Here is a 1,153,433-nt window from a genome sequence, read left to right as displayed (position 1 = left end):
GGTGGTCCAGGCCGTGCCACTTTTTACACCTCTCTGCAACGCAGCTCTGTGGTGCTTACTGGAGGTACCTAGTGGTCTAGTTGGACCCTAGGGACCCTCAGGATTCACGGGGACTTAATCTCCCAACTTAAAACGGCCACAGGGCGTGTTTACACAGTGGGGAAGTGAGGGGACGGGGCCTGAGGTGACGTGTGCAAACACGCCCTGTGGCGCTTTTTAAGAGGTAGTTTTAATCCCCTGCCCTATTATATACTAGGGGCTTACAGAGGAGGTCATGCTGATCACAGGGGGACCCCAACGCATAGTGTTCCCTAGTGCATGTAGGTGTTTTCACTGTATTCTGAGTGTCTTTTACATAGCACTGGCTCTAGGACTGGTTAGTCCGACTCAGTTACCACCAGTATCCGTCTGAAAAAGTTGAGGGTACAGGATGATTTTGCAAAAAGGCTTCTTTCTGCTCTTCTGTTTGTTCTTTCTGCACGTTATCCTTCTTCCTGCACTTTTCTTCGTCTTTGAGGACTTCTGTTGCTTCTTTCTGCATTTCTTTTTTTTCTTTCTGTGCGTTTTTTCTTCTTTCTTCACATGTCCTATCTCTGTAGGCATTGTTAGAAATTAGCCTTTAAAAAACCTTTGAAATTCACTGAAAAAACCATAGGTTTCAGGCACGTTATAGTTAGGAATTAGCATTTAAAAAACCTTAGAAATTCACTGAAAAAACCATAGGTTTCAGGGGCGTTATAGTTAGCTGGACTTTTCACTCGTACAAAACCATTGAAATTCCCCCGTTATAGTTAGTTCAGCTAACTATAACTCGCGCGCCCGCAATGCACAGCTGATGACGTCACATACTACATCACCCATGACATGGTCAGTGACATCACTCATGACATCACTGATGACATCTCAAATGACATCACTAATGACATCACTGATGACATCGTCCTTGTGATAGAGTGGCAGACCTCCTCTTCCCCTAATATAACCTTTGATACACACATTAAAAAATAGAAACTACAATGTTCAAAACAATGGACATACCAATACCAGTTACAACAACCTATTCAGTAATTCTAAGATCCACATACACATCCACTCATTCCCCAACAGTCCTATACAGTCACTCATACATGTACTCACTCATCATATGTGCTCACACAACTATACATCCTGTTACACAACGCCACTCATCCATAGAGTTACTCACACACATAGTCACTCATGCTAATAAAGAATCAAACATCCATTTACTTGCATATACAGTTATACACACACCACCACACTTACTTCTACAGAAACTTACACATACTTAGTCTTTTAAACAATCACTTATAGAAACACATACTTATTCATACAGGAACTCTTTCAATCTCTCACTCTCACATATACTCACTTATATACACCAAGAGTCACATATACTAGTTTAAAACATATGTAGTTACTCATAAAGACACTATTGAGACAGTCTATCACTCACTAACACACCCATGCACACACTCATCCACCCATACAATCCTGCACACATGCTGTCTTCAACACATACAAACAGTGAGTCACTCATTCATGCACCTATGCACTACGCAATACCCCCCCACCGAACCATACAGACACTCATACTGATACTCAAAAAACCAACTAATAACCTATATAGACACTCATGTAGCTACTCACCAACCCATGCAGCCACTTACACACAAAGTGAGAGACTGATACAGATATTTACACATTTAAACATTACTCACTAAGCCATGTATTCTCTAAGATACACTTAATCAGTCAGTTATACAATCAATTTTTCAAAAACAAATCATCCATTTAGACACTTATATACCCATTTATTCTTCCATCGACCTTGAGATATACATATATAAAACATATGTAATTTTCAGAAAAACACATTCACTGGATGATGTCATCATTTATTTATTTATTTAAAACACTTGTAGAGCGCAACTGTCACCTGACAGGTATCCTGGCGCTGAAGCTCACTCCTTAGGAAGGAAAGAGACGGGAGGCTAAATTAGGGAGTTAGCAGTGAACGGGATTGGGGAAGAGCCAGGTTTTGATTCGCTTTCTGAAAGGCAGGAGTTTTGGAATTTGGCGAATGTCGACCGGCAAACTGTTCCAAAGTTTGGCGGCGGCCACTTTGAAGGATCTTCCCCCGGTCCTTACATCAGTGATGTCATGAGGGATGTCACTGACCATGTCATGAGTGATGTAATATGTGACGTCATCAGCAGTGCATTGCGGGCGCGCGAGTTATAGTTAGCTGAACTAACTATAACGGGGGAATTTCAATGGTTTTGTACGAGTGAAAAGTCCAGCTAACTATAACGCCCCTGAAACCTATGGTTTTTTCAGTGAATATATATATACATGCATTTATATTTGTATTTATATAGCTATGCAGATTATATATATGTTTATACATGTATGTATATATATTATCTACTGGCGGTCGCCAGTAGATAGTTATAATTAGGACCGAGTTTCCATAGGAAATCTGAAAATTCTATTTTGAATAACTTTGGCGCAGGTTGACGAATCCTCGCGAAATTTTCAAAACTAATGGGGCGCTCCGCTCAGCTCCTACCCTGAAAGTCTCGGGGTGATTCGTCAAGCGGGGGCTGAGAAAAAAGGGGGGTCCCAAAATGCGTTTTCCCCATGCATTTTCCCATAGGACCTTTAGTCGAAGGTACAGCCCGAACGGCTGAACAGAATTACTTGAAATTTGGCAAAGAGGTAGTCCTCAGGTCAGGGATGTGCCTTTTGCATATATGGTGTCAATCTGTTCAGTAGTTCCTGAGAAAATTGCAGTTAAATGTACATTAATATCAATAAGCGCGCACCGTGCGCGCACCGTGCGCGCACTGGGCGCGCACCATAACGTGCGCGAGCGTAATTCTGATTGGTGGTTACATGTCAGTCAACATTCGAATCAGTCGAAATCAGGAAGTGTCGGCCGCCATTTTGTGTGTTTTGTGTGTGACAGTGAAAAAGAAAGGTGGAGAACGTGAAAAGGGGGCAGGGTAGAGAGTTCCTGACCCCCTAGCCTTTGTCAGGGGGTCCCTGAAGGACCCCGAAAGGTGAAAAAAACATTTTTTTTTTTTTTCCAAAAATCGCGGGGTGCGCGCACGATGAAAAACCTTAAAAAAACAAAACATTTTAAACGAGCCCTTCCATATTACAGGATACAGTCAATCTATAACTATATACATAGGTAGCTTATTGTAAAATAAATATATAAAAAATATAATAAAACATACATAACTTAGCATTTAAAAAACCTTACAAATTCACTTAAAAAACCATAGGTTTCACACACGTTATAGTTAGGAATTAGCATTTAAAAAACCTTGCAAATTCACTTAAAAAACCATAGGTTTCACACATGTTATAGTTAGCTGGACATTTCACTCGTAAAAAACCATTGAAATTCCCCCGTTATAGTTAGTTCAGATAACTATAACTCGCGCGACCGCCACTCTATCACAAGGATGATGTCATCAGTGATGTCATGAGTGATGCCACTGACCATGTCATGAGTGATGTAATATGTGACGTCATGAGCAGTGGATTGCGGGCGCGCGAGTTATAGTTATCTGAACTAACTATAACGGGGGAATTTCAATGGTTTTTTGCGAGTGAAATGTCCAGCTAACTATAACATGTGTGAAACCTATGGTTTTTTAAGTGAATATATATATATATATATACACATACATATATATAAATGCATATGCATATATATGCATATATGTTAGAAGGTGGTTCTGACACTATGGGCCGCCCAGATTTTTCACTTTTTGAGCACTTAATTTTTGAGCTTTTACTGTGGGGAAGCCTCATAAGTTGGGACTCACCCACAGTGAACTCAGGATGTAAGAGACTGCATGGGGATTTTACTGGTGTTCCCCTGGCTTGACCAGGCCACTGCGCAGCAGCTGGAGTAAGGGACAACGGGCTGGTTACATGCAGACACATGTGTACATGCGTGTGCACACGTGTACGGGCTGCGCAGGGGAGATTCCTAGGCTGCGCAGTCCAGGAGCAGCTACAAAGTGAATGGTGTGGCAGGACTTATGCAGTATAGGGTGGTGACATGGAATAGGCTTTTTACACCGAAAAGAAACATGCCAGGGAAAGTCAGTGTGTTTTACTGTGTTTTCACTTCATTATTCCCCTATAGGGATGTGGGGCCCATGGCTAGATTAACTTCCGTTAGGCCTACAGATTCCAGACACGCACTTAAGTCCAATGTAGCGAATGTGAAAATAAGTATTCTGCAGAGTCCTAAGCGTATTTGTACTGCTTTTGGGTCATCCAGAACTGTCATATTTCTCTGAGCCAGCCATGACCAGACCCAATCTGAGGGCTGACCTCAGCTGGATGGATTGATAACCTTTCTTCCACAAGCGAGGGCCTCCTCTCCATGAAGAGATGATGGGTGGGGCTACAGACTCATCCATCACTAGGTGCCAGGCACCAGGCTGCACCAAGGAGGGAAGGAGTTGGGTTTCAGAGGCCATGTGGCCAGAGATACTGGACGACACCATTTTTAACAAACCCAGAAGTTGGACAAGAAGGAGGGAGCAGGGGCAGGAAAGTGATGTGTCGCTGTTTGATAGGACCAACAGGGACTTCCTGCCAGCCCCCTACTCAACTTTTAAAAAGTGCTTGCACAGGAAGAGAAGCTCTCTCTGGGGTGTGGTCTGCTAAGGCTGAAGGTGCTGGAGCCTGGCGCAATGGGCAGTTGGAAGGAGAGACCCCCTGACTGCCCCCAGGACCCTAACAGCACCAGAAGAAGAGCCCAGGACCGATGCGCAGGAGCAGTGGCCTCTGCGCAGGGAGAAGAGAGGCCATTGAGGAGAGCCAGGCGAAAGGCTGGCGCAGGGAGCCAGTGAAGACAGCACCCTGCTGAGTCAGAGACCCCGAGGGCAGAGGAGAGTGTTCCCAGTGGCTGGGGCTGGTAAAGAGGAGCATGAAGCGCCCCATAATGCCTCGCCAGGCATTTGGAAATCTGCCGTTTTGGTGCTTTGTGGCCCCCAGAGGAGGGGGGTCACCCTAATTTGTGAAAAGGTGCTGGGGAGCTGCTGGAGAAGCTCAGTCTTTCCCCCTCAGCACGAAGAAATCTGCTGTTTTGGCGCCTGGTGGCCCCAGAGGAGGGGGTCACCCTCATGTGTGAAAAGGGGTGCAGGGGGGCTGCAGGAGCACCGCAGTCTCCCCCAGCATAAAGAAGAACAGTCTACCCATAAGTTTCACGGGGCATCTGAAAGAATAACCCCTCAAGGGCTCAGCCAGCCTTTAACACCTTCTAGGCTGTAACTTATGTTCTACAGCGGAGGGTGTACTATGAAGTGCATCATGGAGTGAAGGGCTGAGTTGGGGATGTCTGGAGAAGGGCATCCCCTGGAGGTGAAGTGGTGTAATTGCACCGAAATGCATTTACTATTGGTTATTTATTTTTAGGTGGACTGGAAGTCACATGTGTAAAGTGAAGTACCTGTGTAAGGTGATGTTAAGCTAAATGGAGTTATGTTGCTGGACTTTCCTGCTAGGGGGTCTGGCTGTATTTACGTAATCCCATGCTTTTACCTGTGATTCCTTTTAAAGTGAAGAGGTGCACTACAGGAGAAGTGTAGTTGCCAGGAGTACTTCTTTTGAAGGGACTGTAAGTCACATGTGTAGGAGATGTCATAAGCCAAGTAGGGCTATGTTGCCAGACAGTCCTGCTAGGGTGTCTGGCTGTATATGCGCAATCCTGTGATTTCATCTGTGATGCCTTTAGGGGCTGTAATTGCAATGCATTCAACTGGTCAACCAAGGTGATGAGTACTGTCATTCACATCTCCTGAGGCGGAAAGCCGGGAGACGCTCTTTTTAGATTGTGTATTTTGTGTATTTTAAACTTCACCTGCTGCTATTTGCTTGGTTGCACCTCGAGGGCTCCGTGTAGCGGATCAAGCGCTCACGTGACGCCCTCCTGCCGGCTGGCCACGCCCACCTTCAGGCCACGCCCCCTTCCCGCCCTTCTTAAGCGCCAGTTCTCGAGCGCTCACTGGGTTCACATCTCCTGAGGCGGAAAGCCGGGAGACGCTCTTTTTAGATTGTGTATTTTGTGTATTTTAAACTTTACCTGCTGCTATTTGCTTGGTTGCACCTCGAGGGCTCCGTGTAGCGGATCAAGCGCTCACGTGACGCCCTCCTGCCGGCTGGCCACGCCCACCTTCAGGCCACGCCCCCTTCCCGCCCTTCTTAAGCGCCAGTTCTCGAGCGCTCACTGGGTTCACATCTCCTGAGGCGGAAAGCCGGGAGACGCTCTTTTTAGATTGTGTATTTTGTGTATTTTAAACTTTACCTGCTGCTATTTGCTTGGTTGCACCTCGAGGGCTCCGTGTAGCGGATCAAGCGCTCACGTGACGCCCTCCTGCCGGCTGGCCACGCCCACCTTCAGGCCACGCCCCCTTCCCGCCCTTCTTAAGCGCCAGTTCTCGAGCGCTCACTGGGTTCACATCTCCTGAGGCGGAAAGCCGGGAGACGCTCTTTTTAGATTGTGTATTTTGTGTATTTTAAACTTTACCTGCTGCTATTTGCTTGGTTGCACCTCGAGGGCTCCGTGTAGCGGATCAAGCGCTCACGTGACGCCCTCCTGCCGGCTGGCCACGCCCACCTTCAGGCCACGCCCCCTTCCCACCCTTACGGCCACCTATAACAATGTGCCATTTTAGAACGCGCAGCGGACGAGCGCAGCGGGAGCGCCGACTTCGCGCCGAAGTCGCGCATAAGTCAAGCCCGTCTGCGCCCGTCCGCGGCCGATCGGGGCCAGGGGCACGACACCATGCCAAAATCCTGTCCTATTCGCCCAAGGACCTCATCGCCCTTCAAGGCCCTTGGCCACTCCCGGATTCCGTCCATAGACTCGTCTCTTCACTAGGTCTTGCCCCTACCCTCCCCACACCTCCGCTACCCCCGCTATGCACCCCCCTGTTACCCTGCCCCCCCCTCGCCGATCCCTGTCCCACGACCCCAGCACTGTCTGTCATCCTACTTAATACCAGGTCAGCGGTCAAGCACCACCACGAGTTGTACGCCCTACTCGACACCGAGAAACCGGACTTACTGCTCCTGACCGAAACCTGGTACTGTGACTCCTCCCTCCCCGCCCTCCTGGCTACCCTTCCGCCTTCCTTCGTGGCCCTACGTGCCGATCGTCCGGCGGGCAGGGCTGGCGGAGGGGTCGCCTTAATCGCCAGGTCAGATTTGCATTTTCTATCACTTCCTTTTCCCCCTATGCTCCCTGCTGACTTCTTAGTAGTCCGCTCCCTCTTATCCTCCCCTCCCATCACTTGTCTTCTCGTGTACCGCCCTCCTCAGCCCTCACCTTCATTTTTACCTGCTTTTCAAGACCTACTGGCCAATCTGGTGGTCAATTATGCCTCGGTTCTGGTGCTGGGGGATTTTAATTACTGGCCCTCAGACCCACACGAGTGCCCTGCCTCAAAGGAATTTACAGAATCCTTACTATCTTTCAACTTCGTGTCACATATAACTGTCCCCACTCACTCTCACGGGCACACACTCGACCAGGTCTGGTCTCTCAACCTTCCATTGGCCTCGGTGGCTGTCTCTCCATGCCCCTGGTCTGATCATGCCCTCATCTCCTTCTCCATCCTCCACAACCCACTTTCCAAAACCCCGCGTGCCAAAAACACCTGGGCGCGGAACTGGAACAGGCTGGATCTCCCCTCCTTGACCTCCCTGCTCCGCAATTCCATTCCCTCCTTCTCTGGCCTATCATCTGCCTCTCAAGCCAAGGCCATTAACACCTGGCTGGCTGGAGGTTGCGACTTAGTGGCTCCCCTACGTCGCATTTCCATTCGCCGACTCAAGGACTCCAATAGATGGTTTAACGACCACCTAAAAGAACTCAAACTGAGCGCCCGACGGGCGGAGAGGCAGTGGAGGAAAGATTATAGCCTTTCATCTAAAACCCACTTCCTGGCATCACTGGCTAAATATAAATCAGCAATCCTGGCTGCAAAAACCGACTACTTCTCCACGAAAATAACGTCTGCCGACAACAAACCCAGGGTAATCTTTGGCATTGTGAATGACCTGGCATTCTCTGACCGAACTTCGTCCCAAATCCCTCCCTCCCAGCCCCTCTGTGATCAACTCAATCACTACTTCTCGGACAAAATCACAACTATCAAGGCTAATATCCCATTACCCTCGTCTGCTTTTGTTGATCCCTCCCCCCCCACCGTCCAGAACCCTCTCACCCTCATCCCTCCCCTCACTCAGGAATCTTTTCTGGCAATACTTCCCAAAGTAAAGTCGGGGTCTCCGGCGGACGTCTGCCCCGCACGCATCTTACAGCAAATCTACTCTAGCTGCCCTGATCCCCCTATCGCCTTTCTTAACAGCTCCTTGGCTCAGGGTGTTGTGACCCCTGCACTAAAGGCCGCCACCATAGTGCCTCTGCTGAAGAAACCCGGCGCGGACCCTTCCATCTCGGCTAACTTTCGCCCCATCTCCCTGCTGCCCTTCCTGGGCAAGGTGATGGAACGCCATGTCACCGCGGTACTGAGCGCTCACATCGAGGCGAATGGGGGGCTGGCCTCTCGCCAGGCAGGATTCCGCCCCAGGCATTCGACCGAATCGGTCGTAGTCTCAGTCCTAGACAACCTCAGAAAGGGTATGGATGACAACAACCACCAGGCACTGGTCCTCCTTGATCTCTCCGCCGCCTTTGACACGGTGGACCATACCATCTTACTTGCCCGTGTCAAGGCGGCCGGCATCGGGGGATCAGCTCTGGTCTGGCTCTCCTCCTTTCTGAGGGACCGCACTCAGGCGGTCCGACTAGGCGATTTCACCTCCACCCCTCTCTCTGTCACCTGCGGTGTTCCCCAGGGCTCCTCTCTCTCTCCCTTACTCTTTAATCTCTATATCTTTCCTCTTATCTATGCACTCCAGCAGCTGGAGGTCACTGTTTACAACTACGCGGATGACCTCCAGCTCATCTTTGATCTGTCCCTCTCTCCTCTCTCGGTCTCTAATTTCCAGTCAACTATGACATTCATCAGGGACTGGATGAACCACAACCATCTTAAACTGAACCCTGACAAGACCGAGCTGGTTCTCACTGGTGGTTCATCCAGCCCCTGGAACTCTCTTTTCTGGCCCCCCTCTCTTGGCCCGGCACCATCCCCCTCCACCGTGGTCAAAACACTGGGTGTTAAAATGAATAATCAGCTCACTCTTCACTCACAAATCAGTTCCGTGGTTTCCTCCTGTTTCCTCACTCTCCGAACTATCCGCTCTGTCTCCCGCTTCTTCTCTCCCCAGGCACTTAAGATCATCATAGCCGCCCTGGTAATCTCACGATTGGACTACGCCAACGCCCTCTATCATGGCATTCCAGCGTACAGCCTGCGTAGACTCCAAACCATCCAGAACCAGGCGGCCAGGCTGATATACAGCCTTCCACGCTACCACCACTCCACCCCCCTTCTAAAAAAGCTTCACTGGCTCCCCGTGAAACAACGCTCCCTTTTCAAGATCGGATGCATGGTTTTTCAGGCCCGCCAGGGCACTGCCCCCGCTTTCATCGCCTCACTAATTAAACCCTATGTCCCCGCTAGAAATCTCCGGTCTTCCTCCAAGTCCCTTCTCCAGACCCCCCGCTTCTCACGCAAAAAGTGGGGCGGTTCTAACTTCTCAACTCTGGCCCCTACTTTCTGGAACTCACTTCCAGACAATCTCCGTTCTGCAACTCAGTATCTCTCCTTCCGTAGAGACCTGAAAACTTTCCTTTTCAGCCAGGCTTTCCCCGCCTAATACTTACTCCACCCTTCCATGGTCCTTTTTCCTCAGTTACTGAACCTCCAGCGCCAAGAAACCGCAAGGTGTACGCCGCGCTCTACAAGTGTTTTAAATTAGAAATTAGAAATTAGTGTGCGTAAACATGGATTCTTGCTGCTGTGCTTAGGTGAAGTCTCCAGACTGCTAGCCCTTAAGATATAGAGGTGCATACTTTATAGTCAGTAGGAGATGCTCAGTCAGGGTCATGTGTCACCAAGGCAGGTTTACCCCTTTTTAATGCTTGTTGAGGTAATGGGGTGGGTCGCCACTGGGATGGTGCCAGTGCGCAGGGCCCTCGCTCCAGGTTATGTTCAACTCTCTGCATTGGGAGCAAGTTGATGTGCATACATGGGAGTGGTGGTACTAGACCCCACCCCCCCTTTGCGGGAGGGGTGGAGATGTTATGCAATGTCACAAAGTAATTCCAACAGCTTATGTATATTTGTAAATTGGTGCATAGTATTGAGTAGTGTGTGTGTTTAATAAATGTACTCTTACTTTTATAAAGCAAAGTACAGACTGGACAATCAATTATTGAGTGTTATTTTTGTGCACCTGTAAATGGCGATTACTAGCCCACACCACCTCCCTTGAGTAAGCCTCAGACTGCTCTGCAACGCTACCCTCTGAGAGTCAGGAGCTACAATTGGGTGTTTGGTTCCCAGTGAAGAACAAATGTAGTCATGTTATTTGTGCAGGCCTCACAGATGCTGCCTCGTTTTCCAACAATATATATGTGCATATGTGTGCGTGTAGAGAGAGGTAGAGAGGTAGAGGTGTAGAAGGGGACAGGTAGAGGTAGAGAGGTAGAGGTAGAGAGGTAGAGAGTAGTAGAGATAGCGGTAGGTAGAGGTAGAGAGTAGAGGATGAGTAATAGAGAGTAGAGAGTGAGTAGTAGAGAGTAGTAGAGAGAGTAGCAGAGAGTGAGTAGTAGAGAGTAATAGAGTGAGTAGTAGAGAGTAGTAGAGAGTGGGTAGTAGAGAGTGAGTAGTAGAGAGGAGTAGAGAGTAGTAGAGAGTGAGTAGTAGAGTGAGTAGTAGAGAGTAGCAGAGAGTGAGTAGTAGAGAGTGAGTAGTAGAGAGTGAGTAGCAGAGAGTAGTAGAGAGTGAGTAGTAGAGTGAGTAGCAGAGAGTAGTAGAGAGTGAGTAGTAGAGAGTGAGTAGTAGAGAGTAGTAGAGAGAGAGTAGTAGAAAGTGAGTAGTAGAGAGAGAGTAGTAGGGAGTAGTGGAGAATGAGTAGTAGAGAGTGAGTAGTAGAGGGTAGTGGAGTAGTGGAGAGTGAGTAGTAGAGAGTAGTAGAGAGTAGTAGAGAGTGAGTAGTAGAAAGAGAGTAGTAGAGAGTGAGTAGTAGAGAGTGAGTAGTAGAGAGAGAGTAGTAGGGAGTAGTGGAGAATGAGTAGTAGAGAGTGAGTAGTAGAGGGTAGTGGAGTAGTGGAGAGTGAGTAGTAGAGAGTAGTAGAGAGTAGTAGAGAGTGAGTAGTAGAGTGAGTAGTAGGGAGTAGTAGCGAGTGAGTAGTAGAGAGTGAGTAGCAGAGAGTAGTAGCGAGTGAGTAGTAGAGAGTCAGTAGTTAATTTAAAAGGAACACAATGAGGGGGTTCATTTTGCCATAGAAAGTATGATTAGTGCTGCAGAAAGAAAAATTAGGGCACATTTTGAGTGACTTCTCAAATCCTCTTCTATTTCATTAAACAATTCTGACATGCAGATTGAAACATGAACTTTCAATACCAGCAGCAGACTTCCCTGGTGAGCAGTAGCTTTACTACAGTGATCTAATAAGGAACTAGAGTGCTAACATTCCGAATTTATGGCAAATGTGTGACACATCTGAATGCCTTCTTGATGGAATCAAAGTAAAAAACTGAAAGTATTTCCTACTGAGGAGACTGTAGTAAACGAGTAAATTAGGAAACTTCATAACAAATAAGTCTCCCAAGGAGGCCACCAGAGACAAAAGAACCCAAATGTAGCACAAATGTCACCCAGATGTAGCCCAAGTGTAGACCAATGACAAAATGTCCCAGAGTGGTCTAAATAAACAACTAGAGCGCTAACAGTCTTACTTATGACAAAAGCCATCTTGATTGGAATAAAGTGGTAACACTTAAAACATTTAATTTGCAAAGGAACAAAATGAGGGCGTTCATTTTGCCATAGAAATTATGATTAATGCTGCGGAAAGAAAAATTAGTGCACATTTTGACTTCTCAAATCCTCTTCTATTTCATGAAAAAATTCTGACATGCAGACTGAAACATGCACTTTGAATACCAGCAGTAGGCTTCCCTGGTGAGCAGTAGCTTTACTACAGTGATCTAATGAGCAGCTAGAGTGCTAACATTCAGAATGTATGGCAAACGTGTGACACATCTGAATGCCTTCTTGATGGAACCAAAGTAAACAAGCATTGAAAATGCAATAGGTCTCGCCCTCGTTTAAGTTAAAGCAATTCTGTTTGCAATTAGGTGGCTTTTTATCTTTGCTTGTATTAGTGTTTTTCAAACTTTCATGCACATAACATGCATATGTATGCATATATGTATATGTATGCATGCATTTATATTCGTATTTATATAGATATGCAGATTATATATATGTTTATATACGTATGTATATATACACATACATATACAAATGTATATGCATATATCTGCATATATATATGTGCACATGTGTGCGTGTAGAGAGAGGTAGAGAGGTAGAGGTGTAGAGGTAGAGAGGTAGAGGCAGAGAGGTAGAGGTAGAGAAGTAGAGATAGAGAGGTAGAGAGTAGTAGAGAGAGAGGTAGAGTGAGGTAGTGAGGTAGAGAGTGGAGAGTGAATAATAGAGAGTATAGAGTGAGTAGTAGAGAGTAGTAGAGAGAGTAGCAGATAGTGAGTAGTAGAGCGTAGTAGAGTGAGTAGTAGAGAGTAATAGAGAGTAGTAGAGAGTGAGTAGTAGAGAGTGAGTAGTAGAGAGTGAGTAGGAGCGAGTAGGAGAGAGTGAGTAGTAGAGAGTGAGTAGCAGAGAGAGAGTCGTAATGAGTAGTAGAGAGTTAGTAGTAGAGTGAGTAGTAGAGAGTAGTAGAGAGAGAGTAGTAGAGAGTGAGTAGCAGAGAGTAGTAGAGAGGGAGTAGTAGAGAGTGAGTAGTAGAGTGAGTAGTAGAGTGAGTAGTAGAGAGGGAGTAGTAGAGATTAGAAGAGAGTAGTAGTGGAGAGAGTAGTAGATAGTGAGTAGAGAGAGTAGTAGAGAGTGAGTAGTAGAGAGTAGTAGAGAGTGAGTAGTAGAGAGAGTAGTAGAGAGTGAGTAGTAGAGAGTAGTAGAGAGTGAGTAGTAGAGAGTGAGTAGTAGAGAGAGAGTAGTAGAGAGTAGTAGAGTAGTGGAGAGTGAGTAGTAGAGAGTGAGTAGTAGAGGGTAGTAGAGCAGTAGAGAGTGAGTAGTAGAGAGTAGTAGAGAGTGAGTAGTAGAGTGAGTATTAGAGAGTAATAGAGAGCGAGTAGTAGAGAGCAAGTAGTAGAGAGTGTGTAGTAGATAGTAAGTAGTAGAGAGTAGTGGAGAGCGAGTAGTAGAGAGCAAGTAGTAGAGAGTGTGTAGTAGATAGTGAGTAGTAGAGTGAGTAGTAGGGAGTGAGTAGTAGAGAGTAGTAGAGAGTGAATAGTAGAGAGAGTTGTAGTGAGTAGTAGAGAGTAGTAGAGTGAGTAGTAGAGAGTGAGTAGTAGAGAGAGAGTAGTAGAGAGTGAGTAGTAGAGTCGTAGAGAGTGAGTGTTTAAGAGTAATAGAGAGTAGTAGAGTGAGTAGTAGAGAGTAGTAGAGAGTGAGTAGTAGAGTGAGTAGTAGAGAAAGTAGTAGAGAGTAGTAGAGAGCAGTAGAGTAGTAGAGTGTGAGTAGTAGAGAGTGAGCAGTAGAGAGTAGTAGAGAGTGAGTAGTAGAGAGTGATTAGTAGAGAGTAGTAGAGAGCGAGTGGTAGAGTGAGTAGTAGAGAGTGAATAGTAGAGAGTGAGTAGTAGAGAGTGAGTAGTAGAGAGTAGTAGAGTGAGTAGTAGAGAGTGAGTAGTAGAGAGAGAGTAGTAGAGAGTAGTAGAGAGCGAGTAGTAGAGAGTGATTACTAGAGAGTGAAGAGTAGAGAGTGAGTAGTAGAAAGTGAGTAGTAGAGAGTAGTAGAGTGAGTAGTAGAGAGTGAGTAGTAGAGAGAGAGTAGTAGAGAGTAGTAGAGAGCGAGTAGTAGAGAGTGAGTAGTAGAGAGTGAAGAGTAGAGAGTGAGTAGTAGAGAGTGAGTGGTAGAGAGTAGTAGAGTGAGTAGTAGAGAGTATTAGAGAGTGAGTATTAGAGAGTAATAGTAGAGAGTAGTAGTGAGTAGTAGAGAGTAGTAGAGAGTGAGTAGTAGAGAGTAGTAGCGAGTGAGTAGTAGAGAGTGAGTAGTAGAGAGAAGAAACGACCCCTACAACGTGGCCGTTTCCACGTCTAACCATAACCACGCATACAACAAAAAGCCTTTACCACACATACCTTTACTACGAAATATGTAGTAAAGGCATTTGTGCTAAAGTTAAAAGAAAAAAAAGAGGGGGTTGGGGGTCTCCCCCCCCCCCCAAAAAAAGAGTGGGATTAAAAAAAGAGGGCTTGGTGGGACAAAAGATAAAATATAAAAAACCGCACCTGATTCCGTCATTTAAAAAGGGATGTGGAGGCAATCCACGTCGTTTGAGGAAATGGAAGGACACTTCCGCTTCCTCTTAACGACTGGAACGTCACCAAGGAAGATCGAGGAGAGGAGACGTAAGGGGGAATGAGTGGGTGGTGTCACGCAGGGGTAAATTTAAAGGGGAGATTTTTAGTGCGATATCCTTTAACAAGAAAATGCCATTAACATGCATAATTTAGCAACGAAAATCGTTGAAAAAATATGCGTGTTAAAGGCATTTTAGTGGTAAAGAATATGCGTGGTGATGGCATTCACGTTGTAACGCATGCGTGGTAAAGGCATGCGTTACAACGGAATGCGTTGTAAAGTCATACATTCAGTAGAGAGAGAGTAGTAGAGAGTAGTAGAGAGTGAGTAGTAGAGTGTGAATAGTAGAGAGTAGTAGAGAGTGAGTAGTAGAGAGTGAGTAGCAAAGTAGTAGAGAGTAGGCAGTGTCAGTCAGTCAGTGTCAGTCAGTGTCAGTCAGTCAGTGTCAGTCAGTCAGTGTCAGTCAGTCAGTCAGTGTCAGTCAATCAGTGTCAGTGTCACTCAGTGTCAGTCAGTCAGTGTCAGTCAATCAGTGTTGGTCAGTGTCAGCCAGTCTGCCAGTCAGTGTCAGTCAGTCAGTCAGCCGGTGTCAGTCAGTCAGTGTCAGTCAATCCGTATCAGTCATTGTCAGTCAGTCAGTGTCAGTCAATCAGTGTCAGTCAATCAGTATCAGTCAGTGTCAGTCAGTGTCAGTGTCAGTCAATCAGTGTCAGTCAGTGTCAATCTGTCAGTGTCAGTCAGTCAGTGTCAGCTAGAGCAGCTCTGCTGAACTGGTTCTCTGACTCTAAAGCAGCTGTGCTGACCTTGTTCTCTCCCTCTAAAGAATCTCTGCTGACCTGGTTTCTCTGGCTCTACAGCAGGTCTGCTGACCTGGTTCTCTGGCTCTAGAGCAGCTCTGCTGATCTAGTTCTTAGGCTACAGAGAATCTCTGCTGATCTGGTTCTCTGGTTCTACAACAGCTCTGCTGACCTGGTTCTCTGGCTCTAAAGCAGCTCTGCTGACCCGGTTCTATGGTTCTAAATCAGTTCTGCTGACATGGTTCTCTGGCTCTAGAGCAGCTCTGCTGACCTGGTTCACTCCCTCTGGAGCAGCTCTGCTGACCTGGTTCTCTCCCTCTAAAGCAGATCTACTGACCTGGTTTCTCTGGCTCTACAGCGGCTCTGATGACCTGGTTCTCTGGCTTAAGAGCAGCTCTGCTGACCTGGTTCTTAGGCTCTAGAGCAGCTCTGCTGACCTGTTTCTCTGGCTCTAAAGCAGCTCTGCTGACATGGTTCTACGACTCTAAAGCAGCTCTGCTGACTTGGTTCTCTGGCTCTAGAGCAGCTCTGCTGACCTGGTTCTCTGGCTCTAAAGCAGCTCTGCTGACCTGGTTCTCTGGCTCTAAAGCAGCTCTGCTGGCCTAGTTCTCTGGCTCTAAAGCAGCTCTGCTGACCTGGTTCACTCCCTCTAAAGCAGCTCTGCTGACCTGGTTTCTCTGGCTCTACAGCAGTTCTGCTGACCTGGTTCTCTGGGTCTAGAGCAGCTCTGCTGACCTAGTTCTTAGGCTCTAGAGCAGCTCTGCTGACCTGGTTCACTCCCTCTAGAGCAGCTCTGCTGACCTGGTTTCTCTGGCTCTAAAGCAGCTCTGCTGGCCCGGTTCTATGGCTCTAAAGCAGTTCTGCTGACCTGGTTCTCTGGTTCTAGAGCAGCTCTGCTGACCTGGTCCATTGGCTCTAAAGCAGACCTGCTGACCTGGTTCTCTCCCTCTAAAGCAGCTCTGCTGGCCTGGTTCTCTCGCTCTAAAGCAGCTCTACTGACCTGGTTTCTCTGGCTCTAAAGCAGCTCTGCTGACCTGGTTCACTCCCTCTAGAGCAGCTCTGCTGACCTGGTTTCTCTGGCTCTACAGCAGCTCTGCTGACCTGGTTCTCTGGCTCTAGAGCAGCTCTGCTGACCTAGTTCTTAGGCTCTAGAGCAGCTCTGCTGACCTGGTTCTCTGGCTCTACAACAGCTCTGCTGACCTGGTTCTCTGGCTCTAAAGCAGATCTGCTGGCCCGGTTCTATGGCTCTAAAGCAGCTCTGCTGACCTGGTTTCTCTGGCTCTACAGCAGCTCTGCTGACCTGGTTTCTCTGGCTCTACAGCAGCTCTGCTGACCTGGGTCTCGGCCTCTAGAGCAGCTCTGCTGACCTGGGTCTCTGGCTCTAAAGCAGCTCTGCTGACTTGGTTCTCTGGCTCTAGAGCAGCTCTGCTGACCTTGTTCTCTGGCTCTAAAGCAGCTCTGCTGACCTGGTTCTCTGGCTCTAGAGCAGATCTGATGACCTAGTTCTTAGGCTCTAGAGCAGCTCTGCTGACCTGGTTCTCTGGCTCTACAACAGCTCTGCTGACCTGGTTCTCTAGCTCTAAAGCAGATCTGCTGGCCCGGTTCTATGGCTCTAAAGCAGTTCTGCTGACCTGGTTCTCTGGCTCTAGAGCAGCTCTGCTGACCTGGTCCCTTGGCTTTAAAGCAGACCTGCTGACCTGGTTCTCTCCCTCTAAAGCAGCTCTGCTGACCTGGTTCTCTCGCTCTAAAGCAGCTCTACTTACCTGGTTTCTCTGGCTCTACAGCAGCTCTGCTGACCTGGCTCTCGGCCTCTAGAGCAGCTCTGCTGACCTGGGTCTCTGGCTCTAAAGCAGCTCTGCTGAGCTGGTTCTCTGGCTCTAGAGCAGCTCTGCTGACCTGGTTCTCTGGCTCTAAAGCAGCTCTGCTGACCTGGTTCTCTGGCTCTAGAGCAGATCTGATGACCTGGTTCTCTGGCTCTAGAGCAGCTCTGCTGACCTGGTTCTCTGGCTTTAAAGCAGCTCTGCTGACCTGGTTCTCTCCCTCTAAAGAGCTCTGCTGACCTGGTTCTCTGGCTCTAAAGCAGTTCTGCTGACCTGGTTCTCTGGCTCTAAAGCAGCTCTGCTGACCTGGTTCTCTGGCTCTAGAGCAGATCTGATGACCTGGTTCTATGGCTCTAAAGCAGCTCTGCTTCCTGGTTCTCTGGCTCTAGAGCAGCTCTGCTGACCTGGTTCTCTGGCTTTAAAGCAGCTCTGCTGACCTGGTTCTCTCCCTCTAAAGAGCTCTGCTGACCTGGTTCTCTGGCTCTAAAGCATTTCTGCTGACTTGGTTCTCTGCCTCTAGAGCAGCTCTGCTGACCTGGTTCTATGGCTCTAAAGCAGTTCTGCTGACCTGGTTCTCTCCCTCTAAAGCACCTCTGCTGACCTGGTTTCTCTGGCTCTACAGCAGCTCTGCTGACCTGGTTCTCGACCTCTAGAGCAGCTCTGCTGACCTGGGTCTCTGGCTCTAGAGCAGCATTGCTGACCTGGGTCTCTGGTTCTAGAGCAGCTCTGCTGACCTGCTTCTTAGGCTCTAGAGCAGCTCTGCTGACCTGGTTCTCTGGCTCCACAACGGCTCTGCTGACCTGGTTTCTCTGGTTCTACAGCACCTCTGATGACCTGGTTCTCTGCACTCACGATGCACGCACTCGAATTCGCGAAAATATATAAAAAAATAATATAAGTTTATTTTAAGTACAAATATGTTATTTTTATGACTATCTTAGATAATCTCTTGCCCTAATATGTATATTAAAGACACATGCATATCATTTTGTAACATACATTTTTTTTGCGGGAGTTGCCCACCCAGCGTGCCCCTGCACGTATATGACATCATGCGGGACCCGCCACTGCGCAAGCATCTCGTATCGTAATGTGTCGCGAATGCGCGGGAGCAGGAGTCGAAGACAGGTCGCATACCAATCGCGCACATCACGTAATATTAAATGTATATGATGTAACTGAAAAACACGCAGCCATCGCACACCGTACGCGGATCCTTCACGACTTTTCTAAAATAGCGGCTAGAATCCGCACACCCACCGTGATGTCTACGCTTTGAGTGCGTGACTCGAATAAACAATTGGAAAAAACATTTTTTTTAAAGGAAATAATATAAATATATTAAAATAAAAAATGAAAACAAAAAAATTCATCAATATTTCAGTTTGAATTTTTTTTTAATGTATTTTTGCAATTTTCAGAAAAATATATAATTTTATTTAATGAATAAAATATTTATAAATGAACAGTTTAAAAACTGTAGAAAATCCGTACAAAAAAATAGGTATAACTACTATCACACTTAAAAACTAGCATTTAAAAAACCTTTGAAATTCACTGAAACAAACCATAGGTTTCAGTGATGTTATAGATAGAAATTAGCATTTAAAAAAGCTTTGAAATTCACTGAAAGAACCATAGGTTTCAGAGATGTTATAGTTAGATTTTAGCATTTAAAAAACCTTAGAAATTCACAGAAAAAAACATAGGTTTCAGGGGTGTTATAGTTAGCTGGCCATTTCACTCGTACAAAACCATAGAAATTCCTCCGTTATAGTTAGTTCCGCTAACTATAACTCACGCGCCCGCAATGCACTGCTGATAATGTCACATATTGCATCATTCATGACATGGTCAGTGACATCACTGATGACATCACTGATGACACCTCAAATGACATCACTGATGACATCACTGATGGCATCATCCATGTGACAATCTGATACACCTCATCATACACTAGTATAACCTTTCATCACTCACTGTAAAATACAGAGTACCATATTTGAAACCATTGACACACCAATACCAGTTACTACATACCCACTCACTGATTCCTAAGTCTACACACACAACTACCCATTCAACAGCAGAATCATTTATACATGCAGTCACTAATTAATAGAACACTATCAAATGCCCTTATACACATATATAGACATTGACACATCAGCAGTCATCTTAGTCGGTTATGCAGTCACCTACTCACTCATGAAACAAATTAATCACACTTAAATTTACTCACTTACACAATTATCCAACAACACCTCAATTATTCAAACACATAGTAACTCATAGTTAATATGTTAGAAAATCACGATTACAATTATACACTCATTCATATAGTTACTCTCACAATCACTGACTCTTACACATACTTATTTATATACACCAACTCTCACATACAATGGCTTTTATGTTTTTACTTTGTTGAAGATGTACAACTAAAACATATATTCGCTAACCAACACACAAATAAATACACTCAGTCACCCAAACAACTGTTTCCACATGCACTCTTAAACCTATACACCTAGTCAATCAACCATTCACACATCTATGCATAGAGTTACACACACCCCATCCAACCACACACAAACTCAGTGTCCCATACAAAAACTCACCCAACTAATCAATAACTAATATACACACTCATGTAGTTAGTGACCAACTGATGCAGCATGTTGTACAACAACAGAGACAGTGATGCACACATTCACATAGTTTTGTTACTAATCCATGTATTAAGTGAGACACTTTTAATTACTCCCTTAAACAGACAGTCAGACAGCTACTAAACCCTCCATCCAGACAGTTATATATCCACGCAATCTTCAATACAGATTGGTATATATATATATATATAATACATATTCAAATTTCAAACTAAACTACATTCACTGGATGATGTCATCAGTGATGTCATCAGTGATATCATTTGAGATGTCATCAGTGATGTCATCAGTGATGTCACTAACCATGTCATGAATGATGCAATATGTGACATCATCAGCAGTGCATTGCAGGCACACGAGTTATAGTTAGCAGAACTAACTATAACGGAGGAATTTCTATGGTTTTGTACAAGTGAAATGGCCAGCTAACTATAACACCCCTGAAACCTATGTTTTTTTCTGTGAATATATATATATACACATACATAAATATAAATGCATATGCATATATATGCATATATACATGTGCATATGTGTGTGTGTAGAGAGAGGTAGAGAGAGGTAGAGGTGTAGAGGTAGAGAGGTAGAGGTAGAGAGGTAGAGGAAGAGAGGTAGAGGTAGAGAGGTAGAAAGTGGAGAGTGAGTAATAGAGAGTAGAGAGTGAGTAGTAGAGAGTAGTAGTAGTAGAGAGAGTAGCAGAGAGTGAGTAGTAGAGAGTAGTAGAGTGAGTAGTAGAGAGTGAGTAGTAGAGAGTAATAGAGAGTAGTAGAGAGTGAGTACTAGAGAGTAGTAGAGAGTGAGTAGTAGAGAGTAGGAGAGAGTGAGTAGTAGAGAGTGAGTAGCAGAGAGAGAGTAGTAAAGAGCAGTAGAGAGTGAGTAGTACAGTGAGTAGTAGAGAGAAGTAGAGAGAGAGTAGTAGAGAGTGAGTAGTAGAGAGTAGTAGAGAGGGAGTAGTAGAGAGTGAGTAGTAGAGTGAGTAGTAGAGAGGGAGTAGTAGAGATTAGTAGAGAGTAGTAGTAGAGATAGTGGTAGAGAGTAAGTAGTAGAGAGTGAGTATTAGAGAGTGAGTAGTAGAGAGAGAGTAGTAGAGAGTCAGTAGTAGAGAGTGAGTAGTAGAGAGGGAGTAGTAGAGTAGTGGAGAGTGAGTAGTAGAGAATAAGTAGTGGAGTAGTCGAGAGTGAGTAGTAGAGAGTAGTAGAGAGCGAGTAGTAGAGAGCAAGTAGTAGAGAGTGTGTAGTGGATAGTGAGTAGTAGAGAGTAGTAGAGAGTGAGTAGTAGAGAGAGTAGTGGAGCGTGAGAAGTAGAGAGAGTAGTACAGAGTAGTAGAGTAGTAGAGAGTGAGTAATAGAGTGAGTAGTAGAGAGTAGTTGAGAGCGAGTAGTAGAGAGTGAGTAGTGGAGAGTGAGAAGTAAAGAGTAGCACAGAGCGAGTAGTAGAGAGTGAGTAGTAGAGAGTTAGTAGTAGAGAGTAGTAGAGAGTGAATAGTAGAGAGAGAGTAGTGGAGAGTGAGTAGTAGAGAGTAGTAGAGTGAGTAGTAGAGAGTGAGTAGTAGAGAGAGAGTAGTAGAGAGTGAGTAGTAGAGTAGAGAGTGAGTGGCAAAGAGTAATAGAGAGTAGTAGAGTGAGTAGTAGAGAGTAGTAGAGAGTGAGTAGCAGAGTGAGTAGTAGAGAGAGTAGTAGAGAGTAGTAGAGCAGTAGAGAGTGAGTAGCAGAGAGTGAGTAGTAGAGGGTAGTAGAGAGTGAGTAGTAGAGAGTAGTAGAGAGCGAGTAGTAGAGAGTGAGTAGTAGAGAGTAGTAGATTGAGTAGTACAGAGTGAGAAGTAGAGAGAGTAGTAGAGAGTAGCTCTGGTTCTAGAGCAGTAGAACACTATCAAATGCACTTATACACATATATAGACATTGACACATCAGCAGTCATCTTAGTTGGTTATTTAGTCATCCTACTCACTCATGAAAAAAATTAATCAACTTACATTTACTCACTTACACATTTCTCCAACAACACCTCATTTATTCAAACACATAGTAACTCATCGTTAATATGTTACAAAATCACCATTACAATTACACACTCATTCATATAGTTACTCTCACAATCACTGACTCTTACACATACTTATTTATATACACCAACTCTCACATACAATGCCTTTTATTTTTTACTTTGTTGAAGATGTACAACTGAAACATATATTCGCTAACCAACACACAAATAGATACACTCAGTCACCCAAACAACTGTTTCCACATGCACTCTTGAACCTATACACCTAGTCAACCAACCATTCACACATCTATGCATCCAGTTACACCCCATCCAACCACACACAAACTCAGTGTCCCATACAAATACTCACCCAACTAATCAATAACTAATATACACACTCATGTAGTTAGTGACCAACTGATGCAGCATGTTATACAACAACAGAGACAGTGATGCACACATTCACATAGTTTAGTTACTAATCCATTTATTAAGTGAGACACTTTTAATTACTCACTTAAACAGACAGTCAGACAGCTACTAAATCCTCCATCCAGATAGTTATATATCAACTCAATCTTCAATACAGATTGGTATATATATAATACATATTTAAATTTCAAACTAAACTACATTCACTGGATGATGTCAGCAGTGATGTCATCAGTGATATCATTTGAGATGTCATTAGTGATGTCATCAGTGATGTCACTGACCATGCCATGAATGATGCAATATGTGACATCATCAGCAGTGCATTGCGGTCGCGCGAGTTATAGTTAGCAGAACTAACTATAACGGAGGAATTTCTATGGTTTTATACGAGTGAAATGGCCAGCTAACAATAACACCCCTGAAACCTATGGTTTTTTCTGTGAATTTCCAAGGTTTTTTAAATGCTAATTTCTAACTATAACGTCTCTGAAACCTATGGTTTTTTCAGGGAATATATATATATATATATATATATGCGAAAAACAACACCGCCCCTCTCCGTTGCTCTCAGCAGTGCGGGTGCGCCACTTGCGCGGGCGATAGCGCAATCTATTACTGCCAAACACCACGTCTCTGGAAAGAACGTGCGGCGCACTCGTGCTCAATTCAAAGAAATTGATTTTATTCGTTCTTCTCCGTGAAGACTAACAAACACACGCGTTCCGGGACCCTGCCCTTCGTCAGTGTTAGTTTGTCAAGTTCAAAGTTTACATTTAAATAACAAATACAATCATTGGTCGATTGGACTAGCAAGTGACATCGATATAGGACTTTCCAGCTGGTCAACCACATTTCATCGTAACCATGGCGGCCATACTTGAATGACCCAGCCAACATGTAAATCATGTATTATTTCTCGTGACACGTCATTGGATCACAATTTACCACAAAGTGTGAATAGTGTCATGCTAATGATAAGCTAAACAATAAATTCAACATAGGCAATTCATTTTTCAAAATTTCAAGAAAGGTATTCCAGTGACCAGACAATGACATGACCACTAAGTCAAAGACCGAGAGCATCTTGCTGGATCGTAAAATTGCGCCCTCCAATGGGCGTGGCCACAGCTCAAATGCTCGCGGTAAAAATTAAATTAATCAACCAGCGGTCCTGTCGATATTGATGTTACAGACTCAATTCTGATTTTTGCAAAAAGATAAGGACGAAAAAGTGAAAGGGGCATACACTCACACTTATATACAATATGTACAAAAAATGTATCGATCATTTTCAGAACGCAAAATTAAGCCCTCAAATGGGCATATTCGCTAAACACAATTGATAAATAAACAGGTTGCAGAAGGAAAACACTCAATTTACAGAAATTTCTCAATGGTGTAATGGTGTAATGCAGAAGTTGGGAAAAATGGAAATTGTGCAAGGACAAGCTCAGCCAATGAAGGACCATAATTCTTCCTCCATATTAAGGCCCCCAGGGGTGCGAGTTTGTAATTCAATAATAAAACGCGCCTCTAACTGGCGTAGCTCTCTTACTCTGTCTCCTCCTCTTTCAGTCATGGGGACCTGGTCCAAGCAAAAGTAGCTAAGTTTGTCACTACGGGATTCATGTTTGTCTGCAAAGTGCCTGGCAACAGGGTAATTTGTGTCACGGTTCGTGATTGCCCGTGTGTGCTCCAAAACACGTTTCTTAGCAGGGTGTATAGTACTCCCGATGTATTGGAGACCACACGGGCAAACCAGGCAATAAACAACAAAACTGGTATTACAGTTCAAAAATGTGTTGATACTACGTGTTCCTATTCTGCCTGGAACACTGTATTCCTTTACTTTTTTGCTGTTTTTGCAGGCTTTGCAAGAGGCACATGGATAGAAGCCTAACGGAGTTTTCTTGGGGACCTTGTCGGAAAAGTGGCTATGTACCAACAAGTCTTTCAATGACTTGCTTTTACGATAGGTCACCCCCGGCTTACAAGGTGTATCCTGACCAATGATATTGTCGGTCTGTAGTATGCTCCAATTCTTTTCTACTAGCTTTCTTATCACTCCAGCCTTGGTTGAGTAGCCCAAAATGAGACGGGGACCGCCCGGATCATCTTTTGCTTTGTTCAATTCGGGTTGTTCCATGCCAAGGAGGGAGTGTCTCTCAATGGACTGTACCTTAAGGGCTGTTTCGCTCAGGAGGGTATCGGTGTAACCTCTTTGTCTGAACCTTCTGAGTGATTCGCTTGCTGCCTGAGTGTAATCTATGGGGAGTGTGCAATTCCTTTTAAGACGCAACAACTCCCCATAAGGAATGCTGTTGATGAGAGACCGTGGATGTTGACTAGTAAAGTGTAAAACTGAATTCCCTGCGGTGGGTTTGCGATAGAGTTTCGTGCAAATCAGCCCATCTGCTACATAAACCGAGAGGTCTAGGAAGGGTACCTCAGTCTTGCTCATCAAGCTGGTGAAATGCAGATTCAAAGAATTAGTATTAAGGATGTTAATATATTCTGTGGCTTCATCAGGAGTACCCTTCCACACGATGAATAAATCATCAATGTAGCGTGCCCATAGGGCAATTTTGTCAACCCATCCCTCGTTACCCTCCGCCCAGGCCACGTGCTTCTCCCACCAGCCCACGAACAAGTTCGCGTAACTGGGGGCGAAGCACGTGCCCATCGCGGTACCTTGGGTCTGCAGATACAGCTGCCCACCGAACAAAAAAATATTGTTGTGCAGACAGAATTCAGCAAATTCAAAAAGCATGGTGTTATGCATTTGGTATTTCAGGGGTCTTGCTTTAAGAAAATATTGGAGTGCCCCTAAACCGTCAGTGTGTGCTATGCAAGTGTATAAACTGGTTATGTCCATAGTGATAAGCACAAAGTCCGGTTCCCACTGTATTTCCTGGATACGTTTGATGAAATCTGTCGTATCTTGGATGTACGAGCTTAAGTCCTTGACCAGAGGGAACAGGAAATGATCAACATAGATGGAGACTTTTTCAAGCAAACTCTCCTTGCTGGAAACAATGGGACGTCCTGGAGGTCTCAGGATGTCCTTGTGGATTTTAGGTAGATGGTAAAATGTAGGTAAAACCGGACTGTCCACTTTGAGAAACTGAAATTCATCTTCCTCCAGGATGCCACTGTTCCTCCATTTATCCAGCAAATTGTAGAGTGCTAACACACTGGTGTTGTATCTGTCTCTTTGGATTTTTAAATAACTTGAAGAATCACCTAGAAGGCGTAGGGCTTCACCTCGATAAAAATCCTTGGACATAACGACAACGTTGCCGCCCTTGTCGGATTGCTTAATAACAATACCAGTGTCTTCTTTAAGGGTCTTGACTGCTGTCCATTGAGCTTTCGACAAATTAAATAGACATTTATTCGCATGCTCTTGTGGTTTATCTTGCAAGCGTAGCCTATTCAAATCCTTGATCATAGAGTCGTGGAAGCAGTCAATTGCATCAAAGGGCATTTTGGGGATAAACCTCGATTTCTTTTTGAATTGGCTTTTACCACTGGTTTGTCCAATCCCAAGATGCGGGAGTTCCTCCGGCTCATTTGTTGTCACTTCCATTTGTAAATCGTGCAAGGCTTGAAGTGCCTCCGAGTCATGTCCTGTAAGTTCGTCCGTTGATAGGCCTGCTGAAGTTGGGGAGGGCAGGGTTGGATGCAATTTAAAAGTTTTCTGCAATTTTAATTTGCGTATGAAACAGTATAAATCAATTCGTGTTTGTACATAGTCCCATTCTGAGGTTGGACAGAACGTGAGACCTTTCTCGAGAACTGAGATTTCATCCCGGGTCAGTGTTCTCGTCGAAAGATTAATTACTGTTTGCTTGTTTATTTCCTGTTGCTCCCCCGCTTGCCTCTCGTTGTTCGGGGTGCTCCCCCCCCTCTTCCGTTTCTTGCCCCCTCTCCTGGTTTTCCGATGTTTCGGTCTGGGGGTTTCACTCGTTGCGGATATCTTCTCCATGATTCTTTCATGATTTCGTACTCCCTGGGAAAATCCGGTTCCCTACCGCCACTCGCACCTTGATCCGACGGAGTGACTTCAATCTCTGCTTGTTCGATTTCAACCTCAGACTCGGATGTGTCTCTCTGATCCGCTGCTCTGTTCCTAGAGGTTGCCGTCTGTAGGGTGTTCCTCGGTAAATCATACTTTCTGGCAAACGTCAGAACTCTCCCCGATTCATAGTCGTGTTGGTCTCTCGCATGATCGTCTTACCTGAAAATGGGCAGGAATTAATGGCGCAGCTGTCTCTTCATGGCGAAGCAGGAACTCAACCCCGGGGCCCACTGGAGGGTGAAAAGCAGTCCATCAATATATTGTCAGCTCACAGCCACTGGAGGCAACAAGCGGTTAATAAAATACAACTCCCAGCGTGCACTGTAAATATGGCACACCTGAGGCCTTTTAATTGGTGCGGCAGCGCAGGGTATTGTGGGAACCTTGATTCGGATGTGCTGACAATTTGCCTCTGAGGAAGGAGCGCGCCGCGTGCCCACGAACGCGCACCGCGTGCCCACGTTACGCTGGATGGGCCATGTACGCACGATGCGCTTCGCGCACCGTGCGCACATGGAGGACATATTATGCGCTTCGTTGTGAAAGGTTATCTTTTACATTGTTAATTTATGTATATGCCATGCACTAATGATGCCCTTCGGGCACCGTTTGCACACGGGGTGGGGAGAGTGTGGATGATTTTTTTTTTTTTAATTATTTTTAACGTACGCGTACGGTAAGCGTAATCGGCGATTTGGGGGTTCTTTGGGGACACCATCATCAAGGCTAGGTGGTTAGGAGCTGTCCAAACAGCCCCTTTACATGTTTTTTGACTTTGTTTTTCCTCCCCCCCTCAGAGTGCGAGAGAGAAAATGGCGGCCACCGCTTCCTGGTTTCGACCGATTCGAATGTTTACTAAGATCTAACAGCCAATCAGAATCGCGCTCGCGCACGTCACCGTACGCGTACGGTAAGCTTACCGTAAGCGCACGGTAAGCGCACCGTAAGCTGGCTCAGATATATATATTGATTTAAATGCTATTTTCTCAGGATCTACTGAACAGATTTACACCAGGCCTACAAAAGGCACTTCCTTGACCTGAGGACTACCTCTCTGCCAAATTTCAAGTAACTCTGTTCGGCCGTTCGGGCTGTAGCTGTGTCTAAAGGTCCTATGGAAAAATGCATGTGAAAAACGCGTTTTGTGACCCCCCTTTTTTCTCAGCCCCCGCTTGACGAATCCCCCCGAGACTTTCAGGGTAGGAGCGGAGCGTAGCGCCCCACCTATTTTGAAAATTTCGCGAGGATTCGTTGACCGGCGCCAAAGTTATTCCAAATAGAATGTTGCGGATTTCCTATGGAAACAGGGTCCTAACTATAACTATCTACTGGCGACCGCCATGTGATCAAGGCTCAGGCGAGCCGAAACGCGTTATGGCGACATCTGGAATAAAGACGGAATAATTTTGCACACAGTTTTGGGTTTGTGTCCATCCTTGGGGATTGCCGGTGAACAACGGGCAGCGGAGACGTATTCAAGATATATATATATATATATATATATATATATATATACATATATATATATATATATATACACACACACATATAGATATGTATATATTATCTACTGGCAGTCGCCAGTAGATAGTTATAGTTAGGACCTATTTTCCATAGGAAATCCGCAACATTCTATTCCCAATACGTCTGGCGCCGGTTGATGAATCTTCGCGAAATTGTCCAAACTTTTGCCCAGCTCCGCTCCTACCCTGAAAGTTTCGTGGTGATTCGACAAGCGGGGGCCGAGAAAAAAGGGGTGTCCCAAAACGCATTTTCCCCATGCAATTTCCCATAGGATCTGTTGTCGCAGCTACAGCCCGAACTGCTGAACGGAATTACACCAAATTTGGCAAAGAGGTAGTCCTCAGTTCAGACTCGTGCCTTTTGCATAAATAGTGTGAATCTGTTTAGTAGTTCCTAGAAAATTAGGGTAAAAAAAGTGATACCTATGGCCGGGGAGGATCCGCGCACCCTACCCGCACCGTAAGCGCACCCTCCCCGAACCAAGCGCGCACCCTGACGATCACGCGCTGAATGCTAATTGGCCGTCTACATTCGAAACCAGGAACTGTTGGCGGCCATTTTCTGCCTCGGTTGAAGCGAGGCTGAAGAAGCAAGGGGAATAAGTGTGTAAAACATATAAAGGGGGCAGAGTGGAAATACTCTGACCCTCTAGATCTGCTTAGGGGGTCCCAGAAGGACCCCCTGGGGCCCCCTTTAAAAAACAAAAAAAACGGTGAAATGCGCGCAGGGTGCGCGCATCCTATCGCGTTGGGTGCACGGATTCTCTCGCGTTGGGTGAGTGGTTCCTAACGCGTTGGGTGCGCGGATCCAAGGAAAAAAAAATTGACATTTTTGGGAGATAAACATCAAGCTTAAGTGTTTTGTTCTTGAGTGGCTCTAAAAAGAGCCGTTGTGTTCATTGAGAGTTTTTGGTACTTATAAGTAAGTACCTATACAGAGTCTAAAGTTGTTGAGGAAGACTCTGTTTCCTTCATCAGTAAAGTGTACTCCATCTCTCCTATACATCTCTTGCATATGAAAGCGCAGATTGTTATTGAAAAGGGACCCCATTCTATAGTCTCGGAGAAAAGCAGAAACAGATTTATTCACATGTTTCCTAGCTTTCTCAATATGTGGACAAAAATGATCGGACCAGTTCCATTTCGGCCTTTGGCATATGTTAGAATACACAAAGGCAGTTTTGGGGAAAAGTGAAATCAGTTCTGCAAAGGTGTCCTTCATGAGCATTTCCAGACCTACCCCAGTCAAAGTGCCTACGTCATTGCCACCACAGTGCACTATTATGAGGTCAGGGTGTTGGATATGCATGAAGGATTTCACCAATGGCATCAATTGGTGCCCCTTTAACCCTCTCTGTCCAATCCATTTAATGTCTACATTTGGCAAACCTAGGTCTTTGTGAATGCCTTTGTTTTCTGCATACCTTTGGCTCCAGAAAATATAGCTGTGTCCCACAATCCACACTCTAAGCATCTTGAAAGGAAGTCTGGATGCACTCAGATGGTCTCTGTAAATGAAATGGCAGTTTGGAGAGTAAGATTTTTCTAAAATGGTGGCTAAGATGCAGTTTTGAAAAAAGACAAGAAATCGTTGGTTGTTTGACAACCTTCTACACTGAAAAGTAGGATGTATGTTTCTGTTTTTTAAACGCATGATTCTTATTGGTTAACAAAAAGTGCGTGAAAGGAACATTATATATGATAAGCTGATATGTTGAAAAGTCAAGCACACTTGCTGTTTTGATTAGCAACATTGTGTGCTGAACTTGTGACCTGTGTGCTCAGTTAAGTGTTCCATGACCTGTTTCTATGGTAACAGGCAGAAGGCAGATTGGGGGAAGGGTTTAAATGTATGTCATTTGGAAAGGGTTGAAATGTTTAACCAATAGAAATGTGTGTTTGCTTTTGAATTTATGTGGGAAGGAATGTGATTTGATGTTTATATATATATGTGTGGAAAATGAGAGGGAAACTTTGCCATTCTTTGGTTTTGCTGAGAGGTGCACAGTGCAGAGATTCTGTATAAGAAAATCTGGTGTGTGACTGATATCTGGTGTGTGACTGATATACTTCTTAATCTACAAAACAACTTGAAAGGTGAGTTATTTAATTGTGAGGGGATGTATGTGGTCTATTTTGATTTTAATCTGACTAATGTATTTCTCATGCTAAAGTGTAGGGAGTACTTTTTTTGTCTACAATCTTATTGGCAGTGTGTGTGCATGTAGAAACCATTCTGTGATAAGCATTTGTGTTTTTCATGTGTTTGCAGACAGATAACTGTGCTGTTTTTATATTTTGGTACAATTAGAAATCAGTCATTGTTTATGAATTTGTGAAATGAGTTATGTTTCTACACTAAAATGTAGTACTCCTTCTAGATAAAGAAATGTGTATTGGTATAGTGCAAGGGATAGTGTTGTTTGTCTAGAATCACACAGTGAGTCTGTGTGCATTTGGGAACCACTGTGAGAGAAGCATTTGGTAACATCGTGTATTTGCTGACAGATAACTGTTTTAAAACCTGGCTTGTTGTTTAGAAGCCAGTCTTTGCTTATGCATTGATAAAATGAGTCATGCTTTGACACTAATGTGCTGTACTTTAATATGTAGATTGTGTGTAGTCCCCTTACCCCTTGCACAGTAGTGAATGAGTTTTGGTAAGCTGCTAGGGATAGTGTTGCTTGTCTAGAATCACACTGTGAGTCTGGGTCCATTTGGGTAAGTATTGTGAGAGAACCATTTGGTAACATTGTGTATTTGCTGACAGATTACTGTTTTAAAATCTGTCTTGTTGTGAAGTTTTAGTAGCATTAGAAGGCAGTTTTTGCTTATGCTTGGATTAAATGAGTCAGGCTTTGATACTAAAGTGCAGTTCTGAAATATGGAAATTGTGTGCAGTTCCCTTACCACTTCCACAGTAGGGAATGAGTTTTGGTAAACTCCTAGGGATAGTGGTTGTTGTCTAGAATCACACTGTGAGTCTGTGTGCATTTGGGAACCGCTGTGAGAGAAGCATTTGGTAACATTATGTATTTGCTGACAGATAACTGTTTTTAAACCTGTCTTGTTGTCAAGTTTCAGTAGCATTAGAAGGCAGTTTTTTCTTATGCTTTGATTAAATGAGTCAGGCTTTGACACTAAAGTGCAGTTCTGAAATATGTAGTTTGTGTGCAGTCCCCTTACCTCTTCCACTGTAGTGAATGAGTTTTGGTAAACTCCTTGGGATAGTGGTGCTTTTCTAGAATCACACTGTGAGTGTGTGTGCATTTGGGAACCACTGTGAGAGAAGCATTTGGTAACATCGTGTATTTGCTGACAGATAACTGTCTTAAAACCTGTCTTATTGTCAAGTTTTAGTAGCATTATAAGGCAGTTTTTGCTTATGCTTTGATTAAATGAGTCAGGGTTTGACACAAAAGTGCAGTCCTGAAATATGTAGATTGTGTGCAGTTCTCTTACAACTTCCACAGTAGTGAATGAGTTTTGATAAACTCCTAGGGATAGTGGTTGTTGTCTAGAATCACACTGTGAGTCTGTGTGCATTTGAGTAACCACTGTGAGAGAAGCATTTGAGTAGTTCATTTCTTTGAATATGCATAACTGCTTAAAAAATTTCCTGTTCTCAAGTTTAGGTAGAATTAAACGGTAGTCATTCCTTATGTATTCACCGAGGAATTGTCCTTGCAATACTGTAAACATTCAGTTAATTTTCAAGTAGTAATGGAGTGAGGCAGGCTTTTGTACATGCATTGATTCAAATGCTTATCTACTATGTATGCAGTTCTCTAACCATCTACATAGTTCTCTTTCATACCTTTAATTCCACAGTCAGTATCCATACACTTCAAGCAAACACCCTGTCACTCCCCATGTACTCCTCTAGTGACCCGTTCAGCACCATGTACTAATCCATTCACGGCGCAAAAACCCAAACACTTATAAATTCTCCCAGGCACTCTCTTTGCAGTACTTTAATCATTCAGTCAGTGTCTAAGTACTCATGGTGTGAGCCAGGCCTTTCAACATGGACTGCTTTAAACCCTATACAGTATGCATACAGGCTTCTAGTCACCTACACACTTGTCTTTCACTTCTTTAATTAACTAGTCACTATCTATATATTTCAATAAACATCTTGTCAGTCATCTTGCACTCATCCAGTGACTGATTCAGTACCATGTACTATTCTCTTCACTGCGCCAGAACTGACAATTTAAAAGTTTTACTCAGGCACTGTCCTAGCAGCAGTCTGCACAGCACAGCAGCACATAGACTGCTTCAAATGTCTGTGCATTATGCACGCAGTCTTGTAACATACTATACACTTGTCTTTAACAGCTTCAATTCCCCAGTCAGTATCCATGTACTTCCAGCAAACATTCTGTCACTCCCTTTGCACTGTTCCAGTGACCCATTCTGCGCCATGTAGTAATGCATTCAGTGCGCCAAAACTGAAATACTTATAAATTCACCCAGGCACGCTTCTTGCAATAGTATACTCATTCAGTCAGTACCCAAGTATTAATGGAGTGAGACAGGCCTTTGCACATAGATTGATTCAAAGATGTTTCCACTATGCATGGAGGCCTCTAACTACCAACACAATTGTCTTTCACACCTTCAATTCCCCAGTCAGTATATATACACTCCAGCAAACACCCTGTCACTCCACTTGCACTTCTCTAGTGACCCATTTCAGTACCATGTACTAATCCATTCACTGCGCCAAAACCCAAACACTTATAAATTCACCCATGCACTCTCCTTGCAGTACTGTAATCATTCAGTCACTACCCAAGTACTCATTCAGCGACCCAGGCCTTAGCACATGGACTGCTTCAAACCCTATCCACTATGCATGCAGTCCTCTAACCACTTACACACTTGTCTTTCACACCTTCAATTCCCTAGTCAGTATCCATACAGTCCAGCAAACATCCTGTCACTCCCTTTGCACTCCTCTAGTGACCCATTCAGTACCAAGTACTAATCCATTCACTGTGCCAAAAGCCAACCACTTATAAATTCACTCAGGCACTCTCCTTGCAGTACTCTAATCATTCAGTCAGTATCCAAATAGTCAGGCAGCGACACAGGCCTTAGCACATAGACTGCTTCAAACGCCTATTCACTATGCATGCAGTCCTTTAACCACCTACACAGTTGTTTTTCACACCTTCAATTCCCTAGTCAGTATCCATACAGTCCAGCAAACATCCTGTCACTCCCTTTGCACTCCTCTAGTGACCCATTCAGCACCATGTACTAATCCATTCACTGTGCCAAAACCCAAACACTTATAAATTCACCAAGGCACTCTCCTTGCAGTACTCTAATCATTCAGTCAGTGCCCAAGTATTCATGCACTGAGCCAGGTCTTAGCACGTGAACTGCTTCAAATGGCTATCCAGTATGCATGCAGTCTTCTAACCACCTACATACTTGTCTTTCACACCTTTAATTCCCCAGTCAGTATATATTCACTCCAGAAAACACCCTGTCACTCCCCTTGCACTTCTCTAGTGACCCATTCAGTACCATGTACTAATCCATTCACTGCGCAAAAACCCAAACACTTATAAATTCACCCATGCACTCTCCTTGCAGTACTGTAATCATTCAGTCAGTACCCAAGTACTCATTCAGCGACCCAGGCCTTAGCACATGGACTGCTTCAAAACCCTATCCACTATGCATGCAGTCCTCTAACCACCTAAACACTTGTCTTTCACACCTTCAATTTCCTAGTCAGTATCCATACAGTCCAGCAAACATCCTGTCACTCCCTTTCCACTCCTCTAGTGACCCATTGAGTACCAAGTGCTAATCCATTCACTGCGCCAAAAGCCAACCACTTATAAATTCATCCAGGCACTCTCCTTGCTGTACTCTAATCATTCAGTCAGTACCCAAGTACTAAGCAGTGAGCCAGGCCTTAGCACATGGACTGCTTCAAACGCCTATCCACTATGCATGCAGTCCTCTAATCACCTACACACTTGTGTTTCACACCTTCAATTCCCCAGTCAGTATTCATACCCTTCTAGCAAACACCCTGTCACTCACCCAGTGTGTCACTATAGTATCATTATAGTACTGTAATCATTCAGTCAGTTAGCATGTAGTCTTTTAGTGAGGTAGGCTTTAGGGCATGAACTGCTTCAAAGTAGTATGCACTATGCATGTAGTGTTTTAACCATTGTCACACTTGTGCTTCAGGGCTATAGTTTCTTAGTCAGTTTTTATATAAAATCTGTTTATACAGTAATAGAATTGTATACATTTGAAAGTTATTAATATACATTTATTTGTGATTCATTTTTACAGATACTGTTTTTCAATGTTAAAATAGAGAAATCATGCCAGAAAAAAAAGAAAAAGAAAAGAACAGAGATAGGAGGATTACTTGAAGAAACATCAACCACAAGTATTGAATGTACAAGATAATGTGGCTAAAAGGAAAAAATCTTCTGGTAAGATCACAAAGAAATTTATTAAAAATGTTTGTAGAACCAAACAGAATGTACATAATGCTGGAACTACTGAGAATTATTCAAGTAAGGAAAAAATTCAAAATAAGAGGAAAAGCAAAAAAGCAAATGGTCAGTCAAAGGAGATAAAGTATAGTAAAAGGAGGCAAAATCAGTATAAGGAATTACGCAAAAAAATATTTTACAAGAGAGTAGTGCATAATTTTCTGAAAGATGTGAAGAAATATAAAAAGAGAGCTTTATTTTATAAAAAGAAGAAGCATATTGAAAACATTGTGGAAAAGGCTTTTGAAGTAAAAAGGAAACTATTCATTTTAGTGTTAAACAGAATTCGATCACTAGATAAACCAATCCATGTAATGAAGGCCAAAAGTAGGAGGAAAAGAGTTATTAATAAAAAATAAAATTGTGATGGTTTTTTGGGAGAATGGTAACACAGTTCCAGTTCAGAGCCTTTTTTTAACGAAGAGAGTTATTCACAGAGCGAAAAATTCTTGTATGCAGTTGACACCAGTGGTAGAGGTTATGAGGTTAGAGACGGTTGTCCAATTGAGAAAGAGAAAATGGGTGAAAGAAATGCAGAAGAAGTGATAGCTGATGAAGTTTTAGGGAGACGTGCTAAAAACCCTGTGTACACTTGGGATTGCAGTAGTATTTGCAGTGTACGACAGGAATCTATTGAAAAATTATGCAGTTTTTTACGAGCCTATACTAAAAAAAGTGTAAAACAAAAGATTAAGCTGTTGCAAGGACTAGACCCTTGCAGAGTGAGAAAACATACTGGTTTGCAAGGTCATTCTCTGGCTTGTCTTTCTAGGAAAGTTTGTCAAAGTGTTTTTCACCATTTCAGAATGCTGGCAGTACATCATACTCAAATGCGGAAGTTAGTGAGAAGGTTGTATTATGCAAAAAGTCCAGCACTAAAGTTAAGTGAGTTGAACAGTGCTCTTTTGCGTGGGTCAGTATCAGATGTGAAGCAGGTCTGTGATGATATTGAGTTTTGTTACTTTGGTCCTCAGCAAGAGAGTGAAGAAACTGACACATTAGTAGAACAAAATGTTGAAGACAATGTACAACCCGTAATTACAGAAAAATTTGAGGATGAAATCACAAAGTTTAAGGTAATTTCAGGTGAAAGACCAAATGTTTCTTGTATTTGTTGTCGGCGAAGTCAGTATAAAAATCAGACTAGGGGTGTCAATCTGTATTTAAAAAGTGAAATAGAAGATAATGATAAGTGGATGGAATTTGCAACTTATTTGTTGGTAGAGGATTGTTTTGATGTGGGATCTGAGCAGCGTGTTTGCAAATATTGTTATAACAAATTAGATGAGAATAAAATGCCTGCTAGAGCTGTTCATAATAATCTAGAGTTGGTTGCTATTCCACCAGAGCTGATAGATTTAAATAAGTATGAGTCTATTCTCATACAATGTGTTCACCCGTTTCAGGCTATTGTTGGTATGGAGCCCAAAACAGGTAAATTACCTCCATCAGAGTTGCAAAGAGGATTGAAAGGAAGAGTTGTGTATTTACCGTTAGATTTAAGGAAAAATATTGAAACTATTGGTGTAGACCATGCAGAAAATGAGCCACTAGTCATTCTAGTTAATGGTGTTCCTACTAAGAATATGAAAATTTGGCAAGAGTTAGTGGATGTTAGAAAAGTGCAAAAGGTATCATTGTATCTGTTAAAAAATAATGAGTTCTATAGAAATGTGTTTGTAGGAGAAGAAGAAATAGATTTAGCAGAAGATACTGAAACATTAAGTGGACAAATAGAAAAAGTGGACATGTCCAGATGTGAAGAAATCTATGTCCAGAGTATCAGTGTACATCCACTTCATTCCAAAGAGGTGATGGGGAATACAATTGAGTTGTTTCAAATTAAAAAAGCAACAGGAAGTCCCATGAGTGTATGGGAAGAGTGCTTGGAAGCTCGTTGTTTCCCGCAGTTGTTTCCAACAGGAAAAGGTGGACGATATGATGAACATCCTGTGCAGATTCCTGCATCTGAATATCGGACGACAAGATTATATGCAGAAGATCCAAGATTTCGACAATGTATCCCTTATATGTTTCATCTTCTGTTTGAAAGTGACTTGTCTGGACTTTCATATGCAGTAAATCACATTTTAAAAACTGGAATGCATCTTCAAAATGTAACTGCAAAGGATTTTATGGATAAAGTGCATCAGAGAGATGATCATTTAGAATCTCAGTTGATTAATCTGATGGCATGTCAGCGTGGGACTAATGAATATTGGTACCGTCGACATGGAGAACTGAAATGTATGCTACGGAACTTGGGAACTCCTACATGGTTTGTTACACTAAGCTGTGCTGAGTATGCTTGGGATGATTTACTTGAATTTCTTCGAGAGGCAAATTCCAATATAAAAAATATTGAATACAAGACACCTGGAGAATTGTGCTCTTTGGATCCTGTCAATGTATACAGATATTTCAATCATAGATTTGAAGCTATGATGTCTTTCATCTGCAATAAAAGAATCCTCCTCTTGGAGAAGTTGTGGATTTCTTTTGGAGAAAGGAGTATCAAGCAAGAGGTGCTCCTCATATGTTGTTATGGATCAAGGACGCCCCCAAATTTGGAACAGATTCAGATGAAACTGTTTTGTCTTTCATTGAAGATTATGCTACATGTGCTCTTCCCAATAGCAGAGAAGATAAAAACTTAAAACAACAAGTCTTACGATTTCAAAGTCACAGGTGTGGAAAACACTGTCGACGAAAGTACAAGTCAAAGGATAAGTTCTATACCAAATGTCGTTTTGGATTTCCACGTCCTGTATTATCCAAAGGAAGAGTGAACAGTTTTATGTCAGCTATGCGACATACCATCACAAGAAAGTCTCCGAAAAACACCTACAACTTAAGAAGAAGCGAAGAATCGAAATACATAAATGACTACAATCCAGTTATTTTATCCATGTGGAATGCTAACATGGATATTCAGTATGTTGCGGACAATTCCATTGCTGTTGCTGGATATGTAACGTCTTACATTACTAAATCAGAAAAGACTGAATTGAAAGAAATGTGGGAAGACATTTCTCACGAGAAGACTCTAAGTAAGAAATTATTCAGCTTCAGTTTGAAGATGTTATCGCATCGTGAAATTGGAGCATATGAATGTTCAGATCGGTTATCATCTGCAAGTCTATATTCCAAAAGTAGAAGAATCATTTGGGTGAGTATAGGTCTTTCAGGAATGCGAAATCAGGTACTGAAATCTGTTCAAGAAATTGAATATTTAGCAGAAAATTAACCAGAAAGTACAGATATTTTGAAAACGAATATGTTGGACACATACTACCCAAATAGAAGTCATCATCTTGAGAACATATGTCTCTATGAAGTGCTGCAAAACTACATTTTTAAACGGAATACTACAGAGAACATCAACGATGGAATATATATTGCAGTGATTGGTTCCGAAGGATGTCTGGTGAAACAAAGGAAAGGAAATTTAATTAATCACAGGAAACTGAGTTGCGACACTGCTGACAAAAGGGAATTTTACTATTTAGCCCTTTGGCAAATGTTCAAACCATGGCGTTCAGAACTGGAATTACCTGGAGATTTTCCCAGCTATGAAGATTCATTTAATACTTCTAAAGATGGTATACAATGCGGTGCTTTCGCAAATTATGTCAAAATGTTGAATGATGAAATTGATCAAGAAGCTACAATTGCAGCTGAGATTGCTAGAAACAGTTCTCAAGACAGTCAAAGTTCTGCTGCACTGAGTCAAGATCCACTAGGACAACCAATTGTTGAAAATGAAGCAGCGATTGCAATGAATGAGGTGGAAACAGCAATGTATTAAGCTCAAGAAGATGCAATACAGATAGGAAACTTGGAAGAAAAACTAAATGTTGAACAGAAACAAATATATCAGCAAGTGAAAGAGCAGATTGACCATGGATTACTTCATGAAAAGAGAGGGTGCTCATGTACATCATATCAACCTATCCGAATGTATGTGAGTGGTCAAGCTGGAACAGGAAAAAGTTTCTTAATTAAAGTAATTACAAGTTATCTGCAGAAAACAACTGATTCGCATTTGTCTTGTGTTGTCACTGCTCCAACTGGGTTGGCAGCACATAACATTAAAGGAATTACTTTACATCGTTTACTAATGCTGCCAGTAGAGCATGAGAACAAATTGGAATACCACAAGCTATCTGGAGAAGCTTGTTGTGAAGTATCAAGAGTCCTGAAGAAAATGAATCTTCTCATTATTGATGAGGTGAGCATGGTCTCAAAATTGATGCTTGCCTTTGTGCATATAAGAATGCAGCAAATTCTTAAAACAGAGTATGACGTGTTATTTGGAGGAAAACACGTCATAGTTTTTGGAGATCTATTGCAACTGACTCCGGGAAAAGGATAACCGGTATTTAAAACACTAGCCCATGAAGATAGCAGTAAGTCTCTTGGCAGTGTTGGTAATGTGAACATTTGGACTTATTTTGAATACAAAGAACTGACAACAAATATGCGACAGGCAAATGATGCTGAATATGGAAGTATTCTTCAAGATATAAGAATTGGAATTCTTTCAAAACAAGGCAAACAAGCTTTGGAGAGTCGATTACTTTGCAATGTCTTTCCAAATGAAAATGCAGTTCCTGCAAAAGTGCACGTGGAAATTGATAAAAATAAATCAGTGATTTGCTTAATGCCAACACTGCGCGAGTTTTCCATATTCAACGAAGAACTATTGAAACTGGAAAATGAAGAAATTGTAAAAATGGAAGCCATCGATAAAATACAGCATGAAGGAATCACTATTATTTTGATGGGAAAGTTGAGATCAAAACTGGATTGTTTAGAAAAAAAATATCTAAAACTGCTGGTTTAGAAAAGACGCTAGATGCGTGTGTAAACTGTCGGGTAATTTTAAGGCGTAGTTTGGATGTAGAGAAAGGTTTAGTTAATGGTGCAATGGGTAAAGTGGTGGATTTTGTAAATTATCAGAAAAAAGAAGGAATTGAATTTTTAAAAATTAAATTTGATCAGATTGATGAAGTTAAAGAAATTGGTCGTTGTTCAGTTCATTTTTTGCTTGTTAAAGATGTATATGTCCGTAGGAAACAATTTCCATTTTCTCTGGCATACGCAGTGACTATTCATAAATCTCAAGGATTAAGTGTAGACAGTGCATTGGTGAACATTGGATCTACCGTATTTAAAGAGGGTATGGCATATGTTGCTTTGTCACGAGTCAGAACATTATCTGGTTTGTTTTTGATTGATTTTGATGAGACGAAGGTTATTGCAGATGCAAACTGTGTAAAAGAGTATAATAGGTTAAGAAGGGTGTATGCTCCCTATTTAGGTCAATATCCTGTATTTGAAAAGCGTGTGGTTGGTCGAAAAAGAAGGTTTGAGAATATCTGTACTGAAGATGTCAAGAAGGGAAAAGAACAAGATAATGTTGTGATTGCAGGTAAAAAGAAATTGGACACTGTTGAAGAGATTGTTGGTTATCAGTTTGAAAATAGTTCAGGACTCAACTGCTATGCTAATGTAGTGGTCAATGTTGTTTTTTATCTGGAAGGTTTGCGAGGACAAATTATGCAGAATCGGCAAAAAAGATTTTGTTCTCCCGTTGCATTCTGTTTATGAAAAATTGACAACATATACAAGTAAAATACAATCTGTTTCAGATGTTCGTAGTGTTTTGGATGTGTGTCTGGTTCTACACAATTTTCACAAAATATCCAACAAGATGCTCAGGAATTTTTTATGTATATGCTTACCATTTTTGAAAATGAAGGTGTAGAAATAGAAAATATTTTTGGCCTTTCTTACAAATGGGAACATGTGTGAAAATTGCATGTATACATGTAGCACCAATGTAGACACTGAGAGATTTCTGTATTTAACATTACCAGACTGTAAATCAGTGTCTTTCAATAAATTAGTTAAAGGTGCAAATCAAAACATGGAGTGTAGCCAATGTAAATCAGAAATGTTATCCACATTCTTCTTAACAAAATATGGAAAATACATAATTTTAATGATGCAACGTTGTACAGCTGACGGACGAAAATTGGATACTTTAATAAAGCAATTTGTAGCAGCACAACTAACAATATCAGGAAGGACTTTTGAAGCAATTGCTATAATTTTCCATGATGGTCCTTCCACCACATCTGGACATTACACTGCCTATCTAAAATGTGACAAAGGCTGGACTCTTTGTAATGATTCTCAGTTGGTTTTTAAACAAAGTTTGCCTAGGGAATTACAAAATTCCTACCTAATATTTTTAAAGTCAAAGTTTTAGGAAGATAATTCATTCTCTGAGGAATTTATTATTATAATTTAATAGGACTACCATTGGACAATTTACATAAAGAAGGAGTGCAAAAATACCATTTGGCCTCAAGGAAAGGTATGTTTTTGAATTATGGACTTTTTGGTAGTCATTGATTCGGTGAATATTTTAAAGCGGCAACATTTACAGTTTTTATAAGTTAAAGTTATAAAATTGTGTAAGCCGTAAGCATTTCATATATGTGTGATTTGTATTTTCTGGTATTTTACTGAGAATAGCATGTTGTTGTTTTTTTAACAATCTTTCTGATAGTTTTTTTTTGCCCGCTGTTAAGTGATGAGTACGATTGAAATCACTTTTTCTAGTGAAATTCAATATATTCTGAGAACAGCAAAAAAGGCAAACAAATTACTTTGTGGAGATTATGCTGTGTTGTAAAAAATGTATTATTACATGTTATAATTTTTTTTTCTTTTCTTTCACAGATCCAATTTTTAAAATGAGCAATTTATATCAATTTAGATTGCAATGAAAATCTGGAAAAAATGTATACCATTTTTTATTCCTATTACTGTGAAGGTAAATTTAACTAAGTATCAATATGCAGACTGGGGATGTCTGCAAGAAGCTACAAAGTTGAAACACGTTTCTAAAAACACTTTGTTTATACCTATGTAGCTTTAAAATCTGACCATAATCAGATATCATGTGACCTGCAAAAAAAGAGATTTGAGGGGTTCATAATATTTCCCATTGTACCTATTGAAGGACCGCAATTATTTCAATCATTCTTCTTTGAACATCTTTGCAGACAAAACTCTGTGCTTACCTTCTATCATTCGCAAGCAATTTTAAAAACAGAAATATGTCACTTTTGTAACATAGTTATTGCTCAAGACAGTCTTTCATATTTACAAAGAAAGGAAAAGGCACTCTGTGCACTTTTTCTACTCCATGTAAATACAACGTCATCATACACACCACTTTGCATTGAAAGGGTGTTCTATAAGTGTTGTTGTGCATGATTGCACTGAATACTCATAGAACAAGACACATCTCTAGATTTATCAGAAATCATAAATCTCAATATGTGTGTGAATGCTGCACCATTCTAAAATTGGTATAGGAAAGCACAACAAGGAGAATTATTTTCATTTCTCCACATTTTTACATCTTTAATGCATGCTAAAATGTTCAGCATACATTGAAGGAGAAAAATGCATTTTCTCATTGTTTTTGTGCAGGAAGGTGTGTCTTCCTGCAGACAAACAAACAGCACATGACACAGATATCCTTGCACTATGGTGCAAGGGTGCCTGTGTCACCACATGGCTGCAGTTTAAGCAGCCGTGCAGAGAGAAGCATAGATTTGCAACATATTTATGTACATATGTTGCATCCCTGTGCTTCGGAAGTACTACAGCACACTGCAGTTAAAGAGGTTACTGTGTGATGCTGCAGCACTTCCTCATAGTTCTGCAGTTATACAGTCACCATACGCTACTAATGCATTCATTCAGTCAATTGCGTACTACACATACAGTCATCTAAACTTTCACACACTAACAAAGAAATGTAGCTCTTTTTTTAAACCAGGAAAGTTAGTTCTTAGAAGAACTTTTTTTTCTTCTTCTTTTATATTTTTTTTGGTTTTTCCAACAATTTTGTGATTTTTTTGATTTTTCTGGAAAAAAAACAAAAAGCAAAACAGGAGGAACCAAACAATGAACTGCAGGGAACAAAAAAAAAACCTAGCAATTGTGACTTTCTTGCCGGCGGCAGATCAGATCGATCGACTGCTCACCATAGCACAAAGTCGCATTGCACTTAGTACAGAGCCCTTTTAAAAATTGACATTGAGGACGGATGTTCAAGTTTTGGCCTGACGGATGCACTCTTGAAATGCTCGGCTGCGATGAGGTGGAAGGCGCAGGAGCAGGAGTGTCTCTCATCCGTCGGCATTCTTCACATGCAAGATTGTTAGGATGAAGGGTCCTTAGGTGCTTCATCATACTAGCCATCCCGCACGAGTATTTCTTGTTAGGATCCCCTCGAGACAGCACTCTTTTGCAAATCTTGCACGTGACCAAGGTGGCATTGGTCTTCGTTTGCCCCTCGGGAAAAGTAAAAAATGTCCACACCACTGAAGAAAAACGTGGTGTGCGTTGTGTCTCCTCCAAAAATTCATCCTCAGATGTATGAGGAGATGCAGGTGATGCCTGCTGCCCTGAAGCCATTTTTAGTAGAAAAAAGTTAGAGCTAAGTGTAAACTTAGTCTAAAAAATCTTCTTCTCTGCAAAGAGATGCTCCTCCAAAGAAGGTCAAAGAAGAATGATTGAATTGGGTGGGGTCTTTCAATAGTTAGAACAGGAAGTGTAATGAACCAATCAAATCTCTTTTTTTGCGGAAGCGCGTAAACGTCGCGTTACGTACATCGTACGTGTCGCGAATAGGCTTGGAGTCACGTACCGGTCGCATTGGAATCGCGCATCAAACACGTACCCAACGCATACCATGCACGGATGCTATCGCGTAGGGATCGAGAATGGTGCGCATAGGGTGCGCGGATCCCAAAAAAATGGAAAAAATATATATAATAAAGTTGGAACATATAGTTAAAAAAATATTTTTAAAAATATATATAAATATGTTTGAAAAACCCAATAAAAACAAATGATATTTTTTAATTTTGAAAAGATTTAAATGAAAAAATAGGTTAAAAAGATAGTGTTAAAAAAGAATTTCAAAAAACATAATTAATGAAATTGACACACTGAAATTGAAAAATATAGAAATCCAATGAAAATCATTAAACATGATATCTTTAGAGATAAGTTATAGATAGGAATTAGCATTTAAAAAACCTTTGAAATTCACTGAAAAAACCAAAGGTTTCAGGGGCGTTATAGTTAGGAATTGGCATTTAAAAAACCTTAGAAATTCACTGAAAAAAACATAGGTTTCAGGGGCGTTATAGTTAGCTGGACATTTCCCTCGTACAAAACCCTAGAAATTCCCCCGTTATAGTTAGTTCAGCTAACTATAACTCGCGTCCCCGCAATGCACTGCTGATGATGTCACATATTACATCACTCATGACATGGTCAGTGACATCACTCAGGACATCACTGATGACATCTGAAATGACATCACTGATAACATCACTGATTACGTCATCCAGTGAGTGTGTGTTTCTGTAAATTTTAAATATGTTTAATATATATATAGGGAAAAACCTATGGAAGAATGAGTGGGTGTATAAGTGTGTGAATGGATGATTTAGTAGGTGCGTGACTGACTCTATAAGTGAGTCATTAAACGTATTTTACTGCAGACTAGTGACTAAACTGTGTGAATGTCTGTATCTGTCTGTCTGTTGGTGTATAAGCGGCTGCATGGTTTTGTGAATAGCTATATGAGTGTCTCTATGGGTTATTGATTGGTTTTCTGAGTATCTGTATGGGTGCCTGAGTGTTTGTGTGGGTGGGGTGTGTGTGACTGTGCATACATGTGTGAGTGGGTAATTCTATGGGTGCATGGTTTTAAAGAGTGCATCTGTGATGGACTGTATGGTTGGGTGAGTGTATGTATGGGTGTGTTAGGGTTTGAATATATATCTCAGTGGTACATGTGTGACTAACTACATATGTGAAAGGCAGTATATATTTGTGTAAGAGTATATAAGTGGGTATATGTGAAAGTGTGTGATTGTGAGAGTGGCTGTATGGATGAGTGTGTGCTTGTATCAATGATTGTATTAGTGCGTAAGAATGTGGTACTATTGTTATGAGTAAGTGAACTTGTGTGTGTGTATAACTGCATAGGTGAGTAATGGGAGTGTGATTCATTATTTGCATGACTGACTAGGTGTGAGAGTACCTCTATGGATGATTGGTGGTGTGTGAGTGTCTATGTAGGTGTATAAATGCATATGATAGTCCTGTACTGAGTGACTGTAAGTATGAGTGACTGTGCAGGTGAGTGAGTGGATGTGTGTGTAGATCTAAGAGTCAATGAGTGGGTATGTAGTTAATGGTATTGGAGTATCTATGGTTTTGAGAATGGATGTCTGAAATTTTGATTGAGTATATCAAAGGGTGTGAGAGGATGTACTAATTTATCACATGGATGAAGTCATCAGTGATGTCATCAGTGATGTCATTTCAGATGTCATCAGTAATGTCATCAGTGATGTCAGTGACCATGTCATGAGTGATGTAATATGTGACGTCATCAGCAGTGAATTGCGGGGGCGCGAGTTATAGTTAGCTGAACTAACTATAACGGGGGAATTTCTAGGGTTTTATACGAGGGAAATGTCCAGCTAACTATAACGCCCCTGAAACCTATGGTTTTTTCAGTGAATTTCTAAGGTTTTTTAAATGCCAATTCCTAACTATAACGTCCCTGAAACCTTTGGTTTTTTCAGTGAATATATATATATATATATATATATATATATATATATATATATATATATATATATATATAAATACACACACAAATTAATAAAGTACAGAACAGCACTCGAGCGGTGTTGTTGTTCTTTAATTAGCATTGCAGAGAAAAATGCAGCGTCAAACGAGTTTTGGCTTTCCCAGCCTTTGTCACGACGCTTGCGCACACAAGAGCTTCCTATTTACACTCTTTAGCTGTCGACACTGAAAACAGGCTAATGCTAATACAGTGATAGCGGCCATATTGGAATGTGTTCTGCATACTCAATTAAATTAATTGAAAGTCCAATTTACGCTCATTCCAAAACTACAACTGCAACTTTGAAAATACCAATAAAAATTGAAATTGAAATTAAAATCCCTGTATCAAGAGAGCATACTGGGCAAGTGACCAAATACTGAAATGCCGTAATTCATAAATAAGTACTGTGAAAATGATAAACACACTTGGCAAGTGCCCAAATACTGTACTAACTGGATACACATTTTAAATTCATAATGCAGCCACAGTGTCACAATCCATGTCATGTTTGCATGAGTAACATAAACAAAAACAAAAAATTTAACACAAATAATCTCACGAGTCACTGCCCAATTGGACCTGATTGCTCAAAAAGATTTTTGTATATCTTAGCTCTTTTGCGTTCCGTGTGTCTCTCAATTGGATTGATACAGGTTCATGTATCAGTGCCTACAACAAAATATAAAATCAGTGTCATTGATGTTATGAAGCTCAAAGACTCTTCTTAAGCGGATAAACAGACTTAAAAATATACAGACTAAGGGGCATATTTACAAGCAGGCGATAAGAAATTATCGCCGCATTTGCGGCCGTTTTTGGCCGAAAAGCGGCGATAATTTTATCGCCTAATTAGCAAGGCCACGCTAACGCGTGAAACCTTGCTTTAGCGTCATGATTCCTAACGCCCAGCTTTGCATCTCTAATGAGATGCAAAGTGGGCGTTCCTGACCTATCATGACAGGAGAAATGTCGCTAAGCGACATTTCTCCTATCATCAAGCCCCACGCTATGAAGCATAGCGTCAGGAAAAGTAGCGATAACCCCTGTTATCGCTACTTTCCTTATGTCTGCTTCAGGACTGACTTAGCTATGATATCCTATGGAGGGTGGATATCATGGCTAAGTTTGTGAGTCCCTATCAGCAAGCTAACGCCACATTGCGTGAGATTATCGCTGGGTTTCCAGCGATCATCTCACGTTAGGCAGTTAGCGTGAGGATTTTTATTGCTGAGGAGATAAGCGTTGCTAAAAGCACGCTATCTCAGTGATAAAAATCCACGTTACCCGGCGATAATTATCCTCACGCTAAGAGCGCTGAGCGATAATTATCGCCGGGTGTTGCTGATATGCACCCAGGATTGCATAATTATTAATACAGATATATATATATTTCCTTGTAAGGCAAATGAATGACTCAAAAATTCAAGAATGCCGGTTTTGTCTGAATAAAGAATTGTTGTAATTCGTCTTTTGTAGAGTGTGTTTTCAACCAGGAACAATTTGTTGAGAAATGTGTAACAGCAGTTCAGCGGTGAAAACAGCACCACCCCTAGAATAAAAAGGGAGCCATGAGAGCCTGGGACTGTCTCGAGTTTTCCTATGGAACAAAAGAGAAGCGTCATTTGGCTGGCAATTGCAATTTTGAAGGCCCACTGAGGGTAACTAAAATGAATGTGATTTTTTTTTTTCTCACTGATCCTACTTAAGGAATCAATTCGAGGCAAAGGTACTACATTCTCCAGCATGGAACACGAGTTGGTTATACTGAGAAAGCCCACTGGAGACAATATAATCGTCGTGCAAGGAGCACTACTTTTTCTTCAGTACTGTGGACTAACAAGCATGCCTGTGATCAAGGAGCTGGAGCTCCGAAACGCGTAAGGTGAAGGAATTACTCCAAAATGCAAGAATGACGTTTTTTTCTGAAATAGAGAATTCATGTGATTCGTTTTTTGTGGAGTGCATTTTCAACCAGGGACAATTTGAGGAGAAATATATATCATAAACAGTGCCCATGCTGGCATGCCAAGATCATTGTCAGGCCGTAATTGTTTAGATTAGTTAGATAGCGTTGTCGCCTACTAGGAAATCTTAAGTCGTAACATTTGTGCTGTGAACTCTATACCTCTTACTGAATGTTTAAGGTGTCATGATAGTGTGCCCACCGAGTCGAAATGTAAGCAAATGCAGTTTCGGAGAATCCTATCCTGCACAAATGTATGTCAAAAGTGACTGTGTTGCAGAAAGAGGGCAACCTAAGAAACACGACAATAAAGATGCCGCTGTTTCTGGTCTGGCCACGTGACAGCTGAATAGGTTGTGTATGAACAAAAATTACTCTTTAAAAATACAAATTATAAGAAGGACGGAACACGGAGTCTGCCTTCCCGAGATTTATACTCATAATCAGAAGATTACTAACGGGTTGAGTGTCCAACTCACTGAGCCACTCTTAGGTTTTTAAAAAAGCATTTAATTACGTGAAATGTAATCGGTCGTGAAGTTCAGCCAGCATATAAAAACTTTACCTACCACTGTTTAGCCAGGGTTACTTTGCAGCTCAGGAAGAGAAAGAAAAAACAGCTGAAGAGGAAAGCATTCTTAACGATTATATATTGATAACGATATTTGACCCAAAATTTTAATTTGAACATGAAATGTTTTCTGCGCAGGCAGCCTTGCTTACTGGAATCAAACTGGAACTTGGTGTCTTATGCAAGGAGGGGCCTAGGGTATGGGGTTCTCCTACTAACAAAGAGAGAGGAGGATGAAACTCTCAAACAGTGAAATAGAAGAAGGCCAATTCCAGGGTAAAGTAAATGCACAGAAAATAAGGCATCAGCAGCTAAAGTGAGTGCCCCTAAAGTGTGCACCCTAAATATCGACCTCAGAATATGGATGAGACACAAAATTAAGGTCAAAATGTCAAAATAAATACTGACGGTTAAGTAAGTTTAGATTTTCTATACCTAACTTCACATGTATGTACCTACTCTGTACAACATCTTCAAGGAACGTAGATGTGGAGTTAGGAACAGTAAATCTATACTTACCTATATGCACTTACCTTTCCAAATGTTGCCCCTCAATAGTCTGTCCTCAATATTTTTGAATTACGATATTCTAGGGTAGTAAAATCTGCCCACATACATCTAAAAAGAATAGTCTATATGAAAAACCAACATTATATATATATATATATATATATATATATATATATATATATATATATATATTCCAAATGAGAAGCATCCAAAATTGGAGACCAACGCACATCGTGCCTTCAACGCTTTTTTCATCAAGCAGCGCAGCAAACAACCTCGTAGACACAGGTCCATTTCTGCCATGAATTCCCCTACATGTTTCTGGCTGTCTTCGGCCCTTGTTCACAGGGATGGCTGGTTGGGAAAGGCAGCACACCAGTAGCTTATAATGAATCACAAGCCCCGCCTCCCGGGCGTGTCACTGCTTTGCTTTGTGGTAATGGTAGTTTCAGGATGTAAGTATCGATATACCGGTGCCGCTGCCACTTCTCCTTAAGTTTAAAATTCACAGTGGGTTGCTGTGTGACACATGGATTGCCACTGCACTGTCTTTTCGCTGACGAAAGAACGCACACGTTGTTCAATCAGCGCTGTTTGTATGAAGTGCGGGTCCAGCGGTGTTACTACAAACAGCGCTGATTGAACAACGTGTGCGTTCTTTCGTCAGCGAAAAGATAGTGCAGTGGCAATCCATGTGTCACACAGCAACCCACTGTGGATTCTTAAACTTAAGGAGAAGTGGCACCGGTATATCGATACTTACATCCTGAAACTACCAGTACCACAAAGCAAAGCAGTGACACGCCCGGGAGGCGGGGCTTGTGATTCATTATAAGCTACTGGTGTGCTGCCTTTCCCAACCAGCCATCCCTGTGAACAAGGGCCGAAGACAGCCAGAAACATGTAGGGGAATTCATGGCAGAAATGGACCTGTGTCTACGAGGTTGTTTGCTGCGCTGCTTGATGAAATAAAGCGTTGAAGGCACGATGTGCGTTGGTCTCCAATTTTGGATGCTTCTCATTTGGAATATATATATATATATATATATATATATATATATATATATATATATATATATATATATATATATATATATATATATATATATTCACTGAAAAAACCATAGGTTTCAGACATGTTATAGTTAGCGGAAATTTTACTGATAAAAAACCAATGAAATTCCCCCGTTATAGTTAGTGCAGGCAACTATAACTCACGCGACCGCAATCCTCTGCTGATGCTAATACTGTATTTAGACACTTATTTGCCCATGTCTTCTTCCATAAATTTTTAGCTATACATATATTACAAATATTTTTTTTTCATAAAGACACATATGTCATCAGCAGAAGATTGCGGTCGCGTGAGTTATAGTTGCCTGCACTAACTATAACGGGGGAATTTCATTGGTTTTTTATCAGTAAAATTTCCGCTAACTATAACATGTCTGAAACCTATAGTTTTTTCAGTGAATTTGCAAGGTTTTTTAAATGCTAATTCCTAACTATAACGTGTGTGAAACCTATGGTTTTTTCAGTGAATTTGTACGGTTTTTTAAATGCTAAGTTACTTTACGCCATTCGTGGCGTGCACGCCCACTTAACGCAGTTCGTTCCGTGCGCGCACGGTGCGCTTCGCGCACCGTGCGCGCACAGTGAGCACGCGGTGCGCTTCGCGCACCGCGCGCCCACTTTACGCAGTTAGTGCCGTACACGCAAGGTGGGCACGCAGTGCGCTACGCGCACCGCGTGCCCACGTTACGCACCGTGCGCACATGGAGGACATATTATGCGCTTCCTTGTGATAGGTAATCTGTTAAATTTAATTTGTAAGTGATGACAATAATATGCCATGCACAGAGAGTGTTTTTTTTTTTTATTAAAATTTTTAGCGTAAGCGCACCGTACGCGTACGGTAAGCGTAATCGGCGAAATTTTCAAAAAATAAAAATTTACCGTTTTTGGCCTTGGGGGATCTTGGAGGACTCAACTAACATGGCTATGTGCATGGGCGCTGTCTAAACAGCCCCTTTATATGTTTTTTGCCTTTGTTTACATCCCCCCCCCTAAGAGTGCGAGAGAGAAAATGGCGGCCGCCGCTTCCTGGTTTCGACCGATTCGAATGTTTACTTAGATGTAACAGCCAATCAGAATCGCGCTCGCGCACGCCACCGTACGCGTACGGTAAGCTTACGGTAAGCGTACCGTAAGCTGGCTCAGATATATATTGATTTAAAGGCTATTTTCTCAGAATCTACTGAACAGATTTACACCAAACCTACAAAAGGCACTTCCTTGACCTGAGGACTACCTCTCTGCCAAATTTCTAGTAATTCTGTTCAGCCGTTCGGGCTGTAGCCCTGTCTAAAGGTCCTATGGAAAAATGCATGGGAAAAACGCGTTTTGGGACCCCCCTTTTATCTCAGCCCCCGCTTGACGAATCCCCCCGAGACTTTCAGGGTAGGAGCGGAGCGTAGCGCCCCACCTATTTTGAGAAATTCGCGAGGATTCGTCGACCGGCGCCAAAGTTATTCAAAATAGAATGTTGAGGATTTCCTATGGAAACAGGGTCCTAACTATAACTACCTACTGGCGACCGCCAGTAGGTATATATATATATATATATATATATATATATATATATATATATATATATATATATATATATATATATAAATAATACACTAAGAAAACAGCTTTGTATGGCACGTTGTTTGAAAGACTAAACATCCTTTCTTCTACGTTAATAAGTTTCAGAAGCAGTCCTGAGAAAAGGTGTCATTTCAAAACACAAAGTGGATTGTGTTGTCTGCTGCTTATGAAGACCTAAAGGTACCTGAGCACTGGTACTAGTTAACAGGGAGAAGAATGCTACCGTCCTAGAAAAAATGGAAGATGCACACTGCCGGGTAAAGTAAACAGAAAGAAACACAGAGAAAGCACTGCTTTTTGAAAATGAAGTCAGTGCACATAAACACCTCTAAAGAATAATTAAAATCGAACTGTGGAGGAATTGGGTGACACTTTTAAATTCTGTTACACATTTCTTGTATGTGAATGGTTTTCTGATGCAGCCCTTAGAAAAAGCATTGTTTGTTGCTTCTAATAAGGTAAACCTCCTTTCCAAAATGAGTTCTGTGTTCACCAAATTCTCACTGTCTGCTAATCGTGAAAACAATGTACTTTATGCATTGCAATGGAAGTACTCTATAGGAGGTAGAATGATAAAACTTATAGCTAAGCCTCCTGCTCTCCCCGCTACTACCACTGCCCTGGGCCGCTCCTGTCCTAGGAGCTTTCCCATTGGCAGCGCAGCCTGCAGACCTCGTGCCAGCAGTCCTCTGTATATCTCCACCAGGCTTCCTGACTCCAGGCCCCTCTCCCCGCGCCCTTCTCGTCTGGTCTCCCACACTACACTCTTCTTGCTGTGCCCCGCTACCACCTCCCCAGCACCCCTCCCTGAGGCCTATTTAATGAAGGCTACTGAGCGGCCGTTATTGAGCAGGCCTCCTGCTCTCCCTGCTGCCACCACTGCCCTGGGCCAGATGTGTCCTAGGAGCCTGCCCATTGCCAGCAGCAGCCAGCAGAACTTGTACCAGCAGTCCTCTGGTAGCAGACCCCTGTGCCTGCTTCCAGCACACCTCCCCCAGGCTTCCTGCCCTCAGGCCCATCTCCCCGTGCCCTCCTCTTGCCGCCTTCCACACTGCCCTTTTCCGTCTCTGTCCCACTCTGGCCTTCCCAGCGCCCCTCCCTGAGGCCTATTTAATGAAGGCCACAGTGCAGCCGCACCATCAGCGTGCCAAAGGCTAACCTGTCAGCGCCTGTTCACACCTGGACAATGCCCCACTCCAGGACCCTTGGTGCTCCTACAATCCGCCGCAACTCCACAGACGAACTCCTGGACCTCAACATCGGATGCCAGGACTCCCACTCCCCCTCCCTGCACTCCATCGAAGGACCTTTCGCCTGTCAACAGTGCTGCTATTCCTGCCTTACATGACCACCTACCCACACAGGACCCAACAACACTACCTCCCAAAAGACCAACAACAACCCGGAAGCACTACACTGCATCCTGCTAATGCCATTCCCTCAGGAAACACTCCACGGAAATCTGGGACACCATCACCACCCTCACCCCAGACATCGCCTTTATCACCGAAACATGGCTGAACCCCGCCTCCACCCTGACATCTCCACTGCCATGCCCAACGGATACAAGATGACACACCGGGACGGCCTCAACAAGTTCGGCGAAGGCTTTGCCATGATAGTTAAGGAAACCATCCAATGCTCCGCCACAAATGACGACCCAATGCATTTCATGGAGCACCTCAACTTTCCACTACACACCGACGCCAAGGCAACCATAAGAGGCACCCTCGCATAAAGATCACCAGGTCCCTGACCACCATTCTGCAACACAATCAGCAACATCACCCCCCTCTCCTACGTCCTGATAGGCGACCTCAACTTCCACATTGAGGAACCCAAGGATGCCAACTCCACATCCCTACTGGAGAACCTCAACATCATCGGACTCACTCAACTAGTCTCTGAACCCACCCACAAAGTTACACCCTTGACACCATGGTCACCTGCAGAGACAGAATCATATTCACCCACACCACAGAGCTCTCCTGGACCGACCACACAATCATTCATTTTAGTATCTCGAAGGCCCAACACACCACCACCAAGCACCAAAGTGCCACCCACCGTCACTGGAGAAACGTAACTGAGAGCTAGTGAATGCAGACTCTAAGCACCACACTACCCGACACGTCAGCCAACCTCTATCAGGCCATCCACTACTTCTCTAACTGGATCAGCAGATGCCTTGACAAAGTCACCCCCTTGAAACCGGCAATAACCAACAGGTAGCCAAGACAAGCCAGCTGGTACAACCCGGAGTTCAGAACCCCGGAACTGCTTCTACTCGAGAAATGATGGCACATAACCAAGGACACCCTCCCAGACAGAGCTGCATGCAAAGCAGCACTCAACGACTACTACCGGCACATCAAGGAGTCCAAAAGAGCAGCCTCACAGGCCGCATCGACACCGCAGCCAATCACACAAAGGAACTTTTCAAAATCATCAAGGAATTCTCCAAACCAACTGCCACAGAAAACACAGTACATCCCTCCCAACAACTCTGCAACTGACTATCCGACTACTTCCACAGCAAGATTGCCAACATCTACAACAACTTTAACCCCCAAACCACCTCGCTCAGCTTCGAAATCCTCATCCAACCAGCAAACCCCAGCCAAGCCATAACTACCTGGCACCCACTCGACGTCCAGACCACCATGACCATCATGTCCTCCATCCACCCTATTGCACCCACCCACCTCTGTCCCCACCATCTCTTCAACCTTGAATCCAACCTCATCAGCCCTGAAATCACCAACCTCCTCAATGCTTCCATCTCCACAACATCCTTCCTAGACGGATGGAAGCACACAGACATCATACCAATCATAAAGAAGCCCTCAGCTAATCACAGCAACTTCAAAAACCACCGGCCAATCTCCCTGCTTCCTTACCCAGCCAAAGTACTCGAGAAGGCTATCAACCGACAGCTCACTGACCTGTTCTCAGGACACCCCTGCGCCGCACGGCTACCAGCTGTGTGTGTTCCCCTCGCCTCGCTGCTGCCCGCAGCCTCGTTGTGCCTGCCTCGCTGATCCCTGCCCCTCCGCCGTATTTGCGTGTGTGTTATTAATCGTTTTGTTTCCTTTTTGTTTTTATTTGCCTTTTGACTGTTGTCCCCTTGCACGCTGTTGTATTAGCTTTGTTTATTGTTAATCAGTCCCCCTGTGCCTGCCCGCCCCGCTCCCCGCTTCCCGCCGCCGTCCAAGCAGCCACGCCCCCTTTTCGTTTTGTGCCCTCCCCGCTCCCGCCTCCCAGCTGCTCCTCCCTCCCTCCCACTTGGCCATAAATGGCGACCGCGCGGCACAGGTGAGTGTGACCTGTTCTCAGGACACCCCCGCGCCGCACGGCCACCAGCTGTGTGTGTGCCCCTCGCCTCGCTGCTGCCCGCAGCCTCGTTGTGCCTGCCTCGCTGATCCCTGCCCCTCCGCCGTATTTGCGTGTGTGTTATTAATCGTTTTGTTTCCTTTTTGTTTTTATTTGCCTTTTGACTGTTGTCCCCTTGCACGCTGTTGTATTAGCTTTGTTTATTGTTAATCAGTCCCCCTGTGCCTGCCCGCCCCGCTCCCCGCTTCCTGCCGCCGTCCAAGCGGCCACGCCCCCTTTTCGTTTTGTGCCCTCCCCGCTCCCGCCTCCCAGCTGCTCCTCCCTCCCTCCCACTTCGCCATAAATGGCCACCGCGTGTCCGCGCAGCGGGCGCGCCAATTGTGCGCCGAAGGCGCGCCAAAGGCAAGCCCGTCTGCGCCCGTCCGGCCTGGACCGCGCCCAGTGCCAGGACCCCTGGTCCCCACCGATGCAAGTCGACCCGACAGAACTACGACGCCGCGGCCCTCAACGCACTCAATGCCGGCCGAAACCCCACCTGCTGCCGAGCCGCCCCAAGACGCATTCACGGACCCTTCACCTGCACAACCTGCAAGTTCTCCTGCTTCCGAACCTGCACCACGCCCGCCAAGCCAAACTCCAGCAGCGACCTCAAGTGCATCCTGCTCAACACCCGCTCCGTCCACAGACACGCCGTGGAACTCTGGAACCTCCTCGACACAACATCACCAGACATCGCCTTCCTCACTGAAACATGGATGAACGCCTCCTCAGCCCCCGACATCGCCATCACCATCCCGGATGGATACAAGATCATCAGGAGGGACCGCGTCAACCAGACCGGAGGAGGCATCGCCATCGTCCACAAGAACACCATCCGCATCACGACCGACGCCGACGACACCCTCGCCACCGCCGAACACCTCCACTTCCAGATTCACACCGACCCAAAGACGACCCTCAGAGGCACGTTCATCCACCGACCCCCGGGACCACGCACGTAATTCAGCGAAGACATCACGGACTTCATCAGCCCACACGCCCTCCCCTCCGCCGACTACATCCTCCTAGGGGACCTCAACTTCCACCTGGAGAACAACAAGGACCGCAACACCGCCACCCTGCTGGACAACCTCGCCAACCTCAGCCTCAAGCAACTGGTCAACACCCCCACCCACTACGCCGGCCACACGCTTGATCCCGTCTTCTCATCCAGCAAGCACATCAGCTTCAGCCACTCCACCGGACTCCACTGGACCGACCACAGCTGCGTCCACTTCAGATTCAGAAAAACCACAACCCACCACCACCCGCAACAGGTTCCTCACAAGAGCTGGAGCAAGATCACCGCCAACCAGCTCACCACCTCCCTCAGCCAGAACCCACCTGCCAGCACATCAGACGCCAACGAAGCAGCCCGTAACTTCACGCAGTGGCTGACCGCCTGCGCCGATTACCTCGCACCATTGAAGAACCCTCCCAGCAGACCCGGAAGCAAGAAAGCCCCCTGGTTCACCGACGAACTCAAGGACTCCAAGAAGACCTGCCGCACCCTCGAGAAAGCCTGGCTCCTCGACCGGACCACTGACAACATGACCGCCCTCAAACACGCCACCCGCAAGCACCACCAGCTCATCCGCACCACCAAGAAGAAATCACTGAAGGAGCGACTGGACAACAACGCCCACGACAGCAAGGAACTCTTCAGCATCGTCAAGGAGTTCTCCAACCCCAGCACCGGCAACAACGACATCACCCCTTCACAAGATCTCTGCGACTCCCTCGCCTCGTTCTTCCACCGCAAGATTGCCGACATCCACAACAGTTTCGGCGCACCATCCACGCACCCTACCACCGAACCAACGAACCCCACCGCCACCCTCCGCACCTGGACCACGGTGACCACCGAAGACACAGCCCGCACGATGAACACCATCCACTCCGGCTCTCCAACCGACCCCTGCCCCCACCACGTCTTCAACAAGGCCGACTCCACCATCGCACCCCAACTCCGGGACATCATCAACACCTCCTTCAAAACCGCCACCTTCCCGGAGAGCTGGAAGCATGCCGAGCTCAGCGCCCTACTGAAGAAACCAACAGCGGACCCCACCGACCTCAAACACTTCCGACCCATCTCGCTCCTCCCTTTTCCCGCCAAAGTCATCAAGAAGATCGTCAACAAACAGCTTGCCGCCTTCCTCGAGACGAACGGATCCCTCGACCCCTCGCAGTCCGGTTTCAGAGCCAACCACAGCACCGAGACCGCCCTCATCGCAGCCACCGACGACATCTGAGCCCTGCTCGACAACGGGGAAACAGCGGCACTCATCCTCCTGGACCTCTCCGCAGCATTCGACACTGTCTGCCACCGCACCCTAGTCCAACGCCTCGACAACACCGGCATCCAAGAGAAGGCACTGAAGTGGATCATCTCATTCCTCGCCGGAACAACACAGAGAGTCCGCCTCCCCCCGTTTCGATCCGAGGCCACCGAAGTCATCTGTGGCGTCCCGCAAGGATCATCACTCAGCCCCACCCTCTTCAACATCTACATGAGACCTCTAGCTGCCATCGCACGCCAACACAACCTCAACATCATCTCCTACGCCGACGACACCCAGCTGATCCTCTCCCTCACCAGAGACCCCGACACCGCCAGAACCAGCCTACACGAGGGGATGAAAGACGTCGCCGAGTGGATGAAGAACAGCGGCCTGAAACTGAACTCAGACAAGACGGAAGTCCTCATCCTGGGACCATCACCCTCCGCCTGGGACGACTCCTGGTGGCCCCCAGCCCTGGGCACCGCCCCCAAGCCAACAGACCACGTACGCAACCTGGGCTTCATCCTGGACTCCTCCCTCTCGATGACCAGACAAGTCAACGCCGTATCCTCATCATGCTTTCACACCCTTCGCATGCTTCGCAAGATATTCCGATGGATCCCGACCGAAACCAGGAAGACGGTCACCCAGGCCCTCGTCACCAGCTGACTGGACTACGGAAACACCCTCTACGCCGGAACCACAGCCAAGCTACAGAAAAGACTCCAACGCATCCAGAACGCCTCCGCCCGACTCATTCTGGACATCCCCCGACGCAGCCACATCTCCGGCCACCTAAGGGACCTGCACTGGCTCCCCGTCGACAAGAGGATCACGTTCAGGCTCCTCACCCACGCACACAAGTCTCTCCACGACCTGGGCCCCAAGTACCTCAACGACCGCCTGACCTTCTACACGCCCACCCGCCAGCTACGGTCTACCAGCCTCGCCCTCGCCCTCGCAACCGTACCACGCATCCGAAGAGCCACCGCCGGAGGCAGATCCTTCTCCTACCTTGCGGCCAAGACATGGAACTCCCTCCCCATCCACCTCCGGCTGACCCAGGACCACCTCGCCTTCAGGAGACAACTCAAGACCTGGCTGTTCGAGCAGTAGCGGACCCCTTCCCCCAAGCGCCTTGAGACCCTTCCGGGTGAGTAGCGCGCTATACAAATGCTGTGATTGATTGATTGATTGATTAGAATAAAACCCCCTACTTGACTCATCACAGTCAGGTTTACGGGCCAACCATAGCACCCAGACAGCACTCATCACAGCAACTGACATCAGAACCCTCCTCGACCAGGGAGAAACAGTGACTTTGATTTTTCTCGACCTGTTTGCAGCATTTGACACTGTTGCGTACCACATCCTCTTCAACAGACTCCACAACATAGGCATTCAACAACACGCCCCAAATGGATCATCTCATTCCTCTCAGGAGGCACCCAGAGCATCCATCTACCTCCTTTCACCTCCACTCCCAAGAACATCATATGCGACGTGTCCCAATGATCATCCCTCGGCCCCACTCTGTTCAACATCTACATGACATCTCTTGCGGACATCGTCAGATCCCACGGACTGCACATCATCTCTTACGCCGACGACACTCAGCTCATTCTCTTGCTCACCAAGGACCCCTCTAACACCAAAACCAACCTCTGCAATGCCATGAATGATTAAGCCGACTGGATGAGAAACAGCTGCTTCAAACTGAACTCCGACAAAACTGTGGTGCTGATCAGAAAGAACACCCCTGCCTGGGACTACAGCTGGCGGCTGTAAGAACTCAGACTCACACCAACTGACCACGTGCGCAACCTTGGCATAATCCTGGACAGCCAACTGAGCATAAAACAACAAGTCAGCACAGTTGCCTCTTCCTGATTCCACACCCTCCACATGCTCTGCAAAATGTTTAGATGGATCCCAGTAAACACCAGAAAGATCATCCCACAAGCCCTCATCACTAGCTGCATCGACCTTGGCAACACGCTCTACACTGGAATCCTCACCCAACTCCTCAGAAGAACCCAGATCATACAGAACACAGCAGCCAGACTCGTTCTGGACCTTTCAACGTGTACTCACATCTCTCCCCACCTCAGGAACCTCAACTGGCTCCGTGTCCAGAAAAGAGGCTAGTTCAAGATGCTCACACACTCCTACAAGGCCCTCCACAAACATGGATATTCCTACATCAACTTCTATCTTCCCTCGAGGCACTTGCACTCCACTTCACTTGCCTTCGCACATGTCCCCACATCCATTGCATCCATAGGGGGCCGTGCATTCTCCCACATCACCGCCAAAGCCTGGAATGACATACCCCCCTACACCTCCGAGCAGCACCCTCCCTGGCAGTCTTCAGAAAGCAATTACAGATCTGGCTTTTCAATGCAGATGTAGCAACCTCAGCGCTCAGATACGCCTTGGGGTGATAGTGCTGCACTTTATAAATGATTGATTGATTGATAATGTTGAGAAAATAATACTCCCATTAAGCACATGTGACCTATATTACTTTTAAAAGTGTTACGAGAAAAGCTCTGCCAATCTAGCTCTGAAGCCAGACCTACAGAGGAAGAGGACAGGGTGTGAAGGGAGAAAAATGAACCTGTGCACCAGGGTAGGGTGACAGTGAAATGATAACTAAAGGTAGATTAGATACAAGGATCTGCCAGTTACAGAATGCTTCCTGGGCATGGACAATATTGAAAATGAAGAAACACAAATGATCCTCACATTCTACCCCAGGTTTTAATGAAAGATATATAATGAACTAGCAGAAGATGGCTTCAGTGTTTCCCTCCTTTTACCAACATCAGCTGCTTGTAACCTACAGTTAAAAGCAAAAATGACAGGCATGTGTAAAACATGACAGACCTGTCTGTGAACATGCACACATATTCTTACTCATGCAACCAGTGTGGCTGCAGTGTAGGGAGGTGGGAGCTGTCCTAGATCTAAACACATAGTTTGGAAGAATACAAAGACTCAAACCCCCACCTGAGGTTGAAAAATGTGGTAATGTTTGGTTATGTTATATTATGCAGATTTGTAGAGTGCACTATCAGCCGGGAGAGTATCCTGGCGGTGTAAAGGACTGAGTTTAGACAAACATAGGGCCTAGTGGAACTACTCGAAAAGCCAGGTCTGCAGCTTCATGCGGAATTCAAGAAGTGAGAAGGAGACTCTTCTCTGTAGCGATGTCAGAGAAGGCTAAAACGCTGGATCTGGTTTTCCACATGCAAGGAATGTGTGCAAGTAGGAGTCCAGTTTAGCGTAGTTGCCTGGAAGGTATGTGAAAGCAGATGTGCTTGTTGAAGTACAGGGCCGCTCTAGGCTGTTGTGACTGGTGCAGCTGCACACCATACTGACCTCAGGGGAGGAGCACTGTGTTTAGAAATAACACAAGTTTCAAAAGCAGCTGCTGCAGAGTTCCTTGTGTGTCCAGCAGTTTACAGGCAACAATAAAAATGTCAAGATAACTCTGGTGATTAATGTTCTTGCTAGTGAGAGATCAGAGTTTTGTCTCATTCGTAGCAGTATGCACTCCTGATAAAGTAGTGCAGAGTGTTAATATGCACACCACAAAGAAAGTGTACTAAGCAAATCACCAAACTATATTTTATGTGAATCACTCAGTAGGTTACTGCTTTTGTCACAGAGATCCTTTTGTTATTTGTAGTTCATTAGTTACAACCCTGGTATAGAAAAGTGAACAATGGACTATCATCAAAGAGCTGCATATCAAATGTATGGTATAGGTTAGAACGTTATGTTTTCCTCCATTCTTATGTTATCCTAATGTTGCTAAAAATGGTTAATTTGGGTAAAACTACATTCTTATTAGTAAAGCTAATTTGCTCTTTTCCATACCAAACACTCTTAAGATATACTGCCTACCAGTATGGATGACATATGATTCCTACACCTTGTAAACCTCATTGTCTTATGTAACATTTTCTATAGACTGATTTACACATGCATCATTCATTGACTCCATATAATGTGTTTGTTGTGTTGTAAAGTGCTCTTACACACTACAATGGTATGAGTGGCGCTATGGAACAAATGAAATGCATGTGAGAGAGGAGCTATGGAGAGATGAGGGGCACTGGTGGAAGGAGTTAGTAAGAAGATTTGTGGAGGTGGAGGTTTTTTGGGGGCACCAACAAAAGATTGTCACACTCTGCACAACTGGCACTAAATGCTGAGGTATTCTGGGCCAGTGTTATGTAGTGCCTTGAATGTGTGAATGAGGAGTTTGAATTGTGTGTGTTTGTGTATGGGGAGCCAGTGGAGCTCTTTCACGTGTGGTGTGATGTGAGGTTGAGAGTGACTCTGGCTACCAAGCTCTGGATGCTCAGCAGCCGATCTCTTAAAAGTACAATAGAAACACATGGCGGTTAGAAATAGTAGGAGTGGGACCGTTGCTCTGAGGGCATTGTTAAAGGGGCCGTTTGGAGCTTTGTGGATAGTGTACATAGATTGATTTTACTCCAAAGGAGGACTCCAGCAGATTTATTACACGAAAATGTGATGGAGGGATATAAAGACAGTGCTGTGCCATCATGATGCCTACATTTTTCCTCAAATAGAAAACATAGAATAGAAGGTAGAGCTTGAAAAGTTCACAAAGAATAATAAAAACCACGGGCCTGATTCACAAAACTAACTTAAGACAAAATCCTAAACTTACTACCATTTTGGTATTCACAGAAGGCACTTACTCATTTTGGTATTCACAGAAGGCACTTACTCATTTCGATATTCACAGAAGTTAGGAGTCCTAACTTTAGGACTCCTAAATGCCTTCTGTGAATACCGAAAGTCTTAAAGTTAGGATTTTTCTTAGTTTAGGAGTAGTAATGTTAGGAGTCCTAACTTTACTACTCCTAAACTGAGAAAAATCCTAACTTTAAGACTTTTGGTATTCACAGAAGACATTTAGGAGTCCTAAAGTTATGACTACTAACTTTACTACTCTTAAAATGAGAAAAATCCCAACTTTAAGACTTTTGGTATTCACAGAAGGCATTTAGGAGTCCTAAAGTTAGGAGTCCTAACTTTACTACTCCTAAACTGAGAAAAATCCTAACTTTAAGACTTTCGGTATTCACAGAAGGCATTTAGGAGTCCTAAAGTTAGGACTACTAACTTCTGTTAATACCGAAATGAGGAAGTGCCTTCTGTGAATACCAAAATGAGTAAGTGCCTTCTGTGAATACCAAAATGGTAGTAAGTTTAGAATTTTGTCTTAAGTTAGTTCTGTGAATCGGGCCCCACAACAGCACTTCCAGAAATTTCAATTAACATTTAATTTAGGTGTTTTATCTGTTCCCAAGACCTCCTAAATTTGGCAGATAAAGGACCTGGGGCACAGAAAGATCACATGATTTCAAGAAATGTTTTACGAATTTATCATATGAGAAATGTGTGTTAGAAACAGTGGGAAATGTATAGGCAGCATTAATGCAAAAGCTTTCGGCGCAACAGGCAAAATTACATTTTGCTGCTAGGGTACTCTCCGTCTCCAGCAACAATGTCTTTTTGAATCAGTTTTTTGCATCCTGGCTTCCTCCTGTGGCCATCTGTGGTGCTTCCTGTAGTGCCCTTAATCTACTAGCAGCCCATTGTATGGGGCCACCTATCAACAGGACTTGAGAGCTAATTCAGTAACAAAATTAAAGCTCCATGGAAGAAACACAGAGGAAGAATCCCACTGTGGGTCCAGGATAGAGCTGGTGACATTTTCGGATCAAGCTTTGAGACCTGTTGGATATAGTTTGTGGGCTTGAAGTCCACAATTGCTTTTCATTTGTTTGTTTCGGTGTCCTATAAAATTTCTTGTTTCCAAGTGGTTGATCTTACTTATTTTTCCCTCCTTTTCGTGGTTGCTCCCATGGAGCAGTGCCGCATTACTTGTAGCCTTCCACTTGTCTCAATATTAGCATCTGTTAAGGGACTACATTTCCCTGTCTTTAAGAGCATTTCACAAGAGCACTCGATGCATTGAGTGGCTCTGAGCTCCGAGTTCTGTAAACAGGCTGGTAATTCTAGTTCTTATACCCTCACAAAGAATGGCAGATTAATTTATTTTCTCTGACCCCAAAGTGAGAGGATTTGCCCCATCCCACATCTCCCTTCTGCCGCCTTCCTCCCACCATCCCCATTTCCGTGTACGGTAAATAAGTGCTTGGATAATGGTGTAAAGAGGCCCCTGTAAATATTGTTCTTTTCTCTTCACATTTGTACGCTGTTTTCCGAGGCTCCAGTGGGGCCATAAATAAGAACTTTAAGCAGAGCTCACCTGTGCCCACACGCCTTCCTCTGCTCTTTGCCAGTCTTGTGTGATTTTCTTGTTTTTTTCGCTATGCCATCAACCAGCTACAGGGCGATCAGCTGCTTTCTGCCAGTGCAGACAGCACTGCGAATGCAGAATTTTGCATAGCACCATCATGGCAAAAGGTCCCCCCCCTTAGCATGAATGCCCGCAAATAAATACACACCACACAAGTTTATACTTGGGAAAAACTGCTGCAGGTTTATTACATACAACTTTATGTAATCTGGTGGGTTAGCTTACGGGCGATCCAAGGGCAGGCAGCCTTCTCGCCACCTGCCCGCCTGATGAGCCTAGCAGCACCGTGGCGAAACACTTTTGTACTGCACCTTCTGATGATCCCCTACCAGGATCACCTGACCCTTGGTCCATTATACTCACGCCCCTTTCAGGGCGTAGCGTAGCTAGGCAAGCCCCCGGTTGGTCAGGCCCACAACCGCCCAAAGGACTAACAGGGCACCGACATAGATTCCATGAACCTCCCATGAGGCACCTGGGGTTCTGCTCTGGCACCCCTACGTGCCTTGCAGAGGTACCGTTCTGTACTCATTTGCTTCCAGATCGCCCTGTAACTCCGCCTGCAACGAAAAAGTATAACATTACAAAGTCCTAGCCATGCCTCCTTCTGCCACCACGCCGGGTAAGCGGTAGGGTGGGAGACAGCGTGTCCAGAATCGTGGTGTCCGCGGCACGTCCGGTGCACAAGAGGCAGAAAACATGGTGAGGGGACTTATGTACCCCTCACCCTGCCCAGCGCACCGGACATGACGCGGCACGCCCACGACCCTGGTGGAGACTCCTCCCCAAGCCAAACCCCCCCCCGGGGAAAGGGGGGGAGAAAGGTGGGGGGAAGCCCGATGCCACTATCGGGCCGCCCTCCTGAGTGGCCCCCTGTGGTGCCCTCGGGCAGCGGCATATCACCATCATGGCAAAAGGTCCCCCCCCCTTAGCATGAATGCATGCAAATAAATACACACCACACAAGTTTATACTTGGGAAAAACTGCTGCAGGTTTATTACATACGTTATGTAATCTGGTGGGTTAGCTTACGGGCGATCCAAGGGCAGGCAGCCTTCTCGCCACCTGCCCGCCTGATGAGCCTAGCAGCACCGTGGCGAACCACTTTTGTACTGCACCTTCTGGTGATCCCCTTCCCGGATCACCTGACCCTTGGTCCATTATACTCATGCCCCTTTCAGGGCGGAGCGTAGCTGGGCAAGCCCCCGGTTGCTCGGGCCCACAACCGCCCGAAGGACTAATGGGGCGCCGACATAAATTCCATGAACCTCCCATGAGGCTCCTGGGGTTCGGCTCTGGCACCCCTATGTGCCGCGCAGAGGTACCGTTCTGTACCCATTTGCTTCCAGATCGCCCTGTAACTCCGCCACAGCCCTGGAGGTGGCCAACCGTCACCGCCAGGGTCCCCCACCAACTGCTCTTGTCTTTACCTGCAACCCTTTTGTGCCAGCGCCTCCTGCAAGTATAACAAGAACAAGTCCATCCCCACTGGAGTGAGGTGTACCCCGTCTGCCTCAAAGTATCCCTTGACCCTCTCCTGAATCCTTTCGTGACTAATGAATCCCAGGCCCCTCTGCTGAGTGAACTTGCACATGGAGCTGTTCACCCGTCTCCTGGACCGCTCCACCGCCTCACAAGACTTCACCCCTTGCCATACTCTCTGTGGCACAATCTCTGACCACCAGAGCTCGCATTGACCCAAGCGCTTTCTAAGTTCCCCCAAGTCAGTTTTCATGGCGTGCAGGAGCAAAGTCCTCCCAGAGGTAGTAAGGTCATTGCCCCCCAGGTGGATCACCAAACAATTGGGCGGGGCACCCAGCGCTGCTAGCGAGTGCTCCAGTCTGTTCATGAGGCTGCTCCATCTCATTCCTGGAAAACCCAACCACTCAAACTTTGTCCGCGAGAATCCACGCATCCAGTTCCTGATCGATGCCCAACGGGCCAACCGGGAGATGGCCAATGACCCATGCTTGAGACCCTGATAAAACAAAGGACAAGTTTCAACTCAATTTGTTTATTATTTACAGACCATATGCCATTGCACTTAAAAACTACAAAACACATCAAACCATGTGGCACACAACACTGCAAACTACAGCACTATTTTACACTAAACAGGCGCCCTCAAGGGCGTATATCGCGTTTGTAACACTGGGACTCCCAGCGTCTCACTTTTTTCACACGTTCAGGTTCCATGCCTGATGTAAATGCAGTGGTGGATGCCCCAATCCTGAAAGAGTGGCTGGAATATTTTCTATCTGCCTGGAGGAGGCCGGCCCTGAACAAGCAAGCCCCCATTACACGCTCCACCTGGTATTTGGTTAGAGGCACCAGGTCGGTATGTATCAATAAATAGCCAGGTGCTACTGGGTGAAGTGATACGTACTTCCTGACCTTGGAAACCGGGCAGTATCTGGGGTTTCCCAATGGCATTAACTCCACCTCCACCCCCTTCCCTTTCTGGTGTATTTTCGACCTCCTGAGGTGGATAGTCAACTTACCCTCCAACCCAATATCCAATATGCCCAATGCGTCTCCTGACCTATCTGTTTTGGACCGGGCCACTAACTCACTAATGCGGAACGCTCCATAAAATGCCAAGCAGAAAGCAGCGGCAAAGAGGGAAGCCTCATAGGGCGAGTGGGTAACTCCTCCTAGGACATAGCCTGCAGGATGGGGAAGTTGATGGGGGACCTGCTGTCTGGAACCCTGGGCTTGTCTCTGGCCCACCCTATCAGTGCCGCCCTAATGACAAAGGACTTAGCTGGGTCCTGGCCTCCCCTCAGCTTAACATCATGACTGACAGCCGCTAAATGACCACAAACCCATGAGTGGCTCTTCCCCTGTTTTTTAGCCCATAACACAAACGCCTGTACCTTGCCCTCCATGAGTTGCTCGGACAGTCCCAAGGCATCCGCCACTTTGTTGAAGGAGGTCATATGGGCCAGGTATCATTTCCTAGTACCTGGGGCCAAGGACCGTTCCCCCAGGGCTCTCAACTGTTGTTCCACACCAAGATCCTCCAGAGGATTGCCGAGAAGGGGGTCATCTCCGCTCTCGCCTGCGGCCAGGCCTCCCGGAAACGGAGCCACTGGAAACGGAGCCACTGAAAACGAGAGAGAGCGTCAGCTGCCACATTCTTGATCCCCTCGATATGTCTAGCCCTACACTCCAAGTTACAGCGCAGGCTCCCTCTGGCTAGTTCCCTGAGCAAGCAGAGCACCAGCAGGCACTTGGCTGTCTGCCCCTTGATGACCTGCACCACAACCATGTTGTTCGACCAGAATAGGACCTTTTTGTCTGACAGGATCTCTGGCCACAGGTGGAGTGCAATGACAATGGGGAACAGCTCCAAAACTGTGATCTTGGCAGTGATGCCACGCTTGCGCCAGGCGTTGGGCCATTCCTGTGCGCACCACTCCTCGCCCAGGATTGCCCCAAAGCCCTCCCTCCCAGATGCATCCGTGAAAAGGCTGAGCTCGGGACTGTCCACCCAGGGAGCCCTCCAGATAACCGTCCCATTGAAGTGAGACAGGAACTCCCACCACATGGCCATGTCCTTCTTCAAGCCTGCAGCCAACTTAACCAGGTGGTGTTTCTTAGACACTTTTGCTGTGGCCCTGGCTAATCTTCTGGCGAACACTCTCCCCACCGGAATGACTCTGGCTGCAAAGTTGAGCTTGCCCAAGATGCTTTGGATGACACCCAAAGGAGCCTTGTCTTTCCCCAGCAGTGACTGGATGTCCTGTCGCAAAGCCTGCACCTTCTCAGCAGGGAGTCTAGACACGCCCATCACCGTGTCCAGCTCAATGCCCCAAAAAGTGAGAACCTGCGCAGGACCCTCCATCTTACCAGGTGCTAACGGCACCCCAAGGTGTCGGGCCAAGTCCTGAAAGCATTGTAGCCCCCTGCTGCACTCCTGCGTACCAGCACCCCCAATTAACAAGAAATCATCAAGGTCGTGGGTCACCCCTTCTACGTTAAATCTCCCTGAGAGTGCCCACTGCAGGAATGAGCTGAAGGCCTGCACACCCCATTGGCATGCACTTGTCGTAGAAGAATTCCCCTTTCCACTTGAACCCAAGAAGATGCTGACTCTCTGGGTGGACTGGTAGTAGGCGGAATGCTGACTCGATGTCAGCCTTGGCCAACCACGCTCTCCTGCCCGCCCTCCTGACCATGTCCGCTGCCATGTTGAGCGAACATTATGAGACCGAGCAAGAACCCTCCTCCAGCCAGTGGTTCACTGAATCCCCATCCGGGTACGACAGGTGTTGGATCAACCTGAAAGCCCCTGGCTCCTTCTTAGGAACCATTCCCAAGGGAGAGACCACAAAGTTCGGGAGAGGGGGATGCAGAAAGGGGCCCGCCACCCTCCCCAGGGCCGCTTTCTACTTAATCTTTGCCCCTATGACTTCGGGATGATCCCTGGAGGACCTAAGGTTCTCAGAATCCTTGCTAACCAGGGGCCCCTGATAAGGAATTCTGAAGCCTTCCAAAAACCCGTGGGCTAGTGACATTCTATCCTAAGCATTAGGATAATCCCTTAATAGAGGTAGCAGGTTGGAAATGACAATGGGGGACGGACTTTTGTCCCGGCACTCCCCGGTAGGGGCACCCGAGGGGGGACATGCTGGGCTGTCCAGGGAGGAAGGGGGAGGGAAGGGCCTGGCCAAGGAAGGCCGGGCCGGAGGCCTACTTGTCGTGTCGGGCCAGCACTGAGGCGTGCTCACGCTTGTCGCAAGAGGTGGCCGAGTGTGAGGAGCCGCACTTGCTGCAGGTGTGGGAGAATCGACAGGCCTTGCCCCAGGAGCATGCCCCGCGTTAAACAGCCTGCACGTCCCACTGAAGACTCTTCTGGGCCCCTGCTTCTGCCCCCCACCACGGCCTCCCCAAAAGGGCTGCCTAAACTGACCCTTCCTGTCCTGCCTCTGGCCCTTGCTCGTCTCCCCCTTCTTCACGTTAGTGTTAGACTTCTCGCCGGCTTCAACCCTGCCCTTGCCTATGTGCTGTACCCAAAGACGCACCTCCAACTGGTCCCACCCCAGTTCCGGGCATATGGTCATCTTTTTTCTGAACTCACAGTCGTACTTGTACCAGCCCATCCCGCCGTTAGTCTCTGCCTCATCAGTAATGATGCTGGCATATTGAAACAAACCAGGCCCTTGTTCGGGGTATCGCTCCATCACTACCGCTGCCAGGATTGCGAAGGCCTGCCCCCATCTGTTAATTGTTTTCTCCGGCCATGCCTGGAAGCGAACCTTCTTGTCCTCTTCCTTGCCACCCATTCTCCTGGTGTCCACCCCCTCTGCCCCGTGCATCAGCAGCGTAAAAATATTGATGAACTCCCTCCTCCATAATCCTTCTTTAGCCGCAAGTGGCACCTCCCATGATAAGGAGCACCGGCCTGACATCAGGGGGGCCAATGTGACTAGTGGCACAGGAGCAGAAAGCGCGGGGGTGTCGCAGCGGGGGGGTTGAGAGTACCTGCTGCTGGGGACGTGGGCGGCGGGGTCGCAGCGAAGGCATTTACCACGGGGGGAGCATATTGCTGTGGATGGAAGGACTGGCTCTGACCTCCGCCATGAAGTTCGATAACTTGTCCGTGAGCTTACCCAGGTCGTCACATGTGGAAAAGCTCGACGAAGGCGTTGCGTTGACCAGGGGTACCCCCGGTCCGGCTGCGGGGGGCAGTGGTGCATCAGCCACCAGCAAGGCCACAGTCCGCGCATTGCCCGTGGTCCGGCTCTTAGCTTGCAGCGGGTCTGCTGGGAAGTCCTTAACTGTGGGCCTGCGAACCCTCTTAGATCTGGTGGGACCGTTCTCCTCGGCGGGCTCCTGCCCCGTGTGTGGGGCAGGCATGGCGATACCAGAGTCGTCCGGACTGTGCGCCATCAATAGCTCAGTGGCCCAAGCCACTCCTTTAGCCCTGACCATCTCCATAACGGCTGACAACTGCGCATTTTGGGAAGTTCCTGGCTGGGAATCCTCCACCTGGGACATCTGCGAGAAAAGCAGAGGGGATCCCTGGCTATTCATCCGGACCGTTCAGAGACAGCCCACCTGGAAAAGAAATAGAACTGTAAGCCATTGACCTAGCTGGTGGTGCCGGTTCGACATTCCTGTCCTGGCCCTCGAACGCTCGGTCCCCATCCCTTGACCCCTTACTCACTCCCTGTTAGTTGCTACGCTCTTATCCTGACGATGCTGGTGTTGTCGTTGGGGTTGGGGAGGATCTTGATGAACCCTGCGTGCGGATGATGAAGAAAATTATTATCCATTCGACACCCACCACCTACCGGGCGCTGGCACAGCTCCAATTCCCTGTCTGCCCATCCTGTCACCCTTTCTCCCCTTCACTGGTGAGGCTCTTGCATCCCACCCCACCTTGCACCATCGGCCGTGCTCCCCCGCGTGCGTTACCTCAGAAAACGCCTCTAGCAAAAGGGCTTGTGCTGCACCCTGCACATCGATGAGCATCTGAAAGTGCGAGTCGTGGCTGAAAAACAAAACAGCGCGACGTAAGATAAAAGGTTAAACATATTCCACATCATGACGTGCGTCCTCCAAGATGTGGTGACAACTGGCCAGGTGTAACATGCCAAACCCTATCCACCTTCTCCCGAACCAGTATCACTACCCCACCTAACATGTCACCTCTAAAGCCTGGAGGCACCAGTGAGACCCAACATCGGGTCGGGCCAAACACTAAACCTGTTGAGGGGACACACACAGCCTGCGCCGCACTGGGTGGCATCTAAATGCCCTTCGCGATACCTTGCCCCTCGCGGCTCTTACCCTTTACCTGCTAGTGCGTTTCCTAGCGAATCCTTATGAAGTGGGGGGGAATTGCCATCTGTCCCTTGCCTGCATAGACAAACAAATCAACATTAATACATTCGCACCACACCTGTGCTGTCGCCTTTGAGTCATTAGGGCAACATCATCAGCAAGGGCCCCTGTAATTCCCCCTTAACAAGCTCTCAGCATGTCCCGCATACTCCCACGCGTTGGTGTATGAACTTAATTGTCTGGCGTGTCTAGCTGGGGCTCCCAAGTCGGCACGAATTTCGTCATATTATTGAACCTGGGGGGGTCTTGGACAGACCTATTGGGACCCGAACACCCATGCCAACATCGGTTACAAAAGCCCACTCTGGTAATTATGAAGTCGGGACGTGTAAGGCCCCACCGGGTGAAGCTGGGGTCCAACATGGCGCCTCCAGAAGAGGGAAGAACCTGACGACGGATGAGCCTGAAGGCGGTAAAATCAGCTCATGAAAACTACGCCCCACCCCGTTGTGGACAGGGACCTGTAAGGGAGGGTACGAGTGAGGACCCAGACACAGGATGCGATCCCCAATCCACCGCGAGGTACAACCGACCCCACCCCAGACCCAGCGGAGCGAAGTGTTCGACCCGGCTGGTGTCGCACTGGAATTGACATGCGCGCTAACGAAGCCGCAGCTGTGGCAGCAGGTGTGACTCACCGCATGCAGGACCAGCTAGGTGGGTGCTAATCTGATAGGGGGGTTCCAGGACACAACAAAACATAGCGCCAGTAGCAGCCGAGCATCGGAGTCGGCGTGTTCAAACATAAGAGAGAGAGGTTAATAGGCACAGAAACACCGGGAATTGGACGCGTAACCTTGAGCGTACGAGACTCAACCCTTGACCATTTAGGCCACAGGGACTCTCCTGCCCACCGGAGAGGATGCTGAACGACGTGCGGCCTCTCACCCGGAACCGCTGCGCGCCCGCTGCCCTAGGCTTGATGAGCAATGAGGCCCTGCGGGAGCGGGATGCAGGACCGAAAGCGACCGCCGCCCCCTACCAGGCCGCCGCGGGCAAAAGGGTAGCTGCTACAGTCTCCCAATGGGGATCGACACCGATATTTCATGTATTGGGTGAAAGTCACTCTACAAAAGCAACAGTAAACATGCGACAGCCACCCGGGCTGTGCCATGCCACGCATGCGCCGCTCTTGTCCAGGGGCACCACGGCAACAGAGACCTGCTGCATGGGCAACCGACGGCGTGCCAAGCAGAGCCACCCCGCGCCCACCCTTGAGCCGCCCCACACTCCCCCCGTCGCAGGCGGCCCGCAACCTCGGCTGGGTCGCCCTGCCCAGGATCCAACCCTACATGGGGCGATCGGGCTTTTAGGGGGGGGGGGCATTGCATGCACTCACCGTGCAAGTATACTCGAGCAGCTCCCGTAGGAACGACCAAACTGCGACGACCGAGACCGCGTGAGACAGTGTGTCCAGAATCGTGGTGTCCGTGGCGAGTCCGGTGCACAAGAGGGAGAAAACATGGTGGGGGGACTTATGTACCCCTCACTCTGCCCAGCGCACCGGACATGACGTGGCACACCCGCGACCCTGGTGGAGACTCCTCCCCTCGCCAACCCCCCCTCTGGGGAAAGGGGGGGTAGAAAGGTGGGGGGAGCCCGATGCCACTTTAGGGCCGCCCTTCTGTGTGGCCCCCTGCGGTGGCCTCGAGCAGCCGCATTAAGTTAGGGAGTACCGTCGCTTGTAACTGCGTGATACACAAAGGTGATGCGACTCCTGTCACACTGTTGCTGCAGCTTGAGGTGGACGATGTAGAGATCAGACACGTTTGACCTCAGCCCAGTGGGCTATAGAAGTGGCGAAAGGACTAGCGGCTGAGGTTGTGTCATTATACGAAGCAGCTCCAGCTCTGCAGCTGAAGCCTTGCTGGCCTGACTTGATTTCACGCACCACTTTGCTCTCTTATCTAGTTCCCTTTGTTCTCATCATGGGTGCTTTGTGACTTCAGTTCATGGTGTTCAGCTGACTTTAACGAAGCCAATTGATTTTAGCTGAGTGTAAACCATCCTAAGATGCACCACTCCCTGGTTGATAGTATTTTTGTCTCTGCCCTCCCCACCCCAGCTCATGGCTGCATAGAGGGACTGTGCGACTGACATTTACACACTACATTCCTAAATTATTTTATTTTACCTTTAGCAATGTTTTAAAATGGTAATTAAAGGGATGACATATTGTTTTTGTTCTAGGCAGACGTGTATATCCATCCCTCTATTTGTAGTTGGAGTAGGGTGCTAAAGTGCAAAAAAAAGTCTGAAAGAACACTTACCATGAATATAAATCCCAAGCATAGCTCAATGCCAGTGGTACATACTTATTCCCATGAGCGCATGGCGCTCTCTCAAGGTGTGATGCTCGGCAGACGCCCGCTCTGCATTGCCATGCCTGCAGCTCATGGGGTGCGTGATCCCCATGCTGGGGGTCTGCAGTCAGAGCAGCTCCTTATCGACATGGGCTGGCTGCTATGATACACCCACCACTCGCTCTGCTGACCAGCAGTTCATGTACGCTATCATTGTGAGCCCGAGGAAGACCCCTCACAGTCTCCAGGGGCTGGTGAGCAGAAAGGGAAGTGGCTGAATAATCCTGCGGGCGAAGGGGTCCCCGCCCGTCCTACAAGTCACCGCTATCGGCACACGCAAGACAACTCAGTCTGTTAATGTGCCTGCTGGGGCGTGTGTAATCTGCAGGTCACATATACCAGTCTAAGGAAAATAACTGTGGTCGCTGATCCTACCTTGGATATGTATGTGGCCAGGAAGTTACCAGTTCCAATCTGGGCAAGACAGATTAGACTGTTAATGCACCTGCTGGAGAGAGACAGTGTGCACCCTGCATATAACGTGTGCCAATCTCAGGACAATAATTAGGAATTCACTGGTCCTACTGGATTCGTATGCAAACTAGACTATGTTCAGGCTGTAACTGGGCCTGCTGAGGAAAATGGGAACTCCGTCCTGCAATAGGTCATAAGTACAAACCCTACCCAGACAGCTATGCAGTACTCGTATGTGACCTGGAGTCAGTCACAAGTTCCAATCCAAGCAATGCGGCTCTGGATAAAGCGTGCAAACTGCATTTCAAGAGTCCCATCCCCGTCAGACAGCTCTGCATTCACAGCTCCTCCTGCAGAACTGCATAAGCCCGTAAAACACTTGCCCAGCCCATGTAAAATAACTTGGAACGTTTGTGCAGTTGCTGGAGAGATGCATGTTTGTTTGTAGCCCAAAGTGAGGTAGTAAGCATCAATTTAGGCTACATAGGTCTGTGGTTACTGCTCCTCTGCGGATATGTGTAGCCCAATACCATGTATGCATCACTGATCACTCCATTAATACGCCTCTTGCAGAGATCTTTGAGCAAGAATCAGGTCAAAATGTAAGAGAGCTCAGGAGGTTACTGTGCCTGCTGCAGAGCTCTACGTGTATTCTCCAAGTCATTGATCCCAGTAAAATGGTTGCGAATGTGAAAGCACTTATCACAAAGAGCTGTATGCATTCTGCAAGTCACTGGCTCCAATCTATGTTCTGCGGGTTGGATTAATTTGCCCGCTGGACAGTTTTACACGTAATTTCCAGTTTATATATTACAATCCACGTAAAATAGTTCAATACGTTAACTCAATTGCTGCAGCGATGTGTAGGTTATGTTGCAATTGATGATAAACAGCGTTGTGTGTTGATTTGCCGAATGCAGAGAGCAGCGAAATCAGTACGTCACTAGTTCCTGTGCCAGTAAAATAAGTGGGTGCATTAATGTATCAGCTGCAGAGATCCACTCGCTCCAATCTGTGCAAAGGTACCTCAGGGTGTTAATGCAGGTGCTGAAAAAACGTACCGTTGGTCGATGTCCCTCCTGCAAAGATCTTCATTAAAAAATGATGTCAAGGCAGGTTCGGAATAGTCTTTCATTCATATGGGTTCATCTGTTGGGCAACACTAACACCTATCACATTAGGGTCTAAACAGGTGTGCTCTGTTAATCGCCACAGCTGCAGTGGACACAACTTTCTGGATGGGAGTTGAGGCCTGGCTCCTGGCCCCGGCTTTTCACTGTCCAGGTGCCAGCTCCGATGCGGCTTCACAGGTTTCTCCAAGGTGGGAACTTTATTTCTGTCTGTGATCCCACTCAACTCCGGGCTGTCTCTTAATCTCCCAATCCTGGATTAATCTGCTTTGTTGACCTGCGCACCTTTACCACCTATGCGGTGCCTGAGCATGCAGGGTAGCCAAGTGACACACGAAACAACAGACACGCGCACACTTACACTCTTCGTGGGTGTAAATGGGCCTTTAAACCTCTTAGTATAAGGTCTTTGTCAACATTATGTGAGGGTTCAATCCAACTGTAAATTCATTCCAGCAAACATCTGATTGTGGCTGCTGCACAATGTGACGTTTAGAGACATTTTAGGTTGAGCATAAGAGACAGCACAGCTGTCTGGTTGTGAAAGACCTCACCAAGAACATACTGGGACTTGCAGCCCGCCAATCGCTTACCATTGGTTGACTTTACTATCTTTCTCATTTGCCTCCTTCTTATTTGATAGTTTCTGTTGTCCATCCTGCGTCCTCTGCAGCAGATCCAATGTACTTGTGCCCTTCCGCTACTCACTTTTAGGGAACTAGTTTTATCTTTAGTCTTAAGCACTCCAAGTGAACGAATGTGTTTTCCAGCTGTCTCAGTAGTGTGATTCTCCTCCACTGTGCTCCATGTTGCTCTCTTTCACCCCTGTGCTTCTACCCTTTCCGCCTGATGCTCTCTCCTTTTTAGGTCTCGCCTGGCGTTAGCAGCGCGCATGCGTTGCTCTCACCATGCGAGGGCCTTTTGGAATCAATTTGATTCCGATGTGCACGCGGTGGGACAGAAGGGACAGAAGATGTGCATGCGCAGACTGGAGGCTTCACTGGCGGCGTGACACTAGGCACTTTTTTTGGGGAGAAAGCACGGCGTTTCTTGTTTTCAATGCACTGAACATCTAGAATTTTCGTCAAACAGTCCTTCTGGCTTTTGGCCTCTGGGTGGCGCCAAAAAATTCTTTACAGACATTCGCATGCTGTAAGTAACTAGTACTTTTCAACCATAGTGGAGGTATGTAAGAGTTTCAGCATCTCCTGGCTAATGATAATGCAGCATACATACAAATATGAAACACAGAGAGCGTGCACAATTCAAAGTTCTCCCTCACAAAATAGTGACAGGTCTTTGATTTCTTCACATCTAAAGCCAACACCCCTTTCGTGCTGTGCACAACAAGCCGCATAGATTTTTATTTGACAAAAGAATTCATGGCTTGCAGTTTCATTACAGCATTACATTATTAAGAACCAGACATTTCCCACTGTGCATCATATGTCAGAAAACTATGAATATAGATTAATTGTATTTATTTTATGTAATGTTTTATAAAGCAGTGAATAGCAACTTGAGGTAACCTCGGACCCCTTTCTGATTGCACACAGCAAGGAAGTATGAATCAATACCCGTGAAGTTAATTTGTTGAGGGTTGGTCTGTTCACAAAAGAAACTCTTTTTGTGCAAGTTGTATTAGATAAACGGATATTGATACAAAAGTTACATCTAATAAAAAATATCAGGCAAACTGGTCGTCGGATAGTAGCTTATCTACTTGTCTAAACCCCCAGGCAAACCCAGTGCCTCAGTGTTCTCTAACCCTGTGGCGCAGCGAGAAAGCCATGGGCCACCGTGCTGACGAGCAAACGAGGCTCTGTCTGTTCGTTGGGTAGTAAAATACAGTCATGACGGAAGTTCAGTGGCCCCCTAACTCTTCTGGGCCCCAGAGCTGCTTCGCTATTGATGACTACACCCCTTCTGTGGCAATGCTACATATATTACCACATTTTAAGCACCCCCTTTTCCCTAATGTTTACATGGAGATATATTACAGTAGACCTACATAATTTAAGAATATTTTTCATGGGTTTAGCACAAACTGTGAATGAGACTGCTAACCTGTTACTTTAGTGCGATCGATTCTAGCAACCGGAAGTGTCACGAAAGTCTGAATGTTTGTGTTGCAGATTTTAGTGAGCCAAGTCTTTAATGTTCCGTAACTGACTTCAAAGTATTTAGAAACAAGCATTAAAAATGCAATAGGTCTCGCCTTTTATTAAGTTAAAGCCCTTTGCTTTGCTATACAATACCATTAGCAAAGCAAATGGCTTTACCTTAATCAAAGACGAGACCTATTGCATTTTCATTGCTTGTTGCTTTTCTCGCCCCCACATTCCTTTTCCACCCACGTGCTTATCAACCCAGCTCTACTTAGCTCTCTCATCTGTTTGTTTTTCACCCCCGTGTTCCACATTGCGGTCTTTCACCCATTTGCTTTTTCTGTGCCTCCCATCTACGGATCCCATGTTGCTTTTACCCATCTGCAGAGCCGAGTTGCTTCTAGTCCTCGCACCTGGCCCCTGTGTTCCTTCTGCTCCTCCCACACAGCCCAATATATTGTTTCTGCTCCCCAGAAGTTGCGTCCCCCAAACCGCTTAAAAAAAAACAATGCTGCACAGCATCAGAATGCTGTACAGAATCGCTAAAAATTACTGGCAAAACCCATAGGTCCCAATTGCGAGACATAATGGCTTTGCCAATGCTTGTTTTAATAGGCGTACAATAGGCAACCTGTAAAACCGTTAGACTAGAAGGGCTGGCCAGTGCATATTTGGAAACTTTGAAGAATACCTTTGTCAGGTGGGCAGCGTGTCTGTTTTTTATGTGATGTTCTTCATTATCATTAGTATATGCCCTGGCTCAATGTAGATCTGGTGTGCTTCCTGCTCTCACTTTGCATGTACAATGCAGATGAGCATGCTGTGTGTGAAAGGATAAAGAGATGTGTTATCTTAAGTATGGTGAATGATTGCCAGAAGTATGTCCTGAATGCTAGCATTGACGCCTCTCAGTCTACAGTAGGGGTCTGCCCCTTACGGGGGCTGCAAGTGATTCCAGGGGGGGCCAGGCTCTGGCCAAAAGAAGCATTATTCTGATAACTGTGCTTTGTTTCAAGCAGAAGAAAACGGGCCTCAGTAAGCCGTTCTGTAATGGGCCACAATTAACATATTTTGTCATTTATATCCTACCTGGGAGTGTATGTCAAAAGGGAAGGGACTCCAAATATTCTTCAAAACCCCCATCCCCATGTCTAATAATCACAAGGTTGATACTGTTACATGCTAGTAAGGCCTGCCTGGCCAGAATAGCATGTTTGCCAATCATATATGTGAGGGCATTTTTAAAAACAGCTGCATCACTTAACAGCAATGTTTAAATACGTCTAGACATATTTAAACATCGCCAATTCAACAGAATAATTGTGAAAAATTCTGAGAGAGGCCCAGATGCGTCTTTTTTCTACAGGGGAGGGGGTTGCTGCATTAAAAAGATTAAGGACCACCGGTCTAGGCTCTTGACCCACACCTCATAAGTAGTTCTTCACCAATGGACAATTCCACACTGTCCGCTCCGTGCGCCCCTTAACTGCACGCGGACAGTTACAAGCATTTGATTTCCGGGTCAGTGAGGGGCCTTGAGACAGACGGCCTGCTCCAGATTATGGAGAATACGCATTCTTCTAAGTCACGAGCAAAGAATGAGCTGCCGATAGTACCTTTGTGTCACTGGAGGAGGGGAAAGGCACGCGCTTTAAGAAGACATCAGTGAGAATCAATGGACACTGATTGGACTCCATCAGCCTCCTCTCCAAGCTCGCATTTTAAATGCAATCAGCGTCCGCTCTGCTCTGGATTGTCAGGAGCTTTTGTGCGTCGGAGACGTGATTGTGAACAGTCTCGCACTTGTGGATGTATCTACCTGTCTGTCCGAGTGCACCTCGTCGCCGCTGCTGAATGCCAAGCCTATCTAATCCATTCCACCTTTTGCCTCTTTCGTCCACCAGTTTTCTCTACCTGTCCCTATATTGCACTCTCGTAGGTTCCTTTTTATGTAATAATTCTGCATGAATGAATATGGTACTTTTAAAAGCGCTCAATCACTCAAACAAGAGCATTCATCAACAAAAAAAGTACACGAAAAGTACAAAACAAAGAGGAAAGGGGAATATAGGAGGGAATGAAAGAAGCATGAAGGTCTGTACTCAACTAAATAAAGGAGTGGCACAGAGAATCTATTCTATTACAGGACCGGAGGCTTCCTATTATGCTTCTCTTTCTTATTTATTGCTACTCACAGCAGCCAATGAATACTTTTCTTATGCAAAACAAACTACATTTCCCATGATGCATGCACCACATCACTTCCTGCAGAGCCCCATAAGAGCCAGGAATACCGGAACCAGTCCTCTTTCTTTGCTGCTCACGCAGACAGATAAGTTGAGCTCTCGATTATTACCATATTAAATGTTTGAGTTTAGCGTTTCATGCGTTATTTGCTGCAGCGGCGCTTTGTTACTGTTAAAGCTTCACTAACACCGCTTTGCCTTTTCTGAATTATCAGCCCGATTTGCGGGACGAGTGGGATTTCGCGCCTTTGGCGCTACGGAGCTCCCGCTGGGAGCGGTGACATTTCAGGGTAGCAGGCATTCTGGCAGGCGCGTCTGGTAGACCTCATATCAGCGCGTTGAGCGCTTCAATATTAAATACAGCACGGTACCGCCCCGCCGTCGGTGGGTGTAGATCATTGCTAAACATAGCGCGAAGGCTCCCCTAATAAGCCGGTGCGCTGGGAGCCAGTCACTTTCGCTTTTTGTTTATGTTTCCACGTGTGTAGCCCAATTGGGCTATTTTGGTAGGATTTGGGCTACACACGTCGTAACTGCCCGTTTTTTGTCGTTTTTCTTTAGTTTTTGGCCATTCCAGGCTGACTTCCATACAGAGAGCACCCATTACGCCTGGCTGGCTGCAAAAACGACCTGGGCCTGGAGGGAGCACACCTCCTTGGACTTTTTCTTGCTCTTTTGGCTCCACCACGCCCTGTGGGCTGTAATAATTGAAATACAGCTTTGGCTGAGGAGCTAGGTACCGGTGCTGTTGTGCTGTGGGTTGGCTCCCTCCTCCGGACTGCTGCCTTATGATTAAAAAAGTACGTTTATAAATTCGGCTCCACCATGGAAAAGTGGGTGCATTATGAGGAGGATGACACCTTGTACGAGGAGGAGGTGGGCACACCTTCCATCAAGGAAAATATTGTTGAGGCCCTGGACGCTTCCGTGCAGGAGTCAGTCAACAAGGCCCTGGAGAAGGCAGTTCCGGGAACTGTGCAGCAGGCATTAGCGACTGCATTGAAGCCTATTACTAGGCAATTGGAGAGGTTCGCGAAGCATCATGGCTTCACTACCCCAGATGAAGCTCCGGCAGAGGAGCCACGACCTAAGCCCTGGCCTCATTCTGTTTCTTACTCATCACTCCCACGCCCTGCGACGGAGAGGGAGAGGGTTCAGGATACTGACTCGGAACCTGGTTCCACCGCGTCTGACACCCCTGATGATTCCCCTCCCAAGAAGAAATCTCGGAAGGTTAAGAATGTGGAGACTCCACTGACGGCTACTACGCCTTTCACCTTCAGCCCCTCGGATATTGTTCACCCTATATCCTCGGATTGGTTGCCTGCCCCGGAGGTGGCAGCGTACCTACATGAGAATTTGCGCAAGAGCTTTGACAAGGAAGTGTGCAACAGGCTGCGGTCTGAATGTCCCTGACCGGATCTTTCGGACAAGGTGGCGGAAACGCCAGAAATTGACTCTAGCCTACTAACTTTCCTTAAGAAGTTTGCCAAGGACCCCAAGAAGGGTATCGATCGCGCCTGGTGAGGGTGCCAGGACAAGCTTCTTGATGTGGTCGGTCCCCTGGCCAAGATTTTGGAGATGGCTCTAGAGGCGCAGGAATCGGGAACCGCTATTGATTCCCATGTATTGGCGGGCTGGACCAAGCGGGCTATCTGCCTTTTAGGTAATGCCAACTGCGCAATCTCCACGGAGCGCAGGAAGTCCATCCTGATGCGTATGGACTCTAACCTTATGGAGTTGGCGGCGGCGGAGCCTGGCCCGTTGGCGGACGGAAACCTCTTCGGCAACCGTTTCGTCAAAGATGTGGCGAAATACGTGGGCACCTTCACGACCCTGGACAAAGCTCAGTCAGGAATCAAACGAGTATTCCAGGCAGGGGTTTTCAACAGGGCCGGACGAGGCCGGGGACGCTAGTTTGAGTGTCAATTCTCCCAAGATCCTCAGCGAGGAGATTTCGGACGTGGCAGGGGAGAGTGGGACTCTACCCGCGGTGGCACCTTCTACCCCACCAGGCAGCGCTTCAACAAGCGACGCTTTAACAAGGGATCCTATCGGGGAGGATTCCAGAACACCGAATCTTCAGTTGAGCGCTCCAGACTTATTTCCTTTCCCATTGGGGGGACGTATTCAGCAGTTTTATCACAATTGGGTTCAACTATCACAAGACGCCTGGGTTTTGCAGACAGTTCAGGGGTTCCATCTAGAGTTCTTTCAGACACCTTGTCAGGTTCATCAGCCCAGACAGCTTTCTTTTTCCCAACTAGAGTGCGATTTCATAGATTCAGAAGTAGAATGATTGCTGCAGAAACGCGCGATAGCTCCTTGCGACGAGGGCCCTCGCGGTTTCTGCAGCAATATTTTTCTGGTGCAGAAGAAAGGCGGTGGTTACAGGTTGGTACTCAATTTGAAGGATTTCAACCACTATATGACTTACAAGCACTTCAAGATGGAGGGCATCCATCTGCTGGCAGACCTATTGAAGCAGGGGGACTGGTTGGTCCGTCTGGACCTGAAGGACGCCTATTTGTCCGTTCCCATATATCGTCCCCATCGCAGATTCCTTCAATTTCAATGGCGGAACCGGTGGTACGAATATTTGGTCCTTCCTTTCGGACTTTCCTCAGCACCGTGGTGCTTCACCAAGGTTCTGAAACCTGTCGTAGCCTACCTCAGGGAACAAGGGGTTTGCATGATTGTCTACCTAGACGACATGCTCATCATGGCGCAGTCTCAGGCGTTGGCGTGATCAACTAACCAAAATCGGTTCTGTGCCCCACGCAGACGATAGGTTTTCTGGGGTTCGTCATAAATTCTCAGACGGCCCAGCTCAGTCTTCCAAATTCCAAGCTTCGGGATATCAAGAAAGAGCTTCGCTCCTTCCTGACCAAACAAATGGTTTCTCTCAGGGGGATTGCCCGGATAGTGGGACTTCTTCCGTCGTCCATTCAAGCAATATTTCCGGGACACCTACACTACAGGGTCCTTCAACGACTCAAAATTCAGCACTTGCAGAAGGGTCTTTCATACACGGACGTAGTCCCTCTTTCCCAAGAAGTGAGGGAGGAGATGCAGTGGTGGTTGGCCAACGTCGAGGCGTGGAACGGCAGAGCAATTTTCGGCTCTCTACCGGAGGTGGTCATAGAATCCGATGCCAGCCGTTGGGGATGGGGAGCGCGCTGCGGAAATATTTCCACAGGGGGACGTTGGTCCCTAGAAGAGTTAAATCTTCAAATAAATTGTCTAGAACTCCTCGCAGGATCATTTGCGATCCGGACACTATCTCCCAGGCAGGTCTCATGTTGCATCCTTCTTCGGATGGACAACATATCGGCGGTGCGGTACATCAACAAACTGGGGGGCACGAGGTCCTCAATGTTGGTGGAGATAGCGAAGGCCTTTTGGCACTATTGCCTGAGTCATCAGATTTCAGTCATAGCAGAATACATTCCGGGTCAGTCCAATGTGGTGGCGGATTGGAACTCACGCCACCTCAGGGACTACAGCGACTGGCAACTTCTCCCACGGGTGGTCCGGTGGTTGCAGGAGATATAGGGGTTTTGCGAGATCGACCTGTTTGCCTCCAGGCTGAACCGTCAAATGACGAAGTTTTTCAGCTGGATGCTGGACCCATTGGCGCTGGCGACGGATGCCTTTGCACAGGAGTGGACTCAGAAGTTGAATTATGCGTTTCCACCCTACATTCTCATTCCTCGCGTGTTCACTCAGGTGATGCGCCAGAAAGCAGAAGTGATATTAGTGACTCCCTTGTGGAAGTCGCAGCCTTGGTTCCCGTTGTTGCTGGAGGCGCGTTGCGACTTCCCCAGGAGGATCCCATGGTCCTCGACCATGCTCCAGGGCCCTCATCGAGAGAAGCACCCGATGGTTCTATCGGGGCATCTGTCTCTGATGGCCTGGAGACTTTCAGGCAGCGTTGGCAAATGCCAGGATTTTCGGAACAAGCTTCAGGCTTTATCAACCAAGCGTGGGCCCCCTCTACCAGGAAGCGATATTCTTCAGCCTGGGGATGCTGGGTTCGTTGGTGTATGGGACAGCATGTGAATCCCGTGGGGGCAGGATTACCCTTTATTGTAAACTTTCTGTCCAAAAAAGCATCGGAAGGTTTAGCGTATCTTCTGTTAATAATTTCCGTTCCGCCATATCGGCTGGCCACTCTCAAATCGAGGGCAAACCTGTCGGAATGCATCCTTTAATATGCAAATTGCTAAAGGGTATCAGAGTGGCTAATCCGCCCAAACCAAAGTATTCTTCCTTGTGGGATGTCTCGCTGGTTCTATCACTGTTTAACAGATGGCCCGACAACAATATGTTGTCCAGGAAACAATTGTCGACCAAACTGGCCATGTTGCTCTGCCTTGCGGCTTGTAGACGTTCCTCGGATGTTAAAGCTCTTGATATTACAGGTAGAGTATTTACTCCGGAGGGAGTTTCGTTTAATATTACATCTAGAACTAAAACCATGTCACGCAGTGTGGATTATCATGCTTTTCCCGACAATGATAAACTTTGTGTGGTCCAATGCCTTAAGGCTTATGAAGAATGTACCAGGCCTACCAGGCCTGATGGTGTGGTACAATTGTTGATTGCTCTGCAAAAACCGTACAAACCTGTGACTGCGGCTACTATAGCCAGATGGCTAAAAAATGTTATGCAGGAAGCGGGTGTAGATACTCAGGTCTTTGGTGCACATTTTGTTCGAGGCGCTATGGCCTCTAAGACCTTCATGTTGGGTTCTACTGTACAGGCTATCATGTATTCTGCAGATGGGTCATCTTAGTCAACGTTTAAACAGTTTTATTATAAACCGGTGGGTGACATATCCTCTGTTGTTTTTAATCAGCGTTAAACTAGCATAATACGAAGTCTCCGGTCCTGTGATAGAATAAAAAATTAGCTAGCATTCGCGCCAAGAATTTTCAATTCTATTAAGGACACGAAGGCGAGGATTATCCCACCCGGTTAAATTACAGTATTGTAATTATTGCCCACCCGTTTTGCATATATACTCTGATTTTACAGAAGTTACGGGTTGTTCTATCTCTGTTTTTTCAGGATCCGAAAAGAAGATGGATTAGTCGTAATCCTGCTTGAAGTTGACGTTCTTCCCAGCTGGTCTGGTTTCTTCCACGTTGGAAGCTGTTGTTGAACTTTGTTATAATTATTGGACTTATTGTTCGGAGCAAAGAAAGAGGACTGGTTCCGGTATTACTGGCTCTTATGGGGCTCTGCAGGAAGTGATGTGGTGCATGCATCATGGGAAATGTAGTTTGTTTTGCATAAGAAAAGTTTTCATTGGCTGCTGTGAGTAGCAATAAATAAGAAAGAGAAGCATAATCCTCGCCTCCGTGTCCTTAATAGAATTGAAAATTCTTGGCGCGAATGCTAGCTAATTTTTAATTCTTCTTAAAACTGGATTCGTTCTCAATGAACCGAAGCATCCTGGAAGTTGGTTCCAGGATTTTGACCCTCGGACCATAAATGATTTGCCTCCTACGGGTTTAAGCCTCAAAAAGGAGGTTTTAACAGATTAGCATTAGAAGATCTAAGAAACCTCGGAGTCGTGTAATGGCAGAACCTATCAGATAGGTATCTAGGGCCTGTAGCATGAAAAGCTCTGAAGACCAGAACAAGAATTTTAAATAAGACCCTCATACTAATCGGTAGCCAATGCACCTCCCTGAGTGCTTTAGATCGAGGACTATATCTAGGGAGTTTGGGCAACAGTCTGGTGGCCGAATTATGAACCATCAGCAGTTGCTTTGCACTCCCTGCATACAAGGTTGTTGCAATAGTCCAGGCTCGAAGGTATAAGAGCAAAGGTCACTGTTTCCATAACAGTTAGGGAGAAGAAGTCAAAGAATAAAAAAAAACATTAATCAATTAAAAGCACATACCAGACACTGATAGTGCCAGAAAGAAAGTACATTATCAAATTTGACTACTAGAGTTGTTGCCACTTCAACTGTGGAGGGAGCAGGAGTCTCAGAATTCAGCCAACAACTTTGTAGGGGAAAACAGATTCCACTTCCCAAAGAAAAGAAATTTCAGTTTTGTCTGTGTTACATTTAAAATTATTCTTTTCCAGTGCTTGCAAAACATTTATTAAAATGAAGTTCAGATTCACTGGAATTCTTATCCAGGGATAGATTCAATTGTGTGTTGTCTGCATAAGAGGTGGTTGAAATTGCATAGGCGGTAATCAGTGATATCAAAGGGGATATATTAATGTTAAATAGCGAAGGGCTAAGTGATGAGCAATGTGGAACACCAAAGTCTAAAGATCTCTCTTCCAATTAATACTGTCCGATGGACACCGATTGTTTCCTGTCAACCAAGAACGAGCTGAACCAAGTCCAGGCCTTACCGGTGATGCCAATATCAAGAAGACGCGGAAGAACTATGGGATGAGAAATCGCATCAAACACTGCTGATAGATCCAATAGGATCATAACATTATTATCGATATGCAGTGCCATCTTGACAGTCTCAGAGACTTCTAACAAGGCATACTCTGTAGAGTGTCTAGGTCTAAAGACAGATTAACAGAAATGTAATGCTTTAGAATTTTCCAAATAGTTGGTCAGTTGAGCATTCGCAATCTTCTCCAAGATTTTAACTAGTACAGGGAGCAACAAAATAGGCCTAATATTAGCCAAAATCGAGGGGTCCTCCAAAGGTTTTTTAAGAGTAGTTTGACCACTGCCTCTTTTCAAGGAACTGGGACATCTGCCATAGAGTAAAGTATTTAGTGTCTGGTTTATTACCGGGTCCACAATATCAATGGCTCAGTGTAGGATGACAGACGGGCATGGGTCCCGAGGAGAGACGTACTTACAGGAGAGGATAGCTTGCTGCAAGGAAACTGACTGAAAAGTGGATAGGGCAAAATGAGATTGTGAGCCATTCAATGCCTTTACATGTGACTGTCTTAACTCGGGACAAGAGGCATGAAAGCCCTGTTGAATTTTTAAGATTTGTTTCTTTGAAGAAGGTAGTCAACCCGTCACACAAGGCCTGTGAAGGGAGAACATCCCTTTATAAAGCTTTAGGTTGCAAAACAGACTTGAAGGTCTGAAAAACAAAATTGGGTCAAAATTGGCTTGTTCCACTTGGGTGGTAAAATAATTTTTTGGGGCTTACCTAATCGATTTGTGGTATATTTTCTGGGTCAGCCTAAGCCTATTTAAATTCTCCCTTTGCATTGCTTTTCATCTTTCTCTTCCTCTGTCTATTCTCCCCTTTATGGCTTTTCTTTCTCTTGTTGTGGGTCAAAGTTTGAATATTAGAAATAATATGTTTCCCAAAAAAGAGTGTCAGTGGCCAGATGGCCCCATTGGCAATCTATCTATCTATCTATCTATCTATCTATCTATCTATCTATCTATCTATCTATCTATCTATCTATCTATCTATCTATCTATCTATCTATCTATCTATCTATCACACTATATGTCTTCCTTAGGAGGTGCAACTGCATGTCTTCCTGCGGAGGTGTGACTGCATGTCTTCCTGCGGTGATGCTTCTGTGTGTCTTCCTGCAGAAGTGTGACTGTATGTCTTCCTGCAGAGGTGCATCTGCATGTCTTCCTGCGGAGGTGCGACTGCATGTATTACTGTAGAGGTGTGACTGCAAGCCTTCCTGCAGAGGCGGGACTGCATGTCTTCCTGTGGAGGTGTGACTGCAAGTCTTCTTGCGGAGGTGTGATTGCATGTCTTCCTGCAGGGGTGTGATTTTATGTCTTCCTGCGGAGGTGTTACTGCATGTCTTCCTGCGGAGGTGTGACTGCATGTCTTCCTGCAGAGTTGTGACTGTATGTCTTCCTGCGGAGGTGCAACTGTGAGTCTTCCTGTAGAGGTGCGACTGCATGTCTTCCTGGAGAGGTGTGACTGTATGCGTTTCTGTGGAGGTGTGACTGCATATCTTCCTGTAGAGGTGTGTCTGCATGTCTTTCTATAGAGGTGTAACTGTATGCCTTTCTGCAGAGGTGTGACTGCATGTCTTCTTGTAGAGGTGTGACTGCATGTATTTCTGTAGAGGTGTGACTGCATGTGATCTTGTAGAGGTGTGACTGTATGTCTTCCAGCAGAGGTGTGACTGCATGCTTTCTTGTAGAGGTGTGACTGTATGCCTTTCTGTAGAGGTGTGACCTCATGCCTTTCTGCAGAGATGTGACTGTCTGTCTTCTTGTAGATGTGTGACTGTCTGTCTTTCTGCAGAGGTGTGACTGTCTGCCTTTCTGTAGAGGTGTGACTGCATGTCTTCTTATAGAGGCGTGACTGTCTGTCTTTCTGCAGAGGTGTGACTGTAAGCCTTTCTGTAGAGGTGTGACGGCATTCCTTTCTGTAGAGGTGGGACCTCATGCCTTTCTGTAGAGGTGTGACGGCATGCATTTCTGTAGAGGTGTGTCTGCATGCCTTTCTGTAGAGGTGGGATCTCATGCCTTTCTGTAGAGGTGTTACCGCATGCATTTCTGTAGATGGGTGACCTCATGCCTTTCTGTAGAGGTGTGACTGCATGCCTTTCTGTAGAGGTGTGAATGCATGTCTTCTTGTAGAGGTGTGACTGCATGTATTTCTGTAGAGGTGTGACTGCATGTCTTCCTGCAGAGGTGTGACTTCATGTCTTCTTGTAGAGGTGTGACTGCATGCCTTTCTGTAGAGGTGTGGCTGCATGCCTTTCTGTGAGATGTGACTGTCTGTCTTCTTGTAGAGGTGTGACTGTCTGCCTTTCTGTAGAGGTGTGACTGCATGTCTTCTTGTAGAGGTGTGACTGCATGCCTTTCTGTAGAGGTGTGACCACATGCCTTTCTGTAGAAGTGTGACCGCATGTCTTCCTGTAGAGGTGTGACCTCATGCCTTTCTGTAGAGGTGTGGCTGCATGCCTTCCTGTAGAGGTGTGCCTGCATGTCGTTCTGTAGAGGTGTAACTGCATGCCTTTCTGTAGAGGTGTGACCGCATGCCTTTCTGTAGAGGTGTGACCGCATGCTTTTCTGCAGAGGTGTGACTGTCTAACTTTCTGTAGAAGTGTGACTGTATGTCTTCCTGTAGAGGTGTGACCTCATGCCTTTCTGTAGAGGTGTGACTGTCTGTCTTCTTGTAGATGTGTGACTGTCTGCCTTTCTGTAGAGGTGTGGCTGCATGCCTTTCTGTAGAAGTGTGACTGCATGTCTTCCTGTAGAGGTGTGACCTCATGCCTTTCTGTAGAGGTGTGACTGTCTGTCTTCTTGTAGATGTGTGACTGCCTGCCTTTCTGTAGAGGTGTGGTTGAATGCCTTTCTGTAGAGGTGTGACCGCATGCTTTTCTGCAGAGATGTGACTGTCTGCCTTTCTGTAGAAGTGTGACTGTATGTCTTCCTGTAGAGGTGTGACCTCATGCCTTTCTGTAGAGGTGTGACTGTCTGTCTTCTTGTAGATGTGTGACTGTCTGCCTTTCTATAGATGTGTGGCTGCATGTCTTCCTGTAGAGGTGTGACGGCATGCCTTTCTGTAGAAGTGTGACTGCATGTCTTCCTTTAGAGGTGTGACCTCATGCCTTTCTGTAGAGGTGTGACTGTCTGTCTTCTTGTAGATGTGTGACTGTCTGCCTTTCTGTAGAGGTGTGGCTGCATGCCTTTCTGTAGAAGTGTGACTGCATGTCTTCCTGTAGAGGTGTGACCTCATGCCTTTCTGTAGAGGTGTGACTGTCTGTCTTCTTGTAGATGTGTGACTGTCTGCCTTTCTGTAGAGGTGTGGTTGAATGCCTTTCTGTAGAGGTGTGACCGCATGCTTTTCTGCAGAGATGTGACTGTCTGCCTTTCTGTAGAAGTGTGACTGTATGTCTTCCTGTAGAGGTGTGACCTCATGCCTTTCTGTAGAGGTGTGACTGTCTGTCTTCTTGTAGATGTGTGACTGTCTGCCTTTCTATAGATGTGTGGCTGCATGTCTTCCTGTAGAGGTGTGACGGCATGCCTTTCTGTAGAAGTGTGACTGCATGTCTTCCTGTAGAGGTGTGACCTCATGCCTTTCTGTAGAGGTGTGACTGTCTGTCTTCTTGTAGATGTGTGACTGTCTGCCTTTCTGTAGAGGTGTGGCTGCATGTCTTCCTGTAGAGGTGTGACAGCATGCCTTTCTGTAGAAGTGTGACTGCATGTCTTCCTGTAGAGGTGTGACCTCATGCCTTTCTGTAGCGGTGTGACTCAGTGGCGGCTGGTGACATTTGAAAGTGGCAGGGCGTAAAAGTTGGGTATGAGTCTTACATCGCGAGCTTGCGAAGCGCGCAAAGATGACCAACAGAAAGGGTGTTTGGGGTTTCTCCCCCAGAGAAAATTTTGAGGAATACAGTGGCAAATGGTGCATTTTAAAGTAAATTTGAAAAAGGAAGGGGGTTTATAAAGCAATTGTGAACGTGTGGTCTTGAACTATTTAAACGCATTAAAAACTGTCCCAAATGTTACTGTATTTAATATGTTAAACAGTTACTGTAGTGTCCAAATTTTACAGTACTCTGAAACTATGGAAATGTCGCCCCTAAGCAATCTGCAAACCCACAGAAGGCAAATTCAATTGCTTCACATGTGAACATCGCCATCAACAGTGGACATAACTGTCAATTAACAAATAAAAAAACACAGAAGGCAAATTCAATTGCTTCAAATGTGAACATCGCCATCAACAGTGGACATAACTGTCAATTAACAAATAAAAAAACACAGAAGGCAAATTCAATTGCTTCAAATGTGAATGTCACGGTCTACAATTCTGACCAGCTTTCCCTACTTCAAATCAAATTACAACAAAAGCGCGGAAAATGTTGAGTTATACACGGAAGGCTCCATAGGCAAAATGCAAGTTTCCTTTCAAATCTTTGCATCGTTATTGGAATGTGTAACACAATTCACTCCCCTGGCGGGGGCCTCCCCACAAGATATGGAGAGGAGATGAGGGGGCCCTAATACTCCTACAGCAAGCAGCTTTCCAAGAACCCGCAGTGAGCTGGCACATTGCCTAAGGGGGCTTACATTACCCCACAGGTGCGTTAATTTACTTTAAGCTGTACCAAGAATCAGTATGATACTAGATCTGTTATCTTCTATTATACAACACAGAGATACATTATTCCTGTAGCTACACTGCAACTAAATCAACATATGCACAGCACCAGTCCAGATAACACTGAATCTTACTGCACAGCACACATAAAGAACAATGCTTATTTTATTATGTATAATGCTGCACATACATACTAGCTCACATACCCTCCATTACCCTGTCTTTTAACAAGGTGCTGCCACTTAAATATCAAACCAGACATTCACACTGAGAAAGGAAAAGTGTTTTGTTTTGCAGCTAAAAAAGGGTAACGCTGTAGGAAGCACACAACTGAACACAGCTACAAAGTTCTAGTGCAGCAAAAAGCCCTAAACCTATAATGACCTCCGTACCTTTACAACGCAAGACACAGCCACGCCGCGCAAGTAGGCTCGCCACACTGGGCACAACTACGCTGACGGATACTCACAAAGGCTGCCGAGACCCCCTTATCTTCAACTCACCCATATATATATGGTCCTATAAGTGTTGCTGGAGATTCTGCTACAGATCACAGGGTGCCAGCCAGCGGCGGCCGGCATGCTCGAGGGAGGGGGTGGGGGCCGCGGGTGGGGATTAAAACTATTAAAAATAAAACATACGTAATGTACCTGAGTGTTGGGTACCTCACTGCCTCAGCTCCTGGCCGGTCACGCTGTACTGGTGCAGCGGCGGTTGGGTCCACGTGTTCCTGCTGCAGGAACAGGAAGTAGCCAGCAGGCAGCTTCCTCCTCATCGCAAGTCAATCGCTGCGCAGGCGCAGGCGCAGCAGGAGAGCGCCCCAGCCCAGACATTTTCTCTGCATAGAGAAATAGTGTGTGTGGGCGGTCCTATGCGAGGGCAGGGGGGAGTGGCTTACCCACACTGTTGTGGGTACTGACTGTTTGGTCGGCTCAGGGCCGACGGCCAAACAGTCAGTATCTACAACAGTGGGTAAGCCACTCCCCCCCTGCCCTCGAGCACGACCGCCCACCCTCCCGCCCCCAACCAAGCACAGAGGCACTTCTGCTTTCTCGCAATGCGAGAAGGCAGAAACATAAATGGCCGTTTTTTTACCATTTATGTTTCTGCCTTCTCGCACCGCGAGAAAGCAGTGGGGCAACGCCCCAACGCCCTAATGGGGGAGCCGCCACTGGTGTGACTCATGCCTTTCTGTAGAGGTGTGACTGCATGCCTTTCTGTAGAGGTGTGACCTCATGCCTTTCTGTAGAGGTGTGCCTGTCTGTCTCTCTGTATCGCTTTGACGGTAGGTCTACCTGCAGGGAAGTGACAGTGAGAAAGAGTTGAACGTGTTAGAAATTTACATTTGCCTTATTCTTAGAGCCAGTGTGAACATCTACACTTAGCTACTAACACGGCGGTCCTGCTATTAACAGCCCTGCTGCGACCCAGCATGTAAGCTTGGTGGAAAGAATAGTTCCTCTGGGATGTCCCAATCATGCACAGGTCTCTCCGGTAGTCGGACAGGGCTCTCTCATGCATCCACAAGCTAGAGGAGGTATCAGCAGGCTAGGCCTCACTCACCTGGGATGGAGCCAGATACTCCTGGACCACTTTGACCTGTCGATCATCTTGAGGAGGCACTGAGCAGTGGCGGCCATTAGGAGTTGCAGCAGTGCTGGATGCAACAAGTGGGCAGGTGCACTATGGGCCAATACATGACAGGGCTGCCACTTCGATGGGTGAGTTATGGCACCAGGTGGCACCCCTCTTCTGAGACTACACTTGCCACACATTCTGTATACCCTGAGGGACTTTAGTGGGAAGGGCCCTTTCACCAGCTCACATGTCCCAATTAACCTTACATCTATTTGTTCGCTACCCACAGGGAAGGTGAGAGACACTCAAAGGTCGCCTTAGTGCCTTGATAATTAAACGTAAGTGTAAAATCTGTAAAAGACCTGAGTGTGTGAGAGAGCCAGGTATTAGAATGAGCAACAGTGGTAGCATGCGTTCTCTCACAGACTTGCCTTTCAGCAGCGGCCCGTGCAGGTGAGAGTGGTGGGGCGGTGGGGCCGGGTGGGGGGAAATTCGACAGACGGCGAGGGGAAATTAATTGTTTACTTATTTATATAATGAGACCCTTCTTTCCGGGTGAACTATTGTGTGCATCCTATATAGATTGGATCAGCCTGTCCTATAGACCGCAGCTGACACATGAGGCCACCATGTGCCAGGGTACCCTCTAATGTTTGTGAGAATCACGCAAAACTGTTGTGAGGGAGAATATACACAGGGTAGGGAGTTGATGAATAAAAGAAGAAAACCTAGAATGTGCTGATTGGATAACCAGGTAAAGGCAAGAATATATGATGAATAATTCAGGCACATAAGAGAGGCCTTTGAACATATAACATGATGCCATTTTGTGGTATTGGGTGTAGGCGAGCGTGCATATGAATGAGTAAGAGTCCAGGGAATGGTTGTGTGTGATTAGAATATGAATGTTGTTGCTGGTGGTTTGGTGGAGGAGGGGGAGATTGAAATATGAAGTTGGGATAAGACGATGGAGTAGGCGCTGGCTGCATTTTTGGTAAGAACCTACTTATACCTGGAATAAGTGTTTCCTGAATTGATCACCATGTGTTATCATGTGTTCATTTTTGGTTTCCTACACCGGCAAAGGCGGGATGTCTGTAGCAAGGTCTGAAGCAAGGTCCAGTCCTGGAGTTCAAGATGTCTTCGCCACAGTTTTGTACAGGAACAAGCTGTGATTGGTGGGCAGAAGGATCCAGCGAACCTTTGGTTTCCAATAATGAAGTCCAGTGTCGGATACATCAGGCAGTGCCACTCACTGGTTGCTGGTTTAAAGGTCATTTTATTTCAGATTTCTTTGTCGGTGCCTGGCAGTGTCCTTATTTTGTTTGGCACATGCCTGATTTGCATCACCGACTGACTTCAGAACTGAAGAAACTACACCCACTATGGGGCCGATTCCGATCCTGGTCGGAAGGGCACCGAACGTTATCCGGCCGGAAAAACTACGAGCCGTACGCGTGTTTTCCGGCGACTCGTACAGCTGTACGAGCGAGCAAGTACGATGTGAGCTACATGAAATTCACCGACCAAGTCGTTTCCGGGTCCGAACCGCTCCGTACGTGTCGGTCGGAAGCTAACCGTGGCGTGCAATGGATGCGATTTACAACCCAACCAGTACGATGCACGCGTCGGACAGCCTGTGCGAGCCGGAGTGTCCGGCTCGCAAAAGCTCCTGGAGTCGGACTACGGGGGTCTGCGTCGGACCCCCAACACCCGCAGCCCTACGACTCGGACACAGGGGGAGACCTATGGGTCTCCCCAACACAGGCATGTATGGTGCGGATGGCACCGACGCGTACCTACTGTAGGGGGCGCACTTGTTCAAGACGTATCCATTCAGTCAATGGGAGCCCATGTACGCATCATACGACCGGCTCCCATTGACTTCTATGGGAGTCCGACCGAACCTAGTCAGACAGCATACGTACGCATCGTACTCGCTCGGTCGGACTGTAGGGGTCCGGCTCGGTCGGAAAACACTCCGGATCCGACTCGGACGGAGTGCTTTCCAACCCGGATCGGAATCGGCCCCTACGTGTTGAATCTTAGTTCTCCATGCAGCGTCTTCATGTTGGACCCATATTTAATGTTTGCTGCTATCGATGATTTACAACTAACAGTTACTGTCAGCTATTAGGTTGTTTAAGCAGCATCTGCTCTTCGGCAGCCATATTGGATATTTGCAGAACTTTGCAAACATGTGAGAACTAATGTCTTTTTGCCATGTTTTACATGTGTACTGGATACATTTTTCGTTTTTAAAAATCAGTAAGTTGCTTATTTTTAAAAAGGGACATTGATACGCACCGCAACAGTTCAGCAGCTGAAGTAAATATCAGGGAATAAATATAAAAGAAAAAACACAAAGAAAGAGACAAAAGAAGAAAATGGGGCAATTCAAAGTAATCACAAACAATACAAGAGTGGCTCTGGGACAGGAGGACGGGAACAAGTTGGTCAATTGTACTTCAATTGTTAAGTTGAATTTCATCAAATGACCTCCAAACAGATGAGTGTGATGGGTCATCTGAAGAAAAAGAAAAAAATCAAATAATACATACCACAAAAAACGCAACATAAATTCAGAAGTAGAATCTTCTGAAATGAAGTGCTTTTGTGGCTCCCACGTATGTTTTTGTTTCCCGTTCACATGTTGAGTGCACTCTGGACCCGAGTGAAGATAGGGCCCCATCTCCAGCACAGCATGCAGTGGGCGATGCCCTCAACAGTAAAGTGAAGCCATCAGAGCACGCCATGAAAAAGTATTAGCAATAATTTCATACAGAACGTTTCCCCTTTCTTTTCACAAAATAGTTTCCTCTGAGTTGACTGATCTACTGTACAATAGCAAATGACTAAGTCCTATCCGGCCTGCCAGCGTATGCTAGGGGAAACCTCACAAAACTGCCCAATAATAAACACGAGTTTCAATTTCAATTGCAATTTCAAAAGTCTTTATTTCGATCGCTTGAGATCACAAAAGACAAAAAACAATACACACACCAGTTCAAAAAAATAACCCATATGACTCTAAAATGTGATCATTAAAACTACTACTTTCCACCTATTAAAGCAAAACCAGTTGTATAACTATTTATCATATAAATAGTGAAAAAGTACTGTGATTAAAATATCAGTAGAACCTAAAAGGTTATAAAAACATAATACAGTCTTCAAAGTTTTAAACACATTGTGCGATTAGGGCCGAGCAGTTTGTAACCTCTATTTGCATTTACTTAAGGGAACAGTTAGAGCACCAACTAAGGGGCATATTATCAATTCCAATTGAAGCCCATGTTAGAAATCCTTCACATTTAACATGGGCTTCAATTGGAATTCCATAGAGCATATTATCAAGCCCATTATCGCCGTTTTAGCGGCAGCGGCGATAATTTTATCGCCTGGCTTGATAATATGCCCCAATGTTCTGGATTTTGTTGCAAACAATAGGCTAACCCGCCCGGTCCAACATTTTGCTTGTTCTTGAGCTTGTAGGAGGGTTCGCTGTATTTTCTCAAAACAGATGTTTTTAGTTAGTTAGCACAGTGGTCGCCCAAAGTAGCGTTAAGCAGCGGCAAGGTAAAGTCGAGCAAAAGATGTATATATTTAGGTTAATCTATGAAGCCTCTAAATGTATAAATGTCGAAGCTTCATGCAGCCCGTGACATGCCAGCTATGCTGGTTCAGTGATTAGTTTTTAAAAAATATGAATATGATCAGGAACCATGAACGGGTGTGTGCAGCCCCAATATCTAATTAACTGGAAGTTATGTTGTTAACTTTCATTTCTGAAAGTTGTAACGCTTGTAACGGGCTGTAAAAAAATAAAAATAAAAAACAAGGGAAAACAGCGCTATCGAGGGTGCAGCCGGCATGGTGGAAGGGGAGGGAGGAGTAGGACATAGTACCACAATCAGGAGCAGTGGACAGGCACTGATTAGGTTGAATTAATCTGCGTTTGGTCCCTGCTCCCCATAAAGGATCAGAAGTGGCATTTGGCATGCACTGGCCAATTAACAAAGCTGCAAAGAAGAGTGTCACTGTAGCCAGCAAATGGTAAGCAATGGGCAGGCTCCAAGCCCTTTTTGTGTACAAGAGTGTCTAGCAAGCATGATGCCTGTGCTAGCACATGCTCTCGTAGGCTCAACCCTAATAAAATCACATTAGTAACAACTTTGTTTTCACTGTGGCAGCCATATTCTATTGGTTGGATCTGGCAAATGTAAAAGAACAAACATGAATTTTGCACATCAGAAACCATTGGTAGCCATAAAGGAAGTTGTGGACAAGGCCTGACTGGACTGGGCACTGGCCATTTCCCCGTGAGGTTGGAGGAGTCGGTGGGCAATTTTGTTACTGGATGCCGGTTTTGTAGCATTGCAAGAGTTTTAAAAGCTCCTGCTGCAGCGCTCCTTGTATATTTAGCAGCTTTCAGGCAGCAATAAAAGTATAAAGATAACTCTGGTGATTAATATAATATATTATATATGCTTTTGCGGACGGTGTCTTCTTTGGGTGTAGTGTTTCTACACACCTTACGCCAATAGCCTCTGCCCGGGATGATGTGACCGTTGCTACGAACATCGCCACTTGCACCAGCGCCTTTGCACTTACCTGTTGTGCCCTGTGGTTACTGGGGCAGTCTTCCCTGCTTGGCCTTTGCTTCTCTTCCTCCCGCCGTCGCCGGACAACGCGACCGCCGTGTGGGGGGAGAGCCTTCGGACCACATTTCCCAGCTCACCTTGCATCCCGGAAGCGCTGAACTTTCGCGCCCGAAGGCGCTACAAAACAGACTACGCCCCCCGCGTCGCGGGACCGCGCGCGGGCTAAGCCCGGGCAAAGGGCGGGCCGTCTGTGGCCGTCAGGGGCCGGAAGAGGCCGGGCTGGGCCACATCTCTTGGTCCACAACTTCAAGACTAAAAGTAGGACTTTCATTTCTCTGACCCGGACACATTAAGTATTCTGATTACCCCATAGCATTAGCATACTATTGTTTCCCAAATGGCTGTGTGGCCAAAATGTCTGAAACGTCGTCCACACGACCAACCAAAGGCAAGAACACACTGGTGGGAGGTCATCGCAAAGGGACGTTAGATCACTTTCTGGCTAAAGCTGTTTCGAAGTTAGACCATGAGATAGCGAACACTGAACGTCGCCTGTCTTCGGGTCTACATTCTCACAAACGCTCATCCCTGGGCTCTATTCAAACAATTCCTTCTCCTACACTACAACCTACGGAAAATACCTCTATCAGTGAGCCGCTGATAGCGGATACTCTAAGGGGACCTGACATTACCATTCCCAATTTGGACCCTTCTCTAGACTCTATCTTGGAAGGGGTCCCACTAAATATGTCATCTAAACCCAAACTAAGGACTAAGAAAAATAGTAATCTTAATAAAATTTCAAGACCTGGGGTTACATTAAAGAGAAAGCGGGGTGGTGAGGGCACGAAAGGCAGTCGTACTAAAACACCTAGATTACACTCAAGCCCTCTACAAGATAAAAATGTCCAATTACCACTTGTGTCTGATTCGACTCATGGACTAATAGAGAGAATAGAACATCTTGTTAAATCTCTATTACTGCCTCTCTCTGAGAGAATTAAGAGGCTAAGTGAACAATTAGATTCCCTAGCAGACGCATCCTCATTGAACAGTAAATTACTGAAGGACTTGGCCACTTCTCAAACTTCTGGAGGCCAGAAATCCTCTAATACTATCACTATAGGGGATGCTCTATTGCCACCTAAAGCTAATTTACAGCCCCCGGTTAATGCCGTAAGCGTGCCTATTTCAACAGGCGCGGGGAGTAAATCAGCCCCCTCCAACATATTAGGACGCAAAAATACTAATACCATCAGGGCACCCTCCTTGAATAAGCCTACGAAAGGAATGGATGAGCATATTGACCTGCCACCTGAGGCGGCACCATATGTTGTCATACTTACAGGAGTACCAGAACTGACACCGGGAAAGAAAGAGGGGTCCATAGAACTAAAAAATAAAGCAATTTATTGGCTAAGTAAGAATAGACCCCTGCCCCCTAATATTAATGGTGAGATCCTATTTGTGAGAAGATTGGCCTGGCTAGGGTGCAGGCCCAAAGACATAGAGGGTGACATTCTAATTATAAACTTCAAAGATCGAAGGGTAGTTACTCATATAGCGGATTGGTACCTCGAGAGAGGAGGGGCAGGAATATCAACCCGCATCTTGAGTTATTTCTACCCCCAATCTTTCTTCACGCCTTGTCACAACAGATCTACCTGCGAGATACCTAGAAATATTAGACATGTCCTACCGATTCAACACTCTAGAAAAATCAGTCGTCGTATGGACTTCCTTTCTTTTCCATCCCATTTAGACAGGCCTTATCCCCACGAACAGCAGCATACATATAATACTCTCCAGTATCCATTATGGTCTGTTCCTCTTACCAATCACTTTGAGATACTGACAGACCTAGATGACCTGGATTGACAGATGGAAATCAACCCGGGAGTTCATTCCCTTGGAACTCCTACCGTGGTACCCAATGTTCATCCTAGAACTGTATGTCTTGGTAGGGATGCCTACAAATATTGTGACGAGGGAATTTTAATTCAAGAGGTAGTTAATGACCAGGATCATATCAATCCCGATAAATCATACACGGTCTCTACCTCTCAATTTGACTGTCTAATTAATTCTAACTCCCCTTCTCCCCAAATTGTTACACTTAGAGACAGAATTACAAATGACCCCCCGCCGAGGAGGACATTGGCTGCCCAAAGTATGATATCATGGAACGTTGCAGGCCTTTTAAACAAAGTATCGCATCAACCTTGGCTAGATATAGCCACCAGCTATAGCATCATCTGTCTCCAGGAAACGTGGGCTGCAGATGAACTGCATATACTAGGATATCAGACCTTTCATGCACCCGCACTAATCAGCCCACAGGGGAGAAACAAAGGAGGTTTGTCGATATATCTTTCCATTACGCAGGGCATAAAAGTCATAATACATTTATTCACTGAGTATTATCAGATTTTAATAATTAGCTGGGGTCATGTAAAATTTCAGACCCTTATAAATTTCTATAATAATATTCCAATAAATAGTTTAGAAAGCGAGATCGATAAACTCATGCATAGTGTTAACACTATTAAGATCCAGAAAGAAGATGAGATGGCCCTGATTTTGTTGGGTGATTTTAATTGCACTGTTTGCCCACATGGTTCTAAGGGCATTTGCGGCCTCGGCGAACATAAGGACGATAATCCAACCCACTTCATCCATTCGAAATTGGGAAATACTCTTAACAACATGCTTTTTCATTTTAACTTGTTTTATATTAATGAACTATGCATTCCAAACATTCCTTTCCAGCCAACTTTTCATGGGCGGGGATGCAGCTCAATTATTGATTTTACCCTTATATCCTCAACTTATGCAGGGTTAGTACTCGCATGGGAAACACACGATGTCACTTTCAGCGATCACTACCCAATTTCTTTTAATTTAAAAATCACAGAGACTCATCAGACCTCCGTAGACAAGTTTACGTATCAACCTATTATTAACCTAGCTACAAAAAATGGTTACTCTATAAAATGGGACAGGGTAAACCCTGTAGATTTCCTACACAACTTAATGGGAATTTCTCAACCAGATATACTTACCTGTCTGACAGAAACAGAGGAGTCATCAGAAATTATGACCTCCTTCCTAAAAATTCAATTTGAACTTAAAAAACTGTTAACTAGAGAGCACCGACCTAATACCAATAATAGTCATGGTTGGTTTGATAAAAGCTGCACTAAAGCACTCAAAGCTCTCAAAAGGGCATTGCACGAAACAATAAAATCCCCTGCTGAGATTCGCAAATCCAGAAAATTGTATAACTCGGCTGTAAAAATGAGGAAACAAGCATTAAGGAAAGAGGCCTGGTTGGTCCTTCTCGAAGCTTCTAAATCTAAGGATAATACAGCCTTCTGGAAAGCGGTAAATGCCCCTTACCCACAGAATAAACAGACAGATATTATAGACATGGCTATTAACGGGGAAACCCGGGTAAACCACTTTAAACAATTATATGATAAAGTTGAAAATTTTGATTATGGTAATTCCTTAACCGATGGGATAGATACTCAACAATCTACAACTCTATTGAATCCATTCCCACTAGGTATAATTTTTACTTGCCCGGAGGTCACTAACGCAATCAAAGACAGCCCTTCAGGCAAAGCACCGGGCCCCGATGGAGTCCCGACAGACGTCTACAAAGCTGAGATTGATCTTTGGGCTCCCCTGTTAACAAATGTTTTAAATCACTCTAATCGACATGGGTTTTTACCGTCCTGGTCTGAAGCCATAGTCATTCCAATTTTTAAAAAAGGAGACAGAAATGACCCCACTTGCTACCGGCCAATATCACTTTTAGACGCATTAATGAAGGTAGCTGCCCGGGCAATTTTAAATAGGATACAACTTTGGGCAGAAGAAAATAAGGTAGTCTCAAATTTACAGTATGGATTCAGCTCAGGCAAAGGCACTATAGAGCAGAGTCTAAACTTGGCCTTAGTTTTATCAAAATATACCCAGGCAAAAAAGGGAAATCTTTTTGTTACTTTTGTGGACCTGAGTTCCGCCTTTGATTGTGTGAACCATGAGATATTATGGTCCACATTATCTGAAATGGGCATAGATTTTAACATTCTCCAATTTATAAAAGCATTGTATAGGGATGCAGGTGCCAAGGTACGTTTTGGAAACAAGGGTGAGTGTTCTGATAAATTCCCTATTAAGAGAGGGGTGCGACAGGGGTGCATCTTAGCGCCCCTTCTTTTCACCCTATACATAAACTCCATCGGTCAACATCTAACGGAGTCACAGTATGACTACCCAACGATTTTGGGAACCTCGGCACCACTATTCCTTTATGCTGATGATGCTGCTATCATGTCCCGAACCAGGATTGGCCTTCAGAGGGCTGTCCTGAAATTTGCAAATTACATGAAACAAAGAGGGCTAAAAATTAATATCTCAAAAACATACACGATGGCCTGCGGTCCCGGAACAAAGAAAGCGCCTTGTTCAATCTTTCTAGATGACAAGAGGATCGAGACCACAGATCAATTTTCCTACCTTGGAATAAACTTCGACAGGAAGGGAAACTGGCACGTAGCTATCAACGCCAGAAATCTAGCCTTCACTTGAGCAATAGGCGCCCTGAAAAACTAGGTAGAAGACCTGTGAAAGAGTTGATTGCAATTTACAAAGCTAAATGCATCTCCACTGCCACTTATGGAGCTGGCCTCTGGGGCATTGAAAACCCACAACTGATACAAAAAACAGAAAATCAGTTTCTACGCTATTTATTAGGAGTTTCTAATTCAACAGCAACTTATTTTATACATATTGAGCTGGGTCTATTGTACATTTCAGATGTTATTAAAATTGCGCCTATACTATTGTGGCATAAAATTTGTGTTACCCCCGACACTTCATTAAACAGAGACTTAATTACAGACTGTCTTAAACTTGATGGAATAAGCAACATTAAATAGCTCACCTACGTAAAAAACATGTTAACGGACCTTGGACACCCCAAATTTTTTGCGAGGCCATCAAGTATGGAAATGGTGTCCAGAAAATCGTTAAGAGAGTTGGCTCTCAACCATCTAACAATTAACAGATGGAATTTGGAAAAAATTAAAAAGACAGTCACTGACTTCCAACAAATAACTATATATGAAGGGCTTCAAGGGTACTTGTCGATCCAGCCAAATTGTTATGCTCGAATGTTATTGACCCGTCTCAGATTTGGTAATTTTTTTCGTATGATTACTTTCCCTGTCTGTAATATTTGGTCAAATGAAATTTTACCATGCCCCTGCGACGATATCTCTGCTCAATCAAATATCCACTGTGTTTTATTCTGTAAATTTTATCAGTTGCCTAGGGGGGCTTTCCTGAAACCAATTTTAAAGGCTTGGGGCATCCGCACTTGTAGACCAGCCATGATTAGGTTATTACAGCTAGAAAACGAACTTATTATCTTTGCAGTAACTAGCTTCCTAAAACTGGCCATCAAGTTTCGGAATTCAATGCAATCACCCTAAAATGCACTTTATGATCTTTTACATTGATAATATTTTTATCTGGGGTGATAGTTCTGATTGTCTTTGATTGTTTTAACCTTGTCTTAACTTTTTTAACTGTTTTTATTTGCATCAAATTTTTACTGTATTTCCTAATGTATGCTTTTATGATTTTGATCTGAAAATCGAATAAAGCTTTCTTGACTGACTGACTGACTGATTAATATACCTGCTGGAGAGAGATCTAGTTTTGTCTAGGGGCAGTTTTGACTCATCTAAGGTAGCGCTGAGGGTTAATATGCCTGCTGCAAAGAAAGTGTATACTGCAGATCACAGAACTGTATGTTTAGTGCATAGCTCAGTGGGTTACTGCTTTTGTCACAGAGATCCTATTATTACTGTGCAGTTCATAAGGTACATTTGTAAACTAGCAGTGAGCTATGAACTGCCATCAAAGAGCGGCATGCAAACTGCATGATACAGATTATAATGTTATGTTTTTTCCCAGCCTTTCACTATCCTAAAGTTGGTAAAAAGGGTTTGTTTGAGTAGAGATAAATTATTATTCATAAATACAAACCTAACCACTGTTTTAGGTTTTGAATCCTGAGTTTGTGCTTCTCCAGACAAAGCACTCTCAAAAATGCCTACCAATATGAATGACATGTGACTCCTACAACATGTAGTCCCCTTTGTCTTATATATCATTCTCTATTCACTGATATGCACATGCATGCTTCATTATCACTGTATGTGTGTGATGTAAAGTGCTCCGACACCCTACACTCATATGAGAGGTGCAATAAATAAATGAAACACATGTAAGAGAGAGTCTATGGAGAGATGAGAGGCACTGTTGGAGGTTGATAGTGAGGGAGTCATCGAAGAGCCCCAAAAAAGATTGTCGTGTACTTTCTGCAATGTAAGGTCATCATTAACTATGCTTTAAAAGCTAATGCAATTTAATATATAATGGAAAATGTGTTGTAGCATGCACCATTTTTGCCATTTTCCCCATATTTTCTGGGGGGGGCAGAACTCCTCCAAGCACCCCTTCTAGTGGTCAGGCTCGCCCGCTGTGCTCACTATGTACCGTACAGGGGCTGGCTGACAAAATTACTACTATGGGGTCGATTCCGATCTCGGTCGGACTGCTCACGGAGAGCTGTCCTTAGCTTCACCCTTACGACCGAATCGTCCCAGGAGCCGGACCGTCTGGACGAAGAAGTACGATTCGGAAATGTGCCAAATTCCCGACCAACACGTACGCTCCGACTCCATTCACAATTTCCGTACAAGCCGGATCCGGAAACGCCCAATCGAGTCGCATGGAACCATTTTCACTGCATTTACCGGGCGGTCAAGTACGATGCGTATTTCCTATGCGCCGAAGGGGTCGCCAAGTACAGCACGTCAGAGCATACGGTAAAGCAGCATATCAGGTACGATTCGCGCCAGAACACAATCCACGGCTACGAGACGGACCAGCTAGCAACGGGTATCAGACAGAGCAAGAAGCAGCGTGTACGAGACAAACAAATCATGAATCCCATTGCACAAGTCATACCAGTACTGTACATCTATGACCGGATCAGGAACAGACGCGGATGGCGCAGATGGTAAGTCAGATACCCACCACACAAACAAACAACACGCACCCGCCAAATGTCACACACACCCAGGGGGTCCATATCCTGTCCCCTAGCAACAGGCCACCATAGGGGTTTGATGGCTATCACCACTACCAGCCCCACTCATAGGGGGTATGTTGCTCATCACTACTGCCACCCCCACTCATAAGGGGTATGTTACCTATCACTACTACCCCCACTCATAGGGGGTATGTTGCCCATCACTACTGCCACCCCCGGTAAACGACCAAAATATAGAATCCAAAATATAGACAGGACAGAATATCGACTCCAAAATATAGATAGCACAGAATATCGAATTACCAAAATATAGATAGGACAGAATATCGAACTTGGGGTATGAAATATCCATTTCCATAATATCGAATTTAAAATATAGATTTCCATAATATCGATTTCTTTTTTGTGTTATGTATGGTAGTATATCTGTTAAAATTATGTATTATTTTTGTAATGTATGTTTAATTTTTTTAAAGTAATGAATATTATGTAATTTAATTTTTGCGTAATTTAATTCAGTAGCGGGTTGTGTGTTTATAGGGGAATAGGGTGGGAAGTTATTTAATTATAGTAAATTAAATATTAATTTATTTTTATTTATATGTATTGGTAATTAATTGATTGATAATTATTAATTGGTAATTAATTTGTATTAATTGGTAATTATTTTTATTAATTGATTAATTGATAATTATGTTAATTGTATTTTTAATTATTAGGAGCGGGTTGTGGGTTTATAGGGGAATTGGGTGGGAAGTAATTTAATTGTAAACAAGTAAATATAAATTTTTATTTATGTGTATTGATAGTTAATTGACAATTATTAATTGGTAATTAATTTTTATTAATTGCTAATTAATTGTTAGTTGATTAATTGATAATAATGTTAATTGTATTTTTTATTATTGGGAGTGGGTTGTGGGTTTATAGGGGAATTGGGTGGGAAGTAATTTAATTGTAATAAAGTAAATAATAATTTTTATTTATATGTATTAATAATTAATTAATAATTAATTATTAATTGGTAATTAATTTTTTTAATTGGTAATTAATTTTTTCAATGGTAATTAATTTTTATTAATTGGTAATTATTTTTAATACATTTTTTATTGGTATTGATAAATAATTTAGTCTTATTTTAATATTAAATCATTACTTTCCCTACTGTTGCACTCTCAGGAGTGGGAATAGTAATTTTTACCCTCCCGCTATCCAACGCTTTCCCTATTGTTGCACTCTTTGGAGTGGGAATAGTAATTTATCCCCTCCCGCTATCCAACGCTTTCCCTACTGTTGCACTCACTGGTGTGGGAATAGTAATTTTTACGCTCTCACTTTCCAACAAAATCTCGACTTTTTTTTACAATACATTTATTGTTTTTACATTTTAAGCTTTTTTATATTATTTTAAGTATGTTTTATCTAATTGTTTTTAATAATTAATTACTTTTATATTATTTTTAATACATTTAAAAAATTCAAAATTTTAGCTAACTATATTTTAACATTCTATATTTTGGAATCGATATTTTAGTACTTACCTGTTTGTAGATAGGGAGTCGATATTTTGGGCATTCTATATTATGTCCCTCGATATTTAGTCACTGAACCGCCACCCCCACTCATAGGGGGTATGTTGCCTATCACTACTGCCACCCCCACTCATAGGGGGTATGTTGCCTATAACTACTGCCACCCCCACTCATAGGGGGTATGTTGCCTATCACTACTGGCCCCCCACTCATAGGGGGTATGTTGCCCATCACTACTGCCCCCCACTCATAGGGGGTATGTTGCCTATCACTACTGCCACCCCCACTCATAGGGGGTATGTTGCCTATCACTACTGCCACCCCCACTCATAGGGGGTATGTTGCCCATCACTACTGCCACCCCCACTCATAGGGTGCTGTGTGACTATCAGTATCAACACCCACACCCATAGGATGGGTGATGCGCCACACATCCATCATACACCAACATTAGGTATGTCAGCCAAATACATCCCCCCAACATCATGGCGAGAGTGTGTAGTCTGTGTCAAATGCCCAGAACAGTGAATATGACTTTGAACATACAATGTAACTCCCATCACATGTGTGACCAAAAACTGAGTGTGGGCCACACAAGTCAAGCATCACAATAGCACTGTGTCAATGTGCACTAACCCCTCCTCACTGTGTAGAACAAAAGATAAGTGTGGGGTTCCAAACTGCAGCAAATGTTGAGCAATGTGGTAATGGGGTCTAAACCCCCCATCATCACAGTGACCAAAAGGTAAGTGGCATCATGGTCAAAGCTGCAAATGCTAAACAGCATGTATGATTCCTGGTCCCAACGCATGAAACACTTTTGTGTCAAAGTAGTGGTTGCATTATAACAGCAAGGTCATGGAAAACATCATCAACATAATGTACAGCTAAATCAAATTCACAAGGATAACAACAAATGCTTTATTCAGCAAATTGGAAAATCAAATGCAAAGTCCATAAAAAACAAAGGTCAGTCCATAGCTAAAGTCCAAATAGGGTGTGAGTGACAACTGTCACACGTTGCTTGCCTGCACTGCTAAGGACAGGGGACATCCACTCGGAGGGGCATGCATGGGGGCAGGCCAGGCACCGCAGGGACAGGATCAGGGCTCAGCAGAAGGAGGCAGTGAAGGGGTGGTGGCTGCAAGAGAGTCACTGGCAACTGCAGTGGGGGTGTCTGACATAGTGGGTGCAGTCACAACTGTGGGGCACAAGTCAGATGGGGTGGGTGCCAGTACAACTGCAGTGGGCAGGTCAGATGGAGTGGACTGGGTCCCCACTGCAGTGTCCAAGTCAGACAGGGTGGTCCTGGACTCCACTGCAGTGCCTAACTCCATGGGAGCGGAATGGGGTTCAGGTGAGGTCGGCAGGACAGAGGGGGGGCCACGGTCCCCACACCAGTGACACAAACAGGCTGACCGGGGAGTGGGGGTGGAAGAGCAAGTGTTGGGGGGGAGGGCCTGAGCATTTTGGGGATGGTGTATCTGTGGGTGGGGGAACCTGGGGCAGGGTGTGGTGGGGGAACCTGTGGAGTGGTGGCCTGGGGGATGGAGGACGGAGACTGTGTCGTGGAGCTGCGGGGGTGGGGTCTTGCTCTTCCGGGTCCGAGGGAGACTTGCGGGTGGGGGCCTCAGTCTGCCTGTGCCTGGGGGAGGGTGTCTGGGTGTGAGGGGCACTCCCCTCTGTGTGTGGGGACTTCCTCTTCCCCTTGTACGCTGGATCTGCTGGATCGGTGGGGAAGAGGCCAAGGTCACAGAGGAAGAGCTTCTTGGGAGATGGGGTTGCAGGTGAGGCAAGGGAAGGGGTCTTGGAGGGAGAGGTATCGGAGGACTGCGAAGTGTTGGGTTGTGGATGCCTGTGTGTGTGTTTGCAAACCATCCCCTGTGAGTGTGGTATCAGTCCCCTGAGGTTGCTTGCATGCACGTTTAGACATTGGTTTGGGTGTTTGTGTGCTGCTCGTGTCTGTGGGTTTAGGTGAATGTGCTGGTGTGTGTGTGCTTGGACAGGTAGGGTGCTAGGAATTGTGGATGGGGCAGAGGTAGGAGAGGTGAGGGACTGTTGGAGGAGGGACACTGCTGCCATCAGGGAGGAGGCCATGGACTGATTGGTCCTCTGAAGGGCAGACATGCCCGATGACATGCCCTCCATGAACGACACCAGTTGTGCCAACAGACTGGTGTGTGCATGGAGGACACTCAGCATTGATGTCTGCCCTACATGGATCTGTTAAAGCAAGTCTGCATACTCTACACTCAGGGCAGCAGGGGACACAGGGGCAGGGGGTGCAGTGCCTGTCACAAAGGAGACATGCTCCCGAACAGTTGAGCCTCCATGGACCTCTGGGATGGGAGCCCATGGGAGGGTGGTGATGGTGGTGGTGTTGGTGGTGGCGGGGACAGCCTCACTAGCTGGGGTTTGGTGGCTGCTGACACCCGCCTCCACAAGGTAGTCATCCTCCGAGCTGCTGTGGTCCTCAGCTGAGGTGGATGGTGCTGAGAACTCCTCGGTGTGGCTCCACTCACCCCCCGTGCCACTGGGTCCCTCCAACTCCTCGCTTGCTGTCCCAGTCTGGTTTTGCGGCTCTTCCTGGTCCGTGGCGCTGTCCCCTCCTGTGGCCGTGGATGTATCTGGATAGAATTAGGAAAACCAGACCAACATTAGTCACCTGCACTGACCGCACACACCACAGTGAGTACAGCACATCACAGGGCAAGCCCTGGCATCATCAGCTGAATACTGCTCAAAGTGCTCACACTGTTTAGAATAAGCCAATTGTCAGTCTGACCATCAACCATGGCACTCATATCCCTCCTGGACTTGCAACCATATGTCTGTTGCATGTTGGATGCTAATACCCCAATGTGCAGACATGCACCACCTACACAGTTGTTGGACATGCAAGTGAACATGTAGAAGTTTGTCACTATACACACATCACATCTCTTGCCACTAAGTCAGTACAGGTGTCAGGAAGAAGGGATGGCCAGAGTCTCATTTCACATGCTTGTGATGCATACCAGCACCACACACAATGATGTTCTCATGTCCTGATAGTCAATGCCACAATGGGGTGCATGGAGCACATTTGACTCAACTGCAGGATCCCTCATAGCAAGTTCAATGCCATGGCACAGGAATGCCTGGAAAGTCAGTCATCACTGTCTCCTGTCACAGGGGCAGGGCATCCAGACAACAACAGTCTGCACTGTGTCACAATCATAGGTCATGGGTAAAGCAAACTCTGCAGCTGACAAGTGCACTTGTCCATCCCCAGCAAACAACATATTCCGGACTCTGATGACCCCACATCATACAAATCAGACATATGAGTGACTTCGAACACAACTCCCTGAACATGAGCACCTCACAGTCTGCTGTGAATGAAACACAGCTGCCTGAACTTCACAGTTGCATACACCATTGTGCACTGTCAAGTGATCACACACCTATATGTCACACAGGTCTCATCTCCTATAGTCACATCTCAGATGTCCTGCTGACCCTAAAACTCATGAACACCCCAGTTGTCCTAAAAAGGAAGCCACACCACAATGACACAGAGGCAGACACCTGGGGGCACATTTCACTAAGCACAATCTTTAAGTTGATACACGGGAGTGGGAGTACAGAGTGTTTTAATGCCCTGGAGTAGGCATGATTGCCCAGGTCTATGTGAAACAGTGACTAGCCCTGGAGAGTAGGCAGGTAGCTAAGCAAGTGTGACACACTTGATATACATACTCCTGAGGCCCCAAAAGTGGAGTCACCTGCTGCATGGGTGTGTTTTAAATACCCCAGGCACATGTGGCGAGTCAGACCAGCAATTGGAACACTTATCAAAGGCACACACAGATCACATGTCAGATCTCAGGCATTGTGTAAACAATTGACCCACCCACGAAGCACACAACAGAGTCCCGGTTACAGATGCTGTCCGGAACCTTAAGCATAGCTGACTGCAGGGACACAGTGCCCAAGTGAAACAAGTCACAGACTGTAGGGAGAATCCATGGAATTGTACGACTTGTACATGTCTTCCGCATCGTTCAAAATTTCACCTTCATGACACCCTAGGAATTGCAACATTGTTGTAGGCAGCCAACTGAATTTACAGCGCACGACTCGTACAAGTTTTGAATTCGCGTCCGTCTCCATGACAGTCCATTGCCAAGAAGTGCGCACGGCTCGGTCAACTAACTGTACAACACGTAGTTTGAAAATCCACACGCACCCATCTCCATACGATTCAATGGGCTATGCGTGCGCACGGCTCAGTCCATGCCTGCACGACGCATATGCAAAAAAGTCACCCGCTTTGGTTAACATTGCAGTCACTGGCTAAGGCATGCGCACGGCTCAGTCCACAACTGTGCGATGCATCTCTGAAGAAAGTCACCCGCGTCAGTTAACATTGCAGTCACTGGCCAAGGCATGCGCACGGCTCGGTCCACAACTGTGCGATGCGTCTCTGTAGAAGTCACCCGCGTCGGTTGACATTGGTGTGATTTGTTAACGGATTCCACACACAATTACTTGCACACCTACCACACCACAGCATGTGCCACACTGTATCCCATGGCATGTAAGGCTGCCTTACCTGTGTGTGTAGGGGGGGCAACATTTGGTTTGTTGTGTGGCACTTTGGTGCAGCCACTCCCAGGCTGTGCACGGGTTCATGGGGACAGAATCCTTTGTGTGTTGTGCACATTACCACTGTGATGTGCAACTGTACAGTTATGGGCATGAGTCATGGACACAGTTGCAGGTTGGATATGTGTATGACATGTCACATACACCCTGAGTCCTGGGTGGGATGGTATGTACGTCACAGTGAGACCCATAGCCACAATTCTGATGTACACCCACAGTCTGTGTGCATGTTGTGTCTCAGATGTGTCTGATTCTATATGCCCAATGGGAGACAGTCTCCACATCCATGTGGTTTGTGCATCAACATTTATGTGTGTGTGTCTCAGAGACATCCATGTATGGCCTGCAGAGACAACAGGGGCCACTACCTGTGGGACGCATGGTTGTTTTGTGGCGTGTACATGATACGCCATGTCATGCCAGTGTCCATGTGGCAATACAGGGACACTGAGTGTCTGCCTGTCAAAGAGCTGTGATGCCTGGGAGCCCTCAGTCCTCACTTGTCACTGTGGTGTGTGTTTGGAATGTGACAGCAGTACATAGGTACTGTGACACAGCCTAATGATTTGCCATTGCACTACATGGAACTTATATAGACATGTTGACTTGAGATGTGAGATGATGGGCATGTAGGTGACATATGTGTCCATACCCAACAGCACACACCTCAGTTCATTGTGTATTGTCATGATGTATCTTGTGATATTTTGCTTGGTCATAGCCACATGGATGGATGAATGGACAATCTTCCGTTGTTCATCTCTGTACTGCAGGGCACCAGCTGTCCATAGACCGTTCCCAGACCTTGAAACCATGCTAGAACGCGACTGTATCTGACGGAACCGCATCACCAGGCCACTGATTGAGGAGTTGGCGGAGCAGTTGGCACCACATCTGCTACCTGGCCAGACATACCCTACAACACTGACCCCGAAGGTGATGGCAGCCCTGCACTTTTTTGCTACTGGTACCTTCCAGTACACTGTGGCTACAGCTGGTGGTATGTCGCAAACTATGTTGTGTGCTTCGCAATGTCTTGGAGGGGATGTTGCATTTCCTTGACCTGTAAATCAAGTTTCCTAGCCCAGGTCAACTCACTGACATAAAGGCTGCTTCTTATACACTGGGGAGGATGCCGTACGTCATTGGATCTATTGATGGTACACATGTTGCCCTGGTACCACCACGGGCACATGAGCAGACATACCAGAACAGGAAACATTTCCACTCCATCAATGCTCTGGTGGTATGTCTAGCGGACATGTGTATCACACATGTGAGTGCACGTTTCCCCGGTTCTGCGCACAATGCCTACATCATGAGGAGTAGTCGCATTGCAATGATGTTGTCACAGATGCCAAACCAGCGTGCCTGGCTTGTCGGTGTGTACTGACTGTTTACCATTGTGTGTGTTTGGCAATGTTGTGTTCCACCCTCTTTCAAAACTCAGCTAATGTGCAATTGTTTGTATGTAGGTGACTCCGGATACCCCAACATGCAATGGTTGCTGACACCCCTCAGGAACCCTGTGACACCAGCTGAGATGCGCTACAATGAGGCACATGGTCGGACCAGGAGGGTGATCGAGCGGACATTTGGTCTCCTGAAAAGCCGCTTCCGCTGCCTGGACAAGACCGGAGGGCCCCTCCCATATGACCCTGAAAATGTGTGCAAAATTTTCATTGTATGCTGCATGCTACACAACATGGCAGTGCGGAAGAAGTTGCCTCTCATCCAGGATGACGATGACCTACATCCGCCACCTGTGGAGGATCCTGGCCTGGACCACGATGCCAGTGATGATGATGATGAGGGTGACGTCCGCAAACAGATTATCAACAACTTCTTCACCTGAATGTGAGTTTACAGGGTTGTTATGTCAATGTATTGAGTTAGCCTGAAATGTGTTGGTGCTGTTCTGTTGCTGTTTGAGTGTGTCTGTGTGCTACTTGACTGGATGCATGCAGTGATGTGTCCTTTCAGGTAGTCTGTACTCCACAATAGTGTTGACATGCTAACTTGTTTCTGTGTAGGTTTCTTGTGACATGTTTTGTGCATGTGTATTGCATTTCTATCCTGTTCTGCTGTGCTTTTGACTGTGTCTTATGTCTGTCCTTCCCAGGGTACTTTGCCTGTTGTTTGGTCAACTCTGACCCCCAACACCCAGAATCCAATCCCAGGTTGGAGGTTGTCGATTCCCATCAAGTGATGTACCACACACCCCTGGACATCAGTTTTTGGCGACCGTGTGTCCACTGTCACATAGAATTACCTTGCAACTGTTGTGGAATAAACATGTTGCTGATGTGTAATGAACCTGTGCTTCACTTTGGTATGTGCGTTGCCTGTCTTCCCACATCTGACTGACATTTGCTTACCTCACCTGTGGGCTTGTTACCACTGACTGTGGATAGGTGTGGTGTCTGTGCATTCCACTGTATTTCTGGTCAACATCATTGTAGGCGATGGGTTACATGGCCATGGTGAGTATGTGTTGTGGTGCGCTAGTGGTGTGTCCTCCTCACATGTGTCAAATCACCATGACTCACATAACTGTGATCACATTCCTGTAGTAGTTAGCATGCACTGTGTTCTTTAGCAGCCCATCATCTCCATGACACATACCAAGTTGGAATCACAACAGAGGCAAGTATAGTGTAATAGTGAGTTTATTTACAAACATGTGTGAGGATAGTGCACAGGATGGTGGGTGCTGTACATTGGGTTTGGAATCCAAAGTTCACAGATGAGCTGGAAGTGTTGGTAGCTGAAATGTCCAGAGTAAAGTCCACAGTCATCTGCTACATTAGACCAACATAAACCCTCCATGTCATGTTGGCGAGTTGGGTTTATACAACAAGGTGAATGGTTTGCACACAAAGAACATTTTCCAGAACGGGTTTTGTGTCCCTGGGGGATGTGCATGGCCATCTGCGTCTCACTTGTCCTTCTTCGGATGACTCCTCTTCTTCCTCCGGGGGGGATCCTCAGGTGCAGGTGTCTGCGGTGCAGAGGACTCTCCACCAGAGTCATCCTCCCTCCCTGTGGCATTTGCAGACCTAGCGGCAAAAGAAGTTGTGTGCACAGAGGGAGGTGTCAACATGTTGGTGCTTATCTGGCGGAGGCATGTCAGTATGTCCCTATGCACCGCAGTAAGTTCATCCCACTTGGACTCCATGCGAGCATGATGGGGAGCCTGCTCCTGTTGAATGTGCTTGAGGATCCCCACTACCTGGCCGAATCCTCCGGTGCTATCCTGGTACCCATCTATGATGCGTGCCAGTTGATTATCATCATGCAGTCCAGACCCCTCTGCAAGCCGTGACCTCTGCCTACCACCCCTCCCACCACCCCTAGCCACACAGGCAGGACCTGCGGTGGCAAGCACAGGTGACCCTGGGCCCCCTTGGGTGTTGTTACTTGTGGTGTTGTCCGTAGCTTCCTGGGTAGCCTGTGTCCCTGTGCTGTCGGAATTCTGTGTCCTTGGACTGTCCGTGTTGGTGGGGGTGCTCTGTCTGTTGCCAGATGTTGGAGGCGTGGGTGCAGGGGGTGCAGATGTTTGTACTGCTGGTGCTGCATGATGACTCACACCGGAGGTGTCAGGTTGTTCTTCGTCATCTGAAGAGGACAGAGACTGATCCACACCAGAGAGCTCAGGGTCCACCGGAGTCTAGGAGAGGGACTCCTCTTCATTTGCTGCTGTGTCCCCAGCACCACCTTTGTTTGGAAGAAACACCCAATGTAAGTTATGTTTCTACATTCATCAATGGTTCACATACATGACATTTGCAACTGAACGTCAGGATGCTTGCCTGTACACTGCATTGTCCAAAGTTGTCACGGCCAGAGATTGATATTGTTGTAGCACATTGTCCAGCCAACATGAAGCATTTCAATGTGCATGGCGAAGTGTTTGTATGACCAGCTCATGTATAGGTTTGACTGTACATGGCCATTGCTACTCAAGGGCCATCACGTGGCTGACACAGGTGTGTCATCCCTGTACACATTTGACCTTTAACGAGGACATACGTGCAATTCCACTTAGGATATATTGTAAGATTGGGGCATGTGTGGTAGCAGTTTTTGCTAGTCTTTGTGCGTCACATTGGTGTGCTGGTACAACATGGTCACAGTCCGGTATGCCTGTGAGCTCTTGGGAGAATCTTTTTTTTTTCTGTGTTCCTAATTCCCATCTCATTTCATACAAGGGATGATGTCACCGTAGCTAATGAGGCTGGTGCTGAGTTTTGTACGTGCTGAAGTGATTTATCTTGTCAATGTTCTCCATGGTGATATGGATTGAGCACGGCAGCTCTCTGGCTTTTCCATGCTCATGACAGTGATAGCCAGTGTTGTGCGTGTTGCCGTTTTGCTGCTGTGAGTAGCATGTCTCCTTCAATGCAGTCCAGGTTAGACCTTGTGTCTACAGTGTCTATGACAGTGAGTGGTGCGTTGTGTGAAGGATGCATATGTTGCAGAACGATGTAGGAGTGGAATGCAGCTCACAACAGCACCTAGTGTGAATGAGACCATGCTACAGTGTCAGCTAAATTGGTGTGTCCATTCCATTCACTGTCAGGTGTCCCCTGTCAATGATGTATATGTGACTTCCTGTGTGTTTTGTGCTATGTACTATATATGGATCTCCACACTTGTCATCTGCAAGACACACCTTCACAGCCAGGCCAGGAGGCACCCCTGGACACCGCATCCCCAGACAGTGAGTTTGAACATACGGTTGCAATGGCTGTGAGTGCGGACATGTTTGGGTTGGCCAGTGCATATGTGTGATTTGCAGCCACATCATTTATCAGGCCCATGTGTCAGCCATTTTGCCCGGGCATTTACTTTGTGAGTGACTGGTACCACGTGTGCAATGTGTTTTAGCAGAGAAGGTGTGTGTATGGCCAGCATCGGTGATATTTGTTTTTAAGTCAGGACCTCCTTCTCCCCCAGGCCAGTTATCCCATCATGAAGCGTGCCACCATTGCAGTGGGTGCAGGTTAACTTTCAGGATGTCAGTCAGTGTTGTCCTGGTATTTTTTGGTGCCCAGTTCCCAGCAGGGCCTTGTGCTCCCCACACAGAGCCCAGTGTCAGACATCTTGTCAGTCCATTTTCACTCCCTGTGAGGTGAGCATGGTTCAATGTGAGCTTGCTGGCCCATGTAGGTGGGTGAGGATTGTCTGTGACTGCAACTCCCATCATGCTCTTGGCTACACCCCCCTTCCCAGCATGTCCATACTTCCTTCCTTTTGACTCTGCTTCCCTGTGAGGGAGTGTGACAGCAATGGCAAGATGGCGAACAGTGCAGTCCTGGTGTTTGTTTGGCTACAAGTCAAGAAAGAGTCCCTGTGCTTCACACAGCAGAACCCAGTGTGGTGTATCTTTGGGTGAGATTTCAATAGAGTGTGAGGCAATGCATTATCTTAGGTGAGTTGTGTGGAGTTTCTGTTGTGGGGTGTGTGTGACGAAACATGCTGGTAAGTATGGTCAGAGCTGTCAGTCCTCCTTCCCACCCGGACAGACATCCCACCATGGAACGTGCTTCCGTTGCAGGGCGTGCAAGTTGGCTTTCAGGATGTCAGGCAGTGGTGTCCTGCTTCTGATTTGAGCACAACCCCTACCAGGGCCTTGTGCTCCCCACAGCAGAACCCAATGTCAGCCATCTTCTCAGTTATTTTCCACTCCCTGTGATGTGATCATGGTTCAGAGAGGTCTTGATGGGCCAATTGGGAGGGGGGGCATTATCTGTGACTACAAACCCCATCATGCTTTTGGATACACTCACTTCACCTGCATACCCACTATTCCTTCCTATCAGTCAGCTTCACTGTGAGGTAGTGTGTTTGTGGTGGCAAAATGTCTGACAGTGTTTATTTAGGTTTGTGCCACTGCCTTGCTCTATTTGTTGGTAGGTTTGTACATGTCATGACACAGTTACAAGTCACTATGAGATGGCAGGTATTGTGTTTGTCTGACTAGCATACACATCTTGGGATGATTATCTATTGGTTACTGTGGCTTTGCTAACGGTGCATGGTTTCACTGTCCCCTTGACAGTGATGTGTGTGTATTGCCACACAATATTGAGTATATTGGTTGTGTACTCACCAGGCTCTGGTATGTCCGATAGACCATGGACGCTCTCTGGTGGTAGGATGTCCCGCACCTTCTCCTCTCAGGACCTGAAGTATACTGATTTGGCAGGAGGGCCACCACCAGTGCGCTGACTCAAGGCGTGATCCTTCTTGAGGAGCTTCTTGACCCCCCTGCGCACATCAAACCACCTGTTCTGGATGTCATCCTTTGTGCGCAACATTGGTGCTTGTGCATTGACCTTGTCCACAATCCTTGCCCACATCTTTGTTTTCTGTGACATGGGGGTCCTTTGGACCAATGTACCAAACAAATGTGGCTCTACTCTGAGGATTTCATCATCCAGGACTTCTAACTCACTATCTGTGAACTTTGGATTCTTCTTTGGGGGCATGGTGATGGGTGGTGGTGGGAGTGATGTGTGTGAGGGTGCAAGTGAGGGTGGGTGAGTGTCAGTTTTGCTGGGTGTATGTGTGAGTGCTTTTAGAGAGGTGCTAATGGTGTGAAGGATGTGTGATGGGTGAGTTGTGAGTGTGTCTGTGGTTGCTGTCTGATGGTGTTCTCTGCTGGCTGATCTCTTGAATTTGCAAAGGATCATGGTAGTGATTTGTGGCCTTTATATAGGTGGAGTCTTTGTTCCAAGTTTTTTTAAAAAATATTTATTGACTTTGTCATTGCTTGTTTGGTCCTTTTTTTGTATTTTTTCCTTTGGGTTTTTTAGGCATGAAGGAGACGTTCTTCTGACCGAGACGGACGCTGATGTTGGCTCGTGCGCACTTCTCCAAGTCTTTCACACTGACTTTCTTATGTGTTTCATACGCGTCGGTCGCGGAGATCTTTATTGCTTTAAGTCCCTGTTTTCTGTGCGTGTCGGTCATGCGGCTTGAGCTCCGTACGAGTCGGTCTGGTTTTACACACATTGCATGGTACTGCACGGGTCGGACATTGCGGGTATGTGTCGGTCGGGTTCATTCCTGGTGCGTGTCGGTTGGTGAGGATTGCGTCCCCTTTCCGAGCGAATCACTGGTTTCCAGTACGGCTCGGTCGTACGGCTTGTATACCGCACAAGTCGGTTGTACATCACGGGCGTTGCATCGCACTACACGGGCCGTACGGCGCCTGTATGTGTCGGTCGGACTCCGTTCCGGGTCCGTGTTGGTCGGTTCGATTTCCAAACGGAATCGGAATCGACCTCTTTATGTTCCCAGTTCAGCCCCAGCTCTCTATCTGTGATTTGCTTTGTTGTTTCTGAATCAAAGATCTTATAGAGCTTTCAAAGTGAAACGCTCACTATTCACTCCAGTACTTTTACCAATTTGCGGTTAGTTCTGAAGAAAACTTTAGCATCTACTTGAGTTTTCCCTTTCATAGGCACATCCCTACTTGTACAGACTTGCAATCTATTTATCAATTACATACTGCAACTCATTTTACTATTAGTAAACACTGTAAGTAAGTAAGTTCTGGTATTGTATCTTTTGATGCTAAACTTTTGCTTGGAAATGGTACAACATATTATCCATATGTTGCAATCTACATTATATAACAGATATTGAATGTAATTCATAGATATTTAGGTTAAACTATCTGTGCTATTTAGATTTAATGTGTTTCGACAGACTCTCAGTATGATATTACTTTTGTATATGAAATGAAATTTATAAAGCGCACTAAACCTGTGTGTATCAATGCGCTAGTGCATACTGGAGTACAGCCAATAGCAATCTGCACAGGTAAAGTATTACACAATTTAGCCGCCGCCCCAGAGAAGGAGTGGCCACCCAATCACATTTTGCAGAATCTGGGACAATCACCTTCCTGTGAGCGGATGATCTGAGCAGTGTTTTAAGCATATACCACTAGAAGGATGTTCTAAGGGGTGCAGGTCCTTGATGGTGGAGCGACAAAAAGACCATACACAGGGCTTAATATACTACCTGCGCTCTTCACAAGAGTGGCCCGTGCAGGTAAGAGCGGTGGGGTGGGGCGGGGTGGGGAGGGACTCAACAGTCGATGAGGGAAAATTAAATAAATAAATATTTTTTCCTTGTTGTCGTCTATTGTGTCCCTACCCACCGCTCTCACCTGCACGGGCCATTCCTGGCTCTTACTGGCAGCCAGTGTAGGGAGCGAAGGCCATCCCTCACCGAGAGAAGTTCAGGCTCATTTATAACAAGGTGGGCTTCCGCATTCTTAGTAACATGAAGCCTACTCAGTGAGGACATGTTGATATTCAGATGTGAAGCATTGCAATAGTCTAAGAAAGATGCTATCAAGCACTGCAACTCGGAGTTCAGGAGGGATTAAAGAGACATTTTTCTTCAAGGTCCTGATGATGAAGAAACAGGAGCTGGCAGTCTGACTGACCTAAGAGTCAAAGTGAAATAGTTTATCAAAAATAGTTTTTTTGCAGATTCAAACGGAGATGGTAAAGGGCCACATGCTTCCAGCCACCAAACCTTGGACCACACCAAGTGCTGAGCCCTATAAACCAGGATCTCTCTTTTTTCAGCATTCAAATTTAAACAGTTCTCCTTTATCCAAACGGTGATGCCGTTCATACACTGTTTAAAACTTATCTGCTACCAGTGGCAGATTGTCCGACATGGAAACAATAATGAGTGTCGTTCACATAGGATAATACTTGGAAACCAAACAAGTGCACCAACTCAGCAAAGAGGGAGATATGAAATTTAATTTTATATCAAGTTTATAAAATGTCAATCATTGTTGCTCCACCTGCATTTATTTAAATTGCCGGCGAACGACCCATGGATTGGGATACATAGCTAAATGTGTTTTTAGCTTATGTAGAAGTACTTGAAGGTGAAGACTGTTTTGTGCCACCCAAATTATCACTTGTAAAATGTTGTTTGAGGGGTAGGGGCGTATTGATTTCAAAATGATACCTCCTTTTGTAAAACGTTCAGACATTTTTGCCTATGCAGTAAAGCAAGTTGGCATGAGATAGAGAGAAATGGTCAACACAGTAAGGGAAATATTTAAATTCTATTCTAGGAAGCAAGGGAAAGAGGAAAACATAGGGGACTAGTAGCAGTTTTAAGAATGTTGGTTGCAGCCTACGCTTTTGTGCACATAACATGTAATCTGCTCAGCGCACTGATTCCAAGAGAAAGACTTTGGGTGGATGAGAATTTGAATTGAATTGGCATTATTGAGATTGCCAAAGGAAGTGAACAATCCTAACATTTTATCCAAGAGACAAGACGAGATAGTTCAACCAATTCTATCTTTGTGAGTGTGATGAGTAAGAATTCAGATGAGGGAAAATTGGCAAATAACAAGTTTAAGGGCAATTTTGCAAGAACAGAAAATATAATGGGAATTGTTACCAGTGTAGAAGTTCAGCACATTTGGTCAATTTTAAGGGTTGTTTTGCTAAAGGATAAGAACTGTCTGAAATGTTAGAAAAAGGAGCATTTTAGTTATGTTCGCAAGACATGCCATAAACATGATGAAAGATTCTTGAGCATAGGACACAATTGTGGGAAAATCTGTTTTTTTATCAATTGTGGAAAGACAATGACTCGCCCGCTCCTGATGTGGCACCAAATGGATATACGGGGCATAGCAATAAGGGCATCTTTAAGAATTTGAAGGACTGTGCACTCTGGGTAAAGTGTATGTATCTGACAAAGGTGTGGCCTTGTTAGGATGGCTACATTAGTACAAATTAAAAATCAACCTTGATCCTAGTGCCAGTCAGTCAGTGTTTACTGTAAATTACACTGCATGTTTATACAATGGAGAAGGTACTGTGCAGTTTACTGAGAATCTGAAGAAGTCTTTCCAGAATGTCTTTTTGGACGTTTTTGGAAAGCAAAAGGTTTTAAGCACTGTATCATTTTAAAACAGAAAGCACTTCCACTGAAGCATGAAGTCAGGAATGTTCCTGTAAATTAATCAAGGAAACAAAGAAATGTTGAAGTACTTATGCCCCCAAAAAATTTACGAACCTATAGAATCATCTGAGTGTTTGTCTCCAATTGTTATTTCACTGAAAAGCCTTGGATTTTGAGAAGTTTTAATGAATGTATTTGGGTCGATTCACACCTTCTCCCATATTTACATGAAATGGTCTCAACACTAGCTGGTACTCAAAATTTGGAACTTTAGACCAGCACGTATCATCAAGTGGTTTCAGCAGATGAATCGAAGAACCTAACAGCTTTTATAACTCCTGAAGGTGTGTTTCAATTCTTCAGGAAGCTCTTTGGTTGGCTAGTGCAGATTTAGTTTTTTATTGATAGATGAAGGAGACTTTGGAAGGGTTACCTGGAGCAGTAGCCACTCAGGATGACCATTTAATGTTTGGTTCCAACCAGGAGAAGCACAATAACAAACCTGAAAGTGTTTTGCATTCATTAGATCAGGTTAATTTTTATTAGATGGGTTAATTTTCCAGATTTCTTGATGCAAATTCAATAGACAGAAGTTTGATCATTTAAGTCACAGCATTGGAAAGAGTAGAATCAAACCCAAAGAGAATTTGGTAAAGCCCACAACAGAAGCACCAGCATCCGATTCCAAAGAACAATTACTTTAACAATAGGAGCAGATTCTATTGCCAGCTCCACATTGTTGCTACAGTTGCACTGGTCCTCCAGACAGTGCTCTGCTCTTGTGCCTTTCCATTGTCTCCACTGTATAGACTCTCCAACTGTGTTTTACCCTGATTATTCTTGTCATTTCTGTTGCGGTACCTTCGACACTATCACTGCTTAACCTACCTTGTCCTCATTTGTCTTTGTCTGTACTGCTCATTCTTGTGTTTCCACCTTTGTAAGAACTCTGTAATCTGCGATTGTTGTTTTTTCCCACATTTCCCACTGTCTACTTGCTTTTACCACCATTTTTGTTCCTGCTCCTCGCCACCCGCTTACCAACCCCACCCACCATCTTCCAGTGCCCCTCCCTCCTCCCAGGGCCTACTTATGGAGGCTGCAGTGCAGCTTCTGCACCGTCGCACCAAAGGCACACAAAGGGCAAGTCCATCTGCGCCCATTTGCACATGGACTGTGCCCAGCACCAGGAACCCTGGATCTCCCGTCACCCACATCTACACCAATGCCGATCATAGAACCCTGGACCCCAGACTCAGCAACAACAGCTGCTGCTACAACTCTCCGCAGTCAATAGTGGGACTTTTCGTATGACCCGACTGCCTCCTCTCTTACAACACCAAAGGACCTGCATATGCCACCACCCCCACGTCGACCACAACTGTGTCTGGGCAACTCCACTTCCTCCTGTTTAATGCCCAATTGCTCTGCAATCACACCACCGAGATCTGAGACACCATCACCTCCCTCACCCCGACATCGTCTTCTTCACCGAGACCTGGCTCAACCCTGTATCCTCACCAGACATCGCCATGGCCACACCCATCTGCTACAAGATTGCACATCGGGACCGCATCAACAAACACGGAGCCGGGATCACCATCATCCACAAAGTATCCATCCACTGCACCACTGCCATGGATGACACCACTCCGATCATGGTACCCCTCAAACTTTAAACTCAGAACAGACAGCAATACCACCCTCAGAGACACCCTCGCCTACAGGCCTCCAGGACCATGCCCAAGCTTCTGCGATGCTATCCTTTAATTCAAAGCTTCTCGAGCCATAAACACTGAACACTTCATCTTCCTCTGAGACCTCAACTTTCACCTCAATGCCCTCAACAATGCCAACACAGCCAAACTCCTCAAAAGCATGAACAACATCGTCCTCACCCAACTAGTCATCGATTCCACACACATCGCCGGGCACATGCTGGACCCTATCTTCACAGCCAACAACAGAGTCAAGTACAGCCATGTCATCAAGCTCACCTCAACAGACTACTCAATCGTACACTTCACACAGCCTCCAACACTGCCACAAGAATTTCCAGCACCTCACACTGTAGCTGAAACAAAGTATTCAAATTTGTAATGGCCCAACGCCCTGAACACCTCCCACCCTGACACCACCACCAACCTTGAACAGGCTGTCAAGAACTTCACCACCTGGATTTCCAACTGAGCAACAGAGTCACCCCCATCAATCCCACCAAACATGCCAGCTGGTACACCTTGGAACGGATAACCGCGAAACGCAACTGCAAGCAACTGGAAAGGAAATTGCGCACAGGAAAGGAGCCCACCGACCAGACCACCTTCAAGACATCACTCAACCAATACCAGAAACTCCAAAAAAGAGATGAAAAGAAATGACATAGCTGACCGCATCGAAGCCAGCTCCAACCAAAGCAAAGAACTCTTCAGCATCATCAAGGAGTTTTCCAACCACTCAGCAACTGAAAACATCATCACCCCCTCCCAAGAACTCTGTGACACCCTCATGGATTTCTTGCATGACAAGATCTCCACCATCCACAAACACTTCAAACCCTAGCCCGCCGCTGCCAACATCCTCGGCCTCCTCGCTCCCACATCGCAATCTCTGACCACCGGATCACCGCTTGGGACCAGCTTACCACGCAGAGCATCACATACTTCATGCACCTCATCCATTCAGGAGCACCCACGGATTTCTGTCCCCACTACATGTTCAACCTTAGCAACAGGATCATCAGCAACAGTCTCACAGCCATTTTCAACACATCCATCACCTCTGCCACCTTCCCAGATGACTGAAAACACGCCAAAGAAAAACCCCTCCTCAAGAATATGTCCGCCAATCCCTAACGAGCTCAATAGCTACCGACCCTTCTCCTTGATCGCCTTTCCCACCAAAGTCCTCAAAAAGGCCAAAAACGATCTTCAGGATGCATACGAATCCTGATTCCGCATGAACCACAGCACCAAAACCACCCTGATCGCAGCCCCTGATGACACCAGATCGCTCCTGAATTGGGGACAAGCAGCAGCTCTGATCCTTCTTGACCTCTCAGCTGCCTACGACACTGTGTTCCACCACACCCTGATCAAAAGGCTCCATCAGATCAGAATCCTAGAGTATGCTCTAAAATGGATTGCATCCTTCCTCACTGGAAGAACACAGAGAACCCGCTTTCCACCGTTCACCTCAGAGCCCAAGAACATAATCTGAGATATCCCTCAAGGTTCTTCCCTCAGCCCCACTCTGTTCAATGACCTACATGACCCCCCTGACCAACATCATCTGAAACCAAGGACTGACCATCATCTCCTACGCAGACAGCACCCAGCTCATCCTCTCTTTATCTGAAGACCCATCCACCACAAGGGCCAACTTCCACTAGTGCATGACCAACATCTCCAACTGGATGTAAAATAATTGCCTCAAGCTCAACACAGACAAGACAGAAGTGCTGATCTTCAGGAACAACACCTCCCTGTGGAATGGCTCTAGTTGGCTTGCTGAAATGGAACTCCTGTGCCTCCCTCTCTCTCGCTCACACCCCCGCACCTACCAAAGCAACAGTGAGGACAATTCTTCTGCTACCTCACCGCAAAGTCCCGGAACCCCGTCCCTCTCCATCTCCAGATCTCAGTCTCTATTCAGAAATTCAGAAGGGGACTCAAGACCTGGCTATTCAACTGATGCCACATGAGCAGCCTGGCTCTTAGCGCCTGGTACCCTCGGGGGTGATTAGCTGCACTTTATAAATCCTGTTTCATTGATCGATTTGATGCCTAGGACTTACAGACTTTTAGGCTAAACTTTGGATCATTATTATGCAACTAAAGTTAAACCATTAAGGCCAATTTTGCAGACACATGTTAAATGTGAGTGGGACAAACAAGAGAAAGAGTAATTGAAATGGCTTAAGAAAAAGGTACTTTTATAGAACCTTTTGTAGTTTGGAAACAGTTCAGAAATTGCTTGGATGCAAGTATTTGTGGTTTTGCATCAGTGTTAATCCAGAGAGATGCTTGCAAGTAATGGGTTGCTGCATATGCATCTAGAACTGTGAGAGATTCTGAATGGAATTATTCCATAATAAAGAAGGAGATGCTTTCTTGTACTTGGGCTGAGGAGCAATGTAGAAAGTTCATTTGGGTGACAAATTTCACTTCATGTAGTGAGCACCAACTATTGGTTAATATATTGTCTTCAGTTGTTTGGCTTCAAAATTACAAGCTTTCCAATAAAAGGGGCAGTATGTACCCAGCATGGAGAAGTTCCAAGTGAACTGCATGTCCAGATTGCCTGTAAAAGGTGACAACAGAGTTTTGTTAGATCCTGAGGAAGAATGTGAAGAGGAAAATACCTTTGGTGATGTGTGCAATGTTACAGGTATTGTAGTGGTTACTTGGTCAGAGGATGAATGGAAGGTTGAAATGAAGGAGGACAGAGTGATGTGTAAGGTGATACTATTAGGCAATCGCAAATGGCCAGAAGAATGTAATGTAAAGGGTGAGCAGTCAGCTTTTTGGAAAGTGTGTGATGTGTCATCGTTTGACAATGGAATGCTAGTAAGAGGGGACAAAACTATTCCTCAGGCAGGATTACAGAATAGATTGTTCAATTTTCTTCATGAGGGTCACCCCAGTATGTCAATTATGAAGAATAAGGCACATGAATTTTAATAATGTACTGCGATGGATTCAGTGACGGATGCCTGTGTTCGTTTATATCTTGCATGAGCGCACAGAGACCAATCTGCTAAAGCGCTGTTGGTAGAAGTGCATCCTGAGGAGTTGCCAGATAGTCCATGGAATAAGCTAGGCATTGATATTATTGGACCTTTTGCAGTTTTACCTAGGCAAGAGGCTTCTGCCATTGTACTGTTTTATTATTTTTCTAAATTACCTGAGATTAGAATGGTAAAGTGATGACAGAGAATATAGTTCAACTCTTAAATGACATTTTTCATATAGAGGATATTCCAAGGAAATTAGTATAAGACAATTGTACACAATTTATGAGTAATACCTTACAATTATCTTTATTCAAATGTGCTGGTATATCACTAAGAAGCAAACAGTCAAGTTGAGAGGTTGAATAGAGTGGTAAAAGAATGTATTTAGGTGGTGATTAAGAGTGGTCTAGAGTGGAGGAATGCTCTTAATGCCACTTGCTGTCTTATTGAATCACTTCCAAGAAGGGTACAATGGTTTCTCCTTTGGAACTATTGCATGTGAGGAAGCCTGGTTTTAAGTTAATGCCATGGTGGTGAAGGAAGAGGAAAGGGGTGACCTCACAGCGGATTTTGAAAGAATAAAAGAACCTGTCAGTAACTATAACATATGAATGGCCAAGCATATGAAAGGCAGGAGTTACAGGAATGTATTAGAGGTGGGAGATTGTGTGTGTTTGAAATTGCCTATGAATGCTGTTAAAGGGACAGCTAATGGGTCTTATCCCGTTAACATTGTTGATGTTTTCAAGAATGTTCTGAGAGTGGAAGAGGGGAAAGTATGTAACATGCCAAGAGTGTCCCTTTATAGAGGAAAAGTACTTGGGAAAATCTGATATGATAGACTCTGAAGAGGAAGATGCAGGTCCTCCATATTTTGTTGCTGCTTTTGGAGAATCTCAAGAAGGAGGTGGTGTAAAGCATAGAAAAGAATAGAAAAGAACGGGGCACAAGTTCTTCCAAGAAACCATGAAGTTCTGTTGTTTTCACTTGTTTTTCATCTCTGAAAAAGATGAAGGGCAGAAAAGTTACTTAGAGTGAAAGATTCAAAAATACTTTGATTAGCAGTCCCAGATGAATCCTGCCTTACTTCTAAGCAGCCTTGCTGATCTGTGAGACAATTTGACTCCCTTCGTCCTGCTGGTTGACACCGCACTTCGCTTACGAAAATCAGATAGTAATCCTAAATATGTATTTTGCTTCAAGCTTTTATGATTTTTTTATACGTTTTAGTTATTAAAGTATGACTTTTTCATATCATTTTTGTCTTTGAGCACTCTTTCTACTGTATTACATTTTGAATGTTGATTTCTGAATTCGCAAACCACTCTGCCAGATATAGGTAATCAGTTTAGGTCTTGCAATCTAACGGTGAATAGAGGAATCATGTGGACAGCAATGGCCAGCTCACATGCTTACAAGGGGAAGAGACACTTCCACCAACAACAGGAACAAAGGCCTGATATAGAGTTGACGGACGGAGCACTGCTTCACAAATGCCATGGAATACCTTATCTGCCAAACTCTTGGTCTACCAGCTCAATTTTGAGTGAGGTAGACCGCCAGGTTTACTCCGTCCTCGGCCGGCCGGAGGGAGTACAGGCTGTTAGAGATAAGCAAACCAACCTTCTGCTCTATTTAAAGTGGTCAGTGAAATTGCCTTTTTTTTTTTTTACTGTTAGTCACTGCCAGGAATATACCGGTGGTGAGGGGAGAAAAAAAATTATCCTCACTCTTTCGGAGAAAACTCTCATGGTGTTGCAGCCAATAATTTTGACTTTTCCAAAAACAAATTCTTGCTTTGGGAGTTTGTTTTGTGAAAGTAAAAACTTTAAAAAGTTGGGTGTATGCTTCAGTCGCCTATGACAGATGCACGCCACACTTTTAAATGGCTGTGCATGAACCGCAGTGTTGGCAGTTCATACAAACCCATTGAGTTTACCTTGGAGCAAGCAATTAACTCTAAGGGGCATATTATCAAGAATCGGCGTTAAAATTATCGCCGCTTTAGCGGCAGAAAACTACCACTAAAGCGGCGATAATGGGCTTGATAATATGCCCTTGAGAATTCCCATAGAAGTCCGTGTTCTGGTGTCAACATGGGCTTCTATTGGAATTCTCTGCGGCATATTATCAAGTCCATTATCGCCGCTTTAGCGGCAGTTTTCAGCCGCTAAAGCGGCAATAATTTTAACGCGGTGCTTGATAATATGCCCCCAAGTTTGGTGGGCAGGGTAAAGGCAGTGTGGCAATCGAAAAGTCCTCCGCCACCCTGACTGCCTTTACTCCATCTTTCAGCTCTAAATTTGACCCTGGGTTTGTCAGGCTCTTAGATTCTGCCCTGTAATTCTCCTGACACTCAATTTTTGAAAACCAGTATGAGGTCTGATCTAAACAAATAGAAGTCCTGGGTGCAGATTTACGAGCCCCTTGCGCCACTTTTGCGTCACTTTTAACAAGGGAAAAGTGACGCAAAAGTGGCGCTAGGGGCTTGTAAATCTGCCCCCTGGACTTCAGAGTGCAAGAAAGTCAACATCAACTATCACAAAAGGAACAAACAATCACTTCTCTATCCATCTTCAACTCTGACTTCCATCAGAGCATCCACTCTCATATCCAACTTTGAAATTATTTATTCTAAAAAATTAACAAAATAAGATCCATGCTGCCACGCCTTTGCCCCTTTACTCCCTCGTGCACCTCTTTTAACATCTTTTTCCTTCAAATTGTTTCACTGACTCCTGCGCCCTTATCACATCTCTCTCACTTTTCCACCCTCTCTGTCACAACTAAATAGGGTGCACCCTGTTGCTTCGAGTAAGCCTTGAAACTGCCACTTCCAACAAACTGCTAACCCCTCTTCTTGTTTTCACTACTGAGCCATCTTCCAGGTGCTCTCTTCTTTCACCTGCTCCCATCACTGAGCATAGTTTTCTAAGGCGTCCATGCTGTTCACTGTGCTGAAACAACCCTACTCACATCTCTGCATCTAACCAAAACCCTCTTCAGTTGTCACCCCCCTTCCCCTCGCTGCTTCTAGGGATGCAGTCGAGCGCTCGACCCTGCTTACATACTTGCCTCCCTTTATATTATAGGGCTTACTTTTGATTGGGTTACCGTCCACATCTCCAACACTCATTCTCAGACTGCTGCTTCTCTAATCCGTCTACGCCCACCAGCCTCCCCCTCGGCACCCTCCGTGCCTCAGTGCGTGGATCAGGGACATCTCAAGGATTTTGGGGGCCCTCGGCCAAACGTATTTTGGCTGCTCCTGTTCGGAACAGCTTTGAATTTAGGAGCCAACTTCAACTCTTTCATTCCCTCTTTGACAGTGCACAGGCACACTCGACCAAATTCTGAATGGTTATATCTAATATTCAGGACTAGTGATGTCGTTTTTTAATATTGTAACACTGCAGCAGTTTACTGATATTACTGTAAATAATCTATGTGACACCCTCCCACTTCTCATATCTGAGGTCCTGCTTGGAGCTAAAAGGAACTTTTTTGTGGATGTAGCATGAAACATGAATACAACATTTCTCTGCAAAATGTCTTCATTAGGCTCTCACACAATCACCCACATTAAAAATAAATTTACCGAAAACTGTTGTTAAATCAATCTTTTAAAAATTATGTGAGGTCATCAGGGTAAGACTCTGCAGAACGGAGCTGACTCTTTGGGGGAGGGGGGCATGAAAGGCTGGGGTCTTGGGCTAGTGGCCTCTTTACCCATGTCTTAAAACTTCTCTGACTTGGATTCCTGATATTCTCACTCGGTACCACTTTCCTGGCTCTATTCATCAGCTCTGTTCTCTTTTTCTATCACTTATATGTTGATGGCCCCCAAATCCTATTCTTGTTCTCTTCTTGTACTTCTTGCAAACCTAGAATTCTATCTTATAATTCTGCATCAAAGGACAGCACTGCAGTGTCTGATGCTCAACTCCTTTAAAACTGAAAACCTCTACCTTTCACTGTTGACATTGGAGGGCAGGCAAGAAGGCTGGGAGAGCAAGCTGACAATGGGGGGGGGGCTGATGGGAGGGGCTGGGAGAGCACGCTACAATGGAGGGCAGCAAGAGGGGCTGGGGCCACAAGCTGACAAAGGAGGGCAGAAGGAGGGCTGGGGAAGTAAGCTGACAATGGACAGAGGGCGAGATGGTCTAGGTGATATGAAATCTGAGGAGGTTCCCTAAGGGGTTAGATTTTTAACCCTCTGAATGAAGCAAGTCTAAGTTCAATGCACCAACATTAAATTCGAAAGCCAGTTGGACTGCAGACCTAGCATAAGCCCACTGTGCAGTCTTGTGCAAGTTGTGTTTTCAGGTTAAAATCAATTCCTCTAGATCAATTCAGGGACGCAGTAGCAATCCAAGACGTTTTCTGTTTAAATATAACACACTAAGAAACGGGGACATGTATTTTAAAATGTTCATAAAATTCACCGTGTAGTTCATAAAATATACACCGTAACCGTGCAGAATGCAAAAAGAAAAGCATTTAAGAATGTAAGGGCAGTGAAAAAAAATGTATGTACACATTTTTGTGAGTTTAGTACCCTAAAACTATAGGTGCTATGCTAATTCTTTAGCTAAAACATTAAGTAGCAAAACCTTCCTTATGAGTTTCTCAAAATGGATTGCCCAGCCTACCTTTAATAGCTGGCAGAAGATATTCCTTGTTAGATCTGTGCCACGGAAGTATGGCGTGCTCTTTTTGAAGGACACCTTCTACACAGCTTCTGGAATCAACTTTCTGAACGAGAGTGGCTCAGCAATCTGGCGTGATCTCTGGAAATAACTCTGGTGAAAATATCTCTCCTCATCGATGGTCAGGTCCTGGGTTTTAGACACTGTTTGACCACTGATTTGATCTCATATTTATCACATAAATCATGGTTTGGAGACAGTAAAGCTTCTTTAAAACTAAACTAACATGGTACAAAATTTATCACCACTATCCACACGTTGACTTTAAGCCTTCAGCTTTGTAAACAATAAGCTTGCACTGTAAGGGGCCATATTGTAATGGCTGCTTGCATTACCATAAACAAAAAAAATGTCAGCCATAATTATATCAGCGTTTTTGGGTGTGCTCGAAGAACTTCAAATTTCTAGTACAGATAAAGAAAAGGCTAACTATAATCAAGAATGCTGAAACAAAACTGCAAAATAACATTCTTTCCCGAATTCACTCAACATGTACAGAAGCAGCAAGGCAGTTTCCTTGAAGTTAAGAAAGTACTCAGGGACAAAGGACTCAAATATGCAATGTTTTTCCCTGGTAAGAAGAGAGTGGAAGCGGAGGGGAAGACTCTGTTCCTCTCCAGCCCTGAAGATACATGGGAATGGTTGGGGGTGGTGGGGCTCAGTCGCAGGTACAGGTCCCTCACACAAATAAGTTGTGGTCGCTGTCCGCAACACATACCGGGTCCTTCTTGCCGGCTCTGTCCACAGTGGCAAGAGGAGTCATCAACTAAGAATTGGACTGGACTCAGTATATCTGGAGTAGAAGTATACAAGCTACGGATTACTCCCGGTAGAAATGGTAACAAATAACATAAAGGGGAAAAGGGAGGCTTGGGGGGACTTCCGGAGACCTAGAAACCCTCAGTTTTTCTTTGTTTGGCGAGGTGACTGGCACTCTGCAAGTTGGGGAGGCGAGTAGTTGTAACCTTCATGCAGGGAGGCAGGGGGGGCAGAATTACCTGGGTTTCATTAGACAACACACAAGGCAAGACGACACACATTGGCAAAAGTTTCGAGCTCTTCACCTCATAATAGGGGAACACAATATACGATCGCCATTACACAATGAACTCAAACAACTGATCAGAGCTATGCACCACCTCATACTCTGCATCTATTTCGAATACTCCACATCTCTCACAAACAATTATAACAACATCCAACACACAAACCCCACTGACACCTAACACTTCATCACCCGCTCTCCGACTGCTCTCATGGAATGTCAACAGCTTGGAGCATAAACTGAAGAGAGGTATTGTCCCCCAATTTATCAAAAGATACGCACTAGATGTAGTCCTATTGCAAGAGACCCACCTAATAGGTAATAATTGCAAATCACTTAACAGATGGGGTTATACACTACTAGTAGTGCATGCAGGCTTCACAACAGGATTAAGAGGGACAGGCATTCTTATATGCAACACTTTTCCCTTTATACTGGAACACTCATACACCGAACCACTAGGTGCCATCGCGGCCATCGCTTGTACATGGGAGGGTAAATCATTCAACGTGCTCTCCGTCTACATCCCTCCGGGTCTACAGAAAGCTACCTTTCGGGTATTAAGAAAAACCATTCTAGATCTTCCCGACGGAGGTATGATACTGGGACGCGATTTAAATCGGGTTCTTTGTGGTCAAAATACAGCACACCACCGAGACACACACCCGGCAATAACTCCACACTAGCAGATTATCTAGAGGCCATGGACCTCACTGATGTTTGGAGGACACATAACCCTGATACTTCACAATTCACTTTTCATTCAGGTGTTGAAATAGCCAATCACGTATTGACCATATCCTAACTATCACTGACCTTGTTCCCAACTTCGGAGATGTCCGCCACATCGCACAGAGAATATCGGATCATTCACCAATATTAGCCACATACACGACTAACACAACTACAATCCTGAAAAAAATAACCCTACAAACCAGATAGCTCAGTATTCCCCACGTACGCGACAATCTAATCCGCACTACAGAATATTACTTTAATCAAAATGTGGGCTTCGTACAATCTCCACTGATCTTATGGGAAGCATATAAGATGATCATTAAAGGACAGGCAGTGTCCCTAACAGCCGGACACAAAAAAGACAAATGACCACTCTTTTTTTAATTCTTTTAAAAAACTTGCAGATGCATTACACACATCATTAATCAACTGTAGCAGTCATAACATATATCGATTCAAAAAGCATTCTCCATCCTTCATCCCCTTCAGTTCTTATAGCACTTATCCCCCACCTCCCCCTCTAATTTTCTGGCCAAATGTTTCAGGTCATACAAGTTTGGGCTGGCACTTTGCTGCATGCCTTACTTTTTTAATGTAGTGTAAAATTTCCGATCCCCCTGTATTTCGTTCACTTACTCCATATTTTACCCCATTTCTCTGAGCATCCACTCTTGATACATTAGAAAAAGAAATCCTGGAGTTGGAGAGGGGTCTTACTGGGGATGAGCAGGAGATGCTAAACCACGCACTAGACCGTAAAAGCCAAGAATACAAGAATCTTGTCACAGTAGTTGCCAAGAGCAGCCATCTCGCCACACTTCATTAAATATATGAAACAGGAGACAGCGACGGGAAACTACTAGCATGTCTCGATAAACGCAAAAAAAAAGAAAAAGTGGGTAACCCTACTTAAGACCAAGAGCAAAGACACAGTAAGAGATCCACAAGCTATTGCTAACACATTAACTCAATACTACACTCATCTATACTCACCCTCGGTCACCACAACTCCTAATGACTCCAAAGACTTACTGAAAGTCATGCACCTCCCTTTGTTAACCACCACAGAGGCAGCCACACTTGACAGCGACATCACCGGTGGTGAAATCATACACACGATAAATAGCATACAGTCAAGAAAAGCGAAGAGCCGAAGCTGTCTAACAATAGAATTATATAAACTCGGCCTCGAAGGTGGCTCCGCACCTGCGACAAATGTTTGAACATAGTAGACAACAAGGGAAACTTCCAGTTGACCAGAGATTGTCTACAATTGTAGCTATCCATAAACAAAGGAAACCATCAGAACGATGAGACTGAAATCGTCCCATATCACTTCTCAACCCAGAAGTTAAGATACTGGCCACTTTACTAGTTAATAGACTACTACCAATCATAACAAAGCTGGTACACCGGGATCAATCCGGATTCATGCCAGGGAGGAATACAGCCTCCTACGACGCATGCATGGCGTACTGGGCAGAATGGACATTATTAAAGAAGAGGCAGCGATTCTATCACTAGACGTGAGTATGGCCTTCGACACCATCGAAAGGCCATATCCATATGCTTTGCTGGAATGATTCGGGTTTGGCCCAGAATTCATCAATTGGATCAAACTGCTGTATACGGAACCTTTGGCACAAGTAGTAGTAAATGAGCACACCTCACACAGTTTTTCCCTAAAAAGAGGTACACTGCAAGGATGTCCCCTATCTCCATTAATTTTTGCACTAACGCTGGAGCCACTGGCCACCTGGATAAGAGGCGACCCCCTGATCAGGGGATTGCGCTGGACTTGGGGATGGGAAGATAGAATTTCGCTCTATGCGGATAATATCCTTCTCTATATGGCGTCACCGAATACTACTCTCAATAGACTTATGCAGATATTTACTAACTTTAAGAAATATGCAGGATATACCATAAACTGGTCCAAATCAGTATTGTTCACTTTACAAGGGCAGACACCTAAGCTACCACATGGAAGCACATTAGCAACGACCACAGACGGCTCTCGCTTCTTTGACATTCATATTACAAGTGACTCCGCCCTGTTCTACTCTCCTAACGCCTTTACAGCTGGGATGACACACAGTACAAGATAATTTATAGGGCGAATAGCCAAGTTTTCAGGAGTTTTTTAAAAACAGTGAGGTCTGAGCATGCACTGAGCGACAAAGGAAGCCGATTCCAGTGATAGGGGGCGAGGTAGGAAAAAGAGCGACTCTCAAACCTAGTTGTTCGAATACGTTCGGGACGTAGGAGTAACAGATCACTGGATCTAAGCTGGCGGACTGGGATTTAAGGCATAAGTTTGTTGCTAAGGTAAAGGGGGCCGTTTCCTTGGAGAGTTTTACAGACCAGACAAAGAAGTTTGAAGAGGATGCATTTTTTAATCAAAGCCAATGGAGAGAACAGAGGGTGGGCTCCGAATGAGACCGATGGGAAGGGTCAAGACCAGGCATGCAGCTGAGTTCTGCACTATTTAGAGCCTAGTTAGGAGGTTTTCATTAATTCCTACCATTAAGGCATTGCCATAGTCAATGCAACTCATTTTTTTTTCTGAGTTCCAAACAGATTTCATCAACATAAATATTCCACCAACATGTTCCAGCCATTGCATCCTTGATCACGGTGACAAGTCTGTTGTCCATTGCGATGTTAATTTTTATTTTTTTTAACTCTTTATAAGTTTTTGTTCCGAACAAATATGAGACTTGTGCAAGCGTTATGACAATCACGGTGACACACTTCAATTCAATAACATGCAATATAAGTCCGATAAAATCAGGTAGGACATATTCGATTGGCGTCTCGTACCCTTACAACATCTCCAACCTCCCCCTTGCAAACAACCTGGCTCAGCACCTGCTTGTCAATATTCTACAGGGCCCTCCAACCCTCAGAGTTCACACAGCCTTGTCATAGAGCCCTCCCATCGTGTTGTGTAAAACATGTCAAGCCTCACTACACAATTAAGCGTCATCTATCCAGCTCACAGTGCCCAGTGTCAGCTACCATCTCCTCATTTACTCTGGTGGCTATATACGCATGGTACAACGCCTAGAAATTCTTAGGCCTACTGCGTGGTGGAAGAAGGTCACTAAAGCTTTCTGTTTGTGTACTGCAATGCAACAAATCGCTTGCCCATTGTTTTGTCGTAGAGGTCGGGCCTCGCAATCAACTCATCGCTAGTCTGCGCTTAGCAAGCATCAATCCCATATCGACTAGCCTGCGGATCTCCTTCGGTATTGTTTTAGAATAACCCAGCAATGCCAGGGCAGGTTCCGGCGGGAGCGCCTGGTCTGTCATTCGTGCCAGTTCCTTAAAAACTAGGTCCCAGAATTTAGCAATCCCAGGGCAAAGCCAGGCTAAGTGAAAAAATCTGCCGTCTGTTCGCTGCAGCGTTCGCAACTTGTCTCGTCTCTTAGGCCATACCTATGTACTCTCTCCAGGGTGAAGTAAACCCTATTTAGGTATTTAAAATGGACCAATCTATGTCTACCATTTAATGAAATGCGCTTTATACTTTAACAGCAGTATTTCCACATCGCATCATCTATGTCCCTACCCAAGTCCCTCTGCCAAGCCAGACGAGCTTTAGTGTAGTGGTTTTCACTATAGGCCATGGACAGTGGGTAGATCTTAGAAACTATACGAATTGACGACTCCGTTTTGATAACATAGGATAAAGAGGAGAATTCCGGTGGTTCTGACAGATCACTACCCAATATGTGTAGCAGTGCTTTCCGCGTTCTATGAAAATGAAATTTGGTAAGGGGAGTTACCACAGAACCGTCAATCTCCAGTTCTCCCAGATTTTTGCCGTGCCACTCACAAATAAATCACCAATCGTACGCACCCCTAGAGAATTAAGCGCTCGCGTGACCCCTTTTACTCTGCACGGTGGCAGCCAGTGACACCAAGCTAGCAGCGTGTGCGGGGAATACAGTATGACACCAGCTTGCAACTTCAAGGGGTTGGTGCCAAGCATGTGTTGTAGCATTCACTGAGTCAAGGATGCCAGTCCTACGATCAGCCAGAGCAAACAGAGTTGGCATCGGAAGCGGTAACGCCACCACCATATCTATACGTAGGTGTGCGGTGTCCGGTGAGCCGTGCATCCAGTGGAATGCATGGGCACTCTGTGCTGCCCTATAGTTTAGGTCAGGTGCACCTAGCCCTCCCATGGGATTTGGTAATGTAAGTATGTCCCACCTGACCCGCGCCTGCTGGCCGGACCAGGCTAACTTGATCATTAGAGTTTTAAGCCACCGCAAAAATGAGCCAGGGAGAACCAAAGGGATGTTGGTGAAAAGGAACAAAAAACGGAGAAGTATCACCATTTTCATTAATGACACTCTGCCCAACAAGGACAATGGCAATCTAATCCAGCCTTCTATATCATCTTCTAATTTACTGATTGCCCTCCCATAGTTTTCCCTGAACACTGTGTCCGAGTCTGTGTGAATTTGTATCCCAAGATATCTCACCGCATCCGTTGACCACTGTAGTGGATAATCCGGTTTGAACGGGGTCGTAACCTGTGTAAGAGGAAATATTATAGATTTCTGCCAATTAACGCGAAGTCCAGATATTGCCCCGAATCTAACCACCTCACAAAGTACTGAGGAGAGGTGACGCTCGGGATCCCGAACATACAATAGCGTGTCGTCCGCATAGGTGGAAACAATCAACTCATAACCTGGAAACCTCATACCTTTATATCTGTGATATTCCTGGAGCGCGCAGGCCAAGGGCTCAGCCACTAAGGCGTAAAAGATCAAGGACAATGGACAGCCTTGTCGCGGGCCCCTAGTAACTTTTATAGCATCCGTCACCAGATTGCCAATTTTGATTCTGGCGGTGGGCACCCTATATAATATCCCTATCAGCTGCAAGAACACGGCTCCCAACCCCATCCTCATCAGGAACAGTCTCATGAAGTGCCATTCAACGGAGTCAAAGGCATTCTCCATGTCTAGAAATATCGCTACCGCCTGTATCTCTGGCTTAGTGTGTTGTATCACCCCGAACAGCGGTCATATATTATAAGTTAAATTCCTGTTGGGCACAAAACCGGCCTGCTCCGGCGCGACTAAGAGTTGGACTAGGGGGACCAGCCAATTAGCAAAGATCTTTGAAATTGTTTTCATGTCCACGTTAATCAATGAGAGAGGGCGATAGGAGGCACACTCGCCAGGTGGCTTGCCTGGCTTAAAAATAGCCACAATATTTGCCTCTCTCATCAAGGGTGGCATATATCCCGACACACACTTATCATCAAAGAGTGTAGTTAAGTGCGGGATCAAAAAGTCAGGAAACGCTTTATAAAAAGTAATTGTCAACCCATCTACTCCCGGTGCGCTCCCCGGCTTCATTCCTGACAGTGCAAGTATAAGTTTGTCTCTCTCAAGGGGCTACAAAATGAATTCGCGATGAGATTCTGTTAGCCATGGGAGTTTTATGTGCATTAAACAGTCCAATATTTTCCGTATCGCCACTCCGCGTGGAGTAAAGCTCTGTGTAGTATTGCCTAAACCTGCTCGCTATGGCAGTGTCTTCCGTTAGGACATCCCCCTCCTCCGTCTTGACCTTCGCCACCAATGCAGCTCATTATCAAGGCTTGAACAAGAGTTTTCCTGGTTTGTAATAGGGTCCATTGAAATACTTTTTTAAGCATTCGCGTTAGACCAAAATAGGTTCCTGAGATGACTTCGACATGCTCATTCATGGAGAGATTATCATCTATAAAAACTCTCAAATTCTTAGCCATTTTTTTGGATAGGTGGTGGGCCCAGCTCCGATTGCCACCAGTCAGCTAACCAGACTGAGTGAGCTTTTCTGAACAAGAGGATCTCCATTTTGTTCGTATTAAGCTGCAAAAATGTATCAGTCATCCACCTGGAGATTCTTTGTAAACAGTTCTTAAATTTGACTTTGGTCAGCATTGGATTATGGTCCATAGTGATGACCAATTGTGTGTCATCAGCATAAGAGATGGTTTCAAACCCACATGACCGGATGAGTATTGCCAGGGGGTGCCATAAAGACATTAAAAAAAGTGGGGCTCAGAATTGATCCCTGCGGGCGCCCCTTTATCCAGGACCCTGGATACCGAAGAACGGTCACCCAACTGAACCAAATAAGTACGTTCAGACAGGAAATTCTTCATCCATTCCAAAGCTTTGCCCATGACACCAATCTCCACTAGTCTTTGGAGTAAGATTTGATGGAAGATGGTGTCAAAAGCTGCTGACAGATCCAAGAGAACCAGCATCGCTGAGGAACCCTGGTCTAAAGCCAGTTTGATGTTATCTATAACCTCTACTAAGGCTGATTCTGTGCTATGGGATGCACGGCAACCTGACTGAGAAGCATCCAGCAGGTGGTTTGTTTCGAGGTAGGACACCAATTGTTGATTAACTAAAGACTCAAGTATTTTGGATATAAAAGAAAGTAAGGATATGGGTCTGTAATTTACCAAATGTAGAGGGTCTGCAGTAGCCTTTTTAAGAAGAGGGTTAATGCATGCTGTCTTCCATTTGGAAGGAATAGTAGCTGATTGTAAGGAGAGATTACATAGATCTGTACTGGAGATAAGCAGAATAGAGGTCAGGGTGGTAATCACATAAGGGGGGACAAAATCTAATGGGGATCCGCATTTTATGGTTTTAATTTTGGAATGGCCCATCAGGGTGTGGAAGCGAAAAAGCAGCTTCCGTGACCTAGGTTACGGTGCTTCTGATGAACTGAGACTCATTGAGCCCTATTGATCCTTCTTCACTGTTGTTATTCGGGTGCATGTTCTGAGATTAAGTGCTCTCTGCTTTTGGCTGGACTAGATCTTTCATAATCTCTAGCATGGCCAGTTCATTTTTTGCCATGCATCAAACGTCATATGCAGTATGCTTGGTAGCGGTGCAAATTTCTCTATTATATTTCCACAGTGGTTTGATAGCTCTGGCTTTCCTCATATCAGAACTAAAAATCAGGCATGGAAAGCTTTTTATCAATTGTTTTCAGTTGGATTGCAATATTTACTAAAATTTCATTTGATTCTCTATTTTCATGAGCTGGAAACTGAATAATGCTATAGTTGTAAATCACTAGGACTGTCATTAAATTCAGGGCACATTTTAAAAGGTCATTGTGATCTTGTTTATGTTATGCCTCATGAGTATCTGAGCCAATTTGATCCCTGGGTTGTAAATTTACTAGCTGATCTAAAACTATATAGCTAGTTTCATAGTCATGCAGACTCTATAACTCTCATACATTCGGTTGGCTGCTTTTTTCTGGAAGTGATTGTGTATTATTCCAGATTTCGCTACCTTTCAAGTTTATATAGTGAATATTGTCACTGGTTTTATTGGGTCTGTTCTCTTTGCGTTTTTCTATAATTACCTCTATGTCACAATTTCCTTGACTCACTGCTGGATTTGATTTGTTTCTTATCCTTTTCTCGACACTGGGGACATTTCCCTGGATCTTTTTCCAGTTGATTTTTATCTGAGACCTTCTCTATTCTTTGTCAAAGGCAAGCCTTCTGTCAATTATGTTGTTCATGTGTACCTCAATGGTGATCTTGAATTTTCATGGAGCCCTTTTCTAAGCGATCCTTTGGACACAGGTTGTGTGACGCTGTTGTGAAGCTGTGAGGAGATTGCTTTGTCAAAGTCTGTATATTTAGAGCCCAAATCTCTTCTAATACGTCTGGCTTTTCTAAAAGGTTTTTTGGCATTTTGTTTTCCATATTGCTCTCTCTTTTCCTTTGTGAAACATGTAAATACTTTGACTGTCTTCACTTCGCTGTGACCTACCTGCAAAAATGCCTTCTTTGAGTTTTCTAAATCTCCTGTCAGGGTAACAGAGCTCAATGGTTCATCCATGCAGTTGTTGATTTTGTTTGTCGTCTTATCACTTTCAAAAACAGAAGTAACACAAGCGGAGGTGTCTATAAAAGGGAATAGTTACAACCTACAGCTTTGTGGAAGTATTCAGTGCCTACCTTGTCCTTAAATGGAAAACAGCCTGTATAAGGCCCATCCTAAAAAAGCCAACTCTGGACCCCATAGAGCCGAAAAATTATCGGCCAATCTCTGGGCTACCCCTGGCAGACAAAATATTGGAAAAAGCAATGAACAAAGAGCTGATTCATTATTTAGAAGCGAATGTATTGCTGTACCCCACTCAACACGGGTTCAGACGTGTCACTCTACGGAGACAGCCCTGGTGCTAGCTACAGAGGGGATTCAGAGAATTGTAGATGGAGGGGGCAGAGCGATCCTGATCCTATTGGATCTCTCGGCTGCTTTTGATACCGTGAACCATACAGTGCTGGTACAGTGGCTGAGAGACGTAGGGGTGGAGGATACTGCTCTGGCCCTCCTTTCCTCCTTCCTAGAAAATAGGGAACAAAGCATTTACTGGGAGAATCTCCAGTCTGACACCTTTCAACTTCCATGTGGTGTGCCGCAAGGATCTGCCTTGTCACCCACTCTTTTCAACATCTACGTGTTCTCATTGGCTACATTAATCAGAAAACATGGCTTTTCTTTGATTGTGTATGCTGACGACTCGCAACTTACAATCTCGGTTTCTCAACCAGCCGAAGTAGTGGCCAACAGCTTCTATGTATGTCTGAAGGACATTATGAATTGGATGAGCTCAAATTTCCTAAAAATAAATACAGATAAAACTGAGGTACTTGAATTTGGTAGGGGACCCACAGTATGGAACAATAACTGGTGGCCTACGGAGGCAGGAACCTGTCCTAGTCCAGGTGCCAAGGTAAAGAGCTTGGGGTGATTCTAGATGAGCAGCTAAATCTGTCAGCCCAAGTTAATCAACTAACTTCCTCCTGTTTCTTTCTCCTAAAATCATTGAGAAAAATCTTCCCTTTTATCACACACAAACTTCAGATAACCGTAGTGGTATCACTTTTTTTAATCTAAAATTGACTACTGCAACGCGCTCTTTGTGGGCATTGATAAAGCCCAGGTAAGGAAGCTGCAATCACTTCAAAATGCTGCTGCCAGACTACTCATGAACATCCCTAAGGGACGTTCAACATCAGAGGCTATTAGAGACCTACACTGGCTGCCTGTCCAGCAAAGAACAAAGTTTAAGGCTTTGTGTACGGTACATAACGCCTTCTATGGAGGAATATCTGGGGAGATGCGTAAGCTTTTCACAAGGTACTCCCCGGCTAGACCTCTCAGATCCTCAATGAAGGGCTTTGCATGTATCCCAAAAATACGTAAGGTGAGATGGGGTGGCCGCATGCTGTCATTCTGTGCGCCCAAACTTTGGATTCAGATGTCACCTACTTTGCGACTCCAACCAAACCGGAGGATGTTTAGGAAGGAGTTGAAAACTTGGTTGTTCTCTCAAACCTAAGGCATCACAATCCTCACGCTAGTAACTCATGTATCACAGTCAGCGCCAAGACGCCACGGCATTTGTGCGCTTAACAAGTAATATTTCAAATCAAATCAAATGCCATTGCTTGTCTACAGGCGCACTTTAAAAAGTGTTCTTGGCACTTCTTTGACCCTGACTGGGAGCCGGACTTGGCCTTTGCCTCATACACCTTTGTTCTGAGCTGTCTGTCATATCCTCAAGAAATTCTGCTTTCTGTGTTTTAAGTGTGTAGTATCTCAAATTAGCTTGGATCCTGGTAGCAGTTGATTGTGTTGTGGTCATAATAGCTAAACTGTCCAAAATTGCCTCAATGTAAGTAAAGAGTGAAAGACTGGCCACGGCAGATGAACAAACAGGTGGAGCCATCGCATTGAGACACACCAAATGGACAGTGGATGGTTGCTCACATACTTCTTCCCCTTCTCTGTTGCTTGCCCCTGCTGCCGCCACCACCCAAACTGTACGGTGCATCTAAATTCTCCTGCTGATTTATAGGTGTTGTAGGTCCCTAAAACAAGATGTAAAAGTTCAGGATACGTAGCAGACTCAGGTAGTGCAACAGGCTGCCTTTGGGAAATTCTCCTTGCCATACTGGTATTCACTTCTGTCATGTTATAAGAAAACTTAAACCATGCATAAATACAACACTTCTGGAATAAGCAACACTGCATGTTTTCTTTGTACAAATCAACAGTAGAGCGATATAGGAGTAATGTACACAACTCAGTCTAAATAAAGCAGAAGGGGGATAGGCAGGAGGCAAATGTATAGCACCAATGAACAAAATCACCCACTGTACAGGATCCTTCCAAGATTCCACACCAGTATCAGACCCATGACATTTTTCAGATGCCATGTGGAGACCCATGCACAGTAAAAAAAATAGAGATGAAAAATACCATCCTTCGACTCTGACAGAAGTCATGGATCTGGTATTCTGTACAAGGTAGCAGGAAGACGGTAGTGGGTGTATTGTACCACTCCCTATATAACAAGCCAATAGGTCTCGCCTATGCAAGAGCTATTGGCTTTGCCAATGTGTTTTAGGTATATAAGCATGTTCCGAGTTGCAATATTATGCAAATAGATTTAAAAAACACACTCACAAATCTAGACTATTCGCTAGCTACCCAAACTCAGGTCTATTTAAAGTGAAAAATGGTGAGGAGTAAAAAGCAAAAACTGCTTGTGTTTTTTTAAATTTAAGAGTTAAAACAGGTACAGATGCACGGATATAAATGTATTTTTCTGGAGTTTTTTGCGTGAGCAGATCTTTTGCCCAACCAATAACATCACACGGATAGGAGATGAAGAGAGGAGTTGGCCTATCGGCTAGGGCGCTCGACATCGGACCTGGGGAACTGGGTTCGAGTCTCGGTAATGACGCTGAACATCCTGTGATTCTGGGCAAATCACTTAACAAAAAAATGAATGTGTGTCCCCATTGAACGTAACTGGTGCTATGTAAAGCGCTCTGATACCTGATTGGATTCGGGTCAAGTTTGCGCTATATAAAACTCTGCAAAAAATAAAAAATAAAAAACACACCTTGAAAGGTGAAAGACCTTGTCCAGCTTTGTTTAGACATTAGTGGCCTTGCCGATCCTGGAGAGCTCATGTTAGTTGGTGTCAGTTTATAACAAACCCAAAGCCCAGCTTTGCAGTGTCGACAAACATTTCCAAAGCCATGCGATCTTGACATAGCTGAGAAGGTTTAGTATCAGCCCTGAATTGTTGACTTAATCATTCAACAGCAGACCTTGAGCTGTGGGAGAAGAGACTGGGGCAAAGACCTGCAGTCATTTGCAGAAAGGCAGTGGACAGTTTGCCAAATTGCACAAGCGAACAATATGAAAAAAATATTTTTTAAAACACACATAGTAAATCTGGGCTGCCTGACCGTGACTGTATGGCCCTGCAAAGGTGGCACTCTCCAAATGAGGTCTCTTTAAGGCACGGAGCAGCGATGTGAGCTTTGACTCAAGTATAGTGTTGCAAAGTTAAGAACAAGCGGTAGAATAGCTAAAAACAGGAACAGTAAGCTAAAAGGAAAGCTGGATATTCTTTGTAAACATACAAGTAAAGAATTGATCCACACGACACAGGAAAACTGCTAACCTTCGCGCTACAAAGTAGCCTTAGAGCAATACAAGCTGCTGGGCAAGACGCCTGCATAACATAATATCCAGGGAATTAACTTTGTCCATTGAACTCTGCTGTGCTGCTATTTGCAACAGGAAAGAGCTACCAGTTTGATGCATTCAGAGAAAGAGCATGTGAGACAATAAAGTGACACAAGCTTGGTGCATGCAGCAGCCGTCAAAGCCTGCGTTTTTAATTCTATCTTACATTTACCAGGTCTCTCATGACTTATGCTGTTTATCGCTATAAAGCAGGACTGCGTAGAGCCCAAAAAAACCACACACTAACAAAATTCAGCAATTACACTCCACACACGGAAGTAGTTCACAGTGAAATGAACAAAAATGGCGCTCGCAGCGTAGATGTGCCGTGGGAATAAAAAATCCATGTGCATGATTATTACGTCATATCTAAATCTGCATACATTAACAGTTGACATTTTATGAAAATGACATATCTGGAACAAACACTTCACATTGTTCTATTTTAGTAGTACAATACTTTATGGGCTGTTGGCCATTAAACTAGTACAATAAAACAATTAAAAACACAATACATTGATTTCACACAAAAATACAACAAATAGCCTTAAAATATTGAATAGGAATATTCCTCAGTCGGCCTCATTGCCCAAAAGATAATCCACACGCACCAGCTATAGATAAAAACCTAAATGGCCAGCCATGCCCAAGAGCAGGGTTCATGCATATCATATTATGAGTGATAGCTTAAGTTAAGTGCAATCTCAGACCAGTAAACAGTTGACAGGAAAAGGAAATATACGAAAAAATCATAAATAATATACTGTGCAAGGGTAAAAATTCATGTATTGTTTAGCTAAAATATAAATACATACTCAAAACATAAGCTGGCGGTTAGCGACAATGATGCAGATGGGAACCATGCACAGTCCCGCAGGGCAAGCGCAATAGATAAAGTGCATGTGCTCTGTTACTCAGGTGATAGGTCTAGTTGCATCCTGAACCCACCCGCTGCCAGGATAACTATGTTATGTTATGTTATGTTATAGGAATTTATAGAGCGCGACTGTTACGCGTAGGTGTCCTGGCGCAATAGTAGGAAGTAACTCCTTAAATTGAGTTGGATATGAATAGGACCATTAGAGCGCGAATAGCCTTTTTCAAACATGGAATTAATCATGGATGTTAAAATTGCTGTGACTGGTTCCTGAGCTAGTTTCAGTACTGAAATGGGGCAGGGGTCCAAAGGTGATCCTGATCTGATTTTATCCAACAGTTTTCCAACTTCGGAGACTTTAATTGGTGTAAAATTGAGTAATTGATCCACCGAATTATTTAAACATTTCTGATCTGTCAGCCTAGACGGGGATATTTTAGGAAAATGTGAGAAAGTGGAAAAGATAGCTTCAACCTTATCAAAAAGGTGATTAGCTATCTTATCACAGAGATCTTGAGCAGTTTTTATAGGGGGGGGGGGGGAACTGGGTGAGCCAGCGTCGTTACTGTTTTAAACAATTATTTGGAGGAGTTTTTTGCGTCATTGATATTGAGAGCAAAAAACTCTTGTTTAGTTTTAAAAAGAAGTTGCTTATATTCATTCAGACAGTCTTTGTGTAGTTTGTTTTCTTTTTCATCATAGTTCCTTCGCCAGGTTCTTTCGAGGAGTTTACAACAGAGGTTTTTCCCTCTGAGTTCAGGAGAATACCAGGGAGATGTTGGTTGCTTTCTAGGGTTACAGAATGGTTTTTTGGGGGCCAGTTTATTGCTAGCTGCTTCTAGCCAATTGGAATAGCACATAGCGGTGTCGTCTAAATCAATAGGAAGAGTGGGAAAGGTATCAGCTAGTAGATTATTTAAGTCTTTTGCCCTCACCTTTTTCCAGGGTCGGCTGACCAGATGTTTAGTCATGCCTTTTTTAAGATTCGGTGAGGGGGAAATGACCGTGAATATCACTGCATTATGATCCGACCAGGTTACTGGGTAAGTATCAATAAAGGTAACCTGTTCGTTATTAGAAAATATTCCATCCAGGGTATGGCCCGCATTGTGAGTGGCACCCGAGACCAATTGATTCAGGTCAATAGTTTTCATGAGATCTACTAACTTTCTGGTATCAGGATCTCCCTCTACTTCTAAATGAAAGTTAAAATCCCCTAGTATTGTATATGAACTTGTCCCTAATTCGTTCTCGACCCAACTACCGGCTTGGATTATGAACCGAGATTTAGGACCCGGAGGCCAATACACCAGAGTACCTTTAAACGTATATTGATGCGAGAGATAGAAACAAAAATCTAATGCTTCGCATTCCGGCCTTGATAAGCCCTTGAACATGCCCTTTAAAGATTCATGATAGATTATTGCTAACCCACCTCCTTTCCTATTCAATCTGTGCACTGTATGGCAAATAAACCCCGAAGGTGTTGCTTTTACCAGATCTGGGCCAGAAGATTCATCCATCCAAGTCTCGGTGATAAAAGCGATCATAATCCCTTCATTCTCCAAAAAATGGGTGCATTCAATGCTATGTTTGACTAAAGCTCTTGTATTTAATAGAAGGCATTTAAATGAATTCTTTTCTTTCCCCCCTATATTTCCTTTGGACCAGGACTGTGTGCTTAATGACGCGTGTGGGCGATGTAATGGTATTCTGGAACTGCAGTTAGGACACGTTGTCTGGTCTATGCAAGGAAGTGTATCAGGAAATAGACCAATACAGCCGGAATTGTGTATCTTGCTGTTTAATTCATGCAACGAATTGCTATAGTAGGTCCGACGTTTAGTTTCTTTCGCTGTTAAACCGTCATAAGAGCTGGGGCTGGTCGCGGACCGTGCACGGACGGGTGCAGACGGGCTTGCCTTGGGCGAGCCTTCGGCGCGCCGGCGGCGCGCCCCCCTGCGCGCTTGCGCTGACATTCAGCTTAAATAGCCTGGAGGTGCAGCAGCTAGACCGTCAACCTGCCTACCTCTAAAGATGGCGGTCGCGTCTAATGGCATGAGGACCCCAGAGGGACTGAAGGTTTGTTGCCATGTTAAATCTATGTGTGTAACTGTTCACCGCTAGAGTGCCAACCCTGAATTTGATGAAAAGCGTCTTTGCCCACTGCAGAACAACCCCACCAAGTTAGGTTTCAAACCGAGGAGTGGATTTTATAGACAAACTCCTCCAAGTCAGGCTATCACTATTAGCTTTCCTTGTGCACTCACTTCTTATGTGCCCCCAAAATGCTTTCTTCACAAGATCCTTTTGAGAGGAGTTGATGACAGAGGGATTGTTCCAAAGGACTTCCAAACCGAACTTGAGGAGCCATTTTGTAAAGGGAGCTAGCCAAGGAACCATTGTGTCCTTATCCAAACTTTTTCTATATTTTTTGCTGTACCTGTCCTCGATATTCATCTACCATTGTATGGGGACGGAGGAGAAACTCCACGCAGGGAACAAATCAAGAGATATAATGTTAGCGAACATCAGAAAGCAAAAAGAAGGTCATGCTGTGTCTTATAGAGCGCCGGTGTGAAATCAAATTCGAAATGCATATGAGAAACCAATTTTCGAAAAATGAAAAGACAGCGCACCTTGAAAATATACATTAATTTGTGGAAAAGAACCAGATGCAATTCTTATGTGCATCTATTTACAAACACAATTATATACTCACACACATGGGCTGCAATGAGTTGTGCAGTGGGACCAAGGTGTCTGCTGTTCATAGTTAATAAACTGCTACTGCCCAGATGTGAGCTGAACTTTGTGATCCCTCACAGATGTGAGCCACTCATCTCCTTTCAACCCCCCCCCCCCAAAGGAGAACTAATATACAGCCCTGAATGCTCCAATTTCTAAGACAGGTGCAGGCACTCACGCAGAGTCCATCTTGGTCAGGCGAAACATTTAATTGAACTTTGCTAGCAAAGTTTGAAAAAGGAATAATTACTCTCCCCGCCTGACCACAACATGGTCGCTGTTGATTGTGCATGCCAATTACTGCAGAAGAAGTGCCCGGTAGAAAAAAAGAGATTCTACTCATGGCACAGACACAGAAGTTGCAATTCTTTCCGAAACAGGCGACAGAGTGTGCAGAAAAGCAGTGGCAGCTGCCGCAAATGTAAAGTGGTAGCGCGGCGTGGGAGGGAGGAGGGGTTGGGGAATATTTTTTTTTTAAAACTTACCTGCTGCTCATGCTGACGCTGCCTGCTGCCTCAGTGCTCCAATCATCCCGACAGTCCATGGACCACAAAGCCTCCCCACCCAATCCAGACACTGTTCTCATGTTATAGTTAGCCTAAGAGAAGCGCCGGGATAGGCCTGAGCGGGCTGGTCTTATGCTCACTTAGGCACAGGGAGCCTGTGTCTTTTCTCTACCCGGCTGTGCAACACAGCTGTGTTGGAGAAACATAAGTGCGCATGTCGGTTTGGCCGTCCTAAGACGGCTGTCTAAACCGGCATGCGCTCTTACAGAGTCCACACTCCTCCTCCCTGCCATGGCCCTGCCCCACCCCAGGCACCATCTTTCGGCTCAGTCAGACAGTGAAAGATAAAATGATAATAACATTGTTTTATTATCATTTTATTTATCATCTGCTGGCTCTGAGCAGTGGGGTGACGCTCCTCCGCCAATATGGAGGAGCCGCCCCTGCAGAAAAAATGAAAGTTAAAGAGAGGTAAAAAATCTATTAAAAATCATGGGTGACAGAGCAATACACACTGAAGAGGGGAGAGAAGCACACAAGGGAATCAGCTGGAGAACACATGCACTTGTGGACAACTTAGCTGCCGGTGCAAGCAGCAATGTATGTGGGGGGCAATAACACAGAGAAAATGATGGAGTAACACGGTAGGTAAAGAATTAGTACCTCAATGACAGCACGAGCAGTGGACTGACATTATTCAATCTATACTTTGTCCATGTGCCAGAATCGAAACAGGAAGTTACACATGGCATATGCTGGTCAATCAGGAGCTAGCAAAGAAGAGTTATAATGGACCAATGAATTGAAAGCAAAGGTGGACTCTAAGCACTATATTGTAAACAATACTCCTCGCAAGCACAGTGCATGCACTGTGTAGCCGATACCTAAAAAGCAATAATACATGCGGATGCTGCCTCAAACAGTGGCCTTTTCAAATGAACTGTTTGCATATTTTCTTTATTCAAGGTAATGGGGAAGACATAAGGTCCTCGCTGTGTTGTCATCAGAGAACACACATCAGCAAAACCAACAGTTTTGCCTAGGCAAGCATGCAACGTTTTTATTATTTATTTTGCAAACATATGCAATACTAAATACCAATGTGTCAACCTATACAAAAATCTAAAAATAAAGAAATGGCTTAACAGCTCAAGGGCACCAGCCTTGAGTCTAAAGTGCTCTCCATTTTATGTGACTCTGAACATGTGATCTGAGGCAAAATATCATCACTCCTAGTGCAAGACAGCCAATGGATGTAGTGGCTGACTCACTGCCACGTGTTGAATGCTTGGCTGCGTGGAAGCAAAATGTGAATGACACATGAAATGGACGAAGAGAAGTGACTGAAGGCCTCTTTTTCTATGTATATAAGAATGTATTTTTAATGATTTTTTTTAGGGGAGAAGTATGGAGCTGGCAAGTTTATGTTGTCTCTAGGCCAGACCTAAAAAAAAAAAAGAAAACGAATACAACCTAAACATGGCTGCCACATACTCGCTATCAAAAGTAGACATAAAAACATTCAGTGATGTGCCCATTTTACCAGTGTTGTTTTTAAATAACAATCCTTTCAGTTGTCGTCGGCGTTGGCATCCCATGTGGCCAAGCTGAACCTGATGGACTATGTCATAAGAGGTGATCTGTCATCCATTCCTTAACATCACCATTGCATGGTAAATTGCGGGCATCTTTAGAACTGAACGCTTGATCAATCGTTGGGTATACCTGTTGTACTCACTTCTGGCAATATCTGATGAAAGCCCTGTACGGTTTGTCATACTGGTTACCCATGCTGCTGTACCATACCATGTACCTATTCATTTGATCGCTACTAACTATGCTGATTGTTGAAAAATGGAAAAATAACAAACTGTCAATAAAGATATTAAAACAAAACAATCCTTTCAGTTGTGATATACATTCTGTTATTAATCGTTATTTATGAAGGAGACAAGAATACATCATCATATAACCAAGTACTAAATTGCAGGTAGTTCTTTATAACTTTAAATAGGAGAGAGAAACTAAATAACCATCCAACATGGCTCCCAAAGTGCAGGCAAAATAAATGCATGGTATTTAAATTTAATATCAAATGTTTATAAAATAAGCAAAGAAAACTTTAAACGAGCTTTGTCTCTGAGGAGAAATAAACTGTTCGTAGGTGAAAGGGAAAAATGTGCACAGGCTTTGTGCCAGTCGCAGCTGGCGAACTTTGAAAGTGATGGATGTAACCATCGATCTGAAATAGGTTTGAACAACTACCTCCTAAGAGATTTGGAACTGTTCCCTAGACTGAGAACTTACAAAAAACATGGTCAAATAGTACATTTTACTAAACAATATTCACATAAAGGATCCTAAAAATCCAGAGGTTCTTAAAGAGCTGTTCAATACTTTAGTATCATGCTTGCAAGCCTTACCCACTTTGGGAATTTTAGGTTCTCACCTGGTTGCAAAATCATGTTTTATTTTAACACAGATTCAAAACAGATCTTACTAGCTCACACAGTTAAGCTATTGTCCAAATACAATCTTACAAACTCAGGGCCTGATTAGCAAGAAACTGCGATAAACAACGCAGAGCGCGCCTAGCGCGAAAATAATTATCGCCTGCTATCGCTGGAATATATTGCCGCGCTAACGCTGTATTAGCAACAATTAGCGCCATGGCGATAAATAATCCAGCGATAGCAGGAGAAATGGGCCAACATCTCTACAAAACCAGCGATGTTGCATGGGGGACGGGGGAAACCTTGCTGATGCGACCCTGTGGTCGTATCAGCATAATCCCCAGCGGTTAGCGATAGCTTGCTGATAGGGCGATGATAATATCGCCGCTTTAGCGGCAAAAAGTGCCGCTAAAGCGGCGATATTGCCCTTGCTAATATGCCCCCGAGTTAAAAAAATTCTGCCTCAAACAGTTGATGGGTAAATGTCTTACAGGGGAGAAATGCTACAGAATGGATTTAGCGGAAATGAAGAAAAGAAGGTAAGGCTGGAGAAACCAAACAGCAAAAGGAGTTAAAGAAGAAGAGGGATAAAAATGCACTGAGAAAGAGAGGGATGTAAAAGGGCGATGGAAAGATAAGTCAAATTTAGTGTGAAATTAGGAAAAGAAGCTAGCAAGATTGAGCAGGAGACAGTCAAGTAAGAATGAGGTCAGAGAAGGAAGAAAAGATGCCAAAGGATAAGGAAGAGAGCCAATGTGTGAGGGGTAAAGAGGAAAACTGGGTAGAGTATGCGGTGAGAGGAAAAGGAGCCTAAGATGCTTGGGAGAGATGCCATGGAGGGAAAGAAAATGCATAAGGCAGAAGAGAAGTCAAATAAAGTGACCCTAAGAGAAGCAAGTGAAGAATATGGGGTAGAGACCAGAGAAGGTGCAGGAGTTAGAAGCTACATAGCAATGAAGGAAAAAAGGCAAAATCCAAAAAGAATGGGGAGAAAAGAAAGAGGACAAAGTGAAACAACATTGAGGGAAAGAGGAAAAACCAGAAGAGGTGAGGAAAGAAAACATGTAAAAGTGAGAGATAAGGCAAAGAGCAGCCAGAGAGGGTGAGAGGCAGTGAATGCAAAAAGAACTATTGATGGACAGAATGCTGAACAATGTCATACATTAACCCCAGTACAGAGATCTGGGCCTAAAGCCATCGTTTTTTTGCTCACCATGCCATTCAAGTTTAGACCCAGCCCTCTGCAAATCAGTCTTGACCCTGTGCCCATTGGGAACAGTCTAGCCCGAACTGCCAGGCAAGGTCCTCCCTGGACTGGAAACAAGCATCCTAGGACCGGTTTCGGGGTTTCACCCCTCTTCAGCCAGGATAGCTTGATTTCAGTGGCATGGAGAGCACGGGACTCATGTCTGAGCATACCCGTCCCACTCGGGGTGACAAATGCAAAAAGAACTATTGATGGACAGAATGCAGAGCAATGTCATACATTCACCCCAGTACAGAGATCTGAGCCTAAATCCATCGTTTTTTTGCTCACCATGCCATTCCAGTTTGGACCCAGCCATATGCAAATCAGTCTTGACCCTGTGCCCAATGGGAACAGTCCAGCCCAAACTGCCAGGCCAGGTCCTCCCTGGACTGGAAACAAGCATTCTAGGACCGGTTTCAGGGTTTCACCCCCCTTCAGCCAGGATAGCTTGATTCCAGTGGCATGGAGAGTACTGGACTCACGTCTGAGCATACCCGTCCCACTCGGGGTGACAAATGCAAAAGGAACTATTGATGGACAGAATGCAGAACAATGTCATACATTCACCCCAGTACAGAGATCTGGGCCTAAATCCATCGTTTTTTTGCTCACCATGCCATTCCAGTTTGGACCCAGCCAAATACAATTCAGTCTTGACCCTGTGCCCAATGGGAACAGTCCAACCCGAGCTGCCAGGCCAGGTCCTCCCTGGACTGGAAACAAGCATCCTAGGACCGGATTCGGGGTTTCACCCCTCTTCAGCCAGGATAGCTTGATTCCAGTGGCATGGAGAGCACGGGACTCACGTCTGAGCATACCCGTCCCACTCGGGGTGACAAATGCAAAAAGAGCTATTGATGGACAGAATGCAGAACAATGTCATACATTCACCCAAGTACAGAGATCTGGGCCTAAATCCATCGTTTTTTTGCTCACCATGCCATTCCAGTTTGGACCCAGCCATATGCAAATCAGTCATGACCCTGTGCCCGAGGGTGAATGTTTCGTCAATGTGCAACATTCCGTCCATCATCTTGTGTGTTTTGCTGTTCGCCCTGTGTGGGAAGGGTATGCCCAGACGTGGGTCCCGTGCTCACTACTCCACTGGAGTCAAGCTATTCTGGCTGAAGAGGGGTGAAACCCCGAAACCGGTCCTAGGATGCTTGATTCCGGTCCAGGGAAGACATGGCTTGGCAGTTCGGGCTGGACTGTTCCCATGAGGCACAGGGTCAAGACTGATTTGCATATTGCCATGTCTGAACTGGGGTGGTGTGGTGAGCAAAATAACGATGGCTTAAACCCAGATCTGTGACTGGGGGTGAATGTTTTGCCAATGTGCAACATTCCGTCCATCATCTTGTGTGTTGTGCTGAGAGGCAATGAAGCCAGAGTATGAGAGGCGAGAGAGTGAGAGAACCCAGAGTAGAAGATCCAGAGTGAAGCCAGAGAGGAGGGATAGAAGTCAGTGGAGAAGGGCAGAGATGCCTGCGAGGGAGAGAACGAAAAGGTGGAAAGCTGATGAGCAATCAGAAGTGAAATCACATAGGGCAAATTGAAGAAGAAACAAGGATGGAGAATCCAGAAAGTGTGAGAAGCCAGACGGAATGAAGAATCCATAAATGAAGCAGAGTAGAGAAGCGGGCGCGCCTGAGTGGAGCAAAGTAACAAGCAAAATGGATTGAGGAGGAAATATCTGTCTTCTGAAACAGCCACCGAGTGAACAATGTGGAAGAAGAAGCATTGCAGAGCTGCTGATTTCAGTCTGTGTCTTTGTCACCAAATGGAAGCCAATGCGGAGAGAGGCCTGGAGCTAGGGAAAGCCTGTATGAGCCAGGAGGAAACTCTTGCAGCGGATTACTACGTAGCACAGTATAAGGCAGTCTGCTGAGGCACTGAGGAGCCCATGGAGCTGCATACAGACTGCAGTAAGCAAGGAAAGGCTCTTTCAAGGGCCAGGTACAGGTCACAAGAACCAGGGAGAGTCTCCTGGGGCGGGAGGAGACTCTGGAATTACTAGAAACAAAATGCAAGCGGGCGGTTGCCTTCATTCTATGACTAAAAAGATAAATTATTACTAGGATTTCAATATTATGAATGATTTTAAAGGCAACAGCAAATTGTGTTATATTAAGTTTGATATGATGATGGTATCACAGGAAATGACAATACATTATATGGGGCACTGGAAGGTGCAAATTTACCAACCTTTACAAATAGTCCAGCATCATTCCCCGTGTGCTCCACTCACACACTGGGTACCTCTCCTATCCCTGTGTTCATTGATCTTGCCTATGTGCAGAACTCTACTCTGCATGTACTACTCCACTTCTAATCAGCCACAGCCGCTGCAGGTATGAGCGGTGGGGCCGTAAACCACCAATCTACTTCTGTCCTTGCAGAGGATTCTAAAGGCCTTCCTGTACTGATCAGTGCCTAATTTTCTACAGAGAGGGGCTCTCCCCTTTGTTCTCAGGTACTAGTATGCTGAGAAAAAAAGTAAGATGTGCGGTAATGATTCTGTGCCCTCTACACAGGCAAGGCAAAAATCACCCCAGGTACGGCTCTCGACCAATTGCTACAGAATTCTTTTGTCGGGAGTGTCCTATACCAAAACTGTATAAACAGTTTATGTGCCGGGGGGGGTGGGGGGGTGATTTAATCTATTGTAGACTCATAGCATGGGAACAGTTGTACATCCAGGAACTCTGATGTCAAGGTACCTCTCCAATCTGTTATTGTATGAATGCTTACATATTCCTAGCATGTTTTTTTAACCCAACTTTGGAGATTGAGCACATATCTTCAGGTGAAGCCCAGCCTTACTCCATATCCAACTTCACCAGTAACAGTCTTACAAATTCAGCCACGGAATTTTGTTAAGACATTCGGGAGACATAAGATCTTTTTAGATTGACCCGCTATGGGCTTAAAGCTACTGTGGTCCACAGTTGGTACCAGTAGATCAGGAGTCTACACTCAGCTTTCTGAAAAATTCGTCTTTGTGCCAGATCTAAGCATATTGGAGTCATGGATCTAATACATTTATTTTCCACTGTTGTTAAGACCTCTGACCTCCTGGTCAGAGTCACTGCCCTCCCCCTGCGCAGCTCCACCGTTAAGGCACTGCCCTTAGCGCCAACTTGTGCATCAGGTAGGTGTTCAAGACCCTCCTGTATCCTCAGGCTCCTGCCTGCGCCGCATCCCTGGTGGTCTAGTGGGAGAGCCTGCTCTTCTGCTAGTCTGCTCTGTGTGTGTCATACTTGTCTGTTCTGCCTTTTTCTGTCTTCTTCTGTTTTGTTCCTGCTCCCACTTACCAGCTGCTCACCCTCCCCTCGACCACTACTTAATGGCGGCCACTGCGAGCCAAGGAGAGCAAGACCTCTGACCTCCTGGTCAGAGTCACTGCTCTTCCCTCACGCAGCTCCACTGTTAAGGCACTGACCTTAGCACCAACTTGAGCTTCAGGTAGGTGTTCGGCTCCTGCCTGCACCTTATCCCTGGTGGTCTAGTGGAAGAGTCGGCTCTTCTGCTAGTCCGCTCTGTATATGTCATCCTTTTCTGTTCTGCCCTTTTTTATCTTTTTCTGTCTTCTTCTGTTTTGCCTTTTTCTGTTATGCCTTGTTCTGTCTTTTTCTGTTTTTGCCTTTTCTTGTTTTTCCTTTCTGGCTGCCTTTTCCTTACCGCTGCTGCCCTGCGGCCCCTCCCCCGTGTGTTCCTGATTCTGCCACCCAGCTGTTCACCCTCCTTCCAACCCCTACTTAGTGGTGGCCGCTGTGCCGCTGTGCCGCTGTGCCGCTGTGCCGCTGGCACGCTGCTGGAACGCCAAAGGCAAGCCCGTCCACGAACCGACTGCGACCAGCGCCAGGGAGCCTGGACCCCCAACCACCCGCCGCTACAACCTCAGCATTCTCCACGCACTCAACACTGGATGCAACAACAACTGCCATCTCTCAACGCGAGCAACACCCAGGGCCCAGTCTCCTCCCGACACTGCCGCCACACCTTCACCCACCTTCGGACCCAGGCAGCCACCCCCAACCCACTGGACATCACCACACACAAGCCGCTGAGCTGCATCCTCCTCAACGTGCGCTCCCTGCACAGACACGCCGTAGAAATCTGGGACCTCCTAAACACTCACTCGCCCGATGTTGCCCTCCTCACAGAAACCTGGACCAACGCCAGCTATGCACCCCACATCACAACCGCCATCCCCAATGAATACAAGATCCTTAGGAAGGACCGCCCCAACCGCAACGGAGAAGACGTCGCTATCGTTCACAAAAGCTCCCTCCAACTAACAACCACTAGCTCAGATGATACCTCGCCCCTCATGGAACACATCCACTTCCAGATCCAGCCCAACCCTAGAACGACACTCCGAGGGAACACTCGCCTACAGACCTCCCGGACCCCGCACCCCCTTGACCAATGTCATCACAGACCACATCATTACCCACGTCCTCGCCTCCACGGACTACATACTGCTCGGAGACCTGAACTTCCACCTAGACAACCACAGTGATCCCAACACCACCGCCCTCCTGGAGAACCTCACCAAAATATGACTGAAGCAACTTGTCTCCACTCCCACTCACACAGCAGGACACACACTCAACCCTATCTTCACCAGAGGAAACAACATTCACTTCAGCCACACCACAGAACCACTCTGGACAGACTAGCACTGCATCCATTTCTCCTTCTCAAAACCCACCGCACTCAAGCGCATGCCCTGCCCCCCACGCAGAAGCTGGAACAATGTCTCTGAAGAACACCTCACCTTCGCCCTCAAGCGCAATCCTCCCCCAACTACGACAGACAGCAACAAAGGGGGGAGCAACCTCTACCAATGGATCGCCAACTGTGCCAACACTCCCGCCCCCCTCCAGAACACCACGAGATGACACAGCAGGAAATCCACCTGCTTTACCATGGACCTCTGAAAATCCAAGTGCTCTTGTCAATGACTGGAGAAAACGTGGAGATACAGCAAAACCCCTGAAGCACGCTCCACCTACAAGGCAGCCACCACGGCACACAACTAACTCATCAAATTAACAAAGAGAAACTTCATCCAAGACAGAATCCTCTCCAACTCCCACAACTCCAAGGAAATCTTCGCCATCATTCAAGAATTCACCAGACCCAACAGCAAAACAACCGACGTCTCTCCCTCCCAAGACCTCTGCAACAAACTCAGCTCCATCTTCCACCTCAAGATCAAGACACTCTACGACAACTTCGATGACCAAGACCATGGCACCGCCTCAACACTCACCCCCAATGACACCATCCAACAGACCCTCCTCAACTGGACCCCTCTCATCATAGAAGACACCGTAAAGACAATGAAAAGCATCCACTCTGGAGCACCTACTGACCCCTGCCTGCCCCACATCTTCCACAGGGCCACCCCTGCCATTGCACCCGATCTACGCTGAACTATCAACTGCCCCCTTTAGACCCCCGCATACCTCAATGACTGGAAACGTGCTGAAGTCACCCCCTACTAAAGAAGCCCTCCAAAGATCCGACGGATCTCAAGAACTTCAGGACCATCTCACTGCTCCCTTTGGCCACCAAAGTCATCGAGAATGCCGTCAACATCCAGCTAGTACACATCATAGAAACCAACATCCTAAACTCCGCTCAATCCGGATTCCGCATCAACCACAGCACCGAGACCGCCCTTATGGCACCATCCGCGTCCTCCTCGACCAAGGCCACATGGCAGCCCTCATCCTCCTGGACCTTTCAGCAGCCTTCGACAACATCTCCCACTGCACACTAGCCTCCAGGCTCCACGATGCTGTCATTCAAGGAACATCCTTAGACTGGATCCAATCTTTCTTTTCAGGCAGAACACAAAGAATAAGACTCCCGCCCTTCCTCTCCGAACCAACAGAAATCAGATGTGGAGTACCCTAAGGATCCTCCCTCAGCCCCACCCTCTTCAACATCTACATGGCCCCCCTCGCAGCCATCGCCAGAAAACACAGACTCAACATAGTCTCATATGCTGATGACACCCAGCTCATCCTCTCACTCACAAAGGAACCTGACATCACCAGTCGCAATTTCCAAGAAAGGATGAAAGACGTTGCAACATGGATGAGCAACAGCTGCCTGAAGCTCAACTCAGAGAAAACAGAAGTCCTCATCCATGGCTCCAACCCCTCTGCATGGGACAACACTTGGTTTATCCCCGCTCTCAGAAACCTCTCACCCCAACGGTCAACTAATGCACCCTGGGCATCATACCCGACTCCTCACTCACCATGAACCGCCAGATCAAAGCCGTGTCCTCCACTTTCTTCAACACCCTCTGCATACTTCGCAAGACTTTCAAATGGATCCCCCTGACTCCAGGAAGACCGTCACCCACGCACTCATTACCAGCGAACTGGACTACGGAAACGCTCTCTACGCCGGAATCAACAAAAAACTCCTCCGCGGTCTCCAGACCATCCAGAACGCTGCATTCAGACTCATTCTCGACATCCCACAACATGACCACATCACCCAACACCTTCATGACATCCACTGACTCCCCGCCAAAAAGAGATTAACCTTCAAACTGCTCACACACTTACAATGCCCTCCAGAACACCAGACCCCAATACCTCAACAAACGACTCTCATTCCACGTCCCCAAGAGAAACCTCCGCTCCTCCGACCTCGCCCTAGCCATGGTCCCCCGCATCCACAGGGTCAGAGCAGGTGGCAGATCCTTCTCCTACCTCTCGGCCAAGACCTGGATTGAACTCCCCCACCGCATCTGACGAAGCCTGGCACTGCACCAATTCAGAAAGGACCTCAAGACCTTGCTCTTCGAATGACCAACAGAGCTGCGCGCACCTCACCCTCCCCAGCGCCTTAAGACCCTCACGGGTGAGTAGTGCGCTTTAAAACCCCTGATTGATTGATTGATTGATGGATGGACTGATTTTGATGTTCATAAATCCCCAAATTTCAGAACCATACAAAGCCGCACCTAGATCCTTTAGGTTATAAATCTCTAGGGACAGTGCAACTCTCCTAGAAAATGTTCATCTGTGGATTTTTGCTATACTCTCTTTGTGCTGTATAATTACTGTATGCATTTTCTGGAGTTGGTGAGCCCAGTTTAAATTTGGTGTTAACCTCACACCATGGTAATCAAAGTTGGTCACCTGATCAATTGAATTACTGCCCACTGATATATTCCTCTTACAGCTCTATTGCCCTGCCGGGCTGAATACTATAAATTGTGTTTTGAGCTGTTCAATTCCAAACCCTTTCAACACAAAATATGTTGAAATTATTTAGCAGCCGTTGAAGCCCCTGAGGAGATTTAGAGAGTAACAGGCTGTCATCCACAAAAGTAAGGCTAGCACCCTCTAACCACCCACCTCTTGGGACTCACACCCATCTTTACTCAGACAATCCACTACCCCATTAATGGACAGTGAGAACAGGGTCAGGGCTAGAACACAGCCCTGTCTAACTCTGCGTTTTAACCTAATCAATCTTCACAGCCAGAAACAGAGTCAAGTACAACCAGGTCAGCGTTCTCATCTGGACAGATGACGCCATCATTCACTTCACCATCACAGGTCCCTCCAGCACCACCACCAAACCACCAAGAACCCCTCTCCAAAGCTGGAACAAAGTATCAGAGAGCCTTTGGACCAACATTCTCAAGTCCTCCCCTCAAGACATCTCAACCAAACTAGAAGAAGCTGTAAAGAACTTCTCCGCCTGGACTGCTACAACAGAGTCACGCCCATCAAACCCTCAAGACCCTCAAGACCTTCCAAACAGGCCCGCTGGTATGCCACAAAAGTAATAACTACAAAACACAACTGGAAAGAAGATGGCACAACAGCAAGGACACCACAAACTGAGCATCCTACAAAACATCCCTCAACTAATACCACCAACTCCTGAAAAGGACAAAAATGATCACCCTTTCCAAACACATTGAGGCCAGTGTCAACCACAATAAAGAGCTATTCAACATCGTCAGAGAGTTCTCCAACCCACCAGCCTCCGAAAGCATCATCACCCCCTCCCAGGAATGCTGCAACTCCCTTGCATACTTCTTCCACAATAAGATCACCGACATCTACAAAAACGTCAAGCCCTATCATTCCGCCACCAACATCCTCAGCCTCATCCCTCCCACTGAGGCAAACCCTGACCACCTGCTAACCATCTGAGACCAGTTCGCTACTCAAAACACCACTGCCATCATGAACTCTGTCCACTCAGGAGCACCGAAGGACACCTGCCCCCACTACATCTTCAACCTCAGAAGCAAGGCGATCAGCAACAAACTCACCACCATTCTCAATGCATCCAACGCCATGATCACCTTTCCCAATGAATGGAAATACGCTGAAGTCAAACCCCTCCTCAAGAAACCATCTGTCAACCCCAGCGAACTCAAGAACTTCTGTCTCATCTCTCTGCTCCATTTCCCGACCAAGATCCTCGAGAAAGCCATCAACCGCCAATTCATGGAATACCTGGAGAACAGCAACCTTTTGAACGTATCCCAGGCTGGATTCCTCATGAACGACAGCAATGAAACCACCCTTATTGCCGCCACTGATGACATCAGAGCCCTCCCTGACTGAGGAGAAACAACAGCCCTGATCCTTCTCAACTTTTCAGCAGCATTTGACACCGTATGTCACCACACCCTTATCAAGAGACTCCACCACGTCAGAATCCGAGAAGATGCCCTAAGATGGAGCGCCTCCTTCCTCACTGGAAGAACCCAAGAATCCCCCTGTCTCCCTACACCTTCTAACACAGACGCATCACCTGCAGCCTCCCCCAAGGCTCATCTCTCAGCCCCACCATGTTCAACATCTACATAACCTACCTGGCCAACATCATCAGAACCCATGGACTAAACATCATATCCTACACCGATGACACCAAGCTCATCCTCTCACTATCTGAAAAGCCTTTACCACTAGGTCCAACTTCCAGTGGTGCATGACGAGCATCGCAAACTGGATAAAAGACTACTGCCTGAAACTCAACACAGAAAAAACAGAAGTACTGATCTTGGGAACACATCCCCATGGAACGACTCCTGGTGGCCATGCAAACTGACTCCCTCACCCACGCCAGCAGACCATGCCCACAATCTTGGTATCATCATACACCGCAAACTTACCATGAACAAACAGATCAACGCAGTCTCTTCCGCCTACTTCTTCACTCTTATCATTCTGTGCAAGATCTTCAAGGGCTCCCAGTCAACACCAGACAAATCTTTACCCAAGCCGGCTGTTTGACTGATCCTGTGCATCAAGATCCCCAGCACCTGGATACCCTCACAAGTGAGTAGCTGGCTCTGCAAATCAAGATTGGTTGATTGATTTATAATGGGCTCTGTCAATTGCCCATTTTTGCCCCACCTCACTTTGGCATACTTTTCTGAGTGCACCAGGATGTTCAGTAAATTTGCAGGGATACCCATTTCATCAAGGACTTTTCATAGCTTAGATCTAGGAAGCAGGTCAAAGACGGCTCACAAATAGGCAAAGACAACATACAGCTTTGCCCTTGCTGATTACTGACATCTTCCAAAAAATACAGGTAAAAGAGAAGACCTGGTCTATGGTGCTAACGTTGCTCCTAAAACCCGCTGGAACTCGGATAACACATTGTGTGCTTGGATCCACAGCTGCAAATGGGCAAGAACACTTCTGGCCAGCATTAACAGTACTAACACTCAGTGGCCGACACATAAGAGATATATGCTAGGGGCCTTGTCCATCACCCAGTATCAGCGATAAAACAGCCATCAGGCATGGAATAACTAAAGAGATCTGTCACATACAGATGGCCAACCCAAGGACTCTTATCTAGTCCAACACAGCAGGTCCCAACTAGCTTCACACTATGACTGCTACTTTACATCTCAAAATGACATTCAGACATGGGATGACAGTAACAAAGCCCATTCCAGCAGATCTCTGTCACTATTTCTCACTCCAACCATGGCTACTAAGGACCAAAATCTTTAAATGAAATACGAGTTTGAACAACCCAGTGCAGTAACCATCTAAGTAGACTATGATCATAGCAAATATCATAATGGGGCTGCTGAAAGCTGCCAGCCTGCTGTAAACCAAAAACTGCACGTCTCTCTCACAGTATACTGATAAGCACTGTATCCCATAACATGGTGTACTGCTCGATTTTTCCGGTCTTGTTGTGTTGAAGGGTGATTTAGGTGACTTCAGTCTCTTTCCATTCAAGTCTAAGGGTTAGAGTAGTGTATAGAGCCTATTTATTAGGCACTTCGACATGATCCTGTGTTATGTATAATAGACTGAAGTCAAGGGTGAAATGTACTGCTATTAATGTGACTTCAGTCTCTTTTCATTCAAGTCTAAGGGTTAGAGTAGTGTATAGAGCCTATTTATTAGGCACTTCGACATGATCCTGTGTTCTTCCCCATAGATCAGGGTTTGCATACATATCCTAGGGGATAGATTCGTTAGCATTAGGGGTAATCTGTTCTGTAGTGAGGGTATTTCATGGAGCCGTGCTGAATTCAGGCCTGGTAGGCCTTAAACGGGAGAGACTCCATCTTTCCTCCTGCTCTGGCAGCTTGGGATGTTTCTAGGTCATAGGCAGTGTTTTAGTTAGGAGGTGTTATTCGCTTGGAGAGAACCGGTTCAGGCCGGCCCTTATCGAAGGATTGTATTTTTCTTCATGCCGAAGACACTACATCAGGCCGGCCGGCTGGGAACGTGTCCTTGGCACGGGGAGGTACAAGAATTTGGTGGGCGGCAGGTTACGGGCTGGAATTTTCCATGAGGAAATGCACATCTATATTAGTGAAAGTTTGAGGCAGATACTGGCACTTGCTTCTTGTCCATGGGCGGCACCTGGCCGTTAGTAGTAAAGCTGCTACTTATTCCAGGGAAGACAGATGACAAACTTGGAGGTGGAGAAAAACCGAGAGATAGATATTCCAAAGAGAAGAGAGTAGCCGATGAGGAAGAGGTCCCAGTGACTCGGAGAGGGAGACGGGAGTAAACCCGTGATTGCGGAGGTGTGACTTCCAGGCGAAGCCGAGGCGCAGACGAGAAGGGAACCTAGATGACCATTGAGTGCAGGCTACATACGACCAAGGTGATGTCAACCCCTTACTATTAGAGTGTACAACTTAATCTTCCACTTTGCTTTGCAGGTTATGTGATAGGTATTATGTTCCGTGAGTGTGCATGTAATAACTAAATAAAGTATTCAGTTTGTAGTAAAGCAATATGTGCTACGTGTTCTTGTATAAGAGGGTAGCCTATTCTTCTAGTCAGCTGTGACTTGACATGAACAGATGTTAATCCTGATCAGGTAGGTGGTAACTGAGTAAGGGAGAAAGGAGCCCCTCGAACTGGGGAACAGGTTGTGCTCAGCTAGATGTAATTATAGTGAATCAACATGTACTGCGTGTTCTTGTATAAGAGGGTAGCCTATTCTTCTAGTCAGCTGTGACTTGACATGAACAGATGTTAATCCTGATCAGGTAAGTGGTAACTGAGTAAGGGAGAAAGGAGCCCCTCGAACTGGGGAACAGGTTGTGCTCAACTAGCAGTCTTTGTGTGCCCTTGTGGTATGTCCTGGTAATTATAGTGAATCAACATGTACTGCGTGTTCTTGTATAAGAGGGTAGCCTATTCTTCTAGTCAGCTGTGACTTGACATGAACAGATGTTAATCCTGATCAGGTAGGTGGTAACTGAGTGAGGGAGAAAGGAGCCCCTCGAACTGGGGAACAGGTTGTGCTCAACTAGCAGTCTTTGAGTGCCCTTGTTGTATGTCCTGGTAAGTATAGTGAATCAACATGTACTGCGTGTTCTTGTATAAGAGGGTAGCCTATTCTTCTAGTCAGCTGTGACTTGACATGAACAGATGTTAATCCTGATCAGGTAAGTGGTAACTGAGTAAGGGAGAAAGGAGCCCCTCGAACTGGGGAACAGGTTGTGCTCAACTAGCAGTCTTTGTGTGCCCTTGTTGTATGTCCTGGTCTTGTATAAGAGGGTAGCCTATTCTTCTAGTCCTGATCAGGGAGGTGGTAACTGAATAAGGGAGAAAGGAGCCCCTCGAACTGGGGAACAAGTTGTGCTCAACTAGCTGTCTTTGTGTGATCTGATATATAGTAACACTGATGTCGTGGTAATTATAGGATGAACTCGTGCTAAGGCTGCCGTCTGGGCAGGAAGTCCTGGGTCCATTTGGGACCGCGAGGCTGTGACTGCCGTCTGGGCAGGAAGTCTGTGGCTGCCGTCTGGGCAGGAAGTCCTGGGTCCGTTTGGGACCGCGAGGCTGTGACTTGTCTAAGGCTGCCGTCTGGGCAGGAAGTCCTGGGTCCGTTTGGGACCGCGAGGCTGTGGCTGCCGTCTGGGCAGGAAGTCTGTGGCTGCCGTCTGGGCAGGAAGTCCTGGGTCCGTTTGGGACCGCGAGGCTGTGACTTGTCTAAGGCTGCCGTCTGGGCAGGAAGTCCTGGGTCCGTTTGGGACCGCGAGGCTGTGGATGCCGTCTGGGCAGGAAGTCCTGGGTCCGTTTGGGACCGCGAGGCTGTGGCTGCCGTCTGGGCAGGAAGTCCTGGGTCCGTTTGGGACCGCGAGGCTGTGGCTGCCGTCTGGGCAGGAAGTCCTGGGTCCGTTTGGGACCGCGAGGCTGTGGCTGCCGTCTGGGCAGGAAGTCCTGGGTCCATTTGGGACCGCGAGGCTGTGACTGCCGTCTGGGCAGGAAGTCTGTGGCTGCCGTCTGGGCAGGAAGTCCTGGGTCCATTTGGGACCGCGAGGCTGTGACTTGTAGGTCTTGGTATATATAGTAGGAATTCCCTGTCCTTAGGTGGTACATATATGTGGTTATTTAGGTGTAAATAGGCCCTAGGGAGGGGGTAATGTTCTGGTTTGGGTTAGAGAGGCTCTGCTGAGCGGGTTCTATCTGATCCGAAAACCCAAGCAGAACACATGGTAATAGCACCTCCGTTGTTTTCATGCACAACATAAAAACAATTCTCACATAGGATCAGAAACAAAGACAACATCCTTCCACCCACACATACTACATGGCTTAACTTGCTGTCCTTGTAGTCAAGTGCTTCAGTGCCCCACATGGGGTAAATACGCGCTATAGAAATGCTGCAATACAATCAATACAGTACATGTGCAATTGGTTTTGCCCTACTAATCCCACTGTGGTTGCCCCTTGAGTGGCACTCTCCCGTATGCAAGTCTAACATGGACTAGTCACCGCCCGAACTGTAGAAGGTATGCTTTCTGGCCCAGTGTCATGCAGGCCAATGGGACATGACATAATCCGTGAAATTTCAAGTTCATCCATCTATTTATTTATTTAGGCGTTGTAAGGGTAAATCTGAAGTATTTTCTGTTTGTTCAGAGAATTAGTGAGGCAAAACAATATGGAGTGTTCAGTTGGTCAATACTCAATACAGCCTATCTGAATGATTGGAAAACAGTCGGCCAGCATCCTTTGATCGCGAAATTCAGAATGGAGTCCGGAAAAGTCTTTCTTAAAGAGTTCAGCTTTAAGATTGCTTATAGAATCGGAGGTAGTTTGATTAAGCTCTGATTTGGAGGTCAGGGCATTCCACAGTTTAAGGCCCACATTTTGGTGTGCAAGCCCAGAAATGCCCCTGAATACGTCTGGGTGCCAAACTCAGTAGTTTATTTACAGTGTGCTTTGTCACATCAGGGAAAAAGAAAAAAGAACACAGGCATAACTCTTTGGGGAGCTGGGTACCTACACTCACACAGGACACTTATATGGAATCACACTACTCCTTAGGCCCCCTTGTCCTAATGGATCACTGACATTAATGAGGTATCAACAATCTTTTATCCATTCTCTGCGGGGACACCGCCACCGGCCGGAATCCCGATTGTCCTAAATGTGTCCTAAACCTCCTATTGATATGGTAATAGAAAGCAGAGATGCACACATTATCATGCAAGTAGGGGTTGAAATATTTTGCCAATCCCCCTCTCGAATCCATCTAAGGGTAACCTACATTTTAATGGTATTTAGCTGGGAAAAGTAAATGTATGTGGTATTGGCTGAGGGCCAATTTCTACAGAAAAGAGCGACCCATGGAACTCTTCTTCCTCCGTCCACCCGGTGACCAGCAACTTTCCATGGGATTGGTAGCCCTTAGGGGTGTTCCCTGGAAATCTCCCACTGAAGTATGTGTCTGTCAACATTTCTCCCTCTTCTGTGCTTCCTGCCTGTGGAACAGGGTCTCCTTGACATGAGTGGCCTTGAAGAATCTGCCCATGAATGATATGATGAGGCCTAGCACCATATCTGAAGGAATGGGGCAAACCAGTAACCTGGGCCGGACAATTATTTTCAAAAAGGGGGTCTCCACGGGGGAAGTGTAGCCCTGCACTTCCACGGCAATAGTATTGTGAAGGAGAACTTTTTAAATAGGTTTTCTTAGTTTGTTCAACCCATACATTTATTTATGACAATAGAATAGTTACACCTTATTTACATTCTTCTAAAAGAACAAGGTGCTGTAAAATGGTGACAGGGAAGTGAAAGTGACTCGCGTGATAAAACAAGTGCACTTGTGCTAAATACACACATTATATATATATATATATATATATTTTTTTTTTTTTATTGTTGAATAAGCTTTGTTTGGAGATATTTAATATTTGTGACGCTAAATATTGTCATACAATAAGACAACGCATTGGTATTTACACCAGTGATTTGAAAACGAGTGAGAAGTTAAAAAAGTTAGAAAAGAGAAAAAAAGCCTACATGTATAGTATGTTGTCACTTTCCATTGTCACATGGTGCAAACGTAAAAAAACGTAAAAAAACACTAAAAAAGAAAAAAAGAAAGAGTATTTATACCTGAATTGTACCGCCATTTCATTATGTGATCAAGGGCACTAGATGCTCGAAACGCGTCGTGAGGAACGATAGGCGATGTTATGAGAAAATAAATCACCTGTGATTGACGAGCTTTCGTGTGGGACGTTGCATTTCTTGTTCGCCGTTTGGAGGTACAGGAAGGTGTGTGATATATATATAGGTTTTCTTAGTTTGTTCAACCCATACATTTATTTATGACAATAGAATAGTGACACCTTATTTACATTCTTCTAAAAGAACAAGGTGCTGTAAAATGGTGACAGGGAAGTGAAAGTGACTCGCGTGATAAAACAAGTGCACTTGTGCTAAATACACACATTATATATATATATATATATATATATATATATATATATATATATATATATATATATATATTCACTGAAAAAACCATAGGTTTCAAGTGCGTTATAGTTAGTTGGACATTTCTCTCATACAAAACCATTGAAATTCCCCCGTTATAGTTAGTTCAGTTAAACTATAACTCGCGGGTCCGCAATGCACTGCTGATGACGTCACATATTACATGACTCATGACATGGTCAGTGACATCACTCGTGACATCACTCATGACATCTCAAATGACATCACTGATGATGACATCATCCACTGAATGTGTGTTTTTTTGAAAATGAAATATGTGTTATATATGTATATCTCAAGGTCGATGGAAGAATAAATGGGTATACAAGTTTCTTAATGGATGAATTTTTGGGGGGAAAATTGATTCAATAACTGACTGATTAAGTGTATCTTAGTGAATACATGGGTTAGTAAGTAATCTTTAAATATGTAAATATCTGTATCAGTCTCTCACTTTGTGTATAAGTGGCTGCATGGGTTGTTGAGTAGCTACATGAGTGTGTATCTAGGTTATTAGTTGGTTTTTTGAGTATCAGTATGAGTGTCTGTATGGTTCGGTGGGGGGTATTACAAAGTGCATAGATGCATGAATGAGTGACTCACTGTTTGTATGTGTTGAAGACAGCATGTGTGCAGCACTGTATGGGTGGATGAGTGTGTGTATGGGTGTGTTAATGTGTGAATGACTGTCTCAATAGTGTCTTTATGAGTAACTACATATGTTTTAAACTAGTATCTGTGAGTATTGGTGTATATAAGTGAGTATATGTGAGAGTGAGAGTTTGGAAGAGCGAGATCCTGTATAAATTAGTCTGTGTTTCTATAAGTGATTGTTTAAGAGAGTAAGTATGTGTAAGTTTATGTAGCAGTAAGTGTGGTGGTGTGTGTATAACTGTATATATGCAAGTTAATGGATGTTTGATACTTTGTTTGCATGTGTGACTATGTGTCTGAGTAACTCTATTGATGAGTGTCACTGTGTAACAGGATGTATAGGTGTATAAGTACAGATGATGAGTGAGTACATGTATGAGTGACTGTATAGGACTGTTGGTGAATGAGTGGATATGTGTGTAGATCTTGAAATTACTGAATTGGTCTGTTGTAAGTGGTATTGCTATGTCCATTCATTTGAAAATGTTAGTTTCTATTTTTGAGTGTGTGTATCAAAGGTTCTATTATGGTGAGAGGAGGTCTGCCACTCTATCACAAGGATGATGTCATCAGTGATGTCATTTGAGATGTCATCAGTGATGTCATGAGTGATGTCACTGACCATGTCATGAGTGATGTAATATGTGATGTCATCAGCAGTGCATTGCGGGCGCGCGAGTTATAGTTAGCTGAACTAACTATAACGTGGGAATTTCAATGGTTTTGTACGAGAGAAATGTCCAACTAACTATAACGCTCTTGAAACCTATGATTTTTCAGTGAATTTCTAAGGTTTTTTAAATGCTAATTCCTAACTATAACGTGCCTGAAAGCTATGGTTTTTTCAGTGAATTTCAAAGGTTTTGTAAATGACAATTTTTAAAGGTATTAATGCTTATATTGATTTTTTTGATACTGATTTCCTACATTTTTTTATTCTATTTATGTTTAGATATTTTATTTTTTAAATTACATTATAATTACATTATACATTACATTACAAAATATACTTTCTCAGAATGAATTACTTTAGTTTAAATACTTTGCAAATAGACAATAGACTTTTAAGTACAGTAGTTACAGTTCTTGCAACGGGCAACACAATTTCAAACACAATGCACCATTGAGCTCAATGTGAATTTCTAGTTAAATGCAATTAGTTACTTTATGGATTACTTTTTTAACCACAGGACTGGATCCTAGATTCAGTCCTTGGACATCTCCTGTAAACAGTTGAGTAAAAGCGTTTTGGTTACAGTAGTGATTTTTAAGGAATATTATTCTATTTTAAAAGTTGACACTTGGAAATTTTTTCGCATAAAATCACCAATGTTATCCTATGGCAGGAAATTCACTTAGCAGGCAAGTAGTGTTATCGTCACTTTTTCTTACTCAGTGGTGGATCCTGGATCCAACACTGGTGCCTCTCCTGTAAACAGTTGAAAGAATGCGTTTAAGTCATACAGGCGTTTTTTAAGGAATATTTTTAGTTTGTGAAAATAGACACTTAGAAACTTTTGAAGGAAATACAAGTTACTGGTAAGTACGGTTAGAATTACTTTTCAGGGTCAGTGCTTGGTTATAAGATGCAGCACTGAGGTCTCTCCTGATAACAGGTGAGTAAATCAGAATTCGTAGTTCTGCTGATTTTATAGGAATATTTTAAAGTTCCCAAACTCCACACTTAGAAGAATTTTCAAGTGAAACCAGTCAATGTTACCCTATGGAAGGAAATTCACTTAGCAGGTAAGTAGTGTGATCGTCACTTTTTCTTACTCAGTGGTGGATCCTGGATCCAGCACTGGTGCATCTCCTGTAAACAGTTGAAAGAATGCGTTCAAGTCATACACGCGATTTTTAAGGAATATTTTAAGTTTGTGAAAATAGACACAGAGAAACTTTTCTGCTGAAAACCAGACAATGGATTCCTATGGAAGAAAATACAAGTTACTGGTAAGTATGGTTAGAATTACTATTCAGGGTCAGTGCTGGGCTAAAAGATGCAGCACTGGGTTCTCTCCTGATAACAGGTGAGTAAATCGGAATTCGTTCTTCGGAGGATTTTAGGTGAATATTTTAAAGTTCCAAAACTCCACACTTAAAAGAATTTCCAAGTGAAACCAGTCAATGTTAGCCTATGGAAGGAAATTCAAGTTACTGGTAAGTATGGTTAGAATTACTTTTCAGGATCAGTACTGGACTCAAAGATGCAGCACTGAGGTCTCTCCTGATAACAGGTGAGTAAATCGGAATTTGTAGTACATCCAGGAAGCGCCACAGAGCTGGGTAGCAGAGAGATGTCAAAAGGGGCACGGCCTGCACCACCTCTCTGCAACACAGCGCAGTGGTGCTTCCTGGAAGCACCTGGTGGGCTACTTGGCCCCCATGGTCCCTCAGGTTTGAAGTGGAATTTTTTCCCTAACTTAAAAAACGCGCCACAGGGCTTGTTTGCACACATAATGCAAGGCCCCGTCCCTTCACCACTGTGTAAATGCGCCCTGTCACCATTCTAAGTTGAGAGATTAAGTCCCCTTAAATCCTAAGGGTCCCTAGGGTCAAACTAGCCCACTAGGTATCTCCAGTAAGCGCCACAGAGCTGTGTTGCAGAGAGGTGTAAAAAGGGGCGTGGCCTCTGAACACCTGTCTGCAACACAGCTCCCTGGCGCATACTGGAGGTAGCTGGTGGGCTAGTTGGCCCCCAGGGACCCCTCAAGATTGAACAGGAATTAATTACTCAACTTAAAATGCACCACAGGGCACGTTTGCACAAAGGTAAAGGAAGGGGGCAGGGCCTGAAGTGACATGTTATGCAAACACGCCCTGTGGCGCGTTTTAAAATGGGGAATTAATTCCTCTTCAATCCTGAGGTGCCCTGGGGGCCAACTAGCCCAGCAGGTACCTCCAGTATGCGCCAGGGAGCTGCGTTGCAGAGAGGTGTAAAAAGGGGCGTGGCCTCTGAACACCTGTCTGCAACGCATCTCCCTGGCGCATACTGGAGATACCTGTTGGGCTATTTGGCCCTCAGGGACCCTCAGTATTGAAATAGTATTAATTACCCAACTTAAAATGCGCCATGGGGTGCGTTTGCACAGGTGTGAAGGGAGGGGGTGGGGCCTGAGTTCACATGTGTGCAAACACGCCCTCTGGCGCGTTTTAAATTAGAGAATTAATTCCTCCTCAATCCTGTGGGTCCCTGGTGACCAACTAGCCCACCAGGTACCTTCAGTACGCGCCAAGAGGCTGCGTTGCAGACAGGTGTTCAGAGGCCACGTCCCATTTTTACAATACTCTGCAACTCAGCTCCGTGATGCTTACTGGAGGTACCTGGTGGGCTAGTTGGCCCCCAGGGACCCTCAGTATTGACAAGGAATTAATTCCCCAACTTAAACCGCGCCACAGGGCGTGTTTGCACACATGTGAACTCAGGCCCGCACCCTCCATTCACCACTGTGCAAACGCGCCCCGTGGCGCATTTTAAGTTGGGGGATTAACTCCCCTTGAATACTGAGGGTCCCTGGGGAGCAACTAGCCCACCGGCTACCGCCAGTAAACGTAACAGAGCTGCGTTGCAGAGAGGTGTAAAAAGGAGCGTGGCCTCAGAACACCTCTCTGCAACGCAGCTCCCTGGCGCATACTGGAGGTACCTGGTGGGCTACTTGGCCCCCAGGGACCCCCAGTATTCAAGGGGAATATGTTCCCCCTCTCCAAACGCGCCAGGGGGCGCGTTTGCAGAGTGGTGCAATAAGGGGGCATGGCCACCGTCCGCGATCCCGTTTTTTTTAATTCTTTTTTTTTTTTTTTTTTTTTTTTTTAAGAAGGGTGGCTGTGTAGCCCCCCTTCTTTTTCAAATTTTTTGGCCCTGGGGACCCCATCTCCCAGGGCCTGCCCCCTAATTTTTTTTTTAAACAAAAAAAAAAAAAAAAAAAAAAAAAACGAGAAGGGGCCGTGTGGCCCCCCCCTCCCGAGACCATGGTCTGCCCCGGGGACCCCATCCCCCGGGGTATGGGCCTTTTTTTTTTTTGAGGGGGCAGCCTTGCCCCCCTCCTGTGTCCACTTATAGCCCCGGGGACCCCATCCCCTGGGGCTGGCCCTTTTGTATTCATTTTTTTTAAAAAAATCATTTTGGGGAGGGGGGCGGCCTTGCCCTCCTCCTGTGGCCACTTATGGCCCCGGGGACCCCATTCCCTGGGGCTGGCCCTTTTTTATTTATTTAAAAAAACAAAAACATTTTGGGGAGGGGGGCTGCCTTGCCCCCCCTCCTGTGGCCACTTATGGCCCTGGGGACGCCATCCCCCGGCGCTGGCCCCCTCCGTTGGGGACCGTGGGGGTCCCCAATCCCCCCACGGTCCCAGCCGGCTCCCCGCATCCTGCGGGAGCCTACATTGCTTTTCCACATGGGGAGCAGCTAACATGCTGCTCCACATGTGGAAAAGCAATCTGCTTTGCTATTTGGAAGAGAGAGCAGGTTTCCTGCTCTCTCTTCCAAATAGCAAAGCAGTTTGCAATGACAGGGTGGGAGCCGCGAGGCTCCCGCCCTGTCATTGCAAACGGCAGTGTCCCGGGGGTGGGCACCCTGGGACACTGCAGGAGCTGGCCCTGGGGGGTGGCGGTCCCCAGGGCCTGTACAAGGCTCCAGGAGGCCCCCCTCCCACATTTGTAACAAGCCCCGGGGGTGGCAGTCCCCGGGGCTGGAGGGCCTCAGAGCCCCCCCACACCCAATTTTCAGTAGCCCCGGGGGGTGGCGGTCCCCGGGGCTGGGGGGGCCTGAGAGCCCCCCCACCCAATTTTAATAAGCCCGGGGGGATGGCGGTCCTGAGAGCTCCCCTGTACATAATTTAAAAAAGCCCCAGGGGGTGGCAGTCCCCGGGGCTGGGGGGCCCCTCTGGGCCCCCCTTTACATAATTACGCGCTTAGTTGTTTTTTTTCCGGCAGGATGCGCGCATCCAGCGCGCATCCTCCTGTATTTTTAAAGAAAAAAAAATTGGGGGCCTTGGGGGTCCTTGTGGGACCCCCTGAGCAGGCCTAGGGGGTCAGGGTCTTTCTACCCTGCCCCCTTTTCGTGTTTTGCGATTTTTTGGGGGGCTTTCTTGTGCCTCGGTTCTACCGAGGCACAAGATGGCTGCCAACACTTCCTGATTTGGAGTGTTGACAGCCAATTAGAAAGCAGCTTGTGCATGGCAGGGTGCGCGCTGGGTGCACATAGGGTGCGCAGATCCTCCGAGGCCATAGATATATATGTACTTTTAAATGTCATTTTCTCAGAAACTACTGAACGGATTTACACCATTTAAGCAAAAGGCACGAGTCTGAACTGAGGACTAACTCTGTGCCAAATTTGGTGTAATTCCGTTCAGCAGTTCGGGCTGTAGCTGCGGCTAAAGGTCCTATGGGAAATTGCATGGGGAAAACACGTTTTGGGACCCCCCTTTTTTCTCAGCCCCCGCTTGACGAACCACCCCGAGACTGTCAGGATAGGAGCGGACCGGAGCTGGCCAAAAGTTTTGAAAATTTCGCAAAGATTCGTCAATGGGCGCCAAAGTTATTCCAAATAGAATGTTGCGGATTTCCTATGGAAAATAGGTCATAACTATAACTACCTACTGGCAAGCGCCAGTAGGTTATATATATATATATATATATATATATATATATAGACACACACACACACACACACGTGTTTGATTGGGATACTATGGTGTTGCTCATGACACTCTTCCTGTGAATGTCAAGACCTCAATCAGAGTTTAGAATCAGTCCACATATATTGTTTGTAGACTTTTTGACCCTTTCGCACAATGACTTATAGCAGGGCCATCATCAGGACTGAGAGGAGACACCAACGGATTGGGGTTAGAGGACCCTCCACTGGCGATGTATCAGTCATACGCACAGGGGCACTCCTGCTAAATATAAGCAGGGAGACAGATTGTGGGTACATGGACCCTCTGCAGGGGCTGTGTCAATTAAGATACATCAGAAAATCAGAAGGACTCCGCAGGTAGAGAGGGAGTGTCAGAAAAGTGGAGTGCAGGTACCCACACACAATGGTTTATATCGATCCTGGTCCCTTAGGAACACCACAGAGGACTAGAGCCACATAATACTATGTATAGTGGAGTGGCGGCGATGGATCCTCCATAGCCGGTTTTTCTCTGAATTCCAGACTAGAAAAAAGATTCAGGTCAAGTCAAAAGCCCAGTAAGTCCCCACTTTCTTAGAAATGGAGACACATCTGCGTGGAGTAGGAGGTACTCACTATGTCGAACCTCTTCATGTATATATCATGTGTCTAGAGGCATAACCCGACTTAGTTCCAAATAAAATGGACTTCCTACTGTTCAGTGCTAAACTGCACAGACCCGTCTACTCCTAGCACCAGGCTGGCCAGGTTTTGGGTCTCACAGAGAGTCTGTTCCGTCCTGTCAGGTAGGAAGTTTTTGAGTACCAGGGCCGCCCACCCTGCCACCCATACTGCTCATGGCAGGGCAAAGACCCCACAGAGCATCTTAACGGGCAGCACCCCCACCGAAGCTCCTCTCTCCTCAGCTACCAGTTTTCAACTCAACTGACTATAAGCTCCTAGAATGCTCTACATTAACCAATCATGCAATAGTTCACCCTGATGCTTGTGGCACTACACCGGCGCATCTGAGTTGCTCCCATAAATGTTTGTTCTTCAACCTATTCGTCTTCAGTAGTTGATATTAGATCGGTGCGCCTCTATTTAAGTAAATATTTTAAATGACCAAAGTGTCAAAGTGCAATCACTCTACCTACCGGTCAAAAGCCCTTGGCATTACAGTCTAACTGGTACTAATCCATGATTGCCCCAGCACCTGCTCGATTCATCGTTATGCCATGGGCTTGCTTTTCAGACTGGTCCACGCATATGATTATGTTTGGAGTCGTAGACACAATGGCATTGCCTTGAAAAAGTTGCTTTGCAAAACACGTTGGCAATTTTTGGATGTAAAGATACATGTTGTATTTCTAATAAATAACAGTTTTATAAAGAGATTAAAAATGAATTTTGAATACACAAACTCTTGATTACACTTTGGTACTTTAGTGATATAAAGTATTTACTTAAATAGAGGTGCGCTATCTAATAAGGACGCAATCAAAACGTTCATTCAGACAAGCACATCACAGTAGATCACCCTGGCATGAGAAGCTATTAATTCTTACAGGAGCCTTCCTATTGGAAAGACTGTCAGCAGTGCTTAGTTTGAGCCGGTGTTTGCCGAGGGCAAGCAGCACTTATTTTTGGGGACCCGCACTTATTTTTCGGCATCAAATATCACCAATTGCAAGAGAGGGAGCAAGACCCAGATCAGAAAGAAGGAGGGAGAAAAAGATGGCAAAACCGTCACAAAGGGATAAAGTAGAGACCCGCAAGAGAGGGAAAAATTGGCAGGGAGTGTCTGGTAGTGTATTGTAGACTACCAGCCTTAGTATTTGGCGCACCGACGTTTAAAAACCGGCCTCCAGCTTCTGAAAAGAGCTTCAGACACCGGCAACCTTTTTTTCACAATTAAACACATGGGGCCAGATGCAGGTAAAATCAGTTTTGCAAGTCCTTATTAGCGATTTTTAGCGAATCGCTATTAAGGACTTGCAAAATGGAATGTATGTAGGAATCGCAATAATAATTGCGATTCCTTAATATTCCTTAATTGCGCATAGGAAATTGCGATTCGCAATCAAGGAATACCTTCCCATTCATTCCTACGGGCCTAGAGACCCATAGGATTGAATGGGAATGGCGCACGCCATTTGCGAGTACCCAATAGGTACTCGCAAATTGCGTGCGCAATTTCAAGGGTGCAAGGGTTCCAAAAGGACACCCTGTTGCACCCCTAAAATGTGCATATGTGCACATGTGGCACACATACATGCCCTAAGGGCATGTATGTGTGCCACATGGCACTTTAAAAAAAAGCAAAAAAGTGCTTTTTTCAAGGAAATCGCAAATTACCACCAACTTGAAGTTGGTGGTAATTTGCGATTCCTTAAGGCAATATCGCAATTTGCGATGCCTACTAGCATAGCATTTAGGGAATCACAAATTGCGATTCTCTAAATGCTTGCGCAAAATAAGGAATCGCAATTTTTGTGATTCCTTATTTTGCGAGTAGGTATTTGCCTTCCTACATTGCACACAGCTAAATTGCGATCGCAAATGCTGAAATTCTGCAAATTTGGCTTGCTACATCTGGCCCTAAGACTCTTGGGGCCAGATGTACATAGGTTTGACTTTGCGATTACCAAATGGCAAATTTTTGCGATTCGCTATTTGGTAATTGCAAATACGCATGTACTAATGTGTCTTTGACACATTTTGCGATTCCCAGTGGGTCGCAAATAGACCTACCTCATTATTATTCATGAGGTAGGTCTGATTTGAGACCCATTGGGAATTACTAAAATACCTGGGATGGTGGCCTGCTTGGGTCAGCAGACCACCATATCTGTGATTGCCTTTAACTAAAGCAATGCTTCTTGTTTTTTAAATGTAGCCTGTTTTTCTTAAAGGAAAATGGAATGCGTTTGAAAAAGAAAAATTTAAAGTTTTTTTTTTCATTTTTTAGGATTAGGCAGTGGTCCACTGGACCACTCCTGGCTCTTACGGACATTTTTACAAACATTCACAAAGGGGAAGGGGGCCCTTTGGACCCCTTGCTGTTTGCAAATGGTTTACCACCTACATTAAGTAGGCAGTAAAATGCGAATGTTTTGCGACCGCATTTTAGCCACAAAGATTCCCACATACCATTGTGAATCGATATTAGGAAGGTACACCCTTAACAAGCCCCTTCCTAATACCGAATCACAAACTATAGGGCTTTGTACATTAAAAAAAAAATTTTTTGCTGGCAGGCTGTTTGAGAAGTAAAAAAAAGCTTTGCACATCAGGCCCGTAGATCCTGTACAGATAGACTGGGAAGGAGTGGCTGAAGCACAAAAGCCATCCTGCACAACAGGTTAAAAAAAATATTCACTATTAGAGATGACCAGATGCAGTGAAGGGTCCCTGAAACAATAGGGAACAGATCTCAAAATCTATAATGCAGCCCACAATAGTTAATGAGGCAGGCTGACTTAATGCCAGTCTATCTGTGAGATCACTTGTGAAACAGAGTAATTCGTTTCACAAATTTAACTGCAGGGAAAAGGAAAATACTACTTTGTGACTTCAAGAATGAATGCAATTCCACTGCTCTGGGATGTGTCTAGAATTTTTATATTTTGGCACATCTTTATTATAATCATAATCACGGTGTAAGAGCAAAGACCGAATTTGAAAATAAATAGCGTGCTATTGTGCTTCTTCGAGCTGGTGTGGTAAGTTGCCATTATTCATCAACTACCCCAGTTTAGCCATAAAAATACCATAACATCATAATCAGTGTGAATGATCTCCACACTGGAGGCCTTGTTTTGTGAATGAGGTGCTAATTTCCTGTGTTAAGCCTGTTTCAAACTTCCCACATAATTGCAACTACGGTGCCATAGAGAGAACTTGATCTTTTGAAGAAAACATCATTTGGTAGGGTAGAATAAATGAGACTGAAACACAGGACTTCTTGCTCCAAACAGGGTCAGCTTAAGGATTTTGGGTGTCTGGGGCCAAACATACGTTGGGGGCCCTTGTTTGGAACAACATTCAATTTATTGTCCATTTTCAGCTCATTCACACTTATATTAAATTTAATGTTAAAATGTCAGAAATCATACAAGAAAGGAGATAAATGAAATGCGATTACTTACATAAATTCTTGAATAAAATGCTGCACCGGTTATATTTGTTTAACACACAGCTTGTTGGAAGATCAGAATAAAGCCTGCACCTCAAGTTACAAAGATGGTTGTTCTTTTGTACTATTGAGTTCCTGGAACCTAGAGATAACCTCAACCAGAGACACTACACTACACTACAGCACAATAGACAGAAGACCGTCAAAGGTTTTTAGGGGCAAACAATACCAGGGCTCATAAGCACTAAACGTGGCAGCACTCTCAGACTCTACACATTCCAGCATCCTTTGCTACTAAATAGCAGCAATCTCAGGTACTAAACATGGCTCAAATCTTATCCACTACTGATGCAGAACTACTAAAAACTGCATTCTTAGACACTACAGAAAGCTACTCTCTCAGGCACCATAGATGGCAGCGCTGTCTATTACTAGAGATGGTTGCGCTCACAGGCACTGAAGAGACTGCATCTAAGGCAGTCAAGGAGTTAATTTTTTTAATATATATTTTATTGTGTTTTACAGCAAATACAATATGTATCTCAACTGTTCCCCCCTTCCCCACTCTACCCAAGAAGGAGTGAGCTACAATATCAATCTGTAAATGTCCAAAACTTCCAGCAGTATTACAGTAAAGCAAATACCAGAGATCATCAGAAATATAGGTGACATGGCAAATAGGTTAACAATAGGATGAACTTATGGTTCAACCTCGATAGTATTTGGTTCCGTTGTTGAATCATCTATGATTTGCTGCAATTGTATCTCCGCCATTTCCCATACCATCCTACCATCCAGACCCTGCCAAGTACAAACCAATTTACGTCTCACACCACATTCAGGACGCATCCATCGTACGTACTCCTGCAACCAGTGATTACTAGTGTATAGTCTGGGTGTAATCCAACATCTCACTACACTTCTTTGTGACCATTAGCCCCAATTCAGTGATTTTTTGTGCATGTTTGGTAAATTTACTGCGAGGTACCAAGCCTAGTATACATATCTGAATAGACCATTGCAGATGTAAGGCAGTCAAATCTTTAAGTGTCTTTACAACTCCATTCCAGAAGTATCATATCCCTGGACATTCCCACAACATATGTATATATGTCCCTGTAGCTTACTTACATTTGGGACAGCTATCTGGTTTAGATGAGTCTACTCTATGCAACCAACTTGGTGTAGCATAATCCCTATGTATACATTTATAGTATATCCAGTTTAAATCTTACAATGTGTGACACTTTCCCGCAATTACCAAGGACGTAGGTCCAGTTTCTATCCAGCAATGCTTCACCAATATTTGTTTCCACAGTAGCCTCAATGCAAAAATATGAGGCGCGTAATTTGGCAGAAGCAGCGTGTATAATCTAGTAATTAATTTACCTTCTTCTCCCATGTGGTCAAGGTGTTAGCTTTAATATCATCAACTGTTTCTACCTTAACAGAATTCAAAGACTAGATCATATGTTGATAGGATTCTGCAAAATTAATATCAGACCTAAACACTAGCATACAATCAGTGGTGTGATTTCATCTGAAATACTGTGAGGTCAGGTTCACAGTGATTCCAGCACCCAGTCAGCAATCCACACAAAAAACAGCAGTATTAATGACTGGCAAATAGTTTATATTTCTAAATATTAATATTGGATGTATAATGAAGTCTATAGAAAGCACATCAGACTAACAACTTGAGGGTCAAACTGGCACCACTTGTAGGGATGGGGCAAAAATGCACTGCAATACTTTGGGAGTGTGTGTCAGACACTTTATACAAGGTAAAGGGTTGCCTCTGTACCAAAAAGGTTCACTTTGTCCCAAGTCCTAGTTTCTCATTTGATGAACCATGAGAGCTCACTCTCAAGGTGCTAAATCCTTAGCTGACTAAGGGCCTGATTACGAGTAGGTTGTTCATTTTCGACCCCTGAATAAACCCTGTTTACGCAGAAGTCAGAATCACAAGTTAAGTGTTATTTACTGTATCTGATAGTTATCAGATGTGTTAAATACTTCAACCTTTCTTAAATTTCAGCAGGTCCAACCTGCCAAAATTTAACAGGCAAAAGCATTCTGTATTCACCATATCATGTGGAATTTGGTGCATTAAACACCAAAATCTGTATGTTATTCCCCACAAACTCATAATAGGTGGTATTTATCGTACATGATAAATAGCATACCCTGTGGTATCGTTATTTCTCAGGTGCGATAAATAACGCCTATATTCCTAATCAGGCCCATAGTGTTTTCTGGAAGTAAATGCACCAACCTAATCTTAGTAGGCTTTACTTGCAGCAGACGCTACAGAACAGTGATATTGTTTTTAGGAAAAAGGGCGCCACTTAGGAGAATTGCACACATATTGGAATACAAGTCTCTATCTTTGTCTCGGTGCTGTTAGGTGAGGAGAACCACCGATCTCCCCAAAACTAGTGGACAGCGCCAACTTAACATACAAATGAAAATCCTCAGCACACAAAAATAATGTCACAATAATGATCAAAGTGCAGAGTGTGAGCACAAAATTCAACACAGGAAAGTTAATTCTTGTTCTTTTCCTTTATTCCTTGGATCTTCCAACAGCCAACACGTGTTTCGTCACTTACAAGGGAAATCGCCCGCGACTTTATCAAGGCTGCACAGAAACAAATGGGATAAGTGATATATCACCTGATACACTATTAGGTGTACATATTGTTTCTATAATCTCACCCAGTGATAGGTGAAAAAGGAACTTTCGGTAAATCTGTTCTGACATGCACAAGGTGTTGGAACAAGATGTTTTTATGAAATGTCCCGTTTGTAGCAAAGGATACAAATTTATACCCAACTTACCAAAAACAAAGATGGAGTGAGAAGCGCATCAGAAAATCGGTACTAGTCCCCAAGTCTCTGTTGTTGCCGACCTACAGTTGCCGACCGTTGCTGCCGTTGCCACGCCCTTTCGCGTAACGCCGCATCGCCACGGGTTGTTTACTGCCGTGGTTGTCGGTGAGCCGGTAAGCCGGGATTGCCCGAAACGGATTGGAGAGCTGTTCTTTGAGCGAGGCCCCGGGGGAGCAGAGCAGTGCCGAGCAGTGTGTTGACTGTGGACTGCGGATGCACCCGTGAGAGACCACTAGCCACTGTCTCCCAGCCGAGTGAAAGGCTGCGAGGCAGTTCACGTTGATATTTTAAAGCATTTAAAGTATTTAAATGGCTGGGAAGGAGGTTAAGGGCAAAACCCAACAAAGGTTTCAGAACAAGCAGCAAGAAGGATCTTGTGGGGCAAAGTAGTGCATGTCATAAGTCAAGGTCACGCAGGTCGGCACAACAGAGTTAAGTGACTACTTCTGTTTATATTTTAGTCCCTTTAATGATGGCAAATCGTTCAAATTAATTATATAGTAGTAGCAGGCTGGTAATACCGGCAATAAAGATCAATAGACCCTTTGGTGGAACAGAGCTAATCCACACTTAAGTATTGTATCTGTGACACGTAACTAAGGAATCGAGAGCACGCGCAAACAAAAGATGGCCCCGAAGAAGAACAAAGCTTGTAAGGAGAACACTGGGTCGGGGAACATGGCAAAAGAGCATAATATGGAAAGTAGGACACATGAAGCAAGCAGGGAAAGTCCTAGAGTAAAGAAAAATATGGCCCCGGTAAGAGAAGAAACAAAGGATGTTACTAACGGTGCTGTTCAGGAAATAAAAGGGGGCATGGTAGCGTCCAGGACAATAAAAGACTTTGTGAGTAAACACTTTAAAAGGATCCACTCACCCCTGAAGTCCCCGGATGTAGAGATAAACCGGATGTATGTCGTTACAACGCACACTTTTACAACGCATGCACTTACAACGCATTTTTTACAACGCAACATCCACTACAACGCATTCCAAGGACTTTTAGAAGTCACAATGTTAAATAATGAGATTCTAAAAAATCAAAAACAACTACATATGATCATGGGTGAGTTACAGGGCATTAGGGGACAAATGCCAACATTAATTAGACCAGTCTCTGACCAACAGCCCCCGAATGTGGCGAGGGACGTAGAGTCACCCGAAGTTACCCATGATGTGTATATCCCAAGATGGCCAATGTTGACAAAGAGACAGGGTGATTATCCCGGGAACAGGTCTATTAATTATACAAAACGAGTAGTAGGAGGAAGGAAGATACGAAAACAGGGAGTGGTAAAAGCACAAATTAAAGAGAGGGAAGAAAATGGCCGCTCAGAAATTGGGGCTCAAGGGAAGAAAATATCAAACCAGCCAAGGAATGCTGGAAAGAGGAAGGGTGATGAAATAGAAAGGAAGGAGAATGAAGTAGATGTACAAAGAAAGGTACAACAAGCTTTATCTCAGAAAACTACTAGGGAGATCCAGAAAGTACTAAATCCAGGGCAAAACAATGGTACAAACGTCAACCCAGGGGAAATAAGAGCACATAGAAGTATGGCTAAGGCAAGCACGAAGATGAAAACCTACCAGGGAAGCTGAATTTCCATAAGTTAAGATTAGAGGTTGAAGGCAATAAGTGGATATACTTTGAGCCAGTATAAGTAGGAAAGGGGGGGAAGCAAAAGGAAGATCATTCCCCTAAATAGGTTCCGACTTTTACATTCATTTTGCAAAATACCCTTGAGAGGAATTGGATCTAAAGACCTGCGTCAAGTGGGTTTTAGAGATAATTATAAAGCTAAGGAAATAACCAAGGTCTTAGTATACTTGGATCTGGTAAAGTTGGCAATTGTGAGAGCAGAACAAGAAGTATAGAAGGAGGGGATAAGGATAATCCCAGAGAGAGAATTAGAGGAGAGTAGTCAACAAGGTGGTGAGCTCTTAAATTGCCACTCAGGGTTAGGTAAAAAACAGGTAAGGTGGATCGAGGAAGAGGGGGAAGTTAACGGAAAACTAAATATAGTGGTTAACAACACAGATATTAGTAATCAATTGGAGCCTTAGAAGCAGTCTTGCAGGCCCCTCCCAGTGGTACAATGGGGATAACGACTGTTTAAGTGACATAGAATAGAATATAGGGGTGTCGCCGAGCCTGAAGATTATATCATGGAATATAATTGGTCTGGGAGAACATGTAAAACATGAAATTGTCTGTGAATTAGCTCTAAGCGCCGAGATCATTTGTTTACAAGAAACATGGTTAAGCGACAAAACCCCAAAAATGTATGGCTTTGTTCAACTACACAAACCCGTGAAGAAAAAAAGATATGGGCGCCAGGCAGGAGGGATCATGACTCTATTATCAACCAAAATTGTGAAGGATGTTAAGTCTCAAAGAGTGAAATGTAAATGGTTGCTTGCTTGTAGAATAACTATGATTGGGTCAGACAGAGAATGTGAACATTTGGTTCTTATAAATGTTTATATGAAATGGGAGAGCCAAGTGAGATATGGAATAGAGATGGGGTTTTTCAAAGAAGATATTGATCTGTTATGTGAAAAATATAATAATGATAGGTTCTTAATACTGGGAGATTTCAATCAAACTGAACCCAAGCAAGATAGATCCTTGGTTTAAGGAGGTATCGAAAGCCTATAACATAATGATGGCATCATTCGCAGATAGTACCCCTACAAGACAAGACATAAATCTAGGGAAGTATCTGGGATCAAAAGGTCTATTTTGCCTAAACGGTAGGATGGAAACAGATTGCCCCGCAAAGAAAACCTTTAAAATAGGTTCACAGGTTTGCCCAATTGACTATGCTTTTACACATGCTTGGTACTTTGAATCAATTAAGGGGTTCCACGTATGTCGAAGGGAAGGAAGCGACCATAAATATCTGCAGATCGAGATCGCAAATGAGCCTCCAAGTGCACAAGATATAGTAATCCCCCAAGAAGTAGTATACCCTAGGCGGGCCACAACAAGACTAATCGAAGAATATATTGCAAAACTGGCAACCTTACAACAGGGTATAGATCTGGGAAATACTAGAGGGCAAAACTTGGAATGGTTTGAGGAATTAATCGTTCAGGTAGTGCAGTGCCTTAGAGTCAAACTAAAAAATAATAATATAGGAGCAAAGACCCATCAATTAACCCCAGTTAGACAAGTCAAGTGGTACACTAAGGAATGCACTAAGAAGAAAAGGGAGATAAGGAGAGAAGGAGAGTAGCACGATCACTCAGAGTCAAATATGAATTGGCTAGGTTTATTAATCTTAGAAATCTGAGAAATGAATATAAAAGGCTAGTGAGAAGCCTGAAAAGGTTGTATAAAGAGAAATGCTGGGAAAACCTGTGGGAAGCCATTGAATCAAAAAATGAAACGGAAGTTCTTGAGGCAGCATCCGGACAACCAGTCGGGACCATGAACTGCACGGTTGAAGAAAACGCATGAGAAAAATACCTGAAGAAATTGTATGGGACAAGTAGTACATCAGAAATAGGAGAACCACAGCATTGGGGGGTTAGTGGAAGATCTAAAGCTAGACTTCACAGTAGAGAAGGTGAAGAACATGATACAGGAGCTACAGCTAACCAGGGCAGCAGGACCTGATAACTTGCCCGCTATTATGATAAAGACTCAGACACATTGGTGGGCTGAATTCCTATCATGTATGTTCATGACCACTTTGGACTCTGAAAAAATCCCAAAAAATTGGAAGGGAGCCATAATTAGACCAGTGCATAAGAAGGGAGACATGAATTCCCCCAAAAACTATACATTGATAAACATGCTGGACATAGGGGAGAAAGTCTTTGCTAAAATACTACTAGCCAGATTGAAAGATTGGGTGGAGCAAGGCTCGATTGTGCCAGTAGAACAGGGTGGCTTCGAGGAGGGACACTCCACAATTGACCACTGCTTCGCACTATGGGCAGTGGCATGGAAGTCAATCGAATAAGTAGGCAAGCTTTTCTGCTGGTTTGTGGACTTCCGGGCCGCTTTTAAGCTAGTGGATTGGCAATGTTTATGGGAGACCCTAGAAAAATATAACATCCCGAAAGGCCTGCTGTGCATAATTCAAGAGTTACATAGAGGAAACTGGGCGCAGGTAATCAAGGACACGGCCGGGTCCTTGACGTTGAAAATAGCTATTGAAAATGGACTTAGACAAGGCTGTGTGTTGGCGCCCTTACTAGTTGCCATTTACCTAGCAGATCGACCCGTAGCTCTAGAGGTAGAGAGAAGTGCCAGCCTGAAAATGAATGGCAGACACCTATCATGCTTACGGTACGCAGATGACCTCGTGATTTTCTATCAGACTGAGATAGGGCTTCAAAGAAAGCTCAATGCATTTAATGAATACTGTGTCTGAAAGCATTTAACAGTAAATCTGGATATAAGTAAAATATTTTGCTTTGGGAAAAGAGACCTTAGGAGCAGATGGTTACTAGGCACACTAAAACTCGAAACGGTGACGGAATACAAGTACCTAGGGGTCTGTTTTGATAATTCTTTAAAGTGGCATACACACATAGAAGCCCAGAAAGCTAAGGCCCTCACATTGGTATGTGGTCTGAAAATATTTAACCGGGTTTATGGGGAGATGTCTCACAGACCACTAATAAAGGCATATAGTGCGATCATACCCCCCCAAGTATTGTATGGTGCAGAAGTGCTTTATTTAAGTGATAAACATGGGTGGGAGCTCGAAAAAGGGAAGTGCCTAAATACGTTATTGTCTCTACCAGGATCAGCAATGATCCAGGCCATTAGAGCAAGGCTAGGTACAATATCATGGGGCATACAAGTTCAAATGGTACTGATAAGATTCTGGAAACGTCAGGACCCGGGTGCTGTACAAAAGGTTTCCCAATGGTGCAGAAATGAAATCCGGTTTAGTAGCTTAAAATGGACAAGAAGGCAATTGCACAAGGTGTGTGAGAATCTGAATGTGAGAATCTGTCCACAGTCACTCCAGGGAGAAACAAATAAGAGTATACTAAGGACCCTAAGGCAGGTAGTAGCTAGGAGGGTTGATGCCGAGTACCTGAGCAAGAAAAAAAATCGGTACAATTTATTAGTATGACTTGGCAGAATGATGCTTGGTACCCGTACCTTGATATGTTACCTAATTACTGGCTCAGGTGCGAAATCTTAAGATTAAGAATTGGAATCAAACCATGGAGAACAAATGGTCAAATACGGTTAGTAACGATGCAGCCCGATGGCAATTGCAGATGTATGCTAGGAAATAAATGTGATATCCCGTATATATTAGTTGATTGTAGAACAGTCTTAGCCCAGCGGAAACTATTTCTGCAACCTATGTTTTTAAAGTATGGTATTAGATCACAAGCCCAAGCTATAGAGCTTCTCACCGGTATGCCTGATCTTGATATTGCTATTGCGATTGGTAGCTATATGAAGGCGGTGAAAAACTGTTTTATGGAAAATTATCCCGTGAATTAAGATATAAATTGAATTAGCCTTATAGCAAAGTTAAAGCATGACTTTTACCTTTGGAGGTTTTTTTTATATACATGCTGGAATCATTTTAAATTTTATTTCACTTTTAGGAACGTACTGGAAATATTTACACTATGAAATAACTTCTTATGAAATCCAATCGCATGAGAAATTGTGGCGCTTTTTATATAAACATAAGGCATCGACTGATTGGAAATATTGATGGTATTATGAAGATTTTTAGACTATTTATGAATGTTTCTATATTATTTTATGCTGTTTAAAGACCAATGGTCTAAATAAACGTTGTCTTTTGACTTGACTTGACTTGATAAGATACAAATCTGTGAGAAAAACTCATCCAAAAGTTTGTGAGAAATAGACAGGTCTGGGAACTGTGAATAACAATCTCTTAGGTGAGGATGTGAGTGGTGGCTTGGGGGTAGTGTTCAACCCTATATAGCCCAATGGAGAGCACAATAAATACCTTTGTTCTCTTTAAGTATATCCCTGTAAAAAACATAAACGAAGGCCCACTAGTGAGTATAACTTTTCGCTAGTCAACAGACTGACTACTGTCAGAAAATGTAAAAGAAATCTCATCCATCACCTACTTATTTTGTGGTGATAATTCCAACCCACAAAGGGGGTTCTGTTTCTTGCGACGTCCACTATAACAGTGCATATATCCAAAAGGTCCTAGTTTGTCACACAGTCTCAGATTCTATAACAAAATAATGCCAGAGAAGTCTCAAAACGTGTTCTGTAAAAGTCAGTTATATTCACTGAATAACCTCTAGCTTCTCAAAATAACCCGGTTTTTAGAACATAACAAAATCTCCAAATGTTGCAATGCTTGCCATTCACTTTAAAGATAGAGTATCAATCTACAAATCGAGCCCTATGCTTAAATAGAGGCTCAAGCGCCATATTAGTATCACAAGCCCCCAGAACCACTTATTTCCTTAATGGCATTTGTCAAAAGATATTTCATAGCGAGCGGTATAGACAACAGTATTTAAAGAGTCCCGATTCACGTCTCTCACACCGAATACAACATTCTCTGTTTACCCCAGTACCAGATGTCACAGCATGGTGAACTTGGGAAAGCCTCCAGCAGTGCACAGAACAGGTGTCACTAGCAGCAGGAGCTTAAGCACAGTGACTGCTGGTGCACAAGCATGTCAGGTATATTGTGCTATAGCCATAATTAAATAACATACTGGATATATATAAAAGACATGTTAATGACCTGGTGCTGAATGATATATGTTTATCCCTACCTAACTCAATACTGTTCATCTCATCAATCTCAGAAGGAGCAAGGGCTAAATGGCCTCATAGGATTTGAACCTGTGACCAAGATGGATTCATGGTGTGTGAGGGTTAGTTCACTGAGTCTCCAGGTCATTTGGAGTCTCTTAGTGTGAGAGCTGTTTGTTCTATGCCAGCTAGTGTTACATACGAAACAAAGTGAAAGAACCTCGCTATGAAGTTTTTTAACTTAATGTCCTTAGTCCTGGGAGGGCTTCCCTATTTGTACTGCTTTTGAACCTATCAGCACTCTTCTTGTATAATGGAATCAGCTTAAAAGCACCTACTACTGATTTGTTATTGTATCACCCAATTTATGAATCTCTGTGTCAACCTTTGCCATTTTTGGGATCTAAAACATATCCAATTTCGGAGAAAAACCTGTTTACAGTGTTTCATTAATTGGGCAATCTATTTCTGATACTTATCATGTTAAGTCCATCAAAAAACCTCAAGCAACTTCTTTATGCATCTATTTTGGGGTATTCTCTAGAGAATGTGTGACTCTATAAGGGAAATTTCGGAAAACTTTGGTTTGCTTTGGTAAAACATTTAGGGCCTCATGTAGGAAGCCAAATACCGGTCGGTAACGGCCGATTTTCGGTAATTATACCGTTACCGACCGGTATTTTGGCTTTTGAGATGTAGGGGGAGACTTTCATGATTAGGTATTTACCGAATCGGTAAAATTACCGAATCGGTAATATTACCGATTCGGTAAATTTACCGATTCGGTAAATACCGAATCATGAAATGAAATGTAGGGGGAGTGTGTGGTGGGTGTGGGGATTCGTTATTTACCACCAACTAAAGGTTGGTGGTAAATGACGAAAAGGTGAAAAAAAGCATTTTTGTGCACGTTTAAGTGTGCAATGTGGCAGACATACATGCCCTTAGGGCATGTATGTGCGCCACATGTGCACACATGGCCGAATCAGGGGTGCAACAGGGTGTCAATGTGACACCCTGCCACCCTTGCATGTGCTCCCCCATTACCGAATCGGTATTTACCGATTCGGTAATGAGGCATACCTTCCCATCAATGGGAAGGTATGCCTCATTACCGAATCGGTAAATACCGATTCGGTAATTACCGAATTTTTCCGAATCGGTAATTGTTACCGACTCATTACTTACATTGCATTTACCACTTCATAAATACCGAATCGGTATGATTCGGTATTTATGAAGTGGTAAATGCCAGCCCACCTACATAAGGCCCTTAATATCTTATACCTTCATATCAGCTTCTAGCAAACCAAGGATCTGAAGTCCTGCATGGTATTTCATATTCTATGTTAATGGAGAAGTGCTTTGATGGACAAGAGTGTTAGTTACTTACATACCTGTGTGTCTCACACATGTAGTGGGATGGACAAGTTTTGTGCAGTTGCCAGGGAACAGCTGAAAACACTGACTACAGAGGTGTACTGTCTCACTTCAATAGGTGATTTGCCTACAAACCTGGTTCTCTGCAAAGGCTGATAGGAATGGTGAACAGTGAGTAGTTGCATATTAGCAAAGCAAGATATACAGATGACTTTAACTCAGCGAAAGAAATATTCCTATATACCTCCTAAGGCCCCAGATAGACTGGCCCAAATTGTAAAAGAGATTTGAAAAAAGGATATATGGTCCGTGTAGAGGCATATGAACAGAATAAATGAGACACACATTTTATTCCCCAACAGTGACTCAAAAGCGAGAATCAGTGAGGGTGGAGACTAGCCATAACAATCACTCAAGAAATAAACCTCCATCATGCAGCTGTGTGTATAATGCTGCTTCTAAGAGCATACTTTAATGTGGCTTGAAAACATTAAGAGTCAAGTGCCTGTTAACTCTGTACACCAATCACGAGTTTGTTCTTTTGTATAGTGCCAAACAGATCTACTCATAGATGCTTCAGAGCACTCCAAGATACCAAACATAGAGGACATAAGATGTCATACATCTCAGTGTAGGCTTAGAGTGGTGCATTCACAATGCAACCTTTTTCAGCTAACGACATCCGCCTCTGCACTCACCCACCTAGACTGAGCACAGAAAATAAAATCCTTCTCAGTTTGGGAATCTTGGGCGGCAGCATTAGAAAATTGCATCCTAAAAGGGCATCTGGCTAAGCAGCATTCACTCTCAACTGCTTTGGAGTGGATGTTCATTTATAATACAAGAGAAACTATTTGTGTTTTTGTAAATGTCTTGAAAATATTTTTTAAACTGTTTATAAGAAGCTCACTTTTCAATATTTCTAATCTGACATTTGGTCCTTATTTTAAATAGTTTGAGGGATCAATAAACAGACATTTTGCACGATGGCTACAACCGGTGCATGGTGAAAAAACTGCAGAAAGTTGACAGCCCTGTGCCTGCCAGCCTGCTGCCCATGAACTGTCTCATGTTTTGGGGTTTAAATGTATGTACCACTTGAGAGACTGTGATTGCACTGGCATGGTGAGGGACATACAAGACACCACTCAGCAATGTAATAGTCCTCCCCGTCAATAGCTGTTTAAGGTGTCTTCAGATTGAGTAGGAAAATGTGGTTGGTCTGGGCATGGACACTCATGCAAACCCATGCTGTACAGGTTTGCATGGATATGTGAGGCATGGGCTGATGAGCTGGATCACAGGCAAATAAAATGATATAAAGCAAGACGTAAATTGTTTTTAAATGAAGGGTAAGCCTTTATCCATCACTAGAAGAGGTCGCCCCCATGAAAGATGGGTACCTGGGCCAGAGCCCACTTTGCCCATGCCTTGAAACGTCTCACAATAGTACCTTTTGGTGGGTACAATGTGAGACTAGTGCGGTCTCACTGGAGTATTTTGATTTGAGACCAATTTTCATATCACGCATCTTGCCAAGAAAGGGGTGCAGAGGAATAAGATCAAAACATGATTTTTTTCAAAAGCACACAACTTGATCATGTAGGGAAGGCAGTATTGAAAACCACGTCCGTTGGTTTCAGTTTCCAACTTACCTACTAGACCAAACTGGAGTGATTCTGATTGCAAACGCCAGCGACAGCCTTACAGAAAAAAATACCACTTCATTGGGAACCCATACCAGAGTTATAATACAATGTTTATTACCAGAATATTATGGTGAAGTGGAAAAATCCAGGATTAGATGATAAATCTACTAGTTCCATTCAAAGATATATCAACTGTACAATCTATAGTCATGGAGTTGGTCCAGTCTGACCACTCCACTTAATTGCCAAATTTATGGGGTATGACGGTCCTATCAAAAGTTTTTGTATAGACCTCACTTCCTCAGTTGAACCTGCTTATAAGCACTCCCAATATTTGCAAATAAGAGAATATAAGCAGGCGACTGTGAGATTTTTTCTTTGTACTGTACAAGGAGGACACATGTTGAAAATTGTTGTGCCAGGGCGTGAAACTCAATATCTGTTCAACACTATATTTGCTATGTAGACTATGGGCCTGTTTTAGTGAAGTATAATGTGGAATTAAACCCCCAAAATGCATCCTAGTGTCTCCTGGTCCCCACTGTTATATGTTAGGCAGATTTGTGGAGCGCCCTATTAGCCAGGAGGATATCCTGGCACTGAACACATAGCTGCCGAGGTTTTAGATTGCTATGTGTGACATTTTCATAATTTCTGTGTAATTATGAGTGACATTACAACCACTATGAGTGACACTTTTCTCGCCAGAAAAATCAACCAATAAAAGATGAGGGAAACATAAATCTCAGAAATTTCACCCATTTGTGCAATGAGAAACTCTAAGATCTTAAAACTGCTGGAAATGCATGCAGTGGCTGAGTCATAATTACAATGAAATTATCAAAATATCATACATAGCGATCTGAAACCTTGGCAGTTATGAAAGAGGGCGAGCATCACATCACATGACATAGCGTAGAAGACCGTGCCCATACTTCTGTTCTTGACACCGAGTCTTGTTTACTCAAATCTTTCATAAAAGTGATAGGAAGTATATGTTTGGTTCTATTGCAATTTTATTGCTTCTCTTGTACAATGCTGATCATAATATAATAAACTTGTGAATTTTGGATGGCATAATGTATTGACTAATAAGAATAAAAAGGCTGAAACAATGCCAATTAGGCAAAAATAAACAATAAGGAGCATGGTAAAACAAGGAGAATAAAACAAATCAATTTTACCAGGTGGTGTTTGTTGTCGAAAACAAGGCCATGCAAAAAACTTTGTGATGGGAAAAGGTTTTTCACTTGGAGTGGGGTGAACTAAGTCGGTAAAGCTGTCACTGCAGGGACCACCTTACTCATAAGTGAATGCTGTAAGCAGGAAAGACTTGTGAAGTAACTACTAAAATTAACCTCAGATGTCATCACTAGAAAAAAACAAGCACTGGCATAGCCAATAGGTCTCGCCTTTGGGACCTTATAAGTGTTTAGCGATGCAGCACATTATCCTGGGAGTTGTGCTGCCACGGATTGAATAGTTATATAATTACTACACACTGGGTCATGCAGTCTGATTCAGGAATATATGCTTGCCTCTGCCGTGCGCTTCTTCCTGGGTGGCATTATGATAACCAACACTTGGAAGGCTTGTGTGAGGTCAGATGCCAAGGGGCACCAGAAACCAGTCTATACAACATGCATATCTCTTTTCCTGTGTGATCTTTGAATATCCAATGGCTCAAGCAACAGAGAGTTACTGGTGATGTAGGGGAGGATACGTAACCATGAGGGAAAGGAGGGGTGGTACACTGACTCCGGACATGTCTAGAGGACGGTTGGTCACTAGTCAATCAAGGGTCAATTGTAGGAACGGGTGGGTCTTTTGAGGGAGGCTAAAGCATATGCTTTACAAAACAAAGTAATCAAACTGAAGCAAAATAGTGTTACACGCTGGTTGCCTTTTCCCTGGGAGGGGAGGAGATCTTGTAACAGTCCCCTGAAGTCTGGACGAAATGGGCCTTAATCAGTGTAAATTCCCCAAAATCACCACATGTTAGGGTGACTCTAGGACTGTAATGTGATTTTATCCTTTGAAATATCCCAGCTGTAACCGTGGTAATTATGTAAAAGTTGTATTCGGTATGAGCTACACAGTTACCAATATTATAACAGCTGATGCCAGCAAAGATATTACGGTGTGAGGTGTACGGGTGCGTTTTAAAGTAAGGACAAGGAGAGAAAATAAAATGATCACTAGGTCAGCAGCATAGACCGGATGCAGCACTTGTGTGAAGTGATCTTAAGGAAACAGTATCTATATCTGTTTATTGTTATAAGTTTGTATTTGCGATGTGCTTTTATGCGCAATCAAACAGCACCCTGTTCTTTTATTTGTAGTATGCTTGTATGGCATTTTAAAGACACATGGTTTTGAATTTATTTCTATGTATTTATATTGATAATGTTGCATTCTGTTGAGATGGTTTGATATATCTACATGGAACTGTGCATCCTATTTGTTTCTAATATGAAGGCTTTTTTGAGGTTGGAAAACGAGTGTGTAGGCACATTGTTTGCGTAAATTTTTTCTGATCAGGGAAGAGAGACACTGCCAGCATGCAAGCTGCTCGGAAAGGCTGAGTGAGATCTTATTGCATTGGAAGTGAGAAGGGTGAGACAAGGGGGGTGGGAGGGGGGCTGGATGAGGGCTAAATAGTTTCAGGTTGTGTTGTGAAACCACATGCATAGCTATAAAGATTGCTATCGCTCTTGTGAGCCGCATTTGGCTCTTGTTTTGGAATGTATCTCTTCAGTGAATTGTCTGAAATTACTGGATGGGAAGCTTCCTGTCGAGATATGACCCTAGTTTACCAGCTGCAAATAAGTTTGATGTAGCTACAAAACCACGTCTGGTGTGTTTTATGGATATTTTAGTTTCTATAGAGTAAATAGTCATGTTTTGGTGGGAAATGTGCGTTTAGGGCATCTAAAAGGCAGCGTGTATTTTAGTTCTTATCTATGTTTTTTAATTGCAAACGTTGGATACATAGACAAGCACATTATTTGAACAGTATACCTATAAACGCAGCATTTTCAATTTCAAAACATAAATTTGAAGGAAAAGACACAACTTTTCAGATGCCCCTAAAAACAATTGGAAAAGACACAGCCTTTTAATTCGCATATATTCAGCGATAAATATCAAAGTTTGAATAATTAAGTACATACTTTTTAATAAACCACAAACACGATGTAGAATAAAATACTGTAGCAGTTTAGCAAACTGGAGAAAGAGGCGCTGTTTTTCGATTTGCACGCGCTTTGTGGCGCATAAAAAGGCAGCGTGTCTCTCGTGTGCTAAACCTTTACAGTATTTTAAGCTAGGTCGCATTTAATCATAATGAAAAGTATCAGTTTTTTTTGTTGTGACTTTGGACACATTGAAAGGGAATGGGAGGCAGGTGCAGTTCAGGGCTGTTTAAAAGTACGATGGAATGTCTGAGAGAAAATGGTCTACCCAAAATTGGGCTCCTGAGGAAAAAATACGAGCGACACGCAAATAGAGTTCAAAATACTGAGCACAACTCTGAGCATAAGAAGGAAGGAGGCGGGGAAATGTGCAGGGAGATGTGGGGAGCACGACAGAAGGCCTGAATGGAGGAAAGAGGCGCAGATAGCTAAGAAGGCACAGAAACCGGCAGAACAACTGGTGAAAGCGGAGATGCAGAAGGGTGAAAAAGAAAACGAAAGGCAAGAGTGAAAAAAGCTAAAAGGCTCAGAGGGGACAGAAAAATGTAGAAAAGGAGTAGATGAGAGGCAAGAGTAAAAAGAGGAGCAAAGGTGTCAAAGCAAGAGTGAAAAGAGGCACGAGATGGAGTAGTTACATGCAAGAGAGAAGGAGCAGAAGGAACAAGCGTGCGCGGCCACGCTAATTGCAAACAGATGGCCCCTGCGTGCAGCTGTTCGCTCCCGCAAGGTGGATGCCAGCACAAGCATGAGTGCTTGAAAAGGGCAGATCAATTCCCAAAGGTCATCTCCTAGAGCATGGCATGCACCCTGCCTAGGCGAGACCTAAAAAGCGGACAGCTATAAAGTAGGTCAAACGGCTCCGCTAAGAATTAACACTAAAAAGAGCAAGGACTTGCGTTTATACTGCAGACCACCTAACAGGATGCGAGAGGCTCTAACACAGAGCCCAGCTGCCTCTGGGCCTATACCGCACATGAATTAGAGTCAGCTGACACGCGGACTCTGGCCGGCGCAGTTTTTAAAAACATTTTTTTTATGTTTTATATAGCGCGAACTTGACCCGAATCCAATGAGATATCAGAGCGCTTTACATAGCACCAGTTACGTTACATGAGGACACACATTCATTAGGTCTCGCTGAGTCAGTGCGCATGCGCTGCTCGGAGAGACATTTAGTAGATGAGTTTTCAAAGTGCTGCTGGCTGGCCTAGCGCTTGCGTTAACGCGAGCAGCCGGCTGCCAGCAGTCTTTCACGGGTCATTAGAACCGTGATGACTTTCACTTTCGCAAAAGTAAAGAAATAGAAAAAAACATCTATTTCTTTACTTTTGCTATAATCGCGGCACCCGCGCTTTACTTTTAATGTTCAAAGTAAAGTGCTGGTGCCGCGATGCTTGATCTCGCGTGCGTGGCCAATGCTTGTTATTCTCCTTACCTGTGCACCAGAGCATTCAAGTTTCCTAGGTCCATGCATGAATAACTCTTCCACACCATGCATTTTCTTTGCATTCTGGTACTTTTAGTCCGGTTATCACAATAGCATAATCAGGGTGAAAAGCTACTGAATGCAAAGTGAAACAAGCGCATGCGCTGGTCTGGCGAGACTTATTGAGAGGGCTCCAAAAAGTGCTACCAGGCCAGCCTAGAGCTACAGTGCATGTGCGCGGTCGCGCGCGCCGTGCTTTACCACGATTACTTTCACTTTTGCGGCCGCACAGCCGCTTGGCATAGCCAATAGGTCTCACCATTGGGACCTTATAAGTGTTTAGCCATGCAACAGTTGCATAACTAAATACTTATAAGGTCCCAAAAGCGAGACCTATTGGCTATGCCAAGCGGCTGTGCGGCTGCAAAAGTGAAAGCAATCGCGGTAAAGCGCGGCGCGCGCGACCGCGCACATGCACTGTAGCTCTAGGCTGGCCTGGTAGCACTTTTTGGAGCCCTCTCAATAAGTCTCGCCAGACCAGCGCATGCGCTGGGTCAGGCGAGACCTAAAAAACTTGCACTAGGTGAGCTCCTCATGCAAAGATCTGGTAAACCCGAGACTTTGAAATCACAGTGTTGGGTGGACTTAATTTTTATTTTATGTTTACATAGCGGTCTAACGTCGACTCTCAAATAAATCAAATTGAAAATGCAAGGTGCAAACATTACTTAGTAAAACAGCGCACAAAGACAGAGGCACACATAGGAGCTTTGTCATTGTTTAGTTTACTATTTATTACTTCTCATACTCACTGGTGAGAGGTGGGGGGGTGGTCAGTTCTGTAGCCATTGCTTCTCGTTAAGCCTTCTCTATTGAACTATGGGATTTCTGTTTTTCAAGAAAGGCTGCATGTCTGCAATGTTACTCTGGCCCTAAAGTTGAAAAAAACACAAAGGGGCCTTCATATTTCTAAATGATTGGAAATCTATATTTCAGCGGGGATAGTTGCCCTCTCTGGCTCCTATTACCCAACAGTCTCAGTGTGCTACAGAAGGCCAGCATCTTCAAACGAATGGTGGGCGTCCAAACAGCTGTGTGTTTTCTAATTAATCTTGATAAACCCGCTAAAGGCAATTGTAAACCCCCAGCAGAAGGTCGGGTGCAACTGCGACTACATCTCTCCCCTTGAGCTCTGACGTGTGAGGCTTCCTTTGATCTCCCACTAATCAGCGCTAATAAATTGGCCGTCCAGGCCTCTTCCTGTGGGAGGAGTGTTGATGGAGTAGTGAGATCCGGCTTCTTAAAGCACCGGTAAATCTCCAGCAAAGATGTAAGTTTGCGGAGACATGCTCCATGGTTTTGGATTCCACGTTTAGGAGGATAAATTGTGATTTACAACAGGCTAAAGCAGCATTTGAGTGAGAGGCAAGCTTGAAAGCCAAAAGCAAAATTTGCATTGAAAATAGATTTTCGTACACTAACATAGCAAAGGAATGAAAACAAGTTAGCTGTCCTTTGAAGAATAAAGAATTGCAAAACCACTTAATTGTTTTTTGTTGATGTAGATGAGTTTTCAAAGTGCTGCTGGCTGGCCTAGCGGTAGCAGGATGTGACGTCCCCCAGCATAATTGTAGCAAAAACCTGACTGGTCATTGGACACTACCTCGGAACATGACTTCAGGCTGCAGGCGGTCAGCCGCGCCGAATCTGATCACATAGGAAGTTGAATCCTTTATACTTCTGGCACAACAGTTCAGTTGTCACTGAGCGTGAGACTGCCAAAGCCTGCTGTGGGAGCACAGCGCACGCCACAGGCATCGCGCTGCTGCTGCCTGCCCTTGAAGCTTTCAATGATAGGTGAGACACATTACAGATATGCGCGACAATGCATTTGAGTGCGGTAATGCGGATTACCACACTGAAATGCATTAGTCTGACGCCTGATGGGTGATACTTGGCAGGACTGTGAACAGGTGTATGTCTAGCCACACCTAGGGCCTCATGAGACCACTCAAAAATCCAGGTCTTTAGCTTCTTGTGGAATTCAAGAATTGAGTAGGAGGCTCTTATGTGTAGTGGCAGATCGTTCCATGCTTTAGGAGCGATGTAGCAGAAGGTTCACCCGCTATGCGTGGGATTTGTGCAAGTAGGAGTCCGGATAAGCGGAGGTGTTTGGAAGGTTTGTGAAAGCAGATGCAATTGTTGAGGCATGCTGGGCCAGTGTTATGTAAAGCCTTGAAAGTGTGGATGAGAGGTCATTTGGGACTGGGGAGCCAGTGTAGCTCCTTCTGGTATGGTGTGATGTGAGTGTGGCATGGGAGGATTAGAGTGTTTCTGGCTTCCAAGTTCTGAATGGTCGGCAGGCTTTGGGTGAGTTTTTTGTTGATCCCAGCAGAGAGGGTGTGCCCATAGTCCAGATTGCTTGTAACCATGGCATGCACGATGGGTTTAGGAGCCATTTGTAAAATCTTCCTCAGAATCTTCAGAGTTTGGAAACATGAGGCGGTGACGGCATTGACTTGAGTGGTCATGTCGAGTTTGCTCTTGATGATGATCCTGAGGTTCTTGCTGTGGGTGGTGGGTGTCGATCCTAGCTCTGTTGGCCACCAGGAGGAGTTTCATGGTGATGTGCTCTTCCCAAAGATCACAATTTTGTTCTTGTCAGTGTTCAGCTTTAGACAATAGATCTTCATACAGTGGACTATTTTAGTCATGACGGCATTGAACTTGATCTTGGTATACTGGGCGTCTGGTCTGTGAGGGAGATTAGGAGTTGCATGTCATCAGTGTAGGAGAGGACTGATATCGTGAGAGCGAATTATGCTGGGTAGAGGGATCATCTCTGCGTGGAAGAGTGTTGGGCTCTGGGTGGATCCTTGTGGAACTCCGCAGATGAGGTCTTCGGCATCCGAGGTGCATGGTGCCAGGATGACTGACTGGGTCCTTCCAGTAAGGAAGGAGCAGATCTAATAAAGTGTGTGGCCTTTGATTCTGATGTCATGTAGGCGTTGGATGAGGATGGGATGTGAGACTGTCAAATGCTTGCAAAGAGGTCCAGGAGGATTAGGGCTCCTGTGTCTCCTCTGTCCAGAGACATGCAGACGCAGTAACAAGGCCAGTTTCCATGCTGTGGTTGGGTTTGAAAACAGACTGAGTGGTGTTGAGGAGATGGTGATCATTGAGGTATTCGGTGAGGTGTCTATTGATGATTTTCTCCGAGAACTTGGCCGGTAATGGTAGCATGGAGATCAGACTGTAGTTGACAAACAATGAAGGGTCTGCAGGGGTGTTCTTCAGCAATAGGGTGACAGTTGCTTGTTTCTAAGTATCTGTGAAAGTCAAAAAGAGGTGGAGGCATTCAGAATGGGTGTGAGCATGGCGCTGATGGGTTGCAGTCCTCTGGAGTAGGTGTGATGGGGAAAGGGGTGTGATGGGTCCTCTGAGTGGATGGACTTTATTGTGGCAGAGGATTCTTCTGGGGTGAGGATAGGCCATGCAGTTAGCATTGGTTCTTTGGGTAAGATCGGGAGGCATTTGGAAAGGTCAGTCGGGTCCGGTTGTAGGCTGAAGTTGATATAAATGGCTGTGAATTTGTTGCTGGAGAATGGAGAGAGATCGCTACAGAGGTACCGTGAAGGAGTGATCGAGTTGGAGGTGGCCTATAGTGAAGTGAAGTTTTTCACAACGGTGAAGATTTCTTTGCTTCTGTTGGTTTTGCCATCCATGCAGGCCACCAGACTGGCACGTTTGGTGGTCTAGATAATTTGATGGTAGTGTCTCGGTCAGGGACTGTCTGAGACTGTGTCAGGAACACAGTCAGGGACTTGGGCAAGGACTGGGAACAGGGTAGAAAACGCACACAGAGAGGAGTACAGCGCTGCCTAGGATCACACAGGAAGTAAGAGAAGGAAAAAGGATCCAAAGGGGAAGCCTGTACAAGTGAACAAGATGGCTAAGACTCAGAAAGGAAGGGCACTCACAAGGCAATTCAGCATTCAGACTAACTACACCCAGGACGTACATGCAAGAAATATATATAATGCAACATTAACAATAAAGGGGAGTGTGGGGTAAAGCATTCAGGAGCTCCACACGGTAAGACTGAAGCTCATTAAGTTTCTCACCCACAAATGCTGTTATGCATATATCCACATATAGGATACACATGCAAAGGCAGGGTCTGTGGAGCTTATACCTATGGTGATGTTATAAATTCAACTCAAAGACAATACTCACAGTGAACAAGAAACACCACCTAGGTAGTCAGCTGTGCCCACGGATCCTGGCGATCAAACAGGAACACACAAGGCTGAAACAGCAAGGGGGTAGAACTAAACACTAGCACAATAGACAAGGAGCTAGCAAGGAGGAGTGCTTAACAGGAAAGGAGAGAAATCACAGGGCACACTTGGCAGAAAGCAGGTAACAAACATACAAGGTAACAGAAGCAATACAGCAGAATGGAAAGACAGCAAACTAGAACTGAAACAAAGAAAATGGGAAGAAAGGCAGGGACTGTAAAAGGCTGTACATAAAGGGAGGCTACAAGGGTATACTAGAATAGTTCAGGTTCAGGAATCAAGAAAACAAAGTAGCATAGAAAGCAGTCCCGGAGCAAGAACAAGAATTGAGCTAAGGCTCTGGAGTCAAGGTAGCAGTGCAGGAAGTGCTGGTTCAGGAACAGGGAATTACTAAAGCTTCAGGAGTCAAGGTAGCACTGCAGGCAGTGCTAGTTTTGGAACAGGGAATTACTAAAGCCCAGCAGTCAAGGTAGCACTGCAGGCAGTGCAAGTTCAGGAACAGGGAAACTGCTGCAGTTCAGGAACAAGGAATGCTAAGGCTCAGAAGTCAAGGTAGCACAGCAGGTAGTACTAATTCAGGAATAAGGAAAACAGCAGGAGCTCAGGAACAAGGAATAACTAAATCTCAGTAAACACTGGAAACCAGGATATCAAAGGCTCAGGAAACACTGGAACAAGCATCGGTCTCACCGGTATACAGCTACAATGACCAACCTTGGCCTGAAGGGAGCTGGGGCTTAAAAGAGCTCACAGTAATCACATGCATCAGGTGTGAGCAGGCTAACAGCAGCCATCCACAAGTGAGCTGAATTCCACCCCCATCCTTGGCCTGCAGGGGTGGAGACAAAGCAGTGAGCAGGGAATTCTAGGTAGTGCAGTTCCAAACATAAGCAGCCTGGCTTCAAGTATGAGCAGGCTGGCTTTCACAAAACCCGGCATGGATTGGGAATGGATGTCAATTCCCAATAAGTGTCCAAATGGCTGGAAGTCAGGATATGCATGCAGGGGAGTGTCTGGAAGCATATTAGTCCAAATGGCTGGAAGTCAGGTTATGCATGCAGGGGAGTGTCTGGAAGCATATTAGAACACTGGAAAGCCCCACAATTCGGCCCCCTGGTGGTGGGCACGAGAGCACAGGGAGTAAATCGTGACAGTCTCAGGGTGGATTTGAATGTGATCCTGCTGTATTTTCCTGGATCATTCTCTATTTTTGCTCCAGTTGGTGTTTCATCAGTCTGAGTTCCTACATGTACCAACTTCCCTAAGGTCTGGATCTTGTTGTATTGTTGTCTTTGAGGCGGTGGTGGCTAGTGACATTTGAAAGTGGTGAGGCGTACGGGCAGACAGCAAACAACTTTGACTGATTGTTTAGATTCCCTTTTAGATTTCCAGCAATAGCCAATTTGCCAACAAGTACAAAGCCAGAAGAACGTAAAAATTCATATGCTGATATTTAGTTGTTTATTTCTTGCTGTATTGTGAAGCACTCTGATGTCTTTGGGCCAAGACAATGATATATAAAATTGCAAACGTAAATTAACAGGTGTCAGTAGCTTTCAGTCTGCCCATTGACAGGCATGAGCAGCTTGTCCATTTCAAAGCTCAGAATCTGTCCGCTGTTGGGTGTGATGAACTTACTCCATCCTGTTTTTTCTTTGCATTCTGCTAGTTGTAGTTTGTTTTCCCACCATAAACGCAAGACTGAAAGTCCCAGAATGCAAACAAAATGTGTTCGGTGGATGGTGAGCACCTCATCCTAGCATGGGTTAGAATAAAATCTCTTTTCCACCCAACTAGATTGCACCAGGCAAACACTTAATGTATCCTACCATAGCATCCTCACACAGAGCGAGGCACAGGCTGGCACTGGCCAGGCAGATAGCCAGTCCCGCCAGCACCAGCCCCATCCTGAGGGCCTTCCACCACCTTCACTACCTGCGGCGCCATGTCCTGCACCCCATTTTCGCTGGAGCTCCAAGGACCGCATCCTGTAAAGAGAGTTGCAGTTTAGATGTCCAGAGGCTCCTAATCTGTGGGACTGTGAGAGAACTGAGGTTTTAAATAGCACTGATTCCAGAGCTCTAAAGAGGGCATCTCAGCTGATCCAATCCCCCAGACAGTTTGTTGTACGTTCCCATACTTCCAAACTCCTGGTTTACAAGGAGGCTCAAGGTTCTTTGGTATTACACAAGGTTCAAGGTGGATATCAATTCCATGTTCCTTCTGAGGAGAGCATTATTGACTAGTTCCGTCAATGAAGATGCATTCAGCCCAAACTTTAAAGTTTGCTACTAAGTGGCGACGGCGAATGCGATGCCGAAAAAATGTGCAGTATTGTCGGTCAGTAGCCTGATCATGTTGCATCGACTGACTTTCCTTCGAAAAGCTAATGAACCTAACCAGTTCTGGATCTGCTCTCATGCTGTTTTCAGGATGGGAAAAGCACCAGGATTGGTAGGAGCAGGCTCGCCCAGTGCTCCTTTTCAGTCTAGGGGCCTGTGTCTACAGTCTGTCTGGCTGTAAAACAGCTCAGATTGGTGTCGTTTGAAATGTGCATGTTGGGATGGCTGTCGCAACACAGCTGGCCAATCCAACATGAGCACTCCACATTTATTTTTACTGATCATCTCTGCTGCCAGCCTGCCAATCATCAGGAATCATCCCTGACCCCTTCCTTGAGCTCGAGCTAAAACAGCGCATGCACTGTGCTTCATTACAAAATGGTAATAACCATTTTATTAATTTACATTTGCTGCTGTGTGCTGCTCACAGCTGGCGGGGCGATGCTCCTCTGCCCTGAAGGAGTAACCACTGCTGCTTTGAGGGGTGCTAGGGAGTCGGCACAGGAGGTGATCCACTTTTTGAAATTCTTGATGGCTTTGGGGAGGCTGTTGCTGTGTTCGGTTTAGTAGGAGCTGAGAGCTGTGTTCCAGTCCTTCACAGTAATGCTGTTCCATTTTTGGTGGGCTCGTCTGGCGGTGGTATGTGTTCGTTGGACCACGATGGGGATGCTGAACTTGACGAGGTCATGGTCTGTCCAGGGAACTGGTGTGGGTTCATGGATTTGATGTTTCCGAAGTGTGTCAAAATAGGGTCCAGGAGGTGTCTGTGGGTTGGTCCCTTTACTTGCTGGGTGAGGCCCAGGCTTCCAAAGTCTTCAATGAGGGCTCTTGAGTTAGGGTCGGCTTGGTCTTCAGGTCTCCGAGTAGGCTATAATTGCTTGCATGGAGGACAAATTGTTTGACGAAGTCCGTGATGGTGTTGGTGTCACTTGGAGGGATGTTGGCTATGACATCGAACTTGAACAACAGGTGTTCCATGTTGCATGATGTTGTGTCCATGGATGTGGTGTATCTGTTGGCATTCTTGTGGGTGATGGTGATTCCGCCTCCGGGCTTCTAAAGTCTGTCTTGCCTGCCAACCTTGTATCCCGTGGGAGGTGGCTGTGGCGGTCAGGTGACGATGCAGGGTTCAGGCATTTATCCGAGAGAGAAAAAATAGGTCGGGATCATTGTCATGCAGCAGGTCTCAAATCTCTGTGGCGAGTTTGGTGAATGAGCGGGTGTCGAAGAACATGCATATGAGTGTGGTGTGTTGTGTGGGTGGTTAGAGGATTGTGTGAGTGTCAGAGAGTGTGGTGTTGGGTGTTCTAATTAATGTTTTCTGAAAGCACCTGTAACGTTTCCACATGCACAAAGTGTGTCCATGTGAGCAAAGAGGCATGCAAAGTGATAAAATAAAGTTGGTCATACGGCGCTACAAGTATCAGAAAGTAAACAAACATCCCTGGCCTGGATGTCTGAGCCACTCAATCATGAAATAAGTTAACAGCTCGCATTGAATTGCAATTTGACATTAATTAGGTGACGGGCATTAACCAATAGGAACGGACCACAACTGAATCCTTACTAGCTAATGGAAGTTACACTCATTCAATCATGTTTAAATTGCATTTAACAAGTCTAATGTTTGTTTCCGAAAAGGCCACCGCCGTGTGTGCGACAGAACTGTCAAACACCCACTCCCTATAATAGGGAGCCTTTAGTGGTAAAGATAAAAGAACATGCCCAAGTGAGTGATTGCCAGTGGTAACAGTTGCCAATAGTAACTGTCAATCGGTCATACGTATTCTTTGACCCTAAATGCCTGCACGCCAGCAGTAAAGATGGCGGCATTCGCGCGTGAGTCCTGCTGCGCATGCTCGAATTTAGGGACGTTCTTTCATTTCTTACAGCTGATGATGCGTGCGCAGTAGAACCCGGAACAGTCGCAGCACCCTAGGTGTCAGTGTGCCGGGTATCAAGTACCATGCAGCTCCCCTATGCTGTCAACGTGAAGCTGTCAGCGCGAACTCTGAGCGGAGCCCTCAGTCCACAGAACCGGGGGGCGGCCGACTGGTGAGCGGGTACTCTCCTTATGCATGGGGAAACGAAAGACTACCCGAATAAGAGAATAGGGAGGATCCAGCACCCTCTCCCACGACCTCGGGTGGCTTGTACACTCAGTAATATTATCCTAAATAGGAATTAGGGTTACACTCCCGCGGGGAGAGTTGTAAGGAATTACTCCTTCTGGGTAATGAGAAATGATATCACGAATGTCCGGAAAGGGCGAGAGGGGTAACAGACACACTATGGAGCAGTAAAATTGCACACCTGCCATGTGGCTACATGTCGTTTCTGATAGGTTCAGTAAATCCTGATGTTTTAGCCATTATTCTATTTGTATAGGTTTCAATGCCTGACCCATAATAGTAAAGTGGTACCGCATTAAAAGTCCAAAAGCAAACGGCGCTGTCATCTGAAAATCTACAGGCTGTAGGTGTCTCACACGTTGACACTTTATGAAAGCATTAGAGGTTACATTACAGGTGTATGGGGTCTTAGGTAGCCTATAGATACTAAGAGAGAGGACCCTGCTGTGGAGGTTGACCCTGCTGTGGAGGGAGAAAAGTTGGGATCGCACCTTCTGGACAATATAAGTGAGGTCACAGATCCTGTGAAGAGGATATTATGGGATACCATTACTTTGAGAGCGGTAGGGTCTCTACACTGTAAGGGACAGACCGCACACATTTCTGGCAAGGGAGAATTGGAAGCCAGATCCCCTAAGGATAGATGTTATGTTGATAGAATACAAAAAGTACCACAGGCAGGTATTACAAAAGTAAAGCACTGTAGAAATTATGATAGCCTCATTGTAGTTTCCGGTCTGATTTTGTATTCTTGATCTTCTTGTGACGTGTACCCACATACTCAATTGCACAGCTCCATCTTTGGTTATTAGTAAACTAGTTATTAGAATATCAATGCCCCCCAACAAGACTCGTTTCCTCTTCTCTTTGTTTATTTGGAAGCATTGTAACTGCATCTTCATCCCCATGTGAATACTTGCAAGCAGTTATTTAAGTTGGATAAACATTAAGAAAATCCAGATTTAAGGAAGTCGGAGTCCACTCTGATCAGACGCGGATCGATTATTTGTCATTATGCATATGCTTCCCTGGCCCATTCCTTCGGACTGAATAATTGTCTGACAAGTCTATTTTCATAAGTTTATTAAATGCCATGTAGTTGTGTTCTGCTTTTGGGTGAGGGCCAAATGCGTACCAGAGACTTGGAGCCTTTACCCTAAATCAACAGCTGTCATGGGAATGATGGCGCATCTTTTTAGTTTTAAATGTTTACATGTTTTCATTACTAGTTTGATATGATCTTGTTTATACAAGTAAAGGCACATCCCGAGTATGGTTCCTGTATATATGATGATCTTTGGAACCCCTTTATAAATGACGTTAGAGTAATCCAGGTGTGCTACTAGCAGTCTTAATTTTAGCTCAGCCATGCAATGTGGGAAAGTTAGATGATTTCCTGCAGAATGGATACTTCCATATTGATGCCAGAAACCACACTGTTGATTTGGGGTACTGATGAGAGGTCTGTGTTGAAGGCATTTCCCATATTTATAACTTTCTGGGTGTCTCCAGGTGCCTATCCATGTATGGGGACGAGCTGAACATAAGTGTACTGATGTCAACTTAAAATATACGAGTCCTGGATTTAGTTTTGTTTAGGCAAGTGGTCTGCAAGCTTTATTTACGGTGAGCCCCCCCTAAGTGAATACATTTCGATCCATGTCTCAGATTGGATAACAGCTAATATTTTTGAATTATTTATATGTGATCACTTAGCTATTGTGATAAGAGAAAAAGATTGCAGTGGCATCTCCATAATATTGACTCTACATCTGTGTTTCCCAAACTTTTTAGAACCATAGACCAATTTTTAGAACAACAAACTTTCGCAACCCACCTAGACATGAGGCGGGGATTTTTTTTCATTGTACCTAAAGAATCGTGTGGTAGCGCTCAGTCATTTATAGACAGCACATTTTCCATTCAAATGGTCACTAAATTTGCACAGACATACTGTTTTACTGATAACACTACATTACACTCAAAATGTAGCGCGTGGTAACGGGGTTTCAGTGAATATGTATCATTTGTGCATCACCAAGTATAGTGCCATGATTTGTTTTGCTCCTATTAAAATCTTTGTTTCCGTTACTTTTCAGTATTACAAAAAATGTGCTTCATTTTTGCTTTGCTATTTCCTGAATGTATACAGTTCATTTACAGATATTTACATGTTTTGTGTGTTATGAAAATGACAGCCTTCCCTTTTACACTCTGTATCCCCTAGCAAGATTTTCACCTAATTCACTTTACTTTTCTTTCTCTGACTGCAAAGTGATAGGAGTTTGTAAACACCAATCCCAATGTTAAAAACAATAAAAAACATAAAGATAAATTTGTCAGAAGACATAGCCTGCCATTTCTCTCTGTCTTTGAAGTGCAGCACATGGGACAAGATAAATACAGAATTTAAAGGGATCTTTATTTATTGCTTCGACTTTCCCGACTCACCAAAAATCGGCTTTTCTACTCGAGCAGCAACTTTCTCAACGCGAAAGGTAGTGGCCTGCCGCGACTGCCCTCTTTGAGAAATTGCACTGGGACTCGTCCTGGTGCTCAATTTTTCTTGCTCGTGCTTGTGAACTTAACGTTGGTGAGCCACGTGTGAGAAAAACTCCGCCACGCCGTAGTTCACGGAGTTTGTCCGGAAAACCGCGCTCAATGCGGAGTTTTCCGATCACCCCTTGTCCTCGTGAAGTTTGATGGGAATGTACTCTGTAATTCTAGCCCAGATAGATTATGCCTCTCATTGGCCTCAACCCTTAGTGTCTGTCGAGGAGCCATAGCTTTAGCTTCTTATATTGTTGCAGCATATTGCTGGTTAAAAGAGGTCGTTGATAGATCACTGATCGATTATAATCGAAAGCTCTGATGCAATGGTTTTTCAAGAGTTGAGAAAGTATTATTTATTTAAACTGACTTGGAAATAACTCCTTTGATACAGACGATAGTATCAGGTCACTCATGTCAGGAGCAAGTGCAGGAATGTGACATCTATGGGAGTAGCAAGACAAGGTTCCACTGGCGGATCTGGAGCTATGATTTTTAAGGCAAGATTGGTGATCGATGTCCTCTTCAACGGTTTGAAGCTGGTAAAGGAAGTCCTCAGCAGGGTAGGTAGGATAGTGGCACTTTGATTGCTAGGTTTTATTCACAATGGTATGGCTGTGGTAATTTTTGAGTCAAGAACCATAGCAGGGTTTCACGATATTGTTGAATGGCACAGATGATGTTTGTGTTATGGTGTTTCCCACAGCATGCTGATACATGCCTATGCAGCAATGACCACGTGGTCCTTTACTACTTTACCTCCAAGACTGTTTATTGTAACTTACAGTGTTGACACCCAGGGGAGAAATATCAAAATACATACTTTGACCCGAGGAGCTTTTTTGGTACCTGTATCGAGGTGGGAAGAGTTATTAGTAATGAGGATCTAGACTTTTGAAGCAGTAAGTAACACAGTACAGTGCATATTTGTAGGAGAGTAGGGTCTGCTATCCTATGGTCACCCCAAATTTTTGCTTTTTGCTTCACTGGTTTTTGACATATTGAGGCTGTGGGCCTGCCAATCAGACCCCCAGCCTGCTGTTCTCTCTACTAAATTTACACTATGCACCCTAGGTGCATAACCAATTGGAAGTGGATCACCCTGTGAGCCCCTGTACCAGTGTACACTAGGTACCCAGGGCATTGGTGTATCTAAGGCCTACCAGGGGATGAAGCATGTATTGTGCCACCCCTGGCCTGGCCTAACAAATTTGACACAACTGGCTGATCACTCAGCTGGGGTAAGTTGGTGTAACCACCTCTTACTTAGGTGTAGTATACCTATACCTAACCTTAAATGGGACACCTGTTAACCTATAAGTCACTCCTATGGCAGGCCTTAACAATCCTGAAGGCAGAGTGCTTGGTTCCATGTGAGATGGTGCTCTGGCATGAGCTGAGCCTGTCTGCAGTGGTCGGAACAACTTCCTTCTACTGTTTCCAGATATCGTCATACCATATACTCTTAAGTGCATTATGAACCTCGCGGTTAAATGCTATCTTTGGTTTGGCTTTATCAAAACATGTCGAGTAAGGTGTCATACGAATTGGAATACTAACCCCTCGCCAATTCTGGCGACGGGGTTAGCATTCCACCCTTCTAGAGGGACACGACATGTACAGTACCTGAAACCCGGGTAAAATCAGACATAGCCTCAGCTCCACAAAATGGATGCTGCCACCACAGACACAAGTCTGCCCTCCTGCTGCTGGGAGTCCTTCCAGCTTGGGAGGTGTGGACAAAGGGTTTCCTGCCAGGGGAGGTGCGTGCACCACCCCAGACAGGATTTTGTGTATTGGTCAGGTAGGGCTTGAAAGGAACCAGACATGCCTGAGGCTCACAAGGAGCCTCGGTGCATATGCCAGTTCAAACCGGTCCTGGGGCACACCAGCCCTGGACCTGGGGCGAGCTGGACAAAGGATTGGGGGTGCAACCACCCCCCTTCCTGGTCCCACCCTTAGGGAGGGACCTAGCAGGTAGTCCGGCCCCTAGAATCCGAATAAAGGTAGGAGCTGTGTCCTAAGACTTTAGACATCCTGGAATCAACTTAACTACAAGAAGAAGACGGGAACTTCGACGCTCTGCCGCACAGAGGACTGAAGCCAATCTCCCCTGTGGTCAGGGAGTGACCACCTTGCTAACGCAAGCACCATCCAGCGAATCAACGTCTGCTTTGCCGCCGCCTCCCGCCGGAGCCCGAGCCCAGAGACTGACAAGACCTGGACCTCCAGACCTCTCACCGCCCGATCCACAGTCCCTGAAAAAGAGGAACACGTGGAGGCACCGAGACACGTGGAGCCAGCCATCTTGAAAAGACGACGACAAGCTGCAAGCGCGACAACCGAGGCTCCCTCCAAGTTGTGCTTTGGGATCTGAGAAGCCCAACACCCGAGCAGCATCTGCACCAAAGGTGAGCCCTCCAGCATCTCCACGATCTGCGTGGGGCCCTTCTGCATTTTGCCACTCGACGCGCTAACCGGTTGCTGGCCCGCTGGCTAGTGGCCATCTTGGCGACGAACTTCAAGAACTACACCGCTGGTCTGGTTGCTCCAGACTGGCCCTTGCTCCCCTCCAAAGGAGCAGTCCCTCTGACCTTGCTGGTCAGAACCATCAGCTTATTTCGTTTTCCACAACAATTGCTTTTGCCAAGGCTTGTTTGCTTCGATCAAGTCGCCGACAGCGAGAGCCTGCGTGGGACAGCTCGTGAACCGACTCCTGGACGTCGTCGACCTTCAGGGACCACGTGGCTGCAGAGACAAGCTACACCTTTCCTCCTGTTTGCACCCGACATCGCCTGGTACCCACTTGGTGCCACGCTGGTCACTGGCTAGTGACTGTGAACACTGTCCCCTCTGCTTACAGGTCTTCTACAACTCCGATCCACCCTTGGATCCACCGCATCCCTTCCGGGCCAACCGCCTGCAGCATCTTTGTCTTCAGGCTCCATTGAACAGATAGAAGAAACCTGACGCACTTCGAGACCTATGCACCCGCTTCTTGTGGGTGAGGTAAAGCTGGCACTCCGGTGCCCAAGTGTAGAGTATCATCTCTAGTGTCTGTGTTTCCAATCTTGAGTTCATAGTCCATCCGGAAGATCCTTTTTGCAGTAACTTTGTAACTTTTACGCACCCATTGAAAACCTATGGGAGCACGCGTGTGACTATTTGCTCTGCACACGCAACCCGTGGACCTCCTGGTCACTAACTAAAGTTAGCTCCTTGTAGGCCCAGCGATTCTAGAGGCCCTAGGCCTTTTCCCTTTTCTGTTCGTGGTACTTATACCACTATTTTAGTATATGGTTCGAGTCGCCACCAGGGCCTATCCATATAAAGTGCAACTTCTGTGTATTCTAACGTATTCTTGTTTTAACGATTTGTGCTCCTGTGCTCATAAAGAGTCTAGGGGATACTTTGAGAAATAAATACATATATATTTTCAATATATATCTGTGTGGTGTCCTTTCATTGGTATAAAGGGGGGTTACATTTGGTAAAACAGCCTGCTTAACACGTTTCACGAGTTTAGCCTCAAAGACTGCTTAGCCTACGCTACCACTAGGGCAGCTGGTCCGAAAAGGTTGACTTACAACCACACCATAAGGGTTGCTTGGCATGGTACAAGGTGGTCACTTTAACTAGTGAACATCATATACCAGGCCAACTTCTCACATTGGTGAGCAGCGGTTGGATTTGAGCTTGCTGTGTTTTACCATTTTAATCTCTTGGTTACCAATTGAAAGATCACATAGGTACCTTTAGGTACATATAAAACAAGATTAGATATACTTAAGTTCTACTGAACTTAGTTGTTGTAGAGCAAAGGGAGTAGCACACCCTGACTACAACTACTAGATAGGTTTAGTAGGTAAACCCAAGTGTAGGTAGATTGCAACACATCCACCCACACTTAAGAGCAATGGAGGGGGCAGAGGGGTCCAAGGTACCCATCTCTGTCGAGAGTGACCCCCAGAGGGCACCAACTCTCTTTGCTACCCTAAATCAAAATGAGCTCAGGCAGTTGGCAAATATCAGGGGCCTTAAACAGCCCAAGAATCCTACTTCTGCTGAACTCAGAGAGCTTTTACAGGCTGATGAAGATCAGAAAGCTCTCAGGAAAGCCTCCCAGTTAGGCCCCTTAGGGACTGGAACAGGAGGCCCCCCTTCTGAAAATGCTACTGAGGTACCCCTTTCCAATAGTCACCCCTTAGATGAGATTCATACTACAGAGGATGAAAGTGAGAAGGGTACTGATACAGAAGGTAGTGAGGATGAAGGGAGAAATAGCCCAGTGCCAAGTGTTATACGTGGCCCAGCTAACCTAAGGCTATAGGGGACTGACAATGGGATCATCCCATTAGATCTCCCCAGTGGACTTAACCAGGGGCTTGGGAGGCAAAGGAATCACTCAGGTGAATCTAATGCTTCTCATGCCTCTAGAGGCTCTCAAGGTCACTCCAGGAGAAGGATGACCACCCCTCAGAGGAGGGAACATGAGGCCAGAATGCAGGAAGCTCAGCTGTGAATCAGGAAACAGGAGCTAGAAGTAGCTCTGATGGAAGAGAAACTGAGTAAGGCTAGGCGACCTAAAGAGAGTGGGTCTGTACCCACTGGTGGCAGCATTGTCCCTAAGGACAAGGATAGGGTCTTTGACAATAGGAACCTGTCCAAGGTTGTGCCCCCCTACAAAAGTGGGGATGATATCCACAAGTGGATGACTGCTCTTGAGAGAGCCTGCAAAGTGCAGCAGGTTCCTGAAGACCAGTGGGCAGCAATCCTCTGGCTCTCTTTTGAAGGAAGAGGCAGAGATAGACTCCTCACTGTTAGAGAAGAGGATGTCAGAAATTACAGAGCCCTGAAGAGTTTCCTAGTTGATGGGTTAGGCTTAACCACTGAACAGTACAGGTTATTGTTCAGAGACACCCAGAAGACACAGACTCAGGACTGGTCTGAATACATTGAATGTGCCACTAAGGCTTTGGAGGGTTGGTTGCTGGGAAGTAAGGTATCTGATTATACAGGATTGTACAATTTGATGATGAGAGAACAGATTTTAAATAACTGTCAAAACCAGCAACTGCATCAACACTTGGTTGACTCTGATCTGACATCTCCTCAAGAATTGGGAAAGAAGGCAGACAAATGGGTCAGAACCAGGGTTAAGCAAAAGAACCAGAACCAGGGCCAAGGGGGTGATCAGAAGAAAACAGACCAAAAGGTTGGAGATCAGAAATCTAAAGACCAGAAGTCTTCAACAGGGCCCCAAACTACTGCTAAGGAGGGTGGGTCCCAACAACAATCTAAGGGAAAGAAGAAAGAAGGTCAAAAGAAACCCTGGTGCAATCATTGCAAGAATACAACTCACTGGACTAGTGATTGTAGGAAGGGTGGAGCCCCCAACACTGTTGCCCCTAAGGCACCTGCTCCCAGTACTACTGTTAGCAGTGTTGGTCCCCAGACAAAGGGTGTAGTGGGAATCACTATGGGAACTGAAGGAGATTCTGACTTAGACAGAACCCTGACACAGGCAGTCCTGATCTGTGATGGGGACATAGATTTGTCCCTGACTATGAGCCCCAGTAACCTGGGCAAGTACAGACAGACTCCTTTAATTAATGAAAAAGTGGCTCAAGCCTACAGGGACACATGTGCCAGTGTCACCATGGTGACACCAGGCTTTGTGGACCCTGGACAGTACATACCAGGTGAGAATTACCTGGTGACCAATGCCAGCAATGCCACTACTTCACATAGTGTGGCAGTTGTTCACTTCTCATGGGGAGGGGTAACTGGCCTCAAAAGGGTTGTGGTTAGTGCAGACCTCCCAGTAGAATGTTTGTTGGGCAATGACCTAGAGAGTTCTCTATGGTCTGAAGTGGAGTACAGGACACATGCAGAGATGTTAGGTATATCACCACATGTCCTTGCTGTGACCAGGTCACAGGCCAAAAAGTGCCTTACTGAACCTCAGGTCTTGGATCCTGGAACAATGGACCAAGCACCTACCAAGAAGAAGAACAGGAGGGTCAAGGCTGTGCCTTCCCCCCTGCCTCAGAGTGATGATCAACCTTCCCAGGAAGCTGATCTAGAGAACCCTGAAGGAACTGTCCCTGAAGAGCTTGAACCTGATCAGGTTGAGTTTCTGGGGACAGGGGGACCTTTAAGGGCTGACTTGAGGCAGGCTCAGTTATCCTGTCCCTCTCTTGAACCCCTCAGACAGCTGGCTGCTGCTGAGGCTGCTGGGAATGCTCAAGGTACCCATAAAGTGTATTGGGATGAAGGGCTCCTTTATTCAGAGGCTAGAGACCCCAAGCCTGGTGCAACCAGGAGGTTGGTTATACCTCTGCAATTTAGGGGCTTCCTTCTTACCTTGGCCCATGATATTCCTTTAGCAGGACACTTAGGCCAGAACAAGACTTGGGACAGGCTTGTCCCTCACTTTCACTGGCCTCACATGAATGAAGATACCAAGGGGTTTTGTCGCTCCTGTGTGACCTGCCAAGCCAGTGGCAAATCAGGTGGCACAACAAAGGCCCCCCTGATACCACTACCTGTGGTGGGGGTCCCCTTTGAAAGAGTGGGGATAGATATAGTGGGTCCCATGGATCCTCCCACTGCATCTGGGCACAGATTTATACTGGTGGTAGTGGATCATGCCACAAGGTATCCAGAGGCAATTCCCCTTAGGACCACTACAGCACCTGTTGTGGCCAGGGCCCTGCTGGGAGTATTCTCCTGAGTGGGGTTTCCTAAGGAGGTGGTTTCTGCCAGAGGTACCAACTTCATGTCAGGATACTTGACAGCTATGTGGAAGGAATGTGGTGTCAACTACAAGTTCACCACCCCTTATCACCCACAATGCAATGGGCTTGTTGAGAGATTCAACAAGACCCTAAAGGGTATGATCAAAGGATTACCTGAAAAGCTCAGGCGAAGATGGGACATCCTTCTACCCTGCCTTCTGTTTGCTTACAGAGAGGTCCCACAAAAAGGAGTTGGTTACAGCCCCTTTGAATTGTTGTTTGGGCACCCTGTAAGAGGCCCACTGTGTTTGGTGAAGGAAGGATGGGAGTTACCTCTCAAAAAGCCTAAGCAAGACATAGTGGACTATGTACTTGGTCTCCGCTCCAGGATGGCTGAGTATATGGAGAAGGCATCCAAAAACCTTGAGGCAAGCCAGGCCTTACAGAAAGCTTGGCATGACCAAAAGGCTGTCTTGGTTGAGTTTCAGCCAGGACAGAAGGTATGGGTGTTGGAGCCAGTGGCCCCAGCAGCACTCCAAGACAAATGGTCTGGACCCCATACAATCCTGGAAAAGAAGGGAGAGGTCACCTACTTGGTGGACCTAGGAACTCCCAGGAGTCCCCACAGGGTACTCCATGTTAACAGGTTAAAAGCATATGTTGACAGGGCAGACATGGGCTTGCTCATGGCTACAGATGAGGGACAGGAGGAAGAGAGTGACCCTCTCCCAGACCTGTTGTCTCAGAACCCTGAGGATGGTTCAGTTGAAGGAGTGACCCTTGGAGGCAACCTCACTGATCATCAGCAGACTGAATGTAGACAAGTTCTACAATCATTTCAACACATGTTTTCCTTGATACCTAGCCAAACTGACTGGTGTACCCATGTGGTGGACACTGGTGACAGTCTGCCTGTAAAGAACAAGCTTTACAGACAACCTGACCACGTCAGGGACTGTATAAAGGCTGAGGTACACAAAATGCTGGAATTGGGTGTCATTGAACCCTCAGAGAGCCCCTGGGCTAGCCCAGTGGTTCTGGTCCCCAAACCTCACACCAAAGATGGCAAGAGAGAGATGAGGTTCTGTGTGGATTACAGAGGACTCAATGCTGTCACCAGGACAGATGCACATCCTATTCCAAGGGCAGATGAGCTCATAGACAAACTAGCTTCTGCTAAGTTTTTGAGCACATTTGACTTGACAGCTGGCTATTGGCAAATCAGATTAGCTGAGGAGTCTAAGGCCAAAACAGCATTCTCAACCCCAGGTGGGCACTACCAATTTGTGGTGATGCCCTTTGGTCTGAAGAATGCACCTGCCACCTTCCAAAGGTTGGTGAATCAAGTCCTTACTGGGTTGAATGACTTTTGCGCAGCTTATCTTGACGACATTGCTGTCTTTAGCTCCACCTGGGAGGATCACCTGATCCACCTGAAGAAGGCTCTTGAGGCTCTGCAAAGAGCAGGCCTCACTATCAAGGCTACTAAGTGCCAGATAGGGCAGAGTAAGGTTGTGTATTTGGGCCACCTTGTAGGTGGAGGCCAAGTTCAACCACTGGAGAGTAAGATACAATCCATCAAGGACTGGTCTCCTCCAACCACCTAGACTCAAGTTCGAGCTTTCTTGGGCTTGACTGGGTACTACAGGAAGTTTGTTAAGAACTATGGGTCCATTGTGACTCCTCTTAATGATCTGACATCCAAGAAGATGCCCAAAAAGGTTCAGTGGACAGTAAGCTGTCAAAAGGCATTTGATGACCTGAAGGAGGCCATGTGCTCTGCACCTATCCTGAAAAGTCCTGACTACTCCAAAGAGTTTATTGTCCAAACAGATGCTTCTGAGTTGGGTGTGGGAGCTGTGCTGTCACAACTTAATGTAGATGGTCAAGACCAACCCATTGCTTTTATTAGCAGAAGGTTGACCCCCAGAGAGAAGAATTGGTCAGCTATTGAGAGGGAGGCCTTTGCTGTGGTGTGGGCCCTGAAGAAGCTGAGGCCATACTTGTTTGGCACTCACTTCAAGATTCAGACCGACCATAAGCCCCTCTTGTGGCTAAATCAGATGAAGGGTGAAAACCCCAAACTGCTTAGGTGGTCCATTTCCCTACAGGGGATGGACTTTACAGTGGAGCACCGGCCAGGTACTGACCATGGGAATGCAGATGGTCTCTCCAGGTACTTCCACTTAGGACATGAAGACGAGACTGGTCAAGGCTAGTTTAATGTCCCTGCGTTTGGGGGGGGGGGGTTGTGTAGGAGAGTAGGGTCTGCTATCCTATGGTCACCCCAAATTTTTGCTTTTTGCTTCACTGGTTTTTGACATATTGAGGCTGTGGGCCTGCCAATCAGACCCCCAGCCTGCTGTTCTCTCTACTAAATTTACACTATGCACCCTAGGTGCATAACCAATTGGAAGTGGATCACCCTGTGAGCCCCTGTACCAGTGTACACTAGGTACCCAGGGCATTGGTGTATCTAAGGCCTACCAGGGGCTGAAGCATGTATTGTGCCACCCCTGGCCTGGCCTAACAAATTTGACACAACTGGCTGATCACTCAGCTGGGGTAAGTTGGTGTAACCACCTCTTACTTAGGTGTAGTATACCTATACCTAACCTTAAATGGGACACCTGTTAACCTATAAGTCACTCCTATGGCAGGCCTTAACAATCCTGAAGGCAGAGTGCTTGGTTCCATGTGAGATGGTGCTCTGGCATGAGCTGAGCCCGTCTGCAGTGGTCGGAACAACTTCCTTCTACTGTTTCCAGATATCGTCATACCATATACTCTTAAGTGCATTATGAACCTCGCGGTTAAATGCTATCTTTGGTTTGGCTTTATCAAAACATGTCGAGTAAGGTGTCATACGAATTGGAATACTAACCCCTCCCCAATTCTGGCGACTGGGTTAGCATTCCACCCTTCTAGAGGGACACGACATGTACAGTACCTGAAACCCGGGTAAAATCAGACATAGCCTCAGCTCCACAAAATGGATGCTGCCACCACAGACACAAGTCTGCCCTCCTGCTGCTGGGAGTCCTTCCAGCTTGGGAGGTGTGGACAAAGGGTTTCCTGCCAGGGGAGGTGCGTGCACCACCCCAGACAGGATTTTGTGTATTGGTCAGGTAGGGCTTGAAAGGAACCAGACATGCCTGAGGCTCACAAGGAGCCTCGGTGCATATGCCAGTTCAAACCGGTCCTGGGGCACACCAGCCCTGGACCTGGGGCGAGCTGGACAAAGGATTGGGGGTGTAACCACCCCCCTTCCTGGTCCCACCCTTAGGGAGGGACCTAGCAGGTAGTCCGGCCCCTAGAATCCGAATAAAGGTAGGAGCTGTGTCCTAAGACTTTAGACATCCTGGAATCAACTTAACTACAAGAAGAAGACGGGAACATCAACGCTCTGCCGCACAGAGGACTGAAGCCAATCTCCCCTGTGGTCAGGGAGTGACCACCTTGCTAACGCAAGCACCATCCAGCGAATCAACGTCTGCTTTGCCGCCGCCTCCCGCCGGAGCCCGAGCCCAGAGACTGACAAGACCTGGACCTCCAGACCTCTCACCGCCCGATCCACAGTCCCTGAAAAAGAGGAACCCGTGGAGGCACCGAGACACGTGGAGCCAGCCATCTTGAAAAGACCACGACAAGCTGCAAGCGCGACAACCGAGGCTCCCTCCAAGTTGTGCTTTGGGATCTGAGAAGCCCAACACCCGAGCAGCATCTGCACCAAAGGTGAGCCCTCCAGCATCTCCACGATCTGCGTGGGGCCCTTCTGCATTTTGCCACTCGACGCGCCTAACCGGTTGCTGGCCCGCTGGCTAGTGGCCATCTTGGCGACGAACTTCAAGAACTACACCGCTGGTCTGGTTGCTCCAGACTGGCCCTTGCTCCCCTCCAAAGGAGCAGTCCCTCTGACCTTGCTGGTCAGAACCATCAGCTTATTTCGTTTTCCACAACAATTGCTTTTGCCAAGGCTTGTTTGCTTCGATCAAGTCGCCGACAGCGAGAGCCTGCGTGGGACAGCTCGTGAACCGACTCCTGGACGTCGTCGACCTTCAGGGACCACGTGGCTGCAGAGACAAGCTACACCTTTCCTCCTGTTTGCACCCGACATCGCCTGGTACCCACTTGGTGCCACGCTGGTCACTGGCTAGTGACTGTGAACACTGTCCCCTCTGCTTACAGGTCTTCTACAACTCCGATCCACCCTTGGATCCACCGCATCCCTTCCGGACCGACCGCCTGCAGCATCTTTGTCTTCAGGCTCCATTGAACAGATAGAAGAAACCCGACGCACTTCGAGACCTATGCACCCGCTTCCTGTGGGTGAGGTAAAGCTGGCACTCCGGTGCCCAAGTGTAGAGTATCATCTCTAGTGTCTGTGTTTCCAATATTGAGTTCATAGTCCATCCGGAAGATCCTTTTTGCAGTAACTTTGTAACTTTTACGCACCCATTGAAAACCTATGGGAGCACGCGTGTGACTATTTGCTCTGCACACGCAACCCGTGGACCTCCTGGTCACTAACTAAAGTTAGCTCCTTGTAGGCCCAGCGATTCTAGAGGCCCTAGGCCTTTTCCCTTTTCTGTTCGTGGTACTTATACCACTATTTTAGTATATGGTTCGAGTGGCCACCAGGGCCTATCCATATAAAGTGCAACTTCTGTGTATTCTAACGTATTCTTGTTTAACGATTTGTGCTCCTGTGCTCATAAAGAGTCTAGGGGATACTTTGAGAAATAAATACATATATATTTTCAATATATATCTGTGTGGTGTCCTTTCATTGGTATAAAGGGGGGTTACATTTGGTAAAACAGCCTGCTTAACACGTTTCACGAGTTTAACCTCAAAGACTGCTTAGCCTACGCTACCACTAGGGCAGCTGGTCCGAAAAGGTTGACTTACAACCACACCATAAGGGTTGCTTGGCATGGTACAAGGTGGTCACTTTAACTAGTGAACATCATATACCAGGCCAAACTTCTCACAATATTATATATAGCACCATTAATCTATGCTTATGCTTGTATCTAAAAATGAAACCAGTAACCCAGAAAGGAGATAAGAAACTGAACCGACACTGGTTGATTTATCAGTTTAACAAGCTTCCTCTGAAAATTGATAAAGATAACAAGGACAAGACCCTACAGTCCTGCTCCAATACCCAGGATTTGGTATAGAATGTTGACAGGCTGTACACCACTTTCTGCATTATATCAACCAACAAGACCCAAGTAAGGTCCTACCCACTTGTACAAGACTTTAAATTACTGCAGGCGCATAAAATAATCTCATTCATACAATTAATAGAATAAGCAAAACAAACACGGAGGAATGGCTTTCTAAACATACGTCTGTATCTAAGACTAACTGAATACCTTGAAATAATTGCAGATGTTTCACATAACGGAGGAACTATAGGAGACATCCTCTGTCTACTGTCTACAGAGGATAGAAATGTATTTATTTAGACATTTGAATAGCTCACCTGGGCATCAATGTTATTAGGATGTTTTACAAAGCAACATTCGAAATTAACAGGGTTACACTGCTACTAACAAGTATAGAACTTTGGAGACCCTTAGAGTGAAATCAACAGTTTGTTGTGAAACATTATATGAAGTATTAGGTCTTTAGATGTTTTCAGAAGGTAGTGTATGGTGTCAAATATCTAAACGCTAGGGTAAGACAGTTCCAGTTTGAAGGGGCAAACCAAATAAAGTTTGTCTTTAAGCAGCAGAGATTGTCACCTTAGGGGTTTTGATTAGGAAACATTTGTGACTTCTTAGACCTCTTTGGCCTCCAGAAATCTTAGATAATGACTGTTACAGAGATGCAACAATGGGACTGCGCGACCAGCACTGAAATCCCCACAAAAAGCGGTCAGTTCATCGCTGTGCTACAACAGACAACACCTCTGCAGCAGAGAGATGTAATAATGGAGAATCTCCTAGGGCAATACCAAACAATACTATATACACTTGTTTGGAGCACAAAATAAACTACAAAGTTGTATAATTCCACGAAACTCCAATCTTTCAAAATATATTATTAGCATGTAAAATGTATTAAACATTCATACAATATAAGCAGTACACATTGTAAAATTATGAGAGATGTCTCAATATGATATGTACACAGCCAGTATGGTTTATGAACAGCCAACACGTTTTTCATCTTAAAAAAAATACTACCTCTTGGCTTAAGATATGCACAGAGCTATATGGTTTGATGCATCCCAAAGGGGACGATCAAAACAACGGTGGGCGTTCTTAATAACCATAACTGGTAACTTCTAAATAGTTGCACAAAGAGGATGAAATGTCGAGTTGTTCAATGGATCACTAGATAAATTGAGCTGTGCCAAAGCAATAATTATAGAACAACAACCTGATAAGAGATAAATAACTGTAAGCAATTGTATAATTGATGGCTAAGTATTCAGTGCGCCAAGCAGGTGAAAGATGACAAGAACTCTCAGACGTTTTGAGCAAGTGGAGTAGTAACAGGATAATGTTCCTAGAATGGCCCCCTAATAAGGGACGAGTGTCTCTGATGTCTGGATCAACATGCTGAGTGTATCGCAGGTCAAGCCAAAGTTTGGTTGATTGAAGATTGTGGAATTATACAACTTCTTAGTTTATTTTATGCTCCAAGTGTATATAGAAAACTTAGGGAAGTCTGCAAGGTAAGGAGGAGTGTCAGCACATAGAGACTCAAGGAGAAGGCAACAGATTCTGACTAATCCTGGTTAAAACGGACCACCAATGTAATTTATGAAGGTCTGGGGAGATGTGGTCATATTTATCTTCAGAATGGACTAGTTCTAGCTGTCAAATAGAATGCCATTTTGATTGGGGCCAAGGCTGATTGTGGAACCAGCCGGGAGAGAGTTGTCAAAATCAAGCTGTGAAGTGATGCATAGACTGCTGTTTTTAGCAGATAAGGAGGAATGAGCGAATGTATTTTTTTTTTTAGTGCATGGAGGTAAAAGTTGCCATCATACGGATATAAGAGGAAATTTTGAAGGCCAGATTGAGTTTGAAGCCAAGCACTCTACCTGACGAAATTTGTATGGACAGAAAGCCATCCAGATTTAGAATTGAGAAACTTGTGGTCAGATCTGCTTTTTAGTAGAAGTTGAGAGGATGAGAAATTCAGTTTTATGTGGATTAAAAAGCCGGTCCAGATTCACCCTAGTTTGAAGTTAGAATATCTACTAATGGGGAGATTTTTAGATAAACCTCTGTGTCATCAGCATATCGGTGAAGGGCAACACCTGAGTTTTGGGAGATCAGAATTTGTGGCTCCATGTATAGAAAAAAAACCAGGGGACACTAGGTTGGAGCCATGTGAGACTACATAGCAGAAATTGGAGGTGGAGGAGTAGTGGTCCCCGAAATGTACCCGTCTCTCAGTTAGAAATGCCTCAAACCATCTTTAAACTGTTTCATAGAATCACATGCAGTGTTCAAGTATTTGAATGAGTGTTTTACAATTAGTGGAATTGAAAGCAGCTGAGAGGTCAAGAAGAACAACTAGGCAGGCATCACCCTTGTTGAGAATATGATGGACGTCATCTAGCACTTTCAGTGTTGTCTTATCGATTGTGCAGCCAGGTCGAAAGCCAAATAGATAGCTGTCTAGCAGATGATTGCCAGAGAGGAAAATGTTGAGTTGGTTAGCAACAAACCATTTAGTGACCATGCTGAGCCATGGTAGATTAGAAACTGGCCTGTAGTTTGAGGACTTCATTTGATTTAGGATGTAGGTAGATTTGGCTGACAAGGTGAGTAGCTTATTTTGTTTTCTAGGAGCTCTCTATCTAGATTGCCGTTGCAGCTGATGGTGGCATGTTCATTCCTCCGTTCACTCTCTATTTTCCTAAGGATGCTTCTTCGCTGGTCGGTCAAGCCTGTCAACCATGGTGGGATGGGTTGATGGCAAGCATGCACAGGTTATGTATTCAAGGCAGGAAGACTGTATGGAGTTCTGACAAATCATGGCGAGGCTGAAGATGGATGCAGGGCTAGATTACCTAATGTCAAACTAGTTTAGATGCCTATCTTTTGTATTTTCAGTTCTAGTCAGAGAACAGAGAACCCCACAATACCGTAGTGTTACTCCATTATTTTTTATAGAAATAAACATTTTTCTTTGAAATGCTTGGGATCTCTTAATTTCTTTGGCTAAGTAGCTGTTGGAAATGGCCCTTTCTGCATGGTCACCACCAAACCGTTTGCCTTCCTTCTTCCCTTTATGCTGAATTTGTTTTTCTTGGCTTTAGGGCTATGGGCACTTTACCACTGCAAGCCAGTGCTAAAGTGCATGTGCTCTCTGCTTAAAGCATGGTAACATTGACTTGTACACAATTGGCATACTTAATTTACTTATAGGTCCCTAGTAATGTGCACTACATGTGCCCATGGCATGTAAATTAAATGCTACTAGTGGGCCTGCAGCAGAGATTGTGCCACCCACCTAAGTAGCCCTTTAAACAAGTCTCAGGCCTGCCACTGCAGAGCCCGTGTTGGCAGTTTACACTGCCATGTCAACTTGCCATATAAAACCCCTTGCTAACCCTTTATTACGTATGTCACCTCTAAGGTAGGCCTTAGGTAGCCCATAGGGCAGGGTGCTGTGTAAGTAAAAGGCAGGACATATTCTTTTAAGTTTTACATGTCCTGGTAATGAAAAACTCTCAAATTCGTTTTTCAGTACCGTGAGGCCTACCCCCTCATAGGTTAACATTGGAGATTCCTTGTTACATCTGATAAGTGTAATTCCCAATTTGAAGGAGGTAGAGCTGTCATGTTTAGTACCTATGTAATGATAAATATCCTTTGTAATGATGAACTTGAATTTATCGTTAACTTTTTTTTTTTTTTAATTCCACTTTTAGAAGATGCAAAAAGAAAAAAAGAACTATTGATGGACAGAATGCAGAACAATGTCATACATTCAACCCAGTACAGAGATCTGGGCCTAAATCCATTGTTTTTTTGCTCACCATGCCATTCCAGTTTGGACCCAGCCATATGCAAATCAGTCTTGACCCTGTGCCAATGGGAACAGTCCAGCCCGAACTGCCAGGCCAGGTCTTCCCTGGACTGGAAACAAGCATCCTAGGACCGGTTTCGGGGTTTCACCCCTCTTCAGCCAGGATAGCTTGATTCCAGTGGCATGGAGAGCACGGGACTCACGTCTGAGCATACCCGTCCCAATCGAGGTGACAAATGCAAAAAGATCTATTGATGGACAGAATGTACAACAATGTCATACATTCACCCCAGTCAAACAATCTGGGTTAAATCCATCATTCTTTTGCTGACCATGCCATTCCAGTTTGGACCCAGCCATATGCAAATCAGTCTTGACTCTGTGCCCAATGGGAACAGTCCAGCCCGAACTGCCAGGCCAGGTCCTCCCTGGACTGGAAACAAGCATCCTAGGACCGGTTTCGGGGTTTCACCCCTCTTCAGCCAGGATAGCTTGATTCCAGTGGCATAGAGAGCACGGGACTCGCGTCTGAGCAAACCCGTCCCACTCGGGGTGACAAATGCAAAAAGAACTATTGATGGACAGAATACAGAACAATGTCATACATTCACCCCAGTACAGAGATTTGGGCCTAAATCCATCGTTTTTTTGCTCACCATGCCATTCCAGTTTGGACCCAGCCATATGCAAATCAGTCTTGACCCTGTGCCCAATGGGAACAGTCCAGCCCGAACGTGGGTCCAGGTCTCACTGTGCCACTGGAACCAAGCTATCCTGGCTGAAGAGGGGTGAAACCCCGAAACCGGTCCTAGGATGCTTGTTTTCGGTCCAGGGAGGACCTGGCTTGGCAGTTTGGGCTGGACTGTTCCCAGTTGACTGGGGTGAATGTTTTGATTTGTTCTGTATTTCGTCCATCAATTGTGTGTCCTTTACTTTTAGAAAGATGGCATTTTTCTGCTCTTAGCCCTGTGTTCCTACTGCCTGTCTCCAATACTCATCTGGGGTGGGTGACAGCTGGGCCTTGTGCATCCCCTCTAGACAGCCACACACAAAGGGATCTTAGGTGTGACTGATGGGCAATACACATCCTGCTGGGCCATCCTGGGCAGGATGTGAGGGAGGAGCTGGGCACAGCCTCACACTTGCACCTTAATAGGCGATGTCCTGTCCCCACAGAATGGACTACTTAGCCCCCTGTAGGGAGTCTGGACAAATTCTGTACAAATTCATAACTCTGGCTATACTTATTGGATTTTTGTTGTTTTGCTCTTGTTGTGTTGATTAAATTAAGCTCTATTTTTCTAATCAGGTATGGTATCTTTTTGTGTGGTGTTTTTCCTGTTTTACTCTTTGAAGTGTTGCACAAATACTTTACATATTGCCTCTTAAGTTAAATCTTACTGCTCTGTGCCAGGCTACCAGGGGTGGGCACAGGTGAATTTAAGGTGTGTATTCGTCTTACCCTGACTATGACTGTGGTTCCTGAGTGCATACCTCTGCCAACCAAAAACCCAATTTTGAACAGCAGCCTTTTAGCCCTCTTTCATGTTTTGTGGTGGCCCCTAAGTTTCTTTCATTTGGCCTTAGTTTTTAGGTCTCACCTAGCGTTGCAGCGCGCATGCGCTGTTCGTTCAGGTGAGATTGGCTGCTGTCACCGTTTATGCTAAACGGTGGCCTGCCATTAAAATGAGCTTTTGGGGTTGCCGCCCTTTCACCTTTTTGTCCGGCCCATCCGGTCTGGCTCGTCTGCTTTGCGGCGGTCGCAAATGCATTTCTTATCTTTAGGAGGCGTCACGTGTGCTGCACGCTCTGGGCTTCCTGCAACCACGCTGCCTTCACGCCTGGAGCACGCGCCAGTCGGCTCTCTCATTGGTTAGCGACTGGAAGATAAGCACCCTCATTCGTGGACCATCTCCGACCGGTCTATGCAGTGATGTGTGTTTTGTTTTCGTACTCCGCACACTTTCTCCTCCTCTCCGTGCCTTAGCCTCACCTCCTCGGGTTTCTTGGTACAGGGAGGAGGTCCAACCCTGCATGCTGAGGGCACGGTTGTTATTGCTGATGTTCAGCCTAGCTGGGGCGGGCAACTCCTTTGTTTCTTTGTGCTGTGTGCAACCCCCTCTGCAGCCATGGACGATTCGCCTTCTGTGAGTACCAAGCCTCCATTTTTAAGTTGTTCGTTTTGTGCAAGCGTGCGTTTCTTACACTATACGCATGCGCACCAAAGAGCATATGCATGAGCACGGAGGACAGAAGAACTATCGGACGAAAAGCAGCATCTGTCGGACCACTGATCAGCTGTCTGTCTGCCGGCATCCCAAGGGCTGCACTGAAGCCCTTCTCTGCACGGTGTAACTGCGCACAGGGTGCCCCGGCACCGCCCCTGTCCTGGGCCTGAAACCCCCTGAGCATCAGCTGGAGCTGTGCAGAGCCGAGTTACAGGAAGTGTCACACTGCTGTTAAGTTCAGAGGGTACTATGTCTACCTTGGGGAGTGAGGGAGGCAGCTCCGGTGACAGAGGTTTGTGCAGTGGCGCTGAGTGGGGGTGAGCATGTCTGTGTGTACATAGCTAGCCTGAGGCATGTGTGGGCTGGTCGGTTGCAAGGCTCCAAGGCACAGGGGAGCACGAGGAACTGCCGACGCTGCAGGCTGAGCCCAGCTTCCAGAGAGAGTCTATTTTCCCCATTGATTTCACCACCAGCCAGGCTCTATTACTTCTGTCCACTCTCCTCCACCCCTTCACATTGTCCATTTTCTCTATGTGACATCGCTGGGTAACCTCAAAGGGCAGGGCTTTCACTTCGCGGTGGCCATTGCATATTTTAACAAGCATTTGCAATGCAATAGGTCTCGCATTTAGGTGAGTTTAAGCTATTGGCATTGTAAATGACAATGCCTTTTATTTATGTTTTAAAAACGAAAACAAAAAAGGCATTGTCATTTGCAATGTTAATAGCTCAAACTTACGTAAATGCAAGACCTATTGCATTGCAAATGCTTGTTTTAATGGTGATGTATGTCACGATGAATACCAATTTTGCCATAACCCTTTCATCCCTGTCAAGCCCCTATTAAACACTTTTTGTATTATTTAGCTGTTGGACCTTGACTGAGTATGTTAGCAGGACTCGCTCCTATGTACAGTGCATCAAAGTCTTCCACATTAGTTAGTTAGGTGTGTGAGCAGAATAGCATGTTTGAGATATATATATATATCTCTCTATCAATCAGTCAAAATGTAGATCTGCTCCTGCCGGAAACCTTTGACCCGCGGGAGTTGGCGTGCACGCCGGCGGAGCCAGCCGGTAATGAAAGTAAATCCACAAGAAAGTAAAGCGCGTTCTAAGACGGGAATGGTAAATTGCAAATAAAGATTTGTTCCTTCATAAATCTGTATGTACGTATAGCTGGAATCTACCACCTGTATCTTTTTCATTTAGTATACATAGTGTATATTATTGTTTGTTAGTTCCTGTTACTCTTCTTCCACACTTGATTATGACTTGTTGATTACTTTTAGGATAATGGTGCTCAGGTCACTTTTAAGTATTCAGTCCTTCAGGAGTGCACTGACAGAAATATATAAAAGGACACAGGAGCGGAGTAGTATAGGAATGGTCATCACACCATGAGTTGGGTTTCTTGGGAATGTTTTTTATTTTTTAAATCAAATCTCTTGTTTTATTTTTGCTTTTTAAATAAATGTACCAGACTTATTCGTGATCTCTTGTAACTGATGTAAGACAAAACGTTTAGGTTTCTCCAGAATTTTTTTCATTGTGCTAAGAATCCTGGGCACAAAAGAGAGGATAGATTAGAGTTTATTTTTTTTGTAAAATGTTTCAAAAACAGTTTGTGGCGGTGTTGTTGACCCTTGCTGTTTTCGAGTCCCATGTTTGGTAGCTGCTCCTTACTTTGTATTAATCATGCTCTTTACAAGTTTAAGTGATGGAGACATGGAGCCTCGCTTGCTTTGGGTTAAGCCATGCACTTTTGTAGCATGTTGCTCTGTTAGGGTGCTTGCTTTTCATTTATCTTCTTAGTTTGATAGTAAACCTTTGTGCCAGCAATGTTGTCCGTTTTTCACCATTGCTCTAACTTCCCTGCTGGATTCGTTGTGCATTTGTTTTTTTGGTAGCATTACCCGAGAGGCCATTACAATTACCTCATTGGTATTATCTTTTTAAAGGAAATCTCTCCTGCTACTTGTGCTGTGTGGCCACAAGTAGTGTTTGTGTGTTTTTTTTGGCTGCCATTTTTGAATTACTGACTTTTTGTCCAGGAAGTTGGCCCCATTGTGGCTTTATCACCGAAGCTTGGTACTTAACAACAACCATATGTTAATTTTGTCTTTGTGCCGTAGATAAAATACTCTTGAACAGAGACTTTATTTGTGCAAAAAGTGTTTCTCCAAAGAGAATTATATGGACATTAGGAAAGATATAAGAGCAAGGCTGGAAGAGCAGATACAGGCCTGAGTGTTTGTCTGCCAACCTAATGGTCTACCACTTGCTTTTAGGTTTGATATGGCACAATAGGTTTGCAGTCTAGCTTGGGTATTGGATAGGACCGGTCTATGCTTGTTCGTCTGACTATTGCCTCCTTTGAGAACCTTCAGAGTCATGAGTGGCTTGTGGTACGAAACCCTGCTCAAAATTGGTCTCTCGTTGTCAAGGTACAGGAAGAATAAACTGGACCTTTTAAAATGTTGAGTGATTCTGGTTTTGTTACCAACTTGTATCACAGTGTGAATAGTTAGTCCACTCTTTTTGTAGCTAATATAACGCCCTCCGTTGACCGTATGGTTTTCTCTCTACAATATGTATAATAAAAATATTTGCAGACTGCTTTGCTAAGCATTCTGATTTCCTGTTGCCATGACAGTATCGAAGGGAAAATATTACAGAGTATATGTCATTTGAAAAAAATCCAATCCATTAAAGGCACTTCTTCTGGAATTTAGATTAACCGGTGCTAATATAAAGTTTTAGATGCAATAATCCGGTGCGGATATCACATACAGTTTGCTAAGAACAACAGGTTATGAGGATTGCTTGAGAACGAATTGTACTTCTTCTCTTTGAATGGTTTTAGGTTCACTCAGAATTTACTATCATTCCTACGAGTTCAAGTACCAAATGGAATGCAGGTCTAGCATGGGGATCCATTCAAGAGGTGAAACGAGAACAACAAGCCAGGATTATTGTAGTTTTGTAGCAGATTGTGCTCGTTGTAGAGATCTCGCTCTATATAATCGACTCTGGATTATATTTAAACACAGATTAACATAAAATGTGACGTTTTTTATTTCTTTTACATATGGGAGCAGTGTGGGGTTCCTTTGAAATTCCCAATGGGAAGATGGTCTGGTCTAAGTCGAGAACTATATGTATGCCCAGTGTGCAAAGAACGAAGCTTGGATTTAACACCTGTAATGAAGTATTCTCCGGTCTTCAAAATGGCACAAAGTACATTTCTTCACTCTACCTTCATTTTAAAGAAAATATGTTCCACTACAGGTGCTTTGTCATACATCTAAGCTACAAAAATGTTAGAGGTTGTGATCGTCTTTTTAACTTTTCAAAATTTATGTTAATGCATTTTGAAAGGTTTCCTTTTTGACTCTAACAAAGTTGTTTTTACATTTTAATCAATCGTGGGAATAGATTAATATTTAAGTATATGTTTTATGACCTAAGTTTGAGGTTTTGAAACAACCAATAACATTGAATTTGGCTTGATGCTGCTTCCTCTGAAACTTAGTGTTATTTATAGGAGTTCCCCAGTTTTGTCTTTAACTGGATCTGTGACCGCGCAGGCAGCTACCAGTAGCTTCTGGTCTTGTGATCCGTAGATGCAGGATGATTGTTATCTGATACTGAAGAGAAGCATTAAGCATCCAAAATATTCCAGATTTTGTGTCGGACAGGTAGACTTGTGAAACCAGACGCTCCTTGTGTTTGAAAGAGACTCTGACTATTGTAAAGCGTTGCTTTACTGCTGGTAAATATCTATTTGTCTCATTTGTAACTAGATTTTATCTCACTGCAATAACCCAAGGGATCATCTCACCTGAAGCTCTGCATGTATCCACCATAGCGGCGATAACTAAGAATTACTATCACAAAATAATTTGAGTCCTAGTTTTGTCTAATACTATAGTAGAGATGTAATGTCATGTACATGGGGAAAGATATGTGTTGCTCACCCTACAGCTACTCCCAGGTAAGAGAAGCATTTCATTGATGGAAATGGTTGGATGTAGTGGTGTGCTGGCATGATATGCTTCAGACAGTAACTGTAGGGTGTAAGGTTGTATTTTTGGGAAATGATTGAAAAGGTAGTGCCTTATTGGGAGTAGGACATCGCCCGGGCTTGAGATTTGAGTAGAGAAGAGTAATACAAGTTCCGGTGTTTGCGAGTGGATGTAGGTGTAAGAGAATTCAGTCTTACATTTAATGTAGTGTGACAAACATGAAGAGACACTAAGGTGGCTTTTGAACGCTTTATTAAAAATACGAACTTTTGAGAGAAACTAGTGTTTGGACCAACTGCCCTTGCTATCACTTGCCCCCTCAGTTGTTCTTGCTTTGTAGTTCAATGGAAAACATTCCAAAACAACACAAGACAGCAAGACCAGGCATGAACAGTACGAGACTGAGCAGTGTAAAGGTAAATGTGGTACTAGGTAAGACCGTAGGCTGAGGGTGGTATAGTGTTGTAGACAGCATAGGTTGAGAACGAGTTTAGACCAAAAATGATATGATTAACCACTATCAGAAGATAGTAAGATTTGGTGCAGGGTGGGAAGGCGAGGGGAAAGAAGGGTATATGGAAGGGCATGAAGTGTTAGCTCTTCAAGTATTTACATGAGAGACATGCCTGACAACTGATGGTCCCATTTCTCTTTCCTGTTAGGGGTTGGCAGGGATTGGTTGCATATGGCTGTCACTCACTTGTCCTGGTGGTAGATTCCAACTCAGCACAGACTCTGCAAGTCCTGGAACGACACAAAGCCAATGTAGTCAAGGTAAGCTATTTTGGTTTCTGTTGACTGTGGTGTCAGGCAGGGTGTCTCCATGTTTGCACATCTTAATTTAGTTACTTAATGAAAAAACTTTTTTTGTTGAGTTGGTAATTTTTTGGATTTTTAAGCAAAACATATTGTAAACTATCTTGTTTATACATTGTCTTTATTAAAAATTAAAAGGAGAGTGAATGATAGGATGGAAAGATCAAAAGACACACGTTTATAGTGAGTGGTGAGGGAGGCTCAGTGGGCCAGCAGTATTAATGTCCTCATTGATTTAAGGCTATTAAGTGTGATAAATACCATTGAACGTGTGCCATGCCTTAGGAAATGTGTCTGTGTTACCACCAACACCTTAAGTTGCTTTCTATTGTTTCTACTTTACTACTCCACTCTGTTTCAACTCTAACCATGTCTGAAGCAATGGACTTTTAATAGGCTTAGGGTTCTGTAGAATGTCTCTCTTGGTAAACATTACCACTGGAAGTTCAACTCCTAAGTACATCTGAAGCTTGTTATCTACCTTTTCTGTACGTTCCAGCCCATCTGTTCTTTGTAAAGCCTCCTTCCGGAACTTGGTAACAATTAGACAAGACTATATTGTGTACATTAAGTTCCCCTTGTCAGAATTGCACTTCCAACAGCGTTCCACATAAGTCAATCTCATGTTTTTTTCAGTGGTGACCAAATTAGTTCTGCATGATTCTCATGGTGACTGTAATATACTCCTAACCAGAGCTTCCTGAGAATAGATATGCATGACACTCATCATGATCTTCCAGGAGAAAAAACTTCCGGGAAAGCTGCTGTGCTGTTATATTCCTATCAGCAGGACAAATAGACCATAATTACAGGGCACCCTGCATCCATAAACTATCTGATTCACTTATAAGATGAATGTGATGGGAGGAGTGTTAAGTTGAGACAGTCACACACAAATGGTTAAGCCAAGGTTTCAGTATGTCTTCTGTTTACGTTAAGCAGAGATATGTTGTGAGTGAGCCTTTAAGTTGGCCTTTCCTTTGACATGTGGACTTATTGCACAGAGTGTGATACCTAAGGAACAGGACCATTTTGAGTAGTTTTTTTAGTGGTCTGGAGAGGGAAGTACCTTATTGACATAGAAAAGGGCATTGGCAGACTTGGGCAATTCAAGCAGCTGAGAAAGGCTTATACCATCTTGAAAACGCCTAGCCTAGTCATTTATTTTCAGTCATAAGTCAAAAGACTTACGGAAAAGTTGGGAAATATTTTGTGTGGAAGCTTAGTGCGGATATGTTTTTTGGCCCGGCTCCACCAACCACTGCTAAAGCTATGGGGCACCACCTGCAAATAGGAGAAGACAAGAATAGGGTGAAGGAGTCTGATTGTTTTCTGTTGTCGACTGAAACCTTGGAACCAAATACATACTGAACCTAAGCTCTGGAGGAGATTTTTGATCATCATCCCCACTAGCCTCAAACATCGACTTAAAGATAAAGGACGCCTTCGGATACGAACCAGTAGATGTGGGGAAACCGGGACTTGTTTTGGAGCTCTGGCTGAAGTGACTGGTTGATCCTATCTCTTACTACTACTTGTTTGCTGGTATCCTAGAAACTGGCCCTACCTATCTGTGAGATTTGGAAGTGAGTAGGAGAAAGATGTTCAGCATTCTGCAAAATGGAGACAGAAAATTTGGTGGCAGGCCTGGAGGAGAGAGAAATCAGTCTTCCCATGATCTGGGGCCTGCAGACCCATGATCTGGGGCCTGCAGCAGAGTTCCTGAACTTTTAGGAGTACTTGGAGCATCCACTAAAATGCAGAACTGCTCACTACAGGGTCCTAAAGCATGATCTTTACTTTCAAAAGCCCTTGGACACATACAAATTTGCTGCGGCAAATTAACAACACAGTGTTTATGGACTGAAGATAGTTTTCTAACAATTGAACTGTATACAAAACCACGCTCTGGGGGCCTTTTGCTTGTTTCAGTGCTAAAAATGAATGCACGGCTGCTCCATAACGGTTTTTCGAAAGGCACAGCTTTATAGGATTGTAATTGACTTTTGAAGATCTGTGTTCCTTTCTCTTGAAGCTTTTTGTCTTTTCTTTGAGAAAAAAAAAAAAGTTTGTTGCAATTTCTAATTATCTATTCCAAGACTTTAATATTTATTAGTGCAATGCATCAAGGTAGATTTTGCCCCTAAAGTGATTTTTGTACCAAAAGTGGTTTTATACATAAATTTACTTTGTTTTCCTAAGCCTTTTCCATACAAATGTTGATGTTGTACCAAGGGCGATTTTGCTCCTCACTGTGTTGTGGACCATATGTGATGGCATGCTCATCTTATACACGTTATGTCACGTCTTAGTACTATATATTTTCTCTTATATTTGGTAATTTTGCACCTAAATGTAATGGCACACTCTAGATAACTTTGCAAATAAGGCGATATCGCATCTATATTTGTTTATGCACCGAGTGTGATTCTTTCTCTTAAATTTGTTTTCCCAATTAAAAGTGTCTCTACACTCCTGATGATGTTACACCAACGGCAGTTTTGCACCAGATCTGTTTTGCACTTAAAAGCGTTTCCATGCTCATGCTGAAGTTGTGCCTAAATATTTAAATTTGCAGCACATCTCTCGAGACGGAAGCCCCAGACTTGGTCTAGGATATGCCACGTGAGCTCCAGACTTTGTTTGGGATATACGACTAAATGAGCATTCCATAGATCCTTTTTTCCGTAATATACAGTAGTGTGAATACACAGCTGCCTACTAATTTACAAATGGCATCTGATGTACAAATACAAAACGAGGGGCCATATGTACAAAACCTTTTTGAGGTCGCAAATGGCCGAATTCACAGAATATGGCCGTTTGCGACTGCATAAAATATTTTAAAAATTTACAAAATCCAAATTGCGATTGGGTAACCTGTTACCGAGCCATAATTTGCATTTGCGATTCAGTATTTGGAATGGGGCGTATTTAGGGCGTCCCTTCCTAATATCGAATTGCAGTGGTACGTATGAATGTTTTGCGCCCTTATTATGGTTGCAAAACATTCCTTTTTTTACCGACACCGCAAGGGTGGTGGTAACTGTATGCAAATGGAAACTTTTGAATGTTGAAGCAAATATTTTTTAGGAGCAGGCAGTGGTCCAAGGGACCACTGCCTGCTCTTAAAAATTAAACTTAAAAGTTTCAATTTTTTTTTTTCATCGACCTCGTTTTCTTTTGAGGAAAACTGGCTGCATTAAAGAAAAAAAAAAGGTCTGCTTTATTAAAAAACAATCACAGACATGGTGGTCTGCTGACTACAGCATGCCACCATCCCTGTGATGGCTGCAATTCCTAATAGGCCACAAATTGCGAGGTACCTAATTTATACTCAGAAGGTAGGTCTATAACAACCGCATTAGGAATCGCTATTACTATCTTGTGCATTTTTGTACATTAGGAAGTGCGATTTCCTAATTGCGATTCACAAAGGATAGCAATAAGGAACTTGCAATCCCTAAATTATGTACATATGGCCCCTTATGCTAAACAACTACTAAAAATGGCATTTTGGGATTATTTTAGTTTCTGAATAAAACGTGCCCGTATTAAATTCCTAGAAGTATTGTATGAGCTTTGAGTGGGATTCTCACCACAGTAGTCGTACTACACCAGAAGGCTTTCCATTTGCCTATGCAGGGGTTGAGTGTTTGCACTCCCCTATCTTAGTTGCTGTTGTGCTTAAATTTAAGACCTTGGAAACTAAAACAATGCATGTGTCAAAACACAAACGCTGGCTCAGGTTGGGGCAGCGAAGTAGAATGCACTACTTTTCCTTTGATTTGTGTTGCTTATTTTGTGGTCCAGTGAGCAGGCGTCTGCCATGTCGTACTAGTGAAGAAACTCACTCATTTTCTGGATTTCTGCAGGTGAAATGGGCGAGAGAGAACTACCACCATAACTTGGGCTCTCCATACTCCCTGCGGCTGGCGTCGGCCGATGCCAGCGGGAAGATCATCGTCTGGGATGTGGTGACTGGCACAGCTCGCTGCGAAATACAGGAGCACTCCAAACCAATCCAAGGTAAAGAAAGTATACCCCTTCCCCACTACTGCCATGCCAGGTCTAGCTGAATGTGTTAAAAAGGAGAGGAATCTGGATTAACTTCTCGGCTGACATCTTGGAATAATATGGGCATTTTACTGAGCTTTTGGTCACAGCCACCTGTAGGAATGTATAACACTAAGACGGGCAGAAAGACACACACACACACACACACACACACACACACACACACACACACACACACACACACACACACACACACACACACACACACACACACACACACACACACACACACACACACACACACACACACACACACACACACACACACACACACACACACACACACACACACACACACACACACACACACACACACACACACACACACACACACACACACACACACACACACACACACACACACACACACACACACACACACACACACACACACACACACACACACACACACACACACACACACACACACACACACACACACACACACACACACACACACACACACACACACACACACACACACACACACACACACACACACACACACGTTACCATCCTTGTGGGGACTATGTGTGAACACCTGCCTTGTGGGGACTAACCTTTCCCAATCTTTTAAAAACATACCAATGACAGAAAAATGTTAAGAAAAAATTCATTATATAGGATCCTGCTTCAAATCTGCAAATATATTGCTATTTAATCGCGTGCACAGAACCATCTTTGTGGGGACTTGAACATGTGTTACCATCCTTGTGGGGACTTACTCAATAATTATCATTTCTGAATGAATATATTCACAAACAAATGGCTAAATGTTGTTTTTCTTTGCTTCATGATAGTGTCAACATATGTGAATGCTTCTTTGTGTTCAAGGAGCATCCAGCAAATGATTTTAATGATAATGCATTTCTCAGTAGAAAAATATAGTGTATAAAGTCCACGTAAAGGGATTTACAGATATCTAGTCTTTTGCTGAGTTCTCACAAGCATTGAGGGATAAGAAAACAATGAATAGTTAAATTCCAGTAAAGGCCAAAAAGCATGCAGTGTGGTCAGATGGGAACACCAAGTTGAGATTACCCTTTTGTTTTTGCATCTACTTCATCATTACCTTGGAATAGCTGTACAATAATAGTCCCCCAAGATATGGTGTGCAAAATGTTCTAGAGCTGACAGAGGTAGTGTGTTATAGTCATTTTCAAGCCCCCACAGAGATAGTGCATGATTATATTGATGCCCTGGTCTCTCTCATTATAGTCATGCTCGAATCATCCAAAAGATAGTGTCTGAATATTATAGTCATGTCCAGGTTCCTAGAGATATAGTATTTACTTATAATCGGTCTCAAATTCCCATAGAGAAAGAGTGTGATTATATTCATATTCAAGTTCCCCTCAGTGATAGTGTATAGTTGTAGTTATGTTCAAGTCTTCAGAGAGTGGGTGGTTACAATCATATTCAAGTCCCCATATAAAAAGTGTTATGATAGTCATGTTCAACTCACTAAATAAAGCGAGTTGTGATAGAAAGATTCAGGTTCCTGGAGAAATTGTGTATTATATTAGTCATGCTCAGATTCCATCACAAATGGTGATTATAGTGATGATGAGGTGGAGTCACAGATATACGTGTGATTATAGTAATGCTCAAGTCCTGCAGAGGTATTGTGGGATTGTAGTGAAGCACAGGTCCCCACAGAGATAGTGTGTGATAGCACTCATGCTTATTTCCCCACAATGAATAGTGTGCCAAGGATTATATTTGATGTCCAGGTCGCCACAGAGATAGTGTGTGATTATAGCATTACCACTGTCCCTAAAGAGATAGTGTGTGATTTCCAGGTCCCCACAGAGGTAGTGTGTGATTATAGGGATGTCCAGGTCCCCACAGAGATAGTGTGTGATTATACTATTATCATGGTCATTAAAGAGAATGTGTGTTATTATAGACATGCCCAGGTTCTTGCAGAGATGGTGTGTGAATAAAGACATTCCCAGGTCTCCACGGAGATAGTGTGTGATTAAAGATATACCCAGGTCCTCACAGAGACAGTGTGTGAATATAGGGATGTCCAGGTCCCCACAGAGATAGTGTGTGATTATTGACATGTCCAGGTCCCCACAGAGATAGTGTGTTATTATAGATATGTCCATGTCCCCAAAGAGATGGTGTTTAACTATAGTATTACTATGGTCGTCAAAGAGAAGGTGTGTGATTATAGACATGCCCAGGTTCCCGCAGAGATAGTGTGTGATTAAAGACTTGCCCAGGTTCCCGCAGAGCTAGTGTGTGATTAAAGACTTCCCCCAGATCCCAACGGAGATAGAGTGTGATCAAAGATAGACCCAGGACCTCACACAGATAGTGTGTGGTTACAATCATTTTCAGGTCCCCATATAAAAAGTATTATGATAGTCATGCTCAACTCACTTGATAAAGCGGGTTATGATAGAAAGATTCAGGTTTCTGGAGAAATTGTGTATTATATTAGTCATGCTCAGATTCCTGCAAAAATGGTCTGCGATTATAGTGATGCTGAGGTGGAGTCACAGATGTGTGTGATTATAGTCATGCTCATGTCCTGCAGAGGTATTGTGGGATTATAGTGAAGCACAGGTCCCCACAGAGATAGTGTGTGATAGCACTCATGTTTATTTCCCCACAATGAATAGTGTGCCATGGATTATATTTGATGTCCAGGTCCCCGTAGAGGTAGTGTGTGATTATAGCATTACCACTGTCCCTAAAGAGATAGTGTGTGATTATAGGGATGTCCAGGTCCCCACAGAGATAGTGTGTGATTACAGACATGCCGCGGTCCCCACAGAGATAGTGTGTGATTATACACATGCCCAGGTCCCCACAGAGATGGTGTGTGACTATACTATTATCATGGTCATTAAAGAGAATGTGTGTGATGATAGACATGCCAGGGTTCTTGCAGAGATGGTGTGTGATTTAAGATATACCCAGGTCCTCACAGAGACAGTGTGTGATTATAGACATGCCCTGGTCCCCACAAGATATTGTGTGATTATACACATGCCCAGGCAGTAGTGGCCCATCGTGGGAGTGCTAACGGGTGCTGACGTGGGGCGGGGAGGGGCAAGGTGGGGGTAGTAAAGTATGGATTACGGACGTTTAGAGGTAAGTAAACATATAAATAAATAAAACGAATTTTGTTGCACGTGCTGCATCGCCAAATGCGATGCGGCGCGTGCAACAAAATTTGTTTTATTTTTTATGTTTACTTACCTCTAAAAGTCCGTACTCCATACTTACCGCCCACCCTGCCCCTCCCCCGCCCCATATCAGCGCCCGATAGCACTCCCACAACGGGCCCCTACTGTGCCCAGGTTCCCACAGAGATAGTGTGTGATTATATGTCCATGTCCCCACAGAGATGGTGTTTAACTATAGTATTACCATGGTCGTCAAAGAGAAGGTGTGTGCTTATAGACATGCCCAGGTTCCCGCAGAGATAGTGTGCGATTAAAGACATGCCCCGGTCCCATGGAGATAGAGTGTGATCAAAGATATACCCAGGTCCTCTCAGAGATAGTGTGTGGTTACAATCATTTTCAGGTCCCCATATAAAAAGTGTTATTATAGTCATGCTCAACTCCCTATATAAAGAGGGTTATGATAGATATATTCAGGTTCCTCGAGAAATGGTGTTTTATATAAGTCATGCTCAGATCCCTGCAAAAATGATCTGTGATTATAGTGAGTCACAGATAGTGTGTGATTATAGTCATGCTCAAGTCCTGCAGAGATATTGTGGGATTATAGCGAAGCACAGGTCCCCACAGAGATAGTGTGTGATAGCACTCATATTTAATTTCCCACAAAGACAGTGTGTAATGGATTATAATGATGTCCTGGTCCCCAGAGATAGTGTGTGCTTATAGCATTACCACTGTCCCCAAAGAGATAGTGCGTGATTATTAACATGCTCAGGTCCCCACAGAGATAGTGTGTGATTATAGAGATGTCCAGGTCCCCACAGAGATGGTGTGTGACTATAGTATTACCATGGTCGTCAAAGAGAATGTGTGTGAATATAGATATGTCCAAGATCCCACAGAAATAGTGTGTGATTATAAACATGCCCCGGTCCCCACAGAGATAGTGTGTGATTATACACATGCCTAGGTTCCCACAGATATAGTGTGTGATTATAGGGATGTACAAGCCCCCACAGAGATAGAATGTGATTATAGACATGTCAAGGTCCCCACAGAGAAAGTGTGTTATTATGGACAACCCCAGGTCCCCACAGAGATAGTGTGTGATTATAGGGATGCACAGATCCCCGCAGAGATAGTGTGTGATTGTAGGTGTGCACAGAGAGATTACACAGACAGTGTGCAATTATAGTTATGCTCAAGTCTCCACAGTGATGTGTGTAATGATAGGGATGTTGAAGAACCCACACGGATCATATTGGTCTGGCGGCTTATTAAACGAATGAATCTTTCTGACTGATACGTACGTGTTTGACCTCTCTCTTAGGATTCTCGTGTTTCCACTTAGCCTTTCATACTTGCAAGGTTCATACAATAAGTACCATTTACTTGAATATCAATAAACATATGGTAGTCAGCACCAAGATATCCATAGGTGTGATTGTGTACTTTATATATACACATGAGATGATGTGATGTGATAATAGTGGTACTTAAGCAACCACCAGAGATAGACTGGAACTATCCCATATCTATCAATGCCAATTCAAGCACAGCATTTACTGATTTAAACTGTGTACCTCCAGGAAGGTCCACACTTCCTTAAAACTCAAAGTATCTGAATTCTCATTCTCTTTTCTAGCTGCCATATTATGAAATCTAGTCTCCATCAGGACGATAAAACTGTATTTCTGATTGCAATAAACTCCCCATCCTGATTCATTCCGACCCTTTAAGGATTATTCCAATTGAGAAATAGATTTAAGAACTACCACATCTTTATAATTTCTGTCTCTATAATTCAAGAATGTGATGGTCCTCTCCTCGTGAAGCTCTTGTTTCTCTCAAAGAATTTCTTCTAACTGCTCTTGGGGCTCTTTCTAGCTACCCAGACTCACACTCAACAAGTATGTATATATGTTCATAAACCTTGTTTAACAAACTTAAAATATTTAATGTGTTTGGAACCATGAAATCTGTAAGTGGGTTTCCAGAATGGGGTGCCCTGTCCTTTGTGCAAGAGTAGAAAAACGTCACATTGGCAGTGCTACATCCGCCTTTTTATGGTAAAAGACACATTCTCAAAATGTGCCCCGGTGAAACATGGGAAACTTTCACAAAGTTGAAACATCCATTTGAGAACCAACCTTTTATATTTGGAGTGTAGAATAGAAATTATCAAACCAGGCTTGTGCTTTTTGTACCAGAGTAGAGAAAGGTAGTTTGGCCGCGTGGTGCAACAGACTTCTTCATGGAAAAAGGCACCTTCTCAGAAGTGCCCAAGTCAACTACAACAGACATTCTCAGTGTGTAAGGTCTTGTTTGAAGGGCAAATCATATACAAGAGTCTTACAAATTGTTTTCCTAAACTGAACTTGTATGCTCCTTGTGTAAGTGTACAGAAAGTTACTTTGGCTGATGTACAGCTGTCTTTTTCATTGGAATATAAACCTCAGAATACACCTACTTTAGTTATAGGAGTCTTTTGCAATGTTAACAAAAACATTTTTGAGGGGTGAGGCCAAATGTTGTACATCGGGGTGTGTGGGGTATACAACTAGTTTTCCTAAAAGTGGCTGGTAAATCCTTTGTTCAGGAAAAGAGAAACATGATTTGATAGTCATGCACTAGCTGTTTTTGTGCAAAAAGAATCCTTAAAATGTGCCCATGTTAAAGATAGGAGTCCTTCACAAAGTTGAAAAACATGTTTTCAGCAGTGTGTATTTTGTACATAGTCTTAAACACACATTTTTCAGTTAGGTTTGTGATTTCTTTTTACCGGAGTAGAGAAATTCACTTATAGTTGTATAACTATACTTTTTATGTGAAAAGGGACATTTTCAAAATGGGCGCATGTTAAATCTGGTCAATGAAACACATATTGATTCCAAAATATGTGACATAAACATGCTGTCAAAAATATCACCTCTGTAAAAATATAGTGGGACAGAATATCAAAAGTAAGAATACAGGTTTTATCATACCATTATACAATACTGTTATGAAGAAAGTTGTAATTAATATTATATTTGTAATAAACACTGATTTTAATTGAATATGTATATACTAATAATATTAGTATAACTGTTTTTTTTTAATATCGTTTGTAATTTTCGTTGAGTAATGTAAGTTTTTAATGTAATTAGTAGTTTGTAATTTAGTAGCGGTTATTTAGTTTGTAGGGTAATCTGGTGGTAAGTTAAATACATTTTAAATAATTGCTTTTTAATGTTAAGTAATATAAGGTAAATTAAATACTTAATTGGTTCTTATGTAAATGTTTACATTTTTTAATTGTTCTTTCATATATTTGGGTTTAATTTTGGATTTATAATTTACATTTTGTATAGTAGGATTAGTCATCCATAATTTAGTAGAATGTTGTATGGTTTCGTAGGGGAATAGAGTGAGATATTATTTAAATTAAAATAGTTTTCTTTGTTTTATGTTATATAAATATTTAATTTATAAATCATTATATAATTATTTCCTTGATTATTTAATATGTAAAATTGTCGTTTTACTTTATAAGAAATATGTAATAATATTAATAAACAAGTCCATATTGTATCTATCATTTATTATTTTTATATCTTTCTTTTATGTTAATTGTATTCTTGTTTTATTTATATTTCAATTTATCTTTTTGGTGTTTGCTGTATTTGTTCAGTGGTGGCAAAATAAGTGAATTCTATGTATGTTTATTTCAATATTTCATTTATTTATACATTTATTTTGTATATTTATAATACATTTTGCATCTTATTTAAATTTGACAAATATATATTTTTTAGTTTAAATATGGTTAATCATGTTATGTTTTTAAATATATATTTCCCCTCCCTAAATCCAAAACCTTCCCTACGTTTGCCTAGACCAGAGTGGGAATAGTAATTCCAACCCTTCTGAAGTCCAATACTTTCCGTACTGTTGCTTAGATTGGAGTGGTAAACGTAGCCTCTCTGAAGTCCAAAATATTTTCTTGGGTTGCTTAAATATGAGTGGGAATACTAAATTCAACCTCTCCGAAATCCACACATTTCTTTACTGTTGCTTAGATCGGAGTTCGAAGTCCAATATTTTCAATGGGTTTGTTTATGTTGAGTAGGAATAATAAATGTAACACCTTTCAAGCGAAACACTTTTCATACTTTTATTTGAATTTGAGTTGGCTAATTTATTTTTGCTGTTTCTTTGACTTGCTGTTACATGTTTTACATTATATATCTCTTTCTATGTTTGTTATTGTTTAAATAATCTATTTTTGTATGAAATGTATATTTGTGTTATTTTTATTTATGTACCTAATTCTGTTACGTTTTTAATGTTTTCTACAATTATTTTCATTAGTGTTAATATTATTCATGTACCTGAAAAATTTTGCACTACTTAAAAAAACGTTCAGTTCACCCTAAACTTCTATAGAATATATAGAAATGTCTAAAGAAATCTCCATCTATTACCAGTTAAATAAAGTGGTAATAGATAGTGAACATGAATAAAACCTAATACTTACATATAAGTAACACCCTAACCTAGAATGCAGTGAAACACAGACTGCAGAAACCAGCAAAACTATAATAAAAACTACATGACTGCTTTTTACCTTTGGTAAACACAGAAATTAGCAAATCACATATGCACTTCAAAGCCCCTGTACTGTTGTATTCCGTGAACATACCACGGTATAACGCGGCACAATATATAAGTAAATTTTTTTAAAGTTATAAGCTTAGCGCTATATACACAATTTACACTATTCCAATTTGTCAGTCTATTATACACCACTACACTGTATGCTAATCCTCTATACACCACTCCACTGTACTCCACCACACTCCACTCTAGGCCGCTACCAAAAATGAACATTTACACATTAAAATGTATATTCCTGCCACGTGACATTTACATTCATTCACACACTTTCACACTACGTCTGTTCCAATTAACACACTCCACTCTGACACCTCACTTTACACCACTCCACTCTACACTATTCCACTCTACACCATTCCACTTTATATCAGATCATTATACACCACTACACTGTACGCTAATCCTCTGTATGCCACTCTTCTAAACTCCACCTCACTCCACTCTAGGCCACTCCATGCTACTCTGCTCTTTATGCTATTATACTATACACCCCATTATTCTATTATACTCCAATCTATGCCACTTTACTGTACCCCCTCCACTGGACACCTCTCCATTGTCTGCCATTCCCCTGTATGCTACTCCACTCTGACAGTACATTCTATCATGCTACTCTATGCCATTCCACACTGTGCTACTTCATGGTACATCACTCTACGCTATTCTACTAGATGCCACGGCACTCAACTATACTCAACAGCACTATACCCCCCTCCACTATGCCACAATCCACTGTATACTACTACACTGTACAACACTACATTGTACGCCACCTCACTGTATGTCACTACACTCTAAGCTACTACAGTCTAAGCTATTCCACTGTATGAACCTGTACTCTATGCTATTCCACTATATGCCACTCCACTGTACATCACTGGACTTAATGCCTCTAAGCAAAACACTACTCCACTGTACGGCACTCCACTCTATGCTACTTCACTATACTCAACAGTAGTCTACGCTATTCCACTCTTCCACACTCCAGTGTATACTATTCTGCTGTATGCCATTCCACTGCACGCCACTCTATGCTACTCGACTTTATGCCACTACACTGTACCTCACCCCACTCTATGCAAGTCCACTCTACACTACTCGACTGTACGCCTTGCCACTCTATGCCACTCCACTCTACGCTATTCCAGTCTACGCCACTACACTGTATGTGGGTCTACTCAATCATACTTCAGTGTACGCTAATGCACTGTATGGCATTCCAATATATGCTATTTCAATGTATGCCACTACACTGTACAACACTCCAATCTATGGCACTCCACTGTACGCAAACCCACTCTACACTATTCCACTGTATGCAACTCCACTGTACCACTCTCCACTGTATGCCATCCCACCCTATACCACTCCACTCCACTATATGCCACTCTACATATACGCTGTTCCTTTGTACATCAGTCCACTATATGCCACTCTGCTGTCTGCCACTCTACCCCACTTCACTGTTTGCCACTCCACGCCACTATGCTCTATGCCACTTTAGTGTACCTCATTCCACTCTACTCCACTCTACGACACTATACTGTACAAAAGTATACTTTACAACACTATCCTCCACTGTTCTGTACCACACTCCATTTAATGAAACACAGGTTAAAGATAAGATATAGTTAGGAGAACTTGATTTTTTTGCACACAAACCAAACAAACTACACAAACATTAGAAATTCTAAAGTTAGAGTTATAACTTCAATTTGTAATTTGCGCACCACGTTCCAATTACTATACATCATAGTTATAACTCGCATTTATACTTACGCACCAACTTCAAATTTCTAGAAGTCATGCACTCTGTCTTGTCACCTCATTCAGACTAATGCACAAAAAAAGCCCTGAACACCACATGCATACTCAATGCCAGTACCATGTACTGGACTTTACAATGGAACTTTACATGATAGGGATTAGTAAACTGAGCGCTCTCTGAATCAAAAAAAGGTCTGGATACACTATAGTGAAAAATATGGCATGTGCCACCACTGCTTTATGTGATGCACCCATGACAGGGACAGTAGTCCGCTGTTTATGAGGCCAAGCGCCTCTTCAGAGGGCAGAATATGTTACTCATATTATCAGGCACAGGCCTAAGCCTCTGCCATGACACCAGGACCAGAAGACAAGTCAGGATACCAGTTTCTTCTTCAACTGGGCACTCAGGCAGGAGATATCACCTGTGCACGATTCAAGGGGCCTTCTCATCCCAGCACCCACACTCAGAACCAACTCACACTGGAACACTTGTCTATCTCAGTAGAAAGCCTAGAAGTGAATGAGAGACCACCAGATGTCACTGCCTCCTTCCAGACCAGGTTTTATGTGCAATGTTGGTAGCATAACACCCCACGCCTTCCATCCCCTCAAGTTCTAGGACATTCATTATGACTGCTTTGATTCCTTTCAACAACTTCACATTGGTAAAAGTGGTAAGAGCCATTCACTTTCACAATGCATACTTTATATTAAAAAAATGCCATATCTCTTGTCATGTGTTATGATGCCTGCAGTAATGTAGTAATGTTAACCCTGGGTGTAGTTGGCGTAGCAGGGCTATGCGGAGGTCCACGGAGTTGCGAACAAACTCTGTGGAACTCCGCTCAGCTCTACCACCCGCCCCCACCCCCCCCACAATTAACAATGAATTCTATATTAATTAAAAGTAAATTAAAAACCATTTACCTGTACTGTGGTGTCCCCGGCCTGCCCTCCTCCTCTTCCTCGCCATCTCTGGTGATCCTTGAGAAAACTGTGCATGCTCGTGCACCCGCGCATTTCTTGCGAGAAATGCGCAAGAGTGGGCGTGTGCGCATGTGCAGTTTTTGTAAGGATTACCAGAGACGGCGAGGAAGAGGAGGAGGGCAGCCTGGGGACGCTGCAGTACAGGTAAGTGGTTTTAAATTTACTTTTAATTAATTTAGAATTAATTGTTAATAGGTGGGGTGGAGGCGGGGGCTAGCCAACTCCGCTCCGCTGCCGAGTGTGCAGAGATGTGCCTTCTCCGTGGAACGCGGAGTAGGCAAATCTCGGCACACTCCGCTAGCTAAGGTGACATGGGCCCTAGTGCAAAGAAGAAAATAGATCCACAGGATGCTACTTGAATGATAAAGTAGCACAAAAATCAAGGTTATAGATCTGACTGCTAGATTAAAATACCGATGGTCGGAGCAATTTGGGCAGGGAGGAAGTCCCCCACATCCGACAGGCTGGAGGAGCACGTCGGGGCCACGGCAGTCAGATCTTAATCCTTACAATGAAGGCATGCCTGCAGAGGCACCGCCGTAGCAATTGAGATGTCAGTTTCCGACAGCCTTTTCATGGACTTTCTACTGGCATACAAAGGCTGTCAGAAATGGATTCTGGCGGCACCTAGCACAGCCTCAGTGTGCCTCCGCTATGTGGGCAGACTGGTACAGTTGATGCCCCCTGAAACATCCATGCACCGTGCATGGATGTTTTAAAAAAATCCTTTTACTACTTTGGCTTGTGCTGCAGCCCTTTTCCAGGCCTCAGCACATGCCACAATAGTAAAAGTCATGTTTCTTACCCCTACATGATGGTCGTATCGCAATTGGGCTTTTGAAGCTGATGACTCCTTGTCGGACGGTCTCTTGCTAGAAAGGATGGCAGTCAAATGCTTGCCCGACTGCCATCGTAATGAGTCCCATAATTATTAATCAAATATATATTTATTTTATAGTAAAAAAAATATTCAACATAAAAATTAAATTAATTATAATTTAACTAACAGCCCACTACTATAGTATTAATTACTAACATCAATGTAAAAATTAAAATATCCATTAAATTTAACAAATGAAACTTAAATAAAATAACAATTAAACAACATACACAATTAATGATGCATTAAATATTACATAAACATTTTATTAAAATTAAAGTAATTACAAGTGAATTTACTTCCCACCCTATTTATCTGTACCACGATATTTTTGCCCATTATTTATGGTACATGATAATTTTAATCTGATGTTTGTGTAATTTACCCAGCAGAATTTAAGATACACTAGGACTACCGTGCTGAGAATACCTTCAGCGATATGAAGCCAGAGAGAAGCTACTAAATTAGCTTGGCAACATTTCATTGCTGCGATGTGGAGACATACACTGAAAAGAAACTCTAAACTGTGATGCACGGTACTTGGTAGGGCTAATTGTTTCATTTTAAAAATATTTTCTCTTAATAAAAAATATCATGTTAAAAAGGCAAACATGCAAAACGTCCTTAACTGCCTGGCTTTGGAGTCAACCTCGGTGGTCCTCGGAAAAAGCTCTTGTCAAAGGAAGATCTGAAAAACTGCAAAAATAAAAAAGAGAAACGGCTGCTCTGTGATTTACACACTCACATCAAAGACCATCTCCTCCTGCTAAAAAGAAACAGCAAAATTGATCTCCATCTGAACTCCGAGTAGACTGCGCCTGCCATCGCTGAGTGCTCTTTTTACACAGGGCGTCCTCGTACCTTTTCCATGTCAGGCCTTCTAATAAGCCCTCAGACTCTAGAAACATTCTTGCTCCAATGACCTACAGAGTAGAAGAAGAAGCAGTACCGACCAGCAAGGCATCAAGCCACTGACTTAGATCAATGTCAGCCCGTGGACCACCTGAATGAAGTATTGTCTGCAGGACCTACTAGAAGGAGGCGGGCGGAATGGAAAAGAATACCATCCTGGCCTATCAACTCTGCTATAATTCCTGGCATCAGGTTATGAGGTAGAGGTGGTTAAGGCCATGCCTTTTGTTTGCATACAAAGAGGAACTGCAGAAAGGTGTTAAACATCTGTATGGGCACACTGGGAGAGAGCTTCTCGGTTTGGTAAATGAGGGCTGGGAGCAAGCTCCTGGGAGAGTCCCCCAGGATGTGGTCAGCTACATCCTACCCCTTTGCAACCTAATAGACTGGTTCCGTAAACTTGTCCAGGAAAATCTGAAAACTAGCCAGGAGACATGAAACACTGGAATGGCCATAATGCGACTGGTTGGAGCCAAGTTCATTCGGCTTTCGGAGGCGAAAATGAAAGGGGTGGCGATATAAGGGGTAGAGAATTGCCAAGAATCGCCGTCTGAAGTGCGAACTGTGACTTGATGAGGAATTGAAACCTCCCTTTTCCACAGGTGGAACACGCGCTAGTTGCAGCGCATTATAAAGAATCGGAAAATGGAAAAGTAACTATAATTCCGATTGGCTTTGTGAAGGCTGGTATGAACGTCCTCGGCCTTTACATGGTAAATATATGCATGGGAACCAGCAGTTTGGTATATTCTTTGAATGGTTGGTCCAATTTTTATTGAAGTATAAATAGAAAATAGTTAATCTATTTGTCTTCCTGTCTGCTTTTTATACAGCCCTTCTGTAAACAGTAAAGTGGATGTCCAGTGAAACGAGTGCAAAAAACCTCGATGCCCTGATGAAATTGCCGAAAGATTAGTGTCAATGAAACATGTTGGCCTTCTTTAAAAAGGTTAGCGACATTTAGTGCTTTTACTTTGAGTGAACTCACTGGTTGAGAGTAAAGGTTTTGATCTAACAGTGAGTTTTTACCTCAATTTTACTTTTGCTCTGAACATCTTGTTCTTAGCAATCTACTGGGTTTCTTCACTTTCACTCTTTGCTTATGGGGACAGCAAAGTTTTTCTGCTAAAACTATCTTTGTTCTCCACCTTTCGTTTTTACTGGACACTCCCTTCTTCTTTTATTGAGTTGGCAACCGATGATGACAAAACGTGGGCATACCAGCGAGAACCAGCTGGCAGCCTTCCTGGTGTTGCATACGTGAGGTGCCCTCTCATTTTCTCACATTTTTCTATTGTTATTCTTCACGAGTTACACCACTTCTGGGTGAGCTGTGGCGATACACTTTCTGCTAGGTTTTGAAGGGTTGTATTGCAGATTATCTTAATCAACAAACTTAAGAGGTTCTAGGCCGGGCCAACTTTGTGGACATATTGCCAGTGGTTGGAACAAAGTCGCTCCTGCTATCAGTGGCTGGCCTAGGAATTGATATATGAATCCTCTTGATGCCATGCTATTTGTTGTTGTCTATCGGTTTCAGACTAGCCAAAAGTGTGGGTAATGGAGACTGCGGAGCCCTGTGCTCTGCAAGACCACTGGTCTGGGCCCTGTGAGGTGAAGGAGCGCATGAGCGATGTCACCTACTTGGGTGACCTTAAAACTCCTAGGAACCCCTTTAGGTTCCTGAATGTTAATTGCCTCAAGACCCACTTTGAGAGGTCTGAGATCACCATGCTCTTGGTAACGGATGATGGAGCAAGATGGGCCAGTGGAGGGTGTCAGCCTCTCCCCAACACTGACCCTAGATTAACAGGAAGACTTCCGCCAGCTGCTGGGGCAGTTTGCCTCATTTGTTCTCCCTTACCCCAAGACTCACTTAATGGCGTCCCCATGATATTGATCCTGGGGACAGCACACATGTACAGAACAAACTTTACAGGTTGTCTGATAAGGTGAGAGTGAGCATTAAGGAGTAAGTCTACAAGATGCTGGCATTAGAGGCAATTGAGCCCTCAAAGAGCCCATGGTCCAGCCCAGTGGTGTTGGTTCCTAAGGCTGCCCCTCCAGGTGTCACACCTGAACTTAGGCTCTGTGTGGACTACCATGGGCTCAATGTGTTCACTAAGACTGATGCACTCCACATCCCCAGAGCTGATCTCATAGATCGGCTTGAAGATGCCAAGTTCCTCAGCACATTTTATCTGAAATTGGGGTATTGGCAGATTGCCTTGACCAATGGGGCTAAAGAGAGATCTGCATTCTTTACACCAGAAGGTATCTTCCAGTTCGGGGTCATGCCCCTCTGGTTGTAGAATGCCCCTGCCACCTTTCAGAGGTTGGTGAATCAGGTCCTGGCTGGTTTGGAGAACGTCTATGCCGCTATCCAGATGACATTGTGGTCTTCAGCTCTAGCTGAGAGAAACACCTGTGCAACCTCAGAGAAGTGCTTCATGCTCTGCAGAGTCCAGGCCTGACTATGAGGGTCAGAAAGCACTAGATTTGACAGGGTTCTATGGTCCACTTGGGTCACAAAGTGGGAGATGGCAAGATTGGGCCATTCTCGCTTGGGAACCACCCCAAGAGCCAGACGGAAGTGAGAGCCTTCGTAGGCCTCACTGGTTAGTACAGGAGATTCATCAGGGGTATGGCACCATTGTAAACCCCCCTTGACAGAGCTGACTTCTAGGAAGCAGCCACATCATGTGATCTGGAAAGAGTCATGCCAGAACGCTTTTCACACCCTGAAGGAGGTCATGTGCATGGCACCTGTGCTCAAGGCTCCAGACTTCTCCAAAGAATTAATTGTTAAGACAGACACCCCACAGAATGGTGTAGGGGGCGTGCTCTCACAGCTAAATGAAGAGGGCTGGAACAGCCTGTAGCCTTCATTAGTAGGAGGCTACTTCCCAGGGAACAGAGGTGGAGCGCAATAGAAAGGGAAGCCTTTGCTTTGGTCTGGACGATAAAGAAGTTAAGACCATACCTGTTTGACACTCACTTCTGGGTTCAGACAGACCACAGTGCCCTCAGAATGTTAGTGCAGTTGAGGGGTGAGAATCCCAACTATGGAGGTGGTCCATTTCTCTACAGGGAATGGACTTTATGGTGGAACATCATTCTGGAACAGACCATGCCATTGCTGATGGACTCTCTGGGTTCTTTGCCCTTAGTGAATAGAACTCCCAAGGGGTGAAGTAGCTCTCCCACATTCAGCTGAGAGAACACGTGTTAGACCTGGCATCCTTAGGAAAGGTTTCTTCAGACTCTTTTGCCCTCTGACCTCCTGTTTTATTAATTTCATTTTTTGCTGGCCTTAGTGCGCTCAGATTACAAAAAGAAATTATGACACAGGAAAGGTCACTTGGATTTGAACATAATACCTACTTTATCACATCTCTTTGAAAGGATTTACGGTTTCACTGTCATGGTGCCTCCTAGCGAAACACCTAAATATGTAATAGTAATATTTCGTAATGGAAAAAGGTGCATCCAACGGCTGTATAACATGAACACAGGATAAACTCGAGACACATTTTTAAACAGAAATAAGCGCACATTTTATCACCGGTATGTATGTTCACGTAGGCATGTTTCCATGTGCAACATAAATGTTTTACAGAAACTATTGTAATCTAAGAGGTAGAAAGAACAGCATTAATAAAATGGTGTGCATGTATTAAACGGTGTTTGTGTATCACATATAAGAACATCCATTATTGTGAACAGAATTGGCTGAGTATCCTGTGGATTTTCTATATACACTGTATTGTGAGTCTCAATGTCAAAATTGCTCAATAAGTTGCTGCATAGTTTGCTTTGATTTGCATAAGATGCCTCATTTTTTTTGCTGCATTATTAGTCTATTCATGGTGCAAAATTTGGTGAACCCTGACGGGAATCTTTCCTCCACAGTTCCTTTCCTTCGGTGGCCCCGTTTATATGCTCTTTACACTGTGTTTATTAGTTCAGCATGCAGTTCTGTCTAATGCTGCTCTGATAGATGAGCTCCTTATTGGACACGTGGAGCATCACATCAGGCCTTCTACACATCTTATTAATTATAAGGCAGAATATATAACAAGTCCTGACTGCCCCACATCTAGCGACTAGCTAATATTGTGTGATTGTACTGTAAATACAGCACAAAATAAAAATGCAATGTTTTTTTCATTTTAATGAACATTTTATTGGCTAGGAATTGGTAGAGAGGGACCCGAGAAGCAAAAGCACAAGAGAAGGCTACAACTAATCCAGCAAATATCCTGCAATTATTTTTGTCATAAGCAACAGAAAATGTTCTTTGCGACAATTTCACATCACATGATGCCCTGACCAATATTGGGTACGTTAGGACTTCTGACAATACTACGGGCGTGTCCCAAGAGTTCTCCCAGTGATAAGAAGAGTATGTAACTCAGAAATGTGTCAATGTCTGCAGTAAAGAAATACAAATTTTAAAGCAAAGAGGCTTACAAGCTGGAAAAATAAGAAGACATTCTGGCTTCTGAAGAATCTGAGGTAACAAGGGACTTCTTGACAAGTGTCACTGGGCTTGTGAGAAGCTGCACCAGGAACTGGAGAACCTGAGCTTAGGGGGACTGACAGTCAGCCAGAAGAGCACTGAAAGTCTGAAACAGACTGATGCTCTGGTTTGGCATCTGAGACTTTGCCTTCCCTGGAGCATGAGTTTGATTTCAGATTACCCAGAAGGACCTGCTACTTTTTAGGTCTCGCCTGACCCAGCGCATGCGCTGGTCTGGCGAGACTTATTGAGAGGGCTCCAAAAAGTGCTACCAGGCCAGCCTAGAGCTACAGTGCATGTGCACGGGCGCGCGCGCGCCGCACTTTACCGCGATTACTTTCACTTTCGCGGCCGCACGGCCAATTTGATGTTTGATCGCGATCACTTTCACAGGGTCTCATTGCATTGCCAATATGTCTCGCTTTTGGGACCTTATAAGTATTTAGTTATGCAACTGTTGCATGGCTAAACACTTATAAGGTCCCAAAGGCGAGACCTATTGGCTATGCCAATGCTTGTTACAATTGCAACACATTTGCAATAAGTCTACTGTGCCTTCCATCACACTCCTTAAATAGTCTTTTCCTCTTGCCTCAGCCCAACTATTGAATGAAAATTGTAACTGAAGTTTGCACTGGTTATGAAATTCTTCTGCACCTGTTATTGAGTGTCGCACATTCCTTTGTTCTGCTGGTGGGGAAATATGACTTTGCTAAGTTTTCTGATTTCAATAGCTTTGAGAAAAAGGAGAATATTTCCTCAAAACATTTGTAGAGACATATTTATCTTGGGAATCATTTTTCCCCATGAGAAGGCTTACATAAAAACAATTTTGGCGTCAACTTCTCCAGCTAAAGTAGGTTTCTAATGGATACTGCTCAGTAGATCCCTTAAGTGAACACCCCCAGACACCAGAGTGGATTTCTATTTTTTTTGTTGCGGTTCAGAGACACCAATATCAGTTAGGGCACTCGGTGTTCCAAACAAAGTCTTGTGACCCAATGGAAAGTGACATATTGGGTATGAAAGGCACTCGGCCGTTGGTGACAATAGGCCTTTTTTCCATGTCTCCATTGACTTAGGTTCCAATGGAACCAATATTTCTTCATTCCTATTTTTTGTCTTTACTTCAAATTTGGGGAAATGTCCAATTTGATGTCTTTGGACTTCAAGGCCTGTGCAGCCGCTCCTCATTTATGGATTCGCAGTAGGGGGGAGATTCATCATTTTTTCAATTTACACAATGGAGCAAGACACCTTGCTGCGCTGCACTGTGTGAAAGGCAGAGGGCAGGAATGTGCCATATCTATCAGGATATGGTGCATTCCTGTCCTCTTCTTGCACTGGTGCACTCAGTGGTGCCTATCACTAAAGTAGGAACCCTTGCACCATAGTGCAAGGGTTCCTGCTTTATAGGCAGGGTTGTTTTTGTGTAGGAAAGGACACCTTCTTGCACAAAAAGAAATCCTTAGAGACCATTTCCTCTTCCTAAGTGTGCTGCAGAACACTTAGAAAGAGGAAACAATGAGGAGAAAAAATTATATTTCTCCTTTTTACGCCTCTGGTGGGAAGGCGTACAATTCTGATGCATTCCTAGGTCTACCTGAGAATTCATCAGCATGAATCGTGGATGCATGCGAATACCCACGACCCACTCATGTAATGCCTCCACTACACAGTGTAAAACAAGGCAGGGTGCCCTAGCATGGCTTTGAATTTAGGTTTTGTGTTGCCCTGTGTCACCACGCTGGGGCAAAGCAAAACATTTATATATCTGGATCAAGGAGTGGATTCGACATCTTGAGTACTGTTATTATTGCCTCAACTGTTCTTTCAGATCAGATCAAATTTAACTTTATTTATTTGGGGTTGCAACCCAAGCCTAGCAACACCATATATTCTCTATAAAATCAAATTCAATCAAAATGGAATTAAAAGCAGTTGTTTACATGACATTCTGATAGGCTTTGATTTCCGAAGTGAAAAAGATTATTAATCGCCATTGATAATTAAAAATATACAAAATTCATTAATAATGTAAAAGCAAAAATATGTTTTTGCTGCCAGCCATGCTAGTAAAATATGACATACATACTGATTTTAAATAGGGGTGGGCCTAGATGGCATAACCCAGCATAATTACCCGTAATTACCACAAAACTACTCATAATTATGAGTAAATATGCAAGAAGCATAATCCAGCACTAAATGCTACTTGACACAAACAGCAGTAGCCACTCACTCTGTCTTAGTTTGCTATTCCTGTGCTCCTGGGGTAGACGTGTTGCCCAAAATTACGCAAGCTAACATAATGGCGTGATTTTGCATCACAAGAATAATGCACAATTACTGAAATTACTCTGGCGTAATTAAAATTTTGCTCAGGCCTAATTTGAAACAGAAACCTTTATACAGAACAATCCATTTCTTTCCTTTTTAACTGCTAAATTCATACATTGCAGAATATATGTTAGTATCCGTGGATGTAGGAACAGAAACAGTGCATACAGTGGGAAGGAAATCCTAGTAAATGAAGAAAACATATTCTTAAAGCTGGCAGAACACACACACCTACAATTTGGGGTTAGCCAGGTTACACTCTTCCAGGTTCTATGTCCACAACCTTGGTGAAGAGAAGGCAGTAACAATAGTTATTAGGATTACGTAACGTCTAGCGGATTCGCTTTTGCTTGATAGTCCTCATAGGCCTCTGACTTACTTTGAGGGACATTGAACGAAAGTCTGCTTCTTGTGTGAGTCAAAGCAGGCAATAAACCTCCCAAATGGAAGAGGACAGAAGGAAGCCTAATTTTAGGAATAATCAAAGCGAACAATAACTTGAAATGGGGAACAATCCAAAGTGTAAAACATTGGGTTATTTAGTTTTTGCTTTTGCAATTTTTCTTGCTATGAAGACTTTAGCAATGTTTAATTTGGTAGGTAGTGTACGGGACCAAAAACATAAGGAAGATCACTATGTTTGTGACACGCAGTGGCAAATGACTGAATATTGATCAGGGGGCTAAACTCACTAACCACACACCAAAAATGTTGGCACTAATTAAGAAACACAATATAGACATGAGATTCCTAGAAGAAACCCATTTGGGGGACCCAACATGGATGCCCCTGTCTCCATTCTTTTTTAGTTTTATAAATAGAGCCTCTAGCATCTGTGATAAAGCAGAACACATATATAGTAGGCATTCCTTTCGAGTGTGAACATAAGATTAGCTTATTCTCAGATGACATGCAAATTAACTCTGAGGCAGACCAAAAGAGGATGAAGTACAGAGACTGTCCTTCTCAATTATAATCCTCGAATGCATCCAAGACAACAAACGTAGCAATAATGGCCAAACCTACCTTTTTTTACGGCAGGCACCTGGAAGGTAAGTAAACGCTCAGCATATATGCTGATAATATAGGACAGAACCCATTCATAAATCGTCCCCCCACTACACCACTTGTTAGGGAAGAGGTGTGGTGCAGCGGCCAGGGCGACTGACACCGGACGCTGGGGATCACGGTTCAATCCCTGGCACCGGCGGCAGGTCAGCCCAGCACCATGTGACTCTGGGCGATAGCTCGCTTAATCTTCCCGACGGCCCCAGCACTGGGATGTCTATGGGTAGCTGTGCACTTTACAAATACTGGATTTATATTTTCGTTACACCATTCCCCTCCCCTGTGTTGCTTTGCCATTTCCCCGCACTCCCCAGTGTTGCTTCTGTTCATCCTGCCCGCCTGCTTTAAAAAAAATACTTTTGGGTGTTTTATTGTCTATTTAGTTACCGATTCAACTTGGATTGTTAACTAAAAAGACAGAAAATTGTCGGAATCATTTTATAGGCTAGTGCATGCGTCGTGCATCGCACATGATCTTCAGTTCAGCTACAAACCACTGGAAAAGTCAATAGGTTACAAATGTGAGACCTATTGACTTTGCCAATGCTTGTTATACAGTGCCACCATACCACCTTACAGAACACTCAGAGGACATAGACACGTCTGTCTACAGGACGCAGTCAGTACAATGTTATATGGAGCACTTACACTCACTTGAAAACACAGCTTTCCCAGTGTTCGGACATGGCTCACTTTAAAATGTACTAGTGATGTTTAAAAGTTTGATTACAATAGAAATTCTATCTGCGTTGAAGAAAAATATAAGCCTGCATTTTAAAAGAAAGTGCCTCTATTGATTCAAACCTTATAGATGCAGCTGGTAAAGACACATTCTTTAATTCTAAAATAACTTCTGCTACAGCAATAACGTCTTCGGAAGCGTTTGCTACTTGCACTTCTAAACAGATATATTGTTTTATTTGGGAAATAATTCTGACCAGAAGCCTTGGATCAGAGAAAGCCCCTGCTTGGGCGCTTCAGCCTTCAGGCCGCTCCTCTGCAGAAAGGTGAGCTCTTTGATGAGGGGCCCATCCCCCAGGTTGAAAGAGGAATGAACTCCAGCAGCCGTCAGCGCGCAGGTCTCTTGTCCTGCTAATGCGCCTTTTGTTATGCGTAATTGCGCATTTGCAAGTCTGTGGCCCATCCTGAAGCCTTGCCTTGAGTTTGTTTGCAGGCAAGCAAGTGTATTCGTCCCCTCTCCAGACACAGAGGAAAGGGCGAGGTAAAAAAGAGACGATTCATTTCCTGTCATGGAATTGTTTCTTCGTCTTTGCAGAGTCGTGTTTACACTTACACCACCTGTTCTCAAAGGATTAGCTATTAACAGGCCCGAATTTCAAAGCAAGGATTTCAAGTTCGAAAGAATCCTGAACATCATGCATCTCCTTTTAATGACCGGTGTGAATGTTAAAATGTTTTTTAATCAGACTCGCATAGATATCACACGCACATTGAAGTAAAGTGTGCAATAATGTTCTGCAGGGTTGTTTAGAAAAGATGGAGGTGCTTCCAGAGGCCCTACAGTACAGACACTCGGAAATTCATAGACTGGTTGATTTTGATGGCAAGGTTACACAACTAGGATGCGCATGTACTGTATTATATTGTAATTGCATTTATGTGGCGCTTACTACCCCTAACGAGGCGTCGAAGCGCTAGGTGCACTTACAATCATGTTCATTACCTTCTTTTTAATTCAGCATAGATTGCAGTAGATTCACACAAGCTGCAGGTGCATTAAAAAAAACACATGGGAGAGTTATATCACAGATGTTTAATGAGAGTGTGTGCATTTGCCAATCCTAGTAGAAACATAGCACAACACTACAATCCCACCACTGTAAAAATTAAATGTTATAGTGTTTGCTTGAAAGACGTTTCTGTGCTCAAATACCTATATTTACATATGTCTAAAAAGGACATCACTTATGTATTTGCTTTGTTTTCAGCTCATGGCCTACTCTCTAAATATAAAGACAAATGGTAGTCAAGTGCACTTTTAGCAGGCTCATTCTTATAGAATTTTGATGGGGTAATAATTTATTTGCTATGGCGTAGCAAAGTTGTCCTGAGCCCTGATGCAGGCAAGAAAAACATCCTTCACTTATCAATGGTTGGGTTGGAAAACAGCCATAATCTGAGCCGCTGGAATTATGTGGCAGGGAGCACCAAATTATGCAGCAGGGTTGGTTAAATTATGCTGCCAGAAAAGGCAACGTATGTGGTAAAGTGCCACATTTTTAATAGCACTACTTCATTATTTTGTAATTTTTACACATGGTAATGCTGATTCAGCAAGGATTTCACCACATTAGTACCAGTTTAACAACCAAATACATTAATAAGAAACTGAAAGATGACCAATTAACCTTTGTGAAGGGTTTTGCAAGATGTGCAGATAGTAAATTTGGATCCGTCTGTGCTAGAAATAAATTGGTTTGTTAAAATATGCACAATATGCAGCTGATGATGGATTGTGTGGCAAATGCAGCAGATCCTTAATTATGCGGGGAAAAAAGCCGAAGCTGAGGAATTGCATAATTTTCGTGTCCTTTGCCATAGTTGACAAACAGTGAATATTTCACACCACAGGGCCTTGGTACCATAGCATGTGCTGCACTAATAGTAGCTCCGCCCTTGTTTATTTGGTTATGTGGATTATGTTAAAGTTCTGCCATGTACAGTTTATTTAATATGTTGCTTTCACATTGGCCTCTATAAATGTACCATACTTTAATTTCACAAGATGGTCTCTGGCAATGTTAAGTCTTGAACCCATGCTTACACAGAAGCCGTGTTACATTCGGCCTGTGCAGTGATTTGCATCATGAGATGATGCCACTCGGAGCACCCATCAGGCATCACTGCTTATTACTGCCTCCCCCTGGAGTCATTTAGTAGAGTGCAGATGGTCACAGGTGAGCCAGTTAGCCACTGCAGGTTTTAACCTCACAGGTCCAGCAAACACACTGCACAAATGAAGAGACCAGCCCCCACTCACATGTTCTTGCAGCCAGTAACAGAAATCTATTTTAAGATTAACATTGGTTTTAGAATTTGGGCTTGTGTATCCACGGCAAACACAACAGCGAGGGTCTGATATGACAGGTGCACTTGCAAGTGCGAAGTGCAGTTCAGTCCCAGAATAGAACTGCAGGATGTGGGTTAGTGTTTCTTGGTGTAGCAATCCTTAGGGCTCAGATAGGACCTGCAACAGGTGAAGAACAAACCATACATTCTAGGTCCAGTGCAGTTCCTGCAAGCATCCCCACAGATCACTCCAATGTCAAGAAGGGGAACGAGGATCACCTAAAAGCTCAGGAGAGACAACCAGGCATGCACACTCATAGACAGAGGCACAGGGTTAAGCCCAGAGTCCTGCAGGTCTGCTCCTTCCAAAGGCGTTGCTGAGCAATCATAGCTGCTAGGCTAACTTAGTCCATTTCTTTCTGGGCAGCAACTCCACAGGGCTAGAGCTAGATTCTCCTCTGGGCAGACTCCTCTGGCAGAGACACCTTCAATGTGTCTCTCATCCAACAGGGTGACTCCCCATACAAATAGGTCCTCAGTTTCTCCAGAAGCAGATCTCAGGATGTTGCCTTATATGACGGGGAAGCTGGTTAACAGTGTCACCAGCTGTGGTCTTCAACAATTCCTCCAGTGTTTTGTGGGGAAACGCTTCCACTTGTCAGCAAGACGTCCTGGAATGCATGCTTCCGTTCTCTTCTTACACTCATACTTCAGATGGATATTGTGCAAGGGCAGGCAAGAAAAGTAAGAGAACAAGGGCAAGCAAGAGAAGGAAGAGTGCAAGGGCAGGCGAGAGAAGGAAGAGTGCAAAGGCAGGCGAGAGAAGGAAGAGTGCAAGGGCAGGCGAGAGAAGGAAGAGTGCAAGGGCCGGCGAGAGAAGGAAGAGTGCAAGGGCCGGCGAGAGAAGGAAGAGTGAAAGGGCAGGCGAGAGAAGGAAGAGTGCAAAGGCAGGCAAAAGAAGGAAGAGTGCAAGGGCAGGCGAGAGAAGGAAGAGTGCAAGGGCAGGCGAGAGAAGGAAGAGTGCAAGGGCAGGCGAGAGAAGGAAGAGTGCAAGGGCAGGCGAGAGAAGGAAGAGTGCAAGGGCAGGCGCGAGAAGGAAGAGTGCAAGGGCAGGCGCGAGAAGGAAGAGTGCAAGGGCAGGCGCGAGAAGGAAGAGTGCAAGGGCAGGCGCGAGAAGGAAGAGTGCAAGGGCCGGCGAGAGAAGGAAGAGTGCAAGGGCCGGCGAGAGAAGGAAGAGTGCAAGGGCCGGCGAGAGAAGGAAGAGTGCAAGGGCCGGCGAGAGAAGGAAGAGTGCAAGGGCCGGCGAGAGAAGGAAGAGTGCAAGGGCCGGCGAGAGAAGGAAGAGTGCAAGGGCCGGCGAGAGAAGGAAGAGTGCAAGGGCAGGCGAGAGAAGGAAGAGTGCAAAGGCAGGCGAGAGAAGGAAGAGTGCAAAGGCAGGCGAGAGAAGGAAGAGTGCAAGGGCAGGCAAGAGAAGGAAGAGTGCAAGGGCAGGCACGAGAAGGAAGAGTGCAAGGGCAGGCGCGAGAAGGAAGAGTGCAAGGGCGTGGGAAAGAAGGAATAGTGTAAAAGTAAAGTAAAGAACGAAGTGTGTTAGCATGGACACTAGGTAGAAAGCAAGTGTGGGGCGGAAGATAGCAATTGTGAAGTAGTACGAGTTCGAGGGAGGTGGAAAGAAGACCGAGATGGTAAAAGAATAAAATAGGTGTGTTAAATGATTGAAGGCATGGGGAAATATGCAAGAAGTAGGGCAGTGGGAAGGTGTAGAATAGGATGAACCTTAAGGGACAAAGTGGGCCAGCAGTACTAGAAGAATGTATAAATAGCATGATCTTTGATACACAGTACTAGAGCTGCCCTCACCTCATCTTAGGAAGGTCGACATGGAGCTTAATCAAGAGGGGATTCTGAAGCATTCCCAGATTCACCATTACTGGTAGACCTGAGAATGCATCACAATGCATCAGAATGATACACCTTCCCAAGAGAGGCGTAACGAGGAGAAAAATATTTGTTTCTCCTCACTACTTCCTCTTTCTATGTGTGCTGCATTCTCCAGCACACACAGACAGAGGAATATGCCTCAGGGAACTGTTTTTGAACAGGAAGGTGTCCCAATCAATAATATAGCGCAGGCACTCTTGCATCATGGTGCAAGGGCGACTGCGTTGGTGCTAGGCAGCCTGTTGGGCGTCAGCACTAAGAAAAGAAAGGAATACGCAGTATTATGTTTAATACGGTGCATTCCTGCCCTAGCCATGCAGCGCAGCATGGTGACTTGCTGTGCTGCGTGACGTTTTGGTAAATATGCCCCTATATCTGTATGTTGGGGGCAATAGGTAGAATGCTATAATAAAACCTAGAAAGTAAAACTGGGGATTGCATGCGACCTATGTTTTTATAAGTTGTCCATGTTTTCTTTCTTTTTCCTCTCAATGGTGCTGGCATTTTCATTCAAGGAGAATGTGCGTAATTATAAAGATTACGAATATTTTCATTTTTTAAACAGTTTAGGGGTTAGACATAGATTTGAATTAAAACCGAAGTAGCTTTTGTGTATTACAATAATTTGAAACGCAGTGGCTTGCAATATATATTCTTAGCTGGCATGTTAACGTATTTCTGATTGCACCATCAATTAAACAAATATTTGCCTACAGTTACAAAATCATTGCGACTTTGTTCAGAGCAGTAATATTAGTTGAAACATACTGAAGAGGTCACTGTTTTAAAATTGAAATTTTCGTCACACTGCAGTAGCAAAATGCATTTTTAACTGCTTGTTAGGCTAAAATACAAATAGTAATGTTTCCAAACATGTGGCCGTGTACCTGAAAATTATCTGCCTACAGCCCTTATTTCCGACAGGATATATACACCTGCCAGACTTCTCTGTGGAGCTCGCTTTACACCGCTCCAGAGAGGCCAAAGGCACAGTGCATCTTCCTGTCAATGCTTGGAGATTCTGGTGGGGCCTGGGGGATGGGAGCAGTTGCTCAGCAACTATAGATATGTTAATGAAATCGATTACATTTTGTTTTGTGCTACTGCTGAAGGAATGGTGTGCCTCACAGCTCAGGACAGGTGAAGGAATGTGCTAGTTGCCTTTGTTGAGTGTAGCTGTCTCGTGCTGTGCACTGGGGTGCTCAGTCATAATGGGGTCGCTTTCAAACCAATTGCAATTTCAAGGAATCCTAGCATTTTAAAAGTCACATACTCCCAGAAAGGCCAGCCCCATTCAGAAACATACCTGGAACATTTAAAATATGTTAACCATATATCTTTCTGCATTATATTTCCTTTAAGGTATTAGAGCATCTCAATAGCAAATTATTAAAATAATTCCGGTTTATTGACATAATATGTGTAAACACTTGCAGAATGTTTAAGGGCACCTTATGAGGGGAGTCCATTATAATTGTAAGATTTTATGCTGTCTTCCTACATGCAAGAAATCCCGCCATTATAAAGTGGGGAGTACCCAGATGAAGGGAGATAGCATAATTATATGACAGATAATTAAAAAAGTCAGCCCATTTTTGCCAGTTAAAAATAGTGTGTACAGTACCCTGTTGCACTCGTATGGGTGTATGGACACCCACTGAACGGCTGCAGAGAACATTTGCTTTGATTTCATTTGTGTCTTGCAACTGATCGACATCTAAATCTAGTTTATTTTATAAACTGACAATCTAGCTAAACTAAGCTTAATTTTTTTTTTTTCTAAAAGCAATAAGCTGTGTTTGCTTCCCTGTTTTGCTGCCCTGTTTTGGTCTGACGTTGATGTGTCCGTTGAATGTGAAGCAAGCTGATGAAGATAGGGATATTGTTGACCCAGTTCAGTGGTAACCGTTGGTTTGTACTGAATGGTCGGCAATGTTGAGAGGGCAACATTGAGGATGTGGCCTTTGGAATAGCATTGCTCGGTGAAAACTGAATAACCATGAATTTCCCAAAGCGGTTCACAATGGTGTCAAATGCTTTCTTTGTGCTTTGACTGGGAGTTTGAAGTCACTGAAGAGGATGGCACAGTGTGTTGACTGGATGAAGTAGTGAGAAGGTCATGTTTTTTCCTCTATCGGAGAGATCTTTGGGTGAGATAAAAGGTGCTGAATTGGGTTGTGTACACTGGGAAGTGGTGTGTTAAGAGCATTCATTATTTCATTTTGGTTTTTAGGTCTCGCCTGACCCAGCGCATGCGCTGGTCTGGCAAGACTTATTGAGAGGGCTCCAAAAAGTGCTGCCAGGCCAGCCTAGAGCTACAGTGCATGTGCGCGGGCACGTGCGCCGCGCTTTACCGCAATTACTTTCACTTTCACGGCCGCTTTGATGTTTGATCGTAATCCCGATCACGATCACTGCGGCCGCTTTGCATAGCCAATAGGTCTCGCTTTTGGGACCTTATAAGTATTTAGTTATGCAACTGTTGCATGGCTAAACACTTCTAAGGTCCCAAAGGCGAGACCTATTGGCTATGCCAATGCTTGTTTACTAAGTGGCAGGGCCAGGCAGGGTTTGTTGATGTCCTCAAGGCTTCCTCCTTTGTAATGTGCATGATGGGTATGTTGAATATTTTAATCTCTAAGTAAGAGGATGCATAGGATGTGTGAGAATGGGGCCAGGTTTCAAGGTTGAAGAATGTACCGAAAATGTGGCCTGTGATAAGGTCTGCAATGTCTGGAGCTTGGTGGGCAACATAATGTGCTTTAATGAGCATGAGTTGAGATATGTGTTTGGTCATTTGTGGGTGTGTGGTGTTTAGTAAGACGTATATCTGGTTGGAATTAAGTGCTATGTCTATGATGTCTTGATCTGGATGTGATAGAGGGGATGAGTAGTGTACATCAGGTAGGCGCTTGCCGTTGTTGAGTTTGGGGCAGTGACTATGGCCCAGGAAGCCTGGTTGAAGGGAGACTGGGAAGTGTTTATGGTTTCAGTGTTCCTATGAATGGCATTCTAATGGCAAACATATGACACATTGAATGATAACACTTCATAGTGAATAAAACAAAGCAATGAAGTGCATGTAAAGAGATACATATCAGAAATGAGCCACTTTTGAGCATTGAAAAGCTCTAAAAGGACGTTGCAATTAGTGAACCTCTGCCCCAAAAAAGAAGGTTATTAACCCACTTCCCCTTTCTAAGATGATAATACTGAAAACAATTTGCCATGTTGCCAATGAACACTGAGAATTTTACACAAATTCTTTCTCACCTACAGCTTTTGACCTTGCAGAATGGCAAAACAAATGGCTGCTTTTTTTCTGCTAAACCTGGGTGGCAGTGAACCCTAGAGTTGACCACAGGTGTATTTCAGCATTTCACAAGTCAGTGACAGGGCCCTAGCTGGATGCACTAAAAGAACTTTACTTCTTGTCTGTTTTATAAAATCTGTGCATGATTCAGTTAGCTGTGAGTATGAGAACACCTCGGTACATGGGTCTCTGGGGGATATATCTGGATGTCAGTGTCCTTACTGCTACAGGTGACCACCTCTGTCATCTCTAGTGATACTGTGTGTACTTGTAAGTGTCTGGCTTGCCTGGTAGTGCTGATTTTAATTGAACTGGCCTCTGCAGAGCATGAAAGTCGCTGCCTGAGTGCTTCTGAAATTGCTATTGAGAAGTTGTTCAGGCTGCAGCTTTATAAAACCACAGCTGGCCTAGATAGCCCTAGGCCGGTCATAGTAACTGGGAAAGATACTTACATGTCTGGATGAAGAGATGAAGGCCACACACAATCTCACTGTCAGGCCACCAGTAAGAAATATGTAACACAAATATACTGCACGTCGTGACTGCCCTGACTGCATGATCAAGTGTTCTGCAGCAGGGGGATATGGCTGTCTGTATGGAGTTACTGCCACAATGTTTGTTATTATGATCCAATGGCTGTGTCACAACATCCTATGGGTGGCAAAAATGCTGTACTGCCCTCCGTTGCATGACACGAAAGGAGCAGGAGAGCACCATATCTACAGCAAAATGGCTCTCTCCTCCACTCTACCTAGCGCCGGCACAGAATTTTGCTGTTGTGCGTCACCTTTGCACCAAAATGCAAGGGTGCATAGAGAGTCTAGCATAAGCTTTGTACTGGAAGGATTCCCTTCCAGTACAAAATACTATACTCAGACCAGTTTTTAAACTTTTACTTCCTTGTATGTGTGCTGTACAGTGCAGCACACATGAAAAGTCGGAAAAGAGAATTGAAAGGAAAATATTTCTCCTTTTAACACCTGCTTTCAAACAATATTAATTTTTGATGCATAATACTGTCTCACATTTTTGGTGAATAGGGTTTTTGTCAAAAAGCATGGGTGATTCCATGTAATGCCCCTTTACGCTAAGTAATGCAATGCAGTGCATGACATTACTTTTAGGCAATTTCGAACACAAAACTTGAAAGTAAATATTAATAAAAACTTTGTGCTGGTTTGCGTCACTTTTGTGATGAAAACAAATTGTTAAATGTTGGTAAATATGCTCCTAAATGTGCACAGTAGCAAGTGCAAGAAATTAAGGCCCTTATTTATGGGGATTTGGTGTACGGCAGCAAAGCAAGTCAGCTTGCTGCACTGCTCTACGTCAAAGCGAAAGGGTAGGAATGTACCGTATGTATGCAATACAGTGCATTCCCGTCCTTCCCACCTGCACTGGCACCATTTTGGCAGTCTATCTCCAATGCATGCGTCCTTGCACCATGGTGTAAGGGTGCTTGTGTTGTAAGCAGAATTGTTTTTCTGCCGGAAGGGGCACAATTTTGCACAGAAATAATCCTAAGTGGAGGAAAAAATCAGGAGCAATAAAGTTATTTCTCCTTGTTACGTCTCACCTCAGGAGGCGTAAGGTTTTGGCACTTCCCCAGGTTTACGTGCTCTCGTAAATCTGGGAAAATTCTGCAAAACCGATGGAATGCCTCCTGAGTGCAGAGTAAGACAACTCAACGATTTGTGCTGCCTTGCCTTACTCCATAGCTATGAGGCCATTCAAAGCCACACATTGTGGGTTTGTGTGGCCTCATAAATATGATATTGTTATTTGCACCACTAGAGAGTCACAAAAAAGTGACAGTCCGGTGACACAAGGGGCTTGTAAATATCCCCCTAAGTAAACAAGTCCAGGCCTATGCTGACAGGGCTGTACCCATAGCAACCAGTCAAATCTCCTCCAACTGGGCCCGTCTCAGACATTTAACGTTTACCATGATTTTCTTTTTACCCGGCATGACAATTACCTATCACTATTTACCACACAAATAAGTAATACGCAGGTAAATGATGCTAATAGATGTTTACTCTTACCATGAATCCTTTACCACTCAGTACTTTACTTCACAGGTAAGTATATTTTTTTTAAATAGCGTTATGTTATTTTAAAGAACGAAACAGGGTCAAGGTGTAAGTAGAGGTAAAGGGGTTATGAGTGATTTTAGGGTTACAAGGTGCATAGTGGAAAAGGAGGCTAAAGGTGTTTTTAGGGTTACTGAGTAGGTATAGATATTGAGGGTAAAGGTGATTTTAGGGTTAATGTGTCATTGGAGGTAAGGGTGATTTTAGAGTTAATGTGTAAGTGTAGTGTGAAGAGGTTGGAAGCGGTATAGAGAGGTGAGTGATTTTAGGGTTAGGGCTGGTAGAAGTAATTGGAGGTTAGGGTAAGGTTAAGCTTAGGGTGAATGGGTTGGAAGAGGTAAAGCAAGGTAAGGAGGATTTTAGGGTTAAGGGATAAGGGATAAGGTCTAGGGAGGTAAAGGTGATTTTAGGATCAAGGGATGGATAGAGGTGAAGGAAGATAAGGGTGATTTTAGTATTCGGGCGCAGTTAGGGATAAAGGTAGGTTTTGTCTTAAAAAGGGAGACTTGGTATTACCCCCAGAACATACCAAAAAAGGAAAGAGGGCTAGGGCCTAACCTCCCAAAAAACAGCAAAATTTGATAGATATAGATATATACATCTAGATATAAATTTCAGAGTGCCAGTGGCCACTTTGTAGTTCCAGTTAGGAATCCCAGAGATAGGAATTCCTTGGAGTTTTGCTTTCTAATAACTTTGCTCCCATTTGATGAATCTCCACAATACTTTCCTAGCCTATAGCTAAATTGACTATTGATGGCAAGTTTTGTGGTAATTCATTAAGAGGGTGCAGAAAAAAAACAGGGTCCCAAAACAGGTTTTTCCACCAATGTAATTTCCATAGACTTTGGTGTTGCATGTAGCACAAAATCGTCTGCACTGATGTGGCTGGAGTAAAGATTATGGTGTTTAGATGATCCTTTTGGGTAGTACAAATAAGTAGGGTAACTATTTCTCAAATTTATAAGGCATTTTAACTTTGTGATAACAGTGGCTGTTGTAGTTACGCAAAAGTTTGTGAAAGTACTGTGGTGAATGCTAATGTCTGCCTTTACAAAATTTAAAGGCAACCATGTTGTTTTTACGTACACTTCAGCTTTTCTGATTTATGCCTTAGATATAGGTAAGTATTAGGTTTTATATATTTTCCCTACCTATTACCACTTTAACAAAGTGGTAATAGGTAGGAAAAATTATTTATAAGTTACTCAATATTTAAAAAAATATCACAGCACCGCAGTCCTACCTAGGCATACCTGCAGTAATTTTTTTTCTTTTATTAAATATGTAACAAACTTTACAATACACTGTAGTATACTATATTTTGCAAATATGGTGTACTACAGTGCACTTTAACATGCTACTTAAAAATAAAAGATTTGGTAGTAAATTTTAAACACACTGTACTGCATTATATTTCACCAATATAGTGTACTACATTGTATTTTTTTTTTAATGTTGTAATTTTTTTCCTGAACTACCGTGGTACTTTGTTTGTTCTAGCATAGTTCTCTATAAACTGTTTTAAAAATATAGCAAAAAATATAAATTAATTTTCACTACCTTTTACTACTCAAATACATTGGTAATAGGTAGGGTACAACAATAAAAAACACTACTTATCTATATCTAAGGCCCTAACCCAGAATGGAACAAAAGTGGGCTAAAAACTACAGAGCTGCCTGTTATGTTTTGTAAACACAGTTGCTAGCCAGTCATATGCTACCTTGTTATTGGTATTTAACGCATTATACTGCAATGTTACCATAGTATACCAAGGCACAGTATATAAGTAAGTATTGTCAGATCCATAACTTTAACACTACTTAAACTATTTACATCTACTACCAAAAATTACCATTTACACTGCCACATATCTACATCCATTCACACACTTTCACGCTACGTTTAAAGTAACGTGCCGTACTCTCTGCCACTCCACTGCATGCTATTCCACTCTACTCTAATGCACTGTACATCAGTCCACTCTACCCCATTTCACTGTACTTCACTCCACACTATTACAATCGAACCCATTCCATTCTATGACACTCTAGTCTATGTCACTCCGCTGTACCCCCCTCCACTCTACGCTATTACACTTTACCCAATTCCACTGCATGCCACTCCCCTCTATGCCACTTCAGTATATGCCATCCCACTCTACACTATTCCACTGTACGCTATTCCACTGTATGCTAGTACAGTGTATGCCGCTCCACTGTATGCCACTAAACTGTATGCCACTACACTATATGCTATACCTCCCCAAGCAATTCCACTCCATGCTACTCCACTCTACAGCACTCCACTCTATGCTATTATACTCAACGCATTCCATTCCATTTCACTCCACTATATGATACTCTACTCTGCGCTAATCCACTGTATGCTATTAAACTCTATTCTATGACACTCCACTGTATGCCAGTTCACTCTATACTCCTCCACTCTACGCCTATCCACTCTACGCTATTACACTATAACCAGCAGCTCCACTCTAAGGCACTCAACTCTGTGCTATTCTACTCTGTCGCTACACTCAATGCCACTCTACTCTAAGCCACTCCAGTTTATGCCACTCCACTGTACGCTGTTCCACAGTATGCCACTCCACAATAAGCCACACCACTGTACCATAAACATACGTACATTTAGACAATGAAGTTTAAATGATTTTATTTGAGAAGACTGCAAAAGTTGAAAATCGGTCATCAGAATTACATCTGTCGTGCTATACCTATGATGATGAAAACTGTTGTAATCTTCCTTTTGAAAAGTATATATATATATATATATATATATATATATATTACCTACTGGCGGTCGCCAGTAGGTAGTTATAGTTAGGACCCCTTTTCCATAGGAAATCCGCAACATTCTATTTTGAATAACTTTGGCGCCGGTCGATGAATCCTCGCGAATTTCTCAAAATAGGTGGGGCGCTACGCTCCGCTCCTACCCTGAAAGTCTCGGGGGGATTCGTCAAGCGGGGGCTGAGATAAAAGGGGGGTCCCAAAACGCGTTTTTCCCATGCATGTTTCCATAGGACCTTTAGAACGAGCTACAGCCCGAACGGCTGAACAGAATTACTAGAAATTTGGCAGAGAGGTAGTCCGTAGGTCAAGGAAGTGCCTTTTGTAGGTTTGGTGTAAATCTGTTCAGTAGATTCTGAGAAAATAGCCTTTAAATCAATATATATATCTGAGCCCGCTTACGGTACGCTTACCGTACGCTTACGGTAAGCTTACGGTACGCGTACGGTGGCGTGCGCGAGCGCGATTCTGATTGGCTGTTAGATCTTAGTAAACATTCGAATCGGCCGAAACCAGGAAGCAGCGTCCGCCATTTTGTCTCTCGCACTGAGTGTTATTTATCAAACATGATGCCCAAAAACATGTTACGGGGATGTTTTGACAACTCCCTCCCACATAGTCATGTTGAGGGAGTCCCCAAACATCCCCCAAGTGCAAAAACGTTTTTTTTTTTTTTTCGGCAATTTCGCCGAGTACGCTTACCGTACGCTTACTGTAAGCGTACGGTAAAAAATAGAAATAAAAAAAACACTATCCACACTTACCCCACTCCCTGTGCTTTTGGTGGCCGTAGGCCACCAAATGTACAGGGCTTATTACTACAGTAAAAAACCTATATTTTGGCAACATGAAATTATAAAATCGAAATAAAAAAAACACTATCCACATTGACCCCACCCCCTGTGCTTTTGGTGGCCGAAGGCCACCAAATGTACCGGGCTTATTAAAGTTGATAAAAACCGTGCACGGAACGCACTGCGTTAAGTGGGCGCGCACGCCTCGAATGGCGTAAAGTAACTTAGCATTTAAAAAACCGTACAAATTCACTGAAAAAACCATAGGTTTCACACACGTTATAGTTAGGAATTAGCATTTAAAAAACCTTGCAAATTCACTGAAAAAACCATAGGTTTCACACATGTTATAGTTAGCGGAAATTTTACTGATAAAAAACCAATGAAATTGCCCCGTTATAGTTAGTGCTGGCAACTATAACTCACGCGACCGCAATCTTCTGCTGATGACATATGTGTCTTTATAAAAAAAAATATTTGTAATATATGTATAGCTAAAAATGTATGGAAGAAGACATGGGCAAATAAGTGTCTAAATACAGTATTAGCATCAGCAGAGGATTGCGGTCGCGTGAGTTATAGTTGCCAGCACTAACTATAACGGGGCAATTTCATTGGTTTTTTATCAGTAAAATTTCCGCTAACTATAACATGTGTGAAACCTATGGTTTTTTCAGTGAATATATATATATATATATATATCTTTCTCTTTCTTGTATATAGTTATTTTGCCTTTTTTTACTCATTATATACATTGGTATGTTCCACCCCTGTATTGCTGGGACAAGGGTTCCTCTTTGGAACTCTTGGGAGTGAACTGTAGAATGCTGGGGAGTGAGCTGATGTAAGTTGGACTTGGCAGTTGGGAAACTTCTTCATTGAAATAAACCCACGTTACTTTAACTTCACTTTGGTCTCCTGGATTTACTTACTTCAAAAACTCTCTACAGTCAAATAATGCTCTAATCAAAAGCATATCACTTGCACCACAACGTGTAGTATTTTCCAGTACTGCTCTGCTTAAAAAATCTACTTATCTCTTCGGGACATTAAAAGAAGTATAACATTGAAAATAAAGGTTTGATTTAGAGTTGGGTCATAATGGAAAATGTTTCAATGTTTGGAGGAGGCGCTGAACCTGGATGAGATTCTACTATAGAATGCTATCCACTAAATCGTATATATGTTTGAGGATCTACCAATGGTGAAGTCTCCTCCACATTTAGTGCTTTCTCTACTGCAAGTGCTCTTTGTATCTGAAAGAAACACGTTAGTTAGATTCCTCACCTTAGAATATCCCCAGGCGTCAGACTGGATCCGGAAGATTTTTCGTCAGCAATACCCCTTGCGCGTCGCTAGGCGTCGTCTGCGGCTCCGCGTCCGTCGTCGGCGTCGTGCGCCGGGATGACGTCGTCGGAGTACTTAGACGCCGCCCTCGCGCGCTGACGTCAGTTCTTCTTTTTTCCGCGCCAGTAAGCGCAGATCCGGGAGAGCTACCCCTTTAGTCAATTTTTGACTAACTTTTTTGATCCTTTTTGATCGTGTCTCTACACCGGTGCCGGTAGGATGCCTGGGTTTAAAGCCTGTACGGACTGTAACCGATTGATGTCGGTTACGGACCATCACCGCCGGTGCCTTTACTGCTTGGGCCTCGATCACGACGCGGAGTCGTGTTCGGACTGCAAGGCCCTGACCTCGAAGGCTAGATGGGAGCGGTCCCGTAAGCTCCTCGAGATTCGCCACTCGGCTCCGCGCGCCTCTCGATCCCGGTCCAGGAGGAGGTCCAAGGATCGGTCGCGGAGCCGCAGCCGACGTCACCATCGGTCGTCGGGATCCAAGTCTTCGGGTAAGTCGAAGCATTCCAAGAAGTCCAAGAGGCGACATCGCTCTTCGGACTCCCCTCGCCGGTCGCGCGACTCGGCCGAGGGTCAGGGTGGTTCCACCCCCGCGGCTCCGGCGGAGCCGCAGGCGCCGCGCCCGTCCCCATACCCTCCGGTCCCTGGGACTAACGCGACGCCGGCGTAAGTCAGTGCCTTCCTCTCGGCCATGAGGAACCTGGCTCCGCCGTCGGCGCCCGCTGGTGCGCCTTCGGGCCCCGCGGACCCGACTGGGCTGCCTTGCCTGCCGGTGGCTCCGGCCCCGGCGCCGTTGACGGCTCCGGCCTCGACGCCGCAAGCGCCCGAGGGACCCGTTCTCGAGTCCCCGTCGATGCCGGTCAACCTCGTCACGCCTCCTCCGCCGGCGTCGACACCGGTACCACCCCCGACGCCGACGTCGACTCCGCTCGACGTCATACCCCAGTTCAGTCCCGCTCCGGGCCCGGCGCCGGTCCGGCGTCGATGGACGCCGAGATCGGCGCCGCTAGAGACACATTATGTCTACAGCCCGGCTCCGTTACTTTCTCCTCTATACCAGGAGTCGGATGATGGGGACAACTGGGAGGGATCCGAGGATCCTATGGCCGCTCAGGCTCAACTGTCCCAGGACTGGGCAGATGAACTGGGGGAGGCCAGTGGCCTGGATACCTCTCCAGACACTGGATTTGTCTCTCCTCCGACTGTGGCTTCGGAGGAGGGCGCTGCTTTCTCTGTGGTGCTGCGCAAGGCGGCCGCAGCCCTTGGGCTCGAGCTGCCTGCCGTGGCTGTGAGGACTGACGTCCTTACTGAGGTGCTTCAGTCTGCAGCAAGCTCCACTGAGCCTCTGCTGCAATTCAATGAGGCCCTCATTGACGTTCTGCAGGGCACCTGGTCCAAGCCCTCCACAGTTCCCCCTGTGGACAGGAACGTCGCCAGGCGCCACCGCCCTGCTCCGGGCGACCCCAGTTTTCTGTCCCAACACCCTACCCCTGAGAGCCTGGTTATCCAGGCCTCCACCTCCCAATCCTCTTTCCCGACCGCCCCGCCGGACCGGGATTCCAAGAGACTAGAACAGTTTGGCAAGAAGCTGTTCTCTTCCCTTAGTTTGGGACTGCGGTCTTTGAACACCGCTTGTCTCTTGGACCGTTATTCCCACTCTCTGTGGGATGCGGTGGAGGACGCGCTGCCCCTGTGTCCGGAGGAGGTCCGGACACGACTTACCCAGGCTATGGCCGATGGGAGGGATGCCGCGCGACATGCTATACGTTGTGGGCTTGACACCACGGACTCGCTGGGTAGGGCCATTTCTACCACAGTGGCGCTTAGACGTCACGCCTGGCTGCGGTCCACGTCATTTTCGGGCGATGTCCAGAGCACTCTCATGGACATGCCATTTGATGGCACTCGCCTGTTTGGCGAGAAAGCGGACAGTGCGCTGAACCGCTTTAAGGACTCCCGGGCTACGGCCAAGTCCTTGGGCCTCTCGGCCCCGCGGTCGCAATCTTCCGCTTTTCGCCCCTTTCGTGGCCAAGGAAGGGGTGCCTCCTCACGTGCGCCTAGCCACCAGCCGCAGAACCAACCTGCGCGCGGTCGCGGACGTGGTTTCCGACGAGGCGGTTATGGAGGACGACGAGGTCAGCCCACATCCACCCCGGCAGCATACGCCTCAAAGCCTTCCTAGTCCGAGCTTTCAGGCCCATTCCACGCCAGTGGGCGGCAGAGTTCGCCATCACCTGCTCCACTGGCGGTCCATCACATCGGACAGGTGGGTGCTGCAAATCGTCCGAAGGGGCTACTCCCTCCCCTTCGAGACGACCCCTCCAGCCATGCCACCGCAGCACCACCGTATCTCGGGGGATCATTTGAATCTTCTCCACGAGGAAGTTTCGGCCCTCTTGGCCAAGGGGGCCGTCGAGTGCGTTCCGAGTCCAGAAGTAGGTCGTGGTTGTTATTCCCACTACTTTCTGGTTCCCAAGAAGGGCAAAGGGGGCCTACGCCCTATCTTGGACCTCTGGAACGTCAATGCCTTCCTCCGGAAGGAAAGGTTCAAGATGTTGACTTTGGCTCAGGTTCTAGCTGCCCTAGACCCCGGAGACTGGATGGTAGCGTTGGACTTGCAGGACGCATATTTCCACATCCCCGTCCTGCCGGCCCTCCGGCGTTACCTGCGGTTCACGGTGGGCCAAGAGCACTTTCAGTTTACCGTGCTCCCCTTCGGCCTCACCAGTGCCCCTCGGGTGTTCACGAAAGTGATGGCGGTGGTCGCAGCTCATCTGCGCAGATCAGGGGTTCCAGTCTTCCCCTATCTCGACGACTGGTTGTTGAAGGCGGGCTCGCCCCAGGCAGTCGTCTCCCACCTCCAGACTACGGCGGATCTCCTGCATTTGCTGGGGTTTTCCATCAACGTGCCGAAGTCACACCTGAGTCCCTCTCAGAAGCTCCTTTTCATCGGAGCGGTTCTCGATTCGGCGCAGTTCCGGGTCTATCCACCGGAACAGCGGGTCCGGGATATACAGGCCCTGATTCCCATCTTTCGGCCTCTATCCTGGGTTTCGGTCAGGCTAGTGTTGCGGATTCTGGGGCTGATGGCCTCCTGCATCCTACTAGTGCATCACGCCAGGCGGCGCATGCGGGCTCTGCAGTGGGACCTGAAGTTTCAGTGGGCCCAGCATCACGGCAACCTGTCCGACCATGTCTTGATCTCGGAGGGCACTGCACAGCAGTTGCAGTGGTGGCTCACGGACCGCGATTGGGTCATGGGCAGAAGCCTCTCCCTTCCCCAACCGGAGCATGTCGTAGTGACGGATGCATCCCTCCTGGGATGGGGTGGCCATATGGGAGAGGCGGAGATCAGAGGCCTCTGGTCTCCGGCGAAGTCTCGTCTCCACATCAACCTGTTGGAGTTGAGAGCGATCCGACTTGCACTGAAAGCCTTCCTTCCCTCTGTCAGGGGAAGTGTCGTGCAGGTGTTCACGGACAACACCACCGCCATGTGGTATTGCAACAAACAGGGCGGGGTGGGGTCGTGGACCCTTTGTCAGGAGGCCCTGCGCCTCTGGACGTGGCTGGAACACCAGGGCGTCACCCTAGTGGTTCAACATCTGGCGGGCTCTCTGAACGCCAGAGCAGACGAACTCAGCCGCCGGTGCATGATGGATCACGAATGGCGTCTGAACTCCGAAGTGGCGCAAGGTCTCTTTCAGCAGTGGGGAGAGCCTTGATTAGATCTATTCGCCACCGAAGAGAACGCGCAATGTCAGCAGTTCTGCGCGTTGGAATTTCCAAGGCGGCACTCGCTCGGCGACGTTTTTCGTCACGAGTGGAGTTGCGGTCTGTTGTACGCCTTTCCGCCTATACCACTTCTGCCCAGAGTGGTGAAGAAGATCAGGCACGACCGGGCCCAAGTCATCTTGGTGGCTCCGGATTGGGCACGAAGGTACTGGTATCCCGAGCTACTCAGTATGTTGACCGATCCTCCGATACGTCTGCCCCTTCGGGAGGATCTTCTGTCGCAGCAGCAGGGGACGGTCCTCCACCCAAACCTGTCCAGCCTCCACCTCCATGCGTGGAGATTGAGCGGCGGCAGTTGATGCCATTTGACTTGCCTCCTGAAGTCTGTGATATCATTCTGGCAGCCAGGCGTCCCTCCACAAAGACGGTATACGCCTGCCGGTGGAACAAATTTGTGGCATGGTGCACAGCAAAGGCTGTGGATCCCCTTTCCGACCCTCTTTCTGAGGTCCTCCTCTTTCTTCTTTCTTTGGCCCGGCAGGGCTCTGCCCTGGGCACCCTGAAAGGTTATCTTGCTGCCATCTCTGCCTTCTTGCAGCTTCCTGATCAGCCTTCTCTTTTCAAGTCCCCTGTAGTTACACGCTTTCTAAAGGGCATTACTCACACGTTCCCTCCTGTCCCTTTTGTAATGCCTCAGTGGGACTTGAATCTTGTTCTCACATTTCTCATGTGTGCTCCCTTTGAGCCTCTTCATAATTGTCCTCTTCGTCTGCTGACGCTTAAGACTGCTTTTCTGGTAGCCATCACCTCGGCTAGACGGGTGAGTGAGCTCCAGGCTTTATCTTCAAAACCTCCTTTTCTCTCTGTTCATCCGGACAAGGTTGTCCTTCGGCCTCGTCCCTCCTTTCTTCCGAAAGTGGTGACTCCATTTCATCTTGGGCAGTCTGTCACCTTGCCCACCTTCTTTCCGCCTCCGCATCCTTCCAAAGAGGAAGAGAGGCTCCACCGTCTGGACCCAAAACGTGCGCTCTCCTTTTATTTGGATCGCACAAAACAGTTCCGGGTGGACGACCAACTTTTCGTTGGATACGTGGGTGCTAAGAAGGGGAAAGCTGTGCACAAACAGACCATCTCTCGGTGGGTCGTTTTGTGCATCAAAATTTGTTACTCCTTGGCAAAAAAGGACCCTCCTGTTGGGCTGCGCGCCCATTCTACTCGGGCCACAGCGGCTACTACTGCTTTTGGACGGGGTGTCCCTTTGCAGGACATCTGTCAGGCGGCAACGTGGGCTTCGCTACACACGTTTGCCAGGCATTATTGCCTAGACAGCCAAGTCCGGAGGGATGGCTTCTTTGGCCGTTCTGTCCTCCAGGACTTTCTGGTGTGATCTTGGTTCGCAGACCCACCACCGGGGATGGTATTGCTTGGGTATCTATTCTAAGGTGAGGAATCTAACTAACGTGTTTCTTTCAGATGAACAAGTTACTTACCTTCGGTAACGATGTATCTGTAAGAAACATTAGTTAGTTAGATTCCTCACCGACCCACCCATCCTCCCCGTTCTGCGAACTGACATCTAGGGTTAAGGTTATCCTTTTCAGGCCCCTAGATTTTATTTTTGGCACCAGTGTCGGTCTTTGCATGGCTCTGCGTTCCTGGCGCGGAAGGCTATGTACAAGAACTGACGTCAGCGCGCGAGGGCGGCGTCTAAGTACTCCGACGACGTCATCCCGGCGCACGACGACGTACGCGGAGCCGCAGACGACGCCTAGCGACGCGCAAGGGGTATTGCTGACGAAAAATCTTCCGGATCCAGTCTGACGCCTGGGGATATTCTAAGGTGATAATTGTTCATTGGCAAACAATCCACCAAAGGGAAGACTTGCCCTGTTACTGTTACTGTAGCACCCATCGTTAAATCAGCTTGCACCAAAATCTCACAATGGCTAATACATCTCCTTAACCACACCAGTCCACGAGAGTGAATACTGCTACCAGGAAACCAAATATTATCCCAGAAAAACAAACTTCTGTTGAATCGTAAAACCAATAATATGAAATAAACAATTTGCTGGAAAATGAGACCACTAGCTGACTCTGAACCCAGACATCCTGATGGTATAGGACCGGAATTCCCTCCAGCACACAACACAATTCAACACATTTCACTTTTGCTGGAACCCTCTGTATCCTTCCCTGGAGCCATAATATACACATGGCACACTGTCTCACTCTGCATCATGGTGCACCTTTAACAGGTCAGAATTCATTCTTATAGAGTCAGTGAAGGGTTAAGAGTGCAGCCACATATACACTGTTAACAGCGCCCCCACAGCGCAAAGGATGCCCAGCTTTCACCTTGGGGTGCCCAGGAGTGGACATCTCATAGGAAAAACCAGGAAGGGTTCCACAGCCGTATGAGTACAAGCGCCGGGATGCCTCCGGGTAGCTGCGCGCTATACAAATACATCACATTTACATTTACATTTACATTTAGTGAAAGTCAGGCCAGCTTTTTGAAGCCATCACTTTGCCATCATCTGCAGGAAGAGATCTAGCCTGAGTTTAAAAGGGGGCAAGGATTTTCCCTGTTGGAGACAGGAGTGTCTGACTGCACCCAGCTGTAGGATGTATGCCTTGAGGTTCCCTAGCACCTCCATACCTCGTTACAAAGGGCATCACCAGGGTGCACTGTACACTACATCTATGGACAATTCCTAAGCTAGACAGACACCTTTGCATTATGATGTGTATGGCTCAAGGCAGCCTGATTGTGCATCAGTGCTAGGGAGAAAGCTGGAGAGTGCCATGTCTTAGTAAATATGGCAACTTTTTGCTTTCTTCCTCTAATGCAATGCAGTGCAATGCAGCAACTTTGGTTGCTGTGCTGCCTTGCATTACATTTTCACAAATCTGGGCCCAGGTCTGCCATCCTTCCTACTTCAGTAAATTGAGTATCATGAACTGGGTAATAAATATTAACAGCATTTATTTTTGCCTTTACACGTGTTATGAACTGTTCTAAATGCTTTTATTGCCACTAGTTAATACAAATTGATTATAGTAACATCCAATTATGGGAAATACAATGATTTCTGAATATGATTACATTAATACAGTATCAGGGATAATGTCTTTGATTTTTGCACGCACCAATAGAGCCTTTCATTTTGCTTGCATATTTTGTTTCTAACAAGGGGAATGTCAATTTAGTTAGTAACAAGGGCCTGATTTAGATCTTGGCAGATGGGTTACTTCATCACAACGGTGACGGACGTAACGTCCGCCGAAAAATAAATCCCAATATATCCTATGGGATTTATATTTGAGCCATTGTGATATCTGTCACTCTTGGGATAGAGTAACCCATCTGCCAAGAACTAAGGGGGTTATTAGGATGGCGGGTGGACTTTAGTCTGCCCGCCACCCTGGCGGTGCTGGGACTGGCTGCCAGACTTGCGGCGGTCCGCACCGTTAATTATGATGCATAGCATGACATGACATGACATAGTGGTGGGTGCTGCTGTAAGTAACACCCGCTGCAATGCCAAAGTGCCATGTTGTGCATTGCCATGCAGTGCCTGCCACCTTGTGCATGTCAATGTAGGGGGGTACCATAGGTACCCCCGAAGTGCATCCCCCCACCGCCCCCAGGGGCCAGCAATGGGCCCCCAGAGCAATTCCCCACCAGCCTTTCCATGGTAGCATTCTCTGACACAAAATGCATGTGCTGAGTGTGCAGTTGATATGTTTGTGTATTGGGTATCCCACGCAACATGTATGTATATAATCTGGGAGTATTCTTTTGAAAGATAACACGCTCATCCAGTAAAATCCGCCTTCCATACAGTCTCCGCTGAAATTTAGGCTTCACCGTGCCATGACGCATCTGCCTTTCATCTCGCTGTAGTCCCACTGAGCTGCAGTGGGGCCCGCTATTGCTTCCTCCCATCATTACTCGGCTAACGATCGGAAGTTAATGTGGCAGGTGGAGCCGGTGCGCTCGAGGCTTGACGGCATTCAACGTGCGCCACTGACCGTTCCTTGGCGCGAGTGCAATTTCAGGAGTCTCAGGACAGCGCACAGCAGCAGAACGAACGGCGCGCGCCACAAACCAAGCACCAGGGCATGTTGGGCCCAACTACGCGTGGCAACAACGAATGTTCGAGAGTGAGGAACACAGGTCACCGAGAGCCCGGCTGGAGAACTCGGGACCTGATCTCACTGCAATAAAATAAGCAACAAACCCAGCAAATGAACACACTCACACCGAAGACACACGTCGAGGGGGATAAGCGTGGGAGGCAGACAATTTAGAAAATTGATAAGACTCGAAACGAATAGAAGTAGGCAGGATTGCCTTCTTAGCTAGGACTGGAAGTGCAGCAAGGGTAAGAGATGCACGAGGTCGGTGGCTGTACAGCTGGCACTAGGAACGGAATCACCTCTGTGCTCTTCAGTGAATTTAAGGGGCATCCATGTTGCCCATGATCAGCTAAGACCGACACAACAGTGCAAACCTGCCTGCCCGGTTTACATTTCCATCTCAAAAGAAATTAAGGTGACTCTGACATTATGGAACCTGGGCGTATCAAACATGCTCAAGCAGTAAGAAATAGGTTGGATTGTGTACTCTATCAATGTTAGTAACGCCAACAAGGGAGACAAAGTACCAGTTGTTATGGAGATTTTGATGACGCATTAAATAAAGGGCACATGACATCGAGGCAAATTCAAGAGCCGTCTGAGAACAGTCACCACTGGGGCCCATACAGCAGAATCCAGGTTAGTCCACGTGGAAACCTAGAAACATGAGATGTGATGGCAGGTGACGAAATACTGAATATCCAGCATTATCCAAGAGATGCATTACAGCGGAGACACCACCAACTGACACCCACAGCCCACACAGATTACAAAGAGCACTAGCAGAAAAGTCAGGCAGGAAAAATACATTAACAAGACAAGCCCGGCGGAGAGTGGCGCGCGCGCGCTTGGCGGGGGCGGGGGAGCGCATTCCAGGCGGGGGAGCGGACCCTTTGAAGTGCGATGCCAAATGCATTGCATGGCGGCACGATGCGCGTGATTGTGTGCGTGCTTGCCATGCAATCCGCTTTTGGGAGCACTTTTGGGAGCCCCTTACAATAGTCTCGCTTTGCGATCGTTTACGCGATAGCAAGGCGAGACCGAAAAACAACAGTTGATGGACAGAATGCAGAACAATGTCATACATTCACCCCAGTACAGAGATCTGGGCCTAAATCCATCGTTTTTTTGCTCACCATGCCGTTCCAGTTTGAACCCAGCCATATGCAAATCAGTCTTGACCCTGTGTCTCATGGGAACAGTCCAGCCCGCACTGCCAAGCCAGGTCCTCCCTGGACTAGAAACAAGCATCCTAGGACCGGTTTCGGGGTTTCACCCCTCTTCAGCCAGGATAGCTTGATTCCAGTGGCATGGAAAGCAAGGGACCCACGTCTGGGCATACCCTTCCCACTCGGGGTGACAAATGCAAAAACAACAGTTGATGGACAGAATGCAGAACAATGTCATACATTCACCCCAGTACAGAGATCTGGGCCTAAATCCATAGTTTTTGGTTGCTCAGACGTGAGTCCCTTGCTCACGTTGCCACTGGATTCAAGCAAGCCTGGCTGAAGACGGCTGAAATGCCAGAAACCGGTCCTAGGAAGCTTGTTTCCGGTCCAGGGAAGGCATGGCTTGGCAGTTTGGGCTGGACTGTTCCCATGAGGCACAGGGTCAGACTGATTTGCATATGGCCATGTCTGAACTGGAGTGGCAGAGTGGGCTAAAGAACGGTGATGGATCAAACCCAGATCTGTTGACTGGGTGTGAGTGTTTGATTGGTTCTGATGCTCCGTCCATCACCACCCCATTTTGTACCATCATTCTTTTATTGCAGATACAGATCAAAAGACAATTGTGAAGTATCCTGGAGCTAGAAACTGACCCTAATTGCCTTTAGCAATATTTATAAAACCAAAAACAATTTTCAGACACAAAAAGTCTAAATTAAATTGCTTCATGTAAATAAAAAATGTATTTTATTAAATAGAAAAATTGTTAATTTTCATTAAAATATTTGAATAATCACATGGCTATGCAGCTTTCCCTTTGAAATATCTGCCCTTTCTGCTGCTAGCATGAGATTCTGGTGAGCAAAGTGTGTTTAAATGCAAAGTGTGTTTAAGACTGCAGTACCATCTCCAGTCTATGGGGGCAGAGCTGAGCACAAATATAAACACACTTGATGAAACACAGGTCCCCACAAGGCAATTTTTTCAAAAGTTGTAAAAATCGACACAGATGTTCCTGAAGCCATTTTTTATCATTTAGAAGACATTGCCTTGTGGGGACCTGGGTTCAGGTCCCCACAGTGCACTCAAGTCCCCACAGCGTGAGTGTGTTATCACACCCAAGTCCCCACAAGGATAGTAACACAAACCCACACACACACACACACACACACACACACACACACGATAGTGACTGCAATGGTAAAGTTTTATGCTATTCTTTGAAAGTTCATTTTTTCATGTAGATATATATGTGTACACACACATGTGATTGTATGTACGCATTCTCATCTAAAAAAAAAGTTATTTTTTTAGAAGGGACTTTCGATTACGATCCAAAACTGAAACCTCCCTGAAATCTGCCATTTATCGTTGACTGCGTAACTTTAGCTCCCTTCATGGCACACTGCTGATGCCCTCACACATAATGCTACAGCTAGCACGGTAATGACCTAACAACCTATTTTGTGATATTTGTAAAAAAAACTGTGACATGTTACACACAGGGTTGGCTCCTCTGCTAAGGCGGAGGACCGTCGCCCCACTGCTTTTCAGCACTGCAAAAAAAGGAAAAATAAAATGCTAACGTATTTTATTTTTCCATACTGAGGCAGTTTTGCGGGGCTGGGCTGGGCTGGGGGGGAGGAGTGGTGTCTGCACCTTAAGTGCACATGACTGTTTAGACGGCGTCTTGGGCCGGCCAAACAGTCATGCCCACTTTGGATGTTCTCCATTGGCTGAATTATACAGCCTGGGTGTGGAAAATGCTCAGCCTCCTAGTTCCCGCTTGAGTGCCGAACCACGGCGCTCAGACCAATCACTGGCTTAGGGGAGGCTGGGTGCTTCCGGCTTCCGGTTCACACAAGGAAGAGGACGGAGGAGAGGTGCCGACAGGCCAGTGATTTAAAAAAAAATAATCCTGGTACCCACCCCACTACTGCTGCCTGGGAGCACCCGCCACTGCTTACACATGAAAATAGAATTAATTTGGTAGCACGTTTGTTACATTTTCTAGTTTTGCTTATTGCTTTATTTGTATTAGTTACAGCTTGAACCACACAAGCAAAAAACACAATGTTAATACTGCTGTTTTTTTGTTTTCTATCCATGTTTTGTTGATGGACCTTTAATAATAACGTGTTTAAGAATTCAGTCAATAAAAGCTGAATGCTCAGGATACCGAATTAGACAAGTGAAATCTAGTAGGCCTAAAGTTAAACTGAAAATATATGGTATTCATGTGCGTTTTGCTTTGTATCTGGGCTCCTCATTATAGTCAGGCAAATTGTAAATGCAATTATTGTCATCAATTCTTAATTTTCTATTCATTATTTGTGCATTTTTTCAATATAATAAGGTTAACTTGTTTTTCATATAGCACCTAGTAAATCAGTTTTGCTGTATGTAAAATAAGAAATAATAATACAGCATTGAGAAAAACAAGAATAGGCATTGCACTGACGTCCTCTCACAATAATAACACAAAGAAATGGGGTGATGGCTGTAGGTTAATTTACCAGCATATCAATCAATCAATCAATCAATCAATATGAGCTTTATTTCGATAAAAAAATATCTTAAAAGCAATACAGTCCCAAATAGACAGTTACAATTCTCCAAGATACATTTTTTAGGAACAATGTACATTAAAAAGAGTTGGTTAAAAGAGACATTTAAGAACAGGATCATTAAAAGGAATTAAAATTTGTACATACATTGTGCCTATAAGGGGGAAAGTGCTTGTGCTAAAAAACAAGCGCCACTTTGGCACTTAAGTTGTTTAGGGATTAATGCTCATGTTTCTCACTCTAATGTTCCATGCCCATCTAAGAAATTTGGCTGTTACACAGGCATGGAGGTCAGATCTTAAAATGCGTAGTGCTGCTTGGTAACTACGTGTACCTAGCTCCCTGCAAAGTGGTTTCAGCCAACACCCCCTTGGTACTTTGTAGGCAGGACAGACAAACATAAAGTGTGGGATTGACTCTATTGCAGCCGCACAGCTTGGACAGGAGGGGGGAGTTTGGTAAGGTGGCTTCCACTGCGCAGTAGATTCTCGCAAGGGGAGGATACCTACCCTGAACTTAAAATACAAAGCTCGGTCATATGGATTTTGTATTAATTCCACGTAGGGTTCAAAATACATTGTATGCTTGTGCTGCATAAATTCCTCTGTTAGTCTTCCAACTCTAGGGTTGAGAAGGTCATTCATGGTAACCCACCGCCAGTACGCTTTCTTGATTTCTGCCTTTGGTGGGGAGGTTCTATTAATCCAAGCCTCTTTGAGCCCGAGATCATATAGAAGCTTTTTCACACCTTTTAACCAGTCAATCTTGTACCACCCATCCATGTCCATTACCTCTCTAAGCCCTGCAGCGTAGTTGGCTAGTTCGGTTGTCTGCCACAAGCGAGCCCACAGCAAGAGAGGACGTAATCTTGCTATGTCTCCATGTGAGTGGCAACCAAGATCATATAGAAGGGGCTTAGTGGGTGTCCTCTGGGGGAGCATCAATAGATCCTTCAGGAATTTGTTCTCTGATCTGCAGATTTGGTCTGTATTGGATAGACCCCATAGTTCGGCACCATAAAGTGCCGAACTTAGGGCTCTAGCCTTATAGATTGTTAGTGCGGGGGCAATTGGTTTAGTTAATGAAGAACGATGTTCTTTGAGAATTGCCCCCACCACCCTTTTATGGCTCAAGAGCATTCTCTGCACATGTGATCTCCAGAGCATGGAATCAGAAATACGAATTCCCAAGTAATCAAATGTAGCAACCCTCTCCAGCGGTACACTGTTAAGTAAAGGAGGGTTCCTAAATGTTTTAGATGGATTTAGAATTAGGAACTTTGTTTTCTGGACATTTATGGACAGCCCTCTGATGTTACAAAGCTGGTCAAAGCTGTTTAAAAGAGTCTGCAAGCCCTTAGGGGTTTTTGAGATGAGGAGGGTGTCGTCCGCGAACAGGAGAGTAGGGATATTTTCTCCTGCCAGGGCTGGCGCATCTGATGGTGTTTGCGTAGGTGCTCAACCACCCCGTTAACATACAGGGAGAATAGGGTGGGAGCTAACACACAGCCCTGGCGGACTCCCCTATTCACCGGTATCCGTGCTGTTGTTTGCCCTTGTGAGCCCCATCTTATTTGGGCATAATTGTCCTCATGCAGACAAATGAGCATATTAAGAATGTACCTAGGCACCCCCTGCTCTGACAGGACTTGCCACAGGCGCTCGCGAGGAACCAGGTCAAAGGCAGTCTTTAAGTCAATGAATGCGAGGTAAAGACTGCCTTTGGCTAGCTTAACCACTTTCCAATATAGGAGTAATAACCTGAACCCTGTTCAGTTGTTCCTGTACCCGCTCTGAAGCCAGCTTGATAATCGGAAAGGATCCTATTTTCGTCAGCCCATGCAAGGATCCTCTCTAGTAATACCCGGCCAACTACTTTCTGGATTGAGTCAATCAGACTTATCGGGCGGTAGTTGGCAGGGTCTTCCCTACCCCCCTTTTTAAAAATGGGCACAACTTCTGCTCCCTTCCAAGAGTCTGGGATGGAACAACCACGATCAATAGCATTAATTAGGCATGCAATAAATTTTGCCCAATTCGCCTAGTCTGCTCGGAGTAGGTCCCCTGGCAGGCCATCGGGTCCAGCTGCCTTGGCCAGAACTATTCGCTGGATAGCAGCTTCAACCTCCTGCTCAGAAAAAGGTTCTATATTTGGTTCCTGGCCCGGGGCCCGAGGATCGATAATTGGGCCAGCTAAGATGGTTTCCTGTGGACCAGAGTATAAGTTCAGAAAGTGATCATACCATCTCTTGCTCGGGATGTTATTCGTTATTAGTTCACTGTCAGGGCGGACCTTTCTCCTGACCAGATTCCAGAAAAGGCTAGCATCCTTCCCTATGCTGGCTGCTTTTAATGCTTGCCAATGCTGTTCCTCCCACTCTCTCTTTGCTTTAAGGACCGTCGTATTGTAGTCCTTTCTAGCAGTCTGGATCCTGCCAGGGGACTTGCCTTTAACGGCCATAATTAGGGCAGTTTTTTTCCGTCTGCAGGTCCTCGTGTATCATGGGTTGGTGGTACACCTACTCAAAGTACATGGTTTGCTGCCCGTAGTTGTACAAAACAAGGATCCCAAAGTACTTACAAGGCCCTTGTAGATTAAAAATACCTTCTGTGTACTATTTAGATCTGTGGTGATCTCTTGTAGATCACTCAGGGCCTCTGTCAGGGTCTCCTTTATAACAGATAATTTTCCCTCGTCCATTGCTACCTTTTGCCATTTAATGCGCCTTCCGCAATTCGAGGGAGTGACGTCCCTTGATGTCATATGGACCTCCCTACTCATATTTTCAGGGTTGCGGAGCCATAAGGGATTTAACGTCAGGGACAGCAAATTATGGTCGCTATCGGTAGTAGGTACAACCTCCATGTCTATTAGATGCCTCCAAAGATTTTGATTTAACAAAATATAATCAATACGTGAGGAGAAGCCCACCCTATTATATGTATGTGCTCCTAAGGGGTCAGAAGGTGATCTTCCGTTAGTGGCCCTAAGACCAAACTCAAATGTTATAGAATTTAGCTGGATGGCTAGCTGAGTCCACCTTTTTATCGGGGGTAGACACAGCAGGGGGAATCCCTGCTTTACGTCGTCCTCCTCCGAACCCAACATATCCTCGGTGGCAAGAGGTTTGAATGTACAATTGAAGTCTCCCGCCACCAGGATGCCGTATTCGGGGTGGCAGCGAGAAAGTTCTGCTTCCAAACAGCTAATTATTGGAGATTGGGCTCCACCTTTTGTACCACGTACATAGATGTTAAAAATTTCTAGGGTCCTCCCTTCTTTGTTGTCCCTAAGGGTCAGTCTTAGAAGACCTGGACAATTGCACTCAGTTGTTTGTATCGTGCAATTCAGTGTAATGCTAACCCAAATAAGGAGGCCACCAGATGGCCGCCCCTTTCCTGATACTGGTAACACTGCAGGAATAAAGTAGGAGGTAAAGCCAACTTTATGGTGGGGAATCGTGCTCCAGGTCTCTTGGAAAATACAAATGGAATAGTTGTCAATGAGTTTATTCCAATCAGGTATAGCTAGATTCTTGAAGAGACCGGCTATGTTCCAAGAGATAACTTTAAGATTGAAGATACTATCTCTGGGACACCCTTGTTCACCAATACTTGTGTCTGTATGCAAGGAATGTTGTTTGCTAATAGATGTATAAGGCGGTTCAATAACAGATGGTAACGCCTGGTTAGATAAGCTAGACCATACAATAGACACGTTAGAATGTTTGGCCAAGGTAGCACACTCCTGAACTGCAATGTGCCAAAGAGGGCTTTGCGCAACTGGAAGTAGTCAGTCATTTTCATCTAGTTGCGACCCCCTAGTTGATTTAGATTTCGGAGCTGTGGCCCTCGTGTTTGTATTAGAATCAAATGGAGTAGTTCTAAATTGGATATTGGATGGATCAGGGGCAGAGGTCCTATATTCTAAAGCTAATAGGTCCTCGGCCAGCTGGGATGTAGTCAGAGTGATTTCCAAAGTGTCTAGTCGGAGGACATGAGAGGAGTGCCTTGTAACCTTAGCAATATCCTCTCTTATCAACGACCGGCACCCTCTAACGTGACGAATCCAATGGATGACCTTGTTTTTGAGGGAATCCTCGGATTCATGGCCCAGGTCTTTTGCGACATTAACCATAAACACTGTCTGTCTCTTACATGTGGTGGCAGGTCCAGGAAAGTGCGGGCCAGATGCAATTGGAGTCAGCAATAGAGGTCTGGCTCTTAGAGTTGCGAGATGGATATCGCTATTGTTCTATGTGGCTCCAACTTGCCTTCTGGCTTTGGCCAGCAGGGACATCGCGTTTTGTCCTGCCGGTGAATGGGGAGAAACAGTAGGTGTGAGACTAACATGTACGGAGGTAGGTTTCTCTGCAGTAATAGTATTATCTTGTGTCGGCACAGGTTGGGGAGGGACTTCTCGAGGTATATGAGCTATTTGTTGAAGAGATAGTGTCCTGACGGTGGCTGTTAAGTCTAGAACCAAAGATTTAAGATCCCTGACCTGAGCTACCAGTAAGTTTATAGTTGACATCAAGATCCGGTCACTTGCATTAAGGTCAATTTCGTTATTTATTTGGGAGGGAGAATGTACTTCTAATGGAACCTGGATAACCAGATCATCAGGTGGGGTTATTATATCCTCAGCCAGGGCAGCAAAACGATTAGTGCAAACTATAACAGAAGGCTCTAAATGACTCATTTCTGTCTGTGCCAAAGAGGGAAGGGGTAGTTGATCAGGCGGGATAATGGTCAACCCTGGACTAGACTGGCTAGATGTTATGTTGTTATTTCCAACAGCCGAATTTATACTTAGCGTTTTACAAAACATCTTGGGTATACGAACTAGCGGTGGTCGTTTGTTATCTTTGTTAGCTTCTAGACTTTGGATGGAATCTACCGCTAGTATACCCTCACACTCATCAACTTGTGTTTCAATTCGATCCATAACCTGATCATTAGGCATTCTCTTACTTTTCCTAGCTTTCTTGGATTTTCTGGCCCCCTGGCCTACATTAGCAGCATTCGGTCCACCAACCCCCCCTATTCCCTCCATAAGTTTCCTCTTGCCCATTATGAGGCCGCGAAGGGAATGTTAGTGGAGAATATAAACAGTACCTTTGTGGGCAGTCCAGTGGTAGCACAGTCAATTTGGATCGATCGATGGCACGCAGCAGATGTCAGGGGGATGGCCCTGCCCTGGCTCTTCCTGGCTGAGACGGGCGCGGACGGGCCCGCCCTTGGCCCGAGCTTTTCCCGGGCGCTGCCTGCGCGCGTCCCGCGCTGCGGGGCAACAGCGGCGCTTAAATGCCTCCCAGGCGCTGCCTGATGACTTCAGCGGCAGGCGCCTGGGCTAAGGGCTGCTGGGAGTTGTAGTTCTGTCGCTGGCCGTTTCCCTCCCGGCGGCGCAGCTGAAGGTAGTTGGACTGAGGAAAGTTTAGTGCCCCCACGCTGGCCGTTTCCCTCACGGCGGGCTCGCAGGTGAGTGGTGTGTCACAGAATGATTTTAGCGCGTCCCGCGCTGCGGGGCAACAGCGGCGCTTAAATGCCTCCCAGGCGCTGCCTTATGAATTCAGCGGCAGGCGCCTGGGCTAAGGGCTGCTGGGAGTTGTAGTTCTGTCGCTGGCCGTTCCCCTCACGGCGGCGCTGCTGAAGGTAGTTGGACTGAGGAAAGTTTAGTGCCCCCATGCTGGCCGTTTCCCTCACGGCGGGCTCGCAGGTGAGTTTAATTTATTTTATTGCACAGTTAATTAAAACTTACAATTTAAGATACACAGCTTTAAAAGAGATGCATGTCAAAGGTAAAAAATAATTATCAGGAGTTAAAATTATGAAGTTCGTGTTAATAGTTTATATTTTTGTTATTGTTCGTTAGAGCTGTGGCTCATAAATTACGCTCAAGGCAATGTCAGTCTGTTGCTCAGTTGCCTCATTTTGTGTCTCCTTAATTCTCTCCGCCACTGTGTCAAAGTATTTTGTAAGTCTGCAGTTTAATTGGGTCTCCTGCGGATTAAAACATAATTTGACTGCATGTCTACAGGTTCTGATGCCCTTCTGGTTCCATATTGCGCGTAATAAGGATCTCCTTTTGTCCATTAAGATTGGGCAGATACATATTATGTGGATTAGATCTTCAGGTCCTGCACTGCAGAGACAACAAGTTTTATCTTCCTGATTCCTTTTCCATGGGACCAGGTGAGGGAGAATTGGTAGTATACCAAGTCGCAGTTTTAAAAATTTCTCTTTAATCTTCTGTTTGAATCCGTGGTCCATATACGCTTGGGTCTTTAATGTTTTATAGTCGTTTAGGACTGTCCATCCGTGTGCCCTTTTTGCTAGGGTTTCTTTATCCTCTAATAACGATGTTATTTTTGTAACCTTTGTTACTAGTTTTTAAAAACTTTTGTGATCTACTGGGGAGTTCCAGAGGTCAGACAGTTCGAGTACTTCTAATGATTCCATCAAATACTTCCTTGCGTGTGATCGTTCTCGTCGCTGCAGCTCAATCCAAAGGTGGGCATTTAAGGTGCCTTGCTCTGCATTTCTAATCTTATGCCAGCATTTTATAAAGCTGCCCCTTCTTTCCACTGTCAGGTGAGTGGTGTGTCACAGAATGATTTTAGCGCATCCCCTCTTTTTCATCTTCCTCTACCTTGGTTCCCAAGTTTCACCAGGCACGGAAGGTGTCCTCCCTTCTCTCTGTCCAAGTTCTTCAAAGGCATTACTCCCATGTATCTTCTTAAATCTAAAATAACGAGGTCAGATTCCTGCACCGCAAAATTGCAGATTGTCCCAAATACATAGCTCTTAGAGAGTTGGCCAAACCCCGCCTCCTTCGGTCTCGGACAGGCACTGAGGGAGCCCTGTTGTCTCTTTAAGTCCCTCTTGGTGCTTGCTTGTGACGTGGGCGGCGTTCGTGCCGCGGGGCTGCTGGGGCTTGAAGTGATATACCGGCCTCCCTCACGAGACCAGGAAAGCCCGCAAATGACTCCGGTGGTGGCAAGAAGAACAGAGACCTAAGGCAGGTAAAGGTTAAAAAGAGCATATGGATCACTAAGGATCAGAAAATCAAAGAACTTTATTACTTGTCAATTTATCTAATTGCTTCTATTGGCCTTGAGAAAGCTCAGATTAGGATTAGAACATTGGTTGGTGAATAGGAACAGATGGGAAAAACTAGATAAATTCTAATTACAATAAGAAACAACATGCTTTGGCAAAGCCAGAAGGTCTGGTGGTGGCCGCCAGCCTTTTAGCTTTGCCAGTGCTTGTTTTGTCGTGGTTTTTCCAAAACCTTTATTGTTGGGAAAGCCACCTGGCCTTTATCAATCTAAAAAATCTCTGGATAACAGCAAAAATATATTTTGGTCTCAAAATGTACACATCGCTAAAGAAGTCCCTCACGCTCTAGGGAACTACTTTGTATGTGGATGTGCTGCTTGTCAAATTATAGCATGCTGCCACTCACATTGACGTTAGCCATTGAAGTGGGCTAACCCATTGAACTATGCTGTATGCTGGAGTGGGCAGAAAAAAAATTAAATGGCACAATAACATACCAGAGAATAAAGAGGGCTTGCTGAAAGCCCCTAAAAGTAGGTATGCTATACACACACTCTTGATAAAATGTAAAGGACTTGGCTGACGCCAGCCCTTAATAAAATTAAGGAGGATAAAAGAGAAAGTGTTTGTGCATATCTTTGGAAATAGTGACACCAAATTCGAAACCTAGTTTGAATTGAAGCAATGGAGAGCGCATTCTTCACTCCTGGATTAACGCCATCTCACTCCAGGTATATATATTTTGAAACGTTTTGCCTGATATCACCACTTTTGTGTTGGAGAGAAGGATAATTTCCATTGTTTTGATGATCACTCTGCCTGCCCCTACCATGGGAAATCTATTTCCAAAACAAGGCCTCTTGATTTACCACAAAGTGGCGAACGGAGCACGGTATTCAGTTCTGAACAATAAATTTGGTTCTAAAAACTTGCTGCCGTTTTATGTCCATGAACTGTTTGCTAACCTAATATTATCACTTCGAAGCCCATCCAACACCTTTTTGGATTTGGGATATCTAAAAAAAAAAAAAAAGTAACCGGTTTACTGCAAACTTAAAAGACATCTTTTCTGGGTAAAAGTTTTCATTTATGCCACATTAGTTGTAGATCTGTTCAGCTGGTTTTGCTGTATTAGTGAACAAAACTTCTTGTGAAACTTAAAAATGGAATTTCTACTTTAGGATCACCCCAATCACTGTCCCATTGACAAGTCTGGAAAAAATGTAACAGGCAAATATAGGGAGAGACGAAGTCCCTGCCAAATGTTGCGAGGATATGTCAAATTGAGCAAAGATATGTAGTGGAATTATTAAATGTAATTTACATTGAAAAAAGCATTTTGACCATAGGTGCAGGATTGTTATTAACACATGAATAGATATGTGACTAATCTTTTAACATTATTAGCAGCAGTGAGGCTTCACCATTGTTTAGCTTGTCTTGTATGAAATGGTATTTCGTCTTGCATGAAATGGTATTTTATTAAACAAATTCTGATTACCTGATGCAAAATGAAAGAAATATTCAATATTTTTCTTATGCAGCCTTTTGTACAATTGTGGCATGAGCCGTTTATCTACTCTCATCCCATAGATTTGCACTGGCTGTGGAATCAGGATGCTTCCCGAGATCTCTTGCTTGCCGTCCACCCTCCAAACTACATTGTTCTTTGGAATGCAGACACAGGCACGAAACTGTGGAAGAAAAGTTATGCAGAGAACATCCTTTCCTTCTCCTTTGATCCATTTGACTCCTCCAATCTCACGCGTGAGTCCCTGCCTGCTTCTGTCTTTCTTGATTTAGAATTAATGTATCTGACTAACAGAAATGCATGCCACAGACAAGGAACAACCGGAGAGTTATATCTGCAGCATTGAGGACCAGGGGGAGCAAGGATTGAATAGTGACTGCACTTGGTTTATTAAATGACCTCTAAAAGTATGCAGGTCCTGTACTCATCAATGCAGATGGTTGTAGTATACAATTATTCGCGGTGTCTACAAATTCAAACAAACAGTTTTGTGATATAAAAATGTGCACATTCAGTTGTATTTAACCATTTAGATTATGCTTGAGCTCCGTGAACAAAAAGGGGATTTCAAGAAATTAAGGATTTTGTACTAGAATATTTAGATACGCCTAAAATCTACAAAGTAAGGACACTTGCAGATAAAATATTTCTGAGTATGTTATTAAGCAATGCTATAGTTAGCCACATTTAGTTTCTTGATTTCAAAATATTAAATCACATAACTATACATGCAAAGTTAAAATTTAGCATACTTCATTTTACATAATTCTGTTGCAGCTTTTTCTGAATTGATTTAAGAAAAGCGATCATTTTGATAAAGATTCTATTTTTCTACTTTTACAAAAAAGATAAAGCCTCCCTCACAGTCCAAATTGTGGTCCTTTGCCTACTTGTGACACTGTATCTCTTACTTCTATTATCAAGCCTATAACATTCATACCAGGTGCAACTATTTAGTGACCTCGACATAGCTACTTATCTCGGGGGCTATTATCCCATGTATGTTTTACTACCTTTACAAGGATGTTCACAATTCTAGCGTTTTTAAAAATATTGACCTAATTGATAGAGAATGAGGCAAGCAATTAAAATATTGAGCTGTACATATTGTAAAATCACTTGAACCATAATTCACTTTTTTTAAAGTTCTCAAGACTTGATTGAGAGAAGGAAGAAAACTTTGTGCCTTAAATCACAAAACTATAATCAAGAGAATTACATTAGATAATGAAGTCTGAAATATCAGTGAATATATATTTATTTCTATTTTGTATATTTTTATGCAATCAAGTTTTTGCCATAGATAAAATATGTCATTTTTGTCATTATGAAATTCTTTATAGCAGGCAGGTTCCTCGTTATAGTCGGGCAAATTGTAAGTGCAAATATTGTGAAGAATTCTTAAATTTTGTATTCATTATTGGTGCATTTTTTCATTATAATAAGGTTAACTTGTTTTTCATATAGCACCTAGTAACACACCTTTGCTCTCTGTAAACGGAGCGAATAACGGATGTTTCTATTACCTAATTTAATTATACTTCATTTACAGTTCTCAATTATGGTAGTATATATTTCCAAATAGAGTTGACTTGCCGGAAGCTTTTTACTGTTATATTATAAAGACTTACAAAGCACATAGCCACCCCAGAAACAGGGCTTCCCAACTCTAACCTACCAATAAGGCAATACAACACAGTGCCAACACAGAAAAGACCTGTGCTGAAAACTGACAACACAAATACTTTTTAGCATTTTGTCTGGGCTATCAGTCTCCTCCTAATCTATTTTAAACCTTGCCCTAATAAAGTCATTACTTATTAATTCCCATATTTCCTATGATATATATATATATGCCCTATTTCCTCCCTTGGATAATCTAAGTGAATTTAGAAGCAGAACAATTATCTTTGATGACACAAAATTTTAGAAGGATATTAACTGTTTTGCAAGTCACACCAGCTTTCATATGTCACAATAAACTGGGTCTTTCTTATATTGAGGATATAATCCTATCAAGATTCATGTTGCTTTAGCATTCTATCTGTTCTAAAACTTTAAATAGAGCCCTAATCGTCAATTGTCTTTCTGTTGATTTCTGCTACAAGATTGCCTTGCTAGAGATTATTAGAACTAGCCACTATATTCTAGGATTAGGTTTGGGTAACTCTGAAGATAGCATTCTTGATACCTTCATAAAATCAACAAAACAATAGTTAAAGATAAAAATGAGAGGACTCACTTGCAAGGCAAGGAAAAATCGAGAAATGTCAAAGACCACAGTAGCAGCCTACTCAGTAATCCATTTGCACTAATGTTGTAAGTAGTCATCACTGTTCTATTTTAGCCCGTTTCTGGTTTAGTAAATTTATATCATGGTGACACAGTCTTCTGGGGTGATGGTATATAGAAGATGTAGTCCTTCCATCCGATGCAGTCTCTGCACAAAGCACATTACATTCAGTTTTTTCTGTAAATTGTACCAATACCCAGTGCACGTTTTGTACTTAGTTTTAAACCGTGTTGACCGGCTCTTGTATATCTTCAATCCTTACATTCTTAACCTATTTGTTCATCTGTATTAAGTTTTATTAAAAGTGCGGAGATGATCCGAAAACAATGCATGCTATTTGATTGGTCAATTTCTCTTTGTAACATATTTGTTGTATCTATTATTTTATGTAATCATTTGTGGTTTTAAAATGTTAACCGAATAAAGATTTCTTTGACTTGACACTAGATCTAAATCATACCAACTTTTCTCAGATTGCATCTTAAATCTATAACCTTCACAGGTCCCCTTATATTTAGCTTGCTTTACTTTAATTGTATGGAGTTCAACCAGTGGGCTCAAAATAAGCCCACCATCATTTCTACTGAGTCCAAGCTGCTCTTCTGGTGCATGCCTTTACGTATGCCCCCGTGTTAGCTTATTAACCAAAACTATATCCAACTTTTTACATTTGTCAGATGGCAAATGGGTGGGTGAAGGAAGAATGAGTTTAAAAAAAATAAACTTTGTATTGGTATTTTTAGAAACAGCACTGATTATACCATTATAGAATTAATTGGTTTCATAAAACTCTCTTCATTAATTGTTTTTTCTAGTATACAACAAGTATCTACGCTGGCTTTCCCTTTATTACCACTGGGAGAGTAAAGCTATCCCCCGTTTTGGGTGATCTTTCTTTTATGATAGGTTCACCCAGTCACAAGACTATCTTTTTAGCAGTTATAAAGCCGTCCTTGTCAACTAAATTCAATAATGCCATTTTTGTAGTCAAGTTACAATGGTGGCTCAGAACAGTGCATATTGTGTCTTTTATGGCACTCCAAAAAGTATGAATGGTTTTACATGTGTATGTCGTGTATAAAATCTCCCTTTTCTGTCTTGCTCCTCAAATACAATGGAAGGGCCCTTTTTAAGGTCTCGCCTGGCGTAGGCTGCGTGCATGCCCAGTCTCGCTGGCGAGATTTAATGAGATGTGGTATTTTCTGTAAGGGGCATTAAGCCCCGCCCTCTTTTCCATTTGCTGGCGTCACCGTTTATGGTAAACGGTGGCCAGCCATTGGAAAAGAGGTGTCGTGACATATTTGCTTGGCTATCTGAGCCGTCCCATTTGAACGGCCTCGCCTGCTTTGCGTTCGTCGCAAAAGGTTTCTTCTCTTTATGGGGCCAAACACATGGCCCCATAAAGATCAGAAGGAAAGCAGGCCGTCCAAGTGAGACGGCAGAAAAAGAGCCGAGCGCTTACAGACTTGTTTTCATTTGCAGCGCTGTCCACACGCTTGTTTTTCTTTTTTTGTTTAGCTTTTTTTCTGTCACCCCCAAAGCTGAAGCTGGACATGTGCAGGGCCGACAGCATTCTCTTCTGACAGGCCACACCAGGTAATAAGCAGGGCGAAACATGTTCTGCAGTGCGAATTTTGACAACGAAACTTTCGCAAACTTTTAGTTCTCACACACGTGCATGGCAGCGGCGGTGGAGGACTTGGAGAAGGGGAACACACACTTGGAAGGGATGAAGGGGGGTGGGGTGGGAGAAGAAAACTTGTCACCACTTTGACTTGCCATCCCCCAGGTCCTCCCCAACATGTCATAACAGAGCTGCCATTTTATGGAGCTGTCCGCAGCTTTCCCAGCCATGGCGCTGCCGGCGACCTTCATCTGAAGCCACCGGGCCAAGATCAGACACCTAGTCAAGGGCCCCCCGCCGCTGCCTTGCAGGCCGTTTGCCTGTCAAGCCGCATCAGGGGGTGAGCGCCGCCGGGAGCACGGACCCATCCCCTCGGGCGCTTGTCCACAGGGCCGGTGGTGCACTGTGTGCACGGTGGGGGCCAGAGTTAAGGATCTCGCAAGTGGGCGGCAAACGGCTTCCCAGGCTGTGCGGGATCAAAGTTTATTTGCACGGTTCTCGTCCGTTGTGTGTTGTGTGATGTTTCAGCCGATCAGGGATGGGGAGGGGAGGGGTGTACTCGCACAGAATTAATATCTCCCTCTCCCTCATCCCACTCCCTCCCCAAATCTAAGACATAACAGTTTCAATGACACGGCGGGGGCACGGTTCAGATGTCACTGCATGCACACACAGGAGGAACACACAGGTAGTGGCTGCAGCTGGAGCCGAGGAGCTGAGTGCTCCTCACTGAAGGCCCGCAGCAGCACATGGAGGCGCTTGCACTCTCCCTCCGTGGCACACAACCCGAGGACAGGCCAGCCGCAGCCGGGAGGCGATCACGCAGGTGGTTGTGCAAGGACACCAGCCCTCCTTCTATCTGTCTGTCTTTTGTGTCCATTTATGTTGCTGTGTGTCTGTCAGTTTATACCTGCTCTCATACTTCTCAGCCTGTTTGTGTATCATTATGCCTGTTTGCTCTGTCTGTCTGTCGGCAGTCTCCATCACTCTACACTTGCCATTGGCGTGTTTTGATTCGTTATATGTGTAGCCTGCTTTTACAAGAGTCCGTTCTCTTTGTAAACACATGCACATGGTCCACAGACAGGTGTAATCCCGGGCGATGTTCACCACGGTGCTGGTTTGCACAACTCTCTTAGAAACTAAAGTACCGTATTGTGTTTCACATCTACCAATCCGACTCTACATCAAATTGTAAAACCGTTATTTTGCCAAACTGTTTTTCTCACGAGAAGCCTTTCTCAATAAGACACATTTCTCTTCTGCTTGGATCGTGAAAAGATTGTGCTTAAATCACCATTCGAGCTTCTGTGTGGTATATCACACGTACTGTTATTCCCACCAGAATATTTCAGAAGGACCCTGTCCTGCTAATACATTTATTACAGATGACGGTCCCCCTGGTGCTTAGCCCGGACAGCTGTTTGTTTAGTGCGCTTCGCTTTGATGCACGTACGTGCATGCAAGGCACCCGCAGCAGGCTAGTGCAATGCATGCACAGCGAGCTGGTCAGTAGAGTTTGCATTTTAAATAGAGATCGATTCAACATGGCTTTTGATGTTATTAAAGCTTCGCTCGAGGCAGACCTGGAGCAACACTGGCAGACCGATCTAATGACACAGTCGGGCTGGGGCTACTAACGTCAGACTAACAGAACATGAATGGAAACTCTAGAAAGTGTTACCATTGATAATGGCCTTTTCATTGGTTATGCAGCATTGGGAAATTATCTCATGACAATGTCTACTAGATCACCCCTTACTGCTGTTTGGGTTAATATTGTAAAACATTGTAAAACATTCAGAAGTAGAATTGGTACATTCGTTGCTTAGAATTGGAGTGAGCTAATAGTGAATAATTAAATCTCCACCTACCAACATTTTGCCCAACTACATCACATTATGCACTGGTGATAAATGGGGCGAGGTTGGAGACGTTGGATAGTACCGATTTTAGATTTAATCAAATTATCAATTAGAATTAAAAGAAAAGTAATCAAAGCTGGTCTGAAATCCATGAACAGGCAAGACGAACATGTATTTCCTTACTCCCAGATTACTAAATCTCTGCGAGTGAGAGCGTTTTCTGCTTTCAACTGCACACCTGAAAGCTTTGGTCATGACTATATTTACATTTAGAATTACAGTCTAAAAGGGGGCCTACGTTTGATTGTAGTCTCCTGCTAAAATCAGATAATCTGAGGTGCAAAATTAGGAATTTAATTGAACTGCATCATGTACTTACGAGACGATGGATGCAATTTGAAGGTGAGTAAAAACATATACCCCGGGCCACTGGAACTGTGCAGCGATTTCCGCATAATTATATTAATCATTAATGGATCAAGAGCTGGTAAAAACCCGGCAACATGTGTTGGTGCACAGTGGAAGGCCCTTCGCAAAGGATGACTAGTCACCTTTCTGTTGTTTATTGCTATATTTGTTTTAAACTATGCCCAGAGAGAGTTAAGAAGTGTAAAAATGACAAAATAATGGAGTAATACCTTCAGATCAAGTTTGTTTTCATGGTTAAATGGTTAGTTAAAAGCATTGCATACCACTGAAACCAAAATCAAGTACATTCAGAATGTTAAAACTGCTCAAAACAGTAAAAAAAACTATTGACATTTTTAACATTAAACAGTGCATTCTAGGTTTGTGCAAAATATCCTGCAATTAAAATACTATTACATAAAAAGTAATTTCAAATTAAGCAAGAATTTGTTTTCATCCTGACCGAGGGGCCAGAGTGATCATGGTCTATAGTCGTATCGTAACTTAAGGTGCAAGTCTGTGGTGCAGCTAAAGGCATAAATCTAGCTACCTTGAAGTACCTGATCATGTGTTTTGACCTATAGAAATGTTACATTTTACTCCGGGCCCTAAATATTTTTTAGTAATTTCTTTAAATAGCGGCATTAAAAACTTTATCCCCTTGCAAGCTGCAAACTAGGGGTACAGACGTGCCACTTAACCAAGTAGGTACCGCTTCCCTGCATGAGCCTATTTCCAGGTTTCTGAGGATTAGTTTTAGGAGAATTTTCCTTTTTTTGCCAAGGGTACTGGAGAAATAGAAGATGTGGGCTAGTGACTCTTGATTATATCCACAAAGTCGCGAAGTTGGATTTTGTGACTGATGTTTCCAGAAGATCTTTTGTCTCCATGTTGCCAAAATGAAATAACTAATAACATGAACTGGTGCTTTAATACCATCGAAAAATGTGCTGCCAGGTACTCCTGGGGGTGTAAGTTGTTATAAGAGTTTCACTGGCCAGGCGTGTCACCTTCACACAAATATGTTCTTATCTATTTGGCGAGATGAGATCCGAGTTGACATATCTAGTGCTTAATTAAATGCAGATTTTCAAATGCTTGCTGCCCAGGCTTCTTGCATACCTAGATCATAAACGGCCTGATTTAGATGATTTCCCCAAAAGCCTTTTAAGTTGCTGTTACTCAATTTCCAGCCAACATAGGATGTTAATGGATCGCCTTTCAGAAGCTTGTAGTCTCCAGCACAGTTTGATAAACGCGCTCTTACACTGGCATGCTTGATTGCTCACGCCAAACTCAAGGCGTACTTGGGCTGATTAAGCTCACTTTGGGATATTAAACACAGATTTATTAACTTTTGTTTGGATCTTGTTAAGAGTGGCTATTTCCCGACCCTGCATAATTCCATACCGTAGGACAACATTGGCGCTACCTGAGCAGACATAACCGTGAGCAGATGGGTGAATGATGGACAGTTCAGTTTCTATTATAATGTTTTGAACCTATAAATTAGCGACTGTGCTTTTGCCTAGATAGCATCTAGTTAGCATTACTCCATATGACCTGCAAATACTATCAGAAAATGTGCTGTATTATGCAGCATACCTTGCCTTTTCTTGCTGCATAATTTAGTCAACCCTGTTGTATAATTTGGTCCTCGACTGCCACATAATTCCAGTGGGCCTGCAAATACTTCTAGCTGGCTATGTGGCACCATAGGATGAATGCCACTGCTGAGATATGCAGCGATGTGTAGGCTAGGACTTGGAAGCCTCAAAATGTTGACTTGGCTTTACATATGGGATATAGTACCCCTTAACATGTATTATATGGATATTGCAAGTCATCAAGGAGTTCCATTACCATATTGAGGAACGAAGCTGAAGGCTGAGTTCCTTTATAAGGTTATGGAACTCTGAGGTGACTTACAATATCCTTATCCGGTACGACCGGGAGTTCTTTTTTCCTTAAAATACATGGTCACAACTTCACCTTTACCACAAACCACTTAAATCCTTGGTGCGTAGTGTGAGAAGTTGGCCTGGTATATGCTGTCCACTAATTAAAGTGGGCACCTTGCGCCAGTCCAAACAACCCTTATAGTGGTTTAAGAGGTCAAAGATAACCTTAGAAAGCTACCCAAGTGGTAGCTGTGGAGAGCAGCCTTCAGGCTTAGCCTTGAAGGAATGTTAAGCAACTTGTTTTACCAGAATGCAATCTTGTTGGATTGGTTAAATGAAAGGAGAACCACACAGTAGTTATAACAAGCATTTGCAATGCAATTGGTCTCGCATTTACACAAGTTTAAGCTGTTGGCAATGTCAATGACTATGCCTTTTATTTATGTTTTAAAAACGAAAACAAAAATAAAAGGCATTGTTATTTGCAATGTCAGTTGCTCAAACTCGCGTAACTGCGAGACCTATTGCATTGCAAATGCTTGTTTCATATGCCAGAGATGCCACAGAGATCGATGTAATGTAAGTATTAATATTGAATCATGTGTTAGGGAGTAGATATTTCTGATCCAAATGTGCCATCAGCACGAGGTTCCATTCCACATCCTTGATAGGCCCATCATCTTTGTCCCATTTCGCTTTTAACTTTTGAAATGTATCAGGTGTGTTGATAATTAGAGATTTATATATAGTTGATCTTCAAACACACAAGGGCAATTGGGATATAGTTCGGCTTCCAATGGACTGTATTTTACTATATCAATATCATACTTTATGTATGGCATAATCGTGTGTTGTAACTGCAAGTATTTAAAGAATTGTGAATGTTCTAGGTGAAAGTCTTCTTGCATACCCTCAAAGGATTTCATTGTGTTAGAATTGTTTAGATTTCCCACGGTTGATATGACTAGGTAGTCCAATTCCTTGAATCCATTTAATGTATGTACTTGTGGGAACCAAGTGACATTATACAGATGGGTCTCACCTGTTTTAATCTTGTCCCATTTTATTTAAGTGAAGCCTTCCATAAATTCACAACATCGTTGCTGCAAGAGCACCCTGAGGTAGATTTCTTCCATATAGATAGTGTTGGAGAAGTTGCTATCTGTTGCCCGCTGTTCCACTCTATATGCTGGATCTTCCGCCTAACCACATATCCAGTCATTGATCACCAGCAAATGAGCAGCCCTGTACTATGACTCCAGGGCCATCATGAGTACTGATAGTCCATCGTATGTCGATTTTGAAGCATTTGAAAAAGGCCACTCTGGGGTGACCTCCCTATCACCTAAATGCTCTTTGCTGTCTTATTAAGAATGCAAGAATAGTATTCTACAGGTGGAAGGGGTAGTTTTGGAGTATGTATATAATTTTGGGAAAGAGAATCATGCGTAATGTGTCCCATTACTATACAACTTTATCAAAAATATGCTCAGTTAAGTCGGTGGCAGGAAGCAATAGTTGTTTCGAGTCTAAGATAGAAAGAAGCCCCAGCAAGGAAGTGACTTTAGGCCTGAATGGGGTGTGGACCAAAAAGAAAACATGGTAGTATTAATTGGCTTTAGCTGTCTTACATTTGTTTTTCTACGTATGTGTTTCTAGGTTTTGACTGCCATTTTCCACTGTGCCGTACATTCAGGCTTATACTTACTCCATCAACAGCGTTCACCATTTTTACACAGATGATTAGCAGAAGCCATGTTGTTATTCTACCAGGGAGCTCGCAGGTGGGTTCAACTCCTTGCCACCTTCAGCAGATCCAGTGAATTAAGCACAGCTATGATCCACATGTTAGTTGTTTGGACTATTGAAGCCAATGTTTGATAATATTGGGTTAGCCAATAATTTGCAGTTAAATTCTGAGCTGGAACGTTTTGATCAAGCTCTGTTTGTAGTAACAGCGGTTCTCCAAAAGTCTCTAGATTGGATACATGTGAAAGGTTGGACTGAAGGGCAAGATGATCTGATCATTCTAAAGCTATCGCCTGTCTCCCCTGAATATCCTCAGAACTTCTCAAGATGGGGTCTAACATGTAGACTGTTTTTATAGTACTAAGATTAAAAAAAAATCAAAAAGATTATTCACCTGAACATGTTCAGGTAACTTTATCAGATATTGAAATCACCCAGAATATTTTTAGTGGCTTGCAAATCAGAAGGGTAGCTGGGTTCCACACAGGCAGGTCCAAATGTAGTAGCAAAGGCATACTAGGAGACCAATTAGGAGTACAAGAAATATTGGTTGAAAGTGTCTCATCTAATTAATATCTAGTAGAGGAATGCGACTGACTAAAACATATTTAGTACTTCTATCGGTCTTTCCAGTACCCCTTTTATTGTCATGATTTAGATACATTATGTCTCAGTACTAACTGCAGTGCTATAGTCCTTTCTTTCGACTTCCTAAATTGTGTTCTAATTTCTGGGGGCAGAATTTATCATCTTTGGCTTTTAACACTATTGCACTCTATGGACACATGCAATTAGCACCATTAGAATTTCTCTCACCTGTGTTTCCAACCACTAAAATGTACCACTGGTGGTAAATATCACAATTCATGTTGCTATTTCCGCAGGATTGAAAAATGTGTACTGTTGGTTATGCTTGGTTGTAATATTATTTTGCAGTATTGGACAGTTACCTACATCTGGATGAGGAGTAAGCCTGATGTAGACAAAAATGTATATCTCCTCTTGGCTCTCCATTGGTAGCATTGGTTGAGTGGTAAAGGTCGAGCTCATGGAACATTGCCGAAGATTGGTACCAGATATACAATGACAGGTGTGTTACCAAAGTTAATAAAGATAATTTTTCATTCAGAGGTATTAAGTTTAAAAAGGAATTTATATTTTGAGAAATGTAATTTGAATAATGTAGTAAAGGTTAGCCGCAATGAAGAACACCAGCAGGTCTTGGCTCTAAATGTTTCTGATATTTTACCCAAATCACATTGACACAAAGATAGTGGCTCAGCACCTGCAGAAAGGGTTTACTGGCCTTTTGTTAGGTCTTTGAGCCAGTATTTTTGTGCGGTCATTTCAGCCTAATAGATAGCGCCAGCATTGTCACTAAGGCTGAAATGTTTTTAATCGAGTTTTTGGTGAAAAGTGTAGAAGATAGCTTCTTGTTGGTCTTTCCACGTTCAATCAATCAAGAGTTTATAAAGCGCACTATTCACCCGTGACGGTCTCAAGGCGCGGGGGGGGGAGCAGCTCCAGATCAATCAAAGAGCCAGGTCTTGAGGTCCTTCCTGAAAGTGTGCAGGGTTGGGGAGCGTCTGATGTTCACGGGGAGCTCATTCCACGTCTTGGCTCCAATGTAGGAGAAGGCTCTCGTGCCTGTTCTGCATCTGCAGATGCCGGGGACCTCTGCCAGGGCGAGGTCGACAGAGTGGAGGTTCCTTTTGGATACATGGAAGGATACTCTCTCGTTGAGGTTTATGGGTCCGATGTTGTTGAGAGCTTTGTAGGCGTGGGTGAGGAGCTTGAAGGTGACCCTCTTCTCGACAGGGAGCCAGCGGAGGTCTCGCAGGTGTTGGGTCATGTGTTCGTGACGAGGAGTACTGAGGACGAGTCTGGCGGTGGCGTTTTGGTTGGTCTGGAGTCTGTGTGAAGTAGAGCTCTGTTGATTCCGGCATATAAGGCTTTGCCGTAGTCCAGTCTGCTGGTTATGAGCGCGTGGGTGATGGTCTTTCTGAAGTCGTGGGGGATCCATTTAAAGGTCTTGCGGAGGATTCGCAGGCAGTTGAAGCTGGTGGAGGCAATGGCGTTGATCTGGCGGTTCATGGAGAGGGAGGAGTCGAGGATGATGCCGAGGTTTGATGTGTGGTCTGTAGGAATGGATGGATTCCCGAGGGCAGGGGGCCACCAGGCTTTGTCCCAGGCGGAGGTGCAGGGTCCGAGGATGAGGATTTCGGTCTTCTCTCAGTTGAGCTGCAGACAGCGGTCTTTCATCCAGGCTGCTACATTCTTCATTCCTTCCTGGATACAGAGTCTGGTGTCTTCGGGGTTCTTCGTGAGTGAGAGGATGAGCTGGGTGTCGTCGGCATAGGAAACAATGCTGAGCCCATGCTGTCTCATGATGGCGGCGAGGGGGGACATGTAAATGTTGAAGAGCATTGGGATGAGTGATGATCCTTGGCCTGGACTTTTTCTCTTATGAAGGTCCGTTTGGTGTCTCTTAAGCACTGGTGGTAGTCCTTGAGGGCGCTCCTGTGGTTGTTCCGTGCTTCCGTGGTTTTCTGGTTTCGCCAGGTTTTCTCTAGGCGTCTGCACGTGCGTCTGGCTTCATATAGTTCTGTGGTGAACCAGGCAGCCTTCAGAGGGCGTTGTTTGGCGGGGTGGCGGAGAGGTGCGAGTTTGTCGGCACAGCGGGAGATCCAGCGGTGAAGTTCTGTGGCTGCGGAGTTGGTGTCAGGCGCGGGGGGGATCTTGGAGGAGGCTGGTGATGAGGAGATCCTCTGTGACCTTGTTCCAGCTCCTTCGTGGGGGTTGCGAGGCAGGCTTGGGTGCGGTGGTAGTATTGAAGGGGAAGTGGACGCAGTGGTGGTCCGTCCAGAGGGGCTGGGTGGTGTCGCTGAAACTGATGTTTGTTCCTCCCGCGTAGATTGGGTCGAGGTGTGGTAAATATTTCGTTACCGGTACTATTTTTTATGCGGTAAAGTCTTAGTGAGAATAACTCAGTAAAAATAAGAGGCAGAATCCGTGGTATTAGAGGTTTTAAAAGGCTTTATTCCTATACAAAGGAATACAATTCGAATTGTAGGCATTCTATTCCATCACCACGAAAGTTCAGGAAGGAAGGGCATATATTATTGACAGATAAGCAGTTTTATAGAAAATGTTTTACAGTGAAGCAGATGCAAGAGGCGTAACAGCTGATGATACAGATAAACTGTGCATACGTAACCAATAGAGGCGTATACATGGGTGTAACTAAAATACGTCATTAAACATGATGTCACAAGTGGGTGGATCCATAGAAGAATCCTGCAATGTCAGCAGAAATATTCGGCAGAGATGTGCGCGCAGCCGCATGACGTGTGATTGACGTGCAACTAGAGGGTGAAGGGGACTTGACATTTAGCTCTACATGTGGAGACAGAAGTCTGGGGGTCATGTCAACCTAATCCCAAATCATATCTAATATCCTATGTTTAAAGAACTGTGTTATCCAAAAGGAAAGGTCTCTAGGATAGAATCTATTCTATACTGACTGTTAGTGCGTGTACAAGCGTCTAAGTGTCTACATGAGATGCGAGGGGGGTAGGAATATTCCATGGTAACTGGGCTATGAATTACTTGCATGAGGACAGCGAGGCCTGGCCCCTTTGCACGGTAGCTGGAGGAATGTTTACCTAAACTACTAGACAGGAATGCATCGGATGAGGAGGGAGGAGATAATCTTGAAGGTGAAATACAGTCTTTGGCAGGCGATAGGCTGGATCAGGCACCGTTAGCCGCGCAGGGAGTAGGACAAAGTTTATGGATACAGATGCAGGCTCAGACTGGAGCTTTCAGAGGCAGAAGACAGGAAAAGGCTTGATGACAGAATTCAGGGCCTACTCGCCTGAATCTGTAAAATGTGGAAAGTGAACCACATAAAGTCGGTGGCCTTTCATACTTAGGAATGGAATATCTGACCCATTCATGGCGGATCTGAAAGAGGACATGTTGACGGTGGACGCACATATATTTGCGTCTTCAAAACTGGAGCAGGAGGGAACATACATGTACTTATAGCATGTACATGGAGCCGTTGGGGTCTACGATAGGGGACATAACTGATCACAAAATTCATATTTCCTCAGAGGGTGTGTCCAGCTCTGTGAGTGGGTGTGTTGACCAGCTGCTTCATTCCGAGGTTGTCGAGGAGCGTGATGGATTTGGGGTCGTTGTCGAGGTGGAAGTTCAAGTCCCCGAGTAGAATGTAGTCTGTGGAGGTGATTGCGTGGGGTGCTGCGAGCTCGGTGATGGTGGTTGCAGCCTGGGTGCGAGGTCCTGGCGGTCTGTAGATGAGGGTGCTGCGTAGCGTGGTCCTGGGGCTGGTCTGGATCTGGAAGTGGAGGTGTTCTGTGTTGGAGTGGGGGTCACTCGTGCTGGATGTTGAGAGTCGAAGGGGGGTCTTGTGTGCGATGGCGAGTCCTCCCCTGGGCGGTCCTTTCTCTGGATCTTGTAGCCGTCGGGAATGGCAGTGGCGATGTTGGGGCCGGGGGTGGCATTGGTCCAGGTTTCCGTGAGGAAGGCGACATCGGGCGAGAGGGTGTCGATCAGGTCCCAGAACTCTAAGGCATGTCGGTGCAGGGAGCGCACGTTGAGGAGGATACATGTCAGGGTGTTGGTGGGCCGTGCGTCCGGCGGGCCTTCGGGGGTAGTGGGGGTCCTGTCGATGGCGAAGGATCTGCAGAAGGGTCTGCACGAGAACTGTCCATGGGTGGTGTTTGGTGAGGACCCTTTTGCTGTGTCTTCCGGGATTGAGAGCGTGGAGAGTGGTAGAGTCGTAGCGGAGGGGCCTGGGAGAGCCAGGGTTCCTGGCACTAGTAGCGGTCTGGGCGACCGCGCATCGGCCGCCATTAAGTAGGGGAGGGGGACGGGACTGTAGGTAGGAAGGCGGGAGCGTGGGCTGTGACGGTGCGAGGGGCCGCGGGGCTACAGCGGCGGGAAATGAACGCGGAGCAAAGTGCAGAGCAAAATGTTAAGGAAAACAGTAAACAACACAGGAATTAAATGCCGAAAATGCAGAAGAAGTGAATAATGAGACCATGAAACGCTGAGGCGGTCACGTGGGCACAACAAGTGAAATACCGGGGCAGTAAGAGCAGGGGCTGCCGGCGCCAACCCTGGAATCAGCAGGAGGGCTCAGGATGCGGCGCAAGTGGTTCACATTTTCAGGGCCATCTTAGGCTTTGTTGATGCTTGAACCTCAAGGTTGGAGAATCAAGCTTCAGTAAGCAATTCATTATTTTTGACTCACTTGTATATGCTTTTTCAATTAAGGGTTCGTGTGGAAGGGGTATATTTGTTAGACCTCTACATACTCGGGAGAATATCAAAGTGTGCCACAGTACATGCTCATGTGTATCAGGGAAGGTAGTGTGAGGGATGGACACAGACCTAGTTTAATGTTAGTCAGGGAAAGAAGCTCATTCTGATCAACGTGCTTAGACGTGGCAGGGGGGCAAGGAGCTCAGATAAGATAATTTGAAGAGGGACATATGCTGGGAACATTTGGTCTAAAGTTCCTGATGACTTGGAGATAACAGACCTAATGCTTTGTTCTTTAGTTAAGGGGTGGTGTGGCCTCGAAGCTGAGTCAGCACTTGGATGTCATCTCCAAAGATTTCTGAGGGTGAGACAGTCCTGGGCTTCTGCTGATGTCTGAATTCTTTAGGTGTTTCTCGCAGGTCAATTACTGAGCATCATTTCCATCGTGACCCTCACCAGAAAAAGTAATAGATATCATGAAGGTTGGCAGTCTCCTTTTGTCCCGTAGACGATTCAAAGTACTGGCAAGTACTTAGCCAGAATTGAGCAGCTGTTGAGGGCTCCGATCTCTGTCGAATGTTGTTGTTTGAACTTGAAGGTCTCTGACCTCCCAGTGACTTGTATATTGGTAAACTGCAGAGCTAAGTGTTCATCACTGGCTCAGAGGCCACACTTGTGTATTCCATCCAGTAAGCTTCGGACAGAAAAAACAACTTCTTATTTAAGCATTGTCAGTTTCAGAAGGAACTAGGAGGAGAGTATCATGTGCAAAAGAGTCTGCTGGATTTGTGTTTCCCTCTTTTTCTGTAATTTCAGACATTTTCGGCTTCCCACTCAGAATATCTGTTTATTCGTTGGCTACCATGATGCCTGCCCTTCATCTCTTCTGAGTCCTCCAATTCCATGCTCCTACTTTTCGTACTGACCTTCCCCTACATCTCCATTTCATGTTCTATTGTTCCATTATCATCCTCATCTTGCTGTCTTAGCTATCCACCCCATTGCTGTTGTGCCAACTACTATTCTCGCTCTTTTTCTGTTGCACTTCCCCCATCTTGCCACTTAATGAAAACGTTTCATACTTATCTAAATGCTCAATGGTGCAATGTGAGAAAGTGAATTATTTATTGGGGTGGGTGCTAGTCAACCACAAGTAATAACGTAACTATTCTTGTTAGTTCTCGTAAAGGTTTCAGTAATTTAAACTAGAGCTCAACTTTTGGTAGTTATGGCACATAGCAGACAGATTTAACGCAAGTAAATGTGTGGAGCATTTATAAGTACCAAAACGGGTAAAAAGTCAAAATCACAACTCAATAAAAATCCCACTCCCATTTATGAAAATAGAGAGTATTTTTAATTAACAAAATTACACCAAAATATCAAAACTCTTATAAGAGGAATAAGGGGAACCAGCGTGTCGGACATCGGACCTTGTGAACCATAATAAAGCACTACCTCATGTAGCCGATCGTCTTTCTCCCCCACAGCCACCGGACATGGACTGTGTTTCGGAGGAGCAGCGGTTTCCAGCACTGCCGTATAGCTGGCCCTTTAAGGAGGACGAGCTGGAGGACCTCTGTTCCGTAACTGTGGGGGTGGAGCCTGGCTGCGTCATCGCCGGATAAAGCACCCGCAGCCAGTAATATGGAGGGCAACCACCGGAAGGAGGAAGACGGCGTTCGTGGTGATCCAGAGAACCGGAGGAAATTGGAAGGAGCAGAAGTACCGGAGCCCATCCCGATACAGGAAGGAGGAGAGCCAGGGGGCCAACGCATCTATAAATCGCCCTGCCGCGTTCCTGGAGGAACGTGGCTGGAACAGGTGCGTCTCCGTCCCTGGGGTGTTGGGAGGAAGGCGGATATAGCGTCCCTGGGAGGGTTTGGACAGTCTGCCTTGAAATCTCCCTAGCTTGTGGGGAAATCCACTCCCAACCCTCCCTTTGCTGGTGACGGAGCCCTCTTCCTACATGACCCAACCGCATAACTACGGTGCCATCTCCACTCACGAACCCCTCCCTTGATGTCGATTTGTGCATGGCACTAATCCATGTTTTCTTTCTTTGCTTTTCTTGAAATCCTCCCGCCTTCGGAACCCCCTACCCGACACCGCTGTGAGGGAGATACCAAGCGACGTCAAGGAGGAGAGAATATCCCACTGCAGACGACGTCTACCGAAACTTGAGCACACTACTTCCCCATGTTCTTTTGTGTTGTAAAAGAAGAATAAAGCCTTTCACTACCCTATACGTGTTTCGCGCTTGCCTGCACGCTAACAAGTGGTGGAGAATGCGGGCAGCCTGACGTCCATTGACTGGAAATGGAGACCCTCATACAGCACTTAGTGAAAGGCCAAAGGAAGTTGGAATGGGCGGTGGAGCGACAGCTAACGTCTGCCCAGGCCGACCGGGACGCTTTCAAGGACCTTATGAAAGCCCAACTAGACACCCTTTTGAAAGTTGCAGAGGATCCCGCCCCGACCGGTGCCGGCCGAAAGATTAGTCGAGGACTCAGTGCCACCCCCACTGTTTCCCTGCAGAAATATGTAGCGGGCGAGGACCCCGATGCCTTCCTCTTGAATTTCGAAAGGGCGGCCAGGGTCTCTGGTTGACCTATTGGCAAATGGCCCTTCTTGCTGGCCCCCCTGTTAACCGGCGAGGCTACTAGGTCGCCAACGCCGGCGGAGTCACCCCTTATGAGGAGGTCAAGACTGTCATTCTGGACCATCTAGGCATGGATTCGGAGACCTACAGGCTCCGTTTCCGGAAAGAGAAGGGGACACCCGGGGATAGTCCTAAAACCCTCTATTATAAACTGAAACTTGCAGCCGAGAAGTGGTTGAAGCCAACCGAGCGTTCCAAAGAAGAGATGCTGGGGTCCATCATCCTCGAGCAGTTCCTGGATGCCCTACCTTACGCCACCCAACGGTGGCTAAGACAACATTCCAACTTAACAGCAGAGCAAGCCGTGGAGATGGCAACCTCTTTCTTCCGTGCTCAACCCAGGACGTCGCCCTGGGAACCTGAGAAGACCTCCCGAACAGCGCCAACCCCTCGAAAGGTGCTTAGACCAATCAAGGAACCCGAAAGAGCCCGTATACCACGACCAGAGGGCCCCGTGAACAAAGGACCCCAGTGCTTTGACTGTGGCGAATGGGGTCATATCGCCAGAGTCTGTCCCCGAAAGAGAGTGGAAGAACCGATGGACATAAGCTATGCCCCCAGGAGCCTCATGTATACAGAAGAAATAGGGACTTGTTTCTACGTAAGTCTGCTGTTAAACAGCTCTTCCGTTACTGGCCTTCTGGACTCAGGATGCAAAGACTCGGTAATATGGGGTGCTTTAGTCAAGCCCAGACATATAATCCCAGGAAGACAGGTCCTCATTCGATGTGTCCATGGGGACGTCCGTTCGTATCCCATTGCCAGGGTTCCCCTCAAAAACTCAGAAGGGACCCTTTCTATAGTAACAGTGGGAGTGTTAGAGTCACTGCCAGAAGAAGTGATTTGGGACTAGACAACCGACTTCCTCTCCATGTTCCTTCATAAAATAAGGGACAATACGTCAGCACCTTCCTGGGGAAATATAAAGAAACCCAGAAACCACAGGATGCAACAGCCCCTTCCTACCCCTGTTTTCAGTTTGCCAACGGCCTCTTATACAGGGTGGCGGGACCTGGAGAAAACCCCCAGTTGTTGGTACCCCAGGAATTCAGGGAGCAAATAATGTTCTTTGCCCATTCTCATCTGCTGGCCGGTCATTTGGGGGCTGAGAAAACGACTCTGAGCCTATTGCGGCTCTTTTATTGGCCCGGAATCTATGCCCAAACACTGAAATACTGTAAGGAATGCCAGGTTTGTCAACAAAAAAACCCCTATTGCCCCCCTCCAGTACCCCTACTGCCCCTACCAATAATAGGGAAACCATGTGAGAGAGTGGGTATGGATATCATTGGGCCTCTGCCTCGCTCTACTAAAGGGTTCCAATATGTACTGGTTCTGGTCGTCTATTGTACCAGATTCCCTGCCACTCCCAACATCGCTGACAAACTGGTAGAATACTTCTCCCGGGTTGGGTTTCCGCTCCAGATACTAACAGACCAGGGCACCCTCTTTGTCTCAAAGCTGATGGCGCAGGTTTGTAGGATGTTGGATGTAAAGCATATAAAGACATCTGTCTATCATCCACAAACCGATGGCCTGGTGGAGAGGTATAACTGGACCCTGAAGTTGACCCTAAGAAAGATGTTGTCAGGGGAAGGAAAGAACTGGGATCGTTTACTTCCCCTTGCCCTCTTTGTCATTCGAGGACAGGTACAGAGCAGTCTCGGTTGTTCTTCTTTTGAGATGCTCTACGGACGCCAGCCCCGAAGCCTGTTAGAAATTACAAGAGAGACCTGGGAGAAGGACCACAATGACACCAGTGATCGCCTCGAATATACACAACAGCTCCGCTCCAGGATAGGTAAATTAAGGGATTTAGCCCATGCCAACCTGGAAAGAAAGCAAGTGCTCCAAAAGCAGGTCTATGATAAGGGGAAAAAGTGGTGAACCCTACAGGAGAACGATTGGGTACTCGTTCTCCTGCCCTCTTTTTCATCCAAACACAAGAACAAGTGAAAGGGACCCTATAAAGTTGTTGGAGTAGTCGGTAAAACGACCTATCGGATACAGGTGGGCCCTAATAAAAGACAGACCTATCATATCAACCTGCTTAAAAAATGGATAGGACCACCTCCTGCTAACAATCATTTGACGCTGTCCCCTACCACTGACCACAGCACTCTTGAGCACTTGGTGGTTAATGAGGCACTAACCCCGGACCAACAGAGCGGCTTATTGGAGGTCTTAGGAGAGTATGCTCCCCTGTTTTCTGATGTGCCGGGTAGAACCCCTTTAGTAGAACACCGCATAGAGACCGAAACAGGTGCAGTGGTAAAACAAAGACCATACAGGATACCGGCATCCCGACGGGAGAACGTCTCAAATGAAATCCACAAGATGCTCCGGATGGGGGTCATTAAACCCTCCCAGAGCGACTGGTCCTCTGCCATAGTCTTGGTCCCAAAGCCTGATGGCTCTATCAGGTGGCTCTATCAGGTTTTGTGTAGATTTTCGCCAGGTAAACGCCATATCCAAACTGGATGCCTACCCCTTGCCTAGGGTAGATGAGTTCGTTGAGAAACTGGGGGACGCTCGTTTCATCACCACGCTAGATCTTACAAATGGATATTGGCAGGTACCTCTGCGTAAATCTGACCAAGAAATAACTGCGTTCTCCACACCTGACGGTCTTTTTGAGTTTACAGTGCTACCCTTCGGTCTGCACGGAGCCCCAGCGACTTTCCAAAGACTGATGAATAAAATCCTACAACCCCCCCAATCCTTCTCCTCTGCCTAACTTGATGACATAGTCATATATAGCTCCACCTGGGAGGGACACCTGGGGCATTGTCGCAAGATGATGCAGGAATTGCATAAAGCTGGGTTGCACATCAATGCAAGAAAATCCGGTGCAGGCTTCCAAAAAGTAAGGTACTTGAGGTATCTTTTGGGGAACGGGTGCATTGAACCTCAAGAAGAAAAGATAAACGCCATCACCAGAACCCCTAAGACAAAGAGGTTAGCGCCTTTTTTGGGTTGCTTGGGTACTATCGCCGATTCATTCTCCAATATTCGGAGATAGTAGCCCCCCTTATGGACATCTTGCAGAAAAACACCCCCAAAAGTGCCCTTCAAGCCCCTTCTGCCGCTGTCCTGTTAGCCATCCATCGGTTAAAGGAAGTTATCACCAGCCACCCTGTCTTGATATCCCCTAATCATTCTTATCTGTTCATCCTCCAGACTGACGCCTCCGACATAGGGATCGGTGCTGTCCTTTCCCAGATCACGGAGGATGGGACCGAGAGACCTGTCTTGTTTGTCAGTAGGAAGCTCTTCCCCCGTCTTCTACCCTGTCATAGAAAAGGAATGCTTCTCAATCAGGTGGGCCGTTGAGAAGCTCAGATACTATCTTGAGGGTAGACGCTTTGTCTTGTATACCGATCACGCCCCCTTGGTCTGGATGAGCAGAAACAAGGGGAATAATCCCAGGGTGATGCGGTGGTTTCTGTACTTACAGCCTTATGCCTTTGAGGTACGACATCGTAAGAGAATCCATAACTCCAATGCCGACTTTCTATCCCGTATTCCCTTCATCCCCGACCGGGAAGACTCGAGGGGAGGGGTGTGTCGGACATTGGACCTTGTGAACCATAATAAAGCCCTACCTCATGTAGCCGATCGTCTTTCTCTCTCTCACAGCCACCGGACATGGACTGTGTTTTGGAGGAGCAGCGGTTTCCAGCACTGCCGTATAGCTGGCCCTTTAAGGAGGACGAGCTGGAGGACCTCTGTTCCGTCCCTGTGGGGGTGGAGCCTGGCTGCGTCATCGCCGGATAAAGCACCCGCAGCCAGTAATATGGAGGGCAACCACCGGAAGGAGGAAGACGGCGTTCGTGGTGATCCAGAGAACCGGAGGAAATTGGAAGGAGCAGAAGTACCGGAGCCCATCCCGATCCAGGAAGGAGGAGAGCCAGGAGGCCAACACATCTACGAATTGCCCTGCCGCGTTCCTAGAGGATCGTGGCTGGAACAGGTGCGTCTACGTCTCTGGGGTGTTGGGAGGAGGGCGGGTATAGCATCCTCGGGAGGGTCTGGGCAGGTCTGCCTTGAAATCTCCCTAGCTTGTGGGGAAATCCACTCCCAACCCTCCCTTTGCTGGTGATGGAGCCCTCTTCCTACACAACCCGACCCCATAACTACGGTGCCATCTCCACTCACGAACTCCTCCCTTGATGTCGATTTGTGCAAGGCACTAATCGCTGTGTTCTTTCTTTGCTTTTCTTGAAACCCTCCCGCCTTCGAACCCCCCGTACCCGACACTGCTGTGAGGGAGGCACCCAGCGACGCCAAGGAGGAGAGAATATCCCCCTGCAGACGACGTCTACCGAAACTTGAGCACACTACTTCCCCTTGTTCTTTTGTGTTGTTAAAAAAAAGAATAAAGCCTTTCACTACCCTATACGTGTGTCGCGCTTGCCTGCCCGCTAACACAGCTATGTAAATGTTTAAATAAAAATAGCACCTAAAAGCGATAAACGTGGTCATATGGTTGCGCTTCACTCGTACCTAGGCGCAAGTTAACGCTGTCCACGATGCAGGAAGGGTCTGATACAGAAACCAGGTTTTTTCCAGTTGGAAGTTTTACATTCTGATGTAGTCTCTGAAATGGAAGTTAAAATCCCTCAACGTAGCAAGACAGCATGCTGTGGCCAAGATGGGTTCCACAAGACAAGATAGTAATCGGACGAAGTCCCAGTGAAGCCATTGATTTTTGGTCGCAAAGCTTCGAGCAGGAGAAATTCAAATTCCTCCCCAGAGAAGGTCCTTCGGCAGCCAGATACTCTTTGCGACATCGCCCTAGGAAGCTTTTTACTTTTAGACCTAGTAATTTTTTTTTAGCTTGGATTCCTCCAGTGGGTCAAGTCTGAAAGCTGTATCCGTAGAGGGCTCCACATGGCTGATACCGTCTGTGCGTCATCTTGGTAAAACGATTTGCTGCTGTGGAAAAGCTCATAGCGGGAGCAACCTAAATCTTTGGCCCAGCAGCAATGCACCATCATTGAATTGCCTTGACCAGGTTTTCTAAGTCTTCTGTCGGTTCTCGAAGCAAATCGTCATAAAAAGGTTTTTAAATTCCTATGTTTTAGGGTTAGGTAGGAGGCGTATATTATGACACCTACCAGTGGCCCCAGAGCCTTCTGACCAGCACTTCGGAGTCAGGGCTCTCTCCAGTAGAAGCCACCAACAGGGTGCAGGACAGGTCCAGTTGGAACTGGTCATCTGGGCTCTTCTAGGAAAGTCGGCTTCTTGCAGCCTTTGTGTCAGTGTAACTTTACAGAATATCCACCAACTGTCCTTTGGAGTCCAATTCCTAGTCCTGGCTATTTGTGGGAGTAGGTCCAGACCTTAGGATTCTCCTCACAGGTCACAACAGAAGATGCTGTCCTTCTGCTGTCTTCCACAGGTCCAGTAATATTTTGAAGAGGTGGCCAGGGGTGCCATATTTATTTGGCACCGGCCTGTCCGTAGGGGTGACTCCTGGCACCGCCCTGGCCAATAGGGAAAAGGTCCCAGGGGTAACCCTCTCACTTTTTCAACAGATCCTCTGTGCTGTACTGCAGACAATCCCATAATTCCCCTCTCTATCTAAATCCAATGTGGCAGAACCTTTCTTCCTTTATACAGAGCTCCTGTGCTCACCCTAGACGTATGGCTAGGTAAATGAGAAAACCCTCTCCTCTGGGCATTCAAACCAGTTCTGAGGACAGCTCCTCTCTCACTGGGACTGGTTCCTGGCTGGCTAGGAGGATAATACAGGAGGTAGGGCCACTTGTGAGTTACATCTGCCGGTGACAGGGAAGGCCCTTTACAGATAATTATGTCCCTGGGCACTGGCCAAATGGTAATCCTGTAATAGGAGCAGGACACATACCCACACTCAGACTCATTGTTTCAGCTCTGAGAGCCAGTTAACACATATTGAATAAGATATTCAGCTCCTGGGTGATCGTTTTGAGCTCAACCAATTGGCTTCTAGAGACTTTAGACAGGCTAAAGGTAACTTTTGAAAAGTACATTTTGTAAAATATTTGCCACAAATCTTACTTCACTAATAAATTGGATTTCTAATAAATATTTTTAAAAGTCCAAGAATTAGCTTCTTGCGGATATAACATTATTAACTTTAATAAAGTATTGCAATGCTTTCCTATGGAGTATGGAGTTCCTGTGGAGAAGTGTGGCTCAATGATTAGAGCGGCAGACCCTGATGCAGAGGTCTAGCCCGGGACCAGGGTTCAATTCCCCCGCCTCGGCGGGTCTTGGGCTCAAAAATTCCATGGACCTGATAATTCTCGCCTCGGTGCCATTCCAATCATGGAGTCCCACTCTGCAACTCTGGGCAATAGCTTGCTTAATCTCCACAACGGCCCCCACAACGCTAAGGATGCCTGGCCTCCACCTTGGGGGTGCCCAGGAGTGGACGCCTCACAGGGAAAGCCAGGATGGGTTCCACAGCGGTATTCGTACAAGCGCCTTGAGACCCTTGTGGGTGAGTAGTGCGCTATACAAGTATCAATTTACATTTACAATTTACAAACCTGCTAATGTGAAAATAGTTTTTAGTCCTTTTCACTGTTAAGACATGTTTAACATTAAACTTTTACATGTCCTCCTTTTAAATACCATGCGCTTTGACTTATGTGCATCTAAAGCTTCTTAGTGGTGACTTATTGTTGGGATGGAAAAGTCATCTTCATGGTGATGGACGTGCACCCCTGCCCTGGGTGCCCAACTGTACTGATCGCTAATGCTTATTTTTGTTGTCATAGGCAAAATTGGATAATACTGGCTCACCATTACATAGGCTTATCTCAGGGATTGCGGTCTTGTTGGACCGGGAGGGGTGCCCAAAGTGTTACCCTCATAGTGGTGGAAGGCTACTGCCTTCACCAGAAGTTAACCCCTTCGGTGTGCGCACCAGTGCTCATGTGTGTCAGACAGATCCTGGCTGTCCGCTCACATGGCACTTGAAATCCCTCTGGTGCAGGCCCTAACCAGCCTCGGGAGCTGGGGAAGGGCTTCCCCAATTCCCCAATTCCCAAGGCTGTTCTGCTGGTTTCAGGGAAATGACGATCAGCGAGCGCTTCGCATTGACGTAATTTCTCTGAAACCGAATCTGAACACTTTCTATGTACTCAGGGGGCTATCTCTGCCTCCTGAGCACGTAGAAAGACAGGAGAGATATCATGGGAAAGGGGAGAATCTCCCCTTTCCTCTGGAGGGCGATCCCCAAGCAGGGATCCACCCACTGGACACCAGGGAGGGGTTAGCGGCCCCTTGGGCAAGGGCCTTTGATCAACCAATTGTTCTTGGGGATATTCAGTCTTTCTGGCCACCTGGAGGGCAGAAAGCCCAGTAGATGCCAGGGATTTTTTTAAATTGTATTTAGGTGTGGGGGCTGCCCGAAATGGGCATGCCAATGCCCTCACCCCCGCAAAATTCTACAGTCTTTCTGCCGTGCCCGGGAGGCAGATGGGGTCGATAGCCCCTGTTCTGCCCCCCCCCCCCCCCCCACCGAGGCAGCAGAAAGACAACTTGATGCCAGGGATTATATTTTTATTGTATTTCGCTGTGAGGGTTGTCCAAGATGGGCCTGCCAATCCCCCCACCCACAAAGAAATCATTCTGCCCCCCTACCCCCCCCCCCCTCCTCCGGAAGGCAGATGGGGGCAATAGTTCCCGATCATTCCCCCCCCCCCCCCCCCCCCGGAGGGGCAGAAAGCCAACTAGGCCCCAGGGATTGTTTTTTTAAAGTATATGTAGGGTTGGAGGCTGCCCAAAATGGGCATGCAAATGCCCCCACCCCCCAAAAAAAATTGCCAGTGCCTTTCTGCCACCCAGGCAGATGGGGGCAATAGCCCCTGATCTACTAGGCACCAGCGATTGTTTTTTTTTTTTGTGTGGCTATTTCAGTGATATTTTTCGTCTCATCTCCTCCCAAGCGGGGTCAGATAACCTCTAGAAACCAGGGAGAGTTTGTATGTGTGTGTAAACTAGAGTGTGGCTGACAGTCTGTGTGTACGGACCTTTGGCTGGCATTTTGCTGGAGGTATGTGTGGACCTGCGCTTGGCTAATGGTGTGGGTGGACTTGCGCTTGATGATGATGATGGTGATGATTAGAGCTTGCCTGGTGGTGTGCGTGGAGTGGCACTTGGCTGGTGGTGTACGTGAACTGGTGCTTAACTGGCTGTGTGCATGGATGGTGCTTGGCTGCAGGGCTGACCTGGCCATAGCAGGCACCGGGTGTTTCCCCGGTGGGCCGGAGGGGGTGGCTTTCTGGCCGTGGGGGGTGGTTTTGTCACTGGGGGCCGGTTTTGCAGCAGTGCTGCAATATCCGGCCCCAGTAACAAAGGCGGGAGTGGTGCTTTTTACTAGCAGGCTATCCTCCCCCCGGGCCGGTCTGGCAGCAATCTGCCAGGACTGGTTGCTGTTCCCAGTCCTGCCCTGCTTGGCTTGAGGTGTGTGGGGATGGTGCTTGGCTGGCGGAGTGCGTGGGTGGTGCTTGGCTGGCAGTGGGCGTGGATATTGCGTGATTGACTGTGTGCATGGATAGCATTTGGCTGGCGGTGTACGTGGATGGCGCTTGGCTGGCGGTGTGCATGGATAGCACTTGGCTGCCGGTGTGTGTGGATGGCGCTTGGCTAGCGGTGTGTGTGGATGGCGATTGGCTGTCAGTGTGCGTGGATGGCGCTTGGATGGTGGTGTGCGTGTACTGACTCTTGGCTGGTGGTGTGGCTTGCATGGATCCCCAGCTTTTTCTTACCCAGAATACCCTGCAAACCTCAAATTTACTTACAAAGTTACATTTTCCTCACATTTCCTTGTGGGTAAGTTGTAGGATTACCGCGCAGGCACAAATTTCTTTCTACCTAGCATCCCCCTTGGTCTCCCGAGAAAATGATACCTCACTTGTGTGGGTGCCCAAAGTAGCGTCAGCCTAAAAATGTGTAAACAAAGTGCCCTTTGGACCCGCTTTGGGCCCCCCTCAATCCCTACACATTTTTGGCCCTTCCATGTCATAGGCACTTGGCCCATCCAAACAAGTATGGTATCATTTTTATCAGGAGACTGAGGGGAACGCTGAGTGGAGGAAATTTGTGCCGTGTGGTGATCCCACAACTTTCCAACACAGAAATTTGAGAACAATTTGATTTTTTTAGCTTAATTTGAGTTTTGCAGGAGATTCTGGGTAGGAAAATGTTAGAGGGTCCATGCAAGCCATACCTCCCTAGACTCCCCCGGGTGTCTAGTTTTCAGAGATGTGTGAGTTTGGTAGGTTTCCCTAGATGGCCGCCAAGCCCGGGACCAAAAACCCAGGTGCCCCACGTTGCAAAACCAGGTAGTTTTGTGATAGGTAGTTTTGATGTCTCCACAATGAGTTTTGGGCCCTTCCTGTCGTGGGTACTTGGCCCACCCACACGAGTGAGGTACCATTTTTATCGGGAAGGTTTGGAGAATGCAGGGTGGGTGAGAGTGTGGATCCACGCAGATTCCAGAACTTTTCATCACAAAGTTTGAGATTTGCAAGGGATTCTAGGTATTAGAACCTGGTGTCCCCTCCAGGGGAATCCTCAAACCCTGGGTACCTTTAGAATCCCCAGGGTGTTGGAAAAAAAGGGTGCAAATTTGATGTGGATACCTTATGTGAACAAAATGTTACAGGGGACTAAGCGCGAACTACCCCAAATAGCCAAGAAAAGGCTTAGCACAGGGGGAGGAGGGGAAAGGCATAGCAGCGAAAGGGTTAAGCAGCATCAACGTGGTAGCATATTGTGTAGGAATCAGTAGATGTGCATAGGTATTTTTTAACCTGTGCCACGGGAGTGAGGCCTCCAGGCTCACTCAGTTAAAGCTCTGCTGCTGTGTGCTTAACTCACTCTTTGCCTGCATTAGTTCGGTGTGTAGTACTGCGTTGTATGTGTGCCTGGGAAAGGTACAATACAAAGATAATTCAGTACTATGCAGTGCATGCATGTTAAACGTGTGTGATGGATGTATGTGGGCCTGTGAGTGATTTAGTACAGGAAAGATACAGTGTTTATGCTATATACATGCATTGGGTATATGTGTGCCTGTGAATGGTACAATACATAGAGGACCCTGGATTGTATTTTGAGAGACCCAGGCCTGCACGGTGAAACATGAGGAGAGGAGGTAGAGGAATCCCCTGCCCCCCCCAGTCCCAGACAGATGTGTGTATTGCTGCATTCCTGTAAGCTGGGTGGGAAACATACTGGAGAAGGGGACTTAGGGATTTAGACTCAGACTCTGCCAAGCAGCTGGATGTGCTGTGTAAGAAGGAGAAGCGCTGCAAGACTTCTGCCTGTGGCCAGGACTAGGGGCCAAAGCATGGTAGAATTCCTGCTAGATGGCGGAACATCACCCAGGGAATTCAAGACCACTTGCCCTGGAGCACCACCGCTTCCCTGCTTGCCAAGACCCTTGTGCTCTGTGAGGAAGAGGTTAGTGTTGGAGGGAGCAGGGTTTACTGGGGCATCCTGTAGAGTGTACTCCTGTTGCGAGATGTGGGGAAACTTTTGTTCCACCTATCGGCTAGTTGCCTCTGTGAAGTACAAAGTCAGCCACCCCTGTATGCCAAGAGAGAGTCCCCATGAAGTGAACCATGATGAATGCTGTGCTGATTGGGCCGGAGCCCGTCTAAGCTAAGGATCTCCAACCTTGTATGTCAGTAGGGGCTGCTGCACGTGAACTTTGCTGAACACTGTGCTGATCAGGCAGGAGCCCATGTGCAGCTAAGAATCGGTATACCTGAACATTGTTGGAGGTGTAGGCTGCGCTGGAACCCCCCCACACATCTACCCCTGAATGAGGGATCAGCACCGGGAACATATAATCATTTTCCCCCTGTCGTGGGGTAGACCAAAAAACCTACCTGCGATGAGAAGCCATGAGGAACCTCTTATTGCCACAGGAGCTTGTACGTGTATGCAGTCAACTCTCCTAAATTAGCCACTCCCGTTCCGATGCCTGCAGAGGGGGCGCCCACAGGAACTTCAGACCCTCCAAGCTTGCAGGTACTGGTAGGACTGAATTTGGGCTTGTCGGCCCCAGGGAAACTTGCTGGCTAGAAAAAGCATGAGTGCTGGAACACATTTGACTTTAGAACAGAGTCAGAGTGTTCTCTTGAGACTGGGACTATTAGTAGGGCATACTCTGGGTGTTGCCAATAGTGAATTGGAATAACCACTATCGCTAGCGCGAGGAGGAAGTGGGACAGGGAACCACCAGGAAAACACTAGAGCCCCGACCTCAGGGGGATTGCGTAGTTGTTTCCAAATGTCATATTTTTCTGTTGTGTTAGTTAGTGGTAGAAATAAAATACTTATTGAGTATTTGGCTTGACAATGGTTTATTGCTGCTGCGTGTAGTTTTAGTTGTGAGCCCGCGCTCACTACCCTGCTCGACCACGTTACTCCTGAGAGTCAACTGTAGGATGGTTACTTGACCCAGTTGTTAAGGATCCATAGTAGGTTGGGCCCGGGGACATCAGAAGTAAAAGGCCTCACCTCCCACGGTTGGGTCCAGTAGACCCTGTGTGCCCTGTGACCCTCTGAACAGGGTTCTGATACTTATTAATAGGAGTGTTTAAACCTGTAAAAAAGTCGTTATTTTGACAGGTTGAATGTGTAGTTTAAATCTGCGCAGCCAGGCTATTGATGTCAGGCTTGCAGTCATGTTTACATTGTCACTTTCGTGATGGCACAATATGTGCTGTAGTCTGCTAGTAACATTTAACTTTCAGGCGCTGGGTACACTTTGTACCATATATCCTGTTTTAGGTTTTAACCTTTATTAACGTCCCTGGGTACACTTTCTTCCATATATCCTGTTTTAGGTTAAAGTCACGTTTATTTCTTTCTGAAGGTGGCAACATAGAGAACCTTTCTTATACAAGGTTGCAGCAGGAAGACTGGTCTAAGATTATACTGCTTGAGTTTTGTTGTTTAGGACTGTAACTAAAATATTGTTTCTTTCTTTTGTTTCTTCCAGTTTTGTGTACTTGGATTAAAGGTTAAGGGTTTAGAAACATGTTTAAGGTCTGGTTTAATTATTTTATACTCTATAAAGAATCTGGTAATACTAAAATCGTATATTTTCTTTTGGTAGAGTTTGATTCTTTCACTGATTGGTGAAATGACCCGATCTTAAGAATCTTGGCCAATGTGTACTATCATGTTTATCAAAAGGCACAGAATGCGTAAAACTCTTTGATACGTCCGCCCCCTTTTCTAACATGTCAGTATTGATAGCATGTCACCTGCCAAACACCCCAAGCTTTAAACATTTAATTCAAGTTGTACTGACGGGTAGCTATGAAAAGAGTGCTGTCAACATGCTCAGGAGGTAGTGGTGAAAACATGCAACAAGACTTTTCACTTACCAGCAAACTTCATAGTCTAAAAACCAGTAATAAAATCTAGCCAAAAGTGGGGATGACCACAGAAAAAGGAAGGTAATTTGCCTACAACCGACTATTTTACATTTGCTATACTTTGATCAACTTTCTTTGCTAATACCCACTCTTCTTTCTGACATCCTTCTTCATCATGCCTATTCTCTTTTCCTTGTTCCCTCTCTGTAACTATAATTGTGATTTCCTTCTTCACACACCTTATGTCTGCCCTGTTGTACTATTTACATATTCCATTTAGTCTTTTTCCTCTCTGAAAACTCATCATCTGCTTTATTGAATGTACCCTTTTCCTTGTTCATTTTTTATACCCTCTCCACTTTGTCTGATGCCGTTTTTTGCCATAGGAATGTTCACTTACCTCCCCTATTTTTCAATTCCCTTCTGCCTCTTGCAAATGTACTGGTTGATTGAGCGGGAGGTATAATTAGGGCCCAATGTTCCTACAGCTGTTGCAAAGCTACTGGGTCATTTGGGCCCTGAATGATGGTTGCGCGGGGACGATAAGCTAGACTTACCTTTTGTGGCCAGCTCTCCTACATCGTGGCTAAACTATCGGGCTGCTTTTGGGAGGCAGGTGGTGTTGGAGCTATGTCTTTTAGACTGACCCTAATCTTGTTCTGTATTACTTCTAACACAACATAGAGGTGTCTGTTAGTATTAAAGAGTTCTCAGTTTTTCATATCTTGTATGGACCTTAACATTCTATACTCCCCATTGACTATTATCGTATGTGATACTGTTCCTTTTCTGAACATCCTTTCATTCTGTAATCACTTGCTCACAGTAAGCCTTAGACTATGAGATAGGCTGCCAAAAAGGGGGGAAAAGGACGTTTGTGAGTCCTTCCTCATCTGTGTGTCTTTGGATTCTGAACCAAAACACAATCCTCCATTCTTTCGCATCTTCCATCTGCCAGGGCACTATCTTAATCTTTAAGTGATTTCTGCCTTTAATTGAGGCGCATCCTTCTACAATTTCATGGGTTGTCCTTTACTACTGCCATTCCTGATCACTTCCTGGCCAACACTGTCACCTTTTTCTCCTAATAGCTCACCCAGATCTTAATAAATGAACTGTTTTGTAGGTGTCATTATTTAGGCAGGTGTTTCACATAATAGTGACTACAATGTCACGGGTTAAGCAACTTGGCTATACCAACGCATGTCCTCCCACTGTGCTGACAGTTACACCTTCTAGCCCCTGTTAATTTTTTTCTGGTAGACCCAATGTTTTTTGCTAGTGGACTGAAGGTGTTGAGTGTTTTTTTTTTTTTTTAATAATCCCTGGGAGAACACCAGGCTCTACTGGACCACCAGTCCACACTTCTACTTATTACCATATGTCTATGGGAAAGCTGGGAGTTGGAGATGCAAAGATTAGTTTGCACTGCCGCTGACCTCTTCCTATGTTCTTGTAAGCGAGGAGCTACCCACCCCCTACTGGAAAATCTATTCAGCCCACCATAATGGAATTATTCCCTGAATGCATGCAGTAGTTTTGCTTGTATGTACACCAGGGCATTCTAAATGAACTGAGATTGGTGTCCTCTACGAGGACACAGTGTTTGAAGCTCAAGGTGCTCAGGGGGACGACAGTCTGCATGTAACTGCTGCCAGTTTGAGATCAGTCCTAGCCCTCCAGTACCATCTGTTTGTTTGCCTTGACTTCTGTTTGAAACATTGCAGCACCAGCTGAAAGGATGTCAAGCTAAATCCTCTTGTTTTGCCCCTTCCATCTCCCACCTCCAAAATTCAGGAAATAGAGTAGAAGCCTACATCTAGATTTCCCCAGGGCTTACAGAGGCATGGCAGACAGTTCTAGGAGTGAGCTGACCCAGGCGCACCAAGGCAGCTGAGCTACCCTGGTTTGAAACTGAGGCAACGCTGTAGCATCTGCATCATGTATTTAGTCTGACTATTCATAAAGTGGTACTTGCCACCTCACACCCTGATTGGGTGAGAAATCACACAGAGGGAATGGTCAGAAGGTCAGGTTGTACCTTAACACTAAACATGAGTGCTTGCTATCCCCTCTGACTCCAAACCAGTCCTTTGGGTGCTCCTTTATTGAAAAATCTTGACCACGTGAAGGAATTATAGATGTATGCCTCTGAAGTTGTGATGCCCATTGGCTACTCACTTTTAGCCATCTCACAGAACCTCTCTGCTCCTTGAAACCTATCTGGGACTATTTTGAGAATTTACTGGCACCCGTAACTGTGTGAGGAAACACTTGTTGCCAGCGCCGAAGCTTGGAGTCCCAGGACCCTTTCTTGTTTTGTTACCAAATAGTAGCATGTGCTGCCAGTGGGTTAGGAATCAGTTTACTTTTGGATGGTGGGCTATTGGGTTGTAGGCAGGATGACCACAACCCAATGACTTATCCCTCTTGAATCCTGAATTGCAGATCAAAATAGTATGAAGGGCAGAAAATATTGCTCCTAGGATGCTTTGTAATAATTAGTTAACAGGAATGTAAGGGATACACCTGAGAGTACTCCATACGTTTATAGAGGACAGCGAACTGAACTGTTAAAGCCCATGTTAATGAAAATCTGTGTAGCTTAAATGTTACTCTGCATTTGGTCTACCACAACAATTTTTTGTGTGTTAGAATTACATCTGTGCACCGTATCTAGAGTATAGAAGGCGCGACCACAGCCTTCTTTACCTGCACTGCACCTTTCTTCGATGAAATGAAAGACCTATCATTCATAGATGTTCTAGTTCTGACTAGAGATTGATTTTGTCGTACGGCATTGTTTATCTGAATAGCAGACCTACTGCTACCTCCTGGAGTATGCTTTAAGTGCTGGCCCAAGCTACTGTTGGAAAGTCCATCATACAACAGGAACACTTGGCTATCCAATGTTGGGATTCTGGAGGATAACCAATTGGAGAGTACAATCTCTACCCCAGTCTACCTCCCTCCACTCCAATCTACTGCAGTTTACCCCCCAACAATCTACCCCACTCCACCCCAGTCTACTCCACTCCACCGTATCTCAGTTTACCCCCCTCTCAACCACCGGTGGATTCTTAGTCACATTTAGATCCTTATTATGAGTATGGCGGTGTGGGAGTGGCCGCATTGCCAGCTCCCCGTTTGTCCACACCGCCTACCCCTTAATGAGACTGCCTGCTGGATTCCAATAGGAATACAGGTTGGACAGTCCTTCTGCGGCTGGCCCACAGTGGTCCAATGCTAAGACTCATAAGTGAGCCTTAGCAAGGCACCACAATGGGAACGCCATTGCACATTCTTGCAGGGCATGAACTGTCTAGTCCCTGCCTTGAAGGAACTGGGGGAGTTTGCATACAGGGAGCACACCATGTGCCCATCTGCATGTATCCCCTGGCACAGAGGCAGCAAGGGGCCCTGTAGGGCCCACTTTGTTTTCTCACCGCTACACTTTTTATTGCGGGCTCACTGCCATGAAATCTATGGCGGTGTGGACACTCCTAATATACTTGGCAGTGTTGCAGTGGCACCAGCAGCATATTAGGGACCTCAGACTGCTGCAACACCGACAGGGAACGCGGATCCCCGGCGGTCTGACTGCCCAACTTGTAATAGGACAGACAGACCACCGGTGTGGCGGTGGCCGCACCGCCACCATTGGTCCATCGGACCACCAAACTCAGAATAAGGCCCTTAGCATTTCTTTTCCTATCCAACTACACATTGAGCCCAGAGGCCATGGGAAACCAGTAGAAAATGGTGTACCCTCTACAAATACTAATGAGCAGCCACAGACTGGAAACCTAGCTCTCTATGGGGCTCTCTCTGGGTTTCATGCATGATCGACTTCTGAAGTTTTTGCAGAATTGTGAAGAAGTTTGTTTTTGAATTATGAGAGCCAATTTCCTGTGAATGCAGGTGATAACTGCTTCATTCTGCCGCTTGCCTCTAAGGTTTATGGTTCAGTCTTATCGCTAGAACAGATTTGCAAACCTGGAGGCCCAGGACCCAGCGCTTTCTGGATATTTGGCACTGCGCCCATCCTGATAACGGAGCAATACAATGTCAAAGAGACTGCTCTGCGTGTAACAATGTGCCTTGGCATCTCTGGGACTATTGTAATCTGAGGTGCTTTACTGCCTCGTATTGTACGGTGAGGGCGTTTGGCGCCAAGGTCAGACCGGCAGTGAGATCGGGCCAGGTGAGCCTGCATGAGCCCTTATCACTCATCTAAAGGACGTGAATGAGCACTGGGTTTCACCGTGGATATCGGTCTCATTAGAGGGAGGCTATGGTCCGCACTGCCATATGGCCTAGTACTTGCCTAAGCCCCTTTTACCGAAAAAAAAAAACCAAGTACGCCCTTGGATGGATGAGTACTCCCTCCCTCCCCCAGGGCAAGCATTTACAAACCACACTGTTTTTGGATTAGGGGAAGTGACCCCCCGGCCGTATTTATTACATATTAAAATTTTGGTTATTATTTTACATTATGTACACTTTACGCAGAATGTCCAGATACATTGATAGATACATGACACTTGTCTAACCTTAACAAATTCTAATACAAATTCCACTCCTACCGTAATCTAACAATGTATATACTTTACTTTCTGCATGTCCACTCTAGAGCCTACGGCAAGGTCAATGACTGGCAACCCCAGATCCCGGTAAACTAGAAATACTACTCCACCGGAGTAAGCCTGCGTAGAGGGTACAGCTTATCGGACGGATACTTTCCCCCGGCCCCCCCCTACATCCTGAGCCTTAAACTCCATAACGGGGGCTGCAATTCTGCATACTTGCGCCCTGATGCGTATGCGTGGGTGGCCACCGGCCTACTGGAAAGAGTGACTCCCCTGGCCCCCGCACCCCGACAGCCTACTGACCGGCTGTCACTGCCCCTGGAGTTACATGGTGCTGGCCGCTAAAGGCCGACGACTGTGCTTACCAATCATGACCTTACCGCCACAGGCCAGCATAGTTGCCTGACTATCTGGCCTTCCCCTGCACTTGCTAGGAGGTCATGACCTGTGTCTCGTGCCCTCCAACCATGCTAAGATGTCTTCCATAAATGCCTGATTCCCTTTGGATGATAAGTGAACCCCGTCTTGCAAAAAGAACTGATCACCCCGGATGTACCCATGTCCTATTGACTTTAGTCTCGGGGTCCTGAACAGCCTATCAAACTCATTGTTGATGTGCTTTACCATGTGCTTCAACTCTCGCACTGACTCACCCGCTCTCCACTGGGACCTTGGGATCATGTGAGACCAGATGATTACAGCATCGGGGCACCTCTTTGCCAACCAACCCACCTCAGAGAGGAGCTCCTCCACTAGTACCCTCCGTCCCAGGCGAGTCAAGTCATTACCCCCTAGGTGCAGGATCCAGATTGCTGGTGGTCCCTTACTTTTTTCTAAATCGCGGTTCACCAGCTCCCTGAATTGCCCCACGCACAGTCCTCCTTGTCCATAAAACACTAATTTTGCTCCCAACTTACGCGCCCTGGCCTCGTGCGCCCCTGAAAAGAAATCTTTTAAACGACGTATATATGAATGACCAACTATCCAGATTTCCTGCTGCTCCGGGGCCCAGGAGTGAACTTGGGCCATAACCTAAGCTGTTCTTTCTTGGACCGTTGACCGTCGTTCATCTGCGCGACGAGGTGACTTCCCCCTGTTGCGATGATGGGCCGATGCAGACTTCTCCCCTGAGTCACGGATGAAGAAACTGCAGGCAAACGGGAAAAGAACAATAGTCAGTGCACTGCCCTACTGTCAGGCTAAACACATACGCAACAGCACATACCAATATGTAACCGTGTACCTGCGCAAGCTCCTCTCTGAGTCCCAGAATGAGGCACTTGCAATTAATGTGAAACGGAACCGACTGGCTAAAGCATGTGCAGCCGCACGTATCGCTTATAGCAGTTAGAGGACCACCTGCCGATCCTCTTGACCTGCTCCTCCCTAAGACCCATGGCTACTGCCTCCGTGGCTGCCCCGATTCTAAAGGAGTGGGTCCCAAAGCTAGATGAGTCTAAACCAGCACAGTGCATGGCCAGGCCCATGACTCTTTTGAACTGAAAGATAGTGAGGGGTGACCCGTCACCATGTACCTGCTGTGGCCCTCGTTCGCTGTGCCATAAAGGCCTCCAAACTGGCCACGGGGCAACATGCATTACCTCTTGCCCTGTGAAGCACTATGCTCTCTCCCCTTCCTCCCTGATCAGTCTTGGACCTATGTAAGGAGATTAGCATGGAGTCTCCTTTTATTGTCACATATTCCATCTGTAGGCCCCCCTGCCAATCCTTTTTAGGTCTCGCCTGACCCAGCGCATGCGCTGGTCTGGCGAGACTTATTGAGAGGGCTCCAAAAAGTGCTACCAGGCCAGCCTAGAGCTACAGTGCATGTGCGCGCGCGCCGCGCTTTGCCGCGCTTTACCGCGATTAATTTCACTTTAGCGGCCGCACGGCCGCTTTGATGTTTGATTGTGATCGCGATCACTTTCACTTGAGCGGCCACATGGCCGCTTTGCATAGCCAATAGGTCTCGCTTTTGGGACCGTATAAGTATTTAGTTATGCAATTGTTGCATGGCTAAACACTTATAAGGTCCCAAAGGCGAGACCTATTGGCTATGCCAATGCTTGTTGTTCCTTGGTACCAGTTCTCCTACCCTAAAAGCGCCATAGAATGCGAGACAGAATGCTGCTTGAAACAGAGTAACCTCCCTTGGTGAGTTACAAACCTGCGGTAAAGCTACCAACAACCAGTGTTTCCAACTCGATCGGTCTCCTGTCTTCGGGTGGCACCCCTTGCAAGCGTTGGCAGCCCTTCAAAGCCCGGTGTACCACAAAATTCCTCGTTGGATCCCCTTTTCCTTTTGCTTTAGCAAAAAAGGAGATGGCCGTAATGTGAGGCCTAGCTCCCGCCACTGTGCGCCCCTTATCCTTCATTAACCCAAGATAAGCGTCCACCGACCCTGGGGCGTGCCACTTTTCCTCCCACCTATCAACTAAGAACTGACAAAAAGACCAAAACGCCCCTTAATAAGCTTTCCTGGTCCTGGGTGCTAGGCTAGCCGCCACGAGGTCCGATAACTGGGGGCACCAAGCTGCCAAAGTTGTTCTGGGAAAAGTGTTGGGTGCACCGCTGCTTCTGGGAGGTGGGACCTGAATGCCTGCATTTTAAAATGAGACGATGCATCAGCAGCATGATTTAATATACCTCGCACGTGCTTTGCTTTAAAAAGTACATTTAATTTCATGCACTGTAACACGATCTCTTTTAACAGTTGCAGGATCATGCGGCACTTTGCCGCTTGACTATTAATGCATTCCACCACTGCCATGTTATCTGACCAAAATATCACAGACTGGTCCCTCAAAAGCACGGGCCAAACGGACAATGCCACTAGGATGGGGAAGAGCTCAAGGAAGCTTATGTTACTTGTGAGTCCAGAATCCCTCCACCAACCCGGCCAACGCTGTGCTTTCCATTCAGACCCTAAAATGGCACCGAAACCCTCGCTCCCCGCTGCGTCGGTCATCAGGCCCAACTCGGGACTGGACCTGGGCGGGCTAGGCCATACCACCTTACCATTGAAATCCCGCAGGAATGCCTTCAAATGAGCATGTCGTGCTTGACTTCACTGGATAGTCTAGTGTGATGGTGTTTCTCTCTGAGCCCGGATATAGCCTGTGCAATGGTGCGGAAAAACGAGCGTGCCATTGGGATTATGCGTAGTGTGAAATTCAACTGACCCACTGCTTGCTGCAACTGATGCAGAGTCACTTTGTCTTTAGCCAAGCTGTGCTGCAAAGCTGCCCTGAAGTCATCTACCTTCTCTGCTGGTAACCTAGACACCCCTTGGACAGAAGCCAGCTCGATACCAAGGAATTCGATCTTTGTGCTAGGACCCACTGTCTTCCCGGGTGCCAATGGCACCCCGAACTCCTGCATGAGGGCGCAGAACTTTGTTAAAGCTGACCTGCACTCCCCCGATCCTGGTGCCCCCAAGAAGAGGAAGTCATCGAGGTAATGCAACACCCATTGGTGCCCTGTGTCCCGCCTGAAAACCCACTCCAAGAAAGAGCTAAACTTCTCAAAGTAGGCACAGTACACTGAAATACCCATCGGCATGCATTTGTCCACATAATACTTCCCCTGAAATTGGAAACCCGGAAGATGAAAAGTCAGAGGGTGTACTGGCAATAGTCGGAAAGCCGATTCAATGTTGGACTTTGCCAATAATGCTCCTTGCCCCAAGCTCCTCAACATGTCCACTGCTTGGTCAAAAGATGCATACTTCACACTACACAATGTGTCTGAAATTGCCTCGGTCACAGAATTTCCCAGTGACACTGAGAGATGGTAAAACCCTGCACCCAATGGGCCAAATTCTCTTCCACCCTGTATTTCAAGGTTATGTTCGCCCATTCCCTAGGGAGGCTCCACTCTTTGCTTTTCCTAGCCTCTTCCCTTTCTGCCTCATCTATCAACAGTGAAAAAATGTTAACGTATGCCCCCTTCCAGATCTTTTCTTTTGTCTCTTGTGACAAATGTCGCCCCACCTGTGATCTGGATGAGCGCAATTCCCCCAAACCCAGAGGTGCCAGTGTTTTATTTATACCTGCTGATGCTGCTGTGTCAGCCGCCTTCGGTGCTCCTGGATCCGCTGGGGTGCATGCCGCCACTGGATCTCCACCACCAACTATAGGCAATGCGCCCATAGGCGTTGCCTCTTCCGCTGGAACTTTTGGCATTGCCCCTTCAGCCGGTACTGCCGGCTCCCCATTTGGCTTTGCTTTCCCCAGCTGTGCCATTATTTGTTTTGCCTTCTCCATGGCATCGCCCCCGCTGCCCGACACCCCAGCTGCTGGGGACCAGTTTCCCACTGTCTCAAGCCATGGAGGTACCGTTGCCAGATTGGCCAAAATGTCTGGCTGAATAGGGGTAGCCCCCCCCCCCCCACCCTCCGCTGGGGGTACTTCTGGAGCCTGTGGCTGATCTCCTGCCGGTGCCGTGATTATTGGGGTAGTGGGTTTGCTGTTGTCTAGCGGGACCGGCGTAGGAACCACAGGTTGCGATATCACTTCTCTAGGGGCTGGCCCCGTGGCTCCCTTTGGCCTGTTTCCACTCCCCCTGGACTTACTTCTTTTAGATAAGGGCGGGGAGTAGGGTCTAGGAGGTACTATGGGTCGCCTAGGCCTCCCTTCCCCCTCAGGACCATCAACCTTCTCCTGTAAACGAGTCAACGCCTGCCCCATAACCTGTACTTGTTGCATCAAGGCCTCCAACAAAACGTCTGTGCGGGACCGTTTCTCATTACGTCTCACCTTAGGGGCCATTGCGTTTAACTAGAACTGTTGGGGCTGGCACAAAATTCACCCCTGAGCACCGGCCTAAGACAAAGCCCAAGCCCTTACCTGACAGTAGTAGTAGCAGTCACCAGCTGACCACAGCACCCACACAACCAGAGCCACGCCCACCAGCTAGTCCAGTGGGTCAGGTGATTATTCAAACCCTCGTGGCTCCCGGAGGCGATGAAAGTGCAGGCCTGTCGATGCTGCCGTCAACGATTACCCCCCCCCCCCCCACCTCCCCCGTGGACAGTCTTGTCATGGTGGACCACCGATTGCTCGTCCGCTATGGCGAATGGGACTGTCCTGGTCGTACCCCACATGGGACGTGCCTAAAAATAGAGGAAAAAATTACCAGTACCTGGCAACACCAAGCGTTTTTGCTGTTGATCAGACAAACCATGCTCCTCTCAGTATTTGTTACAACAAACAAATGATGGACGGAATGCTGACAATGCAGACATTCTCCCCCAGTCAAGAGATCTGGGTTAAATCCATCGTTCTTTTGCCCACTACGCCACCCCAGTTCAGACATGGCCATATGCAAATCAGTCTTGACCCTGTGCCTCTTGGGAACAGTCCAGCCCGAACTGCCAAGCCATGTCTTCCCTGGACCGGAATCAAGCATCCTAGGACCGGTTTCTGGCTATCAGCCGTCATCAGCCAGGATAGCTTGACTCCAGTGGCGTAGTGAGCACGGGTCCCACGTCTGGGAATACCCATCCCACTTAGGGCGAAAAGCGTTACAACAAACAAATGATGGACGGAATGCTGACAATGCAGACATTCTCCCCCAGTCAAGAGATCTGGGTTAAATCCATCGTTCTTTTGCCCACTACGCCACCCCAGTTCAGACATGGCCATATGCAAATCAGTCTTGACCCTGTGCCTCTTGGGAACAGTCCAGCCCGAACTGCCAAGCCATGTCTTCCCTGGACCGGAATCAAGCATCCTAGGACCGGTTTCTGGCTATCAGCCGTCATCAGCCAGGATAGCTTGACTCCAGTGGCGTAGTGAGCACGGGTCCCACGTCTGGGAATACCCATCCCACTTAGGGCGAAAAGCGTTACAACAAACAAATGATGGACGGAATGCTGACAATGCAGACATTCTCCCCCAGTCAAGAGATCTGGGTTAAATCCATCGTTCTTTTGCCCACTACGCCACCCCAGTTCAGACATGGCCATATGCAAATCAGTCTTGACCCTGTGCCTCTTGGGAACAGTCCAGCCCGAACTGCCAAGCCATGTCTTCCCTGGACCGGAATCAAGCATCCTAGGACCGGTTTCTGGCTATCAGCCGTCATCAGCCAGGATAGCTTGACTCCAGTGGCGTAGTGAGCACGGGTCCCACGTCTGGGAATACCCATCCCACTTAGGGCGAAAAGCGTTACAACAAACAAATGATGGACGGAATGCTGACAATGCAGACATTCTCCCCCAGTCAAGAGATCTGGGTTAAATCCATCGTTCTTTTGCCCACTACGCCACCCCAGTTCAGACATGGCCATATGCAAATCAGTCTTGACCCTGTGCCTCTTGGGAACAGTCCAGCCCGAACTGCCAAGCCATGTCTTCCCTGGACCGGAATCAAGCATCCTAGGACCGGTTTCTGGCTATCAGCCGTCATCAGCCAGGATAGCTTGACTCCAGTGGCGTAGTGAGCACGGGTCCCACGTCTGGGAATACCCATCCCACTTAGGGCGAAAAGCGTTACAACAAACAAATGATGGACGGAATGCTGACAATGCAGACATTCTCCCCCAGTCAAGAGATCTGGGTTAAATCCATCGTTCTTTTGCCCACTACGCCACCCCAGTTCAGACATGGCCATATGCAAATCAGTCTTGACCCTGTGCCTCTTGGGAACAGTCCAGCCCGAACTGCCAAGCCATGTCTTCCCTGGACCGGAATCAAGCATCCTAGGACCGGTTTCTGGCTATCAGCCGTCATCAGCCAGGATAGCTTGACTCCAGTATTTGAACAATAGCCTGGATGCACGAAACCAGCCTGTTCATAACCCCCTCTCGCTCCCTTGTAACCCACTCGCCCAACAAACCTGCAGTCTAAACGAAATGATGTCCAACAAATGCCCACTGTACCAGCACCTACTGCTTTTATGCACATTTCAACTGGCCCGTGATTGTCTATTAAATTGCAGCAGATTTTCATCTTAAAAGCAGGATTAGACGATGTGGCAGAGACACGTTAAATAATCTGGTGAAGTACGCACCTCACACGCTTGCCAGCACGCACCTTCCCAAAATACAGCTACACCCCACACGACTCGCCTGCGGTACCAGATTCGAACTCACCCGGCTATAGGATCCCAGCCGCTCGCATGTCCTCCCCACCACTCACGAGCACTCTTCACAGCTGATCCCTGCCGCCGCAATCCACACAGCTTATCCCTGCCGCCGCACTCCTCGAAGCACCGCCGCCGCCCGTGTTGCCGTTGCCCACTTCCGGCTCACAGCAGCTTCTCGTCTTCCAACACTGTCTCCAGCAAGGATGCTTCAGTCTGCCGCCCGGTGACTCCAACAACGTGCCTGTAATGAAAAAAAGAAAAGAAGTTACGGGCCACCGATGGCACGGGTGCCGTTCCTGGTGGGGAGCAAGAAGAACAAGAGACTGTTCCCGCTCCCACTGCCCCCTTTTAAAAGGGGGCAGTGTGCCCACTGGGCAGGCTGGTCTAAACCAGTCCACCCCAAACGTCCGGTGTTCGTATGAACCGGAAGCACTTAGAGTGCTTCCGGTTCGTGGCCCTGCTGACGCCTCCATTGGATGGTCGTTGGGTGGGGAGTGCCACATCATCAGATGGCGCGCGCGGCACCCCCCGCCTCTTGAGCTTACCGTGGCCTGGCGCGACCGCCATAATGGCGGCGCGCGCTAGGTAGCGCTCTGCCTTGCCCATACTAAGCCACCTTTAAAAGAAGCGTGACTCAGGTACTCGTGTGAGTTTGTATTGGGGTGAATCCTACCACCAAAACTGTCCATGTCCCAACCTGAGCCATATCTCTGCTGGAGGACACCCCCATTGTCTCTTCCAATGAGCTACACCGGTCAGAGATCCCACATCACATCCGGTAAAACTCTACCCACGACCTATACCTGCGCAGTATTTCACTGACAAGCAGGAGCTGTTCAGTAGCCGAAGAGTGACCGCAGTTTTGCAGATCTCTTTCAATGAAATGAAAGAAAGCAGAGGGCCGGCTTAGCAGTGGGCGCTGCATTGTAGTCGGGTTGAGGTGAACCAACAGAGCTGTGCTGTACCTAAGTACTGGAATGTCGAGGGGTGGAGATGGGCTGGTCTATTCGTTTTTGTAGCCTGCGGGTGTAAAATATCTGATTGTTTTCCTTGCCAGTCCATGCATAGACACAGTTGTGCATACCCCTCAGTACTGGACGAGGAGGGGTTGATGCTGCAGGTGTGCACTGAGGTCCCCTGTCAGAGCTGTGTGTGCCTACCAATACTGGAGTGAGTGAGTGAGTGGGAGGGAGGGAGGGAGGGAGAGAGAGAGAGGGAGAGAGAATGAATGAATTAATGTGTGTACCCCTTTACTTAATGAGCTTGGTTTGCTGTGGGTAAGCACTGGCAGAGCAGTGTGATGGGGACAGTGCTGTAGGGTGCACTAACACAGCTGTGTGCATGTTGGAGTATAAGTATTGCTGATGATCAGTATTGGGGGGCCCTGACAAAGTGTGCATGCGCCCCCCCGTTCTCGATGAAGGATGGTTTGCTGCAGGTAAGCATTGGAGTCTACTGGCTGGGAGTCTCAGTGCGGCGAGATGGATTGGGGTGCACTGGCAGAGCTGTTTGTTCGCTGTGTGTAGGCCACAGTGGTAGACTGCCGGTGCAGCAGGTCAGGACTGGGTGATGTTAAAAAAACAGCATTAAAATATCCGGTGCTACAATTTAGCATTTAGGGCAGTTTTAGATTCAATGGCAGCTCTAGGCAACACTTTTGCATTTAAAAGTTGGGGAGAATTGTTCTTATGCTCAAGAGTGAGGTGTCCTCACTCTTGAGCCTCCAGACAGTGCAGCTGCCTGCTTTGCAAACAACAACTTGTGAACGTTCTAAAAGCTTCCCTGGAAATGCATTCTTCCCATTGCTTACCATTGGCTTTGACGTTTGTAGCTCACAGTTGCTTGCTTTCTATTAGGCTGCCCAGCTTGAGTATGTTCCTCTGGGCAGCATACCCTGTTTACTGTATTCTTCCACAGTGCTTGCTGTATATATAGTTGTTTAAATATTGTTGTTATTTTGTCACATCTGCTGCATATTCAAAAACAGAGGTCAGATGTCAGCCTCTGCCTTCCGAGGGAGCTTTGTGTTTACTTTTCCTTCTCCGACTTCAAAATGGGAGAATTTATGTGACAATCTTGCTATAAAAGGAAAGGCTTTTTCTAGCATACAATGGCATTTAAATGTCTGTAAATAAACTATACTAATATTTCAGAATATATTTTTTGTAAATCTGTAGTGTGGTGGGAACAAATATTTGAAAACGTTCAAAACACATCAATACAGTATGTGATGACATTTCCACACATCATTTCTGCACAGTAAAACTGTATGTCTGTGCAAATGTAATGGTCATTTCAATTGAAAATGTGTTGTCTGTAATGGGAGTGCGCTACCACACTATGCATACTCCCCACTGTGCTGCTCCACTCTACTCTGTCCTCCTCCACTGTAAGCAACTCTATTCCATTCTAGACATGCCACTTCAATCTGCGACACTCCACAACACGCCTCTCCCGGACACAACACTACACTCGACAAGCCACCCCACGACTTGCCACTCCACACCTCTCCAGTCTAATACACTCTGGGACACACACAACTCTACATCCCGCCACTTCACTCTATGCCTCTCTACTCCACGCCACTCTACTCAGCGCCCCTTCACTCCACACCACTCTCCACTCTAATCTACCCCTCTCCACTCTAACCTACCCCACTCCCACTCCATTTTACCCCACTCCACTCCAGTCTACCCCACTCCACCCCAATCTACCCCACTTCAATCTACCCCACTCCAATCTACCTCACTCCACTCAAATTCTACCATTCTATCTCACTCTACTGTACTCCACTTCAATCCATCTCACTCCACTTCAGTTCATGCCACTGCACTTCAGTCCATCCCACTGCACTCCAATCCATCCCACCCCACCCCAATCCACCCCACTCCACTTCAATCCATCCACTCCACTTCAATCCATCCACTCCAGTCCAATCTACCCAACTGCAATGTATCCCCAATCCATCTCAGCCTACTCTACCCCAATACTCCCGATTCCAATCCACCTATTCTGCCACACTTCACTCTACCCCAGTCTACCTCACTCCACTCCAATCTATCTCACTCACCCCAATCCTCCAAAATCGACTTCACTCCAATCTACCCCCAACAATCTACCCCACTCTACCATATCCCAGTTTACCCCCCACTCAACTCTACCCCAATCTACCCCACTCCACTCCAGTCTACTCCACTCCACCCCACCCCACTCCACTCAGTCTAACCCAATCTATCTCACTCTACCTCCTCCAGTCTACTACAATCTACTCCACTCAAATCTACCCCTCTCCAGTCTACTCCACTCAATCTACCCCAATCTATCTCACTCCAATCTACCCCAATCCACTTCAATTTACCACAATGTACCCCACAACTATCGACCCAGTCTACCCCACTCCAATCCATTCTTCACTAAACTGCCACATTCCGCCACACTCCACTCTTCCCCAATTTGACATAGTCCATGCTACCCCAATTTACCCCACTCCACCCCAGTCTACCCCACTCCACTCCAATCTGCCCCACTCCACTCTGCCCCACTCAACTCCAATCTACCCCACTCTACCCCAAGCTACCCCACTCCGATGTACCCCAATCTACTCCACTCTACCCTTCTCCAATCTATCCCAGTCTACTCCACTTCACTCCATTCCGATCTACCCCCCCACCACCCTACTTTACACCAGTCAACTCCAATCCACCCCACCCTACTCTTCTCTACCCAGGTTCCCCTCTCCAGTCTACCACACTCTACCCCAATCCACTCCAATCTAGCCCACTCTAATTTGTATTGATATTTGTGGCCCGTTTGAATCAAAAGAACTGGTATGCCATTGTGTTGACTGATTATTTTTCTAAGTGGTCAGAAGTAGCTTTCCTATGGAGTAGCTTTCCAATGGGAAATTAAAGCAAGTAATGTTGTAGGAAGACATTTTAGAAGAGAAGGTTGCCAGAAGTTTTGGTGTCAGATAACGGCCCACAATTCGTTTTCATGGAATTTTAGTATTTCCTTAGAAAGGAGGGAATCAAACAATACAAAACTGCTTTTATCAGTCATGAGAATGGTTTGGTAAAGAAGTTCAATCGTGTGTTTGGTGACTGTCTACAGGTAGCTGTGAGTTGTGGATTAGATTGGAAACAGGAGGAAAAAATATGTTGTTGAGTTATAGTACTACTCCACACTCTGTAACGGGGAAAACTCCTTTTTAGGTCTTGTCTGGCGAAAGCAGCGCATGCGCTGCTCTCGCCATTGCAGGTACCTTTTGCAATCAATTCGTCCAAAGCTCCTCCGGCTGGACAAAGATGTCTGCCCTCGCTATTCACCCAAAGGTAAACATGCACGCGTACGTGCACGTGTACCTCCGGCCAGTGGACAGTCCGACGCCATCTTGGTTTTTTTTGTTTTGCTTGTGCCATTGTCATGGCAACCAGTGCATGCCGAAGGACAAGTCACAGATCCATCTAGCAAGCAGCTAGGAAGACGATGACAGTGCTGATTGTGCTCCCCGATTGGCGGAAGGGGGAGCCTTGTTCCCAGCTGTGTATCATTAAATACCAGTTAGTTGACTGTTTGTGATTGTATATCAGCAGTACACATGTAATTACCAAAAGTAGCCCGAGTCAGTCAGTTTTGGCTCCACAATAACCCCTTTCTTGGCCGGCCAGTTCTGGCTTCTATCCCTCCCCCGTCTGCCTGTTAGTTCGACCGAGGGGTGCGCACGAGAGAGGAGTGTGATGTCACCTCTTGTTTTGTACCTTGCACGGAACCCCTGCAGCTCGAGGGGCCCTGCTCTTCTGTAGGTCGAGTGTTGCCATGGCAAGGATTCAGTTTAAAAATACATTGTATTCAACCACAGTTCTGGAGTTTTACCGATTTCAACCCATTTTATTTCGATGCTCTTACTGTGAGGCGACACTTGTGGGGTGATTACCTGTAGTCTGTTGGTATTCCTTCCTTTCCGCTTGAATGTTTACATTTCTTTCATAACCGGAGTTAATCCGTTAGATATGTTTGGGTGACTGTGTGGGCGCGCTTTATTAAAACTACTATGTTTAGAGTTATTTTACGATTGCACCTGTGTGCTCTCTGAGGCAGCATTCAGCAGCAGGCGTCGCCACATGAAACTTTATTATTTTTTTTTTTTTATAAAACCTTTATTTCTTCAAGAATCTGGACACAGCTATTCAGCCGACAACCCGGAGGTTCGGCAGCTTCGGTAGGAGAGGACAAAGAAGCGTCCACAGTGCATTGAAGGAGCAGTGAAAAGGTTCCATTTTTAAATAATTACAAACCCACAACAAACCCCAGCAAGGCAACAAAACTGAATACCCACGGTGTTAGCCCCTCAGGGGGGAGCCGGACCCCAATCGTCTAACAGTTACAGTACTGTGAAAAGAGGAAAACGGGGGGAACGCAGAGGCCCAAGAAGTCAATTAACCATCACATCTGCATTCTAAGCTGGAAAGAAGATCAAGAAGAAAGCTGTTCCTCGGGGGGATCCAGATCAGGGGCAAGACATATTCCCCCCCTGTATTGATTCCACCTCCCCCAGATGGCATGCCACTTCCGAGGGCGGCCTCTAGCGCAATAGACTGTCTTCTCCCTGAGCATGCTCCAGTCCATATTTTCTTTCCACGCGGTTAACGTGGGGGGCCCCGCGGAACCCCACAAGCGCGCGATGTCCCTCTTAGCAACCATGTTACCCAGAGTCACCCACTGGGTTTGCGCCTCATCATGATCAGTGGGCCCCCAGACATTCAGGAGACAACACCGCGCTTCCGGCTGCATAGCAATGCCCGTCACCTCCCCCATCACCGCATGGACTCGCCTCCAAAATTCCGTGATGACACCACATTCCCAAATGATATGGAGGAAAGTACCCACCATACCACATCCCCTCCTGCATAGGCCTTCCTCAGAGAATCCCATATGAACCAGTCGCGGCCCCGTCACATACACTCAATGCAATATCTTGAGCTGCACCAGCCTCAGACGCGACGGGATCGCAACCTCCTTAGGAGAGGAAACAGCAGACTGCCAGTCCTCATCATCCAACTCGAGTCCGTCCCTGGTCCACTGGTCCCGCAGCCCCAGAAGCATATCAGCCCGAACATTTATCAGTTTCTTGTAGATGAGCGAGATCGTGCTCTCTGGCATATGGCCATCAAGGATCCGGTCCTCCAAAGGAGAGGACTCAGGCACCCTCTCACCCTCCACAAGGACTGACCGCAGGGCATGACGCACCTGAGCATATCGGAAAAACTCGGATGCCCCCAACTCATACTCTTTCTGCAACTCTTCAAAGGACTTCACCCTCCCCTTAATCAGCACATCTCCAACCCTGGAGATGCCGATCAAGTCCCATTTATCAAACCCTTTCGTACGCCAAAGCCTACCCAGCCTTTCAGATTCAAACAACGGGGTAGCTAGGGTGAGCCTATCCTTCCAGCCCAGAGAGTCAGTCGCCATCCTCCATACACGCACCGCCACCCCAGTGGGCCCCGTGAGGGACGAGTCGAGGGACCGCGAATACAATGCCCTAAGATAGTTCCCACCACGCAGCAACCATCTGTCCATGGCATAGCCAGGGCTGATAGCCGGGCCATAAAGACAATGGTTAATCGCGGACAACTGGGTGGCCCAATAATAGCGTCGGATGTCTGGAAGAGCGATGCCCCCGTCATACCATGGAAGCGTCAATTTAGCAATCGCTATCCGCGGCCGCCCATCCCACAACAACATTCGTTGGAGGCTTTCGACCTCCCGAAAGTACCTGGCCGGCACCCAATCCAGAGTATTCTGCAATGCGTAGAGGAACCGGGGAAGGGACATCATTTTGAACAAGGCAGCGCGCCCGACGAGGGAGAGCGGCAACCTCCGCCAGCCCTCAACATCCCGCCGCAGGCGCGCCAGGGGGGGGAGCAGGTTTCTCTCATACCGCAAAGCGGGGTCCATGGAGATAAAGATCCCCAGATACATGAAGCCCTGCTGAGCAATCTGGATCGAACAAGTTCGCGGGACCGGTGGAACCTCACCACTAAGGACGTATAAATACGATTTACTCCAGTTGATGACGAGACCCGAGTTCCTACCGAAAGATGTAAGAACGTCACAAACCACTATGAATGAATTCTTGGGCGAGGCAAGATACAACAGGATGTCGTCAGCATATAGCGAAATGCGATCCTCGTGTTCGGGCGACCAGCGAAGGCCACGTATGTCCGGATGCCATCGTATCCACGCCGCCAGCGGTTCAAGGGCGAACAGCAGAGGCGACAGGGGGCAGCCCTGCCGAGTCCCCCTCCCAAGACGGAACGGAGTCGATGCTCGGCCATTTACCACCACACTCGCAAGGGGTCCCTCATACAGCAACCTCACCCAACTCACAAAACCAGGGCCAAAGCCGAACTTGGCTAGCACAGCCCACAAATACTCCCATTCCACCGTATCAAAGGCCATCGTGGCATCAAGAGATGCCACAATAGCCGGTTCTCGCAGCGTGCCAGCCCTGGCGATCACACCATGAAGGCGCCGAAGGTTTAACGCGGTGTTGCGATGCGGAATAAAACCGGATTGATCCGGGTGAATCAAGTCTCCAAGTACCCTGACCAATCGGCCCGCCAGGATTTTAGCCAGAATCTTCGGCTCGGCGTTGAGGAGTGAGATGGGCCTATATGAGGCACACTTATCTCGGGGTTTACCATCTTTGTGTATCACAACAATTGTCGCCAGCCTCTGGTCCAACGGGAGGGTCCCACTCCCCCGCGCCTCCACGAACATGGCGCGCTGGTGAGGGGCTACCCTATCCGGGAACAGCTTATACAGGTCAATCGGCAAGCCATTCGGGCCCGAGGCCTTGCCCGGGTTCAGCGCGCGAATAGCTCCCGCCACCTCATCGACCGTTATGTCTCCATCAAGATCATCTCTATCTACATCAGAGAGACAGGGCAGAGCGATATCCCTCAAGAGGTCACGCGAGTCCTCGGGCGGCCTATCCGACACTGAGGCATAAACCTTACAGAAATAGTCCGAGAAAGACTGTACAATCCCCTCAGCTTCCACAATCACCTCTCCCCCCTCTCCCGTCAACTCCGGCACTACTCTATTAACCCTTTCTTTTTTATCCAGCCAAGCTAGAAGCTTCCCGGCCTTGTCACCAACATCATACAGGCGGCCCTGCTGTTCCCTACTGAGGGTCTTAGCGGCATTTGTCACAAGGTCCTTATACTCGGCTTGCTTCAAGCTCAGCTCATGCAGTGAGGCCGCTGTTACCTCCTCCTCTAACGCTCCCTCCAAAGCCCCGATCTCCTCCTCCACTTGCATAACCTCGCCATCTCTCCGCCGCTTGGCCGCCACTACAAGTGAGAGGGCCTCCCCTCGCAGCACGGTCTTAAATGCTTCCCACAACGACACAGCCGAGTCCACGGACCCATGATTGTCCTTGAAGAAATTATCCACTGTCTTCACCAGTGCGCTGCGCATCTTAGAATCTCGAAAGTACCAGGGGTTAATAGGAGCCACCCTTCCCCCTCCCTCGCGGCTTATGTCCAGCCTGACCCACACTGGCGAATGGTCCGATATGCCACGCGCCATGTGCCTGACCTCAGACACCAGTGGGGCGTGCGCAGCCAAAGTGAGCAGGTAGTCAATCCTAGAGAGGCTACCATGCGCCCCGGAGTGGAAGGTGTATTGACGCTGTGTAGGGTGCCGGAGCCTCCAGCAATCTATCAGGCCGAGTGTGTCTAGTAAGTCTGGGAGCCACTTCTGAGCCCCCCCAGTGTCTCTGGGCGGGTACCTATCCAGCAGCCCAGAGCCGACAGCATTGAAATCCCCCCCCACCACTAGCATACCTCCCGGGAGATCCAGCAAGGCCCTACCCAGATCTGTAAACATGGAGGCCTGCAGGGCTGGAGGGACATAAACCGAAACCAAAACCAAAGTTCTACCTTCCCACCTCCCCGCCACCGCCACAAACCTCCCCCTATCGTCAACAATTGTGGAGTCCACCTCAAATGGTAGCGAGGCCCTGACTAGGATGCCCACACCCCTGGACCCGGAGGAAAATCCCGAATGAGCTATGAATTTATAACCCTTCCTATTAAGAGCATAACACGTATTACCTATGAGGTGTGTCTCCTGCAGTAGGGCAACATCTGGCATTGACCGTTTCAAGTGTTGCAAAACTATCCCGCGCTTAATGCGATCTCCCAAACCATTAACATTCCAGCTAATAACACTTAAACCTCTACCCCCCATCCCCAAACACAAAGAGGCCCACCCCCCACCCGAAGAGCCACCATGGAACAATCCCGAGAATGATCATTACGCCTTGCAGAAACAAACCCCCCAACAACAAACCCAAAGTCCCAACCATCCCCCCCACCCTGCACCCCTGCTGCAGCTTACAAAGCCCCCCCAACTTGCAGTGTGCCTGTCGCCCTACCAAACCCAAATCTACAAAAAGTACCCTAAGGGAGGAAAGAGCTCCCCTCGTCCTCCCGCAACCCTCCGCATTTACTGCACTCTATTCAAGTCATTAGATGAAGTCAAATCGAGTCAGACCAGCTCTGAAAACATCACCCTTGCCCATCCCGGCCACTGTCCCCATCCGCGGCAGTGTCCTCTCCCGTCCGTCGTCGGGGCAAAGCGTCCAGCCATTCATCGGCCATGGCGGGAGACTCAAAAAAGAATGTCCGGTCTTCGTACACCACACGTAATCTGGCAGGGAAGAGCATGGCATACTTCAGATCCCTCTCCCGAAGGCGCCTCTTCACCCCCAGAAAGCCCTGTCTCTGCCTCTGCACCTGCTGGGTGAAATCAGGATAGAAATTCACCGACGCGTTCTGGAAGGGGACCGGGCCCGTTACCCTCGATGCTTGCAGGATAGCGTCCCGATCTCGAAAATGAAAAAGCCGGGCGACGATCGGCCTCGGCGGGGCTCCCACCCTGGGCTTCCCACCCGGCACTCTGTGGGCCCTTTCAACCGCGAAGAACTTCCCAAGACCCTTAGTGAAACTTTCATTTTGATAGTTCCGCAGCATTGCTGTCCTTCAAATGGTAAAGCAATTTACTTAGAAAAGGTGACTGTTCCTCACAGTTCAGGAGGCGACTGTGGAACACAGTGAACTGTCCAGAATGTGTGATCTTTGGCAGATCATTTACTCTCCTCTCAACCTTTCACATGATAACATTAGAAACAAGCGAAACGGGCTGATGACGAGCACTAAGGGCCTTAGAACCGAATAAGTGTGCAGACGGGTGTCTTTCCATTGCACCCGTAGTTTATGATTTTTCATTAATATGATATTGTATCAATCGGCGTTTTGATATCGGAAAGAGTGTATGGTGGGGGGTAGTTAAGGTGGAACATGTCATTGAGGGTGGAGCAAAGTTTAAAGTCTTACCGTAACTTTAGAATTCCAAGTCTTTTTAGTTTTGTGTTGTAGACACTATTGCATCCTCGCCTACCATAACTGTATTTTCAGAGACAGTAGATCTAAGTGAAATAAGGGAGATACTATTCTCTTTAGTGCGGGAGTACCCAGGTGCAGTTGTTTAGGATTGAACTCTCTGAAAGCCGTGTCTTGGTGCAGGGTGGGGCCCAAAATTTGTCAAGAATGGGCGCCTATTTACTCATATGGATGGCTCTTGTAGATTTGCTGAAAACCGAAAATGTGAACGATGCTAAGGAAGTTTTTTAAGGCTGGGTGGGCAGAACAAACATTGGTGTAACCGGTACTGTGGCACTGGGGCCCAGGGTGTGAGAGGCCAATTGCATCCCAATTCAGTTTTTTTTTTTAAACTAAGCATAAATGTCCCATTTTCCATCTACATTGTGGCTCATGGTACACTTGCTATTGAAGACGACGCTTTGATAGGGTGATCAGAATTTGAAAAACAAAAACCAGGCTATGTCACAAACATAAAAGCAGGACTACAAATATGCAGCCACATTATAAAATGCCTGCACTTTTTCACTCACGCTCCTGGTTACTGACAGCACTTGCATGTCTTAACATTTAAGTCATCTCTTAAGCTGTGCCACTGTGAAGGTGATCACATTAATGCGAAGTAAAAAGAGGTTACAGACTAGACTAGAGCCGCTGCGAATACTTAACCTTTAAACTTCAGCAGGTAGCACCTCTTCGTATCCAATAACAGGAAATGTGACATGCCCATCACACGAGCTGCTGTAACATGAGACGTTGTGAAATCGGGAATAAATTAAATAAGTGGAATTAGGCAAATGCATTAGTAGCACGTTTTATAGTTAGCTCAGTACATTAATGTACCCCCTGCGTCGATCTGTGTACAAAGCAATACATGCTATTTCGCGATCCTCCTTTATGTGGAGAGAAATGTGCACTCACCGTTTTTAGGTCGAGCCTGGGCAGAGCATGAGCTGCTCTGAGGCATGCTTTATTGGTGTATGGAATAGAAGCCTGTCCACTCTCTGCCCATATTTGTCATTGGCTTGTGTCATTGTCCTTTGAAAATGCTGAATTCTGATTTGTTAAAAGGCTTGTTATTCTCACCTTAGTCCCGCCTTGTCTTCATTTTTAACCTCCCACGAGGACTGGCCCTTTTACTTCGGTTGTTACACGGTATGTCTGTTTTAGTCTGTAAGCACTATTTTCTTTAATGAGTTTCTCCTACTGCAGGCACGACATGCTTTCCTGCAACATTAAACGCACCATGCGCGCTTTCACTTTCCGAGCACCCCGGGACAATGAAATGAAATGAAATCCAGTATTTGTAAAGCGCACAATTACCCAAGGGTGTCAAGGCACTGGGGGCTGTCGGGAAGATTAGGCGAGCTATTGCCCAGAGTCACATGGTGTAGTGGAGGCAGCGTTTTAGATACATACATTGCTATGTTAGCATAAGCGCGTCAGATGTTAGAAACGCCATCTTGCCACTTCTTGCTGTTTTTGCACACGACACTGCAGAGACATGTTATTATTTGGAAACTGCTTGCTTGCCTTTTCTTCACATGAGAACTGTCTGTTGTTCACATCCCTAGACATGCACTGTGACCTTGGTCTGAACATTGTGTGCAGAAACACTCTGAGCTGCCAAACAATGTATGTTTTCGAGTTCAGGTTGATCGGCCCACTCTCTAGCCATAATACGCACACAGCTGCAAATACCTGAAAGTCGAGAGCCTTTAATATTGCAGTTTGCATGCATTACACACACATTCTGGAGAAGAACTTTTCCAGGCGCAGAGCAAAGCTGATCCTGTGATGTGATTCACCTAAGCTGATCTTTACGGTATGGGGTTCCCCATTCAAACCTAGAGACCTTCTATTAGTATAATAATACTAGCCTATTAGCGAAGGGAAGGTGGTTGTATTCCACTGTCATTTGTAACATGATTTCTCCCTTCATTTTCTATGGTATTGCAACAATGCTGATGGTTTTAATCTTAATCATTTGTCTGCTTATGTTAGCCAAAGTACTGCATCTTAGGGCACGTAGTTTATAAAATAAACATTTTAAACTTTACAGTGTCTCTGATTACTCTTGTTGTGGACTGATATGAGAATAATAACGAACAGGTATTTCTGATTCCCACCATTCCTGAGAATACTCTAAGTCGCTTGTTCTGGGTTGTCTATACATTGGGAGCTCCGAGAGAATACGGATAACGAATGGGACACTGATGCTAGTCGGATTGGGGTTCTGGGTACTGAGGTGAGTTTTTGGTACACCACAATTCACTGAGGTCCTGGTTTCCTGCGCATAGTTCTGTGCATGAGCAGACTAATCTGCTGCTGGCACTGGGGATCGAACCGTGAACCCGGTGGTCCATAATCAGGTGCCCTGGCCGCTGTGCCACTCCTCTTCCACAATGGTGGGCGCTTCTTTAAATAGGTCTTGCAGAGGCCCGCCGTTCCTCCCCGGAGGGGGGGAGAGGCTCAGGGGCCGGCGCCATAACCCGCGCCGCGCCGAAGGGTGACAGGAAGGAACCGGTTTTGGGCGCCCTTGGCGACCAAAGGCGGCGGGTAGTAGCCCCTCCTGCCCACGCGCTGGCCTCGCGGCTACCACCCCCCCGCAGCCAATGGGGGGGCAAGACATGAGGCAAACCCCCCAATGGGGGGGCAGGCCTGTTCGGCGGGAAAAAGGAGATGGGAGATATAAGGGGCCGCTCTCCCGAGGAGCTCCTAACTTCGGGGAGCAGGGAGAGCGGCGCACCAACGTTTTTTCTGCAAAGAGGACGAAGATGGACGAAGTGCTGCCCGGACGGAATACGGCGCAAGAAGACCGGCGAAAGAAGGACGGCGTCGACCAGGGCAGCCAGCGGCTGAGTGGCGAGACTACCAAGGGCTGACCCGCATTCCCGGAGCGGAGAACGTTGGAGAGCAACCCCTGCACCACCGCCGGGCGAGGAGCCTACCGGAACCCCCAGGGAACGAGACCGGACAGGACGGCGGAGGACGGGCGCACAGCCCCGAAGTTTGACTAATTGTTGGCACCGCTCTCAGAAAGAGCCTCCGGGACACCTGGCTGAACGGGAAGTGAGTGCAACGCTAAGGGGAGTTACCTTGCGACGCACCGAGGCTGCGGAGAACGGCATTTTCATCCCGACAGTCTGTCCCGTTGCAAGTATCGGCTCCGCCTCTGCAGCAGCAGCGCAGGCGCGTTGGGTGCCGGTGCGTCCAGCGGGACGCGAGAACGCAGCGAAACAGGACAAGGGCCTCCTGAGCAACCGGGAAAAGAGGGGAGGAGCTCAACGGAGTCATCGGCAGCAACGGGCGGAGCAGCTCGTTTTGTACTGCTTACATCACAACTAGCGCGCCGGGTCACGGGTGCACCCAGCGGCTGAACGAGCACGCCGGAAAGGGGTCATAAGTCACGGACGGCGACAGGCCTGATTTACATCGCGCGCACCACGCGCCCCTCCCCCTTTCAGAGCGCGAGCAGCACGAAAGGAGCGATACCCTGCTAGGAAGGCTTGGTGAAAGGCAGCCTGAGATACCACATCAATTTGGTGCATAAGTGAGCGGCAGCACCCCGCTAGCAGTAATGGCAGAAGGGCAGCCGGAAGAGCTTGCCGACCTCCTCAAGCGCATCAAGGAAGCGGCGGAGGTACACGGCAGGGAGTGGCTGAAGCCTCATCTGGGCCTCGAAGGAGAGGAGAGTGCGGAGTCGCGGGTGTCGGAGGACGTTGACCCACCATCGCCAAAAAAGCTGAGGACGGCAGCGCCGGCGTCTGCCACAACGGGGCTGGCTCAGAGGAAGGTGCCCAGAAGGAAGCCGCAAAAGAGGAACCCACCGGCAGGGTGCGCGCAAAAAGGCGACAGCGAAGGAGAGCCCAGCAAAACGACAAGTGGTGAGCATATTGCAACTATTGTGCAGGAATGCGTTAAATCAATGGCGCCTTTATTACTGAAGGGTCTTGGGCAGGGGGTCGGGGAAGCCCGGACACAGCGCGCAGAAGACATGACCGGCTTGCCATGGCACCTGATAGATCCCGGGTGGGCACAGCAGGCGAGACTGCAGGGACAAAGTGGGCAGAGTAGCCAGGGCGATGCAGGGTCACCCGTGGCAGCATGGGGGTACGCTGGCGGCGTAAGCACCCCAGCAAGCGAGGCGCAGGCCACTGAAGGGTACAGCAGGCCATCTCCTGGTCCTGCGTCCTTGACCACAAGGGCTACGGGCTTAGCAAGTCTTATCCCGGTAGCGGTTAAAGAAAGGATATGGCGGAAAGAATTCATAGATATTTTTTCCTTGCTGGAGGTTCAAATGGAGGGGTTGGATCTCACTGCCTGTGATAGGAAGGAGGAAGACAGGAGGGAGAGGCGCGGCGCCAGGAAAGAGCGAAACTTTGATAATTGGTTGGATGCATTCCGAATTATGGCATGCATCATTGTAGAGAAATTCCCGCGCTGCGCAGCGGATTTATGGCTATACGAAGCTAATATTCATTGGACCCAAAGGCAATTCCCAGGTGATGCATGGTTAGAATATGATAAAGGGTTTAGGTTGAAGATGCAGAGGCATCCAGAGATGGAATGGAACGAGGAGGATGTCTCTGGATTCATACATAAGATGCTAGTGGCCAAAGAGGTAAAAGCCTGGGCAGGAAAGAGTGACCAGTCCTTTCGGACCTCCTACAGAGGGAAGGGGAAGTCGTTCCACAGGCCCAAGTTTGGCGGGGGGAAACCGAACCCATCTAATGGCCCGGCGGCAATTTGCTGGAGATTTGATGCCGGAGATTGCACGTGGGGCGCAGCATGTAAGTTCCTGCACGCATGTTCCAAATGCGGGGGTGGGCACCCGTCAGCTAACTGCCGAGGCAAGCAAGACCAGAAGAGGGACAAAAAGGACAAGAAAAGTAAACAGTGATGGGGAGCAGCGGGGTCTGGAGGATTGCCAGTTAGCCAGGTCCCCAATTCACATACATCAGCTGCGTAAACTGGCAAACAAGTACCACAATAGAGCAGACGCAGCAACATTAGTCAAGGGTTTTGAAGAGGGTTTTGTTATACCGTTCAGTGGCACACCTCCCCTGGGGGGGGCAGAGAACTTGAAATCCACTAAACAGCACCCAGAGGTAGTCACCAAGAAATTGGCGAAGGAGAAGTCCTTGCGCAGGATAGAGGGTCCCCTACCACTGCACCTCCAAAAGGGCCTGGTGATCTCCCCCCTGGGGGTCGTGCCCAAAAGGGAGCCAGGACAATTCCGGCTCATTCACCACCTCTCTTTCCCAGAGGGGTCTTCAGTGAACGATGGCCTAAGCCCGGATGCATGCTCGGTGAACTATGCATCCGTAGACGATGCTATTGATATGGTAAAAATGGCAGGGCGGGGGGCATTAATGGCCAAAGCAGACATAGAGTCCGCCTTTCGTCTGTTACCTGTCCACCGCTCCAGATTTCATCTGTTGGGTTTCCGGTGGGAAGGGAACCTGTATATTGACAAAGCCATGCCCATGGGCTGTGCCATATCATGCGCATACTTTGAGATGTTTGCCACATTTGTAGAATGGGCACTGCACGATAGACACCCAAAAGGGGGGAAGCTCCATTACCTGGACGACTTCATGTTCACGGGTCCCGCCCAGTCACCAATCTGTGGGAGCACGTTGGCAGCGTTTGTGGAGCTTGTGGAGGCGCTAGGGATTCCCCTGGCCCCAAACAAAACAGTGGGTCCTTCCACACAACTCACATTCCTGGGCATAGAGCTGGACTCCGAGGCCGGAACGGCTAGGCTCCCCCAAGACAAGGTAGAGGATTTTAGGGCGGAAGTGAGAGGCTTGTGCGGTAAGAACAAAGCGACGCTAAGGGAGCTGCAAAGGCTGATTGGGAAGCTTAATTTCGCCGCCAGGGTTATACCTGTGGGTAGGGTGTTCGCAAGGCGACTCATGCAGTTGACAGCAGGCCTCACACATCAGCACCATCACGTAAGGCTGGGAGCGGGGGTCAAACAAGACCTATGTATGTGGGATAAATTTCTCGCGGACTTCAATGGCGTCCTCATATGGAGGGAAGGCTGGGTGACAGCCAAGCAGATAGCCCTGTTTACCGATGCAGCGGGCAGTGCAGGATTTGGGGCAATTCTTGGCCGGAAGTGGTGTGCTAGGCAGTGGCCGGAGAGATGGCACAGAATAGGTCTCACGAGCAACATAACATTTTTGGAGCTGTTCCCCATTGTGGTGGCCATGACAATATGGAAACAGGAGTTAAAGAACATGAAACTAACACTCTGGTCTGACAACAAGGGGGTGGTGCAAGCCATTAACAGGGGGGCTGCCAGGTGCCCCGATATCTTAAGGCTAATGCGTCAGTTGGTTCAATTGCAGCTGGAAGGAAATTTGGAGGTGAAGGCCCGCCATGTCCCAGGGGTGGACAACGCGGTGGCAGACGCCCTGTCCAGGTCACAGATGGACCGTTTCAGGGAGCTGGCGCCAGGGGCAGACGAACATATGACACCTTTCCCAGCGCAACTGTGGGACCTGGGGGGGTAGACCTCTCGATCCTGGTTAACCAGTCCCTTACCCCCGAAGCGGCTAGGCGCTACAGAAAGTACGCTGCAACAGTCATGGAGATAGGTGGGGTCCAGTCCCTGTCCGACAGGGAGGGGACGAGAACGGCGGCGGAGCGCTTTATACAGTGGGCATTTACCAACAAAAAGTCAAGGTCCTGGGCACAGGCACATCTTGCAGCTATGGCTCATTTTGCAAAAATCCATACGGGGGAGGACCCGACAGCATCCTTGTACCTCAAAGCGGCCATGAAAGGGTGGAGGCGGGTCGAAGGAAAAAGGGTGGACGGCAGGAGGCCCATAGATTTTGAAAAATTGGGCAGTTTGTTGGAGGCATTAGCGGGGTGCACGAAGAATGACTTTGAGCTACTCCTTTTCCAAGCAGCATTCTCGGTGGCGTTCTTTGGTGCCTTTCGCATTGGCGAGCTAGTGGCCCCCAGGAGGCAGGGGCCGGCTGGGCGCTGCATCCAAGCGGAGGACGTCACGCCCGGGCTAGCCTCAGTGCAAATAAAGCTGCGAAGGTCAAAAACCGACCAAGAGGGAAAGGGCGCGGTAGTGCAGCTGAGGTGCATCCAGAACAACAGATCATGCGCAGTATGCTGCCTGCAGAAATACATGGTGGCGCGCCCCACTGGCGGGGGAGCATTGTTCAAGCATCAGGACAGTAGTAACCTGAGCAGGTTTCAATTTACTACATTAATGCGCCAAGCCCTGGATAAGGCAGGGCTGCCCTCGCGAGCATTCGCTCCCCACTCATTCAGGATCGGCGCGGCAACGGCAGCATCACAACACGGCATGCCGGAGGCAAGAATCCAGGAAATGGGCCGATGGCGGTCCAGGGCCTACAAAACCTATATCAGGCCGCAGCTGCTTTGAGCTGCGGATGGGGTCGCGCCACTCACCTTGGGATGCCGCACGGCAGGGTCAGTGGCGCGCAGCATGCCACCTTGGGATGCCGCACGGCAGGGTGGCACGCAACAGGAAGGCCAAGCAAAAAAAAAAAAAAAAAAAAAAAAAAAATGAGAAAGGGGTCTGTATGATGATCTGATATGCACCCCATTGTTCAACAGGAAAACGAAAACGCCCCCGGCTAGTGTGGGTTGTGGGCCACTCGTTCGTCGCCAGGATGGGTACTTGGTGGCGGCAGACGGGCCACAGGCTGGCAGAAAGGCCCAGAGACACGTGTATCCGGTGGCTGGGACAACCAGGGATGAGCTGGAGCAAGCTGACAACGACGCTCGAGCATCTCCTGGCGGACGCAGCGTGGCACCCGGACATACTGATCATCCATCTCGGGGGAAATGACTTGACATGCATGGGCAGGAGAGTTTTAAGCCACACGATGCAGGGCGACCTCGTAAGGGCAGCGGCGGCGTTCGGGGGAACGACCATCATCTGGTCAGAAATAGTAAGCAGGGGTCACTGGAGGGGCGCAGAGTCCCATAAAGCAGTAGATAACAGCAGGAGGAAACTGAACATTGCTATGCACAAATTTTGCTGTGCCAACGGCATGGAGTCAGTCAGACACGGCTTGATCCACTTGGGGCGCCAGGAGCTGTATGGCAAAGATGGGGTGCATCTATCAGAGGAAGGGATGAAGATTTTCTGGGGCAACCTTTGGGGCGCGATGGCCTTGGCAGGTTGCAGATAAAAAAAAAAAAAAAAAAAAAAAAAAAAAAGCGTGGGGGGGGGGGAGCCGCAAGAAGACGGGAGCCTCCCTGCGGCGTGGCGGAATAACGGTACGAGGGTCGGCTAACGAGACACACCGACAGGGCGGTGTGTAGGAGGAGGGCCGCTCACCTTGGGATGCCGCACGGCAGGGTGATGTGGCCTGGCCAACGGAAGAGGGGTAGCAAACGGAGACGGCGCTCGTGGCCCAGACCCGGCCTATCGGCAGGGCACAAAAGGTAGCGAGTTGGGGCCTAACTCCGGGGGGAGAGGAAGCTACCCCTCCCTACACGCAGAAAAGCTTGGGTGACCAACCAAATGGTGGTCCCAGTGGTAATTGGACCAGAGGAGAAATACTAACGAACAACAACAGACCTGGTTGGTGGGTCGGGTCCTTTACGAACTGGAGGGACAACGAACTACGAATGGGGGCACGGCTTTGTGTCCAAAGAGATGGCAGTTCGCAAATAACCCAATATGACCGATGTCATGCCAGATGTATGTAACCAGAATAAAACTGCGGCCAACAACGACCACAACTGTACCATTCTTGTTGGCTAAGTTTTTTGGGGATCGCCGGGGGGGCAGCGGGGGGAGCAGGGGTAGAGGTCACACCGGGTAGGCGCAGTGCGAGGGTTATTGCATTTACAAGAATTTGAGCTATTGGCATTGTAAATGACAATGCCTTTTATCTATGTGTTAATTAGCAAAACAGATAAATAAAAGGCATTGTCATTTACAATGCCAATAGCTTAAACTCTCGCAAATGCGAGACCTATTGCATTGCAAATGCTTGTTTTGTTTCTGGGAGGGAGAACAGCATGCACAATTGCCGTACCGGCTTGGGGTAAAAGAACCACTTTTGTAAAGGTGGTCAACTAAGTTCTGCATGACAAAGTTAAGAAGTATCAAGATCGGACTGTTAGGAGGCACTATGATCAGGCCAGGGAAAGGTTTGAGATCAGTGATTGGGTGAGAACAAGCATGGGAGCAAGTCATAAGAAAGATGATTCAAGATGGTCAGGTCCAAAGCGTGTATATGCAGCAAATGAAAGTATGATGTGTTTGGAAGATGTAAAGAGGTTGAATATAAGAAAAATTACAAAGTGCCATGAGTAAGACCCAAAGAACTCCATGAAGGAGGGTGCAGTTGTAGTTTCCTTAAAAGAAAAACCCAGTGAACTATGTCTCGGATGATGAATGAGTCAATGCCTGCAGACTAAGGCAGTGTTGTGAGAGTCCTGGAAAACTGGAAGACTATTTCTGTACATAGTCTTATATCACATATATATTTCCTTTTCTTGCATTCACATACGGTTCTGTTCTCCTGTTGTGCTTAAACTAGTTATAAGCTATATATACAGGGCTTTAAGTGGGCCGGGTCTGAGCACCGGCAGTTTTTTTTGGGGGCCCTCGAAACGGGTCTCTATCGGGCTCTATTTTCGTGGCTACTAAAGGTAGTCCGTTCTTTATTTTTTTTTTTTTTTCGGACCCGTTTTGAGGGCCCCAAAAAAAACTGCCGGTGCTCAGACTCTGCCCAACGCATAGGATTGGATTTTATAACCAGCGATCACAAACTGCGATCAAATCACCATCTTTGTGTGTTCCCTCGGGACTATGCAGAATAGCTCAGCTCGAGAATCTGGGCATGCTTCCGGCAGCGCCTTACTGTTCCGGCTTTTGGAGCAACCAGTGAAGAGATTAACAATTGTAAATTGACCAACAATCACGAGCAGGCGCGCAACACCCATTGGGCTCACCGGGCTTCAGCCCCCCCCCCCCCCCCCCCCCCCTCATGTTTGTCAGCCTGGCTGAGACAGCCTCGCGGGCTGGCATCCGTCTCATTGAAGCCGCACCCGAGTACTTCACAGGTCTTTAAAGACCATTTACTCGTTAATTAGGCTTTTGTTGTGTTTTCACCCCTTCTTACAGCCACTCCGCCTATGGCTGGAAGACTTAGCCCCCCCCGAAATCTTTTTCAGCCCCGCCCCGAAATTTGGCTCTTGTTGCCCGCCTGATCACGAGGGTCTTAACTGGCGATCTTCCAGTAGGTCTCATGCAGGTTCTACATTTAGGTCACTTTAAAATCAGTTATTTCGTAGATTTCTTCTGCTCAGTTTGGTGTATCAGTAGTTGGTTTTCCGCCTGCCAGAGATGGCATGCATATGCTGATTACTGGAATAAACATCTTTACTTCTTTAAATTGTGGCGTGCCTTACTCATTAAAAGTGTTCAGGGTGTGGGGGTTGGCATCACTAATATGCCACAATATAACACAAGCACCTGCGGACCAGAGGCGCAACTAGAGCCAAATTTCGGGGGGGGGCTGAGCAAAAATTTCGGGGGGGGGGGCTGAACTTTAAGAAATAGGCGGAGTGGAGCTGCAGGGGCTCTTAAAAGGGGTGAAGCAACAGCAAGGCCTCGTTAACATGCAAATGGTCTTTTAAAGACCTGTGAAGTGCTCGGGTGCGGCTGCTTTTTTGCCGGGGAAGGTGTCTCATCCCGGGCTGCCACACACGACGGGGGGGGGGGGCTGAAGCCCTTTGAGTCCAATGGGTGTTGCGCGCCTGCTGCGGACCCTGGGTCCCAGAAAATGAAGGAGGCCCCCAACCCTTCAGGGACACCCCAGTCCTTCAGGGAGGCCCCATTTCTCTTCAAGGTCAATAAATATCTGTGAGATACATATGGGAGACTCAGGGGCTCCTCTTTACTTTCTGCGGGGTTTTGGAGGGTGGGGGTCGTGGGGGGGGGGAGGGGGGAGCTCGTAGCTTTACGTTATGCCCCTGGTTGGCGCCAGCTTTGATTTGAAGAGTATGCTATTGATACAGATCAGGGTACCTAAAATATGCCCACTACCACAGTTAGAGTAATTTCACAGTTGCACGCACATACGTTCATCATACGCTAGGGCCCATTTCACTAACATACGCTCCAATACTCTACCAGCAGCAAACCTGTGGGAAGAAAACTCCTAGAGCACCCTGCATCTATATCTAGGCGATAGGACCAGTTTAGTGGTTGCCTAACATAATATAAACAATCTATAAACAATAATCATAAAGTCTTTAATAAATGACAAGGAAAGAAACAACCAACACCATGTTTAAAAGTTATATTGCTTTATCTAAAATTAGTCAGAGTAAATCAGAATAAATCATTTCTCATAGTTACCTATTCTAACTAGTGTCAGAACGGGTCAGGACCAGTCTCTCAAAAGTCTTTTCAGGATAAGGTCCTCAGCATCAGTCCTCAGCAACGCAAGTTCATGCAGCAAGGCGACGAAAGAAAGTGTGGGGAGAGCCCTCCCTAAGCTAACATTTTATAATGCAAAATACAATGAATACCCACATGAATTAATCAAGCAAAAATTGTATCACTGAGCAGAACGAAAAGGAAGAGATGTAACTCTGCAACATCTTGAAATCTCCGCTCAGGAAAAGTCACAATACGCAAATCACGGAACAGGAACCAAGAACTAGAAACTATTAAAGTATCCATCTCGCTCATTTCCCTCGGCAAACCGGCTTTAGCACAATGTTCTTTCTGAGGCTCATTGTTCACCAAGGACACATCATTTCTTTTGGAGATCCTCCAAGCTTGCTGATGTCCTCCCGGAAATTTCCATATAAGGACTACCGTCAGTTTTTCTGTTAACTGAACTCCAGCAGGGGTCTCCCTTGTCACATCACAGATTTTGCCGGCACCACAGCTCAGCCAGGCTTCAAATTATTCTCAGTTATTTCATGAAGGCCTCCATAGGCCACAATTGACCATCTCTAATTAAAGAGACAAAATAAAGATTACTACATCATAATGATTAAACAGTGTTAACCCCACTAACACCCTTATGTGTATGCATTTATCTAGCTTTGCGACATATAAAGCATTAATTCAGACAGCGTTTTGTGCTCAAAATAAATAGCACACAGCAACGTTTAAACATGAAAACTTGCACGTTATTGTGAATACATAAATAGCACACGCATGCTAACCCTCATGTAACCTTCTCTTGTGTTAGGACAAACAGGTTGATTAGTAGAACGCACTCGCACAAGACAAATAATTAGTTGTTAATTATTAATAAATTAATAAAACGCATAGACATGCCAGAGCTTCAAAAGCCCCAGAATTTTCTAACAGAAAACTCTGCTCCAGCAATCCCCCCTTTGGTGATTTTATCACCAAATAAACCCAAAAAAAAAAATTAGTGAAAATTTAGTCCCATTTTAGGAGAAATCAGAAATGTCTTTTCCCCTTAGACAACATTACACACCAGTCACTCTTTCATCATCTCTCTTTGTCTCTAAATAAACACTCTCCCTCAATTCTTCTAATTCAATCTCTTCTGGTTCTCTTTTCGAATTTTTCGAATTCTTATTTTTCTTTTCATTTTTAAATTTCTCTTTCCCTCTCCTGTTTTTACAACACACACACATTAATCTCAGTATCAGCAAAGCAACAATTATACAAGACAAGGGAAACAATATTCTACCTACGATAGTACTACCTATTTTTGCAATAAAATCCTTAACAGCTATCATCTTATTAGCTAGTTTAGTCCATAAACTCCCAGTTTCAAGTGGTACTAAATCTTCATGCAAATCAGTAATATTTTTGATATAGACCTTCAGGTCTTTACTTTCATCAGGAATGTAAGTGCAACAATGTTGAATTTTCAAAATTCCACAAACTCCACCCTCCTTAGCCAAAAGAATATCAAGGGCAAGTCGATTTTGCATAGACATGGCACGTACGGCACTTAACTCCGTATTCACCAAAAGAAATCCTCCTGCGGTATTTGTCGATAAACGATCAACCACTGTGGACAATTTCCGAATTCCATAAGCATTTAAAGAAATTCCCACTGCTGGAATTAAAACTCCAAAAATGTCACCCACAATTTCAGACCAAGTTTCTCTTTTAAAACGTTTTAATAGGTTAATATCTTCTACATCACTTATTTTATCTGTATGAAAAATCTTAGGAAAAACCAAACCCACATAACATGTGCCATACCAATGGTCAGGCAACTTGTAATAAGCCTTGTTCCCACACACATAGTACACTCCTGGAAAAATAGTATCTTCTCCACCTCTGAAACCCCAACCAGTCGCAACGAAGTATGTATCATGGCACTCACTAGTCCCCACAAAATATGTATCATATTGGGATTCCCTTCTGGTAATGCATAGTTTACCCTTCTGCGGTGCATCTAGAGCCAAAGTTGGACTAGCCCCATTTCTCAACTCTTTTCCCATTTCAATATCCCAAATAGTCTCACTCACTTCATATTTCCCTGCTTTCTCATGCATGTTCACTCTCCTTTCCTCTACCATATCCAGGAAAGCTTTCTCCTCTTCTTTCAAACTGCAAGTTAAATTATTCTTAAAAATGTAATCTAATGTTAGTCCTTTTTCTTCAATAAAAATCTCACCAAAAGTGTTAGCTTCTTTAGCTGGATTCAGTTCTTTATTCATTGGCAAATGCCCAAAAATACTATCTCTGTTAGACATCTTATAATCTATTTTCCCTAGCAAATAAAAAACACTACTTAAAATACTACAAGAAATACCATATGTAGCTGGTAAATGGTGATAAGTAACACCCTCTGAAACGGATGCAGGTAACTGCATGCAGACATAGCAATCTCTCACTTCCATTGTCTTCACATATTCATATAACAGTCTAGAAAAAACATTACTAGAAAAATTGTTAATTGACCTATCTTTGTGTATGTAACTATTTCTAATTGGAATTTCTTTTTGTGAATTCTTCTCTATATTAGTCATATTCTCTGTGTCCATCCCAAATTCAACCTTAAAAGTAACTAATAAAACTAAAACACCCCATAGAAGCATTAATATTCCAGTACAACAGCAGCACATCTTGCACCATTTTTTTAAGAAGGCACATCTATTTTGATTATTCTCTATGTTAGCCATTCTGCTTTAACTTCTACTACTCCACTACTGAAATTAGAACTCTTCAAATCTCCAACGTTTATTCCAAACTTCTTCAAAGATCTTTCTGTTCACTCAGTCCAAGTGAATCCTTCTTTTACTCAGTTTGGATACTCATCGTTTTTCACTCCAATTTCTTCAACATCAAATTGTATCAGATCTCCAACGTCAGAATCTTCAGTATCTGACTTTTCTCTGATGTCAGTCAAGAGTACTTTCAGAATTTCACCAGTATTTTCCTCAACCACTTCTCTCAAGACCACTTCCGGATTATCTTGAGTCACTGTTTCTTCTTTTCCTTCTTCAGACAGTGTCACATAAGACCATTCCGGTGATCTGTACTTTTGGTTGGGTCTTTTAACTCTTTTTATTTCTACTGGTTCTTTTGTTCTTCTTGATTCTTCTTCTTCAGCCTTTGAAGTTTGACTGGATACCTCATTCACTTGTTCAGCTCCCGATGTATTTGCTCTTATTATCCTGTATCTCAGTCTTTTCACTCTGTTGTTAGGCCAACGATCTCCTTTCACAACCTTTTTCGGTTTTTCCTTAACACTTCTTTCTTCAATCGAAGTTCTCTTTCTCAGAACTCGACCTTCTGTTTGTTCATCCTCATCATCCGATTCTGTTTCAATTGCCCTTTGCTTTCGTTTCTTAGCAGTTTTCTTTTCTTTCACATATTCTTTCACCACTATTTGAGACTTCCCTACTTCTGTCCCTCCTCGGGTCTCCGACACGCAATCTTCTTGCTGTCTATTTATCCCTTTACCTAACTCCTCATCAATGTTCCCTACACCTCCTCGGGGGTCTTCCGCAATCTGTCCCTCTCTATCTTCTTCTGACCCTGTTCCTTCAAGAATAATCTCAAGTGGCTCTTCAATCTCCTCCTCTTCTGATTCAGGAGTAGTCTCAATGTGTTTTCTCTTTTCTTTTCTTTTTCCTCCACTGCTACTCGAAACTTCAGGCTCTTTCACAGAATCAGAATCTGATCTTCCTTCTGATACTCGCAGTGAATCTCTTGAAGCTCTCTCTGCTTCTTTTCTCACTGATTCTGTATCTTCAGGATCTTCACCATCACTGGAATCTGACTCTTCATAATACTCTTCACCAGTTCCCTCTCTCGGACTTGGAATTCTCAGAGTATGACTTGCATGTACCCAGTGTCTCACTCCAGCACACTTTACTGCAGTCGTTGTAGTCAGAATAACTTGTCTTGGCCTTCCCCACCTTGGAATCAAGCAATTTCTTCTTCTGTGCACCTTAATCCTCACCCAGTCACCTGGACTCAGATCATGGGCTTGCTTCTTCTCAAGTGTGGTAGCTTCTTCTCCAACCTGGTGAAACACAGAATGAACTGCGTCAGCCAGGCCTTTACAGTAATCCAAAATCATGTCATCAGTTATTGTCATCAACTTATTCACAGGCACGAATGCATGGCGCATTGCACGTCCCATAATGATTTCATGCGGACTCAATCCTGTAGTTCTGTCTGGAGTAGATCTCATAGTCATCAAGACTAGAGGCAGAACATCTGGCCATTTCATGCCAGTGGCTAAGCACATTTTTCCAATTCTGTTTTTGATTGTGCCATTAATCTGCTCAACCACACCAGAAGCCTCTGGTCGGTATGCACAATGTAGCTTCTGCTGTATTTTTAATGCTTCACAAATCAAACTAATGAGTTCATTTTGAAAGTGTCTACCTCTGTCAGATTCAACTGTAACTGGAAACCCAAACCTAGGAATCAACTCCCTCAACAGTAATTTTGCCACTGTTAATCCATCAATTCTTCTTGTCGGGTAAGCTTCCACCCACCTTGAAAACAAACAGACTACCACTAAGACATACCTCAGTCTGTTCACTTGGGGCATTTCAATGAAATCAATCTGCATTCTTGTGAAAGGACCTCCTTCTCTGCCAATTGTCCCTAAACTCACCACTGTCTTTTTCCCAGTGTTAAACTGCTGACAAATTAAACACCTTTGACAGATGCTTTCCGCAATCGTCCTAAACTTTGCATTGTACCAGGTCTGTTTAAAGGACCTAATCATCGCATCCCTCCCCAGATGTCCCTGGCCATGATACATCCTTGCCATTGACGACAAAATTGAGTTTGGCATCACTGGTCTGCCATCTCTGTAAACCCAAACATGGTCTGTTTCTCTTGGAGCACATCCTGCCTTAACCCAATCTCGTTTCTCTTCTTCTCCTGCCTCATCTTGTAACTGTTTCACTTCATCCCACGTTTCTAGGACATTAGTAAACATCACAGAAGAAAAAGACATTTCCTCCTTCTCTCTTTCCCTGTTAATTGATTGGTTTGTTTTAGCACAATACTGCGCCACATCGTTAGCATACCTGTTGCCAACAGTGATAAAATCCTCTCCTGAAACATGTGCTGCACATTTTACAACCGCTAACTCCTTAGGCAGCTGTATCGCCTCAAGCAATTTTCCAATCAGCTCAGCATTCTTTATCGGAGTTCCACCCGATGTCAAGAAACCTCTTTGTAGCCACAGTTGGCCAAAATCATGCACCACTCCAAATCCATACTGACTATCAGTCAACACAGTTGTTCTCAAATCTTTCCCAATCTCACAAGCTCTTGTCAATGCCACTAATTCAGCAACTTGCGCAGATTTTACTCCTTTCAATGGTGATGCTTCCATAACTTCTGAAACTTTGCACACTGCATATGCTGCACAAAGCACACCATTATCATTTCTCAGGCATGATCCATCCACAAACAACACATGATCATTCTCAGGCAAGGGAACATCCTTGATATCTGGTCTTGGTTTCGTACAGTACTCAAGCACATCCAAACAATCATGATCATTTTCCATCTTTATACCCACATTCTCAATATCCGGCAAAAGTGTCGCTGGATTCACATTCATACATCTTTCAAGAGTCACATTTGATGCTCCCAAAATCACTTTCTCATACTTAGTCAACCGACTATTTGACATATGCTGAGTTCTGCTTCTTGTCAAAAGAATTGCCACATTGTGAGGTACGAATACCCTTACAGGATACCCCATTATTATTCCCTCACTCTGTTCCAGGCTTCTGCATGTTGCAGCCACAGATTTTAGACAACCTGGTAAACCCACAGCTACAGGATCAAGTGTCGATGAGAAGTACGCAATAGGCCTTCTCAATTGTCCATGTTTCTGGATTAACACTGAAAGTGCACATCCATTTCTCTCACTGCAGTACAGTTCAAACTCTTTTTCATAGTCTGGCATACCCAGAGCTGGAGCTTCACACATTTTTGTTTTAAGCTCTTCAAATGCTGCCAATTGTTCTGCATCTAGATCCAATGGATCTGTCATGTCACTTTTTGTCAATTTAATCAATGGCTTTGCTATCAGGGAAAAATTAATTATCCACTGACGACAATATCCCACCATACCCAGGAACATTCTCACTTCTCTCTGGGTTTTTGGAGCTTTCATTTCTCTGATTATTTTAATCCTGTCAGTAGTCACTTTTCTCAGACCTTTCTCAATATTATGTCCTAGATAATGCACCTCTTTCTTGCAAAATTGTAATTTGGCTGGGGATACCTTTAACCCTCCATCTGCCAGATGATTCAGTAAAGCTATGGTATCCACTTCACAAGCTTCACGTGTCTTTGATGCCACCAGTAGGTCATCAATGTATTGTACTAGCACTGAGCTTTCAGGCATGATCAGACTTTCCAACGATCTTTTCAATAACTGATTGAATATCGAAGGACTCTCCGTATACCCCTGTGGGATACGACACCATGCTAAAATACGCTGGCCAAACCTAAATGCAAAAATCGGCTGGCTGTCATGATGCAATGGAATTGAAAAGAATGCATGACACAAATCAATCACTGTATACCACTCAGCATCATGTGGAATTTGATACAGAATCACCGATGGATTTGGCACGATGGGACAACATGCCACCACAATCTGATTAACCTTTCTCAGGTCCTGCACGATCCTGAACTTGCCATTAGGCTTTTTCAGTCCCATTATCGGTGAATTACACGGACTACTCAGTAGTTCTCTTAGGACTCCTTGCTGAATCATTTTTTCAATTATAGGAGTTATCCCTTCAATTATCTCTGGTGTCATTTTGTACTGAGGAATGTTAGGATATGCAATTCCTTCTTTTACTGCAATTTTCACTGGATCTACATTATTCATCAATCCCACATCTTCTCCTGTAAAATCCCAAACTGCTCCTTTCACTGTGTCTCTCAGCACTTGAGGCAGATCCTCCGGATTGAACACTGGAAATGTACCAATTAATTCACTTTCTCTATTTTCTAAAGTCATCCGGTAGAAAACATCATCATCTGGTGTCTCAAAAGCTATTCCATCTGGTGTACAGAAAATTGTGCAGTTCATCTTGCATAATAAGTCTCTACCTAACAGGTTCACTGGGCTTGTGTCACAGACAATAAATCTGTGCATGTCTGAAAATTTCCCTATCTGTACTTTCACTGGTTCAGTAAAACGTGTTCTGATTTGTGTATTGGCTACACCAACTACTTGGATTGCTTCATCCGAGAGAGGAAGATTTTTAACATCTGTTGACCTGACAGTTGATCTTGTCGCACCTGTGTCTACTAAAAAAGTAACACCTTCTTCATTTATTTTCCCATCCACAAATGGTCCTGCCTGGTCTATTTCTAGAGTTGCACCAAGTATGCACTCTTCTTCCTCTCCTCGGCACCGTCAATAATCACCTTCAGACTCACTCCCTTCACTCTTTAACAAGTACTGTTGTACTTTGTTAGTACGTCTTGGTTTGTTTACCTGCTCATCATTGAAGAATCCCGAATCCTGACTGTACTTTTGTACCCCTCTATTCTGCGGTAAAGGTGGTTTTGGCTCTTGACTCTGCTGCTGTCTCACAACTTTCTGCTGTTGTTGCTGCTGGTTATTCCCATCATTCTGCACCTGTTGATTTAAGGATTTACCCTCATTTAATGGTGGATTAGGACATTCAGATCTCCAGTGTCCCAGTTGGCCACAGTTGTGACACGGGAACTTTTTCTTTGCTTCCTCAAGACTTCCCCTTCCTTTACCTGCAAATCTTGGTCTATTTCCTGTATTATTTCCTGGATTATTTGCCTGTTCCACTAACTGTGCTTCCTGTCTTTCTGCAACTTTCACCTGTGCCCACATTGCTTTTTCCTTCAGCTTTCTTTGTTTTGCTTCAATTTCATCACTGAAATATTTTGCATGTCTCAGAATCTCATCTACTTTCTTACTCTGCCAATCCACTGTGTGTTCACGAATTCTCTCACTAATTTCAGGTCTAAGACCATATACAAATCTGTATACAAAATGACTCAAATCTTTGTCACCCAGGTGTTCATCTCCACTGAATTGTTTAAAAGCCAGTATTAGCCTTTCGTAAAAAGCATGAACTGATTCTTTTGCTTCCTGTTGTGTTCGATCTATTTTAACCCAGTCTGTCTCTTTTGGAGGAACTTTACTCTTCAGGTATACCATTACCTGATCGTACTTCCTCATCACTTCTGGATCTGGTGCCCCTGTTCTCGAATCTCTTGGATATTCCTCACTAGGCCAACTCACAACTATTTTACACTCAGTCCACAAGTCTGCTGGAACAATTATATCAAACAGACTATTCAGGTCAACCCACAGCACTTTTGACAATTTCACAAACCTGTCTACCTGCCTATACCACTCGACGGGCTTTTCTCTCAATCGAGGGAAATCATTCGTAAATGATAAAATATCCTGTCTGGTCCATGGAACATGTACATATCCTCCTCCAGGTATTTCTCTCATGGGAAACTGCTCCACTGGTTTCTCTTTTTCTCTCACTGGAAATGCTGAGTAAGTTGTTCTATCTTCGGGTTCATCCCTTTTCTTATACCACCTATCCTTCCACTTTTCCACATCACCCCATCTACGCAATAATGCCACCATTTCTTTAATCTGTCCTGTTCTACCAGAATTATTCAAATTCTCTATGTCCTTCTCTGTGAAATCCATCCTGTACGTTTTCTGTAAAGCCTTTACTTTATCAATGTCAACTCCTTGCTCATTTGCTATCGCTCTCAGTCTATCATGTGTATTTCTTGCCCTCCATGTTATGCTCTTGCACATGAACAATAATTCACCATCATGATGACTTTTCAGGATTTCTGTCGGAACTGTTCCTGTCACAAGCTCTTCTAATTCTATACGTAATTTAACCACATCAACAACTTGTGAATCTTTATCCTTTTTCTGAAGAACCTTCATCCAGTCATTTAGGTCATCAACTGTTATTTCCGCAGTTTTTCTCGCTGAAACTATTTTTCTCTGCGGTTCTAAAATTGGCATCCCTAAACTACTAGAATCACTAACATTCATGAATTCATTACCTGTGTCATGTCTTGTTTGTCTCAGGTCATTTCTCCCTGTTCCTTTACCTGAATCTCCTGAAGGACCAGCTGAATTGTTTGCAATATATGGAACTACCAGCCCATTTTCACTTACTCTCTGTCCGTCAAACATAGGAATTACCGGACCTATAGTAACAGGCACTGTAACAGCTTCCATATTCATCGTTAACTCTCTAATTTTCTCAGTCAGTTCTGTTGTCGTTTTTGCTAATTGTCTGGCATTCCTGGCATTTTCCTCTCTGAAAGAACTATTATTTCTTGATTCAGATGTCATTTTTTCTTTCTCAACTGTATCTCTTATCGGAGAAACAACTGGTGTACTCTCTTCCGATTCTGATCTATATGGAGGTGGTCTCTTGTACATCATATCATTCAAGACCTCATCTTCAAACTCTCCATATCTTCTCCTATCTGTCTCAGAAACCCCCTCTTCTGAAGGAGCCGAAGCTTCAACTGTTCTCATAGGATATAATCCTTCTGACATGGTAGCATCTCGCCATCTTTTCATTCTATCTTGATGTGTCTCACGATCATGTCTCCTCCCAAACATGTACCTGTACTGACCTCCAGTTCTCTGTCTTTCTCGATTTAATACTTCTTCTTCCCATTCCACTAAAGCCTCGAACTGTGTAGGTCTCGGCTTCGGGTCCAAGCATAACATCTTTTCCCGTAAATTTCTCAACACGGCCAAATTAAATGAACCATATTCTGGAAATGCTAAAACACCATCTTCTTTAGTATAACCAACCCAATTCTGCAACCATATACAGGTATGTAATCCATATTTCGCAACCATGAAGGATGCAGGTGTTTTCGCTGGAGGTAGCAACTCACCCTCTCTTGTCTTAACCTCTTTATCCTTGCTAAACCACTTCTTAACCTTTCCAAAGAAAGTTTTCTTCTTTTTCTCTTCCTGATAATACATCTTAACTAATACTTATTAAAACTCTCTATTTTTAAGTCAAAAACTCAATTCTCGTTAACGCACCAGTCCTGGAGCGTCTACGTCACTAAGCAGCTCTTCCAATCCCTGCGCGACTCACACTAACGCACCAATCCTAGCGCGAACCCTATTCTGAATCACTATCCAATCAGTGCGCGAACCTTCTGACGTCAGTAACCGCTGCAGTCTCTGTCTCTTGTCTCTGTCACTCGTCTACCCCTCCTTTACAAAAACTCTCAGTAGACTTCGTGTGTCAAAATTTCTACAAAATCTATTAGTTACAACATGAAAACATCTCCATTGTCTGCTTCGCTAACCACAGAATAGTAAAAAAGTGTCTATTTCTCAAGAGTCAACAACTTTACATACATCTCATAACTGTTTCCTCTAGGACGTATCCAAAAGAGTCTTACAATCAATAAATGTATATGCATTCACGCACATTCATACCAGAAAATATAGTACATGCACACAGAATCCTGCTTCTCGAGAACAGCACAACCTGTCTCTGTACAGAATTATAACTCACAACAACTAAGCAGCCTACCTCTGCCCAGTTCTGCTAACAAGCTCAGAGAATACCTACTACTCCTCCCGCAATAAGCTTTAACGGCAATCCTTACGGATCCCTGGGACTTAAGACCAGAGTTTCACAGATAACCTTCACTACGATACACATTCCTTATATACCAGAAATGTTTTCTAATAGTAACATACAATGTCACTGATTCCGAACCCAGACAATGTGAACGCGCAACTTCTATTGTCACACGTAATTCCTTACAATCCCGTCTTTCCCGAGAGCAGCATATACACCTTCCTCTGCCCTACTACGGAACTGCTTCCAGCTTCCAAGTTCCAGAAGCACTACATATAACTCAACATTACGACTCCAACATTTAGTATTAGTACATATACCAAAAACATAAAAATAAATCAATAATCAATAAGCTAATTTACAAGCAATCTTATCTTATCAGATCAAGACAACCATCTAAACCATCCTCTGCTACCAGAGAAATTGATACAGATCAGGGTACCTAAAATATGCCCACTACCACAGTTAGAGTAATTTCACAGTTGCACGCACATACGTTCATCATACGCTAGGGCCCATTTCACTAACATACGCTCCAATACTCTACCAGCAGCAAACCTGTGGGAAGAAAACTCCTAGAGCACCCTGCATCTATATCTAGGCGATAGGACCAGTTTAGTGGTTGCCTAACATAATATAAACAATCTATAAACAATAATCATAAAGTCTTTAATAAATGACAAGGAAAGAAACAACCAACACCATGTTTAAAAGTTATATTGCTTTATCTAAAATTAGTCAGAGTAAATCAGAATAAATCATTTCTCATAGTTACCTATTCTAACTAGTGTCAGAACGGGTCAGGACCAGTCTCTCAAAAGTCTTTTCAGGATAAGGTCCTCAGCATCAGTCCTCAGCAACGCAAGTTCATGCAGCAAGGCGACGAAAGAAAGTGTGGGGAGAGCCCTCCCTAAGCTAACATTTTATAATGCAAAATACAATGAATACCCACATGAATTAATCAAGCAAAAATTGTATCACTGAGCAGAACGAAAAGGAAGAGATGTAACTCTGCAACATCTTGAAATCTCCGCTCAGGAAAAGTCACAATACGCAAATCACGGAACAGGAACCAAGAACTAGAAACTATTAAAGTATCCATCTCGCTCATTTCCCTCGGCAAACCGGCTTTAGCACAATGTTCTTTCTGAGGCTCATTGTTCACCAAGGACACATCATTTCTTTTGGAGATCCTCCAAGCTTGCTGATGTCCTCCCGGAAATTTCCATATAAGGACTACCGTCAGTTTTTCTGTTAACTGAACTCCAGCAGGGGTCTCCCTTGTCACATCACAGATTTTGCCGGCACCACAGCTCAGCCAGGCTTCAAATTATTCTCAGTTATTTCATGAAGGCCTCCATAGGCCACAATTGACCATCTCTAATTAAAGAGACAAAATAAAGATTACTACATCATAATGATTAAACAGTGTTAACCCCACTAACACCCTTATGTGTATGCATTTATCTAGCTTTGCGACATATAAAGCATTAATTCAGACAGCGTTTTGTGCTCAAAATAAATAGCACACAGCAACGTTTAAACATGAAAACTTGCACGTTATTGTGAATACATAAATAGCACACGCATGCTAACCCTCATGTAACCTTCTCTTGTGTTAGGACAAACAGGTTGATTAGTAGAACGCACTCGCACAAGACAAATAATTAGTTGTTAATTATTAATAAATTAATAAAACGCATAGACATGCCAGAGCTTCAAAAGCCCCAGAATTTTCTAACAGAAAACTCTGCTCCAGCACTATAAATGAGACAGGTGTAAGTTGCAGGACACTGGCTTCATGCTTGATTCACTCAATGCGACCTATCACGAGCAGTTGTTCCTCTCCACGGAATGTGAGCAGCCTTCAGCCTCCCTCTGGCCCAATTACTGTGCGACCTATCACGGACGGACACGGGTCGATACTTCAGCTGCACATTAACTGCCTCGGCCAGACAGCCTAGCCGGTGGCACTGGTCCCATCCGCAGAGGGAGACCGCGGTCAGGGACGGGGAAACAAATGATGAAAAATGATGCTCTCCACTCCCATGACGTGTCTCTCCTTTGGGAACGAGACAGACTTTAGCCTAGTTTACTTCTAATGTGGTTGTCGCTTTAGCTCATCCAGAGCCCCTAGAGGAGGTGGAAACATTGTCTATCTTCTCAAAGTGAAAATCAGTGAACTTGCAGGCATGTAAATAGTTTTTCTAACTTTAGTGGAACATGTATTGTACACACGATGCAATCATTGCATACATTTTCACTATAGGTACATATCTATCCCACATTTGTCTTTGTGATTGTCAATACATTTAAAGAGACTCAACAGCTTTGTAACACATACATTCATTTTACAATTTCATGTTTTTGCTTAACGCAATTGGTTCTTCTGAGAATTAATGAATACCACTGCTGGAATAAAAAAAATACTCTGGTAACCCATATATTGGGGTCAGTAGCGTCTCCTCTGCTAAGGCGGGGCGTCGTCCACTGCTTTGCAGCAGTGAAATAAAGGAAACATAAAATGATAATAACTCGTATTATCATTTTCTGTTACCCTGTGTAGCAGCTTTGCGGGCGGGTGGGGCTGCTTCTCTGCTTGCAGGGCAGGGCAGGGGAGGAGTGGTTTGCACACTCTACCTGCGCTTGAATGTTTGGCTGGCTTTCTCGGACAGGCCAAACAATCATGCACACATTGCATGTTCACCATGCACGCTGCATTGCCAGGCCCCTATTTCCTGGCTGAGCACCGAACCACGACGCGCAGACCAATCACAACGCATCATTGAAGCGTTGTGATTGGCTATGGGGAGCCGGGTGCTTCCTGCTTTCCGGTTCCGACCTGGACATACGACAGAGGCACAGCAGGGGAGAGACCCGACCATCTGGTACGTTTTTTGTCTTTATTTTTAACCCCCTCACCCCACCTCTCCTACCCCCGATCGGTGCTGGCCGTCACTGATTGTGGGTCAAGATATAGCATTGGAAAGGAGATGGTGTCATAAGGGGCAGAGCTTGAATAGCAGAGTCTGACAGTCAACTTCTACATTTATTTTTAAAAAAATCTGCTGTAAAGAAATTGGCATTAAGGTGACAGTAAGGCCTAATTGGTCAAAAAGAGGCTGTATTTTAAGATATTTTACTGGGTTAAGTAAGACACCTGCTGCAGAGATCTTTGTGTGCCCAGCAATTTTAAGGGGATTATAACTGCAGTAACAAAACTCTGGTGGCTAATGCAGTTCTTGGAATGTTCTATGTTTTATCCAATCACAGTTTTGACTCGTAAAATAGCATAGCGAGTCAATGTGCCAGTTGCAAAGCACAATTTGTAACACGTATATGACATATTTGTGTTTTATGTAAATAGGTAGTGGGCTACTGTTTTTGACACTGAGACCATTTAGTTACTTTCAGCTCATTAGTTGTAATACTTCTAATATAGCACAGTGATCTATTTACCCATATCAAGGAGCTGCATGCAAACTGTAAGTCATGAGCTAGAACCTTATTGTGTTTTTCTAAATATGTTGTATATTCTAAGATTGCAAAGAAAGTCTGCTCTGGGAATCAATAAAGTATTTTTAGAACAGACTACTTACTCTATGCACTGCATTTCATTTTAAATCCTGACTTTCTGTTTTTCCCGACAGTTCACTCTTAACGTATAATGTCTACAAGTATGGACGATATATGATTTCTACACCTTATAACTCTTGTTGACGTAAACATTTCCTGTACATTGATTTATTGAGTTTCTGTGTGTGATGTAAAGCACCGTGACACCCTGCACTGGGATGAGTAGCGCTATAAAAAAAATGAAATACAAAATAAATAAGGTGTATTAAATTATTGTTAGTGTAATTACTCATACACAGAGACAAATCTTGCATTTTTACAGTGCCTGCACATCTCTTACATAGCGGGTTTAACAAAGTAAAAAATCTGCCTCTAGGACATAGTTTCTTTAAAGTACTTGTGAAGTGATAAGCTGAGTGCCTTTGTTTTCTTTCATTGCATTGGTGTCTAGGTGTTCGGCGTAGGGCTCCCAGCCATGATGATATCTGATCACAAGAGGGCCTTACTAGAAGGTAGAATAAGAAAGGCACCACGCTGCCTGCAGGTTGCTGCATGAAACAGAATTGCTAAATTATGTCCCGGTGTTGGATAATGACACCAGGACACATTCAGCATATTCGGCCCCAGAAATAGCTCCTTGAATCGAGATTGGACGTGATCTCCCAACTTTCAAGCACTGATGATCAACTATTAAAGTGCACATTAACTGCAGCCCATCTTTTGTAAACATCACCGCCTCTCAGACTGGAATAAATTCAGCCAGAGCAATGCTAATACACACGTATTATCGGCATGAGGACATTGTAACTAGGGGGCATATATACAAAACCATTTTTGCAGTCGAATCGGGCCGTTACCAACCGCAAAAATGCTTTTTCATATGTGCAGAGCGCAACTTGTGATTCTGTAACATGTTACCGAATCGCAGTTTGTCTTTATGTATTCGATATTTTGAAATGGCAAGTTTAGGGCGCCCTCTGCTAATACCTATTGTCAGTGGTATGTATGAATGTTTTATGACCAAATTACAGTCACAAAACATTTATTTTTTACCGACACCTCAAGGGTGGAGGTAACCATTTTCAAATGGGAAAGGGCCTCCATGAGACCCATTCACTTTTCATTTTTTTCTTTTTAAACGCATCACGTTTTCTTTTAAGGAAAATGGTCTGCATTAAAAAAAAAAATCCTTTTTAAGTCTCGCCTGGGCATGCACTGTCTCTTCAAGAATGCTGTATTCAGGTATGAGCTTGAAGCTCCACCCACTCTCCGCCCATGTTTTTAATTGCTGCTGTCACTGTTCACTGTAAATGTTGGTTTTTGATTTGTTAATATGCTTATTAGTCCCTCCTTAGTACCTCCCTCTCTTCTTTTGTTACCTTCCATGAAGACTGGCCCTTTTACATGGGTTGTTACTCATTATGCTTTATTTACAGTCTGTTAGCACTATTTTCGTACATAGTGCACAAAGCATGCTTGGGCTTTAACAATGGTGGCTGCGCAACTTTTGATTTGTTGTACGTGGCTTGCCCAACTCTATTTTCGCACTATTGTATTTTTTTTTACCCAACGCTTTCTTTTGTATTAGCAATAGCGGCGCACAAGATTTTTTCAACATGGGCGGATTGCCTGCGTTGCAAGTTTTCATTTATAGAGTATGTCTTTTCGTTTTTTTTGGCAGCGCGGCATGCTTTAACAACAGCGGCCGCGCGCCTTTCTTTTCGTCTCCGTAAGCAGCCAATGGCAGCCTCGAGCCTTTATTTTTAAAAGCACGTGCCTCTCCCCACTGCAGCGAAAGGCGCGGCTCGCCAAACTGTATTTTTTCAATATTTTATGCTTTTTGCAAGCAGCGCTGCTCAGGTGTGCTGCACTACTTAATAAAAGCATAACATATCTCCCAAGTATTCCCCATTTGCTCTTCAAAGGCGGCTTCACCTTTGAAGCTTGCCTTTTGGGCCAACATCCTTGTTGAGTCCTGCCAAGGAGAGGCAACACTCTCTCGCACTGCCTGCTATAGTCCTCTTTCCTGGGAATCGTTTGACTATCTCCCCAGAAGGGCAGAAAGTTTTCTCAAAGAGAAACCCAGTGTGCAGTTGTGGATGGGCGCAAGGGTTTAAGGGCAACAAAGTGGCAACTTTGTAAAAGTAACACGGGGAGCCCGTGTTTGTTTGCTTTTCTGCCACCCGCATCACAAGCCTGCAATTTTCACCATGGGACTCCAATCCCCATCGACCCACGCGCTGGGGAGGCGCCAACGTTTCACTCTCATGCCAGGAGGCGCTTAAAAGGGGGCCTGGGCTCCCCCAGCGTGGGACGTGCGCGGGCATACCTGGGCGATGCCTGGGCCAAGGTCGTGCCCGTCTGTGCCCGGATGAGGCCTATTCTCTGAAATGTGGACTGAGGTTTTAGGATTCTTCCACTCAAGGTACTGGCTTTTTACTCCTGTTACAATTTGAGTCACCCAAGGGCCCCCCTGAAAATATGGGTTAGCGTAAAGACACTTGCGCTAACCCAGGGGGTGGAATAGCGGGGACATTAGATGCTTTTTTAACTAGGGCAGAGTCGGTTCTGACCCATCAAATACAGTTCACCGAAAGGCGACTCTCCCTGGACACCCTTTGCTATCCAGAAGCGCTCCTCGATAGGACGCATAAGTACGGTTAAGTCCCCCGTGCCCTCTTCATCCAACTATGAGCACTTTCATGTCGTACCCACAGGATCGATCAGGAGTACCTGCGCTATCAGCTTCCGACTCAGATATCAAGGAAGAACTCACTGGATCTGATCCTGCCCTTAAGGGATGCAATGTAACATCAATGTCAATGTCAAAAACTCCCCCTTTACTCGCAGCTATGGTCACTGAATCGCTCGCAATTTCTGCTCCCCTCATGGCTCCAGCAGTATGTGATCCTGGCACTAGTGAGGTCTCTACCAGGTAAAAAAATATCATTCAGGGGTAGTCTTGCAAGGCCGCCACCAGTTGTTAACAACGAACCTCCTGCCAAACGGAGAAGGGGTGGTACTCTCCAAAAGCCTAAATCTAAGCAGCAAACCACCAAGCAAAACATTTCTGAAGTCAAGGTTCCAGATATTTAACAAGGACCAATTCCGCAACCCATGGCTAACAGCAGAATTTACACCCCATTTGACCTAGGTAGCGATGTCGACCAGTGTAAAAAGACTTGAGACATTGGTTACTGTTCTCCTGAATCCTCTACTAAACAAACTATCGATAATTGAGGAGAAACTGTTGTATATTGAAGGGTTAAATAGATCATCGCCCAAACCAGGGGTATGCTCTTGTAAACGCCTAGACTCAAAAGTAGTTGCAGCCTCCCGGGTCCCCCGAGAATCCGCAGTGAGAGGGCCTCCGCCAAGGATCCACACCAAAGAGAGGATAACTCCACTGTAATGGGAAATAATGAAACCATGGTTGGAAATCCAAATTCAACCCCCCGTCACGCTCCTCTGTCACTGCAACAGGGCAGGCTGCTAATGTAGGACTGCCAATACAGGGGGCTGTTGAGAGGGAGTCTTGTTCTATGCAGCGAGGTGTGGACCCACGGCGACCCCATATTGTATGCCAGTCTTTACACCTCCCTAAGGACTCATCCCCACTTGTGCTGATACTGGGAAATGTCCCACCCTTGAGGGAGGATCAGTCTGAAATTACTGTACAACTCTTGAACAAATCCCTGCATTGGTTGACTCACCAAATAACCAAAAAGGGGATCAGGGGCGATTCATTGGCAAACCAAGTAATAATGGCCAGAAGGCTAGAGTGGTTAGGACCGGCCCAAAAAGCACTGGAGGGAGATTGCGTGGTTTTAAACTTTAACAACTGTTCTACGCCAAGACTTCAAATAAGAGCACTACCTTATGCATTTCTTTACAGGTCACATCACTCGATGGGTGGTGGAACTAGTGCTTTTACAGGGGAGGGATTCCCAAAGTACGGGCACAATGCAACATGGGTAACATGGGAGTAACCTTAGAGAATAGATTTGCCCCCTTAGTGGATTAGATCAATGTGAATGACTAATGCCCAGAGAGCACCAAACATCACCGAGCAATAACGGTCAATTGTGCATCAAATCCCATACCTGGATAAGGAAAGAAAGAACGATATACCATGTGACCAAATCAGCGGCTTAGTTACGTTAAAACCATCCAAACCTGCACAGTTATCTTATATTTCCTGGAATATCGCGGGACTACAGTCCAAACTAGAGTCCCGGGATTGGTTAGAATTAATAGATCACCATGACATTTGTGTATTTCAGGAGATGTGGTCTATTAAACCATTGCATCGACTAGTCAAGTCAAGTTCAGTCAGAGAATCTTATATAGGGCGCATATCACCGGTAGGTCTCGTGGTGCTTGCAGAGATTCCAGAGGCTGAAGGTCATATCCAATTGCGTTATTTCTGGTCAAACAGCCATGTTTTCAATTCTTTGCGGAAACGTTGGTTATCTGCAATAGAGAGAAGATGAAACAGCAGCTTGTTCTAGAGATGTGGGGGGGGGGCGTGAAAAGAAAAGGATCGACCCCCATTACGTATGGTGCGGACTCGCAGTGGGGTAAGAAGAGATTTTGAACTGGACCTTAATGTTCTTCCTGGCTGGTATCTTCTAAGTTTTTTCACTAAGTGATTGGGCCCAGTGCCATAGATAGTTTTATGAGTTAGGCACAGGATTTTAAAGTGACCTCTTTTTAGGTCTCGCCTGAGCCAGCACTTAGCGCTGCTCTGTCGAGAGCTTTAGTAAGCGGGGATTTGGAAGTGCAGACAAGTGCTTTTCAGGCCTCCAAATACAGTGCATGTGCGCCGGGTGCGCACACCATTTGTCAGCCTGCCTGATCACTTTTGCGGCTGCTTTGATGTACTCAGTGAGACGCACGGCCACTGAGAACATCAAAGCGGCCGCGAAAGTGCTCACCATTTGCCACCCCCTCCCTTATCCCACTTCCTGCTTGTTTTTTTTGGCATACACTCTCCATGCCCTCTGGCTCCTTCGTGCTGCTTTACCCTTCCCTCTGCTTGTGCTTCCTATCTCCTCCCACTCCTGCTGTTCTTACTTTTTTTTAAAAGTCATTTTACTAAGCGCCAACGCGAACTGAAGGTATCGGAGCGCTTTACATGAGCACCAGTTGCATTACAGACGGACGCATTCATTTTCATCGATGTACAGCCAGTAGGTGTGCAGGGGTGGGGATCTCATAGCAGAGGTTCTCAGAATACTGTACAGTCAGTACAGTGAGGCTCAGTTCTGCAAGCCTCTCGCCTTGTTGCTCATCTTGCTGCCAGCCTTTCTTGGAGGGTGGCCTTCAGGCTCACACACCTCGCACCTAGCCACAAACCACAGAGGTCGAGCATCCTTTGAACTGGCCTCTAATGAAAGAAATTACCTAGAAACCAAAGGCATTTCACAAGTCATCGTGCCGCAGACCATGCGCACGTAGAGTACTGTAAGCACACGGCTCCCAAGCCAGGAACTTTGTTATGAGATCCGCCTTATATTAGAATGATTCAATTCAGACCTCTCAGTTTCGGACCGGGTGAATGTTTTAGCGATTTAGCAGACAGACATTTGCATTTCTTCAATAAAACAAGAGCGAAATGGGCTTTGACTCATTAAACTAGGGAGGTCCGCCCCTTAACAAGAAAATCCATGCTTTAAATGGACAGTTATTAGGTAGCTGCACTTTTTAATTTGAAAGGCACAGTTCCGTATTTTTAACTAGCAAACTTTTAATGATAGCGTATCTGCGCTTCTACGTTACAACCAGGTATCCTGGGAGTCAGAGTACCTGCACTTTAATACTCAATTTTCAATCTATAACTGAATTGATGACGTGTATGCCCAGGCGTGCCACACTTGTTGTGTTGACACCAAAAGCTCCGGGGGGACAATGCAAACCGTATTCAAGCACTAAAAAAATGAAATGCATAAAATGTTAGACAAGTAGCAGGAGACAAAATATGCAAAAAGGCCGTGATGCAAACAAAATGAAAACGTGAGAATGACATCTATCCAGGAAATGATGCATGGCTGTAGAGGGAGTTTTGTTATGATTTGACTGATTTATACTTTTTTCAACGCACAATACATATAAGGGTCTCTTGGCGGGGGCTTCGTACTTCCTGGAAATAACATTTCAAAGGAGCCAGAATTACCGGGTTTTCTCTAAAACATATCAAACCAGTCAGGTTCGAGGTTTAGTGCTTAAGTGAAATCTGAACCTCATTTGCCAGATAATCACCGATTGCGAGTAACCCTTCTAAGAAAGGGAAATTACAGGATCCTATTGCACAAGCCATCAGTGTTGTCAGGTTTCGCCGGCACAGCGCTTGCGCAGTACCCATGGCAAAACAGCCGGTTTATGTGTGCAGGTCCGTCATGCTCCTTTTCCGAGAAGGACATAAATAAGCAAATTTGTGTACATGCATGTTAGTCTGTGTATGTCCGAAGCACATATACGTTTATTAAATAGTTTATTCCTCTGAAAAACTCCTTTTAAAAACAGAGCTCCTTGCAGGGGGAGGTCCTTGGACTGTCAGATCCAATCTGCACTCTAAAGGATCCTTTGTTACACCCCCTCATCCCCTCTCCCTGTCACCGAGCCACCTTTCACACTCCTGGGCGACATGAAACTTTAGCAGACACCGTGGACCGCACAACATCCCAAAAATGTACAAGCATTGGCATAGCCAATAGGTCTCGTATTTGGGACCTTATAAGTATTTAGTTATGCAGCACAATATCCTTGGTGCAACAACATGAACTGTTGCATGGCTAAACACTTATAAGGTCCCAAAGGCAAAACCTATTGGCTATGCCAATGCTTGTTCTAACTGGAAGCTAGTGGAGGGACCTCAGACTTGGGACTGAGGGGGGTCTTGGCGGTAAATTTAAGATCAATCTGGCCGCAGTATTCTGCAGGATTTGCAGTTTAGAAAAGAGGTCTTCATTTAGGGAGGCTAACAAGGCATTCCCATAATCCATGCAGCTTACAATTAAGCCCTGGGCTAGAGGCTTCCTGCCTTCAATAGGTAGCCATTTAAAGATTTTGCGTAGTTTCTGCAAGATCCCGTAACAAGTAACCAGCACAAGATTGACATGATTTTTCATGGCTAGCTTGTTGTCAATCATTATTCCGAGGTTACAGACTGCTAGTTTTGGGGACGGGCATGGGCCCAATGCCTGAGGCCACCAGCTGTTTGACCAGTACTCTTCGGCCCTGCTGAACAGAATGATCTCGGTTTTACTGCCGTTTAGCTGTAATTTGTTATTGCCCATCCAGTTGTTGATGTGGGTCAGACAACCGGATCATTGTGTCTGTAGGGTCAGGACCAAATGTGATCAACAGCTGAGTGTCATCAGCATATGACACAACCTCAAACCCATAGGACCTGATTATCCTGGCCAGAGGTGTTACATAAAGTTTAAAAAACATAGGGCTCAGGATTGACCCCTGGGGAACTCCAATGCTTACTGGCCTGCTGCATGAGGCCAGGGTATCTATATGCACAGTAGTGGAACGGTCCTTTAGATAGTTTTTAAACCAGTCCAGAGCTTTCCCTCGGACCCCCACCTCCCAGAGCTGTTGTTCTATAATGTCATGGGAGATGGTGTCGAAGGCGGATGACAGGTCCAAAAGAACCAGCATAGCTGATTCTTTTTTATCCAAAGCCAGTCTGATGTCATCAACTTTTACAAACCGGCAATCCAAGTGCAGAGGGCCAGACCATCAGGTGGGCTAGCAATTTGGGTTGGGCAGAATTTTATTTTTAGTGCGCGTGTAGTCCCAATTGACATCCCAGATATTATGGCTATTTGTCTACAGGTTAATCCTAACACCTCGATAATAGTCATTAATGTTTATGCAAGGGGCCTTACAAGTGGAAGACAGTCTAGTACAGTCGACACCCTAAAGGACTTCCTGGGGAGAACGACTGGAATCTCTGACCTAGTAATTGCAGGGGATTTTAATACTACTTTTGAGCCCCTTGACAACAAAGACTTTAAACTGACCAAAGAAGAAGATGTGCTATAGAGTGTTCCCACTCCAGAAATGCCCCCCATTAAGGGATGGTCTGAGCCAGCATTGCAACTTAAGGCCCTGTGTATGGAGAGGGGGCTCAGGGCAGTTAATGGTCGCTCACCTTCTGATAAACAGGGCGCCAATACTTACAACAATGGTGTGAGCTCAAGTTGAATAGACTATATACTAGTTAATTTGGAACATCGGTCCTCATTTAGGGACATGGAGGTTTTGGAGAGAGTTCAAAGTGATCATAATCCTCTCCTATTAAAGATTAATATCATGGGCCCAACCCAGCTACCAACTCCGTCCCTGTTATGTTCTATTAATGAGGTCCAGCTCTGTAACAGCATGAGTAGGGTAAAATGGGATAAGGTAGTGAATAACGAACAAACACTTACAGGAATAAGGGTCACTGTCTCTAATACTTTGGGAGAGCTACGAGCTATTACTACGCAGTCCGAGCTAAATAAAAGAATCATGAAGTCACATGAGGACCTGTTTTGTAAAATTAGAACCTTCTTTCTTAAACCAGTCAGCAGTACGACGAACCAGAAGGGTAAAGAAGCCAAATGGTATAATAAGGATTGTAGGGCTGCCTATAAAACACTGGCGGCTGCCATAAAACAGAACGATCACGCTACTGTTAAGCTTGCCCACCAGAAATATAAACCTGTATTACCTAAAGCTAAAAAGGATTGGGACGAGCAGGATAGTTAGACCTTTACCAGGCCAGCCAAGTGAGGAATGTACAGCTCTTTTGGCAGCAGGTAAAATGGGAGAGAGGGGGACAAGCCCCAGCGCCCCACAATCACGTAGCTCCGGAGGTGTGGGTTTCCCATTTTGCTAAACAATTTGCTTTGTAGGTAGAGGCGGAAAATGAGGAACCATATCGAATTCCGCCTTGCGACACCGTATTGAGTTTTGATATAAGAGAAGTTGAAATAGCGTTGGGTTCAGTCACTAGCGGAAGAGCCCATGGCCTCGATGGCGTTCCAGCTGATTTGTTCCAAAAAGATAGTGTTATCTGGCAAGAGTATATACTCTTGATAGTGAATGCAACAGCCAGTGTAGTGCCCACCCTTGATACTTGGAAGGATGCTGAGATTTTACCAATTTAAAAAAAAGGTGATCGTTTGTGCCCAGGTATTTATAGGCCAATCAGTCTTATAGATGCCATGCAAAAAGTAATAGCTAGAATGGTACTAAACAGAATACAAGATTGGATTGTTGATAAGGACATACTGACCCCATTGCAGGCAGGATTCCGCACCAATGTGAGTACGATAGACCAGGTCTTTCGGTTTGCCTTAATTTATTGGCGTGTTGTTGTGTTGGCGGGAGGCACCATTTATACCGCCTTTGTGGATTTAAAATCCGCCTTTGACTGGTGTCCCGTAACAAACTTTGGAGGGTTCTCAAGGACTTGGGTATTGCAGCTGAATTATTAACTGTTGTGGATCTCCTGCATGCAGGGAATTATGTCCAAGTCCGTTGCAGCACTCACTGTAATATTACTAACCAATTCCCAGTATCTAAAGGGGTTCGTCAAGGGTGCGTCTTGGCACCGACACTCTTTTCACTGTTTATCAATGGGGTTGTTGACTATTTTCCCACATTCCCGACAGATGCTCCATCCCTTGTGCTGGTCTAAAAATACCCATTCTTATGTTTGCAGATAATACTCTCATCATCTCAAAAACGCAGAGTGGTTTGCAGAGGGCTCTAACTAGGTTTGATGGTTTTTGCAAAGATCGCGGTCTGGTGATAAATGCAGACAAAACCAAGTATATGGTCCTCCACAAACATCGGGCCATTAAGGGAAGGGTGTGTCTCAATGATGAACTTTTGGACTAAACAGATGTTTTTAATTATCTGGGATTACGCTTGGGAACAAACTTAATTGGAAACCTCAGATAGAAACTATGGCCCTAAAACACCGCCACCTAGCTGGCGTTTTGCTGAAAGAACGTAAGACATCATTTACCTAGCCTATTTATCCATTACTTAAGATATACAATACCAAAGTTATTGCCTCTGTAATTTACGGTGCTGAACTCTGGGGTTTCGATAACCTAACGCCACCAGTTTTAGCTCAAAAACAAATTTGTGAGAAACGTTATTGGTCTCCCACAGAGCACTCCACTGAAGCCAGTTTTTTACGACTTAGGTTGCAGTAGACTGGACGAGGTTGCTAAATTTCATCCAATAGCGTATTGGCGTAGATTATGGACTACCTCCGAGCTATTGCACCATGCCACTGCCCTAAAAGACGTACGGGAATATGACACCTCATGTAAAATTAAGTGGTTACAAAATGTTAAAAAGACACTGGTTAGTATGGAAGTGCGACACTTATGGGATGACCCAGAGGGCCAACAATTTCCTTCAAAAAAGATATGAAAGGGCTAAATTGGTCCATGGTGGGGAAGAATAGTATACTAACCTCAGAGTCTAAATCACTGACGGGCAAATATTTAGAGTTTAACACCTATCCTCAATATGAGCACTTTTGGGATGTCATCCCCAAACCAAGGGACAGACGTCTTTACTTTCAATTCCGGGTGGGCTCGCTACCTGCGCTGCTCTGCGAGGCATTTAGTAAGGGCTTTTAAACCCTGAAAACACACTCGTGCCTGTGTTTTTGTTTTTTATCACCGGCAATTGGCCTTTGCGTGCGTCTTTCTAAGAAAGACAGCACACAATTGGTCCAAGGCGGGTGCATATCCCGCCTTCTCTGTCCCCTAGCCTAGGGTGCTCTGGAACGAGCAGCAGCGCCATCTGTTTCCGGTTATCTAATTGGAAACAGATGGCGGTCAGCGCTGGTCATCTTGTTTTTTTGGGTTACTTGAAGGTATGGCAGGCGTTCAACCTCTTCTCTGAGGTGCCGTCTGTTGCTGCGCACATATTCTGCACAAATTGATTTTATCACTTTCTTACTGCCAGAGCCTTTCTTCTCGGTATGTGGCAGGAGGCCGCCCACACAATACCATACAGTGCCACATAATTATATGCTACATAATTACACTGCACTCAATGCAACATACACTCCAAATACCACGCAGTGCCACATAATTACAAGCCACATAATTACTCTACTGAATACAACATACACTCCCCATAATACCACTCAATACCACATAATTACATGCCACATGATTACACTCTACTCAATGCAACCTAAATACACTCCACATAATACCACACAGTGCCACATAATTATATGCTACATAATTACACTGCAATCAATGCAACATACACTCCAAATACCGCTCAGTGCCACATAATTACACGCCACACCTACTGAATGCAACATACACTCCACAAAATACCACTCAGTGCCACATAATTAGATGCTACATAATTACACTGCACTCAATGCAACATACACTCCGAATAATACCACTCAGTGCACAAGATTACACGTCACATACACTCTACTGCAGTGGTTCCCAAACTTTTTCGACCCGTAGCTCCCTTGACCATTTGGCCATTGCCCGTGGCTCCCCACTGTTATTTTTTGGGGAGAGTGGGCAGGATGTAAGCCAGGCCTCTGGAGTACTTGCATTTTTCTCCCTGAAAATAATTGGGATAAAGCTGATGAAGGTATTAAATTCATATATATACGCAGGGTGTTTCGTATTACTAAGGAGGCGCCTCCAATAAAATATTCCTAGTTACACTTCTTTGCCCATGCCTTTTTTAGAGTACCTTCTCAAACTTTTTTTTCTCCCACTTACAGTGCTAGATAGCACCCCTATGCATGTGGGCCCCATTGCCAAAGTGTATCTGCGCTTGAAAAATATTTGCATGCACTTCCAATTCTACCCATGCAATACCTGCCAACAGACCTCTCTCAGCAGGGTGACTCACGATTTTGTAAACTCCATACACCTTTATTTTTGCTGTCTCCTCCCTAAAATTGCCTCCAAATTAATGCAAGTAAAATAAATTCCTCAGATTTTTTTTATATGTCCCTCTTTCTTGCTTCCAAATGTTGGCATTATGCTGTATATGGTGATTTACTTCCCTGTGCTCAAGGAGAGAGCAGGCCTGTCTGGAAATGTGTGTGTACTGAAAGAAATGTGTACTAGAAGTACCTTTGATTCAAGTACAAATGTCAATACTTAATAATAATTAGTTTGTTTAATAGGCTGGACAATTGTACTTTCCTGATTACTTGCATTGGTGTAAAATGCACTTGGAAAAAGACAAAACTATTAACTAATGTAAGAAAAAAAATCAGGCATCTTCCGCCTACATTGAGAGTGTTGGAACGTGGGCATCCAGTGAAATATGGAGGTCATCTCCCTCAACGTGCCATCAATTAAGCACTAGGTTTACAGCTGTAGGCATGTCACTTACAAATCATCAACATCATGATTCTAATTCTAATTAGTTTAACTGAAGCCAACAGACCCTTCAACATCTAATGCCTTAAGGTGCTTGGTGCGCGGCTCCCCAGGGAGCTACGGTGCAGTTTGGGAATCACTGCTCTACTGAATGCAACATACACTCCAAATAATACCACTCAGTGCCACATAATTACACGTCATATAATTACACTCTACTGAATGCAACATACACTCCACACAATACCACTCAGTGCCACATAATTATATGCTACATAATTACACTGTACTCAATGCACCATACGCTCCAAATACCACTCAGTGCCACATAATTACCCACCACATAATTACACTATACTGAATGCAACATAGACTCCACACAATACCATTCAGTGCCACATAATTATTTGCTACTTAATTACACTGCACTCAATGCAACACACACTCCACATAATACCACTCAGTGCCACATAATTACGCGCCACATAATTACTGAATACAACATACACTCTCCATAATACCACTCAGTGCCACATAATTACACACCACATAATTACACTCTACTCAATGCAACATAAATACACTCCACATAATACCACACGGTGCCACATAATTATATGCTACTTAATTACACTGCACTCAATGCAACATACACTTCAAATACCACTCAGTGCAGCATAATTACACACCACATAATTACACTCTACTAAATGCAACATACACTCCCCATAATACCTCTCAGTGCCACATAATTACAAACCACATAATTACACTCTACTCAATGCAACATAAATGCACTCCACATAATACCACTCAGTACCACATAATCACACATCACAATTACTCTATTCAATAATTATCCACATTTGTAAAGTGCGAACAATCACCTGTAAGGGTCTCTAGGCGCTGGGGGCTGTCGGGAAGATTAAGCAAGCTATTGCCCAGAGTCACATGGTGCTGGGCTAATCTGCCGCCGGTGCTGGGGATCGAACCCTGATCCCCAGATTCCGGAGTCAGTCGCCCTGGCCGTGGCGCCACACCTCTTCCACATATTAGCACTCAGTGCCACATATTTACAGGCCACATATTGACACTCTACTCAATGCAACATAAATACACTCCATATAATACCAATCAGTGCCACATAATTACATGCCACATATTGACACTCTACTCAATGCAACATAAATAGACTCAACATAGTACCACTCAGTACCACATAATTACACGTCACATAATTACACTCTATTCAATGCAACATAAATACACTCCACAAAATACCACTCAGTGTGACATAGTTACACGCCACATAATTACTATCTACTCCATGCAACATAAATACACTCCACATAATAGCACTCAGTGCCATATAATTACACGCCACATAATTGTACTCTACTCAATGCAACATAAATACACTCCACATAAATGCACTCTATACCACATACCACCAATCCACATAAATGCACTCCACACCATGACACAATTTCATTAAACATAATTTCACTCGACACCACAGTTCCAGGCCACACAATCCAACTCCACACATTTCCAATACACATCACATAATTACACACCAAACAACATAATACAACTCCACAACGTAGCTCCAATCCACACCATATAGTGTCACCACCTGAGCACCAAACATCATTCACCACCACCATTTTGCATCAACGCACCACCTAAGCATCACGTCAGTCTGCCCTTGGACTCTGGCATCTGTTGATTCTCCCCTAGTGTCCGTCCGCTGCTCGTGTTCTAATTAAATTACTGTTTTCCAACCTCCACTCCCACGTTATTTATGTCCCGCTCCCCCTTAACAAAAAAAATTATAACAAACAAGCATGAGAATAGACAGGAAGAAGTTGCCAGCAGTGCAAGTACAAAAAAACTAGAAAACATTATTTATGTTAAAATCTTTTTTTAATCAGGTTTTTCAGTTGTATATAACTTTGTCTTCGTTTGTATAAAGGTAACAAAAATGCTTAACACTTTTTATTATAACTTTTCAATGCACAGCAGCCACAATGCTCTACAACATAGCCAAAAGTTCTGGCTAAACACATAAGGTCCCAAAGGCGAGACCTATTGGCTATGCCAATGCTTGTAAGCTGGATGTGGCTAATTCGTGAAAAAATGACCAAAATTGCCAAGCCCATCCAATTTAATGATCTATAAAAGTAAAAAGATGTGGAAACAGATAGACCGGTATTACGCCGGCAGTCCAATATTCTAACTCTTGTTTGGCATAACCCCAACTATAAGTGGAGATTGAATCATTTCCTTACAGTATATATATATATATATATATATATATATATATATATCGTTAAACTGGCGTTTATTTGTTAAACCCCAATCCTGATTATTTATGCTTATTACGGTCGCTTATTTTCAGGGCTTTCAATTGATTAGCTCTATGAAATGTGTAGTAGATTTGTGCCATGTTTTTTAAAGAATTTTTAATTCCCTTGTGTGGTTGTAATAATATGAATTTTAATGTTTTAGTATATTTCCTGAAATGTATATGTTTTTAAACTTTTGATCAGTAATCACACTCAAAAAATATCTTTATATATTATCATGAATATTGTCCATTTTATCCCTTTTAATGGTGGGCTTGTGTGTTTCATTGTTAATTGTCTTTTGTGGTCTTAAGTGATCGAAATAAAGATATTGGTTGATTGAATAAAAAAGTAACATTAAATTTGACTTGGGCATCAAGTCGGACTTAATGTAACTAGTTGTTTGATACCCCACAGTATTAACTTTAGTAATCTCAGTCAGACGTTAGCAGGGATGCTGTGGCTGGGTCAGAACTGGGGTGGCGAATTGAGCTAAAGAATGATGATGGATTCAACCCAGATCTAATGGTGGCTGGGGGTGAGTGTCTGAAACGTTTCAGCTCTCCTTCCTTGTGTTCGCTTAGCCTGCCACTCTACACTCGCCATTGGGGCTACTAGCCTTTACCACAGTAAAATTGACAATTGCAGATTTTTGTGTTGGAACATGTACAAATGCATGTTCCACATTAGAATATTCCGCACCCTGCCTTTGGGCTCGTTATGCCTGCCTTAGGGGTGACTTGTGTATGTTACAAAGGGAAAACTTGACTTAGCCATGAGTTAAAATGGTTAAAACTGCCCTTCTACTCTGCAGTGGAAGACTAGAAGCCATATTTTACTCATGTCACACCCAGAGTGACACAATCAGCGCTGCAGTCCCTGGGGAAACCCTCTAACATACAGGCTCTAATACCAGAGTACTAGGGACTTAGAATAAGTTTGCTTATGCAAATTAGGTTTAAACCAATAAGTGCTCAGTTTACGGTCAGGACACGGGCACCAATGTCTTGTAAAGTAGGCTTCAGTGCACTTTCAGATTTGAAAAACCAGCAGCATTAGCCTAAAACTTAGGGCTGATCATACAAAAAGAAGCATCTCCTTGCAATCTGGTTTCCATGAAAGGCATTTTACTGAAGCTGCCCTCTGCAAAGAATCACACTTGGTTACCTCAGTTCACCACAGTCCCACCCCCTCCTTCCGTATACTTTTTTAACATCAATATTCTTGTTCTCAGCCTTCCATTTTCAATTGTTCCCTCCCAAATATTCTCTATTTTCTTGCCAGGCAGGACCTACAAACCCCGTGAACGCTTATTTTAGAGCTTGCTTTCATAGCAAATGGTGTTCAGTTTCAGTGCTTCAATATCGACAAGCTGAGGCCCCACCAGCTCATTCACTCAGACAAGCCCCTTTTAAGCCATTACACTTAGTAACCTTAAATGCATGTTTGAACTCTCCAAGAAGGCCAACATCGTTCGAGCCACTCTTGCATCCTGCAGCACAAATCTGGTGTTCCTAAGTGCAAACACACCTTTTTAGGTTTCGCCTGAGACCACTGTCGGTAAAAAAAATTGTTTACAAAAAAGAGAGGCTTAAATCCGGCTTCGAGCCTGCCCATTACTTACTGTTGGTTGACTGTCAGTCACCATTGCTTGCTTGCTTCTTATTAATCATTGCCTCCTGCTGCCTCATTACGCTTCAGTTTTGTCTCTGCTGTACAGCATGGGCCTAGTACAGCATCTTGATTGCAGCCAGTGTCCTTCCACTGGCTGCGTGCTCCTAAAGTACTTTTTTTTTTTTACATTGTGCCATGCACTTTATAACATGCATGCTATAGGAGCACATGGCACTCTACAGTCCGTCTCCCTCCCTTGTGTTACTTCTCTTCTCAGTTCTTGTCCAGCTGTATGTTATTGCTCTTTTTGCAGCCTCCCTCATCCCCCGCACATCTTGTGTTGCTCCTTGACTCCCTCCTTCCATTGTCTGTTGCTGCTCCCTCCCCCTGCACCTCCATTGTTTTGCTTTCCCCCTGCCTAGCTCTTGCTGTCCTTTGTTGCTCCCTCCTCCCCAAACCTCCCTCTTGTTGGTTCACCCCACCCTCCTCCTGTCTGTTGCTGCTCTCCCCCTCCTCCACCGTAAGTCCCTTGTGTTGCTTTCCCCACACCCTCCTGCTGCTGTCTGTTGCTGCTCCCTCCTCTGTTGCACTTACCTTAGGTTGCTTCCCCCACGCTCACCTACCAATGTCTGTTTCTGTGTTACGATGTGTTTTACATAAGTCGTGCCATGTATTGACCTATATGTTGCCAATGGTATGTCCCCAAACCACCCCTACTGTAATTGGTTTGTCCCAGGTCCCTGGAGGTGACATTAGAATGTTGGTGAGTGATACTGACTGGTGGAGAGAGGAGTCAGGAATAAAGGACAGCACTTTTACCTTCTTGGAGTTGTCATCTTCATTATATCACTGGCGACGATCTGTGTAAGGGGACAGATGTAGCCTGCTCCTCCCCTTTTGGTTATCGTTCCACCAGCTATTTCTTGAGGATCTTTATTCTTGTCAGCTGGACTTCCTTGGTGTTGAATTTCATCTTCATCGGTCAGCAACGCCAGCGTTGGTGGGGTACACTTCAACTATTACATCCATCGGTGAGACGTGCTCATCCCGCAGTTTGGCAAGTCCTGTGTTTTATGACCTCTGGAGACTGTGATCGGGCTCCTAGTTGGTGTCCTTGATCGTCATTTAAATTCTTCAGAGCCTTGGTTTCATCGACGCTGAGACTCTTCGAGGACAGCCTGCGTTTTTCCTGTGGTTTCGCCTCAGCTGTTTAATCGCGTCACCCTCACAGAGCGACGTCGGCTCTGGAACGCCTCTGAGGAGTTCACTTCCCGCGTCTGTTGCCAGGCTACCACGCAGTGATTCCGGAGCACCAGGACGCCTCTCACGCCCTGCGCACCAGCTCTGGTCCGGACATCGAGAGGGATGCCGTCGGAGACACGCACTCCATAGCGTGTCCAGGTACCTCGTCATTGAACTTCCCCTGAGGTGTCCAGACGACATAATTTTGAGAGGTATTTACTTATCTAAGCTGCGACGCGCACTCTTGCGTATAACCTTTTGTTCTTCAGTCGGAAGGGGTGACCTCTCTAGGGGTAACTTGGAGGAGGCTATACACTCGCAAGGGAGCTGGGACAGTGCGTTTACCTCGTTTGTGGAACTCCTGTGTTTCCTGCGTGTCAGCATTTCGGAGACACGCACGCCTCTGATTACCTACACAACTCCTAAGCAGTCGCTCCTCAGAACTATGTTACGTAGACTTTTCATCTTTGAGGGGAACTTTGGAATTCGGCAAATTTTACTTCTTGCATCGTGCCAGTGATCGGTGGCACGCACACCTCTAGCTGTGATACTCTACCTTATCTAAAGCCATCTGTTAAGTGTAGCTCACAGTTTTGGTGTTTCCGTTATATAGTGAGACTACAGCAAGCTTCATAAATTCAGCCATTTTTATGCTAAGTGTTCCCTTTCTTGCTCTATTGGGATTATATTGTGTGTCATTTTGCCAACATACATATGCCGTTCCTGCTTAGTAATTTGTGGGGGTGGCTTTTAGGCATTAGTCATTAAGCGTCTTTAGATTTCCATATATTTCTAGTCTTGTTCTGCCGTGTCCACTTAGGTACTGTGTATCCTGCCTTACTACATCATTCAGGTGCACACCTTAATCTTGACACAGTGTCTTGTTTCTCTCACGATGGCAGCCGCAAGCATGCTACAACCGACACCATTTTTGAATGAGATGGGGGAACCAACTATTCCATGGGAAGATTGGGAGAAAGTGTTTGAATCCTACCTAGTGGCAATAGGAGGGGAAAAATTCAGCGCCTTCAGGAAACAGCATATTTTACTACATAATTTGGGTTCAAATGGTAGGAAAATTTTTGAATCATTACCGGAGCCTGAGGGATAGGAAGAAGATGACGATGCCTATGACACAACGTTATCTAAATTGCGGAATCATTTTGGGGACAAAATAAACGTAGTCATGGAGAGACACAAATTTTTCAGTCGTACACAGGGCAAGCAGGAAAATGTTTCCACGTACGTTGCGGTTCTCAGAGGTTTGAGCAGATTGTGTGCTTTCAATGATCTCAATTATTCACTGATCAGAGATCAATTGGTATGCTGTACTAACAGCAAAGAAATACAAAGGAAGCTGTTGGAGAAGCAACCGGATCTCATAGAAGCTATTAAAATTGCTAAGTCGATCGAGCATACAGCAATCTGTATGAAAGAAATAAATTCGACGGAGTCCAGTGAGCAGGTTTCAGAGATAATTAATACGGAGGAAGAAGCTGATGTGTACAAAATCAGACATGATTCGGCAAAGAAGAATGAAAGTTGGCGTGGCCAGACGGCGAGCCCTGAGAATGGAAAATTCAAATGCTACCGTTGTGGAAGCAACAACCATTTGGCAAATGATCTCAACTGCCAGGCCAGGCATGCTTGGTGTAAGAAGTGCAACAAGAAAGGGCATCTTGCGAGAGTGTGTGGGTGCTTCCCGAAGACATTGGGGGGAAACCAAGTCACCACGACGCCGACACAAGTAAAGAAAATAATACTACAAGTGAATGAGAACGCGGTTCAAGAGCACCAGAGCTACCCGGTATGCGAGGTGTCTCTCGATGGGAAAAGCGTGAAGATGTTCGCTGATTCATGCTCGCCTTTCACACTAGTGAACTTTGCAGATTTTGAAGCTATCCTACAGAAAGGACAGGGTAAGCTGGATAAAGCCGATATAGCTCCCAGCGGCTAGAATAGAGATCCCATACCCACGAAGGGGATGTTTAAGTCGCTCATTTCCTTCAAAGGCAGACGAACGGTAGGAAAGGTTTACGTTGTAGAGAACGGGTCGAACCTACTGGGGTGGCAGCATCAAAGAGAGCTAGGGATCAAATTGGACCCGAATAACCCAGAACAGGTAATGGTAATAGATCTCTCAGGTCAGAGCGGGAACATTGCTAGTGAGTTTCCAGAGGTGTTTTCTGAGGACTTAGAATTGCTTAGAAACTTCCAGCACAAAATTCAGCTGAAAAAGAATGCCAAACCAGTGATCCACAAAACAAGGCCCATTCCACATCTTATGTGAGAACCGTTGAGGAAAGAACTAGATAGGTTGGAAAAACTTAACATCATTCAGCCGGTGGATTGCTCTGAATGGGTTGCCCCGATTGTGATCGCGAAAAAGGGTCGTAGTCAGGACATTTGGGTGTGCATTGATCTTCGAGATCTAAACAATAGCATATTAGTGGAAAAACATCCTTTACCCCGCATCCACGAGATGTTAAGCACCATGGGGAAGGCAAGTTACTTCACTGTCCTGGACCTCTCCATGGCATACCACCAAGTGGAGCTACATCCAGACTCCAAAAAGCTCACTGCATTCACCACACCCATGGGCACCTTCATGTTCTGTCGCATGCCGTTTGGATTGGCCTCCGCGGCATGGGTCTTTCAAAGAATTATGCAACATATTTTGAAAGGGGTACCGAAAATGCTTTGTTTCCAAGATGATGTCCTGATATATGGTGCGAGTGTGGAAGAACATGACAATGTGTTAAGACAAGTTCTGTCTAGATTCAGAAATGCAGGGCTTACACTAAAAAGAGAAAAATGTCAGTTTGGGGTGGAATCGGTGGAGTACTTAGGACATTGCATTTCAAAGGAAGGTTTCAAACCCAAACACTGCCTAGTGGAAGCTGTAAGAGACGCACCTGCACCTACAAACAAAGACGAGCTAAGGTCATTCTTAGGGTTGGCCGAGTATATGGCAAAGTATGTAGACCACTTCTCGGATCTAACGGCCAACCTGAGGGACCTCACAAAAAATAACACGCAATTTAGGTGGGCAGAGGAACATGAAACATCATTTTCAAGAGTGAAAGAAGGCATTCTGTCTGCTCCATTTTTGTGTAACTTCGAGCACAACCGCAAGACTTTCCTCACAACGGATGCTAGTGGGAAAGGGTTAGGTGCAACGCTTTCGCAAATTATTGAGGGCAAGGAGAGAATTGTCGCGTTTGCGTCAAGGTCACTTACCAAAGCGGAAAATAACCATTCTGTGGTGGAGAGAGAAGCGTTGGCTTGTTTTTGGGGTGTGAAACATTTCAGATTCTTTCTGTGGGGCATCCAATTTTGCTTGCGTACTGATCATAAACCCTTGATTTTCATGTTTAATCCTAAGAATAATTCATGTAACACTCCCCGCATAGCAAAGTGGTTGCTAGGCTTGGAAGGTTTCTGCTTCACACTCAAATATGTACCGGGGGTTCAAAATGTGGCAGCTGACTTCTTGTCTAGAAGTCCCATTGACAAAGAGGAACAATTTGAAACTCCTGAATACCCAGTTTTCCAGCTCAATTTAGACACCATAACCACGCAAGAGTGGCTAGAATGCATGAACTCTGATACCAACATGACACAGATCATTAATTACACAATACAGGGTTGGCCCGAGTCTTCAGATCAGATTAGTGCAGAGTTAAAAGCGTTCTGGGAGATCCTGTTCAGAAAGGACAAGATAGTTCCACCAGAACCCATGAGGGGTAAGATAATCGATCTTGTACATGAGGGCCACTTGGGCAGAAGCTTGACGAAGGCAAGGTTACGGGAGAGGTATTGGTTCCCCAGGATGGACTCCTTAGTAGAGGCAAAGGTGAGGAGTTGTATCACATGCTCCAACAGTGACAAATCTAGGGTAACCAGGAAGCCACCTTTGTCACCCATAGCTGTACCAGATAAACCGTGGGAGAAAGTCGCGTTAGACATCATTGGTCCTCTCAACTCCAAGGGGGACGGGAAACAGTTTGCGCTGGTTCTAATTGACTTTCACTCCCACTGGACTGTGGTCAGAATGGTCCACCAGATAACGACAGCGTCAGTAATTCAATTTTTAAAAGACACATTTGCACAAGAGGGCATACCATCCTTCATGGTGACTGATAATGGGGTTCAGTTTACGTCCCATGCCATGACGGAGTTCTTAAGTAATCTTAACATAGCGCACTTGAGAACAGCACTATACTGTCCTAGGGCGAATGGATTAGTGGAGAGGAACCGCGTGCTTAAGGGGTGCATTCAGTTGGCGGTGGTGAATAGAATGCCAGTTGAGCAAGCAATACAGGAAATGTTGTGGGCGTATCATACCACTCCTAATTCGGTCACGGGGGTTTCACCTTTTTCAGCTCTCAGAGGCAGGAAACCGGGTACCAAATTCTTCCCGTATTGGTTAGGAGGGGGATCCCACATCACAGTAGACAAACATGCTTTCAGGGACAAAGTTGATGCACATCAAAGCAAGTACAAAGCTCAGTATGACACAAAACATGGAACCAAAGTTCCGCAATGGAAAGTGGGGGACTGGGTATGCATAAGGGTACCAGAGAGGCGCGAAGGTGAAACCAAGTCTTCAAGACCTATGCGCATCAAAGTGGTGAGGAACAACACAGCCATATTAGACAATGACCAAGTGTGGAGCATGGACAGGTTAGTGAAACTGCAAGGCTCACACAGCTGGTCCGACGATCAAGTTGCAATGCCACAAAACCCGGACACCATTGGGTTACCTGTCACTCGCAGAACTCACAGAGCTCCTGGGTGGCATGAAGACTTTATTAAGTACAAGTAGAGATTGTAACTAGTCATGTTATTTTACTTTGTTGATTTTCCTTTAGGGGGAAGATGTGTTACGATGTGTTTTACATAAGTCGTGCCATGTATTGACCTATATGTTGCCAATGGTATGTCCCCAAACCACCCCTACTGTAATTGGTTTGTCCCAGGTCCCTGGAGGCGACATTAGAATGTTGGTGAGTGATACTGACTGGTGGAGAGAGGAGTCAGGAATAAAGGACAGCACTTTTACCTTCTTGGAGTTGTCATCTTCATTATATCATTCTGCTTCCTCCCTCCTCCCCCTCACCTCCCCCCACACCCTCCTGCTGCTGTCTGTTGCAGCTCCCTCCTCTGTTGCACTTCCCTTATGTTGCTTCCCCCACGCTCACCTACCTATATGTCTGTTTCTGCTTCCTTCCTCCTCCCCCGCATCTCCCTCGTGTTGCTAATCCCCTACCTTCCGGCTGCTGTCTGTTGCTGCTCCCTCCTCTGTTGCACTTCCCTTATGTTGCTTTCCCCACGCTCACCTACCAATGTCTGTTTCTGCTTCTTCCCCCGCACCTCCCTCATGTTTCTTGCCCCTCCTGCTTTTCAGGTATATTGCACAGAAGCGGTCTGCTGTGCAACATGGCTTTAAGTAAAGAAAAGAAAGCACTATGACGTGATTAACATTGGCCGGGCAATAGGTTTTAAAAAAAAATCTTTTCTTTAAGCCATGTTGCACAGCAACCCATGCTGCTGTGCATCATGCCTAAAAGAAATTGACAGAGCCAATAGAACTTGCATAGGCGAAACCTATTGGCTTTGCTGATGGTTGTTCTAACTTTCTACCATTGCATTGAAACTAATTTATTGTCTTGCCCTTCCGTCTTTTACCTTCCCTTCCAAACACCATTGTATACAGTCTTGCTTTGCTCAACCAGCAATGCCTCCCTACCCTTTGATATTCCAGTGCCATGCCCCTGGTTCCAGTCATTTGATCTCTTCACTGGTACTTCTTTTCCTAGATGCGTTTGAGTTTCACCTTCAATATTGCAGGTCTCAGATGTAACCACTGCTGGTCTCTCTGAATCTCTAGGTGCCTGCTTCTTCCGTAACCGTTTAGCACAGCCATTGTCCGTAGCTTTGTATTGTTTCTGTGCCCTTTGCAAAGAGCTTTTTGTTGATATGGTGCTGTCAGCAAAAAGATAATTGTATTCATGATTTTCTTTTTTGTGTCTAATGGATTAATGTTTGGTGATTTTGGTTTATCTTAATTGCGTGACTGAATAAGATAAGGCCCATCTGACGAGGGTTCAGCCGGTATTTGATGTGCTAAAAGGACATGAGGAGACGTGTAACGTGGGCGTTTTATTTTGTAAGGCGATCTTGCTGGAAAAGGCATGGAACTGCTTGCAGGTCTCTGCCTTGACATTTACTTTTAAAAAGTTTTAGTCAAACAGTGCCTTTTCTTCAAATTGTCAACTTCACTTCTGTGGTCAATCCTCTTTATAGGGCACATGGAATACGCTTTTGTGATCAAAATACATTTACAAAAATAACAAACACTATAGACTTATAGACTCGTGGTGGGTGATTAAGTGAGTCTGATTTTTGCAACAAAGGGATCCTGCACAATCAAGGATCATAATATAGTCATTGTCATGCTACAGAAGGTAAATTGGAGAGTGATCATCAGAGTGGGACGTTATGAGAAGGGGTTGATTTCTTTTTTCTTTAGTTAATATTTTAATAGCTACCTCTGACTCTCTCTCTCTCTCTCTCTCTATATATATATATATATATATATATATATATATATATATATATATTACCTACTGGCAGTCGCCAGTAGGTAGTTATAGTTAGGACCTATTATCCATAGGAAATCCGCAACATTCTATTCACAATAAGTCTGGCGCCAGTTGACGAATCTTCGTGAAATTTTCCAAACTTTTGGCCAGCTCTGTTCCGCTCCTTTCCTGAAAGTTTCGTGGTGATTCGTCAAGCGGGGGCTGAGAAAAAAGGGGGGTCCCAAAACGCGTTTTCCCCATGCAATTTCCCATAGGACCGGTTGACGCAGCTACAGCCCATACTACTGAACGGAATTACAGCAAATTTGGCAAAGAGGTAGTCCTCAGTTCAGACTCGTGGTGTAAATCCGTTCAGTAGTTCCTGAGAAAATTAGAGTAAAAAAGATAGATATATCTATGGCCTCGGAGGATCCGCGCACCCTAAGCGCACCTTCCCCGAACCGAGCGCGCACCCTCCCGATCACGTGCTGAATGCTAATTGGCTGTCAAGTGTCTGTCTACATTCGAAACCAGGAACTGTTGGCAGCCATTATGTGCCTCGGTAGAAGCGAGGCTGATTAAGTAAGGTAAATAAGTGTGTGAAAGATGTAAAGGGGGCAGGGTAGAAATACTCTGACCCTCTAGTGTTGCTTAGGGGGTCCCAGAAGGACCTCCTGGTGCCCCCCCTTTTTTTAACAGCGAAATGCGCGCAATGTGCGCGGTTCCTAGCGCGTTGGGTGCGCGGATCCACAAAAAATGGGGAAAAAAATTAAAAAATAAAGTTTTGAAAATATAGTTTAAAAAATATTTAAAAAAATAATATAAAACTATCTTTTAAAACATTAACAATTTTTTTTAAACCCAATAAAAACAAATATTTTTTAATTTTTAAAAAAATTAATTGAAAAAATAAGTTAAAAAAAGGTGATAAAGTATTTTTAAAAACATAATTAAATGAATTGGCACACTGAAATTGAAAAATTTAGACATTCAATGAAAATCATTAAACATCATAGCTTTAGAGATAAATTATAGATCGGAATTAGCATTTAAAAAACCTTTGAAATTCACTGAAAAAAACCATAGGTTTCATGCACGTTATAGTTAGGAATTGGCATGTAAAAAACCTTGGAAATTCACTGAAAAAACCATTGGTTTCAGGGGTGTTATAGTTAGCTGGACATTTCCCTCGTACAAAACCCTAGAAATTCCCCCGTTATAGTTAGTTCAGCTAACTATAACTCGCGCGCCCCCGCAATGCACTGCTGATGATGTCACATATTACATCACTCATAACATGGTCAGTGACATCACTGATGACATCACTGATGACAACTCACCACACTGGATTGCGGACTGCCTGTCATGGAGGTGCCTTGTACTCAAGGGGAACCAGGGGATGTGCGGCCACCAAGGACACAGTGAGGACATCTACCACATAGGTATGGGCACTGTGCCCGCAGTGCTGAGCCCTCCACCGCCCGTGTCTGCAGCCTAAAGTGAATGTAAAGGAATCAGGTGGGGAGGTCACCAGGGCTGCACGTCTGAGAGCTACCGGCACTTGGTGGCCAGCAGCAGCTATTTTTTTTTTTTTTTTTTGAAACCGTTTATTGCAATCTCAAATAGTTACAGGTATGGGCCTACAATCATCTGGCCGGCCGCTAGAGTGGCAGAAGCATATGACATACATACAGAAAAATCTCTTGGTGGTGCAAAAAGGGTAAATCAGGAGATGTCAGCAGTGCAGGCCACATAACTCCAAACCCACAATACGGTTTCCTTTTGTCGAAACACAACAACACAAAAAACCACACCCGCAAGGCAACCCGCAATCCCAAGTGACAGCACGCGCTCCTTAAGTGGGGGACCCCAACCAATCGCCAAACTCTGAAGAGGGGAATGAGAACAGATCAGGGACTGGGGAACCACGTGCCCATGGCTGGGGGAGGGGGTCGGCTAGGGGGACGGAGCTGGTGAGGCAGCCGGCAGCAGTGGCGGCTCGCAGATATCCCCGCGATAGGCGTTCCAGGGGCCCCAGATTTTCACCCACGCCCCAGGCTTACCCCTCGCAACATACACCACCTTTTCACGAAACATACACCAATCCATGTGTTCTTTCCAGGCCGACACCGCCGGGGGCCTCTGGGATCCCCACAATTGAGCAATGTCACGCTTAGCTATCATGTATCCCAGAGTCACCCACCGCGTCTGCGGAACCGAGTAGTCGGTTGGCTCCCACACATTCAGCAAGCATCTCCTCGCTTCAGGCAACAGCGCGACACGCGTAACCACTCGCAGGACCTCGTGCACACCACGCCAGAATCGCTCCACCTTTGGGCATTCCCACAGAATATGCAAGAAAGTTGCCAAAGCACCACAGCCACGCTTACACAGTCCATCCTCAGCAAAGCCCATACGTAAAAGCCTTGGCCCCGTCACGTAAACCCGGTGGAGGATCTTAAGCTGGACAAAGCGAAGGCGAGCCGGGATGGCCACCTCCTTCGGAGAGGCCACCGCGGAAATCCAGTCCTCGTCATCCAATTCCAGCCCATCAGCAACCCAGGCCTCGCGGAGGCCAGTCAGCAGGCCCGATCGGTCGTTGATCAGTTTTTTATATATAAGGGAGATCGTGCTGTCTGGGACATGGCCATCCAGCACTCTGTCCTCTAGGGGGGAAGACTCCGGAATGGACGCGACATCCGGGAAGACGGAGCCCAGCGCGTGGCGGACTTGTAAGTACCGAAAGTACTCACTGCCTTGCAGCTGAAACTCCGTCTGCAGCGTCTCGAAAGTTTTGAATCCCCCCCTCGTCCAGAGATCTCCCACGGTGCTGATACCGATCGTGTCCCACTTCTCGAAGCCCTTCGAGGTCCACAGGGAGCCCAACCTCGCAGACGCATAGAGCGGTGACGCCCGGGTCAAACGGTCCTTCCACCCCATAGCTGCGTTAGCCGCGTGCCATACACGCACCATGACACGCGTCGGTCCCGTCAGGCGAGGGTCCGGCGCGCCAGAATAGAGCGCTCGATTGTAGTCGCCACCGGGCAGGAGCATCTTGTCCATTTCAAATGCCGGGTTCAGGGCGGGCCCGTAAAGGCCATGATTAATCGCAGCTAGCTGGGAGGCCCAGTAATACCGTTTAATATCCGGGAGGGCGACCCCCCCATCGTACCACGGAAGCGTCAATTTAGCCAAGGCAATACGTGGCCTCCCATCCCAGAACAGGCGACGCTGCAAACTCTCCACCTCTCGGAAGTAGCGCGCCGGGACCAAGTCCATAGTGTTCTGGAGAGCGTACAGAAAGCGCGGCAACGACATCATCTTAAACAAGGCCGCTCGGCCGAGCGGCGAAAGCGGCAGACGCCGCCAACGCACCACGTCCTCCCTCAAGCGCTGGAGGGGGGGTAGCAAATTCCGCTCGTAGCGGGCCTCCGGGTCCAGAGTAATATATATACCCAGGTACCGAAACCCCTGGGAAGCAATCTGGATCGGACAGTCCCGTGGTAGGACCGGAGCCTCCCCGGCAAGCACATATACACAGGATTTCCCCCAGTTGATGACGAGGCCTGAGTTGCGACCGAATGAGCGCAAAACATCAACTAGGACGATCAGTGATTTACGCGGGGAGGCGAGATATAGAAGGATATCATCAGCGTAGAGAGACACACGGTCCTCATGCTCGGGGGTCCAGCGGAGACCACGGATGGAAGGGTGCCACCGCAGCCACTCCGCCAGGGGCTCCAGGGCCAGTGCAAACAGGAGAGGCGACAGGGGGCAACCCTGTCGCGTGCCCCGTCCCAGTGCGAATGGAGCCGAGACTCGTCCATTCACCACCACCTGCGCCAATGGGCCGGAATACAACAACTTGACCCAGCCGATGAAGCCCGGTCCGAAGCCAAACTTCGCCAGCATCGCCCAAATGTATGGCCACTCGAGCGTATCAAACGCCATGGTGGCGTCCAAGGACGCCAAGATGGCCGGCTCCCGCACGAACGGGACACGCGCGAGCACCCCGTGCAAGCGTCGCAGATTAAGGGCCGTGTTACGATGGGGTATGAAGCCGGACTGGTCTTGGTGGACCAAATCGCCCACCACGCCGACCAGCCGATTGGCCAGCACCTTGGCGAGGATTTTGGGCTCCGCGTTCAAGAGCGAGATGGGCCTATAGGATGTGACCCGCTCACGGGGTCTCCCCTCCTTGTGGATCACCACGATCGTGGCCAGACGCTGGTCCGGCGGAAGGGAACCCCGCGAGCGGGCCGCGAGGAACATCGCGCGCAGGTGGGGCGCCAGTACATCCGGTCGCAGCTTATACAGCTCGATAGGGATGCCATTGGGGCCCATGGCCTTGCCAGATGCGACCGAGCGGATAGCAAGGGCAATTTCGTCCGAGGTGGGAGGAGCGTCCAGCGAATCCCTGTCCTCCACCGAAAGGGAGGGCAGCGCGATGTCCCGAAGCAGGGCATGGGAATCCTCCTCCGAGCAGGGAGAAACCGGGGAATACACCTCGCGGAAATAATCCGCGAAGCAGGAGACAATGGCGTCCGGCTCGGTGACACACACACCATCCATCCTCTCGATCAACGGAACCACACGACTCGCTCTCTCCTTTTTGTCCAACCACGCAATCAATTTACCAGCCTTATCACCCACATCATACAGTCGCCCCTGTTGCTCCCTACTGAGGCCCCTGGCCGCCTCCGTGACGAGGGCCCTATAGGCCGCCTGCTTGAGGTGTAGAACATGCAATGTGGCATCCGTCACCCCGCTCCCCAGGTCACCCTCTAGTTCAGTAATTTCGGCCTCCACCCGGGTTACCTCCTCCCGCTCGCGCCTCCGGGCATGGGAGATAAGTGAGAGGGCCTCCCCCCTGAGAACTATCTTAAAAGCCTCCCAAAGGGAGATAGCCGAAGGGACAGACCCCACATTCTCCTCAAAGTACCGCTGCAAGGATTTGATCAATTCTGCTCGAATCGTGGGGTCGCGCAGGTACCAGGCATTGATTGGGGCTACCCTGCCCTCCCCCCTCGGGAAGACATCAAAGTGCAACAGTAATGGGGAGTGATCTGAAATACCCCGCGCCAAATGGCGCACCTCTCCCACTCTCCCAGCATAGGCCGCAGGGACAAGGACATAATCAAGCCGCGAGAGGCTACCATGGGCACCCGAGTGGAAGGTGTATTGCAGCTGCGCGGGATGCTTTAGTCGCCAGCAATCCACCAATCCTAGTGTATCTAATAGGCCGGACAGCCACGCCTGTGCCCGGGGGAGGTCCCTGGGGTGATGACGATCCATAGACCCAGAAGCCACCGCATTGAAGTCTCCCCCAACTACCAGAAGCCCACCCGGGAGGTCAAGGAGGAGGCGCCCCAGGTCCGCAAACGTGGTAGATTGCAACCCCGGCGGAACGTACACTGATACAAAAACGACCACTTTGCCCTCCATTCTACCCACCAAGACAGTGTAACGTCCCCTCTCATCATGGCGCACCTCATCAATCTCCAATGGGAGCGAGTTCTTAATCATGATGCCCACCCCCCGCGAGCCCGAGGTGAAGCCCGAATGGGCCGCCAAGCGATAGCCTCGCCGATTCATGGCATGAAAGGAATTACCGATAAGGTGTGTCTCCTGCAGGAAGACCACATCTGGTGAAATCCGTTTCAGATACTGCAGGACCACACCACGCTTAATCCTATCCCCCAGTCCGTTAACGTTCCATGATAACACAGTCAAATCCCTACCCCCCATCATACATGGAAGCCATCAGTCGTCCCCCAAAGAGCATCTCAAAAACAACAATACAGTAAAGGGTTCGCCTTGCGGTGCAAACAAACAACACTCCACCCCCGCCCACCCATCCCAACAGAACTCCCCCCTCCCTGCACCCCTGCATGAGCCCAGACAGCCCCCCCAAAGTGCAGTGTGCCTGTCGCCCCATAGATGAAAAACTAACTAGTCCCCCAGAGGAGGAGGGAAAGCCCCCAATGGACCCCGCACGACCTCCATAGGAGGGGAACATACACGGTCAGTGAATGGTAACAGGAATGTTGTCCAGAGCAAGGCCTACTATTCACCCCTCAGTTCTGATCCGGCGAGCCCTCCCCGCCAACCGCACCCCCCCCACCCCCCCGGCCCCGATCCCCAGGCAGAGTATCCAACCAGTCCCCAGCCGCCTCGGGACGGTCAAAAAAGTGCGTGCGACCATCCACCTCCACCCTCAGCTTAGCTGGAAAAAGCATTGAGTACTTAAGGTTCAGGTCCCGTAGGCGACGTTTAACTCCGAGGAAACTCAGTCTCTGCTTTTGGACTGTCGGAGTAAAGTCAGGGTAGAAATTCACGTCCATATTATCGAGCTTGACCGGTCCCTGTAGCCTGGAAGTCTGCAGGATAGCGTCTCTGTCCCGAAAGTTAAAAATCCGGGCAATGAGAGGCCGCGGCGGGGCTCCGGCCTTAGGTCTTCCTCCGGGGACCCTGTGAGCACGTTCCACCGCAAAAAGTTTACTCAGCCCCCGGGGCTGGAGACGGGTGAGGATCAGGTCTTCCACAAACAAATCTGCCGCCTCCTCCTCCCGTCCCTCCGGCACCCCGACAATGCGAACGTTGTTCCTCCGGGCCCGACCCTCGGCGTCCTCCAATCGACGGTCCATCAGGGCGCTCGCCTGGCCAAGCCGGTGCACCTCCTTTTGAAGGGCCGCCACGTCTGTAGTGAGACTCGAGGTGGTGTGGGCCAGGGAATCGACCCGGTCATTTGTTTTAGACAAGTCGGCTCTCACCAGGCCCACATCCACCAGGGCCGAGTCTATCTTCTGCGCCAGAGTATCAAAGCGCTGGTCCACCGAGGCCTTCATCTCGGCAATGGCGCCCATGACGTCCCGGAGGGTCAGATCCGCGGGCTGAGCAGACGCCTCAGCCGGGCCCGCGGGGGATGTACGCTGTGCCTCTGGGGATCCCTTCTGGAGGGTGTAGCGGTCCATACTGTTTGACTGAAGTGCCGGGCCACGGCGGGTCGATTTCACCTTTGCCCGGTCGCCATCTTGCTTTGTGGACATGTCGCACTCCCAAAGTCGTGCCAATCTCCTCAAAAGGGCCGATAAACCAGTTCACGGGTTCCGGGGGGGGGTGACCACTGGACCGCAGGACAACTCACAGCCGGCGGGTCAGCCGGGCACCGGGACAAGGCCACACCACCGCACCCCGCTCCGCAACCCTACCTCGCTTGAGGGCAAGGAGGGCGCAAAAGCGAAAGTGAAAGCGCGGGGTACGCGAGTCGCCCAGCCCTGCCCGCCGCTGTTGTTCGCTTTGTCCCCGGATCGCCCCACAACTCCAATCTGGGGGGCCGGCGCGGAGAAGGCCGCAATCTTCGAGCGGTGCTCCCACCAGTATCCGGGGTCCGATTCGAAAACGGAAAACGGGTGCCGCCTCAGCTCGGGTACACAGACACAGTCCCCTCGTCAAAGAAAGGATATAATCAGGATTAATTCAGGAGGTCGCGGAGGTCCTCGGGAGCTTCGCACCTACGCGGCCATCTTGGTTGCGCGCTAGGCTCCTCCTCCAGCAGCAGCTATTTTGGCAGTAAAGGGACACTTTGCTGGGAATGTGAACACTCTGCGTTATAACAAATATTTTAACATTTGACGGTGGTAAAGCTGTTCATATTTTATTGGACTGTGGTGATTTGCTAAAGCTATATTAAGGTTTTTAGTTTGGAATTTGGTGAGACAAAGAACAAGCAGAAAGCATTTCTGGTATTTTACTGACCTCTTCTTTTCATTTTCTATCAAGACAGTAAATCGAGGCATTTGAACAGAAAAAAAGTCCCTAAGCGAAAGCAGACAAGTCCTAGGGCTGATCTCCAGAGCCCATAAAGTACATACACATATAAGTATATACTAAATTATATACAAGAGGTCTCGAATGCTCAACCTAAAAAGGCGCTGCTGATGCGTATAACAAGATTGTTAGGCCAGAGAAGTTGTGTTTCAGTTTCTGAGATGGCTGCACCACACGCAGGATGACGTGTTCAATGCCATACCCAGTATGTGTTGGGCATACATCCAGAAAGCACCAGGCCCTCATAAGAGACGGTGTCCCAACCATCTCTGCCTTCTTGGCTTAGGTGCTGCCCCAGAGTAGTAGCTAGAGCTTTCTGGGCCAACGCCGTTCCAAGGTGACACTATTGTTTTGTGACCCACCACGCCTCTTCAAGGCTGAGCCCTCACAAATACCAAGGTGACAGGGCTAACACTTGGCTGTCATCTTTCTCAGCGCGGACAGTCTCTGGGCTGGGTGGTGTATGTATAGTTTTGCAGTAAATTGATCTGATGACACTCGTGTAATCAGCAACCTCCGCATGTTTTCTTTTGTTTGCATATAGTGCTCACCAGCGAAGGGATCGTATTTGTCTCAGACTTCTCTCCGTCCAAAGCCCCGGCGAACTCCGGGAGGAAGGTCTACATCTCCAGCCCACACTGCAGCCCGGCTCACAGCAAACAGGTGGTGGCCACGGGGCCCAAGAAGGCCCTCCACAAGGTCAAGATCCTCATCACCAACGAGAAGCCCAGGTAAAGAGGGGCATGCTGTGTGGGTGCTTGTGTTTAATAAACAAGTGAAAAGGTGCCACAAAAGTGTGCTTTGTAAACTGCAGAATGCTTTTCTGGTATATTTAAAATATGTTGGTGTGGTTGGAGAGTTGCTTCTTCTTTTACTGACACATGCAAAGGCGCAGGCTTTGTTCAGCCGGGTCTGGTGGTTTAGTGGACTAATGCGGCCACTGTAGGTGCCTGTGTTTGACCTCATGGTCACAGGTTCATATTCCACTGGGTCCATCCTTCTGAGGTCAAGTTTCAAGTTTAACTTTATTGTTATTAGTTAATAAAACCATCACAATATTTTACAAGTAATACAAATTAAGTGAGCCTGTTTAAAATTGAAATCCTTTTTGTTTAAAAATTATCAGTTTTCTTAAAAGCATTGATTAATATTGCCACAAAACAGGAAAATATATTGGTCTTCTGTGCAGTGTGTTATTCTAAAATTCTTTCACTTCATAAACATTAATACTCTTCTCAGTTATTATAAAGTGGCATGTGCATCAGTATGAAATTAGCTACTAATTTTGTTTATAAAAATTATCCGCAGCTCCAAATGTCGACACCTCACAGTTGTGTCAATATCATATCAATGTATTTTGCTCACAATATAGGCCGAGTTCCTTAAACTGATGTAAGCTGCTTGGAATTCTGTTTAACTGCTTTATCATGTAATTGTAGAAACTTAAAAAGTTAGCAGTTTAGCTGAGGGTCTGTTGGTCCAGGCTTCTCATGATGGCTGTTCTACATGTGCAAATCCAGCTCTCACATTTAAGAGTATACGGCGTACATTATTTAGTATGGGACATATGCAGACCAAATGCAAGAAATCCTGTTTTAGGGCACCACATAATCTGCATGTTTTTGGGCCTTTATATCTTCATGGCGGTTTATCTGCTAAGGATGGCAGTTCTCCTAAGCGTATAGCCAATAATTTTTTCTTGAGATAAGCCGGATAGGTTAGATGTAAATATGTTGCAGGATGCAATGTGACATATGTTTGAATTGTCATGCAGGCATGGGATCCCCGCGAGAATGTGTTTTTATCATCAACTAGCGAATACATTTTTGCTGCTTTATTTATCGCTTGGCAAAAAGTGGAATTCGTCAGATTCAAGTCCCATTAGTCACCCGTATTAGATATTTGTAATGATGAGCGCAAATATTTGTTGTAACTTGAATTCACATGGTTAATCCGGGATTCTCATAAAGCGCTGATTAAAGGGCTGGACTGATTGTTTCGAATTCTGTGCATAGATTTAATAAAATGATATCTTCTTGCTATATTTTGCTGGGTCAATCCAAATTCCAAACGGATTGGAGCAGGAGAAGCATTACAGGGGAGGTCAAAGACCTGTTTGCATGTTTTAATTTGTAGTCTATCCAACATTTTAGAATCCTTACCGCGCATCACCATACTTGTATTAGTTCGCGATGGAAGCAATTTTGCTTTGATAACAGAGAGCAGTGGTGTATAGGAGGGGCCGTTTAGCTTTTTTTTACAGGTAAACAGAATGAGTGTATTAGAGTATTGTTTTTTCTAACCATGTACTGCTGGTGTGTATGAAAGATAACATTTTTTATCACAATTGAAGCCCAAGTATTTATAAGTGCTGACTTCTTCTATCATTGCATTACCCAGCTTGATCTTTAGTGAGGGATAGGGATTGTTTCCTGTAGACATGATTTTAGTCTTAGCAATATTAATTTACCATTTATTGAGTTTGGTATATGCCGCAGTTTCTTTAATCAATCTTTGTAGTCCAACTTCTGTGTGACCCAGCTGCACTTGATCATCGGCGTATGACAGATGAGATATCATTAATGGGCCTAGCCTTGCAGCGTGTGAATTTACTTGATCCAGGTGGGTAGATAAATCAGCACTAAAGAGGTTAAACAAATGTGGTGCTAGCACGCACCCTTGCTTAAGGCCCTTTGTGGTTGGTACTTTCCTTGATATTCTTGTCCCATCTCAATTTGAATCTATGTCTCTGTATATAGCGTTTTAATTGCTTTTAAGATTTTTTCTTGGATACCCCACCGTCTTAGTCTAGCCCATAGGAGTGGTCGATCCGCCCGATCGAAAGCTGCTTTCAGATCAATAAAGCAGAGTTGTAGTTTTTTCTTTAGGCGTTTCCTTTTTTACGCAATTAGAGCAACTGTTGTCATATTAATTGAGGTATCATACCCTTTCCGAAATCCTGTTTGTTAGGGTGGAATCAAATTCTTGGCATTTGACCACTCTATTAATTCTTCCAATATTAATGATGCATAATATTTTGCTTCTGAATCAATAAGAGCTATTAATCTGTAATTCGCTGGCTTTGTCTTGTTACCCCCCCTTAAAAATTGGGTTTATTATTGATCCCCTCCAACTATCTGGAATCATACCTGTGTTTTCCACCTCTTTAAGCAATGCCATTATCTGGTTAGCCCAATATTTTAGGTCCAATTTAAATAGCGCCCAGGTCCAAACGGCATTCCACTGCAATGTCACCTCTGCCAGCTTTAATCACGCTTTCAACTCTTGAGAGCGTCCAAGATGTATTATCTGAAGCGGTTAAATACTCAAGGCAAGGCAATGTTTTGATCCTGGTTATCTGAGTCTCGATGGCTTTGTTGGTTTTGTTTAATTGTAACTGATCTTCGTTAGTGAAGAATTTTGTCAGATAAACTATCCAATCTTGTTCCGTAACATTTGATGATACTGTTACATTGTTTACGTTGTTTAGGCCATTTATTGTTTTCCAAAAAGCTTTGGTATTTGACTGTTTGCAATCATGAAGCAGTTTTGCCCAGAACTCTTCTGTCCTTTTTCTTTTTTCTTGCCAGACATGTTTCTTAAATTTCTTCTTCAATTGCTTTAATTTTTCCCATGCAACTGCTTGAGTACCTAGTTTTTTTACCTTCCTCATTTCTCTTCTCAATTCTTTTTTAAATTCTTTAATTTTTTGAGATGATGGGTGAGTATGACTTTTAGTCCGTCTCGATATTGAATTTGGGTTTTGGGTTGTCAATTCTGTCAAGAATTTGATCCAGGCGTTTAGTGCCGTTGGAGAGAACGCTATACTAGTCTCTAAGATCGTTTTAGCTTTGTCTGCGAGTTTTGGTCGATGCGATGAAAAATGTAGTAGTTTTTGGGTAGTTACTACACTGTCCTCGTCGATTGTTGGAGCGAACTGATATCTGTCTGGATTTATATTTATAGCTATTTGCTGGATTGAATGGTCGCTGTCTGTAGGTCGATACAATGAGTTGGATGAGAATAACCATCTGTTATTCAGTGCCAGGAGGCCCTTCTGGGTGAACCTGCGCTTTACAAATACACATGCTATGTTCTCAGCCAAGATTGGTTCCTGTGGTTAAAAGAACAATCGAGTTAATAATTGCCAAAGTGCAGGTTGAGCTCGTTAGTCTGCAGCCATCTCCATCCTCCGCTGGCCAAAAAAACAGTCATGCAGTGTAGTACATTTTTCTTAAAGTAGCCATTAAAAGTCAGAAAAGTAATGTTACACGGCTGTTGATAAGCCATACAGCCTTAATGACCACACCGTTACATGTGAGGTGTGGTTTAGTGAGTCCACCAGTCGGTTTGCGAACAGGAAGTCATATATTCAAGGACTTTTTTGAGTTTGAACAGATATTTCTCTTATTCGGCATTTCAGGTATCTTTTGTGCTTCAGAGGCATAGAAGCCACTGGATGAAAAGAATCAAGTGGTGGTCGAGCTCTGGGTCACTCGTCTGAGAATGGTCCATGCTGGCAGTGGCCAAAAGTTATTCCAGGAGCTTCATTTTCTCAGGCTCGTTCTCGGTGGGACTCGTACTGGAAGGCTCTGTCATGATTCACCATTCATTTGATTGGCACATTTTTGTGGATGGTTACACCCGAGAGGCTTTCCAGTAACAATGAAGGTGATTTTATTTGCCCACTTCCTTCCATAAACCCGCTGGGTTTGGTCACTAAAACATGGTAGGAGATTGTGGACATGACTGTAGTAATACTATCTGTGTTGTGGCCTGGTGGTGAATTTGCACTGATATGCGAACATTCACAGCTGATGCCTTTTGACATTCCTACTGAAATTGTTAGATAAAGACTCTGGGAGTGCTACCGCCCTATATTCTTTATGATAGAGTGGACAGGTAATCTTTCATTTAAGGAAGTCGTTTCTGGAGCAGCTATCCATAAATTCAGACGGAATGCCAAAAGGGTACCTGCAAGGTAATGGCAGCAAGATACTCATGTGTGAAGGACGCTTTCAGTCTGGAGCAGAGACCGGTGGGATGCCAAGTTTAAGGCTTGATTTAAAGAATCATTTACAATTTTGTTGAACTGACATTCTGAAATTCTGATGTCTATTCTCCTGAAGAATGGCCCGTTTTGGCTTGAAATCATTGAGATATATATCCGGATGTTGGTGAAATAACTCAATGAATTGGAAAGCACTTCTGATACAATATATGGATGCAAGTTCATTCCATTCAACATTTAAAGTCAACTTCTGACATTTTATGTGTGATTTAATCCGTTGGGTTAAAACAATTCTAGTATCGTACTTAAAAGTATCAAATGTGAGGTACACAAATTTTAGACTGTGTTTAATAATTGCAAGAATACCTGTTTAAGACATGAAATGGGAAAGCGTCCTCACCAAATTCACTACTGCCGCAGACACGTTTTGTTTGTTGTTTTGCAGCACAGAGTCTGTCACACTCAATGACTGCCTCCAGCTCTCCTACCTGCCCTCCCGGAGAAACCACATGCTCCTCCTGTACCCAAGAGAGATCCTCATCCTGGACCTGGAGGTGAACCAGACGGTGGGCGTGGTAGCGATCGAGAGGACAGGCGTGCCATTTATACAGGTAGCAACCCTTATTTTTCTTATTCATATCTATCGGGTTTTTGTGCCTTGTCAGTTTTTATGTATAATGTTCACCATTTACAACTAGTATCAAAGTATCAGAGTGCACAGAGGCCTGATATGCACCAGCTTAGAGCATAGCGAAGTAACGTGTTCTCCAGTCATGCTGAGCCTTTCAGAGCCTCTTAACCCAAGATACCTGCCTGTACTGGAGTGCACAACATGGTTTGACATTGTAGCTGGTTTCAGTTACTGTTACTGATGTCTCTGTGTATTAAGTGGTAGGCTCAGCCTTGGTTATTAGACTTGGCTCTGGAGTTAATATTGAAGGGGTAATCACAAATTCCTTAAAACTTTAACGGTACTGTGGTTTTATATAGAAGGTACCCCATGATGCGATCAGGGTGCGTGCTATTCATTGCATGGATGCTTCTTATGTGATGGGCAGCTCTTTCCAGTAATAACTTTGTTTGATCGTTATTTCTACTTGCAAATTCCTTCAACCTGAATCTCCTCCAGGTGCCAGACTGGATGCAGAAAACTTTAGAAGAGCTCACCTGTGTTGATGGATAGCACCATGACTCCAAATTTACTCTTGCTTCTTCCTGAATGTGACATAACAGGGCCATATATGGCACTACCTGGCACTCTGATGTCAATTCCCTTTTTTTCCCCCCACCCTTTGACGTGCATTTGTTGTATTGTCTTGAGAAGTTCACTCAGGATTTGCTAATTAGCTTCTTTTTCACCATCAGCACCACTTACATCCCGGCGGCTGTTGTCACTCACCCAATCTTCCAAGTGTCCACTGTTTCTTCAGTCGAAATCGACTGACCATTTATGGTTGCTCCTGATGCTCGGTCTCCTCACCCCTCAGATCTCAACCCAGCGAGTCCTAGTACATGGCTTGTTCTTTTGGGACCTCTGCTCACTCCATTATAGTGTCAGGAAAGACTTGTTAGTATGTAGCATTTTGCATCTTCTCTTCCTGGCAGACTCAGTTAGATTTCTATCATGCCTCTCTTAAAGCAAGCAGATGGGAGTCTCAGGTTGCTCTTGATTAGGCCCCATGTCATCCTCAGAAAGAAACGTTCTCACTTAATGTGACTGTGCAGCGCTGTGGTGGTGTTAGATTTTTTTTCTACCCAGGACAGAAGTTCAAACTCATTTCTGATGGATACTCATAACTACAGATTCCTCACCTTTAGAATATGCCTCATGTGCCAGACTAGATTTAAAAACTTTTCATATCGGTGCTCTCGCTCACAGCAAGGTGACGCTTTGTGGATCCGTGTAGGCTTTGTTCCACCCAGGCTTCTTTCCACGTCGAAAGTGATGGAGCAAAGGCACATATGAGTGCCACCCTTGTGTGCCGACGGCCGTTTCTTTCTTCCTGTGCCTTCCAACATGGCTCTGGAGCTCCGTTCCCACTTTAATTTGATTTTCAACTACCACAAAATGAAATGCGCTATGCAAGAGAATGATCCCCCTCCTAAAACTAGAAACGTCAAACTATGTCATAACTGCAGAAAGCTTGTCAGTCATAGACCTTCATTAGGTGGATCTTTGGTGCTTTGGGTCAGGCTTATCTCCAAGGTTGTGCGATGAGTGCTTCCTCAAGCACCCGAAGGCGGTCTGGGACTGCAAAGAACTCTTGTATGCCGTAGAAAACAGGAAGAATTTGCATGCCTTGTGTAAGACCTTCTCTCACTAAGTCATCTTGGTGGTCAAAATCCTCTGGTAAGTTGAAAGCATAGAAACGTTAAACAAGACTTGTCCCCATCCCACTGTTCTCTGTCAAAAGAGAAGTTGTGAGGGCCATCTGCGAAGCCTCAGCAGGCCAAAGCCTTTATGAAGGCTTTATTGCCTATCTTTGGACCTCCTCCAGCACCGACTCAGATGCAGACTTCCAGCCCTTCCAACTCCGACACCAGAGGAGAACCCAGTATCCACTCTGGTCGCGCACCGTTACAGCTCACCTGATCACTATACTGCCAGGATATGATCCTATGCTACTACAACTGCAGAGGTGCCCTCAGTTGCTTCACCATCTTCCTGGTTCGGACTTCCATCAGAGCTTGCCACCACTCCGAGATGAGGATGATGGTGGAAGCTTTACTATGCATTTACAGAAGGCCAGTGGATTTGATACTTCTACTGATACAGAGTTGAATTAGCCTCTTGGGGCCCCCAAGTGGAAAAGGGTGCTTTTATTTGCTGTAATAATTAGATGAGCAACTAAGGTCCTGGGCCTACAACTGCCTTCAGTCGAAGTCAAGACCAGCGTCCTAACTCAGATTTTGCAACCTGGGGCAGTCAAGTTTGAGCCCTAGCTTCCGTTCAATGAAGCCCTTACTGATACCTTATTGGACACTCAGTCAAAACTCTGCTTGTGCCTGTCTGTGAATAGGCAGGTGGCCAGATACTATAGGCCAGGACAGGCCCTGCATCTGTTGAACCCTGGACCCCAGAGTGACTTCAAGGGCTAGTTGGCTGGCCTGACTAGAGCCTCAGGCACAGACGTCTCCAACTACCTTGAACCAGGAACTGGACTCTGCCATCTGTGAGTCCTACCCTGCCAAGTGGTGCCACTCCAGTTCTGGACCCTTGGAAGTGGGCCTGAAGGTGCTCTGTCAGCCCATCTATAGATCCAGCAGAACCAACGCATCTCCTCTGCTGTGCGGCGCAACTAAGAGCAGAACTGACGCCTTGCCTCAGCGACATGGACTTCCTGGTGCAAGGGCTTTGCATCGGAGCCTGCAGCCCCATCAGAATCGCTGCTGTGCACTGCATCCCCGATGCAGGCCCTTACATCACAAGCCTCTCTTTGACAGCAGCCTTGATGACAACAATGCAGGACTCGGTATCGCAAGCCCTGCAACTTCTTCAGAACCGACTCCTCAGTGCAGGACTCCACAACTCTTCGCAAACAGGATTTGAGGTATTGTTGTTCAGCAGGCCGAGCTGGATCCTTGTGGTCTGCTTGCGCTCCATTGTGGATGGCCTGAACTTGTCACTTTGCCCCGTTTTAGCGCGACCAGGTATCTTCAGTTGGAGCTTTGCGCTTTTTGGCACTATATTCACTGAAATCTTTAAAATGGCATTTCTAAGATCCTACTGATTGGATTTTGGTCATTTTGGTCTCGAATTATTCATTAAATTTGACCCTATTTTTTTTAATTAGTATGTGATTTTTCATGTGCTGTGTTTTCACTTTATACCTGTTTGAAGTGCAGCATACATGCTTTACACATTTCCTCAAAGTTAAGCCTTACTGCTCTGTGCCAAGCTACCAAAGGACTGAGCACAGGTTAATTTGGTGTTTGCTTGTGCCTCACCCTGACAAGGAGTGTGCTTCCTGCTTGAGTACGGTTTCACCCCCCTCAACTAGTAACCCAATGTCTTACACCTTCAAAGTATGATCCATTCCTGTTTGTAGTTAAGTGGAAGGTCCTATTGGTGCGTGAGAGAATGCCCATGTTAGCTTGTTGCTTGTCTTCTTCACCACTGTGTAGCATTGCCTCCACTCTAAAATGGAAGCGTAGTTCGGGCTGCGTTTGGCTGCTTGGGCACGACGGTGAGAACGTAGTTTCAAATTCAGTGCTCTTGTGTTCTGTTTTCACTTCAACGGATGGCTGTCCACCACTGTCCTTGATAGTCCGGCTCTCTGAGGTTCTATTGGCATGTGTCCACTTGGTATCTGTTGACGTTTTCTGAAAGTTATAGCTGTCTTCTCATTTTTCTGTGTGGTTTGCAGTCAGTTTGGCTTAGTGCATCTTTCTTTCATCATTATTGGATCCCAATAGATGCCCCTACTTGGGAGAGCCATAGGGGGTGGTTATCTTGTTCCCAGTTGGTGCTGTGCTGCATAGTTCAGTTTCTAGCACCTTGCTTACTTTCCTGGAAGTGTGTACGTTTTCCTTATGGGTCTTACTTTCACTTGTACTGGTATATTTTCTTTGTTTCCGAATTTTGGTAGATAGCTAGGACTTGTATGATGGATGGCTGCTGCTTTCTGTGGGTATTACAGGGTGCCCTTCAGATGTTCTTTTGTTTCTGGAGGTAGTGACTGTGTTTAGATGACTTAGTTTTTAGTGTGGATCCTTCTTAGGTTTTTGGGGTCTGAGACAAGAATCCTTCCTCTCCTCTATAGTAGCTTTCATTCTTTGTTGTGTTGGTGCTGCCTGATTATTATCTGACGGACCCGTTCTTTTACGAAGCCATCGCAACCAGCACCCCTGCTGATATTGCAGACAAGTTCGCCATCTATAGTTGTTTTCGATACACCTGCAGTCAGGGCACCAACAGACTGCAGACAAAGAAGTGTAACTAGGCCCCCCCCGTCCCCCCAGTCATCGGGGGCACCTCAGCACTGCTCCGGTTTAGGAAAGAGTTGAAGTCTCGCCACTTTCAAGGACATTGCACACAGCACATTAACAGTCCACAACCCAGCTACCACTCCTAACACTGGTTGGTGTTGTGCAGGACTTCAGTTCCTGCTATTGAAATACCACCTGCATACATACCCGCTGGGTCTGTGGTACTGGCTTTACTCCTTTCCCCTGGGCATTTTTTTGGGAATGTTGTAAGGTAGTGTCCAGGGGTGTGAACGGACATGCCGCATGGTTTAAGCTTTCCCCTTGTTTTGGTGAAACCTCTGTTTGGGACGCTACCAATATATCATGAGTTTTGTTGTGTGTCTTAGGATGCACTTCCTGTTTGCCAGTTCCCCGGATTGATTGGTTTACTCCTGGTATACTAGCTGTGAATGATATTCTCCAAATGACACGCCATCTTAAACTGGATACTGGGGTGTACGATGATGACTGTTTACTATGAACGCCCAAACTAGCTGTGGTTTTGTTTGAGAACGACTTCTTTGTGAACGATCATCTTAAACCACCTCCAGGAGATGAGTTGCCCCTCCCCCCTCACCTGCCTCCAAACCAAACTGCGTCCATATTAACCCTTAAATCACACCACTGACAACGTGCTTTGGTGCCTTAAAAGGTCGCAGTTTATTCAACATCACGTTAATACATTTATTTTCAAAATTCATGGTCATATCAACTGTTCACTTAATGTCCATGCTACACATTTCCTGATCTTTGCAATCCTTTTTGCGCGCTGTATGGACCCAGCCTCCTCAATTTCCAGGGCAGGGAGAGGCCCCTTGCATGGGCTTCCGATTCACGGGTCCAGGCTTCAACCTGCTATCGACTTGGAGGGTGTCCGTCAGGACCTGCCCGGGCTGCAAGTGCCGTCCCGCTCGCCCTAGACCCTTTCATGGGCCCTCCCTGCTCCCATGGGTCCCTGCCGTGTGGCATCCCAAGGACCTTCCTTGAGCATCTACTCTATCCTTCCTGAGTCCTTGCATTCCGCTTCCTCGGTACCCCTGCCGTGAGGCATCCCAAGGGTCCTGCGGGAGCATCACATCTATTCTTTCTATGGCGGCATGCTGCCCTTGGCTCCGTGCCCCTGCCATGAGGCATCCCAAGGACACTGTGTGAGCCTTCCATCTACCTTTTAGTAAGTTCTCTCTTATTTCACCTTCCTTGTGTTCCTTCCGCTTCACCTCTACCCTTGCAGGTGCGACACCTGTTTCTTTTGGTGTGGGTGGGATTCTTATCTCCTTCTGCGAGTGGGGGATGTTTTTGATTCTCCTGGGCCTGTTGCCCTTATTTATCCCCCCCTCGCTTTCAGACAACATTTGTCCTGGGCCCCCATCGGGTCCAGCTTCGCCTTCCCGGCCCAGGTTACAACCCCCTCCAGGAGGCGAGTTGCCCCTCCCCTCTCACCTTCTTCTAAACCAAACTGCGTCCATATTAACCCTTAAATCACACCACTGACAATGTGCTTTGGTGCCTTAAAAGGTCGCAGTTTATTCAACATCACATGTTTATACATTTTTACAAAATTGATGGTCATATCAACTGTTCACTTAATGTCCATGCTACACATTTCCTGATCTTTGCAATCATTTTTGCTCGCTGTATGGACCCAGCCTCCTCAATTTCCAGGGCAGGGAGGGGGTCCTTGCATGGGCTTCCGATTCACGGGTCTAGGCTTCAACTTTCTACCTACTTGGAGGGTGTCCGTCAGAATCTGCCCAGGCTGCAAGTGCCGCCCGCTCACCCTAGACCCTTTCATGGACCCTCCCTGCTCCCTCTGTGCCCCTGCCGTGAGGCTTCCCAAGGGTCCTGCGGGTGCATCACATCTCTTTTTTCTATGGCGACGGCCGCCCTTGGCCCCCTCAGTGCCCCTGCCGTGAGGCATCCCAAGGACACTGTGTGAGCCTTCCATCTACCTTTTAGTAAGTTCTCTCTTTTCTCTCTTTTCTCTACCTTCCTTGTGTTCCTTCTCCCACGCCACCTATCGTTTCCCGATCGGAGGGAGCTCACCCTACCCTAACCTTTCCTTTGCTCTTACTTGAATCCCATCTGTTCCAGCCCCCCTATAATGTTCCGTAGGAACATGTCAATCCCTACCCTGGTAAGGTGTATCCTGTCCTCCAAGTGATACTTCGTAGACCTCAAGTTTATGAAACCGTGTCTGACTAAACCCCATCCATTGGCCCTACATACCTTCGCCATGGAGATATTGAGTTTCCGTCTGGATTTCTCCACCGCCCACAGGGCCATGGCCCCCCGCCAAACCTTCCGCACTATTATTTCTGAAAAAAATAATTCTGCTGGGCATATCAGCCGGGCCCAGGCCGTGAGGCTTTCCCGCATATTTTCTAGCCCCAAAGAATGCTAGTGTGAATGCTGCTCCAAAGAGCACGGTCTCTTGTCCCGAGGAGAATACTCCTGCCAGGACTTCCAACATCCTCTGGAGTATGCTAAAGTGGATAGGGCGCCTTGGATCCTTCTTTGCTGGCTGCAACCTGCCGCAGCCTCTCATCGCCATCCTGCATTGGAAAGTCCTAGTCTGGTCCTCCCCTGCTGCCATTTTTATGTAATATGCTACTGCGTTCAAGTGTGTCTGGGCCAAAGTTTTAGTCTTGCCTGACACGAAGGCCCTCTCAATGAAGTCTAAGACTTTCTCCTGACTTGCCCGCCGGCCCCCTTCTTGTCCTGTCCTGGCCATATAAGTCCCCCAACACTTACGGTAATGGTTTCCCATTTTTTGGGCCAGTGCATTGTCCAGCAATTTCTTCAACCCAGGTCCACCCATGCCCACGCCTCTTCTGGCACTGGGGTCATCCCTTGGTCCGCGTCCGGGGCAAGCTCTCGGAATTTCGCCCACTGAAAACGAGAAAAGACATCGGCAACCAAGTTGTCTACCCCTGGGATGTGTCTCGCCCTAAGCGTGAAGTTTGCTTTCAGCTGGCAGCCAACAAGTTTTCACAGCAGGTTGACCACTGCCGGGCATTTTGCTGACCCTGTGTTTATTGCTTGCACCTCTGCGTGGTTGTCAGACCATAGCGTTATCTGCCTATTAGCTAACCGCTGGGCCTAAATGTGGAAAACCACCACAATTGGGAACAATTCCAACAAGGATATGTTGGGGGTTAGCCCTGCGCTCTGCCAGGCTACAGGCCAGGCCCCAGCCGCCCATGCGGTCCCCAGGATTGCCCCAAATCCGTACCCCCCGGCCTCGTCCGTGTATCCGTTTAGAGCTCCAGTTCGTTTGCTTGCACCCAGGGTTCTCGCCACATGAGGGTGCCGTTGAATTCTGTCAGGAAATTCTCCCTTTGCCCTAGGTCCTCCCTTACCCCTTGCGTGATGCGAACCCTGTGGTGCTTCTGTGTCATTCCCCTGGTCATCCAGGCCAGGCGTCTTGCAAAGGCGCGCCCCGTGGGGATTACCCATGTGGCAAAGTTCAACTTCTCCAGCAGCTGCTGCACTTGGCCCAGCGTTGCCTTTCTTTGCTGCCTCAGTCTCCCAATGGTTTCCTTTAGCTCGGACACTGTCACAGGCGGCAATTTGCACGTCCCGGCCACTGAGTCCAGCTCTATCCCGAGGAAGGACAGTTTTCTGGTTGGGCCTTCTGTGTTGTCCTGAGCTAGCGGGATACCTAACTCTTGAGCTAGTACTATGAAACTTTGCAGGAGGCTGGCGCAGTCCCCCGTGTGTGCTCTGCCGATAAAAAGGAAGTCATCTAGATATTGGACTCGTCACCCTTTTGGAGTGCGTGATCCTAGTTGCCACTCCAGGAAACTACTGAACGCCTCGAAGTGCGCGCATGATATTGAGCAACCCATTGGTAAACATTTGTGATAGTAGTAATGACCATCTAATTTGAAACCTAACAGTTGGTAGCTGTCTGGGTGCACCGGCAATAAACGCAACGCTGACACTATGTCTGTCTTCGCCAGCAGGGCGCCCATCCCTTCCTGCCTTATCAGGTCCACTGCATCGTCCACTGATGCGTAGGCCAATATGCATGCTCCTTGTTCCAACCAGTCATTTATGGATTTCCCTTCGGGGTGGGATAGATGATGTATCAGCCGGAATTTGCCTGCCTCTTTTTTGGGCACAAGTCCGAGCGGTGATACCACCAGGTCTTTTAGTGAGGGGGGGGGCGAAAGGGCCCCCACCCGCCTCAGTTGTACTTCTTTCTCAACCTTCTGTTTTTCCACCCCCGGGTTGTGTCTCACCGATTTCAGGTTAAGGCTCTCCCGGGTGCCCCTGGGTCCTTTGTAAGGGATGGGGAAACCTTGTGTGCAACCCTCTGCTAGCAGCTGTCTGTCTGTCGCCTTGTGATAGTTTTTTAGGTCTCGCCTAGCGAACTCCGCGCATGCGCTGCTTCGCCTTGGCGAGACTATTGTTGTCGGTTTGCTGCACGAAGGGAGACAAACCATGTGCGCGCACGGACAGGCGATGTGCACGCGCATGACATCTCCTCTCTGCCTCACACACTCCCACCGCACGCTCACACGCCCCCACCGCGTGCTGCAACTATACAAGGCAGACGCGCTTGTTTGCTAATACAGCGATAATAGCGAAACCACAACTCCCAGAATGCAACTGGCGGTTGGCTAAGCACCAGGAGTCGCTGAATGTCACTGAGGACACATAGATACTTGGCAGCTATGCCTCCAGCGCTTAAAGGGGCACGAGACGATAAGGGCAAGTTGTGTGGAAAGACGATCCACATCTTAAAGGGCAACACCACATATACAAAGTAAGGAGAGGAGCCCGTTTCACGTCTCTACGGACTCGCACGGTGCTATCCCTTTGCCCAGTGCTCGCTCTCCTGACACCTTACTCCCTTGGGTATATTGCCCTTTAAGACAAGTAGTTTCCGAGGGAGTGACAGGACCGCACTGGGACTGGCGGTGACGTTCCAGGAAGTCACGTGGCTGCCGATAGCTTCTGCCCGGTTCCAAGGGGAGCAGATCAGGCAATGCGTCGCCGGTTCCAGGAGGCAGGAGCGCGTGTCTGGCCCGGTGCGGCAAGATCTGGAAGTGTGGAGGAGTGCTGAGCCCGAGCGACATCTGTGCACCTGGAGACCTAAGGAGATGCACCTGTGCCAGGTACTGACCACTTCCATCAGACACCTTCCCCTACTAGGGCCAGCGCCACCTGAAACTAAAACCCACCTCATGTGAGGCTCACAGGGTCCACACCTCACCTGAGACGGACACCCGACCACAATCCCCTTACACCCAACTCCATCATCTCACACCCAACCCCTCACACCCAACCCCCTGAGACAATCACCTCAAATCCAACCTACTGAGACATTCACCCCTACAGAGCACGCACCTCACCAGAGACTGACACTCAACCACCTGAGACATTCGCCTCACACCCAACCACCTGGGACAATCACCTCTCCTCCAGCCACCTGGGACAATCACCTCATATTGTCCCGACGCTCATCTTTGAGTAGCATCTACCACTTCATGTGGTACCAGCACACCTCACAGCATAGGACTGGACCAGCGGACAGGCTACTTTTACCAGACCTATCTGGTTCTATATTCTCTTCATTCCATCCACCTCACGTGAGGCCAGCTCTCATGTCCAGCTGGCAGCTTATCCTTGCACAGCACTCACCTGGGTCTGTCACCCCACTCCTTGGTGCTATCACCCACCTAAGAACAACATCCACTCCATCTAGGGACATATTAGTCATCAGCACCCACCCCACGTGAGGCCAGCAGCAATCTTTGTTTGAATCGGCACCACCCAACCGGAGAACAGCGCCCACCTGTGACCAGTGAAGACCATCTCACCAGGGACCAGTACCCAGCTAGAGGTAACAGCCAGCCTATCTGCAACCATCACCCTGGTCAAGCAGTCCCAGCCGGCACCCAAACTGAGGCTAGCACCCATTTGCGACCAGCACCTTCCGCCTTGTGTGGCAACTCCCACACATCACAGTTGGGCACTGGCACCCTAACTTATGAATATTTGTAAAGCTTGTGTGGGCTTACCAGCCTCTCTGCTTGGACGTGGCATCCACCTCTGACTAGCACCTACCGCCTTATCTGGAGACTCCCACACATCACCGCTGGCAACTTTACACATCATCATTTGTAATCCCCATGTGGCCTCAGTAGTGTCACTACTTGGAGGCAGCATCTACCTCCGACCACCACCCTCACCACAGTGGCTGCTGCCTTCAACATCAGGAGTGAATGCTCACCTGGATTGAGGGCTACACAACACGTTAGCAATCACCACCCTCAGGCTTGGGCTGTCTCACAAATGGCAGGCATCTGCCTTAATAGAGGCAAGGTGTGTTTTTTGTTTTCTCAACAAGACCAGTTTCAGTCTTTTCTGACAAACAGTTTGTGGAGGGGTTGCGGTCAGTTTGGGACTGCTACACTTCTGACATCAGAGCTTTAAGTGGGATGTTATAACCGCGGGATCTTTCAAAGGGGCGTGTCTGATGTAATTAAGGGCGTGGCTTAAAAACACCTATGCTAAAAACCTGTACTGTGCATAGTGTGCCGCCTGATTGGTATTTTGATGCTTCTGTCATTGCATCCAGATCTAAGATACAACAAGTAACATTACACCTACAACAAACCAGGACTATTGGTTTTATCAGTAGTTGTCGGTTGCATAAGATAAATAAGCAAGAACTATAGCTTCCTTGTATATATTATTGAAAATACTTCAGTTCTCAAATGGAGAGACTGTGAAAGAACTAGAACGAGTCGTTTTTGAAGTTACATCAAAGGAAGGGAAGGGTTGTACTGTTGCAGAATTGAGATTTGTTTTTCACCCTGAGAGAGAGGGCAAAAACAGAAAGTCAGATGGAGACCCATCTCAGCACCTAATTTTTAGAACTGGCGGTGCTGAGCACCAGCAGGACCCGTCCCACTTAAAGCCCTGCCTGACATGCACAACCATCCAGTTCACTTGGTTCCAGTGTGCACCTAACTCCACGGCCACTCACTCATTCCCCCCACCCTGATCTGGTTCTTGCTCATAATGCTCCCTCTGGAAAGGCTTTTTAGGTGGCAGACGTCCTCAAATTGGAACTGTTCATGTATACCCCCTAACCCTGGACCAACGTCCAACCCATTTACGTTGAATTTACTCACGCATGGCATTCGGGGGTGGAGTTCTCCCCAATTTTCTGTCTGGCCCTCAGTCACCAATAACCCACCTGGCATTTAACACAAAACTGAACACAGGCTGGTAATGACTCGTACTTACCTGATCTGTGGCTGGTCATATACACCTTTATATAGCTTTATCTTAAAAAAGAACGTGAAAGCACCTGGTCTGTAAGCAATATTTTCTTTAATGAGTTTCTACCACTGGAGGCACGACATGCTTTCCTGCAATATTCAGCGCGCCATGCACGCTTTCACTTTCCAAGCAATAGGTCTCGCATTTACAAGGGTTTGAGGTATTGGCATTGTAAATGACAATGCCTTTTATTTATGTGTTAATTATCAAAACAGGTAAATAAAAGGCATTGTCATTTACAATGCGAGACCTATTGCATTGAAAAGGCTTGTTAACAAATGTAACAGCCTGCTTGCTTTTACGGGTGTTGGTAGCAGCTGTCCCCCGCCCCTGTGTCCGCTGCCCCCATCTGGGAGCGCCTGTACCTCACTTTTTTGTGCCTGTTTTATCCTTGTGGGCCCCCGCCCCCGGGGCCCGCTTACAGTGTATGGTGGGGTGGTTTCCCCGAATGACCCGCAAGCGTGCTTAAACCGGCATGCCGCCCCCCATTTACAATCGTCTTTGTCGAACTTCCAACATGTTTTACTTGATTTTGTACTGCCCTGGTTCTTCCCTTTGAACCCTTGCCCTTCATATTTGCCTTTACTCCCTTGGGGACAAAAATTGCTCTCTTTTGTGCTGACCCCCTCCCTGGCTGCCACCATGTGTGTCGTGCACCCTTCCATGTCCTGACAGTCCCACCCCATTATCGGCCATACGTGCATCCTCTCCCGGAAATCCTCATCGTATTTCAGCCATGCATCGCCCTGATATTGCTGCTGCGCCTCGTGTACCTTTTGCTCGTACCAAATCAGTGCTGCTGCGCTCTGGGGGAATTTCTCAATGAAAAGGCATGCCAATGTTCTGAATGCTTTCAGCCAATTTTCTACTGATCTTTCTACTCTGGGCTTACGGCGGTCCCTCCTGTCATCGTCCTTTTTGTCTTGTGTTGCTAGGTCTACCCCTGCTTTGCGCACTTCCAGCAGTGAGGAAATGTCTATGAACTCCTTTCTCCATATCCTCTCCTTAACTGCTAGTGGAATGAGATTAGCCAGCCCTAAGAACTTCGTGGTAGTGGGGGGGGGGTCGCTCGGGGAGGGGAGCAAGTACTCACTGGCCAGCTTCCCATTAGGGTCTTGCTTGTACTCGTACTATCAACCCCAGGGGCCACTGTGCCTTCCTGTGTGTTCCCTTGGTTCCTGTTTCCTCCCCCTGCTGCGCCTGGCTGGAGACCCCTTTTTCCTTGCTTGCAGACCCTTCTGTGTAGCCCCTCCGGTCCTCCCTGTGGTCTGGCGTCTGTCTACCCACTTGCCCCCCTGTGCCCCACTGGATGCCACCCTGGAAGGGAGCTCCTGCCCCCGGCCATTGCAACCAGGGCATCCAAGCCGCTGGGTGTGCAGCCCCTGTACCCCATGACTCCCCTTGGAAATCCTTCTGCCCTTGGCCTAGCCCTGCCTGCCATGGGGGTTGTATGGGCCATGGCCCCTGCATTGCTACATTGGAACATGCAGGCCTTGGCTTGGAATTCTACCTACCCCGACTAGGCCTTTTATCCTTCCGAAGTCGATAAAATGCCTACTGCTGCGTTGAGGAGTTAATGTCCAATTGAAACCAAGAGAAAATGTAATGTCTCTGCTTTATAAGATATATCAACAGAATTACACACATCACAGTAACTCAAGAGAAAGGTTTTTTCCTGGTCTCACCAATTCAGACACTCAAAACACATTATTCTAAGTCGGGGCAGCCAAGGCTTTAAAACCTATAGTTTAGACTGGCTGACTTATTTACAGTGTAAGCTGCTGCAAGGATAACACGTGCCTGACCTACTCTGCAGTGAAAACACATATGTCATATCACTTGGATATCGTGACACAAGTTATACAGAGCCGCAGACTAGTGCACATTTACTTGTAGGACAACCCTGGACAAGAAAACAAGAGACAGAAGCACCCCTACCTGCTGGCTCTCGTGCGAATGCGTGCTTCCTTCCTGATTCAAGTGTGACCTTGTGCCCATGGGGCCTCGAACACAAATCTACAGGCCAGTCCAGTAACTTCACCAAAAACACGAGTGATAGGCACAAGATCACAGCGCGTAAGGAAGACGAGCCAGGCATCACACGAGACTGTAACTAACCCTGGGCGTTGTTCGCGAAGTAGTGCTACGCGTAGCTAAGCAAAGTGCACTTCGCACTACGCGAGCTACGCGTAGCAATTCGCGAACTGCGTAGTACCCTGTTTGCTCTGTGCAAGATGCAGTTTTCAATGATTGCACAGTGCGGACAAGCATCCGGCACTGTGCAATTATTGAAAATGGCATCTTGCACAGTGCGAGCTGTAGTTTTCTGCCGCTCGAGTAGATTTTTACTCGAGCAGCAGCTTTCTCAATGCGGACTGGCAGTTTCTCATCGCGAGCAGTCGCGAGCATACGCGACCACTCGCAATGAGAAACCTGACCTCCCCGCGTTGAGAATCTTGCCAGGAGGTTTATTTTCCACGCTTGCGATCGGCAACTTGATGTTGCTGATCACGAACGAGGAAAAAGTCTCGCCGGGATGTCATTTTGCTTGCTCGCGGTCACCAACTTGACGTTGAGGACCGTGAGCAAGTAAAAAATGACTGCTGCACTACGCTACGCGTGTTTGCACTGTGCTATGTGCAATTCGCGTAGTGCGAAGTAGTACAAACTACGCAAGCCTAGCGTAGTGCTTTGCCCAGGCTTAACTGTAACGCTGTACACGTTTCCGAGCGTGCATATCATCCCTGGGGGTATGCTGCCACCAGTGAAGGAAGTAGCACTGAATCTGTCTGAGGAGGGCCTATTGATAGTCAGGTTTACATATTCCCAACCACGCACTTCGTACCACCTCGCCAGCCAGCTCTGCATGCACAGATTATTCGTAGATATAAATACAACCCCTTTTGTGATGTTGCTCCTAAAGAAGTGTATAAAACATCCATACATAGCAATGTAAACTCTGAAATGCTTGTGTGCAAATCCGACCTTGAAGGCTGGTTTATTCTTTAGGCACTAATGGGTCCCTAGTGCGCTCTTCCATGGAGCACTGGCCACTTCTCAGGGAGCTTGGGACTGGCCGCCGCACAGCTGACAAATGCAGCCGAAAGCCGTTTTCATGAACAATTAATCAACTATGAAATGCATGCTGAAAACAGATCCCAGCTACTTACGCAATACACCTAATGCAGTGTTATCCAGTGAGAAAACTGCGCGGTTGTACCAGAGGGGGGTCAGGAAAGAGTCCAGAAAACGGGACTTTAGTCTTTCTCTGGGGGCTTAGAGCAAAACAGTGCTTCTGAAAATATGAAATGTACACGTTCATTTTGTGTGTTGTGCTTAATCAATTTCTTGGTAATAAGAGGAAAACGACAAATTGAAATGAACTGTAGAAGCAGAGACTGGCATGTTGAGCCTCCTTCTGCTGTCATCGTAGGTGCCCCTAATTCGGATCGCACTTTAACATCTCCTCTGCTTCAAGAATGACCGGCGCCCCCCGCGCCTAGAGGCGGGGCGCCCTTAGTAGCGCCACGGGACTGGACCTTCCCCCAGGGCAGGAAAAGGGGGCTGAACGAAGTGACGTCGTCAGGGCGCGCTGGAATGCTTATTTGAATCTGCGCCCTGCGATCCTCAACCTCTTTGTCCCTTCGAACCTCTGGCAAGCTGCAGGGGCACATCATCGACCACCCACCCACCCGGCAAGAGAGCGAGGGCGGAACGGTGACAGCTAACAAGCAAGCGCAACAATGGCGGTAAAACAACTGGATGGCCCCCAGAAAGGGGTAGGAGCCACATGTGCAGAGGGTAGGCGGAAGGGGGGATTGGCCTGCTGGTGGTCCCTGACTCTTCTGCCCTAACCCACAACCTATGGACTGAGGTGAACCCTGGGGAGGCTGCCTGGGTGCAGGTACCCCGGTGGGCATGCCAGTGTGCCATGAGGGGCCCTGGTTTACAAGAAGTGCAACTGTTTGCTGTAGCGCGTTGGGGCCTCCTGGCACAATGTGCACAGCGGAGTGGGGGCTTGGTGGGCCGAGATGGCCAAGTTCAAGTGTATGGCCAAGTTCAAGAGTTCAAATGTAATCTGGTGCATATCTTCTTTACTGCCTTTGACAGGCCAAGGCCACTAAAGTGTACGGCCAAGCTCAAGTTCAAGTGTAACGGCCAAGCTCAAGTTCAAGTGTAATGTTGTGCCTAATTGCCCGGCAGCCTTCGTCAAGTTAATACCACTAAAGAGTGATGCTTTGATAATTCTATATCCAAAGAGATCAAGTAAAAAATGACTGCTGCACTACGCTACGCGTGTTTGCACTGTGCTATGTGCAATTCGCGTAGTGCGAAGTAGTACAAACTACGCAAGCCTAGCGTAGTGCTTTGCCCAGGCTTAACTGTAACGCTGTACACGTTTCCGAGCGTGCATATCATCCCTGGGGGTATGCTGCCACCAGTGAAGGAAGTAGCACTGAATCTGTCTGAGGAGGGCCTATTGATAGTCAGGTTTACATATTCCCAACCACGCACTTCGTACCACCTCGCCAGCCAGCTCTGCATGCACAGATTATTCGTAGATATAAATACAACCCCTTTTGTGATGTTGCTCCTAAAGAAGTGTATAAAACATCCATACATAGCAATGTAAACTCTGAAATGCTTGTGTGCAAATCCGACCTTGAAGGCTGGTTTATTCTTTAGGCACTAATGGGTCCCTAGTGCGCTCTTCCATGGAGCACTGGCCACTTCTCAGGGAGCTTGGGACTGGCCGCCGCACAGCTGACAAATGCAGCCGAAAGCCGTTTTCATGAACAATTAATCAACTATGAAATGCATGCTGAAAACAGATCCCAGCTACTTACGCAATACACCTAATGCAGTGTTATCCAGTGAGAAAACTGCGCGGTTGTACCAGAGGGGGGTCAGGAAAGAGTCCAGAAAACGGGACTTTAGTCTTTCTCTGGGGGCTTAGAGCAAAACAGTGCTTCTGAAAATATGAAATGTACACGTTCATTTTGTGTGTTGTGCTTAATCAATTTCTTGGTAATAAGAGGAAAACGACAAATTGAAATGAACTGTAGAAGCAGAGACTGGCATGTTGAGCCTCCTTCTGCTGTCATCGTAGGTGCCCCTAATTCGGATCGCACTTTAACATCTCCTCTGCTTCAAGAATGTTATTTCTTTAAAGGAGCCATCCACTGAATGATGTTACAATATCTCCCTAAACGCAATCTGCCATCACCAGAGAAAGGATCGTGTAGTAAAGAAACAAGACCAGATGTTCTGCTCTAGATCCAAGTTTATTAGTTGCACGGGCCAAAATGACTGTTGTTGGTGATAGTTACCTATGCAGTTCCTGGTAACCAAAAACGTTTATTTTCTCTACACCTTCTCATATACAGTCTGAGCCTGCCACTCCCACTTTAACTGAATGGATGTTGGGGGCATACAGAATACCTCGAGTATTGTATTTTATTGTGATTGAATTTATATAGTGCTTACTACCCCTGACTTGGCGTTGAAGCGCTTTTTCGGCAACTAGGCCTATTCATCCATCCCGAGTTGTCGGGGTATAGCTAAGCAACTTTTCATACAACAGAATACGGCGACGGAAAATACCTTTCTGAACAGGTATTTGTTAAATAGTTTACTTGTACAGTTAATTAAAATTATTGCAAAAGATAAAGTAAATACATAAAAAGCAAACTCCTATCTAGTGATGTTTGAGAGAGTTATCAGCTTAGTACAGTGATACAAAGATTAGTGCTCTAACAGTACAAATATTGGTAATTTATTTTGTGCTGATTGTCTGCGGAAGTGCTCAGCTTCTTATAGAGACACAGTATGTATAGTGGCAGAGCCCTGGCGACCAGAGTCCATCTAGGCTGGGTCAGGTAGGACCCTTTGGTCCAAACCACAGAGGGGACCTCTGACCCATACACATATTTTTAGGTCTCGCCTGCACAGCGCATGTGCTGTGCTTGCGAGGGTGTTGGTTTACAGCGAAGGGCTTGGAGCCTGCTCATTCCCTACCATTCATTGGCATCATTGTCACTCTACTATGGTGCCTCGTAATTGTCTGGCATATGCTGGACGTCACTTAAATTTCATTCTGCGGTGCACAGACCAAGCACAGATTGATTCGATTTAATTAGGCTGCGTCCGCCGATTGTGATGTGACTGAGGTATTATTTCTTCCCTGCCGCCACCTTGCTCCTTCTTCTTTATCCCCAACTCTACAATATATGTTGCTCTTCTCGACCACTTGCCCCCCCGTGTCTAAAACACAATTATTTGTGAAGCAGTCTTTGCAGTAGCGTTGTACATACTAACAAGCTCCTCTATCGGATAACAGGCATCAGATGCTTGCGTAGATCAAAGGTGGAGATAATTGGTGAGACATTGTATTGGATTTGATTTGAATTCATACAGCACTTACTTACCCTGATGAGGCTTTGAAGTTCTAAAGGACAATTAATCGGCAACTCAGACACATTTTCATACCACCCAATTTCACACCACGCCATACAATGCCTCTCCAGTCAACACCACACAATACCATTCCACACCACTCTACTTTACACCACACCACTCCGAGTCCACTCTATGCCAGTCCACTCTGTCAGTTCACTCTACTCAACTCTACCCCACACCTCTCTAAACGTAATGCGCACCACAGCACTCCACTCTACACCGTTCCATACCACTCTACTCTATGCCACTCTGCTCTACCCACTCCACTCTACCCTACCCACTCCACACCATTCTACTCTACCCTACACCACTATGTTCTTCCCTACACCACTCTACACAGCTCCATCCCAATCTGCGCCTCGCCATGCCATTCCACTCCACTTTATGCCACCCTACGCTTCTCAATGCCAGTCCACTCTACACTACTCCATTTCTATCTACACCACTGTACTTTAAGCCACTTCACTGTACACTACTTTGTGCCTACCCACTCCATCCTGACCCATTCCACGTCACTAACTTTTAGCCATGCTGCTGTACAAATTAGCTAAACGACATTGGTAAAATAAATAGCTCTTGCATAGGCGAGATCTGTTGGCGTTGCCAATGCTTGTTTCGAATGGTAATTCAGTTTATTTTTAAACAATCTGATCAAATCTCTCCCCCCCCCCCCCTCCCATTTTCCTTTCGTCAGTTGTGTGAATATTACCATGTAGGTGTTTGTAGTTAGAAGTTTCTTCATTCCACTGTTCTGATTGGTTGCCTGGACTCCTCCTTGACATAGTGCTTTCGTTGCCTGTTTTGCTTTTCTGCTGAGTTGTGCGTGTGCTCCAGAGACACCTGACAGCTCTTTATTGCTCTTCTCTTCAGGTGATGCCATGCTTCCAGCGAGACGCCATGTTCTGCTTGCACGAGAATGGCTGCATTACTTTCCGTGTCTCCAGATCGAGCGGAGGCATGGCGGGACCTACCAGTGAAGACCCCGGTAAGCTAATACCATCAGTCCCTAAGTTTAATGCGCCATTCAGAAAGGGCAGAAATGCCGCTGTGATATCGGTCGCCCTCCGCCAAGAGATGGAATGATTTTCACGGCGGGGGCCTAATTCAGAGCTTTCGTCTGTAAGCAGGTGTGACTTGCTGTGAAATTTCCAGCAATAGATCCCATGGTCTTGTGGTGCGCCACACATTGAAACAGCGTTGTGAATTTTGCTCCACATATTTCAGGATTAATCTCCGCGTTCAAGTTAATCCTTTTTTTGGATTACTTGTAACAGATCAATAAAGAAATCCTCAACGCATTGTACAAAGCGTCAGTTCTGCCTATAGCGTTTTTGTGCATGATACATTCCCGTTGGCTATTTAAATTAAGACTCGCCAATATTTAGTGAAAATGTCATTTTCTTGTCACACCAATATGTTGGAGTTGCTTACTCTTTACATATGCAAGGCATCCCTTGTGTTTGTAAACCGTCCCTCTTTCAGGCTGTTCTTCATCCGTCTGCTCTCCCTTAGTCGGCTTGCCTGACCAGCCCTCATTAATCGAATCATCAGCTCAGGTGCACTTTTTGAAAGGACTTTCACATATGTTCCCACTGATCCCTTCATTATACCACATGTGGACTTTGTCAGAGCCTCTTTAAGAGAGCCACAGGACAAGCACGAGCTGCTGGGCCCAACTGAGGTGGTTGATGCCTTTTACTCCCAGTCTACTATGTGTCCTGAGCAACTGGAACAGGCACCCCATCAGTGATTGACTCTCGGTAGTAGCGTCGGTCCACCAGCCCAAGGCTTCTTGGGGGGCGGTAGATGCAGGGTGTGAACACAAGCTCAAAATACATTCCATAGCAACAATAAATGATTGTCCAGTCAAATACTTGCTTTTATGAAAAAATAAGTTTTTATATACAAACTCAGAGTAAAAACGGCATACACCAATAATGCACACTGTTCGCCTGCGGTCAGTACTCTAGTGTTAAATAGGCAGGTCCATGATTCCCACTTCCTTCTTCCTGTGGGCAGTGGTTATTCCCCATTCACGTTAGACAACATTCAATATAAGTCCTACTAGAGGTTTGAGTCTTAGGAGTTCATCTCCGACTCTTCTAAAATCACAAGTGTTACAATGCCCAAGGTGCTGCGAGGAAGGACAAGTTCGCCTGGGCCTTTCAGCCCTGTGATCAGTCTTACCCGCTCCAGCTGACATGCTGGACTTGTCCGTCCTATCAGTGGAGTCTAGGCTAACTTTCTGAAAGCAACGAGAGTCCCTGGAAGTGTTCCACGCTCAGACGTCATAGAGGTCTGCATCGCCTGGCGGTGGTGAGTAGCACCCTCAGTTTTGCGAGGGAAGCAGCTAGTCGTCCTCAGCCCTCCTTCTGATGACGCAGTATGTTCTTCTGATCTCTCTCACATGTAGGGGTACACTCTGGTTCCGATGCTTCAGTCGAGGCTCAGGTACCCGCAGGTCTTGGTGGCGGCCTTCTCTCTCGCAATCAGTGAAACCAGGTGATGACCCTTGTTCTTCATGGCTGCCCTCCCTCTGTCATACGAGGTCGCTGACTTACCCTGCAGACTGGCTATGGCCGGATTGGCATAACAGTAAAGCACTCTTCAGGCCAGCCTCCTTGGCAAAACAGTGTCACCAACTTTACTCCGCATATGGGCTACTTCCCTATTGGCATGGCAGTAATGCACTGTTTGTGGCGGCACCCTTTGGCATACGGAGTCACAGACTTTAACCTGCAACTGGGCATGGCCAGATCGGTGCAGCAGTGGCTAACTTCATGGCAACTCCCCTCTGGCACCTGGGTGGCTGACTTGAGTCGATGGCCTGATCGGTGCAACAGACGCTTCCTCGCACCTCGCTACTGGGATCCATTCTTCAGGATCCCCCACTGAACCTCGCTACTTCTGAATGCTTTCTTTTTCCACACAGGGAATACTTGGCAAGCAGGTAAACATTGGTGTGCTGGGCTCCAGGGCAGGTATTTTGGATTTCCAAGCTGGGAAACTGGCAGACTTTAACTCCCAGTCCTGGTCACAGTTAAAAGCCTTGCAGAGCTTCTACTCCTCGATATACTGCCTGATTGTCTGTTTGGCATTTGACAATGTTGTGGGTCTCGAGCTCCCCTTCCTATAGTTCATTTGCAGACATAGATTGTGATTTAGTGCCTGAGTTTTTAAAGTTTGTGCTGGGGGTCATCTTCTTTTTGAAGTGCCGTCTTTGTCCTTCCCTACCTACAGAAAGCAGTCTTTCACAGCAGGAGCGACTCCAAATTTGATATTCCCCCCCCAAACACAGGCCACAGGAGTGACTCGAGCGACACATCTGCATGTCAGCCACAGTGATAGGTGCATCGAAGGGTTATCAAAGAGCCCCATGTCTGCTCTTTATGATTATCCTATCAGGGCCATCTCCTCCCTAAGATATGCCCAGGCTCCTTTTCAATGACCCCTCGCAGAATCAAAGAGCACCATTTGAAGTGTACTGAAGAGCCTCGTTTTTCCTTCCTTTGGTGTGTGTTCTGCCAAGCTCTCAGGAATGCAGCAATTCACAAATCTGTCAGGGGGGATTCTATACCTTCCCATACTCCTCCAGTCAGCCCTGGGTTTTCCAAATTGGAACCAAGAGTCTTCCATGGATTGCATCACTCGCAAGAAAACATACACCCATCTCATGCATGCAGCCACATGTGTGCTGCACAGCACTACATGCTAACTTGATGAAGGCCATGGGTCAGTTAAGTACACAGCAGGTGAAGTTTGCATGAATGGGACTGGGGGCCTCACTCCAGTGACACAGGTAAAAAGGCCTGTTCACTGCTGCTGATAACTACACGGCATGCTGCCACCCTACTGCTTGTGGTACTTAACTCCTGGTAAAGTCAGTAGCCTTTCACCACTATGACGGTAGTGCTTTGAGTCCCCCCCTCCCGGTCCAGCAAGACCGCATTCTGTGAGACAGGCCTATGGCATGGCGCATTCACATGATTAGTGTTCGCCCAGGACTAAAACAAAATCAGCGCCAGGGTTCCAGAAATCATTGCACTTGGGGCATTCAGGGCAGGGTGCACATCCGTCACCATGTGAGGGACTTTTCCATAACAACAGACCTAAATATGGTCTTGACTGTTTTGATGTGTGCTTCATTTGAGCATCTCTACAGCTGTCCTCTGAAGCCTTCACCCTGAAAACTACGCTTCTTAATGCCATCACTTCTATACATTGTGTTAGCGAGCTACAGGCCTTGTCAGTTCATCCTCCCAATACTACCTTTTCCCCTGAAAAGCTGGTAGTTAGAACCTATGCATCCTTTCTTGTGAAAGCAGTGCCACAGTTTCCATATGGTGAAGTCCATCCCCTGTGTTCTGTTCTCCACCTCATCCATCTACAATGGTTGAATCCACAGCATGTCCTTTGCTTCTGTATTGACATGACTAAGGAGTACCATGTTGCTGATCAACTGTTTGTTGTCTTTGCTGGTGAAAGGAAAAGTGGTCCAAAAACAGACCATACCACAATGATTTGTCCTCTGCACCAAAGGGTGTTATGCAATGGCCAACAAGGATCCTTATGGAGTCTTTAGGGCTTATTCCACTAGGATGAAAGCTGCTACTACAGTCCTGGCTTGGGCTGTTCCTGTCTTTTGGTTGTTCGGTGTTTCAGGATTTCCTGATGCAAGTCCATTCCTCACTCCCATTATTTTGGAGGGGCCATTTCTTTGGTCTTGATTCACAAGGTGAAGGATCTGCTGATATAAGCCTCAATTAGAAGAATAAGTTACTTACCTTCTGTAATGCTCTTTCTAATGGATAGCTCTACCTGCAGTTGTGCTCACCTTTTGAATATTCCCAGGTACCAGAAACTTTTCTGCGCTGGTAGAGAGCGATGTACCCATTTTGACGCCAGAAGCGACACCTCATTCACATCACTGAAGCTATATAGTGCACACCCATGTCTGTCCCTTGTGTTTCAGCACCCTTCAATGCAGATCTGGAGCTACTCTCCTCAGTTTTCTAAATTTTATGGGATTTATTTAAAATACCATTTTATGTTTCCGCCTCTCACACTGCAAGAAAGCAGTGGTGCGACACTCCTCCGCCCCTGCTTGGCAACCTTATTTTAGATTTCACAGCTCATTAGTCACACATAAATGTACAGCTCAACAAGTTATGTTTGTATAATTTATTTCACATTTTATTTAGTCATTCACTAAATTTTGCTCTGTGCATATAACTTATTCATATCAGCATAGGCCTTTATCTTCTGTATTCAGAATACTGCTCATACTGTTTTAAAACCTTACATTCAGTCTAAATTCATTCCACAACCTTTATGCATATATACCACTATTCATCTATACAGACACCCACTGATTATCTCAAAGCTATAATAGCAGAGGTCTTTAGGATTTACAACATCTTTATACAGTGTTCCAGCATTTAACATTTGTTCTTTTATCTAAATTTCGATATAATGGAAAAAAACATAAATTTTTACATCCTATCATAGCTTATTTACAATCAATGCCACAATTGTAGACCCCACTCTATTTCACTTGACCTGCAAAACAACAACATAGTCCCTACTGAGCTGCACATATAAAATCATTTTCATATTTCCATCGCCTCTGTATAGTGTACTAGAGAACCACCACCTTCAATCATTCCTTCACCCGAGCATGATTTGTTCTTTAGTATGGGCAAATTAAGGTGCCACTTTATGTCCCAAACATAAGCACCCGTGTTCACCACTAAAACATATCTCATTATGAGTGAAGTCCCACAAGGATCCTCCCTCAGCCCGACTCTGTTCAACGTCTACAAGGCACCACTAGCACGCATCGTCCGACAGCACGACCTCAACATAATCTCCTACGCCGACGACATGCAGCTGATCCTCTCCCTCACCAAGGACCCTCTCACCGCCAAATCCAACCTCCACCAAAGAATGAAGGCTGCCGCCGACTGGATGAAGGAAAGCCGTCTTAAGCTGAACTCAGACAAGACGGAGCTCCTCATCCTCGGGCCCAACCCCTCAGCGTGGGACGACTCCTGGTGGCCCGCATCACTGGGGACACCCCGACCCCTACCAACCACGCACGCAACCTGGGTGTCATCCTCGACTCAAAACTCACCATGACCAAACTAGTCAATGCAGTCTCCTTCACCTGCTCCAACATCCTCCGCATGCTCCGCAAGATCTACAGATGGATCCCGACAAACACGAGGAAAACAGTCACACAGGCCCTAGTCAGCAGCAGACTCGACTACAGAAACGCCCTCTACGCCTAACCTCGTCCAAGCTCATCAACAGACTACAAAGAATTGAGAACGCATCTGCACGCCTAATCCTCGACATCCCGCGCCGCAAACACATCACCCCCCTCCTGAGGAATCTGCACTGGCTCCCTGTCGACAGAAGAATCTCCTTCAAGCTCATAGTCCACGCTCAGAAGGCACTCCACAAAACTGGCCCAGCCTATCTCAACAGTCGACTCTCCTTCTACGTACCCAACAGTAAACTCCGCTCCGCTGACCTCGGTCCCGCGCATCCGCAGAAACACATCCGGAGGCAGGTCCTTCTCCCACCTCGCCGCCAAGACCTGGAACACCCTCCCCCTCAACCTGCGACATACCGAAGACCTGCTGACCTTCAGAAGTCGACTCAAGACCTGGCTGTTCGACCAGTAGCAGCAGCATCCCCCCCTCCCTCAGCGCCTTGAAACCCTCACGGGTAAGTAGTGCGCTTTACAAATGGTGTGATTGATTGATTGATTGATTGAAGCCCCATTCAGTGTTGTGGCTTCAGTCACATCCTTCTGACATGCTTCTTCAAACGTGTTGGTTACTATTGACCTATCATAGGAGGTACAGAATATAAGTAAATGGATGGCCAGCGCAAGGTTCATAAAAGGGCTCCACAGCATGATATAAATACTGGGGACCAGCAAGAAGTAAGAGCTGCAAAAATAATATAATGCTGAATCAGTCATGTAAACTGCTAATTATCCTTTAACAGCCAAGGCAATATATTATCCCTAGGTAGCATAATACCTGTGGAGATTATCCCATTATTAATCAAACTTCATTTCCCAAATTCTTTCTCACAAGAGTCATTCATCTCCAACGGATGTTAGGTGATTAATTAGTGCATCCTCGCGTTGTGACAAGTTGTGAAGTGATAAAGTTATAAGGTGCTGAGCCCCAAACTAAACTTTCCAACTTAGAGTAATGCTATGTTCATTAGTATTGTGCGCAAAACAGCGTCCAGCGGAATTCAGTTATGCTCAGGTATGCCTTACCTCTGTGCATATGCTCACATGTCTGCTCTGACCTGGGAATGGACTAGTTTGAATGACTGTCCCAGAAAAATGCCCTTCCTGCAATACTAAAACTAATGAGTCTTTATCTGTCCTCTCACGTTCCATCTTACTTAGGCAGTAAAGAAAGGGCTTATTAAGGTGGCTGTCATAGGAAAGTTCCCTATATACTAAACTTAAAATAGTATGTATTCTATTGCTATTTTGCACTTCTTGCAGGCTTTTATGGCTGTTCTCAGCCGAATAAAGACAATTCTGATTCTGAGTGACAGTTGCTGCACCCCAACCTCCTGAACCTCCACCTCAATGTCAGATTGAGTGGGGACATCTAAGTTCCATCAAGCTGTCTCGGGAGGTGGTTGATGTGATGCTGTCAGCCCATTACCCTTCCTCCAAGTTGGTCAATTCTGGAAGGTGGACTAACTTCAAAGTCTGTTGTGAGGTGTAGAACGTGAACCCCTTGAAGGCACACCAGTTAGAGGTTCTTCCTTTCATTCGTTCGCTGGCCCAGCAAGGGATTTGTTGCCGCCTTATCGGTATTTTTCTGCCTTCAAGGCCAACCATCTCTTTTCAAATCACCCATCATGTTCAGTTTTTTTGAAGGGACTGACCCACAGTTTCCCACCGATGCCCTTTGTGACGCCCTAACCGGATTTAAATCGTATTTTGACTTTTCTCATGGGTGCTCCTTCTGAGCCACTTCACAGCTGCACCTGTTGATATTCAAGTCAATTTTTCCACTTGCTGTTACTTTGAGGTGTGTCAGTGAGTTGTAAGCACAGAGCATTCTCCTTCCTTTAACATGTTTCTTCCTGAACTAGTTAGTCTCAGAATTAAAGTTTCTTTCCTGCCAAAGGTGGTGACCCTTTTGATATTTTATTATCTGTTGCTTTTCTTAAATTTTACCCTGCTCTTCATCCCACCAATGAGGAAGAGAGATGGGTGGACCCCAGAAGGGCAGTCACTTATTACATTGACCATAACAAATAGATCAGGTGTGATGACCAGCTCTTAATGGGATATTCAATTAGCAAGAAAGGCAAACAGTCCAGAAAAATGCTTTTTCCACTGAATAATACTATGTAGAAAGATGTGCTACTATGCCCTTGCCAAGAAGGATCCACCGTGGGAAATCCTTGCTCAAGCCACAATGGCAAAGTCTTCTATCTCCGCACTCTCCATGGATATTACCACTGCTGAGGTTTGTCGCACAGTGAAATAGGCTTCCCTCCACACTTTTGCTAAGTATTCGTGCTCAGGCTGAGAGATGAGGAGGGACGCTCATTTTGCATGGGTCTAGCTCCAGGATTCAAACTGACCCACTGCCTAGGAGGGGCTACTGCCATGGAATCTATTTAACTGGTGGGGAATTTGAAGGTAGACGTATCCATCAGAAGAACAAGTTACTTACCTTTGTTAACAATGTTCCTTGTGGGTACTCTGTCTGCCTTGAGACTCCTCATTAGTCCTGCGCACATCCCTTTTTTGAAGGCTGGCCAGAGGCTACATTAAAATGGTTTCAAATTAGATTACTGCATTGCAGTACCTCACATTCGTTGTCATTTCATCTCTGTGCCTTTAACTGTAGGGAAATATATTTTTTTGATAATTGTTTTTATTAAAACGAAAATAAACACCAGTCCTATATAAGGCAGCAATCATTACATAGTCGGACAAATGTTGTCTGCAAAGCATATCAAACAAAAGTTCATTGTCACTCAGCCATTCGTAACCTTCCTGTTCCATCGTTTTTCTGTCATTTCCATTTCTGTGGCAGGTGAGACGCACAACTCCCCCCTGTATACATTCCACTTTCCCCATTTCCTCTAGATCTGAACGCCTCTTTTTCTGCGATCATACATTTATCTAGGTCCCTCGACCATTTTCGTGATGACGGGATGTCAGCTGCTCCCCACTTCATAGCTATGTTACGTTTTACCATTGTACCATTGTATATACCAGGGTAACCCACTGTTGTTCCACCCCGTGAGGTCTGTCGCTCCCCATATGTTAAGGAGCCCTAATTGTGGTGTAATTGTGGTGTCTTTCCCTAGTGCTCGCTGCATGTGCTGTGTATCCTTTGCAACGACGGAGACACAGAGAATCTTGTCCGCTCCCGATCTTTGCAAGGGTAACACCCGTGAGGTACGTTCTATGTAGGTCTTTTAGTTGGATAAAGCGGAGTCTGAGAGGGATGGCTTCCTCCTTTGGGGACATCAATGCTGTGTGCCAGTCGTTCTCCTCAAAATGTCCCAGATCCGTTTGCTACTTGTCTTGGAGGGATTGAAATGGGTCGGGTAGATTATTACAAAGCTTTCGATATGTGAGCGAAACAGCTTTCTTTGGCAACGGTTCAGTGAGAGGACGATCCTCGAGGGGGGTGACTCTGGTATATCCTCGTTACCCAGGAGAGCTGGTGTGAGAGCGTGAGGCATCTGGAGATAGCAAAAGACCTCTTCTTGAGCTAGTTTATACTCTTCCTTCAATTCTGCAAACTGCAATATTCTTCCTTTTTTCCACAGATGACCTATCGTCGAGATACCTATAGTGTCCCATCTGTCGAACCCTTGTTGGTTGCAGAGTGTACCCAGTTTTTGAGCTGACTCAACGGGGTGGCTCGAGTTAGCACATCTAGCCAGCCGAGTCTTCGATTGGTCTTCGATTGGTCTTCGATTGGCCTGATGCAAGCCCTCCACGGTATGGGCCAGTGGGCCCAGATATAAGCCTCTCTTAGCCTTCGAATAGATGGACCCCCAGGTAACCCTCTCGACCCATTCACTATCCAGGAGAAAGCCGGGGTCCGTCGGGGGACAATACAGCCTTTGGTTCACCATCTGTGAGGCCCAGTAGTACAGATGCATATCTTGGAGTGCTATACCCCCATCGTACCGTCTTTTGGTCAATTTATTAAGGGCGATGCAGGCGCCTTTCCGTCCAATAGCAAAGTCCTAATTTCTCTCTCGATGTTTTAAAAATATGAGTCGGGGACCATGTACGGGCAGTTCTGGCGAATATACAGGAAACGGGGGAGAGCCAACATCTTGTATAGCGCGGTTCGGCCCAACAGGGAAAGGGGTAGTGTTCTCCAATGTTTGACAACGTTGCATAGTCTGCGCAGCTAAATTTTTAGTGTAAAACAGCGTGGGATCGGGGGTGACATATATCCTGAGGTATCCAAAGCCCTCGACGTCCCTCTCTACGTCGTAGCCTGACGGGAGTGTAGGGATCGGTCTGTGGAGGGCGAAAATCAGTGATTTGGACCAGTTGATTGAGTATCCCAAATATTTACCAAAGTTAGTGAAGATATTTAAAGGTCTATGTACTGATCTTGCTGGCGACGCCAGATATAGTAGAATATCATCAGCGTAGAGGGATATTCTGTCTTCCCTCCCCTCCACCCATTTCAGCCCCCTCAACACTGGATCTCCTCTGACCCACGACGCCAGTGGCTCTAATATCAGTGAGAAAATCTTTGGGGGCAGGGGGCAACCCTGTCTTGTGCCCCTTCTTAATGAGAACATTCTGGATAGGCGGTTGTTGACCTTGACTTGGCCTTTGAGGTACGTGTAGGGTAACTTAACCCACCCTAGGAATTTCGGGCCAAACCCTAGGCTCCGCAGCACTTCGAAGAGATATGGCCATTCAATGGAATCAAACGCCGTTCTGGCGTCCAGGGACAACACAACAACGTCCTCCTCTATGACGTGTTGATGGCCCAGGACATTGTGGAGGCGACGGATATTCAGTGCTGTGGTGTGGTTCAGCATAAAGCCAGACTGGTCTGCATGGACCAGTGATGTGAGAACAGGGGTGTGGCGAACAGCCAGGAGTTTCGCAAGGATTTTTGCCTCGGCGTTGATCAGTGAGATCGTCTATAGGAGTTACAACTATCGTTGGGTTTCCCTGGTTTACGGATAACCACGATAGAGGCCAATCGTTGATCCTCTGTCAGGATCCCCTTTTCATAGCTTTTATTATACTTGTCCCTCAGATGAGGCACGCCGAGCGAGGCGGTGGATTTGAGAAATTCAATGGGGACTCCGTTATGCCCCATTACCTTCCCCGATTGCATGCTGCTAATTGCAGAGCCAATTTTCTCGTCAGTGAGATCGACCTCCAACGCGTCCCTCTCCTCCGAGTACAGGCAGACGCATATCTGCCAGTAATTGGCGAGAGTCATCCGCCGTGGTGTCGATCGAGGGTGTGTATATCCGTTCCAGGTGATCCGTGAAAGCATCTGCGATTGCTTGTGGGTCCGTTATCGTCTGCCTGCTATTAGTTTGAAGTCTGGGGACCCAGCGTGCTGATTGTTCCCTTTTTTCCAACCATGCGAACAGCTTGCCCGCTCTATCCCCCAGTTCGTAAAGCCTGTGGCGAGTGGCCAGTAGTCTTACACTGGCTCACTCCCGAGCTAGGGTTCTGTATTCAGGTTGCTTAATGGTTAAGCTATGTTCGTGATCTCGCTAGGGGAGTGAGAGTGTGCCACCTCAAGTTGCAGAAGCTCTCCTTCAAGCTGTTCTATTTGTAGCTTTTGTTTCCTATTATACCCAACGTTGAGAGCCAGTGCCTGTCCCTTCACCACTGTTTTAAAGGCCTCCCTTATTATCTGCACAGAGTCCACCGAACCAACATTTTCCCTGAAATAGTTCTCGGACTGTGATATTAGGCTCTCTTTTATTTCTGGGATCCTGAGCAGCCAGGATCAGGGGGCCTCCGCCAGGGAGCCCCCTGATCTTCTCCGGTTTTGGACCATGCAAATTTATCGAGTTTGGTTTGCAGCAACGTTTTAGTGCCTCTCCGCCCTGCCATGGTCAATCATCTCATGGTGGGTGATAACTGGCGTAGTGTGGATCAAGTCCAGTAGTCTCTGCCGCCGACCCGGGGAACTCACGCCCCCGTCCGTGCCCACCTCACACCACTGTCCTTCGTGGCAGGGGGAACACGTGACCCTCAGGAAACGTGGTGCACCGAGGAGCCTTCACTTTGCAGCTGTGATGGAGGCACCACCACTGACCACGGGAATAGCGTGTCACCGCGGTCACCCACTAATGACCCGAATTGTGAGGCTGCCAAGCAGGCTGTTGCAGGGATTCGGCTCATGCACAGAACTATGCGCAGGAAACCAGGACCTCAGTGAATTGTGGTGTACCAAAAAACTCACCTCAGTACCCAGAAACCCTATCCGACCAGCATCGGTGTCCCATTCGTTATCCGTTTTATCGCGGAGGTCCCAATGTATAGACAACCCAGAACAAGCGACTTCTCAGGAATGGTGGGACTCAGAAATACCTGTTCGCTATTATTCATATATCCATCCACAACAAAGTAATCAGGCACACAGTAAAGTTTAAAAGGTTTATTTTATAAACTACGTGTCCTAAGATGCAGTACTTTGGCTAACATAAGCAGACAAATGATTATAATTAAAACCATCAGCATTGTTACAATACCATAGAAAATGAAAGGAGAAATCATAGTATAAATGACAGTGGAATGCAGCCACCTTCCTTTCGCTAGTAAACTAATATTATTAGGCTAATAGAAGGTCTCTAGGCTTGAATGGGGAACCCCATACTGTAAAGATCAGCTTTAGATGAATCGCATCACAGGATCAGCTTTGCTCTGCGCCTGGAAATGTTCTTCTCCAGAATGTGTTTCAAACGCATGCAAACTGTAATGTTAAAGGCTCTTGACATTCAGGTATTTGCAGCTGTGTGCATATTATGACTAGAGAGTGGGCCGATCAACCTGGACTCAAAAACATACATTGTCTGGCGGCTCAGAGTGTTTTGCACACAATGTTCAGACCAAGGTCGCAGTGCACGTCTAGGGATGTGAACAACAGACAGTTCTCATTTGAAGAAAAGGCAAGCAAGCAGTTCTCAAATAATAACATGTTTCAGCAGTGTCGTGTGCAAAAGCAGCAAAAGTGACAAGATGGCTTTCTAAAAGCTAATGCGCTTATGCTAACATAGCAATGTATGCATCTAAATCGCTACCTTCACTACACCCCCCCCCCTTGAGCGGACCACGAACAAATAGGGATACAAAAAGGAACGCAGAGTTCAAGTTCGACAGAGCGGAACTAAGTGCATGTATTGGAAATCCAAATAAAGAGCAGTGAAAGTTCGAAAAAACCGTAATAAAAAAAAAAAATGGTGGAGAGGAGGAAAAAAAAATGGGAAGTCAATACATCATGCAAAAGCTCAACGAGCCCAGATGTAGGAACACACACACAATATGTGTGGCTTGTACAACTGAAGCTGGATGATAATGAAGTTAATCCATAAACGTGTAAGCACAGTACGTAGCAACAGCTTCCAAAAGGAAGTCATTGGAACGAGTTGCAAAAGTGTCCGCCATCCAGTCTAACAAGGTAAACGAACATACATGTTCTTCGACCACTGGAGCCTCTAGCTAGTTCAGAGGACAACTGGCGTGTTCTTCTAAATAACTTCGTACCAAGAAGTCATACGCTGCCATTCCGATGTCCCAATTCCCAAGGACTCCATGTGCCGCTCCACAGGCCATAATCCTAACACCAGAACAGTCCAACTCATGAGCCACTAATGGACTCATTAGTCGATCATAATCCGGGGCAGGAGACACCGAGTTTGACAAGCACAAATCCAGAGCCCATTCGAAAGGACAATCTAGGCAATGAAAAACAGGTTGTACGCATGCAAAGTAGGCAAACCGGAAGGATAATCCATAGGCTATGCTCAGGGTATCCAGTGGTAAAGTTCCATAGTATTCAAGCATCCGGTTACGAAGATGAAGCAGCCGGGACAGGCTGTTGTGTGACACACAGTGTGCAGCCATTGCGCAGTACGCAGACCAACAGCAGCACGCCAGCCGCGAGGGTGAGAATCAATGGGAGCCCTCCAAAGACGCTGGAAAAATAGAATGAAAAAAGGCCGGTATCACACCAAAAATAGTTTGGAAGGAGGTCACGAGGCCGGAGCCCACAATTTTGAAAATATGTACCAAGCAAGTTGTTGACGAGGCGTTAAATATAGTTTGAACCAGGGCACCAAAATGAAGTGGGAGATCAGTATTTAAAAGTGCTTGCACCTCGGTACGGGTGTTAGCTACGTGAAGGACAAATGTTTCACGGGACGAAGTCAGAGCGACCTCTTTTTGAGACAATAGAGCCCCTATTCTGCTCATCTTGTTGAACTCTGCTTTCAAGATTGAAATGGAAGGCCAGATGGATACATCCAGCCGCCCATGCAGGGGTGGGAAAAGGACTTTTTTACAGCAGACTACTCTCTGTGATACAGTCACAATGTAGGGAATTCCCACTAGCATTCCGCAGCAAGCCTCGTTATTCAATAGCAAATAACTACCGTTAGCTAGCAACGTAAAATAAGGTGTAATAGCTGGCACTGGTATCCCTTTCAGGACGCATGCTAAATTAGGCGCTTGCACATTGCACGCCCCATGCAATTGGATGTGCCTACAGACTACAGAGTGATCAGGTGTGGAAGAACATTCCTCACCCTTCAAATAAACTTCTTTACCTTCTCTCATGCACCTGTATGTAAATGGGAGTGACCATACTTCATGCAGGAAAGCAGTACCCAATGGTTCGTATCTGCCTAGGGCATAATGTTTCATGCACGAACTGAATTTAAACAATGGAAATGGCAATGTGATTAACCCGTGGAAAAGCCACACAGCTGAGTTCAATTCGGCAACTGAGAAAGGCAAATGTTCTAACTTTTCAATGTGCAGTAATGAGTATGATGCATCTTTCATGGACATGAATTGTTGTTTCGCAGTTAGATTAGAAGGAAGGAATAATGATGAAGTATTCATATAGTCCCAGGGGACTTTCCCAGCTTTTAACGTTTGCAATGTCCATGCACACTGCATTATAGAACGCAATTGATTCTGACCATGATATAAAACTACCGGAATCTGAAGCGCAGCATCAGATGTGGACGGTAAGTGTTCCTTCGCAAGACTATCTCTAGTCTCTTGTAGACTCTGTAACACAGCACAATGATCATATACGTCAAAGGGTGCGGCAGACGCTGCCATGTCTAGACCATCAAGGTCCGGCACAAACATTTTTATGCCAAAGAGCATCATGTATGGGGTCCGCCCACCCAGAGACCTTCTAGGGAGATTATTAAGTGCACGTTGGACATTATACAAATGGGCTAACCAGTTCCGTCCAGTGCCTAAAACCCTAGCTGTCAAGGATTGCTTTAAGTCACGGTTCATCCGCTCCACTACACTATGACCCTCAGGTAGGTATGGAGACGAAAATTTGACTTGGACCCCAACATTTTTCATGGCTTCTTTGTACACCTTAGAGGCGAACGCAGGGCCCTGATCAGAATGAAAGGTACCACACGCAAAACTTCCCACAAAGACACGCAAATCCCTGATGACAGTACGGGCATCAGCACTCCTTTGTGGCCATACCCATAGAAAACGTGTGCACGAATCCACTGCAACTAAGATATACTTGTACGCAGTATCAGAGGAGAATGGACCGCAGTGATCCAGATAAACACACCCAAGTGGTTTATTGGATATGTACAACTGAGTTTGTGGTGGACGCGCAGCAGTTGAAGGTTTAATCTGCTGGCAAATGTCACAATCAAGAACATACGTGCAAGCTTGTTTATATAACCCGTGCCACCAGTAACGTTGTTGTAACAGAGAAACAGTTGCTGCAACGCCGGCAAGGGCAGACGCCATACCCTCGTGAGCCGCTGATATCAGAGATGGTCTGCAGTCCGTGTTGGGAATCAATCTGTCACCAACGTCGTTAATTCTCACTAATGGGACTTTATCAGGACTTAAGTGATAATGGTAACGAGAAGGGAAACCCCTCGGGTAAATACTTCCCTTCTCTGTAGCAGCAATAGCTGCCAAGATGTCATCATCGATCTTACTTTTTGATCTTGTAACTGCTGCTACTAAATATGTCGCCACTGCTGTTTTCGCCGCTTCGTCAGCTAAGCTGTTACTGACAGCGTGGACACCAACTCGCTGGTGCCCAAGAGTGTGAATTACATTCATGAGAGGCAGATATTCTTTAAGTTCTGCCACTCGAACCCAAAGCATTTTTTGCTTAATTGTGCTACCTTTGGAATCACGATATTCATTTTGAGACCAAAAGAATAGATTGTCGTTGAAGGACTGAACACAGTAAAATGAGTCACTTACTATAGGAGTAGTGACTCGAGGATCAGCAAACTCCAGTGCAAGCACCAGAGCACGTAGCTCCGCCAACTGTGCGGCACAATCACCCAATGACTGCGTATTCACGACATCAGATTGGAAGTCACCATTTACGAAAGTACCTGCCACAATTGCACAAGTTGCTGAATAGGCGTGCTTCGATCCCGTCGCCGGTTGCGCCGAACCGTCAGTATAAATGACACAATGGTAATCTTCGAGCGGGCGCAAAGACCGAGGAGCCGGATGAATGAATTGATATTGCAAGTACTCCTGCGTCTGTAATGAGGCATCAAAGATATAAGTGATATCTGGCGATGTCAGTGAAGTGGCCCATTGTATGGATGCAAAGCTTTTGAATTGGGTATACTGGCTTTCGTCATTGCCTCTAGGGCAGGATATGGTGTGACCACCAACATGCGTTTTCCTTGCGACAGCGCTCGTTCTTTAAGAATCGCCATCTGCACCGCAGTCAAAACCTTTTCGACAGAGGAAAAGCGCAGTTCAGCCGAAGTGTACAGGTGTGATTTGTATGCAATGGGGACGGTGTCGCCCTCATTGAACGTTAAGTTCGTGAAACCCACCGCGCCTGGCACAATTCTTATTACCAGGTTTGTGTGGTTATCACGTGTCAGTAAGTATTTTGAAGCAAGAAGATCAGCCTGCTATGACTGCAAAATAGCTGAATGTTCTGGCAGCCAGCTCGATTTGGAAAAAGTTGGTTGTACCAAGGCATATAGCGTTTGATACGCTGGGCATAATCTGGAATGTACGTACGACCGAAATTCAGGAAGCCCAGTAACGATTGTAATTTCTTCAGTGTTGTCAGAGCACGCAAGCATGCACACTTTTCCAGAAAGTGAGGAGCTAATCCTCGACCCTCATTGTTGAGCTCGTAGCCCAAAAACAACACTGTATACTCTGCAATGTGAGACTTCGCAAAGTTGAATTTGTAACCGAAGTCTGCAAACATTACAATAATGCGATCAACGCGACACAGATGTGGCCACAACTCGTCGTCCGTGAGATAGATATCATCAACATACGAGTATGCATCTGGGTCAATGCTCTCTAACAGAGAGACTACAAAGATGCCAGGGCTGTTTTTATAGCCCATGGCCAATCTTTTAAATTGTTTTTGCTTGCCGCCAGAAGTAAACGCTGTCCACTGACTACTAATAGAGGACAGGTTATGGCTGTAAAAGCCATTTGATATGTCAAGTGTGGTTTTAAACCTTTTACGCACAAGACTATCAACTAGGGCAGAACTGTGGGTATTCTGTACCGCACATGTCCGGCAATGAGAGTTTAGGTGCCGGTAATCGAAAACTAGGCGGTACGACCCATCGGGTTTCGTTACAGTGAATAAAGGATTATTCATTGGTGACACACATGTTTCAATAACACCCTGATATTCCGATTGCTCAAGGATTTCCGCGACGTGAGATCTAGCTTCGCGGCGCATGGGATATTGGGGTTGTGGTTGAGGCATAGTCCGTAAGGGAATGTCATGGCTGGGGGACAATTTATCCCAGCCTACCTGAGTACGATACAAAGCCGGTGCAAGCACCTGAGCCCACTCTCCGGCAAACCTTTCAGCATGCTCCTTTGGCACAGTATGTGCAAAGGACGGGAGGATTACCTCCTCCCCTCTAGGAGCATCTAGAATGAAAGTCGGGGGCCAGTCCGCCTCCGCCAAGAGAATGTCATAGGAAGAGGTCAGATTATCCCAAAAAATCCCTTGTATTGTGCGTTGTATGTCACCTTCAATTAAGAGGACTATGTCATATAGTCTGTCAGGGGGAGCCACTCTAGTGTCCGCAGTTTCTACAGTAATGAACGTGTCAGTTGCTGTCGCCTCCAGAAATGGACGTAGTGCTTGCCGCACTACTGTAACCTCCGCTGCGCTGTTGAGCAGCGTTATCGCCCATGTCAGGTTCCGAAGCTGCGTCCGCACTATCTGTGGCATACCTCGCTGTTAGCGCAGCAACCTTCTTCTTCTGAAACGGGGGACGTTGAAGTGCAAACTCGTCTTGCTTTCCTTTACCGTTAGCCTAACGGGGTTGCTCATGTCCTTGTTGGGCACCCCGACCTTTGCCACGTTCTCCTCCACCGGACTGCGAGGCCGATGTTTCCTGTGAAGAACGAGGAGAACGTTCAGTAACCTGAAATCTATCAGGTGACTTAATACTAGTGCGATCGCGCAAATCGTATGTGCGCTCACTAGTCGGCTGTGTGGGAGACACAGGACGAGACCCCCGTTTCTGTTGCTGCTTTCCCTGTTTCTTTTGTCGCCAATTTTGCTTTGGAAAAGTTGGACGATAGTCTTAAACAGACGAGCTCACCTTAGTTTGTTGTATCAGGTCAGGAATGACTATAGTTGGTTTAACCCCTAAACTATTGCGGCCAATTGTTCTATACGCCTCCACAATAATTTTAGGCAACTCTTTCGGCTTATCGAGTTCATCGACGCGGGCTAACCCATTAGTCACTTGGAATTGTACCGCATCTCCCTTGAGGTTACCAAGGACGAGAGAGGCAACTACGTCGAATACTCCGACAAGTCGCATTCCCAACTCAACAGCCGCCTCCGGACCGTGGTTATCTTGAACACGTTTAATTACGGAGGGAAGTACAGCCATAGACGGAGTGCCAAAGCACTTCGAGTAGACTACGGCAAAAACCTTACCCCAGTTGTCACAATCGGACACTTCTGGAACTAAGTCTTTCGGCAAACTAATGGTGAGTATTCTGTGTTTCTCCACTATTGTAGAGTGTGGAAACACTGCTTCCAGTTGGTAAAATTTCTCGGCAAGCCAATAAGGCAAATTGTCCTTATTCTGGGGGCGCTTGCCCATCACCGAATTAACTATGACTGGGCTAATAACAACTGCAGGATGACCAGCTGGTAGACCCGCAACAGCAGGTGCCCCCACCTGCACGTTGCGTGAACGTATTGCACCAAAGCCCTATAAACTGTAATTAGGGCAGTATCGAGTGTACGCAGTTCATCCACCGCAATAGTCAAATAGTGGGGGTGAGGCGTAAATCCGGCCAGCACCGGCCACGTGGCCCCTGGAATTGACAAAGGGCCGAGTCTAGCTGGTGCAACCGCATGGGGAAGGGCGCCATTAAACCAAATGCTTTGCTGCCAGGCTGAAAGGGGAATCTCCAGCGTCCTGTATGGCGTATAATTTGCTGGGACCCGTGTGTGAGTATACGAGTGAAACGTCTTATCATTCGCATTCACTTCCGGCAGCGTCACCCAAGAGTAAAACAAATCGTAAGGGTGAGACGCGTCCGCACTCACCACAAAAATTACGGCCATCCCATCGTCCGGTACCCCATACTGCGTCAAATGATGCCGCAACGGAGTACGACTATGCGCTGCAGTTTCAACCACCATAAGGACACAGAGAAGAACAACAACGGATTTTAAAGTAGCACAAGGTTTCAGAAATATAAAAACACCTTTTTAATTAACAAGCTTGTATGAACCTATTAGGTTACTAACAGGTAGGTGAAATCCGTCACTTCCGCTATCTGGAAACAAGAGTGAGGGTGTTGTGGACTAATATAAGCACTACTAAGGCGTTTCAAATCAAAAGACCAAACGTTAGGTGCGCCATGTTGCAGGGATTCTGCTCATGCACAGAACTATGCGCAGGAAACCAGGAGCTCAGTGAATTGTGGTGTACCAAAAAACTCACCTCAGTACCCAGAACCCCTATCCGACCAGCATCCATGTCCCATTCGTTATCTGGATTATCGCGGAGGTCCCAATGTATAGACAACCCAGAACAAGCGACTTAGAGTATTCTCAGGAATGGTGGGAATCAGAAATACCTGTTCGCTATTATTCATATATCAATCCACAACAAAGTAATCAGGGACACGGTAAAGTTTAAAAGGTTTATTTTATAAACTACGTGTCCTAAGATGCAGTACTTTGGCTAACATAAGCAGACAAATGATTATAATTAAAACCATCAGCATTGTTACAATACCATAGAAAATGAAAGGAGAAATCATAGTATAAATGACAGTGGAATGCAGCCACCTTCCTTTCGCTAGTAAACTAATATTATTAGGCTAATAGAAGGTCTCTAGGCTAGAATGGGGAACCCCATACCGTAAAGATCAGCTTTAGATGAATCACATCACAGGATCAGCTTTGCTCTGCGCCTGGAAATGTTCTTCTCCAGAATGTGTTTCAAACGCATGCAAACAGTAATATTAAAGGCTCTCGACATTCAGGTATTTGCAGCTGTGTGCATATTATGACTAGAGAGTGGGCCGATCAGCCTGGACTCATAAACATACATTGTCTGGCGGCTCAGTGTTTTGCACATAATGTTCAGACCAAGGTCGCAGTGCACGTCTAGGGATGTGAAGAACAGACAGTTCTCATGTGAAGAAAAGGCAATCAAGCAGTTCTCAAATAACAACATGTCTCAGCAGTGTCGTGTGCAAAAGCAGCAAAAGTGGCAAGATGGCTTTCTAAAAGCTAACGCGCTTATGCTAACATAGCAATGTATGCATCTAAATCGCTACCTTCACTACAAGGCCACATAGGCACTGTCCAGGGGCCCCCTCAAATGCCAGGCCAGAAGAGTGCCCCACTCATCCACCGATATGGGGATCAACACGGGAGCTCTCATCTCCCCTGTCACACAGCAGGTAGTCTCTGCGGTGTTGAGCGCCTCTGCGCTGGGTTCACCGTACTTCACTGGGTCGCGGCACCCTGCTGCCCACAGGCCCCGCGGGAGTGCTCCTGCAGCCTTTTGTGCGCGCGCTTCCTGGTGCCGCGACCTCGGGTCTGGCGGGGCCTCCTCCCGCCTTCTTGGGCACAGATCCAGCCACAGAGTATCACCGCACCTGTGTCGGAGCGTTGTCCACGCCTGGGACACCTCCGATATCATTGTGCCCACGTGGTCTCCTCGCGAGCCGGCGCACTGACGCCAGTTGCAGGATGAATGCGGAGCAAACCGGCGCGGACCACACACCCATGGCAGAGGATATCCCACCGCGGGCAGCCCCTGACCTCCAAGCATCCTCGAGCCTCGCGGCAGGCAGCCAAGGTAAGCGTAGAGCACCGCCACCTCAGAGCTTACCTAATTGCAGCAGTGTCACCGCAGCCGCTGTGCCGCCATTTTGTGCCGTCTCTGCATCGGCAGACCCGCAGCCTCTTTCTCTCGACTCCGCACCTCCAGGCACCGGAACTACAGACAGCAGGCGCCCGCTGCAACCAGGGCTGGGTGTGCACCTGAATTGGGGTTCGTATTCGAGTTTTTGAGCAGGATTTATGACGGATGACGGGCGAGGGCTCCGGAGCCTTGCTAGTGCGCGGCCATTCCTGTCGGCTGCTGGCCACGCCCCCCCCCCCAACTGTAGGGGAATATTGAGGGGGGAACTGACGGTGCACTATGTGGTTCCAGGGATGTCACAGTGGCCTCTCTTCATATATCGAAATTGCATTTCCTAGAGACCTAAGGAAATATTTTCAGATCCCGTTTGGCACTTGGGTATATTCAGCAGTTGAGGAATCTGCAAATAGATAGAGTATCCACACAAAAAATCGTTATCGAAGGTAAGTAACTCCTTCTTAGTGAATAATCTAACAGCAGATTCTCATTGCCCACCCACTTACCTGTTCTGTGGTGAGGAATTTCAAATTCAATATGTAATAAGGTTCCAATTTAACTGTCACACACCACCATTACAAATCTAGTTTGCATATAAGGGTGTGAAAGTAAAAAGAAGACAACTGTCTTCAGCATACAGTCATTGCTGCTATATGTGGTTCTGTGTCACAACCTCACCTGCTTGCATACCAGAGCCTATTGCAAGGGTTTTCGGATCCAATCTGGTGCTTGGTGTGCTTACAAGATGAGGAGTTTGCAGTTTAATATAAAATCCATGACAATGATCGTTATGGAAGGTTTGTAACTGATTTATTACTGAACGTCCACATTGATGATGCTTCCATCTCACTTATTTTTCTAATTTTCCCATCTACTACTTCTACATTGGTTCAGATAATCAGCATTCTCATTTTAGTTTGGTCAACCACAAAGATTTTTCAAGGAAATGCCAGTGAATATCTACTAGCACCTCTGTTCATTCACATTTGAGTCCGTGGTTTAGATATGGCTTCAGAGTGTCTTTGACAAGGTGTTTATTGTCTGTAACTGTCGTTTAGTATTTGAATCTGACTTTGTTTCGATGACTTGAAATGAAAATCTGGAGAGCTTATTAGATGACGAATGGAGAAGGATTTGAGCCAGCAGAGTGATCAGAAAGAATGGTATAGAGAGTTTCAATCTGGTCTATTACTTGTCCTCGCAACTATGCATTTGGGCCAAAAAAAACAACACAGTGGTATCCCATCTCTCCTGCTTCAAGGTGTGCAAGAGAGGACGTATGAGAGGCTGTCTTTCATCTGGCTCTTCACTTACTCTGTCGGCTGTACAGTGGACAGTCCACTATGTTAAAGTCAATCTCAAGGTAGTAAATGTCAATATATGGTGGCATACTTCACACACTGGAAAGTTTATCTTTCCTAAAGCATGAAAGATCAATGATAGGTCTGTGTGGATTATTTTTTTCACGCTCTGAGTTGCCCATATTTGCAAGTGAATCAAAATTATTATGGCCTCCCAAACCTTTTGATCTGCATTTGTTTGTGGAGCAGCAGGCATTACAGTGTAGTATTAAGCCTGTCAACTGAGTCTTTTCTTCTGTACTTATCTAAGAACAGAAGTCTGTAGGAAGCCTGTGAACAGACTGTAGGGTGACGAGTGCTGTCAGTGTGCCAATGTGTCAGGCACACTTTCCAGTGTAATGTTGAACATACGTCTTGTGAGTTAGTGGTCTTTTTTCCAAGCCCACCCTTCTCTGCTCTTTTGTTTGAAGCTGAACAAAACTTAGAATATCCCTGTATCACATTAGTACAAACCAGCAGCATGCGTCCAGCAGGTTTGCTCCAATTAGTTTGGGTACAAGCTACATAGAACATCAAAACCATGCCAAAGCCTTGGCACTAACGGGACTCACCCCAAATGTACATTATATTAATTAGCTAACTGGATCACCAAGGAGGGTGCGTACGTTAGAAGGGACATCCAAAGTGTGCCTCAGTGGACAGTTTCCTGCTCAGAAGTCTCTGTAGCCAAGCAGGGTGTGGCTCTGAAGAGAGTGCCCTGGACATTACCACTTCAATAGGACTCAGCATCCTGTGTTGTGATCATACATTCTGTAGATGTCTGTCCTCAATGAGAATAGTTGAAAAGACTCCTTGTCAAATGCTTCAATGCAAACCCAATGTAGGAGAGCTGTATTTACAGGTTAGTAACTTTGTCCAATGCAGTGTGCAAGCCATTACAGTAGCATTACATAATTTGATAAAGGTACTCAGTATCATCGCCAAATATTACACCTGAAATGGCCTAGACAACAGATTTATAATGAGTAGTTAAAGCCTACTTGATCCCACTCTGCAGAGCAGAGTGCTAGACTTTTTCTGGTACTGTGACCAGGGAAATTTATGTCATAAGTACGCTTTCCAAAGAAGTCTAACTAAACTTCACCTACATATTATCCCCCCTCGAAGAGAAAATGTTGGTCTGCTCAGTGATCACAATATGGTTCACCCTGTTTTTGCTGAGAATTAACCTCTTGTGTGCTTCCAAAGGCTGAGCTGTGTGTGCACATCTCTCGGCCATTGGTGACTTGACATAGGGGTTAATGAATGCATTTCTGCAGCACCCCAGGCATTTTCCTCTATATATGTGACTCGAACTGTAGGAAAAATTCGAAATTTAGCTTATCCTGCCCCTTAGGATATGACAAGTGTGCAGAAATGGGGTTTATTACATGGCGCGGTTGTGCAAACTCACTGAGTAATACACTCAGCAAACCCCTTTAGGACTAATGGGCTTCGTTTGGCAAACCTTCAGCTCAGTCCTGGGTAGGTGTGGCTCTGAGCAGCAAGGCTTATGCAAAGGAACAAGTGTAAAGCATTTAAACCGCACCAAAACAATTGTAGAAGAAATTGTCATGACACTCGAGAAATCCGACACCGACACCAATTTATAAAAATAGACTGTATTTGTAGAAACCGCAATGAAAAAGATCTACCGGAGATATAAATTTTACAAGGTATAGTAAATCAAAGCATGTGACTCACCCGCAAACTCCTGCAAGTCGGCGGATGGCGGTGGTCTGAAGATTCTGGGCTATCAACTTGCCCCAGCAGGCTTCTCAGCTGTTGTGGTCCTGTGCTGTGAACGGGGGGGGGGGGGTCTTCCAACTGACCCTTGGTGTATTTACTTTGGATGGGCTCTAGAGATGACTGCTCCTTGAGCAGGACATAGCAGACACAGTCCCTCTACTTTGCTAGCCACCAGATTAAGGAGGTGTAGTCCACACCGGTGCAGCCCCTCTTTGCTGGTTCAACGGTGCATCAGGGCAGTCCTTCTTGTCCAGTTGGGATCTGTGTACCACAGGTGCCCTATTTATGCTCAGAACGTGCCCTCAGAGTAGACGCAGTCAGTAGCTAATGCACTACTACATTCCCTCCTTCCTGACGACTACTTCCTAGGAAGTGTGGCAACCAACTATCTCAAGTTTCACCATTCTGCGCACTCCCAACATAGTAGAATCCCTCTCTCTGATTCCAGAGCTGTCTATCCCAACCCAGAGGTGTGGCTCTCAAGGGGGTTACAGGCCCATGGAAAACCAGTTTGGCAACTGGTTTCCCCTTCCCTACCCCAAGTGCCAGCCAGTCTACTTAGACAATGAAACAGTATATGTCCCAAGTGTTACTCATTTGCCATTCACAGGCAGCTTCTCCTTTTAAGCTTGCCTTTTGGGCCAACACGTGTGGCTTCCTGCATGAGGGAGGTAACACCTCTCTTTGGTGCAGGCTTCTATTTTCTCCTTTTCTGGGAGTTATTATCATGTCTCTCCAGGAGGGCAGGGAGCTGTCTGGGGGCAGACCCCGGGGACAACTGTAAATGGGCGACTGAAGTGGCAACTTCTAAAATTGCACTTTGCTCACCATAGACGTTAAAATCTATTTAACCATTATATCATATTTAATGTACTGATTGTTTTGATACTTTACCGCACCAACTTAAGTAGTCCCATTCAGACGTTAGCAGGACTGAGGTGTCAAACAGTAACTCTGCACTTGCCAATAGGGCTACTAGCCTTTCCAAAGTAAAAACGACAATTGAGAGTTTTTACTGCTGGAGCATGTAAAAGTAGTTGTTTTACTTTTTACATACAGCACCCTGCCTTAGGGCTCATTAGGCCTACCTAAGGGGTGACTTACATATATTAAAAATGAAGCTTTGGGTTTTTGCCATTACTTTAAATGGCAAGTCGAGTTAGCAGTTTTAAACTGCACTTCTGGTTTGCAGTGGCAGACTGGAGCTATGTTTTGCCTTGTTGTACTCCTGGTCGTGCACTGGTGCTGCAGTCTACGAGATACACCTCCACATACAGGCCCTAGGTGCCCCTGGTACTATTTGCTAGGGACTTAAGTTAAGTGTGGCTATGCCAATTGGGGACAACTAACCAAATATACACCATTTTAAGGGTCAGAGCACATGCACAGAGTCCTGTTTAGAAGGGCTCAGGGTGTTTTAGAGCCATTATACCAATACCTAGCAGTCACAGTGGGGGCAAAAAGGGGAGGGGTGAACCTACAAAAACCCTGCTCAGCCAACACGCCGCATAAGATGATAAGCGGTAGACCTGCAAACCAGCACACACATTTTGCAGTGAGGCCAATAAGGAGAGAGACAGGTCAAAAAGTCCAGGTGAAATACAAAGACACTTTTAACACAAGTACTGGCAAGGTTGCTGAGAGGCTTTATGAAGGTTGCTCTGGTGCAAGATCATTCCAAATAGCCACTAAAACACATGTAGCTTGTGACACCGGGAGCCAAGCCCAGCTCAGTGATTCTTTAACAGACTACAGGAGAGTGGGCTTTTTTTCATGGTGGGCCAGTGTAGGGGTTAGAACAGAATTTGGGGTAGGACAGTTCTTAGGCAGTGTTCTGGCAGCCAAGCAGAAAAGCTTCTTTTGGGACCACCAGTAAAAGCATACTGAAATTGATATAGCCTTTGGAGTCAGGCGCCACTTGCAAGACTGCAGCAGGCTGCAGTAGCTCTCTCCTGCAGTGGTGAATGGTTTTCAGGTAGTCATACAGCAACAGACATTAGAAGACCAAAGACATCAATACAACACCAGCTTGACAATTGCTTCCACCCACAAGAGGAATTGGTTGTGTCTGGGTACATTAGAGAACAGCTCAAATTAGAGGAAAGCTCAGCTGTCTATTGTTAGACTCTCCAAGTCCCCACCATGTTACTTAAAATCCATCAAGGATCATCTAAAATATGTTATCAAGAATTCCAATGTTTTCCTCACTCATGTTCACTTGTTAAAAAGGGAAATGACATAAAGGTGATCTTGCTCCTTAAATGTATTTATATTGCAGAACCCGATCCCATTCAGGAACTTACCTATGATCTTCGCTGCCAGTGTGATGCCATCAGGGTGACTAAGACGGTGCGCCCTTTCAGTTTGGCTTGCTGTCCTGTGAGTGAGAACTCTGTGGCGCTGATCATCAGTGATGGACGGGTCATGATTTGGGAGCTGAAGTCCTCCATCATGGGTCGGAACAACAGGACGGGGTAATTCTATCATGTCTATTTTGGATCTGAAATTTCTTTTGCCCATTTATATCCATCATCTTGTATTTTGATTATTAAATATTTGGTCGCACCTTTAGAAGTTGTGGAATAGGTTCTGGGAGAGTGCATGATACCTTGCACACTGAAAGCATATTGATTTCAGATTGTATGATTTCCTTCCATAAAAGTTGATTACAGCCTTCATTGTGCAAAGTATAGAAATAGGAGTTGATAGTTATTTGATGCCTCATTACCTCGTCCCCAGACTTTTGCCTGGTACCCCCACCCCCACACCACTCTCACCCAGTCTTCTCTCAGAAGTGAATAATTATGAGGGGATTCATGAATACCACAGCTAATCCCTCAGTAATTCTTCATTTGCCCATATAGTTTCACACTGAGGTGTAGGTTAATTTGAACAGTTAGTGCACCCAAGTCAAAAGCATATGGCCTACGGTGTTATATTTGGAATTTTAACTCCCATTACTAGCCTTCTCTGATTATGAATGGGTTCTTGGGACTGTCTGAGAATGGTCACAGTCAACTCTCTAGCCAAAAAGTGCTTTTTGTTTTGGGTAGATCATTTACACATAAAGATATATGTCAACATCGATCTAGCTGGCCAAGTGTTTGTACTATGATTAGAATTAAAAAAAATTAGAAAAAAGTGTGAAAAAAATAAATGTGTGTGTATATATATATTGTAGATAGTTATAGTTAGGACCGTGTTTCCATAGGAAATCTCAAAATTCTATTTTGAATAACTTTGGCGCCGGTTGACGAATCCTCGCGAAATTTTCAAATCTAATGGGGCGCTCCGCTCAGCTCCTACCCTGAAAGTCTCGGGGGGATTCGTCAAGCGGGGGCCGAGAAAAAAGGGGGGTCCCAAAACGCGTTTTCCCCATGCATTTTCCCATAGGACCTTTAGTCGAAAGTACAGCCCGAACGGCTGAACAGAATTACTTGAAATTTGGCAGAGAAGTAGTTCTCAGGTCAGGGATGTGCCTTTTGCATATATGGAGTCAATCTGTTCAGTAGTTCCTGAGAAAATTGCAGTTAAAGTACATAAATATCTATAGCCGCGCACCGTGCGCGCACCCTGACGTGCGCAATCGTAATTCTGATTGGTGGTTACATGTCAGTCAAATCGGTAACTATGTGGTATTAGCGAAAGGTGTACTGGCGCCTCATCTGATTGGCACTTGTGTTTCGTACGCTATTCTATGACGGTGCTACTGGGTGTAGAGGAACCACAAACTCTACAAAGAAAACCAACAATAATTCTTTTGAATCCCTAGCACACGTGAGTAAGTATTTATAACATAATTCATAAATTAAGAAGTATGAACATTTAGTAAGTAATTGCAGAGGACATGAGTCAGATCTTCATTCTTTCTTTAATATAGACGTGTTCTTTAGAAACTCCACAGCCAACACGTGTTTCGTCGTTACGGGAAGAATGGTCCCACGACTTTCTCAAGGCTATTCTTTCTCGTTTCTCGTTTTCGAAGCGTGGTACAAATTCTGGACCACACGGGGTTCAGTTCGTGGACGATGTAATGAAATAATTTCATGCAGATCCCTCCTTCGTTACGAGGTCTATTGATCGTGCTTCGAGTGCAGATAATTTCTCGTTTTCCAATTACACCGTCCCTTCGACAAATTCCGTAAAGCGAACGAGCTGAGTGCAGCTACCTCTTCCCGAGTGTCGACGGCAAGTGTGTGTTACATGTCAGTCAACGTTCGAATCGGTCGAAATCTGGAAGTGTCGGCCGCCATTTTGTTTGTTTTGAGTGCGAGAGTGAAAAAGGAAGGTGGCGAACGTGAAAAGGGGGCAGGGTAGAGAGTTCCTGACCCCCTAGCCTTTGTCAGGGGGTCCCTGAAGGACCCAGAAGGCAGAAAAAAAACATTTTAATTTTTTTTTAAAAAATCGCGGGGTGCGCGCACTGTGCGCGCACCGTGCGCGCACGGTGAAAAACCATTAAAAAAATAAATACATTTTTTAAAACGTACTTTATTGTAAAATATATATATAAAAAATATAATAATAAATACATAACTTAGCATTTAAAAAAACTTACAAATTCACTTAAAAAACCATAGGTTTCACACAGGTTATAGTTAGGTGGATATTTCTCTCGTAAAAACCAATGAAATTCCCCCGTTATAGTTAGTTCAGATAACTATAACTCGCGCGCCCGCAATCCACTGCTGATGACGTCACATATTACATCACTCAAGACATGGTCAGTGGCATCACTCATGACATCATCCTTGTGATAGAGTGGCGGTCGCGCGAGTTATAGTTATCTGAACTAACTATAACGGGCGCTGCATCTGGTTTGGTTTCGGATGCAGGCACAGGTACTGACAGGAGGCCAGAGAATTTGAAAGGGTGGTTCACGAAGTTGGAACGCACCTATGAAAAAGAAATCAGGAAGTGGTGGGAGGCGACCTCCCTACAGAGGTATCTGGATGTGGGCCGTATACCTCGGGGACTCCGGATTTATACCATCCCTTCATATGAAAATCCGGACCCTAATTTACTAAAAGACTGGGCAGAGCATACGGTGGCATCTTCCAAAGGAATGGTACAAATATTGATTAGATACGCCAAAAGCGACAGAACTAAACTCCTGGATGAAATCAATGAGATTGAGCAGCATATCTCTACTCTGGGGGAACACTCGGAGGTAGAAAATCTGAGAAGTCAAATGAAAAGTAGATTGATTTCATACGAAAATGACATTAAAAGGCGCAAACAAAGCAAGTTTGCGAGAGACCAACACGATTATGAATCGGGGAGAGTTCTGACGTTTGCCAGGAAGTATGATGCACCGAGGAAAACCCTACAGTCGGCAACCTCTAGGAACAGAGTAGTGGACCAAAGGGATACATCTGAGTCTGAGGTTGAAATCGAACAAGCAGAAATCGAAGTCACTCCGTCGGACCAAGGTGCGAGTGGCGGCAGGGAACCGGATTTTCCCAGGGAATACGAAATCATGAAAGAATCATGGAGAAGGTATCCGCAACGAGTGAAACCCCCAGACCGAAGCGTCGGAAAACCAGGAGAGGGGGCAAGAAACGGAAGAGGGGGCGGAGCACCCCGAATGACGAGAGGCAAGCGGGGGATCAACAGGAAATAAATAAGCAAACAGTAATTAATCTTTCCACGAGAACACTGACCCAGGATGAAATCTCAGTTCTCGAGAAAGGTCTCACATTCTGTCCAACTTCAGAATGGGATTATGTACAAACACGAATTGATTTATACTGTTTCATACGTAAATTAAAGTTACAGAAAACTTTCAAATTGCATCCAACCTTGCCCTCTCCAACCTCAGCAGGTCTATCAACGGACGAGCTCACAGGACATGACTCGGAGGCACTTCAAGCCTTGCATGATTTACAAATAGAAATGACAACAAATGAGCCGGAGGGACTCCCGCATCTTGGGATTGGACAAACCAGTGGCAAAAGCAAATTCAAAAAGAAATCAAGGTTTATCCCGAAAATGCCTTTTGATGCAATTGATTGCTTTCACGATTCTATGATCAAGGATCTGAACACTCTACGCATGCAAGATAAACCTCAACAACACACTAAAAAACGCCTTTTCAACCTGTCGAAAGCCCAATGGACAGCAGTTAAGACCCTTAGAGAAGACACTGGCATTGTTATCAAACAATCCGACAAGGGCGGTAATGTTGTCGTTATGTCCAAAGATTTCTACCGAGGCGAAGCCCTACGTCTTTTGGGTGACTCTTCAAGCTATTTACAAATCCAAAGGGAGAGGTACAACACCAGTGTGTTAGCACTTTACAATCTGCTGGATAAATGGAGGAACAGTGGCATCCTGGAGGAAGATGAATTTCAGTTCCTCAAAGTGGACAGTCCGGTTCTACCTACATTTTACCATTTACCTAAAATCCATAAGGACACCCTGAGACCTCCAGGACGTCCCATTGTTTCCAGCAAGGAGAGTCTACTCGAGAAAGTTTCTATCTATGTCGATCATTTCTTGTTCCCTCTGGTCAAGGATTTAAGTTCTTACATCCAGGATACTACAGATTTCATTAAACGCATTCAGGAAATACAGTGGGAACCGGACTTTGTGCTTATCACTATGGACATAACCAGTTTATACACTTGTATAGCACACACTGACGGTTTAGGGGCACTCCAATATTTTCTTAAAGCAAGACCCCTGAAATATCAGATGCACAACACTATGCTTTTTGAATTTGCTGAATTCTGTCTGCACAACAATATTTTTCTGTTTGGTGGGCAGCTGTACCTGCAGACCCAAGGTACCGCGATGGGCACGTGCTTCGCCCCCAGCTACGCGAACTTGTTCGTGGGCTGGTGGGAGAAGCACGTGGCCTGGTCGGAGGGCAATGAGGCATGGGTTGACAAAATTGCCCTATGGGCACGCTACATTGATGACCTGTTCATCGTGTGGAAGGGTACTCCTGATGAAGCTATAGAATATATCAATATCCTTAATACTAACTCTTTGAATCTTCATTTCACCAGCTTGATGAGCAAGACTGAGGTACCCTTCCTCGACCTCTCAGTATTCGTAGCAGATGGGAAAATTTGCACCAAGCTCTACCGCAAACCCACCGCAGGGAATTCAGTCTTACATTTTACTAGCCAACATCCACGGTCTCTCATTAACAGCATTCCTTATGGGGAGTTGTTGCGTCTTAAAAGGAATTGCACACTCCCCATAGATTACACCCAGGCAGCAAGTGAATCGCTCAGAAGGTTTAGACAAAGAGGTTACACCGACACTCTTCTGAGCGAAACGGCCCTTAAGGTGCAATCTATTGAGAGATTCTCCCTCCTTGGTATGGAACAACCCAAATTGAACCAAGCAAAAGATGATCCGGGTGGTCCCCGTCTTATTTTGGGCTACTCAACCAAGGCTGGGGTCATAAGAAAACTAGTAGAAAAGAATTGGAGTATACTACAGACCGATAACATCATCGGTCAAGATACATCTTGTAAGCCTGAGGTGACTTATCGTAAAAGCAAGTCATTAAAAGACTTGTTGGTACGTAGCCACTTTACTGATAAGGTTCCCAAAAACACTCCGTTAGGTTTCTATCCATGTGCCTCTTGCAAGGCTTGTAAAAACAGCAAAAAAGTGAAAGAATACAGTGTTCCAGGCAGAATAGGAACACGCAGTATTAATAAATTCCTCAACTGCAATACCAGTTTTGTTGTTTATTGCCTGGTTTGCCCGTGTGGTCTCCGATACATTGGGAGTACGATTCACCCTGCTAAGAAACGTGTTTTGGAGCACACACGGGCAATCACAAACCATGACACAGCATACCCTGTAGCCAGGCACTTTGCAGACAAGCATGAATCCCGTAGTGATAAACTTAGCTATTTTTGTTTGGACCAGATCCCCATTACTGAGAGAGGAGGAGATAGAGTAAGGGAGCTACGCCAGTTAGAGGCGCGTTTCATCATTGAATTACAGACTCGCACCCCTGGGGGTCTTAACATGGAGGAAGAATTATGGTCCTTCATTGGCTGAGTTTTCCTTGCACAATTTTCAGTTTCCATCCTTCTGTATAGCACTATCATGTCATTGAGTAATGCCTGTAAACTGAGTGTTCTCCTCCCATTACCCGTTTGTTTATTGATTGTCTTTATTGAGTATGCCCATTGGAGGGCTCAATTTTGCGTTCTTTGAATTACCGATGCATTTTTGTATATACTTTGCATAGTTTGAGTGAATGCCCTTTATCTTTTCGTCCTTCTCTTTTCTTAACATTTAATTTGATATAGCACCATCGACAGGACCGGTAGTCAATTAATTAGATATGTACCACGAGCATTTGAGCTGTGGCTACGCCCACTGGAGGGCGCAATTATACATTCCAAGATTTTGGGAGCAAGATGCTTTTAGCCTCAGATACAGTTAGCATGTCATTGGTTGGTCACTCGAATACTTTCTTTGAAAACTTAGTACATGAATTGCACATGTTTAATTAATTCTTTAGATAATTATCGGCATGACATTGTATACACATTGATGTTAATTGTGATCCAATGACGTACTAAGAGGTACAATACATGATTTACATGTCTGTGCGGCAATTCAAATATGGCCGCTGTGGTTACGATGAATTGTTGTCAGCCAACTGTGAAGTCCTTTGTCGATGTTACTCGCTAGTCCCATTGACCAATGATTGTATTTGTTATTTAAATGTGTGTTTTGAACTTGACAAACTAACACTGACGAAGGGCAGGGTCCCGGAACGCGTGTGTTAGTCTTCACGGAGAAGAACGAATAAAGTTAATTTCTTTGGATTGAGCCCGAGTGCGCCGCACGTTCTTTCTAGAGACGTGGTGTTTGGCAGGAATTAATTGCGCTATCGCCCGCGCAATTGGCGCACCCGCACTGCAGAGAGCAACGGAGTGGGGCGGTGTTGTTTTTTACATATACATATATATATACATATCCATATCCATAACAAAGTTTGCCTGTTCAAGAGGAAGCCGCACTACAGGTAAGTGTTTCGCCAAACCATCATTTATTGAAGGATGCTGCGAGGAAATCGGCTAGAGCAGCACAGGAATAATTGTCCAAAGCCTGACGCGTTTCGTGTATTAACACTTCCTCATAGGCGTGGACTTGCAAACTCAAAGGCACAGCAATTTTGGCAAAGTAAATCTTCTTTTCCCTCCCAAAGTGGGCGTAGCCACCCCCGTGGCTTTCTGGTCTTGGTAGTGCCGTTTCTTGCTTCAGTGAGCTGACATGCCGTTGGTGCAAAATAAATAAAAAAATGATGCCACAGTGGGTTGTGGTGTCAGCCTCAAGTCCCCGCTGCATTCATTGCCCTTCAAACAGGCACCTGCTCCCAAAGCAGCGGCGTTGATTTGCGTCGCTGCAGGAATGCAAACTGCATCGGAGCCTTTGAGGAAGTGTTAATACACGAAACGCGTCAGGCTTTGGACAATTATTCCTGTGCTGCTCTAGCCGATTTCCTCGCAGCATCCTTCAATAAATGATGGTTTGGCGAAAAACTTACCTGTAGTGCGGCTTTCTCTTGAACAGGCAAACTTTGTTCTGGATGTTAGTGGCCCCGCCTGAGCCACGGGGAAGGCTCCGATGCAGTTTGCATTCCTGCAGCGACGCAAATCAACGCCGCTGCTTTGGGAGCAGGTGCCTGTTGTTGAAGGGCAATGAATGCAGCGGGGACTTGAGGCTGACACCACAACCCACTGTGGCATCATTTTTTTATTTATTTTGCACCAACGGCATGTCAGCTCACTGAAGCAAGAAACGGCACTACCAAGACCAGAAAGCCACGGGGGTGGCTACGCCCACTTTGGGCGGGGAAAGAAGATTTGCATTGCCAAAATTGCCGTGCCTTTGAGTTTGCAAGTCCACGCCTCTGAGGAAGCGTTAATACACGAAACGCGTCAGGCTTTGGACAATTATTCCTGTGCTGCTCTAGCCGATTTCCTCGCAGCATCCTTCAATAAATGATGGTTTGGCGAAAAACTTACCTGTAGTGCGGCTTCCTCTTGAACAGGCAAACTTTGTTCTGGATGTTAGTGGCCCCGCCTGAGCCACGGGGAAGGCTCCGATGCAGTTTGCATTCCTGCAGCGACGCAAATCAACGCCGCTGCTTTGGGAGCAGGTGCCTGTTGTTGAAGGGCAATGAATGCAGCGGGGACTTGAGGCTGACACCACAACCCACTGTGGCATCATTTTTTAATTTTGCACCAACGGCATGTCAGCTCACTGAAGCAAGAAACGGCACTACCAAGACCAGAAAGCCACGGGGGTGGCTACGCCCACTTTGGGCGGGGAAAGAAGATTTACATTGCCAAAATTGCCGTGCCTTTGAGTTTGCAAGTCCACGCCTCTGAGGAAGTGTTAATACACGAAACGCGTCAGGCTTTGGACAATTATTCCTGTGCTGCTCTAGCCGATTTCCTCGCAGCATCCTTCAATAAATGATGGTTTGGCGAAAAACTTACCTGTAGTGCGGCTTTCTCTTGAACAGGCAAACTTTGTTCTGGATGTTTGTAGCCCCGCCTGAGCCACGGGGAAGGCTCCGATGCAGTTTGCATTCCTGCAGCGATGCAAATCAACGCCGCTGCTTTGGGAGCAGGTGCCTGTTGTTGAAGGGCAATGAATGCAACGGGGACTTGAGGCTGACACCACAACCCACTGTGGCATCATTTTTTAATTTATTTTGCACCAACGGCATGTCAGCTCACTGAAGCAAGAAACGGCACTACCAAGACCAGAAAGCCACGGGGGTGGCTACGCCCACTTTGGGCGGGGAAAGAAGATTTACATTGCCAAAATTGCCGTGCCTTTGAGTTTGCAAGTCCACGACTCTGAGGAAGTGTTAATACACGAAACGCGTCAGGCTTTGGACAATTATTCCTGTGCTGCTCTAGCCGATTTCCTCGCAGCATCCTTCAATAAATGATGGTTTGGCGAAAAACTTACCTGTAGTGCGGCTTTCTCTTGAACAGGCAAACTTTGTTCTGGATATATATGATATGTGATCAAGGCTCTGCTGAGCCGAAACGTTATGACGGCAAACCTAACGAAATAAAATACGCACTTTAACGAAGGTCCGTGTCCGCTTGTGATTTTGGAATTGTGACGCCCATCGTCTCCCTTGTGCACCAGCGGTAATTGTGTATATATATATATACATATATATATATATATATATATATATATATATATATATATATATATTACCTACTGGCGGTCGCCAGTAGGTAGTTATAGTTAGGACCACGTTTCCATAGGAAATCCGCAACATTCTATTTTGAATAACTTTGGCGCCGGTCGACGAATCCTCGCGAATTTTTCAAAATAGGTGGGGCGCTACGCTCCGCTCCTACCCTGAAAGTCTCGGGGGGATTCGTCAAGCGGGGGCTGAGATAAAAGGGGGGTCCCAAAACGCGTTTTTCCCATGCATTTTTCCATAGGACCTTTAGACAGGGCTACAGCCCGAACGGCTGAACAGAATTACTTGAAATTTGGCAGAGAGGTAGTCCTCAGGTCAAGGAAGTGCCTTTTGTAGGTTTGGTGTAAATCTGTTCAGTAGATTCTGAGAAAATAGCCTTTAAATCAATATATATATCTGAGCCAGCTTACGGTGTGCTTACGGTACGCTTACCGTACGCGTACGGTGGCGTGCGCGAGCGCGATTCTGATTGGCTCTTAGATCTTAGTAAACATTCGAATCGGGCGAAACCAGGAAGCGGCGGCCGCCATTTTCTCTCTTGCACTGAGAGTGATGATGAAAAAACAAAGCTCAAAAACATGTAAAGGGGCTGTTTAGACAGCTCCCACACACATAGCCAAGGTGGGGGGGGTCCCCAAAGATCCCCCAAGGCCAAAAACGGATTTTTTTTTTTTTCGTTAATTTCGCCGATTACGCTTACCGTACGCGAAACATACGAAAAATTAAAATATTACCTTTCAAAACGAAGTGCATCATATGTCCTCCATGTGCGCACGGTGCGCGAAGCGCATCGTGCGTACATGGCCCATCTAGTGTAACGTGGGCACGCGGTGCGCTACGCGCACCGCGTGCCCACCGTGCGTGCACGGCACTAACTGCGTAAAGTGGGCGCGCGGTGCGCGAAGCGCACCGCGTGCTTACTGTGCGCGCACGGTGCGCGAAGCGCACCGTGCGCGCACGGAACGAACTGCGTTAAGTGGGCGCGCACGCCACGAATGGCGTAAAGTAACTTAGCATTTAAAAAAACGTACAAATTCACTGAAAAAACCATAGGTTTCACACACGTTATAGTTAGGAATTAGCATTTAAAAAACCTTGCAAATTCACTGAAAAAACCATAGGTTTCACACATGTTATAGTTAGCGGAAATTTTACTGATAAAAAACCAATGAAATTCCCCCGTTATAGTTAGTGCAGGCAACTATAACTCACGCGACCGCAATCTTCTGCTGATGACATATGTGTCTTTATGAAAAAAAAATATTTGTAATATATGTATAGCTAAAAATGTATGGAAGAAGACATGGGCAAATAAGTGTCTAAATACAGTATTAGCATCAGCAGAGGATTGCGGTCGCGTGAGTTATAGTTGCCTGCACTAACTATAACGGGGGAATTTCATTGGTTTTTTATCAGTAAAATTTCCGCTAAGTAACATGTGTGAAACCTATGGTTTTTTCAGTGAATATATATATATATCCACTCTCCAGATTGCTCCTTCTGACTGCTGGGACCCGAGGGAGCAGGCGCACACGCCGGCGGAGCACGCCGGAAATCCAGTATTCAGCAAATATCCAATATCGTGCGCTCTCATCTCAAAGAATCCACAAGGCAATGCGGTAAAGGGGTGTTTATTCACAACGCGTTTCAACTACAAGAGTCTTGATCACGTGAATATTGGTGCTCGTGTTACTGACTGAATAAGTACTAATGGGCTATAGACATGAACAAGGGACCACTGCAAATCGTGCCTAGAGACTATGGCAGACATCTTTGAATGGTCTGAAACGTTACTGAAATACAGTGCTGTACATCTGAGTCTAAACGCATTAACGAAAATATCGCAAATATGTGGCAGATGGTATCATGGTCACCTACTAAAATATGAAACGATGTACATTGCAACATAAATACATTGTCAGAATGTTGATAATGATCTCAACAAATCCACAAATTAAATGTAATAAACATGAAAAAACGGCTAGTGCCAGTAATCACAGTCGTGCAATATGTCAATCCAAACAAAATTGTTGTCTCCAAGACATGATCGTGGTGGATACGTGTCAAGTGTCCATGTCAAATACATCTGATACCACACGATCCACAACAATACAGATATCCACAAAAATACGTGACCCCCAAGTAATAGTCTGGGCATTCTAAAAGGTGACAGGGTCGCCTTAAATAAGATCTCAACCATGCAGAATAAACGGGCAAGTGCCCATACACCCTGGTTCTCCTCTCTCCAAGCAAGGAATAATAACCGATGAACCTCAGTGAGCAATACAAATGTTTAAAGTGGAGATGGAACAGAGTATGTGTTCCCCAAGTAGGGCTGATCTTGTTGGTAGACAGTTGGTGGTCCAAAGTTCTTATATGCCCATTCTCACAGTACTAGTGATGATGACAGTGATGATGAGGGGAAAAGGGTAGGATGCCCGCGCAAAGTGAGTGCCGGTGTTGGGGCCCCTTCCTTTCCTCCTGTAATAGAAATATACAAAAAGATTATATATATATATGTATGTATATATATGTGTGTGTGTATATATAAGTATTACGAGTGTTCCTCCGCTGACTTTCCCCAGACGGCTCTCCCGAAGGATGGACACAGACCCAAAATATGTGCAAAGTATTCCTTTATTCCATTGTCGCCATAACTCGTTTCGGCTCACCCGAGCCTTGATCACATGACAGTGGCATAATGGAGGTAACTCCCTTTTAAAGTGCAAATGCAAGTGAGCAAATGACCACGTGACAGGCATGACGTGTATATTTCGAATGGACATAGACAAAAGCTTGACCTTGTATGCATTGTGTGAAGCTTGTATAATATCTAAATGATATTTAAACATTTAATGCAATTTCACTATCAAAGGTGCACTTTAATGCCCTTTTACTTGCTTTAGATTTCACTTGGTCATATTAATCCAATTCAGTACATCTAGGTAAAATACCGTCATTTTGTTCATAATATCCATTATTTGCCAATGCTTGTCTGAGTATAAAAGCTTCTTATAAATGTATATGTTTTTTTATAATACTCTAATACATAATTCGTGGTACATGAATTAAAAACAAAAACAATAAAAACATATGATAATTGTTTTTGTAAAAGTGCAAAGTGTAAAGTGCAAAATGTGTGCAAATATAGCCTAATAAATAAACCGGGTTTCAGTAGTTTATAGGACCATATGAATAGATTTCAGGAGTTCTTATAGATAATACATTATCATTTGGACTTAATTGTACTGTTTTAAGAGCTGATTTGTCAACTGTATATGTGGCGGGATTCAGAAAATGCCTCAAGATGTTACAATATCGTTTAGAATAAAAAATATAAAGATGTAAAATATATATAAGTATATATATTATTTTTTTGTTGGAAAAGTAAATGACTGGTAGCTTTCTATACATGGCCAGAATTCCTTATTTATAATTGATGACTATTTCTCTAGTATGACTATCTTTATATAAATCTCCATGTGCATTTAATAACGTAGCACACATTTCTTCTTGATTTTGTGTGTGTGTGACCTTGTCCAAATAAAAAATAAAAACACAGCTCCCTCAGCCCGCTGTTAATTTTTCAGCATAATCGTTTCGCAGATATAAGTATAGGTCATTAATCCACTGTTGAAATATGTTCTTTTAAAAACATGTATTTGTCTAATTTTCTGAACAGAAATACAAGTGCAAGTCCCTTATTTTCTCCGGTATCATTTTGTGGCATTCCAATTGGCTCCTCGCAAAATAGACTCCCAGATCTGTCGCTGGATAGCATGATTGGTAAGTGCATGCCACAATCTGCCTACTATAATGCACAGTTCGGGGGAGGGGGGTGTCTGTGTCTGTCTGTGTGTGTATCTGTGTCTGAAGAGTTCTGTAGTTTCTATGTCCCATGCCACAGATGTACTTTTATTTCAAGACGTTATGACAAAGGCAACAGAACTGTCTTGCGCTCTGTTTAAGGTTTTATATAGATATTGTTTTACACAAAATCACACAGTAGGCAATGGTTTTCCTGTTGATTATCCCACTCACAAGCCCTACGGGGTAGAAAATTTGCACTCCGAGAATCCTTTTATATTGTTTTGCCAACACAAAATGTATATATTGTCAATGCCTAATGGCTTGTGGGAAAGCCTATGCTCATGTGTTGGTGATTGTAGCAACACAATAGTAATAACTATGGGCTTTATTGGTTCAGTGGGAAAAGTTAAGTCAACTTTCATAAGTCTGAGCTGTCTATAATGACAATGCCTGACATGGGTAGCAAGTCTGACCTTTTAATTATGAAAATAATGTTAAATCACAGCCAGGGCACATGTCCTATAAAAAGAAGTGGGGGGACTGACAACATGACGTCACTTGCTGAACGTGTCCCGGTGTCTGAAAATTACACCGGGACACGTTCAGCTTATTTCTGTAGGGCCCAGCTTCTTGGTGGGCAGGCGAGCCATATCTGGCCTTCGAGCCTTCCCGCCTCATGATTGGTGGGTGACCGGAAGTGCGTCATCGCTGGGCGCCACCGCCGAGATGGCCAGGGTGGGGTATTATAAAGACCCCGTGCCCCTTGGCCTTGGCCTTTCTCACCTGGCCATCCCGGCGGCTTTGCGGATTGGCCCTGCATCTTCTGCTTAAGTGTCATTCACATTCTGCTTCTGTCTGAAATTGAGCGTGCCTCAGGGCCAGGGCTGGTGGGCCAGTCATTTTGTTTTTCATTTTCTCCTCTAATAGCACCCCCTTCTGTTTTTTCTTCTTCTTTTTTTGAGTGCCTAGCAGTTACCAGATTTCCTCGGACAATGCTACCAGCCCGCTTGCTTGCTGCTAATTTGATCTGCAATGTGCGTCATCCCATGAGCCCACTGCTTCTAAAGTGGGTGGCAATCTTGGAATATTAATGCCCATATTGTATCATTTCTTTACCATTTCAAGTTGGCCAACACATCTCTTCTAAAAGTACTGACCACGTTAGAACTTTAAAGCAATGATACCCTGCACACAGAACCATCCCAAGATGGTTGCCTATGGCTATGTACAATTGTTTTATTTATTTTTAGGGCAAGCATATGCCCGACATGTTTAGGTGTCATTGTTTTTTTTTCCTACTTTTTCCCGTTTAATTTATCTTGCACCTGAACCCTTTTCTGACAAATCCTCCAGATAGAGAGTAGAAAATGGTTGACACATTCAGAAAGAAAACATTCTCCTCAACCAGCTGTGCCCTCAGATCTCTTAACACAGTATATCATTTAGGTAGGCACACTCCTACTTTGTGGGAGTAGGCCAACAAAATTGTCCCTGGAGACCTCTGGACCTTATTGGCCCGGACAATTTAAGATGGTCTGGAGGCAGCCAAGTATGTCCTTCATGTCGGCTTGGACTCTACAGACTGCGTAAGTATTGCCACCAGCATTGTGCTTACAATGCACGCCTGAATGAGATCAGTCAGGTTTTCAGCAGACGTGCAAACATCTCAAATGGACAGTCGTCGCCTAGAAGACCATGTGTAGTCTATCCATCCCAAGGTGGCACAAGGCATCTTCGAGGAATGGGGTGTGCCCCAGCTACATCTGATCGCCACTGTCAGAAATGTGCAGTGTAAAACCTTTTGCATGTTTGAGTTTCCTCCACTGCTCTTGCTAGGAGACAAAATTCTGACTGAGATGGAATAAAGGGCCCCAGTATGTGTTTCCTCCGCTACATCTTCTGCCTTGAATTCTGAGGAAAATCAGGATGAACAGCGTTCAAGTCATCTTAATTGCTCCAGATTGGGACTGGGAAATATGGGATTCAGAGCTCCTGAACATTTGCTGTCTAATCCAGCTGCCAGTTTGGGAGGACCTCCTATCTCAGCAATAGGGCTAAGTCCTGAACCCAAATCACCACAACTAGACCTCTGTGTGCGGAGATTGAGCGGTGGCAATTAAATGCTGTCAGCTTGTCGACCAAGGAGGTTGATGTTATCCTTCATACTAGACATCCCTCTATGAAGTCCATCTATGAAGGGTGCTGGGAGAAATCTGTGGCCTTGTATAGTGCCAGGCAACACTGATTCTCCACAAGCCAAACTTTTATACGTTTTGTTTTAGTTCTCATGTTAACCCAGCAAGGCCTTGTGGTGGGCACAGTGAGAGGTTACTTGTCGGCCTGTTCTGCATTTTTGTGTTTACCTCACCAACCACAATGGGATTTTAATTCTATTTTGCCTTTCATCGTGTGGACTAGGTGCCTGTGCACAGCTGCTCTCTAACACACTCGAGAATGAAACCTATGTTCCTCATAGCTATCACGTCAGAGCGCTATGTCAGAGAGCTGCAGGTGCTTTCGGTGCAACTATCTTAGACCTCCTCCTTCACGGATAATTTGTTGCTCAGGCCCTGGAGGACCTTTCTACCAAAGGTTGTCACTCCCTTTCATGTCATCCAATCCATCACTTTGTCAGTGTTTTTCACTCTGCCTCAAACCTTGGGGGAAGAGAGTCTCCATTGGCTCGACATTAAAAGAGTACTGAGTTTTTATGACAACCGCAGAAAAGACCGTCATATGGATGGCCAGCTCTTTCTTAGGTTTTCTAGGACAAAGAAGTACAGAAGAGGACACTGTAAAGATGGATAGAATTCTGAATTACAATATGCCAATCACTGTCCAAGAAGGAACTATAGGTGCCAAGGCTACCACGACAGCATTGACAAAGGGGGCACCTGTTCTGGACATCTGGCAGGCTGCAAAAACCAAAGGAAATGATGGACGGAGTGTTGAACATTGCAAGCACTCCCCCCCCCAGTCAACTGATCTGGGTTTAATCCATCAATGTTCGATAGCCCACTCTGCCACCCCAGTTCAGACATGGCCATATGCAAATCAGTCTGACCCTGTGCCTCATGGGAACAGTCCAGCCCGAACTACCAAGCCATGTCTTCCCTGGACCGGAAACAAGCTTCCTAGGACCGGTTTCTGGCATTTCAGCCGTCTTCAGCCAGGCTTGCTTGAATCCAGTGGCAAAGTGAGCAAGGGACAACCGCAGAAAAGACCGTCATATGGATGGCCAGCTCTTTCTTAGGTTTTCTAGGACAAAGAAGTACAGAAGAGGACACTGTAAAGATGGATAGAATTCTGAATTACAATCTGCCAATCACTGTCCAAGAAGGAACTATCAGTGCCAAGGCTACCACGACAGCATTGGCAAAGGGGGCACCTGTTCTGGACATCTGGCAGGCTGCGCCATGGTCGTTGGTGCACATGATTAGGAAATACTACTGTCTTGACAGTAAGGTCCACTATGTATAACAAGAGCTGCCCTTACACAAGTGGTAACCTGAGCATTTGACATATAATCAGAGCAATGGTTTACCTGGATTTCATTGATTCTTCTTCATTGATAGGCAAAAAATCTATTCTGAGCATGCATTAAAGGTAATATAGTCATCGGTACAATCTAGCCTTATGGGTGGTTTAGTTAAGACGCAAGATAACCACAATTGTAGCGTAGATGCTCCTAAATCATATAATATGTACAGAACACATCAAAAACATGATAGACAAACATGGAGACGAATGTGCACTGTGTAACAATGTAAAACAAGCATTGAAAATGCAATAGGTCTCGCCTTTGATTAAGTTAAAGCCATTTGCTTTGCTAATGGTATTGTATAGGAAAGCAAATGGCTTTAACTTAATGAAAGGCGAGACTATTGCATTTTTAATGCTTGTTCAGTTTTGTTGCGTCACTTCAACACCCTAACCATTCCAAAATAACCTTTTCCTATTTTTGGAAAAACATATTACTGATTAATGCTACATACCGTATGCTCAGTCCTAAGTCGGCTGATGGACAGTTGTTAATGTGCAAAGGGGTCAAATTGATGGAGTGCCAGAAAACCAATGGCGCATGTTAATAATAGTTGTCTCACATCAAATGGCTCGATCTGCCTGACCAAACCCCGTTTTCCCAAACCTTTGAAAAAAGGTTTATGTAATGTCAGTTGGATAGCATGGAACACGATGACATCGGCAGCTCTTGTGATGTAAGTGTTCCATGCCTCCCAAGCGACAGTTACACTCTGTGCCCCTTAGCATAAGACGTTACTCGTGTTCATGTTAATAAACACGTTTATTTCACATTAAGAGTGCAGAGCTCGTCATTGCAGTATTGGCGACATGGCGAAAATGGAAGGTATTTCAGGAAGAAACGCTGTAAGTAGTGTTTTTCTAGTTGTATTTCTGCATCATTAGTGGATTTTTGAGAAGTGAGGTGCACAGAGACAGTTTCAAACGCAGTGTGCCATTCGGTTAACATGCTGTAACTTGTAGTTGAACTCTCCTTTAGTAGCGTGGCACTGCGTGTGCCAATATGGGCATTGGTATTGGCTGATAAAGAGGCACAAGCGAGCCTAAAGGAAAGGAAGGCGGGAGTCCAGGTGGCCAAGGGACCCCACAGAGCTTAAACCTTTTCGGAGGACCTGATCCAGGAAGCACCTGGCGACAAAGCGTCTCACTCTTTCCTCTGAAGGGAGGAGTTAGTCTGAGGCAACGGACAGGTGTGAGGGTGAGAGGTAAAGGAGGTGAGGGCTAGAGTGTGCAATGAGGAAAGAAGAGCAATGAAGATGGAGGGACGAGAGCAAGATGGTCAGGTGTTGGCAAGAGCAGGAGAAAGGAGAGACAGACATGAGAGGTAGAGAAGGGACAGAATGATGGTTACCAGAGAGAACGAGAAAAAGAAAGTGAGAGGCCGGGATGAGGGGATGAAAATGAGAGACGATTGGGAGCCCAGCGTGATGAAAGGAAAAAGGGAAGACAAGGAGAGGGGAGAGCAAGAATGGAAAGCTGGAGTACAGCGGGTTTGGAGTGAAGGAGGTAGATAATTAAAGGAGAAAATAAAGACGAAGCAATGAGAAGCTAGAGGATGGAGAGAGGTAGGGGAATACGGAGGGGAGAAGAAACAGACTGGATTAAAGTGTGGAGAGAAGGTTAGCAGGAGAGAGAGAGAGAGAGAGAGGATGAAAGATAAGGAGAGAGAAATGGGAGGCAGAAAGAGAGGGCGAGAGAGTAACGAGGTCCAATGAAGGAACGTGAAGGAGCGGTGGAAAATTAAGAGGTACCACTGATTAAGACCACTTCATATTCTAATGTTCACCACCTCCTGTATGCACCGCATGGTAAGGTCTGTGCCAGGTGACCCTTCATTACTTGCCTGGCCCTTCTCAAGATTTACCATAACCCGGAGGTCAAACGCCCCTTCAAACACCCCCTTCTCAAATCTTTGCCCCCATCCTTAACACAGACCCTCTGAGGACCCCCAGCAGTCACAGCTTCTAAAAAGCATCCTCCTCCTTCTTCCTTCCCACCGAAAACCCATCCTTTGCTGAACTGTTGTATTGTAATACATAAAACCGAAATGAGATGTGAGGAATAAACACCCCTGGCCCAGCTGACAGGGCGATAAATTTCTGCCTCAGACACTCTGCTCCCTGCGGAGGTGCCGCTTGCACTACCCGCTCTCGCGCACTTTATGCATTGGGCTAGGCAAGGCCACAGCGGCGTGCATTGGACTTCAATGAGCGGGGGCCAGAGGGTGCAGCTGCTCTACATGGCTTGTCCTGTGGCACCTCCGGGGCATCCCGCCTTGCCGCTGGCATGATTGCAGGGCCATTTAGGACTAGCAAAGTGCCCCCTTCGTTGTCAGTTTTCAACGTATTGTCCTTCTCCTAACCTCTCGGTTAGGAGAAGTACCATATAACGGCATTGAAGTCACAAAGATGTGGCACGGGGTGAAACCCTGTGATGTCATGTTGGTTCAAAGTGACCATACTCTTACTTTTGCCACTGTCATGAGTCGTATCTGTACATCACCTCCGGTCTTTACTCATAGACCGTCCTGGGGTACCGACGGAGAGAGCGGGGCCCCCTTCCTTGAGTAGAAACCAGGTTGAGGTGAGGGTATCACCCAGAACTCTGGGGTATCCGGTTTTGATATCCACAGAGTTCAACCGGTGGTAGGAATGTCTTTAATATTGTTATACTTTCACACTTTTTACATAGTAGCAGCAAATTAGGTCCTGATGAATGCCCTTGATACTATTCAGATCCCAGTGGGCAGAAACATGTCGACCAGATACTATGGACAATGAGCATAATGACAATGTATTTATGCTAAGTTGCCATTTTGCTTTTTAATTCTGGCAGAGGTACTCTACCAATTAAAGCACTTTTGAGTTCCCCTAGCCATTTTTATTCACTTTTTATGATTTAGTGCTGCACTTTTAGAACCCCTCTCACGCGAATGAGAGTTCACCTTATGGTTTTTGTCATCTCTGGTGGAGATCTGACTGCAACCCTTGTATGCCACTTCTCTTTACTCGCGATCAGGTCGCTCCACCTAGACCTGGTGCGGTGTATCAAGAGAGACAGACCCAGATGATGACAACACACTGACTCCTCGGTGATTGATGGGTTCTGTTCCCAGAAGGGTTTTTTTCTAACTAGAGATGTCGGAACCAGTAGATATGCTTATTGTTTATCTTTGTTGACTCAGCACCAGACCCGGGTTGTCCAGTGTTATAGTGTATCTGTACATCGGCCTCATTAAAATGTTGAGTTCGAGCTCACTGCTTAAGCGCGCCTCAGAGTCTCCTCGCGCATAGAGGTGTGTGTGGCGCAGCTTTAATTGCCTTTGCGTGTGGTAACAAGAGGATTTCACAGTGTTTCCTCTTTCCGTTGTCAGCCATTCTGCACGAAAGATTATTTGAGGAAACCAATGTGAATCGCATAAATGTGCACTCTTACAAAATATTCAAGCTTATCTACATTGGCATGTGTTTAAAGCATAGTGCAGCATTCAATGACCTGCAAGTAAAGAAATATTTAAATAACCCGAGCGTGGTGTCCGTGAAGCGGCGCCGCGCTCAAAATGGCGTCGGGCTGTCCACATCTGATCTGTTTGTCCATGCGTGTGCATACAGCGAACTCCAGCAAGCTGCATACACGAAGCAGCATTTTCGTTGTCATGACAATGAAAGCTTTGCAAGATGGCGTCGGACTGTCCACTGTCCGTACGTACACGTGCATGCTGTTAGCTTTGGACAAATGGCGAGGGCAGCCATCTTTGTCCATCCCTACGCGTGCATGTAAGCCTTTGAGAGAATTGATTGCAAAAGGCCCTCGCATGGCGTGTGCAGCGCATGCGCTGCTATCGTCAGGCGAGACCTAAGAAAAACAATAGAAGTGATCAGGTAGTGATTTTTATACACAGGCAACAGCTTTTAGTATGTGGTTATAGCATAACAATCTGTATAATGGCAGCTTACTCTTGGCCAGCAGTGAATAGTATGCTTTGGTGTCAACAGCGTTTCAAACTCTTTTGCTATGTCGAGTTCTCTTCAGGGCAATGAGATATCAGGGATACCTGAATGTAGGGGGGGCCACTGGGTCGCTAAATAGATCAGTGATACCTAATCATGTGGAAGTATCAGCGACACCTATATGTGAATTAATGAAATTATACACTCACTTGTTATGGAAACCCACCAAGCAATTCAAAACTAAGTATATAGCTGAGCACTACACTCTTCTAACCCATGGGGCGGGTAGAACCCGGGTTGATGTCCTCTGGACAGAGTCAGTTAACTCAGTGGAGCTGGTAATCAATCCAGGCTTATGCTGGCTGAACCAGCCCAGAGCAGAATATTGTAAAACAGCACCATCACTGTCTACGCTGATGAAACCTCTAGCAGTCAGGGCTAGCAAGAAGGCCACTTTGCCCTCTCAGTCCTGCTGGACTTTCTGGTGTAAATTCCTTCCCCAGACCTCCACCTTTGGGAGCTACTGCTATGGTATCTATTTTAAAGGTGAGGCATCTGTGGTTATTTATATCCTTAAAAAAAAAGTAAGTTACTTTTGTTATTACTCTTTCTGGTGGGTACTCTAGCTGTAGATCCCTCACTGCCCTCCCTCCTTCCCTTTGTGTAGAGTCAATCAAGTCCCAGGGCTCGGAAGGAGACAGCTGAAAGAAAGTGAAGGCATCCGTGTGTCTTGTTTTCGTCTGTCAGATTCCATCTGACAGTGGTGAGTTTTTGGATACCGCATTCATTTGGAGTTTTTTAGTCGCTGTTTAGGTTGTCTTATTGATGTGTGACGCTTTGTCACAGTTGAGGTTGGATCACAAGGTCAGCGCTGTGAAAGGAAGAAAGTGAGGGCAGTGTGCAGCAGTGGCAGTTATATGGCGCCGCTTCATTACGCCTGCGTCGGGTCAGAGTCACCGTGGAACCATGTGATGCCACCTACTGGCAGGCAGGTGCATTGCTTGAAAACTCCCGAGCCAAGTTAGGAGTAGTCGGTGCACCAAGCCAGTGTGCTGTGACTCGTGAAGGTTTAAAGAGAGCTCTACGTGCAGTTGCTACAGTTTCAAAAGCAAATCAGATTTTTAACTTCGTTGGTTTTGTTGAAAGGCAGCCAAAGATTAATGACAGAGGCGAGCACCCTGTCCCATTATATACAGATTAAAACCAAATATTCAAATCTAGCCACTGTATATTAGTCAAGAGGAAGGTGTGTCATCAAACGGGAGGTCGTGAATGTTAATTACATCTGTTCAGTCTCGCATGTAGGCTGTAATTAGTGAAAGAAAGGACTGGATGACGAAGGCCGTGTATAGACACAATGCCTGACTTGTGGCTGGAGCCACACACGGATACAGATGGTCGTCCAGGGCGTTTCGTCAGCTCTTCTTTGCGTGTTTTTGGTGAAGTGCGAGTTCCTGGAGTGCAAGGGTGCAGCTGGCTGGGGGATGCATGTCTGTTCTTCCCATGACCCTGAGCGTCATCAGTGAGCACAGTCATTCGATGACGTGTTTCTGTTGTCATTATATTGGTCTTGTATAGCCAGCAGCCATAGGACCTCATTATTGGGAGAGCTATGAAAGGACCCTGCCGCAGCGCGCTGCTGTACATCAGCAGGATTTACGGTCATTTTATGGAGAGATTTGTAAAGTAAAGACCTTTACCCCCGATAATAACTGAGCCAATTTTGGGTTTTTCTTTGGCTGCGATCGGATTTTATTTTGCCGCGCTATTTGATTGTCCAATTCCTAAATGATTAGAACCGCACTTTTTCTTTGAAATATTAAGTTCTCGATAGCTCCTGGGCTGCCCGGAAACGCATAAGACGAGGCTTTGGCCTGCGTCCTCTGGGAGTTACTGCCACTACCCACTTATTGGACCAGCCAGCGGTGTAATTAATGACGCCGCTGGAGGACTGTGCTAATGTAATTCTCATCACTGTGTTGTTGCTCACTTGTCTTCATCATCTGTTCTCATTTGAAGGGCTGCTTTGTGGATTTTCGCACACGATTGCTGTTGCTCCTAATCACAGAGGATTGATGCGATACTCACCTCCCCCCCCCTCCCCCCGACTGTCACTCAAGCTGGAATGGAAAGTGTTTGCCTAGTTCAGGCTACTCTCCTCTCACAGCACACGGCGCACGCGTAGTCTGAAGGTGTTACTCCTCTCTCCGTTGTTTTCAAGGCCACTGTCTGCCCGGAGCGCTCTGGGTTAATCTGTATGCAAATGAACTCACATTAGCACCCCCCGGTTCTAGTTCATTGAGCCAGTCCTGCTGCAAGCTGTAGCTCTAATGTCTGAGGCGGGCAATTCAGGCTGTATCCATTGGAAATAACTCTTAGACTGCAGCTTGGTTTCCTTTCCATTGAAGGAGCCACGACATTGTGGACCTCCAAAAGTAGCCATGGCATAACGAACTGCTCCTTGAGGGAGTTCAACCAGGTCCTCACAGCAAGAGGCTACACATCAGGACCGCCCAAAGCTGCCCCACTTTAGGGAAGAACTGAAGACTCGCCTCTGTACAGAACGCAACATCACAATGTATTAATGGCCACAACTCAGATTCTTCTATTGCTTGCCGACTTTAAGCTTGCATTTCACCATGTACACTGCTCCACTGCCTTTTGACTAGATTTGCTCAATGAAACTGCCATTACAGGGTTTTGGCCACGTAGGGAGTGTTGCAAACTAATGTCGGTGCTGATTCCCATCTGGTATTTCTTTGGTGCTTGAGGTTGAAACTCAATTCGAAGGCCTGCTGTGACTGCACCCAGGTGAACCAGAAGGCCATACAGGAGCGTGGGACAAAGCTTTATGTCGCCAAACACAGAAACACTCCACGCCATGACCGTTTGAGAGGAATGTCATGTTCCTGCTTTCTTCGATCCTCAAATCGTTACCGCAACAGATCTTTGTTGCTGTTAAAGCTATTGTGTAAGGGGTGGAAAAAGCACCAGAAGCCTAAGCTGGACATAGCCCCTTCCTGCCACTCTCGAACTCAATGTCCTTTGGAGCAGATTCCTTCTCTTGTCCTGAGGCAACCCAAACTCTGGGTCCATTGGACATACTGCAGCAGATAGAGGACATTCACAAGACCATGGTGCGTCACTTTGGCACCCTACCGGCTCCCTCCGGCACGCCTTTAGTTCCCAAGGAACTGTAAAGGTCTCCAACTTGAATCCCACGTGTGGGTCTGTTCTTGGCCCCATTGGGAACCTCCAAACCTGCTACTGGTTTTCCACTGTCTGTCCCTGCGCCATGTTCTATGCTGGATTCCCCTACATTGACATCAATAGTGACGCAGTTGACAACAGGGTAATGACAAGCGATAGTGCTCTCCCACTCCAAGCCGATCTCATCTCTACCTTAGCTGAGGCCATGCCCTGAATTTGTTTCCGAGAAGCAGCCTTTTAGCAACCCATCGGACTTTGACATGTCACCTTTGCCTCGAGGGAGAGCTAATTTTCTCCATAAACCGTTTGGGAAGGATTCAGACAATTGCTAATAGGATTATGGGGCAACCTAGTACCTCACTATTATGACAATAACTGGTATGAGGAACTACAAGATGCCAGCACTCTAGACATTTCTCCAGATACTGGCTTGGTCTCACCCCCTGGGCTTGTCACTGAGTAAAGTGCCTCCATTACTGATGATGAGGGTGTATGAGGTACTTGATCTCCAGCTACCCAACATATAGGTGAAAATAAATGTTTTCACTGAGGTCCCACAACCTGGGCTCCTGCCTTTCAATGTGTCCCTGAGCTGATACTTCGCTTGGGGCATGGACAACACCATGATCCTTTGGTAAACAGCCAAATAGCTTGGCGCTATCACCCTCCTCCAAGCGACCCAGCCTTTTTGACACAGCATCATCGGCCACAAAGTCTGGTGGTTCACTCATCCTCCAGCAGGATAGATCGAATGATATCCCCACTACTCCTCTGGACCTTGAATCTGAATGCATCAAAACCATTGGCAAATGCATGTTCTCATCTATTAACCTTGACCTGCTCTCGGTCAATGCCAGCTGTTCACTTAGCTGCTTCTCACAAGCGCTTTGGGACTCCGTTGCACAGGTGCCTCCTGCTATTCCTGAAGACGTGCCCCTTCTCTCATACAGGCCATCCAAGATGACAGCAACATTTGTCAATAAAAATGGGCTGGATACTTCTGGCAGTCTAGGTTGAACATAAGACACTAGTGTGCCACTTAAATAACATGACTCGATGAGGTCTATGGGATTCTCCGGGGACATCCAATCTTCTCTCATGGGCATGCCCTTTGAATGATCTGCCTTTTTGGTGAAAAAACAGATTCAGTTCTTATGTGATTTAAAGATAGCAGGGCCACAGCTCGCTCTTTGAGCCTCACTGCTCCAACCTCACAATTCCACTAACAGTTTCACCCCTTCCATGGCTATAGTAGGGTTTATCAATACCGTTGGCACCAGCTTATGCAACCTGTCCAGCAGGCTCAACAGCCATTTCGAAGTCTGAGGCCATGGATCACACAGACAATGTGGACAGTAGGGGAAGCATGCAGCCCAGTCTCCTGCCTCACCAGTTGCAAAACCACTTTAGTGTGTCCTTCAGACACAAAACTACCCTGTCGGAGGCAGGATCTAGCATTTCCTCCCTGGGTGACTAGCAATTGCTTCTGACAAGTTGATCTGGTGTATAGCTCATTGGAGCTACACTCTACCATTTACTTCTAACCAGTTGCAATTTCCACCACCCAAAAGTCTAGTGACAGAGGACCATCTAGTTTACAGTACGTAATGCAAGCCCTTTTGGCCAAAGGAGCTATAGAGAAGGCCCCGGCTTCAGAAATTGGCATTGGCTGCTACTCACTGTATTTTCTTGTGCTGAAGAAATACACCAGCATCTGTCCCTAGTCTCGATCTGCACCCTCTTTATTCCTTCTTGTGATGAGACAAATTAAAGATGGCAAAAGGTAGCTAACTTATTCATTGTATACCTCATAAGGAAGACCTCCACTCTTAGAGACCACTTGCTTTTCACAGAGATCCAAAACCGTACCAATGAGGTTGCCCTCTTCGCATCCTCCTGTTGATAATTGGAATTTCCCTCAGACCTCCAGCTAGAGTTCATTGTCACCTCCATTCTCTTTTGTCTTCAGGAAATGATGGACAACCTACTTAATATCTGGCCTGTCCTCCAGCCTGGGTAACTCCAGGAGTCACAGACGTGAGGTCCTTGGAAAATTGTTACAAACTTCAGCCTCCTTTCCTAGTCGGCCCATGACAGAGATGATACATTTTCTGAAGTTTTCTCAACTCTCAGTCAACTAAATTTACCCTCCAGCAGTCTTCTCGGTTTTCACCTGGCACTGCTCTATTCCCCCAAGTCATACCTTGTGTTGATCATCTGTGGCCTTCAGATCTTCCAGGCTGGCCTCTTTTACAGTGACTTTTTTGGTCAGTCCTCATGGTGCTTTTTAATCATTTTGGTGTGAAATTATTGTAACTTAGGTTTCGGTTTTCCTAGTGGGTGAATCAGACAGAGGGTTGTGTCTTGTAGCATTCAGTTTTCAGTAGGATTTGCATTTCACTTCTAGTATGTGTGCCTTGCCCTTAGTGTAGGTAATATGTGGGGGTATGTGGTTGATTGTTTGTGTACGTGTGAGTGCATATGTGCTTTTTTATACATGAGCAGGGGACCAGCTCCATTAACTTTCAAGAGTTCCACCTTCTGCATATTGTTTCTTCCTTTCAACACATGGAGCACTCCATTTGCATTTTCAACTTTTATGCAGAAGCTATTTCTAGAGCGCTGCTTTTACCTAAAAGGCATCCTGGTGCTGAGAATCGCTTACAGAAACTTCTTGCCCAGTACAAATATTTTTGGGCACAAAAGGCTTTTTGGAAAGGTAGCAGTTCCTTGATTGCCATAATCTCCTGAGTAGGCTGTTCCAAATTTTAGCTCCCACTACAAAAAAGGTTCTGCCTTCCATCTAGATGATGGTTCCAACCACTTTGGGCTTAAATCCATCAGTTGCTCTCTGCTAGACCAGGAGGTGCAATTTAAATGTATGTAGTCCTAGATCTGGCAGGATAATGGTTTACCCACAGTCATACGTTTGATTCCTAAGCCCAGTGGGGTGTTTCTGATATTCAAGAGAAGCTGTATTCAAAATTATATTTCCAACTTCCTTGGGCTTAAATGCATCAGTTGGTCTCTTCTAGGCTAGGAAATGTGCTTTAAATCTATGTAGTATATCTGGTGGCAGCCGCCCATTTGATTCTTGAGCCCAGCGTGGTAGCAATAAGGAGTGAGATACTTGAAACTGTTGCCAGCAAAGTGCCACCAGTGCGGGCATTTTCACGATTCTCAGATCTCTTTTCCCTGCACAAGTCAGATCAGATAATATATACGATTGGACTTAGTGCTAGTATCAAGTATGCTAAGAAGACCACAAGAGTTACATCAGCAGAAAATAAGTTTCTGAGAGGCATGCTCCATTTGGGAAGGGAACCCCAAACGCTGCCATTAAGCTGATTCTATTCTGTGAAAGTCAATGCTCCATTCCCAATCGTGGCACCTTCAAGTTTTACCTATCAGAAATTCTCTGTTTTTAACGAATTTCTGCATTAACTTAGTTACAGTATGTTGAGTGCCAGATATGGGAATTGCACCTGTCTATGCATGGGATAGCCCATTTCAAATGATCAGTAGAAACTTTAAGACCTTGAAGGCTGTCCTTTGGCAGCCAACAGTTATCATTTGTGCCTGAGAGCATATGCTGTCTTGCAGTAGAACAACTGAGTTTTTACTTGATGACTGAAGTCAGATACTATTGCAAACTATAATTGGACTTAATGCCTCCCCCACTCTTGTGTTTAGTTTGGGAGTCGACCAACTTGCAGTCCTGACAACATGCTGGGGCCACAAAAAGGTTGCTTTTCATCATCTTCCTGTAGGTGTCTTGGCCCGTTAATAGTATGTGGTGCATTTCGCATAGTTTTTCCTAAAGTATTCTATGGTAAGGCTGTAACAACTTGTTTTAAAAACATCAGAAAGGTTCCATGGGTCCTTTTTTCATGGTCCACAGACATCTCATTGTTTATTCACAATGGAAAAATTGTTGTGGTTAACTTGCATATTTAATGTGGTATATTTTTCTCTACTTAAGCTAATAAAAGTAGAGTGCAATTTTATTGGAACACTATTTGCCGTTCTGTGCATTATCATATCATCAGAATTTGGCTTGAAACCTGGCCTGGCAGGTATGGATGAACCCAGTCACTTTGTAATGGCTGCTACAATTTCACACAAGATGAGAACCACTTACATTAATGGATCCTGTCTATCGCTGCAAAGTTAATTGAATATCGCAGAGAGGCACGTTTGAAGAGGGCACCGGAGGCTTGGTCTCAGAATGGCATCTCATAAGTGTTCTACTACCACCACTGCTACCACCACCCATTGACTAGCTCATTGTTTTGCTCAAACATTATGTCCCCGCTGTAGGCTCGCATTAGAATGGAGTATCTTCTCTGCTGTTATTATTCATCAAAGAAAGTTGGGACTGGGTTACTAAAAAGTCCTTGGATGTTTATGGGGTACGGGCTGATGACTTAGTAACCCATCAGGTACCTACAAGATACCTCAAGAATCTCCACAAGCTACGCTTACATATCCATGGAATAACCACTAATACTTGTTACATACGAACAGGATACCCAGAGGCTAGGCATGACACATGTCATACCCAACAAATGTCACTGGGATAGCATGATGATGATGACAGAAAAGTACTAAGATCCACCCCGGATGACTACAGTTAACACTCTATTTATCTTTGAATATTCTTAAGATCTGATTGACTTATGTTCACATAATAATGAGTGGAGACCATCAAAAGCCCCATAAGTTAACCACAAGATAGCCAGAGGTTACTCTCAGGATTCTCACCGATCATCCACACAGAATTAGGATGACAAGACCTTAGGATATAAATACTTATGCTAATGCCTACAACTAGAACTGGGAATAGTGTCTGATTGACTGCAGCAGAAATGTGCACATCAAGTTTTACATGTACTTGTTTAAGACCCTATGTCTTTTTTATCAGCTTGCAACGCATTTACATCTTTATTGCTGCATTCTTTTTTCTCGAAGCTGCTTAAACAAGTGCTTTACCTGAGATAATATGAAGGTTGTCTAGCGTGAAAAAAGAGCTCTCTGTCAAGATTGCTGTCTTTCTCAGAAAGCTGCATATACCCACAAGGTCCATTACAGCAGAGATAGAGGGTTTAGTATCAGCAAGAATGGAGTGATATGATTGTGGTTTCTGTATTAACAGAGGCAGTTAATTGTATGTGTCACAAATGATGTAAACCCTTTCAAAATAATTGTTCCCTCTTCTGTTTTTCCAGCCGGGCAGAGCATGCAGGCAGGCAATGAGCACCAGAAGCTTCCTCTCATGCCAGAAGTGCACCTCAAGTTTCTTCTAACTGGTCTTCTGTCTGGGCTACCTTTACCGAACTTTGTTGTGCGGATGTGCCCTCCACTAACCACAAAGAATCTCAAACAGTACCAGCCTCTGGTGGCTATTGGTAAGTCTGCAAGGCAGAAGAATGGAAGGCTACATGTGAAAGTATTGTAAAAAGAGAGAGCAACTGGTAGGTAAGAGGAACTTATTGGATAATCCACATAGACCAGTCCTAGCAAAGGGCATTGGTTAATGGTGAGTTGATGAATTTCTGTCCACTTTATGCACCTGGTCATAGTTTAGGGCATGTTTCTAAGCGCCATAGGGAGTCAAGCGCGGATTGTAAGGACAGTGCACTATGCTTAAGGACTCAGTGACCTCAAAAGACAAACCTACCATGTAATGTAACACACCTACCATGTAATGTAACACACCTACCATGTAATGGAATCTTGGTAATGGAATCAACTTCAGCTTTTCAGTTGGTGTGAATATGATGCTATTATGCCGTCCCTGTATCTCTGCACCCTGAAGAGGAATCCTAAAAGAAAAAAAAAAGAACTCCCTCTCTGCTTAGCTAGAAAATGTGTTGTCTGTAGGATATTGTTTTTATCTGGCCAGGATTTCTATTCCTGTAGATGAAAAAGAAGTTTACAGGTTCCGGTTTGTTCAGCCTGATGTTTGTTGGATAGTACAAAAACATGACATTGTTACTCAGATAGATTTTGTGGCTAGATAGTTTGTGCTGTTAAAATAGTAATGGTTGGTGTGTTAGTACACATCTTGTGGTGCTATCCTGCCACACCCTACTGACATTCACCACCATCTACTGACTCTAGAGTATAGATACTATCGTAATTGGGAAATCAAGAATGTTGATAATGACTGAACTCTTTACCTATATACTTTGTTCATACTCCTGTTGTAATATCTAGTTGAAATGCAAGAATAGCCGTGGTATTGAACAAATTGAAAGGTGTTAAATGTTGAGGGCAGGGCATGGGTGGTTAAATGTTATTTTTTTCCGGCTGCCCTAGAACTGAATACTAAAGTATGCAAAAAAGAATAGATGGAATGCTTGAATTAATCTCAGTCACTGGTAATTTTCCTGGCCGCATCCCAGTCCATCGTTCTTTTGCAGACCATGACCCAGCCATATGTACATCAGTCAGGACCCTGCTCCAGTGAGAACAAACCAGCCTGGACTGCAAGGTCAGGTCCTCCCTGAACCGGAACACAAGGAAACTGAGATAGCATGGTGTGCAAAATAAGGATGGACTGGGATGCTGTCTGAGTAATTTCCAGTGGCTGAGATTAATGTAAGGATTCTCCCCATCATTTATTTGAATACCTAGTACTGAATGCGGCATGACAGCCAAGCAAATAACTAAATGAATGTTTCTCAAGCTGCGGTATGACTAGTATTGAAAACTTCAATTCATTTTCAGTATTTAGCATGGATGGTTTCACTTAGTGCATACTCTAGCATTTAGCAAGAGGTGTCTTAAGGTCTCACGAGAGCTAGGAAGACATGGGCGAGATGCTATTATATGGTGTCACTTTTGTGTAACTGCTGTCACAAGTGCGATCCAACGTGGGAGTTCTTCGCACTGCTGTCCTGTGCATGCACGGGACAGCTGATGATAAGATGAGAGTTCTTACTAACCCACACCCAAACTTTTAATATATTGTGTGTCTTTGATAGCTTTAATCCTGGGATGGTGTGCGTGGGGGAGGAGTGTTTGTCTCCACTGTGCTGTCCTTAGTAGAAAGTGGTGTCCAATGTCTGGGATCTTTATCCATGCCAGGGCCCTAGTGCCCTCTGCCACTGTTTATTCTTAGCAAGTTGTTGAAAATCATGTCCGCCTTCTTATAACCATTCACATTTAATCAACTTTGTTGTCTTTTAAATAAGGATATCATGTGTTTCTGAATCGAAATTGATATTGAAAGTACATAAGAACTTTGAGGACTCAGTTCCTCCTCATTTCCTTCTGCATTGACATATATTTGATGTAGTCTCCGATTTATATACAGTTTACTCCATGCGATATAGACACTGAATGTAGAAATTGAACACCAGGTCCAACAGTCTGACTCACAGCTGTTGCAATACCATACCCATTGTAGTGTATAAGTTGTGTGACTTCTAGAAGTCTTTAGACTTTTTGTATGGTCCATCAGACTCACCTCGATGGTCAGGATGCATTCATGAGATGGGATATGCAACTCCAGTAAACTTCTGTCGTAAATGTGCTATAAAAGGGGTGCTTCTTTTTGTGTCTCTGAAATAGCACGCCTTAAAATGTGCCTTAGGTGTCAACCTCTTAAAGACCAGGATAGAATTAAAACCCTCCAAATAGGGTTTGCTGTTATGTTTTCATTTGTTCTCCTTTGTCCTTATCAAAGGATTTGATTCTGATAAACAAAGCAGTGTTATTTCATAGGGCATGGATTTCTTGAATTCCTTCAAGACGCCCAAGGGCAAAGGTGGATTTGTCTTCATAGACCGGGTATATAAAAGAGCCCTAAGGTTACAACAACTGACTGATCAGCACTATGTGTATACAAATGGAGTGTAGATATTCGGATCCCCTTGACAGCAAATCATCCTCCTAAAACACAGACAATAAAATGAGAAAAGCAGGCATACATCTGTTGGAGAATGCCTTAATGTATGGAGGGCACTATGATGATGTTCCCCCATGATCCTTTACTACATTCAGATGCCACTTAGTGATAAGCAAGAAATATATTTCGGAAATCACAAATAGATTGTCACTAGAATCAGTTGTTTTTCTCAACAGTGGTGTGTGGTGGGCCTAGGGTTGAATTAGATATGTTTAAATAAAGTATAAGCTAAAGGCAGGTAGGTGAAGTTGGAAAACATTTCCTCAACGTCCATGTTACATAAAATAAACAAAACCCTTGCTCAAAGATCAGTTGTGATCTTTCTTAGTTTGAGATTAAGAGACTCAAATTCAGATCACTTAAAATGATTTAATTCTTTTTACTTCTAATTAATTTTGTTTTTTAAACTTGCAACACCCCCACCCTAAAGTCCATATTGGTGATCAGTACAGTTACATAGGCATATCATGTATCCTGTGTTCCCACTACAGTATGTTTTTATCCCACAACCATCTGTCTGTGGGATCTCCAATATTGCAAGATCACCCCCTTCTTCCTAATCATTCCATAGTGTTTCTTCCCTATTGTTGCTTGACCTTGGTCATTGTCTTTCCTCTCTTGGACCATACTCATTTCTGAACCTTCTTACACCTTTTCGAACTTCTAAGGGCAAACTCTTCTTCTGTAGATTACATTTTTGGTCTCCATACACCGGTGCATTCCTGCTCATCATTTGAGAGGTGCCTCTGTTGGATCTCATTCAATTCCAGCACCTCTTTTAAACTGTTTACACACAATGCAGTGATTTTATATTTTAGTCCTAAATGATTGTTGGCCCTGTCCTAGGTTGCTAATGTCGTGTCGATAACATGAGTTCTCTTCCAGGGGATCCTCATCAATAGTCATAAGCACTGAATATTCCCGCCCACGTGCGGGGACCCCGGAAATAATAAAATTATATATGAAAAACACATATATATACAGCTCTGTATATGTATAAACATATATTATTTTTTCCAAGCAAATGCAGCCCCCATAGTAGGCTAGACAATGTAGATATAAATATCCAATAACACACCATAGGTATAATAATACACCTAAATCTCCTTTTTTTTTTTTTAATGAGGTAAAAACTCATGAGAAAGAAAAGAAAACACTGTGCAAAACACAGATCCATAAAATATTGTTAGCCTGCAGGCTGCATTGCAATACAATACCATAGAGACTGAAAAGCCTTGTACAGGTAAAAACTGGCACCGTGCCTTTAAGGCAGCCCTGATTCCAATATCCCATCATGCCTCAGGGGTGACAGTTGGGTCAGTTGTTCTTTCCGGCTCCTTCAGTCAGGACCCTGGAATTCAGCTCTCTTCATTTTTGACTTTCTAGTCAAGAATTGTTACTTTTCTAGTGACTTTTTTGCTTCCTCTTAATATATCCTGTTGGGGAAGCAGATTTCCTGTGTTTTCTGACAAGATTTAAGAACTTTTTTTCTGTCAGAAAAATGCCTTCTTTGTTCATGCCCTGTCCATCCTGTGGCAAAAAGAAGGCTTCTTCAGACACACACGATGTGTATATCGTCTGTCTACCGGATTCACACTCTCCTGCGTCCTGTCGTCACTGCAAGGATCTTTCAAAGAGGACTTTGAAAGAGAGAGAGAGAATTAGGCTTTATGGCCTTTCTGAACGGTCGACGTCGAAGCAGCTGATCCCTGTGTTTTCTCCATCGGCGTCAGGCTCGGCGTCGAAGACTCCAGCAGCGGGATCGTCGTTGAGAGGTGAGAAGTCCAGGGAGAGTCATGCTTCAAAGAGAAAATCTACATCGACACTCGATCCGGCGGGGAAGCGCATTCGTTCGTCGTCGGCAACTTCGACGTCAAGAAAACATCGATCGGCGTAGAAGGGGAGACATCATCGTTCAACGTCAAGAAAACATCGATCGACGTCAAAGGATAGACATCGTCGATCGACGTCGAAATCCACATCAAGGCAAAAGTCGACATCGCAAGAAGAACGCAGGCGTTCTGCGTCGAAATCTACAGCGACGTTGAGGCAAAGATCGTTGTCAAAAGATCAGGGAAGATCTTCGACATCAAGACCTGAATCGCCGTCGAAAGCATTACCGACGTCGAGACGAGGATCATCGTCGGAACACTCGACGTCGAGGCGGGTGCCTCCGTCGGGATCGACGTCGAGGCAGGTGCCTCCGTCGGGATTGACGTCGAGGCAGGTGCCTTCGTCGTCAAAGGCCTCCAAAACGTCAGAGAAGATACTGACGTCGAGGCGAAGTTCCCCGTTGGGTTCTAGGCCTCCGTCCAGGACAAGTCCTCCGTCGACGACAATGCTATCTACGTCGAGGCAGGACACATCGCCGGTTATCCACTCGGCGTCGAAGTCCAGATCTCCGGTGATAGGCGTATCACCGTCGAGACGGTCCTCCACGGGGGAGTACCGCGAAACGTCACAAATTCGATCGACGTTCAAACCAGTGTCGAGACGCAAATCTCCACATAGACTGATTTATACCACATCGGAACATGGTTCATCTCAACCTATTTCAATTTCACCTTCAGCCTCAGAGGGTCAGGATCTCCTTTGTCTATTTCAATATCCGGATTGCCAGAGGTGAGGAGTTTCTCTCCAGCTCTTCCAGTAGAAAAGAGCCCTCAAGTGAGAACGCCAACAAGACCATTAAGAGAGGAGGAGGGTCATACTCTGAGTCACAGCCCCACCAGAGTACTGCCTCAGGAAACTTCTATGGCACAGGCGGTTAGTATTTCCTTAGCAAGGTTGAGGAATCTGGCTCAACCGTTAAGACCAGCAAGTTCCCATTCTCGAGGAAGAGAATATCAACGGCGCTCACGTTCGCCCAGGAGACGATCCAGGTCCACCTCTCGCAGGAGAGAGTCGGTGGGATCGGAGAGAAGACGACGTAGGTCTCCTACATCCTCTTCGTCAAGCCAGTCGTCCAGAAGAGATTATTTACCCACACTCTCAGATACGCCACCATCTAGAGTTTCGCCAGTGGATGACATTAGCACCTTCCAAGATGTTTTGTGCAGAGGAGCGGCAAAATTGAACATTCCAATGCCTGTTCAGGAAACCACTTCCTCTGTCATCTTTGAGACCCTTCACGAACGAGCGGCGTCTCGTCCACTGTTGCCTCTGGTCCCTGGGTTGCTTAAACCAGTCATGAATATCTTCTTCACGCCGGCTACTATCAAATCAGCTCCGGCACGAATACTTAAAAAATATCGTCCAGCCCCGGAGGATCCTCTTTTTCTCAAGGCGGACCCTCCACCGGACTCTGTGATCACTGCTGCAGCCAGAAAAACTCACTCAGTGGCTTTGTCATCCACAGTGCCGCCGGATAAGGAAAGTAAGACACAAGACTCTTGGGGGAGAAGAGTATGTGGGTCGGCGGCCTCCAGCATAAAAGTGGTCAGTGCCTCAGCGCTTCTGGGGCGCTACGACAGATCACTCTGGGATTCTCTTCAAAGATTTATAGAAAAAGTTCATCCTGAAGATAGAAAGGACTTTGAGGAGATATTGCAAGAGGTCAGTCTAGTCTCAAATCAGGTGATAAGTGCAGCAGCGGATGGAGCAATGCTGGCAGCGCACTCTTATGCTCATGGGATTTCCACCAGAAGATCATCTTGGCTAAGGCTAACGGCTCTGAAGCCTGAAGCACAAGCAAGAATTTTGAATCTGCCTTTCTCTGGGAGCTCGCTTTTCGGTTCACATACGGATGACAAGATGGCTCGCATGAAATCAGAACTCGAGACCATGAAAACCGTGGGGCTAGAGAAACAAAAAGAATTCCGTCGTCGTAGGGGAACCGACAGGCGTAGCTACCAACAGAGGGTTCAAACCCCTCACTGGCAGAAAAATCAAGACCAGCAAGGGCAGAAAAAGCAGCAATTACAGTCCCGCAGATCATCTAGGGGACGTGGAAATAACCGCCAGTCTAGCGGCGGAAACAAAGCTCAAGGAAAGCAATGAGCGATCGCTTTCTCCAATGCCGTCCACCGCTCCGGTGGGAGGAAGTATTGCACAACATCTTCGAGAGTGGCAATCCATCACCAAAGACAAGTGGGTTCTAAATATTCTGCGACATGGATACTCGCTTCGTTTCCGGAGTCCCCCTCCCTCGATCCACCCTGTACATTCATCTCATCAACTCAAGATGCTAAGAGAAGAAGTGGCGACCCTTCTGCTCAAATCAGCAATAGAGAGTTCCCAGGGCGCAGAGAGGGAAAGGAGTCTACTCCAGATATTTTCTAATTAAAAAAAGAAATACAAAAGCAGAGTTCCGGCCCATCTTGGACTTACGAATACTCAACAAGCATATCAGAAGGGAAAAGTTTCGCATGCTTGCGCTTCACCAAATATATCCACATCTCGGTCGAGGCGATTGGATGTGCTCGCTGGACCTGCAAGACGCGTACTTTCATGTTCCCATCTTCCAGAGTCATCGGAAATTTCTAAGATTCGTAGTGAGGACCTCTCACTACCAATTCAAGGTTCTACAATTTGGCCTGAAATCAGCTCCTCGAGTGTTTGCAAAATGCATGGCGGTAGTACTGGCTGCACTGAGGCGCGCAGGAGTCTTCGTCTATCCCTATCTAGACGATTGGTTACTCAAAGGTCCATCGCCTCAGAGTGTAAACTCACAGCTGACACGCTGCCTGAATTTGGGCCACCGATTGGGACTCAGGGTAAACTACAAGAAATCCACCTTCACACCAACGCAGAGGATTCACTACCTAGGAGCAATTATAGACTCCGCAGTAGGAAAAGTCTTTCCTTCGGAGGAGAGACGGTTATCCCTTGCCCAAAAAGGCAGGCAGATTATAGCCAACAGTCTGTCTACAGCGCGGCAGATATCATCTCTGCTAGGGGCCATGGCATCTTGCATATTCCTAGTGCCCAACGCCAGATTGCGGATGCGTCCTCTCCAACAAGATCTGGAGGACAAATGGAACCAAAAGAATTCCCTGTGGGAGGAAAAAGTCTGTCTTTCATCAGCGGCCAGGCAGTCAATCAAGTGGTGGTTAAAACCACTCAATCTTCAGGTGGGGATTCCTTTTCATCAAGAACCCCCATCACAGACGTTGATCACCGATGCATCACTGCAGGGTTGGGGTGCACACTTGGGATCCCTGCAGACTCAGGGGCTTTGGTCCAGCAGCGAACAGCTGTATCACATCAACATGCTGGAGCTCAGGGCAGTCCACCTAGCCCTCAAAGCGTTCCTGCCCTCAATCAGGACGAGTTCCATTCTAGTACAAACGGACAATACCACCACAATGTACTACCTGAACAAGCAGGGAGGTACTCGTTCCAGGACGCTCTCGCTGGAGGCTCAATCCCTGTGGCAATGGATCCTGGCAAGGAACATTTCCATAACGGCGGTGCACCTGCCAGGCGAGATCAACGTTCAAGCGGACTCACTCAGTCGACATTTTCAAGACCAAGAGGACTGGGTCCTCAACGACGAAGTGCTAGAGGACAGTTTCGAGGAGTGGGGCCGTCCGCAGGTAGACCTCTTCGCGGACGAAAACAACACAAAATGCCGAGGCTTCGCCTCAAGGTACTATCGACCAGGGTCTCTGGGGAATGCCCTTTTGAACGACTGGTCAATGACATTTGTGTACGCCTTTCCTCCTCTCCCGCTAATCCCGAAAGTGGTGACCAAGCTGCAATGCTCGACCACCAAGATGATCCTAGTAGCACCGGACTGGCCGAGGCAGTGGTGGTACCCAGATCTCCTTCACCTATCGATCCGGCCGCACAAGCGTCTGCCGTGCAGGCCGGACTTGCTAACCAAGATGCAGGGGAAGATTTACCATCCCAACCTTCCCTCGCTGAGCTTAACAGCATGGCTCCTGAAGTCCTCCAGTATGGCCATTTAAACCTTCCCCAGGAATGTATGACCATATTGAAGGAAGCTAGGAGGCCTTCTACGAGACACTCATACTTCTGTAAGTGGAAGAGATTTTATTTTTGGTGTATTCAAAATCATCATAATCCTACTAAATGTCAAGAAGAAGTGATATTACCCTATCTGCTTCACTTAGCCAGGGTGGGGTTAAAATTCTCCTCAATCAAAGTGCACCTGGCAGCCATTACGGCCTATAGGCGCTCTCCATCTCAACAATCATTCTTTAAGATTCAAGTGGTAAAAGATTTTTTGAAGGGACTCAAGAAGGTTTACCCCCCAGTGAGGCCTCCCTCACCTCCTTGGGAGCTGAATCTGGTTCTTTCAAAGCTTATGAGTCCACCTTTCGAACCCATACATAAGGCTACATTACAGCACCTTACGTGGAAAGCAGCCTTCTTGGTAGCTATCACCTCAGCACGTAGGGTGAGTGAAATACAGGCCCTCTGCTCAAAAGAACCCTATACGGTTTTTCACCTTAATAGGGTGGTGACGAGAACTCATCCTTCATTTTTACCTAAGGTGGTGTCCGATTTTCATGTGAATCAGTCTATCTCACTACCAACTTTCTTTCCGAATCCCTCCTCGCCAGCTGAGAAGGCGTTGCATTCTTTGGATGTTAAACGAGTTCTCAAATTTTACTTAGATAGAACTAAGGCTGTCAGAAAGTCTGGCCAACTGTTTGTGAACTATGGTGCTGTCCGTACAGGTTTTGCAGCATCTAAATGTTCTATTGCCAGATGGATTGTGTCAAGCATTAAATTAGCTTACCAATTAGCTCAGAAACCGTTGTGGCCTCTACCTAAGGCACATTCCACACGAGGGAAAGCGGCTACTGCTGCGTTTCTCAATAATGTCCCACTCTCCGAGATCTGTAAAGCAGCTACTTGGAGATCTGTCCATACATTCACGAGACATTATTGTCTGGACTCGGACACCAGAGCAGACACTCAAGTAGGGCAAGCCTCCTTGAGGAATCTGTTCAACAACTGATTATTTTGGTTGTTATCTTCAATGTATAGTGCAGTTCTCATTTGCCTGCGGTGGAAGATGGGCTTGCTATTCTATTCAGTGCTTATGACTATTGATGAGGATCCCCTGGAAGAGAAGGATAAGTTACTTACCTGTAATCCTAGTTCACTTCCATGGGTATCCTCATCAAAGTCATAAGCAACCCACCCGCCTCCCCAGGCAAATGAGAGGACTGTATTATTAAATATGGAAGAAGTATATCTTTGTGTTTAGGACTACGGTCCCGCAAAGAACAACTGACCCAACTGTCACCCCTGAGGCATGATGGGATATTGGAATCAGGGCTGCCTGAAAGGCACGGTGCCAGTTTTTACCTGTACAAGGCTTTTCAGTCTCTATGGTATTGTATTGCAATGCAGCCTGCAGGCTAACAATGTTTTATGGATCTGTGTTTTGCACAGTGTTTTCTTTTCTTTCTCATAAGTTTTTACCTCATTAAAAAAAAAAAAAAAAAAAAGAAAGATTTAGGTGTATTATTATACCTATGGTGTGTTATTGGATATTTATATCTACATTGTCTAGCCTACTATGGGGGATGCATTTGCTTGGAAAAAATAATATATGTTTATACATATACAGAGCTGTATATATATGTGTTTTTCATATATAATTTTATTATTTCCGGGGTCCCCGCTTGTGGGCGGGAATATTCAGTGCTTATGACTTTGATGAGGATACCCCTGGAAGAGAACTAGGATTACAGGTAAGTAACTTATCCCTCTCTCCTATCCCTTCCCCCATATATATATATATAATATTCATATGTGTGCGTATCTATGAAATGGAAGGTGCAAACATTTATTACTTGAAACTGAGCAGCCTAGGAGTATGTGCTCATTACTGGCAATGGTATTCTTCTAATGTACAATGGTCTGCACAATGATTTTTACGGTATCATGAGGACAACCCCGTTCCAGAGAAAATCCTAATTCTCTGTCAAGTTGGACCAAAAAGGTTTCAAGTATTATAAATGGCGTAGAGCAACTTTGTCAGAGAAAACATTTTAGTTGCTGCTTTGCCCAGTAGTGTCAGGGGGAATGTTATTCATCTAAGCACATTGGACAGAAACTCTTTTAGGAGGTTCTATGTTCCTTGCAAAAAATAGTTCTTTATTGAATGTGGCATATATACTTGGGTATTGTGGAAATATGGATTTTTCTGGTCAGTTATGTCCCCTATCTTGGACCCCAACGGTTCTATGTGCATATCACAAGTACATGTATGTTCCCTCCAGTTCCAGTTATGAAGACGCAAATACATGTGCGTCCAACGTCAACATGTCCTCTGTCAGATCCGCCATGAATAGGCCGGATATTCCATTCCTAAATATGAAAGGCCACCGGCTTTATATGGTTCACTTATGCCATTTTACAGTCCAGGCAAGCAGGCCCTGATTCTGTCATCAAAACTCTTCTTGCTTTCTGCCTCTGAAAGCTCCAGTCTGAGCCTGCATCTGTGACCATGAACTTTGTCTCATTCTCTGCGCGGCTCACGAAGCCTGACATCAGCCTATTCTCTGCCAAGAACTGTATTTCACCTTCGAATTATCTGCTTCCCCCTCAGCCGATGCATTCCTGCCTAGTAGTTTAAGTAAACATTCTTCCAGTTACCGAGCAAAAGGCCCGGCTTCTCTGCCCTTATGCAAGTAATTCATAGCCCTGTCACCATGGAATATTCCTACCCCCTCGCATTCAGTGTAGACACTTAGACGCTTGTACACGCACGCACAGTCAGTATAGAATAGATTCTGTCCGAGAGTCCTTCTTTCTTGGATAACATAGTTCTTTAAACATAGGATGTTAGATATGATTTGGGATTAGGTTGACTTGACCCCCCAGACTTTTTGTCTCCACATGTAGAGCTAAATGTCAAGTCCCCTTCACCCCCTAGTTACACGTCAATTACACGTCATACTGCTGCGCGCGCATCTAGGCCAAGTATTATCTTATAGATCCACCTATATATGACATCATAACCAATTATGTTCCTTTTTACGCCTTATTACACCCATTTCTGGTTACGCAGAACAAATCGTCATTTTCCTTATCAATTGTTACGCCTACTGCATTCGCTTCATTGTCATGTATGTACTATAAAAGTCATTTCTTGTCAATAAAGTATGTACTTCACTTCCTGAACCCCCGTGGTGATGGAACTTGGAGCAACCGATTATAATCGATCACTGGAATAAAGCCCATTCCGAAACTCTAATATCACGGATTCTGCCTCTCATTTTACTGAGCTATTTTATAATGTTTCTGTATCAAATTCAGTCCCGGTAAAGGAATTTTATTTACCACATGATGGCGCCCGAACAGGGACACTTTCTCATCTCACGCGCCGGCGGTGAGTTGCAGGCCCGGTCTCCTGCTACAGCTGGACGGACAATAACGCGTACCAGCAGGATTTCCTGTATCTCCCTCCGGTCAAGCGGGGGCAACTGAGACTGCGATCAACACCCAGACGAGGCGGTGAGAAGTGCGAAGTATCCCGACCAGAGCCTAGCTGAGAGAGCAAGATCCGAGGTATACAGAGACCCACCAGTTCGAAGTCAAGCCCAGTGTCCGACGAGTCAAGTCGAGTCCAGTCCGGTTCAAGTTCAAGTTACCGAGGCCTTCCGTTTCCGAAGCTACCCGGTGAGTACCATTACTGGGGAGGCATTTCTGACGTGCACATAGGTTGTGCCGGTCAAGACGGGTTTGGGTACACAAATCCGGTCTGCACTGTTTTAGCAGTGTATCTGTACTGTTTAGCAGTATATCAAGTATTCCGAAGTATCTAGTTAGTGTCAAGAGTTATGCTTGGTGATTAGTTATGCAGACGATCATCATTGTTGTTTATTTTAAAGGTAAAAAATGTTTAATGTTTAATGTTTAATGTGTTAAACGTCCTGCATATTGTGGTATGAATGGTTGTTCATTATTGTGCTTTTGTATTAAGTGTGTTCAAGATTAAGTATCGGATCAGTTGTCAATATGCCGCTCTTTTCGAAATTAAGACAGATCACTACTAGAAAAGGGGTACTCGAAGAAGCCGTCCCTATTCCTCCTAGGGATACTCCAGGGCACTTCATGTATCACAAACATGGCTTAGACGCTATATTATTTCTTGATTTATGGGTAGACTATACCAAGGGATTACCAGAAAGTCAGAGGTGGCCCGCAGCGGGGACCTGGGATGCAGAGTGCATCATGAAAGTCGAGGAAGAGTTATGGAAAAGGAAAGTCAGACAGTCACAGAAGGACGCCGTTGAGTTATGGCGTAAAGAATCTCATAGACGTACAGAAAAAGCACGTAGACAGGAAGAAAGGAATAAAGAAAGTTCAAATAAAGTTCAAGGAAATCTATTAATTGAGGAAGGTATCCGAGTGAAATCAGAACAAGTAGACAGACAAAGAAATGCCCTTATGAATGGTATGTATCCCCTTCTGGCCGAAGGATTACCTAAGGCTACTCCAGAGATACCGAAAGACTTGCCACCCCCATTATTCCCAATCAAGGTACATCCTAAGGGGCATCCTAGAACCGCAGAAGATGTTTTTCTTTCCTCATATTTAGATGACGCAGCTCCCGAGTATGCTAATTCCGCCCCACATAGACCGCATATCAGGGAGGTCCTACGCCAAGATCCAGTACCCGTATCCCTACAGCAACAAATCGAGTCACAAGTTCCGGCAAGCACATCTGTTTCTGTATCTGTTCCTACAGCTACTTCTATAGCTGTGTCCACACCTATAGTTGCTGTCACGTTCAACGAATCCTTTCACACCCGACGCCCCAGATGGCGCCACGGGAGGTGCTACCAATATCTTTTCTACGCCACCCAGAATAAATAAACTTACTTTTCAAGAGTCAGCGCATTCACGTACACCCAAATTCGTAAGTGCCCGTGCACTTAAAGAGCTTCTCGTAGATTGTAGATATGATCCGGTGCCCGGTATAGAGGACGAAATGACCCTGGCCTCATTGCGTATCAGACGAGCCGCAGTGTATTTAGCGAAGTTACCAGGAATGACTGCGCATCTAGACGAAATATATCATTTTGTCCAAACAGGACGAGATCCAGAATGTATTAACAGAGCTATGGAGTACCAGAAAGTAGAGATACAGGGGGAACTGTTACGTTTCCTCATAAACTGTGTGATCAGAAATGTAGACCGACCGGGGGTAGACCCGGAAGCAATGCAAATTCTTACCAGATGGAGTCAGAATATATCAGAAGGGAGACATGACAAGCAAAATTGTATAATAGCCATGTGCCGAAAGATCCGTAAAGAAATAGAACGCCTACACGAAGAGAGATTAGAGGCAGACGAGTTCGAACAAAGCGAGGAAGAAGGGTCAGGACTGCCCGCAGGACAGTCGGACACCATAGCCTATGTAGGTAGAGGAAGATCTTGTAATAGGAATCAGACTAGATGTCATACTGACTCAATACATCCGATATGTCCAGATAATAACAGGAATTTTCAAATACCTATAATTAATATAAGGTCTAACGAGCATTCGTTCCAAACCGCCGACAAACTACTCCGAGAACGAAGGGGTTATCATTTTCTCGATTCTATGGACGAACAAGATTTAGCCAGGGCAGCTGTTCATTGGGTGGACAGTCCCGGAAAATATAGTGATGATACAGTAGTACGCACATTTTTGAATCTCACCCCAGATGAACAGAGGTTAGCTGGGATTTATATGATTCAACAACTCATTATACTATATCGGAGTCAGCATTCGGACCCTGGTCCCTTACCTGACATACTGACTGAATTGCTTATGAATAAATGGAGAGGTCCAGGTACTAAATTAATTAAAGAAATTCTAGAATCAAGAAAGCAGTATATTCTTTTTGTATGCTCAGAGCAGGTCTCAGTGCCCGTCAAGGAAAGAACCACGTATCACATGGATAGACAGAATCCGTTACGAGAAGTGCACCCAATAAAAGGCGAGGACAACGAGTTTAAGCGCGTATTTGTATATACGCCCATATCAAAAATAGAATTGTTACAAATGAAGAAAGTGGTACCCAGTCATGACAAAGATCCAGCGGGTTTTCACCGAGAAATTAAAGACATGTTACTCATGGGAGAGTATACCTATCCCGACATTATGACAATATTAAAGGTATTGATGCCTGCTGGCATTTATGAAAAACTCAAGGAAAAAGAGTGGGAGGTAGGAGACCAAAAGATAGAGTGGTCAGTGTTAGAAGCGGAAGAAAAGGCCCGAACTGCAGGAGCAGGACTTGGGGATAAAACTAAAGCATTACCAGGTTTACTAGTACAGGTACTGCCACGTTTATTAACTACGAAAAAGGAAGATTGGGGAACGATTTCAGCCTGTAAGCAGAAGCAAGATGAAGACACTAGTGATTACTATGCCCGATTTGAAAAATGTTTTGGTATAAATAGTGGCATAAAAGCCAGTAGCGAATCATACCCGCATCTGTTTGTAACAAAATTAGTAGAAAATGCCCTGCCCCCAGTAAGGAATAGAGTATTAAAATTCGAGAGTACCTGGCAAGGTAACACTCCATCACAAATGTTACAAATGCTACAGTACCATCACAATAGAATTAGAGAGGAACAAGAACATGAACACAGACGCATGAAAGACACGAAAATGAAAATGCTAGTTTCCCAGACAGTTCCAGCGGAAGGACATAAAAAGGGTATGACACATTCCGATTCAGCAGGACCTGTAAAAGGGACATGCAATTATTGTAAAAAGCCAGGTCATTACGTACACGATTGTCCAGTTTTAAAACATAATATCGCCATAGGTAAAACACAAGAAAGATCACGGCCACTCAGACAAGATCAGAATGAACAAGGAGCTATGCAGCATGCCCAGGCCATGCCAGCCGCACAACAGCCAATACAGTTTGTGCCAGCTGCACCACCGTTGCCTGTTACTGCCACACAGACAACAACACGACAAATGTATCAGACCGCACAGTATGAATATCCCGAGTATCAGCGTTACGCATGAACAAGCCTAGAGAGGGAAGTTGATTTACCCCTTATCGAGATTCCTGTAGATCAAGAAGGACCTTATGTACATAGTGAATTATTAGGCCAAGATAGGAAGTTTTTACTCGATACAGGGGCAAGTCGAACAACTATAAAACGTAGTGAAGTTCCAGGGGCACCCCTCTCAGGCTCTCAGAATATTTCCCTTGGTTTTTCAGGAAAACCTATTGTTAATGAAGTGTCACAACCACTGCCACTTACGATAGGACCTCTGACCCGAACTACAGATTTATTGCTTACTAAATCATGTCCAGAAAATCTGTTAGGAATTAAAACCCTGAAAGCTCTAGGAGCCATAATATGTTGTTCTCCGGAAGGTGTAAGGTTGTTTTTGCGTGATTTTAAAGGTCACTATGTGTCTAGAGACATGGATCCCCGACTGCAGATTTTACCTACACATCTATGGGCACAAGGCCCTACTGATGTTGGTTGCATGAATATTACACCATATCGAGTCACATTAAAGGCAGGAGTGGTGCTACCACGAATGCGACAATACAAGTTACCACCAGATGCTGTAGTGGCTTTACTACAAATCATTGACGAGCTCATTGCCCAAGGAGTAGTTGTGGAAACAGACTCCAATGTATGTAATTCACCGATAATTCCGATTCTTAAACGAACGGATCCAAAGGCCCCGCCAGTATATCGATTGGTTATTGATCTGCGCGAATTAAACAAGTGCATTGTGCCACAATTTCCTGTGGTCCCAGATATCTCGTCATTACTGACAGCCATTGATTCCGAAGCAACATTCTTTACTGTAATTGATCTCAAGAATGCCTTTTTCAGCGTCCCAATAGATCCGGAAAGCCAATATTTGTTCGGATTTAGTTTAAATGGACGTAGCTTTAAATTCTCACGCGCACCTCAAGGATTTACAGAAAGCCCCAGCATCTATAGCCAAGCACTGAAACGAGAACTTGACAGTATCCACATGCCAGTTAACACTGCACTGCTTCAATACGTCGATGATCTGCTGATCACCGCAAGAAGCGAACCGGAATGTGAAAAAGCATCACTGACAGTTTTACAATTTCTAGCCGAAAAGGGGCACAAGGTGTCCCCTTCTAAGCTGCAATTCTGTGTCCAGCGAGTTGTTTATCTTGGACACTCGCTGTCCAAGGAGGGAAGGCAGCTTACACCCGACCGCATTCAGTTAATAGCTAACATGCCTATACCTAAGACACAAAAGGAGGTACGAGCTTTCATAGGCCTCACTTCATATTGTAGGCAGTGGATCCCTCAGTATGCATTTCTAGCAAAACCACTCATTCAGTTAACCACACAGGAGGCAGCCACATCGACTGTTCTCCCTTGGACTCAAGAACATACACAAGTTTTTGAAAGCCTAAAGAAAGCTTTATGTCAAGCACCTGTTTTAGCAACACCATGTTACAGAAAACAGTTTACACTCTTTGTTACAGAACGCGAAGGTACTGCCTTGTCAGTACTCACACAGGATCAAGCAGGAGCACACAAACCATGTGCTTATTTTTCTAGTACATTAGATCCCGTAGCTCAGGCTTTGCCTGCATGCCTGAAATCAGTGGCAGCGACAGCTTTAGCAATCAGACAAAGCGATGCCATAGTGTTAGGACACCCATTGACAGTTCAAGTACCACACGCAGTAGAGGTTCTTGTAAATAGAACACAAACACAACACTTGACTATAGCGCGACTTACAGGGTACGAACTTACATTGTTTCAGCCACATATAGAAATCAGACGCTGTAACACATTGAATCCTGCCACACTTTTGCCAGTAACCGGAACAGACCCACTAGCTCATGACTGTATTGAAGTTATTACTATAACGACAAAACCCAGACAAGACCTGACAGATGTTCCATTGTCCGATCCAGACCTGACGTTGTATGTAGATGGTTCATGTATGAGAACAAGTGCAGGAGAATTAGTGGCCGCTTACGCAGTCACAACAGATACTGAAGTCATTGAAACTAATCGTATAAATACTTTGTCAGCTCAAGCCGCAGAGCTCATCGCTCTGACACAAGCCTGTATTCAAGCCACGAATAAAAAAGTCAACATATACACTGATTCACGTTATGCATTCGGAGTTGTACATGACTTCGGCGTGCTGTGGCGAGAAAGAGGTTATTTAACTTCCCACGGTGCCCACATTCAGAACGGACCCCTCATTCATGCCTTATTAGATGCGATACATCTACCCACTGCAATATCAATTATGAAATGTAAGGCTCATACGAAGATTACTGATATCATTTCCCAAGGCAATGATCTAGCCGACAGAACAGCTAAACAGACGGCTCAAACTCAAACCCCCGACATGACAAAGACAATAGTCCCGACACCGACACATTGTATGACAGTTAAAGATCCTACTCTTGACGTGATTGACATACAGACACATGCTACACCAGACGAAATAAAGAAATGGACTGAATTAGGAGGGATCCAAACGGACCAAGGATGGATGATGAAGGAAAAGTCTGTATGGTTCCTTCCTGATTCAATGGTCCAAGTTATAATTAACACTATACATAGTCCAGCACATCTAGGAGAAAAAGCTATGCTAGACAGCATTCAACACATTTGGTTCAATAAACATTTACGAGCAGCAGCCAAACAAAAGGTCCGTACCTGTATGATCTGTTGCCAGTTTAACCCAGGAAAAAGCGTTCCCGTAGAACAGGGTGGATTTCATCCTCCTAATAATCCTTTTGAAGTACTCCAGATGGACTATATCCAGATGGAACGATGTCGAGGATTCAAATATGTTCTCGTAGTTGTCTGCGCTCTGTCCCGTTGGACAGAGGCGTACCCGGTTTCAGATTACACTGCCCCGACTACTGCCAAACAGTTGGTTCGAGAATTCTTCCCACGATACGGTTTACCACGTGTTGTTCACTCAGATAACGGCCAGCCGTTCTCATCCGAATTAATGAAACACGTTTCACTTCTGTTAGGTTATCAGTGGAAATTCCACTGTGTTCGACACCCCGAGGCAGCAGGTCTCGTAGAAAGACATAACCAGATACTGAAAATCAGATTGTCCAAAATATGCAGAGAGAAAGGTATCGACTGGATAGTAGCGTTACCAGTTGCACTCTTTTACATGAGAATGGTAGCACACTCTCGAACAGGGCTATCCCCGTATGAGGTGATCTTCGGTAGACCACCAAATATGTGGGGGACGCCCGTACCACGCAAAATAACTGATATTGACTGTAATATGCTGACAGATTACTTGGCTTCCTTGATGTCTGCACTACAATCTTGTCGTTCACAGGTAGCTGCAGCCTTTCCCGACAACACCGAGGTGAAACCCCATGACGTGGTTCCGGGGGATCTGGTCTTTGTGAGGAATTTCGACCGAAAGACTCAGCTGGAGCCCAGGTGGAAAACACCCAAGTTGGTCCTGCTGACCACAAGGACAGCCGTGAAGATCGAGGGCCGCAAGGGCTGGATTCATTCAAGTCATATCAAGAAATTTCATGGACTATCCTCGGATATAGACATTGTGCCCTGCACTCCCTCACAGACTGATTCAAAACTTCCTTTGGTTGAAAAGACTGAAACCGAACTTTACAAACTAAAGCTTAGGCCCAACAAGTCGAGCAATTTGATTGTTTAAGTCCTCTCCAAGGTGAAGCGGTTGAATTGTCTCTGACATGTATCCCTTGGACCTGAGTAGAGAAAATACCCGGAAAATGTTGAAACGACAGGCGTATTGTAAATCACTGCGTAGCCACTGCATAGTGACATTATTAATTCTGTTTTTATTAAGTCTTTTAATAATTATTACAAGTATGTTGTTGCACATATATTACCCTATTTCTAGACATGTTTATAATATTGCTGCTGAACATTCTTTTAGTGACTTACCTCCACATGAATTGTCTTATAGACTTGCGCTGCGCAATAACACTTTCATTAGTATGTTACATCATTCCCATCAGACTAGTAATGCTACTAATTGTTGGGTGTGTGGTCGGCTCCCTCCCTATCAGAATTATGAAGGAATCCTGCCATTCTTTCCACACCCATTTACACACAATGGCTCCTGTGGAGCATGGTTTAGTTTAATCAATTCCATAGACTCAGACACAGCAGTTTACCAAGATCATTGGGTATGGGGAAACCTGAACCTAGTTTTACTCAAGGTCTGTTACCGCGACAAGGAGGGTCGCCCCAAAAGAACAGGAACTGATCTAGAAAATGAAGTATATGGATTAGGTAATTTTACACCTAATCTCATGATTCTAAATGTCGTATCCGAAATTGAACTAGTCTTGCCCACCATGTCAGTATTCCCAGCGAAGGGTGAATTATGTGTAAGAAAAGTTGGTTCCATACATATGGGCCATAGTAAATGCACCACTACAGTAGAATTCAGTGATCAAGGCAAATCTTTATTTAGAGCTTCTCGCCATTCCTACTTTGTATGTGGTCAGACTGCATATATGCGTTTACCTCTAGATTGGGATGGTACCTGCTACATTGCATTCCTTTTGCCACCTGTTTTCCTAGCTCCTCCTGATTATTACAGAAATATTCATTTAGTACACAACAGGGAGCGGAGAGATCTCCCCATTGTCGATTACACTGAGACGGCATGGGACAAGTATGTAGATTTTAATAAAGGCATCTTTCCCTACATAGGTACCGTTACTAATAGTAAGCTGATACGTAGATTAACTAGAACCCTTGAAGCAGTAGTGAATGAGACTATTTCCGCCTTAGGCAATTTAACAGAAGAGCAGTCTGCTATGCGGATTGTTGTGCTTCAAAATCGTCTTGTCCTTGACGTCATCCTGGCTGATAGGGGCGGAGCTTGTAGGGTCATCGGATCAAGCTGCTGCGTATTCATACCAGAAAATTCGCCATCTGTATATAAAGCCATCACTCGCCTTCATAAGATTGTAAGCCAGATACACCAGAACCCAGGGACTTGGACTTGGTCCAGTTGGTTTTGGAGTGTGATGTCAGCCTGGGGATGGAGAGTTTTATCCTTCCTAGGTATTGGCCTTCTCATACTATTCAGTTGCTGTCTATGTCTACAATGTGGACCAGCGATCTGTGGTCTGTGTGCCACATTGTGTATTCCACCACCAAGATTTCATTCGTCACGGAAGAAGAAAGAAGAACAAATGATGCTATATGAACAGATCAATGGATTAATGAAGATTGATATCTCTTGAAGGGCAAGTAGGGGACAAGGAGGGAATGTGGAAATATGGATTTTTCTGGTCAGTTATGTCCCCTATCTTGGACCCCAACGGTTCTATGTGCATATCACAAGTACATGTATGTTACCTCCAGTTCCAGTTATGAAGACGCAAATACATGTGCGTCCAACGTCAACATGTCCTCTGTCAGATCCGCCATGAATAGGCCGGATATTCCATTCCTAAATATGAAAGGCCACCGGCTTTATATGGTTCACTTATGCCATTTTACAGTCCAGGCAAGCAGGCCCTGATTCTGTCATCAAAACTCTTCTTGCTTTCTGCCTCTGAAAGCTCCAGTCTGAGCCTGCATCTGTGACCATGAACTTTGTCTCATTCTCTGCGCGGCTCACGAAGCCTGACATCAGCCTATTCTCTGCCAAGAACTGTATTTCACCTTCGAATTATCTGCTTCCCCCTCAGCCGATGCATTCCTGCCTAGTAGTTTAAGTAAACATTCTTCCAGTTACCGAGCAAAAGGCCCGGCTTCTCTGCCCTTATGCAAGTAATTCATAGCCCTGTCACCATGGAATATTCCTACCCCCTCGCATTCAGTGTAGACACTTAGACGCTTGTACACGCACGCACAGTCAGTATAGAATAGATTCTGTCCGAGAGTCCTTCTTTCTTGGATAACATAGTTCTTTAAACATAGGATGTTAGATATGATTTGGGATTAGGTTGACTTGACCCCCCAGACTTTTTGTCTCCACATGTAGAGCTAAATGTCAAGTCCCCTTCACCCCCTAGTTACACGTCAATTACACGTCATACTGCTGCGCGCGCATCTAGGCCAAGTATTATCTTATAGATCCACCTATATATGACATCATAACCAATTATGTTCCTTTTTACGCCTTATTACACCCATTTCTGGTTACGCAGAACAAATCGTCATTTTCCTTATCAATTGTTACGCCTACTGCATTCGCTTCATTGTCATGTATGTACTATAAAAGTCATTTCTTGTCAATAAAGTATGTACTTCACTTCCTGAACCCCCGTGGTGATGGAACTTGGAGCAACCGATTATAATCGATCACTGGAATAAAGCCCATTCCGAAACTCTAATATCACGGATTCTGCCTCTCATTTTACTGAGCTATTTTATAATGTTTCTGTATCAAATTCAGTCCCGGTAAAGGAATTTTATTTACCACAGTATTAAACCCCACATCTGTCATTTTAATGCCATGGAGCTGTTACTTTCCTATTTGTCATGTAGCATTCCTAAATATGATGGATATTCCCCAATTAATTTTATACCCTGAATATGTTTTGAACTTCTCAATCAGAGTGAATCATTTGGGTTTTGTCAGAGTTGGCTTAGCAGTGTAGAGAAGTATGTCATATGAGTACAGTGATATCTTTTCTCTTGATGTTAACCACAATAAGCTACTCCTAGTGTAGTGACCCCTTTGGGGTTTGGGTTATATTGTGAGTGAATGCATCTCACAAAATGTGACGGACTGGTCTCACACACCACCTGGTGTCATGCTTCATCATTGACCAGTCCTCGCCCTCTAATACCTTGGTTTGATAGTGGGCGGGCATACACCTGACGACAGGGATGCACTTCTAAACTAAGTGGGGGACCGTGAGGAAGTGAGTGTGAATAAAAATCATTATAGTTATCTAATTATGTTTTAATGTGATAGGTAACTATATGATTTTAAAATCAATTGACGGTGTGTGGGGAAATTATTGTTCCCTAACCGTATTGTAAGTGGTCAACATGTTTCTGCCATGTTGGCCCAGGTGGGTCCAGGGCATTCATCAGGACCTAAATGTAAAAAGGGGGGGGTCTCCGTTCTTACCAACTGGTGGCAAGAAAATACCACTGTGTGGGTGTGACCTGTGTCACTCTCCACAATTGGATGGCTTCTGAGTTCAAGCCCTAAGTACCAAAGCTACCTGCCCCAAGGGGCAAGTAGCTTTGGTACTTAGGTGTTTGACAACAGGGGTTTCCCCTCCCCTCCTCCCGTGAGGCAAGTAGCTTTGGTACTTAGGGCTTGAACTTAGATGCCATCCAATTGTGGAGAGTGACAGCTGGAAGCTTTCCGACCGCCGCTGTCGGTTTACAATCCAGTCACCCGATTATGATGATTGCGGTCGAAACGTAAACTGTCCGGTAATTCCTACTTGCTTCCAACCAACTCGCAGAGTATTCCTGTGTGTCGGAACCACATTGTAACCCCTCATGGACAGCGTTTCCGCTGGTGGAATTACGATATCGCTTTCCAACAGCCTTTCACGCTGGCCTTTCCTACATGGAAGGGCTGTCGGTAAGTGACTTTGGGGACCCCTGGCAGGGCCCGCTAGCCCCCGCGGCCTACGGTTGGCAGCCGAGGGGGGACCTAGGGTACCCCCCTGTTAAACCCTGCACTGTGTGGCACGCATCATGGGGTGCCTGCGACAGGGTGCAGGGTTTTCCACACACACACCATTTCCCCATAGGAGCCTCTGTTACGGCCAGTTATCAGGCTTAACACGAGCTCTCATAGGAAACAATAGGAATCCATCCGAATAGTGTTCGGTCTCATCGTAATCTGGCGGTCGGAACCGCCGACCGCGAGTTGGTCGGTCCCGGGTCCGAGACTGTGTTGGGCAGAGGATTTCCGCCTGAAATCGTAATGAGCCCCTATGTAAGAAGATTGGATTGTTGAAGTGCAATCTCCTTTTGGTTTGTCTTTTTTGTTTATTACTGTAATAGTCGCATGTTTTAAGTCTCAGGCCTTCTTCAACATTTTTATTAAGTGAGGTCCGACTAGTGTGAAGAGCCTTTTGTAGAGCTCTGCAGTGAAAACTTTGAGGCCTGGAATTTTACCACTATATTTGATGAATGTTTTCTGTTAATTCTTCCAAATATAAGTCACTTTATAGTACCCTCTTCTCATCTTCCCCAGGTTGTGGATGTCCAGTGTTCTTGTAAGCTTTTAATGTTTTCTTCTCGCATCTAATATGTGGCTTTGTAGATGTCTTAAGGATGTTTTGTAAATGTTTTAACTGTTGCCAGGTCCACTGTAATTTTTCTTCCTTTCGTTTTCCACTTCCCCTACCATCTAGCCTCTTCTTTCCTTCAACTAAGCCATGCCAAGAGGCGTCCCGCCTTGTCTCTCACTTTGTACAATTTTTGCTCTGTTACCGGATACTGTTGCTTTGCTTTCTTTTATGTTTGCATTCTTACTATTTGTCTAAGACGCTCATCCGTTGTTGGGCTGTCAGACAAAGTGGCCTCAATTGTTAGTATCTTGTTTTCCATGGAGTTTATATTCTCCATGTGGGCATACCTTTTCTGTTTCCATCCCTCATCGGCACTAATCGGGTCAGCGATCCAAAATCCCTTTTGGCAGATACTCAACTTCGACTATTGTAGGGACTTCTTCTGTAGGAACCAATGTGTGTTCCTTTCTTGAAAGAGTTAAATATGCTCCTTAAAGATATGAATATTGCTTCTCTGTGAGATGTTTAAATCTCCATAAGTCGGTCAGTCCCAATGCTTTAGTGTAATGGGATAGATGCATCTTGCGGAATTTGCTGGTCTGTTAAAATCGGAGGTTATCATGTCATTGACTCCAATTTTGATTTGAGGCAATCCTGCCCGAAGCCTACAAGATTGTACACCTCCCACAACCTCCACAGAGAAAGGATGTATTGGCTATCATTTATAAATCTCATCTCAAACAAAAAGTTTTACAACGGAAGGACTTTGAACAGGCCAAATTAATAGGGTTCTCCCAGAGCATTTCAGTTTTCTGCTTGCTGGCCGTATTAGTATGTTATAATCTTCCAGGTCCTTCCACAGACTTTGTACAAGCCTTTGCAGATTCCTTATTATTTGTCAACCATCTTCTTTTGCACTTGGGGACTTTATTAGATGGGCAGAAACCTCCAGCATTTTAGTATCTTCAATTCTGCTGAATTGCTTGGCAGCAATCGGGCTCCATCAATTGGTCACGCGCCTCATACAAGTCGATGGACACACTTTGGATCTAACTTTTTCCACTCCAGGCCCGATTTAACCTAAATGGGGTATGGCCTCAAGTTTGGACTGATCACTCATTAATTACATTTTATTTACATCTACCTGATAACGTTAAATTCAGGGGACCAAATACGGAAAATGGCCCCTCTAGGCCCTACAAGGTCTTGGTTTAAATTATCACTTGACAAATTGGGGCAACGTTTTCTATCTTCTCCCCCTCCTACCGCCACCAACTTGTTTCAAAGGCATATGATAATTACCAGGTCTGGATCACTACAGCTCTAGATATCACATTACTCTTAAAGAAGAGAACTCCATGGCCTAATCCTTCGATGACTTGCTTTAACGATTATCTGGAAGCAGCAAGATGCCATTGTAAGGATCTCAAAAGAGTGTGGTGTGTATGATAGTTGTGTACTCTACCAATAACATGAATGATTAATAATAATAATTTACCTAAAAATGGACTCTGGATGGCTAATAAGTAGGTTTCTTGAAGTGGGACTAAGAGCCTGATTTTGAATTTGGCGTACAGGCACTCCATCACAAACAGGATATCTCATCTGCCTTATTACAAATGCCATAGGATTGCATGCACTAGTAAAAAGGTGGACAGAATTTCTGTGATGTTTGTGGCAGAGTAACCCTTCTGCCAAACTCTAAATGAGGCCTTAAGTCTGAGTCCTAGTTAATATGCTGCTGTCTACTATTCCTTTCAATGTGCTGTTTACCCAAGTAAACTTTCAAGCTCAATGGAAACCCCCAATTCCGTTTTCCCTATCCCATCCCCACATTTCCACAGTGCAGGTTTTGAAGGTCTTGGTTCCTTAACTCTGGAAAGGTTGCATCACCCAACCCCATCTACCTTTACACTTTCTTGGAATAAAAAAACGAACTGAACTTATATTGTTTTAGATTGTATTTCCCTGTTAAACTGTTACTGTCGTCTGACAGAACTCCTTATACCAAACAGGGTGACATACTTCCTTTGGCATGTTGTTCCCTATTCTTTCAAATTCTACCAAAGAATCTTAAGTCTCTCACCTTTTCCTATAGCCTATGTGGAGTTGTGTTGTTGGGCAATATAGGAAAGCCCTAGTTAATATGCTGCTGTCTACTATTCCTTTCAATGTGCTGTGTTGGAGAGGTTGTATCACCCAACCCCCGCCTACCTTTACACTTTCTTAGGGTAAAAAAACCCCTAACCAATCTTACATTGTTTTAGATTGTATTTCCCTGTTAAACTATTACCGTCGTCTGACAGTACTACTTTTACCAAACGGAGTGACACACTTCTTTGGCATGTTGTTCCCTATCAAGAGGATTTGTTCATGGTTGACCAACCTAATAAAAGGGTACTGGCATTCCTGAAGTGGTTTTAACTGTACATACGTCTTGCTTTGTGCCCATAATCAAATAATACAGTTCTCCAATGTATACCCTAATTTGGCAGTCCCATTCTAATAAGACTTTCCCTCCACACATACATCGGTATAGGGAATATTTCATGGGATGCAAGCTGTCTTCCCTCCTCGGCCGTTATCTTCTTCCGACTCATTTTCTGATGGAGTATATGGAGGTCTTGTTCATATTGTTCTGATTCTGATGAGCCTCCATTTGAAATACCCTGGCCACTTTTGATTGTAGGAAATGCTCTCCCCTCCCCTTTGTATGCCGTTTTCTTAACTTACACCGGCTTCTAGATTGTATTTCTAAGGGATGGGTTTCCCAGTTTGCGGTTACAGTATTTACCTCTATGCAGTGCCTCTTCTTCCGTGTGGGCTGTAGTGTTCCTCTACTCATTTCATGACCTTTTCATAGGTTTCAAACACATGTTTTTTTTTTTCTACGTGCATGACTTTAATTTTTGTTGAGTACAAAAGCATGTACTTTAACCCCATGGATCGAAGCTTTTGTTTGACATGGTCAAAGGATTGTTTTTGCCCCTTTTCGGTGTAATCTGGTAATACAAGAATTCACTGTTCCCCAAATCTGACCTCTTTTTTTCTTTCTCTAGCTACATGTAGTAGCAAATCTATGTCCATATATAGTGCTCCAGGTGGAAGTTTGGGACTGAGCGAGTAGTGGGCTCTTTTTCTAAGGACACACAAGTTGCCCGCAAGCTGCTCCCTCATCCATGTCCACAGAAACTCTTCTGGATTGGGGCCTTCATATCGGCCAGGAAATCCTATGACTCAGGTTATTTTATCTGGATTGCCCCGCTGAATCTTCAGCACACTCCTCCAGTTCGCTTTATGTCATCTTAGGTTTCTGGACTGCTGATATGAGCTCCTTCATAGTGTCAGTTTGCTTCTAGTACTCTGTCCTGTTATGCGGTAATAGAGAGACTTCTAGACTTGCCTGAAGCCGGAGTCACTGCCTTGGTAAATGTATCCAGCTTCCTTTACTTAGAGGCAGGCCTAGGTTTGACCTTCGCTATAAGGGAGTGGAAGCCAAGGGCAATACTTTTAAAAGGGTTCTTTCCTTGAAGAGTTTTATAGCGTGATACCCACTGGAGCGTTCTAGCCACCTTACATCAGTTTTGGTCATAGTCTGGTTTCAGTGACCCCTGTCCACAGAGGTATTTTCTAATATGTTGTAACAACAGCTTCTACCTCATCTCTGTGAGCGGCACAATAAGTCAGCTGGGAACAATGTTGTTCCTGGGTGGTGGCCAGAGAGTGGTCTTGTGCTAGCTCGATGTTTCTCACCAGCTCACTCTTTGTCTCTCTCTCAGGCCCACTTATCACATCTATTCCCACAAGGATGGCCATGGTATCTAGCCTCAGCCCGGGAGTCTGTTACACTGTGGCACGGTCCGCTTCTGCTCCACATGTCCTGATCCTGAGGGCCTTCAGCCCTCTGTTTTCAGTGAGCCCCTCCAGAGCATGGTAATAAACACCCTGTCTCCAAAGGCAGGTCTCACTAATCCTCAAGCTAGTGAGGGGCTAAGCTTTCGACTTCCCCAGTCAGTCCTCACCCGGTGACTCATGCACAACCTCCTGATGTGCCTTCTCCAACCTAAAGTGTTTCCCAGGCACGTTCTTTCACCTTTTTCTCGCACCACTTGTGTCCCAGAGAGGGGGTAGGAAGCGCCTCAACTCCAGGCCACTACTGCATTGATTAAATACCAGGTGGCACCCCACATGACCACTCCACTCTAGGCCTCCTTTCCCCCACTGTGACCAGTTCCTCTTTCACAGAGGTACCAGGACCGAGGTAAAGGGTGGCTGCAAAAACCCCTTCTGTCATGGCGACACGTCTTGGAGGTGGTGGGTCTGTCTCCAATTCACTCAGCTTCTTCTAGTACAGGTTGATTCTCCTGTTGCCACGCTAGTCGCCCCCAGTTCCTTACAGCCTATCTTTATGAGAAAGTGAACCTCGGGTCTGCTGATTAAATTCTCGTTCCCTGTCTGGGCTTTCAGCAACATAGAACTTTTCCCCTCCCTCCATCTAGCTCCCCCACAGGAATAGGAATATTGCATTGGCGGCTTGTTAGATGCATTTGCAGAGCAGGATGCTGTAGGATTTGTGGTGTGTCTGTAAGATCGCTGACAAATGGCACACTCCATTTTGAGCTGCTGACCACGTCACCAAATGTTTTAATTCTTGATTCACTCCATAGGTATCTCACTTTTACGACCGATCCGGTTAAATAGGCATATATGACACTAGAGCAGGACTTCTGGAATTAAATGGCATATTGATGTCTGACATCAGTGTATGGATTGGGTCTCAAGTAGGATAATGAATCTACTTGAGAATGTAATGCCATGTAAAAAAATTTTTTTTTATAAATGTCTGTAGGGGACTAAGCCTGCTCTTAAATTATAGGATTAGTAATACGTACTTTTTAACTAAGATGAGAGCACAACAGTCCTTCATAGTCAAATAAAATGCTTGATGACAGCGATTCAGTGACTCTGTTTGCTAAAACGTATTCTTTGCACTTGGATAGACCAGAGGATACCGACAGTCAAGGATTGGTATCTGACTGATCCAGAGTAGCCTGTTTGGAAATAACTTTACTCCGAAGAAGAGGCTCTTTATACACATTTGGAGTCATTTGGAAGAATTTTCATCTGCTGTATGAGTTTTAGTACCAGAATAGTATTTTTTGTTAGCACGACTCCCTCATATTTTCAGTGTATGGAAGTCAGGTAAGTGAGTGTGTGGCTGTGTAGTATATTTTGTCTTTGTTTGTCCCTTTTCATCCTGTTGTTTTGTGTTCTTGTTTTACCTTCACACCACCACTTACTTTTGTATTTGGCAAAGTCTTAATCGCAAAAAAAAAAAGAATTGCGGGTTTCGCAGAACCTCTCTTCCTTCTAGTAAGTGAGAGGATCAGACTAGAAGTTGCCTGAGGAAGTCTAGAAATGTCAATGATCAAAAATGTATAATCCGACAAGTCATAGCAATCAACGCATATATTTGTTCTCATCAGCAAACTCTTTTCATCTTCTGTTTTAGTAGGGTGTAAACTTAAGACGGAAACATAACTTTTCTTTAATTTTCCTGTTTTTAAGTAAAATGTTTGTAAAATTTTCAATGTCTATTTTTATTTGAGTAACCCATTTATTACCACAACTTTTATGCAAACCCTGAAGGAATTTATAGTGATTGAAATTCTAAAACGTTACTTTTACATGACCACCCAGTGACGTTCAAACCTGCCTACATTCCCTTTCCTTCTGATGATGTCACCTGACTTACTCGTGTCAGAGCACATATCGTCCGTAGTCGCCAGAATATAATAGCCAACACCGTTCACAGCAAATTGACATTAATCAAATACCAACAAAAATTATCAATGATTACATATATCCTTTGTATATATCCACTCGCCTTCTCCTCCATCGTCCTTCCTCAGAACCCCCTTTCTTTTGAGTCTGAGCTTTGTATGCTTTGTAATGTAATTGCAATGCATGAGTAAAAACTGAGCTGAAGACCAAGTAGAGTTGTGTATTATATTGCAGTAGTCATGAGAATGGGCTGACCCGACACATCCGGTGTTCCTTAATTGCCAAGAGTATGTATTTAGCTACAACACACTGGATACCAAATTATAATGGAAGCTTCAGCACCAAGCTGAACGTTCAGTGCTGCAGCATTAGTGGAGGTATACAAGAGCTGTCATTGTTAATATCTACTTGGTTTGAGATGTATATGAAATCAAGGTAAAGCGAACTTCAAACTTATGGAAGGAAGACCTACCAGATGCAAACATGGGTTAATAACAAACATAATGAAGCAAAAATGTTTTACTTTACAAAGAAATTACCATTTGCAGATACTCAGTTTAGTACTGTGTGTGAACAGACAGTTACCATCAGCACTTGTCACAGTGGTATGAGTCACTGACAGCTCAAGGCCTGGCTCTTTGACTAAACCCAGATGGATCAGCAGTCCCCCCGTCCCCCCAACGCCTTGAGACCCTCAGGGGTGAGTAGCTGCGCTATACAAAACCCTGATTGATGGATTGCTTGACATCAGTAGAACCTCTCTGTCTCTCTCACTCCAAATTAAACTACGGTATTTTCACGAAATGCCAAACCCATACAAAACAAATTCCTCACATAAATTCCATATAACTACTTGTGCTGAATGCAAGTGGATGCAATCTACTTGCATATATAAAAATAGAAAAGACACTTTTATTGATTTATTTTTTCCTTCAATGGAGTAAAGGGCCATTAAAGTGTCATCTGTAAATATTCGCATTTGGTAGACAATCTCTGCCAACACCTGATGGCTGGGCTCGGAGTCAGAAGGACAAAATCATTAGCTTGAGATTTATTGTAAGCCTGTTGGGTGAAATTCCTGCCTGTTTGGCCATGTCTTTGTTATGGTCTGGCTTGACATTGCAGCTGTCCCCTGACTAAATTATGTATCACCAGGAGAGGGGTCTTGGTCCACCCACATGTTGGGAGACGAGAGTACCTGTTTTGACTGGGCAGGAGTTGTTAGCTTCCACAAAAAAGTGCTTGTCCTCCACACAGCTGTGATCATTTTGTTTATTTATCCAGCTCCCTGAGCTTGAACATTTCGGGGCGCACACATGTCTCTGCAATGCTATTATCCTGTCTGAGACAACTAGATAACGTGCACAATTCTGTCTGCAGCAGAGCAGATGGAAGGAGGGCAGTCTTTAATGTACATGCATGTTTAGGTCTAGTTTGATAGAGGATTCATAAGCCAAACATATCCGCATTGCCAATGCTTCTTTCACCTATTTGGCTTGTACTTCCTTTGAATCATCGCAGAAGCATGAAAAGTACATTGAAAGAATGTTTACGTAGATTTATTGTTGTAGTTTTGTGTGCTGTTCTGAAAATAAAATCTGAAATAACATTTGACAAGACTTGAAAGGTTTCTGCTGTGCTTAAACTTTATTTTTATTTTTTACAATTGTACGTGTACCAGGTACAAGCAACGGGTCAGTGCTAATCTACCATCTCACGACAGGCCTGCTGCACAAAGAGTTAAACGTCCACTCGTGTGAGGTCAGGTGAGTGCCACGCGCGGCTGTAGTTCTTTTTCTTGTGGTATGTGGGTGTGCTGTGAGCTATGTCGAGTCACTGTATTCACCATGTTTGGACCCATTGTCGAACGTGGCAGAGAGACATTAGGTTCATCTCGTGTGGATGCCTGTGAAAACTGTCATGTGGCCGGATCCACAAAGCCCAGGTTGAATAACTGAACATGTATTCCCCTGTCTATTCTTCTATGAATTTTATGAGAACTTCACATTTCTTTCAGGGGCGGTTTCTCCATTAGAATCCTGGGGTTGCGCCTCCTGAAATTCCTATGCATTTCTGTACAAATATTTAATAGATCGATTTATTTAGAGAAGGAATAATATCGCGAAATAAATTGATGTATTTAAATCTGGGCTGTCTGCTCCAGGTTGCCTACTTTACCTCGCTCTGAAGCAGGAGACTGAAGCCAAGCAGTATATCAACTTCCAGAACTGTGACACACGGCCAACGGCTTACTATTCTATAGCCCTTCATTATATTTGTGGTCTATAGCAGTATCCACTGTAGGCTAGGGCCTCTTTCAGGTTCATGGTTTCGGGCCCCGGAGTCTCCGTCCGTGCACGTAGAAGCAGCCGTCCATCATTCACAGGCATAGATCTCACCCTTTCCCATTCGTCACATGTAGGAGGAGAGATGCAAACACGTATGTTTTTGTGCCTTATTCTCAGTAATGGTAAGTGTTAGAATGCTAATCTTCTGTTCTGTACATTGTGATGAGACCCCTCATCACGCTAGCCTCTCCCACTGTAAGGGCTCTGGCTGCACGTCGCTAGCCCCGTTTGAAGTGGAGCTTCTTGGTTCCCCCACAAAATTGATCCAAAAGCCGAGCAGGCCAGGGTTGTTGTTCCCTTGGAAAGTTGATCCAAATATCCGAGTCGAGCGCAAAGCGAGAGATATGTGCTTACAATAGACTGTTATCTGCTGCATGACAATAAAACTGGCCCTACCTTCTTGCCTTTAACAATATTAATGCCAAAAACATAGATTGATTTATGAACATTGAGCGTTAAAAACATAAAGGCAATACATGTCAGCAAATTAATTCCCCTCTTATTTCACGTTTTACTTAATCTTGCCTTCCTCAAGAATTAGCTATTTGAACATGTTGTGTTTCTGAATTTCTTTTCTCTGCATACTTTGAGCTGCCAGGTGTTTATGAGGGGCTTTGATTGAGAGCTCTGATGCTGAAGCCAAAGCAAAGTGCTTGTCAGTGGGTTGACCTCTCTGCAGAGCAAACAGAACAATGGTCATGTATTCCAGGTATAATTGCAGTTCTGTGGAAATGTGGGTGAAGGGGGTGCACAGATGACAAAATATTTACAGGGCAAGAAACAAAAGGAAATAAATTGCTTGAATGTAAGTGACTGCAGTGTGAGTTTGGAAGGAGCGAAGTTAGGGAGATGTGCGGAAGTGCATTCGGGGAAGACTGAAAAGAGGGTGCTGAAGAGGAAAAGGAGTTGGTTGAAGATGTGCAGATGGACAATGTGCAGAAAAGGCCTCGTTTTTTCTGGGCAAATTTAGGTGGGTGAGGCTTACAGCAATAGATTGACAATGCTCGGAGCTCTTGATGCTTTGTAAGCCCTCTGAAAAGCTTTGATGCCTCTCTGTGGTGCCTTTGAGCAGCCAAAACAGCATGTGTGGTCTAGGGCTGTGGTTTTTAACCTTCTTATTTCTGTGGACCCCCACTTAATCATTACTGGAGCCCCTAGTGAATCATTATTGGAATCCGGGGAATGCCACTGACTCATTACTGGAAGCCTGGGACCCCGTCCTAAGATGATTTAAACGGCAAAACAATACACAAAAGCATTCATCAAACAAATATGCAAATGATGAAATATTTAATTTAATTCACAAATACATATGATATAAACAAATAAATTTAATTTTAAAGTGAAGGATGGAGCGCTTCTAAATCCAATTGAGGCCACCTATCATCCATACTATATTCTGTTTGAAGTACTTACACTGCTCCCACAAACCAATCTGAAGATATCAAATTAATTTTCAGCCTCAAATTTCAAATTCCTTCACATGTACAGAATGTTTTAAAATTTTCTAAGCAGTTGTGGACCCCCTGAGTAAGCTTCGTGTGCCCCAGGGTCACAGGTTAAAAAACACTGGTCTAAGGCAGTGAAACCGAAAGATGATGGTGTGTCGGTATGTGCAAACGGGGACTGGCCAACGAACTCCTGTGGGGACTATCTGGCCTGAAAGTACGGTTTAGCACATTTCTCTTTAGTGTTTCTTATCTGTTTGAGTATTGCCCTGATGCCAGCGGAATCCATACAGAATTTAAACCTACGTGTAATCTTTGATTTTTTTTCTCAATACTCCACTCTACATCTATGTTCAAGGACGGTTATTAGAATACCCGCTAGTCTCTACGCTTTCCTCTCTATTAAGACATATGGATGCACCATTTTTTTTTCAACTTATTCCTCTGGTTTCAGGTTTATTTTTCTCATTGTTACGAATAACGCATATTGTAAAATCAAGTAGAATCCTCAAATTGATGAATAAAGTTTAGTTTATTCATAAGTAGGAAATGTCCCATCCATCTACGTGGTTCAGTCAGGTGCAACTGACTTACTGACCACACATACACATTCCATTGCCATGGTTTTCCTTGAACAATAACTACAGCTCTTTACAGCTCTTAAAGGAACAAGTAACAGAATATAATTAAATAAGCACAATGTTACACATTTTACTTCATTGAATGCATTATTGTTTAAAACCATCCTGTCAGCAGCTCTTCATATAACAAGCTCCCTTTGACCTCATGAATTTTTCCCTCCCAACTAAAACAAATACTGATTTTAAAACTAAATTCTTTTTTAGTTGTAAACTGCAAGTCTCAGATGGAAAATCGATTGTGACTTTCTCTTCCATATCTGAAGATTCAAAATGTCTCTCACAAAACTGCATTATCACTAACTTCTATTATGGATTCCGTTAGGATGCTTTATATTTATTACTAGGGGCTACTCACAGAGAGTGCAGATGTGGAGGGGCCATAATACTGTAGTATATGGAAACTGGTACACCCTAAGAAATGTGCAGCAACAGAATTGGTACCACCAATGTTGCCCTTTGAAGGAGGTGCCCACTAATTAAATTGGTCATGGAAAAATGGAGCAGACGTTCTGCACTTCGTAAGGGGTGTGAAAAATGGATTTAAAGTTAAATAGATGGTAAACATGAGGAATAAACCACAGTGACACGAGAAGGTTGAATAGAACGCCACTGCTTGATTTCAACTGTGTGTTACTTCTCCTTTCAGGGACAGACTTTGGATTTCTAAAATTCCCTAGAATCATTATATACAAAAGTGTTGTTTATGCTTAAAGGACCAGTGATCCAGTTTTCTACTCATCTTAAACATCATGACGTTAAATTCCGATGAATGTACAAGTATAGTTTCATTCTAGAGGAATGATGGCGTTCCTTCCAAGTTAATACCGTATGTGGGGCGCGGCCTGATGAATCATCCTTAGAATGCTGTCATGTGGTCTGGGACTTGAGGCTTTCTGTCACTAGTGCTCAGCACGGAGGCAAGCAAGAAAGTCCCACATCGTGAAATGTCTACTATGAGGTGCTCAAATGGGCTCTGCGTGGTGTGCCCTGTTTCTGTAGGGCTTGAGGCCTCTAGACACAAACGGCTTAGAATGATCATTTACAAATTTTAGATGCGTAGACACTAGCATAGCAAGGATGGCATGGACTCTGGTGCAAGCAAGAAAAAGACCCCTGGTGCCTACTGTTGGGGAAGTAAAATACAGCATTTATCAGGGATCAACAACCCCCCCCACCCCTAAGGGCTCTGGTTCCAATTTCCTTATGTTTGCTCCAATACCACTGCACCTGCTGCAACAATGGTAGCTGCGCCCCTTTGCTTAGACAGGAGGGGCATGTAGCTTCCACGAGACTAGGGTCAGAGGTTCTCCTTCTCCCTGTACGCTCGGACTGGCGTTCGTAGACTGCGAGGCTTCCTTGCACAATGACACATGCTCTGGAAGGACCTGTACCTTAAAGGGGCGTGCAGCTTTTGCACGTGAGTGTTTGCTGCTCACTGGGGCTTTATGGGAAGAGGAAGTCTGCATCATTTTACGTTTTCTCTTCTTATGAACAGAAGCGCCACAGAGGAGCACAACTAGGTTCAGCTACTTTGTGCATCTCACAGAAAAAAAACTGTGCCCTGTATTACACTGTTTGCTGTAATTAAGACAAATTAGTTGCTGTTCACTTGACCCAGCGATTGTGCTCCGTGTTAAAGTTCCATCATTTTTCAAGCTGAGAAAAATAACCAGCGGAGTAGGCAAGTTAGAGCACAGGTACTGAGCTCTCGAAAGCGTGTGCGTATGTGTGTGTGTACATACACACCCCTGAACACCCAGCCCCAGTGGCTGTCGCCTCCGGGTAGCTATAGTTATGATTGTGTTTCCATAGGAAAAGCATTTTTTCGTTTGCTAATAACTGTGATGCTGTTTGATGAATCTTCACAAACCTTTGCAAAAAAGTGCTCATCCACCTCATGTCCTTCCTGGAATGCTTCAAGGTGATCTGTCAAGCAGGGGCAGAGAAGAAGGGAGGGTCCCAAAACACATTTCCCCCATTAAGTTTTCCATAGGAAAATGTATCCGGAATACTGCAAAAACTGCTGATTTACACCAAATTTGGCAGAAAACTAGATCTTGGTACAGGTAGCATGCTTTTTAGGTCTCACCTGGCAAAAGCAGCGCATGCGCTACCCTCGCCATGCGAGTGCCTTTTGCAATCAATTCTCCCGAGGGCTTACATGCAAGCGTCTGCATGGACAAAGATGGCTGCTCTCGCCATTTGTCCAAAGCAAACAGCATGCGTGTGTCCGTACGGACCACAGTCCGTACGGACACACGCATGCTGTTTGCTTTGGACAAATGGCGAGAGCAGCCATCTTTGTCCATGCAGACGCTTGCATGTAAGCCCTCGGGAGAATTGATTGCAAAAGGCACTCGCATGGCGAGGGTAGCGCATGCGCTGCTTTTGCCTGGGGCTCTTAAATAGAGAATGGGAAATATCCTAGCTACACTCACTGTCTGTGTCCTTTAGGAGGCTTGCGGTCCCCGGCATGTAGGTCATAGTGGGGTGCTGCGCACGAGAGGGTCTCTGTCACAGAGGGACCCACAGCAACTCTCGGAGTACTACATCAAACTGTCGGCTTCCACTACGTCCGGAAACAGTGCCATCTTCCGTCAAACATACTTCCGGTCTAATGCACCCAGTCCATCATCGAAGTAGAAAGGATACAATGTGACGAGAATGGAAACAAGCTGCATACGCAAAGCGGCATTTTCGTTGCTATGACAACGAAAGCTACGCAAGATGGCGTCGGACTGACAGTCCGACGCCATCTTGCGTAGCTTTCGTTGTCATAGCAACGAAAATGCCGCTTTGCGTATGCAGCTTGTTTCCATTCTCGTCACATTGTATCCTTTCTACTTCGATGATGGACTGGGTGCATTAGACCGGAAGTATGTTTGACGGAAGATGGCACTGTTTCCGGACGTAGTGGAAGCCGACAGTTTGATGTAGTACTCCGAGAGTTGCTGTGGGTCCCTCTGTGACAGAGACCCTCTCGTGCGCAGCACCCCACTATGACCTACATGCCGGGGACCGCAAGCCTCCTAAAGGACACAGACAGTGAGTGTAGCTAGGATATTTCCCATTCTCTATTTAAGAGCGAGAGTTTCTTTGTCGCCAGATTTAATTTCTCCCAACTTCTTTTTCTAGCGCTCTTCTTCCTTTCAGTTTTGAACTATCTCTTTCTGTCTGTTTTCATCTCTTGCTCCCTCTTGTCTTTCCCTCTCCGCCTCTGTCTTTTTCTGTCTTTCGCGTACTTTCTTTTGCTGTCTCTTTATATCCCTTGCACTCTCTTTTCTCCTGTTCTATGTGTCTCCCACTTTTCTCTTCACTTTCTTTGATCCATTATTCCCTCCAGAGTTCAGAGACTCTCTCTGAAAGCCGCACGGCTGTGACTTTGTCATGCGATGCTCTCCAGGTGTGGCTGGCACGGTGCCATTACAGTCAGAGGAAAGCCCCAACACGGTACTGTAGCAAAGCAGGCTGGACTTTGGTAAGGGAGATTATGTGGGCACAAAGCCAACAGTCACACCTCATGGTAGACTTTCGTTGGACGCATGTGTAGGAAATAATTTAAAAGTCTTGAGATAAGCAGCAGGAAGAGGCCGCAGGCATAGAGCTACAAATGAGTCATTAACGAATGTGAATGACAGAAGCTGTCGTTCATTCTAGTGCGGCTGTGAAATGTGTCAAAATAAAAGGCCTAGAAAAAAAATCAGATGCGTCACAATCCCTAGAAACACAGCAGAAAGATACTCCCAGGTAAGTGTGTGTGAGAAGTGGACATTTTCTAGGTTTCTCAGTGACGCTGAAGGATGCATTCTACAAGTACAGGAAGCCAAACCTCCCTAATCTCTACAATACAAGGATGGTCACATTTATCGTGGCAATGAGGTACCACCCGCAATACACCTACCTAGCCACACCCGCATGTTGTAGGGCAGCTAAAGCTTCGCCAACAAAACTCTGTGAACATTTCATCCTTAGAGACAGCGGTATCTCACAAGCCATCTCACATGAACACACATTCTGCACACTTCTTCGGCAACGTGAAGCTGGCTAGGAAGCCACTATGGCCCTCTTTTACCGTGGATATCCTGAAAGCACCATCCAAAATACCCTTCTTCCCTCAGACCCTCACTTCATAAAACCTGACACACTTGACAGTTCCTAGATATCTCCCCCTCATGAAAATGTCCCTTTACACCTGCATCCATGTAAATGTCCCTTTACACCTGTACCCAATGAAGGTGTTGCTATACAACATGGTTGTGAAGTATAACTGACCATCTACCAAACAGGTCGGTGATGTCGTCAACCATCTGAGAATCAAGAAGGAACATTTGTCTCAAAGAAGGGCCAGTGACTCTTTTTTTTCCACAACACAGTTTATTGAGATTTAATTCAACGCAAATCCAGAGCATCCGGCACGGTAGAAAATTCACCTCGGGTATATAACTGTATCTAAGTCATACATGTGCCCACCGGGCCCAATTGCATTTTACATTGAGTTGATATGAGACAAACAAGAAAAGAAAAAGGTAAGCCACAATGAAACACAAACTGCTACAAACAACATGAATCTGTGCACCCCGCTGTCCCCCCGCCACCCTCTGTAACAATATGTCGTATTCAGGCCTATATCTACTGATATTTGTACTTACGGCAACATCATATTGTCTGAGCGTAAGCAGGGATTGTTAGATGATTCCAGTGACAAGCCTCTATAGTCGGCCCATCGTTGCCACTTTTAAGGATGTTTCTGGGGGCATTCGCATGCTTTAAAAACTGGGCCTTCTTATCCCATCGTGAAGTCCATGCCTCGCTTCCAGGTTCCAACACGGGGTGGTGTATCTCATTTCCACTGTTTGGCTATATCTAGCTTAGCTAGTGTAAGCCCTAAGAATAACCAGCATTGGCATAGCCAATAGGTCTCGCCTTTGGAACCTTATTAGTGTTTAGCCATGCAACAGTAGATGTTGTTGCACCAAGGATATTGTGCTGGATAACTAAACACTCATAAGGTTCCAAAGGCGAGACCTATTGGCTATGCCAATGCTTTTTTAATTTGGTGTACATCCAGTCAAATTTTTTGAGCAATGAAGGTTCAAAAACCTACTATATTTCACTCCGCATAAAGTCCGCAGATTCAGCAGATCTATATCTGACTGGCTGTCACCACATCAGGGTGACAGCCATTTTAGGACTCAGGACTCCATCCCAAGTACTGGAAAAAAGGAAAAAACATGATATAAGGGGGCATGGCAGGGTTATCCTGCCTGCGTAGGCCTGGTGGTGGTGGTTCCGTTCCCAGAAGGACTCCCTCTGGTGCATAAGTGTTTTTTCACCTCAAATTCGCTGTGGATCTGCTATTCTGCAGTTAAAAAAAAAGTCACTGGCTCCCGTACTACAATATATATATATCCACAAAAAAACCCAAAGGTGATAGTTAATTAAGGTAACTATAACTCGTGCTCTAAGGTAACTATAACTCGCTCCCGCATTCACACAGTTTGTCATCAATGATGTCATTCAAAATGTTGCAGTGATGTTATCAATGATGTCATAGAATATGTAATGAGTGATACATCTTTGGGGTAATCAGCAGTGCATGGCGAGGGTGTAAGTTATAGTTTCTTTAGGGCAAGAGTTATAGTTACTTGAGATAACTATAATTCAAAGTTATAGTTTTGAGTTCTGTATTTTAGGCAACGTCAATCTCCCACCAAGCCAATAGTGCAATCACCTTAGTCTTTTTGAAGCGGGGGACTTGAATCTGGCAGGCAATATGTAGACCGACAAAGCCTTCAGTCGCCCCAGTCCTATTCCCCAGTGGCAACAGCCCCAAGCCTTTTAGCTTGTCAGTAGTGACACTTAACCATCCTGTCGGAGGCAGATTTCAAAATTTTCACTCAGGATGGTGATCCATCACGTCCGACAGATTGGTTATTCAAATCATTCAGCATGGCTAAGCGCTACCCATTCTTTCTGCCCTGCCAACCCTTCCCCCCCACATCAGATCGAATCTCAGGAGAACAGCAGTCCATTCTGTTGCCAGAGGTCCAAGTTTTCCTTTCCAAAGTAGCTATCGAGAGGGTTCCTACTTTACTGGCCTCTCACTTGTCTTTAAAGACCTTCCTACTGTCCATCAAAGAGAGGCTGGTGCAGGTTCTAACAAACCACACCATTGCCAAATAGTAACACAAACAAGCTGAGTGGAGTGGGGTCATGGGCCCTGTGCAGGAGGCTCTGTGCCCTGTGCAGGAGGCTCTGTGCCCCTGGAGTTGGTTTATGCATCAGGGCATCTTCCTGACCATGAATCACCTGGCACGGTCTTTGAATGCCAGAGTGGACGAGCTCAGTAAATGGCGTCTGGCAGACTATGAACGGTGAGTACATCCTGGGATCATATAGGGTATTTTCTGGCGGTAGGGAGATCCCTGGCTAGATTTTCTTGCCACTGTTGTGGTTGCAGTGTAAACAATTTTGTTTGTTGAAGTTTCTGCATGAACACTCAGGGATGCGTTTTTGGCTGGACTCAAACTCAGGAAAAACCTGATTAGGAACAACCAGAACCAAGTAATTCTAGTGGCTCTGGATTGAGCTGTGAGATTGTGGTCCCCAAGCTTCTAGGCATAACCCATCCTCCAATTAACCTGCCACTTTGGGAGGAACTCCTCTCTCATCAACAGGACGGGGTCCACCCAAACCTACATAGTCAACACCTCCATTAGTAAAGATTAAGCAGTGGTAGCTGCCACTGGAAGTGGTGGTCATCCTCGCCACCAGACACCCTTCCGCGAAGTCCATTTATGCTAAGTGATGGAACAAGTTTGTGGGTTGGTGCGATAACCACTAGATTGACTCGTTACAATCTAAGCTGTCTAATGTTCTTTTGTTTGTTTTGTCATTAGCTCAGCAAGGCTTTGCAATGGGCACTAGTAAAGATTATTTGTTGATTTATTTAGCCTCCTTACAGTTGTCGCACCAACTATCCTTGTTTAAATCGCCCATTATGATGAGGTTTATTAGAGGCTTAACACATTTCCTCCTAAACCGTTTGTGTTGCTACAGTGGGACCTTAATTTGGTCTTGGCGTTTCTCATGTGCACGTCCTGCGAGCTGATGCATAGCTGCTTTCTGCTTCTCATGACTTTTAAGTCTATCTTCCTTATTGCAATTCTGCTCCTCATGTGAGTGAGCTTCATGAGCGTCAAGCTCTGTCTGAGCAGCCACCTTACACCAACTTTTTTCTAGACAAACTGGTGTTCAGATCTTACTGTCTCGTAGTTTTTTACCCTGCCTACATTCTTTGCCCCTCTTCCCCTCTCAAAAGTGGAGCAGAAGCTTCATTGTCTAGATCCCAAAAAGGCTTAAAGCTTTTACATTGATCATACCAGGGACCAACGTGTGGATTATCAATTTTGTCTGAGGTTTTCTGGAGGGGTAAGGCTGTGCAAAAGGAGACCCGTTCAAAGGGGATAGTCCTCTGCATTAAGATCTGCTATGCTCTGACCAAGAAGCAGCCACTGAGATTGAGTCTATGCCACTAGAACTAAAGCTGATACTACTTTATCCATTGACCTTGACCTTTCTATTTCACAAAGAGTGTCTGTCTTTGACTTCTACCTGGCTCTGACATGGGTGTTGGTGCATAAGTACACTAAGCACTACTACCTTGACAATCCAGTCCAGCGGGATGGATATTTCGCCCGATTGGTCCTGCTAGTCTTTTTGATCTGAGCCCACTCCACAGACCCTCCAATAGGGCAGGCACTGCTATTGCATCTCCTCTAAGGTGAGGAATATGCAGTTAGATGTATCCATCAGAAGAACAAGTTATTTACCTTCTGTAACTTTCTATGTAACCACAGATTTCTTAATGCTTTACCACCACCCCATTGTGTGGAGTGTCCTTTTTTATAATATTAAAAGCTCTGAAGTTGGGAATATGCACACTGGCACTACCAATTGTTTTGTGCTCAGTGTCCGAGGGCGTGGAAAGAGACAAGCAAGAAAACGATATCAGTATGGCGCTGTGCGGTCACTTTTTTTGACCACCTGCCAATCTGCCCTTCCTTACTCATAAGGACAATGCCAGCAATAAGAGAGAACCCCACTGGTGATGAAGAATGCCAGCAATAATCTGTGACCCAACAAGTATTCTTTTTTCAGTTGCACTAATTTGATTGTTTTATGTGGATTGCCCAGAGATTATTTCTGAAGAATGGACTTGACTCTATTGGGGTAGCTAGTAGGCTCAAAAACATATTGACTCATTGACATGTTCGGTGATTAGTGATACCTTCTTCATTATAACTGTGAAGATAGAGGATCCTAATGAACATGTTTACCTATCCTCACACAATTGTAATTGGTATTTTAGTGGGGAGCATGGAATAATAATATATTGAGATTGTTCTGTACTGCAGATATGTGGCAATCTCAACTCTGAGAAGCATTAACAATATGGTGAAATCAATTTAGTTAAACTCTCAGGAGATTCCCTCTAAATGAGACAACATCCCTAACACAGGCACGAAAAGGTTTCCTGAAGTGGATAAACCTAAGTGAGGAATTAGATAGATGAGGGATTTACATGTTTTTGTATGGGAACGCAGGCTCACTTAGGGCCACTCCTGGACTAAAACATCCAAAGTGAAATGAGGCTGCAGTACTGTATGGCCCAGCCCAGGTGGTTAAATATAGCAGCCCTGTAGAGGATTTGGATAACTTAGCTATGTGAAGGAAGGTTTGGGTGTTGATGAGAAGGTTGCCTTTGGAGGTGGATGTATCTTTGCTGTATTGAATGTTTCTCCATAGACGGCATGGATATATCTGTGCGATAAGTTTACAAATAATGAGTTTATATGTGATTGGATTGAGCGCCAGCTGAGTCTCCTTAGGATAAATTGTACATTTTAGACATTAGCTGAGAAGACAGCAGTCACGGATGTTTTTTTTACTTCTTCATTGTTGCACATCTCCATTATGTGTCATGGCATACACCCTTTTGCTTCACAGAGTCCGTCTCTCCACGTGTAAATAGAACAGGACTCCCTTGCAAAGATCACAAGAAGTCAGCAGAGGAATACTTGGGCATTCTAAAGTACACTCTAAAAATCACCACCAAAAATCCCACACAGACTTGTCTCCTTGGCCTGCCTCTATCCCTTCTTCTTTGCTCACACCGGGGTGATGCATTATCTTTGATGTCACCTGCATTTCGCAGCCTTACTAGACTGTCCCTGTGTCCTGTTCTCTTATTGCTAGGCTGTATTCCCATAGTGGACTTTCTTCATTGATTCTCTTCGTAGTAAATACTTTTTTATTTTTTATTAGTGTTTTATGTAGCGCGAACTAGACCCGAAGATATTATGTATCGGGAGCGCTTTACATAGCACCAGTTTCGTTACACAAGGCCACATTCATTTATGTTTGGCACGGGGGATTAAGTGATTTGCCCAGAATCACAGGATGTTGAGAGTCGTTGCAGATACTCTAACCCTGTTCCCCAGCTTCGACATTGACTGCTCTAGCCATAAGGGTACATCCTCTCCCCGAATTCAAACACATTTGACCATATGCCTAATGCCATCCATCCTGATCTTGTTGACGCTTATCTCTATACCACACCATTGGATAGTTAGAGCTATATTAGCTGCACGGATGAGGCGTAACACAGAGCTGTGATGACTCTCACAGAGCAAGATTACGTCCAGTGGTGGCATTGTCCTGTCCATTTCACGCATGTTGCTATGAATTGAGAACCGTCCGTTTGATCATCATGCCTTTTCACTAAACTGTGGGCCTCATGACAACAGTGGCGGGCAGCACGGATCAGGGGTGGCGGGGTGGGGGAGGGGGTTAAGGAGGTGTAAAAAAGAAAACAAACATACCTCCTCTCCGCATCTCTCCTCCGTCATCTCTCTGAGGTCTCTCCTGGCTGGAATGGAACAGGAAGCACCAAGGCTCCCCTAAGCCAATGACAACACTTCAAAGCAGCGTTGTGATTGGTCTGTGGCCATGGCCCAATGCTCAGACAGGCAAGCAGTGGGAGCTAGGGGATGTTCTCCGCCCAGGCTGTAATACAGCCCCGGGCGGAGAACATGCAAAGTGTGCATGACTTTTTGTCTGGTTCCAGACAGCCGGCCAAACAGTCAGGCACACTTACAATGTGCACCATTCCTCCCTCCTGCTCCGTCAGCAGAGCAGCCCACCCAGCCCGCAAAGTTGCCGCAGCAGGAAAAAATAAAATGATAAATTATAACCTGGAGTTATAATTTTATTTTTTTCCTTTAATTCACTGCTGCAAAGAAGTGGGGCGACGCTCCTCCCCCTTAGCAGAGGAGCCGCCAATGCTTGACAATTTCTATTTGTTATTTATTTACATTGAATAACATGAACTCATGAACAATGCTTCGGACACTAGGCATTTCTAATAAAACAACATTCAGGCTAAAAGGCATTAACATATTCTGCAATGAAGATCTGTGGTTACTGCTGCACAGTGATCCTACTGTCTCACCATTCAGTTTGTCAGTATGTATCTCAAAATGTGCTTGATGTTTTATCGCATTGCCCTTTACAAGCATTGCGTTCAAATATAAATCAACTTGTGAAATTGCAAGATTTTATAATGCTTTAAATAAATGTCATTCATAATTAATGAAGCTCATGCTTATGGCACTGTTGTTTTAATGTGTCTCAGTTCATCATCTGGTACATTTATCAGTTTAAGTAGAACAATCGAATGTTGAAAGCTCCATTGAAAGCAGTGAAGTGGCTCCGGGCTTAATGGTGGTATAAGCCTTCTGCTCCAACATTACAATGTTTGTATTTCTGATTCTACCTTTTTTATTTAGAACATTCTACCCTTAGTGAGTGGAATGTTCTAATAGCCTTATAGCCCTTCTGCCTTGGACTATACCGTTTGTTGAAGGCCCTCACCCTTGTTATAGGCTCTCGCCTGTAGATTGGGCCTTTAACCCTGATTCAGGGTCTTTAGGTGAAGGACCGTAGCCAAGTTTTACTTTAATCTCCTGGAACATGAACTTGTTGTCCATGTTTGTCTTCATTTCATGGAAATAGCATCTGTGCACTATTTTATTCAAGACATTCTAACATGTGATACATTTCTTGTAGTACTAATAGCCTTTATGCCTTAGGCTATACCTGTCGTTATAGGTCCTCTCTCGTTATAGGTCCTCGCCTGCGTCTTGAGCCTTTGACTCAGGTTCAGGGTCTTAAACAACTGGTATGGCCTTCGGTAGTGGGCTATAAGGCTATATTAGAACATTGGAATGTTGGCAGCTCCAAGGAAGACAATGGAGTGCTCCATGCTTTTACGTGCCGGTAAAGGCCCGCAAAGCACCATTCCAAAGTTGTTTTCAAAGGCCTCTCAGAGCCCGAGGGAATTTAAACCCCTGGAACTCCGAGATGCATTTGTTTTATTTGTTGGAACATTCTGCCCTCTAGTGGCAGAATGTTCTAATGGCCTTATTACCCTTCGTAGCTGGGCTATACTGGCTATTGAAGTCCTGCACCCTTGTTAAAAGTCCCTCACCTTCAGCTCAGGCCTTTACCGCTGGAGTGGGCCTTTAATAGCCGGTATAGCCCTCTACGGTGGGCTTTAAGGCTATATTAGAACATTGGAATGTTAAACACAATGGAGAAGTAGAAGGCTATGAACAGTGGCACAGGACTGTTGCGGTCTGCTTTTCAGTTTCTTTTATAGCCTTCGAGTCTTTCTGTCCCTGCTTCTCTGTGTTATGAGCACTGCATAGGGAGATTAGATAGGTGTGGAGGTGTAGAAGATGGAAAACAGTGACCTCCCCCCTTCCATTGCCCTTGGTTAACAGCTTCACTGAAGCCACAGAATGAGGGAGGGGGGTGTTCTCCTTGATTCCAGTGTCTCCATCAGCTCTGCCAAATAAATAAAAACAGTTTGTCAGAGCCAAAGAAGCTCAGGGTTGATGGTTAATGCTATGGCCCTCTGTGTGAAAATAATTGTCAAACATCCACAGTTGAAGCTGTAAAATAAAGGCCAGAAGCTTCAGAGCCGTGGGTGGGGCATGGTGGGGGGCGGGGGGAGTGGTTAAAACATCTGTGTCTCCCCGAGGCTTTTGTTTTTGTTTAGCACATTCGACCCACTTAAGGCAGAATGTTTTATAAAGTCCCCTTCAGCTCAGGATATGAAGCGGAGTGGACTTATAATGGCCAGTATAGCCTGCTATGGCAGCCAATAAGGTTATGCCTCACTGTAACCACAATTTTCTCTTCTGCCTGACGTATGGGTAGCCTTTTTAGGTCTCGTCTGCGAACACAGCGCGAAGCGCTGCTCTCCGCCTGCGAGATATATTGTTGCTGACTTGCCTCGGAAGTGGGACAGGAGATGGGCATGCGCAAGGCTTTTGGCGGATTTGAGCCGGTGTACGCGCACGTGAACACGCACGTGCACACACGCGATGTGCACATCTCCTGTCCCGCTTCCGATAACATGCCAGCCCTGTTGGAGGCTCCGTGTGGGCTATTGTTGGCGCAAAGTGTACTTTTGCAATTCTGAGCAACAATAGCCCACACGGAGCCCCCCCAGCCCTTCTTTACTCACCGGGCTGCTCTTCTGGGGGGGGGCTCCTCCTCGCGGCTGCAGCACTTCTGTTGCGGGGCTTCCCTGCACTCCTGGGAGCCCCACGCTGCTGTGGTCATCCTCGGCCGCCGCATTCTTCACCCGGGCCCCCTCCTGGGACCCGGGGCTTCTCTTCTCTCCGGCCGCCACCGCGGGGCTCGCCCTCCAACATGGGAAGCCCGCGTTAGCACGGCACGCCGGTTTCTGTTTTAGCCGGAGCAGGCCCCGCCCACGTCCCGGGCAAGGGCGCCTGACTTCCGGCTTGAAGACTAGAAGTTAACAAGCAATTGCAATGCCATAGTTCTCGCATTGACGCGAGTTTGAACTATTGACATTTGCAAATAATAATGCCTTTTATTTTTGTTTTCTTTTTAAAAACCTAAATAAAAGGCATTGTTATTTACAATGTCAATAGCTCAAACTCGCATCAATGCGAGACCTATTGCATTGCAAATGCTTGTTATTTTTGTTTTGGCATGGTGTTTTCAGCTGTCATCCACAAAAATCACAACAAAATGTCAATCAAAAAACATTAACAATTGCCTCAACTTATATCACATTTAAAGGAAAATGCCAGCTTAATCTTAGTAATGTTTCAGTCGGGCAAAGAATAAGACGTTCTTACTTACCCGCACTAAGAAGGTCCAACCTATGTTGAACATGAAGTACTTGGGGAAAGTAATGTCTGTAGCTTCTGTCCTGCATTGATTTGCTTAAGTATGTATGTAATACATTTGACTGAACTTAGTGCAGAAACACCACCAAAGACTGCTTTTCTAATGAGATCTTCAGTGAGATAATTTGTGTATGTAAAGGGCTAGGAACTATACTTGGAAATCAAAAGTAACTCTTCTGGACTGGTCGATTAGTATAAAACTCATTGCGACCTACTTGAATGTATCTGTCTTTAAAAACCAACATGTTTCCTTTTTGCCCACTTGCTCCTTATCTGACATGACCGCCCTATCTGGTCCTGTTTTACTGGATGATCCTAATGATTCCTAAAAATCGTAATGTTCATTCCTGGTGGGATTGTGCTGAGTTGGGCTCACAAGCGCTGTTTGCTAATGGATCGATGATATTACTGAATGTTGTCAATTATTATTTATTTATTAGTTACCAGTTTTGTATAGCTTAGATAAGACATGAGGGAGAACAAGTGCTTTAAATAGGATCAGGAAGTTTACAATAGTTTCAAGAGATATATATATAAACAATAAAGTTTCAGAAGTGGCAATTGTAGAGTGTGCTGGTGTTGATTTGGGACTTCACATAGATAAGAGTCCCATAAAATAAATTGTAGGAAACAAGGTGCCTCTCTAACCTCCATATTTGTTCATTTGGTTAAGATGGCATGGTATGTATATGTCCTTACCTAATTTCATGTGCCAGGGTTACAACTCCATAGAATGTATAGCTAGAAGAAAACCTATTTGTTGACAATACTGTCTGCTAGGTTGCTGAAATGAGGAGAAGCCACAAACCTTTGAATTTGTATGTGGAGGTGGTGTTTGAGTAACTGGTTCTTCAGGTAATTCTTGAGTAGTTCATAGGATGGAATTACTTTTCTATCTGAGGGATGGGGATCCAAATTCTGAGAGCAGCGCAGAGAAGGATTGTTTCAGCATGTTAGATTTATTCAAAGCTGGAGTCTGCAGAATTCCTGATGGCAAGCTCTTAAAAAGTAGCTGGCCTCGGATTCATAGTGTTCCTATTGACATAGTTCAGTGTGCCTTCGTGCAATGCCCTATGAATAATATGCGCGCTAGTTTAAATTATTTCCTCACTTAGATGGCAAATCAATTCAACAAGATCAGAGCAAGAGTTTTATGCGTACATTTTCTTGCTTGTGAGACCAGAAAGGATGCAGTGTTAGTGCTTTTTTGAGAAAGTCAGAAGAATTTTGGGAGTACCTCCTATTAGGGAGTTTCCATAATCAGGTCTTTATAAAACTAGGCCAGAATTATGTTTCAAGTTGAAAGTGTGCTTCTTCTGTAATATTATTGACATGTGCTTGTAGAATCAGATGTTTGTTCAAGAAGTCCAGATTCTTTTTTCTTGTTTCTGAAACGTTGCTGTTGAGGGGTCTGATGAGGATGAAATCTGTTTTTATCTGGTTAACTTTCAGATGATATGAGGACATCCAGGATTTAATCTTATTGAGAACTTGAGCCAACGCCTCTACATCTTCTGAAGAAAAGATTGCTAAATATGTTGTGTTTGATCCGCATAAAACTATATTTGATGTTTGACTGTTTTAGGATGGAGGCTCAAAGCTCCGTGTAGATGTTGAATAGTGTGGGTCAAGGTATTAAGTCATGTAGAGCACATTGGTGAAGTCTTGCTGTATTAGACATTGTATTGAACAGAGACGATTTAGTTAGCCACATACACTATACATTTATCTATGCCTTTGTAAGCCGATAAATAAGTGTTAATCAGCTATGTACAAATATAGCTCTTAAACCTAGGAAGGGTTAAAGTCGAAGTTACTTGTCTCAAGACTGAGTGGTATTTCTTAGAGATCCCAATGCAGATATATCAACTAGATAAAAAATGTCTTGAGGTATCAAAGTGGCTAGCTTGAACATACTAAAGATCTAGTCGATTTGTGTCCTGGCAGCATGTGTGGCTTACTTGCACCAATGATTTCAGTGGGCTATATTTAGTGAGTTGGAGGTGGTACAGCTGCATTTCATAACATAAAAGTAATTTCTTGAGGATCATTGTGCAGTGGCATTTGCCATCCCCTCCTGTAGCCAGCAAGCAACACTGTACTTAAGAAGCCACTTCATCTCTAGCTGTTTGCTTTGTGTTCTATGAGCTAAAAAGTTGGTTGGGTACCAGGCATGCCTTCTGTTCTGAAGCCCAGTCCTGTTCAGAGGAGGGAACAGCCCAAAGGTTTCCATTCTTTTTAGGCTGCCCAAAGCAGATTTTGCTGTTTTCCCTGTCACCCTTCCATTTTTTCAGGTTGAGTAGCTTATACTGACTGCTCTGCTGCAGCTTTTAGCCCTCTGCTTTGTTGTTGACCATTTTCAGCAGTTGACACAGGGAGTACAGTGTAGCTCCTTCTGTGGGTGTTCACCATTGGAGTCATGGCCTACCTATTTAGTCCAATGTTTATTTATATATTTAAAATTGCTACTCAATACGAACTTTCACCTTTGCCTGAATGTCAGAACAATTGACATTTACAAAACTAAAGGAACGTTGTCCATGTGTCTGAAACACATGTTGGTTATTGACCCACAGGACGTCTGCCTATGGTGCCTCGGCACCAAACATGACTCCTTTGAGATATGCGCCTTGATACATATTAAATCCATCAGGTACCAGGAAGCCAAGCTTTTCATCACCGAGTACAAAAAACGGGGTTGATCCTGCTCAGGATCAGGAGGCCAGTCCCAGTCTTTATCAGGTATCTCAAAGACAAAGTTGAATGGCAATTCAAAGAAGAAACATAGGCAGAGCAAACTAGACTCTTCAATGTTCAGATGTACCCACTGTAGGCCGAGTTCACACAGCTGGTGTTTGTGACACCTGGCTCTAGCTTTGCCATCTTCCTCGAACCAGATAGTGAATCTAGAACTGATGAGCCACAGTTTGTCCATGCCATCGCTAAGTCTGCAGCAAGTTTTAGCCTTCAAAGAAGCCATGCTTCATATATTCAGATTCTTCCTAGCTCCCTCTGGCATGCCGTTTGGCTCCACGGACCTAGCTGTGCCCCCAGTAGAACTTCAACCAGCAGGCTCTTATGTCACACCAATTGACCCTGGATAAAATCAGTGTGTTCTGCCTCTGACGCTGTGAATCTGGTCCTTGGGTTACGTCTTACTAGTTACTGTGTCCTGATGTACTGGTAGGGCGCAAGGCCCTAACATGAGGCATACTGTGTTTGTGCCTAAAGGTGATGCCTAATGCTAATGCATAATGAGGTTGTGCAAAATGTCATGCTAGTATGTTTATGCTTAGTATGATGCCTAATGTGATGCAGACATAATGTGTTTATGTTCCTGATGCTGAGTACAGTTTTTGGCCAGTAGTTACTGGTTCCGTTTTATTACTTGTGCTTTCTGATGGTTCTGACAGTGGCCCGATTGGCCCTGTCATGTATATAATCCCCTGTAAATTACTACCTGGTGCCAGTTGGCACAGTGTAAATGTGTGATTATGATTCTAATGTGTTTTGGATAATACAAAGGCTATTTTTGATATAACCTTATGTGGAGCTTTGTAGTGTGCCTAGTGTGTTGCTGCTGTGTGTGTGTTTGTGTTGCGCAAACGCTTTACAAATTGCTCTGGGATAAGCCTGACTGCTCGTGCCAAGCTACCAAGGGGGTGAGCTTTGGCGTATACCTTAGCCAACCAGAAATCCCATTTCTAACAAGGCCTCACTTAGGGATCCATGTACCCCCTGGGAACTGATCATCATAGTAGTAAAAGTAGCTGACGACCACCTTCAGCTCCCAAAGAAAAACATCCTCCTGGACATTCACACCTCCACCTAGTTCAATCCTCTATTATATTTGCTTCCTCCTTTTCCCTATACAAAACGTTATCCTCGCAGATGGAAAAAAAAGTCAGGATGTTTTGAAATTTAGGCAAAGAAGACGTATTAATCGGGCAGGCTGTTACAGGCTATTATTATTAAAGCAGCTTTTTAAGTGGTTTCTGGCCCGCCATTATGTGTCCACAAATTAGGTATTGGGAAGATCATATATACTTTGAGTAGCAAGAATTTCCATTGAAAATAATTTGACTACTCAGAGTATTAACTCCAGCTCTTTCTGTTACTCTTACTGGTAGGAAGCATGGTCTTATTCCAAACTGAGGCTTAACATGCATGCACATCTACGGTATAAGGTGAGGAAATATGAATTTTGTGATCAGTTATGTCCCCTCTTGTAGACCCCAACGGCTCCATGTGCATGCTATTAGTACATGTATGTTCCCTCCAGTTCCAGTTTTGAAGACGCAAATACATGTGCGTCCACCGTCAACATGTCCTCTTTCAGATCCACCATGAATGGGTCAGATATTCCATTCCTAAGTATGAAAGGCCACCGACTTTATGTGGTTCACTTTCCACATTTTACAGATTCAGGCGAGTAGGCCCTGAATTCTGCCATCAAGCCTTTCCTGCTTTCTGCCTCTGGAAGCTCCAGCCCGAGCCTGCATCTGTATCCATGAACTTTGTCCTACTCTCTGCGCGGCTAACGGTGCCTGATCCAGCCTGTTGCCTGCCAAAAAAACTGTATTTCACCTTCAAGATTATCTGCTCCGCTCCTCATCTGATGCATTCCTGTCTAGTAGTTTAGGTAAACATTCCTCCAGCTACCGTGCAAGAGGCCAGGTCTCACTGTCCTCGTGCAAGTAATTCATAGCCCTGTTACCATGGAAGATTCCTGCCCCCCTCGCATCTCATGTAGACACTTAGACGCTCGTACACGCACTAACAGTCAGTATAGAATAGATTCCGTCCGAGAGACCTTTCCTTTTGGATAATACAGTTCTTTAAACATAAGATATTAGATATGATTTGGGATTAGGTTGACATGACCCCTCAGACTTCTGTCTCCACATGTAGAGCTAAATGTCAAGTCCCCTTCACCCTCTAGTTGCACGTCAATCACACGTCATGCGGCTGCGCGCGCATCTCTGCCAAATATTTCTGCTGACATTGCAGGATTCTCTTATGGATCCACCCACTTGTGACATCATGTATAATGACGTTTTCTAAGTTACGCCAATATGTCCGCCTTTTTGGTTACGTATGCATATTTTATCTCTCTTATCAACTGTTACGCCTCCTGCATCTGTTACACTATAATGCATTTCTTATAAAAGTGATTACCTGTCAATAATGTATTGCCTTCCTTCCTGAACCCTCATGGTGATGGAGTGTGAAGCCTGCAATTCGAATTGTATTTCCTTTGTAGAGGAATAAAGCCTTTCAGAAACTCTAATACCACGGATTCTGCCTCTTATATTTACTGAGTTATTCTTACTAGACTTTACCGCATAAAAAATAGTAACGGTAATGAAATATTTACCACATAAATTGGCGCCCGAATAGGGACACTTTCTCATCTCACGCGCCGGAGGTGCGTTGCAGGCCCGGTCTCCTGCCACAGCTGAACGGACAAAAACGCGTACCTGCAGGATTTCCTGTATCTCCCTCCGGCCAAGCGGGGGTGACTGAGGCTGCGATCAACACCCAGACGAGGCGGTGAGAAGTGCGAAGTATCCCGACCAGAGCCTAGCTGAGAGAGCAAGATCCGAGGTATACAGAGGCCCACCAGGTTCCGAAGTTCCGAGTCCAGAGGAGTCGAGTCCAGTCCGGTCCAGTTTCAGTTCAGTTCCGAGGCCTTCCGTTCCGCGCTACCCGGTGAGTACCATTGCCGGGGAGGCATTTAACGTGCACATAGTCTGTGCCGGTCAAGACGGGTTTGGGTACACAAATCCGGTCTGCACTGTTTCAGCAGTGTATCTGTACTGTTTAGCAGTATATCTAGTATGTCTTGCAAATAATTAAGTATTATTTAGTGTTAGTATTATGTCAGTAACTAGTTTCCTATTAGTCATCATTACTCGTTAAAATGTTAAATGTTAAATGTTTTAATACGTTCTATACATTGTGGTGTGAATGATTGTTCATTATTATGTTTATTGTATTAAGTGTGTTTAAAATTAAGTAACCAGATCAAAAATGCCGTTCTTTTCAAAACTAAGACAGATCAAAACTAGAAAAGGGGTACTCGAAGAAGCTGTTCCCATTCCACCTAGGGATACTCCAGGATACTTTATGTATCATAAACATGGCTTAGATGCCGTGTTATTTCTTGATTTATGGGTGGACTACACCAAAGATTTACCAGAGAGTCAAAGATGGCCCGCAGCGGGGACCTGGGATGCAGATTGCATCATGAGAGTAGAAGAAGAATTATGGAAAAAGAAAGCCAGACAGTCACAGAAAGATGCCATTGAATTATGGCGTAAAGAATCATATAGACGTACAGAAAAAGCGCTCAGACAGGAAGAGAAAGGTAGGGAGAATTCAAATAAAACCCGAGAAAATCTATTAATTGAGGAAGGTACCCGAGTAAAATCAGAACAAGTAGATAGACAAAGAAACACTCTTATGAATGGTATGTATCCTCTTCTGGCCGAAGGATTACCTAAGGCTACCCCGGAAATACCAAAAGACTTAACTCCTCCATTGCTCCCGATAAAAGCACATCCCAAAACACATCCCAAAACGGCAAAGGACGTTTTCCTTTCCTCTTATTTAGATGACGTAGCTCCCGAGTATGCTAATCCCATACCACACACACCGCTTGCCGATGGTGTTCAACACCAAGAGCATCCGTCTGTATCTCCGCAGCAACAAACTCCTGCACTAGCTCCAACAGGTCCGTCCGTTTCTACTGTTTTTCCCGCATCTACAATTTCTATCTTACGCCCAACGAATCCTTTCTTGCCCAGCACCTCAGATGGTGCTACAGGAGGTACGACAGACATGCTTGCCACCCCACCGCGAAATAAACAGACCCTTAGAGATTTAGCACTCCAACGTACACCCCAACTAGTGACATCCGACATGTTTAAGGAACATCTTGTGGATTGTAGATACGATCCAGTGCCAGGTAAACAGGACAGATTGCTAATATCATCACTACGTATACGACGAGCTACATTATATCTAATGACGATACCAGGAATGGTTGAACACCTAGACAATATATATCACTTTGTCCAAACAGGGCGAGGTCCAGAGAGTATTAACGAAGCTATGGAATATCAGAAAGTGGATGTACAAAGACAACTATTACGTTTTTTCATAAATTGTGTGATTAGGAACCAAGACAGACCTGGGGCAGATCATGATACCATGCAAAAACTTGCCAAATGGGGTCAGAACATATCAGAAGAGAAACATGATAAACAGGCGTGTATAATCGCCATGTATCGAAAAATCCGCAAGGAAGTAGAACGAATACATAAAGAAAGACGAGAAGCAGACAGAATTGAATCAGAGGGAGAGGAGGAGCAAGAATCAGAACAAATAGAAACGATAGCTTACGTAGGTAGAGGACGACCCCATAATAATACTAGAGGCTTCAATGATCCGATATGTCCGATACGTCCAGAATGTAACAGACATTTTCATACCCCTATGTTAAATACAAGGTCCCCTGAACACCTATTCCAAGCCGCTGATAAATTACTCCGAGATCGAAGGGGGTACCATATGCTCGATTCTATGGACGAACAAGAATTAGCCAGGTCAGCAGTACAATGGGCTGACAGTCCTAGTAAATACAGTGATGATGCACTAGCACACACGTTTCTGAATCTTACCCCATACGAACAGCGTTTAGCTAGTATATACATGATTCAACACCTCCTTATATTATATAAAAACCAACACTCCGATCCAGGACCCTTACCTGACATATTGATAGAACTACTCACGAATAAATGGAGAGGGTCAGGTACTGATTTGATTAAAGAAATTCTAGAATTTCGAAACCAGTATATAACTTTCGTGTGCCCAGAACACGTTCCAGTTCCCATAATGGGAAGAAAAATGTATCACATAGATAGACAGAATCCGTTACGCGAAGTACACCCAATCAGAGGTGAAGGTAATAACTTTACACGCGTGTTTGTGTACACGCCTATAACTAAAATCGAATTATTAGAAATGAAGAAAGTGGTACCCAGTCATGACAAGGATCCAGCAGGTTTCCACCGTGAGATAAAAGACATGTTACTCATGGGAGAGTATACCTACCCCGATATTATGAAAATACTGAAAGTGTTAATGCCTGCCGGTGTTTACGAGAAACTCAAAGAAAAGGAATGGGAGGTGGGAGACCAAAAGATAGATTGGACAGCATTAGAAAACGAAGAAAAGGCCCGAGCTGCAGGAGCAGGGCTTGGGGAAAGGACTACAGCACTACCAGGATTACTAGTGCAGGTACTGCCACGTTTATTAACTACGAAAAAGGAGGACTGGGGTGCAATCTCAGCGTGTAAACAAAAGCAAGATGAAGACACTAGTGATTTCTATTCCCGATTTGAAAAATGTTTTGGTATCAATAGTGGCATAAAAGCAAGTAGCGAGTCATATCCACATCTGTTTGTGACAAAATTAGTTGAAAATTCCCTACCGCAAGTTAAGAATAGAGTATTGAAATTTGAGAGTACCTGGCAAGGTAACACCCCGTCACAGATGTTACAGATGTTACAATATCACCACAATAGAATTAGAGAAGAACAAGAACATGAACAAAGACGTATGAAAGATACAAAAATGAAAATGCTTGTTGCTCAGTCAGTTCCAGCTGATGGTCATCAAAAGGGTGATTCCGCAGGTCCAACGAAAGGGACATGTAACTATTGTAAACAACAAGGTCATTATATACACGATTGTCCAGTACTGAAACATAATATTGCCACAGGTAGAACACAGGAAAGACCACGTCCACCTAGACAGGATCAGAATCAACAACAAATTCCTCAGCATGTACAACCTAGGTCAGCTCCGCAACAACTAGCTCCGCAACAGGCACCTCCACAACAGACCTTAGCACCACCACAAGCGCAGCCTATTGCTGCAACACAAGCAACAACGCAACAGATGTACCAGTATGCACAAGCAGATTATCCCGATTATCAACGATACACATGAAATAGCCTAGAGAGGGAAGTTGGCTTACCCCTTATTGAGGTTCCTGTAGATCAAGAGGGACCTTATGTACATAGTGAACTATTAGGGGAAGACAGAAAGTTTTTACTTGATACAGGGGCAAGCAGAACAACTATACGACGCAGTGAAGTTCCAGGGGCACCCCTCTCAGGCTCACAGAATATTTCCCTTGGATTCTCAGGAAAGCCTATCATTAATGAAGTTACGCAACCTCTTCCACTCACGGTTGGTCCATTGACACGTACTACAGATTTATTGCTTACTAAATCATGCCCAGAAAACTTGTTAGGTATAAAAACATTGAAAGCTCTAGGAGCTATAATATGTTGTTCTCCGGAAGGAGTACGATTATTTTTACGTGATTTTAAAGGTCACTACGTGTCCAGAGACATGGATCACCGGCTGCAGAGTTTACCTACGCATTTATGGGCACAAGGCCCCACTGATGTTGGTTGCATGAACATTACACCATATCGAGTCACACTAAAAACAGGAGTAGTACTACCACGAATGCGACAATATAGGTTACCACCAGATGCTGTTGCGGCTTTGCTGCAAATCATTGACGAGCTCATTGCACAAGGAGTGGTTGTAGAAACCGACTCCAATGTATGCAATTCCCCGATAATCCCGATTCTTAAAAGAACGGATCCAAAAGCACCACCAGTATATCGATTAGTTATTGATCTGCGCGAATTAAATAAATGCATTGTACCACAATATCCTGTAGTCCCAGATATCTCTTCATTGCTAACAGCTATTGACTCAGAAGCAACGTTCTTCACTGTAATTGATCTCAAGAATGCTTTCTTTAGCGTCCCAATAGATCCGGAAAGTCAATATCTGTTCGGATTCAGTTTAAATGGACGAAGTTTTAAATTCACACGCGCACCTCAAGGATTTACAGAAAGTCCCAGCATCTATAGCCAAGCACTAAAACGAGAACTTGACAGTATCCACATGCCAGTCAACACTGCCTTGCTTCAATATGTCGATGATCTGTTGATCACCGCCCGAAGCGAACCTGAATGTGAAACAGCGTCACTGACGGTTTTAAAATTTCTGGCCGACAAGGGGCACAAGGTGTCCCCTTCTAAGCTGCAATTCTGTGTCCCGCGAGTTGTCTACCTTGGGCACTCGCTGTCCAAGGAGGGAAGACAGCTTACACCCGACCGCATCCAGTTAATTGCTAACATGCCACCACCCAAGACACAAAAGGGGGTGCGGGCTTTTATAGGCCTCACTTCATACTGTAGGCAGTGGATCCCTCAATATGCATTTCTAGCAAAACCACTCATCCAGTTGACAACACATGAGGCAGCCACATCGACTGTCCTCCCTTGGACTCAAGAACACACATATGCCTTTGAAAGCTTAAAGAAAGCTTTATGCCAAGCACCTGTTTTAGCAACACCATGTTACAATAAACAGTTTACACTATTTGTTACAGAACGCGAAGGTACTGCCTTGTCAGTACTCACTCAGGAACAAGCAGGATCACACAAACCATGTGCTTATTTCTCTAGTACATTAGATCCAGTAGCTCAGGCTCTTCCTGCGTGCCTGAAATCAGTGGCAGCAACAGCTTTAGCAATCAGACAAAGCGATGCCATAGTGTTAGGACATCAATTGACAGTACAAGTACCACACGCAGTAGAGGTTCTCTTGAACCGCACACAAACACAACACTTGACTATAGCGAGACTCACCGGTTATGAATTAACATTGTTTCAGCCACACATAGAAATCAGACGTTGTAATACGTTAAATCCTGCCACAGTTTTGCCAGTAAATGGAACAGATCCATTAGCACATGATTGTATTGAAGTCATCACCATCACGACGAAACCCAGACAAGACTTGACAGATATCCCTTTATCAGATCCAGACTTGACATTGTATGTAGATGGCTCATGTATGAGAACAAATACAGGAGAGTTAGTGTCCGCTTACGCAGTCACAACAGACACTGAAGTCATTGAAACAAATTGTATTAACACTTTGTCAGCTCAAGCAGCAGAGCTCATCGCTCTGACACAAGCCTGTATTCAAGCTAAAAATAAGAAAGTCAACATATACACAGATTCACGTTATGCATTCGGAGTCGTCCATGACTTCGGCGTACTGTGGCGAGAGAGAGGTTATTTAACTTCTCACGGTGCCCACATCCAACACGGACCCCTCATTCAAGCCCTATTAGACGCGATTCATTTACCTACTGCAATATCGATTATGAAATGCAAAGCTCATACAAAAGTTACCGATATCATTTCTCAGGGTAATGACCTAGCTGACAGAACAGCTAAACAGACTGCTCAGAACCAGACTCATACAACTGACGCGACAAGGACAATAGTTCTGACACCAACACATTGCATGACAGTTAAGGATCCCGCCCTTGATATAATTGACATACAGACACATGCTACACCAGAAGAAATAAAGAAATGGACTGAATTAGGAGGGATCCAAACGGATCAAGGATGGATGACGAAGGAAAAATCTATATGGTTTCTTCCCGACTCCATGGTTCAAGTCATCATTAACACAATACATAGTCCAGCGCACCTAGGAGAAAAAGCTATGCTAGACAGTATTCAACACATTTGGTTCAACAAACACTTGCGAGCAGCAGCCAAACAGAAAGTACGTACCTGTATGATATGTTGTCAGTTTAATCCAGGTAAAAGCATCCCCGTAGAGCAGGGTGGATTTCAACCTCCCGATCATGCTTTTGAAGTCCTCCAGATGGATTATATCCAGATGGAACGATGTCGAGGATTCAAATATGTTCTCGTAGTTGTCTGTGCTCTTTCCCGTTGGACAGAAGCCTACCCGGTTTCAGATTACACTGCCCCGACTACTGCCAAACAGTTAGTTCGAGAATTCTTCCCACGGTATGGTTTGCCACGTGTTGTCTACTCAGATAACGGCCAGCCATTCTCATCCGAACTAATGAAACACGTTTCACTTTTGTTAGGCTACCAATGGAAATTCCACTGTGTCCGACATCCTGAGGCAGCAGGCCTCGTGGAACGCCATAATCAAACTCTGAAAATTAGATTGTCCAAAATATGTAGAGAAAAAGGTGTTGATTGGATAGTAGCCTTACCAGTTGCACTCTTTTACATGAGAATGGTAGCATATTCTCGAACAGGGCTATCCCCGTACGAGGTGATCTTTGGTAGACCACCAAATATGTGGGGGACGCCTATACCTCGCAAAATCACTGATGTTGACTGTAATATGCTGACAGATTACCTGGCTTCCTTGATGTCTGCACTACAATCTTGTCGTTCACAGGTAGCTGCAGCTTTTCCCGATAACACTGAGGTGAAGCCCCATGACGTGGTTCCAGGTGATCTGGTCTTAGTACGGAATTTCGACCGGAAGACCCAACTGGAGCCTAGGTGGAAATCGCCAAAACTTGTTCTACTAGTAACAAGGACAGCCGTGAAGATCGAGGGACGTAAAGGGTGGTTGCACTCGAGTCATATCAAGAAATTTTATGGACTACCGACCGATGTGAACAATCAGCCTTGTATCCCTTCACAGACTGATTCAAAGCTCCCCTTGGTTGAACCCATGAAAACTGAACTTTATAAACTAAAATTAAGGTCTAGTAAGTCAGACAATTTGATTGTTTAAGTCCTCTCCAAGGTGAATCGGTTGAATTTGTCTCTGACATGTATCCTCTAGACCGGAATAGAGAAAGAAATCAACAGATGCAGCTTAAAAAGCATGCGTATTGTAAATCACTTCGTAGTCACTGCACAGTAACATTATTAATTTTGTTTTTTCTAAGTCTTCTGATCATCATTTCTAGTATATTGTTGCATATGTATTACCCTATTTCTAAACGTGCTTACAATGTTACTGCTGAACATTCTTTTAGCGAATTACCTCCACATGAGTTGTCCTATAGATTTGCGCTGCGCAACAACACATTCATTAGTATGTTACATCATTCCCATCAGACCAGCAATGCTACAAATTGTTGGATATGTGGCCGACTCCCTCCCTATCAGAACTATAAGGGAGTTTTGCCCCTCTTTCCGTATCCGTTCACACACAATGGCTCCTGTGGAGCATGGTTTAGTTTGATTAATTCCCTAGATTCAAATTCCGCAGTTTATCAAGACAACTGGGTATGGGGAAACCTGAACCTGGTTTTGCTTAAAGTCTGCTACCCTAACAAGGAGGGACTTCCCAAAAGAACAGGAACTGATCTAGAAAATGAAGTATATGGATTAGGTAATCTTACACTTAACCTCATGATCCGAAGCTACATCAATCTTGCCCGCTATGTCAGTATTCCCAGTTAAAGGGGAATTATGTGTAAGAAAGAATGGTTCCATACACATGGGCCATAGTAAATGCACCACTGTAATAAAATTCAGTGATCAAGGCAAGTCCACGTTTAGAGCTTCCCGTCATTCCTACTTCATATGTGGCCAAACCGCATATATACGTCTACCTCTAGATTGGGATGGTACCTGTTACATAGCATTCCTTCTGCCACCTGTTTTCCTAGCTCCTCCTGATTATCACAGAAATACCCATTTAGTACACAATAGACAGCAGAGAGATCTCCCGATTGTCGATTACACTGAAACAGCATGGGAGCAATACACAGATTTCAATAAAGGTTTCTTTCCTTATATAGGAACAGTCACTAATAGTAAACTGATACGTAGATTAACTAGAACCCTTGAAGCAGTAGTAAACGAGACTACTTCCGCCTTAGGCAATTTAACAGAAGAGCAGTCTGCTATGCGGATTGTTGTGCTTCAAAATCGTCTTGTCCTTGACGTCATCTTGGCCGATAGGGGCGGAGCTTGTAGGGTCATTGGATCAAGTTGCTGCATTTTTATACCAGAAAATTCACCGTCAGTATATAAAGCCATAACCCGCCTTCATAAGATTATAAGCCAGATACACCAGAGTCCAGGCACCTGGACTTGGTCCGGTTGGTTCTGGAGCGTGTTGTCCACCTGGGGATGGAGGATCCTATCCTTCCTATTTATTGTCTTTCTCATACTATTCAGTTGCTGCTTATGTCTACAATGTGGGCCAGCGATTTGTGGCCTGTGTGCCACATCGTGTATCCCACCTCCAAGTTTTCGTTCAAAATCCCGGAAGAAGAAAGAAGAACAAATGATGCTATATGAACAGATCGATGGATTGATGAAGATCGATATCTCCTGAGGGTCCGTAGGGGACAAGGAGGGAATGAGGAAATATGAATTTTGTGATCAGTTATGTCCCCTCTCGTAGACCCCAACGGCTCCATGTGCATGCTATAAGTACATGTATGTTCCCTCCAGTTCCAGTTTTGAAGACGCAAATACATGTGCGTCCACCGTCAACATGTCCTCTTTCAGATCCACCATGAATGGGTCAGATATTCCATTCCTAAGTATGAAAGGCCACCGACTTTATGTGGTTCACTTTCCACATTTTACAGATTCAGGCGAGTAGGCCCTGAATTCTGCCATCAAGCCTTTCCTGCTTTCTGCCTCTGGAAGCTCCAGCCCGAGCCTGCATCTGTATCCATGAACTTTGTCCTACTCTCTGCGCGGCTAACGGTGCCTGATCCAGCCTGTTGCCTGCCAAAAAAACTGTATTTCACCTTCAAGATTATCTGCTCCGCTCCTCATCTGATGCATTCCTGTCTAGTAGTTTAGGTAAACATTCCTCCAGCTACCGTGCAAGAGGCCAGGCCTCACTGTCCTCGTGCAAGTAATTCATAGCCCTGTTACCATGGAAGATTCCTGCCCCCCTCGCATCTCATGTAGACACTTAGACGCTCGTACACGCACTAACAGTCAGTATAGAATAGATTCCGTCCGAGAGACCTTTCCTTTTGGATAATACAGTTCTTTAAACATAAGATATTAGATATGATTTGGGATTAGGTTGACATGACCCCTCAGACTTCTGTCTCCACATGTAGAGCTAAATGTCAAGTCCCCTTCACCCTCTAGTTGCACGTCAATCACACGTCATGCGGCTGCGCGCGCATCTCTGCCAAATATTTCTGCTGACATTGCAGGATTCTCTTATGGATCCACCCACTTGTGACATCATGTATAATGACGTTTTCTAAGTTACGCCTATATGTCCGCCTTTTTGGTTACGTATGCATATTTTATCTCTCTTATCAACTGTTACGCCTCCTGCATCTGTTACACTATAATGCATTTCTTATAAAAGTGATTACCTGTCAATAATGTATTGCCTTCCTTCCTGAACCCTCATGGTGATGGAGTGTGAAGCCTGCAATTCGAATTGTATTTCCTTTGTAGAGGAATAAAGCCTTTCAGAAACTCTAATACCACGGATTCTGCCTCTTATATTTACTGAGTTATTCTTACTAGACTTTACCGCATAAAAAATAGTACCGGTAATGAAATATTTACCACAAAGGTCACACTTGGTATGCAAGGCATGCAGCTCTAACTGGGCAATGGGTGCAAGATGAAGAAACCGAGGTAAGATTGCTGGAAACTGTCCATGTACCCAGTCCTACTGGACTGGATAATCTTTAGTCGTTGAGATGAAAAGGTGATGTTTGAAATCCATGTGCTGCAGCACCAGGCTAACAGGCAAACACAGGCTCCACGGCTCCAGGAACTAACCCCTGTGCTGTGAACAGGTAAGGGAAGATTGGCCAGGGTTGATGGGCAGACCCACATTGTGGAGGATTGACTATGGGTCAGTGATAGTGTTGACGGCATGAGTATTGGCGGGGGTTTGTCTTTTGGTTCCATGCAGGCTGTTGATGCCCCTGGGCTGTTCCCTGCAATTGGAAAGGCTTTAACATCCTTTGCATATAACTGGTGTTTTGTCTTTCATACCACTTTCTAAAGCAGCGTTGCTTCTTACTGCACTTGCTGAAGCAGTATGCAGACTTCGCAGTCAAACCTTCCTCAAGTCCAGGAAGCAGAAGTTTGGCTTCCTTGCGCTTGTCTAAAACATTTTACAGACCGTTTCTCAAAATTTCTGGCATCTGTCATACGTGCCTGCAGCACTGGCTTCCTGTAAATTAAAATAACTCCAGGTGCGCATGCCAAAATCACTCACTCACTCGCCGTAAAAATAGAGTTTGTATAGAACTGATCAATATAATATATTATATGGCCATGTCCAATGTCAACCTTTCAAACTCAGCCAAGTCTTTGTGTTACAAAAACAAAAAAGGTGGTGTTCATCATTCACTCCACCATGGACATGTGATGTTGTATTTCTAACCTAGTGCCTCGCTTGCTGCAGCTTTTGTAGGATGTGCATATTCATCATTGTAGAAGTCTACTAGCTGGAGTCCAGTGCCCTCCCTACCTGTTGAACCCTCAAAATCCTCTAACATCATAAGAATATTTGGTATTAAGTGGTTTTAATTACCAATTTTTCCCAGTTGAAACCTAACCTGAAATGTAAATCAGAAGGGCATTGTAATTGATGTGAAAACACATCCCTCTTTAGCTTGGGCAATACTGTTAGAAAAAAAAATCTCTTTATTTATTGAATTGCCAATGTGTCTTTCAGGGTTTTTAGAAAGCCTCATTGTAGTTCCAGGACGAAATGACTGGTAGTTGCTATTCACAGCTGGACATAATAATAATAATAATAATAACAATAATCTTTATTTGGCAGTAATCACAGCCATAAAAGAAACAGAAATAAAAAACAGTAACACATTCATTTAAAACAACATATCACGATATAGGCAAAATCGCCAAAGTCCTGATGTCCATCAGTCACTTTTAGAATTTCTTGATCTTAAGACGGCTCTTAGAAAGTTCATTACAACAAAAAACGTGCGAACATTAGGCAAGAGTTGCAAATACAATAGGGCTACATGAGCGTGCCTAAATCTCATTTCTTTTATAAAAGGTTTAAGAAGCAATTGCTTAGGATAAGTAAAATATTTTCATAAAAACACAAAAAGTAGGGGATCCTGAGGAAACTTATTGTCGCAGCCACAGGGACCTCTATCTGCTACATGTAAAACGAAGCCAACCGGGATGCCAATTGATGATGGAGCAGATTAAGGCTAAAACAAGTAACTAAAAATCTGTCATAGGCAGTCGTTAAAATAGATAAATATGTCTCCATGCACTGTACAGATTTAACTCAAACATGCCCTCTTGCAATAGGTTTACTAAGCTCCATACCCTCACGGGAGGCCGTAGTGTTTTTACATACAATTCTTTGACCAATTTCTTGTCCTGAGGCTTCACTAAATCGTGTCCTAAGAAAATGTCTGCTCTTCCTAAGGCCGTTAGGGTCTCCTTGACATACCTTAGCCATGAGAAACACTCACTCACACGGAAGGGGGCCCCTGAATCTGATAGCTGGCAGAGGGAGCAGGGAAAGGAGAAAGTTTACAATACAAAAATTGGGAGGGCTATTGGTTTCTAGGACCTTGTTCTCTTTACTGGTGACTTATTAGCACCAGTTTAAGTAATTTTTGGGCAGAGTGTTTTTTTTTTATTGTATACCTTAGCCATGGGATTTTGAATGCTTGGTCAAGTGAAAGGCAATCCAAGATTATTAACCAGTTAAAAGCTGCCTCCTCACTTGGCCCGTTCTTCACCAGATCAGTTATGTACTTAATACCTAGTTCTTCGTGTATGGAGTATGAGGTGGTACCCTGGGGGACTTTCAAAATCCATCTTAAATATTTATTTTGTGCCGTCTGTAGTTTCTTAACCATCATGTATCCCCAAATATTGCTTCCGTACAGAGCCTTAGAAATGCAGAAAGACTGGGATAGCTTTAAAATCACCCCTGTTACCATGTGCCTAATCCGTGGGCGTAATTTGCAATAGCTCCCATCGATTTGTTCATGTCCAATAGCTGCCCCTCCTGCATGTTTCCAATTTAATTTGGCATCAAATAGGATTCTAAGGTATGAGAAAGGCGGGACCTTGACTTAACTTTGTATTCCTGCCTTGTAGGTGTTTGGTCTGTTCGACTGATTACCAACTTGAAACGAAGTTTACTCTCTCAGGTAGCCCTTGGCAAGGCCTCTTTCAGAGCAGAGGCAATACGGATTCTACCTTTTCCTTCTCTCTGAATGCAGGAGAGTGACATTGATCTTATTTAGAAGCAAATGTTCCCCTGAGGCACCTCCTCACTTCATGTGCTTTGTTTGCGATACCGCTGTACTCTGAAGTGCATAGAAGAGTAATGGGTACTTTACATTTCTATAGCAAGCGATTTCTTTCTGCACCATGCGAAAAATGTAAAAAATAAAATAAATATCATTCTTTACTATTGATTCCCATATATTTACTCTAGGCATCCGTATGGAAAATTCTGTGCAATGACTGCTGTCTTACTAGAATCCGAGTTAAGGGAATTGGGCAGACAACACACGTGTACTTTAACAGACCACACAAGGGTATAAACTATAGTCTTAAGAACTTACATTCCTGACAATAATATAGGAGAAAAAGCCATCCATATGAAAACATGACCTCTAAGTTAATTAAGAACAGTGAGGGTGAAACTTGACCCAGCAATCTACCAAGATGAATGCATTTTTACAGGATCTTTAGAGACAGTGGAGGCTTTTCTGAGAATTCTGCTTCGAGCCTGGGGACAGCCGCTGGGCTTAAAGCAAACTGGGGCAACATGGTCTGAGAAGTGTCCCATGCAAGAGTTGGGAGGGCAGTATTCAAGGATTGAAAGCAGGAGCAAAGTGATCACACGTATTTGGCGTAGGGTGAGGAGGGACAGGTTGGCTGAAGGTAATGATGCGCAGGTCAGCCCTGTGCCTGTTGCACTATTGATAACAGGGAATTGCTGCTTTCATCGGAGCCAGCGGACTGATTGTCAGCACACAGAAAGAAAAAGGCCATTCTCCTCTATTGAGCTTCTATAGTCTGTGTCCAGCCTTTATAGCATGAATGAGACCAGCAAGTAAATCACAACACATGCACTGCACATGCACCTGTGTTGTTGGGGGTGTGTGGTTTGCTCACACCAGGTGAGTAGAAGGAATAGTGCGGAATTAGTTGTGTTAATGAGTAGCTAGGTGTTTAGCTCATACCAACTGTGTAGAGAGAGAGAGGAATGCCAACAGAGACAACATCCATTTCTAGGGCAGGCTGGAGAAGGACCTGTGATGTAGAAGTAGTAAGTTCATTTAAGTGCCTCTGTATCTGAGCAATGTGAGGATGGTGTTTCCAGAGTTTTGAGGACAGTAAAATCTATTCTGCCGTCAAGTAGTTAGAGGAGAATTTAAGGGCAAAATAAACAAATATCAGGGCCTCCTGGCCTTCAAAAAATAGAGGAGGAAGTATTAATCTGAGTCGCTAAGACGCTGCCCTTCCCCAAGAGGTCTTATTTATAGAGTAAAACTTGGCATGTGAATACATTCACTAGTGAGGAAGAACGCCATCTTAGGTGGGGAACTGTGTGAAGTGGAAAACAGCAGATGGTGACCACCTCCTACATGAGCATAGACTCCAAACTCATAGCGCTGTTTAAGGATGATAGTGTTTTTATCCAAAGCTAAACCGGTGTATGAGAACCAGATTCAATTGCTTGCTTTACCACAGGGGGCAAATGCCCATCCTCTTAATAGCATATTTGATTATGCACTTAAAGGACCTGTATACGGAAGAGTATCTTCTGTATGTAGCTAAATGGTACAGATTCAAGTACGGTAGATGACTCATCAGCAAGAAAAGAAGACAGATCTGCGGGGCAAAGACCGATTTCTAGACGCTTTTAAAAAGGAAGGACATTTCCACCAAGAGAGCTACTCTGTTGTGCTTCAACGTTGTCCCTAATATGATTAAGAAGAAAAAGGAGTTAAATGCCACTAGCAGGATAGCAGACACAGGAGTTATCTCTGCTGCTCCCCCAGTCAGCCAGTAGGCAAACGTTTTCACTTACAAAAAGGAATACATTTTCCTGGTCCCAGAGCCAGCAAGAAACGTATGAAATCTCTAAAGGCAAATGAGAAGGCACATTTATGGGGAGTTGGATAAAAATTGGTAGATTTGGGCTACCATTGATTGACAATAATTCTTCATTACTAATATTAATCATTACTACTAAAATGTTCTCCGTCACATATTAAAATGGTTATCTAGCTAAGTTGATGATCCCCTTTTAAGAGAGTGATATATGAATTTTCACACATTTGATAAATGTAAACTGTTGTCATTGCTTTAACATCACTGTTTATTAATTTGATGACCCATTTGTCCTATACACGTGAGAAATCAAGATATCAACCAATGTGTGCTGTATTGCGAATCAGACATGTACTACTTGTGATGGTCTCCAGAAGGCAATACAAAGCCCCTGATTTTGGTATTAATCTGTTTTAGCATGAACAAAATAATTGATGTAAATTCAGTTTAAAACAGAGGGAAGAGATCTCCTATTGCATAGAAGTGTACTTCAATTCAGTGGACTTCAGTGCTATTCGTGTGATAACATTAACTGCATCTCATCGCCCAGGCAAAAAAAGAATTTATGTAGTCATTGTCAGGAGTGGTATTGGGTGAATGAAGCCCTCCAAAAATAATTGAGCATATTTTAGGACAGTTTTTTTGTTTTCGAGTGAATTACTAAGCCTCTGTAGAATTAATATTCAGTACAGCAAGTAATCAAACTTTAACTCTGTGCCCTGCAGAATACCTTACCGAGTTCTTGTTGTGGCATATAGCACTTTTTTTTTAGTATTTGACCCAATTTTCACTTCCTTGACAAAAAAATTATCGCCAGATTGGAGGGAACCTAAATTTAACTTTGTGTGGAATTAAGCCATGAGATTGTAGATAATATCTTTTGTTTCAGATCTCCAAACATTAACAGATTCACTTCTACTTTGATTTAGAAATGCATAAATTACGCATTGAGAATATTTGAGAAAGAAATCCTATTTTTTAAACTTTTTATTAAAACGTTTAATATTTCCTTTCATCATTACAAAAAAGAAAACACGGGGGGTAGGGCAAACAAAGCTGGGATTGAATCATACTCAGCACTTCATAAAAAAATACATATTCAGACCGAAATCACTAAGAGAAAGCACAAGTTTAAGTAAATGCATACAAGTAGAATTTGAATCGTAACGGATGTAGAAACTATAGGAACAAATATATCTAATGCATAGCTTGATGAATCTAGATCAAAATGATACCCCATTTAATTGCATCGCAACCATCGAAAGAAAAACAAATGTATAAATCTTCAGAGAATTGAAACAACCCACCTATGCAATAGAGCAATATCCAATTCATCGTATTCCTAAAGTGCTAAATTTGTGCATGTGCAAAACCAAAAAAGTGCACAAAACGTGCATATATATAGTCTTTATTGCATATAGAATTTTTTCCTAAAATTTCATAAGAATTCCTTAACAGGTGTCGCTCAGCCTATAGTTGAGCCTGAGACCAGCAGGCGGAAATCAACCCAATCTGAAAGGGGCCCCCAGATTCCCTTATCCTTCTGCCTGGCCTTCCTACCTTTGCGCTCGTAAAGTGCAGATTCTAGATTCAAAAATGACAAAAAACGCCATTGCTGAAAGGAGGGGGGCTGTTTTTCTAGCCATGCTGAAGCAATACAAATGCAACAAACTGCCATGGCCATCTATAGTAGATAGTTCACAACTCTGCACCCCACACTTCTCGTATCTCAAAAAGCATAGTTTGTGGGGTCAGAACAAGATTGGTATATAGGATTTCACCCAGAAATGTAGAAAGCTCAAATCTTAGTGCATCCCTCTGAGGGCATGTACTAAACCTGGGAATCAAATCTGCTTCCAAACCTCGACACCGTGGATCACTTATACCCTCCATACAACCCCCACACTCGGCAATCTTTGCTGCAGTGAAATATAAATTTCTGTTTTGTAATGCTGTGCCTGCAAGCCCGAGGAGCAGAGTAAAATGTTGCCTAGTTCCAGGGACTTGTAAGAACTGAGGTCCCTGGAGTCAAGTCTCTACTGCCACTTAATATTATGTTTCTCTAGATCATCGGAAATGATGGAGCTCAATGAGCCCAATGATGGAGCCCAAACTTGCATACAGCTGGCTACTCGTACAATCATCATTGCCTAATAGCAAATCTAACATTGGTGCCCTAGAAAACCCAGCAATACCCCCCGCTTTCCTGTGCAAAAAGTCACAGATTTGCAAGTATTTTAAGAAATCCCTTGGACTGATATCTAATCTGGCACGCAGCTCCTCAAACAATGCCAAATGACGTCCTTGGAAAAAATCCCCTAGTTTCATAAGCCCATGTTTCCCCCACCTTAGCAAGCAGGCATCCTGGAATATGTCTGGGAGTTGCATATTCCTCTGTAGGGGTGTGTACCAATTAAACCTGACTAAACCAGCCTTTTCCCGCTAGCCAGACCAGGTCTTAAATGCTGCAACAAATGTCTTGAACCAAACATTTTTATATTGATCTCAGTTCAACCATTTTATTAAACTACCCTTGACACCCTCCCCAGTTAAAACCTCATAAATGAAAGGTATTTACTCTCTGAATCCTTGTCCCCCACCATTACTTTCTACGAGAGGACGCATGTATTGAAAGGCGATGGCTAGCTGGTACAGCTTAAGGTTAGGGAGGGTCCACCCCCCTCCTTTCCTAGGTAAAGACAAATACCTATTTGCCCTCCTTATGTTAACCATAAGACCAGATAAATCTGGAGATCATGGCATCCAAAATCTTAAACCAGGAGTTTTCAAACTCAAGCGGAATTGCGCTGAAAAAAATACAGTACCTTCGGCAAGAATAGCATTTTAAGAATATTGCGCCGTCCCACAATTGATAGGTGTAGATTGTTCCATGTAGGAAAATCCCATTTGGATTCCCAATGATCGGGGCGATCTTGATCTTAACAGTCTTATCTAGTTTTGCGCTAATGCTAACTGCCAAATCAAGTCTGTTCAACCACCCGCAGATCCTGGATTAGAATTTGCCTGCTCACCACCAGTTGCATTTTGCTACTGTTCAGAGAATAGCCTGCAAACGAAGCAGCTTCTTCCTCAGTTAAGCAGAGCGCGACATCCAGGTTTGCAGATACCACGGCTATATCGTCTGCGTAGGCTAAGATTTTTGTCCCCCATCCATTTCACCTTAACTGGCAGTATGGCTGAATTAGCTTTGAGCATACGAACACAAAGGTTCAATGTAAAGCGCGAAAAGCAAGGGCGAACAAGGACATCCCTGCCTAGTTCACCTCTCAATACAAATTGACCTCCAATCATTTGCAGCTGAGCCGCAGGTCTGTGATATATTGCCTGGACTTCCTTGATATAGCATGTGCTCAGTCCAAACGAGCCCATGACTTTCCATAGACAGTCCTGGGCAACCCTGTTGAATGCCTTTTCTGCATCCACAGGTCCATCGCCATGGGCTCGTTCGCTACTTCAGTTGCATCATGAAGTATGATTACCCAGCGAATATGGTCAGTGGTTCCCCACCCGGGATAAAACTGTGCAGTTTTTTAGAAACCATTATTGTAGCCAGTGTTTTAGAATATAACTTTGTACCCTTTTTAGGTCTCGCCTGAGACAGCGCATGCGCTGTCTCTTCGAGACATTTAGTAAGTGGCTTTTAAAAGTGCCACCAGCGGCTTTTGCTAGCCTCCAGCTTGCGTTCACGAGCGTGTGCACGCGCGCAGCCGCCATCTGCCTTTCTTATCTCTGCCCGCATCGCTCGCCATTACTTTCACTTTCCCTCCCCCCACCACAGATCGTGTCGCTCAAGTGCATCGCGGGCACCCTTAAATGCGTGTTATTTTATTGACTTTCCCGCCCCCTCCCGTTGTCGCGTTACTTTGACGTCTTTACTTTTGTACAATCGCGGCACCGACACTTTACCTTTAAGTAAAGCGCCGGTGCCGCGATTGTAGCAAAAGTAAAGAAATAGATGTTTTTTTCTATTTCTTTACTTTTGCTATAATCGCGCACCCGGCGCTTTACTTTTAACATTAAAAGTAAAGCGTGGGTGCCGCGATTATAGCAAAAGTAAAGAAATAGATGTTTTTTTCTATTTCTTTACTTTTGCTATAATCGCGCCACCCGGCGCTTTACTTTTAACCTTAAAAGTAAAGTGCGGATGCCGCGATTATAGAAAAAGTAAGGAAATAGATGTTTTTTTCTATTTCTTTACTTTTGCTATAATCGCGCCACCCGGCGCTTTACTTTTAACCTTAAAAGTAAAGTGCGGATGCCGCGATTATAGAAAAAGTAAGGAAATAGATGTTTGTTTCTATTTCTTTACTTTTGCTACATGTTAATATAAGACACGATGGGTATGCATGTGATGCATTTCCTGTGATGCAGCAGTGGATGAAGATGCCCATATTTTATACGTACTATGTGAAAGCGCGGATGATGTTGTCATGGAACCATAGTGTGTATGCTGGGTGAGGTTAGGGCATGCTTAATGACTCATGCTCACACATGTCATCACGCACGCATCTTCAAAATGACGCAACCACTGCAGCCATGTCATCACACCCTTTTTTTCCTAGCGATGCTGCACATCGCCTAGCCAGTAATATACAGTGTAATCAGATGGCATTACCAAAGACAGGCGGTCCCATAGGTGAGTCCTATTGGCTTTACCAATGCTTGTTTGATAAAAGGCCTGGGAATTAACTGTGAACCGCGCGTGCGTATGCGCGCTGCTACATAACCTACAACTGTCCAACTGGGGGCGTGAGTAATGTATGTATTAATAAACTTCACATGAGCTCCTTAAACTTCCTTTCAGTGAAATAATGCCAGGGGGAAGCAGAGAATGTTTTTCTGCATGAGGAATACAAGGAAGATATAATACACGTGTGTAGAACATAATGTACGTCATCCCTTTGAAGCGCAAAGTTCTCTACTTGTGTGGGCGTGCTCGTTTTCAGTTCTCTCGGGTCTTAGTAACTCATTGAAAGGTCACCATGTCAATCAAAGCTCTTTATATGACGTGTTTCTGTGCTTGGAAAATCTTTAACGCCATATTATTAATCTGTACTAGAAAAGAATTAGAGGGTACGTTAAATGCTTACATACATTGGCAATTTATAACAATAACAAGCATTGGCATAGCCAATAGGTCTTGCCTTTGGGACATTATAAGTGTTTAGCCATGCAGCAGTTGATGTTGCACCAAGGATATTGTGCTGCATAATTAAATACTTATAAGGTCCCAAATGCGAGAGCTATTGGCTATGCCAATGCTTGTTTATTAGTGTTATTGGCCTATCAGCCCGGATCATAAGGAACCTTCCCTTTCTTTAGAAAGACAGTAGACTATGATTCGGGGGCAGGTTTGCTTTGACCGTTCTGCTCTTGGAGAAACAGCTCCTGCATATCAAAAACTACTTCCATAAAATTCTATGGGAATTTGGTCAGTCCCCACAGCTTTCCCATTGGGGAGTTGTTGGAGGGCTGCCTTTATTTCATTTAGCGAACAATTTGCCCCCAGAAAGTCGTGGTCTTCCTGGGTGACTTTATCTGAGTCCACCATATATCTTCAGGATCCGAGACCAGGTCCCCCCCTGTTGTTTTTTTATTTCACTAATATGGCGTGTTGACACATTTTACCAAGTCAGTACTGATAGGATATGCCCCACCCTTTCGTTATGTTCATAGCATTCCTGCCTTCTGGCAAGACATTTTTCTGCTGAAATATTGGCTGTGATTTCATTACGCCCAGCCTTGGCTATAGCTATTGGATGTTGAGCAGGAGAGGGGTCAGTCCCGGCGGATATTGCCACTACAAGCCTTAATAAGTTGTTGATATATTCTTTAGTAAGTATTTGATTCTGCTTCTAGCGAGTCAGTCTGACCCTGAGAGTTTACCCCCTAACTCCTGCTTTGAAAGCGTCCCAGACCACTCCAGATAGGACGTTTCCTCTATTTAAGTTTAGAAACTCAGCAATCTATGCATTCATGTGTTCAAGGTAAGCTGAGTTGGCTAGGAGAACCTCTCTCAAAGGAACAACTCTGAGCACTCCTTGTAAACCCTTCCAGAGCAAATTTGATTACCAGAGGGTTATGATAAGACCTAAGTCGAGGGAATAACTCTATTTCCCCTCCTTCAGTAAGTCTGGTGTTACATAAAAATAATCGAGCTGAGCAAGAGCGCAATTGGGAGCTCAGTAATAAGTATAGCCAGGATCTTGTGCTTTTAGCTTGGTCCAGACATCCACCAGACCTACCTCTTTCTCAAGACTCCTAAGGGCTCTAAATACCCGTAGTTTATGCCCTGCATAGATTCCAGTTGTGCCTCCAAGAGTACCCCCAGATCCGTTGACTGTGCACCGCAAGGCCCTGCAGCCAGTGATAACAGAATTCTTTCATATTGCCGCTTCCTCCATTGAGTTAGGCCCCCCCCTTCTCAGCAGAGCTATTCAGCACTGTGACTGTGGAATATAGAGTACAATAATAATAATGGCACTACAGATTTGGACTCTGCCCTATTGGAGGAACTAACTGCAAAAGCACATTGGACTGCTCACCGACCGGCCCTACCAGCCTGAACCTCAACGTCTGGCTCTGATGCTACTTGACTGGTGGTAGAAAGGGCGCACTGGGAATAGACCAAGAGGGGATCTGCGCTAACGAAAAGGGGGCTTTTCGGCAGTCTGGGAGCAACTACCCCGAAGAGATCGATGGAAAGCAAGGCACAACGTGTCTGCATCTTATAAGTCACCTAGTTAAACACTGCAAAATCAGATGACAGAGGGGGGCACTTGGCGTAGCCTCAGCGGTCATGTTATCCAGGCTGGAGGAGACTTGCTGAAATCCAGTAGGGTGGATTGACCTTTCCTGATACAAGAGGCACAGAGGATATCAATCCTAGGGCTGACAACTCCAAGATGAGCATAACCTTGCACATTTCATGTAAGGAGGGGAAACGTTTAACTCCCTCACAGAGGGCCCAGAGTCCCAGCTCCAGCGAGGCTGAATCCAGTTCCTTCATGTCTAAGGTCAGTAAAAACAACTTTTTCATGGCGCCTGGAACTACAGTTAAGCAGTGAAAGCATCAAAGGGAAAAGCAGCCGTCTCTGCAGCAAAGAGAGATAAAGAGCCCAAGCTACTGCAACTCTAAAATGGGACTGCTCAGCCTCTTGACTGCTGTATCAAGAAGGGGGAAAAGAGAGCCTTTCGCCACCTAATGATTTTAGCCACACAAATACCGCCAATGAAGCTGGAGAGCCTTTGGTGGAACTGATTTACGGCTCGATAAAAGAACATCAAGCGGAAACCTGGGCTGAGAGAACAAGGGCCTGGCTGATAACTAAACAACTGCAAGGTGCCTTAAAGAAAGTCACTAAATGGTGTGCTGAGATCAGGGATGATATTGAAGAGAGAACCATGATAGTTGAAACTGATGTTGGGATCCTTAAAGTGCATGCAGAATTCCCAGAATGCACAGCTAATGGACATCATGTAGAAAAAAGATGACTTTGAGAAACGTCAAAGATGGAATAACCTACGATTCTTTGGGATAAAATAAGGGGCTGAAGGCAATGACATTAGAGCATATATGTTAGATCTCATCAAAAGTGCCTTCCCTGAGCTTCTGCCTGGAGCTGAGAGACCGAGGTGCAGAGAGTCCACAGATTCCCATTATTGCTCAGAAAGCAGGGGCTCTTGGATGGAGCAATTGAAAGTCAACCTAGGGCAGTCCTGGTCCATTTTGGGAACTTCTTACTTAGACAGGCTGTATTTCAGAAGTCCCGGCCAGATTGCCAGGGGTGTTATAATGATATGTCGTTTTTTATGTGCCCCAACTTTTGCCACACATCAATGGAGTGCAGGTGGAGATTAAGACAACTTATTAAGTCATTCCAAGAGCCCCTGCCTGCCTAAAAAAAACGTTATTAAAGGAAAGATTAAAACTTTCACCTCGGAGATCCAGGCTATAGAGTACTTTAAGTAAGCCTCTACATGGATGTGTACTGTGTACCTTGGTCGAAGTGTGGCTGAGCGAGGGTACAGCTAGTTGAGTACGCCCCTTTCCCCTTTGTTGATTGGGTGTATGATGTCGGATGTTAAACTTTAGATGGTGTATGCACTAGACCTTTCTAAATTAGAGGGGTGGTTAAATTGTATTGCAGTAGTGGGGCTTGTTGATGGTTCTGTGATGTTTGTAATATGGTTTCCCTTTTTTTTTTGTCTCCCTTCTCAGCGGGGCTATGTGCTTTCCCTACCTGTTCTGCTCATAGCTTTCTAGATGTATGGGATTTTTGCACCGGAGGTGGGGTACCCTAAAGGGGCGCACATGGGAGCCATCATCCAGGCCGGGGGTTGCCTGATTGGGTTTGGGTGGGGCTGGACAAGGCAGGGGGTTGCTGGGGACTGGGGGGAGGGCCAGACAAATGAGGAAGAGGATTTGGAATTTAGGAATAAAGGAAGGAGATTGGAGCGCACCCGTGGGAAATTTGCAGGGATAAACAAAAGTTGTGAGATGGCTACCTTGAATACATGTGCTATTAGGAATCTCTGAGGATACAATAGCGGCAGTCCTCAGCAGAGCGGTCTACTGGAGGTATTGTTACCATGTCTAATTTACGTACAGCCACTATCAACATTTGTGGCCTGAATGCCGAGATCAAAAGAAAGAGAGTAGCAGAGGATCTGAAAACCCTGAAGGCATATATTTATTGCCTTCAGGAAACAATTATCGACAGGACTAGCAGGAATCTGCTGTAAACTTTAGGTCTAAATTTAATATCGCGTACTATTCAGGATATAAAAACTAGAGGGGTTGCTGTACTTACAAGAAGTAAGGCATGTGTTTTTAGCCGTAGCTCTGCAGACAAACATGGCAGGTAAACAATGACAGAATGCCAGTATAAAACAGGATCCTTCACATTATGCTCATTGTATGGCCCAATTCTGGATGACCCAGGCATTTTTTATTTTATGTCGGTAGAGCCGGCGCTTTGGCCTGCACATTATGTGCTACACATGAAAGAAAAATCCTCTCAAATTGTCAGAAAGAATTTCTGTCTGATCTCAGACAATTTTAGAATCTGACTTCCAAACATCTTTGATCAAATTCCAACTTGCTTTAGTTTCAGAACTGCTTCTATCCTTATCAATCCCCTCCCTTCAGACTATGCATTGTATTGGAAATGAACCATACATTCGAGTCAGTGGTTGCACTGGTGAGCTTAGCAGCCTTCCTCCTAGTGTGCCACAACACCTGCACTTAAATGGCAAAATGTTTGTGGGTTGTTAAGCACTGCATGAGATGTTGATTATGAGCTTTGAAATGTATCCTGTGTGTTGTACATTTCGAAGGGCTGTGACCTCCAACTGCGACACTCAAATTGTCTGTCCACATCTCCTGCGGCTGGCTAATGGGGAAGAGAGTTGGTCATTTCTCCTCACTAAATGGTGTTCATTCTTCAAAAGGATGGAAAATACATGACCTATTTTTAAATGTCCTTCTTGAGCACTTTACGTAGGCTGGTGAAAACATGAAATTAAGTTTCTGCTGAGTCTAGGAATACCTATTAAATTCCATATTTTTCTTAGAAAAACATGTTCCTTTTAGCCATTGCTTCTTTGATGAATGCTGATGAGAATCTACTACTATTTATATACTTAATTTGTATAACAGCCCAGAACATGTCCTTTTTAGTCTCTGCAGGGTTTGCTTAGACTAATTATGTACATTATGCAGGAAGTAAGCACCTTTGCACCTTATTTTGTTAGGAAGAAAAACAATCGAATCAATGTGGGATTAAGAGAGACAGTTATGTTGGACTGGCAAAACCCCGTTTAAGTTGCAACTACAAGTTGTCAAACATTTGTCTAAACAAGGCAGTTTCCAGGGTTGTCTTAGAAAGCAGTCAATTAATCCACACTTTGAGTTTGGCCCAAAGTTGCTGGCCTTCCAGACCAAATGATCTACCACTGTATTTGGCCCATTTAGAGCCTGACTGTCTACTTGTGGTGTGTCTGGATATTGGATTTCTTGACATTGTATGATGAAGGGCTAAGTTCTGATGGTAGAAAGCAAACACAAGGAGATGATGGACGGAGCGCTGAAACTTTTCAAACATTCACAGATTTGGGTTGTATCCATCATCGTTCTTTAGCTCACTTCGCCACCCCAGTTCAGACCCATCCATATGCAAATCAGTTTTAACCCTATTCCTCATGGGAACAGTCTAGCCCGAACTGCCAAGCCAGGTCTAGATTGTTTGTGTTTGCAGGGTTTCTCTCAGTCGTGTGTTGAATATTCCCTTTTTCATTGACAAGCAGACAAATGTGTGGAAAACTGAAGCTTTCATGGACTCTTTATGTCCCGGGACTGGTGTTCCAGTGAATATTCTGTAACAAGACTGCTTTCTAGCAGTTTCCAGGATTTTACCTAATTTGTGAACTTAAATATGGTCTACCTAGTAGGCTGATGGATAGCATGCAGTGTATTTAGGGTGGATTTTCAGTTTAAAGACACCTTGTGGTATTGGCAATGTTTTGATTCCTAGTTAGTGAATGTTAGTAAGATTTTGAATGGCTCTCATTTATTGTAGCGTAGGGTATATGTAGGTTTTGAGACAGATTTGGTTATCTTCCACATTTGATCTATTATAGCATATATGCAGAGTGTATGTTGATTAGGGTGATGAATAGATCTTTTTTGTGAACTCGTTGTTTTTGCTGGTTTGATGTTTGGTTTCTGAGGCTCCTAAGAAGGACTGTGTTTTATCGACTGTGTTTTATCGACTGTGATGCACCTAAAGGCCAGTACGGTATTTAATGTTGATGAGTTGGACTGTAATCAATGGCTGATCAAGTTAGCAAAAATAAATTCACAGTTTCAGTATTGAGAACAAATACTAGGCCCACTATATACTAATGCTAGATGGTGGAAAACGAGGCAGCATCTGTGAGGTCTGCACAAATAACATGACTACATTTGTCCTTCACTGGGAACCAAACACCCAATTGCAGCGCCTGACTCTCAGAGGGTAGCGTTGCAGAGCAGTCTGAGGCTTACTCAAGGGAGGTGGTGTGGGCTAGTAATCGCCATTTGCAGGTGCGCAAAAATAACACTCAATAATTGATTGTCCAGTCTGTACTTTGCTTTATAAAAGTAAGAGTACCTTTATTAAACACACACACTACTCAATACTATGCACCAATTTACAAATCTACATAAGCTGCTGGAATTACTTTGTGACATTGCATAACATCTCCACCCCTCCCGCAGGGGGGTGGGGTCTAGTACCACCACTCCCATGTATGCACATCATCTTGCCCCCAATGCAATTAGTTGAACATAACCTGGGGCGTGGACCCTGCGCACTGGAACCATCCCAGTGGCAACCCACCCTATTACCTCAACAAGCATTACAAATGGGTACACCTGCCTCGGTGACACATGACCCTGACTAAGCATCTCCTACTGACCATAAAGTATGCACCTCTATATCTTAAGGACTAGCAGTCTGGGGTCTTCACCTAAGTGCAGCAGCAAGAATACATGTTTAAGCACATTTTGGAATGACAGTACTCAGCACATTTGTGGATTATTGTACTTACAGCCCCTAAAGGCATCACAGATGAAATCACAGGATTACACCTATACAGCCAGACACTCTAGCAGGAATGTCTGGCAACATAACCCCACATTGCTTATACCATCACCTTACAGTTACTTCACATTAAACACCTAAAGTTCAGTCCCTCTAAAAGAAATAACCATTAGTAAATGTATTTCAGTGCAATTACATCTCTTCACCTCCAGGGGATGCCCTTCTCCAAACATCCCCAACTCAGGCCTTCACTCCATGATGCACTTCTTAATGCACCCCCAGCTGTAGAACAAAAGTTCCTGCCAAGAGGTAATGCAATCTTAGCTGAGCCCTTGAGGGTTTGTTTCTTTTAAGTCCCTCAGAGACTGAGAGTGAGACTTTTCATCTTCATGTTGGGGGAGACTGCGTTGCTCCTGCAGCTCCCCCGGCACCTTTGCGTTCATGTGGTGGTGACCCCGTCCTCCTGGGGCCACCACAAGCAAAGATCACGATGTTTGCCCTTGCAGGCCGGTCCTGGCCTGCAAGGCATTATAGACGTTATAGAATAATTGATGAGCGGCTCTCCTGCTGCTTCGGGGAGAGCCGTGATGTGGGCCTCCGGCTGCTTCTTGGGCCTCGGTGGGGGGCCCGATCCCACCCGGACCCCCAGGTGAGGAAATGCGGCTCGGGGAGCCCACCCCCGGCCGCTTGGGTGGGACCGGGATCCCCACTTGCCTTCATGTTGGAGGGCAGCCTGGGGAGCGCGCCACTGGCTGCCCCCGCCGGCTCCCCGTGCGGCCAGCACCCTCGTGTGCTTCCGCGGAAGCCAGCTGTGCACTTCTGGTCTGCCCGCGGGCAGACGCGTCCTCTGCTGTCAGTCCTGCTGAACTGCGGGGGAGTGCGGTGGCGCTCCCCCTGACCACCTCCCATTCTTCGGGGCCAGGGGAAGGGGTCCCGGGCCCCCAGACACCTTTGGGGGGGTGCGACGGCACCCCATCTTTACCACGTCACTTCGGGTCCCCTCCTCCTCCTCGCGGGGGGTGTGCCGGCGCTCCCCATCCGTGGCAGTTTTGGCGGGCGCCAGGGTGGGCTCCTGGCGCCCCGCTTGGGGCATCTTCACAGGGAGCGCGACGGCGCTCCCCGGGTTCTTTCCTCGCGGGGGGGGGGGGTCGCGACGGCGATCCCCCGCCTCCATCTTCGGTGGGGGCCAGGGTGGGCTCCTGGCCCCCCTGCAGGGCACCTTCACGGGGAGCGCGACGGTGCTCCCCGTCTTTACTTCTCCTTGGGGGTAGCCCCCGGGACCTGACCCACCCCGGGGGCAGTTTCAAGACCGGCGGCGGAGCCCCACGTGCTTCGACGTCTGTCTCATCAAAGGTCGCGTACATTCTGGGGGGCATTTCTCAGCCCCTAGGGGTCCGATCTTCTCCATTTTCGCGTCCTCTTGCTCCTGGTGGCGCCCCCCAATCCATCCAGCTAAGGTCAGCCCTCAGCCTGGGTCTGGTCATGGCTGGCTCAGATAAATATGACAGTTCTGGATGACCCAAAAGCAGTACAAATAAGTCTTTTCACATCCGCTACAGTGAACTTTAGTGCGCGTCTGGAATCTCTAGGCCTAACGGAAGTTACCCTAGCCCATGGGTTCCACTTCCCCATAAGGGAATAATGAAGTGAAAAACACAGTAAAACACACTGACTTTCCCTGGCATGTTTCTTTCCAGTGTATAAAGCCTATTCCATGTCACCACCTAATTCTGCATAAGTCCTGCCACACCATTCACTTTGCAGCTGCTCCTGGACTGCGCACGCTAGGAATGTCCCCTATGCAGCCCGTACACGTGTGCACACGCATGTACACATATGTCTGCATGTAACCAGCCCTGTGTCCCTTACTCCAGCTGCTGCGCAGTGGCCTGGTCAAGCCAAGGGGACACCAGTAAAATCCCCATGCAGTCTCATACATCCTGAGTTCACTGTGGGTGAGTCCCAACTTATGAGGCTCCCCCACAGTAAAAGCTCAACAATTAGGTGCTCAAAAAGCGAAAAATCCGGGCGGCCCATAGTGTCAGAAGCACCTTCTAACACTAGATATTAAAAATCCCTTACGATGTAACATTTAAGAAGTTTTAAGCACTTTATTGCCTTGAGGACTATGAGCCACTTGTATGAAGCTATTTTGCGTTCGCAAGCAGGCCGATGCACAGAATCGGCCCGTTTGCGGATGCAAAAAAGGCTTTTCCAGTGTACCAACCTGTATTTTGCGATTCAGTAACCTGCAACTGAATCACAGAATGGGTTTGCAATTCGGTATTTGGAAGGGGCATGTTTAGGGCATCCCTTCCAAATACCCACTCACAGCGGGATGTATGAAGGTTTTGCGACCAAATACCAGTCGCAAAACATTTGCAGTTTACCATCAAATTCAATCTGATGGTAACCCATTCGCAAATGGGAAGGGGTCTCCCTAGGGACCCGCTCCCTTTCCTGAATGGTGGAGAAAACGTTTTTTAAGAGCAAGCAGTGGTCCCACTTTACCACTGCCCGATCTTAAAAAAGGAAAAGAAAACTAAGAGCTGCATTAAATAAAAAATTATTGCTTTATTTGAAAGCAATCACGGACATGGTGGTCTGCTGACCCCAGCAGGCCACCATCCTTGTGATTTTAGCGATTCCTAATGGATCGCATATTGCGACCTTCCTCATTAATATTCATCAGGTAGGTCGATTTGCGACCCCCTAGGAATCTACCAGATGTAGTACGCAGTTTTCATTTATGTTGCCACTCAGTCTTCTGTCAGCAGCATTATATTCCACAGGCCCACAGCTATGGAGCCAGATAATGGATATCTTCCAAGAACCGGGTGTTTCCTTTTATCCCGGGGTGCTCCATATGAGTGCCGGATGCATTGCATTTGATTGTGCAGTATAAGGCCGAGCAATCAATGGCACTGCTAATAAAACTGGAGATCTATTAATGTTATAGATTTACTGCTAATTAGCACAATAGCACCATCTTTTTGACCTCTCGACACTTACAGATGATTTTCTTTAACTTTTTTTCTAACAAATAAAAGTGCCAGAGATTTTTCTTGGAACTGTTTTGTCGAGGCTGTCAAGGAGGCCAGCATGTAGTAACATGGTTCGATTATGGCTTGGTGGAAGCATCTGTTAAAGCAGCCACTTCCAATGCAATATGATGATTTATTCAGATTTGGAACTGACAAATGAGTGCTGGGAAGGTATTAAAGATCCCTTCTGATGTAACTTTTAGGCAGTTGTAAATAGCTAACGATGCACCTTTTTTGCTCTGAGGACGATATTCTTTCAATAGCAATTATTTTGAAAAGATTGACTGCTTAGCTTTCAAGCTTTGATGAATTGGTAGTTCTATCAATAGTAAAAGGTGCTTGCTGTTTGTTGCTCGTGTTTCTCAAAAATGTAATCTTGCCGAGGTAGTAAGAACGGCAAAGTAAAGCAAATTTAGCGGCAAGTCAACAGAGTCACGGTTCACGTGACTAACTCCTCAAACATACCTCTCTTTCACGTGCAACCTCCTGAATAGCCAGATTTCCATCTGCAGCAGCAAAGTTCTACTATCTGATATTCACCCTGGAAAAATATTTCAATGTGAAATGATCTATTGTAAACATTTTGTAGTACTCTAAAACTGTTTCTTGGAAGCACAATGTATATGCATTAATATTAACTTATCCAAACATAGAAAAGAAACACAATTTCTTTTGCCCTAATGGGCAGTTTATAATTTTTAATTGACTACTTCGAGGTCCGATGTGTGGTCAAACAAATACAAAATCCCTCATTTTAGAAGGTATTGACTGGTAAAGTTGTATGCTATTTTAATGAGTAAACATATGGAGAGACCTTTGAGAGTGGATGCCGGAAAGTGAGAGTGTAACTCAGGAGACAGAAGATCTGAAGAATGACAAGAAAGCAAAGGTGATTTGTCAACTGCAAATCACTACACCGATAGTAAATACAGATTAATTTCTGTTACGTTTTTGTGGTGTTCTGTTATATGGTATATATGCAAATGAGCAGAGTGTAATGTGCTTTGTGTTAGTATTAATTAATGAGTGTAGAGAGGGGCTGTGACTCACAAGAGGTTACACCGTGGATGTGTCGTGCTACCGTGGCCTCAACCAATATACCGTGGCCTCAACCAATATGTTACTGCATACAGGATTTATGCCATGATGTACTCTCGTGATAATTGGTTATCAGCACGGGTTTCTAAGAAAAACCATAGTACAATCACATTAGAAAGGCCTTTAGTGAAGCAGGGATTGTCTAGGGTATGATCTAGGTCCAGAAGTTGCGACTCGACTATGGTAAAAACATGGAATTTGATATTTACACTGTAGGAGTAAATGGGGGACTTGCTTTTATTCCTCCATTTGTTCCAACATCTTGATTAATTGAGCCACATTTATTTTCACTCGCATGCCATCATTAAGATTATTTTGCTCTTATTGTTTTTATCCATGCAGTTTTTCATTTCCAGTCTTTTGAAATTAATCGTTCCTAAAATTTTAGTTTGGGAGCCGGTAGCTCTTGGGCAACAAAGTTAGTTTGGAGCTCTGCTTTCCACAGAAAGAGAAGGGCACAACTATTGCTAGTCACTACCATTACGTTTCTTCTAATTTCAACCAGTGCCTTTTACGACTGTCCTCCGGAAAGCATGTCCTCCTGGACCAATTTATGCAAGCCACGAGATTGCGTACAGTTACTAGTGCACATTACAAATCACCACTGTTCACAACATGTTTGTAACATACCAGAAACTGAAAATTACATTTCTCTGTTCTTTACAGCTAGCGTCCTGTGCTTAACTAATCGACATCCAAGTCTTCGTCACTCACTCTTTTCCATAGTGAACCAGTACCTATCTTAGATGTTTCTGCACACCTTAGCGTGTGACAATTGTCATTCTCCAGAACAAACTTGTGGAAATTCTCACTTTTGAAAGCCATCTACCACAAAGCTAAATCTACTAATTATTGCCTTTCGTAATTGTACACAGGAAGCAGTACCTCAGTTCACATGTCTTACATTGCTACATCTGTTACAGTTGCTGTATCTTTTCCTTTGCAGGGGCATTGAATGGGCCAGCCTGAACAGCTTCCTCTCATTCGCCACCTCAACACCGAACAACGTGGGACTGGTCCGAAATGAGCTGCAGTTGGTCGACCTCCCAACAGGTCTGAACAAGTGACCTTTCTCTGGTTGCTCTTTTTTTCTACATCTAGGACTAGTGATACGAGGCTGTTAGTGCTGGCTTTTCAAGTGCACTAAAATCCAATCCACTCTACAAATGCACATCACTCGCTTTCCGCATTGTTTCTGCTACAATGATTATAAAAAGGGGTGAAAGGCAGAAAGGTTGAGTAAGCTAATAGTAGTAAATATCGATCAAGTTTAAATTGTCTACATTGTGCAGTTTTTCAGATCATTTTTCTGCTGTCCAGTTCTGTTCTGACTGAATACTAACCATTATTATTGGCCACTCTTGTTTATCTGGCGTTCATTGTATCTTCTTACTACTCTCAATTTGTGTCTCATCTAGAGTTCTAACTTACAATAGTCGAGTTCTGACGTCTTTTCTTTATAATCAGCAACTGGATATGTCACAAGTCGCAAAATTAGAGACGTTTTTAGAGGAATTATAGAATCCCATGTATTCTAATAATGTAATGGCAGCACGGTCTGCATAGGTCGGGTGCTGCAGGGTGGCAGGTGACAAATTGCCTGGTAGAGAAGCTCAGGTCTAGGATGTTGCCTTTGGTAAGAGTCATGACTTGTCTAATGAAGGCCATGTTCTCAATGCAGGAGACTGTTTATTTTATTGTGTTAACATTAGTGTCTCCGCAACAGTTCTCGTCAACAAGAAAGAAGTTCTTGAAGGAGTTGATTGAAGTTGTAGTCGTGATGTCGGAGATTTTAGTGTTGATGACTGAACTGCCGCTAGGAGATCTATTGATTCAGTAATCAAATTGATTAATTGATTGAAGAATCTTGCAGTAGACCTCAGAGCCAACATGGTGCATGAATGTCTTGTGAGATAGCCTGTCAGTTTGGGACGATGATACACATGTTGGGTATAATCTCAAGACGAAGTGAAGATGTCCAAGTTGTGCAAGGTAGTACATGAAAGTCAATTCTCTGTGATGAAGAGTGCACTCAGACATGATAACTGGTAAGTGTTTCTGAGAAATATGTGCCAAGTGTATCTGTGTGGATAGTTGTGAGAAGGACATGAATTATCCATGTGTGGGTGGTTCCTGAGGGTGAGGTGTTTAAATGTTTACAGTGTGTATAGTAATAATGTTCCAACCAAATCAGCAAAATCACTCAACCCATCCCTCTACACAGAAAACATCTATTTAGGTTCGGGAAACGGGAAATAACATAACAAATAGCATAACATATGTTCCTGCTTAACCTGTATTATTTCCACTTTGAACAAATCAAATGGTCACTGACCCCACATACTTCTAGATTAATGTATTCGATCTTCATTCATTATATTATTTTTTTATCAGATTTTCATATATAGTGCAGTGTGCAGTCACATAATGTGAACAACATCATCGTATGAAGTGCATATTTACAACAAAGTATCAAATTTGACAACAGTATAAAACAAAAAGGAGACTAATAAAACCCTATAAATTATTGCTAATGGTAATATTTGGGCAGAGCTATAGCAGCTGGAAGAACATAGTGACTGTAGAGAAGTCTGAGGCATCAGATTCAGGGTTCATGAGTGAACGAGTGAATCAGTGCAATACTCACCCGAAAACATCTTTGTGTTAAGGGTAAGAAGGGACGACTCCGGCAGAAAAAGAAAAGAGCAAGAACAAAACTAACAGAAAAGGTGAGACTTAAAAAGTCCCATGGTTAATATTCTGAGTACAGTAAAGTTAGATGGTTCCTGAGCTGTGAAGTCATTATGGGCAAGCCTTCCTTCCCAGATGAGCATGTGTAAAATACAGAAACGAAAAAAGGGGGAGGGTACCTAATTAAAAGAGGAGCCGACCAGTGTGGCAATGAAGTCTTGAATGGATACACTTATAAGCAAAGCAAAGGGTCTTAAACAGATTCCATTTTTGCTACAGCGCAAAGCCAGTGCAACCAACTGTAAACAATGGAGACATGATCAACGTTGCTCAAATTGTGGACCAGTCTGGCAGCAATATGCGGAGCTCTTGAACGATCCTGAAATAACATGCTAATAAGGTCGGACCTTAAATCAGATAAATGGAAGAATCGTCCTGATTGTTTTCTCTTGTTTCACCAGAGGAGCTAGAGTTCACTTACTCACCCAACTGCAACTCCTTACGGAAGCCAAGGCCTTTGACCTTGTCGACCGGACAAGAAGAGGCTCATTTCATACAGCCAGAAGCGAGATTCCTCAGACTTTTCAGGCCCAAGTTCATGAGCCCAATCTTATTGCCAATGATCTTCAGGAGCTTACTACTCATCCGGGCTGGATGACAGACAAGCATGCTGAATCTAAGGTGTAGGCCGATTGAAGCCTTTGGTCATCTAAAATCAACATAAGAAACTGATTGCATGCAGAAAACTCTTCCACCATTCCATACACTTCGCCATTCTAGGTCATAACAGTCTCATACAAGAGTTGCCTTTTTATCCAATCCCCTTGCTAAGGACTCCTTGGGAGAGTTTTTGAAACTAGATGGTTCCTGTGAGCATCAGTAAATTTGTATGCAGAATTTCCTGTTTTCTGTTAAGTCTTCTGGCTGATGGAAAAGCAATCCGTGCCCCAAATGTTTGAAAGGTACTAATGGCCCAAAGGTCACATGACCGCAATTGCTACAGGTCTGAACATCTGTGGGGCTGGAGGTCGGGTGTCCTGCATATTTTTTATTCTAATGACAAGTTTGCTTTCCTGACACTCCCTTTTTATTTTTGGGCTAATCTCATATTATCATCTAACCCAAACAGTTATTTTGCCAGTTTTATTTGCGAGCCCCCATGCCTCACAGAACGATCAATGTATAATTTAGATGCTAAGAATTATTTGAGATAATAGTTAGACGAAAGGGAACATGTGAGGAGTTCAAAACAACTTTTGGTATGTCATTTTGCGGCCTGTAACCAAACAAATCATTTTTACATGGCTAGTTTGTTGCCCTGTCATGCTTCCTACTTCTAGAGGGATTGGAGCTTACTCACCCGGGAAAAGTAAAAAAACTGCTGCTTTGTTAGGCAAGAGTCCAATTTCTGAAATTTGCTAAACTGAGATGTGGAGACCTGTCCACTTTTCAGTAGATAATTATTCACAATTTAAAATGTTTTTCCTTTGAAAGGATCAAATTCTGTGTTTAGATAAGTGGAAAAAAATATTTTTTTTAATGCATGAAACTATGAGACACCGATACAACAAAATCTAAAGAAAGCTCAAAGTGGTGGGAACTTCCTATATGAGGGCTATATGATCACAGATAGGACAGGACCACTGCCACGCGTCTCCTTCTGTCCTATCACTTGAGTAAAATGCATACTTTCCTTCCGCTTGGAACATAAAGAATCTGCAGTGCCCCCTCCCCATGTCCCTATTAGTCCATGCTCCCTCTTATGTCTTCATAAATGCTCATTCCCACTACCTCCCTAGTCAGGTCCTGTGATTGCTGGGGGCACTATCAGTTTCATCTTAAAGTCCATCTCCAACCATCACAGGAGCGACCAGAGATGAAGCTGTGTACCATTTTTTCATGCTTTATCATACAGTCTTTCACTAGGTAGCCTTTCACAAACAGGGTTTCCAGAGACTGTACAATCGAGTATTTGGGAAACAATCTGTATATCCAATGGTCCAGAGGTGGTAGTAAAGAGAAAGTAGAGATCCTCACTAGATAGCTCTGTAGGCTTTGGGTTGGAAAAGCATTTAATACATTATAGAGGTTAGGAATAATATCAGTGGCTACAGAAACCTCTGAGGGCCAAATTCAATCAAGTAATCTCACCAAAATTTACCTTTTTTTTTATTTAATTTTTTTACATTTTATCGAGCCCCTTCAGAGTTCCCAAATCTCTGAGTATTTGTCTTAGTGACACGTGCTCGCTTTGTATTGACTCCACCTTGAACTCAGTTGTCCCTTTCTTCTTTACTGGGCAGAGGAATAACGAGTGGCGCGCGCGGGGTGTGACAGTTCAATTACACGGCGCTCCATCTGTGATATTCACAGAAGCGGCAAAGGGGGCGGGCTGAGGGACGTGATTCACGGCTCCTGTGCGGGATTTTGATTACACATCTCATTTTGGTTGCAGGCAGAAGCATTGCATTCCGGGGAGAACGCGGCAATGATGAGCCGGCCATCGAGATGATTAAAGTGTCTCACTTGAAGTAAGTGCACGTGGCCGCAGCCTTGTCTGACCTGTAGTCTTCAGTCGCAAGGACGTGATGAACGTCTGATCTATTTGGCTCATGGCGTTACTGTTGTTCCCCAAAGCTAGTCTTGTCCTAGGATTCCCACTATGTTTGGATTAAGAATACTTGCTGTGTGATGGATGAGTCTTTTGATAGGGTGACTAGAGTTCAGAGTAGTTTGTGTCAAGAAACAGTTAATGCAGCCACATTGCATAAGTCTGCACTGTGGTTTTGTGATACTCAGTCCTAACACATTGTCTGCCACACAGTGGGCAAGTAGAGCTTGTGGCATCATGGTCGGACTGGCCTATAGGGCTGTCTGGCAGGGCCAGAGCTCCTGGTCCAACTGGTGAGTGTGTGGACTGTTATGTTGACTGTTTGTGGGCCTGTGGTCTAGTTGACCGGTTTTTACCTTTGATTTCCGTGATAGTACTACAAATATGCGGAAGGCACAAATGCATGCAGTTTCCCACACCTTGCAAATCACCAATATAGCGTGTCTTTGCCAGCTGAAAACTGCCCTGATCTGCATATATGGGCCACTTCTTTAGCTGTTTTATTCAGTAATGGAGCTACTTTTATTTGGGTACCTCGGCCTATTTGTCACAGTCCCTTCACGAGTGGCATCGCAAGCTGCAAATAACAAAATTGTTAACGAGTGTAAGTATGTCCGTGTATATCTGTTGTATTCAATGTTAGCACGTTTTGTGCCATGAACAGCACTTTTTTTTTGACTGAAAATGTAAACAGACACTACAACTATTAATCTAAACCACAAAAGTATTTTGAAATCCCATAACTAAACACATTGAAGCAATACACAACTAGCATGATGAGAACAGTGGCCAGATGACCACCATAGTGATATACGTTGATTTCCGCTAAACCACCTACCGTTCCTTTAATTTCAGTTTCTAATAAACTAATAGAACTCTCGTATGGCTATAAATAGTTGTGGATGTATATATATATATATATATCTAGATTGGTCTTTTACTTTTTCTGTGATCTTGTATTCTGTTTATGGACTGAAGAGTGTAATTCTAGTGTTGCTAGTTAAGACTGTTCACAGTTGGTACAGAGAGATTGGCCCTGAAAATTCAAAAGCTCTTGTATCATCTGAAAAGGGATGAGTAGGAGCTCAGACCAGTGATATCTGCAACATCACGGTCCAAACCGGGCACAATATCAAGAAAGAGAGGAGGCTCGGCCTGGGAATCCGAATTGGTAAAAGCAGGAGTGCATTCTGGGTTTAGTTCACGTTGGATACGAGTAAAGTGATAGAGAACTAGTCAATAAGCAGACTAGTTTTGGTTGTGAAAATTTGGTTTCAAAGTAGCAGTCCTTTCTACAGATACTGAGTTCTGTTATTAGGCGTGCCTGAAATGAAGAGCGGAAGCTGATTTAAAACACAGACGTGAATGTACAGCATGTAGTTTGGAAATTTACTGTGATGTGCATTGGCACTGGTTTGAACACTAAGAAGTAATAACTCGAGTACATCTGCTATGGAGTGGACTAACCAGTCTTGAGAGGGAAGCAGGACATTTTGAATGAGAACAATTCCAGATAACTGCGTACAAGGAGTAAAACAATTTTAGTTGTTCCCTTATACAGAGTCTGAATAGCTCAAAGTGAAAAGGTATTTGCCTGATTGAGCAGTAGAGGTTCGTACATCTTTACGAAGAGACTATGGGCCAGATGTATCAAGCCTATTTGCATTTGCAAACGGCCTGATTCACAAAATCAGGCAGTTTGCGAATGCAAAAAGGCATTTTGTTATGTATTAATGCCAAATTGCGATCCGATAACATGTTACAGAAACACTGTTTGGGATTGAGAATGCATACCAATTCGGTATTTAGGGCTTCCTTTCCAAATACTGATTTGGAATGGTAAGCATTATAATTTTGAGACCCAATTCCGGTCGCAAAACAGTAATACTTTACCACCAATGCCAAATTGTAGGCAACCTGTTTGCAAATGGGAAGGGGTCCCCATGGGACCCCTTTCCCTCTGAGAATGTAAAAGGTTATGTTTTTTAGAAGCAGGCAGTGGTCCAGCAGACGACTGCCCGCTCTTAAAAAAAGAAACCTAAACGTTTGATTTTCTTTTTTTGAACGCATCCCATTTTCCTTTAACCCCTTCGCCGCGGCACGAATTCCGCCGCGGCGCTAGGGGGGTTTGGGGTCAGCGCGGCGCCGCCATGCTCATGACGGAACCACGCCGTCATGCGTCACGGTTGAGCTGTGCTCATGACGGCGTGGTTCCGTCATGACTCCGCCCACTTGCATTGATCGCCCGCACAGGCGGGGAATCAGTGCCGCGTGGGCGGAGCGGCCGCCAACGGCTGCAGCATGACGGAACCACTCCGTCATGAGCACACGGCGCCCGTGGCTCATGACGGAGTGGTTCCGTCATGAGCAGGGAACGGGTTAAGGAAAACGGGCTACATTTCAAAAGAAAATAAATTGTTTTATTTAATAGCAAGCACAGACATGGTGGTCTGCTGAACCCAGCAGCCCACCATCCTGTGATGGCTGCGATTCCTAATGGGTCGCAAATTGCGACCTACCTCATTAATATTCACAAGGTTGTTTGATTTGCAAACTACTAGGAATCGCTATCTGGAAATATTAAGGTTTATACATTTGGAATACCAATTTCCTAATTGCGATTCAGACATATAAGCGCAATTAGGAAATCAGTATTTCTAATGTTTGTACATCTGGCCCTATATTCTTAATAAAAATGTCTGATGGATATTTTCAACTGCAGATTGCTCACCTTGTGAATCTGGATCCTGAAAATGTTAGTGTAGTTCTCCTGTGCGCTGACATACGGTGTTATTCGGCCCAACACTGATGTCATTCCTCTCCGGAAGTGACTGTGGAGCAGCATCTAGGGGTCACCAATGAGTGCCAACATCAGTTTCTATCTTGAATACGGAGTTTCTTCTTTTGCTTTTGACTAGCTCCTTCTCAAACTTTTACCAATGTGCAAGGGAAAATGCCATCCCAATAAAACACAGGGTTTAAACCCTACATGAACTGTAGCAAACATGTCTTTGACGGACCCTCATTCTTGAAAATCTGCCATTTCTGTAGGGTCACCCCAAATTCTTTACCATTTTACTGAACCCTTTGTTTGCTGGCTATAGAACTGTGTACACTATACCCTTGCTAAACATTGGCAAAGTGCTTGTGCTTCTCCTTTCAACATTATAAAATTGGTATAATCCTGATTGGCATACTTAAATTGCCTATACGTCTTTAGTATATGATATCAAAGCTTACCCAGGGCTTGTAACTTAAATGTCACAAGTGGACTAGTGCATCCATTGTGCCATCCACTACAGTGGCAATGTAAACATGACTGCATGCCTGTCCACTTGTAGCCTGGCTGTACAGGGTTTAACTGCTAATTTGACCAGACTAAATATCTGCTTTAGACAGGCCTAAACCTTAATTATAAATATTTATAAGTCACCCCGAAGTAGGCTTTATGCCCGTAAAGGCAGGGTGCGTGGTATTTAAAGTTGGACATGGAAAGGTTGTGTTAAACCTGTTCTTACACTGAAAATGCCCTGAAAGCTATTTTGTCTATCAGATGTGGCTGTTCCATAGAAAAACACTGGAATGCATTATTAAATACTAATCCTATATCTCAAGAATGGAACTAGCTAGAAAAAGAATTAAACCACCATATTGAATACTTATTAAAATCCATTTCAATGGTGGTCAGAATTGTTCTATTTCTTATAGAAAGGTGACTTTTAAAAAGTTAACTTTGCCCTGCCTGAAGTCCATGGAACATTTGTTTGCATTTTTTCCTCTCACTTCAGCGACTCAGTATAAGTAGGTGTGAATGAGGTTTGAGCTTGCTCCCATGAGCAAAACAATAGGCAGAATGGGCAGAGATGAATCCTCTGAACCTGGCAGAATGTGCAGGGGGATCCTTTTTGACATTAAAGTGTGAAGTCCGGGGGTGGGGTGGCTGGCCGCGACAAGATGGCAGACACTTTTTGAGTTGGCTCTGCGCCCAAACCCAAGATCCATTGCCATCCATCCGAAATTCGTGAGTCTACAACCATTATAGGCCAACCCGTGGGGTAGTGAGCGCTTGGGGGCCCCCAGGATTGCTCCTGCTGCTCTAAGGACCGTTGTGCTGGCCTGCTTTGCCGATCGTGGAGGAGACCGCGTGGCAGGCAGGGGAAAAAGAGTTGCGCGGAGCAGCCAGTGGGGACTGCAGGTTCAGATGGTGCCGTAAGTTACAGTGGGGGGGCTGAGGCCCACAGACCCTGTGTCCCCTCCGCAGAGATGGGCGGTGCCATCTATGTGAACAGCTCAGTGGATATGGAGGCTTGGAGGGGCCGAAGACTGCGCTGCTGAGGCCACGTACCTCTGACTGCTATGTTGGCCGGCTCTGTGGATGCAACAGCAACGGCACCAAATGTACATTAGCTTTCGCCCACAGGGGTGAGCGACTCTTCCTTTTCCTTCCCCACCTCAACCTTGGTACCCTTGTGCTGTGATGGTGGCAGGGCAGCAGCTAGGGTGCACTCTGATCCTGCATGGTTGGAGCAGCGTGCTGAGGTGCCTGCACCTGTGCAAACCTACCAGACCGAAGGCCTCTGGCTCGAGTGGCTGTGGTGAGTGTAGGTGGAGATGCGCTGGGGAACCAGGCCTTGCTGTGTACTGTTTGGGACTTAGCCTTCCCCTCCCCCGCCCTCCCGTGCTGCTGATTTACCTACCGGGGTGTAAAGAGAGTCTGGATATGGACTCTGAGCCCCATTATACACTGCCTTGACCTTCCCAGTGGCAGCATTTCCTGGTGTGGGGTGCAGCAGGATGCGGGAGTGTGGGGGCATCACGGCCTAAGGCATCTCCGGAGCTGCATTCATCATGGCCACGGGTCGTGAGATGAGTGAGGGATTAGACTCTTCGTGCCCCTCTCCCTGCCATTGGCGCACTGATTGTGGGGAGAGATGTGGCAGGCCTCACTACTGTGCACCCTCCATCCGTGCAAGAGGGTCACAGCACTACACTGCTCAGTGGCCTACTGGGTTGGTACCCCCCTTTTTGGACAGAGCATATGGTGAGCCCTACCATGCGGCAGACATAAACCTGGACTGCTCATGCCCTCTCCCTGGCTCCTATCACCCGTTATTAAGAGAGGTGTGGTGGGTCCATACTCTTGACGGGGCGTGTAACTGTAGTAGTCCTTAATGAGACTGTTATACTCCCCTTCTCCAGACTAGCTGCTGCAAAGCATCGGATGTGAGCTGCACCTTCTGCTCCCCTAAATTGGCATTTATATTTGCACTCGGAACAGTGATCCTTGCCCGTAATGCATTAACTCCCTGTGTTACTTTATTTGGACTACTCACTAGAGCATATAGGAGGGCTGGCGTATCTCCTTAGTAGGGGGGGAGACTAGGTCCCCCCACATCCGGCTAGAGAACCACCACCCACCGATGCGGCCCCTGACACACCTTGCACCACGTAAAAGCATATCATGGGGAAGCACAGAGGATACCGGACACATTAACCAGGGCGCCCGAGGGTGCGGTCTCCCGTCCAGCCGGAGCTGGAAGTGCATGGGAGGGAGGGAGATCTAGTCCTTCACAGATGACAAGCTGGATACAATTTTGGCAGCCATAGTTGACATCAAGCAAGACCTGCATACCAGAGTCAACGCAGTGGCGATAGAGGTGGGTCTGCTCCAGGGTGACCATCAAAAACTCTTGGGGCGTGTTACCAAAACAGAGCGCTCACTTTGTGAACTATGTCCTGCAGCCACTGATCTTGAAGGACAGGTCTACTCCTTAACGGCTATAGTCCAGGATTTGGAAAATAGGGCAAAAGATTCCAAGGGATGGTCCCACCGCAATAATCTCTGGATCTTTGGGTTCCCTGAAGGGGCAGAGGGCCCAGACCTAGTGATCTTCTTTTTTAAAATATAGCTAGAGGACGTAATAGCTCCAGTGACGCTGTCTGCCCATTATCATATAGAACAAGTTCACATGATGCCAGCGTGCAGACCACCTCCAAGATCACCTCCCAGACCACTGGCTATCCGCCTTATGAAGTTCAAGGAAACAATCCTGAAAGCAGGCCATACTGCACCCCCACTACAATATGACAATGCACATATTTACTTATTCCCAGATTACACAATAATGGTGCAGCTCAGAAGAGCCTCCTTCTTATGTGTTGAAAGCGTTTGATACAGGTGGGCCTCACCTACTCTTTTCTATTCCTGGCTAAGCTCAAAGTGTTGGTAAAGCTGACCAGTTATTTTTTCACTGAACTTGTGGATGCCTGAGACTGAGTGGAACAGCATTGTTGTGAGTCCTCTACCCCGGCTGCGCCAACGCACTGACCAGGCACCGAGAGGGGAGGTTGGTGGAGACAACGAATCTGAGAGTACCAAGACACGTGTGGAGAGGGGCCCCCTCTCTGGGCACAGGCCCGAGAGTATTAGGCACTGTTGGTGGTGACACATCTGATCTCGGAGCGCCCCAAGACACAGATGGCTCACTGTCAGAAACCGGTTCTACCACCTCGTTAAGTAGCACTCCTTCAACAACTCTGCCTGCAGTTACCCCACAAACTGCGGACCTACTTACCTGAGCCCGCTGTGCTACTAGGCTGTGATTATGAGTGTGTTGTTTTTTCCCCCTGCAGTTCACTCTACGTCATCATAGAAACTGGCATTGACCTAATCCTCCACTAAGTGGAGTTGTAATGGGTTAAGGTGCACCAAGGTTGTGAATTCTTTGAGCTTCCTTCTTTCCCCCTAATCCTGACTTGGTTAAATACTGACTTAATCCATTGGTCGGTTCTCCCCTCCCCCTCAACATTCTTTTTGGCTGGAGGCCTTAGTGAGACTCCGCTATTAAATTTCCCACACCATGAGTCTGGTAGTTCATTGGTACTTCATTCTTTGGGTAGCCGGCACTCTTGAGGTTACCCTGGGAGGGGAGTTGGGAGTTATGTTCTATTGTTTCAGCAGGCCATGCACCACATTCTACACCTGCACCATGTTCTGTATGTTTCTGAAACCACCAAAGGGACATGACTAAGATACATATAATTACATGGAATATTCATGGGATTGGGACAGCGCGCAAGTGACACCTTGTCCAACAATATATCAGGTGGCTGAGAGAACCCATAGCATCCCTTCAAGAAATGCATGTTGCGGGTGGTGAAGAAGTCCGATTGCAAAAGTGATGGCGTGGACAGTGCTACAGCACCACTTCTTCAGGGTTTGCTCGCGGGGCACTAATATGGATTTGTTCCGCAGTTCGCTTTCGGTGCCTTGCTACGAAGATCGATCCCATCTTTATGGAAGGACATCTTGTTGGCCAACTGCTCCTATTAGGCAGCACCTGTACGCTGAATGTAGCACAATAAGCATTCTTGGCCTGCCTCACAGTCACCCTCATAAAATGGAAACATATTCCATAGATCATTGGAGGTGACTTTAATAATGTTCTTGACCCTGTCCTCGACCGCTCCCACCCCCTATTACTAACTCTCCCATTGTAGCAGCTGCAGTGAGCCTTACTCAGTGGCTCGCACACTGGTCTCTTTTAGATAGCTGTCGCACATTGTACCCAGACATGAAGGACTACTCATACTGCTCCTCTCCCCACGATCTCCATGTGTGGCTGGACTGCATTTTATATCATCCTACTACTCACTCTCGGGTAACAAGCAAGGAGTATCTTGGTAAAACTTTTTCAAACCATAACCCACTTCAGCTACATTTTGATTGGGAAGCTCCCTGCCCCATCTAATTGGCGCTTTCAACTAGCCCTGATAGAAGATGCTGTGTTCCGAGACACGACTCAGAAAGTGATTTCTCGATATATGGGGTGCAGCCACGTCCAGGCCCTTTGAATGGGAGGCTCTAAAGGTGGTGTTGCACGGTAACTGTATCAACACTGGTGAGGGTGGCTTTCCCTAGAGAATTGGCTGCACTAGAAATGTCCCTAGGCATGCTGGGGGGTGGAGTTCTGTAGAACCCTTCCTACCTGGCGGGCAGTTGTAGATGCCAGAGAATTACATGCTTTTCTAGTTGATCAACTTCAATGCCTAGATTTCGGAGGCTACCATGCTGAGAGTAACAAATCTGTCTGGTTATTGGCTTGGCTACTAGGCTCCTACCTAGCACGATTCCAACAACATGATCACTATACTTCATCAATCCCTAACATGCACCATCACTAGCCATTCTGACATACACGCTTCATTAACGGTCTATTATAAATTATTGTATGATCCCTCTGCTCTTGATCGAGCTGCTAGCATATAAACATTTTGTGAGGCTATTATGCTGCCCACTGTAGATCATATAGCTTGTGAGGATCTTCAGATGCCTATCGCAGAACAGGACCACCAATCAGGGATCGGCTACGTGTTAAACTCCCAGATTGGATGGCCTCCCGGTCGAGTTATATAAGACCTATTTAAATCTCCTGCTTCCCAAATTACTGGAGTCATACTGAACTGCAATAGAAGAGGGAAGTGTCTCACCGACACTTAAAGAATTCCTTATAGCCTCATTGCTGAAACCTGACAAAGACCCGCTAGAAGTAAAGTCTACTGTCCATGTTACATAATGATTTCAAAATACACAGCAAGGTTATTGCAGGCCACCTTCTGGCACACATGCCCCAGCTGGTCCACGCAGACTAGAATGGTTTCATCCCTATATGCTTAACCACCCTAAATATCCGCGGACTCCATAGGGTGCGGGAGCTGGTGCCAGCCCAGTGGCCATATGCAGCTTGCCTAGTGATAGATTTAGAAGGGGCGTTCAACACTGTGGACTTAGTCTATGTGTTCGCAACACTCCTAAAGTAAGACATACTGGACGGCTAATGCGCCTCAGACGACCTTTCTACACAAATTCTACTGCCTGTGTTAAGATTGACGAATTAATATCGGCCTCATAACGATCAGCCGAGATACACATAAGGGGTTCCCCCATCACCCCTACTCTTCTCCTTAGTAATGGAACCACTTACCCAACGTCTGCGACACAATGGGGAGGAGTGGGGAATTCCCCTGAGGAATGAACTACATGTTGTTTCCCTTTATGCAGATGATGTGCTCCTCTATATCAGAGATATTAGGCGAGTATCTGGAGAGATCGAGACAGTCCTTGAGGATATCCTTCTTTGGGGCTGGGAGTGAACTGGACTAAGACCTGTCTATTCCCCCTCAGCCCGGATTTTCTGCCATGTCACCTGACGGTGGGACCCCACCCGGTGAACTGGGAGTATCACATATTTCGCTATCTTGGTATTCGTATAAATCATAGTACGCAGGACTTAATAGATGGCAACCTCACACAGGCCATTGTTTCCCTTTGTCCACAACTAGCATTTTGAAGCACACTCCCACTTACAGTGCAGGGCTGGGTATCGCTTTCCAAGATGGTGATGCTTCCTCATCTTCTTTATTATTTCCATAATCTCCCAGTCCATGTTCCTAGCTCCACATTTCGTTCTCTCTACGGCATGTTAGGAACTTTCCTTTAGAATAAGGGCAGAAGGCAAGTAGCACTCCGCAAGCTTCAGCTGGCAGTTGATAAAGGGGTTCTAGGTGCCTCTAATTTTGAACATTATTTTTTGGCGGCACAGCTGCAGTGCCCACCTTGATGGTTGGCGAGCTGCCACTTAAAATAGCTAGCATTACACACATGGATATTGACAGTTGGTTAAATTATAGTGTTAAGATGGCCGCCACGTAAGCAACCTTTTCCTCCCAATGAAGATGAATAACAGACTAAACCAGCCTAGTCAATCCCCTCTCTAGCGTTGGTACGCAGGGCAGGTCCAATACTGGCAAACCCTGGTCCTTGTTAACCCCTTCCCTGCTCATGACGGAACCGTTCCGTCATGAGCCACGGTTGCCGTGTGCTCATGACGGAACGGTTCCGTCATGACACGCCCGTTGGCGGCCGCTCCGCCTGCGCGGCGCTGTTTCCCCGCCTGTGCGGGGGGACAACGCAAATGGGCGGAGTCATGACGGAACCGTTCCGTCATGAGCACAGCCCAACCGTGGCTCATGACGGAGCGGCTCCGTCATGAGCACAGCGCCACCGCGCTGCCCCCCCGCACCCCACAGCACCGCGGCGGAATTCCCGCCGCGGTGAAAGGGTTAATACATCAGGAACAGGTTAAATACTCCCAACTCACTCGTAAGCTGACACTTCGAGTCGGCACATGAGGGTAGGTCGTCTAAAGAGCCTGTTCTGACCAAACTGTAAGTACGGCATAGCTGCCAATGCTCTGCATAATGGAACTCTTTCTAGACCCTGAATCAAACAGGGCCAAATTGACTCAAACATTGCTTACCTTTTTCTGCACGCAAACGGTGTGTTATTGTGCACAACTCAAAGAGGCACCAGTTTTTACCCAATTTTGGTAAGTTTTCAACTGTGATGGAATTTAATTTATGTTGCGTGTCTTGTGGTGTTTTTTATATGTACAGGTGACATCATTGGCACAAATCATGCGTTTGATGCAAACAAAGCATGCTTGTGGTGTAACAAAATAAGCACGTTTCATGATTTGCGAACCAAAATCACAATTCAATACTAAAACCAAGGTATGTATAATTGGGAGAAAATCAATGAACCCATACATTAAAACTCCAATCACTAAGTAGATTAGGTTGATATTGGTCCTGATGAATCGCTACTAGATCATAGATATGACTACATGGAAGCTAGAAACATGTTGACCTATAGCTATCTAAGATAACTGAAGTCCAATAGATAGCACCACACATTTTTAATGTAGGTAAGAGAACTTGTTCATTAAAGTTATTCCTGAAAAGTGCCTCTTTCCCTATTTTTAACCTCACACCTTCACACCTCAACACCTATCCACTCCTTAGGCCCCCACACCCACGCTTCACTAAACGGCTGACAAGAAGATCTCTGGCAAAGAGCCCCCATTGAGGGTGCCCGTCGGACATTACAGCACCGGCCCGACGAGGAGCAAACACCCTATAATGAAGCATGACACCTGTCCAGGTGTGTGAGGGCATTTGATTCTTGCAGGGTCACGCCCACTCTCTATCCTGCAGAATAGTCGTTGACCCACATAGACACTCATTCTTCTTTAGGAACTGCATACCACACATACATTTATTACACATACTGGACCGTGCTTGTCGAACACTCCATGAGTATTTGCTGCCAAAGGACAAACTGCCTACACTGTCGAATAAGCTGTTGACGATAGCGCCCGCCAGTTACACTAGAAGTCTGCGGTTGTCCTGGACCTTGATACTGTATGCACCGGAGATCTGCATCAATTCTATTCGTCCTTTTAGAGACTTGCTCAGGATAGTGGCGATAGAGATCTGGGAAGCAGAAGGGGTGTATACCTTGGGGGCTTTATTCCAAAATGCTGACCTCACCACCACCCCTGCCCCCCCCCCCCCGCCCCCTCATTCGAGCAGCAATGCTCAAATCCTAATTTACCCGTGGGACGCTTTCTAGTCAACCACACGTTTATGGCTGAATTACAGTGCAGTTTGCAAAGCACGGATACCAAGCCGGACGCACATTCCCTAGTGCGTGCACTTCATGTTATGGAAAATGACTGTCATCTGATCACGTAGTGCACCTGTGCGTTGGCATACACCCCACAAGACCCACTGTACCATATCAGGCAGTATTGGAAGCATGATATTGGTCATGCCCTAACACAAAAAGAGTGGAATAAAATCCTACTATACTTGCACAAGCTTACCCACAATACGAAATTCCAATATATACAGCACAACATCCTACATAGAGCATACCTCACCCGAGTGCGCCTACACAAAATATATGGCACTGCACCGAATTGTCCCAGTGCGGCACTCAAAAGTCCGACATGACCCTATGTTTTGGACTTGCCCAGTAGCAATGCCGCTGTGGAGAGAGGTCACAGATGTCTTGTCAACCATCACAGGAAGGGTGAACTTGTGCACTATGGAAGCTAGCTTATAGCGGTTGTACAGACGTAGGAGGGCAGGGAGTGCCACCAATCGTTTTATAGACTTGGCATTACTGATAGCCCAGTGAACTACTGTAATGAAATGGATGGATGTTTGCCTGCCAGTACTGCAGTATTGGTATGCGGCCACCCTGAAATGTCCTAAAGCCAAAACCGTTGCTCTCAGTAGAGCAAAAGTTTGAGTTGTGCATAAAGTCTCCATTGTACTGGAACAGGACAACTCCTTAATGATCTGCAGGTCTTTACAGAGAAGTCCTGATGTTACAGGACTGTTTGAAAGATGGGAAGGCCACCATACTCCTTGTGCATTACGAAAGTAACCCTACCATGTCCACTCTTCGGATTCCACGTCCCCTTTCTTTTTAATAAAAGCATTCCTTAAACCTGGCTATATTTATGTGCCGCTTTGTCTTTACTTCACTAATTAGGGCTAGATAGAGTATATGTGGGATTCGCCAGTAGCAGCCACTAAACATATATATCATTTTGCTACTATTAAGATTAACTGTGCTTGATATGACCTGCCAGTTGTGACTGTTTACAAGTTTATCTGTGCACTTTTCTGAACCAATGTCTCTTGTAGTGTATGATGTAACTGCTCATGATATGTAGGTCCTCTGGGAAGAGGTAATGTGATACTGCCCATCATCAACTTAGGTACTTGACATGCACCTGTCTGTTACTATCAAAATCAATAAAAATTGTTTTTTTTTAAGTCTGAAGTCCTGCTTGAATGTCACATCCTGCTTGACTGGTCCAATGGGCTTTTCATATGACACTCGGGGTGCACTTCTAAGAGGCCTCCCCTTTCACAGGTAAAGTTAGCTGACACTTGGGCAGGGCCACTCTGTTGTCTTCCCAGCCAGCCTCTTTTAACACTACAGTATCAAAGTCTGTTTGACAAGTATGCTGGGTTTACATATAACATTTGGTGTGCACTTCAGGAGGGTAACAGAATGCTAAAGCACTTTGTGTATATCCACTGCCTGGTAACTGAAACCTCTGCTTTGATATTTACCAAGACTTCTGTCTTTGAGTTTGTTGGCAGGACAGGGACTCCATAAAACTGGATTTTATGGTTAGATTTGGGAGGATGCCAGAATTACCATAGTAAACTCTTCATACACACCCCCAGCCTTCAAAGCCCAAGTTTAATGTGGCTGAAGAGTTCGGCCATCCTCTTTGGCACCTTGAAAATGCCCAACGTGGGCAAGTGATCATTTATCTAATTGGTTAGGGCATCCCTGGGGTCATTCCCACTACTGGTGTATGCCAGCCATAAATGTAGCACATCAGGCACCCACTTCAGAACATTCCTGGACCTGTAGAAGATCAGAAGAGGACTGAACCTGTTGTTTGAGACCTGCAAAGAGCCCTAAAGGACTGGACATGCTCTCCCTCTGTTGCACAGGACAAAGAAGTGGACTCCAAGGGTCATATGGCAAATTACCTCTTAAAGCTACAGGTTTCAACAAGTTACGAGAGGCCTTTCCTGCTACTGCTCGGCTGACCAGTGGCAACTGGACCCGGACTGTTTTTCCAGATTGTTTCAATGATTCTTTAAGTGCCTCCCATGAGGTTCAGATAGGGGCTTTAGAAGTGTTCTCTTGTGGTAAATTGTAACTTAAAAGACTAAAATTAGAAGGTATAATCTTTGACCTGGACGAACCTGGTTGGTGTATCCAGCACTCCATTGTGGTCAGCATCAAATTGCATGTAGGTCCTGTTCTACCGCAACCATTCACTATTATTGCCACTTTGAGCTTCTTGGAGCTATTTCCACTTTAAAACTTTAAACATTCATATCTCTATTTCACCATATTGAATTTTTGGGCATTTCGGTGTCATTTTGTTTGTTAAATTTTTCTCTCTTTTTCTAATTTATTTTTGGATTTTTACTCTTTTGCATTTCACGTTTATTACTGTTTTAGTAATGCACAATACTTTACATGTTGCCTCCAAGTAATCCTGTCTGTTCTGTGCCATAGTTAATAGGGGATTGAGCTCCGTTTACTTTAGTGACTTAAAGGGTTCACCCTGAAAAGGATTGTGATTATTACCACAACCGCACTCCACCAACTCATCAGATCTACAAAGAGTAACTTCATCTAGGACAGAATCCTCTCCAACTCCCGCAACGCCAAGGAACTCTTCATCCTCATACAAGAATTCACTAGACCCCTTAGCGAAACCTCTGACGTCCCTCCCTCCTAGGACCTCTCAACAAACTCTGCTCCTTATTCCACTACAAGATCAGGACACTCTACGACTATTTCGATGAACATGACCAAGGCACCCACCCAACGCCTTTCACCAGCAACACCACTCAGCCGACCATCCTCGCCTGGACCCCGTCACCACAGATGACACCGCAAGGAGCATGAGGAGCATCCACTCCGGAGCGACCACTGACTCCTGCCCGCCGCACATCTTCCACAGGACCTCCTCTGCCATTGCACCAGAACTAAGACAGACAATCAACTGCACCCTCGAAACAGACATGTTCCCCGACGACTGGAAACGCGCAGAAGTCAAACCCCTCCTCAAGAAGCCTTGCGCAGACCCGACGGACCTCAAGAACTACAGGCCCATCTCTCTCCGCCCCTTTGTCACCAAAGTCACAGAGAAGATCATCAACATCCAGCTAACGAACTTCATAGAATCCAACAACATCCTCGACACTTATCAATCCGGTTTCCACAGCAACCACGGCACCAAGACCACCCTCCTAGCCGCCACGGACGACATCTGCACTCTCCTCGATGAAGGCCACACTGCAGCCCTCATCCTACTAGACCTCTCAGCAGCCTTCAACACCATCACCCACCGCACACTAGCCGCTAGACTCCACAACGGGGCATGCAGGGAACTGCCTTAGACTGGAACAGCTCCTTCCTCCCCAGTCGAACTCGAAGAATAAGACTCCCACCCTTCCTCTCCGAACCTACAGATATATGATGCGGAATACCCCAAGGATCCTAACTCAGACCCATGCTCTTCAACATCTACATGGCCTCCCTCACAACCATCCTCCGAAAACACGGATACAGCAAAGTATCCTACACTGACAACACCCAGTTCATCCTCTCCGTCACCAAGGAACTAGACATCACCAGGCACAATTTCCAGGAAAGAAAGAAGGACGTTGCATCCTGGATGAGCTACCTGAAGCTCAACTCGGAGAAAACGGAAGTCCTCATCCTCGCATCCACCCCCTCCACGTGGGACGACACCTGGTGACTCCCCGCCCTCGGATTCCCTCCCACAGACCACGCCCACAACTTCGGCATCATACTCGACTCCTCCCTCACATGAACCGACAGATCAACGCCGTATCTTTCACATGCGTCAACACCCTCTGTATACTTTGCTAGACCTTCAAATGCATCCCCCCTGAATCCAGGAAGACTGTCACCCACGCACTCATCACCAGCAGGTTGGACTGTGGGAAAGCTCTCTAGGCTGGTATCAACAAATCTGTGCTTCACAAACTCCAGACCGTCCAGAAAGTCGCAGCCAGACTCGTCCTCAGCATCCCAAGACAAGACCACATCACTCATCACCTCTGAGACCTCCACTGGCTCCCCATCGAAAAAAGAGTAACCTTAAAACTGCTCACACACGCCTAGAAAGCCCTCCACAACACTGACCCCAATACTTCAACGAAAGAATCTCCTTCTGTGCCCCCAATAGAAACCTCCGCTCTGCTGACATAGCCTTGGCCAAAATCCCCTGCATCCACAGAGCGAGAACAGGAGGCAGATCCTTCTATTACATCGCGGCCAAGACCTGGAGCGAACTCCCTCTCAGCATCAGACGAAGCCTCACAATGCAAGCATTCAGGAAGAGCCTCAAGACCTGGCTCTTTGGATGACAGGAGCTGCCCGTAACCCCAAGCGCCTTAAGACCCTTACGAGTGAGTAGTGCGCTTTACAAATCCCTAATTGATTGATCTATTGATTACTTGAGGTGGGTACTTGCCCTCTCAACTAATAACCCAATTTCTTACACTCACAAAGTCTGTTTGTGGGGCCAGGGATCAAATTACAATGCAAGATCTGCGGCGTCTGCCCAGATAAGACTGAAGGCCATACAGGACTGTGGGGCTAAACTCTATGTTGCCAAACACAAGAAGACTCCACATTGCTTCCAATCTGAGTTGAAAGTATCATCATGAACCCAATCCTGAAAGTTAAAAAAAAAAAAAAGCACAAGAGATCAAAGCAAGAATTTTGGCATCAATTTCAAATTTGGTCTCAAGCAACCCTGTATTTTCAAGTACACATTGGCAATGTTGCAGCAAGTTGATACCTTAAAGGATGGCATGCTATATATATATATGCCCTGTACTGGCTTCTTCTTGCGTGTCTTTGTGCTCCAAGGATGTGTAAGGCCCTTAATTTGGATTTCTGCCGGCGGTTCTACTTTTGGCGTTGTCTGTGCCTCTTGAACCTGCAGTGGGTTTAGCACCGGTTCCGGTGCAATGGTTCCTATGCCATCTCCGGTGCCAGTTCCCCTCACATTGCTTCTGCCGATGCAGTACGAGAATGTACAGTGCTATCCCATAGCGCTATGCGACTCAGAGCTGAATCCACCATGACTTTGACTGCCTGACCAGTTGTGCCCGGTGCCGAACGGCATGCAGCCTCTCAGCAACCCCTTTGCCTCCAATACCTTTTCCTTACCACATGGTAGGGCACAGACTTTGCACTATCTTTTTTAAACTGATTTAGGCAAAGATAACATAATTGCAGGAATGGCTATGTTCCCCAATATGATGAGGACACCTGGTATGAAGAGCTTCAGGATTCCAGTGGGCTGGATACTTCAACTGATACTGGCCGCCTGACCCCACTTTGGTCATGCCACAGAGGATACAGCCTCTTGTGGTTATGTGAAAAGTGTCTGGAGTTTTGAATTTGCAACTACCAACCATGTAAGTAAAAACTAATGTACTGAGTGAAGTCTTGCAACCGGGTCATGCTCCCCCAGAGCCTCTATTGCCAGCTAATGAGGCCCAATGATGCCCATACAGATATTGTTTGTTCAAGCCCACCTGTTAACAGACAGGTTGCTCATCGCCCTGCACCTGGCGACCCTGCCTTTATTACAAAGCACCCAATGCCAAAGTGTCAGGTGATACAGGCAAAGTCATTCCCAGCGCCTTCCTACACTGTCTTTTTTATGTAAGTCGAAACTAATAGAAACATTTGGTAAACTGATTTTGTCCTACAAAAGCCTTGCTCTGAATCAGTAAATGGCAGCTGCCTTCTCTGCCACTAATTGTGTGCAATTTTGGACACAGTGGCAAATTTGTACCAGCTGTTACGGATGACCTTTGGGCATTTTATTCCTATGGTATTCAGGACTGCTGCGATGTGGAACACATTGTAATCAGATCTGGGCTGGACACAACTGATTTTTTGGTAAACGCCATCTGTACCCGTGTGGCTCTTTAGCGCCACACCTAGAGGAGGTCTACTGCCTTCTCCGGGGATGTCCAGGCATTGTTAATGGACATGTTGTTTGACTGCTCCTGCCTTTTAGATGACAAAGCAGACTCGCCTAGGAACAATTCAAGGAGAGCAGAGTTACAGTGTTTGCTTTGGGTGTTTCTGCTCCCACAAGGCAATTCCATCAGCAATTCACCCTTCCTAAGATACGGTAAGCTTCCCATTTTGCCAGGGCCAAACACCTCCTCCAACCCAGCAAGCCTTTCAGCCATTTTGTGGCAGGGACAATGTGCAATTCAGTCCTCCACCCCTCCAACAGCTGCAGTTGGAAAACCACTTAAGTGTGTCCTTGCCAGCACATAGCCATCCTGTTGGAGGCAGGATTCACTATTTCCTCCGAAGTTGACAGGCTACCACGACAAACAAGTGTGTTCCTTCTTTCCTTTCTACCCAGATGCACATTCCACCACTTTCAGGGTGGCTCACAGAGGACCATCTGTCCATCCTATGGCAAGACGTTCAGGCCCTTTTGGCTAAAGAGGCCAAAGAAAGGGTTCCCGTCCCAGAAGCAGGAACTGGGCGTCACTCTTGCTATTTCCTTCTGCCAAAAGAAGAACGGAGGCTTTTATCCTATTTTAAATCTTTGCAGTCCGAACACATTCTGTGTAAGGACAAATTCAGGATGCTCATTCTAGCCCAGGCATTTTCTTTCCTAGACTGTAGGGACTAGATGGTGGCATAGGACCTGCCGCATGCTTATTTTCACATCCCTGTCCCACAAGCACTAACCTTGTATCTCGGTGGGCCAGGAGCATTTTCAGTTCGTAGTGCCCCTTGGGTGTTTGCAAAAGGAGACCACAGCACATTTTCGGACATCAGGGGTACCAGACTTCCTCTGCTTCAATGACTGGCAACGACTGACTGTTGAAGGCAGCCTCGCCACAGGCATTCTCAGCCACTTCCAGACAATGGCAAACCTAACATTATTGGGTTTCACTATGAAAGCGCCGAGTCCCACTTGACTCCTTCACAGACACTCCCAATCATCAGAGCCATTCTGGTTGTGGTACAGTTTCATGCCTTTCCTTCGGAGTAGAAAGAACTGGCTAATCAGGCTGTGATCCTGATATTTTCTCCTCTGTCCTGGATCTCAATACGGATGACTCTGAAACTCTTTGGGTTGTTAGACTCCTGCATCGTGCTAGCCAAAAACACAAGGTGACACGTGGGCTCTGTAGTTGGACCTCAAATGCTAGTGGGCACAACATCAGGGACATCTGTAGGATTCTACACAGATTTCAGAGGAGACTGCAAAAGATCTGCAGTGGTTGCTATGGATGCGATTGGGTCGGAGGCGGGCCCATCTTCGTACCCCAACAAGAGCTGACAGTGGTTACGGATGCTTCACTGCTGGGTGTGGGAGGCCATCTGGGAGAGATCGAGATAATAGGCCTCTGGTCTACCTCGGAAACGTGACTCCACATCAGTTTGTTGGAATTGAAGGCTTTCCTACCCACCATCAAGGGAAGGCTGATGCAGGTGCTCAACAAACACTGCTGCCATGTGGTACTGTGAGAAGGGGTGCTGTATTAAAAGACCCTGCACCTCTGGAAGTGGCTGGACTGCTAAGGGATATATTTGTTGAGCACCTGGGGGGTAGGGGGATCTTTAAATGCCAGTGTGGCTTACCTCAGCCGCAGGTGCCTAGCGGACCCCCGATGACTGCTGGAACCGAACCTGGCGCAGGGCGTCTTCCAGTAATGGGGATCTTTTTATCTCCTCTGAGAACACTCAATGTCAGCACTTCTGTGCACTTGAGTTTCCAAACCAGCTCTCTTGCAGATGCCGTCTATTCAAAGTGGAGCTTGGGACTCCTGTATGCCTTCCACCTCTGCCTCTCCTGCCCAGACTTCTGAAGAAGAGAGGAATGATTGGGCCCGTCATGCTATTGCCACCAAATTGGGCCAGGTGAGTGTGGTCCCCGGAACTCCTGGACATGAGCATCTGTTCTCTGATCAAGCTATCATTTTGGGAGGATCTTCTGTCGCAGCAGTAGAGCAGGGTGTTGCATTCAGGCCTGCACATTGGAAGAACTTATCACTAATGTTATTATTGGGTGCGAGGGGAAATGCAGCTATGGCTGTTTTGAATTACTCACAGAGACATTGCATGCTGACAAAGCCTTTTTTACATTGCTGTTGGCAACCATGTTTGATAAACTGAGGTGATCATTGCTGATAATCTTGCATATGATGGGCACTAACATAATCGTATTGGATGCTACAAACTAATATTTGTATCACAGGATGACTTCCATTAAATAAAAAGCAGCTCTTATTACAGAAAAGATGGGAGATACCTGCAAAATAGAGGCACTGCAAATTTGGTGGGTTTTGAACACCACTAATTTATTGCAGTGCTGCTGCTCTGCTCCCCTTTAAATAACTTCCTCAGTTCCCTTTTGCCAGTGGATAAAGAATTGAGAAATGGCTTGGTGCCTCATGCGATTCCACAAACAAAAGGTGACCCATATTTTCACAGATGGTCAAATAGGATCAAGATATTCAGTTGTCGGTTCTGAATTTTTTTAATGTAGGAATGAAGTGGTAACTAAAGAGAGAGGGTGCCATGAGAAAGTGCAGTAGAAGATTAATAACATTACTTCTGTGGCTCCGTGAGGTATCCCTAAAGTACCAGTTTAGTCTCAGATGGCACAGCTTGATCTTATACACGTCTTAAGTAAGCTGAGATATGACATAAAACTCTTGAACTTTGTGCTGATTTAACTCCATATTGTGCAGTTTTTAATACTGGTTTTAAATGCTCTTTAATGTTTGTGGAAGCTTTATGATGGTTGTCTGAACTTTTTTTTACTGTTACTTAGCTCTATTTTGAGTTTAGGCTTCTCCACATTACATCTCCTCACTCTATGACCCTACACGATGGACTGTCTTTGGCCTCTCTTCCATTCTGCGAACATAATGATCAAGTGTTTGCATTCTAGTTTTCTGTGTCTTGTGCTGGGAAGGAGGTATCAATTTCAGTACATCCACTGTGCACCCATGCAAAATGTGTAGTATGGTGCACCAGAGGCAATCCTGCTGGTGTCTTCTGCACGATGACCTCACAGACCGGTGTAACACACTTCTCCCTCCAATGTGTTTTGAGTTCTCTCCTCAGCTTATAGTGTGTTCCTTCCATGGCAGCTGGCTGTAGTTCTTTTATTCATTGTTTAATGGCTGAACCTATTTACCGCCCCCATACAGACCCTGATCACATAATTCAAGCACACTTTTTCCATTAATTTAGGTTCGGCGTAGAAAGGGCGATTTAGACTGAACTACACTGCCCATGTCTCTCACTAAGACTAGTTATTTGTTAAATTGGGTTCCCATGCCCCTGCCAGCTGTAATCTGAAAGTATCCCTCCTAAATATTGGCTCTCTTGCGAAACACAATTGGGAGGTATACTTTTTTCTCTCTGACTAAGCCTTCTAAAAAAACCACAGTTTGTTTCAAACTACTTACTCTTAGAGGTGGTAAAACCTGTACAAACCAGACAAAATTCTGGATTTTGTAAAGGATCGTTTATATAGCTCGCCCACGGTTTTCCTAAATAAATGATAAAATAATTAATGTAAGTAGGAAAAATAAATAGAAGTACGTGACAATATTTACATCTGTAACTTTGCCCTGATGACGAATCTAGAAACATCATATATCGATACATCTTTCAGATGCTACCAGCTGCAGAGGTATGGTATTTGTTAGATGTCCAAAATCTTTTGATACCTAGAGCCATCAATTGAGCTGTGGCTTATATTAATTTTTTATTGCGATTTGACCATGCTTTAGTTTATATTGTAAAATCTATTGAATCAAAAATAGGTACAAAGGAAAACTGTCCATTTTTAAATGTGGCCAAGAACTTAAGTTCAGGAATATTAGTCATTTGTACCACTCTCAATTTGGGGTGACCAATGATGTCTTGTGATACAGAGGGTATTTGTGCACTCAGGCTTACATTTTCGAACTGAAAATTGTAGGGAAAATCAATAGATAACAATTTTTCTTTTATTTTCTCTTCTCTGGATGAAAGCCATACACCAGATATTTGAGTGGACCTATTGCAGGGGACAGGAAAAGCCATAATACACACCATGGCAATATCCAATATCAAGATGTTTGTTTGGATTACATTGATTCTTGTGATATAGGTGGTGGTATTTTGGCCATGGGCTGACTGGCAAGCACCCTGGGTAACCTGGGTGCAAATATCAAAAGTTGGTTGAAATCACTTACTTTTTGTACATTTCTGTGTGGAAAATGTCTGGAATTAGCAGTTTCCAAAAATGTCTTACTACCCAACGATCCCACATGTCTCCTGATTAAAACAGTACCCCACTTACTTTGGTGGGCCTATTTCCCAGAATAACGATGCCCCAAAATTCACTGTAGAAACATCAAGCTTTTTCCTTTGGATTTCAATTATTCTGGGAACATGGGTATGTGTGGCATTTGGGTGTGGGGTTGGCAGGCACCCTGGTCAACCTTACTACAACAGAACATTTTTGAAAACTAGAAACTGGGGTAAGGGGTGGGAGGTTCGGAGTGTGAATTCCCGGTAGTTTGGCTTGTGTGGGTCTTACAACTTCTCTTCCGAAATGCCCTGCAAATGTCATACTTTGGCTGAAATTACTGAGTTTCTACATAGTTCTGCATTGGCTATTTCTCGAGTCCACTGGGATCCATAAATCCCTGGCAATCCTGCATGTCTCGCTATTAAAATGTTCCCCCACTTCTGTTGGTGGGTGTATCACCTGGGGCATGAACTGCCCAAAATGCAATTTATTTCAAATTCTATTTATTAAATATTATGGTATGGAACTCCAATGGAGGTTCACATTACACGATATAAAAACACAGTTATACATTAAACATATTCCATACAATCATAGTTAGAACAACTCATTCATACACTACAAAAGACATTAAAAAGTGTTCCCACCGACCAACATTAAAAAGACAAAAAACAATGCCTTTCAGGACTAAATAAAAAATATTATTAAGACAATTCCACATTTTCCTTAAAGTGACATCATGCATATTTAAGTCCAAACATGCATATACTGCAACTTAATCATTTAAACATCCAATGTGAAGCAAGGGTTTTTCACGAGATGAAAACAACTGTGAAGTTGAATGGAAACAATGACTTTATAACAGAGTGCATTATGTTGACCTAAGCATGCAAAATGAATTATCATCAGATGATTATAAAATAGCCACAAAAGATGACCAAATCAATGTGCAACACTATGCTTGTAACATTAACAATACTAATCTTTATATCCTTCGACTGCAACAAAATGCATTGTCTGCGTACAGTCTGACTCACAGGTGCAGGATTTTCACATGATGAAAGCAACTATAAAGTAATAAGCATTGCTCATTTCATTAGACAGAATGCAGTCAATATCCTTGGAGTATACAAAGTGCATTGTGCATCCCTAGGCATACGAAGTGATTAATCGTCGGATGTTATAAGATAACCTTGTGAAATGGCAAAGTACAATGTGCAACACTATACGTACAACATTAACAATTAGAAACTATATCCCTAAATTATAACAGGGGCAAAATGAATTTTTTAATTTTTGAAAATTTTAATTAGGTAAAAGAAACCAGATCACATAATCCAAGATCAGCATTATTACAATGCCCACAGGGCCATAGTGATAAATAAAACCACAGATAGATAAACGACCCATGTTCTCTCAACTCGCACTGCCAGATGCAGACACAGAGGAACAGTGCAGACTAGTAAATCCCCATCACCAGAAGACTGTGCCCACAGGACTACAATACATCCGGTAGGGATGCTCGCTAAACAACAGTAGTCTGCCAAACGTATTCAAATCGGCTCATCAGTGTTACATTGGCGTGATATTTTGTAAGTAGACCCCAAAAACGTAACGGTCGGTTACAGGGAGGGAGCATCTCGTTATAAACATCATATTGGTTGTTACAATACACCATATCTTTTTCCCACTCAGCTACTGTTGGTACAGGCCCATGCATCCGTCTCATTGCTAGTCTACGTTTAGCTAGAAGAAGACCAATGGCAATCAAATTTCGATCATTTTTCCGTAGAGGTTTCGTTTACCCCAGTAGCGCCAGTAGGGGATCTGGAGCAAGTGAGAGATCAACAATATCGTTTAACATCTTAAAAATTTGACTCCATTATTCCTCCACAGGGGGGCACTGCCAAGCCAGGTGGAAACACCTGGCATGCCACATCGTTCACATTTATCAGTATTGCGCAACCCATATCTATGCAGGTGCTCTGGAGTGTCATGAACCCTGTTTAAGAACTTAAAATGAGCCAATCTATGGCGACCATTCAGTGAGACCTTACGTGTAACCTCACAGCAGTAATGCCATATATCGTCCGTGAGTGGTGTCCCAGTGTCCGCCTGCCAGGCCAGCCATGCTTCCGTGAAAGGGGTCGCCCTAGTGCGTAATGCTGAGGCATAAAGCCGAGATACCAACTTGATAGGAGACTGCAAACCCAATAGTATGGACAGGCGTGGGATCTCCATTGGTTCAGCAATATCATCTCCCAGGCCAGGGCGTGGCGAGTCCTAAAGAATTGAAACTGCGTTAGCGCTGACGGCATCGCTCTACCAGCCATCGTCTCCTCCCATGTCACCCCCCTACCATTTTTAAAGAGATTCCCCATCTCATATATTTGCAACTCATTCAGCGAGCGAAGGATACCTCGCTCTTAGCTTAGAGCGAACCACTGACACCACCCTATGCGCATGCATGGCGAATATAATTGAGCACCAGAGTACAGTTTAAGTAGCACATGCCATGCATGGACTGTGGAGTTCACCGAATCAAGGACACCACATCGCCTAATCGGCGCTTTTGTTAAAAATCCAGTAGAGAAGTAAACACGTCTATCCCCCAACCGTCCCAACTCGGTCAGCATCATCAAGGTTAGTAGGAGCATCATCAGCGCCAGGATTCCCATTGTGACCCTTCCATCGTTTGCCAGCCTTGTCCCAGTCTTTGAGAGCTCTCTGAAGAGACTGCGGATCCGAGAATATATGGGGCTTCCCATCAAACAGTACCCGCAGCCGTGCAGGGTACAGCATAGCATATTCAAGTTTCTGATCGCGTTGCTTGCGCTTCAGAGGGGCGAATTGCCTCCTGGCTTCCTGGACCTTAAGAGTAAAGTTCGCGAATAGGGAAAGAGAAGATCCTTCGTATTGCAAGGGACCCAGTTCTCTAGCTTTCCGCAGAGCAGCGTCTCTGTCCCGGTAATTGAGCAATTTGGCGGTGATCGGCCGTGGAGGGGTGCCAGGCTGGGGTCTAGGTCCCAAAGAGCGGTGCGCTCTTTCCACGATGAACATAGGTAAAAAGGAATCAGCTCCCAGAAGCTTCTTGAGCAGTTTCTCGACAAAGGTCTCCATATTGCCTGTCGCTGTAGTTTCAGGCAGGCCCGTTATGAGGAGGTTACTTTGCCTCGACCTTGCTTCCAAGTCTTCAGCTCTATCCTGCAGGGCAACCAGGGCCTTCTCCACTCGCTTCTGGGCATTGTTAGAGTCAGTCTGGGCCTCCTCCGTTTCTGCAATGCGTCGCTCCGCCATATCCAGGCTCTGATGGTTTGTTAACCCGTTCTGCCATTCTGTCCACTCTGTAGGCCAAAGTGTCAATCTTTGCATCAATAGCCGACAGACCCTTCTGCATAGACGCTCTGATTTGTTTGATGTCGCCGATCGGGTCCTCTGTAGGGGCATCTGGCTCAGACATCGCGGAGTCCGCTGTGTCCTTGCAGCGCCTGGATTTTCGCTGCTCCAAATTGATCTTCGGCTGGGACGTATCAGGCTTACCCATCTCAGCGTCGCAGGCACTCTGGCCCCCCAGGCACGCGTGCACCACACCTCGCCCACTGGGACTCGCAAGACTAGTAAGGGGGAGCGGATCCCGCCAAGAGTGACCAGCCCAGGCCACGGCACTCTGGGACCTGTCGCACCAGTAGTAGGCAACGTAGAAATGGGGCCACAAGCGGAACTTTCCCCACCACAATCACCAGCTCTGTACCTGTGTAAGTAGGATGAAGGGGCCCCCACGTTGAGCAAGCGGAACAAAGCAGGCCAAGAGAGCGGCCCTTCGCTCAGGCAGCGCCAGGCAGTGCCAGCAGAGCAGTACTCCAATTGCAGGGGTGGCAGGCCTAGGGGCCGAGTTCAGAGCCGCCAGGCGTCAGGGGTCGATGCATTGCCGTACTTCCAGGCCTTAGGTATTTGAGGGTGTGGGCGCTGGTCGAGATCCCCAGGACGCCAGGGGCCCAGGCAGAGCCGCGCGATCCAGCCTTCCGTGCGCCCTCCCTCCGTCCGTCAGGGCCCCGCCGTTCAGTCCGACGGGACGCGGGGCTCACCCCCCGCTTGCAAAGGCTACAATGCGTTCACAACAGTGATCCTCTGCACTGCCTACCTCTAGCAGGGAGCCGCGTCGGGAGAGGCTACATGCCTCGCAGGCGTCACAGCCCAACCAGCGGCCGGTCAGTGCAGCGCAGGACGCCTCACGTTACAGCCACGTTACCAGGCCGCACGTCGATGACCACAGGTCAGGTCGGATCTCCGGCTACCTCGGAGCGAGGCAGGACTGGAGCACAGCGTTGGTGTCAGCAATTAGAGGGCTACATTTGTGTAGTATTTCCACACTATATCAAGATGTTGGAAGCTGCAAATCCTTGCCGAATAGGACTTGGGGCCGGCGGAGCTCGATCACGGAGTGGCCATCTTGAAGCCATACAAGCTCCGCCTCCCGGCAAAATGAAATTCATACCTACAAAAGCACAGTCCATTTCATTGGCAAAAACATTGTGCACTTGCTAACCTCCCATATTAAGACAGATGTTACAGTTGAAAGATCGCTGACCTTAGGAGGTAACAGAGTGCATTATACAACACTAAACATCAGTATTATCAGCATAGAAACAAAATTGGGAATACCACATCAATAACCGTTTTTTAGATACACACAACCAATTCCTTAATGCAGGTTTAAGAAACATAAAAAAATTGAAAAATCTTATCAAATACCATTCAATTAGGAAGAAACATTAGACATTTGCGACCACAGACACAGAATTAATATTATTTAAAAACAAAAGTCTTGGAAAGTGGTAGCGTGCAACACGTAAACAGTACACATATTACATGGTAAAAATCTTGAGCATGCAACAGCAGACATAATTTACACAATCTCCAATAATAACACGAAGGGGAAGCAAATTCATTCTTATCAAGAGGATCACTCTTCGGGTCCCATGTGAGAAATTCCAGGTTAACGAATAGTTGCAGTTTATTCCCTTGATTATTCTCTTGTACCACCATATTCCGCATTTTAGCTTGAGACAGGACAATATCTCAGGCCTGACTTATTTTATATGAGGAATTTTTAAATGCAACATGGAAACAATGATTTTTCCTTTGAATTGTAATCATTCTGAGACTCTGGGAAGCTGCAGTATGTGGGCCAGGGGCTGCAAAGCACCCACGGTACCATAGCAACCTCAGAAATGTTTGAATATTAGACACCCGGTTTAGTCCCAGGTGCTGTTACTTGTGTGGATCACACCAGTATCTCTTACCCAGAATGCCCTGTAAGTGTCAAAGTATTCACTACGCAAAATCAATATGGTGTCAATGCGGTCTTCTCATGTTTACAGTTTTGCTTGGTTCCTAGCATGTGCATTAGCCTGAACCCACGCCCGTGAAGTAGTGTTTTATTGCAGGATGGCAAGATTTTTACTATTGAGTGGAAATGCCAGAGAGTTGAAATGTGAGAAAAAATGCATTTTATGACCCATACTTTGATAATTGCAGGTCATTCTGGGTAAGAAAACATGCCCAGATCCATGCAAGCTTCACAGCCTTGATTTCCTTGGGTCTCCAGTATTTGGAAATGGCCAGCATTTGTAGGTATTTCTGGGTGCTGGTTGACCCCAGGCCAAATGTTCGAGCCACCTGCCAAGGAAGCTTGGTTTTTTGGGCACAGTTTTGAAGTTTGGAGGGCTTTCCGGTTAAGACAACCTGATGGGATCCACGCAAGCTGCACAATCATAGATTCTCTCGAGTCCTAGGATTTAGAAATGGCTGACGTTAGTAGGGTTCCCTGGGTGTGAGAAGATCCAGTGTCTGACTACTACAGTTTGTACCGCACGGCACGTGAGCATAAAATATATGTTTTTAGGCATAGTTTTGACATATGCCCGGGTATTCAAAGTTATGCTTCATTCATTGATACATGCAAGCCGCACCACCCTGGATTCCTGTGGGTCTCTTTTCTTTTCAAAGATGCCCAAAGTTCCTAGGCTTCCCTGGGTAGCAGCTGACATAGAGCTAGAGTATTGTAGCTATTCTCTCTGCAAGTGAGAGGAAAGTGATATTTCTGAAAGTGTCGTTTTGATATATGGTCACCAGAGAGGTGGTAAACCTCTCATTCTTCTTCCTCGGAAAGAGCGAGAGACTATCTAGGGCTCTGCTGTGTGGAGGCAGTGGAATGCCAGGATGATCATCCAGACTCCATCTCATACTGTTTTTTAAATACATTTTTTACCATAATTGTTGCAAAATGACCATCTTTTGCGTGACATTCCCCCAGATTTTTGCCTTCTTTTACTGAACCTGTTTGTGTTGGCCGTGAACTCGCACATTTACTCCTGCTAACCAGTCATAAAGTTCTTGTGCTCTTTCTTTACACATGGCCAAATTAATATATTCCTAATAGGCACATTTACTTTTCGAATAAGTACCTAGTACATGGTATTTCATGTACCCAGGGCCTGTAAATCAAATGCTACTAGTGGGCTGCAGCACTTATTGTGACACCCACTAAAGTAGCACCATAAAGCATGTCTCCAGGCCTGTCCCTGGAGCCTGGGTGTGCAGTTTTCAGCTGGCCTTTTAACATGGCAATCTAAACCTTTTGCCAGGCCTAAGCCTTCCTTTTTGAATACTTAATAAGTCACCATTATGTATGCCTTAAATGTCCATAGGGCAGGGTGCATGGAATTTAAAAAGTAGAACATTTATATTGAATGATTTAAATGTCCTGGCAGTGAAAAGCAGTCATTTTTCACTTTAGACAGGCGGGCTCTTCCATAGGAAAACAGTGGGATACATTATAACAATTTATAATGCTTGATTTCTGTTTGGGAGTGTATAGAAAAATGAGTGCAGAACTCATTTTAATAATAATTTAAATTCCAACATAATGGTTAAGTGGGATTTTATATTGCTATTTTATAAATTCCACTTTTAGAAATTTGTAATTTATCTTATGATGCCAAAAGGGCCTTTCTTCCAGTGTCACTTGACTCCTGACTGGCTCCCCTGTGGCGATATGTTAATTGCTTCCAGAGAGTGAACAAAAGGCTTGAGTGTGGAGAGGTTTTTTCTTTCTCGCGCAGGATGGCCTGGGGGTTGTGCCAAGCCCTTTCCTGGGTTAAATGAACCTACCATGCCACTGGCAGATTTTGCTCACACTGAGACCTGCATCCCTTTGTCTTCCAAGTCAGCTTGGCTCCAAATCACGTGGAAGGGTGGAGCTACCCCGGAACAGGTTTGGACTGACTACAATTTTATTTCGATAGCTAGCCACAACACTGGGTGCGCACAGGGAGCTCTAACCAGGGGAAGAGTGGCTCTGCTATGTTACATTTAGCTACAGAGGGGCATCGTTGGGATATTTTTACAGTAAAGCACAGCGAAAGTGCTGCAAAGGTGGGTAGGATCCCCTTGGTAATTCAAATGTATCCCATTGTAATATTTCTAGATTGAATCCAAATTATAAAAACTCTAACATTGATAACATATTTGTAGTCATCCATGAATTCGAAACAACAAATCAGGAAAGGAACCTGTATAAAGTTGTACCCATTCCACCATTCGTATGTCCCAGCGTCCCACAGATTGCCATCAAAGAACACTTTGTAAAAGATTTCTGTAGATCGATTCTGTGTCTAAAAACTTCAAACCAAATATCATGGCTGAAAACCATACTGGAACATTTGAATGGTGTGATGGATACAAATGTACACAGGTTCATTTTCTGATTTGTTGTATCACAAATATATTATCAAACAAAGATAAATTGCTTATAACAATTTATGTTAAGAAAGGGATGAACCCCAATCAATTTATTTCTTATTATGTTTTTTTTTTTACCATATAAGAAATGTATAACATTTAAGATATTGTCTTTATGGGTACATATGTGGGTTGTATTCATCTGAAACTAATCATTGCTATCGATAGTCTGGTGCAATGTCTCTAGGATAGTTGCAGAAATGGTCTCTGAAGTTGTTGGAGATAAGCATTAGTGACCCAAGCATATAGAGACCCCAACTTCTAAGGATGTCCTCGAATCGTGCAGTCATCAGTGAGTGGCTACTATCTTATTTTTATGAGATCAAAATGAAATATTTTTTATAAAATTAATATATTTCCACCTGACAGCCCTGAAGAAACGACAGTGTTATGAAACACGTGTTGGCTGAGGCTGTGGTTGTTATCGTGTTAACAATTTTAAAAAATTGGAGCAGCTGTTGTAGAAGTGGAATTTCTCAGATTGTGGACATTTATTCATGTACATATATGTATACGTGTGTGTATGAGAACAATACCCTTCCAGGCTTAGAGTGCTGCTTAAATTATGCAGAGAACTCTGGGTAGTTATCAAGTTTAGGTGGAGAGCGGCTCCTATGTAGATAACCATACAGCATCAGCTACATTTTAAATTTGATGTTCACCTCAAATGTCTGTTTTTCCTGCAAAGGTTTTAAGCATAGATTAGCGCACTACCATCCACGCTGAGCTAGAAAGGGACAAAGTCTTTTGCCATTTATACAACAAAGTCTTTAAACATAGGACTAGCTAGTGCCATCCATGTGAAGCTGTAAAATGACAAAAACCCTTTTACCACTCCAGGCACAGTATTACAGCTCTGAATTGGTAAATTACTATCCAAGGTAACCTGGAATCAATAAAAGCTACAACTCACACTGCGCTTCACTGTCATTACAGCTCTTCAGAGAGGTTTAGCTTTTTCCAAACACAAGGGTATAAGTCACCAGTATAAACCAGAACACTTCTCTATCAGGCTTAGAGTGCCACAAAAATTATACAATATAACATGCAGAAAACTCTGAGTAGTTCCCACGTTTAGGTGGAGAGCAGCTCCTATATAGAGGACCCTAGAACAATAGTAATACTCTAAATCTGCTCTCCTCAAATAAACCCTTATCTAGCAAGGTTTTTAACCTTAGGATTAGCGTAGTGCCATCCATCTGAGCTAGAAAGGGATAACGTCTTTTGTCATTTATACAGCAAAGTATTTAAGCATAGGATTAGCTAGTTCCATCCATGCCCAGCTGTAAAATGACAAATGCCTTTTACCACTCCAGGCACAGTATTACAGCTTTGAATTGGTAAAATACCATCCAAGCTAACCTGGAATGAAAAAAAATTAACCCGACACCTGTTTCGCTGTCATTACAGCTCTTCAGAGAGGTTTAGCTTTGAATAGACCCAAGGGAGCTAGAAAAACAGCCGTTTGAGGCAAGCAAATTTAGTGTCACTGGTAGTGTCACTGGTGGTCCCTGCTCCCTTTCCCGGCAAAAGTGACCGAGAAGATTGTCAACAAACAGCTGACCTGCTACCTCGAAGTTAACAACATCCTGGACCCTTCCCAATCCGGTTTTCCTAGCAACCACAGCACCGAGACCACCCTCATCGCCGCCACTGACGACATCCGGACCCTGATGGACAAAGGAGAAACAGCCGCCCTCATCCTCCTGGACCTATCAGCAGCCTTTGACACGGTCTGCCACCGCACGCCTCCATGACGCCGGTATCCAAGAGAAGGCCCTGGCCTGGACCACATTCTTCCTCTCCAGCAGAACCCAGAGCGTCCGCCTCCCACCCTTCCGCTCCAAAACCACCGAGATCATCTGTGGCGTCCCACAGGGATCCTCCCTCAGCCCGACGCTGTTCAATATCTACATGGCCCCCCTCGCCCACGTCGCACGACAACACAACCTCAACATCATCTCCTACGCCGACGACACCCAGCTGATCATATCCCTCACCGAAGATCCCCACACCACCAAAGCTAACCTCCACAGAGGAATGAAGGCCGTAGCCGACTGGATGAAGGACAGCAGACTGAAGCTGAACTCAGACAAGACTGAGGTCCTCATCCTCGGACCCACCCCATCAGCCTGGGACGACTCTTGGTGGCCCACGTCTCTAGGCACAGCCCCGGAACCCACGGACCACGCACGCAACCTGGGGGTCATCCTCGACTCCACTCTCTCCATGACCAGGCAAGTCAACGCCGTCTCCGCGTCCTGCTTCAACACCCTCCGTATGCTCTGCAGGATCTTCAAATGGATCCCCCTCGACACGAGAAAAACCGTTACCCAGGCCCTCATCACCAACAGACTCGACTACGGGAACACCCTCTACTCAGGAACTACAAACAAGCTCCTGAGACGACTCCAACGCATCCAGAACGCCTCGGCCCGACTCATCCTCGACGTCCCCCGCCGCAGCCACATCACACTCCACCTGAGAGGCCTGCACTGGCTCCCCGTCAACAAAAGAATCACCTTCAAGCTCCTGATCCACGGACACAAAGCACTGCACAACACCGGACCCACCTACCTCAACAACCGACTCAGCTTCCACACCCCCACCCGAAGCCTGCGCTCAGTCCCTCGCATCCGAAAAACCGCTGGCGGCAGATCCTTCGCCTACCTCGCCACCAAGACCTGGAACACTCTTCCCGCCATCCTACGACAGACCCAGGACCTGCTGGCCTTCAGAAGACTCCTCAAGACCTGGCTCTGCGACCAGTAGCCCCCCCCCCCCCCCCCCCCCCCCCCCAGCGCCTTGAGACCCTCTCGGGTATGTAGCGCGCTTTACAAATGCAGTGATTGATTGATTGATTGATTGATTGATTGATTGATTGATTGTAGGGTGCTCTATGTAGGAGCTGCTTTCCACCTAAACTTGGGAAGTATCGGAGTTCTTGGTTTCTTTGTTTTGCATATACATGTGTGTGTGTGTATAAATATGGATGCATACTTACATAGAAATACTACTAACCACCTGAGCAGTGATGTAAAGGAGCAACAAATAAAGCTGTTTCAGTGGCCAGACTTAAACAGCAATCACTGGTAGTCTAGCGACCCTTATTTATCTCCTAAGGGTGCAGAAGTGATTTCAGGGCCCCTGAGCTGCATTGGTCTGAGCCGATGCAAATACGGGCCACCCCATACATAATAATAACAAAATAAAAAAGTATTCCCTGATTTGTAGTTTTTTTTTCTCCAGTGGACAGATTGGGGGTTAAACTGGCTGGTAATCCTCCTAGGAAAAGCAGAAATATGTCTGGGCCCCTTGTGTTAATTAAAAGAGCGACGTTTGTTTTCTAAATTAATGTTTGTAGTAAAGGATATAGTCCCATTTTTCTTCACTGGGCTGTACCAGAGACACCATTTGGATTGGTCGTGGCCAAGATGTGGATTATATTATTTTCTTAGAGTTGAATATTGATGCGCACTTCAGTAAAAAATAGAACGCTAACAAGAGAGCAATAGTTACTGATGCTGTTAGGGTTGACTGGCTATTTTTTTTCTTTTTTTTACATTGATTACTTGGACATGTTTTTGGGCATTGATGAAGGTGACATAGCCAAGTGAGGAAATTTGTGCCAGGTTGGGTGTTAATTTTTTACTGGTACTTGGCTACCTCTGTTGGAAAATGGTTGAAAGTAGTGTTTGGATTTCCTGGAGGAAAATCGGGTTGACAAGGGTTATTTTGAGTAAAGGAAAAAAGACATGCCAGGTTGGAGTGGAGTACAGCCTAGAGCAAAGTATTTTTTGTGTGAATGTTTATGGATTTGGATTCAAGGAGTTTTCCTTTGGGAAGAAGAGGTTGCAGTTAGTACAGATATCTGGAATGACTGATGTTTTTTGAGGGTAGAACTGAAGATTTTCTCCATGCTGTTGAAGATATTGTTTGATCCATTTTGAACTAGACTAGAGTATTGCCGGAGTTGTCCTAGCACCTCTTAGTTCCTGGCTTACATAGATTGACTGATTTCACTGCTTAGTTGTGGCCTCTGAGTTTTTTTCAGCTCGTTGGTACGGTGAAGCGATCTATACTCCTGGACTGACAGCGTCTGACCCATTGGACATTCAGTCTAGTTTTACGTGAAGGAAACCTATTGTGCTGTTATCGTTTTGATACGAACATTGTTGAGCAGATAGCTTGGGGCAGTAACTTGCCTCTGATAGTAATGCAAGCCGCTCTTGTCTGTCTCCGGGTAGAGTAGCTTTTCTTGCCTGTTAGTGTTCAGCATTGCAGTCTGCAGTGCTTTATGCATGATGGCTGTGAGTAATGAGGCTCTTACTCTTCTTGGCAGGAACATTTGTTTTATTTACAAGCTTGTGAATCCCATTAAGCTGCCAGGGCCATTACATGCACTGTTATTCTGTTAATCACTTATTGACCACCCCTAGCATAAGTTAATAATGGAGCTGTTATTTAGCAATACCAGGCGGGCCTGCAGCCTGCCACTTTGGCGCGTGGCTAAATAGCTTTTCACTTTCAGAGCACGGCTTGAGGCCTGGCCCAGAAGGAGACAGCTAGGACTGCACTGATGGAGATGTTTCTTTGTGACAAGGGTGGGTGATTTTGAGCAGTTTAATCTGACTAGCTCTTGTAGAATTGTAGAAGGGTTTGTCTATTATAAGATAGCTGTAAATTAATATATATGGACTCTTCATTGCACCCACACGCATTAACTCACTCAAGCCTATAATGAAAAGAGCACAACACCGAACCCCCTCAGAGAGACGATCTCTGTTGCTCAGGGTTAGCTGACCAGGAATGTGTGCCGACCTTTTTTCAAAGTAAATTGAAAGGATGCACTTCTAGCCTTGCAGTGGAGAAGGAGCATTAAATGTTGGAGGGCCCTCCCTTCCCCCATTTAGGGCGGGATTTAGTATTTTGCTGGCAGGCTTTCAGTTCGCCAATGTGGTAAAGTGTCCACCTTCACCAAGATGGTGGCAGAAAAGCTGTCGCATCTAGAGAGTTCTGCCATTACAGCAGCTATTTCTCTATCATTGTATATGTTTCCGCCATTCAAATAGCTACTTTGGTAGTAAAGCTCTGGTGGGAATTCTATCAATGGAAGTCATGGCTGAGTTATTAGTTGAATTGATTAGTGTAATAAAGTCAGTGATGTGGTGCCCATGCTTTCTATCATGGCCACTGGATATGGCTCCATGAAAGCATTGACGCCATGTTTTGTATGTTTGACGTGTGTTTTGTGTGTACACAGTGGAGAATGTGAATAAGGAGGTTTGTATAATGTGTGCTCACCTGGGAGGGAATTAGGGTGTGTGGGAAATTGCATAAATCTATTTACTGAGCAGTGTCCCCTTGGATGAGCTCTTCAACCTCAATGTGAACTCCGCCATCCACTACCCCACTTCCATGCTGCTACCCCACACATTTCCCTACTAGTATTGGGATGGGTGACGCACTGAGTACGCGACTCGGTCTGTGACCTCTGTGTGTACTCCGATACAAAAATCTTTGTTTCATTTTTTCATTGATCATATCCCACACTCCCCCCACCTGGGGACTTAGCTCCCGACTCTCGCCCCCGGGCGTAGATATGCATACGTCACATACTGTGAGGTAACTTCACCTCCCGTCCTACCCCCTTCTCAAAACTTGGCTCACGCGCCTATACGGCATAAATTATGTAAAGCACACGCGCTACTATTCATTGACTGCAGTATCATAGCGCCCTCAGTACTTTGCTATAAACATACTTCAAGCAGACTTCCTTGGCACGCATGCGCGCAACCTCACACCAGCGTCGCATGACATGCACATGCGTAGTCTAACCATTAGATGACTGGGCATCACGGGATCTAACCGGAAGTAGGCAGCTCCTCCGTCACCGCAGCAAAGCATAAAGAGACGGCACAGCTATCTCACCCTCCACCTACGAGCTGGCGTCCGGACAGGGTAGGCTATCCACGCCGACACCCGAGTTAAACCGTGAGTAACCAATGCATCGTGCTGCCTCCATCCACTTTATAGTATTCTTCTGTACTTCTGTATGATAAAGCCATGACAGTAATGAGACGGCGCTATGCACGTTTTCCGTTGTCTCCTCTCTCCTCCCCTATCTGGCGTCCTTACGGCAATCACAGCCCAAGAAGGTGCAAGCATCCCACGCCATTAGCTCATGGAGAAACTGTATCTCCGTATTTAGGTAAGCCGATCGCCATCCCAGTGGCTCTTGCACAGTAACTCTCTCCCTTGTTGCATGAGTATGTATAGAGACCTGACCAAGTATGCGCTAACCCTCTCCACCACACAAACTATGGAATTGGGGACAGGCCGAGTGTGGCCCTGAGGCGCTGCACACCACCAGGCTTGTCTCTACTCACGCTTCACCTAAGGTTCTTTTGACTGCTGTCAAGACCTCGAACGGGGCGACACGTGTTGCTGGGGGTGTTCACCTTTTGAGCCCGGGCACTATTCCTGTGCTAGGGCCAGTGGCTATGAACTCCCCCCCCCCCCCCCCCCCATGCGCCTTGCAATGGGTGATGACGCAGGCAACCCTTTGGTGAACATACTGCTTTTAAACAACTGATTTATTATATGGATGTATGACGTTACAACGCACACTATTACAACGCATGCACTTACAACGCATTTTTTACAACGCATAATCCATTACAACGCATGACATTACAACGCATGACACTACAACGCATTTTAAAAAAATACCTTTACAACGCACTACCATTACAACGCATACTACCTTTACAACGCATACCATTACAACGCATAATATTAAATTACATTTAAGGTAAGTATTAGATAGTATAGGGGTAAAAATTACTATTCTAACTCCAGGGGGTGCAACAGTAGGGTAAGTGTTGGATAGTGTAGGGGTAAAAATTACTATTCTAACTCCAGGGGGTGCAACAGTAGGGTAAGTGTTGGATAGTGTAGGGGTAAAAATTACTATTCTAACTCCAGGGGGTGCAACAGTAGGGTAAGTGTTGGATAGTGTAGGGGTAAAAATTACTATTCTAACTCCAGGGGGTGCAACAGTAGGGAAAGTGTTGGATAGTATAGGGGTAAAAATTACTATTCTAACTCCAGGGGGTGCATCAGTAGGGTAAGTGTTGGATAGTATAGGGGTAAAAATTACTATTCTAACTCCAGGGGGTGCATCAGTAGGGAAAGTGTTGGATAGTATAGGGGTAAAAATTACTATTCTAACTCCAGGGGGTGCATCAGTAGGGTAAGTGTTGGATAGTATAGGGGTAAAAATTACTATTCTAACTCCAGGGGGTGCATCAGTAGGGTAAGTGTTGGATAGTATAGGGGTAAAAATTACTATTCTAACTCCAGGGGGTGCATCAGTAGGGTAAGTGTTGGATAGTATAGGGGTAAAAATTACTATTCTAACTCCAGGGGGTGCATCAGTAGGGTAAGTGTTGGATAGTATAGGGGTAAAAATTACTATTCTAACTCCAGGGGGTGCATCAGTAGGGAAAGTGTTGGATAGTATAGGGGTAAAAATTACTATTCTAACTCCAGGGGGTGCATCAGTAGGGTAAGTGTTGGATAGTATAGGGGTAAAAATTACTATTCTAACTCCAGGGGGTGCATCAGTAGGGTAAGTGTTGGATAGTATAGGGGTAAAAATTACTATTCTAACTCCAGGGGGTGCATCAGTAGGGTAAGTGTTGGATAGTATAGGGGTAAAAATTACTATTCTAACTCCAGGGGGTGCATCAGTAGGGAAAGTGTTGGATAGTATAGGGGTAAAAATTACTATTCTAACTCCAGGGGGTGCATCAGTAGGGTAAGTGTTGGATAGTATAGGGGTAAAAATTACTATTCTAACTCCAGGGGGTGCATCAGTAGGGTAAGTGTTGGATAGTATAGTGTAATATTATGCGTTGTAATGGTATGCGTTGTAATGGTAGTATGCGTTGTAATGGAATGCGTTGTAATGGTAGTTTTTAAAAATGCGTTGTAGTGTCATGCGTTGTAATATCATGCGTTGTAATGGATTATGCGTTGTAAAAAATGCGTTGTAATGGTAGTGCGTTGTAAAAGTTGCGTTGTAAAGGTTGTTCCCCTTATTATATGTCTCACTACTGTTTTTAACTCTTCGCATTCCCTGGACCATTTCTGTCTGGGTCAACATACCACAGGGCAAAGAGCGAACAGACCTGATCCCTGTGTGTTTTATTTCCCTTCCTTTCTTCTCTTCTCCACAGGTCATTATTTAGGGGGCACAGATTTACTCAGGATCTATGGCAGCCACTGACTATTAGTTTGTAGGGGACCTCTCTCCCCCCTATTAAGTTTAGAGTGGGCCAATGTCACCCCACTCATAACACACACGTCCGTGCACTTACCACACACCACCCACACACCTGGTCCTGAAGAAACTCCAAGGATCTTTCAGACCGTTTCAGGCGTGAAACATGTCGACCTTAGCATAGTTACCTGGGCACATTGCGCCCACGCTGGTAACCCCTAACCTACGAGTTTTTTTACTCTGCCAAGGGTACCTCTTCATTAAAACTTCCTTTTTGACAACCCTTAGGCATTTTTAATTCGCACTGCATGCACGCACTGTCCCTCACACCTAATCTGTTACCCACACACCCACATGCACCCATCGGCAGCTCTCTAAAAAGATCTCCGCCAAAGAGACCCTTCGGGGACCCGTAGGGCATTGCACCGCCGGCCCGACGAGGAGCAACCGCCTGATGATGAAGCATGACATCCCTCGGGATGTGTGAGGGCAACAAGAGACAATTTGCGTCTCTCCCCACCCCTTGACCTGGCACCCCTCTTCCTCCCCTGTTTTTCTTTTATGTCCTCTCATTTTTTAGTACTGCGTGTTGACTCCTTGCATACACCGACCCTGGAACAGTGCCCCTTGTTTGATTTACGTATCACTCTTGCGGAGCACGGGCACTGGACCATCAATAGGCTCCTGGTCCCCCCCTCTTCCACTTTTTGAATTAATAAATCCATTGCTTACATCTATTTTGTAAATGAGTTTGTAAATTTTACACTGCTCATGAGTGCCACCTTGGCAGTCTTAGGTGATTACAATTTAGTGATCTTTCAGAATATTCTGAACTATTGTCTGCAGCTGATGTGGTCCTTCTCCAATAACACTATTTTGTGGCCGTTTTTGCCCGTGTTTTCCAGGTGAAGGCTGAACCTGCTTGGTCTCCATTTCCTCAGCTGCTGGCCAGGTGTATCCTTATCGCGAGTCTGGTGCACTGTCTCTAGGATAGCTTCAGAGATTGTCTCTGATGCTGTTGGAGAGAAAAGTTACTGTACAGAGCATATAGGGTCCCAAGCTTGTTAGGACGTTGTGGAATCGTGCAGATGGCCAGAACCACAGTCATCAGCGAGTGGTCTCACCAGTAGTTGGGTTGCATCAATACTACGGCTGGCACACATGAGAAAACTAGGTTCAAGAGAAGTGGGGAAGCTCATTTAATGAGTGACAAAAAGCAATTTGAGATTTTATACCACTTAAGGTGCTGTTTTAATTTGCAACATTTTGTATGTGCACCATATTAGTCTTCTGTTGAAGTCCCCTAATCAGCATTCCTACGGACTAAGTTTGGGCTGATAGAGCAGTTTAATAATTTCCTGAAAAAATGCAGAGCTGTAGCCCAGTTTGCATATACAACCACTATGATGAAAAAGAGTTGCATCAAAACTCTAAATATTCAAAGTACTTTCCATTTACTGTTAAGATTTCATGTGCTATGTTCCAAGTAGATCAGTGCCACTCGCCCATCCCAGCCCGTGGACCTGTTTTTGAGAAATTTCAGGTTGAACGAAGCAGAATGTTAAAAAGGACATTGTCTCTTTCTCTGCTTCCATCACACCCAGAAGATGCAGATGTGCCTCCATCACATACCATGAATTTCATGATTGTGTTTTTATGCAAACTAAGTGTTAACGATGCCAACCTCAATGAGATATGATGCATTTTATGCTGAGTTGGTCCTTCTCACTAAGGAAGAGACCTTAATACTCCGCTTTTCGCATCTGGCATGCCCGAACAATGTTGTCCTATTTCTAGATGTGGGCTAAATGAAGAAATTTGAAATTGGTCCTTTGACCATCCTCATTTGTCATTATTTTCTTTGTCTTCAGTGAAAAAGGCATTGGGCCCTGGCAAATGGGATAGATCTGTCTTTAAAATGAGTTCATAATTCAGAGTGATGGTATTGATGTGAACGCAGGTGACTGGGAAGAGGTTCAGTGCGGGATGGGTGACCGCTGGACGAGTTGTTTGGAACGTAGAAGACGAGGTCTGCAGACATGATTTGTTATGTTTCAGCCAGTGGTCAAAAACTTTCAGACGGTGTTACTTTTCTTGAATCATATTGCTATCCACGTGGTATAGACCTATTCTGATATCACTTATATATTAATGTCTGCCTACTGTGACCTCTTGGTGCTCTGCTAACCAGATCTGTTCTCGGAGACAAGATCCACAATGTAGGTTCCTGGTTAAAACACAGGGCATGTTTTTCATTGTCTAGTTTTTGAAGTTGCATTGAGTGGGTAGTTGATTTGTGCAAATGTATACTAGTATTTCACAGACCAGTGAGAAAATAGCCAGTTTGTGCCATGCTGAGGCTGAAGCTGAATGAACCTTGTTAGTTTGCCAGCGGGTAGATTGCCTATATAAACGCATAATTATTGTTATTTGACAGTTGTATAGTGCACTTTCTCCCACCAGTATGGAGTCACAGTGCAATGTCACCATATGATACAGTTGCTAATTTGCTTGAAACGCCTTTTGTATGGCAGTTTTATTGGAAGCAGGATTAGTGCCACCTCTGTAGAATGGACATTAAGTCGGCATTTCCGAGAAATGGCATAATCTTGTTGGGTGATGTGTGGAAAATGCAGCGAGGATGTGAATAAAGGGGAATTGAAGGGGTTAGCTCGGCAAAGTAGCGTTGTACTCTTCTGCCATTTGACATCAAGCGCCTTGAATAGCACTAGGGAAAGGCAACTACCTTTGTGCGTGCAGACAGGATAGTTGCTAACAACTATTGATGTGGTCCATAGAGCCAGGACAACAATCCTGATGGTAAGATGGGATGCATGGCTTCTGGTTATCGTTATCTAGTGCCTAGATTATGCCCTTGTGCGCAACATGAAGGACACAAACACCAGAGTCCGTGGAAACACTTTGGCGGAGGACACCTTTCATGGGGATGCACCTGTAGTACAGAGAATGCCATTTGAAGTGCAAAATGGCGGGACTCAAGTTTCACCCCTGTGATGAAGACCAATAAAGCTGAGACCGGTCTTGAGTTGCTTTTGGCCTCGTTTGGAGAGACGCAGCCTTACCAACTGTAGCTTGACTGCTCCTGTTGGCGTAGGACCAGGGCTCATTTACATATGGCAGGTAGCTGCCTGTGGTGGCACAACAGGCAAAAAATATGGACCGGAAGGTGGTCCAGGTTATTCCCATTGGATGTACTTAATTGCAGCATTCTTGCCATCAATTATTTGTTTTGCCAGGTCTGTGGATGTCGCCAGGGTGGACCCCCATATCCCTGCAGAGGTCTTTGTAGATATCTGTGGCTTCCTTCTAAGTATCAAGGTTTCTTCGCACATCCTTTCAAGTGCATGTTCATTGTATCAGTACTTGATTTACTGCTCGAACTGTGTGCGTACACATGAGACTACTGTTCGGTTACAACTAGAAACCATTTCTTCACCATGTGCCTGCAAGAGGAAAGGGTAGCGCGCCTCTGAACTATGTGCAGGATGAACAGGAAAAGCTTCTGAATAGGTTGTCGCGTCTGTGAGGAGTGTCCAACCAGAAATGTGAAGGGCTAGTTTCAAAGGCAGAACCATGGCTCAGTGGTCCCCAATCTAGCAACACTGAGAGCTGGGGGACCCGAACCACTGGCACGCTGCATCAACAGGATAATGACGTTAGAGCTGGGCATGTACACTTCATCCAGTGGCATGCGACTATGGGATTGGTGTGTTCCACCTCTGAGGTTGCCAGGGTTGTTGAACAATCCGAACTGTGATGTATTGTGTATTCCAATCTTCGACTGCTAAATTCTTCCCTTCAGCACCTGTTTTAGAGTGAGCTGGCCGCCTATGACTCTAGTCGCATCACATGTTTTAGACTAGGCTGCAGAAGGCGAAAATAAAAGTCTAGTAAGGAAGTTTGCAACAAGAAAAGCGCCTAAGTCCTCTATGTGGCACTTAGGTTATGTTAATTGGTCCCAGAAGTGGATTTTCTTTTTGCCTGTGGATCTGTTTAACTTTATGCACGTTTGTTCCAAAATCTGTTGAAATATGAATAGCCCAGCTGTGCCGCGTTTGACCCCTCTGAATCTGCAAGCCGCAAGGGACACGTGTCGCATTTTATGTGAAAGGCGGCTGAAGGTTGGCTGTCAGTGCTTCTCAATAAAGGTTCTGCTACAAAGTGAACAAGAGCAACATGTAAAGGCTCTGCATTTCATGACCAGGGGTGGTCTGTACATTAAGGTGTCTAGACCCCGCACAGCTTGCCATTCGTGTCTTTGGTTAGTAGAATTGATTTATTGAAGCAAGTTGCGGTGAGAGGTGAGTTAGAAAAAAACGGACACGTGACTTAGCGCTTGGATTATGGGGGTTATTTTCGAACATATTAAAATGTGTGGGTAGTTGTTATACTGTCCGTTTTCTTGAAGACAGTTTTTTTTAGGTGGCCAATCGCACTAAACACAAAAACGCCTGACAAAACATAAATGCCACTTATAAGACAATGAGATGGAATTTCTTGTAATCTTACACTGTAAATCTTGTTATCTGTGTTGCACAGACAGTGATATGTGTGCTGTTTGCTTGTTGTTGAACAAAAACAATGAATATGACGTGAATAAAATAAAAAGTAGCGATCGATCGCTCAATCAGGGTTTGTAAAGCGCAGATACTCCCCCGTGAGGGGTCTCAAGGCGCTGTGTGGGGGGGTGCAGCGGATCAGACTAAGTGTTGAGTTCATCCGAAGAGCCAGGTCTTGAGGTCCTTCCTGAATTGCGTCAGCGAGGGTGATTTCCTGAGGTGGAGGGGCAGGGTGTTCCGTGTCTTGGAGGCGGGGTAGGAGAAGGACATTCCTCCGTTTCTGGTCTTGCGGATTCGTGGGACGGAGGCCAGGGAAAAGCAGGGAGGAGTGGAGGTGTCTGTTGGGTACGTGGAATGAGAGGCAGTGATTCAGGTATGCGGGTCCAGCATTGTGACGGGTCTTGTATTCGTGGGTGAGGATTTGAAGGTCATTCTTCTGTCGACTGGGAGCCAGTGGAGGTCGCACAATATGTTTGTGTATTGTAAATAAGGGTGCTGCAAACACTAGTGCGTCTAGTATGTTCCTCGTGGTCATTCTGTATGTGTTGCCTTAGAGTGAATGAATGGAGGCGGTGCTGGTACTGCGGACCTCCACCTGCAGCTGGTGGTGAACTCATTTGTTGGACACATTTGGTGGTTCTTGGTCCCTTGATGAATGGAGAGTGGACAGAGACCCCATCCTCTAGCAAGCTAGAGTCAGAAGCCCCGACCCCCCCCCCCCCGTCTTAGGAGAGTAGCTCCTTCTAACATTCACATTGGCTATACTTGAATGCATCGGAACACAATGCATCCTTCGTCTTAACACAGTTGCTCGGGCCCTGATTTTGCCACGGTCTTTGTAAAAGCTGTTCACGTAAGTTCACCGAATAGTAAAATCCAGTCCGGTGTGTAAAGGACTTCCTCAATTTCAATGCGAATGCTTTGCCGGTAATCACTTCAACTGACATTAATTGCATAATTGTTGATGGTGCTGAATTTTTGACTGGATTTTGGTATTCACTGGTTCGGCGAGCCCAGCCATAGTTGGTTTTTGTAGGCCCAGACTTCTAAACACATTTGACTTTTATGTTAATGCTTGATGCGGTTGAACTTCTCGAAGCTGCTCACAAACCAGAAGAGAATTGCTGAAATATATTCACTTCAGAAATAATTGAGTAATCAATTGCCCACTGTAATCAGACAGGTGGAAATCATTGGATATCTTTATTCATAAGTTTAAGGAGCTTTCCTTGCCTGCATAATTAATGAATACAGCTGTGCAGAAAGGTAAATTGGTGCTGGTTTTAAAAATCGTTCAAATGGACAGCTATAATTGGCTGTGTATACGTTAGTGACTACCAAACAACCCAGGTAGCTGGGATTACATTAGCAGATGCCTTGGTCACTAAATGAAGGAAAGACTCCTTTCCTTGATTCCATCTACGTTGAAGATTCTGTGAAAGAAAACAGACTCTCCGGAAACATGTTAAGTGCAAAATTAGCCAGAAAGCCTCAAATGGGAGCAAAGGCACAACATCAGTAGGTGGTGTCATGTGGCTCTGTGTCATGTCCATCCCATTCTGGCTGTGACGTCAGGGACTACTATATCAACGCCATTTCAATGGGCTGAAGTTCCTTTCTTTCCATTCCTTTAAATACAGCTCTGGATCTCGCTCTCTGGAGTCTGTTAGACTTGGCAGAGTATTCCTATCCAAATATTTCCAGTGCGTACTGACATGTCCCCTCCTAAGGCCACAAGATTTAAGCTGTGTAAGGACTGCTAGAAACAGATGGCTGTGACAGACCCGCACTACGTCTGTTTCTGGTGTGTAGGCTTCAGTCACAACTCTGCGTCATGGGATAAGTTGCCAGATGAACCCTAAAGCCATCTATGATCCCAGAGCGAAACTCTATTTTGACACCCATTGGCGAAAACATCCGGTGTGTCCAAGCAAAGTACAAACACTGCACTCCCTCATCCTGTCGCTCCAACCACTCAGTCGTGTGATGTCCCAGGTACTGCAAGGCTGCGGTCTCTGAGTCCAGAACCGGTTCTGATCCTCCTCCTGATTCAGCCTAACTTTCCGGGACCAGGAGACACACCTCAACAAATTCAGGAATTCAGGCAGGTATCGGACTGCATTTTTGGTATGGCCCTGGATCCCTCTGGTGTGCATTCAGGCCCCAGGGATCCGAGATGGCTTACAGTTCGGTTACCATCGGTGGGTCCTCCCACGGAACAGACTGTGTCGCTTCACCTTCCAGCTTAAGATCCACACTGATTGCTTATGACATTGTTTTCCATGCCACAGCCTTGATTGTTGACAGCAACATCAACACTGGAGGGAGAGCCAATAGTCCTTTCGGACTCTGAGGCAAAGCCGGGGTGACTTCCACCGAAGACGCTCTGATCTGTTATTTACCACCATTCCAACCCTGAGTCACTCCTGCCACACCACCCTAAATTCGTAGACATTGACGATAGTTCTAGCCACGTTTACGAAGATTAAAACTTATTTTTAGATTTACAGAATTCCAGTGGATGAGCTACATCCCCTGATTCCGGTCTCCACTCTCCTGTTCCTAATGTGGCCACTGAAGAGTCTGCCTTTCTTGCCACAGGCATAAAGAGAGTAGCTGAAATTTTGGACTTAACCTTCCCTACCACAGAGGTCAAGACAAATGTTCTGGCAGAAGTGCTTCACCCTGTACATACTAATATGAAGCCCCTGCTACAATTTAATGAGGCCCTCACGGACACTATGTTGGACAAAACCAGTATCTTGCTTGCTTGTCAATAGGCAAATTGCAAGGCAGCACAGCTTTACCCCAGATGATCCAGCCTTCCTACTGCAATCCCTGTCATCAGACAACTTGGTGGTGCAAGACTCCATTAGTTGTCTGAACCTACATGAGTTTCCAACCAGATTGTGAGTCGAAATGCATGGAGGCCTTTGCCAAACAGATGTTCTCCTCGAAGCTTTGCCCTCCAGTACGTCAATACCTGCCTTCTCCTGGGGTGATGTACCTACACGTTATGGGACATGGTGATTGGCATCTTGCCCACGGTTGCAGGTGATGTAAGGCCAAACCTCCAATGCCTCATCCAGGATGGTTAAGACTTGGCAAGGTTCTTTATCAGGATGTACCTGGATACTACTGACTGCCTGGATAGAGCTGTTGGGACCAGCATGGCGCTTAGGTGCCATGCTTAGAACCGATCCAGCCGATTCTTGAATGGCGTCCAGCAGTCACTAATGGATATGCTCTTCAATGGGACCCGTCTCATCTGCGACAAGGCATACTCAGCCATTGAGCGTTTCAAGGATGACTAAGTCACTACACATGCTCTTGGACTTGGTTGGCGTATGTGGCATTTATCTCAACAGTTTCACCCCTTTCGAGACTTCGGAAGGGGATACCAACAGAGACACCAACAGAAACTACCTCAATAACAACAAGCTTCCCATTCATTTTGAAGTACAGGCAGGGAAGCAGGCCACCAGCGTCCAGGCCCCTAGGGGCAACGATCTACCACGGCCACCCTCCCTCTTCAGCTACCTCAAAAACACTTTAGGTCACCCATGGCAGTATACAAGCGCCCAGTGGGAGGTCGCATCACCTTTCACCTCTCCAGGTGGCGGAGCATCACCTTAGATCAATGGGTGCCCCAGATTGTAGAACACAGTTACCTCTTACCCTTTCCTGTCACATTTCCTAGATATGCCACCCACTCCATAACACCTTCTGGAGTGCCATTTTTCCATACTCCGAAGCAAACTCCAAAATCACCTGGCCAAGGGAACGATAGAAAGGATGCATGCATCAAAAACTGGGACTGGTTGTTATTTCCATTATTTCCTGGTGCCGAAAAAGGATCTTCACCCTCTGGACTTCCCCCTTCCTGAAGGACAAGTTAAAAATGCTTGCCCTGGCCCAAGTTCTGTTTGTCATGGATCCAGGAGACTGGATGGTGATTCTGGATTTACATGACACCTATTTCCACATCTCCGTCCTGCAATCCCACAGATCTTACCTGCAGTTTCAGGTATGCCAAGAGAACTTTAGGTTTGCGGTGCTCCCCTTTGGCCATACCAGTGAACCGTGGGTGTTCACAGAGGTGAAAGTGGTGCCTTCAGTTCATCTGTGGAGTTTGGGAATGCCAGTCTTCCTATACCTCGATGACTGGTTGCTGAATTCGTACTCGCCTCAGTCGTAGACTACCTCCTGATGACAGGGAGCCTGTAAACATTGTTGTGCTTTTTCATCAATATGCCGAAGTCACACCTGACTCTTTCGTAGCTGATCCCCTTCATTGTGGCCATCCTGGGCACTGTGCTTTTCCGAGCCTTCCGTCCACCTCAACGAGTTTAGGACCTTCGGGCTATGATCCTGATGTTTCAACCCTTAACTTGGGTCTCAGTGAGAACGACTCTTACACTTCTGGTTCTATTGGCCTTCTGCATCTTGCTAGTAGACCATACCAGGTGGCACATGTTGGCGCTGTAGTAGGATCTGAAGTGTTAGTGGCCTCGGTACGAAGGGAACCTTTTGGATTACATCTAGGTGTTGGAGGAGACTGCGAAAGATCTACAGTGGTGGCTACTTTATCACAATTGTACAAGCACCAGACCCCCCTCGCTACGTAATCCAGAATTGACGGTTGTGACTGATGCATTATTGCTGTGTTGGGGAGGCCTTCTGTGTGAGGTAGAGTTTAGAGGAATCTGTTCTTTGGCAAAGATCATCTCCCGATCAACTTGCTGGAGTTGCACGTGATTTACTTGGTGCTGAACGTGTTCCTCTTGACCATCAAGAGCGAACGGGTACCAGTGCTCACAGACAACATGACCACCCAGTAGTACTTAAACAAACAGGGCGGCATGAGGTCATGGCCGTGTGCAAGGAGGCTATACATCTCTGGAATTGGCTTAATGCTCATTGTGGTTTCCCGGTGCCCGAGCACCTGGAAGAATCTTTAAAAGCCAGGGTGGATGGACTCAGCCTACTATGCCTAGCAGATCATGAATGGCGGTTACACTCTGGGGTGGCACAGGGCATCTTCCAACAATGGGAAGAACCCTGGCTCGATCATTTCTCCACTGCAGAGAACTCGCAGTGTCTGAGTTTTTGCATGTTGGAGTTCCCAAGTCGATTCTCCGTAGGAGACGAGTTGCGCCTGGATTGCTGCTTGGGATTCCTATATGCCTTTCTCCAGCTACCTCTCCTACCCAAAGTAGTGAAACTGATCAGGAAAGGTCAGGCCCAAGTCATTTTAATAGCTGTGAGAAGGGCGAAGAGAGTGTGGCATCCAGAACTACTGGACTTCGGGAGGACCTGAAGTACCGGGTTTTTAGAACCCAGCGGTGCAGGGGAACACACCCTAAGACTTCGGGTTCTTCCTGTTTCAGACCCACAGAAACACAGTCTTCTAGATGAAACCAAAGATCATATTTATTGGCTGCAGACCAATCACAGGTATCCGAGAAGTACAACACGATGTATGTTCTCAGGAGACTGCTCCCAACCAAAAACCAATCTTTACTTATATACACAAAATTACGCTCTCGGAACCCGCCCCTATTTTACAAGTGGTCATCCACATATTTTAGTTTCAAATAAACAGCAGAGCCATAATGACAATCCCACATTTCAGTTCATTAAGCATACAGTCATTTTACCCAGCAAGGCTCAGAACCCTCATCAGATAACAGCGGACCCCAATAAAACGGGCACCTCCTGCTCGTAAAACAAGCCATAAAGTAGGAAACAGAGTCAGGTGTGAAATAGCTTAGTCAGAGATCGTGTTTGAACAAGGACTTTATGATGGGTCGAGCCCTGATGCCAATCACATTAGGCCGCGAGGAAAGGAACTGGCCGGACAGGATTGACCTCGGGCAGCGGAGTCAGTTTGCACAGGTCAGAGAGAAGTCACGGAAGGTGTACGTGTCCTTTAGGCCTAGGCATGGCCTTAGAGCGCAGCCTATGTGAGGGCAACCACAAAATGGCTACTGTTCTAAAATGGAACCCAAAGGGTTCAATATGTGGTATCGTATGCACGGTGAATTCATCAGTGAAACATGACGAAAACACTCATACATACCGCATTTCTCATTTGCGGTTCGCTGATACTGAAGTCGGCATGGTAGGGCCATGCTTCCAACATGGTTCCGAAATTTACAGTACCACAGACCCTCCTTTTGCCCTTACATAGGCAACAACTATACTCATATTAATCTGAGTCCAGGTCCATATCTACAAAGTCAAGGAGATGTTGCTGTAGCATCATCCTATTGCTTAGCTCGTCCCTTGATACAGGTTTCCTTACACATGATGTAACACAGAGGCTACACATTACAGGAGCACACTGTATACATAGACAGAACAGGAAAAGAATGGCTAAGATCGTTCCAATGACTATTAGAATCTTCCATCCCCAAGCTGACATCAGTTCCCAGAACCACCCCATTACCGACCAATCTCCTTTATCCACGTGGATAGATTCGGAAATTTTATGCAGTTTGGAGATGGCCTGATAGATTGTCGGAGCGTTATCTGGTATGAAAATACAACAGCTTGATTGGATAACAGTACATACCCCACCACGATCTGCAAGTATGACATCTAGAACCATACGGTTTAGCAACGTCATGAGGCGATCCGCTTGGAGCTCAGCTGTCAAGTTACCAAGGGCACCAGCCGTTACATTAACAGTGGTTTCCACTACACGAGTCAGTTGTCTCAGGTTCCTACTATTGACCATTGGTCCCCAAAACGGCAGGAAACCCAAGAAAAAGTCTCCTGCTTCCTGACCGGCAGTATCCTCCTTACTAACCACGCCTCTCCCAACTCTGGTCTTGTGATAATGAGAGGCGGCAGTAAATGTCGGCGGTAGCAAATTTGCAACATAACACGTGCCCGAGAAATCAGGGGGCAACCATGTATATGCTCGATCATTACAAACAAAGTATGTACCCTTGGCAGCCAAAAACGCAGGGGAAAACTGTGATGGAAAAATGTACGTTTCCGTACAGTCACTCTTCCCTAGTTGAGCTCTTGGATTCTGACCATTGCCTTGTAAACAGAGGCGACCCATGTGTGGTACAACCCAAATTGGGGATGAACTTTTGCGCTGTTTTTCGCCCAAACTAATGCTATACCCCGTCGCGTTCCAACCTACATAAGCTCGCAACTCATCCTTGGGAATAGATGTATATGCATCGATATCTCTACTCATATCTGCAACTCCTCTCATCAAGGCTTTATTGTTCGAGTTAAGTCTAGTGGAACGCGGTGGTCGCGGGAAGTAGGTTTCAAGCGCAAAAGGAAACATAGTCTGGAATGCCCATGATGAACCATTATAGCTAAATGGCAGCACTAGATATGGGATACCCTTATCAATGGTATGCGGCATCAAACCACACACCCAGCAATTTGTTGTGTTCATAACTAGTTGATGCTGGTGCAGGAGTTGAACAAATGAATTGTTTACAAATTCAGAACGTCTAGCTTGTTCGTGTTCAGGCAGAGGGTGAAAAGAGTGTGGAAAAATAGTAGGAGTAGGTGTGGGCTGTACAGTGGGTACAAATGGCACTCGGAAAGACAATAATACACAACCTACGGAAAACATCATTATGCTAGACAGTACAAACAGACATAACACTACAAAACATTTGCTATTCATTATTTTACATATTCTGCTCTTAAAACTTATTTGTTCAGCGGGTCTCTTCATCTCGAGAAACTCCATCCTCTAATCGTGCTGTTCGCGGCGGATGAGTATCTTCTGCTAAGGAGTACACCTGTCAGTTCAGGGAACGCCCTAGACCAACCAGAACCATTGACCTAACGTCTCCGGCTTGTACCCCAAAGTCTTGGCGCCGCGACCCGACAGCTAAACCCGGATGGTGGTTTAAAAAATAGAAAAGGTTCTCAGATGAGAGAGCTGCGCTATCCAAAAATATCAAAGGAAAATAATTTTTATTTGTCCATAGTCCTTGGCCTCAAATTATACCTGTTTTTCCCAGGTACTGTCTGGTCTTGAAACAAGAGTTCAGGCTCTGTGGTGTCCAATCGAAATGATGGCGATATAGCTTCTTGTAGAATGTCATCACTTTCTTGCTCTGAAAATGTTCTCTTTACACGTGCATCGCTAAAAGGCACAAAACGAGGCACAGTCTCAGCCTCAGAGTCAGCGATCCCCTCCTGGACCCACCGATCATACGGTAGGGGCAAAGGGATCCTCTTGCAATGTATGCCGTGTATCCAATTCTTTTTCCCTTTCACTCGAACCGCTGATCTTGTCGATAGAAGGACGAGGTGGGGGCCGATCCCACGGGGCTCATCATTTTTCGTACGTTGAAAATTCTTAATCGGCACCCGCGATCCAGGATTAATAGGGTGTCCTGGAGCAGAGTATCGTGAACCTGTTGGTGTAAGACACGCAATTTAGCCGTCAATTCATACAGATAATCAAGCAGTACTGGATGTTCGATTTCACTGAATTTTGTTGGTCTTGGCACACCCCATACATTGGCCGGGCGGCCAAACACGATTTCATAGGGACTAAGTCCCACTCGCGAATGCACAGTCATTCTTGTTGATAGGAGTGCTAAGGGCAGAGCGTCAGGCCATTTAAGACCGGAGCTCGCCTGAATTTTGGCCAACTTAAGTTTCAAAGTGCCATTGTAGCACTCTACTAATCCAGCTGATTGGGGGTGATTTGCAGCGTGGAACTTCTGCTTAATGCCTAGTCCCTCACACACATCCTTCATCACTCGACCTACAAATTCACTCCCGTTATCACTCCATACCATCCTTGGCATTCCGAACCTAGGGAAAAATTCTTTGACAAGGGCTTTAGCTGTGGATAAGGCCGTATTGTCTTTTAGGGGATATGCTTCTATCCATCTTGAAAAAGCGCAAACAACAACCAGTACATATTTCAAATTGTTGCACCTTTCCATGTGGATGAAATCTAGTTGCAGAACCTCAAATAGATATGATGGGGGTGCAAAATGACCAGCTGGAGTTGGGGTTCCCCTACCAGGATTGTATTTCAAACATACCATGCAATTTTTGACCACATTCTCCGCACACTTGGGAATTCCAGCATTCCGCCATACTGGAGCCAACAACTTACAAATCCCTTTCACACTGATATGTGCCATTCCATGTGCCATCGTAACCACTGGAAGCACATATGCATCAGGTAACAACCATCGCCGGTGTTCTGACAAATCAACCCAACAACCATTTTCATCCAATTTACCCTTACTTTCTTTCCACATACTCAATTCTTTCTCTGTGGCTTCAGCTTGAAGGGACTTCACACTCTCTATCGTGTCTTCACACATTCCAACATCACCAACCCATCTTGCAGGGCCTGCAACATACATTCGAGTTGTCACATCTTTTGCTGTTTCTTTCGCGATTTCGTCAGTGAATGCATTACCACGCCCAACATCATCGGTAACCTTCTTGTGTGCGCTGCATTTCACAATCGCGACTTGTAACGGCAAGGTCAGTGACTCAAGGAGATCATTCACTAACTGACCATTCTGAATCTTAGTTCCATGCGAGGTCAGGAACCCACGTTCTTTCCACAAACGCCCAAAACTATGGGCCACGCCAAAGGCATACTGACTGTCAGTATTTATGTTCACTTTCATTCCTTTCGACAACACGCATGCTCTTGTAAGTGCAATTAATTCTGCTGCTTGGGCTGAATTATGTGGTATATGTGCAGTTTCAACAATCGTGTGCAAAGTCGTAACAGCATATGCAGCAGTCGTATCACCATTCGGAAGCTTGAAGCACGAACCATCCACCCATAAGGTACCATCACATTCAACCAGGGGAGTATCTTTAAGATCCACTCTCCCTCTTGTTTCTTCTTCTGTTCTGAACAGACAATCATGCTGTTCAACCTCATCTGTGTCTGCTGAAATTGGCAATAATGTAGCTGGATTCAGCGTGTTGCACCTTTTTATGTGCACATGGTTTGCTAACAGTGTCAATTCATACCCTGACAATCGAGCACTAGTTAAGTGCTGTGTCTTGGTCCTGTTTAACAATGTGTCCACTGCATGGGGAACCATTACGATCAATGTGTTATTCATCACTAATCCAGCAGACTGTCGAATAGACACAGCTACTGCCGCTGTGGCTCTTAAACAACTTGGCAACGCCCTCGCTACGGGATCCAAAGTCGACGAAAAATACGCGCATGGACGCGGTCTGTCTCTAAAAGGCTGTGTTAACACTGACAATGCGCAACCTTCCTTTTCATGAACATACAATGTAAAAGGCTTACTATAGTCGGGGGTACCCAACACAGGAGCTGAACATAATGCCTTACTTAATTCCAAAAAACTTTTCTGACACTCTTCAGACCATGGGACAGGATTCGGTGTATCTTTACATGTTAATGCTATCAACGGTTTTGCCAGCAAAGAAAAACTCGGGATCCAGTGCCTACAGTATGAAGTAATGCCCAAGAAAGCACGCACTTCTCTCTGTGTCCTTGGCACGCTTAATTGTGCAATGGCCTGGATTCTTTCTGGGGTCAGCTTCCTTCCCTCCTTCGATAAGAGATGACCTAAATAGGTCACTTCTTGTCGACAATATTGCAGTTTAGAGAGAGACACTTTGTGATGAAAGGCAGACAAATGATGCAACAATGACGATGTAGCTCCTTTACAAATCTCCTCAGTATCTGCGGCGATTAATAAGCCGTCAACATACTGAATAAGGGTAGCACCACTAGGTAAAACAAGTGCATCAAGCTGCGCTTTTAAAGCCTGACTGTATATTGATGGACTTTCGCAGTAGCCCTGTGGAGCGCGTTTAAAACGGAAGCTTCGACCTCCTAAACAAAACCCAAAAATATCCCTGCTCTCCTCTGCAATCGGGACACTAAAGAAAGCATTCTTTAAATCGATCACTGAGAACCAAGCAGGGGAAGCTGGGATCATAGTTAACAAGGCAGTTATATCAGGGACCACTGGGAACTGTGGCACAACTATCTTATTGACCTCTCTAAGATCGATCACAAACCTGTTAACGGGTGGCTGAGAAGGGTCAGTACGTTTTAAAACAGGCAGAACCGGACTATTGCAAACGTTGCCTCTTGTCTCTTCAATTACATCCTTCTCAATTAAATCATAGATAATTGCTAACAACGCTTTTTCACCTTCATGAGAGATCTTGTACTGGGGAATGCGTGGCAATTTAACATTGGCTTTCAAAGTGACAACATACGGCGGTATTTCCAAAAGGCCCACATCATTAGGGCCAGTGGCCCAAAGGGCATCAGGAAGAGACGACAATTCAGCTGGCAGTTTATTCTTCGACAAATACATGGGAGAAATCACTTCCCTACCCAGTGTAAGTTGTACTCCCGAGGGGGAACAATATAATGTCGCATGTAATCTTTTTAACAAATCCAATCCTAACAGGTTTTCACCACATCCTGTCATTAGGATAAGGGGTGCTTTCAGCTCACAAGGTCCAACAGAAAGGGCCATAGGACTTGAGATCGGGTTCCTAACCGGGGCGCCAGAAAAACATACTGAAACATTCATTTTGCCAGACAAAGGCGCGCCAGGGAGTTTTGAGCGCATAATAGAACTCTTTGCAGCACCAGTATCCAGCAGAAAGGGCTCTGTTACACCCGCTGTAGTCACCTTAACATACGGTCCGCTCTGATCCACTGGCACTGAAACAACTCCCTCTCTCTGTCCATGGCTGTCCTAGTAATCATTACCTTCCGTATTATCATCTTCTACATAATAGTCATTATTATAGTACTGCACTGTCTTGCCAGTTGCATTGGCTTGCTGATCAAAACTATTTATCGTATTTTGAGGCGGAAGAGGACGCGCGTTCTGGGGAACATTTCCACGCCCTCTACCTCTTGGAGCTTGCTGGCCACCTCTACCTTTTGCGCCATAAGCATTATTCGTGCGCTGCAACAATCTAAGACAATTATTTTTAAAATGACCTTCCTCCTTGCAATATGAACACTGATTGGGACCTATAGGGACACGTGGTTGATAATACCCATACATTTGCTGATTATTCTGAAACTGTTGGGGTTGCTGATAGATACCCTGGGTTTGCCTATAATTATTCTGACCTCCACGTGGCGGATAAGCCTGCTGTAAAAGAACCTTCGTTTTTAATTCTTTTGTTTTCTTGTCTGTTCTATCCTTCTCATCTTTATCCCTATTTTCGTAATACTGTGCAGTAGCCAGTATTTGCGCTGAAGAGGAAACGGCCCAAGAACTCTCCGAATCTTTTAATTTGTTACACAACTCTGGAAGCAAATTATGCACAAATTTATCAACAAATAACCGTTGGCCACCTTCTATACTCATGTCTTGACCACTGTGGTCGATAAATGTCTCTTCAAACCTGGTGAAGAAATCAGACACTGTTTCATCTTTCTTCTGTTTGCATGCGGACAATTTATCCCAATTTACACGTATTGCGGGCATTAAAGTTTTCATATAGTTAATTATTCTACCAGGGAGTTCTGCTACCGCGGGCTCAGGCTTGGCACCACCAACCTGTCTATTGTCTGCATTAATGATATGAGCCCATGTGTCACCTAGTTCTGCAGCATGATCTGTATTACGAATCAATCCCCACAAAGGCTGTGGAACAACATTTCCGAACAACATATCTATGTCAGCTAGATTCATGACACATGATTCTGCAGTCTGTGATAACTCCTTATAATATCCTGCGGGGTTCTTACGGGGGTCAGGCAATGTCTGCTTAAGCGCTAAAACTTCAGATCGCTTCCAGGGAACATGTACCCAAACACGCTGAAAATGAGCTGGCATAGCAGCAATACCATGAGCGGCATCAGCCGCAACAGCTTCCTTCCATACCGGAGGGACTTCTCTCATAGGGTACTGTCGCACCTTTTTACCGGAGGAGTCAAGCCCAAACAGTGACTGAGAAGGATCCTCAATCCTAAAAGATAGCAATGTCGCACCTGCTTTCCTAACATCGGGACCCACAATCGTACCTTTTCCAAATTCAAATCGCACTTGACACAACTCCTGCGGGCTTGAGTCTAAACCATTATCTTCCAATTCCTCACAGAGGAATTCACACATTTTCTCAAAAACGTGTCTCTGTTTTGGTGCTGCCCACTGATGAAAAACATTCACAACAGACTCTACATCATATCTTGAAGGATAAACAATCCACTTATGTGCCATGTGGTCCAATACTTCTTTCTCTCCAGAACCAGGCAGCTGACTACGCAACTGCTTACGTTGTGGACCAGGGGTCGTACTAGATGACCCAAAGAGGGGTGATATAAGACTAGTGACTGCACTAGCTATTCGTTGTCGTGTAGAAGGAGAAGTTGAGGCAAGAACCGGGGGAAAAACAGAGGGAAGAAAAATGGGTGTAGATACAGATACAGGAATAGTAGCAGGTAGGGCACCAAGGGAGGCAGCTGATGTGCTAGGGAAAGTCGCAGGGAGCGCAGAAGAGGTAGGTAGCAAAATCGGCATCCCTTGGGAAGGCTGTGCTGCAGGGATAGGAGCCGGCTGAGGAAGAGCTGGCGGCTGCGGGAAAGCTTGCGGTGCATTAGCTGGAGGCTGTACATTTAAGGGTTGCGGAGGCGCTGTAGCATTTTGCGCATACGGGGGTGGCGAACTTACCAAATGCGACATTAGGGGGTCTTTCTCCTTTTCTTTTAACGCATCTTGCTGAAGGGGCGGCAAAACTGGGTAACATTTATCAATGACTAGTTTGCGTTGCCTGTGCAACTGCTCATTCATTTGGTCCTCTTCATTATCTTTAAACTGCAAAGCTGCTTGCATTATCGACATACATCTCTCTCTTTTATTTTTCTTTGCTAATTTAATTTCTTTTTGTTTGGCTTCCTTTCGCCATAGGCGGAAAGAATCAAACATCGCCGGCCGGGCTTTCTTCTTGAATAATTTAACTTCTAGGTTATCTAGGATTTCTGTGTCGAAACTACCATTTTGGGGCCATTTTAAAACACCATCCTTCCCGGTGTATCGGGTCCACACTTCATTATACGTAATGGGGCCCACGCCATGTTTTCACATAAAGCTCATAAGTTGGAGTTCCAATTGGAGGAACCGGACACGAATCCTCTAATCGGGAATCCCTTTTACAACCAAAACAAAACAAATTTCCAAATATACTAGAACCAGGCATCTTCGCTCACTAGTCTAGTTTCAAACTTCAAAGGATTATCGAATACGATAGTCTCGTGAATACACGAGTCCTTCGGCACTTGCAAGTTCCAAATCAAAGCGATCCCGAAGGATACCAAAATCCCGAAGGATACCAAACAAACTGGGAGACGCTCCACTTATACTTAACTGAGGTATCGATGACTTCACCAGAAGACTCTCTCAATTGTTTCACTCTACCAAATCGTCAAGGGTCCAAAACAGGGCGATAGTCAGGGCAGCAGTCCTTCGTAGCCGTCGGGACGCGGAGAACCTCGCAGAAAAGACTTTCGGACCACGTTGACATGCAGGGGTCGATAAAGTGGCGGCCTTCCTCCAGAATTTCCACACGAAGCTCCCCACGAACCTCTGGCTTGGACCAGTACCACTGAAATCGCCCCGAGTTGGGCGCCAACTGAAGTACCGGGAGAACTCGCAGTGTCTGAGTTTTTGCATGTTGGAGTTCCCAAGTCGATTCTCTGTAGGAGACGAGTTGCGCCTGGATTGCTGCTTGGGATTCCTATATGCCTTTCTCCAGCTACCTCTCCTACCCAAAGTAGTGAAAATGATCAGGAAAGGTCAGGCCCAAGTCATTTTAATAGCTGTGAGAAGGGCGAAGAGAGTGTGGCATCCAGAACTACTGGCCTTCGGGAGGACCTGAAGTACCGGGTTTTTAGAACCCAGCGGCGCAGGGGAACACACCCTAAGACTTCGGGTTCTTCCTGTTTCAGACCCACAGAAACACAGTCTTCTAGATGAAACCAAAGATCATATTTATTGGCTGCAGACCAATCACAGGTATCCGAGAAGCACAACACGATGTATGTTCTCAGGAGACTGCTCCCAACCAAAAACCAGTCTTTACTTATATACACAAAATTACGCTCTCTGCCACACAGCCCCTATTTTACAAGTGGTCATCCACATATTTTAGTTTCAAAGAAACAGCAGAGCCATAATGACAATCCCACATTTCAGTTCATTAAGCATAGTCATTTTACCCAGAAAGGCTCAGAACCCTCATCAGATAACAGCGGACCCAAATAAACGGGCACCTCCTGCTCGTAAAACAAGCCATAAAGTAGGAAACAGAGTCAGGTGTGAAATAGCTTAGTCAGAGATCGTGTGCGAACAAGGACTTTATGATGGGTCGAGCCCTGATGCTAATCACATTAGGCCGCGAGGAAAGGAACTGGCCGGACAGGATTGACCTCGGGCAGCGGAGTCAGTTTGCACAGGTCAGAGAGAAGTCACAGAAGGTGTACGTGTCCTTTAGGCCTAGGCATGGCCTTAGAGCGCAGCCTATGTGAGGGCAACCACAAAATGGCTACTGTTCTAAAATGGAACCCAAAGGGTTCAATATGTGGTATCGTATGCACGGTGAATTCATCAGTGAAACATGACGAAAACACTCATACATACCGCATTTCTCATATGCGGTTCGCTGATACTGAAGTCGGCATGGTAGGGCCATGCTTCCAACATGGTTCCGAAATTTACAGTACCACAGACCTCCTGTTGCAGCAGCTGGCCCTGCACAACCGTCTCCTCCATATATGGAGATTGAGCAGCGACAGTGATGGCTTTTGATTTTTTCTTGAAACGGTTGGTGTCATCTTGGCAGCAAGGCATCCCTCCACTAAAACTATGTATATAGGACGCTGGGAGAAATTTATGATTTTGGTGTTCTTCCCGAAACATTCAGCCATTACATGCAAAGTTGCCTGACATTTTATTTTGGTGCCTCTGTGGCAACAGTTGAGGGTCTTCTTTCATCCCTCCCAGACTTTCTAAGATTGCCCGATCAGCCTTCCCTTTTGAAATCACCCTATTGGATGCGATTTTTAAAAGGGCTTATCTCCATGTTCCTGACAACCTCTTCTGTGATGCTGCAATGGGACCTTAATTTGGCCCTCACATATTTGATGTGCTCTCCTTTTAAATCGATGCATAGCTGTTCTATCTGCTTGCTCACCATAAAAACAGTCTTCTCATTGCAATCCTATCTAACCGGGGAGTGAATGAACTCCAGGTGTGGTCCGTCCAGCAGCCATCCGCATCTTTTTGCCTGGACGAACTGGTGCTTCGAACAAAGGCATCTTTCTTACCAGAGTTGGTTACGCTCTTCGACATAGGGCAGTCCGTCACCTTGTCATCTTTCTACACTCCGACTTATCCCTCCAAGGAAGGAGAATTACTTCATTGTCTTGATCCTAAGAGGGCCCACAGCTTTTACATCAATCGGACCAGAGAAGATTAATTGGACAGTCAATTGTTTTTGGGTTTTCTGGGGCCTAAAAAGGGAAGTGTTTCAAAAGCACCCAATGGATTTTCTTGTACAGAAAGGTCTGCTATGGGTCTGCCAGGAAGCAGCCTTCAGAATGCTTGGGTGCTCACTCCAACAGAGCAAAGGCTGCTGCAACTGTGCTGGTGCAATGTTTGCCAGTCTTGGACATGTGCCAGGCTGCTACAAGGATATTGATCTACACTTTCATGAAAATCTGTTGCCTTGTCAGCAAGGTCCAGTCAGATGAGCACTTTGCCTGATCTTTCCTGCAGGATTTCCTGGTCCGAGTCATTCCACAGATCCACCACCACCACCTGAGAAGGTACTGCTTTGGTATCTATTCACAAGTTGCGGAATCTGGCGTTAGAAATCTCTGTTAGCAGAACAAGTTACTTACTTTCTGCAACACCTTTTTTGGTAGAGATTCTCTCTTACCACAGATTTCTCGCCAACCCACCCTCTTCCCCGTTCTGTGGAATGGACTCAGTCTGTTAACAAGATCCCAACATTAGAGATCTGTACACTGTTGTATTCTACTTTTTATGGGCTCTGCATTCTATGATGTGGACAGAGATCTGAAGAAACTGATGTCAGCATGCAGTTGTGGGATGGATATAGTAGCCCTTATGACACATCTGCGGCAGGACGGACCCAACTGTGAACTGCATGACACCACCTACAGGCGCACTGGATCTTCCGGATCCAGTCTGGTGTTTGGGGAAATTCACAAGGTGAGCAATCTGCAGCAAGATATAATCTCTATCAGAAATGGTGCTTACCGAAGGTAAGTAACTTGTTCTTACATGCCTAATTTATACACTTTTTCTCAATGCAAACAAATAGAAGACTGAAAACATGATGGACCAAAACTACAGACAGTCGTTAATGAGCTGATACTAGCTCTTCCCTTGGAAAAATGTGGGAAGACCTTAGGAGATAGAGCCAGTTACTAAAACTGCTTAAGCAAGTATACAAACAAAATCGTAATTGTTAATACAAACAATGTGATAAATCTATGTTTTCAGTTCTGTTACTGGGAGTTGTAAACTTTGTAAAACTTCTGTCACCTCTGCACTAACTTAGGCCGAGCAAAAGGAGATTCAGTAGCAGGTAGAGCAGTGCCGCAGTTTATGATTTCCTGTTTGATCTCATTAAAGGAACATAATGGAACACAAAGACAAGAAGATAATAGTTTTCTTGTGAACAACCACTATGTTAACCTACCAAAAACACTAATTTATGTTTCTGAAAAGCCATCCTCTTTAATTGCTCTCTTGCCCAAATGGACTGTGAAGTTAGTATCCTGTAGAAAGGTGTAGGTGTGATGTGGAAAGTAGAATAGTCATTGTACTTCTTCTGTCTGCAAAAACCCTGGTGATTTTTAATAAATGTATTTTAGAGTGTTTGAAACTAGCAGATGTTCAAACTCATGATGTGCCTATCCTTCCTACTCTTCCCAGACACATGGTCGCCAAAAACTCTAATTTTACAATCGGTGCCTCTGATTCTGTTACAGGCAGTACCTAGCTGTGGTCTTCAAAGACAAGCCTCTGGAATTGTGGGATGTCAGGACCTGTGTGCTGCTCAGAGAAATGTCTAAAAGCTTCCCACCAGTGACTGCCTTGGTAAGGAATAAAGCTCAAGCATTTATGCTGGACAACATCCTTGTCTGCCTAACCCTTTCACTGCAGAGGTGCTTGCGAACCTTTGTGTGGAGCATTTAAAAACAAATAGGCATTAGCTTCTTGAAGTACATGTAGCTCTTTGATCTCTGTGCACACATGCAAACTATGTTTTTTTCTGTTTACTCAGGGCGATGTGTTTGTACAAACCTGCAGCAGTATCTCATGAAGATATGACATTTTTTTATGAATTTTTATTTTTTAAACTAATTTGGTCAAATATTTGTTTAATTTTTCAAATGAACATGCATAAATCACAAAAAGCTAACTAAAGAGATATTACCCTGGATATCTGGAATGTGGCAGTTCCAAATATGTGTGGGTTTTCCTAGGGGAGGTAGTCTGCACAATAAGTTATGTAATATTAACACACATCACTGAATTGTGGCAGAGTGTAAAATGTCTTAGTGATCATGAAGGAAAGTTTCAATTCTACTAAGGTAATGGAGGCAATAATTATGCATGTCTTTCCATCTGTATTTAGCTCAGTAGCCCATTCCAAAGAACACTATAACAATATAACAGCATTGGAAATACATATCTAGTCAGTCCCAAAATGAGATTAACAGTCCACCAATCACAATCCATGGCTTCCGTTCAAAACAGTCTATATGGAAAAGCATGTACTCTTTCTTCGTGCGTATGATTATTCCAGTGGGTCGCCTACTGATAATCTTGCCTTTGTTCTAACCCTGTAACAAATGAATAGCTTAAAATTCCATTCCCAGTCTAGCATCACCAATTTAGCCTCAACAGCAGCCATAAAGAGTACTTGAAAACAATACTTATACTCAATGAAGAAGCCGAAGCAGTAATCCTGGGTGGGTAACCAAAGTCTTTATCTCGTAGGGTGGTATAATCCTCACCTTTGTGTCCTTTATAGAATTGAAACATTCCTTCTCAGTGCCCAGGAAATGTTACATTCTATTTGTGGAAGAAAGATTCAGATTACGTAGCTTCAAAGTGTATTCTGCACCAATGATGCCACACCCATCACTGTTTTAAAATATATATATTTTTTAAGAGGTGTGGTCTGAAAACCAGTCGGCCGCATTTAAGAGGTCCTCTAAAGGCATAATTATGAGTTTGGAAGTCCCAGTGCTGCTAAACTCACGGTGGCGCAGAAGTGGCAGTCTGACCACTGCTGCACCGGTAGTCCAACCGCCGGATTACAGCTTGGGTGGTTAGACCTCCATGGCACCGCCGCAGCTGCCAGGGTGGCGTGGAGGTCTGAGGGCCACAATATGCTTTGTGGTGCCCTGTGACACCGCCAAGCATATTACAACTTTCCTCACCGCCTTCAGGCTCATGGAGGTTCTTACTCCATGAAACTGCTGGCGGTGAGGAAAGAAAGGGGGCCCTACATGGCTCCCTCTAGGCCCTGTGCATGGGGGTGCATGCAGCGGGGCACATGTTGTGTCCCCCTGTGTGCATGCACCTCATTCCTGCACGGCATGGACTGCACAGTCCATGCTGTGCAGGAACATGCAATGGCAGTCCCGTGGTGGTGCAGTTTAAGGCTCACATATGACCCTTTAACACTGCACTGCCAGGCCACCCGCCAGACCACGGTAATACTCGTAATCTGGTGGGCAGAGGGCAGCCTCTTTTGGCAGTGTGGGAGTGGGGGGGGGGGGGGTGGCATAGTGGCCTTCTCCCACACCTACAAACTCTTAATCTGGCCTCAGCACCAATTAGAGAAAAGGATTTGGATTCCTTGGTTCCGCCGACTGGACCAGCTCCTAAGAAAGAGGTATCAATTCCCACCTCCTGCAAAACCCATTGGATCCATATTGCTGAGATGGGTAAAGTAAAGGGTTTATTTGTTTTTTTATTGACAGCCTGGAGTTGTTTCGTCCTCGAGGGTGTGAACACCTCCATCACAGCCTCATACACCTAAGGCATCTCACTGTGCATGATTTTAGATTATTCGGTAATGCTCAGTAATGAACCACCCTAGTATGGGACTTACTGTTTTTAGACACTGTAAATTAAATTTCCTCTGGAGTGAACATCCTAGATGACATCCCTAATCTTCATACTTCTGATACCTGCTTACAGGAAGTAACATTGCCAGCTTGCCTGATTATTCTTTCCTTGAAAGGAGCCAATTGTCCTGCCATTATTCCAAGAACTGAAGGACCGCGTTCACATCCCTCAGACATGAATACCTCAGTTTTGGCATTATTGATAATCGCACCCCTCTAAGTAGCCTGCAAACCACCAAGTGTTCTCCCACTAGTACCCCGTGAAGGGAAGGTGCCCTGTGGAGATGGTCAATTGGCATGCATTGATGGTGCGATAAGCCAGACCTCTGCCAGCAAATTCTGATAGAAAATTCACAATATGTACCATATCAGTCCTCATGGGATACAGGTTCTGTCCCATACACAAACTGGATCATCTACGACAAGTCAAATTGTATCGCTTGACTTTAGACTCCAACCATGCTTTCTTGATAATGTTTGAAGCCTGTTCCAAAAGGCGTGGGATATCCCAGCATCTCCAATAATCCTCCACACCATTAGATGGAGTTTGCCCTCCAGTATCAGTGGCTGTGAGTTGCCATGAACATCCTTCAGAATGTTAGGAGTTTGGGGAAGTAGGATTGGGGAATCTGAAGAAAATTCCAGAAGAACTGGAAATCCAGGTCGTGATCTTCATGACAGTTACACCATCTGTCTCCTGACCTGTGCTGTGAGCCTCAGGATCACGGAGAATGGGGGAAACACATATCTGAGCAGCTGGCCCCAGTCCTGGAGTAATGCATTGGTTGCCTCTGCCAGCTTGCCCTTCCAGTGCTTGAACCTAATCTTTGTTGCTTTATATCTTCTCAGCATGGGGCTTTAGACATATGTGGGTTTCTGTGGGCTCAGGTTGCCCACAGGCTGTAAACTGTGTGCAGTGGATTTATGAGGTTTTAAACAGACCATTGAACTGCCACAACCATATATTTTTTTAATATCTACACATCTAAACGTTTCTATTGCTCGGTGGCATACCTCCCTCGCTCTGATGACTGAATAGGAGATCCACTGAACATGATCTTTATAGGGTGCATAGCTTTTTTGTTTTCAAAACATGCTAATTCTCTCCTGTATCCCTTGTGGAGTAACATATCTCTGCCAAGGCTTAACTGGCATCTGCATTCCCCATGGTTTCTGGAGTATGGAGGTACCAGTCATGCATTGCCTTCAATGGGTATGAGTTTGTGCCGACACACTAAACAACAGGGAATGTTTTTGATGTGGAAGCATCCAAAATTATTGTCTGCAGTGTTTGGGCCCGGGGTTGGCCTGCACCCAGGGATAGATAGCGACCGACCCCAAATATTTCTAACAAGTAGAGATCCAGGGAAATCCAGGATGATTTGGCTTGAATGAATCACAGTACATTTGATTTCCCAGAATGCCCTGCATATCTCAAAGTATGGGGAAAGATCACATTTTCTACATTCTCTGTGACTGTCCAGCTTTTCTACACTTCTGATAAAAATAGTACCTCCGCATTTGTGAAAGGCTATAGTGCAAGACAGGAAGAGGCCAAACCTATAACTGTATGAAAACCACATTTACTGTAATTTGACTTCACAAGGTCACAGTTTTGGACTGCTCCTCTCCATTATGGCAGGCCCACCCACACTTGTGAGGTACTGATTTCATGAGTAGATATTTGGTAACAGTGGTTGCTGGGACTTTTGTTGTTCATCACAAATTCCATCACACAAATGTGAGGGGATTCTCTTTTTTTTAACCAATGTTTGACTTTTGCATGGCATTCTGAGTTGGAAAAAAGTGGTGGCATTCAAGCAAGTCACACACCCAGAACTCCTTTGGGTGTGTGACTTTCAGAAATCCACGTTCGTTATCCCTAGGTGATAGCTGACCCAGGCCCAAATATTGACATAATTCCAAACTTCTTTTTTGGGCTTAATAGTGTTGTCTTCTTCTGCCTTTTTCTTCTAGGATGATAGCTCCACCCATATTTGTGGGGTACTGTTTTAATCAGAATTGTGGGAATACAAAATGCATGACATTTGCTATTATCTGCTGAATTTCCATCTATCTTTGACTTCCTATTGTAAATCTGTCTCCTAAAACGCTTTTTCAAATGCTTCCTCGAAATTACCTGGCATTATGGGTAATCCAGATTTTGGAGTGGTTCAAATGACACCCTATTTGTAAGCTCAGATTCTTAGGGACATTGAGAAAATACATAGTTTGTATTCACCCTAATTTATACTCATTAGAGTTTTTATTAGCTAGTGGCTTATGGTCAGTACACTGTAAAGAAAAATCAGCTGCATTATTGGATCTGTGCATTGTGGGCTTTTGAAGAAACTGCAACCATTATACATACTATACAAACACAATACTTGTCTATAACACATAATTCTTCTCTCCAGCTCAACAGTGGGTGGTTGGCGAGTGTGAGCAGTACTGATCCCCATGGCAATAGATGTCAGTGACTAACTGGAGATTCCTCACCTTTTAAATATTTCCCAGGCGACGGACTGAATCCAGAAACTTTTCAGCAGTAAGTCATATCCCAACAAGTGGCGCCAGCAACTCGGTTTCCTATGTTGTTCCACTTCAGACGTGATGTGTGCGGGCTTAGGTGCCACCCATACGCACTGTCCTCAGTTCCTTTCTTTCTGTACCAACAGACAGGGATCTGGAGCTACCCCTCGTCTCTTTGAGACAAAATTCTGACAACATTTCTACAGTGTGCAAGGGAATATATCACCTTCCAAATCTACAGGGTTCAAACCCTATGGGAACAATTACAAACAAAAGTCAGTGATTGTCCCACATGTGGTTTGCCTACGGCACCTAGGCTCGGACCACAACTCCAAGGCCTTCAGAGATTGTGCCTTGAATCACCCCAAGAGCATTCGAGACCAGGAATTGGAACTGTTCGTAGCAAAGTACTGAAGGTCCCAAGTCAAGATCGGTTGAGGTTCCGGTCCTGCTACCGAGGTTGCTCCTGCTTTAGATCATCTTAATCTAAATCCTTGGACAAATCCAAGAAAACATTTTTAAAAGTCTAAGCATAACTCTGGCCTTTCCTGACTCTCTTGATCCCCAAGAAGGTTCAAGGGCACCATCGTGCCTCCAGGTAGCACTCCTGAAGTTACTCTGAGTCAAAGTCCATTCCGACCATTGTTCTGTGGCAGCCGGATTTTTCAGGACTGCTGGTGACGCTGCAGCAAATTTAGAACATATTCGCAAAGCTTATTGGCATGTTAACTTCCCCCGTGCTGCGCTTACGGGCCCAAAGCAGCTGAAAGGTTTCCCACCTGGGCTTCTACCTTTGGGTCTGCCCTCGGCACCAACTTGACATTCTAGATTCATTCCAGGCTGAGAACTGACACCGGCACCTCAGACTCCAGGCACAGCCAAACTATGGGATCGGAAGTCTCACTGGGCACAGCACAAGGGTAATCTTTTAGATCTGATCTAGATTTTGGGGGAGACTGCAGAGGATCTGCAGTGGTGTCTATAAGACCGCAATTGTCAGTGGCAGGCCCCTCTACTTACTCACCCAGAACACATAGTGATGACTGATGCATCGCTTCTGGATTGGGGAGGCCATCTGAGAGAGGTGGAAATCAAAGGCATGTGATCTCCTGCAGAGGCCAGGCCTCGTATTAATCTTCTGGATCAGTGAGCCATATGCTTAGCGTTGAAAACCTTCATGGCATCCATCAAAGGGAAGCTGGTGAAGGTGCTCACAGACAACACCACTGACATGGGATACCATAACAGGCAAGGCAAGGTGGGGTTGTTGACCTTGTGTCTGGGGGCTTTGCATTGTGACGTGGTTAGACCACCAAGACATTTTTCTGGTGATGCACAACCTGCCGGGTTCCTTGAACGCCAGAGCAGATGAACTCCGTCATTGATGCCTTGCTGTTCACAAATGGCAGTTACATCCAGAGCTAGCGAAGGGTCTTTTCTGCAACTGGGCAGAATTCTGTCTCAATCTTTTCGCCACATCCGAGAACGCACAATGTCAGCACTTTTGAGTTTCTTCGGCGTCACTAGCTCCAAGAGGAACTCAGGACTCCTTTATGCCTTCCTGCTAATCCCTCCCTTCCAGAAGTTCCTAAAAAGATCAAGACCAAACGGGCCCAAGCCGTCCTAGTGGCCCCGGATTGGGCACAGAGCGTATGGTATTCTGAACTTCCGGGCATGAGCATCTGTCCTCTGATTAGGCTGCCCCTTCGGTAGAATCTGCTGTCACAGCAGCAGGGCATGATTCTGCACCCGTACCTGCGCAATACCCTTAATGCTTGGAGATTGAGCAGTGAAATGTTACATGCTTTCAACCTTTCTCATGTTGATGTCCTTTTGGCAGCCAAGCAGCCCTCAATTAAATATGTTTATGCCTACAGTTGGGATAAGGTTGTTGCCTGGTTCACTTCTAGGCAGTTCGACCCACTATAGGCCAGATTTGTGAAAGTTTGGCTCTTTGTGTTGAGTATAGCCCAGCAAGAACTTGCTTTAGGCACTGTTAGAGGGGCACTGTTGGCTCTTTCTGCTTCTTTACGGTTACCGGACTGGCCCTCATTATCAAATCACCAAATGCATTTCATCTAAGGGTAACAAACTATGTTTCCCCCTGCAGTTTGTTGTACGCTAACTGGACTTAGATTTGGTCCTCACATTTATCATGTGCGCTCCATTAGAGCCTCTCCCCAGCTGTTCTCTCTGGCTCCTTACCTTTAAGACAGTATTTCTTGTCACCATAACATCTATGTGACTGGCGAGCGACTTACAGGCACTGTCTCATAAGCCACCCTACACCATGTTCTACCCAGAAAAGCTGGTCTACAGACTCGAGCCTCCTTCGCACTGAAGGTAGTGACTCCCTTTCATGTTGGCCAGCACATCACTCTTGTGATGATTCTTTACTTCGCCTCATCCCTCTAGGGAAGAATAGAGACTTCAGCAGCTGGATCCGAACAGGTTTTTTCCAGTTTCTACATTTATTGCACCATAGATCCCTGGGTGGACGATCAGCTTTTTATTGGACTCTCTGGAGCAAAGAAAGGCAAGGATGTGTAAAGGAGGATCTCGCACTGGATCGTACACTCCATTAAGGTCTGCTGTACAGTTTCCCAAAAGCAGCCCCCTAAAGTTTTGCAGCTTCATTTTACCAGAGCCATGGCTGTTACCACTGCGTTGGTGTGCCTGTTCTGGACATTTTTCAGACTGCTATGTGGGCTCACTCAATACACTCACAAGAAACTATTGTCTAGAACACGACATCCAACTGGAAGATTAGGTTTTACCGCTCGGTCCTTCAGGACATTTTAGTTTGAGCAAGTTTACAGGCCCACCTACTAGAAGGTAATGCTCTGGTATCTATTCAAAAGGTGGGGATCTGCAGTTAGAAGTCTCTATCAGAATGAGCATGTTACCGTTGGTATTGCTTTTTATGGTAGAAACCATCTAACCACAGAGTCTATGAACTGGGCTCTTCCATATTATAAGGTTATATCTTGGAGATCTGCACACTGGTCACGATTGATTTGATTTTGGCTCTGTCTCTGTGGGCGCGTATGAGTCAGAAAGTAACCAAGGTTAGCGTGCATGGGTAGTGCCACTATAGACGTGCACACACCATATTCCTTAATGAACAATGTCAACGTGGAGTCGCTGGCTCCACCTATCGGTAAGTACGGGCGCTACTGAAAATGTTCGGGATCCATTCTGAAATCTGGGAAATATTCAAAAGGTGAGGAATATGCAGTTCGATTGTCTCTACCAGAGTGAGTGTTACTGAAGGTAAATAACTTGTTCATCTGGGTTCTTACCAGTCTTCCGCAGAAAGTAGCAAGTAGGTTTCAGGGTGCTTGAAATGCCGCTTTTAATATGAGGTAAAGCATCACTCCAAAGCATGCAGACCCTGTTATTGGTTACCTGGCTGCCATTTGACTTCCCTAAATCGAGATTTATTTTATTTATTTATTTAGTGTTTTCTATAGCGCGAACATGACCCTGCGTATCAGAGCGCTTTACAGAAGCATTTCAACAAACAAAACCTTGTACGTTACCAAGTCATTCGATATTTACCAAGATTAGAACAAAACATTAGTCTTCAAGGATAAGATATACACATATATATATAAGTCAACAGTTGAATTACCATGAGTAGTTTAAAACATTAGGCTGCATTGTGAACATATATACAAGCCCATATAAGGTTAATGAGCGGATAGCGGGAGCATGGAGACAGTCATGAGAGGTTTGTAGACAGTGACAGAGGTTCTGCTATATGGACTTATGGGAGAAATTTCCTCATATAAAATGATTTTGCTTCCTTTTTGAATGCCGCGATGGATGGAATTCTTCTAATGTTAGGGGGGATAGCATTCCAGATTCTCGGAGCTGCCCCGGAGAACGCTCGGTCATAAGTTCTTTTCTTACAAAAACGAGCCGGTTTCAATAGTAGGTCTGCGTGGCTCCTGGAGAATCGGCACCCCCCTGATAGCGTGAGTTTCTGTGCTAGGTAAACTGGAGTTTTGTGGTGTTATGCTTTGTGCGTGATACATGCCAACTTGAATTGAATTCTTGCTTCGAAGGGCAACCAGTTAAGTACTTTCAAGTGAAGGGTGATATGGTCGAATATTTTGGATCCAGATACAAGTCTTGTGGCTGCATTAAGACAAGCTTTCAGTGGGGCTGTTGAGATCTTGGGAAGCCCAGCCAGAGTTGTGCAACCATACTCAATCCTTGATATGACCAGTGCCTGAACTGCTGTTTTGAGATCTGTTTTATTTATGAATGGTTTTAGTTTTCGCAGGTAATTTAAATGGAAACGGGCGTTTTTTGCCATTGTGTTAATATGTGCTAACATGTTCAGGTTTTTGTACAGAGTAATTCCCAGAGATTTAGTAGAGTCGACAATCTTCGGAGTACACTTTAGAGCAGTGATAATGTTGGTCCATTCTACTAAATTTGATTTGCTTTTCTGGGGTGAAATCAGTAGGAATTCGGTTTTCTGAGGGTTTAGCTTCAGGTGGTTCGCGGTTAACCATTGGATGGTTCTCGTTAGTTCCTGGTTCATGGTCTTCATCTCTTCTGTTGATGTGACCTTGATGTACAGCTGAGTGTCATCTGCGTACATGTGAAAAGAAATGTTCGCTTTTTGTAATATATCCGTAAGTGGTTCTACGTATAGGTTAAATAGCGCCGGAGATAGTGTTGACCCTTGCGGAACTCCGATATTGTTTCTGGTTGGGCCTGAGAGGGTTTGGTTGACTATGAATTTTTGCGATCTATTCTCAAGAAAGGAACTAAACCATTTTAGGACTGTTCCCTCTAGCCCCATCCTGTTTTTCAACCGATCTACTATGTTGGCATGGTTTACCGTGTCGAAAGCCGACGACAGGTCCAACAGGATTAGGAGACATGTTTTGTTATGGTCGAGAGCCAGTAAAGCGTCATCTACTATGTGCAGAATTGCTGTTTCTGTACTATGGTTTGGTCTGAAACCAGATTGGAAATCATTTAAAAGATTGAAATCTGAAATATGAAGACTCCCTTGCTGTTGGACACATTTTTCCAGTACTTTGGCTAGCATGGGAATATTTGTTACTGGTCTGAAGTTGAAGGATCAGAGGGGTTCTCTGTAGGTTTTTTTAAGAGAGGAATGACTTGACCAGTTTTTAGGCAGGCCGGTATTTGGCCTTGTGACAATGAGGCATTTATGACCTTTGTCCATGATGGGATTAGCAGGTGGTTTATAGAAGACCAGCACTTTGCCGGTAGGGGATCGTTGTAGTGATTGTTAGGTTTAGTGGTCGACATGCTCCTCGCAATGTCTAGTTCGCTGACCAGCTTAAATCCTGACCATCGAGCATTGTTTTTTGGTTTTTCTAATTCTTGTTGATCCTGATGGTCCTCTGAATAGTCCTTATCTCTTTCAATGTCTTCGGCTGCTTTTTTGAGCTCCCCCTCCAGTGAGTTAGCTTTGTCTGTAAAGAAAACGGAGAAATCTTCACTATTTAAGGTTGTTTTTGTAATGATTGGTGCCGATTTGGCAGATTTATTTGATTGTTCTTTTAGTAGATCAAATAGTTTCCTTGGTCTGTTTACTGCATTATCCAGTTCTTTCCTGAAAAAGTCTTTCTTAGATTTTAGAGTGCTTTTATTATAGGCTTTCCTGGATTGTCTCAGATGGGTTAAGTGGGGCGAAGAAGGGTGTTGTCGCCATTTACGTTCTGAGAGTCTCAGTGACCTTCTTTCTTCATTAAGGGCGCCTTGAACCATGGGTTTTTGTCTTTGTCAGAGATTCTTTTTAGTTTTTGAGGGGCTATGTCCTCGATAATGCTTGACATTGTCTTGTTATAGTGCAACGTGAGGTCATTGACGTCAACCATGCTCTTAGGTGACTGCAAATCTATTTCACAGCGAGCTGCTACATTTTCCATGTTGATTCCTCTAGTGTCCCGGGTCCATTTTTTGGGTTTAATAGATTGTGAGGACGATTTGGTTTTTCTGAAGGGAATTTCGAATTAAATTATGTGGTGGTCAGACCAATCACAGGGGGTGATTACGATTTTCTCGATAGCTTTCTCTTTTGCTAATATCCAATCTAAGGTGAAGCCTTTGGAGTGGGTAGGTGAATGACATCCTTGAACTAACGATTGCTCTTCCAGGAAGGCTTTAAACAGTGTGATCTGACTGTCAGAATGATCCTCCCAGTGAATATTGAAGTCTCATAAGAAAATGTTGTTAGATTGCAGATTAGAGTTGGTGGTTATGATTTCTATCATCTGGTCTATGAACGTGGTCTTTGTACCAGGTGGGTGGTAGAGTGCATGGAGTTTACAGTTTTGGTTATCTGCCGATCTTAATGACATGCCCAGATATTCACAAGACTCCAAGGGGTCAGAGTGTATTTTTGTGATGGTAATGTCTGATCTGTGTATACAGGCAATGCCTCCTCCCATTCTATCTCGTCTGTCCTGTCTCATAATCCGGTAGTTTGGGGGACTAATAGGTCTAAGCATGGTGAGGACAAGTCAGAAAGCCATATTTCTGTTAAAATGGTTACATCAATTTCATGGTTTAGTATGAGGTCGGCTATGTCAGCAGCGTGTTTATTCGCTGAACGACAGTTGAGTAGTATGCACCGAATGTGTTTTTGAGAACTGATCATTGGCGAAACAATCTTTCCAGGCTTTAATGACACATTCTTTAGGTTGCTAGCATTTAGCCTTCTATTGTTACACTTAGAAGTTCTACCAGCATTTGTTGGGATTGTTTGGATATAGTTCTCACCTATCTTAGTTTGAGAAGTGGGAGTAGGGTCATATGTAGATAGAATGGATAATATCTCACTGTCTGTCAAATAGTTGAGTTGCGTACGGGGACGGTAAATTCTGTTTGACGCCGCCATTGGGGTGGGACGACGTTTAACTTGTGTTTCATAAGAGGAATTCTGAAGAACCTCCATTTTTGAGAGCCATTGTTCTAATAGGCAAAACAGGTTCTTCATATCTCTAATAGCGAAAAGCATGGCTTTGTAAGTCTTGTTAAATTGCAAACTGAAATTTTTTAATTCTCTATTTGTTTGATGGGTTCTAATCTTTTCCGAGTCTAATCTAAGTTGAGTAATGGTGGGCGGTTGTGTGGGTACCGCTATAGGGAGGTTAGCTTTGTATATCTCTGCTGGGTCTATGCATGTTTTTTTGTGACTAGAAACAGATTTGCAGATCCCTGTGTCGGTCACGTGCGTGTCTCTCCAGTTATCTTGTTCAACTTGTGTAGTTTCCAACTTGCTGGCTGTTCCCAGTAGCGGGTTGGGATCAGTGTCATGGGTAGGATGGGAGCTAGAGTCGAGGGGTGAGGTAACTAATGATAGCTGTGTGTTGAGGCACCCATCTTCTGACTTACTGGTTTCGTGATTCAATTGTTGGGGCTCATCATTGGTGGAAGTGCATTCTAATGCCATATCACGATCAGTCTGTAGGAGTTCTATCACCCTGGCGGTACCAGTTTCGCTATCATTCGAAAAACTGACTTCCTGATTTAACATTTGGGGCTCGTCCTTGGAGTTTATGCAAATTAGCGCACTAGCCCTTCCATTTGCAGTCGCATGCAAATTACTGGCTTCCTGATTTAACGGTTGTGGCTCATCATTGGTGTTTATGCAATCTAGCGTCATTTCTTGATTAGACTGTTGGGGATCTATCTCACTGCCGATTTCAATCACAGCCAGTTGGTTCCCATGTGAGTCGATGGCTTGAGAATTCTTATTAGATTGGTTTCTTCTTGAGGTGCGGCTACTGAGGACATGGTTTTTTAGTATTGTGAAATATTCATCAAAACGTTCCAGATCTTTGTTGGCAGCTTGAATGAGAAACGTGCCATTTTTATAACACGTTATGTTTAATGATGCTCTCAGCTTTCGGGAAGGTGTAATGAGCAATTTAGTTCCATAGGGCAGTGGTTCCCAAACGTTTGACTCCTGAGGACCCCCATTGACTCACCACTGGAAGCCGGGGACCCCACAGCAATTTGTACAATTTAAATTTCAAACATTAAAAGAATAATTAAAAAAAAAAAAAACATGTGCACACAAAACAAATACTCAAATTACTAAGTGTTTTAGTATTTTATATTGAAAGAGTTTGCAAAAAATGTAACATTTTAATGGGAAGGTTGGTGCTGCATCTCTGTGATTACCTTTTAAATGGTTACTTTTATTTCGCAGTACAAGGCTCCTGCTCCTGTCAAGGAGGGCCAGAGTGGAAACCCAAATCAGCCCTGGCAAATATTTTCAGGCCAGTCCCCATACAGTGCACACCAAGTGCAGTGAGTGAGGCTGACCACTACAAAGGGGGCTTTGGGGGGGCTCTCCCCCCAGAAAATTTAGGATACAATGGTGCATTCTACAACACATTTATCATTATATATTGAATTGTATTAGCTTTTAACAAATAGTAAATGATGACCTTACTATGCACCAAGATACAACAATCTTTGTTGGGGTTCTTCAATGATTCCCTTGTTATCACCCTTCAACAGTGTCTGTCATTTCTCCATAGGACATCTGTCACATGTATTTCATTTGTTTTATAGCATCTCTCATACCATTGTAGGATGTCAGAGCACTTTACATCACACACATATAGAGACAATGAATCATACTTATAACTCAGCGTAATGTTACATAAGGCAAAGGGGACTATAAAGTGTAGGATTCACATGTCAATCATACTGTTAGGCATTTTTAAAGAGTGCTTGGTCTGGAAAAGCACAAACCCAGGATTAAGAACCTAACACAGTGGTTAGCATTTACTTTAACAATAAAAATGTATGTCCACCCAAATAAACCCCTTTAGCAGCATCAGGATAAAGAAAGACTGGGAAAAAACATAAGTTACTAACTTGTACCATGTGGTGTGAAGCAGCTCTTTGATGACAGTTTTTAGGTCACTGTGCTAGATTATGATTTTCTCTTATGAGCTGAAGAGTAACAAAATAATCTCTGTGACAAAAGAAGTAATTCACTGACCTATGCACATAAAATACTGCTTTTTAAAATACATGGTACGCGTTCTTTGCAGCAGACATATTAACCCTCTGTGCTACATTAGATAAGTCAAACCTGCCACTTGACAAAACTCTCATCTCTCTACAGCAGGTACATTAATCACTGGTGTTATCTTGACACTTTTATTGTTGCTCGAAAACTGCGAATTCTACAAGGAATTTTTGAATGCTTTTAAAACTGCTGCCTGAGGACCCCTTGGGAATGTGTCACGGACCCCTGGGGGTCCATGGACCCCAGTTTGGGAAACACTGCCATAGGGAATGTTTTTCGATTCCTGTATTTTCGGTGAGTTATTTAGTGTATTTCTCCATTTAGCCATTTTAGTAGTAAAGAAAATAAAGTCATTAATAATTGCGCCTTTTTTTAAGTATAAAGATGAATCTAGTATTAGCGTTTCATAATTAGTTCTGAGAAGGTTATGTTTAAATGTTTTGGAGGCATGTTTAGATAGATTGGGAGGGTAAATTATTGAGTATGAGTTCCTTCATTCCGGTTTTAGATGATGCCCTGACATTATTGTGATTAAAAGATTTCGTACCTTATAATTACAGAATTGCTCCTGTGGGTAAGGCCAATGTCCCTAGTTTCTAAGGCAGCAATCAGAGTCAAAGTATCTGTCTGGAGTATAGCTTGAGACGTGCCAGCAGGCTCACGTTCCTAGACTTCTCGTGGTCTACAGTCTAAACAAAAATGCGAAAGGTAGCAGTGTTTTGCTCGTGTTCTCAAACTTCACTTGGAAAATAAATAAATAAATTATATATATATATATATATATATCAACATTTCTATCATTGGCAATGCTCTGCCCCCACCAAGATGACTGCCAAGAGAGCATCAGTCTGGTGTGAAGTCCTATGTCTATGTTCCTGGATCAGATTTCCTGAAAAGTAGCCCTCTGTTACTTTCTACTCATCCATCTCCGAGATATAGTCCTCTGTTTTCTTATATACAATAGACCCAATGTTGAAGTCCTCTGATACTTTCTTAGTGCAATATTCCTATCTCTATTTTATTTTACTTCTACACCATTTTGTACAGAGCCTGTATTAAATTCAATCAATCAATCAGCTCCCAAAATGGTGGTAGCGCTTCTTACATCCAGGATACAACACAACTGGGGACAGACAAGCCTGTGTGCAACCAGCCCATAAAGGTGTCAAAAGTTTCTCATCTCCTGTAACAGCGTTTCTTACATCCTGGAGACAGTACATAGCGCCTGTGTTTAGTGGTTCCTCGGTATTCACAGCCACTCTCCAGTCATTGTCTCAGTGCAAACCATCCAAACCAGCCCACTAGTCCCAAATTACTTGCCTCTCTCTAGCGCCACTCCCAAGGGAAAGTCACTGCCCTCACGTGTCTCGTCGCTCACAAAGGAGACATCAAAGCACCTCACCGTCGTGATTGCCGCCTCTCATCACTGCATCCAGCTCCACTGCGATTTACTTTCATGTTTCCTGTAGAAGCAGTCACTGCAATGTTTCTCAAATGGTTACAAAGCAAGTATCCACCTGCACCTTGTAGGTTCCTAAAGGAGACGTTAATCTGATACCCTCAATAGTGATAGGGAGTGGTTTCTACTTCTATGAGAATCTCTTTGCTTATTTTTAATGGCTCCCTCATGGGAATTTCTAGATGTAAGCATGCATCTAGCATTGCTCTGAACTGGCCAGGAAGGACCCCCCTGAGCTCATTCAGTGTGAGGGAAAATCTACCACCTTTGCATTGTTGCAGATCATCCCTGTCCACTTCCTGGACTTCCTTGCATTTCTTTATGCAGCACTATTGCCACTGTGAGCTAGACCGTGCACAATTTCAATTTGTTAGAGCTGTTCTGCAGAGTTTCCTGAATTGACTAAATAGTATTCTCAGGCATCCTCCTTTCTGTGATATTTATGAGTGACGCTACAAGCAGTCAGTGGAAGCTAATATACATTATATGATCACATTTCCTTTGGTTACCATCGTTTTGATGGCCCAATGGTCCCGACAGAATCCTTGCCACCCTCCAGCTTTTCCTTTTGAGATTAGCACTATTTTTTTTTATTTTTTGGGGCGGATTTTCTATATAGTGCGAACTAGACCCGAAGGTATCAGAGCACTTTACATGAGCACCAGTTACATAACAGACACATTCATTTGTGTTAGGCATGGGGAGATAAAGTGATGTGCCCAGAATCACAGAATGTTGAGTGTCATTGCCGAGACTTGAACCCGGTTGCCCAGCTCCGAGGTCGACCGCCGTAGCCTTTAGGCCACATTCTCTCCCCATATTTAAAGTATTTTCATTGACCCCACCATTTACACCCTTTGCTTCCGAGTGACGTGGGGAAACAAATGCAGAACTGACCACACAGTCTGCAGGGGTGCCATTTTAGCATGCTCCATGTCACTTCCTGAAATCACAACTGACGTCCCTCAGTGCCAGTTGGTGCTGTTGAAAAAGTACTATAGAAATAAAATTCCAGATCCGATCTGGCAGGTGAGATAACGTTCACAGAGGGAATCTGTGGAAGCTGTCATGTCCAACACAGTCACTGTTATGAATGGTAAGTAACTTTAACTCCCACTTCCAGTTGCTCTTTGCTTATTTTGTTCCTCCTTCTCTCCAGGAGTGGTCACCTTCTCATAATCTGAAGAGTTTGAGAAAGAAACAGCTGGCGGCCCGTGAAGCCATGGCAAGACAGACTGTCTCCTCCGAAACTGAGCTCAGCTGTGTGGAATCTTCTATGATAAGGTACACCACATTCTTCTTTAATAGATAGAAAGAGTGGTATGACCTAAAATCATCTCTCCCTGCAGGTGTTTAACATGCACAGTATGGAATAGAATATTAGTAATTGTCAGCACATCAGGCAAGTGAAGAGGGTTTGGGATTACTTTACAGAGCTCTTCCTCTGGAACACAGAAAGGCGCAAGAGTGTAACAAACCTTAGATTGTGCAAGGGGAGGGGTGGGGGGGTTAGTGAAATTATGAGAACAATATTGTACTGATGGATGCCTTGAACCTACTAGTAGATAGTTGAAGTCCTAATGCTTATCGGAGAGTGCGCTAGATAATTTCTAAGTGGGTGAATGGCTTTGTTACATTGATTATTGAGATGTGAAAGGGGGCTTGGTGTAGCTGGACAGGACAGACTGTGAAATTTAGAGATTTTTGCCTGGTGAACTCAGACGTTTACCTTTGGTAATGGGTGTGTATTGAAGGCTTCATTGTAAAGCTCTTGAAAAGAACACCACCTTCATCTAATAACCACTGTAGTTTCCTTTTCTCTTCTGACACCTTAGCAGACTTTTTGAGGTACTACACAAGGCATACTCCTGAATTTTGTTCAGTGGTAGTTTTTTGTATCAGTGTTTTATGGCAGCCCATGCACAACTTTGGCGAATGGGAATAAGGTGCATTATTTTTGTTAGAGTTGCTTTCAAGAAGAAGATGCTCCTGAGAACTGGTTTCTGGGTCATCCTAAGATTAGGATGCAAAATGAATCCTAAGGCCTTTGTTTTATGGAGGGTGTTGGACCAAACCCGTTCAACAGGATCACCGTTAAATGTTTTGGCTCCACCCCTCCTGTTTTCTGAATCTATTTTGTTGGCTTTTAAGGCCCTGTGCACTTTACCATTGCTAACCAGTGCTAAAGTGTATGTGCTGTTCCCTAAAACATGGTAAAATTGGACTGTACCTGATTGGCACATTTAATTTTGCCTGTACGTCCCTAGTAAAGTGGCACAACATGTACCCAGGGCCTGTAAATTAAATGCTACTAGTGGGCCTGCAGCACTTAATGTGCCACCCACTTACGTAACCCCTTGAAACATATCTCAGGCCTACCATTGCAGCCTGTGAGCAGTTTTAAATTGTCAATTCATCTTGGAAAAGTAAACCTTTTGCCAGCCTAATACTCCCTTTTTAGGACTCGCCTGGCGTTGCAGCGAGCATGGACTGCTCGCTCTGCGAGGGCTTCTTGGAATAGATACGATTTCAGAAGGGGACTTGAAGCCCCGCCCCTCTTTTCCATTGGCTTGCGTCATCATTTATGTTAAACGATGGCGCGTGATTGGAAAGCGGGCTTTTTTGTTATTGCCTTGTCCAATTTTAGGACAGCCCATCTGGACAGGCCGACGCCATCTTGGCTTGCCATGACGTAGGAGGGTGTGCTGGTAGCTTTGTTTACGGGAAACACTGGCTCCTCATTGGAAATCCTACCAGCTCCTCCCTCCCCTTCCCCCCCCATCCAAAAGCAAACTCCCCAGAGATGCGCTGTTCATTGTTCAGACTGGAGTTCATCGGGTGAGAGTGGCCTTCTCGGTGGGAGGGGGTAGCAATCTCCATCAGGACAAAGCGTGAACAGCCCCCAGTTCACAAGCGCGGGAGCGTGGCAGAGCGCTTCCCAGCCTCGGTCACAGGAGGGCTTTTTGAAAATGTGTTAATCTGCCTTTAATAATATGTCCTGGCCTCCACATGGCAAGTTAGTTCTTTCCAATAGAACGAGCAGTGAGCGGAGGAGCCGCGGGAGGCCATAGGAGGGCTTGTGAGAAAAGAGCCGGGGTGAAGCGTCCGAGGAGGCAAGCCCTTGACAAGAAATAAAGGAGGTGGGCACAGCTAAAGGACAGGCTCTGGCGGAATTTGGGGGTTCTACCTGTGATCTCTCCGACCCTCACCGCACATGCAGAGCCACGCACACACCAGACACACGCAGACAAGACTCTGGCAGAATTTGGGGGTTCTTCGTTCTTCATGTGATCTCTCCGACCCTCACCGCGCCGGCAGAGCCACGTACACACCAGACACACGCAGACAAGCGAGCACGCACAAACGCACATGTAGCCACACACAGACACATACACACAGACACACCCAGGCAGATACACGGACCCGCAAACACAGACGGGACTGCTGCTGAATATTACAAGTGCCTTTAATTGCCTACGGGTGGGGCCTCATTATCGTCACAAAATTGCATTATGGGATCAGCAGTTCTTAAAATGGGCTTTTTAGTTCAAAAACAAACAACGTCCACTCAAATATATATTTTTAAATTTTGCCATATATGGGCTATCCAAGGACAGCAGTCAACGTTGTCAATAATAACGTAAGCCATCCCGATAGACCGACCTTAGCTCCAAACATCCAGAGCTCCACGTCCCGCTTTTCCTGCGGCGGTGCAATCCTCACGGCAGGCATGCCGTGTATTTTATTCCTTTCCACACTTGGCCAAAAGCTTTAGGAACTACAAGGCCTATTTTAAGAACTGCTGATCCCATAATGCAATTTTGTGACGATAATGAGGCCCCACCCGTAGGCAATTAAAGGCACTTGTAATATTCAGCAGCAGTCTTTGCCTTCATTTTTATATCGCTCAGACTGTGAGAAAGGACAATCTATGTCTGAAACGTGTAAGGCACTGATATTATATCCTTGGATGTGCAGACTTCGTTGTTGTCTTATACAACCGATGGAGAGTGTGTCCTAAAGCTTTTGGCAAAGTGTGGAAAGGAATATATATATATATATATATAGATATAGATATATAGATATGTGAAACTTACCATTTGTGTTGTATAGCTGTAAAGTATTTGCACTTGTTTGTAATGTCTATATGTTTGGGTGATATGGTATATATACCTACACTGTACTAATAAAAACTCATATTACACTACCAACATCATCAATCCACAACCAGCACACTGCTTTTATCCTCATCACTATCAGGCATTCTGTATAACACTACTCTTCTTCTAGCCCTTCTCCTACAATCTCCCTCGCAGTGCTCTTCTGCACACCTCTACTTCCAAATACCTAACTCCATTCATATCACACCTACTGCTCTTCTACTACTCTATCCTTCCTTATACCTCAAACTGCTCACCACACTTTACTACATTCAAAATAATACTAAACTCCTCCACACTTCATTCCTTCTCCCTATTTAATACCCTCACACCTTTATTCTGCCACATAGTATTCTAATCCTAACTATACTTCGTTAACCCTCATGCTATTCTTATAATAATTTTCCGACCCAAATCTTAAACACTGCTTCTACTAAACTATGCTTTAAACTACTACACAGCTAACAAATATAATTCTAAAAACATAAAATAACATATCACAAACATACACTAATTAATACAAATATATAAAACAATACCATTAGCAAAGCAAATTGCTTTAACTTAAACAAAGGTGAGACCTATTGCATTTCCAATGCTTGTTAATACATGTCAGCCCTGGGGTAGGCCCTAAACAGCCCCTAGGGCAGGGTGCATTGTATTTAAAAATGTGAACATGTACTTTTAAATTTTGCATGTTCTGGTATTGAAAAACTCGCAAATTTGTTTTTCACTAATGTGAGGCTTATCTCTCCCATAGGATACCATTGGGTTACCCTATTGCATTTACTAAATAATACCTTTTGTTTGGGAACAGGAAGAAAAGTAAACATTTTGAAAATGCCACTTTTAGAAAGTTTTGGTAAAGACAGTGGTCCCTAGACAAAAGTTAAAGGTCGGGGAATAAATATAGACCCGGTCAGTGCTATATTGTTGAAAGCTGTCCAGCCGGACAGATATTTAATATTCAATATTTTTAGTCAAACAAGGATTATACAGAAAAAACAAATTACGTGGGACACAAGCCTGCATCCAACTTAGACGAGGAGGACAAACGATGGGGGACATAAAGAGGCTCAGGCAGAACTAATTGTTTGGAAGAGACACATTTTCGATTTTACAAACAATGCGAAAAGACAACACCTTTACACATAAATAGCAAATTAGAGCAGGCTATCAGGTGTATAACAAGTCGACGGCGTTTCGATCCATAAAGAACATACTAGGATCATCATCAGGATATTTAGAAATTACATGCCTGTGTACATTTGCCTGTGATAAACATATTTGTATCCAAAGTGGGTTGAACAAGGAGCAACAGTTTGTGCAGTCACCAGAGTGCACAGTGGCAATTCACTGAACCACAGAGGAAGTAGAGAGACCCACGTCTGGGCATACCCTGCCAATTTAGGGCGAACAAAGCGATACCAAAGGAAGGGGATGATGGACAGAGCGTTTGACTGGGATCAGTTGACTGGGGGTGAGTGTTTGATTTGCTCAAACGCTCCGTCCATCATCCCCTTTGGTATCGCTTTGTTCGCCCTAAGTTGGCAGTGTATGCCCAGACGTGGGTCCCTTGCTGACTTTGCCACTGGATTCAAGATAGCCTGACTGATGAGGGTTATGAACCCGAAACCGGTTCCAGGATGCTTCTTTCCGGTCCAGGGAAGACATGGCTTGGCAGTTCGGGCTGGACTGTTCCCATGAGGCACAGGGTCAGACTGATTTGCATATGGCCATGTCTGAACTGGGGTGGTGGAGTGAGCTAAAGAATGATGATGGATTAAACCCAGATCAGTTGACTGGGGGTGAGTGTTTGATTTGCTCAAATGCTCCGTCCATCAACCCCTTTGGTATCGCTCTGTTTTAAAGTGAAGCATTTGCAATGGACAGAGCGCCGTGCTTGGCTTTCCTGGAGTGCCAGCTGGGGATTAATCAGTTAAATACATGGCGGTAATGTCGTCAGGGGGGAGCCTTCACTGGGCCTCAATTTAGGCATGAGGAGCCCCACACCACGTCTCAGCAGGTCGCTCCCAGGGCGTCACCCACCCTCGTGTTGCCTCACGCGGCCAAAAGCCTTGCACCGCTGCCTGCCAGAGGGGTTCTCTCCTCTGTCTCACTGCCTCTACTGTGTAAGCCGAGCCTCCAACGAGAGCCCGCTGACGCAGGCCGCAGTTGTCGGTTTTCCCCTGGGCAACTATGCACTTTGCAAGGTGTGCGCGTTATTATGTGCCCTCAGTCCTCCGCTCTGGGTGCAACAGTCTTTCAGTGCCGGGGAGCCGAGCTGATCTGCCACTCCCAGCCACCAGCACTGACGCCGAACCCTGACACGGGCTCCGAGGTCTGCCGCTCCAGTGCGCATATGAGGCAGCGGATGGGATGTTTCACTTTCTTCAGTACGGGGACTCTGTGTCTCGCCCCATACCGAGGCCAAAAGAGGTATAAGCCACTCACGGGGGGTCGGGGGGCGGGCGGGTAAGGCACACGGTATTTGCACCACTATTTGGGCATTTGGTTGCTCGTCAGTAGCCAACACATGCCTTAGACCCTATCCACCATCTTGAGGGGCCAGGACCAGCCGGCTGTCCCGGCTTGCACAGCTGTCATCGCTCATGAATGGCTGTCTTTGGTCCCCAATACACCCCTAGGGGGTCCACAATGCCGGGAGCTGATCATCCTTAGCCCAGTCTGCAGATGATACACAGAGGGTTCAGCGCTATATAATGTACATTTGTTATTCCAAGTTCAGGTTTCACATCAAAGAATAAATTATTCAAGAGTCTTCATTTCTTGATAAAATAAATTTCTTCTTTATTTTTCTTTAAAATGTTTTCTTTATTTTCAAGAAGCCAGAGATCATAGCCAACGCGTTTCGTCTCACATCGAGACTTCTTCAGGGCTATTCAGATTAAAATAAGAAAAATACATTACAAATCCAAAATTTGAAATTTGACATCTTTCACATACAAAGACAAATGCAACACATTCAGGATCACGAACAATCCATATTTCCAATATGAGGGTCATGATTTGATAATTACACCTTAAGGCATAAATTATTTTTAGATTCCATCATAACAATTTATCAAAGACAAGGATCGAAAATTATTTTTAAACTCCATCCTAACAATTTATCAAAGACAAAGATCGAAAAAGTATATGTGCAAATGGTTATAGGCATACCTTGGCAGTGAAATATTGCGTGATCTCGTCAAATATGTAATTGTTTCATGTATTCTAGACTTCTTCAGAAATTCAGAACCTCTATGCGGTACACAGTATCTATAATGATTAATATATATAATCAAATTAAGAACTCCTGTCAAATATTTATGTACATATTATAAGCATGAGAAACCATCACACATTTCTAATATCAATTTTGGTATATTGTTATATTAATCGTCTTTATATCAAAAAACATTTTTCTCAAGCGGTATATAACAGAGCAAAAAACAGGAGAAAATCAACATTCACCAGTTGTCTCTATTCGGAAAAGCAGAAAACCCAAGAGACCCTAGTCAAAGAAAGAGTCATCAATCATTTTCATAATAAGAGTCCAATTCCATAGTAAAATAATTTGTCCACTCGATATATTAGCAGAGTGGTACATACATATCATGACAAACAACAGTGACGCGTTACTTATAGGTTAACATGTTAAATGCTGTTATATGTCTAGATATCGGTCAATATTATAGTATCACAAAGCAGTTTAGTAAGAATAGTGCCATCGCTCAAGTTGAAATCTTAGTCACAATTATAATGGACTAGTACAACACCACATTATATCGATTCAATTGCGAACAACTTTGAGTAGCATGAAAATATGACACTTCAATGTAGAACAATTTCATATGCCAATACGGTTTCGTCCATGAATTAAATAAACAAATCATGGCATGTTAATTATATATATTTTTTAAAAAAAAAGGGGGGGAAGGGAATAATATCCACATAACATGTCAAATAACTTTGACGCGTCACTACTTCACTTCCATACTAGACGCTGTTGCATATCTGTGTATCATTCAACAAGGATATATCTAAGTGTGAGTGACATCGTAGCTCAAACATAAGATTAGTTAAAAAGCGGAAACTAACTAATCTTATGTTTGAGCTACGATGTCACTCACACTTAGATATATCCTTGTTGAATGATACACAGACATGCAACAGCGTCTAGTATGGAAGTGAAGTAGTGACGCGTCAAAGTTATTTGACATGTTATGTGGATATTATTCCCTTCCCCCCTTTTTTTTAAAAAAATATATATAATTAACATGCCATGATTTGTTTATTTAATTCATGGACGAAACCGTATTGGCATATGAAATTGTTCTACATTGAAGTGTCATATTTTCATGCTACTCAAAGTTGTTCGCAATTGAATCGATATAATGTGGTGTTGTACTAGTCCATTATAATTGTGACTAAGATTTCAACTTGAGCGATGGCACTATTCTTACTAAACTGCTTTGTGATACTATAATGTTGACCGATATCTAGACATATAACAGCATTTAACATGTTAACCTATAAGTAACGCGTCACTGTTGTTTGTCATGATATGTATGTACCACTCTGCTAATATATCGAGTGGACAAATTATTTTACTATGGAATTGGACTCTTATTATGAAAATGATTGATGACTCTTTCTTTGACTAGGGTCTCTTGGGTTTTCTGCTTTTCCGAATAGAGACAACTGGTGAATGTTGATTTTCTCCTGTTTTTTGCTCTGTTATATACCGCTTGAGAAAAATGTTTTTTGATATAAAGACGATTAATATAACAATATACCAAAATTGATATTAGAAATGTGTGATGGTTTCTCATGCTTATAATATGTACATAAATATTTGACAGGAGTTCTTAATTTGATTATATATATTAATCATTATAGATACTGTGTACCGCATAGAGGTTCTGAATTTCTGAAGAAGTCTAGAATACATGAAACAATTACATATTTGACGAGATCACGCAATATTTCACTGCCAAGGTATGCCTATAACCATTTGCACATATACTTTTTAGATCTTTGTCTTTGATAAATTGTTAGGATGGAGTTTAAAAATAATTTTCGATCCTTGTCTTTGATAAATTGTTATGATGGAATCTAAAAATAATTTATGCCTTAAGGTGTAATTATCAAATCATGACCCTCATATTGGAAATATGGATTGTTCGTGATCCTGAATGTGTTGCATTTGTCTTTGTATGTGAAAGATGTCAAATTTCAAATTTTGGATTTGTAATGTATTTTTCTTATTTTAATCTGAATAGCCCTGAAGAAGTCTCGATGTGAGACGAAACGCGTTGGCTATGATCTCTGGCTTCTTGAAAATAAAGAAAACATTTTAAAGAAAAATAAAGAAGAAATTTATTTTATCAAGAAATGAAGACTCTTGAATAATGTATTCTTTGATGTGAAACCTGAACTTGGAATAACAAATGTACATTATATAGCGCTGAACCCTCTGTGTATCTTGTGTTCATGATAGGATTTGTTCCTAAATAAGGAGTATAGAGGGGAGTACTCCTTGGTTCTTTGCGCTATCTTGTGGACTCAAAGACACTTGTCAGCTGTTGGGTGCGGATCTCTATAGCCTCTGCCCTCTTTCTCTTGTGTTCCAGTCTGCAGATGATGCCAGATGAATGCTGGACCGGCGTGGAACAGCAGGCTCATGCGTCCGCCATCTTCGGCTCACAAGTCATGCCCCCGTTTATGGCCCATATTTATACTGTATTTTCAGAGCGAGGATGCAGATCCACAGTCTGGGTTTAGAAACCATTTTGGCATGGTTTCTTTATATAGTTCATTTACCTCTGAATTAGAGGTGTTTGCTAACAGCTTTTAGTAATGATGCTGGATCCAAACAAAAGTATCCACTACTTTAGCATAATAAGTTTGAACCCCATCTGGCTCTCATCCCCTTTACATGATGCACCAGCCAAAGAGAACACGCATTAAAAATTCAATAGGTCTCGACTTTGATTAAGTTAAAGCCATTTGCTTTGCTAATGGTATTGTATAGCAAAGCAAATGGCTTGAACCTAATAAAAAGCGAGACCTATTGCATTTTTAATGCTTGTTTCTTGATGTGGTGGCAGCCAATCAACTCTTATCTAGAGACGTTAGCTCCACGGATCCTCCACGGCTTGAAATATCTATTTGTTTTTAGCCTTATTTTTTTCAAAAAATATTGAATGGAATTACGCCAAATCACAAAAAGCACGTTTTCTGTACCAAAATCTAACTTTCTGCCACATTTGTTGTAATTTCATTCAACCTCAGTTTGAACAAATGTAACAAGGTGAAGAAAAGGTAACGTGCATTATAAGTTAAGTTTATTCCGTCTCTGCAGCAAAAAAGAACATAGAACATCAACATATTTTCTAATGCCTTCAAGCTTGTCAGGTCGAAAACAGTTTACAAAACAGAATTATTGACTGAGTAAACAGAAATAAGCTGAAGTCATGGTGACAGAATGCAAATGTGACTCCATCCTTTTTCATTCCATCAGCTTGCTGCAGGAAGCTGAGAGCAAATCGGAACTGAGCCAGAACATCTCTGCCCGGGAGCACTTTGTTTTCACTGATGCCGATGGGCAGGTATATCACCTGACTGTAGAGGGCAACACCGTGAAAGACAGCGCCAGGATCCCGCCAGATGTAAGTTGGGTGTAAGCTAGAGCATGGGTTCAAGGGGATATTGCACATGGTCTCCATTCACATCCTATAGGACTTCTCCCAACTGGGAATTTGTGGAAATTAACGGGGGTATTGTCTAGAAATGGGGCTATTCCAAGAGTCTAGTTGTATTATTGATTGAGCACTCCCGATCAAGTACAGACCCCAAAAGATCGTGTGATTTTACCATTTGTAACGCACACGCTACAGACTTAACTGTATCTGATTGCTTACATAATACATATTTTTGATACAGGTCTGCCTAATGATTCATTATATTGACACAGGAAGTATGACGAGGTGAGATGGCTGCATCCCGACTTGCATAGGTCTGGAATGGCCGTTCTTTATCCTGAGCTATTTAACTGCAGGCATTTGCAAGTTGACCAGGGTGCAGACTAGTAATCGACACACACTGAAATAAACTCCTACAAATTAACTCCTTTTTATGTAGCTGCATTTTTGTATGTTTGTGAAATTCTCTTTTTCTTTAATATAAAACCTGTGTAAATTCAAGAATAGCTCCATTGCATCTGTGAACTAGCATTTCCCGAAGGCAGTTATTTTGCAACTTGTATTGTGTTTTTGGGTGTAGTGGCAACAATAATTAGCGTATAATATAAAGTGTATATAAAGTAAATTTATTAAGAGAAGACATTGTATTCACATTGAGAGTAGCAGCGTTAAAGATCAAATAAAAAGCATTGAGTGAAAAGTGAAAATGAATAAGATGGGAATAATTTTTTGATGTATAACAGGAAACAATTTGCGGACTCTACAGTACATTGTAGCTATCAGCCTACAGGCAGCATTCTTCAGAATGAAGGGGGCCAGCACCATCACCCGGCTGCACAAACCTAGACTAGTGCTTCCTCCCCTCTGCATGCTTACCATACCATATCTTCATTCCATTACTGAAAAGGGACAGTACTAGGTAACAACCCCCTGGAGATATCCTCACCTCCATAGGTTCCAGCTCTAAAATAATGTAAACACCTCAGCCTCCATCCTCCTGCCAATGCATCCTCTGCTTACAAAAAAAATAAAAGTATTAAAGCCCCAACGCCAAGTGTCCCAAGGTAGAGCCAATCACCGCTGTGTGTAACCAAGCAACACAGGTTCTGCCCATAACCTCCATACTGCCTCCGTAATGAGCCTACCACCCACATGAAGAAAGATGCTACAACATCAGGCTTTCACACTACAAACTCCTATCACCTCCATCGATCAGACCACACCTATTGGCAGCCTCCCCAGTGTCCCAGATCTTGAGAAAAAATCTCTCTCGCTCTAGTCCCTCTGAACATGCACTTAGAAATAGAAGATGAACCACGACATCTAACACAAGTTCACTTCCCACCTCTACATTTTCCCCACCTCTGCACCCATCCTTCATGATGCTTGACTAAGCCATCGCACAAGCTAGACACACATCTATACATCCTACATTTCGGTGTCGTATACCTCTCCGACCTACACCTAGAGGCACACTTGAACTGCTGCCTCCTCTGCTTTTCTGCCAATGTAAGAGATGTTTACACTTGGACTTGAAGGGGAGCCAACACTGCTGGCTCCTGTGCCGTTACAGTTGTGTGCATAGAAGAGAAGCTTGCAACTCTGTTGCGCACACTACCTTTTTTGTGTTTGAGGGTCCGTGTATGTGTTTAAGTGCAAATGGCTGCTAACAGTGATGTAACTTGCTAGAATAGTTCTCTGTATATACTCCTACCACCTCGTACATCCACATTTTCATCCTTATGCAGAACTTTACGAGCCCTTACCATATACACATGCAGAGGTCCATGTATGTGGTGTTTGTATAGCGCAAACCTAGCTAAAAGCCTGCAGAGTGGTGCCCAGAGTCAAAGGCAAATACTTTTTACACATATTTACATCCACTCTGATGGTGCTTTTTGCTGCAGGTTTCCCAGTAGCCACCGGAGATGGCAAGCTTATCTGCCAGAGAGGCGGGAGTGCTGATCACCACAGCTTTGTAAATGATGCAGTTGGTTTCGATGCTGGTGTGGGCCATAAACAGGAGTCCGTGGAGTTTCATCAGGAAGGGGGTGATATGGTTATATTTCTTCAGGCCAAGATGTGCAGTGGTGGGTTTTTTCTTTTTAACCCCTTCAGTGCCCGCCCCTTTCCCCGCCCAGTGCCGGCCGTTGCATTAGCGGGCGGGGTCTATGACGAGCTGGACTCGTCATGGGCACAGCGCCACCGCGGCCCATGACGAGTCCAGCTCGTCATGGGCACTGAAGGGGTTAAAGAGGTCCGTCTTTCTCGCTTTCCTAAATTAGAGCAGGTTCAGGGTGGTCCTCAAGGAGGGCCAGTGTGGAGACTGGGACGCCATGGAGCAGAGCATTGCCACTATGCAAGCGCGAGAGTGCGAAGACTGAACAGCATTTCGGAATTCTCCTTAACGTTCTTTAGAAGAACGGCATGCTGCCAGACCATCTTTGGTTTCTTGGCAGTGTGTTCCATGATGGGGAGATTTGTCTCCAAGGTGACCCCAAGTGACTTGGTAATGGGTGTAAGCTGTTGTTTGAAGTTGTCAAGGATCATGTCGGTTAACCAAGTTTGGACTAATTCTTGCTTTATGTTCTTAGCAAACAACCGAGATTTTTTCTTTGGGGGTGGTTCTGGGGAAATTACTGGAGCTGTGATATATGTTGAGGTGATGGCTGATAAAGTAATGTATGTGATATGTGGAGGCGGTAGCTGAGAATGTTGAAGGTGCTAGGATGATACTTGAAGTTTCTTGCAAACATGCAGTGTTCAACAATGAAGGATGAAGTTCTCGTGTGCATAAGTGGTAGTCGGACACAAGCATGATTACTATATGAACTCGGGGTGGGTTAGCAGACGGACTACTGAGGGTTGAGTGGCATTTGACCTCATAGCTGATGAGAGAGGTGCTGAGGTAGCTGAACTATGGGGACCGACGATAAATCGAGAGTGAACGCAAGTATAGTCAATATGGCAGCATAAATGTTCTGCGTCTTTTTGACAAATGTATTATTGATACTTGCATGCAGGGCTAGTGGTCCACGTGCGTGCTGTAAGAACTCCACTTGTCATTTGCCTGTGGTTTTTAATAAATAATACATATGATGTTCGGTTGTATGGCAACATTCAGCACAAATTCTAGCAGTAGTATTCTTGATATTTTGTCTTTAGAACACAAGACTCTTCTTACACATCATATTGCGTTTGTGATAAACTCCATCATCTCTGCTTCTTTTCATGTATATGTCCTGTAAAGGCATTTGTTTTGCTCTTCACTAGCTCCCAAGTGGAGCTTTCCCATGCATCATTCAGAAGAATCTCCTTTGATATATCACGTCTGCTAAATGTTTGTGCAAGTGTCTCCCTTCCAAAGCCCTGTGTGTCTAAGTAATCGCCTCTGTAAGACTGCATTGCGTCATATTAGGGGATATGTTTTCTTCTCTGTGATGGGAAAAGCTTGTATTCTCTCGTTTTTATAGAGCGTCACCTAACCAGTCCCATTGTTCCTGCTTTGTTACTGTCATGGTAGCTTGGGTGCTGGGGCAACCTTGGAAACGTTTCTAGAGTCAGAAAAAAATGACACCCAAAGTAGTATGCCTAATTTCTGATCTCAAGTCCCTAGCGCAAAACGAACACTTAACCTTCCCAGGCTTTTGAACATCAGTGACTGCCTTCTACAGCCTAAGCGAAGGAACTGTGGTTTATTCTAAAAAAGCAGCGTTAGTTTCCTGCAAGGAAAGTGCATCAGTCCAAACTACATACATCTTCGGTGGGGCGGGGCTTCACCTATAAGTGCTGGGTCTTTCGATGTTTTGGATATAAGTTATGTTTAAATCTGCTAATTTGTTTTTAACATGCCTATAACAAAATTGTGCCCTTTTACAGTGGGTACATCTTGTCTCCGATTCCTAATCATTGACTATCCTACCAGGAGCCAGACTGGATCTTTAAAACCTTTTGCTCTCCAGTGGCATTATGTGGCGCAATTGCAGCTGCGAATGCACCTTCTCATGAGGTGTTTTTTTTTTCTTAGGGTATTGTCCTAATGGTGCGATTATGGAGCGCAGGGTGCTATGTGTGTCTAGTAAGTTAAAACTATCTCTTGGTAGGTTTAATTAGCAATTAAGAGCCATGTCTCTCAAGAAGATTGTTCAAATCGTTCTTAAATCAGAGGAACCAGATGCAACTAAAGGTACTATGGACCTTTGCTGAAAGGGACCGACACTTGGCCTGGAAAGGAGTGATGCACAGTGATGCACAGCCAATTACATGGTCACCAGTGGGCCGTCTTTTATGGTTGTATCATATGCTTTACCCTTACGTGACCTGACCACTCACATGCTAAACGACCTGATGCTACAGACAAAATACACTTCGAATTAAACTATCCTCCATACCAGATTCAATTCAGTTTCGGGCCATGTTTTTGCTGTCAGTTAGCAGTTGTTCCATCCAGGACAGTACAGCTCCAGTATGTCTAACAGAGCACAGCATCACAGCTCTTCTAGGTCCTAGGCATGATCACAACATTTGGATAAAATGGCAGGGCGGTTTGTCTCTGTCTTGTCCAGATGCCTTCTCTGAGCTGTGCTACAGTGCACCCTTCATCAAAGCAAATAAAATAAACTGTCTCAGCAGGGACAGTTCCTGTCTAGTTTTTGGACCAGTGGCAGGGTGCCACATCTAACCAAACATTGTGCTAGGTTTTCCTCAAAGCAGGCCAGGGGGCAAACACCAAGTGGTAGAGGGAGTGTATTTCTTTTGCTGCAGAACTCCCAGCTCAACACAAGAGAAAGCCCTCAGAGGCTCACAGTGATGTGTTTTGAGCCACACACTTTTCAGAAATCTTAGCAGGGGTAGGTGATTTCTTGGTAGACCTAGGAGCACTTCTGCACAAGTTATCAAGCCAGTTTTATTAATTTCTTTGTTAACAGATAGGCTCCTGAGCAGAACATAAGGTTTAAAGAGAAACAAGACTAATATGCAGTTTCAAAGACACAACCCCTCAGGCTCCTTTATGGACAGATAAACAGCAGTCGCCTTTGCACAAGCAACCACCATCATACTGCATACTGTCTCCAGGCACAGCACATATAGGTACAGTCACAGCATGCCCCAGCCCCCCACACTCCTATGAGGTGAGGGGTAGGAGTCCTGCCTGTTCATATTTTAACAAGAGAGTCTACATACCCCTGTCCCTGAACTACATGTTGCTGCGCTATGTGCTGCCATCAACCATAAGTCTTTCCTCGGTCTGGTAAGGAAACGGCCTTCCTCCGATATAGGTGGTGGTGCTCAATGGATGTACTTTCAGTCTAGTTGAATTGAAACACTCTTCTAAGAGAACAGTAAAGTCAGTGTGGAGCATCTCATTGGGTCTTAAAATGCAAAGCCATTGGGCAGAGAAAATATACAAAATGGAGGCAGGATAGCTCAGATGATACTCTTAACTAGGGACTTTTGTCCAACCATTTAGATAGTGTAGGCTAAGTTCAAGGTTCCATTCTACTCGAGGTATGGGAGTTTTGCAAAAATAAGCAAGCACTTTGCCAAAAGTCAAGAGCTACAGATTCCAACAAAAGTCATTATGAAAAGAATGACATTGTTTTAACTAGCAAGCATAGGGGGCGTGGCCAAGCCAGCAATCAAAATGGCTGCATGGCATTGAAGCTCTGGAACTAGACGCCCTTTTTTGTAGTAGTTTGGGATCTATCTGTCACTATCTCTATCTGTCACTATCCCCAAGCATCTAGCATACCGCTGCGCACTCCCCAGCACCTGAGAAAGATCTGAGATCATGGGGGGTGCCTTTGATGGCGGCGGCGCACCAGCGGACCACTGCGGCCTTCAGAGTCCCATGTGACAGGGGCCGCGGGTGAGCCTGAAGGTGGAGCAGTGGTGTGTGCTGGCGCAGTCAGCACCATGACCCGCATTTAGAAGGGACTTCAGTCACGGTCCTCGGCAGAGGTGGGTCCCAGCGCATTTCATTCAGCCCAATGGCATGGGGATCGGGCCTGGGGTGCGCTGATCCTTAGTGACATAGTCGGTGAGCTATCATTGCAGGCTCCCTCCCCCGACCGTAACTAATTGGGCCTCACCTCCCGATACTTTGGCATCCACCTCCTGGGCCTGTGTGCATAATCTTCATCGGGCCTGCGGGGTCTACTAAACGGGGCACCCACTTGCCTGCATTATTGACGCGACCCCTCCTCTGCATGTGGGCTGATGACCACATCCTTGTGCCTCCTGCTGGAGGGCTATACGTTACCCTGCAGTGGTGTGCGGAGGACTCCCCATAGGTGTGGACCGAGTTTTGCTGCTACCTGCGGTAAGCGAATAAGCCCTTCCTACATGCCGCCATCAGGCATGGCCCACATGATTCCCACCTGCGATGCCCTACTTGATGTACTGTGCCCTGCCGTGGCTGCCTTCTCCTGCCCCTCTCTGTGACCTTGCATCAGAAGAAACATACGGGTACCTATCCTTGAAGAAGGTGACCGCTGTGCCGGCTATCTAACGTCCGTTATTGCAGGGGAGCCCTGAATGAGTGTTGCTGAGAGTGTGGGTGCCGGAGAGTCAATACAGACTGAACCACTCTGCATATTGCCCCATATCTCTATCATGCACTTACTGACTCACACTGTGGCCTCCCTCGTAGCCCACCCAGGGGCTCTACCCTTTCATTGGCCTGGGAGGCAGGACCCACCTGGAGCCCATATCCCATCCATTCAGCTACTCAACAGGCGCGTGAGTTGGAGCTCAGCGACCCCAAGCTAAAGAGACTGCCTTCGATCCTGTCAGGGGAAGAAGTCAATATCACTCCCTCTCTGACACAGAGGAATCTCCTCATACTAATTCTTTTACTATATCTTCTGATGGCACTTCTGTCATTATGGCCGAACTACGTGCCGGGTTCCAGGTAGCTGACACTGGCTTTGACACCTTTAGCAGCTGCCTAGATGTCATGGGGGAAGGCCTAGATCACCATACTACTCGTCCAGATGGGGCAGAGCTTAGAATCTCTTAAATGGAAGACGAGGCTTCCAACACCGCAAAACTCCTGGAAAAGGTAGAACGCCTGCTCAAAAGTACAATGGCAAAAATGAGGCCTCGAAGCAAGATCTAAGTGCAATAATTTATGAATCATAGATGTGGGCGAATCCACCAACATGGGAAGCCTGGACATCTGTGTTGAGAAACTACTTACTCCATCTTAGGCCCTCCATTAACATATATGTGACAATCCCAGCAGTTTGTAGTGGCGTGATCCTAGTGATCGGTCCTAAAGTCATGTAGCTTCCAGTCTAGCGGCCAGGTTCCATCACCCCACACCCTCCGGAACCAAACCACTTACCAGTTGTAAGTTTGTGTCTTGTCGTAGAGATTCCACAAATGCCCTCTATGGGCCCCATATGTCCTTCGGGCGATACGAACTCGACATGATGCTGGCATAAACCTCACTATTTATGTTACAGTATGCCAAGCTACGCAGCCATCCCTGCAGGGTAGGAGCCTTCCTGCGGCCCCACACTAAAGCTATTTCTCTTTTGGCCAGTAACAGTAACAGACCAAGGACGCGAACCATCTGTCTTTCTTGGGGAAATTCACAGTGTATCCTAACAACGCCACTTCCGGCGTGGGGATAAGGGTTAGATTAATCATGGTTCCCTGTACGGAGTGTGTTTGTTCCCAATAGGTCTGCAATCTAGGACATCTCCATGTTAGGTGTGCAAAATCGGCGTGAGGGGCATTGCATTTCGGGCAGTTATGTGGCCTGGAAGGTTCTAACCTGTGTGTTTTGGCCGGAGTACAATAAATGGGACGTAAAACCTTGAAATGTAGCAGCTTGTGTCTGCTGTTGATAGAGACTTCCCGTGTTACCGTGCAGCGTTTGACCCATTGTTCATCAGTAATGTCTCGACCCAGGTCCTCTTCCCATTCTTTGTGTACATTGTCATCGCTTACCGGATGGAGGCCTGCGTACGCTTTGTATAGTTTTGAGATGAGATGTGCACTTGTCTCTCCCTCAATGATCAATGTTAGTAGTCTGAAAGAGTCGGGCTCAATACGGTAGGTGGCTCGCAGGGCTGAACAAATTCGCCCCAATGTGAAATTGTTCATGAAAGGGACGTTCTGGAATCGGGCGTCTTCCGCCACTGAGAAGTAGTTACTGTCTGTATGTCCTTTGGGTCTCTGGGGACACCCTTCGGCAGCACCGTGGCCAGCTTCTCGGGTAATACAAAGTCTTCCTCCGGGCGCAGATACGGGATATGGGCGTCCGGATGGAACCAGGCATATGCGTAGCAGCATTGGGCCACTAAATAGTACAAGTGTAGGTCTGTGACTCCAAACCCACCTCTATCATATGGGAGGGTCAGAACCTGCCAGCGGACCCGCGCCCATTCCCCCCCATACCAGTTTGATGAGATGAGTGCGTAATGTTAAAAAAAAAACGGTTGTGAGGGGTATAGTAATATTGTTAGAAAGGTATAGAAATGTGGGTAGTACCACCATTTTGAGGAGCGCAACCCTGCCTGCCATAGATAGTGGTAAAGGCAGCCATCGTTCCACCTGAGATTGCACCACCCTCTCGAGTGGTGGAATCTCTGACAAGTAAGCCTCCTGAGCCGCGGACTCGTTCCCAACTTTGGTAGTGTATAAGGACTTAAAGTAGTCCAAAATCTCGTACCGAATGTCAGTTGTGGAGGTGAGTGTTTGATTTGTGGAGGTGCGAATTTCAGTAATGTAAGCTTTGCTATACAGGGGACGGAGCATCTGCGCCAAAACCTGGCTGGGGGGTTCTCCCTCGCCATATTGCCTAACCGTCTGGTATTTTCTCAAGTGTAAGACCTCGCGGTCCACCGTCTCCCGGAATTCAACGAGAAGAGCCAAACGTCTTCCCTCCCTTTCTTGGTCTGTGGTGTGGGCTGATGTGCCATCTAGGTCAGCGAGTTTGCACTCTATGCGTGCCAGTGTGTTTCGAAGGTCTTTAAGAACTCCGGAGTGTTTTGTTATGCAGACTCCCCCCGATGTATGCCTTGAAGCCCTCCCACAAGACAGCCCAAGTGTCTACTGATCCTCTATTAATTTAGAAGTATTCGTCGATGGCTTCGCGCACCTCCGCATTAAAAAGGTCATCATGTAGGGCGTGGCTTGGGAAGCACCATTGCCTCTCAAAGCCCTCCGGACGTGGGACCCGTAGATGGAGTTGTACCGGGGCATGATCAGAATACTTTCTTAGCAGCGTCCCCAATGACTGGAACCAGCCGGCAATTCCTGGGGAAACTAGCCAAAAGTCAATCCTGGTCCAAGTGTTGTGTTGACCGGAGTAATGGGTGTATTCCGTGTGTGCGGGGTTGTGTTGGCGCCAGATGTCTAGTAGGGAGCAGTGTTCACATAACTCTCGTAGTGCGCTGCGCGCTCGTGGTTTGGCGTCAGGAGTCGTGGCAGTGCTGTCCAGTCTTGGGTTCAGTAGCAAATTTAAATCCCCCCCCCCCCCAATCAAAAACAGGCTTGGTTCTAACCTAACTAATTGGGCTTGTAGTGTATGGAAAAAGTCTGGTGAGTCCATGTTCGGGCCATAAACACAAACCAGTGCCATGTGGTGTCCCATAAGTGATCCTGTGACTATTACTTATTTGCCCTCTCTATCCCCTATCACTGAGCGGGGCTGAAAGGGTCCCTCTTGTTAATAAGGATGGCCATGCCCCTGGCATAGTTGCTATAGTTAGCGAAATATCTATGTGTCCCCAGCGGGCAGCAAAGCGAGCTTCATCCGATTTTGGAAAATGCGTTTCCTGTAACTATGCAATATCCACATTGTGTCTCAGTAAATAATGAATAATCTGCCTCCGCTTGCGGTTGTCGTTCAGTCCCCTTACATTCCAAGACATTAAGGATAGGCCGGATGAACCATCAACGTTGCCTAACTGGGCCATCCTGGATATTTGTCAAGCATGGCGTAATTGCGTAACAGTGAATAGTGGAGAACTGTGACAGTGACCATTGCTGCGTATAACCAATAACATTGAACCAAAAAATAGTTACCCCCACCCGCCCCCCACCCCACCACACTACTTCAAAAGCAAGGCGGAACCATAACCAAAAGAAGAATTTGAAGTACCAATTGACTTTACAGTTAAGTGAAGAACCCCAAGAAGGGTTCCTCCGTAAATACAAGAACAAGCCCACGGTATATACCATGAGGGGTGGCAACGCCACGTAAGTCGGCCAGCAAACTGAAATATTACAGAAAAATAATGTACATTATCCCCATTCAGTGGCCCATTAATGCAAAAGAGTGCTTCAAAGAGCGTTAGTCCGTAGTGGAGTTAGAAAATAGTTCAGCACTGGCATCTGATCCGCTATGTGGCGGGGACGGGCCTCCACCCACGATATATGCCGATAACATTTAACTGTTAGTATGAGACCTCCTCCCCCTTTCCCCCCCACCCCCCATCATCCGAGAAATAATATGTTATAGGCAATTATCCGGTCTATCTATAAATTAGAATAAATTCAAACTCTTCCCACTTACGGACGCCACTGTCCAGTGTGATGTGGATTATTCTCCTCGCTGGTGTGCGGACTCCGTCAGATATCTCTGTATTATCCTACATAGACAGAAAGAAGAGGTGATGCACCAAAACTATGGCCTGGTAGTTGATAAACTCCCTACTCAGACAGGCAGGTGGATCAAATTGCCACTATCCATTGCAGAGCGTATTGCTATCATCAAGATGGTAGTGCTCCCATGCTTCCTATAGCTGTTCTTAAATATTCGGATTTCACTAACCAACTTCTTCTTTGCTACACTGCGCAGCCTCCTGACTCGGCTCATATGGGCGGGCCGATGTCCTAGAATCAAGTGGGAGACACTGACCTTCCTGTATGACAAGGGTGGTTTTAGTGTGCCAGATCTTCAACTGTATTATTTGGTGTCCCAGTGCCACTTCTCCTATTAGTAGTATCACCAAGACACTATATTTCCCTATCATAAACTAGAGCAAGACCAGGCGGAGCAGCTTCCATTGTCCTTGATTCTACCTCACGGTCTACCGCGTGAACCCTCAGATAGATAGATAGATAGATAGCTATATATATATATATATATATATATATATATATATATATATATATATATATATATATATATATATATATATATATATATATATATATATATTCTCTCTCTCAGCTCTCCTCTGCGCTGTTCAAACTCCGGAGATATCTGGGTACCGATCTACTATACTGTCCAGACTTTTTCCTAATAAATGACCTATGGTTACTGCTGACCCACGAGGTACTCGTACAGCAAGTGTTATCTGTTCACCAGATACGCACCATAGGCAACCTATTCATGACCAATTAGACATGAACATTGCATTCAAGTCCTCAGGGTCCACTTACTACATGGGGAATTTTGTTCACCTTCGCCTCCACAGCACCCTATGCAAAAAACTGCCCACAGACCCCGAGGAACCGGCTGAAATTCCTCCCCTTACTTTTGTGATATCGACCACTGGGAGTACCAGACTAGTTTCCCTCCTTCACCGATCTTGCTTAGCACAAAAGCCAGTGCAAACACTCCAATCCCAGACAGCATGGGGATGTGACTTAGGGTACCCCATACCAGGCAAATCCTGGTACATTATTGCTGCACACACAAAAAACTGGTGTCCGCTAACAGTAGACACAAACTACTCCACTAAAAATATCTACATCGGGCATGCACCACTCCCTAGGCTTTAGCACATTTCGATCGCTCACATTGATGTCCCAAATGTGCAGCTGACAATGCTAACTTTGTACATTTGATTTGGAATAGTACTATTATCCATGCATTCTGGGGGGGCTATATTTGCTTTGCTTTCTACAATGATAGAATTCACTGTTGATTCTGATCCGCTCATGGCACTTCTAGAATATGTTAAGCCATTGAATCTAGGCCTCAAACCATTCACCACCATGGCACTGTTGCTAGCTAAGCAGCGCATAGCCCTCCTGTGGGGCAGCAGCAGGGCCCCACCATGGATGATTGGCTGAAGGACATGACATACTATGATACCACAAGTGAACTGTATGCCTCATTGCAACCACCACCACTGTCTAGGCTTAAAGACATTTGGATGCCACTCCGGCACGTATGCGCTCGTTACCCTTCTCTGTGGTCCTTTTCACTTGCCATGGAGAACCATATACGGGGTTAGTCCCTCCTACTTCCGCCTCCGTTACGTGTGCGTCGAGACCCGACCTGGGCAGAGAGCAAGGGGGAGGGGTCAGCATTGTGAAAGTTGTTGACATGCTTCGGGATGCTGCGAGGCTCTTCACCCCGGGTAAGTCATGTCGACTGGTTTGTTGGGGCGGTTCGGGTAATCGACATGTTATGTCCGGGGGCCTCCTCACAGCTATATAAGACTGTTAAATAAAACTTTTTAAGGGAGAGACCAGACCATTCCTCCCAAGAGGCAGCCATGCCTCTGGTAAAGTGCACCTTGATCCTACCAGGAATTTCACCACCCAGAGCTAGATAAATTGAGGAAATTACCTTCTTCACTCAACGGGACAAGGTAGTGAAAGATGACTTCTCACCCTTCTTCACGGGCCAAAATTAAGAAAAAGGCCATCAGATTGCCTAAACGCTGCTGATCTCAATAGATAGATCCTCAGAGCTCAAACCACATCCAACAGATGCAGAGAAGGGTCAACGCTTCCTGCTGTAGAACTAGTAGAACAATCTCCCACTCACTGAGAAACCTAAAATTGACCTTTGGAAAGAACTTAGGATCAAGCGAAAGAATTACTCTCATTAAAAATTCGCAAATATGAATGGCGACAAATTAGCTTATTTTGTTTCCCCCAAATGCCTTGTCATGGTAATGGCCACCAAAAAGAAAACTATAAAGTAAGGAATTTAAGAGAAACAGACTCCAAGGGCTCAAACGGAGACTCCTATAGGTGAGAAAGGACTTAGGATAGCTCCCTCAGAGGAAAAAGAGAATAGATCTTAGGTCTCCAGAGCTGAAAAACCTTAAAGAGCTTAGAGACCATGAGTTCAATTGAAGGCAAATTGTATGACAAGTCTTAATCGAGAACCATTAGAGCTTGAGAGTAGCAAGAGTAGCAAAACCCTCCTAAAGTAATTGAAAAATCTCAGTACTGGGAGCTGAAACAGGAGACAAAGATCTCTCCTTCCACCATCTATCAAAGAAAGTCCAATGATGCCCATAAGCTGTATTTGTGGAAGCTTGCCTAGAAAGACTGAGAGAATGGAAAGTAGTCAAAGAGAAACCCTTATTCAAGAAACCCTCCTTCTTACTGGAGAGGAAGAGGTGTGGCGCAGCGGCCAGGGCAACTGACGCCGGAACCCGGGGCTCACGGTTCGATCCCCGGTGCCGGCGGCAGATCAGCCCAGCACCATGTGACTCTGGGCAATAGCTTGCTTAATCTTCCCGAGGGCCCCCAGCGCCTTGACACCTTCGGGTAATTGTTTGCGCTTTACAAATAATGGACATTTACATTTACATTTACTCTCCAGACCAATAATTTTTACCTGGCTATAGTCTGCACCTGAAGAACCAGACTGCCTAGGGGAGACAGATCCAGGGGAAGGAGCAATTCCCCCTATAGAGCTAACGAATTGAGAAAAGGGAACCAGGGTCTCGGAACTCACAAAGAAAGCACCAATACCACTTCCACTTGTTCCTGTAGAAAGCAAGCTAGAAAACGCAGAACCAAAGATATTGGAAGGAATGGGTGGAGGAGGTCTGGAGGCCAAGGACTCATGAATGTGTCAATGCCCAGAGCCACTTGAGAGAGGAACCTGGAGAAAAAAGGGGGAACTTGAAGTTTGGAGGCATGGCAGCACCCAACGACTGCTTGTCTGTGAGAACACCTGAGAAGTTAGAACAAACACCTGAGAGGATTGGAATCCCCTACTGAATCCATCTGCCTGACAATTCATCACCCCCTCTATGTGGATAGCTCTCAACCCCAGAAAGTTGGTCTCTGCCCAGGAACCAATGCGGCATATAAGGCTGTTGATGTAAGGGGATCCAGTGTTAAATTGTCAATTGATAAATGACATCACCTCCCTGTTGTTGATGCGGACTACCTCTCAAAGTCTCAGACAAAGTAAGCATGGCATTGCAGACCCCTCTCAGTTCTTTGCAGTTTGATGACCCCAAACTGTCTACTACAGTCCAAAGTCTCTGAGCTGCACGAGTTCCCCTCCCCAACCCAAATTGCTGACATCTGTGGTTAGAATTAAGTGATCCGGATAGTGAAGAGGGGAAACTATCTTCAGAGAAGGAGGATGCAGCCACCAAGAGAGTTCCTGTCTGATCAATGCTGTCACAGAAATCTCTGCATCGTAATCGGCCTGGGCTGGAGTCCAATGTAGAAAGATTGGTCAAACCACTTGACCCAGGTGAAGTCGAGCACGAGGTATGACTTCCAAAGTTGCTGCCTAAAAAGAAGGACCAGGCAGAACTGTAAAAAAACATACCCCCTGTAAGAGAGACTTCCAGTCTTAGAGAACTGTGTTCAAAAGGTATTAACTTTCCATCTGCCCCTGAAGCAATAACAAAACTGCAGAAGCCTTCCAGACTTATAACAGGTACAGAATTAACTGTCTTAGATTGATGCACCTGACCTCTGAAAGGGAGAGAGTGCCCTAGATTGTGCTGAAAACTGCCCCCTATATTTTAGTCTCTGAGAAGGCACCATCAGGGATTTTCCTGAATTGATCAGGAACCCAAACTCCTCTAAAGTTGAAACGGCACTGGCCGTGTCGTCTAGAGCTTTCTAGTGTGAGGGAGCCTGGATGAGCAAATCATCCAGATAAGGATGGATTATGATCCCCAGAGAATGCAAGAGACCCATCACCGGAGCATCTAAAGATCTTGGATCTAAAGATCTAAGGGGAGGTCTTTAGCCCGAATGGGAGTACCTGGAATTGTCAATGTTGGGACCCCACAGAAAATCGGCAGTTCAATTTTTGCCAGAAGATCACTTGGAGGAATCAAAACTATAACCTGCTGTAAGGTGTTTATCATTAAGTATATTGACTGAATAAATTTGTTCAGGAAGCGCTTATCTATGATCATCCAATAATCTCCCAAGCTTTTTTGGACCAGAAACACTCAATAATAACACCTGCAACCCCTCTCCTGAGATAGGACTCTGATTAATGTCTGTTTGAGTACTAGCAAAGCTATACTTTCTTGCAAGGCCACTCTCCTTGACGTCTCTCAAGACCGTATGATCTGAATGAAATGAGGTTCCTGAAACTTCGAGGAAACTTTCAGACTGTAACCATGAGACACAACCTGAAGGGATCAGCTGTCGGAAATCCAAGTCCACCATACATCCAGGAACTGCAACAGATGACTCCCCACAGGAGATCAGGGAAGCTCAGACTGGTTAGGAAGCCTGCTTTGAGCCACCTTTACCACCAGATTGATGGTGGAACTTCCTGGTTGAGAAGATTTACGTTGAAACCTAGAATGAGTCTATTGGAAATCGGTTCTACCTGTGTACTGGTCAGACCGTCTCTTGTTGCTCTCCCCGGACTTCTTCTTGTGACAAAAACTTTGGACACGCTTCTGGCTTTTGAACATTTTTTTAAAGACCAACTCTAATTCATTTCCAAAAAGTTTACTTCCGCCAAAAGGCATACCTAACAAACAGTTCTTTTGAAATTATTCCACCTTCCACCCCTCAAGTGTAGATGGGGCCTTGACGCAACCGAGCTGGCAGAGGCCATTGCAGAAGCACGAAGAGTGTCGAAAATAAAATCGGAAAGCAATTTAGCCGTACCTCCATCCGACTCAACAATTCAGAAAAATCCTCATCTTAATGGACAGCTGAGGAAAGCGCTTGCAAATCCCTGACTAAGGACTGAGAAGCATAAATACCATAAATCTCAGGCTGCAAGGAAAGCATGAGATCAGCATGAGCTCTTTTCAAAGCCGCTTCAACCCTCTTATTCACCGGGTCACTCAAGTTTACATCTTCTGATAGCGGAGACGGTTTCCTAGTAAGGTTGTCAATCAAGGAATCTTAAACTAGGACCTGAGGCAATTTATTGTCAACGTTAGACAAAAGAGATATATATATATATATATACCCTTTACATAAATCGAGGTACGGAGACTCTCTCAGGATCTCTCTATTCATGCTGTAAAAGGGACTGAGTCACAGGAATGCCAGGAAGTCTAGGAACAGAAGGCTGCTGACATTGACTAAACCCCTTGTATTGGCTGTTACATTTACGCCGGAAGCTGAAGGTTGGAAGACAAGTATGAAATAACTGGCTCTAGGTCATCTTTTAGAATATATTTCGCCCTAGAAACAGTACCAGAGGGAAAACCCATGTCCTCCTCATCGCAGTCCGGAGAGGTCCTGGAGGAGACTAATGAAGAAGGTGAAATGGACCAAGCAGAGCCAGTAGAAGATGCAGGACTAAAGGCGGAGAACTTCTTCCCTTATGGCAAATTCTTAACTATTTCTTGGAGACGCACTTCTAAAATATGAGGGGAACGGTGTCTAACCTCTCCCCTCCCCCGCCTCATCACAAACCCCTTGAAGGAGTCTGTCAGGAGAAGTATGACAGCTCTTCTGCGTATACTTACCCATTACAGCCGGGTAAGAGCACATAGCTCTCAAACATACTGAAGAGTTAATAGATGCAGTACGATCCTGAAAGAAAAACTGCCTCTATTGCCTGTGTAAAATCATGAGGAGAGAAAGCTTCAGGCAGAAACACGGCCACCACAATCAAAGATAAAAAGAGAAAGGAGGGAAAGCCTCTTTAACTCTCACCCACCCACAGAGCATAGCACCGAAAGAAAGCTTACAATCTCTAGCAAGGTGAGGCCCATAAATGTGCTTGAAATAATGCTTCCCAAAAAAATATAGATTCACTTGCAAGAGAATCCATACAAAATACTCCAAAAGCAACTTACGGCAACCAAGATCAGGTGCTTTCCGGGTGATACGTTTGTAGCAGCAGGCTCTAATAGCTTTGCGGTGACACAGCAAACGCCTCTATGAGGAGGAAACCTTTGCCTCCTATCTATTGCATTACTACGGCTCCCACACCGCCGCTTTACAAAAAGGGCAGAGAACCCTGTAGCAAAGGTACCAGCCAGGTTGATGTACATATGATCCTTTATTCTCAACTCTGCAAAGGCTGGGAGAAGCAGGGATGCAGAGCCTTCCTTACACCATCTCCAAGGCCTCAGCCATCTCAACCACCTTCCACAGAACCTTATCTAATCCCACACTCTGCATTACCTCACAGATGGCTTACCTCACACATTCTACCACCTGCAAGCAGCAACACCACATATACTTTCTCTTTGTACACAAAAGTAAATACAACTTTAACTGAAATATTTAAATTAAAACACCTGAATTCTTAATCTAAATCACTTGGCTTATAGCAAGAAATGTAGGATGAGAGATCAGAAATGTTCTGTGTGCATTTTAATAGTACATTATGCAAGGTCATGCGGAAGGAGGGATGGGGAGGGGAAAAGGTCCAGTGTCTGTGTGATTTCCAGAAAGAGTCCATGTCGGATGAGGATCAGTCTGGGGGGTGAATGTATCCTAATGGTGAGGGATGCTATTTTAGATATAACAATGTGTTCCAGGAGTAAACCAAAGTGTGAGGTGGTGGTGGCAGGTATTCCTGTGATCGTAGTGGCAGATTTGAGGTCACCTTATTACCATCATTAATCAAGAATTGTGGAGAGGTAAGTTTGAAAGGATGATTGGGAAGGACTTAACAAATCAGACCCGAAAGCTTTACATGGGAGGCTATACCCATGGTGGAGTATAGGGAGTGTATTTCAAGTTTAAAGGTCGTTCTGCTAATGGAAAACCTGTATGGTGGAACATGGCCTGTGTGTATCCCACCCTTGTCGCCAATTTGTAGTAAAGATACCAGCCAGGTTGATGTGCAAGTGATCCTTTATTCTCAACTCTGCAAAGGCTGGGATCAGTCGGGACGCTGCACCTTCCTTACTTCAGCTCCAAGTCCCCAGCCGTCCCAACTGCCTTCCACCGAACCTTTTCCTACCCCACAGATGGCTTATCTCACTCATTCTACTGCCTGCAAGCAGCAACACCACAAACCATTCAAAAACACTCAGCGCCTAAGCAGCTGCACTGACCTGAGAAAAACACTCCTCTGACTGAAAGCTGATTAAAAGCGCGGCAACCAGGCAGTCGCCTCCAAGATCCATCACGGTATAAACACAGAGACGTGGCACAAGAGGAGCCACTTCCTAAAACTAGGGCACCCTCACAGCTTCTAGAAAAAAAAATAAACAAAGCTAGTCGCTCCTCACAAATAAACAAATAAACCAAAGCAACTACAATAGAGCCCCAGCAGCTAATTTGAAACAAATTTGCAACCGTCCGCAGCCCTACAGTAGTATGGGCACACACAAAGAAAAGAAGCATTTGCACTGCACTAGGTCTTGCATTAGTGAGAGTTAGAGCTATTGGCATTGTAAATGATAATGCCATTTACCTATGTGTTTTGTTTTGGAGTGTAGTGGATGTATGTAGTGTGGAGTGGAATTATGCGGGTTGTATTGGAATTGTTAGTTGTGAAGTGTTGTGTTGTGTAGTGTATTTGTGTAGTGCAGTTATGTGGCATGGTGAATAGATAGTGGTGAAAACTGCAGAGAATAGACAGAAGGGAAGAATAAGTGGGATAGGTAGTTTGTGTAGGAAGCGGTTATTGAACTTGAGACAGAGGAGCATAAATAGTGTATGAGAAAGAAAGTAGAGCAGGGAGAGCAGGCCATGGACTCATAGAGATGGAGGCTTTGTGCACACAGAAACCACCCTAAGAAGGGTAGGAGAGCGTGGGATTGAGGGACGGAAACTTTGAAAAGTTATGGGATAGAAACTATGCTTGAAGACCTGATGTTAACCACATGAGAGGGGTAGGAATAGTGCGTGAGAGAGCGAGAGAGATGGGTGCGAAAGAGTACAATAGAGAGAAAGATACAGGGGCAAGTGGAAGGGGCACCTAGAGGGGGAGGCGAGAGTTGGACTAGTGCACAGCGTGAGGAGGTAGAGGAAGGTAGCATGTGTGAATAGGCAGTATAGAGAAAAGACAGGTAGCTGTGAGGGAGGAATGAGACTGCAGTGGTATTGCAAGATGAGAGTGGATAATAGGATTGTGAGAGAGATGAGAGGGGAAGTGGGTATGTGGTGGAGAGATGCCAGTGTCTACTTGGGACATACGCACGTGGAGCACTAACAACAAGCATTGGCATAGCCAATAGGTCTCGCTATGAAAGCAACTGAAAAATGCATATTTATTAGAATTTCTTAAATAATATACGGAGCACTAATTCAACATATAGCAGAGTTCTCCCTGGCTGCTTTTAAATAATATGTCTTCCCATCTTTTAAAACATTGGAACATATTATATTGTCTTTGGAAATAAGTAATCTGAGTCTGCTGCAGATGGATTCAGGCTTGGGAAAGAAAACTTCATTGCTTTATTAGAAAATCGGCAGTGGGTCTGCCTGACGGAGGGCATTTTTTCTATGAACCGAGTGTTTTTTTTTCTTAAATCAGCACTTCCATGCGGAATGCAAATTAATTTGCTTGGCGATGCTATATTGACTAGCATCTTATTCTAGAATGTTTTTTTACAACCAAACCATTGGGTTTCTGCAAATGTTGTTTTGTGAAGTATGAATGCTTCAAAGTGAGTCTCGGATTTACTGGGCACATCGTGGAAGTAATGAAAAAGGGACATGAACTGGGGAATCTTCCTGCCAGACATATGCGCTGTATTTGTACTACCCACATGATAACTGCTATGGGCGACACAATCGACAACGTGACACAACCATAACACTAATCTAAAGTCCTGACCCTACTCAAGGCTACTCGTGACCAAAGAAACTTGGCTTGAAGTCTAAATCTGGCCCCCTCCGTCAAACATGGTTTACGACTATTGAGAGGTTAAATCACAAAGGAGCTCAAAGCTGTCATGATGTTTAAGATACAGATGTGTATCAATTTGATACCATCAAACACCTACTGCTGAAATATCACAATACATTAACTAATCAACACCGAATCAATTTACATTTTGGAAATGCTGGCCCCTGGACCAGCATCACCAGCAAACCATAACGAGGATGGATCCACAAATATTGGCAAGGGGAGTAGGTCAGGCCACAGCAAGTTGGTGTAATTTTTTTTTTTATTACTGTAAGCATGAGACACAAAAATAAAAAAGACGAAAAAGGGAAAATGCCACCTAAACGAAGCGGGGAAATGCTCTGAATAAGTACAGTAACCACTTTCAGTTTGATAAATATCACAAGAAAATATTGCTGCACAGAAAAGCCATGAGTACCTCTGAATTACTTTAACTTGAAGATGAAACAAAAAAGGACAACTAAAATCATGTAAAACAAGCATTGGCCGCGCGGCCGTGAAAGTGATCGCGGTGAAAGCGATCGCGAGGACGCGGTCTGTGGTAAACATGCGAGTGGTGCACGCACAGCAGTGATCGCGCTGTAAGGGAGGCAGATGGCGGCTGCACACGTGCACGCTCGCGTGAACGCATGCGCTAGGCCACCAAAAGCCTGTGGCAGCACTTTGAGAACCCACACACTAAATTTCTCGCAGAGCAGTGCGTGCGCTGGCTCAGCGAGACCTAAAAACTGCATAGTGAGCAGTATAGTCTAACTGTTGTCATATTTAGAGGTTTGCTAAATTGACAGGCAAGTCTCCACGAACATAAATTTTATGCTTTTAAAATCAGGACCTCCTATTTAACATGAGTTCCATGAATACCATTTGGCATTGCCCCTACAAGCAGCACAACCTCCTCTTAAAAACTCAGGCGGCATTTGCAACTTTTCAAACAAGGAATGCCCGTGCTGGTGATATGTGGTGGTGGTTACAGCCCCTCCCCCTCGCAGTACCCCACTTGAATTCAGTAGACAAAGCGATGGCTTTACCAGGTGAAATGGATCCCTTCCCAGATGAGCCTGGTACTAGTCAGCTCTCACTGCCTGCTCCTACTGCAGCCAGACACTCAGACTCATTGTGTCCCATATGCTTGGGCTCATATCCTCACCTGCCTGTTATTGAACCCTTTTTCCCACCACACATCTCAATCGCAGCCCCAGAATATGTGAGAGGAGCTATGGAAAGAAAACCTTAATATGGACAATATCGGCACTGCTTGTCGGTGTATGCTGTACATGCAGGGGGCATTCAGCGTTGTTCCCTCACATTCATTGTCCACAAGAATACATGTCCACTGACTGCGAGACACATACCGCAGTCACACGACGTGGTCCTGGACATAGAGGTGGGCAAGCTGCGCTGTGCAGAACAAAAGAAAGGCGCAGCTGCCATACTTAAATATAAAAAAGATAAATTGCTGTGCGCCGCGCTGCAACAATTACAAAAAAAGGAGTAGACACTTACCGCAGTCACAAGCCAGTACGGAAAGAAAATCTTAATATGGACAATATCAGCACTGCTTGTCGTATATACTGTACATGCAAGGGGCATGCAGGCTTGTTCCCTCCCATTTATTGCACACAAGAATACATGCCGGCTGACGGGGTGGTCTCCCAGACACATACCGCAGTCACACAATGTGGTGCTGGAAATAGGGGTGGGTGAGCCGCACCGTGCAGAACAAAAGAAAGGTGCGGCAGCCATATTTAAAGATAAAGCGCAGTGTGTCGCGCTGCAACAATTACAGGAAAAGAGTTCTCTTCAACAACAGATGAAGAATACAAGCGGAAGGCAACTGTAGTTGGGCGGGCCTCCTCTGCGAAAAACGGAAGTGAGGTATCACTGCGTGAACCATTTACTAGGCAGCAAAGAAGAGCGACACTGAACTGGTTAGCAGCAGTTGGGCACAAAGTCCTTAATTCAATAAAACAGATCTTCCAGACAATACATGCGCGCTGCCTAGGCTTGACCTAAAAACAGGAAGAGCAGAGGGAAGAGGTGGATCTTTATGATCTTTGTCTTTTGACCCTTTCATGGAAAGGGAAGAAAAAACTTGACAGTAGTGGATAAAGGGAGTGAAGGCGCACATTCGCTCCACCAAGTCACGAATAGGTGGAGGAACGTAAAAAGAGAAGTTAATCATTTATTTCATCTTTCCCTAGATTGGTGCTCTGATTTTGGTTCATGTGGACTATGTTGACATCTTTCTACTAATGTGCAAGAGAATTCAGATGATTGAATGCACACCCCATATCTGATGCTGTAGTGCTCAAAACATGGCTCGTTTTCAGGTACTTGTGTCAATGGCGTTATACCGTAGCTGGCTTTGGAGTGCTAATTTTTGTATTTAAACGATCTTAAAAGAAGTGGGCCACGTTACTTAAGATGATTCTTAAATTGCAACTTGCAGTTGGCTGTTTACAGCCAATTCAGAAATAAACAGGCTGTTTTAGCGTTTAATATCACAAATAGGAAGAGACAAGGGACTAAGCCTTCTCTGACTCCCTTCCGATAATCGAAATCTCACTAAACAGAGAAGTGCTGCAGAAAGTAAACTACGTTCCCCGTAATGAGAAACAGCAAAAGTGTGGGTGGCATACCACATTTCAACCGAGACAACAAACAAGAAAAGACAATGAATGTCTTTATACTGCCCTCACACACTTTGCAGTGTCATGCTTCATCATAAGGCCGCATCATACATCCAGGTGCAGACCAACACCCTGGATGGAGCGCAAGATTTTTTTTTTTAATGAATGAAGAATAGTGGTGAGGTTATAGGGGCCTTTACCTCCCCTGAATATCCCAGACCTTATGTTTTAATCCTTCCAGGGGTTAACAGTATTAAAATCGAGTGTTGCCATCTTGGTAGTTTTAATTATATGCATCTGCACTATTTGGTCCCTTTTTGAAGGGGAATATTTGTTCCTTTAAGTTGTGTTACTTCTTTGTGCTGTGTTTTGTTCCTTTGCATTCACTCTACCCTCACCACTATTCTTCATTCAAAAAAAAATGATTGCGCTCCATCCAGGGTGTTGGTCTGCACCTGGATGTATGATGCGACCCTATGATGCAGCATGACACTGCAGTGTGTGAGGGCAATATTAAGACATTCATTGTCTTTTCTTTTCTTGTTTGTTGGTTGAAATGTGGTGCACCACCCACACTTTGGCGGGTGTATGATTTGTAGCACCTCCCTGTTTCTCATTACGGGGTAGTTTACTTTCTGCAGAACTTCTCTGTTGAGTGAGATTTTGTTTTTAACGTTTCACAATGGCATGGCACAGCAAGGCACTCTACTCGTCATAGTTTGGGGGCAGAAAGAATGCAGTGCCTAGGTCCTGGGCCAAGGCCTAGAATGGTTTTGTGAAAAAATGTTGTAGCAAAGCCTGAATAGACAGATGTATTACATATGGGACATCTCCCGTTCCGGTGTTTGTATTGCTGGCACTCTTAAGTACCTCTTCAAATAGCCGTCTTCCTTTTCTAGGCGCAACCTTTCATAATAGCTTGGTGCAGCCATACCTTAAACTGAAGAAAGTCGGTGATGTGTGGCATAACTCAAGATAGAGCCCCTCGGTCAATGGAAGGAACAGAAAAGAATAATTGATTCCCATCCGTCATAGCTTTCTTTCGACCGAGTGCCTTATTTAAGGTTTACAAATAGAATGTTGTCGCAGCTCCCCCACCACCACGCGCACCTGGTGATGTCGCGTAGGGCCCCCGCACACGCAGCCGAGCGAGTGTATCGCGTGCATTAGCCGGGCGGGCTGTGCGCCCGCATCCAGTGCACTCCGCTTGCTCCGGATCACGTTCTGTGCATTAGGGAATCGAGTGCGGCGCAGCCCGCCCTTCATTCCCCGAGGAGTCACGCGGGAATCGCCGTCCTGGCGATGGCAGCTCTTTGCTGTTCTCGTTATTATTAATATGACTGTCGAACAAGAGCCCTGTGAGAAGAGGAAGCAAGGCGAGAATCTCCGAGAGATGATGGGCTGACATTAAGAGACTCGCAGGGAGTGGGGCATAAAAGTCTGAAGGTATTGAACCGGAAGCAGTCACATTTTCCATCAGAAGTTCGCAAAGGGCACGGTTTGAGCTGCAATAACCAAGTCCGAAGAGTCGAAAATGCCCGGTAGCTCGACTGCTGCCCTTTCAACAGTGCTAGCGCGAGGCAGTGGTGTGCGGGGTTAGCTGCGGGTTCCATGCTGCGGGTCTACTTTCACGGTGTAGTGGGTAAAATACGACAAAGGCTTTTAATATGGGTCAAATGTTTGGTTTTCTATAATAGCATCAGTGTTGATTCCGTATTATTTAATTAACTAAACACCAATTTGTCATCGGCTACACTAACAAAATGAATTGTTGGAAGGCTCTTTCACAATACATATTTATTTCACGGGATAAGGATCTGTTTACTAATTGTGCTGATGACACATTACGGTTTAATTCCTGCTTTGCGGGTGCAGGTTTAACTGATCTGAAGCATTTATGGAGTCATTGGAAGCGCATCTCTGTGACTGAGTTCACTGAGGTGTGTTCAGTGGACGGCATCGCGGTGGAGTGCTTGCTCCTTCTTCCGGTGAGCTTGTGGTGGACATAAGCCACCGGCTTTGGAACCTGTCTGGTCAGTCAAACCATTCACAGCGTCACTGTTGCCAGCAGCTAACCCAGTTACATTGACGGCAGATGTCCCTGCCCACACCAATAGATGTTGGGTGCAAAACATCACAGTTGTCTTCATCTTGGGCCGAGCACGATCTTGGGTTGGTCCTCAAGTTAACACTTGAGCATTTTCAGTCTAGCGAAAACCGAGCCTTAAAAAATCCTACCTTTTTATTAGACGCTGGTAAAATGGTTCAGTGGAGGAGGTGCTACAGAGATCTATAGGTAAATTGGAGTTCAAGGGTTCCAACTCAGCTTTTTAGCTAGCCTTTAGTTTTTATATAACTTTTTAATGATTCATGTTAACCTATTCTATTGGAGTTCAACAAAAATAAATATGTGGTATGTGCTATATAGCTTTGTTAATTATCAGCGGAATTATGGAATATTTCCTTGAATAAAACAGGGAGAATGGAAATTACATCTTAGAAAATGCCTGCAGGTTGATATATAGTTGATTCTTTCCCTGCATTGCTATCACTAGCTCCCTGCAAAACACAAAATACAAGCGTAGTTTGTGTGCCCATCCCTCCCGCTTGCCCATCATACCAAGCAATGTGCTGCATCCCAAGACGAGATACGAGCACTTCTCTAGACACTCCTGCATGACACCAAAGCTCCTTGCAAATGCACCCAAACAAAGACCGTGCCCTGCCAACCATGGGTTACTCCACGATGCAGCATGCAACCCACGACAATGTGTTTTGGTTCCCCACAGTGGATAGGAAGTGCTATATTAATATTGCAATAGAATACACCACAACACAAGTGCCTTGAAACTGGTCAGGAAAGACACTCTGTATCAACTAAGTAATGTATGCATAGAAGCCTGCTTAATCCTACTGTGTCTTTGAAAAAACTATATTTAAAAGGTAATGTAAGCTTGTGCCCTGTGCAAAGATAGCTACCAGAAGTGTTTTTGGGAAGGAGAAGCTTTGAGTTATCTAGGTCTTGCTCTCTCTATATTGTCCACTACAACTGTGGCACACAGAGATACGCTCGTAAGCATCCAGAAACGACGAAAACTCGTCTGCGTGAAATAGAGATCCTCAGTGCTCCAGAACGCCTCAGACACTGGGACGCCTCTATCTTCATAGTGATCAGTTCTTCAAAATGTATTGTAAATGCCGTCTCTTCCTCTATAGCATGACTAGAGACTTACAAAATGAACACTATTTCTCCATCAATTGTTACCCGCTCTGTGAAGGACCATTTCACGTTGCGTGATGATTGTCTTTGGCTCCTCGCCACACCTTGCACTCTTACTTGAGCCTGTACCACAACTCTGGAAAGAGAGACAGTAGCGATAATATTCCCCTTTGGCAGCCTCTGAACTGTGACATGCCAATTCGATGTATGAAAGTATTTACTAACTAAAGAAACGTGTATCTGTAAACTGTAGAAATCTGCAAGAAGGGGATACATAAGCACCTCATAGGAAGCTAACCTGCACAATCCGAGACAAGACATAAATGTATCGTCTTTCTTGTATGGTGCTCCCATTGTGCTCATGTGATGAGACTGAGACAAAAGAGTTGCACTGTTTCTGGACCCTTCAGTCAGAGAAAGTGTGCCAACTACCTTAAAATAGATACATACATGCTAACTCTTGCCAATGCTGTAGCTAATTAGACATTTCTTGCTTCAAAAGCCAAGCATGGAAGAGAGGCTGGACTTAGAAGGGCAAACTTGAAAGCTTAGCTAGTTTGAGGACAAAGATTACTGCAGCAGTTACAGTTGAACTAGGGCAAACCTGTACAAATCTTGGACTTTGCTAGCACCTTCTGCCTTCAGCCCCAAAGTGCAAGCTTTTGCATTTTCCTTACAAACAGTCAAAACATCACCTTTGGGTTGTTTAACTCCATTCCTGCAATCTTTCCAGTGCTCACTCTGGCAATGCATATTCCCACTGTTCCTGTGGCCCAAGATGTGTGAAGTTGGCCTGATATATGCTGTCCACTTATGAAAGTGGGCACCTTGCACCAGTCCAAACGACCCTTATTGATGATTAGGTTAAAGACAACCTGTATTGAAAGCTATCCTAGTGGTAGCTATGGAGAGCAGCCTTCAGGCTAAGTCTCAAAGGAATGTAAAGCAGCTTGGTTTACCAGATTATAACTGTAGGAAAGAAGTTAAGTCCACACACGCAGCAAAATGCAGATCACTCAGGAGAGACAGCAGTCGAGGCAGGAAGGTTTATTCAGGTCTGCATTTCTTCATGTCCAGTACAATAATAATCCATTCCACTCTCCCACCGTTCCACCACGAGCCCCCCTACATGGTTAAACAATAACACCGCTCGTGATGTCCACGAGCGTGAAGAGGATGCTCGCGAAGGTCACGCTGCATGTAGAACATAGACTATGCATATGCCACACATCTTCCCCCTTTTATTTTTTTTTTAGAATCTACTAACACATGGCATAATCCTTGAATCTTCCTGGATAACGATGCTCACGTTTCCCCCTTGAATCCCCTTTCGAATTTGAACAAGGAGGTTGCTGTTCCTTGTGATCGTCACTTGAGTGTCTATTCTTCTCCACATTCCTAGCTGAGTGAGAGACACCTCTGAACAAAGAAATCCTATTCAAATTCCAGACACTTCCTCCTTCTATTCTTACAGCCTTGCTAAACACCTCTATAACTCTCTTTGGATCTGACCAAGTTTGTAACCCTTTAATTACATTTTCTTTCCTCTTCACACGAACAAGATCACCAACTAACACTTTTGCTCTACTACTGGAACCTCTTTTCTTATCCATCAATATTTTCATTTTCTCTTTTTGTTCATTGACTCTTTGTTTAACTACTTCATAGTCAATGGCATCAAAATTCTTGTCACTCCAACCCTTTTTTAACCACCACGGTACTAAACAAGTACTTGGTTTTCGTCCCCTTAATAATTCAAAAGGACTGGCTAGTGTTACCGAATTTGGTGACGTTCTGTATGCCAGTAACATGGATTGCAATGCATTACTCCAATTTAGACCCCCCTTCACCGATAATTGTATCGCTTCCTTCACAACACGGTTAAACCGTTCCACTTGACCATTAGCCTCTGGATGAAAAACAGCTATTCTTTTATGCGTTACATTACACTTCTCCAAAAATGACTCCATCTCCTTGCTGATGAATTGAGGCCCATTATCTGTGATAATTTCTTGTGGAATTCCTTCCCTACAAAATATCTCATCTAAAAACTCAATTACTCTTTGTGAAGTGACTTCTTTAACCATCTTGACCTCAGGCCACTTTGAAAAATAATCAATGAGAACAATACCAAAACACTCATCCTTTGGTAACACTTGAAAGGGACCAATGATGTCAAGACCTAATTTCCTCCATGGACTAACGGGATAAGATACAGGAAGAGATTCCACCCGTAAAGGAACAGCAGATTTATCACTGCTAGAACAATTACTGCATTTTTGTACAAATTGCTCAATGGAAAAATCTATCCCAGGCCACCAAAACGCTTCCTTAATTCGTCTTCTAGTAAACGAAATGCCAAGATGACCTTCATGACCAATCTCCATGATTGTGTTCCTAAGCCCAAAAGGTGGAATTATTTTGTCTCCTCTCATGACTAACCCATTTTCAAGAGCTAGTTCCTCATGAATCTTTGAAAAACTCATCATGTCACCTGTTAATTTCCTTATTTCTGGCCAACCTTGCACGATGTGATTCTTTACAACTTTTAATTCATTGTCTTTCTCCATTTCAGACATCCAAACCTCCTCACTTAGATTTTTACCCAAAAACGGATTTTAAAGTTTCTCAATTTAAAAAAAAATTATCCTTAAACATAGGCTTCATCCCATCCTCGTCGCCAGTGTAGGAAAGAAGTTAAGTCCACACACGCAGCAAAATGCAGATCACTCAGGAGAGACAGCAGTCGAGGCAGGAAGGTTTATTCAGGTCTGCATTTCTTCATGTCCAGTACAATAATAATCCATTCCACTCTCCCACCGTTCCACCACGAGCCCCCCTACATGGTTAAACAATAACACCGCTCGTGATGTCCACGAGCGTGAAGAGGATGCTCGCGAAGGTCACGCTGCATGTAGAACATAGACTATGCATATGCCACAATAACCTCCTGAATGACCAATTGAAAGGAGAACCGCACAAGGAATATATAAAATATATGTATTTATTTCTAAACACTCTCTACTAACCTCTTTATGAGATTAGAGAACAAGGTACACAATATTAAAGCACTAGAACAACAGTAAATAGCACAATACACAGCGGGCTCCAGGGGGAGACAGAACCATATACTAAGAAAGTGGTATAATAACCCAGACTTGACTAGACACAGTGCCTAGAGCACATAGAATCATCGGGACCTCAAGGAACCACCCAAGGTAGTGACACAGGGGAACCACGGAGGGGTGTGCAGTGTGAGAACACAGACATGAGCTCCATACAACACTATGGGAAAGTCGCGGTTGGAATTTTAAAGATTAAGGACACTTAGGAGAGGACTTCAAGCAAACCTGTGATACCTATCCCAGAGGAGCCGGGTGCATAGGGGTCAAGTGGTGTCGGAAACGCTCGTTGATTTCAATGGTGTGATGCGAAGAAGTTCTGCTGCCGGGAAGATAAAGTGTCCGGTGTGATCCAAGCCTGAATCCGATCTGAGTGGAACCTGAAAGCAGAGGGTTCAGAGTCTGGGTCACTTCACAGTGACCAGGGGCACGATAGACGAATGCCCACCGATGTCGGTTGTTTCAGGTGAAAAGAGGTGAAGCTTGACACTGCAGCCACGGGGACCAGGAGATGTCGACGACGACCAAAGTCCGGAGGTGAGCTGTCCCACGAATGTTCTCGAGTACTGGGGGGGTCAGTGTCCGGATTAAACACCAACAAGCCTTGGCAGCTGCAACCCAAGTGGTCAGAGAAAAGATGCTTCGGGGACTCCCCAAGTGATGGAGAGTCAGGGCACGTCTGGAGTAACCAGGAAAGCCCACTGAAAGTTAAAGTTGCCTTCACAGGGACCCACAGGCCAACAGACCAGGGATCGCAAAGGGACCTCGAGCTGGATCACAAAATACCAGCCCACGGAACACTCGTAGAGTGTAGGCCAGAAATCTTCGGTGGAATTACTGTTCGGGGCCAGGACTACAAGTAGCCCAAAACACAGCCTCAGGGATCGCCAAAAAGCATATGCTGTTGCAAATGGACACGGTGTCCAGGGGTACGGGTTGCATGGTCCCCATAAGGGATGCGGGTCTCGGGTTTGCTGAGAGCACTAGTCGACCTCAGGGACACTTGGGAACCCACCTTCTGTGTTGCAGAAATTTTCGGAGTCCTCAGGAGCTTCGGAGATGCAAACCGGGCAGATGCGTTTAAGGTGCCTGCCTTGCAGGGGAGTAACTCCTTTACTTCAAGGGAGATTATTCAGTCATCCAACGTAGTGTAGATAGTCAAAGTACTTGGTTTCTGTAGCAGAGTTTCGTCCAGGTAAATATAAAGTCCTGTAGTCAGGGGTTCCTATTTTATACCCAATGAAGGGGTGGGACAAACTCTGGGGATCCACCTATGGGAGGGTCAGGACAGAGGGGTGGCTACACCCATGTCCTTTGTCCAGTTTCGCGCCAGAGCAGGAGCAAATGGCTCCTGCAACCGGTTTGAGCTGGACTATGCACAGGGACACCAAATGTGCCCCCAGTGCAGACATCAAAGCACTCTCAGAGTGCACCCACCCAGCCCCAATACACTAAAGCCTGTCTGGGAGGTGGTCAAATCTCTCTGTGACAGGAAACCTATTGTCAAACCTTCCCCTGCCGGAGTTTCGTCCAGCAGCAGGAGGGCAGACTTGTGTCTGTGGCTGGCAGCATCCATTTTGTGATGCCAGAGTCTGTAAAGCTGGTACCGGGTGTACCGGTGTTGTCATATTTCTCCCTCCTGTAGGGTGGAATCATACCTCCCACACCAGTTTCTGGTGTGGAGGTATGATTCCAAGGTGTTTGACACCAAACACAACATGTTTCCATGCAGCCGTTTTAAAGTTAGCATTTACCGCGAGGTTATAATGCACTTAAGTATATATGGTTGGCTGCATCACAAACAACCCCGGAATATCGGTTCTGAAGGCTGCAGAGGGGCTCAGCTCATGCATGGGAACCCTCTCACATAAAACCCAGCACCCTGCCTTCAGGATTGATAAGGCCTGCCATATGGGTGACTTATAGGTTTATATGTGCAGTGATATAGGATAGATATAGTGAACCTATATCTAAGTAAGGGGTGCATGCACCACCTTACAGAGGCTGCACTAGCAGACCTGTTGTGTAATTTTGAATGGTCTCCCGGGGTGGCATAATACATGCTGCAGCCCCTGAGAGGCCTCTGGGGTACCTATGCCCTGGGTACATAGTATACCATATACTAGGGACTGATAAGTGTACCCCAGAATCCAATCTGAAGTATACCTAAAGTACCTGAACAACCAATTTAGGGAGAAAGGAGATAGACTGGGGTCCTGATTAGGAGGATCCCAGTCAGACTTAGTCGAAAACCAGCAAAACACCAGGAAAAAAGTGGAGGTAACCATGCAGTCAGATTTCACTTTCCTACACAAGATAAGTATCATCTGGATTTCTCTTGCTGAACAGGTTCTTTTTACAGTTTTCTTGAAAAGTTTTTCATTTTCCTTGATCCTTTATTTGCAGTGTATAAATAATAGCAAGAAAGTAACAACACAACCCAGGATGGAGTAGAGTTTCTTTTGGTGTGCATGACGGACGAAGTTAGTCTTATAGCGAAGCAAAGCAACTTATGAGCATTAAGGAGTCAGTGGCTGGTAATGCAAACACTTTTAGGTTAGGTAGAAAATATGATGTATTTTATTTGACCACTCTCAGAATTGATGACCATGCTAATAAAGTAAAGAATGTGAAACATGAGAATTGTTTGTGTGTTTCTCTGATCTTTGTCAGCTTTCTGAACCAAATTGCATGTATTTATCAAGGCTATTTTAAGTATTTAATTTCTGTTCCCAAATCCTTGCTTGAAACCCTAACAATGTTTAAATTGATAGCTGTTATATCCCTTTTTTTCTGTGTAGGTCATCATTGGCGATAGAGAGCATAAGCCACTGGCAGGGCGCATATTCTCCCATCTAAAAGCAGCTTTCTCAGACAGCGACCAGCTCTTTCGGATCCGGCCACAGAATACTTTAGTAAATATGATAGTGAGGCTGTGGTGAGAGTGAGAGCAGGATAGTGATTGCCGGCTGGAGTTACCACCAGGCAGGTTTCTTATGGGCATGGTGTGGATGACATGGAAACATCTGCATAAATAGTACTGTTAAAGTGTTAACAAAACAAATTACATATTGTAGTTATGGGAGTGAGGAGCAATACCAACATGATGCCAGCACCACTGGTGTGGTGTCAGAGACAGCTGCTTTTTGATTGATGAACACTAACTATTATATCCCCAAACATACATCCTTCACCGTTTTGGAAAATTACATTTCTCACTCTTCTCTAGATGCTACAGTCCGGTAGAAAGACGAGTTCAGTCTCCTATTACACCTGTAGTGCCTCCCCCCAGGATCTAATGCTTGGAAAACTTGGGGTAGAAAAGTAAACCATGCATCAGAACTTTCTCTAAGAAAAATCAATGTTGTGTAAGTGATGGGAGCTTCTCCTTTGGAAACAGGGAAAATGAGGTAGTTTTCTTGGTTACTCCTATGAAACAGTGAGTGATTCATGTTTTGACTCTCAATGGACAAAGGATATGTATTTGAAAAAAAAGGATAGCATAGCCAACTCAAATACCAAGACTATGAAACCTCTGTTTTTATGAAGAGGCATACAGGTTGAGCACCTCCTATTCACACACAATTGTCAGAATAAGGTCATAGTTACCCTTTGGTGTCAGTACCTTGCTTTGTCCTTCTGTAACTAAGGTTACTTGTAAGCTTCTGAAAGAGCTCTTATAGATACTTCTCAAAAGTAAAGGAATTACTGACCTCCAATCGGTTTTTAAGATCCTCAATCCAGCTAGCAGTCCAAGCCAACATCTATCAAGTCAAAAGAACATAAATCAGCGAAATCAAAATCAGCCACTTATTCACTTGACACCCATAAGGATTCCTAAAAGAATCCAGTCATAGTTTCCCTTCTGGCTGAAGAGCATCCTGCAGTGATATCAGAGCGTGCATCCCCATAGCAGGAAGACTATTGTTTCACAATCAGTAGATGCTCATTCCTGAAAGCCAATAGGTTCTCAACATAAGCCTCCTCCCTGGACTGGAACCAAGCATCCTAGGAACGGTTTCGGGGTTTCACCCCTCTTCAGCCAAGATAGTTTGATTCCAGTGGCATGGAGAGCACGGGTCTCACGTCTGAGCATACCCGTCCCACTCGGAGTGACAAATGCAAAAACAACAGTTGATGGACAGAATGCAGAACAATGTCATACATTCACCCCAGTACAGAGATCTGTGCCTAAATCCATCGTTGTTTTGCTCACCATGCCATTCCAGTTTGAACCCAGCCATATGCAAATCAGTCTTGACCCTGTGCCTCATGGGAACAGTCCAGCCCGAACTGCCAAACCAGGTCCTCCCTGGACTGGAACCAAGCATCCTAGGACCGGTTTCGGGGTTTCACCCCTCTTCAGCCAGGATAGCTTGATTCCAGTGGCATGGAGAGCACGGGACTCACGTCTGAGCATACCCGTCCCACTCGGGTGACAAGGCTTGGCAGTTCGGGCTGGACTGTTCCCATGAGGCACAGGGTCAGACTGATTTGCATATGGCCATGTCTGAACTGGGGTGGTGGAGTGAGCTAAAGAATGGTGATGGATTAAACCCAGATCCGTTGACTTTGGGTGAGTGTTTGATTTGCTCAAGCGCTCCGTCCATCATCCCCTTTGGTATCGCTTTGTTCGCCCTAAGTTGGCAGTATATGCCCAGACGTGGGTCCCTTGCTCACTTTGCCACTGGATTCAAGATAGCCTGGCTGATGAGGGTTATGAACCCAAAACCTATCCCAGGATGCTTGTTTCCGGTCCAGGGAAGACATGGCTTGGCAGTTCGGGCTGGACTGTTCCCATGAGGCACAGGGTCAGACTGATTTTCATATGGCCATGTCTGAACTGGGGTGGTGAAGTGAGCTAAACAATGATGATGGATTAAACCCAGATCCGTTGACTGCGGGTGAGTGTTTGATTTGCTCAAGCGCTCCGTCCATCATCCCCTTTGAAACATCTTATAGGAGCAATCAAACTGGTACCAGAATGTTACTGGGATTTTATTTCTGTCACTTTCTCATATTAAGGATATCGGAAGCACTAGGCAGCTCACAGATCTTTACAACCTGAACCAGTTTCAGCTAGAAAACTCATTCCACATTGTAGCTCTAGCTCAAATTGCAGAGGCAGTGCATATGGGAGACTGGATAGAATGTGTAGTTCTCCAAGATGTTTACTTTCATGTACTAAGCAAGGCACACCATTGTCTCTATACCTACAATTTCCCATCGGATGGTAATGGTACAAAAACAGACTCCTTTCGATAGTACCTGTGCATATTTACTTTAGGAATTTTTTTTCTCTCCCCCACTTAGATTGGCTAGTAGTAGCTCAGTCTCCATGTCTTGTCGAGTGAGTTTTCATTTAGTTTGCAACAATGTTCCATCTGGGATTTTCTTTCCATCAAATGAAGGCTCATACGGCCCCATGGCAGAGGCTTCACTTCATGGACACTGTGATAGACTGATTGTTGGGTTTGTCATTCCACTTCAAGAGAAAATTGTCTCCTGACTCCAGCAGTTTTTACTTTTTTTACTTACCCTTCACCCACCGATCTAGTTATTTCAGACACTTAAAGGTCTCAGGCAACCTACGTTCTAGTCATCCCATTGGCACAGATACACTTCAAATTCTACGATGCCATATAACTCTAAATTGAGAAGTCCCTGAAACCTCAGTCAAAGCGGCTTGTGTTCGGTCACTTCCTTTTTTGACCCTGTGCACCAACATTTTAAAGGGGACTTCATACTCCTCAGATTATGAAATGACAAATTCATCAGAATGCAACAGTGGAACACATTGTCAAACCCATCACACTCATGCTCTCTGGGCACTCGAGGACAGCATTTTTCTTACCAGTCTTATGAAGCTCGTGGCTATTTTCCTGGCACTTAGATCCACCCATCTTGTTTTCTAGGAGAAACATGTTGATTTTCTTAAGGACAGTATTGCTGCTCTGTTTTATTTAACCAAGCTTGGTGAAATAGGGTGTTTGTCTCCTTGCTTGGTGGTATCTCTGCCTAGGGATTCGTTGTTATTATCCACAGGCAAGGCCAAAAGACAGCCGCACTACCACAACAACCAATGGGGCTTCCCTTAAATCAGCAGTGTGCACACCCTACTTCCCAACATCCAGTCCGCCGCAGATCAGGGCATACATCTTTCAACTACCTTGCATGTTGGAAAAATACATATAGTAACTGGATGTGGACAGTTGGCGAGGTGCGTGGGGGAATTGCATGGTCATGCAGAGTGCGCTTAACTCATGGGTTTTCCGAAACTACAGACTGAGTTCTTCTAGGGTTCTGTCTTTGCTGGCAAGTGCCAGCCTGCTAACCTCCTCTTCTAGCAGCTGACCAGATATATACAATCTGGCAAACATTCATATTCTATTTTTAAGATTGGTTTAATTGAATATAACCTATAGAGTGCATTTTGCGTATAAAATTGCATGACCTTTCTACTTTTCATCTAACAAACTCCCATCCTCCATTCCTGACATCCTATATTTTCCTTCTTTGCGTTGGATGATAGGGTTAGTGTTGGATTCATATCCTTATTTAACATTAACCCTCTGCTGGTATCCATTCCTTTCTCTTTTTGTTTTTATAAGCATTTACAGAAGGGATCCTCCGCAGCTCCATGTTTTCAAATAACACTGCTTTGAAATGCATTTCAGCTGAAAGTAAATGGAAGCTTTGCAAACAGTCAATTTCAAATGCTGTACAGTGGCATCCATTTAGTGCGAATGTATGCAAGTCAGAGACTGACCAATTAGCTGTTCTGATGTGGCCCTGAGTTGCTTGGTTGTTGTAGGCCGAGATTGTGGTATTTGGCTCACACTATGGGGTTGATCATGAGTGGTATGGTAGTCGTGTATTGGTATATTCACAACTGAAATTATTATTTGCCTCCAAAATCATGCACTATTACCATGTAACTATGAGATTGTTGTCCAGAATAGAACATATATGTGTGGTCTTGAATTATTGGATATAATTCTGCATGTATATCCCCGTGCCATTACTAGGCACATATCCACTGGCTTTTAGCAGGTCGAACTGTATTTAGGTTTTGCTACACCTGAAAATCCTGGGTGCAGTAAATCCTACCAACTCATAAATTCATTACTGGTAAAAATAGTAGATTTGGCAGTAAAGGAATCAGCCTCCAACTTTTGAAGGTGCCCTAAGTGTCCTACCTAGGTCTTTGTGATATTTGAAGTCAGGCACAGTTTTTTTTTAAAATTCTTATTTAGCTTTGTGAAATCTATTTAGGATTTGTTACCTCGTTTAGATTTTTTTTAGAAAGTATTTTTATAATTATTTTATGCATGATACAACAATCAAACATCAACAACTGTGCTAAATACCTTGTACATCCCCCTGCAACATCCAGGCCTACCACATCTGGGAGTCGGGGAATTGTCCAAAGATTACTGTCCGGCCAATCCATGTATCCAGATCTTGTCCCAAATCCCAGCAGTGTTCGACACTGCCTGCCCAACCTCTTCCAGTGTATTTGTATGTGCCTCCATCTTACCCACACTAATCCCCTATCCCCATTCACCCAGATTCACACCCTGTTTCCCAGTCATGGAGCAATTGGAGAGTCCCACTTGCGCATTTTTGGGCAATATCTCTTTTGCCTATCATGCAGCCGAAATGTATTAAAATCTTCTGGTATCGTGTTATGTCAGTCGGTCCCCAGATACCCAACAATGCTATTCTGGGATGCAGATCCAGTGTGATGTCTGTGCCCTCCTCCAGAGTATCCCCTCCCCCCTCCCAAAATGCCTGCAGTCGAAGACATCTCCATATAGTAAGTAAAAATGTGCCTGTCAATCCGCATCCTCTGAGACAATCCTCGCTGTTCGCCCTCCTGATCTTCTGCAGCAGCTGCCTGGTGTAGTATATGTGGTTCAGAATTTAAAATTTACCTAAGCGGTAGCTATCCTTTATCACCACCTGTGCAGGGAACCCCAGTGCCTTCTGCCAAGCCTCTTCATCTATCTCATCCAGGTCCAGCACCCACTTCTCCAGAGTCTTGTGAGGGGGGATTGCGTATTTCGCGTAATAGTTCCATTTGTCAAATAAATCAGACCATCCAAGAGTTGCCGCTCCAAAGGAGAGTCTTCCTGCATCTGTTCCTCTTGCGAGACACTCTACCAAAGGGCATGACGTAATTGGCCATACCGTAGCCACTGCGACTCTAGCATCTAATATTCTTTTGTCAAATAATTGAAGGGCACCACCCCATTAGCATCCCAGACATCCACCAGAGTGAAGATACCTATTCTATCCCAACCATGAAAGTTTGTCAGCTCCTTTACTGGTTTCAATCTGGAACCCTCCCATAGCAAAGTCCTCGGTGTCAGCCTAACACCCAACCCCATCTCCCTAGTCACTCTCTTCCAGGTAGCAACGACCTTGTCAGTGGCCGGTCCCACCATGGGATGGAATCTACCCCATATAGCGCATGCAGATAACTCTGGTCTCACATTCCTAACGTGTCCCGGTCTGCATAGACCAAGTCATTTACCACACCTACCTGTTCTGCCTCATAATATTTACAGATACATGGCAGGGCAATGCCCCCTACACTGTATTTGGACTACTGTAGGACCTTCAATGCAACACATGGCTGTCTCCGGCCAAGAGAAGTGTCCTCACATGGACATCCACCGTAACAAAGCGATCATCTGGGATCTTCTGTCGGTAATTCTGAAAAACATACAAAAGTCAGGGAGGGCCAACATCTTAAACATTGCCGCCCATCCTAGGAGCGAGAGGGGCAACTTATGCCAGTGCCTGACATCCTGCTCTAACCTCTTAAGCATGGGAGTCAGATTTGCCTCGTAATATGACTCACAATACCGGGTAATCCATATCCCTAGGTATTTATATCATTGCATTTCCACTCTAAGGGCCAGATGCATCAAAGGGTTTTTCCCATTCTGTGTCTATGGGAAAATGTGTTGATGCATATGTCCTTAAGCAGCAGCATGCCTTCTGATGTTCAGTCACCCAGTGGAAATAGTATGGACTTCTTCCAATTTAAGGCGAATCCAGCATGTTCCCCAAAGACACGGAAAATATCCCCTAATCGGGGCAGCGTTGTGTCCGGTCTTGTTATGTACAGCTGAATATCATCTGTGTATAGTGATATACGCTCATCATAGCCAAACCTTCCCGACCAACCCCATACCTGTGCATCAATCCACACCCACTCCGTCAGCGCCTCTCTTGCCAGCGCGAACAGCATCAGCGAGAGTGGGCACTCTTTGTCTCATGTCTCTTTTCACCCGAAATGTCCATGAAAGTCAGCCATTCACCTTCACGTTCGGTCTATCATATAAGCAATTTGACCCATTTGATGTATTTCGGGCCGATGCCTATCTTGGCCAGAACCCCAAATAGGTATAGCAATTCCAGAGTCAAAGGCTTTATGCGCATCAAGTGAGGCAATGATCCAGGCCTCAGGTGTTGCTGCTGTGGCGGCTATATTGTAATGCAGTCTTTGCAGGTTTAGCCTGGTCGAATGACCCGGCATGAACCCAGCTTTTTCTGAGTGCACCAGGGTGGTCACCACTTCCCGCAGTAGAGTTGCCAGAACCTTGGAAGAATATTTCTGTCTGCATTAAGCAAAGACATTGGCTGATAGGACTCACACCGATCCCGGGCCTTCCCCGCTTTCGGAATCAGAACAACTGTTGCCGTTCTCATATCCTCTTGCAGGGTCCCGTTCACAGATAAGCCTCCGGTAGGGATTCTGCCGTTCTCCGAGCTAGTTTGCGAAACAGCTCTGTCTGAAACGCATTCTAGCCCAGAGCCTTCCCTGACTGCATCTGCCCCTGCCCCATAGCCTGGGACACCTCTTCAATTGAAATGTCATCTTCCAGGTCTTTCATCTGTTGTGTCCCCAGATGCCTCACTGGACCGCCTCACCCAAAATGTAATGCCTCCTTCTCAATGACCTGTAGTTGTGTATCATAAAAGGCTTCCAAGTAATCCGCAAAGATCCCGGCTATATCTTCACTGTCCCCCACCATTTCTTCAGACTCTGCCCGAACTTCCTTCACGCACATTCCTTCCCTTTCCCTACTACCTATCCATGCTAATAGTTTGCCTGCCTTGTCATCGGCTTCGTATGTACGTTTCTTTTTCCCTAAGTAGGTGTTTTTGCCTCATTTCTAGTCACTGTCATTTATTCAGGTCTGTTTCCGTTTTCAAGTGGGGCGTGGGTGAGAGTGCATAATCTGTGTTGAATTCCTGTTTTAGGTCAGCCATCCTACTTTGCCTGTCCTTCATGCCACTTATCTCCCCAGCAATGATCTCACTCCGGATCGTGACAATGTAGGCTTTCCATAAATTGACAGGGGTCTGCACTGTCCCTTTGTTTTCCTTGAAGTACAGCTCGGTGGCCCTGTCTAGTCTCTTGACCTCCTGTTTATTCAAGAGACGCCAGGTCTTAATCTCCCATGACCCCCTGTCCCTGCTATTTCCGAAGTCATAAACACCCTCAAAGGTGAATGATCACTAACTCCCGCGGCAGACATTCTGCCTCCTTGAATCTAGATAAGGAACAACTGGGTGTTAAAAAACAACCAAGTCTTGAGTGCATGTCATGCATCCCCGAACAGAAGGAGTAACGCCCCTTATCTCTGTGTAGAGATCTCCATATATCACACACCCCCATGGCCAGTGCACATCCCTCTAGTTTAACTCGTGTTGCCTCCCCCTCTGTTTTAGTACTCTCCCTATCCGGACTAGTATCCAGTGCAAAGTCTGCACCTATAATTGTAAGTGCCGGGGCGGGAGGGGGGAGCTTCCAATAACAGCTCTCCCAGCTTATGTAGTGTGTCCGAATGGAGACCCGAAGAGCATATCCATTGACTAGGAGTATCTTTTCGCCCTTAAATTCACCCAGGGGTGCATGTAGCATCCTTGGATATCTATTCCCCTGCGTTTCACATGAAAAGGAGAGGTCCTTCATAGAAGGATCATCTCTCGCCTCGACCCCAAGGTGTGCTGCGCATAGCCGGCTATCTTATACTTACCCCTCCCCATATTACTGTGTTGCTCACCAATGAGGTGTGTTTCCTGTAAGAATACCACATCCATTTTGTACCGGCTTATGGCCCTGATAATCAGACCTCTCTTTACCTTGTTGTCTAACCCATTAACGTTTCAGATTGCAACGTCAATCCCTGTTAGTTCATCATGGTGGCCGTGCATCTGCCAGTCCCCCATTGTCTCGCTCTTCCAAATATGTGTGGCCCATGCTTCCATGTGCTGCTCAGATCAGCCTGGCAGCTGCCTAATTGTGTATGCAGCTCCTCTTGGCTTTAGCGTTTGGACGACCAACTTTCCCGTCCATCGACCGGCTCAGGCCATGCCTCCGGGGCCAGTCCCCACCTCACAGCAGGACAAGGACCACAGATCTACAGAATGATTGGCCCCTGGGCCTTTGCCTGGTGCTGGAGCTCCGCTAAATGCGTCCTATTCCATAGCTGATCAGGCCACGCCCCCTCGTTGAGATTTTTAGTGTGCCATTGATGTATTTGTAATCTCTTCAAACTTTGTGAAATCTCTTTGCGAGCTGTGACATGTTAGTGGGCTTTGTAAAGTCATGTGTGTAGACTCAGTAGTTTTTGTGGCATTTAGGTGTGAACCAAGATAATTTCTAAACTATCAAGTGAAAGTTGTTGCAACGTAATCAGTCTTTCATTGTTCTTAAGGCACGTGTAGATACTGGCCCTGCGAGAGATGCAATCCAGACTATTCTTTCAGCCATTTTCCTCACTGCCTGTCTATGCTCCCAGGTGATATAGTTGTTTCAGAGCTTCACAGAAAGAAAGTTCTGTTTCTGACCATGTTTTGGTCTCAAAACCCCTTCCTGTTACTGTTATAGATCTCTGTTCTCTGTTAAGCATGCTTTTATTCTATCAGTTCTTTTATTGATAAATTAGACACAGCCTTATGAACGGCATACATATCTTATACACATGTATTGTTACCGTTCCAAATTACCAGTGTGCTAGGTAACATATTCAACTAGGATGGCACTGGGTATTAAATGTAGCCCCCTGGTACCCTTCTCAGAACACTGCTGGACCTGGGGAAGACAGAAAAAGGACTACACTTGCTGTTGCGACCTGTGAGGAAAACCCTAAGGACTGTAACTGCTCCCACATACCACCAACCAAGACGTGGACTCAATGGTCAGTTGGCTGACCTGCTTTTAAGCTACAGGGACACAACGGCTGCAAGAAGCTCACTTACCTGAAGAGCAAAGCTCACCAGTTTCGATTGGACCTGCCCTGAACCCTGGTGTTGCCTCCTGTTGGAGTAAGTCCTGCCCCCCCAAGTGCAGTTCCTGAGGCCTTGGAACTCTTGGCTCTTATTGGAGTTTACTTCTGGCCGAACTGCAAAAGCTGGAATTTGGAAATTTTTGCCAACGTTTCCTCTAAAGAACCGTTGCGAGACTGGGACCGTTGTCAAGCCAGTCCCGTTGACATTGAATCGCCGGTCAGCTCCAACTGGCTGGTTTGTCCTGCTGAAGGAGAATTGACTCATAGAAAAGTTTCAAAGTCCAAACATAGAAGGCTTCACTGAGAGTGTCAATGAGCCAAGACCGATTGACGTGGAGGTCTTTCTGGGAACAGACACCTGACTTTGCCTGCTCGGAGCTTTCCCACCTTCGTCCATGATCACACCAGGACGCTGCTGTTCAGCAACTTGCCCTTGACGAACCCAGACTCTGATGCAGCTTGTCGCTGGTCCCACTGGCAAATCAAGATGACTACCTTTTCTCCAGAAAAAACGTCTAAGCCTGAAAGTAACTCTGTGACTGGACCCAACCTGGTCCTCATATCCAACCAGCACTCCATTGTGGTCGGCCTCAAAGCTTACCTTTGTCTCCGTCTTGCATAGTCATTTTCCTGTGGTTGGCTCTTTGAGCAATTTGCCGCTAGTTTTATTTAAATCTCGGGTCCCCCTTAGTGGATTTTTGTCATTTTGGTAGCTTTTAGTTTATTAAAATAATCTCTGTTTAAATTCTGGGTAGGCTGTGCTCCATTAGGGCTAATGTGGGATGTGTATGTTGAGAAATTGGTGGCTAAGGATGATGTCAGACTGCCTTAACTGCCTCATAGACTTCTGATACCTCTGTTGTATAGCATCCAGCAGTTGAACTGGGTGGAAAGAATGCTAGTGTGCCACTGGCAATGGAAAGGCGTGGGGTGTACTGGTGTTCTGTACAGGATGAGTCTTATCTGTAGTGCGATTCTGTATGACTGCACAGTTGTATCACTGTTTAAAATGCCATAAAACATATATATATTTTTTAATTCGCTATTAATATAAATTAGAGTGGGATTTTTACTCTTTCTGTACTAATAAATGCTTTACTTATTTGCTTAGGTTAAGTCTGTCTTCTCTCTGCTCTGTGCCTTAGCTTTCAGAGGTTGAGACATTATTGCTTGTGGTGGACTACCATCCATCCCAACTAATAATCCACTGAATCACCGTGACCCATTCTAATTCTGACTTGTTGAGCTGCCATTCATCGAGCCAAACATTCATTTTTGGTTTGTGTCAGCCCCAAAATTGAAGGTATCATGCTATTCTTTAGTGTGGATGATAGTGCTGGTTTAAAACGCCTGCTTGACTCCTAGTATAATGTTAATCTGTCAATTTGTGTGGCATTGAAATTTAAGCCAATCACCCACTCAACTATGTTTGTCTTTGTTCATTTTCTGTAGGGAAGCATGGGCAGCATTACCTGCATTGCTTGGAAGGGAGACACCTTGGTGCTGGGAGATGTTGACGGAAATCTGAACTTCTGGGATTTGAAAGCCAGAGTGTCCAGGTACGATTTGCCAGCACAGGAGGCCTTCAGGTCTCTTAGGTTCTAAGGAAACAGGAAGGAATTTCTAAGCCTGCATTTGCATTTTGGTTTTATGATTTCAGCACCACTAAAATTGTTTGAGTACCACAGTTTCGTAAAAGGGACACATTCTCATCTTTGAACACCTTGTAACTCAAGCATTGTGTACAAGTATTTGGAAATAAGAAGTGAATGGGGGAGGAACTGCTAAAGACACTCCATTTTCCTCAATACCCACTTCTGCTCTGAAGAGAGTCCTTGTATGTGCTTTCCAGCTTTTTAAACACCTATCAGGCTTCTTCCAAATTGATTCAGACACATCGGGTAGGTCCTTTAGTAATGCTATAAAATATAAGAATGAATGAGCTATTATTACTTTTTATCAAATACAAATGGGACTTTTCCAAAAAGAAAAAGGAAGGTAAAGTATATGAAAACGTTACCTGTAACACTGGTTCTCTATCACGGATATCTTAATAAAACTTATTAACAGTGAATAGCCCCATCAAAATTCAGCATCCTGGTACCCATTCACAAGAAGAGAGAAACCACTCTCCAGTTAAAACAAAAAAACAAATGCTTTTGAAAATGACATTTGATTCACATGTTTTATATCTTAAAATGAAATGTTTAGGATATATACAAAGAAAGGTAGTACAGTCAAAAATGCGTTAAATATCTAAAAATGTAAAGCCGTCATTGCCTTTTTCATAGGCCTTTGTTATTTGTTTTAATTGGAGAATTTGTTGTGTCTCATCTTCTTCCCTCTCAAATCTGTACCGGGTTGCAGTGTCTGGGTGGGTGTATGTATTGTTAGGAATATGAAAGAAATTCCCTTCTTAGAGAAATATTTTTATAATGAATAAGAAGACAATGAGAATAGTAAATCTCATTCAGATTGGTTGCTCTTTTAATGTAGTTATTGAATAAATAGAATGGGAGGACAAAACCTTGAAAGAGAAGAGAAAAGGGGCTTGCTTTCCTTCTGAGACTAGAGCGGTCTTGTGTGATTTCAACCTGCCTCAATTGAATTCAGAAGCAAATCACTGTGAAGCCACAGCCATGTGAAAGAAAACAATTCTACTTTGCCATTAAGGGAAAAAGAGGAAATGGCTCACTGGCTCCCCAATGGGAGGTACTTGCTATGGAATTTGTGGCTCACAGAGCTGAGAAACTCAAAAACGTGGATATACATGCTAGGAGTGGGTAGAATGGGTAGGGCTCTCCAGCTCAGGAATGACTAACTTACTAGTTCATAAGTGGACCATCCACTGGCTCAGTAATCAGTAATTCTTTGAATGGAATAGAATGCAAATACAGAAGAAAAACGTTTACGGTCAGTATAGCATTGTGTTGGCTAGGGAATGTGGTCAAAGTGGACAACAGTCATCAACATTAATCAGAGTGGACCCGGGCATGGGAATTGTAGAAATGTTGTTGATACATTTCTGTGTATTAATTTGATTTGATTGATTTCAATTTGGAAAGTTATATAGCGCACAATTGTCCCAAGGCGTCTAGGTGCTGCGCGGTAGATTGCCAGAAACAACTTTAGTTAAAGAACAGCCAGGTTTTTTGTGCTTTTCTGAAGGAAAGCAAAGTGGGGCTGTTTTTATGTCAGTCGGGAGTGAATTCCACAATTTCACTGTGGCCAAAACAAAGCTTCCTCCTCCCCAGCGTGCCTTGTTGAATCTGGGGGTTTGGAGGAGTTTGCTCTGCACTGATCTTAAAATTCTAGCGGTAGAGTACCAGATGAGGTGTTGTTTCAGGTACTGAGGACCATTCCCATGCAAGACCTTGAAAGCTAAGCATAAGGATTTGAAGTCTATCCTTTTTTTCACTGGGAGCCAGTGTAGCTTTCTTAATCTCTGGGAAATTGGCTGGAATTTCGGAATGTTCAACAGCAATCTAGGCGCTGCGTTCTGCACACGCTGCAGTTTGAGCATATGCTGTTTTTGTTAGCCCATGTACAGGGCATTACCGTAGTCGAGTCTAGCCAGGGCTAGAACTGTCACAAGTGTTTTTACTGCCTTTGGTGGAATAAAAGATCGAAATTTCCTAATTATCTTTAGAGTCAGGAAGAATGTAGATGAAATCTTATTAATCTGGTGTTTGAAAGGTCCAGTTATCATCAAAGATGATACCCAGATTCTTCACCTTCTTGACTGGGACCAGAAGATCACCACGGCTGGATAGCCACCAGCTATGTGACCAAAAGGATGTGTCTGAGCCCAGCAGGAGTACCTCCGTTTTCCCCCATTCAACTTTAGGCAATTCGAGCTCATCCACTGATTCACACGAGACAGTTAAGCGGTCAGCTGTTTCTTCCAAATTACTGAAGATGGACATCACTGAGTATTGTCTGCGTAGGAAATCACGGAGAAGCCAAACTGCTTAATTATATCAGCCAAGGGGGTCAAATATATGTTGAATAATGTGGGGCTCAGTGAAGAGCCCTGAGGCACCCCACATGGAAGCATGAACTGTTCCGAGCTTAACATACTGATACCTATTGTTCAAATAGGATTTAATCAGTTTGAGGGCAGAATCCTTAACCCCCGCCTCTGAGAGCCTTCTGGTCAGGTATTTATCTTGATTTACGGTGTCAAAAGCCGCCGATAAATCCAATAGTATCAGGGCGGCCTTGGGCCCTGAATCTAGTATTGCTCTGAGCTCCTCTGCTGCCATGACTAAGGCTGTTTCCATCCTATGCCCTTCACTGAAACCATATTGCGAGGGATCTAAAAGATCCGCCGATGATATGAAGACTGATAATTGGATGTTTAGAATTTTTTCCAGGACCTTAGCAGGGAACAGTATCCTGGAGATAGGTCTGTAACTGTTGGTGTCACTAGGATCCAGATTAGTTTTTTTAAGAGGGTAAGGATTGAGACTGACTTCCAAGAATCAGGAAAGATACCCGTGTTACAGACATCCTCATTCCATTCCTCAAGTCCTTTTTAATCTGGTGCACTTAAATGTTTTTCAAATTTGAGGGTGAATAGAAAAGAAACCCGTAAGGACACAGGGAGCAGCTCACAGACCGGGAAAAACAAGGAGTGAACTGATGATTTGCTCAAATTGAGCATGGATGTGGAACTACAGATAGCTGCTAAAATGAGTGACGAGGACAGATGATTATTACAAGGACATTCAGGGCAAAATGTTAGACCAAAAGGCCAGGAAAGGGAAGAAAAGTAGGGGATGGAATCTGCTAAGAAACACATTTGTAGTAGCATCTGTAGTTTGAATAAGGGTGGATGAAGGCAATAGAATTTAAAACACAGTTCACATTGAAGTTTCTCCTGGGAGCTGAAAGTATGAAGACTGATAAACTGGACACTACAAGCAATATCACCGACTTAAAGCCTTTTGGGGACTGTAAGGATGTACCACTTTACACTTCATCCTTGTGAAAATAAGACAAAAGTGAATTAGCAGTGCAATCTGAAAAGAAAATATCTGTGAAAACATTAAATGAGCAGCATTCAGCCTATGGCAGGAAAGCTGTGGCAGGGATCAAACGTTGGCTATCTGGGCAGGGTCAATAAGGGTCCAGCAAACCATTTATGGTCAGGTGTGTGAAGTTCTAGCCAGTGTTATGTCTCTCAATATGACCCCCGAACCAACGCTAAAGGAATCATTACGAGTCTCCCCGTTATTTCCCCACCTTGGAATTTCTGTTACCCAGGATTCCAGTAGTTCATGTGGTGGTAACATTTGGGGATTACTTGTTTTGAGAAAATAACGTGGGAATCCCCAACTAGTCCCACATGGTTTTTCCCTGCTGTTCCACCCGTAGAAAAATCTTTGTGTGGACCACCGGGACTATATAACTCTGAGGAAGCCGGTAGCTGCTGTTAATGGCGCCAGCAGATTAAGAGGCTACTCAATTAATCAATCAAGCGGCTACTCATAATGTGGGCCCTAGTGTTTAGAGTTTGGCGGCCAGCGTGCTTCTCTATGCCTTGCTTCGCCTCTCTGCTGTGCCTTCAGCCCACTGCCATAAGCTCACACAGCTCTAGACTGCTCCAGCCCCCGTTATTCTTCTGACAATGGCTGCAGATAACCCTGGTATCTTTTGCCATAATCATCATACTATGTGTCATCAGTGCTGCACCAGCCCGCTTCTTATACTGAACTCTAGTGACCCCAACATCATCTCTTCAGTTACTCCTGAATGCCACATTCAGAGTTCGAGCCTTGTTGTGCCGAAAGCAGGTGGAAGGACTCAACCTGTACTGCTTTCAAGCATTCTCGCCCACCCTTGCCCCTCTCTCCGACCCATCAGCTGTAATGAGAATCTTTGAGCATCCCAGAAACCAGCGCCTCATTTTTCATTGAGGATTTCTTGGCCAGTTAAGCTCCTAATAAACTAAGAAATATTTCATGATGGTGTGGAACAATGTGATCAAAGAGCAGCCTGCTATTGTTGGGACTGAGTTGTCATGGAGCAGAAGAGGAGCCAGCTTCTTTCCATGAGCACCTGCATGCAAATGAAAGAAACGTAGAAACAGTGCCCAGGTGATGTCAGAAGAGCTGTTGCAAGCATCTGTTCTTGCAGAATTGTGTTTCGGCCTACCCAAGTGCTATGTGTGGTGAAAGAAGACTTTGCAAGAAAGCTGGTGGTGGTACAAGTACTAGAGGCAGTGAGACCAGAGAAGATAAAATACTGTTGACTGCATGTTTATGGGGAGCTCCTGAAAGAAGCCATTATTTTAAATGTATTAAATGTGTGCAGTAGCTTCAGATCCTTGTCTAGCTATAATGGTTAACGAGGAAACACCTTGCTGGAAAGGTTGGTAGTAATCCACCCGTTTTGAACATGATAGACTTTGCACCAGACATGATGACAAGCGCTGCAACAAATGCTCCATGATGTGTCCAAAGGCCACCGGGGAGTGGCAAGCCAAGCTCTATATCTCTGAACATTAAAAGAGAGGTTGGTCACGGTCTAACTCATAATGTCATTCCTCTTCCAAGTCCTGTTCGCCATTTTTGAGTAAGTCCAGGGTAAAATTGAAAGCCAAGTCCAAATGCAAACATAAAAAGTCAAAGCAGGGTTAGATGAATCCTCAGCACTCCTGCTTTCAGCAGTAGGCCATAGTCCTCTGATATAACAGCTCCAACATCGGATGTGGTGCTTATTACAGCTCTGGAGCTTATGTGCCCCAAATCCGAATTTCCCAGGCCATTGTCAACTCCACAACAGATTTAGCCTTTACTGCAACTCTTTATAAAGTTGTTGAGGGTCCCTCTGGTACGCATCTGAGCCTGATGGACTAGTCACTTCCATGCTTTCCCAGCACTGACTGACCCAGCTCAGCCTTAGCTCGGCCCTCTACTGACTTCAGGCCGTGCCCCAACACCCTTGCTTCAGTCCCTGCCCATTAGCTTCATACAGTGCCAGCCGCAGCTCTATAGGTGTCTGTTCTAGAAGTTGTCCTGACTCCACCAGTGGATCTGGTAATGGCTTTGGTGAGCACTCGCCCTATGTTGCACTGGCAAATCCTTATATTCCAACCTCTGGTTAAGAATGACTTCCCTCCTTCTCCTGCGCACTAGCATTAGGAGATTAGAGGTCATTTATATGTCTGACTTCAGCCTTCCAGGGATTTAACTTGTTCCCCATAATGAGAATATTGATGAAGAGGCGGGCAGCGTACTGCCCCCTCATTAGAATGATGTTGGCCTGTATCTCAACCTTTAAAATGCCAGTGGCTTGTCACTCAGCTGAGACCAAACTGAATTAAAAATGGGACCCCCACTAAGGAAACTGCCTCCTGGTGGTACATAGAGCGGCAAGGTCTTGGACTTGCAGTTGCCCATGGTGGAGAGTAAAGCCTGTTGACTAAAATTCTGAAGCCTGGGCCATCAACCTCTGAACCGTTGCTGCTGTTTAACAAAGCCTTGACAGAGAGACTCATGGTGATCTCCCATGTCTTTATTCCATTGTACATATGTGGGGCTCTAGCACGACAGCCATTTAATCTCTACCCATCTGTTTACCGGTACAAGACCCAGCAACACAAACCTGTAGTAGACCTTGTTCCCGCTACAGTAAGGGATTACGAGGCAGTGCCTGAGAGTATTAACTATGTGTATAGCAGTCTGCTCGCGTAAGTGGCGCATGGTGGTTTCGCAATAGGGCACCATCCGCGTGCAACTCCAGGTCATGTGCAGATGTTCTGCTCCTTCCACACCACATATGTGCAGATGTCTGGTCTGGTCTAGTAAATCCTATGCAGTCTCACCGGTGAGAAGTAGGCACGATGTAAGACATAAAAGTGTCATTGCATGAGATTCCCCGCACTAGTGCACAGGCTGTACGCCATCCCCTGCCTTCTAGTGGGTCCATGAGGTCACTGTCCCATCCTTGTCTTTTTGGGAGTGGAGCCATGGGTCTATCTCGTTTTAGTGCCCTGTGTAGCCCGGATACCAGTATACGAGGCAATCTCATGTCCAGTGGCAACTCCAACGTCTGCGACTGGTCAGGGGTTTCTAGGAAGCATGTCTAGATTTCACTGGCAGTCTCGGTTAATTTGTTGAATTGTAGAAACTGACCGGGGCTGATTAATGTTGACAGCTTTCCTCCCATGCCTCTGCTTCTTCTTCTCCCCCTCTGGTTTGCATTAGTTCTGGTTCAGCGAAGAGGCACCAGTTATACTTAATTTACAACAGCATTCACCAACAATGCGTTTGTATTCGCTCACTCATTGGATTGTGTCAGAGTGCATGTAACATTTGCTGTCATCAGTCCTTCCAGTATGAGACTGTGTCACCAGCATGTGACATGTACATATCTAAATCATTTACGCATCATGCGGTGGTATACGGTAAATAATTTAGCATTCTCTGCAATTCATCTTTCCATTATAAGATCGTAAGACTGTGTATGACAATGACAGTCATAAATCATTAATACTGTAGGCGGCCAGAGTGCAGAGCCATAAATTCATAATTCTGTCGTTGCTGCTGCTGTTCTACCACGTTAACCTGTGGTGAATAATTCAGTCTTTAACAACTTTCCTAATCGAAATTGAGGTTGTGTGATCCGCCATGTTGCATTCAAAGACAAGCTAGCCGCCTAACAAGCCCGCCGTGCCTAACTATGAATGGGAGCTGTGCCTGCTGTGCTAGAGGGGCCAGAGACCATATGTATAGCCAGAGTGCTAACGAGATCTTAGACTGGGCTACGGGCGAGCGGCTTTGACCGTGGTAGGAAGCGTTTCCCAGTGTCCTTCCAACATTTGCGCCGCCTCCTGGAACAGTTGTGTGGTTTTATTTTTGTCCCTGTGTGCTTTGGAAGAGCAGGTCATCTAAGACTGTGATGCATTTGACTAAAGTGCAAACATCTGCATCATGACTATCGGAAGGGAGCACCTAGGAGACTCCAGTATATATAGGCCAGGCTGTTTATTGCCTCTTGCGTATGGCAAAGAAGCCGCCAGCAAGTCACTCCAGCATGCTGTTGGTCTGGGGTGTTATAGTGAATCCTAATCACTTGATGGATGCTGTAGCTGGACGTCATTTCTGCTGTTTGCGACGCAACTAGGGCAGGACTACTGATAGTCTGCTTTTCAGTAGCCTCCGGATGTTATGAGTCCTTGTCTGGGCTTCTTCTCACACCTGTTTGCTCTCAGATTTGCTTTGGCCTACCCGTTTTTGCTCTTCTAGGCAGGGACAGGCTTATGAAGAAGGATGACCAACCAGAGTCAATGGAATAGATTCCTGGCCCCAAGGAGCAGGCCTCACTCTTGTTTACTTTGCGTCTTAGGATAAAAGTGACAAACTACTGGTGAAAGCTGCTGAGGCACTACGCCTTGGGTATGTATACCTGCAGGTGAAATCAATGAAATTGCCCTTAAAACGTGCTATTGATCTTCTCTTACAAAGAGGTTATTTTACACCAGCGTCTGAATTACACAGATTGGATTGACGCTTGGCCCTGCAGTAGTAGTCTGTGCCGGGGAAAGCTCATATTTGTAGCTGCTTTCACATGATCCAGTGAAATGTATTGTACCTTCCACTGCATCTACTGCTTCATGAATAGCATTGTTTGTAAACGCGGTCATAGAAAAGTCATTTTAAATCAACTTGCTTTGACCAAGCCATGGTTGTCGGAAACTTGGGTGCAGCGAGGATCCCACTGAGATTAAAATAGAAATCCTATTTTTAAAATCCTGTTAAAATGCATCGCAAGATATCATTCAGGTTTCACACCAAACATTTACCGCTACATTGTAATTGGCAGAGCTCGCTCCTTGCTATTACTCAAGACATCAGGGCACTAGGGTGCATCAGAATCACTCTGGAACACTTCTTTTTTTTTTAAATGGGAAAGGTGCAGTTCGAAGCTTGATTGTAACCACGGGGTGCTGTTTGTCTTCCCCAGGGGGATCCCCACACACCGCAGCTGGGTGAGAAAGATCCGCTTTGCTCCCGGAAAGGGGAACCAGAAGCTGATTGTGATGTACAACGATGGGGCCGAGGTGTGGGACACAAAAGAGGTAGGAACAATGCTCTCATTTCCAATATCAATGCAGGAGCTATTTGTCATTTCTTTTGGAAGGAAGCTGTGTCTAGCACCCCAAATTACAGCTAAGTTTACTTAATTCTGCAGTAGGTGTCAATACTCACAGAAGCAGGTGACTAGTAACATATATCACTTGTTTACTGACCACTACATACACCTGGTTTAGACATTTGTTTCTGTCTCCATTAATGAGCCTTCTATCTACATTAGTGCATCTGTAAGCTTATTACCACAACAGGGGGCAGTAACGGTGGCTCCTTACTTCAGCGGGCACTGGTGCACCCTCTTATCATTGCATCCATAAATAGATCCTTTCTGTAAGCTGATAATACTTTTATTTGAAGACCCAGATGGTGAGCAGTTTGCGGAGTGGTCGAAATGTGAACTTCCGCATTCTGGATGTGGACTGGTGCACCTCCGACAAAGTGATCCTTGCCTGCGACGACGGCTGCATCCGAATCCTCGAGATGTCCATGAAATCAGCTTGCTTTAGAATGGACGAGCAAGAGCTGACAGGTACGATGGCTGAATCCGAGCTGCTTGTCTAATGTCTGTTGATGTTTCTCTACTCTGGCTGAACGCCATTATTGCATAACATGGTTCAGTTAGAAAAGATCTTACTTTGGCTTTCATAGTGAAGCTCCTGCGCCCTAAGCCAAGAAGGAACAACCACCAGGCTACCAATCTGCTCGACACTTCCATTGTCTCTACGTCTGTGGGCTGCGTGGGCATTCATTGCCAATAGAAACTGCAAGGCCGTTTTGCCTTATTTCATCTTTATCTCAACAGTGGAGCTTTTAGGCTTAATCTGTATACAATGGAACTTTAGAACAATCGTGAGACCTTTTGGCAAATTGGGTCTATAGAACACAGGATAGGCCATGTCCTTGATTCGGAAATCCCAGCTATAGCTGAACTGTGGAGATACTGAAGAGTTGCGATGAAAGGTCAGCAGTCTCCGCTGGAAGGACGTTGTGTGACCCTAAGCTCTTCTTAATAGATCTTCTTTATAGCTTTATTTCTCATGAGCTGAGATAGGTATTCACATTCCATGGCTTCATCTCTTTGGCTTGTTTTTAAGCTGCTTTTAAGACTTGAATGATTGTCTGCAAAGTTTTTTCTTTTTCGTAGTCTAGGTTCAAAACTGAACACATCAGTTCTGCTTATATTAAAGAGGCCTCAAGCAATGTTATTCACTCAGCAATTAAACCTTCTACTTTCTTTGAAACAAAATCTGTAGAGGCACTCACCATAAGCATGCTAACTCCATTTGCACATATCTCCGATGGTGACTACTTTTCAAATGTTAGTCACACTTGTTATTGCCTAGATATAAGCTATTGTCTATATCTGATGGGGCTATGGCAGTACCCAGAAGTGTTGCTTATTACCTAGTGAAGCACTTGTGTCCCTTATCTCTAGATGTATTGGACTGTTTCCTCAGACAGAAGACATTTCTTCCTACTCCATCCTAAATTCGTAAATATTCCAACCAGGAGCTCAGCTTGCAGTTAACAGAGTTGGATTTGAAATCGCATTGGATTTGAAATCGCAGTACCCTGATTTTTATGAGCAATACTGGCAAAAGCTGGAATTCGTATTTGCAAATAAGTTGTCCCAAATCGCTGAGAATACAATTCTGTTCACCCAATATGTTGTTTCAGCTTGAGAAGTACTGAGCTCGGACATGAAGAACGCACGTCCTCTTGTATGGTACAGACTGAGCCACAGTTGGAGTATGGAATTCAGCATGCGGTGGAACAGGGTATCACTACCTGTAGCGAGTGAAAACACTACACTCAGGGTCACATGGCAACAGGACAGTGGTGATCCTTTCACACAGATTGAATTCGGAGCGGATCTGGTTTCCCTCGCTTTGTGTCACAGAGGTTGCCAGAGCGTTGGTCATATAGAAAGGGACAGCATTATCCTGACATGGCACTTGGAAGTGGGAGACAAAGCATCAGTGTCTACATGCTCCAGAGTCTAGCAGTGGATAAGTGATCATGTCATTTGGAGGTGTGCCAAGTGACATAGTGCAGTAGATTGTGAGCTCAAGCATAGGAAAACATGGAAGCCACAAACCTTTAACATTTGACAACTGCATACCTCCTTTGAAGGCGTATGCACCATTGTGCTGAAAGCTGATTGAAGGCCTAAAGGCTGTACTGGTGTTGGGGGGTATACCTGATGCAGTGGAAACCTTTGCCTTGAAAGTCAGATAAGAACAGAACATAGGATAGCCAATCTAAACGTTCTGTTTGTACAACCCATGGAAAGTCTTCATAGTTCTGAAATTATGCCACAGAAAAATAAATAGAGATAGAAAATGCCACCTCAAACTAAAATCAATTGCTAACTTTCAACATTTCCCTGCAAATCAGAATTGCATACATGGTAATTAAAGTGTATTTTGTGTTCAGGTCTCTGTAAAGTTTTGATTATAGTGAATGAGATGAAGAGCACTGGGTCAGAAAATGAAGATCAGCCCATACAGTGGAGTTCCATGTTGAGATCCTAAGACAGAAAATGCCTGGACGTATACCAGAGAACAGCCAGAGTTCAGTATGGATAGGTTTCTGGAAAGATCGCTGGCATAATTAGTGAGGAAGAGAAGTTATTTCCTTGATTCAACATGGAAATAGGTCTCAAAGCTGGTCTGAAGCACAGATGCAACTCAAGGAAGGTTAATAGTATCTCTAATTATAAGACAAAGACATGAACTTGAAAAAAGTAAATAATATGCATTCCATTCAATATTTAGGGCCACCGAATAGATTGTTTTCTGAATACAGACCAAAGATGCAAAGATTGAGGAGAGCCTGTGACAGATGCTCTGTGAAATGCAATTGTTGTAGACTCCTTTTCCTTACAAAGCTACAGCACATCACCCTCTCTGGTGGACTCCAGGAGGAGGCTCAAGACCTGGCTTTTTGACTGAGCCCAGCAACCTCGCGCCTGGATACTCTCACGGGTGAATATCAGCACTGTACAAATATGGATTCATTGATTGCTATGTGTTCTCTTTTAAGCCCTGGAAGGATTGGGATTTTATGGAAAGCAGAAAAACAGAGAACTAAGGGCTTGGATGGAGTTTGTCTCCACAAAGGGGCGTGGGAGAGAGTTGCTGGAGCTATTACAGTGGGCGTAGGCTGGCCGCTGTAGTGGATACGATCCTTTAGAAAGCATTATGGATGGTTAGGGGGTGTATGCGCACAACAGAAAATCCTTTTTATTAAGGTGGTAGTCAGATCATCATTAAATAGGCTTGATTACTGTAAACTAACCCACTTTCTTGAGTGTCTATGGGGAGGGTACACTCAAAACAGTTGTAAAATAGAGAACTTCGGAGTTGCCTCCACCCTCTGTTGTTGTTCACAATCCAAAGGATGCCACTACAGAGGATGCAGGTGATACATGTAGTGGATAAAGAACTGAAGAATTCTATTTTGTGTTTCTTTTCCAATTAGCTTTGAGATACAACCCCACTGTATTTAGGCAGCGTAGTATGCAAGACATGATCCTTGTTGTTGAACTGGTTTGCTGATGGTTTTAACCCCTTCGCCGCGGCAGGAATTCCGCCGCGGCGCTGGGGGGGTTTGGGGGCAGTTGCGGGTCCGCTGTGCTCGTGACGGAACCACTCCGTCACGAGTCACGGGTGAGCTGTGCTTATGACGGAGGGGTTCCGTCACGTCTCCGCCCACTGCGCTAATCGCCCGCTCAGGCGGGGAATTAGCGCCGCGTGGGCGGAGCGGCCGCCAACGGCTGCAGCATGACAGAACCACTCCGTCATGAGCACAGCGCACCCGTGGCTCATGACGGAGTGGTTCCGTCATGAGCACGGAAAGGGTTAATATGAAATACAATGTTTCAAAAATCAGATAGTTCCATTTTTCTAGGAGCTTCAGGAATGCTCTCTGAACTGAAGGGGAGGACAGACCTCCCACAAAAACCCCATCTACATGAAAACTGCCCCACCATTCCAGCAGTTCAAAAAGTATCCGAAGACTCGTCCTCCATAGAAAACCGTATTTCCTTACTTTAGTAAATCACTATTTGCAGTGTCCCGCCTCTTTGTATAATATCTGGTATTGTATCTCAGAGCTCTCGAGCCAAATTCAAGCGCTACAAATACTTCCAGAACTGTGTCCACACCAGTTAATACTTCCATCTAGAACGCCTCTAGCGCACACTTTAAAGACATTGATCAGCATTGTCCCTCCTGGCTTGGTTTCTTTACTTTATCATTCTATTGTTGTTCTAGGCACAGACAGTTTACAGTCATTTCTTTCCTGCTTGCATAGCTGTGCTTCAGTATTCGGCCAGTACCTGTAACTGACTGACATTCTTCACATTGTCGTGCTCCATAACTCTATTATGAGCCCCAGTGAAGTTCTCTACGTACACATTGTCCCTAGAGATGTACTCCATGCTGTAAAACAAATAAATGAAACTCTTAGGTTATGGCTGGGAAGCTATGCATACCTGTTCTGAATGTGCTTTTGTCGTCTACCTTAATTGCACCAGAGAAATCTATGAGCCCCACTCCAACTTTTCCAACTTAGCCATGATCTTTGTTCTTGGATCATAAAAACATCTACATCAGTTAAGTGCTCCTATCTCTTTAAATTGCCTCTACCAATACAATGGTGTTATCTCTGTCATGTTCCGCAGCATCTTAGCTTTCCTTTGACAAACTCCTTTGTAGAGGTCAGTCGGGCTGCAGTTTCAACTCCAGAATACAGTTCTCTGCTTTGAAACCTTCCCTAGCTGTGGTGTGGGCCACTAAAAGCACCTAAACTTAAAGCTAATTGTTTAAGCTTCTTTGCTAGAGCAAAGTGCCTTTCTTTTTTTAAACATAGTTTTACGTCCGTATTCCTGACCTCTTTCATAATGATATTTCTCTCCCTACCTTTCTCAACAAATAGCCCCTAATTCCCCTCTTTGAATCAGTCATCCATCTGTGTTGAAAATAGATGCAGCAATGATTGCTTCAAGGAGGAGAAGTCTGCTCTTCATGTATTTTGCTGCCCTCTTGGGGATGGCTTGGTGCTGCTGAACTGTGGTGATTCTAAGGAGGTGTAGACATCTCCTTTTTTTTTTGCTGACCATGCCCCCCGGCTCGTGGTCCCTTAGCCTACAATTTTACTCCCCCCGCCCTAAGCCTCAAACGCATGTAAAGAATCCCCTGCTGTAAACTTGACTCTAAATTCCAAATCAACATCCAGATATCTTCAGCGGTTTCAACCTGTTCTTTACTTCTACATAAGCGTAGGGAAGATTCTTCCTTTGCTTTCGCCTGATGCGAGAAAAAAAAATAGTCGCAGCTAGTTATTGGCTCAATTATTGCAATTCACTTTACAGTGGCATCTCCAAAAAATAACTACACCACACTTCAGGCCATTAAGAATCAGGCTGCTAGTGCAGTTTTCCAAACCTCTCAATTTACATCAGCCAAACCTATTTTGTCCAAGCTTTGTTGGCTTTCTATAAAAAAATCATCATCTTTAAATATTTGATCTTGTCCACAAATGTAAGTTTGTCTTTGCACCAAATTCTTTAATATCAGATTCAATTTGTAAAAAGCTACACAACTCTTCGTTTTCCTCAAACAGATCTTCTGCTGGTCCCTATATGTAGAAAGACTCCCACTAGTGACAAATATTGTACTGTCCTGGCCTACAGATCTTGGAATTAGCTTCCAACTGAGGAGAGATGGATACTCTCTCACATTTCCCTTCAGAAAAAGACCAAGGGGGTGATTCCGCCCGCCATTGTAGCAGAGTTTGGGACCGCCCACCAGACATGCAGCGGTCCTACCACTGCGATTAGAATGCGCCCGCCATACTGGCGGGAGTATCCTGGGCTTTTAACATTGCGGGCAGTGCTGCTGACTGTAACTCTGCACACAATGTTAAAAGTGCGTGCACAGCATTTCCCTGCACTACGTGGCAGGCACCACGCGGTGCCTGCCACTTGGTGCATGGAAATGGTACTCCCCGGTGCAGTGACACCCTCTCCTCCACAAGGGGGGCCCGCAACGGGCCCCTAAACCCACTCCCCGCCTGTCTTTTTGCAGTGGGATGACTGCCGCAAAAAGACAGGCGGAAAGGGATTCCGTAATCTGCTGCCCTGTGTCCTCGTTCCGCAGGGCGGGCGGGTAAGGACCGCATTGCGGAGCGGTATCGGAAGGACTTTCCGTCCACCGCGGACACATTGGGATTCCCACCGCCATCCTAATTTGGCGGTGAGAATTTCCTGTGTGATGGCGAAAGGACCACCGGCCCGACAGTGGCGGTCCTTCCGCTATCATAATGACCCCCTTAAAATCTATATCTTTTCATCATAATACTTCTACCATCCTCTTCGTTTAAGGCTTCAGTACCAAGAGACCTTCGGGTGCATGCAGCACTCTATAAATATTCCTTATCATAACAAAAACAATTTGTAAATTGGTTAAATTCTCCCATGGTGGATATCCTTGTGTGACGTATCAGACCGTGTTTGCTCATTTGTTGTCCATTTTTTAGTGTAAAGAGGAGTCTGGAAAATCATGAGCCTTTGGTGCCTTACACTGCTTGGAATATTTTTTTTATGAATCATCTTAAATGATGTGAGTCTGCAGCTGGCAAATAATCCACAGAGACCCTGCTTGACCCCTCTCTTAATCAAAGTGTTAGTTGCTGTACCTGGACAAGGTGGTGCCCCCATTTTTGACTCAGGGTGAACATGCAAAGCCACTGCTGGGAGTAACATGTAGAATAGGGTGAATATACCGGGGGCCAGCTAATTGGAAACTCTAATCACATAAATGGCCCTAAGGCTAAGATCATTTTATATGTTTCGTTTCCATGTACTGTTCTTCGTTGTGTAGTACGGTCACATTATTGCCACCCTCCTCTTCGCCTGTCAATTATGGACTTTCACCAGTGTTTTAGTTTCAACGTTCGATTATGTAGGATCAATGGGGTCTTTCTTGCCTGTTCTCATGTCTTTCTGTTTCAAAAATATGTTTACTTAATTTATGAAGCACAGCAATTAATTCATTGCTTTGTAGCAGCTCCATAATATGAAAACCATAAAGCAAACACCCAGAAAGCAACTGATGTAAAAATGGAAAGTCTTCAGTCTTTTTTTCTACATTCCCTTAACGCTGTCAACTGACATCTTACTAATTTGTTTCTACCGTGATGAAAGGGCAAGAAAAGAGAATTGCCTGTCTCCTCTTCCAGAGTACTGGCATGTTGGAACTGTAAGAAGGAATTGTTCAACCAGCCTTAACAATTTAGCATACAATAGATTTAATTATCTTCATATTGCACAGTAAGCCGCGAAGCTGTCTCAACTTAAAACACAATACCTCAAATGTCTTCTGCAAGGAATGTAAATGTCCTTATTTAGAAAATCTTGTTTGAGCTTTCAGTTCCGGCTCTTCATCGGATCAAACCAGGATTGTTAATGTGATGCGAAAGGTGCTAGTTTTCTCCGAGCCTTCCGATGCTTCCCTGTAGTTGGTATTTGGGGGTAGTGGACACCCTTTTTGTTGCTGTTTGATCATCTTTTTTATTTTTAGGTTGAAGCCTACCACAGCTGTCTGGCTGTAAAGGCATATTGGGGACATGCTAGAAGCCGACCTAGAAATGCATTTCACTTATTGCCTACCATTGGCCTTGCCTTTTCTCGTTCACATTTGCATGTTTTCTCTTAGCTGGCTTTACTTGTTTTAAACTGTGCAGCTTGAGTCAGTCCCTCCCGTGGACCATTGCCTGTTCACCACATTCCTGAGTGGCTTCTTGTATCCTTCCATAACGACTCACTTTTTGAGAGCTCTTTTTTTCTTTTTTGTGAAGCACTTCATGAGAATGCATGTTTTAAAGCTGTCTGTCCTTGCATGCTTCTCCTCCCCACCCCACTCTGTATGACTTCTAACAGGGTGTTTTGTGGATTCTGCAGTCACTTTTACCAAAAGCTATTTTGCATGTTGCCTTGGTTTGTGAGACACATTTTTATGCATGAAAGTGTAGGTTTTGTTTAGAGGTCGCTTTTCACAGGGCATGCTTCACTAGCTGTCAGCATGCCTTCCACTGGACTGCCAAAAAGCTGGTATTTTGTTTTTACACCTGCTAAGATTTGTAGGTCAATTAGCCAATGAAGAGAGCATGATGTTGTCTTTATAGTGTGGCCCATTTGCTGCTTGACCAGGGCCTGAACAGACATTGTTTTCTATTTACCCTGCTTTTAAATATCTTAAAGCTGGTAATGAAATGTATTCCTCTAACATGAAAGAAAGCACCTTACCACCTGTTTTAATTTCTTTGGGAAATTTACTGATACTTTGCAGTAATTAACAGTTCTGTTTAGTTTTCTACTGGGATACCTTTGTGTTGGACACTTATGTACTGTGAGCATGCATTCCTTTGACCACTTGAAATGTGCTTTCCACGATGTACAACCCATTAGAAAAATTTGAGCCGCTTATTTACTTTAATTTATTGTTTGTCAATTAAATATGCAGACTGTTGTCCTTCTGCATTTAATATAATAATCATATAAATGCATATTTTGTTCCCATAATGGTAGCTGTTTCTCGAAGCACATACTATATCTATCTATCTATATATATATTCAGTGAAAAAACCATAGGTTTCACACACGTTATAGTTAGCTGGACATTTCACTCGTAAAAAACCAATGAAATTTCCCCGTTATAGTTAGTTAAGCTAACTATAACTCGCGCGCCCGCAATGCACTGCTGATGACGTCACATATTACATCACTCATGACATGGTCAGTGACATCACTCATGACATCACTGATGACATCTCAAATGACATCACTGATGACATCACTGATGACATCATCCATGTGATAGAGTGGCAGACCTCCTCTCACCCTAATATAACCTTTGATACACACATTCAAAAATAGAGACTGAAATTTTCAAAAAAATGGACATACCAATACCAGTTACAACAACCTCTTCAATAATTCTAAGATCCACATAAACATCCACTTATTCACCAACAGTCCTGTACAGTCACTCATTCGTGTACTCACACATCATATGTACTCATACACCTATACATCCTGTAACACAATGCCACTCATCCATAGAGTTACTCACACACATAGTTACTCATGCTAATAAAGAATCAAACATCCATTTACTTGCATATACAGTTATACACACACCACCACACTTACTTCTACGGAAACTTACACATACTTAGTCTTTTAAACAATCACTTATAGAAACACATACTTATTCATACAGGAACTCTTTCAATCTCTCACTCTCACATACACTCACTTATATACACCAATAGTCACATATACTAGTTTAAAACATATGTAGTTACTCATAGAGACACTATTGAGACAGCCATTCACTCACTAACACACCCATACACACACTCTTCCACCCATACAGTCCTGCACATATGCTGTCTTCAACACATACAAACAGTGAGTCACTCATTCATGCACTTATGCACTACGTAATACCCCCCACTGCACCATACAGACACTCAGACACTCATACTGATACTCAAAAAACCAACTAATAACCTATATAGACACTCATGTTGCTGCTCACCAACCCATGCAGCCACTTATACACAAAGTGAGAGACTGATACAGGTATTTACACATTTAAACATTACTCACTTAGCCATGTATTCAATAAGATACACTTAATCAGTCAGTAATACAATCAATTTTTCAAAAACAAATCATCCATTTAGACACTTATATACTCATTTATTCTTCCATCGACCTTGAGATATATAAAACATATTTAATTTTCAGAAAAACACACATTCACTGGATGATGTCATCAGTGATGTCATCAGTGATGTCATTTGAGATGTCATCAGTGATGTCATGAGTTATGTCACTGACCATGTCATGAGTGATGTAATATGTGACGTCATCAGCAGTGCATTGCGGGCGCGCGAGTTATAGTTAGCTTAACTAACTATAACGGGGAAATTTCATTGGTTTTTTACGAGTGAAATGTCCAGCTAACTATAACGTGTGTGAAACCTATGGTTTTTTCACTGAATATATATATATATATATATATATATTGCCCCGTTATAGTTAGTGCTGGCAACTATAACTCACGCGACCGCAATCCTCTGCTGATGCTAATACTGTATTTAGACACTTATTTGCCCATGTCTTCTTCCATACATTTTTAGCTATACATATATTACAAATATTTTTTTTTCATAAAGACACATATGTCATCAGCAGAAGATTGCGGTCGCGTGAGTTATAGTTGCCAGCACTAACTATAACGGGGCAATTTCACTGGTTTTTTTATCAGTAAAATTTCCGCTAACTATAACATGTGTGAAACCTATGGTTTTTTCAGTGAATTTGCAAGGTTTTTTAAATGCTAATTCCTAACTATAACGTGTGTGAAACCTATGGTTTTTTCAGTGAATTTGTACGTTTTTTTAAATGCTAAGTTACTTTACGCCATTCGAGGCGTGCGCGCCCACTTAACGCAGTTCGTTCCGTGCACGGTTTTTATCAACTTTAATAAGCCCTGTACATTTGGTGGCCTTCGGCCACCAAAAGCACAGGGGGTGGGGTCAATGTGGATAGTGTTTTTTTTATTTCGATTTTATAATTTCATGTTGCCAAAATTTAGTTTTTTTTACCTATTAATAAGCCCTGAACATTTGGTGGCCTACGGCCACCAAAAGCACAGGGGGTGGGGTAAGTGTGGATAGTGGTTTTTTTTTTTTTTTCTTTTTACCGTACGCTTACCGTAAGCGTACGGTAAGCGTACTCGGCGAAATTGCCGAAAAAAAAATAAAACCGTTTTTGCTCTTGGGGGATGTTTGGGGACTCCCTCAACGTGACTATGTGGGAGGGAGTTGTCAAAACAGCCCCGTAACATGTTTTTGGCCATCTTGTTTGATAAACAACACTCAGTGCGAGAGACAAAATGGCGGCCGCCGCTTCCTGGTTTCGGCCGATTCGAATGTTTACTAAGATCTAAGAGCCAATCAGAATCGCGCTCGCGCACGCCACCGTACGCTTACGGTAAGCGTACGGTAAGCGTACCGTAAGCGGGCTCAGATATATATATTGATTTAAAGGCTATTTTCTCAGAATCTACTGAACAGATTTACACCAAACCTACAAAAGGCACTTCCTTGACCTAGGGACTACCTCTCTGCCAAATTTCTAGTAATTCTGTTCAGCCGTTCGGGCTGTAGCTCGTTCTAAAGGTCCTATGGAAAAATGCATGGGAAAAACGCGTTTTGGGACCCCCCTTTTATCTCAGCCCCCGCTTGACGAATCCCCCCGAGACTTTCAGGGTAGGAGCGGAGCGTAGCGCCCCACCTATTTTGAGAAATTCGCGAGGATTCATCGAACGGCGCCAAAGTTATTCAAAATAGAATGTTGAGGTTTTCCTATGGAAAAGGGGTCCTAACTATAACTACCTACTGGCGACCGCCAGTAGGTAATATATATATATATATATATTTCCACTTCAGTTCGCGTTGATCTCTGCCTCTTCACAGGTGGCGGGCTATATATATATATATGCACATTTATACACATATATATATATATTTTCACTGAAAAAACCATAGGTTTTACAGACGTTATAGTTAGAAATTAGCATCTAAAAAACCTTTGAAATTCACTGAAAAAACCATAGGTTTCAGGGACTTTATAGTTAGTTGGACATTTCACTCATACAAAACCAGAGAAATTCCACCGTTATAGTTAGTTCAGCTAACTATAACTCACGCCCCTGCAATGCACTGCTGATGACGTCACATATTACATCATTCATGACATGGTCAGTGACATCACTGATGACATCTCAAATGGCATCACTGATGACATCATCCAGTGTCTGTCTGTTTCTGTAAAGTTTAAATTTGTTTTATATATATGCCAAGCTGCATTGAAGAATGAGTGGTTGTATAAGAGTCTGTATGGAGGATTTACTAGGTACGTGACTGACTGTATAAGTGAGTGATTAAACGTGCCTTACTGAATACATGGGTTATTGACTAAACTGTGTGAAAGTCTGTATCAGTCTGTCTGTTGTTGTGTAAGCTGCTGCATGGGTTGGTGAGTAGCTGCATGAGTGTCTATATTAGTTATTGATTGCTTGCCTGAGTATTTGTATGGCTGCCTGAGTTTGTGTGTGTGTGGGTGGGAGGTGTGTGACTCTGTGCATAGATGTGTGCGTGGTTGATTCATTGGGTGTATGGGTTCAAGAGTGCATGTGGAAACAGCTGTATGGGTGGGTGAGTGGGTCTGTTGGTGAGTGAATGGATGTTTCAGTGGTACATGGGCTAGTAACTACATATGTGAGTGATGGTGTATATAAATAACTATATGTGACAGTCAGTAATTTTGAGAGTAGCTGCATGGATGAGTGTGTATTTGTATCAGTGATTCTATAACAGAGTAAGTATGTGTTAATATATGTATAAATAAGTGAGCTGGTGTCTGTATAACTGTATAGGTGAGTAAATGGAAGTGTGATTGATTCTTTGCATGACTGACTAACTGTGAGTAACTCGGGATATGTGGCAGTGTGTGAGTATCTGTATAGATGTATGAGTGCTTATGATAGTGTGGCACTGATGAGTGACTGCATGTATGAGTGACTGTATGGGTAAATTAGTGTATGTGTGTGTAGACCTACGAACCAGTCAGTGCGTATTTAGTAACTGGTATTGATGTGTCTATTTTTTTGAAAATGGTAGTCTGTATTTTAGAGTGGGTGTATCAAAGGTTGTATTTAGGTGTGAGGAGGAGCATCAGATTTTGACGTGGATGATGTCATCAGTGATGTCATTTGAGATGTCATCAGTGATGTCACTGACCATGTCATGAATGATGTAATATGTGACGTCATCAGCAGTGCATTGTGGGGCGCAAGTTATAGTTAACTGAACTAACTATACCCGTGGAATTTCTCTGGTTTTGTATGAGTGAAATGTCCAACTAACTATAATGTCCCTGAAACCTATGGTTTTTTCAGTGAATTTCAAAGGTTTTTTAAATGCTAATTTCTAACTATAACGTCTGTAAAACCTATGTTTTTTTCAGTGAATTTCAAAAGTTTTTTAAATATTAAACTACTATTCTGCTAATTGTCATTAGTACTGTTTTTTCTAACTTGCGGGACAGTGATGTGGGGAGAGGGAGCATGAAGGGGGTATCTCGCAGAGAGAGAGCTGCGGTATATTACAAGTCTTGGCTTCAGAGATACAACTGCGGGCCCGAGAACTCGCACACGAAGAGCTGCGAGCCGACCGGTGGTTCGTTGCGGGAGAGTTGCGGACCTGAGAAGGTTGTTGGGGGCTATGCTTCAGAGCGCTGTGGTCTAACTCGCACAGAGAGAGCAACGGGCCGACGTGCCTGCTAGCAGACACACAGCTACCAGCTAATGGGCTGGCTCGCAGAGGTAGAGCTGCGGGCCTGACGGCTCGCAGACGCAGAGCTGCGAGCCGATGGACTAGCTTCTAAAGGCATAGCTGCTAGCTGGTGATGTGGAGACAGGGAGCGTGAAAGGGGTATCTCGCACAGACAGAGCTCCGGTATGTTTTCAGAGTTGCCTCGCAGAGGTAGAACTACGGACTCGATATCTTGTAGACGGAGAGATGCGAGCTGGCGTGGACTGATTCACAAAATGGCTGCCAACAGTTCGCACCTAGGCTCGCAGAGGGAAAGCTGCGGCCCGTGGGCTCGACTCTCAGAGGGAGAGCTACGGGCCATCCGCTCGCAAAGGCACAGCAGCGTACTGGCTCGCAGAGGTAGAGAGCTGCGAGCCGATGCAGCAGTGTACTGGCTCGCAGAGGTAGAGAGCTGCGGGCCGACAGACTGGCTTCCAAAGGCATAGCTGCAAGCTTTTGATGTGGGTAGAGGGAGCGTGAAAGGGGTATCTCACACAGACAGAGCTCCGGTATATTAAACTGCCCCGGGACCTTTGTTTTATTTTCACTCGATGCGAGGCACAAGATGGCTGCTAACACTTCCTGGTTTGAAGTGTTAGCAGCCAATCAGAGGCAAGCTAGTGCTCGGGAGTTAGGCTCCACACAGATATATATATGTTTTTCCTTTAATATCTCAAAAACTACTGAACGGATCTACACCATTTCAACAAAAGCGTGCTTTCTGGACCAAGACCTTTCTCCCTGCCAAATTTGGCGCAATTCCGTTCAGCAGTTTGACCTGTAGCCTTGTCTAAAGTTTCCTATGAAAATCGCATGGAGAAAACACGTTTTGGGACCCCCCCTTTTTTCTCAGCCCCCCTTGACGAATCACCCCCAAACTTTCAAGATAGGAGCTGATCTGAAAAGAGGAACCTTTTGGAAAATTTCGTAAAGATTTGTCAAACGACGCCAAAGCACATCAAAAAATGCTTATCCTATGGAAACTAGGTTCTAACTGCCAGGAGAGAGAGAGAGAGAGCGAGCGAGAGAGAGAGATTATATATATATATATATATATATATATATATATATATATATATATATATATATATATATATATATATATCCAAACGCCAGGGTGTCCCCAAAGAAGCGCTTATATATATACACAGACAGACAGACACATGGGCATAATGCATTTCGGCGAACAGCGCCTTCCTCAGATGCCACTACAAACAGGATACTGCTCCATCCACACTTATAAGTGTCTTGCTGCACTTCCGTTGGTTTGGAGTGCTCAACCCCCCGATCATCTGATGACACGCCCACTGTAGTTTTAGGTGGTGACTACAGTTCCCAGAGTTCACCGTTCCCGGGTAGGTAGTGCGTGGGGGAGGCAAAACAATTCTCAAGCCCAAATGAGTATTTTGTTATTCAGGGCAAAGTTTGATGAATTACAATGGACAGTCCTGGTGTTGAATCAATGTCCTCGGGCCCCCTTTGACGTTCCAGCCTCTGATGCAGATGTACCTTTCCTAGTAGGTTTTGTAGCCATCATGTAAAGGATATCATTTTCAATTTTTCAAATGCCCATGTTCTTCTTAATAAACCACCCTCGTGAATTGGATTATTAGGAACCCTATATAAAAAAGTACATATTGTAGACTGATGACAATGGGGGCTGCGGCAAACAGCAGCTCAAGGGTCACATCTACTGTTTATAAGCTTGTATACCTTTACCATGCAGATGCCTATACTGCGCATGTGTTTACCACACAAGGTACATGTAATGAAAAAAAAATATTTTAATCTTAGATAATTTTTTTATTGGGTGTAATCCCCCCAATCCCGCCTTTTTTATTTATATGTTATTTATAATCCGCCTTTACCCATCCCTAAACCCTAAAATGACCCTTATCACCCTTTTACCACTCTTTACCACTACCCACCCCATAACACTAAAATCACCCTTACCACCATGTACCACTACCTACCCCTAAACTCTAATATTACCCATAACACCCTGTACCACTACCCACCCCATAAACCCTAAATTTAGCATTTCTGTTAACTGATATATACTTACCTTAAATATACTTACCTTGAGTGATCTAGGATGTGCAGTAAAGGCTGTTTGCTGTTTATTATTGCTGTAGGGTGCCATTTTTGTGACACTGATTTACATCCTTGACCATATTATGTGGTTATAGTCACAAGACTACTAGTTACAAAAATAATGTTTTTGCTGGATTTATTTTGCCAATAAATGAATACTCCAATAGCCCTCTTTTTTTTCTTCTTTTTTTTTAACGGAGAGCATTATTTAACTATTTTTGTTTTGCATATGGCAGGGCTGTAGCAAGTGCTTTATATTTGTTTATTAAAAAAAAATATATATATATATACTATAAATATATATTATAATACACACATACACTCTCGCTCTCACACACACTCTCTCGCTCTATATATATATATATTTTTTTTTAACGAAAGTGCCCCAAAGCATTGAAAGCTCACACGACTTACAGAGGTAAACCTTCCAGTTTTATTTGCATGAAGAACAGGCATTAGCCTTCAACTTTACGTGTCCCGACGCGTTTCGAGGCTCCCTGCCTCTTAGTCATGGGTGATTAGCATATGCAGCAGATAACTCCGATATTTCTTTTCACAGCATACTTCATTTAAATACCCCCAGTGGGCTTTGCGCAGTGCGTTAGTGTTTCCTTGTAATGCTGGGACTTGTAGTCCATAATCAGAGTCATTTTTAGGTTTAAAACCCCCAGTGGGCTCCGCTGTTATATGCTTGGATTTAATCCTTTGTTGCCCTTCAGAAGTGCTAATGAATCTGGCACAGTTCCGATTCCAGTCTCCCGAAAGTAGAGGGATGGTGCAGCTTTCCACAGCAGGGCTGCCGTGTGAATAGATTTTAACCAAAGCATTGAAAGCGCACACGACTTACAGAGGAAAACCTTCCGGTTTTATTTGCATGAAGAACAGGCATCAGCTTTCAACTTTACTTGTCCCGACGCGTTTCGAGGCTTCAGTGGATTTACCCTGGAGGAAATTAAGATAGTACACTATTGTCATCTGCAAGAACCTCAAGGGGGAAAGCCACATCACATACAAAGGTGTATATGTTTTATTAAAACAGTAAGTGACTGTTTTATGCTGATCAACATGAATACTGACATGGCCAGAGATGTGCTTTAGTTTCTACTTTTGACTAACCTTAGCTTCTTAAATTTTGCACTTCTTGAACTAAAATCTGGCTATATTTGTTCTTTCTGTGTGTTTTGTTACCTATCTGAAATGGTTATTTTTAGATCAGGCCTTCCAGACAGCACATGTTGTCTCGTTGTAAAAGATTTATTGTGGGCTTTCCAAGAACATACAGGTTTACGGAACCCGTCCATTGCTTACAATTAGTTTCTTTCCTGTCACTTTCATTTGCCTTCTTATTTGATATATTTTTTCAGTCTTATGTTTGTTCCTGCCGTAAAGCATAGCCTCTTTAGTCCTATCTTTGATTGTCTGGCTTCTGTGCGTCCTCTGCTCACTTTTAGGGAACTACTTTTTTTCTGCGTAAGGACTTCACAAGAGTGCATGTGAATTCCAGCTGTCTCCCTCAGGTGCTTTCATCCCCACTCACTCTGTTCCTAAGTACTTCTCTCCCTCCACCCTCACTTGTGATTTTCTCTCGCCCTTGTGCTTCTGCCCCCATAATAAACATTACTCTCCTTCCTCCATGTTTTCTCCTACTTATTGCCTCTTTCCACCCGCCGTATGGCTTCAACCCTGCCCACCTCTGCAGCCAGATCATCCATTATTTAATTGTTATTCTTTTAATTGCTTCATGCTCCATTTTAATTTTAAAATCGCGCTTTCATGATACGTTTTAAATCACTTACTGGTACATAACTGATCTGTAAATAAAAAGACAAAAAGTGCACTTTGTAAGTGTGTGCATCTCAACATCAGGTCTTTATTTCCGGCCTGGTGCACAACAGCTGCGATGCTGTTCAAAATGGCAAAAAACATTAACAAAGCCAATAGTTGTAATAGGCATGACCTGTTGACGTTGCCAATGCTGGTTTACATGGTGTAAATTAGATTTTTGTTGGCATTCCCCCAGCAATAAGAGAGCCTTCCAAATTCTAGGAATACAACATGAGTAGGTTGGGAATTGCCACTTCATCAGAAAGCCTGCTCTCTAGATTTAAGTTGTTCTGTCTGGTTCTCGCAAGTCTCCTCTAAGTTTCTTGTGACCAAGATCATAGAACATACAATACACATATTCCAAATGAAGAGATAAACATAAAACCAGTGTTCCACTTTGTTTTTCATCATATTTTCAAGAAAGTGACCTCTATTGAAGCTGTTTTGTAATTTAGCTGTTTGTCTTCTGCTAGGATTATCGTGTGAAATTTTTCTTGACCTTCCTACGTAAATCTGTAAATCTGGCTTGAAACCAATTATGTGTGCCTGCCAGTGCCATTAATGCAGGTTATGTGTCTCTGTTTTACCTTTTTTATGTCTTCTTCACAGATTGACAGCTCCCTGACCAGATGAGGAGAGTAGGATCTGCTTCTTATAGTTACCCCCACTTTTTGCTGATGTTTCACGTTTTTCGACTATATTGACTGGGATCCTGCTATCCAGGACCCCAGTCTAGCTGCTTTCTCCTCTAAATTGATTGCATGTAGTTTAGGTACACTCCAGATGGATTCTGGGGTACCCTTATAAGTCCCTAGTATATGGTATACTATGTACCCAGGGCATAGGTACCTCAGAGGCCTCCCAGGGGCTGCAGCATGTATTGTGCCACCCCTGAGAGACCATTCAAAATGACACCACAGGTCTGCTACAGCAGCCCACAGGCTTTAGCATGCACCCCTTACTTTAGATATAGGTTCACTATATCTATTCTAAATCACTGCACATATAAACCCCTATGACAGGCCTTATCAATCCTGAAGGCAGGGTGCTGGGTTGTATGTGAGAGGGTGCACCTGCATGAGCAGATCCCCACTGCAGCCTTCGTGACCACCTCCCATACAGGATTTAGTGTATTGGGGTTGGGTGGGTGCACTCTGAGAGTGCTTTGAAGTCTGCACTGGGGGCACATTTGATGACCCTGTGCATAGTCCAGCTCAAACCGGTTGCAGGAGCCATTTGCTCCTGCTCTGGCGCGAAACTGGATAAAGGACATGGGTGTAGCCACCCCTCTGTCCTGACCCTCCCATAGGCGGGTCCCCAGTGTTTGTCCCACTCCTTCCTTGGGTATAAAGTAGGAATCCCTGACTACAGGATTTTAGATTTTACCTGGACTAAACTGTGCTACCGAAACCAAGTACTTCGACAATCTGCACGACGCTGGATGACTGAAGAATCTCCCTTGGAGTAAAGGAGTTACTCCCCTGCAAGGCAGGCACCTAAACGCATCTGACCAGTTTGCATCTCCCGAGCTCCTGAGGACTCCGAAGATTTCTGCAACACAGGAGCTGGATTCCCGAGGTCTCTGTGGTTGATCTGTGCTCTCAGCAATTCTGAGGCCTGTATCTCTCGTGGGAACAGTGCAACCCGAACCCCTGTGCACCACGTACTTTTGCAACAGCATATGCTTTTTGGCGACCCCTGAGGCTGTGCTTTGGGCTGCTTGTAGTCCTGACCCCGAGCAGTATTTCCACCTAAGATTTCCAGCCTACTCCTCACAAGTGTTCCGTAGCCTGGTATTTCGTGATTCAGTTCGAGGTCCCTTCGCGATCCCTGGTCCGTTGGACTGTGGGTCCCTGTGAAGGTAAGTTTGACTTTCGGTGTGCTTTACTGGTTGTTCCAGACGTGCCCTGACTCTCCATAGCTTGGAGAGTCCCCAGGACCTTGCTGGTCCTCACCAAAGCATCTTTCCTCTACCCGCATGGGTTGCAGTTGCCAAGGCTTGTTGGTGTTCAATCCGGACACTGACCCCCCAGCACTCGACATCCTTCGTGGGACAGCTCACCTCCGGACTTTGGTGGTGGTCGTCGTCCCCTGGTCCCCGTGGCTGCAGAGCCAAGCTTCACCTCTTCTCACCGGAAACGCCCGATATCGGTGGGCATTCGTCTATCATGCCCCTGGTCGCTGTGAAGTGACCCAGGCTCTGTTCCCTCTGCTTTCAGGTTCTTGTCACCTCGGATCCAGGCTTGGATCACATCGAACACTTCATCTTCCCGGCAGCAGCACTTTTCCGCATCACGCCATTGAAAACGACGAAGGTTTCCGACATCACTTGACCCCTATGCACCTGGCTCCTCTGGGATAGGTAACACGGGTATCTCGGTAGTCTTGAGAGTGCTGGCCTTAGAACCTTCTATGTTCAACTGGGTTTGCTTAAAGTCCTCTCCAAAGTGTCCTTTATCTTTTAAATTCCAACTGCGCCTTTCTCATAGGATTGTACGGAGTTCGCGCCTGTGTTCACACACTGCACCCGTCCTCCGTGGGTCCCCTGTTTCACTACCTTGGGTGGTTCCTTGGGGTTCCAGCAATTCTATGTACTCTAGGCACTGTGTCTAGTCAAGTCATGGTTGTTATACCACTTTCTTAGTATATGGTTTGGTCTCCTCCTGGAACCCACTGTGTATTGTGCTATTTACTGTCGTTCTAGTGATTTCATATTGTGTGCTTTGTTCCATCATCTCATAAAGAAGTTAGTAGAGAGTGTTTAGTAATAAATACATATATTTTATATATTCCTTGTGTGGTTCTCCTTTCATTTGGTCATTCAGGAGGTTCTTATCTGGAAAAACAAGCTGCTTTAAATTCCTTCGAGACTTAGCCTGAAGGCTGCTCTCCATAGCTACCACTAGGATAGCTTTCAATAAAAGTTGTCTTTAACCTAATCATCAATAAGAGTTGTTTGGACTGGTACAAGGTGCCCACTTTAATTTGTGGTCAGCATATACCAGGCCAACTTCTCACAACAACTCTTTTTAGGTCTCGCCTGCGAATTTAGCGCATGCGCTGCTTTGCCTCGGCGAGATCGAGAGTCGTTGCTTCTGTGTCCGGGGCCTATGGAAGCGGGATTGGTGTCCGCTCTGTCGGCATTAGGCCCCACCCACCCTGCCTGCATATTTTGCAAGTGTTGCTCGTTCTAAGTAGTTTCGACTGTGCTTGCCTGGAAGTGTGAATGTTCATCTGCCGATCCTGGGTGAATTTGGATAATTTTTTCTCGTTGTTGAAATGCCAAAAATAAGCTGTCCCCCTAGGCAGATTTCACCATAATTAACAGCCGTCACACGACTAAGAGCGGCGACCCGCCCTGACTCCTCGCAGACGGCTGCACTCGCCTCTGAACGTGGGGGCTGTATTTGTCTTGACACTGCCAGAACACCATGGGTAGCGTGACCAAATGCTCGCCAGTCTTGCAATCGGCCTGGTTGAAAATTTATGTTCAAAAGACTTGAACATTTGAGTAAGCACTGACACTAAAAATCACGACATTTCACTGCGCACGCGTTTTACAGATAGTTGGCTTTAAGAGACATCACACGTCAAAATCTCCCTTGCGTCTCGCTGCATCTCAAAAAAGTTACATTGAAAGTAATTGTCGGCAAGCAGCATTGTCCAAATTATTAATTTGTTTTTATTACTTATGTTCTTCGGATATGTCTGTATTATAATAATGTTAAAACGGGTAGAAGTGGAACTGTGAAACGGAACACAATCGTAGAAACAAAACTTACATTTGTCAAAACTGTAACTGCGGAAGTTTGCATGATACAGTTTTTACTGCCCAGCTAAGCACTATTAAAATTACCAATTGCAAAACTGACCTTTGCCTGCCGTGGTGAATGTCGCTCTCTGAATTCTAAGATGGCTCCACTGTTAGACCAAGAGCTGCCATTTGCAAACCGCTTCAACCCACCCCTCTTTCGCTACTTGAGATACACTTGTATGGAAATATTACTCGCACAGACTTATGGGCACCCCGAGATAAGCAGTTTTGCAGAACTTCTTTCATGATGACTGATAACAATAGAACTAAATTGCCATGCTTTTTTAGACTGCAGATTAACAATGGAAATTACTGTTCACTATCAATAGCTCGCACTATGTTTCTTAAGATTGCTTTACTTAAAGTTGTTTAAGCTTCATTTGAATGAATATCGTCAGTGAGGTTGATCCTTACCTGTTACTCCTCCAGGAGAAACAGAATATGATGATAGGAGCGAGATGAAGTCATGATTACTGTCTTTAGTTTTCCTGTCTGATTCACACTGGGGATCATAGTTAATGATTAACGTCAGTAAGTTTTCAACGTTAACTGCAATGATATTAGGAAAGATTTTTCGAGTAACAGTAATATGAGGTCGGAGATTGTTGGGAATCGAAGGTACTGTATGTAGAGGTTATTTTATTGAACTTTCAGTTAGTTATGGTTGTAAACTTGATTTAGCCGATCTTATCAAGCAGTTTAGGATTTAGCGTTGATTTTGATGCAACGTCTATACGTTGATCAAATTAATTTCTCTGTTCCTCAGAAGTGAAGGTGACCTTGTTTACTGTAACCGCCGCATATGTGAAGCGCTCCAATACTTTGGGGCTGAGTTTGCGATATTTGACACTGCACAATAAACAAGCATTTGCAATGCAATCGATCTTGCATTTTTTTAGTTAGAGCTATTGGCGCTGTAAATGTCTTTTATTTAAGTGTTTTGGTTTGGAGTGTAGTGGATGTATGAATATAGACACGTCATTGAGGATGATCCTTACCTATTACTCCTCTGGGAGGAACAGAACATGATGATAGGAGAGACATGAGTCCAGGATTATTCTCTCAAGTCCTAAGGTGAATAACAACCTCCTTAGGATCCTTATCTGGTTATCACTGAAGATCAGAAAATAAAAGTCAACAATAGAAAAGTGGGCACGTTATTAGATTAGTGTGTACATTATTAAACCAGTTCTTTACAGTTAAAAAAAAGTAAGGCGTCAGGTGAAAATCTCATCGCAAAATTGTTTCTAAGCCGTGCGTCTCTGACATAGGACAAGAATGTCTCTAAATAAAAGCAATTCGTTATCCCAGTACAATTTCTCCATAGTCAAGGTACTGTTTTCACAGTCCTTTTTAGGTCGAGCCTGGGCATCGAATGAGCTGATCTGCGAGGCATGCTGTATTGAGGTTAGGAATAGAAGCTCCACCCATTTCACACCCATCTTTTCAATTGGCTCCTGTTACTGTCCTTGCGAAATCATTGCTTTTCATTTGTAAATAGGGTTAATAGTCCCTCCTTGGTATCACCTTGTCTGCACTGATAACCTTCCATAACGACTGGACTTTTTACTTGTGTCGTTACACAGTCTGCTTTATAAGTCGGTAAGCACTATTATCTTTAATGATCTTGCCAGATTGCACCAACGATATCGCAGCACGGCACACGCTTTTAGTTATGTATTTATTTAAAGTACAGTGTGGTCCGCTTTATAGCGGCCATGCTTATTTAATTATTTCATTTACGGCGCGGCCCCCTTTCAAATTAGGGACCGCGCTTATTTATTTAATTAATTAACGGGGCCAGCCGCTTTCACATTAGCAGCCGCGCTTATTTAATTATTTATTTTAAATCGCGGGCCGCTTTCACATTAGCGGACGAGCTTATTTATTCAATTAAGAGCGCGGGCTTCTTTCACTTTAGCGGCCGCGCTACAGAAATTTCTAAATTATTATTATTTTTTATTTTACACTTTGGGTGAAAGCGCCCCATACGTGCTTTCACTCTGATGTTGGCCGCTCTCCTTTCTTTATACGCTGCTCACTGTAACCTGAATACGGGAGCAGTGTCAACAGGAAGGGGCGCGGACACCATTAAAGTGGTCTCGCATTTGCTAGAGTTTGAGCTAAAGGTATTAAAAATAATGCTTTTTATATATGTGTTGCTTTTAAAAACACATAAATAAAAGGCAGTCTGGCATATGCATGAAAGCTTTTTGCGATCGCAAACGGTGCGATTCGCAAAAATCTGCCGTTTGCGATGCATCAATGGTCTAGGCCCTCGCAATTTGAGAATTCACATTTAATTGGGAGTTCTCAAATTGCGATTGCATGTAAGGAATCACATTTTGCGATTCCTTACATGCAATGCAAGAACCACTTTGAAGTAGCAATTTCGCTACTAGGGGGCGCAAATTACCATGAAGTTGAACTTCATGGTAATTTGCAAAAACTTTGAAAAATGCCCTAAAGAGCATTTTTCAAAGTTGTAGGTTACACACACACGTCCTTGGGACATGTGTGTGCGCAACATTTGTGCCCAGATCAATTTCAGGGGTGCAACAGGGTGTCCTTTTGACACCATTGCACCTGCATGAGAAATTTGCGAGTACCAATTGGTACTCGCAAATTGCGCTTGCAATTTCCCATAATTTCTATGGGCCTGCAGGCCCATAGGAATGAATGAGAAGCTATTCCTTATTTGCGGCTCGCTATTTGCGAGTCACAAATAAGGAATGTGTAGGAATCGCTATTATTATAGCGATTCCTACATGCATAGGATTTTGCGAGTCCTTAATTGCGAATCCTTAATATTCGCAATTAAGGACCCGCAAAATCCTATCTTGATACATATGCCTGATTGTCATTTACAATGCCAATAGCTTAAACGCTCAAAAAATGCGAGACCTATTGCATTGAAAATGCTTGTTTACATAGTTGCTTTGTAGCCAATTTATTAACATAATGGGAATGCTCTATCCTTCGGTGTGCCTTACCTCACTCAGTTAACTTCTTGTCTGTACTGGACTGGATTCCCACTCATTCTCATCTTGATCTTCTTGGGGCTTCTCTTGAATCCATCCAGTTGGATTATTGTGTCTGGTGTTTGATTAGTTTGGATAGGTTATTCCCAAAATACCCTCTGCTTGAAGCATACCCCATTATAATTTGGGATCTGGCGGCAGAGTCCTAAGCACTGCAGCAGCGCAGGCATTTTACCTAACATGCCCCTCAAGCAGCTTGCGGCCACAGCATCTGCGAATGGTGGCTTCTTGCAGCTATACATTTGAACCCCAGAAGAAATGTACAAATCAACAAGGACTCCTGGGGACTATTAAAACAAAAATGAGTTGTAATCATTAGACTGTGGCATCTGACACTTATTACAGCATTAAGCGAAAATGAATATCAGCAAAAAATCCAAATAAAAATATGCACTGTAACAAAGAGAGATCTGCTTAAGTTGCCATGTCTTAAATTGGGTGTGCGCATCAAGGAGCAACAGTCCCAGTCCATAAAAGAAGAGATGTTCAGCATCGTCCTCCAGACTTCATTTAGTCAATATGCAGCTGCTTTCTAGGAATGTTGCTTTGAGATCAGAAGACAAATAAGTGTTGTTTCCATTACCTCATCATTAACAGATTGTTGCTGTGACTTTCAAGACCCTATGAGTAATTTCAACAAAGCAACATTTTTTTTCCAAACAACTAATACTGTTAAGATGATGAACAGAGGCCTGTCCCCAACTGAGTTGTCGGCCCACACTAAATTTGTTTGGAGTTACCGGTGCTTTAGGTGCTGCAAAGTGGCGGAATCCTAGCTGCTTTCCTTTCCCTTTCCCAGTAACCCTCACTGCCCTATAGGTCTTGGGAAAGATCTGGCCACAGGCAGGTTTGCGACTGAAAATGAATTTAGTGATTCAGTTTTCAAATCTTGTCACTGTTAATAGATAATAAATAAAACTGCGATGGTGATATTGTGCTTCCGGTAGCATCATCTTCTGGCACAAAACATTCATCCTTCCCGGGTGGCCAGAAACATCCAGCTCTCTACATTCTTCATTCCACTTTCAGCACAGCACTAATGCCTTGTTTCCGGTTCTGCGCATTCATGACTAGTGGGCAGACATCTCCAACTGATTATTATTTATTTTTTTAGACCTTCATTTAACTCGGAGGCGATCGCTTCTGTTATCACTAAATAGTTGTTCTACCTGGTGGCTATCGGTATCTGTCATTCCCTCTTCTCTGGTAACTGTTCAGTTTAGCACATTTACAGATGCTTTCCGATTTGGTGGGCATCCACTTCTGGCACCCTCCATCCTCCAGTTACTCTGATATGTATTTCTGAGTAGTTTCATCACTTGGAGAACTAGTTCTTCTAAACCAGGGCGGCCCATATTTGGTGCATTAGCTTCGAGGTGCAATTCACTCTTTCACCTCGACCAGCTGAATATGTGTGGCAGTTTCATGGTTACGAAGGCTGGAGGGCCCACGGTGGTCCATAAGCCCATTATTGTGACTTCAGGTGGACCTCAGGCCCTGTGTTGCATCCCTCTCGGCTAGTACTTCTGGGCAGTGTCATTGGCTGCCTTGGATGACCTTGTGTGTGGTAGCAGTGTCTTCTACCTGCGACAGCCAGATAGCATTAGATGCATGTTGGTGGAGTGATTATGTTTTTAGACAAGAGAGGGATGCTTTGGAAATAGCTGTATATAGCAGAAAGTGAGTTCCAACCATGAGCCAGGGGGTTACAAATGATTCTCAGCTTCCGGCTGGTGGGGTCTTGCCTCTGAGGAACTTTTGCTGCACGACTGCAAGGAGGGGGGGAGGCGGGGGGGGAGATGTAACAGCGGCTCAATTCAGGGAGAGCCTGTCAGGATCCCTGGATACCATCAAAGGAGGGGAGTGGCCTGACTCACTAGGGCTGCTGTAGGGGCACCCTATGAAGGCTCCTGTCTCCGTTTACCTCCAGCTCTTCTACCCCCGTTGGATATGGGTGGGGGTATTGACCACGAAGAATTAATGTGGATGCGTTTTGTATGTTTAGTCGTTACCTGCTAGAGGTAATGTGTGAGTCATGTCAGCCTTTCTATCGCAGTGCTATCCTGACAAGTGTACGACTTGTAGGTGCCATGAGGCAGGGGCACGGTTGGACATGAAAAGGCAATGGTGCAACTAAAGAGCGTGTGGGAGATCCTTTTCACTGCTGAGAGATATGAGGGAGTGGTAGTTGGACAGGGTTAAAATATGAAGACATAAATAGAAAAGGCATTTTAGACTCTGGCATTTGTGAACTATGGGAGGCTTAAAGATGTGCTTCAGATCTCAAAGTAGCCAAATGTCTTTTGCTGATCCCTCCATTTTTTAAAGCACTTCCGGCAATAAGGCTGATGGAAATACTCACATTATTTTCCACGCAGCTTCCGACGCTTTTCTTAAATTAAACTCCGTCCGCCATTCTTTGCTTACAATTCCAGACTCATCGTTTTCATTTAGGATCTGGGGGCCAATGATGACCAATTGCATCACAGGGAATATAGGCGCCCCCAACCCTATACATGAAAAGGGCATTGCTATGGATTTTCTGTATTATTACATGGAGTTCAACATTTTGTCTTTACTATTTTACTGAGAATATTTACAAAGGGAGGACCTGGCGCTAGTTGCAGCTGAGCACAGTTCAGTACATACTAAATGAAATAGGTACTAAACAGGTTCGATTACATAGTGCATTCAGGGAGGACATGATTAAGACTACATTATAAATAGTGGGTGATGTTATTCGTCCATATGGTCATGGAATTCAATAAATATGACAGGTATCCCTTCATCGCATGTGTAAATATAGCAACAACGGTGACAGAGAAATGAGTTGCACAGGTAAATGAGAAGTATTTTGTTGAAAGTTCGGTGTTGTCAGTTCTCTCTACAGCATGCCTACTGTTTGCTTTTCAGACCCTGTCTGGTGCCCATACCTCCTGGTCCCAAGAGCTTCTTTGGCGATGAAGGCCTTCCTTCTACACCAGCCCTGGAGCGAGAAACATTCTCTTGATATTACACACATGTAAGTTGTACGTTTTGTAAATATCTTTAAACCTAAAAAAGCGGGTAGCTTCTACCCAACCTCCTCTTTGTTGATGTTCTTCTGGTTTCTGGGCTCTCCATCTCCCTTCATACAACATACTTTGGGGGCCTCATTTCCTCCTTTGGTTCGTTTACAATCTTTATGCTGAACTCAGACATTCTTCTGCCTCCCATACTTCTCACCTCACCTTCAAGTCAAGAGAACCGCCTTGTGGTCTGTCATGCACAATTATTCCAATCTTGAATTCATCAAACCCTGCCCATAAACCCTCGGACTGCCTTCACACTCAATCCCCTTCTGCTGGTGTTCTATATCACAACCGAGTTCACACACCTCGCACGTTGCTTCATAACACTACAGGGGACAGGCAGTGTCATTCTGCTTTCAGTCCCAAATCACCACGCTGGTGCATCTTTGAGAATTAGGGTTTTTGGATCATTGGGCCTCTTTCCATCAGTCTTATTAACCACAGTCGAGCCATGCTGCCCTAAAAACACACTTAACGGAGGAAGAAAATCAGCCATCTTGTCCCTCCCTCCCCCTTAAAAGATAGTACTCTTCGGAACGTCCAGTCCTGGCATGACGCGTCTTCAAAAAGTGTATTTACTGTACATATGTCTTGCCTCAAATACCATATATACCTCATGACTTGCACTTGTTTCACTTATCAATTCATATTGTGTTTAAATACATCTGAAAGAGACACTTTGGTGATAGATTCCTTACCTTAGAATATCCCCAGGCCTCAGACTGGTTCCAGAAAGTTTTCGGCAGCAGTACCCCTGCGCGTCGGTAGGCGTCGTCGTACAGCTCCGCGTACGTCGCTGGCGTCGTAGCCGCCGAGATGACGTCGTTGGAGCTACTTAGAAGCGCCCACGCACACTGACATCAGTTCTTTCTTTTTCCGCGCAGCAGCGCAGATGCGAGAGAGAGCGGTACCCCTAGTTAAAAGTTTAACTTGGTTTCTGACAACTTATTTTTTCGTGTGCTTGACTCCTGGTGCAATAGAGATGCCCGGGTTTAAGTCCTGTAGGGCATGCTGTCGCAACATGTCGGTGACGGACCCTCACGACTTGTGTCTCTTCTGCTTGGGGCATGCCCCTGACCCCGAGGCATGCCCCAATTGCCGGGCCATGGTGTCGAAAGCTTTGCGGGAGCGTTCCCGAAAGTTGTTGGAGGTCCGGCAATAGGTTCCGCGCCCATCATGGTCCCGATCCCGTGGGAGGTCAAGGGACCGGTCGCGGAGCCATCAGCATTGCTCGTCGAAATCGGGGATAGGTAAGTCTCGGCGCCATAAAAAGTCGAAGAAGTGTCGTCGCTCTTCTATCCTTCAACGGTCATGGTACGCGGTGGGGGCGCGGGCGGTAACTCCCACGTGCCTCCGTTAGAGCCCCCGTCGTTGCCTGTGGCCTCCCCTCCCTTTCCGGGGCCGCATGTGACTTCGGACGAGGTGCAGGCCTTTATGTCGGCCTTACGCCATTTGTTTACCACGCCAGGTCCCTCCGGAACGCCTTCGGGCCCCGCAGATCCGTCGGAAGGGTTTGCCGCCGCCTCTGGCCTCGGCTACGCCGACATCATACCCTGTGGCGCCCTCGGCTCCGGCCGGGTGCCGGCACCGGCCCTGGATACGGCGCCGGGCGCGACCTGGGACTGTTATCTTACCCTCCCATTCCATTTCTTGGAGGAGAGTGTATCCCGTTTCCCAGGGCACCTCGTCCTTACCGGTCCCTTCAACAACCAGTGGACGAAGGGGAATACTGGGAGGGGTCTGAGGACCCTCTTGCAGCTCAATGTGAGGATGAGCCTGAGTGGGAAGGCGATGTGGAAGGTCCAGTGGATCTGGATTTCTCTCCACACCCTGGCACTCTGTCCCCTTCTTCCGTGGCCATAGAAGAGGTTGGGACTTTTTCGGTGGTTTTACTTCAGGCTGCTCATGTTCGTAACCTCGAGCTCCCTTCTGTTCCTATCAGGACCAATCTCCTGACTGAGGTCCTGCAGCCGCAGTCCTCTTCTGCGGAGCCGTTACTGCCCTTCAATGAAGCGCTTACTGATATCCTGTTAGGCACCTGGATTAAACCTAACGCAGAAGTCCCTGTAGACAAGGGTGTTGCGCGCTGCCATCGCCCGGCGCCGGGCAACCCCAGCTTTCTCACACAACACCCGACGCCTGAGAGTCTGGTTGTCCAGGCTTCTGCCTCGCCGAGTGGGTTCCCTTCTTCTCCTCCGGACAAGGATTCTAGGAAACTGGAGCAATTTGGGAAAAAGATTTTCACATCTGCCAGCTCTGGGTTGCGGACTGTGAATACTGCGTGCCTGCTAGGCCACTATTCCCATTCTGTGTGGGACATTGTGGCACAGGTGCTACCTCAGTGCCCTGTGGAAGCACGGGCGGTTCTCTCCCAAGCCATTACCAAAGGGAGAGATGCTGCGAAATTTACTATCAGTTGTGGGCTTGACATGGCAGATTCTCTCAGTAGAGCACTTTCTACAACTCTGGTGCTCCATCGTTATCCTTGGCTCCGCACTACTGGCTTCTCTGGGGATGTCCAGAACACCCTGTTGGACATGCCCTTTGACGGTACACGCCTCTTTGGTGATTGGGCGGATAGCACCCTGGAACGCTTTAAGGACTCTCGGGCTACGGCCCAGTCCTTGGGTCTCGCCACACCGCGTACTCCCTCGGGGTCCGCTTTTCGGTCCTTTCGTGGTCAAGGTCGGTCGGGGCGCCCAGGCACGTTCTTTTCAGACAAGCAAGTCTGCGCAGCCACAGTCTCAGCGCAGCCGCGGACGTGGGACCCGCCGTGGTGGATCCCTGGGACAGCGGACGGGTCAGTCCACCACCTCTCCTGCTGCCTTAAAACCTTCCTAGTCTGGTGTTTCAGGCCCACCTGACGCCAGTGAGTGGCAGGATTCGCCATCACCTTCCCCACTGGTGCTCCATAACCTCGGACAGGTGGGTTCTGCTAATAGTCCGCAGGGGCTACTCCCTCCCCTTCGAATCTACCCCTCCAGGCATGCCACCTCAGTACCACTGCATGTCGGGGGAACACTTGGCACTTCTCCAGCAGGAAGTTGCGGCCCTCTTGGCCAAGGGGGCCATCAAGCACGTTCCGACGCCAGATGTAGGTTGTGGTTGTTACTCCCACTACTTCTTGGTTCCAAAGAAGGACAAAGGTCTGAGCCCCATCTTAGACCTCTGGAACGTCAATCGCCTCCTTCGGAAGGAGAAGTTCAAGATGCTCATGCTAGCTCAGGTCTTGTCTGCTCTAGACCCGCAAGACTGGCTGGTAGCGTAGGACTTGCAGGATGCTTATTTTCATATTCCCATCCTGCCAGCCCACCGACGTTACCTACGGTTCACGGTGGGCCACGAGCACTTTCATTTCACCGTGCTCCCTGTCGGCCTTACCAGCGCCCCTCGGGTGTTACTGAAAGTGATGGCGGTGGTCGCAGCTCATCTGCGCAGATCAGGGGTTTCAGTCTTCCCCTAACTCGACGACTGGCTGTTGAAAGCGGGCTCGCCCCAGGTAGTCGTCTCCCACCGTCAGACTACAGCCGATCTCCTGCTTTTGCTGGGGTTTTCCATCAACGTGCCGAAGTCGCACCTGATTCCCTCTCAGAAGCTCCTCTTTATCGGGGCAGTTCTGGACACGGCGCAGTTTCGGGTTTATCCTCCCGAACAGCCAGTCCGGGACATTCGGGCTATGATTCCGATCTTTCAGCCCTGATCCTCGGTTTCGGTCAGGAAGACACTGAGGCTGCTGGGCCTCATGGCCTCCTGCATCCTGCTGATTGATCATGCCAGATGGCATATGCAGGCTCTGCAGTGGGACCTGAAGTTCCAATGGACGCAGCATCGGGGGAACCTGTCCGACTACGTACAGATCTCAGAGGGCACTGCACAGGACTTGCAGTGGTGGCTCACGAACCAGCGTTGGGTCAGTGGCAGATCCCTCTCCCTTCCCCAACTGGAGCACACAGTAGTGACAGACGCGTCCCTCCTGGGATGGGGCGGCCACATGGGAGAGGCGGAGATCAGAGGCCTCAGGAGGAGTCCAAGCTCCATATCAACCTTTTGGAGCTCAGGGTGATCCTACTTGCACTCAAAGCATTCCTTCCCTCTGTCAAGGGGAGAGTAGTGCAGGTGTTCACAGACAACACCACCGCCATGTGGTACTGCAACAAACACGGCGGGGTGGGGTTGTGGACCCTATGTCAGGAGGCTCTACGTCGCTGGACGTGGCTGGAACGTCAAGGCATTTCCTTGGTGGTTCAACACCTGGCAGGTTCACTGAACACCAGGGAGGACAAACTCAGCCGACGATGCATGTTGGATCACAAATGGCGGCTTCACTCAGAGGTGGTGCAAGGTCTCTTTCAGCAGTGGGGAGAACCTTGGTTAGATCTATTCGCCACCAAAGAGAACGCGCAATGTCAGCAGTTCTACGCGTTGGAGTTTCCAAGGCGGCACTCGCTAGGCAACGCTTTTCGTCGTGATTGGAGTTGCGGTCTGTCGTACGCCTTTCCGCCTATTCCACTTCTGCCCAGAGTGCTGAAGAAGATCAGGCGCGACCGGGCCCAAGTCATTCTTGTGGCACCGGACTGGGCTCGAAGTGTTTGGTATCCCGAGCTACTCAGTATGAGCGTGGATCCCCCGATCCGACTGCCTCTTCAGGAGGATCTCCTGTCGCAGCAACAGGGAACGGTTCTCCACCCGAACCTGTCCAGCCTCCACCTCCTTGCGTGGAGATTGAGCGGCGACAGCTGATTCCATTTGACTTGCCTCCCGAAGTCTGTGATGTGATTCTGGCAGCCAGGCGTCCCTCCACTAAAACGGTATACGCCTGTCGGTGGAAAATATTTGTGGCATGGTGCACAGCAAAATCTGTTGATCCTCTTGCTGCCCCTCTTTCTGAGGTCCTAGTGTTCCTCCATTCTTTGGCCCAGCAGGGCTCTGCTTTGGGCACTATCAAGGGCTACCTATCTGTTCTTTCAGCCTTTCTTAAGCTGCCTGATCAGCTCTCTTTTCAAGTCCCCAGTTGTCAATAGATTTCTCAAAGGCATTACTTACCTTTTCCCTCCTATTCCTTTTGTGATGCCTCAATGGGACTTGAACCTGGTTCTCACATATCGGATGTGCGCTCCATTTGAGCCTCTTCATAACTGTCCTTTGCGTTTATTGACTTTGAAAACTGTCTTCCTGGTGGCCATCACCTCTGCTCTGGGGGTGAGTGAGCTCCAGGCTCTTTCCTGCAAACCTCCTTTCCTGGCAATTCATCCGGACAAGGTTGTGCTTCGACCGCGTCCCTCCTTTCTACCAAAAGTAGTCTCTGCCTTTCATCTCGGGCAAACTGTAACTCTGCCCACTTTCTTTCCGCCTCCGCACCCTTCAAGAGAAGAGGAGAGGCTCCACCGTCTGGGCATGAAACGTGCGCTCTCATTCTATCTCAACCGCACACAACAGTTCCGGGTGGATGGCCAGCTCTTTGTTGGGTACGTGGGCGCAGAGGAAGGCCGGGCTGTGCACAAAAGAACTATCTCCCATTGGGTTGTCTTGTGCATGAAAGCCTGTTACTCTCTGGCTAAAAAAGAACCTCCGGTTGGACTGCGCGCCCATTCTACCAGGGCAACAGTAGCTACTACAGCATTGGGACGCGGTGTCCCCATGCAAGACATCTGTCAGGCGGCCACTTGGGCCTCATTGCATATTTCCACTAAGCACTATTGCCTTGACAGTCAGGTCTGGAGAGACGGCTTCTTTGGCCGTTCAGTTCTCCGTGACTCTCTGGTGTAATGTCACTTCGCAGACCCACCACCGGGGTTGGTATTGCTTGGGTATGTATTCTAAGGTAAGGAATCTATCACTAACATGCCTCTTTCCGATGCACAAGTTACTTACTTGTGAAACGATATATCTGTAAGAGACATTAGTTAGTGATAGATTCCTTACCGCCCGCCCATCCTCCCCTTTCTGCGAACTGTTCTCTAGGGTTCAGGTCATCCCTTTCAGGGCCCTAGTTCTATTGCACCAGTAGTCAGTCTCTGGCATGGCTCTGCGCTTCTGGCGTGGAAAAGTTGTGTACAGAACTGACGTCAGTGTGTGTGGGCGCGTCTAAGTAGCTCCAACGACATCGTCTCGGCGGCTACGACGCCAGCGACGTATGCAGAGCCGTACGACGCCTACCGGCGCGCAGGGGTACTGCTGACGAAAACTTTGCAGATCCAGTCTGACGCCTGGGGATATTCTAAGGTAAGGAATCTATCACTAACTAATGTCTCTTACAGATATATCGTTACACAAGTAAGTAACTTGTGCATCAATTTGTGTAGACGGACCAAAATAGAGGACGTACATTCAAATAGATCTACATACTAAAAGGTTGTTTACGTGTTAGTTATCAGTGAATGCCTGTTCGTGAGGTGCTTGAGTCATGAAGTCAAACTCAGTCTCGCAAGAAAACAAAACAAAACACAACTCATGGCTGACGTTGAATATTACCATGTATTGTTATGCAGCACTTACATGTTAGGCTTGTTTATTATGGGTCCTCATGATCAATGCACTGTCGTTAGGGCTGAACTTGGAGGGTGGCCTTGTCAGCAGCATGCCCTGGGGATGAACATGCATTCTCAGCCCAGCAAAGAACATTGTTGGAAAATGACAGACTCATCTTGTCTCTCGTCATGACTCTAATTTTGTAATAGATCAGAAAACTGTGTGGTCAAAATTGGATCCCTTTTACCATGTAACTCAAAATACCTATTGCTCATTGTCACTCCTTGTGATGCTATCAGGAATGGTACATTGACCATTGACTCCATTTTGTATAACTAACTTAATTTTCTGTGCTCTCACACAGTTGCAGGGTGGCGAGGGGATGTTTTTGCACTTTACCTGTGTTCGCTCTTCACCGTGCACCATGTTGTGGGATGCGCGCTCTGTACCTTTCACAGGGGAGAGATTGTTTTTGCCAGAGAAATGTGTGGAATTTACAGCTCTGTCTCAGAGTCAAAACACGGAGACCTCGCCAGCTTCTGTCATGCCCCTCGACACAGACTGGTCAGCTTGGTTTTCGTAACAGAAGGGAGGGGGAGAGGTTTCTAGAAACTTCTCCACAGGTTGAATAAAAGGTATTTAAGGCAGGGGATATTGACTCTCAGACAGAAGCTCGCCTGTGGAGTTCACACACTGTTACAGGGAAAAATCTTCAGTGGTTCCAGATTGAGATTTCTGCCCGACCGTCAAGGGCTTACCGGTCGTGCTGGCCAGAATGTTGACAGATTTTGGTTTATTCTTTATTTACTTGCATGAGTTTCTTTGCTTTGTATACATATTTCATGTTTTCACATGCTATCTATATTTGACTCCTTTCAGTTGATATTTGGGAATCTGCATTGACCAATATATTTTCCATTCCCTTTAAAAGTGTTGAATTAATAAATGCACGTTTCATTTTAAAGGCACCTGAATCGGTTTTCTTGCGTCACCTTGAGAGTGCTTAGTTCCTTTTCTGCATGCCATTTAAAGGTGCTGCAATACATCTTCCTCATCTTCAGAGTGCTAAATTTAAATGTGTCCTATTTTTTCAAGTCAGAAGCAAAACACTCCTTCCTTCCCAGTAGAGCCCTACTTGGCATGGGCTTACAGTGATGCAGGGATCTTCAATCCATCAATCTATCAAACTGGATTTGTATAGCGCAGCTTATCATCCGTGAGAGTGTTGCTGCAGGGGGCTAAGCTGAACAAAGCAAACGCACGCAGATGATGGACGGAGCGCTGAAACTTTTCAGACACTCACCCCCAGTCACAGATCTGGGTGAATCCATCATCATTCTTTAGCTCACTTCGCCACTTCAGTTCAGACCCAGCTGAACAGCCAGGTCTTGAGTACTTTTCTGTATTCCAGCAGGGAGGATCAGGTCCATAGGTGGAGTGGGAGATCGTTCCAGGACTTTGCAGTGAGATAGGAGAAGGAGCGACCTCCACTGTTGCTGCAGCGGATGTGGAGTTGTGAGGGAGGTGGAGAACAGGTGTCTGTAGGGAAGGTTGAAGTTCAGTCGGTGGTTGATGTACGCTGGTCCCTGGCTGTGGAGCACTTTGAAGATGTGGATCAGCATCTTCAACTGGCATCTCTTCTGAATAGGGAGCCAGTAAAGCTTCTTGAGGTTGGGAGGGTGATGTCGGTCCATTTGGGGAGGTCGAGGCTGAGTCTGGGTGCTGAGTTCTGCATTGTTTGCAGTCTTTTAAGGAGATGTTGGGTGATGCCTGCGTAGAGTGCGTTGCCTTCGTCCTGTCGGCTGGTGACCAGGTCTTGTGTGATGGTGTGTCTAGTATCGATGGGGAGCCACTTGGAAAATCTTGCGGTGCATGCGCAGAGTGAGGAAGCAGGCAGATGATAATGTGTTGATCTGTCTTTTCATGGTGAGCTTACTGTCCAGGATGATGCTGCGGTTGGGGGCATGATCGGTTGGAGTCGGTGAAGGTCCTAGTCCTAGTTCAGGAGGCCACCAGGCATCATTCCAAGGGGAGGTGGTGTTCCCGAAGATCAGCACTTATGTCTGGTCTGTGATGAGTTGTAGGCTGTTGTTCTCCTCCAGTCTGCGATGTTCGTCGTGCATCTGCGGAAATTGGTCAGTGTAGCGGAGGGGTCCTTTGATAGAGAGAGAATGAGCTGGGCATCATCGGTGTAGTATATGATGCTCAGTCCGTTTTATCTGACGACGTTGGCCAGGGATGTCATTTACGTGTTGAAGAGGCTTGGGCTGATGTATCAACCTTGAGGGTTGCCACAGATGGTGTTTTTGGGTTCTGAGGTGAAGTAAGGAAGGCTGATTCTCTGAGTGCTGTCATGTGAGGAAGGAGGCAATCCACTTGAGGGCATCTCCTTGAATTTCGATGCTGTAAAGCCTGTTTAGCAGGGTGTGGTGCAATACTGTGTTGAAGGAGCCGAGAGGTCGAGGAGGATCAGTGCTGCTGTTTTTCCTTGGTCGAGGAGGGATCTGATGATGTCTGTGGCTGCAGTCAGGCAGTTTCAGTGCTGTGATTGGTGTGGAAGCCAGATTGAGAGGTGTCCAGCATATTGTTGTTCTCCAGATGTTCTGTGTGTTGACAGGAGCTGCAGCGAGCTGGGACAGTAGTTCTTGGGTTTGTTGGGGTCGGCGGATGGTTTCTTGAGTAGGGGCAGATTACTACTACTGTCCTGACCACAGCAGTGAATAACAAGTAAATCTAATACATTTTTGGGGATGCTGCATAGAGGATCAAGTGTAAACCGTGCAGCAGCCCAGTTTTCTGAGTTGATAATCCTCCCATATTGTTTTTTTCTGGTATTTCATTCCCTGTAGCTGGAATGCTTCTTAAAGTGCCTCCCCGTCATACTTTACTAATGCCAGTTGTTGGAGCCTACACCTCACTGAATATATAGAACAATCCTTTCTGAAGGATACTTCTACCTGCAGATTCCTCACCTGTAAAACAACCCCAAGTGTCTGACCGGCTCTTATGCTGTGGCTAGGGTGGCGGTGGCTTCAACTGATGTTGAAAATGACGTAATTTAGTTTTGACTTTCCTTATGGAGACTCCGTTCAAGCCCCTACATAGTTATCCTTTGATCAACTTCTATCTGGACCTCACCAAGGACACACGTCTGGATGACCAGCTCTTCGTCCGTTACTGCAGTGCAAAGAAGGGTAAAGCGGTGCAGAAATGGACTCCATCGAGATGGATCTTCCTTTGCATCAAAACTTGCTATGCTTTGGCCAGGAAAGACCTCTACAAGGCATCAGGACCAAATCTATGACTTACTCCCTTGTCTGCAGCATCCCCTTCACAGAAATCTGCAAGGCTTTGTAGTGGGAATCTCTGTACCCTTTCGCTAAGCATTAATGCCTGGGTTCCGATTAATTTTGTTTATGCAGTGGAATAACAATTCTTTTTCAGTAGGAGTCCGGTAATTCTAGAGTGGTTGCTACTGCTTTGAAAAATGCTTTTAGGACAGTCTACCTGTCTGCATGGATTTTGAATGGTCTTTGAACCGTTACTACCTTGAGATCATTTGTGGTTAGAATAGATCTTGTTGTGAGCCATTCACCAATTTGCATCATTCTCTCCTGTTGTAGACCCCTTTCTTTGTTTTATCACTGACTGTGGCATTTTCTTTATAACCTGTTAGTTGTTTGTGTTCAAGTTCAATTGATGTTTGGCTGTATGTCTCGTATGCCATGCTCTCACTGTGGAATACACTCAGTTGCGTTTGATACATTTCTTATTGATGATTTTGATTTAATGTTGGATTTAAGTAGTAAGGTCCAATGCCATACATTTTTAACTGTATTTAGATTTTCATACAACATATCACAATACAGGTATATAAAAAAACATAGGCACAGACTCCTACAACAAGTATGAAGAGAGTGATGAGTTTGCTCAGCCCTGTCATGAGTGTCACAATTGGTATGATGACTTACAGAAGGCAAGTGGACTTGGTACCTCCCCTTTCACCCCCTAACCCAGCCATTGAAGGCTGGGTTGGAGGGGTGATTGGTAATGCGTAGGCAGCTGAAGTTCTTGACCGCCACCTCCCTACTTTGGAGGTAAAAAGTGACGGAAGTCCTCCAGCCGGGGCAAACATCTTATGAGCCCGTTCTGCCATTCAATGAGGCATTAACAGATACCTTGTTGGGAGCCAGGCTAAATCTTCCTCTAGCCCCACAGTCAATAGACAGATAGCAAGATGCCTTAGCCGTTCCCTGCGTGACTCCGAGTTCCTGTCTACGCACCCTTTCCCTGAAAGATTAGTAGTGCATGCATCCATCAGCAGATCAAACCCCAACACTTTTCCAACTACTCCTCCCAATATGGAGTCCACATGGATGGAGGCGCTGGGAAGCGATTTCTCTCTTCCACCAGCCTGGCTCCCTGTTCAGTAATACCAGCTGCCTCCTTGGATTTCATTCCCATGCCCTTAGGGTATTGGTGGCTGTTGTAAGTTCCTGCTCTAGGGAAGAGGTGGCAAGGGACTCACAGGTTCTAGACAACAAAACACCAGGCAGCCCGTGGCTTAAGATAGGATGCTTTGTCACGCCTACTTAGTTTTATTGTTGCAACAAGGATAGTCACTGTCCTCAGGTTGAGTCCAAAAGGGAAAATTAAGAAAAAAAGAACACAAATATCTGAGGTTCAGTCCCAGTTGGGTGGAAAAGGGGGTAACACAAGAGTCTCTGGGGTCCCAATTTCTACGGAGAGAGCCATCTCTTCAGGTCCCCTTCAGGTGAGTTGCCTCTCTGGAGCCCGTCCATCCTACAAGGTACTCTAGTTTGTCCACGAAATGGGGATAGGAAACAAGAATAAAACGGGGGGTTCAGTCTCCTGTTTCACGTCTCAGGAGTATGCTACCCATCACCTGTGCTGTAGCGTCACCAATGTGAGGGAAAAGGGGTAAGCGATTAAAACACCGACCGTGCCCCAGTCTTGCCGTGTTCCCCTTCAACCCCTTCCCTGCTAACCTCTTTATATTGTAGGAAAGGAACTTGCCTGGAGCCACGGTCCACCAGGACCGCAGCAAGGGGTACCACAGCCCCCTGGCCTCCTCCGGGACATCCAGATACTTCCGTGTTCTGTTCTGGGCAGGTCTCAGTCTCTCTGCTCGTCTCTGCTTTGCCATCCTCCACCTTCCTTTGTTCCCCAGCCGGCGTCTAAGCATATGACATCAGCGCTTGGAGTTCCAGTGTGTCTCATCTGCCGACTTCTTCACTAGGCAGTCGAGTGCTGGGGGCCTTCTTGGAGTCCTTGGCTGTCGGGCACTCCATATTACAGTGGCTTAGGTCCTCCCTGGTGTCGCTGATGAACTCTGACCTGTCCTTTTCCCTGGCCATTCAAGACGGTCATGATGCAGCCAGTACACAATTCCTAGTGGATTGGGTACCATGGATTCCATCGGGTAATTCATTGCCACCTTTGTTGCCATTCACTGCCATGCGTTCCTACGATCAAGCAGATTCTCAGGCAATTGACAGTGTTCCCTTATGGATATGCCCTTTAATGGGACTTGCCAGTTTTAGGACAAACCTGATTCCGTATTAGAGTTAATCGCCCCGTCCTGCCACTCCTTTTGCGGCTTTGGTAGAGGCGTCCCATGCCACCAGCCTGTCCATCCTCAGCAAGCAGCCCAGCATTTTCGCAGTTGATGCCGTTGTGTCCACCATCTCCTTAGTCGAGGTCAATGGCCCACCCAATCCAAAGCCCCATTGCAGCCCCACCTGCGAAACCCCTTTATCTTGCCCTTTGTGGAGCACAGTCACCCGGTGGGAGGCAGGATCTAACGATTCTTACTGAATTGGTGTCATAACTTCAGACAGGTGGGTCCGGTAGATAGTTTCCAATGAATATACCTTACCTGACCCTCCCTTCTCCGCTGCACCTTCCCCTGTCCCAGCAATGATTGACGAAGGACCATCTGTTCCTTTTGCGACAGGAAGTACAAGCCCTTTTAGGCAAATGGGGCTATCGAGAGAGTGCCAGAACTAGGATGTGGTTGGTATTCCCACCACTTTCTGGTGTCCAAAAAGGACGGAGGCCTTCGTCATATACTAGACATGCGTCCTTTCAACTTCTTTCTCCAGCAGGACAAATTAAAAATGCTCACACTGGCTCATGTCTCGTCTGCTCTCGACCCTAGCGACTTGATGGTGGCTTCAAATTTGCAGGACGCCTATTCCCAAATACCTGTCCTGCAGGCCCAACAGTGGTATCTGCGGATCATGGTGGGGCAGGGGCATTTCCAGTTTGCTGTGCTCCCCTTTGATCCCACCAGTGCCCCACAGGGGTTCTCGAAGTCATGGCAGTGGTGGCAGCACACCTTTGGCGGTCCCAGTCTTCCCCATCTTCATTGACTGGCGGTTGAAGGCGGGCTCATCCCAGGCAGTCATTGACCACCCGCAGACTATGTCAATCTTCCTGTCATCTTTGGGGATCACTATCAACGTGCTGAAATCAAACCTGACTCCTTCTCTGATGCTCCCTTTTATTGGAGCCATTCTGGACATGGTTTCGTTTTGTAATTTTCTTCTGGAAAAGACTCCAGGACATTCAGGCTTTGATCCTGATCTTTCAGCCTCAGTCCTGGACATCAGTGAGGTCGATACTGAGGCTGCTGGGACTAATGGGTTTCTTCATCCTGTCAGTCAAAACACCAGGTGGCCTAAATGGGCTCTGCAGTGGGATCTGATGTCCCAGTTGGCCTATCATCAAGTGGAAATCTCCTAACACATCCGCATTTCAGAGGTGACTGCAAAAGATCTGCCGTGGTGGTTGCTGGACCACAATTGGATCAGCTGCAGACCTGTCTCCCAACCCCACCCAGAGATGACAGTGGTGACTGATGTATCGCTTCTGGGTTGGGGCAGACATGAGACCGAGAGATAGAGAGAGAGAGAGAGACATGAGAGAGAGACATGAGATATAAATATAAGCTTCTGAGCTGAGGGGTATCCGCTTGGCATTGAAAGCCTTCCTTCTGACCATCAAAGGGAGGCTCATACAGGTGCTCAGGGGCAGCACCACTGCCATGTGGTACTGCAACAAACAGGGCTAAGTGGTGTCAGGGGCCCTGTCCCTAGAGAACCCGTGCCTCTGGAAATGGTTGTACCACCAAGGTGCTTTCCTGGTGGTGAACCACCTGCCAGGATCGTTGGATGCCAGGATGGGCTAATGCAACAGTGACACCTAGCGCATCATGAGTGGCAGCTACATCAGAAAGTAATGCAAGGTCTCCTCCGCATATGGGGAGAACCTTGGCTCAACCATTTTGCGACCGCCGACAATGTGCAATGTCAGCACTTCTGCCTATTGGAATTTCCAAGGAGTATCTCGCTAGGAGACTCGTTCTGCCTCTATTGTAACTCAGGACTCATGTGTGCCTTTCCTCTGAGACCACTGCTGCCTGAGTTCTCTAGAAGGTCAAGATCAAGAGGGCCCAAGTCATTCCGGTCACTCAGTATTGGGCATGGAGAGTATCTTATCCAGAACCCTTGGGCTTGAGCATCTGTCATCAGATCATGCTGCCTCTCTGGGATGATTTGCTTTCAAAGCAACAGGGTAGGGTTCTGCACCTTGCCCTTCACAGTCTCCACCCTCATACTTGGAGATTGAGTGGTGACAGCTGAACTCATTCTACTTTCCTCCTGAGGTGGTAGATGTCACATAATGGCAACCAGGCATCTTTCAACTAAGACTCTATATGACTATTGTTGGGACAAAATTGTAGCTTGGTGTTGTACACCACACATCGACCCACTTCAAGCAAAGGGATCTGACATTTTTTGTTTGTTTTATCCCTAGCTTGGCAAGGCTTTGTTCTGGGCACAGTTAAAGGGTATCTTTCAGCTCTTAATGCCTTTTTACGGTTGACCAGCCTTCTGTTTAAACTGCCTGCAGTTATGTGATTTTTGAAAGGGTTACAACATTTCTTCACTCTCACTTTGTTGTGCCTCAATGGGACCTTAATTTGGTCCTCACAAATCTAGAGGGTACTCCTTTTGAGCTGCTTCACAGCTGTCCCTGGCAGCTTCTCCATCCTTAATACGGTGTTGCTCGTCACTATAACATTGGTGTGGCATGTGAGTGAGCGCAAGCCCTCAATGTCAACCTGCCATATACCACCTTCTTCCAAGACAAGCTGGTTATGCCCGCATGGGAACCCTTCTTGCCTAAAGTTGTGACGCCATTCCACATCCGTCAGAACATCACCTTGCCAGCGTTATATGCTCTGCCTCACCCCTTTAAGGTAGAAGAAGGATGTCATTGCTTGGTCCCCCAGAAAGTGCTGAGCTTCTACAAAGATCGTACCAAAGAATACCGGGTGGATGATCAGCTCTTCGTGGGATTCTCTGTAGTCAAAAAAGGCAAGGCCATGCAGAGGAGAACCATCTCCCACTGAATTGTGCTCCTCTGCGTTAAGATTTGGTATGTATTAGCTAAGAGGCAACCTCCATAAAGGACTGCCTGCTCTTTCTACCAGATCCAAAGCTGCTAAGACTGCGTTGACTCGTGCAGTCCCTGTCATGGACATTTGGCAGGCAGCTATTTGGGCATCCCTCCATATAGTCATGAAGAGCTATTGTCTGGACAGTCTTATTCCCTGAGAGGCGCATTTTACCCGCTTGGGCGTGCAGGACTTTCTGGTTTGAACCCATTCACAGACCCATCTCCAAATAGGTACTGCTTTGGGATCTACTTAAAAGGTGAGAAATCTGCAACTAGAAGAATCTATTAGAGGAACAAGTTATTTCCAGAGTGGTGTCCGTCCAGAGCTACACGACACCACCTACCATTACGAAGAACTTTTCCTGATCCAGTCTGATGCCTGGGAAAATATGCAAAAGGTGAGGAATCTGCGGCTTGATGGAGTCCCTACCCGAAAGAACTTTACCAAAGAGAAGTGATTTGTTCTTCCAGAAAGTGACTTCATAACTCAGACTCTATACAGGCGCCCCTTAAAGGCATCCAACATGCTGCTAAACATTTCATTCATCCAGGCATGGCATGAAGAAATACGATCACATCACCCCCAACCTAATGGAATACCATTAGCTCCATTTCCCGGCCCACACAATCTTCAAAACCATCTGCATCATTTACAAAGTCATAACCACCGGCACCCTGCATACTTTGAAAACAAGCTCACCATCTCTAGTAGTTCTCAGCACACTCGCAGCCAGTAAACATCATAAGCTATGGAGTAAGAAGTGTAAAAATGAAACAACAGGGCAGCAGGCCTTTTCCATCTATGCATTGAGTATCTGGAACAGCATCCCTGTGTCAATCAGGACCAAACCCACGCTGTTCCAATTTAGGAAAGAGTTGAAGACTCGCTCTTTAAAGAACATTACGCCACACTGCATTAACAGTCCAAAACCCAACTACCTCTTATACAGCCACGATGAAGTCTGTAAAAAGCAGTAATGTCGTGTCCTCGTATGACCGCTCCTGATTCTCCCTTGCCAGTTGGGGAACTGTATCCTGATCTTTGTAATTCAGAAGAAGGGCCGCTATGGCCGTTTAGGAGCTCCACAAGCCACCTTCGTGCCAGAGTGTGATGAGCTCTCTCTACAATAAACACTGGTGTAAATTGTGCCCTGTTAAATAATCCACCAGGAGTTTTTGCAAAATATTTCCATCTTATCAGTGCTTGCTGACTGCTCTATTCCATTGATGAGTACATTATTCTGGTGCTATGTGGCCTCCAAGTTTTCATTTTTTGTGTTAATAACCTTCAGAGCCCCATCTAGAGAATGTTTTTGCTTCCTGAATTAGCATAATCTTCTATATCTTAGATACAACGCTTTGCCGTATTAATGTTAACAACCTGTTTATTCAGTTCTTCCTTCATATAGTCCATTCGCATTGAAAGCGTGTCAATGTTTTCATAGTTCGCATGCAGGCTTGTCTGCATGTCTATCAGGAAAGATTTCACATCACTGTCTCAGAGTATATTTGTTCCTGAGTAGATGTGGCCTTTTGCTCATTGTCTCTGTCTGCAGTTTGTATCGCATTCTTAAGGTCAAAGGGCAACTTAGATTGTCACTGCTGTCCTTTTCTCGTGGTCATTGCACAAATGCAATTACCCAGGTTAATTTAAAAGTCAAATGTTTCAACAAAACTCTGAGCCGAGCCCCCTCCTTAACACCTCCAATGCAGATAGCACACACAATCCCCATGCATCACCAGTGTCACTGTTTCAGAAGGTGAGTGCCAGGCCCCAGCTATGATGTCACTGCTCATAGAGTTAATTACCTTGCGATTGGCAGACAGACGTGGAGGTTGCAGTGTGTCTCAGTATGCCTATATCCTCGATATGCAAACGGAAAGCCCCATATGTAGCAATAATAAACCCTGAGACCCACTTGTGGGAGTGCTATGTCTATAGGTCTCAAGAGTCTCCAAGTTCCCGCCGCTTGCGCTCTTCTGACTTCAGTGTGCCTTGATCTCGGGAGGATCAGGACTTGCATGTTGGGTGTACGTCGCAGGTTCTGCTGCTGCCAAGCCAGCCTCCACCTTGCACTCTATACCCTATGTGGGAAGACTGGTAGTCACACTCCACTGTCTCCTTAGAGATTCTTCTCCTCCTCCATCTCCGTCTTAAGGGCCTCGGTCCTTGGGCCCCTCAGCCCTGCTCCCAGCATCTATCCCCTAACATCAGCAGCAGTGCAAGACGCACCTCCATATTAGCATGCCTCCCTTGCGCCCAGGACCTGGATGGCTGCCTCCTCGTGCGCCGTGAGACGGAGTCCAGCCTCTGCTCTGGTATCAGATGTATCACTTCACCTCTAAAGATTGCTTCACCACTAAAGATCATGCATACAGCCATAGTTGCCGCAGGAAAATTTTAGGGGTGGGCGAAATTTGCGAAATTCACTTTCGCAAATTATCGCGAAAATGTTAAAAATCTCCACAAACACGCGGAATATCGCGAAGATGCGGAAGTTTTTTTCCCGCCCGTTCGCTGTATTTTCTGCGTGGTCGCGGCTCGCCAACTTACCCATGCGGTTGCTGGCGGGCGCGGCCATCTTGTTTTCACTTGTCTCGCGATGCATGATCGCGAGAAGAAAGACGTGATCGCGTGACGCATGACATTACTGCGGGCGCGAACTGTCGCGAGACAGCGCAAATGGCTACCAACAATCCAGCATCTCGTGGAGAATGCGACCGGATCGGGAAAACTTGTCGGCGAACGCGGGGATTCAGGTAAGGCGATCGCGCGCACGTGAGAATGTATTATTTTACAGCGCGAGCAAGAAACAAATTATCGCTAAGCTACGGAATGCGGAAATTTTGACATTTTCGCGCTTTCCGCGGAACGCGAAAATGCCAAATTATCGCAATTTCCGCGAACGGAACGGAATTTTGGCCCAGGCCTAGAAAATTTACCTTTAATTCATTGGATCATTGTTATCTGTTAATGGAGAGTAACATTTTACAACTGTATTGCTCTCTTTTCTTCTCTTGGGTCTCCACAAAGGTCTGGCTCGTTGATTTGTTATTCTTTAGCTCTTTTATCTATTCTTCTAAGATGAACATCCTTTAATCTTTTTGGACCCCTCCCGCAATCTGAGAATTTTAGGGTAGATATTACTTTACCCTCTGTGCCTCTGGTATTAGTTTGTGGAGTCGTTTCAGTTTTTAGAGGCTTATCCTACTTCATGGGGCTCTACGCCAGGCTATTGCCGTCCTCCATTGCGCCCTCCTTTTCTCCATATTCTAGCTGCCCTGCAGAAACCGCTGTCTCAGGTTTCACAGCTGGGTTTCAGGAGAGCCGGTTTCCACTGGAGTGCTTATTAATCTCAGGACATGTCTTGGAAGTGCAGAAGCCTGGGCCACCCTCTTCTCATTCATATACCCCACTCCAGGGTAGTCCTTCCAGGATATTGCATTTCCAGCACCTGGGTTCTACCCTGTATTTGAATTCCCTGCTTGGGCTCCAGCATCGTTGTGCCCGGCTGCCTCTGCCTTCACTTAAGTACAAGTTCCTTTCAGGAGTGGGGGCCCAGTTTCGAAGTTTAGCTTGCCTTACTTTCGGACGCATGATTTGACTGACGAGTGGACTTCTAGTGCTAACTAGACACGTCTGGCTCTGCTCCCACTCCGGGGGATGATTGCTGCTCTCCTGTTGGAGTTGCGATCTTTATTATCATGTTACTGTTTTTGCGCCCTTCCTGCTCTTCCGACAGACTGACCTGCAATGAAATTAGACTCCAGCTCCCCTCCCTTACGCACCAGGGCATGTGTCTGTCTGTTGTTTAAGCCTTGGTTGTCACCTTGGGATTGGTGGTGCTTCGAGGGAGGCATGCATGCACTTCGTTTCCTGATTTATTTTCGATATTCAGAAGAAACTCATAATTTCACTTTTCTACTCCCTCGATGTGAGCCTCTGCTCCTGCTTGCGATATTAAATCAATATTACTGCGCAAAGCTGCAGTGAAAACGAGCCTCCTTTACGCTCTTCCTTGGTTCGACCGAATCATCACTGGTCTCTTAATTTGCTTTTCTCAGTCTTTCCCAACATTTCGGGCGATTTCTCTACTACCCTACAATTTACCCTACTTTTTCCTTCCGATCTTCTCCATAAAATGTGTGGGGGTTCATTTTAATGCGTTTTTTGAGGTGAGGTTCACCAGTGACCTGCTGTGCATCTAGGATTTGTGAAGGTGCTCCGAGTGGTAATAGAGGTCACTGACTCCTACCTTGCTCGTTCCTCATCTCTATTGCTTCCAGCTTTTAGGGACTGTACCACTGATGCAACCACGTGGGCAATTCTCCATCCCCTGCTTGACGTCACTAGAGATGCCCTGACTCGGGAAGGGAAGCAATTGAGGGTGTATTGGGGTTGAAGACCGGTCATGAAAATACTTGTAGTGGCAGATATTTGCATCAGATGTCTTTTCCCCCTTCCACGTGTATGTTGTCGCTGTTTACACACATTCTTGGGCCCCCAATATGAGTCTGGCAAAGCGGGATTAGGTAATGGAATTCCTCCTCACCTGATTCTGAGTGGGCAGTGTTCCCACACCTGGATTTCCCCAGCGTTGGAACACCGGACCCAATGTTACCAGACGGCAACTATGCACATGAAAATTAAATGCCGCTTTTGTTGGAGCAGCACTCCTCACGCCCCCTACCTTCACCAACACTCTGCCTAGAGGCCACAGACTGCATGTACCACCTGATTTGAGCAAGTGGTAAACATATTCCTTAATTGGAAATTCTGTGTGGTTTCAGGACTGGTAAATCCAGCCCCTCTCATTGATTCTCCATTCCATGGGGTTTAATTCGTAGCTGTACAGTACTGGTGTGCAGATTTACCATCCTGCCAGTAATGTGCAACTTGTATGAGCCCTCTAGCCTCTTATTAGCACTTGCTCCCAGTAGCGGCCGGCACGGATCGGTGGTGGCGGGCCACCTTAAAGCTGCGTCTCTCCGTTGTCGGGAATGGAACAGGAAGCAGGTAGGCTCCCCTGACCAATCACAACACTGCTATCTTCAACACACAGAACCTACTAAAGAAGCAGTAAGCCAAGAGGCTCCACAGAGAGCAAACCAGAGGGGGAAATGTGTACTTACAGAATTGTGTGTCTGCCTGACTGCTCCTTCTCTCCAGCCACTGTTGCCATTGCTTGTCACCTATCACTGATGGACAGTGAGGCTGGAGCCTTCTTCATGGACGTCCACTGGATTGGCTCTACTTCGGGGTGTATGCCCGCGTCACTTTGGGAGGTCTTCTACTAGCATTTGTCGGTGACTGACTGAGCTTACAGGAGGCCTTTCCTTCCACTGATGATAGGAGGTAATATCAGGTAACAAGCATTGGAAAAGCCAATAGGTCCCGCCTCTGTGAGATCTATTAGCTTTGTCATTGTTTTTTAGTTATTTGGTATTGTATGGTGTTAGGTTCTAATTGTGATGTTCGTCGTGGAACTTCCACGTAGAGGGGTTCTGGAAGCAAGAGAGACGACAGTTGGGGAAAATACAAAGAGAGCTTGTACATCGTCTCCGCTTGAGTCCTGCTGGAAATAAAGAAGAAGTTAATCTACTTACCAGGCTTCAGCTACTTCTTTTCACTGGCGACGAGTAGCCAGCAGGACATCCACGCGTGCAGTCTTCAATCGGCAGACCACATAAGGCAACGGAAACGCTCCTCCACGAACAAGCTCTTCGATTCCATACAATTCACGTATGGTTTATGGCGCCCTGAAGGATCGGGAACTGTGTCGCGATTCCCGCAACAAATTTGGGCAAGGTACGTGTTATCAAAAAAAGTCTGGTTCTCGCGCACGCTAATCGCGCCCTCTGCTCGAGACTCCATCGCGCGCAGCGTATGACGCATTCAGTCCAGACGTAAAAGATCATGTGCCCCTAATTTCATCCGGAATTAGCAGCGCGTCAACTTGTTGCCTAGTTACGCACACGCTGATTTAAGCGTCTCTTCATTTCTTCAAGCTACAGCGCATCCCTTTTTACAGCGATGCGCACGCTAATTCTATAAAAAGGATCGACCAATGATCTATCACTGCTCATCAGCGACGCGCACGCTAGCACCCTTGCAATTGAAATAACGTGCACGTTAATTTCAATCTATTTCAAGTGAATATTTTTCATCGTGCCATAATTATCACGCCACATCACGCATACTAATAATAAGTCACATTTATTATTTTAAGATAAGCAGTCAGTGCTTTTACTTACTATCAATTGAAGTCTACAAGTAAAATTGTCACTGCCAACATGCAGCAATCCTTATCAGCTCCTCCATCATTTTCTCCAAATCCATCTTCTCCTGAGTTAGACTGGGAGAAGTGGAAAGAAAGTTTTGAAGCATATCTCGATGCTCTTGATGGCGATTCTTTCACGCATAAAAGGAAATTTTCAATTTTGAGACAGTCTTGGATCTGAAGGTCGCACCATCCTTAAACATACCACAAAAGTTGTCGTTTTTTTAAGCGGAGATGAAGGTGATGGTGTAGAAGATCAGTATGCTACAGCAATTAAACCTCTTGACAATAGATTCAAAGCATGTAAGAACATTACATTAGAAAGGCATAAATTTAGAAAAAGAGCACAGCTTTCTGGTGAATCAGCCACTACCTATGTTGGCGCATTGCGTATTTTGGCAGAATCTTGTGATTATAAAACTTTTGAGGAAGAAATGATAAGGGATCAGTTAGTAGAAAAAACTAATAGCAAAAAAGTCCAAGAAGCTCTTTTAAACAAACCAAATTTGTCCCTACAAAAAGCGTTGGAAATAGCTACAAGGATTGAAAGTACTTCTTCTCATTTGGAACAAATATCTATTTCTAGTTCTGATAGTCAAGCACAAGCTGTTGCTTCCCTTAAATGCAAATCCAGTTCTTCTTCAAAAGACAAACATAAAGGGAAAAAAGATGGACATCTTAATACTGATAGAAATTCCAGATCCAATAAACGTTGAGAATGTTATCGTTGTGGAAGTAGTTCCCACCTTGGAAATGCTAAATTTTGTCCTGCCCTCAATAAAACGTGCAGTAAATGTCAAAAGAAGGTTCATTTTGCAAGTGCCTGCAGATCCAATACGAAGTCGTCATCATTTAGCAAACCAAGCACGTCGTCCACCAAGAAAGTCATGAACATTGAACAATCTTCGGACATATCATCTTCAGGTGAAGAAGACCAAATTTGCATATTGTCTGATACTCAGAATGCTGACGTCATTGCTATAATTGAATCAGAAGTTAAACGACCTCTGTGCACATTAACAGTAAATGGTGTAGACATCAAAGTTCTAGCCGATTCAGGATCTCCGTTTGCACTAATATCTGACAAAATATAGGAAGATTTGTTTAAATCACAAGGTCATGTTTTAAGACACTCTCTTGTTAAACCTATTGCCTATGGAGGAAAAAACATAAATGTTATAGGTGAATTTGATGCGAGTTTGTGTTTCAAAGGTAACCCTGCTAATGCAATTGTTTATGTTGCCAAGGATGACACATGCCTTTTAAGTTGGAAAGACCAGGGCAATCCGGGAATTATTTTAGATCCCAATGACCCTGAGCAGGTAATATTAAAGAAGGATTTGGTCTTAGTACATGCGCTTAAAGATGAAACATGGGTGACTACTCATCCTGAGATTTTTAATGATAAGCTAGGGTTAATTAAAGGCTTCAAACACAAAATTAAGTTAATTGAGGGGGGCAAATCTGTTGTGCATAAAGTTCGGAGAGTACCGTTGGCATTGCGAGAAGGACTTGAAAAAGAACTAGATAAACTCTGTGCGAGTGACGTTATCGCACCCATTGAATCTTCAGATTGGGTTTCCCCCATCGTTCTGGCGCGCAAGGCCAATGGTTCTCTAAGCATGTGTGTTGACCTTCAAGAGTTAAATCGGAACATCTGGATAGATCAGCACCCATTACCAAATATTACTGAGATGACTAGCACCCTTAAGAATGGAAAAAGGTTCAGTCTGCTGGACATGACTTCAGCCTATCATCAGGTTGAGTTGCATCCTGATTCGCGACATTACACTGCCTTCATCACCCCAGAAGGATTATTCCAATTTAAATGCATGCCATTTGGTCTTGCATCTGCTTCTGCAGTTTTTCAGAGAATTGTGGAAAGCATGTTTAAGAACATTCCTGGGGTGATGGCGTTTCAGGATGACGTTTTGGTCTATGGTTCGGCTCAAACTCAACATGATGAAACATTGAGTAAGGTCCTTAACATTTTAAAGGAAAAAGGTGTTACTTTAAGTGTGGAAAAATGTAAAATGAATGTAGCCTCTGTGGATTATTTGGGGTACAAACTATCTGAAAAGGGGGTCGAACCGAAAGATAGCCTAATTAGAGCTATAGAAGATTTCTGCATTCCAATGGACAAAGATCAATTGAGATCTTTCATGGGACTTATTGAGTTCTATGCCAGGTTTGTTCCCAATTGTTCATCGAAAACTTTTCATATGAGGAATCTCCTTAAGAAAAATGTCATTTTCAAATGGTGTGATGAATGCAACAAAGAATTTCAAAAGTTTAAGTATGAGATTGCTCATGCCATTCCTCTTAAACCTTTTGATATTAACGACAATACCATAATTATGACTGATGCAAGTCAGAAGGGCTTTGGCGCAGTACTAATGCAACGCAGGAATGGAAGGGATGATGGTAGTAGCCTTTGCATCAAGAGGTCTTAAAGGTACAGAGGCAATGTATTCTGTAATAGAGCGCGAAGCCTTCGCTTGTTGGTGGGGCATTGTTCAATTTAAGCACTACTTATGGGGCTCCAAATTCACCGTGAGAGTTGATCACAAACCTTTAGTACAACTTTTCACCACAAAAGGTGGGGGGAAGGCAACACCCCGCATCGCAAAATGGCAGTATAGATTATTAGAAAATAATTTTGAAGTAGAGTATTTTCCAGGAAAGAGGAACATTGTGGCAGATTGTCTATCTAGATTGCCAAGTCTTGATGAGACAAAGTAAATTGAAGAAGTGGATGAAGGAGATGTATTTTGTTTCACCATCTTTGAATCATGTGGTGCCATTTCGGAAAGTGAATGGAGAGATGCATATTCTTGTGATGAGGATATCAAGAAAGTAATGGACACGATTCACACAGGATAGAGTAATGGGTCTTCTCTTAATGATTCTATTGGTAAATTCAAACATGTCTTTGATGAATTATCGATAATTGATGACTTTTTATTCCGCTCTACTTTTCTTGTAGTTCCAACAGGTATGAGGAATAAAGTTCTTACCCTAGCTCATGAGGCATATAGGCATACGTGCAATGAAGAGAAGGATTAGGGAGCAATTCTGGTGGCCTGTTCTTGATAAGCATGTCGAACATTTTGTGAGGGATTGTTTGCAGTGTGCCATTAGTGACAAAACTCAGGTGACTGTCCCCAGCCCTATTCAAGCTGTGGAAGTTCCTCCAAAGCCGTGGTCCAAGCTGGCTATTGACATCATAGGTCCTTTGAAGTTGTCAGATCATGGTGTTTCAGAATATGGTATTGTTGTCATGGATTATTACAGCCGTTGGCCAGAATTAAAATTTGTAAAGGTTCCCGCAACTTCTTATATCATAGAATTTCTAGAATGTCTTTTTGCGAGGGATGGCGTTCCTGACAAAATTATATCTGATAATGGTTGTCAATTCACCTCCTCAGAATTTGGGGAATTTTTAAAATTCATAGACATAAAACATACCAAGACTTCTCTATATCACCCTAGGAGTAATGGCCTTGTGGAAAGGTTTAATAGGGTAATCAAAGAGAACATACAACTCTCCAAGGCTAGCAATCTTGATTGCAAAAAAGAACTTAAAAATGTGTTATGGGCTGTACGCACCACTCCTGACCCGGATACAGGGGTTTCTCCTTTTGCTTTACTCAGAGGTCGGATTCCCTCTTCAAAAATGTTAAGCGGATGGATGGGTGCGTTCAGTGTACCAATAACAAAATTACAAGATTTTGACAAGAAGAGAGTTGAAGCTCAAAAGAAGTACATTCAGTCTTGCACAAGACAGCTCAAAGTAAAGGTGGGAGATTTTGTGCGTGTTAAATGTTCTAGAATTTTGCCTAAGGAATCGTCTAAGCTCTCTCATCCTCCGCTTGTAGTGAGAACTAATAAAATTGCGGTACAATTAGAAGATGGAAGGTGGTGGAATAAAAGTAAGATTTCTGTTTCTAATCACCACAATTCATCTTATATCAATCAGTCTACCACTTGTTCCAGTCAAACCAGTACATGTCACAGTCCCCACATTTGTGTACACTCGTCCAGGTCAACAAAATTACCTAGCAAATTTCATGACTACGTAATGTATTAATGAATTAATTAATACGTCGGAATCTTGACCAATTATTCTTGTTTTATGAAAATATTGTTGATATTTAATTCTAGTAAGCATTTAATTTTAGCTTTTCAATTGTATAGGAGGAAGATGTGTTAGGTTCTAATTGTGATGTTCGTCGTGGAACTTCCACGTAGAGGGGTTCTGGAAGCAAGGGAGATGATAGTTGGGGAAAATACAAAGAGAGCTTGTACATAGTCTCCCCTTGAGTCCTGCTGGTAATAAAGAAGAAGTTAATCTACTTACCAGGCTTCAGCTACTTCTTTTCATATGGCCTGTCATTGTAAATGTCTCCATGAAAATAGTATGAGGGCTCTAGGCACGTGACACAGGATGTGAGCTAGGGCGTCGCCTGATGTGTGACAGAGCGTGAAAGGTGATAGGCGTGTGGGCAAAGGATGTTAAGGCCTCAAACCTATGATTGCAAGTTTGAGCTTCTCGGGGGACGTAAGGTGAAAAAATAAAGTCTGTTACTAGAAACATTTAATATGTAGCACCAGACATACAACCAACATCAACCACAGTAACATTATTTCAGAGTTAACACAGTTTATCTACTTGGCAAATACTCTTATTATGTCAAATTAATACGGACTCAAAAACTATTTTGACTTAAAAAGAAACTCCCCAAGCACACGTTCTGCACTCACCTCTCGAGGTTTCACCTGTATATGTTCAAGATCCTGGTATAAAAGCAGCATGTGCGCCTTCAGCAGGTGGTGCCTGGGCCACAGTTGATCTGCTGGCAGGGCTGGGGGCGGGAGCTATAGATGTTAATATTACTTAATTTATGGTATTAAAATACCCAGCCTAGGAAGGAGGGAAGGGCAAGTCTTGCTGGTATTAGACATCGTGATTTTCAGATCACTACGGTTTGTTAGCATGTTTGTCTTTGGCAGTCGTTCAACTCACTGAGCCATCCTGCCCCCCCCCCTCCCTCCCTCCAAATCTTCTACACATACTGATGATCAGGTCTTTTCTAGAGTCCTGGGGCAAGGTAGATATTGTTAAAAAGGTCTGGCTGACTCTCCTCTTCCAACTCCAGCAGCCGTTCGAATGCACCGGCCTGCCAGGAGGTCTCCGAATGCGACAGCAGACCAGGCCGCCCCATGTGAAGGGGCTGAATGTGTCAGAAACATCCACTGCTGGCTCTCGAAGGAAGAGAGCATGTCTCCCAGGAAATATCTGTACCTGCGTGCACCTGCTGGCTGCTACTTTAGTGACAGCACAATGAGGCGCATTAATAATAATTATTATTATTTGTAATACGTCAAGGACTCAAGACCAGCCACCGTGAAGCAAGTGCCTAAGAAGTCATTATAAATCGTTGCATGCAGACCTTGCTGCAGTCCTGCGGCTCCATGAGGTGCTGCACAGCCTCACTCGTCGTGGAGTGCTGCATTACACCAAACTGCTTTTATGACCCACCGCACTGGCACTTTACTTGTCCAACGCGTGCTCCGAGGATTGCACAGCACCGCCACAGTGAGCTCTGCCGTACCGGCATTGCCAGACTGATGCGACATTTCAAACCGTATACTCCGAATGTGCACGACGTGACAGAGAGCAGGCGTCGATGCAGGCACAACGGGTATTCCGTGGGAGTGTGTGTGCAGGGCGCCGTGCGCATTACAAAGCTGCACTAACAGGACTCAGACGGTGCACGATAGACTTTCCCTGCAGAGTACAAACACCAGACAACGTGCACCGACTGCTGGAGATCGCACTCCACTGGTGCATGTGCTGTTTGAGTGCAGTGACTCAGTGAGACCATTATGCAAGAGGCAGACGGGCCCCTCTCCAGACGGTTCACTGGACCTGCCTCTGCACTAGGATCGCTAATGAAGACGGGCAAGTGATTGCACGCAGATTGGTTTTTGTTGCAGTTTTATATAGTAGGAACTCGACCCAAAGGTATTGGGGCGCTTTAAATGAGCACCAGTTACATTACATAAGGGCACATTCATTTTTGGTAGGCACGGGGAAATTAAGTGATTTGCCCAGAATCACAAGATGTTGAGCCGACGCTAAGACTCTAACCCGGTTCCCCAGTTCCAAAGACGGCAGCTCTGGTTGTTATGCCACATCCTCTCTCTTGACCTAGTACGTAGAACACTCACCACGCTGCAACAAAATGCTATGCTGGCCTCTAAGTCACAGACATTACACAAATCTGTGGCACTCATCCAGAAGGATCAAAGGCTGCGTGGGCCCCACCTGAATATGAACTTTCACTCCTGCAGGTTACACGCACGTTACTGCAGTGGGAGCTCAACCCCCTAAGCTACTCTACTGTGACTGTAGCCTGAGGCGGACAGTTTACACGAACATCTAAGCAGCAGGCTTGTTGAGGCTCTTAATGTTAAACCCGTTTGTCAATAATCCGCTGTGCCTAGTGCACCAGGAGACCCTGCCCTATGAGCCTCCCCTGCTACTCGCAGCCCTACATACGAGTGAGCAGTTCTGCTACTGTGCTGCATAGGAGGTCTTTTGGAGCGTGTTTATCAGTAGTGCAGCAGGTGTAGTGGCACCGGGGGCCGGGGTTTTCGTCACTCAAAGTTTATCATATTACAAACTGAATAAAGAGGCATTTGTTGCACCGTGAGGCCTGTTGGTTTCTGGTCGGTTAATGAATTGCAAAGCATGTGCACATGTTACAGTGCCTACTCCTTTAATTTACAAAAACCAGAAGATGTGTTTTCTGTTGCACTCACAGTATATAAGTCAAGCCGTTCAGACCGATGTTAGAGTGTAGTTGACTATACATATATTGGGGTGGATGTGCCCAGGAGGCAACTGACTGCATGACGTATTGGGTGGACTTGTACCAGTAAGGTATGCACCTGTAAAAACGCGCACTTGGGGTATTGACAGCGAGAATCGTGTCGGGGAGTAAGATAGATGTTTGGCAACAAGAGGCAGGGTGGTAGTGTGAGATTCCCCTCCTTAGAGTGTCACAGACGTTGGAAGGCTCCTCGATGGTGCTGCTATAAATCTGCGATATAATCGGTACCTGAAAACAAGCAAAACATTTGGGATGAAGGAGGCGGGGCTGCAAGCAACCAGGGGGAAGCTACAATGAGGAAGCAACCAACAACAGGACGGGAAGCAACAAGGAAACCAAGTTGAATGGAATGAATGTCTCCTTGTGTAAAGCACTCCAATACCTTGGGGTTGAGTTTGCGCCATCTAAAGACAGCAACAAAAACAAAAGTCAAAGTCTTTCATGAAGCAGGATGGGACAAAGACACCTGGCCTCTGCATCATTTATTGTGCCGGGTGGGAGGACAATACGGCAATTGGAGGGAGGGGAAATAGAGGGAAGAAGCAAACAGATGGTCGGAGGGAGCAGATGGCAGAGCCAGCTGCAAAATATGCTCTCTGTAGAGTGGCTCAACAAAAAATAGCTCAGAAAATCGTGAGCGGTGTAAGAACACAAGTACTTGGGCCATGTGCTAGGGAGGAGTCACATGCAAGAAGAGGGAAGTGCCAATGGCAGAGCTCACCAGCAGGAAGCAAGCAATTGAGTGACTTTGAAGCCCACCAATGGTAAACAGTGGGTGGCACTCAAGCCCACTAAGATTAAACAACATGTCTCGAAGAGACAGGGCATGCGCTGCCTACGCAAGACCTAAAAATGAGATTGGCTTGCTTAGGTGTACTTAGCCTGAAGTGTGGTGTTTATGTATGTCTGCAATGGCCATTTATAGCCATTGGTACCATGGTTTGTCTTCTATGACAAACACTTAAGCAAATCAGTTATAAACACTATAGGAGCAGAGTGTCGCAGTGCTTCTGCCCCTTTGCGATTACATACCTACGTGCTTTGATTCTGCTGAGTTACTGCTTTGATTCGACTTTATTTTCGTCAAGTCAGTGCTGCTTTGGGTTTGATGTTCCAGGAATTGATGCCTTTAATTGCCACAACAGACATGCACATATGTTAGTTTATTTAATTTATTTTCAGGGTTGGTGAAATTAGAGGGGCAATGTAAATGGGAGAGGAGATTCAGAAGAGAGGAGATAAGTCTCTATCACTGCATGTACCATTCCAAGTGCCTTAGGAAGTGTCAGGAGCACCTCACTTTGATAGCACAAACCCAGACCTCAAGCATCTCTGACACCAAGCCCAGGTATGTAAAGCAGAAATCTGTGGCAGATCTGGGGTGGAAGGGGAAGGACCAGGGCAGGGGCTGTGGCGAGAAGCATGTGTGATGTGGAATCAGATACACAAAAAGCAACCTTCTCGCAATGCCCAGCCCGATTAAGAATCTGACACCTTTCCTTTCAGTGCTCGAAGAGTTGTTGGTTACCAATGTAGTATTATAACAGAAATTACAATTAGCTACCTATTCATGTATGTACTATTGTGTATCTCTCACTAGTATTATTAGTTTTCTTTTCTAACTAATTACCAAGAAGGTGATGGAGCTTACCTGCCTGGGAATGGAAATGAAAAACACTCTCAATACACCATTACTCAGATATTTGTGGGTTTGACAGATTTCATGTTACCTTAATCGGTAGTATTCAGATTAATTATTGGTGGGTTCCTTAAAGGAGAGAATGGGGCTTTACTAATAAAGCACGTCTCTAATGTACAAAATCCATCAGAGGCGCACTTGTGTTTCTGCAGTTCAGAGCTCTTACACAAAGTTCTGAGCTTCGTGTTCTGGCTCTTGCAAATGTTCATGTTCTGCTGCAGTGCCCAAGAAATATTGAAAGGTGTCAGCCTGTGCGTCGGAATTTATTCTGTACTTCCACCGAAAAAACCTGTCAAAGCTCATTATGTGATGTTCCAAATCCTAAAACCTTTCACTATCTCTGCACAGCGCAGAATTCCAGCCTTCATGAATGGCAGCGCATCTTTACCTTAATCACTTTCACTGCTCAGACTCATTCTAACAGCCCATGAGGCACACTGAGAGCTACAGGACCCCGCCTTCCTTCTTCCCTTCCTCTTAGAAGTATCAGGTTTCAAGAACAGGCGGTATTAAAGTACAAAGGCAAGATGGCTGCCCTGCAGCATCACATGAAATGGAGTCTGCAATACGTGAGGCTGCTGTGTGGGAGCTTGGCTGCCACGTGGGGAACAGACTGCATTCTCTCGGCTGCTCCAGGGCCCCCAGGAAACGATCTCTGTAACCCGTACCCGACCGGGGCATTCTTTCATCACCGCAGTCTGTTCCTGCAATGGATGTCAAGCGTAAAAGACAATTGGTGAGAACTGAGGACAGCAACTTACCTGGATCCATCCCCTGTCGGAACCTCAACCTCAACTCCACCCTCTAACACGATCTGCTGCCTGCCAGACATGCGAATTTTCGCCTTGTGGAATATGTTATTTGAATCACTTGGCCTGAGGTTTGGAACTATTCTTGAGGGGAAACTCAAGCCATTGACTGAGCGCTTGGATTGGCTAGAGGGCCTCCTGGGTAGAGTTCTTAATCATATTCCCTCTGAGGACACTAACAATAAAGGCAGTGCCCTACCAGCTGCTGATCTATTATCCCTGAGTAATCCCGCTAACATAGTCCATCAGAGTGAAATTAAGAGTCCACCTCTCCCACTGCGGATATCCATGGACATTTTTCAAACCCCTTGGATGGGGGTCGGACTGAGGACAATTCAAATACAGGTGCTTTGTGTAATCCAGTTTTTCATGCTGTGTCATCTCCTGACCCGACCCCCCCACACCCCGCCTGTTGGTAGTTCTGCTGTTGCCCCATATCAAGATATTTTGAGCCTCCCCCCCTCAACAAGTCCTCCTTATATGTTGATCCTTGCCGGGATTTCCCCTCTAAGAGCTGGTCAACGGGATCCATGGGTCCGGCTCAGGAATGAGGCTGCAGCATTGCCTATACAAGTACAAACCCTTTAATGCCTGGGGACCCAATGAGATGATAATGCTGAGGCGGGTTGGGTGGATTGGTCATTCAAAGAAAAACATTATGCGGGGCTATATTGTCATAAACTTTCGAAGTCCTGCATGTGTCCGCAATATACCGAGTATAAAGGAATCCCACAGCTGAACTGAAACTAAGGTTGTTACCCTTCCCCTCGGTTTTTTTCTAAAGGCAGCAAACCTCTTTTTTATACTCTCATACGCAGATCTTGAGTAATTCCTTCAGTGTCCCCTGTACTAATATGTTTTGCACACTCATGGTCTGGGGAATGTAGTTTGACTTTTGGGGAGTTCATCAATGTCCAACCAGGTACCTATCCATAATTACTTGCCTATAGAGTGCATTAGTATTGCAACCCTCATTGTAGAGGCGGAGAGTAGGACGTTGGATCCTCATCTGCCAACTACCCGTAATGAGGATCCCGCAAGGTATCCAGTTAATTCAGGGGCCCTTGTTGGGAACAGGAGCAGTACCAAGGGCAGGGGAACAGAGTCTCTCAAAATACTGAGTTGGAATGTGGCTGGTCTCAGATCCAAGATCAACTTACCGGATAGGCTCCATTTTAATAGGGGTTACGATATTGTCCTGTTTCAAGAAACATGAGACATATTGCTTGTATTTGTGGATAGGAGCCATCATTGCAGTATCCTTGCCATTCCTTCAGTGGCAGGCATGCATTGGGGGCATGGGGGCTGGCCATCTGGGTGAGCACTCCATTAGGGGGTACGTTTAACCCATAGAGCCCCATGATAGCAGCTTTCAAATTATATTAGTTAAAACAGTTTTTAGCCTGCACATGGTGCATTTTTATAATAATGACTTCACTGATATACCAAACACTAAATTCCAACCATTATTTAATTCTGTCTGCAAAATAGCGGATAACTTGACACGTTCAGGGCACATGCTCTATGCTTGGCTGGGGATTTTAATGTGCAGCTGCCCAACAATTTTGAGGGCCTACATTTAGAGCCTTGTCTCCCTACTAGTCCTGACCCACAGAGTGCAAATTAATTTCCATTCTTGCCCCACTTGACTTGTCAAATGTATTGGCCATTGCTGGTTTGTGTAGTTGTGAGGTTACTACTTTTAAGGGGCATGGCAGCCCATCAATAATAGATAAAATATTTGTTTCTCGCAATGTAGAGTATTTACTCTTACATGGCATGGTCAATCAGTCATGCTAGAGTTACCACAATCCCATCAGTCACACTATCACTCTGTCCTAAGGGAAAGTTTGTATGGGATGTTGGGGCCTGAAATTTGCAACCTGCAACCTATAATTTTAGATTGGTGTGGAGATTGCACGATCCTGCTCAATTTTTTAAAATGATAATACTGGCTAAATTGGAGTTGGTGAATTTGTGTCTGACAGTGGATGCCCATGGTTCGCAGGTGGTGGAGGCCTTCGCTGATCTCTGTTTGGGGATCAGAAAGGCTCCCCTGAAACCTGTAAGGCCTATACCTGACACACAAGATGATTCAATTCTGAATGCTCTGCAGCAAATCTGGCCTAAACCCAAGGACTGTGCCCAAGTGGCCCTACAGCGTAAGCAATACAAAAAAATCACCGCTAAACGATGGCAGGAGGTTGTTGTGGCACAATGGGAAACGTTAGCTCAAGCATAACAGCTGGGCAATAGTAAATAGTTTTGGATCTCTGTAGCCAAATTAAAGCGTAATAACAGGCCATCTAGTTCGATTTCCTTTCATATTGTTTGCAATATCTGGGAGGAACATTCCTGCAAAATATATGCGACACCCCAGTCCCCCAATATGTTTACTATAGATTTCTGCCTAGTGTCTTGCTTTCAGACAACCGTATTGGAAGTCGAGGACGCTATTAACCGAAGTGTGTGGTGGCAAAGCGCCGGGCCCTGACGGAGTTCCCATTGACTTTATAGCAACGTAACCTTTTGGGTCCCTTTGCTTATGAATGTTTTCAACTATCTCACCCACTCTACTTTGCCTGACACATGGTCCATCATAGTCCCTATTTTCTTTCAAAAGGGGATCGCTCACTTCTAGGTTGTTACCAGCCAATTTCACTTATTGACACTACATCTAAAATACTCAGTAGAATCATCTACGATAGGATCATGGATTGGGTGCATGATGAGTCTGTATACACCAATGCCAATATGGGTTTAGGCACAAAGTAAGACCTATTGAACAGTGCCTCAGTTTAAATTTGGTCCTAGAGGAATACACAGTGTCGAAACAATCTCTCCTCTATCTAGCCTTTGATTGTGTGAATCGAGCTAAATAGTGGCATCTGCTTGTTGCATGAGGCATGAACACAGTCAAGGACATGAGGGCCAGGGTCCGTATTAGTATGCAGGGGGAGGTGTCCGGTGGCTTGGCATTTATCGTGGAGTGAGGCAGGTATGCGTGCTGGCCCCCCTCTTATTAATCCTATATATTAATGAGTTACATTCCTATTTGGTACGGGCCACTCCAGACGTACCCATTATAAAAGACAACTTGCTCCCCACACTCCTTTACCCGCACGACATAGTGCTCATGGCACGCACCCCAGGGCTCTGCATCAGTTAGTGCATGCCTTTGTAACTTCATGACCTCCCTTGATCTCCAGACTAATTTCACCAAATCTCATATTAATTCTTGTGGCCCTAAGTGCAGATCCCTTTTGAATATGACAATTGGTACCCATTGCTTGAGCAGTATTAACAGTTTCCCTTATCTAGGCATTATCTTTTCAGCCGAAGGGTCATGGTGTCCTTACATTGTGCACTGAACAACCAAATTCTCAATGGCCAACGCGTCGCTATGCCACCTTCCTCCACCTGGGAGGGGGCGGTTCCTTTGTCCCTATTCTACAGATTGCTATGTTTGCCCTTCGCTATGTTTGGGGTGAGGTGATTGTATGGCCATCCAGTGTGACGATAATAGATTCTGCAGAATGCTTTTATCTGTCCCTATATCAGCCTCACATTTTATTTGCCACAAAGAACTTGGGCTTCCCTACATAGCAGATCTGATTAGAGTGCAGCAGTCTTACTATGGCTTGCATTTGAAGTAATTCCGAGGCTGTCCTATCAAGAGAGATAATAATGGATTGTCTTTCTTTAGACAAAGGATTTTTAATCCCCTTGTTTGCAGTTGTGAAGGCTGAAGTTTGCAAAATTGCAATGCAATCTATTTTTATGGACCCACTGTCTTGTCACGCTGTAAACATGATGGCTGTGGCTAATGCTATCTATAACTACGAGAAATTGCGGCAGCTAAGGTACATGGAGGGGAAGACTAGCATGTCTCAATACCTTAATTTGTGCAAATCAGATTATACTACTGACTATATTTGGTGTGCTTGCACCCGCTGGGAATGTTCTCTGCTCTTTCTTTTTAGTTCTGACACTGAAATATTTGCTCTGCTTCACTTTGGGCATTGTACATAACCTTGAACCAAGCCCTGTCCTTGTGGTTATGTTTCTGGACAATCAATGCTTCACTTTATGTTCTTTTTTTGTAAATTTTATGCGGGGTATACCAGATTATTTTTAATTCAATTTTAAAAAAAAACACTTGTTGAGCTGGCCCTTTTTTGCAGGTTCATCCCCAAACATTTTGCCTTTTGCCTCCTATTTTTCTGACCCAGTTTTCATTGGCTATAGGATTCTGAGCACTTTCCCACTGTTGATCAGTGCTAAAGTGCATATGCTCTCAGTATGAATTGTAATTATGATTGGTTATCCATGATTGCCATATTTGATTACTGGTAAGTCCTTTGTAAAGTGAACAGAGTGTGCCAGGGCCTGTAAATAAAATGCTACTAGTGGGCTTGCAGGCACTGGTTGTGCCACCCGCATGAATAGCCCTGTAAATGTGTCAAAGATCTACCATTGTAGTGTCTGTGTGTGCAGTTTGTAACTACCATGTTCACCTTGCAAGTGCACCCACTTGCTAGGCCCTAACCTTCCCTTTCCTTATTTATTTATTTATTTTTTGACATTTGTAGAGCGCTAACAATTACCCGTAGGCGTCTCGGCGCTAGACTAAGCATCTGACTCTCCTAAGCAAGAGGGATCGAGGGGGTTCACTGATTAAAGAGCCATGTTTTCAGGCTCTTACGGAACTGAGTTAAAGATGTGCTGGATCTGATTTGCTGAGGCAGCGTGTTCCAGATCTTGGGTGCTGCTACTATGAAGCGGCGATCACCCCATGAGACAGTTTTAGAACGAGGGACCACCAGCCTATTGAGGGTCATGGATCTGAGTTGTCTAGTGGGTATGTACAGTTTAAGTTGGTCTTTCAAATAGTGTGGACCTTGATCGTGTAGGATTTTATAAATTATACAAAGGGATTTGAATGTGATCCTGTTCTTAATAGTTAGCCAGTGGAGTGTCCTGATGGTATCCGAGATGTGCGCGAACTTGGGTGTTCTTGTCAGGAGACGTGCTGCCGCGTTCTGTATGGTTTGGAGTTTTTTTGTAACTCTGGATTGACTGTTGAGAAAAAGTGAGTTACAGTAGTCCAAAGAAGGGAGGACCAGAGAGGTAACCAGAGTTTTGGCAGCATCATCTGGAAGAAATGGCATGATTTTTTTAATCATCTTCAGTTTGTAATGGGCAGTAGCTGCAACTTTATTAGCATGTGCCATAAAGTTGAGGTGATCATCGAAGATGATTCCCAGATTCCTGACCTTGGTAGTTGGGTTAGGTAGAGTGCCAAACTCAGGGGGCCACCAGAGAGTGGACCAAGTCGGTGAGAGGGATCCAAAGATGACCACCTCCGTTTTATCGGAATTAAGTTTTAGGCAATTGCCTGCCATCCACTCTCCTATCAGGCTCATGGTATTTTAAAAGTGTTCTGCCACTTCTGTCCCCTTACCTTTAATGGCCAATACCAGTTGGGTATCATCGGCGTAGGAGGTTAGGCTCATCCCAGCTGATTTGATTATACTTGCAAGGTCCGACACATAGATATTGAATAGTGTCGGACTAAGGGAAGAGCCTTGGGGAACTCCGCAAGGGAGTGACAGCTTGGTAGACTGATATGGACCCAGGGTCACCACCTGTGTTCTGTCGGCTAGGAAGGACGAGAGCAGCTCTTTTGCCAACTGATCAATACCCTTCTTTCCGACACGGTCGACCAAGATCTTATGATCGACCGTGTCAAAGGCTGCCGAGAGATCCAACAGCACCAGCAGTGCTGTCATGCCCTGATCGTGGATGGTTCTAATATCATCGGCTGCCTTGAGAAGGGCAGTTTCCGTGCCGTGATATTTGCGGAAACCGTACTGAGTGTCATCCAGGAGAAGATTAGTCTCTAGATATTCGGAGAGCTGCTGGTTCATTGCCTTTTCTACCACCTTAGCTAGGAAAGGAAGACTAGCAATGGGCCTATAGTTCTTGAGTTCTGCTGTATCAAGACCGGGTTTTTTCAATAAAGGTTTGATCAGCGTGTTTTTAAGACAATCGGGGTATATCCCGGAGGTCAGTATGGTGTTACAGACCTGTGTGATGACAGGGATGGTAGTGTCCATCGCCAAAGAGAACATTGCGGGAGGGCAAGGGTCCAAGGCCGAGCCTGATTTGATGGATTTCATAATGGTGGTTATCTGATCAGTCGAAAGAGTCCTAAAGCTGGACAACGAGCAACTGGGACTGATGTCAACAGGAGAAGCTTTACTGCCAGTATTTGTGGGTGTCTTACATGTAAGACACCCCTAAGGTAGCCCTAAGGTACCCCTGGGGGCAGGGTGCAGTGTATGTTAAAGATAGGACATGTACTGGTATGTGTGAGATGTCCTGACAGTGAAATACTGTGGATTTCGTTTTTCACTAAGGAAAGGCTGTCTGTCCCATAGGCTATTTGTTGGAGCTGCACTGTAACATTTTTACATGTGTAACTTTCGATTGGGACAAGATGGAAAAATTGAGTTTAGGCTCTCAACTCAGAATTTAATAATCCACCTTTTGGTATAGGTGGTTTTTAGGTTGAGGCTAGTGCAGCGCACAAGCGCTGCTTAAGAGATGACCTCTTGAAATTGGTCTGTACTTTTTCGCAAACTCATGCATGTACTGCACTGTTTCCAATGAGTACTCGTGCATGTACGGCATCCAACTTGTGGGAGCGAGCAGCGGCGCCATCTGTTTCCAATTATCGCACCCGCGCTTGTTTACATTTGCCTGTCTTGCGGTCGCGTTAATTGGAAACAGATGGCAGTCGCGTACACTTTTGTGACGGCCGCATGTTCTCCCACACACTTTAACAGGCGACGCAGGCAGGGACAGGCTGTTATAAACCCTGCCCCTCTGAGCTGACAAACTCTGCTCTGCTCCATGTACTCTATGAATCTTCGCTTGTATGTTGTACCCAATGCGCCCTCAATTATGTCTCACTCACTGCTTTAACACGCACCTACCCTTTGCTGCCACACACGTGCTTTCACACACTCTCCCAAAGAGGCAGACAGACAATCCCCCAACCCCCCAAAAAACAGAAAGGCCCCGACGCTGACTAAAGACCAGTGGCTCTGGTTGAGAGCTTCTGGTGATGTGTGTTGATCGGAATGTGCCCTGCTTGCCAGCTGCAGCCCTCCCCCTCACACCCTTCCATCCTATGCGCCCGCACGCTCACTATGCTCTGTCAAACCCATTATGATCTCAGACTTCCTGTACTAATGGCAGACTGTGGGCCATGCAATCAGCAATTACCTGAGATACAACATGCACATCATGCCTTCTCTTACACGCTACTACGTTACAGGCACTGCGTCCCCTCCTTCACTCTTAGGTTATCTCACACAATGAGCTCTTCCTTAGTATGCCTTGTGACACATAGTACGCTTTCACACTTTTCGTGATCTTGCGCCCACTATATCCTCAAAGTGCAGATCAAAGGAGCGAACTATGTCATGTGCTTGTTGCATGGCTAAAAACGTATAAGGTCCCAAAGGCGAGACCTATTGGCTATGCCAATGCTAGTTAAATTGTGTGTTTGAAAATGCCCCTTTTGGAAAGTGTGCCTCTGACTGCTTGTGTATTCAGTATCTGGTTGTGGAGTGACAGGACCTGAGGATGTGCATTCACTCTAGACAGTCACAAGGGGGGTTGAGGTGTGCCCTGCCTTTCCTGGGTGACTCATCACTTGGCTGAATAGACCTGGTCTGCATTTATAGTGGTGGGAGGAGTTTCGCTAGCACCTGAATAGGTTGTGTCTCCTTTGCACAATGCTGTCTCCACCCTCTGTAGTCATGATGGACAAGGGAGGACAGAACTGGTTTGGACTGAGCGCAGGGACCCTTGCCACAACGAGAACAATGACAAAGTGAGATATAAGTATTAGACCTAAAATCCCAGGACTTTAAGAAACAATAGAACCCTGCCAAGAAGAAGAGCGGAAGGACTATGTGAGGAGCGCTGCTTTTTCTGTGTGAGGGGTGGGTTGGCCTGCAGTTGCTGCTTCTGTCTGTGGTAGAAGAAAATGACTGACTCTTTTTGCCCTGCTGTGGTATCCTGCTTGGGAAGAATCTACAAGGGCTTGTGTGTGCTTGCCTCCTGTTGGAAGTACCGGGGAGATAAAAGAATTCAAGGAAAGATCCATGCAATATTTAAGAAGCAACCAACCTGCCTGGGAGTAGAGTTGGAGAGGCTGTGAGTAGATAGAAGATGATCGAGCCTCAGAAACAATGTTAAAACTGAATATTTAATTATTCACATATTAACACATCAGAGATGAAGTATGGGGTTGAGTTGTTCTCGTTCTTTCCTTCTTTGTGCATGACCCAAAAGTAACCACCTCTCCGTTTTTTTCTTTATAGTGACTATCCAGAGAATGATGACATAAAAGTCCGTCTGCAGGAACAGTTGAATTCCTTGTCGAAGTAAGTGCTCTTTTTTTAGATGTGTAAAGGCTTGTAGCGGATTTGAAATCAGTAACCCCACTGTGAATACTGGTTGAGCTGATGTTTGACTTGTGGTTAACAATATTTCTTATGAATTAGTTTTTTTGTTGATTCCCTCATCTTATTTTTCAACTTAGAAATCTTCCTCTGCATCAAGCTTGTCTGCAGTTTCTTCTAGCAGTACTCTGCATCAGCTCCTGGCAGCACCCAAATTAATCTAACTGGGGAGTCATGGTGTCCTCTCCAAAAGTGATGTACAACTCCATAGGTGTCACCTGTGCTGTTGACCTCAGTTTATTTTCTCTCTCTTGCCTCAGATTTTAGTTGAAGGCCTAAATGAGAGCCTCACTCATTTCTGATTTCTGACTTTTTAATTTCCTAATGCTCCCTGCCAAGTCTTTTAAATTTAATCCCAATCCCAGGGGATACTGAAATAAGGCTTGTTTCTGCAGCAGTCCTGTATGTGACATGCTTGGAGTGTTGTGGTATTTGGGTCTGTGTCACAACAAGCATGCACGTTCTGTGGCAGGAAAATGGGAGAGAGCTCACTTTATACCTTGTTTGACATTGCATCAGCAAAAGTTCCAAGACCTGTGTATCTAAGGCTCTCCACACCTCTTTAGGTGTTGCTGTCCCAATGGTAAGGAGTGCTTTCACCATCATACTAAATGTAGGTAACATTTTAGATTCTCATTCCAACTGCACAAGCACCTCTCTGGTAGGAGAAAATTTATGCAAAGACATCCTTTGCATTAGCTGATTTTTTTTCTTCAAGCCCTACTTGGTGCTGGGCATTTTGCATTATGACAAGAATGTGTCCTTCCCCTCCACATCATCGAGTGAGGCCCAAGTGTGAGCTTTTGTTGCCACCATGCTACGTATTTTCTTGACCTCTGTCTTGCCTGCAGACCAGCTAGCGTCGTACTCACCCCGGAGTCAGCGCACTCTCAACCTTTACATCATGGTGGCTTCGGCCCAAGTCTTCGATATGACGTTCCTCAACAGTGCCGCCACCATGCTGGCTTTAAGACTGCAAGGTTTAGAAGATCCGCCATCTTGGAGGGTGTGGGATGCTGTATAGCTCCAGAACTTAAGCCAATTTCATTGACCGACCTTATACTCGGCACCGCTCAGAAAAGAGGTGCTAGCTCCTTCTGATCAGTCAGCATGACCGTTTGAAGAGGCTCTCCTTTAGCTTGTCCACTTGGTAAAAGCCTCACTCAGCTCGTACAGTACACCACCAGCAGCTGAGATCCATCCTTTCACCTCGGGTGTATGAGCGCCCACCTCATGCTAGAGCGCTTAGTGGTTAAGGTGTTTTGAGCCAAAACAAATCCTGGCATTTCATGGTCCTCGCAGCTGCGCTGGGAGTCTGTGAAACTATGGATCCTAGGCAGAAAGCTGTTAACCTCTGCTCGGTCCGCTCTCGGGACCTTAAGTGCCTCTTGTAAGCATGCCTGCTGTTCCTTTGCTTTGTGGGTCGACATGTTTCAGTACAACACATTTACTCTGGTCATGTGAAGGAGCCCTTGTTCCAGCTAGAGAAGGGTGAGAGAGACGCTTCGAAACAAGCACTGAGATTGAACTTGAATGCAGTGAAATGATTGGCTAGTTCAATGATCTGTATGATTCTTAGCTGGCACTACTTAATACTGGCATCAGGGGTTTATCAGGGGCTATGCAAGCCTGACTGACATGGCTTTTAGTGGCAAGGGGTTGTTTGGGGCAGAGGCCGGTGGCTCTCTCGAGCTCTCTTATACCTGACTCCCCTGCAAGAAAGTTCCATTACTCCATAGGGAGTACAGAAACCTCAGGGGCTACAATAGGCCTGCTCATACTGATGATGCATACCCCCACAAGAGTGACTGTCTATGCATTACCTGCAGCCTGTGCGGAGAGGGAGGACAATAGAAGTCAACGACAATGAGATAAGCTCAGCGTCTCCCCTCTTACAAATCCAAAACCTCTCTAAGACGTTCATCTAAAAAAATACAAGGCGCTCCTTTAGTGGGAAGGGTATTGGCGATTCTACCAAAGAGGAGCAAAATCAACCCTGTTAGGTTAGACTCTACTGTTTTTTACCAATAGCCCCACTAACTATCCGTGATCCTGCCCACTTCCCCACACAAATATCCCATGACAGGGCTGTGGGCTATCCCAGCTTATTTAAGGGTCTGTAACCATTGTAACGACTGAAAACGAAGATATGAAACTAAATGCTGTAATATGACAACATCACCCCTCAATAGCATCTATTGGAGTAATAATCAGACTTGTGAAAAGAAGCTGATAAAAAAAATCAAAATATGAACTTGAATAGAGCTCTGAGAGTATTCCTTCTAAAAATTACAAAGCATTAAGATCATACCAAGGGTTGATGTTTGCTACATTTTGCTCTGAGGAATGCGTCTAGAGGTCTTTAGTTTACCATTTTAGACACTAGTTTGGCTTGTGAAGGGTGGAATAATGTCCGCTTTTTAAAAGGACTAGAGTTGGTCCGTCCCATCCAATCTGACCGAGTGCGAGGGTTGTGTGTGGTGTTTCTTTACACAAACCAGGTCCTGGGTAGAAGTCTTCATTGTGGGTAGGGCAGGTGCTTTATTATTATCCACTAGGAAGGATTTAGGAGGGGAAACCTGGCCACAAGCAGAGATCAGTTGATAGGTGCTACAGTCAGAGAAGCCAACCGTGAAGCTGTTTTTGTTGCCCAGTGGGCAGAAAAAGATGCTCAGCCTCTGTGGTTTAGGAGTTGTGTTTATAATTGCCGCAGTGAGGTAATGGAATGAACACAGTGCTTAATTTGTAAAATATTAAGTGCCAGGGCTCTGACCAGGAGGCCACTGCAGCTTGCACCACCCATCGCCCCTGTCATCGCTGCCAAAACAACTACTAACCAACTCTCTTGCATGTTAATGAGACAGTTCAGATAATTCCAGGTCCCCAAAGCTAAATGAATGGCTGGGGAGGCAGGTGTTAGTAATTTTATAATGTATATTGTTTTCCTAAATAACTGTGATACTGCTTATCTCTAAATTAAATGAGCAGCGCCACCTTGTGGCAGACTGCCCTAAGAGTGGTGTTTGACAATTAGGTGCCGGTGCCGAGCACCGGAAACCAATTAAGTGCCGGTGCTCAGCACCGGAAAGCTCTGGCTCAAATTAAGCACTGAATGAACAGTTTATTGTGTTCATCAGTGTGCGTATCAAGGAGTCCTTGTGTATCACACCTCCTCCACCACCACCAATCGTGTCCTGTTGAGGTGGAGAATGTTTCGTGGTATGATAGTGGACCTGAGGGTGAGCAGAGCTAGGCTTCCGTGAGTGCCACAGCACCAGGGCACCTTTCACGAGGCCGGGCATGGAAGTTGCCTCGGAGACCTGAGACCCTTTAGTTTCAGACAGGCCCGGCTCCAGCAATTTTGATTTGGGTGGGCAAGGGTGCATTTGGATGGGTCACTGCGATCCTAATTTGTTGCTTCTTGTGGTAGTCCACAAGTCCTGGATTACATGATATCTACTTGTAAAAAGTCACCATGATACAACGGATCGATTCTGTGTGAATACAGAGCATGGGGAGAATTATTTGAAAGTAAGAGCAATGTCTGGACCTAAGTGCAGACTCTCAAATCCCAGCAGGCCAGGTTTCAACACAAATACTTCCTGGCCCGATTATTCACTTAGGCCCCATATTAGCCACCATTCAGCTCCACTTTCATTATTCCCGGTACCAAACATTAGTAAAAGCAACTTAAAACATTGAAATGGCCGGCTTTAGCGCTAGGGCGATCGTGTTTTTTGGTGCCCCACCACTCACTTCTTTCTCCGCAGATACCATTACTACCACCCTCCAGCAGTGTCCTTCATCTCTCCGTAACCCTTCTCTCCTATGCATTTCATTTGTTGTATAGCGTTACTCATATCAGTGTAGGGTGTCACAGTACTTTCCATCACGCACACATTATACGGAGACAATGAGTCATACAAGTATGTAATTCAGTCTGTAGGGAATGTCACATAAGTCAATGAGGATTTCAAGGTGTAGGAATCACGTCATCCATACTAGTGGGCAGTATATTTTAAGGGGTTTGGTCTGGAGAAGCACAAACTCAGGATCTAAAGCATACCCCAGTGGTTGGGTGGTTGGCTTTGCTAATACAAATGTATATCTGCCCAAATGAACTCTTTTTAGCAACATTAGAATAACGAAAGACTGGGAAGTTGTAACTATATCACAATACTAAAAACAAAAAAGTGAAGCTCTATCCATACTATTCATGTTTGTATGCAGCTCTTTGATGACAGTTCATAGGTCACTGTCCTATGCTTGGATTGTAACTTCTGAACTGCAAGTAACACAAGAATCTCTGTGACAAAGGCAGTAACCCACTGAGCTATCCACACAAAATACAGTTTATCTGTATTTCAAAACTACCGACAAAGGATTGCTCTCCAGCAGAATCATTATTCACCAGTTATCTGGAAATGTGTATTGTTTCCTTGCATCTATTGCCATGATTATGATAAAAACATTTAAATGTAGCATACATAAAGTATAAAAATTGCTGGGCCTGTGCAGATTTAAAAAATAATAACAAATAAGTCCCTCATTTCCTTTCCTACTCAGACCGCCCAATCTGATAAGCAGCTGCAGGGGTCAGTAAAGGGGAATCAGGGGAAACATACTTATTTTCTCTAGCACTGAATAGAAAAGGAAATATCCAATGCAGCTGGTGCCAAAGAAAGAATGTGTCCTCTTCGCCATACCCCACTGTACCTGCAGGACACAGCCCACCTTTTAACAAGCATTTACAATGCAATGGTCTCGGCATTGGTAAAGTTAGAGCTATTGGCATTGCTCATGACATTATTTTTGTTTATGTTTTTGTTTTTAAAACATTTAAAGAAACAGCATTGTCATGAGCAATGCCAATAGCTCTAACTTTAACAATGCCGAGACCGTCGCTTTCCCTGTGTCACCCGGCCTGAGCCTCCTCTGCAGTTACCTGGGGTGAGGCGTCGCTCCCCAACGAAAGGCAGAGGTGGTGGTGCTCCTTGGGGCGGTTCGTCACCGTGGGACATCAGTCCGCACCGCTGCTGGGAATGTCCCCCAGGGGACCCAGGCAGCGGAGCGCACCTCCTGCGCTTAGGGGACTGGGACTGCGGGCTAAGCAGGGCCTCGAACTCCATGGGCCGCTTCAGAGTGGCACCGCACGCCATGTCTGCCGCCGCTTACACCGAGCCCCTGGGCAACGAGAGGACGGAGAGACGCCCGGACACAGTCAAGGGAGCGGAAGGAGATAAATCCCCACGCAGCCTACCGCCACCCTGAGCAGCACTTTCACTTTGACGAAGAAACAGCAATGGCGTCTCTCTCCCGGCAGCCTGCCAACCGTCTTCGATTGGGACTTCACCTAAACGTCACACAGGGTACGCCTACAACAGTAAAGCAGGGGGCTCTCCAGGGTCACACGCTCGTGTTTCCTATGGGACCGGCTTTTCTCCGGCCAAGACACTGGTACTTTTGGCAGAGGCTTATCTTCCGTTACTTGCCAGTAATAGGTCATGGGGCTCACTCCTCCACTTTTTTTTTTTTCACATGGATGACGCCTTCGTTACAGTTGTATCGGCAATAGGCGAGACTTGTGATCCGTAGCGGCCATATTTAAACGACCAGGAACCTTTTCAGTGTCATACTGCCTGAATTTTTTTTAAGGTGTGTTCAAAATCCATGTACTTAATTCCTTTTGATTTTTCACATTCATCTAGTTTGTATAACAATTCAAGGAATAGATTTGGTCGCTTTCAAAATACAATTCCTACGAGTAGACTGACCGTTCATAAGATTAATGTATCCTTACAAGCTTTGCAAATAAGTAGCTGCGGTCTACTGTGTCTGTAGGCAATGCATTGCATACAAACAAACCAGTGGCCTGCTAATCTGTCCTCCCATGTGTTTGTTCCGCCGGCCGGTGCCTACTCACCTAACCTTGCAGCTTCGTTGGCACTGGCAAGCAAAGACTGCTGTCTGGCGCCACATAAATTAAGTTCCCAGCTCGTCGTGTGTGCAGTTTAAACCGCGCATGACACAACACATCCACCCTGCCCACCCTGAAGGTCACGCATCAGCGCGCACCAAAGCAAGCACACAAACAGCTGAATCCGAATAAAGAGATCAGGTGAGGGAGCAACGCCGGGACACCACCGCCTTTCTCCGAGGCACAGCAGAAAATGCCTCGGAGGAAGGGAGTGTCCTTTTCGGATTGGGGGGCGTGTTTTGCTGTTGTCTCCTCCCTGAGACTTCTCGCAAAAAACACGCCCCCCGATCCGAAAAGGACGGGGCTTCAACGGAGTGACTGGACCTCTTCTCCAGTGGCTGGCCAGCATTTAAGAGGCCAGCCAATGGAGAACAGGAGAGAAGAGGGGCGGGTGCAAGCCCCTCTTCTCAAAGTCACTCAAACTCATTAAATCTCGGAGCGAGACTGCGCAAGCGCAGCCTTTCGCAGCCGAGACCTAAAAAGAGATGCATGATTGTGGGTCCCTGTGAGAAAGAGCCCAGAACCAATCACGCAACTTCCAGAACAGGAAGGAAAACAACGTTCACAGGAACGTTTTAAATTAAAGTGCCCATTTTCTATTGGCCTTTAAGCCGTCACTGCTAGGGCCAAGGCTCATGTTTGGGTGGCCAGGCTCATGTTTGGGTGGGCCAGGCTCATGTTTGGGTGGGCAAAGCTCATGTTTGGGTGGCCAGGCTCATGTTTGGGTGGCCAGGCTCATGTTTGGGTGGCCAGGCTCATGTTTGGGTGGCCAGGCTCATGTTTGGGTGGGCCTGGCCCACCCTCTAGAACCCGGGCCTGGTTTCAGTGGGGAGGGCAGCTTTGATGTGGTTAATGGGAGGTGGTCATTGTTTCGAGAGCACCTGATTCTTCGGAGGTTGTTTGGGACGAGTGATCGTTCATTTTGTTTAGGGGGTCTGTTTCTAGGGTTAGAGAATATGTTGTGTGATCTTGGCTGCAGAGTACTCGGGTGTGCCACGCAACCTCCCAGTTCATCTACAAAGCAGCGCAACAACGGTATGTCTGACGTTCGCTGCTAGCATTCAGCTTTATCAATGCTTGTTTCGTCTTGGTTTTTGTAAAGTCTTATTGGTGGGGGAGTTACTGGCCCTTCCTTGACCAATATTAAAAGAAATTGGCTAAATGCAAAAATAATTTTTTGCTCTCCAAAAACTTATATTTCGGCAGTAGTCTTGGCACTGAATTTGTGTGTAGAATGCTGTCGTTCATCGTGAAAGTAGCCAGTGGATGAGGTGCGCTGGCCCATTGCCCCTTGCTGTATGCTGTAATCGCTAGAATGAGAACGACACAACAGACCAATGGCTGACGAGGTCTGGCTGAAAGCTTGTATATAAGTATATTATATAGATATGTAGTAAAATCGAAAAAGTGTTGGGTAACGCCAGATCTAGAAACAACTAAAGTCCTAAATCCTTCACGAGACATCAACTAACTGTGAATGTGCTTATTGGGTGCCAGTATGTGCCATGCTTCACAGGAACATCCCCGGAGATAAAACGTATTTTGGTAATAATGTAATTGTAACATTGTTTTGCCATCTTGTGGCAGTCTCTGGTTTTGCACTTACAAAAAATATTTTTTCAATATCTTTTTTTAATGAACGTTTTATCAATTTTACCGTCTCAAAATGTATTCTTTGTAATTGTAAAGATGCTCATAAAACCTCTCGCATAATTAAGGGGTTATACAGTGGTCAATGGATTATATTCACGTAGACGAACGAGTCTGATGGCGTGGTGTTCCTTGCCTAGGGTGACCAGATTCTCTAAACAAACAAGCATTGGCATAGCCAATAGGTCTCGCTTTTGGGACCTTATAAGTATTTAGTTAAGCAGCACAATATCTTTAGTGCTAGAATATCAACTGTTGCATGGCTAAACACTTATAAGGTCCCAAAGGCGAGACCTATTGGCTATGCCAATGCTTGTTAATGAAATGTTTGGAAGACTAGAGCAAAGCAGTCTAAAGGTTTAACAATAAACAGCTTTAAACTCTATTAGAGTGAGGGTGACCATGTGTGCATGTCTTGCTCCTCAAAGTTACTGTGGATATATAATAGAAAGCTTCACAAATAAGTCATTAAAACACTTTCAAGAAGACAAATTCAGCCTGGTGTAGTGGGAATGTGACAAAGTACAAAGATTTATTTACAACCATTTCGAAAAATTAATCTGAAGAAGATTTTTCTGAGAATTTACATCAAAAAGGAGTGCAAACAATGTCAGAGATGTAAAATAAAACGACGAGAGTCGTGCAACCCATTACAAATGTGTGCTACAAGCAGACATCCTTGTGTGTCATCTGAACACTAGTCCAAAGCGTTTCCTTCCATTCCAGCATCTGGTTACCTGATCCAAATACATGCACCACACTTTGACAAAAGGCCCTCTTTTGTTCCGCAAATTTGGTAGTCCAGGCTGCAATATCTTGGGGGGCCTGACTGTGAAGACAACTACTTCCGGTTCAGAAAACTCCTGAAAACCTATTTATTCTGCGAAGCATTCAACTAGAACTATCAACACGTCGGGAGCAACTAAACAATTTGGTATGAATGTCATCGCAAATGAGGCCATAGTCAAAACCCTGTATTAAATCTTTTATGTTCTAATACATTCATATTTCTTTAGTCACTAAGGTGATGTGCTACTAGTTTGTGATACGGTACATACATAAATAAATTAATAGTCCAAACTACTGATATAGCAGGCTTTTCACTAAAGTTAATATTCAATTACTACATACATAGGCCTTTCATTTATCTGCAATTTTTATAATTCTTTCTGAAGACAAAATGACCAGCGGATAGTGTGAGCACAAAGTAGGCCTGAAGTGTAAATATCTTAATACGACATGCTGCCAGAACTTCATCATATGACCCCATTCTGGTCCATCCTTTCCCCATTCTGTTGCTCTTTTCCTACAATTTGTCTCAGTCTGGTTCCTGCTTAATTCACATTAGGGACCCTTGAGGACATGACTAGGCTATAATAAATTATTAAGTATAGTTTTTAAATTTTTACCCGGTTTTTACATAGGTTTAACACATGGAAGACATTACTTAATTTCATGTTACTTTATGAGCACCACGTGTCGCGCCTCAGCAGTGTGATTACCTTTTACAAGCATGGACTGTGGCTTGGGAAGTATTTATCCAAGTCTAAGAATTTCATATCTGCTTGTGCCCATACTACATTTATAATGATTACCATTGGAACATTTTTCAGACTTGAAAAAGCCCAAAGCTTGCGAGCACAGAGAACATAACTCGGACTTGCTATCCCTGTAAAGAATAATGTCTATGATGGCAAGAACAAGTTCTATAAGCAAATTTTATATGAAGCAATGAACATATGAAGATAGACAATAAATTAACTAAGACATTAATGATGATTTATGAAATATAAATATGTTTGAATATCACTATGACCTTGATACCCACGTTTCTTATGCATTATATGCCGAAGGTTCGATGCACAAGTTACTCTGCAGAAGGTGTTGAAATTGTAAGTTATTGCTAAACACATCACCCCTCCTGAGGTCAGTGCCCCCTCCCCAGGTCTGCTCCCGGTGCAGCCGCACCTGTCGCACTGCCCTAAAGCCTGCCTGGGTATGTATGCTCATTTATGAGCTTTACAAGCACATTATTCACTGTATATGTGTGGACTGTTGAAGATGCAACATGTGTCCTAACACATAGGTGGGTGGTCCAAAATATTTCTGGAGTTACGTTGCAGTCTTCCTCATGATAAGTCAGGTGATAACAAGGAGGCTGCACAATTGTGAGATGTGTGTGTCATGCATGTCTTGTGCGAACCCGTCCTGCAGCTGGAGCACATCTGGACCCAATCCTTGGAGCCCCGCCGCGGAGAAGCAGAGAAACGGGACCTTACAAGCAGAGAGGCACGAGAAGGAGCAGGCAAAGAGGTAAGAAGAGAGACAGTAGGAGCCGGAGCAGGCAGAAAGATAAAGCGAGAGAAAGCAGGAGCAGGCAGAGCGGTAGGAAGAGGGAAGCCGGAGCTGGCAAGGAGATCCAGGAGCAGAGCAGGCAGAGGGACGGACGAGACAACAGGCACATAGGAGTCTAGGAACAAGCAAAAGTAACGATGAAGTAAGAGAGATGTAGGTGCTCTGAAGCAGGTAGATGAAAGGGGAACAGAGGAGCCCCGGAGCAGGTATATTCGTTAGGAATGCAAATACATCTCCCGCAGTTGGCGGGGCAGGGTGCAGGTGTGAGGGCAGGAAACAGGGCAGGCAGGAGTTGCTGAATACCCTGAGGCAAGAGAGTACGCGGGGAGGGAGCGTGGGAGGAGATGGAATCAATGTGGCTAGAGCGGCCGACTTTGTAGCTGGGTAGCCAGGTTCGAGTCTGGCAGGAGGCTCAAACATCCTGTGTTTCTGGGCAAATCACTTAGTCTCCCCGTGCCAAAACAATGAATGTGTCCATCCATAATGCAACTGGGCTCATGTAAAGCGCTCCGATACCCTCGAGTCGAGTTTGCGCTATTTAAAACTGCAATAAAAGAAGGAAGAAAACAAAAGAGGGGCAAGTAGAAAGACGGACCAGCGTGTAACAAAGTGAAAGAACTGTAGAGGGAATATAAAGGGATAGATAATGAAGGCATTTAGAGAGAGGCAGAGAATCAAGAATTGTAGAAAGGTTGGATAAAAGCGCGAGAAACTGACATGGCGAGAGAGAGGAGGGGAGAGGGTAAGAATCACAATTAGAATCAAAATTAGGCAAAGTAACAAAGAGCGAAGACTGAGAGGGGAGAAAGAAAGGGGAAAAACAGAAATGCGGAACAAGGATCGGAAAAACAGAAGTGTACATATAAAGGCACTGTGGAGGCTGTGACACAGGGCCCGTTGCCCCGCTACGCCTTACGTCACAGCGTCGTTGGTATATCTGTGTCTGTTATTCTTGTAAAAGGATACCTTTGTGTACCAATTGCGACTGTGAAACTTTTCTTAATAGTGTTTCACTTGTTTTGGACCAGATGTTTTAGGGCTGTGAAGCGGCGTCACACCAGCCAGAGCTTTAAGTAATTATGTGCTATCTTTTTCAGGCAATTCGGCAGCGGAATGTGAACAGAGGAGCTCGGCTCCTTCCTTTCATAGACACAAGCCCCCCGCCACGAAAGTAAATGGTACCGCTCTGTGTGCCTGGAGACAGCAACACCCGTCTCCAGAATGGAACAAAGCTTCAGAGGGGCGGCACTGCGGCGGGCTATCGAGTAAATTCCTCATAGGGACCAAAATGGCTACTGAGAGAGGAATATGGCTCGTTCGAGCAGCAAAACCTCTTCCCATGTTGACGTATTTTAAAGCGACAAGCACACAATAACAAGCAGGAAGTGGGATAAGGGAGGGGGTAGGGGAGAGAGGCAATGCAGGCTGGCAAATGGTGAGCACTTTTCGCGGGCGCTTTGATGTTCGCAGTGGCCCCGCGGCTCACTGAGAACATCAAAGCGCCCGTGAAATGTACCCGCAGGCTGCCAAATGGTGCGCACGCCCGGCGCACATGCACTGAAGTTGGGGGCCTGAAAAGCACTCGTTTGCACTTCCAAATCCCCGTTTTCTATAGCTCTCGCCAGAGCAGCGCTAAAGCGCTGGCTCAGGCGAGACCTAAAAACGGGGACAGGTCATAGACATAGAACTAGGACTACGGTTTGCAGTAACCATCGACATAAAAGTAGGACTATTTGACAGCTGTCGTAGACATAGAAAAAGGACTACAATTACAGCTCCCTCCACAGACGAAGATGAAGCATTACAGACAACAAATCCGCGGTCTTTTATTGGCAACCCTCTCCTTCACACAGCAGCATTAGTACTTTTTATTACATTTACACTTTTAAGGACTATAGCATATATTTGCCAAAAATCAATAAAACATCACAGGCTAGCAAACGCCAGATTTACTAGCTTTATCAATGCTCGTTTCTATAGCTGCGCGTCAGCACCACGTAAAGTACAACTCACCAATGTTGCTTAGTTGCTCATGACAGAAAAGCATGGGAGGTAAACTGCGGAATGCTAAATTGCCAAATGGCAGCCATGGACCAATGTAAAAAAAAAAACCTTCTCTCCAGGTATTACTGCCTTAGGGTCTTAAGGGTGGCAAAGGCTGGGCGACCTCACAGTCCTCCCACATTTGCGTGGTCACTGCTGGGATGTCATGTTACCGTACTGGGGTATGTATAGTGCACTCTAGCCACTGGTACCATCTCATAGTGCAATAGTGTGAAGACCTGAGCAAAAAGCTCGAGCAGCACTGCTCGCCTCTTCCACAGGCATTAACCCTGCTCCTTTAAGTCCTTTCCAGCTAAACAGTTTGCCGTGATCTGAAAGGTCAGTCAAAAGGTCAAGTCATAGCTTTGACATGGAGAACACAGAGCATGCATCAATTGGTTATGAATAAAACATGCAATGAGCAATGCATTAATCCTTGCACGGTATGCATAAGGGCTACTGAAAAGTTTGTATGGCTATGAATACAAGCTACAGGACGAAGAAATATTGTTTTATCCAAAGTAGAAACTTTGGCTGGCACGATGACGTAGGTGGCGCTGCGTGTAAAATGTCTCTCTTCAAAGGATTTCCCTTCTTGCTACAGCGCTCACCTCAGTAACGACACATGCCGTAAACAGTGCAAAGAGAGCATGCGCGCGCATGCTCAACCGGAACAATAAAAAACAGGGACATTTCTGTGTTTAACCTGGACACTGTTTGAAAACAGGGACATTTGAGTCACTTGGAGAAAAGTGTCGGGACACGGGGACACTTCTCCAAAAAACGGGGCCCGTCCTGGGAAAACGGGGACGTCTGGTCACCCTATCCTTGCCCCGAGTAGAGGACGTCAAGGATTCTAGAGGGTCTGTAATTATTGCCTCGGAGCCTAACTTTGTGTAGGAGGAGTTCGGTCCGTATTCCAGAGGAGCATCTGTGGGCTGAGCCCCACGCACGGCTCCTGCAGAATGTTTAGTGCAGTCATTGTTAAACTTTTCACTTCTGTGGCCCTCCCCTGACTCACGATTGGATGCCGGGAATCCTGGCCTAAGCGTTTCTACGGCTTGAACCACACGAGTACACACAAATACATAAACATGTATACATCTGTTAAACTCAACATTTATGCAATATTTTATTTAATTTTTACACAAAAAAATACACAAAAGTCGGAATTTTCATTTTTATTAGGATGTTTGAGCGTTTAAGTGTTTGGTTTTATCGTTAAAGACGCAGTGTGACGCTAGACACTAGCATACCACTTTGTCTTTTTTGTTCCAAATGTATGCTGTTGTCTTCTAGGCGCACAGTGCCAGTGCTTAATTTGAGGCCACCTATCGCTCATTCTAGATTCCTTTCACTGTACGTGTGCTGCTCTCATGAATCAAGCCAAGGATCGCCTCCAAAGAGTTTTAACATTTTCAGGTTTAGGTTTTGATTTCTATGTAAATATGCACTTTATTATTCTACTAAAATAATCACGTTTTCTAAATGATCGCAGACCCTATGACTAGCTGCTGGGGAACCCAGATTAAGAATCAGTGTTTTAGCAGGCTGGTGTCTACGTGTGGAATATGCTAATGCTGTTTCTTAAAATGAGCAGGTAACATATTCGTCAACGTTTGGGGTGGATCATTTTACAAACTGAAAGGGGAATTACTTGTTTTAAGGAAATAGGCATGGCATCCCAGGCTTGGCATGTTTTAAAAGTGATTTACCAGTGTAGAGTGATCTAGTAATGATATCACGTATTGGGGTGGCCAAATGAATTCCTCATAATGAGGGTGTTTTGGTTTGGCAGACGTCATATAAAAAGACTATGGGCCACTGGGGCGATCCCAGGAAGACCGACCAGGCGGAATAATGAATTTAATCCAGGGCAGGCGGTCTCATGGCGGTGGCTGTGTTAGGCTCATAGGAGTGCCTTAACAGCATACGCCCCGTAAGAGTGCTTGCAGCACCTTGCCGTGCATGCCACTTGCCACAACGTGCATGAATTAGGGTGCAATTCCGGGGGCACAACATGTTCCTCCTACACCTCCAGGCCCTGTTTCGGCTGGGGGCCCTGTTAGGGCCCCCGAACCTACATGTCTGCCATCCCTTTTCATGGCGATGTCTCCACCAGAAAAAGGGCGGTAGATTTGCAGGTCGGAATATGCTCTGCTGTGCTGGAATCGGCATAAGGCCCCTTTACGCACCCTCACGCCGTAGTATCCTGGATCACAGCGGAGTCTGCTGTCCTGTGGCGGTCCCACCTCCACCATCATGATACGGCTGGCGCACCCACAGTGATGGTCAGTCCGGCACTGCGAGTAGGGTGTTCCCAAGACCGCCATACTCGTAATAAGGCCCTAAATGTATTCCTGCCGAAATATGACACAATGCTGTTTATATACAGGTACATGTATACTGAGACCAAATATAGATCTAAATATTTTTTCAGAAGCTAATTAGTACAGTGCATGTTGCGTAGAGACTTTAATTATGCCCTTGCACTTTAATATGCTCGAACCGATGCAAGGAACCAATAAACCGTTAGGGCGATCACCCACTTGATAGCTAACATGGAAGGAAATATAAACACATCATCAGAATGCTTATTCTTCCTGAACCGCCGTCCGCAGTGTGCCTTCCTTGTTGGAATTCTTGCCACACGTGAAGTTTTGCCGTCTGCATACACCTTTCTTTCCCTTCTATCCCTCCGCTATCCTTCTCACTCCAAATAACTGACTAATACCCACCACTCAAATTACTTTCATATTTCACCATACTAATTCACCACTAATCCTTTACGGGTTTCCGGAGTAACCTGCTACTCGCCAAAAAAAGCGCTTCAAACACCCCATCAAGGGTTAGAAGCGCTATATAAATACAAACCTTCTTTCCTCTTCTATCCTTCTGCTATCCTTCCGAATCCAAATAACTGACTAACATATCCACCACTTAAAATTTACTTGCATGTTTCACTATACCAATTCAACACTAATCCTCTATGGGTCCCGGAGTAGCGTGCTACTCGCCAAAAAAGCGCTTTGACGCCTCGTCAGGGGTAGTAAGCACTATACAAATGCAATTACTATACAATACATTCACATTATGGTCAGCTCAGGCCCCTGTTCATGCAGTGATTGATGTCCAGAATGCGCAATGGGCATTTGGTGAGAATTTGCTGATTCCATCAGATTGTATTTTTTTAACAGAAGCTTTATTATGAGTTTGCACAGGTTGTACAAGTTGTTTCTGCTTACATTCGAATTATTTGGAATATGAGGGATACTTTTGTGCTGGATGCAAACATTTATTTTTAATGTACAAATATTTCAAAAATGGAGTAATATTAATCAAATGAGGAAATAACAAATGGAATTAATTAGTGGAAAAAGCTGGAAGGAAAAATGGATGACAGAAAAAGTCAGCAACAGTTTTATTGCCATTCAACAGGAGTTAGAAAATGTGTCTGCAGCTAGAATAATGAGGGGTATAAAACAAGTCTGTAGGAGTTAGAGCAATTGTGTAAAGCATATTTAGCCCTCCAAGCTTAGGGGCAGTAAGTGGGACAGTAAATTACGAATAATGTGTCGGTAGATCGTTCCTCTGTTAGTAACTGTGGTGACACAGGAGAAAGATTTTGATGGTAGTATCAAGAACTCGTATCAAACGATTATCATGTATAATAAATGTAAAGGTGATCTCTCAAGTGGTTCATTGACACAATATTGAAACCATAAATATTGTGCTACTAAAATTTCGTGTCAAAAATATCGATCACAAAAATATAGTTTTTCTATACATATACAAAATATCGTAAAGAAATATAGTTTTACTCAAATATCGAAAATATATATATATATATATATATAGGATACTGTTTTTTTCTGTATAAGTAGTTTCAATAAGTAAAACAAATATTTTAAAATATAACATTACAATTTCAGTTAAATATTTTATATATATATAAATATTTACTAACACAAACACACATATATACATCTGTGGTTATGTGTATATACTCATATAAATGCCTAAAATTTAAAATATAAATTGTTTAATTGTTTTTAAATATACCATTATAACAATTATAAATATACATATATATTTACATACACATTAAAATAAAAAACTACAACAAATAAACTGCAAACTAATGTAAAATATTTCCAATTAGTTATAGATTAAAAGTAAACAATACCTAAAATTTTTTGCTAAAAATATCTTAAATTACATAAATGTATATAAAAAAATATAAAATTAAATGTTTAAACACATAATATTTATTTAAACAATATTAATAAACAAATTAACTATATAAATAATACATTTTCTATTCCTACGCCAAGTGGTGGACACCGGAGTGGTATAATTTACTATTCCCACTACAGTCTATGCAACAGTAGGGAAAGCATTGGACTCCGGAGGGGTAAAATGTACTTTTCCCACTCCAGTCTGTGCAGCAGTACGGAAAGCATTGGACACCAAAGGGGTAAAATGGACTATTCCCACTCCAGTTTGTGCAGTAGAGGGAGAGAGAGTAGTTCACGTCAAATAATATATTTTAACAACTATTATATTACAAAAAATATTACATTCGAAATATAAAAATTATATGTCTAATTGTTAACTTTTTTTTAACAAATTGCATAATTATTAAAATGTGTAATAATTATTGTGAATTAAAACAAATATTACTAATTTAATCAAAATGGCACACTATATTCCCACAAACATAACAGCCAACAATTAAAATGTAATTGAAATAAAAAAGTATAACACATTTTACACATTAAATAATACAACAACTATTTTTAATATATGAATAAATATTGTTTTCATTTATTATTACCTAATTAACTTCCCACTATATTCCTCTACAAATTAAACAACCCACACCCAAAATAGAACTTAACAAATATGATAATTGCATAATTTACATAATTGCCAACTCATAAATTAATAATTACCAATACGTTATTTTTCTATTAACTTCCCACCCATAAAAACCTCATAACCGACACCTAAAAATATAAAAAAAAGTATAATTACACAATTTACTTAATTATCAATTAATCAGTTAATACATAATCATTCATTAATTATGCATAATTAACTTGCCACTCTTTACCCCTGCACACTTAACAAACCGTACCTGAAATATATCTTAAAAATATATTAATTACACAATGTGTAAAATTATCAATTGAATAATAATAATTAAAAATTAAATATCAATTATAATTAACTTTCCACCTTTTACATTATATTTCTATAAACATACATATGTTTTTTGTTTAAATAAGTATATATTTATATATATTTTTAAATATTTTAATATATTTAATTTACATTCTAGTAATGTTATGTTAAAATATTTAAGATTTACTTTTTTTAACTATGTATATATATTAAACTATTTTTGTATATATTTTTTCGATAGTGTCAAACAATATTTTTTTCAATATCTTTCTACTTACCTTTTTATGTATGGGAAAACAATATTTTTGACACGCTATATCTGTAGCACGATATTTATGGTTTCGATATGTCAGTGGACTGAAGAAGGATTCAAGGGAATAAGAATCCTGGAGAGGCATGCAAAGAACTGGAATAAAGTGAAAAATGTAAGTAAAATTTTCTCAGTTAGCCTAATCATTTTCATACCAATCCATCCCTCAACCCATAGTGTGCCCACTCTACTTGCCTTTGTGCAACCTACAAATCAATTCAAATGATTACTGGCCCATACCCTAATGTCCGGATGCCCTACAGGGTATTTTCCAAGCTTTATAAACCAAAACATAAAACATTGGGTATATCAGGGGCTCATGCCTCCCCATCAACACCAGACAAACCGTCACCCAAGCCCTAGTCACCATCAGAATGGACTACAGCAACACACTCCACGTATGACTCATGTCACGCCTCCTGAAGAGACTGCAGACTATACAGAATTCAGCGGCCAGACTCATCCTCAGCTTCCCTAAGCGGACACACACGACCCCCCCCCCACCCCACCCCACCTCATAAGCTCCTTTGGTTCGCCATTCAGAAGAGATGTCAATTGAAGATGCTGAGCCACACCTACACAGCCCTACACAACCAAGGACCAGCATACATCAGCCGCCTCCTGAACTTCCAGCAACTCTCCAGCCTCCCCCTCTCTTGCTCACACCCCTTGCATCCGAGGAAGCAACAGTGGAGGATGCTCCTTCTCCTACCTCGCAGTGAAGTCCTGAAATTACCCCCCTTCCACCTCCGGACCACATCCTCTCTGCTGGAATTCAGAAAAGGACTCAAAACCTGGTATTCAACTAAACCCTCCTAAGCAGCAGGGTTCTCAGCACCTGGATACCCTCACATGTGAATAGTAGTGCTTTATAAGTCCTGTTTGTGTGTGCGTTTGTGTAAATGTTTAATGGGCAGGATCCAACATGCCATGGTGTTCCTGACATATAGCTAACGCACAGAAGCCTGTAGAAAGGTCTGTTTTCTTGTAGGTCAACTTGGCTATGCCTTGGACTGACGCTCATTAATGCATTCAGAGTCAGTCCATTTAAACTCCAAGCAGTGCTTCCCTCTATTGCCAGCCATGTATGGTGGCATGTGTTCTTTTGATACAACTGTGCTAGTTGTGGGAGATGGTGTGCTTACTTATATGTGTGTGCGTTTATAATTCTTGTGCACCCTTCCCTCATGCCATTATATAACCTGGACACTTTTTGAATTGGGTCACATGTCGTTCTTTAGTTCTACATATTCTTTACTGTCAACAGAGGGGCAGTTGGAGAATTCCAACAGGAAGCTGAGTTTATGCGCCCCTGGCATTTTAACTGTCTGTTCCACACTCCTTAGTGAAAATTGTAGTGTGCTGCTCTGGACCCTATCTACTGGCGTCCTTTGCCTTAGATGATGAAAGTTGAATTTGGTCACAGTCTCTAGCCCTTTGGTAATTCCTGGGGCAGCTCGTCTTCAGGTGCTCTAGAGCGTAGCCCTGCCATCTGTGAGTCCATAGAGGCACTGATAAATCAAATTATTACACTTGTGATGATTAACTTTAGCAGTGTTCCTGCAAACACAACTTTCGTGTTTACTTGAACTCTGCAGTGCGCGTGTCATCCCTCTCGGTATCTCCTCCAGACTCCTTATGGAAGAAGGGGCTGAGCGACGATCCAGTGACAGTGTTGTTTAAAAACACAGCACTCTAGATGGATGTCTGGATTACTTATCTGAGGTGCGTAGTACAATTACGATGTCCTAACACAAACACAATCCGTTTTATAATAGACATACTGCACATACCCCAGGCAGCACACTATATCCTCAAAAATGGGGCTATCAGGACGCGACAGGAGGAGCCACACAGAGGGGCAGGGGCCTAGCAGTGTCCCAGCTTCTGATAGAGCTGTGCATCAAGAGAGGGAGAGGGCTTGGGGTGTGTCTTCCTCTGAAATCTGGCGCTGCTGATCTGTCTGGCTCGTTGTTGGGAATCATGGCTTGTTGGTTCCAATGTTCAATGCCGGATTCCTGCTCTGCTGCTGCCGTGGAGCCTCTGAGTTTGCAGCTAAGGAAGAAAGGTAAGTAACAAAAACAACTCAGTCTTGTTTCTCTGTGCATATGTGAGTGAAAGTGTGCTTGTGAGTGATTGATAGTGAATGAGATTGAGCGAATGTGTGTTTGTGAGTGTCAATGAGAAGAAAAGCGTGAGTATCAATGAGTGAGTGTGAGTGAGAGTGAGTAGGAATAATGGAAATTGAGGGAGTGAGTAAAGCAGTGTGTGTGGGCCAGAATGAGGGCGTGTGAGTGAGTAATGGGTGCATCTAGCAATGGTGCAGCAGCTGCACCAGGGCAGAGAGTCCCTAGTGCAGCTGCTGCACTGTTAAAGCAGAATACCTGTACCCCAGGAGTTCAAATCAGCACCCCTGAACACCAGTAGTTGTGAGTGAAGGTCAGTGAATGTGAAAGTGTGAATGTGTGAGTGCAAGGTTACAATTGTGTGTAAGGACACCCAAGGCACATTTTTAGAACAGCGAGTTGAACCTGTGACAAGTTTTACGCCTCACCACTTTGAAGGATCACTAGCCTCCAATAGGTAATTCTTCTATATAAATACTTGATGTGAATGTGTTATGGACTAATTTGGTCATGCATAGATGTGGCGTTTTAAAAAAAAGTGTAGTTCAGCAAAGCCTTTACAATAGTCCTAGTCACCAATTAATATGTATTTGCTGAACAAAACCTTGTTAAGAATTTCTTCTATTTTAGTTGTAGAATTCAGATGAAGTCATAAAAATATTCATGCAAATGTTATGAGTGTGTAAATGTACTGAAATGTGTTATAGGCATCTCGTAATAAATCATCCTTTCATATAGGATCAGTCTGTAAGCACATTGTCAAAATTCCCATTCAAAGTGTCATTAAAGAACGTGGCTAAAAAGCAATTTCATACAGTTAATGCCACTTACTCTACTGTCTGGTCTCATCTCTGGACACGCTTCTTGGTGTCAGGAAAACACCTTTTTCTTAAACAGCAAAAGCACTTTCCATGCCTTGAGAAGTGCCCCTACGGCACTCAGAACTGTGGAGTCTCCACCCTACAGTGAAGCAGCCACCTGTGTGAGGAGACCTCAGAATGGACTTCATTCAAAATCATGTGAGCCTTGTGTAGACAACATTGGCTGTTGCACAGAAAGGTGCGATGAAGATGCATGGGAAGCGGAGATGGTGCAGCATGTCTCAAGCCTCAAGTGCAGGTGTTTGGGAGAGCGATGATGACAATCTGCTAGTCCTTACACACTGTGCTTCCAAAACAGTGATAAGAAAAGCAGATTCTTAGCTACAGAAACACGCATTTATTTGTTAAAATGAAAGATGTGTCATCCCTCAGGAGAATGCATTGGCCTTGGATCCATTTTGGTCCAAGCAAGCATCGAAGCCCCTCTTCTTTAAATTACTTTTGAATGTCATGTAAGTTTCCTCCTTATTGCGAGTTGGTCATCACGTCTACAGCCGATAAACAGCACCACGGTTTGCGCGAAGGCCCTTAACAGCCCCACACACTTTCTCATTAGCAGTAGAAGTTTAAGAAGCACTCGCTCCATCTCAGAGACACTTCACTTTCAGTAATTGATCAGTTTGACTATTTCCCACATGTTCAAGTGGCCGTTACAGTGTCTGCCATCTACATTTTTTAATTGACCCAAGCCATTAGCCACCGGTACTCAATCAGAATTGGCAGTAACTGGCCCATCGTGTTGCTTAATTTGCCTGCTTAATGAGCTCTTAGATATTCAAGTAGCCGATATCTGGCCATCCGCTCCTAACCTCAGTTCACTGATCCGAGAGATTTGTTCAAGTTTGTGGCAATATCTGACTGCCTGAACTTTCAAGAGCCCTGGTTTTGAAGGATCTGCTTTTTGGAAGTCTTGCATAAGTTTTCCTCTACCGAACGTTCACTATGATGTTTAAAACCTGAACGTTTTTAAAATGCAAATGTATTTAAGTACCTCACATTTGGGTATCGAAATGAGACGGGGATTGTTCACTTGAGCAACATTTGTAACCAGATCATATTCGGTCTTGTGTTTTTCAGTGACATCAAGAGGCTGTTCCTGGATCCTGACTTCTCCCTTCTGCAGCGCTGCCTGCTGGTTGCCAGGTAACATTCACTAGGAACACCTCAACCTTTTGCAGAGAGAAATATGCTCCTAATATGAACGCGACTGTGCAAGTATCACTCTTAAAGTAAACTATACCCATACCATCTCTTCCACTTCATTTTTTGATCGAGCTAACAGGACCCATGTAAACAGTATGGCTGGAAAAACCCGATAATACATCCAGAAGCTGCATTCTCATAGAGCTCTACATCCTCTTTACTACTACAGTAAATGGACTTTGACTGTGTGAATAGCCTGCTCTGCTTCCACGCGAATCAAATTCACTACATGGGTTGTGTGTACATGCGCCCACATGCAGTTGTCTGAGCACTACAAGTTTTATTTGTGAGGGGCTCATGTATGGCAGCTACACCGGTTCTTTGTGTTAGGGGTAGCTTTGTCTGCTGCTGCCTAGGTGAATCTGTTGTGTCGTAGAGGTTTGTACCGCTGTTGCTAGTGCTCTTCATGTGTCTTTGTAGTGGCCCATACAATGTTGGGCCCTGTGTAAACACTCAGTATACGTGAGATAATCCTGCATTGCAGAGAATGCAGAGTCCTCTTCTGTCATGCGATGGGGAATATTTATTGATTTATTTGAAACATTTTATATAGAGCGAACAAAACCCATAAGGGTATTAGAGCTCTGTACAGAGAGGCAGAATACGATTGGCAGGTAAAGGCGTACATACTCAACATATAGTAAGTTAACAAACACAAGTACAAAAATAGCAAACCAACCATGTGGAGCATATAAGTGACAAAAATTGCATAGTTGAATGAGAGACCCATGTGTCGACAAGAAATAAAAGTTAGTTAGGGTGGTTTCAGGTCGATGGTTGTGAATGGTTGTTCAGGAGTAACAATTTGACTTTTTTGAATGAGGAGGTCGAAGGGTTAAATCTGATTTTGGGAGAAAGGGCAAGACCAGAGAAGGAGCGGTTGTAAGTTCTTTTCTTTATGAATTTGTTAGGTTTCAGCAGGAAAGTGCTAGAGGTTCTTAGGGCCTGATTCAAATCTGAAAGTACAAGTTTTTGCCAGTTAAACGGGAATTTTATAGTGAAGTGCTTTGTGCGTCAAGCTGGCTATCTTGAACCGAATCCTAGCTACCATCGATAGCCAATTGAGCTGAGTTAGGTCTGGTGTGATGTGATCATGTTTTCTTGATCCCGTGATGAGTCTGGCAGCAGAGTTCAAGGTGGCCCTTAAAGGGGCCAGTCTAGCTTTGTGCAACCCTGCCAGGGCCACAATTCCATATTCCAATCAGAAGATAACTAAGGATTGTACTGCTACCTGCACGTCCTCAGGAGGCAGGAACAGCTTGATTTTCCTAAATGTTTTGAAAAGGTGGTTAGCACCCCTTGTTGTTGCACTTATGTGGTCTTGCACATTCAGGTATTTGTCCAGAGTTATGCTTAAAGATCCAGTGGAGTTAACAACATGAGGGTGCACAGTTGAGAGGTGTAAGTTGTTTGAGCCAGTCTTGAATGGGTGCAGAAGGGTTGAGGGGGCAATCAAGAGGAAATTCATGTAGTAAGCCCAGAACAGTCATCCCAGGGCTTCACTCTTTCTTCCCCATTAGCACATTTCTCTGTGTATCTTTCTTTTTGTATCTTTCTGGCAGTAGAAGATTCTATTCTATTCTATTCATGTAGTTTTCTAAAGCTGATGGCTATCCAGAAGGGCCTCCCAGCTCTGAGACATTGTTTTGATAACATAGCCTTGTGCTTACATGTTTGCTGAAAAAGTAGTTTTGCCAAATTTTGATAAATTGGAAAGTCTTCAAAAGTCTTCTAAATCTGAATTCAAACTCGATCTTTCTTATTCCCAGGAAGAGCATTCCAGAGTTTAGGATCAAGGAAGGCAAATGAGCGTCCTCCATCCCTGGATTTTTTTTATCCTGAGGACTTCATAAACAGTTGCTGGTTTGTGTAACGAAGAGTTCTTGCGGGATTGTATGGTATTACCAGTCTTTGTATCAGCCAGACTATGTACTCTTGTACATTGCTCAATGAGCAAGACAGAGTGCCTTGAATTGAATTCTGCTAAACACAGCGAGTCAGTGCAAGGCTGCCAGGACCGCTGAGGCTGATTGATGTTGACGGATTTTTAAAAGAATGCAGGCTGCTGCGTTTTTCAGGCAGCCATCTTAAAGTTTTTCTTTGAGCCTGAGTAGGCCGAAGCAGTTAGAGGCCAGTTTCTTTGCCTGTACCTCCATGGAGAGCTTGCTGTCGATCCAAAGGCCCAAATGCTTTACCTCATTTTTAGGGTTGGGCTGAGTTCTGAGAAAATCTGGCCAATTCAACTCTACCCAATGGGCTGGATTATTTCCTACCTCTAGGACTTCCGTCTTGTCTCCATATAATTTCAAACTGCTTGCACATATCCAGTCTAGTACCATCTTTAAACAGTTGTTGAATTGATTTGATGTCTTTTTGGTGTGGGGGGCCCCCTGGGAGATGACAATTTGTGTGTCATCTGTATAAGATGGAATTGAGAAACCACACGTTTTCAGTCTCGTTCAATGGGTGAACATATGGGTTGAACAGAGGGGGACTTAGTGACGAGCCCTGGGGTACCCACCATTTTAGGGGGTAGGTTTTGGACAGAATGACTCCTTCACACACTTGAAAAGTTATGTTTTCTTGGATGGAGATAAACAGTTTCAGCTCTGTCCTGTGATATCTGCTTCTTCAAGCCTTTTATAATATAGCGATTTCATTCTAATTTTTTTCTTCTTGCCCTTTTCATTCTTTTAATTCTTTTTAGGTCTCGGCTGCGAAGGCTGCACTTGCGCAGTCTCGCTCCGAGATTTAATGTTTTCAGAAGAGGGGCTTGAACCCGCCCCTCTTCTCCATTGGCTGGCCTCTTAAATGCTGGTCAGCCATTGTCTCTCCAAAGAAGCCCCGTCTTTTTCGGATTCGGGGGCGTGTTTTTTACTTTCTTTCTCTCCTCTGGAATGTAAACATTTCAGCCAATGGCAAGAGGAGAGAAAGAAAAACACGCCCCCCAATCCGAAAACGCCGCTGCGTTTCTCCGATGCATTTCTGCTTGACCTCGGAGAAAGGCGGTGGTGTTCATGGCGAACAACAAGCTTCACCAGGGCCGTCGGTGCAAAGCTGATCTAGTGTGTTATCTTGTATGTACGTACAGAGTGAAGTGGGGGCTTCAGTGCACTGTACAGTCTAGGTCCGAGTACCCAATCACATTACTAGCCATAAAATATTATCAGCTTTCTGCATAAGTTTAAATCGACCGCCAGGTCACGGACTGCCTGCTTCCATCGTCTCTCATCTGTTATAGTTTCTTTACGTCACTTCCGCCCGCTGTCCTCCGGGCTGAGCGTGTGGTCCGCTTGCGGAAATCCAACTTCTTTCTCTTTCTCAGTGGCAGACATGGTGGACGCAGTGGAAGCGCATCCCGGGGACGCAGACGCCAAGCTCAGCAAGAAGTAAGCGGTGGAGTGTGGCCGTGTGATCGCGCCTGACAGTAGGAGCCCGCTGTGCGCCGCGCCTTGCTGCGGAGACTGGTCTAGAGCACGCTGGGATGCGGGTTAAATGTACCTTCTATTGTGCGGACTCGGTTTCCCGTCATGCAGTTTGTAGCACTTTCTCAAGGCATTGTTGGGAATATAGTGCGAGGGCATATTCGGATTTCGCTGCTGGGCTACGCGTATCGTGCTTCTGAACTTCAATCCCCAGCCTAACTTCAGCAGAGTGCGGCTGATGCAACCAGGAAGGGACTGGACGAGCCATACATGTCAGGCAGCGAGGCTTGGGGCTACCGAGGGAAGCGCATGTGACACACGGGGGAGCGGGTGGGTCTGAGAAGCAGCTGACTAACTTACTGAAAGCACTCCGATCAGGAGATGCGCTTGTAACACATGGGGGAAGGGGGGTGGGGTGATCTGAGTAGCAACCGACTGATTATTGAAGGTACTCAGGAGATGGCAGTTAAATACTTTCCTCTGGAGCCTGACACCTTCCCTTTCAAGAATGTCCCACAGCTGTCTGAGAGCAGACTTTCACCACAGCTGGATCCTTAAGTGTACTTCATTGAGTTTATCCTCCGTGTTAAGCTCGCTCTTAGCGTGTATATATCTATCCACAGTCCTTCGGGGCTCTATTAAAAGTGGTCCTACATGCTGCTGTCAATTCCACCCAAAATACACGTTACAATCGATGTAATTATGTGTTCTGTTTAGACAGAAACACTTCTTCGCTACTAGACTTAACAATGTGTAGACTGCTTTAGAAAAGAGCTGTGATTTTAACATACACATCCCAATGAAAGTGCGCACGTCACACTTTATGAAATTATAATTTCAATATTCCGTCAAAAAAGCATCAAGTTGAAGAAGGCGCTATATGGAGCCAAATAACAATGCCGTTTCTTTAAATGTTTTAAAAACATAAACAAAAATAATGTCATGAGCAATGCCAAGAGCTCTAACTTTAACAATGCCGAGACCATTGCATTGTAAATGCTTGTTTTAGTTCTTTACGATCTTTTGAGAACCAAGGCATCCAACCTACTGAACGACTGGTCTTTTGTTGTCTTAAAGGTGCTAGACTGTCCAGGGCGTTTTGCATCTACGCCTCAAATATAGTGTACCTATCTGCAATATCCCCGCCATTTTTGGGTTGGTGTTGGTAGGTATGCTCTCCCATGCTTCTATGTACAATTTTGAGCAGTAACGTCTCAGTCTGGGTTGGTGAGTTGGGGTGACTTTACTCCCTGTTCCTCAGAGTTGAAAAGGTATGGTCTTATGGTCGGGCAAGTAAATACCTTTAGAGTCATCTGTGGCCATTTCTTGTATTTTTTAGAATATAGGGTCTAGTAGGTGACCTAACTTATGAGGGGGGAATGTGACTCATTGTGTCGATCTCAGGTCTAGCAAAAGGTTTTTCGCAGTCTCGCAGATTTGAATCCATAGATGTAAATTTAAGTTTCCTAATACTGTAAAACAGGCTTTAGTAAGACTGTGCTCTGCAACCGTATCAGGGAGGGCTGGCATGAACTGCCTGGCCGGGCCAGGTGGGTGTAATGCATATAAAATCTTTTCAGGAATTGACCTCTCTCAAAGACTACACCAGCCGTTTGTCAAGTTCCCTCAGAGTCTGCACCTTGAAAGGCTGGCAAAATGTCACTGTCTTACAGCTCATGACAATAAATGCTTTCCTCCGGGAGTTTATCATCGCATACCTTTAACTCACAAGAAGCACAGGGTCTAAGGAAAGATTTCTATTCCATTACAGGAATCTCTGATATTATGGAAAATAATGATTTCAGAAACAGTGAAATTCTTATCATGAGCAGAGGCTTTAACTGTACACTTAATGGAAAGTAAAGAGCTTAGCTGTGCTGCAAGAGTTGCTTGGCACAGAGTCCTTTCCATATTTCCAGATGCAGAGAGTTTCTTTCAAAGTGTGAAAAACATTGAAAACACTACAGGATTTCCTCACATATAGGAGAACATTTCAAGTTTCCTGACTTCTGGGGAGAGTGGAGTTCCGAATATGACCCCCTCATTGGCTGAAGTTTGCTTGAGCTCGCACAGCCATGTTTGTCTAGCCCGAAAAGAGTTTTATTACCTTCTGGAAGGTAAGCAGCAATTTAAAACCGGCAATATATTGCTTTGCTTGTTGGATAAGCCATAAGGACTCATCTCGTCTCGTCTGCACCTAAGAAGAAGAGAGGAATGAGGAATGAGACGGAAGCAGGGAGTACTTCACACAATAGCCAAAAATGGAACAAGGGAGTCAGACAGGAAGGAAGGAGATTACTTTCTCTGACGATTGTGGCATCGAAGCATACAGAGCCCGTCAACCTGAAAAATAGAAAAAATAATAAAAAAACTTCTTAAGTTACTTCATAAAATAGTATTAAAATACACTGCTGCCATAATCCTGGTGCTCCTTGAGGGCAAATATCCAGGGGCTTTTATGTCACATTTCTCTACGAGGGAAAAGTGTCTATCTTGGCGCCGGTTGATATCCTTGAAGGGTTTGGCTCTTTTTCCCATTCATCTCTGTGATGCAGATCAGTAAACTTCCTTTCTCTCCGCAGACTTTATGGGGATGAATCGGAGCTGCATTTCTGGACTCTGGCAGCCCACCACCTGCATAACCTGACCAAGGCAACTCGCAACGCTGCTCCAGCCACCACAGAAGAAGGCACCTCATTGCCCCCAGATACTTGTTTCAGCCCCCTGGACATATGCTACGATTTACTGTGTGAGAACGCCTACTTTCAGGTAACCTTTAGCAATTCTGGGGAAAGAAAAAATTGTTTTTTTGTGACATAGCAGACTATGGAGTATTCTTTATTGTACAAACTGTGCTGTCTCTCTTTCTGTATGTATGCTCAATTCTAAGTACCGCTCAGTGTCGCTCAGTGTGTCCTTGTGCAGTTCTCACAGTGCTCACTGTACCAAAACTGTATGATCAGCCGCCTACACTGTAACCATTCACAGCTCTCAGTGGGTCAGATATAGAGTTTAGCTGAGGTACGATATCTGCCAAACAGCAGCAGATCTCTCATCTGCCATAGTTGGAGTGCATAAAAATCAGTGCACCCCTAAAAAAGGTGCATCTCTCAAAGTCGAAATCCACCCTAGTATCCCTCCCTCAAACTCGTTGCCAGCCATACCCCAAGCACGCACGCCAGCTCAAGAAATAAGTGTTTGTGCATAACGGATTTAAAGTTTTGCAAGTTTCCACCCTTACCTACTTCTAATTTTTTAGGTCTCGCCTGGCGTTGGCTGTGCACATGCGCAGTCTCGCTGGCAAGATTTAATGATTTGGGGTATTTTGTGTAAAGGGCATTAAGCCCCGCCCCTCTTTTCCATTGGCTGGCGTCACCGTTTATGCTAAATGGTGGCCAGCCATTGGAAAAGAGTTGGTAGTGACGTTTTTGTTCGGCTTTTTGAGCCGTCCCATTTGGACGGGCTTGTCTGCCTTCCTTGCGTCGTAAAAGCTTTCTGATCTTTATGGGGCCATGTGTTTCAAACACATGGCCCCATAAAGACAAGACATCGTTTTGCGACGCGGACCATGCTTGTTTCGTTACATGTAAGTGAAGCTTGAGATGCCGGAAAGCCTCTGGTCGGGGGCGTTTAAGAAGCAGCTTCGCTCGGAGTAAACAACAAAGACCGGAAGTATGGACCAAGGTGCCAGCCATGCCCCCACTCCACTAACCTCAAGGGCCTTGCAGCTTAGCGGCCTGATGTGTGTGACTGCTTCGCTCCTCCATCCAGTCTGCAGCGTGTTCAAATCTAGGTTTTGTAGTTTTTCTTTTAACGCTGTATGGCTCTAAAACCCTTGCTTGCACGCACGGCCACTAGTGGCAGGGGGAATCACACGCAACTATGGCCCACTTGGTATCATGAGTGAGCGCCCACCCCCAATCCACACACCTGCTAGGTGTCGAGGCTCAGTCTGCCAGTAGGTCCTCGAGGTCCACCACCACCCGTCTGCCGGAGCGGGGGCAGAGCGGCTCCTCTTGTAGCTCCCTGCCTTCTGAACATGTCTTTGGAGATATGAAGGTGTCACTCGCCGGTGCTGGGCACCCACCACCCACAGGCCCACGTGACAGAATGCAGCTCCGCCCGGCCTGCTTCCCCCAGACTTGAGATGGGTCTCCGAAAGGGGAAGCGCTGCGAGGCAGAGAACCCACAGACCGCGAGGGCACTGAGCGCGCGTCTCTCACATGGAGGCGGATGGTGCGTGAGGGTCACAGAGAGGTGGTGAACGAGAAGTCACTCCGTGAGTGAGGAACGCAGAGAGGTGCTGAGCGAGGATCCCAGGGAGGCGGTGAGCGTAGGTCACAGTGAGGCTGTGAGTGAAGGTCACAGTGAGGCGGTGAGTGAGGGCAACGAGTGAGGAACCCGGAGGGGTGGTGAGGGAGCACCACAGGGAGCCACAGACAGTGAGAGAGTGACGGTGAGTCAATGGGACATGCAAGGGCTCACCCCACTCACTGGAGCCAGAGGTAGAGAAATACTCAACGAGGCAGAGTTCACAAGCATTAAAAATGCAATAGGTCTCGCCTTTTATTAAGTTAAAGCCATTTGCTTTGCTATACAATACCAATAGCAAAGCAAATGGCTTTAACTTAACCAAAGGCGAGACCTGTTGCATTTTCAATGCTTGTTTAATCTGCCTGCAAGGCAAGCTACGCCCGGAGTCCCATTCCATCACTGTACTCCACAGCTAACTTAACAAAGCCCTCACCCTAATGCCTCAGAACAATAGAGCCCTCTGACAGAAGCACATGGGTCCAGCTGATAAACTTCGAAAAGCTGATCAAGAAAATCTTTCCATTACCTGCCCTCTAACCAACACATGCAAACCACAAAGGAAAGTTAAAAGGATGCTTCCCAGGGACCCTCCTCTTAGAGTAAGGCACCAGTTAAAAAACTTAAATAACCAAGACTGACTTTGCATTCTTCATAAACAATCCATCTTGGCAGCAAACATTTTAATAAGAGCTCGCCACAGCTAAGACCATGAACATCGAAGGGGGCCTCGGTGACATAATGCAGTGGCCTTCTCCAACTCGCTCGAAAACATTACAAGTGACATCTGTGCCAATGAAACAGTCAAGATCCAGGCCAAGAAAAAACTGTTTACCTTCAAAGAAACTATTTCAAACTCAAAAGGAACCATCAAAGAATAGTGTCTTCTGCAGACTAACTCTAAGCCGGTATAATCTGATCGCAGCCCACCCACAATTTACCTTGACACCCTTATCACCAATCCGCTTGCCTCTTCTCACTGCTCAGACAGCTTCCGATTGTAAATGCATCAACATGAATTCACATAGGTCAATTTTGCCACCTCGATTGTCCTCCTGTCTCACTCCCATGAGAGTCTCATGATACACTCCACCTACGGTCTCAGACGTACAATTCTTTACAGAATAAGCAACAATCCCGAACCATATGCAGCATTGATACAGAACTCAATGCCACTAGTTCTCAGCACTCTACTGGACTCTGAACTCTGCAGTGGAAATTGCCTTTCACATAAAAACAGTCCTCATCAGTATTCACTCGGCCCAAAAGCGTGGTTTGGACTTTCGCAACCTAAGTAGTTAAATATACTGCCACACAAGAGGTTATCTGTAACATGGTCTGATGAAAAATCGCTGCCATCCTCGACAACTCCTTCCTACAGGTTTCAAGATCTCCACCAGAATAGCGAATCATAGTACGGGGGAGAGGTAGCTTTCGGTGTTGAGTTCACCTACACATGTCTTTCTGATATCCATTTTCATTTTGGTGTGTAGTCTTTCGTTCACTATTAACCCAAATATGTCTTTAATTTCTGCAGTAATTTAAAGCCTCAAAGACACAGCCCTACTTTCTTGGATAAAGTCCAAGAAGTAATCCTCCACCTTGATGGTAGACAGATTATGAGTGATTTCATCCTGTGGATCCAGATCATAGTCACAACCATCTAAACCAGTTTCAGACTTTTTCTTGAAAATATGCTGGCCTTTGATTTGTGGCCCAACTCACATAGTGATGCACTCTTAGCTTTACTTCTCACTCATAATATTGAATTTGTCAACGTGTCAGTGCAACCACAGTCAGAGTTGGATCATTTGCAGTTTATACTGTTTTGAAAATGAATATTAGCTAATTAATGAAATATATATTGATAAAAAAGCAAAATGTAAAATTGGACATTTTAATACACATTGTAAATATGAAGGAATTTGTATTTGGCGGCTAAAAATGGAGTTGCCATCTTTAGATTGTTTACTGTGATTAGCAGAGAAAACACAGTCTAGTACAGACAATCGGTGACCTCAATTGAAGCACAGGTATGTGGCAACAAAAAGACAGCATCCATTCGAAACAAAAAAGACATGTCACTTCGTCTTATGGAAATAATACCAATTTTTGAGAATCTCTAACCTTTCGTATATTTTTGTATTTGCAAATAGAAGTATTTCATACCTTTACATTTTTTTGATGTATGCTTGTTTCTGTATTTTTGTGTATTGGTTTTAGCTTTAAATCGTAGAATTCATAAGGTTAAGAACCAGTGAACTGTATCCTTCGTAATTGCCAGACCAAGTGCATGCCTGTGAGGAACATTAGTCCTGACTGTTTTTTAATAAAAGACAGATATCAGAACACCCTAGCCTCTCAGTAGTTTATGACACCATGGACCATTATATATTGCTGAGTAGACTCAAGGAAGTGTCTAGAGTTGCTGAATTTTCCTGGGATTGGTTATGATCCTTTCTCTTCAACACCAGCTAACAAAGTTGAATTAGACCAATGAAATCCTCATATACCAAGGTGTGATATGAGTGCTTCGGGATCTTCACTATCCTGTCTGCTCTTCTTACTTGAGTGCGCCCTATGGCACAATTCTGGGAGCAATATGAGGGAACACCTCCAAATGTATTGTGATAATGCCCGAATCCAGTTCTAGCTGAAAAACAATCCTGCAAATTAGGCCAACGCCAATATTTTCCTGTTTGAAAGAGATATTCTTCTGCTTGAACAGAGCCAACACTGAGACCATGACTATAGGAGCAAAAGAATTCAACTCAAAATGTGTTCAGTGCCTCGCTCCCCAGTCTGACAACCGGCCATCCACAGCACTGAACGTTGGAAACCTGGGAGTGTTAATCAGATCTGAACTCTCCTTCATACCCAGAGTCAGTTTGGTGGTGATCCAGTGTATTGGTCTGTAACTTTCCTTAAGCCACACACTCCTCGCGCTCTTTCAAACTCTACCACCCTGCTGAGTGCAGTTCTGATGGCACACTTACAAAAGTTTAATATTGTTTGCCTCTCAGAATAACGAACTGTAGTATGACTTTGCATATAGGCCACAAACAGGAATATGTGCCTTGAAGCACCCTGTATACTTTGGCAATATCCATACAGTTAATTAGGCTTTTTTCACTGTTTTTATTAACTGTTGTACATGTGCCCTGCAGCCTAAACTGTCCAACACCATTAATCACTGAGAGATTCACCATTTCCCTATTATGAGAAAAATTGCAATAGCTAATATGATGATGGCCCCCAGACTTTGATATGTATTTTCAGTTATACCAGTGAAGAAACCCATGAAAGTGCCCAGACCCCTTGATATGTTAATATTACGGTTGATGTTAAGTGACTACTCCACAGAATAGGTCCATTGACTAAAATTACCATATGGGTGCCAAAAACGGGGTTGCCGGATTTTCTGAAAAACTGCGAAGAACCCCACTTGCCACTTAGTGCCGACTGGCAGAAGGTTGGATATCTAGACCAATTCACAAGGATGAATAAACAGTGCTTAGTATCAAATGCACTGATAAAAGGTTTGTGGTCAGACCAAAAGGAAGTAACATCTGTTATTGTACGGTTGTTGCACTGTGAAAAGTGTGGACAACTAGGACAGAGGAAGGCCCCAAAATTCAGTTTCCTTCAGATTTGTCTGAAGGCTACCATCCTACCATTAGGTTTTAGTCCTGGGAGTAGTCTAGTGGGGCTGGTGTGAGCCTATTGGTGATTGTTATGCAGTTAGGCAGGTCATGCTAGGTCTGTAAGACCTTCTGTGAGACTTAGGGCATACAGAAACACATCTTTATCCTATACACAGTAAACTTGGGGATACTGTGACAGCATGGCCAGTCTTCTCAGACAGCGGCAGAAGCATGCACTGCTAGACTGTGAACTCACAGGGTGGGTTTAGAAGAAAACTTGCAATTGTGTAATACTTTCCTGGCAGAATTTCTTGTAGTTCCACTAACGGCCAAAACGAAGTGCGAAACTGTCCCAGGCAAATGACTGGATAGCATTGTGTTGATATATCAAAGAAGTATCAGGGAACTCTCAGTTTGATATGTAATACAGTGCACATTTCATAGGCATGTCTGTATGGCCTACCAAGGTAATCCATACATTTGCTGGATGAACCCCACCATTCTGCCTTGGGCATATATTATTCTTGGATGTGTCTGCTTGTGAAAGTCCCAGAAAATAAAAAAAAAAGGAAATGCACCGCAATTATATGTATCTGAATGTTGCTTTAGGCAAGAGTGTAATGCCAAGCATTGCCAGACATTGATCATACGGGGGTGAACAGAAATGTCTAAGTGGGCAAATGTAGAATGGTCTACTGTACGCCAATGTGTATCGGATGAACGAGGAAGCGTTCATCAAGGATTCGGGTAGGATAGATTCCTACATGAACCTGAATCTCCATCCTATTTAAGGCCACTGTGAATGAGTAGATACTGAAAATGCTATTGATGGGCATCCTGACTCGTTTCTAGTCTTTCCCTTTATGTGCGAGTAATACATGAAAAGTAATACAAGAAAGTGCTGTATTGCTGCCTGCCAGAGTAGTGAGGTGCAATCAGCCGGCATGTTGTGACTCTCAACTGTATTATGCGCCAGGATGGGTCGTGGACGTTTGTGTGCTCTTGTAACTCAGTGTACATATATCAAACTAGTTCCACTTGTGTCTCTCAGGAGAAAGGAAAAGCCACAAAACTTTAACGAGCTATATTGCCACTTCATTAGTTTTTGTGTGGAGCAGTCTGATGGGACATTTTGTGTGAGCAGTTAGTGCTTTTATCTTGTGTGCTCATGTCCTGTTTTTCTGCCTGTTGTTTAGACACTGAATGGAAACCAACTTTGCATTTCTACTCCCATTTAACAGAAAGGCAACCAATTTCAGCTCTGTTTGTTGCTCGTCTTCTCGGGTCCTCCTGTAGCAGTTTCATAACCCTTCAGGCATTCTGCAAGCATTGCGTTCATGATTTATTGTTTCAACCCAGTTAGAAATGATGCCTAAATTAATATTGCAGTCTGAAATGAACTCTTCTTTTGATTGGTTACTCTATCATAGGCCCTTCTTCTTTGTCAGTGCTGCCTGGGCCACCTCGTGGATTAATTTGGACACCGAAGGCTCTACTGCCGGGTGCCCACTCTCAAAGCTTTACAATTTTCATAGCATTCACAAGATTCTTGTGCTAGAGAGCCAATCTGGAACTGTTCCAGTTCAGTTTGGAGCATTACTTTTTCATGATCAATGATAGTTCATTACCTGCTTCCACAGCTGCATCCTTCCTGTTGCAAAAAGCTCTGTAGCTGATATTATCAAAGCACAGTGCTCTACCAAAACCAAAGTAAATAATATACCCTGGAAATCCACAGGGTCCTGTCTCCTACCATAATCAAAAGTAGCTTTAAAGTTCTTAAATTACTGTTTCTTATCTGGAGCATCGTGGTAGTCTTTCAGAATATTATTTTCTTAACCCAATTATCTTTCCAGTGAAGTTGTTCTTTCACGATGTTGTGTAACTCTGTCTGGGCCTTAACAGGATGGAGACTGTTGTTAAATTCAGTAACTTCCAAGTGGGGTGCTGATCTGTGTTTTGACACAGTCAGTCGTCCATGAAATCTGGACGTCTTGTCTGATATCACCTTTGTACTAGGATGGATTTGTCGATAAAGAACTTTTGTTGTCGACTGGTTAGAATTCAAGGCTCTAAGGTTCCAATGGCTTAACATATTGATAACAGCCTTTTTAAGATCTAGAGAGATTATGAAGTGCTTGTTGGCCACAGGAGATTTAAGATGGGGGTTTCCTGCATGCATATGAGTGTTAACAAGTCCTATTCTCTAGGTTGAGTTGTACATCATTTTTTCAGGTTCTTCTGTTTCGTGAAAGACGAGCATTTTATGATGCGAGGGAAGGTTTTTAAAGTGGTATATTAGGGTGTTGTTTGTTTATATTTTGTCTTCTGTTTCTTCAGAAATTTCAGCTGGAAAGAGTTTATTTGCAAGAAGTAAAGAGGTCAACCTATGATCACACAAGAAAATGTGCTGACCAGCTCCTCCTTTTGGGTCAGGTGAGTGTGAAGTCTAATGAGCTGAATGTCCCAGTAAGAATCGGGCGATTGTTTGAAAACACGGTCTTCCTGTTATGCGTCATGTAGTCAATACAGACCAGATCCTCTAGTTTCAAGTGTGTGAGTATACATGGAGGTCCCTGTGCTGGGTCAGGTAAGTGTATACAACTCAGCTTCTCAGGTGGAGCAATACCCTGCTGCCCAGAAAGTGGTTACATCTGTGTTGGTGTAGTCGCAAGATGGAAGTGTGACATTGCTGTCCGCATCAGCACTATCTACCATCGAGTTCCCTGCTTTGATCCTTTGTTGCAGACCAATGGCCACATGTGCAGTGTAGCTGCTAAGCCCTCCTTTGGGAGAGACTGGTACAGCCCCCACTAGCCTAACAAGCAGATCTAGCCTCCACAGCCCCTCCCAGTCAGGTTTCCCACTAGCTTCTGCTTTTTGTGGAGCATCAGCACCACCATCACTATTAGATGCCACGGAGATGTACAATGAATTGCGTTTTCTGTGGCAGGTGAGTGTGCACAGACCAGCTCCTCTTATGGGACTGGTAAACATTTGCAAACAGACTCTTCTTTTTAGGTGAGGTAAAAGTGAACTGTAATATTTAGCTGCTGCAGAAAGGTGTTGTGTACAAAACATGTTTTAATGTTCTGTATCAAACTAGAGTAGACCAGCTTCTCCTGAGTTGAGTGACTGTATGCAGATCAGCTCCTGTTGAGTTAGGCAATTCAATGCAGGCCAGCACCCCCTACAGGGTCAGGTGAATATGTACAGGCCATGTCCCCTGCTGTGCTGTACTTGAATATGTACTATCCTGCTGGGTTACATGCATGTGCGTACAAGCCAGAACATCCTGGGATACCGCGTAGGATACATATCCTGTGTGTGTGCATATATAAATATACAGCCATCTTGCAAAGTTCGCTAAGTGTGTATAAATGCTTTTCTTAATGAGTCAGGGGTGTGGAATTTAATAAATATCTACTTGTCCATGGGGCAGGTTGCTTCATAAATCTACTTGTCCTCTAACAAAATCAACTTGCCCCTTTGGTGCCATGTAGTGCAGCGACAAATTATGGCAACAATCTCATTATATAAGAGCTCTGATATAGCCTCTCTGATTATGCCAGGGCTCATACCATAATAGTGTCTGAATACTTGCAATCCTCTTATGTAGCCACATTTCTGCAGATCTACATACTGGGGCAAAGGTAGTGGTAAGCAATAGTTCCAACGTTCAAATGCCCCTTTGAGTCTGTGCAAACCTTCTAGCTTGTATGTTTTAAGGATTTTCAACAACTCTTCTCTAATCTTTTCCCATACTGAGAAATGTTGGAAATTTACTCCTGACAATGGCAGACGTAAACCTTCTTCCAGAGTTGGAAAACAAGTGGTTAGAGGGAAAGTGAACTTGCAAATCTACACATGCATATTTGCACATGCTAAAATGCAGTTCACAAGTATTTTGTTGGAGTACTATTACTTGTCCTACTTTTGTAAATTCTTGTGAATTCATGAAAGCCATATAGCTGCACTTAATGCAAGGACATATACCATGGGGGCACTTTTGAGACTACCTTTAATAATTGGGCCCCTAATTTGCTCTGGCGTTGGCCGTGATCTTTTGTGTTTTTTTAAATTGCGTCTCGCTGTATTGGCTGGTTTCACTGTGAATGACCGCATCCTACTCTTTGACAAGGAGCATATTGGCTAACAAAGTAGTTTTGTTCAAAGCCAGTCACTACTGTGGCAGTGTGTGCTTTTTGAGACCCAAAAACAATTTTTGCTTTTGCCAATGTTTTTTATAATGGTGAGGGCCCAGCAGCTCCCACCAGTAGGGATTTACAAAAACCAAATCAACATGTCGCACATTGACAAAACTAAAAAGCTGACTACCAATTTCGGACCTACTGGCTTTGCCAATGCTTGTTTATTTTTGTTTCCCATACTCTTATTGGAACTGGTTAAACCGATTTGCCATTATGAATATTTTTGGGAAATACTAGCATGCATCAGCACGTTAATAAATGATGCTCAAAGAAATTGTACCTGAAATTTTACAGTAGTTTAGCTAAATGTTTTTTTTCCTTCTTCCATTTTTTATGATCATTTTTTTTTTTAAAGCAAACAACCATCAATTTTGCTTTCAAGCTTCTGCAAATATTTGCATCAAATCAGAGAGCATTCTGGGAGCATTATACATAACCTCATATTGCTCAACTTTGAAAAGGTGGGTGTACACTTTTATACTGGAACCAGTCTCAGTAGTGCAGAGCTTACAACATTTACTTAGAGCGCACACCCTAATAATAAAGGCTTTCAATTAATAAACCATAAATACAAGTTTGAACAGCATTAACATATGGACATAAATATTACCTTACCTGCAGACAGTGCCCTTCCCTGGTCCATAATGTGGTACTGCAAACTGGCAGCCAAAGGGTTTGTGCTGCAGGGGGTTGGGCCTACTTCTCCCAAGGACAAAATACACATGAAAACGTGTTGCCCTTGACCCCAAACAATATGGCCTAGGATTCAGGCTATAGGACTTCCACATCTCCTGTGAGTCATATCTCTTTGTGTACAGCTCCCCTTCTTGCAAGCCATTTTTACAATCATAGCCTTCTTTTTTCTCCCCAACATATAATAGTACAGTCTGAACCAATAATAATGTCCGAAAAGTTATAACGAAGTCATGGCATACCCTGTGTGCCATGACTTATCTTCCTACATCCTTTTAATGGGTGCGTATCCCTTAGTAATACATTTGCACCCACTTGCGTGGACTATAGTCTGTGTTGGGTTGCAATTCTTTTCAGACTTTGCATTTAGATTTATGCAGAACTTTGTAAAACTACTACTGCCTTTCTGTGTGCTCATTGTTCATTTTCCCTGCAGCAGGTTTACACCACAAATGTAAATCTAAAAGCTTATGGATGTCACTTCCGATGACCGGATCACTGTTAATCCTGTACAGGTTTTCATCTGCCACTTCAGACATAGCCATCTCTCCTGGTCCTAGAAAGCCCATCCCGTATTCGAATGCCAGATTGCAAGTAGAGATCTTTTCAGGTGGGATCTGTCTGGCACCAGTAGTAAAGTTTCGTGTTACTTGGTATTGGGAGCCATACCCAGGGCATGGCAAGACAAGTCAGTCCTCTCTAGTATTGTGTTGATTCGCTCATGGCCCTGCCCTTTCACCTCTAGCATTCTTTGTATATTCCAAGCCACTACGTGTACATCCGCAGGACAACAACATTGAGATTCTCTTCCACACCAATGATATGCAGTTGCTTATGAAATTTTCTAGCTACATTAGCTTGGCAGGAGCACAATATTGTATCTTGTGGCATATGAAGCCAGGCTGAACTTCAAGCGGTTCACCTTAATTGGTACCAAGAGATAGTTGATGCTCACTGGCAGTAAAATGTTGATATAAAAATCATAACATTCCTATGGTATCTCCGTATTGGTCAGGTCAGTCAGTTTGGCCACTGCCTAAAGTCAACACTTGGGGAGGTTTTAATGATCCATGGCTGGTCCTATAGTATACAGTAGACTCCCTTAGGAGCAGGAACCCAGATCCACATAACTAAAGTTTTTGAATAAAATGGAAATGTAACCGAACTCTTACATGCAGGCTCTTTCCTATTATTAACTTTGTGATACCCTGACTGTTGATGCCGGGAACAGACACTCTTTCTACAGCTTTTAATTAAAAGCTTTTACATGCAAAACACCAATATACTCTCTTCTCTGCACTTATGAGCCATATTGAGTTCCCTTTTGTCTGCCGAAGTGGGTGGATCGGAACCTGCCTTTCTTGGGATCAGCAACTTCCTACGTAGGATCATGGCCCCATGATGCCTCCTTGAGAACTTTCCTTCATTGACACAATGCTCTGGATTTAAGATGTGTCTTTGTTACCCACCGTTTTCAGCATCTGACAATTCTAAACTCTAGCTCTCCTATATGGGCAACACACCAGCAATCTGGTGCCTGTGTACAATGTGTGTTCAAAGTGGGTGTAAAGTTTCTCTGGAATGGCTGCCTTAAATGCAGATTAAGGGTGCACTGATCCTGTATGAGGCATGAGGTCAACTTAGATAAAAATTCATTTTGGAAGAAAGTCCAGGAGTAGGATTCTGGACCTCAGTCACTGGGTGCTGTAATAAGTACCCCTTTTGTCATTGAGGTAACGATGCAGATTTGTCTGAAGGAAACTCCAGGTTTTACTCCTGGGAGTAGTCTAGTGGGGCTGGTGTGAGCCTATTGGTGATTGTTATGCAGTTAGGCAGGTCATGTTAGGTCTGTAAGACCTTCTGTGAGACTTAGGGCATACAGAAACACATCTTTATCCTATACACAGTAAACTTGGGGATACTATGACAGCATGGCCAGTCTTCTCAGACAGCGGTAGAAGCATGCACTGCTAGACTGTGAACTCACAGGGTGGGTTTAGAAGAAAACTTGCAATTGTGTAATACTTTCCAGGCAGAATTTCTTGTAGTTCCACTAACGGCCAAAACGAAGTGCGAAACTGTCCCAGGCAAATGACTGGATAGCATTGTGTTGATATATGAAAGAAGTATCAGGGAACTCTCAGTTTGATATGTAATACAGTGCACATTTCATAGGCATGTCTGTATGGCCTACCAAGGTAATCCATAAATTTGCTGGGTGGGTCTTGGATCGGGACCCATTCCCAGTCCCGCTGTCAGAAGTGAGAGAGCTGCTTGAGAGGCTGCACCTCGTTGCACTTCATGTCCTCCTGTAAGCACAAAAATCTTAAGTTGAAGCGGAGTTCTACTCCTTCATGCCAGGCCCACTCTCCTGGCGAAGTGCTTGGGAGACACCAACAGTCCTGTTTCCACTCTTAAAGTTGGCCAACTTCAGAGCTGATTCTACAGCTGGTTCCGGCACAACCTGAGTTTTTGGGGTCTTCAGCCACACCATGCCAGATCAAAGAGTTCAGTGCAGCTATGCTCAGGCTCTTCGAATCTCTGACAACACCCTCTTTTACGCCTTCAGGCTCCAAGTAGCCGAGAGGCCCTCCGCCTTGATTACTGTCTACAGGTTTGTCCTCTGCGCCAGATGGACCCTCTGCTCCAGTCCTGACGCCACCCCCGGAACCCTCAACCATTCCAGGCCCACTTACATCGATGCCAATGCCGAGTTTGCCGCCACTCAGACGCCAGTCCAACTTTGCAACCAAATCCGACCGAGGGTTCTTCACTTCGTTTACCACAAGGAAGGCAACATTCGTCAACCACCTCCAGACTGCGGTGAACCATGTGTTATTCTTTGGGGTTCACTATCAATATGCCGAAGTCACACCTGACTCCTTCTCAGATGCTACCCTTCATCTGAGCCATTCTGGACATGGTTTGGTTTTGTGCCTTTTCCCTGGGAACTGGGCCATTCTGGACATGGTTTGTTTTTGTGCCTTCCCCCTGGGAAAGAGAGGCCAAGACATTCAGTCTTTGATCCGATCTTTCAGCCTCTGTCCTTGATTTCAACGAGGGCACGCCAGGTGGCATATGTGGGCCCGGAAGTAGCATCTGTGAAGTCCCACCCAGAGCTCACAGTGGTGACCAAGGCGTTGCTTATGAGCTGGGGCGGCCACTGGGGACAGATGGAGATCAGAGGCATCTGGTCTGTGGCAGAGTCCTGGCTCCATATCAGTTATTTGAAGCTGAATGCTGTCCTCTTGGCGCTGAAAGTTTTCCTGCCAGCCATCAAGAGGAGGCTGGTACAGGTGCTAACAGAAAACATCACTGCTTTGTGGTGCTGCAATAAACAGGGCGGGTCGGTCACTGACCCTGTTCCAGCAGACCTTGGGCCTCTGGAAATGGCTGGACCACCAAAGTATCTGGGTGAAAAGCATCCTTTTAAAATGAGCAGTTCTCTGTATTGCTAATGCTATGCCATTCAAAATGTTCAAGATTCTCTGGGTCTTAATGCCCACTTCACTAGAGCAAGGCGCGCACAGGTGGCCTTGCAGCGGCATCCAGCACTTGCAGAAATCCATAGAACAGCAAATTTTCCCTATTCATGCTTTCTGCAAATATTAATCTTTTAATCTCGCTGTCTTTCTTTAAATTTTATTGTCAGAATGCACATTTAGGAACTGCGGCGAACAGTTGGTGATGCAAGTGTTGGGGGCAGGTCCACGCTCACCATTAATGCAACCATGTTTATGAAATGGGGGTGAGCAGATCATAAAGTCCAATAGTCAAGTAGTGGTATGAAAAATATATTTCTTTATTTCAAATTTCTGTAATTCTGAAAACTGAGACACTCAGCCAACGTGTTTCATTCCCACACTGGAAACTTCATCAGGGCAATGACAGTAAACACTGGAATCTGCCCACTCACAATGGCCAGTATAAGAGTTCCAGAATAGCATGAACTATAGATACTCCCAGTAGTAGTTGCAAATGCCAGTCCACTCGGTGTTACAATTTTCTTATGCAGGATTTACCTTACCTGCCATCTACTCTATCGGTTCCAGTGTAATTCACTGAACCACCACGCACATTGTTTCAAGGAAAGTATGAGCCATGACACCACTTTCTTAAGCGGTCGATATATGGATGCTGATTGAATTTGCAACTACTACTGGGAGTACCTATAGTTCATGCTATTCCGGAACTCTTATACTGGCCATTGTGAGTGGGCACATTCCAGTGTTTACTGTCATTGCCCTGATGAAGTCCCCAGTGTGGGAATGAAACGCGTTGGCTGAGTGTCTCAGTTTGCAGAATTTTAAAGTTTGAAATAAAGAAATATATTTTTCATACCACTACTTGACTATTGGACTTTATGATCTGCGCACCCCCATTTCATAAACAGCAACTCTTGATCTGGAGCACAGAAGCGTCAAGCAACGGCTGGCGTTGGGGTCAGCTGCGCAGTAAAATTACTATTTGAAACTGGCGTGAGGTGCGGAACTAGAGGTCCGCCGTTGCTGTACTGGACAATTAATGTAACCATGTTTCTGCCTACAACATGTGATGACAGCTTTGCAGAGCGTCTGATTCAACCAATCTAATTTTTTTAAGTAAGTCTTCGTTTTATGTTTTAATGACTGACGGTCTTTGTCTGTTTATTAACATGCTGTAGCTTTGAGTTTTTACTATAAAGTATCTAAAGCAAACCAAAACTGCACAGTGGCCCATTGTTTTGTGTGTGTAAACGCTCTGCAGATAACGGTACCGGTGTGTTCAGGCGTAGAATCTCCGCCTCTGTCGTCCAGTACTGTAGATACAGGTAGTCTGCGCTGACCCCAATCTTCTGAAAAGAAGCAGAGTAAACCCCATAAGAGCGACCCTCTTCCAAGGGGCCGCTGCCAGGACCGCCTTCATGATTGTCACCAGAAAAAGAATGTTGCATTTTCACCTCTGACCTTATCCTCATGACCATCAGCTTCCCAGCTGGCTTCTGCCCCAGCAGCCCCTTTTCACCTTATGTGCGGTACCTTAGCTCTCGACTAAAATCAGTGATTGTGGGTTGGTCATTTTATGGGCTGTGACAAACGTATCTATTTCTAGCTGCTGAGCCAGGTGTTTTGTCCCCAGCCTGATCTTTCCAACCGTGCCCGTACATGTGCCATAGAGAGGCTCGTGGCGGACCAAACCACGTGGCCATCAGCTGCTTCCTATCAAACGTCGTCAGTTTCACCAGGTGGTTCGGAACGAGGCTTCCCTCGCCTGAGCACCTGTCCGAGCAGACACCGAGGCTTCTCTGTTCGAAAGCGTCTCTGAAACAGGAGTTTGTTGTGTTCATTCCTGTGTGCCTGGCTTGTGCAGTGGAGAATCTGATGTGCAACCGATGCGGCTTCACAGCAGTATCTTCACTGGTTTCGCTGGATGTTTCCTAAGAACACTGCTTTACACCAGAGCCAACCGCTGTACCCAAAGTTCACTCGGTGCCCTTCAAACCAAAGCCCTTAGTCGTGCTCCCAGAAGAGAGGCAAGCTGACAAAATAATAGATATTGAATGTTATTGGAATAATGGCAGCCGTTCAGAGGTGCGGTCTCATACAAGTGCTTTACAGCAGGCTACTTGTAAGCAGGTGTTATCCATGAACTGAGCTCCATGCGTCTCATTCCAAAACATACTGATTCCAGATGTCAGGCCCCAGGGCACATAGCAGTGCGTGTTCACTCCCTCCTTCCATTATCAGTTCACTCGCTGTCTTCTTCCTTGATGGTGGAACATGATCCCTCGCCATTGACTTTGTTTTCCCCCGAACAAAGAGGCGATGGTTGTGAATGTGCAAGGGGATAGGTCAATGTCCGAGTTACCCTAAACTCATCGTGTATTGTATTCAGATGATCCATGCCAGTAAGAGCAGACCAGACGTACAAAGCAGAGATAAGGCCAGAGCTCATGTTTTTCATGCGGCTAAGCAGACGGGCAGCCCATGAAAAGCGAACTGTATCTGCCACGTGCAAGGCCTGTGCCATCGCTGTGAGAATATAGGACTAGCCAGGCATCCCTCTTCATCCTAGATGTTTAAACAGAGTTCTGTGTCTTGCCTACTTCCCATGTCCTTTCTAGTTCACTGAATTTGCTCATGTGTCCTATCGTAGGAAAAACCAGGCTATTGAGGCAGGGCCATTACATTTAAACTACCTGAATCATTTAAAAGCTAAAAGAAGACACTCTTTACTTTGTTTATGACCTTTGTCCTGGAAGGGGACTTGCCGTGCTCAGTCGATTCCAAGGCATGCATTTGCATATTAGAAGTTCATCATATGCTTCCAATATTTTTTAGGATCCAACAAGGTTGGTAGGTGGTACAAAAATTTGGCTTCATGGTTGCTTGTTTTCCGGCCCCTATAAGGCCTGACTTGGTAGTTTGGGGACTGTTCCTATTTGGAGCAGTGTCAAGACTGTTATACATATAGCTAGGTCTAATCTTTAATGGCATAGTGGGCTAAAGATCATTGAGTTGGAATGCTACCCCTAGCGACTGTCAGTAGTTAGACTTATCGCAAGCACTCTCCCATCACCTTTTGTGTGTTTGACTTCCTCCATCAAACCATTCACTATACTCGGGCTACTAGGATTATGCATGTATGCCACTCTGGTGTTTTCTGCATAATTTATTTTGCTGATTGCTATTTCCAGTCTTACACTGGTACCAATGATGAGATACAATTTTACCCAGACGGTATTAATAGGTATCGAAATTACAAAAAGAATGCAATATTAATAGATAAGATTATGCTCCATTATGCAACTTAATTTGTCTTTTCTTGCAACATAATTTTGTCGGCCGTGCCGCATAATTTGATCCTCCATCGCCACATAATTGCAGCGGCCCTGGCTACACTGAGTAACCATGGTTTGTGTGCAATTGTAATCTGGCTCTAGGTATCTCGATAGTTGGAGTCGTCTCGCCGTGTGAGTCAGAGTGTGGCAGGAGATCTGTTCTGTAGACATTAAATACCCTTGTTCATTTATTTGTGGCTTACTGTTGACAGAACTGTAAAACTTCAGTAAGGTGTTATCCAGCCCCCACGCCTACGCCTCAATGTAGCTTGTTATTGCCGAAACAGCGATGTCTGTGGGGTCCTGTATTATTCAGTATGAGTGAAAAGGGTCTTCTGCGGTGAGGGTTCCAATGTAATTTTTGCTATAAAATGGTATGCTTGCATGAAATTTTTATATTACTTTACTGGCTAATGTCAGACCGTCAGCGTGTTCGTGGACACTGCTTTGCTTGCCAGGAATAGGACAAAATCTCAAATTTCAATATTTTTGGTTAGTTTCCGATAGCGGGCACAAGGTGGCACTGTTTGACCAGATTACAATTATTTGGTCACTGAAGTGAATGTATATTCAGAATTGAGCGTAAAGCGTACTGGCGCACGCTAGGAGGCAGTGCAGCATAATAAGTACGTCAAACTTACTCACGTACATAACGACCAAAAAATTCAAATTCGCCAAAAATGTTGTGTTGACCTAAAATGCATAAGCGTAATAAGCAGATGCTACAAACATTGGCATTGAAAGCGTTTCTCACGTGCACACAGCGTGCAGCACGTGATGGCATGCTGGTTGGTCCAGGTGGTGAGGAGCGCCAGCAGGTGCGGGAGTCCGGGCCGGGTTTCGTCTGGTGCGACAATTATTTTTGTCGACCCCACAGCCCATGACCGCCTCCTCAGATTCTCTCAATACCACCGGGCAAAGTGCCCCTTAACTCTCCAATCATAAGTTATCGCTAAACACAGCGCCCCCTGCTGAGGTAGGCGCCCTCTCCACAGGTCAGTGCCCAGTGCAACGGCATCGGTCGCACTAGGCCTAAAGCCGGCCCTGGGTAATATGTGGCAATGTCGGATGTGTTAGTCGGTGTGAAATAAGTACACAGAGCCTATGGGTGCTATTATAACTGGGTCGTGGCGCAGGTGGACTTTTTGTCCCCACCTGCCCACTCCGTCATTTATTAACCCCTTGGCTGCGGCGGGAATTCCGCCGCAGCGCTGGGGGGGGTTTGGGGGCAGCGCGGTGGCGCTGTGCTCATGACGGAGCCACTCCGTCATGAGCCACGGTTGAGCTGTGCTCATGACGGAGTGGTTCCGTCATGACTCCGCCCACTGCGCTAATCGCCCGCACAGGCGGGGAATCAGCGCAGCGTGGGAGGAGCGGCGGCCAACGGCCGCAGCATGACGGAACCACTCCGTCATGAGCACACGGCACCCGTGTCTCATGACGGAGTGGTTCCGTCATGAGCGCTGAAAGGGTTAATCACGGCCCAAGTGACCGCGGCACCTCACCCACACACTTGCATTGCAGCTGACACTTTAAATCCCCTTTTTACACATGGGTGTGTCCCACTGCCGGGTTTACCAGTTACTTCACTGGTAGAACATTACAATCCTCCTGTATTTATGATACGCCAGGATACAAAAGTCATACCACATGGAGCAGGATTACCTCGCAGACCATAACCTGTACGGGTCTCTCGATTCCTCAGTATGTCCTGATAGCTGTCAAGGTTTCAGATTGCTATGTGTGACATTTTCATAGTTTCAGAGTAATTATGAGTTCATTTCAAGGACTATGAGTGACATTTTCTCGTGAACAAAATCATTCAATGAAGATGAGTGAAACATATAAATATCGGAAAATACACCCATTTGAGCAACGAGAAACTCTAAGAAGATCTTAAAACTGCTGCAGAGCACCAGAAATGAAAAGGCACTAATTGAAGACAAGTAAAGAAACAACAAGATTCTCTTGGAGCTGCTAAGAATCCTCTATTCCTTAAACAGCTGTGTGGAAGTTTGTATGCATGAGACATATATAGCTGATTCTATTTAAGGAATAGAGGATTTTTAGCAGCTCCAAGAGAATCTTGTTTCTTTACTTGTGGTACCCTGACTCTTGGCAAGTGGGGTCGCTCCCTTGTTTCTTATGTACTAATTGAAGACAGACTGTGCGTGACCACAGTTCTCAGTAGCAGTCTTGCGCTTGCCTTCATGTACTCTCCCCATTGTTTTCTCGCCTGTATGCTTCTCCCACCAGCTCCTTGTTTCTCTCCTGCCTGTTGCCTCCCTCCACCCCACCCGCTTTTTTGTGCTGCTTATTTCTTTTAATTTACAGATCCAAATTGGTAAATGAAAAAAATCGCTTGTGCTATTTCGAAGACTTGCGCATGTGTGGTGGGCGCTTCTACAAAGTAACACCACAGCAGTCATAGCGCCTTTTTCTGCTTTGTTCTTTTAGCCTTGTAGCATAGCATCAGCCATGCTGTGCAGCATAGCTAAAACCAGTTGGCAAAGCCAGTAGTTCCCAAAGGCGAGACCTATTGGGTTTGCCAGTGCTTGTTTTCTTGAAGCAACTCTTCCTTGCAAGATAGACTTCCCTGCGCCTAATGTTTCGAAGGGCCGACCGACGTCTAGCATACAACTCCCATATCTCTTTCTCTCCCCTCTCTACCAAAGCCCTGACCCCACCCCGCCCTTCCTTCTGGTCCCCATAGGAGTATTCCTTCCGGTCTTACTTCCCCTGAGCGTCGTCCACCCAGCCTGTTAATGCTGTATCCTCCTCAATGGAACAGAACTCCATTTCTCTATAGCAAGGTATGGCCGTGATAAAGTAGCGCCTTACATATATATAGACATGTTGCTATACACATACTCAAATTTCACTCCGAAAAAGACAGTCCTTGCCTCTTCTGCCTCGACACATGCAACTGAATACCGGAGGAGCCCTGCAAATAATCAGTCCTGGTCAAATAAACGTGTCATATCTCCCCATTTACAAAGCACACGGTTTATTAAGTAGTGTTTAGGTGTCAAATGAATGAAGACAGCATACTCTCAAAATATAAATTAGAGAATGCTGTATGTATAAAGGGATGTACCAACATGTGGCAGTATTTTGCACTAAGGTAGCACTTAAGAAGCTTGTGCACGGGGTGGCTCCTGCATGAACCTGCTTAGCAGAGTGTGAGACTTTCATATCCCACTAATTATTTAAAAGGGGAATCGTAAAACTCTTGCTAAAGAACTGTGGTCCCGTAGTTTAAGAAACTGGGGAAAATATTGTCATGCTTAGAAGGAGTTCTTACACTGCATTATTTCTATTTTTTTAAAATTTCCGTTTCACAGGTTTTCTTCATGTACAGATATTTAGGTCAGAAACCATGACATTAAACGAACACGGACGGGAAGGCTCTTATGAGAGTAACTGAAAGGCTGTAGGGCTGTCTAACATGAGACTAACTCTTCCAAAGGGCTACCATTGTGAGTAAAGGTGAAAATGTGTTTTAGGCAGCACTGCAGACAGTACAGAGCTGCGCGCTCATTAGCACTGCACTAGGTGCTTAAATAAAGCTCCTCGTTGAATGCGCCTGGCGCCCACAGGGTGATCAGGGTGCTATAAATGGTGACTTTGTATTTCAGTGCAGTGATGTGGACCACCACACTGAAATGCGTTTGTCTAACACCTGATGCGTGGTGCTTGGCAGGGCTGTGTCCTACAGTTCAGGTTCTCTTGCCTTCACTGGAGTTGGAAGAGGGTTGGTGTCTTTGCTCACTCTAACCAACAGCTCAGGCATGTCAGATGAGGAACCAATGCTCACCAGGCTATTTTCAGGGTCACCCTGACCTCCGTTGTCCCCTTCCCCATCATGGGAAGGCATCAGATGGAATCGCTTGAATTGAGAAATGTTTCTAGTGACCTTCTTTGCCCCGCCGGGCAGTCACTTTGGTGCCATGCATGTGAGTGATCACCCAGGGGTAGTATTCGAAAGGGAGGTTAAACTTGCTCCCGGGGAAGCGGTCTTTGACAAGTACCAGATCCCCCACTTGTAGGTTGGACACCTTAGCCTGCTGACACCAGCTGCCATGGGTGTTGGTGGTACGTCTCTTCTCAAGTACCTGCTGATCATCAAGAGGAGCTGGAGTCCACTCCGGAGGATGAGGGATGGATTCTTGGACCACTCCCCCATGTAGAGGTGTCTGGGCGCTTGCCCCGTGGTGGAGTGTGGAGTCTGGCAATACTCTTGTAGGAAAGATTAAATTGCCCAATCGAGTGGCTGCTAGTTAGCTTGCTCAATCCTGATTACTTTATTCAAAGTCCTCATGAATCGTTCCACTTCCTCGTTGGCTTGCGACTAACGAGGAGTGATCTTTTTGTGCCTTATGTTCAGGCCCTACAGGTACGTGCCCATTTCCTGTCCTTTGAACGGCGGTTCAGTTGTCCGTCCTGAGTTCTTTGAGAAGGCTATGCGTGGCCATCATCTTTTCCAAGTTGGGTAACACTTTCGGGGCTCCATTGGAGGTAAGGATCTCCACCTCAGGTTATTTGGAATAGTCATCTATGAGACCAATGCATGCCTTCCAAGAGGGAGGCACCCAAATTCCAGGCTCGAGCACACCCATGGCTGCTGGGGTCCTCCTTCAGTTATAACCGGGGCTGGCGGTGCAGGTGGCCCTCCTGCATGACACCGAGGACACAACATTACCACAGTTTTGAACAGTTCATCCATGAGCAGAAACTTCACCTTTGTGCGAAGCCAGCTGTTGGTTTTACCATCCCTTGATGGCCTGTTTGGTTTAGCTGCCGTATTTGGCTGGTGAGACTTGTGGGGCTGACAAGGCAGTGCCCTCGCAGGAGACATCCATTTGGGACTGCCACCAATTTACAGACAGTAGAGAACATGTGGTGCTTCAGGCGTACATTGAGCCCAGTGGGCCTTGAATTGATGCCACTGACCAGTTTGGAGAGTTCCCAGGGCTCGCTGCAAACACTCGTCTTGTGTCCAATCCCAAGCTTGACATATGTTGTCTTCTGACATGGGTAGAGGGCGTGAGTAGTCTGCGACATACCACACATACCACACATACTCCTTGGTCTCTTCAACGTCATCTTCTTATTCTAGGGTTGCCGCCCTGGGATGGCACGACTGATAATCCGCAGGGTTAGTAGTAGTAAGTCGGTACTCCACCTGAAAGTTGTACTCCTGTAATTGTAGAATCCACTTTTCAGTTTGTGGGGGTGGTTTTGATGCGGTTCCTCAAAGTAGTGGAATGCTGGGTTTGTGGTTACCACAAAAGGATGTCCGTACATGTACAAATGAAATTGACGGCACCCCCAGTGTATAGCTATCGCTTCCATCTCGATTTATGAGTACTGTTGTTCTGTTAAAATCAGGGATCTACTTGCAAATTCCGACGGTGTCCATTTTCCACCCTCTGGTTGTTGCATCAGCACCGCTCCGCGCCCCTTGGGACCAGCATCCACAGCAATGATGGTGTCTCTCCGTGTATCAAAGTATACGAGTGTGGTGTCTGCTGAGAGGTCATCTTTGGTGGCTTGAAACAACTGTTCCTTGCGCCACACCCAGGGGGTGGAGGATTTGGTTAGGTCAGAGTGGATGGGTCGGTATAGTCAAGTCCTTGATGAATTTGCCATAATAATTTGCCATTCCCAAAACACTGTTAACCTCCAAGTCTGTGGATGGCAGGGATGCTTCTTTGATGTCCTGCACTTTCTCCAGGTCGGGCGCCACCCCCTTGCCTGAGAACATGCAGCTGAAGAAATTGAGTCTCTGTTTGAGGAACTCACATTTGATCTTGTGTAGGGTGAGCCCTGAGACCTTTATCCTTTGGAGGACCCCTCTTAGTTTTGCGTTGTGTTCCTGCACTGACTTGGCATACACAAGGATGTGATCACTGACGTTGACAACACTCGGCAGGCCCACCAGCAGTTCACGTATTGTGTTCTGAAACACTTCGATGGCACTCAATATCCCGTGGTTAAGCCTCTGATTCCGCCTCAAGCCGACATGAGTGCAGAATGTTGTGATGTATTTCGACTCCTCGGCCAGGGTGAGCTAGTGATAGCCTGATCTTAGGTCCACTTTTGAGAACCAGCTGGCTCTGCTCAGTTCTCTAATTATGTAATCGCTGGTGGGGGTCAGGTGGTAGTCTCTCTTAATTGCAACGTTGGGGAGCCGCATATCTACGCAGATGCGGACCTGGCAAGGTTGTTTTGGCTTCTGAGTTACGATGTGTGAAAACAACAGGGTGGGGCCCGAAATCTTCTCAATGATCCCAGTGGCTTACAGCTTGTCCAGCTTTTTCTCCACGCCCCAGCCTCTGGTGGAATGCAATATGTCGGTGTTCTAGGGCTACTGGTTGGACTGGCTGGTCAATATGTATTTCATTACTGTTCCTTTGAGGCATCAAATGCCTTTGAACACATCACTAAACTCTACCAGTACTTGGGATATCTCTTCTTGATGGACACCAAATGCTGAGGTGATGACCCTGAGGGCCTCCGCTGTGTGGCAGCTGAGCAGCATGCCGTGGCTGACTTCTGCGACATAGATGTAGGAGTCTACCGTCTTGGACCCATGGGTCATCGTTGCTTTGAATTTGCCTAGCAATGGTAATGGGGTGTCCTGGTTATGTGCCAATATCCTGATTGCTGCTTTCTGGAGGGCTTGAGCTGGCTGCATGGCCTTTAAGTCTTCTGCTGATATGATTTAACCCCTTCGCTGCGGCGGAAATTCTGCCGCAGCGCTGGGGGGTGCGGGGGGGCAGCGCGGTGGTGCGGTGCTCATGACGGAGCCACTCCGTCATGAGCCACGGTTGGGCTGTGCTCATGACGGAGTGGTTCCGTCATGACTCCGCCCACGGCGCTAATCGCCCGCACAGGCGGGGAATTAGCGCCGCGTGGGCGGCGCGGCCGCCAACGGCCGCAGCATGACGGAACCACTCCGTCATGAGCACACGGCAACCCTGGCTCATGACGGCGTGGTTCCGTCATGAGCACGGAACGAGTTAAATGGACGTCCCATTCTCCACGATGGCTATGAGTGGGTGCACCCCCACCTATATCTGACATCTGGGTAGTAGGCGCTGTGATTTGGCTGATGTCCTCATGGTGAAAACAGAGTGCACTGTATGCTCCATGACCCCATTGTCATCCATGTCACTGCCGTCCCCTTGGGCTTCAGGTCTGGCATCAACTGTCATATGCGCTGTCCGACTTTTACCTGATCAGCAGACTCGTGCAAAATGGTTGAACTTTCCTCATACTGCGCATCATTTGCCTTTTACAGGACACTCTGCCGAGTGATGACTGGCCCCCACATTAACCACATGCTTGAACCGGCAATGGGGTCTTCTGGGTTTTTCTGGGCCCTTCCAGACTATGACAGCATTGACCAGCTCTTTCTTTACCTCTCTTTGTAGTGCCTCCTCCATGTTGGAAGCTCAGACTTTTGACAGTTCCTTAGTGCGGCCAATGGTCAGACTATCCGCCAGTGACTTGCCTGATTCCTGTCGGATATGCTCTCTTAGCTTTGCAGAGTCACAACCCTAAATAATTTACCCCCATATCTCCTCTCTCATATCTGCGAAACCACATGTGCTTGCCAGTTCTTTCAATCAGGTGTAAAACTTGTCGATTGACTCCTTTGGGTGTTGCAGAGCCTGGCGGAAAATAAAGCACTCATAGTCCTGATTGGCCATCGGCTCGAAATACACATTGAGGACTGTTGTGAGTTTGGCGTGCGTCTTCAGGGTCGCTTCTATCATTGTTTTCGAGATCTTATGAATGGTCTTGCCCCCAAGGTGGAGAGGTAAGGCTCTCTTCCTTTCGGCCACAACTTCTGTGGCTTCAAAGTTTAGCTCCACACTCTGTACCCAATTTCCACCTGGGTGCTTGTGTAGAGGTAGCCCCCTCTACAACAAAAGGCTGAATAGCAAGTATGTAGGCCATGGCAAAGGTGTTTACCAGGCTGTTGGAATCACTGGCCCTGGGAGGGCCCATTTTCAGGTTAAGATTGTTGGCTGGAGCCACTCAGGGTGTCTAGGCTGGACCAGTCGTAGACACCAGTCTGGGCATGGGATGGTTTATTGGGAGGCCTCTACCTCAGGCACTCAGAGTACTGCCTGCTTTTTGTCCCCTCTTGAGTGTGTGATGGGCTGGGCAGCTAACTCCTTTCCTTAGCTTCGGTGCTCAGGTGTTATTGCGACTCACCTCAAGCATGTGCAGACCACCAGGGTGCGCCGTCAGGCCCCTGCAGCACGTGGAGGAGACAACAGGCCTTGTCCCTGTTGGGGCACAAATGCCTATGTATCCTCCTCTTTTCCAGCTTATACGTGCCGGTAGCAGGGTGTGACAGGAGGAGCGGCACCTCTTGACGGCTATGGCGCAACACACAGGAGTACATGTGGCATGAGCACCGCGCACCATAAACAAACCACATGCCCGCCATGCGTGCTTGAGCGCCGTCGGTAGTCCTTATGACTGTGATGGGCTGAGCACCCCTTCTTCACCAGTGTGATATTGTCTGCTCTGAGAGACGAGGAGCGTCAGCAGGGTGCGGAAGTATGTAGCAATGTCGGGCGTGCCAGTCAGAGTGAAATGAATACACAGAACCTCTGGATGCTATTATAACTCAGCCGTGGTGCAGGCGTCTTTTTTTTTTTTATCCCGCCTGCCCACACCGTCATTTATTAATCACGGCCCGTAGGACCGCACCAACACACCCTCATAGTTGGTGAAACTTTAAAGTCCCCTTGACACATGAGTGTGCCCCACTTGAGAGTTTAACAGTTACTTCAGTGGTAGAACATTACACAGCACAAGCAGGAAGCTACCGCTGCATGCCAACATACACAATCTCAGAAGGCGTGAACAAAAGTATAGTAGGTGAAGTTCCCCCACATATAAACAATTACTGCCTGGACATGCACACACTTGAATTCTATGTGTTTGTATGTGTGTCTGTGCATGTACATGGAAAAACACTTCTTTTTTCACCCCTTACCTTTTTTCCCCCACGTTGACAGATCGTCATGAAGCTTGGCATGCTGGACTTTAGCTAAGGGCCTGATTTAGCTCTTGGCGGACGGGTTACTCTGTCACAACGGTGACGGATATCCCGTCCTCTGAACTGTAAATCCCATTATATCATATGGGATTTATATTTTGGGGAACAGGATATCCATCATTGTTGTGACAGAGTAACCCAACCACCAAGATCTAAATCAGGCTCTGAGCTAGTAAAATGATACATTTCATGAAAAACTGTCCAAGTCAAAATGTATAAGCAAATCAAAAATGCCTTTTCAATGGAAAGCACTTTGTACTAGAACTACATACTGGTGATACACGCACACACACAATCACACACTTGTTATTTTGGATTCAGGGGTGGTAAAGCGATACAAGGGTTTTTTAGGGTTCAGGCGTGGGTAGTGGTCAAGGAAGGTTACAGCTTTTAGGACTTGGGGATTGATAGAGCTAAAGAGAAATAAGGGTTATTTTAGGGTGAGGTGGTGAGTAGAGAGAAAGGGAGTTAGGGGAGAATTTAGGATTCAGGGGTGAGAGGTGGTAAATGGCCATAAGGGTTTGGGGGGTGGGCAGAGGTAAGGCCATGTAAGGGTGATTATTAGGGTTGCAGGCTGAATAGAGCTAAAGAAAGGTAGGTATTATTTTCGAGTTCCAGGGTGGGTAGAGGTAAAGGGAGGTGAGGGTGTTTTTTGTGGTGAGAGAGGTAAAGTGGATATGGATTGTTTTAGGGTTTATGGGTGTGTAAAGGTTAAAGTACTAAAGGGGTTGATTAGGGTTTTGAGCTGGGTAGACTTAAAGGGAGGAAAAGGTTTTTTATGGTTCTGTGGTGGGTAGATTAAAGAAAGGTAAGGGTTTCTTTAGGGTGTATGGATGGGTAGGCTCAAAGGGAGAACTTTTTTTAGGGTTCAGAGTTGGATAGGGATAAAGGCAGGTAAGTTTTCTTTTTTTTTTTGGATTCATGGGTGGCAAGAGGTAAAGGGGATGGGTTGAGTTAAAGGGAGGTAAGTTGTTTTTAGGGTTCAGTTGGATAAAGGTAAAGGGAGATAAGTGTTTTTTTGTAGTGTTCATTGGTGGGAAGAAGTAAAGGAAGGTAAGGTTTTTTTTAGTTCAGAAATAGGAAGAGGTAAAAGGGGGTAAGGTGTTCATAGGATTCAGGGGCGGGTAGAGGTTGAAAGTAAAACAAAAAAGTGTATATATTACACAGGAGCAGTTGCCACTGTGTAAATGTAGTTATGTCAGTTTCCATAGGAAAAGTGTTTTTTATTTTGCTAATAACTTGCAAGAAACATTTTTAATAAAATGTTCATCGACCCTGGCTCCTTCATGGAAAGCTTCTTGCTGAACCATCAAGCCGAGTCCTAGAAAAAGGGGTAGTCCCAAAAGTGTGGTTTCCATTTTAATTATCTCTCTTTTTTTAAATTAAATATATTTGCATTAGCATTTGGTGGTCACAAAACAATTATACAGTAGATCGGTTCACATCTCAATGAGAGTGGTTCATTAAGCTTGAGATGGTATTTAACCATAGTACAAGTATACACAGTTTACAGGCAATCATTTGCATGCCTAGCGCACAATCTCAGGTTGTACTAATACCTCATATCTATTTTCAACCAACTAATACTCTCAGTTTGAATTGTCTCAAATATGTGATCATCAGTCCCTCCTGAGCATGGTCATGAGGCTTATACAATAGGCTTCTAGTTCTGTCTCATGTGGCCCAAATGACTCTTGGTCAGGAGTAAAGGAAGGGGTGAACCTGGGGAAGTGGTAAAAATAATATCCACAACTGGGAAAAAAAACAACTGAAAAATGGGGAGTAACTGAAATGTCTTGTGTGTTCTATTCCTAAATAGCAGGAGATAGGTCAGAGGAGGTGTGGGCCAGTATGTGTTAGCGGTGTGTGATTTTGAGTCCATAGGTGAGACAGGTGAGCCAGAGAGAGAGTTTGTCTGGAGGTCCACAGTAGTGTTTTTGCCACCGTCCCCAGCTACTGTCTTCAGCTGCACAGGCCGTGGTGTGGGTCTTCATGTCATGCCTGTCCGGCATCCCGGACCTGAACCACGGAAGCAGCTTTATGCCCGGGTGGGCCGTCCGTTATTGGTCTCATGGTGGGGGTGCTTTCCCTCAGGTCTTACCTCCGTCACCCCCGTGGTCCGCCGGGGTCACCAGCACTGCCTTTCTGCTTGTCTCCAGCTCGCTGCAGGCAGGGACGCTGGTCCACCAGTTGCAGCTAACTGAAGTAGGTGGCGGCCGGCATGGCTCGTGGTGAGGCGGGCGTGGGTGGGGGAGAGGGTCATACAGAGGGAAGGGTCACGTAAGGGAGAGAGGCCTGCTATAAAAAAGAATAATTTAAAAATAAACGTACCCTTGCAGCCGGGTCCCGCATCTCTGCTCCTGATCTCCTAGTCTAACTCTAGGAAGAGGAAGCACAGCCAGGCCCCACTGACCAATCACAATGCTGCAGTGCAGCGTTGTGATTGGTAAGTTCCCAGGCTCCCCTGACCAATCACAACACTGCAATGCAGCGTTGTGATTGGTCTGAGCGTCCTGGTTTGATGCTCAACCAGGGAATGGGAGCCTGGGCTTGTTCTCCATGCAGGCTGTAATGCAGCTTGCATGGAGAACAAGGAAAGTGCACATGACTGTTTTGGGCGGCCCGAGAGGGCTGACCAAACAGTCATGTGCACTTAGGAGTGGGCAAACCACTCCTCCCCTACCCTGCTCCGAGATTAGAGCAGCCACCCGGCCGCCCGTAAAGCAGCACAAGCATAAAATTATAATAACTCATAGTTATTATCATTTTATGTTTCTACTTCGCACTGCTTAAAAGCAGTGGGTGACACTCCTCCGCACCCCTAATTAAAGTCCTCCTGTGCTGCTGCGAGTTCCTCTCTTGGCAGAGGGAGCTATGGTGCAGGGGTGCAGAAGAGCAGGATTGTGTAATTTTGGGACCAGATTAGCCCCCAGGGATATGATTTGGCAGGATTGTAGTTTGGTTATATTGTAAAGGGATTCCCCAACAAAACTACATATTGGAGTGGAACAGGGAGATAAACCAGCTATTTTGATGTATTTTGATGGGTGGGAGATTTATGACTATTGAAAAGGTGTTTGATTAAGGACATGTATTGAATATGTATATGGATAAGAGAAAAAAAGAACAATTTGGTATATAAATAAACATTATTGATATAATTTTTCTGTACAGTTTTGATTTGCTTTGTGTGTCCTATATATATTGTTGACTCTATTTTAGAGCTGGTTTGGGAGTTTTTTTTTTCTTTGCTTTCGGGATTGTAGTTTGGGCTGGAGCAGAGCAAGGGTATACGCGTCTGCTATCTTTGGCTCACAAGTCATTCCCTCCATTACCATTTTATTTCTTATAGGAAACTTTTGTTTCTGATACAGAAACAATGGCTAAATGGAATTACATCAAATTTGGCTAAAAAGTTAGAACTTTACTCAGGAAGCATGCTGATTGTGAGTTGGTGTAAATCCTTTAAGCTGTTTTTGAGAAATTAGTTTTTTTATAGGGGCTTAGGTTGGTCTTTAAAGGGCTAAAAAGTTAGCTATTTCTAGACCGTTTCCTCATAGAGGTTTTGGAAGGTTCTCAAAAGTCAAAATGAGAGCACAATTTCCATAAGATTGCACTATCTTGCTCAGCCATGTGAGAAAAAAGTCTGATATTCTGAGTAAAACATGTTCTTCTGACAGGTTATGCCCCTCCCTATATGTTTGTTTTATGACATAAAAATGCCCTCATCCTTTATAATATTTAACTACTACACACAATTAATGATGTCCATTTTGCAAGATAATTATTCAGAACTTTTCAAAGTGCACGCTGGAAAATAGTGTAACGTTTGCGGCTTAATGTTATGAAAGGAGCCGCTTAAGTACCTTAAAAGCAAATCAAAAAATGACGTCATTGTTAATTATTTGTGTTTCTGGATATCTGATTAGCATAGCACAACAAAATAACATATATCAATGCTAGACGAAAAACCACCCAATGGACCTCTTGAGATTGCGCCAAGGACGTGTTAGTAAATGGGGTTGAAGATGGTGAAAGCATTGAACTAGTAACATTGGCCCACTCTGGAAGAGATGTAAAGATACATTTACAGAAGGGCTGCCTGTTCTTTCCAAATAATGGTTATTCTCTCACACTTTTGCTGCCCTTTTTTATCGCATTGGTTGGTCACAATTTTAAAAACACATACATGCAGACCACCACAACATCCATTTGTCCTTTTCACTCTGAATGTTGGCAGGTTTGACCTGCTGAAGTGTAACAACGGGCGGGGCTTCATGCACCCATTAATGGCTGGTGCGATAAACCTCACATCATTTATAATTGCGATCCCTGCGCAAAACCGTGTTTGCCTAGGCCGGGGATTGCGATTACCGGACACTTGCAATCAGGGCCATGATGTCTTGGTACCAAATCCGTGCTCGGAGAATGAGGAGTTAAAAGGCTTCCTCATGGTTTATTGAATTAGTTGATATGTTCGTGTGTTTTCCATTTGTTCTACACATGACCGCTACCACATCGTGGAAATGTACGGCCTCGGGTGACTCCGCCTACAGTAGCTCACCATCTTCAGTGCTTCAGTGATGCATATTTTAGTATTCTGTCTTTAGTCCTTTCCTATTTACACCTTCACATGTTAGAGACACTACCTGCAAATTTCTTTTAATAAGGGACCTATTTTAGCCAGTAGGTGACATTTCTGACTGAGGCGCTGTAGGGCATAGATTTTCTGTGCTGGCTGGGGATGGGTCTGTCTCACTCTGCAGGGCTGAATATAGATACAGCTGCATGACCATAAGCATATAACCTTGTATGAGCTTGTCTTGGCAATTAAGTTGAGTAATTACATGAACATTGACAGCTGGTGGCCTCTTCCTTAATACACAACTTGACAAGTTAATTTCAGATTTTTAATCGTTGGCACCAAGCAGTACAATTTACTTCCAGTAGTAATTTTCTGCCTTCTAACTATTGTTAAATTTTGAAAGGTGTTAACATTTACTTTAATAAGTTCAGGGCCCTTCATTCCATCAGTATAACTCTTTACGATTCTCTCGCACCTAAATGTGATTTAGCTTGCTCTAAATTTCTAGTAATACATTAAATTAAAAAAAAGAATTGAAGAATGCCACAATCTAAGGTCCTTGTAGTGTGTTAAATTCCACATCCTGCCTCTCCAAGATGGTGGCAGATTCTGAAAATGAAACTAGCAGAGGGATGTTTGGAATGTACTAGTTCCCTATTTTTCACTGGGTCATCCCACTAACTATTTATCATTTATAATTGTAACCCTAATTCCATCTCCTGAGCTAAAAAGGGCTGCTGTATGTGTGCTTGTCATAGGTTTTCTCAATTCTTGTCCTTTCTGCCTTGTCTTTGCAGACAGACCGGGCGGTCCAGTTGCTGCTGGAGACCAGTGCTGAAAACCAGCACTACTACTGCGATTCCTTGAAGGCGTGCCTGGTAACCACTGTTACCTCCTCTGGCCCTTCGCAAAGCACCATCAAGTTGGTCGCCACCAACATGATTGCCAATGGCAAGCTGGCAGGTGAGGCGCGTTTTGATGTTTCCCGTGTTAGGTGAGCCCTGCATAGGTTACAGTATAGATGCCGCCCTGCCTTCATAGTTGTTCTGCTGTGCTCATGAATCTTTTCCTTTTTCTGCAGAGGGGGTGCAGCTGCTCTGCCTGATTGACAAAGCTGCTGACGCATGCCGCTATCTGCAGACGTATGGCGAATGGAACCGTGCGGCATGGCTCGCCAAGGTTGGTTGCACAAGGTTTAGACCTGGTCATTACTTCTGCAAAAGTGTCTTTTTTCTTTGCTCCTATGCTTTTAACATCCTTTATGCTCCCATCCCCAGCTCGCGTCTGTTCTCCGTTCACATGCATACATCCTGGGGGATTGTCAGTGCTGTGCTTTTATAGTTTAGACTAATAGTACTGGGCATAAGTTGGAGTACCGATTTCAGTAACTGCAGAAATTCTGATCAAGGACAGAATTCAACTGTCATCGAAGATGTAAATCAATCTAAATATCGCTATTAATACCTACAAGGGTGAGGCGCTCATTCCAAGTACAATGTAAATCTAGATTTAGGCGTAAAAGTGAAGTTTTGTGCCTGAATTGTAGTTTCAAGTTTTGCAATAATTGCCACACATACACAAATGTACCTGGCCACATTTCATCAAGAAAAACCTGGCAAAGTGTGTTCTAGGAAGAATGGCCAGAAAGAGTAAATGCATGCTGCAATCTGGTATGCAAACCTGATACCACACTGTGTGCCTTATTCCAGCCCATGGAACTCTAAATGGGTAAGTGGTACTGCACCAAGTAAATACCTCACACCGTGGTATTAATATTTTATCATATGAGGTATTTCCAACCCAAATACTGGAGCTCGCAGAATGAGGTAATATCAGCCGATCGAAAACAGTTTGCCTTCTATTCTGTACAAGACATCTCGCTTCAATACAAGCACCGGCCATGGTCAGCGGCAAATTCATAAAAAACCTCTGCCTGCCTGAAAATGAATTCACAGTGGTCCACTTATCCTAGAGTTGCATGAGTATAAAAATGCGCCATTTAATGAGAATTTAACAATTGTGTGTGGAAGTCCATGTATGCATGTCTTTGATCTCTTCGCCATATGCTCACGGTGACAAATGCCCTTGAAGTAATTTCTTACAAGCTTGATCCTGTGCCTAGGACCTGATTCTCCTACCTGTCCTCTTAGCATGTCCATGCCAATACATACAGAAAAATGTTTCTGCAACTTACAGCTACAAAATCTCTTGTCCGTAACATTTTTTATAGAAACATTAGTGGTTAACACACAGCCCACTTACGAGCGGGCTAAATTTGGGTATGGTGATACAGTGTGGTAGGCAACTAACTGGCTATTTCTAGTACTTCTCCCCTGAAATGGCAATGGCATTAACATCTGAACCCAAAATTACAGGGCTCGAATACGCATGCAGAGTCCCCATTCCATGTATGAATCGTCTCCCATTTACCACCTAGCAAAAGCTGGGATACTATTCTTTGCTTCTTTATTGTGTAAATTTGTTGTAAATATATTCTTGCTTCTTTCCTTTTTATCATTCCAGTTCCATTTGGCAGTTTGTTTACAGGCACATATGATAGGAGTTTAGCCTTCGTTTTGGTTGCATCCAAAGTTTGGAACTGCCTTCCCCCCCTTAAATTCCTAATCGCCTTGGCTTCCGAAGCACCACATAAGCTGGGCTCCTGCTCGGGCAGTAATACTCGGACTATCCTTGCCTCTGACTTTCTTGTCTTCTTGTGGTCCAGCACCAAGAGACTGTGGTGAACATCTCTCTCTCTCTTTAAGTGCCAATAATTGTACCTAGAATAAAAACATGTTTAAATACTATTTTGAACATAACAAAACGTTATTAATAATAAAAAGGCCTGGGGAGAAAATGGTAGAAAGTTACTAACAAATAGCCTTAATATTTATCAAAATACGTGCCATTTTAGAGCATTAAAAAGATCCCATGTGTGTAGAAAACAGCGTTAACCCTTTTACTAAATACTCAATGGGAAAAAAACAAGCACTAAAACAAGAGTTTTAACCTTGTAAGGATTGCCACAAAAAATGTCTGTGACTGATCATTATCAGGTATGTTTCTGGTGTCTTGGGTCATCATACAACTCCACTATTGTGAAGGCTGTTCCAAGATGAATCAGAAGGTGATCCGGGAATGCAAAGCCAAACTTTTTTTTTTGTGGAGCATCATCAGAAAGCGAGGAAAAAGCATTTCTCATTCAAGTCTCGAGGGCGTGGTCCCGTTCACACTCTCAAGGCTGTTTCCATCACAGATTGTCTTCCCACTCCAGGTATTTGGGTAAGTTCAAGTAAAAAAAAGAAGCATGCAAAGTCGAAGCAACCCTACAACTGGTGGAAACCTTCAAGGAAGCCTTGTTGCATATCTTCAATAATGTATTGGTGCCTTCTAGTGTGCATTTGGGCTCCTTGGATCAAGCAGACCTCCAGATGGGTTACCACTGGTGAATCTATCCCCGACATTGTCTAATTCCACAGCCGATACGGGCCCAACTCCAGCACCACTACTCACACTGGTCCCTCCTGCGTTGACGCCGGTGGAAAAAGCCACCACACCCTCTGCCGAAGTCTCGTCCTTCAATTTTGCTTCAACTGACACAGCCTCCTTCATACTCGAACAGAACTCTTCCATTGCCTTAGAACAGCCTTTCACTTCACAATCTCTTTGGCTCTGATGATTCAGACCATAGCCAACATGGTCTTGATGATAATCAAGATGATGACCAAATTTATGATGATGATAATTTCTGTATGGATCTAGAGGAGGCCAGGTGGCTGTATGCTTACCCAAACACAGGGTTGAATGTTCCTCTACCGAAGAATCAACCCCCTTTGCAGTGATTATCTGTTGTTCTGTGGAAGTTCTTAATCTTCAATTAGAACTTAATCTTCAATAAATGTGCTTACTGACGCCCTGCAGGCTGGGCAGACTTCTTCTGATCTACTCTTGCTAATTAATGCAGCACTGATTGATAAATTACTGGGTATGTGGGCCGAACCCTCTTCTGTCTGCCGGTAAATAGGCAAGTGAAGACATAGACCTGCGCTGGAAGACCCAGCCTTTCTGTAACACCATCCTACTCTGGAAAGTTTGATGGACAAGGTGTCCACCAGCAGACATAACCCAAATTCATTTCTCACTACACCTCCAGATAGGGAGTCCAAATGTATGGCTGCTTTTTGGAAACAGATGTTCTCTTCCTCCAGTCTATCCTTATGATTAGTCAATGCGGCTGTCTCTTGGGACGTTGCTCGCACACATTGTGGAACATGGTTGCGAAATCGTGCAGACGGTTCCAGAGGAATACAGAGTAAACCTGGCACAAGTTATCCAGGATGGGCGGGTTACAGCAAAAAACGTCATCCAATCAGGACTGGACACTACCAACTGCTTGGGCAGGGCAGTCTGTACCATGCCTGAATGAGATCCATGGGTTTTTCAAGTGACTCCGAGGTATCCCTGATGGAAATGTAATTTGATAGGATTCAGAGCTTAAGCGCTTCAAGAAATGCATGGTGACTGCACGCTCTCTCAGCCTCTCTGCTCCAGAGCGGCAGTATCCTCTGCAGTACCACCCCTTTTGAGGCTTTGCTATGAGTTTTAACCAACAGCAAAGTCCAGAACCACCACATCAGAGCCGCCCCTGGCCCTTTCGGGGCTCAGTTTTGAAATCGAGCCAACAGCATCCAGGTCCTCAGGGACAGCGCCTTACCCAATCACCCACTCTTCCCGCTACAGTCACAAAACCGATTTAACTTGTCTCCTTTGCAAGTGGCCACATAGTTGGAGGCAGGATACAACATTTTCTCCAAGGGTGGCAGACCATTACATTAGGTCAGTGTGTGCTCTAGATTGCCCCAAGAGGATATGCCTTACTATTCTCGGCCGATTCGCCACATAAACCTCCTGTTAAAGACCATCTTTCAGGAGACCATTTGCCCATTCTCGAGCAAGAATTGCACGCTCCTTTGTTTAAAGGAGGGGGGTCCCGGCATTGTAAATAGGAACTGGATGTTATTCCGGTTATATCTTGGTGCAGAAGATGGACAGAGACCTCCATCCTATTTTAGATCTTCTCTCTCTCAACTTCTTTGTCAAGAAGGACACATTCAGGAAGCTCAGACTAATCCAAGTTCTATCTGTCCAGGTGAATGGATGGTAGCGCTGGATATGCATGATACCTATTTTCACATGCTCATCCTGCGAGCCTTTACCTGTGGTTCAAGGTGGGCCATGAGCATTTTCAGTGTTATGTGCTCCCGTTCAGCAATACTAATGCCCCTCAGGTGTTCGTGAAAGTGATAGCAGCACATCCTCAGAGGTTGGGAGTAAAAGTCTTCCCACACCTCGACGACAGGCTGTTTACGGCGGGCTCACCGCAGTCAGTCGTAGACACGCTCCAGACCACTGTGAAACTCCTCACTTATTTGGAGTTCTTCATCAATGTGCCAACGTCACACCTGACTCCTTCTCGTTGCCTTTCGTTCATTGAAACAGTTCTGGATTTATTGTTATTTCAAGCCTTTCCACCCGCTCTACAAGTCCAGGATTCTCGGGCTTTGATCCAGACTATGATCCCAGCTTCTGTTCTGCCTCTCAGGGAGAGTGGCTCTGACACTTCATAGCCTTCTTGCCGCCTGTATCATGCTTGTGGAACACGCCAAATGGAATATGTGGGCTCTGCTGTAGGTTCTGAAGTCTCGGTAGGTTCAGCATCCAAGAAAGAAACCTGGCAGATTCCATCTAGGTTTCGGTGGCTACTCAACCACAATTGGACTTGTGGAAGACCCCTCTCTCTACTCTACCCAGAGTTGATGGGTGTGACAGATGCATAGTTGCTGGGTTGGGTAAGTCATCTTGGGGAGGGGCAACAAACTTTGAAGAATTGAGATCTGAGTCCTGTGCCAGAAGGTTCTGCACTTCTGCCACTGGCTGAGTCATCAGGGCAGGTAGCCAACCACCTGGCAGGATCTTTGAACGCCAGGGCGGACAAGCTCAGCCGGTGTTGTCTAGTGGATCATGAACGGCGATTGCAAGCCAAGGTGGCGCAGGGTGTTTTCATCAATGGGGAGAACCCTGCCTCAATCTTTTCGCCACAGCTAAGACTGAGCAGTGCCCAAGCTTTTGGAGGCTGAGGTTTCAAAAAAAGAAATCTTGGTGACCCCTTCTGCCTGAAGTGGAGCTAGGGGCTCCTGTACACCTTCCTACCTCTGCTCTACTGTCTAGGGATCTGAAGAAGATCAGGAACGACCAGGCCCAAGTCATCTTAGTGGCTACGGATTGGGCTTGGAGCACGTGGTACCTGGAGCTCCTGGGAAGAGCATCTGTTCCCTTATCAAGCTGCCTCTTCGGTAGACCCTGCAGTTGCAGCTGCAGGGAGGGACCTCCAACCAGGCCTGCACAATCCTCACCTCATGCATGGAAATTGAGAGGTGAGAGCTGACTTGGTTCGACCTCCCTACTGAGGTAGCAGATGTTATCTTGGCAGCCAGGCATCCAGTCACAAAAACAGTCGATGCTGCACGCTGGGAGAAGTTTGTATTTTGATGTACTTTCATGAGAACCCTTACACGCCAAGTTATCACACGTGTTGATTTTTGTGCAGTCTTTAGCCCAGCAAAAACCTGCTGTGGCCACTGATAAAGGGTATTTGTCTATGTTATATGTCGGCCTTTCTACGTTCACCATGTCAACCATCTTAATTCAGATCACCTGATGTGATGCGTTTTCAAAAGGGTTAACCTAAATGGTTGAAACCACAGTGGTTCTTGCATATTTGATTTGTATTCTATTTAAAACAATGTATTGCTGTTCTCTGCACCTTTAGGTTTTGAAAACAGTCTTTCTCATAGCAATATCATCAACTTGTCACTTGGGTGAGTTGCAAGCACCGTCTATCTGTTCAACAACCATATACCACTTTTTTCCCCCCAAAGAAACAACGTTGTAACACCTTTTCATGTTGAACAATCTATCAATCTAGTGGCTTTATTTGCTTCACCTTATCCCTCGAAAGAGGAAGAACGACTTCATCCTTTGGACTCCAGAATAATCTTGCATCAAGGACCATTGAGTGGATAATCAGCTTTTTTTCTGGTTTGCAGAAGGAAAGAAGGGGAAGGGAGTGTACAAAAATAATAATTTCCAGGTGGATAGTCCTCTGCATTAAGATTTGCTACACACTGGCTAAGAAGTAGCCCTCAGAAACCTTGAGGGTCTATTCAACCATGTCCAAGGCTGCTATTGTTACTTTGACATGCGGAAAACCTGTCTTACGTATCTGTCAGGCTGCAAATCGGGCGTCAATTCATGCATTCACAAAGCATTACCGCCTTGATAGCCAGGTCTCTCGGGAGAAACATTTTCCATGTTCTGTTCTGCAGGACTTTTTGTCTGAATTGTTCCACAGACCCACCTCCTTTGGAGGTACTGCTTTGATACCTATTCACAAGGTGAGGAATCTGTGGTTAGAAGTATCACCAGAAGAACAAGTTACTTTCCTTCAATAATGCACTTTCTGGTGAGTACTCTGTCTAAATGCAGATTCTTCACCGACCCTCCCCTTTAGTAGAATAGACTTTTTTCTCGGTCTTAAAAGGGTCCTAATCTGCATTATGTCAAATCTGATCAGCCAGTGGTTATGCGTCCGATGGTGCGAACGGGGTTCAGAAAGAAACAAATCTCCACAAGGGGGTCGCAATTATATGTGACTCTGGTCTCACTGACTGGATGGTATGGAGTGACGCAGAGCTGCACGATGCCACTCACTGGGGCACAAGGAAATTCACAAGGTGAGAAATCTGCAGAGTATCTACCAGAACGAGTGTTACAGAAGGTAAGTAATTTGTTCGTTTGACTAGTAGGTCGCATACTAAATGTATACTTAGCATTACAGCTGTAGTGAACATATTAATGAAGGTTACCAATAAACAGTTGCATTGTAGCTTGTCAGACCTGGTTGCCCCATGTTCTTATGTTGTGTTAGCCATTTTATCGGGTATCCTTAAAAAAAGTTGCTGAAATTTGTTTCTGGACATCAGAAGTATTCAGAGAGGATGTAGAAGGAATCAAAGAAAATGTACACTATGCCTTGCTGGATGATAAGGCAGTTAGAGGGTACAGAGAAAAATATTTTTAAAGGCAATGGTACATGAAGCTAATTGAAACAGTGGAAACCAACCATCCACTCTTCAAACCGTTCAAATAACTTTCTAACTCGATCTATGTGCAATCCATCTTTCAAAGCAAAGAATTGACAGAGAGCTTGATTTACCTTTTTTCCCCCAAAATCAAAGATCCTGGAATCTCCTACTGTTGACCTATCCATAGAAACCACAGATTTATACCTGCATCCAATTTTTGATTTATGGTGATCTTTGGATAGTTCTTGTGAAATTGGATCACTCCTTGCCTTCTCTGCACCTATGTCTAATCTCCAGTATGAAGACATTTTCTACGGTCATTACCCTTAAAATGGCAATAAGAGTCAACACTCTTGTCACAGGTAAGGGTTTGGTTGAACTCAAACCGGCTGCTATTGTCCTATTACTTACCGGTAATCTTCATTACTCCGGGTCCCGTAGTCCTCGACACCGTCATGGACAAGTGAGATGTAACTATCTCACTGACAGAAAAAAGAACGCTGGAATGCTGGACCTATCTTCCCCCCTCCCACTGGGAGTACATAAGGAGTACCGGTCCCAGCATTCCTCCTGAAATACCAAGCCCCAATGAAGGCCGGCAGACAGGGAGGGAGGGAGGGAGGGAAGTCATGACGGTGTTGAGGACTACGGGACCCGGAGTAATGAAGATTACCGGTAAGTAATAGGACATTACCCCCAGGTCCCTCCGTCCTCGACACCGTCATGGACAAGTGAGAAATACCAACGCAAACACCGGCATTCATACCAGAAAACACAACAAACCACCAGGATAGCAAACAAACCCAGAGATTTATTGGAAATAAAGAAGAAAAAACATCAGGAGCGAACAGAGCTCAACACCCCCAATGCAAAACCTCCATCATCCCCCAACAGATTGAGGAGCCGATAATGCCTGATGAAAGTATTAGAAGAGGCCCACGTGGCAGCTCTACAAATCTCTGAGAGAGGAACACCCTGAACCTCCGCCCAAGAAGCAGCCACCCCTCACGTAGAACAACCCTGAACCCCCAAAGGAGGAGGAGACCCAGACAGAGAGTAGGCCAAGGAAATGACTTGCTTCTGCCAACGGCCGATCGACACAGAAGAAGCCTTACTCCCAAGCGAAGCCGCCCCAAAGGAGATAAAAAGGGAGTCCGACTTGCAAAACACCGCCGTGCGGTCAAGATAAATGCGCAAAGCCCTACACACATCCAACAAGGACCACTGGGGACCACCAGGAGAATCCAAAACAGAGCCCAGGGCAGGCAACACCAACTCCTGGCACCTGTAAAATTGTGAAGAAACCTTTGGCACAAAAGAAGAATCAAGGCGGAGCACCACCCCACCCTCCGTGAAAGACAGAAAAGGAGCACGCGCCATCAAGGCCCCCAACTCCCCAAGACGACGAGCAGAGGTGACAGCCACCAGGAAAACCACCTTGAGAGTGAGAAATTTCAAATCCACCTCATCCAAAGGCTCAAAAGGAGGACTGATCAAAACCCGAAGGACTAAAGGCAAATCCCACAGAAAAGAAGGACGAGGCACAGGCCGAGAAACAGTAAAACTGCGTAGAAGACGAGAGACCAAGTCCTGAATATCGGAAAGATTCCCCCACGGGGAACGAAATGCCCGAACAGCGGCCCACTGGGCACGCAGAGTAGACACAGCCAAACCCTTCTTGAAACCCTCCCACAAAAACTGAAGGACAACCTGCAAGGAACAGAACAAAGGGGAGACGCCCAATGCCGAACACCAACGATCAAAATTACCCCAATGCCGATCATAAGCCTTGAGGGTAGAAGGCCGCCGGGAACGCTGAAGAGCCACCGCTAAATGCTGCGGGAAACCGCGCCTTCTCCAACCCTGCCTCTCAACTTCCACACCAACAACCGCAACCGGAGAAGAGACAGGGACGGGGAAGACCGAAGGGGAGACGGAGACAGGGGAAGAAACCAGGGACCCTGAACTGCGAAAAGACGCACCGTCGGAAACCAGGACCTTCGAGGCCAAAACGGCAGGACCGCCACCACCTCCCGATCTTCCTGACACAGACGGGCCAGAAATCTGGGAACCAGAGCCAGGGGGGGAAAGGCATAGAGGAGACGCGACGGCCAAGGCATCGACAGCGCGTCCACCCCCCAGCAACCCTCCTGCAGAAACCGGGAGCAAAAACGGGGGAGCTGAGCATTGTGCCGGGAGGCAAAGAGGTCCAGAAAGGGACGCCCAAACCTCCCGCACACAAGCCGAAACGCAACCGGGGTGAGAGACAACTCCAGAGAATCCGGAAAGCACCGACTCAGGACATCCGCCACACAGTTGTCCACTCCCCGAAGATGAACCGCCGTCAGAGACAGCAGATGGCTCTCCGCCCAACAAAACAGGGGGACCACCACCGCATTCAAAGATGCCGAACGAATCTCCCCTTGATGATTCAGATACGCCACCGTCACCATATTGTCGGACCGTACCAACACATTCCGATCGAGCAACAGTCCCCGAAAACCCATCACAGCCCGGGACACCGCCGTGAGCTCTCTCCAGTTGGATGACCTGCGACTCTCCAAGAGGGACCAACGACCCTGAAGGGTGCGAGACCCCAAGGTCGCACCCCAACCCAAGGCGCTGGCATCCGTCGTCAAGACCAGAGAAGGAGAAGACTGCAGGGGCAGACCCAATGACAGATGACCCCTCACAGACCACCAAAGAAGAACCTGGAGGACCACCAGAGACACAGGAACCAGAACATCCAAATCGCGGGACAGGGGATCCCAGCGAGATAAGAGGTACACCCAAAGGGGGCGCAGATGAAAACGTGCCCAGGCCACCGTAAAAACAGTCGCCGCCATCAGACCCATAAGACGCAACCAAAGGCGCACCGGAAAGGCACCCCCCACCCTGAAACGACGAGCAAGGGATACCACCGTCACAACCGGAGGCTCGGGGAGGAACACTCAGTTCAGATCCGAACGGAAGTGGGCCCCAATGAAAACCATGTCCTGAGACGGCGTCAGTTGACACTTGGGCAAGTTGTTTAGGAAACCAAGGGCCTGCAACGCCGAGCACACCACCTCCCTGGCCTCCAGCAACAGGACCCGAGATGAAGCATGGATCAACCAGTCATCTAAGTATGGGTACACCATTACCCCTTGGAGATGAAGCCACGCGACCAAAGGCGCCACCACCTTTGTAAACACCCGCGGCGCCGACCGGAGACCGAATGGCAACACCATGAATTGATAATGACGCCCCAGAACACAAAACCGCAGAAACCTGCGGGACCGAGGATGGATCGAAACATGGTAATATGCATCTTGAAGATCCAGGGTACACATGAAGTGACCCGGCAGCACCAAAGGAATCACCCTTTGCAAAGTCTCCATGCGAAAGGGAATCCTGGTCACCCATTTGTTCATAACCCGTAGATCCAAAACCAAGCGGAAACCCCCCGTGTTTTTGGGAACCAGAAAGATCAGGGAATAAAAGGCCACCCCTCTCTCTGATGGAGGAACCTCCCGAATGGCACCTTTCCGAAGAAGGCCCAGAATCCCGTGGGAAAGATGAGACCGCTGCACACGACTCGAAGGCCAAGGAGTCGGTTGAACACCGGAGTCCGGTGGAGGAGTGGTAAACTCCAGAACATAACCGTGGCGAATGATCTCCAACACCCAGACGTCGGAACAAGATTGAACCCAGGCATCCAGGAAGAAGCGCAGCCGCCCTCCAACCAACAACCCGGGAACCACCGCCAAAGAGTCAGGAACGCGGCTTGGCAGGCGGAGGGGACTTAGCTTTACGGTCCCGACCACGGCCAGAAGCAAACCTACCCTGGCCCCTCACAAACTGTCTACGAGAAGCAGGGTGAAAGAAAGATTTGTATTTAGAAGGGACAGGAGCAGAAGCAGAGGCTTTGAAAGAAGAAGAATGCTTTTTCTCCTTAAATAACTTATGCAATTTGGTCTCCAACTCCCCCCCCAAACAACATAGTACCCTGAAAAGGCAACCTCAATGCACAAGCCTTCTGCGCAGAGTCAGTTTTCCAGTCCTTAAGGACAAGACTGCGACGTGCAGCCACACAAGCCCCTCCGGACAGAGCAGAAGCACGCACAACGTCAAAGGAGACATCAGACAGCAGCTCCACCTGACGCTCGATCTGCTCAAGCAAACCAGAACAGTCCGTGGCATTGTCCATAGACTGATAGAGCGACTTCAGGTCAGACAGCAGGGACTGCGAAACATAAGTCCCATAGATGCCAGCCCTCAATGCCAGGTGGGAACCAGAATACACCTTACGGAGCGCAACATCCGCTTTCTTGTGAACAGGATCTTTCAGCACAGCGTCCTCAGCAAGGGAAGTGCGTCCCACCAAACTAGCCACAAAGGAGTCAATAGGAATCGAATCTGGAAGATCTGTAGCCATATCCTGCAGAGGATAAAGCCGAGCCATGAATCGCGGAATCAAAATGCGATCAGGATCAGCCCACTCGCGCTTCAAAACATCTTTAATGAAGGGATGGACAGGAACATCGACTGTGGCAGCACTCTGAAATTGTCGCAACAAAGGGCCCCTAGAGGTACTAGGTGCGTCCTCGTCAGGGAACCCCATGTTCTCCTTAACATGCTTCAGAATACTGGGCATAGCGTCTTTGTCCACATATTTGCCCTTCAACTCTCCGTCCCCCAACCACGCAGACTCATCGCCACTAGAGTCAGAAGAAACAGGAGCAGGGCACTTGCGACGGGACCCAACATCACCCATCTCGGTCAAAGTTTCCCTGATCAGGCGCTTAATGTGCGCATCACCACCAGCATCACGGCGCCTGGACCTGGCAGGGGAAGGAGACCTGGAAGCAGTGGATGAAGAGGAAGATGAAGACCTCTCCCGGTGATGACGTTTCCTAGAACGCTTCCCCATCGCAGAGTAATACACCAAACACAGCCAAAACACAATAGCAAACAACCGCTATGCGGTACTCACCCCATCGGCTCGTTTAAACGAGCCTCCCACAGCCGGGAACCTCGAGGCGCCTGACTTCCGTCCCCACGTCCAAAAACCGGAAGTCAGGCAGGACGAAACCCGGAAGGGAAAGGAGGCTGCAACCAATCACTGTGCAGCACACCGGCCGCGCCCCCTAGCAAGCCCGGCAGTCAGGAGGGGCGGCCATCGGGCAATGAATGAACCAACGCGGTATTACACCGCCGCGCGGCGAAGGATTCCAAGAAGCCTGTGCCACTCCCCCCAAGCCCGGCAGGGAGGGAGAGGCCAGCAACGAAGGGCCGCCGGCACCAGGTAGGAACCCGCAGCCACAACGTAAGATCCAGAAACAAGGCAGGAGCGCCCCCGCTCCTGCCGCATCCTCACACTGTCAGGATGACAGAAAAAAGAACAGGAGGAATGCTGGGACCTGTACTCCTTATGTACTCCCAGTGGGAGGTGGGAGGATAGGTCCAGCATTCCTGCGTTCTTTTTTCTGTCAGTGAGATAGTTACATCTCACTTGTCCATGACGGTGTCGAGGACGGAGGGACCTGGGGGTAATACCCTTTTACTAAAAAGGCATCTTGACTCTGTCGGAACCTTTCAACTGCTCGCCCACCCAAGCCTGTTCGTCATCTGCTCAGCTGGCCACTAGGTAGTCATCAATTAATAATCTGCCCAGGTCTAAGCCATCTTTGCTTCATGGGCAAGACATGAGGACATCTGGTGATCCTAATTGTTTTCGACTTACAGTTACTTTTCTTTCTTCTTCTTGATCATTATGTTTGATGATTTATTAAAGATTGAAAGCCAAAGAAAGTAAGCAAATGTAGGAAGTAGGTAGAACATATAATCATTGCTTTTGGTTGGCTAAAACCAATACCATCCGTTCCAATGCATAGAGTGTGCGACTTCCTTCATGTGGGGCTCCCATATTAACGTAACTTAACGCAACATTCACCACTGAGAAGTCTCTTGACACTATTCACAGATAATGGATGCTTATTGCTACCCAATTCCATGTTGCTGATTTGATTAACCTCAGAAGGATGAAAGGCTGAATAAACCAGCCAGGATTTCAACCTGTGACGAGGTGGTCAAACACAAATCACTGGAGTAAATGAATTAGTCCTTTGAAGCACCAGGTCTGGCTATTGCCCTGGATTGACTATGCAAGCTTATTATATTCAGGACAGCCAGTTTATTCCAAATGTAAGACTTTGGAATTTACTAAAGTGGGGACCAGTGCTTGTCTGAATACTGCAGACAAGGAATTGCACTTCCAGTATGCTACCCCAGCATCACTGGTTACCTGTGGAAACTTGTTATGTTATGTATGACTCTCATAGAGAGCCTCTCTCATTTATTTCAATTTCTGAAAGTTATAAATCCTTGCTATGACATCACAACAGTTGATAACAAAACTGGTTACCCACTGTTGTGATGTCGTAAAGGCCTTCCAGGCCAGGTGACGAGTATCCTTGAGAGCCTGTCCACGCAGCTCTGCGTGTCTGCTTTGACTGAAAGCACAGCTGCAAGAGGGTGACAGAATGCAGGGAAGGTAGGGGGTTTTGGTTAAGGATAGCAGGTAAGATATTTATTTTTCACATATGTGTCAGGGAGGAGAGAGCATGTTTTGTATAGCTCTTCCATTATCCGCTGTCCCTGTGCAGTATTTGAAAGCAGGGGCAGATGATTTTCAGGGCCATACATAACAACATTATAGTTGGGTAAAAAGTGAATTACGGGGATGTTTTTCACCTCTGGGTTTTGAATGACATAATAGAAAATGTGACCTTCACTCTTGTTGTCTATTTGATGTCATTGATGTCACTCAGAACCTCTCGCTGAAAAATATCCCCATAATGTAAATTTTCCTAGTATTCATGAGCGAAAGTCTTAATTTTAATAAAAACACGGAAGCAAGATTTATGCTTCTGTAATCTTACTTTAATTAACATAGCAGCTGTCAAGAACATTGAAACACTACAAATCCCATCAGGCTTAGAACAGTAAGCCAATGGTAAATGAACAGTAGTACCCATCTAGAGCCCTTATAATACCTTTCTTGACTGCAAACATTCCTCTTTTCTTGGGCGAGAAGTTATGAAGAAGTATGAAACATAGGTAAAATAAGAAAGACTGTGGCAATAGCTAAAATAAGTGTAAACATTTCTTGAGAAAAGTCTAAAAATCTGGATCTTGAAGAAGGTGAAGATGACGGAGTTGTAAAATTTAAGAGGTTTGGAGATTCCGATGACAGGAAGTTGATTTGTTGAAGTTGAATCGTTCCTAATGGAGTTTGAGGTTGAAGATGTTGAAGGGATAGACACTGTAAGGGCGGGAAAGAACATTGTTAATACATATGTTGCAGTGGGATAATACTCGCCTCAGTAGCTTTAATAAAATTAAGACTTTCCTTCATTAATACTAGGAAAATCTACATTTTATGGTAAGTCATAGAGGCTCCAATTATTCTTGTTCAAAGCATATTTATCACCATAGAAGCAGCAGTATGAAATGGTTTGCAATAAACAGTGCGAATACTCATCATTTAACCAATCAGCCGATCTCAGAATGTCCTCCAAACCTGAACCTACCCTAAAGACTTTGGATGTCGTGGCTCACCGGGTGGAATGAGCACCAAAAATTGAACTATCTATCCAGGCCAAGGACATAACCCATCTAACCCACCGGGCAAGTGTCGGGGAAGAAACAGGTTTGTGAGGTATCCTTATGGATATGAGGAGTTGAGTATCAGAGGGCGTTCAGAATATGGTTGGCTTTTTGTTCCTACGTTTTCAAACCGTTTCCTACACACAATTTAGGTTGATTCTGAAAGTAAGGAAAAAACAGTGAAGTTAAATTTGTCTTTGTGCGTTTCCCTATGTTAAAGACAGCACCTGTGGGAGTGAAATGGCATAAAGAAATATCCAAAGCCTTCACATCAGAAGGACATTTGATAGATGTTAAACATAACAACATTGTTAACTTAGCAGAAGGCATTTAGAGGGAAAGACAGACGTTTTCTGGCCAAGTAATAAACATTCATAAAACCAAATTAAGATCCCATAACTGACTTTATATTGGAAGCGAATGATTGCAAAATATTATTCCCTTTAAAGGCAGCAAGCAAGAGGCTGTGATCCCACTGGTCTCCCTTTGATATGGGAATGATTTGCCCAAATTGCTGATCAATAAAGGTTGATTGTACAGTAGGTCTTATCTCCGCTAGCTTGAAAACCTAAACAATTGACTATGAAGGTGACTTCTGCTGAAAAGGGATCAATAGATTTTCCCACACACCAGCATGCCCAAACAGACCAGGCCGATTTGTAGGCTTTGGTATTATCTGGAGCCCCAGATTTGCTGATATATTCTGCAGCTTCTGACTAAATACCTGAATTAGGCGGGGATGTCCAGCTACCTTCCAGTTTCAGCCTGACAGGTAGCTGGACATTCCCGCCTAAGAGATTATTGTCCAGAATTAGATTGTGCATATGTCCTTCTGGATCTAAGAGGAGATAGGGGAAAGTAGGTATTCACATTGAATAATCTACTTTGAGTTCCAGAAAGGAGGATACCATACCTGTGACTTCCAAAAAGGGACCACTAGGACCATTATTTCTTTCTTCCGTCTTACCTGGACTAGCGCTTTGATCATGAGAAAAGGAGGGAATGCATAATTTACTCCTTGAGACCAATCCTGTAGAAAGGCATAACAGATCTGCTCTCCACCTGAAAAACTGTGAAAGATGACAGTTGAGCTAGGAATCAAAGAGATCTATTTGGAAAGGACCCCATTTGTGACAGAAATTTTTGAAAGCAGAGGATGAAGTCTCTAGTCGGGTGAATTGTGTAGATATTGGGAATGCCAATCTGTGACTATATTGAGAACACCCAGGAGGTATTCTGCTTGAATGGAAATTTTGTGAGCAAAACAATACTCCCAGAAAACTTTCTGCCAATTGCGTGAGAGGTTTGGATTTTGTACCTCCGACATGGTTGATATATCTCACAGCTATAAGATTGTCCATCCGAAATAGAATGGAACATCTTACCTGGAGGAGTGTGGCTCAATGGTTAGAGTGGCAGACCCTGAAGCAGAGTTCTGGCCAGGGACCAGGGTTCGATTCCCGCCTCGGCGGGGCTCGGGCTCAATTTCCTCGGACCTGTCTATTCTCGCCTCGGTGCCTATTCTAATCACGGGCCCCACGCTGCAACTCTGGGCAATAGCTTGCTTAGCCTCCACACTGGCCCCAACAGCGCTAAGGATGCCTGGCTTCACCCTGGGGGTGCCCAGGAGTGGACACTTCACAGGGAAAGCCAGGAGGGGTTCCACAGCGGTATGAGTATCAGCGCCAGGAAACCGCAAAAGGCGACACCGCAAGGTGGCTGTCTGGTGACAGTGCGCTCTATAAGTACCTTGACATTTACATTTGACATTTACATTTACATTTACATTTACCTGGAGCTGTGCAAAGCTCTTGATTGCAAAGGAACCTGCAAGCTTCTCTATGCAGTTTATGTGCAATTTTAACTCCTGAAAAGACCATGTACCTCCAGTCAAGATCTGACCACACCGGTGCCCCAGCCTGTCAGGCTTGCATCTGAATCTAAGACAAGATCTGGGGCCAAAGCAGTAATTGCCCTGCCGTTCCAAGCTTCTAAATGGTCTGTCTATAATTGAAGTTCCATCCGGGACTTGCGGTCTAAACCTTTGACATCGGAATAAGCTAGGTCGTTGCAATGATGACAATTTATTTTACCTCTGGAGAGCTCGATAATGAAGAGGTCCTAGAAAATTGGCCTGAATTGATGAGGAAAGAAGAACTACAATCCTGGCAAGGGTCCGGAGAGAAATTGAGGATATCTGTAACATCTGCACAATTTCTGATTTTATTGACTTCACTTTGGGGTAAATGAAGAGTGGAAGAGTGTAACTCTGAATTTATTAAGAATCCCAGAAATTCTATTTGTCTGGCAGGAGATAGAATTGATTTCTCTTTGTTGATGAGAAAACCTAGATCCTGTAAGAGGGAACAGCTAACCTGAGTCTGAGACTGAAGAGTGTAAATATTTTGGCACATGAAAAGAATATCATCTCGCTAGATTATTAACCTGATACCCTGAGTTCTGAGATGAGCCACTACCAGTTACATTATCTTTGTGAAGCACCAAGTTCCTAAAGATATGCCGAATAGGAAGAAAGAAAACTGGTACGTTTTTCCATTCCTTTGAAATTAAAGATATTTTCTGAAGTTGTGATGGATTGGAATTGTTAAGTGGACACCCTGCAAATATAACTGATTCATCCAATCATTTTGTAATAACAGATCTCTAAGATGAATAGTAGTTTCCATTTTGAAATTATAATAAACGACAAACTGATTGAAATCCCTAAGATTTAGGACCAATCTCCTTTTTTTGTTTTTCGCCTGAACCTTCAAAAGAGAGCTTAATAAGCCTGTCGGGTGAAAAAAAGTCTCTTGTATTGCCTATTTTTGTAAAAGGGATAGAATTTCTGTGGTTGCCCATGAAGACATTTCGTGGGAAAACCTTAAAGGAGAATGATGATGAATCAGAAAAGGAGTTGTGTAAAGCTCTATGGAATAACCTTGATTCACGTTCAGCACCCAAGGATCTGTTGTGATGGAACACCATTTATTTAGAAGGAATCTTAAACGACCTCCTAAGATATGAAGGCCAGAAGGATGACCTACTAGCGGGGTTTGTGCCTCTGTGAGTCCTTGGTCCACGACTGCGAAATCATCTGCCTCTGTGAGGATAGAACTGTGGACGGAAGTCTTGGTAGTTATTATCGGGGGAGCCTCTGAAATTCTGATTCCTGAAGTTGTGACCGGCAAATCGGCTCCTGCCTCTTCTGGCCCTGGCAAAAACCCATTGAGCAAAATCCTTTTTTAGAAATTGTTGGGCTTTGTCCAAGGAGGCAAATTTAATGCCATATTTTCTTAACTCTTTAATAAAAGAGTCCCCAAACAATAAACCATCCGCCTTAATTCCAGGTTCCATAGTTGCCAGCTTTGCTAATTTACGATCTAGCTTCAAAAGAAGTCCTTTCCTCCTCTTGTGGGTAATAGTCAAGTTGGGGTTGCCCAGCAAGCAAAAAGTTCTGAGTCCACCTGGACACCTCCTTATCATCAATAGGTGTATTACCTGCCAGCTTCTGCTAAATCAAAAATTTGGGAAAGAGGGCCTACCATGTTCAGCAATTTATCCTGGCAAGTTGACCATGACTTATCCATCCCTTTTTTTGGGTCTTTTCCGAATTTAGAAAAGAAAGTTAGCATGTTTGGGTTAATCGAGGGAGCCGCAGTAATATTGGATAGTAAGTAGAGTCTGGAACATTTTGTTTTCAGTTTGGCCCTGGTTTGTTTGTCTAAAGGTAAACGTAGCCTACTAGAAATAAAGTGCCCAACATCGTCAGATGGAAGCCATTCAGTACAGGTAGGATGGTGAATCCGTTTAGGATCAAACATCGGATGACCATCTTAATCTAAAACTGGTTTGGAATTAAAGGGATCACCCTGGTGAGCCTGAACTCTTCTTTACATTCCTTTAGTACCCATCTAAAATTTGGAATAATTCAAATGATCATTGTCATAATCAGTGACCGGATAAAGAGTCGTCATCAGTATCCTGTAAATCAGAAAAGATAGTTTTTGAATTATTATTCACATTAGACATTACCCCCTCCTTGCTGGGAGATCTTGGAGGAACATTGTCCTCTACCACATGTAAGAAAACATCACCAACCATTTGCGCATTTTTTGATCTTTTGATAGGCATCTCTTCCACCTTGGAAGATGAAGAGTCTTTCGTAACAGTAGATGCCGTAACTGCCATAACTTTGCGTTTTCTGCCTTCCCCCACTGATTGGACCAAAACATTTTTTGAAATAATATTTATGACACTATTTTTAATGTTTTTAGTATCTTTGTAATAGATGAGGAAACATCCTGTTTCACAGATGACTGAATAAAGCCATTCAAATAGTTGCAAAATTCCTCCCCATTGTTGTCATAGAACACAGATGTGCTGCCAACGTCATGACAAAAAAATAAATTAAAATAAAGCCACTCGAGAAAGCTAAAGAATTAAAATGTGTTCACTAGGGGGTTAATGCTAAGGTTGAAAGACAGTGAGGAGAAGGCTCCTCCCAGAGAGGAGGATACATTTTCCTAACTGAGAGTGTCTATGAGGAGAAAAGGAGGGATTTTGAAAGATGCTGCGCCCAGAGGCATCAACCTAACCTATAACATCGGAAAGACCGACTGGAGCTAAGCAAAATGCTTAATAAAGCATATGGGACCAAACACAGAGTGTCGAGCGCGCTCCAAAAGATATTGCCAAACCTGGATGCAGGGAGACGAGTATGCCGACCTCGCAAGACGTCACAAGCTCAATGGCGGCAAGCGGCCAACAGTCAAAAGAGAGGTGAGAAGAAACCCCTTGCGTGCGCTCTGATTTGTATATCGGCAGTCGCAGCCCGTGTAGGTAAGTGCAGTGGGGCGGGACAGGGGTGTGGAAGTTGACAAACGTTGGAATAGGGAACATTAGATATATAAATTAATAAAACCACTTACCTTGCGCTTGCCGCATCAGCGAGTCGGAGATGCGGCGAGCGCAAGGTAAGCTTTTTTATTTATTTTATGATCACTATCCCGTTGTATGTCAACTTCCACCCCATCCACCTACCCCGAACCCCTCCCCACCGCGCTTACCTGCACGGGCCGCAACTGTGTAGCGGCAATAAAGTGATACCGCTTCAACTGAAACGCCAAACTGTGAGGTGGAATAATCAACATATAGGCTACCAAAGTCGACATTAAACGAATATCTGTGTATTTAAGTGACTATAACGAAATATAATACGTATCTTGACTGCAAGCAGGAAGAAAAGAGAACTGTTTGCAGTCAAGATAGGTATTATAGGGGTTCTAGGCACCTGATTGGTTGGGATGGGTTTTTTAATTTTCTTGACTGCTGCTGTGTTAATTAAAGCAAGACAGGTAAGCATACTAGGAGCCTCCATGACCTGCCATAAAATTCCCTGCTACCCACCTAAAATTTTATGTAATTGCATGATGTTATATAGTTGGCTCCTTGCCACTTAATGGTGTTCAATTCAAGGTCCTCGTAATCTCCCACTTAGCTTGGCTTCTGAGGAGGGTCATTTCAAAACATAAGGCAGCTTACTGCCTCTGGATCTTTCATTTTTTCTTTATTGGAGTTCCCAGGTTTTAGTGAGTGAAGTCAGAAGGATGCTTGCCGGAGACCATTATAGGAAGACTGGGATGAAATCCATGTGCTGCTTGAAAAAATGAAACTCCTACTTAAATCAGGAAGTTACTAAAGTATTACTTTTACAGACCTCTTACATAGGATTCGCTGACCACCTACTTCAAACCATTGTCCTCGACCTATGGATACGAGCCAGACACCAGTCTGCCGGTCCACAAACTCTGAAGGAGCCTCTTGGATGCTGCATCCCTACTTACATGATATACACTGGTCTATCAACAGGGCCTCACTGGTTTTAATCATGTTCAAATTCAGTGGTGGAGTTCGGTCCATGTAAACTGAAACACATGAAGATGGGGTAAAAACAGGATGGCATCAAAAAGGAGGATTTGGGGGGGCGTGGCCAACTAACATAGTCGATCTGACGTAATCCCGATCGGCTCTGTCTCAGGCCCCGCAAAACTTCACAAAATAAGTCATATTTGACACACCCTGGAGGATCATCGGAGAACTCTCGAACGAGGGGATGATAAAGATTATCTGTGGAGCCCAGAAGTGCGACTGAATACGCAGGAAGCCGATGCTTGGGAGCAGACGGCGCTCGGCTCCATGAGGAAGAAAATGGCTCCTTGCATAGCGGCGGTACCCAAACAACGCATTGCCTGGGTACACATATACAGCGGCACATTCGAAATACCCTGGAAGACTGTCGGGGCACCCCCGCATGGGAGGACGGCAAGGATCGCCTACGGAGCCTTGAAGCCCATCTGAGCAGGGAAGAAGTCGTTGCGGGGATGCTGCTGGTGTTCGGCGGTTGTCAGGGGGAAATGGCGCCTTGCACAGCAGCAGATGCTGAATGGACTATCATCTAAGTGCCCCGGACTCCTTTAGCCGCATCGGAGGGTCAGACCGGCTACCAAACGCAGGTAAAGGCGCTCCCTGTGCAGCCCAAGTGCCCCAAAGTAAAGGCGGAGATGGCGGAATTAATCCCTGCTGTAGGAGCCCCGAAAGTCTAAAATGGCGGACGCGGTGCATTAAAAGGAGAACACTCGGCGAGGGACCCGACCCCCAACCTCCAGAAGTGCCATCTCCCCAAATGCAGACCCCACATACCCTCACCTGCGGGACAACACGGAGAGGTTGATTGCCTGCAGCAGGTAGAATCCAATACGCTGCATCTGAAGTGGGGTGAGCCCGGGGGACACTTACCCAATGACTCTCACACGGCAAGTACAATAGCAAGGAGGCGTGGGGATGTGCTGGCAGGGTCCCGCGATCACGAGGGAATCAATGGAAGGGATGCCAAAAGACCCCCGTTAAATTGAAGCACAAGACGCCTGGTACCTGACCCTAACATGGCCACCGAGCTGGGGAAAATAAAGCACTAAACTCCACAGGCAACACTTCATAGGCCAATAAGTGGGCCCCCCTCCTTCCCCAACTCTGAAAGGCTGATCCAAGAGCTTTATTAGGCCAGAGTGCACATCAGAATACACAAGGAGACCCGCTAGACAGACGGCAAGACAGAGGGGCCGGAAGTTGAAGGGGATCCCATACGAGGGTGGAGAAGGGGACAGAGGGCCATCGGTGACCACGCACGCTCGGCGCTGATTCTACGAAATGGAGGGGGCAGCCAGGAGCTGACCAATAAGCAGATCCCCTTATGCCACCCAAAAAGACCCCTAACAACAAGGTTTCCAATTACTTTGCCACCACGAGCGCCGGAGCGGCAGGCGACGAGGCGATATCACCAACGGGGACCATGGCGCTCACTAGAAAGGACCTCTTGTCTTCTCTGCGGGAATTCAAAAAGGAACTCCAGGCAGACATCAAGGCTAATATGGATGCTTCCTTTGAGTCATTCCGAGCGGAGATGAGGGAGAAAATGGTATCCATGCAGGCAGATGTGGACTCAGTGGGCGCCAGAACCTTAGACCTGGATGCAAAATATAAAGAGCTAGCTGATTGTCTCCCTCCCTTGAAAGAAGGCTCAGCGGATCTAAGTGAACAGCTGCAAGCCACCTTTCTTAAATGTGAAGACCTAGAAAATCGCTCTAGACGCGACAACATCCGAGCAAGAGGAAGACTGCGAGGGCCCAGACCAAGAGGCGTTCATGGTGGCCTTGTTCTCCTCGGTGTTGGGGGAGGATGGCCGTGAGGTTCTGCTAGAGAGACTCCACAGAGTGAGTCCACGCCTTCCAGGGGATAACCGAAGGCCCCGCTACGTGCTAGCGAAGTTTAGCTCGTTCAAGATCAAGGAAAAAGTCCTACAAAAAGCGAGAGCTACCGACAAAATCACCTTCCAAAATGTTACGTGTGCACTCTACCAGGACGTGGCACAGGCCGCGCTCCTGCGACGTCAGCAGTTCTGCCCGGTTACCGAATTGCTAAGGGAAAAGAGAATCAGATATCGATGGCTATATCCCTTTGGAATAGCCTTCCATTGGGACAACAAATCTCAACATTGCACGGATCTAAAAGCAGCAGCCGACTTACTGGGAATCGAGACCTCCTCCGCCCACGACAAGACCCTTCCACAAAATATAGAAGGTGAGCGGCGGCGCAGGAGAAAAGGCGGAGGCCAGTGGCAGACAATGTGCTCAGGGGGCAAGAAACCCACACACTGAAGTTACTGTCTGGGGAATCCTATGCTGCACAGCACGCGTCCTTTGGGGGACGGAGAAACCCTAAAATGTTTAGCTGACACTAAAAGGCTGGATAGAGCGCAGGACTTGCAGTTATCCTGATTGAGATAGGCTCGCGACAGGAAGGCCACACGTCCGAACTATACATCAACTGTTATGGCACTCTACCCCACCCCCTGGGGGGCAACTAAAGGAGACAAAAATAGCGCAAGTGGGGGAGGCCTGTGGAGGAGAGCAGGCTGCAAGACTAATAAATCTCCAGAATGAGCTCCGTGACTCAAGGATCCTGAGAACAAGCTCTCTCCACCGGACGGGACACTCTGCCCCACCCCTCTCAATCCATGGGAGCGGGCAATTACTGCCATGGAGAGTTGGATGGAGCGGAGGACTTGCAATTCACGATTCTGAGAGACACTCTTGGACCTGGTCGCCCCATGTGGCCCGAGGTCTGCTACCTGACACCCAGGAGCGGCCTGAGCGAGATGTGTTAGCTGTGAAAGTGGTGTGGAGTGACTTATATCCAAAGTGGTAAGGAGATTTAGATGGGAGGGCAGATGGAGCTGAGGACTTGCAGTCTCCTGGACTCTTGAGTCGTCGCCGGGACTATCAGTCTGAATTGATTTGGGCGGGGGGGAACCAAATGCTAGCTCTAACGGGCTGTTCAACATTATAAAACATATGCCTCAATAGAGATTGTTGTAGGGGCTGGGAGAACGGGAATGGTTACGCTCCACGAGTTCGATTTGGCAAGGAGGTTCTCCTCTAGGAGGAGGACTATCCATGCTCGATTATATTGTTTGTTCTGGTTTGTTACTTTAGTTAGATGTCATGGTGCATTTTTTATTTTGTTTGTATGCTGGGGTGAGAATGGGTGTGGGGTACAGTTACCTGGTCTTAGAAGGGCCACCCGCGAGGGAGGAAAGGTCTCACATATTTTCCTATGGCGGTCAGGATATTAACCTGGAATGCCCGGGGTCTCAACTCCCCTAACAAGCGACAACGCCTTTGGAAATATCTGCTAGATCACAATGTGCAAGTGGCGGCTCTTCAAGAGACACACCTTAAAAAATCGGAGGAACAGCGCTTGCGCCACAAAGCTTATCCGCAAATATTCAGATCCTCTCACGGTGCAAACACAATGGGGTGGCCCTATTTTTTCACGCGGGTGTCCCATTTCAAGCACAAGACATGAAGGCTGACAAGGCAGGGAGATACGTTATTGTTCGGGTGGAGCTAAGGGGCCGACAATGTACATTTGCAGTCATATATGTGCCAAGCAAGGGACAGCAGGACTTTATTCTCTCATTCCTTATGGCTTTGGAGACCTTTGCCCAGGGAGACATAATACTTTTGGGAGACTTCAACCTGGTCTGGGAGTAGGGGCTAGATTCGACTCGTGCACACAGAGCAGCGGGAGGAGTTTTTGGCAAGGCACTCAAATCACAACTCCAACTCATGGGATTGGTAGACATATGGAGAGATGCTAACCCTACTGTTCGCGACTACTCTTTTTCTCCCACTCCCACAGATCATACTCCCGCATCGATTATATCTTTGTTAGTCAATCTTTGCTACCCTCGAGGCTGCAAACTCACTTCCACCCGATCTGCCTATCGGATCACGCCCCCTGGAGTTATCACTCAACTGAAACTTCAAAAAGCACTGGGACCCGACAGCTTCTCTGCACTCTTTTATCGGACTTTTGCGCTGGAACTAGTCCCTTTTTTAACTACTTTATTTAACGTCATTGCCTCAACACAGCAGGTCACCCCCACCATGGGTGAGACGATTGTGGCGGTGATCCCCAAACCCGGAGAGGACCCCACAGCCTGTTCCTCCTATCATCCGATAGCCCTTTTGAACCTAGATGCCAAAATCTACTCCAAAATTCTAGCTACCCGCCTAGAATCATTGCTCCACGGCCTCATTTACCCAGATCAATCGGGCTTTATCAAGTGGCAACAGACGCATGATAATTTGCAGCGCATCATCCATATAATTGAAAAGGCACGGAAGAAAAACATCCCAGCGGCACTTTTTTTGCTAGACGCGGAAAAAGCGGGAAACATTCATTACGATGCAATGCCTTTACATCACGGGTATTACAACGCAAGTCGTTACGACGACTTGTGCTGGATGGCGCTCTAACCTAAGGAATAGTATAATTTACTATTCCAACACCTTCCCTACTGTACGTAGACTGGTGTTGGAATAGTAAATCATATTATTCCTAAGTCCAGCGCCCTCCAGCGCAAGTCGTTGTAACGACTTGCACTGTAAAAACTGCGATGTAACGTACCGCAATCATTTTGATCGCATTGTAACATCACATATTCGGAAAAGGCATTTGACCTCGTAGAGTGGTCCTTTTTATTTCGAGTGTTGCAGCGCTTTAGATTCAGCAAGACCTTTGTAGGGATGATTCAATCCAATTATCACTCTCCTAATTGCCGGGTTCTAATTAACGACTCGGCTCCCCCCCTTGGCACGAGGAATGAGACAGGGATGCCCACTGTCCCCCCTTCTTTTCGCCTTGAGTTTTGAGCCCCTAGCACATACAATTAGATGCAACTAAGACATTCGGGTTATACGCTTTGGCACAGATGACCATAAGATAACGCTCTTTGCTGATTATGTGCTTCTCCCAGTGACAGATCCACTGATCTCCCTCCCGAAGATCCAAGAGGAGCTCAAGCGGTTTGAGCAGGTGGCGGGATTTCGGATAAACTCAGCCAAGTCATACTTACTTAATTTGTCCCTTCCCAGGGAGGAGTGGAGGCGGGTGGAAGGAATATCCCCCTTTGGCTGCACGACTAAAGAGATTACCTATCTGGGCGTTAAGCTCACCCACCGTATATCAGACCTCTACAAGGCCAACTTTCCTCCTCTACTACGACAACTGAGAACTGATCTAGGTAAATGGAGCGTTGCCTACATTTCCTGGCTAGGCAGGATTAATGCCATTAAGATGAATGCTTTTCCCAGATTGCTCTATCTCTTCCAGGGGCTGCCCATTCCAGTGGAGGAGGCTTTATTTAGGGAACTGCGACAAATAATCACTAAATTTACCTGGCTGGGGAAGACCAATTAAAGAAGGGGGCCTGGCGTTACCGGACTTTAATGGGTATTATAGGGTGGGTCAACTGCGCGTGATTACAGAATGGTCACTACAAGCTTCAAAAAAGCATTGGCTACATATGGACAGACAGATCACTGGCCGTTCTATTTGGGATTTACTTTGGAAGCCAAAACAGGACAGACCACCCAACGCATACATTAGCACCCCCCACATCTACTACACTACGGGTATGGGATGTTCTTACTAGACAGCTGCAGCTCACTACTTTTCCCTCCCCCTACATCCCCATGCACTATAATACGGCTTTCCTCCCTGCACTTCAAGAGGGACCATTCGAGGCGTGGCGGGAAGTAGGGTGTCGGGTGATCTCTCACTTATTTGAGAAAGGCGAGCTCATCCCCTTTCAGTAGTGTAAGAAACAGTTTGCGTTAAATGCCAAGGAAGAATACCATTATTTGCAGCTCAAACACTAGGTTCAGCAACCTCTGGTGCGGCTAGCCGCCACCAGGGACCTGTTCCCTATAGAGAAGCTCGCCCAGTCGGGATCCACCTCCAGGGGATGCATCTCCTTTCTGTATGCTCTCATACAAGCCATGAGCCCCAGGTCGGCTCTGCGACATAAGCGTTTTTGGGATGGCCTTTTGGATACTCCGCTAGCGGAAAAACAATGGGAACACCTAAGTAGCGATGTACTGAAATATAACCGCTTGATGCACCTGAGGGAGGCACACTACAAGCTTATCTACGATTGGTATCTCTACCCCCAGAAGCTACATAGGATCTTTCCCAACACTTCATACAGGTGCTGGAGGGGCTGCGGCTTGCTGGGCGACTTTCGCCACATTTGGTGGGACTGACCCTCAATGCAACCGTTTTGGAAAGAAATCCTATCCCATATTAAACTAATTCTGGGTTACCCAAACCCTATGTCCATAGAACACATGTTGTTGGGGGCGAGAGACCCAGCCCTGAAACGTCAGACACAAGGCGATAGGTCGGTTATGTGGCTCTGTCTGGGGGCAGCTAAAATGGCAGTAGCATGGAAAAAATAAGAGGCACCATCCCTAACTCAATGGCACGTGAGGTTATGGAGGGCACTGGCGATGAAGCGCATGGCTAACATAGTGGACGACGCCAGAAATGGCTTTGATTATATATGGTCTCCTCTGGTGAGCTACGTCTCGGAGGGGCTACCTCTGATGGCATGTGCCCCAAGACCTAGGGCCCTCAATTTGTTTCTTATCTAATCACACAGCAGAACAGACGATGATCATATTTTTTTATTTGCACCATGACATCACAGTTTTGTAGATATGTTAAGTGTCCTTTTTAAGTTACCCTCCTGTGAGGGGAGTTTGAACAACATGTGCGGACAGTAAATGCAACAAGTTAGGATTGTAATAATTACCAGTTGGCTATGCCATAGACCTCGTGAACAAACTGTAACCTTCATGTGAAATCTGTTACTCTTGGCCTACTTCGAATATTTGTTGTGTGTGTGCTGCATTTTGTATCAGTCTAAACGAAAATTCAAATAAACAGATTTTGACATAAAAAGGAGGATTTGTCAACAAATCTGGCAGTCAAAAAAGGGGCTGATAGGGGTTTGGCAGGGAGAGCAGGGACAGAAAGGAAATTTAGGGGCAACTCAGACTGCTGACAGTGGTGAGTGGTAGACATTGGTATTATGGGAACAGCTTGAACTGCTTTCAGGAGATGAGTGTACAGGGGAAAACAGCAGAGCACAACCAACTGTTGAGAAAGAAACTGGCAAATGTGAAGAGAGCACATTTAGTAGAAGAGAGGGATGGAAAAGAAAGGCAAAGGAAAAACAGGAAAAGGGAGACACAACAGAGTGAGACAGCAATCTGGCCGCAGCAAATCTAACAAACTAGAAAATTCCCTTGAAAAGGGAATGAAGGATACATTAATATTTACATGGAGGCACACTTTTGGGTGATCGTTTCACTGAAAATGCGCCCAAAATTTGTCAGCAATATGTATGTGTAATCTGCCAAGCAAACACTAGTTAATTCTCGAAATAGACGTTATGTTTATATTTCGGCCATGTGTTTGTGAGATGTCCAGATGGGTGTTGTAAACAGGACACGTTTCAGAGCAGGGCAGGATCTAAGGGATTAATCTGTTTCTGCTCTTGCGTCTTTCTTCTCCAGGTGCGTCTGAGTGCGGATGAGTGTGCGGAGGTCCTGAAGCGCTGGGTGGATCACCTCTGTTCTCCTCAGGTCAATCAGAAGTCAGCGGCCATCTTGGTGCTTCTGTCACTGGGCTGCTTCACACGGGTTGTGAGGATGTTGCACAGGTGAGCAGAGGTTTTGATTTCATCTTGTGTGGCGACATCAGCAGCCTGGTAGCTGCTTGATTCATCCTGCATCTATTTGCACAGTGACTTTTTTTGTGACAGTGACAATCAAAGTCTGCCTTTCCTTACGGGATACCAAAATGGCAGATTGCATTCTGTGTGAGACAAGGCTTGCTTCCTACCTCTTGGTCTTGCACAGTCGGTCTGCTACATATGATAAATTAAGCAAACACAAGGAGATGATGTACAGAGTGCTGATACTTTTCAGACACTCACCCCTGTCACAGATCTGGGTTGAATCAATCATCGTTCTTTACCTGACTTCACCACCTCAGTTCAGACCCAGCTATATGCAAATCAGTCTTGACTCTGATCCTCATGGGTACAGTCCAGCCCGAACTCTCAAGCCAGGTCTTCCCTGGACCGAAAACAAGCATCCTGGGACCAGTTTCAGGGTAACACCCCTCATCAGCCAGGCTAGCTTGAATCTAATGGCAAAGTGAGCAAGGGACCCACGTCTGTTCCCATGAGGCACAGGGTGAAGACTGATATGCATATAGCTGGGTCTGAACTGGGGTAGCGAAGTGAGCTAAAGAACGATGAAGGATTCAACCCAGATCTGTCACTGGGGGTGAGTGGCTAAAAAGTTTCAGCTCTCCATCCATCATCTCTTTGTCTTTGCTTTGTTTGCGATAAGTTAGTAGGGTATGCCCAGATGTGGGTCCCTTGCTCAGTTTGCCACTGGATTCAAGCTAGCCTAGCTGATGAGGGGTGTAACTCCGAAACCGGTCCCAGGATGCCCCCCCTCAAAAAAAACAGTCCCAGGATGCTTGTTTCTGGTCCAGGGAAGACCTGCTTGGACTGTTCCCCTGAGGTACAGGGTCAAGACTGATTAGCATATAGCTGGGTCTGAACTGGGGTGGCAAAGTGAGCTAAAGAACGATGATGGATTCAACCTAGATCTGTGACTGGGGGTGAGTGTCTGAAATGTTTCAACGCCCCGTCCATCATCTCCTTGTGTTTGTGGATGATAAATTGCCTTCCTCCTTCTCTTGAGGGCGGCGAACAACTGACTTTCTGCTTGTCCTGAGAGCACTGTGTGATTGATTCACGCTCCGCATATAAAGCGAGCATGTGATTCACTGGACCTCTGAGTTTCCTTAGAGACGTGTATTATTATGTGACTTCCTGTATGCTATGAGATTAGAGGGTGTTTGATTGGCTCCCCTCATCTCTTGAGCTGCATGTGATCGACCCCTTTATTTCTTGAGACCAAGATGCGAATGATTGACTTATCATGGAAGCAATAGGTGAATGGTGGAGTCCATAAGTGTTGTCAGGGCAGCAGCTGATTGATTCGCTCCTTGGCATGATGGCAGCATGTAATTAACTCTGGCTGTCATGAGAGCAGCATGAGACTCCACTGGGCAGCTGTTAAGAGTGCATGCCATAAATGTCATCCGAGCAGTGGACGTATGCCTTCCTGCTAATCATGAGAGCAGCTGAGACTCGCTGGCCATCTGATTTTCATGGGAGTTGCAGGTAGTTGGTCTGTATGTCATGTGATGAGTCTTTGATTGACTACCTGCAGCTCCTCGGAGCAGCAGGTGATTCTCTTTTCTTTCCTGAAAGCAGTGGCTGATTGATTTACTGCCTCTCTGTGGAACAGTGTTTGTTGACTTGTCCCCGCCTCTCCTGAAAACAGTGGAGCAAAGACATACAATCAGCTCCTTGTGGTTCTCCACTGCATCTTCTGAAGGCACTGTATTTTACTAACCCCCCTCACCTCTCCAGCGAGCTGAAGTGTGCTGATTTTCTGCCTGTCTGTTGGGAGCAGGAGATGGCTTGAGTTGCCCCCTGCCCCTAGTGGGAACATAGGATGGTCTGGTTTGTCCCCCTCCCCTAATGGTAACATAGTATGGGCTGGTTTGTCCCCCTCCCCCTAGTGGGAGCATAGGATGGGTTCATGCGCCTCATGCCTCTAGTGGGAACATAACATCAGTTGATTTGCTCCTTGCTTGTCTTGACCACACTGGGCCATTACATGTATTCTTTTAGTTTCTAACTCTTCTTCGCGGTTTTGTCTACCACAGTATGCGGTACTTTGATCGAGCGGCCCTGTTTGTTGATGCCTGTCTGGAGTATGGCGCAATCCCAGTCAATGAAGAAACCAATATCCTTTTCGTATTAAACTCTTAATTACTGCCTTTGTATCGTTATCACATTATTTAAACATTATTATTCAAGAAATGCAAACAACAGTATTTAAACCTTTCTAACAAAACGAATTTTAGAAACTCCCTATAAAGGTACATGAATTACATAAAAGGCTTTTACGGAAAGGATACAGTACTGTATACTGGTACAACAAAATGAGAACGGTTTGAAGCACTGCTGCATTCATTCATTGTTAGTCCCTGAACCAGGTATGAGTATATGATATATACATTGTAAGCACATATAATGTGACTGCTTAATTATTTGTAACAAAGGTATGAGTTTTGAATTTGAGATAGTCACCCACAAGCAGGAATTATGCGATTGTGCGGCCATGGCGATTTTCGCATAATTATAGCTTTGCCGCATTTGCCACATAATCTATCATCTGCCACATCATTCTACAGAATTTAACAATAGCAAATGTATTTCTAGCTCAAACGGTTCAAAAGTTACTAAAAATGCGATGATGTGTTGCAGCGCAGGGGAAGGTCCTTTGCCAAACTCGAGGCACACCTTTCTGTTGCTTATTGCTATATTTGGATGTTAAATTGGTACTAATGAGGTGCAACCAATGCCCAGAGAGTGTTACCAAGCTGAAAGAAGTAATGCTATTACAAAATGTGCTGCATTATTACGCATAATTTGCCTTTTCTTGCCACTTAATTTACTCAACCCAGCTGTATAATTTGGCCTTGTCACACGAAAGGAAGTCTCCTATCCCAGATTACTCGACACCCACAAAACAGGAACTCGGAATTGTATTTGTACAAAATGTGTTAGAAACCAGATTCAGGGCCTTATTTAGGCAGTATGTGCTCCGTTCCAACAGGGCAGCAGAGTGTTGTGTTTCCCTGCCCTTACACAAATATGGGGCTGCCTAGCAGAGGTCGCTGTGCCTTTTCAGGAGCCATCTTGCAGCGCCTCCTCTGATGATACTGAAGCTTCCTGTGGGGGTTCCAGGTTCAGTGCCCCTAAACAACAAAGTACATGAAGGTCCCTGGCATACTCTGGTGTATCTCTGAGCATGTGGGGACTATTTGTGTGTTTTCCTGTTTGGGACCACCAGACTTTTCCTGGTGGTCATAAACAAAACAAAGTATGCCACTATCTCTGCCCTACATAGGGTCTGAATATTTAGGCTTATGGCCTCACCTCCATGGAGGCGTCGGTCTGAGGTTTCTGACGGAGGAACCAGCACAGTCTCTGCCGGCAGAAACACAACGAATCCCCCGACATTCTTCCCTGAATCCGGCCGCTCCTGGCAGACAGGGTGATCTGTGGCGCGGTACCCTGCTCGCCAAGCACTATATAAGGCCCTTAATCTCGTCTGAAGTGCCATAGAGAAGGGAACTGCTGTATTCATTGCCCTGCCTAGCGTGAGTCTTTTAAAAGTTATTGTCCTTCTGTTGAGGGAGTCCTACAATGTTCCTCGTCTAATGGAACTTTCTGCCCCATCGTTGGCGGGAGTAGGGCTGCTCTGGTGCTCAGGGAAGAGGCTGCCTTGATATGGATTGAGGCTCGTTATTCATAGCTAGTAGGACATGCCTGCGAGTTTAGTGGGATTGTAAACACTTTTAAAAAGAATAATGATAATTAGGAAATCAAAACAAAATGTAGGAAATGTTATCTCTGTTTCACTGGGCACTGACTCTCTGGTGTACTGTGCGGGTTAACATATAAGGCCACCAGCCCTGCAGCTCTCAGGATGCCCCTCACCAGCCGACCCCCGCAGTTCAATGTTCCTCTCTAACAGTGAACACAGAGGCCTTACTTTCCAAACGTAATCACTGTTTGTATTTTTTTCCAGGTATTATTTTCTGTAGTTTGTGCAGCTGTTAGAAATGTTTACCCTATTGGCTCCTATTCTCATAGGAATTTCTTATTTTTTTGAATGCTAACTGTTTTAACTGTTGGCTTGCTCTCCTCTGTAAGCCTTGGATAAAGAGCAGTGTGACTTGTTAAGGATGATGCACTCTTAAATGTCTTTTTGGCCTCTGTGACTTCTATGATGCGAACAAATGAAAACTTTGTAGTTAGATGCCTTATAAGACACTGGTGAAGAGAGAGGATTGGCTTCACCACCTTTGTTGCGCTCGTTTTAGACATTAGTCGAGAGAAATCGCAGCCTTCTGTGGAGAGTCTGAATCTTGCCTCAAACTTGTCCCTAGTTCTTCTCAATTCTTTCTCAAATACCCCGTAGTTTCACTGAAATGGCATCTGTTTATCCTCTTTTTACTTCTAGATTAGGATTGCTTTCCTTATCGATGTCTTCTTCCCTGAAGAGACTTGTATCGAAGAAATTGATGAAGTGTTTGTGATTCTTATTGACAGTTTGTATTGCGAGATGGTGGATATTGGAACATCTCTTGTTATTAAACCTTTTGCTACTGAGGACTATTTTGAAATTGTGGACTCCCCTTCCTGTGCCTAGCCTCCCCTTACCTGTTTGAGAATCCAAAATAAATGTATTAATTATAGGCTCACTAAAAACCTGTGAGGCTCAGGGGCTCTACATCCTCTGTGATGGATCAAGGTCTTTATGGCTAGGATTACATCTTCTCCAAAGTTCCTTTTCAGAATCGTGGCAACCGGTGGACAGTTTTATTTTTTTTCACCAGCTCTCAATGTAAATAAGTGACAGTTTATAAAGAGGTCTTCCCCTCCTTTCCTGTAATAAGTAGATTACATTCTGCTGAATTGCTGATCTATGAATTTATACAGATGACATAGCTGAGCTAGGCTTATAGCTCTATTACTAACTGTAAGTACTTTGGTACTGTGTGCAAAGCTGAGTTCTATATCTCATTTTTTGGTTAATTGTCCTCTTTTGTTTTATCAAGGTTGGTTATACATTGGGTAAAATAATATGCGCCTTTGTGTAAGAAAATACAGATATTCCAGTCATGCCGAGCTGGTAAAAAAAATAGTGACTTTGTTACCGTGTGCAGCAATAGAGTCAAATTCTGCATGCTTTGTAGTGTATTTAATATTACAGAAACACTTTCTCAGTTTCTTAGGTTATGTTATGTTTTGTCAGTAGAATTTATGAGCGCTTGAATGCCCATAGGTGTCTTGGTTCTTGCGTTTGACACTATGAAGAAGAACCGAGAGGAGGAAAGAAGCTATTCTGCATTGTACAACCAGGTTAACTGAGGGGCATCAGAATTTAAAGCCATGTAGACTACATAATTTTCCAAGCAGGATATTTAGTCTGATGAAGTCTGTGACACACCGAACAGGATTTCACATACAATGGTATGCGGAGATATGCTTGCAGATATCAACATGAACCAGTTGTTTCTGAACTGGACTAGAATATGTTCGCAAGAATGATATTCCTTATCCAAAACTGTAGCTGGCCTCTCAGATGCACTACCATTTTCACACTGGGATGCCTCTGAACCACTGCATTGTATTTGATCACCTCTACTCGAGCACTTCGTAGACTAAGATGCTGCTCCTTATGCGCTTGAATCCTGGGTCATCACCATGCACAAGGCTGTCTTGCATTGGTTTTCCCTTATTTCCTAAGCCAATAATTATTGATGCAGGCTAGCTCTTGGTGTGTTAATTGAGTCATTACGAGTGGCCTATTAATTCCAACGGACAAGCAACACGAATTCCAGTAGATACTCAAACCTCCAGATTCCTAATCAGTTGAACTTTCCAGGCTGGATCTTGAAACTTTTCCACAGCACTGCCATGCTAATGGAGGGTGTTGACTCTGTACCCAGACCAACATCATCATGACATCACCAGAGCTATAAAGCGCTCACCTCAGCGTTCTGATGTCAGTTTCCCATCTAATTATTCTGCACATTTAAGGCCGGAGGATGAAATCAACAACATGTAGGTTTAATTGCAGGGTAACTTTCTGTTTGGAACCTTACTAAAATGGCCTATCACAATCCTTCATGATAGGGAGGAGGAAGGGATCATGAGGAATCTGCAGGTAGGTAGACTATCCACCAGAAAAATCATTACCAAAGGTAAGTAACTTCCCATACCTCGACGTTTGGCTGATCAAAAGCAGCAGCAAGCTACAGGGTCTGGCACACGCCCATACAAGAGTCTTCTTGCTCCATGGCTTGGGCTTCACTATAAATTCCACCAAGCCACACGTGCAGCTGCTTCAAATACACCACTTCCTAGGAACCATTTTATATGCGACCACAGGCAAAGCTTACCCCAGAGAGCAAAAAGACTCAGCCTTTAAGTACTCTATGCCTCTTTGTCCGCCCGATCACCAACTCATGTCTTTTAGGGATGATGGTCTCCTACACCACCATTGTTCCTTAGGCAGGGTTGCACATGCGCCCCTTTGAAGAGTTGGTCTCAAGTGGACTGTCCGTAGGAAGATTTAATGTTGGTACAGGCCAAAGCAAATTGCTCTCTGCAGTGGTGGAGTAATCTCAATTTAGTGGAAGGCAGGCCTTCTGCACACCTAGTCCTGCAGATGACCATTACCACAGACCCCTTTCTCATAGAGTGTGGTGTGCATATCAACCACTACACAGTTCAAGGAATGTGGCTCTCTCAGCGCCAAGATCACTACATCGATTACTTGGAACGGATTGTAATTCTTGTAGCCCTATAAGCATTCCTACTAAACATTCAGGGTAAGGTAGCCCTGATCAGGACAGATATGAATGCCATGCATCACATCCAAAAGCAGGGCAGCACATACTCCTCTCAGCTGTCCCACCTAATGCAGATTATCTGGCACTGGGGGACTCAATACAACAATTACCTCATTGTGGAGCATCTCCTGTGGGTGGACAACGACTTTGTGGACCTGCTCAGCAGGATGTGCAACAAGTCCACAGCTGGATACCCAAACTTCATCACCTGATATCTACGGTCAATGGGCAATACACTATGGATGAATTGGTCAACAATATTTGCCTAAATTTTTTCTGCCTCTTCTACTGATTCCCTTCGTAATGAGGAAGCTCAGGCAAACATCATAACCCTCAGCCTAATGCCACCAACCTGTGCCAGACACCCTTGGTACTCCACTGTCCTGAAGTTTTCATTCAGCCCACAAGAGAGGCTTCCCCTCAGGCTGGACCTTCTCACACAGAGTTCGGTCAGGCCAGGCACCTGCATCCTGGGCACCTCACTCTTATGATTCCACACATACTCTCACCCGCTGAGAGAAAAACAGTCTAAGATGGATTCAGTGCCCATGCACAATATACCCCGACAGGGGGAGTCACACCATATCTGCTTAACTTGAGAGACTTTTTTGAAGAAAAACAAACAAAAGCAAAAGTTCAAGACCAATTCTAGATAGCAGGAGTATGCTAAGCATGTGAATCAACAGCACTAGATGCTACAAACAGATGCTTAGAAGGTAACTGGCATTTACCTTTCTTCTGATGAATACTTTTAGGTGCAGATTGCTCATCATTTAAACTGATCGGCAAGCAGTACACCACTTGCAAGAGGAGTGTTTTGAAGGAAAGTTCAGACAAGGAAATCCTGAACGGCACAATGGGCAAAAGGGCCATATCATTACCTGGGAGGTTAAAAAGAGGAGGAATTTGAAGGTACAGAGGGTAAATAACATGTTTTTACCAGGCCCAACGGAATTATGAGTTTAGTGAGAACACCGCTGATAAGTGCTTCTGAAAGAGACTATTAGTTATGGATTCCTTACCATAGAATTACCTCCAGGCATCAGACTGGATCCCGGGAATTTTTCTTCAGCATTACCCCAGCGTCGGTAGGTTTCGGTCGACTCTGCGTTCGTCGTTGGCATCGTGATCGCCGGAATGACGTTGCGGTATCTACTTAGACGCCGCCCCTGCGCGCTGTCAGTTCTTTCTTTTTCCGTGCCAGCCAGCGCAGATCCGGAGAGAGCGCTACCTCTAATCACTTTTTGACTGACTTTTGTCGACATCTTTTTGAGTCGTTCGACTCATGGTGCACAGGGATGTCACATCGGCAAACCGGCTTCAAGCCTTGTGGCTCCTGCCACAAGCTGATGTCGGTGACAGTCCAAAATCTTGAGTGAGCTGAAGTTGTGCTCCGACTGCCGGGCCATGGCCTTGAAGTCTTTGCGGGAGTGGTCCCGAAAGCTTCTGGAGGCCCAGCAGTTGGCTTTGCGCCGCTCGAGGTCCCGATCGAGAGGGAGGTCGCGGGACAATTCGCAGAGCCATCACCACCACTCCTTGTTGAAGTCTTCATCTTCGGGTAAGTCAAAGCACAAAAAGAAGGCGAAGAAGCACTGTCGCTCTTTGCGTTCTCCTCGTCCGTCAGCCAACACGACGCGGGATGCGGAAGGTAGTCATCCAGCTCCGCCCACGGAGCCTGGTGAGTCTACTCCGAGCCTCCCCCCCCCCCCCCTCCTTCCTGGAAGCCGGAGCAACACCTGCCCAACTTCGTAGTTTTTATGAAGCCCTCCACTCCATCTTTGGGCAGCCCAACTCCACCGGTCCGCCTTTGGGACCCGCAGACTCGGCTGGGGTTCTAGGACTCTGATGCCGGCGGCTTCGGCCACGGCGCCACAGGGCCCCTAGGGATCCAGGCCTGTATCCGAATCGGCGCTGGTTGACCTTACGACACCTCCTCCGGTGCCGAATCCATTGGCGACACCTCCGCCACCTTCGACGTCAGTTGTGTCCCCGGTACTTTGGTACCTCTGTTCTCTCCTGGTGTTCCCTATTGCCCTGAGTGGCTACCAGAGGAGGGTGAGGAGGACTGGGAGGGGTCTGTGGACCCTCTGGCAGACCAGTTCGAAGAACCGGACTGGAGCGAGGAGTTGGGTGAGGCCAGTGGTCTGGACACTTCTCCAGACCTTGGCATGCTTTCTCCCCCTACCGTGGCTACGGAGAAGGGTGCCTCTTACGCCGTGGTGTTGCATAGGGTGGCTGAGGCCTTGAATCTTGATCTTCCTATGGTGGTGGTCAGGACTAACCTCCTGACCGAGGTGCTTCAACCGGCAGCGGCCTCTTCGGAGCCCCTGCTGCCGATCAATGAGGCCCTCACGGACATCCTTCTCGGCGCTTGGTCCAAGCCCAGCACAGGGGTTCCTGTGCATAGGATGATTGCCCGACGCCACCCCCCCAGCCCCGGGCGACCCCATTTTCCTCTCCCAACACCCTACCCCCGAGGGCTTGGTGGTCCAAGCCTCGACTTCCAAGGGCGCATTCCCTACTGCTCCACCTGATAGGGAATCCAAGAAGATGGACCGTCTTGAGAAGATGATGTTTTCTTACGCCAGCTTAGGACTGCGGTTGGTGAACACCGCATGTCTCTTGGGCCGTTACTCTCATTCTGTGTGGGACACGGTCGCGCAGGTGCTGCCACAGTGCCCGGAGGAGGCCCGGGCCGTGCTCTCCCGTGCAGTTGCCGAGGGTAGAGATGCAGCGAAGTTCGCCATATGATGTGGACTGGACACCGCCAACTCTCTAGGCAGGACGATTTCAACGTCGGTAGCCCTGAGACACTACGCCTGGCCTCCGGTCCACTGGCTTTTCGTGTGATGTCCAATCAAATTTTGGTCATGTCCTTCGATGGCCGTCTCTTGTTTGGCGACAAAGCAAAGAACGCGCTCGAGCGCTTTAAGGATTTCAGGGCTACGGCCAGATCCATGGGCCTCGCTACCACCTCTCGCCCCACGCAGTCTGCTTTTCGCCCCTTTCGTGGCTACGGAACGGGTGCCCGCCACGTCCCGTCCAGAGCCACGGGCCTACGCAAGCTGTCCAGCCTCTGCGTGGCCGGGGACGTGGGAACCAGCGTCGTGGGTCTGCGGGCCAGCGGGCATGCCAGTCCACCAGTGCCGCCTCTGCAGCAGCCTCCAAGCCCTCCTAGTCCGACTTTTCAGGGCCACTAGTTGCCAGTGGGCTGCAGGATTCGCCATCACCTCGCCCACTGGCTCAAAATCACGTCGGACAAGTATGTTTTGCAGATATTCCGAAGGGGCTACTCCCTCTCCTTTTGAGACTACTCCCTCCATGCCACCTGCCTTCCATCGCATGCCTTGGCCCTTCTCCGTCAGGAAGTTGTGGCTCGCTTGGCCAAGGGAGCCATCGAGTGAGTCCCTGTGCCAGAAGTAGGTCGTGGTTGTTACGCCACTACTTCCTGGTACCCAAGAAGGACAAAGGCCTGCATCCTATCTTGGATCTCAGGGACGTCAACTGCTTTCTCCGGAAGGAGAAGTTCAAAATGTTGACATTGGCTCAGGTCCTGTCTGCCCTCGACCCTGGAGACTGGATGGTAGCATTGGACTTGCAGGGTGCCTATTTTCACCTTCCCGTCCTGTCGGCCCACTGGCATTATCTACGGTTCACGGTAGGCCACAAGCATTTTCAGTTCACCGTGCTCCCCTTTGGCCTTACCAGCGCCCCTTGGGTGTTCACGAAAATTACGGCGGTGTTCGCAGCTCATCTGCACAGATCAGGGCAGTCTTCCCCTATCTCGACGACTGGCTGTTGAAGGCGCGCTCGCCCCAGGCTGTCGTCTCCCACCTCCAGACTGCGGCGGACCTCCTGCATTCACTGGGGTTCACCATCAACGTGCCGAAGTCACACCTGATTCCCTCTCAGAAGCTTCTATTCATCGAAGTGGTTCTGGACACGATGCAGTTTCGGGCTTATCCTCCCGATCAGCTAGTCTGGTATATTCAGGCTATGATTCCTATCTTTCACCCTCTATCCCGGATTTCGGTCAGAATGACCCTGAGGCTACTGGGCCTCATGGCCTCCTGCATCCTGCTGGTGGACTATGCCAGGTGGCATATGCGGGCTCTGCATTGGGACCTGAAGTTCCAGTGGATCCAGCATCAGGGAATCTTTCCGATTGTGTCCAGATCTCAGAGGGCACTGCACACCAATTGCAGTGGTGGCTAAGAAACCAGGATTGGGTCAACGGCAGATCCCTCTCCCTTCCCCAACTAGAGTTCACAGTGGTGACCGATAATTTACTTCTGGGGTGGGGTGGGGCGGCCACATGGGTGAGGCGGAGATCAGAGGCCTCTGGTCTCAGGCGGAGTTCAGCCTCCACATCAATCTTCTGGAGCTCCGGGCGATTCGTCTTGCACTGAAGGCATTCTTTCCTTCTATCAAAGGAAGAGTAGTGCAGGTGTTCACGGACAACACTACCGCCATGTGGTACTGCAACAAGCAGGGCGGGATAGGGTCGTGGACCCTATGTCAAGAGGCTCTTCGCCTTTGGACGTGGCTGGAACATCAGGACATGTCCCTGGTGGTTCAACACCTGGCAGGTTCTCTGAACGCCAGGGCGTACGAACTCGGCTGCCGGTGCATGATGGATCACGAATGGGGTCTTCACTCGGAGGTGGTGCAAGGTCTCTTTCAGCAGTGGGGAGATCCTTGGTCAGATCTATTCGCCACCGAAGAGAACGCGCAATCTTGCGGTTCTGCACATTGGAATTTCCATGGCGGCACTCGCTAGGCGATGCTTTTCATCGCAAGTGGAGTTGCAGTCTCCTATACGCCTTTCCACCTATACCACTTCTGCCCAGAGTGCTGAAGAAGATCAAGTGCAACCGGGCCCAAGTCATTCTAGTGGCTCCAGACTGGGCACGAAGAGTCTGGTATCCCGAGCTCTTGAACATGGCCATTTATCCTCCGATCAGACTGCCACTTGTCCAGCCTCCTCCTCCTTGAGTGGAGATTGAGCGGCGACAGTTGACAGCTTTCGACCTTCCTCCCGAAGTCTGTAACGTTATCTTGGCAGCCAGGCATCCCTCCACCAAAACAGTATATGCCTGTAGATTATCCAAATTTGTGGCATGGTGCACAGCAAAGTCTGTGAATCCCCTTTCTGCCCCTCTTTCAGAGGTTCTCCTCTTAATTATTTCCTTGGCCCAGCAGAGAGTGGTCTGGGCACTCTCAAGAGCTATCTTTCAGCAATTTTGGCCTTTCTTCGCCTTCCAGATCAACCTTCTCTTTTCAAGTCACCTAGTGTAAATCGTTTCCTTTAGGGTATTACTCGCCTGTTTCCTCCTATTACTTTCGTAATGCCCCAGTGGGACTTGAATCTTGTTCTGACTTACCTTATGTGCGCTCCTTTCAAGCCGCTATATAACTGTCCTCTCAGACTTTTGACACTCAAAACTGCCTTTTTGGTTGCCATCACCTCTGCTCGCAGAGTGAGTGAGCATCAGGTTCTTTCTTCGAAACCTCCTTTCCTGGCTGTTCATCCAGACAAGGTTGTCCTTCGCACTAGGCCTTCCTTTCTTCCCAAAGTGGTTACCTCTTTCCATATAGGACAGACCATCACTTAGCCCACCTTCTTCCCGCCCGCATCCTTCTAAAGAGGAGAAGAGGCTCCACTGTCTGGATCCAAAACATGCGCTTTCATTCTATCTGGATCGCACAAAACATTTCCGGGTGGATGATTAGCTCTTTGTTGGCTTTGTGGGCGCCAAAAAAGGTAGAGCCGTGCAAAAGCGGACCATCTCTCGATGTGTCCTTATTTGCATCAAAATGTGTTATTCCTTAGCGAAAAAGGAACCTCCAGTAGGGTTGCGCGCCCATTCCACCTGGGCGACGGCATTCATCACTGCTTTGGGATGTGGAGTCCCCCTTCATGACATCTGCCTAGCAGCCACGTGGGCTTCATTGCACACGTTCACCAAACATTACTGCCTGGACAGTCACGTCCAGAGAGACGGCTTCTTTGGCTGTTCAGTTCTCCAGGACTTTCTGGTGTGAACTTAGATCGCAGACCAGGTATTGCTGGGGTATCTATTCTAAGGTAAGAAATCCATACCTAATAGTCTCTTTGAGATGAACAAGTTACTTACCTTCTGTAAAGATATATCTGTAAGAGACATATATTAGTTATGGATTCCTTCCTGCCCCACCCATCCTCCCCGTTCTGCAAACTAACTTCTAGAGTAAGGGACTCCCTTTCATGGCCCTAGTATTGTGCACTAGTGATCAGTGTCTTGCATGGCTCTGCGCTTCTGGCATGGAATGTCGTGTAAAGAACTGATGTATCTAAGTAGATACTGCGACTTCATTCCGGCGATCACACCAACGACGAACGCGGAGTCGACCGACGCCACCGACCGACGCGCAGGGGTACTGTTGAAGAAAAATTCTCCGGATCCAGTATGACGCCTTGGGGAAATTCTAAGGTAAGGAATCCATAACTAATATATGTCTCTTACAGATAGATTGTTACCGAAGGTAAGTAACTTGTTATTTTCCACCTAAGGATTCCACCTGCTCCGAGCAGTATTCCACCTGAGGTCTCTCGGTGGAATACTGTGGCAGAGTATGCAGAAATCGGTAAGGTAAGTCTGATTTTCACTCATTATTTTCCAAAATTTCATAAATGCCACAATTTCTTTGCTGAATTATCTGGCACGGCACCCCCTTTAACAATAATTCAGTGTGGAGAAAATATGTATAGGATTGCTTGCCACTCGTAGCGAGGCCCTAAGTCTGTACTTTACAACCTAAGGTTCCTGTGGGTATCCATCTCTTCCGGTGCACCCTAAAGGATTGTGTTGGTACTTGCAGGCATCCAGGATTCACAATTGCAATGGTAATAATGACATGCTCTCTGCTAAAATGTAGAATAAGCTGTATCAGTCTCAGAAGTACACTACGTGCTTTACTATTGGCCTAAAAATAGCTGACCATTTTTTCCAGGCCATGAAAACTGCTCTGTTCCTTACCAACAACCATACGGATTGCAGGATCCTCTGTGTCACCCTCAAAGTTTTCCTCAGCATGATATCATCCTACCTCATCAGAACCCCACTCTAACAGCCAAATGGACTCCTAAGGGCAGCTTCCCAGAACCAGATGGCCGTCTGCTGACCGAAGGACAGCTGTTTTATGAGTGGGTCTTTGCTCTACCTAGGCTCGTCCTGCGGGTACTTCTACAGTCTCATGTACCTTGAACTTGACTATATGAAGTTCAGAAAATGCCAAATACCTCCTTCTGCCGCTCAGTAGATGGATCCTTGCCTGTGAGACTTGCTTGACCTTCCTGTGCACGTCTGTGACGTGCAGAGCTCTGGAGCCTCCCCTGCTGCATCCGCACTAGAGAAAAGAAATGGGAAAAACTAGATATACCCATAACCTGGCTGCTCCACAGATGTACCTTCCTTCGTCCTTTTGAATGGTTCTCGCGCTTGACTGATTCATTCCTGAAGGGTTCTACCAGTCTTCTGCTGCTCATTTCTGCCCTTTTCAGGGTAGTTTGGTGTTCTCCTACAACAGTCCTTCGTCGTCTTCTGTAATACTTGGGCACACCTCTAGATATCAGCTCTCTGGTCCAGTATTGCATCGGAACTCTGAGTACGTTCTGTTCCTATTCACTTTAAGGTAACACGTTCCAGGTAAGCTTTCGGTTCATGTATTGTTCTAGCACATTTCAAATGTATGAGTTCTTGTTTCTCATTGATAAACATATTTATTTTTCTTCTTGATGGACCTTGAGGCTCCCTACCTGGATCATGTCTTTACTGTAAATGCTTTCCATTACCCTGCCAGTTTGTGGTCTTTCCAAGACCCTGTTCTTCACGTACATTCTGCCCTCCACAATGTAGCTCATGAGGGGCCGTTTCATCCTTGATCTTGACAGGGGTGGTTGTGACAACAGGCTAGCGGAGAACCACACCACTAGCGTGAAATCACCGCTCAACAATAGTCAGAGAAGTGAACTGCTTTGAGAGTATTATCTTCTTATATCTTTGTTCATCTGCAAAGACAACCCTCCCCTCGCCCTATAAATCACCTCCCTACCCTGAACCATGAGATGGTGGCATGTACTAGCCCACGAGGAGAGCCTCCCTGGTTAAGGCCACAGCCACAGGCCTCCACTGCCCGCAAGAACCCAGAGTGAAGTTTTTGAAAGTGGGCAGCAGCATAACCATTGTAGTAAAACAGCAAATGAAAAATTAAAAGTAACCCTATCATGTACTTGTACCATTTTCCTTAACGTAGTATTACATAAACTGATCCGGGCGGTCTATGCCGATTACGCCAGGTCGCTGAAGGCACTCAACTTCCGGCAGGGAGTCCTGCGGTTTGCCTCCAAAGCCGGTCCTTCCGGGAAGGATTTGCTGGATGAGCTCCAGGGAGGAGAAAAAGCTGAAGAATGACACTGTTTCCCTGCCCAGCACTAAGGTCGGACTGAGGTACCCGTTTCACAGCAGGGGGCCCTTCGGTGGATTCCAGTGGTTGGTGGTTCCTTGACGCAGCGGATGGAGTCTACAGAAGAGAATGGACTGAGCCCGAGGCCGCATCTGTGCACGAGGTGCATGTGCGCACAGTATGGATGTGTGGGCGTATCTCAGCCCTTCTGTCCTCACATGCAATGAAGAGAAACAAACATGCCATTGCTCACTTTCATTTCAAGCACATGGCAACCATTGGCGGTAGCATTAAAGCACAATGCCGTGATTTCCTGCCTCCTTCACTAGCTCCAAACACAGCCACCGTCATCTGGGTCCAAGCCTTCGCCCCTCCCCACCCCCATGAGTGATTTCCTTACTGCTGGGAGGTGCTCACTGTCCACTGTGGGGGGGTAGTGTGTGGGGTGGAGAGCACTCTTTGTTCTTTACTTGTTTACTTCTCAATGTCATGGTTGTTTGACTCCAGTGTTCAGGATGTCAGTTGTCTCATATTTTTAGAAATGTAAAAAACAACAAACTGATGGGTATCGTGCTCTTGAATGCTGTTCTGTGCTTGATTAGAAGCATCTGGTGTACCCGCGGCATCGGTGGAGGCCTTCAGAACGCTTGACAAGAAATCGCAGTGCTAGGAGGTACTGTTCTGTATCTGCGGTTCTCCGCAAACGTATGACCAAATCTAGGGGAACAAACATGTCCAGGACAAAATAACAAAACTGTATTTTCCAGTGTTTAGGTTAGTGTTTTTTGGTTTCATCCTTAGGCTATGTTAGTGTGGAATTGTCAATGACTGCAGAGTTATGTTTGTTTTAATTAAATGTTTTTGAGGTTGATTCGTCCTACAAGACTTCACTGCTCTTATATTTGTCTTTGGGATTTTAACATTTCATCTTTGTGTTGCTGCATCTCTTAAAATGAGAAGGCGGAGGTCACGCATGAGGTATTGCCTCTTCAAGAACTTACATAATCAACTGAGAATGAGGATCCAGACATGGCCATTACAAAACTTTTACAGCACTCTGTGTCCTCTTTCATTTACACATGGATTGATTTGTCCTGGGACAGGCAACACGTTCTAGTTTCATCAGGGGCTCATCACCTGTCAGTGGGGGTGAGGGGTCTTCGGTATGTTCTGAGTGCTAAATGATGATTCTCCCACTACATTAGCTCTTGAGCCAATTTATTTTTTAGGTCAAGGTTTTGAGATTTCCACTGACAAATAGACCTGTGGCTAACCGACACAGAGTGCATGCTTAGGGCCACCCTTTTCATTCATTGGCTTCAACTAACCTCTTTACGCCATTGACTTGACACTTTGTCTATCATGTCGGGGCTCAGTTTAGTGGCGTATTCATCTCTCACCTAATAGTATTGACTTTTGGTGTATTCTTACGCCTCCACTCCAGTGCTTGAATTGTACTGTATAAGGCACCACTTTACTACTTTCTGTCCTCTTGCTGCCTACCCTTGTAGTGTCACGCTCTAATGTGCTCACTCTGCGGGTGTGTGCACATTAAACCTAGACCTAGTGGCTTAGCCACTGCTTGTTTAATACAGTTATGCAAACCTTATTTATAACGATCTCAAGCTGTAATCATCATTATAAATGCAACAAAAAGCTCTTTACCTGAGGTGTTAAAAAGGTACATATTACGAAAATTCACAAGATAAATTGTCTGTTTACGTACAACGGAGCATTTCTCACTTTGTCAGATAGCTGCAACATTATTCTTCCACCTATTCATTCATTCATTCATTCCCACATTCGGTGTAATTTGGAGATGAAGATTTTACAAAGGAGCCCTAACAGATGCTTTGTTCTTGATTTTGCATCATCATCCATTAGATATGCTCGAGGGCATGTGTAAATGTTTGTTTAGGTTTCTATGAAGGTTCTGGGAGAAGGGATAAAACACAAAGTGCACTGCCCGATCTGTGATCTAGTTGCCACTGGGGTGCAAGGGAAAGGTAACTACTACCTTTTGTACGATTTGCTCCGCTTACCAAAGTTGCAGCACTTAAAGAATTAGAGTGGTTTATTACTTTCATTGGGTCATGTAGAAATGATCAACTCGCACACTATTTTAAATATTACGCACCCAAAAGGATAAAATAAATGATATTTTAAATGCGCCAGGAAACAGCAGAAACCCCGTAAATCAAGTGTATGCATTTTAATGTGCAAACAACCCCAGATAAAAAGCACTACTTTTAAGAATTGAAGCACCAGTTGGAATTATAATTACAATAACAAATTAATGGCAACAGTAAGGCAAAGGAAGCATTTAAATCCCCATAAAAAAATTCTGACATTTTGCATTATTCACTTATTTCATACAAAGAGAAAGAGCAACAGACCCATAAACAAGCTCAGGTTCCCGGTTTATTGTTAGGGTGTCGACTTTCGAGAATATACATCTTAAATTAATTCCTATATGTATGTATGCACCTTTTTTATTGAATGTAACCCTAATTGGGAAGCAAGAGAGTGCTAAATAAAGAGAGTGAGCCCAAAGCTACAATTCAACATAGTTTACATTGAGGCCATGCAATAGTAGAATCCAGAGGCGTAGCTAGAGCTTGTGGCGCCCGGGGCTATCCCTCAGATTGCCGCCCCTGGGGGGAGGGGTGCTGGGGAAACAGGGCGGCGAGCACTTGAAAGAGGTCCGAGAGACACGTAGTATCGCCGCTAATAGTTACCTCGATCATGTAAGTTACATGCACATACATGACACGGTCCAAGGCTTCACAGTGGAATACACCGGTGGCTGGCAATACAAAAGAGAACACACAGACTGCATGATCTATCTAGGGACTCAGAAAAACTGCATGTGAAATCCATCAGAGAGCTGCATGAACGATTACCTGGTAATCCCCTCAGCACATTCCAAACATGCACATACATGACACTGTTCAGGGATCCATCATCTACAGCGGACATTCAATGACCATACATCATGTAAAGCAGTGGGGTCCTGCACAAACGTGATGTGCTATGGGGACCCCAAACCAACTTAACAGTGTCGAAGCCTGTGATGCTTTAGCTTTCAAAAACAGCAAATTAATTATTCACAGGGAATGACTCACTGGAGCCCTTAGAACCAAACGCAGCACAAAGAGGTCCGTCAGCTCCACCTTGCCAACACAGAGCGGATACTAAGCCCACTCTGGTGGCCCAAAGGCAACAACCAGGGGTCGCGCCCTGTCATTACTTCTAAGCAGCAGCAACCAACTCCCTGGGAATGAAAAGACGTGTGCTCTTTGGACCCAAAACCAGCTTGTAATAGGGCATCTCTCTTTCACAGCAGCCTCAGCACACACATGGTGCACAGCCTGCCCAGGGGCCCAAAGCTAAAATACAGGTAGGGGCGACACATTATCATAACAATCCTTAAACACAGCTGTAGGGGCCATGGGAACATGTTCAACTTTAACCAAGGCCCGGGACAAACTGTTCCGGCACTGCGACACTCCTTGAATATTCATAAGAAACAAGAAACATTAAATTTTTCTACGATTTTGTTCTCACATTACTTTCATGGTAACCAACAGTGTTAAAAGTCTACAAGGTAACTGTTTGGTCTCCTTTTACTTAAAACCACTAGAATAGAGTCAGCTGCCTGGCAAGTGGTTTGGATTGTGCCTGCTGATGTGCATTTCTGCAAATTAAAAGCATTTTTTTTTCACGGGCACATTAAAGCATTTTGTCAACTGAATTTATAATTCTGCTATATAAGTTGCAGAAAGATGGAGGAAGGGAGACACTGGCATAGTAAAGAGAGTGGGCAGAAAGAAAGGTATGGAAAGAGGAGAGAAAGGCAAGAGGAAGGAGGGGGGAGAGAAGAGGGAGAAAGGAAAGAGAAGGAAGAGGTGAAAGGAAACAGGCTGAGGCAAGAAAGCAGATGCGTGACCCTAAAAAGACCAGATGTAAAAATTATTAGGGACAAGAGGGGAAGAAGACGAAAAAGATAAGAGAGTGAGAGAATGGAGAGAGACTTGATGGAAACCAGTGTTTCATTCATGTTTTCAACCTATGATGCCAGCTCTGTCCCAACTACCAGTGATAAATGAGCTGAGGATGGAACCGCCTTCCCCCCACAGTGAAATTATCTTTAAATAATTTTATCATATCATAAATCGCTTTCTTCGAGCTGCTGCCTGGCTGAGATTCTTCTCTCTTAAAGGGGCATCATCTGAAGAAAAAGCAACAGGCCTCTCCTGCACCACTAATGGGCACCACCAGTAACCATTCCAGAATGCTGTTTATTTGATGACTTCATTCACTAGATGCCCTTTAATGAATGGTCCTTGGGTAGCACACACAGTATGATTCAGAGTCTTGTTAAACAAATGGGTGCAATGTCTGATATTTATGTTTCCCACAGCTTCATTCCTTGATTTTGCTCGCCAGAAAGTGTCACTCATTGCCATAGAAATGTCATTCATAATTACACTGAAAAAAATTATGAAAATGTCACTTATTAGTATCTGAAACCTTGGCAGCTATGCATGATGAGCCACTCAGCCACCCACCCCTCTGAAAACATTCATCTAGCTGGGCTCCTGCTGCTCTCCTCTTACCTCACTCGCTTCAGGGTCTCTACTCTATGGCAGGCAGGGGTTAATCACTTCAAGTTCCGCTGCTCTGACTGCAGCAGCCAGACTCCAGAGCCAGCCTGCAAATCGCCCAGAGCAGCACTGCCACTGACTGCCCCAGGCCACAATTGACTCCACACGACTCGAGCGCGTTGTGGTGAAGCGCGTGACGCGTCACTGCTACGTTCTCGCGTCACGAGGGCTGGCCAAAATCATGTCGCCCAGGGCCGTCATTGGTAGCGCTCGCGCGCTACAAGATTAACGGCCCTGGAGGCTGGGACTGACCATTCTGCCACCAACAGTCAAGGCAGGCAACTATACAAACGCGGGACGTCGTCGCGGCCGCCGCAGCAATTTTGGCAGCACTGTGCATAACTGGGCCGCGCGTGCGACACTGGTGGCCCGTTGCGGCCGCGGCGGCCTTAATAATTTATTTGGGGACACTGTGTCCCCAAATAAATTATAAATGCGGCCTCGGCCGCAACGGGCCACCAGGGCGCGCGGCCGCCCCCCAAATAGTGCCGCCTGGGGCGGACCGCCCCCCCCAGCTACTCCACTGGTAGAATCTTATTGAATCGAGTGAGAATTCTCTTTCAAAAGATGTGCCTTCAGTTTCTACAGTTTGTATGTGGTGCTCCTACGAAGCACAACCATAGTAAAAGTGCTGAATTGTACTTATCACCTAAAATAATTATGTGTAGAAGGACTTGTAATAATCTGTTAGGCTTACATTTTCCATGTGGCAGTAAAGTAGAATTGGGTATAGGGTGTAACCCACTCACATATCAGCATAGATAAAATAAGAGCTGTATGTCCAAGCCCTCGAAAACCCTTATTTCTGATAGAGACTTTTAGCTGCAGATTTCTTACCTTTTGAATATACCCTTGGTGTCAGACTGGGTCCGGAAACTTTTCAGTAGTACCTCTGCGCGCCGGAAGGTGGCAACTTGTGACTCTGCACTGATGCAGTTCAGCTCTGAAAATGACTTGATGGGGGGGCCTATATAGGTGCCGCTCCGATGCACTGATATTAGTTCCTTTCTTTCAGTGCCTCTTGGTGCGAATCTGGAACTCTCTGTCATGTCTAAGAGACTTTTGAAACATCAATTATCAAACTAAAATTCTACAGTGTGCAAGAAGTGTCGCTCACAAAACAAACAAGTTTTAAGCCCTGTAGGGACTGTCACAAACGAATGTCTATGGCATCCTCATCAGGTGTGCCAGTGGGTGCTTGGTGTTGAGCCATGACTCCAAGGTCTGCACAGACTGTGTGTCAGTTAACCGGAGGGTAATCGGGGAACGCAAAGCGAAACTACATCACCAAGCATAAGAAGACTCAGTGACGGGACCATTCCAAATTCCGCTTCGCCTCCACCCTTCTCGATCTCGCTTCTGAAGTTGGACAGCAGCAGAGCCCATTTCGCAGCTGGTTCCAGCACAACACAAATTTCCGTTGCCTTCAACCACACCACACCAGATCAAAAAATTCTGTGCAGCCATGCCCCGGCACTTTGGATCTCTGCTGACTCCCTCTGGTGCATGTTGGGGCCCCATGGACCTGAGAGACCTTCCACCTGGGCTACTACGGGTGCATTCACTCTCAGCACCAGTTGCAACCACCACTCTTACCTTGTCTCCAGCTCTTGTTCCGACCACACTGCTGGGGCCCCAACCGCCACTGGCCCCAGACACATCACCACCACCTGAGGACACAGCCCGATTGTCCTTTCTAACACTGACTCAACACCAATCGGACCTAAGCCAATGTCGTGTCCGAATCCACTTGAGGCCGCTGCCACCTTTGATTTACAGCAACCGAGACAACATTCTCTCCATTCCTTCTTTGGGACAGACTCTGATAATAATTAGGACCTGAATGATGAGTTTGCTGAGCCCTACCAAGAAGGTACAAGGACTTACAGAAGGTTTGTGACCTAAATACCTCCCCAAAGTAAGGTTCCCACCCCCCACCAATTCAGCCACCTTCACCATGGTGATGCTTAATACCACCGAATCGCTCCGGCTCCATACCTTGGAGGTGAAAACGAATGTCTGGATAGGATTCCTTCAACCGGACCCAATGTCTTCTGAGTCCCTTTTTCCCTTTAACGAACCACTGACAGATATCCAAGTGGGGGCTTGAGCCAAACCTTGCTCTGACCACCCAGTCAATAGACCATTTTCTGTGCGCCATCGCCCTTCCTCCGGTGACCCGGCTTTTCTTTCACAGCACCCCTCGCCTAGTGGTGCGAGCTTCCATCAGCTGCTCTAATCTCAACACATTTTCCTCCACTCTGCCAGACAGGGAATCTAAGCGAATGGAAACATTCCGCAAACATGTTTTTTCTTCTGTGTTCTCTGATATGTTAACGCCAGCTGTTTGTTGGGACGCTATTTACACACCCTTTGGGATTCAGCTGCGCAAATCCTGCCTGGTGTGTCCAAAGGCCTTTACCCTGTACTCTTTCAGGTGACTCAAGATGGTCATCATGCTGCCAAGTTCACGATTAATTGTGGGTTGGACATTAGCAATTCCTTCTGGGGGGGTGCCATAGGCACTTGCATTGGCATTCGCTGCCACACGTGCCTGTGATCAACTAGGTTCTCGGGCACCCTTCTAGTCCTCCTTGATGCCCTTTGATGGAACTCAGGAGAAAGTGGACTCCACTGTTGCGTGTAAGGAGAGCAAGGCTGACGCTTGCTCTCTGAGTCTTTCCTCCTTACTTTACCAACTGCAACATTTCCACTGTTCCTTTTGGGGTTTTTCTGAGATAACCCTTACAGTCAAACCCTCCCCCCCCACCACAGTGAACCCAGCAGTTTCGTGCTAGAAGCCATGGTGGCTAAGATCAGTGTGACACAGCCACCCAGTGGGAGGCAGAATCCAATGATTCTTAAGAGGTTGGCAAGCAATCACATTGGACAGGTGGGTTCTACAGATGGTTTGCAAGGGGTACACCTTATCCATTCTCTTTTATCCGCCACACCTTCCACCTCCCCCACTTCAACTAACTGAGGACCATCTCTCCATTTTACGGCAGGAAGTGCAAGCCCTGTTGGACAAAGGGGTGGTTGACAGTGTGCCAGTGCCATAAGTAGTTCTTGGTTGTTATACCTGCTACTTTCTGGTGCCCTAGAAGGACGATGGTCTATTGCCTATTCTAGATGAAGTTCAAAATGCTCACCCTGACCCTGGCCCAGGTTTTATCTTCCCTCGACCCAGGAGACTAGATTGTAGCATTGGACCTTCAGGATGCCGATTTCCTGCTGGCCTACAAGTGTTACCTACGTTTCATGGGGAAAGAGGAGCATTTTCAATGTGCTGTGCTCCCCTTTGGTCCAACCAGCTCCCCTTGGGTATTCATGAAAGTGATGGCAAGTAGAGGCAGCAATTTCAGCAGTTCTGCACATTGCAGTTTTCAAGGTGTCTCTTGCTCGGAGATGTGTTCCTCCTCAACTGAAACTCAGGACTTCTGTATGTGTTTCCGTTGATACCATTTGTGCCCAGAGTTCTCAAGAAGATCAGGGCCGAGTAGGCCCAAGTCATCCTAGTGGCTTTGGATTGGGAACAGAGAGTATGGCATCCAGATCTCCTGGGCTTTAACATCTTTCCTCCAATCAGGCTGCACCTCCAGTAGGCCCTGTTGCTGTCACAGCAACAGGGCAGGTTTCTGCATCTGAGCCTTCACAATCGGCACCTTCATGCATGGAGATTGAGCAGCAACAGCTGAACACCTTTGAGCTTCCTCTGGAGGTAGTCATTGTCTTTTTGGTAGACAGGCATCCCTAATAAAAACTGTATACGCCTGTCTTAGGGAAAGATTTGTGCCTTGGTGTGGCCTCTCCAGGCCAAGTTATCTGACGTTCTGTTATTTGTTCTGTCTCATGTCTGGCAAAGCTTTACTTAGGACACTGTTGTGAGTTATCTTTTGGCCTTCTTTAGGTTGCCAGATCAGCCCCCATTGTTTAAGTCATCAGTTGTGATGCGATTTTTTAAACAGCTGCAACACGTTTCCTCCCTTCTCCTTTTGCCATACCTCAAGGGACCGTAATCTGGTCCTGATTTATCTGAGGTGCACTCCATTTGAGCTGCTTCACAGATGTCCTATATGGCTCCTTGCTATTAAGTCTAGGACTTTGCACACTGTCTACCTATTTGCTTTTAGGGCTATGTGTCTGAGGGCCCAAACAGTCTCAAATGCAACTGACTTCAGTGCGCTAAATGTCATTTCTGGACCAAAATGGCATCTTTGCGAAGCCACAAGGCTCCACCTTCCGATGCGGAGAGGTACTACTGAAAAGTTTCTTGACCCAGTCTTATATTTGGGGAATATTCAAAAGGTGTGGAATCTACGGCTTATTATGCCCAAACGTAATGGAGATCCTCACTAAGAGCTGGCACAGGATTGCCTCTGATATGTGTCCCTTTAATAACAAGCATTGGCAAAGCAAATAGGTTTGATTAGCATTTTGAGTCCTGAATATTTTTTCTTAAAGCATATTGCAGTGAAAAAAAGAAAAAGAAAATCCCACGTAGAATGCATCTATTAGGAGAAAATGTGTGAGGATTTAGTGTACTTTTGAGATGTAAAATAATTCCTTGTGTGTGTCTTGCAACGCATTCCATAGGAGAAAGAATGATGCACCAACCAACAGCATGTGGTGAGAATCGAATACTCCTCTTGGGCAGCGCAAATGGCTACTTGTGTATGTTGAGGAATTGCTGGGTAACTATTGGTCAAAAGACAGCTGTGCAGTCAAACCATATGTAGAATAGAACATATACATCCTCCCTGCTGCTTATAAATTCAGGCAGTCGTAATTGCCCTTTGTTCATGTCTATCACATATGTGGTTTCAATAGGTACCCCATTTTAAAACCTAATTAAAATGTGACTCCGTAAAAATAAGAGTCTACATTTTTCCATTATATTTCCATATTTTGAAAACTTGTTTCAACCTCTTTGCTTTTTTCCCTGGCATATAAATTGTCTCATTAAAGTTAAGTCTTCTTTTCTTTTATGCCACTATCTAGGTTGCACAACAGGCCCTGATGAGTGACAACCAGATGGTCTTGATACAAAAGCAGGAACACAAGACACCCAACAACTCTTTCAAAGTGGCAAATTCAGAGACAAACGGATAGAAAATCAGTCTGTTCAAAAGAAAATAGGGCTCTACCACATTTCTGAGAAATCCAGATTGGGAGACGGACCCCAGGTTGCTAAAAGACCACTTTGGAGAATGTTTAGAATGAAGAAATGCATGAAGGAAAGTTGTCAATATACAACAGAAAAAAGTGAGGTTAGAGGTATAGGCAGGGGTAGATCCAATCTGGTATAATAAGAAGAGTTCTGTAGTAGGGGATCTCTGTGTATAGTCATAATCATATGAATAGTCCCTCCCATGTGCGTGGACCCGGAGCACTTCAATAGAAATAGTCTCTTAAGTTGTCCTCTTCTGCAATCCTGCATAGACACTTAAGAGAAAATAAAAGACAAATAATGCAGCCTGAAACCAACAAGGCTACACTGGCCAGTACTTCATCCTGAAGTGAAAAAGATAGCCAGATAACAATTAAATGTAATCATTTTTCTAAGTTTCACACATAGAGAAACTCCCCTTCACAAAGATCCCTTTTTCATGATAGAGAGGAAGGGTTGGACAGACAAGCCCCATAGGCTGCCATTATGTGTCTGTAAATGGATACCGTGCCTTTAAGGAGCCCTCCATAGACCCTCGGTATCCCATGATGCACAGCCAAAGGCCAGTTACTTTCAGTTCTTTTTTCCGGCTCCTGCTAGCAGGACCCTGGAGCATTGATCTCTACCTTTTGTGGTATATCTTCAAATTATTGAGCTTTATTATTAGTTTGAGTGTTTCACTCGACGTCCTGGGCCTTTACCTTCCTTTTGCTGTCTTTTTGGGGCAGTTAGCCCACATTTTTCTTGTCGAAATGCCATCTTTGTTTGACAAGTGCCCAGAATGTGGCAGGAAGAAGGCCAAGTCGGACTCTTACAGAGTTTGTATACTCTGTCTTCCTACATCTCATGTTCCTGATTCCTGTATCATCTGTAAATCCTTCTCCAGGAGGACACTGCGTGACAGGGAGAAGATTCGCCTTCAAGGACTGGAGCAGAGAAGACAACAGGCTGCAGATGGGACATCTGGGCATGGAGAGAGCCTTTCCTCTTCCACAACCCATGCGTCGGCCTCTGGGGGGCTCCCCAGTCAAAAAAAGGCCCGAAACGACGCCGGTCGACGTCGAAGGCGCGACGTCGACGTTGAAACCAGGTATGACGACGATATGCTCCCCGTCGACCCAGGGCTCTGGGTCTAAACGACGTCAAAGGTCAACGTCGAGGGGAAGGACATCGAGTCCTCGGACGAAGTCGAGGACGTCACAGACGACGTCGACACATCATTGTCGTCGGTCTCGGTCCAGGAGATATCAGCGCTCACCGTCGAGGCGACACCGCCGTTTGCCGTCGACGCACAGGTCACCGTCGACGAGAAGATTGACGTCGCGCAGAAAGTCGCCGTCGAGAAGACAGTCGACGTCGAGGAGGAGTTCGACGTCACGTGGAAAATTGATGTCACGTAGAAAGTCGACGTCGAGGAGACCGTCGACGTCGAGGAGGTACCATCGGAGCTTGACGTCGAGAGACCTGTCAACTTCTGTGGTCAGCCTCTCCTCTTCTGAGAGTTCAAGATCGCGACGACATCGACGTTCGCCATTATTATATTTGGGTTTGTAAAGCGCACAGATACCCAGGGGTTTCCCGGCGCTGACAGAGGAAAAGAAGCAGGGAGACAAAAGATGGGAGAAGATTAAGCAGAGAAAAGCCAGGTTTTCAGGCCTTTCCTGAATTTCAGGTAGCAAGTTTCAAAGCGCAAAGAAATGGGGAGTGTGTTCCAGAGTGATGGCGCCAGATAGGAGAAGGAGCGACCACCAACTCTGGTGCGTTTGAAACGGGGCACGGAGAAGGTGCCAAAAGAGGAGGATCTGAGGGTGCGCACTGGACAGTACGGTTGAACCAAAATGGAAAGGTAGGGGGGGGAGTTGCCTGTTTTAATCCGGTGCATATAGCAGAGGGCTTTGAATTTTGTTCTTGATTCGATGCGCAGCCAGTGAAGGCTGCGCAGGGAAACGGTGGCAGAGGCAGTTCTGGGCAGGTTGCAGAGCAGGCGAGCTGCCATGTTTTGCACCACCTGTAATTTACGTGTTACCTCCTTGCTAGCCCCAAGGAGGAGCACGTTACCGTAGTCTAACCTGGAGGTTACTAAAGCCTGGACCACAGTTCTTTGGGTGTCTGGCGGAAGCATCCATGCTATTTTTCTCAGCCACCGCATGATATTAGTACAGGTGGCTGAGACTTTCACAACATGCTGCTTCATGGACAGTTGGTTGTCAAATGTAACTCCCAGGTTGCGAGCCTTGGTGGATGGAACCGGCAGGGGACCCATTTGCTGAGGCCAATGCTTAGGGCCCCAGAGAGAGGTGTCAGGACCAAATAGAAGGAGTTCGGTTTTGTCGCCGTTTAGTTTTAGTTTATTGGTCTGCATCCAGTTGGCAATATTAATGAGCCCAGATCGGAGAGATGAAATGGGGGCGTGTTTATTAGAAGAGAGAGAAAAAATGATTTGGGTGTCGTCCGCGTATGAAAATATAGAGAGACCAGATTGTTCTGCCAGAGAGGCGAGAGGACTGACATAAATATTGAAGAAAAGGGGGCTCAAGATAGAGCCCTGGGGTACACCGTGTGGGGACGGGAGGGCAGTGGAGGCAGAAGTGGAGGAAAAGACCTGAAAAGTGCGTGCGGACAGAAAACTGGCGATCCAGGCTAGAGCAGTGCCATGGATACCAGCGGCCTTTAGGGTGGAGAGGAGGATGTCATGGGAGACGGTGTCGAACGCAGCGCTTAAGTCCAACAGGATAAGCGCCACCGTCTCCCCTCTGTCCACCTGCTGTCTGATAGCCTCTGTGACACCTAAGAGGGTGGATTCGGTGGAGAATCCAGCCCTGAAGCCAGACTGGGATGGGTGTAGGAATTTTGTGTCCTCAATGTGAGAGGAGAGGCAGAGGTTGATGTGTTTTTCTAATACCTTGGACAGGCAAGGGAGTAGAGATATGGGTCGGAAATTAGAAGGGTTGTTGGGATCGGCGTTAGTTTTTTTGAGAAGGGGAACCACCATGGCGTGTTTCCAAACTGCAGGAACGGTGGCTTCCGACAGAGATGCGTTCAGGAGGGCTAGGATGGGTAAAAGAGCGGGAGTGTCAAGGGTGCTTAGAATTTGAGGGGGCATGGCATCAAGTGGGGAGCCAGATTTGATTTTAGCCATGAGTTTAAAGAAGAGTTCTAAAGAGATCGGATCCCATTTGTCAATGGAAGTGTGAGGGGCAAGGGTAGTAGTATCCTGGGGGAAGGTGGTGTCAGGATCTGTACTGGGGGGGTTGTCCAATGCTCGTGGGGAGGCATCAAAACCGGCATAGATGCGGTCTATTTTCTCCGTGAAAAATTCAGCAAGTGTATTGCATTGGACTGTGTCCAAACAGGGGGCTTTTGGCGAGTTTGATTGTCCAGAAAGTTCTTGGACTGCTCTAAAAAGAGCTTTTGGACGGTTTTGGGCTGATAGAATAGAGGTGTTTACATAGTTTGCCCTGGCAGATTTGCACAGGGAGTGGTAGTATCGAAGTTCCGTTTTATAAATTTCTTTATCATTGGGGGAATACTCCGATCTCCATATGCGTTCAAGTTTCTTGCACTTGGATTTGGCGCATTTGAGTTGGTCATTAAACCAGGGGGCAGGGGGGTGGGTAAAGTTTTGTTTTCCATTTCGGGCCGGGAGACAGATGTCAATGGCTGAAGAAAGCCATGTGTTAATTAAACTTTCATCTTTGGTAGTGATATTGTTGGGTAGAGAGGGTAGGGTTGTGACAAGCTGGCGATTCAGTTGTGGCAGATTGAGTTTTTTCCAGTTTCTATTCGGTCTGAGGGTCTGAATGTGAACTGGTGGACCGACAATAGCACTAGTCAAGATGTTAAATTCGACAATGTAGTGGTCGGACCAGGTAATAGGTTTGGAAGGGAGGCAGGTGATGACGTCAAGGTTCGAAAAGATGGGGTCAAGTAGATTACCTGCCTTGTGTGTAGGGCCAGTGTTGTGAAGATGTAGATTAAGAGCGGCCAAATCTTGAAGAAGGTGTGTACAGATAGGGCAGAGTGTGTTGTTAAAGTGGATATTAAGATCGCCAAGGAGAAGAAAGTTCGAGGTTTGCATCAATAGAGGAGCTATATTTTCCGATAAAGAAGAGGCCCATGTGCCAGCAGCGCCCGGAGGACGATAGAGTAAAACGCCCGACAGGGTGTAGTTAGGATTCAATAATAGTTTGAAGCAACCAGCTTCGCAGTTGGGTATGGCTAAATCTTCCCACTTACATGAGTAAGTCCGTTTGTATATAATGGCAATGCCACCTCCCTCCTTGCCCGGTCTGTTACGGCTCACATAGGTGTAGTTGTTAGGGAGAGCTGTGGCAATGTCAGGTCCCGTGCAGTCGTTCAGCCAGGTTTCTGTCAAGAACAGGGCCGCCGGACTGTCGGAAACCAAAAGATCAAAAATGTCCCTCTTATGCTTAGGCAGGGACCTGCAATTCAAGCTCAGAAAAGTAAAATCGGTGGAATGATGTGTGGGGGAGGGGATGACTTGACATGGGGAGGGCTTCCAAAACGTAGAACTGGGGATATGGGTAAGTGAGGGTACTGAGATTAGAGTCAGGGAGCAAACCTGGCAAGATGTAGGGGCGTCCATAGCCCATAGACAGGGGCAAGTGTTGTTTATAGGGGGACGAAGAGATCGCAAGGCATGGCTAGAGTAGTAAAGCCTGGGGTTAGTGGGGTGCGGAGCAGGGGGGGTGGCCCCTGGTCCCGTCTGGTCGTGGACGGGCGCAGACGGGCTTAACTTAGGCGCAACTTCGGCGCGAAGTCGGCGCCCCCGCTGCGCCCGTCCGCTGCGCCTCCGCCACTCCCCCATATTAAATAGTCCGCTGTAGAGGGTGGCTAGTCCAATCACCTTCCCCGTAGCGCTGAGGGCGGAAGTGCCGCTTCCAGGGACTCGCCGCTCTAGCGGCACAAAGCCGAGGCGGATCGAGTCCGAGCGGGATGAAGAACACAGACAAGTAATCACTTAATCAGATTTTCAGTAAAAACACAGTATGCAATTTTAAAATATCAGCTTTAAAATGTCAGCTTCCTAGGAGCGAAGTAGCATGGCAGCCTGCGCTGCTTCTTAATCTCTAGATATGCCCGGTCACGATCACGTGACTTAAATAGCCTATGGGAAGCCACGAGGCGAGGGTGGCTACTCCAATCACCTTCCCCGTAGCGCTGAGGGCGGAAGTGCCGCTTCCAGAGTCTCGCCGCTCCAGCGGCACAAAGCCAAGGCGGATCGAGTCCGAGCGGGATGAAGAACACAGACAAGTAATCTCTTAATCAGATTTTCAGTAAAAACACAGTATGCAATTTTAAAATATCAGCTTTAAAATGTCAGCTTCCTAGGAGCGAAGTAGCATGGCAGCCTGCGCTGCTTCTTAATCTCTAGATATGGCCGGTCACGATCACGTGACTTAAATAGCCTATGGGAAGCCACGAGGCGAGGGCGGCTAGTCCAATCACCTTCCCCGTAGCGCTGAGAGCGGAAGTGCCGCTTCCAGGGACTCGCCGCTCTAGCGGCACAAAGCCGAGGCGGATCGAGTCCGAGCGGGATGAAGAACACAGACAAGTAATCACTTAATCAGATTTTCAGTAAAAACACAGTATGCAATTTTAAAATATCAGCTTTAAAATGTCAGCTTCCTAGGAGCGAAGTAGCATGGCAGCCTGCGCTGCTTCTTAATCTCTAGATATGCCCGGTCACGATCACGTGACTTAAATAGCCTATGGGAAGCCACGAGGCGAGGGTGGCTAGTCCAATCACCTTCCCCGTAGCGCTGAGGGCGGAAGTGCCGCTTCCAGAGACTCGCCGCTCCAGCGGCACAAAGCCAAGGCGGATCGAGTCCGAGCGGGATGAAGAACACAGACAAGTAATCTCTTAATCAGATTTTCAGTAAAAACACAGTATGCAATTTTAAAATATCAGCTTTAAAATGTCAGCTTCCTAGGAGCGAAGTAGCATGGCAGCCTGCGCTGCTTCTTAATCTCTAGATATGGCCGGTCACGATCACGTGACTTAAATAGCCTATGGGAAGCCACGAGGCGAGGGCGGCTAGTCCAATCACCTTCCCCGTAGCGCTGAGAGCGGAAGTGCCGCTTCCAGGGACTCGCCGCTCTAGCGGCACAAAGCCGAGGCGGATCGAGTCCGAGCGGGATGAAGAACACAGACAAGTAATCTCTTAATCAGATTTTCAGTAAAAACACAGTATGCAATTTTAAAAATATCAGCTTTAAAATGTCAGCTTCCTAGGAGCGAAGTAGCATGGCAGCCTGCGCTGCTTCTTAATCTCTAGATATGCCCGGTCACGATCACGTGACTTAAATAGCCTATGGGAAGCCACGAGGCGAGGGCGGCTAGTCCAATCACCTTCCCCGTAGCGCTGAGGGCGGAAGTGCCGCTTCCAGGGACTCGCCGCTCTAGCGGCAGAAAGCCGAGGCGGATCGAGTCCGAGCGGGATGAAGAACACAGACAAGTAATCTCTTAATCAGATTTTCAGTAAAAACACAGTATGCAATTTTAAAATATCAGCTTTAAAATGTCAGCTTCCTAGGAGCGAAGTAGCATGGCAGCCTGCGCTGCTTCTTAATCTCTAGGCGGTGCCATCCAGGGGCACCGCCTCCAGAGCTTCCTCTTCGAGGCCTGACAGCAAGCGGAGGAGGTTAATTTGTACCTCGGCCTCTGCTTTCTTTGGTGCCCGGGTTGGAGGAACCGGCGATGGAATTGTTCCTGACGCCTGCCTCATTGAAATCGGCACCCTCGAGGCTTCAGAAGAAATACCGCCCCCCCGGACTCGGACCCTGCATTCCTTCGGGCGGATCCCCCCCCGGATTCAGTCATAGTGGTGGTGCCAAAGAAGCAGCACGCTACGGCCCCTTCGACCACAGTTCCACCGGACAAGGAAAGCCATAGGCTTGATTCTGCGGGGAGGAAGGTCTGCAGCACTGCAGCCACTTCGATGAAGGCAGCGAGCTCGTCTGCCCTCCTGGGCCGGTACGACCGCTCCTTGTGGGAGTCCCTTCAACAGTTCATAGAACTCCTGCCTAGAGACAAACGTGAAGATTTCCAGGAGGTTCTCAATGAAGGTCTTATGGTCTCTAGTCAGATTATCAGTGCGGCTGCGGACACCTCTCTCCTTGCAGCCCATGAATATTGTCATGGTGTGACTCTGCGACGCCATTCATGGTTGCGTCTCACCTCCTTGAAACCGGAGGCCCAGCAGCGCATCGCTAATCTCCCATTCTCGGGTTCCACCCTCTTTGGTTCCCATGCAGAAGAGGAGATGGCTCAAATGAAAGCTGAAGTTGAGACCCTCAAGGCTGTTGGCTTGGAAAAGCCTAAGGACCAGGGCAGGAGTTTCCGCCCCTACCAACGGCGTTACTCTACCCAACGGTTCCAACGCGGACAGGGCCGTCAGCAGCAGCAGTTTCAGCGGCAACCATTTCTGAGACGTCGGAGAGGCAGGGGTAACCAGCAGTCGACATCAGGGAACAAGGCCCCCGCTGGTTCTAAGCCCTGAGAGGTTACTTCCCCCTCTTCTGTTACCCACTCCGGGGGGGGGGGGGAAGCATTTAAAATCACCTGGCAGAGTGGAGAAAGATAACTCAGGACAATTAGGTGCTGAATATTGTTCGCAATGGATACTGTCTACGTTTCATCAGCCCTCCTCCATCGATTCCACCAGTTAGTTCACAATACCTGTTGCGCGAACTTCAAGTGGAGGCCGATACCCTGTTAAGAAAAAGGGCGATAGAACCGGTTCCTCCTCCTCAAAGGGGGAAAGGTCTATACTCCAGGTTCTTCTCGTACGCAAAAAGGACAAAAACGAATGAAGACCCAATCTCGATTTGCGACAAGCGGACAAATGGATTTGCAGAGAAAAGTTCTGCATCCTGTCCCTGCACCAGATTTACCCTCAGCTGCATCAGGGGGACTGGCTATGCGCCATAGATCTGCAAGACGCGTACTTCCATGTACCCATTGCAAGGAAGCATCGGAAGTTCCTGCAGTTCCTAGTCGGCACCAATCATTACCAATATACAGTGCTTCCATTCCACCTGAAGTCTGCGGCCAGGACTTTTTCAAAGACTATGGTGGTGGTTGCAGAACACCTGAGGAAGAACAAGGTGTTCATTTATCCGTACCTAGACGACTGGCTGATCAAAGCCGCCACGTTTCATGAAGCGCAGTTACATTTCAACAGGACGGCCGTTCTGTTGAATCGTTTGGGTCTTCACATCAATCTGTCAAAGTCTTTCCCGACTCCTGTTCAGTGTCTGCAGTACCTGGGAGCCTCCATCGATCCACTCAAGGCAAGCGTGTGTCCTTCGGAGGATCGACGCTTATAAATCCTTCGGAAGGCTCAGTCTCTCATGTCCGTTCCCTCGCCGACTGTGAGGACGGTGTCCTCTCTCCTGGGTTCCATGGCCTCTTGTGTCTTTCTCACTCCACATGCACGCCTCCACATGCGGCCTCTGCAGGAATGTCTGGAGGATCAGTGGGACCAGAAACGAGGGAGTTGGGAGGACAGGATCCAATTGTCGCAACAAGCCGTCCAGTCCCTGAAGTGGTGGTGTTCACCTCACAATCTTCTCAGAGAGATTCCGTTCCATGAAGAGATACCGACTCAGACCATTGTGACAGATGCGTCTCTCCACGGCTGGGGAGCGCATTCGGACCACCTCCAGATACAGGGCACGTGTTCCCAGATGGAGACCACGTATCACATCAACTTCCTTGAACTCCGAGCGGTTCATTTAGCGCTGAAAGCCTTCCAGCCATCTTTTCGAACCAGTTCCCTGCTTGTACAGACGGACAACACAACAACAATGTATTACCTCAACAAGCAGGGGAGCTCAAGATCGCGCACACTGTCTCGGGAAACGCAGATGATCTGGAACTGGCCGCTGGCCAGGGACCTGACGATAATGGCGACTCATCTGCCAGGTGTGCAGAATGCTCAGACAGACGCGCTCAGCAGACTCGTTCAAGAAAATCCCAAATGGGTCTTAAACGACGAGGTGTTAAGAGAAATCTTCGCAAGATGGGGCACTCTAGAAATCGATCTGTTTGCCACCACAGAAAACAGCAAATGCTGAGACTTCTCCTCCAGGTTTTACCAACCGGGGACGCTGGGAATGCACTGTGGATCAACTGGTCGAACAGCTTTCTCTACGCTTTTCTACCCATTCCCCTGATCCCGACAGTGTTGATCAAGCTGTCCCAGTCCCGGGCCAAAATGATCCTCATTGCTCCGGAATGGCCTCGGCAATGGTGGTTCACCGACCTTCTACACCGGTCTCTCCTGCCGCATCTCCGTCTTCCGTGTCGGCCGGACCTTCTCACGAATTTCGGAGGGCAGATGGTGCATCCCAACCTCTCGTCGTTGAATTTGGCAGCATGGCTCCTGAGCTAGTGCAGTATGGACATTTAAATCTCCCTCAGAACTGCATGGAGATATTAAGAGCAGCGAAAAGACCGTCTACAAGACTTTCTACGCATACAAATGGAAGAGAATTTGCAATTGGTGCGCGTCTAAAGATGCAGACCCTACATCCTGCTAGGAGGATGTTATTATCCCATACTTACTACATTTGGCTCAATCTGGCCTTAATTTTCGTTTCATTAAGGTTCACCTAGCAGCGTTAACTGCGTATAGGAAATGATCTTCACAAACTTCCTTTTTCTAAATCCCAGTCATCAAACATTTTTTTGGAAGGTTTGAAGAAGGTGTTTCCTCCCATTAGGCGTCCTTCGCCTCCGTGGGAGCTTAATGTGGTGCTGTCTAGACTAATGAAGGAGCCTTTTGAGCCCATTCATAAGACTTCTCTCCAGCATCTGTCCTGGAAGGCAGCTTTCTATGTAGCTATAACATCGGCTCGCAGGGTGAGTGAGATCCAGGCTCTCTGTTGCCAAGAGCCCTATGCTGTATTTCATGCATCAAAGGTTGTCATGAGAACTCACCCAAAGTTCCTTCCTAAGGTGGTGTCAGAGTTCCATGTGAATTAGACGATTACTTTGCCCACGTTTTTTCAGCATCCTTCCTCTCCGGCGGAGAGATCCCTTCATTCACTTGATGTGAGAAGGGTGTTGAAATTCTACTTGGATAAGACAAAGGATTCGTAGATCAGATCAATTATTTGTTAATTATGGTTCTGTCAGGACTGGTCTTGCTACTGCCAAGCAGTCCATCTCTAGGTGGATTGTGTCCTGTATCCACCTGTGTTATCAGAAAGCTAACAAGACTCTAGTTAGTAAGCCTAAGGCGCACTCTACCAGAGGTAAAGCTGCTACAGCGGCTTTACTCCGTAATGTCCCTATTGCAGAAATCTGCAAGGCTGCACCCGGAAGTCAGTCCATACCTTTACTAAACACTGCTGCCTGGACTCTGATGCCAGGGCAGATGCTCAGGTTGGGCAGGCTTCGCTGAGGAATCTATTTGCACAGTAGTGGGTTTGTCTGTTTCTTCCACCGCTGGGTTTGGTTTTTTTGGGATGGGCTTGCCATTCTATTCACATGATTATGACTATACACAGAGATCCCCTACTACAGAAGGAGTAGTTTCTTACCTGTAACTCCAGTTCTGTAGTAGGGGTATCTATGTTATAGTCATAAGCAACCCGCCCTCCTCCCCGGTGGAAGAAACTGTACTATCCTGAATGCAGCAGGCCGGGCTTTATACACCTTCAAAAAGAACTGAAAGTAACTGGCCTTTGGCTGTGCATTTTGGGATACCGAGGGTCTCTGGAGGGTTCCTTAAAGGCACGGTATCCATTTACAGACACATAATGGCAGCCTATGGGACTTGTCTGGCCAACCCTTCCTCTCTATCATGAAAAAGGGATCTTTGTGAACGGGAGTTTCTCTATGTGTGAAACTTAGCAAAATTATTGAATTTAATTGTTATCTGGCTATCTTTTTCACTTCAGGATGAAGTACTGGCCAGTGTAGCCTTGTTGGTTTCAGGCTGCATTATTTGTCTTTTATTTTCTCTTAAGTGTCTTATGCAGGGTTGCAGAAGAGGACATCTTAAGAGACTATTTCTATTGAAGTGCTCCGGGGTCCACGCACATGGGCGGGACTATTCACATGATTATGACTATTACAGAGATATCCCTACTACAGAACTGGAGTTACAGGTAAGAAACTACTCCTTATGCAAGTGCAGACAGGGATAAAGGTACTTGGGTAGGGGAAACGTTTAGGCAGCAAATAGACATGATATGCTGTAGGGGGGAGTAGAGTTACTAAATTTAAATAACCTGCTAAGATATAGATGGGGGTTAGAGGTACTACAGCATAAGCGGAGCTAGAAGTACTAGCCTATAAGCCTGGGTAGGTAGGGCTAGAGTTACTGAGGTAGTGGCAGATATATTAGGGTATAAGTTAGAGATAGAAGTAGGGCATAGGAAGTGCATGGCTATCATTGGTGTAAAGAGGTACTAGAGTACAGGTAGGTTACAGATATTAAGGCTTTGGAAGGTATAGCGGGGCTAGGGTATAGGTTGAGTTACATTTAGGGGTATAGCTGTTTTGGGGTCAGCAGGGGTAGATGTAATAGGCTGTAAGTGAGGTTAGAGGTACTATGGTATAGGCAGGTTATATGTATTGGCGTATTTGTAGAAAGAGAGAATTAGGGAGAAAATATAGTTAAGGAAGAAGCTGGAGGAACCAATTTGAGAGTAGAAGGGCTGATGATGAAGGGGTGGTGAGTTCTTCCAACAAACAACTGACAGAGAGTAGTGAGTGAAGAAAAAGATGGAGGGTATAGAGTTCCCCATAAAAGGTAATAAAAAGCTGTGTGATCCTGGAAAAAAGTGACTAGAATTCTTGTACATGAAGGGCATTCATCAGAATGGATTCAATATCTTTGGAGTGCCATTTACTTAAGAGAGAGGGTCTCCAGAAAAGGTATTTATTTACTCCAGAATCCCAATTTAAAGCGGCAGATGGCCAAACACATCAGATTGCCGCTTTTAGCGCTAATACTGTTGGTGTGGAATCCTGTTTATTTTTATCTTGGTACCACTCCACAATTATTTGCAATAAAGAGGCCTAACCCCCCCCCCCCTTTTTTTGGAGGGGGGGAATTTTATTAGTTAATGGAACCAGCAGTACAACCTTACAATGGGTCAAATCTCAGCGTTCATTGCAACAAGAGTGGGCAAGTAAGCAGAACTCAGTAAAAGTCAAGTTCGATCTTGTAGCTGTATGAAGCCAAATAGGAATATGTAGGTCAAGCCATTGAACGACACAACGAGAACAACAAGCACAACAAATGAAGATTGCAGTTGCTAATGTATGCTATACACTTTCTACCCCACAGCACTGCACACCTTAATACCATTGTGTGTAACGAGCAAAAGACACACTACATGTAACTAACAAGGGTAACAAAGAGGTCCGAAGGGGAAACAGGGTGGGGGAGGGAGAAAATGGGAGGTAGGCCAGTGAAGGGTGAAGGTATCGCCACTAACTTCGTAGAACGTTTCAGGAAGTGTCTCCATCTGCTCTAAGGAAGGGAGAAAATATCATGTTAAAGAGGTCTTATTTATCCTGGAGCCGCTATATGATCTGTTCGTAAGATGCCACCATGTACTTTTCAGCCAACCATTCATCACAGGTGGGCAATTGCAGTGACCTCAAGTGTTGCAATATGCATAGTTTAGGCATGGCTATGTCATAGTTGTTGTCAGTAGTCTGCATTCGTGATCTGTGAGGTCAGGGATGTCTTGCCTGTTGTCTAGCATGATGAGGGTTCTCAGCGGCAGAATGGGCAGCTCCATGATGAGACAGAGTGTGGATCCAACTTGGGACCACAGTCGTGAGATGGCAGGACAATCACAGATGTCGGAGTTGGGCTGGGGACATCTCCACTATTGTAAATGTTGAAGGTGACCCAGGGCTTCCAGTTTCTGGGACATCCAGTACCAGTTCTGGATCATTTTAAAGAGACAGAATTTCCTTCAGACTTCACGAGTCCTGCGACCAGTTCTTATATCACTGCTTTCCAATCCTAGTCTGTGTGCCGCACTTGTAGCTTATTCTCTCAGTACGTAATAAGGCCAGTAGGGGGCGGGAATGTAAATGCTGGGCATGGGATGTAGCTGCTAGACCATGGCATGTCCAATCTTTTCCTGTCCAGGTCAATCACCGAGGACGCTGTACAAGCATATATGTTCAGGTCTGGGACTGGGGTAAGCAGGACTCTTCTTTTAGGGTGTCTGATGTTTTTAAGTCCCCTGCCAGGAGGAAATTATCTTGGGCCATAATCACTGCTGTTTTCCACTCCCTCCAGAATATCAGTCGCCCTCCCATCTGGATGGCTACCTTGTTCCAAAGAGTTGCCTGTGGATGCAACCAGGCATGACAATATAAGAGCTTGTGGGAATGCTTCCAAAACCCTCACCATGTTCTTAATGATGCGATCGAGCGTCAACGCAGAAGGTGAATTGTATTGATAAAGGAGACTCACACCAGGGTCATTGCAAGTAATGTTGTGTTCTAAAAGAACCTAAAAGGGGAGGTTGGCTGCCCTAGGCCACTTGTAGGACAGTTGTTCTAGGTGTAATGCTGTGTAGTAGTGTTCAATGCAAGGGACTCCTAGTGCCTGCTTCTCCTGTGGGAGATCAATTTGGAGGAATTCACTCAGGGTTTTGTGTCACCCCAGATGAAAGATTTAATGCCTTTGTCTATACCGCGGAGCGTAGGGATCTTGATTAGGATAGGCAACGTTCCCACCCAGGACGTAGATAAAAGGAGGGCCCACCATCATTTTAAACTTTTTCGAAAGCCCCCATAATGATAAGTTAATATGTTTCCACTTTAAGTACTCCGCATTGTTCATGTCATTTAGTGGGTCTAGGTTATCTGAGACCATCCCTTCGAGGCCCCTATTATTAACTATACCTAGGTACTTGAGCCTTTGTTGTTTAACTGGAACGGCACTCTGCAGTGGTTGGCTTCGTCGTAATGTGTGACATGGGTAGAGCCTCACTCTTACCTCAGTTAATTTTACAGGCCGAGATATCAGAAAAAGCTAATATTAGAGTCATTAATGCTGGGAGTGATTTGTCAAGGTCTGTGGGTGTGAGCAGAACATCATTATTATTATTATTATTATTTTATAAAGTGCATAGCTACCCCTAAGGGTTTCACAGCGCTATGTATCAGGAAGGGTAGCCAAGTTTTCAAATCCTTGCGGAAAATGTTAAGAGAAGTGCAACTTATCAGAGAATACGGAAAAGTATTCCATGTCTTAGGGCCAAGCAAAGAAAAGGAATGTCCTCCCAACTGATATCATTTGTTTCTGGTGACTATGTACAATCACCGATTGCTTGAGAGGGGTGGTATGGGGATACCAAGTTTTGTAGGTGTCGTGGTCCAGAGAGAGAGAGTTGATTTTGTCCATGTAGCAGAATGCCTTAAAGTGGATACGTTTATCTATCTTGATCATTTGAATACAACAGCATTTTTGCCATACCTGCGGGGGTGGATATGCCTACTATCTGGGGAATTGGTGGATGGCTGCCAACACAGGCTACATCACCAAGAGGAACAGCATTGGGGAGAGGGGGTAATCTTGTTCTGTACCCGTATGCACTGTGAAGGGGTCGGTTAGAAAGCCTTTACAGTTGACCTGAGCTCCAGGCTCAGTGTATAGCCAACGGGCGTTCACAATGGAGGCATCCCCAAGCTCTATTCGGTGGAGGACCTGGAACATATAGCTCTATTCTACACAGCCTAATGCCTTTTCGATGTCTAGAGACCGGGACACTGTGGCCGCCTTGGACACTTTCGATAACCACAAGAGGTGGGCCAGGGATCGTAAATGTTTTCGGGAGGAGCGTTTGGGACAGACTCAGTATAACTAATTTGAGGAGTGCAGCAAGAATGCTTGCTCAGATCTTAAAATCCATGTTCAAGAAGAGATCGGGTGTTAGCTGCTACAGAGTAGGGGATCCTTTCACAGTTTCAGTAGGACGGTGGTCACAGCCTTATTGGACAGGAGTGATAAGGGCACTGTATGATCTACCTCCTGAAAAATGGCGTGAAGTTGGTCTACCATGGTGCTCTTGACCCATTGGTAAAATCCCCTGGGAATCCATCTTCTCCAAGGGCTTTGTTGTGTGGAATGTTCAAATTGGCATGTGCCACCCCCTCTTTAGGGATCTCTTCCTCGAGGAGCGCTCTGCTGTCATCATTAAGACTTGGCAGGGTCGGACATCGTTAGGGAGACTGCGTGCAAAGCCAGGAAATAGTCTAAATAGAACTGAGTACCATGAACCACCAAGAGGAACGAATTCTTTCTGAGGTGAAGTAGGCATCACACATCAACCAACCTTTGGTGGTTGCCGGAATCCCATAGGAGGGCCCTATCCCTGTTATTCTGTGTATCTAAGAGACCAGTAGAGTCCATGATGATATCCGGTGTCAGGTTCCATTCTCCTCCTTTTATTATGTGGGATGTGTGTAATTCAGTGATGGGTCTGTTCAGATGGGAGATAATAGTGGACTTGGAACCATAAGAGGCATAAATGGATCCTACACTGACCACCCTGGCACCAACTGGGGTTTAGCGAACACACATTATGGTCTTTACATCATTCCACGTATAAAGGACTGAGCAAGGGACAGCCATGTGAATACAAATGGCTAAGCCACACGTCTTGGGGCTTGGTGCAGTAGTAGGGACCATAAGAGAGGTAAGCTTGGTAGAGATTCTGCAGCAATAGGTGGCCTTCCCAACCCAGACCCTTTTGAGTTTCTCGGTTTCTTTCGCTGAGAGATGTGCCTCCTGTATGAGCGTAATATCTACTTTTTTAGAGCTTAGGTATGTCAGTATCTTTTTGCGCTTAACATAATTAGTTAGTCCCTTCACATTGAACATAATTCTAGTGAGGGGTTGGAGCATCACGATGGAGGGAGGAGCACCTCTTGTAAAACTCACAAAACAAAGTGGGAGAAGGTGGTAGAGATGTAGTATTGCGCAAGTCTCTAAGTACACCAGGGCAAGGATGAGGAAATGATAAAATTGGGAGTGCAGTTTGGGGCAGTGGGGGCCTCTGGGGTCATCGTATGTGTAATCCCAGTGGCAGTAAATCGGTATCTAACAGGTACAGTGATGTGCTGGAGGTGCTAGATAAAGAAAGGGAAGTTGCAGCTGTAGGCAGTAGTGAGTTTGTGCACTGCAATTGAGACTGACAATGGCGGATCTAGACCACATATCTAGATCTAGACATATAAGCTGCCGTAGGGTACTCACAATGGCCAGTAGATAAGGTTCAGCAATCGGCGATGAGCATGGGATAGGTCCAATGGGAACAAGGAGAGGAGGAATGGGTGGGCATACAAAACTGTTGCCATTGGCGTAGGGAGGCACTGTATACGTGGGGAAATAAGAGAGGGGGAGGAGACAAAAGAGGGTGCAGTCAGTGGGAGGATAAGGGGGGAGCATGGGTCGCGATCCAAAGTGCTCAGACAAGTTTCCCGTGAGCTGTACGGGGAAGTGGAGAAAACTGGAAGATTATAGTGCTGGGAGTGGATGTGAATGTCTCAGACAGTCCCAAGTAGTACTGGTCGGTATTGCTTAACAGGGATCCATCAAGAGGCATTAGAGGGTGCTTGCTAGCAGGGGAGGTGTAGCGAGAACCCATTGTCTACCCGTCAGGAATGACAGTATGGAGGCACTCTCCTACGGGACAATCAAGTATAGTGAAGAGTATCCTATAGAGGCACCATCCATCCCATCCCGACAGATGGAGAGATGGATATGTGGAACAAAGATCAGTGCTCAGCCTGCGGGAGCAATAGGAAGACAGTATTGATGTAAACATCAGTGATATCCGAAGAGGGGGATCACATGCAAGAGAGAGGACAAGTATGAATTGTCATGTGTTGTAAATACTAATATCGACATCCGGGGAAGACAGTTTTAAAGGATACTGCATAGTCACAGCTCATCTGAGAGCATGCATCCCCAAGGTAGGTGATGTGAATGACGTGATGGGGTGCACAGGGAGAGGGGGACTCAAAATCAACCACTGTCCAGGTATTCATCTGACTAGAAGGCTGGAGGCACAGTTCAGCAATGTTCAGGTGCTGGCTCGAGGAGGTAAATCGGAACCGCTGTTGGAAAGAGATGAAGGTTTTAGCAGCGATGGTGATTTGTCCCTGATGACTACTTGAATTAGTTCCTCCACCGATCTTATCTCCCTCTCACTTTCAAACTGTTTTCGAAAGAGTCATCCTGTGGCCAACCTCATCCGTTAGGGTCCTTCCTCTCTATTGGTCATGGGCCTGCACTGCCCCTTAAATGGCGCTAGTGTGGTATCCATGCTTGAATTGCTCATTGAATCTAGAAAATAGGCCGGGTCCAGTGGATCGTGAGAGTCCCTGGAGCACCCATCCATTGTGATCCACATAGTGGCTGGTTTTAGGAGCCCATATTTGATATTTCACTTGGTCAGTTGTGGACTCAGATCCAGAAAAGGCATCTGTTTGGCATTGATTTCCGAAGAGAAGTTCACGACAACATGGATCCGACTGCCATCAGTATCATATGAAGCATGCTTACATGCATACAGCAGAACTTGATGAGTGTGAGCATGGCACAGGAACAAGGCTATTAGAGACTGAGGACTGGTAATCTTCTTGTTAGATTGGAGTTGGGTTTGGATTCTATGCATCCTTTGGATTTCAAGAGGAGGTGTAAAAGACAGGCCAGTGATGTGCTGTATAAGCTTTAAGAAAAAAAGGACTCTGCGTCGTTCTTTTTTCATTTTCTCTGGTACCCTGTGGAATCAAACGTTCTCACAACATGACCAATTTTCCAGGTCAGTCAATTTTTGTTTGATGTGCTAGAGTTCCAGGTTTAGTGTCTCTGGTTGCTCCAGCTTCTGTTTCGTCACAATTAACCATTGGTCTATTGTTTCTACTGTGAAGTGTAAGAACCCCATGCCTGTTCTTATGGTTTTCACTTGCTGGGTGAGGTTGGTAATTTTTGTGTCCATGGCGAGTAGACGGCCTCCTATGGAAGTGAGTAGTATTCAAAGGGCGCATCCTGCGGAGGCCAACTTGCCATGTCCAACTTCCTCCTTGAAGAGCAATTGGGGGGGTTGCCTGAAGCCATTGTGAGATGGTGGTCAGACAGAAGGTAGAAGTGAGATAACTCGGAGAAGGGGAGAAATGCAGCCACATAAGGTATGGTATACATAGAGGAGAGGTTACCTCATCAGCTGTACCTCATATGCGATAATTGGCATAGGAGAATTTGCTGGCAAACATGAAACAGTCGTGCAACAGACTCGACCAACGGGGGGGGGGGGAGTAGGGTTGGGAAGGAAGCTCAGTCAGATTCGTGATTAGGGACCGCCCACCGTGCAATGGCAGTCCAGAGTCCCCCCTTCTCTCCAGAGGTGACAGAACTGGATGTAGGCCAATGTTCAGCGGGCTCCCCGACCAAGGTGGTAAGTCTGAGCCACTCCTTCCGTGGTTGCTGTGGGGATCAATGGCATACTTTTTACACTCTAACAAGCCCTTCTGGTGGTGATAATGGAAATCTGCTGCTAATTGAGTAGTAACTGTTGTAACACAGGTAGTATCAGGGGGCGTCATGGAGAGGCAAGACCACGGTCCAGGCGATCCTGGAGGAACACATGCCAGGAGCAGGCAGATGGTGTTATGAGCATGTCCTGACTCCTGGCTCCTGGCCCCCGGAATGTCTCCTCAGGGGTCGCGCCAACACTTCAGCAGGCCCCCCCCCCCCCCTCTCACCAGTGTGGCATCTGTGTCCCGGCCAGGGTGTCTGGTGTGTCACTGTGGGTATTCATTCACTGACAGAGTGTGCTATGAGGAGCAAAATGGTGCTGTGCTACACTGCATAGGAGGTGGTCTGTAGGTGGGTAAATGCAGTAGAAGTCCAGTTGCAAAGCGGACGTCCCAGGCAGTCATAGACGTTTCCTCACAAAGGAGCGCTACAGGTCCGCGCTGAGCCTCCAGAGCAGTGAAGATCCAGTATTGTCGCTTTGCAGTCTCCAGGAAAGGTAGGTTGAGGGAAAGGAGGAGAGCAGTCGCCGGCATCTCAAGTCGGCAGCTCCGAGACACTAAAGGGGAACGGTAAGGTACAAAGGTGGTCTCTCACGTGTGCCCCAACGATCGAGGAACAGATCCCCACCATCTCCAGTCAACTATAACGGCAAAATACAGGCCACTTTTTCTCTCCGGCTAGTTGGAGTCTCAAGGAGAGGCAGCCATCATGCTCTGTGGTGTGACTCCACCGGCCTACCCCTTTATATGTTTGCTTCACAGGGATGGGCCTACTGACTTCATCAATTTCAGACCTGAAGTCCACAAAGCAGCAGATCAACCCTTGTTCTTCCTGCTTCTTCTTCGTAGTGCCAAATGCTCCAGCGTGACACCTTGGTCAAGCACTGAGAACCCCTTAAAGGAGATCCCCTGGTCTACTAGCTCAAAGCAGATATTAATGCCCTCATCTCCAAGTGGCAGTTTTTGCAGCAGATTCCTTGCCTGCTCACTGAACAAGCATTTACAATGCAATGGTCTCGGCAATATTATAGGTAGAGCTATTGGTATTGCTCATTATTTTTTTATCATTTTTGTATCCCTAAATAAATGGCATTGTCATTTCTTTTGGCATTAGCTTTTTTTTTTGCATATGTGATACCTATTGCATTAGCAGAGAGAGAGAGTGAGGCAGTGAGATAGAGAGAGAGCGTGAGGTATTGAAATAGAGAGTGAGGTAGTGAGAGAGAGTGAGGTAGATAGAGAGTGAGGTAGTGAGATAGAGAGAGTGAGGTAGTGAGAGAGTGAGGTAGTGAAAGAGTGAGGTAGTGAGGGAGAGGGATGTTGTGAGGTATTTCATATTGTGGCCAGATCTGCCGACTTTGGAACTGGGGGACTGTGTTCGAATCTCAGCGACTGTTCAACATACTGTGATTCTTGGCAAATCACTTAATCACCCTGTGCCTTAAAAACAGAATGTGTCCCTGTGTAATGTAACTAAAATCTCTCCTATAAACCCACCTAATTGAGTTAACACTTGCTGGGAGACTTGTTGCACAGCCAGGCAGAGAGAGGCGCATGGCATGGTTGCTGAATGTTTGATATTAGATAGAGGGTGAATAGGTGAAAGATGCGTGGGTGGACACTTGGACCGGCAGTCAGGTGGAAGGGTAGATTTGCATGCTGATCTCATGGTATAGCTGATGGGCAGATGGACAGGTAGGTGCTGATGAATGAATGATGCACTGAGTGATAAATAGGTGAGTGAGTGGATGATTTTTAGATGGGCGTATAAGTTGACAGACAGGTAGAGCGATTAAATATTGGGTGGAATGGATGACTAGCTGATAGATGTATTCCCAAATCATTTGTTGGAGAAGCGAGTGGATGGATTGATAAATTGATGAATAGGTGGCAAGACAGAAGAAAAAATTAAAAGATGGATGGCGGAATGGATGGAAAACACATTGATTTATTAACCGCAGAATGCATAGACGGACGGATGAATGGGTCGATGCATACACGGATAAGCATGCGGGTATTTGAAAGGGTGGGTGGGCGAGTCGGAAGGCTGAATGGTTGAATAGTTAGACATATACCTCGGCCGGATTCCACATGGGAATTTCTGTATACTTGCTTGTGCCACGGTGACGTCCAAAGCACAATGTTTTAGGCCTTCTCAGGTGGGAAGTGTGTTCCCAAGATTTACACTGTTCAATTCTGTCAGAATTATGAGATTACTAAACAACTACTTCACCGTCAAAACCCGTACATGCATGATTAAAATAAAAACAGCGCGGTGATTCGGATTAAGGCGCACGGCGCTTTAGCGTTATACTAAATATAAACTGGTTGATTGTGGCGCTCAGCAGCAGCACGTAATAAGAAAAACAACAGATTAAGCTGTATTTCAGGGCATTTTCTTTTAGGTGGCACTTTATTTGTTGCAAATTACGTATTTACGAATTAGTAGCTCCACACACAAAGTTTGGTGGCCATGAGAGGGAGGGGTGAGATGCCGGCTGGTGAGGGAGAACTCTAGGGAAGAGACTGCCCTTAGAGGGAGGGGTGAGACGCCGGCTGGTGAGGGAGAACTCTAGGGAAGAGACATGAAGTGGCTCAGTCGCTTGCAGCACCCCCGCTCTGCATACAGGTTCCTTCGCTCGCTCGGCCGGCTCACCACTCAAGCGTCTGGAAGGAAGCACAGAGAAAACACCCTTTACACAGTGCTTGCACATAACCACAGAGAGGGGTAGCTCGGTGGGTTGGGCTAGCGCAGCAGAGATGCGAAATGGTGCAGGGACACCTCAGTTCCTCACCCTACAGAGACAAGAAAAGAATACTGGTCTGTCAGCCGCATAGTAAATAAAATATTCTATTTGTGGCGTGGGCTGGACAGCTCCTCCGGGCTTTGTAATGGAGCCGAGAAAGGTGTTTACCACATCTCAACCAAGTGAAATACGGGTGTTAAAAGGTGGCTCCGCCCATTCTGGCTTTGCAATATCATCCCTTTATCAGATATGGACGACATCCCAACTGTGGGATCGGGTCATGCAAAGCGTTTCAAAGGGCCCGAGAAAAGAGCTACATGGATACAAAACGACACAAAAACACAACAGCGACGGGGCTGGATCGTTTGCATAGCGCCTAGACATAGCCATTCATACCACTTCCCGCTAAAACAGATCAGTGGGTTAAGTACACGTATCTGACTCTCCCCCTGCCCTAAGTGGCCTGTCACACTTTTAGACCGGCGCCCCTGACATGCATGCACCTCCCCAGCCCTACTGGCCTGCGCACATCACCAGACCCAGCATGTACCACGCGCAGGGAGATTCTGCACTTACCGGCAAAGCTGAGGCAGGAGAACAGGGATTCCATGAACACCCCGAGAAGCAGCAGTGACAGGCACCCCACATCCATGGCCTACGGTGGGCGGACAGTGAATGCGCCCGTCATGTTCCCCCTCCAATTATATGAGCCCTGGACCCATGCCAGGGGGCGGCCTGCTTGGACGGGGCTGCCAAATGTTCACCAACAGGCCGCCTGCCCAGGGACCATACCACAACACAAAGGGGTGTCAAGGCCCCCCGAACTAATTGCATTTCAACACGGAGCCGTCCCGGCGACCGCGCTCCCCAGAGACACTTCAAAGAGCAGGCGGTGAATGGCAGGCCCGTCTCCCCAGGTAGAGGGGTCACGGAGGCCTGTGTGGACTCTCCCGGCGGGGGCTGTTTGTTCTGGGCACCCCGTCCAAACTAATTAACCTCTAAGTAGCTTTTGTGTCACTTTAAACCGGGTTAATTGGCAAGGAACAAAGGCATTTAGTGCCATTCACAGAAGTCAATTGTTTTTGAGCTGATGCAACATTTTTTTCAGATCTTTAAAGTTCAGAACCACAGAAGGTGGGATATTTTGGGGGCACTCAGGTTAGAAAGACTTTACAGTCGGGTGTAATCTGCAGAGAATGTAAGCTTTGCTGCTTCTCCCAATAACACATCCCCACTGAATGGCAGCCGACTACACCCCTCAAGTGCAGAAATGGTTTCACCCGGTATGAACAGCAATCCAAAATGGAAGGCAGTGCAATGGCTTTTGTGGCACGGAACACCTGAAGCACCGGGGGCCCCTTCTCAACCCAGCACTCAGCGGAGGGCTGAGACAGAGCAAAGGGCCTGCAGTTTCTGCATGTAAAGTGTCGCGTTTCGGGGTCTGCAGCTTCTCCCGCTCCCACATCGGACTAGCAGGGTGCAGACTGGATTCCCTTTACGTGCACCTAATAGGACTAGAAATCGAAATCTAGTTTGCTCAATCGACATTTGGCCTGCAGGAGTGTCCAAAAAACTACAGATCTGAAAGAAATTGTCTGCCACCCACAGTGTGATCTAATTTGAAAGTAAGGTTAACCGAGGGCACCGGAAGACACCAACGCCTTTCTCCGAGGCAGAGCAGAAATGCCTCTGAGAAACGCAGGGTCCTTTTCGGATTCGGGGGCGTGTTTGTCTTTTCTCTCCTCCAGCCATTGGCTGGAGGAGAGAATGAGACTTCTTGCAAAAAACACGCCGCCCGATCCGAAAAGGACGGGGCCTGATCGGAGTGACGGGACCTCTTCTCCAATGGCTGGCCAGCATTCAAGTGGCCAGCCAATGGAGAACAGGGGAGAAGAGGGGCGGGTTCAAGCCCCTCTTCTCCAAAACATTAAATCTCTCGACTTCCGGTTCTGTCTTCGGCAGACCGGATGGTCCCGAGACCTAAAAAGCATTATGTGCAGATTTGATGAAAGTACATTCTGGAAAAAAGATGGGAAATCGTGCGAGCTGCTGTGAAATGGAGTCGGGACTGGGCATGTTAGTACATAGCAGAATAACCGTGGACAACGCTTTGAGTTGTGGGCGTTGTAGTAGGCCTCGTGTTTTCAATACTTTTAAGCAAGCAAAATGAATTCAGCAGCAAGTCTTCATAAGAGCCGATGACCACTAAATAGCAGATAGCCCAGAATCAATATGAGCTGCCAAGCAACTTCTTGTATAACTAACCCACTCATCCTTCGCATATCACCTCTGCTTCATGCAGTAAGAGCAAAGGTAGCTGGCGTGGTGTGTTTTAACCTTAAACATGTCATCTATGCTCCCACTTGTATTCTTGAGAAATGTTTTCCTTTCTTTGTCCCTTCGCTAGGAGAACTTCTGATGACTTCTCCTGCGTTTCCCGCCTGGTTCGTGTATTAGTTATGGCTTGACAGGACACCTGGCTTTGACCTGTTGTTGCTTCTGCTTTAAAATGTACACTGAGTGGGCTGTGGCTCCACTCAGGTGGGTGATTCCCTCTTCTATCATGCTGTGTGGTGTATCGTTCTGCCTGACAAGAAGGGCTTGCCTTTCGGCCTGTGAAGGGCGGTGCCCCTTAAAGGTACACTGCAATATCACACATTGCTTTATGTTGTAGATGCATTGCATTCAGTAAGCAGTCCTCTGTTTGTGTTTTTTACTGCAGCAGGTCTTTAATCGTTTCTGTGAGGGCTCCCAATATAACCCAGACCTCTCGGCTTTGCCAGCACTTTTTATTGAGGCATCAAGAATCACATCAAGCAGGCAGAGAGGCTGGTGACTCCCAGTAGTGCATTGCACAAATTCAATGTTCATTGCATCATGTATGGCATTTCGATCGACCCATAAACAGATACGTTGTTATCACTTTAGTTTTGACCGCCCCTAAAATCACAGGACTGCGCCACCCTCTTCCTGTGGGCACTGCCAGTTTACCAAAGTCAGAGAAAACTACTTGTGATTTCTCTCACACTTTGCAATAGCTCCAAATGGAACCCGGACAGCCCTTTTCCATTCGTACTTCTGCTGCCCAAAATCAAACCTCAACCGGGCTTCCATTGTCTGTTCAGGCCTCACAGTGGTATTTAACACTAACATAAACACATGTTACAATATCCTGTCAGCTTAATGCGTGTGCATATGAAGTATATACCATGGTGCGAGGCCTAAATCAGCCCTTTCATTTCATCCGAAAGTGCGGTATAAAATACCCTGGTAGTTTAGCACTGAAGACCCCATTATGATGACCGGAATGTGCTGAAAGAACTGTTTGGTTCACAGAATGTTAAGCTATTCCCAGAATGCACTTCGATTCAACAATTAACTGCTCGCTCACAGTCTACGATGAGTAATTCTCCAATTAGCATTGTTAGGACTCCTGGTGTCTCTGTTTATTTATGTAGGAGCCACTGTCTGAAGTGTCAGTGTCAACACTAGAACTCGACCCCCCTGTGTGAACATTTCCATCATGGTGCTGACCCTTGCCTTGACCCCACAGTTTGAGGAAGTTCATTTGACTGCATGTAGCAGAACCACTAGAGGAAACTGATAAGTAGAAATGGTATGCACTTCCTTAGTCGCCTGCCCCAGATTCCTCTTGCGTCAAGGAATTAACCTTGTCAGATAAAGCAAACAGTTCATCAACACTAAAGGAGCATTTATTAATAGAGGAACCCGGGAGGATTGGTGTCAGACTAGCTCCATGTGCCTCCATGCACACCCGCCTGCATCCTAGTGCATTGGGCTAGTCATAACCACACATTGCGTGAAGAGTTTATTTAAACTTTGCTTCCTTTTTCTTGGCCGTTAGATGCATTGCTTACACATCTTACCAGCTCAGTGTCCTTTAATCTCGTATTATCTCTTTTCTGCACCGTATCCTCAGCCTGTCCTTCCTGTCCCGGTTATTAACGTTCTTAGGACTGAGATAATGAATTGTCTGACCCATAGGACGGATGTAGTCATGACCAAGGCAATGACGGCTGGGGATATGGCGCAGCAGGCTGAGCAAGCACAGTAGCGGGGTTCGGTTGGATGGGAAGTGGCAGCAGTGCTGTTGAGGCAAACTTGGAACCATTGCTTGGGGCCAATAGTATGGACGGGGTTGTCCAGATAGAGGTTGTCTTCCGTAGAGGTCTTGAAGCACGAGTCCAAAAGTCCTCAGGCACTTCTATCACTGGTGGTCCACGGAAAATTGGTTGTTCCCTAAAACGGTACCTATTGGTATGTGTGTGCTGATGCTAGTCTCTTTTTCTTCAGAATCATCAGATGATCAGACAAAACCGCACCAAACATTACAGGCGCTATGTACATCTAAGATAAAGGTGGTTGGGGCGGTGGTAGGAGACCAAGTCAAGCCAAGCCAAGCCATGCTTGTCATGATGACAACAGCTCAAAATGTAGTTCCTTGGAGCAGTCTTAACTGCAATTATATAGAACCTGCAGAATTGAGATTGCATATAAGAGGGTTTGGGCAAGTTTAGAAGATGGAGGTGTCAGAGTGCAGGATCCAGGGGACGTAGGGTCTCGCTTGCATAGTGAGCCGATAAACATCGAAGAGCCTTGCACGCCATGCCAGACTTACAATTAGCTTTGATGCTTGCAGAGAACCAACCAGTCTTTATAGAATGAAGAGAAGTGGAAGGTAAATGAGGAAGGGAGAAAAGTACGTGGGAGGCAAGGTGGGTCACGTTATCGATGGATGAGCATGTTTGCTATGGAAGCACTCCCGTCACGCTGCTGTAGTCTAATCTGCTCAAAAGAGAGGTAATGAGGAACTTGGCACTGCTGAAAGGGAGTTTTGTCATATCTTTCTGATATTTCGCAGCTAGTACATGAACTAGAGTCTAGTTGCTTGCGTGGTAACGGGAAGGAGCAGCGACCATATTGGGTGGAGGTATAAAGGAGTTGATAAAATGAGGTCTACTGTATATTTTTATTGTTTTTCTTTTTAGTGAGGGCATCTTACCTGCCTCTTCCAAGCACTCGAGGACCTGGGTGGAGAGGAATGGCAATATTGAATAGGCAAGGCATGAGACCTGTACTTGGCCAAGGTCCCATATGCTTAGCTGGAATTCAGGGTCTTGCGATGCTTCTGAAAATGCTTTTGTTCCACAAGTCTTAAACATAAGCCGTTACAAGGGGTGGAGCTGTGTGAACGCAGGTACCACCACAAGCCATTTTGTATCTCAACGGAAGCAGAGACAGTTCTGGGAGGCCACGGTGAACATGGAGTCGGATAATAACGAAGCAACAATATAGATAAGTGCTTCAAAGTGCTTACGACAAAGTGTTTTGAATTCAAAGCTCTACTTAATTTTCAACAGGCCAGTTAGCATAAATGCACCAGAGGGATGGTTAGATCTGTTAAAGCAAATCATTAGCCACCATGTGAGTTTATCATTTTGTGAAAAATGGCTTTCTAGAATACATTGCAGTAATCAATGTATATTAAAACCACAACAAGGATTAAAGTAATTTGATGGTGTGTCTTAAATCATCAATACTGTAAGGGTCCCTCTGACAAGACAAGACAAGGGTGGTTTGGCACATTTTTGTAATATTATACTTTGCCAGGTGAACAACAACTCATTGTCTAACAAGGCCTCGAGATTTCAAGCGGCGCTGCATAGTATTATGGACTACCACAGGTGGAGAGCCACTCAAAAGGACGCACCAAAGCATCCCTGGGAGCTAATAAAGAAGCTCTATTTTTGTTCCATTGCGACAGCGTCTTTACTAACAGCCTGTTTTTGAATTTCTGAGATGCAATCAATGACAGCATATTGGGTGGGAAGAAGTGGGAATTTAAATGATTTCTAGTAGAGTTGAACACAGGGGAACATAAAGCCATTTTTTTGTTCAATGAAAAAAAGGCAGCTTGAGAATTTAATGAGACTCTGTGATTGTCAAGGCATTTAAGGAGGTGTTGGTATCATTGGCAGAGAACGTATAAGAAAAGATGATTAATGATATGATTGCACTGGGCGAAGAAGAGTTCAGTGAAAAGTGTAGCAGATCCACGACTGAACTATGAGGACAACCACCTCGAGGGCTGTGGATGAGGATTGCGATGAGTACCAAAAGAACAAAGAGTTTGGTAGGTAAGATGAGAGCACTGCATGGACCATGCTAGCATTCCCAACAGAAGCAATAGGATTAATAGAGACAGAATGGATGCCAATTACAAATGTGGCCAACAGTTCAAGTAACATTAATAGGGAGGACTTGTGGGAGCGTACCATTTGTTCACATCCTTTTAATTTTCCGGCCGTTTCCTCATAGACTACAATTTCATCATAGAACATCTCATTGCTTAATATTTTATAGTAAATAAAAAAATATACAGGTAATATGTTTTAGGTTAGGATTGAGATATGGGTAAAAAGATGAGGATGTAAGGGTAGGGATTGAGGGAAAGGGTCTATAGGGTAAAGATGAGGTTAAGGTTAAGGAGATATGATGTTATGGTTAAAGGGATACGAATAAGGGTTAATGGTAAGGAAGTATATGTAAGGGTTTAGGGGTAATGGGTTAAGGGATTACAAAGTAATGGCCTAAGAGGAAAGAGGTTATGGGTGATAAGGTAAGGGAGTTAGTATAATGGTTTAAGAGTAAAAGACAAAATGTAAGGACAAGGTGGCATGGGTTAAAGGTATGGGACAAGGGCTACATGTAAAGAGTTAAGAGTGTAAAACTACTGGGGTAAGGGACTTAGCGATTTAAGGTTAAGAGTAAGGGGTCTAGGATAAGCAGGCATTGGCTAATAGGTAAGCGTTTAAAGTTAAGAGGCTATAAGTAAGGTTAAGGGGTACAGGGCAAATGGTTAAGAGTAAGGGTTAAATAGTATAATGCTGAGGCGATAGGCATAAGGGTGTAAAGCAGTTTTATTAACTGTATTGATAGCCAGTAAAGGAATCCACAATAACTTCAATACTTGGGTCCCAGCCAGGCATGCTTACCTCCAATTGAGGAGACACTGGCCGGAACGTAGAGCGGAGCTTGAAATTAAGCTGCAGTTAGTGACACTCAACCTAAATCTGTGGGGTAGCTTTCTTTGAGACCCTCAAATGGTGAATGGCCTATTGTTCTTTGTCCTAGGGGTCACACATAGGATTCAGTACGCATGTTCCATTGTAAATGTTAAATGCCTAAGAAGTTTATTTTCCATCTTTTGAGATACCACCATTTATAGGGCCCATCTCTTCCTTTTTTATCTCACTTATGAACTGTTCACCTTAAATACAGTTATAATTTACAACCTTTTATATAATATTATCTAGCAGATAATTTGATTATATGATTTCTAATTTCTTTGTTACACCTCATGGATTTATTTGCTTAGCAACATGGGTCCTCAAATGAGATGAGATGATAAAACCATAAATATGGGGTACGAATGCCTGTGAAGTGTGTAATGAGTTTGCAGAGCTTACGGATTCACCAATGCAGAGTGCCTGAGACATCCCTGGACACTACTTTTTTGCATAAGCTATGCTATTCCAAAGACCAACTTTGATAATGTAATTTTCTCTCTCATAACAGACTGTTTTAACCTTCTGAAACTCCAGATCACAGGTTGACATTTTCTCATATTTTTTTCCCCCCATCTTTTTCTGACTATATTCGATTTACATTGAGCTAGCAGAGAGGGCAAAAAGGTCCTGAAGAATGCCCGTGCACCTCAATTGAGGGTGTTATGTGAGCAGGAACAAGATGACCAATTTCCATTGGTTGAACTAATGCGTACTTCTTTTACTCCTACTAATGGGGACCGAACAACATTTTATACCGCCCACCAATAATGTTAATTTGCACCCACTCCACATCTGAGACCGTTCTTCCGAGACCAATGCAAAGTTCAACCAGCGCCCATCATGACACAATCTCTTGTGACATAAAACACTTCACAAGCTCACTTATACTGCTAGAAGCTCGCACCAAGATTCCGAAGCCCGGTGCCAGCCAGGAGTGGGCCATTGATGACGCATGCCACCTATTGAGTGGATGAAGGATTTTCAACCTGAGAATAACAGTAATCCCTTGTTTAACACATTTTCCTTTAGAGCAAGGAGTATTTGTTCTAATTCCAGTTTTGATTAAACCCGTATTTCTGACATTAAAAATATTGGGGAAGACCACGTGGTAGGAGCATACACCATACAAAGAGTGCCTCGACCCCAGTATGTTTTGCACGTCTAATTAGGAGTCCCAAGAAGAGTGTACTGACGAATGCCCTTCAGACCCAGCTCAGAAGCCTGGACTGGCAACCGTGGTGCCATTCACACAACAGGAATATAATGGGTTGCAACAAGTCTGTGTGTGTGTTTGTCTTTTCAGTTCACTGGTTGGCAGACTCGCAAATTTACACACTCTGTTACTCATTCACGTTTTAAATGGCAGTGTTCTCTTTTTCAAACATTGGGGCATAGGAAGGAAGGCAGGGATAGAGAAAGAGGTTTTCATCGCATTGGCATAGCCTCACAACTCCTTATCTCTCCCGTCAGTGTACACACAGAGCTGTGGAGTATGGCTGTAGTTAAAGGGATATGCCTGCTTTAAAATCAAAATGCATACGCCCTTGTCACTGGGGATAGTTGGCAACTTAAAGGAAACTGGAGCAGTCTGGTCACATGCATGTCTAGTCTCCAGCAAACGTTGCATGCCGGAACTTGTATGCCTATACTTGTAATAGGAAAAGAGCATCTGCAGGCGTTGCAATGCAGACTACTTTGCATCAAAAGGCTAGAGTGGCTGAAGGTGGGACACTTGTTTGTTGGCCACTTGGCATCATAATGAGTGGGTTGAATGAATTGCAGATTGCTTGTACAAGGAGTTTTAACCCGTCACTGACGGTGGCGTCAATTATATGCCAAACCTATTGCCAGTGTGTTGTGCCAATAACTCCAACGACAAGAAGTTAATTCCAACTCTTTGTCCAGTCCTGGACAGCACAGCTCCACTCTTTGCATGCAGCCTCCTTTGAAAAGCTGAACTGTTTGGAATCCTGGCTTGCAATTGTAAGTGGCATGTGTATACTAAGAGATACAAAGGACAGCAACACACAGTGTCAATGCTTATTAACTCCGGAGACTATTTCAAAATAAACGATGTGCTCCCAGGCAACAAATGATATGTGTGGCAAGAGACCCAGGAGAGAACTGCAGAGTCCCAGCATCAAGAACCAGCACGGGGTGCCCTCCCATTGCAAAAACAGGTTAGTTTACATTTTTTTTTTACATTGAGACCCAAAGTCTTTTAATAGCTAAAAATATCAGTCCTGATCACCGTCCGCCTACCCCAGCTGAACTTGACAATGGGTGTGAAGAATGAGAACATGAATTCGAGAAGAAGAGAGATAAGGAATCAGGAGCTGTACCAGACTGCGGCCATCTTGCATCCTTCATTGCAGTGGAATTCGAGATACTCTGTCCCTTCCCTCGACCCGTACAAATAACGTGTATTGGCGTGATCCAAGGGTCCCCAAAGGTGGAAAATGTTGCTGCACTAGTCTTGCAAATGTACAGCTCTGTCACACCCTTCCTCGTAATTACTTCAGGGTCACCTTGATGGTCTCTTGTGCAAACAAAAAGGAGAAGACCGCCTAGCCACCTCAGGACCCACTGATGGAGAGAACACATGCAGTCACTCAACATTCCAGAGCTTTACTTTGGAAACCCCCTGCCTCACATTACAGCAATTAAGCATCTCACAGAAGCTGCAGCCCCATATCCCGAAAACACCAACAAATGACAACTTGTTTTTAATTTAACTGTGAATTAGAGCAGATAGGTGTCTCCCCTGTTCATTGGCTCCAGCCGCCCTCTGACAGTATCTTCATCGGAGTGCTGAAGCCACAGGAGTACAGAACAGAAACTGAGAAACCAATCTCTGTGTAAGTATTTGGATGGGGGTGATGGAACAGGCACTAAGTACTTTTGTGTCCCACTCATAAACGATATCCATATATCGGCATTATTAGTTCTTGAATGGGCTCTCCCGCTGCCTCTACTCTGTCGCTTGCTGCCTCTGTGTGCAGTCAGATTTTGGCTGAGTCTAGACCTGTGCTTGAATGTCCTCACCACTCCCCACCACAATCCTTTTTCCTCTAATGTGTTCTTCCTCGACTTCCACCAGCCTTGATAATGTCTGCCAAAACAGTCCACTAAAACCTATTTCTTGGTCCACTTATTATTCGGCAGATCACTGGTACTGCCCGTCTCCACAATGCCAGCCCTGTCTGATCACAGGCTTCCAAGGCTTTGACATGGACCCATCCATTTATCTCTACATCCACACCCCGTGTTAAATTATTCCCTCCTATTGGCTAACCACAGCTAGAACTATATTTTCCTTTCATGCTGCTCTCTGGTCTTCGAGACCAAGTGACAAAATATCTTGCTGCTTTTCGTCACACCGTGTCTTATACTAAACACGTCTAAAAGAGAAATATTTTCTTCTCATCAGTCTTAGTACTCAAAAACTTCTCATTTCAATCTCATTTCTTCCTTAAAATATCTTCCGCTTGATAGATTCTTGAGAGATTCTTTCAATTTCATAACTTTCCCTTCCCCTTGTATCTGCTCAAATTGTCCAGGCTCTATGTTAATCTCACATTCTAATGGCAGCTACCCAGATACAAACATTTGTTTTCAACAATTTGGACTGCTCTAATAGCTCCTTCATTGATCTCCAATAATTGTTCCTTCTTACCATTGCTTCGCCATCTAAATCCTGTTTAATTTCTTTGGATCCTGTCCTACCCACTTCTTCGGAAGCTGATAAACCTGGCTTGTTGCAAACCAAATAGGGCCCTCTATAAATTCTTCATCCTATTCTTCATTTTATCCATGGCCTGAAACTTCCCTCTATGTTCCTAGTTGTCCTGTTCACAAACCCAACACTGCCTGCCAACTCCAAACTCCCCTGTACCACCTCTTCCTCCATTTCTTTGCCAGACTGGTGTAGCTGGCTAGAATGTCACCACCCCAGGACCTGTGAAAAGTGAGTTTTGGCTTTACTTTTTTAAAAGAGTGACCTCTTCCTTCATGAAGTTCAGACTCCAGATCACCACACTCCACAGCACCCATATAGTGTGTGGTAAGAGTGTCTTTAGCATCACTGTACTGTGCCACACATCACCTTCCTCTGATTTCCTCTTATTTATTTACCCCCAGTCCCATCACATGTAACTGTGTAGCAATTAATTGTTTTTTACTGGTTTGGTAAATAATGAAGTCTTTCTGATCACGCCATGTCTCTGAACGTATTGTCCCCTGAACTATAACATATCACTTGGTTGTTTCTTTCCTTATAGTCTTGATAGAGTGAAGACTGAGCTACTGGTCTCCTGTGAGCTTCACAACAGAAAAATATGCAGTGCATAGTAAAGAGGAGAAGTATCTTAAACCTCGGTTAGTTCCAATTCAGGGAATGAACTTCAGGCTCATGTGGTAATACCAGGATATCATAATTTTGATGTGTTGGTGATCCATTTTTCCTTTCCTGTATCAACACGTGTTTTGTCTGCTTGTACTCCTGTTAAGCTGATGGTTGGAGCCTGTGAATTTTCTCCTGGTCCTGACATGTTTCAGTTTTTCAGAACAAGTCGCTACACCAAATATAACCACACTTGAAAAGGGAACAGAACCCGTTTGTAGACCTACCTGCTATGTACTGCACATCTAGGGCCTCATGTAGGTAGCCCAATACCGGTCGGTAACGGCCGATTTTCGGTAAATATACCGTTACCGACCGGTATTTAGGCTTTTGATATGTAGGGGGATCATTTCTGTATTCGGTAATTTACCGAATCGGTAAAATTACCGAATCGGTAATTTTACCGATTTGGTAAATACCGAATACAGAAATGAGATGTAGGGGGAGTTTGTGGTGGGTGTGGGGATTCGTTATTTACCACCAACTGAAAGTTGGTGGTAAATGACGAATGTCTCAGTTAAGGCATTATTTGGCCCTTAGATGTGTGCAATGTGGCAGACACACATGCCCTCAGGGCATGTATGTGTGCCACATGTGCACACATGCAGGAATCAGGGGTGCAACAGGGTGTCAATGTGACACCCTGCCACCCTTGATTGAGCTCCCCCCATTACCGATTCGGTATTTACCGAATCGGTAATGGTAACTGGCTTCCCATTGATTCCTATGGGCCTCCTGGCCCATAGGAATCAATGAGATACAGGTTACCATTACCGAATCGGTAAATACCGATTCTAAAATACCAACACTTACCGAATCGATATTTTTTTACCTACATTACATTTACCGATTCATAAATACCGAATCGGTAAAATTCGGTATTTAAGAATCGGTAAATGTAATTTACCTATATATGGCCCCTAGTGTTTTATCTTAACATTTTCGCATAAGAAACTCCCCAACATTGCCAACATTGAGCTAAAACTGCTGTTAGGTTATGGGTAAGTGCTACTAAACTTGCATTACCACCATCTACTGTTATACGTCTTTGTGCTGAACTAGAATGAAACCAGTTCACATATGAACATATATTAGTGTTTTTGGTTTTGTGGAATTCTAGAACAATAAAATCTTCAGCACTTGTAAAACTTTGGATCAAACCTTTACGTATCCACTGAGAGTTTTTGTTTTTTAGAACAATCGTTTGTCAAAGTAATAGACACTCATGCAGATCTCGGAAGTCTGAAAATGTTTATCAACAAAAGAAAAATAGCCTGTGAATCAGAGAAACGTGCAAGAAGCGGATCCCAGTGACCCTGTGAATGCAGTGGATAGAACACAATGTATGTTTTCATAAATTGGGCTTCAGTTGAGATCATGTGACAAAACTGAAACAGAAGGCAAAGCAGGTGCAGAAACTGTACTATGGGTTAGTACACACTAGGCCGGGGCAAAAATTCAATGAAGCTTGAGTAACAGGAGTACATTCTGTAATTCTGCTTTACTCTTTGAAGCAGAATGAATATTTTCCTAGCTCACGTAACGGAAAGTTTCAATTCTATTAAGGACTCGGAGGCGAGGATTATGCCTTCTTCCTTCACTTTATTCCACAGCAGCATGAAGGTAAACAAAAGACTACATTTCCCATGAACCACAGGGAAAGAGTAGTCTAAAAAAACAACATGGTAACAACCAATCAACAGGGAGTATCAACGTCCAATCCATGATGAGAGTGTCCCACATAGTCCTTTGCTAGTGTCCTCTCTTCCTCTTTCGGAGCGCGACGACAGCTGACCCGCACTCCTCAAACATCCTGTTTTTGAGCGTCTGAACCTGCAAATAACAGAGATGTATTACTCCAGGAAACGCAAAGGAAACCCTGTTACGGAGCAAGGCAGGTTACAGGCATCAGGAAATTTACAATGAACACTGGAAAACATCTACTTACTGTCATACGGGGAGGGATCTCCTCCAGGAGTGAAAGGGCGGGATAATCCTCGCCTCCGAGTCCTTAATAGAATTGAAACTTTCCGTTACGTGAGCTAGGAAAATTTTCATTCTATGTCAGGACTGGAGGCGAGGATTATGCTTGTTCAAAGCTTGCCCACAACCAGCTGAGCCATATTCAGAACAGGCTTGAAATAGAACCGTTTAAACGTAGAGTCCGAGGACCAATCTGCAGCATTGAGGATATCCTCCAGACGCGCACCCAGGCCAAACGCCTTCGAAGCCATTGCACCGCGAGCGGAGTGCGCTCCAAAATCCCGAAGGCTTATTCCAGCCTCCTGCATCACCCACCGAACCCACCTGGCAATGGTGGGTGAGGAAACCGCCTTAAAGGGCTTACGGAGTGCAATGAGCAACTGGTGTTCGCCCGGGGGACGGAATTCTTCCGTCATCTCTTCATAAGCTTTTAGGCACCGAACCACACATAACTTCGGCGAGTCCGGGAACGCCGGGTACGAGATTACCCTGGTATGGCACTTAGTACGCCGTGAAAGTGTGAAGGTCACCCCGTCAGGGGTGAATATCCTTCCGGAAATATCCAGGGCCCGCACGTCTGATACTCTCCTGCAAGAGATCAAGCAAAGGAGCATTGCCAATTTTGCTGAAAGTTCTTTCCGAGAAAGAAACCGGTTAGGCTGCCAAGAGAGAAAAAGATTAAGGACTAGATTCACGTCCCACAAAGCGGAGTAACGAGGTTCCGGGGGTAACGAGAGCCTCACTCCTCGGAGCAACCGGCAAACCAAAGGATGTTCCCCTACAGGCGTTCCATTAACCGGGGTGTGACCCGACGAAATAGCAGACCTAAAGGTATTAATGGACCGGTAGGCCAAACCCTCAGAAGCTAGTTGGGCCAAAAAATTCACCACTTGAACCACGTCTGCGCCCAAGGGATCGTAACCCCGTCGCATACACCAACTGACCCACCTGTTCCATGCGGACTTGTATCTTGTAACTGTGCTGTCCGCCCAGGCCTTTGTGATGAGGCTCTCAGCCGCTCGCGAAAGTCCCGGGGTTTCCCATCTACCCCGGAAATCCGCCACCCCATGAGAAACAGTGACCCCGCTGACACTAGCGGGTGAAGACCCCCGTCGGGATTCTTGAGAAGAGTGGGAAATTGGGGGAGTAGGATTGGAAAATCCCAAGAAAGTTCCAGAAGAACTGGAAACCACACTTGCGACCTCCAAAGGGGAGTGACCATCACCAGGTCCGCTTTCTGCCTGCGAGCCTGCGCCGAAGAGCGCGTGATCATTGCGAACGGAGGAAACGCGTAACCCTGTTCCGCGCTCCAATCCTGCAGGAACGCGTCCGTGGCCGCCGCCAGCGGATCCGGTCTCCAACTGAAAAACCGGGGAATCTGGTGGTCCAACCTGGACGCAAACAGATCCGCTGAAAACGGACCCCATAGCTCGTTCAGAGCCGCGAAAACGTCCACGTCCAACATCCACATGCTGGAGTCCCGGAAATGGCGGGATTGAAAGTCCGCCTCTAGATTGTCCCTGCCAGGCAGATACTCTGCCGTGACTGAGATCTGGCTGTCCAGACAGTATTGCCAAAAACTTGCCGCTAGATCCGAGAGGGCCTTGGACCTGGTTCCCCCCAGGTGGTTCACATATCTGACTGCGGAAATGTTGTCCATTTTCAGCAGAACACACGACCGCACCAAATCTTTCGTCCAGCACCGTACGGCAAACGAACCTGCCAAAAGTTCCAGACAATTTATGTATAATTTCTGTTCGTCTGGAGACCACAAACCCCCTGTGGTTAACTCCCCGCAGCGTGCACCCCAGCCCAACCGGCTGGCGTCTGACTCGATTACCAGATCCGGGGCAGACCCGAAAATCGCTCGGCCGTTCCAGGCCTCCATATGGTCCAGCCACCACTGGATCTCGGCACTCACCTCTGGGGTGAGAGCCACCATGTGTGAATAAGGGAAACCCTTGCGTAGAAAGTAAGCCTTTAGGCGCTGTAAAGCCCGGTAATGGAGTGGGCCTGGAAATATGGCCTGAATGGAGGCCGACAGAAGACCGACCACGCGGGCGAGCTGACGAAGGGAGAGCCTCTGCCTGGCCAAAACACGACGCAACTCGTGCCTGATCTTGGAGATCTTTTTGGCCGGAAGGCTGAGAGTGGAAGAGGGCGAGTCGATCACGAAGCCCAGAAAGGTAAGCGACTGGGTTGGATGTAAGAGAGACTTTTTCTGGTTGATGACAAACCCAAGACCCTGAAGGAGGTCCACCGCCATCCGGAGATGGACTTCCAGTTGACGCGGGCAAGAGGCCATTAAAAGAAGGTCGTCCAGGTACACGATCATCCTGATCCCTCTTGCCCTCAAATACTCCACCACTGGTTTGAGGACCTTGGTGAAGCACCACGGGGCGGATGAGAGACCGAACGGGAGGGAAGCAAACTCGTAAACCTGGTCGCGCCAGGAGAACTGGAGAAACCGCCTGTGCGGAGGGAAAATCGGGATCACCAGGTAGGCGTCCTTGAGATCTAGGCGCACCATATAGTCGCAGGGTCGTAACACATCCCTCAGGAGGTGGATCCCCTCCATTTTGAAATGGCGATAAACCAGCCATTCGTTGAACCCGCTTAAATTGATGACGGGCCGCTTGCCGCCGTCTGCCTTGTCCACTAAAAAGATATTGCTTAAAAAACCTCTGGAATGGCGGATGGCGGGAAGAATGGCGCCCTTTTGGAGGAGGGATGCGACCTCCTCGTCCACTAGGGCGACGTCCGGAGCCGAGAACTGAATGGGACGGGGACGTGACCGTTGAACCGGGGACCCTGTAAACTCTATATGGAACCCCCTTACTGTTTGGAGAACCCACGCATCGTGTGTCAGGGACAACCAAGCCTGAAAATGACTTCGCAACCGCCCCCCTATCTGAGATGGGGAAAACAGGAGAAGACTCACCGGAGTTGGAGGCGGTGGAGCCACCGCGGAATCCTCTTCCTTTGCCTCTGCGGCCTCTGGTAGGGTAGAAGTTCCCAAATCGTGACTGGTCCTGCGCCTGACCGGAGCCTCTCTGGTTACCCTGCTGGTGACCTCTTCCGGCCGAGCGGCCCCTGCCTCGACCGGCCCCGCGAAAAACACGGGGAAAGACTTTCTTGATGGTGGATTGTGCCCTGTCGAGGGAAGTGAAGGTATTCACGAACTTGCCCAGTTCCTTCACGAAAGGCTCACCAAACAGGCCACCCTGAGCCACGGCGCCAGCCTCGGAATCCGCCAGGTCCCCTAGTTTGGGATCTATCTTTATGAGCAGGGATCTGCGGCGCTCGGTAGAAAGAGCGCAGTTGGCATTGCCCAGAAAAATAACCACCCTCTGGGCCCAATTAGAGAGGGTTTCTGGGGAAATAATAGAGCCTGACTCCTTGGCCTCTTCAGCCATGTCTAAAATCTTGGTAGCCGGCCCTAAGGTGTCCAGGAGCTTGTCCTGGCATGCCCGCCAGGACCTATCAATCCCTTTTTTGGGGTCTCGGATGAATTTTTGCAAAAAGGTGAACATCCTGGAGTCAATCTCGGGGGTGAGAGCTACCTTACCCTCCAGCGAGGGCCGAGGGCACTCCGCCCGCAAGCAATTACGGGCTTCCTTTTCTAAGGGTCGACGGATGTGCTCCGCCACATAAGCCGCCACCTTATCCCCAGGAACCCACTCCGAAGAGCGGGGATGAATGATTTCGTTGGGATCCAACATGTCTGAAGTAATCGAGGGAACAGTAGGTTGGGTAGGAAGCCACGGCCTGGAAGGGCCGGGATCGGAGTCGGGATCGCCTGACGCACTCTGACCCACATCACTAGGGGCAGGAGGGGGAAGGGGGGAAACAACCCTAGGTTGGACTGTCTGCGTGTCAAGGAAAGCTTGTCGCAACCGCTCAAAAGCGTCGCCATCCACACCAGGCACCCGAGGGCGCTTACTCGGAGGGGAACCTGTGGGAAGGGGAACCGAGGGAGTAGGCAGGGCAGCATGGGAACCCATGCGGTGTTCCAGGCGAGAAAACGCCTCATTTATTTGGCGTGACAGCCTATCTTCCAGGGGGAAATAACCTGGCCCACAGCCTGATAAATAGAGGAATCTACAGCCTCATAGAATGCATCCCCCCAGGGCAGCTCCGCAAGAGGGTCTTCCTCCTCCGGGAATTCGTCGTAGTACTCCATGAACCCAGCAAGTGGAGTGGCAGTTTAATAGCCTGTGACCAGGCCTTGGACCAGAGGCTGGGTGTCAGCCAAATCAGGTGCGTAGCTAAAGAGCCGCAATCACAGGGAGACGAGCCCCCCCGGGACCACTGCTGGCAATCAGAATATAAAATACACACCCCACTGCCAAGGGATGCTCACCGGTCTGGGCTGGGTCCCCTTTAGAATCCCTGAGCAGGGAAAAAATACAAGACCTCTAGCGAGGCGTTTTATGAGCCAAATACCAGACTCTGTCCACCAACAGCTCTTTAAGCGAACAGAGCGTACTGTATAAAATACGGCCGATCGCGGGTTAATTTTACCGCTGATCGCCGATACAGACCCCCAAGCGGGCGTAAACCTCAGACCGGGCTCCTCGGGAACTGACGCGCGCGACGTTTGAATTCCCTGAAGAGAATCAAACCCGCGACGCGCCACCCGTGACCCCCAGCGCCCTCTAGAGGCGGGAGGACCAGGAGCGAGCCAGCAAAGCGCCGCGTAGGGACGAGGAGAACCTCGACCCCGCGGCGTGCAAACAAACCAACGCGCTGAAGCGCAATATGATGAAAATTCAAATATGACGAAAACTCAACAGCGAGGAGAAAAACCAACGCTAAAGCGTACTTTCGAAATACAGAAATTCTTCACAATAAATAAAGTTATGGCAATAACGAAAGCATCGACATGAAACAATTGTGACATCCAACGCTCTCATTAAATTATAACCCTTTAAGCACTATACAGAAAAAGAACTGAAGGGTACTTATCTTGCTGCGGAGCAGCGAAGAAAGAGGAAGAGAGGACACTAGCAAAGGACTATGTGGGACACTCTCATCATGGATTGGACGTTGATACTCCCTGTTGATTGGTTGTTACCATGTTGTTTTTTTATACTACTCTTTCCCTGTGGTTCATGGGAAATGTAGTCTTTTGTTTACCTTCATGCTGCTGTGGAATAAAGTGAAGGAAGAAGGCATAATCCTCGCCTCCAGTCCTGACATAGAATTACTGATAATGAAACAATTACTACCGCTTGCGTAATTAAGAGTAATTTGTAGGAAAAAATCCTAAACCGGGAGCACATTTAGTGAGCAGATGCTCGCTTGCCTGTTTATGTTCTGTTTCATTTAGAGCTATTTTCTCAGCACAAAATGCATTTTGTATGCATGGGTGCGTTTTTTCGTTAAGAAACTAGTCCTATCTGCCAGTAGTATTTTGGGGGATGCCCTACGCCAAATGCACATTTAGCAAGCGAGAGTGGGTGCTCACGCTGCTATTCATGGTCTGTTGCATTCAGAGCTATTTTAGTGCAAAATACATTCTTGCATCCATTTTAGATACAAGGGGACGTTTTTGTGCTAAGAAAATAGCGCTATATGCAGAATTAATCTTCTCTCATAATTCTGTGTAATCTTGCAGAATATTTGGGTAATTCTGCATGATTACGCTACACGGAATTATGTGGATTACGCCCACTCCTAGTACACACCAGAATAGAAATAAAAATGTAAACTTTCAGAGCTGAGCAAGTTGTTCTAGAATTTCTCCCCCCAATGCCAGACATGAGAGTGAGGCTTTATGCGCTAGAGATTAACACAATTTGATAGCATTGATTTAACATTGAGCGGGAATATGCCTGCTGCTACTACAGTTATGCTAAGGCAATAGTTCTACATTTCAAAATCCCTTCCTTTTGCACTAATCACTTGCAATATCCAAAGCAAACCAACCAAATGAATTGTCATTTTACATTTGTAAAATGTTTACTTCATGAGACACGTCCTCGTCATTTGGATATTTAAGATATTTGAGAGACCCTTAGTTAGATTTGTCATCTACATCATAATCAATGTTGTGTAAGAAGAGAGGGAAAGAAGCAGAAGACTTTACTTCCAGTTCAGTAGTTGTTACATCCTACGCAAACTCTGCCCAATATATAGAGCAAGATGAGCAAAATTAAAAACTGGTGAAACCATATATAGTATTTTAATTCCTAGCCCACCAAATACGCTGTTCAATCAAGTCCATATGCGCCACCCTTCAAGACTAGAGCCATTATTAGTTTTGTGTTTTTCCTTAATGCCATTGCAGATCTGATAAATCTGCTCTTGTGAACTCACGGAGTCATTTGTTATGAGGTACAACATCTGGTTCCCATAATGGGACATCATCCACCCTTGGAAGCACAGAACACAATCAAGAGCCTTTCTGTGTTGTAAAAGGAGAGTCCTTTGGACTTCTAACTGATCAGAGATTAACCCCAATGCTATGACTTTGGCTGTGGAATTGGCAACGTCCTCTGAAACATTTACTACACTTTGAACTTCAAGGATTGTCAGTGGCATCCAGTACATAGGGAGCAGGACACCAAAGAAACTGGTAGTTTTAGATATTCCCCTAGAAAGTCTTTTCTAATGTGGGGATTTTGTAGAAACTAAGCCTTATAACTGGTATCATACATATAAGCAGTGTTAGATTTGGGGGTCTCTAGTTGGCACAGGTATGCACTTGTGGCAAATAGGGACCCTAGCCTCTAGTCAGGGTAAGGGGGTACACTCCTAAAATAACCCCTGCTCACCCCCTTGGTAGCTTGGCACGAGCAGACAGGCTTATCTCAGAGGCAGTGTGTAAAGCATTTGTGACCACATACAGTAAACAGACAACACTACAAATGGACACCACACAGGTTTTATATCAAAAATACGTATACTTTTTATAGTTTTACCACAAGACCATAAACGACAAAAAAACACAATACTATTACTTTAAGATGGTAGTTTTTAGCTTAGTTTAGTTCAGTTCTTGAGATGCAACACTTTGCGTCAAAGTACCTTACGATGCGTTGCGCTTCAACGACAAGCAATGTCGCAGCGATGGAAATGCGGCAAAGTTCTGGTGCAAAGAAATAAAGACGTGAAGATCTTCCAGATGCGGCACGCTTCTCCGGGGATGCGAGAAGTTCTCGGTTCGATGCGTGGACTGCAGCGGCGACACCCTTGTTCAGAAGTGCGACGGCAACAGCTCCAACTGCGACACTCTTCTCCCACGATGCGTGAAGCTTCCACACGATGCGACAGCTACAGCGGCGACATCCTTGTTCAGAAATGCGACGGCAGCAGCTCCGACGGCGGCGCGATTCTCGGGGATGCGAGGCGCTTTCTCCGATGCGGTGCAATGCGACAGTTCCAGCGGCGACATCCTTGTTCAGAAGTGCGACGGCAGCAACAGCGGCAGCGACACGCTTCCTCTTCGTTGCGAGACCCTTCTCTCGATGCAGTGCAGTGCGACAACTCCAGCGGCGACACCCTTGTTCAGAAGTGCGACGGCAGCAGTGGCGACAGCGACACGCTTTGGCTTCGTTGAGTCGCACTTCCAGCTCCTTGCGACACGCAGTCCCTCAGAAGGCCCAAAACAGCAGCAGGCACTTCCAAAGAACTCTGGGGAGCTGGGGGTTGAAGTCTGTTGTCCCTGAGACTTCAGCAGGAGGCAAGCTCTGTTCCAAGCCCTTGGAGATCCTTACAAGTTGAAATAAGCACAGAAAGTCTCTTCTCCTTCCTTTGGCAGTCAGGCAAACCACTGCAGGCCAATCCCCCAAGAAGCACTTTAGCTTAGGGATAATCTCTCCTCAGTTTCTTCATGTTCCGCTCCTCAGTAAAGGTTTCTTCTTCAGGGTCCCACTACTTATACCCCCAAATCCTTTGTTCTCTGAGGGGAGAGGGGCCTTTGCCCAGTCCAAACCAGTTCTGGAGCACTCTGTTTACAGGACTCCTCCTTTCCTTTCACAGTGCAGTGCAGAAACATCAGACGCCCCACAGGAGGTGGAGCCAGCATTGTGGAGGGAAAGCACAGTCAAGGAGCACTTTATTGACATGATTCCTTGTCTCCTTTCACAGTGCAGGGCAGAGACATCAGACGCACCACAGGGGGTGGAGCCAGCACTGTGGGGGGGCAGACACAGTCCTATTCAGGTCCCAGGTGCAACTTCTCCCTCCCATCTAGATGCAGATCTCTCTATTCACCACTGGGCCACCTCACCCTGTCTCCTGGAATTCCCCAGCCCTGTCACTCAAACTCCAGACAGGGAATACATAGCTTAGCAGAGGCAGGTTTGAATGGTTAGACAAGAAAATACCTACTTTCTAAAAGTGGTATTTTCAAACACAGAATGTTAAAACCAACTTCACTAAAAGATGTATTTTATCATTCTGAGTTCAGGCATACTAAATTCGAATTTCTACCATGTTCCCTGAGTCATTTTAGGATTATAAAATATAATAACCAAACTGCCCATTCTGGCCTATGGAGAACAGGTAGCCTTGCAATAGTAAAAAACGAAAATGGCTGTAATTCACTATTAGGACATGCCACACACATCAGGGCATGTCCTACCTTATACTTACAATGCGCCCTGCCCTTGGGCCTACCATAGGGGTGGCTGATATGAAGAAAAGGGAAGGTTTAGGGACTGGCAAGTAGGTGCACTTGCCCAGTCAGCATGACAGTACCAGACTGCCCACAGGCTCTGCAATGGCAGACCTTAGACACATTTTACAAGGCTGCTTCTGTGGGTGGCACAACCAGTGCTGCAAGCCCACCAGCAGCATTTGGATTTACAAGCCCTGGGCACACTCCTGGTGCACTGTACTAGGGTCTGACAGGTAAACCAAACCAACCAATCATGGAATCACTAATTTGTACAATATTTTACAATAGGGAGAGCATATGCACTTTAGCACTGATCAGCAGTGGTAAAGTGCCCAGAGCAATGGTCGAAGTGGGGAAAAAAAAGTAGGGGAACTGTGGACGTGGAATCAGAGGGCGGGAATAACCCGAGGATGGGGGCAGTGGGCGGAGTTAGAGGTGTGGCCAGGATGCGCAAAACATCCCAATCTTTAGTATTTTTTGGGCCTTTCCCTGACCAGATACAGCTTATTATGTTATTTAATTCAACCAATGGATACACATTATTTAACGAGTAATATGGGTTATTGACATTAAAACAAATTCACAAAGTGGGATATGTTTCTAATCACAGAATGTCCCAAATATGCTTAAAAGTGGAAGCACAAGCCATTTGTTTTCCGAGCCATGGAGTTTGTCGTCAGCAATATACACAGAGACAATCAATCATACGTGTGTAAATCACTGTATAGGAAAAGTTACACAAGACAAAGGACTACAAGGTGTAGAAGTCACATGACAACCATATTAGTAGGCAGTATAGTTTAATAGTGATTCATCTGGAGAAACACAAGCGCAGAATTTAAAACTTAATACGTTGATTGGGGGTTCTCTTTAATAATCAGAATTGATTTCTATCTAAATGACATTTTTTTGCAACATTAGGATAATTAAAGGCTTAGGGGAAAAAAAACATAAATCTCTAGTTTATACCTTGCAGTTTGTATGCAGCTCTTAGATGAAAGTTAATAGCTCACTGTTCTGTGTTAGGATTTTAACTTATAAACTGCAAGTAGCAAAAGGATCTTACTGACAAAAGCAGTAACCGACTGACCTATTTACAATATGTGCACTTTGTGATGGGCATGGTACATTTTCTTTGCAGCAGGCACATTAACCCTCTACGCTATCTTTCCATGAGTCAAAACTTCCACTAGACAAAACTCCGATCTCGCTCTAGGAAGAAGTTTATTCACCGGAGTTATCATGACATTTTTATTATTGCCAAAACTGCTGTAGCCCAGGAAGGAGTCAGCAAGTGCTTTTAAAACCATAATTTACAACGACCCCACTCAAAGACAGCACCCGTTGCAGTCACACTGGTCGCACCACCCTGGAGCCAGCTCTTCTCAGGGGTCCTGTGACCTCAGTGACAGTCACTGTTGCTCTAAGGTCTGCTACTTAGTAGGCCTGCCCACAAGACTGGAGGTGAACTTCAGTATGGATTGTGGTGGACAACCCTTCAAGGTGAACCCACACTTGCCACTGCTAGGGTCCACCTGCTGGTGCTAAGACACCAGGTCTTTTCCAGTTTTGCTGGGCCTTTTAACGTCTAGCATGGGAATGTGCTCCCTCAGGAGGGTGGTCTGGGGGACTGGTCATGAAGGCTGAACCTGGTTCCCTTGTTCTAAATTCGGCAGCTCTGCCCCCAGTGCTACATCCGCTCCCTCACTGAACACCATACTGCCCCACTGAGAGAAATTCAAACTGCCTTCAACTACAATCCAATTTGACCTGCTGTAAACAACTGGATGCGACTCAATTCAAATTACGCACTCGGCAAGAGCAATATGCTGCCTAAAGGAAAAAGTAACAACATCCTGGAAAAAGCAAACACTCATAGGGAATGAAAGATTAAATAAAGCATGTGAAATGTACGCAGACACAACATGGTGAACTTAACCCTTTTACAGTCATTATGCAGAAATCAACGAGTATTTTTGCCTGAAAATTACAGGCCCAGAAAGGACCCATTTCAATGTCCATATGCTTACAAAACGTAAGCAGTATGGTTTAAAAAGACCACATTCATGAACACAAAGCCGCCGTACACATTTTGTTTTCCAATCCACCCATCAACCAGGCATCGCAGTACCTCCAGGTTTGGTGCACTTCCCCACTGGGGGAAACAGGGCTTCACTGGCAAACTCAGTACAGTGACGCTAATGTTTTTGGGGTTTGAATAAAACCAATCTGGCCACTTTAAGAACACCCTGTCTTGCTTTATTTATTGATTTTTCATATTTTGAACCTTTTATTTCCGAGGTTGCACTTTGGAATAGAAAAATGTCAAAACGGCATTTCCAGCAAAAGTGTTTTTCTTTTTTGCATCCATTTCACAGGGGAACAAATGAACGACAGGAAGAAAGAGAGGGTGAGAACCATTTCTTGAGTCATGATTTTCGGTAAATGAGGAGGAGTTAGACAGAGAGGGAATAAGAGGAAGAAAGAGTGGGAATGGGGGGGGGCGGCAGCTGCCAGTGGCTGAGCAGAAGCGGAGACCTTACTTGTCTCGTCTGGGCAGGAAGCAAGAGACGGAGACCTTTTCCTTCCCTGCTTCCCACCCGTCCCCAAACTGCCACTAATGATGAGTCCTCTCTGCAGGCCTTGGATATTTCTTCCGTCCTGGGACGCATGTTCAAAATAAAAAAAGTAGGGGAACGGGACTCTATAGAATTAAAGAAGTAGGGGCACGCCGTGCCCTGCCGTTCCCGCCCACTTCGACCACTGGCCCAGAGTCATAAAACAGCCAACAACAGGTCAGAAAAAATACAGGATGAAGGCAAAAAGTTTAGGGATCACCCTGCAAAAATGGCCAAATCCAACAAGCAGGATAACAGGATCTAGACCACTTCTTAGGTAGCCAGGTGTGTGCTTGATTGCTGCAAATAAAGTTAGTACCATGTGGTCCCAGAGAGCAGCTACAGGAGCCAAAGTAATTTTCCTGCCTAATCAATCTTCCAGGTTGTACAGAGGCTTCGCAAAGATGTCATGCAGGTGGAAGGAACAAACTAAGAATTGTTTTTTTCTAATTTTTACAGTGGGCCAGGAATCATTATCCTGTTCAACTTCCAGACAGTTTTTTGCAGGCCAAAATGATTGGCTGAGCATCTAAAGTCTGAAAGTTCCTCCTGTACCAATAAAAGCTGGGACTGCCACTGCATATTGTCTCTTCCATAAGCCGCAACTAAGCCTGAAGACTTCTGCTGAGGCTGTGCCGCTATGCTTGCTTACTGTGAAGGATGCTTTTCTGAGATTAGTTAACCCCCGCTCCCCCCCTTGATCTTTCTCCAACTCTTAAAACTATGCTCAGGTTAGACATACTGAAGACTTGGAAGACATCCAAGAATTAAAAACTGGTACACAGGTGACCATGCCCAAGTGGTCACCCGGGCTGGTATACAAATTGCTTGCTCCATTCTGAACATTGTTTCTGCAAAAGGAGGAAATTGCTTTATTTTGCAGGTTTTATTTAGACCCAGAATGTGTTACCTACAACCTTTGCCTATGGTACAGTAATCTGTTCTGGATTTTATTTCAGAATTATTTTATTAAACTTTGTCAGATGGTGATGTTTTTATATATATATATATATTCACTGAAAAAACCATAGGTTTCACACATGTTATAGTTAGCTGGACATTTTACTGATAAAAAACCAATGAAATTCCCCCGTTATAGTTAGTGCAGGCAACTATAACTCACGCAACCGCAATCCTCTGCTGATGACATATGTGTCCTTATGAAAAAAAAATATTTGCAATATATGTATAGCTAAAATTTAATGGAAGAAGACATGGGCAAATAAGTGTCTGAATACAGTATTAGCATCAGCAGAGGATTGCGGTTGCGTGAGTTATAGTTGCCTGCACTAACTATAACGGGGGAATTTCATTGGTTTTTTATCAGTAAAATGTCCAGCTAACTATAACATGTGTGAAACCTATGGTTTTTTCAGTGAATTTGCAAGGTTTTTTAAATGCTAATTCCTAACTATAACGTGTGTGAAACCTATGGTTTTTTCAGTGAATTTGTACGTTTTTTTAAATGCTAAGTTACTTTACGCCATTCGTGGCGTGCGCGCCCACTTAACGCAGTTCGTTCCGTGTGCGCATGGTGCGCTTCGCGCACCGTGCGCGCACAGTGAGCACGCGGTGCGCTTCGCACACCGCGCGCCCACTTTACGCAGTTAGTGCCATGCACGCACGGTGGGCACGCGGTGCGCTACGCGCACCGCTTGCCCACGTTACGCTGGATGGGCCATGTACGCACGATGCGCTTCGCGCACCGTGCGCACATGGAGGACATATTATGCGCTTCGTTGTGAAAGGTAATCTTTTACATTTTAATTTCTATCACATATGCCATGCACAAATGAAGCCCTTCGGGTACCATTTGCACACGGGGTGTGGAGAGTGTGGATAATTTTATTTTTTTAAAATTATTTTTACCGTACGCGTACGGTAAGCGTAATCGGCGATTTAAAAAAAAAAAAAAAATTGAATTTTTGGCCTTGGGGGTTCTTTGGGGACACCTTCATCAAGGCTAGGTGGTTAGGAGCTGTCTAAACAGCCCCTTTACATGTTTTTTGCCTTTGTTTTTCCTCCCCCCCCCCCTCAGAGTGCGAGATAGAAAATGGCGGCCGCCGCTTCCTGGTTTCGACCGATTCGAATCTTTACTAAGATCTAACAGCCAATCAGAATCGCGCTCGCGCACGGCACCGTACGCGTACGGTAAGCTTACCGTAAGCGCACGGTAAGCGCACCGTAAGCTGCCACAGATATATATATTGATTTAAATGCTATTTTCTCAGGATCTACTGAACAGATTTACACCAAACCTACAAAAGTCACTTCCTTGACCTGTAGACTACCTCTCTGCCAAATTTCAAGTAACTCTGTTCAGCCGTTCGGGCTGTAGCTGTGTCTAAAGGTCCTATGGAAAAATGCATGGGAAAAACGCGTTTTGGGACCCCCCTTTTTTCTCAGCCCCCGCTTGACGAATCCCCCGAGACTTTCAGGGTAGGAGCGGAGCGTAGCGCCCCACCTATTTTGAAAATTTCGCGAGGATTCGTCGACCGGCGCCAAAGTTATTCCAAATAGAATGTTGCGGATTTCCTATGGAAACAGGGTCCTAACTATAACTACCTACTGGCGACTGCCAGTAGGTAATATATATATATATATATTCCAAACTACTCCTCTCCACTCCCAATAAGGCTTGCACACGAATTCAATGGGAGTTATCATTTATTCACTTGGCAGCACATGTTTAAAAGATTTACACAGGAACGCGTTTTCGCTGTCCTCACAGCCTTTGTCAACCTAATAGTGTTCTGTGTTCGTTCCGTGTAAATACTCCCCTCGGGTGTTGCTGCATTGACATAGAAAGTCACTGCCATCTTTCATAGTCTTTCCGATATTCGAATTACACCATATCATTCTTGAGCAGCAACCTTTGGCAAAGTATATTTTAAAAACATTCATGTCGTCTCCAACAGTTCAGATCATAAATTATATAATATGATGCTGACAACGTGAGCGGTGCGCTTTCTGTCGTTGCCTTTAAACGTTTCACGGCTTTGTGCACAATTCAACTGCTGATATATATATATCTTATTAATAGTACTTAATTTAGCAATAGTATGTATAGACCTATGGAAAAAATAAATCTTGTTTTTTTGCCTTGTACGTGCACATTTTTCACCTCATTCTCACAAACATCTTTGGAAATTAACATAATCGATTCACATGTTCTTAATGTCCAGTTTAAATCTATAAGGAGACATTTTGAACTACAAGCATGAGATTCCTTTGCCCAACAACGTTAAACAAAATGGAGGCTTCTAGTAACAGAAGTCAGCACTGGAAGTTGTGTGTGCTGTCGGCTATGTTTCTTACACCAAAGAAAAGAATAAGGCAGAATACTGTTGGACTGTGTTATAGGATGTTAAGCATTTTATTTGTATTATCTGTTTTATTATTCACCTTTGACAATTCTCTATCATTGCAATAAATATTGCAATTTAGACTACAGTAGTGTCGTCTGCATTAAAGGTTTGCAGATACTGTATTGGTACGTTTTCAGACGCAAGTGGTGGATTAGCCTTCAAATAACCCTACATGGGTCTCTGGCAGATCTGTGCTTTTCCAAAACTGGGCTCTTCTTGTGCAATAGCCTACAGGTAAATCCATTTTCTCCAATCTGCCGATTAACAGACTTTCTCCATGTATCTGGGGCCAAGAGAGATCTTACAGCAGGCCCACAAATCTTGGTTTGCATCATCTATTGCCAAAGTGCACACTTTCAGCCTGCTCGAACATCTAGAGCTGGGAGCTAGCCCTTGTCATGAACACTGTGAGACATTCCTGATCCACTGCTGACCGGTACAGAGTTCCTGCACAGGCTGGCCCTGGGCCCCCATGTCCAGGGCTTAACATATAGAGAGTGAGATCAAATTCTGACTTTAATACTTCTGATGGGTGCTTCTAGCTGCAGATTCCTCTCCTTTTGGATCTCTTCCAGGCCCAGGCTGGAACTGCAAAAGTTGAACTTGGTCTCCTGGGCCAAGTGGCACTCCAACTCGAATCAGGGAACTTTGTGGGACATGACCTCACAGACCTGTATATGGTGCCACCTCGGCACGCTGATTGCATTTCTTATTGACCTTGTCCTTCAATGTAGTTCTGGAGTTTCTCTCGTCAGAATGCTCTCATGACAAAATTTGTGGTTTTGCAGGGTGTTGGCAGTATTTTACCCCCAAAGATTACCGACTTTAAAGGGTGTCATGTCTGTCACAAACATATGTCACACTCAGACCCTTGGGATGTCTGTCTCTGGTACCTAAGGCTCGAACTTGACTCGATTTTGTGTGAAAAAAGTAGCTGCATTGACATCAAAGAGCTGGAGGTAAAGCTCTTCATAGTACCGGTCTTTGACAAAATTCAGGACCCATTGCTACTCCTGGGGTCCACTCTAGAGCTCACTCCAGCTCCCCTCGGCAGATAAGTCCACTAAAATGAGTGCTTCCAAGGACAAGAACAAATCACCCCACAAGAAGCACTACAACAGGGATTCTTCCTTATGGACATTGCTTCCACTTGAAGGGGAAGTTCTTCAAGTTGGCATTATTTTTACCCTGACTCCGACCTCAACTTTATCGTCAGGCCCTGTATTTGTGGAGATGCTGGACTGTCTCCAGATCCAGTCCTCGAACCCCCCAATCCTTTTCTGAAACGTCTGACCCATGATTGCGGCTTTCACACAGTTCATGCTAGCCATCGTCTGCTTTAATCTAACCCTAAGGATCCTTTAGGTCCTCTGATCGGGCTTCAGCAGTGGTTCCATTCCCAGCACTGGTCAACGCTACTCTGCTTCCTTCTGATGCAGTTCCTAATGCTGCCATCACCAACTTGGGATCTTTCACAGAAAGCGGCATATTTTCTAAAGGCAAAGGCCATTGTGGTCTGGTCTAATTAATAAGAGCAGCAGGTTGTGGCGTTAGAATGCCCTACGACCCTTGCTTTGTGACTAGTACTTTGGTCGTCGTGAGGAGCTCTATGGCTCTGATTCTGACCACACTGAAATGCCGAACATAGTCCACAATGCTAATGATTTCAACAGTGAATTGGGCAATATTCTACCTCATCCCATCAACAGATGCAAGTAACTATTTGGACAACTTTTCCTGGGCTACACTTGTTCCAAGAAGGACAAGGTGATTCAGAAGATGACAAGGTCCTGCTGGATCATTTTATGCATCAACATCTCCTACCCCGTTCCCAGAAAGAACTCCCCATGGGACATCAAGGCCCTTTCCACTGGACTAAAGCTGTTTCTTCTGAGTTGTCTCAGGGTGTTCTCCTAAACCTAAGAAAAGGATTTCCAACCATTCCAGTTGCTGAGTAGCTTTGGAAACACAACTAGCATTTCAAAGGATATACCCATTTTCAGCTTGTGTCACCCTGATGGAGGGGCACCTTGACTTATTTCACATAAATACATAGAACATACAGCTAAACACTACCTATACCCTATGGTGTACGATGACATTCTAATCCCATTGGAAGTGAGCTAACATACCTTCTTACAACCTCTAAAGATGTCCATATAAAAATGTTTGTGCACCAAGTACACCTGCAGCACTATCCATGGTGCTGAATTAAAAATGTGGAATCCATTTTAGTGAATGAGAGAAGTTTCAGTAGAATGGGGGATAGAATGAGCCTTGAGCCAGGCTAGACCACGAAACAGGGCATAACCCTAAAGCTATTATATCATTGGATGTCTTTTCAATGGTTAGTTCTAGACATCTCAATTGTTCATAAATTTTTAGGTTGAGACCACTACACAGCGCATGTAAGGCATATTGTGGCTTACCAAGAACATAGAGGGGCTTGGAGCTCACCAATTGCATTCCATTGGTTGGCTTTCCTTGTTCTACTCATTTGCCTACTTCCTATTCATGCGCCAGCTTGTCGAGCTTGTCTTTCTCCCTGTTTGCCTCTTTATAATTTCTTTGATTGGTTGACATAGCTGCTTCCACTGCCTGCTTTTCTAGCACAATTCTTTCTTTTGTCTGAAGCACTCCATTAGAGCGCGTGTGTTTTTAAGCCGTCTCCCTCATGTAAGTCTCTTCCCCTGCGCTACTTGTTGCTCTCTGTTGCCCGACTGCTTCTACCTGCCTTCCTTCCTCTCCCCACCTTCTGCCCTCTCTCACTTACCCTTGCCCTTCCCCCCCATTTCTTCCCTCACCATCCGTCTTGCTTTCACCCAACCCCAATGTTACTTTTGCTCCCTCCCTCCTCTGTTGCTTTTGCATCCACTCCTGTGTTGCTTCGCTATTGGTCCTCCTAACCTCCCTGTATTGCTTCCCCATTTGCCTCCACCGTTCTCCTGTTGCTTCAACTTCTCTCCACCCTAAAAAAACACTTCTATGTGTTTCTATTTTCTTTGTAATTACTGATCTAACTAGGATCAGTAACTAAAAAGAAAACAACGGGCCAGCGTCATTTTGTAGGTGTGTGGATGCATGATGCATGCTCCTACAAAATGTTGTGGTCAGCCGCATCAAAGGCCTTTTATTTTCATTACCCTTAGGCATGTTGTGCAGCATGGCTTAAAACAATTTGCAAAGCCAGTAGCTCACACCGACGAGTCCTATTGGCCTTGTCAATGCATAGTTTCACCACTGCTGCACTTTGCAGTTCCAAGGATTCTGTTTTGGGCGAGAAGTGTAAGAATGGAAAGCAAAAGAAACCCAGAGAGGCCTTAAGGACCACCTAGGTTATGCTAGATTCTTTGGAATCCCCTGTTCTCTCTGTGAGATACAAATCATGCACAGGAAGCAGTCGATTGTCAATGTGGGGATTAGGCGGTTCAAGGGATCCTCTGTTTGATCCAGGATCTGCATACATTGTACAGTTCTCAATGAGCAGCACTTAATTTGACTTGGTGTAAACTCCAGAAAATTTAATTCCTTTGTGTTGTATTTCCTCCTTACCGCGAAAGGTGCCCAGGATTTGTTTGTTGCCCTTAACATTCTGATTTCTTAGGAACCCATGAATATCTTTCAGTTACCCGAGAAGTCATGTTCCTTTCGCTGGTGATTTTAGAGTGGAACGCCAGGCAAGCATATTTATTTTACACCTGGTATTCAAGTCACTTTACTATTATAGAGCCCCCATGGAACTGTAATTAACCCTTTAAATCCCTTCACTCTTCTACATCGCACCTCCATTTTTGACGGAGGCTTTCTTGTGAACGCAGTAAAGACCACTTAAAAGGTAGAGGTGAGACCTTCCCTTAGCATGCTGAAGTCACTGATGGTTCAATTTTTAAGAATGGGAGCAGGGCATTGCCTTGTAGTCTTATGGCTCCCCTGGTGTACATTTCTAACATCCTCCAAGTGGGAGTGCCATCTGTTCTTCTCTAAGATTTGTGTGCATAGTACCCAGGAAGTGTTGTTTGTGGGTTGGCTGCGCCATCCATCGAGGCATTCTGTATGCCAATCTGTTTTCACTGCCATGTCTTGCATTGCTGGACTTCCAGATAATGAGATAATTCCGCTCTTATCTGCATGGTCCCAGCAACGACGCAGGACTGGTGGTACGGCTGGTATCGCTTGAATCTGAGAGTCAACCGGTGACATGTCGAGGTCCTCAAAGCTTCTCTTTACCCGGCTTGGCATCTGAGACCCCTGACAAAGATAAATATTATGTAAGCATTGAAGTATCCAAGGAAATCATTGCCACTGTCCATTAAATAGCCTTTTATGCATATCAACAACACCACTGCCTTGTTCTCCCCTAACCTGCTGTAAGACTTCACACGCTGCCTACTGGCCATTGGTGAGTGAGCCCTTAGGTGCAATCTCAACCGTCTGACCGTAGAAGTTTAGAGCGGTGAGCCTGCCAAACTCACTATGACCCACTCTGGTGGGGGTTGAACTGATCTCCAGGCGGCTCTTGAGTATGAGGATTCAGCCCCATCTTGACCTCTCTACTACTAGCTACGGCTCTAAATGTCTTTAACTTGTTAATATATTCAACTCGTTTTTTAAAAATCCAGACCAATTTTACTTCAGTGGCAGAAAACACTCTGGAGAATTATTTGCTGCAAAGCTCAGCTTGCATTACAAAAGTGTTACTGATGGATTAAGGAGCGAAAATGTCGAAAACTTAGCAAGTCCATACAATGTCAGTATTACGCCGAAGTGAGTCTACTTGCGGCCCTCTGGGCCTTTGACAGTGAATAGCACCATGCTAAAGCCGAGGTTGTATACACTGATTTGTGCGCTGACTGTACAATGAAACCAGTGCGGGCCACGTGACCTAGGACCCTAGGAGTCCGCAAGGGGCACTTTGATTGGCAGGGCTCGCCTCAGAGGAGGCGGATGCTGCCCTCATCTTGCCCAGATGAACCTTCTCTCCCGCAGTGCAAATCAGCACCTATCGGGCGATCCCCACTTGACCTAGGCCGAGAGGAGCCTGTTACAGGCCATGAGACCCCCCACCACCCCAGCCCCCGTGCAAGTTCTCTGTACGTGAAGGCAGATCCCAGACGGTGTGCAGAGTGATGCTAGAGAGGACGCCTCCCCCAGCCACATCGCCTTGTACAACATAAACATAATACGGTAGGTCTGTGTAAACAGGAAATTCAATGTTTGAAGTCCCACATCCACCAGCTCTTCCTGACACATGTTGCAGACAGCAGAAAGGGACTCTCTGTGTACCGCCGGGCGGGCGGTGGACCTGCAGTGGAGTCCTCGCTGGGGACTTCAAGGATTAACTGGGCTTCGAGAGCAGACCACACTGCAAGGCCCACAGCAGGGTCGGCACGTACGCACGTCATCTTGGAACGTCCGGCACAGAGTGGGAGGCATACTATATTTGTTTGTGTGTCCTCATCGACTTCAGATGTAATTTCCTTTTGTGTCTCTGTGTGCCTGGCCCGGTCACTTAGATACATCTTGCCAGAATCCCTTCCAGAGGGCCACGGGTCAAGCAGGAGCTACTGGGGGCCCGACTCTCTATGATCTCTGCACAACTGGGTCAAGTACCCCTTCAGCACTCGCCTCTCAGTGGTAGCGCTGGTCGAGCAGTCCAAGGCTTCTGTAGGGGGTGGGTGGGATGTTTAAATGCAAGGGGTGAACACAGGCTCACAACTCCACATCTATACAGCAATCCCCCCAAAAAGAGTGTCCAGTCAAATACTTGCAGAAAGTATACACGGCATACAACAAATAATACACACAGTCTTGTCAAGGCAGATCCACTATTGTTCCTCGGGTCAGCTTCTCGAGTCCTACTTCCCCATTTAAGGCCCATTGCTATTCCTCAGTTAAATGAGGTGGCATCCAAGTTAGGCCCCATTAGTGAGTTCAAGTCTTAGAAGTTCCACAATGGCTTGGTAAAAGTCCGAGTGTCCCCACACCATAGCGCACAAGTCAGTGCAAGGTTCTCGCAGGAGTGCCAGGGTGGAGTGTCCGAGTTCTTGGCTGCAGCCCGGTGATCTGAGTCCTGCGGTCGGGGTGGCAGGCTTCCACGATGCTCCTCCTCTCACACAGTACATTTTCCAGAATCCAGTGGCAGCTCTTGGGTGCCTCTGGATTTGGGTAGTTGAATTGTTGCTCTTCTGCAAGTGACACCAAATCCATTTTTCACTGCTGTACACTGTCTTAGAGTGATGGCCCTTTCACTTCACCACAGCCCCTCTCCTGGCATACCGGTGTTTGCGAACAGCAGCACACAGGGCGACGTCCCCTTCAGGTCATAGCACTGCACAGGGCAATGGCCCTCTTCTAAGCACAGCGTGCACCAGAGCATTGGCCCTCAATGTTCTCCACAGCCCCCACCTAGCATACGGGCGACACATGCAGTACAATAAGGCGACAGGCCTCCTCAGGTCACAGCATTGTACAGTACAATGGCCCTTCACTTGCCATGCATCATGGCACCAAGAATGATGACCCTTATTCTTCTTTGTGGCCACCACCTGGCATACGAGGGCCACAACAGCCCACATGGGCAGATGGTCCGTTCGGTACAGAGGTCCTGATGGACCTGAATCTCATGCTCCGCTCTCAGGATCCACTCGTCAGGATCCCCATTGGACCTCTTTCCCTTCAGGCAATCTCTTTCTCCTCACGGGCTCCTCTGGTCATGGGTCACTCAGAAGCTGGTGCTCCAGGGAAGTGTTCTTGATTCTCCTGGTGATATTCCCTCATCCAGAATGGGAGACTGGCAGAACCTTTGTCCCCAGGCCGGGTCTCAGGCAGGACTCATGCTGAGCTTCTCCACACTGATGTACAGCTTCTGTTTGACAAGTTGGGAGCTCAAGCCCCTCCTTTTTATAGTCCAATTCCAGACACAAATGGAATTTAGTTCTCTGTCCTTGAAGTTTGTGTTCTGGGGTCGGCCACTTTGAAGTCCTCTTCCTCCAGAGAGCAGTCTATCATACCAAGACAGTATTCAACCTTGATAGCCCCAAAGTGACGGGAGTGACCAGAGGCCTATGCTTGGATGTCAGCCTCTGTAATATGGGCATGAAAAGGTTACCAAAGGTCTCAGGCTCTACTCTTTACAATTTCCTTATCAGCCCCATCGTCTTCCTCAAATGTTCCCAGGTCCCCTTTGACCAATGACCTGTTTTAGAATCAAGAAGCCCCTTTTGAAGTATATTGATGAGCCTGGCTCTTCCTTCCTCCAGTGTGTTTCCGACCCAGCTTCAGGAAAGCAGCAATCCACAAATGTGTCTGAGGGGAATCCTTTACCTACACACCTTCTTCAAGCCAGCCCTGGGGTTCTCAATCTGGACCCAAATGCCTCATGCACTGTGCCACTCCCAGGCACTGGTGCATCCGCGTGGAGCTTCCATTGTACTGCTGCCACTGGCACACCTACAAAACAGCGCACTATGTATAAAAACACGCATGCAGTCGCCCATGAACTGCTGCCATAGGCATAAATACATAACAGCACGCTGTGCACAGACACATGTAGGCCTCCATGCACGTCTGGCAAGGGCATACTTTTTTTTGAAATTTTTTATTGTGCAGAAAGAAGGGTACAAGCACGGGCCTACAACCACCTGGGCCGGCCGCTAGTAGGTAAAAAGTTCAAACAGTGCAAACACAATGACTGGCCCACCGGGGCTCCACACCCTACAGAAGATCAGACTGCACATAAAGGAAATCAGGATACACCCTTTTAACATAAATAACAACTTAGAACAAAGCGAGGCAAGAAAACATGAGATGGGCGTCGGGCCACAGCAGGGGCACTTCCATACCCGATCACCCGATGGCAGTCAAGAAGAAGGGGAACTAAGAGGTAGGGGGGGGGGAGAAACGGGAATACCAAATCTATACTCAGATGTGCCAGATAAGTAAGGAACCATCAAGGATCAGGGGGACAAGGCTACCTCAGACGTTTCCACCAGGGGGGGAGCACAAATACTTCCACGATACACATTCCACTGCCCCCAAATTCTGCTCCAAGCCCCGGGTTTACCACGAGCCACATACACAGTCTTTTCCCTGAACATGCACCAGTCCATGTTCTCCTTCCAGACAGACACGGTGGGGGGCCGCTGCGAACCCCAAAGCTGCGCTATGTCCCTCTTTGCTATCATGTTCCCCAGGGCCGCCCACCGAGTCTGGGCCGCGTTATAGTCATTGGGCTCCCACACATTCAGAACACAACGACGCACCTCCGGCAACAGCGTGACCCCGGTGACTCGCCTCATAACCTCATGCACCTGACGCCAGTATTCCACCACCTCGCGGCACTCCCACAGGATGTGGAGAAAGGTGGCACTGTGCCCACAGCCACGCTTACAGAGCCCGTCCTCAGAAAACCCCATCGAGACCAATCGGGGACCCGTCACGTAAACGCGATGGAGGATCTTAAGCTGGACCAACCGGAGACGGGCCGGGATGGCAACCTCCTTAGGAGATGACAGCGCGGACTGCCAGTCCTCGTCGTCCAACTCAACCCCATCCCCCGTCCATGCCTCCCGTAGACGCACCAAGAGGTCAGCCCGATTATTTATCAATTTTTTATAGATCAAAGAGATAGTACTATCGGGAACGTGACCGTCGAGTATGCGGTCCTCGAGGGGCGAAGAAACAGGGACCGTGGTCCCTTCCCCAAAAACCGAGAGCAGGGCATGCCGAACCTGAGCGTAGCGGAAAAACTCCCTCTCACTAAGCTCATACTCGCTCCGGAGCGCCGCGAAGGTCTTGACCGCGCCTTTAACCCACAGATCCCCCACTCTGCTAATGCCGATCGTGTCCCAGTGCTCAAAGCCTTTCGTCGTCCAGAGGCTCCCCAGGCGGTCTGAGGCAAACAAGGGAGTAGCACACGTTAAACGCTCACTCCAGCCCATCGCTACATTCGCCGCCTTCCACACCCGTACCGCAATCCTAGTAGGGCCCGTGAGGGTCCTACCAGCAGATCGGGAGTAAAGCGCTCTGTTATAATTACCGCCGGGAAGCAGGAATTTATCCATCTCATACGCCGGGTTCAGACCAGGAGCATACGTGGCATGGTTAATTGCTGACAGTTGGGAGGCCCAATAGTACCGTCTAATGTCAGGAAGCACGATGCCCCCGTCATACCAGGGGAGAGTAAGCTTTGCCAGAGCGATACGCGCCCGCCCGTCCCAAACCAGTCTCCTCTGCAGACTCTCCACCTCCCGAAAGTAGGCCACCGGAATGACATCAAAGGAGTTCTGAAGTGCGTAAAGAAATCTGGGAAGGGACATCATTTTAAACCGGGCCGCGCGACCAAGCGGAGACAGGGGCAACCTACACCACCGAGCCGTATCCACCCTCAAACGTCGGAGTGGAGACAGGAGGTTCTGCTCATAGCGGACCGCCGGGTCCAACGAAACATATACCCCCAGGTACTCAAAGCCGGATGAAGACGTTTGGATAGGAAGTAGAGGCGGCAAAAGGGGAGGGCCACCAGAGATAGGGTACACGCAAGATTTGGACCAGTTAATTATCAAACCCGAGTTTCTCCCAAAGGAAGTGAGGACATCAAAGAGAACATTAAGCGACTGTCGCGGCGAGGTGAGGTACAGAAGAATATCATCCGCGTACAGCGAGACCCGATCCTCGAAGCCCGGGGCCCACCGGATCCCTCTGATAGAGGGCTCCCAGCGGAGCCAGGCGGCGAGCGGTTCCAAGGCAAGAGCAAAAAGCAGAGGGGACAACGGGCACCCCTGCCTAGTGCCCCTCCCGAGAGCAAAAGGCTGAGAAGCCCGCCCATTGACAACCACCTGAGCCATTGGTCCGGCATAAAGAAGCTTCACCCAGCTAATAAATCCCTCCCCAAAGCCAAACTTCTCCAAGACAGCCCAGAGGAATGGCCACTCAATGGTATCAAAGGCCATCGTGGCGTCTAAGGAAACCAATACGGCTGGTTCAGAAAAGTACTCCGCCCTAGCTAGGACGCCGTGCAGACGCCGCAGATTAAGAGCGGTATTACGGTGGGGGATGAAGCCGCATTGATCCGGATGAATCAGATCACAGATAACGCTCAGCAAGCGGTTGGCAAGGACTTTAGCAAGGATTTTGGGTTCTGCGTTTAAGAGGGAGATAGGCCTATACGAAGCACAGCGGTCACGTGGTTTACCCTCCTTGGGAATCACGACTATAGTCGCCAGACGCTGGTCGGCGGGAAGGGAACCCCTCTCGATCGACTCCTGAAACATACGACGAAGGAAAGGCGCGATTTTATCCGGGCGTAGTTTATATAGTTCGATCGGCAGGTCATTGGGGCCCATGGCTTTGCCCGAGCGAAGGGAGCTAATCGCAGTAGCAATCTCATCTACGGACAAGGGGGCATCCAACTGCTCACGGTCCTCGACGGATAAGCCGGGCAGGGCAATATCCCGTAGTAGAAGACGAGAGTCGTCTTCATCTCTATCAGACACCGGGGAATACACCGCCCGGAGGTGGTCAGCAAAGCACTCCACAATCTCGCCAGGCTCAGTCACACACACTCCATCCGCAACCCGGAGCTCTGGGACCACACGATTCACTCTCTCCTTCCTATCCAGCCAAGCAATCAATTTACCAGCCTTGTCCCCAGCATCATACAACCTACCCTGCTGCTCCCTATACATGGTCTTGGCAGCGTCAGTGACAAGGGACTTATACTCGAACTGCTTCAGGCTGAGGGCATGTAGCCCATCCGGAGTGACACCCGTCTCCAAGGCCGCCTCCAACCCCAAGATGTCGGTCTCCAGCTTCACCACCGCCTCCATCTTAACCTTCTTAGCCGCCACTATCTGGGATAGGGCCTGCCCACGGAGTACTGCCTTAAAAGCTTCCCACAGGGACACTGCGGACATCACCGACCCATCATTCTCAAGGAAGTATTGGTCAATCGACTTGACCAGGCTATAGCGGATCGTGGGGTTCCGCAGGTACCAAGGGTTAATAGGAGCGATCCGCCCAGCAGACCGCGTCCCAGTGTCAAAAAGCAACCACAGTGGGGAATGATCAGAAATACCCCGGGCCAGGTGCTTAACCTCTCGAATCCGGGCAGTCTGGGCCGCGGGCATAAGAAAGTAATCCAATCTGGAGAGACTCCCATGCGCCCCAGAGTGAAAGGTGTACTGACACTGTGTAGGATGCATTAACCTCCAGCAATCGACCAGACCGAAGGTCTCCAAGAATCCGCCAAGCCACGCCTGCGCAGCAGGGAGGGCCCTGGGCGGGTGGCGATCCCGGTCGCCCGAGACTACCGAATTGAAATCCCCACCCATAAGCAGAAGACTGTCAGGAAGCTCAAGCAGCATTCGACCCAAGTCTGAAAAGGTGGAGTTCTGGAGGCCCGGGGGAACATAGACAGAGACCAAGGAAAGGGACTGCCCCTCCCACCGCCCAGTCAAAGCCACATAGCGCCCTCTATCGTCCGGGACTACCCTGGTGATCTCCAGCGGAAGTGAAGAGCGCAGGAGAATGCCAACCCCTCTAGAGCCAGTGGTGAAACCAGAATGGGCAACGAGTCGGTACCCCCCCCTGTTCATGGCATGACAAACGTTACCCACCAGATGTGTCTCCTGTAAAAACACCACATCAGGAGACATACGTCGCAAATACTGCAGCACAACACCCCGTTTGATACGGTCCCCCAATCCATTGACGTTCCATGACATCAACCTCAACCCGTCCCCCCCCATCCCCTCCAATCGATCAAGGGTCCCCCAGCAGATAGCGCAACGCCCGAAACTGGAACAGAACAAAGACCTCGCATTAAAAACAAAACACACAAATCAAAACCCCCCAACCCCCCCCAACTTCCAACTCCCCCCACCCTGCACCCCTGCGACCCGAGAAACCACCCCAACTTGCAGTGTGCCTGTCGCCCCATAAACCCCATTCTACGGAAAGACCCCGGAGGAGGAGAGGGACCCGTCCCCGACCGCCCCCCACATAGATCATAATGAAACAAAATGCAAAAAAGAAGTTGAACCCAGCCGAACAGTACAAAATGGCAAAGTCAAGGACCAAAGTCACTCCGAGGGAGACCCGCCACCCTCGGTACCATCAAAGGGCCCAGGCCGGTCCCCGCGGCCCGGCAGCGAATCAAGCCAGTCACTCACAGTCGCGGGAGAGTCAAAAAAGGTTGTCCGATCGTCGTGTTCCACTCGGAGCCTAGCAGGAAAAAGCATGGAGTACTTGAGACCCAGGTCGCGGAGGCGACGCTTTACCCCCTGGAAGCCCATCCTCTGTTTCTGGACAAGTTGGGTGAAGTCCGGGAAAAAGTTAATAGACGCATTCTCATGGCGGACCGGGCCATGGGCCCGCGAGGCCTGCAAAATCACATCTCGGTCTCTGTAGTAGAAAAGTTTGGCAACAATGGGCCTCGGGGGGGCCCCCGGCCGCGGCCGACCGCCCGGAACTCGATGGGCCCGCTCCACGGCAAAGAACTTACTCAGGCCGGCGGGGGCAAGCTGCTTGAGGATGAGCTCCTCCACCATGAGATCCACCGGGTGGTTGTCGGAGGTCTCCGGGACGCCTATGACGCGGATGTTATTGCGGCGGGCCCGTCCCTCAAAGTCCTCCAGCCGCCGGGCCATCAGATCGTTGGCCGACTTGAGGTCGCCGAGAGTGGCCCGCTGGTCCGACACATCCGCAACCAGGGTGGACGTCCGCACGTCAAGCGATTGAACCCTCTCGTTGGTCTTAGAGAGATCCGCCCGAATCAGTGCGACATCAATAGCCACCGTGTCGATTTTACGGGCCAAGGCCTCGTATTGCGTAGCAATAGTCTCCTTGATGCCGTTAATGGCGCCCATAATGTCCTGCAGGGACGGATCCGAAGAAATGGACGGGCCACCACCAGCTTCGTCCGAGGGGGCACCGGCCGCTCCAGGGGACCCTCTTCCTTGAGTATAGCGGTCCATGTTGTTCGTCTGGACCGGTCCCCCGCGGAGGGATGTCTTAGTCTTACGCCCCTCGGGGCCACCCATGAGAACCACGCTCACCAACGGGGACCACCGGCCAAGCATCAAGGGGGCACCGGCCACTCAGTCAGAAGCCGCACCAGATACCGTGATGCGGCCGGGCGAGGAAACCAAAGTCAACGGGCACACTGGTGGCAGGCGGAGACAAGGGCATCCAGCAGAGATAAACACCCAGCCGCTCCAAGCAGTTACGATCTCCAGCCCCTCAGGGATCCAAAAGTGAAACCGAAAGTAATGGAGCGGCCACTGGCACAGGTCCGCTGCCGCTGTTGTTCAATTACGCCCCGGCTCCACAGGTCACCCTCGCACCGGGCACAGCCATCGATTGGGCCTCGAAAGTTCAAACCACCTTAGATCAGGATTCCCAGGTCCGATTCGGTTTCTGAAAGAAGGTCAACGTTCAGCCAGAATTCGCCTTCCAGATTCCGTCAGCCAAGTCAGGATAAAGTCAGGATAAATTCCGAGGAGCAGCGAGGGTCCGGGGAGCCCTGTGCTCACGCGACCATCTTGGATGCGCGCTAGGCTCCTCCTCCTCGGCAAGGGCATACTTACATAACCTTATGCCCTGTAACACAGACTCTTTAATGCCTGCCATCCGTCCTGAGGGAGGCCAAGGGTGAGCTAGACATACAGCAATGGGACTTCAAATGAGTGAGCCAGTAGTCCCGCCCCGATCCCCCCCTCCCATGGCTTTGGTAAACCGGCCTGGCCATGCTACTGATTACTCATTACAAAACGTTATGCTGCCACCACCGTGCAGGAGATACTTAGGTCTTTGTAAGGGCTTTAGCCCTTCACCTCTATGAAGGTAGCGCATTGCGCACTCCTCCCAGTCTAACCAGACTGCAATCCGTGAGACAGGCCTAGGTCATGGCACACATGCATGATCTGTGTTCGCCTATGTCCACAATTTGTTACCAAGGATCCAGATATCACTGTAGCTTGAGCACTCAGGACAGGGGTACATGCCTAACACCTTGTAAGGGACTTTTCCGTCCCAATACGGCTGGAAAAAAAAACATTTCTGGATATTTATTCATGAGGTAGATAGGGTAGCTTATTACACAACCATGAGCATATAAGTACCCAAATCCATGCCTTCTTCTTTGATGTACATTGCATATCCCTCCTGCAACATTTAATCACTTCCCTTAACCATTCTGATTCCATGGGTGAATTTGCAGACATCCATCTCTTAGTTACTATATGTCTAGCAATCAGCATTAAATAGAAGACCGGTTTTCGCTTCTCCATAGCACAGTATATATTTCCAACTTGTCTTAAATCATTACTAAACAATATGAAGGATGGAAAATTTCTTGGGTGAGAATTTTGGACACCATTTTAGTTACATCATCCCAAAAAGACCTCAAGCCGGGCAATTTATGAACATATGCCCTTCGTCGTCATCCGCCTCACCGCGTTTGTTACTCCAGGCCTCTTGCGACCTACCCAATTTAGCAAGCTTATATGGCAACCGGGTATTCAATGAAAGTGTAATATGCATCCAACCGTGGTCAGTAGGGCTGCACGAAAGTATGTGGGAGACAGCCTGTACAACGAAACTGTTACAACGAATGCCTTTACATCGCATGTCGTTACAACGCAAAAGGTGTGCAGCAGTGGGTAGAAGGTGTTGGATTTAACTCCAACACCTTCCCTACTGTTGCACACACTAGAGTTGGAATAGAAAATTAATCTATTCCAACTTCCAGCGCCCCCCCCCACACAGAAAGTCGGAGTAAAAATTTGCGTTGCAACAGCATGCGATGTAATAGCGTCACCTATTCAAGTACGTTGGAAGTCAGGCATTTGAATGACTGCCCCATACATGTAAGAATCTCCAGTGTAGCAGGAACTGACCCGACATTTGTATGTCCATCAATCTACGCACAAAAAGTAGCTTCTTTGAGTCGCTTATTACAAGTCAGGTGGCGCCACAACTGGTGCGAGTTTGTTTATCCCCCATTGTTAGAGTGTGCCAATGCAATGCTGCACCTTTGTCTTATTTTTCCAGGGCCCCAGACAATTGCATACTTTAACAGAGGGTCACTAATATAATATAATCTCTTAAAATAATATCCCATAATGTTGGGAAAAAAAGTCTGCTTTAAATACTGCACTGAGAGAAACAGTACTTTTGGTTAGTGTAGCACAAGAAATATCACTCCGAACACACAGGGTACCGAGAGAAGTGTTGGACGCAAAAACAGTAGCTAGGCGGGACGATGACCTTCATAACAGTTCAGCGTATTCAGATAAAAAGAACCCCCAGTGCGTTCTGTCCCCGCACCCCAGTGTTTTCTGTCAATCAAATCTACAAATGACGTGTTTATGATTGACAGATTGAGCTAGTATTTTGTGGGCGCGCTTGGCCTGCGCAGTCGCACATTGTTGTAGGCTGTATTATCGGATTTGTTCTCTTCTGGGTGTTTGAAAGGTCTAAGAAAGGTCTGTAAGAGGAATGTCATTGTCACGTGTAACATAAAGAAGAGAGAGTACCCGGGTCGCCCACGTCAGCGCCGGCAGAGGCTGCGTGCGTCACCGCTGGCAGACTGGTTCACGCGCTCACCGGCCGTCTAGGAGCCGTGGGAGCCCCTGGGGCGGAGTGAGGAAAGTTCACACGGGGAATTGAGCTCTGAATCTCAGGTACCCGTTTTAGCAATGGTTTGTAAATTCCTTGTTAAAGGTCATATTTCTTGATTTTTTTTACTTCAAGGTCTCTCGCTGGAGCCAGAGTTTTGAAGAGAAATTTACTGAAGAGATTGTTGTTCTCCGACTTCGTCTGCTGTGGCCCTGTGGAGAGTCTGGACTATTGTGTTTGGGCAACGGTGGGTTCCCGCTGTGGGTAAGTAGTTAGTTTCCACGTAAATGGAGAATGGTTAATAAAAGGTCTTTTGATGCCCCGATTGGCCCTTACTTGGTACCAGAGACAAGACTCGCCTTAGGTGCCCCCTTTACTACAGGTCCTTTAGACGCACAGGAATAATAGGAATGTAGATGCTTGTATTGCTCTACAACACCACAGGGGGACAGGCAGTGCTTAATTTGAGCTGGTGATTGCCGGTTGAGCCCCACCAGCACTCATTTTTGGGGAAGGAACTTATTTTTTCTCATCAGACAATGACCGATAGAGAGCAAAAGGGAAAAACATACACAGGGGAAAGAAGGAGGAAGAGAAAGAAGGAAAAATCATCACAAAGAGAGAAATCAGGAACATGGAACAGAGGAATAAAGGGGCATTGGGTGACAAAAAGGGTATTAAAGAGACATGAGATGGAATCAAGGCGGCATACATTCAGTGCTCCGACATTTAAGAGCACCGGCTTCGAGCTTCTAAGCAGAGCTTTGGGCACCAGTACACATTGTTTTACAAATCAAGCACCGGACTCACTTTAAGAATAATGGGAGATTAATATCACGCAGTTTTCAGAAGAAAATTGGGCACAGTGCCTGAGCAGTGTAAAAGGGATCTCAAGAAATGATAGACTGAATTACACCCAGTTAATTTATTTACACCACACCTACTTGACTTCCAAATGAATAGGGCACATTTATCCTGGAGCCCTAGATGGACAGAAGAAGGTGTGGCTCAGTGGTGTAGCTAGGGTAGGGTGATGGAGGGCTGTCTTCCCCGGGCGGCACTTTTTTGGGGGGGGCAGAGAGAGGTAGGTATATCTTCTTTTAAAAAAAAATGTATTCTCCTTCATCGTCGTCTGTCCCTCCCATTCATCATCTGTCGCCTGCCTCCCCTCCGTTCACTGTCGTCTGTAGCCTCCATCCCTCTCTCCTGCTCTTACCTGCACCGACCGTCACTGGGCAGAAAACTCAGGGATTGCCCGGGTGGCACAAGCCCTAGCTTCGCCACTGGTGTGTATTTTTATCATATGGTGTAGCAGTGCCCGGTGATATGTCAACATTGTGTTGAGGTTTTGGCGTGTGACCGATATGACTGGTAGATTACATATCACAGTGTATAATAGGGCTAATAACGCACAAAGAAGACAAAACACATCTATAGATGTACTGAAATAGCCCTGGGGCTTTCTAAGAGGTGTATCACCATGGCATGGACGTCTCCTTTTGCACCACTGGTGAAGGACTGGCGGAGATTTTTGAAAAAAATGCATGCATGTTGTTTACATTTCAGAATGTGAACAGCGGGAATATAGAGTATGTGAAATGAGATGGCTATCTGAAAAAAACTGGAAACTAAATCAAATGAAAGACTGCCATGGGGTACATGGAGAGTAGCTGGTGTGTTGTTTTACCACATTGATGTCATCTGTGCTATCTATCAGTGGGTGCTCTTCCCCATTGGTAACATAAGAAGAAGTTGTGGGAGACCGCTACAAATGGATGACATTTTATATAATCGACGATTCTCTCAGAGCATTTAAAATGTGACACCACACTTGCTATGGGACATTTTTTGTTTGAATCAGATTGTTCTTGACGCAAAAGTTCCGATGGGGTTATTATGTACAAAGTGGATTTATGTAATATCCCCAGGAAGTTATGGGGGCTAAATTCATAACTGTTCCTTGAATGCTCATTTATACGCGGCGGTAATGCCGAACTAATGTGGATAGATATAGTTGATAATAGTTCAATGTGAACTGTTGTTTGATGAAAATGATAAAACTCAATAAATAACTACTGGGGAAAAAAATAAAAGGCCTGGGATCTGGAGTTCAGTGCACATGCAACTGGATTATGTGTGTGGGTTTTACTCTGCTACAACACACATTATTGGTGATGAGGATCATGGATTTATGGCCCGTACCTCCCCTTGGTGTCCGATGTATGTGATTTCTGTAGCTTAGCAGTCGAGTGAGTAGTAGACCTCTGATGGCCTGAAAAAAAAGAGAGAACGAAAACAGAAAAGAGGCGAAGGAAAACAAAGATATCGGGTATAAATGTACTCCAAAGACTCCCTAGAATTTCCCTGTAGACAGTGAGGAGATCCTACAAGACATTGAAGCTAATTGGGTGGGTTGCAGGCCCCAATGGACACACTCCAAATGGCATAAAGACACTGGAGCAGAGGCACAGTGGCAGGACCAATTGCGCTGAGGGCAAGAGCTACCAGAACAATCTACACTGCTACCAAAGACAGTGCAGTACGTTATCACCTGAGCTCAAATGATTGCACTGACCATCGCGGCCGCCAAAAGACAAAGGAAGTCTCCACAGCAAGAGTTGTTTGAGAATGAGGGCAGGCCGCCATGATGGTGACCATTCCAACCGGTTCAGTGACTTAATATCGAGAGACAAAATATCGACTACACAAAATATCGATGACAAAATATAGAAAGAATGAATATAGACTCCCTATCTACAAACAGGTAAGTACCAAAATATCGATTCCAAAATATAGAATGTTAAAATATAGTTAGCTAAAATATCGAATTTTTTTAATGTATTAAAAATAATATAAAAGTAATTAAATATTAAAAACAATTAAATAAAACAAAAAAAATTTAATATAAAAAAGCTTAAAATGTAAACATAATAAAAGTAATGTAAAAAAAGTAGAGATTTTGTTGGATAGTGAGAGCTTAAAATTACTATTCCCACTCCAGTGAGTGCAACAGTAGGGAAAGCGTTGGATAGCGTAGGGGTAAAATTTACTATTCCCACTCCAGTGAGTGCAACAGTAGGGAAAACGTTGGATAGCGTAGGGGTAAAAATTACTATTCCCACTCCAAACAGTGCAACAGTAGGGAAAGCGTTAGATAGCGTAGGGGTAAAAATTACTATTCCCACTCCAGAGAGTGCAACAGTAGGGAAAGCGTTGGATAGCGGGAGGGTAACAATTACTATTCCCACTCCAGAGAGTGCAACACTAGGGAAAGCGTTAGATAGCGCAGGGGTAAAAATTACTATTCCCACTCCAGAGAGTGCAACAGTAGGGAAAGCGTTGGATAGCGGGAGGGTAACAATTACTATTCCCACTCCAGAGAGTGCAACAGTAGGGAAAGCGTTGGATAGCAGGAGGGTAACAATTACTATTCCCACTGCAGAGAGTGCAACAGTAGGGAAAATGTTGGATAGCGGGAGGGTAACAATTACTATTCCCACTCCAGAGAGTGCAACAGTAGGGAAAGCATTGGATAGAGTAGGGGTAAAAATACTATTCCCACTCCAGTGAGTGCAACAGTAGGGAAAGCGTTGGATAGCGTAGGGGTACAAATTACTATTCCCACTCCAAAGAGTGCAACAGTAGGGAAAGCGTTGGATAGCGGGAGAATAAAATTTACTATTCCCACTCCAGTGAGTGCAACAGTAGGGAATGCATTGGATAGCGCAAATGGAAAAATTACTATTCCCACTCCAGTGAGTGCAACAGTAGGGAAAGCGTTGGATAGCGTAGGGGTAAAAATTACTATTCCCACTCAGGTGAGTGCAACAGTAGGGAAAATGTTGGATAGCGTAGGGGTAAAAATTGCTATTCCCACTCCAAAGAGTGCAACAGTAGGGAAAGAGTTGGATAGCGGAGGGTAAAACTTACCATTCCCACTCCTGAGAGTTCAAAAGTAGGGAAAGTAATGATTTAAATTTAAAATAAGATTACATTAATTATCAATACCAATAATAAGTTAACTAATAATAATTACCAATTAATAACAATTAATTACCATTTAAAAATATTAATTATCAATTGATAAAAAATAATTACCAATTAATAATAATTAATTACCAATTAATAATTAATTATCAATTATCAATACACATAAATAAATAAAATAATATTTACTTTATTACAATTTATTTACTTCCCACCCAATTCCCCTATAAACCCACAACCCACTCCCAATAATAAAAAATACAATTAACATTATTATCAAATAATCAATCAATAAAAATAATTTTGCAAATAATAAAAATTAATTAGCAATTCATACACATTATTTACCCATTAATACAAATTAATTACCAATTAATAATTAATTATCAATACACATAAATAAAAAAATAATTATTTACTTTATTACAATTAATTTACTTCCCACCCAATTCCCCTACAAACCCACAACCCGCTCCTAATAATAACAAATACAATTAACATAATTATCAATTAATCAATTAATATAAATTAATTACCAATTAATAAAAATTAATTACCAATTAATAATTAATTAACAATCAATTAATTATCAAAACATATAAATATAATTAATATTTAATTAACCATAATTAAATTACTTCCCACCCTATTCCCCTATAAACCCACAACCCGCTACGGAATTAAATTACGCAATAATTAAATTACATAACATTCATTTGTTTAAATAAATTAAACATACATTACAAAAATAATACATCATTTTAACACATATAGTACCATACATAACACTAAAAAAAAATTCGATATTATGGTAATCTATATTTTAAAATTCGATATTATGGTATTCTATATTTTTTAATTCTATATTATGGAAATCGATATTTTGTACCCCAATTTCGATATTCTGACCTATCTATATTTTGATAATTCGATATTCTGTCCACTCCATATTTTAACTTCGATATTCTGGGCAGTCGATATTTTGGAATCGATATTTTGGGTGTTCACCATTCCAACCATTGATTCCTTCATCATCACAGGGCCGTCATTGGTGCAAGCAGTTAAGTAAAAGCTAGGATAGAGAGGGTGGAGATGTATTTTACCACCACCGCTGTAGACGACAACCAGAAGCGACCCTTACTGCCGCATCTGACAAGAGAAGCTGTCATGTAATCTCCCTGACGAAGATCCGAACCTTGCAATCAGAGGTGAAAATATTTTACTATCATGGTTGATAACAAACAAGTGAGCCAAGCGGATTGTGCTGGATTTAAAAAATGGACCTCCGGTCTTGTTACCATCAAATAATGTTTGATCCTGAGTCCCACTGTTTCATAACTTTTCGAACTCACCTGGGTGACCACCACTACAAGCACTTGAACTTTGAGATCTCAAGCACAGCAGAGGCTTTTCAAAATACTATCTGGGAGATTCTGTTAGGCCTAACTGATGTAATTAATGTAAGGGATGACATTCTGATGTATGCTCCGTCACTAGAAGAACACCACGCCAGTCTTTGCAAAGAGCTGCCGATACTCCTGCACACTGCACAAGGAATGTGAATTCATGCAGCCAATTATCAGCTTCTTCGGATATCGTTTTTCAGCTGTGGTTTGTTAGAGGTCCATAAAAGCCATATGCCTGTAACTGCATCCATTAGAAACCAACTGGAATTTTCATCAGGGCAATATAACCCGACGTCTCTGATACAAATATTGAAAAAAACAGTTAGGTGCAATTAAACAGATTCTGTTAAACAACAGAACCTCTTTTTTTACTTTTTTATTTTTTTACTTGGGAGTCTGTTAGGACTCATATTGACACATTGCTATTCTCGAGTCCTCAATTTAAAGAATCAAGGGTAGGAGGAAGGTCCCTTTTGGTTTGCAACCAGTGGTATGGAACACATGGTCTAGGAGTCAGAAATCGACTTAATCTCATTTTAGGAAGGCTCAAAAAATCCTCCTTCTTAGGTCTCGGCTAGCATAGGCTGTGCAGACATGCGCAGTCTCGCTGGCGAGATTTTATGTTTTTGGGTAGCTTTCACTAGCGGGGTTTAAGCCACGCCCCTCTTTTCCATTGGCTGGCGTCACCGTTTATGCTAAACTATGGCCAGCCATTGTAAAAGAGCTTCCAGTGACGTACACTTTTCTCTTTTAGAGCCGTCCCAGTTGGAATGGCTCGTCTGACTTCCTGCTGGCGTAAAATGTTTCTTATCTTCTTTATGGGGCCAAACATATGGCCCCATAAATACAAGAAACCTTTTAGCAGGCGAGGCCGTCCAAGTGGTACGGCAGAAAAAGGCGACAAAAACGTCATGGCGAGCGCTTGTTATTATCTTACTGTCACGCGCTATGTCACTGTAATCCGTGATTTATCTGCAGGGAGTCCTTCTATGCCACACACAAGTACCTTCATGGCATTTTGTGCCACGGCAGTCGTTCCTAAACATCTCTAGCTTCCTTGCGTGGAGACAGTACAAGCAATTTCCGGGCGTGTGAGATCCACAGAGCCGTGTTTTTTGTCTTGTAGGTTTATGTAGCTCGAATTCAACCTGGAGGTATCAGGGCGCTTTACAGGAGCACCAGCTGTTCCAGACGGGCACATCCATGTTTTGTTAGGCATGGGGAGATTAAGTGATTTGCCCAGAATCACAAGAGGTTGAGCCGCAGTGACTCGAACCTGGTTACCCAACTTCGAGGTCGTACGCTCTAGCCGTTAGGCCACATGTTATAGAGTCTAGCCTGCAGGGACAGGGTCCCCTGTACTTACACTCTAGAGCGTGTCACTCCTGGGCGTGTCACTCTTAAGTTTGTCAGTCCTGTGTGTCTCTCCTGAAGTTATCACTCCTGGATTTATCACTACTGGGTGTGTCATTACTGAGGGTGTCACTCCTCAGTGTGTCACTGGGGCGTGCGGGAGAGCAAACAACCCCGTACTGGTCACCATGCTCTATTTGTATGCCGATGCTTGTTTAAACCCGAGATGCGCTTGGTGGGCGCTATACCCCGACCTTGTCACGTGAGAGCTTGTGTCTCACTCTTCGCCAACCAGCAGGAAGTGCGTGTATCTTCTGGAAGCGAGGGGCACTTATGGAGGGGAGAGAGTGTATCCCACACGAGCACAAGAGTACCTCTGTGGCATGTGACAGTGAGTGCATGTGTGAGGGCATGTACGATCCGCAAAGCCGTGTTTTTTGTCTTGCAGTTTTATATAGCTCAAACTCGACCCGGAGGTATCATGGCGCTTTACAGGAGCACCAGCTGTTCCATACGGGCACATCCATGTTTTGTTAGGCATGGGGAGATTAAGTGATTTGCCCAGAATCACAAGAGGTTGAGCCGCAGTGACTCAAACCTGGTTACCCAGCTTCGAGGTCATATGCTCTAACCGTTAGGCCACATCTTATCGAGTCTAGCCTGCAGGGACAGGGTCCCCTGTACCTACACTCCAGAGCGTGTCACTCTTAAGTTTGTCAGTCCTGTGTGTCTCTCCTGAGGTTATCACTCCTGGATGTATCACTACTGGGTGTCATTACTGAGGGTGTCACTCCTGAGTGTGTCACTGGGGCGTGGGGAAGAGCAAACAACCCCGTACTGGTCACCATGTTCTTTTTGTATGCCAAAGCCTGTTTAAACCTGAGAGGCGCTTGGTGGGCGCTATACCCCAACCTTGTCATGTGAGAGCTATGTCTCACTCTTGACCAACCAGCAGGAAGTGCATGAATCTTCTGGGAGAGAGAGGCACTTATGGCCGGGAGAGAGTGCATCCCCACAAGCACAAGAGTACCTCTGAGGCACGTGACAGTGAGTGCATGTGTGAGGGCGTGTAAGATCCGCAGAGTTGTGTTTTATGTCTTGCAGTTTTATATAGCTCGAACTCGACCCGGAGGTATCATGGCGCTTTACAAGAGCACCAGCTGTTCCAGATGGGCACATCTATGTTTTGTTAGGCGTGGGGAGATGAAGTGATTTGCCCAGAATCACAAGAGGTTGAGCCGCAGAGACTCGAACCTGGTTACCCAGCTTCGAGGTTGTACGCTCTAACCGTTAGGCCACATCTTAATGAGCCCAGCCTGCAGGGACAGGGGCCCATGTACTTACACTCCAGAGTGTGTCACTCCTGGGCGTGTCACTCTTAAGTTTGTCAGTCCTGTGTGTCTCTCCTGAGGTTATCACTCATGGACGTATCACTACCGGGTGTGTCCTTACTGGGTGTGTCATTACTGAGGGTGTCACTCCTGAGTGTGTTACTGGGGCGTGGGGTAGAGCAAACAACCCCGTACTGGTCACCATGTTCTATTTGTATGATGATGCTTGTTTAAACCCGAGATGCGCTTGATGGGCTCTATACCCCGACTTTGTCATGTGAGAGCTTGTGTCTCACTCTTCACCAACCATCAGTAGGTGCGTGAATCTTCTCGGAGCGAGGGCTACATATGGAGGGGGAGAGTGCATCCCCCACGAGCACGAGAGCATCTCTGAGGCCTGTCACTCTTAAGTTTGTCAGTCCTGTGTGTCTCTCCTGAGGTTATCACTCCTGGTTGTATCACTACTGGGTGTCATTACTGAGGGTGTCACTCCTGAGTGTGTCACTGGGGCATGGGGGAGAGCAAACAACCCCGTACTGGTCACCATGTTCTTTTTGTATGCCGATGCTTGTTCCTTTAGGTGCTTATTTGTAGGAGCAGCACAGGAGAGACGAGGTGACATGGGTGGATTACGCTCACTTAAGGAAAATAAAGAAAAAACTCAGCAGTGACAGACAGCGAATTAGTACAGTGTTTTATTCAGATCCAATGAGATGGCCACTTCTTCAACCCAATGCAAATAATTTTGTTAGCGTCAGATAATTTCGACTCCTAGTGAACCAGGAAGAGGTACATCTTGGTCCCAGACTGTGCCTTCTTAGACGCTGACAGGAGATTCAGTCATATATCGATAGTTTGCCTACTGTGAAACTGTTTCGAAAATACACTATAACATAAGATGGTGTCATGTGTACACTAAAGCAAACAGTACTTTCTGTTGCTCAGCATCCCTACAAATATCAGCTAGATGGCCTTCATTGGCAAAGAAAGAAATTACAAAAGCTTGATGAGAGTGGGGTTCTGGCCCACGGCCATTGCCTGAAGCCCCGAAGGGGGTCTGCCTAATAAATAACGCTGGCACCCCCTGATTGTGTGTTACATTTCCCATTGACCTCTATTCATACACGTTAAAATCACTAAGAACAAGTAGATCACTAGGCACTAGCTTGGAGGCGCCTCGAAGCGATCCAGTTCATGTTATAATGCTATACATAGCTCATTTCATTGGAGTGGCACAAGTGGCGTTTATGTTTGTTATCCGATGGTGAAAGTTCAGGTCAACAGAGGAGGACAGGGGCATGGGTTAGCTGGCACGAAAGACTGAGTGCTCCTGTGAGAGGCGATACAACCAGTCAGTTATGGAAGGTGAAGGGGGAACCTGGTTCCACTGTATTATCGTTTGATGCCTGAAGCTGGTGGAACAGGGAGAGTCTAATCGTGCGCTATAAAGCCAGAGGCCTGCTCCCAGGTATTTTGACTACTGCAGACGTATTTCTTATTCTATGGTATTTGACACAACTGAAACTCACTGTTTGCCCCTCAAACTCACTTTCTCTGTCTCATGCACAGTCCCTTTAAACCCCGCATCCTTCCCTCCACGACAAAACTATGGCTGTCTCTGTTCTTTAAATTCTTTCTCCCTCACATGCATGCTCCCCCGCCTATTCTCCCACCTAAAACTCTGTCCCTCTCTTTCTTTTAGTTTCTCCTCTCCTTCACGCCTAACTCTGTGTTTATCTCTTTTAAACTGACTGCTATCCTCCAAACTCTCTGTTGGTCTCTATCTATGCTATCCCATTGTCCCCCACTTTCCGTCCTTTTGCAGAACTCTCTCCTCTGCTTCTGTCACACTGCCCGAAACACTGTCCTTAAAGTCTACCCAAACTGTGTTAGCTTTTTATTCAACACAGCCGGTCTCTCCATTTCATGCCCCTACCCTAAATGTGTTGAATCACTAAATAACGTATAAGGTCCCTAAGGCGAGACCAATTGCATTGCAAATGCTTGTTAATAATGAGAGGGTTTTTTTCTCTCGTTTTATCATAAGAATCCAGTTTGTTGACGCACTTAGTGCCAAGGTAAACTTGCACACTTTACAAGTTCTTTTTCTTATTCTTCTCTTTTCGAGATAGGTGAGTGTCAGCCACCGTGCTTTGGCTCCTTAACCAACTTCCCTCCAGACGCACGATCATTCATAAAACTATGGGTGCAGGAAAAATCCAAAGTCCCATGAGAGAGCCAGACAATGGGTGCCATTTTGCCACTCTCATGCAACACAGACATTTCAGGTGCCATCTGGTAGTAAGGAAACTCAAGACATACTTTTGGGAAACACAGCATTCTGCAGAATTGATTCTCAACCATACAACATGTCTTAGAGACAAAGCTCGGCCCCACAGCATCAGCTTGTGAAGACACCTTGCTCCTACAGCGGTACCTTTAAGGACTAAAGACTACAGATATGTACTTGCTTGCTTTAGAAGTTCTAAACCACTTAAAAATCAGGGGCCCTCACATCGACCGCAGCCTCTTCGAGATTCATATATTTTGACTCTCTATGGCAGAACCCTTATTTAACCAACCAGATAATATAGAGCTGTGGCTAGCAACACTGGATTTCTAATGCAGCTGGGAGGCCCCTTGGTAGAGCAAATAACGCCGCACTAGTAATATCCAGATTTGCCAGAACCCTTTGTTCTTGAGTCTCACAAGTGTTGCATGACTGTATTAAGAAAGAGCGCACTGGAGTGAACACAGTCTCTCTCGAAGTGTCTGAGAGTCCATGGAAGGTAGGGAACACAAGTCTAGTTCTGTAGACATACTTTGCTTGCTTGCGTCAACAGAGCCAGACTTTAGAGATTTTTATTTGGTTCTTGGTATTTTTTTTGTATTGCTCCCGTTCCCCACTCCCCACCCCTCCCACCGCTCACTACATTCATGCTATGGGCACTGCAAGACGTCTATGGGTTTGCAGGAGGAGAGGTAGCCACTTCTGGGACAGGAGGGACTGATCTGATAGATTGACTCAAAGAGCAGGCGCTCTATGTGAAAACAGGGTGAGGGTCAGTTTGGCACACCTCCAGTCCTTGGTGAGAATAGTCCTTTGTGGTGGTGCCCCCTTCTCGTACAGAGGTGAGAGCCATCAAGAAATGTTCACAATGAAGTTAATGAAGACATTATGTCAAGGACAGAGAAAATGGTAAAACATTGATATGTACATTCAAATATGTCAGCACTTTATAGCATTTAAAGGGCCGATTGATGGATTGGGGCTCTGCAGTGAGTCTTTTCCAAATGAGGGCCATACATGTTTACAACATTCAAGCAGAAGAGAAAGCTAATCTACTCAAGAATATCCACAAAAGACCGGATTCAAAGTACAAACCACAGAGGTTTTATTAAATATTTTAATCAATACAGAAGGCAAAATACTTTTGTTAATTCATATCAAAACGCTCAAAATGCAAAATATCATTGGCATCGGAATTAGAGCCCTAGTCTAAATCAGTGACCTACAGAATATGGTATAGCACCATTTAAAAACAGAAATCGAGAAGCATATGTCATCAGGACTCCTCAATAAATGTATTATAAATACAGAGTGATATTTAGACCAGCCTGGAGACAGCTCTCCAAGAGGGTCAGAGAAAGACCTGTCTTGATCCTAAAATGATGGAACTTATACCTTTTTAGGCAGAAGACACTGTGATCTGACAAGGAAAGATACCTGACACAATCAGTAGGTAAACAGAAAACACACCATATGGTCAATTTTAGATTTAAATTTATCTAATGAATACACGATACTATGCTTTGGACAAAAAACAATATCACATTGAGAATATTATACAACATCTCCGTTCGGCTGAAGAAGTAAGTACATTTCCTTCAATTTGTATCCATACATGAAACCATCCTGCCCAGGACCAACAGGAAGAAAAACATGACATTTTATAAATGTTCCAGTGCTAGGCGGACCATTCAACAAGCTGAATCTAGTATATTCCAGAAACAGTAAAGGTCAAGAGTTGAAGCTCCACAGTGCAGGGACAAAGAGGGGGAGATGAGTTGGTGACAACTTTGTCAATGTGAGAAAAAACATCACATTAATCCAAAATGTGCTATCTGAAAAAACGATCAGTCCTAAAGCCTCACTCGTGCTAATTTGCACATTCTCATTTTGTGAAGTAGCATTCAAACATTGTATTAGCAACTCCTCAGTGGTAATAATTATGTAGAATTATTAACCGTAGATCTGCATCCACAGGTTCCCCCCACTGATGATAAATCATCAATACAAAACCACATTAGGAAGCCTCTTCATAATTACATACACAAGACTGTCTTACACTCAACATTCCGAGATGCAACCCACGTTTGCAAGTAAAATATCAGAAGCCAACGATTCTGCAATACCACAGCGCGTGAAGCAATCATTTCCTCCTTTAAACTTGGCATGAGCTCCTGTAGTATTAGTAACAAGTCGATCCACCAAAGTGGACATCTTCCTGATCTTCACACCATTCAATGCAACACCAGCAGGAGGAATTAACACACCAAAAATATCCAGAAAAAAGGCACTCTATTGAGGCCGCTTTCATCCATCTCATTCACATGGCACTCTCTTGGGAACTGTAAAGCAAAATAGCAGCTACTCCCCCAGTTTTGTGGTAAGTTAAAATAATCAGTTTTACCACACACAAAATAAATCCCCTGAAGATAGATTCTTCACCATTCAAGAAAACACTGCTGACCATAAAACTACAATTACAAACACTCTTTCCAATCATTTCATAAGACTCCATATTATCAACTTTCTCACAGATTCACAGAACTGCTTTCTTTTGTTCAATTGTAAGCCTATGATGCAACTTGGAACTTCTCTGTGGTTTCATATTGTAACTCAAACTCTCTGACTTCATTCGCATTTCTACTAATTGTCACTTGTGTCTCATAAAATGTTCTAATAAAATTCCACTCAACATTAATCAACTTACACACACAGCATCTTGAATCATTGTTACTCACATTATGACGATCCTCAAACCTAATCGCTACGACTGTTCCAGCATTAAAGTCTCTACTCGGACTGAGAGCCCTGTAAGGCCATACATTTGGCATTAGAGCTCTATACATATATCTAATCAGGCAACAATGAGTTCATCAAGTGATCTGTAGAGAATCCTCCCTTTAGAAATCGCTTCTGGCCTCACAATCTTCTAAAGAGTGTGCACCTTTTTTCCTCCATGGAGGGCTGTGGGGTAAATCTCTCCTCTTTGGAACACATCATTGCTGCCTCTTTGCCTAAAATAACAACAAAACTATCGAGATTCAGCAACGGTGTTGGACTTGTACCAAGTAGGGGTGGACACAATTTTCTGGAAAATAATGGGAGAATATAGTGAATGTGTTTTGAGTTGCCGGAATTCACAATTTGTCTAGTTGAACAATGACACACAAGAGAAAGAATGCAACATATATTATTTTACATGAAAAAATGTAAAGAATGAAAACTGTAAACATCGGAGAATTCTGGTTTCTTTAGAGGCGACTCTATTTTCTGCCACATTGAATACCGCCTCACCCTTGAGCTATTGATTCCCCCAAAGAAAGATTTACTTAGTGTGTACAAACCACTGCTAAAAACTTTGAGGCCATTATAGAAGAAACAGAGCATTACTTGCAGAGCGAAGGGAATGGACAATTGGGCATATGAAATGTTGCCTTCACCGCCCTCAGACCAGTGGAGCAGTCGGGAATGTGTGTAAAAAAGAGAACTAGAAAGGGGCTGCTGACAGCTGACTCCACACTTCCCAGCGTGCTCCGCGATAGAACGTCCAACAAATGTAGGTGCCAGAGAGATTGCGCAAGGTTGAAGAGAGCAGTTGAGAACCGTGCTGCTTTACGAGAAACCAACTGGTTGTAAAAATTAGATTTGATAAGAGCGAACTTGGAAGATTTGTAAGACTGGGAAGTTGTTATATTAAAAACATACTGCCGCGTTGGGTCATTAAGAATAGCGTTCTCTAACTTCAGTAGGACCATTAAAGTTGTGTACATAATGAAAAATTCCATTCTCACCCCTGACTGCTTTGGGCAATCTCAAAGTAGAGTTCTTGGAGGAATACAATCTGGGCCCAGGAAGAACATGGGGAAGGAAGGTTAAATGGAGCTGCGGAGAGACAGGAATAAAGTCTAAACTTTTCAAACACATTCTAAGTAATGTGCCGTTTTCAGCACAATTTATTTTTACAGGTGGCGTATAGTGTAGTATTTTCGATTCAGAGACTGGTCATGTGTGCCTTTAGTTGAGTTTCACGAGGATATAGTATGTGGTGGTGAGCTATGTATGTGATTATAAACACATGTTGCGGCATAGAATGTTTGGCTGGGATTGCCCTTTCTGTATTTTTTTGTTTTTGCAGTTTTTTCTCATCAACTTGAGATCTTTCTGTTTTATGCATACACGTTCTTAATTATGACATTTGGAAGTGTTGCGAAGTGAAATCACAAAAAAGAATCAAGTTTCACTTTCTACGTAGCAACAATGAAGGAAAACAACTAGGACGTATTTCGAGTATTTGTTTTGTGTGCACACTTGTTTATTTTATTCGAATTACTGTTTTAACGTTCGAAATTTAAATCATACAAATTGCTTGGGAGTCCCCGAGTTCCAGTGGTGACTCAGTGGGGTCCTCAGGAGTCAAAAGTTTGGGAACCAATGAACTAGGTAATGAAAATGTAATAAGGTATTGTACTACCTAAGTTTTATAGTACATGCATAAGGTTGTTAATATGTAGCACCCTACCTCTAAGTACAAATTATTTCTTTCTGACCTATCCTTCCTTACTAATTCATTTAAGACTATGACCCTGATGTAGTAACAGGCAGGACACTAATAGTGGGTACATATTGAATACCTACTTTTTGTATTCTGTGTTTCTTTTTGCATTGCGACCAATATACTATTCGGTCGTGTTGCAAAATATCCAGTCTGATTGGATCATTGATGAATGTTAATTAGGCATGCCTCTGTTTGTGACCCCCTCGTGATTTGCTATGAAAACATGGATGGTGGACTGCAACAAACAGCAAACAACCATTGATTCCCAAACTAAATACTTTTCTTTTTAAGCTGCTGCTTTAATGAACAAGCATTGGCAAAGCAAACAGGTCTCTGCAATGCAAGAGCTATTGGTGTTGTCAATGTAAATTCCTTTTAGCCATGTTGTATAGCAGAACATCTGCTGTTCAGCATGGCTGAAAGACACGTAAAAAAGCACTATGACGTCGCCAGTGCTGGCAATGTTATAGCGCCTTTTTTGTCTAGAAAGGGGCGGCACAAGTAACACAACATCGGGACGAAGAGACAGTGCATATACTGTGTAACCGAGACCCAAAATGAATGCATTGTTGCATAATGTAACTGCTGCTCAAGTAAAGTGCTCCAATACCTTTGGGTTGAGTTTCCGCTATAGAAAATTGCAAAAAGAAAGCGGTATCAGTGCTGCTCTCAGCAGAAGGGGGAGATAGGAGGAGCATCTAGGATCTCAGCCCTGCATTTCTCTGTCTAACAGCATCTGGAATATAACATATATGGAGGTGCACCAGGAAAAGAGTCCAATTGCAGTATAGATTTCAAATGATCTCCTTTATTATTATTCTTCAGTATAAACCTTAAAATCTAGCCAACACATTTCGTTCCATACACTTCTGGAACTTCTCCAGTGCTCCAAATTGTATATAATGATGTACTTTATTGATTCAATGACTTGGTATTACATCCATAGTAAGTGGATGAAAAGTCATCCATAATCAGATGTTCCAGCTATTACATGGACTACTGCAAATTCCGATAAGCATCATCAAGCCCCATTAATGGATACTATATGAAGTGTCCAAGTCCTAGTACTGCGCGGTTAGGTTTAATACCTTTGGGTTTAGTTTCCGCTATAGAAAATTCCAAAAGAAAGTGGTATCAGTGCTGCTCTCAGCAGAAGGGGGGAGTTGGGAGGGGCGTTTGGAATCTCATCCCTGCATTTCACTGCCTAAAAGTGTCTGGGATGTGGGGATAAAGACAAAGAGAGAGGGAGAAGGAGAAGGGAAGGGGTGACTGGTAAATGTAACGGAAAGGGCAACCCGTTATACTACAGAGCTTCAAGTTGTAATTTGCAACACGAATTCTGGGGAAAGGAGCGACTGAAAACACTAGCACTCATGGAGTGCTCAAACACAAATAAAAAAGTAGCTAAAAAACGGGAGCAATGGGTGAACACAAGTACTTGGTCCATGCTCAAGGGCAGGAACAAACACAAAAGGAAACATGACACATGCATGCCTTGACAAACAGGAATCAAGGATATGAGAGTGACGTTGAAGCAAACAAATGGTATCCTATGGGCGGACTGTAAGTCCACTGATTGTAAACAACATGTCTCGAAGAGACAGTGCATGCGCTGTCTAGTTGAGAACTAAAATGTTCCCATTTGGAAAGGCACCCAGGGAGCAGGCAGTGGTCATCTAGACCAATGGACTGGTCCCTCTCAGGCTGCTTGAGAGAATACAAAAATGAGAAATTGTCCAAAGGGACTATCCTCCCCTTTGTGAACGAGTTACCACCTCCTTTGAGGCGTTGGTAGAGTTTCAATGGTCTGCCTTCCCAACTGAGGTCACAACGCATTGATATATATAATTGCAAAACACAAATACAAGGGAACGCCCTTTCACAAACCTCCTGTTTGCCAATTGAATGAGTCGCAAAAACCCATTTACAATTCAGAATTGTTTTTTCCAAATCACAAAAGGGGGTTGGTAACACGTGAAAAGACCTTTTGCTGCCGCAAACTCTGTGCTTTGGTGAATCGGATGGTTTGTGACCGCAAAAAGCTTTGTATGTGAGGCCCCACGTCTCTTTCAAATAAACCATGTTTCCAATTAACAAGAAAAGGTTGTTCTGCTTGTGACGCAGTAAAGGAAATTATTCTTTCAGGAAACATAGCGTTCTCATAAACATCACACAGCATTACAATAAGACTGTTAAATCCATAAAAATGGCCAGGGGGCATGCTGGACTTGGAAACCATGTCTTGGCTCCTACTCAGGCTAGAGGAATAACCTGGATAAGAGGAAAGATATATTTCCGAAAAAACTCATTGCTGGAAACGCCACTCCGAGGAAGGCAGGAAAGAGCAGAGCATCTTTTATAAAGATTCAGAACTGAAGCAAAGAAGAAAATGAATGACCAGTGAACCAACATTCTCGTGTCCAAAGGGGCTGGAGCTATACGTCCACAGAGGCAGCTGTCATCCAAGTGTATATGAAATAAAACTCTGCTTCCTGAGTCGGGCTCTTGTCCTCATAACCCTAAAGTGTAGGATTTATCACTGCTCTTAAGAACCACAACCGGAAGCCTCCCTGGTGTTTACTCACGTGTGTGCCTCTATGGACCTACTGCTCCTTGTCACCCTCTTTCATGTGTCTCCCTCTTGCTGTTCCTATGAATCCCACTCGGAGTTCAACCACACCAGTGCTGCAGGTTTCACCTGCTCTTTTTGAATCATACACAAGCGGAGCGCAAGAACCTTCAAACTCCACGCTTTATGCTGCGCTGTGAGGTCTCATTCCGAATGGTCCCAGCGACATCAGACTTGGGACGTCTCGGCCAACATAAGCACATGCTGTGTGATAAAATTAAATAAGGAAAGGGAAGAACGTGAAATTGTTTTGAAATATTTAGATAAGTTTTCAAGGTATTTAGATGTTCTTTGTTGAGGGTGATAAGTTGGTAAGTTGATAATAAAGCCAGCTCTAAGCCCCCTTCTCCACTCAAAATCTGCAGCATTAAGGGACCCAACATGCAGGTCCTAAGTGCTCTTCTTGGAGTAGACCTCATTCCGTGTCTCCCTTGTAGGGGACCCTTGGACCATGTGTCACTGCTGGATAGCTGAAGGTGGTCAATTCACATACCTTAATGGAAAAGCACTTTATCATCGAAGAGGGTGATTTCACCTTTGAACTCTTGACCTTGTTCTCTACCATTTCAGTCTTAAAGTGTTTTTGCTCATGGAGGCAACCGGATTTGCGCCGGTGCAAAATGGACTTCCAATCCACTTACACTTCTGAACTGAAATGGGCAGCCGGTTTCTTTCTTGTGGATAAAGCTTCGAAATAACTCACAGTGAATCTTGCACTGAGCTCAACTGGAAAGTCTAAATTTCTATGATATTTGTAAAAAGATAAACCATTCTCTGATTGTCTCTGAACAAAAATAACAAAAATGTTGTCATCAATATACCAGGAGCAGGCCACCATCCTTTATGCTCTGGTTTGAGGTATGGGTGTGTGGTGTCTGAAAACATCACTTAAACAGGCGGGCGTACGTGAGGACAGTGTTAGACCCCGAGGATTGTACTCTGTAGTTGAAGAAATACTTCTTCCCAAACTTTGAAGCTTGAATATGGCATAACCTCTACAGGCTACATAGGAAACACCTGCTCATTGGAATGCCATATTCATATTGTGCATCTGCTGGAAGAGGGGTCTGATCTCTTAAATGGGGAATACACGCAAAGACAGCTTTTTTCATACAAGTGTACTACAGTGTCATCGGTGATGTTAGTTTTGTTAAGGAAAGCTGTTATATTGTTCAGAAGCGGGAGCTTTTTCTTTTGACCCAGACAAAGTGAAAGGGGTGTAGGGGGCACAGGAGGACAAGCTTCCTTTTACTTCAGCTGGGGGGAACTTCTTCTGTTGCCACCATGCTGAAGGATGTCGGCAGGAGTCGAGCAGGACAGTGGCCTGCAGTGCCGCAGCTCTAGAGATGGTTCGGGGATCTTCCTCTCTGGGCTCTTAATTATCGAGTCTGGAAACGTGTAGTTGCCCTGTTATTCCCCCTGGGGAAACTGTAATGATTGCCTGAGTGTAAAGCCAGTGAGCTCCAGGAATTCCTTCTGAGGAGGGCTCCATTTAATTTATGCCCCATCCATAATCCCATAAAAAATCCTCTCCTCACCGAGCCCCCTTTACATTCAAGGATGCAAAAGGCAGGCTTGTAAACCTACAAGAGTGCAGAGCAAAAACACATTTTCTGAGGGATACTTGTAACCGCAGCTACATGGGCATGTGAACCTCCCCCAGTGCTTAATTTGAGATGGTGAGTGCTGGTGGGGGCCACCGACACTTATTTTTGGGGACTGGCACTAATGTTCCCACCTCAGATATTTACCAAGCACAAGAGAGGGAAAAATGCAGATCGAAAGACAAGTGAAGAGAAAGACAGCAAAAACGCCCCAAAGGGAGAAACCAGGAACCTGCAAAAGTGAGGTAAAAGGGCAGGGAGTGTCTGGTAGTGGATTAAAGAGGCATGAGGTGGGTTTAAGACTACCAGCCTTGGTATTCGGTGAAACAACGTTCAATTGCTCCAGCTGCGGGCTTCTGAGCAGAGCTTCGGGCACCGGTACGCTTTCTTTTACAAATTACGCACTGGCCTCCCCGGTGCCATATTCGGTTTGGATACTCTTGCAAACTGTTGCAACAGCTACTGCACTCTGTCAGCTGGTGCCATCTGCCTCTGTCTTTGGCTTGAAAAAGCTTGCTAGTCACTATTCAAGAGCTGCTAGTGGAATGGCTCCTTATGTGTTGGTATCTCGTGCTAGGCAAATACTCTGAAGTCTTATCTTTCCTGCTCTGGTGAAAGTGTCCCATTCATCAAGCTTCAACCATGACCGACCAAACATTACCTCTTCATGGCCAACTTCAATTTTGTTATTTGCCTCTTGCGAAAACGATTATTTTTCATGTTATTTAAAGTAAGTTCTTTAGCTTACATTACTCCTTCAAATCCTTAATATTATGGTTTGTTCCCTGTATTTCTGTCTCACCTTATTTTGATCTCCTTTTTCACTGGTTTAAATATGCCTTATTGAAAGAATTCCCAGAGAACTCAATCACACACAAATACGTAAATAGGAAAACTGGATTCATCATAACAGATCATATTTTTCAACCCTTTCGTTAAATTCTAGTAAAATACATTCATATCTACTTTCAATATATTGAAGAATCTGGAAATCATAGGGTGCGTATATGTGATGCTTCAGATAATTTCCCCTTGCCCAGGAAGAATACATTCACTCAAGCCAACTACAGAATCTGAGCTCCTTGGGGGGAAACTTCCACCCAGTGGCCAAAGCTAAAGAGTCCTTTATGGCCACAGTAGCCCGCATAAGCCTAACATTAATTTCTTCTTGCTCATCAAAAACACAACCAAATTACAACAAAAATTGGAATTAGGCAACAGCTGCCCTTAAACTCCTCCTATCAAGTACCCACCGGCAACCGTTTTCAGTCAGCCCTCCAGACATATCCTGAGGTCTCCTGAATCCCATATAGCAACCCAAGTCGATGCCAACAGAGCCTTCCAGGATGTAGGCACACCAGCACAGCCGAACAACCCTTGTTGAAACACCATTGCCTAGTCAATCCCACACTCCACATAATCTCGTACTTGATACCAAAACCATCGTAAAAATTAGAACTCCTAAACACACAATGTGCAAACAAGCATGCACTGGATAGATGACAGCTCTCAGTCGAAAGAGATTTCCTTATTCTTGGGCTCACTAAGACTGGCTGAAGGACCACTTGTATGCCATTTTTGATGTGATGATGAAGATGCAGTATCATCCACAAGAATTAAGATATTAAGAGTAGTGGAGGGACGCATTGATACATGCTAGTGAACCCCTCCATGAAAATATAAGGCCACCAATTCACTTCATTTGAGTCTATAGATCCACACTTTGTCATCAGCACAAATAGTTCAACATTACAGTCGTCTATCAACCGCTAGGCTACAACAATGCTTTTCTGTATAAAGTGCTTGAACTTTACTCATGCCTCCAACCATCAACCAGAAAAATATTAATATTATGAGGCACTTTATGGCTGACAGGCCTGACAAAACACCGCCTTGAAAGTTAATCAAAAACATTTGGCGATTCAAGCAAGCGGTGGGCTGACTTTGCTTAGGGAGCAGGACACACTTCAGACTTAATATTCACTCATAAGAGTGAATTTTAGGCTTTACCAAGCATGATCTCACAAGCATCCTCCTGTTTATGTGCTAGCCTTGTCTGCACGCTGAGCTAAATCCACCAGCAAACCCAACCAGGAAGCTGGGCATCTTGAATGAAGAGGAATTTGGCATAGTTTAGGAAGCCTCACACATAATGACTTCAAATCGATCTGACCTGCATATCCTGGTTAACACCCATTACCACAAAATAGCCAACACACTTGATCAGTTGACCCTCTACCACCCAAGGGCAAATTAACCCAGACAAATATCCTCTATCAAATGGTACAACAGCAAGATGACTGATACGAATAAAAAATTGTGAAACCTGGAACGGAAAATGCGATGCTGTATGTCAGAAGCAGACAAAACCAATTGTATGGATCAGAAGAGGGGATACCTCAAGGCAGTGAAAAGAATGATAAAAGATTTTGTCAAAGGCGTTCTTTGTTTTTTGCATTTTCTATTAACTTTCTACGTTTGTTCTACAAAATTAACTATTGAAATATCAACCGAGTACTTCCCAGCAACTGAGTGAACAGCCATTGAATTTCTTCAAAATGAAGAATTGAGTTGCTTGTTGAGGGGGTTGTGAGCCCTTCTCAAGCAACAGCCACAATCCTTCTCAGGATGAACCACAAACAGTCCCTAAATTAACCTGTACCCAACCCTCTGGTAGCCTGACACACATGAAATCAGGCTTAACTTAGAGGTAATGTGTAAAGTATTTTTTGATGAATACATTTTTATTGAATTTTACAAGAAGCACCAGCCAATCATCAAGATACCATGATAACAAAGGATTATGAGCAGTGATCTGGACAACTCACAGGACGAACACATTTTGGAGTAATTCCCAGCGTGACTAAACCATGCCTCCCAACCACTTCCCCCAGACCCTACGATATTTCTTGGGGTAGCCAAGCGCTGCATACATTGTCTTTTCTTGCGTGGCGCACCAGTCAACCCCGGCTCGCCATTTCCCAATGGTGGGAGGATCAGGGCATTTCCAAGCAGCTGCTATGTCCCTCTTAGCCACCACCATCACTATAGTATAAAATAGTTTTTCATTTCTGGACCCATCCAGCCCATCTGTTATGCCCAAGATTGCATGTTTCGGGTTGTGCGGGATCTCCCACTGCTGTACCTCAGTGAGCTCCTCCTCAATGTCCCCCCAGAATCGCGCCAGGCGCAGGCATGTCCATACCATGTGGAGAAAGTCGGCGGGTTCGTGTCCGCACCAAGTGCAGGCGGGGGTCGGTTGCAGCCCCGCGCGATGTAGGCGTGCCGGGATAAGGTAAGAGGTGTGTAAGAAATAAAGCTGTGTCATACGCAGTCTGGCAGAGGCGGTGACTGTTCTGGGTGCCATAAGGGCATCACGCCAGTCCTCCTCCTCCAAGGCGCCAACCCATTCTTCCCATTGAATCCGCAGCCAATCAAGTGATGTAGGGGTATTGTTAATCAGTGTCCGATAAATGCGTGGGATGCTCCCCCTTCCCAGGTCCCCCAGCATGATCTGTGCTTCAGGTAGGCTGTGGTCCGGGAGATGTGTACCGGTCGTGAGGTGCGCTTGAAGAGCGTGGCGCAGCTGTAAATATTTATAAAACTGCGAGTAATGTAGGAAATATCTGTCTTGAAGGCCCTGAAAGGAGCGCATATGATCACCCACCCAAACGTCGCCCAGCTGTGAAATACCTTTGAGGCCCCAGGATCGAAAGCCCTGTAGTCCATTGACATCCCTGAGCCAGGTACCCTGCCACAAGGGTGTACACTGGGTCAACCTGTGGGTCCATTTGGTGTGACACAGCGCGGCCCGCCAGGCCAGGAACACGGAACACGTCTCCTCCGGCAGACGAGATGGGACAGGTACCCCGTACATCATTGACTGGAGGTTGGACAGGCCCAACTCACTGAGGTCCAGCCTATAAGCCGGATCAGACCATCCTCCGTTAAACCAGTCGTGCAGGGAGAGCAAACGCGTAGCCAGGTAATATAGATATAAATGGGTCGTCCCTAAGCCCCCATCAAAGGAAGGGATCTGACAAATGCCCAGGGCCAGTCGGGCCTGCCTTTACCCCAGAGGAATCTGGAAGCCAGGCTGTCAAGCTCCCGGAACCACGCTCTCGAGAAGTTGAGGGGGGTATTTTGAAGCATGTAGAGGAATCTGGGAAGGATCATCATTTTGAAAACTACAACTCTTCCCATGGGATTCAGAGGCAGTGATTGCAATTTCGACAGATCCGCCCTAGCCTGCTTCACGAGGGGGTGACATTAAGAGCCCAGCTGAGTTCAGGGAGTAAAGTCACCCATATCCTTAGGTACTTAAAGTATTGGCGGCGGAGCGGTATGGTGGACCTCCAATCAAAGCATTCTCTGGACATATGGAGGGGGACCAAGACCGACTTATCAGGATTAAGCCGGAGGCCGGAAGCCTGCTCAAAGGACCAGAGGATCCGGAGGCAATGAGGGCCCGAACTCGCTGGGTCCGCCAAATATATCAGGATATCGTCTGTGTAGAGGGTGATTTTGTCTGCTTCTGTATTGGGCCATTCCCAACCTTCCACTTGTCCACCCGAGCGTATCAGGGCCACCAGGGGCTCCATCACCAGAGCAAAGAGCAGGGGGGAGAGGGGGCACCCCTGCCTCGTACCCCAGCAGATCGGAAATGGTTCTGAGAGAACCCCATTCACCAGGACGAGCGTATAATACGTGTATGAGACCACGAAAGCGGGAACCGAAGCCCATCTCCGCCAGAATGTTGTCCAAAAAACCCCAGTCCACAGAATCAAAGGCTTTCTCAAAAGCTACCAGGAGGAGGGCGAGATAGGGGGTAATCAGGTGACGGTGGGCCATGGCCAAATGAAGCCGCCGCAAACAATGTCGGGTACCGCGTGATGGCATAAACCCACATTGATCTGGATGGACCAGCGTGTGTAAGTGGGGGTTAAGGCGCTGAGAGAGTATTGTTGCGTACAATTTTAGCTCCGTATTTATAAGGGAGATGGGACGGTAATCCGCGCACCAAGGTGAAGGTGGCTGGGATTTAGGAAGGACCACAATGGTGGCCACATCAGTCTCGGGGGGAAAGGAACCCTTCTCCACTGCCTCATTGAATAGCTGGGCGAGGTGCGGGATCAACATCTTGCGGTACAAGGCATAGTACTCCTGGGGAAGGCCATCCGGACCCGGCGTCTTGCCGGGCGAGACACGTGTAATCGCCTCCCCAATTTCTTCATGGGTGATGGGACAGTCCAGATCTTCCTGAACAGATGAGTCCAGATGAGGGAGTTGGCCGGCTCCAGCTCGCAACATATCGGAAAGAAACAGGGAGGGAGTCCTGGCAGTGTGTAGTTGGCGATAATACCAAGCAAAGGCCTGGGCCATGTCGATTGAGGAGGTACATACCGAGCCCTCCCGATCTATGATTTCGGAAATTATGCGGTTCGCTCGGGGATAGGTGGCCAACCTATGGAGGAGAGAACCGTTCTTGTCACCCCATTCGTACACCCTGGCGACGGATGAACGCCAAAGGAGTTTAGCCGCCTCCATCGGCAATTGTCGAATCTCTTCGCGGATGTGGGCAAGGAGCCTCACATCAGAGGAGTCGGGATTCAGGGCAGTGGACCGTTCGAGGCGCAGTGCCTGTGCCTGACGTGAGGTGAGCTGGTCTAGCTGCGCGCGCCACTGGATTTTGAGTTGCCCCTTGGCGACTCCCCGAATCGTGGCCTTGCCAGCCTCCCACAGGGTACCCGGCGACGACACCGACCCTTCATTGGTCAGGAAATAATGTTGGAGTTCCCACCGTCACCACCTTACGGAAGTCTTTGTCCTGAAGAAACCACGCATTCCGTCTCCACGCCTGACCCATAGAGGCAGGAGGGGCACCCACAGTGAGCATCACCGGAGAGTGGTCAAATGTACCCCGCGGAAGGATAGCGACGTCTTGGAGCATAAGGCAGTCAGTTGAGGGAATATAAATGATGTCAATGCGCGCATATGTGTGGTGCACTGCCAAAGTATGGGTGAATTGCTTAGAACGCGGGTGCCATGTATGCCATGCATCGCACAAACCTAGGGATTCGGCCCAATTCGTCAGGTGCTTCGCTTGCGCCAGTCTGCCGTGGGAAGGGGATCCGGACGTGTCCAGAACAGGGGAAGGGACCGCATTGAAGTCACCCCCCAGGACGGTGGAGCCCAGGGGCAGGGAAGCCAGGAGCCCAACGGAGGCAGCTAGGGTCGTAGTCAGCCGTAGTGGGGGGAGGAGTATAATGACACCAAATTAAGGGGTATGCCGTTCAGGGTGCCGGACAGGGCCAAGGAGGTGCCCTGATCGTCATGAATGACTCGCGTTGCCACAAAAGGAAGGGAGAGCTGTACCAGGATCGCAACCCCACTGGATCCGCGTGTGAAGCCCGAATGCCAGACCCTGTTGTAACCATATAGCACTAGAAAAGGACAGTGGTTACCCATTAAGTGTGTCTCTTGTAGCATTAAGACCTTGACCCCAAGGCGCTGCGCGTAGCGAAGTACCGCCGTTCGCTTGAGACGGTCAAGGAGACCATTGACGTTCCAAGACAGGAGACGTAAAGATACTCCCTGTTGTAGTATGTCAGTGTTCTGCTCGATTTTCCTGGCCTTCTTGTGTTAACAAGTGATTGAATGTGACTTCAGTCTCTTACCATTCAAGCCTAAGGGTTAGAGTAGTGGATGGAGCCTATTTACTAGACACTTCGACATGATTCTGTGCTCTTCCCCATAGATCAGGGCTTGCACATATAGCCTAGGGAATAGATTCGTTAGTATTAGGGATAACCTGTCCTGTAGTGAGGGTATTTCATGGAGCCATGCTGAATGTAGGCCTGGTAGGCCTCAAACGGGAGAGACTCCATCTTTCTTTCTGCTCCGGCAGCTTGGGATTCTTCTAGGTCAAGAGTTATGTTTTAGTTATGAGGTGTTATTCGCTTGGAGAGAACCGGTTCAGGCCGGCCCTTATCGAAGGATTGTATTTTTCTCCATGCCGAGGACACTACATCAGGCCGGCCGGCTGGGAACGTGTCCTTGGTACGGGGAGGTACAAGAATTTGGTGGGCGGCAGGTTACGGGCCGGAATTTTCCATGAGGAAATGCACCTCTATATTAGTGAAAGTCTGAGGCAGTTACATGTTCAGTCCGTAGGCGGCATCTAGCCGTTAGCAGTAGAGCTAATACTTATTCCAGGGAAGACAGACGCCATCCTGAAGGCGGAGAAGAACCGAGAGACAGATGCTTTCCTAACAGAATAACCAGAGAGGAGAGAGTAGCCGATAAGGAAGAGGTCCCAGTGACTCGGAGAAGGGTGATTCCAGGCGAGCCGAGGCACAGACGAGAAGGGAACCTAGATGACCACTGAGTGCAGGCTACATACTACTAAGGTGACGTCGACCCTTTCTTATTAGAGTGTACAACTTAATCTTTCACTTTTCTTTGCAGGTTATGTGTTATATTGTAATGTTATGTGATTGTATGTGTAATGAGTAATAAAGTATCCAGTTTGTAGTGAATCAACATATGCTGTGTGTTCTTGTATAAGAGGGTAGCCTACTCTTCTAGTCAGCTGCGGCTACATGAACAGATGTTAACCCTGATCAGGTAAGTGGTAACTGAATAGGGGAAAGAGGAGCCCCTCAAACCTGAGAACAGGCTATGCCCGAACTGGCAATCCTTGTGTGATCTGATGAATAGTGAGACTGATTCCCTTTTTGTATGTTATGGTGATCATAGGATGAACTCTCGTATGAGACTGCCGTCTAGGTAGAGAGGTCTGGGTTCGTATGGGACCGCGAGGCCGCCACTTGTGATACTGTCGTATGGGCAGAGAGGTCTGGATCCGTATGGGATCGCGAGGCCGCTGATTGTGCTGATACTGCCGTCTGGGTAGAGAGGTCTGGGTTCGTATGGGACCGCGAGGCCGCCACTTGTGATACTGTCGTATGGGCAGAGAGGTCTGGGTTCGTATGGGACCGCGAGGCCGCCACTTGTGATACTGTCGTATGGGCAGAGAGGTCTGGATCCGTATGGGATTGCGAGGCCGCCGATTGTGCTGATACTGCCGTCTGGGTAGAGAGGTCTGGGTTCGTATGGGACCGCGAGGCCGCCACTTGTGATACTGTCGTATGGACAGAGAGGTCTGGATCCGTATGGGATCGCGAGGCCGCCGATTGTGCTGATACTGCCGTCTGGGTAGAGAGGTCTGGGTTCGTATGGGACCGCGAGGCCGCCACTTGTGATACTGTCGTATGGGCAGAGAGGTCTGGATCCGTATGGGATCGCGAGGCCGCCGATTGTGCTGATACTGCCGTCTGGGTAGAGAGGTCTGGGTTCGTATGGGACCGTGAGGCCGCCACTTGTGATACTGTCGTATGGGCAGAGAGGTCTGGATCCGTATGGGATCGCGAGGCCGCTGATTGTGCTGATACTGCCGTCTGGGTAGAGAGGTCTGGGTTCGTATGGGACCGCGAGGCCGCCACTTGTGATACTGTCGTATGGGCAGAGAGGTCTGGGTTCGTATGGGACCGCCAGGCCGCCACTTGTGATACTGTCGTATGGGCAGAGAGGTCTGGATCCGTATGGGATTGCGAGGCCGCCGATTGTGCTGATACTGCCGTCTGGGTAGAGAGGTCTGGGTTCGTATGGGACCGCGAGGCCGCCACTTGTCATACTGTCGTATGGGCAGAGAGGTCTGGATCCGTATGGGATCGCGAGGCCGCCGATTGTGCTGATACTGCCGTCTGGGTAGAGAGGTCTGGGTTCGTATGGGACCGCGAGGCCGCCACTTGTGATACTGTCGTATGGGCAGAGAGGTCTGGATCCGTATGGGATCGCGAGGCCGCCGATTGTGCTGATACTGCCATCTGGGTAGAGAGGTCTGGGTTCGTATGGGACCGCGAGGCCGCCACTTGTGATACTGTCGTATGGGCAGAGAGGTCTGGGTTTGTATGGGACCGCGAGGCCGCCATTTAGATCTTGGTATGCATGGTAGGAATCCCCTGTCCTTAGGTGGTAGATATATGTGGTTGAAAGATTGTAAATAGGTTCTAGGGAGGGGGGTAACGTTCTGGCTGGGTTGGTGAGGCTCTGATGAGCGGGTTCTATCTGATCCGAAAACCCAAGCAGAACAGTCAGTCATCCTGATAGTCTATCTCAGGGAAAGGGGGACGCCCCAAAGGGAAGCTCAGCCAGGGGCAGGGACGCCCAGATATCAGTTACCATATCCCAGGAGACGCAAATTGGGACGTCTTGTGAGAGCTGGCTTGGTAAAACGAAGAAACAACAAAAAACAAATAAGGAAACTCGGGACAACAGTCTCCCCACCCTTACCACACACCCAACCCCCCACCCTATACTTCAGAAACGGAAGTATCTGTCGTCCTAACAACAATAACAACACAAGATCAAACTAAAACGCTTGGGAAGGTACAAAGCTTGGAGGACCCTTCCTCATGGCATGATGTTCATATATTCCTACAAGAGAGAGAACAGAAGTAAGCCAGCACAGCGCCTCCGGCCGCGGAGCCAGGCCAAGCGGGCAGAGACGGGCTCAGGCTGGATTGTTGAGAAGTGTTGGGCTGCGAGAGAGGTCAGTGTCCAGGGGATCGGGCACAGAGGAGGCGGGTAAGCCCCCCCACGACTCAAATGACCGGAGGAGCCGGAGCGTCGCACAGCCCGGTGGTCCTCTCGTGTCGGCCCAGGCAGTTGGGAAGGATGCATCGGGGAGTCAGAGCGGGCCCTCCTATGCCCACGGCACCTGCGTGAGCGGTTGCGCTGGGGCCGAGGATCCGGAGGTCCAGCACGAGCGGGCCCACCCTCCGCAATCTCCCTCAGAGGAATCTGTTCGTTGGGCCGGAGGGGACGTTCCTCCGTGGCCCAGGCCCAAGCATCTGCCAGAGAGTCAAAAATAAGGTTTTATTGGCGAACACCACCTGTAGGCATGCCGGGAAGAGGAGCCGAAACTGGATGTTGAGGGCCCGCAGTTTCTGCTTGACCTCGCCAAACGAGCGACGTTGACCCTGAACCTCACGGTGTAGTCCGGAAAGATCATGATCGAGTGGTTTTCGTAGGGGAGATGTCGCTTCTTGCGGTCTTCAGCCAGGATGGAGTCGCGGTCCTTCTAGTTAAGGATTCTCATTATGACCGGTCTGGGTGGCGCTCCCGCCGGGGGGCTCGGGGCAAGGGACCGGTGTACCCGTTCGATTGCAAACCACAGTGAAAGGGAACCCTCAGGGAGCCAGGATCTCAGCCATTTCTCTACGAATTCAGCGGGTGGCCCTGCTCCCCCCTCCGGAAACCCCACCAGGCGGAGGTTGTTGTGACGTGATCTGTTTTCTGCATCCTCAGCCCTCCGATGCAGCTCCTGAGTGTGCGACTGGAGGCGCGCCACCTGCCCCTTGAGTTGCTGAACGTCGTCCTCTACCGAAGATATACGGGATTCAGTCTCTTTAATCCCGGCTGTGGCATTTCGGAGATCTTGCGGAATTAGGGTCATGTCCACCCAGACCTCCGCAATCTTGCCCTCCACTGAGGACTGCGAGGTGTGGATGGCTTGAAGAATGGTGGACAGGTCCGTTGCCGGTGGTGTGTCCCTGTCCGCTGTTCCCCCTTCGCCCCAGCATCCGTGGTGGTGAAGCGGTCCATCCTGGTCTGGGTGGCCGGGGTCTTGGGAGGTCTGGTCCGTTCCGGCCCATGGCGCCACGCAGTCAGGCAGGGGCCCCGCCAAGTGTTGCAAAGCTCTCACACCATCGGGGGCTAATGGACGACACAGTGAGGTGCAGGAACTGGAGGGCAGCCCTAGGTGGAGGTGACTGCCCCTCCGGGGCCCTCCGCCGCTCGACCCATGCGACCGACCCAGAGGCGCCCAGCTGGATGGCAGGGAGATTGGCCGGGGAGTTGATGGTGGGCCGCCTGGAAGGACGACACACTTAACTCCCTTGAGTTCGTTACATAAGCCCGGAGGTGGGGGGGACTCAAGATGGAGACCCCCATGCCGCTCGATGAGCGCGGCCGAGCACCCCCTATCCCTCAGCACCGACCCCGGGGGCAGTACAGGCAGGTCCAATATGCAGAGGCAGGCCGCGGGGTGTAGGCCCGAAGAGCCCAGGACCACAACACCGAGGGCAGGGAGGACGCCGCCCCCACCAGAGTCGCTGAGAGGGACCCAGAAAGTCCACCGGAGGACCGGGAAGACTCAAGCGGGATCACGAGGCTCCCCTCCTCGATGGGCCACCCGTACATTTAGGGGGGGGGCCTCCCAGTCAACCCAGGGCCCCTTCTCACCGCCGGGACTTACCGCCCTGGAAACCATGCAGAGCCAATCCTCCGGTCAGCTCCCCTCAGGCCTCCCCTCCAGCGTCCGACACAGGCAGTGGCGCGCGCGGGCCCAGGCCGAGGGCACTGCCACCGGGTGCAGAAGGTTGCCGCAGGAGAGCGTGGGCTGTCCGGTGCTGTCACCAGCCACCACTGCTTGAAATAGTGGTCTTGGAATTCACGCCGCGGACTCCCTGGAGTGGAGGCAGGAGGTCTCCGCTGAAAAAAGGTTCTGCAGGGCGGCCTCTCGCAAAATCGCAGCTCCACTGGTTCAGCAAACCGGACCGGGCCCTCGCCACCTCCCGCCTCCAGACAAGCACCACGGGGGAGGGGGAGCGCAGACAGCACCCCGGATCCTGCGGCACACCTTCAGGCCCCCCAGAGGCCAGAGGACCCCCCTCAGCTCCTCTACAGAGTGGGCCGAGGAACAGCCCAAGAGATCCAAGGGCCACAAGGCACGCTTTTCAGTGCGAGCGATCTGCCATTTTGGCAGACGGCACCAGCCGGGTGGCCGAACTCGTCGAGGAGGCGCCCCACGGAAGAAAGTTGGGCAGCCAGGGAGCAGCCGGAGGTGCGACAGTGACTTAGCCAACAACAGCAAAGTAAGATGACACTCTGGTAAGGCCGATCCCGAGCGGATGGCGGAGGGGTCCGGGAGCGCACTCAAGGTGTGACCGCCATCATGGCTCTTCAAGCCATGCCTAATGTCTAAAGTATTTATGCAGCACTCAAACACTAATAAAGAGAAAACACCACACATAGAGAAATCTCACACCAAGTTAGAAAAATAGAGTAAAATGTAATAAATTATTTGAGACCAAAATGACAAACATCCAATCAGTAGAACTGAAGAAATGCAATTTTAAATATTTAGATAAAAGTAGTGCTAAAATGCACAAAATGCCAAATTAGGTTATCTTGTTGCGTTGGATGAGGACAGAGTCACAAGTTCAGGCCAACTGCGATGACGTACAGGCTGGACACAGGACTAAATTTGTCTGGCTGAGGATGTTAGCTCATGTCCTTGGTGCGCGGACTGTGCAGTGTTGCTTTGTGAGGCTTTTGCGTTGTCCAGCATTGGTTCTGCTGAAGCAATGCAGCAAGGCTTTGTGTCGCTGTGTGTCGGTTCTAATGAGCTGTGCAGTGAAGCTTTGCAAGACTGTGTTGTCTGGTGCTGGTTCCACTGAAGCTTGCCGCGGTGTGGTAAAGCTGTGCGAGACTCTGCATTGCTTCTTGCTGGTTTTGGTGGAACCTTGCGTTAGGCCAGTAGGAGCTCTCTCTGATGCCAGGCAAGGGCCCGAAAACTGGGGAGGCACCACTTGAGGATCAGGGACTTACTCTGAGGCTGCAGCAAAAGCAAGCAGGGTCCAGGTCCAGGCAGGTCTAGTGCAGCAGGTCAGCTTGGCAGTTGAACAGAGACCTCTGGGGCTTGTTTTTCCCCTGTAGCTCAGAACAGGTCAGTCAGCTGACTCACTTAGCCTCAGATGCAGGGAGCAGGTCCAGTCTTCCATCTCAGCAAGCAAGCAGGCCTCAAGCATCACGTCAGCAGGGCATCCTTCTTCCGTAGAATCCACAGGTCCAGTAGTGTACTGAAGTGGGGGTCTGAGTTTCCCTTTTTATACCCGGTGCCCACTTTGAAGTGCGAGCAAATTCTGGAGTTTTTCCCTACAGAGGTGTCTGAAATTTTCTGCCTCCTTGCCCTGGTCCCAGTCTGTCTGTTGGCACAATAAGCTAGTGTGAAGTCCTTTCTGTGTGAGCGGAGCCAGTGCCTTTGAAGTGCAAGTGTGGTAGGTGACAGCTTCACCCTCCCACCCTCCATTAAGCCACGATGGCCCATCCTGCCAATACACAGGCCCTCTATTATGCTGTTTAGAAAGAATGCTTAAGGCAAACTGCCAACTACACCTAATCATGTGACCCAGTACCAGGCTGCTGCCACCAAATTGTTAAAACAAGAAAATGCCAACTTTCTAAAAGTGACATTTTCAGAATTGTTACTTTAATCTGACTTTACCATAACAGTTCCAGTTCCTCAGACACCAAACATTTCCTACCTGCTCCCAATCAAAAGTTATCCCTTATTAAATGTAATAAGGTAACCCAGTGTTATACTATGGGAGAGGTAGGCCTTGCAGTATTAAAACACGAATTTAAACGTTTCTCACTATCAGGGCATGTAAAGCTGAAAGGTACTTTTTCAACGTTTTAAATAAAATGCGCCCTGGCCTATAAACTGTTTAGCCTACCCTAGGGGTGACTTATATGTATTAAAAAGGGAAGGTTTAGGCCTGGCAAAATGTGTATTTTCACAGGTTGAAATGGCAGTTTAAATCCACACACACTGACTGCAATGGCAGGCCTGAGACATGTTTCACAGGGCTACGTTAGGGGGTGGAACTATTAGTGCTGCAAGCCCACTAGTAGCATTTAATTTACCAGCCCTGGGTACCTGTTGTACCCCAGTACTAGGGACTTCAAATACATTAAATGTGCCAAGTGGGTGTAAGTCAATTTCACCATGTTTAAAAGAAAGAGCACAAGCACTTTAGCACTGGTTAGCACTCGTAAAATTAACAGACCCTTAAAAGCCACAAAAAATCGGGTTAAGGAAACAGGAGGGGTGAAGGCAAAATGTTTGGGGGTGACCATGCAGAAAGGGCCAAGCCCAACACACATGCTCCCCATGACACAGTTAATGAATCTACAGCAGGTTCAATTCTAAATATGTGCTTTTGATATCTGAGTTCACTTCTGTCAGCACAGAGTACCTTGTGCACCTGACGAAGTACCAGGATCACATCAATCACTGGATGAATGAGAGTATCCACTTTCTGAATGGATCATTGACCTAAATGTAGTAGGGTCTGCCCTTCATTCAAGCCCATCCGATTGTTTCACCAAATGGATGCCCCAGCTCCATCCGGCTAGCAAGTTTCTGCTTCAACAAGCTAGAAACATGGGGGTTCATTTTCATTGCTTCAGTCTATCAGAAAATCTACATTCTCCTTCGAACGAACTACTGACTAGAGCTAACCTCATGCTCCGGTGAGGTATGCCTGGATGGTGTCAATGTATTTCTTCCAGACTCCCCCAAAAGTCGCTGTGAGGCTTCAGAGACTGCAAAGCAAGAAAGAGCCTCAACCTACGGAGAAAATTATCATTTCAAACAAAATACTCCATGGTAACCGATGAGATCCAGAATACAATTTCAAACATTGTGAATCATGTACAAAACGTAATGGGGCAAAGGCCCTGGCTACATCCAACGACTGGCTTGCCACTATGTACCAGCTGGGAACTTACTACTGGCCGGCCCCGTCTCAGCTGATCCAACACCACTCCTTCAACAGAGTGAAACACTGAGGGACATATTATCAAGAACGGGCATAACATTATCGCCGCTTTAGCGGCAGGAAACTGCCGCTAAGCAGCGATAACGGGCTTGATAATATGCCTTAGAGAATTCCAATAGAAGCCCGGGTTTGATGTCCTTCCCATCAGAACCTGGGCTTCTATTGGAATTCTTTAGGGCATATTATTAAGGCCCTTATCGGTGCTTTAGCGGCAGTTTCCTGCCGCTAAAGCGGCGATAATGTTATCGCCTGTTCTTGGTAATATGGCCCTGAGGGAGAGACTTAGGGCTCCAGAATGCAAACCTCTGGACCTACCTCAGCCCATGGCTGCAAGCTGGGTTTGACATGCTCCAATTCAGAAGACACCTGAAAACCTCACTTTTCCAAGCAGCAATTCACTGGGAATCCCCTACGCTGCAGGCAGGAACCGAAGACTGTCTTGGTGTGGGCTTTCTCTCACATTTGGCTGGACTCTAAGCCCCATACATTATTGTTTTCTTACTCCCTGTCCTTTGCAATCTTTATAGAACTCTGAAGCTACGTGGGTGATGTGCCTGGTGTATACAACACTGTACAGATATATAATTCTGCCTTTTTCCCTCCATGTGCCATTGGTGATCCGTTGGCACCTCATGCGCTCAAGGACTCTCTTCATTTTTGTTTTATCTTGGTATATTTCATGTAGATGTTCATGTACATTTTCTGCTAATGGTACGTGGCCTTTATTATGTGTATATTTGAATTGCATTTATGGTGTGTAATATTTATAAGAACACTCTGTTTCCTGTAAGAAGCGCTTGTTTTTCTTGTGTCACAAAAACCTTTTTCTTGATAATTGGAATCAGAGATTTGCTGCATGGAAGTTGCATTTGGCAAGTTGCGGTGAACTCGTGGAAGTGTGTGTGATGTGCTTCTCTGGGCTGTGGGGCCCGCCCAAGGAAGCCACGTTGTTCCTTTGCATACCGGAAGTGGTGAGGTAACAATCACATACCCAGGATGGTGGCCTATGTACATCCCTCTCTTCAAACAGCATAGGAAAACACTTTTCATTTTACTTTGTGTTTCATTTTAATATGTACATATCTATAGCACATTGTGTTCACCTATGCCCGCGGCGCTCACACGTGTATGTTAAAAATAAGCTCACAGACGGAGATTTCGATGTATTGACCTAGAGCGCTGCTTGGGTAGCTGGCTCGTTGGTGCAGGCCACCGTGATACGGCCAGCGGAGGGGGTGCCCTGTGTTTACCCAGCTGTGGATGGGTGCTACTCAGTGCTCGCAGACCGTGTGATGCGTGTTCGAAGCACCTGCAAAGGCATTCCGTGTGTGAGGCTGGGCCGTGCGTACTCACACCAGAGGTGAGTCTTAAACTCACAGTGTGCCCTCCATGTCCCCAAATAGGATGCTGTCTGATCCCCGTTTTCAAATTGCTCCCTCTCCTTGTGCACAAGTGATGAATTGTCGCTGGATCCCCTTGGACTGTGCCCTGTACGCGCCCTTCTGAGCAGCCAGCATCCCTTGCTGCATGCTGTTCCTTGCGCGTGCATGTCACCGCAGCACCGGCAGTCCGACCCCACCTATTAGCACTTTGGCAGAGCCGCCCACTTCTGCACCGCCAAAAGTTACAATCCGGCCCTCAGTGTCTTGCCCCACTGAGCATAGACAGGGCTTCCTGAGGTTATTATTTATAATATACAAGTCACCGTAACGTTGAAGACTTTAGATTGATGTGAGGAGAGAGTGGGGACCTCAGTGGCAGGGGGGATGTCGAAGGTACTTCAGGCTTATGGCAGAGCCACATACTAGAATTTCCAGGATGAAACGTACACTTGAGACCAAACCATGTTACGAGATGGACATGAGAATACAATATGCTCTGAGGAGGGTTTTTGATTTTAACATTTCCAATATTCTTTCGAATTTCGGATGTGGCCTAAGGGCCAGAGCTGCTGACTTTGGAACTGGGTAACCAGGTTCTAGTTTCGACTTGGACTCAATAGCCTGTGTTTCCGGGCAAACCACGTTGATCCCCCTGTCCCTAAAACAAAAAAGGATGAATCTGGCCTTGTGTAATTGGTGCTCATGTAAAGTGCTCCAATGCCCTTTGGCTAAGTCCGCACTATAAAAAAATAAAAAAATAGAAATCTTATTTTATCGAACCTTTCTGGAGATCAAGGTGCCCGATGGGAATGAAGTGCAGTATTTGTGCGATTGTGGCTCAATTGACATAGCCGGGTATTTTCAGACAGCTACTGCGCCACAACTCTTCCTTCAAGCTGTAACAGAGTGTTGATCATAAGAGATGAGCCGCATTCTTACCATCAGTAGGGAAGGTGCCTTTCATGACACAGTAAAAAGTGAGGCCTCAGGAAAGTGATGAACATTGTCTTAATAAAGCCAGGCAAGTGGTTGTCATTACTGGAAGGGTGAGTGATTTGCTTGCATGCACCCATTAGGTTCTTTTGATGGTGGAGGAGACCTAATTGTTGGTTTCATCTAGCGGCAACATGGACGCATGATCGACTGCCTGACGGCTCAGGGGAAGGGGTTAGTGGCCAAATGAAAGGAATAGTGTGCTTGACATCTGCCTAGGTCAGAATTTTGTTTGGGATAAGTCAGAGAAAAATGAGTGAATGCCAGAAAGAGAGAAGTGTCTAGGCAACTCGCTTTGTAGCACACTCTACTGCGTTTTGATGGGTGACCTTGACGGAGAAGGATTTCCTCAGGGCTAGGATATCAGAACCAAATGGGTAGCCTAAAAGTCAGACAGAAGGACAGTACCTCCCTCATCTGTCTTTCTTTCACATTCCTTACTTATGAGTTTATCTCCATTCATGCAGAGCCTAATTACCAAACTTGAATTTCCTTCCCACTCCAAGATGGCCCCCATCCATAGAAGTAAAAATATATCACTTCCTCGGAAGGACTTTCTGTTTCTTTTTCTGCAGCCTATTACCATCTTGTCTACAGGTATGCTTTAGTGTTTTTTTATTGTTGATTTGTGTGGTCGCGCTCATATGCGGGTCAAGCGAGATTACAACTGTGGCTTGATGGGCAGCCTGTGACGTCCTTGGGGATGTGTGTTTTTTTATGTTGTATTTCTCCAGGATTTTGTTTCCTGTGTTGTTCAATGCGGCCCCCAGGGGAAGTGAGGTCGACAGACCAGTCTTCCCCTGGGGTGTTCGCGCGAGACACAGGACAGGGTGTTAGGTAGTTTAGAGGTGGGCTTGGGGGTGGGGTTTGGTTCAAGGTTTTAAAGGGGGGCAGGAGAAGAAGTTCTTCCTCTTCCTGTCCCCAGCGCCGTCAGAGATGGGTTAGGGAAATATTTTTGAGCTTAGGCCTAGTTAGCAGTTGCCCGGTTTGTCAACTGGGCCGGGAGTTGTGCGCCACTGGTGTCCCGGTGTGCGCTAGTGCGGAGGGCATTTGTCTGCCGGTGGTGAAGGGACCTTCGGCGGCAGGAGTGACGCATCGCCCGCAGTGGACGTCATCGGCATGGCGGAACCGGACGTGGCGGCTGTTCGAGCCGCGTTGCTGGTGCTGGGCCGGGAGAACGGATCTCCTGCGGCCCAGCGTGCTGGACCAGGCGTGGGTCGGGATGACCCGCGCGCCTCGGTCCGCGTCTGCTGGTGTGGCCGCGGCGGTGGTGGCATGTCAAGAGGAGCCACCACCGCCCAAATCAGGTACAGCAGGTCGGGGGCGGGGCAGGAGACAGGCGGAAGGGAGCAAGCACGGGGACCGGCGTCTGAGCCTCCACGCATGTCTGCATTCTGACACGGCTGCGCCGCACGGGCTGGAGGAGGTGGGTGGGGGGAGCGGGGCTGCTCAGGGCGCTCGATGCGCGCTAGGAGATCTGGTGGTGGGCGTGGTGACTGGGGGGTTTCAGGCCTCGGCGGTGGGAGTGCAGGGGCCAGAGGGCGTGTCTAGGGATTCAAGTGAGGCCAGTGGGGGAGAGGGGGAAGGAAGAAGTGAACGGGAGGAGCCGGCTGATGAGGACTTTGTCCTTGTCCTTTCTGGCAGTGACTCGGTTGGGGGAGAGGAGGGGGGATGGGGGGGGCAGCCCATAGATTTATTGGGTGGGCCAAAGGAGGGGAGTCGTGGGCGGGGGGGCAAGGGAAAAGGGCCTTTAAAGGCTGGTCGTTCACATGGGGTGTCAGAGCTTGCAGGTGGCAGTGCCCCCGGCCTGTCCCAGGACGGGGGGCCAGGTCCAAATTTGGTTGGCCATGGGCGCTGGTCAGACAGGTGGGACAGCATGTCCCTTGTGGAGAGAATACCCAACCAGCGTCGCATTATAGAAGAGACTGAGTTGAGATGGCAGGTGCTTTGCGCAGCCAGGGAGACAGGGTTGGAGGGCGCGTCCGGGGGGGTTGGCCCACGGCGTGTTACCTTGACGCGGTGCCAGGGTGAGGCCAGGGCAGGGGGAACCCTAGGGCACGAGGCCAATGGGTCTGGGTGGATGAGACAGGGACTGCCTTGACGTTGCAGAGACCTGATGGCGCTGGGGCCCCCTCAGGCTTCGACAGTCTTGGGGGGGTGCCAGCCAGCAGTGAAAGCTGGCAGAGGCAAGGGTGGGCTGGCGGGGCGGAAGACGGCCTCCAAACGCTGGGGCAAAGCAGCAGGGGGGTCCGCGGTGGCCTGCCCTCCATCGAGAGAGCGGGCATCGACGGCGCCGGAATGCGAGTTTGTGCCTGGTATGAAAGGGAAACGTACGAAGAGAGTGGTGAGTGAGGTGCAGAGGGCGCCTGTGGAGGCGGTGCATGAAGAACAATTGGGCTATGAGTCTGACAGTGAGGAGTTGGAGGAAGGTGAGGTGCGTGATGTGACTGGGGGGGTGGGAGAAGGCGGCAACAGGACGGCTTGGTGTTTTACAGGCGCCTCGGGCCAGCACCAGTGGGACCAGAAAGGAGAGTCTGAAGTCGACGGACGCCAGAGGATAGGAGCGGGAGGTGCCCGTGAAACTATCAGGTGAGGGTGCCTGGTGGGATGCTTCGGATGACGGCTTCAAAGGGGGGCGGAGGAAGGCCTGCCGGACGGTGGGTGTGGGGGATGGGTCAGTGCGGGACGCGGGAGCACCGGCCAAGTTGGCGGGGGGGAAAGCAGTTGGTGGGAGCAGGTGTTCAGACTGACAAGTCGGAGGAGCAAGAGGGGAAGGATGAATCAGGGGACAAACATCGCAAGAAATTGCCGTACATGGGTTTGGCTATGCCGTTGGGGTCTCATTTATCTGAAAAGACGCGGTCTAGGATTTGGAAACATGAGTACGTGGACGTTTTCAAGTTGTTGCACAGGGAGATTCAGGCCAAGGAGGGTTCTAAAGAGGTGAAATGGGAGTTGACTAGGCGGCCGAGAGTGCCGGTGAATATGGAGAATTGGACGTCAGCGTTTTTGATATATGCTAGTATATATTGTGAGAAGCATCTTGATAGGGCTATAGCTCTGCTTAAATATATGGACATTATTCGGAAAGCCCAGATGCATTTCGGTGGCTTTGCGTGGCTCAGTTACGACGAGGAGTTCAGGGCCAGGATCAGTGTCAACCCGGACAAGCCTTGGGGGGAGGTAGATCAGGAACTCTGCATGCAGTGGATGTCTTCCACTCAGTCGGCGGCGTCTACGCACACGGCCAGCGGTCTCCTGGTTTCGTACCGGCTGTTTCAGTCGCATCCCGCCCAGTCTGGCGCGGGAGGGCAAGGAGCTTCAGGTGGATTGGGAGGTCAGAATGTTCACACAGGGGCACCGGGGCAGTCACCTAAGCCCACAGGGGCTGTTGGAACTTTAATAAATGTTTCTGTACGCAACACCCCTGCAAATTCAAGCACGAGTGTTCGAAGTGCGGCGGACGCCACCCTGTCATGCAATGTTTCGCTCTGGCCACACCCTCCGAGCAGTGGCGGATTACTAAAGGACGAGAGCAGGCTGGGCCAAAGGGCTCCTACACCGGTTGATGTGGAGGCCATGGGTCCATGGCTCTCTAGATACTCTGATAGAGAGGCGGCTTTGAAGATCCATTGGGGTTTTACGGAGGGGTCTCGTGTGGGTTATCAGGGTCCCAGGGAGCGGAGATGGGCGGAGAACTTAAAGTCAGCGAAGGAATTGCCGGGGGTAGTGGCAGAGAAATTGTAGAAAGAAGTGTTGGAGAGCAGAATTGTGGGTCCTTTTGAAGCATGGCCGGTGCCGGATCTCATTATATCTCCTTTGGGGGGGTGCCCAAGAAAGAGCAGGGGGAGTTTTGATTGATTCATCATTTGTCTTGGCCGGAGGGGACCTCAGTGAATGACTTCATTGCGGAGGAGGACTCCAGGGTGTTATATGCTTCAGTTGACGATGTGATCGGCTTGGTGCGGGCGTGTAGTCGGGGGGCTGAATTGGCAAAATGCGACATATAATGTACGTTTCGCCTCCTTCCCATTCATCCGGCGGATTTCGCCCTCTTGGGGATGCAGTTCGAAGGGGCCATTTTTGTTGACAAGTTTTTGCCCATGGGCTGTATGATTTCCTGTGCTTTGTTTGAGACGTTCGGTTCTTTTCTGCAGTGGGCCTTCACGGACAGAAGTGGGCACCGGCTGGTGTCTCACTATTTGGAGGATTTTCTGTTCGTCGGGAGAGGTCAGACCGGGGAGTGTGAGGAGGCTCTTGGCCAGTTTCAGTGATTTCCCTGGGATTTTGGAGTTCCTTTGGCGCCGGAAAAGACGGCTGGGCCCAGCTGTTGTCTGACATTTCTAGGCTTTGAGCTGGACTCTGTGGCATGGTCGGCACGATTTCCAGAGCCGAAAGTGTCGGAGATGCAGGCCTTTTTGCTGCACGTGATTGGGGAAAGGAAGATTGATCTGCGGGCGGTGCAGCATCTCTTGGGTTTGTTGAATTTTGCGTGCCAAGTGGTGCGGGCCGGGAGAATCTTCTGCCGACGCCTCGGCATGGCCATGTCTGGGGCGGTGCTCCCTCATCACAGAGTCAGGATTTCGATGGGGGTGCGTGCGGACTTGAGGTTGTGGCAGAGTCTTTTGACTGAATTCAATGGTGTGTCTCTGGATTTTGTGGATGACAGGGTGGTGTGGCAGGTGCAACTCTTTTCTGACGCTGCAGGCGCTGCTGGTTTTGGGATCTTCTGGGACTGGAGGTGGTGTGCGGAGCAGTGGCCGGCGCATTGGATAAAACCGGGCAGGAGCATTGCGTTTCAAGAATTTCTTTCCCTTGCTTGTCGCGCTGGAGGTGTGGGGCCTGGAGTTTCAGAACAGATCGGTCTTGTTCCATGTGGACAACAGGACGGTGGTGGACTTGGTGAACAATCAGAAAGCGAGGGACCTGCGAGTGCTGCGCTTGCTGCGAAGTTTTATGCTGCTATGTTTGCGAATTAATGTGCTGTTTCACGCGCAACATGTCCCAGGTGCAAGCAATGACATTACGGATGCATTGTCTCGTTCGCAGTGGCAGCGTTTCAGGAGGCTGGCGCCGGGAGCGGAGGCTTGCAAGACGAAGGTGCCGGAGGGTATCTGGGCCTGGGGGGAGTGAGAGTAGTGGGCCTGGTGGAGAAGTCCATAGCTGATTTTACCAGGTGCTCTTACCGGTTGGCGTGGTCTGAATTCGGCGCATTTCTGGGATGGACCAGTGTGACATGGCGTATGTCCAGGCACAGCTGTGAAAAGCGAGTCTTGCAATTTGTTTTAGACTGTATTGATAGAGGATTGTCGCAGGTTACGATTGCTGGTAAGCTGGCGGGGATCTCTTTTTATAGCATGTTGTATTTGGGTTTTGATCCAGCAATAAGCGAGTTACTGAGCAGACTGTTGAGAGGTTGGGGACGGTAGAGGGGGGAGGTTGTGGGGGAGGCCCTTAGGGAGGCGATCACGTTTGACTTGTTGGTAAAACTGTTGGCAGAGTTGCCGCATTGTTGTTACGATGGTTATGAGTTGGCTTTGTTCTGTTTGTGTATGATTTGGATGTTCTTTGGGGCTTTCCGGGTGTCGGAGTTGGTGAGGACAAGGGGCACAGCCGGCAGAGTGTTTGAGGATGTGCAGCTGGATGGGTCTCGTTTGGGTATTTGTTTGGGTCGTTCTAAGACGGATCAGGTGGGGAGAGGCAAGTGGGTATGGTTGTGTGAGAGTGGTTGCGCAGGGGCATGCTTTGTGCGGGAGTGGAGAGATTTTTGTCAGCAGTCACAAACATCGGCTGGGGAAATTTTTTGCCATGTCTCTAAAAGGCGGGTGACAGCTTTTCAGCTGCTTGCGGTGTTGCGGATGGCACTGAGACATGCAGGTAGGGACCCTGCGAGGTATGGGACGCATTCTTTTCAGACTGGCACGGCGACGGCGGCAGCCCGGCTGGGGTTGTCCTGGCACAAGATTAGGCGGATTGGGCGGTGGAGGTCTCGGTGCTGTGAGCGATATATGTGCAAATGAAGGCTGGTGCGCGAGTTGGTTTAGGCGTTGGGGCTGCTGGAGCGGTGGCGGTTTAGTTCGACTGTACTAATCTCTTTTTCTTTCGTAGGTTGCATTGTGGGTCCTGGAGCCAAGATGGTTACCTGGATTGTCAGACACTCTTTTGTTAATTGGACATCGAAATATGCGGACAGGCAGGTGTACGGCCGTAGCCTGGGCCTGCGGAGCAGCCACCATGAGGTACACTGGTGGGGCAAGAGTGGGATGCGCTGGGGAGCCTTGTTGCCCTGGCTGACTAAAAAGGTGTCTTAGAGGGGCTGCCCGGACATGCTTTTTATTCACTTAGGGGAAAATGACTTGGTAAAGCAATCCGGGGTGTCTCTGCTACATTTTATGCAACGGTACATGGAAGCCATGTGAAGCAATCTGGCTGGCGCCTGTATTGTTTTGGACTGAGTTCATACCATGACGGCTCTGGCGGGGGGCACTGAAGCCCGCAGCTGTTGAAAGAGAGAGATGAAAACTGAATTGGGCTATGAGAGTTTTTTGTGGCAACAATGGTATCAAAGTGATTTCTCACGTAGGGTTACGGCTCGAGGAGCCTCTCCTTTTTTGCAACGATGGAGTGTACCTTTCGCACATGGGTAATGCTTATTATATGATGGAGATGATGGATGTCATCAGTAAGTTGTGGAATGAGTCCATTTGGTTCCGACGGATTTGAGGGCGAAAGGTGCACTTGAGCTGTGTGGGGCAGGTAACCGCCCTCCGGGGGTTTCCTGGTTGGCAGTTCTTGGGAGGGGGGGAGTCCATGACGGGCATACTCACCCTTCCGGGGAGGGGGATCCAAGTGCAAGGTGGGGGTGCGGCATGCAGGAGTGCGATGGCTGGAGATGCTGGAGGAGGTTGAAAGAGAAGTGAGGAAGCGAATGGTATAAGTGAAGAGGTCGCTGGGTGATTTGGGAGTGAGTAACTGGAGTGTGGGAGTGGATGGATGGATGAAAGACATGAGGTTGGGGATTGTTAATGGTTATTGATGTTGTGTTTATACTTGGTTGTCAAACCTGTCCTAATAAATGGCTTTTTATGCTAACTAACAGCGTGGAGTGGTTATTGCGCAATGCGGCCCCCAGGGGAAGTGAGGTAGACAGACCAGTCTTCCCCTGGGGTGTTCGCGCAAGACACAGGACAGGGTGTTAGGTAGTTTAGGGGTGGGCTTGGGGGTAGGGTGTGGTTCAAGGTTTTAAAGGGGGGCAGGAGAGGAAGTTCTTCCTCTTCCAGTCCCCAGCGCCATCAGGGGAGAGTTAGGGAAACGATTTTGACCACCCTCCCACCCTACTTGTTTTTAGGAGTGAAAAAGGGTTTTGGGTTTGAATAAGCGTGCCAGTTTAGGACGGGTTGAAGTGGTGTGTTAGCAGTACCTGGGGGGGGGGAGTCCATGACAGGCATACTCACCCTTCCGGGGAGGGGGATACAGGTGCAAGGTGGGGGTGCGGCATGCAGGAGTGCGATGGCTGGAGATGCTGGAGGAGGTAGAAAGAGAAGTGAGGAAGCGAATGGTATAAGTGAAGAGGTCGCAGGGTGAATTGGGAGTGAGTATCTGGAGTGTGGGAGTGGATGGATGAAAGACATGAGGTTGGGGATTGTTAATGGTTAATGATGTTGTGTTTATACTTGGTTGTCAACCCTATCCTAATAAATGGCCTTTTACGCTAACTAACAGCGTGGAGTGGTTATTGCGCAAACTAATGTGGTTGAGTGCATGGCATTATATTGGTATCGGGCGGTGAAGGGATCAGGTTTTGGCAGTTGCGTTTCATCTGCCTGTTTCCTTGATAGTGACACCGTGCTTGCTATGGGGAGCATCCTTTCACTTCCACCTGACTCCTAACAGGCGGGGAGCGTTCTGCAGCAAGGGCAGCGTTACCATGGTAATCAGCCTGTTTTATCAGGAAGTTTTTCCTGTGCCGGTCTGATTACCGTGTTTGCCGATACCATGTTGGATTGTGCCATTTGCTGATCATCTCTGGGGAGTACGTGCTGCATTTTCCTGGTGCTTTGAGATATGAGAGATTCAGACACTCCTGTGGTAGCTGGGCTATCTGCTGGGGTTGCTGTGAACCCCTCATCTGCAGACCATTATTGCTACAGCTTTGGAGGGTGCATTTTGTGGCCAGGAGAGGGCTCCTCCAGCTAAGGTTCCTAGGCTGGATCTTTCAGTGGGGGGGGATTAACGATGACCTTAAGGGCCATTTTGCGCCAGCGCAGATTTGGCAGAAATTTTGCAACATGTGTGAGAGAATTTGTGCTTTGTGAATTCTGCTCAGGCTCCAGCTGACTTTTTCTTGCAGTATCAGCAGTCTGAGCCAGAATCTTTGCCCTTGCACGCTTTCATTCACCATGTACTTACAAATGAATGGAAAGATGTTGAACAGCAGTCATTCCCACGTACCTTGCTGAGACGTTACCCTCTGGATACATTTGGAGAGGAGTTCCCATCCTCGGTGAAAATTGATAACATTATGGCTGGGTTATCCTGCCAGGGGTCTGTAGTAGCATAGGATGCTTTGCCCTCTGACGCTGTGGACAAGAAGATGGAAGGGGCAGTAAAACTGGCTCATAGCTTCTAACTTTGCAGTCCATGAGAATGCCCGCTCCACTTATGCTATTTAGGGCCAGATGCATCAAGCATTTTTTGCCTTCGCAAATGGCCGATTCTGTGAATCGGCCATCTGCGAACGCAAAAATTGCTCTTCTGGTGAAGCAACCCCTATTTTGCGATTCAGTAACCTGTTACCGAATCACAAGTTGGGTTTGAGATTCGCTATTAGGAAGGGGCATGTTTATGGCGTCCCTTCCTAATACCGAATTGCATCGGTATGCATGAATGTTTTGCGACCGAAATGCTGTCGCAAAGCATTCGCATTTTACCACCTACTTCAAGGAGGTGGTAACCAATTCGCAAATGGGAAGGGGTCCCCAAGGGACCCTTTCCCGTTTGTGAATGTCTGTAAATACACTTTCTAAGAGCAGGCAGTGGTCCCACAGAGCTCTGCCTGCTCTTAGAAAATGAAAGGAAAGGTTTACAAAAAAAAGATTGCTTTATTTAAAAGCAATCACGGACATGGTGGTCTGCTGACCCCAGCAGGCCACCATCCCCGTGATTTTTGTGATTCCTAGGGGGTTGCAAATTGCGACCTACCTCATTAATATTCATGAGGTAGGTCATTTGCGATCCCCTAGGTATCGCAGAAAGTGTTAAATACACTTTCATGCATTCCGTTTTGCGATTCTCTAATTGCGGATCGCAAGAATTCACAATTAGGAAGTTGCAAAATTATTTGTTGTTGCATCTGGCCCTTAGTCCTTCCTTAAAGACTTCCATTCTTTTGCAGGAAAGATGAAGAAGGGTGCGGATTTCTCTACCCTATTGGCTTTGATGGAACAGCAGGTTGTGGTAAATTTAAATTACCTGTACTTAATTTATGCGGTAAAGTTCAATAAGGATAACTCAGAATAAATAAGAGGCAGAATCCGTGATATTTGAGGTTTTAAAAGGGGTTTATTCCTTAAAAAGGAATTGGTTCGAACCAGGCAATCGGATTCCGTCACCACGAAGGTTCGGGAAGGGATCGAGCATACTTTATTGACAGGTTATCATATATATAGTCAATGCATTACAGTAAAGGCAGATGCAGAAGGCGTAACAGTTGAGAGGAGAGATAAGAATACACATACGTAATGAAAAAGGCGTTATAATAGGCGTGCATAAGGGCGTGTACTAGAAACGTCATTATGAGGATGTCACAGGTGGGTGGATCCATAAGAGAATCCTGCAATGTCAGCAGAAATACATGGCAGAGATGCGCGTGCAGCAGCATGACGTGTGATTGACGTGTAACTGGAGGGTGAAGGGGACTTGACATTTAGCCCTACATGAGGAGACAGAAGTCTGGGATGTCAGAACAACCTAATCCCAAATCGTATCTAATATCTTGTGTTTAAGGAACTGTATTATCTGGAAGGAAAGGTCTCTCGGGCAGAGGCTATTCTATACTGACTGCTAGTGCGTGTATAAGCGTCTACGTGTCTACATGAGATGCGAGGGAGCATGGGCCTACCATGGTAACAGGAGCTATGAATTACTTGCACGGAGACAGTGAGGCCGGGCCCTTTGCTCTGCAGCTGGAAGGATGTTTACCTAAACTACTAGACAGGAATGTATTTTTCGAGGAGCGGAGCAGATAACTTGAAGGCAAAATACAGTCTTGGCAGGCAACAGGCCGAGCCAGGCACCGTTAGCCACGCAGGGAGTAAGACAAAGGTCATGGATACAGATGCAGGTCCAGGCTGGAGCATTCAGAGGCAGAAGGCAGGAAAAGGCTCGATGGCAGAATTCAGGCCTAACTCGCCATAGCTGAAAAACGTGAAAGGTGCACCATATAAAGACGGTGGCAAGGCATACTTAGGAACGGAATATTCGACCCATTCATGGTGGATCTGAAAGAGGACATATTAACGTTGGACGCAAATGTATTTGCGTCTTCATAGCTGGAAGTGGAGGGAACATACATGTACTTGTAGCACGTACATGGAGCCGTTGGGGTCTAAGATAGGGGACACAATTGATCATAAAAATTCATATTTCCTCATTCCCTCCTTGTCCCCTACGGACCCTTCATGATATATCGATCCTCATGAATCTATCAATCTGTTCACGTAACATCATTTGCTCTTCTTTCTTCTTACGGGATTTTGAATGAGAACTTGAATGTGGAATACATGATGTGGCACACAGGCCGCAAATCGCTGGCCCACATTGCAGACACAGGCAGCAACTGAATACTATGAGAAGGGCAATACCTAGGAAGGATAGGACCTTCCATCCCCAGGCTGACAACACACTCCAGAACCAACCGGACCAAGTCCAGGTGCCTGGATTCTGGTGTATCTGACTTGCAATCTTATGAAGACGAGTTATGGCTTTATATACCGATGGCGCGTTTTCTGGAATGAAAACACAGCAGCTCGATCCGATGACTCTACAGGCTCCGCCCCTATCGGCCAGGATGACGTCAAGGACAAGACGATTTTGGAGAACAACAATCCGCATCGCAGACTGCTCCTCCGTTAAGTTGCCTAGGGCAGAAGTAGTTTCATTCACTACTGCTTCAAGGGTTCTGGTTAATTTGCGTATCAGTTTACTATTAGAGACAACACCTATGTAGGGAAAGAGACCTTTATTGAAGTCTGTGTATTGCTCCCATGCCGTTTCAGTGTAGTCGACAATCGGGAGATCTCTCTGGGGTCTATTGTGTACTAGATGGGTATTTCTATGATAATCAGGAGGGGCTAGGAAAACAGGTGGCAGAAGGAATGCGATGTAACAGGTACCATCCCAATCTAGAGGTAAACGTATATATGCGGTATGACCACAAATGAAGTAGGAATGACGGGAAGCTCTAAGTGTAGACTTGCCTTGATCACTGAATTCAATCACAGTAGTACATTTACTATGACCCAGGTGTACTGAACCATTCTTTCTTGCACATAATTCACCTTTGACTGGTAATACTGACATAGCAGGCAAGACTGGTCCAGCTTCGGATTCAACATTCAGAATCATGAGGTTAAGTGTAAAGTTACCTAATCCATATACTTCATTTTCTAGATCAGTTCCTGTCCTTTTGGGAAGTCCCTCTTTGTTAGGGTAGCAGGCTTTAAGCAGAACTAAGTTCAGGTTTCCCCATACCCAGTTGCCCTGGTAAACTACGGTATTTGAATCCAAAGAATTAATCAAACTAAACCATGCACCACAGGAACCATTGTGTGTGAACGGATACGGAAAGAGGGGCAGAACTCCCTTGTATTTCTGGTAGGGAGGGAGTCGGCCACATATCCAACAATTTGTAGCGTTGTTGGTCTGATGGGAGTGATGTAACATACTAATGAATGTGTTGTTGCGCAGCGCAAGTCTGTAGGGCAACTCATGCGGAGGTAATTCGCTAAAAGTGTGTTCGGCAGTGACATTGAAAGCAGAATGTGCATGCTTGAAAATTACAGCGGGCTCCTCCTGTCGAAATTTCTTATAAACACATAATCGCCGGGAACCACTTCATGGGGCTTCACCTCGGTGTTGTCGGGAAAGGCTGCCGCTACCTGTGAACGGCAAGATTGTAGTGCAGACATCAAGGAAGCAAGGTAATCTGTCAGCATATTACAATCAACATCAGTGATTTTACGAGGTATAGGCGTCCCCCACATATTTGGTGGCCTACCGAAGACCACCTCGTACGGGGATAGCCCTGTTCGAGAATGTGCTATCATTCTCATGTAAAAGAGCGCAACTGGTAAAGCTACTATCCAGTCGACGCCTTTCTCTCTGCAGATTTTAGAAAGTCGAATTTTCAGAGTCTGATTATGACGCTCCACGAGACCTGCTGCCTCGGGATGCCGGACACAGTGGAATTTCCACTGATAGCCTAACAGGAGTGTAATGTGTTTCACTAGCTCGGATGAGAAAGGCTGACCGTTATCTGAGTACACGATACGGGGCAAACCATACCGTGGGAAGAATTCACGAACCAGCTGCTTAGCAGTGGTCGGAGCAGTGTAATCTGGGACTGGATATGCTTCTGTCCATCGGGAAAGTGCGCATACAACTACGAGGACATATTTGAATCCTCGACAACGTTCCATCTGGATATAATCCATATGGAGGCCTTCAAAAGGGTGATCGGGAGGTTGAAATCCACCTTGCTCTACAGGAATGCCTTTACCTGGGTTGAACTGACAACAAATCATGCAAGTACGCACTTTCTGTTTGGCTGCTGCTCGTAAGTGTTTATTGAACCAAATGTTTTGAATACTGTCTAGCATAGCTTTCTCTCCTAGATGCGCTGGACTATGTATTGTGTTAATGATAACTTGAACCATGGAGTCGGGGAGAAACCATGTAGATTTTCCCTTCGTCATCCATCCCTGATCTGTTTGGATCCCTCCTTGTTCAGTCCATTTCTTGATTTCCTCTGGTGTAGCATGTGTCTGTATGTCAATTACATCAAGGGCGGGATCCCTAACTGTCATGCAGTGTGTCGATGTCGGAACTATTGTCTTTGTCAAGTCAGTTGCATGAGTCCGATTCTGCGCTGTTTGCTTAGCTGTTCGGTCTGCCAGGTCGTTACCCTGGGAAATGATATCGGTGACTTTTGTATGGGCCTTGCACTTCATGATAGATATCGCAGTAGGCAGATGTATTGCATCTAACAGAGCTTGAATGAGGGGACCGTGTTGAATGTTGGCACCGTGAGAAGTTAAATAACCTCTCTCTCGCCAGAGGACTCCGAAGTCGTGTACAACTCCGAATGCATAACGTGAATCTGTGTATATGTTAACTCTCTTATTTTTGGCTTGAATACAGGCTTGTGTCAGAGCGATGAGCTCTGCTGCTTGAGCTGACAAGGTGTCAATACAATACGTTTCAATAACTTCGGTGTCTGTCGTGACTGCGTAAGCGGCCACTAACTCTCCTGTACTTGTTCTCATGCATGAACCATCCACATAAAGTGTCAGGTCTGGATCTGGTAATGGAATGTCTGTCAAGTCTTGTCTGGGTTTCGTCGTAATAGTAATGACTTCAATACAATCATGTGCCAATGGGTCTATTCCACTTAATGGCAAAAGTGTGGCAGGATTTAATGTACTACAGCGTCTGATTTCTATGTGTGGCTGAAACAATGTCAATTCATAACCTGTCAGTCGTGCTATAGTCAAGTGCTGGGTCTGTGTTCGGTTTAAAAGAACTTCCACGGAATGTGGAACTTGCACTGTCAATTGATGTCCTAATACTATGGAATCGCTTTGTCTGATCGCTAAAGCTGTCGCTGCGACTGATTTCAAGCACGTAGGCAGAGCCTGGGCTACTGGATCTAATGTGCTAGAAAAGTAAGCACACGGTTTGTGTGAACCTGCTTGTTCCTGAGTGAGTACTGACAAGGCAGTACCTTCGCGTTCTGTGACAAAAAGTGTAAAAGGCTTACTGTAACATGGTGTCGCTAAAACAGGTGCTTGACATAAGGCTTTCTTTAAGTCTTCAAAAGCTTGTGTATGTTCCTGAGTCCAAGGGAGGACAGTCGATGTCGCTGCCTCCTGGGTTGTCAACTGAATGAGTGGCTTTACTAGAAATGCATATTGGGGAATCCATTGTCTACAGTACGAAGTGAGGCCTATGAAGGCCCGCACCTCCTTTTGTGTCTTGGGTGGTGACATGTTTACAATTAACTGGATGCGGTCAGGTGTGAGCTGTCTCCCCCCTTTGGACAGCAAGTGCCCAAGGTACACAACTTGCTGAACACAGAATTGCAGCTTCGAAGGGGACACCTTGTGCCCCTTGTCGGCCAGAAAATGTAAAACCGTCAGTGATGCTTTTTCACATTCGGGCTCGCTTCGGGCGGTGATCAGCAGATCATCGACATACTGAAGCAGGGCAGTGTTAACAGGCATGTGGATACTGTCAAGTTGTCTTTTCAGTGCTTGGCTATAGATGCTGGGGCTTTCTGTGAATCCTTGAGGTGCGCGTGCAAATTTGAAGCTTCGTCCATTTAAACAGAATCCGAACAAATATTGGCTTTCCGGATCGATTGGGACGCTAAAGAAGGCGTTCTTGAGGTCAATTACAATAAAGAACGTTGCTTCTGAATCAATAGCTGTCAATAATGAAGAGATATCTGGAACCACGGGATACTGTGGTACAATGCATTTATTCAATTCGCGCAGATCAATAATTAATCGATAAACTGGGGGTGCATTTGGATCAGTACGTTTAAGAATTGGAATGATAGGAGAATTACATACATTGGAGTCGGTTTCCACAACCACTCATTGTGCAATGAGCTCGTCAATGATTTGCAGCAAAGCCACTACAGCATCTGGAGGTAACTTGTATTGTCGAATTCGTGGTAATACCACTCCTGCTTTGAGTGTGACTCGATATGGTGTAATGTGCATACAACCTACATCAGTGGGGCCTTGTGCCCATAAATGTGCAGGGACATTCTGTAACCGGCGATCCATGTCTCTCAATACGTAGTGACCTTTAAAGTCACGCAAAAATAGTCGTACCCCTTCCGGGGAACAACATATTACAGCTCCTAGAGCTTTCAGTGTCTTTATACCTAACAAGTTTTCTGGGCATGATTTTGTAAGCAATAAATCTGTAGTCCGTGTCAATGGACCAACTGCAAGAGGAAGAGGTTGCGATACTTCGTTAACAATAGGCTTTCCTGAAAATCCAAGGGAAACATTCTGTGAGCCTGAGAGGGGTGCCCCTGGAACCTCGTCATGACTTATAGTTGTTCTGCTTGCCCCTGTATCAATTAAAAACTTTCTGTCTTTCCCTAATACCTGACTATGTACATAAGGACCCTCTTGATCTACAGGAACCTCAATAAGAGGCAAGCCAACCTCCCTCTCTAGGCTGTTTCATGTGTATCGCTGATAATCGGGATAGTCATTTTGTGCATACTGGTACATTTGTTGTGTCGTGTTTTGTGTTGTGGCAATAGGCTGTGGCTGCGGTACTGCTACGGTCTGTTGTGAAGCTTGCATAGGCTGTACATTTTGAGGTACTTGTGGTTGGATCTGGTCCTGTCTAGGTGGACGCGGTCTCTCCTTGGTTTTACCCGTAGAGATATTGTGTTTCAGAACTGCACAATCGTTTATATAATGACCTGGCTGTTTACAATAGTTGCATGTCCCTTTAACAGGAGCCGCTGAATTACTGGACTGTGTCGCACCCTTTTTATGACCGTCAGCTGGAACTGACTGAGCAACGAGCATTTTCATTTTCGTGTCTTTCATACGTCTTTGTTCGTGTTCTTGTTCTTCTCTAATTCTATTCTGGTGGTACTGTAACATTTGTAACATTTGTGACGGGGTATTAGCTTGCCAAGTGCTCTCGACTTTCAATACTCTGTTCTTAACCTGGGGCAGGGAATTCTCGACTAATTTTGTTACAAAAAGATGTGGATATGAATCGCTACTTGCTTTCAGGCCGCTATTAATACCAAAACATTTTTCAAATCGGGAATAAAAATCACTAGTGTCTTCATCGGGTTTCTGTTTGCAGGCTGAGATTGCACCCCAGTCTTCCTTTTTCGTAGTTAATAAACGTGGCAATACTTGTACTAACAATCCTGGTAACGCTTTAGTTTTGTCCCCAAGCCCTAGGCCTGGAGTTCGGGTATTTTCTTCGTTTTCTAATGCCGCCCAATCAATCTTTTGCTCTCCCACCTCCCATTCTTTTTCTTTGAGTTTCTCGTAAATACCGGCAGGCAATAATACTTTTAATATTTTCATAATGTCAGGATAGGTATAATCACCCATGAGTAACATGTCTTTTATTTCACGGTGGAAACCTGCTGGATCTTTGTCATGGCTGGGCACTAATTTTTTCATTTCCAATAGTTCTATTTTAGTTATGGGCGTGTACACAAACACGCGTCTAAAAGTATTATCATCATTTTTAACTGGGTGCACTTCGCGTAAGGGATTCTGTCTGTCTATGTAATACATTTTTCTTTCCATGGAGGGAGCTGGATCATGCTGTGGACACAGGAAGGCACTGTATCTGTGCCGATGTTCTAGAATTACTTTAATTAGATCGGTACCTAGACCTCTCCATTTCTTCATGAGTAGTTCTATCAGTATATCAGGTAGGGGACCAGGATCGGAGTGTTGGCTTTTATACACTATAAGGAGGTGTTGTATCATGTACATACCAGCTAAACGCTGTTCGTCTGGTGAAAGATTCAAAAACGTGTGTGCTAGCGCGTCATCACTATATTTATCAGAACTGTCAGCCCATTGTACTGCTGACCTGGCTAATTCTTGTTCATCCATAGAATCGAGTACATGGTACCCCATTCGTTCTTGGAGTATTTTATCAGTAGCCTGAAATAAGTGTTCAGGGGTCTTTTGATTTGACATGGCTGCTTGAAAAATTCTCTTACTTTCTGGACGTATCGGACGCATTGAATTATTAAAAGATCTTCCCTTACCTACATAAGCTATCATTTCTCTAGCTGGTAATTGTAATTGTCCCGTTGTCGTTTCTGGTTGTTCCTCCTCCTCCGAGGATTCAGTCTTATCTGCATCTATTTCTCTTTCAGGCTGTTCTCTTTCACGTATTTGTTCTACTGTTTTTCGGATCCTTCGGTACATATTTTCTATACTATTCTGTTTATCATGTTTTCCGTCTGCTATATTCTGACCCCATTTGTTAAGTGCTTTCATTTCTTCCGGGTCTACACCAGGCCTATCTCTGTTTCTTATCAAGCAGTTTATGAAGAAGCGTAACAACAGTTTTTGCGTGTCCGCTTTCTGGTATGTCATGGCCTCGCCAATACTTTCAGGACCTTGCCCTGTTTGGACAAAGTGATATATTTTGTCTAGATGATCAATCATTCCTGGTAGTATCATTAAATAGTTCGCAACGCGTCGTAGACGTACTGATGATAGCATCATTCTGTCGTCTTTACCGGGTACTGGATCATATCTACAGTCTGTAAGAGGCTCTTTAAGTATGTCGTAATTCGCTGTTTGAGGTGTACGTTGGTGTGCTAAATCCCTATAAGTCAATCGATGTGTTGGTGGTGGCGTATGAAAACCTCCTGTCGCACCTCCTGAGGTGCCAGGTCCAAAAGGATTTGTTGGGTGTAAGGTAGGGAGAATAGGTGCAGGAAGGAGTGGAGGAACAGGCGGAAGGTTTGGAACGGGAAGAGGAGTATGTTGCTGCAGAGGTGGGGGCAGATTATCTCGGGGTCGAGCGCCGTTAGCAGGTGGTGTGCGTGGCGGCGGAACATTAACATATTCGGGGGCTTCATCGTCTAAATAGTAAGAAAGGAAAATGTCCTTTGCGGTCTTGTGGTGCAATTTAGTCGGAAACAATGGAGGTGGCAGATCTTTTGGTACTTCCAGGGTGGCCTTAGGTAAACCCTCGGCCAGAAGAGGATACATACCATTCATAAGAGTGTTTCGTTGTCTGTCTATTTGTTCTGCTTTTACTCGGATACCTTCCTCAACTAATACGTTTTCTCGGGCTTTGTCTGAATCCTCCCTACTTTTCTCTTCTTTTCTGAGCGCTTTCTCTGTGCGTCTATGCGATTCTTTACGCCATAATTCAATGGCATCTTTCTGTGACTGTCTGGCTTTCTTTTTCCATAATGCTTCTTCTACTCTCATGATGCAATCTGCATCCCATGTCCCAGCAGCGGGCCATCTCTGATTCTCTGCTAAATCCTTGGTGTAGTCCACCCACAAATCGAGATATAATACGGCATCTAGGCCATGTTTATGGTACATAAAGTACCCTGGAGTGTCCCTAGGTGGAATGGGAACGGCTTCCTCGAGTATCCCTTTTCTAGTTTTTATCTGTCTTAATTTTGAGAATAACGGCATCTTAAACCTTGCTACTTGATTCTTACTCGGACTTGAACACAGTTAATACAATAAACACAGTAATGAAGATCGAACAATCACTCATACCACGACATTTAGAACACATTAAAACATTTTAAAACGAACAACGATAATTAGAATAAAACTAGCTAACTGCATAATACTGGATGTACTGCTAAACAGTACAGATACACCGCTAGAACAGTGCAGACCGGGTCTGTGTACCCAAACCCGTCTTGACCGGCACAAATTAATGCGCACGTCTAGATGCGTCCCCAGCAACGGTACTCACCGGGAAGCACGGAACGGAAGGCCTCGGAAACTCTGGACTGGACTGGACCGGACTCGACTCGACTCGTGACGTAGGTACTTCGGAACTTCAGAACCTGGTGGGCCTCTGTATACCTCGGATCTTGCTCTCTCAGCTAGGCTCTGGTCGGGATCCTCTGCACTCCTCACCGCCTCGTCTGGGTGTTGATCGCAGCCTCAGTCACCTCCGTTGGCCTGAGGGAGGTACAGGAAATCCTGCGGGTACGCGTAGTTGTCCGTCCGGCTGTGGCAGGGGACCGGGTCTGCAACGCACCTCCGGCGCGTGGGGTGGGGGAGGAGTCCCTATTCGGGCGCCAATTATGTGGTAAATTTAAATTACCTGTACTTAATTTATGCGGTAAAGTTCAATAAGGATAACTCAGAATAAATAAGAGGCAGAATCCGTGATATTTGAGGTTTTAAAAGGGGTTTATTCCTTAAAAAGGAATTGGTTCGAACCAGGCAATCGGATTCCGTCACCACGAAGGTTCGGGAAGGGATCGAGCATACTTTATTGACAGGTTATCATATATATAGTCAATGCATTACAGTAAAGGCAGATGCAGAAGGCGTAACAGTTGAGAGGAGAGATAAGAATACACATACGTAATGAAAAAGGCGTTATAATAGGCGTGCATAAGGGCGTGTACTAGAAACGTCATTATGAGGATGTCACAGGTGGGTGGATCCATAAGAGAATCCTGCAATGTCAGCAGAAATACATGGCAGAGATGCGCGTGCAGCAGCATGACGTGTGATTGACGTGTAACTGGAGGGTGAAGGGGACTTGACATTTAGCCCTACATGAGGAGACAGAAGTCTGGGATGTCAGAACAACCTAATCCCAAATCGTATCTAATATCTTGTGTTTAAGGAACTGTATTATCTGGAAGGAAAGGTCTCTCGGGCAGAGGCTATTCTATACTGACTGCTAGTGCGTGTATAAGCGTCTACGTGTCTACATGAGATGCGAGGGAGCATGGGCCTACCATGGTAACAGGAGCTATGAATTACTTGCACGGAGACAGTGAGGCCGGGCCCTTTGCTCTGCAGCTGGAAGGATGTTTACCTAAACTACTAGACAGGAATGTATTTTTCGAGGAGCGGAGCAGATAACTTGAAGGCAAAATACAGTCTTGGCAGGCAACAGGCCGAGCCAGGCACCGTTAGCCGCGCAGGGAGTAAGACAAAGGTCATGGATACAGATGCAGGTCCAGGCTGGAGCATTCAGAGGCAGAAGGCAGGAAAAGGCTCGATGGCAGAATTCAGGCCTAACTCGCCATAGCTGAAAAACGTGAAAGGTGCACCATATAAAGACGGTGGCAAGGCATACTTAGGAACGGAATATTCGACCCATTCATGGTGGATCTGAAAGAGGACATATTAACGTTGGACGCAAATGTATTTGCGTCTTCATAGCTGGAAGTGGAGGGAACATACATGTACTTGTAGCACGTACATGGAGCCGTTGGGGTCTAAGATAGGGGACACAATTGATCATAAAAATTCATATTTCCTCAAGGTGCGGTTTCTTTCAGATATTACTTTTGACAATCTCTTATCAATAGTGGCAGCTTCAAGTGATGCCATTGCAGCCCGTTGCAACATCTGGATGCGCTCTTGGAAGGCGGATGCTGCTCAGAAGACAGTCCTCTTGAAACATCCTTTTACAGGTTCCAAGGTTTTTGGTATTGACTTGGAGGAGATTATTAAGACATCAGTTGAGAATAGGAAACTGGTTACTCCTGTTCGTCCAGTCACCAAAGTCAGACTTTTTGGCTGAAAACGGGTTTTTCCCACTGGGAGTAAGGCTCTGCAACCCAAGCCCTTTTGAGGCAGGGGTCGTGGCCGGGGCACCCCTAATGCTGACAAATCCTGGTTGCCGAATCCTCTCCCGGCCCTCCTAAGGCATGACTGCTCCAGGTTTTGTCCAGTGGGAGTGTCGTCTGCAGTACTTTCAGGACATTTGGACTTGTATGATTTCAGATGTATGGACAATCCAAGTGGTCTCAGACGGATACCGGATAAATTCCAGCGACACTACTCCTCGACATTTCTTCGATACTCCTGCTCTTCACTCCCCAGAGAAGTTGGCAGCACTACTAGGGGATTCAGTTACCTATCCAGAAGGCTGCTATAATTCCTGTTCCTCATGGGGAGAGCTTCATGTTATTATTCCCTGCTTTTTCTGGTGCAGAAGGGGTCAGGGGAGTTCTGCCCGACCTCAAAGGGCTCAATCAGTATCTCCTTCATGTGTCTTTCTAGATGGTGACTCTCCAGTTGATTCTGCCTCTGTTATGGAAGGGTGAGTTCCTGACCTCCATTGATCTTGTGAATGCCTACCTCTATGTCCCGATGCATCCGTCTCAACAGAAGTTCCCCTGGGTAACTGTGTTGGGCAGCCACTACCAGCTCCGGGTCCTGCCCTTCGAGCTGACATCTGCCCCACAGAAGTTCACCAAGTTTTTAGCACCGTTGGCGGGTACTTTACATTCTGAAGGTGTCCAGCTCTTTCCTTCTCTAGATGACCGGCCTCTTGTTCTTTTTCCAAGGCCCAGATGGAGGTTCTCAAGGTGACTGCGCTGTTGCAGGAGTACAGCTTCTTGATCAACTGTAAGACGTCCCAGGTCCAGCCATCCCAAAATCTCCTTGTCATCTGGGACCTATTCAGGATGTGCTTGGGGGAGGTCTTTCTGTTGTACGAACGTTGTGTTCATCTCCGCTCCCATTTGTCTTCTCTCCTGTTTTGTCCCTTGGCATCAGTGAGTATCTGGCTCTGCAGTCAGAGGGAGATGTCCTCTACGTTGGCCTGTGTCCCTTGGGGGAAAATGCACCTGTATCCCCTTGTTCACTATCTCCTGAGGCATTATCTTGGGAGCATAAAGCGGGTAGATATGCTTCAGTCTTCCAATTGGAAAGAGTTGGCGGCAGTTCGAAGGCCGGTTGTTTTTTTTGTCCACTGTTGGTGCACACGGCTGTGTGTGTTCAGACGCACAACCAGGTTGTCCGATCCTATCTGAATCTTCAGTGCGATATGTACCCCTCTCTATTTCTCCTTTCTCAAAGGATTTGTCTTTGGGCCACATCCCATCTCCTGGCTCTTTAGGCAGTCTATCTTACAGGGAGGGAGAATGTGCCTGCCGATGCTTTAAGTTGGTGGTTTCCGTCCTCTGTGGTGATGTGTTTGGATCTGATGATGTTTCAGTCAATTCTTCTTCAGTTCGGTCATCCTTGGCTGGAATTGTTTGCAATGGAGGAGAATGCCCTCCGTCCCCAATTTTGCAGTCTCATTCCATCTTTGAGAGCTTGGGCGGTGGATGCCCTGACTGTTTTCTGGCCCAGTTGTCTCCTTTATTGTTTTCCACCCATCCTTCTTCTCCCTCAGGTGGTTCAGAAAGTTATCCAGGATCAAGCAGAGCTTCTGTTGATTGCCCCGACAATGGTTCTCCTGTCTTCTCTGTCTGTCAGTCCGGCCCCATTGAGTGTTGCTGATCCATTCGTCCCCTTTGAATCAGCTTCTTCTTCCTCTGGACATGCTTCACAGATTGAGGCTTGCGGTTTGGCATTTGAGAGGCAGTCCGTCTAAGACCAAGGGTGTTCTTAGGATGTTGCAACACTGATCCAGCAGTCCCGGCGGCCATCTACCTGTAAGGCTTATGGCCGTCACTGGAGAAATTTTTCCATCTGGTGTCAGGACAAGGGTTTACCATCTTCCTCTTGTGATCCTGCGGCAGTGTTGGAGTTCCTTTGGGACTTTTTTTGCTGGGTTGGGCTGTGTCTACTGTCTGTAGTCAGTGGGCTTCTCTTCAAGCTTTTAGTGGGGCTGGTGTGTTGTCTGTTGCCCCTCTGATGGCTCACTTGCTGCAGAGTTGTTTTCTTAGGCATCCTGTTGTTCATTCCCTGGTGCCACTGTGTGACCTGCCTCTAGTTCTGCTAGGTTTGAAGGGGCTCCATTTGAGCATTTGGAGTCAGCTGACTTTAAGTTTCTGTTGGCCAAGGTTGCGTTTCTGGTGTCATTTCTTCCGGGAGACGGGTGGGGAAGATTGGGGCTTTGTTGTCCTCCCTTCCTTTCCTTAGGTTTTTTCCAGACAAAGTGGTACTACACCCTAGTCTTACCTTTCTCCCTAAGGTGGTTACCTCATTTCATTTTGATTCTGATATTGTTTTACATACCTTTTGTCCTTCTCCTGTGTCTGAGGAAGAGGTGCATCTGCATTTTCTCTATGTCCATCGTACACTATCTATGTATTTGCAGCACACTGCCTCATTTTGCAATTCTGATGCCTTGTTTGTCTCCTATGGTCTGGCAAAGAGGGCTCCCAAGTCTTCTTTCTCTCCACTTTGTCCCATTGGATTAAGTTGGTCATTTCTCAGTCTTATTCTTTGACTGGTCAACCTGTCCCGGGGTCTTTCGCTGCGTGGTCTACCAGGGTGTCTCTGCCTCCTGGGCGGCATTTAATGGGGTTTCAAAATGTAATATTTGTTTTGCTGGCACTGGGGCTTTGCCTTACATGTTTATGACCCATTACTCTTTGTAATTGGGTGGAGATGTATCTTCTGATTTTTGTTCTGCTGTTTTGAGTTCTGCATGTCCTCCGGCAGTGTAAAGTTTTGGGTCATTTCATTTCACGTGTTTTTCCTTACTCATGGTGTGGTTTGTTTTGGAATCAGTTTTTGGGCTTGAGTACGTACTCATACATTAGAACTGTGAGACGAAGACGGACGAGGGGGTAATGCCTGGTTACTTACCAGTAATTGACATCACTCTGAGTCCATGTCTTCCTCATCACAGTCCTGAGTTCCCACCCACCTCTTCCTTTTGTTCAACTGATTTCTTTCTAGGCTTTATTATTTCACAAAGTCCTTCCCAGAAAGTGATGTATTTGTATTTCAATTGAGGGGGTCCATCTTGGATTGGGAAGGAAAATAAAGTTTGGTAATTAGGTTCTGCATGAATGGAGATAAACTCATCCTGAATTGGCAGAATCCAGTGAAGCACTGATAACAAACAATGTTGTACAAGAGGAGACAATGCACTGAGAGACACCACATTGTCATCCCCTGGCCATGCAATAGGAAGTAGAACCTTCTGTTCACCTACACAGCACGTGTGTCCTTGTTTTGCCTCATTGGGGCACAAATCAATGCCTTTCTCTGCCATCTCTGTAAAAGATGATAGGAATATGGGGGCTCCCAGGGCTAGAGCTTCTTCAGGAGGTACTACAACCCTTCCATCTATCCTTGCATAGTACCCAACCTTCAGAGACTCTCTGTGCAGCAAAAGTCCATGCCAACCTTTCTTCTGTCCCTGACTCCAAAACGAAAATTTTCTTTTTTGTAATTAGAGAGGTGTTACTCCACCACAACAGGGAAAACAACAGAACATTGCATCCAGTACAAGGAGGAATTATATACTCAAGAATATTTGCATTTATTTGCTGCTTTTGGTTTACATATTTTTCCAAGTGTATATTCTCAAAGGAGTCATGGTCTGCAATAAATAGAAAGCCCTACAATATTATATTCATTGTAATTATTTGCTATCAGCATCTAGGAAATATTGGCATGCAGAAGTTCAGATTTTCTGAGATGTGGGATAAAGTCCTGGTCAGAGAGACAGCTCGAATGGTGACAAGTTCTGTATTGGGAAGAATCTAAATAAATACTTAGAGCCTGATTCACAAATCCAACATTCATATGTGGCCGAAACGGCTCAAATACTACACTGGGGAAATATCAACACCCAAAAATGTGACATCATGTTGCTAGCAATATGTCTGAAAATCTGAAACTGGTGCAACTTTCCTGCCTTACTACTGTCAATCTTTGTGAATTCTGAAAAGTAGTCAATATGCACATGATCATAGTTGCAGGTGTACTACTATTTTTGTAGATCGGCCCTTCTGTATGTAACTGGCAAAATGACTTGAACAGAGTCCAAACTAAAATAATAAGAGTTACTTTTCTTCTTGTTATATATCTATTTTTTGTAATTACTTTTTGTTTTCAAGTTGTGAGTGATCGAAATTGAACCTGGCTCTTGGCCATGATATTGTCATTGATTTTAGAATGGCCCTTGCTGCTTATTATTTTTGTGTCACATAGCTTCTGCATATTGTGTTTGAAATTCCCATTTAGAGACCTTCCACCCAGTGGCGGCTGGTGACATTTGAAATTGGTGAGGTGTAAACGTTGGGCATGACTTTTATATAGCGAGCGATGTGAACAAGTTCAATGGACAAACCTGGGGCCCAGGGTGAGTCTCTCTCCCAAGAAAGAAGTCAAAAAAAGATAACCCAATGGTGCATTTTAAAGCAAATGAATGTACTGATAAAGCAAGGCTTTTAAAGCAGTGGTAACATATAGTCTTGAAATATAAAACACATTAAAAACTGCCCAATATCTTCCTGCATTAATGTGTTCAACAGTTACTGTAATGTGTAAATTGTACAGAATGACAACTTTAGACTTTTAAAATGCATGCTTGCCCAGTGTCTTGCACTCCATGCAGCATTAACTTCGAGAAGCACCAACAGCTGCTGGCTGCAACCATTCCTATAGAAATATGTGCAGACAGGTCTTTAAGTGGGATGAAAAAAGTGGGGGCTCTCTATAAAGGAACATGTCAAATACATTTCTGTGATTCCCATACCCTTACCGGCTGTTTGTTCGGACCTGCCACCGGACTGCTGTTGCTGCCTTCTTCGCCCTCTGCCCTCTGACCTTGGAAACCACCAGCAACTCGCCGGACCCGCTTCGCGGGTCCCGCAGCGCATATACCATCAGCGAGAGCTGCTGCTGGGAGAGGGGCTGTCTCCTGTCTAAAGACTTGGGGCGTGTTGTTGCTGGCAGGGCTGCGAGCACGTTAGCAGGGACTCCATCACCCAGGAGTCCCTGCGAGCCCAATCTGCTTCACCTGGGCTGCTCTCCCTGCTGGCCCCGCCCCCCCGCCCACGGAGTAAAAGCGGACTTCAGGACTTTGTTTGTGGGACCCTTACCGGCTGTTTGTTCGGACCTGCCACCGGACTGCTGTTGCTGCCTTCTTCGCCCTCTGCCCTTGGAAACCACCAGCAACTCGCCGGACCCGCTTCGCGGGTCCCGCAGCGCATATACCATCAGCGAGAGCTGCTGCTGGGAGAGGGGCTGTCTCCTGTCTAAAGACTTGGGGCGTGTTGTTGCTGGCAGGGCTGCGAGCACGTTAGCAGGGACTCCATCACCCAGGAGTCCCTGCGAGCCCAATCTGCTTCACCTGGGCTGCTCTCCCTGCTGGCCCCGCCCCTCCCGCCCATCACTCCTTTATTGTTATTTTAGAAGGACGCACGGCCGCAGCGTGGGAGCGTCCCGGGAGAAGCCCGGGACAAGGGCGGGCCCTCTGTGGCCCTCCGAGGCCTGTAAGGTCTGGTCTGGGCCATAGTTCTTGGTTTTGCTCACCCCACTGTATTTTGATTCTTGTTTAGCTGTCTTGGGTATATTTGTTGTAAGTAACTCTGCCTACCCTTATATTATTTGCTGGTATTCTGACGTTGTAACTGTGGTTGTATATGGTTTTAGCTAGTCAGTAACCCCCGGTCATAGTGATGTGCACACGTGAAACTCGAAGCAAGGCTGCGGCTGGTGCTTCGAAGCTGACAGGCACATTAGATAACTTTATTGTGCGTACAAACACTCTAATTGATGAGGGGATTGCCCTCATGGAAAGAAGAGTGTCACAGGATCTCGCACAAGCGAGAAGATCATCTCTAGGCCTTATAGCCTCTGCGCACACACCAAGTAAAGCCCAATGCACTCACCAACCAAACCCCATTCAGTCTATACCTGCAACCCATTCCATCAGTACCAGTCAATCTGTACCCCTGGACTCTGCTTTTTTGATGCCCCCACCAGTAGCCCCTCTTACCTCTCCCATGGCTTCCTCGTTAGCTATCGACGACCATGATAAAACACTTGCACAAAGGGGTTTAAGGGAGGGTGCCATTCCCAAATGCTCCCAAATATCTAGTAAGGACAGTGCTGATTTAGTAGTTATAGTTGATGGGGCAGGAGGCCCCAATGACTCTGTTAGCACTTTTTGTGGGCCAGAGGTGGGAAGAGCTAATGTTGATACCATAGATAATAGTGGAGGAAGAGCTGAGGCGCATCGTGCTTCACATCCGATACCATTGGGTATTCCCGACGATACAGCCTCAATTTATAGTTTAGCAAGTCTCCTTGAAGAGAGTAGTCTGGATGAATCTTCTGAGGGGGCCGAAGACAGGAACGATATATTTATGAGCTCCATATCTGAGCTCATTAGATCCTTACTGTCTCCCCTGGAGACTAGACTACAGGGTATTGAACATCAACTACAGGCTCTAAATCTGGAGTTAAAAGCCAGACCCAAAGTTTCTGCCCAAAAGGCAATTGGTGGACCAGCACTGGCTGGCATCAAACTGCCTCTGTCTATTAAACAACCAGCAGGGAAGAACCCTTCCCCTCCAAAGTGTCCACTATAAATACCAACACCTAAGGGTAATACAAATAGTACCACTAAGTTGCCTTCCAAGGCACCCAGTAAATCACAGAAAGTAAATGGTCCCATTATTCCTGCTCCCAAACCCCTTTTATCCCTTCCAGCGAATCCTAAGATACGCCGGAATATTAATTTACCTCCTGACGCCCACTCCTTTGTAATAGTTCTAACAGGTGTCCCCGAGCTTGCCCCCTCATCAACAGAATCCTTTTGGGCTCTCAAAAACAAAGTTTGCCACTGGTTAGATAGAAACTACCCACTTCCACCTAACATTCGCAGTAATTTGCTTATGGTGGAGAGAGCACCATGGGTGGGTGAGAATAAAAAAAATCTCCAGGGCGACTGCGTTGTTGTAACATTTGAGGACCCACGTACGGTGGAATACATCCGTGTTGGGCCCCATGTAATAACAACTCTTCAATCTTAGTTAAACCCCTCTCCTATTTCTATATGCTTGCAGATCACCGCAGTAATAGGTGGAGCTGGTTAAGAGCTCAAAATTACACAAGAAGGGGGATGAGAGATGAGCCTTTTATGGATTATAATTCTAACCAGTGGGATGCGGGTGAAGATGGAGGGTGGAGCACAGTACACAGGAGAGTAGGTAGGCCCCCTTTAGGTTCTACTCAGTTTCAAGGGGAATGGCATGGTCATCAGCATAACCCCCCTCCATTACCCTGTTTCAATCGCTTCAGTGGCCTGGAAGCAGTTGATTGACATTCGATCCAGCACTCTGGCCAAGAGGTTATGAGGGAGGAGGTAGGGTTACCACGGGCTGTAACTCCAATTGGAACGGGGGTTCAAGTGTTTGTGGATAATGGTTGCCCTAGCAGGGGCGAATTGGATTGTAGTCCAACAGCCACACCCGTTGCACCAACTGTAGTACTCTCTTCGATTAACATCCTTTCTTGGAACATAGCAGGGCTCAGGAAAAATCTTGAAAATCCGGAATGGAATGACTTCATTGACTCCTTCCATATTTGTATGTTTCAGGAAACTTGGAGTTTGTCCCCGCAATATAAAAATGGGTACTCTACATACTTTGTCCCAGCAGTTTCCATAGGAAAAGGCCGCCCCTCAGGTGGTCTGCTCATCTGGGTAAAGGTGAATTTGAATTGTACTATTATTACACACAAGGTCCAATCCAGTGATATCTTGCACATTTCCCTGAAAAGCCCACACGGGGGTATTGTTCATTTGTTTTGTGTTTATGCAAGAGGGGTACAGGGTGGTTTAACCTCGCAAACAATTGAGCTGCTTGATGTAAAATTGTCTGAGCTTCCACCTAGGTCCAAAATCCTGTTGGGGGGTGATTTTAACTGTACATTTGAACCCCTGGATGACGAGGATGTATTGGGTTTGAACTCAGAGGACTGGAGACAGACCATACCCCCTTTAGTACTGGCCCCTATTAAGAAGTGGTCTGCCATAGCTATACAGTTGAACGCACTGGCTTTGGAACATAATCTACGGGCATTAAATGGCCGGACCACTTCTGATCGTAACGGGGCAATGACCTATAATAGGATAGGCTGCCCATCACGTATCGATTACATCTTTTTAGATATTCATTCATGGGCTAGTTTAGTAGATATGGAGGTCAGGCAGTCTTTAGATAGCGATCATAACCCATTATGTATGGGAATCAACTGGGCTAATGGGATTAGTAAGAGCGGGGGGATGGAGCTGATCACCAAGGATGTCCTCCCCTCTAATTGTAACCGGAAACTTAGATGGGACGTGGTAAAATGTGAAGAGGGGAAAATTAATAGTATTGGGGACTTAGTTAAAGCAGAAACCTCCAGCCTCGCAGCGGTGGATCTGGGAGAGGTTCACTCTCTGGGGCCCAAATTATTGGGCCAGTACCAAAATTTCACAGATAAAATAGGAAAGTATTTCCTCAAAAACACCCAAAGGGAACCCCCCAGCGGATCTTAGACCCCTGAAGGCGTTCGCGTGGTATACAGTGGAATGTAGGAAAAAGAGGAAAGCCATTGGTTTGGCGATAAAATTGAAGGACCCAATAGCAGTGAAACTGGCTAGAAAGGAGTACCGTAGTTCAATAGCCTCAGCCAAGAAAAATTGGGAGGAGGAGCATTGGCAGCAGCTTAAGATCGCTGCCAGCGGGAAGAATTCTACTATTTTCTGGAAATTGATCAATACTTTAGACCGTAGGGGAGTTGACCCCATTTTAAATCATATTAATGAACAGCAATGGCACGCCCATTTTTTTAAATTGTATTGTGAGGAAGGCGATCAAGTCCCTCCATTGCCATTAGTAGTGTGCAATAAGCGCAACCTTAGTTTGGAGTTGCCCAGTAATGAAAACGTATTCTCCCCGCAAGAAGTCAAGGTCGCTATTTTAAATATCCTTCCAGGCAAAGCGGCTGGTCCAGATGGCCTGCCCGGGGATCTTCTACTTCATGACCCCCAAATTTGGGCAGACTATATAGCAAATCTAAGAATCTCATCCAGCGAGGCCATCCCGTCCCGGAATCATGGAAAGGGGCGGAGGTGATCACGATTTATAAGAAAGGTGATAGAGAGGACCCTGCCAACTACAGACCAATTAGTTTAATGACACCATTCAAAAGGTAGTTGGCAGGGTCATTATAAATCGAGTTGAGACATGGCTAATGGATAATGATATTCTAACCCATTTCCAGGCTGGGTTTAGGCGGAATGTTGGTGCAATAGATCAAGTCTTCCGGTTTTGCGCGGTCTATTGGAAGTCAGTATCAATTATTAAGGGTTGTCTTTACTTGGCTTTCATAGACCTGAAAACTGCGTTTGATGTTATCCCACACGCCAAGCTATGGGAGGTTTTATTAGCCATGGGGTTTCCTAGTTACCTGCTGCAATTTGTTATCAAACTCCATGAGGATAACTATGCAAGGATACGTTGGGGGCACCAGGGCCAATTGACAGGGAGGGTATCAGTCAACAGGGGGGTGCGGCAGGGATGTGTGATGGCTCCGACACTGTTCTCCCTCTTTATAAATGGGGTGGTGGACCATTTGAGGGAGGACCCTGCGAATGCCCCCGTCCTTGCCGGGGAGAAAACCCCCACACTTCTTTTTGCGGACGATACCCTCCTGATGTCCAAGACCCCCAAGGGTCTCTAAAAATTACCTGACCGCTTCTCCCTCTTCTGTAACGACCGTGGGTTAACGGTCAACACTTCGAAGACAAAGTTAATGGTTTTATCTCCAAATAGAAAGGTTAGGAATGTTCGTCTTACTTTGTATGGGTCCCCTTTAGAGGTGGTGAATGAATTTGAATATTTAGGGGTTAGGTTGTCCAACAACATGAGCTGGGATTCCCATATATCAAAAATGGTACTAAACCTCAAAAGGGTCTCCGGTGCCATATTAAAGAATCAGCGCCTCTCTATTAGTAGACCGGTTGCCCCTGCCTTGGTAGTCTATGAAGGGAAGGCTTTAGCCTCGGCAGTCTATGGCTCCGAATTATGGGGTGCTGAAAACACTAAGGTCCTGGCAACTGCAGAAAATAAGTTTATCATAGATCTAGTCTTACTTCCAGTTTCAACCCCTCTGTTACCATTATTTTTTGATATGGGTAAAAAATCAATCTCGGACAAAGTTCAACTAAGGCCGCTGTTATTTTGGGTGCGCCTTAGAAGAACCCAGGAATTAGCCGGATATGCTCGAGTGTTGGACGAGTTAATATCCCTAAATGTTTCTCACCAAATAAAGTGGCTTAACAACCTTAAGAAACTGGTAGTATTAATAGGCCTGGGGAGTCCTGGGCCACACAAGTCCCCCCTGCAAAACAAATTGTAAAGAAATTATACTGGGACTAGGTTGAGGCCAAGGTTAACAATAACTTAAACCTGGGAAGTTTAACGATGAACTTTCTTGACCATAAACCATATATGAAGTTGGAACCCTTTTTAGATTTTATCCAACTACCTAGAGATAGAACTTTGTTCTTGAAATTAAGATATGGCACTCTTCCCCTTAAAAATGTTTGGGAAAGGTGGAAGGCCAAGGGGGGGCTTGATCTAAATTGCCCAGGTTGCCAATGTCCAGAGGAATACCTTGGCCATTTTTTATTTGCTTGTTCAGCCTACAAGTTCGTTAGGGCTAAATGGTTGAAACCTGTATGCAGGGAGCTGGGAGTAAGGGATCACAGATCAGCCCTGCGTATTATTTGAACCAATACTGTTTCCATGTATACCATCTGTGGGGTTGCTAAATACCTCGCGGGTGCCTGGTTAATCCGCTCTAGGCTGCTGGGTAATATATAAATTCTCATGAATGAAGAAAGCATTGTTTTAAATTCTGTTTTTATTTTTTGTCCCTTTTTTCGCTATTTGCTGTTCTGGATGTAATTGTAGTACTATGGATGGATTGTTTTTATGTACTTTGCATGTTTGTACTTTTATGATAAATATCTATCGAATAAAGTATTAAAGTAAGTAAAGATTCCCATAGAGTGCCACCTGACAGGTATTTTAGTTTCTCTCTGAGATGTAATTGTATCCAGATAAATGACACAGCAACTGACATACACGTGAAGCCTGTCCGTATGATTGGCTTTGCCAATGGGTGTTAGTTGTTTCAGATAAATGAGTAACAACAATGATTTCTTATAAATAATTTACATTGGAAATGTTTCATTTCGGAAACTGTGAGTCTGTGAATTAGATAGCATTGAGGCATGTGGAAGGAGTTCAGGCCTTCAGTTATGTGCGCTTTATGTTATATATGTATCCTATTTTTCTCAGCACATCTCGTCCATCTGCACATCTTCAACCACCTTTCTTTCCTCGTCAGCATCCTCTTTTTACTCTTCCCTAAATGCACTTCCTCGCATCTCTGTCACTTAACCGCCCCCAAACATGCATGGCTCTCCCTTAATTTAAGCACTTTCATTTCTCTTACTTTTGCCTTGCAAATATTCTGACATCTGTATACCCCCTTCACACACACATATCCACAGAATTTCAGTGGTAAATGGAAAACATAATTGCTCTATGTGCTCTGTAGAGAGACCAACCCTCTGACAGGCACTTTGTTTGGCTTCAGCCTTAGGGCCTGAGCGCTCAATCAAAACCCCTCATAAACACCTGGCATGGCTCAAGTTTCAGAGTATGCACAGAAAAAAATACAGATGAACAACAACATTATAAAATAGCTTACTCTTGGGGAATGCAAGATTAAGTAAAGCATGTGAAGTAAGAGAGGCACTAAATCACTGAAATGCATTCAGTTAACATTTTTAACATTTGTTGTTTGCAACTCAATCCATGTTTTTGGCATCAGTGTTAACTTAGGAGCATGAACACATGGTCGGTTTAATGCCATACATCAGAGAACTGTCCACTGTAAGCACATATTAATCGCCTTGCTTGACTCACTTCGCAAGGAAAGAAGAACCCTACTGTTATTTGGATCCATTTCACGGGGGAACAAATACAACAGCTCCACTTCTAAAGGAGCTAGCAATCTGCAACAAGGGCCTGGGGTGTCACAATGGAGGAGGTTAGCGTGATGAGGAGTCTCAGCACAATATACATAACACAAAATTAGCATGCAAACACTTACTATTACCGAGAACAAGACACCAGATCCGACATACTTGCATCCACTCTCACATATGGCGAAAGGGTGGGATCTATGTCTTTGAATGACGGACTCAGCCGCGGTCCATGCAGGTAAAAGCGGTGGGGCAGTGGGGCTGCGTAAGGGGGGATTTCAAGGGACGATGCGGAGGGAAAATTGAATAAATAATTAATTCTCTCAGCATCGTCTCTCGAAATCCCCCCTTACACGACCCAAGCGCCCCATCGCTGTTACCTGCACGGGCCGTGGCTGGACGAACTTAAAAACAGAAAGCCCTGCCTCATGCATTACAGAAAGCTGATTACTGCTTGGCTTCCGTCTCCTGATTCAGAGCGAGGCAGGGTAGACAGCTCAGACACATCAATTTATTTAGAGATGCGATTGTATCTCTAAATAAATCGATTTATTTGATATGTTTTTATGTAAATGTGTAGGAATTTCAGAGGGGTGCAGCCCCAGAGCCCTAATGAGAAGCCGCCCCTGCTTCTACCTCTCATAGTAGTGCTGTGCATCACACGGTAATGACAATGTTCACACCACTGATTGGCGAAGAGTATTCAGCACAAGGTGAATACTAAGATGAGCTGGAAACCTTTACACAGAGTAGGTTTCCACCTTAGGTGGGTGCACTCTGCGTGGCCTTGTAGATGATTTCCAACCTCACTGGAATGTGAGAGGCGGCCACAGATGCTTTTGTATGAATAGTTGGTAAGGAGTGTGTGTTCACAGCTGCTCAGGCAGTGCTGGTACTCTTAAGCCCCACCCTTACCACTTGTCCCGCTCCCTTGTAGACTTTCCTTCGCCTCCTTGTAGGCTCGCAAAGTGGAAATGATCCCAAGGGTAACAGACCTGTATTCAATGCATTTTAGAGAACCAACATGCAGCCTCGTGGTCATTTCTGAGCTTTTATCTGTCACATCCAGGTGCTTTGTGATATTATATCATGGTGTTTTTCTCTGCACCGTGTCACCCTTACGGTCGAGCATGTCACACTATTTAACATATTTTATGCTGATTCATGTAATCAGCAGAAAAGATGTTAAATAGTGTGACCAGCCTTCATCCCTGTCATTTTCTCTATTACCCTTTCGCTCGTCAGATTCTTCTAGGTTTTCGTTAGCTTCAGTTGTTTCTAGGTCTTCAAGCACCCCCATTAAGCAGTGGCATTTCACATTTTCTATTCATAAAACATGAACTTGCACTCATAAAAGTGTTATTAATGTTACAGTTAGGCAAATCTCCAAGGGGCGTGATGTGGCCTTTCTAGGGCAGAGATGCATGCTTCAGTAGGTGTACACCCCCAAACCTCCAGGTTTGTAGGCTGAATCCACAATCTCTTGGAAGATACAGTTCCATCCTGGAGACGATCAAAGATTTACACCTGTCAGGGGAAAGAGTAAATTCACATACAAAGTGGAAGTGGTGAGGGGAAAACACAAAATTGGTGTTTATGTAGAGGAAAGGGTTACTTCATGAGTAGTACTTCACCAATTAAAAAGGCATTTTTAGCAAATTCACTCGAAGTGTAGGCATATGCCTGCAGGGTTAAAATTCTGATTTTTTATTTTTTTAAAGAACCGAGGCCTACTACTCTTGCGTACCTATATTGAAAGCATCCTTGACACAGTGGGTGCTTCAGAAAGGTGAGTAGTGTTGAGATTGACACGATGGCGCACTAGGGGGCATATCAGCAAGGCGAGGCGATAGAATTATCGCCGCTTTTGTGGCTGTTTTTGGCCGAAAAGCGGCGATAATTAGCAAGCTCACGCTAACGCGTGAAAACTTGCGTTAGCGTAGGAATTCCTAACGCCCAGCTTTGCATCTCTAATGAGATGCAAAGTGGGCGTTCCTGACCTGACATGACAGGAAAAATGTCGCTAAGCGACATTTCTCCTATCATCAAGCCCCACGCTATGAAGCATAGTGGCAAGAAAAGTAGTGATAACCCCTGTTATCGCTACTTTCCTTACGCCTGCTTCGGGACTGACTTAGCCATGATATCCTATGGAAGGTGGATATCGTGGCTAAGTTTGTGGGGCCCTATCAACGAGCTAACGCCACATTGCGTGAGATTATCGCTGGGTTTCCAGCGATAATCTCACGTTAGGCAGTTAGCTGAGGATTTTTATCGCTTTTGAGATAAGCGTTGCTAATAGCAATCTATCTCAGCGATAAAAATCCACGCTAGCCGGCGATAATTATCCTAGCGCTAAGTGCGCTTAGCGATAATTATCGCCGGTTGTTGCTGATATGCCCCTCGGTTAAGTGCTTCCTGCTGCGACCAGTGCCCAGCCTGCCGGCCACGTTTTCAAACTCAGACAGGGCTACTTGAATTTTCATCGCCCCAGGACAAAAACAAATATCACTTCGTATGGGACATTTAAAAGTATTATTTAGGTGGTGCTAAGATATTCAATGAGTATTATAAATTTAGGCACTTGATTCCATGGCGCATTGCGGGATTTGTGCTTTTCTCCTGCCATTCCTTTCTCACGCTCTTTTATTTGTTTTGATTTTCTAAATTATAGCACCACCTCATCGGCTATTCCCACCTCTCCTGCTCTCCTTTCAACTTCTAGGAAGAACTCTGGCTGCGGTCATTGTTGCTTCTTCGCCACCAGAAAGTCCTGCTGGATTGATGGAAACGAGAGGCCATTGCGCCTTACTGGATTGCCTCCAGCAGATGGCAGCAGCGGACCATCAAACATTCCTCCAGTCTAGAGTCTGGCGGGAGATGAAGCGTTAGTGGTGTGTTTCTTAAAACGAGTTCTGCAGTTTTAACTTTTTTCCTGAATAGCTGTAAAAGAGAAAGTAGGTTTGTGATCGAGTAACACACACACATCCCTTCTCCTTGACCTCGGTGAAAGTTTTGGTGGGAGGTAATTGTGGAAGGACGAGGGTGAAAGTTTTGGTGGGAGGTAATTGTGTAAGGACGAGGTACAAAGTCAAGGTGTAACAGACTGATGGCTTCGATCTGCTCGGCTCACCAGTTGGCCTCTCACATTTCGCGGCGCCATCTCTCCCCCACATGCCCTCTTTTGCCTACTGTTACCCATCAAGTAGGGCGCTCCCAAGGCTCCCTCCGCATAATATGTACACCCGAAGCCTCATAAATATAATCTGGTGTTTTCCGGGATCCGTTTGAATTTATGCACCTGTTTTTTCGTTGCAGATTTATATAACGCGACCTCGACCCGAAAGTATTAGAGCGCTTTATATGAGCACCAGTTATGTTACACAAGGACACATTCATTTTTGGTAGGCAGGGTGAGATAAAGCGATTTGCCCAGAATCACAGGATGATGAGCCGATGCCGCGGCTAGAACCTGGCTCCTCAGCTCCAAAGTCGACAGCTCTGGCCGTAAGGCTACATCCAGGGATTTAAATGTAATAAAAAAAATTAGAGGGTCTTCCAGAGGGGCATAGTTTAAAACACTTACACTAAACATCTATGCTGAGCATAGTGTGCCGCCCGACCGGTATTTTGCTGCTCCTGTCCATTCATCCAGATATATATATAAAATATAATACAGCAAGTAACGTTGCACACTCAAATTAGCAACACCTATGACTTCGTTGTATGTATATAATATTGCAAATAGTTCAGCTCTTGTAGGTGAGGTTGTGATAAAAGGCAATAGCTACCGACTTTCGAGCCTGACATTCAGTTATTTAAAAAACATAACACATCCGGGTGTAATGTGGTGCTCATGTTTGTGCTATATAAAACTGAAAAACTTGTCACTTTGAAGTTACATAAAAAGCAGTGACGGGCGCTACTATTGCAGCACTGTTTAACTCTCCCCCCCCCCCCCCACCCCGCCTGAGGGTAAAAATGGAGAGCCCGATAGGGCCCCGTTTCGGCACCTGCTTTTAAGAACTGCCGGTGCTGAGCACCAGCAGGACCCGGCCCACTTAAATCCCCGGCTACAGCCTCTCCTTAATGAAAAGAAGTCGAGCCAGGGCGCTGAAATTCCGGTTGGGCGGAGGCAGTGTCACTCGAATGCCCGGCACAGCCTACCGTGAGGTTGAGGTGACTCTGTAGGCCTGGGGCAGTGCACGCCATGTTCGACTGGCATCTGACTGCCTGCTTCAGCCTCTCATAGGCACCAGCATGTCTGTAAACCTCCCCGTCAACTTGTTTTTCTTTTCAGATAGTCACTCATTTGAATGAAGAACATTACTTTGATTTTCAATAAATAATCTGAGAGATTATTACTATTAGTAGATAGGAGATAATGTCCATCAGACAAATAATAGACCTGTGCAATTTATAGCAAGTAAAACAGCCCCTTCCTGTGCTCCAGAGAAAGACAAGCTGCAATCTTGCAGATTTAAACTCTATTATTTTACCTCTTTTGCTGGGAGAAAAACAAAGACCTAACATTAAAGGGCCATTAGCCCTCCTACAGTTCAAGTATCATCTTGGCTGGGGGCCATCTGAAGCTAACACCCAAGACGCCAATGCAATGGAAGGAAACAAAGGCACACAGCGTGTTACCACTTCGCAAGTGCGGAACAGAAACTATTGGAGCCAGGTTTAGGACTTTATTCAACTCCCTAGGTAAGAGGTGCTTGCACGTAGGATAAAAGATGTATCTGTCTGTAAGAGTAACTATACAAATATTGATTTAAATGGCACCTACCATTTTTTCTATTTATTCGCTTTTATAGCACTGCTCATCACAGTGTAGGATGTCAGAGCACTTTACATCACACACAAGCACAACAAATCATACATATGTGTAAATCAATGTTCAGGAAATGTTACGTAAGACACTGAGGGTTATATAGTGTAGGAATCACATACAATTCATACTTGTAGACATTATATGTTAAGAGGGATTGGTCGGGAGAGACAAATACAGCGAGGTATAACGTAAAATAGTGATTGTGGTTGTTCGTACTAACAAGACTTTATTTCTTCCCAAAGGAACCCAATCTTAGAATAAAAACAGATTGAGGAAATAACTATAAGGACCTAAACCCATGACTTGCAGTTTGCATGCAGCTCCTTGATGCCGGTGAGTAACTCACTGTCCTATATAACTTATGAACTGGAAGTAACAAAGTGATCTCAGTGTCGAAAGCAGTAGCCCACTTACCTATCTCAATAAAATATAAATCGGTGATATGCATGTTACAGGATGTGCTTTGCAGCAGGCACATATACCCGCTATGATACTTTATGGGTCAAAACTGTGACTGGACAAAACACAAAACTCTGCTAGTACTGTGTTAACCACTAGAGTTATTTTACAGTTATTATAATCCCCTCAAATTTGCTGGGCACGTAATGATCTCTGCAGCAGGTATCTAAACTCTGTAAAATATTTAAAAATGCAGCCTCTTTGTGATTACTTCAGCAATCTAGAACATATATAATGCCACATATGTCCTCTGTTGGTAATTTCTTTGCAGCAGAAGTTTTTAAAAATAAATGTATAAGTGACTCTTGGACTCTACTTTTTAAGCTCTGACCCTCCTAATTCTACCCCTTTTACCTGCCACGCTCAGCCAATTTATGGGTTCCCAGGGTAAATATTTTCCAATTCCAGCGCAGCATACAAATACATTTCAAGATGAACATACATGTGTGCACATGCGCAAGCACGCATGTTGATGGATGGTTGGCCATTTTGTCATTTTTATTTAAAGTTTAATGCCCTGTTCCTGGGCGATAGGTGGCCTTTTTAGACCAGTAATATAAAAAACGTACATACAGGATGCGGGCAGCCCTCTAGCTGTGTGCAGTTACCGGGCCCTCACAAAAGTAATTAAAATAATGCAAAAAAAAAAGTGGAGTGATAGGAGGAGGGGTGCTCGTGTGATGGGGGAGCAACATAGGAGCGGGAAAGTGAGAGGCTCCATAGCAATGTGCCACTACCGGTCCCATGCAGAAGCAGTTGTGAAAACATATTTTTCTATATATATATATACACACATACATACATATATACACACACGTATATAGATACATATATATACACACACACACGCATATATATACATCGATATATTACCTACTGGCAGTCGCCAGTAGGAAGTTATAGCTAGGACCTCGTTTCTATTCAAAAATAGTTTTTTCGTTTGCCAATATCTTTGGTGTCGTTTGACGAATCTTTGCAAACATTTCAAAACCAATGGTTCACTAAGGTCAGCTCCTTTTTTGAAAGTTTCAGGGTGATTAGCCGAGCGGGGACGAGAAAAAAGGGGGGTCCCAAAACGCATTTTCTCCATGTTGATTTCCATAGGAAACTTTAGACAAAGCTACAGCCCAAACTGCTGAATGGAATTACACTTAATTTGGCAAAAAGGTAAGTCTTGGTTCGGAAAGTGTGTTTTTTTTTTTTAATGGTGTACATCCGTTCAGTAGTCCTGAGAAATTCAAAAAATAAAAAATATCGATATCTGGTGGCCGAGGAGGCTTCACGAACTCTCCTGAGCATGAGCTTCATTTTGATTGGCTGTCAACACTCCAAACCAGGAAGTGTTGGCAGCCATATGGTGACTCGGTACCAAGTCAAAAGAAAAATGAGAAAAAAACAAAAAAAGGGGCAGGTTAGAAAAACTTTGACCCCATAGCCCTGCTCAGGGGGACCCACAAAGACACCCAGGGTCCAAAAAAAGCATTTTTAAAAAATATTTTCGGCCGGATTCGTGCTGGGTGCGCAAATCCGGCTGAAAAAAAAAAACAAGAGCTGGCACCCGCACTTCGTTTCTTTATGCCCCGGTTTGGGCCAGGTCCCGGGGGCAATGTTTTATTAGGGTGCGGGGCCCCCGCAGCCCCGGAGACTGCCATCTCCCCAAGCTTTTTACATTAATGTGCGGGGGCGTTGCGGGCCCCCCCAAGCCCCGAGAACTGCCACCTCCCGGGCACTTTTTTCATTAATGGGCGGGGGCCTCGCGGGCCCCCCAAGCCCAGAGGACTGCCACCTTGGCGAGGCTTTCGTCATTAATGTGCGGGGGCCTTGTGGGCTATCCCAACCCCGGGGACTGCCACCTCCCCAGGGCTTTGTTCCTTAATGTGCAGGGGGACTTGTGCCCCCCCAAGCCCCGGGGACGGCCACCTTCCGGGGGCTTTGTTCTTTAATGTGCGGGTGGCCTTGGAGGTCCCCAAAGCTCCGCCACCTCCCCGGGGCTACTTTACAAAACTGTGTGTGGGGGGCTCGAACCCCACACTGCCCCGGGGACCACCACCTCCCCGGGGCACTAACTATTGAAGTACGTGGGGCCGTTACGGACCCCCAGCCCCAGGAACCACCACCTCCCCACAGCTTAAATCATGTTGGGAGGGGGCCGCGTGGCCCACCTCCTGGAGCCCTAGATGGGCCAGGGGGCCGCCACCCACCAGGACTGGCTCCAGCAATTTCCCGGGGTGCCCACCACAGGACATTGCAGTTTGCAATGACAGGGCGGGGCATGGCTCCTGCCCTGTCATTTCAAACTATGCTTCGCTTTATTGAAGCGAGAGCAGAAAACCTGCTCTCGCTTCCATGAAGCGAAGCAGATTGCTTTTGGACAAGGGGAGCTGCATGTCAGCAGCTCCCCTTGTCCAAAAGCAATGCCGGCTCCCGCAGGAGGCGGGGAGCCGGCTGGGACTGCAGGGGCATTGGGGCTCCCCCTAATGTACCCAACGTGAGGGCCGTCCCTGGGAGATGGATAGAGGAGGGGGGCCCCATGCTGGCCCCTCCCCTAATTTAAATAAAAAAAGGAGGCCATGCCCCGGGGGATGGGTTCCCCGGGGGTTGGGGTCCCCGGGGCCGAAATCGGCCTCGGGAGGGGGGCGGGCAGCACCCTTTTTTTTGTAAAGTAAAAAAAAAATGGGTTAGGCCCTGGGGGATAGGGTCCCCTGGGCCCAAAAAATACTAAAAGAAGGGGGCACACAGCCACCCTTCTAAAAATACAAAATGAAAAGAAAAGCTGGCATCTCGCTGAAGACCCCGCCCCCTCCCTGCACAACTCTGCAAACTCGCCGCCTGGTGCAGTCTGGGTTTGGGGATTAACTGCCCTTGAATGCTAAGGTTCCTTAGGAGCCAAATAGCGCACCAGGTACATCCAGTAAGCCCCAACCAGTGGGTTTGCTGAGAGGTGGTCCGAGGCCACGCCCCTTTTTACACCACTCTGCAAACACGCCTCTTGATGCATTGCTGGTAGGGTGATGAGGTCCTCTTGTGTCCTGTGGACCTCAGGAGTGAAGTGGACTTCATCCTCTGAGCAGCACTGCGCCAGGAGGTGTGTTTGCAGAGTGGTGTAAAAAGGGGGAATGGCTTCAGACCACACTCAACAATCCAGCTGTGTGGGGCTTACTGGAGGTACCTGGAGGGCTAGTTGGCCCCCTGGGACCCTTAGGATTCAAGGGGACTTAATTTCCCAACGCAGAACGTTGCCAGGAGGCACGTTTGCAGAGTGGTGGAGAAAGGGGATGCGGCCTGTGTCCACCTGTCAGCAATCCCACTATCTGGGGCATCCTGGAGGTATCAGGTAGGCTAGTTGGACCCTAAGGATCCCCAGCAGCGAAGGGGACTTTAATCTCCATCCAAGAGCACACCAGGAAGTGCATTTGCAGAATGGTGGGGAAAGGGGGCGTGGCCTGCTATGAGAACTTAGCAGTCCTGCTGTGTGGGACTTACTGGAGGTAACAGGAGGGGTAGTTGGCCCCCAAAGTTGACCTTGGGGCGAACTACCCCTTCTGTTACCTCCAGTAAGTCCCACACAGTGGGATTGCTAAGAGGTCTTTGGAGGCCGGGCTCACCTTTCAACACCACTCTGCAAACGCGTCTCTTGGTTCAGTACTGGTTGGGGGATGAAGTCCACTTTACTCCTGAGGGACTTTGGCGGCCAAGAAGCCCTCCTGCTACCTCCTGTAAGTCCTACGCAGCAGAATGCCTGAGCGCTGGTCAGAGGCTCAGCCCCCTTTTTGCACCACTCTGCAAACACGACTACCAGTTAAAGAAACATTTGTAATGTACTAGGTCTCACATTTGTGAGAGTTAGAACTATTGGCGTTGTAAGTGTAAAAGTTATTTACTCATTTTTTTTGGAGTGGAGTGGATGTATGTTGTGTGTTGTGAAATTATGTGGTATGTTATGCGGTGAAATTATGTGGATAGAACGTATGTGGTATTTAGTGTAAAGGAATTATGTAGAGTGGGATTATGTGTTATGGAGAGTAATTATGTGGTATGGTAGTCTGTATTGTGGCGTGGTAACCTCAGGTTTAGTCTTCCTTGTTTTCATAGAAGCTAAACTATTAACTCAATGAGACAAAAAAAGAAGGAACCACTGACAAGCACTTATGGACCTAGTCAGAGGTATGAGCAGAGCCACTGGAATTATGCAACTGTTTGGCTGCACCAACTTTCGCACTATTATACATTTTCCGCATTTGCCACATAATCCATCATCTGCTGCATAATCTGCAGATTTGAACAAAAAAAACCTTGTTTCTAGCTCAAATGGCTCAAATGTTACCACAAATGCAGCAACAAGTGGTATAGTGTGGTGGAAGGCTCTTTGCAAACCTAGAATGGTCACCTATTATTTATTGCTAAATGTGGGTGTTAGATTGTTACTAATGGGGTGCAAACCACTCTTGCTTGTTTCTGTGCCTCTATTGCCTCTTTCTGCATTTCTTTTGCTTCTTTCTGCACCTTTCTTCCTTTTCCTGCACTTCTCTTGCCTCTTTCTGCACTTCTCTTGCCTCTTTCTGCTCCCCTCTTGCCTCTTTCTGTACTTCTCTTGCTTCTTGCACTGCTCTTGCCTCTTCCTGCACCCTTCTTCCCTCTTTCTACACCTCTGCTGGTTCTTTCTGCACTGCTCTTGCTTCTGTCTACTACTCTCTTGCATATTTCTGCACCCCTCTTGCCTCTTTCTGCAACTCTGTTGGTTCTTTGTCCACTTCTCTTACCTCTGTGTGCACCCTTGTTCCCTCTTTGTGCACTGCTTTTGCCAGTTTCTGCACCCATCTTGCCTCTTTCTGCACCCTTCTTCTCTCTTTCTGCCCCTGTATTGCCTCTTTCTGCACCGTTCCCTTTTTCTGCACCTCTCTTGCCTGTTTCTGCAACTCTCTTGCCTCCTTCTGCAGTTCTCTTGCCTCCTTCTGTACATCTGTTGCTTCTTTCTACACTTCTCCTGCCTCTTTCTGCACCCCTCTTGTCTGTTTCTGCACCTCTGTTGATTCTTTCTGCACTGCTCTTGCTTCTTTATGGACCTCTCTTTCTCTTTTCTGCAACTCTCTTGCCTCTTTCTTTAGCTCTCTTGCCTCCTTCTGCACCTCTGTTGGTTCTTTCTGCACTGCTCTTGCCTCTTTCTGTAACCCGCTTGCCTCTATCTGCACCTCTGTTGCTTCTTTCTGCACTTCTCTTGCTTCTTTCTCTACCCTCTTCCCTCTTTCTGCACTCGTCTTCCCTCTTTCTGCAACTCTCTTGCCTCTTTGTGCAGTTCTATTGTCTCCTTCTGTACCTCTGTTGCTTCTTTCTGCACCTCACTTGCAAATTTCTGCACCCCTCTTGCCTCTTTCTGCACCCCTCTCGTCTCCTTCTGCACCTCTGTTGGTTCTTTCTGCACTGCTCTTTCTTCTGCACCTCTCTTGCCTGATTCTGCACTTCTCTTGCTTCCTTCTGCACCTCTCTTGACTCTTTCTGCACTTCTCTTGCCTCCTTCTGCACTTCTCTTGCTTATTTCTGCACCTCTCTTGCTTCTTTCTGCACCCTTCTTCCCTCTTTCTGCACTTCTCTTGCCTCTTTCTACACCACTCTTGCCTCTTTCTGCACCTCTGTTGCTTCTTTCTGCACTTCTCTTGGTTCTTTCTCCACTCCTCTTGCCTCTTTTCGCACCCTTCTCTCTCTTTTTGCACCTCTCTTGCCTCTTTTTGCACCCCTGTTCCCTTTTCTGTACCTCTCTATCCTGTTTCCGCAACTCTCTTGCCTCTTTCTGCAGCTCTCGTGTCTCCTTCTGCACCAAGTTGCTTCTTTCTGTACTTCTCTTGTCCCTTTCTGCACCCCTCTTGCCACCTTCTGCACCTCTGTTGGTTTTGCTTCTTTTTGTACCTCTCTTGCAAATTTCTGCATCCCTCTTCCCTCTTTCTGCACCTCTCTTTCGTCTGTCTGCAACCCTGGTACCTCCTTCTGCACTTCTCTTGCCTCTTTCTGCACCTTTCTTGCCTCTTTCTGCACCTCTCTTGCCATTTTCTGCACTTTTCTTGCCTCCTTCTGCACCTCTTTTGCTGTTTTCTGCACTTCTCTTGCCTCTTTCTGCACCTCTCTTGCTTCTTTCTACACTTCTCTAGCTTCTTTCTGCACCTCTCTTGCTTCTTTCTGCACCCCTCCTGACTCTTTCTGCTCCTCTCTTGCCTATTTCTGTACCTCTGTTGCTTCTTCCTGCACCCTTCTTGCCTCTTTCTGCATCTCTCTTGCCTCTTTCTGCACCCCTGTTCCCTTTATCTGCACCTCTCTTGCTTGTTTCTACTACTCTCTGACCTCTTTCTGCAGTTCTTCTTCTGTACCTCTGTTGCTTCTTTCTGCACTTTTCTTGCCTCTTTCTGCACCCCTCTTGCCTCCTTCTGCACCTCTGTTGGTTCTTTCTGCACCTCTCTTGCCTCTGTCTGCACCCCTGTTCCCTCTTTCTGCACCTCTTTTGCCTGTTTCTGCAACTCTCTTGCTTCTTTCTGAACTTCTCTAGCCTCTTTCTGTACTCAAATGGGAAGTGCAAGCTGTCAAGTTTAAAGGTCTGCGTGCTGTTTAGACCGAGGTATATGCCCACTTGTATATGTATTCTTACATGTGTTATGCATCTGAAGATGGTAGCTTAAAAAGCGGGTAACTTCTCCTATAGGTGGTCAAATCTTCTCAGTTCTGCTCTGTCATTCGGTTGCACAGGCAGACATGTCTTATGTATTTATGTGGTATAGAGCCCTTCAAATGTACTATTGAATACCCATGTGCCCTGTATTGGGAGCAGAAAGAAATGCATACAACTTTTTTACACACATTTACAGAGTATGCTATTTGAAACATAGGTATTCAAGTGTTTGTATGTTTATTTCCATTTAACATGTCACTAGGTAAAATCATTGACACACATGCATACCTTCACAAACCTGGTCAGACTTAAAACAGTGATATGCTTAGGATTGCTGTTTAGTAGGCCTAACATTCTGAGCAGTCAATTAATAGTGAAGCTTCAAGAGAAAAGTGAGCTTTAAGACATCTTCGGAGAAGAATTAGTGATTAGGGTACTTTGTATGAGTCTGTTGTGAGGTACAGGCAAAGTAGGCCTCTTTCTGCACATCTGTTGGTTCTTTCTGCACATCTCTTGCTTCTTTCTGCACCTTTCTTCCTCTTTATGGACTTCTGTTGCCTCTATCTGCATTTCTCTTGCTTCTTTCTGCACTTCTCTTGCTTCTTTTTGCACCTTTCTTCCTCTTTCTGCACATGTCCTACTTATGTAGGCATAGTTAGAAATTAGCCTTTAAAAAACCTTCAAAATTCACTGAAGAAAAACACAGGTTTCAGGGACGTTATAGTTAGGGATTAGCATTTAAAAAATCTTAGAAATTCACTGAAATGACCACAGGTTTTGTATGAGTGAAATGTCCAACTAACTATGATGTCCCTAAAACCTGTGTTTTTTTCAGTGAATATCTATATATATGTGATCAAGACCGTGATGTAGTGGTCAAAACCCATCATGGACGGCAATTGCCCTGAAATCTTGTTTCATCTGAGAAACTTTGCCTAATTAAAAGCACTTTGAAACTCTAAATGGCGTGGAGTGGTGTGTACCTGTTTGGCCGCAGCAGCGATCTGTGGGGAGCCAGGAGCGTGTTGGGGATATATATATGGGGATTTCCCATAGGAAATCTGAAAATTCTATTTTGAATAACTTTGGCGCCGGTTGACGAATCCTCGCGAAATTTTCAAAACTAACTCGCGCGACCGCAATCCACTGCTGTTAGTGACATCACTCATGACACCACTCATGACATCTCAAATGACATCACTGATTACATTACTGATGACATCATCCAGTGAATATGTGTCTTTCTGAAAAATAGATATTTTTTATATATGTATATCTAAAGGTTAATGGAAGAATAAAAGGGTAAATAAGTGTCTGAATGGATTTTTTTTTGGTAAAATTAATTGTATAACTGACTTATTAACAGTATCTTAGTGAATACAGTGATGTAATATGTGACGTCATCAGCAGTGGATTGCGGTCGCGCGAGTTATATTTAGCTGAACTAACTATAACGGGGGAATTTCAATGGTTTTTTACGAGTGAAATGTCCAGCTAACTATAACATGTGTGAAACCTATGGTTTTTTTAGTGAATGTGCAAGGTTTTTTAAATGCTAATTCCTAACTTTAACGTGTGTGAAACCTATGGTTTTTTATGTGAATATATATATGTATATATATATATATATATATACACACATACTATATTTAACTGCTGAATTTGAATGGTTTTGTACAGGGACTTTATAGTTAGACTCAGAGTTCACTTGTACAAAACCATTCAAATTCAGCAGTTAAATATAATATGTGTATATATATATATATATATTCACTGAAAAAAACATAGGTTTCAGGCCTGATATAGTTAGGAATTAGCATTTAAAAAACCTTAGAAATTCACTGAAAAAACAACAGGTTTTAGGGGTGTTATAGTTAGCTGGACATTTCACTCGAACAAAACCATTGAAATTCCTCCGATATATTTAGCTGTACTAACTACATCTCGCGCGCCCGTAATCCACTGCTGATGATGTCACATATTACATCATTCATGACATGGTCAGTGACATCACTGATGACATCTCAAATTATATCACTGATGACATCACTGATGACATCATCCAGTGAATGTGGTTTGGTTCATTATTTAAATATGTATTTTATATATAGCAATTTGCATTGAAGAATGAGTGGATATATAAATATACATATCTGGATGGAGGATTTAGTAGCAGTGTGATTGACTGTTGACTTGACTAATTTATAGTGTCTCACTAAATATATTGGATAGTGACTAAACTGTGTATAATATCTGTATCACTTTGTCAGTTGTTGTGTAAACTGCTGCACCAGTTGGTTACTAGCTACGTGAAAGTATATATAAGTTATTGATTAGTTAACTGAGTATTTGTACGGGAGAGTGAATGTGTGTGTGGTTCGGTGGGGAGTGTGTGACTGCCCAAAGATGTGTGAATAGTTGATTCAGAAGGTATATGAAGTTAAGACTGCATGTTATAACACTTGTTTGGATGAGTGAATATCTTTATGGGTGTGGCGATGAGCAAATATATCTCTCAATGGTACATGTCCAACAAACTAGAAAAATAAAAGCCAGTGTATGTGTGAGTTGTTGTATATAAATAAGTATACATAAGACTCAGTGATTGTATGAGTGACTGTATGGCTAACTGTATAGTTGTAATCGTGATTTTATAACACACTAAGTATGAGTTATTTTCTATATGAATAGATGAAGTGGTGTTTTTATAAGTGTATAGCTAAGTAAAAGTAAGTATGATCCATTGTTTGCATAGTGAGTAGGATGACTTCATAAGTGATTAGGATGTGTGCTGGTGTGTAATGTCGATATAGGTGTATAAGCATATTTGATAGTGTTCTATTGATCATTGACAGCATGTATGAGTGAATCTATAGGTAAGTGATTAGATGTGTGTGTAGATCTAGGAATCACTGAGTGGGTGTTTAAAACTTGTATTGGTGTGTCAATGGTTTTAAATCTGGCACTCTGTATTTTACAGTGAGTGATGAAAGGTTATACTAGTGTATGATGAGGTGTATCTGATTGTCATGTGGATGATGTCACCAGTGATGTCATCAGTGATGTCATTTGACATGTCATCAGTGATGTCATCAGTGATGTCACTGACCATGTCATGAATGATGTAATATGTGACATCATCAGCAGTGGATTGCGGGCGCGCAAGAAGTAGTTAGTACAGCTAACTATATTGGAGGAATTTCAATGGTTTTGTTCGAGTGAAATGTGCAGCTAACTATAACACCCCTAAACCTATTGTTTTTTCAGTGAATTTCTAAGGCTTTTTAAATGCTAATTCCTAACTATATCAGGCCTGAAACCTATGTTTTTTTCAGTGAATATATATATATATATATATATATATATATATATATATATATATATATATATATATATATATATATATATATATATATATATATATATATATATATATATATATATATATATATATTATCTACTGGCGGTCGCCAGTAGATAGTTATAGTTAGGACCGTGTTTCCATAGGAAATCCGCAACATTCTATTTGGAATAACTTTGGCGCCGGTTGACGAATCCTCGCAAAATTTTCAAAATAGGTGGGGCGCTCCGCTCCGCTCCTACCCTGAAGGTCTCGGGGGGATTCGTCAAGCGGGGGCTGAGAAAAAAGGGGGGTCCCAAAACACGTTTTCCCCATGCAATTTTCCATAGGGACCTTTAGTCCAAGGTACAGCCCGAACGGCTGAACAGAATTACTTGAAATTTGGCAGAGAGGTAGCCCTCAGGTCAGGGATGTGCCTTTTGCAGGTCTGGTGTCAATCTGTTCAGTAGTTCCTGAGAAAATCAAAAGTAAAATCATATATATATATATGTGGATGGAGCCTAACCACACATCTCATCCTGAGATCTGATTGGCTGTCAGCACTTCATCCAAGAAGTGTTGGCAGCCATCTTGGGACCAATATACATGATAGCACCTCATTAAAAAGCATTGCAGTTAATAGAAGGTTTTAAGACTTTAGTTACATTATAAATCATTTGTTGATGGTACCATACTCATTTTAGGTATTCTGGTATGTTCTAAGGTGATTTCACCATGTGAAAAAGCCTTCTGCTGGGATATCATGATTGAGAGAAAAATATTTTCTCATGCTTTTCCCACAGAGGTTTGGAAGGTGATCTATAAGCTAAACTGAGAGCTTATTTTCTGTAAATTCACATTATCTTTCTCAGTCATGTGAGAATGAAGTCTGACATTCTCAGTAAAACATGTACATCCAACAAGGGCAGAGACTGTCAGTTGATTCCTTTGTGTTCTACTGCAGCTTCCCAGAGTGTTCCAAAGAACAACTAGAGCGCTAACAGTCCTACTTATGATAAACGTATGGCACACCTGAAGCCATCTTGCTTGGATTAAAGTGGTAACTCTTAAAACATTTAATTTAAAAAGGAACAGAATGAGGGGGTTCATTTTTCCATAACAAGTATGATTAGTGCTGCAGAAAGAAAAATTAGGGCACATTTTGAGTGACTTCTAAAATCCTCTTCTATTTCATTAAAAAATTCTGACATGCAGACTGAAACATGCACTTTCAATACCAGCAGCAGTTTTCCCTGGTGAGCAGTAGCTTTACTACAGTGATCTAATGAGCAAAAAGAGTGCTAACATTCTGAATTTATGGCAAATGTGTGACACATCTGAATGCCTTTGGAATCAAAGTAAAAAACTGAAAGTATTTCCTACTGAGGAGACTGCAGTAAATGAGGAAATGAGGAAACTTCATAACAAATACGTCTGCCAAGATGGCCACCAGAGACAAAAGAGCCCAAATGTAGCCCAAATATCACCCAGATGTAGCCCAAGTATAGCCCAACGACAGAATGTCCCAGAGTGTTCTTAAAAACAACTAGAGCGCTTACTGTCTTCATTATAACAAAAGTATGGCACACATGAAGCCATCTTGATTGGAATAAACTGGTAACACTTAAAACATTTAATTTAAAAAGGAACACAATGAGGGAGTTCATTTTGCCATAGAAATTATGATTAATGCTAAAGAAAGAAAATGAGGGCACGTTTTGAGTGACTTCTCAAATCCTCTTCTATTTCATTAAAAAATTCTGACATGCAGACTGAAACATGCACTTTTAATACCAGGAGCAGACTTCCATGGTGAACAGTAGTTTTACTACAGTGATCTAATGAGCAACTAGAGTGCTAACATTCAGAATTTATGGCAAATGTGTGACATATCTGAATACCTTCATGATGGAATCAAAGTAAAAAACTGAAAGCATTTCCTACTGAGGAGACTGCAGTACATGAGGAAATTAGGAAACTTCATAACAAATAAATCTCCCAAGATGGCCACCGGAGACAAAAGAGCCCAAATGTAGCCCAAAATCACCCAGATGTAGCCCAAATATAGCCCAATGACAGAAGTGTGCAAAACACTTATTATTTTGTGTTTTTGCAGTGTTATATAGTGCAGACTTGTCAGGTATTGGAGTGCTTTACATGAGCATTGGTTACATCGCACAAGAACAAATTTATTTTTGTTGTAGACATGGGGAGACTAAGTGATTTGACCAGAATCACAGAATGTCGAGCTGAAGCAGAAACTCCAACCTGGTTCCCCAGTTGCAAAGTCTGCAGTTCTGGAAGTAACACCACATCCTCTCCCTTAAGTGCAACATTTAATCAAGTGGTCAACTGGATAAAAAAAACATAAAGGTAACAAATAATTTAAAAGTGCTTTCTCGCTATTTGAAAACTCAGAAAATATGTCCTTATTTTAGTCTTTTAGAGCACTAACCATAATTTTGATGCCAATAAGACCCTCTCATATATGTAATTTCTAAAGGAAATGATCTAGGTATTACAGTTTTGATTACATCAAGATGACGTCAGGCGTTCCACACTTTAGTAATAAATATAGAATGTTAGCAATCTAGTTGTTCATTAGGATACTGTTGAGAGGCAGAGGCCTGGGGCACGGACTCGGAAAATTGAAGGCAGGTAGGAGGGTGCAAAGGCAACAATTTAACCACACTGAGCAGGCAGGAAGGGCCGTGGCAGCACAACAGACTATGGAGGGCAGTGGAAAGGGGGGCAGAGGCAACAAACCAACAATACAGGACTTGCAAGAGAGGCTGTGGCAATGTAATAGACCATTGTGGGCAGAAGGAAGAGGCAATGGTAGTACAACCATACATGCCAACAGACCCGATTCAGCCAGGAAACATCCAATGTTTTTAAGCTCAAATGGGCTTTATTTTATCTGTCTCCTGTCTACAATCTCCTCTTTTTCAATGTAACTCAAAGGGGAAAATCAATACCCCAGTTTTTTTTCAAAATCTCCCTCTTACCAAGTTCAAAATGTTCGCAAGTATGGTACATTGGATCATGGAAGGAAATGGGGTAGGGACATGGACTTGGATAACAGAGGACAGGAGGGACATGGAGAGGTGCACCAAACTGACCCTGCAGGGCAGGCATCAGGGTTTGCAGCAGCACAATACACCACACAGGGCATGCGGGACGGGAGTGCAGCACAACAATCCATAGAAAGCAAGAGGGAGGGGACAGGACCATGCACATGGACAACAGAGAACAGAGGGGCAAGAGGCAGGACCATAATGGACAGACAGGAGAGAAAGCTGCAGCATAACAGACCATAAAGGGCAGGAGAGATGGGTCAGGGGCATTACAATGGAACAGACAAGCCAGGAGGGAGGGAGTAGGGGTCTGCACATGTAAACAGAGGGCTGGGGGCAAGGGGGCAGGGCAGGAGCAGCAAGATAGCCATGGAGGTCAGGCAGGATGGGCACTAGAAGCAAGACACACCATGAAGAGCAACAGTGAGACTGTGATGGCATACACACAGACCATGGAGGGAAGGTGGGAGGGGTTCAGGGGCAGCTAACTGACCACACAGGGAAAGTGGGAGGGGCCATGGCAGCACAGAAGACCATGCATGGCAAGTGGGAGGGTTAGTGGTAGCACAATAGCTATGATGGGCAAGAAGGAGGGTGCAGGGGCATGCACAAAGGACGATGGAGGATAGAAGGGAGGGTCAGGACCTGTGCACAGACAAGAAAGTTCAGGGGAAGGGGCCTCACAACAGACCGCACGGGGCAGGCAGGAGGAGCAGTTGCAGCAAAACAGACCAGGGAGGACAGAAGGGTGTGGCAGTACAATGGACCATGTAGGACAGGAGGAAGAGGATAGGGGCATGGCATGTGGACAGGCAGGGTGGAGGTGGCAGAAACAGGTTACAGTCATCTGACAATGCTAGGCAGGTGGGAGGGGAGTGGCAGCTCAACAGAACACTCAGAGTAGATAGGAGTGGCAGGTCCATGGAACATGGTGGGCAAAAAGGATGGAGCAGGGGCATACACAAAGACATCGGAGGGCAGGGGGAAGGAGAATAGGGGCAGCAAGCTAAGCACAGAGTTTACGCAGGAGGTCAATGATGGGGCATAGAATTGGGCAATGAGGGCAGGAGAAGTGGACTGGTACATCATACTAAATTGAGGGCAGTGGCAGCACATCAGACCATGCATGGCAGGAGGGAGGAGGCTAGTCCATGGATTCACACAACAGAGGATAGGGAGGAGGGGGATGGGGCAGCAAGCTAACTGTTCAGAGAAGGCGGGTATTAGGAACTTTATTGTTTTTAAAACGTGTGTCTGTGCGAACTACTTAAAATATGAACAAGTATGCAGCATAATCTCACTTTTATTCAGGAAGAAGAGGACGTCTGTGACGGTGACTCCGGGCTCACTTGGCAGAAACACCCCCTGACCCTCCACCCCCTATCGCAAAATGTAATGCCCGTGAAAAGGATAGGTGAACACAGTGTTATATAGAACATAGTCCTGAGAGCACGATTGAAAATGAAAACTAGATATAGTGTATGGTATAAACTATGCACCAAAAAGTGTGATATAAGATGAACCGGGCCTGAAATATAATATGCAATACATTGTGCGCAATGACAGATTCATTGGAGAGCGCGAGATAGCACAGGCACTAGCGCGTGCTATGCGATATGCGCCTTGGAGTGTAATATGCACAGGGCAGTGTTGTGTAACCTAACTAGTCTCTAAAGTTGTAATATAAAATATGTGATGGGGAGTGTAACGTTGCATATGCACTGTGACAAAGATATGGATCCCAGATTGTAATATGTATGGCATAGCACTGTGCGTTATAACATAGGCATCGAGGAAGGCACGTTAGATGGGGCAATATAACCCGTGCGAAGACAAGTGTGGCATGACATATTCACGGGGTGGTGTTACAGTGCACATGGGCTAGAGAGTGTCATAGCATATGCACTAGCTAGTGGAATACAACACAGAGTTGTGTGGCACTCAGCAGGCAATGGTGGGTGTAACACAGCATTGGGCTCTGCCAGGAGCGCGCTGTGACTCTCAAGTGATATTCGTCCCCTTTCCAGAGAGTAAAATAAAAAGTATTACACATCCGGCAGTCGATATGTGTTTTATTAACCGTGAGGGGGGTTTCTTGCATAGTTTTGGTCGAATTTTTGTCGAATCCCCTTTGAATAGCTTGGTGTGCATGTGTATTAAATGTGCCCGTCAATAGCTACCCATGTTTGTATAAATAAACGACAAGGGTGTCTACCGGGATTAGGCACGGTAGGGCATCAGACATGTCAGAGCTTCACTAGTGGTGTAAATACATTCCACGTGGATTCATTGTATGCATAGTCGCCTTTTAATGAATATCACGCAAATCGTCATGGTGATAGGTACGTACGGTTTGTCCAGCATGTCCTAGGTGTGTCTATAAATATATATTTTTTAAAAATAATAAAAAACAGTGGCCGGCCACTGGGGATTGGGGTAAAAAAAATATAATTAGGAGACAGGCCCTGGGGGATGGGGTCATCAGGGCCAATAAATTAGAATAAGAAGGGGAACCACACAGCCCCCCTTCTTAAAAAATTAAAATAAATAAAAGACTGGCATCGTGCCGGAGGCCACGCCCCCTCCTTGCAGCACTCTGCAAACGCGCCCCCTGGCGAGTTGTAAGTTGGGGAATTAATTCCTCTTCAATACTGAGGGTCCCTGAGGGCCAACTAGCCCAAGAGGCATCTCCAGTATGCACCAGGGAGCTGCGCTGCAGACAGGTGTTCTGAGGCCAAGCCCCTTTTTACACCTCTCTGCAACGCAGCTCTGTGGCGCTTACTGGAGGTACCTAGTGGGCTAGTTGGACCCTAGGGACCCTCAGGATTCAAATGAACTTAATCTCCCAACTAAAAAGGGACACAGGGCGTGTTTACACAGTTGTGAAGGGAGGGGACGGGGCCTGAGTTAACGTGTGCAAAAACGCCCTGTGGCCTGTTTTAAGAGGTAGTTTTAATCCCCCTGCCCTATTATATACTAGGGGCTTACAGAGGAGGTAATGCTAATCACAGGGGGACCCCAACGCATAATGTTCCCTAGTGTATGTAGGTGTTTTCACTGTATTCTAAATGTCTTTTAACATAGCACTGGCTCTAGGACTGGTTAGTCAGACTCAGTTACCACCAGTATCCGTCTGAAAAAGTTGAGGGTACAGGATGATTTTGCAACAAGGCTTCTTTCTGCTCTTCTTTTTGTTCTTTCTGCACGTTATCCTTCTTCCTGCACTTTTCTTTGTCTTTGAGGACTTCTGTTGCTTCTTTCTGCACTTCTTTTTTTTCTTTCTGTGCATTTTTTCTTCTTTCTTCACATGTCCTATCTCTGTAGGCATAGTTAGAAATTAGCATTTAAAAAACCTTTGAAATTCACAGAAAAAACCAAAGGTTTCAGGCACGTTATAGTTAGGAATTAGCATTTAGAAAACCTCAGAAATTCACTGAAAAAACCATAGGTTTCAGGGGTGTTATAGTTAGCTGGACTTTTCACTTGTACAAAACCATTGAAATTTCCCCGTTATAGTTAGTTCAGCTAACTATAACTCGCGCGCCCGCAATGCACTGCTGATGACGTCACATATTACATCACTCATGACATGGTCAGTGACATCACTCATGACATCACTGATGACATCTCAAATGACATCACTGATGACATCACTGATGACATCATCCTTGTGATAGAGTGGCAGACCTCCTCTCACCCTAATATAACCTTTGATACACACATTCAAAAATAGAGACTAAACTTTTCAAAACAATGGACATACCAATACCAGTTACAACAACCTCTTCAGTAATTCTAAGATCCACATACACATCCACTCATTCACCAACAGTCCTATACAGTCACTCATACATGTATTCACTCATCATATGTACTCATACACCTATACATCCTGTTACACAATGCCACTCATCCATAGAGTTACTCACACACATAGTCACTCATGCTAATAAAGAATCAAACATACATTTATTTGAATATACAGTTATACACACACCACCACACTTACTTCTATGGAAACTTACACATACTTAGTCTTTTAAACAATCACTTATAGAAACACATACTTATTCATACAGGAACTCTTTCAATCCCTCACTCTCACATATACTCAATTATATACACCAATAGTCACATATACTAGTTTAAAACATATGTAGTTACTCATAAAGACACTATTGAGACAGTCATTCACTCACTAACACACCCATACACACACTCATCCACCCATACAGTCCTGCACACATGCTGTCTTCAACACATACAAAGAGTGAGCCACTCATTCATGCACCTATGCACTACGTAATACCCCCCACCGAACCATGCAGACACTCAGACTGATACTCAAAAAACCAACTAATAACCTATATAGACACCCATGTAGCTACTCACCAACCCATGCAGCCACTTATACACAAAGTGAGAGACTGATACAGATATTTACATATTTAAACATTACTCACTAAGCTATGTATTCACTATGGTACACTTAATCAGTCAGTTACACAATCAATTTTTCAAAAACAAATCATCCATTTAGACACTTATATACCCATTTATTCTTCCATCGACCTTGAGATATACATATATAAAACATATTTAATTTTCAGAAAAACACACATTCACTGGATGATGTCATCAGTGATGTCATTTGAGATGTCATCAGTGATGTCATGAGTGATGTCACTGACCATGTCATGAGTGATGTAATATGTGACGTCATCAGCAGTGCATTGCGGGCGCGCGAGTTATAGTTAGCTGAACTAACTATAACGGGGGAATTTCAATGGTTTTGTACAAGTGAAAAGTCCAGCTAACTATAACACCCCTGAAACCTATGGTTTTTTCAGTGAATTTCTGAGGTTTTCTAAATGCTAATTCCTAACTATAACGTGCCTGAAACCTATGGTTTTTTCTGTGAATATATATATACATATATATATATATAAAGGTTAGAGCTAAGTTGTGGTTAGGAAAGCTTTTTTTCCCTATGCAAACCAGGCTTAAACTACTCGAACGTTAAAAATTCTATCCACCGCCCTTCAAATTATTGTAAGTAGTGCACCTTGTTACACAATCTCTTTGGCTCGTTAAACAGACAACACTAACTATAACTCGCTATAATCTCTACACACCACCAAGGAAAATATTGCCAAGAAAACCAAAAACAATTTGTTTTTGGGTGAGCTAGTGAGAAGGATGGGCCATCTGTAACTCACAGAGGTTTGCGGGGCAGTAAGAGGAGCAACAGTGAAAACATAATAAAAACATTTGTTGTAACGGCTTCTTGATAGTGGAATTGAGTTAGAGATTTTTTTTTATTTTCACGTAGATCCAGACTTATAGCTTTATAATGTAAACGTAAGTACATAGTTAATATGTTTCTAAACACTCATGGTTCTGACATAAAGGGAATCACAGTCTAGAGAGACAGAGGTTTGCAAACAATCACATAATTTGGTTGATTGGAGAAGCCATGGCTAAAACTCAGATGTTCTGTCTCCACCGTCAACAATTTAGTCACTGGACTATATTTTGCCATTCAATGTCCATCTCTTCTTCTGATGGTATCTGTTCTCATCAGAGACTTGATCTTTTTGTTTTTCTTGTCAATCTCTCTTGTCAGTGCCTATGTTTTTTGTATCCTCATTGCATCTCTCCCTATTGATCTTATTGTCTATTTCAAGGATTGGTCCTGCTATCAGACTTCACCCCTATTTTCAAGAGGGATATTTATACGTATTGATTGATTAAATCACGTACATAGCTTCTCCACCACCTAATCATCCTTTCAGGTCCATCCAGAGAGAGTGGAAATAGCCCTCTTCTAGCCTTGGAAACATCCAGTTGTAACTTTGTGCTGGTCTGGGTTTCACTGGACCCTGCTTATTCTTCGTTTGTAGACTTCGACCCTTACTCCTCTTAAGTTAGGTTCCTTATTCCCATCAGTATCCTGATAACTGATTCACTATTCACCTTGAAGATACTAAGCCTAAACGGATGCACTACAATGGTGATGGCAGTGGTTAGCATTCTGTCGATAGCAAATCAATCTGTACGCATTGGAGGTGCCTAATCAAAGCCTTGAGACTTTTGCAAGTGTGCATCCCCAATGCATCCAATTCACTTTGTTGATGTACAGTTACATAGAAGCCGGGAGTACGAGGGCGAATGCGAGCAAATAGCTGGGGTAATCCCTTGAGGAATGTGTGACTAAAGGGCACCCTTCCCTCACTCTTGAGTTGTATTACACCCATCAGTTGTGGGTGAGACAAGAAAACTGAAACACAGAAAGGGCAAGTATTACCTTTGCCATACTTATGTAGTGCATGACATAGGTATGCACTCGACTTTCCAGGGAGGTGTTTATTGGATACCCTGATAAAAGCCCAGGACCTTTTTAGGCCGTAATATAGGACTGAAACATGTCGGTCAACAAAACATAGGGTCATAGGACTATAATAGTCCATATTACCCATTTCCTATTTTTTAGCTTTCCCCACCATCTCCACAAATAAAGGGATACCTTGGAGAAGATGAGGGACTTTTCATCTCTAGTTGAGCCCCCTTTTCACCCTTTATCAATAAGTGCTCCCTGAAATTTGGTCAAGCCCACCCTGACCTTTAGGAGTAAGGGTGAACGGGATGATGAAGCATGACACTAATAGAATGTGTGAGGGTTATATATAAAAAAGGAATCTTTTCCTTCCCCGCACCAGCCATGCGGAGCTAGCTTTCCCACTAGGGGTTTACCAGTAAGCCACCCCAACCGTGCCTTATGCAATACATACTATCTTCCTTGTAACCATAGGTGGGATACTTGTAACAACTGACGGCGTCTGATTATTCTTCGTGTGGCGTACCTACTTTCGAAGTTCTCTGGACCCGGCTGGTAAGATGCATGACGAGTGATGCTTTGAATGGTGGTTTGCGTCTTGTTCTCGCTTGCTCAATTGAAGAGCATTCGGGACAGGATTTCTTAAATATTCATGCCTTCGGGACTCGGTAAATACGTTGTTGTTATTTCTTAAAAAATTATTTGTCTTGTTATTCCGCTTTGCTTATACTTATTTTCAAAACATTTAAGCACGGTTCACTGAGGGGTGATTCTGTAAATGGCGCCGGGAGATTTTTTAAATAGTGTGTTGACTCTATTGGTGGGTAAATGCTAGGGTTTTCCCCCCTTCCAAACATGAGGATAGTCATGTTTCCTTTCTTTGTATACTAAATATGCCTCATGCACCATACGGGATGCATGTCAGCGTGTCTTTTCAATATGGATACGTATAGTGCAAGATCATGCATTGGATCTGAAAGGGATGCCGAGTAGGGTTTTTGTGCATCATAGTTTAATAAGACATAGGATGCTTTATTCTCTCCATAAGGTGGTATCTTATGGAGCTAGTACATTTCATGCTATTTTTATCTATAGATATTCTGGGCTGGAACGAATCGACTGGAACTCTGATTGTGAGGCCTCCAGATGGGACTTTCCATAAGACCTTTCATGTATCATACAGCGATATGAGGTGATTACTTTTGGTCTCTAGCTTGATGTTGAGCTGTTTTAGGATTTTGCATTTATGCCCCCTCAACTTACAATAATATGTGGTACACTATGAGGTGACTTTTTTGTACTTTGACCTCTTTTAGAATGCCATAACTGCTATTAAGGATTTTGAACTCGTACTTGGGAGTTTCAAGTTGGGATCCCATCAATATCCCTTCTGTGTTTGAACTTGACAGGACTGCTGCCAATTATCAATCTTGGTGAGAATTCCCTCACTTTACATCGTATATTAATTGTGGATTAATTAATGGTCTGATAATGTTATAGAGCTTTCCCTTTTAGTTTCACTTTTCGATTTTTCTCACATACACAAAAGCATTCTTTCGTCTTTCTCGGTTTTAATTGTAGTACTGACATTCAATATGGCTTTATAATAAGCCTTGTTCTCTGTGAGGGTTTTCTATTTTCTTATATATAAATGTTTTTATCTCTTCTCTCTCTCCTCTTCTTGTTCTTCAAACTTCTCTTCTAATATCTAGTGATTTTTCCTTTTTTCTCCCTTTTTTCCAATTAAGTTTTTAAATAAAATGTATATATATATATATATATATATATATATATATATATATATATATATATATATTACCTACTGGCGGTCGCCAGTAGGTAGTTATAGTTAGGACCCCTTTTCCATAGGAAAACCTCAACATTCTATTTTGAATAACTTTGGCGCCGGTCGATGAATCCTCGCGAATTTCTCAAAATAGGTGGGGCGCTACGCTCCGCTCCTACCCTGAAAGTCTCGGGGGGATCCGTCAAGCGGGGGCTGAGATAAAAGGGGGGTCCCAAAACGCGTTTTCCCCATGCATTTTTCCATAGGACCTTTAGAACGAGCTACAGCCCGAACGGCTGAACAGAATTACTCGAAATTTGGCAGAGAGGTAGTCCCTAGGTCAAGGAAGTGCCTTTTGTAGGTTTGGTGTAAATCTGTTCAGTAGATTCTGAGAAAATAGCCTTTAAATCAATATATATATCTGAGCCCGCTTACGGTACGCTTACGGTACGCTTACCGTACGCTTACCGTAAGCGTACGGTGGCGTGCGCGAGCGCGATTCTGATTGGCTCTTAGATCTTAGTAAACATTCAAATCGTCCGAAACCAGGAAGCGGCGGCCGCCATTTTGTGTATTTCACTCAGAAAAAAAAGAGTGAAAACAAGAAAAGGGGGCAATGAGGAGAGTTACAGACCCCCTTACATTTGTGAGGGGGTCAAAGAAGGACTGTAAAGTACAAAGAAAACATTTATTGATTTTAAAAAAAATCACGGGGTACGCGTACGGTAAGCTTACGGTAAGCGTACGGTAGAAAAAAAAAAAAAAAAAAATGAAAATCAGATTTAAGTGTTTAGATATTAGGGGGCTCTAAAAAGAGCCGTTGTGTTTATGAAATGATTTTTTAGTGGTACCTACAAGTAAGTACCGATGCAGAGTCTAAGGTTCAAGAGGAAGACTCTGTTCCCTTCATCATTGAAGTGCACACCATCTCCTCTATAAATGTCTTGCATGTCATAACGCAAGTTGTTGTGGTAAATGGCACCCATACCATAGTCACGGAGGAAAGCAGAAACAGATTTGTTGACGTGCTTTCTTGCTTTGTCATCGCACCGCGTGCCCACCGTGCGTGCACGGCACTAACTGCGTAAAGTGGGCGCGCGGTGCGCGAAGCGCACCGTGTGCGCACGGAACGAACTGCGTTAAGTGGGCGCGCACGCCACGAATGGCGTAAAGTAACTTAGCATTTAAAAAACCGTACAAATTCACTGAAAAAACCATAGGTTTCACACACGTTATAGTTAGGAATTAGCATTTAAAAAACCTTGCAAATTCACTGAAAAAACCATAGGTTTCACACATGTTATAGTTAGCGGAAATTTTACTGATAAAAAACCAATGAAATTCCCCCGTTATAGTTAGTGCAGGCAACTATAACTCACACGACCGCAATCTTCTGCTGATGACATATGTGTCTTTATGAAAAAAAAATATTTGTAATATATGTATAGCTAAAAATGTATGGAAGAAGACATGGGCAAATAAGTGTCTAAATACAGTATTAGCATCAGCAGAGGATTGCGGTCGCATGAGTTATAGTTGCTTGCACTAACTATAACGGGGGAATTTCATTGGTTTTTTATCAGTAAAATTTCCGCTAACTATAACATGTGTGAAACCTATGGTTTTTTCAGTGAATATATATATATATATATATATAAAAAATGTATGTTTATGTATATAAGTGTTCAATCTACATGTTATTTGTGGTATGTTGAATTTGTAGTGTTCAGAGGTTTTATGTATGCCATGGTATGGCGTATATTGGTTATTTATAGGTATGGTGTATATAAGACTTGGTTTCTATTTTGGATTGGAGACTATCAGGTCGGAATAGTGTGGTGTCACTGGGGTTTATTGTGAATATATGGTGTATATACATTTCTTATATATGTATTTTTATGTATTATTCTTTTTATGTGGTGTTCGTATTTGTATATTATCTACTGGCGGTCGCCAATAGTTAGTTATAGTTAGGACCGTGTTTCCATAGGAAATCTGAAAATTCTATTTTGAATAACTTTGGCGCCGGTTGATGAATCCTCGCGAAATTTTCAAAACTAATGGGACACTCTGCTCAGCTCCTACCCTGAAAGTCTCGGGGTGATTCGTCAAGCGGGTGCCGAGAAAAAAGGGGGGTCCCAAAACGCATTTTCCCCATGCATTTTCCCATAGGACCTTTAGTCGAAGGTACAGCCCGAACGGCTGAACAGAATTACTCAGGTCAGGGATGTGCCTTTTGCATATATGGTGTCAATCTGTTCAGTAGTTCCTGAGAAAATTGCAGTTAAAGCACATAAATATCTATAGCCGCGCACCGTGCGCGCACAGTGCGCGCCCCCTAATGTGCGCAAGCGTAATTATGATTGGTGGTTACATGTCAGTCAACGTTCGAATCGGTCGAAATCAGGAAGTGTCAGCCGCCATTTTATTTATTGTGGGTGCGAGAGTGAAAAATAGAGGTGGCGAACGTGAAAAGGGGGCAGGGTAGAGAGTTCCTGACCCCCTAGCCTTTGTCAGGGGGTCCCTAAAGGACCCCGAAGGGTGAAAAAACATTTTTTTTTAAATCGCGGGGTGCGCGCACGGTGAAAAACCTTAAAAAAAAACCTAAAAAAAAGCATAACTTAGCATTTAAAAAACCGTACAAATTCACTTAAAAAACCATAGGTTTCACACACGTTATAGTTAGGAATTAGCATTTAAAAAACCTTGCAAATTCACTTAAAAAACCATAGGTTTCACACATGTTATAGTTAGGTGGACATTTCACTCGTAAAAAACCAATGAAATTCCACCGTTATAGTTAGTTCAGATAACTATAACTCGCGCGACTGCCACTCTATCACAAGGATGATGTCATCAGTGATGTCATGAGTGATGCCACTGACCATGTCATGAGTGATGTAATATGTTATGTCATGAGCAGTGGATTGCGGGCGCGCGAGTTATATTTATCTGAACTAACTATAACGGTGGAATTTCATTGGTTTTTTACGAGTGAAATGTCCACCTAACTATAACATGTGTGAAACCTATGGTTTTTTAAGTGAATATATATATATATATAAACAACACAGTTCTCCAAGTGCACGGAGCCCCCAACTCTTCAGGGCGGCCTCTGTTCAAACAATGGGCATGGAGCAGCCCATCAGTTACTAGCAGCAAACAAACAATCAGAGGCCCATTTCTGAGTCAAAGCGCTTTAATCCACAGGTGACAACACAGCTTCCATATTCCCTACGCGTTTCGGCGTGAGCCTTGTTCACGGGAGGAAACAGCTTAACCACAAAGTGCGTCGTGCGTGTCAATTTCAAGTAAATGTCACATGACCAAAAGTTTAAACTGCATTTCCCATAATGCTAGGTAATGTCCAATTTGTTTTTTTGATTTAATTTTCACAATGGAACTTTTACTCTGCTTTGTGCTTATATTCAAGTTTTGTCCTATTACCTGCATTGATCGTAGAGGGGTTAATGTATTCGGCCTGTGGCTTTTTTTTACATGCGTAGTGCTCGTAAATCCAGCATCCTCTGGATAGCGCTCATCACCCAGAACGGTCGGAAAGAGAAATCATCTCTTCTGACTCCCTTCCAACATCGGACACCCTTTCACCACATTGGCAGTCCTTGCTAGGCGGGTGACCGTTCTGGGTGATGAGCGCAACGCACGACTTACTAAAGGAAAGGAGTTTGCGTGGGAGAAAGACTACAGATCCCAGGAGTCGTCACGAGCACGAACCTCGGCCCACTATGGGTGGTACTTAAAGTGGTTCAAGGAACTCCCTGCGCTGCATTCATACTCATAGATGACCTTTGATAAAGAGAATACTCGAAACGCGTCAGGTCAAATAAAATGTTACCAAGGAATGCTGATGCAAGTTTCCTGCTTTGTTAATGAACCTCTGTGTTCCATCTGCTGTCGAGTGCGCTTCTAAAAGCTTTCGGGATTCGTTGGAAGAATATGTGGGAAAGGCTGTGATGGGAACTTTCCTATCATGTGGCACGATGTTCCTTTATGCAAATGACAGCTCAACGGCCTTCGATTCCCTTTCCTACTAAAGGATATAAAATGAACTCCTAATAAAAACGGAGGCATTGAACCTACTTAAGGATTAAAATAATACTCACCTCCATGGACTTCGCATACCAGCATGCCTGTGAACTAAGTGAGCTACGCCCACTGAGGGCGGTTAAATTCAATAAAAATGATTTGAATGCCGAGGTGAGTTGTTGATGCTTCCGTTAGAGAGCCCATGAGGAAGAGGCGTAATGGCCTTGAAACGCGTCGGGCATGGCTGAGAATAAATGGGTAACAGGTTGTTGAACTGCTGAGAGGCTAGAAACCGGATGGGAGGAATATCGTCGAGTGACCTCTTAAGCTCAAGGGCGTTTTGGTGATTACATGTTTACACGGCTGCCCTGGCCGTGGAGAGGGGCACCATTTCTACACGACGGAAAGGCTGTGATGGGAGCTTTCCTATCATGTGGCACGATGTTCCTTTATGCAAATGACAGCTCAACGGCCTTCGATTCCCTTTCCTACTAAAGGATATAAAATGAACTCCTAATAAAAACGGAAGCATTGAACCTACTTAAGGATTAAAATAATACTCACCTCCATGGACTTCGCATACCAGCATGCCTGTGAACTAAGTGAGCCACGCCCTCTGAGGGCGGTTAAATTCAATAAAAATGATTTGAATGCCGAGGTGAGTTGTTGATGCTTCCGTTAGAGAGCCCATGAGGAAGAGGCGTAATGGCCTTGAAACGCGTCGGGCATGGCTGAGAATAAATGGGTAACAGGTTGTTGAACTGCTGAGAGGCCAGAAACCGGATGGGAGGAATATCGTCGAGTGACCTCTTAAGCTCAAGGGCGTTTTGGTGATTATATATATATATATGTGTGTGATGTTGATTTTTTTTAATGTATTGGAGTCTTTTTGTAGTGATGTTTCTCTGTATATATTTTAGTATATTTATGTGCTATCCTCTGTCAATTATTTCAGCCCTGAAGAAGTTCTTTTTTCTTTTTTTTTTAAAGAACGAAACGGGTTGGCTGAGACCTGACTTCATGTCTTATACAGAATAAAAGTATTCCAAAGAACTTCCCTATTTACGTTTGGACTAATTTTTCCTGGTGCACCTTCCATTTTGTGTAAACTTTGTTGTCTGGATTCCAGTGGAGCCGAACTGCGCAATGCACAGGACATTTATACTTATTGAACAAGGATCGATGTGCTGAACCAACAGTCAGCCGCAGAGTTTGGAGTTTATTACATAGGTGGGATACTTGTTTGTAGTTTTCAATTACATAGAAGACACTCTAGTGATACTTAGCATTACTGACTGCTTACTGCTAGCAAGAGCAGTGTGCTGTGGCAAAGGGTCGGGCAATGTGTGTTGCAGTGGGCACTCCACCACAACACACATTGCTTTTTGAAGCTGCCCCAGATTTACATAGGTTGGGCAGTGCCAAAAACTAAGGCCAGGAAATACCTGGTCTTAGAATTGCGATACGAGGAAAAATTAAGAATTTTTCCTTATTGTCTGCTCTTTCTATGTGTGCTGCAAAGAGCAAATCACCATTATTGATTGTTTATGTCCAGGAACAGGTCCCTACCTGGACATAAACAATCATCCCTGCAGCGCAGGCATCCTTGCAACATGGTGCTAGGCTGCTTTTTTTAGCACCAGGGATAGGGGAAACGCAGGGGTGTGTCATATTTTTGTAAATACGGCGCATCCCTGCATTTTGAAAATGTCAAAATTTGGCGTAACACCACTCTATGGCATTTTCTTGTAAATACCCCAAGGATTTTGAGTGAATATTATGGTTAGGGTTAAGGTAAGAGTCAGAGTCAATATTGGGGTTGAGACAGTGTTATGGTTGGGCTTAGTGGTGGGGTTGATGCAGATTTACACTTGTTGTAGTGGTGTGGATGTAGTGGCGAATTACATTATATACATAGCTGGCTGATTTTGTAGTAGTCACACGACTGGAATGTCATCTACTCTATATGCTTCCAATAAATAGCCTTTCTGCACTATCAAGAACCTCGCCTTTACTTAGTGACTTTCATTGTAAGTTCATCTTTTCAAGGGTCTGTTTGACACAATGTCAATTATTTCTCAGATGAAGTCCCTACATTAGTAGCAGGGTATCTCCCAGGATTCTTTCCTGGATCACATTTCAGCCCATTGCTTATTTTGCCCTGCTCACTCTGGTTCCTCATGTTTCTTTTCTAGCTAAGCCTGGCTCACCCTTGGGCCTTTGCTGTCTGAAATGTCTGAAATATCTGCAGCCGACTTGTGGCTCTGCTATCTTGGGTATGCTAAACTTCTCCCTCTCTTTCAAGGCAGTCTATAGTTTCCTGAAAAATGCTACAGTCACCCGCCCCTTTGCAAAAAGCTCTTGCTTGATCACATAATTTCAACTCAAGTTCTCTCATGCTCACTCCAGTTTCAGATAGTTGCCACTTTGCCGCTGTCTGCCCCCGTTAGCTCCTCTAGTTCCATGAATTCTATTTAGGCAGGTTGCAATAATTTGATAAGTGCCAGAATCCTTTCTCAATGCAGTCCTGAATGACATCTACATTGTGGCCAATGACAGTGTCGATGTTATCATAATGCTTGACCTGGCACCGGCCTTTGACACTGTTGACCATACCATTCTCATTAGCCGCCTGCAAGAGGTCAGCATCCCAGCTTCCCTCTAGGACTGGGTTCTTCTGTTTGTAAGGACTATTCCCGGAAGGTTGGCGGTCACGTTTCTATATTTCAGCTTCTCCCCTTCATATCAGCGGTTCTTCAAGACTCCTGATAGTCATTCCCTTCAGTTTTTATGCCCACACTCTTGCTTCCCTCGTTCATTTCTTTAGCTACTTTCTTTTGGTCGGATGGTGACTGTATTAGCAGTTATTCTCCTTTTGAGGACTACTTCTTGGCTATAAGGAATTAAATGAGGTTACTTTGACTCAAACTGAATGCCAAAAATGGATATGTTTGTCTTGTGGGCAGGGATGAACTAAAGAACAAATGCCAAATGCATCAGTATGAGAAATAGCGATTACTTAATTGTGATTCCCTGTGAATCGCAATTAGGTAATCACATTACTAACTTATGAAACACTATGAGTTTCATTTAGCGATTCCTATTGGGTCAAAAATTGACCAACCTCATGAATATTTATGAGGTAGGTCGCAATTTGCGACCCATTAGGAATTGCTAAAATCATGGGGATGGTGGCCTGCTGGGGTCAGCAGACCACTATGTCCGTGATTGCTTTTAAATAAAGTAGTATATTTTTCTTTAAATGCAGCTCATTTTCCTTAAAGGAAAACTGGTTGCATTTAAAAAAGAAAAATGAAATTTTATATTTTCATTTTTTAAGAGCAGGCAGTGGTCCATGAAACCACTGCCTGCTCTGAAAAACGTTTTTGCTAACATTCCCAAAGAGGAAGGGTTCCCCTGGGGACCCCTTTCCATTTGCGAATTGGTTACCACCTGCTTGAAGTAGGTGGTAAAATGCAAATGTTCGGCGACCGTATTTCGGTTGCAAAATATTCTTACATGCCGCTGTGATTTGGTATTAGGAAGGGATGCCCTAAACACATCCCTTCCTAACACCGAATTGGTATGTATTCGCAATTCCAAATTGCGATTCGGTAACATGTTGCAAATTGCAAATTGGAATTCATACATTCCAAAATGCATTTTACCAGTGTCAGACGGCCTGATTCTGCTAATTGTGTCGTTTGCGACCGGTAAAATACATGATACATGTGGGTCAAAGTCTTCCCTTTTTTTTCTTATAATATTGGAAGATGTGAGAGAGGTAACCTTCCAACAAAATAAACCAAGTCAGACGAAACGGACTACAGCAGTAAAATGACAACGGGGCCTTTTTGAGAGCCATCAACGAAACACAGGTGCACTAACTGAAGTTAACCAGGAAAACGGGAGAAATTAGAATACTACTAAAAACTTAAGGAGATTTTTGAATACACAAATCCAAATTAGGAAATGTAGCTTACCCCATATTTAAAGAAAGTAATCAGGCTACTGTATCAACAGGCTAGCTCAAAGCTGACCCAAAGAACAAATACACAAAGGCTATTGGAAATTTCCACTATTTTTCCCACCAGCACATAGGAAAGGCAGTAAACAGTCGACACTGGGTTTAATCGGACCCTAAGAGATGACTAAACCTCCACAGCTGACTTGGGTTAGGCAGAAGATCAGAAAACTCTCACACTTTGAATTCCATTCCCCCAACAGAGGCAACCCACATGTATTCCAAATGGGTTTGGATGACAGGTCACAAGAACTGTCTCCTCTATGGATTTCGACTACTGGGAAGACCATACAGAATTTCTACACTAAATTTACATTTAGGGCCAAGGCATAACAAATGACTTACAAAAGATGGCTGGAGCAACCAGTTCTGTACCTATCACTTCAATCTGTGGAATTGAATACACAAGAAAGAGAACAATTGGGTGCACGAGTGTGAGGGAGTAGCCACCATAGACCCTCTGTTAGGCAATCACCTTGCACCAAAGTTGTTATGGTATTACTCAGCACTACAAATCCAGTCACCAATACCAATTGCTCAACACTTCATAAAAATCAACTGTCCGTGTTTCAATGTAATGACGCAGAATTCTGGATTCAATTTCTGTTTGATACTTTATTTGGCATCTTCTCATTGAAATATAATGATTGCAGTCATAGCCAACACGTTTCGTACCTTTTAAGACTTCTTCAGGGCAACAAAAATATATATTAAACTTATTTACAATTTATTCGTAAAGATCTAAAAACATTAGCTACAAAATTACAGGCGCGGCTGGTACAGGTAAGAACGGTTTGCAGTCGACAGATGACAGAATAGGGAAAATAAATAAATAAAACCACTTACCTTGCGCTCGCCGCATTACCGACATGGTGATGTGGCGAGCACGAGGTAAGTGGTTTTATTTATTTATTTTCCCTATCCTGTCGTATGTTGACTTCTGTCCTCGCCCCGCCCCTGCCTCACCGCCCCACGACTCTTACCTGTACCGGCCGTGCCTGCAAACCATGAAAAGCAAATTCACAATATAAATGTTGAAAATAATTGTCAAAATGTAATCTATTCTTGATGACACCATGGGCCGTATTACACAATATCACTGTTTGCGCCCCATTATTGTGTATGCGCTGCCCCCAGGGCAGCCGCGAACTCGCGCTGCCAGGGCAGAACATTCATGTGAAAACACGGAGCAGCCACTCTGTGTCTTCACAGTATAGGCGGCACCCGCCTGCTCTTTCAAAGGGGTTGAGAGATCCCCTTGCAGGCGGGTGCAGTCAGTTTGTGTGCAAAAGTAAACATGTATGTCCATCAACATTATCCCTAGATAGCACCACCGGTGTAGGCAAACCTACAAGTACAGACACTCTTGACACCAAAGCACTGAGAGGTCAACTGTGTGCTACAGAAAAAAGGGTAAAAGCATAACAAAAGGCCATGTCTTTCTAACTGTGGATGATGAAGATTTTAGCCATGAATATGAATAAAGATCTTTACATGACCCTCTGGGATAAAACGGTTACCTATATTTGTATTTTTCACCTCAAGATGCTCAGGCAGATCTTCTGAGGCTGAAAAGCACCAACCGGGCCAACTGCTAGCACTTCTTGGCTCTACTAAGGTAATGTGCTGCAGACACAACATTAAAGTAGAATTACTGGACAAGATCTTTAGCGAATATTAATTAAATAATTTTTGCAAAGATTCTGGCATTACGCCAAGACCCTATGCTGCCTAAACTTATTGGACATGAGCAATCTAGATTTGTCAAAGGAAGACGTCCTTCAGTCAATACCAGAACCTTCTTAAATGTCATAAGGAAATCATTAAGACAACTAAACTGATTGGCAGCTGTTACTATAGATGCAGAAAAGCTTTTGATAGGGTGGGATGGAATTGTATCTTCAATTCTTTAAGTATCCTCAATTCTTTAAGGATTTGGTCCTAAAATGATAGATCTCATATACTTTTCACATACTTGTCAGGCAGCTAGCTAACTTTGTTATTGGTGTTATGTCTAATTATTTACCTCGGCTGAGGGGAGTGATGGCTGTTCGTTGTCACCCTTCTTGATTATTATGGCTTTGGAAACTTCTGTTCAGGGTTAGATAAAACCTGCTATATCTGGTTTCAAATATGATTAATAACACATAAATATGACTGTATATGTTGATGACATTCTTTTATACGTTTCAAACTCTGATATTTCACTACCTTTCGTTTTTGGAAGGAGTCAACATAATCTCTGGACTCATGTTTACCATATTCTTTAGTCTCTCTCCAACAAGTCTGAGATATTGCCTCAATAAATTATTCTTAAAACACTCATTTACACCTTGATGGCAGCCGCGGCCAGTCCATTGGGGCTGAGGCCCCCACCTCTTGCCCCTCACGAGCAGTGTCTGCCAGGCTGAACAAAGGTCCGCCTGACAGACACTGTTCATTTTCAGGTCAGGCAGCCAGGAGCCAGACGTGCACTAAATGCACAGGCTCCTGGCTGCCTGAGCTGAACCTTGCTTGGCTGAGGAAGTCACAGCTCCTGTGGGCATGACCTCCTCAGCTCAGCAAAGGTCCCTGAGGCCCTAAGCTCAGTGACGAGAGGTAGTGTCACTGATTGCATCGCACCTGGGCGCTTCAGTTTTAAGCCCTAAAGCGCTCAGGGTCGAGTGTTAATCAGTGACACTTCATCGCAGAGTGGGATGGGGTCAGCAGTCTCACTGACCCCATCCCACTCTGTGACGGCATAGGGGCTGCTGCTTCCCCTCAGCCAATGAGGGAAGGCAGTAGTCCCAAGCCATCTGGGACTTCCGAGGTAGAGCTGCAGGTAAGTGTGTGTGTGTTTTTTAAAATTAAGGTTGCTGCGTGCGTGCGTGTATGTATGAATGTTGTGAATGGATATGTTTGTGTGTGTTTGTACGCATGTGAATGAATGGCTGTGAGTGTGTATATGTATGTGTGCATGTGCCTGTGTCCCGTCTACCCCCTCCCTGCTAAACTTACTGGCCGCCACTGATAAAAAGTGAAATCTTATGGTCTCCTTTTACAGCATTTCTTAGCAACGTTAACTATTTGTCTAGGCATATTTTTGATTCATCAGAGGAAGTTGCCAAACCTCTTTAATCAGATAATTCTATTCTCTATCTAACTTAATTCTATTGTTGTTACTTGATAAAATTGAATTGAGTATGCCCAAGAATTGTGTTTTACCTCAAATTCATTAATTGCTCTGTAATACGTATTTTAAACTCATTATTCTGACCCTTTCCCGCTTGCCCTCTATTTCTTTTTCACACTCTCAAACGTAAAAATATAGAATTAACGGCCAATAGTGTGTCTTAGATCCTTTGAGGCTCCACAAAACACCTGTAGGCAGGAGGTTGCCTGGTTCTGCACCATGTGCTATCATATATCAGTAATACATGTAACATGGACCTTTTGGAATCTGTGCATTTATTTATTTATAAAGGTTTACATAGTGCATACTATATTGGGCAATAAGGGAATTTTGCATGGTAATATTGCATTACAGGCACATAGGGTGTATTCAAAATAGGAAAATATTTAAGGGGCGGGTGAGAGGTAAGTGCCTAATTAATAAACTAAGTCGTATAGTATTTACAACTTTTTAAAAAAAACAGCGAATGTAGATATGCACAGAGAGGAAGCGTAGAAATAGCAAAATAAATCAGAACAGGGTGGAGGAGAGATAAGAAAGGAATATATACTAAATTTACAAAATGAGGTAGAGCTAAAAATATATATGTTTATTTTATGGGAGAGTAAAGATAAGGATGAAGCAATGGAAATATATAGATTAAGGAAACTGTGTGCTCATGTGCATTGTGCAGTGCTTATACCACTGCTGCTCTCTCTTCTCTGGCCCTGGGTCTGCATTTTGACTGCCCTTTACTTCTGCTTGCTTCTTTATTTATTTTTTTCTGTAGTTTCAACTGGTCCAAAACTGCAGCCGAACATATGCTTTGGAGGTTTTAAGGACATTTGTTCCTTTTCTAAGTAGTTAGGGTGGGTTTCTCAGTAGAGGTCGATATTCTCGTCGTGCCTTCTAGGACCTAAAAGACCCTGATTTCCCTTTTGTGATGGTGCGGCAGACTCCTGCCCAGGTCACTTTTTGTCACTCTGCTTGAAATCTCAATTTTTGTCCTTCTTCTCACAAGTTCGCATTGGTGAGAGGCCATTTCCTTCTTCAGTTCCTCAGTTACAATTCTCTTTTGCTCTGCTGCAAGTTAAATTGATGGATGTACCTCTTTATACCTTTTTATTTAGGTCTCGCAGACCTACGTTGCAGCGCACATGCGCTGCTCACTCTGCGAGGCTTCTTGTAATCAGGATATTTTAGAAGTGGAGTTGAAGCCCCGCCCATCATTTTGATTGGCTGGTGTTACCGTTTATGCTAAACGCTGGCTCGTGATTCAGAATGAGGCTTATTTGTTACCGCCTGTCTCCTTCTCGGACGGCCCATCCGGACTGGATCTTTTACTTGCGGCGTTATACAGTCTCCTTTGACTAATGGGTAAGCACTATTTTTTATCACTTACGTAATGGCGACAGCTTGTTTCAGCCGCCTTTGGCAAGGGCGGCCGCGTGTTTTTTTTGCATCGCGCTTTCACTGAAAGTGAAAGCGCGATGCAAATATAAACAAGCGGCTGTTCGCCTAATGGCGACAGCTTGTTTTATCTATGAGTGACCAGCATTCCATGCCATGTTTGTAAAGTGCACTGTGTCTTAGCGCGTCGTGCACTGGGTGTTGTCTTTGTTCCCTCCGCCCCTCCCGCCGTACTTTGTGTTTCCTTTCTTCCCGCCCCCTCCCATTGTTTGTTTTGCCGTCACACAATAAAGCTATATCCCACACATAACAAAAGTAATGTATGACACAGCTTGTCTACAGTTATGTTCTTACATGTGTTGGTTGGCGTACATGGATGCCTATATGACTGCTGGACATTTTGAAACTGTGCGTATGTCATGGTGTTGGTCTGTGTGCATGCTCCTTTTGTGCCTGTATGTTGTGTGTGCTTCTGTACTTGCACTATACAGATGCCAAGCCTGTTGGTTTTCTCATAGTGGGTTTTGCGTGTCACTGGGGTGGGGAGTTTGGGGGGGATATATGACTACCAGGGCTGGTTCCCTGTGGCTCTTGCAGGGCCTAGAGCTTTCTCCTCGGTGGTTAGTGAGGTGGTTTCCTCTTGAGTGTAGGGGGGTTATATTCTGTCTCTTTTTGATCACTGTTTTTGAAATGTTTCCTGGCCGGCAATGCAAACGGAATGCTTCAAATGCTCATATTTGTCTCTCTAATTCACAAACAGATCCTGATTGCTCTGTCCCTCTCCGGGGTCACCGGGGAGAAAGCCTCCCCTCCCAGACCCTTCCCCTTGGTGCAGAAACTTCACTCTGCTACGCTTTAGTATTCCAGTGTCTGAGTGGCTGTCAGTGGTGTGAAAGCACTGTGTAAAAGGCCTACATGAAGAGAAGGGTGCTCATTGCTCTGTAACACGGCAGGGCAGTTGCGTCTTGTGTCTGGAGAGAGCTAATGCAAGCTGCACTGGTACATAATGGGACAGTAGGTGGTGAGTTCATGATTGAGAAGGAGACAGTGTGCTGCTCTCCCTGACTGCATACCATTGTGGCTCCTCCCTAACCCCCGGTACGCAGCCCTCCAGTTCTAACGGAACACCGGATCATGCGGTCTGGGATGGCGGCTTCAGTCGCAGTGGAGCTCTTTAGCCTGCAGTGATCACGTGGCTGATTGTTCCTTTGTGATGTGTGAATCTCCGCGCACTGGTCCGCACGCTCACGGCAGCACCCTTAAACCAGAGGATTGCTCTATATGTAAGCTACAGCTTCTCATGATGAGGATGCTTCCGCTAGTGCAGACCATGACTGGCACCACATTATTCACATCAGCTTTAACAAGCATTTGCAATGCAATAGGTCTCGCATTTGCGAAATTTTAAGCTATTGGCATTGTAAATGACAATGCCTTTTATTTATATGATTTTAAAAACAACAGATAGATAAAAGGTTTGTCATTTACAGTGCCAGTAGCTCGAAGTCTCGCAAATGCGAGACCTGTTGCATTGCAAATGCTTGTTAATGCAGTGACAATGCCCATGCCATGATGCAATGATTGGAAATGATAATTCGATCATTATGCCAGTATTATACGAAGCCCTTAGTCAAGGGCTGTTATTGAGCGAGATTGCATTAGGATTAAATAAAGCACTGAAATCCCTTTCTTTTCCACCTAAAACTTGAGATATTTCTCTCCATATCTTATGACCATCTTTATCCCCATTACGCACCACATCTGCTCTCGATTAGCTCTTGAATTCTGACTGATTCCTCAAAAAAAATGTAGACTTGCAGGTTTTATATGCACAATCCACATTTATGCCAGTAGGTCTTTTTAAGATAATGATGTGAACTAAGAAGATGATGTTTCTCTGCTAGCTGTTGATTTGCCTATAGCGGTTAACCACTTTACCGCCATTGTACTAAGTACCACTACTATTTCTTTTATAGGACATTTGCATTGGAAATCTTATGACAACTAAATAAACACACATATTTATGTTGTACTTCTAAGATTTCTATTCTAACACACCCCTGTGATACTTCTTCAACTTGTCACTGTTACAGAATGCATTACTAAAACATGCATTCACTATCTAACTGCTGTGCAAGCCATTTCTGATCGAAATGTTTTTATATGGTTATACAATTAATAAAATAAATAAATACATAAAGACAAAGGTACAATTGTTACAAATTGACTTAGCCCTGCCATCTTGCCATGAATTAGGGCTTATGGCTATGGCTCGTTTATGGAAGCTGTTGAGTAGGGGTAGGCAGAGCTTGCGGATTTTCCCTCCCCGTAATTCCGCAGAGTTACATAAACACTCCGCAAGATTAAGCTGAGTTCCGCAAGTGGGTGTAATTGGCACTTTGCGCTGATTTTTAGGGCCTTGTGCAAATGGCACCACACGGTGCGCCAAAAGGTGCTGCTTGTTTGCTGCTGCGCAAGTAGATTTTCTACACAAGTGGCAACTTTCTCACCGCAAGCGGCAGCTTTCTCACAGTGAATGGCCGCGACTGTCCACGACTGCCTTCATTGAGAAAATTTAGCCGGGTGCTGTCCTAGTGCCTGAAAATCTCACTCGGGGACGCCAATTCTTTCTGGCGCTCGCCAACTTAATGTTGGCAAGCCTAGTGTGAGAAAAAACTCTGACGGTTGGCGGAGTTTTGTCTGAGCTCTGCGTTACAAGTGTAACGCAGAGTGGGCATAACTCTGCGAACTCCGCCAGCAAAGTGGAATTTATCTCCCACTCCTACAGTTAAAGGGAGGTGCAACCTATGCACAATAACTAAGAGAGATCCTGGGTGGACAGTGTCATGCACAGCTATGTGTAAAACACCCGCCTTTGAGCTCCTTTACTTCTTTTGCAGTTTCCACCCCAATCAAGATGTATTCACATGAACCAAAAAAATCATAGAATCAAAGACATTGCTTTGTGTTGTTTTAATCCCCTTTGGATGCCCACATGTCCAGCACGTGCACTGCGGATTTCTGTTTCTTGTACCCTGCCCTGCATCTGTGTCTGACTTTCTTTCTCTATCCAGGGCTGTGATGTTGAGGAACTTTGGGCATGGTTCCTTTTATTTCCTATGTCTCTGCAAGCATTAATTAACTATATCAATATGAAACTCGATTCCTGCTGCATGTAGACTACACCAAAAATATCAAAAATACATAAATTAGTAAAAATAAGGGGCAAGTATACACATATTTGAACACATCCTTTCTGACTCTTCCTGTAATACTTTATTATGTGTAGCTACTAAATTGCTGCACTATGGTTCACGCAAGTGCCTGAACCTCACATACACCTTCCACATATGCCTGGCTAGGGGAACAACCTTTACAACGCAACTTTTACAACGCACTACCATTACAACGCATTTTTTACAACGCATAATCCATTACAACGCATGATATTACAACGCATGACACTACAACGCATTTTTAAAAACTACCATTACAACGCATTCCATTACAACGCATACTACCATTACAACGCATACCATTACAACGCATAATATTACACTATACTATCCAACACTTACCCTACTGATGCACCCCCTGGAGTTAGAATAGTAATTTTTACCCCTATACTATCCAACACTTACCCTACTGATGCACCCCCTGGAGTTAGAATAGTAATTTTTACCCCTATACTATCCAACACTTTCCCTACTGATGCACCCCCTGGAGTTAGAATAGTAATTTTTACCCCTATACTATCCAACACTTACCCTACTGATGCACCCCCTGGAGTTAGAATAGTAATTTTTACCCCTATACTATCCAACACTTACCCTACTGATGCACCCCCTGGAGTTAGAATAGTAATTTTTACCCCTATACTATCCAACACTTACCCTACTGATGCACCCCCTGGAGTTAGAATAGTAATTTTTACCCCTATACTATCCAACACTTTCCCTACTGATGCACCCCCTGGAGTTAGAATAGTAATTTTTACCCCTATACTATCCAACACTTACCCTACTGATGCACCCCCTGGAGTTAGAATAGTAATTTTTACCCCTATACTATCCAACACTTACCCTACTGATGCACCCCCTGGAGTTAGAATAGTAATTTTTACCCCTATACTATCCAACACTTACCCTACTGATGCACCCCCTGGAGTTAGAATAGTAATTTTTACCCCTATACTATCCAACACTTACCCTACTGATGCACCCCCTGGAGTTAGAATAGTAATTTTTACCCCTATACTATCCAACACTTTCCCTACTGATGCACCCCCTGGAGTTAGAATAGTAATTTTTACCCCTATACTATCCAACACTTACCCTACTGATGCACCCCCTGGAGTTAGAATAGTAATTTTTACCCCTATACTATCCAACACTTTCCCTACTGTTGCACCCCCTGGAGTTAGAATAGTAATTTTTACCCCTACACTATCCAACACTTACCCTACTGTTGCACCCCCTGGAGTTAGAATAGTAATTTTTACCCCTACACTATCCAACACTTACCCTACTGTTGCACCCCCTGGAGTTAGAATAGTAATTTTTACCCCTATACTATCTAATACTTACCTTAAATGTAATTTAATATTATGCGTTGTAATGGTATGCGTTGTAAAGGTAGTATGCGTTGTAATGGTAGTGCGTTGTAAAGGTATTTTTTTAAAATGCGTTGTAGTGTCATGCGTTGTAATGTCATGCGTTGTAATGGATTATGCGTTGTAAAAAATGCGTTGTAAGTGCATGCGTTGTAATAGTGTGCGTTGTAACGTCATACATCCGCCTGGCTACATCCCACACCCTATCAACCTTGAACTTCGAAAATGGTGCTCAGGACCCTGATGTCAATTGGAGCACTTTAAGGACTCATCAGGGGTATGAGGTACTGTGCAAATATTACAATACAACACGGTGATCCTTAGCATCTTATCGTCCATTACTTTCCCAGGTAGGAATACAGTCAAAGCTCCTTTCATAATTTAAAGACTTCAATTTGAGTCAATCAATCATACGGTACTTATAAAGCACTGCTTGTCACCCGAGAAGGTATCCAGGCACTATGCTGCGGAGTCTGTCGAAGAGCCAGGTCTTGAGTACCTTCCTGAAGTGGGCCAACATGGGTGAAGCACGGAGGGGAAGGGTGTTCCAGGACCTGGCGGCAAGGAGGGAGAAGGAACATCCTCTGGGACAGCAGCGGCGGATGAGTGGTACCTGTGCGAGGGCGAGGTGAGTGGAGCAGAGGTCCTGGGAGGTAGGTGGAAGTTCAGGCAGTGGTTCAGGTAGGCAGGTCCTTGGTCATGGAGGACTTTATTGGTGTGGTTCAGGAGCTTGAATTTTTATCTTTTCTGGACAAGGAGCCAGTGGAGGTCTTTCAGGTGCTGGGTGATGAGGGTACTCTTTGGCAGGTTGAGGATCAGTCTGGCTGCTGAGTTCTTGATCGTCTAGAGTCTATTCATGAGTTTGAAGGTGGTGCCTGCATAGAGTGCGTTGCTGTGGTCCAGCCGGCTGGTGATGAGGGCCTGTGCCACAGTTTTCCTTGTGCTGATGGGGAGCCACTTGAAGACTTTGCAGAGTATATGGAGAGTGTGGAAGCAGGCTGAGGAGACAGTGTTGACCTGACGTTTCATGGAGAGTTCGCTGGCCATGATAAAGCGAGGTTGTGGGCGTGGTCTTTCGGAGTGGGGTTGGGCCTGAGTTCCAATGGCCACCGGGAGTCGTTCCAGAGGGAGGCGCGTCAGCCAGAGATCAGTACTTCAGTTTTTCCCATGTTTAGCTTCAGGCTGAGACGTTCTTCATACAGTTGAGGAAGTTGGTCTTCGTTGTGGTCCGCTGAGAGCAAGAAGACGAGTTGGGTGTCCTCGGCGTAGGAGACGGTGTTGGTGTTGTGGGTTCTGACAATGTTGCACGTGGTGTCATGTAGCTGTTGAAGAGGGTTGGACTGAGGGATGAGCCTTGAGGGACGCTGCAAATGGTGAGCTTGAGTTGAGAGGTGAAGGGAGTGAGATGGATTTTCAAGGTGTACCCCTTGAGACAAGAAGCCATCCATATGAGCGCGTTGCCTGTGATTCCTATATGGCGCAGTCAATAGATGAGTGTGTGGTGGGAGATGGTGTCGAGGCTCGGGAGAGGTCGAGTAAGATCAGGGCAGCTAATTCTCCTCTGTCAAGTAGGGTGCAGATGTCATCTGTTGCGGCGATCAAGGCTGTCTCAGTGCTATGGTTGGCTCTGAACCCTGATTGGGAAGGGTCCAGTATGTTGTTTTTCTCCAGGTGTTGGGTGAGTTGGAGGTTGATGGCCTTCTCCAGGACTTTGGTGGGAAACAGGAGCAATGCAATGGGATGTTAGTTCTTGAGCTCGCTGGGGTCTCCAGAGGGTTTCAAGAGGAGCGGTCTGACCTCTGCGTGTTTCCAGGTGTCAGGGAAGGTGGCTGTAGAAATGGAGGTGTTTGAGGATGGTGGTGAGCTGGCAGCTGATCTCGACTTTTCCGAGGTTGAAAAGTCGGTGGGGGCATGCGTTGGTGGGAGGTCCTGAGTGTTTGGAGTTCATCAGAGTGTTTGTGTTTAGTGTGCTACGCTGCTCCCCTGTAGTGAGCGGGTGGTTGGCAGCAGTGATCGATAGGATGTTGAGGAAGTCGATGGGTTGGAGATCAAAATTTCTGTAGATGGTTGCTATCTTGTTGTAGAAGTGGTCGGCGAGGGCATCGCAGAGTTCCTGTGAGGAAGGAATTGAGTTTTCAGTGGTTGACGGGCAGGTAAACTCTCTGATGATGGTGAAGTGTTCCTTGGTTTGGTTTGCACTGGTCTCGATCCGGTGTGTCCTATTTCATGGCTTTGAGCTGGTGGTGGTAGCTGTTGAGGGCTTACTTGAAGGGGGCTTGGTCAGTGTTGTGCCTGCTGGTTCACCACTTTCTTTACAGTTGTTTGCGTCTACTTTTCGATGTGCTAAGCTCCAGTGTGTACCAATTGGCCCGTTTGGTGAAACGATGCCCTCTGGCCAGTTTGGTGAGCGCGACTTGGTCGGTGGCACTCGTGATCCAGGCATTGAAGTTCTCTACTGCCTGGTTCAGGTTCGTGGTGACAATGGGCTGGGCGATGCTGGGCGTCGGTCCATTAGTACTGAGTGACCTTGGTCCAGCTAAGGAAGGGAGCGCTGTGGCAGTTGGGAATGGTGCAGGGAGATGGTGACGTGTACGATGGAGTGGTCTGACCAGGTAAGTTCCGTGGTGTGGCTGTACTTGATTCTGTTGTTGGATGTGATGACGGGGTACACCACCTGTCCTGATTTGTGCATGGGGTCTGTGACCAGCTGCTTGAGGCTGATATTGTCCAATCATTCCAGGAGGTCAGTGGAGTTGGTTTTCAGTCGGGCCATCCAGGTGGAAGTTGAAGTCTCCCAGGAATACGAAGTGTTCGCATTTGATGGCGAACGGGGTGGTGAATTTAGCGATGGCATCGCTGAGGCCGGTTCATGGCTCTGGGGGTCTGTAGACGAGGATACCTCTGATGGTGGTTTTGTCGTCGGTGCGGAGGTGGAAGTTCATATGTTCCATGATTAACCTGGTCTCGTCATTGGTTGTGGTGCAGCTGATTGATTCTTTGTGTACGATGGCGATGCCACCCCCATGTGTGTTGGCGCTGTTGCGGTGTTTCATCTTGTAGCCGATGGGTGTTGCGGTAGCGATGTCTGGGGCGGTTGGAAGGGTGAGCCAGGTCTCTGTGATGAAGATCATGTCGGGGGCGAGGGTGGAGAGGGTGTCTCAGGCTTCGATGACATATTTGCACAGTGATCTGGCATTGATAAACAGGCAACTGAGTTGTTCCGTGGAGATCTCAGCCTTCTGGACTGGCATGGTGCTGGTTGCTGTCATGGTGGTTGGCACTGGTGTGGTGGCAAACCGGCAGCGGCTGCAGGTAAAAGATTCCACTGTGGAGCAAGGTAATGTGAGTACCTGTGGGGATGCGGAGGGCCAGGGTTCCTGGCACTGGGCGCGGTCCAGGCACAGATGGGCGCAGACAGGCTTGCCTTAGGCACGGCTGTACAGCAGCCTCCGTAAGTAGTTCTGGGAGGTGGAAGGGGCTGGCAGGGAGGCTAGAGTGTCGCAAGCAGGGAAACGGCAGGAACGGGAAGGAAATTAGAGGGAAATGGCTCGGAATACAAAAAAAGATACGGAATAGAAAACACAAGTACACAAGTGAGAAAACTGAAAAATTACAATTACTGGCTAACAGTGCACAGCTGCAGCCAAGGGAATAACAATACCTGTAATAGACAAAATCAACAGAAGGGCACTAGTGGTGATAGGTAGTCACCCGACAGCGGGAATGGAACCAGCGGCCTTGGGCTGCAAGTGAAGCGGGCATCTAAATGAGCTAGGCAGTGGCAGCGGAGGGAGTTGTGCAAGACCTGGTGTCAGGGTTCACTTAGGACAATGGTCTTGAAGCAGAGGTGTCAAGGGATGTCCCTGAGGTGTGAGGCAGAGGCAAGAAGGGGGCTGAATGTTTCTCAGGCACTTCACAAGTGCCTATGAAAACCAGCAGCATTTTATACAGGTACTCTGCCAACAACAACGGCGTTGAAAAGGAAAGCTCAGCATTACTCTCATATTAAAAAAATTAAATCTGAGCAAATAAAAAGTAAACACTTACATCAGTGCTGTAAACATTTCTTAGAGGTGTGTAACTCCTCACTTCCAACATATTTGAATTTTCTATATTGCCTTTATTGTAAGAAATGAACACAACAAAGACTGTGGTTTTCTGGCAGTCATCCATGGCTTGCACAAGTCTGGCGCTGATGGTCAGTCCTTGCAACAAGAATTGCTCCTGTCCTTGGAATTGCAAACACCAGGTAGCACTGCGAGCTCACTGAGGTGCAAAGTTCCTTTTAGGTGCTGACTTCCAGGGGTAGCGGCATCGAAAGTCAGGGATTACATATGAAGGGTCGTTTGGGAGTAAACAACTGGCCCAGACAGCACATCTACCACTCAGTATAAATGTTCAGTACAAGCAGTGCTTATCTTTCAAAAATACGAGACATTTGAGCACAATTAAAAATTAAGGGCAGCAACTTTAACAAGATGTATTAACATTTAGCATACTTCTGAAGCAGTATCTTGGCCGCTCTGTGCTTCACTGGGTGTACCTTACACACAATTATCAGTACATTTGGTGGGGCTAATCCCCTTCTAGTGGCCAGGGCACTAAGTGTGCTCAAAGAGTGGTTTTGATCACACAGTTCAGTCTTTGGAAGGTTACCATACAGCTGCAGGGGATCGGGGAAACGGGGGTCGGTTTGGGTGGAGCATTTGAACAGAGTGGGGCCGGCAGCTACTCGAATGAATGTGAGAGCCTCGGGGTGAAGTGAAGTACAGGGCTGCAAGGGGTACTCACTCCCCTTGAAAAGAGAGGTCCAGTGAGACGGCAGCCTCACTGAGGGCTTGAAAGAATTCGCAGCAGCTGCTCTGTGCAAGCTGGTGGTCTTCACAATGATAAGGAGAATGATGGTCACAGGGGTAAGTGAAAGGTCGCAGACCATTCTTTCCCAGGGTAATTTGTGCAGGCCAGAGGACAGGGTGCGGATAGGTCAGGTTAGGGGAAGGGGTGGGTCTTAGGGAGGGCTATGTAGGTGTCAGGAGAGGAGGATCCGGCCTCTTCCTGACACCAAGCACCTCCGGGAGCGGGTTAAAAAAGTTAGTCCACCCGCCCACCCTATATGTTGTAGGAGAATGGGCAGGATTGTGGTTACTGTGTTGCCAGTTTAGGACAGGTTGCAGGGCGTTGGTGATACTTTGGAGGGGTGGTGAGTCACATACGGGCATATCCACCCCTTGGAGGGGGGGGGGAGTGCACAGGTGATTGATGGCGGTGCACGGGATGCAATGAGCAACGGAAGGAGCTTCAAGGGAGGATGTTTGGAGGGCACGTGAAGGAGAGATTGGGTATATGGAATGAGGTCAGCAAGTGAAAGGGGAAGGAGTGAAGCAATGGAATGATAGCTGGAGAAGGAGAAGCGGGTGAGTTGTGATTGGTGCGGAGAGAATGAAATGGTACGGGTTATGTCAGAATTCGTAATTTTGGAGTTAATTGTTAATGTTAATGAAGTTATTGGTATGTTAGCAATCTTGTCTTAATAAATGGACTTTTACACAACTATAAACAGCGTGATTTGTGATTATTGCATGAAGTGTGCGTCAATGCCGGGTGCAGGCTCGGGGGCTGTTAGATAATGGCACTGCAATGAGGGGTTCAGCCTCAGCACCAGCGGGAAGCACACCAGCTTTGGGGACACCACTCTGGCGAAGACTCACTTGTAAGGCAGGGCAGACGTTGCAGGGTCCGTTTCTCAGCAGTCTAGGCACTTCTGGCCACCAGCTTCTGAAGTTGCGGGTTCCTCCTTTACAGGGCAGTCATCCTGCTGGTTTCTTGAGGGGAAGAAGCAGAGTTTATTCTACAGTCCACCAAGTCAAGGAGTATGGCCCTTTCGCCAAAAAGGAAGACAGATACAAACCTGTCTCTTGTTGTCGCCCTATCTGCAAGGCGTGCATGGCTCAAAGAGTGTAAGATTAGCACCGGATAGGATGGAGGGCCCCACTAATATGTAGTCTTGAGAACGATTGACATTTCAAAGTGTCCAATGAAGTTACAATATCACTCCAGACCTTTGAGGGGAATTAATCATAAGAGACTGTATGTCCTTTACAGTTGGCCACAGCTCCATGACAACTATTAGTGCAGGCCACTGTCACTTGGACAATGTGTATCGCAGCTCCACAGCCCTTGTCTTCAGGACAAAGCACAGGGTGCAAGGATTGGGCAGATGGCCCTGTCATTTCTACTACAGGAGTGCTCTTGGGCCAGACCACCAACCAAAGTCTTTTGTGTGCATGTTGCTGTCTCCTAGGTATCACCATTATCTGCTGGTACTCATTCATACTTTGAGTAAGAGCACTAAAGGTCCTTCCTCATAATGGGTACTGGAAGAAGGTGTTTTTGGTGTAACGACGCATTCTAGAGGGGCTGCAACTCATACGGAGCCATGCAGGGGAATATGTCACAAAAGGGTGGCAACTTTTAGGAGCTACATACACAGAGAGGGAGTCCCAACCATAGAACCCCACCTCACATGTAGAAAAGAAATCACGGACACCGAGAACATATACTCAGGGGATATGAGAACTTCCATTCATAACTCTTTCCAAGAGAGCAATCTGCAGCCTTCTCATGCAGTCACGTCTGAAAATCATGACCAATTCATTTAACTTTTTTAAAGTCATTTCTCCTCTCACATCCTTTACCTGGGCTCTCTCTGGCTGGGTGTGACATCTTGAGAGAGTTCCTTCTCCTCTTAGCTGTACCATCTCTCCTAAACCTCACCCCTCCCAGAGTGAGCAGCAGGGCTGGCCAGGTGAAAGGGCAGATATGTTAAGGGCATCCTCCTATGCATTCATACCTTTTTAGGCATGATAGAACTGTGGGCCACTTCTCCCAGACTTCAGCCCTCGTCTCGCCCCTTGTCGCCTCCTTCTCTCATAAACAGCAACTTGCTCCTACAGGTGTCCGCTGCAGAACTACTGTAAGCGAATCCTTAGGATGCTATTCTAGTATTACACTGAAGCCGCCCTGTCAAGTGTCCCAGATTCATGGGTGCTCTGCTGCTGCAGTTCAGATTTTTACTTTGAATTCGGGGACTTTTGTTTATTCCATTATAGCACAAGTCTACAAGTCCCAGAATTCAAAGGAAAAAACCTGGACTGGAGGAGCACAACAGGCATGAATGAACCTGGGAACCTTGGCAGCTATGCTGAAGTATGCACTCAGTGTGTTCTAGTTTGTTGCCGGTTCCTTCAGGGGTGAAGTCAGCATTGCAAAAAGAAACATTTGATGGACAGCATGCAGAACAGTATCATACATTCACCCCAGTACAAAGATCTAGGCCTCAATCCATTGTTTTTTTCCTCCCCATGTCATTCCAGTTTGAACCCAGCCCAATGCAGATCAGTCTTGACCCTGCGCCCATTGGGAACAGTCCAGCCCGAACTGCCAGACAGGTCGTCCCTGGACTGGAAATAAGCATCCTAGGACCAGTTTCGGGGTTTCACCCCTCATCAGCCAGAATAGCTTGACTCCAGGGGTATGGAGAGCACAGGACCCACGCCTGGGCATACCCATCCCACTCGGGGTGACAAATGCAAAAAGAAACATTTGATGGGTATGGAGTCAGCATTGATTATGGGTGGCCACCTTAAATGTATATCTTGTGGTTGAACATTGCCTTTGTTATTGCTCCTTTTGAGATTTCCATACAGTGCTCAAATAATTGGCTGAACAGTGTCTCCTATCTCTTAGGCTGCTATCACTTAGATGTAGATTTCCATAAAATGATTACACTGGTTGGCCCTACAGTGCCTCAAGACTCACAGACTACTATAGCTCTTGAATAGACTCCATGATGTGTCCTACTGGCTGACCTGTTGATTGTGCGGTTGGTCTTGCTCCTTGAGGGACTCCTCGTTGTATGTTGGTGGTAGATGTACAGTACTTTCAGGGTTGAGTTGATCCCACCCTAATCTGCTCTGTGTTTGCTCTTTCTAACCCTTCCGCAACATGCAAGCCGGAAACTCATTAATTGTAGGAATCATAGAAAGTCACCTTGAACGTAGAGCAGTTATAAATACTTGGGTGTGCCCAGCACCTGGACATAGCAGACAACAAGTCATTGGGGTTTGTATTCCCTCCTATCTCTCACATTTCCTTCACATTCTGCTCCCTATGTAAATTGTTGCTACACGCCATTGGACCAAGTCTGGTGTTCACTCTAGAGGCCTCATGCAGGACACCACAACTCAACACTAACTGATGACACTTTTCCATTCCATGCACTAAAAATTAGGTGACCACTTATTTGAAAAGTTGTAAGTGCTTTTGGACATTGCCAAGAGGTATAAAGTGGTATAGAATTGCTCTAGTACAATGCAATATATTCAACTATACAGATTTACCCGAGAGTGCCAGCAGGGTATTGTACCACATTTTAAACTTTTTCTAACCAATTTATCCAAAGATCCAGAATATCGATTAATACTATATCATAAACGAAAATATGATATGAAAATTCAATATTTTGACACTCTACCTAGTGAGGTTCAGGTAAACGGGGCCTGCACCCCAGCACTGAAATCAACTGCTGCCTGCTGTTAGTACCGTTAAACCACCCTGTGGGCGAGCAACATGCCACAATCAAAGTCATTCCACAAAAACCCAGAAGTGGCAATGTCTCGCTACGAATGCACATCTTTGTTATAAATCAGCCGGAAAGTAAAACTCATGTACAGTACAATGTGGTGCTCTCAAAGCAAAAAGTCTCCCTCCACCCTCAAAGAGTTAGAAATAAACTCGAAAGGAAAAACGTCTCCGTCAAGTTCACAAATAACATGCACATATGCCGAGGCACACCAAATTAGTCCAAATTGTAATGTATGTAGTAGCCAATGTAGTAATCACAGGGAGCCAATAAAATATTCCATTCTCTTTATTTTATTTTCTTCTCAAAGATCCATGCAAAAAAACACACTGGCAGCTGACACGTGTTCGTCCAATGGACTTTTTCAAGGCCGTGAATAATTTTAATACAATTAAAACCTCTCATATACATATGTATGTACAGTTAAAAATGCCATTAGAAAAATGCCCAAAAATTGGAAATTACCCAATGCAGCCAAACACCACAACACAAGCACCATAAGAAAGAATGTGAGAAAGTTGAGAAAGTTCTATTCCGTGAGATAGCCTCACCTTAAAAAACACCTAACACCATATTCATGCTACCATGAAAAATACCATACAAAGAAATAGAAAGATGTAGAAGTGAATAATAGAGTTCTAGAAAGCAATAGGTCCCCAAAGTAGACGTGACTGATGTCTAAATAAAATGTCCACAAACACGAGCATGCTGAGCAGAAAAAACCCTATGTAGACACTGTTCCTTACCTAGATGGTATAGGCAAAGAAACCCGGCACCCCGTCGAACAGCATACCGGAGGTAAGTGTACACGCGAAGATTCTGTATGAAGAAGAGGCCTAACAATGAAGGTTTCAAGGATGGACATATGGCCAATACCAATAATATAAACAGACAAAATCAATCAGGAATCTGCCCATATCATATAACATGGGAACCTGAACATAGATAGAACAGCAGAAATTCTCCTAGTAGAATGGCTCAAATCTTCAGGAATCTCATTAAACTATGGAAATTACATGAAAAACGTGCATCCATCAAACCCCTTTTGGGTACCTAATCACCCCATCATGGTTTAAAAAATGTTTTTCTCATATATGTTGCCACAGCGAGCCCAGTGAGATCTCATACTGGGAGAGTACAGTAGGCACTCTACCTAGTGAGGTTCAGGTAAAAGGGGCCTGCACCCCAGCACTGAAATCAACTGCTGGCTGCTGTTTGTACCATTATAGCACCCTGTGGGCGAACAACATGCCACACTCACTTAGCCTTTGTCGGAGGTCTCGTTTCCATGGAAACATACTGGGCATGCCAGAGCATTGAATTGAGGAGTAAGTTGCCACCTGGACACTGCGTCCAGGGACATTCAACCTTATTATAGTTTATACGTTTTTCCATCATAATCTCAGCCTCGCTTCCGATGCCACTTGAAATGCTTGTCCTTTTGCAATATTTTACACAACATATACTTATTTTGATAAATTGAAGGACACTACTACGTACAGGTTTTCCTCTACTTTCTTTCGGAGGAGTTGCCCTCAATCACCATTACAATCTTTTAGTTTCCACAAAGTAGTTAGCATTTTGTATAATATTTGTGACGTCAGTGGTCTTGATCAGATTTTTTTCTACCACCGTGAGGTTGTTTAGGTTTTGAACCCATCTGCGTTCATTAATGCCCTTCAATTTATTTTTATTTCAACATTTCATAAAGGGTTGTCAGAAGGTTTTAAAAGAACTGGGGCAAAAACTTAATGCGGGGCCCATTTTTGCCAGGTGCAGGGCTCAACTATTAAAATAAATGGAGTCCGGGGAAAGAAAAAATATGTTTTCTGGCATTACTTAGTATTATGGCCTCCTAAGCTGCCTCATTATTAATGAAGCGGCAGGTTTTCTTTCATTAACAAACCTACAAACACATTTTGCTGAAGGAGAGAGGTGCCCTGGAAAGTGTGGTGCCTGGGGCAGGCTGCCTTCCCTCTGACCACCTTGTGATTACCCTGTTTTCACATAGGACCAGCTTTACGTGTGTCTGTGCTTGCATCCTCTCATTGAAATTCGCATGGCTGTGGCCTTTGTGCTAACTATTGGGGTTTAGGAAATTTCGCTTTAATATACTTCTAAATTTAGGGGCAGATTTACAAGACCCTAGCGCCACTTTTGCGTCATTTTTAACATGGGAAAAGTGACGTAAGGGTGGTGCAAGGGGCTTGTAAATAAGCCCCTTAGTACTTACCAATGTTCTGCTTTTTTGTGAGATTGCAGACAGGATATTGCCATTTTTTGTTATGATTCTTCCCTTGGAATCATGATTGGTGATATATAAGGTGAGACAGTGGGTTTAGTGCTCGCTTCTGAGATCTGTTTGTAGCAAATTGAGCACAGTATCCAACTCAATTAATGTGGAATCAGCTTTTCATTCATCTGAGACAGGCAGATTGAGTACCACTGAGTTGGAAACAGAATTGCACCCGTTGTTGGCAGAGCGACAGCATGGCATAAATGTGAGACATCAAGCGCTATTTAAAGCACTCGAAGGGCTACACTAAACTCATCACAGGATCAAGAAAACATGATCACATCACTCCAGGTCTAATACAACAGCAAAGATTTGGTCTGCTTGACACACAAAGCACTTCATTACAACACTCCTGTTTAGCTGGCAAAAACACTCGAACTATCTGGTAAGAATCGGTCCCCAAGAAGTTCTAACACTCTCCGGTTAAAACTAAGCCTGGGCAAAGCACTACGCTACGCTCGCGTAGTTTGCGAAGTTCGCGCTACTTCGCACTACGCGAACTGCACGTAGCACAGTGCGAACACGCGTAGCGTAGTGTTGCGTAGTGCTGCGGTCATTTTTTGCTTGCTCGCGGTCCTCAACGTCAAGTTGGCGACCGCGAGCAAGCAAAATGACATCCCGGCGAGACTTTTTTCTTGTTCGCGATCAGCAACTTCAAGTTGGCGATCGCGAGCATGGAAAATAAACCTCCCGGCGAGATTCCCAACGCGAGGAGGTCAGGTTTCTCATTGCGAGTGGTCGCGTATGCTCGCGACCGCTCGCGATGAGAAACTACCAGTTCGCGTTGAGAAAGCTGAAGCTCGAGTAAAAATCTACTCGAGCAGCAGAAAACTACAGCTCGCACTGTGCAAGATGCCATTAACAATGATTGCACAGTGCCGGTTGCTTGTCCGCACTGTGCAATCATTGAAAACGACATCTGGCACAGTGCGAACAAGGTACTACGCAGTTCGCGAAGTGCTACGCGTAGCTCGCGTAGTGCGATCTTCACTTTGCGTAGCTTCGCAAAGTGCTACTTCGTGAACTACGCCCAGGCCTTGTTAAAACCACAAAAATTCAAAAAGAAGAGAACCTATAACAACGTCTTCTCCGGTCTTTCCCCGAGAAAATGGAACGCTCTCCCTCCTGAAATCAGATCCATCCCTTTGACTTACTCGTTCAAAAAGGAGGTCAAACGGCTGCTCCTGAACAATCACCTGCAACAATAGGCCTGTTGACACTCCATTTGACTAATATTTCTTGTTTTACTAGCATTTTATATTACCATGCTGCTGGATGTTCTTTAACACATTTTTGTACGTTTATCCTCTTATATGTTCAATGTAACTTTGCTTCTCTGTACAGCGCTCTGATACTCTGATGGGTCATGTTCACGCTATATAAAACGTTCAAATAAATAAACAAATTAACAAATTATTCTGAGCCTGTTCACATAGGCATTCTGATGCGCGTAAAGTAGTACTCCTCTAGTGCTGTTTTACGTATTTTTTACATGCCTTTTTGAGTTGGCCTCGAAACATCTCAAATTGGAATAAAATGAGACTATTCAGGGAATTTTCATATACAATTATTACAAATAGAAAGGACTGTGCCCTCTTTGTGCTTTCGTGAATCAGACATTCTGGCTATATTATTATACCTTCTTTCCTACTAATAGGAGTCCACAGACGCTTGACAGCTCACATGTTATACCATTTTATGGTCGAGCCTGTCTTCACTTTTAGCTGTCATCAACCGCTCACATCAAAGGTCTCCATTGGATGTTGCTCAAAAATACCACATGAAATGCCAGGGGGTGGGGCAAAGGGAATGTAGTATTCCCATGTCTTATTATTCCTGATTTTGCTAGAAACACTGTTACCGGCAGAATTAGGAATTACCTGGCCTCTAGAATGAGGACTACAGTGTCCCTCTTTCTACTTCTAATACTCCCTTCTCTATCATTATATCCATCCATCCTCATATTATTAACTCCTCATACACTGTTGCCATCTCTCCCTTCCACATAATAAACTCCTTACCACCTCATATTATCGTCTCTGTTTCTAAAGTATCCATCTCTCTCCCTTTGTCTCTCTCTCTCTCTCTCTCTCTCTCTCTCTCTCTCTCTCTCTCTCTCTCTCTATCTCTCTCTCTCTCTCTCTCTCTCTCTCTCTCTCTCTCTCTCTCTCTATCTCTCTCTCTCTCTCTCTCTCTCTCTCTCTCTCTCTCTCTCTCTCTCTCTCTCTCATAGTGTCCCTCTCTCTTCTTCCCATGGTGTCCATCTCTTCTTATCTGTCTCCTCTTATTATTGAAAGTGTCCATCTTTCCTTTCCATACTATGCTTCATCTCTCATCTCACCATGTCTATCTCTTCTTCTTTTAATGTCTGTATCTGTATCTTGTGGTGTCTGTCGCACACCTTTCCATAGTGTTTCTCTTTTTAATAGTTTTCATCTCCCTCCCTGTCGGATGGTCCCTCACCTCATCTTATAGAGTACATCTTTTCTTCTCTTAGTATCTGCACTCCCTCCCAATGTCTACATTTTCCTCCTTTTTTAACTTATACTTTAATGTAACAATAATTTTTATTTAAATATAAATACACTATTTTAAATTAATTATAAACATTAATTTTGATAACTATTAATTCATAATATTTTTCACTTTGTGTGGAAATTTCTTTTTTATTTTAAACTTAAGAAAACAATATTTAATTAATGAAAAATATAATTTAAAGTTGAGAGCTGTTGTATTTTTTTTTTAGTTTGTTCTACAATTAAAATAAATATAACAACTAATTGACATTCATATTTAGCATAAAATATTTTTACTACTTTTTGTAATTAAATGAACCTTTTTACTTTTTCATATACTTTACCAGAGGGAGACTCCAGCACCTGGGTGGCGCTCTCCCTATGGTAAAGTATAGATAACATTTGATACTTTTAAGTATTTTATGTTAAATATTAATATACATTATGCCAGTATATGTATTTTAAATGTAGTCTACGGCAATTTTAACAAAATTTTGGATAAAATATTCAATTAGTTTAAATATATATTAAATGAAATCAAAATTATTTTTCTGAAGTTTAAATTAAAAAAACTCACCGAATTTTTTATTATGCTTTAATAAATATTAAAATTAATATTAAAATATCTAAAAGGAATTTAATTATATTGTTATAAAATGCTACATTAATTTATATGAATTTTAAAATGTTCATTAAAATATGTTATAATTAAATAATAAATGTTTTATTTTAGGTTTTGTTTAACATCTATATTTTATATTTGTAGCTATTTTTAACTATTTTAAATGATTTAATTTATTTTAACGTCCCTTTCTAAGGGGGGTTTATTTTAAGTTTCTACCTCCATTATTTTCTATGGAATGATGTTACTATTGATTCTTTTTTGGCAGTAGAAGCTACATTCATTAATGTGACCCCCAACTCTTTTTTCGGGGGGGGGGGGGCGGGGAGGATGTGCAAACCTACACTTTTTTAGCACCTTTACAGTCCAGTTTTGTGAATAGCCAAAAGTAGCAAAGGTATTAAACAAGCATTGGCATAGCCAATCGGTCTCGCCTTTGGGACCCTATAAGTATTTAATTTGGCAGCACAATATCCTTGGTGCAACATCAACTGTTGCATGGCTAAACACTTATAATGTCCCAAAGGCGAGACCTATTGGCTATACCAATGCTTGTTAAATATGGAAAAGTAACTTTTCTCTTACCATGGCCCTTACTCGATGCCATACGATGCCCCAGGGATTACAATATGATGGTATGTTTTGTTAGGGTTTGAGATTAAACAACCTAAAAAGCAACAACTTACTTTTTCAGTTCTACAGAGGGGAGAATCTATAGCACTTATCTTGTGATTCAAGAAGCTCAACTTCCTTTTTTATGCAATTCTTCCACCTACATATTATTCATGGTGTCCCACAAAATTCCAGCCTCGTAATGGTCAACAACAAACAATTTACATTTAGATGCATGTCAAATTAGGTATCAAGTGATGGGCATTTGCAACCATTTTTTTAAAACCTCGTCTAGGATAAAATTGCTATATGGTAAATTGGGGACAAAGGCACATCCCTGATTTACCCCTCTATGAATAGGTGATTTCTGAAATACCTCACCGTGTGGCCCCAGGCGAAATCCTACATATTAGCCACTGAGGAGGGCAAAAATAATATTGACCGAACAAGAGACTATAGAGCAAAACTTTCCAGAGCAGCAAAAGGTTGGCTGAATTCCATGACGGCATGAAAATTACTGAAGTATGTTCTTACCTCAACATATTTCTGTAGGACCAGTTTAATGTCCATGAATTGCTCAAGACATATTGGTTCCCTTAGAACAATGCTTGCACCCTTGTGAATAATTTATCTATCGCAAGCTTAATGGAGATCTCTCCATCCTACTACAAACTCGGCCCAAGCCCCGACATGATGTTTTAAGTGGGGCGGGCCCTATTGCTGATCAGCACCTGCAAAGCAGTAAGACAATGGTTGGGAAAGGTACCTTCAGGGCCCTCTTTTTCCGTTTAAGTACCTCCCCTCAGCATACAAATCCAGATGTTTTAGAATAAAACCAAGTAGTGAGCACAGAGGCAGGGCAGACTGATTATTAACCCAATGTGCCTAATGTGCTTTTGTGTATACTGTCAGCATTTACTCTCAGAGTTTTTCTCTTTTGCGCTCTATTGTGCTTGAAAATACAACCAACAGTATTTATATAAGGCTGCAAGGCACACATTGGAAGTGGAGGGTGTAGGATGAATGAAATTTGTTGAAACACAAGTCTTTTGAGCGAAATAATGCTGTATGTCACACAGTCAAAATTAATGAGAGGCATTCATGGCATGGTTCAAGAAAGGTTGCTATAGGAGGTGAATCGAGCAATAGATATCTTCAATTGCAACACCCTCTGTCACAGTAAGCATGTTTTGCTAAGATATAGGTTCTGTAGGTGGAGTGGGCATGCCTGCTTGTGGATTCACAGGAAATACTCAGACAGGTTGAGAACAGATCCTCAGGGGCATAAGGAGAAACAGAAAGAGCAAGAGGAAGAGGAAGAGGAAGACGAGGACATGGACCGGAGGACTGGAACAGGTGGGCCAGGCCATAATCTGAGTTAACAGGAGGAACAATGCTAGAGAATCAAAGGAGAAACATGAAGAAGAGAATAGGCAGTACCACCATAGAGACAGAGACTGGTAGGACCAGATTCAGGGGGCAGAAGGGGCGTGGTTAACTGCCAAAGTAGACGGCCACTTCCTAGAGCGGATCCATAACCCAGCAACCCCATCCCCTTCTATCCACTTAAGAATCCATCCACTTGCCGTGACCCGAACAATCACAAGATCGACTGGCATGTGGGGAAGCCATTGACCGGTGTCCCATAGCTGCGCGACACGGAAAGATGTGGCAACAGAAGTGAGGCCTGTGCAGTGGGGCGGTACCCCGATCTCTGCTACTAAGTGGCGGAGGTGACGTGCGGCTGATTCGTTTCTGAGGCCGGGCAGCACTGAGAGCTCCTGCCTATGGCTCTGATCGCCGTGCCCGTGATGCCTGCAGTGTGCCCTCTGCTTGGGGACAGATGAAGTAGCACCGACCCACCTCTCTGCCCTACCGGCTACTATATTTGTAACAAGCGCGGCCGCGAATGCCGCTGCAGCGTCCCACGAGTGGTGTGCGCGCGCTCGCGAGCCGCTGCTCATAACAGCAAGCCATAGGCCGGAAGTCCCACGAGTGGTGCGCGCGCACTCACGAGCCGGTGCGCGTAACAGCAAGCCATAGGCCAGAAGTCAGTCCAGAGCGATTCCAAGAGGTCCCTTTTCCTAGTGCAGCGCATGCGCGCTGCCTAGGCGAGACCTAAAAACAGTAAGAGTAAATTACACTTGTAAATTACTCACAAGTGTAAGTTACCTTTCTGAATAGGTCCAATAGTGTCCTGTCTCCCTGTCCCAACTCTGTTTCTCACAATATTCACTTCTCTGTTTCGCAATGTCCACCTTCCAGTGGTGTAATGCAAAATGATGGCCCACCTTCAGAATGTGATAAGGGGCCCGAGTCTCCCATATCTCACAGATATTCAATAGCCGTGGGCTGTACAGGTGCCCTTAAGATTACAGGGACATTGAAGATTTGATGGCCTTCATGCGCTGCAGGGCCTGCGGGGCACTGTGTTACACCCCTGGCACCTTCACAGTGTCCTCCTCTCTCCTTCACAGTTTCCTCTTACAGTTACAATCTCTCCCTCTTAGATTCCACCACTCCCTCTTACAGTGCCCTCTCTCCTTACAGTGCACAACTGTATGTCTCACAATGTCCACCTCTCCCTCTTGCAGTGCCCACCTTCACAATTTCCGCCTCTGTCCGTCATAGTTTCCACCTCTCCCTCTTACGATTTCCACCTCTCCCTCTCACAGTTTCCATCTCCCCCTCATTCAGTACCCTGTGCCACTCTCTCCTCACATTGTACAACTCTATTTCTCATAATGTCCACTTCTCCTTCTCACAATGTCCACCTCTCCTGCTCACAATGTCTACTTTCACAGTTTCTGCCTCTCTTCCTGATAATTTCTACTCTCTCTCTTGGTCCCTCTCACCTCACAACTTTATTCTCAGTTTCCACCTTTCCCTCTCACAGTGCCCACCTCCACAGTTCCCACCTCTCTCCCTCACAGTTTTCTCTTCTTCCTCTTACATTTTCAACCTCTCCCTTTTACAGTGTCCTGTCTCCTTCTCCGTGTCCCTCTTTCCTCACAGTATGGCACTCTATTTCTCACATTATGTCCACGTCTTCCTCACAATGTTCACCTTCACAGTTTCCACCGCTCATCCTCATAGTTCCCACTTCTATCCTTCACAGTTTCCCCTCTCATCCTCATAGTTCCCACCTCTAACCCTCACAGTTTTCACCTCTTCTTCTGACACCTCTTGGTAACAGGTAAAAGAAGCTTGGCTCCCACGGGAAGCTGTGGAGTTTATATAGAGTATAACCTGGTGAATGGGACACTTTCACACACAATCAAGTCAGAGTGGGTCACTAGGGTGGCCCCACACCCTAGACACGACTGGACTATGACTCGGTATCAGAACGCGTTGTTCTCCTTCGGCAGGAGCCAGCCTCTCCTCAGAGGTTCTCTCTTTTTGCTGCTGATGCTCTTGGTTATTCTCTGATCACTTTCTTCTGTTCCTCTTTTCTTGCATATATTTCCGGTCTGCTATTTGTATTTGATAAACTCTCTCCCACCTTCTCCGGAATTCCCCATCTCGTTATCCTCGGGGCTCTTCCTCCTTCCTCGCACCATTCATGCCACAGCGAAGACAGCTGCATCTGTGTCTGCATGTGTGTACGTGCAATGCCCTGCCCGGGGTTGCATCTAATCATTAACTCATCTTTAGCACGAGTGTGTTGTGACATTTGCGCTGGTTTTTAATCTGCTATAATTCGGGTCCTACCTGCACAAGAGAACACACACTCACATGCCGCCTGCTTTGTGATGTTGTCGAACTCCAAGGAGAGCTGAAAGAACCGAGATGTGATTTCACTGAACTTACACTGTAACCATGAGAAAAACACCACTGTGATCAAATCGAATACAAGTGTGAGTTACATCAGAGCCAGCATGCCCGTATCAAACTCCAATGTGATCTCCTCTGACACTGAAGTGATCCTTTAAATTCAAACACATATAAGATCAATGTGATCTCACCCAACACTATTGTGATCCTGCCGAATACAAGCGTGTGTTCAATGAGTCCTGGTGTGATCTTGTTACTAGGGTGCTCTCACCAAACACTAGTGTGATCCTGTAGAAGTGTGAGTTCAATGAGTACTAGTGGGACCTTATTAACATCAATGTGCTCTTACTGAACGCCAGTATGATTCTGCTGAATACAAGTGTGAATTCAATGAGTACCGGTGTGACCTTATTAAACTCTAATGTGCTGACACCGAACACTAGTGTGATCCTGTCGAATACAAGAGTGAGTTCAATGAGACCGGGTGTGATCTTATTAAACTCTAGGGTGCTCTCACCCAACACTAGTGTGATCCTGCCGAACACAAGCGTGTGTTCAATGAGTCCTGGTGTGATCTTGTTACTAGGGTGCTCTCACCAAACACTAGTGTGATCCTGCTGAATACAAGCATGTGTTCAATGAGTACCGGTGTGACCTTATTAACATCAATGTGCTCTCACCCAACACTAGTGTGATCCTGCCGAATACAAGCATGTGTTCAAGGAGTACTGGTGTGATCTTGTTACTAGGGTGCTCTCACCAAACACTAGTGTGATCCTGTAGAAGTGTGAGTTCAATGAGTACTAGTGTGACCTTATTAACATCAATGTGCTCTCACCCAACACTAGTGTGATCCTGCCAATAAAAGCGTGTGTTCAATGAGTCCTGGTGTGATCTTGTTACTAGGGTGCTCTCACCAAACACTAGTGTGATCCTGCCGAATACAAGCGTGTGTTCAATGAGTCCTGGTGTGATCTTGTTACTAGGGTGCTCTCACCAAACACTAGTGTGATCCTGCCGAATACAAGCGTGTGTTCAATGAGCCCTGGTGTGATCTTGTTACTAGGGTGCTCTCACCAAACACTAGTGTGATGGTGCCGAATACAAGCATGTGTTCAATGAGTACTGGTGTGATCTTATTACTAGGGTGCTCTCACCAAACACTAGTGTGATCCTGTAGAAGTGTGAGTTCAATGAGTACTAGTGTGACCTTATTAACATCAATGTGCTCTCACCCAACACTATTGTTATTATGCCGAATACAAGCGTGTGTTCAATGAGTCCTGGTGTGATCTTATTACTAGGATGCTCTCACCAAACACTAGTGTGATGGTGCCGAATACAAGCATGTGTTCAATGAGTACTGGTGTGATCTTATTACTAGGGTGCTCTCACCAAACACTAGTGTGATCCTGTAGAAGTGTGAGTTCAATGAGTACTAGTGTGACCTTATTAACATCAATGTGCTCTCACCCAACACTATTGTTATTATGCCGAATACAAGCGTGTGTTCAATGAGTCCTGGTGTGATCTTATTACTAGGATGCTCTCACCAAACACTAGTGTGATGGTGCCGAATACAAGCATGTGTTCAATGAGTACTGGTGTGATCTTATTACTAGGGTGCTCTCACCAAACACTAGTGTGATCCTGTAGAAGTGTGAGTTCAATGAGTACTAGTGTGACCTTATTAACATCAATGTGCTCTCACCCAACACTAGTGTGATCCTGCCGAATACAAGCGTGTGTTCAATGAGTCCTGGTGTGATCTTGTTACTAGGATGCACTCACCCAACACTAGTGTGATCCTGCCGAATACAAGCGTGTGTTCAATGAGTACTGGTGTGATCTTATTACTAGGATGCTCTCACCAAACACTAGTGTGATCCTGTAGAAGTGTGAGTTCAATGAGTACCGGTGTGACCTTATTAAACTCTAATGTGCTGACACTGAACACTAGTGTGATGGTGCCGAATAAAAGCGTGTGTTCAATGAGGCCTGGTGTGATCTTGTTACTAGGGTGCTCTCACCAAACACTAGTGTGATCCTGTAGAAGTGTGAGTTCAATGAGTACTAGTGTGACCTTATTAACATCAATGTGCTCTCACCCAACACTAGTGTGATCCTGCCGAATACAAGCATGTGTTCAATGAGTACTGGTGTGATCCTATTACTAGGGTGCTCTCACCAAACACTAGTGTGATCCTGTAGAAGTGTGAGTTCAATGAGTACTAGTGTGACCTTATTAACATCAATGTGCTCTCACCCAACACTAGTGTGATCCTGGCGAATACAAGCGTGTGTTCAATGAGTCCTGGTGTGATCTTGTTACTAGGATGCTCTCACCAAACACTAGTGTGATCCTGCCGAAAACAAGCATGTGTTCAAGGAGTACTGGTGTGATCTTATTACTAGGGTGCTCTCACCAAACACTAGTGTGATCCTGTAGAAGTGTGAGTTAAATGAGTACTAGTGTGACCTTATTAACATCAATGTGCTCTTACTGAACACTAGTAGGATCCTGTTGATTACAAGTGTGAATTCAATGAGTACCGGTGTGACCTTATTAAACTCGAGGGTGCTCTCACCAAACACTAGTGTGATCCTTTCAGTTCAAACACATATATGATCACTGTGCTCTCACCGAACACTAGTGTGATGGTGTCGAATACAAGAGTGAGTTCAATGAGTCCTGGTGTGATCTTATTAAACTCTAGGGTGCTCTCAACAAACACTAGTGTGATCCTTTAAGTTCAAACACATATATGATCAATGTGCTCTCACCGAACACTAGTGTGATCCTGTCGAATACAAGAGTGAGTTCAATGAGACCTGGTGTGATCTTATTAAACTCTAGGGTGCTCTCGACAAACACTAGTGTGATCCTTTAAGTTCAAACACATATATGATCAATGTGCTCTCACCGAACACTAGTGTGATGGTGTCGAATACAAGAGTGAGTTCGAGAAGTTGAATTGTGACCTCTTTCCAAGCCGGGTTGATTGATTCAAACTTCGTGATCGTAGTCCGGCGGGTCTTATCAAACACAGGTGTGATTTTATCGCAAACCGGTGTGATTTTATGGAACTTGGCGTCCTGGGTGATTTTATCAATCTCCCGTGTGAGGTCGTGAGCTTTGAGAGACAAGACGTGCAAGAACAACGCTCGTGTGATCTTATCGAGCACCTGTGGATCTTATCAAGGGAAGGCTCCGGCGTCCGGCTGCATAGTGTGCAGATCAGAGTCCTGGCATGACTCAGCTCTGGAGTCAGGTTCATTCCCGCCATTTCGTGGATACAAGAAACCTGGAGACACTCCCTCAGTGGGAAACTGCAGCCTGGGCACAACGGGCCCCCTCTCCTCCTCAGAGCGCATGCTTTGCTGTCCTGGCTGCCCACAGTCCAGACTGGCACTTGAGGTGTAGTGGGCATTGTACCAGCTCCGGTGTTAGCCCATTAATTTACCGCCCGAGGTAATGTGGTGGTGATTACCAGGGCAAAGTTAAAAACTTGGGTAATGATGCAGGTAGAATGGGTACAAAATGTTTGCTAACTTCACTCGACATTTCTTACCACAGAGGTCTAACTTGGGTGCACAAATAAATATGCTTGTTAAGTGATACAAATATTATTTGCGGCGCGGTGTTTTTGCACCGAATTGTCCAAAAATACAAAAGGTCAAACAAGATTAATTCTTAAAGCCTACACAGAACATTTTTGTAACACAAATATGTGAAATACTAATAAACACATTTTCACACAGCCAAAAATAGAACGCATTAAGAGTAAAGTTCTATGTTATGGCCAAGCTTATACATTAATATATGTATTTGATATAATGCTGGGAAGTAGCAATGGCGCCACTAAGGTGCAACACTCGGAAATCTCAAGGCAATAGCAAAAAGTGTCACACTATATAGAGTTCTTTACGGTCATGACAACCAACACACAGCAGTGGAACACGTGAGCGGAAGAGAGGTCAGCAGGAGAGTTGGATAATGATGGGGCTGATGTCAATGTAATGGCAAATGTATCAATTAAAAATACTTTTATTTGATTTCATTAAAATCATAAAAGGGTGAGTGTACCCCCATGTTTCATAAAACCCAGGATCAACATTTAAAAACTAGAATTTAAGAAGAGACAAGAGTTGTAGGACAGGGAAGAGACAGAAGAGGATTAAAGCTAAATCGTGTCAACAGGCAATAAATAGTTAAGAAATTAAAAGTTCTTTTGACTCTTTTTTTCAAAAGTTTGTGACATGATGAAACCGTCTTGGTCGATTAGCCGCTAAGGGGCATATGTATCAAAAGCTCCATTTGCGAATCTCAAAGAGCGATTTTTTGAGAATCGCTATTTGAGAATTGCAAAACGGGATGTATTTAAAAATTCGCACATATTTTGGGAATTCTTAATATTCCTTAATTGCGTTTAGCAAATTGCGAAATCGCAATTAAGGAATACCTTCCCATTCATTCCTATGGGCCAGGAGGCCCATAGCAATGAATGGGAAGTCATTCTCAAATTGCGAATCGCAATTTGCTAATCGCAAATTGAGAATAATTTCAAAGGTGCAAAGGTGTCATGATGACACCCTGATGCACCCCTGAAATTAGCATGTGTGCGCATACGGCGCACATACATGCCCTAAGGGCATGTATGTGCGCCACATGGCACTTTGAAAAATGCCAAAAAGTTCATTTTGAAAATAAATGGCAATTTAACCACAAACTTGAAGTTGGTGGTAATTTGTGATTTCTTAAGGAGAAATCGCACAACTTTGGTGCGTGTTACATAGCATTTAAGGAATCACAATTTGCGATTCCTTAAATGCTTACGCAAAATTAAGGAATCGCAAAATTAGCGATTCCTTAATAATGCGATGTGAAAATGGCTCATACATCTCATTTTGCAATTTTGTATTCGCAAACGCTGTTTTTTTGCGAATCGCGTTTGCGAATACAAATTCATTTGATACATATGCCCCTCAATCATTAAAAAGATTATATAATCAGTGCAATTAAATAGCTGTATACCATTATTTTCCAGCTGCTTTTGTTAAATCGCTGTTTTTGTCCAGTTCTTTTGCCGCTATTTTCCAAAAGTTTATAGCTCTGCAGGACAATTGAATAGACGTCCCTCCGAGGCATTTTAGAACTGCCGCTCTGCATGTCCTTATTTGCGCATTTCTGAGTGCCTCCCACAAGACAGTTTTCCTGATTACTAATAGTGAGGGGCAGATACATAGGAGGTGCAACAAAGACTCGTCTCCCTGTCCACATAGCCGACATTCTTTAGTTGGCCATGTGTGTTTCCATTTGAGGGGCAGGTCTTTCATGGGGTATGCCCAGCCTCAGCAGCTTCAAATAGTGCTTTTTATGATATGAGAAGTGTTCAAACTGGTACTGTTGGGGTTTTAGAGTCTGGTACGATTGTATCACTGCCCATATGTGATGATATGTTTTGTTATGGCTGTTTTGTCGATTAGTAAGTATGTTCGTTTGATTGTATTATTCACGGCTTTTTTGAATCCGGAAAACGTTGTGATGGTCAACCATGCCTCCTCTAACTGTAGAGCCAGGAGCTAATTTTTTAGCACTGATGTAATGGAGTTTTTTAGCCTTGTTTGGATTTCAATCTCCACCCAACAGCGATGTGCTAAAGTGTTCTCTTCAGCTGCTCTCATCCTCCAGTAGTATTTAACTAGTGCGCCTTGTCTGGCTGGTTGCTGGTTTTTTAATCCATATTCCAGTCGGATTTGGGCTTGCGAGATATATCGGGGAATTGAGAACAAGCATTTGAATAGGGTAGATTGTGCTGTGGTTAGTGCTGTAGCATCTTTAGTATTCAAAATTTCTGAGCCATATGCGATGGAAGGTAGTAATTTAACAGCGATTACTTTGAGCAAGTGCCCTGTTGAGTAACCTGAAAGCTTTTGCTGTAGGCTTTTAAATGCAAAAAGCAGTTGTTTGGCTTTCGTGCGGCCTTGGTCCAGGTGTTGTGTGTAGTTGAGGTGGCAATCCAGTTGGAAGCCTAAGTATTTGTACGAAGACACCCTGATCAGCGGTTTCTCATCTAATTTCCAGATGAATTTACTTTTTTTACTTGTAGAATGGTGTTTGGAGAAGCACATCACCTTCGTTTTTTATGGTTAATAGTAAGTTGAACTGAAGTGACATAAGCTCCAAGTTTGGAGATTAGTCGCTGCAGACCTACTGGGGTTTGTGCTAGACTATATCGTCCGCGTATTGAAGACTTGGAGTTGGAATTTTTCCCTATCTTGAGGGGTCGGCTCGAACAAGCTGGAGGTGCTTGTCTAGGTATGTGGTGTAGATGTTGAATAAACAGGGGGCCAATACACACCCTTGTTTTAGCCCGTTGGATGTTGCAATCTTACTAGTTATATTGCAGCCATCTCCTTTCCTTATTTGGACCCACGTATCCGAGTACAGGTTGATGATGGCCGCCAAAAGTTTTGTTGGTACCCCCCCAGCTTGGCATCTTGGCCCACAGTTTGGCTCTCGATATCTTATCGAACGCAGCTTTGAGGTTTATGGAGCATGCGTACAAGGTGTTGGAATTTGATATGGCTTTATTAGCTAAGAGCGTGACTGCAGAGATATTAGTGAGGGTGCCCATCCCTGCCCTATATCCAGTTTGCGTGGTAGGAATAAGGTTTGTCCGGCGAACCCAATCCTCTAGGTCTATCAATGTAATGTATTGAGATGACAGCAAAAAGAAACACAATTCAGAGTAATAAACTGGATATTTTGGCACGGAACCTAACAAATCTGCAGCAAAATATAGGCAAGAACCATCGAGACGAGCCAGAGAAAGAGAAAACATATTCTGTCTGATGTAAGCAAGGGATGCTAAAATAATAAAAATGGAAATAAGAAAGGGGGCTAAAGTGTCGTTTTAGGTCTCACCTAGGCAGCGCTTGTGCTGTCTCTTCAAGTCATGCTGTATTCAGGATATGTGCATAAAGCTCCGCCCACTTTCCGCCCATCTCTTTAATTGGCTCCTGTCCCTGTCCTTTGTAAATGGTGGCTTTTCATTGGTCAATGGGTTCATTAGTCCCTCCTTAGTAGCACCTTGTCTTTACTTGTAACCTCACATGAGGACACCCCCTGTTACATGTGTTGTTACTCTCTAGGTTTTAATTACTGCCTCAAGTCACTATTTTCTTAAAAGGCTTCAGGCAAGACACACACTTGGTGCTAAGCTAGGCTGGTAGTGGTTACTTCTCTCACTAGAACATCTCACATTTATATGAGACCATGTATATATTTCCCTTCATCAGCTGCACACAGAGTACAATCATATCCCAAATTAATGTAATCATTCTTTTGTCACATTTCAAAGCTACTAATTGTATATATGGACATAGCTATTTGAATGTACTCGTAGTACTGTCTTGCATGCAATGCATTATGGGTAGGGTGGATTTACCATATCTGGTGCAGGGTGCAGTACCATATGTGACCAAAAGATGTCTGCAGTGCTGGTGCCTTGCCTACTTGGGACCTCTAGGAGCAGTTTGCGGTACTGCACCGAGAAATGCAGTGCTGGTGCCTTGCTCAGAGACATGCAGTGTTGATGCCTTGCTCACTAGGGACCTCTAGGAGCGGCTTGCGGTACTGCACCGAGACATACAGTGATGGTGCCTTGCTCACTAGGGACCTCTAGGAGCAGCTTGTGGCACTGCACCTAAACCTGCAGTGCTGGTGCCTTACTCACTAGGGACCTCTAGGAGCAGCTTGCGGTACTGCACCTAGACATACAGTGCTGATGCCCTGCTCACTAGGGACCTCTAGGAGCAGTTTGCGGTAGTGCACCGAGACATGCAGTGCTGGTGCCTTGCTCACTAGGGACCTCTAGGAACAGCTGGCGGTACTGCACTGAGACATAAAATGCTGGTGCCTTGCTCACTAGGGACCTCTAAGAGCAGCTTGCGGTACTGCACCGAGACATACAATGCTGGTTCCTGGCTCACTACGCGATGCACTAGGTCTCACATTACTGAAAGTATGAGCTATTGGCGTTGCATTATTATTTGCAGCGCCAATACTGTAATGCGAGACCTATTGCATTGCAAATGCTTGTTTTCATCTTATGGACAAAGTGGAAAACAAATATACAGGAAAATCGTCAGTTGCAAATTACCGCTGGGTGGCATTTAATGTGCAACCTAGAATATATAAAGAATAGCTAATGGGATAAAAATATTAAAAAAGAGCCGTTCTGCAAAGGCAATATATATGGATGGTAAAGTTCCAGGAAACACAGCTAATAAAATAGTTAGTAATGAGTAGTGAAAAAAGTGTGTGTGTGAGGTCTTCCTGTCCCCTTTCACAAGGACAGCAGGGATATCAATCTGCTTGGCCCCAGGATTTCTCTTTAAAGTGTTGATTTCTATGCTAAGAACGCCACCTTAGAGGATATAGCATGGCATTTCAGGAAAAGTAGACATGTGAGAGTTAACTAAACAGTTTTATGTGCATAATAATATACAAACTATGTTGATTATGATGGCATCAGTAGCAATTTTCACTTAGAATTTAGATGTATGCACGGCTTTCAAAGGTTAGGCGAGGCAAACTTAGCAAAGGGATTTAAAAATGTTTGAAAACAATTCCATTGATCGTAATGGAGCATTGGCTCCACTTCTACTGAAATTCTTGTCTGACTTTGACACTGTTCAGCACTCCAGCCCCTCTCATAGACTACCGGACCTGGGTATCCAAGGATCCGTCCTGAAATGGATCTCAACCTATATCACCCACAGGATGCTCACCATACTGACCCCTCCAACACAGCTTCCTCTGTCAATATTTACCTGCGAGCACTACCAGAGCTCATTTACTCCTATAATTTAAAATGCTTTAACTATGCAAGTGACACGCAGTCTCTGAAGTGTAACAGCTGCAGTTGGCAACTGGATGAGTCTTCACCCTTCGACCATTTGACCTCTGATGCTGGTACTTCCTCTGCAGTACTCAGCTGAAGTGAGCACTTTAGACTCATAGGGTCAGCATTCTTCTGGATGTTTCAACATTTTTGATATGCTGAGAGAGTGCCCTCCTACTGTATGAAATAGTGCCAGGGGATTGTTTGATCTTCTTCTAACTTTGCCATAATGTCCCGTGGTCGAACTGAGAGTATTTTACCATCAACCCCCATTTCTTTGCTTGTAGTACAGCAGGGGGGTTTCTGTCTAGTAAGCATGCCTTGTATCAATGGCTGCAAAATGCTAGAAGAAAGAGGGTGCAAAGTCTCTAATTTCTTTGACCCTGTGTTTGTCAATGAGATGGCCCATAAGGGAGGCATGAGCCATATCTCATTACAGATTTATAAGTTTAAGTTTTAGATGCTATAGTGGTATCCACACTCTGCGTCCAACAAAGCTAATAGTAATGTTTGCGGGAGTTGGTGGATAGTCTTATTTTCTTGTGCATCTTACACTCATTACAATACCACAAGACTTCTGGTTTTGTGGGTCTCGGTTCGTGCCTCTTTTAAAAGAGGTTTAAGATTCTAGGGTAAGCTGTGATGTTTCTTCAGGTAGAATTTCAAATTCACGTAGATCCATTATGCCCCCCATTCCCGATTCTTCAAAATTCAACATAGAGAATTGGTTATCACTCGGTTGAGTTTGCTGGAATGTAGCCGCTGTGCTCTAGGGCTTTCACCCCTTTCGATTGAAGACATTCTCGCACCAGTCTGCCATCATCATACCATTCTACTTCCCCTGTTTGTTACAGACATTTCCTCACAGAGATGGTTATAGTTGCTTGGGTAGAGATATTATCATTCCACGCATATGAAACTATAGCTAATCATGAAGGAACGTCTTGTGTTGAAGAAAGGATTGACTGATTGGTCCTTGTACAACTGAATGAAAGGCTGAAACAACCCCCCCCTCATTGGCACAGAAGATGATGTTTTTATAATTGTTGTTCTTCTTTCTTGTTCGCTTTATGATGCCAAGCTGATATCACCAGACATGTCTCAGTTCTGCACGCCCTCTTAGGAGTCTCCACCTTATGGTCCAGTCATGGTGTTGAAGTCTCCTGCCACTATAGTCTACTCAACTGGCTTGCCCAGTGGGTCCTGTGAACTCTTTTTCTCTTCAACTTGTCACAGGTTGGTTTTAAAGCTCTTCCCGTGTGAACAATGGGTTGTACATTTAGCAATCAATTGTTAGATTTGGCGTCTAGGATAATGTCTATCATTTGTATTGTATCCTCTTTTGGAGAAGGCGTTGTACTCTCCTTCACTTGTTTTGACTGGCATTCGCCCTGTGTGTATTCATGGTGTTGATGATGTTTGTAAGCTCACGGGCATGCTTTCCTCTTGGAGCGCTTCCTTCCATTGTAGTATTTCAGTTTGAGGGCTTCGTTCCAACTGGAGAGCCTGCTCCGTTGAAGAGCAGCTGTACGTTGGAAGGACACACTGCGGCTTCTTCACTTTCTGACTCAAACCTTCCTGTTTCAACTTACCCATGGATCGGAGTCTTCTTTACCATAGGGTGTGAAATATCTTGCAGTTCTTCCAACTTGATGCTTATTTGGAAACCATATGTTGGTCTCTTTTGGGGCTCTTGTTTGCTGGTAGACTGACCAAAAGATAACCATGCAGGTCAGAAGTTAGAGAGGCCCAGTTTCTTAGAAAAAGATTAATCTAAATTGAGATTAGAATTCTCTCCAGTCTAGGTAAAAACTTTGTTTGTGATTCCAGTAATATTCTAAGTTGTTCTTATGTGCTCTAAGGTGCCTCCCACTAGCAAAAGTTATTGTTTGCTGCACACTCCTTTTCTCTCTCTTTTTTTGGCTTGTTTCCGATTCTATTCACTCTTGGCAGATTTTAGGGTTTATTTTGGTTATTCTATTTTTCAACACGCTTCCTATTTGGTCTGATAGCTTTGAATTTTTGGATCTCCATTGGCCTTCAGTATTTTTGTCCCTATACACGGTTTGCCCACTGTTAACTTTTCTTGAGTACAGTTGTGCAGTAGAAAGTCTCAATCACAGAAATATTTTGACCTGCGGCTTCCCATTTCAACTGTTACTACAGCTACAATATCTCTGACCATCTCTTTATTAACCCTTCTTTCATGTATTCTTCTTAATAGTCCATGTGTGATTCCTCCCTCAAACACTATTCTTAGTTTATTCTCTTTTTTTTGTCTTTAGCCCACTGTACTATATCTTGTTTTATAGCTCTCTTAGCTCCTCCTACTCTCTTGTGCTACCCCCCTCTTTTTATCATGTTCCTTCCTCGCTCTCTTTTTCCTTTTATCCTCCTCTTTGTCTTCTTGCCTCTCTGTTTTCTGCTTTTCTCTCTCACCTCTTCCGCCCATCTCTTGCCCTCTTAATCAGCTTCCCCCATACTTATGTTTTGATATATATAAGTACCATCAATCCTTACTGCTATAAATAATATTTCTATTCTTTTTAAGTGTATTTGAAAGAAACTTTCAGTTTGTGAGACCAGAATGCATCATCTATGTTACAAGAGAAGTAAAATGTTTGGAAAGGGAATCACAGGTTTTAACAAGCATTGGCAGGGCCAATAGGTATAGCTTGCATTTGAGTCCCAACTTAAATGTTTTTTTTTAAAATGTTGCCCTGGTGCAGAACAAAACAAAAACAATTGCTTTCCGTATACCTTGCATCTAGAGATAAATAGTTTAATATGCGATGATTCAGTGTACTTTTGAGCTGTAAAGTAGTCCTTCATACATTGCAAAGCAAGCACTCCATGAGAGACAGAATTATATGACAAATAGCCAATAGCATGTGGTAAGATAGAAATACTCTTCTGTGTGGAGTCAAAGCCTACTCTTTCCTATTATTTGAAAGCATTGGTAACAATACGTTGTGCAGGCAGCCGCGCTGTCAGCCTAGACCTAGAAACCATCAAGAAATCGTGTTAGTGTATTGATAATTTCCTTCTTCTCAACACTGCCACGTGACACCACAAGAACACTGCTGTGGGGAACTTAGGAACAAACCTTTCTTCCAGAAGTGGGGCTCAGTGGAGGGAAAGATCAACTAGTAGCAGCACCTTACCCAGCGATCAAGTGTTTACCCAAGGGGTGCCCCTCAAGAGATGCCCTCTAAACATGTAAACACATATTTATCCATCCCAGTTGTTTTAACCTAGTAAGAAATGCCAATGTTGTTCAATTAAATGTATATCAGCTCTACTGAGAAATGTGAGAGCTAGCCCATTAAAAGTACGATCGAACACCCCCCTCAAAAAAAAATCGCCATTATTGTCCCATTAAAATACTAGTAGCGATCTTCAGCTATTCTGGCCTCTTCCAGAGAAATGATGACTTCTTATGATGAGAGGTGCGGGTATTAATGGCCACGTTAAAAGTACAGCAGCAACGTTGAGAGGTTAAGGCAGTGCCATATAGAAAGTGCAGCATCGATGAGAAGAGCTGGTACTGCCCCATCAAGGGATTGCAGCTCACCGAGGAGTCCATGGGACAGCTAAATTAAAGTATAGGAGCAGCTATATTTATCATGCAAACTGACCGACCGGAATTAGTAGCTCGGTTCTTGCGACCGAGCTCAGAACCTGATTATGACTTTCGACACATCTGCTCCAAAGTTGCACAGGACCGCCTGCCTTATTGCAAGTTGAACTCGTGTACGGTGGAAAGTCCTTCGCTTTTCCCATGGCGGTGCCTGGAAAACACATGTTGTGCCCCCCTGAATGTATCCCCATGGTGTGAGAAGTTGGCTTGGTATATGCTGTCCACTAGTTATAGTGGGCACCTTGCACCAGTCCAAACAACCCTTATTGATGATTAGGTTTAAGACAACCTTTATTGAAATCTATTCTAGTGGTAGCTATGGAGAGCACAACAAAAAGAGGGACACTGTTCCAGGGTGGTTGGTGTTAAAGTCTCTGCCTAGCTTCCTAGCAATGGGCGGAAGAAGAGCAGGATGAGAAGGAAGAAGATGAAAGTCCTAGGTATAGGACACAATGGGGGAGAACAAGTCTTGTCTCTTGTTGCCCTCACACACCCCGAAGGAAGTCATGCTTCATCATTGGGCAATTGCTCCTCGTCGGACCGGCGCTGCAATGCCCTACGGGTCACACGAAGGGTCTCTTTATCGGAGATCTTTTAGAGAACTGCCGTTTGATGTGTGCAGGTGTGTGGAGTAGTCCTAAGTGAAGGGTGATAAAGTGAGTGCAGAGCGTATAAAACTGCCTAAGAGTTGCCAAAAAAGTGCTTTAATAAAGTGCCACCCTTAGCAGAATAAAAAACCCGTAAGTTAGTGAGTTACCCCTGTAGGCGTAATGAGCCCAGGTAACTGTCAGGTCGACACTGTTTCATGCCTCTATTGTCTTAACGATCGTGGGCGTTTCATTAGGACCAGGGTGCTATGTGTGGTGGTGTAGTGCACGTGATAAAGTAAAAATAGAGGTATGGGAATGTCTCTCTAGGGTGATCAGTGTGGGCTTTGTTCTAAGAGTCCTTTAGTCCAGGCTATTCACTCAATAGTTGATTCCACTCCTGATCATGACCTAGGAAAGATAAAAAAGAGAGAGAGACATTCATTGAAGAAACATGAGGGAGGCTGGAAGGTGTGCCTCCTTGACCACAAGTCATGGCAGAAGTAATCATACTGAGAGAGAAAGACACACACACAGACGGAGAAAGGCCTGCCAGCATAGAGCCCTAAACTCTAGGCACCCTGTTTAGAGACACACCCGGAGGCGGAAGACAGGGAGCCCAATGGCTGACCACCCAAGAGAGTGGCGGCACAAATGACTCACGCCCGGGAACCCGGGGGTATCGTTGGTTATAGTAGTGCCTGTGAGATCAGGGGGAACCCCGGCAGGAGTCTCGGCGTTCCACTGGTGCTGCAGGTACGGGTCAGCCTAACTAGAGGCAAACAGCAAACGTTGCCTGTACGGGACGTTTTAGGTGAGGGCCGCTATATTGCCCCACCTGCACATAACGGCGACCGGTACTTTAGGTGAGTGCGGAAGTTATTTAGAAGACAGGAGAATGTCCAATAATGGTGCACTTTGACCCTTACCTAATGGGGGGAGAACAGTGCTCCTTAGGCTAGTGGTGTAGGGTGCCCGCACCTTATTGGGCTGGAGAGAGGGTAAAAAGGCAAGTGAATATCGATAAGCCGAAGGCACACAACATATGTCTTGGCTACTTTCACTTACTTAAAAGACGCAGTCCTTCATCATAGTAGACATCTCTATTCTTACAAATTAGCTCGGGTGCCGGCTCCGTTGAACCTGCCCCGCCCTGCCGCCTGCCTGGAAGTGAGGGAGAGAAGGTAGGGGCCATCTATAAGTACAGACCTTAATTTCCCTTGGGAGGCTCCTCTATACGGGAGGCCTCGTCATTGTAAGGCTGTGTATGTGTGCAAAGCCTCAGTGTTAGCAAAGGTGCCCATGCGTGTTGCGTGGTAGTAAATTACAGGATGTAGAGGCACTGCGCATGCGTAGAGTGAGGGGCAGGGGTTACTAGTCAGTGCTAAATGTCAGTAATGCGTTACTCAAAGGAGTTTTTCTTTACATGATGGTGATTGAAAAGAATGATCGACAGTGGCCCCACTTATGCTGGTGATGCCCAACTGGGCTGTTATTTGGTGTCTGAAAAAAAAATGGGTCGCTAGGAAGAAGGGGACCCGTAATGTGGGTTGTGTTTTGCAGCTAGAGCTATCATAAAAAATTTACACCAGAAAAATGCACACTTGCCCCAGGGGGGTTGGTTCAGACATGTTACGGGGTTCCTACATGTGTAAAGCTGGTGTGTTCTTGTTTGTTGGGATGTCGTTAGAGCAAAAGGATGTCGTGTACAATTCGTGTACTGGCAATAGTGTCATAATTACAGCGACGCCAAAGACAGCCATGGTTAGAATTCAGATCATGAAGACGTCAGTGTAAGAGGAAGGTTAGAGTTCGAACCATGGGATTTCTTCGTTTAGGCCTCGTTCGTGAGTCCGGAGGCGATGCACCCACCTCTGTTCTCGGCGTAGAAGTGACTGGCTATTCCACCCTGGGTTAGCTTCTAGAATAGTCCATTGTATGGCCTCGCAAGGGTGTCCCTTTTCGATGAAATGATTGGTCATCTTGGTGACCATCCGTCCGCGTCTGATGGTACTCCTATGCTCGCCGATCCTTTCTTTGACAGCTCTGGTTGTTATCCCCACATATCTGAGGGGACAAGGGCAGGTGATCAGATGCACAGAGTTGGTGGTATTACAGTTGGTGTGTTTTCGCTGTTCCCATATAAAGTCATCCAGGTGTAGTGTTTATGTATGTTTCGTAGAGGAGCAGGCTCCGCATGTGCCACAGGGATGGTGTCCAGGAAGGGGTGGGACAAACTCTGGGGACCCACCTATGGGAGGGTCAGGACAGAGGGGTGGCTAAACCCATGTCCTTTGTTCAGTTTCGCACCAGAGCAGGGGCTGAGTGTCCCTGCAACCGGTTTGAGCTGGCCTATGCACAGGGACACCAAATGTGCCCCCAGTGCAGACATCAAAGCACTCTTGGAGTGCACCCACCCAGCCCCAATACACTAAAGCCTGTCTGGGAGGTGGTTACACCTCCCTGTGACAGGAAACCTATTGGCCAGGCCTCCCCTGCCGGAGTTTCGTCCAGCAGCAGGAGGGCAGACTTGTGTCTGTGGCTGGAAGCATCCATTTTGTGATGCCAGGGGCTGTGAAGCTGGTACCGGGTGTACCGGTGAAGTCATGGTTCTCCCTTTAGCAGGGTGGAATCATACCTCCCACACCAGTTACTGGTGTGGAGGTATGATTCCAAGGTGTTTGACACCAAACACGACATTTTTCCATGCAGCCATTCCAAAGTTAGCATTTACCGCGAGGTTATAATGCACTTAAGAGTATATGGTTTGGCTGCATCACAAACAACCCCAGAATTAAGGTTCTGAAGGCTGCAGAGGGGCTCTGCTCATGCATGGGCACCCTCTCACATAAAACCCAGCAACCTGCCTTCAGGATTGATAAGGCCTGCCATAGGGGTGATTGATAGGTTTATATGTGCAGTGATATGGGGAGATATAGGGAACCTTTATCTCAGTAAGGGGTGAATGCACCACCTTACACAAGCTGCTGTAGCAGACCTGTTGTGTCATTTTAAATGGCTTCCCAGGGGTGGCACAATACATGCTGCAGCCCCTGGTAGGCCTCTGGGGTACCTATGCCTTGGGTACATAATATACCATATACTAGGGACTTATAAGGGTATCCCAGAATCTAATCTGGAGTGTACCTAAAGTACATGCAATCAATTTAGAGAGGAAGCAGCTAGGCTGGGGCCCTGAATAGCAGGGTCCCAGCCAGACTAAAGTCGAAAAACAGTGAAACATCAGCAAAAAGTGGGGTCAACGATAAGAAGCAGATCCTACTCTCCTGCACATGGTGGGGGCAGAATGGGGGCCCTGGGGTCCTGCTGGGCCCCCTTTGTTCCTCCACCACCAGCCTTTTCATGACGGGGCTCCTGCCATGAAATGGCTGGCATTGATGGAACTCATAATATGTTGAGCGGGACTGGGCCAGTCCTGCTCAGCATGTTACATTGTTAGGCAGTTCAGCCACCGCCGGGGAACAGCTGTTCCCTAGCGCAGCCGATGATCCTCCACCGCGATGACTACTGAAGTCTTAATGTGGCGGTATTACAGTTGGTGTGTTTTCGCTGTTCCCATATAAAGTCATCCAGGTGTAGTGTTTATGTGTGTTTCGTAGAGGAGCAGGCTCCGCATGTGCCACAGGGATGGTGTCCAGTCACGGCAGGGAGATTCCATAATGTTGTTTCTTGGGGTTTCTGTTTTACTCGTGGGCGTGTATTGAACAGTTGGTCACGGAGGTTCATAGTCCGTTTGAAGGTGAAACGGAGAGGATCCAACCCCAGTGAGTCAGTGTTGAGGATCTTCCAGTTTCGGTTGACAATTTTCTTAATTTGATTAGATAGCGGGGTAAATGTGGTGATGCAAGTGATTACGTCACTGGTACGGGGTTTCCTGGTCTCTAGGAGTCCTTGTCGGGTGTTATTTCTGGCACGTTTTCTGCCTCTGGAGATCACGTCTGTTGGGTAGTGCCTTTCTCGTAGATTGTTTGCCAGCGTGTTTGCATGGGATTCGAACTCTTGTACCTTGCTACAATTTTGTTGGATCCTCAAGAATTGGCCGTAGGGTAAATTCTCTCGCAGTACTTTTGGGTGATAGCTCTTGAAACTCAGTAGACTGTTGCAGTCTGTAGTCTTTCTGTAGGTTGTGGTGTGAAGGTAGCCATCTTCGAGAGTTATGAGTAAGTTCAAAAATGGAATAGCTTTGTCGCTGGATGTCTGGGGAAGCGTAGGTGGGGATCCTGGTTGTTAATCCATTCATGGAATGTTGAAGCAGCTGTTTTGGTGCCTTTCCAGAGGATGAGGACATCATCGATGTACCTTTTCCAGGTGATCAAATTCCTTTGGAAGCTATGGAGAGCAGCCTTCAGGCTAAGTCTTGAAGGAGTGTAAAGTAGCTTGTTTTACCAGATTATTATAATCTCTTGAATAACTAAATGAAAGGAGAACCACACAAGGTATATATATAAAATATATGTATTTATTTCTAAACACTCTCTACTAACCTCTTTATGAAGTTAAAGAGCAAGGCACACAATAATACAGTTATTAAACGACAGTAAATAGCACAATATATAATGGGCCCCAGGGGGAGACCAAACCATATATTAAGAAAGTGGTATAAGAACCACGACTTGACTAGACACAGTGCCAAGAGCACGTAGAATCGCTGGGACCCCAAGGAACCACCCAAGGCAGTGACACAGGAGACCCACGGGGGACGTGTGCAGTGTGAGAACACAGCCGTGAGCCCCATACAATTCAATAGGAAAGTCGAGGTTGGAATTTTAAAGAATAAGGACACTTAGGAGAGGACTTTGAGCAAACCCCTTTAGACTTGGAGGGTTCTAGGGCCAGCACCCACGGGAGCACTGGAGTATTCGTGTTACCTCACCCAGAAAGCCGGGTGCGTTGGTGTCAAATGGTGTCGGGAATCGTCGTTGATTTCAATGGCGATGTGCTGCAAAGTGCTGCTGCCGCGGAAAGGAGAAGTGTCCGGTATGATCCAGGACTGGATCGAAGATGTGAACAACCTGAAAGCAGAGGGGACAGAGTCTGGGTTACTTGCCAGTGACCAGGAGCACGATAGACGAATGCCCACAGGTGTGAAGAGGTGAAGCTTGACTCCACTGCCACAGGGACCAGGAGGCGTCAACGACAACCACAGTCCGCAGGCGAGCTGTCACACGAAGGATGTCGAGTTTTGAGGGACAGTTTCCGGATTGGGACCAACAAGCCTTGGCAACGGCAACCCACGCGGTGAGAGAAAAATGGCTTTGGTGTGGACCAGGAAGGTCCTGTGGACTCCCCACATGATGGAGATTCAGGAGCAACCAGAAATGCCCATTGAAAGTTAAAGTACACTTCTCAGGGACCCACAAGTCGACGGACAAGGGATCGCGAAGGGAACTCGAGAGGAATCACTCAATACCAGTCCACGGGTCACTCGAGGAGTGTAGGCCAGCAATCTTCAGTGGAATCACTGCTCGGGGTCTGGACTACAAGTACACCAAAGCACAGCCTCAGGGATTGCCAAGAAGCATATGCTGCTGCAAATGGTCGCGGTGTCCAGGGGCTCAGGTTGCACGGTCCCCACAAGGGCTTTGGATCTCAGGTTTGTTGAGAGTACGGATCGGCCTCGAGGAAGCTTGGAAACCCACCTCCTGTGTTGCAAAATTGTCAGTGTCCTTTGGAAGCAGCGTCCATGCAAACCAGACAGATGCATCTTTGGTGCCAGCCTTACAGGGGAGTAACTCCTTTACTCCAAGGGAGTTTCTTCGGTCATCCAACGTCGTGTAGATAGTAGAGGTTCTGGGATTCTGTAGCAGAGTTTCGTCCAGGTAAATCTAAAGTCCTGTAGTCGGGGGTTCCTACTTTATACCCAAGGAAGGGGTGGGACAAAGTCTGGGGACCCACCTATGGGAGGGTCAGGACAGAGGGGTGGCTAAACCCATGTCCTTTGTTCAGTTTCGCACCAGAGCAGGGCTGAGTGTCCCTGCAACCGGTTTGAGCTGGCCTATGCACAGGGACACCAAATGTGCCCCCAGTGCAGACATCAAAGCACTCTTGGAGTGCACCCACCCAGCCCCAATACACTAAAGCCTGTCTGGGAGGTGGTTACACCTCCCGGTGACAGGAAACCTATTGGCCAGTCCTCCCCTGCTGGAGTTTCGTCCAGCAGCAGGAGGGCAGACTCGTGTCTGTGGCTGGAAGCATCCATTTTGTGATGCCAGGGGCTGTGAAGCTGGTACCGGGTGTACCGGTGAAGTCATGGTTCTCCCTTTAGCAGGGTGGAATCATACCTCCCATACCAGTTACTGGTGTGGAGGTATGATTCCAAGGTGTTTGACACCAAACACGACATGTTTCCATGCCTCCATTCCAAAGTTAGCATTTACCGCGAGGTTATAATGCACTTAAGAGTATATGGTTTGGCTGCATCACAAACAACCCCAGAATTAAGGTTCTGAAGGCTGCAGAGGGGCTCTGCTCATGCATGGGCACCCTCTCACATAAAACCCAGCAACCTGCCTTCAGGATTGATAAGGCCTGCTATAGGGGTGATTGATAGGTTTATATGTGCAGTGATATGGGGAGATATAGGGAACCTTTATCTCAGTAAGGGGTGAATACACCACCTTACACAAGCTGCTGTAGCAGACCTGTTGTGTCATTTTAAATGGCTTCCCAGGGGTGGCACAATACATGCTGCAGCCCCTGGTAGGCCTCTGGGGTACCTATGCCTTGGGTACATAATATACCATATACTAGGGACTTATAAGGGTATCCCAGAATCTAATCTGGAGTGTACCTAAAGTACATGCAATCAATTTAGAGAGGAAGCAGCTAGGCTGGGGCCCTGAATAGCAGGGTCCCAGCCAGACTAAAGTCGAAAAACAGTGAAACATCAGCAAAAAGTGGGGTCAACGATAAGAAGCAGATCCTACTCTCCTACACATGGTGGGGGCAGAATGGGGGCCCTGGGGTCCTGCAGGGCCCCCTTTGTTCCTCCACCACCAGCTTTTTCTTGACGGGGCTCCTGCCATGAAATGGCTGGCATTGATGGAACTCATAATATGTTGAGCGGGACTGGGCCAGTCCTGCTCAGCATGTTACATTGTTAGGCAGTTCAGCCACCGCCGGGGAACAGCTGTTCCCTAGCGCAGCCGATGATCCTCCACCGCGATGACTACTGAAGTCTTAATGTGGCGGATGGACCACCACAAGTCTGGCAGTTTTAATACCACCAGACTCGTAGTTAGCCCTTCAGATCTCTGCATTATACACAGTAACCCACTGAGCTATATTTGACAACAGACCGTTGACTGTGGAAAGGCCATTTGGATGAAGCAATATGAGGCAAACTTCGGACATGTGACTGGTGGCTGACTGCTTCATCCTTATCGGATATTCATATGTGGAAAAGCCGGATTCCCCAGACAGGCTAATGCTGCTTGAAGGTCCATGGGACTGGGACAGTGTCAGTCACTTGCCAGGCAAGAGGGGTAGAGATGTCATGAAAGTGTCCATTTAAAAGCACTTTAGCCGAACATCCTTTACAACACTGCAGTCCTCTGAAGCTGCCTGCCTCTAGGCACCTTTCAAACCCTGGTATCGCATCTGAAAATGCCAAGCAGTGAAAACCAAGGGAGTTTGAATACAAAATCAGAAACTTAGCCACTATACTACTCCCGTACCCTGTTCCAACGTACAGTCTTAGTAAACTACACACACACTCAAATGACAAAGGGCTTTTTTGTCTGAAAAACCTAGAGTCTGCTGGCAGTGTAAATATTTTTATCTCTATTTCCCCTTACTTATCTCTCCTTTCTTGGCTGCTCTCACTGGGTTCAGTTATTCTTTATTAATGATTGGAGCTGAATAGCTGAGGTCATAGCTTGCAAAACTGACTGCAGAGCATGGGCTGATAGCAGCGGCGGTTCCTCTGCTAAGGCGGAGGAGCGTTGCCCCACTGCTTTTCAACAGTGCAAAAAAAAGGAAAAAAGAAAATGACAGTAACGCAACATTATTGTAATTTTATTTTTACGCAGTGGCTCAGTTGTAGGTGCTGGGCATGGCAGTCAAGAGCAGGAGGAGGGGTGATGGGCACTCTCTAAGTGCGCATGATAGTTTGGCTGTCCAACTTGGGCTGGCCAAACAGTCATGCGCACTTAGCATATTCTCCCCCAGGCTGTATTGGACAGCAATGGTGGAGAACATGCACAGACTCCCAGTCCCTGTCTGAGCACCCAACTACGGCGCACAGACGAATCACGACGCTGCTCATAGCATCGTCGTGATTGGCTTAGGGGAGTCTGTCTGCTTCCTGCTTCCGGGACACGTCAGGAAGAGAAGCAACAACGGAGGAGAGATGGCAGCCGTGAAGAGGTAAGTGTAATTTTGTTTTCATCACCCCTCCCCCAATCCGTGACAACCGCTACTGGCTGATAGGACACACAGAATATCCAGCCACACTCGAATCCAGCAGTGCCTTAGCCAGTGTCTCATGGGCCCTGGGGCAACAGAGGAAATTGCCCTCGGCCCCTGTGTGAACTGTGATGCACAGCAATAATCAGAGTTCATTGGGCCCCTCTGGGTTCTGGGTCCCAGGGCCATTGCACCGGCAGCAACACTCGAATCTACTCCCCTGGAATCCAGTAACACAGTTGGGTAACAGTTCCTAAGATATAGAATAACAGTCCTGGTATGGTCTGCTACATAAGAGAGAGAGAACAGAGTCTAGAGATTAGGTTCTGAAGTGTGAGTGAAGTGAAGACCAGATACTCCTGGGTGGGTGCTAGAAGTGCCCTCACACACCCTTGCGGGTGCCAAGCATCATCATAGGCGAAGCTCCTCGTGGGGGTGGCGCTGCAGTCCCTCACGGGCCCTCAAAGAGGGCACTCTGTCGGAGATCTTTTGTCGGAGTAGCCGTAGTTGTGTTATCTTTTGTCGGAGTAGCCGTAGTTGTGGTAACTTCAGTCATCAGTAACACAACACTATTTTTAACCCCATAAACTAATACGTGAAAATAATAACTGTGAATGCAGAACCGACACCCCTTAAATCTCTTAGAGAGAGAGATGTGCTCGCGCACTCCCGCGTGCATATGATCCTCGCTGCTTCCTGAATGGCTGATGGGCCTAAGCATGCCTGGTGTCTTGATACCTGTTTGGAGCCTGCATGTCATCTTTATGGCTGTTTTGTTGGTATTCATGTAAAATAACTAAAGCAAATGGCAATTATGCCAATGAAACCGGAGAGCAGAGAATCTCAAGCATTTGTGACTGAGTCTTTCTTGAATGCAGGAATACAAGTAACGAATTCATCCAGGAACTACCTGCGAGCAGGTTCGGCGGCATTGACAGGAGTGAAATTGTGGCAGCGACAGAGAAGCCGTTCCAGGCCGGTTCTGTGGTCCCGGGGCAGTCGGAGTCAACTGGGCAATGACTGAAAGAAGCAGCAGCCCGTTACTTCTGGACGCACAGTGGATTCAGCGACTGACCCTTCTGGCCTTTAGTCTCAAGGCATACACAGGATGAGCAGTTATGTTTTGCTCCAGGGAGGGGTCGCAGATTTAGATACTCACATATAGTTAAATAAACAAAGCACATTAAATATTATGCAAACCCAGTGATGCTAATTTATGAAAAAGGATAGTTTTTTAACTGAAAAGTTTCAATCATTCAGTAAAATTTGATAGCTCTCAGTTGAATATCTTTCCACCCAAAAATGGCACAAACTATGAGGCATATTATCAAGAACGGCGGCAGAGAATTCCCATAGAAGCCCATGTTCTGGTATCAACATGGGCTTCTATGGGAATTCTCAAGGGCATATTATCAAGCCCATTATCGCCGCTTTAGCGGCAGTTTTCTGCCGCTAAACCGGCGATAATTGTTAACGCCGTCCTTGATAATATGCCCCTAACTTTTCTTATGACAATGCAGCTCCAGTTTTGAGGGTAGTGGTATAAAGAACATCTCCGTGTTTATCCTTTGTTATTTGGCCTAAATTTGACATATGTGGTTGACACTAACAATTCACTGAGATTTTGCAAGTGTTTCTTTTCCAATGCTTTTGCCGATGCTGCACAACATCGGCAGAAACCCAAATGCCTTTTTGCGATGATGTACAGCATGTGCAACAACAATCAAAGGAAACAAGAAGAAAGTCGTAATGACGCACTGTGCACAAGAGTGCTTACATGTCACGCGGAAACGTCACCAGAAGGTGCATCACCACGCATGCACGCGCTTACAGACCGGTTGGTGAGATCTAAAAATGGCAGTTTTCGGGTGCAGGCATGATACAACTGTTTGATAACGGGCTGGACGCTAGTGGCAACATATAGAAAGGGCAGTGAACTCAACAACTGTGAAGACATAGGGGCAAAAGAGATCTTATGAGAGTAAGAGTGCCTCGAGCAACCCATCAGAAAATGGAGTTTAACTATGAAACCTCGGGCATTTGTACAAGCACATAGCGCAGCGCGGTGCTGCAGCGAATTTACAAGAAAAAATTGGTGCAAAAAATAGCTGCCTGACACCAACACAAACACCTTTGTGCAAGGGTGCCTGTGTTGCAGGGATGAATATTTATGTGCAGGAAGTTATCCCTTCCTGCACATAAACAATTAATAATGGCGATTTGCTACTTCTATGTGTGCTGCATTATGCAGCACACATAGAAGTAGCAAATTGTCATTATTTAATGATTGTTTATGTGCATGAAGGGGTACCTTCATGGACAAAAACAATCATTAATGGCGTTGTGCTCTTTCTATGTGTGCTGTAGAATGCAGCACACATAGAAAAAGCGAAAATGAGGAAAAATAAAAGTATTTCTCCTCATTGCGCCACTCCCTGGGGAGGCGTAGGATTCTGACCATTCCCAAGTTTATGACCATTTGAAATCTGGGAATGTGCTTTTGCATGGCGTTAGTTTTTGGCGCTTCCTCAGATTTACAGATACTTGTAAATCTCATGCAGCGTCAAAAAGCGAAGGGTGTTGCAGTGGAACTCCCACAGCAACACCCATTACATGCCCCTTTCATGCATATACCTGAGTGAAAGGGTACCATATTTACGAAGCTGCATTAAGTCACAAAAAGTTGCTTAACACCACTTTGTAATATGAGGGAAGTGTAAAAAAGTAGGGAATTGGCCAATGGAACATCGTAAAAAGTGACTTTCCGGTGGCACAATCCCCTTGTACATATGCCCCCTCTTCCCTTAACCCTTGGAGTCTTTGGGTCAACAAAAAGTCTCTTTCTGAGAGGGAAGAGTGAGAGAGATGTGAGGAGACACTCTGCACTTTGATCTGATGCTTTGTGGTTGGATGGGCAGCAGCACTCAGGTCTTGGGTGGCTCCTAGTCTTCAGATAGCCAGCCATTCCTCATGGTTAAAAGAAGTTTGGCCATTCTAGTCATCAAAATTCTTGAGACTAAGGCAAGTTTTCAGCACAAAGTGCTGTCAACGGTCTCCCCCTTGTGAGAAAGTGCCCTCTTTCTTGCATGGTATGCCCCCACTTTTTGCTGAATTGCTGATGAACTTTGACTGAGTGTGCCCTGGGCTCCTGCCAATCTGGTACCCAGGGCCTGTGTTCCTTCCCTAAAACTGCATTGAAGCCTAAACCCAATTGGTATCTCTGGCCACATTTCAGCCCCTGGTAAATGGTACCATAGGTACCCAGGGCACTGTGACCAGAGAAGGCCCCTAAGGGCTGCAGCACTTATTGTGCCACCCTTAGAAGCCCTGTACCCTGATACACACACACTGCCTTTGCAGGCTGAGCGTCTAGGTGCAGAACAAAACAAAGAGACGACATGGCACACATCCCTGTGTGCCATGCCCACAAACCACTGCCCTGGTATACATCAGTCACCCCTCTAGCTGGGTGCCCCATGCCAGTGGTGAGGGTACAGGTGCATGAGCCCTGTACCCCCACAGTACCCAGGTCCATTCCTGGGCCCTGTAAGTGCAGTGCTGCCATTAAAAGTATATGGTGCTGGGAGGTTGTCATTACGAACTCCACAGCACCATAATGGCTACGCTGAAGACTGGGAAGTTTGGTACCAAAATTCTCAGCACATTAAACCCACACTGATGCCAGTGTGGGATTTAATGTAAAATGCACCACAGAGGGCATCTTAGAGATGCCCCATGAAAAATGACCAACTACCAGTGACCTGACTGAGTGGCTGCGCAGGCTGCCACCATCAGACATGTTTCTGGACTCCTGGGTCGAGAGCCTGCTGCTCTCTGGGGCCTGAAACAATGCACATCCTGGGACGAGGTGCCAAGCCTCCTCCCCCAGGATGGGCAGGGTTCACGAAGGAGAAGCTTCAAAGGCATGCCGCCTTTGTGAGCCTCTCCAGACCATTTGCTGCTTTCAGCAACAGGTCCCCACTGGTTCTACCCCCCACTTTGGGCGGGAGAACCGGCGGGGAAAACAAGTGAGGAAGAGAGGTGTGCCCACCTCTGCCAACTCCACCCCTAAGGTGGGGTAGGCGAGGTGAAGCACAACCTCGAGTCCCCACCATCTTGAGGATGGGGGAACCCAGCCAACCAGGGACAGGCTCCTGCCCCCCTCCCACTGGAGAGTGGCAGAACAGGGGGTGTACCACCCCAGGGAAGGGGCCCATTGGTCCCTGCCCTTTACCTACCTGTACTGCCCCTAAATGTAGTATTTAGGGGCACCCTGAACCTTCCTTCCTCAGATCCAGCAACAACAAGAAAAGAAGAAGGACGAGAAACCATGCAGAGCTAACAAGAGGACGACGCCCACTGACTTGGCCCCAGCCCTACAGGCCTGTCTCCCCTCGAACCTGCTCCTGCGAAACCCCGGCGTGTCCAGCGGCCAGCAACCTCAAAAACCCAGGAGGACCTGCCTGCATTCACTTTCCAAGCTGCTTCTCCCGTGAACACCGGACGTGTTTGAACTGCAGCTTCTGGTGCCAGCCAGAAACCGCAAATCTAGCACACTCTGCACCCGCCGAGCCCGGCCTGTGTTTGAGTGAACAAACACCACGAGGAGGACCTCCTGGTGATCCTGACCCGAGATCCGGCGACCCCTGACCTGCCTCAAGCGTCCAGATGAAGCCTGCAGCCTCAATCCAGGAGACCCCCCCCCCCTACCGCGACCAGAGCGGGTAAGAAAATCCGAGTTCCAAAGGCACCCCTGCACCCGTCGCCCCACGGCCTTGTGTGCCCAAACCAGTGGTGCCTAACCACCCCTCTACATCCCAACTTACCCCTCGAAGTGGTGGTCACTCCTGGAAGATCTTCGTCCCCGAGCCTGCAGTGTTTCTTTGTCCCGGAGAATCTCCATTGAATTCAACAGGGCACCCAACCTCAAAACTTCACCCTGCAGCCCGGCTGCCCTAGCGCTGCTGAGGGTGCCCCTTTGGTGCTAACGTGGACCCCAACGTGCCCGGAGCTTACCCCTAGGAGCTTTGCTCCCACAACCCTTTGGCCTGCTTGCCAGCAGCCACCAACAGGAGCCCCCCTATCCTCCATAGGATAACATTGGGCCTCAACACTCTGCACCCAGCCACCCTAGTGCCACTGGGAGTGAAACAACAGTGCATCAATGACCCTTGGAGACCCCTGAGTCTAACCCCAGAACCCTAACTCAAAAGACCAATTACTTACCTTGAAACCGAGAACTCATTTTTCCTCATAGGATAACATTGACACTTTTTCTAAGTGTCGACTTTTGAAAACTAAGAATATTCCTTAAAAATCACACAAATAACCTAACCAAATTTTCTCAACTGTTTGCAGGAAAGGTTCCAGTGCTGAACCTAGGTGTCCAGCACTGAGTAAGAAAAGTAACTAAAAAGTATCTTACCTGTGAATTGAATTTCCTTCCATAGGATAACATTAGGGGTTCTTTGTGAAAAAGTTTTTGTGTCAACTTTTGAAATACAAGAATATTCTTTAAAAATCGTACAAACTGCAAAAAAGTAATTGCTTACCTGTTTTAAGTAGATGTCCCAGTGCTGAATCTAGGAGTCCAGCACTGGATTACAAAAGTAACGCAAAAGTAATTTACCTGCTAAGTGAATTTCCTCCCATGGGATAACATTGGTGATTCTGTGTGAAAAAGTTTCTGTCAACTTTTGAAATACAATAATATTCCTTAAAAAATCATACCTTTAACCAAAACGCATTTACTCACCTGTTTTCAGGAAATGTACCAGGGCTGAATCTAGGATCCAGTCCTGTGGTTAGAAAAGTAATCTGAAAAGTAATTAACTGCATTTTTCTTAAAAAGCCCATTCAATTGAATGTCCTAACCTGCAATGTGTTGCAATCTGCTTTCTTAAATCTGTAATCAAAACCAGTACCCGTTATACTGCAATTCTAAACTGTTTTCAAAGAAGACAATTACTACTGCAAAGTATTTATATGCCTACCTGTACCAGGCTTGCTTGGTTCTTGAAATAAAACAACAATATATTTTTATACACAAAACAATTGACCTAGAGTTCAGTTCTTGAGTGTGTGAGACCATTTGCTGACTGAGTGTGTACATCAAATGCTTTACACTGTCCTCTGATACTGCCTTACTGCTCGACCAAGCTACCACTTTAGAAAGTAAGGTTCTATCTAACTTTAACCTCTGCCAAACCTCTGGAGACTCCTGGACTCTATACACACACTGTACCTCACTTTGGTGCAGTATATATAGAGCCAGCTTTTTACACCCCTGAGATCACAGCAAAAGAAGGATTCCTTCTTCAGTCAAAGACTCTATTTGTATCTCTTAAGGGAAGGTAGAGACAAAGAATGAAGTCAGAGGTGAAATAATATTATTCCTGACCAAGGGTTACCTGTTCCACAATATTTTTCACACAACACTTTGGAAGCTTACATTTAACACATGCAAACTCAATATTTCTGTAGTCGATGTTATAACACGATAATCTGGTGTCACAAAATTGTTATTGCTGATATTCTGTCAAACAACCCAACTACCCCAAACTCTAAAACCTAAAACTTACATCCATCGCCATTAAGATCTACAAATTGTCTCCAAAGCCATTAAGATCTTGTGTCACATATTGAATATTTAGAGGGATCAAATTCTAATATATTCATGTCCAGTCACAGGATAACCAGACACTGCATAATAGGAAAGACCTGCAGGAGGATAAGGTGTTCCATCACTTTATGTTAATGGGTGTGTAACTTCTTGGTCTACCAGCGCATGGAGACTGCTGTACATAAATTAGGAGACCCAATCACAAAAGGCAGCACAGCTTTACAATGAAGGGACAGTAGACTATTTCTCAGCTGGAAAAACAGGTGAAAAAAACCCTGTACCACGAGTGATGATCATCTGCCACCAACCTCCAGTTATTTCATGCCTGGATGTGGAGATGGTAGCCACCAATGTTAAAAGGAGGTCCACTCTGGATGGACTCTTCCGTCAGAGTCAAGCAATCTTCCAGCAGAGCAAACGCTATGAAACCACGGCCAAAGGAATCTTGCAGGAACTGATGAAATCAGGAGCAGGTTGGCAGAGGGTTACGGCAGAGGGTTACGGTGCCACAGACTTTCAAAGTTAGAAGATGTGTCCTTGGGGTAGGAAAGGGTGAGCAGCAAAATGCAGAGATGCAAGCTGAAATGTGACAAACAAAGTGGAAAATTGTGAGGAGTGTAGTTCGCTCATCGGCTGGAGCTTAGTTGCCCTCCCTCTATGTGTAGCACTGATTTATGGATAACATGTCATTTCCTGCCCAACACAAAAACCAGGCCAAATGTCAGTAGATGCACAAGTAGCACACCCACTGTCGAAAACAGTGGAAAGAGGGTATGTTTTGGGTAAGGGGGTGAGAGGAAGAATGTGGCAGAGCAGCATGTAGTTAATGAGAGTTTCCCTCCAATCATGAAGAGCTAAATATAATGCTTTAGTGTGATGAAAGCAAATCCACTCAGTATGTTCAATTATTTTTATTTTCTTTAGCATTTTTAAATTTTTTAAATTGTTTATGCTACATTTTTTGCTTATATTTTAAAGCAGTGTTGAACGGGTTACATTTACTATTCCCACTTCAACATAAGCAAAATCGGAAAAACTGTCAGACTTTGGAGGGGTCATATTTGGTATTCTCACTCCAATCTAAGCAACAACCGGGAAAGTGTTGGACTTTGGAGGCGTTAAATCCACTGTTCACATTCCAATCAAACTAACAGTAGGGAATATTTGGATTTTGGAAGGGATTGGATGTACCATTTCTACTTCAGTCTAAGCAGCAGAAGGCAAATGAAGTGTTAGACATTGGAGGGATTAGATGTACTATTAATACTCCAACAAAAGCAAAGTCAGGGAATGTGCTGGACTTTGAAGAGGTCAGAATTACTTGTCTTGTTCTCTATGATTGGGCAGCCTGTCCACGGAGGAGGGTGTGGTGAAGGTGATTATATGCTCCTGAATCCTTGCTGAGGAGTTCCTCTGTTTTTTTTACTATGGCAAGACTGGTTTTCCGTCTCTACCTTCTATACCTTACACAGCTATAATTCTACACATTTTCTACTCCTAGACGAAGGTATGGGACTGGGTGCTTTTAATAATTTTTCTAGTTTGGTGACTGAGGCCTGTAGAAGGGTATAGGAGAGCTAATACTGATTATAATAGCTGTCTCCCTACTTCACCCTCTTGGGTGGGAGATTTTATTTAAATATTAATAAAAATCTGGCTGAAGCGGTAAACCATTATCTGCTTATTTTTCATTTGATGACTGTCCCTTCTGGCTCACTACAATCCCACAGCGGGTGGGGGCCTTGCTTATATCGTTGGTTTAGGCAGGTGGCAAAACTAGGCCAGCAGACAGCCCTCCTCAGGGGGCACATCCTGCAAACAAACACCAGGAGTTTATGACTTTCCTCCTCCTAGAAGATAGTATTCTATACACTTATTAAGGTTTCACCCCACATACCCAATGGGTGGGGGGGCATTTTGTAGTTCACATGTAGACATTTGTATTGCTGTTATCCACTTGCCAACAGTGAGGTCTGTGTTCATGTGTGTTGAGTAGCATCAATAGAACTGCTAACAGAGCCACCAGCCAGTCGGGCAATCACCTAATGTCACCACAAGCTAATCTACCTTTGACTTTAATCCACTTGGCCTAATCCATAGAGCAACTTAGAAACTTCTGATAGAACTGTCTTTATTGTAGAGATAATGAATGAAGATGGGACAAGGTCTATCAGATAAACCAGTTTAGAGAGGCTTGGAGATCAAAGATTGTAAGATGCGGGTAAAGAGCGATGTTATGAACAGAGAGCCCAGGAAAGGCCAGTGTACAAGGCTTTAATCATCATAATGTCAGTTGTCTAGCCTCTTCTCTATTTTATGGGCATATGACAGGAGGTGCAGTATCAGTGTTTTGTAGTGGTATTTTCTCTTCACTGCCCTAGGGCACTGAATATCGTTGCGTGCAATGGTCAGCCATGCATTGACTCCCAGTTTCATTGACTGCAGTAGTGGCACTGCGTGAGCAGTCAATGCTTACTCAAGGAAGTGGTTAGGGGTTTGGGCTCAGGCACAGTATAGATAAAACAGTAACTAGAGACGAATGTCTAGACAAACAAATTGCTTTTAAATGCAATGCCTTATAGAGATAGAGAAATAGACCAGATAATGCAGAAAACAGTGGTGAAAACTTGACATGCCTAGCAGTTACGACTGAGAAGCTATGGCAGCAAATGAATCTCAATGCTAATCTAAGTAGCCATAATACAACCCAGTTTAATTATTTGGTGCTAGTTTTCAGAGCACTTATCAAAGTACTCAGTTCGTCAGGGTCATGGCTACTTTTAGGGTTACAGGTGTCAATGAATGGACACACAGAAACAACAAGCGCTCACACCGTCTAGCACAACAGTCGCCACGTCCTTTAGTTCAAGGTAGATCAGCATGTTAAGGCTCATGCTCCTGAGCACTGGGAAAGCTAGCCCTCCCCCATTGGAAATGCCAGAATGGGGAGGGGGGAGTGGACCTTTTTCACGATGTTTGCAGAACAATAGGCTTAAGGGTCCTCTAATGCCCTGGAGCATTCCCAGCTGTATGTGAGCAGTTGAGAATGAAAGTTGGGACTTGACATGCCAATAATTTAAACTGGCTGATCCTGTTGCCTTTTTGTTGGTGCCCCCTGGGTACTGCACCATTACAGGTTTGTATCTTGAATATGCCCAGCATTTGCCATTCTATTTAGGTGCTCTGTGGTCTGAGGTCCCTGAAACTTGTTTGGTGAAGGAAAAGGCTGCAAGGGAATCTTCAGAGTTCTATAGCTCGCCAACCATCTGTCACAATTTAAAATAATTTGTCTGGTGGATCCCTACACTTTTGGGGCTTTTCTTGGGATAGCTTTAAGGGTTACAAGTGCACAGGACATAGGAGCTACCAAATGGGGCCAAGAAGTCTTAGCTCACAGTCTGGGCAGAGGTTAGGAGTCAGGGTTGTCTCTCTATATCTCCAAGGCCAATCCTGCCGGGGTGGGATCATCCCCAGGCCACTATTCGCCAGGAGCAGGAGCAGCTAGAGAGACTGAAACTGTGATAGGACTGCTCTCCAATGGGGAAGCAGCTCTTGCATCAAAGCAGGACCAAGCAAGACCTCCAAACAGGATCACTACCCAGGAGCTGGATCACCTCCACTGTGGCTATTGATTCCACTAAGCTTCTCTTTTGCATCACTGGATCCATCCCTTCACTTCTCCTGGCTCTACATGCCAGTGGCATCCATGGCCTCTGGAGCAAAAAGGCACTTACACTTTCACTCTAGGCAGGGTGTTAACAAGCAAAAATGTAGGGAAGAAGAAAGCAGTTCTTCCATCGTAACTTTGCCCAGCTGGAACTCATCCTTAATCAGCCGGCTCATATACTGCTTCTGTGTCCCGCGGAGCATCAGCATTCAAGTTCCACAGAGTAAGTGGATGTGAAAAGGATCCAGAAGGACTGGCCCCAGGGCTTCAGCATCTATCCAGACCTGGTGGGAAACAGAAAGGTTTTTCCCTGCCAATCTGGGACCGCTGATAGTGAAAACTAAAGATGAGATACAAGCAGGGTACACCTCTATATCTGCAATCAGGGTACACCTCTATATCTGCAATCAGGGTACACCTCTATATCTGCAATCAGAGTACATCTCTGTATCTGCCATCAGGGTACACCTCTATATCTGCAATCAGAGTACATCTCTGTATCTGCCATCAGGGTACACCTCTATATCTGCAATCAGGGTACACCTCTATATCTGCAATCAGAGTACACCTCTGTATCTGCAATAAGGGCACACCTCTATATCTGCAATCAGAGTACACCTATGTATCTGCATTCCGGGTACACCTCTATATTGCAATCAGAGTACACCTTTATATCTGCAATCAGAGTACACCTATGTATCTGCAATCAGGGTACACCTCTGTATCTGCAATCAAAGTACACCTCTATATCTGCACGCTTTTTACTGAGGTCTCACCCCAGAACTTGTTTCAGACCGTGTTAATTTCTATTCTAGAAGGAGCGCACAGAGCTGTTTCAATCTGAGAAACAATGTAAATGGCAGAAGACAGATAGAACAAAGGGGACCAGGGATGTTATTTAGGGTACATTAAGCAGTGACCCTTTAAGGACGTACCATGATAGCTGACCTGCAGCAGAGCCACACAGAGGAACGGGAGAGATCTGCAAAGAATATGGTTTCATTCACCCATCTCTCCAATCAAGGATTGCAGCATGATGAGAGTCCATTTGGTCACACACACACTTGCAAAAACACTGGGTGGGACAGAGGGATGCAGGAAAAAGGCCTTACTGTCCTGCTCTCCTTGTCTGGGGCAAACAATTGAAGCCATAAACACATTCCAGTCGTATGCCTCAACCCAAACCCCAAACTAAGAAATACCCAATAGGCCTTCCAGGTCTTGCAGAGTCAACCAAACAGTTAACCTCACAATTTTTCTTCATGATGTGCAAGGGCCCAACCACTGGTCACCGAAAGTTCTTTGCGTGGCCTGCCTCGTGATCAGGACTTTCTGACTATCCTGGTGCCCACTGAGCATCAATTTTTGCTCATAAACTTCTAGATAAGTTATTGTCTGAAGTGAAGTTTGGCCTTTATCTTTTTCATAACTGGGTTTCACATATTCCACTAAGTCATCTTTCAGGGACCGCAAACTTTCTTCCAACCTTTCTTTCACTAAGACGAGATGCCCCAGCGACATCAAACAAGGAGTTTCTTGGTCTGAACCTTTCTTTCTATTTAATTCCCATATTGTTTCCAAATTCCTCTTCAGGGGCGTTTCCAAAGTGCTAATCCTACTTTTGCGAATGTTGTGAAAAAGCTCAAACAATCTGTTGGTCTGCTGGTGGTACAAATCACCAGCAGACCATGGAAAGGCACCACACAAGTTCTGTGAAGTTCAGTAGCATTCTGTAGTAACAGGCCAAGAGGTCAAGCATCTTTCATAATTGAAGGCCCACAACTGGGCTGCAGCTCCTTGATTGGTAAAATGAAAGACATCAAAACAAAAGTCACAAAAGTTATGATGTTTCTAAACCCTAATAATAGATCATGAACACAACCAAATGAATGGGGGAGGGTGCGCATGTTTCAAAATTGTGCGCATCAGATAATCAAGGACAGATCTAGATGCAAGCTTTCCGCCTAGTTGACATCCTAGAACCGGCTTTGACCAGGGATGAATGACAATTCCAGCCCTAAACTGAATAGTCACACATCTGACCGTCCTATGTACGAGGTGGCAGAAGATCACAAGATGCAACTGAGAACTTACCTTGGATAGGAGGTGGGCATTTCCTCCTGAGCCACAACTCATGACCACAAAGGGGAATTACCGAGCCGGAAAATATGGCCTCATACATGTATCCCTGGAAGCAGGAACACATGCATGCATAGATTCCACACTGTCACACACACACACATGTGTAAGGTGTAGAGAATCACTTTGAGTGAAGGATCATATTCCTGGATTCAAACAGAAACATGTGGTATATCTTACCTTCAAGGTTTAGTAAAAAGGCGGCACTACTCTCCGACTAATCTAAGTTTACTGCCATTAATCAGAGATGGGCCTAGAAGGGGTTACTCTCTGCAGTACTTTACTTGCCAGGTCTGGCACCCAGCCCAACCACCAGCTCAAATCTATTACAAAAGGGAATTTTAATAGGAAAAGGAAAACAGTCGCCGGATGGAACAGGTACATTATGGAGCACCAGATGTTTGTCCTCCCACCAGAGTATAAGGATAGTAAGGAGGGGCTTCCAGGACAAAGGCCCTTGGAGAACCTTGGGAAGCACCATCCCAGGCACTGTGTGTCTAAGGTCACTCCAGATGACAGTTCCTGAAAAACCTCTGCTATAAGCCTCGTCAAGGGCACAGTAAATATTTATCTCCAATGAGCCTCTCTGCTTCCAAGGCTTTAAGCACCCACTCCAGGATATGAAAAGTCAGACCTCTCTCCAGCCTTCTGTTTGCCTTTCTCAGGCTATCTCCCTCCATCAAGAGGCAGGAACTTGGCAGGGTGCCAAGTAGGAGCAATCTCGGTGTTCTACACACGTACACTTGCTTCTGTGCACACCTGTACACTAATGCATTTCAACATAATTCTATGTTTGACACACACACATTTCTATTTACGAGGATCAGTCATTGACTTCAATAAAGTGTATATTTACTGCTGTAGCTCCATGTGCGCTTTGAAGTTGTTCCAAGGACCAAACAAACATTTCTACGCTGGCAGGTTTTGAAATACTTGTCTTAGGTACCTAAAATCACTACTGAGACCTGTCCTCCTAGAGCAATTGTCCTTGCCCAAAAGGTGTCTGTCTGACTAGGTAGCCATTTACCAACACGTTGAGTAGTGGACCAGCGTGCTTGGGCACACACCACACGCACACTTTCTCACATAGTCAATAGGAGGAGATACACATATGAACCCATTCTTGAAGCCCATTCAGCTGCCTGGTTACCCTAGCTTTCACACTCCACCAGTTTGTATGATAACCACCTTCCCAATTTCCTTTCTGGCACTTTCTTCTACGAACGCCATTCAGTCAACGCCCTGTATCAAGACGAGGTATCGGATGGGGCGGCGCTCTCACTATCATGTAGCATCACATTAGGAAAAGTTGTTTTTCTGCACTTGTAAGAGTGGCTAAACAGGTACATTAATACAGTAAGCTTTCTGGTGTTCCTTAAATTGCAGTGTAATGTTCTGCATGTCTTTGTCTTCCTCCTAAAAGTACATAGATTGTTTCTAGTCAGCCACATAGGTACATTGCTTGGCACACCCTCAGCTGTCAACTTCATAAAGGCAACCTTCAGCCAGTGCTTGTTTTCAGCTTACACCTAAGCATGATGGAACTTGTATGCCCGTGCTTACAATGGGAAAGGTAAAAGTCAAAAAAAGGTGCATGGGCACCTGCATGCTGAGGGGTGATGGTGGCCTTCAAAAGGTATGTTTGCCTCTGCGCCCACATTGGTAATACGGCATTGGTGCAGAGGCAAAGTGATTCCCTCATTTGCATGGGACCACGCCCCCATGCAAATGAGAGGACACTCTCTAATGATAATGTTGGTGCTGTATGTGCCCCAGCCCTATCTGTATTGCATAAGGGGCAGCACAAGCATTTGCGGCCCCTTCTGTAATACCAAAGTGGCCCGGATGCGTAGAAAGCTGGCGCAAATACCCGTTTCACCCCCGGAGCACTTGAGTAATATGGCCCCTGGTGTCTACTGATGTTACAGCCACTGAAAATTACACTTTAAAAGGTAGGATTGATGAGTTACCAAGTGCTAAATAAGGGGAGACTTCACCCCCTCCCTCATCACCCTGTCATGTACAGCAGCCCTCACAGACATTCACCACCTACTCAGAGCCTGTGTAATACCCCACACAATCAGGAATTTCATGTAGAATGTCAACTGGAAAAAAACTTCCTCCCACTTATTTTGCATTTTGTGGAGTCTAACATGTAGTGGTAGGAATTTCATTTGGAGATTCCAGACTGTATCGGTAATTTCGAATGCCCTAAATCTCTGCAAGGAATTCCACAATACTTGTAACCAGGGCCTAAATCACAAACTGGTTTCTGTCAGGCATTCTCAGTTTTATTATGCAAACAAATTCTTGCAGGTTCCTTAATTCCCTATCCATAGTTCGCAGAGTTTACCACTTTGCCCACATCTATGTACCAGAGTACTTTCCTCCAGTGAGTGTTAGATGGTGCTGGTAACTCCAAAGCACTTTAAAGGCACGTGAATACTTTGCTTAGCTGGTTCTTGTGAGTGAAATTAAACTCACACACAAAATTCTCCAGGTTTTCAACTGACAGTCCTTTTCTCAAGTATATTCTTGACGCTTGCATATTGTTTGTCAGAAACGCCTGAAGTTTGTGAGATACATCTTTGCATTCGCACGCCTCTAGTTTCTGTGAGGGACTTCAGGCTCATCCTTGATAATGTGGCTAAAGCAGCTTTGCTTTTCTCAGATAAATACACGTGATAGATATGCATTAACAGATCAAACCATCAATACAGTTACAAAGTAAAGACCCTAACGATTCTATGCCAATTTGGTTAAGAATATAGTTTTAGTAAGTAAAATGATATGGAAATTCAAAAACTCTGATGTAGTGCAACTTCTTGCGTAAACGAATTGTAATACTTAATGAAAAAGTCTGTACTGTGAAGAAAACAAATGGTCATTTTCTCAAAATGGTCAGTAGGGGCAGCCATTCCATGCCTCTGCCTATCCCTAGAATACATGTCTGGGTCAGGGTGAAAACGGCTCTAGACAGTCACAGAAAGGGAGCTTCCACTTGCAGGGGGCTACACACAACTTCAGTATAGATCCACAGCAAAATTTCCAGTTCGCATGGGTTCTCAGAACATTTATGTGAATAAAGCCCTTCTGCATGCTCCAGACACTGGATGGAAGCTTCATTATTGAACATACAGGAGAAATGTAAGGTTATAACTGGTTCCCAAGTTTTCTTCTGGACATGCAACCTTCCCTTCTTTTACATGGCCCTTTGATCCCTCCATCCTCAGACGTCTCATAGGGGTAAGCATGCTTCACTGCCTGGAACTAAGCCCATATATCCTGCAATGTTCAGGTCCCACAAATGGACACAATTCTCTCCACGGGCTGGATCTTCAGAGCATCAATTTGATCATCTTTTCTTCGTGGGTTCCAGGCAGGTCTCTTCGGGCAACGAGTTAATTGGGGCATTTAAAGAGTAACATTAGTCCGCTATTGGTAACGAACTATCAGCAATCAGGACTAAAATGCTCAGGCTCCCTCTTCCAATATTTTGGAATGGTGCGATTCTGATCAAGTGTTATGATTTCAGATAAAAAGATCTGTTGAAAATGTGAGGCCTGTTGGCTTTGCCAGTGCTTGTTAAAGACACAGTCCACCTAATAGCTGTGTTTCTATACCCTACACCATTACATTTGTACTTTGGAACTCCTCATGTAGTCCTTCATAGAACAATTTAAATAAATTACAAACTACAACTTTCAATAGTCACTTTTAACTAACTATATTCTCGTAGCTTTGTTATAGTAACTCAAAATAGCTCTTTTTTAAAGTGATGACATACCTCTCATGGCTTAGTTAATGATAATGATGATGGCATTTCTACAGCACAGGCTACCACAAAGGAGGTGTTCCACAATGTCACTGCAAAGGATCTGCCACCTAACCGGGCCTTAAAAAAGTGTGGGACCCGCAAAAACCTGCGGTGGTTAGATCTCAAGTCCCATTCCTAATGATATAACTGCAACCTTTGCCTGAGATAGTCAGGGCCCAGGTCTCTGGTAACTCTAAAGGCCAAAATCTGTGACTAATGCAACCAGATAAATAAAGCAGGTTGTATTACTGGATATCACGCCCAAGAATATTAGCTTTAAAGACTATCGTGGACAGAATATCGAGGGACAAATTTCGAAAGTGCACGTAGGGAAGCATAGATTTACGATTCCCAACTCCACATCTACCTATGTGTCTGCATGCCCCTATATTCTGGATTGGATATTCAGGATCCATACGATAAAGCACAATGTAAAACACCAAACATTACCTGAAGAATGTAGAGAAATGATCACAGAGGTTATATCTGATGGTCTTGGACACAGGACCACTAGCAAGACCGCTCTTCTTAGATGTCATTAGCCTTTGCAGGAGCATTGCCACCATTAGCGTGCCCCAGTTGCACTCCCCGCGTTTGTTCCATTTTTGCAAGCTTGAGCTTGCAGGTATGGGTGGAAGGGTGTATGGTTCGGGTGTGCTGTGTGTGGGAGATTAAGTAGTGTTTGGGAGGCTGAGAGTAGCTACAATGAGTCATGTAGGTACGATGGTGTTGAAAGAAGTGTGAGGTGGGTAGATTTTTGCTTGAGATTCTTTTCAGCCTTTGTGCCTCTTTTAAGCTTATCTATGTGGGGGGGTTATAGGTCTACTGTCTTCGAACAGTGTTGGATTTCAGAAAGTCCTGGCTATTGCGGGCCTGTTGAGCCCCGGTCACTGCCCATAATACACCACAGAGCTCATTCTGCGTATGCTTTTTTCAAAAGGACGGGATAGCCAAAGCTATTAAACATCCTTGTCATAAAAAACCGCCATCCCCTCTTTTTAAGTGTTTTAAATGACTGTAGTGTAAATACTTTTAGAACAGAATCTGTGACACTATAGGGTAATTCCCCACATCACACTGATCTTGAAGGAGATTTGGAAATCTTATTTATCAAAGAAATACAGCAAGTAGCTGAGGTAAAATAAATCCTATTCCGTTAATTACTATGCAGAAAGAGGTGCACAACCAGAAAGGTTCAATTAGGATGTGAAGGGAACTTCTCCCATAGTTACTGAACAGAGAGTGACTAATCTGTGATAACCAGCTCGGAAGGAACGACGAACTACGCTTGTCCATCCACCCCCCCCCTGATGCTCAACCAAGCGAGTTGTACACAACACTCATTCTGGAGGAACACCAAGGAGGATGGGGGAATGGGACAAAATAACAAAATAGCCCACCACTGACTGTATGACAGCTTCCTTCCATCACCCTTCAGGCTCATCTGTCATCTGCCTCTCAGTGTGCGAATGCCTAAACAACAACATGAGCAAATATATAGGTTTAAAAAAAGAAAAAACCTTTACAGCTTTTGATTTACAGTTTCGATCATTCACATTGTTTATCTCAATCTAGACTCAATATACCTGTTAATTCACATGAGAATCCTTTAAAACATTAGTTCTCTGAATTTGGCACGCGCTGCATAGTTTCCTCAATATCTGCCTCTGGTTAGTGCAGATTTCGTGAATAATAATTAGGAACCTTGTAAATAATCAAGTTTTTTGCATTTTTACAACCAAGTTCTTTAACTGATGCGCAATCATGATTCCTTCATCTCAAATTCCTGACGTGCATGCACGCATGAAGGAGGTAAACATTCAATGCACTTAGCTTTCTCTTGTCTCTTTTATCTCTTGTAGATCATCGAAAACTCTCTCCAGGAAGTGCAAGGTTCACAAAGGAAGAAGATTTCCTTGATGCACAGGTAAACTAGGTCGGGAGCAGAAACATGGGTGATGTCTTCACTGGAACTCTGATTACCTAGCAAAGGGTGTGCTCCAAGAGAGTGCTATTTACACCCTCCTAAAATCAAATATGGCTGCCAATCACATAGCTTTTTTCAGAACCTGCTGCTTTGTTCTAGAACATTCTGGGTTGTTCCAGATGGATTGCCATATGCTGTTAATGTTTATTTAGTAGCTTGTTCCAGAACCTTCTGGTTTGTTCCGGAACCTTCTGGCTTGTTCCATAACCTTCTGAATTGTTCCAGATAGATTGCAATGTGCTATCTAAGTCTATTTATAAGTGATTTGTTGATAACCTTGTTTCCTTTTATAAACAGTCTGGAATGATGTGTGTTCATTAAAGTTCTATTACACATTTTAACAATTGTGACTCCCCCTTGCCTTCAAAGCTTTGGGAACCACCTTTTTGCATCTCCACAAACGTACTCAAAAAGACCCCCTTGGATCTTCTGTGAAACACCTCACTCTGTAAACTGGGTAGCCATAATCCACATACAGAGCAAAGCACCTAATAACCATGAAGGAGATTTGGAGATACATTGGCAGGGAGAAAGGAGAGGGATACCCTGATATATAGCAAGACCCACAAATATCTCAAAGTTGTGAGAAAAGGGTTGTATGTCAGCATATCATTAGCAAAAAATAAAGTGTGACAGAAATACCGTATCCTAAACCTCGTTTACATAACTATTGTGATATTGGGTGTCATTTTGTATTACTAAATTCAATGCGGCGATATTTTTCTAGATGATATTTAGGACTCAATATTCATCTGAGACAGAATTATGATATTCTCGTACCATACTGCGTGAAGAGCTAGAGGGATGCTGTAGACAAGAATGAGACAGAGACACACAAGAACCGAAGGAGATGCCCATTGACACGAAGACAGATAAGGATGTGTGATGGGGATGGTCTGGCAATGGCTCCAGCAGGAAACAGATGTGAGAGGAATGCCCAGATGCTAGTAAAAGGCCCAAATGCAGAGAGAGAGAAAGAGAGATTAAAACAGAGAGACAAACAAACAGAGAGAAATGGCTAGAGAGAGAGAGAAGGGTATGCAGCTAGGTTATAACAATGACCCTGAGTCACACAGGGTTTGAAGAAAGGGTTGGGCCCAGGCCTGTAAGTGGGCTGGGTCCATCCGGGTCTCAGACGTGGTAGTGATTATAAGCGGACATTGAAACAGATCCGTATTGGGCCCTATGTCATTGTCCTTAAACCTACTGTTAAAACCACTGATCAATCTCTAAACTATGAATGTTAAAAAAAAGGTAAGATAATGCATATTAGCAATTTAGTTCCTGTTTGCATTTCACACGTATTACCTAGTCTGGCATTGCCTAATAGTATTACCTATTTCCAGGCTATTGTTTTGTTGTATTGTTGTCAATGTAGCAGGTTGCTGTTGTATAGTGCTTTATCATAAACAGTTTATGTGTTTAAGCCATACCCTTAATTTCATAGCACATCACTGAGTCCTTTCGCTGTGTTGTCCTCAATTTCATCCCCTTCCTCCGTACTGAAGTCTATCACTGCATCGCTCATATCTCTAAGTTAAGATCCCTTGTCATAGCGTCAACCCCACTCTCCCAAGGTAAGCGGTTCCACTTCCCTTTTGCCGGTGGTTAACAAACTTTAATCACATCATTATTGTTTCTTTTAAGGACCATCGTTTTCGTATTAAACTGACACCTAAGGTCCTTATCTACCTTGCGGGTTCCCTTGTTTGGTTTAAAATATATACTTAATTACATGGGTCACAATCTTTTAGAGACCCCCACTTTTTCTCATCCCACTAAAAATTCCTGGTCGAGTCCTTTAGAGAATGCAAAGGAACATCAAGGAGACCCACATCGAGGAATCACAATGAACCGCACCATGGACATGAAGGACAAGGCTTTTTAACAAGTAACTAATCTTCCCATCCCAAGGGAACCCAACCCGTCATAGGATTTTGGGAGAAGCAACCCACTGATGAGCATGGAAACTCGAGCAGAAAGGCAGCCAAAGAACTATCAAACAGACCCTCAGACTTATATGAAAGACAGTAGAACCAACTGTGTCTCATCCAAAAGACACAGGTAACTTTCCTAAAGAAATACATATAGGCAGAGCAGCTGGAATTATGAAATTCTGCAGCCGCATAATTATTATTTGTCATATTTGCCACACAATCCATCACCAGCTGCATAATCTGCAGATTTTAACGAAAAAAATGTTTCTAGCTCAAATGGATCAAACGTTACTAATACGCGACAACATGTTCGCATGCAGTAGCTGGCCCTTTACATTGCTTAACTGGTCATCTTGCAGTTGCCTATTTCTGTATTTGTTTGTTAAACTGGTATAATGAGAAGAAATCTTTCCCCACATAGTATTACTATTTGTAAAAATGTCAAAAAATTGAAGTAAATCTATAAACAAAAGTGACCTGCATTAAAGCTGCAAAAATGGGCGTTTCTTGCTACATCATTCAGTCAACCGTGCTTCATCATTTTGTGTTCCCCTGCTTCATAATTCCTGTGGCTCTGCATCTAGGTTACAACACGGAAAAGTGATAGTAGAAAAAGGAGCAAGGGTCTGATTTAGATCTTGGTGGATGGATTACTCCATCACAACAGTGACGAATATCCCGTCCGCTGAAATATAAATCCCACTATATCCTATGAGATTTGTATCTTGGTGGGCGATATATCCATTACCATTTTGACAGAGCAACCCATTTGCCATGATCTAAAGAAGGCCCTTAGTTCCAAACTGATGGAGCCAGGGACAGAGGGAAAAAACACCCCTGCAGAGGTGCGGACAGAAGCATGAGAAAGGAAGAGGCAACAACAAGACCTACAGGAGAGAAAATAGAAATTCATGCCCTTTTAATCGGAGAGTGTTCTTGACCATTCAAGTTTATGAGACGTGAAATACTTACTCTTCAATTCAGACCTATAATAATCATGGTTCTCTTGCCCGTCAATTGACTGTACCCTTTGCACTCCCAGAGATGCTTGCCCTGCATGAGTTATTCATATCTAAGAGAAACTCTTACCTGTTTATCCACAAAGCTAGCCACGACTAATCTAAGGATTCATAGTTTCCAGTCATCCTGTAATCTCCTGTGAACACCATACCATAGCTTTGGCATAGCCAATAGGTATCTTCTTTGGGACCTCGTAAGTGTTTAGCCAGAGCTATTGGCTTTGCCAATGTTTTTAACCTATGTTGTATAACAGCGTGGCTGCTGTGCAACGTTTTGAAAAGTTATAATAAAAAAGTGGTATAAGTATTTTTTTTACCTTATATTTAACCAAAAATACCTTATCTACTAATGACCTACCCTATTAAAAAAATAATTCCCGTGAAACATTTCTTCTAGTTTTATTGTCCTTGCAATGCTGAAAACTTCCTTCCTCCTTTTCGAATGCTTATTTGTTATAGCTTTATTTTGTTATCGGGTGGACATAAACAACATGAGGGTGGAGGTTGGAATAGTACCCGAACTACAACACGAGCAATGAACGAACAATAGGGGAGAAGCAAAATATGCCACATTTTGAGGAGCAGTCTGAGGTGTTGCTGAGTGATACTGAAGCGGTGCAGAGTGACCCTGGTGCTGCACTGATGCTGAGGTGGTTCTGTGCTGATGCTGAGGTGGTGCTGCACTGGTACTGAGCTGGAGCTGTGTGGAGGCTGAGATGGTGCTGTGTGGATGCGGAGGAGGTGTTGTGGTGGTGTTGAGTGATGCTGAGGAGATGCTTCGCTGGTGCTGAGGTGGTGCTAAGTGATGCTGTGGTGGCACTGAGTGATGCTGTGCTGATGCTGCACTGATGTTGAGGTGATGGTGCTGCACTGATGCAGAGGTAGTGCTGCACTGGCAGTGAGGTGGTGCTGCACTGGTACTGAGGTGGTGCTGCGCTAGGACTGGGTGATGCTGAGGTGGTGCTGTGCTGATGTTGAGATGGTGCTGTGTGGATGCTGAGGTGGTGCTTTTGGGGTGCTGTGGTGGTGTTGAGTGATGCTGAGGAGTTGCTGCGCTGGTGCTGAGGTAGTGCTCAATGATGTTCTGGTAGCGCCGAGTGATTCTGTTCTGAACTGATGCTGATGTGGTGGTGCTGTACTGATGCTGAGGTAGTGCTATGCTGGTAGTGAGGTGGTGCTTCGCTGGTACTGAGTGATGCTAAGAGTCAAGTTTAGGGGGGTCCTACTAAAAATTTCAGGGGATGCAATTCTTCCAACAATGGGCAGAGTGGAGCTGCCGGGCTCTAAGAAGGGGTGAAAAACAACAAACCCTCGTTAGCAAGTAAATGGTCATTTAATGACCAGTGAAGTACTCGGGTGGGCTGCAGTAAGATGGACGCCAGACAAAACTGTCTGTGTGTGTTTCTCGGGATGCTGTCTAACCCGGGCTCACACACACGATGGGAGGAGTGGGTGGGGGGTGCAAGGCTGAAGCCCTTTGAGCCCAATGGGCGCTGCGTGCCTTGCTGCAACAGTCTTTATCTTACGGTGCCTCGTTGCGGCTGTACTCTTGTCCTGCCCCGATGTGTGCTCTGCAGCACAGCTGCACACGAGTCTCCACTCAGATCCATGTTCATGCCTGTGGGGCCGAGGTTTAGCGGAATGCAAATGCATCTAGTTCAGTATAGCAATTCATTTTTCCACAAGAAAGACTTTCGTCAGGTTGGTTTTGTCAGCACAGTGAAAGCGGTTCTTGAAGAAAAGTTTATCAGAGTTTGAAGAAAGAAATTGTAACAAGCATTGGCATAGCCAATAGGTCTCGCTTTTGGGACCTTATAAGTATTTAGTTATGCAGCACATCAACTGTTGCATGGCTAAAAATGTATTAGGTCCCAAAGGCGAGACCTATTGGCTATGCCAATGCTTGTTTTTAGAGGCCTGGCATGCAGTTTTAAATGTAGGCTGGTAAGAAAGGTGCCAACCCGAGGGGCAAGGTCTAAAGAGAAATAAGATAGGAAGAGAGGTGAGTTATAATGAGATAGCACAAATAGAAAGGTGAAGCACAGAATGACAGGTCAGGTAAACAAAGTAGCGAGGCAGGTAGAGCCGGTGGGATGAAAAATAGAAAGATATGAGAAGTAGAGAAAAAGAGGTGCAGATGAGGTAGAGAGATGAGGCTAATACAGAGGAAGTGCGAGGGAGAAGTAGAGGATGGTGAAATAGGGAGAGAGAGAGACAGAGGTAAGACAGATGTGTTAAACGAGCGAGACATTAGAAGCAGAGAGAGTGAACGGAAACAGTGAAGGAGATAGAAAGAGAGATGAAAGCAAAGGGAGTGATAGATGGAGTGGAAGAGGTAGGGAGAGCATTGTAGAGGGAAAGAAATAAAATAATGGGAAAGGCGAGGGAAAGAGGACATCAATAAAAAGAGAGACATAGAAGGCCAATAGGTAATGTAAATTGAGATTCTAGATCGTGTATGAGAGGTGGGGAAGAGAGAGATGAGGCAGTGTGAGTTGTGAGGCAGAGAGAGAAATGAAAAAGAGAATGGTGAGGTAGAAAGAGGCATGCGAGAGATAGAGAAAAGTAAGGTATAGATGCAAAAATGATAGAAAGGGTAAGATAAAGAGAGATGAAATTAAGAGGGAGGTGAAGTAAATGGCAGAGAAATGAAGGGGGATGAGACGCAAACAGAGCTGCAAGATGCAGAAAGAAGAGAAAGTAGAGAGAGAGAGATAGAGGCACTTGAGGAGAAGAGAGGGGCAGAGAGCTGACCGAGAGCTAGAGATCTAGAGGTAGGATCGGAGAGAGGTGGCAAGTTGTGGTCATGAGAGGTAAGTGATGTGGGGCACTGAGGTTTATTGAAGGAGAGGTGTGATGTACAGAGAGAGAAGACAAGGACTGGAGAAAGTGTCCACACTGAACTAGAGGTTGGTGATCACCCTAAATATATTTATTAAAATAAAGCATTAAGAGAGTGCTCTTTTACGGATTTCAGAGTGTGCACCATCTTGCATTGAAGATGACAAAAGAAGCCATTTTGGCACAATAAACACATCCAGCATGCAACATTTAGAATAATGGAGCAGATTAAGAAATGTGCTTAGGCAGAGGATGAAAAGTACACTACTAATAGGGTGGCTACCGCACTGTAGGTCACAACAGACACTATCTCCAGTCCTGAACTATTCACCTACAAACCACTGAATTTTAGGTGTGTTAGTGTAATTAGGTCAGTGGAAGATTAACAAGACTACAATACCCATAATACATTAGGCTATCACACAAAAGTCCGGGAGTGGAAATAGTGTCTCTGGAGGGAGGTGGTCACCGTACATTACACTCACTTTTACCAGCTGTTCTTAGCAAGTGGGCATTAGAGTGTGCGGTTAAATCAGGGTGCGGGCTGGGCTCTGGGTACTTAAGAGAGTTTCAGGAGTGAGGACAGGCTCTCCTGTGGCTGATACGACTGGTTCCATGCTCCACTTACTCTTTAGTGGATGATCCAATGCCCGATTAACCTCACTCAATTATCGCATCCCGCCACTCAACCAGGATGCCCACCGATTTAGATCAAACAGCTGTGCAGCAAACAGCTGTGCTCAATAATTAAGGTATAGTGTGCACAACTTGACAATTAAAACCAGCATCATACTGTACCTTCTTAATAATTTACAATGCATTATCAAACAGAAAATGTAAAAGGATCTAAACTACAGCCAATAAACGCAGCTGCCAAAATATTAAGTGCTTATGTTTAATTTACAAACTACGTCCTGATACAAAACGAATCTGGGAGAAGACAGAATGTTAAGTATACCCTAAAATAGGTGCCTGGAGAATTATCAAAATGCAAACACTTATATCGCAAAACACATGCCCACTAAGAAGTTCGAACTCACAACCTTCAGATTATTAGACCGAAGCTCTGCCTTTTAGGCTAAGAAGTTTTTCAATCGGAGTGCCATGTATTCAAGTTTCCTTCTTCAGTGAGAATACAGCACACAAAAACTTCACTTGATGTGCTGCAACAGTTGTGTGAATAAAAACGTTTGCACCGATTCATGGTGCTGTTGGTGCTAGCTGATGCAGTAGAACACTTGATGAGCTCTTTGAAAACGATGACATGTCCTCCGCTGGGTCTGTTAATTCTGTCCTGTCTTATAACCTTGTGCCTGGGGAATAGGTGTTGTAATGTCGATAGAATCAGCCAGGTTTCTGTGAGGAAGAGCAGTTTCAATGTGTGGTCGTGCAGCAGGTCCCATATTTCAGAAGCGTTTTTATTGAGGGAGGTGTTGTTGAGGAGAAGGCAGAACAGGAAGGGGTGGGGAGAGGTGTGTAGGTGTGCGTGGCCGAAGGAGAGGTGAGTGTTGAGTGCGGCGAATGTGAGGGTGGTGTGAAGGTGTGGGAAGGTGCAGGAAAAGTGTCAGGTGGAACAGGGGAAGGCGCCTTCGCAATCGACTACCGAGGCGTAGCAGCAGCACTGGAAGGTGCATTCAAGGTTCAGGGTGAGGAGAGGGAAGCAGAGACGTAGCAGTGATGGGAGTGAAAGCAAGGGGTCTGGCGCTGGGCACGGGAGGGGCGCATATGAGCTGTGCATCCAAGCTGCGGCGGACATGAATTAGGAGCGGGGTCTCTGGGGCAATGGGTTGGGCTAAGTAACTGGCGGGAACCGAGAAGGGAGTGCGGCGTGGGAGAGGAAGCAGGGAAGGTCGCAAATTCAGGAAAAGGGCAGGAAGAAGAGCAAAAGAGTGAGAAAAAGGAAGAAGAGGAGTTAAGAGAGCAATTGGGTTTGAAACTCGAAGAGAAGAGCTGAGACTAAAAGAAGCCAAAAGCAGCAAGGATTGAGTGAAAAGGGCAGAGAAAAATATTAAAGAATGAAAGGCAAAAGCACAGAAGATCAGCAAAGAATGACTGAGAAAGAGTGGCAGATGCCCAGCAGATCAGCACAGAATCAGTGTAAAAGTTCAAAAAGCCGCAAAGAAAGATCGCAGAATAATGAAAAAAGCACATGAAAGTGGCAGAAAGAGAATGAGAAACGCACAGAAAAGCAGCAAAGAAGGAATAAGAAGGAAGGAGTAATACACAGTGAAGTAGCAAAGAAAGACTGAGAAATGCACATAAAAGTGACAAGTAATGAAAGAATGAGCGATGCACAGAAAACAGCAAGGAAAGGGCGAGAAGTGTTCAAACAAGCAAATGGTGCGCGCGAAAGTGATCGCGAGCAAGAATTTCGGCCGCGACCGGGAGTTGTGTGCGCACGCAAAAAATAAATAAAACAAGGTGGAGAGAGGCACGCAAGGCTTAATGAGCCTTGACAGAAACACACATGCCGGCGTGCACGCGCACGTGAATGCAACCTTGAGGCCAGCAAAAGCCTCTGGTGGCACTTTTAAAAGCCACTTACTAAATCTCTCAAAGAGACAGCGCATGCGGTGACTCAGCGAGACCTAAAAAACAGTTTCTTATGGTATGTTTTCCGATGAAAACCATACAACCGATTCGTTTTGGAAAATAGGATACATCCGGGATTTAAACTGAAGTGGACTTAACCATGGCTTTGCAGTTCAATAGTACTGAAGAGACTGGCTTAAACGCTTATTTGGAGGCACAGGGGCTATATCTATTTACATTATTGGTAAAGGAGGTGCTTTAAGGAGATTTGCAAATCATTTTCTCACCAACATCTCATTCTCTCCTCCTTCATCGCTGATGCACAGTTTTAGACCCAGGGTCTTATTTACAAGTCCCTTGCGCCACTGATACGTTACTTTTCTCCATATTAGAAGTGACGCTCGGGGCCTGTAAATAAACCCCCCAATGTTTAAACACCATCCATGGTGTAGAGGAATATGAAGCTAGAGGCTTATTTACAAGCCCCTTGCGCCAGCGGTGTGTCACTTTAACACAGGAAAAAGTGACGTGCCTGCAGCACAAGGGGCTTGTAAATAAGCCCCCTAGTTTTTAACTTTTTCAACAAATGTGCATCAAGCAGTGGCAAATGGAAATAGGTCTGGGCTATTTTTGTGTAGGAGTTCGTTGTTGTAGTACCAGAATGTAGTGTTGTGAGCGTGAGTTGCACTGGGGTTTCAAGTATAACTATTCAATGTTTTCTTTTATTGCCAATCTTTTTCTGCACCAGCCTAGAATGTGTGCAGGGTTGGATTGGGATCAAATATAGGCCCGGGCACGCAAAAAAAGTGACCCACATTTTCATATTGCCTTTCCGCAAAACACTGCTTCGGTGGAGTTTTATGAAAAGAAGGGGGGGGCGGGGGGTCTCTGACAGAGGCATGTTTTCTTAACTTCACTTAGATAAAACAAATACATGGATTATTTCATACTTGGTGCAACACACCTGAAAACGAGTGAGGCCGCTCCTGCTCAGGCCCCCTGCCCCGCTTAATATGCATACATTAATGGGCCAGCCCAGCGAGAGAAAGGGAGTGACACCTCTGCCCGTTGATAAAAGGGAGGTAATGGACGCCCATCTGCCTCCAGAGAGGCCACTCAGGCACCCACTGGACCGCTGGCAGCATCCGAACACCACAAACACTGCCCAAATTGCTTCCCCCCAGGCTGCCCAAAAAAGAAGCCAACTGCTGGAACTCGGATACTGGCCCCTCGGCCTTTGACCAGGTGCCCGCTTTACCAATCCGACCCTAAATGTGTGTATGAGTGTGTGCTCATGCATAAGAAAGAGACAGAGTGTGTGCTTGCAAGCCATGTATCTGTGCTTCTAGTGTGTACACCTCTGTTTGCCAGCAGTGTGTGGTACATGTCAGGGGCAGCACTAGTTTAATGAGTCCTGGGGATTTGTTGGGGCATAAAATGCAAAGGAAACATAACATATCTCCTTGCTACTACTCAACTATGTATACTAGCGCCTCCACATGAGACATCTGGGGGCATTGCCACTGATGCAAGAAACAGAGGGGGAGGTGAGATAGCTTAGGGGAGACATAACTCCACAGGAAATAACCTCTGGCATCAAATATAGGGGGTGCAATAAAACCTCAGGAACAGATGGGTTCTCAGTGGAATTCTATGCCACATATTCTGCTGAGCAAACACCTCAACTAGTGAGCCTATATGCAGCAGCTTAGGAGACTGGCTTCTTGCCGGACACTACCAGAGAGGCGGTGACAGTCCCCATCCTGAAACCTGGGAAGCTGGCTTACGACTGATTGGCCTACCACCCTCTATTGATGCTAAACATCGGTTACAAAATCCTGAGTAAGATTATGGCCACCTGGCTTTTACCCCTTATGGTGAAGCTGATCCATACAGGTCAGGCAGGATTTATACCGGACCGTAATATAGCAGAGAACATCCGATGACTACTGGCCATCCTAGAGGCAGAACAAGACAACTGGAGAGGTGCAGCAGTGTTCGCTATTGACATAGAGAAAGCATTCTATAGCCTGGGTGGGATTACTTTTATGAAGTCATGACGTGCATAGGGCTGGGCGAAGGCTTTATCGGGTGGACGTAAATGCTCTATACTAGACCCACAGCTAGGGTGTGCACTGGGAGCTAAACCCAACGACTTCCTCAGGGCTTATAAAATGATCCAATCCAATATCTCACTTGATAAGCTTTTCTTCCGAAATAAATATCGAATTAGAGACTTGTAACCTCAGGTATTCACACCTTTGAATACATATCAAACCAAACCCCAAAATATGTTGCTATATACAATATATTCCCAAGCGTTATCCTCTCATAAGGTAATATCCAGACTCCGTATTGTCATAATGGCATTATCGGGACACGACAGAGAACGCTACAGGTTGCCCCGTACTTCAGGGACCTGTTTCGGACATCGGAGTTATTTCCTCCGACTTCATGGCGAGGACAATGATATTCATTTTACGTGACTTATGGCAATCGGGAACTTAATTGCCGCGCCTTCACATTAGCGGGTGTCCCGTACTTCAGGGATTGTCGTTTTTACTGGAGTTAGTACTTATATTGTTGCATTACGGAGTTTGGATATTACCTTATGGGAGGATAACGCTTGGGAATATATTGGATATAGCAACATATTTTGGGTTTTGGTTTGGTATGTATTCAAAGGTGTGAATACCTGAGGTTACAAGTCTGCAATTGGATATTTATTTCAGAAGAAAAGCTTATCAGTGAGATATTGGATTGGATCATTTTCTAAGCGCTGAGGAATACATTGGGTTTACACCCATAGACGACGAAACGCGTTGGCTAAAGGGAGTGGAAGACTATGTGAAATTAAAAGAAGAGATAAAGCCCAATATTCTATATTTTCTTTAGTTTCTTTTATATTATTGTACTGACTAGTTATTACAATCTGCGTGTGCTTCAAAAATTGTAAATTGTTTGTTCAATCTTCGATTGAATTTCTAGGGAACTAGGGTGGACGTTCCCCATTTTGTTTGCACCGTGGGATATATGTAAAAATTGTGTACTGTATAAATTTGTGTAAATCTGTATGAGCGCCTGTTGACCCTTTTCACCCAATTGGAGTTAACTGTGCACAGGGAGGTGTCTGGTGGGACGAGGGACACAGCAGGTATGCCCTCTCTCCCCTTTGCTATTCGCTCTTGGCATGGAGCCATTAGCGACTGCAGCCAGAGTTGGATGATTCTACAGGGGATGGAGCATAGGGCGTACTCAACATCACATTGTGTTGTATGCTGATGAGATACTTCTCTTGAATGACGATGAGGAAGATTTGAGGGAAGCCAGGTCCATGCTGGGTGAGTTTGGCTTCTTATCTGGGCTGAGAGTCAGTTGGCAGAATTCCAGGCTCTTTCCTGTAGTACGGACTGAACAACCCCCAGTTGGGTTAGATCTGCTGCAGTGGAAGTCGCGGTGCTTGCCATATCTTGGGGTCAAGATTTATCATGACTGGACTGGCCTTTTTGAGGGTAATCTGGAGCGAGCCCTCCTGTCACTGCGGGCATCCACTGCCTTCTGGCAGACCCTCCCACAATTGGTGATTGGCAGGGTAGCACTTCTGAAGATGGTAGCTCTTCCTAGGCTTCTAAACTTTTTTAGTCTGGATCCTGAAGGCTTTCTTTTAGGAATTGGATTCCCTGATTATTGAGTTTATCTGGGGGCCAGAGCGGCGACGAGTGGCGCTGACGACGATGCAATGCCCAGTGGTGGCCGGCGGCCTTGGTGTCCCTGACTTCGAGACCTATTACATTGCAGCCCAGCTACAGTGGTTGGTGCAGGGGATAGCGCTGAGACAGAATCCAGATCGGACTGCGGGCCCTTTTGCTGTGCCACTGCTTGACCTCCTACGAGTGTTCCTCAGAGTACATAGATCGGCTAGAAATGACTTAAGAAAATTCAAAGTGCAGGCTAAATGCTGGGGCAGAGGATTACAGAAAATGCGAATTAGGATTTCATATTTTTCAGAATTGACTCAAGACATGCTGATGGCACTCCTACATAGCGGCAACTGGTGAGACCTTGATCCCTGGACTGAGGCGGGGATGATGAAGATGGAGCATCTCTACAGGGATACTGAACTGCTCCCGTTTGAGGAATTACACACAGAATTTGACTTATCTCAGGGGCATTTTTTATTACATAGAGAGCTTATGTCAGCACTCGGTAAACACTGGCTTATAGGGACTACTGAACCTTCGCTACAACAGAGCTTTTACTATTTGGCTCTCTCTGCGGGCACTACAGTGGCGGTCTCTTGCTTGTACAGAGCATTGCATGCAGATCAACAAAGAGCGCTGGATAAGCTACACTCTCAATGGGAGAATGACCTGGGCATTCCTATTGTGGCAAAGAACTGGGAAAAGATATTAGCTAAAACACCCAAGGTCTCCAGGAATGCGCGCTTTAAGCTTATTAATTACTATGTCCTACGTAGATTATATTTGACCCCCGAGCGCATAGGTAGATACTTCCAGTTATCTGGCATAGCTTGTCCTAGGTGAAGTGAGGGGGGAGTGCACATACTTCATATGTTTTGGACGTGCCATGTGCTACAAGCATTTTGGGAAGGGGTCTTGCATTCAGTAGCAGAGACTATCAGAAGGGAGGTCCCACACACCCCAGGACACTGTTTATTGAGCTGGTTCCCTCACACTTCCAAGGCTAAAGTCACAAGAAAAATCCAAGACCTGCCATTTATACTCCCCAAATGATAGATTGCGAGGAACTGGAAGACACCTGGGGGTCCCCATCTGCACTTGTGAAGGAGGGAAATGATAAAGTGGGCAGGATGCAGGTATGAATTTTGCTGAGAGAAGCCGGGAAGAGGATAGGATTTTATGAAGTGGCCCGAGCCTGGGTAACTATGGCAGATAGTTTATACAACCCCGTACTGGATACGCCCATGAGATCACCTGCGGAGTCTCCCCGAGTGTCTCCTGATGGCTTAACCCCCGTCCACCTAGATCTGTACTGTTGACTTCTAAGTGAATATAGAGAAGCCAGATCAAATTATGCCCACCTCACCTCTTCTTGGGTGTCATGTGGACATGTCCTTTGCACCCCAAGATTTATGCCAGCTTATACTCTGTAGTACTGACTCATGGGGGAGGGGTGAAGGCAACAGGTTAAATGTTACGAATATGGCACTACCACGACTTAGATGTGCAAATGTACTGGGCGGTGTATCTGGAGCCAAGCTGTCCAGGAATGCTATAATGTTTGTGATGATTGATGGATGTATGAAGGTCAATTAAATTTGTTTCCAAAAAGATAAACTTGCACCAGTTGAATATTGTGGAACAGTTCACTGCCCGGAACAATATAGAGAAACGATAGTAGCAGAAAGAGTCCAGTGCAAGGGGAAGCGAATCCAAGGCTGTCTTCCCTTGATGATGCGCTAGGAGAGCAGCACGGAGAAACACAGGCGGGAGGTCGTGACACGCTGCGGATTCCAGGAGAACTGGCGGGAAACAGTAGGCAGTTAGGAGCAGCCGCAAGAAGTTAAAAGATTTCCTGGGGGAATTAAACAAGGACGGCATCCACAAGGACGAACACGCCGGAAGCCGGAGCTGGCACAGGGAGATCCTTCTCCATGGAGGAATTTGAAAGCCAAGCGCAGACCCCATGTCAGGCGCGGCTTATGTGCGGACTTGTCTCGATGATGAAGGTCCATGTCGTGAGTCCTTGAGATCCTGTCTCGCGAGATCTGAGGACCCACATTTGGAAATGTCAGAAGGAGGCCAAAAGACACCTGTTGCTCCACCTGAGGCCAAACCCTCCTTCGTTAGCAGCAGAAGACGCTGCATCGCCTTCCCTCCTCCCTCAGCACCCAAGAGGGGTATTGATTATTGCATGCTTAGAAGACTTAAATGGCACTCCCACACAATATACGGGTTAAATACCCCACTGAAATAGATTGTCAGCTCTATTCAAGTCACATATGCTTGTCCGCTACAGAGATGATGGGATCAGTTCCATTGAATGGTTGTGTTGTCTGATAACAAATCCAAAACCCCTTGGATATTAGTTGCTTGTCATCTTTATTTATTAATGCAGGTCCGTGTATTGGAACTTGCAATCCTGCTTTAATAAATAAAGATGACAAGCAACTAATATCCAAGGGGTTTTGGATTTGTTATCACTTAGGGTGAAGCAAAAAATGAGGTGGGTGGAATGCTTGAACTGAACTCAGGTACTGATAAGTTGTCAGGCCACATTCCAGTCCATCATTTTTTCCCACTATGCTACTGAAGACAGCAACCCGTCATAACAAGACATGGTTCTGCTCCAATAAGAACATCAGAGCCAGAACTGCCTGGCGAGGTCCTTTCTAGATAGAAGTACAAGCAATCTCAGAATGATTTTAACCTTATTAGACCTCATCAGTGTGGTGAAGTCTGAATCTGAGTACAGCACCAAAGTCTGCACACATGCTTCACACATATGCTTCATACTAAGAGTATCTCTTAGTAAAAAAAAAGTGAAATGTGCTGTGATTCATCCTCCATCATCAGAGACCCCGCTGCCTATTCTATTCTATTCTATTGTTTTGGTAGAGCGCAACAGCTGCCCCAGCAATGAGGCGTCCCGGCGCTAGAAACCCAGATCCAAGTCTGAGAGGAGAGTAGGACTAGGGGGGTTACAGGCAAGGGAATAGAAACGTTTTCACAGCTTTCCGGAAAGCTGGTAGGCTGTCTATAGAACGGATATGTTGTGGCAGGTCATTCCACAGCTTGGCTCCGAGGAACCTAAAGGAGCGGCCGCCCATGTGGCTGAGTTTTATTCGAGGAACGCAAAGAAGATTTCGGTTGGAGGATCTGAGGGTCCGTGCCGGGACGTAGGGAGTGAGGAGGGGTTGAAGCAAGGGAGGGGTGTTGAGTCTGAGAATTTTGAAGGACATAACAAGGGTCTTGAATTTGATTCTAGAATCAACGGGTAGCCAGTGTAATCTTTTGATGGTCGCTCTGGCTGAGCATCTGCGGGGGAGGCCGACCAGAGTTCTAGCCGCGGAGTTCTGCACACGTTGGAGACGTGCTATCTCACATTTGTTGGCACCAAGAAGGAGTACATTGGCGTAATCTAGTCGCGAGAGGATGGTAGCTTGAATAATTAGTTGTCGGGTTTTGGCGTTGAAAAAGCCTAGAATGTGGCTGAGGCTTCTTAGTAGGCCAATGCAGGTGCCGGCCACTTTCCTGGTGTGGGACCGGAAGTTGAGTGAGTCGTCCATCCAGACGCCCAGGTTTTTCACTAGTTTTTTTGGGGGGGGGATGGTGCCCAGGGAAGACGGCCACCAGTGTTCATTCCAAAGGTTGGTGTTATTTCCCAGGAGAAGAACCTCTGTCTTTCCGCCGTTAAGCTGGAGACAGTTCATTGTCATCCACTGGGCAACTGCAGAAAGTCCGTTTTTGAAGTTAGAGGAAAGGGTGGAAGGACCTTCTGAGAGAGCGATGGCCAGCTGTGTATCATCGGCGTATGATACTATTGTCATTCCCCATTCTTTGGCCACTGCCGCCAAAGGCTGGACGTAGAGATTAAAAAGGGATGGGCTCAGTGTAGAGCCCTGCGGGACTCCCTGTGTAATGGGGTGGGGTTTAGATAGGAAGGGAGGGGCGGAGACTCGAAAGGATCTGTTTTCGAGGAAAGATCTGAACCAGTTCAAGGCATGATCAGTTATTCCCGAGGCCTCCAAACGTTTGAGAAGGATGGTATGGGATACCGTGTCAAAGGCCGCGCTAAGATCCAGAAGGATCAGTGCAGCGCTTTGACCGGCATCTAAGATCGTTCGGAGGTGCTCTGTGGTGGTTAAGAGAGCTGATTCAGTGCTATGACCTGGTCTAAACCCGTTTTGCGTTGGGTCCAGGATGTTGTTTTTGACCAAGTGCTGGGACAGGGAGCTGTTGACATGAGCTTCAGCGAGTTTAGACAGCCATGGGAGCAGGGAGATAGGACGAAAGTTCTCCGGTTTAGATGGGTCTAGAGTGGGTTTCTTGATGATGGGCGAGACCCAGGCTTGCTTCCAGGCTGAAGGTACGCACGCTGAAGTGAAGGGGAGGTTCAAAATGGCGGTAAGTGTTGGTAGAAAGAAGTTGAGTGACTCCAGGAATTGGGCCGGGCGCATTGGGTCTGCAGGGGAACCAGATTTGACCTTTTTGCATAATCTGAGGAGGATATCATCGGTGATTTCTGGGATGTGCGTCATGTTAGAGTAATTGGGGGAGGAGGAGGTGCTGGTAGTGCTAGGGACGGGCTGAGGGAAAGAGGTGTAAATCTTCCGTATTTTATCGACGAAGAAACTGGCGAGGTCTTCGCACTGCTGCTCGGAGGAGATAGTAGGGAGGGGTGCTTTGCTGCTCTGCAGTTCTTGTACTAGTTTGAAGATTTCTTTAGCAGGGATGGGGCTAGAGTCGATCTTGTCGGCGTAAAAGGCGGAACGTGCCGCACGGATGGCTTTGTGATACGTTTTCTGTAAACCTAGATATTTTGCTTTGTCTTCTAAGTTGTAGTCTCTGCGCCAGAGGCGTTCTGCCTTTTTGCATTCTTTGCGTAGATTTTTAAGGATATCGTTGTACCAGGGATTAGATGGAGAATTGCGGCCTTTGGCCCATTTAGCTGGAATGAGACTGTCTAGTCCGCCCGTGATCCATTCTTTAAATGCGCTGTAGTTAACATTGATATCGGAATGGGTATCCAGGTGGAAATCCCCTAAGGTCGTATGCAGGTCGTTAGGAGATAGTTTATGCCATGGCCTTTTTAATCGGCGAGTCGAGACCGTGTTGTGTCTGTTTTTCCTAACCGGAGTGGCCACTTTGATGAGGAAGTGGTCTGTCCATCCCATTGGTAAGGGTGGCTCTGAAGTAAGTTTCTCTAGGTTTGAAAAAACTGGGTCTAAGATGTGGCCGGCTGAGTGGGTTGGAGTGGAGATGAAGGAATTGAGTTGCAGTGCAGAAAGATCTGCAAGGAGTGTTTTGATCGTGGGGTCATTTAGCTGGTCGAGATGAAGGTTAAGATCTCCCAGAATTGTGAAGTTGGAGTATTTAGTTATTAAGGAAGTTGTTGTCTCGAGGAGGGTCTCAATGAATTTTGAGGTAGGGCCAGGTGGGCGATAGATGTAGAGACCCGATACCGTGAAGTTAGAATTTATGGTGATTTTAAAATGGGCGCATTCGGAGTTAGGCAAATCTTCCTTAACAAATGTACAAGAGTATCTTTTTTTATAGATCATGGCGATACCGCCTCCTCTTCCATCTCTGTTAATGGTTGACATCAGATAGGTCTGGTAGCGTGAGGTTGGGGATGGTGGAAGTACCGTCCCATAACCAAGTTTCACTTAGGAAGAGGATATCTGGATTATCCTCTAGGATGAGTGTGTTAACCTCAGGGTGATGTTTGGCTAGCGATCTCACGTTGAGATGGAATATCGAGACGACGGTGTTATTTTCCGGAGCTAGGAGCTGTTGGATGGGGTGGGGTTCAGTCGTAGTGAAAGTGCAGGTTTGGCATTGTAGGCAGGTGCGGCCGGGACTACCTACAATGTTGGCACAAGACCGTCCAGGGTTCAGTCCAAGTAGTAGTTCTCTGTCATAGGAAAGGAGTGGTGACGAGATTAGACCAGGGGGACTGGCGAGAGGCGATGACTTGGCGATGACGGGCGCAGACGGGCTTGCCTTAGGCGCGCCTTCGGCGCGCAAACGGCGCTCCCGCTGCGCTCGTCCGCTGCGCTTCCTGTACTGGCACATATCTAGATGAGGAAGGGGGCGTGGCCTGAAAGGGGGCGGAGTCAGTGCGCACACCTGGGATGATGGCGGCAGCTGAGAAGCGCGAGGTAGGGCGTGGCAGCTCTCAAATCAGCTGTGCGCAGAGGGCAGAGGAAGCGCTTGGGTGCGTGTTAATTAAAAAACACAAAACAACAGTGACACCACACAAGATAATGAAATTAGCAGTTTTTAAAACAGAACAATCGCAAGAGTACCTCCAGCTCCCGGCTTCCGCCTCAGGACTGGGTCATAGGTTTGTCTGAGATCGCCAGGAATCGGCGGTTTAAGTACAGGCAGCAGGGGGCGTGGCCTGAAAGGGGGCGGAGTCAGCGCGCACACCTGGGATGATGGCGGCAGCTGAGAAGCGCGAGGTAGGGCGTGGCAGCTCTCAAATCAGCTGTGCGCAGAGGGCAGAGGAAGCGCTTGGGTGCGTGTTATTTAAAAAACACAAAACAACAGTGACACCACACAAGATAATGAAATTAGCAGTTTTTAAAACAGAACAATCGCAAGAGTACCTCCAGCTCCCGGCTTCCGCCTCAGGACTGGGTCATAGGTTTGTCTGAGATCGCCAGGAATCGGCGGTTTAAGTACAGGCAGCAGGGGGCGTGGCCTGAAAGGGGGCGGAGTCAGCGCGCACACCTGGGATGATGGCGGCAGCTGAGAAGCGCGAGGTAGGGCGTGGCAGCTCTCAAATCAGCTGTGCGCAGAGGGCAGAGGAAGCGCTTGGGTGCGTGTTAATTAAAAAACACAAAACAACAGTGACACCACACAAGATAATGAAATTAGCAGTTTTTAAAACAGAACAATGGCAAGAGTACCTCCAGCTCCCGGCTTCCGCCTCAGGACTGGGTCATAGGTTTGTCTGAGATCGCCAGGAATCGGCGGTTTAAGTACAGGCAGCAGGGGGCGTGGCCTGAAAGGGGGCGGAGTCAGCGCGCACACCTGGGATGATGGCGGCAGCTGAGAAGCGCGAGGTAGGGCGTGGCAGCTCTCAAATCAGCTGTGCGCATAGGGCAGAGGTAGCGCTTGGGTGCGTGTTATTTAAAAAACACAAAACAACAGTGACACCACACAAGATAATGAAATTAGCAGTTTTTAAAACAGAACAATCGCAAGAGTACCTCCAGCTCCCGGCTTCCGCCTCAGGACTGGGTCATAGGTTTGTCTGAGATCGCCAGGAATCGGCGGTTTAAGTACAGGCAGCAGGGGGCGTGGCCTGAAAGGGGGCGGAGTCAGCGCGCACACCTGGGATGATGGCGGCAGCTGAGAAGCGCGAGGTAGGGCGTGGCAGCTCTCAAATCAGCTGTGCGCAGAGGGCAGAGGAAGCGCTTGGGTGCGTGTTATTTAAAAAACACAAAACAACAGTGACACCACACAAGATAATGAAATTAGCAGTTTTTAAAACAGAACAATCGCAAGAGTACCTCCAGCTCCCGGCTTCCGCCTCAGGACTGGGTCATAGGTTTGTCTGAGATCGCCAGGAATCGGTGGTTTAAGTACAGGCAGCAGGGGGCGTGGCCTGAAAGGGGGCGGAGTCAGCGCGCACACCTGGGATGATGGCGGCAGCTGAGAAGCGCGAGGTAGGGCGTGGCAGCTCTCAAATCAGCTGTGCGCAGAGGGCAGAGGAAGCGCTTGGGTGCGTGTTAATTAAAAAACACAAAACAACAGTGACACCACACAAGATAATGAAATTAGCAGTTTTTAAAACAGAACAATCGCAAGAGTACCTCCAGCTCCCGGCTTCCGCCTCAGGACTGGGTCATAGGTTTGTCTGAGATCGCCAGGAATCGGCGGTTTAAGTACAGGCAGCAGGGGGCGTGGCCTGAAAGGGGGCGGAGTCAGCGCGCACACCTGGGATGATGGCGGCAGCTGAGAAGCGCGAGGTAGGGCGTGGCAGCTCTCAAATCAGCTGTGCGCAGAGGGCAGAGGAAGCGCTTGGGTGCGTGTTATTTAAAAAACACAAAACAACAGTGACACCACACAAGATAATGAAATTAGCAGTTTTTAAAACAGAACAATCGCAAGAGTACCTCCAGCTCCCGGCTTCCGCCTCAGGACTGGGTCATAGGTTTGTCTGAGATCGCCAGGAATCGGCGGTTTAAGTACAGGCAGCAGGGGGCGTGGCCTGAAAGGGGGCGGAGTCAGCACGCACACCTGGGATGATGGCGGCAGCTGAGAAGCGCGAGGTAGGGCGTGGCAGCTCTCAAATCAGCTGCAAGCACTGGAAATGATTTACCAGCTAAGTGCAGTAGTTGGAATGTTAGTCCAGTGTCTGGTCAGAGGAGGCGGTGGAGAGCAGGCATGTGGAGTCTGGGGCATAGATTAGGAGTAGTAGACTGAACACACCGGTCACGGAGGAAGTAGCACAGAAAAGGTTCTAGGGCTATAAAAGCAGGGCCAGCAATGGACAACAACTTGACGAGCAACTGTCATGTATTCTAATGTTCCCGCTTGTCGCATAAGTTTGCTCTGTGATAACCCGCCCAGACTGCACACCAGACATCCGAAACTGTGAATTTGTTAATAAGTCTCCATATACTTCCATTTCAGATCGTCTGTTTTCCACCCCAGCCCTCTTCCTCTCTGGGTATACATTTGGAAATGGGTTTTCATCTCTTTTTCCAAGCTACGCTGGAGCGGAAGTTTGGAACTGGTCTCGAAGACTTTCTGTACGAATCCCAAGTCCTGTGCCACTGAGCCACTACGGAGCAGCGAGATTAGTATAGCTTCTATGCGCATTGTGGAGACACTAAACCTCTTTGAATGCTTCCTGGCCTAGGCTGATTGATACGCCCGGCTTATTGACAAACTACTAGGGTTTTGGACCCTTGTTGTGTTTTTGCTCTAGTTCATTTCACTGGAGCCCACGCGCCCATCTTCTTCACGCCCAGGCACACGAAGGCCTTTCCAGGGTATCTACTTCTTCCTCCCCCGTCTCACTACCACTGTCCTGAGGAAGACCCCGGCATAAGGGACTCACTTACCTACAATCCTATAGGGGTCGAAACATCGACATCTGAGAACACTAGCCAGTTACAACAACAGCGATAAATCACTGTGTTTTTTGTTGATCATGGCTTCTGGAACTATGGATACTATGTGAATAACTTGGCTTATTTATGAGCCTTCCTGTCGTGTAAAAATTATTATATTGTATGAATCACACTTCCGTACTTTCACTTCCTTATCCTCACCCTAAATCACCACACCCCTACCTTCCGCCTCCCCTCCTGGGGCACCGTTCTTAACATTGTGATAACAAATGTATGAATCATTTATGAGTCCAGTGTGATTAAATAACACCGTGTACTAAGTATAAATACGCCTTTTTGTTTATTCTTTCTTGATAAAGTACTGTTTATTTCCATGTATATGAAACTATCAACTGCGACCACCTTTCCTATGTACTGTTTGATACCCCGGTCCCAGTGACTAATTTGGGTTTACCCTTCTAGGTAACCATTATTTTTACCCAGTCACCTTCACTTGCAGTCACTTTTACTCTTAGTCACTCATTCATACTCTGGCTCCCTCCTACTAAATCGAAGTCACTCACTCATTCTCATTCACTCCTCCTGTCATTCGCTCTCCTTCGCTTTTACTCACAGACATATATGCTCACAAATGCTGAAACATATACACGCATACTCACACATACACCCTCTCGCTCTCTGATACACACACAAGCACACACAACACACACACTCTCACCTAGAAGAACGCACACAACATACATTTGAAATCATTTAATACTTAGCATCGCTGTCTGTTAAAATACTGCTCCAGCTTATTGTGCTCTATTGAACCTTAGAAAAGGCACAAAGCTGAAGTAGATACCTCAAACCTGCACAGTTGCAGGTTCCAGGTTTCAGCCTCTTGCATTTTCAACCCACCCTTTTCTAACTCTGTAACAAGTTGTGACAGGGGTAGGGGAAAGACTGATGGGTGTTCAGCCCTGGGTATTGCAGGGCTTAACCCTAACGGCAGGGGCGGCTCCTCCATGTGGGCGGAGGAGTGTCGCCCCACTGCTTGCTCACAGTGCGAGAAGCAGAAGCATAAAATGGTATAAATACCATCACTGTGTGATTACTTATACTAAGAAAGATAGAGAATTGCATATTCAAAGAACTCCACGTGAAAATTAATGAGACTTATAATTGTGTGCATAGAATTTGAATAGTAAAGGTCTATGTGATATTTACATATAAATGTGTCAGGAGAAATTAACGTTTAAGATCTGTCTCATTGTGAAGTTAATAAATAGGATGTGTATGTGTAGATTAATGTTTAAACATTTATATGTGTAACAAGCATTTATATTCGTGGTGGTGCATTGGAAATGACATCTTTGTAATTCTTTGCAAATTATTCATGCACAAAGAAGCTACATTTGTTATGTGTGTAGAAATGTGCACGTATTTTGTAACCCAGTGCACTGCTAAATTGACATGAGTTGGGCATCAAGAACCATTCACTTCAAGCTCACATTTAAAGCCTAGTGTGTAATTTGTAATACACCTGCAACTTAGAATGTATTTGCTTGTATTTTTGTTTCCACTGCAGTTGTAGACAAAGCCTCATTAATTAGCATAGAAGTGTTCTGTTTTCATCAGATAGCAAGGTATCGAAGAAGAGGTTTGGCAAGGAGAAACGAGGTAACGAGTGAGGCGAGTTCTCACGGAGGAGGAGAAGAATGGCCAAGGACGAATGAAGTTGCAACTTATCGATGTCGGAAAGGTGTTGCAAGTATCCAATTTGTGCCGGAATCATGGAAAAGTACTAGAGAGAGTCACGTGGAATTGTCTACCCTAAATGCAACTAATACCTTATGCTGTAATTTAATGAGGGTCGGAAAGATATCTTAGGACTTCACGGGGAGGAGATCTATGCTTCTGCTTGTGTGGCTTTATGCTATGTGACTCAGGGTTGGAGTGCATTCGACTGAAGACTCTGACAGCTGACTATTTCACCTTTATTCAATGCTTCTTAGTTTAGGGTTGTCCCTTTTACGGCAGTGTAGGGAGAGATAGCGGGCTCATGCTTACCTTTGAGAAGGATTTGATGCAGTTTAATACTCAACTCTTTTTTCTGATTATTTGCATTGTCATTATAGAATTAGTTATCTGCTTTGTGTTATATAGGGTGAATCTCTTTAGGAGATTTGGACTCCTTTTGTTTGTTCTGTATTTATATATGATAATGTTGAGGCTGGTCTATATCGATTTGTTTCTAAATTTGTAATGAAATCTAACTGATTTCAGATTTAGTTGTCAAGTGGACGTTTGTGTGACCAAATTGGCTACACTGTATAAAGATTCAGTTGTGATTGTTTTTTCCCTCTTACCTCTCAAGCTGCTTCAAAGACCATCTGGTTGAAGATAAATGTTTAGGTGGGCCCAAACTCTCACAGGATACAGTCGTACCTATGGTGTCTCACTTAGAAAACCAAAAACAAAATCCATTCCTATCATTAGTCTTCATTCGGCCATAGTCTGTACAATAATTTGAGAATCCCCTTTGCAGGGAAGTCAGCTTCATAAGAGATTTAGCTATAAAGGCACATTGTGTGCAAAAAGCAGAGTTGTAACAATTGTATTCACCAGCTTAGGCACACCACATACAGTATTATAAAGATAGGTTGTAAGACCATTAACATATACGCCAAAAAGGGTGCGGCTGGTACATATTCTTAGCAAACTCCATAGGTCACTGGAAAGCCATTGGTGGTTTTGCCTTATGTGCTTCATGTAGCTTCTAGAATCAAAAGTGGGCATAAAGTTGCACTACCTCAAAGTATATATGTGACAGCATACAGTGCTTTGTCTTGCATCTGATCGATATATTGAGTGAAAAATAGGGAGCAAGGTATGTAAACTAGTGGATGATATTAATAAGATTGAATAAAGCACGAGTCAACTTTGCACTCTGCTTATAATTGGTGGAAATGCAAAACACTTATACACTATTGGTGTCTGATTGTGAACCACAACCAATATTTCAATGAGGCTGAACCTCTTCATATTAAGGTCACAAGCATTATCTGTAGCAAGTTGGTGACGCATTGACTGAGCTTCTATATTCACTTCTCTGAATGTTTAATTCTGGTTTTCATGCTATGTAAGGTGCCTTTCATTGATTTATCATTTCAATCTATACTTTGTTTATTTGGTTGCAAATCTGGAAGGATCTTTCTTAACACCTAGTCACCCCTTGAGGAGTTGGTGTTGTTGAGGTCCCATTTTTGCCAGTATGCTTTGGACCCCGAGGTGGAGGAGATCTAGAGATTAGACATCCCTGTCTGTCATTTGCAATTTTCCTTTCACCCCTCCCCCTTTTGCAACAGCTAACCTAGTATGAATTATTTGCATCTGATATATCCGAACAATGAGAGTGTCAGAGGCACGTCTGTTCCTAGGGCATTGTGAACCGGGTTTCGCGACTGGGTATAGATCTAGGAGAGGCACATAATTAACTTACTTCTACTGTCACTAAAAAAAGCAGGCATTTTCCTTCTTTCAGTGAAGATATATAGCCCAGAAAGGCAATCATTTAGCACCTTTATTTAGCACAATATCCTGCTTAATTTCAAACATCACCTAAAAGCCAAGCTTAGAAATTGAACCACTCTATGCACTTAGGTTCTCTGAAAAGGCAAATCATTTTCAACATATTTTCAGGTTTCATAATGGACTCAGGTTTCTGTCTTGACTTTGGTGCTGCCAGATGTTAGCACGACTCCTTGTTGTAGATATGGTACCACGTATAAAGGACAAACAATATATGGTAGTAGGTGCCCTCAAGAAAAGGTGCAAAGGAGGAAAACCCCAAAGGGAAACACCAGGACACAGCTGCCCAAGACTGAGTTGAAGGATCTGGAATTGAGAGACTTGCAGAAAGGCTTGCAGAAGATTATTGTTTAACCCAATCAAATCCTGAGATAAAAACAATGGGACAAAAATCTAAGTTGTGGGGCGAATAACGTGACAAAAAATAGTATTGGCTGCTTTACAGTGCACCTTCCCCTAAATTCATGAGGCTATTATATGAAAGAGACAGGAATTGACAATACAGAAAGTTCAGGAGCCATCTTGAGTTGAGACGCAGCCTTTGGAATCCACTGTGCCCGCCATCTTGGATTGGGAATAACAGTATAGTACAGCTCCATCTGTTCCTTCAAAACTATTTTGCAGAGAAGGCAATATGGAAGATTCCAGAAGGTAAGTAAACCTGGCATTCTGAAATAAATGATCTTTCGTAAACACCTTTTCCTCCTAAAGTGTCTCTTTCAGTGGTTTAGGCTTTACAGGGAAAACATTGTGCAGATTTGCAGAAATGCTTACACCATTTTTGCTTTCTTGGCATTCTCAAAACACAACACATATAAATGTGTAAAACAAAATGCAATCCAGAAGGATTTGCTGAAAATGTGCTGCATTCTGTCTTCCAGATAGGCAAGAGGATAACATATCCACTAAATACACCAGACACGGCCGGCACAGGTAACAGCGGTGGGGCTGGGCGGGTGTGGGGTGGGGCAGGGCGGTGGAAATGGACAGAAGACTGGATCAGTGACTTGGCAAAGCGGCGAGTGCAAGCTTAGTGATTTGATTAATTTTTCTATTTTATTTCCCTATCCCATCGACTGTCCACTCCCACCCCCACGCCCGTCCCACCGCCCCAGCGCTCCACTACTGTTACCTATGCTGGCCGCGCCTGAAATACACAAGATATGTAACTTACTGTAGATATAAGTTGATGATTATACTAAAAATGTAAGCATGTATATAGCACAAACCTAATTGTGTTTTTGTGCTTAGTAGTAGCTGTAACCTACGTAGATACACCACTGATCTATGTTACCAAGATTGCAACATGTGACCTTAAGGTTACAGATTAATTTCTGCAACAAACAACCTATAGATTAAACATAGTGCATTCCCTCTGATAGTGTGTAGCCACCTCAGCTGTTTTACTAGAGTCTGAATCTGAAATTGCATTGGGTGCCATAACTTAATGAGCTATTTGCCAACAGATTTTCTCTACTAGCAGATATACAACCAATAAGATTGCTCAGTGGGTAAATGTTTCTACTGCGGAAATTGCAGACAGCTTGAAGGTCATTGATTTAAATGTGCTGTAACCAATACATCCAGCCGACCAGCCATCATAGAAACATATTTGAAGATGAAAACTAACAATACTGTTGAGAGTTCAGAACACCTGAACCAAAGTTGTGATGGTAATGTTTCATAAATGTATATTCTGAGGTTCATGCTACCACCAATAAAAGCATTTCTCGTTCCTTCCGCCTACTTCAAAAGGGTGTGGTTGTCTGATGATGAACCCTGTCTGCTTTATTTAGTAAATTGGGTTTAGTATCAGAAACCTTGGGGGGTTGCATGGGAATGCCCATCCTCAACCCAAGGTATGCCCCCTTGATGCTATGTAATGCAAAGCAGCTCCATGCGCTGCTTTGTGTTACTTTTACGTTATTTCCAGCACTAGACAAGTTTAGCGCTGGAAAGTAAATCAGAAAAGAAAGATTTTGCACCAATTTGCATCACTTTCTGTGATGCAAAAATGGCGTAAAATCTTAGTAAATCTCCCCCTTATTATAATTTTTTTCATACAGTTTTATATAGGGCAAACTTGACCCAAAGGTATTGGAGTGCTTTACATAAGCATCAGTTACGTTACACAAGGACACATTCATTTTGGTTTTAGGCATGGGTAGATTAAGTGATTTGCCCAGAATCACAGGATGTTGAGCTGATGCTGAAACTCAAACCTGCTTCCCCAGTTGCAAAGTCTGCAGCTCTGGCCATAACGCCACATCCCCTCCCCTAAGTGTAACATATAATCAAGTGATAATATGGAAAAAAAACAGAAAGATAGCAAATAATTTAAAATTGCTTTGACGCTATTTGAGAACTCAGAAAATATGTCCTCATTTTAGTTTTTAGAGCACTAACCATAATTTCTATGGGAATAAGACAATCTCATTTTTATAATTTCTAAAGGAAATACTTTAGGTACTACAATTTTGATTACATAATGTTGATGTCAGGCGTGCCACACTTTTGTAATAAATATAGAATGTTAGCAATCTAGTTGTGCATTAGAATACTGTTGAGGGGCAGAGGTCAGGGGCACAGACTCGGATAATTGAAGGTAGGGAGGAGAGTGCAGAGGCAACAAGTTGACCACACTGGGCAGCAGTGTTACCAGACTGGGCTATCTCCCACAAAAATGGGCGATATTTTTACCATCTGTGCAGGAAAATGCTCAATTGGCGGAGGCCTGTTTTTTGGGCTTATATTTGCCCTTCGTGCACATTTGTTTAGGTTGGGACGGCGCCCAGTTATAAAATCTATATTGAATTGCTGTGTTGCGTCATCAGTGCACTCACACGTGCATTAATTCGGACGGACTCTCGTCCAGTGCAACACTGTTCACAGAGCAGAGCAAAGGAACCTCCCTGTGCGAACCACTCTTTAGGGCCCCGCCCTCACCCTAACACTTCCCGTCCAATCCAGGTGAGTGGGATTGCTATTCCAGGTCTGCAGTGCTCACTACAAGACCAGCAATGTCCCACAGACTTTTGGCTGGCCTCCCACAGACCTGGAAGGCGAGAACAGACCCTGTCTGGGACAATATTATGAAAAAAAGAGGATAGGTTAAAGTGACTGAGTCCAGTTGGTTACCTGCCGATCATTATTGTTACCTGCTTTGCGCATTTTTAAATGGAACATGATTTGTCCAGGCCAAGTTCATTTTCTCTCTCATATTTTGTCCTGTTTTCTGTCTGTTCCGTATTCCTGGGGCACTCTTTCTCTCTCTCCCTCTCATTCACTCTAACTAGCTTTACCTGGTTCCCACTCTCAAGGCCCTCCTCCCCTTCACAAAGTGCCTGCAGGCACTAGCTCTCCTTGCTGCATTAATGTTCTGCCTTCCTTTGTGTTGAGTGAGGAATTTACAAACACAGCTGTACAATCAGAGGTGGAGGTGCTTGTGAAATGTTAAGCTGCATGCTGCTTGACCAAATTGTCTGAAATCCTGAGCCGTATACTGCTTTACCAAATTGTCTGATCCTGAGCAAATATTTTAATTGAAAGTTGTGGTTTAGTAGAGGTGGTTGAGCCAACAAATTAAAAGGGAGAGCAGAGCCCAGAAAAAAGGGTCCATGCACGAGCAGAGCCCTGAAAATATTTGCCATGTATGTGACAAATATCACATAAAAGAAGATAAAAGCCTCTTCAAAATTAATACGTTTCTTTCCTTAACATGTGGAAGCTTTGACCCTAATACGTTCTATCACCACACTGAGAGGTGTTTATTAAAAGTGGTAGTTTTTAGACATGAACTTAGAACCATATCTCACCTCACTCCCAACCCCACCCTGCTGACAATGCCATTAGTGAACTAAGAGACAAGACAGTAGTCATGTGCACCCTGTATGTGGCTCACATTCTTATAGATAGAGAAACATTACAATCAATTTACATCAGACGCAATATGTTTTTGTACAGCTCTTATTCTGAATTTACATATTTGAAGGTGATTTGATATGTGTTAATGAACTAAAAGGAAGATCAGGGAATAAAATATTTTCCTTAGACCACAAAAGCGGGCAGCCAAGTTAATCCCTGGTTTTCTGATTTCACTTTGTACAAATCAGTCACTAAATGGGTATCTATTTGTCCATGTCCTTGTACCTTAAATGTTAATGCTTTGATTTTAACTCTTTGTCCATCATGGCAGACAGAAACCACATGAAAGCTTGGCTCATTTTACGCCCAAGGTTACACAAGGACCTCAAGCTGTGCCAGAGCCAGGCATCTGGCTCGAGATTTCAGTGGCTAGCTCACCTCTATGGTACCTTCAAACATGTCAGTCTAGCTTATGGTTTTCAGGACATCATCAGTGCCCATCTGAGGAATTGCTAATCCAAGATACAATTATAGTTATAATGACCTTTATATTAGCAAACTCTTATGTGTTTAAAGGTCTGGAAGATGCCAAGCAGGTCCTACAAACTCAACCATCGCTCAGATGAGGTGCAACTTAGCTTTCTGAACCTGCTAAACGTATTATTTTGGCTTGGAGATTAATATCTGATTTACTTTTAGCTCTAGGGCTTCGTTTAAGAGAGTAATTGTTTTTTTGTCTGTACCAAAAATCCCATGATAGATTCTCTCCCAAAAACCGTTTCAAAGAGTCCTTCCTGCTATTATCATAAATGCATGAGCTCATGTGCACAGTTTGCAAGGCCTATATTTTTCGCAAACTCGAGCTGACAAAGTTAAAGGTTGTAACTCAAATGGACAGTTATAAATGAAATGCACAGTTTAAGGTAGATAAGGCTGAAAGAAACTACTTGCTTGGAAAGGTACCCTGCTTCTTTGATATACATTTTGGGGCAGATTTATGAGCCCCTTGCGCCACTTTTGCGTCACTTTTCCCATGTTAAAAGTGACGCAAAAGTGGCGCAAGGGGCTCATAAATCTGCCCCTTTGTTTTTAAACCTAATACCAGTTATACTTTTGACTGTGCACTACAATATATATTGATGATAAACCCAAAGTTATATTGGGTTTATCTGGTATTGCGAAACCTGATATGAGCACATTAAAACTGGGTGTACTTATCTTGCAGTTTGATAGGTCTTGCTAGTCAATTTTTTAAAAAGTAGAATAGATTTTGCTGCTTGTCAAATAGATTTTCTATTCAAGCGGTAGCTTTCTGACTGCAAACAGCACTCGTTACAAAAACCTCCCTGGAAATCGCGCTTGGGGATGTCAACTCTTGCTCTGGCCAACTTACTGTTCTGGAGCAGCACATCAGAAAAAAATTCTGCTATGCGGCGATTGGCGGAACTTGGCCAGAACTCCGCATTACAAGAGTAACAGCGGAATTTTGGCGACTCGCCAATTCCGATGGCGGAACAAAATATTTTGCCTACCCCTACTTAAAGCCCTGGGTGGGGAATTGGTGTAAAGGAGCTACACATCTTCTTGAGATTGCCGAGGTCAGCAGTGGTATAATAGAAAGACAGCGCTAATGATGAAGGGGAATGGACTGAGATGGGACAAGAGGAGTGATGACAGTATCAGCAGAGTTGAGAGAGTGTTATCGTTCATATGTTGGGGAAGTCTGTCACCAAAAGTTCTGCTAAATTCATCTTTTTCTTTTCTGTTCCAAAAGCATTGCATTCTTGTTGATGCCCAACAAATCCATCTGTTGCTTGCAAAGGCCGGGAGCAGAGGCTGGGAGCTAGATTAAGCGATCATGGCGAAGGACTTTGGAACCAAGTCTCGGAACTGGTCACAGTAAGTGACTGTCTCTTTTCTGGCCTTTTAAGTGCATTTTAACTCAAAGGGTGTGACTCTGATCTCTTAATGCAGCAACCCTCACAGCAGGACACTTCTAGTCTTTTTTAGTCACTTCACATTTACGTACACTGCTTTTCAAATTGCCTCCATGTTTATTTTTACTATTTTCCCATACTGTCATTGGAAAATATTTTTTTGGTTTGAAAGTTTAGGCAAATAGACAGAATACAAACATTGCCAAACAAGTTGTTTTGGAATTACTTTGACTCAAGGGTTATTTCTAAATATGTGTATCATTATGTGGTGTTAATTCTGCAAGATCCGTTCTGTATTATGTTTTTGGAGCCACACTGCTGAAATACATTGAGGTTTCTGCTCTCAAACTTCAGGACCTTCTTGTAGAGTGTCATTCATGAGCGCCAGGTTCAGGTTTGGATCTGTTGTCACTGAAGTGCAAGATAGGTCACAGTGGGGACTGGTCATGAAAATGCGTAGTTATTAGTAGAATTGAGGCATGATTGAAAAGGTACACATGCACCCAAATAATCCCCTTCTGCAATAAGTATATTTAAGACAACTTAGAATTATCCCTTTAAAAAAACCTGAAGGCTTTTTTTTGCATTGTTTGAGAGTTTCAACTTTGGGCTGTTTTTTGGGTTGATACCGGTCTGCGTTGGGCTGAATTTGGGTTTATACTTGGACAGCTTTGAGCTCGGGATGGGTCTCAAAATCTAGCAACACTGCTCCAGTGGCAGCACAAAGCACCCTGGAGGGCAGAGGAAGGGTGGAAAGGGCAACAAACCAACCATGCAGGACAGGCAAGCGAGGCTGTGGCAACATAACAGACCATTGAGGGCAGATGAAAGAGGCAGTGGCAGTACAACCATACATGCCTACAGACCCGATTCAGGCAGGAGAATAACAATGCTTTAAGCCCCCAAAAAGTTTTTAATGTCTCCTGCCTAAAATCTCCTCTTTTTTAATGTAATTCAATGGGGAAAATCAATTCCCCAGGTTTTTCGTCATCAAAATCTCCCTCTTACCAAGTTCAAAATGTTGGCATGTATGGTACATTGGATCACAGAGGGGAGGAGGATTGGTGTAGGGAAATGGACTTGGATAACAGAGGGGGGGGACCAAACTGCCCTTACAGGGCAGGCGTCAGGGGTTGCAGCAGCACAATACACCACCCAGGGCAAGCGGGGTGGCAGTGCAGCACAATGGACCATGGAAAGCAGTAGGGAGGGGACAAGAACATGCACATTGACAACAGAGAACAGAGAGGAAAGAGGCAAGGGCAGCAAGCTGACCATACTGGACAGACAGGAGGGACAGTTCCAGCATAACTGACCATGAAGGGCAGGAGAGAGGGGGCAGGGGCACGACAACAGATCAGACAAGGCAGGAGGGAGGGGACAGGGGTCTGCACATGAAAAACACAGGGCAGGGGGTAAGGGGGCAGGAGCAGGAAGCTGACCATGGAGGGTAGGCGGGGTGGGCACTGGAAGAACAACACGCCATGGAGCGTAACAGTGAGACTATAATGCCATACACACAGACAATGGTGGTAGGGGGTCAGGAGCAGCAAGTTGACTACACAGGGCAGATGGGAGGGGCTGTGGAAGCACAGAAGGCTGTGCATGAAAAGTGGGAGGGTTAGTGGCAGCACTACGGCCATGGTGGGTAGGAGGGAGGGGGCAGGAGCATGTACAAAGTGCCATGGAGGACAGAAGGGAGGGGTAGGGACAGAACACAGACATGAGAGGGCAGGGGGAGGGGCTTCACAACAGATCATACAGAGCAGGCAGGGGGAGCAGTTGCAGCACAACAGAGCATGGAGGGCAGAAGAGAGTGGCAGCAAATTGACCATGGAGGACAGGAGGGAGGTGATGGGGCACCGAACTCAGACAGGCAGGGTGAAGGTGGCAAGGACAGGTGACAGCCATCTGACCATGCTAGGCAGGTGGAAGGGGCAGCGGCAACTCAACAGAACACTCAAAGTAGATAAGAGAGGCAGTGGCTGGTCCATGGAACATGGTGGGCAAAAGGGAGGAAGCAGGGGCATGAACACAGACATCGCATGGCAGGCGGCAGGAGAGTAGGGGCAGCAAGCTAAGCACTGGGGCTAAGCAGGAGGACAATAATGGGGCATAGGATTGGGCAATGGAAGGCAGGAGGAGTGGGCAGGGACATCAAGCTAAATGGATGACAGTGGCAGCACATCAAACCATGCAGGGCAGGAGGGAGGGGGCTGGTGCATGGACTAGCACAACTGAGGGTAGGGAGGAGGTGGATGGGGCTTCAAGCTAACTGTTCAGGGCAGATAGAAAGGGCAGTGGCAGAACAACGGCCACACAGGGCTGTAATGAGAGAGCAGGAGCTTGGACTTGGACAATGGATGGCAACTGTGGGGGGCAGGAGCAGCAAGCTAGGGTTGGGGCAGCATAATGCCAGGATGGGATCTGCGTCAAACCCCCACGTGCATTGCGATGAGGATCATATATATATATTTTTTTATATAATTTTTTATTTATTATTTAACATTCCAGAGTCACAGTAAAATCCTGATAGAGGTTATACATCGCAGGTGCATATGATAGTAACATCAGTACATTTTGTTCAAGAATAGAGCTTATTCTCAGCATCAACCTCACAACAAAAGTACATGTTACCGATGCGAATTGTTATGCAGCGCATGTATAAAAATAAACAAAACACATAACATTTCACCCCCCCCTCCCTCCCCAGGGTTGCGTTAATACTCCTACTCGTATTTGGCTTCCAGGTTCAGATTACGCCCTGTGAGTGTTGTACGTCTTCTATACTCCCGGGTACTGAGATACTCCCGTGTGGCGATGTTACCAAAGAACCAACATGGCCAGCTCGTAACCCCTCCCCCCCTCCGAGAGAGGAGCCCCTCTCTTGAGGATGTCCGTTATCATAGCGTTCCATGCCCTCACGTCATCTTCACGTTTTTCATCTCTTCAAACCCTTTTCATCCAAATTAACTCTGCTGTTGCCCCCTCCCTCGGATCTTTAGCCCAACTTTTCACTGTGGGGGGCGTCGAGCTCATCCACCTGATTGCTATTCTCCGTTTGGCTAGTACTATCCCCAATTGAAGGAATTTCCTTGTGAGCTTTTTCCCCTTAGGCCTAGGGAGTAGTCCCAGTAATATTTCCCTAACGGAGTGGAGTATCGTCCATTCCATTAGTTAGGCTTTCTATCACTTTTCCCCAGTAGGATGATAATTCCGGGCTATCCCAAATCATGTGCATAAAATGGGCATCAGGGCTTCCATACCTAGGGCAGTGGGCAGGGCAATCCAGATATATTCTGTGTAGAACTCGTGGGGTAAGATAGGTTTGGTGCACTATGTTATATTGTGTGAGTTTGAACCTAGCATTGGAGCTAATTTGTTTGACCCCCTCATGCACCCTCCTCCATTCCGACTCCGTTAAAGGTTCATCTAGTATTGTGTCCCATTTAGTGTGAACGAGGAGAGGACCAGTGGGAATACCCCCCCTAAGTGCCCCATAAATATGGGAAATGAACCTACGCCCACCCACCAAGGTAGCGGTAGCCTGTAGGGTAGCCGTTATGGGCTGCTCCTGAGGAAACACAGGCCACACTTCGCAAGCCACCGCCGAGATTTTTGCGTACTGAAGGTATTGTCCCCTGCCCAAGTCAAACATGGTTTCCGTCTCCTCCCTAATGAGGAACTGTTGGGAAGCGTATAGGTCCCCCATCGTGTGACATCTCCCTTCTTCCATTTAGTGAGTGACATGGTGTGACCTATCCGTTTCGATGGTAGCACAGCACACAGTGGGGCATCTGGAGCATAAGGCGCTCTTTTCACCACAGTCTTAACTGCACCTTCTCAGGTTGTGGCCACATGACGAATAATATATGGAAGCCAGGCGTGCACCCCCGACCCCATCATGAGGAGCTCAGGGAGAGGCATCCCCCTGTGTGTGTTTACCAGAAACCGCTTTTCCCAGTTATCATGTTAGTCCAGCCAATGCACCGCATGCTGGAGTTGCGCTGCCATATAGTAGAGTTCCAACTGCAGGACCTCAAGTCCTCCCTGTTTCCATGTCCTCTGTAGTGTGTCTAGGTTTACCCTCTTCCGTTTGGCTCCCCAAAGCAACTCCACCAGGAGGCAGTCCAGTTGTCGGAAATATGTCTGTGGTATTTGATAAAGTGAGTTTTGCATGGCATACAGGCATCTTGGTAGGATCACCATTTTGGTCAGCGCCACCCTACCCATCAAAGATAGAGGTAGTCCCTGCCAAAAAATGATCGGTCTTTGGATGCCCTCCACACATCTCCCAACGTTGAGCTCCAGGTAGGTAGCCGGAGTGTGCGCCAATTTAATCTCCAGGTATCTGACTTCGTCACAAACCCAGCTCATTCGCACCAAGGGTAGTTCACTTTCTTCCTTCCCAACCAGACAGCACATGGGGAAGAGCTTGGATTTCCCTGGATTGAGGCATAGTCCCAAAATCTCCCGAAATCTGACCAATTCCCTGAGAAGCACAGGTACTGCTTCTCCAGGGGGGCACAGATATACAAGTGTATCTTCCGCGTAAATAAACACAACATGGGTAACACTGCCCAGCGGTATCCGCCACCTTTCCATCACAGTCCTAAGGGTAATCGCCAGGGGCTCCATCGCGAGCGCGAAGAGAGGTGGCGATAAGGGGCAACCCTGTTGGGTACCTCTTTGTAGCTCAAAGCTGTCCCCACCTGATTACTTATACACACATACCTATACACACCCTAGCTGTAGGTCTAGTGTATAAGTATTTCATCCATCCTATGTACTTCATCCCCAATCCCATCCTGCCTAGGATCATACACATATAGCTCCATTCGACAGAGTCGAAGGCCTGTTGGATGTCCAGAGGCATAGCGCCCAGCACTCCGCTTGTAGATGTGGCGCGTGCCAAATATGTGCAAGTCTACGCAGATTATGCGCAGTATTGCAACCACGAATAAATCAGGCCTGGTCCGGGTGGACCAGCCGGGCCACGTATGGCAAGAGACATGTCGCCAAGATGCCACTAAGAATGTTGCCATCTATATTCATGAGTGAGATAGGCCTGTAAGAGCTCGGGGAGAGGGGATCCCTATCTGGCTTGGTAATCAGACACCAGGGCCTCCATCATGGTGTTAGGAAGGTCCCCACGAGCCAGGGCTTCATTGAACACCTCAAGGAGATGGTCAACCAGTTGTGGGTAAAATGTTTGATAAAATCCGCCGGTAGCCCATCACTCTAGGGGCACTTCTCTGGTTTGAGCTTTTTAATCAAAGCAAGTATTTCCGCCCTGGTGACTGCTGCCCCTAAAGCTTCAGCATCTTCCGCCCCCAAAGTGTTATGCATCATCCCTTCGATATATTCCCAAAGTACGTGGGGTCGAACTTGAAGGGCAGGTGTACATGTGTGTTGTAGGTGCGACGCAAATTCCCTCAAAATCGCATCTTGTGTGTATATTATGGTCCTCTCCCCATTTCGTAGTTGTAG

The 1,153,433-nt window shown here is 45.4% G+C and overlaps 1 protein-coding gene, 1 non-coding gene and 1 pseudogene across 3 annotated transcripts; all 3 read left to right on the top strand.

The window, feature by feature from the left end:
* The first annotated feature begins 200,722 nt into the window (after nucleotides 1-200,722).
* On the top strand, nucleotides 200,723-872,555 carry WDR11 (WD repeat domain 11). 2 transcript variants are annotated; one of them, XM_085602786.1, is made up of 29 exons: nucleotides 200,723-200,878; nucleotides 226,170-226,281; nucleotides 230,199-230,352; nucleotides 286,298-286,471; nucleotides 396,805-396,991; nucleotides 401,717-401,882; nucleotides 420,868-420,982; nucleotides 447,025-447,220; nucleotides 459,647-459,750; nucleotides 475,703-475,882; nucleotides 507,013-507,097; nucleotides 559,725-559,831; nucleotides 563,925-564,000; nucleotides 624,549-624,657; nucleotides 640,896-641,020; nucleotides 650,426-650,573; nucleotides 693,317-693,423; nucleotides 701,837-701,951; nucleotides 702,322-702,493; nucleotides 729,106-729,214; nucleotides 768,306-768,368; nucleotides 790,053-790,118; nucleotides 796,186-796,372; nucleotides 803,899-803,994; nucleotides 827,750-827,915; nucleotides 828,034-828,131; nucleotides 856,234-856,379; nucleotides 858,473-858,552; nucleotides 871,541-872,555. In XM_085602786.1, exons 1-29 carry the CDS (start codon nucleotides 200,790-200,792, stop codon nucleotides 871,690-871,692), a joined length of 3,684 nt encoding a protein of 1,227 aa, XP_085458912.1. In that variant the 5' UTR covers nucleotides 200,723-200,789; the 3' UTR covers nucleotides 871,693-872,555. The 2 variants fall into 2 exon arrangements, with proteins under 2 accessions (XP_085458912.1, XP_085458903.1); XM_085602777.1 differs by having other exon boundaries at nucleotides 858,473-858,555; nucleotides 871,544-872,555.
* LOC146866878 (U8 small nucleolar RNA) lies at nucleotides 723,543-723,648 on the top strand (annotated as a pseudogene).
* Nucleotides 724,127-724,259, top strand: LOC146866877 (U8 small nucleolar RNA). The gene has a single exon (XR_014968670.1). It is a non-coding gene; the product is annotated as a U8 small nucleolar RNA (small nucleolar RNA).
* Nucleotides 872,556-1,153,433: the final 280,878 nt, after the last annotated feature.

Source organism: Triturus cristatus, chromosome 1_2 (assembly GCF_964204655.1).
Source record: "Triturus cristatus chromosome 1_2, aTriCri1.1, whole genome shotgun sequence".
NCBI classification, from domain to species: domain Eukaryota; kingdom Metazoa; phylum Chordata; class Amphibia; order Caudata; family Salamandridae; genus Triturus; species Triturus cristatus.
The sequence above is the reverse complement of the archived record's forward strand: the minus strand, read 5'-3'. Positions and strand labels throughout refer to the sequence as shown.

Coding starts and splice junctions, on each gene's coding strand:
- WDR11 (XM_085602786.1), top strand. CDS start 200,790: ATGCAGCTCCCCTATGCTGTCAACGTGAAGCTGTCAGCGCGAACTCTG. Junction 286,472..396,804: donor TGACTCCTCCAATCTCACGC/GTGAGTCCCTGC, acceptor GTTTGCATATAG/TGCTCACCAGCGAAGGGATC. Junction 693,424..701,836: donor TTGAAAGCCAGAGTGTCCAG/GTACGATTTGCC, acceptor TGTCTTCCCCAG/GGGGATCCCCACACACCGCA.